General features: G+C 45.0%; 1 protein-coding gene across 7 annotated transcripts; it reads left to right on the top strand.

The window, feature by feature from the left end:
* The first annotated feature begins 200835 nt into the window (after window positions 1–200835).
* LIMCH1 (LIM and calponin homology domains 1) lies at window positions 200836–1093553 on the top strand. Of its 7 annotated transcripts, XM_086962703.1 has the most exons (35): window positions 200836–201064; window positions 429193–429263; window positions 485042–485111; window positions 628460–628566; window positions 652818–652848; window positions 666722–666832; window positions 742157–742352; window positions 803338–803590; window positions 805877–806167; window positions 819799–820107; window positions 824021–824278; window positions 825624–825965; window positions 827041–827328; window positions 833864–834169; window positions 835354–835593; window positions 836918–836953; window positions 845923–846049; window positions 856325–856482; window positions 866393–866804; window positions 872386–872610; window positions 890415–890514; window positions 943996–944079; window positions 945438–945604; window positions 965463–965568; window positions 974231–974259; window positions 991715–991828; window positions 1005513–1005605; window positions 1019334–1019504; window positions 1038137–1038276; window positions 1043489–1043607; window positions 1062593–1062710; window positions 1067856–1067933; window positions 1078665–1078773; window positions 1080907–1081009; window positions 1089779–1093553. In XM_086962703.1, the coding sequence occupies exons 1-35, from the start codon at window positions 200972–200974 to the stop codon at window positions 1089802–1089804; spliced, it is 5481 nt and encodes a 1826-aa protein (XP_086818829.1). In that variant the 5' UTR covers window positions 200836–200971; the 3' UTR covers window positions 1089805–1093553. The 7 variants fall into 7 exon arrangements, with proteins under 7 accessions (XP_086818829.1, XP_086818835.1, XP_086818836.1 ...); XM_086962709.1 differs by lacking the exon at window positions 824021–824278; XM_086962710.1 differs by lacking the exon at window positions 827041–827328 and having other exon boundaries at window positions 833867–834169.
* The last annotated feature ends 59880 nt before the right edge of the window (window positions 1093554–1153433 follow it).

The raw sequence follows: 1153433 nt of genomic DNA, 5'->3' as shown, positions 1-1153433 counted from the left end.
CTGAATGACCCAGAATCTGTCCCCTCTGCTTTCAGGTTCCTTCCTTCAAGAATCCACCTGTGGGTTCCACCAGACATTTGTGTTCTTTCCAGCAGAGGCATTTCTTTGGAGACTCCCATTGAGAACGAAGACGGTTTCCAACGCCACTTCAGCCCTATGCACCCGGCTTCCCTGGGATAGGTAACTCCGGTACTTTGGTATCCACAGGTGGGGTGGCTCTTCAACCGTCTATGTTTAAAAGGGTTTCCTTGTAATCCACTGGGAAGGGTCCATAAACACTAAAACTGTAACCGCGTCTCTACCATTGCATTGTATGTAGCACGCAGTCGTGTTCTCACACAGCACTCGTCCTCCGTGGGGTCCCTCCTTACTCACCTTGGGTGGTTCCTTGGGGTCCCAGCGATTCTAAAACCTCTAGACATTGTCTTGACTTGAGTCGTGGTTCTTATACCACTATGTAAGTATATGGTTTGGTCTCCCCCTGGAGCCCATTGTGTATTCGTGCTATTTACATTTGTTTCTGTGCCACAGTATTGTGTGATTTGTGTTTATCTGCAGTTAGCAGATACTGTGAGGTATTTAAGGTGTGTTATAATAATATATAAATCTTTTTATAACTAATGTGAGGTTCTCCTTTCATTTAACCAATACAATAAGATTGCATTCTGGTAAAACACCTGCTTAACATTCCTTCAAGACTAAGCCTGAAGGCTGCTCTCGACAGCTTCCACTTGGATAGCTTTCTAAGGTTTTCTTTGACCTCTTAAATCACCATAAGTGTTGTTTGGACTGGTGCAAGGTGCCCACTTTAATTAGTGGACATCATATACCAGGCCAACTTCTCACACTTACTCATTAATGTAGGGATATCAATATAGCTATAGAGTAGGGACAGATTTAAATGCTCTTCATTCATCAGCCCTCGATGCAGGGAAATTGGGACTCTTCGTTCTTGATTGTTTGTATCCTACTTCCGGAGATAATAGTCTTGATCATGTTGCACCATGTAGGATGGTTTGCACATTAAGGGGAGAGTCAATCTGGTTTAGCATATTTGGAGTCCAGAAACCCAAAAGCTCCGAACCAGAACCCTATGGTCGAGAACGGAAGGTGACGGAATCCGGCAGAGACCGACCGAGTTTGACGGTGCGGCAAGATCAGCGGTGGAGTAAGTATTAACAGGATGCATGTAGAATGTCAGATTACAGGAACGGTTTGATTGTATGAGGTCTTGGGAGTTAGAGTGCGAGTCAACTCAGTCGAGTGAATGTGGTTTCCGGTCAGACGTGGCTAAAGGATTGAGACAGGGAACTTGTGTGAATGGGGTGTATGGCAATCGTTTAGTGGACCTTGTGTATAGGGGTTAGCTATACTGATTCCGGTGATCCACACTGTGTGTGAATTCTCTTGAGTGGTGGAATTCTATTGATCTTTTAGAATGGCAGACAATTACAGACTTAAGATGATTGTGTGAGTGAATGCGCACAGACAAATTGTGATGGAGGGTGAGATGCTACGAGGAGTGAGAGTGATCGTCAGATTGTGCAGGGCTCTGATAGGTCGGTTGGTGTAACCCCGTCTGGGATTGGTTGATAGTCATTTACAAATCTTTGCGGCTGGCTGAGATCTCTTCAGATGAAGGGGTTGTTACTCGAGTGGCCAAAGTGGTGCCACCCGAGGATACTCTATTTCACTATATGGCGACAAAGGTTGGGCTTCATACTATCATTTGACTTCACAAAATTGGCACAAAATCACTGAAAAGGAGGTGGGATTGTGATTTCCATTCTTTGGCACATTCAGGCTAGAGGTATTGAATCAACTTAGAGGGATGCTGTTTGCGATGTGACCTTTGCCCAAACCTACACAGTATGAGGCATTAGATGAGTGGATGCGGGCAGCTCATGCTAGGCAGAGAGAGAAATATCAAGGTAGGATGAAGAAAACCATGAAACATAGCAGGATGCACAGTGGGATGCTAAGCTTAAGAGGTGGAGAGTAGATGCCATTGAGAGAGAGAAGTTATACCAAGTATTGATGGGGGAAGGGGAATCACAGGACAAGAACAAGGGGAGATGGGCAAATGGGAGTAACAGTAGTGATACTGTAGACAGCTTATTGGATGTATTGTTAGCCAAGCATCCACCACCTTACAGTTTACAATTGGGAGAAGTGGGCCGAAGTCTAGATGGCATCGATAATGTGGGAGGTTTTTCAGCCCCAGTGGCTCCTGATCCAGGGTTTGTGGGAATGATATTAGAAGGAACAGGAGTGCCCGTCTTGGGAGGTATGGAACCGAATGGTGACAACGTTACTTCACGGTTGCTAGAAGCTCTTACAGTACCAGTTACCATTGGACCTGTCATTCCTGTTTGACTCCGCCCCAACTGGAAGCTCTAGCCAGATACAATCCATGCACGTGGATGGGACTCCTGTGGGAAGAACAGGGAGTGCATATGGAGGTTTCCATCCTTTAGTGCCTATGGAATCCAGTACCCCTCTAGCGGCTACTGCTGATCCTTCGGGAGTACAGATTGGTCCCAGAACTCTAAGATCTGTACCTATTGTAAACACCAGTTCAGATCTGTGAATGTGGAAAACTCCTGCGAGCGGAACTAGTGGTACATCTCAAGAAGCAAGTACGAATCAGAGAACCTCTGAGAACCAGCCCATCCTAGATGTCTAGACTTAGAGTCATGGTTGAGGGATCATAATAACAGCAAAGTCAAACAGAATAGTAAGCTGAGTTAGGATACCATCAAGGTCACAATGAAAGTGAAGCTAGTGGATATGGAGAGAATAAAGGCGGAATTAGATGAGATCGGTGGAAGTCTATCTCTAGACAGAGTGGAGATCTATGAGCCAGATGAATTGTTGTTTATAGCTAAGAAAGTCTCCTGAAAGGCATGTACATGAGAAGTTAACGGATTTGGCTTAGAGGTATGGGGTAGATTTATCTCAAATAAAAACATTTCATGAAAACCACAGGCTTACCTACAGTGACCAAGAGTTAGAGGAAAAGAGAGTGACTGGATTGAGGATGCACATACGGGAACTGGTAATAGGAATAAGGGCCATGGGTCTGTGGGACAAGTGGGAAGAATGGTGATCGAGGCAGAAGAGCACAAGAAAGGTGACAGGAGATACGCCTCCTCCAGGAGGGGGGACGCAGGTAAAAGAGGCATAACTGTTGCGAGAGGTGCCTAGTGGAGGGTATGTGCATGTCTTATTATGTATCAGTAAGCAATGTTTCTAAATTGGGTGTGCATTAATGATTTTCTCCCCTTCAATCTTTTATGCGGCTTAAAAGACCCTTCGAAGTGTGTCTCTAGAAAAGTTCCAGAAGACTAATCGATCCTTTCTGTTGGTAGCAGAGAAGGATGATTTGCACATTAAGGGGAGAATCAATCTGGTTTAGCATATTTGGAGTCCAGAAACCCAAAAGCCCCGAACCAGAGCCGTATGGTCGAGAACGGAAGGTGACGGAATCCGGCAGAGACCGACCGAGTTTGACGGTGCGGCAAGATCAGCGGTGGAGTAAGTATTAACAGGATGCATGTAGAATGTCAGATTACAGGAACAGTTTGATTGTATGAGGTCTTGCGGAGTTAGAGTGCGAGTCAACTCAGTCGAGTGAATGTGATTTCGGATCGGGACGTGGCTAAAGGATTGAGACAGGGAACTTGTGTGAATGGGGTGTATGGGAATCGTTTAGTGGACCTTGTGTATAGTGGTTAACTATACTGATTCCAGTGATCCACACTGGCCGAGAGTTAGTGTGTGTGAATTCTCTTGAGTAGTTGAATTCTATTGATCTTTTAGAATGGCAGACAATTACGGACTTAAGATAATTGTGTGAGTGAATGCGCACAGACACATTGTGAAGGAGGTTGAGATGCTACGAGGAGTGAGAGTGATGTCAGATTGTGCAGCGCTCTGATAGGTCGGTTGGTGTAACCCCGTATGGGATTGGTTGATAGTCATTTGGAATACTTTGCGGATGGCAGAGATCTCTTCAGATGAAGGGGTTGTTACTCGAGTGGCCAAAGTGGTGCCACCCGAGGATACTCTATTTCACTATATGGCGACAAAGTATGGGCTTCATACTATAATTTGGCTTTACAAAATTGGCACAAAATCACTGAAAAGGAGGTGGGATTGTGATTTCCATTCTTTGGCACATTCAGGCTAGAGGTATTGAATCAACTTAGAGGGTCGATGTTTGCGATGTAACCTTTGCCCAAACCCACACAGTATGAGGCATTAGATGAGTGGATGCGGGCAGCTCATGCTAGGCAGAGAGAGAAATATCAAGGTAGGATGAAGAAAACCATGAAGGCGTAGCAGGATGCACAGTGGGATGCTAAGCTTAAGAGGTGGAAAGTAGATGCCATTGAGAGAGAGAGGTTATACCAAGTATTGATGGGGGAAGGGGAATCACAGGCCAAGGACAAGGGGAGAAGGGCAAATGGGAGTAACAGTAGTGATACTGTAGACCGCTTATTGGATGTATTGTTAGCCAAGCGTCCACCACCTTACAGTTTACAATTGGGAGACGTGGGCCGAAGTCTAGATGGCACCGATAATGTGGGAGGTTTATCAGCCCCAGTGGCTCCTGATCCAGGGTTCGTGGGAATTATTTTAGAAGGAACAGGAGTGTCCATCTTGAGAGGTATGGAACCGAATGGCGACGTTACTTCACGGTTGCTAGAAGCTCTTACAGTACCAGTTACCATTGGACCTGTCATTCTTGTTTGACTCCGGCCCAACTGGAAGCTCTAGCCAGATACAATCCATGCACCCGGATGGGACTCCTGTGGGAAGAACAGGGAGTGCAAATGGAGGTTTCCATCCTTTAGTGCCTATGGAATGCAGTACCCCTCTAGCGGCTACTGCTGATTCTTCAGGAGTAATGATTGGTCCCAGAACTCTAAGATCTGTACCTATTGTAAACACCAGTTCAGATATGTGAATGTGGAAAACTCCTGTGAGCGGACCTAGTGGTACATCTCAAGAAGCAAGTACGAATCAGAGAACCTCTGAGAACCAGCCCATCCTAGACGTCTAGACTTAGAATCATGGTTGAGGGATCATAATAACAGCAAATTCAAACAGAATAGTAAGCCGAGTCAGGATACCATCAAGGTCACAATGAAAGTGAAGCTAGTGGATGTGGAGAGACTAAAGGCTGAATTAGATGAGATAATCGGCGGGAGTCTATCTCTAGACAGAGTAGAGATCTATGAGCCAGATGAATTGTTGTTTATGGCTAAGAAAGTCTCCTGAAAGGCATGTACATGAGAAGTTAACGGATTTGGCTTAGAGGTATCGGGTAGATTTATCTCAAATGAAAGCATTTCAGGAAAACCACAGGCTTACCTACAGTGACCAAGAGTTAGAGGAAAAGAGGGTGACTGGATTGAGGATGCACATACGGGAACTGGTAATAGGAATAAGGGCCATGGAGTCTGTGGGACAAGTGGGAAGAATGGTGATCGAGGCAGATGAGCACAAGAAAGGTGACAGGAGAGACGCCTCCTCCAGGAGGGGGGACGCAGGGAATAGAGGCATACTTGTTGCGGGAGGTGCCTAGTGGAGAGTATGTGCATGTCTCTTTGAGTCGGGGTGATCTTGCTGTATTCACAAACGATTTTCTAAGATTAAGAGAGAAACCTGCTGAGTAGCTGAAGCAAGTTGATCGGTTTGTTAAGATCTTGAAAGTGTTGTGGATCGATTTGAACACCTCGTTTGAAATTGTGGTCCCTAGTGGTCTATGGTCTGCTTGTAAGATTGCTGTCAAGTGTCCTAGTGATGAGCCAAAAATGGACTCAGTAACTCATGGTCCTTCACCGTTGGTCATGAAAAAGTATGATCAGATGATCACATAGTTGCAGTCCAAAATAGCCCCACAGGACATTGATTGGGTCAAGATAGATCGGACGACCCAGAAGCCTAAGGAGTTGGTACATGCCTATTATGAAAGGCTGTTACAATCCTTCAAGCAGTACAGTGGGTTAGATACCGTTGACCCCAAAGACATGGGGCAATTTGTGTCCAAATATGTGACTGGACTGAGGCCAGAGATCAGCCTCATGATCCAACAGCATCTGATCTGCTGGCAAAACAAATCAGTGGATGAAATCCTACGGTATATCAGGTACTGCAGTGATGAGCTGGACTCAAAATATTGGAAGATAGAGGAGAAATTGATGTTAGTCCAAATGCATAATGCCCAGAAAGGAGAACAGGTGCAGGGGATGATGAGAGCTGTAACCCTTGGTCAGGGAAACAGCCCAGGAGGTGCACAAATACAACAAGTCAGAGGGTCACCAGGTCAGGGAAGAGGGAGAGGTATTCCTATAGACATGGTAGATATCGCCACCCTGAAGAAGTTCACTGTAAGTTATTTTTGTCACAAGATCGGGCATTGGAAACATGTTGCCTCAATCTTGCGACCCAAGAGCAGGAAGGAGAACTCATACAGATGGCAGGTGGAGTGAACCAGTTACAGACAGTGACCAGGCCATTATCATTTAATGCGGGAGGGAATCAGAACCAATTAGTGCAAGTGCCTCAGCCTCCGAGAATTCCACAGACCATATACCATCAGATGCCCTTGATGGAGTCTCTGGATGGATTTGGTCTGGACCCGTCCTTATGACGGTGCCTGAGAGGGTAGGAAGACTGTACACTTGGCGCAGACTTAGAGGTAGACCAGAATGGACCATACTTTGAAGCAGACGTGAATGGTCGTCCCATTACATTCTTAATTGATACTGGCGCTACCAGTTCTACTGTGAGATCTGCATTAGCCCCATCATTGCCCCTCCAACCAATCGCTCCAAGTTGTAGGAGTCGCTATTAAAAAGATGACGAACCCCTTGATGTAAGATGTGCCAGTGAAAATCAGAACCTTCCAGGATCACCATCATTTTGTGGTGTATGATTCAAGCCCAGTGTGTTTCTTAGGGCGTGATCTGTTGTGGAAATTGAATTGTACCACCTACTGCACACCGAAGGGAATTGAATTACAAACCAATGATGAATACTTTGCCTTCAAATTGGCAAACAAGAACCTTTGAACTACCTTGTTTCCCTAACTGACAGTGGAAGTCATGCCACTGGATCTTAGAGACACCATCTCGCCAGTGGTGTGGGGCTTTACAGGAGAGGAGATCAGACTGATTCAAGGAGTCAAGCCAGTCCGCATACAGATCGAGCCAAACACAGAATTTCTGAGAATGCCCCAGTACAATCTGACCCCGGAAACAGTGGTAGGGATTACACTTATAATTGAGTCAATTATCGCGCAGGGCATCCTAAAGGAGAACTTGGAAAGTCTGTGCAACTCTCCTATTATGGGTTCACAGAAACCTAGCGGAAAATATCGCATTGTTGAAGATCTCAGGAAAATTAACAGCACATTGATTCCATGTTGTTTTGTGGTACCGAATCCATCTGTGATCCTATTTCATATTCCTTATGAAGCTGAATGATTTATGGTGATTGACCTCTGTCAGGCGTTTTCTCTGTTCCATTGCACGATAAAAGCCAATTTTTATTTGCTTTCTATCTGGAAAACATGTCTTAATGTGGTGTTGTATCCCACAAGGGTATACTGAAAGTTCCTCTATTATTAACCAGATGTTAAAAAAGAACCCTGAGAAGCTGATGTTTCCCCTAAACTCAGTACTGGTCCAATACACCGAAGACCTTCTCATTGCATCTGAGACGTGTGATGCTTGCAGGGATGATACCATTGCCTTACAGAACCACCTGGCTGAGAATGGGCATAAAGTGTCTGCGAGTAAGCTTCAGTACTGTCTCAATAAAGTACAGTATTTGGGCCATTGGATTGAAAAGAGCAAGAAGAAGGTGTCACCAGAAGGAGTGGAGGCAATTATGAAGATGAATCCACCTAGTATGCAGAAAGAGGTCAGAATGTTTTTGGGAATGATTTGGGGAATGATCCACAATGGATTCCCAACATTTCCTTGATGGCGAAACCTTTGCAGATGCTGACTCATAAGGATGTGTGCGATCTGGTGTCTTTGGATAACGATTGCCTACTTGCCTTCCTGGAGTTGAGAGAGTGCCTGTGTCGCTTGTTGGCTTTAGGTATGCTTGATTACAACATAGCATTTTTGCTGTTCTATCATGAAAGAGAAGGTTGTGCAATAACCATGGAAATCAATCCCACCAGTTCTGTAAACATTGCCAAATAAACAGTGTGTAAAACAATAGGTAAAGGGGTGGAATTAACTTGCGTGCCACCCGGATAAGAGCTGGTATCTCCTCCGCCCATTAAGCCCCGGCTCAAGAGTGAGAGTCCTGGGTTTCAGTTCTCAAGCTCTCCGTCTGTCCAGCTGTGCCCTGCTCCAGTTCACAAATTGCTGCTACTAGTGGGTGCATCGACTGCTCCTCCTCTTCCTCCCCTCCGGAGGTGCGGCTCCCCCCGTCTTCCTCTCCTTCTGAAGCGATAATTTCTTCCCAAACAGCGAAACCTAGATCCTGACATGTTTCCCGCACCAGGTGATGCCGAGTTCCGCCTTTGCCGTCCAGAGACAATACGATGTGGATATGGCGTCGTCTGGATTCGCCCTCTACCTTTCGATCTCCTCCGTCGCTGGGTCTTTGGCAGGTCCCAGTGGCCTCCTCCGGCCGCCGGCCCCCTCGCCTCCCTCCCTCCTCTCTATCTCTGCTTTCCTGGGTGGAGGGCGTTCCTCCAGCCACTGCCACGCATCCTCTGGGTGTGTAAAAAAGTGCGCCTGCTCCTTGTAGATCACTTTCAGCTTTGCCGGGAAGAGTAGCATGTATTGGATATGCAGGTCTCGCAATTTTGCTTTCACCTGGTCGAATGAGCGCTTTTGCTTCTGCACCTCCTGGCTATAGTCTGGAAATATCATTATTTGTGTGTTTTCCAGTCGGATCTCCCCCAACTTTCGGGTTTCCCGTAGGATCAGGTCCCGATCTGCGAAATTCAGGAAGCGCGCAATGACCGGTCTCGGCCTCGCACCCTCTGGTGGCTTCGCCAGCAACGTCCTATGTGCACGTTCGATTACAAAGCAATTCGATAACTGTGCCGCTGAAAAGGTCTTCTGTAGCCAGGTATGTAGGAAGGTCACCATGCTAGGTCCTTCAATCCCTTCACGAAAGCCCACAAAACGTAGGTTGTTGCGGCGGGCCCTATTTGCCGCGTCATCCACCTTCCATAATAGCTGGCGATGGGAGGCTTGGAGCTCCGCCATATTTTTCCGGAGAGTGGTGATTGAGTCTTCGGCCTCACCCAACCTCGTTTCTGCTGTGGTGACCCTCTCTGTCAGATTACGAAAGTCCTGTCTAGGTAGTGTGACTTCTGAGCCCACCTCGCCGATCTTGACCTCCAGTGCCGCCCGAGACTCCTGTATATCAGCCCTTGAGGCTTGTATCGCTCCATCAGGAGGTCTGTGTCTGAGCGTGCGCTTGCGGGCGCAGCCTCTGGGGGGGGGAAGGCCATGGCATACCAGTCCATCGTCCCTTGTCTTAGGGTCCTGGTGACTGCGTCTTTTTTTCCCATTTTGATCTCCCCTGGGGGGGGGGTAACACGCCACAACGGTTCCCCCACTCAGCCCTCTCCTCTGCCCCCTCAGGTTGATCTCGCTCGCAGTCCTCAGGCCCGCGTCCACGCGTTTCGGCTCCCTGTGGCTCTCCCAGTGCTGGCCCCCACCACCTGCTTGTACTTCAACAGATGTCCGGGTGTGAGTGGGGAGGCAACCATCCCCTTCCCCCTCCGATATCAGTCCCTCTATGCAATCACCGCCCCACTCCCGTTGTTGGTGGCTGTGGGGGGCAGAGGGGGCGAGGCGGGAGAAGACTGCCACCCAGGCCACCAGTTGCAGGCCCCCGTGGCATAGTCCTCATCCAGGCTGCAGTCAACCGACCTCCCCTCACCTTTGGGCTGTTGCTCTCCGGGCCTCGTTGAGGCTCTGCACCCTTGCTCCATAGGGGGCCGGTGTTAGCGCCCACCGGGCCCTCCCAACCAGGCTCAGTTCTGATGTGCGGGTCGTCGATCTCTGTCCGTGTGCTCCCCCGCGATTCTGACTGAGCGTAGGTGCCAGGCACCGGTCGGGGCGTGGGCCGCTCCGCTCTGTCTCCCCTCCCTCTTTCAATGGCTTCCCGGTCTGGGCCTCTCCGTTCCCGGCACCTCCCAGCTCTTCGTACCCCCGGGGCCAGCCGCCAAGGCCCTGTCTAGCCCCGCCTCTGTCTTGGTCCGGGTCCTTGGTCCGGAAGCCGCCGGGGTGCCGCAGGTCTCTCTTGCCCCCCGCTGCACCGCCTCCCTGGGGCGAGTCTCCCGGGCCCCGGGCGCTCCCACCTTGTTCTCGGGCTTCCAGTCCTCCTGCGCACCTCTCTTCGCGGTGCCTCTGGGGTCTGATTCCGGGGCCCGGACCGGCTTCACCTCCTTATTCCCAGAGCAGGGACTACCGGGCACAGGACTCCTGACTGCGGCCGCCTCCTCTCCTCATTCCTCGGCCTCCATCGCCGCCGCAAGGTCACCTCTCCGGCTTAGGGTCTCGCCGCCATCTTGGGCCGGCCGTCAGGGTCGCCGCTGACTTCTGGACCGTGATACTCCGGTCTCAAGCAGCGATTCTCTCCAGTTTCGGCCCCCAGGCTCATCGGGTCCTTTTGCGGACCCTCGGTCGTCAAAATTGGGCTTTTTGGACCGGTTTTTACTGTCGGATTTGGATCAGCTCGCCGGGAGCTGCAACTGAGCGCGTCCTACACGGCTATGTCGTTGGCCACGCCCCCCCTCCCGCCGAACAAAATTAACCTTCTTCCCATGAAGTCCACCCTACATATCCCAGGATCACATGAGAGCCCCAACCCATCCGACAGGGACAGGCAACCTCAACCCACAGGCCCCCTGATGGCGCTGTCTACTCCATGTGCCAATAAGCTGCAATATCGCAAAAGCATTCAGAAGGTGCAAATCTCCAAACAATAATCCTATTTATGGCACCCTCATACTTTAGCTTTTAGGCTTCGTTAGCCCCCAGACCCTGCAGCAGTGCGATGGGATCTAGAACACTTCGTGCTCTGTGAAGCCCTGCTGCTGATAAAATGACACATATTTACAACAAGGGGTGGTGAGGGACAGAGTCTCTGAATTAAGCATAAAGCTCTCACCCAGTCAAGAGATCAGGGCTAGATCCAACACCGTTTTTTAGCTCACTGCACCATCCCAGTTTCAGAACCTGGCTGTATGCAAATTAGTCTGTTCCTGTCCCAGTGCATGATGGGAACAGGGCAAACCAAACTACAAAAGCCAATTCTTACACTGGGAAGGAAACAAGCTCCCGGGGACCGGTTTCTGGCATTACAGCCGTCTTCGGCTTCAGGATTCAAGCAAGCCGGGCCGAAGACGGCTGAAATGCCAGAAACCGGTCCCCGGTAGCTTGTTTCCTTTCTGGTGAAGAATTGGCTTGGTAGTTTAGTCTGCCCTGTTCCCATGATGCACTGGGCCAGGGACAGACTGATTTGCATATAGCCATGTTCTGAGCTGGGATGGGGCAGTGAGATAAATAACGGTGATGGATCAAGCCCTGATCTTTGGACTGGGTAAGAGTGGTCTGCTCAATTCAGACACTCTGTTCATCACCACCCCCTTTTCTGAATCGATTTTGGCCACTATAGGTGTGGCAGGGTATACTCAGACATGAGTCCCTTTCTCACTGCTCCATCAGGATTCAAGCAAGCCGGGCCGAAGACGGCTGAAATGCCAGAAACCGGTCCCCGGTAGCTTGTTTCCTTTCTGGTGAAGAATTGGCTTGGTAGTTTAGTCTGCCCTGTTCCCATGATGCACTGGGCCAGGGACAGACTGATTTGCATATAGCCATGTTCTGAGCTGGGATGGGGCAGTGAGATAAATAACGGTGATGGATCAAGCCCTGATCTTTGGACTGGGTAAGAGTGGTCTGCTCAATTCAGACACTCTGTTCATCACCACCCCCTTTTCTGAATCGATTTTGGCCACTATAGGTGTGGCAGGGTATACTCAGACATGAGTCCCTTTCTCACTGCTCCATCAGGATTCAAGCAAGCCGGGCCGAAGACGGCTGAAATGCCAGAAACCGGTCCCCGGTAGCTTGTTTCCTTTCTGGTGAAGAATTGGCTTGGTAGTTTAGTCTGCCCTGTTCCCATGATGCACTGGGCCAGGGACAGACTGATTTGCATATAGCCATGTTCTGAGCTGGGATGGGGCAGTGAGATAAATAACGGTGATGGATCAAGCCCTGATCTTTGGACTGGGTAAGAGTGGTCTGCTCAATTCAGACACTCTGTTCATCACCACCCCCTTTTCTGAATCGATTTTGGCCACTATAGGTGTGGCAGGGTATACTCAGACATGAGTCCCTTTCTCACTGCTCCATCAGGATTCAAGCAAGCCGGGCCGAAGACGGCTGAAATGCCAGAAACCGGTCCCCGGTAGCTTGTTTCCTTTCTGGTGAAGAATTGGCTTGGTAGTTTAGTCTGCCCTGTTCCCATGATGCACTGGGCCAGGGACAGACTGATTTGCATATAGCCATGTTCTGAGCTGGGATGGGGCAGTGAGATAAATAACGGTGATGGATCAAGCCCTGATCTTTGGACTGGGTAAGAGTGGTCTGCTCAATTCAGACACTCTGTTCATCACCACCCCCTTTTCTGAATCGATTTTGGCCACTATAGGTGTGGCAGGGTATACTCAGACATGAGTCCCTTTCTCACTGCTCCATCAGGATTCAAGCAAGCCGGGCCGAAGACGGCTGAAATGCCAGAAACCGGTCCCCGGTAGCTTGTTTCCTTTCTGGTGAAGAATTGGCTTGGTAGTTTAGTCTGCCCTGTTCCCATGATGCACTGGGCCAGGGACAGACTGATTTGCATATAGCCATGTTCTGAGCTGGGATGGGGCAGTGAGATAAATAACGGTGATGGATCAAGCCCTGATCTTTGGACTGGGTAAGAGTGGTCTGCTCAATTCAGACACTCTGTTCATCACCACCCCCTTTTCTGAATCGATTTTGGCCACTATAGGTGTGGCAGGATATACTCAGACATGAGTCCCTTTCTCACTGCTCCATCAGGATTCAAGCAAGCCGGGCCGAAGACGGCTGAAATGCCAGAAACCGGTCCCCGGTAGCTTGTTTCCTTTCTGGTGAAGAATTGGCTTGGTAGTTTAGTCTGCCCTGTTCCCATGATGCACTGGGCCAGGGACAGACTGATTTGCATATAGCCATGTTCTGAGCTGGGATGGGGCAGTGAGATAAATAACGGTGATGGATCAAGCCCTGATCTTTGGACTGGGTAAGAGTGGTCTGCTCAATTCAGACACTCTGTTCATCACCACCCCCTTTTCTGAATCGATTTTGGCCACTATAGGTGTGGCAGGGTATACTCAGACATGAGTCCCTTTCTCACTGCTCCATCAGGATTCAAGCAAGCCGGGCCGAAGACGGCTGAAATGCCAGAAACCGGTCCCCGGTAGCTTGTTTCCTTTCTGGTGAAGAATTGGCTTGGTAGTTTAGTCTGCCCTGTTCCCATGATGCACTGGGCCAGGGACAGACTGATTTGCATATAGCCATGTTCTGAGCTGGGATGGGGCAGTGAGATAAATAACGGTGATGGATCAAGCCCTGATCTTTGGACTGGGTAAGAGTGGTCTGCTCAATTCAGACACTCTGTTCATCACCACCCCCTTTTCTGAATCGATTTTGGCCACTATAGGTGTGGCAGGGTATACTCAGACATGAGTCCCTTTCTCACTGCTCCATCAGGATTCAAGCAAGCCGGGCCGAAGACGGCTGAAATGCCAGAAACCGGTCCCCGGTAGCTTGTTTCCTTTCTGGTGAAGAATTGGCTTGGTAGTTTAGTCTGCCCTGTTCCCATGATGCACTGGGCCAGGGACAGACTGATTTGCATATAGCCATGTTCTGAGCTGGGATGGGGCAGTGAGATAAATAACGGTGATGGATCAAGCCCTGATCTTTGGACTGGGTAAGAGTGGTCTGCTCAATTCAGACACTCTGTTCATCACCACCCCCTTTTCTGAATCGATTTTGGCCACTATAGGTGTGGCAGGATATACTCAGACATGAGTCCCTTTCTCACTGCTCCATCAGGATTCAAGCAAGCCGGGCCGAAGACGGCTAAAATGCCAGAAACCGGTCCCCGGTAGCTTGTTTCCTTTCTGGTGAAGAATTGGCTTGGTAGTTTAGTCTGCCCTGTTCCCATGATGCACTGGGCCAGGGACAGACTGATTTGCATATAGCCATGTTCTGAGCTGGGATGGGGCAGTGAGATAAATAACGGTGATGGATCAAGCCCTGATCTTTGGACTGGGTAAGAGTGGTCTGCTCAATTCAGACACTCTGTTCATCACCACCCCCTTTTCTGAATCGATTTTGGCCACTATAGGTGTGGCAGGGTATACTCAGACATGAGTCCCTTTCTCACTGCTCCATCAGGATTCAAGCAAGCCGGGCCGAAGACGGCTGAAATGCCAGAAACCGGTCCCCGGTAGCTTGTTTCCTTTCTGGTGAAGAATTGGCTTGGTAGTTTAGTCTGCCCTGTTCCCATGATGCACTGGGCCAGGGACAGACTGATTTGCATATAGCCATGTTCTGAGCTGGGATGGGGCAGTGAGATAAATAACGGTGATGGATCAAGCCCTGATCTTTGGACTGGGTAAGAGTGGTCTGCTCAATTCAGACACTCTGTTCATCACCACCCCCTTTTTTTAAAATGACACATGGCACCCCATCACGATCCCAGGCAACCGAGGGGCATTGTTGTGTGGCGTTTTAAGCTCCGATTGAATTTTCCTGATTCATGCCCTTATATAGGTAAAATTCCTGTTGCCCTTATACAGGCATAGAAATCAAGCCCTTATTTAGGCATAGCCCATGCAACCCAAATACAGGCATGGCTACTTCCATCCGTTCACCAAACGTCACAACGATTTCTTGGAAAACCAGCTGAAGCCGTTAGGGAACTTCCCCTTGCTTGAATATTGATTTCTCCAAGAACTCAGTTACTTTACAATGAACAACTATTCTCCAGGGGTTCATTTATGACGTTCATATGCCTGAATTTACATCAACTATGGCATTCTTAAACACCTTCAAGATATAAATATACCTTCACTTGCTATAGCAAGATACAGCGGTTTGGAGCAGTTCAAAGACCTACTTGCCAGACGCAGCTCGCTACAGCAAGTGCTGAAGGAAGCTGACTCTCCAGCTGACACACTGATCAGGAAGCTGCCTTTCTCCTGCCGAGAATCCAGCTCCAGTATTTCCGGATCCCCTTGCGGGGTGTTGGGAAATCGAGTCCCGAGACAGATATACCAGACCTCCTTCATTCTAAGGTATGGAGCTGATTAGAACCTAGAGAAACCTTTGGTAGATTCTTGGCAAAACTAAACCTATGCGAAAGACCATACTTACTTCTTCCCTCATACTAGACCTAGGTTAGGTACATTGGGGTAGGCATATTTTAGAAGCACCAGTTGAATATTTTAGTCTGTTATTTATGTATGTATTTTTATATGGCTTAGAAACCATACAATGCTCTTACAGTATTGTTTCATATTACTGTTTACGCTGTACGCATTATACTTTGCAGTCTGCCTAACCATTGTAGCAGTTCACTTCTCTTGCATGAGAAAGAAGACTGTTCAATAAATCCTTTTATTGAAAACGCCCGTCTCACTATTTCTCTGCAACTCTGTAGAAACGAAACATGCACGATTGACTGAGTGAACTAGTTATCTATTGTTTCAGCGACTATGAGAGATATATTCTTATTCTTGGGAAACAAAGTTGTCATGTTTATGCGGTTGTCAGAAACTAATCCATTCTTGTGTATTCGAGAAAGTTTCTAGTGACCTCTGTGTTAGCTGGCACACTCACAATTAAGTTTAGTATATTCGATAGAGACCTATTGACATAAGTCCTACGTCAAATCTATAGGATATATTATTCCAATGTGCAGAGCCTATTAGGAATATAGGAACTACACTACATGGCGCCCAATGTTTGGTAAGGCACTAATCTAACCCTAGATACTAAAGTAACTCAGTCGTGCTTTTCTCAGAGACCCCTTTTTCCGTAAATACTCCAATAGACGTCTGGAGTGGGTAAAAGGATAATATCCGCCATAGCTGAGTAAGACGAAAAAATCCTATGTATTCGTTTTTGGTTTATTCAACGTTGAAGGAGGATACAGTGTTCCAAAATATTGTGCACCTTATCTTTGTTTCCTTGAAACTTGCTCTGCAAACTTTCAGTCAACAAAAATGTCCCTCAATAATAATAACAAGGCCGGTGGAGCTACAGGCGACAACGCCGTACAAACTTTAAACTTCACAGGTCTCCAAGAGATTAACTAGGATGCTATAAGCATTCCAGAAAATTTAAGGAAAGCTATTACTATAAAACTCATATGAAATGGCCTATCAGCAAGAGGTGGTAGGGTAGTTTTTGTGATAGAGGCACATGAATATCACCAAACAGAGATATTCTATTCATGGATTGTCTCCCCTGAAGCAGATCCAAGAACACTAGTGTTTCACTTCTATAAAGGAGATAAACCACCAACGGAATACATCACTTTCGAGGATATTGAAGTTCCATTAACATACCAAGAGCATGCGCTCTGGTTTAAAGGTGCCTTAAAACATATAAATCACATTACCAGGCTCGGTCCACTAGGTAGACCAGGAGCCACATGGCCGGTATTAGCCAGCCATACACCACATCCTGCCATTGAAGAAATGTCAGATGCAGAGCTATTAGTTCAACTCAAAGAACTAATCAAAATCTATAGACAATTGGTTCAATATGTCATGCCGACTCAGTCCAACCGGCAATAATGATTATACAGCATCCCCCTTACCAGGGGAACACAAATAAAATTACACCACAGACTTTACATTCAGTTGTTGGTAAATTACCTTCAAAACGGGAACAAATTCCATTCTGGATAGCTCAGAAAATTACTCAAATCTAGGCAGTATTTCCTAATACTAACCCTCATGAGAAAAACAGAATGTTAACAATCTGTTTACCAATGGGGATCGCACCACACCTGGAGGACTGCGACACTTGGGGTACAGTCTTTGCTGCAATTTACACTAAAACACAGGGTGTTCCGTTTTCAGGTGGTAATACCAGACATCCTGAAACAGATTCTAAAGAAATACGGCGCAGAGCCTGCTTTAAATTTAGGTATGAAATTACTGAAAGATTTCAAACAGGTCTCAACAATAATATTAGCTAATATTGAAGGTGAAGCAGCATCCGTGGCGATCCGCCAAAAGTTAAGGGAATTTGATATAACTGAGCAACCACAAGAACTGGCAAGAATAATTTAAAAATCCTATGAAGAATTAGGCAGAGACAGCTTGGGTGGGAAACCAGTTAAACCCCAACTGTCTGAAGGTCCTGAAAAGGTTTTTTCTGAAAACATTCCTACTCCTCCTAAAAAGAAGTGGTAAAATAGCAAACAAACTTCTAAAGAGAAGCGTTCTCACTCCCGAGGTAGGTCTCCTCAAAAGGAGCCCTCTGAAAGGAGGTATAACATCAGGAATAGGGATAATTTGAGAAAACCTGATAGATATCACAATACTCATCTACGTTCCTCTTGTTCCTTTCAGACTTCGTCACAGAAATTCGAAAGAAGAGGAAGGTCAGAACACAAGGAAGAACGCGTGAAGTCCAAAGACGATCAATATGTTCTTAAAAATAAGAAAACTCAATTCACCAAAAAGAAAGTAGCAGGTCTAAAAATCAGACATGCTGAGGATCTTGAGGACACAACTCATGAACGGGGATTGGGCTCAAATGATGTTTGACAGCGCAGCAGAAGTCACCATAGCTCGCAAGAACTTGAAGGATCATCTGGAGACAGTGGACTTGAATGAGTTCATTCAAGTTGAAACTGCAGATACCAGGGTTAGTGTCCCACATAAGTCATATGAGGTAACATTCCGGATGGAGGGGGACATAACAAGAAAAATAAGAGCACTCTTTTGAGAGCGGCTTTCTAAGGGTTATGACATTCTTCTAGCTGAACAAGACTGGCCACCACAATTTGTCAGGGAGTGCCCACATGGAGAATACATTAATATGCCGGCTTTCTGAAACCACATTCCAATTCATTTAAAATATACTTATGCCAGGAAATGGGCAGTAACCCAGGCCCCTGCATTATATAAAAATCACGTCGGATGGGATGAGGATTCCAGTTAAAAAATCAACCAACTGCACAAAGGCAGTACCCAGTTAAGCAAGACGCTAAAAAACAGGTCAGGGAGATATTTGATCAACTTGAATACCAAGGGGTGATTGAAATATGCACATCGTCAATAAACAATCCTTTGTTTCCTGTCTCCAAACCAGACAATACATATTGTTTACTATTGGATTACAGACATTTATACTCTTGTTTCAAAACCTTTGCAGTACAAAATGCACATAGTGCAGCACTAATGAATAACATTGTGCGTAAAAAGTATAAAACCACATTAGATATTTCTAATGGTTTCTTCTGTCAAAACATTGCACCAGAAAGTAGGTATTTGACCGATTTCTCAACTATGGGGACACAACGTCACTTCTGTCGTCTCCCACAGGGATTCAACAATAGTCCAGGGTTATTTACAGCCAGAGTAACAGAGTTACTACAAATCTATGATGATGAAGCATTATCATATGTTGATGACATCTATCTAAAAGACGATGACTTGGATAGGCACTTGAACAGGGTGAACACCATCATACTTGGCTTAACCTCTGAAGGGTATAAATTCAATTTTAAGAAATCGAGAATTGCCCATTTAAACGTCCTATATTTAGGATATGAATTATCAAGTGAAGGCAGAAACCTGGCAGCAAACTTTCTAGGGAAATGAGCGCTGCTCCAACCTCCAAAAACACTGAAGAACTTACAGTCGATTCTAGATTTCCTAAATTTTAGAAGAACTTACATTCTAAACTACGCAGAAAGGGTTAAACCTCTCTACAAACTAATCAAACCTGATTTCAAAACGGTTATTTGGACACAAAAACACACAGACATTTTGCGTTCAGTCCAAACAAACATGTTAGCAACAAAACATTTGCAAGCACGCGTAAACGTACGCAGTTTAGTGATCTGAATTATTCCAGGACAATGCGGATTCACGTACTTAACTTTCAACGAAGGAGAAGAAGTACCAATAGCTTACAAATCACAGTTGTACACACAAGCAGAATTTAAATGCACTTCAACAGAAAAAATTCTGACAGCGGTTCAAACTGCAGTAGCAAAAGAGAGAGCCCTCGCACAGGGAAAACGAATTATGGTTGTTAGACCTGTACCTGCCTTACAGGCAGTGACAAAAGCGAGCATTCCGAATGCTAAATGTTTACATCCAAGATGGATACAACGGGTTAATTCTCTTGCTGCAACAGACGTTGAATATGTTTTTGACCCATATTTGAAGACACAAGGTTTTCTACAATACGAACAAGAATGTCCTCTGCCTACTGAAATCCTGCCTCTAGAGCAGTATGAATGTATAATTTATACTGACGGATCAGCCCTACCCGCTACGGGGGGTATACAAGCCTATAGTGCTGCATTCGCGATCGATAATGGTCGCTGGCGCAATGGTAAATTCCAACCAATGGTCACTAAAACACAATCTCTAGGAGATTGTACAGCTCAGTGAGCTGAACTACAAGCATTCAAGATTGCGCTTGAAAATACGGACAGCGAATTCCCCACACTCATAGTGTGTGATTCGTAATATTGTGTTCAATCTTCAACGAATACATGCAGAACTGGATTCAAAATGATTACAAAGATGCAAAAGGTGGCACAATCAAGCATAAATTGCTTTAGGAACAAGTAGTTCAGTTACGACAAGGACTACAACATGCTCAAGTGATACATACACTGAGTCATCAACGTGATGGCATTCACGTTGCAGGGAATTCATTGGCTGATGAAGCCGCAAAGGCAGCTGTGCAAATGGCTGCCGTAGCTGCAATCCCTCGTTCAAAAGCGAAAATAGACAGCAAAATAATGCAATCTGTCAATGCTTCAAGCTAAGACAGTGGTACAACATTACTGAAAGGCTTTCCACTCAAATACTCATATATAACTGATGCAAATAATGTTCTGTTTGCTCGAATCCCTGGAGTGGGTGATAGAGTAATTCCAAACATGAACATAGATTAGGACTAATCTTAGCAGCACATGAAGGGCTCGCCTCTGCACACTTAGGTGTTTCGCTACAGTGTCATTATTAAAACAGAGATACTGGTGGCCGCGTATGAGGAAACAAACCATAAACTACGTTTCGGAATGTGAAATCTGGCAAAAGATGAAAGTCTCTACAGTGAAACGCCCTGCGCAGACGCCCCTGTTAATTTCAGATAAACCATTAGCTTGCATTTACCTGGATCACTGCGGTCCCTTACAGAGGTATGGTAACTATAAATATATTATGGTTGCAGTGGATTTGTGTTCAAGATTCATTTGGATGTGGCCTCAGCGCTCGGCTGACGCTTGAAATGTAATAAAACATTTGCGAGTCTTTATCAGCACATACACAGTCAGCACGCTACATTTTGACCAGGGTCCTGCGTTTAGCTCTCGAGCTTACAAAGAGGCCATGGCCAAATGGGGCTTTGCATTGCGGTACTCTAGTCCTTTCCACCCTGATGCAAATTTGGTAGTGGAGAGAAAAAACCGGGACATAAAGCAATCTATAACAGCTAGGGTATTAGGCTCGGGTGACGGGTGGGTCAAACATCTAATAAGTGTCCAAAGTATTCTTAACAATCTGCCAAGAAGTTCTCTAGAGGGTATCACTCCATATGAAGTCCTTTTTCGGACCAGAATGATAATTTCGGATCTTGATTGTCAGACTTCAGTGGTAGAACAAAAACCCTTTGATATCAAAGACCGTTTGGCTGTTTTGCAGGACTTAAATGAAATAAGAACGAAAACAACTAACGTTTTCCTGAAGCCACTGAAGAGAAACCGACCGTCCCAGCAAGGCCTGTCTGGATTCCTAAGCTTGAGGATCTAGTCAGAGTGAAGATCGTGGACAAGAAGGAATTTGGGCCTTCTTACAGACAACCAGTACCTGTCCTAGCAATCCACGGGTCAAGAACAGTATTACTGCCACCCCTTGCTGGTAAAAAGGAGAACAGGTTCGTGTCCATCGACCTGGTTAAACCATTTCATGTGGCCGATCATAAGCAGTAGGCCAAGTGAACTCCATAGATGTAGCAGATGCCCGAATCTGGCTACTATCCAAGAGGTTCAAACTGAAAGACTCATCACTTTTGAAAAATCTGAAAGTGCGTAATGAAGGACTAAGCAACAAAGCTATGGAAGTTGTACCTCTTGAAACCCAAATAACAGTTTGTCAAGAAATACCTGTCTACAATGAAATAGCATCTGTCTATACAAATGTAACAAGTGATCAAGTGGTTCCAGCGATTTCGACGAATCCTGATGCAATCCATACAATTGACAGAACTGCCTCTGGCTATTTCATTAACTTTGATACGTTTTCCAAGGATCCCAGCGAACCTGAAATGCCGCCAGTAAAAATAATTTTTAAAGAACAAGCAACAGAACATTTTCATCACCTGGAAAAGACTTATCTGGTTTCACCATGGATTGAACTTTGGATTGTGTTGGGCATACTTTTTCTTCTACTTTGGGTGACTCTGGTAATAACTTTGGGAATGCTGATAAATGGAAGATATGTTAAAAAGGACACAGCAAGTAAGAACATCAACTTACTCATCAAGCCTCACAAATCATCTCATCGTGAACAAAGAGACTTGTCATCAGTGAACATCACAGCTGTTCTTATACCTGCTTGGGACAGAACTGAATATGAGATTTTTGGTCCGGCACAGCTGTTGAAGATTCCACGCCAGTTCAAGACTTCCTTGAATGACTTTGTTTTATCTAGTACCTTTTCTGATGATTGGGACTTTGATACTGTTAATAATAGGATGTCAGACTTAGAAATGTCTGCTGTATATTTTCAAATCATGAATACGTAGAAGGTTCATCAGATTATGAACAAATGTATTGTTATAATCACTATGGTCATCATTTCTTGCACAAATCTGCAAATCCTACAAATGTACTGAAGTATAACCAATGGGAACATTGTTTGACGCCACCAAAGGGTAGCTCAAAAACATTTTATGGCAAATTTCCATACTTTTCAGGTTTTAATGTACCTAATCTAGAATCATTTTACTTTAAAAATGTTAATAGGACAGGAATGAGAAGTATGTTGACAGATACCAAACAAATTTATTCTGCGGCCTTTTATGCCCTTTTATGTCTGTGTTAGGTTTTGACTTTTGGAAAGACAACATTGAGACAAACTGTCTGGGGCACAAAAGATTGGCAAGTGCAGCGGATAGAAGCTTTATTTAGAGCCTGCATCATCCCAGAGCAAATTATGTTTTTGAATGACACTGTCCAACAGACATCTTGTCTTGGGTTAGCCAAGATAAAAGACCTAAACAATCCGTCCATACCTACACCTACACCTGTTAGTGATAACACTTCAGAAGGGGAGGTCGACGTACATACTATTTTGCATCCCAACAGAACAGATCCAGGTTGGAAAAAATGGTTAATATGGCCCACAGACACAAACAACTGTCAAGATAGATTCCTGAATAAAACACAAGGGTTCACATTAACTAGGCCAGACCCAAGATATGTTCAGAGACAGCATCCAGGAATAGTAACAACATACAGTGTAGGAACCCTGTGCCTTGAATGGTTACATAGATCTACACTCAAGGATGTTAAACAACACTTATCTTTACTTAAAGATGGCACTGATCTAAGGGACTTCTTGTAAGGACCAACTAAACCGCGTCATAAACGTTTTATATACACCGGTATCTATGCATTGTATAATGAAGCCTGGAAGATTACGCAAGCAGAGACTGCAGAACGAATACGAGAAATTGATCGTATTAACTTAGAGAAATCTCCCTCTGTAGTTGACAATGGGTTAACAACTCTGTCATCCAGGATATATTCTTTAGACAGCATAGTATCTTTTGCCATAGACATCATGGAACAGGACTTGGTCATGTTGCATCATGGTCTGTCGCAAATGCGTTCTATCATGCTATTAGGATGGACGTTACAAAACATCCATTCAGGCTATGTGCCTTTGCATTTAATCAATACTACTTCACTGTTTTCAGAACTCAATCTCACTGAAAAACAGATCAAACTGGCACAGAGGGGAGCAGACTATACGGTGCTGAGCATTGAAATACTGGAAAGATTGCCATTTACAGTCGCTGAAAAGCCAGCAATTGAATGGATAATACACTGAACAATGACTCTGCCTGTTACAATTTTCCATGTTCAGTATTGCTTAAAACATATACCAGCAGGCATTTATGAAAGGTTGGGTAAAGAATACATCAAAACATCCTGGGAATTACCATACACACACAGATGTTGGAGTGGGGGGAAAGAAGTGTTTCTTAGTGGTAAAAATTGTGAAAACGCACTAAGCGGTTCTCTCCTTTGTCAGGGTATTAATTTACACGGGTCCTGCGATGGTTCCTCTAACAACTTATCATGCCACCTGCAAGGTTCACCAGCTGCGGTGATTGATCCAATTTTTGGACAACTTTTTAATGGAAGTTACCTCATGTTGAACGATCGCCCAGTTCACCGTGGAGAACACTGTACTGGCGATGAAGTGTTGTGAGCGCATTGTCCAAATTTTGGGACTACCTCGTCTAAGAGAATTAAATACCATAAGGTTTCTATCATTCAGACCAGTTTGGCAAGATTGCATCTTACCTGTTCTACGATGCCTGCTATGCGGAGAAGAATGCGTGTTAGACACCTGTCTCACACTCCCATCAGTCATGCCAACGAATGTTGATACCTTGCTGGACCCGGTAAAGGCCCATGCGCAGTGTTGTCCCCAGCGGCTACCAATTCTGATGACGGAATTCATTGAGATCTCACAGACGCAAAATGCTGATGGTGAGGTACGAGAGGAAAGAGGCACACAGGTACCTTCCAATTCGAACATTGCAAATGCGACCAATGCTGACGGCGATGCTTCACATCTAAGTGCGGTTGATCTTCTTAACGAGCTAATCCAACTTTCACCTACAATGGTAGACAAATTCTTTACAGACTTAGAAGATTTGATGTTTTCTCCAAACAATAACACTGACTTTTGAATTTGGCACGCAGTGTTTTGAGAGATTCTGAATTCGACCTTTTTTTTAAAAAAAACTTCTAACTTTGGTTTTTTTTTTCTATGATTCAACTTTTGTTTTTCCAAATTTGTATTTTTAAATTTTTTGTCTTTTTGGCACAAAAGTAATCTGCTTAAAGTAGAACTATTCATAGAGAACTAGAATTCTTTGAAAACTTCCAGAGACAATATTTGACCTTGTCCACAGTCAAACAGTTTATATGATCTGCCATGAAATGTTCTCGACTTTTTTCTTCTGTATTTAAGAGCCATTTCATACATGTATTTTTTCATGATTCATTCGGTTAGCATTTTCAAATGTCAAACTATATGCTTTGAATGAATCATTGCTTCAAGTGAGTACAGCACATATGCTCTTTTCGTATAGAACCAGTACCAATGCATTTTTTATGTATTTTGGGGGGGTTTTAATACATCATGTTTAGATATGTTTAACGTGTTTAGTACATAGTAATGTCGTACATAAGAAAGTGGAGTGGATGTTGTATGGCATTTTAGCCCATTAAATCAATGGGGTGTCACCCATAGAATCAAAGGACCTGGGCATAGGTAATATAGAAAAACAAGGTGGTCCTCGATATTGATTCAAACAAAAATATATAAGTATAAATTATGTCTTATTTGTGCGATTAAATCCAAGCACATTGATTCAAGCAAAGGGAGGGAGATATATTAGCATTGATATTATTTATAAACACATTGAATGCAATGAAAAACAGTACCCAAAAATAGCAATTTAAGCTAAACAGGAAAGATGGATTTTAGCCACACTCTGTATACTTGTTATAACAAAATTTGTATATTTATTTACATCATCATAAAACAAATATATACGGCGCACAGGACTGTCAGAGTACAGTCAAAAAAAGAAAAAGGGGAGCTCTCGTGATTTTGAGAAGGAAGGAAAGGAGAGATAATTATTATAATGTACAATAATAGTATTTACACAAAAAAGGGGGCGGAAGCTATCCGCTGTAATATGCGCCTGTCCACATCAATTAAAAACGGGATAAGATTAGGGTGGGGGAGGTACAGGCCAAATATGGTAAACCGTCGACGTTTCGACCCTAGTGCTCCAGGGGTGTTTGGGACCTCGGCTGCGGGTCTTCTTCAGGACAAAAACAGTGGGACTTGGGGGAGGAAGGGGGGGTGTGGAGATAGGCTTGGTATGGCTTCCAAGATGATCTAGGCCGTGGTCCAGCAGGTTGTCTGGATCTAACACCAATGGTGCTGTAAGGGGGAGACCTCCGTCTGAGCGTCTTAGAGGCAGGTCACCTGTCTAATGGATTGGTGGTGGGCTGGGATGTCACTACTAGGTTGTGGGCGCAGCGTGGTCGCGGCCTGTTCGACTGGATCAGGCCAAGAATGGGGTCAGGTGGGAAATCCTACCGGGGCCCCCACGGGCAGACCGGTGGTGGTGGCCCTTGAATTCACCTTGAAACTGTCTAGTTCGATTTCCGGTAAGCAGAGGTAATATGAGGTACCGGGGTTACCTCTTGAGTTCGTGTGTGAAGGTCTAAAGCTAGCGGATGATTTCGGGCAGCTAGTAGTAGACTCACAACCGCACACAGGCTAAGCACTTACTTCCGATTTCAGGTAAGTGGAGGGAATGCGAGGTAGTGCCCTCGTGTGCGGTTGCGAGCCGACGACAAGCTGCAAGAAATCATCCGCTATCCTTAGACCTTAGACCTTCAAACACAAGCTTAAGAGGTAACCCCGGTACCTCGCATTCCCTCCACTTACCTGAAATTGGAAGTAGGTGCTTAGCCTGTGTGCGGTTGTGAGTCTACTACTAGCTGCCCGAAATCATTTCTGTTTCACCTCCAGAAACTGTTCCCAAACTTTCCTTGTATAATCAGGGAAAATTGCCATTGTGTGATTTTCATACTTAAGTTCAGTCTGTTCCCTGGCAGCCCGCATAGTTCAGGATTTTTGCTATGAAGGCCCGGGAGGGGGCCCCTGAGGCGGTTGAAGTACCAATGCCCAGTGCCCCTTTGAATCACCAAAGATGTAAGAAAGACCCTGTGGCTTCAACTGCTGTTGCACCCATCTCTCCAGGTGCCTTCCACCCTCTCCAGGAAGCCCAGGAGATGAATGTTGCTATGTGCCTCTCCGCATCCTCCAACCTAGCAGCCAAGCCCCGGAGTCGGTGGTCATTCTGGCCATTTGCTGCTTTAAAGTCGCCACCTCCCTCAGGAGTGTTCCAGTGCTGCCCTGTGCCGTCGTCACCTTCTCGGCCATTTTGCATAAGTTCACCCTGAGCAAATTAACATTGACAGACACAGTCTCAATCTTGTGTTCAGGGCAGTGCTTGATCCATGAACAGCTGTCAAAAGATCAGCTTGAGATGGCTCCCACTCGCATTCCAGGGATGCAACATTCAATTCCTTCCTCTCCTTTCAAACCAATCTCTGTGAAGACTACCTGGGGGTAGTATACTGTGTAATGGTATTGGCAGCTGTAGCTCGTGACTACCTGTCCTTACCCATCTTAAAGCTACCAACAGGGTGAAAGGGTGCTCAGGGCCCCCTATCCCTCCAGTGCCAACACACTGTCACCTTGCACCAGAGGGTCACGTTCTCCAGCAGGCAGATACCAGGCAGGTGGCCTATCTAGTTTCCCCAGCGCGCCTCATAAAGGTCCAGATCTGAGCCCCAGTTCAAAACCTCCAGTACAAATGCACTAGCCCCAGGGACAGGAGGGTCTCCAGGCCACATTCTGCCTATGGGCCACCTGCTGCCACAGAACTGCAGCCGAGCCCCAGAACCAAGGCCGATTCCCAGTTCCTCTCTTACCTCTTACGGACAGCTTGCCGGCTTGTCAACCAGACCGCTGAGTCATATCTCCGGCCTGCTCCACCTCGGGTCACACATAGCCACAGTGGGCCAGTCCACGTCTCCTCGGGTCACCCCTACTACAACCAGCTGGTTATAAAGGGCTGCCCGGCCTCGTACTGACCTCCAGTGGCCATGGCTGCCCCAAGCCGGTCCTCTCCACCTCGTTACGGCACCTCCATCTCTAATGCCAGGTGCCCATCTCCTGCACCCAACATGCTTTTCAGGGAGACCTCGAGGCAGGCCAGATTGTGGCTGCGTCGCCTGGGCCCCGCATACCGGGGGTTGCCAAACTCAGCTGCAGCTGCCACGTCAACGACTCAACCTGCTCCTCCAATACACAGGAGCAGTGTTCCTAGCTTTTCTTCAGCCACAGGCTATGTGAGAAGCAGGATTAGATAAGACTAATAGCGGCCCGGCAGGATCAACAGGTATCTACATCCTGTCGCCATCTTGCCAGGCCACGCCTCCATCAGTGAAGACTTTAACACAATTTTGGACTTGGGGATAGAAAAGGCTACAGCACGGCCAACTTGTCCCACTCCCCCCATCCCTACTACAGGGACTTGTGGATCTCCTGGTAGACTCTGGCATTAATAACATCAATGCGAACGGGATTACACATTCTTTTCACATGTCCATAGAATGCATTCCCGGATAGATTGCTTTCTGTTATCATGAGACCTGGTACCGATCTGTCTTTCCACAAACACTGAACCTAAGATTTTACCTAAGATTTCATCAAGCCAAAATGCGGTCAAATTAGAGATTAAGATGCTTTCCCCACAACCACTTTTTTCTAGTCAGTGGCAGGTGAGTAAAGTGGCACTCCAGGACCAGGTGGTTTAGGAAAACATTTGGGACCCCATAACACATTGCTTTCATGACAACACTACACCTGAGGTCAGCTGGGATACAAGCTGGCATACCGCTAAAGCGGTAATAAGGGGTGAGTTGATATCCCACATGCAACATTCAAACAGCCGGGAAAGCAGAAAAAAATGAAATTAAGCGTCTTGAGTCCCAACAGCAAATAGACACTACTCCGAGGACACAAATGGCGCTCAGGGGGAAGCTGAAGCATTTAGTATTATGGGAGGCTGCAACAAAAACTCCAGTACACTAAATAAAAGTATTATGAAAAGGGCAATAGGGCATACAGGCTTTTGTCATGCAAACTTAGGCAACTCCGCTCCTGAAATCCTATTGGGGCAATAAAAGATTATGGGGTGGGGGATTGACTCATACTAATACAGAGGACATCCTCACAGTCTTCACAGGCTATTATAGTTCCTTTTTTACTGAGCCGGGCCTAAGCCCAGATGCTCAGGATAACTACTTGGATAGCTTCCATTGTCAGCTAGTGAGACAGGACTGTCCTACTACTGGAGGAAGACATCTCAGAGGAAGAGGTCTTAAAAGCAATAAAATGCCTCCCTGGTCAGAAGGCTCCGATACCTGACAGTTTCCCAAAATCTGTTTACAAAACAGATTCAGGGTTACTAGCCGCTAGAGACTTCTTGTAGAGTTGAGAAGTTTATTCACAGCACAGGAATAAACGAGCCTCCCACCATCTGGCTAGGCTCCAACTGTCCCGCACTGGAATACCAGCCAGGTCACTATCGGAACAGAATATTCACTGTATTCTATTAAATTAACTACTAAGGACATAGAAGGCAGACAATCTGTGACAAACAAAGTACAATCATATTTACAACACATCTCCTTCCCTTAAATTATATAAACAAAAGAGAACTAATAAAACAGAAAAATTAGCAAATATAATCATCAAGATGTACAGGTGGACGACGAGTACGAGAACTCCTCATACTGTTATTGGTAGAATCATTGTAGATATCAAAACTGAAGCTTTGATCAAGAATGCCTCCAGAACAAATAGCATCCCCACCACCCTCTTCCCTCCTTATCTCAGGTAGAGCAGATGCATTTGGATTGCTATGGGTACACAACATATAACCACTCCTGTTTGAACAAGAATCAAACATGACATCATTAGAATTTGCACTAGAGTGTTTGCGATATAGAGCAACTCTGAGATAATTCCATTTCTCACCATTTTCCAAAAGTACGAAATGAGGAAAAACCTGTTTTACAGAAAAAGAACTTCTAAACTTAGAAAGTCCTTTTGATATTCTACCAGGTTTAACTTTGACAAGATCACCAACAGCAATAGGCAAAGAAATCTTGTCAGCAATTACCTGAGAGAAGCATTTTTCATTAACATTTTTTAACCAAGAGGGTGTCAATTTTGAATTGGGAGATCTACCTCTCATTAATTCAAAAGGAGATTTGAGGTCCTGCTTGTGGGGAGTGGAGCGATAGGCCCACACCATCTCTTGAACTCGATCATCAGAAAAACAACCCAACGCACACGTCATTTGAATAATACCCTTTACTAGTCTGTTAACCCTCTCACATATACCATTTCCCTGTGGATTATACAAACTGGTCCGATGATGAGTTATTCCACAACTCTCTAAGAACAATCTCATCTTATTGGACGTCAGTTGGGTACCATTGTCGGTTATCATCACAGAAGGGAAACCCTCACCACTGAAAACACTCTTAAGAAAATTAATAGTGGAATCAGTAGTGATCTCTTTAACAAAATTGACAATTAGCCATTTAGAAAAACAGTCCACAACAACAATGGCAAAACGTTGGTTAACAGGCAATTCATCCATTGGACCTATAAAGTCCAAGCAAATACTATACCATGGTTGCTTAAGAAAGGAAATTCCACCAACATTTTGAGCACCCACAATTTTTAGCCTCTCTTCTCCCTCTTTGCAAAAACTACAGTGTTCAACACAGTCGACAGCATCCGCATCAATAGATGGCCACCAAAAATTCTCTTTTATTCTTCTTTGAGTAAGTGTTTGTCCCAAATGCCCCTCATGAGCCAGGGTAAGCAGTCTGTGTCTTAAAGAATAAGGAAGGACAAATCTATCACCCCTCATCAGCACGACACCATTTGAAAGGGATAAATCATCCAACACTTTGATGAAAGGTCGGACAGAAGTCTCAACAGTACTCTCTCTTCTGGTCCCCAACTTGATGAGATCAATAACTTTTTTTTAAACTATATAATTCTCCATACCTAAAGACCACTCTTCCAAGGTGAAAGAACCACCACTAAGAGAGATAACATCCTGAGTAAATGCAACAGCACTTTCTTCCTGAGACTCAAACATGACCCTAGAACTATCTTCTACTTGAACAGGGAGCCTGGAGAGACAATCGGCCTGAATATTTTTCCAACCCTGAACAAATTGCAATTCAAATTGAAAGTCCTGCAGCCTTGAAGCTAACCTCGCTAACCTGGGTGAACCTTTCCCCGCACCCACAGGCGCTAACACTTTGACTAATGGTTTGTGGTCTGAACGTAACACAAATCTGGTTCTCCACAAGTATGTCCTGAAATAGTAGGTGCCCGAGACAGCATCAAGTGCTTCACGCTCTACAACAGAATAATTACGTTCAGATGAAGTCAAAGTTCGCGAAGCGAACGCTATAGTTTTTTCTTCATTACCATATCTCTATAAAAGCACTGCACCTAACACAATGCTACTTGCATCCACCATTAAGATCAAAGAGTGTTTAATGTCAAAAGGAGTCAAAACTTCAGAAGAGGATAACTCTCTCTTGATTAAATCAAAACAGCTCACATGTTCTGCTCCCCACACAAACTTAACACCCTTTTTAAGCAAAGCCCTCAAGACGGCAGTCTTGCTAGAAAAATCTTACACAAACTTGGAATAAAATTCAATTAAGCCCATGAAGGACCTCAACTGATCTTTATCAGCAGGATAGGGTGCTAACTCAATCGCTGACAGTAGATTTCTTTTAGGTTTAACACCCTCCGCGGAGAGAGCGTAACCTAAATATTCTATTTCACTAACTAAAAATGACCATTTTTCTTTACGCAGGGTGAGACCAGCCCCATCAATAATAAGTAACACACGTTTAAGAATCTCTTTGTGTTCCTCCATAGTGTCACCAAAAATCAGTATGTCATCCTGAAAGAAAATGACCTTCTCTATACCCTTGAAGATTTCCGAAACCATTCTCTGAAACACACTGGCTGCGGATATCAGCCCAAATGGCAATCGTGTAAACTGAAATGTCCCTTCACCAGTTATGGAAGCTGTGAGATGTTTTGACTCATCGTGAAGTCGTGTCTGGTGATATGCATGTTTCAAATCCAGTTTACTGAAAAATTTAGCTCCTTTCAAAGTAGAGACCAGTTCACCAATATTTGGCAACGGAAAGACATCAGCCACAACAAATCTATTTAGAGATCTCAGGTCCACACAAAACCTAATTTTCTTATCAGCCTTCTGGGAAATAACCACTGGAGAAACCCATGAAGACGCCTCAACTGGCTCAATTATCCCTCCTTGAAGCATCTCCTCCAGTTCACCCTTGACATCCTCCCTGACAGCTAGCGGCACTCTTCTAGCTTTGTGTTGGACTAGGATTGCACCTTCTTTCAATAACATTTTATGTACATACCCCTGCAACTCACCCAGTTCATCCCTGAAAACCTGTTTGAAGTTCAATAGGATGTCATTGATACTAAAATCGTCTACGACCATAACTGGTTCTTCAGCCCTGGGGTTGACAATAATGTGAAGGTCGTATTGATGCATCCAACCTAATATGGCTGGGCCATCAGCTGAAATGTAAACCTTCCCAAACGTAGATCTGTTTTTGAAACATATCTCACTCTCGAAATAGCCAAGTAAATCTATCTTGTCACCCTGGTAGCCTGTGGGGAAGATATCACAACTCAAAAGAGCTCTCTGACCCCAAATTAGCTTCAATAATGACTCAGGAATGATGGTCCATTTGGATCCTGAATCAACCATTAGACTAATTTTCTTTTTATCAATGACAAAATCTGCCTTAGGAAGCTTTTCCCTCTTTTCTTGACAGGAACCTACCATGGTGTCACCTAAGACAAGAATTTTGTTCACATCTCTTTTTAAATCTTGCTGATCATTCACAACAGTCACTCTGGCATTAATCTTATGTTTACACATTTTAGCAAAATGCTCTATTTTGCCACATTTCAAACACTCCTTGTTGTTTGCAAAGCAAAACTTTTCGTCAGAGGTATGAGCGTTACTGCCACACCTTGAGCATACTTTGCTTTGCCATTTGCTATTTTGCTGACTGAAATTTTTCTTTTGTAAAACATACCCTTTTTTTCTGACAAGAGCTACAGCTCCACTCTCATTGTCACTATTGTCGCTATTGGTTAACCATTTGTGAGACAATTCACCTATTTTCATTTCAGAACTACTTTTTTGTAACTCCTTCATACATTTTTCGGATTCCTCAACAATATTTGCCAAGTCTATTGCAACCTTCAGAGTTGGGTTTTTCGCTGCCCACAATCTTTCCTGTATTTTACGATTGTTGCATTGAACGATGAGTTGATCACGTATGAGCTCGTCAGTCATTTGGCCGAAATTACATTTCACTGAGAGTTCGCGCAATCGAGCAACAAAATCATCAATAGATTCCACTTCACGTTGTTTATTCTTGAAGAACTTGTACCTGTTCATCACCAGGTTCTCCTCTTTCGCAAATCTTGTTTCAAGTCTGGCAGTATCCTCTTTAAACTCATCCAGATCAGATTGGGAGCCAGAAGGTGGCACTTGAGGTAAATATTTGAATATTCGCTGACCTTCTTTCCCTAACGTGGTCATCAACAAAGCCTTCTTGCGTTTAGGAGAAAAATCCTCCCCATCTAATGCCTCTATGTAATTATGAAACATAGCTATCCAATCTTCCCATGAAATATTGGGGTTTCCTGGTTCACTCAGGAATTGGGGTGGCAACGCGACATTGACTTGTTGAGACATTTTAAACTTTTAGGACTACTTAAGATGAAAAAAAAAACTAAACTTGAATGGTAAGGAGTAAAGCAAATTACAAGAAAAACACAATAATAATGTTACACTTAAAATAACTGATTGTACTAGTTTTGCTACAGTATGACAGTTATTTGTAGATTAATAACCATATAAGCATATAAAACAATAGTCTTACTGTTCCTTTCTCAAGTAATTCTGATGTTTAAATGCAGGATAAAAATTAAGAAGTTACTGTTCCTCTTTATTTCTTTATTTATTTTTTTCCTCTTTGAGTATTTCCAATGTTTGGATGCGAAAATAAAGAAGAACGTGTTAAGCGATTAAACATTACCCTCCGACGATGTCTCTCTTCTTAATTATGATAATGGATAAGAGCTGCACAAGTTAGATATCTCCATCGGTAAACCGAAGTGACGTAAATAATGATGATTCTCACTAAAGATGGCCACCGACGTCCTACGCGCTCACGCAAGGGTCAAAAGTCACCTCCTTATGTTTGCGCGATTCTAGATCATCACTGTTGCTGGGATACTTCACTATGAAGGGTGCTTGAAGCTGGCTTCAGAAGCGTCACTGGCTTCACGGAAATCAACAATGACAGCGTAACCTAGCAACGTTGCCGGTAATGTCAAAGGAATGCTCGCGCTAGATGCTCGCGCTAGAGTTTAAATGTCGCTTAATAACAAATGTTGTCCTTTGCTTAGCAAAATTGCTAAATTTCATCCACTCTGCATTTCCAACTGGTGTGAAACATAAGTCTACTCACAATAACACACTGTGGTTCTGTTTCGGGTGATCGCACCGTTTGTTCTCTGTAATTTAACACCACTGTGTTGCTATCAACTAGACTGCCAAGCCAGATATTAATCACGCCCTCTTCACCAAATTGTTGTACATAGGTTGTCAGGAATCAAGCAGAGACTTCTTGTAGAGTTGAGAAGTTTATTCACAGCACAGGAACAAATGAGCCTCCCACCATCTGGCTAGGCTCCAACTGCCCCGCACTGGAATACTAGCCAGGCCACTATCAGAACAGAATATTCACAGTATTCTAATAAAGTAACTACTAAGGACATAGAAGACAGACACTCCGTGACAAACAAAGTACAGTCATATTTACAACAGTCTATAATCACATCCTCACCACTAATACAGTCACTCCTACCATATTGGAGGCACGGCGAATGCTGATTGTGAAACCGGATAAGGACTTTTTGTATCAAACAATTGCTTTACTGAACAGTGATGTAAAAGTTTTCATGGCCATCATAGTTTCTAGGCTTAATGAGATCTGGCCAAAATTAATGCAACTACAACAAAGAGGGTTTATAAAAGCTTGACATGCGAGGGACAACACTAGGCTTGCCACCCTCTTAATAAATGGTTTTTCCTTAGCTCAGTGCGGAGAAGGCTTTCGATAGAGTCAACTGGTCTTTTATGGCTAATATCCTCCAAAAAACACCATTAGGACCCAAGGTGACTAAATGGGTCATGGCTAATTATAAGTTCCCAGAGACAAAGTTAAAAGTAAACTGGGCTTATTCCACGATTTTACAGTGACTAGAGACACATGACAGGGATGTACCCTGTCACCATCCATGTTTGCCCTCGCAATGGAACCTCTCACACAAAAAATACAAAATAACTAAGCAATTTATTTATTTATAAAGTTTTATATAGCGCAAACAAGATCCCAAAGGATATCAGAGCGCTTCACAAAAGGATGGAAGGCAGGTAATAAATGCAAAGTCGACATCAAGTAAGAATAACAAACATGAATTATTACAACATTACAGTACAAGGAGTCAGAGGAGAGTAATACAATACCAGGTACATAGCGGGCTAAGAGAGAGGGCACACAATGAGGTAAAGAAGAGTAGCATCCACTGAAGGTCGAACGGTTGAAGGATCAGTGACTTAGAGCCGATGATCCTAACTCAATTAAGGTAAGAACTCGTTCATTAGGAATCTTTTGGCTTCCAGTTTGAAAGCAATCGTGGAGGACTGTGCAACAGGTGTGGAAAGGGCTCAGTCTGCTCAACGACTTCTACTGTGGCAAGAATGCTAACCATACAGTTTGCTTGGAGGTATGACTTAACTGGCACCTGTATTAACTAGGTAGTTGACATTATAAATATTCCTCACCACCGTATAACAATGGGCAACCAAATATTCAAGCTGGCCCTATATGCATATGTAATTCTCTGCTTCTTAAAAATCCCTCTACCCCTGCTCTTAAGGAGGAACTGGAGTCTTTTTTCACCGTAACAGGATTTAGGGTGACCTTACCTAGATCTGAGGAAATAAAAACAAAATATATTTTATAATTGGAGTTTGATATCACAAAATGTCATTCATAAATATTCATATGTACAGAAGGATAGTTTTCATAAAAAACACAGCACAAACACATAAACAAGGACAAGAGATGATGGAGGCAAAGCAGTAGACAATTATTATACCTGTGTGGAGACGTATATGAAATTTTGAATATCTCAGATCCTTGAACAACTAATGAGTACTAAACCAAACACAATTGTAATGACCACACATTTTCATTTATGACAACAAACAAAACATTTTAACCTCCAGTGACACACACATTTGTTTTGTGACAGCGAACCTAATTTGCTGTCTTTCCAATAGACATTTCTCTAGAGAACAGTATATTGTAATATAACATAACAACAGTGTCTTATGTATTCATTTTGTTTCATGCATCTTCCAAATAGCCGAATAAGATACTATTAATTAAACTAAGAAAGAAGGAACAGACTAAAGCATTGGACCTAAATGATTTATAAACAAGCAGACCATAAGTACTGAAATATAAGGTAGAAAATTAGAGTGTACAGGTCTAGAAAGAACAGAAAATAAAATAAAAAATTGGTCCTGGCCTGCATGTCTGAGGTGTTGGGATGGGTGCTTCCCCGTACGCCGCAGTTTGCCCTGCTGCATGTCATGGAGGGGGTGGGGGGTAACCTCTACAAGAGACACCTGCTGCTACTTGCCCTCACATTGGCCAAAAGAGACATTGCTAAAGGGTGGAAAGATCCACAAGCCCCATTGGTGGTCGGTGGGGAAAAAGGGGATAGATTTTTATATGGGGTTGGAGCAGCCGATCTTCGTGGATAGGGGGTGCCCGCGAAAACATTATAAAATCTGGAAGCGCTGGGCAGATTATAGGGGCCTGTGGCTTGACCCCCCCCCCCCAGTGGAGCAGGATGATCTTCCTGGGGTGGGATGATGGGTGTGGATAGTTTTGGGTAGAGGGGCATGGGAGCCTGGGAGGAGGGTGTCCATATACTGCGATTATGTGTTTTCATGGTTTTTTATCACTGCGTGTGGGTAGAACCTGGTGGGTTTGTGCGATTTGGGGGGAGGGAGTTGGGGGGGCAAGGGTAGTGGGGATGGGGAGAGAGGGGGGGTTCAGTTTGTACTAGCATAAGAAAAGTCGATTGCCATTCAGATGATGTAATGTGTATTTTTCACCTGCAGTTATCCCTGGAATGCAGGGCCCTGCATAATATGTGCAGTCTGACAATAAAATCTGTTTAAAAAAAAAAAAGGAGATGAAATCTTATTTTTCTGATAATTTGGTTTTTCAAATTTAGTTTTGCTTATGAAAAACTATTGTAAAAAGTTTTTAAAAAATATTGGGTTGTTACGGATTTTTGTTGAGAATTCTTTTGGTGCAAGGAATAATTATCAAAATTAATTTAGCATGTTTTAGATTTGTTGAGTATTTTTTTGGTGTTTACACATTGTTTATATTTACTGGACTACTGGATTAACAAAGATGGTTGGTGAGTGGATCATTAAAAACATCACCAAGAGTTGAAGAAAGAAGACTTCTAGAAACAGAACATTTAAAAGAAATATATATTTTTTATGAACAATTTTAAAAATACCAATTTAATTAAAATATTGTGTATAAACCGGGGAGGAATGCATTCTAAAAATTAGTATAATCAATAGTGTAGGATGTAAGCAATGTTTTCCAGGTGATCTGATCCTTCCAACATAGTAAACAATTGTATTTTTGCCAATAATCGTTCAGACATATTTTATATTTTTGGACACCCCAGGATTGAGACTACCTATTAAATATTACGCTTATCTAATTCCCGGAAAACTTTGTTCCTTTTTTATGATTTCCAGGAACAGAGACAGGTTGGGGGGTTGTTTGGCAATTGAACTTTTAAAGGAGTTATGCCAACGCTTAATGGCGTTGTTTGATTTTGCACCTTACTTTAAGCAGGTTGAGTAGCATTTCCACCATTCAATTGGAGAGCATAGCTTCCTTCTGTGACCTGACCTGCTTAGATGGCCCAATCTGTGCATCTTCAAACCGATTTTAAAGGGGTGCCAATGTTCCTTCATTTTGTAAAGAAAATAAAAATTAGATTGAATAATTGATATGTAAAAGTCATCCACACAATCAAAAGGCACAACAAAAATGCTGTTAACATTCTAAGTTCGAATTTAACTTAGCCTTTAGCTAAGGGTGTTTTTTTAAATCTGTTTTCCAATATCCCTGGAAAAATGAAAAAAAGATATCCTTGATTTGGGTTTTTCAGTAAAGTTTAACAATAGTGTTAATTATCTGTAAGTTACAAACTATTCTTATTTTCCTCGAACTTTTGTTTATTATTTTTGATTTGACAACTGTTAGAAATTTAGTATGGGCTGAGGATATCTCGTCAGGGAGTAAACCATAAATAAGTGGGATAGTAATGTGTTTTATTTTAGCATGTATTATGTAAATGTGGATGAATGCATGGGGTGTGGATTTAAAGGCAGCATCCATCATCCACGTTTCACAGTGTTCTAGAAAAGCAGTGTTCTGAAAGGTAACAAAGATCAGTATACACTTTTGAGTGTGTTGGTTGCCATAGATAAGAAAAGATTCATGGTTGAAAGACTGTTAGTTTTGGGGGGATGTTTATATCAGGGTAGTTGTGAGGAGTTGTTAATTGGGGATTACTCTCATGTTCTTGACACTGCACCATTCTTATAAGATTAGGACTTGTGAGTATACGACTAGCAGCATGCATGGGATGTTCTGCACTACTTCTTTCACTGTTGAACCACAGGGTTCTTTAGACGTGACAACAAGTGCATTTATGTGCTGTACATTTTCTCCTACTTCCAACTCCGTTGGAGAGGCAGAGTGGTTATGTTGGTGTTTTCTTTCAACTAAGTCACCAAGTGTAATATCTCTGTCTTCGTAATGGTTAGAAAGGTAGTCCACATACCTCCAATGACCCCTGGGCTCAGTAAGTCTTTCTTTACAATAAAGGGACCCACCATATGTGAGTTTTTTGATCAGTTTATTTCCTCTTTTAGAACGAATGTATGCAGCTTGCCTTGTATGTTCCATGCTGTTTAACTGAAAGATAGAAAAAAGAAAATATGTTGAAAATATGCATTGAATATGTTTTACGTGGTTTGCTTAATCTTGTGAATAGAATTAAACGTCCAGATGATTATTCATTAGTCAAAATAAAGTTTTAAAAAGTGTTACTTGTTGGATTTCAGTTGGATAAAATATCTTAAATGTTGAGAATAGTAAATCTGCCACCCCAAACAGTGTCCACCACCTTCCTCGAGTTGTCGCAGGACGGAGTTGGGAAAAGTTTATCTGTCCCCAATCATGGTCCAGCACCTTTCCTGAGTTGACACAGAGCGGATTTTTGAATAGTCAATATGCCCCCCCTATCAGTGTCAACTACCTTCCCCGAGTTGGCACAGGGAAGTGTTAGCAAAAGTAAACCTGCACCCCAACTAATGTCCAGCACCTTTCGCGAGTTGGCATAGGGTGGATTTGGGAATAGTAAATCTGCCTCACCAATCAGTGTCCCAGTTGTCTGATATATTTTAGCTTTTTTTACCTGATTTTATATACATTTAAAAAATAACTTATTGATTTTTTTTTTAATTGCTTTGTTTTTCACAAAATGATTGATGTCTTAGGCTGAGAAAAGCATTTTGGCAGTTTTTGGGAAAGCACTAGAAAAAAAATATTCTTTCTGAAAATGTTTTTAATGTGAGTATTTTTTTTGTATGAAATTATACTTATGTTCAGCAATAGGTGACACTGTGAAAAGGAAGACTGTCAGGCAGTTGCTGCTGTTTGTTCAAGTGTGTGTAGTCACCTGAATGACACAATGATTACAAAATAGTGGATGCCCGTATATAAACTATTTTTTTAGGTAAAAGCAACATTTATTTTAAAATGTGCATCTGAAAGCTCGAATTGTTTTACTTTAAAACATGACTAAACCTATTATTTAAGTAGTATACGAATTTTAAGGTTTTAGTCGTGACGTTCTCATGTGTAGTGATACGCCATCTTGGTTGTGGCATTTGTACGTTAAGTTAAAAATAGCTTATGTTTAAAATTGAATTATTGTTCTGCTTGTAAAAAATGCGTTGTAAAGACGTGAATGGTAATAGTATGCATGGTAAAGGTATGTGTGGCAACAACATGGTACAATACTATTCAGCATCGCAATTACAATGGGTGGCAAAGTGGGTGGCAGTGCTGCAACAGTCTGACTCCGCCACATATGGCCCTGGTACACATCCTTCGAGCATTCCACCCATATGTCAGGAGTAAAATGCCAGAACGAATACTCCTTAGAGTCGCACACAAAGTTTATCGGAGAAGCCTATACATTACATGCACAGTACTCCCGTAAGCACAGGCACTGCCACTGCAGGGTTCGCCATGTAGGGGCAGCGCATTGACTGCCACGGAGTTGACGGCCTGGATGGCAGCTGGAGTGCATACACTGGGAGACCTGTACCAGGAAGGGGCACTTTTACCACATGATGTCTTAGCGGACTTGAACAACCTATTGCCTGGCCAGTTCTTACAATATCACTCTTTCTTAGCAGCCCTCAGGGATAAATGGGGTGACATGACTACAGAACAGCCCACACATCTAACCATACAATACCTACACGTTATGGGAAGGGATAGACACCTCACTAAATGGTTTGCAAACTCACTGTGTCTCCACACGGAGGTGTCACTGATATTCACTAGACAGATGTGGAAGGATGACAGAAGACACCCCTTTGAGGGCAAGAAGTGGATGGAAGTACTAAATAGTCCCATATATGTCCCATGAAATGCGCGCTTCAGGCTCATCCAACATTACATAATCTAGAGAGCCTATCTCACACCAGAGAAAATTAACAAGTTCTATAATAGGACAGGTGTGGCATGCCCCAGATGTCAGAACTAGATGCCGACTTGCTGCACATTTTGTGGACCTGCCCATTACTGTGTGCATACTGGCGCAGAGTTAGTGCCGCCCTAGCAGTATCCACGGCCGCAACCTGGAGTGCACATGTGAAGAATGCATACCTTTACCCTAGAGGTAAAAGGCTGAAAGTCACTTCCTGCGTCCTAGATTTAGGCATCCTAACAGCTAGACTCCTGATCACAAAACGGTGGAAAAAGCCCAATCCCCCTGCCCTGCTGTCTTGTAGACAATCGCTTGTGTTGTGGGCCAAGACAAAGAGTGTAGAACTGCTAACTGAAGATATCCGTGGTCTCTGCAAGGAGCTTATCGCAACACACTGGGAGGCCATATTACATGATTTTCAGGGGACACAATCAGGCAGCTTGTGGGTCCCCTCTCCTTCCTCTCCTGGCATACCTAATTGCCGATACTGTGGGTGGTGGCCTGAGATGTTGTGGCTCTAAGGGTGGACCAGCGTGGGGTATCATTCCCTAGATTGACATCTCCCCATTCCCCCTCCCCTCCTCACTCACAACAGAGCACAATTATGGGGACCTCCCAACCCCTACCACAGTCTATACACTTAAACAATTCTTAAAGGGCAGGCCCCATAGATAATCCCCTCCAGTACCCCAGCTGCACCCCACATTACCTTACAGCTACAAGAACTCCAAACTTACTCGTGAACTGAGGAAGGCATCCATAACATGCCAAGACTGATGTACATACATGAAGGGTCGATGTTAAATTAGCTGAACATCTCAAATTATGCATAGCTACAGTGCATCCCTCACCCTAAGCCACAGCCTCGTTGGAAGAGGCCAACTAATTGAGAAACATGAGTACTAGGCACAAGGCTACTGATCAACCCCGAAAAACTGGGGGTGGAATCGCCATAGTTTACGACAAAAAACATACATGCTCCCTCGAGCCTCTAATAATCCCGGAATGCGAAGCTGCCCTTTTTAAACTCTGCTTGAATCCTAATTTGACCTTTTCAGGCATCCTTATGTACCGGCCACCTGGTAGCTGCGCTAAGTGGGCCGCCGAGTTGGCCAACTACATTACCCCTTTTCTCTTGGCAACCAAAAATTTCTCCATTATTGGAGATCTAAATATTTACTTAGAGGATCAATCTAATACTACCAGTGCAAATCTGTTAGAAGATCTTATCGCACTAAACATCCATCTCCTTAATTCAGGACCCACACACAAGGCAGGACATTTATTAGATCCAATCCTCACAAACCTCTCACAACTTACCTGGAAAGACTCCACTCCAGTCGGCTGGTCCGACCATTTTTTAATCAGGTTCACTCTCTTACCACCTACTTCCTCTATTGATCATGAGATTGTACCGACTCAGCCCAAAATAAATTGGAAATCCTTAGATATTTCTAAATTAAACTCTGCACTTGGCTCAAATCCGCCTAAAAAGAACACCACTATGGAGAGCATTGCTAATGCTACTCAATTATGGCTTACCAAGGCAGTAGAATCCTGTATATCCACTCCTAAGCACAAGGGCAAAGTACATCGCCCCCCTGCCCCATGGTTCAATGATTCACTGAAAGGGGAAAAAGCAAAATGTAAAGCGCTTGAAAGGGCGTGGCGCAAGAATTTTGACCCTGACAAAAAAGACAAGTATAAGACTGCGAGGAACCTCTACCACACTGCATGTAGGAAAGCACGTGCTACATACGTTGCTGAAACCATAACAGGAGCAGCAAACAAAGCCAAAACTTTGTTCAACACAGTCAAAGATCTGGCGGGTGGGCAGATTATTGCCCCATCACGCCCTCTTAATGAGAAGCAATGTCAAGATTTAGCCCAATTTTTCTCAGAGAAAATTGACAAACTTATCATTGAGATTGATAAGAACAACTTCAAGATCACCTCTATGGATGATTGGGAATACAACCCCAGTGCTAATCAAACTTTACAAAATTGGCCGCCCATTACTACCAATACCCTCACCTCCCTCCTGAAATCAATCAAATCTGGTTCTCCATGTGACCCCATCCCTGTCAATATATTAAAACTTCTTGAAACCCCAGCACTTAATATTATTGCAGATACCTTAAATTCATCTTTAGAGCTAGCCACAGTTCCTCCCCTATGGAAACACGCCATAGTGACCCCTCTGTTGAAAAAACCTACAGCTGACCCGGAACAGCCAGCCAATTACAGACCCATATCACTCCTTCCTGTGTTCTCCAAATGTCTGGAAAGACATGTACACACAGCCCTCACCCGTTTCTCTGACGACAATGCCCTCCTCCACCCCACCCAATCCGGTTTTCGAGCAGGTTTCTCCACGGAAACTGCTCTGTTAGGAATTTCCGAATCCATCAAAAAACTCCTCGACGACGGTCAAACGGTTGCGCTTATTTTACTAGACTTAAGCGCAGCCTTTGACACTGTGGCGCACGTGAGACTACTTACCACACTGGAAAAGAATGGAATCGGTGGAATGGCACTGCAGTGGATCAGATCTTTCCTGAGCCAACGTACATACCAAATTGCATCTACCATCGCAAGCTCGGGAAACTTCAACTCCCCTCATGGGGTCCCACAGGGCTCCATTCTTAGTCCGCTTTTCTTCAATTTATATCTGAGACCCCTGGCAGATTTAGTGGAGAAAGCTGGACTCACTTTTATGACATACGCAGACGACTCACAAATTGTCTTTTCACTATCGGAACCCCAATCCTCATCGTCGTCTTCTCTCAAAAATGGTCTTCTGAACATCTTCAACTGGATGACAACTAACCAGTTAAAATTAAATGGAGACAAGACGGAGATCCTCCTTCTGGGCAAACAGCCTGAGCTCTGGAATATAACACACTGGCCTACACAGATGGGTGATCTTCCTACGCCAGTGACCCAGGCAAGAAACTTGGGAGTGATTCTAGACAATACTTTGTCCATGAAGCAACAGGCAAGTAAGGTAGTGGGTCTCTGCTTCACCATTATCAAATGGCTCAAAAAGATTCTGTGGATGCTGCCGGTCCCCATGCAAAAAACAGTAGTCAATGCCTTAATCACATCCCGGCTTGACTACGGGAACATCCTGTATTTGAGGGCAAATAAAGCAGTCATAAAAAGACTACAACTAGTTCAAAACACGGCTGCCCGACTTCTCTGCCACATCCCCAAAAACTCTAGTGTGTCTCCTTACTTACGTGAACTGCATTGGTGGAAAGTCGTATCAGATTTAAGGCGTTGAACTACATGTTTAAAATTAAATCAGGTACTGCCCCGGTATATCTTCAGGCACTGGCACTCCCCTATGTTCCTACAAAAAACCTACGGTCCCTATCAGCTGAAAAGTTCTGCGTGCCAAGAGTCAGGCTCTCCAGGATGGGAGGAAGATCCTTTTCCCACCTGGGTCCCACTATATGGAATTCCCTTCCAATTCACATAAGAAAGGAGGGAAATCTCTCAAATTTCCGTAAAGCGATAAAAACCTGGTTGTTCGATCAGTAACATGAATGCGCCAGCTATACTCGTCCATCTATGATGCTGTGTTATCAGGCGCCGGGAAACCCTTTTTGGGTAGCTGTTGCGCCATACAAGTTTATAAAATAAAATAAAATAAATAAATCAGCTATTGCACATGCAAACACCTACTCAGCTAGCGCAACACTTAGAAACACGGGGGCGGAAACACACAGCATAGATATTGAATAATATGAATGGAAACGCAGAAACATTGCGAGAGATTGATATCTGAATGGAAACTATTACCAAACTGCTCCGAAGTTACTGTTGTTTATGTTAAAACCTGTTTTAAGAACGACCTGTTTATTGGCTTTAACATGTACACTCAACCATTTGGACTTAAATCTGTGCAATGTATGCATGATGGAATACTAAACACCAAAAATATTAAAGCAAAAGAAATGTATGCTTACAACAACCTAATTGCAACAAGAAATAATGTTAGACCTCTTTAACTGTGATGGAGAATATGCACTGTATCAAATGTAACCGTAACAAAAAACTCAAACGGATGTAAAAAACAAAAAAAAGTAAAGGTATGTAAAGGTAGTTTTCATTTTAATAATTGACAATGCGTGTATAAAGGCATACATGGTAAAGGCATTGGTTTGGTAAAGGCATATGCTTGGTAAAGGCATGCATGGTAAAGGCATCTGCTTGGTAAAGGCATGCATGGTAAAGGCATATGTTTGGTAAAGGCATGCATGGTAAAGGCATATGCTTGGTAAAGGCAGGCATTGTAGTGTCTTACATCCCTCTGCATACCACAAGCCCTGTGACTGACCTCAGTAATGTTTAATTCACATTTTCACAGTTTCAGAATTGAACTATTTCCAATTCTATTTTTTTACAACAATAGCATTCTTATTTATCTGATACTAATAACAAGCATTTGCAAAGTCAAGCGGTCTGGGCTGTTTTACGCATACGTCTGTAATTCTGTGATGTGTCTAGATGCAATGACTCTCACAGAGATCAGGTGGCATGCTATGTGAAGCTCAGGATTTCAGTGTACATGTCTTCAGCCACGCCCTTAATTACGTAGGCCACGCCGCTTGGAAAGGAATCATTGTCACCCTTCTTTGGCCACGCCCCCACCTTTTACATCCCACATAAAGGGCTGAGGCAAACTACTGCTCAGTGGTTCTTCCTATGGGAGGTTGCTTGATAACTGTAGTTTGCCCAGTAAAATACATTTAAAGCTAAAGTTGGCAGTGTATGTATAGCTGTTCCTTGTTCCTCCTGTACTTCTATTCTGCCCTATAAAGTGCAGTTTGTTCCTCCTTCTTGACCGAAAATATCAGTTTTTTCATTTTATATCAATTTGTGGCTGACTCACCCATCTTAAGACAAATATCCCTCAGTAGGGAGGGAGCCTCTGAAAGAAAGATGAATGTTTTTTGCTGTAGCTTTGCTCATATAGTCTGGATCTCTGGTAAGAGATTAATCGGCTAAATAAAGCCACAAGGACATATTATTCAATGCCTGCCAGGCAGCACATCACACCTGCTTTGCGAAAGAGAACACAGCCTGCAGAAAGTTCAACCCCCTCGGTACATGAATTCAAAACACTCTTTCTGCCAGGGTTACCATTGTTGTGCAGGAAAGCCTTCCTATGTATCTCTCCTGCTGCTGGAACTGTTTCCTGTGTAGTCAAGTGCCAAGCTCAGCCTCGCTGTACCCATGGAAACATGCTCCGCAGCCCATGGTAACTACTTGCTGCCATCTGCCTGGCAATTGATACTGCATTTAGCAAGCATCTGAAACGGCAGGCCAGAAGCAGGGAGGGTTGGAGCTAAGGCAGCTCTGGGGCTCAGTTTGTACAGAACTGGGACCAGTCGCATCCTAGGAAACGAAAACCTCTGCAATCCGTGCCCTTCGTAGACTGATCATATGAAAGGGGAATGTGCTACTGGTTCACTTCACACATAAAAAGCAAGCAGTATTGTTCAGAGGTCTCTGCCTCCATAAGGGCTGCTAAACCATTTCGAACATTAGTATTGAACTAGATACTTGCATTAAATGCATGGATGTGTATTCGGGTTGGAAAGGGTTCCTACCCGAATTAACATCAATGCATATACATTTTATATCTTTTAAACTTTAATTATTTTACTTCTAATGTATCCATATAATTCTGTAAGAATTGCACATTTGGCTCCAATGTTTAGGGACTAGAATTAAATAATGAAACCCAAATTGTAATGCAAACATGGAGTACAAGACTGGTGCTAATTTAAAAAAAAGATGTTTATAAGCCCATTCCACACCTGGTAAATACCTAGCTATACCATTTGGCCCTGTGTATTGGTTGTGGTATTAACTTCCAATTCTTAGTTACATTTTTCAGAAGGGGAATTACTTCTTAATAATACCCGTTCTGATCCCGGAGGAGGTTGTGCCATAGCCTAACCATGGATGGGGTAGCCGGTGGTGTCTTGTCGACGGCTGCCTGCGTATAGGACATGTAGCTACCCCTTGCTCCCATTGCATGTCTGCAGGGCAGAAGTCCTAAAAAAAAGAAGTGGGGGGACGCTGACGTCATGTCAGGAAGTGACGTCACGAAAGGTGGCTTGGATTGGATGCGGATTTATAAAGCGCGTGGTTACCCTGGGGCGTCCCAGCGCTGCAGAACCCAGACTACTGAAAACAGAAAGTGGAATTAAAGGACCTGAGGGCACAAAGAAGTTTTTAGGAGCTTACCAAAACGAAGAAGGTTAGGTTCAGCTCGGAGCTTAAGTGGTAGAGAGTTCCACAAGGTTGCTGCATTAATGGAGAACCGCCGTCCGCCTGTTCGCGCCTTTTTCGCTCTGTGGACTTTGGCTCGACACTCATGGTCTGAGTAAAGGGGCCTATTATCTTTGTAGGGGAGCACTAAGTCCTTCAAGATAGGGGGACACTTGCCTTGTAAAGATTTGTGAGCAATACAGAGGGACTTAAACTTTATCCTTTCGCGGACAGGCAACTAGTGCAGCATTCTAAGGGCTGGTTGTGCTGCTGACCTCGCTCGAGTACCTGTTAGCAGCCTCGCAGCGGATTTCTGTATATATTGTAGCTTATTGATAGTCGTTTCAGGAGCACCCAGGTATAAGGCGTTGCTGAAATCCAACCTTGAAAGGATCAGTCCCTGCATCAGAAGTTTCTTTGAGGGGAAGGGAAGAAGGGGGAGAACCTTACGAGCTGAACGCAGCAAGCCAAAGCATATGCCAGCAGTTTTCTTAGCTTGAACCTTAAAGGAGAGGTCCTGGTCAATCCACATTCCCAAACTTTTGATTTCACTTTTAGGAAGCCAGGGTCGCCCATACAGGCCGGCCAAATGGCATCAGGCAGTGATGTCATCTTATGCCCCAGAAGCATTAGCTCGGTTTTTGAGCCATTAAGTTTGAGTGCGGACTTACTCATCCACGTATGTATTTCGGCAAGGCATGATTAAAGGGTTCCAGAGTTTTGGTCCCGTTGGGTAAGTGAGACGACAAGTTGCACTACGTTGCAGTTTATAGTTATCGATCTCCCGGTAAAATAAGTGGGGGGACGCCCGCATGGTTCCCCGACTCGAGCCCTGCATGTCTGGCCTCTCTCAAGGCCTATAGACTACCTTTAGTAGGGACACTTCATAATACTTTCTTACGTTCAGGAGCCCTCTTTCCAGTGCTTAATTTGAGCCAGTGGTTTCCAATGTACGGCAACGGCCCTTAATTGCCAACACCGGCCACATGGTTGCGTTGTGTGTGCAATATAAAAATGAGCATAACAAGAGTTGTTTATTGATGAAATAGACGTTACAAATAATACCTGCCTCCCAAGCCCTTGGGGGGCCTTGGGCATTGGCAGTGGAGGCCTTGGTGCACGCTGGAACGGCTTCCTGACAAGGGCCCAGACACTTGTTTTATTTTTTTACAAACTAACCACTGCCTGTCCATTCTACCTAAGTTCACTTTTATTTTTAATACCATACCACTTTACTTTGACACATCTCTGATAGCGAAGTTGCAGAGTGACATCTCTTCATTTATTTGGAAAAACAAAAGCGTAAGAATACCATGGAAGAAAATAAGGCGTCGTAGGGAGAAAGGCGGTTTGGCTGGTCCGGACCTCCAAATATATGCGTGGGCCTTTCAGATGATACACGCACGAATGTTGCTAAAAATCCCATCAGATCAAGGCATAGGGACGATGTTTTCGGCTCTACTTCTTGGTGAAGGAGTTGGGCAGTTGGGTTTTCTTTTTAAGTTTGGTGACCCTAAATTCTTTAAAAAGGTTAAATTGAAGGTGCTGCAGGGCCTAGCAAGAACTTGGTCCAATCTCCGAGCTGCAACCAAAGTAGGATACTACTCGAACAGATCTCCTATATGGGATCTCCCAGCTGCCCCAGGTTGGGTGAACGATACTCTGGTAATTCCACTCAAAGACGCCGGAATTTCAACATGGGGGGATCTGTTTGTGGAAGGGGCTATGCTCTCTTGGGAACATCTAGCGAGCAAGGTGGGCCCTAACTTTTCTAGATTGAAATATCTGCAAATATCAAGTTGGGCTCAAGCACAGCCAGCTAGAACCCCACATTGCTATAACATGCTTCTAGGGGGAGGCATTCAATTGGAATCCTCTTTGCTTGATAAACCACCTGTACCTAAAGAAGTTTCCCTATGGTACAACCTAATCTTGGAAGAGATTGACGGGGAATTCCATCTCCCAGACCTGCTGTGGGGTTCCTTGATGCCTACCCTGAACTTGAACGATTTATGGCAAATGTCCTGTAATGTCTTGTGGGATCTAGTCAAACCAGCCTGGCTCAGTAGAAACCACCTTTTCACCATCCATAGGGCCTACTACTCTCCTCAGAGGTTGTCTAAATTTTCAACAGGGGTCCCGGTGGCATGCGCCATGTGTGGTCTAGTGGCGGCTTCTGACGCACACATGTTCTACGATTGCCCTCACTTGTCATCTTTTTGGGATTCAATTAGCACTATACTTACATCTTCTACTGGCTTCACAGTGGTTATGGACCTTCGGCTAGTAATCTTCAGTGTAGTGGATCAGAAGCGAAGTCTAGCCAATAATCTCTTGTTTTACTCTATCTTAGTAGCCCGTAGAGAAATCTGCAAGCGATGGAAAGAGGCTTCTCCTCCTTCTCTACATGACTGGCGTACCTCAATGCTACAAATATCAAAATTAGATCTCGCCAGGACTGGAAATCCAGATAAAAGAGCTTTTTGGCATATATTCGACTGGTCTCACTAGCTGTACTGTTTTTTTTTTTTCCCCCCCAGGTCTGATGATTACGAAGCCATGATCTTTTCTCACTGCTAAACCACTTCGCCTTTTTGGTGCACCGGTGGATATAAGCAATGGTGGATATTGGCTATATCTGTCTAATTAACCACATGGTGCTAAGATCGGTATGGTGACGGACATAGCTGTAGGGTCATGGCAGTTCCATCCTCCGTTTGTACCCTTACCAGTCTTTGACTGAGACAGCATGCCAGCACCGCGATATGCTTTTCTTCCTTGTTCAGAGGTTTGACAGATCTCAACCATGGTGGAGATGAGGATACTAAAAAAAAAAAAAAGAAAAAAAATACCCAAACTAAGCACTGCCTTTTGCTCTCTTGTGTGGTGATATTTGTATTGTATTTAGTGCTATTCAAGGGGATCCATGCACCCAAAGGAATGATCTAGCTAAGTTGTCTCATTTATACAAAATAAAAAAAAACTTCCAGTATGGTGGATGACGTGTTATGCAACACATATAGAAATGTTGTTGTGCTTTCATTTTGTATAGGGTTACTCTCCCTAGCCACGCTAAGGGGAGTTTATTTTCCAGTGTGAGATGTCAATCCCCAGGTTTTTAAAAGAGTATTACAACATTGTGTCAAATTAAGGCGTGATCCCTCAAATGCTCCAAGATCCTCCATTTATTTACAGTGATTATATTCAACCTCGAGGAGAGTTGTCAGTTTCCCTCACAAGGTCCAGTTTCCCACAAAGAACAGTATAGACTTTTTCCAGTTTATGCTTAGTCCTGTGTATTTGCAACAGTTATACTTTTTAGTCTTTCTAGGATGTCCTAAGGGTCTGCTGTGTACAACATTATTTTGTCGGCAGAAAATGATGTTCTTTCTTTCCAGTACCGCACTACTTCCATCCCTACCCAGATCCATTCCGCCAAGAGCTCTATTGTCACCGCAAACAGCATAATTCAAAGGGGTCATCCCCATCTCTTTTCCCTGCCTGTTGAAAGGTAATGTACTACAAGTGGTCCTGTCGGAAGGAATGCTTTTTTAAGTATGGATATAAAGTGTCCAATAATGATCCCTATCAGGGTGTGCACGGAAGCAACTATTAGTGGTTCCTTACTTGCCTCCACACATCGAAATTCTTAATTTCCACACACCACTACAGTGAAGAATAATTCATCAATAACATGTATTATTCTGGCTGTCAATAACAAACAGATTACATATAACACAATCAATTAAACTAACAATGTGGAAAATCAAGAGTTAACAGTATTCACAAACACAGACATGAAAGCATAAAAGCCACACATAGTCAAATGGGCACACTTGTGAAGGTATCATTGTATTGTTTCCTTTATATATTTGAAGGATAGTTGACACAGGACACTGGATAGTTACGACAATGTTTCGACTCTCTGATAACGTGTTAATGGTTATACATCTTAGCGGGTCTTCCTCAGGACTAAAAAAACAAAGGGATAGCCTCCAAAAGGAGAACCCAGGATCACAAAATCAATGTCCTGCGAAATATCATGAACATATATTCCATGTCATCATGGTCCCCAGCCGGGGTACGCAAGGTATGTAAAGTGGGTAAGTATCAGCCAATCATCCTTTTCTTTAGGTACACAAAACCCTTTCAAATGAATTCTTGGTAATTGTGTAAGGAAATTGATCCAGATCAGCAGCTAAAAGCTTGCCAAACGTCCTCCTCATGAGGCAAACAACACCAATACTATGCTTTGGTTGGCCTTCATTCATTGGTAAGGTTGCTATATAGGCATCTTGAATTCAGTTTAGTGGATCTCTGTGGCATGAGCCTGGATTAGTATGGGTGTATCAGATCAGTTATCAGCTGTATCAGTCTGTTATTATCTGTCATTGTCAGAGGTACCAGTAGCTAGTATTTTTAATTAATACTTAAGCCTCGCTGTTCAGTAATACAATGGGGCTGGAAGTGGGGATGCATTTGTCTCTTGGCTTACCTCCTTTGTGGATGTGATTATCATTTCATCCTCAGGTCGGCAGGCAGAATTCCCTTTTATCCGTAGTCCTGGTTCATTTCCAGTAATGTTTTTTAGTCAGTTATGCCATTTTTTGTGTAATTCCATAGGGAATATATAGAGACCTGGTGTTTTGCTGAACTGGAATTGAGTTACTGAAGTTCCTATTTCCCCTGCTGTGATTTCTTCCTCTAGACTCTAGACACAGTATTTTTCACCCTAGTTAGGCAATGGATGAACAAGTCAGAGACAAAAGGGGAGTGTGTATTCATAGAAATTTCAGAGCTATTACGTGTCGTTTCAGGTATTTCCATATCTCCCTCGACCAGACCACCTTTTTATTGGTGATACTTCCTGTTGTATACTCCCAAAACCAGACTCCATTTTGAGCACATTAAGTTAGCCTGTCTGCCTTTGGTCTACATTCAGTACGTCATTATCTTGTGCATAACTCTTAAAAGTGTCAACCCATCTAAACAGTGACTTTGCTAACACATAAGGTGGCACAAATCTGCTACAAGCTTCACAATATCTAAATTTCAAGGTCTAATAGTGGATGTGTAAAATAATGATGTAGTCTGAGTTGACGTATTTTCATCATGACATGTCAAATACACACCTTTAAACGTGCATAGTGTCTTTTCTTAGTACAGTGCTTGTGTGTGCTATTATAAATAACAAACGTGGGTTTGAATTACCACTGCATCCCTTTTTTTGTTGTTTACATTTCTTTTATTGGGAGTTTTTCTTTTCATAATACATTGTAATACATTTGCATTAATGCATGACGACAGGAGTAAACAGGTTGCCAGTACACATCAATGTATTGCAGAACATCCATTCTATCTTATAACATGTAGCTCTAGCAAGAGATAATATAATTACATGGATATTACATCTCCAGTGGACTAGTATATGTAATATGCAATGTCCAGTGCCTGTATGTGTGGGTTTCCGCGAGGGTGCGAGGGGAGAAGTAGTCCCTCACTCTATGCCTGTACACCTCTGCAGTAAATGCCCTTGCTTGAGTTCCCAATACTTAGGAACCAATGCTTAAGGTGTCGGGGGCGAGGGGGGTAAACGCAGAGCAGTTAACTAAGGGAGAGGGGAATGGAAGGGGGTCGGGGGGCCCGCGCGCTGTACTGTGGTAATCATCTAACACTTAGTTGGTTGCATTTCGTTTATGAAGCATCTGTGTCATCAGTTGATCAGGGAGTGTGTCGTCCTAGGGATGCTACATCCCCCATCACAAATCAGGGTTCCAGTCTGGGGAAATCTTAGTATACGGTTGGCCCTCCTCCTACAGTTATGACGTGCCAGCATTTTCTTGTGCCATCGATGACAGGGGTGGGGTTTGAGATTAAGATTGTGCAGCTCCGGGGGAGCCATCTAGCGTTGTTTCTTGTGTGAATTGGAACATGAGTTGTGCCCATTCCATGGAGATGGGGTGTTTGCGAATCCCCTACACTTCCTCATCTATTATCGTTTCTTCTTCCGCCGCCCCCCATTTTTTAACGGCGCCTATCCAGGCTGCTTCGGTGGCCCTGCCGGTGCCCTCCAATGCATGGCTATGCCCCGTTTCGTCAGGAGTTGGACCAGGGACGCAAATCTGCACTGCACCTTTTCTGTCTTTCCCCTGGTGAAGACCCCCAGAGCACATGCCTCCCATGTGTCAACATTCGTGAGGTGGACCGTCGCCCCTAGCACCTGATGGACCCTACCCCAAAATGATTGGATTATGGGACAATCACAAAACATGTGTTTGAAGTTCGCCTCCGGTGCTTGGCATCTGGGACGGCGAAATGTGATCCGGGTAAAATCGGTGAAGCCGATGCAGTGTTAAGTATGCACAATGGAGAATGTTGAATTGAACTTTTTTGAAGAGTGCATTTCTTGAAACCTTTTTGGGGTATTCTTAAGCCTTTTCCCATTCTTTGTCATTGAGCACTCGTCCTATCTTATCTTCCCATTTTTGACGTAAGGCTTGTAAAGGGGTCATGATCAGTTCCCTTATCGCCCTGTAATGCCACGTAACCAAGTGCCTGCCCACCCCCATACGTAGGATTGTATGTAAAACTGGTTGTGTCGGCGGTTCTCCCTCTGTGAGGTCCCAATATTGAAGGGCGCTGTCTACTAAGCGCCTATGCACCTGGAATTGCCCGGAGGGAGATCGTAGCTGTCCATCATTTTGACATATGTTTTCTGTTGCCCTTCTTCAAACAGGGGTTCCATCTCCGTCACCTCACGGTCCGTCCATATCCGGAGGGCTCCTGAGGTATAATAGTTCTCCGGTAGCAGGAATCCGACTAATGGGAGTAGGGGGGAATAGACGAATTGACCCTTTGACATACGGTGCATGTGCATCATGCATTTGCGGGCTATCGACACCTGTGGGAGGTCCGTACGTGAAGGCTTGGTATCTGGCATCAACAGTCTCCGGATGGCCGGGAGTGGCATCCAACCCTCATTAGTGTATGTTTCCTCCACGTGTCGTTCTGCTGTCCAATGGTACAACCATTGAAGTTGCGCTGCCAGTAAATAGGCCTCCAAGGAGAGGGCCCCCAAGCCCCTTTGTGTGGTGGGTAAGTAGAGGGTTTGTAAGGCTACTCTGTGCCTGCCACCTCCCCATATCCCGTATGTAAGCAGTGCGTCTAATTCTCGAAAGAAGGAGCGAGTCGGTATCACCGGGAGATTAACGAAGGAGTATAGCAGTCTGGGAACCATAATCATCTTCGCTAGGGCCACACGACCTATGGGGGCCAAGGGTGAGGTCTTCCAAAAGGAAACTGCCACTCGTAGCCCAGCTAATGTTTTGCGATGGTTCCCCTCATACAGGTTCTGACGTGAATGATACAATATCACCCCTAGGTATCGAGGTACTGCTGCACTCCACCCAAGTTCTTGGGGTCCTATCATTATCTCCGAAGGGGCTAGATGAGGGCTAAGTGGAAAAAATGTCAATTTTTCCCAATTGACATTAAGCCCGGAGACTTCTGCAAAGCTTTGCAATATTGCTCAGACAGGCATTAGATCACTTGTGATATCCCTCACATAGATCAGGAGAACATCAGCATATAATGACACTATGCACCGTGTCTGCAATTGGAATGCCCCAGGCCCCCCCCCCCCCTGCCGCAACCGAATGGCCAAGTGTTCCACTACCAATGTGAAGAGGAGGGGGGACAGGGGGCATCCCTGCCTCGTCCCTCGCTCCACCCAAAACGGAGGTGAGAAGTACTTTCCCACTCTCACCCTGGTGGTGAGACCCCTGTAGAGGAGTTGTGTGTATGCCAATAGGTTCCGGCTAGCTCACACTTTATGGAGAACTGGGAAGAGATATGGCATAGTAGTGTATCTAAGGCCTTTTCGAGGTCCAATATTAGGCATGCGGCTTGTGGGAAGTGTTCCCTTGCCCTATCTTGTATATGGAAGAGTCTATGTATATTCTGCGACATGCTTCGCCTAGGGAAAAATCCATTCTGGTTTGGGTGAATCAGTTGAGGTAGAACCTGAGTGTATCGATCTGCTAGTATCTTCCCCAGGATTTTATAATCCGCGTTGATTAACGTTATGGGCCTGAATGAGGCCGGGAGAGTGGGATCTCTGTGTGGTTTGAGAAAGGTTACCAGGGTGGACTCCCTGAGCGAACCAGGGCGCTCACTTCTCTGTAGCGTGTCTTCATACATGGTGACAAGTCAGGGGTCAGCTGTCCCGAGAAAGTGGTATAATATTAGAGGGGAAAGCCGTCCATTCCCGGAGCCTTATGTCCTACCAGGGCCCGGATTGCGTGGGTGACGTCTGGGGATTTTATCTTTGCTTCCACCGCCTTTCTCTTCCGCCGGCGGAATTTCAGGCAGGGGCAGGGAGAGGAAATACTGGTCTAGCACCAGTTGTGAGACCGGTGGGGGAGCATGATATATTCCTGCATAATAGTTGCGAAAGATGAACAAGATATCTATTTGTGACTGCTTAAGAGCACCTGTTGCATCTAACAGTGTTGTGATCGGTTGCATGTCCGTGTCTTGTTCTTTGAAGGGATCCCAGGCCTTATCCAAATTAGGGTTCCCCTGTCAAAGGAGGAGTATGTTGTGGCATAGACAATACCCCGCCATTTTTTTGCATCGGCAATCTACCTCTGCCTCCGTGAGGTGTGTCTCCTGTAGGAGAACTATGTGTGCCTGTTGTCGCTTCATATAGGCGTAGATAGTGTACCGTTTGTGTGCTGTATGCATGCCTCTGACATTTAATGTAACGACTTTCAGGTCTGTGTTAGGGATATTAGTCGCCATTGCTCCTAGTGTTGGGGCGCTGGTTCTCTTGATGCGACGCCCCTAGTTTAGCTCTTGCCACGCTCTCAACCAAATGCCTATCTCTGCTAGCCAACCCTACTTTCTGAATGTTGCACGTGCTCTCCACTGGGGAAGTTAAGAAACTATAAAATGGGGGGGAGGTAATGAGGATCAATGGGAAACATTCCCAACTAACAGGACCTATCACTCGAGGCGATACGTCCAAACTGCACATCATGTGCTAACTCTAGTTCGTTACAAAGGGGGAACTAGTCGTCAGCCTCTGCCAGCCACCGTCGCTGCAGCAGCCCGATTATTGTCTGCATGGTGGTGGTGCCTAACTATCTTCAGGGTAGCCGGTGCCTTCCATTATAGTCCATCGGCCAGTCCGGCCTTCGGGCCTGCCAAGTTCAGGATTGGTCGTCGGAGCACCCCTTTAGCACGGAGCCATTATCTTCTGTTCCAGGAGGTATGCGGGACCCAAAGAGCACCCCCCTCGTGAGTATGCTGTTTCAATTAGGGGGTGTCAGATCAGAGTGTCCGCTGTCTGAGGGGTCACTATCGGTGGTGTTATTGAGCTGTCTCCTAAAGTCTTCATGTCGCTGCCCTCCTCTTCCAAAGTGAAGCGGTGCGGGCCTCTTTCGCCATCCGAGCTGTCCCCCCGGGGCCCCATCTCTGCGACTGCTTGAAGCGCCCTCTGGCGTTCTGCAATGATTTGCGTAAGGTCAGAAGAGTTTTTATTGGAGGAGTCTGAACATGAGCTGAGCTGAGTAAGCGTCACTTTATTCTGTTGTCGGCGTTGGAATGATGATCTAGAAGTCTGCACCTTCCTGGGATTGTTCACGCTTGAGAGATGCTGTTCAATCTAGTTGCTAGCTTCCGCAGGGTCTGAGAAAAAATGTGTGTTCCAGTTGTGCATGATCTGGAGGCGAGCCGGAAACAGAAGTGCGTATTGGACATTCTTCTGGCGCAGAGTGCGTTTGACTGCCAAGAAGGTGGATCTCTGCTACTGGACAGCCCGTGAGTAGTATGGGAATAGCATAACCTGTTTGTCCTCCACTCGAATTACTCCTTGACGCCTTGCTTCTCGAAGGATGGCATCTCTATCTTTATAATGGAGCAGTTTTAGGAAGAATGGTCGGGGTGGCGACCTTGGAGGCGGCCTACGGGCAGGCACCCGGTGTGCTCTTTCTATAGAGAAAAAATGGAGTCAAGTCTCTAGCTGGTGTGAACTTCGCGATCCAAGTTGCTATGTAGCTGAGAGGGTGGGTCCCTTCAGCTCCTTCCGGAAGATTGATAATGCGGATGTTGCTTCTCTGGGACCGTCCCTCCAAATCATCCATTCTGTTCTCCAGGATCTTAACCCAAGCCTGCAGGTCTTGCAGGGTGTCTTGTTGTTGTTGCATTTGCGGTTCCATAGTGTGTAGTGCTTGTTCACCTTGTTTTACTTTGTCTGCCAGCTTCCTGTGGTCGTCACGGAGCAGATTGAGGTCTGTGGCTAGCTCCCCAAACTTTTGTTCCATGGTTACGCTTGATTGCTCCAGCTTGCTTGACATTGAGTCCGGGCGCGCTGGCTTTCCTCCTAGTTGTGTGTTGGTAGGCATCAGGGATATTGTTCTCGGGGGTCCCGGAGTCTATGTAGAGCCCGTTACACGTTGTCACCCCATGATAGTCAAATCTCGTGCCGGTAGCTACCGGAGGTCTCCCACGTCTCACTCCACTACCTGCGGTCTGAATGCTCGCCGCCCGACAAGGTCCCCGTGGGATGCTGAGGGGTCTTCCGCCCTTAGTTCAATTGTGTTTGCCCGTTGCCGCACAGGGTCTCACAGGTGACTTCCTCGTGTCTCCCGGACTGCGCCTTTGTCGCGGGATATCCACTCACCCCTCCGGTTCTACGTCTACTGTAGTTGGTGGGAGCCCACAGGCGAACTGGGCACTCAGCCTCGCCACCCCTATCTTCCGGTCTCTCTCCTGCGGTCTCCACTCTCCCCGGCGGGATACAGGGGCTCCCAGGATATGAGGCCCAAACACATTTTTTATTGGTATAATTCCCTTTTTGGTCAAGACATTTTTAAAGATACCCTAACAGATTCAGTGCTAACAAAGCGTGACCTAAAATCCGCTTATATAGATCATGCAGAAGGGATTAGAATGCAGAGGTATGCTACACAAAGTACTTTTAAACTGTACCTGGAATATAATCTAAATACAGGATCCCCATTATATCTTACTTTCGTCAGTATTAATTCCCATCGTTTTGTCCTTGCACGCCTGAGGCTGGGTATAGTCCACCACTTGGTGGCCTTCCCTACTGTAAAGAAGCCAGGGTCCTGCCCGTGCCCATGCGATGGGAAATCGAAACAGAATATCTGCCACTTTTTACTATTTTGTAACTTTTATACTGGTTTTAGGAAGTTTTATCTAAAGCAACTATTTTTAGAATACAGTACATGTGATGTAAGAGCTGCAATGCAACTGTTGTTTGACCTGTCGTCTCCCAATATATGTTACCGTGTAGCCACTTATGTCCTTAAATGCATCGGGCACAGGAAATCCATTATTATATGACTGCCGTTGGTAAAAATATCCATTGACCAACTGTGAGCTATCGCTAAAACTTTGCATTTCTCTTACACATGATCTTTCGGTATTATTATGTTCTTTGATCCCATATTGATTGTATATTGATATTGCATATCCCTCTGGACCTACCTTTTAAAAACTTTAATGTATATAACTGCTGCCAAAAACGTAAGAGAATTTTAAGACAGTGCACTTTAGTTTCTCTTGCGCATTTTTGCACATACTATTGCACTTTATACCTAGTTTAGGCCTTTTCTTTGTTGCTGCTAAAATATGTAAGTGACGTTGTAGACATTGCACTTTAGTTACCCTTGCATATTTTGCACACACTATTGCACTTTATATCCAGTTTAGGCCTCTTCCTGACTGATATTACCTCATTTTGCATTTTGCACTAGTTTTAAAAAATTGCTGCTAATATAACGTTTTGTACTTTGCACATACTATGTCACTTTAGGCCTAGCATAGGTCTCATATTTTTGTACCATCTTTGCAAGTTGTATCAAATGCTAAAACGACTGCTATATATAAGTGATTATTTTTAATATGACTATTTTTAATATATGATATGTTTTCCATTAATTGTTAAAATTGCTGCTAAAATACTATGCTCAACCCTTTGCTTATTTTCGCACACATTATCGCACTTTATGCCTTGCATAGGCCTTTGTCTAGTATTACCCCACCTGGCATGTCCCGCACCAAATGTTTACATTAGCGCTATATTTAGTGACTACTTTCTTCTTTTAGGTTTTAATTGATTGGCTGTACTAAAGTATTAATGTATTCTGTTTTTAGCATGTTTCATTATTCTTTAATACCCTCCAAAAGTGACTTCAATTGTATCTATGAATGTTGCTATATGGTTGTACCTGTACAAACCGAATAAAGCATTTTGAAACTGACTGCCAAGAAGGTGGATCTCTGCTACTGGACAGCCCGTGAGTAGTATGGGAATAGCATAACCTGTTTGTCCTCCACTCGAATTACTCCTTGACGCCTTGCTTCTCGAAGGATGGCATCTCTATCTTTATAATGGAGCAGTTTTAGGAAGAATGGTCGGGGTGGCGACCTTGGAGGCGGCCTACGGGCAGGCACCCGGTGTGCTCTTTCTATAGAGAAAAAATGGAGTCAAGTCTCTAGCTGGTGTGAACTTCGCGATCCAAGTTGCTATGTAGCTGAGAGGGTGGGTCCCTTCAGCTCCTTCCGGAAGATTGATAATGCGGATGTTGCTTCTCTGGGATCGTCCCTCCAAATCATCCATTCTGTTCTCCAGGATCTTAACCCAAGCCTGCAGGTCTTGCAGGGTGTCTTGTTGTTGTTGCATTTGCGGTTCCATAGTGTGTAGTGCTTGTTCACCTTGTTTTACTTTGTCTGCCAGCTTCCTGTGGTCGTCACGGAGCAGATTGAGGTCTGTGGCTAGCTCCCCAAACTTTTGTTCCATGGTTACGCTTGATTGCTCCAGCTTGCTTGACATTGAGTCCGGGCGCGCTGGCTTTCCTCCTAGTTGTGTGTTGGTAGGCATCAGGGATATTGTTCTCGGGGGTCCCGGAGTCTATGCAGAGCCCGTTACACGTTGTCACCCCATGATAGTCAAATCTCGTGCCGGTAGCTACCGGAGGTCTCCCACGTCTCACTCCACTACCTGCGGTCTGAATGCTCGCCGCCCGACAAGGTCCCCGTGGGATGCTGAGGGGTCTTCCGCCCTTAGTTCAATTGTGTTTGCCCGTTGCCGCACAGGGTCTCACAGGTGACTTCCTCGTGTCTCCCGGACTGCGCCTTTGTCGCGGGATATCCACTCACCCCTCCGGTTCTACGTCTACTGTAGTTGGTGGGAGCCCACAGGCGAACTGGGCACTCAGCCTCGCCACCCCTATCTTCCGGTCTCTCTCCTGCGGTCTCCACTCTCCCCGGCGGGATACAGGGGCTCCCAGGATATGAGGCCCACCGCTCTCCGTACAGGCTCCTCTAGAAGTGGGGGTCTGCTGCCCAGTATGATGTACCCCGGCCTCAGCAGTGATCTCTCTCGCAATCCCTCCATCCTCCACACCGCGCCCACTCCCCACCTGGGCTCAATGGGGACGTGGGCTATTGCCAGTGAAGCAGTCTGCCTGCAGCTCAGGTGATTCCATTAGGCTGTCACTATTCCGGCCGTCAGTGTGAGCACAAGTGCTGTCTCGTTCCACCTGTCAAATTGGGGAGGCCATAGCCGCAGAGTGGAAAAGTCGATGGTTATAGCTATGGTTTTTTCGTCTGGCCCCCGCATGGATCCAACCACCATGCCTGCACATCTAACGCACCTCCCCTGCGCGCCTCGAGACCCGACGCCGTACCGGGGAAGGGGGTATATCCGTGTGGTGTATCTCTGTGCTGGCTCGCTGTTCCTGATGGCCGGGGTCCCCCCCGTGTGAAGCTTGAGGCTTCAGGGAGCCCGCAGACAGCCACCGCAGCGCCCTCACCTGATGTACTTTGCTCTCTCTCTGCCTTGGAGCCACCGGATCCTCAGCTGGACACTCCTCCAAACCCCAATGGCCACACTCTGTAGGTTTCCCCCAGCAGTCTCTCGTCTACTTTGGAAGCGCTCAGGGCCCGCCGGCCGCCGCCATTTTGTAGTCGCGGTCGCGACCCCCCGGAGCTACCCGCACCACCACGATCACTTCTGCGGCCGCTCCTCCCGGATGCCACTAGGACCCAAGCTGGGAACTTCACAGGGCCCAGGCGGTCTTACTCGGTAGGCTCCCTCATCGAGAACGCTCAGAGCCATCTGGGGGCGGCCAATTTGCTATCGCGGGCGCGACCCCGACGGAGCTCCTGGTGCCGTCACACGCACCTCTGTAGCTCCTTCTTCGGGCTTGTTAGATGCCTCTCACTGTCATCTTGGGCACGGCGGCTGTTTCTTGTGGGTAGCGTTGCTGATAGGGCATTTTAACTTGCTATTTCGCGGGCCGCAGAGCGGAGCGTTAAAGAAGTGCTGCCGTCATCTTGGCCTGCTTGGCCACGCCCCTCTGAATTACCACTACATCCCTTACCCCTTCACTTGACTGTATGGAACCCATAAAGCATGGACACCATGAAAGAGTTTGAAGTGTGACCCTATGCTCCAAACCTGCGTTTAGCAAACAGACTACTGATTTGAACAGAGTGAGATCACTACTTTGATTGGGAACTGCTGCTTTGGATGGACTATTTATGTTTTCATACATTGGGACAGTATCTCCTGTTACTGGCTACTTTCTATTGTCAAGCGCCCCAGAGATTTTGCATTGCTTGTGCTGAAGTTCAAGCTCCGTTATTGTGTGCTGGCAAAGTCACCACATTGGGTATTTGTCGACTTCGTCCACATTTCCCCACAACAGTATGGAGCGCCTTTTATTGTTTGTGTGGTGTTCAATTTTGAGATACTAGCCATGTTACGTTTTCAGAAGATGTTGGCCATTTAAAAATTTTTAAAGTAACAAAACCGTCATTTTCTTGCAACCTTTGTTGCTGTCAGCGCGAGCCTTACCAATTTAAAAATGGCCTCACGCATCTTCTTCCTCAAGACTCTGTGACGCTTCCTCCGTGTCAAGACTGCTGCCTGGCAACATTTCTTGCATGTTCGTGCCAGGAGCCACCTGGCACCCCTCTCGTCAACGTGCCGCCATCCTGTTATTTGCATGTTTGCTTTCGTTTGTGATGCGTGCCACCAACCACGTTGCTTCCTACCAAGCGTTATGAGGAGGCTGTCTTCCGCCTTACACCTTGGGGAATTAACTACTTCGAGGATATATGGTGAGCCAGCATGAATAAAGAAGAAATGGCTAATGTTTTTACAACCATGATGCTTTTGAAGCCTCTCTGACTTGCATGTTTTGGTTATACCCTCTGAATTGGTTGTTACCTCGTGTGAGGTGTTGGACTGTGCGTTACGGGGACGCACATGAGAAGACTACTTCCTCTTTAGCTTCTCTGGATTTACCCTTGGTTTGGTTGTGGTTGATGTATCACCCTGTGTTTAGGAGTTGCATAATTTCCCTTAGGGTGTACGCCTTCTAGTGTTGGGCGTGCGATTTGAAGAATACAACACTTTTGTGTTTCTCTCATCTTTTCTAGATGGGATGGGGTGTGGTGTTTGAGGATGTTCTTGACGATTGATGTTTTTCTTGAAGTGTGATGTTATTTTTAAAGCTTGTTGACTTTTCGTATGTGTGTATGTCGACCTCCGCACATGTATTTATTGTCAGTCATGTTGCATGTATATACTATGATCTTGCATGCTTGTATTTTAACAATTTTGATGAGGGGGGATGTGTTATAATCTAGCAAGTGATTAATGCATCCTCTCTATTGTTGCCCTTTGCCTTGCTGCTCAGTCTATGTGATGTCATCAGAATATTGAGGAGGATTTGAGTGGAGGAAGGAATCAGTTGGTGTGGAAAGGCTGAGCGGCAAGGAGGCTACTCCTGGTGGGGCATAGTATGAGGCATAACTTGGATCCTATCTGAAGAATAAAGCAGTGATCCTAACATACATCTCTGGACTACGTATCTTTCATCTAATTGTAACATATTCTTAGTTTGATTCTATGGGGCTATAATAACCTGGACTTCCCTGCTCAAGCGAAGGTGCACTAAACTCTGCCCAGGCACCTGTGGATGGGAAAACCAAAACTTGAAGACCTAGGACAGAGCCCTTGGTTTCGCAACACTGGTACATGTCTAGTCCCTTCCTCCCATCTGCATAGCCAGTCTAACAAAAACATGTGCTTCGTCTGCTTTAAATTATTTGTATTTGTCTCTTTGCCTGTAGTTGCCTCATAAGCCAGAGCGCTAGAGTGTATGTATGTGTCTCCTCGAGGTGCAGTATGTCCAGTCTGTCTGATTTTTTCCCCCTATCTGTCCCTGCATTACCAGATACAATACAGTCCCTAAACACCCCCTTGCAAGAGCCCCGATCTGTTGTGGCACTTGTCATTGACCATTAATTTTCTGTGAAGTATTTTTTGAACTACACTAGGAGGCCTTCCACTATATTATGACTATTCTGGTGATGTGTACCTCGCCATCAGTCTACTGTTCGCCCTCTAGAGAGTTCTAGTAGTGGAGTTGGTAATGGGAAGTGGTCAGAGATTACCCTTGACAGATACTTGGCTTCTCAAATGTAGTAGGCAGTGCCTGGGGAGTGAAATAATAATCCATTGTGCAGTAGATATTGTGGGAATAAGATTAATATGAAAAGCATCTATCCTCTCTGCATATTCCCCATTGTATTTCACAAGGGACATGCGGTGTGCATATCTCCTCAATTCAAAGCAGACATTGCTCAGCACTTTGAGATGGATTTATCCCTCCCCTATCTTTTACTAAGTTAAAATCCTCTTCCCGCAGCAAATGTTCTGGTTTAGAGTATGTTAATCGCGTGCTGAGCAGCTGCAGAGATCTCTCCATAACCTTTGCCATTCGTTGCTCCTAGTACCTCTACTCTCCAGTCCATATATGATCAGCAAGTCTGAGTTTCTGCACGGGTAAGTTTCCCATATATTTTTGCAAGTAGCCTTTTTGTGGAACAAAACAATCGGCAAATAATTTCTAATCTTGTTAGGTCCCTTACTGCAGGTCATTGTTAACTGAGGTAAATGCCCAGTGACTGACCTTAAGGTATCTCAATCGCTCTATGTCATCAACACCAAATTTCATTTCAAGCCTCAAATGCTTTCATTTCCCAATGCTGGAACAAATCTCATAAGATGCAGCCATCTCCGTTACTCCAAGTTAAGAATGGTATCACGCATTAGTGCCTCAGGAGAAGTCTAGGTTGTAGAGTACAGGAGTGTAGGGATGAGGATAAGTGATGATGATAAACCTCCTACCTAGTTTCTTCTAAATTGTAATGAAGGGATGTATTATTTCTGAGATGTAGGCTCCTGTTGATCTGTGTTGAGGAGGTAGCCAAAGAGATTCCAGAGTAATCTGCTGATAAAGACATGATTCATATATGGCCAGTGATTTTTTGTTTCTGACAACGACCATTCCGACCCTTAGATGAGTCACAGAGCAGTACCTCTCCAGACCAGGTAAACCTAGTTCCCCCTCTTTCTCAAGGGACTTCATAATCTTACTAGGAATCCTTGACCGGGTCTCACAAGATTAAATTATAACAGGGAGTTTGGAGATTATCCAGGTCACATTTAGAGATTGCTACCGGGCGAGTCTGACATAAATTTAATATAATAATTGAGTTAATACATTCATTGTTAGTGCCATTACCCTCCTAGCCACAAAATAAAGAAAGGGCACCATATTTGTAGATCAGCTCTTGACCTCCTCAAAAAGAATAGGGCATCTCGCTTTCTACAAGTCTCTGATAGCATGTATGAGGTATAGTGCCAGATATTTCTTTTGTATTTTGCCCCTCTAAATTGGGTAAAACTTTTGGAACTCTCTCTGGCTGCTTAATCAAGCCCATCATTTCACATTTACCTAGGTTCACTTTAAATCTGGAACTCTCTTCATGTTGTCTCAGGATGTCTAAGATCCTTGGGATGGAATTCTCTGGGTTTCTAATATTCAGCAGAATGTCGTTGGTGAAATAATTACATTTATGGTCATCTAAAAGTAACTCCATCTCAATATTGCCTCTAATTGTTATAGCTAAGTGTTCTGCCATCAAGGCAAACAGGATTGGGGAGTGAGAACACCCATGTCTGTTCCCCCTGCCAGTGTGTGCTGCCGAACAAATGATGGGTGGAATACCGAATGAATCAAACATTCAGCCCCAGTCAAGAGATCTGGATTAAATCCATAATTCCCTTCCTCACTACGCCACCCCAGGTATGCAGTTCAGTCTTGGCCTGCTCCTCATGGAAACAATCCAGCCTGAATTGGCAAGCCTGGTCCTTCTTGGACCAGAAACAAGCATCCTGGGAACGGTTTCGGGGTATTACTCCACACCCAGCAAGCAATGAAAATAAATGCTGATCTCTGGCTTCAGGTATGTGATAGTCTGCTCAGAGGAATTATTTTTTATCACTGGCCTAGTTCAAGGTTCTGTAGTACATATTTAAGAAATGACCAGTTGACACGCTCAGATGCTTTGGTGTTTTCCTAGAGTTCTCTACTAAGTGCAGGATTCTACGTATATTATCAAGTCTCCGTCTGTTTTTATAAATTCAGACTGATCTGGGTGGATTCAGATGGGCTTGTGATCTTCAATATGAAAATCTTTGTGATTATTTTAAGGGCCACATTAAGCAGAGAAATGGGCTTGTAAGAGTGGTGAAATGGCCGATTAGTCATTCTGGAACTTTTCTAGAGACACACTCTAATGGGTCTTATAAGTAGCATGAAAGTGTGAAGGGGAGAAAATCATTAATGCACAGTCAATTTAAAAACACAGTTTGCTGATACATAATAACCAAAGGAAAATTGAGGAAAGTTAGTTAAGTTTATTACAAAGCCAAAAATAATTGCACATAAGCACACCTCAGCACAAGGGTATAGAAAAACAAAGGAAACAGCATAAATCCTAATCTACGCACCCAATTCAGATGGTGCAACATGAACAAGACTATTAGCTCGAGAAGTAGGATAGGTGTCAGAAGTGGAGTCTTCCTAAGAAGTTTCTAAATCGTTGAGATGGGTGTAGCAGATTAAAGCCACTATCAAAACAAAATGAGCTTGCTCTGAGATGCGCTCTCTCCAAATGAAAGGAAGATGTGGGGCACTATCCCTAATTCCAACATCTAGTTGTCCCCAGGTAGAATTCCCATGATGCGCTCCTCGCACATACTCCACAATGCGTACAGTCATGAGCACACTTTTCCACAGTGTTCTCAATGTACATCTCATTGCAACAATACATCATTGGCTCTCGTGCCTTCTCCCTTGTGAAACCAACTTTTTCACTTATCACCTCCAAGCCATGTAACTGAAACTTCTTCTTTCCTTGCTTAGCCGCTAAACCAAAGACATTAGTTTGCCTAAAGAATGCTTCTCCACCTACAATGCAATACATGAGAAAGAACAACTTCCACAGTGCACATGAAATTCAGAACATTACTCCTAAAGCTAGAGTTGTCAGGGGTTGCAATTCAGGCCTACAACTTTGGCTAACATCGGAATGTCTCATAAAAATAATACGAGTTGCATAATTGATTTTGCAGTGACACCCCCTGCACCCTTGTGTAAATCGGTATTTCTTCAAAGCTTCAAAGCCCATAGGAATGAATGGGCATTACCGATTCGGTATTTACCGAATCAGTAAATACCGAAATCATCCGACTCGGTATTCCAGCACATCTGGAATACCTACATGTCCACCCCATAGATTTACCGATTTTTAATTACCGAATTGGTAAAATTCGGTAATTAGAAATCGGTAAATCTATTTCACCTACATCTGGCCCTTAGTTTTGTCACTCTTAGCACAACTAAAACAGTCCTTTACAATTTGCTCCACTAAGGAATCCATTCTAGGGAACCAGAAATGTACTCTGACTCTTTTCTTTGTAATGCTTCTACCAAGGTGTCCTTCATGAGCTAATTCAACTATTCTCTTTCTTAAAATCTTCTGGAGGCATTATCTTATTGTTATGACACACCTTGTCCTCCATAATACAAAGTTCAAATCTTACTTCCCAAAAATCCCTGATCCTTTCTGCTACTTCACTGCACTTGTTGGGCCACCCCTTGACAATCATTTTCTTGAACTCCGGCCAGGAAAACCCATCGATTGTCAAGCCCCAACCCCAGGAAAGGGAGGAGCTTTATAGTGCAATGAATTCCAGGCCGTGCCGGATCTTCCGTCCAACCCTGGGCCCCAAGGGATTCTGGGACTTGCAGTACCAGGACGGGCCCCAATAGCCTGACGAAGGCGACGCCACCCTCTCACCACTCACAGCATCGTACATACGGGGAATGAAGCCCTACAAGGTGACGCGGCTGACCCCTTCCCCCAGCCTCCAGTGGATAACCATGACACCTGACCAGTGCAGCTTTCTCCTTGGCAACAGTACAAGCATGAATGTGCAGAGATTGACACACATCTTACATGAGGTGGAAGGTGTCCATGAGGAGATGGCGTTGGCTTCTATTGATATGGAGAAGGCCTTTGATATGGTGGACTGGGATACCTCCTGGGAGTCATGCAGGTCATGGGATTTTGTCCTCGGTTCCAGGCCTCGATACGACTCTTGTCGTACTAATCCAGTATATATCTTTATTGTATGATTAATTAAAATCTTTACAAAAATAGTAGAAAGTGCATGTTTAGAAAAGATGATAATAAAATACATAAAATCTGAATAAAACGGCATATTTAAAATACAGAAATAAGGTAAAAAACACAGCAGAGGCAATGGTTGTCAAACGAGGAAAGTGCTAAAACTGCTCTGATGCATCAAATTCCTTTCGAAAATGAGTGTTAACATATGTATGATTAAAAATACAGGTGTAAATGGTACCAACTGTCAATAGTGCATGAAGCCTAATTCATACTAGTGCCGCTTCTCTGGCTAAACGTATGAGCATTCCAGCAGCAGCATAAAACTTCCCAGGTAATGCCAGCTCCATCAGGACAGTGGTGGTATAGATGTACCTTAGAGCCTCCTTGCATGATCTAACACCATGGCGTATGAACATAGTTCTTAGGCACAGGCGCCTTTGGGTCAACAAAGCTGGACAACAGCAAATAACATGTTCTGCAGATTCTGTGGGGTGTTGACACAGACCACAGCCGTTGCCACTAGGTGACCAGTTTTTCCAGTGGGCTCTATAGTCTTGAATGGGCAAGGTTAAGAGCCTCACTCTCATAACATTTTGAAGAGCTTGCCTTCCGAGACCTGCTTTTAAATAGGGCTGACATGTAGTGCTTTCATGTGAAGTACTTAGGCCTTCGGCACCTAAGACTGACTAACCCAGTCTCGCCGGTCTGGGTATGGCAGTATTGATCGCTAAGTGATACATTGAGCATGACACTAGACAAGGTTGCCCCTTGTCACCCCTTCTGTTTGCCTTGGTGGTAGAGCTGATAGCCATTCAGGTTAGACATATAATGCACGATTGGTGGATTGAACTTCGGTGGAGCAGGTGAGTGATGTCACTTTATGCTGATGATAGCCTGTTCTATCTGCGTGCTCGAGAGAGTCATTGCTGATACTACTGTGAATGCTGGAGGACTTTGGTAGCATGTCTGGACTCAGTCTAAATAGAGGGAATCCATTGTTATTCCCTATAGGAGCGTTGGAGGGGGTACCTAGGGTGCTGCTCCCTGTTTTGAGTTTGAGATAGGAGCAAGGTCATTTTCAATACCTGGGAATGATGGTGGCGCATACTAAGGAAAAGCAATTGTGTTATAATGTTGAGAGAGTGCTAGACTCCCTGCAACGTTCAGGAACTCATTGTCCATCATGGGCAGAATCGCGGTGTCAAAAATGGTGCTGTTGAATAAATGTTTATACACCATCCAGCACTGTTGGAGTTTTTTATGGTTAAATACGCTCCTCACCTCACTCCTATGGCTGGGAAGAGGAGTAGGGTGCCTTGGACAACACTGATGGGGGCATATCAGGAAAGGGGGCTGGGAGCTCAAACCTGGAATTTTATGAAGCATCCCACCTGCAATACGCAGCACACTGAATGCATGAGAAGGCAACTGGGAAAGAACATTGCTGGTGGGGTTGGTGGAGAATATGAAGCTCCCATAGATGCTAATGGCGAGCTCAAATTTGCCAACTGGGGCTCCGTACATAGTGCGTCAGACTGCTTCTGTTCGCAGAGGGTGGTTACAGTGCTGATTAAGAGTGCCCCCTTTCACAGGGAATTGCCATTTTGGGTGTTGGCTCTGTTACAAAAGGTGGAGGGAGCCATGTAATTTCAGGCGTGACATGACAGAGGTTTAGAACTGGGTGGGGTTTTGCACCCCACTGATCCCTTTCTTTCATTCAAGGACACACAGTATCCTTTGCCCAGGGCACAGGGCAATTTTTACAGAATGCAGGGTTGACTGAGATAGCTAAGCAGAGATGGGTATCCTTCCCTGTCGCCCGACGGACTTGGCTGATTTGGGTGTGCTGCTGACGTTTGAGTTTGGGATGCCATCTAATCTCCGTGCTGTATAAAGCACTGCATGCGGACAGCGTTTGCGGGCAGCTGCGGGTGCGGCATACCTGGGATGCAGATGTGGACGCTCCCATGTCGGACATAGAGTGGGCCAGGGTATGTGAGCTACTGAAATCTGTGTCTAGCAATGCCTGTTATCCGCTGATCCACTTCAATTTTCTACATCATACTTACATAACCCCAGCACATATGCATAGGTATGGTTCAAAGTGCTCATCTGCAGATGTGCAAATGCAGATTTTATGCGTTTGCGGTGGGATCCTTCTGGTCAATTGTAGTGGGTAGATTGCGAAAGACCACAGCTCCGACATGTGAACTGGCACCACAGCACTGTTTGCTGTGGAATATTGCGAGGCTCAAGAAGTGCAAGATGGCTTACTGTTTCTTAAAGGTAGCTCTAGTGTTGGCCCAGAGGCGGGTTGCCATTACCTGGATGGGAGTTAGGGGTCCAGCGGTGGAACAATGGGCTCTGGATGTGTCCGCGTAGTTACGGGCCAAGGAGCTGCACCTTCACCGTGTGTGCACGGACAACAAATTGGAGGCTGATATGGAAGTAAGGGGGACACTTTATGACAGATATTAGGGGACACATAGAGTATATCTGGTGTTGAATCCCTTGAGAGTGATACATCTTTGTCAGACGTGGGAGCCCGGTACATACAGAGTGAAATATGTTGGTGTTTTGATGCACTCTGTCTATTGTTACTCTGGCACTACCATTATGTATTGCATTAAGTTGGTGATAATATGCTGATGGGCTGTACCTGTATTGTTATCGAAATTCATGAGACACGTCGTTTACTATACCACATTGTTGTATATTTTAGATAAAACAATAAATAAAGGTCTGTATTTTTAAGTCGCCACCGATATGAAGGTGGCCCTGGGTGAATTCTACTACAATGGGCAATACTTCAGCATAGATGTCTTCCTTGCCCTCATTAGGCGCACAGAGGGAAAAGAGCGTGATGCGCAGGGACCGTAGGTGCAGTTGTAACCCCATATATCTACCCGCTTTCTCCTGATGTTTTGCCTCTATGTCATAGTTCAGGCCTCTACAAAACTGTGTAGCTAACCCTCTCAACTTCGTATCGTATGTAGTGTGGAATTGGAATGGGCACCAGTATGGTCTAAGTCGCTGTGCATCCTTTTGTAGGAGGTGAGTTTCTTGTAACAACACTATATACAAGATATCCCTGCCCATGTCCCAGAGGGTGCCCGTATAACAGCCTGATAGGCAATTTACATTGACTGAGCTCAAGGCTAGGCTGGCAAAGAGAACAAGAATTTCCCCAAATGCTTCAATCTTTTTCATCTTCCTGCTGGTGGGTGGGGTGGTTGTAGAGAGGTTGTTGGGAATATATTAGGATTCATCATAATGGTGAAATCGTGGACCACCACTCTTTCAGGAGTAGGCTGCTGTGTAAGAAAATTAGGGTCTCCCGGTGATAGTCTGTGGCGTCTAGCCACCTGCCTGTTCACTTTTGGGCATGAGCACATTTTAGCCAAAGTGCTCATAAGAGTATCTGTTAGGGCTTCATTGAATAGAAGGAAGGGCTCCGAAGAAGGTGGCCTCGGCTGATGTACTTCAGTAAGTACATTTATTTTAACCTCATCAGAAGGAAGTTGTAGATCCAGGACCGCAGCAACGTCTGCTGTTGGTGGTCCAAGGGTGGGGGGTGGAATCAAACCTGTATCAGGGGAAGTATCAAGCTCATTGGCCTTTTATATATCTAAATATAAAGTGACATCACCATAATGGTCCTGTTGACATCATCCAATCCTCTTCTTTGTCCTCTCCTAGTGACGATGAAATTTAGTCAGAGTCGGAACTGAATAGCTTGTGGAGAATCTAAGGACGGCGACATGGTAGAGGGAGCGTTTGGTGTAAATGAGACTGAATGTGTACCTGGCATGCCCAAAGGGAGTCTGAGTGCGACCTCATCCAGGGTTGAAATAGATTCTGCTCGGGGTCAGATATTGGAGTCGGCAGAGTATCCTCCTTTTGCACAAGTGATGTCAAAACTGGCATCAACAAAGAATGGTCTGGCATAGATCTTGAAGCCACAATGGAAGTCAGCACTGTAGTCGGTGCGGAACCCAAGGTGGGGTCCACAGATGGTAACACTACAGGAGTCTCCTGTGGTACCCAAAGGTGAGTAAAGGGGAGCCAGAATAAGACCAAAAATATGCAGCATGACCTCTCAAAAGGCTATGGCCTACTGCGGTGTCAGAGATGGCACAGGGAACAGACCCGCACCCTCAACTTACAGCAAGAGTGGGACTGTGTGGCTTTTTTCTATGTTCGGCAATGTAAAGCTAATGTGTTCCTCAAAGTCTTGTGCAGCGGGTACTATCTGGGGTAGTTGTATATCACTATTCATCATCTTCTGATGATATCCATAAGTACAGTAAAAAGGGGGAAAACCTAGTGATTCATTTGTGGAATTATTATATGCGAATTCAGATTTCCATAAATAGTCTCTCCAATTGGTGTTATTTTGTAAGGTTTGGCACCTAATGTATTTTTCCAGACTCTGGTTCACTCTCCGCTTGTCCGTCAGTTTGAGAGGGATTGCTTGACGACAACCGTACCTCTATGCCCATCAGATCACATAATGTTCTCCAGAAGTAAGAGATAAACTGTGAGCCATTGTCGTTGGAAATAAAAATAGAGGGGACCTCAGGTAAACCGAATGATAGCCTGTGTAAATATCTCCATAGCCTCTTAGCAGTTGGAAGGCTTTTCATCGGGGTGAAATACGCCATCTTTGTTAAGTGATCAACGGTTACCAAAACCATATTGAAACCTTCAAGGCTGCATGGTAGTTGTCCTATAAAATCTAATGATACAGTATGCCGCCAGGCCGTGAAAGCATCAGACTAAACATTAGACTAAACAGCCCCTTTGCCTAAAAATATAGATTGGACTGGATTTATCTTAACGCCTCCTGGTGACGTGATGTCCCACACATTAAAACCCTGCACAGATGATCCTCCCGATTACCACACAAGCTCCGCTGTGGTTTGGTCTCAGACACCTTGAGCACTGTTTCTCTAAGTGACCCCCACCGTCGACTTGTATACTTTCTCAGTGGGTTCCTACCACCCCCTTATCCTCGTAATACCGCGATTGCTCACCTGATTAGGAGAGGCGGCCGTCACTTCACTCCCACTAGCATCGCTCTCCAGCGCCGCCATCTTCGTTGCTCTGTCACTACTCACCGGACAGATCTTGCAAGAATCCAGAGATGCCGGCAGCACGTGACACCGAACGACTTTCGGGCAACGTGAAGAAAAGTTATTAGCAAGAGAAATTAGGGAAGGGCGCGCACATAAGAAGAGCTAGAAAGTGTATTTCATGTAATATATGGGCAGCGGCCGGAAAACCGCTTTCTCTTGGAGCGCTACTTAAGGAGTCCTGGAAGCGCGTTCCAGAAAGTTATTTATTGACTCCTGAATTGGTAAGAAATTACATTTCTTTGTCAGCCCTTAACAGCAGACTTCAGCCTTCCAGCTCCAGTTCCATCAGCCACCTTAAAGCACTTTCTCCAATTCCAAGACATCACAATGTGTTCTTGTATAAGGCAACTGCTACTCATGTAGAGCTACCTAATACCTTCCGGTCGAGTTTGGGCTATATAGAACTGCAAACAATTATAATTGGTGAGCTATTCATTGGGGCTCGAGTCGAGGGTGGATGCCGTCTACACATTATTTTCAGTTGATAGTCGCGGTCTACCCTGCTGCAAAGCTGGTTGCCTTCAACTAAGTGCCAATTTCATTTCCTACTGTTTCCGTAATTCACAGAAATGCTGAACTTGTGTCCCGGGGTAATTTTCTAACAGCATAACACTTTCAGCAGGGCCTGCAGGTTGTCTGCTTTTGTTCCAAGCAGCAAGGTGCAGGTAGGGAAGGGGCATATGAGATTCCAAACGTCTGGGGCTTGTTTTTAGTCTTACCTGACTACTGTTGTTCGCTTAGGTGAGCCTACCCGACCCCGTTCCATCGCGGCTGTGTGCCGTTTGTGTGGAGGGCGGGCGGCCATCTTACTTGAGTCCTCTCCCCGGCTGAACCTGTGGCAGCGGCCTAGCTGGGGGAGTGACGCGCTCCTACAAATTCAGCCACCGGTCTTTGCACTGTGCGGTAAGAGTGGGCGGTGGCAGAGCTCATTCGGATCCGCTTCTCCTGTGTACACGCTTGTGTGATTATTTTAATTATTTTAAACCTTATTCCGGACTTTGCATCCTTTTGTACTCGCTCCTCGAGTCAGCTTGTTTTATTGATGGGGGCAGCTTAAAAATTGTGCAAAACGTCTGGGGCTTGTTTTTAGTCTTACCTGACTACTGTTGTTCGCTTAGGTGAGCCTACCCGACCCCGTTCCATCGCGGCTGTGTGCCGTTTGTGTGGAGGGCGGGCGGCCATCTTACTTGAGTCCTCTCCCCGGCTGAACCTGTGGCAGCGGTCTAGCTGGGGGAGTGACGCGCTCCTACAAATTTACTATGTCCTTTTGGACGCGTAGCGGCCACGCGTGGCGGGCGCGCCTCAGGCGCGCCGAAGGTAAGCCAAAGGTCAGCCCGTCTGCGCCCGTCCGTGCCTCGGCCGTGACGGGCGCAGGACGAGCTGCCTTTCCGCCTCGGACTATGCCTAAGTCCATCTGTCGGTACTCGAGGGAGCAGCTGCTGTCGCTGCGCCCGGCTCTGTGCCGGATTACGGGGGAGGATGCGCAGATATGCCCCTGCTTCGACTCTTGCCCGACCTGTGGCTTCTGCTGCACGGTGACACTCCCCTCTCCCTCCCCCCAGGTGCCGGCCTCACATGTTTTCTCGGCTGCCCTAGTTAACGCGCGCTCAATGTGCAAACATGCTGCTGATATCTACGAGCTGCTGTCAGATGGCTCACTCGACTTCCTATTTGTGACTGAATCCTGGCTCACGGCGTCCAGCGCTCCGGTTGTCGAGTTAGCTGTCCCCCGTGGCTATAAAATTCACAGGAAGGACAGAGCGCTGGGAAGAGGTGGCGGGGTTGCCATCATTCTGAGGGAATCACTGATTTTTCATGCGGATTCCCCGGTTATTTTGGATGGGGGCGAAGCTATGAATTTTTCTGTGGTTCTCTCCCCGCACTTCACTTTAGGGGCCACCCTCATTTACCGGCCTCCTGGCCCGGTGGGATCATTCCTCTCGGGTCTGAGTGATCTTATCACCCCCCGAGCTCTTAGATTCCCTAGTTTTTTACTGCTGGGCGATCTCAACATTCATGTTGAGGAGGCGGATCTGCCAGAGAGTAAAGGTCTGAGTGACGTTTTGGACTTGGCCCACCTGTCCCAGTGGGTCTTTTTACCCACGCACTCAGGTGGCCATACCCTGGATGTGATCTCCTCTAACTTTCCTCTCCAGGTTGAAGCCCCTGAACCTCTGACATGGTCCGACCACCAGCTGATTCGGTTCACTTGGTCATCCCTGGGACCTTCTTCTGCGAGGGCTAATATACTTTGCACCAAAAAAATCAATAACATTACTTTAGCGGCTACTTTGATCAAGAATCGCCCTACTTTGGGTAGTAACCTTACCACTGCGGTATCATCCTTCAATGAATGGATGGCGGCAGGGATTTCAGTCTCGTCCAAAGGGAAGGGTGGCAGACTGCGTTCTTCCCCCTCGCAACCGTGGTTCTCCCCGGAGCTACGTTCCCTTAAATTGGTCTGTAAAAAACTTGAGCGGGTTTGGCGGCGATCTTATTGCCCTTTGGCCAAGGATACCCTGCGAAAAGAACAGAGAACCTATTACGCCAGTATTAAAAAGGCAAAGGGCATCTACTACGCCAATCGGATCGCCAAGGCCAATAACAACAGCCGAGAGATCTTCTCAATTGTTAACAGCTTTCTGTCCCCTTGCGCGGAGGAGCGGACAGTTCCAGCTTCTAGGGATTGGTGTGAGAGTTTGTCCGGGTTTTTTGAGGATAAGATTGCGGCTATTCAGTCCAACTTTGCCGCTATTATTCCCTCAAATGCCTTAACACACCTGATTCCTCCGAGGGCCCCAGCGGCTTGGTTGACGGAGTTTGCCCCGCCTTCAACTACCGACACTCTTGCTGTGATTAAATCTTTGAAATCCGGGTCACCATCGGACCCTTGTCCAGCAAGAGTGTTAGCGGCGGTTGCCGACGTAGTTGTTCAGGAGGTATCTCACTTGGTCGGCCTTTCATTTAAATCAGCCAGCCTGCCTTCGGAGTGGAAACAAGCCAAACTTCTGCCCCTCCTTAAAAAGGCTGGTGCTGATCCGGCGGTTCTGACTAACTACCGTCCGATATCGCTGCTCCCTGCTTTGGCAAAAATCGGAGAGAAACTGGCCTTCCAGCAGCTTAACAAGTTTGTGGAAAGCTCCGGAGCTCTGCATGAGGCACAGTCCGGGTTCCGTGCTGCTTACAGCACTGAATCGGCTCTTGTGGAAATCTCGGAGGCGGTCAGAGAGTGTCTGGATGGTGGCGGCAGGGCGGCTCTAATTTTATTGGACCTCTCTGCCGCGTTTGACACGGTTCCCCACCAGCGCCTCCTGACCAGGCTTGCCGACATTGGCATTGGAGGTCTTGCATTAGATTGGCTGAGCTCATTTCTGTCGGCCAGATCCCAACAGATTTGGCTTCCCCCTTACTCCTCTTCGGCGAGACCTCTCGTGACAGGAGTCCCACAGGGCTCGACTTTGAGCCCTTTGCTCTTTAATATATATCTGACACCTCTGATTGAACTAGCAGAACATCTGGGTGCCAAAGTTATAGCCTACGCGGACGACACGCAGTTGTTGTTTACCTGGCCTGGAGAGGCGCTTGATACTGAGCAGATTCAGAACTGTCTGTCCTCAGTCTTCAATTGGTTAGCGTCTGCTCAATTGAAGTGTAATGAGGACAAGACCGAAATTCTGCTCTACGGCCAGTTCCCCCCTGATTTTCGATCCCTACTGTGGCCGGTTGGCTTTCCTGCACCATGTGCCTCTAACACCTTGGCTAAAAACCTTGGGGTCTGGTTTGGGGAAGACCTCCGCTTCGAGGGGCACATCAAGAGGCTCACTGGTGGCTGCTTTGGGACTTTGAAGTCTCTTAGAAAATTTTTCCCTTATCTGCCTGCCCCGGCCTGCGAGTCAGTCGCAAGAGCTTTAATTCTCTCGCGTCTGGACTACGCCAATGCCCTGTTCAGTGGCTCACCGGCCTATCTGATCGGGCGGCTCCAGATTATTCAAAACGCCACCGCCAGACTTTTGGGGAATATTTCCAGGCGGATCAGTGTTAGAAGTTATCTGGAGAGCCTGCATTGGCTGCCGGTTCAGCATCGTATTACCTTCAAAATTCTGACTCTGGCCCATAAAGCCATCAATGGGTGTGGCCCTGCCTATTTGATGAAACGCTTCACGCGGTACTTCCCTAACAGAGATTTACGCTCAGCAGCTCAACATCTGCTGCTGGTCCCGCGCTTCCAGCGTGTTCGGCTGGGAGGCCACTCTGTGACTGTAAAGGCCGCACGCGCATGGAACGCCCTCCCTGCGGCTCTTCGCTGCATCGACGAATTCACTGCTTTTAAAAAAGCGCTGAAGACTCACCTGTTTAGAATAGCTGTCTAGAATGTCTACTGATCTATGCTCTGTGTCTTCTGTTCCCCTCTTTCCGCGCCAGGATACTCTGGAGTAATTGTGCGCGCTATAAAACAGCTTAATAATAATAATAATAATAATAATTAATAATAATTTGCTTATAATAAAAGCAGAACTTGGGGGATATTAGGCGTCTTTTTAGGTCTCGCCTTTCAATGCGCATGCGCATGATTTTTATGGGTTAGCTGGTGCAATAAAGTCACATGCGGCTGCAGATTTATGTGGCAATATTAAGATTAGTCTTTTGTTTAAGCGTGCAGTAGTGCCCTCTCTTCGATTGACACCTAACCGCCTGTCTGTGTGACCAATGCACACCTTAAATCGGTAGTCTATATCATGTCAAACATACGTTTGTTTCATTTAGATTTATGTAGGGTGACAATTTGAAGTTCTCCAATTAATAGATGGAACTCTTATGAAATCACATGCTCTGACAACATCCTAACATGTTTAATGTGGTCGGCAATATCAGTATTGTGTTACAAATAAGTAAAACATAAGGTATGCCTCTTTTTGAAGCAAGGCTTCCCAGTTTTCTGTTTTTCTTTACCTCTCTCCCTCTCTCACTCCACTCCCTCTCCTCTCCCTCCTTCCCTCTCGTCCTCCTTCTCTCTCCCTCCCCTCACTCTCTCACTCTCCCTGTCTACCTCTCTCCCTTTCCCTCACTTCCCTCTCTCCTCTCTCACCCTCTCCCTCTCTCTCTCCTCTCTCCCCCTCTCTCTCCTCTCTCCCTCTATTTACCTTCCCCCTGCTCTCCTTTTTCTCCCTCTCCCCATCTCCCCTCTGCCTGCTCTCCTCTCTCTCTCTCTCTCTCTCTCTCTCCCTCCCCTCTCTCTCCCCTCCGTCCTTCGTTCTCGTCCTCCCCCTCTCGCCCTCTACCCCCTCTCCCTTTCCCTCTCTCCGTTTCCCTTTCTTCCCTCTCCCTCTCTCCCTTTCCCTCTCTTCCCTCTCCTCTCTCCCCGTCTCCGTCTCTCTCTCCTCTCTCCCCCTCTCTCTCTCCACTCTCCCCCTCTCTCTCCTCTCTCCCTCTTTACCCTCTCCCTCTACCTGCTCTCCTTTTTCTCCCTCTCCCCATCTCCCACTCAGCATCACCATAGCATCACTCAGCACCACCACAGCATCACTCAGCACCACTCACAATCACCACTCAGCACCACTCACCATCACCACATCATCACTCAGCATCACCCCGCACCACCACAGCACCACTCAGCATCACCACATCATCACTCAGCACTACCCCAGCATCACTCAGCACCATCACATTATCACTCAGCACCACCACATTATCACTCAGCGCCACCCCAGCATCACTCAGTGCCACTCCAGCATCACTCAGCATCACCACAGCATCACTCAGCACCACCACAGCATCTCTCAGCGCAACCACAGCATCACTCAGCGCAACCACAGCATCACTCAGCGCAACCACATTGAAATATGTTCTTTCAATGCTTCAAACTGTTTTCAAGCTTTCAAGCTTTATTACAAATCACAAAAAGATGTTAATATTTCACTTCTGTTCTTGGATTTTCGTCACAATAAAAAAAACTGAACATAATCTTCACAAAAGCTATTTACAAAAATTTAAGCTATTGACATTACAAATTAAATAAATTATTTAAGTATTAATTATTTAAAAAAATCAAAAGCCATTGTTATTTGTAATATCAATACATCTAAGTCACGTAAATACAAAACATGTTGCATTACAAATGCTATAGGTGTCACATTTGCGAAAGTTATAACTATTGGCATTGTAAATGACAAAGCTATTAAATAAGCTATTTTAAAAAACAACACATAAATAAAAAAAAGTCATTTATAAGACCAATAGCTCAAACTTTCCTAATGCGAGACCTATTGCATTTCCAATGCTTGTTTTCTATTATATTGTATAAATGCAATTGACGCCCTCAGTCAGTGGAGGTGAAAGTAATTAATCTGAGTACAAGCGTTCCATTAAATTGTGATCTCTGTGCAAACACTTGTTTTTATCAGGACAATCGGGTTTTGGTGTGGTAAGCACCAGAATCTGCATGTTATTCCCCAAAAAGTAAGCTCTGAACACAGAGGTGGTGGCTCTTATAAGCGGTGATAATTATTGCATCTGACATAGACCACTTGTAAGTAGGCCCCAAGTGGTCTGCGACGCCAGCTGCTTGAACTAGCTCGAATAAATATGACCAATTCTCCCAGATTCCTTTAATTTTTCTCAAACACACCTATCGAAGGTCCTTCCTCGGACATTTATCTAGCACCTCTGCACTATATTTTCAGGACTCACCTACGCAGCGCGCATGCGCTACATAGACCTTTAGCCGTCGTTCAGCTCTTTTTTGAAGCACATACTCGTGCTTGTGGCGGCATCCACCTTGTGGTAGGGAGCAGTAGCACACTGTAAGCACGAGTATGTGCCCCGAAAAAAAGTACACTGCGCACGCACACACACACGCACCACTCTTGGGCCAGCAAACACATGCTCGCACCTCTCTCCTCGCCCACTCACTCGCTCCGCCCTCTCTGTCTTTTTTTGCCTCTCCATTAACGCGCCAGTCCTATCCCGCAATCCATTCACCTCACTCTGTCTACCGTGCTCTCTCCCGCCTTCTTCTCCTGCCATCATCTCTCTCCCGCTCTCTCTCTCCATCCCTCTCTCTCTTCCGTCTTCATTTGCTTTTCTCTCTCGCTTTCTTTCGCTCTATCTCTATTTATTTATTTCTCTTTCTCCAGCTCTCTCCTCCTTCTTCATCTCCGTGTCTTTTTCCCGCTTCCATGACCGGAATTTGTTTTATTTCAGTAAAATGCTATCACGGAGCCTTGATATAGGGTAGGCTATCTATCCCTTGTCCCTGAAGTGTAAAGCATAACTTTTGTATATGGGCTTACAGAACCAGCTGGTCTTGTCTCATATGGGAGGCCACAGCACTAGCCTGGGGGAGGGGAATAGGTTGTTAAGCAGACTCCATTTACTGGGTGATAATGAAATACGAATTGATCATTACTAATTGGGTCAAACAAGTACAATGGATTTACCTCGCATTATAAATCGAAATGATTGTTATTAAGGTCGTTTTACTATAAACAAGACTGGATCAGATGGCCATATGGCCTGACTGTTCATTTTTTTTAAAGTGAGTTGGCTTAGTAAGGTAAGGCTCACCACTGACATATGCAGTGATCTGATGATAACAGGTTCGAACCGCTGCGTGGCAGACTCAGCCTTCCATGGTAAATTGTGTACCATTTAACTTGGTTATGTACAGCAGTTGGAAATGGCTGAAAAGTGCTATGAAGTGCAATTTATATTAAAATTACTGCTCAACAAACATTTAGGTATTCACAAGCTGCTTTTGGAGACCCTCTGTTGCATTCTGTGTTTTACTATAATTCAATTAAAAAAACCATTGATCCACAGCTAGTGTCATCTCTTGGAATGCCACTGTTAATTGCTATAGCAGGGCAGGTAGCAAATGCAGGCAGCTGAAGATGGCGCAGCATCGCTTAGTTGTGTGTCATATGCATGAAGGCAACAATAAGGACGAAGGGAGCAATTCATTTGCTGTACAAGACAAATATTAGCTGCCATATTTGCTTATAAGATAATCTTGTGTGAACATCAATTCCGGGTTGTCAAGTCGAGCAATGTTTTTCTTTGACAGTTACCACATTGGTTTAACCCCTTCGCTGCGGCGGCTATTCCGCGGCAGCGCTAAGGGGGTGGGGCGGCCGCGCGGCGGTTCCGTGCTTGTGACGGAACCGCTCCGTCACTGCTCGCGGGTGAGCTGTGCTTGTGACGGAACGGTTCCGTCACGAACCCGCCCGCCCATTAAAACGTCAGCACAGGCGCGGAATTCGCGCTGCGCAGGCGCGGCGAGCGGGCCGTGACGGAACCGTTCCGTCCCAAGCACAGCTCACCCAAGGCTTGTGACGGAACGGTTCCGTCACAAGCATGCAAGAGGTTAAAAAATGGTCAAATGTAACAAGAGAGTAGTGTTTTCACAAAAAATAACACAAGTAAAATGATCGGCACCATAGAGAGGATGTGACGTGTTGCCTTATTTTATGTATGCATCAGCAAGTAGTCGATCACTACAACAGGCAGAGTTATCAACAACTAATTGCTCATACTTTCTATCAAAACTAAGTAGATTGTGCCCACACCTATGTAGCAGGTTAAAGAAGAGCTTTTGGGAAACGGCACTTAGCATCCATACATTTAACAGAGCAGACTAAGTTGGTGGTTTTATATTATTCACTTAGAGACATGGCATTATAAAATAATTTTTTGTTATACAAATAAATGCAGTTAACTAAGGCAATCTAGAGAGTTGTTTCACATTTATTTCTAGCTTCATTCTTTAAAATAGGCAACACTGACTACCAAAAATAGTTTCAATGAGTGTGATTCACGTTCAGATGTAATTAGAATATTAACATTATATAAAATGTTAACACACATTACAGCTCCTCATGGGAACAGTCCAGCCCAGACTGCCAAGCCAGGTCCTTATTGGACCGTAAGCAAGCATCTTGGGACCGGTTGTGGTTTCGCCTCTCATCAGCCATGCTAGCCTGAATCCAGTGACACAGTGAGCAAAGGAACCACATCTCGCCTTTGGGACCTTATAAGTGTTTAGACATGCAACAGTTGATGTTTGGTGCACCAAGGATATTGTACTGCAACACTAAATACTTATAATGTTCCAATGGCGGAACCTATTGGCTATGCCAATGCTTGTTTCTTTTGTTGTCTGGAGAATGCGAGCCTGTATGACTGAGAAGTAATTGTGCTTTCGCATTCTTACTATCTGGGTGGATGTGTTGTCTTGGATCTCAAGTGCTATCGCTTCATGTCCCATCTGCAAAAGCAAGGACTTCCTTCATACCTCCAGAGAGGACACTGCATAAGGTTTTGGAAGAGGAAAAATGTCTTCAAACCCTTGGAAACACATGAAACATATGTAAGTACTATGTTCACCATGATTTCAGCTACCTAATGATTATCAGAAGTTCAGAAATTGTACACCATACAGATCATCCTCTACATGTAGCCAAATCCAGGCCTAGACTTTACAGTTTATCCTGGATTTACCTAACCTTAAGGCGGGTATTTCCATTAGGTGTTTTTCTTAGTTTTTTAGGATTTTCTGTACAAAGTTTTGAATTATTATTATTATTTTTTTAACTTTTTATTCAGCAAACAAACATGGTAAACATATGGTTCCAGCATATGTAAAGACACTCGAGCACGACAAAGCATAATACGAAAAAGAAATGTACACCTTATCAGCAACATCATTTGAGTCGCTTCAAAGTGGCATTATATATCCATTGGAGGGCACCATTCCGCTCATGTCCGTCTGCATACAGGAATAGATAGCAAAGGTCTATAAAGGAGACTCAGAAGAATAACAATGGGGAGCCAGCAAACAATGTAGCTGATGAACCTCTGTGCAAAATAGGTGGTTTGGTTTTTGAGAATACATTTTAACAGTGGAACTTTTCAAACGTAAAAGTAAATACAATTCTCTCAATCTAATTATATACCATAAGTAAACTGTTACATGTCACTACTTACCTTAGTGTTTGCTTGACCCAAATAACATGCCACCTGAATAAACATCACTTTTCTCCTTTGTGATAGAGCCTCCATGCAGACTGTATCGAACTTTTAGACTACTGCAAGCCAGTACTTAATTTGAGACAGTGTTTTCCGCTGCTCGGCACCGGCACTTAATTGTCAACACCCGCTCTTATGACAGTCTGTCACAAGGTGGCGCTGTGTTGCTAATTTAGAGATGACCACAACAGTTAGAAATGTATTCAATAGACTTTACAAATTACTATTACCTACCGCCCAAGCCATTCTTATAGCTTTGGAGGCCTGAAATAGTCCGAAATGTCTCACTTGTAGGAGTGTGATTGTTAGTAGTTGCATTGTTACTATTATTGGCAGCACTGCTGGGGCGATGTGTGGTGCAAGCTGCAGTGGCCTCCTGTTGAGAGCCCTCGCACTTATTTTCTGTCACAAATTAAGCACTGCTGCAAGCACAGGCTTACACATGAACAGAACATCTCGAGGCAGGTGCTAAAATGGCTGGAGGCTTTCCCTTACTGATGAGCAATGGGCAGAGTGTATAAGGTAATTAATACCATGAATTAATCTATTTCAGATACCGGCGTCACTATAATACACTTCTAAAAACGCTCCCACAGATAACTCTAGAAAGTTTGTGTTACGCTAGGGATGCAGACTTCCTGCATAAGTCCAGTGGTACAGACTGTCTAAAGGGAGTTACTCATCATTGTTGCAGAAGGGGTTGAAATGAGGTCAACTATCTCTTCTTTGACATGTCTATTGTGACTGATACCAGAGGTCTCCAATGCACAGTAGTGGTCTGTGGATTCTGCATTGATTGTGGTTAAGCGCAGCCTTGCAACATCTTGGATAACTAAGTCTGCACTGGTGCATCTGGAACTGGTCTTTTGCTTAGTGTACTAGGCAGCCAGCAGCTATGGTCTATCATTCCAACACTCATGCAGTACCATAAAGGCAAGGAAATTAAGGGAGCTTGGGGGTCAAAAAAGATTTAAGTAGTTGCAGGCTGAATTGGAATGCATCTGCGGGCTGTCTCTAATATGGCTAATTCTTCAATACATTTTCACTTATTCTTTGCAGTTTTTGCTAAGCCTACACAATTACAGGCACAAAGGAGAGAGACTGACTGACAGAGATCATTAAGCACAGTGAATGTATAGAAAACCATACGTCCCAATATGAACATTGTACACTATTACTGCACCAGCAAGGATCTTGATTCAAGATGTATGTGGAAGTGCCGGGTCTGGTGGTGCAGTGGACTAATGCATCCATTGTAGGGGCCTGTGTTTGACCTCATGGTAACTGGTTCTAATCCCGGCGGGTCCACTCAGCCTTTCATCCATCTGAGGTCGATAAAATGAGTACCATTGAGTTGGGTAACAATATACATCTGTTATTTAGCGCCTTGAGACCTTCGGGTGATATGTGCGCTTTACAAATGTACATGTTATGTTATGTTTAAGTGGGAATGAATGAGCGTTAGTGTTATTTCTTCTTCCAAATCCAACAAGGTCAAGTATTATTACTCTCTATGACAGCAGATGCATAAGATGGTCATTATTGGGTGCTTCGCCCACCCCACCTTCAAGGTATCTAATTCCTCATCCGACCCTGTACTATGGAACTCGATATGATCAGTCAGGCTGTTACCGTCTGTTTTATATTTTTTTAAAACAATAAATAAAAACCTGAAGATACATTGTAACATACGCTTCCACCAGTCTGTCACACATTCTATGCAACAATGTGTGGTTTTATTGATGCTTTCAGAATCATCTGTGGTTATCACCTAAATAGTGAGGGTTACATTTGTGGAGATGTACATCAAGGGCCTGATTCACAAAAGGCCTCTGCACTCCTGGTGGAGTATCTGCACTGGGGGCGGAACCTCAGTAGTAAGAATCCTCATTATGGAGATTCCTCCCGAGTGCGGGGACTCTCCCACAACTGCGGGGACACCGCCCAGGGCTAGTGCGGGTGGCGCCCGGTGCCACAATGTGTGTTGCCGGCCCCCAATGACCACCTCCATCACGGATTCCCTCACTACCACCCTTTAACAGTGCTCCTCAAGTCTCCATACCCACTCTCTCTCGGATGCATTTAATTAGTGTTATAGCGCCACTCGTGCCAGTGTAGGGTGTCAGAGCACTTTACATCCACCCTCATTACACAGAGACAATCTATCATATGTGTGTAAATCGGTGTATAGGAAATGCTACGTACAGAGGACTACAAGGTGTAGGAGTCACGGCATCCAAATTGACAAGCAGTATAGTTTGAGTGCTTGGGCTGGAGAAGCATGAACTCAGAATTTAAAATGTAACACCATGGTTGGGGATTCTCTTTCATAATAAGAATTGATTTCTGCCCAAATGACCCCTTTTTGCAAACTTAGGATAAGAAAAAACAGGGGAAAATATCATAACTCTATAATATATACCTCTTAAGTTGCAGGCAGCTGTTTGATAGCAGTTAATAGCTCACTGTTCTATATTAGGATTTTCCCTTACACACTGCAAGTATTCAATTCAAAGATACTTTATTCAGTAACTGATAAAGTTGACCGTAAAAGTTCATTTAATTAAGTCGATACAGTTAAAAATACCAGTTCCTACAAAGTTTAAAAACCATATTAAAAACTTTACAAAATAGATTTGCGGTATTTAAAAACATGTTTTAAAAATGCAGTTACAGAGGCTATAATAAATTAATTTTCTAGCGACTGCAAAAAACGAAACGCTAGTTGACAATTTCTCAGGCCTGATCTTTTAAAAACTGGAATAATCCAAATTTTTCTGGAGTTAGAATAAAATTTGAAAAAAAACATTACATGCAGTGTTTGGGTCGAGACGTCGTCACAAGGACATTTGCTTAATATTCTTGACCAGTCGCTAGGAGTTGGAAAGCTCAGGCTTCTATGTAGAATATTAAACCTCAAGCGGATCAACAAAAATCTCTCATAATCATTAGTAGTCAGGGTGATATACAATTGCATACCAGTATAGGTCATAGAATATATTTGGACCGTGGACGACTTCATTTCTATGCATTACTGCAAGTAATAAAATGATATCTCTGACAAAAGCAGTAAGCCACTGACCTATTTATACTATATACACTTTGTAATCTGCATGGTGCAGGTTATTTGCAGCAGGCATATTGACCCCCTGCGCTACTTCATGATGAGTAAAAACTTCCACCAGGTACAACTCCGATCTCTCTACTAGAGAGACATTAATCACTGTAGCAATCTTTACGTTTTTATTGTTTCTGAAAATTGCTGGAGGCCAGAAACGAGGCAGCAGGGCCTTTTAAAACCGAAAATACTTGCAAACAAAGCGCCCCCACCCGAAGTCAGCACCCTGTGAGGTGGCACCGCTCGCACTGCCCTAGAGCCCCCTCTGACTCCGCCATGGATGCAGAGGCCTTTGTGAATCAGGCCTATAGTGAACTATGTAATGTTCTCAGTACCTGATAATTTAAGTCCAGTATTTTCTTCACTTGCGGCACATCTACAGATAGGGACAAACATATGCAAATCAGTAGCGGCTGGCATGGCTCGCGGGTGGGGGGGCTGGCATGGGGCAGGACGCGCAGGGGGCATAATTAAAAAAAAATTTGAAACCTACACCGCCTGGTCGCACGTCTTAACTGATCCTGCTCTCCTGCCTCCAGCAGGAACAGAAAGCAGACAGACAGGTTTCCTCCCCTAAGCCAATCACCACACTGCATGCAGCGTTGTGATTGGTCTGGAACGCCGTGACACGGCGCTCAGCCAGGGATTAGAGCGGTGTGCATGAAAGACTAAGGGCGCATGACTGGTTTGTGTTGCCTGAGAGGGCCGACCAAATAGTCTTTGCGCACTCAGAAGTGGCCAACCACGAGCCCCTGCCCTGCTCAGAGAGCAGAGCAGCCCTGCCCACCTGCCCATCTTCAAAGTAAACAAAAAAATTGTAATAACTAAAAGTTATTAGCATTTTATGTTTTGGCTTCTCGCACTGCGAGAAAGCATTGGGGCGACACTCTTCTGCCATAACGGATGAGCCGCCCCTGATGCAAATTAGCCTTACTTAGCCCAGACTCAAAAGGGACAGTCCAGCATCAACAGCCAGGGCATGTTTCAGTCTTGTTGGGCCTCATTAGTGAGGCACAGCATGACTGGGGTCAGATGAAGTGGTGTTTGAGTGCTATGATCTGTGGCTAACACTTAGCTATTCTCACTCGACTTATGCAAAAGCGTGGTACTTCAAACTGCTTCGTGGTATCCACATTCAGAAACAGAAAAGGCTTGCACTGTACACCAAGTGCTGGTGAGAGGCTTCAAGTCACTGTGCATGCGCCATGCGTGATGCATGACTCCAGTTAAGGAAACTGCATGTCCTGTGACGCCACAGGATTTTCACAAGACTTGCGGGCATTTTGAAGTTCTAGAGTATATATTTCTCGTGGTCCAGAGCGTCCTTGCTAGGCAACCTAGTTACATAGCTGCTACAGCTGGGACCTTGCTGACAACGTGTTTGAAACTTTGCAGACTATTGTTATCCTTTAAATCGATGAAAGTCTGAACTGGATACAGAGAACTATTCTAGGATGTTACTTATGTTTTTGAACTCAGGGCCACTTGTACTAAGAACTGATTCTCAAAAAAAGGTCGCAAATTGTGCACCAACTTTTTGCAAATGAATTCTGATTTTGTAAACCAACCTATGTACTAATAGGAGTCAGTCGTAGCTCAGCCCACCTCATCACTATTTAAGAAATGTATTGCATACAGGAGGGATGCCATCACAGGCATAGTGGCTAGCTGCAGTCCTTACACCACCATGCTTGTGACTGCATTAAATAAAGTATTTTTTCAAAGTTCCTTTAAGAATTGGCAGTGGTCCACTCCCAACAAAAGTGTTCTCATTTCACAAAGAACAAGGGGTCCCAAGTGGACCTCTTCTTTTTTTCAAATGGGTTCCCACCTCAGTTGAAGAGTCAATAACCTATGCAGGGTTTGAACCTCTAATTGCTTTCATAAACCATTGATACATTGCATTCCAACTTGCAGGAAGTCCTAAACACACCGTCCCTAAATTGTGATTTGATATGCATTTCTAACCCCATTTTGCGGTTCTGAAACCACTTACCAAATAGCAAAATGGGTTTAGTACATACTAAAAAGTATTTAGTGGTTGCAAGCCCTATAATTTAGCGACCCATGGATTTTGCATCCACACTCAATTTCATGAGTCATCCTTATCTGAATTATGAACCGATATAGTTTGTATCTTGTTATTTCTATGTAAGAAGTGGAAAGGATATTCATCTCGAAACAGACTTTGATCATCTTTCTTTTGATATTCATACGGTATGAAAACATTGGCATGGGGTGGGAAGTTATTGTTTGTTGTTAGGTGAATTCCATCACGTTTCAGTCTAGGAACCTGTCACATTGATCATAAATCGAATCTCAGAGCTTGCCCCTATAGTACAGAAGGTTGTTGTCTGTAGTGAGAAACGCCTGAATACTCTTTCATAGAGGAGGTCATTAGGTTTCATCTCTCTGAAGACACGTTTCATCAAAGCTTAGAGAATTTGAAACACAGAGATTGTTTACAGGTATATAATTTACAATATTAGAAATCAGGTGCTGTAGCAAGATTGATACATTCAGGGGACTTCCTCTTATCTTTAGACCTCAGAACTCCTCTGGTTAATGCTAGTGTCCAGCCCTGGGACCAGGCAGAGTGGTGACACCAGGGCCTGTTTTCTATCTTATCCCATGCCTCTTTCGCCGGGTCTATTATTAACAAACATATTATTCAGTGTACGGTGGGCAGTGGGTGCTGAGACATGTGCAAGGGTCCGGATTACAAGGTTAGTGCTTTCTGACAGTGAGTCCATCTCAGTGTGGCTTGAGGCCTATGGCACAATAAACTACAGGTTCCATGCATTGGCATGCATGTCCAAACTAGCATCTCTCACTAAGAATAAATAGCAATAAATGAACTACTTGAATTAATCTCAGCCAAGCTCAATTACTCTGGGTACATTTCGATGCACCATTTGTGGATGAAATAGTAAATGTTTTAATTAATGACTACATTTTCCTCCAGACCAAACGACCATCATCATAGTGGATGGAGGAGGAAGTTTTCAAGTAGTGCGTACATCAAAGAAATCTCTTGTTATATTTGTGTCTGAACCCTTCCTAGAAAGAATGTTAATCTACATCCAGGAACCCCGGGCTTTCTATCTATTGTTATTTACGGACCCACGAGATAAATTACAAATCACTGTGTGAGGAGACAAATAGATTGCATCCCTTTCTATGTCTCGCCTGGCGTTAGCAGTGCGCATGCACTGCTCCCGTCATGCAAGTACCTTTTGCAATTGATTCAGCCAAAGCTAAACATGCATGCGTACGGATGAACAAAGATGGCTGCTCTCGCCATTCAGCCAAAGCTCAACATGTATGCGTACATACAGACAGTGGACAGGCCGACGCTATCTTGTGCAAATAGCTTTGTATTGTCAAGGCAACCAAGCTGTGCTACTTGTACGATTGTAGGACCCAACACAGGGTTTTCGACGATATCACGGTGTGACATTCTGATTACTTCACTAGCAACTACCTCCAAAAACCGATTAACAATGAGGGTATCGGCGCACTTCGCATGAGCATTCAATGTGTTACAGAAGGACACAAAATGCGGAATTACGTGATTGCACAATGCTGAGCGCTCCTGCCGAAACTCAAACCTGGGTCATCAGGTTCGCTGACGACCATTCTAGCATTAGGTCACGGCAACCGTACCTCCACTAATGACTCCCACTGCCCACACCCATCTTGAACTGCCTAGTTTTAGATTCAAGCCGTCGGTACCACCAATTTGTGTAAACCCACGTTTTCAGCATTTCATATTCACTTACGTCAGGTTTTTCCATATCCATTTATTCAGTCACAAGATACATTTTCAAAAGTAACACTTAAGTAAATTGCAGCATTTTTAGGGAAAACAAGCGGCTGCCATGAAATCTTGCTGGTTTGTGAAATAAAGTGCCCCAGTGCCACTACCTAGGAGGTTGCACTACGGGCAGGTCAGTCACCACCTGCTGGGGACATCACAACACAAATAACGCTTCTACCATCATTTATCGAGACATCTGGGTATACCGAAACTTGGACACAGCCTACATGTCACGTGGTTGAGTTCTGGCCAGTCCCCTCACTGTGACACCCCCCAAGTTTTCATAGTGCTACGTAACCACTACCAATGCGGCTGTGAACAGAAGTGCCTATGTTGTGCTTGTGCTGCAAGATACGTGTAGGAGAATTTGAGTTTAACTGAGGGGTTCAGACCTATCCATCGAATATATGTTTGTTATGGATTTTGTGCATAGCAGTTTAATGCATACTGCACCACCAAAATTATCCCCTCCCCCCACACCCCATCCCCCACTTGGTCAACACGAGCCTCAATAGCTGCGCCAGCTCGGATTCCATCCGGGTACAGATAGAGGCTGATTCGTAGACCTATGTCCCCTTCAGCAGAAATGTAGTTCTCTGCGCCCACTATCATGATATCACCGAAACCGTACAAATTAGTGTAACTCCCTGGGCTGAAAACCATACAGCCTCGTCACACCCCAGAGACCCCACTGGGTCATTGCCTCAAACTTATTTATTTTATTTAGTGTCTCTTTTATAGCACGCAGCTACCCCAACCGGGTGTCCCGGCGCTCCAGCGGATGAAATAATTTTTACTCCATAAGGATTTAGCAAAAGAGGTGGGTTTTCAAAGCCCTACGAAAGGGGAGTTCCTCCTGAATTTAGCGAATTGACTGTGGGAGTTTATTCCAATGGGATGCAGCACAGATTTGGAAGGTTTTTCCTCCTGATCGCGTCTTTTTAAATCTCTGGATAGTGAGAAGATTTTTGGAGCCTGATCGCAGAGATCTGATATTTTTTTAGGGGCGTAGGCAGGTAGAAAGATATGCCGAGCCCTTCCCTTTAATTGCCCTATGGGCCAGTATAAGTGCCTTGAATTCAGCCCGTTTCTGAATTGGTAGCCAATGGAGAGAGCGGCGATGAGGGGAAATATGTTCTCGAAGAGAAATCCTGCACACTAATCGGACTGCGGCATTCTGTTCAATTTGAAGCCGATGGCAGAGGCCTGCGGCGAGTCCAACATACAGGCCATTGGCATAATCCAAGTGCGATGTGATTAATGCTTGGACTATTGTTTTCCTTGTGTTGCTGGGTAGGAAGTTAATGAGTTTTTTTACCATCCTTATTTTAGAAAAACAGGCGGCAGATACCGTTTGGACTTGAGTGTGAAAAGAAAGAGCAGAGTCCCACCTGACTCCGAGATTCTTTACGGATTCTTTGGGGGTGGAAGGTGAGCTTAAATCATGTGGCCACCACAAACTACAAACAGGAGGGCCAGATTCCCAAACATCGAGGCTAAACTAGTGGAGAATGCCCGCCCCGTGAATGCCGGGTGTGGCGTGCTTTGCAGCACAACGGCCCAACCATCAACAGTCCGACGGGCACCCCCCATGCTCAACATTGGCCTAGGCTCACCAAATAGGACCCGCAACTATTAACCCAGTAATCGGGCACCAGCATGCGCTGGTTACAACACAAAATGCTCCAACCAAGCCCCCCGACTCAATCCATCAATCTCTCTGCCTAACAAACAAGCATTGAAAATGCAATAGGTCTCTCCTATTATTAAGTTAAAGCCATTTGCTTTGCTATACAATACCATTAGCAAAGCAAATGCTTTAACTTAATCAAAGGCGAGACATTGCATTTTCAATGTTTGTTAATTTTTTCTGTAAGCTTTAAGAAAGACCACAGAAAAACTTTATGACTCTGCTAGAGGATTTAAGAGCTTTCAAGGTGATGATTTAAATATTAAGAATATGGCTTTATCCTCCTGACCAGTTTGCTGTGTAAAAGTAAATCATCTCTCACTAAAACATTTAAAAAGTGGGATCCTAGGCCCTTGTTCGCAGTGCCAGAACAGTTTCCAAAAGGTTAGTGCCCCTGCACTAAAATATGGCACTTTAAGACTCCCAGGGCAGTGTTACACATAGTGGCCCAGGGTCCCAACAAGCATTTATGCTCAGTTTTTGATGCACCAGGGCATTATAATATTACAGAAGCAGCTGCTTGCACATCCCCTCCTGTAACATGAATTATGCTATGGTCTCAATGGCATGTGCCCTCGTCTGCATGGAGTTGTGGCCTCATGTAAATGAGGGAATCCATTGCGCTTGCGCTGTATTACAGATGCAGAGGCAGATTTACAAGCCACTTGCTCCACTTTTGTGTCACTTTTCCCATGTTAAAAGTGACGCAACAGTGGCGCAAGGGGCTTGTAAATCTGCCCCGCAATGTCAAAAGTCTGTCAGGATGCAGATTGAGATTGCACAGCCTGTGTGCACCCTGGAGAGCCCCCCTTGTGAGTGTGGTAAGGAGTATCGACCTGCAGGTGGGTGCTGTTGTTCACTGCACCTTCCTGCAAGGGGATCTCTACACCCTTTGAAAAGGATCCGGTTGAGAGGTGGACTGGTGGCTGTAACTAGCTAGTTTTCTTTTCACTAAAGTGCTATTCCCATAGCAGGCCAGGGTTCACACCTGCACTGTGAATAGTGCATTTGTTGTCATAGCGCGCACTGACCCGGTCTGTGCTCTGTGCACCCAGTTAAAGATGTAACGCAAACCAGGACATTTGTGCCCTGTTTCTAATAGGGCCCCTGGTCACTCCCTCTCCACACCACAGAGATGTCATCAGCTGCTCTGCTTAATGCAACCTTGTGTACACAGTGGTGTAGTAAAAAACTGATGGGTCCTCTTTTCAGAAGGTTGCGAGGGATCCCTGACACTCCCATATCTCATGAATTTAATAGGCCTCAGGCTGAGAGAGGACCCTCTAAAGTGTGGCGGTTCCCATGTAGCGCGGGGCTACCACGGCATGCCTTACACCCCTGGGTGAAAGTCATCTCCATAACAGCACTCAGCATGCTAAAGGCCTCCTTCGGCCTACCCTAGAAAATCAGCCAGTATCACCGCCCCACCAGAGTTACCTATACCAGAGGTACGGGGCAGCTTACCAGGTAATTGGCATTGGTGACCCTGAGAGTCCACGTAGAAATGGGTCATCAGTGCAGAAATCAGTATTTCCAGTCCACACACGTTAGTTATTCCTCATTTCCTCCTGGTTTTGTGACCAACCATTGATAAAGCATGATATAAGACATACTTTCACCCAACAAATAAAACAGCAGCTGTGATCGATGATGATTAGGAACATGGGAACTAGTGAGGGGCGTTCAGGAATGGAGATAATTGTTGTATTTGACCGAAATTGTATAGAATCTAGAAATGTCTTGTACCAACCAACCAACCAACCTGAAAAATCCCCTCTATTGGCAACCTTGAGGCAGCCATCAACTCTTTTGAATGCAAGAGCCTCTGGACAATCTGAATCATCGCTTTAAAAGGAAGGCAAGATGTGATCAATTGATTCACTGATTCCTGATTTAGCATCAGCCTCATGCATTCCTATAACTTTGACGAACCAAATAACACATACTCCGAGAGTTATTTGTGTTTATCTTACTAAACTGATTGCACCTCCTCAGTGGTGGATGGCTTGAAGCCAGAAACACTCAATGCAGGTGCCAGGTCTTAAACTCCTCCGCAGCATTTGCAGGACAGAGGCTGTTTATCTTGTAACGAAAACATAAACCCCAACCTTTCCTGTGATATGAATAGTATTGTAATGGCTCGAGTTTTAAAGTTTTTAAATGTTATAAAATGAACCAATTTCTTTTTTTATATATTTTTTATTTATTTGTATACAGAAAACAATCGCAGCAGCTGTTACAGGGTTAACACAGGTTGAATAGGTGCCGTTTATACATCTGTGTTTATATAGCTAACCCCACGTCATTATTTTGAAAGCGAGAGAAAGGCAAGGAGGAAAGGACAGAAAAATAAGTGGTGAAAAAAGAGGTAGGGGACAGGCACTGCAGGAGAGAGAAACAGTCGCTATACATTACATCTGACATTTTGTGAAGATGTTTGAGCTCGCATGCAGGCCCAACCGGACTATGGGGCCGATTAGGATGGCGGACGGATCCCCACCGCCATGCAGGCGGTGGCGCTCCGTCCGCTATCCTTGCCCGTCCGCCACCTATTTCCCCCCGCCATATTACAATGGCGGGGGGGACCACGGCAGACGGGAAGACCGTCCTCCGCTTTTCCGGACCGCGGTGGAAAAGGTCTAATATGGTGACGGTGTCTATCAGACACCGCCAGCCATATTAGGATGGGCTGAAGAAAATGCCTTTCCGTGGCGGCAATGCCGCCACGAAAAGGCATGTGGTCCTTGCTTTTGGGGCCCTTTGCGGGCCCCCAGGGTAAAGAGGGGGGATGGGTGGGTGCACATGGGGGGTACCTATGGTACCCCCCCTGCGTTTCACAGTACAACATGGCAGGCACCGCGCGGTGCCTGTCATTTTGTGCTGTGAAACGCACAACATGCATTTTTGACATTGCGGCGGAGCACCGTCGGCCACAATGTTAAAAATGCGGGGTGCACCCGCCACGGTGGCGGGTGCATCCTAATTCGGGGCACAGTACCTCCGCCCTTGTGGCGGACGGTCCCTGCCCCAGACAGGATGGTGTATGGACTTTGTCCGTCTGCCATCCTAATCGACCCCTAAATTTGGCTACGTCCCTTTGGGTCCAAGTCGATACACATGTCTTGGTGTCCTAGCAGTTTCATGGGGGTTCATAAGAGTCTAAGCCATCATGCTTCGGTGTCTAATTCACACCAAATTGTGCAGCAGAACTGAAGTTATTTCCATTAGTGCTTGTGAAGTTCCTTTCCATGGAGCTTTATCTTTTACATTTTTGGGGTGAGGACTAAATGAAGACCAAGGAGTTTTCTCGTCTCTTTGAACCTTATCAAATTAGGAGTAACAATAATAACAAGATTCAGCCGTTTGTATGGCGTTTTGTCACAGAACTCAGCATAGTGAATTTGTACAGAAAGTTATGATGACCCATTCAAGCATCTTACCAAGCTTGCTTGAAAGGACGAGCTGATCAGGCACAAGGGCTGTGTAATCACCGAGCTCTCTACGAGCCTTGCAGGAGTAAGCCAAGGAACCTCCAGCATCCAAGGGTTATCAAAGGGCCCCGAGCGTTCAATGCTTGCACTGGATGTGCATTCTTTCATATACATGTATAGCAGCCCGGATGAGAAGTGTTGGTGCTATCTAATCCAGTATTGCAGCCCTGCTGAGAAGTGCTGCTACTCTTCAGTGCAGCTTGGAGAACGCTGCTGAGAACTGCTGCCACTCTTTCACTAAAAGAATGGCAGCCATGTTGATAGGAGTTGGTACTTCACAGTAAAAGAGGCACCCTTACACAGACATTTGGGATTACTCCATTAAATATTGGCCAGGCTTGCTGAGAAGTGTCAAATAACAGCATGGCACCCCTGCCAAGAAGTGCTTGTAAAGTCACATTATAGTACAACATCTTTGCTGAGGAAAGAGAGTTTCAGTGTGCAATAAAAGTGTGGCAGCCTTGCTAAGAAGTGTTAGTTCTGGTCCACTAAAGTTATAATAGATGTACTGAGAAGTGCTGGTGCTATCCAATCCAATGGAACTTCTAAGAAGAGCAGTTTGTGTTCCTTTGAGAATTTAACAGCCCGTTTAGAATTCTCAGTATAGCCTTGACATGTATAGCAGGGCTGCTAAGAAGCGTCAGTACATCCTCTGATATGAACAGCAGCCCTGCTGAGAAGTGTTGAATTTGCATGATTAAATATGGCAGCCTTAATGGGAAGAGCTTGCACTGTCATACTTTTTTTAAATATTATATGTTATTGGATTTTGTGCAGTGAGGTAGCAGTACATAACACACCATAACAATGTCAGGACCGAAGTCCTAGAAAAAGGACCTAGGCGCATTCCTATCTCCGCTCCCCCACAAGTCCTCATCTCTCTACCTTGAGTCAAGGTCCAACCTTTAGCAGTTTGCATAGAACTACAAGCAGTTATCCCTCATAGGCGCGTATTTCTGTCTTCAGTGTTGCAGCCCTGGTGGTCCCTGGTGTGATGATAATGCCCAATATTTTGCCCACCTCCCCCATATTTTCATATATTTTTGGGGCAGCCCCTATGCACTGTCATATTTGAAGTATAACAACTCTGCTGAGAAGAAAATTGGCACTGTCAATAAAGGTATGGCAATCTTGTTGAGAAGGATCATTATTGGCTTGTTAAAGGAGTAACTGCCATTCTGAGAAGTGTTGGAACGATCTAATAGTATGTTACCAGTCCTTATGGAAGGTACTGGTCCTTTCTCCTTCAGAGTGTAGCAGCCTTCCTTAGAAGTGTCACTCCTAGCCACAACAATTATAGTGGACAATGTCCAGTAAAAGTATAGCAGCCCTGCTGAGAAATGTTGACTATGTCCAATAAAAGTATAGCAGCCCTGATGAGAAATGTTAACTATGTCCAATAAAAGTATAGCAGCCCTGTTGAGAAATGTTGATAATGTCCAATAAAAGTATAGCAGCCCTGTTGAGAAATGTTGGCAATGTCCAATACAAGTATAGCAGCACTACTGAGAAATGTTGATAATGTCCAATAACAGTGTAGCAGCCCTGCTGAGAAATGTTGGCAATGTCCAATAAAAGTATAGCAGCCCTGCTGAGAAATGTTGACTATGTCCAATAAAAGTATAGCAGCCCTGCTGAGAAATGTTGACTATGTCCAATAAAAGTATAGCAGCCCTGATGAGAAATGTTGACTATGTCCAATAAAGGTATAGCAGCCTTGCTGGGAAATATTGACAATGTCCAATAAAAGTATGGCAGCCCTGCTGAGAAATGTTGGCAATGTCCAATAAAAGTATAGCAGCCCTGCTGAGAAATGTTGACTATGTCCAATAAAAGTATAGCAGCCCTGATGAGAAATGTTGACTATGTCCAATAAAGGTATAGCAGCCTTGCTGGGAAATATTGGCAATGTCCAATAAAAGTATAGCAGCCCTGCAGAGAAATGTTGGCTATGTCCAATAAAAGTATAGCAGCCCTGATGAGAAATGTTGATAATGTCCAATAAAAGTATAGCAGCCTTGCTGAGAAATGTTGGCAATGTCCAATAAAAGTATAGCAGCCCTGCTGAGAAATGTTGACTATGTCCAATAAAAGTATAGCAGCCCTGCTGAGAAATGTTGACTATGTCCAATAAAAGTATAGCAGCCCTGATGAGAAATGTTGACTATGTCCAATAAAGGTATAGCAGCCTTGCTGGGAAATATTGACAATGTCCAATAAAAGTATGGCAGCCCTGCTGAGAAATGTTGGCAATGTCCAATAAAAGTATAGCAGCCCTGCTGAGAAATGTTGACTATGTCCAATAAAAGTATAGCAGCCCTGATGAGAAATGTTGACTATGTCCAATAAAGGTATAGCAGCCTTGCTGGGAAATATTGGCAATGTCCAATAAAAGTATAGCAGCCCTGCTGAGAAATGTTGGCAATGTCCAATAAAAGTATAGCAGCCCTGCTGAGAAATGTTGACTATATCCAATAAAAGTATAGCAGCCCTGCTGAGAAATGTTGATAACGTCCAATAAAAGTATAGTATCCCTGCTAAGAAATGTTGGCAATGTCCAATAAAAGTATAGCAGCCCTGTTGAGAAATGTTGACTATGTCCAATAAAGGTATAAAAGCCCTGCTGAGAAATGTTGACTATGTCCAATAAAAGTATAGTATCCCTGCTAAGAAATGTTGGCAATGTCCAATAAAAGTATAGCAGCCCTGCAGAGAAATGTTGACTATGTCCAATAAAGGTATAGCAGCCCTGCTGAGAAATGTTGACTATGTCCAATAATGTCCAATAAAAGTATAGTATCTTTGCTAAGAAATGTTGGCAATGTCCAATAAAAGTATAGCAGCCCTGTTGAGAAATGTTGACTATGTCCAATAAAGGTATAGCAGCCTTGCTGAGAAATGTTGATTATGTCCAATAAAAGTGTAGCAGCCCTGCTGAGAAATGTTGATTATGTCCAATAAAAGTATAGCAGCCCTGCTGAGAAATGTCGACAATGTCCAGTAAAAGTATAGCAGCCCTGCTGAGAAATGTTAACTATGTCCAATAAAAGTGTAGCAGCCCTGCTGAGAAATGTTGATAATGTCCAATACAAGTATAGTATCCCTGCTGAGAAATGTTGACAATGTCCAGTAAAAGTATAGCAGCCCTGCTGAGAAATGTTGACTATGTCCAATAAAAGTATAGCAGCCCTGCTGAGAAATGTTGACAATGTCCAGTAAAAGTATAGCAGCCCTGCTGAGAAATGTTGACAATGTCCAATAAAAGTATAGCAGCCCTGTTGAGAAATGTTGACAATGTCCAGTAAAAGTATAGCAGCCCTGCTGAGAAATGTTGACTATGTCCAATAAAAGTATAGCAGCCCTGCTGAGAAATGTTGACAATGTCCAATAAAAGTATAGCAGCCCTGCTGAGAAATGTCGACAATGTCCAGTAAAAGTATAGCAGCCCTGCTGAGAAATGTTAACTATGTCCAATAAAAGTGTAGCAGCCCTGCTGAGAAATGTTGATAATGTCCAATACAAGTATAGTATCCCTGCTGAGAAATGTTGACAATGTCCAGTAAAAGTATAGCAGCCCTGCTGAGAAATGTTGACTATGTCCAATAAAAGTATAGCAGCCCTGCTGAGAAATGTTGACAATGTCCAGTAAAAGTATAGCAGCCCTGCTGAGAAATGTTGACAATGTCCAATAAAAGTATAGCAGCACTGCTGAGAAATGTTGGCAATGTCCAATAAAAGTATAGCAGCCCTGCTGAGAAATGTTGACTATGTCCAATAAAAGTATAGCAGCCCTGATGAGAAATGTTGACTATGTCCAATAAGTGTATAGCAGCCTTGCTGAGAAATGTTGGCAATGTCCAATAAAAGTATAGCAGCCCTGCTGAGAAATGTTGACTATGTCCAATAAAGGTATAGCAGCCCTGCTGAGAAATGTTGACAATGTCCAATAAAAGTATAGCAGCCCTGTGAGAAACGTTGACAATGTCCAATAAAAGTATAGCAGCCCTGCTGAGAAATGTTGACTATGTCCAATAAAAGTATAGCAGCCCTGTTGAGAAATGTTGACAATGTCCAATAAAAGTATAGCAGCCCTGCTGAGAAATGTTGACAATGTCCAATAAAAGTATAGCAGCCCTGCTGAGAAATGTTGACTATGTCCAATAAAAGTATAGCAGCCCTGTTGAGAAATGTTGACAATGTCCAATAAAAGTATAGCAGTCCTGCTGAGAAATGTTGGCAATGTCCAATAAAAGTATAGTATCCCTGCTAAGAAATGTTGACAATTTCTACTAAAAGTATAGAAGCCCTGCTGAGAAATGTTGACATTGTCCAATAAAAGTTTAGTATCCTTGATGAATAACAACTGCAGTGTCACAGTACAGTATGACAGCGCTGCTGAGAAAAGAGAGTGAGCACTTTTTCATAATCATGACAGAAGTGATACTGGTCTATAAAACATATAACAACCCTTCTGAGTAGTGATGTTCCTGTCCCATCTAAAGTGTGGCAGCCTGCAAAGAACTGTCAGTACTATCCATAAAAGTATGGCAGCGGTGCCAATAAGCGGTAGCCTCTTCACATTGAAGATGTAGCAGTTCTGCTCAGAAGTGGAGTTACAATTGAAGAGAAGTACAGAAGGTCTAGTGTGAAGTATGAATACTAATAGGATAGTGCAAAAACATAGAATTGTATTTTCTCATATGAGGCATCAGGGTAACTAGAACCCGGTTCAGCTACGTTTGCTGGTGCATCCTAACATTGTGTCCAGGAAGCGTTCTTATCTGAAGTTGAGTCGCCTATGCATCTTTCCTCCCAAAGCATGAATCTATGAAGAGCTTGAATAGCCATAACTGCTTACATATCTGCAATTATTTGAAGGTAGTTCTCTCTTATTTTAATTATCTCAGACTAGGCAACTGTTAGTGCTTACAGACATGTGACCAATCTTGAAACGTATGTACTTTGGGGTATACATTTGCTTCTCACCTTCCGATTATGAGCTTGCTTTTCTAGGAGTAGCTAGGGAAAACTATGGCTGGTTTAAGCAGTGTTTCACAGATTTTTACATTTTTCTATTGTAAATACGCCCATTGAGACTCTGAATTGGAATGTGAGCAGATCTTTTTCAATAGTGGGAGCATGATACATTCCTGAAAAATTGTAGACCTGCCCACCTCAGCAGCTTCTTATTCCTGAGCTCCCAGAGTAAAATATTTGCACTCCCAGTAATGGGGGAAGCCCCCTGCTCTCAGATGGTAAAAGTGCTGGAGGGTGAGGCAGCTTTGCTTCTTATCAGGTCTGTCCATGGAAAGTAAGGCGGCAGCCTAGAAGGTACCACCATTAGTTGAATTTGTTCCACGCAGAGGAGAGGTTGGGTTCTTGACATCGGTAAGTGAACCTTATATGCCATTCGAATTACATACATAGCATGATGTCTGCCCAGCAAAATGTGAAGCACTACACTGGCAGTCGTGGAATGAGCGGGCTCAGCCAGGGCAGGCCTTCAGACCCAATCGGTGGCATTGCCAGTCACTGCCATAGCATGAAAGCAAGGGCCTTGCATGGAGAGTAGGGCTACTGTCTGGCTACCCCCTGTATCTGATGGGGACATGGCTGAATTAGCCTGGAGAGCTAAAGAGTTTTTCCCCAGGAGCATGGTCATTGGAGTTGCTTGTATTATGGACCTAGCCATACCTGGAAGCCGGCATGTGGTAGGCACCTCCTTAGCCTATACCCAGATTGGGCGCCCCCAAACGACAGTACCACCAGCACTAAGCAGGAGTACTGTGGGACCCAATCTCTCTAGACCTCTCTGAAAGGGGCTACCAGCAGCATGGTTTCAATGGAAGCTTAAGGTGACATGCTACACGTGAAGCTACCTACGGGCTACTGCTACGGGCAGTTGAATGTAGGTTGGTAATTGGCGACAAAAGTGTTACTGGACTATATCTTACCTACACAATGGCACAGCATGTGCTGGCTTCATCCTTGGATAAATGATCCCTTGAGCACCAGTGTTACCGTGCCCCTCAACTCCCTGAGGGTTCGGACTGCATGGTGCAAATACAAGCGAGCAAGTCAAGGTTGAGCAACAAGTCCTGCTGTATAGTCAGTAAGTGAGGGCAGCCGGGCTTTACATGCCTGGTCAATATGGCTAGTATTGTCAAACATGGTTCTGTCGGACTTCATTGAACACCTTTCAAACTTTACAAACGAGCCCACCTACTGGATCTCTGTCACATACATCATTTTTCATTAATGATAAAGACAAGGTTCAATGGTTGCTTCGAGAGTGTATGCTATATCTATTATCCCCCAAATTTACAGTCCAGTACTGTAACAATAAATTAAGATCGGACAGGATGTTCATTACAAAAGTGACAAATAAAGTGCTCCAATATGTTAAAGCCCCTGAGCAATCAATTATCAAATATGTTCAAAGCTTGCTATGTTTCACATGATTACACCTTATTTACGTAGGGTGACTGCCATTCACTTCTTCCCAACTAGGTGTGAGTATAACAGGCTGTATTTTCCTATGCACCTATTTTTCGACCCCTGCAGTAAATACTTGTTACTCAAAAAATCCAATGGGGTCTTCTTCAGGATCAAACCACCAGAATAACCCCATCCTGTTTTAAAAAATATATATTTTTATTAATGATTTTTCCCCCGTATATACATGTACAGAGCACCTAATTTATAAACAGGAGAGACAAAACCAATCTCAATTAATACAGGCTAATACAATGCAATCACCTTCATTGCATTCTTAAATTAATCATTTTTTTATATACATACCAGTCATGAGAAAACAATCAAAATGTTAAGTAAAGTTGTGCTACAGCTTAAAGAAAAGAGTTAAAGGTGAGGGAAAAGAAAAAAACGAAAAGAAAAACGAGAAATAACTTTTTAACAGAAAAGAAAAATAAGGAGAGAAATACCAGCAAGCTAGATTATACCATCTAGTTTAACAAGAAATTCCCTCCTTCCATAATGTGATAGGTTCCCAAATTTGTGTTCCTAATTTTTTCCCCTTTTTCTCCCTTCTTGCATATATTGCAGTTTCCAAGTTGTACATTGACAATAGTTTACCTAACCACTGGGAATAAGTTGGTGGCAAAGGGTCCAGCCATGCCGTGGCTATAGATAATCTCAGGACTGCCATGGCCAAGAAGATGAATCTATTGCCATACATTTGCATGTCTTCGTTCTTAACCCCTAGAAGTATTATTGTTGGGGTTAAAACTATCTCCTTTCCTAGTAGTGTACTTAAAAAAGTTTCAATATCTTTTTTTGTTGTTTGCAAATGGGGACATATAGCAAATATATGCGCTAGATCTGCCTCTGAGCTCCCGCATCTAAAACATGTGGTGCCCGATACCCCTCCCCATTGGGCTATTTTTGCAGGTGTATAATATAGATGGTACAGGGTTTTATAATGTTGTGCCTGAAGTGAGGCTGAGCAGAGAGTTTGCTGCCCCAGCTCCAATGACTGATAGAAAATTTCCGCCCCAGTATCTAGGGGCAGCAAATAAAAAAAAGAATAACTCCATCCTGTATGGTATGAATAAACCAAATATCGACATAAGCTCTTGTGTAAAACAAAGTAGACTCTTGTAAAGATTGTCAAAAGGCTGCAACTCCCCAAATCTTCTTGACAGATTTGTGGCCCATTGGGTAGTATTGTAAACATCACCTGATCAATTAGCTGTAAGCAAAATATTAAAATCCAAAATTACTCAAACGGCTCAAAAGATATCAATGCTGAAGGATGCAAATATACAGGGCACAAGGCAGGGGTACACACAGGTGACGACGTCCACTCGCTGTTTTCACAGGGTGGGCGCCGTCTGCTAGGGAAATAATTTGCACCCTCCCAGGAGCAAATGAAAGAAACTCACCAGACACAACAGTGTGCTCAGAAACTGAATGAAATGTATTTATTGGTACCCATGCATGCTTGCTGATCAGCAAGGAAAAAGTCAGGTCACCAACTGGTGCTCTCAGCCTAAATATTCTTCTTCCTTCAAGATGGCCGACAAATATATGTGCACTAGTGCTACAGTGTATCTTGTCATCCCCATGTGACTGACAGTGCACCCAGTGGGAAAAACATTTCGAGGTTATTCCGTGAAAGATTAGTCAATGGGCAAGAACAGGCTATACTCATGCTCAAAACACATGCAACTAAACAATCGTATTTTATTTTAGGTTGCTTATTTAAACATGTCTGATATTTCCAAACTGTTTTTAGTGTAACAATGTGAATTGTTTATCACAGTGTGTTTCTCAAAGGTGGTCATGAAGCATATTATCATTCTGATATATCTTGACAAATTCACATGTGTATTTGGGCCAAAAAACAAACAAATATACGTCAAGTGCCACTCTTCAATACTTTTCCATGTTGTAATAAATATACAATTCAAAATCATATAAAAGGACAAAATCGTTGACCCACATTCAATGTGGGTTGTAACAAAAGTCAACCCATGATACATCTTTGTATACAGACTTCCAAAACTAGTTATAAATAAATGGCCTATTATCCACTAGTAAAATGTGCCACCTGCTTCGTGATTTCTTCAAATTCATTCATTCCATTCCGTACTGTATCCAAGGTATGTATCCACCTATACTCACATTAAAAATGGACCTTATGTCTCGATCCCTGGCTTAAGGTTTGATTTTCTCCAGCACTAGCCATCTGATGTTTGGATCATTGTGTCTCGAGTTCATGAAATGCTCTACTAGTGGGGCACCTAGAGTCTGGGTTAATATGGCTACCTAGCACAGCAGTAATGCTTTATTTACATGCTGGGTCTATGAGTGGGCCATGTGCATCACAAGCAAACAATGATGCTTTAAATTGTGACAGCAGTGTGGATCATGACAATATGTTGATGCTTGAGATAACTCTTGATTAGTATGTGGCATTGGTGCTTAATATGCTCCAGGGTTGTGGATATTGGCCTAGCAAAGTTTATCAGAGAATGTTAATGATACATTATGTTGGACTTGGCCTTTTTTGCAGGGTCATCCCTGAACTTTTTGCCTTCCCTCTGATTGTTCCTGACCTGTTGTTGGCGATTTTATGACTCTGGGCACTTTACCACTGCTGATCAGTGCTAAAGTGCATATGCTTTCTATTGTAAATTGTTGTAATGGATTAGTGACTCCATGATTAGCTATTTGATTTACTTGTCAGACCCTAGTACAGTGCACCATGTGTGCCTAGGGCATGTAAATCAAAAGTGCTGGTGGGCTTGCAGCAAAGGTTGTGCCACCCACAGAAGCAGATTGTAAAATGTGACTCAGGCCTGCCATTGCAGAGCCTGTGTGCAGCCTGGGGCTGCCATGTCGACTTGGCAAGTGCACCCTCTTGCAAGTCCCTAAACCTTTCCTTTTCTACATATTAGTCACCCCTAAGGTAGGCCCAAGGGCAGGGTGCATTGTATGTAAAAGGTAGGGCATGCCCTGATGTGTGTACCATGTCCTGATAGTGAATTACAGCCAATTTCATTTTTCACTATTGCAAGGCTACCTGTTCCCATAGTCCAGAATGGGCAGTTTGATTATAACATCTTATAATCTTAACTGACTCAGGAGACTAGGTAGAAATTCGAGTTTAGTATGCCTGGACTCAAAATGATAAAATACATATTTTAGTGAAGTTGGTTTTAACATTCTGTGTTTGAAAATACCACTTTTAGAAGATAGGTATTTTCTTGCCTAACCACCCAAGCCTGCCTCTGCTAGGTTGTGTATTCCTTGTCTGGTTTGTGAGTGACAGGGGCTGGGGTGGGTCCAGGAGACAGGGTAAGTCAGCACATGGCTGAATAGACCTATCTGCATGTAGAGTGGTGGGAGGAGTAGCACCTGGGCCTGAATAGGGCTGTGCCTGCCTTCCACAATGCTGGCTCCACCTCCTGTGGTGTGTCTGAGGGCCCTGGCCCACCCTGACAAAGGAAAGAAGTCCTGTAAACAAAGTGCTCCAGGACTGCCAGAACTGGTTTGGACTAGGTACAGACACTCTCTGCCTTCAGAGACAAAGGATTTTGGTGTATAAAAAGGGGGAACCAGACCCCAGAACTTTAGATCACTTCTGGGAATCAAGACAACCCTTTGCCAAGGAGAAGAACCAAGGAAGCTGCAAGGAGGAGACTGTCCCTGTGCTGTGCTGTTGGGGTTGGTCTGCAGTGGTTACTTTATTTGCCAAGGAAAGGAGAAAAGGAACTCTGTGTGTTCTTTCGCAATCTTGAAGAAGAATCTCCAAGGGCTTGAACCGAATTTGCCTCCTGCCTGAAGTCTCAGGGATACAAGACTTTACCACCAGCTCCCCTGAATTCCATTGCTGTGGAATTCTGCCTGCAGAGAGGTTCCTGCTGTTGTTTGGGCCCCCTGAGAAGACTGCGAGTCACTGGAAGCGTGATGCAATTATGAGAAGCGTGTCACCGCCGCAGCAGTTGCTGTCGCATCGCCGAAGAAGCCTGCCGCTGCTGCAGCTGTTCGCCGTGGCATCATTGATTAAACGAGTTGCATCACCGGAGAAGCGGGCCACCGCCGCAGATGTCACCGTCGCCTGCCCGGAGAAGAGTGTCGCAGAGCCTGTCGCAGCTCAGAAGTTACCGAGTTCGCCGCACGGCTGTCGGGCATGCACGCATCGCATCCAACGTTGTCACATCGCATCGAGATGCCATTTTCTCGCATCGCACCGGATCATCGCATCGAGGCGCCATCTTGTCGCATCGCAGCGGATCACAGTAAGAAACTGACGTATCACCTCCTCTCCGGTAAGGAACCAATGCATCACCTCCCCCGAAGCAAGGAACCGACGCATCACCTTCCCTGCGACCCTTTTGTTTGTATTGTGTGCATCCAAGGTACTTTGAGATTAAAAAGTGTCGCATTTACCATCTATCATTTCATTTTTTCATTTCAATGATTTGTAAAGCGCACTACATACCCGCGAGGGTCTCAAGGCGCTGGGGAGGGGCTACTGATCGAACAGCCAGGTCTTGAGTATCCTCCTGAAGGTCAGCAGGTCTTGGGTCTGTTGAAGGCTCAGTGGGAGGGTGTTCCATGTCTTGGTGGCGAGGTGGGAGAAGTATCTCCCACCGGTGGTTGTTATTCGGATGCGCGGGATGGTGGCGAGTGAGAGGTCGGCGGAGCCTAGCTGGCAGTTGGGGATGTAGAAGGAGAGCTGTCTGTTGAGGTAGGCTGGGCCGGTGTTGTGGAGTGCCTTGTGTGTGTCGTGAGGAGCTTGAAGGATATCCACCTGTTGACGGGGAGCCAGTGCAGGTTTCTCAAGTGAGGGTGATGTGGCCGTGGCGTGGTACATCGAGGATCAGTCGTGCCGAGGCGTTTTTAATGCGTTGTAGTTGTTTGATGAGCTTGGTCGGGGCTCCCGCATAGAGGGCGTTTCCGTAGTCGAGTCTGCTGCTGACGAGGGCCTGGGTGACTGTCTTTCTTATATCTGTCAGGATCCATCTGTAGATCTCGCGGAGCATGCGGAGGGTGTTGAAGCAGGAGAAGGAGACGGCGTTGACTTGCTTGGTCAATGAGACGGTTGAGTTGAGGATGATTCCCAGGTTGCGTGCATGGTTGGTTGGTGTCAGGACTGCCCCCAGTGCCGTCAGCCACCAGGAGTCGTCCCAGGCTTAAGGGTTGGAGCCGAGGATGAGGACCTCCGTCTTGTCAGAGTTCAGCTTCAGTCGGCTGGTCTTCATCTAGTCGGCGACGGCCTTCATTTCTTCGTTGAGGTTGGCTTTGGTAGTGATGGGGTCCTTGGTGAGGGACAGCATCAGCTGAGTGTCATCGGCGTAGGAGATTATGTTGAGGTTGTGCTGTTGGGCTACATGTGCGAGCGGGCCATGTAAATGTTGAACAGCGTCGGGCTGAGGGAGGATCCCTGGGGTATGCCGCAGATGATCTCGGAGGCTTTGGAATGGAATGGGGAGGCGGACGCTCTGGTTTCTGCTAGAGAGGAAGGAGGTGGTCCAATCCAGAGCCTTGTCTCGGATCCCTGCACCGTGGAGGCGTGCTCATAGTGTGCGGTGGCAGACGGTGCCGAAGGTGGCAGAGAGGTCTAGGAGGATGAGTGCTGCGGTCTCGCCGTTGTCCAGCAGGGTCCTGATGTCGGTGGGGGCGATGAGGGCAGTCTCGGTGCTGTGGTTACTGCGGAACCCTGACTGGGAAGGGTCCGGGATTCTGTTTTCTTCGAGGTATCGGGTTAGCTATCTGTTGACAGTTTTCTCGATGACTTGGGAAGGGGAGCAGAGAGATGGCCCGGAAGTTCTTGAGGTCTCTTGGGTCTGCCTTAGGTTTTTTGAGTAGGGCTTTGATCTTGGCGTGTTTCCAGATCTCTGGGAAGGTTGGGGTCTCGAGGGAGAGATTGATGACGTTGCACAGGAGGGGTGCGATGGAGCTTCTTGCTCTGTTGAAGACGTGGTGCGGAGATGGGTCTGACGGAGAGCCGGAGTGGATTGTGCGCATGGTCTTGATGGTGCCATCGATGCTCACGCTGGCCCAGGCTAGCAGGGGGTCGTGGTTGATGGTGTGCGGAGGGTCTGTTGTGTTGCTGTCTGTTGGGGCTGTCTGGGTGTTGAAGCTGTCGTGGATGTCTGCTATCTTGCGGTGAAAGAAGGTGGCGAGGGAGTCGCACAGGGCTTGGGACAGCGGGATGTCGTTGGTTTTGGAGCTAGGGTTGGAGAGTTCCTTCACGATGTTGAAGAGCTCCTTGCTATTGTGTGTGTTGTTGTCGAGGTGGTCTTTGAAGGAGGTCCTCTTGGCCGCCCCGATGAGGTGGTGGTGGTTGTGGATGGCGTCCTTGTGTGCTGCGTGGCTGTCCAGAGTTTGTTCAATGTGTCATTTCTTCTCTAGTTTCTGGCAGGCTTGCTTGGAGGCTAGGAGTTCTGGGTGAACCAGCTGGCCCTCTTGCTGGTGTCTCTGTGGTGGGGTTTCTTCATCGGGGCGAGGGTGTTGGCGCAGTCCTCAATCAAGCGTCTGAGGCTGTGGGCAGCGTCGTTGGTGTTGGAGGGTTCGGTGGGTGGGCTGAGAGCGAGGTTTGCGTGTAGTTGGTCTTCAGTAATTTTGCTCCAGCAGCGGCGGGGGATCTGTTGGGTGTGGTGGTGTGTGAAGGGTTTCTGGAAGGCGAAGTGGATGCAGCAGTGGTCGGTCCAGAGGAGTTCAGTGGTGTGGCTGAAGGAGACGTGTAGGCTTGAGTAGAAGACTGGGTCGAGCGTGTGGCCGGCGGAGTGGGTAGGCGTTGTGACGAGTTGCTTCAGTCCTAGGTTGGCGAGATTATCAATCAGGGTTGTGGAGTTGTTGTTGTTGTTCTCAAGGTGAAAATACAGGTCTCCGAGGAGGATGTAGTCGGTGGAGGTCAGAGCGTTTGTGCTGATCAAATCAGCGATGGAGTCACTGAACTGGGGGCAGGATCTGGGGGGGCGGTAGACGAGGGTGCCTCTGAGGGTGGAGTTAGGGTCTGTGTGGATCTGGAAATGCATGTGTTTCGGCGGTGCTGAGCGCGTCGTCGGTGCTAGTCGAGACCCTGATGCTGTTCTTGTGGACGATGGTTATTCCTCCTCCGACTCCATTGGTGCGGTCTCTGCGGGTGATCTTGTAGCCCTCTGGGATGGCTATGGCGATGTCGGGTGCGGAGGAGTCGTTAAACATATCTCTGTCAGGAATCTACATTGAACTGAGCTATTGCTACTATTTCAAAGTCTATTTTTGATTACAGTATTGTGGATTTTTGTCATTTGGTCTTGTGTTAAGTCTAGTGAAGATTACTTCTTTTTCTAAACTGGTGTGGTGTCCATTTGTAGTGTTTTCAGTGTATTACTGTATGTGTTCACAAATGCTTTACACACTGCCTCTGAGGTAAGCCTGTCTGCTCGTGCCAAACTACAAAGGGGGTGCGCAGGGGTTGTTTTAGAAGTGTACCCCCTTACCCTGACTAGAAGCAAGGGTCCCTATTTGGTCAAACGTACCTACTTCTGCCAACTAGAGACCCTCAGTTCTAACACATTAAACCCTGGAAATCCACGTAAATAACCGCTTGATAGTGTTCCTTTACATTCTTGGTATAAGTGTCTCGGGATACTGATATGGCTACTGAATTTTAAATGTCAGGGGCTATTTTGGATACGTATATGCCAACAAGGCTTGCACCTATTGGTTACTGTGTACATTGGATTTGCATTGGTACTTTTTATGCTAGTGCTTGGGATGTCAATGTATAATACTGGCTTGTCGATGCAACTTTACAAGTTAATGCACGCAGACAATGTGGACTGATGCTTTACCTGTGTGGACAGCTGAGAATACTGTAGAGGCAGTGGGACTTTATTTGCTGAGGCTTAGCAGGAAGCATTGCTAATTACTGGCATGGTACTACTCCTTTACATGCCGAGGAGCATTGTGGATGGTGACCTAAAAATATTGCTTTACATCCTGGATAGCAGTGTGGAAACTGGAAAAGCAAAAAGGCCTTAGAATGATGATGATGCTGATGCTTGAGGTGAATGTGGATTATTGTAAAGCAATGGTGCCTTACATGCTGTACTCCTGTATGTTTCGTGATTTTATCTGTGATCGTTCTTCATTTGATGGCAATGACTACTTTATTGCTTACTTCTTATGGAGGTCAAGCTTATTCACCTGTTAATCTTCTTTGCACTTCTCTCATATATACGACTGTTTCTCCTCTCTCCTACTTATCTCATACGTCCCCTAATGTAAAGCGCTCTGATACAGGTCATGTTCGCGCTAAATAAACATTTCTAAATAAATAAATAGCATGGCAATGAGGTTTTGAACATTAAGGATCTATTTGGGTACTGTATAGGAATGCGGCTCTATATGCTAGATGTCAATGTAGATTACAGCATTGTAATTGCACTTACATGTCACGGATTAATGTGGATACTGGAATAGTAATGGAGCTGTAGAATGTGGTGCAAACTGGACATTGGCATGGCAAGAAGGGTTTCGTTCTGGAGGTCAATGTAATTACTGGGATAGCAATGGTCACTTGTTGGAAGCTATAGGATATTGGTATTGCAATGGAGACTTCACAGGTTGGGAGTCAACATGGACACTTGAGTAAGAATGGTGCTTTACAAGCTTGGGACGATGTACATATTTGTTTCACAGCAGTGCTGTGTCTCGTGGTGAGCAATGTGGAAACTGTCATGGCAATATGTTCTCCACACGTCGGCAACATGATGAAGACCTTTATTGGCCGGGATTTGTTATGTTATGTTATGTTACTGGGGGTTTTGTATAGCGCACAGCTGCTCCGAAGAGCGTCCCGGCGCTGCAGATCAAGAACAAACACCAGCAACCAACAAAGAATACCATTTGAGAGTGTAACATAAATAGCCTTATAGTAGAAATTTGCCACACTGTCCTAAGGGATCTTAGCAGCACCCTTATCTCTTTGAGCTAACCCTGAAGCCATTTCCTGGTCCCTTTTGCTATGAGGCTGCCTGGGCCTATGATACAGGAGAAAGCTAAGAGGGGCATGGTGTGCCGGAAGTGGGCTGGATTCTCGCAGGATACGTTCAGCAGTGCCCTTTTGCAGGGGTGCCTACCTGGAGGATCAGACGCCGAAAGTGCGTGCATAAACTTGGATAGGCGGATTACAGAGGCCCCGGTCAGTACTGCCCCATGTCACAAAAGATACCGGGTAGAGCACAAAAATCTGCTTCTTGGTATACCGCAGCCCTGAGAATGGCGAAAGCAGACTGTAAACACCTGGAAAGGCGGTGGAGGAAAGACTTCTCGGACCAGGGGCGGAGGGAGTATAAACAGACACTGTAGAGCTATCATGGGCTTATTAGAAGGGCGAAGGCAGCATACTACCTGGAAAGAATTGGGTCGGCGGGCAATTCAACTAGGGAACTGTTTAGGGTTTACAAGGAGATATCTTCCCTAGCTACGTCGGCTGCTCCCGCTCTGGGGTCAGAAGAGCTATGCAACCGCGTGGCGGATTTCTTCTCAGACAAGGTGGAGAAAATGTATTCCACCTTTCCTGACTCTGCCAGAGTTGGACACGAGGCATTGGAAGAGATAAGAGTACGCCTGGGAGGGTGAAGGGTTGGAGAGTTTTCACCGTTCCCTCCCGAGCAGCTAACCCTGGAGCCATATATCAGATGCGTGGTGGAGGCTTCATTCAGGACATGCACAGTGCCAGGTTGCTGGAAGGAAGCAGAGGTCCTCCCGCTACCCAAGAAACCTCATATAGGCCCAGACCAACTGGACAATCTTCGTCCAATCTCTCTTTTACCATACTTTGCAAAGGTTGCGGAGAAAGTGGTAAATTTGCAGCTGATGCGGCATATTGGAAAATTCAATCTCCTGCATCCCACTCAGTCTGGCTTCCAGGCCGGTTACTCGACGGAATTTACCTTGCTTTTTGCCACAGAAACCATCAGGCAATATGCGGATGCGGGTCAGACGGCGGCCTTAATCCTGTTGGATTTAAGTGTCGCCCATCACACTCTGGTGCAGTGTCTGAGGAAAGGAGGTGTGTCTGGCTGGGCTGAGCTGGATGAAATGATTTCTGATGGAGCGCAGCTTTCTGGTGAGGCAGGGCTCCCAATATTCGAAAGTCATCAAACTAAGACGGGGTGCCTCAGGGATCGACCCTGAGCCCGACCCTGTTCAATCTTTACGTGGCCGCTCTAGTGGAGATTGCTGATGGCTTTGGGGTCAGGGCCGTGTCCTATGCCGATGAAACTCAGCTGGCAGTCTCCCTAACACAGGCACAGGATACAGCAGCCTTCAATTTCGTGGCATGCCTTCAAGAGCTGGCCTCATGGATGGCTAACAACTGCCTGAAATTGAATGGCAATAAGACCGAGGTGCTTGTGGTGGGAAGAGCCCTGTCGGTGTGGTCATTGGCTTGGTGGCCCCAGAGTCTGGGGTCCACCCCTGTGCCCAGCGCTCAGGCGAAGAACTTGGGAGTGTGGCTGGACACAAGGCTCTCCTTTGAGTACCAAACCAGGTGGGTGGCAGGCGCCTGTTTTGGAGTCCTGAGGGCCCTTTTGCAAAATCCTGGACATGTTGCCTACCGCTGCCAGAAAGACCATGGTTCATGCCCTGGTGACATCGCTCCTGGATTATGGCAACATTCTATACCTAGGTGCAACGACGAAGTGTATACATAATCCAGGTGGTACAGAACGCAGCAGTGCGTCTGGTTCTCATGCGTCCGAGGAGGGGCTCCTCGAAGGCAGCGCTGGCACTACTTCACTGGCTGCCGATAAGAGAGAGAGTTCTGTTTAAGGCACTGTGTGTATGCCATCGTATTATCCAGGGGACGGCTCCTTCCTATCTGTTGGAGTTACTCACACCTTATGCCCCAATGCGCCAATTGAGGTCAGGTGGGAAGGGCTTGGTGTGTGTCCCAGTTATTAAGAGAGCTAAGATGGGTGGATGATCCTTCCGCCTGCTGACTGCCCAGCAATGGAACAGACTTCCCTTGAGTCTCCGGATGGAGGTCCGGGAGGGCACTTTCAGAAACAATTTGAAGTCTCATCTCTTCCCCCGGGATAGTTAGGATGGGCTAGTTAGGCTGTGGTAATTTGTGCAGTTGCAACGCAGCGCGGGACACACTGGCCGAGTGTAACCATGTGCTTTATAAATGTGCCTATTATTTTTTATTATTATTAGAACAGACATAGCTATGTGGATGCCATTGATCATTCCTGATGGCCTGTCATATTGAGGAAAGCTCTACTATATTTCAGCAACACCATGGCAGGCACACATATCAAACATCATATTATTAGCAATGCCCTGGTATATCTGAGCACCCAACGACTGTTAACCGAGGTCCCCAAGAAAATTTGAGCAACACTCATAAATATATCTAGTACTGTGGCATATAGTTTAATCAGTTCTGATAGTGTTATATTTTCTTACACACAAATGGTAACTAGGATTATGTTCTTCCATAGCAGTAGTTTTATTTCTCTAAGCATAAGATTGTCAACGAGGATTTTTTAATTTGGGCATAATATATTTAATAGCTGCTTTATCTTTTGATGAAAAAATATTTACCCGTTGTGCATTCAGATTTGTCTATCACCACTGAAGAACCGGGATTTAAACCCAGCGGGGCCAGGGGCACGCCCAAAGTCATCGGGTTCACCTGTCTTAGAATACAGAGACACAGGATACTTCTTGGTGGCGTCAAATATCAAATTTATTAGCTGCAGCCAGTAACAGAGGTCCTAGAAGTACAACACGGTGAATGTTCTCAGGAGACTGCTCAACTTTACAAAGCAAGCCATCCCTTTTCATACAAAAAATTGTGCTTCAGGCAAACATTCCTTATTTACAGTTTGACCACTCACATGTTTCCACGACAAAAAGCATTGCATGATGACAAACCCATTTTTCAGTTTGTCCAGCCCATAATTAATCATCAAACAAACCCATAATAAACATTCTTCTTTAGACAAGCCGGACAAACCCATAATAAAAAGGACCACAACCCACATCATAAATAGACCATAAAGAAGGAAACAGAAACAGATAGAAGTAGGATAAGGCATGTCTGTGTGTGGTAAAACTTTACGATGTCCTGTGCTCTGATCCTTAATCTTGATCAGCTAAAGGGCAAGAACTGATTTGGCAAGGTCAGCTTCAGGCAACAGGGTCAGTTCACTCAGGTCAAACAGAAGTGAGCACAAACTCAAGCTAAGGTGTATGTGTCCAAAAGACTCGTTTGGCCACAGTCATCAGCCTATGTGAGGGCAACCACAAAATGGCTGCCATGCACAAAATGGAACCCGAGGGTACAGAACAAAATCTTCAAATACACAGGGAATCCATCGGTGTAACATGACGAAAACACTCATACTTGCTGAACTCACTGTTTACTGTTCGCTGTTACCAAATTCGTAACAGAACCACGACCTTTATGACCCAGGTTCAGAATTCACGGAACCTCACCACAACAGTTGTTATCGGATCTATGACATATTATCGACAGACAGAATATAGACTTACAAAAATATCGACACAAAAATATCAACATCAAAAATATCGGAGTTCTATCTACATAAAGGTAAGTATAAAAATATCGAAAAAAAATATAGTAGAACAAAAATATCGAAGTTAAAAATATCGTTTTTTTAAATGTATTAATAATGTAAAAATAATTTTAAAATATATAATTTAACAAATTATAAATATAAACATTAAAACATATTTAAAAAATAATATCTAATACATATACATTTAAAATAAATTAAAAACTCTACATATAAATTAATATATATACTTACTCCACATATTGCAACAGTAGGAAAAGCGTTGGATAGCGTAGGGGTAAAATTACTATTCCCACTCCAGAGGGTGCAACAGTAGGGAAAGCGTTGGATAGCGTAGGGGTAAAAATTACTATTCCCACTCCAGAGAGTGCAACAGTAGGGAAAGCGTTGGATAGCGTAGGGGTAAAAATTACTATTCCCACTCCAGAGAGTGCAACAGTAGGGAAAGCGTTGGATAGCGTAGGGGTGAAAATGACTATTCCTACTTCAAAGGGTGCAACAGTAGGGAAAACGTTGGATAGCGTAGGGGTAAAAATTACTATTCCCACTCCAGAGGGTGCAACAGTAGGGAAAGCATTGGATAGCGTACGGGTAAAAATTACTATTCCAACTCCAAAGGGTGCAACAGTAAGGAAAGCGTTGGATAGCGTAGAGGTAAAAATTACTATTCCCACTACAGTGAGTGCAACAGTAAGGAAAGCGTTGCATAGCGTAGGAGTGAAAATTACTATTCCCACTCCAAAGGGTGCAACAGTAGGGAAAGCTTTGGATAGCGTAGGGGTAAAAATTACTATTCCCACTCCAAAGGGTGCAACAGTAGGGAAAGCGTTGGATAGCGTAGGGGTAAAAATTACTATTCCCACTCCAGAGGGTGCAACAGTAGGGAAAGCGTTGGATAGCGTAGGGGTAAAAATTACTCTTCCCACTCGTAAGGGTGCAACAGTAGGGAAAGCGTTGGATAGCATAGGGGTAAAAATTACTATTCCCACTCCAGAGGGTGCAACAGTAGGGAAAGCGTTGGATAACATGCGGGTAAAAATTACTTCCCACACTACTCCCCCTTTAACACACCACACACTACACATACAAAAAAACACTATTAATATAAATATCAATTAATCAATTAATAACAATTAATATTATTACATTGATGTAAATATAAATTAACTAATTAACACATATTAATTACCAATTAATAATTAATTAACAAGATATTTACAAGAATAAACAATATTTACTAATGTAATTAATTATAATTAATATTATGATATAATTAAAAAAACAAATTACCAATTAATAATTAACAATTAATTAACAATTAATGAACAATAAACACCAATAAATAAATACAATCTCTTTAATTAATTTAATTTAATTTTTTCACACCCTACTCCCCTATAAACACACAACCCACTACACATAAATAAATCACATAAAAAATGTAATTGTCATTTATTCACTTAATAATAATTAATTACCAATTAATTATTATTTAACAATAACAAAACATAATAAATATTACTACATTAACTCTAATTAATTTAATTAACCTGCTGCCGTCTCAAACACCGCAGAGCGGCCGCTGCAGGGGGAGACTACAGCTCCCAGGCAACAACACTGCACCGCCCACTTCCACCCAGCAACGCGCCCGGAGGCGCTTAAACAACGGACGCTTCCTCCGCGTCGCGGACGCGCGCGGGCGGAGCCCGGGCAGAGGGCGGGCCGTCTGTGGCCGTCCGGGGACTACAGGGGACGGGACGGGCCACCCCCCTTTCATCCCTCGAAAGAGTGAAACTGGCAAGACATCATCCAGAAAGGTACTGTGGTCTTCTGGATACACATCCCTTGGTCAAACTATTGCTATTGTTAAAATAAAGTATTGGGCCAACGCGAGGGGAAACTACTCACTGTCTGTACACAAGACTCTGGTGTACCCCACTACTCATCTTCATTTCAAACACCTTTATCTGCAAAATGAATAATCGGGGGGAAAAAAAAGCAAAGATACCAGTTACACGCCCACATACCAGACAGCATGCCGCAGAAGCGCAGCCCCTACCCACTTTGACTGCTATTGATAAGATGCTGCAACAAACTATTGGTGTTGTAGCAAATGCCATCGAGAATACGGAGAGGAGGCTATCTATTACACCAACACTATGTATTCCAAACCAAGAAGGGGACATTTCAATCATTGTGACTGATGTATTAGAAGCTAGTTCCTATTTGTCACCGTCTTATGTAGATTTACCCTGTAGCCAGTTGCCTGTGGAGATTCCTATTGCTGTCCAGGACCCCCCAATTATTCTAACCTCCCCCTTGTTGGAGAAAAGGCTTGAGGCACGAAAAACATGCTCCAGGAAGAAGAAAGATATTAGTTCCAAAAATACTAGTAATAATAAACCAGCTAACCATGACTTGGTGACCCCGACCACTAATCCATCATGTTCAACACTTGGAGTACCGTGCTGGGTCACCAATATGGTTGCTGATTTACAAGCATCCCTGGAGACTCAAACTCAAACCTTTAGTGTCAAAACTTGACAAACTCATTTCTACTATAAACTCCAAGGGGGCAGGAACAATAGAGACCGCCAAACAGTCGAGAAATCCGATACCTCCTACTAGTAATACTCTACCTCAAAACAACCATAGTGCTAGAGTATCTGAAAATAAAAACCCTTTAGCACAGACTTCCAATGCAGGAGCCATACCAACCACTCAAAAGGCGACGCACGCTACACTACAGGCTATGACCAGTTCTAACTCTCAGAGCCAAACTCATCAAATAGCGGGAAATCTGGTAAATGATGGAGACAAAGCCACAGCAAAGATAAAAAAGGGCGAAACGGGGGGTAAAACTAGTGAAACACTAGATAGAAATGCAACACCAAGAGGTATTCCAAATCAGTTACCATCGATTCACTTACCGCCTGAAGCCCAATCATATGTGGTCATACTTGCAGGAGTACCACCCCTAAGCGAAGGGAAAAGAGAAAGGGAGACAGAGTTAAAAAACAAATGTATCCAATGGCTTACAATAAATAGACCCTTGCCACTGAATGTTTCAGGCGAAATCATGTCGGCCAGAAGAGTAGCATGGATTGGGAGGGGCCCAAAAACTATAGCAGGGGATGTCATAATCTTGAACTTCAGGGATGTCTCAGCCGTAGAGTATATCTGCAATGCCCCATTCACTAGACTAAATACACAAATATGCCCACTGCACCTCTCATACTTTTACCCCACCCCTAGTCTGGAGCCTTCCCGTCCCAGAGGAGTACTTTATAATAGGGGATGTAATCCTCCACCACAGAGAACGCCATATGGAGGGGTACTGAGGGAGGGTATGCCTCCATACGGTCCCCTATTCCCATTGCAACCACACTGGAATAGGTTTAGCGTACTGGAAGAGGTGGATTGACTCAGTTTAAGGGAAAATCCTCCTCTACAAGCTACTAATGAAATTCCTAGAAGGGCTGGGGTAATAGAGGAAAATGTTTCACTATCTATCGATAGGGAGGACTTAACGAGTGATTTTCCAGAGAGGTTGGGGACCACCGGTAGCGGGAATGGGGAAGGAGAGGGCTCTGAAAATTTACATGAAGGATGTCTAAAGTTGATTTCATGGAATATAGCCGGGTTAAAAAATAAGCTATTAACTCCAGAGTGGGCCGCCTTTATGGCAACACATGATATATGCCTTATGCAAGAGACCTGGGCACTGGAATAGAGCATCAGCTCGACTTTCGCAACATTTGACATCTTGGCAGTGTCCAGAGGTAGAGGCCGTCCATCGAGTGGGTTATCAATTTGGATAGGTACCCATCTGGGTATCCAGGCGCCCCAAATACAAACAAACTCCTTGGATATACAGTGCGTCTTATTAAAACCCGCAAGCAAACCCAAAGTAGCAATAATAAATATTTACTCGAGGCCATCCAGGAATGGGCAAGAATCGGAAACAATTAAAACCCTGAATTCTTTTATCCAAGGGTTAGACCCTTCTATGTCAATAATTCTTGGGGGAGACTTTAATTGTCAATTCGAGCCACTGGGTACCCTGGAGTTGGGTGAGCAAGACGAAGTTGACACACTTTGGCATATTCCGGAGCCCAATATTACCCCGGTCAGGGCATGTACTCCTTTAGCTCTTCAAATAAAATCTTTCTCCCTTGAAACATCCTTGCGGGCGTGCAATGGGAGACTGGATCCTGATTGCCCAGCCATAGCCACGTTCAACCAAGTAGGTCAAACATCCATCATTGATTACCTTATGGTGGATGCTAAAAATTGGGACAAGCTAAAGGAATTTAGGGTCGTACAAAGACATGATAGCGACCATAATGCCCTGGTTTTAACCCTTAAGCCGGGGTCCTTCGGTTTAACTAATCCTGAACCCAAACCCGCTGCGATGATGCCTCCCCTCATGTTGGCTAATAATAGAAGGAGGGTTAAATGGCCTCACCTAGCAGGTTCACCATTCCGGCTAGCGGGAGGGGAGGCTCTCCTACCAAACATTGCTCCGTCAGTTTGGGAGGCGCACTTTGCTGCGCTTTACACTAGCCCTGAGACCGACACTAGTGAACATCTAAACGGGGCAGAGAAATTGGTGCCAGATGATGCCCTCCGGATGCCCCGAGCCCCAGACCTCCCGCACGAGTATCGACTGCGGGGGGCCTCGGACTCGGGCTATCCGATAGGCCTGTGGGATGCCAGTACGAGGGTGGGCCCAAGAGACATTGAGAGTATCTCAGTTAAAGAGGTGGAATCGGCGATCATCAGGCAGCTCCCTAACAAAGCCCCAGGCCTTGACAGATTACCTGGAGATCTTTTCCGCTCCCAGCCAAAAATCTGGGCGCCGTACTTGGCTGTTTTATTTAACGAGGTCCTTTGGGGAGCGAAGCTACCGGCACCTGGGCAGGGGCCGAGATTGTCCCAATCTTTAAGAAGGGCTGCCCTTTACTGCCATCAAATTATCGGCCGATTAGCCTCTTGGATACTTCGCAGAAGCTAATGGGCCGAGTCCTCCTGGATAGACTGCTGGGGTGGATGGAGGAGCATAAAGTATTGACTACCCTTCAGGCCGGCTTTAGAGCTGGAATCTCGAACCTGGACCAAATTTTTAGGCTGCAGGTCCTTTTTTGGAAGACAGCAAGAGTAGAGGGTGGCAGCCTCTACCTTGTCTTCGTAGACCTGCGGGCCGCTTTCGACCTTGTCCCCAGGGAGAGTTTATGGAGGGTCCTGAAAGAACTAGACCTCCCGCCCTATCTACTAAACGTCTTGAAGCGTTTCCATGCAGGGAACTACGCCCAGGTGAGATGCGGGAAGAACGGGGAACTATCAGCTCGCTTCCCCGTGACCAGAGGCGTACGCCAGGGCTGCGCCCTGGCTCCCGCGCTCTTTAGTCTTTATATAAATCGCCTGGTGGGTGAACTGGACAATGTCAGGGACAGTGATGCTCCATGGTTGGCCACTGGTCGGGTACCTGCTCTGATGTTCGCAGACGACACCTTGTTGTTGTCTCGAACATCATCAGGTATCCAGAGGGTTCTGGACGGTTTTGTATCATTCTGCGCTTCAAGGGGATTGGAGATAAATCTAGCAAAGATGAAGTTTATGATCTTTCACCCCCCGAAGCGTACTCGCCCTAACTCTGTATTAAATGGTGTCCTGCTGGAAAGGGTGAGAACCTTTGTATACCTGGGCGTCACCCTGACTGAAGATTTCAGTTGGGGCCCACAGGTATCCAAATCTGCTCTGAGGTTGTCGCAGATCGTAGGGGGCATTGGCAAGTTCCAGAGAACAACCCTGTTTAAGCCAGTTGCCCCAGCCCTTGAGATCTATGGGGCACAAGCTAGACCAGCTGTGGTATACGGTGCTGAACTCTGGGGCCATAAGAGTACACCAAGCCTTCTTAAGGTGGAGCAGGCCTTTATGAGGAATTTGGTAGGCCATCCCCCAGAGCACCCCGCTCACACCCCTGAGATTAGATCTAGGTTTAGAGTCCATCTCAGAATTGCTAGTTGCTCGACCTCTCCTGTATTGGAGAAGGCTTTGGACAGTACCTGAGCTCGAGGATTATAGAGCTGAATTCACTGCAGTTTGGGGGCAGTTGAAGAACAAGAACATTCCCTGGTTATCCCATATTAAAGCCCTTGTACATCAAATTGGTATGCTCCAACTATGGGAGACCCCGGAGGTGAGCTGCCCGGAAGTGAAGAGAATGGAGCTCTTGGCCTCCTTGAGACATTACTACCTAAGTCTGCTGCATAGCTCAACAACTTTGGGCAGATTGTCCACAGAATTTTTGCAGGTAAAACTCGTGCCCAAGAGGGAGGAGTTTTTGGATTTAATACAGCCTCCACTTGCAAGAAAACTCTATACACAACTAAGACATGGCTGTCTACCTATTGGGGCATTTACTTGTAAATGGGATGGACGAGAGGAGGGAATTTGCCCAGTCTGCAACAATATCAAAGAGGATATTGTTCACGTTTTATTCTTCTGCCCAGCTTATAGTACAATACGGAGATGCTGGTTGGCACCGTTATGCAGAAGTTTTGGCCTAAGGCAATGTGCACAAGCTTCTAGAATTTTAAGATATGACACCTCCCCTCTAATTGTGTTTGCGGTCTCCCGGTTTTTACATGGTATGTGGCGCAGAAGGCTCACTCTAATGAATTGCGATAAATTGTGATTAATTGTGATGTTTGTTACCTTTCTTTTGATAACCTACTTTTTAATAACTTTTTAACCATGTATTCTTAATTATTTATGTATTTTAACTTGTGTATGTACATATTTTATCTGTGCTTTTATGGTCTATGACCGCAATAAAGTTATCAAATGAAATAATAATTAATTACCAATTAATTATTAATTAATAATTATTTATTAATCAAAAATATATACAAAAAAATAATTAATTAATATAAATAAATTACTTTCCACCCTATTCCCCTATAAACCCACAACCCGCTCTGATACTAAAACGCAAAATGTAAACAAAATTACTAATTTCTAAACATACATTAAAAAACATGTTTAACAAACATATAAACAACATAATAAAATAGATAACACTAAACAGAATTTCGATATTAGTAACATACATACCTTAATATCGATATTCTGTCTATCGATATTATTGAAAAACCAAAGGGGGTGATGGACGGAGCATTGACAATACAAAGACTCACCCCCAGTCAACTGATCTGGGTTTAATCCATCACCGTACTTTAGCTCACTCCGCCACCCCAGTTCAGACATGGCCATATGCAAATCAGTCTGACCCTGTGCCTCATGGGAACAGTCCAGCCCGAACTGCCAAGCCATGTCTTCCCTGGACCAGAATCAAGCTTCCCAGGACCGGTTTCTGGCATTACAGCCGTCTTCAGCCGGGCTTGCTTGAATCCAGTGGGAAAGTGAGCAAGGGACTCACGTCTGAGCATACCCTGCCAACTTAGGGCGAACAAAGAAAAACCAAATCGATATTATTGCACATCGATATTCCATACCATCGAAATTAAAACATTGTTATCATCACAAATATAATTTGCTGCTGCAAAGAAGTATTGCTCCAGTAGTTTCTGGTAGAACCCGAAGTATTACATTTTTTATTAGTGTCTTTTCAAAACTGTTTGTAAAAGACATAACTGTTTAGCTTACAATTGTTTTGTAACTTGTGTTGTAAAGTTCAGCGTTTGACCCACTTTTCCCCATGTTTTTACTGCTGTTTGAGGCTTGCTTATTGTTAATGTTGCTCTGGAATTGTGGGGTAGTATGCAAAATTACTTCCTGGATCGCCTTTCACTTCCAGTTCCCATCATGGTGACTGAGACAGTGCTCACCAGCCAGAAGACTGGCCTCCTCTCTGTTCTTTCTAGGCTTCTCCAAAACTCTGCACCTACCCTATCTGTCTGGTGCTGACCGTCCCACTAGGCAGTGGTGGCCGCCAGACAATGAAAGTGAGGGGAAGGGGAGGGGTCGGGTAAGGACAGGGTGGGGAATTGAGAGAAAAAATAATATTTCTAAAAAACTTACCTTCCACTGCCCTGATGGCTGCCTCGGTGCTTGACTCCCAGCAGTCTCTGGTACTGCACAGGCTCCTCACCCAATCCAGACTCTGCTCTCATGCTATGAGAGCATGACCATGATTGGTCTGAGCGGCCTGTTCTGCCATTCAGACACTGCCTGGGAGCGTGCAGCTTTTCTCCAACCCAGCTGTGAACAAGGGGAACCATTCCGCAGGAACCATGCGGGGTTGGGAGAACGGCAAGTAAAAATGATTAGCTCGGGACGTGGTAAAAAGGAAGCTCTTGAAATCACTATAATTCCTAAAAATCCAGGGTGGGATGTGGAAGATATCCTGGTCGGGAATAGATATAGAGAATTGGCATATATGGATTGTGAGGAAGATGGGTACCTGAGTAATATTGATTAGGAACTAGGGTCGTCGCTCAGCCTACCCATTTTGTCTTGGAACGTTAATGAATATAAAAGAATATTGGGACAGGAAAGTTTTAAAAACATGTAAAACCTGCAAGAAAGAACATAGTAGGTAGGCCATCAGATGGGCAGATGACGTTGGTTTCAACAAGGATAGCTAGAGACATAAAACCCCTTGAACTTAAGTTTAACTGGTCATTAGGTAGTAGAGTGCGGATATTAAATGATAACTTAGGTGGTGAAAGCCTATGCATTATAAATGTGTACATACAGAAAGGAAAAATAATTGAGTATAAAGCGGGTTTGGAGTGCTTAAAAAAGGACATTGAGGGTTTATGTGATATTTACCCCAGAGATGTGCGCCTGATAAAGGGTGACTTTAACCATAGATTAAATCCCCAAACAATTGACTCTTGGCAGACTGATCTGTTAAGAGTATATAACATACAGTTTGCTAAGTTCCCTAGTTGTGATATCTCAACCCAAGATGTTGAGCTCAGTCAGCTGCTGGGGGCTATGGGTCTGATCTGTGCAAATGGAAAAAAGGAAGCGGATCGGCCAGCTAAACGTACTTTTAAAATAGGGCAGCAAAATGCCCTATAGATTACGCATTTATCCAGGCATGGAGCTTTCATTTAATTAAAAATTTTGAAATACTTAGGGGGAGGGCAGTGACCACTACCCACTGCTGGTAGAATTACAGGTAAACAGTGCCCGCAGAGACAAAAAGCTTTACAAGTAGAGGTTGAATACCCAAAGCGACTTACAACCCAGATTAGTGAAGAATATATAAAGAAACAGAGTGCACTCCAGTTAACAGTCGAGTTAGATAACCCACTACCAGGAGAGGACATATCCTGATATGAGGGTATAATAAGGCAACTGGTAGAATGCCTCAGGATAAAAATTAAACCTGGTAAACACGAGGTAGTAAGTAAAGTTAAATTACATCCTAATAACAAACCCTGGTTTGATGATGTTTGCCAGAAAGTAAAGGCCGGTATTAGGAAACAGGAGAGATGCCTTAGAGGTAGATACAATGAAGTAGCATCATCTGAAAGTAAGAAATTAAAGAGAAAATACAAGGCAATTATTAGAGACAATAAAAGATCTTATAAGGATCAAATCAAATCAAATCAAATCAAATCAAATCAAATCAAACAAATTTGTAGAGCGTGCTACTCACCCGCTACGGTCTCAAGGCGCTAGGAGGGGGGAGGAGGGGGGAGGAGTCGCTACTGCTCGACCAGACAGGTCTTGAGTTGTTTCCTGAAGGAGACATGGTCCTGGGTCAGCGGTAGGTGGATGGGGAGGGAGTTCCATGTCTTGGCCGCCAGGTAGGAGAGGGATCTTCCTCCGGCGGTGGCCCTGCAAATTCGTGGGACGGTGGCGAGGGCGAGGCCGGCGGATCGGAGCTGGCGGGTGGGTGTGTAGAATGTGAGGCGGCTGTTGAGGTATTTGGGGCCGATGTCGTGGAGAGCCTTGTGTGTGTGGGTGAGGAGTCTGTACGTGATCCTCTTGCTGACGGGGAGCCAGTGTAGGTTTCTCAGATGGGCAGAGATGTGGCTGTGATGAGGGATGTCAAGGATGAGTCGTGCAGAAGCGTTCTGTATGCGCTGGAGTCTTTTCTGGAGTTTGGCTGTGGTTCCAGCGTATAGGGTGTTCCAGTAGTCCAGTCGGCTGGTGACGAGGGCCTGGGTGACCGTCTTCCTGGTTTCGGTGGGGATCCACCGGAAGATCTTTCGGAGCATGCGCAGGGTGTTGAAACAGGATGACGAGACGGCGTTGACTTGCTTGGTCATCGTGAGGGATGAGTCCAGGATGAAGCCTAGGTAGTGAGCATGGTCCGTGGGCTTGGGGGCGGTGCCCAGCGCAGAGGGCTACCAGGAGTCGTCCCAGGCAGAGAGGGATGGTCCCAGGTTGAGGACTTCCGCCTTGTCTGAGTTCAGTTTCAGACGGCTGAGCTTCATCCATTCCGCAACGTCTTTCATTCCTTCCTGGAGGCTGGCTCTGGCGGTGGCAGGGTTGTTGGTGAGGGAGAGGATCAGCTGGGTGTCGTCAGCATAGGAGATGATGTTTAGGTTGTGTTGGCGTGCGATGGCTGCGAGAGGGCTCATGTAGACGTTGAAGAGGGTGGGGCTGAGTGGGGATCCTTGAGGAACGCCGCAGATGACTTCGATAAGGATAAATGTTGGGTGAATTTACTCGAAGTAATTGAAGAAAAAAATGTGAAAGGCTTTTGGAAATGAATACAAGAATGTACGGGGAAAGTTTTAGGGACCGTGCAGTGCTCCGTGCCAGAGGATAAGTGGGTGGTCCATCTCGAGGAAATTTATGGTAAATGGCCAAGGATGGTGGAAATAATACCCAAAAGCTGGCCTGGAGTTAGGGAAGAAGTAAAAGAGCATTTCTCCCCAGGTCATATTAGGAGTATAATAGCTATGCTAAATTTAACACAAGCTGCCAGCCCAGATAATCTACCAGCAGTTATTATAAAAACAAATCCAGAATGGTGGGCCGAGTTCCTCTCGAATATGTTCCAGGGGATATTAAATACCCGAATTATGCCAGATAGTTGGAAAGGGGCTATTGTGAGACCAATACACAAAAAAGTTGACGTAAATTCCCCTAAAAACTATCGCTTGATAAATCTCCTGGACATAGGTGAAAATTTATTTTCAAAAGCAATTTTAGGTTTGCTAAAGGATTGGGCAGATGACAAACAGATAGTACCCCCAGAACAGGGTAGGTTTAAAAAAGGACACTCAACGGTGGACCACTGCTTTGCTCTCTGGTCCATTGCGTGGAACTCAATAGAACAGAGGGGTAATTTATTTTGCTGATTTGTTGACTTCTGTGCGGCATTCGACCTTGTGGGCAGGGAGCAGCTGTGGACAACCTTGGTAGGATACGTAATACATGGTGATCTATTGGCCCTGATCCAAGCCTTACATACTGAAAACTGGGCCCAGATAATCTTGGATGAGGAGGGAGGATTTGCTGGGAGGATCCAGATTGGTAATGGGCTGAGGCAGGGGTGTGTACTTGCCCCTCTACTCTTGACCTGCCTTTAAAATTAAGAGAGGTTAGAGGGGCTAGCCCAAAATTGGGAGGAAATCATATATCCTGCTTATTATATGCAGATGACCTAGTGATTATGGACCAGACAGAGATAGGCCTCCAAAGAAAATTAAATAGGTTTAAAGAATACTGCCTAAATAAAAAATTAGTAGTGAACATGGAGAAGACTAAAATGTTATGTTTCGGGAGGAGCAAATTAAAGTTTTCCTGGTATCTTGGCACAGGATTGCTCGAGAGGGTAACAGAATATAGATGTCTGGGAATGTGGTTTTCGAGTACCCTGAAATGGTATACTCATCTGGAAGCTTTAAAAATTAGAGCATCAGCTTCTGTGAAGGGCCTAAAAAGATTTAACAGTGTTTACGGAAAAATGCCGGATAGGCCGGTTATAAAGGCCTAGCTAACAATGGTCCCGCCACAATTTCTGTATGGGGCAGAGTTACTTTACTTAAGTGGCAAGAACTGCTGGGATAAAGAGGAGGGAAATATCCTAAAAAGCTTGTTCTTGCTGCCCAGATCATCAATGGTACAGGCAGCAAGACTTGAGTTGGGAATTACCTCCTGGGCTATAACAGCCTGTATGGCCCTAATACGCTTTTAGCAGCGTCTAGGGTCAGGGAAGTCTCTTAAAATTTCCCAATGGTGTAAAGGTGAAATTGCCACTAGTGAACTGTCCTGGGCAAAAGAGACAAGAGCCTCAATAAGTGAAGCATATGAAGTGCTTGGTTTAAGGCTATGACCGCAGCTAGGTCATGTGTTAATAGACAAGGTATAACTTAGGTCACGGGATCTGATATATCTTGTTTACATGACCGGGAGTATCTCTCGCGAAAAATATCAGTGGCGCATATGACCTGGGCTTGGAAAAATGATCAACATTTTCCTTATGTAGATCGGCTACCCAGCTATCGTATAAGGCGGGAAGTATTAAAAATGCGAATTGGGATAAACCCCTGTTACGTGAATAATGGGGCTAAAAACTTTATGATAGATAGAAATGGTAAATGCACTTGCACGTTAGGTACCCCCTGTGATATCTTACACATTTTATTAGATTTCATGAAGATTTTAGATATACGAAAGGAGATTTTATGCCCGATTTAAAAAAAAAATAGGATTAAGAATCGGATGCAAGCTGTTAACCTTTTGGTGGAAATGATGAAGTTAGATATAGCCTGTGCTATGGGGAAATTTATGAGTAAAGTTAAAGTGTTCCTCAAGTGCACAGAGTAAGCTTCATAAGTGGTTTCCTTAGGATAATACAAGATTGTGCTACTAAGGGATAACAGTACTGCTTCCATTATATCGGAATGATTTGATGTATATTTATGAATTATTTGATTTTAAGAATTTTAGGATGATATTTGACTTTTATTTTAAAGGGAATGTGTTATTTTATGTGTGATGAATAGGTGCCACATTTTTTATGATACTGCTGTGGTTATGTTTTTTAACAGACTGATAAGATGTAAATTGTATAATTTTATGGTTGTAACAAATCAAATAAAGTTTTTGTTTGACTGACCATTCAGACACTACCTGGGAGCATGCAGCTTTTCTCCAACCCAGCTGTGAACACAACTGGGTTGGAGAAATAGAAGTGTGCATGTCTGTTTGGCCAAACTTACATGTTCACTTGAAAGTGCCCATCACTCCAGCCTATTTTGGCCCAGCCCGCCCGGCTCCACACACATGCCCCGCCAGCCAGAGCCCCTCACAGAAAAAAATATATTATTGTTTTAATATCATTTTATTTTCTTGCGACTGACTTTGAACAGTGCGGCGACACTCCTCCGCCATTACAGAGGAGCCCCCCTTGTCATTAGTTCCTCCTACCAAGAGTGAGGTACAGTCTTACCAATGCAATGAGGCTGGCACACTGTGCCTTTGTGATCATGTCTTACGAACTGTCTCGAAACCCTATTGAGCTAAATTTTAATTAATTGTGGTTAAAAGGACACTGCCTGCTCCACATTTTTTCTTTAATTCCATGACAGACAACCCCTAAATATACTGGAAAGGTTAATTTAATGTTTCTTTCAATTTTGACCAATGCTCTTAGCCCATTGGGATTTAGAAAGCACATTTTATTGTGCTACTCGCTGAAAAAGCGCTTTGACGCCTCGCCTCGACAGGAAGTAGTGTGGCTCACTGGTTAGAGGAGGCAGACCCGAGAGCAGAGGACGGCCCGGGACCAGGGTTCGATTCCCGGCGCGGCAGGTTTCTGGACCAGGGTCAGCGGACTCGATAATTCTCTCGCCTCGGTGCCCACTCTGATCTGCGATCACACTCGGCAACTCTGGGCATTAGCTTGCCTCATCTTCACTAACGGCCCCACCAGACCGCCGGGGATGCCTGGTGTCACCCTGGAGATACCCATTAAGGGACCATCTCTCAGGGAAGCCAGGGAGGGTTTCGCAGCGGTCGAAGCGCCTTGGGACCCTACGGGTAAGTAGTGCGCTATATAAATGCCTATACATTTACATTTACATTTAAGTGCTATATAAATGCAATTAAAATACAATTGGCCACTAATGGAGATTTTCCTACCCTGCGACCACGTGCATATAAATCCTGCCCTCTTTTGATCAAAGTTACTGCCCTGTGTATTTTATAATGCACCAGATGCCTCAAATTTCCCCCAAATTGTCAAGAGGATATTCTTCCTTTTGTACATTTGCTTCCAGTTTGACCATGACGTGAGGGGAGAATCCGTTTCCTCCTCTGTCTAGCCCTCGCTTATAGCATGTTCCCATGGGTACCAAACTGGGTGCAAACATGGTCTGCACACCAGTGCTTAATTTAAGCCTGTGATTTCCGGTGCTCAGCACCAGCACTTAATCATCAACACCAGCGCTATACTCATTTTTGGTACGAGTTGACATTAAGTGATTTGCCCTGATTCACAGTATGATGAGCCGATTCCAAGACTCTCGAACCTGGTTCCACAGCTCCAAAGATGGCAACTCTGGCCATTAGGCCACATATTCCCCCCACTTCCAAGTTAGTAGTTGCCTCTGTTTTATGCTGCATTACAGGAGAAATGTGCTGGTGCAAGCTGCCTCCTGACGAGAGCACTAGCACTTATTGTTTTTACAAACTACCCACTGCTGCACACAACACCTCAGTTAGCATGATGCTCAGAATAAGAATAAGAAAGTCAGAGCTTTACTTTGAGACATGGCCAACTTTGAATACAATAAAGACATAGGGGCCAATTCACAAAGAAAGTAGTAAATCTGCACCCGTAAAAGTTTGCTAATATATGGGCACGTTTTTGCTACTAATTGTAATGCACATACAGTCCCAGTATTGTGCCTGGAAAGCTGTCCCAGGTGCAGTTATTCAACAATAAAACTGGAAATGTCATGTGATTTCTTACCCACGCTCCAATTCACACTGTCCAAAATTCTACATAGCGTTGAATTACGCACCAATGGAATGCAACCAACAGTGCAAACACACACTGTTTTATTTCTTCTTTTTGTTTTACTGGAGAATAACATGTATTCATGTGGAGAAATCTATTCCCTTATGCCCTCCCCAAATCTGAAGGTGATCTGTACCCCTCAACATTCTTTTTTTTTTGTTGTGGAAAACCTTTATTGTTCATTTCAGCAACAGTACAAGCGTGGACCTACAACCACAGGGGCCGGCCGTCACCCCTCAACATTCGTGAAGCGGAGTTAATTCAGTCCTTGGCTGAAGTAAATCTCCATTTCCAAGGTGGCAAATAGTCAGATGGAAGATCCCTCCACCACTAAAGCTAATTTTCACAAATGCACGATGAACGTCGCAAACTACATGAAGGATAACTGTCTCAAACACAAAACTGAAAAAACGGATGTCCTCGTCTTTGGGAACAACACCTCACCATTGGCTGACGCATGGTGGCCTGTGAGCTTGGCACCCCCCACCCCGCTCCAACATACCACGCCTGCAACCTCAGCATCATCTTGGAAAGCAAGCTATCCTTGGAGAAGCAAGTCAACGCAGTCTCATCTGCCTGCTTCCTCACCTTTTGGATGCGTCACAAGATTTTCAAGCGTCTCCCAGCAGACACCAGTAGGACTGTCACACTGGCCCTCATCACCAGCAGACTGGACTACGGAAACCCGCTCTACGAAGGAATCACTGCATGCCTCTTGAAGAAACTCCAGACAATACAGAACTCAGCAGCAAGACTCATACTCGACCTCCCCAGAAGGACCCACATCACATCTCAAGAAACTACACTGTTTCCCGATTCAGAAGAGATGCCAGTTCAAGATGCTCACCCGAGCCTACAAGGCCCTGCACAATGAAGGATGAGCATGCATCAACAAACGCATGACCCTCCACTAACTGACCATACGCCTTGGATCCCCTTCCCTCTCCTTCGCAGACATCCCACGGATCCGTCAAGCCAAACAGCGAAGGATGCTCCTTCTTGCACCTGGCAGTCAAGTCTCGAACAACCTCCCCCTGCACCTCAGGACCGCACCATCGCTCCAGCAATTCAGAAGAGAACTAAAGACCTGGATGTTTGAATGGTCAAACCTCCACGCAGCAGCAAACAGCTCCAGCGTCACGAGACCCTCACGGGTGATTTACGCCGTTCTATAAATGTTTGATTGGGTTTTTGGATTGAAGTTTGGGAATTCTTACAAAGGTAGGTAGGAGTTTGTGAGATTTCTCAAACTTACAAGGCTAACCATGCCTTTTCCCTCCCTTTACCCACCCTTGATGTGTGATTTACTACTGTGGATTTCTCTGTACTAGTGACAGAGAAATGTGCAGTAATAAAACCGTTTGCGCCTGCCAGGAAACCATTAGTAGACGTAAAACAGAGGTTTTTGGGTCCGTGAAATTATATTTACAACTGAAAACACCCCAGTAAATTTTCCAAATGATCTTGCCTGTGCCTGAAAAAATAATCATCCGTTCACAGAAAATATTGGGTAAACCCAAGCCGTGATTCTCCAAGGCCATTCGTCGTGTTTCAGGGCGCCTAAGCAGAGCTAAATCGGCAGCTTAACATCAGTTTTACTGCTGCGTAGTCGGTCTGACGCTCGCAGGACCCCGACACCTGCCCTAAATCTCTTCTGCCGGCTATTTCAGCTGTCGGCAGAGATTAGAAACAGACCCCAATTGTGTTTAACGAACTTTTTGCGGCAACTGCCAACGGTGGAAAAATTGATGAGCGATTTGTCTAATGTTTTCCAGGTTGTTGCCGTTTCTCATCCTCGCTGTCATCACGTTGCTGAAAGGGTGATTGATTGGCGGGCAGGTGCTTCCCTGCTCTGGGGGTCTCTGCTGTCCTCAGGAGTGCAGGTCTCAATTCTGAAGCAGGAAACCAGGCAACCTGCAGACAGTTCTGCTGGGACACTTGAGAAATAACTGACTGAGAGCGACCCTTGCAATGACCATGTGAAATATGGTAGCAAACAACATATCTTGCATTGTGTAGAGTGGTACTGTGGAGGAATGCTGGGTTTGATACAGAAAGTGTGGCATTTAATTTATTAGCAGACTTTGACATGCACATGAGTCTATATTTTCTCATCCATTTTAAATAGGAAGGTGATGGTCATGGCTTAGCAGTGAAGAGCCCGAACCCGATACTCTTGTGACCCCAAACATGTTCTTTCAGCTCACCAATGATGACAACATGGATCTCTGTGGTCAGTGAGCAGTTGTTGCACACTCTTGTGTACCACAGTGTACATGTTTGCATACATTCTGATATCCTCTTGTCATGTGTGAATGTAGCTCACAGATATTTTTTTTAGGTCTGGCATATAGATAGCTCTCTCACCAGTCTTTTGTATATAAAAAAAAATCATAAATAAAAATACATTTATATATAAATACTTAGGGGCTTTGGGTCACCCCACTTCATCCATTGGTCTGTCTATCTATCATTCACATTGAGGGTGCTATAGAGCTGTGCATCACAATAGCCTATGCTGGACGAAACCCATAGCCGGCCATCTAACAGCCATCGCTGCACCGGACTCTCTATTGGAACCGACCTAAGTGTGGCGACCCTTGGTGGAGCGTTTCCCAGTGCTGCTCCGCTTGCCCTCTGTTGGGACGGAAAATTCCTGCATGGTAACAGACGTGCGCCTCAGCCTCTGCTGCACTATCTGGAGCCTTGGTACCGATGTTTCTTCATGGGCGAACTCAGATCATGCATGTGTGCCACGACTTAGGCCTGTTTCACTGATTGTTCGTCTTCTGAGACCGGGAGGGTGTGCAAAGCATTATCCTGGTAGTGGTAAAGGACTACTGCACTTACCCAGAGTTAAGTAGTTCATGTGCAGTGGTGGCAGCATTCCGTTTTTCTGACAATCATCAGTAAAGTGAGCAGACCTTTTTACCTGTGTCACTTGACTGAAGCCTACTGGCCCACTCATGTAAAGTTCTGCTGCTGTGTACCTTACTTAACTTTGGCCCACATCACATTAATATTTATTGCTGTGCAGTGCATGTGTGATTGTGTGTGTGTGTGTGCTGTAGTGTATGTGTGCCTGTGCATGGCAAAGCATATGGAGGACATTTTGGAAGCCCAGGGCCTTGGAGAGGCATGTGGAGGAACCATCCCAGGCAGAGCTGTGGATTGCCTGCATTTTGTAGAGCTGGTTGGGATACATACGCTGGAGGAAGAGAGAGCCAGACAATCTTCCACACTTCAAAATGGTTCTTTAATTCTGAAAAGGCCACTGGTCAGTGGGGATTGGGCACATTTCAGGAAGCAACAATAGAAATAGAAACGGAATTGAGGCAACAATAGACTGCACCTATCCTTAGTGGAGTAACCGTAATCCAGGTACACAAGGTGCTAGGGACTGGAGATTCAAAACCCCTAAATCTCCTAAAATACAAAGTATACCAACTTTCCTTAAATGCAATAGTTCAGCACACTTAAATCAAATCGTAGTTTGACAGAAAATAACTTAATAAATATGTAAATATTTATCATTCATATATCAGAATCAAATAATGGCAATTCCAGCAGAAATTGTATCTCCAAATCTTTTATTAATGACTTATTTTTTCTTTTTTCTCTTTCAACAAGTTAAAAGACCGTAGCCAAGGTAATTAATAAAGGATTTGGAGTTACCACTTCTGCTGGAATTGCCATTATTTGATTCTGATATATGAATGATAAATGTTTACATCTTATCATTCCTAATGATGCATGCAATTCCTAATGGGGTTACAAATTGCATGCATCATTAATATTCATGATGCAGGTGCAATTTGCAACCCCATTAGGAATGGCTAGCACTCCCAGTGATGGTGGCCTGCTGGGGTAGACCACCATATCGGTGACTCTTTCTAAAGCAAACCAATTTTTGTTTTTAATGCAGGCCATTTTCCTTACAGAAAAACAGGATGCATTTAAAAAAGGAAATATAAAATGTTTCTGTTTCATTATTTTAAGGCTAGGCAGTGGTCCCATGGACCACTGGCTGCTCTTAAAAAATATTTTTGCATCCATTTACAAAGGGGGGCCCTTTGGGCGAGGGTCACAAAGGGGATCCTAACCCCTTCCTAATAGCGAGGGCGAAATCTCCAATTTGCATTTGTACATGCCAGACCCTTTTTTGTAGTCGCAAACGGGCCAATTTCATATTTGGACCGTAAAAAAGGTCGTACATCTGGCCCTAAGAAAGCATTTTGCAAATTGTATAGTAATAATAATAATAATAAAACTTATTGAGCGCCTGGCTGCACAAAACTGTGTGTCCCCGCGCTAACTGCGAAATGCAAACCCATCGAGAGAAACTTGGTCCGTGAGATGACGAAGGAATTAATGTTTAGGGAAGAGGTGGGTTTTTAATTTGGCTCTGAATCTCATTTCGGAGGGCTCCATCCGCAAGTGGATAGGCAGAGCATAGTATGTGTATACACACACACAACACTACATGCTTTTTGGCTTAAAGGGTCGTAAATAGCAGATCTCTTAATGTATTTTACACTGGAAATAATTAGTTGGAATATGCGTGGGATTGACAATCCCTGCAAAGCCCGTCAAGTTCTTGCTTATATAGATTGATAATAAATTGATGTGGCCCTACTTCAGGAGATCAACACATCACCAAGAGCACAATTCACTTTTGCATCCACATGGGACCCGCACAAATAGTTTCCCTTGTATTGTATGTATTACAGAGGGGCGGTAACTCTCACATCGAAAACTACAAACTTAATTTTACAGGAATGGGTGTGGGACTCCTAGGGGCGATTAGTGATAATTGCTGGCAGATTGTCTCAATGCCGATTATTTGGATACATGTATATGACCCCCAATATTGACACAGCAGAATTTTTTTGATGATGTCATGCTCATATGTTAAAGGTTTGTGGGCGTAGCAATGCTTTGGTGTGGAAACATCAAACAATTGCTAACTGCGAAGTATGATAGGATAGGTCATTTCAACTCAGTAGACCACCCACAAAAGCAAGTGAAACTGTATCCCACATTTTGCAATTGTACCATCTAGTAGATGCACAGAGAACACTGCACCCTGAGGCGAGTGAATACTATTACTGGTCAGTACATTACCTAATTTCCTGTATTGATCTATGGCTGGCTTCACAACTTCTAATAGTGAAAGTACAGGATATGAGCATTTAGCCTAGAACTTTATCATACTATTCAGCAGTGATGCTTATGTTAGCTAATTCCCCTTCCTTCCCCTCCACTGAGGATTAAGGGGCATCTGTATCAAAAAAGAGTTTTGCGATTCTCAAATTGCTATTTTTAGCGATTCGCAATTTGAGAATCACAAAATGAAATGTATGTAGGATTTGCAAAAAAATGTGTGAATCCTACATATTCCTTAATTGCGACTCGCAAATTGCGAATCGCAATTAAGGAATACCTTCCTGTTCATTCCTTTGGGCCTAGAGGCCCATAGGAATGAATGGGAAGACATTCGCAATTTTCAATTACCAAATAGGTAATCGCAATTTGTAAATGCAATTTCAAGGGTGCCAAAAGGACACCATGTTGCACCCCTGAAATGTGCTTGTATGCCCTCAGGGCACGTATGTGCGCCATATGGCACTTTGAGAAAAGCAAAAAAGTTATTTTTTTCTAGAAAATGGCAAATTACCACCAACTTGAAGTTGGTGGTAATTTGCAATTCTTTAAGGCCAAATAGAACATTTCTGGTGCTTCCAGAATTGCATTTAAGGAATAGCAATTTGTAATTCCTTAATTGCATTCGCAAAATAAAGAATCACAAATTTTGCGATTCTCTATTTTGCTATGGCCTTTTGGGATGATACATCCCAAAAGGGTTTTTCTCATTCGCAAATGGGCAGATTCTGAGAATCGGCCCATTTGCAAACAGGGAAAAGGCTTGATACATATGGCCCTAAATACTGGAAATTAAAAGGGATTGAAATGCTAGATCTGGTCATCTGGTATGAGATCAAGTCCTGTACTTTAGAATATTTTAACTTAAATGAGTGTTCACTATCTGAAAGAGAAACAGTATGGGAAGCACTTAAAGTGTGCACCTGAGGTATATGCATTTCCAAAGGGGCAGGAATCCTTAGACTGTTGGGTACACAGCTAGGAATGTCAGAGGAGGAGCCTAGACATCTTGAAAATAAATACGATTTGAATGGAGATAATACTATATTATTTCAAATACTAGCTATCCTGAGAGAATTGAGGGAGGCCACTGATTGGGAGGCAGTATACCTAGGCAGACATGTTTGCGCCACCGCATTTGGTGAAGGGGAATGACCAGGTAAAGTATTAGCATGGGCTCCAAGAGCTCTAAATTGTGATAAAGAAGTGTTGGGTATCACCACAAGCGATGAATCAATTGCAATATCCCCAACGGATAGTCTACACTACTTCAGGCAATACTATGAGCGTTTATCCTCTTCCCGATCTAGTTATGCCTCCTGTGAAATAGAAGAATACTTAAATAATGTTACTCTTCCCTGGGTTCAGGGAGGGAGGGATGCGTGAACTTCTTAATTTTCCCCTCAGGAATGAAGATGTTAAAACAGCTATTGCCAGACTAACAAGATGTAGAGAACGGGGAGCCGATGGTCTCTCAGAGGTGTTTTATAAGGTATCTTCTAGCATACTGGCTCCCCAGTTGTTAGATGTGTGCAATGCAGCCGTCGCTAAAGGTGGGCTCCCTTTCTCAATGTTTGAGGCAATGATTACTCTACTTCCAAAGCAAGGCAGTGACCCACAACAGTGCTCCTCTTGTAGGCCACTTTTGCTACTGAATGCCGATAATGAATTCTAGCACAAATGTTGCAACCACGCATGCAGTTGTTAGTGCTACTGAAGCAATCTGGGTTTATAACTCATGGGTCAAGATCTCTTAGGGCCAGATGTAGGTAATTCATATTTACCGACTCTTAAATACCGAATGTTACCGATTCTGTATTTAAGAGTCGGTAAATATGAAGGGGGGAGATGTAGGTAATTCGAATTTGAGAATTACCGAATCGGTAGGATTCGGTATTTACCGATTCGGTAAATACTGAATCGGTATTGCCTATTGATTCCTATGGGCCATGAAGCCCATAGGAATCAATGGGCAATACGGATTCGGTATTTACCAAATCGGTAAATACCGAGTCCTGCAAGGGTGCAGGGGGTGTCACTTTGACACCCTCTAGCACCCCAATTCCGGACTTGTATGCCATGTGGCACACATTGCACAGGTGTGCATGCATAGATGTGCATGCACACCTGAAATCGGTATTTTACCACCCAATGTTATGTTATGTTATGTTATTTTTATTTGTACCGCGCACAGCTGCCCCAGCAAAGGGGCATCCGGGGATTGGGTGGTAAAATACCGATTCTTAAGGGCCTGTGACACTCTTGAGAGTATCACCTACATGTGGATTTACCGGATCGGTAAAATGACAGATTCGGTATTTCACAGAATCAGTAAATTTACAGAATCGGTAAATTTACTGATTCTGTAAAATGATGGCCCCTACATGCCAAATCCTAAATACCGGTTGGTAACGGCCGAAATCGGCCGTTACCGACCGGTATTTTCTCTCCTACATCTGGCCCCTAATGTATTAATGGCCATCCTGTACCAGGTAAAACAACATTTACCGGCAGCAGCTTTTCTATTAGATGCTGAAAATGATTTTTATGTGCTGAAATGACTGCTCATGCAGGAAGTGCTAAGGTGTACGGGTCTTAGCAATTATTTCTTTGAATTGGTAAATGTCTTGTATGCAGGTCCCACAGCCCAGGTGGGTGAAAATTAGCAATCTTTACTCAGATTTAGTGCCTAGTTTAGATCTCGGTCCTGGACCTCAATGTAAACAACGTATAAATCAATCCTAAGTTGATTCTTCAAGAAAATTATGAGCATACAACTAATTATCAGCTCCGAGTAATAAATACAAAGATAGACAAAAGTGCCAAAAAGAGGCTGCAACGGACTGAAATACTATAAAGCAGTTTTTTAATTAATTACTATATCCAAGGGGCTTATCGACACCTCTAAGGATGTCAACATACATTTTTTACTAAAGGATCACAACAGTATAATCAATATATCCATAAATAAAGGTGCCCCCAACTTGGGAACGTGCATAGATAGGAGTGATAAAGATTGATATAAGTGTTCAAGAGAGGTAAGGAAGAATCAGAAATGGTGACAAAAATAAATACATTATTTTGAGAACATATGGGCAGTCAGTTACAAATCACTGTCCCACACTGTGTATATTTTCACCCGGCCTAAGTATAGTTCATATATATATAGGGCCAGATGTAGGTGGCCCAATACCGGTCGGTAACGGCCGAAAATCGGTATTTTCGGCCGTTACCGACCGGAATAGAGGAAATGGGATGTAGGAGTCCGAAAATGGTCCGAATCGGTAAATTTACCGAATCGGTAAACTTCCCGAATCGGTAAATTACCGAATCGTAAATATACCGAATCGGAAAAATTACCGAATCGGTAAGTTACCAAATCGGAAAATATACCGAATCGGTACATTTACCGAATCTGTAAATTTACAGAATCGGTAAAATACCGAATCGGTAAATAAGAAGTTGAAAAAATGAAGAATGAGATGTAGGTAAGCACTGAGGCAAATTCGGTATTTAAGAGTCGGTATTTACCATGGATTGGAATCAGGTGGTAACCAGGTGCAACCAATAAAAATGGACCGAAAATGCAATTCTTCTTGCACAATGGCGGCATTTTATGTCATTGCAAGACGGCTACGGCTACAGGAGGAAGGAGAGAGGGAATGGCAGAGAGAGGAGCAGGTGTACAGACAGAGGATCACCCTGTTCATGCTCACAGAGGCAGAGATACACAGAGGTACAGGTTGGACTCAGACACCATCTTGGACCTCATCAGGGACCTCCAACCACTGTTGGAGCACACTACCACAAGGGCACACGCTATTCCTCCCCACGTCCAGGTGCTGTGCAGCCTACACCTGCTTGCGTCTGGTAGCTACCAGAGTGTGGTTGCTGTGGTAGGTGGTGTAACTCAGAGCAGCCTGTCAAGGTTTTTCCAAAAATTCCTTGACGCCATGTTACAGAGGATGGACCATTACATATAATTTCCTGCAACCCATGCTGAACTGGTCCAAACAAAATCTGACTTTTACCAGATGGCACGATTCCCCAATATCATTGGCTGCATAGATGGCACGCACATTCCCATTAGTCCCCCTGCTGCCACTGAATATATATACAGGAATAGGAAGTCTACGCGCACCATCAATGTGCAGGTGATCTGCAATGCAAAGTACCACATCACTGATCTTGTGGCAAAATTTCCTGGGAGTACCCACGACTCATACATAGTTCAAAACAGCGGCATCTATGCACGGCTGACTGCAGGGGAATTTGGTGAAGGATACCTGCTAGGTAAGACACAGTGTGTAACACCCATAACGCCTATAGCTGCAAGAAGTACATGTATGCATGTGAGTGATGTATTCCCTTATCATTTCAGGAGACAGCGCATATGCCCTCCGCTCCTTCATACTCACCCCCTACCTCAACCCCTCAACACCCAGCCAAAGGAGATATAACCGGGCCCACAAGAGCACAAGAAATGTTGTTGAGCGCACGTTTGGGATCTGGAAAAGCAGATTTAGGTGCTTGCACAAGAGTGGAGGTGCAAGGCAGTATACCCCCATCACCTGCTGTAAGATCATTGCTGCCTGTGCGATGTTGCACAACCTTGCTGTGAAGAAGGGTACTGAGGTTGAATTGTCAGACTATGAGGATCATGACGACGACATTGCTGTGCCTGATACACAACCTGCTGGAGTGTCAACACCAAGTGATGGCAGATACAGACGTGAGGAGATTACACACAACTATTTCTGAGTAAGTAATGAGACTGAGACCTATGTTGAATGCACAAAATTTGGTTTAATCTAGTAACTATCTTGTTACGGTAAAGAACAAAAGTGCACCAGTGAGCATTTAACTGCAATGCTCACAGTGATTAAACACAGACAGACAGGTATAGAATGCACCCACCGTAGTTGTAGAGTGTCACTACGCAGGTGTAAATGGCACAAATGTGCAACAGTAACTTTCAAAATAACACTTCATGTCCAATGGCAGTAGCCCATGCCAATAACTGTTCATCTGCGGCCACGCTTTGCACTGGCAGGTGTATGTGGCTCATCACTGGGCATTTGGCCTGTAACCTCCAGTCGCCTGCTGCTCCTCCTGGTCTCTACAACAGGGTGGCTTGCCGTGCTGCTCCTACTGGTGCTAGCTTCACTCTCCGGCACGTCAATAGCTGCAGTTTGTGCTGTTTGTGCATTGAGTAGAGCCTCTAGCGCACCGGTCATTCCGGCTATGCCCCTCGTCAGCTGATCACTATTTTGAGTCAGGACTTCCTGACTGGTCATGCTGCGCCTACATATCAGGGATGTGGCTGTTGCCAGACGGTGAATGGCTTTCTCGGTTCTCACTGCACGCTGTTTCTCCCTGCGCCTTGACGTCATTTCTGAGTCCAGTTTAGTGCACAGTTGCTGCATGGTGTGGGTCATGACGTGTATCCCCGTGGCCATGCTCTTGTTAACTTCCACCAGTTCCCTGATGCGCTTACCAATGTCTTGCATGTTTATATTGAGGTTACGCATTTGTCTTTGACAGGACATGATGCCCTTCCCCTGCATCCTCTGAATCCTGACCATGGATCCCTCAAGGCCTTAGAATACACTGGACCCCTCCCCATGTGCACCTACACGCCTTCCTGGAACTATGCGGCGTGTACTAGCAGTAGGTACAGGCTCAGCGCAGGGCTGCAGTGTGGCAGAGATGTGAGCTCCAGGCAAGTTCTGTGAATCTTGACCCACCGTTTCACCAGCAGCTGTCTCCATTTCCATCAGTGGGGACACATGCCTCCTGCTACGTTGTGCTGCAGGTGTTTGGCTATCCTGTGATGCTGGCATTTCTGGCGAGGAGACCAATAGTGGTGACTGTGATGGTCTTGGGGATGCCTGCAGTTCTTCTGTGTTGTCAGGTGCTGGGGAAGGTGGCTGCCAACTCGGTACACCTGTGTCCTGTGATGCACTGGGACCTGGCTCATTACTTTCATCCCTCTCGGATGCAGTGTCCTCTGCCTCCTGTGACTGCCTTCTTGAAGTGTGACCTGTGGACATACGAGCACATATCACCTAGGTGCAAATGTCTCACTGCCACTGCAATTAAACTTTCAAAATTGCACTTATTACATGCTGCCTGCCCTTGTCTGCAATCATTTGCCTAACTTGGTGGTGACTGTGCTGTATGACATGGTCTTTCATTAAATGACTTCATGTACCATAATGCATTGCTACTGCTTTGCACTAACACACTGGGACTGGGGCATTGAAGGGGTGAGGGATGGATGAGGGTGTGAGGGGGATTGCTGTGTATGCATCTTTCCTTTTCTACTTGCAGCTTTCGCCGAGCTGTCCACTTCTCCCAGTCCATGGACGCTTTCTGGCTTCAAGGTAGTGGCCACCATCTCCTCCAGGTCAGTGACGGGGGTGCTGTGTTCTTTCCTCCACCTGTTAGGGAGGCCTGTTTGTGGTGGTCAGCTATTTTCTTTTTGGTGAGGCTCCTTATATCATAGAACCTCTTCTTTAAGTCTTCAATTACTCTGGGGGTCACTCCCACTGCATTTACTTTTTCGAGGATATCAAGCCAAATCTTCCTCTTAGCAGATTCAGGCACAGACAGGGACTGCCTTCCAAAAAGTCTGTGGTGCACCTTCACCACCTCCTCCACAAGAACCTGTAGCTCCATGCTACTGAATTTGAGCTTTCTTTTCCTTTCAGTCTGCTGTGTCCTTGCTGCTTGTCATTTGTTAGTTTTAAAAGTGCACAAACGCCGTCTGCTGCTGCTCCCACTCTCTCTGCTCCAACTGCCTCTCCAGAACCTTATAATTAGTTGCAGCTGCCTGTGTAGTCCCTTCCTGGTAGGAAGGGGGAGGGTGGTTGCACCTGATTGGCTGTTGTCTTCAGTTTCACTTTTGCTTGCTTTCCGATTCGGTATTTACCGAATCGGTATTTACCGATTCGGTATTTACTGATTCAGTATTTATAATGCATTCCTATGAGCCTTTTGGCCCATAGGAATGAATGGGAGATACCGATTCGGTAAATACCGATTCGGTAAATACCGATTCAGTAATTTCCGAAAGTCCGATACCAAATTTTACAGATTCGGTAAAAAATACAGATTTTTTACCTACATCTCATTTACCGATTTTTGAATACCGATTCGGTAAAATTCGGTATTTAAGATTCGGTAAATGACATTTACCTACATCTGGCTCATAGTCTTTTAGTTGGATGGAAATTCCAAAATAGGCACGTTAAGTAAGGAAACAAGGTCCAGGGTGAAATCAGAAAGGTAAGCGTCGACGTTTCGACTCGTCTTTAGGCTCAATGGGTAAATTACACCTCGGACGTGCGAGTCTTCATCAGGACAGAGTAGAAAAGGGCACTTGCACCGTGATTAGAGTGATCCTGTAGTCCCTAAAATAATTAAGGAACATATCAGCCGTGCACTATTAGTATAGTTTAATCACAAGAGACTCATAAGGGACAAAGCTTACCCCCATGGGAGAAACCTGAGAATTTTTCAACCGTATGCGGACTCTCTCACATCGGGAAGGGTATCCAATTACTCCTACAGAGTAAAATTAAACCTCAGTTAGAGGCAATTCTATAGATCTATTGTTAATAAGATGACATAAATCATCACTACATACCTTTAAAAATATTTTCAAGGTCCCATCGGTGTATCTACCGATGATTCAATATTTTCACGGGGTGCTGAGTATTTCAAAGGATCCCGGTATAATAAGGCACATCAAATCTGCGAAAGCAGTATCATAAATTAAAAGATTGTATTATATAAGCCCAAACCTTAGTGTGGAAAATTAATACGGTTTGGTAAACATTATCTGCGCCATCTTGCCTTTTCCCTCGATGCCACACTTTTTCATGCACACCCGCCATCTTAGGTGCCTTGGCCAGAACCACGCTCTGCGCGCCACTGACCCCTAGCACGGCTCTTCTCCCTCACAAGCACATCCCCCGCACGCTGACAGCCCCCGCTCTCACATGCCTTGGGTCATAAACCTCTCTTCCACGCAGCTCTGCCTCGGAACCTCATCCTGTTCCCAGCGCGACACTTCCCTCCGTCCCTTTCATGGTCCCGGATCCCTTGATAACACCCCTCTTTCCTTTTTGCCCGTTTGTCTCACTCGTTCCCAAGCCGCCACCTGACCCTGCGGATACTGTCATTACCCCCTTCCTCCTATACAGTAGGAAACCCCCCCCCATCAAAGGATCCTTGAGCTGATCAAAGCGCCCACCCCATGAGATCCGATCAACCTCACACATTCCGTGAATCGGCGGAATGTCCAGCTGCGCGATAAACATCATCTATTGTGACCGGGGTGGGGACTTCAACTGTAAATATGTGTGGGAACGGGTCTGAAGCGGGGATTCCGAGGATGTTTTTCCGTACATCAAAGAGTTGACAGAGATGTGTTTTATGCAATAAAGTAATAAACTCATGTATAAGAGGCCAGGCCTCAGAGATGCAGTTAGAGCACCTCGTGACGATACTTGCTGTCTGAACCGATGTGTTCTCCTCCGGAGAGAATAAACCCTTGTTTCCAATCTTCCAGTCTCCAGCGCCTGCCTCTTCATTGATTAATATTTTGTGGGTTAAAGAGGCGTCACCGCCGGGCAACACTTAAGGATCTTTGTTTACTGGTTGCTTCCTACCTTTTAACATTAGGAGGTTGACTTATCTGGGCACGCGACCAAAACGTTCTAAACATGTATCTGATCGCTGTATGGAAGAATGAAAGATACACGCTTTCGTTGTAGCACCAGTTCAATTACGAGTTCAAAAGGGTTCTCTAGTGGCGTATCTGTAGAGATAAGGGGCATCTGTCAGCATATGGCACCCGCTATGACAGTAGGGAATAATGAGCATAACATGCAAATTGCCCTACCTTCGCCCCGTAGTCGACCCCCATAGTGCAAATGTCGGTATCTTGGCGGTGAGTAATCACGGAAGTGCCTGTAATTTAATGATATCCAGCGAACGGAATACTCTGTTACGCTACACTAGTCATCATCCCCGTAACCTCAGGGACAATCTGCCCTTTGGGCAGTTCCTGAGGATACGGAGGACTCGCACAAAAAAAGAAGACTATTTTGACCAATCAGCGCTACTGATGGCTAGACTATGGGAAAGAGGATATCCACTTAGATGCTCAAAAAAGCATGAAAACTGGCTTGGCATAACCACAGGGAACATTTGCTTGTACCTAGAGAAAAAACAACCAATGAAGAACGCTTGGTATGTGTAACCACATACAATACCAGAAGTAATGCCATAAAAAAAGTAATTAACCCACATTGGCATTTGGTGAAGGATGAATTGGGTAATATACCAACTCCCCTACATACATTTCGAAAGGGTAAAAACATCAGAGATACCTTGGTTAAGTCGTTACACATTGAGGGAGAAAGGACAAGACAAAGCACACTGTGGGGGTTACCACCAGTACTAGGACACAAAAAATGTGGGACATGCAAAGCTTGTGCTATGTCGACAGAGGTCTCTGTCTTTACCTACAACAACCAGACACATGTTTTGAAACAGTTCAGCAATTGTAACACCTCTGGCGTAATTTACGCCATTACGTGCCCCTGTGGCTTTATGTATGTTGGGCAAACTATCCAAAAGATAAAATGCCGCATATTACAACATTGCAGCCGTATTCGCTGCAAAGTACAGGGAGCCCCATTAGTAGATAATTTTTTGAAATTTGAACATACAGCTAATTCTTTAAAATGGTGGGTCATTGAGAAGGTAATCCCCAATCCCCGAGGTGGGTATCTGAATAGCATTCTAAATCGAAGAGAATGTAGGTGGATATATTCTCTTAATACTGTATTGAAGGGTTTAAATGAACATGAAGAGATCAGGAGACAAGTCTCTTTGCTAGACCTGTAATGGCAACTGTGTATTTATATGCATTCAGGAGACAAGTCTCTGTGCTAGATCTGTAATAGCAATTGTGTATTCATGTGTTTTTAATTTCAACCTGACTGCATTAATATGAGTTTTTTTCTGAATTTGTTGTACATATATATATATATATATATACTTGTGAATGTTGCACTGTAATTTTGTTAATTTGTATATTCACCATGTTTTTATCATGAATTGTATTATATTCTGCACCTATTCAATTACGAATACATCCTGATTTAGTAGCAGAGCAAAATCTTGTATGCAAGTAGTGGGTTTTCCACTCCGGACACTTGGACACACCCCTTTGTGGAACATCTATATATATATAAATTTTCGCACGATGAAATATTCCACATTTTGATTTAGGCTCCATCGTGTCAATTGTCTAATTTGATTTGAATCCCCGACTTTAGATCATGTTATGTTCGGGCATCGTTACGGGCTGAATAAGTCTTTCCACTAGCTTTATCATGACGCGTTACGCTCACGCACGCCAGGTGCCCTCGTCGATTCAGGTCTGGTTACATAATTACTCTCCGGTTGATGCACGCCGTGATAGTTCCATGGGGATCCCGCTAAGAATAGAGACGCCGGTCTACAAAGTAGGAGCAATTATTGCTCGTTTGCGATCTCTTGCTGCTATTATACTGAGTGGGCATTCATGGATATTATTAATTTACAGGCACTTCCGTGATTACTCCACGGGGATCCTGCTAAGAATAGAGACGCCGATCTACAAGGTAGGAGCAATTTTTGCGCTCGGTTGCGGTCTCTTGTTGCAGTCTAACTGAGTGGGTACTCATGGATATCATTAAATTACAGGCACGTCCGTGATTACTCACCGCCAAGATACCGACATTTGCACTATGGGGGTCGACTACGGGGCGAAGGTAGGGCAATTTGCATGTTACGATCATTATTCCCTACTGTCATAGCGAGTGCCGTATGCTGACGGATGCCCCTTATCTCTACAGATACGCCACTAAAGAACCCTTTTGAACTCGTAATTGAACTGGTGCTACAACAAAAGCGTGTATCTTTTATTCTTCCATACAACGATCAGGTACATGTTTAGAACGTTTGGGTCGTGTGCCCAGATAAGTTAACCTCCTAAGGTTTGGGCTTATATAATACAATCTTTTAATTTATGATACTGCTTTTGCAGATTTGATGTGCCTTATTATACCGGGATCCTTTGAAATACTCAGCACCCCGTGAAAATATTGAATCATCGGTATATACACCGATGGGACCTTGAAAACACTTTTAAAGGTATGTAGTGATGATTTATGTCATCTTATTAACAATAGATCTATAGAATTGCCTCTAACTGAGGTTTAATTTTACTCTGTAGGAGTAATTGGATACCCTTCCCGATGTGAGAGAGTCCGCATATGGTTGAAAAATTCTCAGGTTTCTCCCATGGGGGTAAGCTTTGTCCCTTATGAGTCTCTTGTGATTAAACTATACTAATAGTGCAACGGCTGATATGTTCCCTAATTATTTTAGGGACTACAGGATCACTCTAATCACGGTGCAAGCGCCCCTTTCTACTCTGTCCTGATGAAGACTCGCACGGCCGAGGTGTAATTTACCCATTGAGCCTAAAGACGAGTCGAAACGTCAACGCTTACCTTTCTGATTTCACCCTGGACCTTGTTTCCTTACTTAACGTGCCTATTTTGGAATTTAAATCCAACCAAAAGACTATATATATGAACTATACTTAGGCCGGGTGAAAATATACACTGTGTGGGACAGTGATTTGTAACTGACTGCCCATATGTTCTCAAAATAATGTATTTATTTTTGTCACCATTTCTGATTCTTCCTTTCCTCTCTTGAACACTTATATCAATCTTTATCACTCCTATTTATGCACGTTCCCAAGTTGGGGGCACCTTTATTTATGGATATATTGATTATACTGTTGTGATACTTTGGTAAAAAATGTATGTTGACATCCTTACAGGTGTCGATAAACCACTTGGATATAGTACAGAATTAAAAAACTGCTTTATAGTATTTCAGTCCATTGCAGCCTCTTTTTAGCACTTTTGTCTATCTTTGTATTTATTACTCGGAGCTGATAATTAGTTGTATGCTCATAATTTTCTTGAAGAATCAATTTAGGATTGATTTATACGTTGTTTACATTGAGGTCCAGGAAAGTTGTCTTCTTCATATAATACGATACCCAGGTCCTTGACCAAATTGGGTTAACCCCATTTTTCTAACTAGTTTAGATCTCGGCAGAAGGGTTACTCCGTCTCAACGGTGACGGATATCCCATCCACGAAATATAAATCCCATTTTATTCTATGGGTTTATTTTTCAGAGGGCGCTCACTATGGTTGTCCATTGTCACACCTAATTTTTGCCTTGGCTATCGAGCCCCTGACTTGCCTGCTTTGAGAATTTCACTCTTAAACCAGTCTCTATGTCAGTGGGAACCTCTTTTGATATGATTCATTGCTGATGACATTATACTGTACGACCAAAAACCGGAGGTTAACGTCTACCCAATCTTCCAATATTTAATTTTTTGTGTGGATATTCTAGTTTACAGATTCGCTGGGATAAATGAGAATGTTTCCCGGTTATGGGGAACACTATGTCATTTAAAGGGGAATACCCACTTATATGGAGGGTAGAAGGGGTGTAATACCTGGGGGTACACGTAACCAAGGATACAACAGAGCTACTGAGATGACACACTGGGGTACCTCAGAAGAGCCTTGGAGTGCAAGATGAGCATTGGATAGTACTCACCATACCGTTGCTGGGTCAGTACTGCTGAAATGTGTATACCTATTTAATAATGTTTCAACCTGCAAACCTAACAAATGTTTTTATCGACTTAGACAGGTGTTAATGGGGGTAATATGGGGTGTTAAACAGCCATGCATTAAATGAGAAGTCAGGTTACCACCAAAGGCAAAGGAGGGGCTTGTCAGTACCTGGCCCATTTCTAAACCACCTAAATATGCAAGCACATCAAGCGTAGTACTGGTTCAGTCCTCACACCCCTTCCTTAAGCATGTGATGATCACACGAACACTAGCTAAGTCGTTCTCTATGTAAAGAACCAACCTCACTGAGGGACCATGTGCTGGGAATAACTAGCTGAGTTTTGAGGGAAAGAGCAAGAAGGATTGGGGTTGGATTTACGCACTTTCCTCTAGTGAATATAGCGTATAACCCACTCCTCCCGCCTACACTTTAAAAAACGTATACCATATTTTAAAAGCAGTTAAGTATTGAAGTTCTGGGTAATTTTTTTCCAAACTGGGTCTTCATGAAACTGTAAGATAGTAAGGCTAAGCATGGCAACACTCAGGGCCGGTTTTAGGGCAGTGCGACTGGTGCGGAAGCACTGGGCGCTGTCCTGTGGAGGGGATCGCTGTGCTTAGCAATATCTTATGATTGGAGAGTTGAGGGGCACTTTTGGGCACTTTTGTCCGGTGATAGTGAGAGAATCTGAGGAAGCGTTCAAGGGACGTCGGGGTGCCAATAGTGATTGTCGCACCGGGCGCCACCAGCGCTAAAGCTGGCCCTGGCAACACTCAATTGAAAGTCGTGCTGTATTATAGACTACCAGTGGCTATGAGAACTATTTTTTTGTAAACAGAATTGTATTAATATGTGATAAAACAATCAATAGCATTGCAGAGGTAATACTGTAATTACAGTCTAATTCCAGTGTACATCCTACTATAGTTACACATACTAATCTCAGGCTGTGTTTCCCCAAGGAGGCATTAGTCCTGCTCCAGTGCAAGGAAATGGTGATTCACCTAATGCAGCCTAAATTCTGCAGTCCTGTAGTGCTCGGTACTGCACTTATTAGATATGTATCATCTCAGTATTCTGCTCCACAATTACCCCCTAACAAACCAAAAAAAACAAAAAACTCCTCCCTCCAAATATTCACCCTCCCCGCCCCCAGGCATGTCACTTATTCACCGGATTCCCTGCATGCCAATGCTAATCAGTCCAATAGTGCACTGGGCATGCTATTCCAGGTAATGTATTTCCACAGTGGGGCCACGCTGAACAGGAGCTCCACTGGGTAGCCCAAGCCCTCGGGCATCAGTCCGGGTTGGCCAGTAAATCAAGCGCTCAATCCCCCACAACAGGGTCTGTACCATCAGGGGGTATATCGTTGTCGTCACTGGGCTGTTTCAATACCTCCACTAATACCACCCATGCCCTCGCCGCCTCCAATGTCTTTTCGCTCCCAATTCTTTGGGCCATTTGCAGTTGAAAGATCCCTTCGCAGCCTGCCCACCTTATAAGCTCCCTCGTACATCTCAGCACACTAGGGGCATTTTTTGCCTTCCAATGGCTAGTAAGTTCCCTTTTGGCCAACATCAACCCCAGGTCTATAAACTTGCTAGTGATCTTTTTCCTGGCAGTGTGAGGGAACCAGTGTAGGAGGCAACACCCTGGCATCAGGGCTATGTCACGCTCTGTCGTGTCCACTAAACTAGTCGTCACCCCTCTCCAGAACTCTCCCAGAAGCGGACAGTCCCAAAACATGTGTAAAAACCCTGCATCTTCCAGGTTACAACTCGGGCAGGTGGATCCGGCCCCAAAATATTCATTAAATCTTACGCGGGGTAAGGTACGCTCTGTGGAGGACAAAGAAGTGAATCAACTGGAAGCGCACATTTCTAGAACTTTTCCAAGCCCTTTCCACCAGTTCTCCCCATGGTTTCTCGTCGATAGTCTTGCCTAGGTCCGCTTCCAATTTGAGACGTAGGGCGGTCTGGGGTCGTCGTGTTTCCTCCGTGAGGTGTCGGTAGAGACAAGTGACCGCCTTAATCGTTCCAGCAGCTATCACTATATACTGACAAACCATGGAGGTCTGAGGTTCTGCCAGCCCCTCTCGCCAATGTTTCCGAATAGCTACCGTCTGGGCAGCATGTAGAAGGAAATCCCCTCTTGGGAGGTCGTACCACTCTAATAGATCATTAAAAGGGAGCAAGGTATTGTCCTTATATAAATCTCCAATAGTAGTGATTCCTGCCTCCCCCCATGTTCGTAGCTTATGCCAGTCCCCACCATGGGGCAGTGCCTCGCAGATCACCTACGGAATCTCGGGCACATAGGAGGATCTTAACTACGCCCGTCCAAAGGACCGATTCCAACACCGGCGCACTGCCCGTAGATCCGAAGGAGCCACCCCATACCTCAAGGGGAGGCGCAACAACACACGGGATAGGAACTGCAAACCTGGATCCGAGCCTCCAGGGTCTTCTGCGTTCCAGAGGCGTCCGCCATCCACTTCGTGAACCACGGCAACTGAGCTACATGGTAATAGGCTTCAAAATCTGACACCACAAATCCCCCCTCTGCCCTGGGTCTCATTTCTTTTTTAAACAAATTTTATTGGGTTTTATTCGCACAGCATATATCAACAATTACATGACCCACACTGTCTAAATCCCTAGAAGAAACCCCCTTGGTAACAGGTTCAGGGAAAGGGTCAGGATAAAACTAGTGCAAGTCCATGAGTCCTAATAAAAATGACTCACAGTGTATGCCCGGTTAATAACCCAATGCATCCCCAGCTACCCACCCTCCTCCCCGGATCCCCATCATCGATGTCCACAGTCGGTTACAGTCGTGATAATTTGTGTGTACAGGAGCCGTTAATAAGTGTGCAATGTAGTATGCCTGTCATGTCTCAGGGATGGTCATCTAGAGTGTCGTTACACGCTGGTTCATCATGTGTGCCATAGTCGCGCAGTGATTGTACTAAAGCATCCCATGCCTGTGCTGCTTCTAACGCCTTATCATTGCTCTGTCTTCGCGCATTTTGAAATCTCAGCACACTTTCACCAGTAGCCTACTTAAGAAACTCGTTCCTCCACCTGACGCTAGTAGATCCTACCGCTGCTTTCCAGTGCTGTGTGATTTCTCGCTTTGCTAATATGAGCCCCATATCTATAAACTTGCTTGTGATCTTGTTTCTGGGGGTATGGGGAAACCAGTGTAGGACACCCACAGCCATATCAAATACCAAACCCTATTCTGTTATCGCGTTAAGAGTGTCACCCACCCCCTTCCAATAGAGCGCCAGGTTGGGGCACGACCAGATCATATGATCCAACTCCACTCCTATCTCTGTACAGCGAGGGCATGCTGCAGTGCCCACGTTGAAGTATTTTTTTGATCTTTCCTGGCGTTAAATACGCCCGGTGGAGGATATAAAAATGTACGAGTTGGAATCTGGCGTTGTGTGTGCTCTTCCAGGCCCTCCGCAGTATCTGCGCCCACACTGTTTCTGGGATATCCTTCCCTACATCAGTTTCCCACTTTAGCTTCAGCGCCTCTAGTGGTGGCAACCCTTCATTGATCATTCTAGAGTAGAGGCAAGTGACCGCCTTGAAGGTCCCCGGCCGCCATCATAACATACTGGCAAGCCATTGTTGTCTTTGGCTCCGTTGGTCCCTCCTTCCAATGCCTCTGTATTGCTCGCGTCAGTGCTGCATGTAACAGGAAGCCACCCCTTGGTAGATCAAACCGTTCTTGATGTGTTGGATAAGGCAACAACGCTCCATCTTCGAATAAATTGCCTATTACCTGGATTCCCGCTTCTTCCCAGTTCTGAAGCTGCGACCAATCGCCACCGTGCGGTAGCGCTGTTAGCATCCCCAGTGGAATTTCGGGGGCATATGGGTGGAGTACTTTTGCCCTGCGCTGTGATCGATTCCAGCACAACCTGATCGTTTTTTCTTCTTGTGTGAGATCCCGAAGGTGCAATTTCTGCTGGAGCGCTATAAAGGAAAGGACATGGCGAGGTATACCCACGCCCCTCTTTTGTTCTGGTCCCCGGAATCCTCGTGCTATTTCTTGTGTGTATATCTGTAGTTGGGCCGCTAAATAGTACAGTTCAAAGTCAGGGACCGCCAATCCCCCCTCTAACTTGGGTCGTAATAGGGTGGTCAGTGCTACTCTTCGCCGTCCCGCCCCCCCAAAGAAAGGATACTATCATGGACTTCAGGACTCCGAAGGTTGCAGCGGGTATCCACACTGGCAATGTCCTGAAGTAATAAAAGAGCCTCAGGAGCGTCACCATTTTTAGTAAGGCTATTCGGCCTGCCACTGACAGCGGGAGAGTAGCCCAAAAGGACATGCTGCTCTTCAGTGCTCTCAAACTACGGTTAATATTACCCTCCAATATGTCAGTCATCACATGATAGACGTGCACGCCCAAGTATTTCAGGCATCTCCCATCGTACTTCTCTGATCGTGCGGAGTTGGGTCTCCCCCTGGCGTACAGGAAAGAAGCACGTTTTGGACCAGTTCACTTTCAGGCCGGATATCTCGCCGAAGCGCGTTAAGAGAGTCTCAGCCCTCAGCATTGCCTCTTCAACGTCTTCAAGAAAAAGTAGGAGGTCTCCGCCGTATAACGAAATATATTGTTGCCCGGCTGCGTAACCCCCAAAAGTGGTAACCTGTCCGAATCGTCATCGCAAGAGGCTCCACTGCCAGAGCAAACAGCAATGGAGACAGTGAGCACCCCTGTCTCGTGCCTCTCTCAACTGGATATTGCGACGATATCAGCATGCCTGTTTTTACTCTGGCCACCGCTGAGGCCTAGAAGACCGTCGTCCAACGCAGGTAGTCTTCCCCCACTCCAAAGCGCTGCAGCATTGCATAAAGATATTCCCATTCGAGGCTGTCAAACGCCTTCTCTATGTCCACCGATAGTATCATCGGGTGCCGGTTTGCGTGATGGTCACCCTCTAGTATGTGCAGCAAACGGCGTATGTTCGTGGTCGTATTTCGCGTCGGAATAAATCCAGCCTGGTCTTCGTGGACCAGTGTGGTCATGTGTTCCAACAGTCGAGAATCTAAGATGCTGCTCAGTATTTTGTAGTCCGTGGTTAGCATCGACAGTGGTCTGTACGATGCTGTGTCTCCAATCTCCCTCCCTAGCTTCAGTAATGGTATCACCAGCGCTTCTCGCATAGAGTGTGGCAACCGTCCCAGCTGCTTCGCTTCTTTATAGACCTCAAGCAGTCTGGGTGCTAAAAGGTCAACGTATTTTCCGTAGAATTCTATGGGCAGTCCGTCTAGGCCCGAAGTTTTATTACGTGCCATACACTTGATGGCACGGCGTATTTCCCCGAGCTCGATATCTTTGCTTAGGTCTTTCACTTGTTCATGATCCAATTCAGGGAAGCAGAGCCCCTCCAGAAAGATATCTATGGCTGGGGTGCTATTCGTCAACGTCCGTTTGTATAGGGTTTCATAGTATTCCGTGAAGCTATGTAGGATTTCTGATTGGGTGTAGATTTTCTCTCCGTCTGTCGTGCGCATTGACACTATTGGGGAGCCTCTCTTCATGGGGTTGGCAAGGCAAGCCAGCAGGGTCCCGGCTTTGTCGCCCTCCGCATGGGTCCTGGCTGTATATGCCTTGCAGTCAAAGCTGCGCAAGCGCTCCGTTTCCACCGCCACCTCCTCCTTCGCTTCACTGACCTGTTCTTGAAGGTCGGGTGACCAGGCCTTAAGAGTTCTACCTCACAGAGTGTCTTCTCCACCTTATCTAGGTCTGCCAGTAGTACTTTCCGTATCCCACATATTTCCCTATACAAAACCCTCGTATAACAACCTTAAAGGTGTCCCACTCCGTCGCTCTTGCCTTGGTCGTGCCAGCATTATCCTCGAAGTATTGAGAAATCCCCTCCTCCAGCGCAGCTTGAAAGAGGGGGTCCTCCAACGTCTCAGGGCGCAGCCTCCAAGTGGGGACACACGAGGCGCTAGGAGACCACCGCAGGGCAATTAATAGGGGATTATGGTCGGGCAGCGTTCTCACTAGATATTCAGTCCTCAGGCAGCAATACTGGGGAGCATAATACGGCGTCCAACCTCACATGGAGTTCGTGCATGCGAGAAAAATTTGAATAATCTCGGGCATGTGGGTGTTGCGCGCGCCAGGCATCTATAAGTCCCCACCTAGTTTGCCATTCCATTCTGCCTCTAGTTACGTGGTGTGTCGGGGAATCCGCCAAAGGGGGGCGTGATCTATCAAGGGAGACATCTAGGACTGAGTTAAAATCACCTCCCTTTATGACAGGCCCCACAAGGAACTGCGCCAAGGACCCTGATAGCTTTGCCAGGAAGGCCACCTGATCGACATTTGGTGCGTATATACTGCAAAAGGCAATGTCCCTACCCCATAGTTTTCCTGCTACAGCTACAAACCTTCCCTCCGGGTCTATGATTTGTTTGGTAAGCTGAAAAGGAACCCCAGCCCTGATCCAAATGAAAGCACCCCTAGCGAACGCTGAGTATGTGGTGTTAAATACTTGGCCCCTCCATCTACGCTGTAATGCTATCCCTTCTGTCTTTGCGTGTTTCTTGATGTAGGGCGACCTGCACCCCCCTCCGTGTCAAATAGGCATGAACTTTATGGCGACGTGACATGGTGTGTAGCTCCCTCACATTCCAGGTTATTCATTTCACATTAGCCATTTCACCCATTGTCCCACAATGTCCTGCATAGTCCACTTCTACTGCTCCCCAAGAGCCTCAAGTGTGGTAAGTCGTCAACATCGATGATGAGCCCTCCCTTTAACATCCCAAAACCTCCCATACCCACAACCCCCCCTGAACAGGGCCTAGCAATTTCCATCTAGCTCCCGTCCAAACATCCCCAAATAGCAACATTGGACTAAACCCAACAGTAGCCACTGTGGGTATGCCTTAAGGGCAGTAAGGGAGGGTTGGTTGCCAACGGGCAGCCACCCAAACTCCAGGCCATCTACCGCACGATCGATCCTTTGGCAAGAAACATTTCAATGGCCACCCACCTCCCATAAACAATCAAACACTCCCTCCCGATAACATAGAAAGCGTCCCATCAAAGTCTGAATACTGAACTCTTACAGCTCACCGGGTGTCTCTAGCCTTCATCTAGTATTTCCTCCGCCGTTGCTGGAGTGACCACAGGCAAAGGCACACTGTCCGTTTCAGATCGCTCAGTGTCCGAGTGTTCATCACCTTTTCCTGATCCCACCTCTTCCTGCGATGGAGACCCCGTTTGACCTGATAATGCATTCATCGCTTCCAGGACTCCTTGTTGTTCCGCCGCCGTTTCCGAAAGTGATGGCCTCCTCAGACCTCTTTGTCTACTGCGAAGTCGCTGCGATTTACGTTGTGGCAGTCCCTCAGACTCCATCCTCGGTCGAGGGGCTAGGACATCCTTGCCGGATTTGTACAGTTAAAGCCAGGCGCAGGCATCATCCGGTGTATCAAAGAACCTAGTGGTATCGTCCACAATCACACGCAGCCTAGCTGGGAAGAGTAAGGAATATTGTAGTCCCTCCGCTCTCAATTCTCTTTTGACTGCTAGGAAAGAGGTCCGACGGTGCTGCGTTTCATAAGTATAATCCGGGAAAATATTGACTTTGCTGTTCTCCTCTTGATAAGGACCATTAGCTCGTGCGTTCTGGAGCAGCCGATCCCTGTCCCGGTAGTGTAGCAGTCTAGCTACCACTGGACGCGGGGGACGACCCTGTTGTGGCGGCCTGGCCGGGACCCTATGCGCCCGCTCCAGTGTGTAGAAAGAGGACAGTCCTTCCGGCGCCACCACCTTCTGGAGCCACTCTTCAAGGTAGCGACCATGTCTCGCCCCTCCACTTTCTCCGGCAGGCCCACTATTCGGACGTTGTTCCGGCGGTTACGTCCTTCCGCCTCCTCAGCTCTCCTCTCTAGCGCGTCCATGCGATCTAGCACATTAGTCATTGTGGATGTAAGTTCTTTTTGCGCCGGTTCTAGGGTTTGAATTGTGGTCTCTATCAGCTTAACCCTATCCGCCAGTTTGCCATGTCGGCCCGCAGAAGACCCAGTCCTGTAGCCACCTGCGCGATGTCCTGCTGCAACGCCGTGCGGGTATCTGCTATTGCTGTCAGGATTTTGTCTAGTTACAGATGCAGTTGGGGGTCCCGTGAGTGGCCGGGGTCAGAGTGATCTCCTTTGTCCGACGCCTCAGTGTCCGACGTGGGTTGAGCACCACCCTTGTTTCCTTTAAGTTTCCCCATGACGGTGTTGTGTTGTCCGTTGCACTAGTGGTGAATAGAGAGATATTGCCCAGGGCCCTGGCGCTCCGCGCAACCAGCACTCTTGGGACCGTAGTCCAGCCACTGTTCTAGGCTCTATCTAGGCGCGCCGCATGTACTCGTCCCCTGAAGCAGCGTGGCAGATTGTCCCCAGGAGGCAGTAGGCAATATCTCACTCCTTCTGGCCGCAGCCGCAGCCGCAGCAAGGCAAGGTGAGCCGCGCCTCAGCAGCCCGGCTGGACCCAAGTGTTGGGCTAGGTCCGTGTGATGTAATGGACAGTCCAGCTCTGCACCTAGGCTCAGCTATGAGTAAGTTGTTGGTGTAACGCCTGTCCTGGAATAGCCCCTTCATAGGCCCAAGTCGCGTGCACCTCCCAGATTCTGCCCGGCAATTTGTTATCTCTCGCTGCAGTCGCCGATAGGGCTTTGCTCCGCAGGATGCAGGATCGCGTGGCGCGGTCACCCCTGGGAGGTCCAGGAGGAGGCCAGAGTCTGCGTGCTCGGGGAGGGGGGGGTCTGGTGGGGGGGTGGCGGCAAGGTAGCCACTGCGTGCACGATTCGGCGTCCGGGTATCCAGATCACGGTACTCACCAGCGGAGTTTCATTGTATTATGAGCAGTGTATGCCCTCCCAGTGCGCTTGGTCACAGCAGTGGGCGTTCTGGGGTCTCCGTTGTGTCCCGCTCCGCTACGCTTCACCAGCCGGGGTCTCCGTGGTAGTATTTGATGTCTCACACTCGGTGTCCAGGCAAATCCAGCGGCATCTCACTGAGGCCCTACCACACGGCCGCGTCCCGCACCTCCGTTGCTCCATGTGGCCTCCACGCACCTCCACCCAGCAGCTCACCCTCCGTGGTCTCCGGAGCCGCTGTATCCGCCGCTGCCCTCCACTCCGGCGTGCGGCCACTGATTATCACCGCCACAACCTCAGGAGGGGAGTCCTAGTAGGAGCACTGCTCACGATCAGGCCCCAGGGCCCCAGGCGCCGTCAACGCTCTCGAGGATGAGCCCCTCGCTGCAGGACTCTCCGGTTGTTCATGGGGAGGCGTCTCTTGTGTGGCAACGTGCTCCTCGATTGTGGCCCCCAACAAGCTATGGCAGTTCGGCAGCAACTCCGGGGGGGGGGGGGGGGAGGTGTCCGTGAAGGCCCCGTGTAGTGGTCCACTGCATCGATCCCTCAATCGGCGTTTTCTTGGCCCCAGCCGGAGCCCCGACCTAGCAATCTCAGCTCTGGAGTGGATCTTGGGCCCACCAGGCACCCCGCGCCGATCATCCGCCGGGGGGGGAGAAGGGCGGCCCGAAGGAATTGTGGCTCCCGCCTTGCCTCTCAGTACGTCAAGTGTTTCAGGCACTGGGCAGGTAGTCCCTCATCGACGGTACTTGTTTTCCTCACGTTAACAGTCCGAGGCCTCCTTGCAGATTAAGCCCTGGCGGGAAGAGTTCAACCGCTCCACTCTCCGGGTGATTGCGCTCCGCACCTCCGTTCGGCCCGCAGCAACGGGCCCACCGGCTCCGGCCCTCCGCTTTCTTGTGCGTAGCTCCCCGCACAATTTTACCTCACTGCGCCTATTTTGCTTTACCAGCTTTGGAAGCAGAGCGCTTCGAGTCCCGCAGGGCGTCCCGCAGCCGCAGGCAATCGGGGTTTAACTCTTGCCCCTGGCCGCCATCTTGATTGCTGCTAGCGGAGCACCCCGGGCGACGCGCCTTCGATCCGTCCCGGGCTTGTAGGGAGAATCTAGCTCCGCCTTGCGGGTCCACTGTGAGGGAGTCCCTTTCCCCGGTTGGCAAAGTGGGTAGGGGGTTGCCAGAATCGGTTTGGCAGGATAAATGTAGGCTCGATCACGGAGACCAGCGTCTAGGCGGCCTCCACCATCGGCGCCCAGACCACGCCCCCCCTGCCCTGGACCTCATCATGAAACCCTGTGATCAGGGTGTTGAGTTGGGCATAAAGTCTCTGCGGGATCCAGAGTGGTAGCGATCCAAAATAATAGAGCAGTCTAGGAAGCGTGACCATCTTTAATAGTGCCACCCTACCTGCCACTGACAGCGGGAGGGTCCCCAGAACTCAAAATTACTTTTGGTGCTTCGTATTGCTTGCCCTATGTTGCCTTCTAGTAAATCTGCAGGGTTGTGATATATTTTAACAACCAGATAAGTCAGGCATCTGTTTTTCCACAACACGCCTTCTGTTTCTAGTGGACTAATCCTCTCCGCGAGAGCAGGGAAAAGGCACGTCTTGGTCCAGTTTACCTTAAGTCCTGCAACTCTTCCCTGTATACCCAGCAGATCTTTGGCTCCACGTAAAGCACCCTCAGAGTTAGCTAGAAACAGCAAGAGATTGTCTGCATATAGAGCTATAAATTGGAGCTGTCCCTTCACTTCTAATCCCTCATATTGGCGGCCTGATCTAGCGTGCACCACCAAAGGTTCCACCGCCAGCGTGAACAAGAGGGGAGACAACGGGCAACCTTGTCTCGTTCCCCTTCCCACCGAGCGGGTATCCAAAATTAGCCCTACCGTTCTAACTCTAGCAGTAGATTTCTTGTATAGAATTGCCGTCCAAGCTATGAAACCTTCTCCCAACCCGAATGCTCTCAGGACTCTAAAAAGATACAGCCACTCGAAACTTTCTCAATATTGATTGATAAAATTCATGACTCCTCTTTGTTGTACGTGTTCTCGTCCAATATTCGTAGAAGTCTACGTACAGTCATTGCTGTATTCCTGAATGAAATAAAGCCCGCTTAGTCCACATGTACGAGCGTCGACATGTGGACCAGCAGTCGGCTTGCCAATATGCGACTTAAGATCTTATAGTCCAAGTTGAGCATGGTGAGGGGCCGATACGCAGTGCGGTCCCAAGCTGGTTTGCCAGGCTTTAAGAGCAGAAAGATTACCGCTTCCCTCGTTGAAGCGGGTAGATAGCCCTCAAGTTTCACTCTATTATACAGGGCCACCAATTGGGGAGCCAATATGTCTACATATGCTGACTAAAACTCAACTGGGAGCCCATCAGTCCCTGGTGCCTTATTCCTGGCCATGTGTTTGATGGTGCCCGTACCTCCCCAATTTCGACTTCTCCACCTAGGGCCTCTGCAGCTTCAGCATCAATCTGAGGAAGTTTTATATCCTTTAGAGATACCACCTCCTCTATCACTCCTGGCATGAGCCAACTCTGGTACAGGGCAGTATAATATTCCAATAACTGGAGATTAATATCCTTCTGGCTATAATAGACCTCGTTGTCTCGCCCCACAGTTCCCCCCACAGTTCCAGTATCATCGTCCTTCTGCGTGCTGGGTTGGCCACCCAAACCAGCAACGCTCCAGACTTATCTCCCTCAGCATGAGCCCGAGCCATGGCTCTATAAGCGCAAAAAAACACAATTTTTCTACTTGTGTTGCCAGTGTCTCTCTGGCTGCAAGGAGATCAGCTTGTCTATCCACTCTCTTCAGTCTATCCTTCTCTACCTCCCTAAGTCGCTGTTCCGCGCTTTGTACATCATGCAGGAGAACCTTCCGCACCCCCACCACTTCTCCAATGCAACGGCCCCTAATAACAGTTTTAAAAGCATGGACTTGTCGCTGTATTGGCATCAGCAAGGAAATAATACTCCATAGCAGTGCTTATCGTGGCCCGAAACTCCTTATCCACCAATGCTTCCAGTCTCAAACACCAGCTAGGGATTGTAGGCCTAATCCGTAACCAATCCAAGGACACCAGCATCGAATTGTAATCAGAAATCGTCCTAGTCAAGTATTCACTCAGACTGATCCCTCCATGAACATCCAGGGAGCACAGGATCGAGTCTAAGCGAACATGTAACTCATGTAAGACAGAAAAGTAGGAATAATCCCTCTTCCCTGGGTGTTGGGCTCTCCAGATGTCCGTCAACCCCCAGTGGCATTGCCAGTCTCGTCTAGCCTCGGCAATTCTGTGGGTGGGAGCGTCAGGAAGCGACAGGTGGAATCGGTCTAAACTGGTGTCAGTAATAGTGTTAAAGCCCCCCCAAGCAGCACTGATCCCGTTAATACTGATGCTAGTGTCTGTGAGAGTTGCGCTAAAAATGCAGGTTGATCTACGTTAGGGGCATAGAAACTCCCTATCGCTATATCACGTCCTTCCAATGTTCCTGAGACCACCACGAATCTGCCCTCTGGGTCTATTATTTGTCTAACGCACTGAAAAGGGACTCCCACTCGCACCCAGACCGGAGTCTCCCTGGCAAAAGCCAGGTATGTAGTGTAAAACACCTGCCCCCTCCATCGTTGCTGCAATGCAACTCCTTCTTTCTGCGATAAATGGGTTTCCTGTAATAGGGCAATCTGTACCCCTCTCCTAATCAGGTATGTATGTATTTTATGTTGCCGGATAATGGTGTGCACCCCCCTAATGATCCAAGAGATACATTTAATACCTATTGTGGTTCCCATTGTGCGAGCCGCATCCTATCTTGACGTAGTCCCCCCATAGCGACATGCCTGGACCCAAACTAAATCCCCTCAACAATAAAATCTCCCCAACTCCCCCTCCTCAGGATTGGTACAAACTAACAAGTTCCCATCCAAACTAATGCATGTGAACAGTTATACACTGAAGGTGACGGGCGTAAACTGACCCTGTGGGACCCAGATCTCCCCCATGCCTCCCCCCACTCTCTTAGGTCAGGCGGTGGCCCCAGCTTCTACGGCAGTGCCCCCAGGATGCCATTATTAGGCGCAGGTCTTAGCAAAAGTCATCTCCCAGCAGCAGGAATCCCCTTTTTATACGACCTGATGTGTGAGCTTCAGATTATGCCGTCCAAAGTTTGTGGGGAAATGTCCAGGAGTTCTGCATCCCATTCCACATGCACTCTGCTCGACCGTGAGCCCTCAGATCTGTCCGTTCCATGTTCACCGATATTCCAGACCGGGTTAGTGTCTCCATGGCTAATCTCCGCCACCGCTTTCACAGCTCTGTCCCGCTCCAGTCTCCGACCCCTTCGGTGAAGGAGATCTTGGAATAGGCGGAGGAGTTATCGGCTCCCGCCGGGACGAGCCCGGTGATGAAGTACGAGTTCCAGCATTCCGTGCGGCCTCTAGCCATTCCCATGCATCATGCGGGGAAGTGACGGAATGTGTCTCCGAGTTATCAATCACCCGGAGGCGTGCCAGGAACAACATGGCAAAGGGGAGATGCAGCTGGCGTAGTTTCCGCTTAACAGCAAGGAAGGAAGCTTCGCTGGCATTGCACCTCCCTAGTGAAATCTGGGAAGATCATCACTTTACTATTTCCGATCTGCAAGTCCTGTTTCTCCCGTGCTCGTTGCAGTATATGGTCTCGATCATGATAGTGAAGCAGCCTCGCCACCAACGGGTGGGGAGGGGCTCCAGGCTTGGGTGGCCGAGCTGGAACTCTGTGGGCGCGTTCAAGCGCATAGAATGGGGAGAGACCCTCTGGGGCCACCTCCGCCTTAAGCCAAGCCTCCAGGAATTTAACAGCATCAGCCCCCTCTTCTCTTTCCGGAAACCCCACTATACGCAGGGTATTCATACGGGAGCGCCCCTCACTGTCCTCTGCCCTCATTTCCAACCTCTTGATCCTGCTTTCCACAGTTTTCAGAGTGGGCTGTAATGTAGAAACCGCCTCCAGGACTTCCTCCATAGCTTTCTCATTGAGGGTCACTCTCTCTTTAAGTTTACGATGGTCATCTTTTAGCAGGGTGAGATCTGCTCCTATTGAGTCTATCTTTGTCTCCAGCGCTTCTCTTGATGAGGTGATGGACTGCATAATGTCGGCTAGGGTAGAGTCCCCAGGACCACTTTCCGTCCGCCCCACTGGCACATCTTCGTCATCATCTGTATGTTGCTCCGCTCCCTCCACAGGCAGGACTGCAACCCCCTTCTTTCTAGATACTCTGCCCATCGTGAGTGGCTTGAACGTGAACACTGGATTGCTTCCGAACAATTTCAACAATATGCGCAGTTCCGCTGCAATAGGATCAGAGGTGACCTGGAGCCGTCTCAAGGATGTAGGTGGGAACAAAGGAATTATTGGTTCTCCAGGCAGTCTTCGGCACTCGTAGCTCGTCAAGCCCACAGGTAATTATGGAGGCCCAGGAGCCGTGTTAAAGGTCTATTGCCTCCTCACCCCGCTGTGCCCACCTCCGTCAACTAGCAGATGATGCAGTACCTCAGCATAGCTTTCATGGGTTCTCCCTCTCTGTTACACAGTTCCAGCCAGGCTGTTATTGAAGAGAGACGCTCCTGGTTTTTACATGATTTTTGCACAGTAGTAATGAGCCTCAGAGAAGTCGCCGGTGTGCACTAATCAGTCCCACACCGTCCATGAGTTCCCCATCCAGCACTCAGTGCAATTCAGCCATCTCTCATCCTCCAGCTGCCAGCTAGCCTCTGTCCTCAGTACCACCTCACATCTGTCGCTGCGCAGCAAGACCGGTCCAATCGCCACCTCACCTCACAGTGTTGTGGGTCCAAGAATGAGGCGCACATCTCAACAGCCAGCAGTCACTCTAGCGAACAGCAACCTCCTCACTGTACCACCTTGGCTTGCTTCGCACATCCAACGGCATCAGGTCTCCGCTCCATGGCACCCAGCAACCATCTTGGGAGGGCAAAGCAATGCAGGAAGGCTCCAGCGATTTCCTCACCTCCCCAGTCTTCTTCCTCAGGATCGGCGCCCCTGCAGTGTTCCGCTGCGATACTAGATGTTTGCTACTAGGGGAAGTTATTATCATTTGCAGCGTGTTTACTTGTGGGGGCTTCCCCGGGTAAGTGGGATATAATTTCTTAATTGCCCCTTGAAGCATGTGATAAGTAAAGCGGAACAATAGTGTTTGATTGCTGACATAAGCCAGATCATGTGGTGTTTTAAATACCCCATTTTGGTAGAGGTCCCCCATAGTGTCAATTCCCACCTGTTGTATAGTCCAATTAATTTTTAACCCAGAAAGCTGGACTTCAGGTTTAATATGTTGAAGTGCCACGAAAAAGGTACATAAGTTGTACGTTAGGTTGCGGCCCGGGACGAATACTGCCTGTTCTGTGCTATCCAAGTTCGGGACCAAGGAAGCTAAACAATTAGGACGTATTTTCAAATAAAGTTTGGTATCGACATTCAGTAATGGCAAAGAACGGTAAGAGGAACATTCCTCAGGGGGCTTACCAGGCTCGGGTATGGTGACTATCATGGCTTCACACATTGTAGGGGGAAGTCGCCCAATTTCGAATAGCTCTTCGAAGAGTGTAACTAGATGTGGGGTTAGGAGGTCCTAGATCTCTTTATAGAAGGTGACTGTTAAGTCATCTTGCCCTTTGGCGCTACCAGAATGCATATGCAGTAATGCCTCATGAATTTCCCAGGCCTCCAGCGGTCTCAACATATATTCACGTTGCCAGGTTAACTGGATATGTTATCAATAATCCTGAATGGCACTATAATTCACCTGAGAGCGGGAGCGGTAGAGGGTTTCATAGTACTGCCTAAAGCGATTGGCAATATCCTCAGGCTACGTTAGAAGCTAACGCTCTTCAGACCGTATCTCTGTATTCACAGATGCCTCCCTCTTTTTTCTCAACAGAGATACAAGAGTGGCTCCAGGGCGTTCTCCCTCCCCAAAGATTCGAGCTGTGGCGTACTTCCACATATGTTGGACCTCGATGTCAGCAGCTTCCTGGTAGTCAGCTAGTGTTTGTTGCAGTTCTTCGTTCCTTGCTATGACCCCATCTTGACTCAATGCTGTTTCTAACTTAATCAAACGCTTCTCCAGATATTCAAGTCTATTCCTAATGGCTCGAAGTACCCCAAAGTGTTTTGATATGGCGATACTTCTAATATATACATTGAAGGTTTCCCAAACTGTAGAGAACTGCAAAACCGAACCTATGTTATTTGCAAAAAATTCTTCAATGGCCTCAGCCATCTTCGCTTTGAAAGCAGAATCCAGTAATGAATATGGGGGGAACCTCCAAGTAAATGGAGCAGGCTGTGGTAGAGGGCTCCGCAGGTGTAAGAGACTGGGAGCATGATTGGACTGGGTGCGGGGGTGTACTTTGCAATCACGAACATCAGAATATAATGCCCGGGACAATAACCAATAATCAATTTGCGTGTGTAAAGCGTGTGGGGCTGAATAGTGTGTGTAGCCACCAACCTCTGGACATCTTGTCCTCCACAAATCCACAATATCATGTCTTACTATTGTGTCCCTGATTAGTATTGCAGCGGAAGTAAGTCGTCGTTCAGGGCCCCCTGACAGATCCAGGGCTGGCTCTAGGACACAGTTGAAATCGCCCCCTATGAGCAAAGGAAGAGCTGAGTCCACTTCAGGGGTTGAAAATAAGGATTGATAGAATAGTGGATCATCATAGTTGGGACCGTATATGTTGATAATCATTAACTCTAGTCCCTTCCCTCTACACTTGGTGATAGTGTATTGCCCCCAGCATCCGCCGTAACCGGGTCAAGTTGAAATCCTGACTTGGGGTTTATCCATGTGAGCACCCCTCTAGCATGGGAAGTGTACCAAGAGGTGTGAAACAGGCCCTGTAGGATCTTCTGTGACAACATAGGACTATCCATTTTTTGTAAACAAACTTTATTCAGTTTTCTTTTACCAAAGGCATGAGATTCCATTTTTCTTTTGCATATTACATTCAAGTATACAGCGTTGCATCTATTTAAGGATAAAGTATGTCATATTCGCAACCCGGTCTACCCAGGTCCAGCTTCTTCAGTATTACTGTCCACACAGTACATTTATCTAAGCCGGTAGAACCTTTAACTCTATCCCAGAGAGCAAGTCTGTGCTGCTCCACGATTTTTCATATTTTGACTCCTCTCCTCCCTTAATAAGGCCACTAAAAACAACAACTCCCCCCTTCCCTGTTCCCCCCTCCGTTCCTTCCTCCCCCCTTCCCTCAGACATGTCGCTCTCCCCCGTATCTCCCTTGTCGCCCTGCATGCATTCCTACCAACCTATAGAAATCCTTATGTCAGTAGTCAGGGTTCCCACTAGGGAGATGCTCTGACATCCATCACCTCACCCAACATCCGTCCCACCTACACACGAGAGGCAATTTTCCAGAGCTGGAAGGTGAACCCCCTGCCTGCAGAAGGTCTGTCGTCATCGGTCGGGCTCTTAAGCAGGTCCACCATCGCTACCCAGGCCCTAGCCATTTCCAGTAATTTATCATTGTTAGTTCTCCGAGCCATTTGTAGACAGAAAATCCCTCACAATCCACCCATTTTATAAATTCCCACAGCCATCACGCTGTATTAGGGGTAGTGACTGCTTTCCAATGGCTAGTCATCTCCCTTTTAGCTAGGACTAGTCCTAAATCTAAGAATTTACTGGTGATCTTGTTACGGGCAGTGTGGGGAAACCAGTGTAGCAGGCAAACACCTGGAGTCAGCTGCAGATCCCTATCTGTCACCTCCTTTAGTCTGGTCAGGACCTCCCCCCAAAACCCACGCAACCGTGGAAATTCCCAGAGCATGTCTACAAACGCAGCATTTTCCAGTTTGCACCGGGGACAGGCTGTGTGGGATCCGAAAAACTCAATGATTTTGAGAGGAGTGAAGTCCGCCCGATGGAACACATAAAATTGTATGAGCTGGAATCTCGCGTTCCGGGAACATTTCCATGCCCGCTCCATCAACATCTGCCACGGCTTTTCCTCTACAGGTGTCCCCAGATCTGCCTCCCATTTAATACGCAGCCCCTATAAGGGAGTTCTAGACCCCTGTGTAATTCTCCTATACAGGCAGGTAACCACCTTGATCTTTCCCACTGAAGTGACCACATACTGGCAGGGGAGGAAGGCCTGTGCTTCCTCCATTCCTTTCTTCCAGTGTTTACGCATAGCTGCTGTCAATGCTGCATGCAAGGGAAAATCTTGGGCGGGCAGTTCATACCTTTCCCTGAGGTCCTGAAAAGGTATGAGGACACCATCCTCATTAAGATCCCCAATATTGGAGATCCCCAGGTCTTCCCAGTCTGCAACCTCTGCCAATCCCCCTCCATGCGGTAACGCCTCACAAAGCCATATTGGAATCTCAGGCATGTATGGGGGACCCACCTTAATTCTCCTATTGGCTCTATTCCAGCATTGTTGCACTACCCACTGATCCCTCTGCACCTCTCTTTCGCGTAGCAGCAGCTGGAGAAGAATCCGAGCGAGTTGGCGAAGACCCAAGTCCATACCCCTCTGGTCCGGCTCCACTCTCAACTTCCCCGCTATCCACTGCGTGAACCATTGAAATTGGGCTGCATGGTAATATGCCTCAAAATCAGGGGCTGTGAACCCTCCCTCCTGCCTAGGGCACATCATAGTATTCAGCGCCATTCTGCGCCTCCCTGACCCCACAGAAAACTCGTAACCATAGCATTTAGTTGGACAAAATATTTCCCAGGTACCCAAAGTGGTAACGTTCCAAAATAGTAAAGTAGACGAATGCAGGGTTATCATCTTTAGCAACGCCACTCTCCCCGCTACTGATAGAGGCAGAGTCCCCCAGAAATCAAAATTACCTCTGGCAGCTCTCAATGCAAGCCCTATGCTACCCTTGAATAAGTCTGCAGGCTCATGATAAATTCAGACTCCTAAATAAGGCAAGCAGCTGCTTTCACATCGGACATCTAGCCCCTCAGGCGGTTCAGCTCCAACCCCTCGTACCGGAATAGACACGTTTTATTCCAGTTAACTTTGAGCCCCGCCACTTGCCCCAGTCTAGCCAGCAAGTCTCGGGCAACTTGCAGCTCTTCAGCAGCATTGGCAAGGAACATTAAAAGATTGTCTGTATATAGAGCAATGTAGTGTGCCTGACCCATCCCATCCAAGCCCCAGTAGTACCTCCCCGTCCGTGCATGGACAGCTATTGGTTCTATTGCCAGGGCAAACAGTAGGGGAGACAGTGGGCAGCCCTGTCTCGTCCCCCTACCCACACTGCAGGCTTCGGAAATCACTCCCCCCGTTCTAACCCTGGCAGTCGAGCGGTTATACAGAATCTTCATCCAGGCCACAAGTCCCTCGCCCAGACCAAATGCCCTCAAGACCCTGAACAGATATGGCCACTCCAAACTTTCGAAGGCCTTTTCAATGTCAATCGACAGTACGCGTGCCTCCCCTCCCTCATCTGCCGTCCCGTGAACCAATTGGCACAGCCTTCATATGTTCGTGGCTGAATTCAGGAAAGGAATAAACCCGGCTTGGTCCTCATGCACAAGAGTTGTCATATGCCCCATCAGTCGGCTGGCCAAGACACTGCTCAAAATCTTATAGTCAAGATTAAGCATCGCAAGAGGGTGATAGGCTGTGCGGTCCCACGCCGGTTTGAGGAGGGGTATAATTACTGCTTCACTTGTTCAGCTAGGTAGGTAGCTATTTTGCTTTGATCGATTATATAGGGTTAACAGCTGGGGGGCTATCAGGTCCACATTCCTGACCTAAAACTCCGACGGTAGCCCATCAGTGCCCGGAGTTTTGTTCTTGGCCATACGTTTTATGGCTCCCCTGATCTCACCCAGCTCCACTGGTCGACCCAAGCTCTCTGCATCTTCCGCAACAATCTGCGGCAGTTTAATGTCCAGGAAACCCCCCTCCTCCAGAACCCTGGGATCTAGCCAACTGTGATATAAAATAGTGTAGTATTCCAGAAACTGTGTGTTGATAGCCTGCTGTCCATAGTGTACTGCACCACCCTCACCATGCAGCTCTAAAATCGGTGTCCCTCTGCGTACTGGGTTTGCTAGCCAAGGCAAGAGTGCCCCAGATTTATCCCTCTCAGAGTGCGTCCTTGCCGCATATGACCTGTAATCGAAACGCCTCAACCTCTCCACTTGTGTCGCCAACCCTTCTTTTGCCACCAACAGTTCCTCTTGTTTATCCTCCCGTCCAGGCCTTTCCTTTTCTACCTCCCTGAGCCGTTATTCCGCCTGTTGTACCTCATTCAATAAGGTTTTACGAACCCCTACTGCCTCCCCAATAAAACAACCTTGTATCACTACTTTGAATGCATCCCACTCGTTATGTAGGCTAGTTGATGTGTTGGTGTTGTGTTAAAAGTATTCCTCAATAGCATTACCATTGGTGGTTGGGAAGACCTGGTCTTCCAGCGTTTCCGGGCGGAGACGCCAGCTAGGGATCGTGGGTCTAATTCGAACCCAGTTCAAGGACACCAGTAACAGATTGTGATCAGAGGTCGTCCTGGCTAAATACTCACTGAAAGTGACTGTCATATGCACATCAGGGGAGCAAAGTATAGCATCCAACCGGACGTGGAGCTCATGTATAGCTGAAAAATAAGAGTAGTCCAGTTCCCCAGGGTGATAGGCCAGCTAAGTGTCTGTCAGTCCCCATTGCTGTTGCCAGTTGCGTCGGGTTTCTGCAATCCTATGAGTAGGGGCGTCAGGAGGCGGGGGTGAGAGCGGTCCAGGTCTATGTCAGTAATCCAATTGAAATCCCCCCCCAGAAGTATAGGGCCTGTCAACACCATCGCCAATTTCTGCGATAACTATGCGAAAAAGGCAGGTTGCTCAATATTAGGGGCATTTATACTTAGTAACGTAATGTCCCGGCCAGCAAGCCACCCTGTGACTACTGTGAATCGGCCTTCTGTATCGACCAGCTGCCTAAAACATTGGAATGGCACCCCTGCTTGCACCCATACTAAGGTCCCTCTTGCATAGGCCCAATATGTGGTATGAAACACCTGCCCCCCTCCAACGACGTTGTAGTGCCGCTCCTTCTGTCTTCGTCAAGTGGGTTTCTTGCAGCAGTGCAATTTGCACCCCTCTCCGCACTAGGTAGGCATGAATTTTGTGTCACTGGCTCATAGTGTGCATCCCCCTTACATTCCAGCACATGACTTTGATTCCTACGGAGGTACCTATGGCTCCAAATCTAGGTCCTGACCCCAGATGAACCCCTTAGCAACATGTCTGACCCTCCCCCATACGCCCCCAACTTCAAACTTAACTGAACTCCCAATCCCCAGGACAGATACACAAGAACAGGCCCCCATCCAAACATAGGTGTTCATACAAAGAACCATAAGAAGAAGGTGGCGTATGGATCACATCCGATGCCCCCAGAACCCCTCCTGCCCCCCCATTAGAACTAAGACAGCCATCTGGGCCTGTAATTCTTGTAGAGTCTCCTCTCAGCCACCCACAGTGTAGCAGCTGGGACCCTAGGCCCAGGAGTTGCCGCGGGCATCCTACCATCCTTTCCTCATACCCTCTGCAGCTTGGTCATCCAAACATCCCATCTGCTGTCTGTGGAGTAACGTCCGGAAGTTCAGTATCGGCTCTCCGCTCCACCTCTCTCGTTGTCCGTGTCGTTACTAGTCGGAATGGCTGCGCCCTGGATAACGGCTGCCACTGCTAGGACTGCTCGGTCTCGTTCCTGGCGTAGATCAATTGGAGAGATGAGCCTCTGTACTGGCAATGTGGTGGACAGCCGTCCTCAGGTAGAGGTTGCCTGTGGCAAGCATGTGCCGGTGTAGCTACGGGTTTCCAACCAGTCCGATGCAGCCTGCGGGGTGAAACAGAAGTGTGTTTCCGCATCCGCAGTTACCCTCGAGTGGGCCGGGAACAGCATAGCGTAGGGTAGACGGAGCTGGCGCAGTTTTCGTTTAACACCAGGAAGGAGATTCTTTGACGCTGTACCTCTCTAGCATAGTCTGGGAATATCATCACCTTACTGTTTCCAATCTGTAGATTCTGTGGCTCCTAGGCTCTCTGCAATATGAAGTCTCGGTCTCGGTAATGCAGCAGTCTCGGGGCAAAGCCCCAGGTTTAGGTGGGCGAGCCGGGACCCTGTGTGCACGTTCCAGCGCATAGAAGGGGGATAGTCCCTCCAACATAGGACTATCCATGGGCAAGTGAGTTTCTTGCAACAGTGCTATATCAACTGAGTGTCGTTTAAGATAGGCGATGACATTGCATACCTTGCGGTGATTGTTAAAACCTCGGACATTCCATGTTAAGAATCTAATAATCTCGCCTAGTTGCTGTGTCATATCAGGGATACATGAGAAGCGATTAAAAACAAATTAGAATTTACACTGTCCTCCCTAGCAAGCAGGTTGCAGCTATTGAAATACATCTCATATTCCTTTCCTCTACTGTGACTCAAAAAAGAAAAACGCCCAACAGTCTCCCCTCCCACGCTGTGTCAACCCCAACTTGACACAGTTGAATGCCCACCCCTCCACCCAAATCAAACAAAAGAGGCTAAAACCTATCTGGTGGAACACACACAGGGGCGGATGTTGCCTCTCCGCCAATGCACTCCTGGTCACAGCCGAGAGAACTGAACCGCCATGTAACTACTATTTATGGCAGATTGTAGTTCTCCTTAGGTGGGAACGCCCTCCCAAGCCACCCAAAAATAAGATGCCCAAGGGCCACTCCACATACCGATGCGCCCCCGCAACAGTGTCATGCTTGTACAGCCACTGAACGTCCTCATTATTCAACTGGGACTTTGAAAAATTCTCTCCGATCACCAGATGTTGAGCTGATCATCAAAGACTAAAGTGGTACCCTCTTCTTTAGGGACTCAGTACAACAATGAACTCGCTGCCAATAGAGAGCCTGTTCGGTACAGCCAGCGCACGCCCTGAGAAGGTACTCAGACATTGCGCACCCAACCGTAACTTCTGTCACAATAAAGTAATCTGATAACATTTGGGCAATAACTAAGGACAGAGAGGCACAGCACCTAATTGAGTTATATCATACCTTTAGAGCTATGGCATTAGTATTAGAAGCAACCCTCATAATCCCAACCTCATATCCCCAACACTAGCATGTGTTCTGCTGTTGCCAGCTTGTGGCTTGCTTTCAATCATTTTCATCCAAGGACCCTCCCTCTGACCCCTGTAATCTGTTTGAAGCTTGCCCCCGTTGCTGTTCCTTGGTATAGTCTTTAAGCGCTTTCTGCAATGACTTAGGGTCCTGATAGATCTTGGAGACTCCATACAAGGTAACTCTTAACCGCGCTGGATAAAGCATAGTGTAGTCTAGTTCTTGGGTACGTAATGCCCGTTACAGTGATTGTAATTGTAAAGGTTCTTCTATAGCGCATGGCTACTCGGAAGCATCCCAGCGCTTGGTACTAACCAGAGGAAAACAGAAATCAGATAACCGAAAGTGCAGAGGCCTAACTTATCTAGATCTTAGGGAACAGTACAGTTTTTAGCTTTTTGCGAAATGCGAGCAAGTTAGGCTCTTGACGGAGTGGTGGAGGGAGAGCATTCCATAACTTGGCCGAATTTTGCGAAAAGAGGCGGCCCCCTGTGCGGGCCCTGTTGATCCTGGGAATTATTAGAAGGTTTTTCTGCTTTGAGCGAAGATTCCTGGGTGGTTTATATGGCCTGATCATGTCATTTAGAATGGGAGGGCCCTTCCCATAAAGAGTTTTATGGACCAGACAAAGGGTTTTGAAGTGAACCCGCTCCCTTATTGGAAGCCAATGCAAGGTCCTCAGCGAGGGCGCGGCTGATGTACGGCGGCTGGTACCAGTAAGTAACCTCGCTGCGGAGTTCTGGGCAGTCTGGAGTTGCCGAGTAACCAAAGCGGGGGCTCCTAGATAGAGCGCATTTCCATAGTCCAGCCTAGATAGAATCATGGACTGGACTATGGTTTTCTTGGCTGCTTCAGGTAGCTGAGGATGGATTTTACGAATTGTCTTCAGCAGGCCAAAGCAGGTGGCCACTGTCTTTCTTGCCTGGGTTTTAAAAGACAACTCCATATCCAGCCAGAAGCCGAGGCTTTTTATCTCGGACTTTGGAATAGACCCAAGCCCCATGCAGGAGGGCCACAGTGTGGAATTATTAAATGTGGCTTTTTTTCCTAGTAGCATCAGCTCAGTTTTCCCCCCATTCAACTTCAGATGGGACGCATCCACCCATTTCGCAACCGCCTCCAGGCAGCTGCAAAGGTTGGTCGGAAGGGGTTCCACCTGATTTAAGGAGACAACTAGCTGAGTGTCATCAGCATAACTTACTAACTGGATTCCAAAGGGGGCCACTACCTCTGCCAAAGGCGCCATGTACACATTAAACAGTGTGGGGCTAAGGGAAGAACCCTGTGGTACCCCACACTGTAATGGCACTGGAAGGGAGCAGCTGTTCTCTGAGAAAACCTTAAAAACTCTGTCGCTAAGAAAAGACTCGAGCCACATAAGGGCCTTGCCCGTGATTCCAATCCTTTCAAGGCGAGATAGAAGGACACGGTGGTTAACCGTGTCGAAGGCGGCGCTGAGGTCCAGGAGGATAATGGCCGCGCTGCCACCTGCGCCCAAAATCCTCCTGGAATCCTCAACCACCCTCAACAGAGCTGTGTCGGTTCCCTGTCCTTTCCGGAATCCTGTTTGAGTAGGGTGTAGCAAATCATGGGTCTCCAAATAAGATGCCAGCTGTTTATTCACCCATTTTTCAGTAAGCTTACTGATGCCAGGAAGAAGGGAGATTGGGCGGTAGTTGGAAAAATCGTCCGGGTCGAGATTTGTTTTTTTCAACAGGGCCCTGACCATGGCCAACTTCCAGTCTTGCGGTACTATACCTAATTCCAGCGAGGTGTTAACTAAGTTGATAATGTGCTTGCTGACGTGGGGTAGAGCCAGTTTTAGAATGGTCATAGGGGCAGGATCGAGCGGGGAACCGCTCTTTATGGAGTTAAAGAGAGGGGATAAAAGTTCTGCATTGAGCGGAGAGAAAAATGAGAGGTAAGGCGGAGTAAAATCAGTATCACCTACCGGAGAGGGGATTAGTTCAGCCACAGATAGGGGAGGAAGAGAGAGAAGAATATTTTGGATTTTTGTGGTAAAAAAGCTTGCTAGTTTATTGCAGCGAACACCAGATTCCTCGGGGGATAGTACTGATGATGGCGGGTCCGTGGCTTTTACCAGAGTTTTAACTATCTTGAACATCTCTCTAGGGCAGTGGTTCCTAAACTTTTTTGACCTGTGGCTCCCTTGACTAAATTGGCAGTTGGCCGTGGCTCCCCACCATTTTTTTACCGGTTGCCAGTAGGCCGGGTGATGCAGTGACAGTCACATGCCATGTCACTGTGCACAGGCAGAGTCAGTCGCCTACTAAAGTTAGTACAGTAGGGATGGCACAGTCAGTTGGGTGGCAGACTGGGAGGGCTAGTGAACAGCAAGTAATATACTGTCAGTTACGCCAGGTCAGTGAGCATTGGCAGAGCTAGTAGGCACACTCCAGGTCACAGGGGCTGAGGCAGGGCAGGACAGTAAGGTTGGGTGTAGAACAAGATAAATGGCAGAAGACAGGGCTGTATAAGATCCAGCCAGCTCAGTGGGGCTGGGGTAGAGCCATTCTCATGGCACGAAGAATGGACAGGCAAGAGGCAGTTTTGTAGCATGCTGGTATGGATAAGGTAGAGTCAGTTGCACAAGGTGGAGGTGGTAGACCCAGTTACATCCCAGGTCAGTGTGGGGCACAGGACATGAATGACTATGAATATAGGTCTGCTGCCCACACACCTAACAGCCCACTCCAGCTTCAACGCTGCTGTCTGTCATCTGTCGACATTGATGTGATTCTAGCAGCGCCAATGTCCCTTAAATTGTATTCAGGGGTTACAAACTTGTTTTGCCATTTAATAAATCCATTTGTCAACCTTATCTTTATTGAAGGATTGGCTAAAAACTCGTGCCTTGCAGACTTTACGTACCTTTTTAGAAAGTGCCTAGTTCACTGGACTGTAACTTGTGACCTGCAGTTCGCAGAATGATCTCTGCAGCAAAGCATATTTTATAGCTATCTTACACTGAGCTACCTTATACAGACTAGAAATTCTTGACGCGTAGATGTAAACACGGTTCTTTGCCACAGCCATGCTCAACCTCTGAGCTATTTTTTGATCTTTGGAACCTGTTAAAGATTTCATAAAAGTATTTCCAAGAAGTGAGTTAGCCACATTATTTCAGAATATTATATCCTGAAACTGGACGTAAAAACTGTGCTGCAGGTGGCTAGCCCTCAGAAGTGTAAGAAATAGGGACAGTACCAGTTCCAGAAAAAGCTTTATACATGGAGATATATATATGGAGGGTCAGACTGGGGCCAGGAAATGAATTCTGGCTGCAATGCAGCCTATTTCCACAGCCTCGAGTTTGCCCACTGGAATTTCTGATTTTTAAAATCAGGCTCGGTGTTTCTTTAAGTTCACACAAAGTGAACAGCAGCCAGGATGGGCTGTATTTTACATTTACAAGTTGTAGCTATATTTTAATTCTTTATCTTGTTCTGCGAGGAGCATACTATGTGTTCATGAAGTTAGATGCTGTCCTGTTTCCTGACGAGACTGTGGGGGCCACTGCACATTTAAAACGTGTCCCTTTCAAACTCGACTTCTCGAAATAAATAAAAGAGTTACTGATCAAGCAGAGTAGTCTTATCTATTTGTAACTTGTGAAGAGGGCCCCACGAGGCATGGCAGAATAGGGCGGGCAGCAATTTCCTCTTAAAAGACACATAATATTTTACTGCCTACACAGGATTAATGGCACACCCCACAGCTGTGGTTCCCACATCGTGCGCGGCGCCCCTGGCAACTCATAACGGCGCACAGGGGCGCCACAGCGCACAGTTTGGGAACCACAGCTCTAGGGGCATTAGCAGAATTCTCAATTTTTTCTGCATAAAAGGTAGATTTGGCTAAGTTGAGGGCAGATTTATATTTCTTTATGGTAGATCTGTATTTATTTTTCTTCTCCTCGTCGAAATGTTTTCGCCACTGCCTCTCCTCCCGTTTGCATTCCTGTTTAAGGGACCTTAGGTCTGAATTAAACCAGGGCTGTTTATTGGGGCCTTTTTTATTTGTGATACATTTTTTTGGGAGCACGCTATCCAGTGATTGTTCAATCCATCGGTTGAAGTCTATGTTTGCCCTATCGATGTTCTGGTTGGCCAGAGGCTCGCTCTGCTTCAATGTTTCTATCCAGTCATTCAGTTCTAGTTGCGTCCAGCGCCTACCTAAGGCTTTATGAGAAGGTTTAATAGAACTAGGTCTGCTTATCTTCCATGTAAAAGGGATTACAATATGGTCTGACCAGGGAATTGAGTATGGTTCAGCTGAGGTCAGTTCTACAACGTTTGAGAATATGGGGTCTAAAAGGTTCCCTTTGGAATAAGTGGGATGCAGAACTATCAAGTTCAATTCACAGGCGGCTAATTCTTTAGTCAATTCCATTGCGATGGTATCTGAAGGATTATCAAAATGGAGGTTCAGGTCTCCTAACACTATGAAGTTAGAGACCGTGCTGGCCAGTTCCAAAGTGGTTTCGATTAGTCCTTCCACAAATTGTCCTATCGGGCCAGGTGGACGGTAAATTAGAAGGCCAGAGAGTGACAGTTCTGAGGATAGTGTGATAGAGAATTGTATACTCTCACAGTCTGGGGTAGAACTATCAGTCGTACGGCAGATTAGATGTTCCCTATAGAGAATAGCGATCCCTTCTCCAACCTTAGGTCCTCTATCCCTGTGTTGGATCAGGTATCCAGGGGGGAGAGCTCGGACAATATCGGGGCCAGAGGTGGGTCCAAGCCACGTTTCTGTTAAAAAAAGAATATCCAGGTCCAAATCTTCAATTAGTAGGGAGATTTCAATGGCATGCTTTGGTAAGGAGCGGCAATTAACCAATGCCATTTTCAGAGCGACCTCTGCTTTCCTTGTTTTAGTAGTCACCTCAGTTGCCCTAAAAGGACAGTGTTGGCAAGAGAGGCAGCCGAGCGCAGGGTCCACAGAGTGGCTACAGGAAGATGGAAGTGCCCCCTTTAGGGTAAGGAGTGCCGAACGGGAATATATTAATGGGGGTGAGGCTAGTGAAGCAGGGGTCCTGGGCCATGGGCCCGACTGGGCGCGAACGGGCGCAAACGGGCAGGACTCTGGCACGACTCCGGCGCAGGTCCGGCGCGTCCGCAGTACGCGTCCGCTACGCGGAGCCATGCCTGTTCTTTTAATGGCGCTGCTAGAGCGCGTGATCTGCGTGTCCCACACCCAATATGGCCGCCAAGATCACAATCCCAGCCCTCGGCGTCGATAATCGGCCGAGGGCGGTTCGAAGGTAGGAGAGGGGTGAATGAGCACAAGGCGCTTAGAAGCGCTAAGGGGGGGTCTCTAATCTGTAGCGCTTAATTATTCAAGCGCGGTCGAAATGCACAAAATAAAGCGCAGTCGAAGTACACAGAGTAAAAACTTTCAGGGGAGTGATTAAAATCTATAAAGTAAAGACAGAGACCTCCCGGCTTCCGCCTCAGGAGGGAAAAGTAGCTTCTGGTCGTAATCACCAGGGGATGTTCCTAATTCCCTTTTATGGCGCTGCTAGAGCGCGTGATCTGCGTGTCCCACACCCAATATGGCCGCCAAGATCACAATCCCAGCCCTTGGCGTCCATACTCGGCCGAGGGCGGTTCGAAGGTAGGGGAGGGGTGAATGAGCACAAGGCGCTTAGAAGCGCTAAGGGGGGTCTCTAATCTGTAGCGCTTAATTATTCAAGCGCGGTCGAAATACACAAAATAAAGCGCAGTCGAAGTACACAGAGTAAAAACTTTCAGGGGAGTGATTAACATCTATAAAGTAAAGACAGAGACCTCCCGGCTTCCGCCTCAGGAGGGAAAAGTAGCTTCTGGTCGTAATCCAGTGAAACAAACTGTCTGCGTGCCGCCTGGACCTTGGCTGTAAAATCAGGGAACAGTGAAATAGTGGAACCCTTGTGCTGCAGTGTCCCTAGGTCCCTGTCCTTCCTCAGCGCCGCGCCTCTGTAATTTAAACAATTTGATCAGGCGTGGAGGTGCCCCCGGATTCGTCCTCGGACCCAACGAACGATGCGCCCGCTCTATAACAAACATTGCAGAAAAAGTGTCACTGCACAGCAGTGAGACCAATAGGGTTTCTATGAAAGTTTCCATATTAATGGTTGGTGTAGATTCGGGTAGGCCCATAAGACGTATGTTACTCATTCCTGAGCGAACTTCAAGGTCCTCCGCTTTCTCCTGCAGTTGTAGTAGAACCGCGTCCATTCGGTTCTGCGTTACGTCTGTTTCCATATACAACTCCTCAACTTCAGTGATGCGCCTTTCTGCCATGTCAATCCTCTCCATGTGTTTGTCGAGCCGATCCGACATCAACTCTGTTGACCAGGGGTCTCCAACGAGTAGCTCGGGAGTTACTGGTAGCTCACCAGTACCTTCAAAGTAGCTCTCAAAGATGAAGCCAAGCCCAGTATCAAATTCGGAGACTAGGTACCCATTAAAGAAGGCAGCACTGCTGATCTCAAGACCCTAAGAGAGAGAGCCAGCCAAACCTATGGCAGTAACTTATACTAAACACTCAAACACACAAAGGATCGGCCTATAGGGCCTGCCACTTGACAGTCTGTATCTAAACTCAATATAACTAAGCAACAAGGAGATTTTATCCCTGCTTTATCAGTCACAACATGTGTGTGACCAGAGGACCTCAAAAGAGGTACAACAGTATTAGCCTGACCAGTAATGAGTGCTGACCCCCAAAGTGTGGGACTGCAGGAGTCAGAGTGAAAATGTGTCAGTTGGGTGTATAACCAGCTCACGATCTGAGGAGAACAGGGCATGATTCAGACCAGAGCAAATGAAGAGACTCATCAGCATTTATGTGCTTCCCTAATAAACACTATTGCTTCTTGAAAGCTGTGCCTGGTGTCAAGGACCACCAAATGTCTATGCTAGCCCCCATCATAAAGGTGTTTTCTTTAACAAAATTGTGCCCATTCCTGGCATAATAGTGCCAATATTACAAGGAACAAAGGTCCTTAGCACTTGAGAAGTCAAGGGAATATTAGAATATAGACCGTGATAGGTAGCTATATTACTCCTATGTCCAGCCGGACCAGGATTTTATTTTGTAGTTAATCACAAAAAATGAGAACAAAAGATATTCAAACATTGGTTTGCAGTACGGCACAGTCCTGTACGGTACTTGGGAGGAAGGTTCAGGGGAAGGAACACATACAACATGCAAAAGTTACAGGCAAAGGCAGAGCAAAATTGGCCACTTTCAAGTCAGTGTTTCAGTTTAGAAGTATTGCCAAAGTGTTGGCCACAACAGAATTATACACAATGGTAAGTTGTGGGGACACGAGAAAAAGTCGACGTTTCAATCCCTTGCTCTAAATAACCTGGGATGATTCAGAAAAGGGGGTGGTGATGGACAGAGTATCTGAATTAAACAGAATACTACTACCCAGTCAACAGATCAGGGCTTGATCCATCACCGTTTTTTAGCTCACTGCACCATCCCAGCTCAGAACCTGGCTACATGCAAATTAGTCTGTCCCTGGCCCAGTGCATCATGGGAACAGGGCAGACCAAACTACCAAGCCAATTCTTTTACTGGAAAGGAAACAAGCTTCCGGGGACCGGTTTCTGGCATTACAGCCGTCTTCGGCCCGGCTTGCTTGAATCCTGATGGTGCAGTGAGCAAGGGACTCATGTCTGAGCATACCCTTCCACGCTTATGGTGGACAAAACGATTCAGAAAAGGGGGTGGTGATGGACAGAGTATCTGAATTAAGCAGAACACTCCTACCCAGTCAACAGATCAGGGGTTGACCCATCACCGTTTTTTAGCTCACTGCACCATCCCTGTAATGCGAGGAACCGGTCCCCGGAAGCTTGTTTCCTTTCCACTAAAAGAATTGGCTTGGTACTTTGGTCTGCCCTGTTCCCATGATGCACTGGGCAAGGGACAGACTAATTTGCATGTAGCCAGGTTCTGAGCTGGGATGGTGCAGTGAGCTAAAAAACGGTGATGGATCAAGCCCTGATCTGTTGACTGGGTAGTAGTATTCTGTTTAATTCAGATACTCTGTCCATCACCACCCCCTTTTCTGAATCGTTTTGTCCACCACAAGCGTGGAAGGGTATGCTCAGATGTGAGTCCCTTGCTCACTGCACCATCAGGATTCAAGCAAGCCGGGCCTAAGACGGCTGTAATGCCAGAAACCCGTCCCCGGAAGCTTGTTTCCTTTCCAGTAAAAGAATTGGCTTGGTAGTTTGGTCTGCCCTGTTCCCATGATGCACTGGGCCAGGGACAGACTAATTTGCATGTAGCCAGGTTCTGAGCTGGGATGGTGCAGTGAGCTAAAAAACGGTGATGGATCAAGCCCTGATCTGTTGACTGGGTAGTAGTATTCTGTTTAATTCAGATACTCTGTCCATCACCACCCCCTATTCTGAATCGTTTTGTCCACCACAAGCGTGGAAGGGTATGCTCAGATGTGAGACCCTTGCTCACTGCACCATCAGGATTCAAGCAAGCCGGGCCGAAGACGGCTGTAATGCCAGAAACCGGTCCCCGGAAGCTTGTTTCCTTTCGAGTAAAAGAATTGGCTTGGTAGTTTGGTCTGCCCTGTTCCCATGATGCACTGGGCCAGGGACAGACTAATTTGCATGTAGCCAGGTTCTGAGCTGGGATGGTGCAGTGAGCTAAAAAACGGTGATGGATCAAGCCCTGATCTGTTGACTGGGTAGTAGTATTCTGTTTAATTCAGATACTCTGTCCATCACCACCCCCTTTTCTGAATCGTTTTGTCCACCACACGCGTGGAAGGGTATGCTCAGATGTGAGTCCCTTGCTCACTGCACCATCAGGATTCAAGCAAGCCGAGCCGAAGACGGCTGTAATGCCAGAAACCGGTCCCCGGAAGCTTGTTTCCTTTCCAGTAAAATAATTAGCTTAGTAGTTTGGTCTGCCCTGTTCCCATGATGCACTGGGCCAGGGACAGACTAATTTGCATGTAGCCAGGTTCTGAGCTGGGATGGTGCAGTGAGCTAAAAAACGGTGATGGATCAAGCCCTGATCAGTTGACTGGGTAGTAGTATTCTGTTTAATTCAGATACTCTGTCCATCACCACCCCCTTTTCTGAATCTAAATAACCTGGGATCATCATCAGGACTGACAATATTTACATTTGCCTGGTATTTAACAATTTAAAAACGCCTGTTAGGGAGAAATAGGGAAAGAAAAAACAACCAGTGGCTGAGTTATGAAAGGATACTATAGACTTTCTGACAATAATACACGCAATTATATACATTGGTAACCAGTGTATTCGGAATCGGCATACCATGCTGTACATTCGGTGATTACAGTCGAATTAATCGTGAAAAGACCACGTCGTGTGTGTCTTCCTGACAAGCGAATTGGGTTGTGTGTACATATATATAGTTCATGGACAGCATAGGTGCACTCATGCAAGGAGTGTGATTTGTGGAGCACAGTACGTGATCAAGGCAATTCCATACATGCACGGGTCTTTTTCGCGTACGTGCAGTCATAAATCGGGTGTAATATTGCCGCGTATGTGCCTACACAGTGACGGACAGCCATGGAGTGGTTACCTTGGTCTGGGCAAGGGACGTGCATTTATCAAGGCTTTTAGTGAGTGTCGGTAGAAGGGGAGCCTACTATTAGGGTTGCACCGGCTTACCCATGATGGGAGCAGTATGATCCTGGTGTCTCAGTGATCTGGAAACAGCCGAGCGTGTGCTGTTGGGACATAATTTTCGAGATTGAGCCGTGATGACAGCTAGCTTAGATCGAGTGTGTTGAGGTGATCTAAGGGGCGCGATGTACGTTTTAGTAGAGACCAGGAGGTCTCAGATGGATTTCTGTCCACGCACTTCCGTGGCATGCTAGGCGAGTCCGGACCAGCCGGTTCGTTTCTCAGGGGAATGGACGCGCTCAAGGGTCACTGTTGGGAGATAGATTGTTAGGGACGGGTGTACTGAGGGCAATACTCATGGGTCTCGCGGTGGTGTGAACGCCCCTTACCTAGTTAAAGTGGTGGAGACTGCAAAGATCTGCATGTGTCTCTCCGTTGGCAATTAATCCCAAGTGTACTCTGCCGGATCGCAGCCACAGGGTTACATTCTGCGTGGGTTGCTTAAATGGCAGCAGTTAAGGGCTGATCACGTGGGTGGTGAAGCTCACCGAGGGGTAGGCTAGTCACGTGGGTGGTAAAAATAGAAGAGGGTTAGGCTAGATTGCGAGTATGGCCGCCATCTTGGAGTGTTGAGGTGGTATACTATAGCGAAGGGGTGCGTGGAGATATTTCTAGTATACTCTGCCGGAACGCAGCCACAGGGTTACACTCTCCGTGGGTTACTTAAATGGCAGCAGTTGTGGGCTGATCACGTAGGTGGTGAAGCTCGACGAGGGGTAGGCTAGTCACATGGGTGGTAATAATGAAAGAAGGGTAGGCTAGATTGCTGAGTAAGGCCGCTATCTTGGAGTGGTGAGGTCGTATACTCTAGCGAAGGGAGTGGCTCAAGGTGATCAGTGCGTGGGGATATTCGAGGTGGCGAAATAGAGTGATTGGGGTGGTGTGAATTATTGTGCAAAAGTCACGCAGTGCAGACGACGATACAAGTAAAACAGTACACTTACATATCACTTTGTATTACACAGTACTTGGTATTTGGCAAGTATAAAAATCCGAATGCTAGAATTTTAAGGGAACAAACATTGTCTCTCGATTGTTGAGCCCAACAATCTTGTGAATGTCTTATATCAGTGTAGTCCAATCCTCCGCTCTGTTGAGACCATTTCTTATGGTATCAAATTGAATTATTGTCTTTAATTCCTCACGGTTGAGAAGCTGGGCAATATTACCACCTCTCTGCGGTAACTTCAGAACATTCAAAACAGTCCATTGTATATCGTTCTCATTATGTCCAGCTTCAGAGAAGTGGTCCACCAAAGGGGCATTCTGCGTTTTGCATCTGATGCGGCTCCTGTGCTGACTAATTCTTGTCTTGGCTTTTTGGGTTGTCTGGCCTACATATAGTTTCAAACATGGGCATTGTATGACATAAATTACATTACTGGTATTACAGTTTGAGAACGATCGCCTTTCAACCGTGGTGTTATTGTGGGTGAATTTCTTTCCCTCAACCGTGTACTCACACTCATTACATTAACCGCATTTGGCATGTCCTATAATGGGCGGTAGGCCCCATGCAGATTCAATGGTCAAGGGTGTGTTTGTAGAGGGGAGGGCAGCTCGTACTAAGTGGTCCTTCAAGTTCTTACTTTTGCGAAACGCAAATATGGGTCTGTCAATATTTATGTTGCCGGCATTTATTGTTGGCCAATGTTTCATGATGATTTCCTTATTTTATTAGAGGCAGGGGAGAACGTTGTCACACAGGCTATTCTTTCTTGGTGACTCTTACTTTTAGGTGAAAGCAGAATCTCACGGGGACAGTACCAAGCTCGTTTAGAGGCCACTTTGACTATTCTCCGTGGGTAGCCACTGTCTTTTAGTTTGCAAGATAGGGTTGATGCCTCTTTGAAGTAATCCTCTTTGGAAGAACAATTGTGTCTGATTCTAAGGAATTGGGAGTAGGGTAATAAGTCCCTAAGGGCCCTAGGGCGATTGCTGGTATAACGTAGGAGCGTGTTACGCTCAGTGGGCTTCCTATAGAGTCGTGTTAGCAACTCCCCTTCCGAGTGATAGATTGTTAAATCAAGAAAGGCGATTGAGGATTTGTCATGAGATATTGTGAATGAAAGGCTAGAACAATTGTTGTTCAACCAATGAAGGAGTTGATGTAGTACCTCGCTGTCTTGGTTCCAAATAAGGAAAATATTGTCAATATACCTTCGCCAAAGTTTGATGCACGCAAAGAAAGGGTTGGGGGGTGTGAGGATGGACCCAGTTTCAAATTGGTCCATAAACAGAATTGCTAGATTGGGGGCAAAAATAGCCCCCAAAGAAGTCCCCTTAATTTGCTGGTAATAAATATTCTCGAAGCCAAAGAAATTTTTAGTCAGGCATATTTCAAATAACTGAAGTATGAATAGGGTTGGGACCCTGTGAGGACGAGGTCTTGAGTCTAGGGTTTTTTGAATGACAAGTAAAGCTGTTGTTTGTGGAATGTTTGTATATACCGATTCCACGTCCATAGTGCATAGGGTATCATGTGAGGGGTCAAAGGGAAAGTGTTCGACCAAGTTAATCATAGCCATGCTATCTCTCACATAGCAGGCTGTGTGTGGGATGAACCCTTTGATGAAGAAATCTACATATGACCCCAGTGGCTCCAGGATTGATCCGCAGGCAGAAACAATTGGGCGTCCACGGGGGTTGGTTAGGTTTTTATGGATTTTAGGCAGGGTATATATTACTGGCATACGGGGGGTTTGACATTAAGAAAATTGTATTCCTTTTTGCTTAGATACCCATCCACACATGCTTGGGATGTGAGCTTGGCAATGGTTTCTTGGATTTGTTTGGTTGGATTACCCGGAAGTCTTTGGTAGTGATCCGTGTTACTCAGTTGGCGTAACACCTCAGTTTTATATGCCTCAGTTTCCTGGATCACGATGTCCCCCACCCTTATCTGCACTTTTAATTACCAAAGAGTTATTAGCTTTGAGTGTGTCAATGGCGTCTTTTTCTTGGCGCGAAATGTTATAGGGAATGAACATCTTGGTATGCTCTAGGTTAGCAAGATCCTTAAGGACCAGTTTCTCGAATGTTAGGATCTCAGAGGGTATCATTCCCGCAGAAGGTGAGAATGTAGAAGGGGGCCGAAATGGTGTGTTGGAGTTGGGCATAGGTGAAGGATGTAATTGAAAAAAGGCTTTGAGACGGATTGTCCTAAAAAATCTTTGGAGTTCCGTTTGCAGTTCCATGTAATTCGGGTGGATAGTGTGGCCAACACTTTGGCAATACTTCTAAACTGAAACACTGACTTGAAAGTGGCCAATTTTGCTCTGCCTTTGCCTGTAACTTTTGCATGTTGTATGTGTTCCTTCCCCTGAACTTTCCTCCCAAGTACGGTAAAGGACTGTGCCCTACTACAAACCAATGTTTGAATATCTTTTGTTCTCATTTTTTGTGATTAACTACAAAATAAAATCCTGGTCCGACTGAACATAGGAGTAATATAGCTACCTATCACGGTCTATATTCTATTATTTCCTTGACTTCTCAAGTGCTAACGACCTTTGTTCCTTGTAATATAAGCTTGATACCCGTGGTCCTCAGCCATTTTTTGGGTCCCTTGTTTGACTAAAAAGGATAATAGTGCCAATGGCATAATAATGGTTATCCTTGACTATTTGGGGTATTTTTGGTCTAGTTGTGGTATACTGGCAGCCATCATTTACATACTGGGAGAATGACTGGCCTACATTTACGTATTCCTGGCATAATAATGGTCATGATTGATATATGGTCTTTGCCTTGACCCTTATGGATTCAAGCCTTGGCCCAACTGTGGCCCTAGTATAATGGTGGGCATTATTGGCATAATACAGACATCCGTGTTTCTGGTCCAGGGAGGACCTAGCTTGGCAGTTCAGTCTGGACTGTTCTCTTGAGGCACTGGGTCAGGATTGATTTGCATTTGGCTGGGTCTATCCTGGGGTGGCATGGTGAGCAAAGGAATGATAGATATAACCCAAATCTCTTTACTGGGGGTGAATGTATGATTCATTCAGCTTTCCGCCCATCATTTGTTTGCGTAGCACTTTTCACCCTAAGTGCAATGGGTATGCTCAGACGTGGGTTCCTTGCTCACTGTGCCACTGGATTCAGGCTAGCCTGGCTGATGAAGGGTGACATACCCAGAAACTAGTCCCAGGATTCTTGTTTCTGGTCCAGGGAGGGCCTGGCTTGGCAGTTCGGTCTGGATTGTTCTCATGAGGCACAGGGTCAAGACTGATTTGCATATGGATAGGTATAAACTGGGGTGGCATGGTGAGCAAAAGGACAATGGATTTCACCCAGATCTCTTGACTTGGGGTGAATGCATGATTCATTCAGCATTCCGTCCATCATTTGTTTGTGTGAGCATCTGTGGCATAAGACTGTAATACCTGGGTATTCAAAGTAGTCTGTCCATATGAGGCATTTGTACATAGGAGTACTTGATGAAAACGAAAAGCTGATGTTTTGGGACCGTGCATTTCCTAAAATCTGAAAACAGATATTTTAAAGGCAGTTTTTGTTTTCAAAAATTGATTTTCTTCTGTTAAATTGAGTTTGTTTGCCCACAGTGGAAAGTGGTATTTCATAGAAAGAAGTGCACTTTCAGAAACTGATGAATAATAATTCAAGCTGAGCAGGGGAGACCTACTGCTGTATTTATATACTTTGTGCCATAAGGCATGTCTAGATTTGAATGTTACTTCATAAGTCAGGGGGAGGCATTTTATATTGATGAATGTTTTCCTGGTATTTCTGATGGTAACCACACCAGGAATACTTAGGTGGTAACTACTGATAATCCTGCTTAGGGTGGTCATAGCGTAGTCACTATTTTACAGTTATAAAGTTTGCTAGTAGCTCAGGAAGACTTTCCTTGAGCAGAAGTAGCTCTCACTACAGAACATTTTGGAGACCCCTGCTGTAGACCAACGAGTCAATCTTCCTGTCGATAGTGCTAAGACTGGATTGTATGGTGGCTAGTTTTTGACAGAAGTCCGCCAGTGTCTCCCCAGCCATAGCACCCTGCTCAGGGAGGGACTGCACTTCATCAGGCTCGCAATTTCTGGTCTTAAGTTGGTCAAACTGGATCTTGGGTTGGAGTTCGTCCACCTTCCCCATGACAGCTGGGACACTGCCCCAAGGAATCCACCTGAAGTGACTGTGATAAAACAAGGTCTCAGCAGCTCCGATATGGCCCAGCGCAGTCTCTCCCAATGGCCCAAAACAATGTAGTCTCGGCAAAGTAGGCACTCGGCCGGGGAAGGGGGTCAAGTATTGATTCTGTAGGCACAGCGCCGCTCCGATAGTGCCATCGAATGCGCAATGTGGGTAGGGCCCCTGTTGATGCTCCCAGATCTCCTGTCCCTCACAAGCAGGTATGCCGGATATGAAATAGGAAAAGTAAAGTTGTCTGGCAATAAAAGTTACTGGGCAACAAAGTTGCTCCATTGGGCCGACCGCGCCAATGCCCCCTGAGTCTTAGGGCACTGTGGCAGTAACTGCGCAGGATGGATACCCTTGCAGCAATGCAGAACCCGCAGGGACAACCCCCTTTGAATGAGACAAGGAAGCAGGGGCGCCAGGAGTGACAGGGTATCTCACGTAGTGCAAGCGCTCTCCTCCCACAAACTAAAGTGGCCTCCTGCTGTCCTGCAGGAAGACCCAGTCGCTCCTCCAGCTCTGTGTAAAAGGGGAAGAAGGGGGGCCAGAGACGTGGAGGCTAATCTGCCCCCGCTACTATCTGCAGACACAGTAGTGTAATCAGGCACCACCAAGCTCAGTTGGGAGATCTCCAATAGGGATTGGGCAATGCGCCGATCGTGGGCCACAAAAGGCGTCCTCTGTAATTTATGTGAGCAGGCAGGAGGACTGTTAAAGTAAATGCATCCAAAGCAGTCACTGCACACTCTCCACCGGCACCGAGGCGGCCTCACACACCTCCATAGATAGGCTCAGCCTTGCCCGCAGTTCCATAAAGAAAGGATTGGTGTGAGGCTCTCAGTCCGCTACATGTGCCGCCCCTGTTACTCACAGCGTTGTCGCTAGGGGTAATGGACACCACCCGGCGCCGTCCGGCACAATCACCAGTCCAAGCGAAGCGGTGCATCGATCGAGGCCTGGGCCCTGGCGTCCCTCAGCAGCACCTGCCACGCCCAGGCTCACCATGCCGACCTCGTTAGGGATTGTAGGACTATGCCACCGGCAGGCTGCCCAGTTCGCCACTTGGCAGCAGGAGGCGTCCGCGCCACCACAATCCTCAGGTGAGCGGGTGTTTCACAATTGCCCGAGCTCCGTCACAAGCTCCGTCGTCACGGCTACACAGTCTGTGGCAGGGCGCAGGGGGCACACGAAGTCGCCAAGCTATTGCTTCACAGCCGATCGTCAGAGCAGCCCGAAACCAGCTTCAATCTTTGCCGGAGGGGTTCAGACACCCCCGGCTTCCAGGTGTGTGTGATGGAGTGAGGTGGTAAAACAAAATTTTGTACACCCCTCTAGAAATCAATGTTCCATACGTTAATATTTACTAATGGCATGTTATTATGAATTAATCAACCATAGTATAAGATGCATACATTTTTTCATACACTGGAGTACTAATGTTGCTTGCATGTTGCAATAAAAATAACTAATATATGTTGTAATTGTGATGTGAATTAATGCATAGCTTAAATATAAACAAACACAGTTTAAATATGCTTATTGAGCACGTTTTTGTGCCATAAAGTCGTCGGATATGTAAGTATAAAACGCACTTATGTGGCTTCTCTGCTAGGTAACAACTAATGGGGAAACATTAGTATGGTGGGAGGTAAACAGAAGGGCTTTAGTTCCATAATTAACATGAATTTGTGTTTATTTCTACGATAGTTCCAAAAGTGGCCTTTGAGGCCTACCAAGAAAATGGCTGTTCTGATGAACCGCGAGTGAATATTAGACTGCGCATGTGCATCCAAAGCCTGCAAGCGCGAGTGAGCTGACTGTGCTCGGATGAGAGGTTCAAGGCCACCATGCCCCGGAACCTAGGATGGGTGCCAAACATGGACGATGTAATGCTCTGATCATGGAAATATTTCCCTATGTTACGAATGAAGGAAGCGCCTAGGCCACGGACTGTCCTAAACAAAGACCCTTTATTTTTCTGCTGATTCATTGTGAAAAACATGCTGTAATGATGAGGAGACGCTCATCTACCCCAAATTTGTCCAATCAGAACTCGAATTGGTGCTACTAGTTACTTTTTAGATAGATTAAGTTAGGAAATTAGTGTATAAAAACTCCTGATTTTGCTTAGAGGCATCGCTCTTTTCAATTTCCTCTGGAGATGCTGCCGGACTAAAGATCGATTCCTGGATGTAAGACTTGCTAACTATTTTTCTTTGCAGAACTATTAGGATAAGATGAGGGTGTTAGCTAGGGATGTTAGGAGAGAGTGAATTTGGAACTATCTGTTCTTTGCTAAACTTCTTACTGAACTTTTAAATAAATGTCTGTTTCTGAGGATTTAAATAAATGATCATTTTGAAATAAAGTTAAAGATTCTTACTGAATAAAGAATTAATAAATGCCTAAATGTCAGACATACCAAAAGTTTGCTTTGAATACAAATGAGAGAAATGGAGAAGTAAAAGCTGGTCTTTGATTTTTCCTACGTCTGGTTTTCGTTCTAGCAGATCCATTGCCATTATGGTGGTGTGTCTGAAATAAATGGTGTTTAAATGAAACCATGGTAAATCGCTTTAAATTGCAGGTTTAAATAATAAATAGTTAAATAGGTTTAGACACTCCGCCAATGTTATAGTAGGACTCCTGGTTTGTTGGCCAAATCTTTGAAGAAAAGTTTAAATGAACAGAGTAAGTGTGCAGTGTAATGGGCCCCACTGTTGAATGAATGTGTGTTCTGAGAATTCGGGGAAATGGCCACGTTGATTTAGAATTTATTTTTGGAGACCCGCTGTAGCACGAGCAGTAAAATCGGCTTACACTGCCAGGATTTTGCAGAATCAATGAATGGCGCAGCGGAGCTCAACTATCTAGCGCCCATCTTGTTGAGCCGGCAAGCTCCGCCCCTGATGCAAACATATCTGCCTCTGGAGGACCCCACTTCTGACAGATCCTTTCAAATACCTGCCTACTCAAACAGAACTCTTGTGATGAAGGAATCTTCCTGCTCACTTGTCTGCTCTGACATTCAATTTACTCTGAATGTAAATTGGTTTTAGATCAAATATCTTGTCCTGTGTCCACAAGAAGATTTGATCGGAGATGTTTGACACCTCCTCTTTGTAGAAATAGGAAATAGCCATGTTGTCCCTCCTGAAGAGAACACGTTTGCCCACCAGAAAATTATCAAACGTCAGTAGAACCAGGTGAATTGCTGCCATCTCTCTACAGTTGGAGAATCTCAACATCTGTGCCTTTGACCAAAGATCCTTAACCTGTTAAGACTCTATCCATCCCCTGCTCCTCATTCTGCTAAACTGGCATGGGTCATTGGTATGAGCAAGAGCTGAGATAACAAGTGGTCACCTCTCCAGGCATTTGATTACTACATAAACCATGAAAATTCCATTCTCGTGTCTGCTGTCATTGGAATCCTTAAAGACAAGTCCTGAGATGATCGGGACCAATAAGTCAGAATGTGCCTTACGACCCTTTATGGTGGAACCGAGCCCATGGCATTAGGAAGATGGTTGCAGCAAGGTAGCCCTGCGCCTGCAGCCAGGCAACTGCGGTTGGATCATCATGATCCATGATCTCTATAAGATCGTGTATTTTCACCATTCTTTTCTCTGTCAGAGCAACCAATTCAATGTCGTTACAAATCTTGTGCCAATTAAAGACTGGTCCTGAGCTGCCATCAGATGAGATTTATTCAGCTTCACCAGAAACGTTCACCAGAAACCCATGATGTTCCAGTACTGACTCACCCTTGTGACCTGAACCTCCGTGGTCTCTCGGAATGACAAGAATACCAGACAGTTGTCCAGGTACAGTAGAATGGCAGTACCCTCCTGACACAGTATGCCCACCAGGGGTGCCAGGACTATGGTAAAAACTCTGGGCGCCGACATTAGGCCAAAAGGCAGTATGCAGAATTGGAAACGTAGAGAACCGACTGTGAAGTACAGTAACCTTTACCTGTTAATAGAGAAGTGAAAATAGGCATCCTGTGGGTCTACTGTGGCAAGAAAGTTTTTTGATACCAAAGGAATAACCCACTGCAAAGAGAGTATCTTGAAAGGGATGTGTTTTACCTAGATATTCACTCTGCTTAGGCTGAGTACAGGCCAATATGCGCTATTGGCCTACTGTACCAGAAAAATAATTGAGTAGAGTCCCTTGCCCTTTTTTGCGGGAGGAACTTCCACAATTGCCCTTGTCTCTAGAACTCCATACTACAAAGAATTTCTTTTTACCAGATCTTTAGGGATGGATGTAGAGATGGTACCTAAGTCTGGAGGCCTCTTGACCCACTCAATCACATATCCTCTCTTGACTAAACTGAGTACCCATTAATCCAGATGGTTTGCTCCCAAACATCAAAAAAATCCAGCAACCTTCCTTCAACTGGATACGCCTCAGCCAGACCTGAAGACTAGTTAGGAATGGTTCTCATAATTCTTTAACATAGCCAGAATCAACATAGGCACTTAAAATCAGCCCCTTAATCTTCAGAGTATGAGTCTAAGACCTTAAGCCTTCAAGCACAGATGATGCCCATTAGTCTTTAAATGGGCCAGAAATGAACAGACGCTACTATTCAGCCCTTAATTTATTAAATGAAAGTCTATGGTCTTAAGCACCATGCCGATCAACTCTCCTAATGGCCAATGTACAACGGGCCACCCCGCGGCTCTCAATTGTTTTGATGGTGCTCTTGGAATCCCCCACAGGCACTTTGCAACCCCGGGGACCCTTACCGATTGCCTCGTCCTCTGCCGCTCCACACAGCCAACATGACGGCAGTTTTGCAACTTCCACTGGAATCCAAAGTCCGGTCTTGGAACACAAACCAGCCGTGGCATTTCTAACGGACCCGCTGTTTTTATTACAGGGGCCAATATTGTAGGACTGCTGCAAAACCGGCCCTCAGTAACAAAAACGGCCCCCGCCACTCCAGCCCATTAGGAAAACGCTTGGTGCCCGCTACTGCCAGTCTGTCCCTGATGGAATCTTGTTTATTTCAGCGTCCCCCGCAGGTTCTCTGTTGCTTTGGTGATGCTTGTCGCTATCCTACGCCTGCGGGTATTCCTACTTTTTTGCCGTGAGCTGCACCCTCTTAGACTGTTTCGGTAAGCTCACCGGATTACGCTTGGGTCTGCGCGCTCCATGGTGCAGACATGGAGCCAACAACTGAGAACAATCATGAATAGTAAATATTAATAAATAAAAACCCCTGGAGTTCCTACTCGGCAGTGACCCGTAGAATGTGTCCACAAGACATTACTGAAACAGGAGGTGGTGGGGATGAGAAGGGATTTTGGTCTGTTTCACTTTGTGGGTATGTGTCTGTGAGGCGCAGGGATCTCATTATACAATTAATCATGGTGAAAACCTTTGAGGGAGTACTGTGCTTCTGAGATGATTCAATCTTGGAGGCTCTAACATGCAACAAACTGTGAAGGTGTAATGGGATTAAAATGTTTCAAGACTCAATCATGGTTCCATTAGAATGAGCTGTCTCACTATTGACGGTCTGGATCTCAACATGATTTGGGCCAGGGCAGGACTGGAGAACCAAAAGCAGCCATGGCAAAAATACTCAAACCAGGCCTGCTTTCCTCTAGCCTTCTCTCCATTCTCTATTGCCTCTTTCTCCCCCTCTCTCTCTCCCAACGCCCCACTGTAGCTGATGTAATTGACGTCTGTAAGTTGGGGAAAGTTGCAAAGGCACCAATAGAGACCCTGGTCTTTTAAAATCGGCCTCCAGTGGGTCTAGTCCCCCGGGAAAATGACAGAAGGACAGTCTGGCACTGTTGACCCAGATGGACATCTTTGTTTTGGTCATCCATGCAGGTAGTTGCAAGATTGCGCAGCAGTGCTTGGAGGTTCCCTAAAGGTTCACTGTCTTTGTGTTCAGCGTGTATCCAAATAAACCCTTGATATTCCGGATGGGTTTGCAGGTTGAAGTGGGCGGCCAGCGGTATGTTGTCCTCGCAATAATTTCTCATGCTGGGTAGATTCTGAAGGCGTGTAAATCTCCTCTCATGTGTAATGTAGGAACAGGGTGCCCTTTACCCTCCTTTTCTCCAGTCATAGCCCAAAAAGTTGTTCATTCTGCAAAGTGGTACGTTTCACCATAGAATTTCTGAAACAGGCCTGCTAGTTTGTTGAACAAGGGCGGGCATACATAGGATGGGCCTGGAGGTTGGGTGTGGCATCATCACTGTGTCCAGTCGTCCAGAGATACTCAAAGTATGGCCCGGGGCCACATGAGGCTCTCCTTATATTAATTTGCCCCCCTTGTCAACAGCAGCATTGGGCTGCTGTTTACTCGACTCAGCACTAACATTAAAAAAATATTTAATGAGCAGGCATTTATTTAAAGGTTACCTGCAGTTAAAGAAAGGAAGTACCTAGGGTGTACAGCACTGCTTAACTTTAGAAATACCTTCATCTTGTAGTAAAAGTGTAAAAGTATGATGAAGTATGTTCAAAATTCAAAAAGTGTATTTCATTAACATATAGAACTGTTTTATCTAAGTACATCAGATTAAAAGAGTGCAGTGAGAAGTATTTTTTTTTTTCAAAGGTGTATTTTATTGAGACAAAAACAGAAAGAATCATGCGACAATCTTGCACAACATCCCACGCAGTCAAGGCAGGCGGGAGAACAATAAAGGTATGGGCAAACCAACCATCGGATCCACCAGGGCTCTTAAGCAAAAAAGTCACAGTAGGTGCAGTCCAAGCCCGGTGTGCCACCAGTAAATAGCATCATGGATCCATTGGATCACTTGAATCATGGAGAACTACAACCGGTAGAAGCCCCCTTGGACGAACAGCTGAATACCTCCCGCCGCAATCGAGTCAATAGTGTCACAAATTAACCAAAACAAGGAACTCCCCCCCCTCCCACTCCACCCCCTCCCGTGGTGGCAGCACCCCGCATTCATACTCATCCATACGCACATCACTCATACCTGGAAGGGATGTAGGCTCCGCAACGTGGGTGGGTAGACTGCTGATGGTAATCCACTAGAGAGGAAGCGGACCAGAGGTCCCCAACGGAAGGTAAAGTTTTTTAAATCGCCCAGAAAGAAATCGGCCATACGTTCCATGCTCAACAATCTCCACAGTCTAGCATGCCACAAAGAGATCGCTGGGGCCTCCCTCTTCTTCCAAGCCGAAGTTCAATGGAATGATTGTGTTTCGCCAAGTCTCTCCACAGTTGTGACCATTCCACATCCGATATCTCGCGGTCCAACATTTCTTCCCAGAGGCCCATGTATCGCAGTCTGGGGGACACCGCCGTGGACACGAGGTGATGGTAGAGAAAGGAGATGACTCCCCGCATGGCAGTGGCCCGGGAAATGGAGGCCTCAAAGGGGGTAAGAGCTCGAGTGGCCGCGTCCCGAACAGCAGGGGAGAGCACCCAGTGAAGCAACTGGGCATGATGGTACCGCTCCGCTGGTAGGACCTCATAGTCCTGTCTGCAGTTGTCAAATGTGAGAGGAGCATCCCCATGGAACAGGTGGGTAAGGGCAAAACAGCCCCCCCTCCTCCAAGTATCAAAGGGCCCCTCACATAAAGCAGGCGGGAAGGCAGGGTTGAAATGAATGGGCGTAAAGGGGGAGGGGAATGTTGTCCACCTCTCATCCCCGGAGACCGAATCCCATACCTTCAGGGTGGTGCCAGTGGGAGTACTAATATACGCATTCTTAGGTCTATCTCTCTTGGGCTTCCATACTAGATCCCATATCGATCTACCCGCCAAACTCCTGTCCATATGTAGCCAGTGTTTCTCTGACATAGGCTGAGACCACTCCACCAATACCCTCAGCTGCGCTGCTTTGTAATAGAGAAGCATGTCAGGAAGGCCAACCCCCCCCCCTCGCGGACGCCTAAGAGAGGTAAAGGAAAAGCGAGCCTGCCCTCCCTGCCAAATAAAGCGGAGCATAAGGGTTTTAACACGGCAAAAGAAGTCAGTGTCTACAACAATGGGGAGCGCCTGGAATAAATACAGCAGCTTGGGGAGGAGTGTCATTTTAATCGCGTGTATCCTCCCTAGCCACGAGATGTACAAAGGCAGCCATAGTCTCAGATCCGTTCAGGTACGCGCCAACAGGGGGGGGGAATTAGCGGCGTACAGTTTCCCCACTGTGGGGGTAAGGTGGACCCCCAGGTATAGCAGAGAAGAAAGGGTCCACGGCAATGGAGATAGCAGGCGGAGGCGGTCCACCTCTGCCAGGGAGAGCGTGAGGTTTAGAATAAAGGACTTGTCATAGTTGACTTTAAAGCCCGCTACTGTCTCGAAACGCGCCAGTTCCGTCTGAAAGTGGGGGAGGGAGTGCGGGGGTCGGAGCGGGATAGTAGGAAGTCATCCGCAAACATGGAGATTTTATATTGCTCGCCAGTGAAAGGTAGTCCCCGGATGTCTGAGTGCTTCCGCACCGCCATCGCCAGCGGCTCTATACTCAGGGCAAAGAGCAGGGGAGAAAGTGGGCACCCCTGCCTCGTGCCACGTGAGTGAGGGAAAAAGGTCGATAGGTGGCCGTTGACCGAGACTCTGGAACGGGGGCAGCTATAATTCGCCCCCACTATGGACAAGAATCTGGACGAGAAGCCAAAAGCCATCAGGGTCTGGAACAAAAAACCCCAGTCCATCCGGTCAAAGGCCTTTTCCGCATCCAGACCCACCAGGACCGCAGGGATACGGAAGCGATTAGCCTTTTCAATAAGGTGGACCACCCGTCGGGTGTTATCGTGGGTCTGGCGCCCCTTAATGAAACCCGATTGATCTGGGTGGATGAGAGCGGGCATGAGGTCTTGTAATCTGGACGCTAATATAGACGAATATAACTTAGCGTCAATATTCAGCAGAGCTATAGGCCTATACGAGGTACACTTGGTGGGATCCTTCCCCGGCTTGGGGATAACCGATATAACATCCTCCGCCATGGAGCCCGTGGTCGTACCAGTCTCAGACATGGCGTTTAAAAGGAGCACCAGAAAGTCACTTACTTCCGCTGCAAAGGTCCGATAAAAAAGTGCTGTGTAACTGTTCGCCCCGGGTGCCTTGTTGAGTTTCAGAGTCTTAATTGCCGTCAGAACCTCCTCCCTAGTGAAGGGGGCAGTGAGCAACTCATTCCACTCAGTAGAGACGCGAGGGAGCGGAAGTGCATTTAGATAGTCATGCTGAGCCTCAGGGTCCAAGGCGTCCCCCGAGTATAATGCTGCGTAGAACTCCCCAAAGAGTTCCGCCTTGTCTTTGTCGCGGTGCCTCAGCTCCCCTCCGGGATCTTGAATTCTGCCGATATACTCCTTCTCCCTCTTGTCTCTCAGCTGACGTGCGAGGTGCTTCCCTCTCTTGTTTCCCTGTGAGTAATAGAGACGGCGCAATTTCAGGAAGGTGAACTCCGCTCGGTTACTATAATGGGTCCTGAGCTTACCCCGGACCTCCGTCAATGAGCGGAGCTTCTGCCTGGTGGGGTTCTGTTTGTGGGTCTGTTCCAACCTGGTCAGCTTCTCCTCCAACTCCTCCCGCCACAGCTTATTGAGAGCCGCGTTGAGGGCCAAGCAACTACCCCTGATCGACGCCTTAAAGGCATCCCAAGTGACAAAAATCGAGGTGTCCTGGACAGGGTTGAGGTCAAAAAAGTCGCAGATCGCTGTCCGCAGTGCCTTACAGGAGGCATCATCTCTGACCAGGGAGGCTGGGAAATACCACTTGCGGGTTCCAGCACTGTCCGGGGCCCAGTGAAAACAGAGGGTCAATAGGCTATGATCGGAGACTGAAAGGGGGAAGATCGTAGCTCCACACAGGGATCCCTGGAGGGACTGGCTCAGGAACCCATAGTCCAGACGGGAATAAGAATGGTGGACATGGGAAACGTAGGTGTAGTCCCGCGCAAGGGGATGAAGGGAGCGCCACCCGTCGATCAATACTAGGTCTGTAAAGCGTCGACGTGTCTCAGCCGAAAAAACCCCAGCGTCAGCCCTCTGAGGACGGGAGCAGTCCAATTCTGGATTCCATGCCAGGTTAAAATCACCCAGAACAAAAAGGGCCCCCTCAGCAAAGTCCTCCACAGTATTCAGTAGGTCCTGGAGGAACCTATTCTGTCCCGCATTGGGGGCGTACAGTACTAGAAAGGTACATAATTTGCCGCGAAGCATACCCTTGACCGAGATCCATCTACCCTCTTTATCGCTCCTAACCCCCAGCGGTTGAAATCGCACTGCTGAATGGAACATAAGGGCCACCCCCCTGTGCTTAGTAAGGGCAGAGGACCTATATATAAGCGGGTATTGTCGATGCTTAAGGCGGGTTTTGTCCTTCCGAGCTAAATGTGTCTCCTGCAGACCCACCACATCTAAGCTATGGTCCAGAATGTATTTCCATACTTTTTGGTTTTTTTGAGGGGAGTTAAGCCCCTTCACATTCCAAGTGCCCACCGTGACCGGCATCACAGATATGTTCTCACACTCAGCTTAGCTTCCCACCTCCCATGCCCGACGCATACCTCTTCAGCCAGCACCCCTTGCCTCCCAACACCCCCACCCCTCCCGCAGCCCCCATCATCAGACCCCCCACGCCCCAGGACCCTCGCCCGTCCTCCTCAGTGCGCCGCCTCCCGCCCGTCCCCACGGCTCCACCATCCCAGCAAGGCCCTGGAGTAGTATGCTCACCCTTCCGGAGGTAAGTTAACTCTCCCAGTACAGATTGCGAGGACAGTAAAACACATCTACACACACTTACGCTACCACCACCCTCCCTCTTCCCCCCCCCAACCCCCTATCCCAACTCTTCCCCCACTCCCCCACCCCAGGACTGGAGAGCCTCAACAGGAGTGCCTCCCCCGCCCTTAACTGAAAAGGCCCAGAGGGGGCAAAGGAAAGAAAAAAAAATAGCGAACAGGGAACCACCATAAGGGTGGTCGTTGAGATCCCTAGAGAGCAGTGGTGAGGTACCAGTCAGTGTCCCACTCGCTCTCCGGACCGGGGCGTCTTCCCCAAAAGTACATAGTTACCCGCGGTACCTAAGCGGAGGGGGGAGGGGTCCCTCTGGCGCCTATCAGCCTTCCCTCCTTAATCATGCTGCCCCCGAACTGTCCTGCGATTGCGCCTCTGTCACACTCACCACGGAGGCCACTGCTCCATCTCTTTCCTGCTGGCTGGCCGTAGGATTTGGCCTATTCTGTGTCACTGGGCGCCCCACTCTCTGCCAGGAGTAGGAGCGCCGTTGTCGCCGAGTCGGTGATTGCCCTGTCCTTGGGGAGGGGGCAGCGTCGTCCAGGCCCAGGAGCTCTCTGGCCGCCTGCAGAGAGCGAATCTGGACCAGCCTGTTCTGCCACCGGAAGATGAGGCGAAAGGGATGGCCCCAGGAGTACGCCACATTATGTTCCTTCAGGAAGGATGTCACCGGCTTGAAGTTACGTCTCTTTTGTAGCATTGATGCTGCCAAATCCTAGAATAGCTGGGGGCGATGTTCTCTAAACTGCAAATCAGTGATTCCCCTCGCCTTCCGAAGGATACGCTCCTTAAGCTGAAAATCATGTATACAGACCAGAATGTCAGGAGGCGGGGCCCCCGAACCTCTCGGTAGCCCAACTCTATGTACCCTGTCCATTCTGACCTCGTGAAGGTCATCTTCACCCAGGATCTGTAGAAAGAGTGCTTCTACATAGCCACGCAGGTCTCCTGCCTCTCCGCCCCAGGGCACCGCGCGTATGCGAATGTTATTCCGGCGAGAACGGTTCTCTAGGTCCTCTGCATGGGCCTGGAGATCCAGGTTCTGCTCCGTCAGCCTGAGCACATCCTGTTGGAGCTGGTGCACATCGCCCGCCAGGCCAGCCCCAGGTCGTGTTCTTCCAGAGTCGCCACCCTCTCGCCGATGCCTTCCACATCCCTCCTCACCTCCCTGAGATCGGAAGCGAGTTGGGAACGGAGCTCCGAGATGTCCTCCTTGATGGCGGAAAAGAGTTCCAGCATAAAGGCCTTGGTGGCAGGTGCTTCATCGTCCCGTAGCCGGGGAGAAGAGCTGGTGCTAGGGGACGTCGTCTGCTGTGCTCCCTTTAGAGGCCCCTCTTTGCCCGGCTTGTCCTTGCGATTTCTTTGAGCCATCGTGTCCTGCTTGGTGGGCGCAGTCCGACCAGGGCGGCAGGAGGCGAGCACTCCGGGCCGTCGTCCCCGATCCAGGCAGACTCTCTTCTGCTTCGCCAGAAGCGCCGCCGCGAGTCCAGGGCCCTGGCCCAGTGGCCCCCGACCGCACAGCGCTGACTCTCTTCCTCCACCGAACGGTCTAGTCAGGCACCCGATCCCGGCAGCGCCCACACTGCGCCTCCCCCCACCTCCACTGGCCCCCAGGCCACTCCAGCAGGCCGCACTGGTCCGTCTCGGGTGTGGACGTAGCCTTCAGGTCTTGCCCCCGGGCACGATCCCCAGGCCTCCCCAGCCGGTGATCCTTATGTCAGTTCCCTACCTCAGGCGATCTCAGGAGTGCGAACCCTGCGTCTTCAGGCCAAATCCGGCCGCCCAGGCCCATACGTGTGCGCAACGGCAGGTAGGGAGTCCAGGGCCCCACCGCCAGCAGGCCGCTACCAAGGGCCGGTACAGTCGAAGGTTATTGGCGGCCTCATGATCCAGGCCTGGGAGAGCCACCAACTGGGTTCCGCAGTCCCCGGTGCTGGGACAGAGGCAAGCGCTCCTCCGAACTTCCGCCACGGTCCGGGCCGGCAGCACCCCAGGAGGCCGGTTCGCGCCGGACGCGGCCCGGTCCTAGGCCCCCAATCCTCGGCCTCGCGCGGCAGGCGTTCCGCTCGTCCGTCGGGCACGCCTCGCTCCCGCTCCAACAACCTGGCGAGCTTCTCAGGGCACTCTCCCCCAGTGGGGCCGCCGGGCCGCGCTCCGATGGGGTCTCACCCGGATCCTCAGTCGGCGGGCTCCGCCACAGCCGCGCGGCCGGATGTTACCGCCCCGGCAGTGCCGCACGCGAGTAACCCGGCTCCCGCTGCTCAGCCACGCCACAGGCCTCGGTGCCGTCGGGGGGTCACCACCCCGCTACCGGAGCCGCGGAGGACTCCAGATCTTCATGAGTGACTCCTGGGTCCAGGGAAGGCGCTGGACAAGGCTAAAACAATCGCGGCGGCGGAGGGACAGAAAGCACGTCCTACTCCGTCGCCATCTTGGACACGCCCCCCCGACAGGTATTTTTTAAATCATAAATTACTGTGGCAAGGTTAAAAACTAGCGCAAACCTAGAGTATTCCCAACGTAATCTCAAAAGGCACATTGCTCCAAGGGGAAAAGAGCGACCACCAACACTCTCAGCTTGATGAGGACAACCTCAATAACTTTAGATTAATGCAACCCCCGAGCAACCAAATGTTCAAAACTGTAATTTATGAGTACAAAAGAAGTTTCTTTGTTTTTTATTTTCTTTGCCTCTTCACATTTCATTTGCTGTTCTTAATACACTTTGTAGTCACTCAGTTAACGTCTGTAGCCAACACGTGCTTTTCCGGTGAAGAATTGGCTTGGTAGTTTGGTCTGCCCTGTTCCCATGATGCACTGGGCCAGGGACAGACTAATTTGCATATAGCCAGGTTCTGAGCTGGGATGGTGCAGTGAGCTAAATAACGGTGATGGATCAAGCCCTGATCTTTGGACTGGGTAAGAGTGGTCTGCTTAATTCAGACACTCTGTTCATCACCACCCCCTTTTCTGAATCATTTTGTCCACCATAAGCGTGGAAGGGTATACTCAGATGTGAGTCCCTTGCTCATTGCACCATCAGGATTCAAGCAAGCCGGGCCGACGACGGCTGAAATGCCAGAAACCGGTCCCCGGAAGCTTGTTTCCTTCCCAGTATAAGAATTGGCTTGGTAGTTTGGTTTGCCCTGTTCCCATCATGCACTGGGACAGGAACAGACTAATTTGCATGTAGCCAGGTTCTAAGCTGGGATGGTGCAGTGAGCTAAAAAACGGTGATGGATCAAGCCCTGATCTTTGGACTGGGTAAGAGTGGTCTGCTTAATTCAGACACTCTGTTCATCACCACCCCCTTTTCTGAATCATTTTGTCCACCATAAGCGTGGAAGGGTATACTCAGATGTGAGTCCCTTGCTCATTGCACCATCAGGATTCAAGCAAGCCGGGCCGACGACGGCTGAAATGCCAGAAACCGGGCCCCGGAAGCTTGTTTCCTTCCCAGTATAAGAATTGGCTTGGTAGTTTGGTTTGCCCTGTTCCCATCATGCACTGGGACAGGAACAGACTAATTTGCATGTAGCCAGGTTCTAAGCTGGGATGGTGCAGTGAGCTAAAAAACGGTGATGGATCAAGCCCTGATCTTTGGACTGGGTAAGAGTGGTCTGCTTAATTCAGACACTCTGTTCATCACCACCCCCTTTTCTGAATCATTTTGTCCACCATAAGCGTGGAAGGGTATACTCAGATGTGAGTCCCTTGCTCATTGCACCATCAGGATTCAAGCAAGCCGGGCCGACGACGGCTGAAATGCCAGAAACCGGGCCCCGGAAGCTTGTTTCCTTCCCAGTATAAGAATTGGCTTGGTAGTTTGGTTTGCCCTGTTCCCATCATGCACTGGGACAGGAACAGACTAATTTGCATGTAGCCAGGTTCTGAGCTGGGATGGTGCAGTGAGCTAAAAAAACGGTGATGGATCAAGCCCTGATCTTTGGACTGGGTAAGAGTGGTCCACTTAATTCAGACACTCTGTTCATCACCACCCCCTTTTCTGAATAATTCCTATAATTAGCACCCTATTATGAATTACAATATGTATCTTGGGTTGGTGTTGACAAGTAGGCGAATGTAATTATCAGCTTGTCCACTTGTTTCTCTTTATTCAGGACTGGTGCCTCATAATTACAACACCCGAGGCATTGCATAGTTGTCTATGTGATTCTATGTTACAATTCTTTTGTGATATATATTTGTTTGATATGTTTATTGCACTTTATTTAATGTATGTATGTATTTGTCAAATATTTCGTTGATTTTTGATGACATAAGAAAAATACTTTTGAAAAAATTGTTTTATAAAGTATCAATTCATTCAACTTAATGGTTGTCCAACCTAGTAATTTGTTTGACTAGGCGGTGTACTATTCGAAATTCAACCTGCTTGGCCATTTATTTTTATTTACTCGACTCAGCACTAATATTTAAAAAATATTACATAAACAGGCAAGCATTTATTCAAAGGTTACTTGCAGTTAGAGAAAGGAAGTAACTAGGGTGTACCGCCCTGCTTAACTTTAGAAATACCTTAAATTTTAAAGACATATTGTATTGAAAGTGTAAAAGTATGATAAAGTCTGTTCAAAATTCCAAAGTGTATTTCATTAAGATTCAGAACTGTTTCATTTTAGTATATCAGATGAAATCAGTGAAATGAGAAGTATTTTTTAACAGATAGTTTTCATACACAAAATCAGAAACATACATTCTCCCCCCTCTCCGCCCCCCCCCCCCCCCACCCCCCAATCTGAAAACAATGTCAATAGTGAAGTAAGAGATAAAACGGTTGTAATGAGCACTCTTTTGGTGGCCTGGGAGGAAGATTTGTACAGCCCACATCATGAAGTAATGCATTTCAAGGTCCTAATATGTGATAATGAAGAAAAGGGTGGGAAAGTGAACTAAAACAGTTGCCTCTGATCACACAATTTGGTTAAGTGGAGAAGCCAGGATTAATGTCAAGTTTTTGGTTTCACATTGGGCAATTCAGGCGCTAGATGTATATGGTTTGCTTCCCCTACACCCACCTTACCACTACCCCATCCCCCCACCTCCTAATGCCACTGCTGAAATGAATGAAGCCTTCGGTCACATCACAGACCAAACTTTGTGGCCCCTGGCACAATGTGTGCGAGCACCCATGTGTTGGTTTAGTCCTTGCACAGCCTGGCAAGTCCTCAGTGGTACATACACTAGTACACCTTCTCACTTGCAGTTTCCGCCCAAACAATAACATAAAATAATAGGTTTATTTGTAGACAGCACACACTGACCACCTGGGGGTAAATGGGAACTATTGACAGATAACAGGTGTTTAATATTCCTCAACATTTTGGTACTCATGTTGCGATCCGTGGAAGGATGAAAGGCTGGGTGGACCCACTGAGATTGAAAGTATATATATTGCTTGACCCAGCTTAAATTAATTTTATTCTGTGCTTTTACCCTGTTAGGGAGGAAGGTTTACTCTGGCTCTGCGATGGCAGAGTTTGAACACCGGGGCGTGCTTTGCCTTGCACTCCCTGCCAGGGAGGAGCGCAGCAGCCCAGGTCCCCGTTAGGCCCCGAGCCCGCAGTGCTGCAGAGGCCCCGGCCGCGCAGGCACTAATGAAGCATGTGATTAGTGGGAGGCGGCCTCGGGATCGGGATTTGCATGGGCGGATGGCAAAGCCCCTTCCACCCGCCTTGTTTATTTTTAGCTGCTCTGCTGCTGGTGGCGGTGGCGGCGGGGACGCGGGTCTCACTTGGGTCGGTGGGTCCGTGGGGACAGCGGCGGCGCGGTGGGTGGAGGCTGAGCTAGCGAGCGCAGCGGTGATCCCGCCCCCGGCCGCCGAGGAGAGCGGTGTCAGCGCAGGATCCCCGGGTGTCAGCGCGCGCTGCGGCTCTCCCCTCACGCGCAGAGCGGGCTCGCGAGGATGGCCAGCCCGGGGCTCGAGCTGGCCGGGGTGCCGCCGCCGCAGGAGCCGGCCCCCGAGGCAGCCTTCAGCGAGGCGCAGAAATGGATGGAGGTGAGTGTCGGGGGGAGCGGGCCTGCCCTGGCAGCCCGGTCCGGTGTCCCCGGGGCATGGCGGGGTGAGTCTGGGCGCACTGATGGAGAGGTAGCTGGCCATGCAACTCACTGCGGAGCCCGTTAGTGCACAGGCGGGGAAACCGGTGCCCGTCTCCCGTGCATACCTGCCTGAGTGTGGGAGCAACCAGTCCCAGGGGGAGGGGGGTGCGGCAAAAATAAGTCTTGTGTTTGCTCCTTTACCTGTTTGACGTGCCTGCGAGTGAGAGCTGTTACCCTGTACCTCTTGAGAGCCGCTACCCTGTACCTCTTGAGAGCCGCTGTTAGCTTCACTGTAACTATGCTGGGCGCTATAGCAGCGTGCTGCGGTCCCTAACTCTGGCAGTCGTTCCATAGCGCTTCTAACTGGCATCCTGGAACCGTGTCATTAATGTAGGTGATGCAGGCAGAGGGGTGACCCAGGCTTGGACGGGTACCGTCTGCACCTCCAAAACCCTGGTGGAAAACTTCCTTAGTGTTGCAAACTCCTTTCTGGACCGGTTCACGGCTTGCACTTCGTTCAAGTCGAGGGGTTTGGCGGTGGGCTCGCGCGCACACCTCTCTGTGGGAGCGGAGGCCACTTTCCATTGATAATCCCTAATAGCTAGACAGGTGACGCCGGGCACCCCTGCCTGCGTATCTTGGTAGTGACCATGTGGAGCGTGTCATAGAGTGACAGGGCCAGCCTTTCCTGAATGACAGACGCATTGCGTGACTGACGGCTGCGCCTGTTAACGTGGGCTGTAAAAAGACTGAGGAACTTTCCATTACTCTGCTGCTGTGTGGCAGTATTAGCTTATCCTGACTGATAGCGTCACGCAGGAAAACAGGCCCACACACCAGCCAGGCTAATACATGCAGGCGCCGTGTTGTTAGCAATGGAGGGAAAATACACCTAGAATTTACAGAGAAATTGTTCTAAGAATCAGTCTCGAATTTTATTGGAGAATGTACGACCCCTTTTTAGGATGCAGCTACAACCTGGTCATGTTGTTGTAAGTCGGTGCTTGTATTTGTTCTGTTGATCTGCAGGTCTATGGGTTTATTTTTAGACTTTATCCTGGGAAGTAATTCCAGTAATGGTGTTAATGCCATTAATACATTTACCTAAGTGTCCAGTTTACTGTGTAGCTCACCTGTTGCAAGATTGCGTGGTCCTGGTTGTGTGTACTACAGTATATGCGAGGTGTTCCCAGACATGCCTTTCTAACGAGCAGTTGGCCACTTGTTGCATCAAAAGAGATGTGCCACAGGGCAGCACACCAGAACTGCAACCAGCCTGAGCATAGCGTTATTGTAGATGGGTGTTCACTGTGTGCTCTGCTTATGGTTGGCCGGGTATGCATTATTTAACAGCAAGCAGCTGTCTGACACCTGTTACATTGCTGTGAAGATACAGAAGGCCTTACAAGCAGAATAGAATTATTGCCTGCCCTTGTCACCGAATTTACTTCACTTTTTATGCATGCATTTGCCCCTCTCTCAAATTATATCAAATCATATCATTGACCAAGATAAGCAATAAATGAGGGGCAAAGAAGCCAGAGGAGTCATGAACAGAAGAGCCACGCTTCTAAGGCTTTGCTAAAGGAGGGTAGCACATGTCAGGCACGTTCAGCTATGGCCGAAGAGATGAATAGACGTGCTTATCTGTTTGTAGATGGTCCATGTCCCCTCTTTAAAAGGCCCCTCTATTTCCCATACAGCTCCCCGGAGCGCTGCTCTGCAGTCGGATGTTGCGAGAAGTGGCCTTCCATCATGCATTTGGAAACCATTGCTAGTTACAATAGTTTTTTGTGTTCCCGCTCTAGTCTGTGACATCTCTGGTCCAGCCCCAAGACAGACTCCTTTGTGTTGTAGTCACACTGAACTCTTCTTTGTTAGGAGTTGTGCAAACTCATTGCGTCATGTGAGAGTGAGGCTCGAGCAGTCGTGAGTTATCGGGTTATTGATTGACTATGAACTATAGTGAAGCTAAGTCACAAGTGATGTGGGGATACACTTAGTGGTACTGGTTAATTCTGCTCCCTGGAAATGGCTAGTCTACTAAGTAATATTGACTTGTATAGCGCACTAATCACAGGAGAGGGTATCCAGGTGCTTGGCCAGGTGTGTGGTCACTACTGCTGTACTCTTAGTGTATGGACAAGTCATTTGTGTTGCCCTTTGTAGGTACCAGTGAGTGAATTTTGAACAAATGTGTTCTTGGGAAGACTCAAATAAACCAAAGTGTGGATGTTCTATTAACAAATTAGTAAAACTCACTGATGTACTGGTGCAGTACCTGCTAGAATAAACTGTTACTGTACTGCACAGTAGGCCTGTGTTGCTCAATATTTACTGGTGCCATTTTTTAGTTGGCATGAAATTTGCTAATGAGGATTGACACCTGTAAGAAATTGAGATTATTATTATTTGGGGTGAGTGATTACCTACCTCAAGGGATTATCACAACTCTTGTAAGAACGAACCTGCAAAGTCACTAAATGAACCCAAGTTCAACTTCCTGGTAGCTATTTATTTAGTAGTTTGTAAAGCGCGCAGCTACCTCCAACTGAGGTGTCCCGGCGCTGAAGACAGTATCTCGAAAGGGTCAGAGGGATGTAGGAGGGAGTGGGTAGATTAGATGAGGGAAAAGAGCCAGGTCTTGAGTTTTTTTCGGAATAGGGGCTCTGACGTCAGGAATCTTAGCTCTATAGGAAGGTGGTTCCACAGTTTGGAGGTGGCTACTGCAAAGGCCCTTCCTCCCGTACGTGCCAGGCGGAAATGGGGGCAGATCATAAGGTGGAGATGGTTAGATCTGAAGTTTCGGGGGGCTTGTGAGAACTTCATTCTACGACGCAGGTAGGTAGGGCCTCGATCATTAAGAGCTCTAAAAGCCAGGGTTAAGGCTTTAAATTGAATGCGTAGTCTCACTGGGAGCCAATGAAGTTTGATCAGATGAGGTGAGATGGAGTGGCGATAGGGGATGTTGCAAATCAGCCTGGCTGCTGCATTCTGGACTGTCTGTAGTTGATTTATGAGATACGCCGGGGCACCTGCATACAGGCTATTTGCGTAGTCCAAATGAGCGGTGATGAGGGCATGGACTACTGTCTTACGTGAGTCTAGTGGCAGATAGGGGATGATTTTTTTATGATTCAGAGCTTTCCGAAGCAGGACGAGGTGACTTTATTAATTTGAGTCTTGCAGGAGAGGGCAGTATCATATTGGAAGCCTAAGTTACAGGCAGCTTGGACTGGTACCGGAGGAGGGTTAAGTTCAATCGGCCACCAAAGTATGGGAGGAGTGGGAGATTTCTGATTAAAAAATAAGACTTCCGTCTTATCTGTATTAAGTTTTAAGTTGTTAGAGGACATCCAGGTGGCGATATTCATCATGCAGTGGCGAAAGTTGTGGATTGATTTTTCGGAGTGGTCTTTGAAGGAGAACACTAGCTGGGTGTCGTTAGCGTAAGAAATTACTCTTGACGTCCCATGATTCTACAACTTTTGCCAGTGGTTTTAGATAGATTCAGAAAAGGGGGTGGTGATGAACAGAGTGTCTGAATTGAGCAGACCACTCTTACCCAGTCCAAAGATCAGGGCTTGATCCATCACCGGTATTTATCTCACTGCCCCATCCCAGCTCAGAACCTGGCTATATGCAAATCAGTCTGTCCCTGGCCCAGTGCATCATGGGAACAGGGCAGACTAAACTACCAAGCCAATTCTTCACCAGAAAGGAAACAAGCTACCGGGGACCGGTTTCTGGCATTTCAGCCTCTTCGGCCCGGCTTGCTTGAATCCTGATGGAGCAGTGAGAAAGGGACTCATGTCTGAGTATACCCTGCCACACCTATAGTGGCCAAAATCGATTCAGAAAAGGGGGTGGTGATGAACAGAGTGTCTAAATTGAGCAGACCACTCTTACCCAGTCCAAAGATCAGGGCTTGATCCATCACCGTTATTTATCTCACTGCCCCATCCCAGCTCAGAACCTGGCTATATGCAAATCAGTCTGTCCCTGGCCCAGTGCATCATGGGAACAGGGCAGACTTAATTGGCTTGGTAGTTTGGTTTGCCCTGTTCCCATCATACAATGGGACAGGAACAGACTAATTTGCATGTAGCCAGGTTTTGAGCTGGGATGGTGCAGTGAGCTAAAAAACGGTGATGGATCAAGCCCTGATCTTTGGACTGGGTAAGAGTGGTCTGCTTAATTCAGACACTCTGTTCATCACCACCCCCTTTTCTGAATCATTTTGTCCACCATAAGCGTGGAAGGGTATACTCAGATGTGAGTCCCTTGCTCATTGCACCATCAGGATTCAAGCAAGCTGGGCCGACGACGGCTGAAATGCCAGAAACCGGTCCCCGGTAGCTTGTTTCCTTCCCAGTATAAGAATTGGCTTGGTAGTTTGGTTTGCCCTGTTCCCATCATACAATGGGACAGGAACAGACTAATTTGCATGTAGCCAGGTTTTGAGCTGGGATGGTGCAGTGAGCTAAAAAACGGTGATGGATCAAGCCCTGATCTTTGGACTGGGTAAGAGTGGTCTGCTTAATTCAGACACTCTGTTCATCACCACCCCCTTTTCTGAATCAGTGGTTTTAGATACACATTGAATAGGAGCGGGCTGAGGGCAGAGCCTTGAGGAACGCCCCAAACCAATGGTTTCTTGGTGGAAAGGAAGGGGCCCAGCATCACCTGTTGAAATCTGTTCGTAAGGAAAGATTGAACCCAGGCGAGGGGAGTTCCGCTGACACCTACCTCTTGCAGGCGAGCAAGTAGTATGTTGTGGGAGATGGTGTCAAATGCTGCGGATAGGTCGAGGAGGACCAGCATGGCCTCCTCTCCCCTATCCGTACATTCTCGAATCGACTTGGATACCTCAAGTAGAGCTGACTCGGTATTGAAGTCCGGTCTGAATCCTGATTGGGAATCATGGAACAGCGAGTTTGACTCTAGGTAGTTGGACAGCTGCTCTTGTACCGCTTTCTCGAGCACCTTGGCAGGCTTGGGTAGGAGTGAGATTGGTCGGTAATTGCTCAGGCAGGTAGGATCGATGCCTGCTTTTTTTTAAATTGGAATTAGAATTGCGTGTTTCCAGGCGGAAGGGACAACACCTGAGTATAAGGACGAGTTCCACATTTCAAGTAGGGGGTTAATAACTAAAGGGGCAATTTTGTTCATGATTAAGGCCGGGGCTGGGTCCAATGGTGAGCCTGATTTACATTTCAAGATTAAATTCAGGGCATGCTCCTTGGTGAGAGGTTGAAAAGCAGTAAATGCATTTGTGCAGATGATGGTAGGGTCTTCAGTAATCTCGGTACCGTTCTGAAGAATAGTTGCCGCAGTGTTGGCAATTTTTTTTCTCCAAAAAATCTGATAAATCTTCACTAAGTGCTTGGGAAGGGGATACTGGGGTGGACAGAGCAGTGGGATTGGTAAAATCTTTAACAATGTTAAAGAGGGCTTTGGTAGAGTTTTTTGCAGTGGCAATAGTTTCTGCAAAATAGGTGCTCATAGAGTTGCGTTTGAGTTTGCGAAACTCTTTGAGGGCCTGTCTGTAAAGAGCCTTGGCTGCAGGATCATAGGTCTGCCGTCATTGTCGCTCCATCTTTTTACATCTGCTTCTATTTTCCCTAAGTTCTGGAGTGAACCAGGGGGCTGAAGGTTTTTGTCTGCGGGAGGTAAGGGTTTGTAAGGGGGCTACTTTCTCAATAGCAGTCGTGAGATCGTTATTGAGTGTAAGAACCGCTTCGTTGAGATCGTCAGGGAAAGGGTTTAAGCTGTTATTATATGATTGTTCTAGGGCAGTACGTGAGATCTTGTGCCATTTTCTGCCTTGTGTTCTGATGGCAGAATCCTTCTCGACAATTTGAGTTGAAGATACCTCGAATGGGATCAAAAATGGTCAGACCATGTCAGAGGTATGGAAGGAAGGATTTTTAGCTTTGTGCAGTTGGAAAAGATAAGGTCAAGGGTATGTCCTGCGGCATGTGTGGGGCCCCTTACCCCTTGAGTCAGATTTATATTTTGCATGGATTCTAGGAGATGAGTGGCGCGATTGCAGCTACTTACATCAATGTGATGGTTGAAGTCTCCCAGTACCGTGAAGTGAGGGTGTTTAAGAGACAGATCTGCGGTGACTGCTAGTAGTTCAGAAATGGCAGACTGTGAGGTGTTAGGGGGGTTGTAGACCAAGATCCCTGAGAAAATGGCTGTGGTGGAGTCAGTGACAGAGAAATATAGTGCTTCTATAGGCTTTATGGTTGTAATTTTTCTAGACGTGATAGTCAGATGAGTCTTTAAGATTACTGCGAATCCTCCTCCCGTTTTGGAACCTTCACGGCTTATTCCAGTGAAGCGGTAACCGGTGGGTACGGCAAGAGAGATGTCTGGTTTGGAGAAGTCTTTAATTCATGTCTCAGTTATAAACAGTAAGTCCCAGGACATGGAGGACAATAACAGCCAAATGCCACTAGCGTGGCAAGGTAGAGAGCGACAGTTCACCAATCCCATAGAGTATGTTTTAATGGGTGTGGGCTGACTAATTGCTGGGTCATGGGGGCGAGTCGAGTGGGGTGAGAAAGAGAAAGAAAGGGCAATTGTGACATTTGTACAAGAAAGGGCTGGACAGAGGGAGGTTGCACGGTGTAGGGGAAGTGCAAGTTATCTTACCTAGGTCTAAAATCTGTGACCTGGTCCACCTTAGCCTCTGATCAGGTAGAGGACTGACAGCATGGCTGGCCCTAGGCCCGGAGCTGGCGTGGATGGGCGCAGACGGGCTTGCCTTAGGCGCTCTCGCCCGCTGCGCGTTCAGAAGATGCACATAATTTGTAGAGGATGGGAGACGACAAGGAGGGGCGTGGCCTCAGAAAAGGGGCGTGGCCATAGGGTGCGCCGGTAATGGTGGCAAATGCAGTTTGTTGATGTTCCCGCGGCAGCGGTAGGATCCGCTGCGCGGGCTTTGTCAGGAGCGTGAATTGCAGGTAAGGTGGGTTTTAAAATCAACACACACAAATAGTGACTCTCAATTTTTAAAAAGTTCGCTAGTCAGGCTCCCGGCTTCCCCCTCAGGAGAATCTATCTATTACACAGAACAGACTTAACTTGGGGCAATGTGTAAAATATTTATGCAGTAACAAAACAGAAGCAATGTCAAAACGCAAAACAATAGAAATCTCCAACCAAATTAGAAAAATGTAATAAACACTATGACCCCTATATAACAAAACTCCAATAAGTTGAACAGGAGATATAATTATTTTTGTTAAGATTTAAGCAGGATTACGCCAAGAGGCATAAAACGCCAGTGATAGTCAATGGTAGTGGTAGACTGGGGCCTAGGCGCAGTTTGAGGCTGACTACAAAGGACTCTGGTTTGAATACACCAACTAGGTTCGTCCTAGTCAAATATTGATCCTTCTGATTAAGTCCTTTCAGTCCCAATCTACTTCAGGAGAACACTTTTAAAGCCTCCCAGGACCTCAGGGGAGGGAAGCATTTAGAAGCTCTCAGGGTGTCAGGCAGAGGCCAACAGCAGGGTCCAGTTCAGGTCCAAATACCACTGGACAGCTGGTTTGTTGCAGGAAAGAAAGGTCTCTTGTAGCCTGTTGTATCCCTGTAGCTAAAACACAAGGCCAGCAGTTTGACCTTGGGAGTCCACTTCTTGGTCCTGGGTACAAGATGCAGCAAATCCAGCCCCTAAGGGCTCATCTTGGGTAACAGACAACAGAACCAGTCTTCATAGGTTCGTCTTCAGGCCCAACAGTGTTCTGAAGTGGGTGCATCAAGATGTCACATTTATGCCTGACACAAGCTAGTGGATGGGAATGTCTCTTGGGCACGCACTAACCACTGGGGTAAAAGTTTCCGTAGCCAGCCCTTCCCACTTTGGGCATTTTCAAGACGGTAAAAGTCTTCAACCTCAGTAAATGGGGGCTCTGAGGACTGGTAGTATGTGTGGGAAGTATAGTATGGCAATCTTAGTGTCCTATTCCACACAAAAGGGAGTGGTGAGGGTCACAGGATCACCTACTCCGAACCCCCAGTCGATACTTTACACACCAGAAGGAGTAGGGAGCAATAAAATACCTGTTCCTTGTGGTGGCACGTGCTGTGTGTCTTAATACTGCCCTAACTCACACTAATAGTGTGACAAACTTCATCATAGGGCTGCTTCTATACACCCCGGTGCAGCCAACACCTGGGGTGGATCCACAGGGTAGGGGAAGACAATACAACACAAAAGAGAATCCATGCAAAAAGTGACTGGGAACGCCGGAAGTGAAAGTGCAGTGTGATGTGGATTAAAACTAGCTCGGAGGTGCTGCTATGCCTATAACTTTATTCCTGGACCCTCTGGCCAGGGTTAAAAAAGTGAAGGATGGTGGTGATTGGGAGATGTAATGTGCTCTTTACACTCCTCCTTACTGCTGGATGGTCGACATGTTTCGGCCGTGTGTCTGTGCCCCTCGTTTGGGTTCACGCCGGCCTTCTTCAGGACTCTGCCAGCCAGTGTCACTGTGTAGCTCTTCCACCTCAAGTTGAGATAAGAGGATGTCAGGACCCCTAGTTCCGTACCAGAGGAAATTCCTCAAAGATAAATACAGTTTTTACGAGTTTACCCCTAAGTCCTGTTTGAAATGGCGGTAGGCAAGGAGACCCCCCATATAATCACACTTACTCCAAGGGTGGTGCTCCTCAAGTCAGCTGCTTGCCTCTTCCCGCAGCGTAGGCCTGCCACATCTAACACCGACAATCTAGTTTGAAACAGCCACTGTACCTCCAATAAAGCCAGAGACAGAAGTTGTGTAGCACAAAAGCAGGGTTTTCCAGCAACCAGGCAGTGGATAAATAAGAATTGTCTTGGCATCCTGTTCTGTGTCTTTTATGTATGCCCTTAGTATTATATGTAAACTTAGCAGACCTGGCAAGCAGGGTTTTACACAGAAATTTGAAAAAGGATGCCCATTCAGGTCAGCCTATTGTTTGCACCTGGTAGACATTTCACACCTCACTGACAGCTATTTAAATGCTAACCAATGACTGATAGAAGTTTGAGCGCAAATTAAAAATATCCTAAAGGAACTTCATGCAGGGAAAAAGTAACTTTCAAAAAGTTTGTTTTTCTTTAAATCTATGAAACATCTGAGTTGGATTGGATTTTTAATAACTGTTAAAATAGTTGTTTATTTTTCTGGCAAGTCCTGTTGCTGAGATACAGTATTAGGATTTAAATCTTTGCTCTGGTTTTCTACATAGGAGTGCTAGGTCTGCTGCTGAGAATAATAGTTTTTGGGTGCTAGTTATTATAAGGAGATGTTATCATTAGATTTCTACATGTACGACTTTTAAATATCATGTGTCCTCCCTTGTAGACTACAAGGCCTACAAAGAGATGACTTATTAATACTTAAAAGGGAGGTTTTGACCTATAAAATGTATTAATTTTGATAGGTCCAATCGCAGCGTTTAAGCTGTCAGTCCGGCTACAATTGTAGGCCTGAAGACACGTTTTACGCCGTCACTATAATGGATGGGACAATAGATGCTACAGTTCACTAGTAACATTTATCGTACAGGCCCTGGGTGTATTTTTCACATATACTATTGACTTACAGTTTAGCTAAATACAAATTAGGAATATGACAAGTTTGTTTGGTTTAAAGGGTTAGCACAGGCATTTTACCGCTAGTTAATGGGGTTAAAGTGCACAGAGTTCTAAATCTAGCATAAATATAGGGTTCAGCAGAAGATGAAAAATCCAGGGGGACCACACACAAAAGGTTGGATTTTCAACAACACCTATCGGTCATATCCTTGAAGTGACAGCTTTTCCATACCTCCTCTGCTGTAATCGTAGTTTTTAATATCAAGGCTTTTGGAAAATATAATTTTTCTTTTTAGAATAAAGCCTTTAGCAACAAATCCTATGGGTTCATTTTGATTTATCCAAGGATATTGACATAAACCTGCTGTTTGAGAGGACAAATAACGCAAGTGCTCTCTATCACAATAAGAACTTCTGTCAGGGGTTACAATAACTGCCAAAATTCAAAACATTGTTGACATTAACTTAAAACCATTGATTTCTAGAACCAAGAAGGAGATGATCCGACTGGATAATTTACATCTAACTATAGGGGGTAGCTGTAATTTGATTAAGATGCTTTTTTTTCCCCGATTTCTATATTTCATTAGGACTATCTGCCTTGAATTTTCCCCTAAAATCTTTAGGAGTATCGACTCTATGCTCTCAAGTTTTATTTGGGGATATAAAAAACCTTGACGGGCACTTAAACGATTGGTATTACCGAAGGAAAAGGGAGGTTTATCCCTACCAAATTTCAAGCTGTATTACTGGGCCACTGTCCTAAAATATTGCGCCAATTTGATCTTGATCGATAGTATTAATCAAGAGATCCCGACCCCTCAAGAACTCCTACTAGGAGAAGATTGTGCTGGTTGCTTCTGGCGACATACTAACGATAACTATTTTAAGAAAGTCATGTTTAAGACTAGCGTAGGGGCTTATAAAGCAGGGAGCAGTATACGTAAAATGCTGGGGCTTGGGCGATTCTCATTTTACACACCAACAAATAATAATAATGATCTGCCTCTAATATTTCATGACAATTCTATAAATAGATGGATATTGGCAGGGATGGTGGAACTGGGTTGCTTTTATAAACAAGGATGTCTTAAGACTTTTGAGGATCTGCATGAGGAATATAATATTAGCCATAGGTATTTTTTTAAGTTTTTGCAGGTTAGAGATTTCCTAACGAAGAAAACTGTTGGGCGGGAGAATTTCCAGAACAATCAATTGATTCATAATTTATGTAAAAAAACAACTCCCAGGATTGGGGAAATCTATGAAACATTGAATTTAATGGCCCCAGATGATATGGACAAACATTGCGTAATTTGGCAGGAACAACTAGGAGTACATCCCAATATCCCCCGCATAGCATATGAGCTCGCATTACATTCATTAATATCAATAAAGCTACAGACACAATTTTATAAAACTTTCTTCCTATATTACACCTCCAAGAAAATTGCTAAATGGGGAAGGGAACAGGGAAGGGAACAACATGCCCTCGCTGTGCACTATACGGGGCCGATATTATACATATATTTGCCACATGTAATACGCTGACTAAGCTGATTAATGACATCTCTGAATTTCTATCAGAGGTTTGTCAAACAAGAATTGAAATCTCAACGGAGGAAATCATGCTGGGGGTAGCAAATTGTGAATTGCAGACAAACATTCAGGGCTTAATATTCGTGGCCATGGCTATACTTCGACTTACTATTGCCTCAGCATGGTTAGATCCTGATCCACCGGCATTTCAACAATGGAGGTCTAGACTATTAGCCACTTGTATGACACAATTGAGATCAGGGTTTTTAGTTGAGGGAAATACTGGGCGCACTGCTCACGGGAGTAACACAGGTATGGATAGGTGAGGGTGCATACAGGTGAGGGGATGAAAGCCCTAAACCCCTCCAAACATGTGTGCCAAGACACACACTAAGTACATGAAAAAAGATCTGTTGCACACCCAAAGAAAGTACAGAAATTATGTCTCAATGGACATTTAAAAGTTCAAGAATCCACATTCGTAGAAGAAAGAGGACAATTGGTGAACTGGTTCCTCTTTAATGTTATGGGTAGCCAGCCGACACGTGTTTCGTCGCCAAGAGGTTACAGAACTTTGGCGACTCCTCAGGGCTGTAGTTGGTGAGTATATGGCCACAGGTCGCTGTGCCGGTGATAATTCCAACCCGGCTCCGCTCGAGACCAGGTATACTAGAAGTAATCGTCTGGACGAGTGGTCCAGTCCAAAGTCACTGTTCCGTATGAAGGGCGAACTTGAAAGTGCGTTACTTGAAGATCCCAATCGAGTTCTGTCTCGAAATGACCGGGATTAAAACGGCATCCACTTATTCAAAATGTAGGTAATGTAAGGCTCATCAGTATGGTTCCCGTATTGCGGGAGACGATGCGCAGGACAGGTACTCCTGCCGTGGTTCTGGTTCTGGCCTGGAAGTTGCAATTTATAAAAACAAAGGGCCTAAGAAAAGATTAATGGGCATGCGGATTTGGTCACCAATGCTATTGTGGATCCAGAGACATACATGATTGTATTTTCTGTATATAGCATTATCATCATCTTTATTTCTATTTCTTTGTACCCATATGGTAAAGTATATCATACGGGATTAATTTCTGTTGTATGTATGTAATATGCTATTTCTTTATCTTTTTGACGTGTTCTTGGTCAGGGAAAGGAGGGGTGGGGAGGGTGGGAACACATTTTTTTATGTAAAAATTGTCAATAAAAAGATTTAAAAAAAAATAAAAGAACTTCTGTCTGGGAGGGGCCAATGCTCTCCCTTTTAATGTAGGGAGTCCTGGTTCGTGTGCCAGAATATTGAAGAGATTTTTCTATGAATGGAGCACTAGGTTTACATTTATTGTGCTTTCTGCCAGATTACTGGGATTTTGTGTGCATTTTAGGACAATTTAGTTAGTTTTTTTAACACCTTTTGACACAGATTACACTTATTCCAATAGATCATCCCCTCATCCACCACACAGCAAGACTCATACACCATCTCGATAATAAACGAGCCTATTTATGAAAACATATGGGCACACATTTGACCCTAATGGCCCACATATGTATGTAATGCCTACATACCAGGCTGCTGCTTTTGCTGTCATTTGGGTGCCCTTCTAGTTGACCTTAGGGTAAAGTTGCTAAGTAGAGTTTTTGCTGTGAAGGGTTATTGGCAGCATCATTCATAGCAGACCAGGTTGCCAGATACATTTGTCCAACTTGGAGTAGCATGTTAAAGCAAGAGTTAACATCACTGACTATGTTTAAATGACATTTACTTCTGCTCCAAACCAATATCTGAATCTCACATGGTAGTCACGGCAGGTTAACAGATATTGTTTAGGTGGTCATTTTCCTCACATTGTTTTGGTTAATTTATGAGTTTAGCTTCAGTTGTACTCTTTTTTTACACAGACCGTTTCTCCCATGTGTTTTATATTCACCTGCTTTGTATAGCTTTACCACATCGCTAATTTGGAATCTGTGTATTAAACGCCTGTGCTAACCTGAAGGGCCTGCTTTTGCACTGGTGGCGCCCATTGCGACAATGTTTTTTGGTACCCCCCCCCCAATGACCACCTCCGCCACTGATTCCCTCCCTACCACCCTTTAACAGTCTCCATAACCTCTCTCTCTGATTAATTTAATTTTGTAGTGTCACTCATAAAAGTGAAGGTTGTCAGAGCACCATGAACTCTAATCTATAGCTTGAAGTCTGTATGCAGTTCTATGATGACAGTTAATATCTCACTGTAATCTGCAACTAACAAAAGGAAGTCTCTGACAAAAGCAGTCATCCACTGACCTGTTTATATTATATTCACATTGTGATCTGCATGGTACATATTCTTTGCAGCAGGCATATTAACCCTCTGCACTATCTTACCATGAATCAAAACTTCCTCGAGTCAAAACTTCAACTAGACAAAAATACGATCTCACCTGGAAGAACATAATTCACCAGAGTTTGACATTTTAATTGTTGACAGAACATGTCTAGAGGCCAGGAACGGAGAAGCAGATGATTTTATGTACAATATAAACTGGCGCCCCCATTTAAAGTCAGCACCCGGTGCGGTGGCACCAGTCGCACCGCCCTAGAGCCGACCCTGCTGACCTGTTCACATTCTGGTCCAGAAGAGATGAAACCTCTTGGATCACCCAAGCAAGGCCTGTCCTGAGCTTCAGTGTGTTCTTTACCAATTTATATTTTAGAATCGGTTTTAACAAATTCCCAGAGAAACAAATGATTGAGGCGCAGGATCTTAGCAGGGACAACGTATTCGGACTCCCACTGTGGCTACCTTGGTGAGCATCTCTTAGGATTGCAAGGTGGCCACAGTGGGAGATAGCACGCTGGAACTGAATTCCCGTGCAAGTTTGCTAGCCTCATTCGGAGTTCCAACCACCAGGTCCATTATCTAGTTCTAAATGCATCTGTATGCGTCATTCAAGGCACTGTCCAAGGTCTACAGGAGAAATCAGAACACTCCTACAGGTGGACAGACAAAAGGCGAAAGTTCCGCAATAGAACATCTTGAAGGGAAGCATTACAACCTATTTAGATGACCAGGAGAGGAGGATGTTACTATTTTAAGGTTGTATAGAAGACGTAGAGGCAGGCTCTTTTTTCCTACAGACCCGGGAGCTAAGATTTGTGTCTGAAGGGTAAACCTGGCAGGATTAAATCGTCTTTCGATCTTTACAAGTTCGATAAAAGGAGTACTGTGTTGAGTACTAATGTGTAACTTGGACTCTTGACTTTCTTGGGTCTTATTCACAGCGCATGGTTGCAGGATGCTTTTCTTGGTGCTATTGGAGCAAACACTTCATTACAAGAAGGATAAGTGTGCTGATGTTGCTAATAGTGATTACTGCTAATGTTTTTCCTGCTTTCAGAGGCGTCATTCCACATAAAAAGGTGGTGCAATATGAACTTTTTATTGAAATGCATTGGGGCTTGTGAGTATTTTCAAAGTCCCTATAGGAGATTTAATTGCATGACACGGAAAGCAGGTCAGGAACTGTGTATGTGGGTCACCTGCAAACCTGCCCACACCAAACGGTGTTGTCAGTTGTTTTTCCAGACAGGTGTTCTGTATAAAGGTGCAATTGTGTGTGTTATGTCTGATTCTGATCGTCAACGCTTATTATTTGGAGTTCTCCGTGGTACTTACTGACTGGCAGGATCCTGTACAATACAGCATTTTGCTTAGCACAGATGTTTTATTTGCAACATTGGTTACATGTTGGCGATGGATCATAAATGGTACCTAATAACTATTGTGTGTCTAAACTTGTGTGATTGGATCAAAATATTACATAGTGAAGTTCATACACTTTCATTTTTTGGTACATTGTGTTATATGTGTATTATTAAACAAATTAAGGCCTTTGTCCTGCTTATAATGAGGAAGAAATTGAACAGACGGTAGATGAACTCTGTGGCTGTTGATCACTATTTATGTAGAGCAGACATGCATATTTTTTGTTATCTTAGGTCATTTACAAATGCCTTTACCCTAAAATGGCACAATTTATCCAGTGTGAAAAACACATTTGATACTGCTAGTCCATAACAGACGAGGAATTGATCATTGTTGGGAGAAAATGAGCCAGGCTATATACTATGCAACCTCTATGTGGAACACCTTGCATTGATCTGAATCAAGCTAGAATAGCCTGCTATCTAAATGCAGTTGACACCCAAGTGTACATGAAAATCGCGTCCGTCAAAGACATCCAACACCTATAGAACACTCTCCTCACAGTTCAAGCCTGGCTGACTAGCCACCATCTCAAACTCAACCTCAGGCAAAACTGAACTCCTCATTTATCCCAGAGAAAAATAATTTCCCGTAGACAGCTGGCTCGACAACCTCACGGCTCTAAACTGCAAACTGCCCATTTCTGACTCTGTTAAATCTCTGGGAATTACTCTCAACTGCCACCTAAGCATGAAAGACAATTTCAATGCCTCTGCAAAAACTGCATTCTACACGCTGAAAAACATAAAAATCAAACCTTTAATCCCATTTGAAGACCTAAAGACAGTGGTGCAATACTTAGTTATAAAAAAGAAATGTCTGTGGGTCAAAAAAGGAATAAAGGTTCAACTGTGTATCCTAAAGTGTAGCACAACCGAAGAAAACCAAATAAATGACTAGTGCAAATGTGCAACAAACAGCACTAAATTCCTTGAGTAGGAAAAAGTGCCCATCAGTTCCCACTCGGTACCGCCCTGTACATCATCTGGGCTCTCCTAACCCAGGAGAAAGTGTAGTCTGCCACTGGATGTTTTTGTGACAGACAAACAAATCAAGATGAACAATTGTTGATAAAAGGTGGTACCGAAAAAAATCAGTACAACAGGGTAACTAAATTGCAGTGCATAGGTGTGTAGTGAAAACTAGTGAAGTGTTGTAAAATTGGGTAGGATTGAGTAGAGATAAGCAATTTTAATGATTTCTCTCAATTCTCCCAATATTAAAATAGTGTAATGAACTGACAGATTTAACAAAATATCTGTGTGCAAGTACCTACTTATACACAGATATTTTGTTAACCGTGCCGGGTACACGAGGAGACTCTTGGCCTTGGAAGGTGCATCATTTATGATGAATTGCAGGGCCTGTGTCACTTGACACCCCTATTTCTCCCCATCACCTCTGGTAGTAGTTCCTTTGCTATTTGCATAGGGTTTGTCAAGTGGATGTGACCGTATTCTAGGCAACTGTTGTCGCCGTGATGGAGTTCTAGAGCGCTGTTGTGGATGTGGCACTATTCTAGATGACTGTTGTGGGTATTGTGTTATCTTACAGGGTTGTTGTGGCTCTGGCAGTATTCTAGAGGGCTCTCGTGCATGTGCCATTATTCAGGGAAGCTGTTGTGGATATGATATTATTCTAGAGGGCTGTTGTGGCTCTGGCAGTATTCTAGAGGGCCCCCGTACGTGTGCCATTGTTCAGGGAGGGTGTTGTGGGTAAGCCAGTATTCTAGAGGGCTGTGGTGAATGTGGCCGTATTCCAGAGGGCTGTGGTGAATGTGGCAGTATTCTAGAGGGATGGCAGTATTCTGAATGGCTGTGGTGAGTGTGGCAGTATTGTAGAGGGATGATGTGAAGGTGGCAGTATTGTAGAGGGCTGTTGTGAATGTGACAGTAGTCTAGAGGACTGCTGTGAATGTGGCAGTATTCTAGAGGGCTGTTGTGAATGTGGCAGTATTCTAGAATGCTGTTGTGACTGTGGCAGTATTGTAGAGTGATGTTGTGAATGTGGCAGTATTGTAGAGGGCTGTTGTGAATGTGGCAGTATTCTAGAGGACTGTTGTGAATGTGGCCGTATTCTAGAGGACTGTTGTGAATGTGGCAGGATTCTAGAGGACTGTTGTGAATGTGGCAGGATTCTGGATGGCTGTAGTGAATGTGGCAGTATTCTAGAGGGCTGTGGTGAGTGTGGCAGTATTGTAGAGGGCTGTTGTGAGTGTGGCAGTATTGTAGAGGGCTGTTGTGAATGTGGCAGTATTCTAGAATGCTGTTGTGACTGTGGCAGTATTCTAGAGGGCTGTGGTGAATGTGGCAGTATTCTAGAGGGCTGTGGTGAATGTGGAAGTATTCTAGATGGCTGTTGGGAATGTGGCAGTATTCTAGATGGCTATTGTGGGTGTGGCAGTATTGTAGAGGGCTGTTGTGAATGTGGCAGTATTGTAGAGGGCTGTTGTGAATGTGGCAGTATTGTAGAGGGCTGTTGTGAATGTGGCAGTATTGTAGAGGGCTGTTGTGAATGTGGCAGTATTGTAGAGGGCTGTGGTGAATGTGGCAGTATTCTACAGGGCTGTGGTGAATGTGGAAGTATTCTAGATGGCTGTTGTGAATGTGGCAGTATTCTAGATGGCTGTTGTGGGCGTGGCAGTATTCTAGAGGGCTGTTGTGAATGTGGCAGTATTCTAGAGTGCTGTTGTGAATGCGGAGTATTCTAGAGGGCTGTTGTGAATGTGGCAGTATTCTAGAGGGCTGTTGTGGATATTGCGCTATTCTATAGTGTTGTTGTGGCTCTGTTCGTATTCTAGATGGCTCTTGTGCGTGTGCCAGTAGTCTTGGGGGCTATTGTGAATGTGGCACTATTCTAGATGACTGGGTATTGGGGTATTCTACAGGGTTGTTGTGGCTCTGGCAGTATTCTATAGGGCTCTCATGCATGTGCCATTATTCAGGGAAGCTGTTGTGGATATGACAGTATTCTAGAGGGCTGCTGTGGATATGGTAGTATTCTAGAGGGCTGTTGTGGATATGGCAGTATTCTAAAGGGATGTTGTGAATGTGGCAGTATTCTAAAGGGATGTTGTGAATGTGGCAGTATTGTAGAGGGCTGTTGTGAATGTGGCAGTGCTCTAGATGGCTGTTGTGGGGTTTGTGGTATTCTACAGTGTTGTTGTCGCTCTGATCGTATTCTAGAGGGCTCTTGTGCGTGTGCCAGTATTCTTGGGGGCTATTGTGAATGTTGCAGTATTATTGAGGGCTGTTGTGACTGTGGCACTATTCTAGATGACTGTTGTGGGTATTGCGCTAATCTACAGGGTTGTTGTGGCTCTGGCTGTATTCTAGAGGGCTCTCATGCATGTGCCATTATTCAGGGAAGCTGTTGTGGATATGACAGTGTTCTAGAGGGCTGTTATGGATATGACCGTGTTCTATAGGGCTCTGGTGAACACAGTAGTATTCTAGAGGGCTGTTGTGGATGTGGCAGTATTTTAGAAGACTGTTGTGGGTTTGGCACTATTGCGCTATTCTACAGGGTTGTTGTGTCTCTGATAGTATTCTAGAGGGCTGTTGTGCGTGCTCCAGTATTCCAGGGGTCTATTGTGGATGTGGAAGTATTCTAGTGGTCTGTTGTAAACGCTACAGTATTCTAGAAGGCTGTTGTGAAAGCTGCAGTATTCTAGAGGGCTGTTGTGAAAGCTGCAGTATTCTAGAGGGCTGTTGTGAAAGCTGCAGTATTCTAGAGGGCTGTTGTGGATGCAGCAGTGTTCTAGAGGGCTGTTGTGGATGCAGCAGTGTTATAGTGGGATGTTGTAGATGCGGCAGTGTTCTAGAGGGCTATTGTGATTGCAGGAGCGTTCTAGAGGGCTCTTGTGGACGCTGCAGTATTCTAGAGGACTGTTGTGGACGCTGCAGTGTCCTAGAGGACTGTTTGTGCATGCAGCAGTGTTCTAGAGGGCTGTTTGTGGACGCGGCTGTGTTCTAGAGGGCTGTTTGTGGACGCGGCTGTGTTCTAGAGGGCTGTTTGTGGACGCTGCAGTGTTCTAGAGGGCTATTGTGGATGCTGCAGTATTCTAGAGCGCTGTTGTGGATGTGGCCGTGTTCTAGAGGGCTCTTGTGGACGCTGCAGTATTCTAGAGGACTGTTTGTGCATGCAGCAGTGTTCTAGAGGACTGTTTGTGCACGCAGCTGTGTTCTAGAGGGCTGTTTGTGGACACAGCTGTGTTCTAGAGGGCTGTCTGGGGACACAGCAGTATTCTAGAGGGCTGTTGTGGACGCGGCCGTGTTCTAGAAGGCTGTTGTGGATGCAGCAGTATTCTAGAGGGCTGTTGTGGATGTGGCAGTGTTCTAGAGGGCTGTTGTGAACGCAGCAGCGTTCTAGAGGGCTCTTGTGAATGCAGGAGCGTTCTAGAGGGCTCTTGTGGACACGGCAGTATTCTAGAGGACTGTTTGTGCATGCAGCAGTGTTCTAGAGGACTGTTTGTGCATGCAGCAGTGTTCTAGAGGGCTGTTTGTGGACGCGGAAGTGTTCTAGAGGGCTGTTTGTGGACGCAGCAGTGTTCTAGAGGTCTTTTTGTGGACGTGACAGTGTTCTAGAAGGCTGATGTGGATGCGGCAGTGTTCTAGAGGGCTGTTTGTGTACGTGGCAGGGTTCTAGAAGGCTGTTGTGAACACGGCAGTGTTCTAGTGGGCCATTTGTGGACACAACAGTGTTCTAGAGGGCTGTTGTGGACGTGGCAGTGTTCTAGAGGGCTATTTCTGGTTGCTGCCGTGTTCTACAGGGCTGTTCTGGATGTGGCCGTGTTCTACAGGATTATTATGTTGAAATAAAATATGACAGTTCAATGTTTGAAAATTAGTGGAAAAGTCGTGCTTCTTCCAGTTTGTGATTACATTTTAGTGCAGCAAAGCACGCCTGGAAGCCAGCTATCCGACAAGTTTTTTTCCTTTTATAGCTCTGTGAGTTGGCAGGCAATGTTCATGGTGCTTTCGCTGTAGAAATTAAGGGGCCACCTCAGTTGACGTGTGGTAAGCCTCGTAGGGCGTTGAAAGCCCGATGCAGACATGCCGGATACATGTTGTCATACTAAAGATTGTAAGTATAACTGATAGCAAATCCTCGTATAAACAGTGTGAGCACAAGCAGACCGGGCTAGCACAGCGTCCTGGGCTGTTTGAGAGTAGGTGATTGATGATCATTTTCTCCCAATTGTACATTTTCCAGTTGTGCCTGACCGGTTTTTTTCTGATCTGAACGTCGCGACAGAAGACTCACAAAAGGTTCAAATGTGAATATTATTATAATCTTAAGTGTAAAGTAATTTCTTTTTCTCCACCTTTCAATCTTTCACCCATAGACCTTTTTCCGTATGATTCTTGCAATAAGTATTTGAACTAACTGCAGCCTCCTGTGATCCCGCATGTTGTAAGATAAAAAGCTTTTGTCAACTTCTGGATTTGAAAAGCCCCAACTTCGAAGAGTACTCCTGCCAAAGCCTTTGTTGATGATGTGTGCCTTGTGTGGGCAGATCTCCCATCTCTACACCATATTTCCCAAACTCCTATAGTTTACACAGGTGGTTATCGAGCCAATGGTCAAGTTAGATGAATATAGGCACTCTCTCTTATAGTTAAATGAGTAAAGATACTCCCTCGTAATGACATCCTAAGAGACGTACCCTTTGCATAAGACTTTATAGCCTGATAATGAGACCCAACTAACTTTTGATGGGTCAAACAAAATTTAATTGTGAGTGACCCGCTTACTCATGTTGCCCATGATTAAAATATCAGTGTGATACACAATGTAGAGTTTTGATTGTATCCTAGAGCTTCTGAAGTGTGTTAAATACTTGTTCTAAAGTAACATAACTTTCAATCCAAATGGCTGCAGGGTATGAGACTCCATGTCATTCAGTCCTGGTTTTTCAGTCTACAGCCCTATGTAAGGTGGGACTTAAAAGTGCATGCAGCTAATGAAGAAAACAGGAGCACAAGTTCCAGAGTTCAAAGTGGAGTCCACACAGTGAGCACTGATGGAGTTGGAGCCAGTTGTAGTGAAGTCAGATGCAGACTTCCTGTATGAACAGCGGAGCCAATCTGCTATACCATTGCATTAGTAAAGCACATGGTGTGATGGCACAGGCAGACATGCAAGAAGTCTATCGTACTCCTGACTTTAATGGGTCTAATTTTCCAGTCAAACCTGTAAGGCAAAGTGAGCTATTTAATAGGTTTACTCACCCTACATCAGAATTAGAGTTGAATTTTAGATGCAAGTTTGCATTTATATTTGACAGATTTGAACGCTCAGCCCATCTACCCCCTCCTCCCCAAAAAAGTGCAGTGGCGACAGACACTAAAAAAGTCAAACTAGTGTACAGGATAAGCTGCAGCAGGGCAGTCTGCTGAGGCGGGTTTCCCTCCTTAGCCTGGATGCTGGTGAGTGCAGCATCGGGACTAAAGTGGGCCTAAGGCGCGGGCCTCTTTGGTGCATAGGTTGTCTCTAGCCGGTAACAATATGGCTGGTAGCCGTGGAGGCTGTGACGCCTCCCTTAATGTTTCCAATGCTTGTAGAAACAGAAGTGTGCACCACAGCCCACCCAGACACCCTCCAAGCCCCATGCTAACTGCTCTTCAGTGTCATCCATACAAAGGGACACCTTCTTCTCCTCCTGCTCCTTAACTTCCACCATCCACTACGGACCAAGTTTTCTTTCAGAAAATGATAGGGAGTCACTACTCCTCTTCCACAAGGTGCCCTTTGTATTCTTAGAGTTTTGCTTAAAGAATCCGTCCGGTAGGAAATCACCAACTATGTATATTTATTTCTCCTACTTTTTTGTGCTTTTGTGTTTTTGTAATTGTTATTCTATGTCTTGTTGTGCTGTGCTTTTGTGTCTGATGCCTGCTGAACAAGACTCAGACAGCAGAAACGTTTTGTTGTCTTAAAATGGTTTTCATCTGACCTTTAGGGCAGATCCTTTGACATGGTATGGACTTGCTATGTTTCAGTTAAGACATGTTGAAGTAATGCACATTTTTCTATCACTTGAAAATGTTGGATACTCCGAATTCTATTCAACACAGTCTTCAAACCTGGACATCTGTATGCATAATCAGCATAGCTGAGTGAGCCACGCCAAGAGTAGACATTTTATAAAGTCTTCTCAGTGTTACGAATGTTGAGGCACCCAGCTCAAAGTGCAGCTCCTTTTCCTAAAAATGCATCCTATAAATTCTTTCCGGGAATTATTCTTTTGATGGTGGCGGTAGTTTGGCAGTATGCAGCGCATTTACAGAAATGCAGCGCTGTGAAAATAGGTCCAATTAAGATCCACTTTGGATATCGCTTACTGTTTTAGACTGGTGGGGACGCCCATTTACTACTTCTTCCAGCTCAGCTGGGATTAAAGTATAATCCTTTTTTTTTTTGTCTGGAAGAAGACTGTTTAAGAATTCATGTGTTCCAGAGGACAGTTTGACTTTTCCAATGGAGACACATTAGGGCGAGTTGGCAAAGAGGTCCAGTAAATGCTCTGTTTCCTATACAAAAACCTGCTAACTTTCCTGTTTAGACCACACGTACTGAAGATACTCACGTGCACATCGTAGGTCGGGGCAGTAGCGGGAAGGAAAATGTGCTGATATTCTGTGTTCTCTTGGGCAGATGTTCTTAACATTTTGACTTCTGTGGATCTCCACTTAATCAGTACTGGAATCTGGATACGCTCCACTTATTTGTTACTGGAATCTGAGGACCCACACGGAACCATTGATTGGAATTCGGCGACCACGACCAAGTCATTATTGAATTCCGGGTACCTCAGCCTAAGCTAATGCAATGATTTGAACCACAAAACAATACACGCACATAGGGAAGCATTAACCCCTCCCCTGCTGGTGACGGAACCGCTCCGTCACCAGCCACGGACGCGCTGTGCTGATGACAGAGCGGTTCCGTCATGGCCCTATCAGCGCGCCTGCGTGGCGCGGATTTTGAGCCTGCTCTGGACGTTCTGTTTAGTGGGCGGAGCCGTGAAGGAACCGCTCCGTCATCAGCACAGCGCACCCGAGGCTCATGATGGAGCAGTTTCTTCACGAGCATGGGAGCGCCGCGCAGCCCCCCCCTCCCCAACATCTTAGCGCTGCGGCGGAATTGCCCCCGCAGCAAAGGGGTTAATCAAACAAATACATAAATGAAGAAATATTTTATTTAATTCACAAACCAATATAAACAAATCCAAAGCTTAATGGGAAGGTTAGAGCTTTTGTGAATTCATTTGAGAATACACTTTCATACTATGCACTATAGTCTGTGTGACTTTCAATTTTCCAACTTTATTTATGTACACTGTATTATTCTGTTAATATTATTACATTTTCCAAGCAGTCGGGGACCACCTGAGATATCATCTGGGACCCTAGGTATCCCTAGACCACCAGATAAGAACCACTGTTCCCTGTTTTTAGAACAGGCCAGTATAAAGAAGACTTGTGGCGTTTAAAGGAGATCTCTGGTCAATGGAGTTCAACTCCTCCCCGCAGGTTATACTTTTTCTGTTCCAAGGCCTCAAAGATTTTCATTGCTAAGGTTTCCATATTCGTGCAGGTTGTACATCATTTGGTAGTAAAGAGATATTTGTTTTAGTGTCGGAATTTTAGGGTGATTGGAAAGTAGCTTTCCCTATGTCTGCATGTTTCTAATGCCCCTACTATGTCCTCTGTGCCTCAGTAGCACCTTGCACTTAGAAAAGGAGGAAGCACCACCCCACAAATGGTTATCACTGTTGTACCTGGCCACTTCCAGATCGTAACTGGCAGAGACATGTTGTTCTGCTGCAGTAGGAAGTGTTCTACCTGCAAGAAACCTATGGACTCTTGGTGCGGATTGACCTTGATGTCCAGCTGAAATAAGGGTTTTAGTCTGTGTTGCAGGGAGACTTTTAAAACTATTAACCCCTGTAGCCAGTCGCTAAGGAGACTGACTAAAAGACTTAAAACTGTGTTTGCAACTTTTCCTCAAAAAGAACTGCTGCACATGAGTTGGGCACTTATTTGCTGCCGATGAAAGTGTACTGAATTGCTGATTCAGAGCTTTGACAGAAGGTCAGTGCGCCCGTCTACTGCATGCTTCATGCTTGAACCAGCGGCGTGAACTCCAGCACAAGGCTTGACACTACTCGATGTTCAACACTCAGATCAGCGGGCTCCAGCCATCTTCACTATATGGAAGACACAAAGATGCCAAAGGGGCCGATTACTCGGACCCAACTTTGATTTTCTTTTATATCTTCATTGGCATTTTTGTTAAAAACAATTTCAATTGAGCTATTGGAATGACCAAGAGCACATAAGGTGAGATTTCTCAACATATAAGCAGAGTAACAGTATCAACTAGTCACATTTAACTGCCTTATGTATGTCATTCATTAGGCAGGTAATTTCGAACCCTGCCTGCCCGGACTTGGCTTATTGGACAGTTAGCTGTTCATCTTCGGACAGGTTTGGCAGAGCGCCACAACCTCTGTTGCTGATTTCAGTAGACACCTTGCATCAGCTTCCTGCATCCTTTATCACCAGAGATTACCCATGCTGTGTTCAAACACGGTTGGTCGGTTTCAGCTTTTTATTGTAATTGGATTTAACGGGGTTTAGGTGAAACTAGTGTGTTCCTTTTTTGCCAGTACTCTGCGCTCTTTAACCTTTTTTGCCAGTACTCTGCGCGCTTTAATGGACACTTGACCGTCTGCACCCTACATTTTCTGTTTGCACATTCGATGATTAGTAATTCATGAACCACTGCTCCAGTTTTTACAAATTAACAATCTGTAAAGATTTTTATTTTTGTCTAATATTGAATTTGACCTTGATGTGTTCACAATTTACAAAATAATTGAAACCCAAAGTTATGTGCACCACATCCATTTTCCTCAAGTTTATAGTTACGCACGCTGGTCAGGGTTGCCAGGGGAAAACTTAATTTTTATCACAGACTGCACTTCGGTGCATAACATTCACTGGCGATTTACTGAGCTATATAAATATTATAATGGTTTATTTACTCACTCTGCCTGGTGGTTGTTCTGTGAAAACCACAGGCATGCGACCTCCTGTAAGGCGCGTGTGTATGTTGTGCTATGCAAGTAGGCCCTGGTGGAAGAACACCGCAACTTTATACAGTGTGGAGAGAAGTATTGTTTTAAGAACCCGTCGCCCCCACCTTGTGGAGCCCTACAAACGTCCAAGGCAGAAACAAAAATTTGCCTAGTGAACAAAACCGTTCTAAGCTGTACCAAAACCCGTATAACAGCCAAAATACAATACAATAGAAGGGTCTGTAAGAGCCACTGGGCCTCTTTTATTTTTCAGGAGTAAATTGCCGGAGTCACTCTTTTCTACGGCCCACAGGCCGCACCTGTGCTGGGCCCCTCTTCTGAACAATTCTCCATTATTAAAGGCGCAGTATCTCTTTCTCGCGAAGCCTCGGGTTTCATTGGGTCTATACAAACCACACAGAGGAGAATGGGGGTTGTCTATCACAATAATGAGGCCTCCGTCGCATGGAGAGAAACTCTTCAAAACGCAAACATGTAGCCTGTCGCAGATCACTTTACCTGCATGCGCATTTGGGTCTGCATTTTTTTTTTAACTTCTTTTGGACTAATTTGTGTTTGTGGTTTACTTACCACTGGAAAAAACGCTAGCCAAGTGGTAAAAAGCATGAGTTCCATTTGCATGTTCCATTTCATGGTTATGTTGCAAACATGTTTTCCTTTCAGGAAGACTAACACACCTTAAAGAATATGTCTGATCTAATGTGGCACTAGTATGAACCGCACCCACGCAATGGTTTTTCAAGGCAAGCCGCCTCCTTAGTGGCCACCTCGTGTTCAGAGTTTTCCCCTCTACCCGTGTTTGTCCAGTACTTGTATTTCCGGGTTGCAGTCTCACCTCAATATTGCTTATGCCGAGAGGTGGTTGCTTGTGTTTCTTGCGCTGACCTTCAGTAGTAAGTTTATAGTCTTGGTTCTTGAACCATCCCCATCCAGGCTGCAGTGCAATCCCTTGTTCTGCCTACAAATGACCTTGGGTTAAAAATACATAATTCGTATAATGTCTTACTCGCCAGGGACTAGGGTGTCTCCAGCATATGTCCGCAAAACATTCTGTCCGATAGTGAATGTTTGAGATTTGACTCACAGCGCTTACAACTTAAACCATTCTCCATTGTGTTAGCCTTTCTCAATTCCCATGCCTTACTTGTCTGCGGTGTTGCTTTCAGGCACTGTCCGCTATACTCTGAACTAGACTTGGTGATTTGTCAGTGGTTTGCTCCCTGGACCAATCCAGAAGCTCTTGTGACCTCTAGGAAGTCATCTGCCTCCATCAGGCACTATCAAGAGATCAGAAGCTATCAAGGATTCAAGATGGCAGTCTTTGGCGATCGGGGTTTACATAGGAAAGCACATTTAGGGTCCTGGTTAAAAGTGCTTGTTTTGGCCTCCAGTGTTTTTAAAACCTGATTTTACCCCTGGAACTCTGGTGTATGTGTGTCCTCCATTTAATCGCTGTTCCTACCAATATCTATTCCCCAAGCTGAGATGACCGGAAGAGAAGATGGTTACCAGTCGTGCTTCCCAGTTACTGTCGTCTTCGAGAAACTCATTTTCCCTTTGCTTTGATTTTGCTCCCAATCTGAAAACACTGGAGAACTTTGAGCTGTGGATCACACGAGAACGAATGACAGGTAGCACTTTCTGTTTTCCTACAGACTTCCAGTTGTTACACATGTCTGAAAAGGGTGTTTCTTCCCTCCAAGGTTTCTAAACCTCTTCTGTCAGGAAAACCTTTGGCGTGGGTGTGATTTGCTTAGTGTTTATAGAAACTCCAATGGGTTGTCCTTGAATGACCTCAGCCAATGCATTAAGCCTTGGAAGATAAGTGTAACCTTTTCTTCCCTCTCCTTTTTAACATAACCTTGTATAACGGAGGGCTTACCTATTTTATTGAAACTGTGAGGTCACCTGGCCTAGTCATCCCTATATATATATTTATTTTTTTGCTGGAATGTGGTCGTTGTCCCCTCTCAGAAAGACTTGCATTATTTCACAGTATCAGCTCGTTTTCTTTGTTCGATAGTTGACAAATGCACCCAAGCTTTCCTTACTAACACTAGATACAGAGTAAAACTTGTTCCCAAACGTTCCCCATCTCTAAACCACCATGCAAATCGACTTAGTTGTGCTAAACCTTTCAGTAGGTATTTTGCAGAGATCCGCTCCATTTGGGTCTTCCTAGAACGGTATCTTGGGTTTGTTGTCAGTGCATCAGAATTTGCAACGTGTTTTCAGTAGTATATTAACTTCTGAATAATCGTATTAGATTTTCGCTAACCTCACCCCTTTCGAGCTGTCTGATTTCCTTCATGTTGTCGAAAACAAGACTTTGAGCTGAGCATTTGAAGTAGCGGACTTTGACAATCCAGGAGGGCTGAAGGCCCATCTCAAACAGTGATGCTGGTGGCCGAGCAGAGGAAGCGGATATTGGTGGGCAGGAGGGGACCAAGTGGAAGGTACATGCTTATCTATGGAATGGTATACAGAGAGGCCTAGCTATGGACTGGGATGCAAGGCACAGCCATGATAGGAAAATAAACACACAAGTGAATTTAACAAACTTAGTCACAGGGAATTCAAGTTAAAGAAGCCACAAAGCAGAGGCTGTGAGTGAGTGGGATCACATTGGATGTGAGACTGTTCAGACGGACACAGTATCGGGTAATTGTACCCCAAGGCGATTGGTAAGGACAGATTCCAAACATTAGGGTGGATCTGGTGGGGTTGTCATGGGAGGTCCCAAATGCAATGTGTACGGAAGTAGCTGATTCTCTTAACAAGCGGCGAAGGCAAAGTAGGGACCTTGGTCAATAAGCAGAGTTCAGAGCAGCTGGCACTTGGAGGGCTGTGGAAGGTCAGTGGTTAAGGCCTGAGCAACACTGGGTTTAGCAGGTTGGTGCACAGTGAAGGTACCAACATGGAGTCACTGCAAGATTGGAAGAAAGGACAAAGGCGCGTGGGTCGTCGCGGCCTCTGTAGGATGTGCGGGGGATGCTGAAGAAACCTCGGTAGAACTGAAGGATAAAGAGAAGCTGGACTGATTGTTGGACAAACGAAAGACAAATGGCGGGGTGGGGACCCTGGTGGTTGATAAGTGGGATAAGGCCAGCAGACAGACTCCTCCTATTTGTGGACAGAAATCCAATACCCGGGGTTGATTAGGGGCAGAAAGTTAGGCTACAGAGAGACCCTCATGAGACAGGGAGGGGCCGAGGCTTGATTGGATTTAAACAGACGGGCACCCGGGAGGGTTAGATTGCAGAGTGAATCTCGGGTTTCCATGGCAGGAACCCCTGGCTGCAGCTGTTGGGGTAAGTTTCTGACCTCGAGTGGGGACAGGCGAGCTTTACAAGGGAAGAAGGAAATGGAATGCAGACCCTTTACAAGCAGTAAAAGCAGAGGTGCGGTGGAAAGAACATTGATTTGTAGTGTAACTCCAGAGCCGAATCCCAAACAAACAGGTTTTGTACTAACACAGGCCACAGAGCCAGTCGCAGGGGCGTAACTGTCAATGGTGCAGCAGATGCAGTGGCACCGGGGCCCAGTGGCCCGAGAGGCCCCCTGGACCGTGAGAACTGCGGTATTTTCAAATTATGGACGTCGGTGGGGGCTTCACTCACCTTATTTGTTGTCAATTTTTTATTATGCTAATAGTGAAGAATAATACATTATTCGCTATTAGTTCATTAAAAAATGGAGTACAAATAGCTGGAATATGACTTTCCCTGGCAGCTGAGGTAAATAAAAAAAATGCTTTTAAATGTTTGTATGTTGTGCACGTGCTTGCAGTTTTGAGAGTGTTTATGTAATAGAGTGTGAATGTGTGTGCATGTGTAGGCAGTGTGTGTGTGTGAATCTGTGTGTATGTATAAACATCTGTATGTGTTAGTGAAAGTGAAGGTCAAGGGGCATGTGAAGTCACTTCCGCTACCCCTGGGGTTTGGGTGAATTGACGTCCATTTCGTGTGGGAGCCAGGGGACTCTGGTGCGATTTGTGATGCTCTACAAGTGCGCTTCTATGGCTAGGTGGTGTGTCCTGCCCATGAATGTGTGCTAGTTTGTGGACTGTTGAGAGATTTCTGTTACATTAAATGGTTGGTGATAGTACATTGCGTTCCTTTGTCCACGCTCCTCACTGAACACAGCCTTCAGTCTGCCGTTGGCTTTACACAAAACACACTATATTTTATCACCTTTCAGATAAGTAAATGTCTTACAATTTTTTGTACGTTTTTTTAGAATATGTAGAATACAGACGCAAACGGTTATATTACCCAAGCGCTTGTCAATGTTTGAAACAATTACTACAATTCTCCATGTATCTGTATGAGAGGCTGCAATACTGACATCAGCCATAGCAACTCACTGCATTCGCACGGTAACTCCTTATTAGGAGCCAAATGGAGAAGCAGGGTGGTAAAGAGCTCACCTGGCCCCAGTTTGATGATGTTGGGTGCTTTGCGGTGTTTAACTTGACCAGTTCACATCTGGTATAATTCAGCTTCTTTCATGCAGTCTTCAGAGCACCGATCCTCCCTTTTGTCGTTTGAAAGGGATTCTTCTGCACCTTCAACTCCGATGAAGAGCCTCCGGTTTACCCTCCATGAGGCCAAAGACATCTCGGTTTTGTCTTGGTAGTGAATTAAAGGTAGGAAAAAGTAATGTCTTCTACTCCGTTAGACCCTCCTCACTCAGAATATCCTCCATGATAATCCGTTTATGGTCTGTGGAGCTGAAGGCCTCGCTTTAAAAGAATTCCGCTCTTTCTTGTCTGCTCCTCTTTCTTGTCGAGGCTGTAGTCTGTATGGGTATCTCGCCAGCGCCATATTACGAGCAGCCATGCAGCATTTGAGGAAGACCTCTGAGATTGCCTCTTGGTCCCCACTTTCACTACACCAAGGCTCTCCGCTACCTCCTGCAGCCAGGTCTGGAGATAAGTAGTTCCACCAGCTCCAGGTTATCGGGATCTTGTGATGGCCATCATCTGCTCCCAGCAAAAGACCTCAGTCCTGTATTTTCAGGTGCTTTATGCAAAGAGAGTCTGGCACCTCCAAGATCTAAACGCTATCTTGCTGGTTTGCAGGGAATGGGGTGAAATCCTCCTCTGCCGTTCTGCTGTCAAGGAAAGTGTATTCAGGAGGTTGTGCAGGAGGGGATAAGATGAACGTAGGTGTACAAAATGCACATTCCAAATGTAAAGTCCCTTCAGGACTGTTAGATTATCACAATTGTAAGGTTCTCTTATGAATGTAGAAATTCTGTCTTTATTCATTTTAGGGTTATGGGTGGTATTCTTGCTGTTCTTTGTTGGGGCAGCCTGCAAATGTAGTGGGTAAATGCCCACATTCTCATTAGTTTGTTGGTCATCATATACATCTTGTATATAAAAGCAGAATTAAGTGAATATCCTGGTTTGGAGCAAGGAGGAAACATCCATATATTTAAAAAATTAAATGTTGTGGTGAGTGCCCTTCCTGACAAGGAAAATGTTTTTCCATGAAGAAAAAGAAAATAAGTTTCATGTGCATCTACTTTCATGTGTCTCTCCTTTATTGCATGCAGATGTTTTCAACTGGTGGAAAATCTGAATTCATAGATGTTAGGCATTGGAGTGCGCCAGAAAATTTAAGCTATTGCAGAGATCCAGATTTACTCCTGGGATTCGTAGCCAAGAGAAGCCAAACTGTGCTTCCAAATGTATAAGTAATCACACAAGAGCATATTTCTAACGTTTGAAATTTGAGCTATAAACCTTGCCAGTTAGAGCAAATTTGCTATATGCGCCTGGTGGTTTAGAAGTTCTCAGCCACAGTATTCTCATTTACCATTAAATTTACAGGTGGCCTTGATCTCCATTCCTTCAGGCCATCTCATGACCAAAATTGGATACACGTTTTTCATAGGGTACCTCTTGTCTGTTATTTCAGCACAAGTTGTTCACAGCAAAAGAAGGCATTACTTTTTTACGACCAAGTGACACATCCCGCAGTGACCATGCTTCAGCTTAAAGTTTCTGAATGCTCATCATCTTGGACTACCTCACCTACTCGGTTATTGCTAAAAGGAACAGAGATAGAAATGTGTGAAAACCGAGCCAAGTTATTCCAGAACAGAGAACCTGCTACTATCTGCCTAATTGACTAATAGCACCTCATTTGCTTTGATTAACTTGGTAGGGTTTCAAAGTACTCTCAAGATGATAGGATCTGCAGAAAGTGACGGTTACCAAACAATGAATAGGTTTGAAGCCTTCTAGTCTAAAGGCTGGAGAGTTAAAGGGTGGGTTGGGGATCTGTAGGGGGCGTAAGTATAAGGTAACACTCGGAAGGCTAATTTACTTTTCTTGCAGCAGTCCTTGAACGTATGGTGGAAGTGCAACTTTTACCATTCAACTCGGGTGAATCCTAGAATGTTTTGTGGAAAGATAACATTTCCAAAATAACGTAAAGCTGGTTTAAAGGTGTGTTTAAGAGATACCACCTACTTCTGACATAAGGGCGCTCCTCAAGGCCATAGACTAGGAATACATTTAAGATGCTAATTTAGTTGCTTCCTCTTTTCTTCTATTTTGGGAGGAGTGCATAGATGGACAATGTTAAATATGCCTTGTGAGTGTTATATCATCCTTGCAAATCTGGAAAAGTAAACCAGCAGGAATATTGTTAGGAAACTTTGTTTACCCCACCCCAATATGGATGTCTCTTTATAGACGTAATAAACACATTGTGACCCATCGCACTTATATGTTTCTATTTTGAGGTTGATTTGCGTGATCATGGACCATTTCATCAATGATACGTCTGTAATTGCCCCACTTTCACTAAGATGTCAGTGGAAGTAGTCTTCGAATCAATGAAGTCTTTCTTCCAAACGTTTCACAATGGAGATGGGTCCTTCTCACTCCCTGTGGGAGTGATGGAAGGAAAGACTATTTCTGTGATCCACTGGTTGTGGAGCTTCCATTTCATGGAAAAATAATTGTGATCTTTGTTTTTAGAGAGTAAGGTTGAAAGGGAGAAACTACTTTAGAAACTTGAGGTTTTACTTCTTGTCCCCTCTGTGCTACCTCTATTTTAGGTTGATGAGTATGGAGTGCTGATCTTGGTTACAGAAATCGTCTTCACCGATAATTTGCAAGTTAATATGAAGATAAGGGCATATTCTGTATGCGTCTTGATTTAGGAATTTATATCCGACTTGTGAAAAATGTAGTTTGGGAGGGGTTTACTTGTAACATGTGGTGTTTTTTATTGTAGTGTTTATTACAGTACAGTTAATGTAATATAGTGATATAATTCCAGTTAAAACAAGCCACCAGCAGAAAAAGCAGGACCAAGAAAAACTTTGAAGGCACAAACTCGGACACAATACTTCAGTAAACAATGTCACATCTGATTTTCAGTTTTGGCCAGTTTACTATAAGCAATTGTTCACTTCATTCATGCCTTCATGACCTGTTTAAAATGATCGCCAATGCATTACGCCAAAATTGGTGTCGTTTTTCCCCCCTGCAATCCCAGTAGTCCCTTGCAGGTTCCACCCTTTAGTTTTCAATCTTTCATGCAAGTGAATCGCAAAGGAATAAACTTTTTGACTAAATGATATTTGGAGTACTTATCTCCTTTTTATTAATTGATCTCTCTTGTTTGGATGTCTTCAGTATTCAAATATTGTGTCTCGTGATCATTTAAATAATAAACATGACCGAATCCTCGCAAAATCCTCAGTGCATCTCGGATCCCTGGTCCTTGATAAGGAGGTTATTATGCTACAAAATTTACGAAAATAATGTGATTGAGTAAATTCTTTCTCACCAGTCACATGTTCTAAATAAACATTCATATCTGGATGAATTCCATAAGTGACACTTAACCAAGTTTAAAATTATGGCATGATTGCAAATTAAATGTTTCATTGATTTAACTTGCACCCTCCATTATCTCCACACCAAAATTTCTAGGTAAACTTCAACAATTGGAGTTGTTTCCACTAATCGGGGTGTTTATTTTTCTACCATTGATTTTTACAGTTGAGTGTTGGAGCCTGTCGGGTCCTCTTAAGCAGTCAAACCTACAATCTGAATTAAGCCTTTATTGAGCCATAAAATGTATTTTTTTCCTGCCCATTAGAACGTCTGTAAAGATTTTCTATCATAAAGCACCAATAGCCCGATTACAGGTACCCTGACCAATTGCAAACCTCGTGCAAACACACTTATAAATGGAGCAGTGTTTGTCAAACATGATGATTATTGTTCGTGATAAAGTCTGCCCCCTGTTAAACTTCAACAGGTCTGATCTCGGGAAATTTAATGGATGAAAAATACCTCATAAATACCAGGTCATGTGTGGTTTTGGTGCGGTAAACACGAAGATTATTATGTAACGCCCCACTTTTGCCTGCTTATCTTTTAGTAGGCAAACTATTGGACTCCTCCATTTCTGAGCATTGCAGTGTCATATTTTTAACGAGTGCAATAATTTATCACCAGGATACTTGTAATCGGGTGCTTAGATGTGATTCCACAGCTTATCCGTATATTGAAAATTCAGAGGGGCAACGTCAAAACAGCAATATTAAGTGCCAGATACAAGTATTGGCAAAATTGCTGCAGGACCACTCTACACTTCACAAGTACAGGAACATTGGCCTACATAGATGGTGTCATGGTGATTGCTATTAGACACATTTATAAGCTGCTGTTTTTCCACAGTTGGAGATTTGCCAAGTTATGTTGAGTTATGGCCTGTAGAACTGAAAATGTGTGTGACCTTGGGAATGAACATTGGGGAACGTTCATGTTGAATGTTTTTCTCCCATTGGATTACAGTGGAGTTTAGGAGGTGTGTATGCAGATGTGTGCTGAGGATCAGCAGGGGTGTACAGCCAGGAAGGCAAAGGGATATAACGGGAGGTGCCCTTCTGACCTTGCTTCCACCCTTCCTGCTTCGAAGATGATGACATTTGTTTGGCCTTCTGCCCAGGATGAAGGAGACGGTGGGAATCGTCTGTACTCCAGTGTTTGCCAAACTGTGAATTGCCAGACGATTTTCGGTGGGACGTGAAAGTCTGAGCAAATTAATAAAGATGCCTTTAAATTCTGTGTTTATCTTTCACATTTGATGCTTCAAACACAGACGTCAAATGATAGCCTAGGATTGGTCTTTACTTTTCATTCTCGGACTACAAGTGAGAGGAGTTTTTAAAGTGAATTATGTGAGAATATTGCTAGAGTACATAAAAGTGTAGGGTCTTTTTTTTTTTTTTGCAACACACAACAAAATGTAGCTACCTGTAAATGAACTGTATTCATTCTTCAGTTCTTCTGTGAGGAAAAGCAAAAACGAAGACCCTTTTTGTTTTGTAATTTTGAAATATGCTGGAAAAAGACACTTTACTTAGTGATGCAAAAATGGTAAATATTCACAGAAACCCAATTTCCACACATTATCATTAGTCCACTATATAGTTTTATCAGTAAAGCAGCATTCAATAGAAAATGTGCTGTCTGTAATGACAGTGGGCTAGCGCACAATGCTCATTCAAACATCGCCCTCCTCGTGCCCATTAAAGTTGAGTGTGTTCAGAAAGTTTGGCGTTCTAAATAGTAGGCCGTATTCTAAAAAGTTTGGGAACCGCCTATATTCTTCTATTAAGTCCTAACGTTCTAGATTGCCTGAACGTTTAGAAGTTTGGACAAGAATTGAGTTTTTGCTCTTGTTTCTTTGCAAACCAAAAAAAAGAACTAATGTTGCTAATATGTTAAAGCTTGTTTCCCCCTCAATGTGGGGGAGCAGATCAGTCAATTTGAGAGATGTTGATTAATTGGAGGGAGCAATGTCAACAATTTTTCTCCATTCAGTTGTGTGTGTGTGTGTGTGCATGGTTACTTAATGTGATCTATTTACCTTTGACAGTTTCAGCTCAATCTCGACTCCTCCTTAAGATGTCTCCACAAGCAGTCTTGGCACAGATTCACATTATTTTGAAAGTAGAATGTTCTTCTCAGTCGGTCTAAAACACTTTGCTATTTGATTAGTGCATTGATGAAGTCTAATGTGATCTTATTTTTATTGGCTTACTTTTTTGGAATCATTTTTTGTTGTTAACAGTGTTTGCGTTCTATGCTAATTTATTGAACAGTTGAGACTCTATCCTTACTGCGTATATTAAGAGTTGGCCTCTTAATAAGAAGTGGATGGTTTTACATACTCTTATTGGCTCGTGTGTCAGTTCTGTGTTTTAGAGCCAGTGGCCTCTTAATTGCTAGTAGAGGATTTTAAATATCCATGCATGGTTCACATGTTCCTACTGTGCTTTGGAGATAGTGGTCACTTAACAAAAGGTAAAGGGTTTTGAAGAGTGCTTCTTGCCTCATTCCTCTTTTGCTTCGTTCAGTTATTTTTACATTTCTTCTATTGAGAATTAAAATATTTTGTCATGGTTTTTCCTATTGTACCATGTTTTAACATTTTGCATGTTTAAAACAGACCTACCAAGCCAGCTACTCCTTTTTGTTCCTCTAAGGGCTGCGCAAGTTTGAGAACTTAAAGAGTTTTAACTATAACATCCTGCTGAATACTAGACAAGCCTTGCTAAGGCTTGACCAATCCCATAAAACGAATTCCACTATCAGAAAATCCACCTTTGTGTCACTGTGGAAAAACCCTATGTTCAAGCTGGATGGCAAAACCCTTTCTTGGGACCTGTGGGCTGAAAAGGGCATTAACATGGTTAAGGACCTCTACGATGGTGCACCGCCCATTCCCTTCTCGAAATTACAGATGACTTATAACCTGCCCCCCATAGATTTTTACCAGTTCCTGAAATTGAAATCCATCATCTCTAAGCGTAACCTTACCACTGACTCACCTTGGCTTGTGACACGTCTACCACATCTGACTCATGCTGGCCACTTCGTGTCTAAAGTCTATAGGCTACTCCTCCCTCTGCCCAAGAAATCCCATAGATTGGCGGAAGGCAAATGGGAATCTGAATTTAACTCAACGGGAATAGCAATAGACTGGGATGTAATACATAAAACCGCCTTGTCCAATAAGGTATCCCCAATTCTTTGCCAAACAAAATACATGCTGCTGAACAGAACGTTCTGGACTCCACATAGGCTGTATAAATGTCACCTGAAAGACACACCCACTTGCTGGAATTGTCAGACAGCGATCAGGGATCTTGCCCACATGCTTTTTTTACTGCCCTATATTGCAGACATTCTGGGAGAAAATCTTTGCTTATGTTCACCAAATCTTTAAAATTGACCCCGTAAAGGACTTTATCTACGGTATACTAGGTGCACTAGACACTCAGCTGCCAGACATCCATGACCGCCAACTTTTAGATCTAATGTTAACACTGGCATGCAAGGTCATCCTTTGCAAATGGAAAAGCTCTACGGAGGTCAATTTTAAAATCTGGCAGGAGTGGCCCTCCTTTTTGAGAGGAGCAGACAATCCAGCGCTGCAATCGGCTACATGGAAGCCTTCCAGCAAAAAATTATGGAAATCTCTAGATGTATTGTCTTTTCACTATGACCCCCCGTGATGTAAGACTTGCTAATGTATTTTACTCATGTATGATCCATTGACTGTATAGTTCTGCATCTGAACGCACTGTGAATACCATGCTTTCTGATAGCTTGGATGCAATGTACAGGATCTACTTGTCTTTATTTTTTCCTTTAGTTGCATGTAGGTGTCACTTAACAGCATGTTTGAATCAATCTATGTAATTGAAGCTTTATTGTATTGTCCTTTTCATTTTTTTTTCTCTAAAATTCTTAATATAAACGACTTGAAATAAAAAAAAAGAGTTTGAACTATGAAGGTGGCTGTATGAAATCGGTGCTGGTTAGTTTGGTCAGTTTTATTTTAGGGACAGACGTTCTAACTGTACTCTGTAGTCCTCATGTATCAAGCTAGCTGAGGGATTGGGTGGGAACCAGAAGTAGCACCTGTATATATTTGGTATTTAATGCAAAAACAAACCGAGGTCTAGTTGAGGACTTCTGCGAAGGAGTGGCTTCAAGAGCTTTGTGGAAGGGCAGAAGATGACATTTAGCAATTACATGTGACAAAAGGTAGGTGTAAACATTTTTATAAAGTCTGTGATACTTAAAAGGGAGTGAGTTCGGGGAAATGTAGGTTAAAGTGGAAAGCCAAGTTGGGCAACCGTTGGTGACAACTATATGTATGACAATTTTTTTTTAATCTAATAATGTAGCGACAAGGGGAATGTAATGTTTTACCCGGGTTGGATGGATTATGGGATGAAACCTGCAGGGTACAGAAGTACAAAATGATTTTTCGAAAGTAATATGAGCTTATTATTTAAAAAAAATATCCACTTTTCCAATTGTAGGCTGGGATCAGAAAGAGTTGATTGGATGGAAGGGGGGTGAGCGAAGAGAAAGATGTTGCGTTTTTCTGAAGCTGGGCAGTGAATGAATAAATCTCAGAAGGTGCGAGGGGTTTGGGGAAGAGGCAGCAGTGTACTCATTTGATAGGGAAGAAAGAAGAGTAGGCTTACATTCTCTTTGCTTGTTTTGGGGAAGTTCACAGTCCTTTTGTGATGTTTGTTTTTCAGTGAGTAGTGAAAGGATTGTAAGAGAAGGCTGTTTCTGTCAGTTCTGTTTTAAAACATCAACTGCCAATACTAGCTCAAAAATATTGACTGCTAATCAATATGTATGTATGATAGACATGCAAAAATGTCAACCTTTTTTAAATTGATTAATTTACATCAGAGTCCCTTATCGTTTATTTAGAACTGGGTTACCTTACTGCTCTTATTCAAGTCCAAGTATTTTTGGGGGGACTTGGTTGATAGTGGACAGAGGGTTTAGGTGTGCTGATTTTATTTTAAGAACCTAATGCTAAGGGCCTCATTATGATGTTGGTCGGAAAAGCTCCGAATGGCATTCGGTTAGTCCGAATCCACTTCGGAACCCGCCTTTCCCACTGACTCAGAAATCCTTCCGACCGACCGATTACGATAGTCGGAAAGCGTTCAGACTTTCCAACTCTGTTCCAGGTCCGTTCCGAACGGCATTCGGAGGATCCGAGTCGGTCGGACCAGACTTGTACAGGTCTACGGACCGCGTTTCAGACCGACGGATTGCGATGTCTGATTCGGACAGCCTTTCTGAATTGGTTGTTCCAACACGGATCGGCTGTCGGAATCAGACTTTGGGGGCCCGTAACAGGCCCCCCTTCACTCGGGGACCTCAGTTTGGGGCCTGAGGTGGTACCCGAGGGTCCCCTCTTTCCATTCATGCACAGTGTGGCAGGCACCATGAGGTGCCCGCCATTTGGGTGTACAATTTTTCCCACCCACCCCTTTGTTCAATGGGAGCCTGTATTGTTGATCGGAACACAGGCTCCCATTGAAGTCAATGTGAGTCTAACCGAACGGTGTTCGGAAACATCGTAATCGGTTGTTCGAACATCGTAATAAGGCCCTAAGTGCTCAATATGTTGGTATCTGTTGTTTTGTGGTTTTGTTTTTGCAGTCTTGTAGTTTTTCAGTCTTTTTTTTATTCGTTGTCATTTTTTTAGCCCTGTTGTCAGTTTGTTGGAGAAACCGTTTTGTACATAATCCAACGTGCCTTAAAATGCACCCATACAGGATGCACATTGTGGAGATAGGTTCATACTTGTATTTGTTTGAAATTTGTCCCTTTAGAAGGATGAATTTCTGTATTGAATGGTAGACCAGAAGTTGTAGGCAAATGGAAAGATTTACTCCTGCACAGAAGGCTAATGTGTTGCCAAAATGATTGGAATTAAAACATATTCTTTGAACAAGAGGCACAAGTCACTATAGAAAGTCAAGGACTTGGTCATAGTAGAAAGGGTGGATGCAAAGTTGCCAAGTTGCAGGGATTTAGATCTACCGATGATAACTGGTCGACATTCGCTTCTGTTCAAGACTAAGAAAATATATGTTGGTTGAGCTCCACTTCAGGTGGACCATGTGAAGCTAACATTGAATGTGGTCCAGGAATGGTGTTCGCAGTGCATGTCATTTGGTGGAGGTAGCTTTAGAGACAAGGGGAAGATCTGCTTGACGGGAAGAAGGGATTTGGAGAAACCAATTGAAACCTAGGTGATGGTGTAACAAGCCCTAATATTTCACATCATGTATGACCTACAATTCATGGTCCAAAATTAGTCTTGTAATTTTACTATTTGAGTTATTTATGAAATTTTAAAAATCTACAGCAAGGGAACCTGTTTTGTTCCAAGCCATACACTGAATATTGCGCTTGTACATATATTCTCTCACAATACGGATTCCATCAACAAATGAAAAAGGCCAACAGAGGTGCCCTTTGAAATTTGATTATGCTTCTTGTGTTTTAAGACTGAAATGAATAGAATCGCCCCACAAATTTCAAACCTTTACAGACAAATGCTCTTTACATTTACAAACCAGCAATGGCAGAGGACATAAAAATTAGTAAAAATTTTGCGCGTACTCTGGATTTTGCAGTATGAGGAAAAGTGTGGCAGTGATGGTGAAGTCAGCTTGTATTCAGCTTTGCATTATCCCATTGTAACTTAATATTACCCCTAAGTAGGGCATGATGCAGAAATTGTACTATGAGAGAATTACAAATAAAGCTTTCACATTACGTGCACTGCAAACAACCGCGTATGATATAAACTCACCAGAGGTGCTTGCTGCCCTCCAAACCAACATCCTCTACAACTCTGCAAGTCGACCCTGGCAAATGGTCCTGTTTTGTTCATAAACATTCCCTGTGAAATCTGGGCAATGACCAATTTTACATAGGTTACTACACATGATATGGGATAGCAGTTGATTGTGCATGCCTACGACTGAATTGTACTGAAACCTTTTTTTTTTTTTATTCCCTATTTTTTGTTTTATGTAGCGCATACCTGTCCCAAGGGCATTATACTGCTTTATATGAGTCCCAGGTAATGTTTTTTTTTCTTTAGATACAGAGAGATTCTCTGCCCATTGTGGCGGTTGTAGGAAGGTGGATATCTGACTATGGTTACCCCCAACTTTTTGCCTAGTGTTTAGCTGGTTTTCGACTTAGTTGACCTGGGGCCCTGCTATTCAGGACCCCAGGCCCTCTGCTCTCTCTGTTAAAATGTACTCCATGTACTCTAGGTACATACCAATGGTAACATGGATCACCTTGTGAGCCCCTGTACAGTGTACCCTAGGTACCCAGGGCATAGGTGCATCCAAGGCCTACCAGGGGCTGCAGCACGTATTGTGCCACCCCTGGCATGGCCTTACTATTTGACACAACTGGCTGATAACATAGCTGGGGCAAGGTGGTGTAATCACCCTTTGCTGTAGATATAGTATACCTATATCTAACCCCAAAATGGACACATATACTCCTATAAGTCACTCCCATGGCAGGCCTTATCAATCCTGAAGGCAGAGTGCTTGGAATTATGTGAGATGGTGCTCTAGCATGAGCTGAGCCTGTCTGTAGCTTTCAGAACCATGTCCTTATAGCTGTTCCATGATAACGCTATACCATATACTCTTAAGTGCATTATAATCCTCGCAGCTATTGCTAACTTTGGCATAGCATTATCGAAACATGTTGTGTAAGGTGTCATACGCTTTGGAATACTACCCCCTCGCCAGTTCTGGTGACGGGGGTAGCATTCCACCCTTCTAGAGGGATAAGACATGTATGCAACTGTAACCCCGGTTAAAGTTAACCCGAGCCTCAGCATCACACAAGGGATGCTGCTGCCACAGACACAAGTCTGACCTCCTGCTGCTGGGAGTCCTTCCAGCAACGGAGGCCTGGACAAAGTATTTCCTGCCGGGGAGGTGCTAGCACCACCCCAGACAGGACTTTGTGTATCCAGATAGGCAGGGCTGAAAGGAATGAGACATGCCTGGGGCACACAAGGTGTCCCTGTGCATACCCCGGTTCAAACCAGTTGCTGGGGCACTCCAGCCCCAGCTCTGGCGCAAAACCGGACAAAGGATAGGAGGTGTAATTACCCCCCCTTCCTTGTCCGACCCATGGGAGGGATCTAGTCACTAGTGCAGCCCCCCTTTAGCAGAATGAAGGTAGGAGCTGGTCCCATTCCAAATTAGATTATCCTGAACAACTCTACAAAGAAGAAACTCTGGACTTCGACGTTCTGCTCCACAGAAGACTGAAGAAATCTCCCTTGTGGCCAAGGAGTGACCACCTTGCATCTGCAGGCACCATCAAGCGTCCTAGCGGTTCACTTTGTCGTCTTTCCTGGTGGAACCAGACTTCAGAGCCCGACGATACCTGGACTTCCAGACCTCTCTGACCTCAACTCACATCTGCAGCACAGCTGAGATCCGTGGGTGCGACGAGACACGTGGGACCGGCCATCTTGAAGAAACTGCACTTCGCTTCCAGCACGACCTCTGAGGCACCCTCGAGAAAGTGCTTTGGGGATTGAGAAGCCCCAGCCCCGAGCAGCTCCTGCACCGAAGACCAGCCCTCCAGCCTCCACGAGATCTGCGTGGGGCCCTTCTGCCTGGTTGCTGCTTGACGCGTTGTCTGGTCACTTGTCGGCTGGCTTGTGGCCTCCTAGACGACGAACTTTGAAAACTACACCGCTGGTCTGGTTGCTCCAGACTGGCCTTTGCTTCCTTCCAAAAGAGAAGTACCCCGGACCCTCCTGGTCCGCACCAGACGCCATCTTCACTCACCGCGTGGGTTGCCTTTTCCAAGGCCTGTTGACTCCGATCTCAGAACAGACACCGCCGACACCGAGAGCCTGCGTGGGACAGCTCGTGCCTCCATCCTGGTCGTCGAAGACACCTCCTGGTTCACGTGGCTGCAGAGTCAAGCGTCACCTCTTCACCTGATCGCGACAACATCATCTGGTTCCTTCCTGGTTCCACTCCGGTCACTGACTAGTGACTTTGAACATTGTCCCCTCTGCTTTCAGGTCTCCATCTTCCTCGATCCGCCCTTGGATCACTCCGGACATCTTCCTCCTGGTCGCCTGCAGCATCTTTCTCCAAGGCTCCATTGACTTCAATGCTGAAACCCGACACACTTTCACACCTATGCACCCGCAGCCCGTGGGTGAGGTAACGAGAGAATTTCAGTGCTCATAGGTTGATTGACTCTCCTAGTGTCCAGGTATCCTGTAGTTTCAGTCTCAACCAGTCGGAACTGTCTTTACTTGCCTATTTCGTAATTTGTTCATGCCCATTGATTTTGCATTGAAACCCGCGTGTGTGTTCTAACACTGCACACGCGTCCCGTGGGCCTCCTGCTCCTTACCTAAGGTTAGGGTAGTGTAGCCCCAGCGATTTCTGCAGCCTCTGGGCATCCTCATTTCTTCTATCGTTCTACTTATACCATTTACTTAGTATATGGTTTGCCGTGCCCCTAGGGCACCATTGTAATTTGTGCGACGTATTGTTTTTTTTCTGAAGAGTATTGTTATGTGCTTAGCCCTCTGATCTCATAAAGAGTTCAGAGGGGTTTGTTCGTAATAAATATATTGTTTATTTTCATAATAACCTGTGTGGTGTCCTTTTAATCTGGTATTCAAGGGGTTATATGTGGTAAAACAGCTGGCTTCAAATGCCAAAAGAGTTTAGCATAAGACTGCTTTGCCCATGCTACCATTAGGATAGCTGGTCTATAAGGTTGACTTACAACCAATCACCATAAGGGTTGTTTGGGCTGATACAAGGTGATCACTAGAACTAGTGAGCATCATATATCAGGCCAACTTCTCACAGCGGTGAAGTATAAAGCGGGCAAGTGGGATCCTGAGGCTGGTACAACGTGTGTGTTGCTTTCAGCATCTGCAGTTTTCTTCATTTTGGTGTTTACACCTTTTTCTCATATTTTAAAAGCATGTTATTGTTTTCGCAGTATTAAACATTTGTTTACAGTCCCAATGAAACTGTAGTTAGGAATGATCCCATCCTCAAACTCCAGTCCCACTCCCCGCTCCAGCTGTGCCTCCCCTTTTCTCCTTGAAATCAGAAAAGCGTATCCGCCTCAAAAATCGGCTCAAAAATAACATAGTTATATTGTTACCTTCTGATTTGGTCTCTGACTTCCTTTGATCTTGTTTTATATTGCTATTACCTTTAGTCAGCTTTAAGCCAAGAACCTTTAATTCCAAATGATTAGTAAGTGGCATAGAGAAAAAGTTGTTCGGTTTCTCATACTATATGCAAGATTAATATTTTTGGAGGAAAAGTGGAGTTCAAGAATGGAAGCAAGTATAAACAAAATGCTTTGAGTCCTGAGATGGGTGCAAGTAAGAGTTATTTGCTTTTAGTGTAGGTCTTGTCTGTAAAAGGTAATCTCTCATGGAGCCTTGAGACACGAGTTCGAATTTTTCTTTGATCCGAAAATAAATTCTGTGGTCTTTAGCAAATTCTTCCTCAGTTGTTTCTCCATTCTCTGCCTGATGAAATAGGGAGCCTGGAATGCATGTTTGCATCCTGAAGCAACAGGTGCAGCTTGAACTTCAGTCAATGTATAAAACTCGGCACAGGTGCTGTGCTTCCATGACCTCTGACCTGCTGAGGCCACGCTGAAGGCCCCCTTGTACAATCCTGTAGGGTCCACTGGCACAGAAGAATGACTGCAGCTGACTGAAGGCATCAGCCGCCGTGCTCCGTCACCGGCTCCGCTATGTCTCATGGCCGCTTCCCCTCAGCGGGAGGTGACCTGGACTTTTTTTGGTCTAGTTATGTGACTCCGTTCCCCGGGGAGGTCATGAAGCTGGTGGCCTGACCCTGCGCTGGTAAATGTTCTCAGTCCCATATTTAGATGTGCTAGCATGCTTACCCACGCGGTATCACTGACGCTTAAGCTGTGGTTGTGGGAGGTTGTCATTCTAAATCTCCTCGCGGAAATCCTCAAGAGGTTGCAGGCGGATTAGACCTCCACCTGCGGTGCAGTAGTAGTGAAGGCACCCTGGTGTATACATATTCACCACTATTGAGAAATAGTGGTTGGCACTTGGAGGAGGAGTGCTACCCTGCTCAGTTGCTTCACGAGCAGCTAGCAGGCCTGCAACTCGGGAACCACAGAGGGAATCCTTACATGAAAGCGCTGAGTGTGAAAGCCATGTGAAAGCTCCTTTGAGCACACTTTATCAACAAGGCTTTGTTTGGCAGAGAGGCACTGCCTTGTAGGGAACCTCCTGCACATGGCAACAGCGTCTGTCTGTGTTAAGTCACTTGTTCCACTCTGTCTCACTGTAGTATACAAGATAGTCTGTTTTTTATATACTTCAGTATGACAGATTGGAACGAGTGACATAAGAGGGAATTGGGTCGGCTGTGCACAATACACGGGGATCTTACTCCGCCTCTACAGCCTTGACCATGTCGCGTGGTTGTTTCAGGTATACTCATTTAGAAGTGTTGAAAATTGAGTTATCAGAACATTGAGAGGAAAAGGCAATTTGAATAAGGGGTGGGAAGTTTATTAGTTACAAACTTGGTTAAGATCTGTGGAAAACTTTTTTATAGTGTGGAGAACGTTTAATGGGGACCTTTTTTCGTGATAAATAACTGTGACCATGTGTCTTCCATCTTTTCATGTTTACCACAAAAATTCATTCAAGTTGAACCTCTTCGTTAATGAGAACTTCAAACGTCTAAGTTGCAGAAGTCTTTGCATAAATTATATGGTACTTGTAGCAACTATGAAATAGGGTTAATCTTCCTGCCTCCTGAGAGTTCTTTTAAGTGCCTGCCATAACTGGACATGTATATGTTGCCGTACAGTTGATGCATCTTAAGATATTGCATGACCATTTCAGTGGCAAGTCGGTTCTACACAACCATGGAGAGCACCAATGTACGAGGACCAGAACACATCTAGAAGCATCAAATGTGGCCCCATTGTTACTGGCTGTGGTTTAAGTGGAAATAAAGAATTGCAGGTACTCACTGTTTAGAGTGCCTGTTAGCAGCTGAGAAAGTGCTGGTACTCACCTATTAAATGTATGGCAGCACTGCTGAGAAGTGTATGTACTCTCCCTTCCAAATCAAAGAATTGCAGATACTCTGTACCGGAAATCACCTGCCCATTTAAGGCACTGGCCACTGGAGGGTGCAGCCGAATGCCCCCTCGTCTAGGGTGGCACAAATCGTGCCACTGAATGTAGTCTTTTGTCAGTGTTTTCCAGCACTTCATACAGACTGTAAAGTAGGGAGACGAAGTATCTTTTGTGTATGTGTTTCCAGTGCTTGCATGGACTTAAAACTTTCCCTGTGTGGTTTGAGTTGTTGTTGGGTACTGAACCCATCTGCAGTGGAAGCAGGGAAGAGGTTAATTGTTGAGCGCTGTACAGATGTCTTTCCAGCTAATGGTGAAGGGGCTGCTGTTTCTGGTCTCTACCATGACACCTTACTTTTGAGAGTAGGTTTGCTCACTCTGGCAGAAACACTTGTGTATGTTAGTGTTACTGGTGGGGTAACATTATTGGGTGTGAAGCTAGCGGTTTTATTCAACCCCTTTTAAATGTTGGATGCACTGACGGAGAGCCCTCTGGCATGGAGGGTGCAAGCCTTTTATCCTCGTTATGGGGCATGCAGTCTGCAACTGAAATCGTCAGATGCGGTGGCGTCCAAGTTTACGTTTTATCCCTGATTCCCCTTTACCGAAGCCTTAATCTTCCAATTTCTCACACCGTCTCACCTGGTCCTATTTTTATCCCCTCCACGTTAGTGCTTTACAACCTCCTTTTATGATGATTGAGTCAACCCAAACTTGGGTGACTGTGGGAGATGTAGTTCTGCATTCACAAGGTGATCCTCCTTTTCTCATTGAGTAGAACCCTCCTCGCTGAAATCTAGTGTTTGATAGGCCTGATTCTAGAAAGGCCACATCCGCCATCCACCCACCAGAGGTCAGTAAATGAAGTGCCATCAACTTCAGTAATAGTGAGTGACACCCATTATTTACAGCGTTTAGAAACAGCAAGGACTTTATTATAAAGCAGCCGGTAGTACATCTCCAAGCTCCACCATTCATTTAACACAACAGAGAGGTGGCGCGTGTCTTTGCGATTAAATGTTGAGGATGTGGTGGCAGCTGTAACGTTTAGCTACGATGGATCTACTGTGGAAAATACAGAATATCCTACATCTGTGATGCCAGGAAGGAGTATTTTTATGATGTATGACAAGTACTCTTCTGCCATGCTTACCTACTGATTGCATGCTAGTTAGGACTTTACGAATGGGTTAATGGTGCCCTCATGTCGGTCTGAGCCAATCAGTTCAACTTATTGTAGTGATGCAGCATCAGCATATCACTGTATTCTTCTAATTCAGCCTGGAAGTCTTCTGCTTGCATGTGGAGCTCTGCCATAGACTGTGTGTAGATGGTCCCCCTGGCCCAAAAATCCTAATTCTTTTCTTCCTTGCTTCTGCAGTGACTGGGGGTTTTCTCAAGGCTGGACCTAATTGCTGCACCGCAAACTGATCACGGTTCACAAAACCCTGATATGAGGCTGGCGTGGAGATTTGCCAAAATAGTTCACCCTGCCAGTGCTAGATAAGAGGATTGGCAATGATCTAACCGCACCATTTTATGTGGTCGTGCGTTTTCTGGTCATTTTATTAGAGTTTGTGCAAAAATGATCCGTTTTTAGTTCTCAGCTGCATGCACATTTAGCTGTCTTAAGGCTGACCTATTGTTTACAGTTCTTAAGATATACTAATGTATTTGAGTTACCCTCTTGTTCGTAAATGGATGGCTTTGTTGTGTACCTCTTTGTCTCATCTTGATTTGATGGTTTTTCTCCCTAGTCCTGTGTTTGTCCCTCCCAGGAGCATTCTGTCTGAATGAGTAGCATCTTTCCCCTGCATACTTGAGGGGACTGTTTTATTTTCAACACGTCATTGGAATGCGTGTGTGTTTTTGCACTCTCCGTTTTTTTCGCCTGCCACTCTCTTAAATGATCTTGCATTTCCCGCACTCCTGATCCCCAAATGCTCCACGTCCCGTAGTTGAAGCCAATGGGTCGGCAAAGCTGAGACTTATTGGCTGTGCTAATGCTTGTTTTTATGTGGATCCTCTATAATTGTATTCTATCATTTGTGTGTATATACCTTGTATCTGCCCAACCTCCGAGTGCCCATTTCATTGCACGGGTACTCTAAAAATAACTTGGTTCGGGAAACCTATCACGAATAACAACAAAAAAGTACAGCATCATCCAAATGTAAAAGCTAAAAATCCCCGTCTTCTCAAGATTGCATGGCTGGCAGCAGGTTCGGCCAGGTTCTTGCGCGGCTGGCAGCAGTCGGCCAGGTTCTTGCGCGGCTGGCAGCAGGGTCGGCCAGGTTCTTGCGCGGCTGGCAGCAGGGTTGGCCAGGTTCGTGTGTGGCTGGTAGCAGTCGTCCAGGTTCTTGCGTGGCTGGCAGCAGGGTCAGCCAGGTTCTTGTGTGGCTGGTAGCAGGGTCGGCCTGGTTCTTGCATGGCTGGCAGCAGGGTCTGCCTGGTTCTTGCGTTGCTGGCAGCAGGGTCGGCCAGGTTCTTGCGTGGCTGGCAGCAGGGTCGGCCAGGTTCTTGGGTGGCTGGCAGCAGGGTCGGCCAGGTTCTTGGGTGGCTGGCAGCAGGGTCGGCCAGGTTCTTGGGTGGCTGGCAGCAGGGTCGGCCAGGTTCTTGGGTGGCTGGCAGCAGGGTCGGCCAGGTTCTTGCGTGGCTGGCAGCAGGGTCGGCCAGGTTCTTGCGTGGCTGGCAGCAGGGTCGGCCAGGTTCTTGCGCGGCTGGCAGCAGGATCGGCCAGGTTCTTGCGAGGCTGGCAGCAGGGTCGGCCAGGTTCTTGCGCGGCTGGCAGCAGGGTCGGCCAGGTTCTTGCATGGCTGGCAGCAGGGTCGGCCAGACTCCTGCCTGGCTGGTAGCAGGGTCAGCCAGGTTCTTGCGTGGCTGGCAGCAGGGTCAGCCAGGTTGTTGCGTGACTTGGAGCAGGGTCGGCCAGGTTCTTGCGTGGCTGGCAGCAGGATCGGCCAGGTTCTTGCGTGGCTGGCAGCAGGGTCGGCCAGGTTCTTGCGTGGCTGGCAGCAGGGTCGGCCAGGTTCTTGCGTGGCTTGGAGCAGGGTTGGCCAGGTTCTTGCGTGGCTGGCAGCAGGGTCGGCCACGTTCTTGCTTGGCTTGGAGCAGGGTCGGCCAGGTTCTTGCGTGGCTGGCAGCAGGGTCGGCCAGGTTCTTGCGTGGCTTGGAGCAGGGTCGGCCAGGTTCTTGCGTGGCTGGCAGCAGGGTCGGCCAGGTTCTTGCATGGCTTGGAGCAAGGTCGGAGAGGTTCTTGCGTGGCTGGAAGCAGGGTCTGCCAGGTTCTTGCGTGGCTGGCAGCAGGGTCGGCCAGGTTCTTGCGTGGCTTGGAGCAGGGTCGGCCAGGTTCTTGCCTGGCTGGCAGCAGGGTCAGCCAGGTTCTTGCGTGGCTGGCAGCAGGATCGGCCAGGTTCTTGCGTGGCTTGGAGCAGGGTCGGCCAGGTTCTTGCGTGGCTTAGAGCAGGGTCGGCCAGGTTCTTGCGTGGCTGGCAGCAGGGTCGGACAGGTTCTTGCGTGGCTTGGAGCAGGGTCGGACAGGTTCTTGCGTGGCTGGAAGCAGGGTCTGCCAGGTTCTTGCGTGGCTGGCAGCAGGGTCGGCCAGGTTCTTGCGTGGCTTGGAGCTGGGTCGGCCAGGTTCTTGCCTGGCTGGCAGCAGGGTCAGCCAGGTTCTTGCGTGGCTGGCAGCAGGATCGGCCAGGTTCTTGCGTGGCTTGGAGCAGGGTCGGCCAGGTTCTTGCGTGGCTTAGAGCAGGGTCGGCCAGGTTCTTGCGTGGCTGGCAGCAGGGACGGCCAGGTTCTTGCCTGGCTAGCAGCAGGGTCGGCCAGGTTCTTGCCTGGCTAGCAGCAGGGTCGGCCAGGTTCTTGGGTGGCTGGCAGCAGGGTCAGCCAGGTTCTTGCGTGGCAGGCAACAGGGTCAGCCAGGTTCTTGCGTGGCTGGCAGCAGGGTCAGCCAGGTTCTTGCGTGGCTGGCAGCAGGGTCAGCCAGGTTCTTGCGTGGCTGGCAGCAGGGTCAGCCAGGTTCTTGCGTGGCTGGCAGCAGGGTCAGCCAGGTTCTTGCGTGGCTGGCAGCAGGATCGGCCAGGTTCTTGCATGGCATGGAGCAGGATCGGCCAGGTTCTTGCATGGCATGGAGCAGGATCGGCCAGGTTCTTGCGTGGCTTAGAGCAGGGTCGGCCAGGTTCTTGCGTGGTTGGCAGCAGGATCGGCCAGGTTCTTGCGTGGCTGGCAGCAGGGTCGGCCAGGTTCTTGCTTGGCTGGCAGCAGGGTCAGCCAGGTTCTTGCTTGGCTGGCAGCAGGGTCAGCCAGGTTCTTGCGTGGCTGGCAGCAGGGTCAGCCAGGTTCTTGCGTGGCTTAGAGCAGGGTCGGCCACTTTCTTGCGTGGCTTGGAGCAGGGTCGGCCAGGTTCTTGCGTGGCTGGCAGCAGGGTCGGCCAGGTTCTTGCGTGGCTTGTAGCAGGGTCGGCCAGGTTCTTGCGTGGCTGGCAGCAGGATCGGCCAGGTTCTTGCGTGGCTTGGAGCAGGGTCAGACAGGTTCTTGCGTGGCTTGGAGCAGGGTCGGACAGGTTCTTGCGTGGCTGGAAGCAGGGTCTGCCAGGTTCTTGCGTGGCTGGCAGCAGGGTCGGCCAGGTTCTTGCGTGGCTGGCAGCAGGATCAGCCAGGTTCTTGCGTGGCTGGCAGCAGGATCGGCCAGGTTCTTGCGCGGCTGGCAGCAGGGTCGGCCAGGTTCTTGCGTGGCTTGGAGCAGGGTCGGCCAGGTTCTTGCGTGGCTTGGAGCAGGGTCGGCTAGGTTCTTGCGTGGCTGGCAGCAGGGTCGGCCAGGTTCTTGCGTGGCTTGGAGCAGGGTCGGACAGGTTCTTGCGTGGCTGGAAGCAGGGTCTGCCAGGTTCTTGCGTGGCTGGCAGCAGGGTCGGCCAGGTTCTTGCGTGGCTTGGAGCAGGGTCGGCCAGGTTCTTGCGTGGCTTGGAGCAGGGTCAGCCAGGTTCTTGCGTGCCTGGCAGCAGGATCGGCCAGGTTCTTGTGTGGCTTGGAGCAGGATCGGCCAGGTTCTTGCGTGGCTTAGAGCAGGGTCGGCCAGGTTCTTGCGTGGCTGGCAGCAGGGTCGGCCAGGTTCTTGCGTGGCGTGGAGCAGGGTCGGCCAGGTTCTTTCCTGGCTAGCAGCAGGGTCGGCCAGGTTCTTGGGTGGCTGGCAGCAGGGTCGGCCAGGTTCTTGGGTGGCTGGCAGCAGGGTCAGCCAGGTTCTTGCGTGGCTGGCAGCAGGGTCAGCCAGGTTCTTGCGTGGCTGGCAGCCGGATCGGCCAGGTTCTTGCGTGGCTGGCAGCCGGATTGGCCAGGTTCTTGCGTGGCTTGGAGCAGGGTCGGCCAGGTTCTTGCGTGGCTGGCAGCAGGATCGGCCAGGTTCTTGCGTGGCTGGCAGCAGGATCGGCCAGGTTCTTGCTTGGCTTGGAGCAGGGTCGGCCAGGTTCTTGCTTGGCTGGCAGCAGGGTCGGCCAGGTTCTTGCGTGGCTTGCAGCAGGGTCAGCCAGGTTCTTGCATGGCTTAGAGCAGGGTCGGCCACTTTCTTGCGTGGCTTGGAGCAGGGTCGGCCAGGTTCTTGCGTGGCTGGCAGCAGGATCAGCCAGGTTCTTGCGTGGCTTGGAGCAGGGTCGGCCAGGTTCTTGCGTGGCTTAGAGCAGGGTCGGCCAGGTTCTTGCGTGGCTGGCAGCAGGTTCGGCCAGGTTCTGTGTGGCTGGCAGCAGGGTCGGCCAGGTTCTTGCGTGGCTGGCAGCAGGGTCGGCCAGGTTCTTGCGTGGCTTGGAGCAGGGTCAGCCAGGTTCTTGCGTGGCTGGCAGCAGGGTCGGCCAGGTTCTTGCGTGGCTGGCAGCAGGGTCGGCCAGGTTCTTGCGTGGCTGGCAGCAGGGTCGGCCAGGTTCTTGCGTGGCTGGCAGCAGGGTCGGCCAGGTTCTGCGTGTCTGGCAGCAGGGTCGGCCAGGTTCTTGCGTGGCTGGCAGCAGGATCGGCCAGGTTCTTGCTTGGCTTGGAGCAGGGTCGGCCAGCATCTTGCCCCATTTGAAGTGCTTAGCCCATGGAATGCTCCTTTCCTGCCTGGCGGGAGCACCCGCTGCCAGTCTAAAAGAGGCAAGGCGGCTGTTCCTCGGGGATTCCTGGCATTCTGCACTTCCCAGAGGGTCACATAGCAGACCATCCGTCTGCCCCTGTGAATGAATCTTGTGCTGGTCGCGAACAGGAGGAGGGAAGCCTTCTTAAATAGAGTTATCTTGTCTGGAGTTTCGCCTTCCTTCTCGGTCAGTGCACCACCAAGAAAACTCCTATCTTGTTATCTCTAAAGATGCTGTAGGCTGGAGTGGAAAATACTGTGTTTTTACAACATCGTTTTCCAAGCACCGGAAAATTACGGAAAGTAGGTGTTACCAAGCAATATGAAAACCGTCCTCCTGGGCGTCTGACCCGGGCTGTGATCTCCAAAATTCAGTTTGAGTTGCGTAAATTAAGTCCTAAATTGGGTATTAACGCCTATTATTTCCATACAAAGTGCTTTATAACTAGTTACTGTTATCAGGGCTACTGAAATTATGTGGCAGAGGGGGACCACATAATGTGTCGGGGCTGGCTAAATTATGCGGTAATAAAGGCAACTTATGCTGCACTTTTTGTGATAGTATTGCTTCATTATTTTGTCATCTTTACACCTGGTAAGTGTCTGTGGAAATCTTTTAGTATCAATCTAAAACCCACAAACCGCAATAGGCAACTAAAAGAGGACTAGTCAAACTGCAAAAAACTTCTGATGTGCAGAAACCTGAGTTGCCATTTTTTTTGTAATATTGGAGCTAAAAACATTTTATCTGTTAAAGTCTGCAGATTATGCCGCAGATGATGGATTATGTGGCAACTGCCGCAAATCTATAATTATACGAAAATCTCCATGGCCGTAGAATCGCTTAATTGCAGTGGCCTTGATCATTATGGTGACTTAGCAGACTAATGCGTCCACTCGAAGGGCCTGTGTTTGACCGCAGGGTCACAGGTTCAAATTCCATCAGCCTTTCAGCCTTCTGAGATCGATAAAAGGAGAACCGTTGAGTTGGTTAACAATAAACATCTGTAATTCAGTGCCAAGATACCCTTCGGGGTGAACGTGCGCTTTACAAATTACACGTCATGTTATTATTAGTATGTTCAGGCTACTTGTCTTTCAGTGTGTTACCGCCTTGTCGGAGCATGCCCACATATTACAAGCATGCACATTAACACACCTATGTTTGTAGTGTCCCTAGTTCCAGAGGCTACACCAAAGACAAAAGAAAAATCTTTCTCCCAATATTTGAAGAGTGGTGTTAGAGTAAGTTGCCAATATTTGAAGAGTGGTGTTAGAGTAAGTTGCCAGTCTTAGAATAAGTTGGACCTGGTTCTATGCCGCCCATCGACTTTAAAGGGAATCCTTAAAATATACCTGCTTTTAGAGGCACGGAAATGCAGTGGCCGGAACACTGGCACAGTTCACAGTTGGTGGGCACTGTGCTGCATAATAATGGACATGCCTGTGTAAAAGTGCACTATGCATTCCTCAAGTTTTTTTTGTACAGCTGAAATCCTGCATATTCAGTCTTGAGCAGGGGGAGTTTCTCCAAGTGTATGTGTGTTGCAAAGCACTAGAACGTACAGAGGTTCTGAATAGATGTTTAATGGGCAAGAAGGAATAAGGTTTAAGACTTAAAGGATATTTCAGTAACCACTTATTTACAACAATGTGCTGTTGATTGTCGTTTCTGTTTGAACACCATTGCAGATTACTTGATTAAAGAAACTGTGATGGGTGAGGTATTTTTGAAGGTGTGTGGCGCTCCAAAGGTCTATACACATGAATCTAGTCATACCTATTTCTTTATGGTGCCCTGAGGTAGGGAGATCACCCACTCCCCCAATTGTATGACCGAAGTCAACAGAAATGTCAATTATATCGTCACGCACACGCTATTCTCATGCAAAAACGTCTTTCTATAGTGACATGAAATAACATAATCTCCAATTTCTTGTTCTTCTTGTATTCTTTTTAATGGCCTGCACACGGGCTAAACGCGACCGAGAGTTTACAATATTTTGATACGAGGTGACCGAGGATATTGCTTCAAAGCGCTATTGATATATTCCGGACTGTGTCAGTCCATGATATCTGCCTGATTTGGGTTTTACAAGAGAGAAAAAAATTTATGGAATTAATGAGTCTTTTGACTTTACGTAAGATCGAATTTGTTGTTTGAATTGATTGACACGTGGAAACTAATCACTAGATTTTGAATCTTTGACTAATTTATCAAGAAACTATGAGGACGGAGATAACGCTCAATAACTCCAGCGAGGCAATATACCTGAGAAGCCAAAGCCCTGACAAAGCCGTAGGTTAACCCAACCACAGCGAAACGCGTTGGCACAAAGGGATTGGAGTGTGATGAAAATTAAGAAAAGAACTACAAGAGCCCCACTGTTAATCGTTGTGGATTTGTTGTGATATTTACAAAACTGAGACTTTAAATTGTGCATGTGTGCTCCAAAAACCATTGTTTGAAGCTTTTCAATCTGTCATTGAGTTTAGGGAAGAAGGGTGTTCTCTTCCCAAATTTTGGATGCACCAGACTAATTTGCCTTACAAAGGGATATCAAGTGATAACTTCTATATGAGCGCTTATCAATTCCATACACCCAAACGTTTCGTATTCTTTTTCATTTGTTCTTAGAATTCTGGTCTCCAGCCAAGCCAACACTTGTTTCGTCGCAATATGAAAATACCCGCGACTTCTTCAGGGCTGTTTTCTTTGCCGCATTTAACTTTATATTTGAGCAGGTTTTACTTCTGCCCCAGTTCCCCCATTTTCTTGTAATTCGGATACAGATCCCATTTTTTTGTAAGTGCATGTCTATTTTCGTGTCAGCAGCTGTTTGCTTCGGATGTATGACATTACAACGCATGCTTTTACCATGCATGCCTTTACAACGCGGTTTTTACAACGAAAACCTTTACAACGCATAGCGCTTTGGGGTGCTGGATAGTGAATAGTTTAATTTACTATTCCAACTCCAGTCCCCGTGGACACTAGGGAAGGTGTTGGATAGTAAATTAAACGTATTCCCTATCCTAGAGCACCCCCCAGCGCAATGCGTTGTAATGGTTTGCGTTGTAAAAGTTGCGTCGTAAAGGCACTGCGTGGTAAAAGTTGCGTTGTAAAGGATGTTTCCCGTTTGCTTCGTTGATTTTGGTTCTTTAAGAGTGCCGAGTCTGATTAATGCGGTGCAAGTGAGGACCCTCGATTGGTTCCCCTGAACTGCTGGGCCATGGTCCTTCTGAACTGGAACAGAAGCACTTTTAACCGGATTCAGCCTTGTCAGCTCTCATGAGTGGGTTGCGGCTTGTCACCTGTAACAGTGTGAGCACAGGGACGTATCTCTGCACATACCCGTTGCACTTGGCATGTCTTACTTGGCAAACAAAAAAAGAGGTGGGTGAAATGTTCATTCGTTTTAGCCGCTGATAGTCGCTTGAGGCCCCATTCCAGCCACAATTTTTGTGCCAGAAACGACCTGCATAGTGAATACACTCACACAAAGTACCGTTTTTGGGTGTGTATTTATATTTGCCTGAACATGCCACCCTCTCATAAAGAGCCCAGACACTTTTGTGAATTGAGCACGAAGATGTTTGTAACATATTAGAAAAGAAATGGATTAAACCGCTCTAGTGGTATCGTTCACATATTTTGAGATGTCATAAAAAGAAAATTAAAGCAATCTATAAACGTTAGTCTTGACCTTCAATTTTAGCGTTGGCTAAAAAGAACACTTTTAATTTGTAGTTGTTTACATCTTTATAGTTGAGGAATAACCGAGGATGTGCTCCCATCCATCCATCCATCCATCCTTCCATCCATCCATGGGCCTAGGTGCAAAGGGAGAATGGATGTGTGCACTTGCTGGCACTGAACCCAGCGGAATGTGGGTAGTATGTCAAGATTGGAACTGCCTCCCTGAAACATCACTAAAAAGAAGGCTCATTTTGTTCCAGTAGCTGAGCAGAATCTGAGGGACACTCGCTTCTCCGGTTACTTCTTCAGTAGCCCGCGGCGAGGGAAAAAGTGTTATTAGAAAATTACGCTACTCTCCGGGATACAAGGAAACAAAATAGTTTTACTATTTGTTGCGAAAAGAAGTGAGAAGAAGCAGTTTGTGCCGTCGTGGTATTGTCTGCAAATTTATTTTTGCACACCACGTCTGTTTTCATATGTAGGGCTTAATAGTGGAGTTATTAGGCCTTGCCTTCGGGAATCTTTTAGCTGTTTGTGGTCGCTTTCTCAACAATCTAATTTGCTAATGTTTCCTACTCCCCTGCTGCATAGCTTCTTTACCATCCTTTTGATTGGATGACTTTTATCCTTCCTTGTTGATATCTGGGAATTACTTTTTTCTTCTTGTTTCATCACTCTGTGAACTGCATAAGTTTCTTGCTCTCTCTCCTGTGTGCTGCTTCCTCTTCACAACCCCACTCCGCGTTCTCCATATTGGTCTGCACACCTACTCAGCTGCTTCCTTTACCCCACTCCGGCCCACATGGCCACCCTCCCTCCTGGCCTCTCTGTTGTACCAAGGCGGCAGAGATCATTTTAATTACGCTGGTGTAATTGGTGTCATTTTGGAAATTTCTTGTGACAAAATGTAGCCAATTTATTGAGATTACACCCTTAAGCCACATCACCTAATTTTGGGGGGAAAGTTTAATGCAAGATGTACCGTTCAGGTAATTTTTTTATGCGAGTGGCATTTCTGGGAGATTTTATACCCAAGTGAACTGTTGGGGTAATTTTTGAGTGCAAAACTGCAAATCTGAATGCGCCTGCTAGTGATTTGATTGAGAAATCAAGTTGAAGTTTTACCCCAATGGATCACAAGATGCATTTCACGTAATTATACAGAATTCCACTTAATTTTGTCATAATGTCATGTAGTTAAGCTACAGCAAATTATTCGAGTTTTGCACATTCCTACTTGATTCTCCCCTCTTCTTAGTCATCCTTGTCCTCTTAAGGTTTCACTTTACTAACATCAAAATGACTAGTTTGAAAAACAAATAAAACATTTCGTTTTTGAAACAATACAAAGCATTTTCAGTATTGTATACAACGAAGCAGTAGACTATGAAGTTGCGATGTAGGGAGATATCTGTCTGTCTGTGACGATCTGGAGCCCGTTCGGGTTCCGGGTATTGCTGTGCCATCTGCCACGCGGCGGCTGCTGGGAGATGAGCCCCCGTTTGTTTAGCAGCTCAGTGGGTTATTTGTGCCCAAATTCCTTGGCATACATTCATACCGTGCGCGTTTAGTGATTAGCGTGTCTACACAGAGTGTTTACGGCAGAGCCCTGTAGTGGGGGTGGGGGAGGGTGCTGGGTCTGCCTCCTGTCACAGCGGCGGTGCTGGTCTGCTTCCTGTCTGGGCAGCGGTGGCGTGTTTTAAGAATGGGGCTTCGGGGAATACAACATCTGAACCGAATATAATCGGTCATCGCGTTTGAGTGTTGCGTTTAGTCTGTCAAACATTCGCTGGTAGGCCTCGGAGAAGCAACACAGAGCAGGCCGGTCCCCCGAGCCCGGTTTAAACTCTGGGGCACGAGGCGCGCGGAGAGCCGCGTGCCCTCGGCTGCTTTGCACACATCTAGAAGCATTAATTACACACATCTAGAAGCATTCACTAGCAGCCGGTGTCAGCGAGCAGCCCCAGGAGACAAAGCGAGGTTTGGTGCCACGGAACACATTATAAGAGTTAAAACCAATGGATGCTGCAAAAGCCAGGCCTGTTCACCAAAGACCTCGGCCCGAACGAAGTGCAGCTGATGTGAGCGGTGGGCTTTGGGTACATTAGTATAATCGCACGGTAGCGAAGTGCTAACATCCGGTCTGTTTGAGGTATTGCTCCTCGTGACGGGCACGGTGGTTCTTGCTGTATATGGTATATAAAGAAATAAAATGAAGACATCTGACATAGATGCGCACCCACCGCATGGAGGGAATGTTTGCATCCGGCCTCCTTTGAAGGACTGCATGCATTAAATACACTTCAATAGGTGCGTTGCACACATTTATTTTATCATTTTGCAACAAACAATGTAGTTGTGCGTGCAAAGCATTGGTGTAGAACTTACATAAGTGTGAACCTAGCAAGGGATGCGGGGGCTGCTGCATGTAGTATCCGGGTTCTTAAATGGGAACGTTTCCCACTAGAGCGTGGCTTACTATTTTTTTTTTTTAGTTTCAATGAAAGTGCAGCAAATCAGAGAGCACTAATCTGCAAATGAATAATGACCGTGACAACCACTGGGAGGTGCGAACATGTAAATGGGTTTGTAGGATCTGCAGCCAGCTGGCTTTGTATCAGGACAGTCCTCTGCTGAGCTGTAGCTCCACTTCTCACGGTCCCCTGGTGGTCTGGGAAGAGCAGGATCCTTGCCAAGGGCTGAAGGTGCAGCAGGGACATTGGATGACCAAGCTTCACTGATGAGCTGTTGAGTATATCCCTCTCCGCTTAACCATGCCGTGGCTTGGCCAAATACATGCCTGCAAAGCCCTGAAGTACCAGCCTGTCCTTGATGGTTGGGAGTCTGGGCATGAACTGGAGACCGCGATAAACTACAGAATCGACAGAGGAGCTGGTGGATGATCCTGTGTGATCCTGTTTGAGTTCTGGTTGGTGTGGGACCAGTGGTGTTATTGCCCTGCAGGCTGATTCCAGGTGTTGGATGAGGAAATGGGGTTGGAATGCTTACAGGGATGGTGCTAAGTACATTTTGGCACATGTGGATTCTGGGAAACCCATGGATTCTGATATACTCTACATGTGTCTCAGAATCCATTGGTTGGACAGTGGCGACCTTTGAGAAATACTCAAGGCATTAATTTGATTTCATTTTATTTGCATGTCGAAGTACACATATCGTGAGTGCACAGCATGCAGTGAGGCTACAGTTACTTTTTACATTTCTTTGTAAACATATTGCCTAGCATAGCGAATTAACCGCATAATGAGATGCGTGGTATCACAGTTGGTCGTGAACTTACTACAACAAAAAATACAGAGAATTCAGAACTTTACAGAACCAAACCTACAACAGTTAATGTGGTAATCAGTGGGGTGAGTAAGACAGTCATAATGCAAAGCGTGTTGTGTAACATAAGTGTACTGTGATAGATCTATGGGCCTACTGTTTAGATGACGCAACTGAAGACGAGAGTCTAGGTGCTGGAGGAAAGGAGGCAATGTTGGTGCCACTCGGTGTCCTCTGCAGAAGAGTTGTGATCACCACCGCAGAGTGCTACAGCAGAAAGTTCACCTGCCTCACTGTGCTTTTTAGCTGGAAAGGTGTTTCTTCTCACCCGTTGGCTATAGCATGTTCCCTAATACCACTCTCCTCTTTACTTCTCAGTGCTTTGTTCTCATCCTCTGCCCACTTTAACATGGAGAGTCATGGGGCTGCTGCTGAGGGAGGTATGTTCGCTCTCCATTTCAGTGCTAAGGTTCACCTGGCTGTCAGTGGGGACAAATCTATAAAGCTGGTAGCCACTTTGTTCTTTTTAGTATGCTTGAAGAGGCCCAGATTGCTGGAGATCTGCTGGCGAGGCGGTGCAGCAGGGACAAGAAATGTTGGCACCAGAGAACATTCTTTTGGGTTTGTCCCGTGGGAGGTAAGATCTTTGTTAGATAGCCGGTGCCCATAAGTTTGTGGCACTTAAGTGATGATGTCCCAAGTGATTCGACATGTGTTGATCAGAATTCCATAAGTTCGAAATTGTCACTTATGGATGTGATGCTGCTCTGTGATAAATGTAAGGAGCTGTCCATCCTGAATTAGGTCCCATAGGGCACGCCAGTTGGAGAAGTGTGGCTCAATGGTTAGAGCGGCAGACCCTGATGCAGAGTTCTAGCCCGGGACCAGGGTTCAATTCCCCGCCTCGGCGGTTCTTGGGCTCAAAATTCTACGGACCTGATAATTCTCGCCTCAGTGCCTATTCCAATCATGGATTCTCACTCTGCAACTCTGGGCAATAGCTTGCTTAATCTCCACAACTGCCCCCACAACGCTTAGGATGCCTGGCCTCCACCTTGGGGGTGCCCAGGAGTGGACGCCTCACAGGGAAAGCCAGGATGGGTTCCACAGCGGTATTCGTACAAGCGCCTTGAGACCCTTGCGGGTGAGTAGTGCGCTATACAAGTATCACTTTACATTTTACATTACATTTACCAGTTCTGCAGTTCACCTTCGGATAGGCAGCCCTAGGTGGGTATGGCAGATGCTTACGGTGTCATGTGCTTTGGATAAGCATGCATCTTTGGAAGCACTTTCGGCTAGCCCTAGCAGTGGAGGCAGATGTCTAGGAAGAGCCCAGAAAACCATCAACTGACCCATTGTGCCTGAGTCGCCAGGTAAAGTGATGCATTGGTAACCACAACCCCATTGGCCCCCCTGCTCCAGTCCGCCCTTATCCACTGAAAGTCGAAATGTGGGTAGCTCTACCCTGTGGCGATTATTGCTCCATGTAAGATCCCCCAGTATCTTGTCTATGTCCCAGAAAAATGTCCTCTGGAGTAATAGCGGGAGGTTAGCTAAGTGGTGCAGGGGCAATGCAACTTTTGGTTGTGAGCAGTAGAGTCCTCCAGAATAGAATCTCTGCCCTCAGTGCTGGTACCACTCTGATAAAATCACTGTTCAGCAGTGCATGCTCAGAATGGTAGATTCCAACCCCTAAGTATCCGAAGGTTAAGCCCCTGTAGTGATGGTGTATGAATCAGGAATCAGACGAAGTAGTAGGTTTAGAAGTTTATTCAAGTAGAAGATTACATATGCAGAGACCCCACCAGGAGCAGTATGTTACTTGCTCAGCCCAGCTCTCAACTCTCTCCCAGAGTCCAGTATCCCAACATTCCAAGACATCACATGAATGATAACATTCCACAGGATAACTAGACTGGCTAAGCAGAAATGCAAGACACTACAGTCCCCCTCCAGAAGAATTGCCCCCCCCTAGGTTTGTCTCCACTGATGGAGTATTGGGCCAAAGAGGAAATCTCAGAATTTAAGCCAACTTACTTGGGCTCCCCGCTGTCATGCCAAACCCATTAGAAGTATACATTATACTACCACGCTCTGCACGTTTGTCCTTGAGAGATGGCAGCATGTTAATTTGGCATGAAGTATGTCATCTAAAAAACCAATGTCTTAAAATCTGAAACCCCCTCATAATAGCCATAAAATATGCAATAGATCACGTTTTCAGCAAAATAGTATAAATGTTTTTGAATAATTTCCAGACCCCAACCCTAAAATGAAATCTAATCCTGAGCTTAGACCTAGCTATGACCATCTGTTAAAAAGTATCCCAGCAGTAGTCACAACTCTTTTAGGTTGTGTGTGCAAACTTTATTTGCATGTGCACCCTACCTTGCTGCATCTTACTGACCAAGGATTAATGGCAAGAGCAAAAATAAAGGGGATAGTGGACAGCCCTGGCAAGTACCACTAAGGATTTAAAAGGGGGTAGAGATGAGCCTGCCGATGCAGACTTTGGCTGTGGGGTCGTCATAGAGCAGTTTAGTTAGTTTCCGTATTCACCTGCCGAAGTCTAACTTGATTAACACTTCAAAGAGAATTCCAGCCAAGTGTATCAAACAACTTTTCTAAATTGAGCATCATGCAAGTGGAGTGAGGGTCTCTGGTGCACTTTCCTTAAGTCAAATCTAAGAAATATTCCGACTAGGAACTAGACTGTTTTGGTCGGATATTTTAAGCCAGGTAGCTCCTGTAGCATCCTCCCTGCGAAAATTTTGCTAAGAATTTTGTAGTCCAAATTCAGAATTGCCAGTGGCCGTACGAAGAGGGTCTCGTATGGTTGTGGTCAGGTTTGGGTATCGAAGCTAGCAGTGCTTCTCTAAAGTAGGGGGGGGGGGCAGTTTACCCTCTGCTTCAGTTGCTTAACATAGTGAAGCCAATCTAGGTATTAATGGGTCAGCATACGTTTAGTAGAACTACAGTGTTAATACATCAGTGCCAAGTGTTTTGCCTTAAACAAGGGCCCATATCGCCTCCTTTAATTTCATGGGCAGTAATGTTGGGCATCCCCTTCTTCCCTCCGTTCTGGGGGAACCAGGGGTAGCATCATGTCAGTCAGGAGTGTGGTTAGCCTCACTATATATTACATAGTAATAATTGTAAAGGGCTTTGGATTTCTTGTGTATGTATGGCTGTATCTTGCATTAGGTGAAGAGATGATATTGGTGTAGGAGCTGTACCCGGTTACTGAGCCAGTATTCTAGACTCCTTGTCTTTCTCCACATGCATCTAGTGGTGGATGTAGTGTAGTCGAAGTAGTGAAGCAGCTCGAGTAATGCAGATTGTCTAGTGCATGCTGTCCTAAATGTGTCTCTGTGTGCGGGTTCCAGTGCCGCTTCCATCTCCAGGCGAAGCACGGAGTCTTCCATCTCTCGGCATTCCCAAGTGGTTTTGGGAACTCCCACTGCAGTATGAATGCAGTTACCATTGGCCTGAAAATTATTATACCTCCCATTCAACTGCCACTGAAAAAGCCATACTGTGGTCGTCTTTTAACCCCTCCCATGCTCATGACTAGCTCAGCTCATCATGAGCAAGGGTTGCCGTGTGCTAATGACGAGCTGAGCACGTCATAACGGTTAGAACGCTCACATGCGGGGCTAATTCCCCTGCTGTGCGAGCGTTCTACAGAAACGCGTGTGGCCGTGATGAGCTCAGCAGGTGTAGGCACCACATAGGAAAATAGGCCTCTAATTAGAGCCTACTCCGCCTAGACGTTAACGTTTGAAATTTATGGGAGCTTGGGATCGAGTGAGGAATTAGAATGTGGTATTACTTATCACCTTCTCCTTGCCAAGGAGGTTTCTTGGGATGCAGATGGCAAGGAAGCTTGCATTGAGGTGGTGACACAACACTGTGGGAGAACAGGATGAGATGGCAGAGCGAGAAGTAAGGATCATCTTGAGGCATCATGAATTCTATCCCAACCAGTCGTGATATTAGAAGGCAGCCTTGAAATGGTCCTGCCTTGTAGCTTTTAGGGAGTTTTAATAGTGGAATACTTATACTTTGCAGTGTATTGTGCTGGTAAGGTTTTCTTTCCTCCATCCTTTCCACTTCAACTCCCTCCCTCTTTTTTTTAAATTCTTTTACAGTCAGGAAAACTGACACTAAAAGAGGAGAAATTATAACAAAAGAAAACTTTAATTGGACTTTCTGGGGAGAAACTCCTAAACTGACAGAAGCTAGTGGAGAATTACAATGAGGTGCATCTCCATTGCTGTAACTAATCTAATAATCGTCTTTACCGTATGACTTTTTTACAAGAACCCTCCTGGATCTCTCTGAAGCCCTCCTCCACTAGAATGGAGTTGATGCCTAAGTTAAGTGCGGATGCAAAAGGCACACTATCGATGGCCGGAATGCAGAACAAATCAAAACATTCACCCCCAGTCAAGAGATCTGGGTTAAATCCATCATTCTTTTGCTCCTCATCAGGGCCGGACTGGGAACGACAACCGGCCCTGGCAAAGTGCTCGGTCACCCCCCCTCGCCCTCTGGGGGGTTGTGGGTGCCGCCGAGCTCTTTGCCGGGGCCGGTTTTAGGCCGATTTTGGTTCAGGGCCGATTTTGCAGCTATGCTGCAAAAACGGCCCTGTAACAAAAACGCCCCCCAGGGGCCCAAAACCGGCCCCCACCCGTGCGGCGCACCGGGGGATTGCCCGGTGCCCGCTATGGCCAGTCCGGCCCTGCTCCCCATGCCACCTCAGTTAAGTGCGGGTCAGATTGGGTTACACAGATCTGGTAGCATCACTGAAACAAAGAAGTCCATGAAGGAGTTTTAAGTCACACCTGGGTTTACTTCAATGGCACAACCAGTCCCTTAAGTTACCATCTTAGTCGTTTTCTTCCTTTAGTTCTTAAAAACGTTGACCTTCCACCCTTAATTTTAAACTGCAGTCTTTCAGAAGATGTTATTGAATTCATAATATGAAACACAATCAAGCTGTTCTCACAAACACATACCCGTTATTTATATGATACTTATCTGTGTGCCTTCTGGATCACATCTGGGTTGACTTCACAAGTGCATTCTTAGTAAACACTCCTTGTGGTTCTGATGACAACAGTCACCACAACTACATTCTTAAGAAATAACTTATTCTGTGTCCCTTGTGTTAGACACCTGGGTCGAACATACAAATGCGCATTGAGGAACTAAGCGAACTTTTGTTTGCTTTAAATGACATTCAAGTATTCAGTGCAAATAATATGTTTTGGAAAATTCAGTAATTCCACATGTTGCATTTAAATCCCATATTTTAATGTGTCTCAAATACTAATACACTTTGAAATACCCTATGTTTCTTGTATTTCACTTTTAGGAAGAACTTACAAAAATGAATACATTTTTATGAAGGGAGTAGTTATTCTTTGTAATTTAATCTGGGTTGGGCCACATGCAAAGAACCGAGTAATTTCCTATGTTGCTTCTAATCCCTTCTAGTCTGAATTAGTACCGTTTTTTTTTATTGAGTTTCTCTTTTTTCCTATAAATTGCATATTGGCCAGATGTCACAAATAACTTTTGACACAAAAGAGTTTTTCACATTCTGGAAGTGTTACAATACCATATATGTATTTGGTAGAAATGTCTTATATGCAAATGCTATGCCCTCTACAGCTGATGAAATGTATTGAAGACCTTTCCATTTTGAGCTACCAGACCCACATACCTAGCCGCACCAGACTTTATATGAAGGTGATTGGCCACTATTTCTTTGGGATATCGGAGTAGGTGTCGTTATCAATCATCACCATGTTAATTAAAATTACACTGGCAAGTATGTCTCCTTGGGTTCTCTGACAACCATAATGAGCCAAAAGAGTCTTGATCAGAGGCTACTGGTACTAGAGTTAGAGTAAGGATGCTTTTTTTCCTTGGAGAAGTGTTTCAGATGGCCTTCTTGAACATCCTTTCTTCGTTAACACATCTGATGTTGGTTTCTGAGCTGGAGCAAGTCAAGAAAATAGCTCCTAGAACAGTGCCAGGACCATCAAGTCCAAGGCACTCTTGCTCTACAGCCAACACCCGAATGTAACCACCAGAGCTTGAACATATTGTAGTAACATAACTTTCGAACATTGAGTTGTCACATTCAAAAAGCGCGGGCCCACCAACGGAATCTAAAACAGTCTTGTTTCCTTTATTAATATCTCCTGGATGGACAAGTAACAACTCCATAAATGCACTGCCCTCCCAAGCACTTAAGCCGTAATTACAAGTTTTTAGGAAATTCCGACCTCGTAACCCGAGTTGCTGTCCATATCAGGATTACGAGTTATGCAGGAAAACCCTTTAATTGGATTTTTTCCCAGAACAAAATTTGTCTGTGGAGGGGAAATCCTTAGATTGAGGGGAAACCTGCAGGAATTTGTGTGCAAACAAGGATTTCCGAAATGATTTCATTTTCTGAACACTTCAACTCGCAGTACTGTAGGAGTGTCCTGTCTGGGGAAAAAAACCCATCACGGTTGCTTTTACCAAAACCTCGCGAAGAGCTCTGTAGTGGTGTAATTCTGTAAATTATCTAGGTTTGGATGTAACATTGAAAATTCCGCTTAAATTGGGGTTTAATCTCTTTTAAGTTAAGTACTTTTCGAGCTCATTCTTCAGAAAGGCAGAATGTTCGTTATTTCGGTCTCTTGGAAAGTCCCTCAGATGAAGGTGGGCAGACACTTCAAGAGGTTTTCCGAACTCGAGCTGCTGTGGGCAGGAACGGATTGTGGTGTTTGACACGAGCCAGCAGAGCCCTGCACGCGCATCTGTTGTTGATCACTGGGACTCGCTGACTCCCTGCTGAGGCTTTTTAGTGCACTCCCTTCCAGAGCGGTTGATTTAGTGTGCATAGATTCCGCATGTCAAAGAAATACCATGATTAATCCTTTTAGCGATTTACAACCATTTGCATTTATTGTAGCTTGCGTTTCGGCTAAAAGGTTTGGCTGAAGTCTGCTTTTTGTGCTAGGACTGTAACGAGATGGTTCCAATGAACATTTGTGTATTTTAGTTTGAATTGTGAATATTTGTGATGTTTTAATATTCCATTTTAGTCTATTAGCAGAATGTGGTGTGGCCTGAAAACGTCAGCTTTCTGATGCGAAGGACCTTGTAAGAGGGTGTTGTACCACAATATTTAGGGCGAATATGCACCTGCAGATGTATTGTGTGCATCTTTTTCTACCTTTCTCCTCCGCCATTTTAGCGATCTCTGACCTCCCCCTCTGTCCTAGCGACCTTTCTATTGTCTCTCCTGTTGCCTCTGACACACTCCTCACTGTCTTACTCATTACTATCTGCTTCCCTCTCTCGTTTCTCTCACTTTCCTGCCCTTCTCTGTCCCTCCCTTGGTGCTGTGACTGCATCCCCCTCCGACCCCACTTAATGGTACTCTTCTTTTCTGTATATAGAGATAACTCTAATCACTAGTATATGGAGTAGACCTTTGTACTCTACTATTCCTTTGTGACTCTTAGAGTATATCTATTCATATCCGTTCCCTATGTATATAGACAGAACTATAATCACCAGTCTCTTCTTTGTGTGACTTTACATCTTGTACATTTGCAATTTTTTTCTGTGTGTATCATTTATGTAGCGCATGTAATCCTAAGTCCTTATGTTTTGCAACTGGTTCTTATGTAAAGCGCTTTGACACCTTCGGGTAAAGTTCGCGCTATAGAAAATCGCCTAAAAAAAATATTGACTCGAAAATATTGTCACTGCTACGTTAATAATGGTAAATCCACGTGTACATTGATGATACTTTGGTAGTCGATATTTCGGGCATGATACAGCTGCAGCCTGATATCTCGACTGCGATATTTATGATCAACAACCAAAGAGAGTTGTAATAAAGAACTGGTCTCCACTTTTATTATCCCAGCTATTTCCGTAAACAACATACATCAACATGTTTGGTATTGCTGAAAAAGGACATCATCAACATTCCCTTTAACAGGTGTACCAATACGGCGTGATTGCTTCAGTGCTAAGTGAGCAAGGTTATACATTACAATGTGGCCCGCAACAGTACCTTTGACCCGCAACACTGCCCACACCCATACCATTTGCAGTGCAAAATGCACCTAGTTTACAATGTGATAGAAGCACTATGAGCATGATTACAGAAGAGACAGTCTGCACTGCTAGCTACACATCTCATAAATAAACGGGGACCGCAGCCATACTACCTACACCAAGTGACGCAGCAGTACTACTATTTTACTCATGGTTTGGCAGCAGAAGAGTTGCAGTAATAGGTACACATCCCATACGAAACCGTAACAGCAGCATTACTCCCTACTCCAGATTTGCAATTGGTGTGAAAGCCACAAAATCACTACTACCTGTACCAACGTTCTTGTTCGACCACTCTCCATAGTTAGGCGTGTGATGTGGCCCTGGCTTCTGTCCTCGCCCTGGATAGTATCTTGTCAAGCAAATAGGATTCTTTCAGGCTTTTTGTTTTAAATCAAGTTGGATAGCATCCTTCAAAGATGTGCAATCGTATCGCCTCCTCATTGTTGAATTTGCAGTAAGTTACCAAATTCGGCAGCCAACCGAAACCTCATGGAGGCATTCATCCTCTCCTTGGCATGCTGTATTGAATGTGTATCATTCATAGGCAACATTCCTCTGCGGGTCAAAGCTCTGTGAGACATTTGATCAGACCTTTGTATGTAGTTATGGATTCAGGTCGGAATGTTACAAGCAGGTTGTCCATGGCAGCTCCGACGAGGTTGAGTAACAGGTCTCTGGCTTGTTCATCTGTGTGTTTCTTGCATGTTACTTTGATATAATGGTCGAAATGCCTAATTAATTTCTCTCACCTGGCACGCTTCGTCTGCGAGGTCGAATGTCAGAGGACGGTGAAATATGAAGCTGGAAATGTCCTTTTCTGACATGACAAAACTGCTGTGTCCACTGCCTGCTAGTATTGTCTTTGCATTATCCTGCTAGAGCTATTGGCCCAGTTCTTTACTTCTCTCAGTGATCAGTGCCCTCATGTACTTTGGTGGCCTGACCTTAGGATGGAGATTCCTATTCGTTTCTATGGGAAACACTTCTTCGCCTGACTTCAAAATAGCTGCCCATTCAATTTCCTATGGAAACATTGAGTGGCCTGACGGTAAGATGGACACCGCAATCTTGTGAGGCCTCGAGGCTTATAGAGGGACCTTATAGAGTTGCAATGTCTTCTGGGGCGCTCCTGTAAACCGGTGCTCACACTGAACAGCATTGGGCACTTCACTGCTTCCGGTGGACAGGGAGTAGCGGTAGGATGGAAGAAGGTAGAGCAGGACTGCGCGTCTAAGGGGAACCGAAATGGAGTTGTGGCTGCAGTAATTGTGCCCTCTGCCAGGTGTACATAAATGCTGATGGAGTAGTACCATGTGAACCAGAAGTACAGAAGCAGTGTCAACCCCAGAACTACCTGTTCGAGATGCACTTTAGACTTGACTGCACCAGCACTACCTTCAAGGGACATGCACAGTGTCAAAGGAGCAGCCAGACTGCATACAGCACAGATAGAGACTCTCTTAACCCCGAAGGGCATTCACAGCCAAAATCTCAAGGAATATTTCTAGAAGGAAAAACAAACAATGACATTGTTTGTTTGTTTTCATTTTAGACCCAAATGACATACTTTATTGAGAGGGGAAAAAAACAAATTTCTTCTGCCAAACTGTACGGGAAGGAAGGAAGGGCAGGAGAGTGTAGCTGTGGAAACTAAAAAAAAAAGTTTAGGGGAGAGTAATTGTATTTATATAGCGCTTACTATGCCTGGCGAGGCGTTGAAGTGCTTTTCGTCGAGTAGCACGCTACTCCGGAACCCAAAAGGATTAGTGGTGGATTAGTACAGGGAAATAGAAATTGTTTATTTGAGCGGTGGACATGCAAGTCTGTTAGATTGAATAGGATAAAGGAGGGATAGAGGAGGGAAGAGTCTAGAAAGCTTTATTAGGTAGATCATAGTAGAAGTAATAAAATGAATTTCCACTGAAAGTGAGAGGTGTGCAGGTTTGACTTAAGTTAGATGTACGGGTGGGGTAGCCCCAGAACCGTTCAGGTATGCTTAAATCCTATCCATCGGCATCACAATTATGCAGTTCTTAATTTGTTTTCATGGATCAAATTTCTTTGTCATTTCCAAAAGATAAACAAAAACAGATTAATAATGCCTCCAGCCCGAAAGCCTACTAGCAGTGTAAACTGATAGAGATAGGTTGGTGTGGTTTCCAGCCTCCACTCTGCTGGGTACTGAACCCCAAATGTTGTCATGAGACTGGGACCAGCTGGCACTGTCTCCGACCCTCCTCTTTATCGTAGTCATTCTGGAAACGATTCGGTTTTGTGCCTTTTCCCCAGGAAAATGTGTCCAGGACATTCAGGCTATGAATCCAATCTTTCAGCCTCGGTCCTGGATTTCAGTGAGGTTGACTCTGAGATGCTAAGTGGCATATGCGGGCTCAGGAGTGGGAGTGAAGTCTGAGGGTATCTCTCTGACCACATTCAGATTTCAGAGGAGACTGCAAAAAAGGTACTGCTGAAAAGTTTCCAGATCTAGTCTGAAAAAGGTGGCTAGATAGATTTTCTACCAGAGAGAGCGTAAAGTATGTGACTTGTTCATTACTGACAAAGCAAAGTGATCAGTGCATTCCAACAGTCCCTTTCCTAACACCAGTGTGTCAGCACAATGAACCAACATCCTAATAAACAATATTTGTCTTTTTGGTATGTGTGTGTGTTTTGCACGTACTGGAGTCATTCGTCAATGTACTCTGCTTCCAGCACAACATAGCCTTCATATTCTCCCATTTGTAAAAAATGACAACTGGTCCCAGAGCACACACTGGTGAAACAAAGGCACAAGACTCCACACACTGATTAACTCTACCACGAGGACCATGCACCTATTGAAATTTCCATTCGTATAAAGTGACAACTGGTCCAAGAGCACACTGGTGTGGTTTCCAGCCTCCACTCTGCTGGGTACTGAACCCCAAATGTTGTCATGAGCTTGGTGGTACTCTTTCCCACACCATAAAGCCAATCTTGCACAGGATACTCTTCCCCAGTTTTGCAAACCATGGGGTACGACATGCTGCCGAGTATTACTCTTCCTCGTATTTACGACACCATAAAGTAAATCTTGCGACTGGTTACTCCACTTACCCACTTCTGAAACACCAGAAACTTGACTACTGCTCTTCCCCGAACTACCCTGCCCACCATCTGCAATATAAGAACATTGTGGATGATGGATTTATTAACAAAGGCAAGGTTATTTTTCGCAAGTACCTCTTTGAATTTGTTCTTTCTAAAAAGTGTGAGTACTGTGTTGAGGGAAAATGCAAACCACATACCCATGAGCACTCCTCGCCCCAGCCACTCATGTTCCATGTTTTTCTCAAGTCTTCACAATAGGCTCATGTCCCATATTTTGGGTTTAGGGTTCCTGGGTGGAGGAGGGTTGTGAAGGAAAATTGGTCTTCAATTGATGTGTGGATTTGGTGTAGTCCAGGTCCCCAGCAAGAAGATTTGCAATGTCTGATGTGCCCCTGGTTCAGATGTGGCATATTAATGGAGTATGTTGCCAACTGCAAGCAAAGAAAATGGGCCTTCTTAATCCCTGCTTGGGCGCCTGCATTCACGCCCATTGTTTAGAGTAAATTGTCCAAGGTACTCTGTATCTTGCGTTACAGCTGCCTAGTGTGCTGTACTGCTGGCTTCTCACTAAGCTTTGCCTGGACTTTTTAAATGGGCCATCCAATCATTATTTTTTTTTAAACAGATTTTATTGATTTTTCAAATGACCTATTCACACAAATCGTATACATTTTTAGGATTATACGTGAGCCCCTCTATGCATAAGAAAGCAGTTAAACACATTAACCCCAATATTCCCAACTGCAATTGGGCCATCCAGTCATGACGTCACAGTAAATCGCAAGACCCAAGCAGACCTCAAACCATGTAGTGGAACATTTTATAATGTTTATTGTTGGTGATTGTTAGGGACGCAGTACTGAATAAGGAGACAGGTTTGTTTTCCCCCCTCTATATTGACTGGGCTGCTGTTTTTTAGGTTTTGCCTGGCGAAAGCTGCGCTTTCTGCGCAGCTTTTTCGCGCAGGCGAAAACCTGATGATAACAGTAGTGTGGCTTTGGTTCGGCCCTCGTCATTGATTGGCTGGCTCCGTAAACGGAGCCTTGCCATTGGACGAGGGGCCTGTCCGTCAATGCCGGACCAGACACGGGGGCGTTCCCGACATTCTTTGGCTTTTGCCGACGTCACGGGACGCCGGGAACGCCCCCGTGTCTGGTCCGGCATTGCCGGCACTTCTGCGTCTCTCCTAACCCCGTGACTGGCCGGCCGGCCAATCCTAGCGCGGCCGGCCGGAAGTGCCCGCCCCCCGCAACAAGAAGGAAGACGGCAAGCAGTATGGCGGCGCCCGCGGGGCTCCCGTGGCCTGGAGGGAACCCCGGGAGATGCGGAGGACGTTGCCGGTCTCCCATGCCGAAGAGGGAGACCGGAGAAGTGCCGCCGTCGCAAGGTGCAGGTGAGTCGATTTGTGCTCCCGTCCCCGTTCCCGCCCCTTCTCCCGCCCAGCCACGCAGAGCACCGGCCGCCCGCTCTCTGTCCCCACCGCAGGCCCGGAAGGCGCCTGCCGCCCGCTCGCAGTCTCCCCCGGCGCGGAAGGCTCCCGCCGCCCGCTCCCAGTCTCCCCCTCAGGCCCGGAAGCCCCCTGCCGCCCGCTCCCCGTCACCCCCGCCGCCGAAGAAGGCCCCTGCCACCCCTCAGCCTGCCAAGAGCGCTTCACTGCTGGACCTGGGCACGCAACCTTGATCTACGAGTGTCAGCCATTTAGAGCCCCGCCTCGGCTGCTTTCAGTTTGCAGCACTCTACTGAATTACGGGAGAGGGCACAGAATACAAAATATAATAACGCGTGGCTTTTACGTTTCTTTAGACGTGTACGAGGTGTGAGCTGTAATGGTGGGTCCTGTGATGAGGCGAGGTGCATCACAGACAGGTGTATCGTAACTCGACGGCGCTGAAGTAGTTAAACTTTCTCCAGAACATGGTCTGAGTGAGTGCCTTTTTGGGGTCTTTTGCTTGTGCGCTGTCCAGAGGTGTCCTTCTCAAGGGGGCTGTGTGTGTTTCGCGGTGAGGATTTTTAAGGTGCTCTCCCAGAGAGCGGCCCCACGGGTGGCATGGTGTGCAGTGCTCGGGTGGACCGCAGTCTGAGGGCGGTGGGGACAGGTTAGCTTGTCACCGGGGTACCTCTGTTTCACCACGGGTGGCATGGTGTGCAGTGCTCGGGTGGACCGCAGCCTGAGGGTGGTGGGGACAGGTTAGCTTGTCACCGGGGTACCTCTGTTTCACCACGGGTGGCATGGTGTGCAGTGCTCGGGTGGACCGCAGCCTGAGGGTGGTGGGGACAGGTTAGCTTGTCACCGGGGTACCTCTGTTTCACCACGGGTGGCATGGTGTGCAGTGCTCGGGTGGACCGCAGCCTGAGGGTGGTGGGGACAGGTTAGCTTGTCACCGGGGTACCTCTGTTTCACCACGGGTGGCATGGTGTGCAGTGCTCGGGTGGACCGCAGCCTGAGGGTGGTGGGGACAGGTTAGCTTGTCACCGAGGTACCTCTGTTTCACCACGGGTGGCATGGTGTGCAGTGCTCGGGTGGACCGCAGCCTGAGGGTGGTGGGGACAGGTTAGCTTGTCACCGGGGTACCTCTGTTTCACCACGGGTGGCATGGTGTGCAGTGCTTGGGTAGACCGCAGTCTGAGGGTGGTGGAGACAGGTTAGCTTGTCACCGAGGTACCTCTGTTTCACCACTGCTCGGTGCACTAAACCTCTCTCAAACAGCACGGGTGAGTGCTGTGGTGGCTGTGCCGCATAAAGCGCCTCGACGTCTATTCCGGCAGACAGCAGCGGCCCCACCCACTACGACAGCTCCCCTTCTGCTGGGGACAGACCTCTTTATACAGCACTTTGTATGGCTGACAGGGGTGTCCGCTGGCCCCCGGTCGCACAGAAGCTGGGATTGTAAAACAAGTCTCCCTGCCTCGTCTGACACTTTCAAGGGCAGCCTTCTGTCTTTACATTCTAAACGCTGCATCCCTTCCTATGGTATATCCGGCGCTCAGTGGCCGTGAACTAAGATTTACACATTGTAAATACATGTAATCAATAGCTCCTCAATCAATCATACTAGCAACAATATTTATTAAAACTGTTCAATTGTTTGAGAACACTAAACCGGCATCATATTGTATATTACGTTTTATATAATGCATATAGATAGTACTCTTTGGCGGGGTCTGAAAGTGCGCATTGTAGCAGTCGCCTGTTTCGCTGTTGGCGCTTCGAGCTACATTTGAGCAGCAGGCAACATAACACCCCGTGACGTCATCTACAGACCAGGCACTACAGTCCTGCCTGCCCCTTTCCCACCCTTCCCTACTCCGGCCCGCACTAGATTGTCTGACCCCAGTGCCCCCGGGGGGCCTTACCGCACCCCTAGCACAGATGCTAATAATTGACTGCGGAGACATTCGTATCAGAATTTTAGAAAGAAGGCCTGTGTTTGTCAATACGAGCCCTTTGTTCGGCCAGTCCTGTGGGCTGCCTGCTGGCACCGAAGTTGGTGTCATCATCGTTTGACGTCATCAGGTGAGCTGGCGACACTTGAATGTTCTGTAGAAACCCTAATGTACTGGTAATCGTATCCACGTCTGTACTTGTAGTCATTGGTCACTCTGGTCCACTAATATTTGTCCATTTCCTGAACACCGTCTACCTAATTACTTGAAGGGTAGAGCTCTTGCACCTGTTTATCTATTTTGATTTGTATGTTTCACACGTTGTTTCATTATCTTTTATCTACTTGTATGGGGGTCATACTGTGTCCAGCCTTGCATTTTTTAATCCTTGTACTTCTTTTACTGTTGGTCGTGAACTTCTTATAAGTAGGATGTTTGTGATATTTTTTGTTGTGATCATGGCTTCTCTTAAGCAGGCAACGCATTATAGGCATTGAGTCAATACAATAATACACTTCCAATGTATGTTTTTTTTGCCACACTGCCCAATCAATACCTTTCTGTCCACCTAATACTTCATGCACTAATTCACCAGTGTAGTGCTTACGCTTACAGGAAACACAATAATGATGTTTGGGACAGAGAGAACAGCAGTATCTTGATAAACGTCCTTAATCTTTTTGTATGCGTAATCTGTATTTGCCTGTCCGGGTGCTGCCAATATTTGATTCTAGGCTTTGCTGTCTTGTGTAATGAAGGCAATGGAAGGAGGTTGGTAAAGTTTGTTAGACAGTATTTGTTAGTATTTTTCCTATGCGTATTGTCCTAGTCTTCATATACCTTCATGTCTTGATATATTTTTGTGACCATATTCGAAAATAGCAAGGGCCCCCTGGTGAATGCAATTCCTACGGCAGGGTAATACACAATGAAAAGTAACTTTCCTTCATGTCTGGATATATTTTTGTGACCTCCAGTAGTCGAAAATGGCCCTTTAAGGAAACGGGACATGGTGGAAATCACTTACTGCTTTTGTGCTCTCCCAGGCACCCGATGCCAAATCTAACACATAGATAAAAATGTTGTCATTTACAATGCCAATAGCTCTAACTTTTGCAAAGGCGAAACCGTTGCATTGTAAAGTGTTAGGGGGCTCGCAGTGTGTGTGGGGGGGCTCGCAGTGTGTGTGGGGGGGCTCGCAGTGTGTGTGGGGGGGCTCGCAGTGTGTGTGGGGGGGCTCGCAGTGTGTGTGGGGGGGCTCGCAGTGTGTGTGGGGGGGCTCGCAGTGTGTGGGGGGGCTCGCAGTGTGTGGGGGGGCTCGCAGTGTGTGGGGGGGCTCGCAGTGTGTGGGCGGGGCTCGCAGTGTGTAGGGAGGCTCTGTGGGTGTGTGGGGGGGGGCTTTGTGTGGCTGTGTGTGTGGGGGGCTCTGTATGGGTGTGTGTGTGGGGAGGCCTCTGAGTGTGTTGGGGGGGCTCTCTGTGGGTGTTTGTGTGTGTCATTTGCGAGAGATAAAGCTAGTGGCATTGTAAATGACAATGCCATTTATTTATGTTAAAAAAACATAAATAAAAATATTGTCAAGAGCAATGCCAATAGCTCAAACTTTAACAAAGGCAAAACCATTGCATTGTAAATGCTTGTCCTGCTATGTTCAGAACAGATGATTTGTCTGCATGTCTTCAGATTATTTGCCATGTTGACGATCAGTTGGACAGACAAATGTCTCATGAGAAACGTGTGGTTTTTTTAAAAATTCTGTCTTTTCTAAAACAGTCTATTTGTATGTTTCTACTGGCTGGTGAATGTGCACGGTTCTGTATTTTGAATATTTCCTTCCCATTTTAATAGGATTACCTCACCGGTTTATCAGGATCCACTTTCCGCCTGGCTCCTGCTCTCTAATTGGTGAACAATACCTTTTTTTGGGACCCGGGTGGAGGAAAAGCCCTGTAGACAATAGTCGTACTATGATGGAGGCCAAAAGCAGCGCACAGATTCCCACTGGAAACCAATAGGTAGAATGAATGCCTGGCCTAGACCCTGGGAAACTGCGCTCTCAATGGCTTTATTTGAATTGAGAGGAAATAGGAGAAGATTTTAGGAATACATTTACAAAGTTGCTTTGTGCCGGTCTCCCTAGATTAGCGCAAGGCTACAATTGGCTGTGTTGAAATCCAGATTAGATGCTGTTTAATATTAGCTTTTTAAATAGACTGAGGCGGGAGGTGGGGAGCCTTGAATATATGATATGAAAATTAATTTAAATCTAACAATCTATAGATGTTGTTCATTAGATTTAGGTTCAGCTTGTACAGGAAAGCGTTCATCATTAGGTATTTTACTTAGAAACAGATGGATTACACATTTAGTTAGCACAACCCAATTTAGACACATGAGTGCTGATTCACAAAGTAATTGGAAATTCCAGTTGGAGAGGTTTAATGTCTGCTCCTGCTGTTATCATATTCCTTGTCCTTAGTCCTGAAGGGCCCAGTTTGAAATTCCAGGTATCCTAATTATATGCCAGCTGACTTTTTCAGTGGAGAACAGTTTGCCGGTTTAGGGTTGCAATGTATTTTGCACAATTCTTCATTTTCTAAATGTATTATTTACGCCATATGGAAAATATTTTGGACATGAATACAACTTCTGCCTTCCCAAAACTCCTTTGAATTTGAGAGTTCTCCGTGTCAATTTGCCTTTTTACTCTTACCTTTTGCTGGGATACATTTGTGTGAACTTGTAAAATAGGAACATACTTGGATAATATGTGTCTATAGCTACTGTGTTCTGACTTTGTCGTCCCAAGCATTTAACATGATCTTTCCAACTCGCATACTCCACCCTACAATGTGTTTTGTTCCCTATTCCACAGTTATTCCTCAGGAGTAAGTAGATTCCTGCATGGAACTCCCTATTCAGTAAATCCAATGATTTCTGGTTTGCATAGGAACATTCTGCTTTGTGCGCTTTTAGACGTCACCAGTGAATGTACCCAAAGAACGTTACGAACAAACTGATCCGTATGTGTTCTTGGACCTTACCTGTACCACTTGCTCACTTGAATAACAATTGCTGTATACATTCCATATATTACTAAGCCGTAGTGGCTGCATCAATAGCTTTAATTTAACAACATTCGATGGAGCCACACGGGCCTATTGAGAGCTTTATGATTTACTCTTAGTTGCCACTCTTTAATGCTCCAACAGGAACGTATTGCTACACTATTGTATGAACAACATATTGATTTGAAGTAGTGTTACTGACCAGCCTGATTGTACTGTCTCCTGGACCCCTCCATACCTTTGCAGAGCCACAGGAAATTGAAGCATTGCTCAGCCTACTTCTGTTCCTCTTTAGCTAAAGTTGATGTAGTTAACAAAGCCTTTCAATTTTTTAATCTGTTCACCAAATAGCAGAGCATCTTTAACTTTGGCTTGTTTCAGATATCCTCATCTCAGTATTGCATTTGGTTTTAATGTAGTCATTTATTTTACTTTATCTGGAGGTTTTATTAATTAGATGTTTAAAATGTCTTCTCAGTAAATGAAGTATATGGTAGAAAAGTAAGAAGTGTACCACAGTTTGTCATAGATGGGTCACCTTAGTGACAACCCTGTTTCATCAGGTTCTAGAAATTATTAGAAGTTACTTTTCTAAGGGAATAGTTTGTGAACTTACTTTTCATTCCAGGTTGAGAGATTTCATATAGTTTACTTTATTGTACAACTACAGATGTTTCGACAAATTAATTCAGTATTTGGCTCCATTAACCTTATTTTCATCATACAAACAAGTTTTCACAATGTGACTTCCAAAATCAGTTTTGGCTTTTTTGTGCTATCTTTTTTATGGTTGGAAAAATGTATATTGTTAAATGTTTTTAATCTGTGCAATTGATCTTTTAATTGTAGACGGCATATTTTCTGTCTTTATTTTGCTATGAGGCGTAGATCTTTACAGAGTCTGGCATAATGCATTGCTGCTTGAAAGTTTAGCTATCGGAAGAACAGAACCGGTCTAGTAGAGCGTCAGGTGTCATATGACCAGGGAAAATTAAATAAATTAACCGTAGCCCTGTGACTCCTATTAGGGTATAACCATGATAGGTAGTGACATATATTAGTACCTCTCAAAATGATTCTTATACTTAAGAATATTATGAACGATTATTTGTATTTCCATTTAACAATCTTTAAGTGTCAGCACCATTAGATTTGCATCTGCTAATGGGTAAATGTAAACTAGATTGTATAGTAGCTTTGAGCTAGATTATTGGTTTTAAAAGGACATTGATGAATAGTTTAATGGATTATTCTGAATCCTAGTTTAAGGAGATTTATAAGCCAAAAGGAGTTTAAAATGTAGCCGAAATGGGTGAACATTTGTGAGGTTAGACCAATTTACGCAATCCTGGTGAGACTTGATTCTACCCGAACTTTCTATAAAATGTTCACTTTTGTGAGTAATACTCCATATTTTTGTGTGAACTTAATTCCTATTCCACCTGTTTTACAGATCGTGTTCTGTTATATTCTTGGTACATAGAAACCAAACATGATAGAAAATAATTACATTCAAGTGGTGTTGGATACGCCAAGTTCGTAAGTCTTTTTTTTATACAAAGGTATTGTTGTCCCTAGAAAGAAATCACAGTTACTGAGGCAGGTGTAATGATTATGGGGGCCATGTAATCTGGAGAGCAAGTAATGCACTTGCAACCTTGTGTATTTCTCCAGTTTTTCTAAATAAATGTACATTTTAAGGTAGGGAAGAATATTTGTACAGTAAATTTACTTTTGATTTACAAAGTTATGTTTATCTTTGGCACAAAGCCTTGTCCTTAACCCATTGGCTGCACTGATCTAAATACCTTCAGGCATGTCATTGACAAGTAATCGCTTTGAGTTTTTTTGATCTAATGTGCTTACGTTTTTATTATTATAGACAAATACAGTCATCCTTTCAGTGCGAAATGTAATTGAGGATAATTCCCTTGTATAATGAGGACGTGTACATAGATTGATAATGCAGATTGTTTTAGTGTTTAAGATCTTAAATCATTGGAACGTCCCTCTGGAATAGAACAATCTTCAAACTGTTGATAATGTGGTTGTGCAGTTGCCACTATGATCACATCCTGTGAATCTTGATGGTTGAACCTGCAGTGTATGTGCCAGGAGCCTCTTCAGAAAGGGAACAAAACAGTATCCTTTCTTTTGTGCAGTGCCCTGTGCATTGAAATGAGATCTGACATTTGTCAGCGGTCCAGCCCGTCTCCTCTTGCTGTTTGGCTTCATGCCAGCCTTCCAGAGCACAGTCGGATGGCACAAAAATGCATTTTTATACTTTTTCACCCTCACTCTAAGCTCTGTTTAAATTAGAATGCGTTTAAATATCTCATCTGCACTTTTAGTTTGTTTTATGCTATCATATTGCTTGCATTGCATTAATCTTCCTTTAAAAGTGAGTCCACAAATTCGGAGTCGGGCACACCCGCCCTAATCCTGAATCTGGGGATTGTAGTGTAGACGGGCAGTGAGAGTCCAACTGACCTAAACTGGTCCACATAAAGCGTGGCATCTGTAAGGTGTCTGACATCCACCGTGTTGGATTTTGGCACAAGTTTGCATTGTAGTATCGACCACATTCTAACCTGCAATACTAAAATCAAATACTCTAGCGGAAAAAACTAGATGCAATACAATACAATACAATACAATACAATACAACAATACAATACAATATATATTTATATAGCGCGCTACATACCCAGAGGGTCTCAAGGCGCTTGAAGAGGGGTGGGGAATTACTTGTCGAATATCCAGGTTTTAAGCTGCTTTCTGAATGATGCTAGGTGGTTTTGAGTGAGGCGAAGGTGCAAGGGAAGTGAGTTTCAGGTTTTGGCCGCTAGGTAGGAGAATGATCTTCCTCCCATGGTGGTTTTGTTGACGCGGGGAACAGCAGCGAGGGCTTGGTTGGAAGAGCGCAGCTGGCGGGGGGGGGGGTGTGTAGAAGGAAAGACGTGTATTGAGGCATGTGCGTGGGTGAGGAGGCGGAAAGTTATCCTCTTATTGACGGGGAGCCAGTGGAGGTTTTTCAGGTGACCAGAAATGTGTTCTTTACGCGGGATGTCTAAAATGAGTCTGGCTGATGCGTTCTGGATGCGTTGGAGTTTTTTCTGAAGTTTTGCGGTGGTACCGGCGTAGAGGGTGTTTCTGTAGTCCAGGCGGCTTGTAACCAGTGCGTGGGTGACCGTTTTTCTAGTTTCGGTGGGGATCCAGCGAAATGTTTTTTTGAGCATGCGAAGAGTGTTGAAGCAAGATGAAGAGACGGCGTTGACTTGTCTGGTCATCGAGAGTGAGGAATCCAGGATGACGCCTAGATTCCGTGCGTGATCCGTCGGGATGGGTGCTTTTCCAAGGGCCTCTGGCCACCAAGTGTCGTCCCAGGCGGAGGGGGAGGAACCTAAGATGAGGACTTCTGTTTTGTCTGAATTCAGTTTCAGACGGCTATGCTTCATCCATTCGGCTACCTCTTTCATTCCTTCATGTAGGTTGGTTTTGGCGATGTTTGGGTCTTTGGTGAGTGAGAGGATCAGTTGAGTGTCATCAGCGTAGGAGATGATGTTGAGGTTGTGTTGGCGTGTGATGGTCGCGAGGGGGCTCATGTATACGTTGAAAAGGGTGGGGCTGAGAGAAGATCCTTGTGGCACGCTACAAATTACTTCAGTGGCCTCTGACTTGAATGGTGGGAGGCGTACTCTCTGAGTTCTTCCGGCAAGGAATGAGGTGATCCATTCCAGTGCTTTTCCTTGGATTCCGATGTTTCTGAGTCGTTGTAACAGGGTGTTATGACAGACTGTGTCGAAGGCTGCGGAGAGGTCGAGGAGGATGAGGGCGACTGTGTCTCCATTGTCCAGTAGAGTTCGGATGTCGTCTGTTGCTGCGATGAGTGCGGTCTCAGTACTGTGTTTGGCTCGGAAGCCGGACTGTGAGGAGTCGAGGGATTTGTTGGCTTCGAAGAAGGCGGCGAGCTGGTTGTTGACAGCTTTCTCGATGACTTTGGCCGGGAATGGAAGGAGCGAGATGGGGCGGTAGTTTTTGAGTTCGGTGGGGTCAGCTGTGGTTTTTTTCAGAAGGGTGCTGAGTTCGGCGTGTTTCCAGCTTTCTGGGAAGGTGCCGGAGTTGAGGGAGCAGTTGATGACGTCTCGGAGGTGTGGTGCTATGATGGAGTCTGCTTTGTTGAAGATGTGGTGAGGACATGGGTCTGTGGGGGATCCTGAGTGGATGGAGTTCATTAGGCGGATGGTGTCCTCAGTGGTGATTGGATTCCAGTCATTAAGGATATTCAAGGGGGGTGAAGGTATGGCAGGGGGTTGGGTGGGTTGGTCTTCGGGTTGGTTGTCGAAGCTGTTGTGGATGTCTGCGATTTTGTCGTGGAAGAATGAAGCTAGTGAGTCGCAAAGGGTTTGAGAGGGGGTGATGTCGTTGGAATTGGCAGTGGGATTGGTAAACTCTTTGACGATGTTGAATAATTCCTTGCTGTTGTGGGCGTTTTTGTCTAGTCGGTCTTTGAATGCGGTTTTCCTGGCAGTCCGGATCAATTGGTGGTGTATGCGGGTGGCGTTTTTGAAGGCGTCCCTGGTGTTGGTGTTTGGGTCTTTTTTCCAGGCCTTCTCAAGGGAGCGACAGAGTTTCTTGGATTTCTTAAGATCCTCGTTGAACCGGGGGCGTTTTTGCTGCCTAGCTTGATTTGACGTTTTTTCAAAGGTGCTAGGTTGTCGGCAGTGTTGCTTAGCCAATGAGTGAGGTTAATGGCTGCTTGGTTGGGGTTCGATGAGTAGGCAGGGGGGTTTTGAAGAAGCGATGTGGAGATCTGGTCGATGGTGATTTTGTTCCAGTTTCTTCACAGGGTAGGTTGAGGATGGTTGTGGGTTGTGGTCTTATTGTAAACGAAGTGAACGCAGCTGTGGTCCGTCCATTGGAGAACTGTGGTGTGACTGAAGGAAATATGTTTGCTGGAGGTGAAGATAGGGTCGAGAGTGTGTCCTGCGTGGTGTGTGGGGGTATTACCAGTTGTTTGAGTCCGAGGTTGGCGAAATTGTCCAGAAGGGTGGTGGTGTTGTTGTCGTTGCTCTTTTCCAGGTGAAAATTGAGGTCTCCCAATAGGATGTAGTCCTCGGAGGAGAGGGCGTGTTGGGTGATAAAATCAGTGATGTCTTCAGTGAATTGTGCATGGGGTCCTGGTGGCCTGTAGAGGAGGGTGCCTCTGAGTGTGGTCTTGGGGTCGGTGTGGATCTGGAAGTGAAGGTTTTCGGCGCTAGAGAGGTTGACGTCCGAGCTGGTTGAGATGCGGATGGAGTTCTTATGAACGATGGCGATGCCTCCTCCTGTTTGGATGGTGCGATCTTTTCGGATGATCTTGTAGCCTTCCGGGATGGCTATGGTGATGTCTGGGGCTGAAGAGGCATTCATCCAAGTTTCTGTTAGGAAGGCGACGTCTGGAGAGATGGTGTCTAGTAGATTCCAGAGGTCGATGGCGTGGCTGTGGACCGATCGGGTGTTGAGTAGGATGCATTGTAGGTGGTTGGTGACAGATCTATGTTTTGTGTTAGTGGGTGTGGAATTGGTTTTTGTGCCGTCAAACTTGCAGGAGTTGCATGTGAAGGGTCCATGGGTGTGTCCAGGTGCGGCTTGGGTGCAGTTGGGGAGTCGGCCGGGGTTTAGTGCGAGGAGGGAGGAGGAACAGTATGTAATGCGGGTGGGCTGGGACATAAGGGAACCAGGGGGTCTGGCGCTGGGCGCGGGCTTGGCGCGGACGGGCGTAGACGGGCTTACCTTTGGCGCACCTTCGGCGCAACTGGGGCGCGACCGCTGCGCGAGAATGCATCTGTCATATATGGTTGGAGGAGGAGGAGGGGCGAGGGAGGGTCAGCAGGGAGGCGGGGCGGGCTGTGGGGGTCAGGCTCTGAGGCACCAACAACAAACAACAACACGCGTAAGATGGCGGCAGCGTGGGGAGAAACGCAACTGGAGGTAGGCTGGGGCTCAGGTGACTGTCTGTGCTAGCTGTAGGGTCACGCTATGTCAATTAGCGTTAGAAAATCGAGCGCCGTGCAAACAATGCCCTCAAAGTTCTCCTTTCTGTGCAACAGTGAGCGCCGTGTCAGCAGTCCCCCAGAGGCTTTAGAAATGTCCCAGAAGGAGTAAATATCCCTCGCGCTGCAGCGTTAGCCAGAGTAGTGAGTTAAATAATTATCAAATGGCAAAGGCAAATCACACAGCAATGCGGCACTGAGCAACAATACCAGGCAGGAGCAGGCAGCAGGGTAAAGGGAGCGACCGCTTCTGAGCTCTTCAGGACGGTCAGCATAACACAAGCCACGCATACGTTTTTTTGACATGTATGCAGTATACAAATGATTTGGAATTTTTCAGATTTTTGCTAAAAAAAACATGTTAATGTTAAATTATCTGCCTCAGCTGTCAATACCAGCCAGTGTTTCTGCAAGATTCATTTATACAAAAAAAAATGCTGGACTTTTATCGGAATACTTTCATCTCATTTTTTTATAACAAGTAACTTGATATGCGAGAATGCTAATGAAATATGATATAGAACACTGAGCGGAAGTTTTTACTATGCATCAAGATCTGTGTACTATCTCCAAATTCAAAGCCACTTTCAATTTTGTTGTAACTTTGATTTAAGAAAGTTTATGAAGGAATATATTGAATATTTGATTCATCTATTAGAACCCATACAAACAGAACAAATTCAGGTAAAAAGTTCAAATGCAGTTTAGTACAAAAACGAAATATTTCAATAAATCAATTAAAAATAATTTAGATTCACTAAAAAACAATAAAATATATTAAATGAGTGAGGTACATATTTGTGAGACAGGTCTAGATTTCAAGGCTTGAAAAAATATACAGAGGACCAGGCTGCGTCTGAGTCTGACCGGAGACAGAATGATAGTCTTCCACAGCTTCTTTTTTCTTTGTTAGAAAAAGATAACATTTATTGCAAAATACATTAATTAAAGTACATCACCAAGCCATCAATAAATAATGGTAAAGTACAATGTCATAGTCAATTTTTTATATAGTTTGAGTTATTTAAGATCTCATAAAGGTAGTCTGGCATACCAAGTGCAAAACCTTCCCTAACTGGAGCGCACAGTTTGCCCAGTTTGTTTCTCTTAGGTTTGGAGTGAATAATTGCGAATTCCAGACCACAAGAGAAAATAAACTCAAGCCAGGAAGACCTGCAATCGGAGACCCTCTCTCAGCAATCATGTCCTAGCAATACACGGTATGGCCACTGTAATCTCAAAGTAGATCGACGTTAGTTGGAATAGGAAGTCAGATGGCCCAAGCATAATAAGCCTAAAGTAATAAGCCACTTCCCTTCGTAGTAGATTTATGAAGTACTGAGGGCCAGTATGATCTCAATGAAGGGCAAACTGATAAGATGGGTATCCTCTTCACATGGCACTAAGCACCTGAAGCAATCAGAAGATGGCCCTGGGCCCATTTTAAACAGTCCCTTTTAGTGTTCAGTTGTCTTAAGGATCAATAGAACATTGGAATGTTGGGAACTATATTGATGACAATAGGGTGCTCCATGGTTTCATGGGCCGGTAAAGGCCCGCAAAGCAACATTCCAATGTTTTTTTCAAAGGCCTCTCGGAGCCCGAGGGAATTTAAACCCCTCGAACAACAAGAGGCCTTTGTTTTATTTGTTGGAACATCCTGCCCTCTAGTAGCATAATGTTCTAATAGCCTTATAACCCTTCGTAGCTGGGCTATACCAGCTATTAAAGTCCCGCTCCCTTGTTAAAGTCCTTCGGCTCGGGCCTTTAATGCTGGAGCGAGCCTTTAATAGTAGGTGTAGCCTGCTACGGTGGTCTATAAGGCTACACTCTGTGTCGCGATTGAAGGACCATTTTTAAAGACACTATTTGATACATATACACCTGGTAGACTTTTTTAAATGGGCCTACAGCTTCCTATGTTGTGTTTTTAAAAAGAGGACGAAGGATCGGCCTCCTTTTTCCAGGGTATTGGTGCAAAGTTAGTGCAATTTTCCTTATTAGCCCATCTTTTAGTGTGAGCCAAGGCTAGTCTGAATTTAATGTATCAGCTCCTTTTTTCTTCAGGAAGTCAGCGATTCATATATGGCTCAAAAAAAGGTTGTTGATTTAATGCCAACTTCATCCCTATAAGCAGGCCTCTCTTACGGACCAGGCGGCCTTGATATAATCCTGGTGATGCTTTGTCATGATCTTAGGGCTCACTCGGTCAACCTAATATTGTTTTCATCCTGTGTCTTGAGGTTTGTGGCTGTATGATCCAGTCACCACTGTTTTATAGGGCATTTGATATCAAAGTTGTCCATGAGTGCTTTTCGTTAGTTAGCCAGATGTCTGTTTGTCCACAGGCTGTTCCAGTAGTGGTTCGGCTTGATTGCAGCCTGAGACTCAGTACAGTGGTGTTCCATTCAGCCCTGAGGGCCTCCATTGATGTACTAGGGCCGAGTTGTAGAAAGTGTTGGACAAATCTGTTATTTCGCTTTTGTGAGACCTTTGGCCTTCCTTAAGCCCCACAACTCTGCTCCATATGGACCAGAAGCAGTTGCCTTTACTTTATAGGTGCAAATGGCAGACACCACTGGTCTCCTGCCAAAGCTGTTAGCAAAATGTAAAATTGCACCTGTGCTGCGGCTCATGCATGCATGCATTTTGCTGTTATTTCAGAGGTAATCAAAATTCTTGACACTCTCCAGGTTGACTCCATAGATTTTGAAAGTTATGTTTAAGTTTTTCATTGTGTTTATTATCATAACTTTAGTTTTCTTGATGTTGATGGGTAATCTTTTGTAGTTAGTCATTTTCAAAACCCTGGAGCAATTTACACATGAACAGCTCGGTCTGTGACAAGAGAACCACGTTTTCGGCGAATTAAAATATGGGAAACATTACTCCTCCCAACGGAGGAACATCTAAGTTCATGTTGGTGATCCATTTGCCGGTATAGTTGATAAATGGATTAAACAACATAGGCGCAAGTATCCATCCTTGTCGCACTCCTAATTCTATGTTGACCTCTGGTATCATTCTGGCAATGTTCTCTTGAGAGAGATGTTGTAATGCAGTTGTTAAGTTTTTGAGTCCACCAAGTATCCTAAAAGTTGCCCATAATAAGGTCTATAAACAGAATTGAGCGATAGTTCCAGATCTATAAAGGGGCTTTATTAATTACTGTGTATTTATTGCTTGTGAGGAATAGTCTCATGGCCTGACCTACTTTCGCCACTCCCTTCGTGAAAGTGGCTTGGAGATCTGATAATATCTTATTTTTGTCAGTCCAGTCCTGAAGATGGTTTAGAAGTAGTATTCCATTCATTTTTCCAGCACTATCCAGCAATGAAATGAGTCTGACTAATTAGTGGGTGAAACCAATTGCCATGCCATTCATGGAATTGTTACAGTATGAGTTGAATTCCATGAGCTTATTTTTACAGACAGAGATCGGCTTCTCTACCTTGTTCTGTTGCTACCAGTGTCTTAAATGAACCTCCTGCGTTTTTACGGGCTGCCTTGTAAATTTGGGACACTACATAATTGTTAGTAGTATGCTTTTTTCCCTTAATTGGTAAAGTGTGCTACGTAATGTGGCAGTATGCAAATCGAAATGTGTTTATATGCAGACGTAATCCAACCAGGACACGTTGAGTACGGCAGACGGTCTATCATTCATTGTTATTTCAGTCAGACAAATCAAAGTAGATAGGTTTGGAATGCAGAGAATGGATGCAGGCCACACCTGTCATCACAAGGCCTCAGAAAGGCCTAATGACTGCTCAATGAATTCAGGGTTAGATGTGGATTCTGCTACATAGTTGACTTGAGTTTGAATTGTACTGGTCCATAGGAAACAGCTGCAGTGATTCTTACTCAGTCCTAGGATTTTGACAACATGCATGCCTGGTGGTGTTTTTTCAGCCATTCCATCTTGCTGGTATAGCACATGTGTATTGTAGCACATTTTGTTAGACCCAAGAAGAGACTGCAAAGCACTTCTTGGCGGTCTGGTCTGTTTGTTTTACAGGGCTGGTAGAGTGTGGGGTTTTAGTGGGGTCTGTGTGTGATGTATTGGAAGGAAGCTGCAATCCTTATGCGCCAGACTTCTGGCTGCCCTTAAACTCTAGTTGATGCAGATAAAGGTAAGCGATTCATGCCTTCTGATGCATACCATCTTCTTCTTGATTGTCAATCATGCAACCTTTTGATCTAGAGTTCCCTCCTTGAGGCCTTACTGTATAAAATATATCATCTCTTTCCTCTTTGCCTGCGAGTCCTTTTTTGGCACCATGGATATTAATTTAATTGCTGCTATTATTACTGTGCACTTTTTTATTTCACTGATTGTTTACTAGTATTTTATTATTTATTATAAAGGCTCCACGTGCAACCTGTTGACTATTGTACCCATTCATGCCTTTAATACTTGCTACAGCACTGTGGTGATAACTTTTAACAGACTAGTTTCTACAGACCTTCTCAGGCAATCTGCTTTTTTCATGGTTGTCATTGTATTCTCTCTTCTGGCTCTAATGCCTATCCAATGAGCAGCACTGGCTGTTGATTTCTTTGTCGCCCTTTCAGGTTCTCGTTTTATATAACCCCTACTACCATGTTTTCCTTTTACAGCTTCAACGCTTGTCCTCCTCTCCATCGTGCCTGCCTCAAGAAAAACAGCCTACAATGCAGGTGCTCTTCAGAAAGATCCCTTCCCATCCAATTTCCTTTACTTTTACAATCTCTGGTCTTGACCTCTATGCCTAGAAAAAATCAAGGCTATCACTGTTAAGACTGACCTCTGATTGTTTCCCCAGAGGGACTCCTCGATTGACTTTTCTTCCCCTAAAAAAAAAAGCTGTGCCACAGTTCAGTCCTCTTTACCACCGTTCCCATCTGCAGACAGTCTCGCGATCCTCATTCTGTTAGAACAGTTGCACACAAAAAACGATTCAGAGCTCTCTGGCTCCTTCCCGATTCCCTTATAAATAGATTCAGAGCTCCTCTCATCTGTCTCCGACACACTGCTGCTAAAGACAAATTAGAGCATGTTAATGCCATTGTCTCTCATAATCCGGCTCATTAACCACCTCCTCCTCCTGTTTGGCTTTGTTGTCGTCCGCCTTCACTGTGCACGGAGAACTGCGACTGCAGGGTCTGTGATCCATAAAGACGTTTTCCTAAATAAGCACTTCAGATTGAATGCTTTACTAACAATATCTTCCACTAGGGATCTTAATAGCTACTGGGGAGACAACAGTGACCATGTGGCATCCTACTTTGTCACCCTCTGTTGTAGAACAACCATTCTGCACTCCACCAAGCAAATGACAAGTACTTCACCCTAGTCTGAATCATTTGCAAGGAGAACACCTTCTGAGTTGAGGACCCTTAATTGTTTGATTGGTCATATCATTTACCAGTACCTTTCTTCATTATGTTCATGAAATCTTGGGCTACTGGCGGGCCCAAAGATTGTAGGCATGGGTCGAAGACGGAAAGCGCACCAATCTTGCTGATCTGGTTTCTCGCACTTGTGTTCTTTTGCCATGTCCAACTGTAGTGAGAATGGTGACGCCTTACTTTCCCATATGCTGCAACCTTGAATAATAATGCTAAAGACCCATCTCCTCTGGACTACAATCTTGACAAGTTAAAGAAATCTGTCCAATGGTACTCCACTAAGAGCAATCAAGAACTATTGGAAGGTCAGTTGAGCGGAATTGGTGCTAGAATCCTCACCATTTGCAGAATATAAATATTGGCCTGCAGGAAAGCTTACAAAAACTCTTTTTTGAGGGCAAGGTTTGTTACTTGGATCCCAAATTGACTCATTTGGAAAAAAAACACACACATTTTGACTTTGTTATGCAGGCCTTCTCCCATCCTGCTCTTGACCTGATGGCAAAGAACAAAAAAAAAGTACTTTTTTTTAGTTGGTGAGAAACAGTGAACATGACCTTGCACTTTCCCATCCAACCCAATTTTCCCAGAGCTTCCATTAGGAAATCTTCTTCCAGCTGGCTTACCTTTGAGTCTTTTCAATATAATATCATCCTGACCTTTTTGTGGTCTTAAATCTTCCATTCTTACACCCTAAAACGCCCTACTGGACAAATCAAGTGAATGTCTTACTAGCAGGGGGAGATATCATTGACTACATCAACATTGCCCAAGTCAGGCCATGCTCAATTAAAGGCTTATGCTGTTTTTCCCATTTTAGCTATTTTTGTCCTTTATCAAGACTTCCCTTCTTGAAAGAGGTCATATATCACTTTGTGGCTAACCTATAGAACAGTTCATTGATGCCCGCGACCTCATTGATGACCTGTCAGACTTCATATTAGGATATAGCACAGAGATTGCCTTGCTCTCCTCGAGGCATTGCTTTTGATGACCTAGGTCTGCTGATTCTTTTCTTTTCCAATTGTCAGCTGACTTTTATACTGTTGGTGACTGGGTTCTGTTTCATACTGCTTGACTCATTGCATCAATGTTGAACGTAAGGTCCGCAGAAGTTTCTTATCCTATGTCCCAGCTTAGTCAGGTAAAACTTGACCACTCCTCCATTGAAGAGTTTCTCTGATACAAATTAGACCCAATGATCCCCCTCATCCTTGCTGGTACACTTTGTAACCTTAAGTTTGCACTTTGTGAATTGGGCTTTTCAAGCTGAAGACCTGACTTTTCCAGTAGTCTCCCACTAGGCCCTAGGTTTCAACCCTAGTTTGGTGCTCGGCACCAGGAAACCCTTCCTGGTGATAGCGCACTCTACAAATCTGTATAACTTAACATACCACCAATAAGATGGCAGTACTCGCCTGTATCTGAAAGTTTCATCATCAGTTGTATATTACATCTCTCTCTGACAGTGTTAATAATTCAATCCTAGATGACGCCACATAATCTGAAATTCAGTTTGCAGAAAACTGAGTTTCTGCCTTATTTCCTCATTAAGATCTCTGCTAGATTCCCTCCCTGTACTTGAATCCAAGACTGTCCATGATTGCTCGTAATTCCTAAACCGATTTTTTTGTTGTTGTTCTTTTTGTTTAGGCTACGCTCTAAGAATCTGGAACTCCCTCCCTCCTAAACCTTAAATACCCACTTCCCACACAGTGATCAAAAATATGTAACATGATGAAGCAAGCCTTGATAAGTTAAGGCTGAGATGACCTCTCAAATTGTTTTTTGATGACCCTCCTTCATATGAGTCTGAACTGCTGTTGTACAGTTGTGACTCCAAATCCTCAAATGGTTTTGTGTGTGTATCAGAAATATGTAAAACACCTTTCATGTGAGAATGTGGTCTGAATGCTTTACGCTCATGTCACGTCAGTGGCATTGTCTCTTATCTTGGGCTCCACTGCTGCTCTTCCACATTGTGCTATGTTTATTTCATTAACAACAATAAGAGCTTGCTGTTATAAATCCCTTACAATGTCCCTACTGCCGTTCCTAAGCAACGTGAAAACAGATCTTTATTTGACCTAGTTCGATCCTACTCCGCTAACCAGTTTCGGAAGAATGGGATTTGAACTAGTGACACGTGAATCGCAGTACGTTTCTTTACATATATATGCATTATACTGGATTTAACTTTTCATAACCTACTGACCTCTGTAAAGCGCTTTGATGTCTCATTGAGCCTGGTTTCTACTAATGAAAACTGCAAAATAAATCCTCTGTGCTTCAGAACATTGACCTAAATAGCTGAGGGAAAATGCACAGCCCTGACTATTCCGCACAGTAAAGAACCTATCCAAGCACTGGTACTTTCTACAGTTTTAGTCGCTCAGGTGCCTGGCTTTGAGACGTACACCCTCGGCTATCAAGAACAACTCCAGCCCAGGTGTCATTCAATCAAGCAAGTGCCCTGTAAAACTTGTAAAGCGTGACTACTCACCTGTAAGGGTCTCATGGTGCTGGGGGGGGGGGGAGGGAGGAACTGCTGATCTGTTGAAGGCACTGTGGTTCAGTGAAAGAGCCAGGTCTTGAGGTCCTTCCTGAATTGAGGCAGTGACCGTGATTGCCGGAGGTGGAGAGGCAGAGTGTTCCAGGTCTTTGCTGCGAGGTAGGAGAAGCATCAAAGACGTTGCTGTCAAAAATAAAATAATAATAATTTAAAACTGTTGCAACAAAATACCCATATGCATTTTGCTGAAAATATATACATTTTTCTGCAACAACAACAAGGTAATGTATGGAATGCTTGCCTTTGTCTAGAGAAACATGGGTCCTATGCTCACTGTGCCGCAGGACTCGAGCTATATCTCACTGTTGAGACCCAAGGAGGTCGAAACCGGCCCTGGATTGCTTGTGGTCCCTTCCGGAGGGAGCCTTGCCCGACAGTTCGGGAGGTACTCTCAGGAAGAGAGTTGGTACTGATTTGGATAAGGCGGGCCTTTGTCTAGAGTGGCATGGTGAGTGAAAACGATGGACTGGTATGCGGCCATGAACGATTGCCCGTGGCTGAGATTAGTTCCAGCATTCCACCCTTAATGTTGTTGTTGCAGAAAATATTTTTTCAGCAGACCACCCTCTACCCAGCCATGCATCGGTTATTGTTCAAGCCTGTGTGCTGGTTCAGCGTGCCCCGCCCCCTGATGAAACATTCTGCGCATGGCGCCTGCTTTGCGCGTGCAATACTTGCCATTATCCAGGTCCTCCACAGACCACACTCTTTGGGAAAGTGACGTTGGTGGTGAAGGCAAGGGCCCGTTTTAGCATTTACAGTTCATTTTGTAACTGAATAAATTGAGGCTATCATAAATACTGCGAAGTGTGTTCTCATTACCTTGTAGCGTTTTGTTGCCCTTCCCTGATAGCGAGAGACCTTTCAGTCAGGGAAGACGAGTGTGGGAAAAGGCCTCGGCCCGTGGCATGACGGGAAGAAAGAGAATTTCTGTTGCAAATTGCTGTCTGTCCGAGGGCTCAGAGAATCTTCTTTTGTTTCATGTGAACAGAGAGGGTGCGGGTAACATTAACCCGGTGAGGACGGATGCCCGATTATGTGTTGAGGAAACCTGTAAAATAATATTTCCTTTTGAGGATTACGTTGCATATATACTCGACAACAAACGAGTTTCTGAGTCTCCGAACAGACGACTCATTTAGCTACTGTAAGGCAATTGTTAAAAAAAACGAAAAATTATAAATTAACCGTGGTTAGAGCGAGATGTACGTTTTTCTCTTTTTTAGTCTGAATTGCGCAAACGTTGTGCAGTATAAATCAAATAAAGTTAATTTTGACTGACTGACTATAAATCAAATTTGAAATGTGTCTTTCGTATAGCGTTCGGTCTTGTTTTTACTTTCCAGCATAATAAATAAGGTGGCACCTGTTAGTACATGCATCCTTGAATGTGTGCTTATCCAGAGCTTGGACGTGACAGACAGCACTTAAAGTCCAGATGTCTTTTTTCACTGCATTATGTCGGTGGAGGAATAGGCCAGTGAGATGTTTCAGATCTTCATACTCCCTCAGACGGTTTAGGACACCCCCAAATCGTCTTGTCCCCGTGGTATGCGTTTGATGGGGATCAACCTAGACTAGGCGGTCTGCTATGTGCCCGCTTGAAAATGAACTGCGCGTGCAGCTGCAGGTGGTTCAAGCATTTAAGATAATTACTGAAGAGCAACATGCGCCCCAACTTACTTGCCAATCTTATTGACTCCCAATTAACTCTGATACCACTTTAAATCCCCTGCACTCTGTATAACTGCACTCGTCTGCCCGGAAGGATATTTGGGAAATCGCTCACTTGCCCAAAGGTGGCAAAGACTATGGCATTGTGAGGGACAGCCAGATACACTCCCCAAGGTGCTGGTCTCAGCCTGACTTTACACTTCCCTGATGACACCGTCTTAGGGGCGGGATAGGCACTGTTCTCAATACGAGTTCACATGGCCTGAGGTCGTAAGTCCTACAACCACCTACTGACCAATTATTGGCCAGGTATTGCGAGGGACAGCCAGCCGCCCTCCCCAACGTGCCCTCCCCTAGGTGCTGGTCTCAGCCAGACTTTACTCCTCCCTGATGACACCATCTTAGAGGCTGGACAGGCACAAATCTAAATATGTGCCTGCATGGCCGGAGGTTGTAAGCCCCACCCCACCTACTTGACCAGCCATTGGCCAGATCCTTGTCCAGTGGACACACTCTGGAGGAGGCGGTCAAGTCCAAGGGCTGTGGGGCGGGGTCATTACACCCCCAGACACATATTGCAATCCAATGCAAGATGTGTGTGTGGTGCTTCGACTTGAGTCAATGATGATCGTCATCAGAGGGGGGAAATCTTTTTCTTGGTATACTGGACCTCAACAGCTTTCCATAGGAGGTATCTCCTCCTGTTTCAGTAAAAAATCTGCAGTTCTTTTTGTAACACCAATTTGGTACGGTCTCTAGTATCACATGCCTGTGCTGCAAGCCTCCTGGAAGCGGGGTGCTGGTGAGTGGGTTTGTCGAGTACCCAAGCACACCACGCATTGCTTTCGGTTCCATCTGCACATTTGTACTTCAGTTTCTACTTCATATAACCTTCTTCTTTCTGAATAGTTGTAGGAGTAGAACAGAGCGGCATGCACTCTTGATTTCACACTTGGCAAAAAAATGATATTTTCGTGATCGAGTTGTTTCTGCCTAGTATGAAACTGCGGATATAGAGCAACCACCCTCTGCTTTATTGCATTTTATTTGTTGTAACAGGAAAAGGCCAGAATACCAAGCAACTTAAGCGTGGGAGAGAACAGATTGAGGTTTCCTGTTTTGGAATGTGCTTTTTTCGGTTAATCAGACTGACTTCAGGAAAATAGTGTTTGATTTGGCACACCTTAACATTCAAGCACGTCTAAAATGAGATTTTGATCCAACTTATTACTTTTCATCCCTTCTGTCTTTTAGAGCACTGTTTACACCTCTCTAAAAAGGACCGAGGTGAGTATAAAGCCTCTGTTGGTCCAGTCCCGTTGTGATACGGCTCTTATGATGTGCCATATTGGGCAGGACTCTGTACAGCATTGTTCTGTTCACTCTTCACTCTAAGGCGCAGATGAAATGCTCCGTCCAGTAACTACTTTCATGGACGTCTAGTCACCAGGATGCTAGGGCGGTTGTACGGTTTTACGACACGTGCTTTTACACCGCGTGCCGTTACAACGCGGTTTTTTCAATGCAAGTCGTTACCACGACTTGCTTTGGAGGGGGTGCGGACTTAGGAATTTTTTCATTTACTATTCCAAAACTAGCCTACGTACAGTAGGGAAGGTGTTGGATAGTAAATTACAAAATTCCTTGTCTTGCAGCGCCCTCCAGCGCAAGTCGTGGTAATGACTTGCGTTGAAAAAAACGCGTTGTAATGGCACGCGGTGTAACAGCCGCTTCGTAAAGGCTGTTCCCCTGCTAGGGCTAGTGGAAGTGACATCATTCACCCATATCTCCACCGGATGATGTCACAGGATATGATATCTAATAACCTTTATTGCAAATGACTTCACGTGTACTTTGACTATGATATGACACTATGATTGAACATATGCAAGCATAAATAACAAACCGATTTTTAAAAAAGTAAATGCAAGTCTATTTTAGTTGCCACCGTTGTATTTAATGTGGCATTGCCATACAGTGGCAGCAGTGAAACCGCAGTATGCCAAGGCAAGAGCCTTCGCATACCCATGTAGTCATATGCCAGGTAGGGGGATTGTATGACCTCTTATGCCTAATTGCCACATCGTGCTCAGGAACATCCTGAAATGGCCAGATGCAGTCATGAAATACCCTGGATAAGAAAACCTATTTACAAGCATGGAGGCAAATGATGCCAACCGCAACCATCAGACGCCAACCCAGCTGCTCAACACAGCCAACAAATGCCCAAGTGTAGCCTCAGAAATTCAACTATCCTTTCCCCTGTAGTAGTCTTAAAAATGTCGAAGCACACACTCCAGTGCAGCAGTTTTTTTTCTTTGTTTTCTAAAGTAGCTGCCATCACATACCTAGCAACAGAACAAAGTGGCTGATCAGGAAAGTTAAGGACAAAGTATGTACTACACAGCCAAAGAGTGCCGCGCAGCCAAGGGTTAGAATATTACCCAACAACTTCAGTATTTTTAAGAAAACTTTTTGTATTATTTCATGAGAAACATGGCATCAAAATAGACACTCCATCACAACAGTTAGTACAAAAACGTGAAAGAATATATACAAATATATACAAAGATATATCACAATAAAGGTAACATACACTTGCAAGAATGATGAAAGAACATATCTGGTATAGTGGTATGAGTTTGTCCCTAGCTGCACCCTTGGTTCTTGACACAGGCTGGGGGTCAACGCGTTTCGAACCTTGTTTATTCTAGGTTCTCCTCAGGACGAGGACTGGGTAGTGATGTGCCTTCTCAGCCAACACATTGGCTGCGTGGAGAGAAGGGGAAAAACCACTGGAATTATTCTGAAAGTGATGTCAAAGATGCCGAAATCAAAGGCGCCCAAGGCGAGCTGTGTTAATCAGCAAGGACTCACATTTTCTTTTCTTGTTGTTATTAAGATGAAGAAGGCTGCACACGTTGTGCGCTGTATGGAGGAAACGAGCCCCAATCTATTTTCAAGTGTCAAGGAGGGAATCAATCTCTCGCTGTCAGTTCGAGCCTTCTAAAGTTAGAGTCCGAGGTGGTTCGAATCTGCCGGTCAGGTCAGATTGGTCCAAGGTTCGAAACGCGTTGACCCCCAGCCTGTGTCAAGAACCAAGGGTGCAGCTAGGGACAAACTCATACCACTATCGTGGGCCCTATCTGTAACTTCGTACAAATTACTGTTCACAGGTGTTGAGTGACAGGCAGGCTATTCCATCTTAGTACCGCCCTGTTCACAGGTTTTTGTTATCAAAGGACTGGCTTTATTTCTTGAATGATTTGAAAAAAAGTGTTCAATTTGCAACCATGTGCTTTTGAATTCATATTGCTGATAACAGTTGGTGTCATTATAATAATTTGATTATATGTTCTTTCATCATTCTTGCAAGTGTATGTTACCTTTATTGTGATATATCTTTGTATATATTTGTATATATTCTTTCACGTTTTTGTACTAACTGTTGTGATGGAGTGTCTATTTTGATGCCATGTTTCTCATGAAATAATACAAAAAGTTTTCTTAAAAATACTGAAGTTGTTGGGTAATATTCTAACCCTTGGCTGCGCGGCACTCTTTGGCTGTGTAGTACATACTTTGTCCTTAACTTTCCTGATCAGCCACTTTGTTCTGTTTCTTGAATATTGAGGTCCAGGTTGGTCAGCGGTAGGACCCCACACCTCCATTGGTGTACTGATCACATACCTAGCGGCAGCTTTAAATGCCCTTGCATGGTGCAGTATCATGAGACTCCGGTACTGTTTTGTGTACCTATTGCAGCCTCAGTGTTTGCAGATACAGCCTCATGTGTGACTATTGACCCGTGCGCCCAGTTCATTTTCATAACACACAGGTGTAGCCTCCTATGCCTAAACCAGCCATGTGCAGGTATTGCCGTCTGTTGCATAGTATTCAGGTAAAGCATTATGTGTCCACAGAAGCTTCATTAAGCACTGCTATTCTAAAGTGCACCGATATAGCGTCATATGCTAGTGTAGATTTGCAAGGCACTAGTATGCCTAATTCGCTCAATTGCAGCCTAATATGTCCAGTGAATGACAATTTAATGTCCCTGGGTATGCGTTTATATACACCCAGCGCAGCAGTAAAAAGTGTAGCTATACCATCGCGTACATCCCTCTATGTCCAGATATAGTACCATTTGCCTAATTTGCACCGGTATGTCTCACATCCCTAGTCCAAGCCCACCCGTCTCTTGGAGATCCTGTCTTTGCAGAGTCAGGACAGCGGCGTCCAGTGACATGGAGGGCCTTGGTGGTGTTTGTGGCACTACCCCAGGTCCTGTGTACAGGCCTGCCCTGCTGGGTCACCCACATACCGTTGACAGATGTCTTTATTGCTGTGCATCAGCCAGGTTCATGTTCATTGTTTTAACTATGCTTCTTCTATACCTCCATCTGATGTTGCTGGTAGAGAAACAACTTCCATCTAAACTATCTTCTAGTACATTATCTGGAGACAGCGGGTGGAATTCACCACACCGTTCCTGCCCTTAGCTCATCAAATACCTTTATTTTCAGTTGAGCTAGGGATGGGCAGTGGGTGGGAGCTACAGAACATTACATGAAGCTGATTGTTAACGTTTCCTGTTATTATTATTTTGTTGCCCCTAGCGTGATCCTTGTGGTCTCTATGGTGGCACCTGGGATTGGCAAGTAAAATGCCATTCTAGCATTTTACTTCACTTTGGAACAATGACTGACGTCACTTCCTCTTTCTTTAGGTGAGAATCTTAGCCGGAAAACTACTGTTTTTTTTTTTTTTTGCATGAAGCCATCGGGCAAGCAACTCGAAGTAGTTTGAGTCGGTATTGTGGTAGAAACTAATTAGCATCTTCGTTTTTCAATAAGAACTAAGTTGTTGTATTGTCATTATACAATGATCGCAATAAACGTATTTCTGAAAAATGGTGAGTGATGTGTCCACCATAACACCATGCTGGCTCATATAAGCCGTTTGATAATTGCAAAAAGCTTAAACGTCCCTATTGTTCAGTTCTGCAAACACAATTGTTCGCTTATGTTCCTTGAGCAGAGCCACCTTTCATGTAACAAAATGCCACTACACTTGCGTGCTTTGGACATGTATCTGGCCCTCTCAGTTATCAAATGTGAGAATTGTCACTACCTTCCCACCTTCTACTGGGACTATGAACTGCTGCCTGAAGCCGGCTAATCAAACTATTCATGAGCAGCCGGTAATACTATGCATGGGTCCCGGCATGAGGAGCTCACGTATAGCCATTATTACCCAGCATACATGCCTTATAATCACCTAACGTCATGCTATTACATGTAACAATCTCTCAAGGATGAAAACCGGTGTCAGCCCTGCCAGGAGTAATCCACTAGAAGAATGTGAGAAGACCTTCAATGAATACGTGATGATACAAGCCTGGCTACCATTTGTTTAATGTAGGCAACAAAACACACAAGTCCTGTCTTGACCATGCCCTACACAACCCTGCAACACCATTAACAAGGACTGGCAATGCCAGCAGGTGTGATTTAATACAGAAAGTGCCCCTTGAATGTGGGCACTCTAGTCAATATACTTGTATTCGGTCACTCATCCATGCACTTCTAATTCCATGCCTATCTGGCTCGGCCAGTCCTGAAACAGAAGAACATTTCTTACTCTTCTGTCCCATCTATATTAATATCAGGAGAACTTGGCTAATTCCTATTTATCATACTTTATGAGTAAGACAACTGTAAGTTACAATTAGAATTCTTCGAAGTGGTACATGAATGGTTCATCTTTGCCCTATCACAGTATTTGTTACATGCCTGGCGGCTGATGCATAAGAAATTATAATACTCTACATAGAAGTATCTGTTATCCCTTGTATGATTTGTATACTTTTTTGTTCTACTTTTAATAATGCCCGAGTAGCAGTATTTTAGAGTACGAGATTTTAACTCAATGGTCAACAGTGTGTTGCTCACTACTGCGAAATTGGATGTAATTTTAGGAATCCCAATGCAGAATAAGCACTTTGTCTTATTAAGTTTAATGTATTTAATTGACAGTTTTATAGATTTTAAGCATTCGCATGGGTATTTTGAAATGATTTTATATTGTAATTTTTACGTGTGCTTTTATGGGTTTTGTCTTAAAGCCGCATAAAGACTACTACTACTAATTCCATTCACCCACCCGCTAACTTATTTTTGCACAGGGGCGGCTCCTCCGCTAAGGCGGAGAAGCGTCCCCTCACTGTCTTTCTGCACGGCAAAAAAAGGAAAAATAAAATGATAATAACAAGATGTTATCATTACATTTTTCTGTGCTGTGGCAGTTTTGTAGCGTGGAGCTAGGCTGCCCGGGGAGGAGTGGTGGCACCATCCCAAGTAGGCATGAATATCTGGCTGGCCCTCTGGGGCTGGCCAAACAATCATGCGCACTTTGCATGTTCTCCGCCCAGGCTGCATTACAGCCTGGGTGGAGAACATGCCCAGGCTTCCATTCCCCATCTGAGCCCCAAACCATGGCGCTCAGACCAATATCAACGCTGCACTGGAGCGTTGTGATTGGCTTAGTGGTGCCTATCCTGCTTCGTATTGCAACAGAAGCCAGGAAAACGACGATAGGGAGACAGCAGCCAGCAGGCAAGTGATTCAAAACATTTTTGGGGGGTATTTCCTCCCTCCTTCCCCGCCCCACTACTGATTTGCAGGAGCAGCCACAATAGTTTTTGCAATCATCCACTTATCTGGCTAAAATAAAACAGCCCCACAATATCAACAAGGATAAAGAAGATAACTAAAAAGAATACAAGTAGGAGAAAAGGAACTAATGCCTCCACTTAAACTTGGCAGGCATATGCAGCTAATACAAAACTAAAATTAAAAATAGCAGCCGATGGCTGGTTGTCTTTCAGCGGGATTGTACACAGTGTATCTTTGTTTTACAGTTCCAATATACCTTCCACTTGTAGACGCAAGGTGTTCTTTCGGCAAAAAAACAATATGCTGGGAATGATACCATTCCAGGATGCCCACTGAGTTAACATCGCACTGGATGGCTATCTTCGAATGAAGTGTATAGTGTATCAATGTTATACTGAATCTAGGTGGCCAGTATGATGCTTCTGAACATGGTGGTTATCTTGGAACAGTAAAACAATTATATACTAGGGACAATACCATTCCGAGGTGACTACCCAGTTTAGAAGTAGTGGCCGCACAGAATGCTGCATCTGCACTTAAAATGAGTGGTAGCGAATGACCCAGAATGAACTGTCTGGGAAGCTGCAGAATGTTCTTTATATAAATAAAAGGAAAGACTTGAAAGCAGACCTTTGAAAGGAAAAATGAAAAACTAAAGAACGGGCTACCATCTGAGACACTGAAGAACACACTTTCAGGTAGATGTGTACATGTTATCAAGCAAAACGTTGTTTCTTGCAGGGCATTAGAGCCAATGACAGCAGTGGGGTAACCACTGTCCTATGCACTGTGCTGTCATGGGGAGAATTCGAATGTGAATAACAGGCAGAAAAAGGCTGATCCAAAGTCACTCTATTTATATATACAGAGATTTTTTAATACAATTAGTTGTATGACAACAACACCTGCCAGGCCAGATTGTTACAGTATCCCCAGGGTCTGTCACAAGAAGTTATCAACATTAAACTTCTTGCTACTACAGTGAAATTCCAGTAAACATAGTGCCTGTCTACAGGCATTCACACAGTTTAATATCCATCCATTTTTAAATACCTGTTGGCTTTAACATATGATTTTCACAATAAGTAAGTTAGGCCTACTGCTTTTGTTGTAATGTTTCATACTAAACAGATTGGACCTGGTATATACTGCAGACCCCACAATCAGCGAAGCCTCCTATCTCCCTTATCTCCATGATCCGACCCTACGATCTGTCCCTAAATCGGCACAGAAGGAACTAGACGAACCCCTAACACGGTCAGGGCTGTACACCTGGACGACGGTGGAGGAATATCTCCATTGAGGAGAAAGATTAGGGACTTAACCCAGTTAATTTGATATAATCAGATTACAGGGAAATGTGCTCTTCCTATTCTCCCTCTCTTACAGTGCCCCATATCAGCGGGTCCTGGTGGACCTAGCCCTATCACAAATATCATTGGGGACAATGGGCATCCCTGCCTTGTCCCTTCGTGCAGGATAAATGATCGGGGCAGTGTACCGTTAACCCGCACTCTTGCTATTGGGTCTTGATAGAGGATTCTGAGCCACTCACAAAATCACGGGCCAAATCTCAAATTCGTCATGTCAGCGAATAGATAGGGCCATTCAATGCTGTTGAATACCATTCATGTGTCAAGAGAGCAGTACAGCCTCTCCGTACGCTGTGCTGTGGTCATGTGTAGTTCTCCATATAGGCGCCTGAGATTTAGTCAGGTGCTTCTGTGGGACATGAATCCTTATTGGTCAGGATGGACCACAGACAATATCACTGCTTGTAGCCTGTTTGCCAAGGCCTTTGGCAGCACCTTGGCATCTAGGTTTAGGGAAGATATGGGTCTGTATATACTTCACTCCTCAGGAGGTTTGCCTTTTTTGGAATAACCACGATAGTTGTCAGCCTCTGATCGTCAGGTAGGCAGCCCTTCTTCCTGGTTGCCTGAAACATATGGAGAATTAGCTTCGCTAAATTATCTACAAAGCCTTTTTAGGGCTCCACCGGCAGACTGTTAGAGCCCGCAGCCTTACCAGATTGCAAGTCTCGGATTGCCCCCTCTATTTCTTTGACGTCGGATCCTGCTCCAACTCCCTTCCAAAGTAGGGAGTGGGAGATCCTTAAGAAGGTCAGCGAAGTTGTCTCCAGTCCTATACGAATTCGATGTGTACAGTGTCTCATAATAAGCTGTAAACGCCTCAGCTATATAAGTCCCTGTCAGGTGTGCTGGCCCATCGGATTCTGGATTTCTAGGACCCAGTTCTGCTCTTTGACCCTTTTTTCTAGCCAGGCTATTAATTTGCTTGCTTTGTTCCCATTGTCGTAGAGCCTAGGTTGCGTCACTATCGCGTGCACAATGTTTTTTAGATTACTTTTCCTACAGGAAGTGTACATTGTCCTACTTACTTCTTAAATACTGATATCTTGTGTGGTCTCTTTTATTGATGATGTGAAAATGCTAGTAATCATTAACAAATAACATACGCTGTCTCTATTCCTTTATTTTCCATGTCAAATTTGCTTTCTATTTTATGGCTTACACACGTAAAGTGCTTTATAGTATAGTGTTGCTCAGTGTGTAGTGCTGTCCAAGTTGGCTTAAATACCGTTTGAGCCTATGCCACCCATCAAATAAGAAATTATTTCCTAAAAGACAACTTTTTGCTGCTAAATTTTCACGCACTTCAGGCAAGTCAGTAAGCCGATTACAATTATTTTGATGGATACATCTTCCCTAGGATTCCTCACCATATAAATATCCCTTTCAGGTCAGTCAGGAGTGGAACTCTGTTCTCCAGGAATGGTTCTCAAGTGCCTCCACCCACTGGAAGATATTGGTGTGTATTCAGCACCCCCCAGCACACTGCTGTCTACTCCTGTTTGTCAGCGCCTCAACAATGTCGTTCTGGAGCTCTGTCTGTGCTCCTTCGATGAAAATGCCTCCTCTTTTAATAGTGACTTTGTACAGTGTCTCCTCTGGAAAATCTTAAGATTAAATCCCTCCAGGAGGTGCCACAGGAAGATGTCTTTATTGAAATCACATGACCTCTGCATGTGATTTTCTGATGCATCTAAATACCATCTGAGAGCTTGAGGCCAACTATCTTTCCACCAAGTCTGCATGAATATGCAAAAGTGTTCCACTTCTCCAGGTAAGTCTCCTGGCAGGAAAGGATCGCAGAAAAGATCTTCCCAGAAAAAGTACCATAAGGAGACTACATTTTCTTCACAAGAAAATTGTCCCACTACCTGGAGCGCTCGGAATAACTGTGCCATTTCCACACACCATGCTCTTCCTAATTATCGGGCTGGATTCTGAGCCTGAAAAAGATTCTGCAGGAATTCCCTGCTCCATCCTTTGAACCTAACCAGGTCAAAGCCTTCTGTCTTTCCATGTTGCGGTTGGTCAGGGCGGCTCCGCCCACTCCCAAAGGAAGACGCAATCCTGAAGGTTTGGGGGCTCCTGATTCTATGCCTCCTCAGGCTCTGGCATTGGTGCCTTAAAAGAATTTTCATCAAGAAGCAACAAGGCAAATCCATATTCCACGTGACTGTCCATAATAAGCAAGACTACGCTCCTCACTGTGAACATTGAGAAACTATTTCAGAGAACCATTAATATCACTGTGCAATGATAACGATTTTTTTAGCACTAAATTCAGGCAGGGCGAGTTTGTGAAAAAAGTACAGCTTTATTGGGTGGTATTTATTGCAAGTAACACAACTTTGTAGAATGGCTTTCTTGGCAATTGACAAAACTCGGACTCATATGTCTTGGAGATACTTCTTTCTTAATGTGAGGAACCTGCAGAAAAATGTACCTGCCTTGTGTAAGGAAATTTCTGGTGGATACATAATCTTCCCACAGATTTTTCAAACACCCTTCCTCCTTCACCAATAAGGTGTGCTGTACATGTATCTATGCATATGGTATCTTTATAACACAAACATAGTAAAAAGTCAGCAGAGCACTGTGCGTGGACCATCATAAAGACAATGAGCAATAGGAGCTGGGTTATGAACGGTTACTGCATTGTGATGTAGTGTTTATAGAGGTGAATCTTTGACTGACTCGTAAATTGAAGAAGCTTTGGGGTGGAACTGATGAATATGCGGATGTTGTTCCTGATCCTGGGTGCTTAGATGGAAAAGTCCTGCTTCTTTTTATTGTACACTTCTTAATCTACAGTCTGATGATATCTGGGCTGCAGTATGCTGAGAACCACCAAAGATGGTGACCTTGTCTGCAAGATGACCAGGGGGTTCTGGTTCTGATGACTTTGTAAATGATGCAGCTGGTTTTGAAGATAGTGCCGGGGCCCAATGGTATACAATCAGGATAGGAGTGGTGTGATAATATTTTTTCAAGCCATTCGGTGATCTTGCTGAAGTGTGAAGGATACCCGTAAGGGATGCCAGTGTAGAGTCTAGGAGGCTATGGAATGTGGTATTACCACCATATAGATGCAAGAGTACGAGGGCTTGAACATCAGTTTTGAAGTCACTTTCTGGAAGAAGCAGTTTGATGTTCTTTGGAAGAGATGGCTGGTAGCGGGCCGTCTTTGGTTTGTTTTCAATGTGTTCCTTGAGGGTGAGGCTAGTTTCCAAGGTGAATTTGAGTGGCTAGGCATTCAGTGAAAGTTGGTGTTCGAAGCCGTCAGGATTTATGTCATTGAGCCATGTTTGTACTGCATCTTGTTTGTTCTTGGCAAGTAACAGGGTTTCTGCCTTGGTTGGGCTAAACTTAAGTTAGGCACTGGACATTCAGGTCTGGATTGTGTGCAAGCAGCGTTTGAGTTGATGGATGTCTGAAGCTGAGGAGACTTTCAAGTAGAGTTGTGTATCATTTGCATATTGGTAAGTCTTGATGCTGTTACCTGTGCGTAGAGCATCAAGTTCCATGTAAAGATTGAAGATGACATGGGACAGTATGGAACTCTGGGGGACTCCACAGGTGATAAAGATCTTTTGTGAACTGTACGTGCCCTTGAGGGCAAACTGGTGCCAGTTGGAAAGAAAGTAAGAGAAATGGCAAAGGACATTGCTGGTGAATCCATTCACAAGTCAAGGGTGCATATGAGGGTGGGATGGTCAACTACGTCGAAGGCAACTGAGAGGCCCAGGGTTCAGGAGGGAGGGGTCATCTTGTTCTCTAAGAATACAAGAGGGCATGTGCTGCAATGGGTGTGGTGTTAATCACCGTGCTGCAGCGTGCTCTGAAGCCATACTGGTGTGATCTTGAACATAGACTGCTTTTTCAATGATCTTGCAGATGAAAAGTAGGTGAGTGATAGACCTGTAGTTGGTGTGGTAATTAGTTCTTAGTGTAGGTTTCTTTAGAAGTGGCAGTATCTGGCCAGTCTTCAGACATTATGGGAAGATGCCTTAAGTGAAGGAGGCATTGAAAGTGGTAAGTACGGATAAGGAAGTACCCCTACGGAGAGCTTAGGTGAAAGACGATGATCAGATATAACCTTCATATGAAGCTGGCTTTGAAGGGTTGGAGTATGAGAGTGAGATCTAGGAGAGATAGGACTTTGAAGGCTGACCCTTGTGGGACCCTACAGGTAGGGTGAGTGTAAGATAAAATAAGTCCTTAATAATAATATTTATTCCAGTCTTAAAGTGTTCTAACGCTAAATTGAGATAATACTACTTCATATTCTAATATACTTCATTCTGTAAGATGGTTATCTTCATAAGTAATCTCTCCATATAAATAAATGATATATGGAGTTCATCCTTTCTCTGGCGATGTTGATAAGCATTGGAATATGCAATGGTATTATATCCGATCCTACCACGCGTAGTGTAGGTTTTGTGAGACTCCATTTAACAACCACTGCGTCTAATTGGACACTTACGTCGCTTGATAATTGCCCTAACTCGCATCTATAGCTAGGTTCTGTAATGTAATTTCCTTAAGGTTTTGGTTCCTCTTATTTTGACAAGTGTTCCTTATTTATTTGTAATCTGCTTCTTTTAGTGTTAAGAATGCAGGTGCTCTACTCTGTGAATGAATTTTATTTGGGTCTATATGAAAATTATGTTTGAAAGTTAACTTGAGTTAGAGGACCTTGTAGTCTTTCTTTCCTTTTATGTTGCCTTACAAGTGATTTCATTGCATAAGGAACTTCTTTAATGGATTTTAAGTGGAAATATTTAATTATCTTCATTGTCATTAGAAAGCCTGACTTAATTTTATTCTTAATACTCCAAAGTAGTGCCACTTGCCGGTGAAAGTTAAGAGACACTTGAAGGTAGAATAATGTAGTTAGCTTCCTTTTAACTGCTTTCATTATTATAGTTTTTCTATTGTGCAGCCTCTTATCTGTGATTTCCTCGTTCTTATATTACTCACTTTGCAGTAGATTGCAGTCTATTTTTAGGTTGCTTATGAAACCTCTTGTAGTTTAAAAAATGTTTTAAAGGGCCATCAGCCTGCCCAATACTTGCCTTTTCTTACCATTCGTTGATTACAACGTTGCTCCAATTTGCACGCATCTGATTGGTCAGCATGTTGTCTAATGTCACTTTGCACATCTTCGTGTTCTGCTTTGCCTGTCCAGGTCGTGGTGTGGAGACTGGCTCAAGTACATCTTCCGCTAACTGGCCATTGGGTTCTTCCACTGGCTAGGCACTCTGAAGATACTTTTTTGTGGCTATTAAGTACTCCATAGTAGTGCATCTGCTGGAAGTCTTCTCTCCTCCCCGGCCTGTTACCCGACCACCCTCTGCCATTGTTTTTAACAAACCCCCGCCGCTGCTTTTAAGAAACCCCCTGCTGCTGCTTTTAACCCACCATGTCTTCCTCCCTGCTCTCTATTGTTTTACCCATCCCCTGCTTCACCATCTCCCATGCCCTCACTCCAGTGCCTGAAGATATTGGAGTGCTTTACATAAGCACCATTTACATTACACATACACTCCCCTCTCCCCCAGCTTCTTTTAACCCACCACGTCCTCTTCCCTGCTTTTTTCCCCCCTGCTTCAGCCACTTCCCGCGCCCCCACTCGTATCCGCGTAAGTATTGGAGTGCTTTACATTAGCTTGATTTACATTATACATAGGAACGTTTTTTTAATATTTTTTTTTATTCTGTCATTTTCCCAAGATCCCTAGTTCCAACGTTGGCAGCTCTGCCTTAGACATCCATTAGTTGTGTTAAACCACCACCCTCCTCCATGTTTCCATCATCCCTCCCTGATTTTAAAACGCCACTTTCTCCTCCCGCTCTCTGATTTACGCACCCCTCATCTCCAAACAGAAAAAAACCACACATAAATATTAGAAAAGGGGTTACGCGCATGATCCGAAAGTCCATATTCCCTGAATACTCTCAAAAAATAGTAACACAAGCATTGACCAAGCCAAACATCTCGCATAGATTAAATCTATTGGCTTTGCCAATGTTTGTTTTCTTTATCTTTTGTTTCCTTTTACAACCTGCTCATCCAACAAACACTCCCTAAACACATGTCCTTAAAATCCAGTATATTAAATTGCGTTTCCTCTGTGGGATTATCTCCATGATCTGAGTCAGTGCTGTTAATAAGCAGCAGAATCTAGTTTTGCAGGAATTCCTGCCAACCTTTCATCTTTAAAGGGGATTGGATGTACCCGGATCGCATATATGGCACGCCAGGAGAAGGTTCTGCTGTGGGAGTGTCTGGCGAGTAGCCCGGCGAGCGTCTACTCCAGCGGCCGTCTTTAGAAGCAAGGCGTTATCTTTGAGGATGCGAACTCTTATTTATTTATATATGTATATGTATGTGTATATATACATATTATCTCAAGCTGTCAGTCTGGTGTTTAACCACTTTGGAGAAATGGAAAGCCGAGTGAGCCCAGCAGCCCCTGCTTGAATCCGAGAACTGCAGAGCACCGTATGTTTCAGGGGCGAGCGCTGAGCTCACTTTAGGCATCATAATAGGGACATAGCAAACTGGGATCTGTCGCCTCTAGCCCAGTTCCTTGTGACTTGGAGTGCATCGTTAATTGCCACCAGGGCTCTGGCTCGGGGCTTGTACAAGGCATCGCTTATGTTTTCTCTGAATGCAGGAGAGAGCATGGCTGCATTGATACTCGAGGGGGCAATTGCTACACCCCACCCGTGACTCGAGCCAGCAGCGCGCGCCGCTGCCAGATCTTACAGCTGTTGCGTTATTTCATAGGTTTTATTGAGTAGGCCACCTATTCCTCGCTGAAAATGCAGCACTGACGGGCTTTTCGTCCACACACAATGTTCATGTTTTTGGGATGTGCAGTGCTGCATTAGATGTTCACACTTCATGGCCGGTGGCGGGTTCATTGGACAGTAGCGGTGGGAGACGAACTGGAAAGTCCACATTAGGGCCTACTTGGACTGCAAGAAACCTGTAGCTGAGGTTGTAAATCTGGCGCATTTTTGAACCGTACAGAAGAAATGCATTGTATGTTGTTATTTATGTGTAAATGCTGACTTTGCGGCTTATTGGCGCTTGCAAGCTGATATGAGGGTAATCCCTACACAAAGAAAATTACCATATCCTTATATGTTACTTATATTCTTTGCCAAATACGGTGCTTTTTAAAATCGTGCTACAAAAATCGATTTGCAAATTAACATTTTATTAGACGCTGGTGAGTCCGTATGACCGGTAGGTGGTGGTATGATCCGCGCCCTTCATAGTTCCTGTCATGTCAGCCCATTGAAATGTACTTTTGTGGCTCAACGGGCGGCTAAAAAATCATTTCCAGGTTGACGTACGGATATAAGCACATCATGCTGGTAGGTGCTCCATGGAGCCACGCTGAGCCGGCATTTATGGTACCACAGCTAGAAACGTTCTGTTGCAACTTCGAGAAAGCTTTGGAGTAGATGAGAGGATGTGGCCTAACGGCAGAGCGGTCAACCTGGAAGCTAGGGAACCGGGTTCGAGTCTCGGCAGGGACGCACAACATCCTGTGATCCTGGGCAATCCCTTAATTGCCCCGTGCCTACCAAAAATGATTGTGTCCGTCAGTGATGCAACTGGTGCTCATGTGAAGCGATCTGATACCTTTCCGGTGAGTTCGTTCCCCACCCAAAAACAAGCATTTGCACTGCAATTGGTCTCGCATTACTGATAGTTTGAGGTATTGGCGTTGCAAATAATAATACAATGCCAATAGCTTATACTTTCAGTAATGCAAGACCTAGTGCATTGCAAATGCTTTTTTACTGAGCAGGGAACCACCATTGTATGTCTCCGTGCTGTACCGCAAGCTGCTCCTAGAAGTCCCTAGTGAGCAAGGCATGGAACCACCATTGTATGTCTCAGTGCAGTACCGCAAGCTGCTCCTAGAAGTCCCTAGTAAGCAAGACACCAGCACTGCACGTCTAGGTGCAGTACCGCAAGCTATTCCTAGAGGTCCCTAGTGAGCAAGGCACCAGCACTGCTTGTCTAGGTGCAGTACCGCAAGCTGCTCCTAGAGGTCCCTAGTGAGCATCCTAAACTTTTGGTCACACATGGTACTACTCCCTGCAGAAGATGTGGTAAATCCACTCTACCCATAAAACATTAAATGCAAGACAGTTCCACAAGTACATTCAAATAGCTATGTCCGTATCTACAATTAGTAGCTTTGAAATGTGACAAAATACTTATTATATTAATTCCAGATTAGGTTGAACTCTATGTGGAGCTGATGAAGGGAAATTTACATGCAGTACCGGAAGCTGCTCTTACAGGTCCCTAGTGAAGAAGGCACCAGCACTGCTTGTCTAGGTTCAGTACCGCAAGCTGCTCAGAGGTCCCTAGTGAAGAAGGCACCAGTACTGCTTGTCTAGGTGCAGTATCGCAAGCTGCTCCTAGAGGTACCTAGTAAGCATCATAAACTTTTGGTCAAATATGGTACTGCATCCTGCAGAAGATATGGTAAATTCACCCTGCCCATAATGCATTGCATGCAAGAAAGTACCACGAGTACATTTTAAATAGCTATGTCCATATATACAATTAGTAGCTTTGAAATGTGACAAAAGAATTATTATATTAATTCCGGATTAGGTTGTTCTCTTTGTGGAGCTGATGAATGGAAATTTAAAGAAAGTCTAATATAAATGTGAGATGTGCTAGTGAGTAAAGTAATCACTGCCAACCGAGTTTAGGACCCAAGTGAGTGTCCTGTCTCAAGGCCTTTAAGTAAATAGTGTCTTGAGGCTGTAATTAAAGCCTAGGGCGTAACAACACATGTAACAGGGGGTGTCCTCATGGGAGGTTTCAAGAGACAAGACGGTACTAAGGAGAGACTACTAAGTCTTATGACCAATGAAAAGACACCATTTACAAAGTACAGGGACAGGAGCCAATTAAAAAGATGGATGGAAAGTAGGTGAAGCTTTATGCCCATATCCTGAATCTAGCAAGTCTCGAAGAGACCGGGCAAGTGCTGCCTAGGCTAGACCTATAACAAAAGAGCGGGTATGAAAGTCCCTCATATCATATGGGGTGTCGCATATGCTCTAGGTGGGAACCAGCCTTCCTGTACTGGGTGGGGTAGTGTCAGGTTTTCTTTCTCAAAAACTAGATGCATGCAGTTTCAGATCTTTTATTCTAGGGAAAACATATATGTTGAGCAAAGCCTTGGGTGGGCTCAGTGCACCTGCATCTTTAGCTAGAACAACAATGCTGTGTCAGATTACCTCCCACGCACTCTGTGGATAATTAGACTTTTTCCACAGGCTAACCACAGTGTTCTTTCTTGTGGCTTGACACTTTGATGTTTCTATAATAGAGCAAATGGGATTTAATGTTGCGTAAGAAATCTTTGCCAACTGTACAAACTTAAGCTGTAGCTTTTTTAGTTTAAAAAAAAGGGTAAAATAAGTACAAATGTTTCTTTGGTTCTAAAGAAGTAGATTATGAATGTTCACAACAATACACAAGATGTCAAAATGAATGCTTGTAAAGTATATGACCTTGATTTATTTATCATTATTTGTACTTTATAGAGCTCTGTAGCTCTAGATTTGGCTTCAAGTTTTATAGAATTTATATACATCCATGAACTTTGCCTTTTTGGTGAATTACATAGTCTACTCCCCATTACATAATTTGATGGTGCTCTTGCAGTCCTTATACAATGCCTTGTCTTCGGACAGGAATGTCCCCTGGATGTTGAACAGTAGTATTCAGAGTGCCTGCATGCATGCATCTGGTATCATGGTTTTTGATTTTGGCTGTAGCTTCACACTAAGCTAGTATGTACGCATAGACCTATCTGTCCCTTCACATCCATGTAAATGTAAATTCGTATTTGTAAAGCGCGAACTACTCACCTTTATGGGTCTCAAGGTGCTGGGGGCCGTCGTGGAAATTAAGTAAACTATTGCCCAGAATCACATGGTGCTGAGCTGAGCTGCCGCCGGAGCCGGGGATTGAACCGTGAACCCTGTGCTCCGAAATCAGCTGCCCTAGCCGCCGCACCACACCTCTCCATGAGGTCCTGGACCACTTAGAGGGGTGCACAGACCGTGCTTTCATTTACTGATTGTGGACTCCTGTCCCTGTCATGGGTTTATCATGTAGAACAGTGGTGGCTGCATACCATTTGTGAATCCATAGCTGTGTGCAGACCTCTTTAGGTCGAGCCTGGGCAGCGCATACGCTGCTCTGCAAGGCATGCTGTATTAAGGTATGGATGTGAAGCTCCACCCACTCCCCGCCCAGTTTTTTCCTCCTTAGTACCACCTTTTCCCATTTTGTAACCACTCTTAGGACATCCCCTGTTACGTGTGTTGTTGCTTGGTAGGCTTTAATTACAGCCTCTGAGCACTATTTTCTCAAAGAGCTTTGTCCTGCCTGCTCTTGCCAGCAAGAAATGGCAGGGCACGCTCTGTCCTAATGTGTTTGAAATGCAATAGGTCTATCATTTGCAAGGGTTAAAGCTATTGGCATTGTAAATGACAATGCCCTTTATTTATCTATTTAAAAAAAAACATAAATAAAAGGCAATGTAATTTACAATGCCAATAGCTCAAACTCTCGTAAATGTGAGACTTACTGCATTGCAAATGCTTGTTATCTTTGTCAATGGAGTGGAGACCTACTGGTCCCCCTCATGTAGTTCAGCTGCTGTGCGCTAACTTGGAATGCTGGCGCTATAATCTAAGTGCATGTTATGCACATTTGTGTATGTTAATTATGTGAATAATTGAGCTAGAGTAATGGAGGCCCGTAGGTGCTATTTTGGAATTCACTAACCTGTTCCTTTACAGAGGGGGGCAAAGTTGTATTCCCAGACAGTGTATTTCTGCCAAGCCTGTAGCTAGAGGGAGGAGGACTGGACACTGAAGTGGGGAGAATGGAGACAAGCCTCCTTTGGAAGTCCAATTAGACCTTTTGCTGAGAGGGACTGCTGATTAGTCTTGTAGTAGCACTGACATTTGGTAGATAGAGGGGAAGAAGGGCAGGACTGCAGTCTCTGTTTTTAAGATAAATTGGGCCCCTGTTGGTGAGACCACTATTTTGTCTCTTACCTCATCACTGTTCAGTGTGGCTGTTGATGATCCAGGTGCAGAAACTTTACATCTTTTTGTGGCTCTGTGGTGGGTACTCCAGGCTGGAGACTACGCTGCTTGGAGGAGCATCACTTTACACAAAGGCTGTGTTTGGAGAACACCCTGGAAGGTACCCTTGAAAGAAGAACACCCCAACCATATCTGCAAGTGCAGATAGAGAATCCACATCCCTGTCTGCTTTCACAGTATAGAGGTGGGAGCCACTGACCCACTTGTTGTTCCGGTTCCAGGTTCTCTTTGACCAAGGAAAGGAGTGCTCCGAAGAGTCCTCAAAGGACTGCTGGGAAACCAGAGACAGTGACTGCCTGACAGCCAGCATCCTGCAAGTGAAGGGACATCACCTGAAGTCTTGCCTTGCTGGAAGAAGCTGTTCCTCTGACCTGAAGTGCCTGGATGCTGACCTGTCTACTGAGAGAAGGAAGTATTCTGCCATCCCTGCACAATATGCAAATGTCAGAGAGTGCCAGAAGTAGCTCCACCCTTGTGGTGTGTGGATCTTCTGGAAGGATGACTGTGGGGAGCGATTATGTGCTCCCAGTAGCATGGACCCAGTCTCTCTGTGCTAGCTGGTCCAGGCAGGAATCTCAGACCGAGGTTGTTGGGTAGGTTGTTCTGCCACCAAGAAAGTGAGCCTGGCGTGAACCATGCAGCTGTCGCCACCAAAAACTGTGACTAAATGGATTGTGCAGTCACGACCTAGAACTCTTCCTGAGGTGAACCTTGCCCTCTTTGCTTCAAGATATCTCTATCTCCAGCTGAGCATTACACTGTCTCATTCAATTTTTTGAAGTTTGGCACGTTATTTTTCTACCAAAGGTTCTACCATCTATGAGGAAATTAAACTTGATTTCTGTGGTATCTTTCTCTGATCATTATTTTGCTGCTCAGCAGAACCCTGACCTCGTTTTCTCTCTTCAGCCCTGAGAAAAGCTGTAGAGTCAAGCACTGTAGAATTAAATCTTGCTCTCTAGGTGACCCACACCTTGTTTCGGTTTTGTAATGGTCTGGGCTTGCCATCCATTGGAGGATTTCTAGATTTATTACATACTCTCATCTATCTAGACATTATTCTTGAGGTCTGTTAAAAAAAAAGTTATCACCCACTGATCAAAAATCCTGGTCTTAATTCCACAGACCTTAAAAACATTTACCCTAGTGCCTTACTCCTGGCCCTGGCATAGATCACAGAAATGATGCAGCTTGCTACGTGGATCCCCACTTTCCTGGTCTCTCCTGGGGCTTCTGGACTGCTGCCGGGCAGAGTTCTGCGCTGGAAGTAGTATGGAGCTGGTCCTCATGGTATCTTTTGATGAACTACTTGGTCTGAAAGATGGGAGAGAAATTTCAAAGACTTAAGAATATGACATCCAGGCTTGCCTGTCAAAGCACCATTCTGTTTCTTCTGCAGTAAAGCAAGAGATTGAGTAAAGTTCTCTGTTCCTTGCTCCCTAGGACTTATGTAAAACATTCTAGTGTACTCTGGCTTGTTTTAGATCCCTCGAGTTTGGGCAAGGCCTCTGACGCCTGGACCTCTTTTGAGGCAGAGACGTATGCGCTTCGAACATGCTTGGTTTGGTGACAGAGCTTTAAGAGCTGTGGGAGGCTCTTCCTCTGGAGCTCAGCCACATCACATCACAGAGATATGAAGTTGAATCTGTTCTAAGCATCATCATTAACAAGTGCCAGGAATGCACACCATAAGCCAGGGACAACCACAAGATATCTAGAATACCCACAGGGGTGCCCATTAGAGGTCACGTTTGCCGATAATAAAATAAAATAAAACTTTGTCAAGTATATTCACATTTCGTGATGGATATGGGTTTGCAACAATGAGTGTTGCCATTAGTCCATGATTTATCGATGGCCCCAACCTGGCATATCACACTATGGTAGAGTACAATATGGACGAATGACCTGCACCCAGGGCTCCCCGAAGCGCTGACTCTGTCGTCTAGAAACCGGCTGTAACTGGGCCGAAATGACTAGAGGAGTCCGGAGACAGGATGCAGGCAGCATTGAAGAAGGAGAAACACACAGGCAGAAAGGTTAGCGTGCTCACACTGTCCAAACTTGATCCCTGCCTCCTCTCATTGGCTGAGGCTCAGCAGTGAGTGGAGGAGACCGGGCACGGAGGCTGGCTTCCGCTTCTTTCAGAGTTTAGTGTGAGAGAGGTTCTCTTCTGGCAGTCAGCTGCGTCCCCCCCACTATGGCGGAGGAGTGTCCCCCCCACTATGGCGGAGGAGCGTTCCCCCTCCGTTGAGAACCAGCAGAGGGAAACTGAGGAAAATAACATTATCATTAATTGGTCTTATTATCATTTTATTTTTCCTGTTTCTCTCTAGAGCCATCCAAAGTGGGGCGGGGCTTGGCTGTCTTCACAGCCAGCAAGGGAGGAGTAGTGCACACTGTAAGTGTGCATGATGGTCTGGCCTGCCGCCTCAGGCCGGCCAAACCGACGCGCGCACTTGGGTGTCTCCACCCCATGCAGTGCTGCACAGCCAGGTTGGAGAAACCGCTCCGACTCAGGCACTGTCTGAGCGGCAAACCAAGCCACTCAGACCAATCCTGGCACTTCTTTCATGCTATTGAGAGGAGCGCCGGGATTGGATGTGGAGCCTGAGCAGGTGTCTCCGGGACTGCTGGGACACCATCATGAGAGAAGAGGAGCACTGAAGCGGCCGGCAGTGTCAGAACAGGTGAGTTAAAAAAATATATATTTCCCTAATCCCCGTCCCGTTTCCTCCACCCCCACGCCCACCACTTGAGTGTGGCTTCCTCCCTGCTGGCAGTGCATGCCTACCTTCACGGATGCAGCATATTCAGGTGTTGTAGTGGTGTTAATATAGGCGCATGTGTATGTATGCACACTTGTGTGCTCTGCGCCCCATGTACTACTGGGCTTAGCATTTGAAGTACACCACACTAAACTGCTAGGCCCACCACAATGCACAATCATCTTCCTTAGTGGGTGGCACTCTGCTGCTGTGATTGTGCACGTTTGATTGGTTAGGCAGAGGAACAGTAGCTATTTTCCAGGAGTAAGCCCACGTGGATGCGGAAAGCTCTGCTTGTCGACGCTTTCCCACCTATTGAGATGGGGTTGCAAAATTTATGAGCACAATCACCTCACATGGTTTTTATATGGCAAAGAGATTGCTATTCACTGCCTCATTTGGACATCCCTCGCTCCATACAGTAAGTGAAACCCAGGCATGCTGCTTCCTATAAAAATTATCTTAATAGTAGAGTCTTTGTTGGGAGTGTGGTTACGTTAAAATTGCATTCCTGATGGTTAAGCTTTGAGATTACGCCATGAAAGTAAGAGGATTGTAAAGGTTTAGAGAAGAGAATTTAAAGCCGGGAGGGTAACCCTTTAAATTGCATTTTGAGGATAAACATTTCTTGAAGGTAATAATTTAAGACTTCACATGTTATGGTTTCTGCATTTCATATTATTTGGATTTTATCATCCTGCAGGCCATACAGTGGATTTATTATATGAAACTGTAATTATATACCGGTTAGAAGGCCAGCAGGAAGACGAAGGTTACACGGAGTGGTATTCCACTGGGGCTTCAGAGTTTCCAGTTGAACTATCTTTCTGTTGTAAGACCGTTTACGTAGCAAGGCCATGGGGAACTATGGGGCCATTCATCCCACTGAGGTGTTTCATGTATCCGTAGCCCTACAATTTCAGCTTCGGCTGCACTCGAGTCCTCACTGCTTTACTCCCCACACCTATCTACTTTTGCGTGTGTGTATACCTTCTACTCTTCCCCCTTACATGTGCAGATGTTTCTTCCATATTCCCAGGAGGAGAGACCTTTACTCTTCAACATGCACATGAATACATTTACTACATTTCACAGAGGTATGTCAATCTCCACAATGTTAAAAGTTTGGCTGTTCCATCTGCAGATACGACCTCACAATCGCCATCAATTCTGTCAATCAGGATGTGGAATTAATGCTTATGCATGTGTCTGTTTTTATTTTTTTGGGCACACACAGTAGATTTTATTTATTTATTTATTTATTTATTTATTTATTTATTTATTTATTTATTTTGAAAGTTTTATAGAGCGCGAACAAGATCCCTACGGATATCAGAGCGCTTTACAGACAGGGTGTGAATAAGCATGCAAATGACTGATGATTAAGCAAAAACGTTTGAGAAAATAGATGAAAATGGTTGCAACATAAAGACAAACAATGTAAGGAGGTAGGATGCAGGGAGGTCAATATACATACAGAATACAAAATAAATAGTCTCAACCTGAAAAGTATTGAGTTACTAGATTACATCCAAAAATACAATATAAATAGTCTCAGGAGGAAAGGTATTGAGTTATCAGAGTACAATAGTCAGAGTTCATGGAAATTTGGCTAAGAGGAGAGCTTTTACTTCTTTTTTGAAGCATGCTGTGGATGAGATAAGTCTGATTTCTGGAGGGAGGGCATTCCATATCCTGGGCGCCATTCCTGAGAAGGAACGTTTATAGGTTTTTTAGGTCTCGCGACCTATCGATGTGCGCAAGCGCATCGAGCGGAGCGAGAATTCATGTGGCGAAAACATCTTCAAACCAAAGGGATTTCAGCCCGCGGTTTTCATGAAGTTCACGTGAACATGCACGCGCATCGCATGCAAGCCCAGCCTTTCCCGCCCCCATCCGGCATCAGGCTTCTCCTCCCCTAGCAGCACTCCTCCCACACCAGCAACTCCCCCCTCCCACACCAGCACCTCCCCTCTCTCTCCACGCAATCACAGCCTCCCCCTCCCACACCAGCACCTCCCCCCTCCCACACCAGCACCACCCCTCTCTTTCCACGCAATCACAGCCTCCCCCTCCCACACCAGCACCTCCCCCCTCCCACACCAGCACCTCCCCTCTCTCTCCACGCAATCACAGCCTCCCCCTCCCACACCAGCACCTCCCCTCTCTCTCTCCACGCAATCACAGCCATGCCGCACTGCCGAGCCTGGGCTTTTCCAGCTCTTCCCTCCCACTCTCTCACTCTCCCGCCCCAACCCGACTTGTTCTTGTTTTAACTTACTCACAAAAGACGTACTTGCGCCGGTAGCACTGTAACAGCATCTCGCTCAGACATAATTTAAAAAAAAACACTTTATAGCACAGCCGCATAATGTTCTGAACCGTTCACAACTATATCCAACAACATGGTGCAATAGCAGTAAAAATAAACATGTATTTCAATGTAATCTCCGGGAAGGCTAGATTATTTGTTTGTTAAAAATCACTACATAATCTATCCGTCTACCCCAATACGGCGCTCTATTTTTTATGTAAACTCAATTTCAGTGTACAAGCCAAAGAAAAACATAGCCACAACATCTCCAGCTGGAGGTAACACTCCTGCCACACAGACAGCATCACAAACTGTAAGTAGCAAAACTACTTATCACAGTGCGCCAATTAATACTGGAGATTCATAACAAAACTAAAAACACTCTCTCACACACACACTATCTCACACACTCGCAGACACACTCGCAGACACACTCACAAAGCATGTTCTCACAAACTTTATCGCAGTCAGCGCACAAAAAATGTACACACAAATCATAAACAACCACACACATTGCCTCATCCAAATCTTAAAAAGCTACCTACACTTTACACAACTACTCTAACAAACAAGGCAACACTAACAATAGGCAACGGCGTAATACCTCTACTTTACTCCCCCCAAAAAAGCTTTACTCACCTGCTCTTCCTCTCTGTAAATCCTCTCCACGACACCAGCACTTCTCTCACAGGGTTTCCCTACACTCATGAAAACCCCGCTCCAACATATTCCCCCTCCGCCGCCTCTACTCTTCACCGGGGCCCCCTCCTCGGACCCGGGACTTCGCCAATTTTCCCGCCACCGCAGGGCTTTCCGTTCAAAATGGCGCCCTATCGTAACCACGTTACAGACGTCACGTACGCTTACGTCCACAAGCCCCACTCACTTCCAGGCGGCATGTTAAAACTAGGCTGTAAAAAAAAACAAGGTGACCCATCCGCAAAGCTCTCAGTCTTTGTTTTCCATCTCAGGGCCTTATTGATGGTGCTCCAGTACATTGCAATTACAGCACAAACAACTGTTTGCGCAGGGTTTGCGAATATAAATGCTGCAGTAGTTATATTACCTGGTGTTTCTCAGGTGCTATAAAGTCTGCACCCCATTAAATTTAGGACGGTTGGCTTGCCAGAATTTAAAGGGTGAAGGCTGGGACATGTCTATTTTGGGGTGATAAGCTCCAAAAAGAAAATATTATGCCTTATTTTTGCTGAGTAAAATTAGCATTGCCCTTACACACCCCTCACACACCCCCTCAACCCCCTCACCCTCTCACACCCCACACAGCCCACACACCCTCAGACCCCCACACCCCCTCACCCTCACACACCCTCTCACACCCCCTCACCCCCCTCACACCCTCTCACCTACCCTCACCCTCACACACCCTCTCACACCTTCTCACCCTCACACATCCTCACCCTCACACCCCCACACCCTCACCCTCACACACCCTCACTCACCCTCACACCTTCTCACCCTCACACACACTCACACTCTCATACACACTCACCCTCACACACCCTCTCACCCTCACACCCCCTCACCTCATGCCACACACTGCTGCACGCCACACACTGCTGCACGCCACACACAGCTGCACGCTGCACACTGCTGCATTACTCATACTACTGCATGCTGCACACTGCTGCCCGCCTCACACTGCTGCCCGCCTCACACTGCTGCCCGCCTCACACTGCTGCACGCCACACACTGCTGCACGCCACACACTGCTGCACGCCACACACTGCTGCACGCCACACACTGCTGCACGCCTCACACTGCTGCACGCCTCACACTGCTGCACGCCTCACACTGCTGCACGCCTCACACTGCTGCACGCCTCACACTGCTGCACGCCTCACACTGCTGCACGCCACACACTGCTGCACGCCTCACACTGCTGCATGCCTCACACTGCTGCACACTGCTGCACCCTACACACTGCTGCATGCTACACACTGCTGCATTACTCGCACTGCTGCATGCTGCACACTATCGCATGACTCACACTTCCGTCACAAGACGCCTCTGCATTTCCCTACCTTTAAAAAAAATTACTTTGTTTTCCCTTGCTTTTGTTCGTCAGCATTTGAAGAATGTCCACTTTGCCAGCATAGCGCTGTTATTTATTACGGAGCTGTCAACACACCCCTGATGGGAACTTCAGCGAGTCTGCACCAAGCCATAAGCCAAAAATTCAAACTTCCCATCTGGGCCCAAGAAAGCAGCAACGTGTGGTCATTGCAGGCAAGTGTTAGCCGCAGTATGTGACCTCCGTTATTTCCTTGGAACTTGAAGCGCTGTCCCGTGACTGCTGCAAGCATTAGAAAAGGACACGAGTGCTGGTGTTGGTTGAGCTGTCTTTTCACCCTTGCAAAATGGCACGTGTTTTGTTTCTAAAATACCACTCTGTCAGCAAGGGTGCTACTGACTCGTATTGGATCCAGGTCACCATTTCTAAACAAGCACTGGAAAAGCCAATAGAGCTCACCTCTACTAGATCTATTGACTTTTTAATGCCTTGTTTAGCCATGTACAGCTGTGCTGTGCAGCATGGCTGAAAGTAAAGAAAAAACAAGCACTGGCGTTGCCAATAGGTCTCGCAGTAGGAGAGTTGGAGCTATTGGTTTTGTAGATGACATTTTATATTTATATATTGTTATTGGCATTGTCAATAACAATATATAAATATACAATGTCATTTACAAAACCAATAGCTCCAACTTTCCTACTGCGAGACCTATTGGCAACGCCAGTGCTTGTTTCTTGTGGAATCTCATAGGGTTCAAGAAAAGATTGTCTGCGCTTCTTGTCGCTCTTGATCCACCAGAGATGATTATGTAGGCAGGGGTCTAAGCTAGAAGCCAGTTTTACCATGTTAGGAATCTCTGTTGTAAAAATCAAAGTAAATAAAGGACTATCATTTTTTTTCTAAACCCGTACGTTTTGGTGAATGTTTTGACCGCTGCAGTACACAGTAGCCCAAGCACTGAAACACCTTATGAATTCTCCCATGAGCTTACAGGGCTTCAGCCTTAGGAATATTTTTTTTTAAAAGAGCATTGAACGTTTTTTGGTCATTAGATGCAAGCAATTTTAATTCCGGGTGGCAGTATTATTTTTGGTAAGTAAGCTTACACTGTAGGAAACATCTGGTAGCAGTGATTTGTTCTAACTCCCGCCATTGAATAAATGCAAACCAAATGAAAAAGGCTGTGAAACGAAGCAAAATTATGTTTCGTGGCTCGGCATAAGATCTGGAATGTAGCATCGTTCATACCGTTTGCGGTTCTGAAATAGTATTTGTATATTGAATGTCTGTGTAAAATATGTACACAGATCAGATGTCATTTAAACTTCTTGTCTGAAAGGTGATATGATGAAGACATGAGCCAAGGAAGACCGGGATTGGTGAGGGTACAAGGTGGGTGCCTTAGAACAAATAGTTTGATTGCTGACAAACTGCTTTCCTTGGCCCACCGAGGACCTGAAGTGGGACCGCCAAGCTTGCTTGGATCGGTCAGCGTGTTGGAGCTTCCATGGTTTGCCCCAGCATCTTGAAGATACTTGGGAGATTCTCTTGGCTCCGTTCACTGCATTGGTCTGTGCTCTAGCACCAGCTGTGGCATTGGCGACAGATGCTTGGAGGCGATCCGTCGCTGTGGAATTGGCCTTTGAAATCATAACTGAATAGTGGTGCAGGTGTGAAAGAGAAGGTGGTGCAGGCAAATCGCTCAGAAGAGATGGAGAATCGTGTGATCATCTGATTCCCATCTGAAGATGTGGGGGTAAAATCTTAACTGTGTCACTGGAGCTGGATCACTATGATCTAGTGCAAGACAGTCCGTGTTTCAGTATTGTAGAAGGCCACTGAATTCGTTCAGAGAAAGCGCCCTTATGGGTTTGTATAAAATATTGAATACAGTATCTGCCGACTCAGATGGGAAAGGGGCTTTTCGGCGTCAAGATGCATTAGCCAAGGCATATAAATGTTCGTACATTTAGCTTTGGAGTGGTTACCTCAGAGGCTACATGAGACTATTGTAATTTCCATTTCGGCCAGCGGTATAGTGGTTTTGGTATAACTGGGATTTTTTAACCGTTTTGTTCAGGCAGAACTTGCATACTACAAAACGTAATACTTTCCCAGCTCAAACACAAGGTCCGTCCAGGCAGTCCAGTGTATTTTAAGTAGACCTATAAATATAACAAAACTGAAAAAACTCTCTACAAGACTCTAGACAACTTATGGATCAAGGCCAAATGAGTTTGGATTGGGGATTGAAGAGCGGTGTCCATAGAGTCATCTGACTAGATGTATGTGTATCATAACTCAAGACTCAAACTATACCTCTTAGCAAATGGGCACTGAAAGATCAGGATCACACAGGCTGCCAGAAGGTACCAATAACTCATTGACTCACAAGGCACCAGACCTCCTCCTCTGGTGTTTTCCTGAATCCTCACCAAGGAAACCTGAGCTGACCCTGTATTCTGTTGCTATGGCTATTTGTTAGGTACTCTGCCTGAGATCTAGGATGAGTAGAACTTTCTTTTGATCAATACACTTTTCTTCCAAACTCGCTACACCATTCTGCAAATCAGTTAGAAGGGTCCCTTCCACCATCAAGTAGCCAGATGAACATGCAGACAGGCCATGTGTGGAAAGTCTTGTCTCACAATTTTAGACTCCATCCGTGCCATGATGGTGATCACACAATCTTTGCCATATTGGTCTTTGCCTACGGTTTTTAACTTGGATATAAACTTTTCCAATTGCTGAGACATCTCTTAATTTTTACACTCTTTCACCTCCAGCATGGTGTGGAAAACCTCAAGCTTGTGTGTATACTTTAGGAGGTGGATTGTTTCCACAATCAGAGATCTACTATGCAACAGCCCCAATTCAGTTTCTCTTCCCTGTGCCAATCTCTTCCCCTCTTCTGGTGGTGGATTTAGGGCAAGCAATTCATTCTTCCCCATGGCCACGGTACAATCTTGAAATGGTAAAACGCCCTTAGTCGCACTAGTGCAGTCCAACCATTCTTCGGGTTGCCCCAAACAAGGATGGCAAGAGAGCCTCAGCCAGGAGTGAAGGTTCCAGCATTAAAACACTCTATGGAGCACCGCAGGTCAACCGCCCTCGCCTCTGCTTCAGACAGCCATCTAAAGCTAATCAGCACTTCCACCTTTGGGCCCCACGTCAGCAAATTCTTGTTTTCAACAGTCTCCGTCATGTCACTCTGTCACCTTTTAATACAAACGTATCTGGACCATTGAGGCATCTCCAGGCAAATGAAAGACCCCTTTGCACACAGTCTACAATCAATTTTGCTGCTGCACGATGTGGCGTAATTCAAATGATGGGGCCCTACTGCAGAATGTGATAAGGGGCTCTTGAGTCTCCCATATCTCAGATATTTATTGGCATTGGGCTGAATGGGGCCCCCCTGAAGTGTTACCCCCCCTGTCTCCCTCGGGTTGCAGGGGCCTGCTGAGGGATAAGCTGGCACCACAGCCTTGTCATGTCCACTCTTGTCAGCTGGTGGTGTGAGAGCCTATCAACCAGTGGTGGCTGGCAGGGAATGGGCTGGGATGATATAAAAAAAAACACTTACCTCCTCATTTCGTGGCCGTTGAAGTCTCTCCTTCGTCGAGTCTGGAAGCACCGCACACAGGCTTCCCAAAGCTAATCACAACACTGCAATTCAGTGTTCAGATTGGTCTGAGCTCCGTGGATCAGCACTCTGATGGGGACTGGGGCCTGGGCATGTTCTCCACCTGGCTGTGTAATGCAGCCACTTAGGAAACATGCAAAGTACTCATGACTGTTTGGCCTGCCAAGCAGTCATACGCACTTAGTGTGAACAGTCCACTCCACCTTCCGGAGTCACCTGCCCCGTCTTAATCATGCCCTGCAGCAACGAAAAATAAAATTATAATAACCTTGTTATTTTATTTTTCCCTTTTCTAATGCTCTGAGAGCAGTGGGATGATGCTCCTCTACCTTAGCGGATGAGCCGCCCCCGAGATCAACTTGAAAATACCCCCGGGGAGTTGTGCCACTCTGTCCCCTACCTCCGACATCACTTCCAGATCTCAAATTCCATCGGCATATGCACCTGGCTGACAGGAAGGGAGAGCCAGCACCGCGCTCCAAAGAGTTGATTTAAAAACAATAAATAGTGTAAACATTACGAAGGATATTGTGAAACCTATATTTTCAAATTTCTCAGTTCAGCCTTACCTCCAGAACTAGCTGGTAGTATACAGGTATGGGCATGCAAGCATTTTACAAAGCCAATTAGGTTTTGCATATGCAAGATCTATTGGCTTTTTCAATGTTTTTTTACATGTTACACAGAAGAGTGGGCCTACGTTGACAGCGTCATGGCACTTTTTTTCTTTTTACTTTAAGCCATGTTGCACAGCATCCTGTGTGCAATATGTAAAAATGTAAACATTTACAAAGCCAATAGATCTTACTTGGGTGAAAACTATTGCCTTTGCTAGTGCTTTTTTTACTCACTGTGACATGGAGATGTTTTACTTTTTGCATCCTTCCCCTTGAGCTACTCAACAAATATAACAAAAGACTGCAGTCTTGAAGCAAAGAGTTTTAGGGGCCTGTAATATCTTAAATTTGCTAGAATGGAGAACAGACCATTTCCTACAATTGATTTACCGTACAGTGAGACATGCAGTAGAAACAGACACCCAACTACCACAAGACGGCGCTTTAATACCATCTAAGCGTGAGATGAAACTAAAACGCAGACCATAAAAATGCTGCATTCAAATGGAAACTGCTCCTAAAATGTAGGTTTTCTCATTTCACACAGAATGCTGACTGCGCATAGTATTTTTTTTAAGCCACATGTGATGGAGTACTTGGATTTATATGTTTTTGCGTGAAGCCTCGTCACTGAAAACAGACATGCAGCTCTTCCTTCCTAAAAAAGCAAGCAGCGATGAGGTAGGAGTAGGGGCACGGAACAGAAGCCCTCTGAAAACAGCGTCTGACATTTCTTCTCGGTGTTTGAATGCTCAGCAAATGTGACGAGATAAGAACAAGATTTACATACCTGTTTACAGAAATGGAGCAAAGCTCGAAGCGACTGAATTCAGGACCGATCATGGGAATTGCTTTTCAACAAAGATAAAAGTAGTTCCTAAAACAGAAGCTAAAACGAAACCACTGATTGATATCGTAAATTGGTCTATGTTCTCTAGGAGGGCTAAACAAAGGAAGAGGCGTGACTGCATTCCATGGACAAATGGGAAGAAAGATTAGTAGAGCGACGATGGAACCAGCAAATGGGAAGCCTATGGGCGGGCTGAAGCCAATAAAGTATATTGAACATGTCTTGACGAGACCGCGTAATCGCTGTATAGCCAAAATCTAAAAAAGGGTAGAAGTGCCAAGAACAGAATTATGTTATCAGTGTTTCAAAAATATATCGTTTATTACAAAAATGCAAGTGCACTGAACCAATGAGCAACAATCCACATCATTCTAAAAATATTTCGGAAGCGACCAGCAACTGAATCAGAACCATCAAAGCCTCCTGAGACTGCTTTGTTTCACCATACATCATAGTCAAAAAGGATTCAGTAGCTTCCAGCGGGGAAAGTTTTCTGCCCTCCACTACCACTTTTATTCTTTCACTGTGCGATAATATAGAATCACATCCCAAAGCATTCAAGTCCTTTTTCAATGCTCTGAGGGGATTGGTGGTGTCTCAAAATGGACCTACCATGATCCTAGAAGAGTCTGGATGTTATTATGAGCTTGCTAGATGTGGAACCCCTGCCACAAATTGGCAGATATCCGTTCACTTGATTAGAATATATACTTGTGTACAGGACAGCCATAAATATTTAGGTGTTCTGCACCTGATAAACCATAAATTATACCATAAGATTTTTTTCACCCTATCTGTGTTTTGCACTGTGTGGGAAGGGACAAAGAACCACCTCTTTCTCCACCGAGTTACTCCTCTCCACTTCATAGTACCTTTTTTTAATCTCTAGTGGCAGCCAGATTTTTCTTTGGGAATCAGTATACCCTAGGCACAGTCAATGTGGCTGAGACCTCAGGTGCTAAACACTGATTTTTATGAATCTCTGGGTTGTTGATGTTAGAGACATCTTCTCTGTAAATTTCAGGACTCCTGGCAAGAGGATGTGTGCAGAAAGTGCTGCATCTTCAAGAAGTTCCTGTTGGTTTCCAAGCATATCATGAAGGTGACAGTTTTGAGGGTTCTCATGATCCTTTCCATCAGATTGTAGGTACGACACAGATTATTTACATTGGAAACACTAGCATTCAACTTCTGTACTGCAACCTCTGTCAGGTACATGTGTTTATCTGTAGGTGCCATTGCATCCTCCTCTTGAAAGATGTAGTGCTGTCTTAGAGGTCCGACATTGCCACCTCCCACCTTCTTGCCCCTCACTTTTAGGTCAAAGCCTAACAGACAGCACAGCTGCCTGGTTTGCTAAAGATGTCTAGGGGGCATTCAGAAAGCTTTCACTCATTGTTTACTACTGGTTTTGTTGTTTTTAGCTCACATCTGGTTTTCCGTTTGCTGGCTGTATTTATTTTAGGCTGTTCAGCTTGAGTTATTTTATCCCAAGGAGCAAAAACTGTTCACACTACCTCTCCCTCCATGTATTCTTCCATTACTGCTCCTTTGTGTAACCAGGCCTATAAACCTTGTTCTTCACGTGCCACATTTGCTGTGCATTCAAACACAAAGGTCAATTGATAGGCTGTGTCTTTCAAGGGAGCTTGGTGTTTACGTTTGTTTCTCTGACTTCAAATTGAGAGGATTTATGTGACAATCATGGTGGATACTGGGCTTAGGAAAAGGGATTTTTCTAGCCCACAACAACATTTAAATGAACTGTGCAAGTGTTTCAGAATATATCAGAATTTGAAATGCACAAAAGAAGCATTGTTTGGTAATACTGAAGTGTTGGAAACAAATACTTTATTATGATCAAAACAAATCAATACACTAGGTTATGCCATTCCCACACATTTTCGTTTGTGTGCTGTATAGTTTTATTAGTAAAACAGTATGTCTGTGCTAATGGTCATTTCAATTGAATATGTGTTTCTGTAATGGCAGTGTGCTACTAAACCATGCATACTCTACTCTATGCCACTCCACTATTTTCTGCACCACCCCACGCAACTCCACTCTACTCTGCACCATTCCACTTTACATCACTCCATACCACTGCACTGTACTCCACTCTGCAACACTTCACTCCACTCCCCGCCACTGCACTCTACGTCGCTTCTCTTTACGCCTCTCCACTCTACTCTATGCCAATGCACTCTACGCCACTCTAGTCTACATCCTCTTCCTCACTACACTTTGCACCACTCCAATCTTGGCTACTCTACTCTACACCACCCCACTGTGTGCCACTTCACTCTATTCCCCTGAACTCTAAGCCAATCCACTGTACGCGACTTCTAAAGCTAATCTGTACCACTATACTTTATGCCACTGTTCTCTACACCACTATACTCTATTACATTCTACACCAATGCATTCTACCCTGCATCACCCCACGCGACACCTCTACACTCCACTCTGCACCACTGCACTGTGCACCGCTGCTGTCTACGCCGGTGCTCTTTACCCAACTGCTCTCTACGCCACTCTCCGCCACTGAACACTACTCCACTCAGCACTACGGCAATGCATTTTATGCCACTCTACTCTTCATCATTGCACTCTGCAGCACTCCATGCCACTGCACTATACCCCAATCCAATCTACACCACTCTAGGCCACTGTACTCTATGCAACTCTGCCCCACTCTGCACTGCGCCACTCTGCACCACTCTACTCTGCACCACTCCTCTCTACTATGCACCACTCCCCTCTACTATGCACCACTGCTCTCTACTATGTACTACTCAAATCTACGCCTCTGCAGTCTATGATGTTCTCTTGTGCACTGCTAAAGTTGATGGCTCTGCATTGTACTCTGCAACACTCTCCACCAGCCAACTCTACTCTACACCACTCTACGCCAATATACCCCACTCCACGCCACTGCACTGTACGCCACTCTACTCTATGCCACTCTACTCTGTCTATGTACTCTAAGCGAGTGCGCTCTGTCACTCTACACCACTGCACTCTGACACTCTAGTCTACACCGCTGAACTCTATGCCACTCTACTCTGCACTACTGCATTCTATGCTACTCCACCCCACTCTACTCTGCCAATGCACTCTCCGCCAGTGCCCTCTATGCCACTCTACAACGCTGCATTCTGACACTCTACTCTGCAACACTGCACTCTACACCACTGAACTCTATGCCACTCTACTCTGCACTACCGCATTCTATGCTACTCCACCCCACTCTACTCTGCCAATGCACTCTCCGCCAGAGCCCTCTATGCCACTCTACAACGCTGCATTCTGACACTCTACTCTGCAACACCGCACTCTACACCACTGAACTCTATGCCACTCTTATCTGCACTATTACATTCTATGTGAATGCACTCTACACCACTCTACTGTGCAATACTCCACTCAACGTCACTATACTCCGAAATATTTTGCACAAATGCATTCTACACCATTCCACTCTATGCCACTGTACTCTACTCCATGGCACCATACTCTACATTGCACCGCTCTGGGCCATTCTTCTCTGCACCACACATGTAGTGTACTCTGTGCTCTGCCACTCTACTCTGTGACACTGCATTCTACGCCACTGTACTCTACACCAGTTCACTCTACTCTAAGCCACTCCACTGTATGCCACTCAACGTGACTCCACTCTCTGCCACTCCAATACATGACACTATATGCCACTCCACTCTACTACACTGTTTGCGGTTCCACTCCACGACAGTCCATGCCACTCTTTTCTACGCTAACGGTTATCCACAGTCACACTGGTGTAAATAATGGCCACAACACCTTGGCAAAGGCAGTAGCTCTTGCGTAGGTGAGACTTTTTTGGCTCTGCCACTGCTTGTTGTCTCTGGTGGATGTGACTGTGTCTGGGGAACTGTGCTTGCATTGAATAAATAAAGTATCTCTTCTCATTTTTTTCTTTTGTCGTCTTTGGGTGGCATATTCAGGGTTGTAGCAACCAGAAAGGCCATCACTGTTTCCCCACAAATCTCTGCTATTTGTCTCCAGTGTCTAACAGATATAAAGTGTGTCCCCCTCCCATGGGACTATCACTTTCTCATGGCTCACCCGGCCGCTTCTATTGCAGCTTCTATCTTCCTCTGCACAGGCTCTGTGAAAAGCAGAGTCCTAGCTAGGACAGGGCGGTGGGTATACACTGCTTAGTCTGCGGCTCAAGCCTTCAGGAGTCGGGGATTACTTCCCACTTTTAGGATTAGATTCACGGGGTTACCTGCCCTGCTTCTGGCGCCCATGAAAGGAGGCCCTGAGAAGATGGGGCCTGAAGCCACTCCAGAGCCCTAAGGAGTCACCAACTCTGGAGCCTGGTAAGCTCTGTACCTCGTGTTTGTTTGCAATTTGGGGCACTTTTTTTTGACGAGCTGAATGTTTAAGCCGGAATCTGACATCATGCAGTGCTTAATTTGTAAAATAAGTGCCAGGGCCCTGACCAGGAGGCCACTGCAGTTTGCACCACCCTTCGCCCCATGTCATCGCTGCGAAAACAATTAACCATCTCTCTTGCCTGAAAGTGCCACAGTTCAGATTTTTCCAGGTCCCCGCAGCTAAAGTAATGGCTGAGGAGGCAGGTATTCGTCATTTTCAATGTATGTTATATTCATAAACAACCGTTGTTCTGCTAATCTCTAAATTAGATGAGCAGCGCCATCATGTGGCAGGCTGTCCCAAGTGCAGTTTTGAGCACTGGAAACCAATTAAGTGAGGGTGTTGAGTACCGGAAATCACCAGCTCAAATTAAGCAATGGTTTATTATGATTGTTTCAACTTAATAACAGGGGTGTCCACGTCTTTTAAGACACATTCAGCTCATCTTGGGTTTTTAGCTAACATCTTTTAATGTGTGAACCAGAAATGCATGCACCAGAATGCAAAGTGCTATTTGGTGACTATCTAGGATTGCAACAGGTGTTCAGTATTATATTGGACTGCTGTGCTGAGGTTCCATAAGGACATCATTTGAGCGGTGGTCTGGTGTGTTTGTGTATACCGAGGCAGGAGTCCAGCACCCCTTATGGGTTATCCATATTGTACCTCCATCCAAACACATATTTAGGTGCACCTGCCACGAAATAACCCCATCAATCAAAATAAACTGCAGTATTATAAACAGACAGGTGGACACATTCTGTGCCTTTCTTTTAGTCGCTGTCCCATTTTTATACTCTGGAGTGCTCTGTTTGTATTACTTACTGTAGATGGTATAAAAAAGGCATTTTTTAATGATTGTGAACTAACACGAGAAAACATAGACACTATCTCTCAACTATTTCTGTGAGGCCATAAATAATTGCTTTGTGTTTTCTTTACAATCATTCAAATGTCTGTCCACTGTGGATGTTCGCTGTGTGTGAAGGCCATGACATTATTAATATGTAGCTAGCCGGCTTTTGACTAGAAGGCCCTGATTGTGAGTGACTTGCTGTGAGCATGAATTTAAATAGCCATACCCTGGGAATTGTTATTTCTTGGATGCAAGAACTATAACTAATTACAAGTTAATACATAAAAATGGGTTTAACATACGGATTTTGATGCTTTGTCCTCTTATTTTTCAAGCTTTTGTATGCTACAAAAATATGGTTGTAGTATTTTATTGCACCATGTAAATACAAGCTACATTAAAATCTTAGTTTCGGCACGGGTGTCAGAATTTAGTGAAGCACTCAAAATAGAGCCCTTAGGGTCTGAATACGAGTGCCTTGGAGGTTTATTCAGTTTTTATTGAACCCAATGACATATGTGACATATGACACCCTGGGGTTCCGAATGCATCAGGTGTGGTAAGTGTCATGAGTTTGTCCGAAATAATGGTGAATAGCAGGCTAATTTCTGTGATAACAGCACCAGAATATGAATGCTCTGATAATTACTGGGCTTTTTTTCTGGCTAAATTCCTGCAGGTTTGACCTGCTGAACTTTCAGGTGTGGGTTGCAGACTTTATTGCTTCCACTAATTACTGGATGCATTAAAAAGTCTGCACACTCCCAATTCCAACTTTTTCACAAACAGGGTTGTAGAAGAGTCTGAATTATCCGTTCGTAATCCAGTCTAAGGGCTCGATTCATCAGGGACTTGCGTAAAGTTACGAGTACGGCGTCTCTGCACTCGGGGGCGGAGTCTTTGCACTCGGGGGCGGCGCCTGTGCACTGGGGGCGGCGCCGAGTACAGGGACTCCGCCCCGAGTGAAGGGACTCGGCACTCGTAACTTTACTACAAGAACCTCTGTGAATCGGACCCTCAGTGCCTAAATACAAATGTAACATTTCTAGTGCTAAAGTAGCCTGTTCGTAACTACAATCAAGTTTGGAAGATTAATGTAACTGAAGCACAATAAAAACAAGCATTTGCAATGCAATAGGTCTCACATTTACGAGAGATTGAGCTATTGGCATTGTAAATGACAGTGCCTTTTATTTATGTGTTGTTTTTAAAACAGATAAAAGGCATTGTCATTTACAATGCCAATAACGTAAACTCTCACAAATACGAAACCTATTGCATTGCAAATGAGTTTGGCGCCTGTGTTATAAAGATTTTTTTTTTAAAGCGTAGGGAGAGAGCGTGTCCTGTCTGCAATGGCAGGCAGGACCTAGCTATTTGAGAAAATAGTGCTTGGAGGCTGTAATTCAAGCCTACCGAATAACACACGTAACAGAAGATGTTGAGACAAGGCGGTATTAAGGAGGGCCTACTAAGCCCATTGACTAATGAAAAGCCACAGTTTACAGTAGACAATGACACAAGCCAATAAAATATATGGGCGGAGAGTGGGCAGAGCTTCAAGTCCATCCCTGGATACAGCATGCCTTGCAGAGCAGCGCATGCGCTGCCCAGGCTCGATCTAACAAGTGGTTTAGCCAGGACTGCACAATTTGGTTACAAGCTGGTACCATTATTGGATCTTGGCTTCTGCTTAGCAGCTCAACCACTCTAACATATCGGATTCCTTAATCTTTTATTTCACATCCGGTTAGATGCAGTCCTACTGCTTTTGGTGTAATGCCTGGTTAGGTACTGCAGGGTCACAATTAGCAGCATTGCTTTCCCTCTTATAACTAAGGCGGATGGTGATCTACCACTGGGTATATGTTTGGGGGTTGCAGTCTTTCCATCCCGCTGTGCTTTGTTGGAGGACAGTAGCAGTTAATAATTGGATCTAGTAGCGTAATGCCAATGTTGTTTAATAGAGGATGGGGATCTGGTGTTTGGAGGAGTAGATCCTTTAAGGGAAGATCGGAGATGGGGTCAACCAGTTCGGTGATTGTTTGGAAACGTCTTCCCTAAACTTGCCAACCAACCTGCTTCATCTGTGACTGATACTAGCAAATTCTACACAACCACACTCGCACAGACATCTGTCATATAAAAAACGAAGAATGCCCCAATACATACATGCAACCGCTAATCTGCAAACAAACCAAGCCTGGCTGCCCAGACTAAATAAAACTGAGGCCAACATTACTCCTGCTATAAGAGTTACTCCTGCACAGGCAGTAGATCTGTCGTCCTTACAGGCACTAATCTTGCATGCCTGGCCCTCTTGACTGAGCACCAAAACTAGCAGTAGCAACAAAAAACGCCTGGCACACTTCCCAGCGGCTAGCAACGGACAATGTTTAGGCTTTACGTTGTGATTCTGTGATGCCGACATTTGTTTTTAAATGCCCCATTTACTTCCTGCATAAATCATTTGGACCACGGTTCATTTAAAGAGTAAAAAATGTCTGCTCCCTGGAATGTGCTCTGAGGGTTCTCCTGCGTGCGACTGCACAAAGGGAAAAATGTAAACATTATGCATCCCGAAGCACGTGCTGAAAAGAGCCGCGCATTGTTGTGGTTTCTTTGATCGCACTACGGTTCCCTTTTCAAAGGTGTCCCGAAAAACATGCTTTTCACTTGTGCATAAAGCGGCCATCACTCCCTACAAGTGGTCACTTGACTAGCAGCCGTCATCCGTCATGTCTGACGTTTGTCTTTACTCTCAGCAACGAGACAAATGGATTTTTAGAACATTGATTTTCATTTTTTGAAGTTTTGAGAAAACATGGTCACAGAGCATCACGCAACATTCGGCGCTACTGTAGCTTATATGTCAAACAAGCATTGGCAAAGCCATTTTTTTCTTTTTTCTTATGGGACAAACTTATGCAAAAATGTAGCAAAAATATTTAAATGAAGCCGCAGTCCAGGTATCACCAGCTCTTACACTGATGTGCACTCCTTTACAAGTGGCTGTGCACGGTGATCAGGACAAAATGCAGTCCCAGTGCTAGACAGGCAGTAGATGGAGTGGACTGACCTGCTGCCCCATACTGTCATGTGCTGGGCAGAAGCAAAATGTGAACAACACTTAAACTGAGTGGATGATGTCTGAGTGGAAGCCCATTTCCATTAGGAATTTTACAGAAATCGTAAGGCTCTCAAGTTTCCTAAAGTTGTCTGAAGGCCAGAACTAAAATCACTGCAAACGTTCTCATTCATAGAACTGTGTGCTGTTTATGATGTGACTCCAGCACGTGATCTGGATGTTCTGAATTAAAAAGGCAATGAAATTGTTTTCCTTTTCTCTCAGCATTTAGTCATTTGGTGATGGACCTTAGAAAGGCCTTGCAAATTCCCTTCTGTTTTTATTCTTTTAGTTTTGGATTCATCTGGTTTGTTGCGTTAGATGGGTTATATATATATATATATATATATATATATATATATATCTATCTATATATATATATATATATATATATATCACATTTTCCAATTACTTGGCCTCTTGGCACTTTCGATGCAGATCGTGAGTCTGGGATGGAGGGTTTGCCCACAGTTAAAATGTTTAGGTCTCGCCTAAGCCATCTCATAGGGATGGTGGGCGAGATTATAGTAAGGCTTTCCAAAAGTCTACCCAAACTGCGGATCGCGTACAGCTCATGTGAGCTGGGCACATGCACAACGTCGGCCACATCCCACACCATGTCTGAGCCTTGGCATCAGACTTCAAAGGAAGCCGCTCCCCTGACCCCCTCCGCGCAATGCCAAAGCTTGTTCCTTCCGTTCTCACCCCAGCTTATTCTCTTCTCCACTTTACTTTGCTCGTTTCCTGTTGGCGCTCTCCGACCCCTCACTGCTGATCACCCTCTCCTCTGGGACCGTTTTCGGACTTTTTTTTCTCTCGTTTTCGGCCTCCCCCATGCCCCCCCCATCCCACGCAATGCCGAGAGCTTGTTCGGAATTCGTTCACCTCGAGGACGTTTTTCGAGTTCAAGGACAGAGAAACAAGAAGTTTTAAAAAAAAAAAAAAAATTATTGCGGGGATTGGAGTTCCTGCGGTAGGAATCGGACGTGTAAACATCAACAACTATTTAACTGATTTTTTCACTATAAAATATAAAGCATTCAGTTTTTAAAAATAGTATCCGTTCAGCGATCTGCTGTAGCGCTATTGGAAACACCCAGACACCTCTACCCAGTTCCATCAGCAACGCAATACTGTGAAGAAAGGCGTCTGTGACATCGGGAGGGAAATGAACACATTATGTACATGCTAACTAATTTCTTGCAGCAAATTTCCATCATGCAACTGAGCACTGGGGGCTGTGCAGTGCGATCTTTTAAGCAGATGTTTTATATCCAAATTATTTTGTGAATTATCCGTTCCAGTTTGATACCAGGCACGCACGTGATTCATTGCAGAGGGCGCATCTGCAACATTCATATAGCGCTTCCTACCCAATTACGGCGCGGCGAAGCGCACTCTCGGGCTGCTTGCGCACCACATTGTGGCAGAGTGTGCAGTTATCATGAAAACACAACCACGCGAAGAGGACTGGCTCTTTTAACTTACACTTTTGTTATTGTTGAGCAAATGTAAAATTTTCAGAGCGACGTCTTAGGGTTGGAATGCGTAACTAGTTTTAGGCGTAATATTTTAAGAAACTCGAAGGTTACCGACATTAAACAGCTTGTTTTTTTAGGGTCATAGTTTAAGTTTACAGGGATGTGAAGTGCTGCCTACCTCGTCCCAGATGGTTCTGGTGCGGCGTGGAGGTCTCGCTGCCTCTGTGTCTGCACCGAGTGAGCTACCTGCGCCTCTGTGAGCGAGCGTTAGATAATATCCCCCTTTATAGAAACCTCTCCCCCCGACCCCCACCCCAAGTCCTCACACATTTTATCACATAACCTGAATTGCTCCGCTTGTAGGTCCTTGCTCTTTTAAGACCAGTGCTTGAAGCGGAAATATAGAAGTGCTTACTATTGCGAGTGTCCGTTTGCTCCTGAGAAGTGCAGGCACAGAGGTGCTCCCCATTCAGTGTATTGCAGCAGTGCTGAGAAGTGCAGGTATACAGCACCTGTCTACTCCTGAAAAGTGGGGTTACACTCCCATTAGATGTACTGCAGCAGTGCCTGTACTCTCACATTACATATATTGCAGCAGTGCCGAGAAGGGCCTGTACTCGATGCTCCCCCATTATATGTATTGCGGAGTGGCGGTACTAATGTATTGCAGCGGTGCCGCGAAGTGCCGGTACTCTTACATTAAATGTATTGCGCAGTGCCGAGAAGTGCTGGTACTCTTACATGAAATGTATTGCGCAGTGCCGAGAAGTACTGGTACTCTTACATTAAATGTATTGCGCAGTATTTCCCAGTGCCGAGAAGAGCTGGTACTCTTACATTAAATGTATTGCGCAGTGCTGAGAAGTGCCGGAACTCCCACATTAAGTGTATTGCAAAGGTGCCGAGAGGTGCTGGTACTCCCATATTAAGTGTATTGCAGAGGTGCCGAGAATTGCCGGTACTCCCACATTGTGTATTGCGCAGTGCCGAGAAGTGCCGGTACTCCCACATTTAGTGTATTGTAGAGGTGCCGAGAAGTGCCGGTACTACCCCGTTCAAATGAAAGAAGTGCTGGTAGTCCGTACCGGACAGCACCTGCCCATTTAAAGCAGGGCCTCAAACACATTCTTCGTTTCAAATGTCTGTGTGTAGCTTCCACGCGCGCTTATTTTTCGATACAATACCAAAACATTTTAAAATAATTGTACGACTCTAAAACACCCCAATGGTAGTAAACATCTGCTTAGCGCTTGTGGGGCCGGGTGACGAGCCCCGGTGTTAAGCTGAGCTTTGCAATCACAGACTGACACATCGCGCGCACCGCGCACCTCTCGGCGCAAAACCCTACAGAACCTGGAAATCCGTGCCCACCGCATCTCAAAGGCACCGCCCGCATGCGATGCCAGCTCCACGGGCAGGTGCTTCATTCAGAGCCTTTTGCGCATCAAAATCTAAAGGAAATGAGTGAGCCCAAACAGCCCCCAGAAAGTAATTTGTTGTTTGCACCGACTTCTATTTATTTAAGAGCTTTACCGCACTTGTCACTTTCCCCAAGATGCAAACATCGAACAATTAGCAACGCCTCAAGCTGAGACCGCCTTGTTTAACTTTGTTGTGTTAAAAAAAAAGTGGTGCTATTTTAAATCCTGCAAAAATGGGTTATGGAGTCGGTTGTTATTTTGTTCCCTTGAGTGTGGTTGAGGGAAGGGACACGTACGCCCGGAGGAGGCTGGCGCTTTCAGACCGATGCTGGACTCGTGGGCAGTTTGAAAAAGTGATGTAATAAATATTACTAGTGTGTAAAGGAGAAATCCCACCTTGTTACCACTGCATCGAGAATTTGTTGATGCTGCATAATCTTCACTGCTTCACACTATGCTTCACTGTACTCTGGGTCTGCTTAAGTGCCTATATTTATAACGAATGCGCCGTATAACTTGCATTGGCCTGGCCACACATTCAACAATGTTAATACATTTTATATATATATCTATACTTCTATTATAAAGAGAGAACTGTGTCCTTTGAGGCAGGTAAACTCGAAAAGTACACCACCAATCCAAACACCCAATACATCTTTGAAAACGTCCGGGCAAGCAGATGGACATGACTATATAAGAAAAAAATATATATGTTAGAAGGGAAAAGTAATTTTTAAGGAAAAGTAGTCCCTTCGAAGTAGCGCCAGCTAACAACGTGCGTGCTGACATCACGGGTCGGCGGCCAGGAGCGCGGAAGCCGGAAGCAACACCCTGCGAGGGCCGGAGCGCGGAAGTGACACCCTGCACGGAGGGGACAGGAGCGCCGAAGCAACACCCTGCAAGGTTCAGAGCGCGGAAGACACACCCTGCGAGGAGCGCCTAGGAGAAAGAAAGCGACACCCTGCATGGTCCAGAGCGCGTAGGAGCGGCCAGGAGCACGGGGAGGACGGTCTACATCGACATACCCAGGGGAGCGCGGAGTAAAAGCGGACAGGAGCGTGGGCAGAAGCGGCCAGGAGCAAGAAAACGGGAGCAAGGAAACAACACCCTGCGCACGTGATGCTGGTGAGTACGGAGTGCTGTGAGTACACTCTGCTGTGACTACGCTATGCTGCTCCCGCTGCTGGCCGCTCTGCTACGCGTCTCCTGCTGCGGTGCTGCCCCCAGGCCCCTTCTGCCCCGGACAACGTCGGAATGGGCTGCTAGTATATATATATATATATATATATATATATATATATATATATATATATATATATATATAGAGAGAGAGAGATTCATATTGCATGTTTAAGTGGTTTAATTGCAGAAACACTTCGTTATAAACCTCGTATTTCACAGGACCCATGAACAATGGGACATATTTCACAGCTCCCTGTAAAGTCTGGAAACTGTTTAATTGTTGCCTTTGAAATGTGGTGGTTATTCATCATTACAAAAGCACCAAACCGCTGCTTTAACATTGCCCACTGTTTAATCAACATTCTGTCCATGAAAGGTAAGCAAAGCCCGGACATTCTAATTTCAACCAGTGCCTAATTTTAGCTGCACCTCGCAGAGAACCGCTTTGATATCTAAAGGGTGTTTTTCCTTAACTACATTATTACATATTTTCTTAAAGTATAACCCAGTATTTCACTTGATGATTTCAATAAACATTTGCCTGTTTGAAAAAATGAAGAATTCTGTTGTCAACTACTGCAAAAAAAAAGTGTCATCCCGGGGGGGAACGATCCAGACGAACATGATTGAACGCTACACCCAGCCGAGAGGCTCCCCGGGGCCGTATGCTTGGGTGCTGAAGGACTTCAAACGGACACATCGTCTGTGGCGGAAGTGTCGCTTCAAGACCTTATGGCTGCCATTACTGGACTCAAGGCTGACATGGGCCAACAGTTCGAAGCCGTAGTGACCAAAATAGATACGGTGGCGGTGGACGTGACTCTGATTCGGGCCGACCTGGCCAAAACGAATGAGCGGGTCAAGGCACTGGATCTTAAAACGTCGAGCCTGGTGAACGATATGGCTGAGGCGCAATCCGAAATTGGCAATCTGCGTGCATCGCACGACCTACTGCTCAGGCGGATGGAGGACTATGACAACAGGGCCAGGCGAAACAACATACGCCTTGTCGGAGTGCCGGAGGGCGATGGTGCGGTAGCGACTGACCTTTTGGTCGAGGAACTGATAGTCGCCCAACTGGCTCCGGCAGGACTCAGTAAGTTCTTTGCCGTAGAGCGTGCCTATCGTTTTCCTGGAGGCCAAGTGAAGCCGGGGAACTCGCCGAGACCTATCATTGCCAGGCTCTTTCACTACCGGGACAGAGATGCTATCCTCCAGGCCGCCCGTAAACATGGTCCCCTAAAGTATGACAATGCCTCCGTCTCAATATATCCTGACTTCACTCCTCAAGTGCAGCGGCAAAGATCAGGTTTCCTCGGAGTGAAGCGTCGCCTAAGGGACCGGGGTCTGAAATATGCCATGCTGTTTCCAGCTCGGCTCCGGATCGAATATCGGGAACGTGCCTATTTCTTTGATCAACCTGAACGTGCAGCCGACTGGTTGGACTCGTTGCCGGCAGAGGACTTTGGGAGCGGAGGCCCTGGTGGTGCGGAAGGTGGTGCAGCGGCCCAGGAGTAACAGATGCCCTGGAGGTTTCGATTGAGACTGTGCAACGTATTGTACATATTGACTTATTCTCGAATGACTCTGCCCGTGGCGGTGCGGTAACGGGTGATTTCTCCCTTCCTCCTCAGGGGGTTCTTTGTGTAGAAGTATGGGGCGACAGGCACACTGCAGTTGGGGGTGGCTTTTTAGTCAGCAGGGGTGCAGGGAGGGGGGTGTTGTAACAGGTTTGGGTTCTGGGGTTGGTGTCTGGGGACTGGGTTATGTTTCGTTTACTTTGTTCTGTTCTCTGTTTCATGGTATTTCATGTCTTGCAATTACTGTACATAGTGGGTGCTGCTGGGGGGTGGGTGTGGAATGTTTTCGCCGTAATGGGGGGGGGTGAAATGCGGATTCTTTCTTGGAACGTAAATGGTCTGGGCGACAGGATTAAGCGGGGCATTGTACTGCAATTCTTGAGGCGCCACGCCCCTGATGTTGTGTTCCTTCAGGAGACCCACTTGATTGGCAATGCCTGCAAGGCCTTAGACCGCCGGGGTTATCGACTGGTTGCACATGCGGGTTTCACCTCGGGTTCCCGGGGTGTGGGTATTATGGTGAAGTCTTCCCTTGCTCTTGCTATTGATGATGTTGTCCTTGACGGGCGTGGGCGGTATGCTGCTGTCTCTGGGAGGTGGGAGGGTAAACAGGTAGTGTTTGTTGTTGTCTATATCCCCCCGGGACTGCAGGCTACCACTTATGCTGATTTAGGCAGGACTCTCCTTGGACTGCCAGATGGCTTGTTGGTCCTGGGCGGGGACTTCAATTCTGTCATGTCCGGCGACTGCGACCGACTACCCCCCAGAGTGTTGCCACAGTCCCAGATGTGGCTCAGTGAAATGGCTGACACTTTTGGTCTAGTGGATGTCTGGCGCTCACTGCATCCCGCTCTCCAACAATACACCTTTCACTCTGGAGCGCACGGCAGCCTCTCCCGTATCGATTATTTTCTTATGTTAGCCTCCACTTTGTCCACTGTTCGTGAGGTTCGGCATCTTCCCCGGGGTATCTCGGACCATTCTCCCCTTCTGATTACGATTTCTGTGGGTAGTCTGCCTGGCAATAGAGTTCCCCCGATCCCGCCCTGGCATTTTAAAAACCCCCGGCTCCGCTCCGATGTGATTAAGGCAATAGATTGCTATTTTTCGGATAATTTGGGCTCAGTCACCTCCCCCACTGTTCTCTGGGAGGCCTTCAAGACGGTTATTCGGGGCTCCGCCTTGTCACTCATTGCTGCTGAGCGTAGGGTCAAGAGGGAGGCTGTTGTGGCTCTTGAAACCGAAATCACTGCGCTTGAAAGTGAGTTGGGTGGGAATGACACGCCTGCACTGTTGCACGAATTGGAATTGAAACAAGCGGACTATAAGGCCTGTGTCACGGACGCTGCTAAATTGATGCGGTCCAATCAACTTGGTCGACTGTATGATGTGGGTGACAAGGCTAGTAAGCTTCTTGCGTGGCTGGATAAGACTGAGCGTGCGAGTCGTGTTGTTCCCTCCATTGTCCGTGATTCTGGTGTGAATGTCTCTGATCCGGGTGAGGTTGTTGAGTGTTTTGTTGACCACTTCCGTATGGTTTATACGCCTGTTAGTGATCGAGATGAGGCCGACTCCAGGCTATTCCTGCGTGACATAGCCTTGCCCACTGTGTCTGAAGCGGATTGCCTCGCTCTGGAGGCCCCCTTTACTATCGACGAGATTGCCCTCGCAATTCGTTCCCTTCGCTCGGGTAAGGCAATGGGCCCTAACGGACTCCCCATTGAACTTTACAAACTTTGTCCCGACAAGATGGCCGCCCACCTGCGTCACATGTTTCTCGAGGCGGTTGAGGCTGGATGCCTCCCCCTTGAGCAGCGCCTCGCTACCATAGTGGTCATACATAAGGATGGCAAACCTCGTGACCAATGTGCCTCGTACCGCCCCATCTCCCTCCTTAATGCGGAACCCAAAATCCTCGCTAAGGTGCTGGCCAATCGGATGCTTGCTGTGATTTGTGACCTGATCCACCCGGATCAATCCGGTTTCATCCCTCACAGGAACACTGCTCTTAATTTGCGTAGGCTCCACAGTGTTCTCGCGAGAGCTTCTATTCTCGCTGAGCCAGCAGTGATCGCCTCCCTTGACGCCACGATGGCATTTGACACCATTGAATGGCCCTACCTATGGGCAGCCCTCGCCAAATTTGGCTTTGGCCCTAACTTCATCGCATGGGTCAAGCTTCTTTATGAACAGCCGCTAGCTCAGGTCGCGGTGAATGGAAGGTGCTCGGACCCCTTCCCCTTGGGCCGCGGCACGCGTCAAGGATGTCCCCTTTCTCCGCTTTTGTTCGCTTTGGCACTCGAACCTCTTGCCGCGTGGCTCCGGTGGGAACCCTCGATCAAAGGGATCCGATGGTCCCCTGACCTCGAGGACCGTGTCTCCTTGTATGCGGATGACATCCTCCTTTATCTTACTTCCCCTCAGAAGTCACTCAATGTTCTATTCGACGTCCTCACGTCCTTCGGTAAAAATTCGGGATTGGTCATTAATTGGACCAAGTCCTGTGTCTATGCCATAGCTGGTACTCTACCGCCTCTCCCGCGCAGATTTCCCATCCTGGTAGCGACTGACGGTTTTAAATATCTGGGGGTCCAGGTATCCATGATCTCTTCGGTCCGCTATGAGCGGAACTTGTATGCCCCGCTCCGCAGACTGAAGCAGGATGTTCGGCGATGGCGCGATCTGCCCTTATCTCCGTTGGGCCGGGCGGCGCTCTTCAAAATGATGTCGCTTCCCCGCTTCCTCTATGCCCTGCAGAATTTCTTCGACCCCGTTCCAGCCCGCTATTTCCATGAAGTTGAGAGTTTGCAGCGGCTACTTATCTGGGATGGCCGTGCCCGCATTGCCTTATCTAAGCTCACTCTCTCCTGGTACGACGGAGGTATTGCGCTGCCGGATATTAGACGATACTACTGGGCCTCGCACCTGAGTGCCATCAACCATGCTACATACTCGCCGGAGCCCGCCCCTGCCTTTGCTTTAGATAAACTGCTGTTGCCCGGTGGTAACTTTAATAGGGCGCTATATTCTAAGGCCCCCTTCCGACTCCTTACGGGCCCGACGAAATGTGCAGTGCGGGCATGGCGAGACGCTACGGTGGCCACAGGCTGGGGTGGTAGACTGACACAGATGACGCCACTGTACGACTCGGAACGACTGGGCAACCTGTGGAAGACGAAAGGGTTTGAGAAATGGGACATGATTGGGATAAGTACTGTGGGGGACCTTTGGACGCGTGGCGCGGTTAAGTCCTTTGAATCATTAAAGCTGGAATACCGGCTCGATGATAGGGAGCACTTCCGATATATGCAAGTGAGACATGCCTTGTCTTCTGTCTTCCCCTCCGGTACGGACGTTCCGCAGTCCTCCCCCTTGGAGGATCGAGTTCTAGATGGCCACGTCCCAGATAGTACCATCTCCCTGATTTATAAGAAGCTTATTAACAACAGAACTGACCAGCTCGAGAAGCTCCGGGCTGCCTGGACTGCTGACGGACTCGAATTGGACGACGAGGACTGGCAGTCCGCTGTGTCCTCCCCTAAGGAGGTGGCTATCCCAGCACGATTTCGCTTTGTCCAACTGAAAATTCTCCATCGCGTGTATCTCACTGGAATGCGTCTGGTGCGAATGGGTCTGGTTGCTGACGGACGCTGCAAGCGTGGGTGTGGGATGGATGGTACCTTTCTTCATGTTCTGTGGGAATGTCCAATGATTGTAGCGTACTGGTCTAGGGTGCATGACGTTATGAGTCGTGTCATAGGGGTCCCATTGCTTCCTGAGGCGCGTCGTTGTCTGTTGAATGTGTGGGAACCGACTGACTGCACTGCTGCCCAGACACTTTGGGTCACCCTAGGCAATATGATTGCGAAGAGGGATATTGCGCAGCTCTGGGGCTCCCCTAGACCGCCGGTGTTAAGTGACTGGAAAGAGAACATGGACTGGTCCATGTTCCGAGAGAAGACGGTATATGAGGCCCGGGGGCGTCCGGGGAAGTGGTCCAGAGTTTGGGCCCCCTGGAATACATACCGTGGAGACATTTGTTCCCCTCCACTTGAATACGAAGTCCCTCTCCCCTCCTCTCCGTGATTTACGTTCCTTTCTTCCACTCACCACATTCTCTGCTCTCTTGTGCGCGCCACCCCCCCATGCCCTCGTTGTTTCTCCAGCATCCATTCCCCCCCTCCCACCTCCAGCAACCCGTGCCAATATGATACCATGTGTTTGTTGTTTGTGTTCTCTTCGACAAAAACATAAAATTAAACCTTTCTTATCCTAATTGTATGATATTACGCTCTTGCCGATAATGTCGAGTTGATAGATTGCTCCAGCAAAGTACTGCCTCGTATTGCACTTTTCGCTCAGCCTGTTTTTGTCATAGCGGCCGGCCCTGCGGGGTTGTAGGCAGACGCTGTGTATTGTGCATCTGTAAATAAAGGTTTAAAAAAAAAAAAAAAAAAAAAAAAAAGTGTCATATCAAATATGTATTGTGTAACCTGTTAGATTGGATCAGTGACCTTAACAGTCCACTTGATGTTGGCCTCATGGTTTAGGATGTGACCCGGGACCCCTCAGCGGCTCTGCGGGACCATATTACATGCTCACATGTTATGCATCTTCTCCCACTCTGTATCTGCAGTTGTACCCGGCATAATGTGCTATTTTTGCCGTTTTTAGGTATCGTCTAAGGCATTTCTTTAGCAATGCTTTGGCCGAGATATTAAGTAGGGGTCTCCGAAATGCTCACAAAGGCGGATTGCCTACAGTGCAAGTGTGTGGGCTCGTGCACATCGCGCACCATTTGGTTTGCTTGCAGCCAGCGCATCAGACTTCAAACACTTCAAAGGAACCCGCTCGGGCGCTCCTACTAACATAAATTAACAAGTTGTCACAAAGCTTCACAGGAAAGACCAGCGACGCCATATGGACAGCAGGCAGCCACAACACATCTTCCCCACTACTCTTTTCCTACCATTTTTTTGTCGCTTTCCTGCCGCTCAACTGGTTTCCAAGAAAATCAAGATTCCCAAGTGAACTGCAGTCTTTTTTATTATTCTAAAAAAAAAAGATAGATAGAAACATATCTTGGAAATCGCAATGGGAATAATTAGAGTTTTAGTAACCTTATTTCTTCTCCCATTCGGTTACGCTTCCTGTCCTCTTCTGTTTCATTGTTGCCTTCTCCCCTAACTCTGCCCTCTTTGTTCTCCCGGATTTTCTATTGAATCTCCTCCTACCATCCTATCTCTTTCTCTTATTCTTCCCCTCTACCTATTCAGATTACTTCTCTACTTCTTTTCCGCCTCCTTATTCTGTTTTCTATCTGCATCTCAATCCATTCTCCCTTCTTTGCGCTCTCTTCACTTTCACCCCGTCCATTTTGTCCTGCCACTTCATGCTGCCCCAACACCCCTATTCTGTACACTCTTCTCCTACAAATACACCACGTAACTAGGTGCAACCAAACACCAGCAAAACCTCACACACAAGGGCATGTCAAGGACTGCCTCTGGGAAGTTTCACCTGATGTGTATGTCTGAGAGCATTTAAATATTGTTTCTGTGTGTCTGCAAGCCTTCACCAGTGTATGTGTATTTAAATGTGTATGTGAGACACTACTTTAGTCCACACACACTGCGCCCTCACACTACTTTAGGCCACACACACTGCGCCCTCACACTACTTTAGGACACACACACTGTGCCCTCACACTACTTTAGGCCACACACACTGCGCCCTCACACTACTTTAGGACACACACAATGCGCCCTCACACTACTTTAGGCCACACACACTGCGCCCTAGCACACTGCGCCCTCACACACTCTGCACCCTCACACACTCTGCACCCTCAAACACTCTGCACTTTCACACACGCTGCACCCTCACACTCTGCACCCTCACACACTCTGCACCCTCACACACTCTGCACCCTCGCACACACTGCACCCTCTGCACCCTCACACACTCTGCACCCTCACACACACTCTGCACCCTCACACACACTCTGCACCCTCACACACACTCTGCACCCTCACACACACTCTGCACCCTCACACACACACTGCACCCTCACACACACACTGCACCCTCACACACACACTGCACCCTCACACACACACTGCACCCTCACACACTGCACCCTCACACACACTGCACCCTCACACACACACTGCACCCTCACACACTGCACCCTCACACACACTGCACCCTCACACACACTGCATTCTCTCAAACAATTACACTCTACTGTATACAACATACACTCCACACAATACCACTCAGTGCCACATAATTATTTGCTACATAATTACACTGCATTCAACGCAACATACACTCTAAATACCACTCAGTGCCACATAATTACACTCTACTGAATGCAATACACACTCCACACAATACCACTCAGTGCCACATAATTATATGCTACATAATTACAATGCAACATACACTCCAAACAATACCACTCCGTGCCACATAATTACACGCCACATAATTACACTGCACTCAATGCAATATACACTCCAAATACCACTCAGTGCCACATAATTATATGCTACTTATTTACACTGCGCTCAATGCAACATACACTCCAAATGCTACTCAGTGCCACATAATTACACGCAACATAATTACACTGCGCTCAACACAACATACACTCCAAATACCACTGTGCCACATAGTTACATGCCACATAATTTCACAGCACTCAATGCAACATACACTCCAAACAATACCACTCAGTGCCACATAATTACACGCCACATAATTACACTGCACTCAATGCAATATACACTCCAAATACCACTCAGTGCCACATAATTATATGCTACATATTTACACTGCGCTCAATGCAACATACACTCCAAATGCCACTCAGTGCCACATAATTACACGCAACATAATTACACTGCGCTCAACACAACATACACTCCAAATACCACTGTGCCACATAATTACACGCAACATAATTACACTGCGCTCAACACAACATACACTCCAAATACCACTAAGTGCCACATAATTACACGCCACATAATTACATTGCACTCAATGCAACTTACACTCCAAATACCATTCAGTGCCACATGATTACACGCCACATAATTACGCTGCACTCCATGCAACATTCACTCCAAATACCACTCAGTGCCACATAGTTACACAACACATAATTACACTGCACTCAAAGCAACATACACTACAAATACCACTCAGTGCCACATAATTACACGCCACATAATTGCACTGCACTCAATGCAACATACACTCCAAACAATACCACTCAGTGCCACATAATTATAAGTCACACAATTACACTCTACTGAAAACAACATACACTCCAAATACCACTCTGTGCCACATAATTACACACCACATAATTACACTGCACTCAATGCAACATACACTCCAAATACCACTCAGTGCCACATAATTACACGCAACATAATTACACTGCGCTCAACACAACATACACTCCAAATACCAATCAGTGCCACATAATTACACGCCACATAAATACACTGCATTCAATGCAACATACACTCCAAATACCACTCAGTGCCACATAAGTACACGCCACATAATTACACTGCACTCAATGCAACATACACTCCAAATTCCACTCAGTGCCACCTAATTACACAGCACATAATTACACTGCACTCAATGCAACATACACTCCAAATACCACTCAGTGCCACATAATTACATGCCAAATAATTACACTGCACTCAATGCAACATACACTCTAAATACCTCTCTGTGTCACACGCCACATGATTACACGCTATCTATCACATCACCACAGCATCACTTGGCACTACCACAGCATCACTCAGGGGCACCACAACATCACTATGCGCTACCACAGCATCACTGAACGCCACAGCCTCACTCGTCGCAACGACAACATCACTCTGCGCCACCACAGCATCAATCTGTGCAACCATTCAACAACTGGTTCAAATATGTTCTCTCAATGTTTCAAGCTTTATTACAAATGTCACAAAAAGATGTTAATATTTTACTTGTGTTCTTTGATTTTCGTCACAAAAAAATACACTGAACATAATTTTCACAAAAGTTATTTACAAAAGTTTAAGCTATTGCCATTATAAATTACAATAAACTTTATTGTAGTATTATTTATTTTAAAACATTCAAAGCAATTGTTATTTGTAATATTAATACATCTAAGTCATGTAAATACAACACATATTGCATTACAAATGCTATAGGTGTCACATTTGCGAAAGTTCAAAGTATTGGCATTGTAAATGACAAAGATATTAATTTCGCTATTTTCAAAACCAGCACATAAATAAAAAAATTGTCATTTACAATACCAATAGCTCAAACTTTCCTAATGTGAGAACTATTGCATTGCAAATGCTTGTTTTATTTTATTACAATTTACTAGGGGTCTTGAGGCTGAGTTGATTACAGGTAGATTTTGCTAGTAGTATTCCATGTCCAGTCCATTCCTGTAGTTGTCAGTGAAGACTGAAGGAGGCCCCAGTTCCTGCAGCTATGAAGACCTCAGTGGGGTGCAGGTCCTCTTGCAGGCCGGCCCAGAGGCGTATCCTAGGCTGATGAACCTCCCTGTCGGGGCATGGACTTCGTCCAATCACGTTTGTTCAGATCTCAGCTATTTTTTCCGAGAATTATGAATACAAAAACATTTCTTCAACTTTCTTCGCTGCAGCACTGCAGTTGTAGAACAAAAAGACAGTGTATGGAAAGGAAGCCGTTTGTTTTGCACACCTCTGGCACCCTCTCACTTTTCTTCAGTCACAAAGCTGCTATTTTCTTTGCCGTGTTTTCTGCCTCCTGTTGTTGCATTATGGAGATGTATTGTGCAGCTGTATTTTGATATTCTGTACCATTAGTTAGTGGCCCTTTATACCTCTGTTTGTGTCGGATTGTACGATGCATTCAAAAGAAAGCGATGTACCGGTGTGACAATTTAACGGGCTGGAATGTTTTTTTTTTAAATAATAAGCTAAGGTTTGTGGTTTGAGCAGCACAACCATTCATTCAGCATTGCAGAAATAGAGCGGCGCTGACCATGCAGGACAGAGGCAGAGCCCCTCGTGGGCTAGGGGCGTTGGGCCTTTTCAGGTCAGCATCTAAGGGATGCAGAGCATATTGGTCTCTCTTATTAGCATGAGGGGGCACAGCGTTTTCTTACAGGCACACACATGAGTTGCTGCTGATACAAAGAAATCATGCTACTTTCTATTGTGTTGAACTCTCGAAGCAGGGCTTTAAGAGGGATGAAAAAACTGGGGGTCTCAAGGAGGCGTGGCCAATGTAATTAAGGGTGTGGCTTAAAACACGTAAGCTAAAAATGTGTGCTTAGCATGGTGTCATTGCATCCAGATATATGATACAACAATTAACATCATACCTACAAGTCAGGACGATTGGCTTTGTCAATAGTTGTTAGTTGCATGGATAAATGAGCAGCAGCAATGACTTGTATTAATATTCAAAAAGCTTCCAATTTAAGCCCTGGTGATACCACGACAATGTTGCTGCTCCTGAGTTTCAAAAAGAGAAGGGAAATCCAGAGAGAAAATGACTCTCTTTAAAGGATTTCCCTTCCCCTATAATGCTCGAAAAAACACGGACCGTCTGTGCCACGGCACAAAACAGACCCCGATAGAGACCCGTTTCGAGGCCTCCTTAAAAAACTGCTGTTGCTCAGACCTGGTGAGACCCGGCCCACTTAAAGCCCTGTCCCGAAGTATTAAAATGTTTCATCTCTTTGTAACTGATTGGATTTGTTGTCCTTATACTTGAAAAATTGCAGCGTAATTGTTTCATCCTAATTTTAAAAATACAATTTTGTGAGGGAGTCTGAGGAGTTCGCCTCAAAGAAATGATGAAATTCCAAAGCGTTTTGAGGTAAAAAGATAGTTTAATAGGTTCCAGCAAAAGCAAACCGATATTCACTCTTCTCAGTCTCCAACTACCACCACCCACCAAAACATTCCACCTAGAACACTCCAATTAAATGGTAAGGAATCCATTACAGAACGGATGAAAACAAAATACAGCCCATTAAAACATAACACATCCTTCTCTTACAAGTGTTGAAAAAAAAACAAAATGTACCCATGGCAGGAACAAAAACAACTAACCCACATAAACCTTAAAGATAATACATAACAAAGTGCAGTGGTTCCAGTTAAAAAAATATCTTCCAAGGAGAACCAAACTGTAGCAGAACTACAACACACACATGTATTCTACGAGAACATATTTACTATAGTAATACTTCATCCACACAGGAGAAAGAATAGATCTTTGAGAACGAATAGAACTTTTGTGACATCCAACACCATCATCATCATTCTCCTCATCCCTTCTGTCACAACTAAGCAGTCTGGACATACTCCACCACTTACCAGTTTGTACTCGCACCACGATGAACTTCACTGCTATGATCCAGCAAGGTCCAAAAAATCCACTCTTTCATTTTATGTTATTGTAGTTTTTTGATCCACACCTTGTCATCCCCAGACCACTCACACTTTTCTTTACCCCATGCTTGTTGTCAAACCTCTCCTTGTACTTCAACTGATGCTTATCAATTTTCTCTTTCACCTCCTCCCATACCCTGCCTTCCTCTTTTCCACCCTTCAACCACTGGGGATTTATCTGGTGTCAGCCGTTCCTCCACTCAATACGCTAAAAGGAGTACAATCTGTGACCACATTGGGCACGGTTCTGTGCACCCACAGTTTTTCCCTGAGTACATTCCTCCAGGAACAACCATTCCACCGCCTGCTGACAACACGCTTTAACCAACTTATTTATCTTTCACCAGTGCATTGGCTTGGGGGGAATGAAGTGCTGTTCTTTAGTGTTTGATACACAAGTCCTTCAAAAATTCCACCATCTGAGAGGAAGGGAACTGCACTCTCTATTATCAGTAACTATTTTTTTGTTTGTTAAACTTGTTTTTATCTCAGGATACATGGTGTCTCACACAATCCCAGTGCACGACAAGTGACAAATATGTATCCCATACATCAGAGAGCCATCCCAGTCCCTTCAACTGTCAAAGGGCCAGCCCAGTATATCGCTCATGGTTAACATCTCAAATCATAGGTCTCGTGCTGTGTGTGCTGCATAATTTCTATAGAATGAACCATGGAAGAATGTAAACAATAAACAAGATATTCAAAACACCCAAAGAAAAATAATCATGGCAGCAACAGGCAGTCTTAACTCATATAAGTGAATTGAATTGAATGTAGTCTTGTAAAGCGCAGACTTAGCCCAAGGACATCACGGCGCTGATGCGTAGCAACCGGACACAGGAAAAATAGAGCTGAATTGCATTGAATGTAGTCTGCTGAAGTGGGTTTGGATACATACTGGAGGCTATCTTCCTTGCCTCCCAGGTCAGACCCTAGACTCAATTAGTTTATTATCAGTAACTATATTCTCAGGTACTCCTTCTCTGGCGATCTCCTCTCTCAAAAATTCTATCATTATTTGAGCAATGGCAACTTGGACACATCCAGTTGAGACCCACTTGGACCTGTAGTCTACCAGTGTCATGACCGATCTTTCTCTGTCTGCTAGGAAATTGAAAGGCCCAATAATGTTTATACCCAATTTACACAGGGTTTCTCAGACACCTCCACCGGCAATAAAGGAGCTGTCTTAGTCACTTTACTCTTGTCACAATTTGTACACTATTCACAATCCTTGACCACTGTCTTAACCATGCGATCCATCTGAGGCCAACAAGAACACTTGCTTACCATGGCTTTAGCTAATTCCTTCTAAGGTGACCCTCATGGTGAGATTTACATTGTTGTCTCGCAATCCTTCTTCCTGCAGCAACCTCTCTCCTCTATACAGAAAATCACCAACAACCGATAATTCATTATTTACTGTTCAAAATCCATCCACAACAGCTGTTCAGTTTCACCTCTCTGGCCACTCCTTAATCACGTAGCCCTTTACTAGGGTCATGGCATCATCATCTTTTGTTGCTTTACTCCACTCAGTCCTGGTTAATGACTTTTCCTGTACCCACAATACACTAGACTCCTCACCCTCCTGTTTTTCATCCTCTACCTATAACCAGGACAAGCAATGTTGTCCTTTTGTGAGACCCCCTCAGATAATCTACTTGGAATTTATAGTCCCTCACGCCTTCTATCCATCTGCTAATGTGAGATGTAACTTTCTCACTCCCCTTACAAGTGAACAGCATCACCAATGGTCTGTGGTCAACCTCACCACAAAATGTAGACCCCATAAATACAACTTGAAATGCAAAATGCCCAATGTGCACACTAGGGCCTTTCTCTCAAAGACCAAATCATTTTCTCCCATACCCTTCAGAGCCTTGGAAGCAAAAGAAAAAAACTTGCTCCTCTCCAACCACGATTTGACAACACAGACTCTTCAGATTAGCATCTGTGGTCAAAATAGTTTTCTTAAAGACATCAAAATGCCCTAGAGTAGGTAATTTGCTGATACTCAGTTTGATAATTTAGAAAGCATTTTTGAATTCAATCTACCATACAAATTTCTCCCCTTTCCTCAGTAGCAATCTTATCAGCTGCACCACACTTGCAAATTTCTTGATTAAATGTGTTCTAATATTTGGCTAAACCCAAGAAAGAATGCACTTCATCCTTATTAGTAGTTTCTGGCGCATCAATTATGGACTTGGCCAAATCAGGCTGAAGACTAATTCATGTCAGCACGAACGGAAAGTGAAGGAGGCGACCCGCGCGTGTTAGAAATACAAAGGAGCAAGTTTACAACCATCTGTATAGACTATATCAATACAGAGGTGTAATGAACATCTAGCCGGCCTGATTAACACGGACCGACAATACGATTCAAGAGGAAGAGACCAGAACTCCATGCGGAGCTAGGTCTGCAAGAGGCTGTCCCATATATATATACAGTCCTGATGAAGACCCGCACCTGATGCGTGAAAACACCGCATCGCCCCCCCTAGGGTCGAAACGTCGACGCAATCCTCTCCTTTGGCGTGAACAAACTATTCAAAATCCTGTAGGATCCAAGATTTAATTGATGTGTCTACAAGATGATTGTATATGTATAGTTGTTTAACCCAAAAGTATATGAAGTAAAACATTTTACTTGTTGTTTTTAGTATTACTCTAGCACAAAGTTTTTGTGCCTTATATGTTTTAAATGTTCGTTAGGGACAGTGATTGAAGTATTTTGTGTTCACATGTGAAAGATTTGAGTAAAATTTGCTTTCATTTTTCTTTATGGTCAGTGAGTTTTGTTTGTGAATGTATTAGTACACCTGTCTTGATATCCTGGTTAGGTACGAGACTGAAGAAAGGAAACATTGAAATACTAAAACAGTGTGTATTTCTGTCCGACAGAACCATTATTACTTTATTACCCACCCAGGTTCTGAGGGTTACAGGGTCACCCCATTACATGTATTAAGACTAATTCCATCACTATAAATAGTGTGCCCCAGCTGCAACAACGTTGTCGCACTGAATCTGCACTTCTCCCTCTCTAACGTTAGGTCGTACTCCCATAACCTCTCAAGCAGTTTAAACAGCTTCCTATCTATTATTGCCTTCCTCATCTTTAGCATACACCAGAATATGAACCTGGAAGACCTTAACTTAACTGACCCCCTCCCTTACTTTAATCATAGTATGAATGCTGCTGCAAGTCCAAAAGGAATATGGAGAAAACGGTAAGCACCTAAGTGCCTAACAAGTGAAGTCAAATGTTTGACCTCCTCACTCGATAGCACTTAGTGATAAGCAGCCGAGAGGTCCATCGCATTACTCTGAAGAACCGCACTTCTTTCAACAAGGACAATTCTTGCCCAGTACTTGTCAGAGGCTGCCTATCAAACCAAATGTTTTTATTGAGACCTCTTAGATCTTTGTATGTACTCAAACATTTGCCATTGTCTTTGGTCACAACACAACTGGAGTCAACTACTCTGAAATTTCAATCTCGTCTATAACACCTAACTCAAACAACCTACCAAGTTAATTTTTTCAAAGGGTCCAACATCCTATGTGATATTTTCCTCACTTTGCACTTAACCGGCTACACAACATCTTTAAGTACAATGCAAAACTCAAACTTCTTTATCCGTCTAAACTTCTCCTCAGAGACTTTGGGAAATCTCTTCACAATAGCCTCAGTCTCACACACCTCATTCACAGGCATAACTTGCTCCTATGCATTGTTTTAAGGGTGATACTCCAATCTCTTTGATGTCTCCAACCATGCAAACAAACCCCCCTTTTAACTACATACATGTTCCCCAGTGCCTTTACTCCTTTGAAATTAATCAGCATTTGGAACATATCCAATAGCATCAATCATTGCACTGCCATAGCCAAAAGGTTTGCTATCTGGTTCGATGGGTTAAAGTCCTTCTTTGCCATATTCATCTTCCCAAATGCAGTTGCGAACCAGAGTGTATGGTGATCCAGAATCTGCTAATACAGTCAGCTCTTTATCCCCAGTAACTCTCTTATATTCTGGCATACTCAACTTACATTTATCACACTTTTTTTTAAATCACACTATCTGTGACTGCCAACACTATATTATTCACTCCATCTCTTGTTTCTTCTACTTTGTGCACAACCTTGTCTGCGCCTTTCACATCAGGAAGACCTTTACATACATCTCGGATTTCCTACATACAGCATTCCTAGCAAAACACTTTAGGTAACTGCTGTGTGCTGGCCATTGCAACAGTGATAAACCTGATTATCTCCTTTAATCATTTGTTCTTTCGTAAAGTTTTTTGCCCATCATAGTCTTTCATAGCAGTGACTGGCAATTTCCACACTATATAATGATCATCTTTCCTGATCTCTTTAATCCAACAAGCGGTGTGCTCAATACCTTTTAGGGTGGCAATGGCCTCCTTGAGATTAGGGTTCCTTGCCAAAAGCTTCTCCTTCCCTTTAATACTGTTTGTACACTGTACTAACTGATCCCTGATTAAGGAGTCAATTTGGTCTCCAAATTCACATGTTCTAGCCAAATTTCTCAAACATGCACACAGCTACCTATTCTTTCCACTTTGCCTTATTGACATGCAGAGAACTTATGGCGCTCAAGTACTATGTTTATCTGTGTTCCCAAAGTGTAGTTCTAACATCTTCACTGACGTCATACACCTCTCTTGGTTCCCCTTCATCATTTCCCTTGGGAATGTCCTCCAAACTTTAATAAATATTCCTGCCTTCCACCCCAAGGTTGTGTTGTTAAACATCCTGCTTTCTAGAAGCTGACATTTTGTCTCCCCCCAGTTGCCACCAAATATGAATTAAACAGTTTTTTCCCATGTTGGCTATGGTAACGAAGGTTCTCATGCGTCTGACAAACAGTGTGGAGGTTGTGTCCTTCCAGGTGCCATTTCCAACATAAGTTTCAGGTATCCTTTGCCTTGCTGAGCCTAATGTTTATGGCTTAGGTCAATACATAATTTTTCCTGTTTAGTCTTCTGTAAATCAGGTGTATCTTCATAGGATTTAACTTTTTTATGACTTAAGTATTACTCTTCTCTCAAATTAACCACTAGTTCTTTCTCTGAAAATGTTCTTTATTCGTTTTGTTATTTGACAATTCTGGGGTATTATGCAGAGTACCCTTCCATAAACTAATCCTAGTCCGACCACATTTCTTATCACTAAAATTATGTTTACCTAAATTCTTTGGCTAATCACCCTGCATCAAAACGGTATTTCGCACCAAAGCATTCTGTATTTTATTCTAAAATGGCATTGAACTTTGCACAGCAGTGGTCCCATGTCTGAACACTACTTTTGTGTTAATGTCAATTATCTTTTAAGCAGCTCTCTAAGTAGGGGAGAACATCTTTTAAATAAAAATTAAATAAAGGATGTTACAGTAAAGTGGAGGCAACCTTCACGATACAGGTTTTCCAAACTTTGCAGTAAATTCGAAGACTAAATGTACTAGCTATTTTCGTGGAGCGCGAGCAAATCTACCAGTAGCTTTGCATTTAAAGAAAAATCTGCAGAACTTCTCTTTTCCTCGTAATTCCACTTTTACAATATTATTGTTGGACAAAGTGAGCAAAGCTAGTTTGGGAGTGAGCCCGGGCTGCCAGAACATTCTTCTCGCGCTTGGACTTAAAATATTTGGTTTTTGTTTTGCTGCTGGGGAAGTCTTTTTTGAGTTCAAGGCCTAGTTCTGGGCAAACATGCCTTTACCGAATCTCTGCTCTTTTACTGAAGATGGAGCCAATAAATTAATGTTCTCTTAAGAGATTTGCATGTATTGAAGTTATTCTGTTATTAAGAAGGTGAACGGCATAAGTCAACTGGACACATGTTTGCACTGTGCACTTTTTTGTTTAAAATGACAAAACCTGTAAGCCATTTCAGAATTTCTTGGCTCAGCAGAGCACATGTTTTTTTTTTTACTACTGCTAATGGTAGGCTGTCAAGAACTGGAGTTATTGGCAGAGTTGTTAAGAAAATGGAGTCATTGATGGGGGCTAATTGGCTTAGTCTAAACGACTCTAAAGCAGAAAATGTTGCTATTGGGACTATGGAAGTCATTAATACCCTGGTTACAAGCTACCACAGGGCTTAACCTGCCTAGTAATATTGTGTATATATATTCAAAGGCAAGTGAAGGTGTCTGGAGTAATAACTGGTCCCATATTAAGGGTAGAAACTGATGTCAACCAGTTTTTCAGTCCCTGCAGGTTCTATATCTAATTAGCAGACAAAATGTTACCATATAGAAAATGAACAAATGGGAATTATGACAAGAGCTACTCTAGTATGTAAGGTATATTGATGCAAGATGTTTATAGTTTTTCCTAAATAATACTTTTAAAAAACAAGTTGCCTTTTTAAAATGCAGATTCAGGTGGGTTGGTTTTAGAAAAGGAGTTTGACTTGTATCATGTACGTTCGTAAAATGTTAGATGGCTCAACATCTCAGATCAAAAAAGCCCCAGACATGTTTCAGTTATAAATTTAAAAAAAAAGAAAAAATAATCACCTTGTCGAGCTCGGCTGCTCCTTCACTCGTAGTGATCCCTAGATTTCAGAGGTGTATGCAAGATGGGGTTTGTGTCTGATCAGACCTTGAGTTTGTAATAAACTACCTGTTACGCTTACACAAAACCAGAACTTTCTCAAAAAGCCTCCCAATTCCATTCAATCCAACCGTGCCCATTGTCCTGCTTCTCTGCACCTTACACGCCTTGTTACTCAACGCGGGCACACACTTCTCCCTCATGTTGAGTTAAGGCTATAAATCTAGTTCAAAATACAAAATAAGTTGCATGTGTATTTCGTGGACTAGAACATGGGATAAACCGCATGCAATGTTCTATTTTTTATAATTGTGTTTCTTATGTGCATTTACACAAAATTTTGGAAGGGTTACAGTAATGACAATCCATTATTTAGCTCTATATTTCAGCATGAAATGGTCCTCGTGTCAACAATGTTATAATATTTCATGCTAGGAAAATAGCGCTAGAAACACAATTGCCAAAAACAATAAACACTTACGTGGTTGTTTGCATTGTTCCTGTGGTAATATTTTGACACGAACTGTGGTGTAATAGGCGATGTGGTGTAACGTGAGATTCCTGAAATTAAGTGAATTACGCCTGCATAATTTAATTTTCAGTCCTGCCTAGTTAACGCCTGGTCTGAGATTGGCAGGTAAGAAACAGGGCATGAGCAGGGAATGGGCGAGAGGAGTAGCGTTGATCTGTTCGAGCTCTGGAAGATATTTATGTGCACTAATTTTCTGTATTACTTAATACCAGTGATTGGCATATTACAGTGAGCACTCTGCTCTTGCAGATACTTTGACGTTGCCACTGAAGCACAAAGAACAAGAACCTTTATGCAGCATTTTGTTGGAAGACCTGTTTCTTCCAATGAAACCCTACTTGAGAAGCCCACAAACAGGCAAAATCTACCTGCACACTTCAATATACGTAGGCCAGTGCTCAAGCTCACAAAAGTTAGATGCAAAATCTTACGTATACCTCCCCTTACATGCCATGCAGTCCCTGGGGACATTTCATACCTAGACTCCAAAGTCGGATGCGTTAACTACAAAGTTTGAAAATATTGCATGAGATTCTTCTGAAAATGTATGGCACTCTTCTAAATCTTGTTTTGTCCTTAAGTTTTGTTTTCATGGTTTACCTGTCTTGGTCCCAACAACTCTAAAGCTAATTTAACTTTTGTTTAATGGTAAAGAAGAGAAACCGTTTTGGAGAAACCAGAAATAATTCTTCTGGGTTTTGGTTGCTGCTTTCATAAGTCCTTTTGAAAGACCTGTGATACCCTTTCTCTGGTCCCTGGGTGATATCAAGGCATTTTTTTTTACCTCCACCGACATTAAATTCACAATAAGCCATGCAATCTTTATACGTCTGAAGGAGTGGTACTGGACCACCTCTGCCTGTTTTTTTGGTACCCTTTTTTTGTGTTTTCCCCTTTCTGTCCATTGGGACTTCTCCTCCGCCTAAAATAGACACATAAACGGATTGAAATGTACGTGTCATAAAGATCTCAAAGCCAGACTCCACTTTGAGGATGTTAAGTCAGCAAGTCTGCCTTTGGCCCACATGCTGCTTGTCATTATCTTTTATGGAACTCGTGAAGGCATCAACTCATGGAATTTTTATAGGGTTCGCCACTGAGTTTTACCTTACATTGAGGAATGGTCCACCTAGTGCAAGACATAACCGGTATGAACTAGCATAATGAAAACACATCAGCGCAGACTACATGTTCACTGAAGACCTCCGGGCCTCCAAGCAAACCTGCTGAAAGCTGGAGAAGATCTGGCTCTGTGAACGAATACCGGACAGCCACGCAGCCCACAAGAATGCCACCCGCAGACACCATCACCTCATCAGATCTGCCAAAAGGGCCTCCTTCAAAGACCGCCTAGACAACAATGCGCACAACAGCAAAGAGCTCTTCAACATTGTGAAGGAACTCTCCAACCCCAGCTACAATACCAACGATGTCCCACCCTCGCAAGACCTGTGCGACTCGCTGGCCACCTTCTTCCACATTAAGATCGCAGACATCCATGGCAGCTTCAACGCCACGACCGCCCCGACAACCACTTAGACCTCCGCCCCCACGACCACCATCTGCACCAACCGCCTGCTCTCCTGGACTTACATCAACAACAACGACACCATCAAGATCATGAACACCATCCACTCCGGATCTCCGTCAGACCCATGCCCACACCACATCTTCAACAAAGCCAGCACAGCCATCGCACCCCACCTCCGGAAAGTCATCAACACCTCCTTTGAGACAGCAACCTTCCCGGAGAGCTGGAAGTGCGCCCAGATCAACGCCTTACTCAAGAAACCCAAGGCGGACCTCAAGAACTTCCGTCCCACCTCCCTGCTCCCAGTAAAGGTAATTAAGAAGACCGTCAACGAACAACTGTCCCGCTACCTCGAAGAACAAAATCCTGGACCCTTCCCAGTCCGGGTTCCGCAGCAACCACAGCACCAAGACTGCCCTCATTGCTGCCACCGATGATATCAAGTCCCTGCTGGAAACGGCGGCCCTCATCCTCCTGGACCTGTCAGCCGCCTTCTACACCGTCTGCCACCACACACTACGAACACGCCTCCACAACGCCGGGATCCAAGAGAAGGCCTTGGACGGGACAATCTCCTTCCTCTCCGGCAGAACACCGAGCGTTGGCCTCCCCCCCCCCCCTTCCTCTCCGAAGCCACCGAGATCATCTGCGGTGTACCCCAGGGCTCATCCCTCAACCCAACATGGTTTAACATCTACATGGCACCGCTCGCCCACGTCGCCCGTTGGCACATCCTCTACATCATCTCCTACGCCAATGACACCCAGCTGATCCTCTCCCTCACCAAGGACCCCCACACCGCCAAAACCAACCTTCACGAAGGAATGAAGGCTGTCGCTGAATGGATGAGTAACAGCTGACTGAAGCTGAACTCGGACAACACAGAGGTCCTCATCCTCAGATCCACCCCTTCAGCCTGGGACGACTCCTGGTGGCCGACCGCACTGGGAACCCCTCTAACACCCACCGACCACGCACACAACCCAGGAGTCATCCTCGACTCCACCCTCTTCATGACTAAACAGGTCAACGCCGTCTCCTCCTCCTGCTTAAACGCCCTCCGCATGCTCCGCAGGATTTACAAGTGGATCCCAATGAAATGAGAAGAACGATCACCCAGGCCCTTGTCAGCAGCAGGTTGGACTACGGAAAAGCCCTCTACGCAGAAGCCTCAGCCAAACTCCTGAGATGGCTCCAACGCATCTGGAACGCCTCTGCACGCCTGATCCTCAACATCCCTGGCTGCAGCCACATCACAAGCCAACTGAGAGACCTGCACTGGCTCCCGGTCAACAAGAGGATAACCTTCAAGCTCCTCACCCACACACACAAGGCACTCCACAACACCGTACCAACGTACCTCAACAGACGACTCAGCTTCTACACCCCACCCGCCAGCTCTGCTCCGCCGACCTCTCCCTCGCCTCAGTCCCCCGCTTCTGAAGAGCAACCTCCGGCGGCAGATCGTTCTCCCACCTCGTCGCCAAGACCTGGAACACACTCCCCATCCACCTACGGCAGACCCAAGACCTGCTGACCTTCAGAAAACACCTCAAGACCTGGCTTTTCGAGAAGTAGCAGCATTCCCCCCACCCCAGCGCCTTGAGACCCTCACAAGTGAGTAGTGCGTTTTACAAATGATGTGATTGATTGATGTTTATTTTGCACATTCACTGTCCGACCTTGAAATGCAGATATCAGGGAACTTGCAGCAGACTTGCGTCGCCTTCGATGTTAGCAAAGTCATTGTTTAGATGAATTGATACTTTCACAAGTTCCTCGAAAGATCATGACATGCAGCAAATGGGTCAATGGCAGACAGGCTAATTTAACATGCTCAAAATGGAGTCTGGCTTTGAGATCTTTGTTAGATGGTTTTTCCGATCCCCATCTGTCTTTCAATCCACTTTTTCTTAGGATCGATCATTAGTGCAGTGTATCGAGTGGTAGGAACTAGAGGTGGATTTGTGACATCAATATTATCACGCTCCCATTCAGACGCCACTTTAGTTTTTCTTTTCAGAGTTTTGGTGGACTTCTGATGTTTTCTTTTGATTGCCCAAATTTTGTGGGACATTCTTTTGGTATTTTCTAAGATGGTTTCTTTCTTGATAATCCTCTTGTGTGAGTAGAAATTAACAACATATTTGGTTACAGGTTTGTTTTCCTCTCTTGCCCTTCTCTGCAATGGTATAGAGGGGCTGTAAGTACCACAATGAGATCAAGTTTTACGAGAGCTCTCCAAGTCTGGGTGATGGAAGTGCGACTTAAGATACATTAGTTCTCTCAAAGGCCCAGGACAGGATTATGAAGTCTTGGAGACACCACCAGCATACAGTTGCTGATGCCACGTGTTAAACTTGCAGAATCTAGTCTTGTTCTCCTTAGCAAAACCAGTTTTTGTTTTTATCTTTAGAGAAAATGGGTCTGAACACCATCTTAGTAGTCTGTCTTTCAGACCCTTTGCCTATCTTGCTTGATTTCAGCAGCAGTGCCAAGTGAAATATATAAGTCCATTTACTTAGATATATTAATATGACGCATACATGCACTACCATTATTATGCTTAACGATCGTGTAGTTGTCGCTTTCATCATTTCTTTTCCTAAGGACCACCCAGTGGCTTTCACCAAAGCAGTTTGTGAGCATCTGCTGCTCTATTATACATTGGCTCCCATGATCTATGTTGGAGTATTGACCGGGACAAGCGGATGTCTGCCCACTTCCACACTATACCAATATCATGCATAGAAACTGTATTTACAGCAAAAGGCCGTAACTGCAGCAGCTTCTCTGCTATGGCGGAGAAGCATCGTCCCACCTGCCAGCAGCCAACAACATGAAAAATAAAACGATAATAACCCCTTGTTTATTATCGTTTTCTTTTTTCTCTTGGAGCCGAGGCTTGGGGCGGGGCCAGGGTGATGACAAACTGATGGAGGAGTGTTTTGCACTGTCATTCAGTGTGCATGACGGTCTGGCTGGCCATCTCAGCCAACCAAACCGTCATGCGCACTGAAGCTCTCTCCAACCCAAGCTGCGTTGCCGTTTGGAGAGAGCATGCACAGGCTCCAAGTCTAACAGGTAGTGTAAATCATTGGCAACCAGGCCAATCGTGACGCTGCTTTCAACAGCATGAAAGCAGTGTCAGAGAAGGGCGTGATGCGGCAAGGCAGGTAAGTGTTTTTTTTGTGTTATTTATTTTATGTCAGCCCTCCACTCAATCTACACAAAGGCTGCTACTGGGCCTTGAAGGGTATGTCCCTGTTTGTTTATTACTAAAGTTACATCTCCCGCCCTAAGTTATGTAAGGGGATGTGAATCTGTACTACTTCTTACATTAATTATATACAGTCGTGAGACATTTCTTTCCCTTGTCCGAGCTATGCCTTCTTTGCAGAAGCCTTGCCCTGGTCAGGTCTTTAGTGGAATCACATGTGTGCCAGTTGTAAATTCTGGCTCAGCCCTTTGAGAATGATGGATAAGGTGGAAGCCTCTTTGTCCGCACAAGGCATGCGCAAGAGCCAGGTGCATGCGTGCCAGGCAGATATCACTAATGGAGCGCACCGAAAGCAAATTTGGTTTGCACATTTGTGCAAGTGCAGATTGTTAAGTCTTTTGCAAATACTAATTGTGCATTTGTCCTTTGAATTTCGCGTTTATTTTGAAGAAAATAATATCCTATATCAATCAAGATATCCTTAGTAATACTACAAGTGGGGAGTTCAATCAAAAACGATTTTATTGAAATCAGGCTTTATATTTTGATGACCTTGGTGTGCTACTTTGGCCTACGTTTGAGTATTGCCAGTGCTTAATTTGTGTGGGGGGGTGTGTGCCATCAGGAGGCTGCTTGAAATAAGATGCAACATTCTTATATATGCCAAGTCTTTCAAAGTATTCAATGTCGTATTAAAACGTTTACTACTTATCTTCAGATCTAAAGAGGTGACAGTGAGGTCAGATAAATGTAAATTTGTTGTACAAGAGTTGGAATAATTAGGCCACATTGTGTCTAGTCATGGGATTAATCAAACATTTTCCATAATTAGAGCAATTGAAGAAGCAAATTAACCCACTGATAAAGATGCATTACGTTTATTCCTCGGCTTAACCAAATATTATGCAAGATTCGTACCCTGTTATGCCCAAGCAGTAGCACCCTTACGAGTGTTACTTAGGAAGGGTCAGAGTTTTAAATGGACAGATGATTTGGATGTAGCATTTGGGAATGTGGAAAAATTAATTGTTTCTGCTCAGGCATTACATGCATTTAGGAATGACTGTGTTTCCCTCATAACGGTGGATGTCAGTATTTCAGGACTTGGAGCAGTACTAAGTCAGAGGGTGGATGGACGTGAGCACACGGTAGCGTTCGCTTCTAGATCTCTTAAACCATTTGAACAGGAGTATAGCACGATAGAGCGTGAAGCTTTGTCGTGGGTGTGGGCTGTTCATAAGTTTAGAATGTACATCTGGGGCACAAGTTTGAGTTATTGTCAGATCATAAACCTTTGGTTTATATCTTTAAAAAGGTAAACACCACCAATTTGTCCGCCAGGCTCATGAGGCTAGTGTCAAAACTCCAAGAATATAATTTTGTGATTAAACACATACAGGGTGGAATTTTTTTTTCGTGCCGATCATTGGTCCAAATTGCTTATGCACAAGGACGATGAGGAGGATTCTCTAATGGAGGACATTAAACGCGTAGCTGTGGTGGGCGCAGTACAAGAGTATGATTCTGTATTGTCCGAGGATGATTGAAAGACAGCTTGTGAGAGTGATTTAGCTAGCATGAGCCATAATCGGATGCATAAGCATTAAACATAGAAATAAACATTATCCACATTACACTACTGCAGCTTGCACCACTGTGAGAAAGTGGCTCTATATATACTGGACCAGAATAAGGTACAGTGTGTATAGAGTCTACAAACCCCAGAGGTATAACAGAGGTTAAAGTTAGGACTGACCTTACTCTCAAAAGTGGTAGCTTGGTCGAACCTTACTCTCAAAAGTGGTAGCTTGGTCGAGCAGTAAGGCAGTACCAGAGGACAGTGTAAAGCATTTGTTGTACACACTCAGTCGGCAAAAGGTTTCGCACACTCAAGGACTGAACTCCAGGCCAATTGTTTTTATATCAACAGATATGGTTGTTTTATTTTTAGAACCAACCGGTATAAAAATATACTTTTCTCAATATGAGTACTCTCATGTAATTACTTTTCAAAGAGGCAATAAACTTTGTGAACACAATAGATACAGGGGTTGCAGTAGGCAACTCAATTCTAAACACACTATAGCATTCAGCCCAATGGGTTTTCATCATATATGTACAGTTGATTACTTTGTAGATTACTTTGGTAGTTCCAGGACTGGATCCTAGGTTCAGTCCTGGGGTCTAAGCTGAAACCAATTTAGTAAAATCGTTTGTTATGGTAGTTATTTTTCAGGAATATAAAGCCGTTTTAAAAGTTCACACTTAGAAACTTTTCAATGAAAAACTGGCAATGTTATCCAAAGGGAGAAAGTTCAGGTTGCAGGTAAAGTATGCTCTTGTTCCTTTTGTAATCCAGTACTAGACTCCTGGGTCCAGCACTGGGGTCTCAACTTAAAACAGGTGAGTACTTGCGTTTCAGTATTTCGGATGAGTTTTACAGAACATTTCACATTTTCAAAAGTAAACACTTAGAAGAAATTTCATAGAAAAGCAGACAATGGATTCCTATGGAGAAAATACAGATTACTAGTAAACCCGGTAAGGATTACTTTTGCGGTTCAGTACTGGGCTACAAGGTGCAGTACTGGCTTCTCCCCTGATCACAGGTGAGTACTTCGGAATTCTGGTGATTTTTATATGAATATTTTTAGTTTTCAAAACTTCACACTTAGAAGATTTTTCGAGTCAAAACAGTCAATGTTATTCAATGGCAGGTAAGTGAGTAATCGGCTTCCAGGTGAGTACTTGGCTGGTGAAGCTAGGGTTCTGGGCATAGACTCAGGGGTCCCCCAGGGTCAGGTAAATACAGGTGGTTCACCCCCAGCGGCACAGGGGCGGCCGGGTGCAGAGGTAGTTAGGCCCAATGTTATCCAATGAGGGAAAGGGGGCCTCCGATTGGTAGCTGCTGGCTAGCAGGCCACGCGGCTGTGGGAGCTAGGCTCCTGGTCACTTGCTCAGGGCAATGGGGGAAGTAGGATAGGGTACAGGTTGCACTGCCAGGGGCACTTGGGCGGCTGGGCGCAGGGTGCTTTTGAGCCGTCGGGCGCTCAATGTTATTCAATGAGGAACTTGAAAAGGGAACATAGGCTGCAGGCTTGGGGACGAAGGATCTTCTGGAGCGACCAACACTTCGAGGGGTAAGTTGGGATCTTGGAGGATAGATAGGCACCCAGGGGTTGGGCACAGGGGGCCGTGGGGCGCCGGGTGTCTTTTGAGGTCGGGAAATCTTACCCCCTGCTGGTCGCGATCGGAGGGGTCCTCTGTCCTGAGGCTGAAGGCGTCGTCGGGGTCGTCGAGGAGGGTCTTTGGCATTGGAATTTGGGTCCCAGTCACCGGGGGGACGTCCTCGTGGTCCTGGATCACTCTGGCACGGGCCGGGCTCAGCGGGTGCAGAGAGGGTTGGTCCGGAACTAGCTGGCTGGCACCAGGGGTGTTGTTGCAGCAGAGCCTCTGCTGATGGGAGTCCCAGGATTTAAGAGGGTCAAGGCAGGCAGGTCCTCTGGGTGTCCCAAGGTTGCTGTCCGCAGGAGTCGCCGGGATTAGGCAGGAGCAAGTTCCAGGATAGACAGGCTGGTAGGGCTGGGGCCAAGTCAGTTGTTGTTGTCCTATTAGCAGCTGCATGGCGGGTCTTCTTCTTGATCTTCTTTCTTCTTTTCTTATCGTGTTCTCAGGAAGGAAGGTTCAGGGAGCCCCTAAATACTGAATTTAGGGGCGTTACAGGTAGGGCAAGGACAGGGACCAATAGGTCCCTGTCCTGGGGTGGGTACACCCCCTAGCCTGCTCCTCTCCTGTGGGAGGGGGACAGGAGCCTAGCTGTGATTGGGCAGTGCTCCCCATCTTCAAGATAACCAGAGCCCGGGGTCGTGCTTCACCTCGTCTCCCCCACCTGAGGGCTGGGGTTGGCACAGGCTGGCACACCCCCTTCCAGATGTAGTTTTCCTGCCAGTCTTCCCGCCAGAGTGGGGGTCAGGACTGGTGGGGGCCAGTTGCTGGGTACAGCAAATGGTCTGGAGAAGCTCACAGAGGTGGCATGCCTTTGAAGCTTCCCCCTGCCCATCTTGGGGGAGGAGACCTAGCATCTCGCCCAGGATGTGCATTGTTGCAGGCCCAGGAGAGCAGGGGGCTCTCCACCCAGGGGTCCAACAACATGTCTGCTGTGTGGCAGCCTCTGCAGCCACTCATCCCAGACGTGGATTGTAGGCTAAGTTTTCAGGGGGCATCTCGAAGATGCCCTCTGGTGCATTTTACATTAATTCCCACACTGGCATCATTGTGGGTTTAATGTACTGAGAAGTTTGGTACCAAACGTGTCAGTCTTCCGTGTAGCCATTATGCTGCTGTGGAGTTCGTAATGACAACCTCCCAGCACCATATACTCTTAATGGCATCACTGCGCTTACAGTGCCCAGGAATGGCCCTGGGTACTGTAGGGGCACAGGGCTCATGCACCTGTGCCCACACCTCTGGCATAGGGCACCCAGCTAGAGGGGTGACTGAAGTATGCCAGGGCAGTAGGTTCTGTGGGCATGGCACACAGGGATGTGTGCCATGTTGTCTCTTTGTTTGGTTCTGTACTTGTACACTCAGCCTGCAAAGGCAGTGTGTGGGTGTCAGGGTACAGGGCCCCTGAGGGTGGCACAATAAGTGCTGCAGACCTCAGGGGTCTTCTCTGGTCACCATGCCCTGGGTACCTAGGGTACCATTTACTAGAGGCTGACAGGTGGCCAGAGATGTCAATTGGGCTTTAGTTGTAACACAGTTTTATGGAAGGAACACAGGCCCTGGGTACCTGGTTGGCAGGAGCCCAGGGCACACTCAGTCAAAGCACATCAGCAGTCAGAAAAAAGTGGGTGCATACTAATGCAAGAAAGATGGCACTTTCTCACAACCACCCAATATTTCTACCAGTCCTACCAGTGACAGTATCAACCCAACTACTAACCATCACACTCCAAGTGTGACAATTCAGACTTTTAATAGACATTAAAAGTGACAAATAGCTGCTACCTAATCTATTCTACGGCTTTGGGTGATCGGTATTAGTCATTTTTAGGTCTCGCCTGGCAAAATCAGCGCATGCGCTGTCTCGCCATGCGAGGGCCTTTTGCAGTCAATTCAGCCAAAGCTGAATGCACGCGCGTCCAGATGGACAAAGATGGCTGTTCTCGCCATTCACAAAGCTAAACATGCACTCGTAGAGACAAAAAAATGCACGCACATGTGGACAGCCTGGCGTCATCTTTGTTTACTTTAATTAGCGTAGGGATGTGCAAACGCGCAGGTATTTTTTGTCCCTACGCGCGCATGGTGGGGTGCTTTCGCTTTCCCTCCCTCTGATGTGCTTTTGCTTTCCCTCCCCGTGGCCCGCCTGCCCGTCCAGCCAGAGCTCTGCAGGCTCACGGTGTGAAACCGAAAGGCCTGCATTCACTAGGAGCCTTCCCGGAGGCAGGCTGATGCTTCATAAGCACAAGCAGGGCCTGGGCAGAGTCAGCGAACTGTATCCTACCAGACCAATGCTTCTGGAAGACGAGCTGATGCACATGCGGATCTGCACATCTTTGGGTCCTTTCTGTTGTTCGGCACCGATTAATTTTTGTTAAAGTAAGTTAGAAATGGTGCGCTGTAAGTTGAATGTAGACTAAATTTACTTGTAGATATGGTACGCATGTCCCTATTAGGTAGGAACATACACTGTTGCATTACGAGCTTTATCAATGTCATATATATATATATATATATATATATATATATATATATATATATATATATATATATATATATATATATATATATATATATATATATATATATATATATATATATATATCAAAGCATTCAATACCATGCTGTAATGTTTGGTGGCCTGAATGCTACAATCTACTCTTTATCCCCCCTCTTCATATACCCTAGTTAGCATAATACCCTTTTCTTTCTGTTCATGGTGGTATGAGGTTGACGTAGACTCGTGATGTGACACATTCATTGTTGGGGCTTTAACTTAGCCGAATCTCTTTGCTTCATTTCTTGCCTTGTGTGTTTTGCTTCTATGTGGTAGTGAACAGCGATATTATTTTGCGATATACCAAAAATATAAATATAGAAATGCTTCAAGCATTGCGGTTCACAGCTCAACACTTTTTTTTTCTTCAAACAACTAGTGCCTTCTACAAATAAACTACAGTGTGAGCTACTGTTGATAGGCAATGTTTGGAGGACCTGCCTCCTTAGTGATTGCAGCTCTGTAGATTTAGACCCCCACGCTATCTTTTCTCTTGCACCATGATAACTCTTGTTTGTCCTAGATTTTCTGAATTCTTCTGTCCTAATACTCCTATTCCATGTTTTGGATCCCGCCTCCCCTGCAGCACTTGCACCCTTGAATGTTTTACGTCGTTCACTGCCCGTCTCTCTTCACTCTGTACTACTTTAGCCCTTGCGGCTGGCTCTCTTAAGGTCTTGTGTTCTTCTGTCTCACCTGTGAGCCCTCTCAAATCTACGCCTGTACTTCAGACTGCCAACGGAGACAATCATTTATACAGTTGTAATATCTTGTTTCGCTGGAACCCCCTCCCCCCCCATGTACGCTAAGATTAGTCTGTAGAGGGGTGAGACGCTGCAGGACCGCAGCTGCTGGGAACTGTGTCCCACAACTCCCTGAAGGCCTCCTAATCACCTGCACTATAAATCGCAGCCAGAGCCCCGCAGGCCCGTACCCACCCGTCAAAACCCGGAAGAGACTGGGCTGGGCCTCCCCTCATGGTTTTCTTAATTTGGAACATCTAAAGGTATTGTCCTGACGCAAATTAATATTATTTCTTGTTTGGCTTTATGTAAAGTCTTTTTTTCGGATCGGTACCTTTCTATGAACTTCATGGAAGATTTTATTCTTTTTCCACAATTGCTGTTATGATTTTGCATTAAGTACACCAAACTTGGGTGGGATTAATGTGTGTAGCCTAGCTACTATGGGGAAGCGCAAGGCCGCAGATCAAGCCCAGGGAAAAGCTAAGCAGCCTAAAAAATAAGGGATTAAAGATAAAACCATCCTAGAAGAAATAAATCATCTAATAGAGGAAGCTGAACTTCTCTTCGGCCCGACCAGCCCCAGCTGAGTGAGCCCCCAAAAGAAAGCAAGCAGATGTATGCCCCACGAAATGTCTAGAGATAGTGGCAATCCCAAAAACAAACAAACAAGCCTTGACATAACCAATAGGTCTCGCCTTTGGGACATTATAAGTGTTTAGCCATGCAACAGTTGATGTTGCACCAAGGATATTATGCTGCATAATTAAATACTTATAAGGTCCCAAAGGCAAGAGACCTATTGGCTATGCAAATACTTGTTTAATGTATACTGAATTGCTGATCTGTGATTGTGCTCATCACAAAAAAAGTGACGGTGTTTACAATAAACCGGAAACCACCGGCTCAAATTAAGCACTGAATTTCTGATCTATTTTTGTAGGTTCTTTTTCACTGGTTCCCTTTTGCCTGAGTTCTGGCATGCTATTTACTATTAGTCCTGTTGAAATGTGTGAAGTTTACTTGACATCAGATATGGATGACTCCGAGGGGTATTATAATGGAGTTTTCTAAGCTGGCCTTAATAAATGAGTCTCTCTCTGTTCCCTAACACCAGTGGGATCTCCTAGCACCTTCGGGTAACTAATTTAATGCCGTTAGTGCGCACTATGCCAAGCGAGACATATTATACATTGTAAATATGTATTACCCGTGTAGTCGGCAACATTCCTGCCCCTCCTGAGGGATGCTTTTATTGGCATTATCCAAGTATGTCGACATAAAGGATGCCACAGTGCGGCTACCTCCGTTTGGGGGTGTTTGCGTAGGCCTCCCGCCTGGCAGACGGTTCCAGGTGCCAATCTATCCTACTGTAACCTGCTGTTTCTCTTGCCATGCTGCCAGCTCTTGATTAACTGCTGCTGTGCTGTTAATTTCTAGGAATGTTCTCTCTTGAATCCCACGGAGTGGTGTGCGAGCTGATGAATTTACCCGCAATCTCCTGTTGATTGGTCTCGACTCATTGCATGTGTCGCGCTCGCGCCCCGCCTGAGAGAGAACTGCGCGGGGGATTGGCGTGCGGAGCGTGGCAGTGATCCGAACGTCACGTCACGGCAGACATTCTAAGAGTTCCAGCTCCTGCTGCTGGCCGCCCCTCGTTAACTGTAATGGGTTCCTGCCGGCGCAGATCAATGTGTTGAAGAGAACGGTCTTACCACTGCTCATTTCCTTGGAACAAGTTGATCTTTCTCCAGATGTAGTGGATGCATTCACCCTGTGATTATACTTAATTGAGGTATTTAATGTTGGCCACAGTCGGAGACTGTAGATTGCTTTTCTCTAGTTTAGGTTCTGAATTGCACATTTCTGCTCCTTTGATTTGGTGTGAAGCCAGATGCTCTTCGATATATGGGATGCCAGTGCTCCTGTTCGTGCTGTTAGACAGGCTCGTGTATCCTATGTTAATGTACTGGTGTAGCAAGCTAGTGACTTTTTAATTTGTCCCAAATGTATTGCTTCAGTTAGGAGATGTCAAACTTAATGAGCACAGAACAGTGCTGCTGCAGTGCTTTTTGCTGGCCCTTCCCACACTAGACCGCTGTGCAGTGTGCCATGGACCATTTTTAAGTCATAAGAGGGAAAAATAGATGGACGCTGCATATTTAAGCATTTATTTGTATGTCGGACCATTAGAACTATTCTGCTTACATCCATGCTCTCGAAAAGCTACGAAACGTCACTCTTTAGTCCAGGCGCTTTGCCTTCGGCCATTTTACAGAGGCGGCCTTAGCTCCACTCTTCTGTCTGAGTGGACACATGAATGTGGATGTAGCAGGATTCTTGGTGAATCTACTTTTCTGAGAATGTTCAGTCGCGAGAGTCTCGCACATGTGCTACCACTGGTAGGTTGGTAAGGAGAACTGTCCAAGTACTCACATGTGCTAGGTTCTCGCCTGATATTCACCCTGGCACTCTGTACAAGCAGTTGTAAGTCGCAAGAGCGGAAAAGAAATGCATGTCCGCGAATATGAATATTAATTGGTTGTAGGCAGGAGCAGCGCCTGCCACTGTCCTTGCCACCCCCGGCCCCAGTGGCGATAAAGGCAGTAGCAGCAGCAGCAGGAGTCGGTTAGTGGGGCTCTAGCAGCCACAGCTTAGCTCTGCCCCAGCCAGGAGATAGGAGGCTTTTGAAAGGCTAAGCCTTGGACAAAGGGATGCTGCCTTTGATGTCTTCGGCAGGGTGTGTAATATCACTTCTACTTCTAGCATTGTGTTCAATCGACAACTATAAGCCTAAGCAAGATGTGTTGTACTATAGAGATAAAGGTGTGGTTGCAAGAATCTTCACATAACTTAATGTTGCGAATATCCAGAGCGCTTGAAAGTATTCATAGAACCCATAAGCATTGGTTTGCAAGAAAATGTCCAAGGCTGTCCGCTAAGCAGCACTTGGGTAGTAGCCAGGTAACTGGTTCATCTCCTCTCCCAGGATTTAAAAGTACAGTCTGATTGTTGGGCAGATATCTATGCAGAACAAGTTTAGTGTAGCTGGGGTTTGCAGTAGTATCGGAAATAAAATCCATTTTATTGAGTGCTGAACAATCCGAAGTGCATAGGTTCTCAGTTAACCAGCGAATCATTTCAGATAAGTGTGCAGTAATGCTTTTTAGCAAGAGGTTTCTGACGAGCGACGAAGTGCAAAGCCCACTTCTGCTCAGGCAGTATTGGGTTAAGAGGAGGTATGGACTAATCAGGAGTTGCTGAGTTCAAAATCAAGTTTTGCCAGATCATATGTAAGTGGAACAAGGTCAGAACTTGACTAGGTTTGTAAGGCGCTATCTGTATTCTAAAACTATGTTTAAAATCTGTTGAATGCCTTGAGGCTGTGTAGTGAAGACGCAGACAGCAGTGAAGATCCAATGCAAGTTTACTCCAAATGTTGAACCCTACAGCGCACTATGACAGGTCAGCAGGAATCCCAACAGACTATGAGGGAGCTGTTTGGAATATCCATACTCGCCGCTCGCAGAGCACGAGGGCAACTTAAATGCCTACAACTATTGAAATTTAACAGAGCGTGAGGGCGCACGCACACTTTCGCTACTTTAATGGTACACTGCGCAACAGGCACATTACAGGCACGTAGAAAAGAACATTACATTACCTTCCCCCTTTAAAAACAAAAAAATACACATGGCACACATAAAAATTAAACGGGGAGAAAATTCTATTAATTCATTAATAAAAAAACCTGAGCCTGGAAGGTACCTTGGTCTTAAAATGACTGAGTATTCACTGAAATGGACTGTATTCAAGATGCCCAGTCTTCTTGTGACAGGTCTATGCCCACTCTAAATAATATTAGCCTGTTGGGCAGACATTATCACTAGTTCTCCATTTGTTCTTCCAATGCTTTCCTTCCAATAATGCAGCAACGTTACTAACTTTTACCACTCTGACTGGAACAGAGTACATGGATTCACCCTTCCTACCTCTGACTGAGCTCTTAATTAGAGCCCATTCGCCTCCACTTGTTTCTGAACATGACACATGGTGTTACTTCTCAAAATAACTTTTCATTCTGTCCTGGTTGATTTTGACTCTGACCCCAAGATTTTCTTTACTTGCAAACCTCCTGTACTCGTTTTGCTCCACCTGTTTCTCTAGCCACGTGGGAAACAGTGTGGTGTGAGCTCTCCAGCCTCTCAGCTACTAAAAGTGTTTCCCCTGTAGGGCAATGTGGTGCAGTATTGTTACACCACACTTTCTATTTAAGAAATTACTTAACCTTCAAATGAGCAGCAATGGTTGTTTGAACTTTTCCTTTTTTCCACTAGACTATTGGAACAAGAAAAATATAAGGCCACTTGTAAATGAGTGATGTCATACTTGTGAAAAACGTAGACATTCATGCTGAGGTGAAGTGAGTACTATTGTCGGTGACCACAGTCCTGGGAGCACCTTATAAATTAAACACTTGCTTCAAGAAAATTATCACTGCATCTGTGTCTGGTGATTTAGTAAAGGAATAATACATCCATTTAGAATAGTAATCTACTATTGGAACTACATACCTCATGTTTTCTGGCAACAGAACATAAGGCCCCAAACAGTCACTGCCTACCTTTTCCAATGCAGCATCTGGATATGACACAGGATGTGTAGTCGTTTTGGGCCTGCTCCAGTGGTAACAAGCACTCTGGACATTTGTCTATCAGCAACTTGGCCTGTGCCTCAATGTTTGGCCACCAATAATGTTGTTTGAGTCGCATAAAAGTTTGGTGGCACCAAGGTGACCTTGATGTGCACATGCTACAATAGATTCATGCAAACTGGAAGGAAGTACGTACAAATCTCCTCTTAAAAGTAGGTAATTAACTACTGAAAGATCACTAGCCACTTGTTCAAAGCATTTCATTTCACCAATCAAAAATCTTTTCTCAGGCCACCCTTGAATGACATACTCTTTGATTTTGTTCAAAATCGCATCACCCTGAGAAGCAGATAGCCAGGTTGACTCATTGAGGTTAGTGCTTCACTCGCCATTAACCACATCTATTAAAGCTATATGTGTAACATCATCCAGAACATCCTCAACATGTGAATCTTCAATTGGCATGTGTGAGAAGCAATCAGCGCAAAAAATCCTGCCACCAGACGTGTTTAATTTCAAAGACAAACTCCTGAAGTTTAGACACAAGCCTAGTAAGACGTGTGACAGATTGTTACTTGAACCAGTTGAGAAAATGTGAACCAACCTCTTGTGGTCAGTACTTAATTCAAATCTGCAGCCCCACACATACATTTTGAATTTATGAACAGAGCAAACACAGGCTAGAGCTTCCCGTTCGATGGTACTGTATGGTTTTTCATACTGTTTCAGCGACCTAGATGCAAAGGCCACTTTATGTTCTTTCACTGATACCTTCTGGCTTAAAACAGCTCCTACTTCCTTCTGGCTGGCATCTACTGTAATGATAGATGACAAGTTTTCTGGAAAAGAACTCCATTCAGGAGGCTTTTCTATCAAAAGCTTCACTTTGTTGAAGGCATTTTGTATATCATCTGACCAAAGAAAGTTTTGCCCTTTATGTAACGGAACTTTCAAAGGCTCCGTAACCTGCGCATACCCTGGCACAAACCTAACGTAATAAACGGCAAGACCGAGAAAGGAGTATAAAACATCCCTATCAGGAGGTGCTTTCACCTCCTTGATAGCCTTGATGAGAGAACACTTTGGTTTAATACCAGTAGCGGAAATGGTATGGCCCAAATATTCTTATTCACATGTGGCAAATTGATATTTGTCCTCCCTATTGGTCATTCTTCTCGGTGACAAAATGTTGAGCACCTTCTTTGAAATGTCATTGTGTTCTTCAATGGTGTTGGGATATATTAGAACATCATCCTGGTAGGCTTGCACCTCCTTGACATTGCCGAACAGATTGTCCATATGTTCTTGAAATACACTGGGAGCTGAAGCCAGGCAGAGCGACAATCACAAGCACTTGTAAGCACCATATGGAGTGACAAAATTGGTCGATTCTTGCGACCGCTTAGCCAATTCAACTTGATGGTATGTTGCCTTAAATCAATTTAAGAAAACAACTTTGGCCCTCGTAGATTGGCCAACAACTTGTGTATTCTGAGAAGGGAGTGACAGTCAATAATATATTGGCTTTGAGACTCCTTAAGTCCATGCATAGCCTAATTTCCCCAGACCACCTCCATACGAACACAATGGGTGTGACCCAGAGTGAGGAATCGCAAGGTTTGATCATGCCTAGCTCATAAAGTACTTAGTGTTTTAATACTTCTCTTACACTTAATGGGACATTTCTCACTTTCTGCAGAACAGGTTGGGCTTGTGGTTACAGCCTAATGCAATGTTCTTAACCCTTCGTGCTATCCACCTGTTCTCGAAAAAGATCTTTACATTAATCAAATAACTCTTTAACATAATCAGTGAAATGATGGATTGTCATTTGTATGCAGGTTTCCTAAAACCACGAACACCAGCAATAGGTTTCAGCAGCAACCCCATTTTTGCCTGATACTGTCATCCCAAAATGTTCTTTCCCTTCACCGCCACATACATTTTTGTGAAAATGTCCCTACCCAAACTGATTTTCACTGAGAAGAACCCTAGCATTTCATGGGAGGAGAGGTTGGTTGCTCATTTGCATCTTGTTGCTGTGAATGGTTGGACTAAATAATTAGGAAAGTGATTGATCAATTCAAGATGTTTGTTATCTTCTTTGTCCCCTTTTTCTAATTCCATAGAGGAATATAAAAGGTCACTCCTTGTACAGTAGTCTAGCTAGGCGGAAGGTAGCATGTGAGGCCTGCAAGCCGCAGTAACTACAGTCGAGGGGAGGCAGAGCAGCCCAGCATTAGAACAACAGTTTCCAGGAATCTCAACCGATGTTTTGACTGGTGTAGTCTATTGCTCATTCCTTGAGTTTGGGAGGTTTGAGTAGTCCACTCTCCTATTTTAGTTTTTTTTTGTTTATGTGCTAGTCAGCCTACTGAGGAGGGGAGCAGGTGTATTTTCAGGAACAAGCGAACACTGTCTCAGCTGGTTACAGGAAGTAACTGTCCCTAGAGGAAGTAACCATCTCCACTCTGCGCTGATAAGGCAACAAGGCCGGCTCCTGTAGGTGATACTGTGTTAATTCGAATTAAGGTTGACCTTGCTGTTATCTTAGGCACCACTCCGTGGTGTGGCTCCCTTTAATGCCAGCAATCGCAGACCCAAAGCCTCTTCAGGGGCGGGCGCCATTTTAAGGTTAGGCATTGTAACATCAATGACTCAGAGGGACCTCTTCGGGGAAACTACCATCTTAGGGTCAGGCATTGTGAAAAATGGAATATCATGTATTGTGAGATCAGTGCCTCACAACCGACCCCCTTGTTTCCAGTGTTATATAGTTGAACGTTGAGTTGTTCTTTAGAGACTTTAATAACACTTGCGCGTGGCAAGGATGTGCCCCCCCCCCGCACCCCCACCCCCCTTTTCACCGGTCTAGATCCAGTGCTCGTCCCGGGAATGTGGCATCGCCGACCGCGGAGTCGGGAAAGGCAGCCAGGTGTGTTGAGCCCTCGTGGCAGCCCGTATCGATGTCCTTCTTAGCCTGCTGGTTCCAAGTGCGCCTCAATGTCTTTCCAGGCTCTTACTTGGTCTTTGCTGGATGGCGCTGTTCCTCCGATTATCACCGCCATCTTGCAGGGCTCCGGCTCATCTCCAGACATCCGCTGGCCATGGTAGGGAGCATAGTTAAAGCTCTGTATGCCCCGGTTTTAATTCGTTGACGCTTTGGGATTTGGTCCGCGAGCCGCACCACTGATAATTACCGGCAGCAGGTCCGGACTTCCTGAAGCATTAACCCGGCTAGCTAGAAGTTCGTGCTCTCATGCAGGCCGCTCCGGTCTTACTCCGGTAGGCATCAGCAAGCCTCTGGCATGAAGCTCCGGTAGGCATCAGCCGCTTCAAGAGACCGAGCTTTCCTGTACCACAACGCAGGGCTGTGTAACCGTAGGGTGCGCCCGGTCAGCTGGAAGTCCGTGCATTCATGCACGCCGCTCACGACTCGCTCCAATCAGTATCACCAATTCTCAGGGATCCCGGAATCGTCCGGAAGCACCCGGTCTGCTGGAAGTCCGTGCTTTCATGTATGCCTCTCTGAGGACCCGCTCTGAATAGGCATCAGCAATCCTCAGGGATCCCGGATCGTCGGGAGGGGATGAGCTCTCCACAGAGGTTCCTTCCTCAGCCACAGGAAGCAGCAGCCAGCTACCATACGAGACGGCATGGCAACCAGTTGATCCAGATCCAGGGGAGGGTATACAGTCAAAATATCGAGTTAACCCCTTAACTGCTGCCGTCGGCCAACGGTCGCCACGAGCACTACCTCCCCAGTGCTGCGCACGACCGTTGGCCGACGGACCAGCATTCGTTTTCCGAACGTTTAGCACTGGGCACTGAACGTTCAACGCTCTGATGAGGTACAAAATATATAATTGCATTAAATTCGAATTAAAAATATAGAATGGACACTATCGAATGGTCAGAATATAGACAACAAAAATATCGAATAGAATAGCAGTAATATCGAATTCAAAATATAGAATGGACAAAATATCGAATGGACAGAATATAGACAACAAAAATATTAAATGGACAGAATATTGACAACAAAAATATCGAATTTGAGGTAAGTTAATATCGATTTTTTTTAATAATATCCAATTTTTTAAAGTGTTTTTATGTTAGTATATATGTGAAAAGTGTATATTTATTTTATAATTTATTTTCATTAACCCCTTCACTGCGGCGGCTATTCCGCCGCACTGCTAAGGGGGCGGGGCGGCCGCGCGGCGGGTCCATGCTGGTGACAGAACCGCTACGTCACCAGCCGGGGTTGCGCTGTGCTCATGACGGAGCGGTTCCGTCACGGGCCCGACCGCTCAATGGAACGCTCAGCGCAGGCGCGAAATCCGCGCCACGCAGGCGTGCCGAGCGGGCCGTGACGGAACCGCTCCGTCATCAGCACAGCGCGACCGCGGCTGATGACGGAATGGTTCTGTCACCAGCAGGGGAGGGGTTAATTAATTATATGGCATTTAATTTTTGCGTAATATAATTCTGTAGCGGGTTGTGGGTTTATAGGGGAATAGGGTGGGAAGTAATTTAATTATAATTAATTAAATATGTTAATTTATTTATTGGTATTTATTTTGAATTATTTGTTAATTACATTTTTAATTGGTAATTAATTAAAATATAATTGGTAATTCATGTGTATTGATGATTATGGTAATTTTATTACATTATTTTCTGTACGGGTTGTGGGTTTATAGGGGAATAGGGTGGGAAGTAATTTAATTCTAATTAATTAAATGTTTTAATTTATTTATTGATATTTATCTTGAATTAATTATTTTTAATTGGTAATTAAATAAAATATAAATATTATTTAATTTTTATTAATTGATTATGTTAATTTTATTAATTTATATTCTGTTGCGGGTTGTGGGTTTATAGGGGAATAGGGTGGGAAGTAATTTAATTGTAATTAAAAATGTTAATTCTTTTTTAAATTAATTTTTAATTATTTTTTAATTGTTCATTAATTGTTAATTGGTAAATTTGTATTAATAGGTAATTATTTTTAATACATTTGTATTTGTATTTTTAATTGATTAATTATTATATTATATTAAATTGTTAATTACTTTTAATTAATTTGTAATTGATATTAATATTTTATTCTTATTCATATATGAAGTATTTACTTTCCATACTGTTGCACTCTCTGGAGTAGGAATAGTAATTTTTACCCTCCCGCTGTCCAAGGCTTTCCCTACTGTTGCACTCTCTGGAGTGGGAATAGTAAATGTTACGCCTACGGTATCCAACGCTTTCCCTACTGTTGCACTCACTGGAGTGGGAATAGTAATGTTTACCCTCCCGCTATCCAATGCTTTCCCTACTGTTGCACTCTCTGGTGTGGTAATAGTAATTTTTACCCCTACGCTATCCAACGCTTTCCCTACTGTTGCACTCTCTGGAGTGGGAATAGTAATTTTTACCCTCCCGCTATCCAACGCTTTCCCTACTGTTGCACTCACTGTAGTGGGAATAGTAATTTTTACCCTCCCACTATCCAACGCTTTCCCTACTGTTGCACTCACTGGAGTGGTAATAGTAAATTTAACCTTCCCGCTATCCTACGGTAAAAATATTGTATATTTTTTATTAATATTATATTCATATATATATATATATATATATATATATATATATATATATATATATATGTATTAAAAAGATTTTTTTTTACTTACATTAATTATTTATTAACTTTAGGGTTATTTAAGTATTTTAAGTATGTTTAAGTTAATTCTATGTATTATTTCATTCATTTTTATTTACTTTTAAGACCTTTAAAAAAATTCTATATTTTGACTAACTATATTTTTTACAACAATATTTTTGATTCAATATTTTTGTACTTACCTGTTTAGAGATAGGGATTCGATATTTTTGCATTCTATATTTTTTACTCGATATTTTGGTAAGTCTATATTTGTGTCATCGATATTATGTCAGTGATCCCCAGGGGAGAATCTGCCATAGTTGGCAATTTAGGATTGGTGGAGAGGTGGGTGGCGGGGTTAGACAGGGATAAATACCACAAAAGGTAATCCCTAACCCAGGAGCTATTTAGAGGAGCTACTATTCAGCGGCCATCTTGCGGGATATGTTGGTCTTTCCCTGTATTTACACAAAATAAATGTAATTTCTATAGTGCTTACTACCCCTGAGGAGGCGTTGAAATAATTTAAGTAGTACCACTATTTTTTCTTTTAAAGCACTATGGATAGGTAAGTTTACGCGGACAAAAAGCAACACTGTTTTATGAGTTGCTTACAAAAGAGTAAATCTTCTTCCTAAATCAGGAGGGTTTCCCTGTATACTTGAAATGTGCTCCAATGTGCTCATGATATACATGTTAAACATATATGTGAGTGCTTAAGATCTGATGTTAATACTTATGATAGTACTTCCTGTGATGCGCTGTGATGCCACTTGTATTCTGATTAACTAGGTTAGTCCCCCCCCCCCCACTTCTTTTTTTTTTTTTTTTGTAGGACTTGTGCCCTAGCTATCACCCTTTTTGCACTGTAACATGGTCAGTGGCGTGTGCTGACAGTGCCTTGAAGCTGCAGGTAGCACTATACATCAGCAGTAGAAAGGTTAAGCATGCTGGCAAAGGAGCTGAACTGGGAGCGTGTCATCGAGCCTGCTGTGTTTGATCAAGTTAGACCCGCATCGTTTGAGTTGGAAGCAGTGATTTTAACCTCCGGCCTCATCCCGTGGTATCATTTTTACTGAGTTTTCTGCCCGGAGGGGGTTTAGATGCTCGCACTCGTAACCCTGTCTTTTGAATTTGAACGAGTGCAGTCCATTAGCGGGTTTGGCAGTTGCCACACGTGCAGGCGGCCTTCAAGGGGGAGGGCGTGGGGGGCGAGGAGGGTTCCTCGGAGGCGTCCTCTGGCAAGCCTGCTGTTTGTGGGAACCTGCTTGGTGTGTGGTGAACGTGGGCCTCTGAAGCAGAGTTTCCCTCTGTTTACAATAACCGCAACCGCAAGGCATTTACTTTCTTCAGCCTTAAACAAAATACCAGCGGAGTGGGTCTGCGGTTTGGAAATATAAGAAAGATCTAGAAAGGGGAAAAGGATGTGTTTCTTGGCACCTGCTTTCAAACAAGTGGGACATCTGGGGGAAGGCAGCTGATGAGATCCATACCACAGCAAGCTTCCTTATTTTATTGAAATCAGAGGAGCCCCCAAGGCCCTGACTGGGCCCTCTTGTTACAAAGGAGATTCAGGGTTTTTGTCACTTTGAGAACATTTAGAGGAGATAAGATCAGAAAGTGCATTTCTGCAAATGATTACCTAGTATACTGGCTACAGATTTCAGAAAACATTCACACAACACTGGTTGTCAACTTGATTTAGGTGGGTGAGGGAATATGAGGCTGCTGACACAGGTGCAGAAAATCGTTGTTGGGATGAGTAGTTTGTACTCCCTGTGACTCTTACTGGGAGATAGACACCTTTCATGTCATTCTGGGTGGGAGCATGGGCCTGAACCCTGGCAAGTCTTCCTATTACAGCACCTTTAAGGCATAACATGGGGCCACTGAATGTTGGCAGCTGTATGACTATTCACTTAAAACTAATTAAAATGATCCATAAATAATGAGCATAGCAGATCCTGTATTGCCCCATAGGAAAAATCTAAAAACATGGACTGCAGCACAAATATTGCTAGCTGACGTCTGGCGAAATAACACATTTATATGGTTAATGTCCATTAACATTACAGTGCTATCGAAGAGGTATACAAGAATTCATTTGTTGTAGGATACACCAACAGCTGATCTAAAGCCTCCAGTTACTGGTGCACAGAGCAGAATGGTGATACTGTTATTATATTTCTATAATAATTAATGCAGGTATAAGAACTTAAACTGACATTTCAGAAAGCTTAAAATGCCCTGGATTGCTGTTGTTTCTTGCGTGGCCAATTGTAGTTTCCCCTATGTTAGCCTATCTGTGTACTTGTAGGCCTCCCTTTTCTGTGTACGTTACTTTATAAACACGCCTGCTTTTGTGTCACATTATACTTTCACATGGATCCTGCATATGTTTTCGTCTTCTGTTCTTTTCCTGGGATTTAGTCTGAACATCATCGACAAGGTCAAACAACAATGTCCCTTGTTATTCTTTCTGGCCAGGCACTAGCACCTAGACATAACACAAGAATGCAGCTGTTGTTTATGTGCACATTTGGTATCATAAAGAAAATGGCTTCTACACTATCATATAGATAAGTCCATGAGCCAAAAACACCCAGATGGAAAGAGAGTTCTGAGACAAGAGCACTGCTTCCTGCTGGGATGTAAAACGTCCATATGTGAATGCTAGTTATGGGGTCTGCCAGTAATCTTACATATATAATTATTTAGCTTTAGTAGCGGGGTTCGTTTCCTCTGTCCTATAAAAGGATTAGGCTTTTTATGGTCTTTGGATTATTAACCATGCTAACAGTATTTTTTTTTTTTTCACAACAAATTTTATTGAGCGATTGAAGCAGAATAAAAGATGTGGCTCCCCACAACCAGGAGATCGCCACCAAAAGTCTTGGTACAGTTTATGGTGCAAGCACAATGTCCAATCGTTAACAGGGGAAAAGAAAACAAAAGGAAAAAGGAAGAACCCCCCAAGAAGAACAGCCCCTTCTCCCACCCCTACCCCCGCCAACTCCCACTACCCCACAACCCCCCCCTACTCCCACCCCCACCCCACGCACGTGTGTATAAAATGCATTTAATACCTGGGTGTAATGTGATGGGTATGACACAGATCTCAGGCCCATACGGCACATCTCTTTTATATGTCCTCCTCTCGTTCCACTGGGGGATCCAATGACAGCCCCCTATAATCAGCCCACCGCTTCCAGATCTTAAAATGCTTACGGGGGCATCCCCTCGCTTCAAACACCGGTCTCTCGAGTCCCATGTAGTAGTCCAGGCCAGCCTTCCATGCACACAGGGGGGGGGCTCGCTCTCCCTTCCACGCTTGGGCCAGGTCTCTTTTGGCAACAACCAGTCCCAACAGCAGTAAACGGCCCTTCTATATGTTCCCACCGACACCCTCCAGCACATGGAGCACCCCCAATCGATGGGTGCGGGGGAGATCCCATCCCAGGACCCCAGACAGGCAGCTCCATACACCTCTCCAGAAGCCAGACAGTCTAGCACACGACCACACGGTATGCAGCAGCGTACCCGTTAGCGGCCTCACAACGCAGACACTCCGGAGACCCAATCAGTCCCGCCTTCCACAGCCGTTCTCGGGTGTAAAAGGCCCTATGAAGATATTTGAATTGGATTAACCTAAGCCTCATTGCAATTGCAGTCCCTCGTGGGGATTCCAGGGCCTCCCTCCAATCATCCTCGTCTAGGGGACCAACACCCGCCTCCCAGGCCGCCCTAAGGGGAAGCAATGTGGAGGAGCAATGAGTAACCAACGTCTGGTAGATGCGGGAGACCTTCTTATCCCCAAGGCTCCCATGAAGACCTTTGCTTCGATTGGACTGAACTCGGGGAGCGACTCCAAATTAGCAATACTGGGGGCTAGCGCATGACGCAACTGTAAATAACGAAAGAATTGAGATTGGGGCATATGGAACTCAGTTCTGAGCTCCAGAAACGATTTGAGGGTGGCCCCGGACATTACATGGCCCCTAACAGTATTTCTAATATGCATTTGTTTACTAATTGTGCCACATATACTGCATTTCAGAGCACAACAGTTTAAATATTCTAAATTTCCTTTGTGTCTCCAGGGTATTTTATTGTGGATAAGTACGAGTGTGAGAGTGAAATAGTGTGTCTTGTTACCACGCTCCTGGAAAGGGTCGAGACTGTTGTGTTCAGTGGTGCCAATTCACTTGCTTCTCTGGTAAGGTTAGGAGGACAAGTGAGGCACTAAAGCTAGTCGGTGGAACTCCTAGATACTGAGGTGGTATGATGACTCAGTCCCTACATGCTGATGTTTTATGATTCCAAGCATAGTTATGTAATAAAGCAGATTCCCTGCATCAATGCTATACCAAATACCTTCCATTATAGACCTCTAAGGCCTGGCTAGTAGTTAAAGTGCCACATAAAACCTCTCCAGTACTTACTCTGCACAGAAGACTTGACCATCAGAGAGACTCCCAGGGGAAGAGGAGCAGCAGACAGGTTGAAACTCATAAGTATCTCCCTGTTACGGGCTACAGATCCGAGAACTAGTTCTTCTGAAAGCTAACGTAATCCGGATTCAGAAGACTTGTATCTGTGCTCCTGTCTGCATGGATTTTAGAGATAAATCTTGGGTAGTGTCGCTCTTGGCCACAGCTACTGCCACAGATGTGCCCAGAGCATCGACTACAGCTGCCACCAAGAGAGAGACAGCAACAGCTTAATTGCTACATTGGCCCCTACATTGCTTGTAGCTACCACTGCTGTAGCTGGACAGGGAACACAGCTGCCACTGTGGCAGGTTCAACACTATCAATAACAGCTGCCAACAGTGTAGAGGCCACAGCTGTACCCACACAGAGAGCAACAGCAACTCTAGGTACAATAACCAGTGCAGCAACAACTGCAGCCACCCTATCAGGAATCACATCAGTAAAAACGAAGCCACTACAGTCATCACCACTTCCGCAACAAGAGCTGTAAGCACCTCTGGGACCACAACAGCAACCACAGATATAATGACTGCAGGGATTGCACCAATGACCACAGTTGCCAACACGATGGGGACCAAAGCAATAAACCACAGCAAGGTCCATATTGTCAGTCAGCTGCCACCACAGAAGCAACAATGATCTGTTAGAGTAGGAACCAAAGCAGCAACAGCTGTGACCACAGCCACCAACTCACTAGCAATGGAAGCTGCAATAATTTTTGCAAGACCAGCAGTGAAAACCGCTTTCGCTACAGTTGTAACCCGAGGATGGATCAAATTAGTGACAATAGCTACCATCATGACACCGACAACCACAACAGCTCCAGCTGTACCCCAGAAGAAGGCCATAGCAGGGGCAGCAGCAAGAATGGTTACGACAGTAGGCACCACAGCTGCTGGAACAGGAGTGACGGCAGGACAGCCAACAGTAATGACCACAGCCTCCGCCATGGCATGGACAACAACTGTAACAACAACAGCTGCAGCAAGTTAGGTACAACGGCAGTGGCCAGAATTGTAAATATAGCATCGACTGCCACCACAGCATGGACAAGAACTGAAAGCAAAGACAACAGCAGGTTATTACAAATAAAACTACTGAAAAAAGGGGATGAGTGAATTGTTTGAGATAATAGCAAAAACCTGTGATTATTCTGGGCAGCATTCTAGTTTATTTTTTCTTCACATACAGAAACTAGTTATATGAAAATTAGTCCTGTCCACATACAGAAATGGACAGTAGCACAGTCTTGATTCTGCTAAATCAAAAACTCTCTGAAGAGGAACACCAGTAACCTCAGATCAATTTAATCCTCGGTAGGCCTCACCATTGAGGTACTAAAGTAAGCAAAAACGTGATGGGTTGAAAGCTTGAATTACTCTCAGCCAGTGGTCATTACTCAGGGCTACATTCCATTTCACTGTCTTTTTGTCCACCTCCGATTATACCCAGCCATATGCAAGTCCATTTTGGTCCTGCTCCAGTAGGAATAGTCCAGCCCGAACAGCGAAGCTAGGCCCTCTCTGACCCAGAACACGAGCAGCCGAAGACAGGTTTTGCCCTGGTTGCGGCTTTCCAGTCTGGTGTAATTTGGTTCTAGAGGCACAGTGAGCCTGGGACACACATTTAGGCATACCAGTTGCACTTATGGTGTGACACTGAAGCAAAAACGAAATAATGGGAGAAAAGCTCAAATTAATCTGAGCCACAGGTAAATCCTCGGGCCGCATCCCATTCCATTGACTTACAGCTTTAGTCCTGTGGCGCAGCATTCACAGGACTCTTGTCTGGGCATACCCTATGCATCTTTGGAGTCTCATTGGGAGAAAAACATATTGGCAAAGTCGAAAAAAGGTCTGGTCTTGATAAGCTGGCACAATCATAATTTATTTTGTTTGTATTTTTTATTGCAATCCTCTGCCACAAAAATAATAAAGCTTGTTGCCACACGCTTGCAATAAAAATTGCACATTTTAAACATTCATTTAGATGCCTTTTTGAGAGTGATGTTTTTAATAATGTCTGGCATTGTACTATAAGTATTATACTTGTTAATATTCCTAATATTGTTATTGTTGCTATTATTATTATTAGGGCTCTTGGTTAATGGTATTTTTTATGTATATATATATATTTCAGTCTGTATTTATCCATATTTGTTTTTGTGGCCCTTTTATCTGTAGTTATCCTTATTTATTTTGTGTTTTACGAATACATGAAGTTGTAAAACTGTACATTCCCATATTTATTTAACTAATAGATGTTCACTCATACTTTGATGTGTCATGTTTTATCTATTTAAGTAGCCAAATATTACATAACAATACATCCAGTGATAGATCTTAGCATTATACCACAAATGCATGTTGACATATGCCGTTGTTTAAAGAAATGTCATCCTGTTTTATTAATTTCCTATGCTGTCCATCTGGTCAGGTGTTGGGCTAGAATTCATAAGACAGCACAGAGAGTCACTTAAAAGAAGCCCAATTTTCTGTATTGATGCCACTTTTAAAAATAAAAACACATGTTTTTCTGTATTTATCTGTAAATTTCAGTAAAAACTGAAAACTGAGATCCTTAATTATTATTAAAGGAGAACAGATTAAATACAATCTAACGAAGCACACAAATTGCAGGCAGCTACAATGTCACTTAAAAAACTTTACAGTGGGAACTTTAAGATGGGGGCAGCAAATAAATTGGCCTCTAACTGGGCATCCAAAGTGCAAGCAATATAAATAGTGGTTATTTAAATAGAAAAAAACAATATAAAAACACATTTTTATACTGCTTTAAAACTGAAGAGAAAAACTATTTTCAGGTGGATGTGAATGATTGACTTCCTTCACCATGAATTTCTGCATAAGGCTAAGGGTAAAATGATCTGACCCATTGCTCCATACCCTATGCTGTGGTGGGTGGAAGCAAAATGTGAATGACCGTTTACCAGACCAATATATTAAGACTGCTAACCACTAGCCCTGCTGTGTATTTATATTATGTATTTTTGTTAGCAAACCAATAGTCTGGTGAGACCGCTACAAGAGTCTCATAGGCCAGACCTAAAAAAAATGAAAAGGGACCTATAAAACAGAGAAAATGGAAAACTAAAAGACTGGAATCACTCACACAGCAATAGTCAATTGCTGAAATGTGATGATCCATAGTGCCATGCTGTATCCTGTCATAGGCAGACGCGGAATGTGACAGATACTCTAATAAACCAATGGGAGAAGAAGGCTGACCAAAATTCCTCCATGTAGGTATGTGCATGTATCTATTTATGTATGTATTTTTAAATAACATTATTTGATTATAATACATGGGATTCTGTAATCCCTGTATAAACGGCCGTCACCAACGTCTTTATAATTGTGATGCACCAAGTTACCGATTATAAAGAAAAGACTACAGAACTCAACTATTATAAGATTATTATTGTTGAGTTAGGACTTTACAATGCCTGTTGCCAGAGCTAACAGCCAAGGTGAAAGTCAGGTCAGGTAGCATAATTAAAACAGCTGTTTAAAGTGACAAACTACCCTTCCTTTTATTTCTTCTGTTCTATTTTAATAGCTCACAATGACCCCACCAGGTAGGTCGCTCCCCCTCCGCACAGCACCGCCTGTGGTCTCCCTGCCCCAGCTGCCGCTGCTGAGGAAGTTCGAGGCCCTCCACCACCTGCAGGCTACCACCTGCGCCTCATCCCTGGTGGCCAGTGGTAGGCCGTAGATAGGTTTGTTCATCCTCCGCTTTATTGCTTTTATTGTATTGCTTGTATTTTCATTGTTGTCAGTGACTGCTGTTGTCTATCTTCCCCCTCTGCCTGTACGTGGTCCGTGTCCCTTTTTCTTCCCTCTGTTCCCCTTGCTGTCCCCGTGCTCTCTCTGCCAGGTTTACCCTTCTGTTCCCCTTGCTGCCCCGTGTCTCTGCCCAGTTTTCCCTTTCGTCCCTTCGCTGCCCCCGTGCCTCTCTGCCCGTTCTGCCTTCTGTTCTTAGCTACCTCTGTATTTCTGTGTTCTGTATTTTGCCTCTGTGCCACTCGTTTTTCCTGTATTTCTGTGCCCTTTTTCCTTCTGAACCACTCGTTTTTTGTGCCAGTCTGCCTTCTGTGCCACTCGTTTTTTCCCTCGTTTTTGTGCCCCTTTTGACTTTTGTCCCACTCGTTTTTTGTGCCCTTCTGCCCTCTGTTCCACTTGTTTTTTTGTGCCCTTCTGCCCTCTGTGCCACTCGTTGTTCCCTCATTTCTGTGCCCCTTTTGCTCCACTCATTTTTGTGCCCTTTTGCCTTCTGTGCCACTAGTTTTCCCTTGATTTTGTGCCCCTTTTTCCTTCTGTTACCTTTGTTGTCCCTCACCGCTGCGTCCCCTGCTGCCCTGCCCCCTGACGGCCCACTGCCCATTCGCTGCCCCCGGCTCCCAGCTGCTCCTCCCTCCTACCTCCCCATATATGCCGGCTGCTGTGCGGCCGTGTCTAAGGTGCGCCTAAGGCAAGCCCGTCTGTACCCGTCTGCGCCCGGACCACGCCCAGCGCCAGAACCCCTGACCCCTGCACCCACCATGCTCTCAACTCCGGACGGAGCCACACTTGCTTCAAGGTCGCCCCGAAACGCACACACAGCCCCGTCACCTGCCGGAACTGCAGCTACACCAGCCTCAGAGCAGACGAACCAACCGCCAAGAAAGACACCAACCACCTCCGATGCATACTACTGAACACCCGCTCCGCACGCAAGCATGCCGTCGAGCTCTGGGACCTGCTAGACACAACATCCAGGATGTCGCCTTCCTGACTGAGACCTGGTTTAACGACTCCTCTGCACCCGACATCGCCATCGCCATAGCCATCCTGATCCAGTCTTCTCCTCAAGCCTGCACGTCTCTGTCAGCCACACCACAGAACTCCTCTAGACCGACCAGCGCTGCATCCACTTCGCCTTCCAGAAGCCCACCACACACCACCACACTCAACAGATCCCCCGCCGCTGCTGGAGCAAAATCACAGAAGACCAACTACACGCAAACCTTGATCTCAGCCCACCCATCGAACCCTCCAACACAGACGCTGCCCACAGCCTCAGATGCTGGATCAAGGATTGCGCCAACACCCTCGCCCCGCTTAAGAAACCCCCCCCACAGAGACACCAGCAAGAGGGCCAGCAGGTTTCACCCCAGAACTCCTAGCCTCCAAGCAAGCCTGCCGGAAACTAGAGAAGAAATGGCACAGTGAACAAACCCCGGACAGCCACGCAGCACACAAGGACGCCATCCGCAACCACCACCACCACCTCATCAGGGCGGCCAAAAGGACCTCCTTCAAAGGCCGCCTCGACAACAACGCACACAATAGCAAGGAGCTCTTCAACATCGTGAAGGAACTCTCCAATCCCAGCTTCAACACCAACGACATCCCGCCGTCGAAAGCCCTGTGCGACTCCCTCGCCACCTTCTTCCACCGCAAGATAGCAGACATCCACGACCGCTTCAACACTCAGACAGCCCCAACAGACAGCAACACAACAGACACTCCTCAAACCATCAACCACGACCCCCTGCTAGCCTGGGCCAGCGTGAGCATCGCTGACGCCATCAAGACCATGCGCACAATCTACTCCGGTTCTCCGTCAGACCCATTCCTGCACCATGTCTTCTACAGAGCAAGCAGCTCCATCGCACCCCACCTGCACAACGTCATTAATCTCTCCCTCGAGACCGAGCCCTTCCCAGAGATTTGGAAACACGCCGAGATCAACGCCCTACTCAAAAAACCTACGGCAGACCCACGAAACCTCAAGAACTTCTGGCCCATCTCTCTGCTCCACTTCCCGGCCAAGGTCATCGAGAAAACGGTCAACAGACAGCTAACCCGATACCTTGAAGAATCCTGGACCCTTCCCAGTCAGGGTTCCGCAGCAACCACAGCACAGAGACTGCCCTCATCGGCGCTGCCGATGACATCAGGACCCTGCTGGACAACGGTGAGATCGTAGCACTTATCCTCCTAGACCTCTCTGTCGCCTTCAACACCGTCTGCCACCGCACACTACGCGCACGCCTCCACGACGCAGGGATCCGAGACAAGGCTCTGGATTGAACCACCTCCTTCCTCTCTGGCAGAACCCAGAGCGTCCGCCTCCCCCCATTCCGTTCCAAAGCCTCCAAGATCATATGCGGCGTACCCCAGGGATCCTCCCTCAGCCCGACGCTGTTCAACATTTACCTAGCCCCGGTCTCACACGTAGCCCGACAGCACGACCTCAACATAATCTACGCCGACGACACTCAGCTGATTCTCTCCCTCATCAAGGATCCCATAACCGCCAAAGCCAACCTCCACGAAGAAATGAAGGCCGTCGCCGACTGGATGAAGACCAGCCGTCTGAAGCTGAACTCGGACAAGACTGAGGTCCTCCTCCTCTGCTCCAACCCTTCAGCCTGGGACGACTCCTGGTGTCCAACGGCACTGGGGGCAGCCCCGACACCCACCAACCACGCACGCAACCTGGGAATCATCCTCTACTCAATAACCAAGCAAGTCAACGACATCTCCTCCTCCTGCTTCAACTCCCTCTGCATGCTCCGCAAGATCTACAGATGGATCCCGACAGATACAAGAAAGACAGTCACCTAGACCCTCGTCAGCGGCAGACTCTACTACGAAAACGCCCTCTACGCGGGAGCCCCGACCAAGCTCATCAAACGACTACAACGCATCCAAAACTCCTCGGCACGACTGATCCTCGACGTACCACACCACGGCCACATCACCCCCCCACCTGAGAAACCTGCACTGGCTCCCCTTCAACAAGAGGGTATCCTTCAAGCTCCTCACCCACGCACACAAGGCACTCCACAAGACCGGCCCAGCCTACCTCAACAGACAGCTCTCCTTTCACATCCCCAACCGCCAGCTACGCTCCGCCGACCTCTCACTCGCCACCGTCCCGCGCATCCGAAGAACAACCACCGGTGGGAGATCCTTCTCCCACCTCGCCGCCAAGACATGGAACACCCTCCCACTGAGCCTACGACAGACCCAAGACCTGCTGACCTTCAGGAGGATACTCAAGACCTGGCTGTTCGATCAGTAGCGTCCCCCCTTCCCCCGGCCCCCCAGCGCCTTGAGACCCTCACGGGTATGTAGTGCTCTTTACAAATGATTGATTGATTGATTAACAGAGAGAATATTTATTTTTTGCATTACTTACATAGAGAAAAGCTAGAATATTTCTGCATGTTTCTACTCGTTTTAAGCTACTACAGGTTTTTTTTATATCTGATTGCAACAAATAGCTAACAGGTTTTTGATGTGTTTAATTTTGCACTAGTGGTTTTATATTTATTTTTAGTGTTTGCAAACATGCTCGGTCTTTCATGTGAAATAGCTTCACACCAAGGTTTTAAGTGGTTTGTGGGAAAGGTGATGGTGTGACCATGTATTATATGGGTTACAGTACCCCCTGGCATACATGATACACCTCAGAGTTCCATAACCTTGTAAAGTAACTCTGCCTTCGGCCTCATTCCTCTACATAGTTATTGAACTCCTGTGACTTGCAATATCCTTATAATGTATGGCAGGGAATATTTTATCCCTTATATAACAGCCTGGCTGACCACTAAATCCTGTTACAAGGGGAGGCAGAATATTAGACCCCCAAGGGAGGAAGAGAGTATTCTATGGGGGAAGGATATGTTCTCCCTGTCCAATCAATAATTCACACTAATGGGTATCCTCACCCAATGAAATTTTCTGATGCTGTCAGACATTCACAGTTTATGCCGTCTGCACTAGAAACAGAATTGTTTCTTTTGTTAAACCCTCACCCACTGTAGCAGTAGCATTCTTAATCATCTAGACTCATCCTAATCCCTGAAACCCCGAATGGGCTTGACCATGTTCCAGGGAGCGCTTTTGATCTTCGGTGGCAGCTGAGGTCTTCTAGAATAAAAATACCTTGAGTAACTCATGTATCCCCTTTATTAGTGGTTGCTCAGGTACGGTTAAAAACTAAATAACTGGGTAAAAATAGGGGGGATGATGGTATTCTTACCCTACCCTTCTCCACTAGTCGACATGTTTCAGCCCATGAAAAATGGCCACTTGGTGTCCTGGACTTTCATCAGGACAAAAAAGCGCCCCAGAGTCTTGTCTCCTGTCTACCTTGCAGTTAGATGGGGGACCAACAAACATATAACATAAATGACTGCAAAGATAGGCTTACTAACGCATTCTACTGGAGCCGGGTTCTTTACTCCATCCCCTAAACAGGAACTTCTGTGATGCAATATGGGAGGAGAAGGGGACATGCCCCTATAGTCACAACAGTAATTATGGGTTTTGTTTGAAAATAATACCTGTCTACAGACTTTAACATAGTGTAATAGCAATTCAAACTTAATAGCCTATTGCCTTTACTGTAAATTTTTAAAAATAAGTAAGTTATGTCCACAGCCTTTATGATAACTTTAGAAAAATATATAGAACAGGCCTATGGAATCCTATACAATGTTTCCCAGTGTACCAATCAGGTCTATTACTTTTGTTATTGCCTTGTCAGAATAATCGGCACCAACCTATTGTATTGTGCATACGCTTTCCATAAGCCCACAACAACTTAGTCATAAAAATGCAAAATATTAGTTGGCAAAACAATATAAAACTCCTCATGAGAGGGCCTTACATGCGTTGTTTGTCAGGACCAATCTTCTACTCCTAGGGTTTGCCAGAGGGGAATACTGACACCAAAACTCTTGCTAACTGCCTTGATGTGGGTGACTTCAGGCAACAAAAATCTGTTTACAGGTAATAAATAACACAGTGTAATAATCTACTCTTTAAAACCTACTGGCTTTAACGTATACTTTTCACAATGAATAAGTCCAGCCCCCTGCATTTGTCATTACGTTTACATAATAAACCGTTTGGGCCTGTAGTCTTGATCATTATCTTGTTACCATAACCAACAAATTCCTGCTGAATTTTGCATAGCTTTGCACCGCAAGACAAATAGTACAAAACAAACACTCCTTTTCAGAGGAAGCATGTGCAGGCTTATGTTTACATGTGTTTGGACATTAAAGCCATATCTGTTTGTGCCTTGTCTCTAGGCAACATGCTTCTTCCTGTGTCTTCTGTATCTGTACTGTTTTTTGCTCCTCAAGCGTGCAGTGCCATGTAGCGGTTACATAGAAACATGGTACATATGATCTGTGTGCACTTGAGCACGTCCGTCTTTGTCTTTTAGCACATTGAAACCAGACCTGTTATTTTAATGTTTCAAGAACTGAAAATGTTGACAGAAGTGTAACTCTTGGCGCAGGTGGTTTCTGGCTCCTCTATATTGCATTATGAATGGGTTGTCAACGCAGTCAAGGAGTTTAACACAACAGTAGTTCATCTGTTTTAGGTGTAGTTTTAAGCATCCTGCTGTAATCTTGATGTGTCTGATACAAGGTTTCAAGAAGTAACACATTCTGAAGTCAGTAGCGGCTGGTGTTGTGGAAGAGTCGCGGGAAAACAAAATAAATAAATCCATGAAAACGTACCTGCTGCAGCTGTCCTTGTTGCTCTCTTCTGCTCCTCTCCTCGCAGGTACATGCTCCCAGACTCCACTACGGCCAATCATGAGAGCAGCGACATGAGAGCAGCGTTAGGATTGGCCTGAGCGCTCTGAATTTGCACTCCCAGTGAGGCTGGAAGTCTGTTCCTGCTGTCTCCAACCTGGCAATGCACCTCGGGTTGGAGAGCACTTCAGTGCGCATGACTATTTGGCTGGCCTGAGATGGACAGGCAAACGGTCATGCGCACTGACAACAGTGCCCACCATTACTCTTGCAGGTGTCATCCCCCTGCCCCCCCCCCCCCCCCAATACTCTGCAGGAAAGGAAAAATAAAGCGATAATAAAACGTGTTTATTATCGTTTTATTTTTCCCTTCCTGCCATTTTGAGGCAGGTGACGGGGGTGCCGGGGGCGACAGCAGAAAAGCTGCCGCTGCCTGGAGTTATGGTAGCCTGCCAGTCGTAACCTGATTTTACCTATGCCTTTTCTCCCAGCACCTGAATATCATTTCAATGGTCCATCGAAGACAGTGTTTTGGGAGTTTAAGGTTCCACGTGCCCTAGTTTCCCATTGGACTACATAGTATATTTGCAGGCAAATAAATCCTATATTGAAATTGTTACTGATTAATAGTTTTCGATGAGAATACTAAGATGAAAAAATGGAGACATGGATTCACTAAAAGGTAAGTTTTTGTTTGCAAAATCAGAATTTAGCAAGCACTAAGCACTTGTAACTTGTTTTGATGGTTATACATCTGTTTTATCTGCACCCTGCCAAGTGTAACATGTTCACAGAGGTATTTGTGTATAGCATAAAAAAATGCAACTGTCTCACTGTTTGTAAGTCAGACCAACACTGCCAACCGACGCAAAGGATAGGACAAAAGCGTCTACATACAAGGCTGCCCAAGCTTAGACCTGCAGTACCTGACTCTGTTTTCAGATTTGTGACCTCAGCATGACGTGCTACAAGGTGGTGTGCTGCTGCGCTACAAGGTGGTGTGCTGCTGCGCTACAAGGTGGTGTGCTGCTGTGCTACAAGGTGGTGTGCTGCTGTGCTACAAGGTGGTGTGCTGCTGTGCTACAAGGTGGTGTGCTGCTGCGCTACAAGGTGGTGTGCTGCTGCGCTACAAGGTGGTGTGCTGCTGTGCTACAAGGTGGTGTGCTGCTGTGCTACAAGGTGGTGTGCTGCTGTGCTACAAGGTGGTGTGCTGCTGCGCTACAAGGTGGTGTGCTGCTGTGCTACAAGGTGGTGTGCTGCCGTGCTACAAGGTGGTGTGCTGCCGTGCTACAAGGTGGTGTGCTGCTGCGCTACAAGGTGGTGTGCTGCTGCGCTACAAGGTGGTGTGCTGCTGTGCTACAAGGTGGTGTGCTGCTGTGCTACAAGGTGGTGTGCTGCCGTGCTACAAGGTGGTGTGTTGCTGCTGTTGCTCCCGGATCCATAGAGGAGCATGATGATGAAAAATGCATCTTTTAATTTGCAAATTGCCACATATAAAAACATGGATTACTTCAATTAAACCCATAAGTAAAACAGTCCCATATGAATAGAGAATTACTTGGTAGTTCCTGAGAAATAGTCTCCATTCCGGATCTGGACTTTTAGCACCAACACTTCAACCCACCTGCAAAGCCGTTTGCAGCTGGCTGTAGTAATAGAAGAATGCCTTGTGGTTCATCATTATGTCAGCATAACCCCTTGACGTCCAATTGGGAACTATCCAGTCTTTGTCCATCTCTGTATTCTCATTTTTTCATTTTTTTTTACTCTCTTCTCTGTTTTCCCACTCTTGGCTGCTTCCAGGAATACCTGGCAGCCTACTGGTTTTTCCAGGTAATTATGAATTGCTGGTGCATAAGCATCAGCTTTCTGCCAAAACAGCAGTGATTGACACATGCCAATCTAAAGTTACCCAACACCCTGCTCTCAAGGCAAACTTGCTCAAACTGGTCCATAACTTCTCTTGAGTGCTATAGCCAAGGGCTTACAGAGGCGAGATGCACATTATTCCCAATTGGTGGACTTGCCGAGGGGTTTGCGTCTGCAGCAGAAAACAAAAAAAGCTTGCACTTTTAAACATAATTCAGTTTTCTTTTATGAGAGGAATCCTTTCCACCCTTTGTATTTTCTGGGATACTGGCACATTCTTTTGCATGCCTGTTAACTGTCATAATCGCTAGATCATAATGCCACAAAATTGCACCATGTAATTTCCCCTTAATTGCTTAATATGCTGCATAATTTGACTTTCCATGTCTAATTATTTAGTGAACAAAACCACATAATTTGGTCTTCAGTGCTGCACAGTTTCAGATGCCCTGCTTCTACGCCACTAACCAGTGTAAATCTAGCAATGGGAAACCAATATTTTGAGCATTTCGGACTTGTTTTAAGTCCTGAAAAATCAATGACCATTTCTAAACGCATCCAATGTAGTACATACATTGTAGCAGTGTTAGTGATGTAAAACTGCATGCCGCATTGCAAGTGCTTTGCTAAATTGCAGCACTGATACACCCCTCTGTGCGCATGGATGTCCGAGTTCTAAATTAGTCGGTAAATCTGACAGCCCGATTTTACCCTGAAATTCAGCAGGACAAACCCGATGGTTTTAAATAAACAAAAAAGTCCCAGTAAATACCGGGACATGGATCTTGGTAGGTAAGCACCAAAATCCTCATGTTATGCTTCATTCCCCTAGGGGAAATCCTAATTTGTGTTATTTATTACATCCCATTAGAGGATTCTGTTTGTTGTGTGCGAGGAGTAACAGACCCATGACGTAGGACTCTTAATCGAAGTTTAAATGATGAAAAATGCCCGAATCCTGTTGCCATCGGACCCGTCAATGGAGACCAATGGGCGCAGGTTTGCGTTATTTTACAAACCTGTACTTTTCACGATCATCACCATCTCGTAAGCTAGTTAGCTATTCGTTTGTCCTTGTCCTGAGGCAGCCTTCAGTATGTACATATGTTTATTCCGCTTTACCATACTGAGAGATGGCTTCGGTTTCCTCTTTCGTTTTAGAAAGAGGCACGGCAAAGTCCTGTCGCTGACCACTCAGAAGTAATTAAAATGTGAGACGGAAAAGGTAACCAAGGCGGCCGGATATTTGGGGATTTGTGCATAGATCGCTGTGCGTTTAATCGCTCTGGCTTCAGTAGGGCTGCTGCATGGAGTCAATTGCCTTAGCAAGCAGAGTGCTTAATAATGCATGCGGCTGAGCTGAGGGCTGCAGCAGGTGTTCAGCAGTGTGGGTGGTGGGGAGAGGCGATTGTTCAAGGTGGTGAATTCAGTGTCTGTTGTCAAAAGGCTGATTGGAGCTGCATAGCCGGTGCCACTTATTAGCGCTTACTGACAGCAAGCCCCTCTATGCACCTGGACGCAAATACTGGATCTTCAGTTTGGGGCAAACAGGCAGGGACCTTCCTAACTTCTGTGGCTCAAGGCTACTATCCACACAGTAGGAGCACTGTTAGTCGGTGGAGTCTTGTAAGACTTTGAAACATTGGTGCATGAATTTGGGATTCCGCGTGGACAGTTCTTGCTTATCAGCAGCAGGGATGGACTGGGATCCAAAACTGGCACCTGGCAAAGAGCTCGGCCGGCCCCCCTGGGAGCGGCCGAGCTGTTTTCCCTGTCGATTTCGGCCAATTTTGTTACAGGGGCCAAGAGCTGCAAAAACGGACCTGTAACAAAAACGGCCCCTAGGGGCCCAAATTCGGACCCCACTCTAGCAGCCCTCTGGGGAAAACACCCAGTGCCCGCTACGGCCAGTCCAGCCCTGATCAGCAGAATAAACATGCCCTGCAAAAACTCTTAGTATATACAAACACTTGACCCGCCAACGCATACTGTGCTGCATACACTATACAAAATGGGAAAGCGAAACAATTAAATGTATATGTTGGTCTTTTACACAACACTTAACCATAGGGTCACACCAAGCAGTAGGACCAATGGGAAACCGGCCTTTCCACATCAATTCATGATAGGAATGGACCAAGATCCTGAATTACCCCTCTAGTTTTATGCAACACGAGATTTAAACGGATCCAATTTCAATACTAAACTGAACATATCTTACACCTCAGAGAATACAAATTACCCCAGATGTACCTCTCTGCAATTTTACTGCACAGGTGGATTCAACCAAGATCTGTGACTGGGGATGAGTGTCTGAAAAGTTTCAGCGCTCCGTCCATCATCTCCTTGTGTATGCTTTGTTCTCCCTAAGTTGGCAGGGTATGCCCAGATGTGGGTCCCTTGCTCACTTTGCCACTGGATTCAAGCTAGCCTGGCTGAAGAAGAGTGTTACCCAGAAACCGGTCACAAAATGCTTGTTTCCGGTTCAGGGAAGGCCTGGCTTGGCAGTTCCGACTCAACTGTTCCCATGAGGCACAGGGTCAAGACTGATTTGCATGTAGCTGGGTCTAAACTGAGGTGGCGAAGTGAGCTAAAGAACAATGATGAACTCAACCCAGATCTGTGACTGGGGGGAGTGTCTGAAAAGTTTTAGCACTCCGTCCATCGTCTCCTTGTATTTGCAGGTGGTGGGTCTGCACAGGCCTGCAGCACTCTGGGGAGCTCACCACCTCCATTTTGAACCACACTACAGGACACACTCTCTGGAACACGGTCGAGGCCTGTGTACTGGGACTCTACCAGTGCCCTATAAGAAGGACAAAGCTTTTGAGAAGTTTGTAAACTTGGCTTTAGTTTAACACGTCTAACTGTATGTATGAACTAGCTACAAACCTCTCCCCCTCTGCTGAGAGCTGGCAAGCGTGTGGATTAAATGGCTGACACCTTGATCGAGAGGAAAGGGAAGTCTCAAGGAAAAATATATAATCACCCACAGTTGGGCCATAATTCTTGAGACGTTTATGACTCCTAATAAAAATGATGACCTACCCCCTTGAGGCTTCTGGCGTTCCCTTTTCCACTTGTGTGAGTTGAAACACACCTGTATATGTAAGACATGAAGTCATTTCTTAAAAATGAAATGACATCTGGCATGACTGTATCACAACCCAGTAACACACACATGTACAGGAGACAGTCTCTAGAAAAATGTATTTCCGTACCTCTGGAGACCAGGCGCATTTTGTACAGCTGCACCGTTAAAGAAAGTGCCTGGGTCTTTCCAGCCCAAGGGTTCGGGTGGGGGGAAATAACATGTTTAACTCTTATTAGTGTTCTAGCTCTATATCAAAAAAGAAAATAAGCATCATCGATAGTCTAAGTAGCAAAATATATGCACTTGTAACTTAAACGGTACTACACGATACTGCTTACTAACAGACTCGAGACCTGTTCAGTACACAGTACTCTTGGCCAGTGCTCCTAAAATACAGTAAAAAAATGTTGGGGACACAAACGAAGTGAAAAGAGCAACAGGAAATATATATATTATATCACAGTTCTCTTGATTTGTCACATCTTCTCTTATTTATTTATTTATTTTGAAGGTCTTATAGAGCGCGAACAAGATACTTGCGGATATCAGAGCGCTTTACATTAGATCAAGAAAATTATACAAACGGATAAATGCAGGTAGATCACATATACAAAACAATTTGAGCAGCTTTGCATTAGATCAAGAACATTATATAAACGGATAAATGCAGGTAGATCACATATACAGAACAATTTGTGCTTTAATACCTAAAATAATTGCTGTTGATGCACACTAAACACCTGATAAGAGTTTTTGTTTGCTTCATCCAAAATCGCTTTTATTTACAGAAATCACAAAGGGCTTAGGGTGGGGCAAAAGGTGGACAAAAAAACCAACCTCCCCTGCACTCTGCATTTCACAACCTCAAATGCATTCTTCTAGTTTCCTCTCCCCCCTCGGCAAGTCAGCAATACTCCCCTTCCGCAAGCACTCAACAGCTCGAGCGTCAAACACCTCATCTCAGATTTCTGCAAACACAACATATCACTCTGGCGACCAGGGTCTTGTCACATTTATGTTCACTCTGTAAATGATGAGCATCATCATTTTAGTTTTTAAAGGCTGCTTTCAGGGAATAGTTCCCTTTCACAGCTTAGCAAATAACCAGTGGCGGCTCCGCCCTCTTAACTCCATACTACTGGTCCATTCTAAAATGTAGCATAGATTGCGAGTCTAGCACATGGGCACTTACACACCTTTTCAAGGGGCCAATAAGGCTGTTGAATGACCGAAGACTGCATTGATGCCAGCAGGGTGGGACTGGGGGGGGGGAGGGCGATAAGGTGGACATAGGGGTAGCAAAGCATGTAGATGGTGAGGACTGTGTGTCATGGAGTTAGCTTGAGGATTTCGCTCTATTCTGGACTCTAAATTAAGCCCATACTCTGTAGAACAGACTAAGATTTGACAGTACTGTCTTGTTCAGTGTCTGAGTTGCTGTCCCTCTACCGCACCCTACTCTGCTTGCTATTGCTAACTTTGGTGAGTCAAGTGAAGGAAGTAAGAAACTTGATCATCCAATTGGAATGAATAAAACCGTAGGCCACACGATCCTCTTAAGTATTTAGTCTCCTATCTTTTAACAGTAGGAGTGCTTAGAAACCGGTTTATTTAAGAGAGCTAGTGCTATAAAAAGTCCATGACAAGACCCCCTCACCACGGTGTGCAATTCAAGGTGGTGGGCAAACACCCAACCTCCACTACTAGACATAGTACAGTGGGCAAGGTTAGTCATGGCACTAGGAGACTCGATGTTTAATCCTGACTTTACCACTCTGCTAAAGAATGCTGGTGGTAAACTCTATTTAAAGTCTGAGCAGGTTTCACAACATAGTTACATTAATCTGGTGAAAGTAGTCCCTGTGTTTCACCATTGGAACCACTCACAACCAAGTTCTTGTGTAATGAGCAAGACGGAAACTTTGGGACCAGAATGCGTGACTTTTATTGCTTTTTGTTTGTTTTACATCACTAACATCAAACTGAGAACTGACAGTCCGTGTGTGATAAGAAATCAGGACTGTAATAGTCTGTTGATTTTACTGTTGGGGAGAGAACACCCTGTCTCATAATTCACTCACTAAAATACGGTGTAGGGACAGTTATGGACGTTTTAACAAGTAATTTTGCACCGTGTTACTGCTCTTGCATCAACTAATTGTTCAATGATTATCAATTCATGTCCTTCCTATACCTTTGTTCACTTAATTCCAAATATGTGATCTAAGTGGGCAAATGCTTGAAGGGTGAACTAAGCTTGAGGCTCGTCACAAGCTTCTCTTGAATCCTCAAGCCTTCACAACCCCTGTGTGACAGTATTTCCTGTTTTTTCTCAGAGAAAATTGAGGCTATTTATGATAAAATAAAAGCACTAGGTCCTGACTTAACTAGCCTAGACAGGACCCCCATCCTGACAACTTCTACTAATACTTATGCCTTTAACGAATTCCCTGAAATATCACTGCTGGAAGTTCAGAGACTATTTTCTGATATTAAAAGCGGAAGTCCGGCAGACTTACTTCCAGCCAGACTTATGGGTCCGCTGGGGAGTTTACTAGGTCCTGATGTGCAGAGACTGGTAAACCTATCACTGGCATCTGGAGTGGTCCCATTGGCCTGGAAAAAAGCCCTAGTTAGACCTATTAGGAAGAACACATCTATTCCTTGGTCTAACATGTCCAACTTGAGGCCTATTTCCCTTCTACCTTTCCTAGGGAAAATCATCGAAAAGCACACCAATAAACACCTATCTACCTACCTAGAACATTCTGGTAGTCTCGATCCCTCGCAGTCAGGTTTCAGACCTAAATTTAGTACTGAAACAGCTTTAATGTCGGTAACTGACGATCTACGGTTGTACCAGGACAAAGGCTATTCTGTTGTCCTGGTGTTACTGGATCTATCGGCAGCGTTCGATACGATTTCCCATACCATCCTGATCGAACGACTGTCTGCGAGTGGAATCGGCGGAAGGGCACTGGACTGGATCAGAAGCTTTCTCTCCAATCGCACCCAATCTGTCACCATGGGTGATTTTAAATCGGAGGAAGTTAGCATTTCCAAGGAGGTTCCACAGGGCTCTTGTTTGAGCCCTACGCTATTTAACACCTATGTGGCCCCCTTGGCAGATGTTACTAGAGCTTTTGGTTTCTGTCCAGTGTCCTACGCGGACGATACGCAACTGCTCTTCCCTTTTAAAACTCTCACCTCGGATATTTTACAATCTTTTTCCGATGGGATGAAGGCAGTTGCAAGGTGGATGTCATCCAACTTTTTACAATGCAATGTTGGAAAGACAGAGGTGATGCTCTTTGGTGAAGCCAGGATTCAATGGTCCCCTGAATGGTGGCCCTCTGAATTGGGGCCGGTCCCTGTGCCAAAAACTATGGTCAAGAACTTGGGTGTCAGACTTGAACCAGAGCTAACCATGAAGCAAAATGTTAACATCACTGTAGGAGCATGCTTTCATGTGATTGGCCTCCTTCGTAAAATCTTTCCTTTCCTCCCTGATTCTCATAGGAAAACTCTGGTCCAGGCTCTGATCATTAGTCGGCTTGACTACTGTAACGGCCTTCTGGCAGGTGCAAACGAGGAGGTTTTGGACCGTTTGCAGGTGGTGCAAAACACGGCAGCTAGGCTGGTGTTAAATGCACCCCCTAGATCCCCCTCCAGACCGTTACTTCATGAGCTTCACTGGTTGCCAATACGTCAACGAGTGAAGTTTAAAACATGTTGTACGATACACAAGGGCCTCAACCAATTGGGACCTGAGTATTTGGCGAACAAATTTATTCCTTATGTTCCCATCCGTGCCCTTAGATCTAGTGACCAATTGCTACTAAATGTTCCCAAGATCACGAAAACCAGGTTGGGTGGAAGAGCATTATCTGTTGTGGGTCCCAAATTGTGGAACTCACTTCCGTTGTCACTAAGGCAATGTAATGACCACTGTCAATTTAGAAAACATTTAAAAACGTTTCTGTTTGGTTCATTTTAAAGTGTTCCTTGTTTACAGCACTCTCAACTTTGCGCTCCCTTTTCTGTTTTGCACTGGCAGCTACAGCGCGGAGATACTCCCTTGGGAGTTTATTCATAGCGCTTTATAAGCCCATAAATAAATAAATAAATAAATAAATAAAGCCACCATGCCTGTATGTGGCTTCTGTCTGCCACTCAGGCTCTAACCTCATGTACCAAAAACTAAAGACAAAGCATTAACTTTGAAGTAAAATGAGAGGGCGGAATCTAGTGGCTGAATTGCACAATTTGAATCCAGAAAACTTGGGAATAATCCCGTCTTGACTGTTCGAACAAATGGTGTGAACCTAGACAATTGTTATATTTCACATTTTGTTCATTATCTCCAGTGAGAGGACCTTGAGATGTAGAAGTTCAAAATGTGCGCTGTCCAAAATCCTGTCCTGTGTGTGGTCTTGTAAATGTAGGTATACTTATATAGCGCAACCTGGTCTTAAATAATGTAATGCTGGTTTGTATGGAACAACAACCTTGGCCACACCAATGGTGTACGACAACTTAACTTGCCTCTTGGTACATGAAAGGCATTGTCCTCAAGGCAGGGGGAGGCATGGATGTTTCTAAGTTCATGTTTGAAAATAGCCATTTTTGAAAAATTCCTCCCAATGCACTATTCTGATTTGTTCATGCTAAAGAAGTACACTTTTTTTGAGTGTTAAGAAGTGCACTTTTTTAATGTAGAAGAGACTATCATATAATTACCTTTGTTGCAAGATGTCTTTAACCCTTTCGCTGCGGCGGCTATTCCGCCACAGTGCTAAGGGGCGGGGGAGGCCGCGCGGCGCTCCGACGCTGGTGACAGAACCGCTCCGTCACGCCCCTCGGGTGAGCTGTGCTTGTGACGGAACGGTTCCGTCACGGCCCCGCCTGCTCAATAGAACGCGCGGCGGGCGGGCCGTGACGGAACCGTTCCGTCACCAGCACAGCCCACCCGAGGGGCGTGACGGGGCGGTTCCGTCACCAGTGTGGGAGGGGTTAAAATGAAGATGTTCCTAAAGATTATTCGGGCAGGAATCTGTGCCTCAGCTAATGTGTAAATAACTGCTAGCCCATTGGTTTAACATTGCTGTGAATGTAAATGCTCAGTCAAGTAAACAGCAGTCCGGAGCTGCCATTTACCAGGGGGCGACATGTTAAGGTTAGGAGGGTCGCCCAGTAAGTATCCCCACTCTAGCAGGGCAGTTATTCCTTTGCCTGCTTCTGGAGCCGTTCAGTCAAGCCTGGTGGGGGCTCTTTCCCCTTTCCCAATAAAACTGCGCATTCAATTTAAAACCTTAACCCTGGCCTTTAGAGCCCTCAATGACAGAGGCCCCACCTACCTACGCCGCAGAATGAGGTTCTCACAAGCACCTCGAAACCTCAGATCCAACCACCTCCGCCTCATGTTCTGCCCCCGTTTTCGCCTTACACGCACCGGAGGAAGGTCCCTTGCAGTAGCCACCTCCAAACTATGGAATCAGCTTCCCTCTGAAATAAGGTTTCTGACATCTGAACCCCTATTCCGGAAAAAGCTAAAGACTTGGTTATTCTCCCAGATCTAATTCAAGTCCTCCTTCACACTCCCCTGACCCTCCTGAGATATTGTCTTCAGCGCCGGGACACCTCCTTCGGAGGTAGCTGTGCGCTCTACAAAATACTAAATAATAAATAAATAATAATAATAATAATAATAATAATTAATTTCTATTTAATTACCTCCACTTTGCTGAGTCACGTGTTATTGGAAAGAAGAATGGCTCCTTGCTCCAATAATATGGCATCCATTTGCTTATACTCTTCTCTTATTGATGTGCACAAGTTCTGTAGGCTTGTCCATGCTTCACAGTCCCTCAAATTGATGCTGACCCACTTTTATTTATGGTTTTATTTAACAGTTCTGTACAGTTTAGTGCACCAGAAAGCTAATAGCGTTAGTTAGCTTCACATTAAGCTATACGAAACTACTGCTGGGGAGTATTTACCTTTAGCAGTAAAAGGTGCCACCTTTGGATGGCACCACCAACCAAATGTACACTGGGCAACGGTCTCATCAGGCCAGCATCTCTGGTCAGGGGACAGGGGCCCGGTTTGTGCCACATCTCCATGAACACTCGAGCTCTGGGTCAGATAACTCCATCTGGACTCTGCTCCCTTGTAGACTTGCCAGCCCCAGGCGTGGGGGCAGTGCCCCGGAGAGAGAGGGCTGCTGCCCAAAATGTAGTGTCTCGTCAGGAGCCTTTTTTCATTGTCCCTCCACCCTTCTAGCCCCCCAAATGCATTTTTAATATACTGAGTGTTCAAGCTCCTGAAACAGCTAGGTATGTTGACAATCGAAGGCTGGAAAAGGTGTGCTTGCATCAGTGGCGTTAACAAATGGGACGAGAAGTGGCTTGGGAGGGTAGGTGAGGGGTCCAGGCAGTGTTTAGAAACCGGAAGTAGATGTATGACAACAGCTTGGAGGAAAACCAGTGTTTGCTTGAATTTTCTTTGGAAAAACTGCACGCGGGCCAGGGTAGTTTCTCCCTTATGTGCCTGGAAAAGTTATATTAGTTCGAAGATAGCTTATGAATGCACACTACTCCGTGTTTGAATTACACAACAATAAACTATCAAACACATGCATTTACTGCGTTCTTGGTTTAAGGCCAGAGAAGGATTATTACTAGGTAATATCTCTAAGTAGCATTCTTTGTAGGAGTCGATCTGAAATGGTATTGTCTTTTTTATTCTGTTGTCTTGGTGCTGCCTATTTCTAAGCTGATCAAATATGGAAGATTTTCTCTTTCCTGGTTCCCTTTTAGAAAAGGGTTGTAACAACTGAAAATGGTATTATGAATGGGTGTATTTGAGACCATTGATGTTTGCATTCTATATTGGGGGTTTCCTTCTGGCCTTAAAAGTACAAAGGATTTGCCCTTTGAGGTAATGGACATTTTGATTCAGATTTTCTCATTGGCTGTTGACCGTCGAGTACTGGATCAAACTGGTGCACGCCAGTAAAGAACTCACTTATGCTGGAGACCTGTGGTAGTAGGTACTTGAGTTAATTCAAAGAATCTCTAGAAGTGGGGATAGTGCGCAAATATCTTGGTTATTATGTGGCACTAAATTAGAGGCTGTGCGGGAATTCAGCTACCATTACATTTGTTGTAATGCCCAGATGAAGTGTGTTCATCATTTAAAGATCAAAGAAATTAAGGTAGATTAGTATCTGCAGGACCTACAGAGTTCTGTCTTGCATTTAGATGTAGCAATGTACACTGAGTAATGAAAGCATTGAAAATGAAAATTCCCACCCATTTATGTTATGGGTTATGGAGTGATTATTATGAAGGAAATTGCAAACTATCAAAATCTTGAGATCCTATCCTGAAAGACCCTTCTACATTTACTCTTGGGGTGTTCTGTTGAGAAAGAAGACAGGCGAATTAGAGTTATTTTGAAGGTTGCAATTGCACTAAGGTGGTTGGCATTAACCACAGCAAGAAGCATTTCGGTGTCAAGTTTTGGTTTTTAGGGATATTGTAGGGGCCCCATGCCAACGATTAACATAGCTACTTCACTGGTAATCTTAATTGATACTAGACAAGAAACGGAAGAAGCCCAATGTGATATAAATCTGTCAAAAACATCAGTAAATACTTACATCTTAAAAAAAAAACAAATATTCTATAGCGAATTCCTGCGCTTTATAAGCATATAAATAAATAAATAAAATAAATGTTTTAGGTTGTGCATAGGGCTTTGATTTGATATGAGGCAGGGTGACATTTAACCAAACAAGGAAGTGCCAGTACTACAAGAATTGTATATTTGAGAAGCCTTTATGTGAAAGGGGTGACTGGATTATGGGGTGGTCTAGCGATATGAAGAATGTGTGTAGATTGAGTTTATGTGGTATTCAAATGGCAGAGCACATTTATATTATATATTATAAATTGAAAGCAGAAAGGAAATATTTGTAAACTTTATTAAAGCATGTGTTTCAAAAAATAAATGACGCAACAGCACTTTCATGATGTCTTTGATATAGTTCTCTTTTAAAATGTATGATCTTAAACAATTTGAACAAAAAAAGTATTCTGTTATATTGCTCAGCGGAAGCCTATATTAAATGAAAGAGGTAGATTTCTTGATATCCTTTAAAAGAAACAACCTCCCTGTGATCAACAACTTTATCCAAACCATTTTTCCAGGTCCCATTCAATACTGAAATGTCCTGTAGTTGCCAAGTCAACACAATTTTCCTGGGCTTCAGTCGGTCTACTTGGGGATATCCGCTTCAAGTGAGGTGGTGTTTTGGGGATTTCAGTTTCGTCTATTTTAGGTCACCTTTGAAAGGTGGCCATAAGTTCCGATACTCGGCGTTTTTGTCAGGCTCATTAACTTTGTTTTTTTGTGCCTTGAAATCAGCATTGTCTGTGTTGTAGCTGGGCTATTTTCATTGTATGTGTCACGTTTGATTTTCTTATTGCTTCGTTCTTTTTGCTTATTCTGAAACAATTATAGGATCTTTGCAGATCCTTCTCCAACCAGGCTCATTGTCTCTGTGCTCCTCCTTATAAGGTGCAGGGAAGGGGACGGGTCATGCAGGGTTAGTCGCTGCAGAGATGGGCAGGCCCAGGTTACTCTGGGACCAACACACACCGGATACTGCTGCCTTTGTGATTTGCCCTGCACTGTGTGCATTCCCTGCCTGTAGCATCTGTCTCTGGCCTCCGTGCTGCAGGTTCACCACCCCATTTAGTAGGTTGAGCTTCCGGAGCTGGCAAAAGTTTCAATGTTGATTAAAAGGGTGGATGTAAGGCTATCCACCGCCCTCCTGCAGGCCTTCCTCCAGCCTTGAGGATCAGAGCGCACTCCCGGACTATCACGAGCACCATGTTTCACTGGTATGAGATTGTTTGACCAAACCTAGATCTACTTTGGCACAATTGGCAGTGGTGGCTCCTCCGCTAAGGTGGAGGGGCGTTTCCCCACTGATCTGTGAGCAGTTCAAAGAGGAAAAATTAATTGATAACGCATTAGTATTTTCATTTAATTTTTTGGTGCGGGGCATGGTGGGCTGTCCAGAGCAGGGGGAGGAGTGATGGGGACTTTCTAAGTGCGTGTGAGAGTTTGGCCGGCTGTCTTGGGCTTGCCAAACAGTCATGTGCACCTAGCATGTTCTCCACCTGGCTGTATTGCTCAGCCTGGGTGGAAAACATGCATAGGCTCCAAGTCCCTGTCTGAGCTCCAAACCATGGTGCTCATACCAATCACAACGCTGCTGTCATAAGTCGTGATGGGCTAGTAGAGTCTGGGAGCCTGTGTGCTTCCAGCTTCATAATGAGGAGGACCGAGGAGCAGTGGCAGTACCCAGGTAAGTGCATTTTTATTTTTTTAATCCTCTCACATTTCTTCCCCACCCCCTTTCGGTAGCAGCCGCTACTGAAAATTGGGCTGCTTTTTCCAGTCATCCACCATCTGTTCTCAGCAGAAAATTGTCTCAGTTTCTAAATCCCATTTTCTGTTAATAATTTGAGGAACCAAATCAGTTGATGCTGGGGTCAGGAGAGGGTGTAGGTTAGAGATCTCTGAAGGGGCTGCACGACGGCACCATTCTTGGCCACACACTCTTTTGCATTATTTCCGCACATTGCAGTAAATCTAATCCCTCTTGGTAGCTCAGTGCCAGAAATGAATAGTTAACTTGTGGTTCCTTTTTCATTCTCCATATGCAGAAATGCTCAGATATAGTTGCACTTTTGCAATAGCTCTGGGCGATTAAGAAGTGGTGTGCGGTTCGTTTTCCCATTCTTGACGTGTATATTGTGAAAGTTGAGCAGGATAATCCTGAGTGTCTGCCTGGTTTGAGATTGTTGGCTGTGCTTAGACACAGTAACTAACATATTTCATCTAATCAGGTCATGGAAGTTGATGAACCATAAACAAGCTCGTTTTACATACACCTAACTTTAGGTGGACCCAGCCGTTCTCCTTTTTTGCTCGTTTCTCAGTGTGAACGAGCTCATTTTGGCCTTGATTTTGCAAGAATTGGCTAGTGCATTTCACGAAAAGGTTTACAATGAGACAGCATTACTTCATGCTAAATTTAGACGAGCGGATAGTTATGCCAACAGGATACAGCTCTGCGTGCACAGAATGTGGATTGCAACATCAACAGTGTGGAATGTGTTTACTGATGAGGCAACTCTGCCTACCTTCATAAAAGCCTTTTGTGTAAAGTACTTTCCAAAATGTTTCACCTGTGTAGATAAAATAAGATTTGCTTTCAGACCACTTATTTAAATTTGAATAAACTCTGCATATTAATTGTGAATTGACATGCACACGAGTTAAACACCTGAGCAAGAGTTTTAATACCTTTTATAGGTAACTTAGTGATTGGTGCCCATCCTTCCTTTTCTGCTCTTGTGTTATTTCTGCAGTAGAGAACTACGTACCATGCTGCCCTTACAACAAGAAGGAAGTAAATTAGACCCTTTGTCGTACATTACAACATTTTGGAAAGAAGACCAGATCTTGATGGTATAGTCAGACCCCCACAGGGTATTGCAGCATGGATTAGCCAATTTAGCGGCACAAATATGGAAATTTAGCTGCAAAATATTGAAATTTAGCGGCATTTTTGCAGCGCTTTATTTTACAAATAATCATTAATCTTCAGCCTGAAATCAATGGAAAATGTTTTAGCAGAGTATTCCACTTTGAAATAGGCATGTTTAAAGTGTATGCAGCTCTACGGAAGCACACCTCCACTAACCTCGTGGGAGAGAGATGTATTTCTCCCTGGGATGTTCTAGTGCCCATGTAAGCACCTCTGCAGGGGTAACAAGCGCTATATAAATTCAAACCTTTTTCTCTCTTCTATACCTCCGCTATCCTTCTAAATCCAAATAACTGACTAACCTATCCACCACTCAAATTACTTTCATATTTCACTATACTAATTCAACACTAATCCTTCTTGGGTTCCGGAGTAGCATGCTACTCGCCGAAAAACCACTTTGACGCCTCGTCAGGGGTAGTAAGCACTATATAAATGCAATTACAATACTACGACCTCCCTTGCGTAAGCTTTTGGGAGATAGTGCACCCTGGCAACCCATTACGGGGAACACTATGTAACTTTTATTGTAGGCCTGGGCACTTTTTTGCCGCTCTGACACAAAAACTGACAATTCTACTCCTGGTGTGGGTAAAAAGCCATTGTCTGTATTCCTGCATGTATGGCGAGAGCAGAAGGGTGGCGTTAATGAGCTGAAGTGGATCCAGAGCGCAGGGAGTCTGCATTCCCCCAAGCCCCATAGGTCATCAAGCCATTCCTAATTAGCCCCATCACCTTATGGAAAGTATCCTTTCTGGCTGGGTGGTGTCGCATCTGGGAGATTGGCAAGGGATTTAAAAACCTGTGCTGTCGCTCGGGTAATCTTCTTTTGCCCTCTTCACCTCTGGATCAGAAAAAAAAACAAGAGGTAGAGGACACGCCGGTCTCCACTTATGACTCTGCTTGATGTTATCAAGTGACTGTCTATGTTCTGTGTGCAGAAGGGTGACTCTCCTTATAACCGGAGGCACTTTCTTTTACTATCAGACACTGACTTTTGTAGCTGGCCTAGGTAGAATTCTTCAGAGTTGGATTACAATTCCCTGAATGACCGGATCAACTAGTAGACCATTTGGCGTGGGTGTGTTGGTGGGTTTGCACGTGACCTACTCACCCTGAGTCAGTAATTGCCATAAAATCCCTTCATTTGAAGTTTCTTTACAATATCCATAAAGGTTTGAGCTAGGCACAGGGACTGGTTGTTGAGTGAGGTGGGTGTTGAATTGCCTTTTAGGCCTACCCACAGCATGACTGCGTGCAGGGATGATTCTGGAAGCCGTTTACTGGTTACTGGTTCTGTAACTATACAAACTCTGTATTCAACTGCAAGTTAGGTGCTTGTCTGAGTATATTTTATGGAAATGTTTGCTGGTGGCGAGAATCCGACCCATGGGGAGGGGGAAGGGGGGTTGAAATATTGTACATGGGTGAAATGCTATGTCATCATTATGTGCATCGTCACAATATGTAACGTGTTTTTCAGTGTATGTATTTGCATACAATCTGCACCATTCGTAAACCTGCGACTTTATAAGTTTGGAAGTCAATCGGAGGTGCGGTCTACCGTTGAATACCGCAAACTTGTCAAGTATACTTCTTTCTTAATTGGTGGTGTGAAGGTTGGAGCACATATGCGCACACCGAAGACCGTAATGATTTTACGTAGTTTGAATGATAGAAACGTGCATGTTGTTCAGTGGCACAGCCAGCAAGTGTATGCTCGGAAAGACCCCTTCTATTCAGACCTGGTACCTATCCTTGGAAATTTTACAGAGTCCACCTTCCTCTCAGCAGTTTTTGTTCCTCCCTGAGTGTCTGCCTGCGGCAGCTCGTGCTGTCTGTGCGCCTCTCAGCCGTTCATACCACTCTCACCTTACTGCAAACCCTGCACCGCCCAGCCCATCACTGTTCTATTTCTACATCCTCTAATTTTTCCAAATTTCGTGGCCCGTTTTGTTAAAATTGTGTCATTTTTACAAAACCACCGATTTCAAGATTTTTTTTGCACATTGCGAAAACGCGAAATCCTGGAGGGTCTGTATAGAGCCATAGACAGGAATTCTGTTGCTGGGAAGAGATCAGCGTTGGGATTTGGGAAACATGTTCTGGTTGCTCTGTGACAGCTTTTTAACTTTTGACTTCTTGAACTTTAAATTGAATGCGTTCATATAGCACTTGCTACCTCTGACGAGGCGCTGAAGCGCTTTGCGGCGAGTAGCACGCTACTCATGAGCCCAAAGTTAATGGTCAGTCCATTGCTTATTGAGGTTAGTCTTGCATCCTTAAGTAAACTACTCTATGCATTAGTTTATTTGTGGTACATTAGCGGCTTAGTTGAGATCTTTAGAAGGGTCTACGTGAGAAGCAATTGATTTAAAAAAAATAAAAAAAAGCTTTGCATGAGGTTTAGAGTATATACACAGAAGAGGCATAAAGAAGGGAAGTTGAGGCACATTCAAAACAAATGAGGTAAAAAGTTATCCAGGGTTATTTTTTTATGTAGGATTTTAAGGAATATAACAGGTGGAGATTTTTTGTGACCGCATGTAATCTGTAGATCTAAACCTGTGGAAAGAAACAATTTTAAATTCTGCTGGAAAGGAATGTGGCTTTTTAATGACATGGCAGATTCTTGCCTCACTGCAAAAATAAGAAGCCCAATGCTTGCTGAAAGCCCTTTGCCAGTGACGGTGAAGCAGTGCAACATTTAAACACAACCCAGTACCCATAATTACAATTTGACAACAGCACCATCACACCACTGTATGCAATGCAAGCAATACTTTCAAAGCCAGAAAGACCCATATCTGTATCTGCTGCAGCACTATATTCAATACCATAAAGATATGTTACATGCTTATACAAATCATTTTACACCATACATAAACTGCACATATAATATAAACATGTTATGTATAACATCCACCAACTTAAAATGTAACAAGGGGGCCGATAAACGCGTTGCAGCAATAAAAATTTAGTGTGTGCTTATGTGACTAATTTATAACCTGGTTTGAAGGTGCTGTTCCCGCACCCACCGAAGAGCACAAGGCCCCCGAGAACGGGCACCATGTCCTGCAGAATGGATGTGTTTGAGGTCCCCTTGGCACTTAAGCATCTGAGTTTTGCCATTTTGAAACGAAATAAGGAGACCCACTGATTGTGCAGCCTCTGGCGGTTTGGCATTCAGCATCACTCTTCAGTTGAAGATGAATTTGTTCACCATTTATTCATCACAAAATGGAAATCAGTGGTATGATGGAGGGTGATAATTGTCTTTTTTTCTAAAGAGTCGATGTGTTCCATGTTCCAGATGAACCAGGTGGTATTACTTGTACACTTTCAAGCTTACAGAAGCATTTGATGTGTTACCACCCATATAAGGCCTGATTACGACTGACCCTTAAAATTTTGAACACGCAGGGTTTGCAGTTCTAAGTGGTGCAATGTTTTACCGGGAGCAATAAAGGTCACACACTACCTTAATTTCTAGCAGGTTTAATTTCCCAAAATTTAACACAAGGAAAAATTGCCTGGTATTTGGACCGTGAAGATTTTGGTGCCCTAGCACCAAAATCTGCATATTATTACCCAAAAAGTCAGAATAGAATGATATATGATCAGATTGAAGTGATAGTCAATTTTGAATTAATAATGAAATTCTTAAGAAACAAAATGGAATTGAGCCAACTTATTTTAGCATTACAGTTCTAACTGAACTCTGAGCAAATTTTAGAACACCTCCGTTCTGCAAAATGCTCCTGATTTGCAACACTTTATTTTTCCAGTGTAAGTTGCTGATTTACTACAGCAATCTTGGTTAACAGTATAAACTGATTGCCCCTTCAAAGACTGGTGTAGCCCTTGAAGGTCTTGCTTGTTAACATGGATGTAGTAAACCAAGACCTAGAGTTTTTAAATGTACTTGATTAGCAGCTTCCTTTGGGAAGTGGACTGCATTCACTCTATGCAGGAATTGATGAGTTGATAAATTGACGCAAAACTTAAGGTTACAATTTTACATGATGGATTGCTTTGTGCTTGTATGTGCACTGCGCATCATAGCCACAGTGGGATTGAAATTGCACAGCAAGACACTGTTGTGAAGTACAAACTCAAACAAAGCATGCATCACAATAAAACTACTCAATTTCAGTTTTATTTCAATAGCTGCATGTACTAAATAAGGGGGACACATTGGGATATTACATGATGGCTATATCAGGTAAAATTGAGATAGTATCAAGAAGGGAGAGAAAAGCACCTTTACTGAAAAGTTATCTTCAGCACCAGTATTTTTATGTCCGGGTTTTCAGAGCACATAAGTCAAAATGACTTATTACTAATAATACGCTTAGAGGGGCCTTTGGGTCTGCCCTTTTTAACCATAGACTTTCTCGGGCCTGCCTCTTTCAGCCATTGGCTTGAGACTTTATGAATCACGGCTGTGCTTAAGCCTAATGGGGTATTAATCGGTCACCTAAAGCTTCTGTCTGTTTGGGTGTATCCTTCCATCTCCCTTTGACTGCTTGCAGTGAACTTCTTTCACCTATAGGTAGCCCTTTCTTCTGCGCTTTCTGTCTCACTCACGTCTCACTCTAATTTACTGCTGCATGCTTTAACTTATGAAAGCCAGATCTGTCGGCTTTGCCAATGCTTGTTTGCCTTTTGTAACCTGTGCCGAATAAATGTTTATTTTTTTCTTCACACTTAGAAGTTACGAGATAAGGTATTCCCTCTCTTGTTCTGTAAATGCATTTCGTTGGCATGTTTATTAAAGGCTTTATATAGACCAGCACACCAGCCAACAGAGCTGTGATCGATGTTAGCTAATAAACCATTACTCTTCCTGATCTGCAGTCAGCAGCCCAAGTAGTCACATCTTGTAATCATACTACTGTTGTTAATTACTATTATATGTGTATTTTAAATGATGAATGTTGAAACTTGCCTTTTGCTCACAAATAGCCAGTGTATTGTGCACAGAGCAGTACGCTGCTGCCGATCTTTTTACTCCGCTGTTTGCATTAAAGAAATTGTAAACTTTGGGAAAAGACAGCACAATGCTGCTATCAAACCGTGAAGTGTCGCTGATTCTCACCTAGTAACCCACATCCTACATCCCTTTTAATTATATTAAACTCCGTCTGAAGTGAGAGAATATTTTTCGAGCTTTAAGCATGAAAGAAGATTCATTAGAACTAAGCAAAAGAAATCAGCCCCTGGACCTTAAGATTTCTTAGGTGCTTACTGTTGAATACCAAGGATGGCTTCTTTTGATCCCACCTCAAGCCCTTCCGATCTCTCAAGTTATGGGAATTCTTAGGAGTGAGAACTAATTAGCATAACTGATGACTTCAACGGAAGTAATGACACAACTTTTGACATCATAAGAAGTGACGTCAGTAAAATGATAGACCAATCACAATACATGTAAAATGAGTTTAAAAAAACAAATCTTTGTGACGTAGACTGTAAAGAGAACTTCCAGTACCTGCTCTACACACAACAAATCTCTGAATAGAGTTGCATTAAAGTTCAGAATCTAGTCCTTCTCCCCAGATGTGCCATTTAGCCTCTTGTGAGTGAGATCTCAATTGAAACTCCAAAATTGTGAGTCTCGCCCTCAGTGAATGAGACATGAGGTCTCTGCTTTCTTCTACCACCCTATACTTCCTATCTCTTTATCACACTTGCAGTTTCTTTTTGAAACCTTACTTTCTTTTTCATTACTTTCTTCATTTTCTATTCCTCCCTCTTCTGCCTTTCTCTCTCTTGCATAGGTAAATGAGTCCCTGTGCCTACGCACCTGCACAGACTATGCACTGGCCAGCTCCAGCCTCAGGATGATTTCTTCCGAAATCATGGCACTCTCTTTTTTTCATACTAATTTTATTCGTTTTTGTGAGATCTAAACAACACAAACTTCGCTTGCCCACAATTATTCACTTACCAAATGAGTTGATGGCATTTCAAAGGGAGCTCATACATGGACTTCCCACCAGTTGTAGAATATGCAACCTATCCTGTAATCTCCTTTAACAAACGTGTGCAGAGCTAGCGACACTCCAACCTCCCAACCGCAGCGTTCAAGCATGGTCGATTCTTGAATGCAGGCATGCAGTCAGAAATCATTGCACTCAACACTCAGTAGCTGCCAGTGACTTTTCCAGACCAGGTCTTATCTTTTTTGTTGCAGTTATGAGTTGCTTCATTTGTGCATAGGAACAAAATGTGAGAAAATCATCTTCTGTGAACAACTGTGTCGTAGGCACAACTTGACAATAAAAAAGGAACGAACCCCATGTAAGGTTCTAAAAAAGTTAATGGGTTGAAAACAAGTAAGTGAAAGTTGTGATGTGCACTGAAGCCTTAGATTAATCCCAGATAAAAAAACTTTGAAACTGTAAGCAAGGATTAATGTTTTGTGCCAGTCCGTTGAGAAATTGAGACAAGTGCCATTGGTATCTCCTAAGCCTGGGCCTCTTTTAAATGCCCTTCCTTCCAGAGGCCTTATGGCCTTGAGTCACAGGGAAACGCAAATCTTCTGAGAAGTCTTTCTCGTTGGCCTAGTACTCTTGCATAAGTCACTTCTTTTCCTTTTTTCTTCCCCACAAAGATGACCGTTTTGTTTTTAGATGTATCCTGTTGACTGTGGTTCTTGTTAAGTTTGTGATTTTTTCCTGTTTGTACAAATTCAGTGTCCAGGATGGGTGGTGCTAGGCAAAGTATGTATAGGTTTTGCCACCAGGCAATGGAGCGTACCCCTTATTGGCAGAAGCGACAATGCCCTTATCATGATGGCACAAGCATCACCTAATTTGCCAATTTGTGCTCAATCATATTACTTCTTCTTAAAGGCCATTTATGTTCTTGTTGGGACATACGTTCCTCAGCAGTGTTGGTAAGAAAGTGTTCTCACCTGTGTCCTCACGCAAAATAACTCATTACGCTGACTCTCCCGAGTATTCAGTTCACAGAGTAAATGCTTCATTGTGATTGCTGAAGACTGTCTTGCATTTCGGTCTGAAGAGATCTCGCTTTGGTCATCCAAGATACCACATGGGTCAGACCTGATCCCAAGTGTCATCTAATTACTTTGTCTGTTAGCACATGGCTTGCTTTTTTTGTGTGAGCAGTCAGTATACACTTGGAAACAGGCTAACAATCAGTGGGACAATGTGCAAATGCTGTTCAGCATTGGCAAAAACCAAAAAATAAATAGCTATTTATTTATTACGTTTTATATAGCGACGACCCCAAAATCACCATGCATGAAGATGCATGCTTTCTGATACGACAGACATTTTGTTTGTTTGAGTTTACCATTCCAAGATGGCGGGCAACCAATAGAACAGTAAATTGATCACAGAGCCTGGCCAGACCCCGCACCAAACCTGCCGTGGTGATTGGGCACAGGGCCTCATCATGCTCCACCTCCCGTGTTCTAATCAAGGCCAGACACTCATTTTAGTGTTTGGCACTACTGTGTGTTTTGTTGCGTTTTGTTTTGTTTTTTACATTGCCTGAAACTCCTAAATTGGAAGTGACTCCTGAGTTGAGCACAATATTGTTATCAAATCCAGCACTTAAAACGACCCACAAGACACGCAGCTTTTGAGCGCAGTCCTCTCAGGAGTGGAATTTTTTCCTCGTTTCTGGGAACGCCCTGAACACATCCCCGGAGTTAGTTCCCTATTGCTGTTTGGAAGAAAAATAAATCCACAACGTGAAAGAGTTTCAAGATGGCCAGGAAAAAAGCAGCCTTAATCCATCCAATTACAGGTCGCAAAAAAATAAATATCAAAATGTAATTAACTGGATTCACAAATCTTGACTTGTCAGTTACAACAGCAGTGATATACAAAAGTGTTACCCCTTTAAAGCTGCACAGTAACGTTTTTAAATGGTTTCAGTTGGCCTGGGGGACTCCCAATTTTGACACCCCTAAATGAAAATCAATTAAAATGCCCATAATTCGAAGAGTTGTCAAACCTCAAATTCATGAGTCAATGTGGCCTAAATTGGTAATTCGTCAAATTACCAGAAATGCAATCAGTTAGGTAAAAGGGCCCACTCTCAATAACTTAGTTCTAGATCAGTGGAATATTTAAAGGATTTTATTACAAAATTATTCTAATCTAAGACTGTGTATAGTCAATACCATGAAGGCTGTCCGCAAATAGGGTTACACAGAGAAATGCAAAATCAAAACTGAGTTAAAGTACTAAGTTGGTAGCAAAATCAGGAGAAAAATGTCATCCTTAGTAAAACAGTAAAGTCTCTGGCACATCGGCACACCACCCCCCAAAACCTACACCCTTCAAATCATTGAATAAAGTTCTATTTCCGTGCCACATTTAGTGCAAGACCGTCCACGCGGTCGAATAAAGGGGAAAAAAAGGCTTTTCAATCGAAACCCCATAGGGACACCATGGGTATCACCAATGTGTTAGATAGAGATAGATAAAGCGTTTTTAGATAGATAGATTTATAGATTTATGGATAGATGTTTCCAAATGTTATAGCTTGCATCTAAATTTTTGTTTTGGAAAATCTAAATTCAGTTCTGATACATGGCTTGTGCTTAAACTCAGATGTTCACCACGCAGTCCCTTCAGTCATCTGGAGGGATCAACTTTAACTAGAGTTTTGGTACAGGACTTGAAGTATCAGAGGTGATACTATTCACAAGTCTACCAAATTGCACATCTACCAATGACCTTCTTTGCACTATGTCGTTTTAATAAGGCTAATGTATGTTTGATAGTTGGTCTATACCTGCTAGGGTTAGTGTAGCCATTTGAAATGTAAGATTCCACGTGTATGAAGTAGAATTGTTTTATACCGACTCTTTTTTTTAACCTCTGAGTGAGTTATCTTTGTAGGTAAAGAAATTGAACAAAATGCCATAAACTATTGATCATGCGTTAGATTTAAAAAATAAGAGTACATTCTGCTTCCCAATCTTCACAGTAACTCTTAAATAGTACCATTAATAGCAAACGATTTCAGGTGTGAATATTTCTCAGTTGGGCGTCACTCTTTTTATTGAAGGCTGAGTGAGCTGTGCTGGGATCTAAACCTGCATTCTCTGAAGAAGGTGCACCACTTGTTGGATGGGTTACCTTATAGTCCGTGTCATTGGCGATCTGCACGAGGAACACATTTTAAATCTCATGCATGTTTATTTGTTTTTACATCCGGGACAAAACTATCTTCAAATACACAGTGTACCATATTTCTGCCTTCAGAGAAGTCGCCAGTCCCCGGATATTTCCCCTACTGCCAACATTGTTGGTTCAAATCGGTTCACGTTGCATTATTGTCTCAACGAAAACAAACTGTCTCATGATTATAGGCCATTTGCCACATTATCGGGCTCCAAGCAAAATAAGAAGAACGCCTGTTCTTTCGTATATTCTAGGTCGATGCCTTTTCGCTGATCTGTTTCAAGCAGCTGGCATTCCTTGCCTTAACAGGTTATGTGGCAAGTCATGCCTTGGCAGGATGTGGAAAGATAGGGCAGTGGAACTTTCTAAAAATGCACACAGAATAGTCTCATGAGCCAATGATGCTTAAAATGGCCCAATGATCTCAGTTTCCAGCGACATGCTATTTTTTTAGCTCGAGTCTAACATAACATAAACACAGCACTAGTGTAATAAAGTCTTCTATGATTCGCTATGCTGGAAAGAGCTGTCGTCTGCAGGCTCGCATGCGGCACTTGGTTACGTGCAAATACAATGATGGGAGATGAATGGATAGTATCACCTCCGATACTTCAAGTCCTATACCAAAACTCTTGTTAAAGTTGATCCCTCCATGTGACTGAAGGGACTGCATGGTGAAGTTCTGGGTTTATGCACAAGCCCTGTACCACAGCATTGGCAAGCTGCTGCAAACTGCCCCTGTTGCATCCACCTTGCTTTTTAATGATGTCCAAAGCAGTAGCAATAGCATTTGGTGTCCTTCTACATGTTTCGGTTGTTGGACATGTGCATTTTGAAAGACCATTATTGAAAAAGCTCGTTTACTTGTAAGCCTTTTTTCTGAAACAAGGTTGGAGAGGTGGTGTTTTAGTGTCTTTGGATGTTTTAGAAGTTGATAAGCGCCACACTGGCGTATGCAGTCAATGTCATTTAGATTTACAGGGAACACCCTTTTGTTCTTTTGAGCACTGTGAGTGTGAGGATATGCTCCTGGAAGGGAAAGATACACATTCTGCATATTGCCTATTTTGACTTTTGAATAAAAAATATATTAACTCATCCTTTCATCTACCTTTTGACCAGTTATCTCACCAGGGTGCTCTTTTACAAATGAAGCATTTGTTTGTTCACATGGTATAGTATAGTGGTCTATTGGCCAATTCCTTGGCTTCTTTGCACTGTTGGTTTATTTCTGAGTTTGGTATAGTGCTACATGTTATTTTTCCGTTGTTTCATGGTGTTGGCATGACGATGTACAGATAAATTAAAAGAGAAAACACTGAGGCATGCTGTAATCTGATCGGATGGGTGTAGTCAGTTTCCAATGTTTCGGTCGCAGCACTCTGTGCGAGCAGTGACCGTGTGAACAGTGATTAATTCCAAACTGTTCCGTATCTTTTTCTCACTTTCACATTGATTTTAATAGGAAAACTATGAGAGATTGCTAGGATTAGCAGTAGAGGGTAGTAGACTATCTCATTAGTTTATCCTTTTTAAGCACTTTTTTGCACAGTATTGTTTGCACTGCACATTAGAGATTATTTCAAATTACTCATTTTCTAAACACAATCCCATCTGTTTTTCCTTCTGTAAGAATCGCACAGAATGATACAGCTCTCTTTCTGTTCTCTCTGATAACTAAGAGAGACAGCAGAGGGTTGTCTGGGACCCCAGATGATGACACTAGGCACATGGTTGTGTATTGATGGTATACCAATTATCCTGAGACGATGTTGAGTATTGTCTCTTTGCTTCTCTTTTGCTTTCTTCTCTAACGTACACTCAACAACATAGAGAGTTGCGATAGCCTCTATATTTGTCTCTAGAGGTATATGTTTAATACCCCTTCTTTTAGTCCTGTGGATTCCATTAGTTTTTTTGTTTTTTATCGATACCAAAGGGGATGATGGACGAAGGGTTTGAGCAAATCAAACACACCCCCCCAGTCAACTGATCTGGGTTTAATCCATCATCATTCTTAAGCGCAATCCACCACCCCAGTTCAAACATGGCCATTTGCAAATCAGTCTGACCCTGTACCTCCTGGGAACAGTCAAGCCCGAACTGCCAAGCCTGTCTTCCCTGGACCGGTAACGAGCATCCTCGGACCAGTTTTGGGTTTATAACCCTCATCAGCCAGGCTATCTGGAATCCAGTGGCAAAGTGAGCAAGGGGCCCACTTATGGGCATACCCTGCCAACTTAAAGCGAACAAAGCGATACCAAAGGGGATAATGGACGGGTTCAAACTGGAATGGCATAGTGAGCAAAAAAACGATGGATTTAGGCCTAGATCTCTGTACTGGGGTGAATGTATGACATTGTTCTGCATTCTGTCCATCAACTGTTGTTTTTGCATTGGTTGTTTTTTATGGCACGAAAGTTGTATGGTTCAAAGTCAATGATAAATATTTTCTTGGTTTGATTGAGCGCTCCATTGATGTATTTGGCCTGTGTGATTTCCTAAGTCTGAGTATGGACTGGTATCGACTGGTTTTGTGTTCCTCAATGGCTTGTTCTCTGAAGTGGGGGTCGGATCTTGCGATCTTAGGTTAATCTGTGCAGGTTCTTTCCAGCAAGGTAAATTCACTGTTCATTACTACATAAGCCCAAACTGACCAAGTCAACCAACCTAGGCATCAATAACCTCTGACCTTCAAGGATGGTGGTTATCTGACTATTTCAACCACCTGCGTTTTCTCCCCTTCACTGTATTCATAAGTATGATGTATTTGCTTATATCTTCTTGCATCCTCATCTCTTACGATGTAGTGCAATTTTTTTCTTTTCCTTTGTGTATGTAAAGCGTTCTGATACCCACAGGTCTAGCTAGCGCTATATAAAACTTTATAAATAAATAAATAGCATTGCTATACCGTGTCCAATAACTCATTGTCTATCAGTTTCCTCCCCAATACCAGTTCTGAAGTGTGTCTGTGTATGTCAAAAACTCATCTCTCCTATTGCAGAACTGTGAACTCTCTCCATGCAATGAAGCCCACTTTGACCAAATCCTGGTTTCACAGCCAACCGCTCTAAGCAAGATAGGATTTGTGCTGATGCTTTAAAATGAAAATGCAAGTGTGACTGCTTAATGCTTGAATGAAAAGTAGAACTAGCCAAAAGTCTCCCGTATGGCATTTGACACGTTATTTGAGTTGCTACTGATTCTGGGAATGTTGTTGCCTCTGCCATTTTTAGTCTTCTGCAGTATGATTAATCATGGAGGTTAGGTCATGTTTTGGGTATGGAGTAACAGATGAGAGGGGTCAGTGAAAGGAGATTAAAGTATCTGCTAGCATGGTGGTGCTTGGACTAGTACATGCTCCCCAGGGATCTGCGTTTGACTTTATGGTTACAAGTTCGAATCCCACTAAGGGCACTCGGCCATCTGAGCCCGATAAAATGAGTGCTGTTGAGCTGGATAAGAACAAATATGGTGTGTCAGTAACACCAAGACAACCTTCTCTAATGAACACGCATTCTACAGATACACCTATTATGCAAAATAAGTCGCATTTTACTTAGTTTGATTAATGGTCTTGGTTATTTTTAAGTTCTGGTCCTTTCATTTTCATTGGTGTCATAGTCTACTCAACATTGTCTGTTTCCAAATCTCTGCTTAAACACCTGCTCGGGTGAAACTCCACTCTTACCAGAATTAGTGAAGAGATCCAAGTGCCTGACATAAAGACGTATAGACCTCATTTGTTTCAGGAAGATTGAGAGAGGAAACTGTTCTACCTCAACACAGCTAACACAGCTAAAATAGAGTTAAGAACTCTCCTCCAGGCCCTGAATTGTAGGAACTGCAGTGCTCTTGCAGAAACTCTTAACTTTGGACAATGAACGAAGAGCTGATTACCACACATGAACACACACTGCCTGATTGGCATGATACCGAAATATTGGTGCCTGAATTTAACCTGACAAGAATATGGTGTCCTAAACATAGTTTCTAAAAATATAGCCCCATTTGAGTTAATATTAAAAACTCTACACCCAACGGAGCCATATTGCTGTAAACAATATTTAGGCCCTCATGGTTAGCTAAGGTGGTCATTTTGTTATCAAATATTCCGACATATTCAAACAATTGTGTTGTTCTTTGGCTGCTTTCACTGCTTCCAGATGCGGTTTTCCAAGCTTGCTGCTACTAGCTGTAAAGCTGAAAGGAAAACCAAATGCTCGTAAGCGCACTACAGACCAAAACCGAAGCAAAGCCTCGACATAAAGATTGTGCCTCGTTTGAAGCGCTTTGATAGCGGCTGGAGACGAGCACGCACACCCATCAAGAAAGACTTGACATGTATTGAGTCCTCTCGTGTTTACCTCACTCGTTGCATTATTTGATTATTGATCCAGGCCTCGTTAACCATGCTGAATCCACGTGACTCCTCGGGCTTTGACCTGCAGCCCTCCCCTGCTAGTGCAGCAGTATGAGTAAACAGACCCGTGTGTTTTTTCTCGCAGGCAGGCACGCACCATGTTTGGTATAACTTGTCACAGTCTAGTTGTCTGGAATGAGCCGCCTCGGGGCACGGCATCTGCTCGCGCTGCCACCAGGCTCAGCTTCCCGCCAAAGCTTCTGACACTCCTGTGCTAATGACCGGGCCTGGAGCTTCGCGCGCGCCCGCAAAGAACGTGCCCTCGCCCTTTCCCAGTAATGCTTAATGAGCATGGGATTCTGCAGGAAACTCGGTCACAGCGTTCTACAGTGACAGATCCGCTTCCCAGCATGCACAGGTGCCGTCTGCATCGGTGCCCGGACACTAGTGGTTCCTGGTTCTGATCCAGCCAGGTCTGGGAGTTTCCGGTGTGTGACTGTGCCTTCTCGTTGCACTCATTCCTGGCTCCCCCTGCTCATGAACGTGACAAACCAAGGAAAGGCGAGTGAAGAACACTTCCTCAGCACAACTTGGGGTAGCCTTTTTGTGATGGGTTCCATAACAAATTCTGTGTGAAAAGGAAACAGGATAAACAAATTCTGTTCCAGCGCACTCCTTTCCCTGATTGAGCAGCCATAGCTACGAACAAGTTGTTGTTTTTCCTGTTGCAGAGCAGTATGGATCCGTTCGGAGGGGTTGGCCCGGCGCCCAAGAGCTGTTATGCAATCCAGCCGCGAACACGAACAAAAGCAATATTTTTGTTCCAAGAGGCGCAGAGTGTTGTCTGGGATAGATGTTACTCCGCGATAGCAATTAGAGAATGAATACATTAGCAAGTTATGAGCTGGCACAGAGGGCCAAAAAGCAAGTTATGTTTTCAAGCTAAAGGGCACCAAACGCCCACCTGATGTTCCTATTTGAATTTCTTTTTAGCGTTTTACATTTCTCTGTGCCGCTTGCATCGTCAGGACAGCATGTGTGTTTACAGTCTGGTAGCCACATGTTTGGTTCTACATGCTAAGATGTGAGTAGATTGGAATAATAACATTTGTATTCAAGTTGCAAAACATCTTTTTGGCACCATCTTCTAACGGTGGCTAGTCTTGCATAATACTGTGTAATATTTTGTGTGGTGGTGAAATAGAATTTAGTTGAGTCGACTGTCTAGGTCCAAAGTTACGAGCCCTCAAACAGGCCCAATTCACACTTCTTTTCCGAGTAGCTGTCTTTGTTGGAGGGCAAATGAAGAGCTGCCCATGGAACAGTTAAGGTAAGGCACTACTAACGTGTACACCATCTTGAGGGTTCTGCCAGAAAGCAGTTACCTGCTTCCCAACCCCTCCAAACCACCCTTGTGCCCAGCATTCCATTTGCCCTGCGCACATAAGTGTGATTCGAGTAGACATTAAGTAAAGGAGAAATGTATTGAAGTATTAACCATATTACACCATACATGGATTTTTTTTTATAACAGAGTTTTATATAGCGCAAACTTGACCCGAATCGGGTATCAGAGCGCTTTACATAGCACCTGTTTCGTTACATGAAGACACATTCATTTTTGTTAGGCACAGGGAGATTACGTGTTTTGCCCCAAATCACAGGGTATTCAGCCTCATTGCCGAGACTCGAACCCAATTCCCCAGATTTGAGGTTGACCGCTCTAGCCGTTAGGCCAACTCCTCTCTGGTTTGTTTTTCTTATAAATTCCAGTTTAAGACAGTAACAGTTTTGTGATACGAACCCTCAGAGTCTTGGTTGCTTACTGATGCTTTATGGCCTTGTGTAATTAGGGCAGCATTGATCTCATGAGAGAAATAAATAACCCCTCACCTGTTCAATCTTCCTGCAGTCTTTTGATACCATGTATGGCTTCCAAAGGAGAGGAAAAGTAAAAACCCTCAAAAAATCTTTTTAGATTACTCCCCTTGTCCTTAGCGTTGACCTGGCCAAGCTGGGCCTACATGCTGTAGAGAAGACAAAGTAAACAATTGCATTAGGACACAGTGATAAATGTGCACGAACATTTACAAAATTCACAAAAAAGAATACTTGCCCACAGTCGCATGCACAAGGTGCTACAGTTACACATGTTGGCATGTAGCATTCAGGATTTTTCAGGTCTAATACATAGTTTCCCCACACGAGTCCCCCATCGTGGTCCTTCTGTACACCAATTGTCAATACTTCAATGTGTAAAAATACCTTTTGGTTAATTTTGCAAATGCAAAGCAGTTCGTAAAACATTTGCAACAATGTCTCCTTGATGGAATGATAAATGCGTCTGGAGGTATTTATATGCATGATCCTAGTTCTCTGAGCAGGAAAAACTAAAAATGATAACATAGTTATTATCATTTTATTTTTCATAGCTATGGGGCTGGATTGGGGCGGGGCTGGGCTGAGGTTAAAGCCATGGGAGGAGTGGTTTGTCCACAATAAGTGCGCATGACAGTTTGGCCGGCCGTCTTGTGCACAAAGTATGTTCACCAGTGGGCTGTAATACACTGCCTGCATGGAGAACATACACAGGCTCCCAGTCCCCATCTGAGCGCCTACCACGGCATGCAGACCAATCACAACGCTGCTGTCATGGTGACAGCGGCATCGTGATTGACTTAGGAGAACCTATGTGCTTCCTGCTTCCAGCACTTGCCAGGAAGCGGAGCAACGGCAGAGGCGACGGCACAGTGAGGAGGTAAGTGGTTTTTCTTTTTTTTTTATATTTTGTTCCTTCTCCACACCCATTCCCTGCCAGCCACAATTGAGACAGAGCACTGTGCATTAAATGGAGGGTACAGTTATACGGGCGTTAAGACTTGCTTGCATGTTGGTGTCCATGCGGGGTAAGCCATTGGAGGGATTACTTCATGATGTGGTGTTCCTTCTAGAAGAGATTATTCAGTTTTTTCATGAAGTGTAATAGTGAAGGTCTTTGTCCTGTTTGCGTTGGGTTGGAGTTCCCCGTTATGGTCCTTCATGCATTTATTTGTTTTGTGCTTGGCAGTGTGTGCTGGATTCAATCACCAGAATTCTTAATCTTCCCTGTTCTCTAGGGTGGTGAATTGGGGGAGGAATTCTTGAATACGGCTCTGTAGATTTCAAAGGTGTTTCCGGCTTGCATGGCAAGCCAATGTAGTTTGTGGAGTGTGTTGGTGATCTTATCATGCTTCTCAGTTTCTTGAGTCTTGATGCTTGGAGGCTTTTTTTTCATTGGTGTGTTCCCTATTGCATTGCCTGTCTAGCCACATGCCTATGAAATATGGAACTGGAACTCTTCGAATTTGAAATATAGGACTAGAATTCTTTGAACGTGCTACCTCTTTAAACACATAATTTATTGCTCTATCTTCTAATAGAGCAAATTGTTGTGTGTGCGCAATGCAGCCATTCTCATGGTTGACTTTCTTTTTTTTTGTGATTGACTTTGTGAATTATGCATACTTTGTGCATGCAGAAGACTTGCTATCTTTGGCCGTAAGTCTGTTTGATTGTCAAATCCTTTTTTTGCAAGGACATTTACTGAAAGCCCAGCGTATCCATCCGGTTATGCTTGGTGCATACTATTGTATATCTAGTAGTATCTGGTGCATGCTTACTCTTTACTGATCCTGTTCGTTCTGTATCTATCTTTACCCTCGGTTGAAAAACATTGCCCTGGGGAAAATTAATAAAACAATGAGTGGCTTTAACGCTACCTAATATAAAAGAGCAAGTGATATAATAACTATACTGTTAGATATTCGGAATAAAGTACCTCCACTGTCATACATTATAAGGATATTGCAAGTTACAGAGGGGTTCCATAATCATATAGGTTAACGAGGCCGATGGCAGAGTTCTTTATAAGGTTATGGAACTCCGAGGTGACTTGCAGTATCCTTATGTACGCCAGGGGGTACTTTATCCCATATAATACATGGACACACCATTATATTTCCTGCAAACTACTTACAACCTTGGTAAATAGCTCTTTCATATGAAAGAGCAAGCATGTTTGCAAACATGAAGAATACAAATAAAACCTCTAGTGCAAACTTAAATACATCAAAAATCTGTTCGATATTTGTTGCAAACAGATATTCGAAGCCGTTCAATACAAATTAGTTTAAAAAAAAAGCTACAGTAACTCCTAATGTGTAGAAACATGCAAAAAGGATCTAGCTTTTCTCTATCAAAGAAGTGCAAAATCTAAACATATTCTCTCTGCTTGTCATTGTAAGCTATTAAAATAGAGCAGAAGAAAGAAAAGCAAAGTTCCATTTGTTGCTTTAAACAGCTGCTTTAATTATTCTCTGTGACCTGCCTTTCACCTTGGCTGCTGGCTCTGGCAACAGACCATGTGATGTCAGAACTCGACTATAATAACCTTATAATAGTTGAATTCTGACGTCTTTTCGGTGTATGACAAGTCGCTAATTGTAAAACAATTATTAGAGATTGCTGTTTATATAGGGCTTGCAATATCCCATATATTATAAATCTATTTCATGCTTTAATCTTTTTGAAAGAAGTTTTTAGCTATATAGTTTCAAATGAAGGTAGCCCAGAAATACTAGCAAATGTTTAGGTTAATGACCAATGTTTACAAATGTATGGTAACTTTCTTACTAATATGAATACATTACAGCTATAAAGATGAATGGTGTTTAAGAGGGCTGCATGGATGAGCTCTACTAGATTTTCAGGGCGATGTACGAGCTTCCTTAAAGAACATGCCCATTAATGGGTCCACATTTTCGGCAGTCTGTGCTGTAGAAAGGTTTAAACACAGCCATGCCTCAGCACGTTCCTTGGGCAACTGGTGGGGAAATGGTTTTGCTGGGGTCAACAGTCCTAAGCTCGGATGTTTCTTCAGGGAGCTTGCCTATAGACATGTAGCCATCCCACTGGTGGTGGAGTAAACCGTTTAGTCCCTTTGCCTTCCAGTACAATGTCCACAGCTACAAAGTACATGGCAGTAAAGACAGCAGTTCTTCAACAACACCTCCCTTCAGCAGTGGCTACCAAGCTTTAGTGTGTCCTTGATGAAACATTCCAGGTCGGTGGGGCATGGGGGGTGTTTGGATACAGCATTTCCTCCAAGATTGGAGCCTAATTCATCAGAAAAATAGGTTTTACGTATAGTTCAAAAGGCTATGCGTTGCCCTTTCTTTTCTCCACTCCCCATTTACCTCCCACACCAGAACAGACTTTGGAAGAGCCCTTGAAAATCCTGATGCAGGAGGTACATCTTGTTCTCTTCAAAGCTGCCATTGATCTGGCATTGGACACAGATGAATGCTGGAGTTCATATGCGATTTCCTTGCCTCGAAAAAGCATGAGGCCTCAGGACCATTTGCGACCTTCTCCTCCTGAATATCTTTCCACAGAAGGACAAATTGCAGATGCTCACTTTGGCTCAGATTTTGTCTGCTCTTAACCCAGAAGACTTGATGGTGTCTTTAGATTTGCAGTATGTGTAATTTCATATACCAATCCTGCAGTTTAATAGGCGCTACCTGTGGTTCAAGGTAGGACAAGAACACTCTCAGTTTACTGTGCACCCCTTTGGTCTTGCCCTAGCCCTGCAGGTGTTCACGAAAGTGATAGAAGAGGTCACAGCCTATGCCCAAAGGTCGGAAGTAAATGTATTCCCGTACCTCCGCGAGATTGACTGCTGAAGGCTGGTTCACCGCAGTCAGTCGTGGATCACCTCCAGGCGTGGCCAGCTTCTTAACATTGTTGGGGTTTTCTATCCGTGAACCAAAGCCACTCATGATCCCCCTCACAGATGATTTCATTCTTTGGGTCTATGCTGGGCACAGTGATGTACAACGCGTTTACTATCCCTGCCCCCACCATCACAGCAAGCCAAGGATATTCAGAAAATCATTCCTTCCGTCTCTCAAGGGGATGCTGATACAGATTTTCAGGGACAACACCTCTGCCAGTGGTACTGCAATAAGCAGGGTGGAGTGAGGTCCTGGGCCTTGTGCCAGCAAGCTCAAGGTCTCTGAAAGTGACGGGAACAGGACTTCTTCCTGGTTGCCAACCACCTAGCATGGTTCTTGAATGCCAGAAAAGGCGAGTTAGGCAGGCGTTGTCTGGCAAACCACGTGTGTCATCTTCACCCCAAGGTGGCACAGGGCATCTTAAATCAATGGACAGTTCTTTATTGGGTTTTGAGGGGCAATGAATGGTGAAGTGGTGCAAAAGAGGACCTTGTCAATATGGGTAGTCTTCAGTTTCCGGGTCTGCTATGACTGGGCAAGAACAACCCATGGAGGGCATGAGGGCTCATTACACCTGAGCCAGGGCTATGAGAACTGTGCTGGTACTGGAGGTAACTGTTCTTGACAAGCTGTGACATGGGTGTTGATACATATGTTCATGAAACACTAATGCCTCAACAGATGGGTCTAAAAAGAGCATCATATTGGCTGCTCAGTCTTGTATGACATTTTTTTTATTAAAGCATAGTCCACAGACCCTCCACCTCAGAATGCCTGCTTTTGTATTTATTCCAAAGGTGAGGAATCTGTGGTTAGAAGTAGCCATTAGAAGAACAAGTTATGTACCTTTTGTAATGCTCTTTCTGGTGAATACTCTTATCTAGCTGCAGATTCTTCACTGCCCTCCTGCCTTCCTCTTCTGTGGAGTGGCCGCTTTCACAAATAGGAAGGTCCTAAGTTCCACATCAGCACGCTGGCGCCAACAATTGATTTCCACGTATGAAGGCGTAGAAAGAGAAAAATATAAGAAACTGACATCAGATGTGCAGGGGTGGCATCTACGGGTCTTCACTTTGTCATGTCCAGGGTGGTGCAAATCCCCACAGGGCCACCTGCCAGAGCTTGGGAGCACTGCTGTGAAGTTTTCTAGATCCATTCTGGAGCCAGGATAATATTTAAAAGTCGAGGAATCTGCGGTTAGATTATCCACCAGAAAGAGCAACACCAAAGGTAACTAATTTGTTTATCACGCTCCTCTTCCTCTGTCATGCAGCACCCATGTGCCCACCTTCCCCCAAGTGATGATCAGTCTATAAGTTGAAAATGTACTTACTGAATGCATTTAGTATTTAGTACTGCTGGTCACTGACAATCTTTGCCTAAGGCAAGTTGCGACCACAATCCAATCCTGGATGTGCAAGGATAAGACTGATTGTGGCAAGCTGCAGCCCATATTGAAGGAGAGTGCAGTAACAGTTTGGTACCTTTGCTCAATACTCTGTACCTGAGATTCTGCAGCCATCTTATTCTCTCCATTAAAAATACAAAAAAAATCTAGGCTGCCGGTGTTAGCAATGTCTCCTGTGTATGATCAAACATGTGCTCCCAACTCGCCCCTGTATATGATCAAACATGTGCGCCCAACTCGCCCATTTTGCTCAAAGCTTGTAGAAACACTGATTGCAAAATTCTACTGCATATTTTCTGAGTACTTTTAATCGATACAGGACCAACAACCATAGCAAATATTACTGCACCCTTTTTTGGTTCTGCTAATCGCAGAAGATGTCTGAAATACTGTTTCATGCCTATATTGGTTTGTTAATAGTCATTAACGTGTCGGCATGGCCTAGTCAGTAAATATAATCTAAGTTATTGTCTCATCTTACCCAAAAGAGCATCAACAGATGTATTTAAAAATACTGGTTTTCCCTTGCAGGTGTCTTCCTTTCATGGCGGGATTTCTATTTCAATTGTTTCCTTCCATCAATGACTTGCTTTGTGGTGACCCTTCAGCCACCGGACTGTTGGGGCGTATCCTTCAGCTTCCTAGGAAATGCTTACATTAGAATGCATGAAAAGTGCACTGGATAATCACACTCTTGTCACATTCACTTGTTTATCTGGTATTACATTGCCCACAAAAGATTTCCTTTATTTATTTTTTTCCACTGCAAAACACTAGGTTAAATGTATGGCAAAATAAAGAAACTGCTATGGACACCAAAGGGATGTCCCTCTAATAGGTCCAATTGGACAAAAAGTCCATTTGGAGTCCAAAATCATGAAATTACTCCACCTGGTTCCTTCTAAACTACAAATTTAAAACGACCATCCGCTTTTGCAAAGCCAATAGGTTTAGGTTTATATAATTGGAATTTAAAGTCATGCTATATTTTCTGCACCCCGCCATTTGAACTCCGATTTGTGCACGTAAGAGCTGGTGGAATTTGTGAAGGAAAGCGAGCAACAATCTAAGTTTAGTTCATTGGAGCAGGGAAAAACATGTGTTATCACAGCATGGTCCCCTTGCCAGATGTAGGGTAAAGTGGTAATACCGCTCACTGGCGTGTCTGTATTTATCACACAAAGTATTAGTCAGGGAAGTATGACAGCCTCCTTATGTAAAAGTGTTTAGATGCCATTTCAGTGCGCCAAGCGAGGAGGGGTTAAGGCCCAGATTTTGCTCTCTCTGCCTTTATATTAGTTGCTGTATTGGCATGCATGTGATTGATTGAAGGGGGTTCTCTCTGTTACTATAGTCTGGAATTCTAGTGCCAGAAAGCAGCCATCCACATTTGTTGACAGTGCTTGCATTATGTAAAATGGCTGATTTAGGAACACAAAGTGACTGAAGTGAGTGTAAAAATGACAGCCCTAACCACAACCGTCTTTTGTTTGTTTCTACAGCAAGTGACTGGCAGGAGTGTCGGGGATAAGGACTTCCGGGCTGGATTAGAGAACGGCATCCTGCTGTGCGAGTAAGTCTTTCTCCTGATTGAAAGCGGAAGTCTGGTCTCGTGCGGCTCTCGGCGCTGCCTGCTCTCTGAATGACTGTTCTGTACTCTTGTACAGTGAGTACTTCATTGCAAATCGCTTTCAGTATTGACGTTACTCGTAAGACAACACCAGGATGAGGGGAATGGACGTTTTCAAAGGTGTTCCTGTTGCATGGTAGAATTTCGCTTGGCTATATATCGTTTCTGCACTGAAAACAAATGATAATTAAAATACTACTGGATACATGGTTTGAAAACTTAAAGACGGACTGCATTACGTCTCAGCAATAAGTGTATACATATTGCCCTCACAGGAGGCTGCCTTCTTTAAATGTACAATTTACAAAGATGGCTGTTTGTCGGTTGATGACACGTTTGTTATACCATCCCAGGGGCCTCCCTTTTTCCCCGTCAATTTCCTTGTGTCAATGTGTGAAAACAGCTTGACTTCAAAACATAAAGCCGAAGTGATCTGAGCAAAGCATTACATATTGTAATTGCATTTATATAGTGCCCACTATATAAAACTTTATAAATAAATACCCCATACGAGGTGTTGAAGCACTTTTTCGGTGAGTAGCACGCTACTCTTGAACCCGAAGAGGATTAGTGGTGAATTGGTATAGGGAGATATGAAATTAATTTGAGCGGAGGACATGTGAGTTTATTTGGATTGTGTAAAACCACAATCCCACCATGCCAACTGGTCCACTCGCAAGCTAAAGCAGCAACTGGTGTGTGTAACCTAAAGGTAATGGCTCCAGTATTAGTAGGACTGGCTCCTCTTTTCATCCTTCCACCATCATTTGATAGCCACCAACTTTGGTAGAAATAGGTTTATATAAAAAGATGTGTAGATCATTAATAGCCGTAATCCTTGATTCTAGCCTTTGACTCGTACTTGTTATGATAGTGACACATTTGTATTAATATTGTGTAGTATGCCATTTGTGTAGCATCACATCGCATTCAGTGGGCAAGATAATGTTGGCTTTTTATGTGACACCTGCTACCAACTCCATCGACTACACGTGCTCAAACAGTAAGTGTTCTCATTACCCGAGTGAATGATACTCATTTTTCGACCCGGAAGTATATATAAGCTTGCATGACCTTGAACTCGTGACCTGGAGGCCTCCGGGCAGACCACAGCCAGATGACTTGTATTAGCCCTGCGTTTCTGCCATCACTTTAATCTAATACCAGGCCGGGCCTTGGCAAGAAAACAAACAAAACAAAAAAACATTCTATGCAAGTTGCATGTACTATTCCAGTTCAAGTCCCCGGTTCACCACAATGCTTGAAAAGCTCCTAATATAGTATTTTGTTTCAGTCTCATTAAACTGTTTTCTGGGAGACACCCGTGCTTTATTTCTGTCAGTACTGCCTGGCGGGACCTGGGAGGCGCTTCGCTTTCTGGCTGAGAGTGGGCAGAATGGAAGCCCACAGGAGCTCAGCCCTGACGAATCTGTGCCCTCTACCAAAAAACGCGGTTTTTACAGCAAAGCTTTGTTCTGGTGTACTCATTCAGTCCCGGTGTTTTTCGATTTGTAAAAACAACCCAATCTGGGGGCAGGGCTTTAAGTGGGATGAAAAAACTTGGGGGGGTGGGGGGGGGGAGGAGGAGGAGGAATCTCTCACAGGAGCGTGGCCAATGTAGTTAAGGGCGAGGCTTAAAAACACGTAAGCTAAATATCTGTGCTTAGCATAGTGTGCCGCCTGACTTGTATTTTGCTGTTTCTGTCATTGCATCGAGATATATGATACTGTCGATCCCTCGTGGATGTTGCGCAGCGCCACTATCGCTGCGCTAGAATAACGGCACCCAGGACACGCTTGTTGGTCTCCGCGTGGTCCGGACTAAATCCGTGACCACGCCTCCTTTATTTATACTCACGCGGGCGTGACTTATCACGGCCGCGCTAGCGCACGGCTACGTGCGCAACAACTAGACTGCACGTCTGCAGTCTTTAAACATTACACTCCTTTCAACCTTTTTTAAATCAAAAGAAAACCATAACAGATTAGTCTGTCACAAAGTCAATTGCTTCACCTGGACATGTGAGAAATCAAAAATGGCCGGCAGGCCTGTTACCAGTCTGATGATCAGGTTTCACAGTCTCAGCCTACAGCAAAGTCTGCCAGCTGCGAAGAGGGGGCTGGGTTTCTTCTCAACCCATAGCCTGCAGCCTTGCCTCGGAACAGGACTCTTCGAGGAACGTCGTGTCGGGCTGGGGTCAGCGATAGCCTGTCACCTGAGGGGTGGGGGCTCTCAGTGTTCGGCCTCACCGAATCCGGCGTGTTCGCCGCAGCCCGCTCCTCGGGGCTTCCTTGCACACTCGCCGGGGAATTGGTGTTGGATGTTGTAGTGCTTGGCGTTGCCCTGTCCGGGTCCTGACCGTGCTGATCTTCAGATGGGGCGAAGGCTCGCTTGAAGAATGACACATTGCGTGTGACGGTCTCACCGTCGCGTTGGGCGGTTACCATTGTGCCCGACCGGCGGGTAACTGTCCAAGGTCTGGGCTCAAACGGGAGCCTAAACTTGCTCCCGGGGTATCGGTCTCTCACATAGACCCGATCTCTTTCCCAGATCGATGACTCTCTGGCTCTGCGTCTGAAACTGGAGTAGTCGTTCGAGCGTTTCCTGTTGCGCAGGGTTTGCTGGGGGTTCGCATCAGTTGGTGTCCAGGTGTGATGATGGGGAATGGTGTCTCGGACCATTCTGCCCATTGCTGATGGCCCCGGGGCAGCTGTAGTTGTGCGATGGGGCGTTAGCCTGTATTCCCTCAGGAATGTGTATATGGCTCTCTCTAGTGGTGTCCCTTCCGCGTGAGCAATCCGGATTACCTTGTTGAGGGTCCGCATAAACCTCTCGACCTCTCCGTTAGCTTGAGGCCATCTGGGGGTGATCTTCCTGTGTTGGATCCCCCACTCCTGGAGGTAATCGGCAAACTCTTGGCTTTGAAATGGCGGTCCGTTGTCAGTCTTGACCTGTTCAAAAATGCAGTGGGTGGCAATTATCTTTTCGAATTTTGCAGTCACTTCCTTTGCAGTCAGAGATGTTACTATTTCCACTTCTGGATATTTTGTTAGATCGTCGATGACAACGAGCATATAGCGGCCATCCGGGAGATGTCCGAAGTCGGCACTTACTCGTTCCCATGGCTTCGCCGGATCATCTTCAGTGATCACCGGGGGTGGAGGTTCGGGTGGACCTGCCTCCTGGCACCAGCGGCACCCTCTAACCAGCTGTTCTACCTTGGCGTCCATCTCCGGGAACCATACTTTTGCTCTGAGCCTGCTTTTTGTTTTCACCATTCCCTGGTGGCCACGGTGGGCAAGTTCAACCGGCTGTTGGGTTAAACTCGTGGGCATTACAATTCTTGGTCCTCTGAGGAGGCATCCTTGACTGTCCACGGACAGTTCATCCTTCACCCTGAGGATGGCTTCCAGGGAACTCTTCGCCTCGGGAGTTCTCTGGTTTAGTGAAGTCCGGAATGTTTTCCAGTTGTTTTGACGCATAGCGTTTACTACTAGCTGGAGGACTTCGTCACCACGGGTCGCTTCCACAATCAAGTCGATGCCCATGGGTAGGGGTCGTGATCGCTCCAGGATGATCTTCACGTACTCCTCAGTTTCTTCTGCATCTTCTTTTTCCTGGGTGATTGCTGCTCGGGGATGCCTGGAGAGGTAGTCGGCCGGGTTGGTTGCACCGGGCTTAAATTCCAGTTTGTAATCATACTCTTGGAGCTGTAAGATCCACTTCTCGATTCTGGGGGGAGGTTTGGAAACTGATCCTCGGAACAAGGGAAGCAGAGGCTTATGATCGGTGGAGACAGTGAACGGGTGTCCATAGACGTACACATGGAAGTGCCAGCAGGCCCAGTGGATTGCGATGGCCTCCCTCTCAATTTGAGAGTAGCGTTGTTCTGTTTCTGTTAGTGACCTGCTTGCGTAGGCTATGTACGTCCAGTCCTCACCACCTTGACTCTGGGTCAGTACCGCTCCTAGTCCATACGGGCTGGCGTCTACAGCTATATTGGTTGCTTTGGTGGGGTCAAAGTATGATAGGGTCGTGTTAGCTGAAAGAGCCGCCTTGGTGTTCGGAAATGCCAGCTCCTGCTCTTTTCCCCACTGCCAGGGGGTGGTAGATTTTGTGAGCTCTCTTAATGGTCTGGTGAGATTGGATAGGTCGGGGATGAACCTCCCGCAGAAATTCACCATCCCGAGGAAGATCCGAACTTCTGATGTGTTAGTCGGCGCTGGGGCTGCTTGCACGTCTCTCACTTTTTCAGGGTCAGGGGCCACTCCCTTATCGGAGAACGTGTATCCAAAGAAGCTGATTGTGTTCTGTAGGAATTGACACTTTTCCCGGTGCAGCGTAAGTCCTGATTCTTTAATCCTTTGTAGTACGCTTCTGAGCCTCCGGTGATGTTCTTCCACGGTGTCAGCGTATATCAGCAGATCATCGCTGACATTTAGGACTCCTGTGATCCCGCTCAGTACCTCTCGAATCGTATTTTGGAAGACTTCGGCGGCGCTTGATATCCCGAAGTTGAGCCTTCGATAGCGCCGGAGTCCTACGTGGGTGGAGAAAGTGGTGATATATCTGGAGTCCGGGTGCAGGGGCAGCTGATGATATCCTGACCTTAGGTCCATCTTGGAGAACCATTTCGCTCCATTTAACTCTCCCAGGATATCATCTACTGTGGGTGTCAGGTGTCTTTCCCTCTTCACGGCTGCATTGGGCAGGCGCATGTCGACGCAGATGGGTTTTCGCGCCACCACAATCGGCGACACCCATGGGGTGGGCCCGCTGACCTTCTCGATTATACCCTGTTTCTTGAGGGTCTCCAGTTCTTGTTCCACTTTTTTCCTTAGGTGAAACGCTATTCGTCGATGCCGAAGGGCTACAGGCTGAATGGACCGGTCGATATGTAGAGATACTTCCTTTCCGCGGAGACATCCAATACCCTTGAAGGCGTCTTCAAATTCTTCAAGGATCGTGCCCAGTTCTTCCTCCAATACTGCCATGGCAAAGGATATCAGGTGAAGTTCTTCAGCCGTTTGGCCGCTGAGTAGCATTCCACTACCTTCTTTGGTAACGTAGATGGTTGATGGTGTCTTCTTTTCTTGGTGCTGTATTTCCGTTTGGAAGCACCCAATTAACGGTATTGGTGTCTTTTGTCCATAGGCAAATACTCTGATCTTGGCTGCTTTCAGTGTCGGCTTGTCTCGCAGTTGGTTGTAGACATTTGCCGCCATAAGTTCGATCGAGGCCCCTGTGTCGATGGTCGCTCTCACCTCCTGGTGCTGTATCCTTATCCTGCACTTCGGGAGCCGCTGTTTTTTCCTCAGCGGCTGGTCTATGGCAAACACGTAGTGCACTGGATAGCTGTGAGCGTCGTCGTCCATGTCTTCACTCTCTGGGTCCTCCCTTATGGCATGAGCAGCTTCAGGTTTGTGCTTGGATGACCTGCACACTGATGCGAAATGGTTCATGCGCCCGCATGACCCGCATTTTCTCCCGCGCGCTGGGCAGTCTTGTGCCCTGTGCGGCGCGCCCCCACAGTATCCGCATTCTTTTTGACGTTCTGGCGGCCTTCCTCTCCCAGCAGGGCGTTGTTTTGGGCGCACCACATTGACGTGCTCCGCTACGTGGACCTGCTCCTTCTTGATCGGTCTGTGGAGCGCTGCTTCCATATGAGACGCTCTCGCATGGGATAACTCTTTCGAACGGCCTAGTTTTAGAATGTCCGCTAATGGTTTAACGTCCTCTTGGAGGATCTTCACCCTTAGGTCGGAGGAGTAGCAGCCTTGAATGATCTGGCCGCGAATTTCCTCTTGCTCGTCGCGGAACCCGCACGTGCTCGCTAGCTCCTTCAGGCGACCATGGAATGCGTCGAGGAATTCTTCCGCTTCCTGTCGTGCCTGCCTGAAAATGAAACGCTCGTAGTCTTTACTTTGCATTGGCTCAAAATGGGCATTGAGCGCGTTGAGAAGCGTGTAATATGTGTGAGGGGTGGCTTCCACCAAGGTCTTGTAAATCCGATAAATGTCCTTCCCACCAAGATGCAGGAGAAGCGCCCTGCGCCTTTCTCTCGTCGTGCCTGCCCCTTCAAAGTAAAATTGCAGCCTTTCAACCCAGTCTTTCCATCTCGGGGCCAGGGACGCCGGTGCACCGTCGACGGTGAAGGGTTCTATGGGCGGAATGGTCACCATGGCGGAGGGAGATGTTGCCCCTTAACTTCTCGGGCACACAGGGGTGATCAAATGCAGGCCTGGTGCTCCTCACTGCATGGGCTGCCTAATCGTGCCTGCGGGGTGCGCCTCAGCCAGCCGCTGCCAGCAGGGTGAAAGTGCGTGGCCTCCTGGGGAAAGCACCCTCCCTCTCACACTGCGTCGATGAGGTTGCTGGGGATGAGTGGTTCCGCTACGCGAGGAGCAGCGCCTGTACCTCACTCTGTAGCTCGGGCTCCTCTGGGCCTCTGGCTGGGTAGGACTTGCCACTGTGCATCTGTCTGCTGGGCTCCCCGTCGTGCGCCGCCGCTCTCACGCCGTGAGATGTGTTGCACCTCGGGGTTTCCGCCTGTGGGGCCCGTCCGGGCCAGGACTGCCGTGAGGTCGGCGGCGGAGTGGGGCAGAGAGTGCTCCGAGGCACTGCATGGGCTCGTCAGGCCCTCGTCGCCATTGTCGGGCCCTCGTGGATGTTGCGCAGCGCCACTATCGCTGCGCTAGAATAACGGGACCCAGGACACGCTTGTTGGTCTCCTCGTGGTCCGGACTAAATCTGTGACCACGCCTCCTTTATTTATACTCACGCGGGCGTGACGTATCACGGCCGCGCTAGCGCACGGCTACGTGCGCAACAACTAGACTGCACGTCTGCAGTCTTTAAACATTACAGCTACAACAAGTAACATCATACCCACAAGTCAGGACTATTGGCTTTGTCAATGGTTGTTAATTGCATAAGCTAAATAAGCAGCAACTATGGCTTGTATATAATATTGAAAACGCTTCCACTTAAAGCCCTGGTGACACCAGGACAATGTTACTGCTTCGGAGTTTCAAAAAGAGAAGGGAAATCTAGAGAGAAGATGACTATCTTTATAGTACTTCCCTTCCTCTAGAACACACACCTGGCATGATGTCATGCCGTAACTTCTCTACTACTGAGAAGTGAGCAGTGGGAGCATTCGCACGTTGATGTGCCTGCTGTCACTGCAGTCCGGAGAAAATGGACCTCCAGGGCACAAAACAGAGCCCGATAGAGATCCGTTTCGAGCCCCCCTTTAAAAAACTGCTGGTGCTCAGCACTGTTGAGACCCGGCCCACTTAAAGCCCTGGCAGAGGGCTCTGATCAGAAGTGCTCTAGTCCTGACCGTGCGAATGTCTGAGCTTGAGAGGAAAAGGAAACGGCTGCTATAGGGCGACATGGAAACAGAGCCTCCTGTTCAGCATTATTAACGGACTTGCATTTATTCAGTCGTTTCCCCAAACGTTTTGGAAAAAAAGGATCAGAACTAAAAGATTGTGTCACACGTGCTCAGTGCTTGCTTTGTGCCAAAAAATGTGCAGGTGCCTTAGATTTTTCTTATGGTGCCACTGCCCACTTCTATCATTGGTTGCTGCCCACTTCCAGCGCTGGCACCATTCACTTATACCATTGGTGCCATCTGTTGGCACCAGAATGAACGTGCTTTTGTCAAGAGGGCTTTGCTTGTCGGGGTGTACTCTAGGCCTGGACAGAATTTCCATTACACCGGAGTAATCAGTCATTTTAGTAATTCCACGTTACTCTTTGTTCATTTTTATTTTCTTTATTAAAATTTCAAATAACCAAAATCAATGGACATGTTATGATAGTAGCATTGTCCAGTATAGAAGCTTAAAGCTCCTATTCATACCATCCCAAGATACATTCAACAGATCCTGACTTTATATCCCCCTGTGTGAGACACAGCTATGTTATGAACATGTATACAAAAGACACACAGATGATGGGCAGAATGCCGAGCAAAGTAAAAACATTCACCCCTAGTCAAGAGATCTGGGTTAAAATCATTGTTCTTTTGCTCACCATACCACCCCAGTTTGGACCCAGCCATATGCAAATCAGTCTTGACCTCATTCCTTGTGGGAACAGTCCAGCCCGAACTGCCGAGCCAGGTCCTCCCTGGACCGTAAACAAGCATCCTGGAACCGGTTTCGTGGCATCACCCCATATCAGCCATGCTATCTGGATTCCAGTGACACAGTGAGCCCTGGATCCAGGTCTGGCAAACCTGGAGCACTTAGGGCGAGAAAGCAAAAGACACGCAGATGATGGACAGAATGCAGAGCAGAGTAGGACGGGTATGCCCAGACGTGGGTCCAGTGCTCCCCCTGCCACTGGAGTTAAGCTAGCATGGCTGATGAGGGGTGAAAACCTGAAACTGGTCCCAGGATGCTTGTTTCCTGTTGAAGGAGGACCTGACCTGACCTGGCAGTTCGGGCTGGACTGTTCACCTGGGGAACAGGGTCAAGACTGATTTGCATATGACTGGGTTTAAACTGGAATGGCATGGGGAGCAGATTAACAATTGATTTAGGCCTAGATATCTGTACTGGGGTGAATGTTTGACATTGTTCAACATTATGTCCGTCAATTCTTCTTTTTGCATGAAACTTTATACAGCGCACAGCTACTCACAAGTGTTCTGGTGCTAGAGCCGAACGGCAACAGCTTATGACCTACACAGATTGTGTGTAAAGCCAGTCCCGCCTTGTATGGCAGATTGTAGCTACCATCAATAAAACTGGTATGTGTTGCAGTTCTTTTTAGTCCATCTTCAACATTATCAAATGAAATATGCAATATAGTACTGGACAACTTCGTATCTAATATTGTTAGCAACACAACATATAGTCTGTGACATGCCCCATTGTAATTCCCCCACCCATTCCCACCTCTCCCAGCTTCCAATCGTCTAGCAGGCCAAAATGAATGATACAATATTAGGAACAGTCTAGAGTTGTCTCTCGTCCCTTGTAGCATGGGAAGTCCCTGGATGTAATTTGTCTCCCCTTTTTCTCCTCCTCCGAACTCCTCAGCTTATTGCGCTATTATTCAGTTGTCTTAGTCTGGATTCCAATAGCGCCTGCCTCGTAGCACTCCACGATAGCACGTCATCTGCCACCCTCGTGTCCCTGTGGATTCTCTGCATATTTGCCTCCTCGGTGCCAGCCCACTCCAACATATCCTTGCTCCCATCACTCTGTGCATGGAGTCTAGCACTCAGCCAGCCTATCGCAAGCCGCTATTTAGACCTAACATTGCAAAGCGCCTAATCAGTTTACTCTTCGGACTATCTGGAAGGAGCCCCAGCACACATTGTTTAATCGTGTATTGAACCTCCCAGCCCGTTGTGTACTTAATGAGTTGCAATGTAGCCTTCGAGTAGTCCGCTATGTCCGGCAGTGCCTTACTATGTGCAGAAAGTCAGCCACAGGTGCTCAGCTCTGACCCGCCTTACTCTTTGATGAAGAATTACAGAAAATGACTCCTAGTTATACCTGCTTGTATAATTAAGAGTAATTTGGGGGAGTGGCTGCTTTGGTTGCCTATTCATGTTCTGTTGCAGTTAGCGCTATTTTTCATTACAAAATACACCCCATGTTATTTTTGGACTCAAGGGTGCATTTTTGCACTATTTAAATTTGGCTAAATGCTGAATTACCCTTCTCGCAGAATTTGTGGAATCTCACAAAATTGTGGGGGTAATTCAGAGCGATTATGCCACATGGAATTATACGAGTTACGCCTACCCTTAGTGTACTCCAAAAGAAAGAAATTGAAAAATGAGGCTAAATTGGGCAATTTACAGCACAGTTTTCCCCTAATGACACTAATCCCACAGACTGAAACAGTGAGTCATTCGCTGTTCTTAAGTGCCTACTGTTACAACAGATAAGTAGTTTGCCTATTTTTTGATTTCCTATGGATTACAGTGTTTATCTACTTTGTGGAAACTGTATAAAGACTTTGTATAGAGGGGTGAGATAAAGTGGCACCATGTGCGAGTGCTTGCGCGCTGGTTCAAAGGTGACACTTAATCTACACATAATGCATACATAATGACATGCGGGGTGATACTCCTCTGAAATAAATAAATATTTCTCTTTTTGGGTTGTCTTTGTAGTCTTACACCGATGATGAAATTTTATCTTGGTTGTAGGGGAACATTTTCTTTCGGGAAATGGCCTTTACAACATGGGCTAAGACAGGCATGTCATTTCCCCACACGCGGAACCATTCTTGCCTCAACCACGCATATGCCTTAACCACGCGTATGCGTGGTTAAGGCGTGCAGGGTCTAGATGCTGGAATGAGCAGGCCCATAAACCGGAAGGATCGGGAGAGGACGCGGTGAGGTAAGTGGTTCTGGGGCCCGGGGGTAGTTTTTAAGGGATGGGATTGTTTTTAGGGCTGTGGCGTTGACATGTCTTTAGGGCTCAGGGTAGATTTTAGGGCTCAGGGTAGTTTTTAGGGCGGGAGGAGTCGGGGTACTTTTTAGGGCTGCTGGGTCAGGTTTATTTTCATGGCTCTGGGGTAGGGTAGTTTTTAGGGTTCGAGGTGGGTCAGGATCGTTTTTAGGGCTAGGGGTCAGGGTCGTTTTTCGGGGTAGTTTTTAGGGCTCAGGGGGGATCGGGTTCTTTTTTAGGAATCAGGGTGGGTTGGGTTAATTTTTCGGTCTGAGGGTCGTGGTAGTTTTTAGGGCTGGGGGAACTCGGGTGTTAACTTTACCACATATATCCCTTTACCACGAAATTGCATGGTAAAGAAATGCGTTGTTTGGACACATTCGCGGGTATGCCAGTGTTATAGAGACACACATGTGGTTTAGCCATGCGTGCCTCTATCATACAACCGTTTCTTTCATTTATGGTGGAGTAGTTGCATTCCAGATGGACATTGTCACTCTTGTACAATACACACTCTGGCTTCATAGACGGCTTTAAGTTCATTTCTAGCTGGCCTGATCAGAAATATGTGCATGTGCTTTCCAATATTTGAGAAGGTCTGCTCCTCCCTTCTGCAATGGGTTTCCAGCAGGTTCCAAGGATCTGATGAACACGAATCTGTGGAATATGGAGTCACTGGGTTTCCCTCATGTTTGATTCAAGCCATGAGAAAGGTGGTACCATTGTTGTTTCCAGGTCTGCGGACTCAACACCCCCGTTCTACTCATTTCAAAGTAGCTTGAATGGTCCTATTATCCGATATCTAGCGTAAAACCAAAGATTGCTTTACTCCATTGATGGGATGATGGCAACAAACTTGGTCCAAGGAAAGGACAAAACTGTCTGAACTAACATACAAATGTGAAATCCTTTGCCACGCCTCTGCTCTGTTTCTAGGTTGCAGGCTGATCAATTTTTTCCAGGTGGAATCTTCCATCGGGATGTGGGTGTAATGTCCCAGACTCCCATACCACGGCCTGCTCGACACTTAACATTTGATTGCCGAAACAACTACATTGCACAGCTACTTCAGCTTGAGTACTTTATTGTATTGTTATGATCACACTTTTAAAGTTCAGAGACAATGTCTAATCAAGGGGTGTCTAACTTAAATCCAGGTTTACCAAACAATTGACAGATATAAGGATATCCACCACCAAAGTTAACATATCTGTAGTCGGTCTAAATGGAAATTATTGCAATAGTCCGTGTGAATCCTAAAAATCTGGCATAGATATTGCCCCTTTGAATTTAGACTGGACAATTATGTTCTTGTCAACCCTTTTTGTACAGAGGGAACCTCACAAGTGGTTTGTTTAAGGGAATAATGACATTGAGTAACTTCTCATGTTTTGTCCTTCCTTCCGTCACTGCCAAGATTGAACCCACACTGAAGTGAGATTTCGGTCAGGAGCTGTGTACTTCACTTTTCTTATTTTGCCATTTCTACTTGTCCTTGTCACACTGACGACCCCTCCATTGTTTTGTGGTATTTCACCATTGTTTTGTGGTATTTCACGCCTTCAATACGGTCACGGTACTTTCTCTTTCCCTTTGGCATTTTTAAAGGATTTAATCTGGTCCTTTTCCGACTTGCTCTCAAATTCATGTATTACTTTACCATGTCAATTTATTAAAACGGCTCTTGACTTTCTCACTCTGGGTTAGTTACTGTCGCTTGGTTTATACTAGTGTCTCCCCTGCAGTGATCTCACTGTTCGTTTTGCTTCCCTCTAACTAACCCCTTCTCCCTACTTTTTCTTTCATTTCTGTTGCCACTCTTTCCCTGATTTTGTTTGTTTTCCGGGAAAATCTTCTCTTAAGTTTCTTCCTTCCACCTCCTGTTTTTTTCCCATTTTATCAGGGGTGGGGGCATACCCATGCTTAAACCTGTTGACATCCCAATCCCGCCCACCAGGATTACTCTCTCCGCCCTCGCTCGCTCTACCTGCCTTTAGTATTAAATCTGTTTATTGGTAACATTTGAGCACAAAAGACCAAACACCAAGCGCCTACAACCCAGTGGGCCGGCTCAGCAAAGCCATACTGTACATGCACCTCTACCTGCCTTTAAAGGAACAGAGGTCCCTTACTTGCAAAGTAACACAGCAATCGATAAATCAATGAGGTCTATGTTGAGTGTCCAAATGGGAAACCAAAACCTTAGGTTTAAAATAACCTATATTGTTAAGAATTTATGCTCAGATGAACAAATATGTCAACAATTGTAGTCATTGTACTCTGGTTAACAATATATGTGACATATACAATATGCGTTCATTGTAAGTCACGTGGCGGAATGTCGGAGTCTAGTTTTTTTAACTTCCTTTTGGTTGTTCTCCCACTTTATTGATGTGTTATTTTAAACTTACTACACAAATTGGTTTCCCATTTGGACACTCCGCATGGGCATCATTGTATCTGTTTTGGACACTCAACATAGGCCTCATTGTATCTGTGCATCGATTGCTGTGTTACTACGCAAGTAAGGGACCTCTGTTCCTTTAGTTTCAAATTTGATTTTATTTGCAGATATCAAACAAAAATACAGGGCAAAAACCACTCTAAACTCTCTTCCGAGTGCCATACATATACAGCCTTTAAAAAGAGCAATAACTCCCATCGCTCCCTAATCCACCCCCATCCCCGCCCCCGCTCAAGCTCTGTAAAATCGCTGCACTAGCATTCCAGCCTCCCCGGGATTTATACAGTGGGGAACTCTGTCTGGTCAGTCGATGTTAGTGATATCAAGCGGAGAAGTTTAAGGTATCTGGGACATGTCAAGTCCCAGAATTCTTGGGAAAGTAACGAAATAAAGGGCTGCCAAAATGTGTGGTTAGGCATCTCCTTTCAATATGAGGGTTAGCATGAGTCTCTCCAAACTCAGAATGTGCTATAAGCTGTGTAAGCACCCCAGATGTGTTGGAATTCTCTCTATATCCTAGCACGCGAGTATTGTTTGATGTAGTGCCGCCCCTAGTGCCAAACTAATGTGCCTACCTCTACGTGATTTTAGTGGAAATATGAGGGCATTGGCCAGCCCTAGAATGGTGTGTGAAGGCAGTCCAGGGAGGTGAGTGTTCAGGTACTTATAAATATCCATGAGCACCTCCTGCCAAAATAGTTGAATTTTGGAGCATTCCCATAAAATGTGCAATAAAGAGCCCATGGCCCCACATTGCCGCCAACAGTCAGCACTACGCGATGGGTTCACTCTATGCAGTCACTCAGGGGTTAAGTACAAGTAAAAAACAATCTTAACCGGGATTTCAATGTTAGCTATGCTGCTGACACCATGTCTTGGCCTGTAATAGTTATCTTACCACTCTTTGTGAGAGTTGCCTCCCTATTTATCTTTCCCATCGTCTCTGGGCCCGAGTTTTCTTCTTTGGGGACTCATCTAAGAGCAGGTCATAAAAATCTGTTATCACATGTCCATCAGAAGATCTAGACCGAAGCGAGCATTAATGCTTCATCAACAGGCGTTGCACCCCTGCTCGAATTTGGGGGCTATCTGGCTATCTAGTTGAGCGGTCTGTCATTCAGTCAGATGTGGTACATTGACCTGTGCTAGATAGGGTGTGGGGTTCTCCCCAGGTATATTCAGGGAGGATAAAGACTTTCATAGAATTCACGAAAATGTGCTGCTGTGGTGGTGTCGCCCGTCACTTCAGCACCAGTCTCCATGAGGAGCGATGTAACTGATGTAACTTGGCATTGCACGCAGAGTTTATTCGCTAGCATTCTCACGCATTTATTACCTCCCACAAAAAAGGAATGTCGTAGAAGCAGGTAGGCATATTCAGCCCTATCTAAATCTAAACCAGCTAACTGTTTCCATGTTGACTGCCGCCACACCCTAGGCACCCCTGTGCAATGGTGTATACGCTCCAACTCTCAACTTTTGTTGGAGTTGCTCCGCTACTCTTGTATCCGATTGTTCTCAGCTGCTTAGATCGCAAGGAATTCACCCTGAATTACCGCCTTAATGGTGTCCCAAACTCTTGCTATTGACATCCCCAGAGTATCGTTCTCTTCAAGATATTGTGTAATGGCTTGCTGAACTTTCTGTACTACCTGTGGGCGATATAGAAAAGTCTCCCTCATTCGCCATGGTGGGCGAGGCATGCCGATACTAAGAACAACCGCTGAGGAATTTGATAAGATCCTAGGTTCGATCTCTATGGAGGTGAGTGACCCTTGAAGCTCCTGGGTGCCAAGAAAATGATCTAGTCGTGCATAGGTCTAGTGTGCAAGGTAGAAGTATGTGTAATCCTGTGTACTGGGGTGTGCTTCCCTCCATAGATCCTTCAACCCCATGTCCCTAAGCCAGTCCCTGCAATCTCGACATACCTCTCCAGTACCCCCATCTCGATGAGAAGAGCGGTCCACATCCTTGCAAAAGACCTCATATAAATCCCCTCCCAATAAGACCAAACACTCTTGGGTATTCATGGGATCTGCCACTGATTGTCTTGAATAACGCTCCTGTCCTTCATTTGGAGCGTAAAGAGCCCAATAGTATTGACTGTGTGCCCATGGAAATCTTATGGACCAAGAGGCGCCCTCGTATCTCTGCTATTGGAGGGCCTACTGTACCTTTAAAGGAATGGGACACTAGTATTGCCATTCCAGCAGTCTTCATAGGCATAGATGAGATTAATTTTCGAGGGAATAACTTTAATTTTAGTCAATGCCAGTCCTTAGCCACCAGTTGCGTTTCTTGTAACGCAAAAATGTCCGTTCCAATCTGTTCGATAAATTAAAGAACCGCTCTTCTCTTAACTGGATTATTGAGTACCTTTACGTTGAGTGTAACTATCCTTAGATTAATGAACAACATCCCTATCCGTACATCATCATCCTACTACAACATCGATGTTTGCCTCCATGCTAGGAATAGATCCCCTGAAGGCTCACCGGACTCCCAAGAAATATCGGAGTGCATACTATAGCCTGTGTACAAGCTAAAGAGAAGCGCAAGCCAAAATAGGCCCCACACTGGAACTGGAACAAGAACAATGGCCAACCAAATTTCCCGGGCGCCGTGCCCTGAGGAGAAGAATATGAGTGAAGGAAGACCGTGGACTATTCATCCTACCCTGGAGCCTGTCCAGGCCTCTGCCCAGCATGCAATGGCAGGAAGAGGGACATAAGACAGTTAGAGAGGAAAACCAAGTCCAAAGTGGGCATAATACCCCTCATTACAGCTCTGAGTCTGCTGTTTCTCCAAAAGTGACTGCAGGACCGCTTGTCTCTCTCTGGCCGCTGTCTCGGGCTCCAGGCAAAGACCAGGCTTTGAGCTCTTGGAAGATCTCCAGCGACTCTCCCTGCGATCTAGTCTGTCCTTCCTATCTACCGGAGTCGGGGGGATTTGGCCTGAAGGCCCAGCAATCAGCGCTCTTCTTGCAGTGAGCGGATCAGCTGGACCTTGCCGTTCCATCAAAAGATCAGTTGGAATGGACGGCCCCATGAACAAGAAACTTCCTTTGAAAGCAGGTGAGAGGTGACCTGCCGGAAAGCCCTACACTTCTGCAAAGTTGATGCGGCCAGGCCCTGGAAGAGAGCTGAAGTATGGTCATGAAAGTGTATTGTGCCCTTCTCTCGGGCAGTCCTAAGAATGCACTACTTTAGTTGGAAATTATGAACACAAGTGAGGATGTCCAATGGGGGTGCTGTTGGTGGTCTTTTGGGTCCACTCTTTGCATGCGATTCAGAGTTATCTCAGAGTCCGGCGGAGCATCCAAGATCGCCTGAAAAAGTTCCTGCACAAAGAAAGTGATGCCCGTACCCTCGACTACAGTTGGGAAGCCCTTTACGTGGATGTTCTTGCATCTCGAGTGATTCTTGAGATCTTTGGTATGGGCCTGCAAGTTCAGGTGTTGGTCCTGTTGACGCAAGATTTCCTGTTGGAGTTGTTCGATCTCCATGTCTCAACTCCCCTCATGTTGCTCCATCGTGTCGACTCTGTTGCCCAAAGCAGCCACATCCTGTCTCACCTCCTTCAGAACATTGGAGAGATACTTTTTCATTGCTTGCAGGGCTTCTTCACGTAAGGAAGCAAAGAGTGCTTCAATAAAGGGGCGAGTTAGAGGGGCATTCGCATCTGTGGGGGCCGCTGACGTTGGCATCCCCGAGGCTGGTTGGGGTCAACTGTAAGGGAGCCCGGTGTCTTCAGGAGTATCTCCTTTGCGGATCGGTCCTTCTTCCCCTTACTTCTGGCCATGGTGCAGGAGGGTTTAGCTGGTCTTCCTGGGCAAGAGATCGTAGCGTCTCTACACCAGGGGGTGGTGGAGGGCTGCAGAGAGACTATTAGTCAGGAAGGGTCTTGACCGGTCGTCCGCGATTGTAACCAGAGTTCTCTCTCTTTCCAGACAGGCGAGCGCCGGGTGCCTCTCAACCCTTGCTGCCACAACTCCCCAAGCTGTCCGGGCTCTCACCTATAGAACATTCTTTACCATTTACTACATTAAATTGTTTTACTCCTTGAAAATCTTCCAATGTCTTGCTGTAATGTTATGCTTATTAGAATGAAATCTTACATTTCTTGTACCGTATTTTACTCTCTTGTTGCGCCCATGTGATTTAACGTGTTCCTCCTTTTCCAGGAGAACTGGCCGCCTTCGATTTTTGCAAAAGCAAGTTTATGCTCTCTTTTCACAAGTTTGTAACTGTGTGCGAGGCTCAGCCACAATGAGATGCTTGCAGCTGTCTTGTGCAGCACTCCTGTGGGTCACCACAGACCCTTGTCTGCCTCTCCATCGTTCATTTATCCTCCCATGGGAGTAATATTTTTACTTCGCTCTGAATGAAGTCATCTGTGTACATTTTCCCTGTAGAGGTAAGCCTTTCTGCCCCTCTCCACCTCGTGCTTTGTCCCAAGTATGCATTTTCTGCAAGCTCAATTTCACTTTTCAACTTATCTCACCTAAAGCACAGCTGCCAAAACGAATATCTCCTACGCGTTGTGCTGGGGTCTGTGACCATAGATACACACAGCTGTGCAAGGAGAACTGCAGTGTGTTGTCCAACTGAACGGATGTGCTGTCTGCCCCCCTTGCAATGTTAAACACATAGCTTCCATCCAGTACTTAATTTGTAAAAGAGTCAGTGCCTAAACGTTTGCTAAGACGCCTGCCATCTGCACTATCGACATTTTGGGTGCTGATACTAAAGCTGCATAGTCTAGATTGCAACTCATGCCTCTATGCATAAGCACACGCTTCCTGCCACTATATCCAACTCTTGCAGCCTTTTCATCTCCCCTTTCTCACTTTGTCACCGTTTTTGTGTTGCTCTCCACGTTTCCCCCTTTTGTGTTTGCCTCTCTTGCTCTGGATCAAAGCTGAGAAAAAATAAGTGTAAGTTCTTAAACAGGAGTGCCGATGGACCGCAGCTGGAACCACTGGCCCAAGTTAGGCACCGACTATATGCCCACTGCGGAAAGCGGGTTTCTGATAACGTACGCTAAAAATCAAAATGCATGCAAAGGCCATTAGGCCTATAGTCCTTAGCGGCTTGAGACCAGAATTCTATGTTTCAGCAGAAAAGAGATTGGCTCCTTGTTGGGACACTAGATGCAAATGAGCTGTTCATAGTGGAATCAGACATGATACATTAGACGCACTTAGATTACTGCCAATGTGAGTAAATCCTGGCAGTGGCTCGACTTGTAGATTTTTAGCCGCAGTTACTTACCTGCCTGTTGCTGCTAACCGCACGTGCCATTCTTGGCGTTTTACCTGCGTTTCATCTATGAAGGAGCTTTTGCTGTGAATATTTGCTATGTGGCCCCATATTTCTACTGCGGATTCAAATTATTTAAAGCAGGGGTGTACAATGTAGGTCCAGGGGAGATGGATTTTTGCCAAATTTTCGAAATAGTCACTTGTGCTACAGACAAGGAAGCTGACTCAAATTCCCTTACGTAGTCTGTGCTTAGCCTAAATTTCTGGCCTGAATGTGGCTCTTGTAGGCCAGTGTTGGCCACTCCCACTTTAAAGAAATAAATTAAATGTTGTGTACCGGATGCCCATTCGAAATGTGCACAGAAAAGGAAAAAAGATATCCATAAATGATTGCTTACATTTAGATATCTCTAGAGTACCCAAATCAGCCATCACTAGTTTATATAGTTACGTTATCACTCAAATTCTGGTACTTTTGTTGGTTTTGCAGTGATCTATTAAGGAATTAAACTACTATGACAAACACCTACAAAGAAGGATTCCAAGCAATAACTCTGGCCTTGGAATTGTCGTACGTTTTTAAAATTCCACCAACATAAAAAGGGAGCAAAAAAATGCTGCTGCCAAAATGTGGCAAAAGATACGTCACTGGGTAGTTAATAGTTGGGACCTAGTTACCACAGAAATCGATTTTTTTGGGTGCTAATAACTTTGGTGCTGCTTGACAAATCTTCATGAAAATTTCCCAAAAGACTTCATCCACCTCAGCTCCTTCCTTGAAAGTTTCAGGGTGATCTGTCAAAGGGGGGAGGGGTCAGAAACTTAATTTTCCCATGAAATTTTCATAGGATTTGTTTTTAACCATGCTACAGCCAAAATCGCTCAACGGAATTACACCAAACTTTGCAGAAAGCATGCGTTTTGTGATTTTGTGTAAATCTATTTAATCGCTTCTGAGAAACTGGTGTTCGGAATATTTGTGTATCTGGTGGTTTTAGCTTGAGGGACACTTGAGAGCATCCGCAAGCACACAACTTCAAATAACAGAACAATCTGATTGCCTAAGGAGGCTTTTTTCTGCATCGTCTATCGTGCTCCTGCGGGAGCTCGTGCTCTGATTGGCTGGTCGCAACATGAGAAGAACTGTTGCGGTCATTCAGTCTTGTTGTGAGAAGAAGGTTCTTTATTTCCTAGATTCCTTTGACAAGTAGGAACAGCCAACGCCTTTCGCCCTAGAGAGGACTTCTTCAGGGCGAAGTATTATAGTGAGCACTGTTCAAGAATTCTTGGTGGGAAACGCCATCATCAAATTAAGTTAGTACCGTCCCTTTTTGAATCATATTATTCCTTTAATGCAACAAGAGTTGTACTTTGGTAGCCTTGGTAAAAAATTTAAGAAATACGTCAGAGGTGTATCGCTTAGCGTCTCAGGCGTTTACAAGTCTGTGCGTTATTACGGTTAAGTAACAATCTTGTCCGGTGTCCAGTCAAATGTTCTGTTTGACTGGACACAGGAGATTCCATTACACAGGGCAAGATTGTTACCTAAAAAAGCATGCTTTTTAAAAATTATGTAAGTCCGTTCAGTAGTTCCTGAAATATTCATATTTAAAATATTTATATATCTGGTGACCGCGGTGGATCTGCAAACCCTCCAGAGCACGAGCTTTATTCTGATTGGCTGCCAACACTCTAAACCAAAAAGTATTGGCAGCCATCTTGTGACTCTGTTGAATCGAGTCACAAGAAAAAAGGTCAAAAAGTAGGAACCCCCCTAGGGCTGCTCAGGGGTTCCCACAAAAGCATTTAAAAAAGAAAAAAAATTGTGAGATTCGCGTAGGTCCAGAAATCCGGCTGGGGAAAAAAAAAAATGAAGTGCGGTCTCTCGCACTTCGTTTTCTTGAAGCCCCCGTGTGGGCCAGGTCCGGGGGTCAATGGTTAATTATGGTGCTGGGGCCCGCGTGTGCCCCCGCAACCCCAGGGACCACCACCTTCCCGGGGCTTTATCTATATTATGTGGGGGCACGCAGCCCCCCGCAGAACCGGGGATCACAATTTTCCTGGGGCTTTGTTTAAATTAAAATGGTGTGGGGGGCTTTTGCTCCCCTTCCCCACACTGCCCCAGGGACCACCACCTCCCCAGGGCATAGAGTAATTTAAATATGGGGACCGCAGCAGACTCCCGACCCAGGTATCGCCTCCCCAGGGTTTTAAACTTAAGTTGGAGGGGTGTGACGTGGCCCCCCTCGTGGAGTCAATCCTTGGCCCTGGGGACCACCTCAGCTCCAGCAATGTCCGGGGATGCCCACCGCCGGGACTTTTCAGTTTGCTATGACTGAGCGGGAGCACAGCTCCCGCCCTGTCATAGCCAACACTCCTTTGCTTCATGGAAGCGAGATCAGGAAACCTATTCTTGCTTCCATGAAGCAAAGTAGAATTGCTTTTTGGCAAAGGCAGCTGCTGGTTGATTTTAATTTTTTTATTAAAAAATGGCTGAGGCACTGGGGGATGGGGTCCCCAGGGCCCAAAAAGTATTATAGGAGGGGGCCACACGGCCCCCCTTCCAGAAGGAAACAAAAAAGAGAAGCCAGCATCTTGCCTGAAGCCCTGCCCCTTCCCTGAAGCCCTGCCCCTTCCCTGCACCACAATGCAGAGGCGCCTCCTGGCACATTCTCGGTTGGGGGGTTAAGTCCCCTTGAATCCTAAGGGTTCTTAGGGGCCAACTAGGCCACTTCTAGTAAGCTCCACACAGTGGGATTGCTAAGAGGTCTTCGGAGGCCACGACCCCTTTCTCTACCATCTCGGCAAACGCGCCTCTTGGCGCACTGCTGTTGGGGTGCTGAAGTCCATTTTACTCCTGAGGGACTTTGCATTAAAAAAACGTATAAATTTAATGGAAAAAATACAGGTTTCAGGGACGTTATAGTTGGGGATTAGCATTTAAAACGCCTTAGAAATTCACTGGAAAAAACACAGGTTTTAGGGACGTGATAGTTAGGCGTTAGCATTTAAAAAACCTTCGAAATTCATTGAAAGAACCACAGGTTTCAAGGACGTTATAGTTAGGCTGACATTTTACTCGTACAAAACCAGAGAAATTTGGCCGTTCTAGGTAGCTGAGATAACTATAACTTGTGCCCTTGCACTGCACTGCTGAGGACGTCACATATTACATCCCTCTTGACATGGACAGTGACATCACTGATGACATCACTCATGACATCTCAAGTGACATCACTGATGACATTATCCACTCAATATTTCATGCACATCCTCACACTCTAATATAACCTTTCTTACACCCAGTGTAAAATACAGACTAGCATTTTTGGAACCATGAACACACCAGTACCACTTAGTACACACCCACTCACGGATTCATGGGTGTACACACACATCCACAAATTCACCTATACAGTCACTCATACACGCAGTCACTCATCAATACAGCCACTGATATATGCACTCGTACACCTATACAGACAGACACACACACACCACCACTCACCCATAGTATTCTCACACACCAAGTCAGTCACTCAAAGAATCAATCACACTGCCATTTACTCACCTATAGTTATACACTCACCACCTCACTTCTTTATACAGATAGTAACATATACTTACTCTCTTCTACAATCACTGACACAAGCACACCCTTCTCCATACAGCCACTCTCACACTCACCCAGACATACAGTCACTTATATACTCCAACACTCACATATACTGCCTTTCACATAAGCACTTACTCACCAATATACCACTGAGACATCCATACACTCACCGGCACACCCATACATACTCACTCAACCATACCATCTCTCACAAACGCACTGATGAACCCATACACCCAGGGATTCACTCACTCATACATCAATTCAGGGAGTCACACAGCCCCTCACCCACCCACACAGACACTCAGCCACCCATACAGGTACTCTGACAACTAATCACCAACCATGCAGCCACATACACACCAACTGACAGACTGATACACACATTTACACAGATTATTCACTCACCCATACATTCACTTAGACTTTTAATCACTCACTAATACAGTCGGTCATGTGCCCACCAAATCATCAATACAGACACTCGTACACCCACTCATTCTTCGAATAGAGCTTGAGATATATATATATATATCAAAGCTCCAGGGTCCACCAGTACCACGAGTCACTCTGCTGGCGGGTGCTGCCACGCGTTGGTGTACCGCGTACACAATGTTAGCTCAAAAACTTTCTACCCAGATCCCTAGGTCAAAGAAAGACGGCAGCACTCACGGGTTCCTTGGCAATTTCCAACAGACTTTAATTCAAGATAGACAAACGAGTTTCGGGAAGCGTCCCTTTCCCTGTATCTGTAGGCCATTTCTCTTGAAATGTTCCTTTTGTATATTTTTGAGGACATGCAGCCAAAAGGCTGCAATTGCCGATCCATGGCAAGATTTGAAACTTTGAAAGCACGGTATGTGCACAAATTGAATTTGGCCATACTGGTTTTAGTGTCAAACATTAATTTTACGATTGACACATAATCCTCATATACTGGGAGCATGGAGAGAGACATGTGCTGGATGCGCACTGATTTATCTCTGCCATAATAATAGTAATTACATGACTATGGTTGCAGGGGACATGTCTCCAAAATGGTGAGACATCAATGCCGATACACGGCACGATTGTACGAAAATGGATCGTATTTGGCCAAACACGAATAATGTTTGCTTAATATCGTATTAATACACACTCCAAGATGGCGCTTATGATTGTGCAAAGTGTAGTCCTTTGTTGATAGTCATTGCACTGTTCTGAATGTCTTCAAAAATGGAGCTTGCATCGCGTTTACCTATGACACTGAGGTAGGGACGCTTCCTGAAACGCGTTTGTCTATCTTGAATTAAAGTCTGTTGGAAATTGCCAAGGAACCCGTGAGTGCTGACGTCTTTCTTTGACCTAGGGATCTGGTTAGAAAGTTTTTGAGCTAATATATATATATATATATCTCAAATTCTCGCCATGCACACCCTTCCCTTCACGGAAAAAATTACGATGAGTGGACCCAGGTACTGGTACATTCCTCAGTGCTTTATTCATGCATAAAATTTCACCAGCAGTCCGCCATGACGAGTTTCACCTCCACCCAGAGGCTTGATCATAATATATATCTATATATGTTTATATATATATATATATCATAAACTTTTTAGAAACATTCACACTCGCACAATGAGTCATCGGTGATGTCATCAGCGATGGCACTGACCATATGTGACGTCAACAGCAGTGCATTGCGGGGGTGCGAGTTATAGTTAGCTCACCTAACTATAACGGTCGAATTTCTCTGGTTTTGTATGAGTGAAATGTCAGCCTAACTAGAACGTCCCTAAAACCTGTGGTATTTTCAATGTGTGTGTGTGTATATATATATGTATATATATATATATAACTAAACTCGGTATATTACTATCACGCCACGGGACTACGTCATTCTTTTTAGTTTTTCAAATTGCCTTAAGTATTGGTCGTACAGTCAGCGAAGACAGACTTTCCACAAACCGGTTATGAACTGTATGTTTATATTAAGTATGTTTTCAGGAGATAGCGCACTGCTCAAATGAAAGGCGGGGGTTAGGGCAACAATATAGTTGGACAGTCCTGTGTGAGGTTAAACGTCCAAGAAAGGTCACTGTGTCAATATCCCCATCCAAATTCAGGTGCCAAGTGGAAGTTTCAGTAGAAGAGTAGGGCGCTAATAAAATCCTGCTCCTTGCCGATGAGCTGTAGGGTCCTTCTTGTGAGTTCCATATTCAGTGCAGCTAAAGGTCAGCTGAAACAAATTCACACTTTCCTCACGGTCTCCCATCTCACTGCCTTCTTTGTGCACGTTTCAGCCTCCATGCTTCCCTATTTATCGAAGTACAAGACAAAAACATAGGAGAAACGCCAAGAGCAATGGAAAAGAAAGAAAAAACTAGAAGAACATGTCAGAAAAATGCCTAGAGCACACAAAGGCAAAACATATCAAAACAAACAACTAAACACACACTGAATATATCAGAAATATATTTGTGCGCATTGTGAAGGGGAAGAAGACACCACTCTGTCTTAGGCACTGAGCATGTGCCTCAGCACAAGTGTGAAGGTGCCCTACTGGTGCCAGTCAACTCACAGTGTGCGCTTTTTAGGCGCTTTGATTCCCTCGCGTTCCTGGGCTCAAGAGTATGGAGGATTCTTCTAGCATTGCCTTTCCCCAGCCACGGTTTAGCTCCTCCCAGAAGCGAGTGAGATTGGTAGAGGTAAGGACGATTGTTCATGTATGGATAATGTGTTACGCTCTTATTTCCACGTGGGCTGGTAGTGTTGAATCAGTTGCAAACAGTTTTTCATAATTTGACATTGCAATCCTTCCTCTGGCCTGGCTGTCTCTCATAGATTTCGCCCTCCAAAAATCTATGCTGGTACCAAGCATGTAATTGAGTTTTGAAGCTCAGGGCGAGGGAAAATGACCATTGTTCATACTGCTTTATTCTCTGTTCCAGCCTGTGAAATCTGAGAATGGCAGGTAAAATGAGGCATAGATACAAAATACAGTTTGCTGCTTTGGTAATTCCCTGGATGGTTTTCCCGCATCCAAATACCGCAGGTTTGGAAGGAGGCCTTGATTTTCTAGGCACCTGAACTCTACTTCGTGCGTGAAGATGGAAGTTGCACTGCTTCGATTTCAGTTTTTGTCCTAAGTCTGTGGTTAGTTTCCTGTGAAGGTCACTTACATTCTGTAGGGTATACAGTTCAAATAGTTCTTCGGCTGTATGTTTGTTGATAGTCTTAACTGTAAAAGTACTCCTTATATTATCTGTTTTAGGTTTAAGCTCTCACTTTAGAAAGGCTGTCCCTAAAATCATGTAGAGTCTTAGCTTGGCTCTGTTGTCTTTCCATATACCACACCCTTACAATATGCTAGCTACAGTAAATCTTCATTTTGATGAGGTGCACCCCTTGGACATACTTAACTTTGTGTTATGGCGCTGGCCGGGAAGGCAGTGCCGGATCATGGAAGGCCCACGAAGAACACCTCCCGAGGGCAGAGCCTTCGGGAGCACGGAGGAGAAAAGCCAGCGAAAAATGAGCCGGAGCCTGGGGAAAAGTCGGCAGGCGATTTGCTGGCGGAATTATAGCGAAGCGCTGGTGGAGAGGGTGTAAGCCAGAGGTCTTCAAACTTTTGTATGCCGAGACCCCCCTGTTTTGAGGCGTAAGGACCCCCTCCTGACAAAACTTTCTAAACCTGTAGACTGGACTACTGAAATTATGAGGCGGTGAGGACCAAATGACACGACAGGCTTGACTAAATTGTGTGGGAAGAAAATGTATATGATGTTATGTGATGCGGCGTATTTTAGGTAGCATTGCTTCATTATTTAGACATTTTTTACACACAGTAAAACTGAGGAAAGATTTCACCCCATGAGTCAAGTCAAGTCAAGTCAGAGAATTTATATAGCGCACTACATACCCAGAGGGTCTCAAGGCGCTTAGGAAGGGGAGGAGGATTACTTGTCAAATATCCACGTTTTAAGTTGCTTTCTGAATGCTAGGTGGTTCTGGGTAAGGCGAAGGTAAGTGGGGAGCGAGTTCCATGTTTTAGCAGCCAGGTATGAGAAGGATCTGCCTCCCATGGTGGTCTTGTTGATGCGAGGTACAGTGGCGAGGGCTTGGCTGGAAGAACGCAGTTGGCGGGAGGGGGTGTAGAAGGACAGTCTTGAGTTGAGGCATTCTGGTCCGATGTCGTAGAGTGATTTGTGTGCGTGGGTTAGCAGACGGAAAGTGATTCTCTTATTGACGGGTGGCCAGTGGAGGTCTTTCAGGTGACCAGAGATGTGTTCGTTGCGCGGGATGTCTAATATGATCCTGGCTGAGGCGTTTTGGATTCGTTGGAGTTTCTTCTGGAGTTTAGCGGTAGTACCTGCGTAGAGGGTGTTTCCGTAGTCCAGTCGGCTCGTGACCAGGGCATGGGTGACTGTTTTCCTGGTTTCGGTGGGGATCCAGCTAAATGTTTTTTTGAGCATGCGAAGAATGTTGAAGCAGGATGAGGATACGGCGCTGACTTGTCTGTTCATTGAGAGTGAGGAATCCAGGATAACGCCTAGGTTCCGTGCGTGTCTGTCGGGATGGGTGCTTTTCCAAGGGCTTCCGGCCACCAAGAGTCGTCCCATGCAGAGGGGGATGTACCTAGGATGAGGACTTCTGTTTTATCTGAGTTCAGTTTCAGACGGCTGTGTTTCATCCATTCAGCAACTTCTTTCATTCCTTCGTGTAGGTTAGTTTTGGCGGTGTTGGGGTCCTTGGTGAGAGAAAGGATTAGTTGAGTGTCATCCGCGTAAGAGATAATTTGAGGTTGTGTTGGCGGGCGATGGCCGCGAGGGGGCTCATGTATACGTTGAAGAGGGTGGGGCTGAGTGAAGATCCTTGTGGTACGCCGCAGATGACTTCAGTGGCCTCGGACTTGAATGGTGGGAGGCGGACTCTCTGGGTTCTTCCGGTGAGGAACGAGGTGATCCATTCAAGTGCTTTTCCTTGTATTCCGATGTTACTGAGGCGTTGTAAAAGGGTGCTGTGGCAGACTGTGTCGAATGCTGCAGAGAGGTCGAGGAGGATGAGGGCGACTGTGTCTCCATTGTCCAGTAGAGTACGAATGTCGTCTGTTGCTGCGATGAGGGCGGTTTCGGTGCTGTATTTTGCTCGGAAGCCAGATTGTGAGGAGTCGAGGGATTTGTTGGCATCGAGGAAAGCGGCGAGCTGGTTGTTGACAGCTTTCTCGATTACTTTGGCCGGGAATGGAAGGAGCGAAATGGGGCGGTAATTTTTGAGTTCGGTGGGGTCCGCTGTGGGTTTTTTCAGAAGGGCGGTGAGTTCAGCGTGTTTCCAGTTTTCCGGGAAGGTGGCGGAGTTGAAGGAGCAGTTGATGACGTCTCGGAGGTGCGGTGCTATGACGGAGTCTGCTTTGTTGAAGATGTGATGAGGACATGGGTCTGTGGGGGATCCTGAGTGGATGGAGTTCATCAGGCGGATGGTGTCCTCAGTGGAGATTGGCTTCCAGTCGTTAAGGGTGTTCGCGGGGGGAGAGTGTTCAGCATATGGTTGGGAGGGTTGGTCTCCGGGTTGGTTGTCGAAGCTGTTGTGGATGTCTGCAATCTTGTTGTGGAAGAATGAGGCTAGGGAGTCGCAGAGGGCTTGAGAGGGGGTGATGTCGTTGGAGTTGGCCGAGGGATTGGAAAATTCCTTGACTATGTTGAAAAGTTCCTTGCTGTTGTGGGCGTTGTTGTCAAGTCGATCCTTGAATGCTGTTTTCTTGGCCTTTCGGATTAGTTGGTGGTGAGTGCGGGTGGCGTTTTTGAAGGCGTCATTGGTGCTGGTGGTTGGGTCTTTTTGCCAGGCCTTTTCAAGGGAGCGGCAGAGTTTCTTGGACTTCTTAAGATCATCGTTGAACCATGAGGCCTTCTTGTTGCCAGGTTTGCTTTGGCGTTTTTTCAGTGGTGCTAAGGTGTCGGCGGTGTTGGATAACCATAGGGTGAAGTTAGCGGCGGCTTGGTCTGGGTTAGAGGAGTGGGCTGGGGTGTTAAGAAGGAGCGATGAGGAGATCTGGTCGATGGTGATTTTGTTCCAGTTTCTTTGCAGAGTTAGTTGGGGGTGGTTGTTGGGTTTTGGCTTGTTGTAGGTGAAGTGAACGCAGCTGTGGTCAGTCCAGAGGAGATTCGTAGTGTGGCTGAAGGAGACATGGTTGCTGGAGGTGAAGATGGGGTCGAGTGTGTGACCTGCGATGTGGGTGGGGGAAGTGACCAGTTGTTTAAGTCCGAGGTTGGCGAGGTTGTCCAAGAGGGTGGTGGTGTTGCGGTCGTTGATCTTTTCAAGGTGAAAGTTGAGGTCTCCCAGAAGGATGTATTCTTTGGAGGGGAGCGCGTGTGGAGTGATGAAGTCCGTGATGTCTTCACTGAATTTTGCGCGGGGTCCTGGTGGTCTGTAGAGGAGGGTGCCTCTGAGTGTGGTCTTGGGGTCGATGTGTATCTGGAAGTGAAGGTGTTCGGAGTTGGCGAGGTTGGCGTCAGAGCTGGTTGAGATGCGGATTGATTTCTTATGGACGATAGCGATTCCTCCTCCTGTGTGTCCGGTACGGTCCTTGCGTGTGATCTTATAATCTTCAGGGATGGCAATGGTGATGTCTGGGGCGGAGGAAGCGTTCATCCATGTTTCTGTTAGGAAGGCGACGTCTGGAGAGATGGTGTCTAGTAGATTCCATAGGTCAATGGCGTGTCTGTGGACCGATCGGGTGTTGAGAAGGATGCATTGTAGGTGATTGGGGTCGGGAGTCTGTGGTGTGGTCGTAGCGGGGATGTTGTCAGTGCCGATGAATTTGCAGGAGTAGCAAGAGAAAGGTCCATGGGTGTGTCCAGGAGCGGCTTGGACGCAGTTGGGGGTGCGACCGGGGTTGAGGGCTAGGAGGGTGGTGGCATCGTAGGTAATGCGGGGGGGCTGGGCAGCGCGAGGGGCAGGGGGTCTGGCGCTGGGCGCGGTCCAGGCGCGGACGGGCGTAGACGGGCTTACCTTTGGCGCACCTTCGGCGCGACCGGGGCGCGATCGCTGCGCGTGAACGCTGCGCGCGGGAGGAGCTGTCATATATGGATAGTGGAGGGGGAGGGGCGAGGGCGTCTCAGCTGGGAGGCGGGGCGGGCTAAAGATGAGCACAACAACAAACAAAATGGAGGCGGAGGGGGGAGCACAGCCAACGCGCAAACCGAGTGAAAATAAACTTCAAATAGTTAAATGAAATGCAGGTAAGCTCAGCGGCGATCAGGCAGGCAGCAGGCACCAATATTATGCAGTTGTGGGAGCAAAGCGGCACAACGCGCAAACAGGCTCGAGTCAGTCAAATAAATAAATAATTAATTAAATGCAAGTTAGCTCAGTGGCGATCAGGCAGGCAGCAGGCACAAATAAAGTTGCAGTTATGTGAAATAAAGCGCCAAAACGATACCAGATATCTCAGAGGGACACTGGGGAGCGACCACTCAGCTCTAGGGAGAGGAGCGAGTCACGGCGACTTCAGGTGGAGAAGCGCTGTTCTAATGAGTGGGAGGGCGTCTCAGCTGGGAGGCGGGGCGGGCTAAAGATGAGCACAACAACAAACAAAATGGAGGCGGAGGGGGGAGCACAGCCAACGCGCAAACCGAGTGAAAATAAACTTCAAATAGTTAAATGAAATGCAGGTAAGCTCAGCGGCGATCAGGCAGGCAGCAGGCACCAATATTATGCAGTTGTGGGAGCAAAGCGGCACAACGCGCAAACAGGCTCGAGTCAGTCAAATAAATAAATAATTAATTAAATGCAAGTTAGCTCAGTGGCGATCAGGCAGGCAGCAGGCACAAATAAAGTTGCAGTTATGTGAAATAAAGCGCCAAAACGATACCAGATATCTCAGAGGGACACTGGGGAGCGACCACTCAGCTCTAGGGAGAGGAGCGAGTCACCCGTTTATAACCAAAATACATCAAGTAACATCAGAAAGGTGTCTATTTAATCGTGTGAAGGGCCTTCCACTCGGCAGGAATACGTGCTGCCAAATTAGTCGCTCACCTGGCCCTGGCCGGGAGAAGCAGGGGTCCCTTAAAACCCTGGTGGTTCTGTGCAGAGTTAAGCAGTTTACCCATGCTACTTTCCTCTCACCCCCTCCCTTCCATCCCTCTGTCTTCTCCTAACCCCGGATCCCTCTCGCACTTTGCAGCCATTTTCTTCCACCCCTTTTAACAACTTCCAAACTCTCCCCATTCAACCTCTCACTTCACCTTTAATCACCTATTGCCATTCTGTCTTATCACTGCCCTCATCTCAAACAGTCTCTCGCATTTATCTCATGGCCTCTCTGGCCCAGTCGGCAAAACATGTGAGGCATATCTGTACGCTAAGATCTTTGTGTAGTGAACTACAGGAGTAGTAGCAGTAATATTATGAATGTGGAATCAAGTCTAATCATTACGTAAAAGATTTGGTGTAGCCCATGGTGCTGCTCATCAGATCTTGTTTATAGTTCAATGTCCTGGAAAAGCTGTGTATAATGCTTTATCTCTGGAGGAATGGAAAGGATTACTGTTTGTAAGATTTCTGATGTCACAGGCTGTGTGCAAAATTATCACAGCAAGAAGCCCACATATGCGATCTATGTACTAAAACTGACCCCTCCAGAAATACTAACGTTTACTTTTCTTAGTAAATCACTTGTGGCTCAATTGTTTCTATTTTCTACTGGGAGGGATGTTTTGGACATTAGCAGATTACACATCATTCTATGGATAATATTCTGTAAACATATTTTATGGTGGAACAAAGTTTGTGTTGTGTTCTGTTGAAGCGGGACCACACTGCATTCACTTCCTCCATTGAATCTTGAGTCAAGCATGTTTGGGTTTAACAGATGAGCTTTTAGTTTTGTCCTGAATTCCAGGAGGTTGGGGCCGCTACCAATTTTGGTGGAGCGACAATTCCATAACCCACCCAGTCTTGATTTGATTTATATTTGATGGTGGGGAAAAAATCTGGCACAACAGTGGCCTGTCAAATTGGCAGTGGGTGTGTTTTGTCCCTGGCGGTATGGCATTCCAGGCCTTTGTAGGTACTGTATTTTGAATTCAATCAAGGCCTCTATGAGCGTTCAGCGTATTGTTCCAAGTTGTGAGGAAGTGGAATGTTTTTTAGGATCCAAAAAGTGTGGTGTACTGCTGCATTTAGGGCTTTTTTGTTGCCTTCATGTTGCTTGTAGCTAGACCACGCTAAAGGACAATGCCATAACATAGGCAGGATTTGAATAGAGGGGAGGGTGCTTGTTTAGAGGACATGCAGAGTTCTTTTGAGGAGTTTCAGTTGGTGCAACGTGGACTTTGTTGTTTCCCGTTAGTGTATTACGAGTCAAACAACATCTCATATTACCACCAAATACATGACTAAAATTTAATGGTACCTGCAATACCCAAAAAACGGGGGTGCATCTGAAGCGCTGAGCTATTTGAGGAGGTGGGATTGTCCTAGGCCTCGTAGCTCAGTTGTTAATTTATTGGGCTTTAAACCATCCTGACCTAAAGCCCTTGTGACATAATTTTATTTTTTGGGAGTTTTATATAGCAGAATCAAGTCCTTAGCCTCACTTCAACAGTTTGTATTTACGGGCAAATAACTTAATCACCCAGTGCCTTAAAACAACCTGCTTTTCACATTTAAAAAAAAACGTTTTTTTGCAGTTTTATATAGTGCTAACACCACCAAAGGGATCAGAGCGCTTTACATGAGCACCCAGTGTGTTACAGGCCGACACATTCATTTTTTGTTAGGCTCAGGGAGATAAGGTGATTTGCACAGAATGTTAACTATCCCTGCCGAGACTCGTACCCGGTTCCCCAGCACCAAGGTCAGCCGGTAGGCCGCATTGAACTGGTCTTCACATAACCACAATAGGCATATTCAGTAATGTAACATGGGTTATTATACTGTTTGTACCAAGAGACTGGCTGTGATTGGTGTGCCGCCCCTTAGCAATCACAAAATAAATAACTGTAGTTTGTACGCAGCTTCAACGCATAATATTTTAGACTCGCTGTAGCTTGATCTACTTTCTATAAAATAAAATTGATCGGGATGGCTTTTTTATGAATAGTTCTAAATTGAGCTCCACACCAACTGCTTTCAATCATGTGTACTTCTATAAAAACAAAATCACAAAACAAAATAATGTACTGTTTAAGTAACGTTTTGCGTACTGTATATTAATCCAGAACTATCGGTTTGTAGCTCTGCAGAGTCACATGAATGGTACAAATGTAAGGAATAGGCAGAGTGGGAACCCAGGGGGTACTGGAACCAGGAATAAAACTAAGCCTCTGTAACCAGTTTACAAAGAGATGTAAATATGCAAATGGTCTTTAAAGACCTGTGAAAAACTCGGGTGCTGGAGATAAGACTACAGACACTGCCCAGCAGAGCCCCCAGCAGCTCGAGTTTCACTGCAGCAGCCCAGGCTTAGACACACAACGGGGGAAGAGGGGGGCTGAAGCCCTTGGGCAGAAGTGTGATTGGGAAGGCACGACCCCATTTGCATCGCTCCGCAGCCTCCCTGGGGGTCGCGCCCCACAGTTTGAAGACCCCTGCGTAAGCAGTGGATAAGAAAGTGGGCAAGGGGTAGGAAGGTCATACTTGACCTCTCGTCGTTGGCTCACCCACCCACACCAAAGAGCCGGCAACACAGCCGAAAGTTGAGAGAGGGCCAGGCGCGCAACACCCATTGGGCTCACGGGGCTTCAGCCCCCCTCCCCCCGTCGTGTGAGTCAGCCCGGGCAGAGACAGCTTCGGGGGCTGGCGACAATCTAATTGCAGCCACACCAGAGTACTTAACAGGTTTTTAAAAGACCATCTACTTGTAAATTAGGCTTTTGTTGTGTTTTCACACCATTATACAGCCACTCTGTCTTTTGTTCGAAGAATTGGCCCCCCTGAAATATTTTTCAACATCCCCCCCCCCACCCCTCCCCGAAATTTGGCTCTAGTTGCCCGCCTGGAGAGGGCAAGGAGGCCACTGGAAACAGCACAAAGTAGACCGACAGAGTACACTAGCCTAGGATGACGAGCAGCATAAAACCGTATCCTTGGGATGCCTTTCATCAGGGGCGCTGGGGAAGCAGGTGAATGGCCAGCTTGGGGTCAGCGTCAGATGGTCACGGCACTTGCAGCCCGGGTCGGGCCTGATGGCCACCCACCCAGATATCGGTAGCAATGGAAGCCCGGAGGCTGTAAACACTAGACACCAAAGGGGCTGTCTCTCAGGGGTCTGGCTGTGCTAGAAGTGCTGTAAGGAGTTTTTGGCCCAATGCATCAGAATGTGATACATTTATAGATGTGATGCTGTGTTGAAATCATGGAGTATATGGATCACCAAAAGAAATGCGATGTTTGTTTTATGCTTTCAGAATAAATTGCTGCTGTTAGGCACCAGCTAAGACTCTCTCTCACGGAGATGGGTATTGGTGCCTGAGCAAGGCCGTGGGCGGATGTTGGTCACTCGCATGTCTGGGAGGGGCTCGTTCTGTAGCCGCATTGCTTGAAATTTCCCAATCAGGAACTGACTGATGAGGCAAACTCATTGGGTCCGATTCCATTTATGAGTACTGGAGATTGTAATGAACGCGTACTATTTTACATACTCTTGAATGCCTTTGTGAATCAGCCTGAAACGTCCAACTCGCTATTGGTAAAAGTAAGAAGAGGGCGCAGTCCTTTCTAGTTGCATTAATTTTATATGAGCATTCCCTTATATTCCCAAGGTATTCCCATTTTAGATCTTTTGGGGCAAGTTCACAAGGACATGAAAGAGCGCTCAAAAGGAGTAGTACTTTATGTACTCCAAAATACCTGTTTCAATACTCATTTTTTTTTAGCTTCAGGAGATTGATATGCAAAGCATCTGGATATGATGGCACATTTAAATTCAGAATTATTAACCTCCTAGTAACTTATTTTATTTATTTTGTATAGAGGCTGGATATAGTGTAAGCACAAGTGAGAGCATTTCAGAGTGAATAAAAGTAGTGAAGGGGTAGGAGAACACAAAGAATCGCTGCATCTCTTCATATACAGATGGGTGGAATGCCCCACAATGAAGACAAACGGTTTTTGGGTTGCTTATCTTCTCCTCCATAGGGGGGCATGTCCTGGCGTTTTGGGCTGGACTGTTTCTACTGGAGAAGAACCAAGGCATTTTGCATATGGTTCCCCCCCCTTCTGGAGTGGAACAATGAGCGGAAAATGATGACCTGCAATGTGGCCCAGAGCATTCATCAATAGCTGAAAATAGTTGAAGCATTTCACTCATCACTTATTTGTTGTTGTAGATGTAAGGTCTTAATCGTGACTGATATGCCCAGACGTGGGTCCCGAAGCTCCGTTTGCCATCAGCTTTAAGCTGCGTCACACTGTTAAGGGCCAACAGGCCGGAAACTGTTCTACACTTTCTTGTATTCTTATGCAGAGTAGACCAGGCTTGGAAGCTCAGGTTTCACTGTTCCTATTATGTAGGCGCAGGTTTCACTGTTCCTATTATATAGGCGCAGGTTTCACTGTTCCTAAAATGTAGGCGCAGGTTTCACTGTTCCTATTTATGTAGGACCAAAATTGGGTTTCATATGGTTCTGCCCCTCTGGAGTGGCACAGAGAGCAGAACATGTGACCCAGATTATTTAGCAGCGGTTCAGATTGATTCATGCGTTTCTGCCATCACTTGTTGGTTGTTCTAGGTTTTTCACTGGGTTAGGACTTAACCCATGGTGTGCAACACTTAAATTACTTTCTGATCGGGTAAGAACCCCCGTTCTCTTGAAGTACCTCATCTGTTGCGCCAAAGGTTGGTGAGCTTGCCGTCTCAGTTTTGACGCCATTTAATTCCTATTGTGTACGTATGTTCTCCGCGCGCCTGCTGCCACTTACCATTAAGTAGAATAGCTGGAGTAGAAATATTGGCTCCTTCCGGTTTCCCTACTAGCTCTGAACTGTTATTCACAGGGCTGAGAGTATGATAGCTGCTACCACAAAAGGATTACTTGGGCTAAAATGGTGCATTCTGTGACCGACAAGGAGCTTTTTTCCTGTAGTAAGAGGGCCCCGATAGGCGTTCCTGTCTAAAGGATCGGGCTACAAGGGAAGCACACAGCACCGTGCTGGGACAGTAGCTACAGGCTATGTGTTCGGAAAGGTTAGTGCAAAGCTGGCTGTGCTGGACATTTGCCAGCATGTTGGAGGGAACAGATCTGGTCTGTGGAACCCCCTGGTGGAAAATCAACAGCGGAATTGTGCTTTCAGAATCCTTTCTTTCTGCTGGAAGACAGACCATGTCTGTCATATTTTTTCTTGCAAGTTATGAAAGAATACTTGGCCTTCGTGTGTATTTTGGGGGCTAGAGTGTTGTAGCAGTGCACTGAGGGTGGCGTAGGGCCAGAGAGTCTGCCTATAGTGGTTGATTGTGTGCAGTGGTAAGTTCAGCTGAGAAGGTTTGTTTGCTTGCCTCCAGCCACGAGCAGTGCATCACTCTGGTGAACCAAGAAGGCGGATCCTCCCCACTTTCGGGTGAGCGCAGAACACTGTGTTTGAACAAGTCAGTCAAAAACACGCTTATAAATATTGATTGCTATGGGAACTTGGACAGAAATGTTCGCATCCAAGATGCCTGGTGTTACATTTTGCCCTAGAATTGTCCAGTTTAGATAGATCAAATTCCAGTGTATTTTAAAGTTAATCTCTGGCTGGAAATCTTTTGTTTTTGGCGTTGAAGCAGGGAGTTAATGGAAGCAGACCTTTGGAGATTAAATGAAAAACTGTTGGGAAAAAATATGGTCACATCTGTTAAATGCTTTGATAGGAGCCTTTTCGATTAGGCTGCTGCTGATTGGGTGCTTGGGGATTGCAGTTTTTCCCCCTGTGGGCTGCATTCTGTACAAGGCAACACATCACATTTGCTTCTTTGTGGCTCTGAAGACCGCCCTCCCTTTTATTATATATTTGTTTCCAGGTGGATCAGTTTGTTCCAGTGACTAGATAAGAGACTTGGCAAAATAGTTTTTGGCTCATTGGTAATGAACGAGTGACTTACTTTTTTGAAAGTTGGATTACTTCCGACTTTTTTAATGATTGTGACTCTTCTTCCAGCCAAATATCTGCTTTGAGAGGAGGCCTTAGGAGTTGGGTGCTCGCCAGATAGCTACAAGAGAATCATAGAGGAACAATAACATGTGCCTTTCAAGGATGAATAGATAGTTTTTGCTGTGAGGCAAACACCTCTTTTAACTGAATTCAGAAAGCTAAGTTACTGCATGCAGGCAAATCTGTCTAACAAAGCTAAAGTAATGCTTCCCTTCTGTTTTTCATCCTTTTGAAACTTCTCTTTTGTGCATTGACATGCACCCTCCTAGGCCAGAGTTTACCCACCCATTTGTAGAGGCGTAGCTTAGGGCCTTTGGTGCAAGTGGCATGAGTCTCCACTCTTCATGGGGAATGCCGCGCTCTGTGAGGCCCCCCTCCACAATTTCTTTCAGAGGTACCTTATTTAGCACTACACAGCTGACCCTTTCTATTTACTGCTTTATCGAATCGTGATCTGTTCTTTTGGGTAGGTGGTCTTTAACTTCTGTGATTAATGGGATGCCTTTCCTGTTCTGTATTTATACAGTGTAACTGGGACAGCAATGTTTGATGTGATCCTGCAGACCCAATAGCTATGCCACCCAGAGGCGAGAGGCTCCACATGTCACATGGGCTTCTTCTGCTCTGCACTACTAGAAAATTATGTAGGGGTTCTGCCCAAATCACCTTCCCATACCTGAGCGAGGGACATCAAGAGATGAAAAAGTAGAAAAAAACGGTACTGAGGGATCAATCCAATATTTAATTACAGACAAGATATAATTAATTATCCTGTTGATTACAAGTATTTGAAATCATTAATGTTAACAATTTATAAAGACATATATACGTATCACAAGACAAGGTGGCGCACAAAAACAAAAATATACTGAATAATATCACAGTAAAACAGACAATATATATACATTTCACATATACAATATATACATTACATATATACAACAGTGTACCCTAAAGGAATATATAAACTTCTCACGGTATCCACTACTGACTCCGAGTGATACACATCAAAAAGGAAATCCTAGCAGTGCCAGAGATATAATTTCTCTTGAACAAAATATAGTTATCAGGGCGCATGAAATCAAATATAAATAGCAAATTTATGGGGACTCCTTAACACAATGGTGTCTTCTGCTCTGCAGTCACACCCATCAACTGCATAGTCCATAAGTGTTCACCGTCTCACCACCCCTCTTAACTGTTTACTTAGTCCTACTGGATGAGATCTTAGAAGCTCATAACTTGGGACATCACAATCCTGCAGATTATGGCAAGGTCAACCTCAAGTTCAAAGAGGATCTAATTAATGTCCATAGGCAAGTAGGAAAATAGCTGGAATATGTCCAAGAGTGGATGTTGGGAATAAGAAGGTGTCCCAACAGCCAGAAAACATAGATCCATCGCACGGGCTTGATGGACACTTCATCTCTTTTTTTCTTGGGTGTGGTTCCATAGAAAACCAACAAAAGATAGGACAGGCAGCAATTAGTTTGTAGATGGCGACGTACCACCTTACATAAAGGTTATTTCCACCGCCTGTGACATCTTCAGAGTCTTTCCTATGCCACAGTGACGTACCAGGTGATTATGATTATCTCCAGAAAGGACCACTATAATTATTTTATATAGTACTTCCCAAAAAATCTTTCCCCTCGCTAAAGGATCCAAAATAATGCTGCTGTGGTAATATTTGGCGTCAAATAGTGAAACTACTTCACTCCAAGGTATAAACAGTCTTAGTGCAAGACTGGTTGTGCCACCAATGAGCTACACACGGTTGTCCAGCCAGACAGGCACCTATATTCGAAATCTTAAACACACTGGCCATCTACCCAGATATGTACATAACATTTTTCATCGGTTTCCTGCAACTTTCCGAACTTTGTAATGCAATCAAACCACATATCGGGCTAATGGTTGATCTACTCAAATTTACGCAGTAAAGAAACAACCTTTTTGTGCCCCACACAACTCCGTGTTCCTGTTGATGCTCTGTTTAACATCCTTCCCATATGGTGCTGCTCATATGCATCGGAGTCATCATAGCCTTCTTGGTCAGTGAGCAGTAAAGAATCCTCAGTGTGACCTGCATCTCCAAGCTAAGGCTTCTCTTTCTTCCAAGCACATCAAAGTGATTATTTAGAAAATTGGCTCTGAAACAATTAAATCTTTACCAACCATCTTGTTGAGAACTCCTATAATAATTGTCTCTATCGACTCGTCTTTAGCTCACCGAGAATAATTTCCTGTGGCATGATAAACTGTTTAAAACCCTATATTATATAAATGCATTACATAATAACAGCTTCCTTTTGCCCCAACTGCTAGAAGAATTTGACTTTCCTTAGTCAAAGCAGATGTGGATGGACTGAGCCTTCAGGGCTTTAACTAACAGAGAGTAACATCACGTGGTCGTCCTCGTCCACCCTTCTCGAGTGAATCTCTGAGATGCTGTGGTACCCGTTCTGCAGCCACAAAAAGCTGTTGCAACCAGCTCATCAGTTTTCTTTGGTAGTGTTGGGGGTTGCTTTGGGGGTGTTTCTATTAGTGCCTTGTCCGCCATGTATCGGAGTCTCTTCACATAATTCTGGCTGAATTTGAAATTTTTGGGTTTGAAAAGTCTCCCTTGAGTGGTTGGGTCAGGAGTTGTACTGATCCTCTTGGACCTGCAAAGCAAGGGGCAAACACTGCCTGCAGCACTGCTGGCTTGCCAGTAGGAGTGTGGAAGCGGGCCATCTTTTGAGCATTTTCCTGGCTTTTTACCACATCCGGACTAAATACCGAAAGTAAATGTGTCAGATATTTGACAGCCCGAGCAAGTGTCCTCACCTCGCCCACGGTATGAGTACTTTGGCCAGCGTTCATTATTCAATCCCTGAGCCGCTAAGATTTTGCTAAGTATCTCGTCAAAGAATATCGGACTGGTCACAAGCTATGGGGATGTGGTTTTATTTGCTAGGAATCTGGCTGAATCAGGAATCTATTTGGTCCTATGCAAAACCTGCATCCGTAGTGTCCTATCATTTGAATCCTTCTCAACAGCCAGCGAGATCAAAAAAAGGTCCATTGTCCCGGTTTCCTGTTATCCACAATGCCACAGGATTTGAATCTGGTTCTGGTTGCACACGCGCTTTGTGCATTGTGGCTCATTTGAAATTACAGTCCTGTTCTCATTAGGTCGAGTAATTTATTACTCGACACTATTGTGTTAGAACAAACTCTCTTGACCAAGCGGATTTCTCACAATGCATGTTGTGTACTGTAGCGTCAAGGAAGCTTTCCTTAGGCGTGCGCTTGGCCTCACTCACACCCCATATGCCGGCTCCCCCTCCCCCGCCCCCCACACCTCGCACCAGACTTCATTGGAATGCGCTCCACTCGCATCCGCCGCCTCGTAAGACTTCAGAGGAATCCGTCTCACGGCCGTGCTTTCACTTTCACGGCCGCGAAGCCATGTCTCTTTTTCAGCTTCATTTGCATTACATCATGGGGCTCTTCATCGACACCCCCTATCTAAATTACAGATTTTGCACACCACTGTCTTAATTCCATTAAGTTTAGTCTAAAGCATGGCCCCGCCACCTTGATCCCCTAGCCTTCCACCAGCGGGTTTCCCAAGTTGGTGCATAAGGCCTTCCAATGTAAACAATAAAGGCCAGAACACCAACCAGCAGGACGCTTTATTCTATGCACCTCAGCAGTTGTCAGGCTGATAGTCAAGTCTCTCAATAGGACACTTTCTCTACATAATGTATGCAGAACACAACTCACCCTTCATCCACCATCAATTGACATTATCTACTTAGGACCCTGCTCTCTTCTAGTACCTCTTCACTCTTTCATTTTCTCTCGCTCTTGTTTTGCAGCTTTCCTCAATTTTTCTCCTAATACCACTTTTCATGGTTTTCTGGTTCTCTCGCTCCACCTTTCTGCTCTTATCTCCCTATTTAGTCTCCCCAATAACATTTAACACATACACTGTACCCTCATTTCTCTTCCTTACATTTCTCCCCCTCACGCACCCTCCTGTTCCCGCCTCATTCTTCTGCTCCAGTGCCCCACTTGCTTGCTCTGTCTCCTCCCTCTCATGTTCTCTGTCCATGCACTCTTGTTTATTTATATATACATTCATATGTAACATGGACATTACCCAACGGTATTAGAACGCTTTACAATATAACATCTATCTCTGTATCTCTCTTTCTGCCCCCAACTTCTGCTCTCATGCCTCCATCTTTCTCCCTCTCCAGTAATCCCTCACTTACTATTTTCCCTCTCTCTCCCATTCCTCCTTCCTGTCTTCCAAATACATTTCACGTTCACCTTCTCTGAGGCTCTAACCTTTCCCTCCTTCTCCCTCACAGATACCCTCTTGCACTCTCTCCTTTCATCTCCCCAACTCTCCCCTACATGCTCCCTACTCTATTTCTTCCTTCCTCTCTTCCCAATACCATTTTTAACGATCAGCGGTGGACACACATCGACCCCCCCACCCCCAACCCTCCACCACGTCCCCCGGCAGAACAGGTGCCTTTGCCCATCCCCCCCCCCCACACCGCAGACTATATCTCTATTGCCACACCAACTTCCTACTCCCGCTGTATTTTAGTCTGTTGTTTTCTTGTTTCGCCCCCTCCTCCCTCCCATTTGCTTTTAATGAACGAGTGTTGATATTGCAATGCGATGCCCTCCTTTGCTTTTGTTTAGAAGGTGTTAAAAGGAAATCTGCATCAGAAAGCTGCAGCTTACACCGAATCAGAGCTTAACACAAGGCGCAGGAAACAAATGCAAGAGCCCGGGCATCCCTCCATCAGGCGAGGGGCAGCTCACAGACCGGGGAGAGCCGGGCATCCCTCCCCCGGCCTGAAATGAATCCCCTACACGGCAGGCCCCCAGGGAGGACTATCCTCACACCCTCACTCATCCTCACACCCTCACCCTCTCACACCCTCACCCTCTCACACCCTTACACTCTCACACTCTCACACCCTCACACCCTCACACCCTCACACTCTCACACTCTCACACCCTCACACCCCCTCCCCCCCCTCACCCCCTCTCACCCTCACACCCCCTCCCACCCCCTCCCACCACCTCACTCACCCTCACACACCCTCACACACCCTCACACACCCTCACCAGTATAGCAAAACATAGCATAACAAAACACAACATAGCTTAGCATAACAAAACCTAGCATAACAAAACCTAGCATAGCAAAAAATAACAAAACATAGCATAACAAAGCATAGCATAGCAAAACAGCATAGCAAAAGAAGCATAGCATAATAAAACACAACAAAACATAGTATAGCATAACAAAGCATAGCATAGCAAAACACAACAAAGCATAGCATAACAAAACACACCAAAATAAAAAAGCATAGGCTAGCAAAACTAAACCTAGCATAGCATAACAAAACCAAGGATAGGATAGCAAAACATAGCATAGCATAACAAAATATAGCATAGCAAAAAAAACATATACTAGCATAGCAAAACATAGCATAGCATACCAAACACAACAAAACATAGCATAGCATAACAAAACATATCATAGCAAAACAAAACATAGCATAATAAAACACAACAAAACAGCTTAGCATAACAAAACATAGCATAGCATGACAAAGCATAGCATAGCATAACAAAACATAACATAACAAAACACAGCATAGCATAACAAATCCAAGCATAGGATACAAAACATAGCATAGCATAACAAAACAAAACATAGGATAGCAAAACAAAACATAGCATAGCAAATAGCATCACTCAGCACCACCACATCATCACTCAGGGGCACCACAACATCACTATGCTCTACCACAGCATCACTGAACGCCACAGCATCACTCGTTCGCCACAACATCACTCAGCGCCAACATAGCATCAATCTGTGCAACCATTCAACAACAACTGGTTCAAATATGTTCTCTCAATGTTTCAAGCTTTATTACAAATGTAACAAAAAGATGTTAATATTTCACTTCTGTTCTTGGATTTGCGTCACAATAAATTACACTGAACATAATCTTCACAAAAATTATTTACAAAAGTTTAAGCTATCACCATTCTAAATTACAATAACTTTTATTTAAGTATTAATTATTTAAAAAATTAAAAGCCATTGTTATTTGTAATAACAATACATGTAAGTCACGTAAATACAACACATATTGCATTACAAATGTTATTGGTTTCACATTTGCCAAAGTTATAACTATTGGCATTGTAAATGACAAAGCTAATAATTTAGCTATTTTCAAAATCAAAACATAAATAAAAAATGTGTCCTTTACAATACCAATAGCTCAAACTTTCCTAATGCGAGACCTATTGCATTGCAAATGCTTGTTTTTTCTTCATAGTGGCCATAAATTCAGACAGGCAGATCAGTGGACTTCACGCCCAGTGCACTTCTGAAGTATACGCCATGTTCTAACGCGACACCGCAGGCCTAAGGACATAGCCACGTTGATTAATATGTTGTTTGGTTAATTACTTCTCGTCTTTCTGTTCAGGTTATCATCTAGCAGTTTCTCCTCCGCCGTCCAAAGCGCCAAGAAGCCGTTGGTGTACGTGCGCTAAATACATTTCTTTTTCATTCATTCATTCCCTACTTTCTTATGCAGCTGCATGCTTTTTGGGCCGTGTAAACGCTAGCCAGTGTTTCTGATGAATGTGCATCTTATGTTTTACTTGGTTAGATCCAGGGCTTTGTGCTCTGCAGAGTGATGCCTTGTGACTTTAAGGGCAGTAGTGCTGTGTGAGCTGCAGCTATCAATCAATCAATCAGAGTACTTGTAAAGCGCTCTACTTACCCGTGAGGGTCTCAAGGCACTGAGAGGGGGGGGGTGGGCGCTACTGCTCCAAGAGCCAGGTCTAGAGGAGTCTTCTGAAGGCGAGTAGGACTTGGGTCTGCCGCAGGTGGGTAGGGAGGGTGTTACAGTCTTTGCAGCGAGGTAGGAGAAGGATCTGCCGCCGGAGGTTGTTCGTTGGATGCGGGGAACATCGGCGAGGCTGGCGGAGCGGAGCTGGCGGGTGGGGGTGTAGAAGCTGAGTCTGCTGTTCAGGTAGGCTGGTCCGGCGTTGTGGAGTGCTTTGTGTGTGTGGGTGAGGAGCCTGAAGGTGATCCTCTTGTCAACGGGAAGCCAGTGTAGGTCTCTCAGGTGGGGGGTGATGTCGCTGCGGCTGGGGATGTTGACGATCAGTCAGGCGGAGGCGTTTTGGATGCGTTGTAGTCGTCGTAGGTGTTTGGCTGGGATTCCTGCGTAGAGTGCGGTGCCGTAGTCCAGTCTGCTGCTGACGAGGGCCTGTGTCACCGTTCTTCTTGTCTGGATCCACGTGTAGATCCTGCGGAGCATGCGGAGGGTGTTGTAGCAGGAGGAGGAGACGGCGTTGACCTGTTTAGACATGGAGAGGGAGGAGTCGAGGATGAATCCTAGGTTGCGTGTATGGTCGGTGGGTGTCGGTGCTGTTCCCAGTGTGGTCGGCCACCAGGAGTCGTCCCAGGCTGAGGGGGTGGGTCCGAGGATGAGTACCTCAGTCTTGTCAGAGTTCAGCTTCAGACGGCTGTTCCTCATCCAGTCAGTGACGGCCTTCATTTCCTCGTGGAGGTTGGTTTTGGCGGTGTGCGGGTCCTTGGTGAGGGACCCCATGGCTGGATACAATACACTCTGCAGCTCTGTTTTCCCTGCAGGAGACAGACCCTCCACCTGGTGGCCAAGCACACTCCACCATAGGAGGCTTCAGTGGCATTCTGCAGGCAGATACCAGTGGCTGCATGTGCTGCCGTGTAAGCGTTATGCTTGACACTTAGTTTATTCACGTTTCTTTTTATGGTGTAATGTTCGTGCGACACTCCTTTGACTCCAGGCAGTTGCCTGTTGGAGCCTGGAGCTGTCACCAGGCCATGCCATGTGCTGTTCATCTCATTAGAAAAAATAAATCACTTCTTCACCTCCCACTCTGACCTATTCGGTCTTTGCACAGACTTCTGACTGAAGCAAAAACAGGGCGTGTCGAACCACGTGCCTTGTTTACACAGTAATCCACGTGTAACAAGCGGCGCAACGGCAAGGTATGCCCGGGAACCACTAGAATTATGCAAAGCTGCTGCATTTTCGGTATAATTGGGCATCTCACTTATTTGCCACGTAATACACCATCTGCGTCATCATTTGTAGATTTCACCAAACAAAAGTGTCTACCTCAAACAGATTAAAAGTTACCAAACAAATAGTGCCATGTGGAGCTGGGCAGACCCTTCAGGTGTTGAACTAATCTAATGAGGCGCTCCTTTGCCCGGGCAGTGTTATTAGTTGTTAAAACGACAAAGTAATGAAATAAAGTTGCTGCAGATTGGGCCCTAAGATACTGCATAATTTGACTTTTCTTTGTGCATTATTTTGTTATCTGCATAATGTAGTCCTCAACTGCTGCAAAACTCTGGTAGCCCAGGTTATGGTATGGTTGCCGTTTTTAATTTCCGAATACTTTCTAGGTGGATGATCCTGGAATCTCTGGCAATTGGGGGCTTGTTGGAGGCGTTGGTCCAATGTTCAATCTCTGTTGTTTGGGTGTCTAGTCATTTAGTGATCGCCATATCCACTTTGACCCTTCTCAAGCCTTACAACGGATTCCAAACGTTCTTATAACTCAGCACAAATATATATATATATATATATATATTTCTTTGTGAGGTTTAAGGTCCATATAAACCTCCAATTCATGCAGTGTATCATCCCCCCCAAGAGGTCACATCCGGTCTGCCATGACTCCTACCACTCCTACCTACACCAAGCATTCAGTCTCTTCCCATTTGCCCCCCCCCCACCTTCCCCCCCCCCCACCCCCCCCCCCACCCCCCAGGCAGATTGTTGAGGGGCTAAGGGGAATTTCCAAGGCATAGTTAGACTGCGATTTCTTGATGAGAAATGCCACATCTGAGAATAAGAGTTCAGTTTTTTTCCTTTTTGGTTTGGTGGGGGGTGGGGTAATAAACTTAATACCTCTCCTTTGGTGGGCATCTTTCTCTTTACCGATCAGTAACATCACTACGCTACAGCTTCCATCCAAAAGGTTGCAGTAATTCTTCTTGACACCATGTGGTAGTTTTCCGCCTCGTCCAATTTGCATCTTAGGACTGGTCATGACCCCGGTGTATCTTATTAAGCTTTTTTGAGTGAAGCACTTAGGACCGTCTGAAGCAATATACTAGTCCATCGGAAGGTTCTGCAGAGTCGATTTGCATAATTTAAAGCTGCTTGATGCTGCCTTCTGCATCAGTTCTCTGTTTTAGAGTCTACTCGGAGCTTGAGAATGGGCAGAACTAGGATGCACTAGTAGGAAAAGTTACGCTCTTTACCCTTCTGAACACCCTCTTACCAGCTCGTTAGCCAGCTCCTCTGCCATTGGATGAATTATACACTGGTTTGCTTCTATTCTAAATGACGGGAAGTCGTGAGGGTGCTTACCCCTTTAAGATGAGGGGCAGTATCAGTATGGTGTATGCGGCATTTGTGTGGTACCGAGACCTTGATGTAAGGCCCCTTGTTGTAACTGATAATACTTATACTATCCTTACTGATGTTTACTTTGCATAGTATGGCCACACCAGCTGTTTTATCCCCAGATGACGTGCAGAATTGACAGCAATGTAGTATGTGTCGCATACGTGTTTGGTGTGTTTTTTGTAACAATATAATATCTGAATCCCTACTTGATAATTTGCTCCTCGTCAGGCGCCTTTTACTCCTCATTTTTAAGGAGAAAAGTTTTAGTGGACGTGCACTCTCAGTCAATGGCACGTGTTACTGCGCGAGAGGTTCTCTGCCCACATGGCCATGTTGTCTGGGGTTTTGTTCCTTTCCCAACCCTCCCCCTTAACAAGTAAACACATTTTAAAGGGCCAACCTGGGTATTCCTTCCAAGTGTGTACACGTTTGAAACATTTTTAACTCCTTGCAAGGAAGGCATCTAGGTGATTAGGGACAAAGCGTAGAGAACAAGTGGGAGGTGACAGTGCTGCTCAAACACATATGCCGTAATACTCTGTATGATGATTTTCTGCAAGGTCCCTCCCCATGGCCGGGATGAGTCCCCTCTTCCATGTGTTAAAGCATAGTGATGCAGTTCGGGCTTGTGGACTTTTGCACCCATCGTTGCCCTGCTTGAGGTTGGGTGGCGCGAGCACCGATCCAAGGCACCCATCCATGCTCTTCCGATGAGAAATGACATCCGAGTTGGTCTCTTCATTTCATGCGTCAGTCTAATGAACGTCACACAGTCTTCCATTCCAGGTGGGTTTCTGTCAGCTTGGAGTGTCTTTTTGTATGACGTCTTCTTCAGCAGTGATCCTAAGGAGGCTCAAGAGAGATTGGTCTTGCCAAGGAACTTATGAAACATTATTTCCATTTCCATTGAAAGAAAAGGCTAAAAGGATGACCTCCCTCCCATTGGTAACAAGCGAAAGCCCTATGCATCTTGGGGCCCCTCAGTGCGTCCACCACGGTGTTCTGCAAGCAGTTCTACGCCCAGCCTTGTTGTCAAGGCTCCAGCGTAGTCCCTTTTCCACGATTGCTACTAGGTGTGGGGGGGTTATAGCCTCAGATAGGCGGGCCCTATAGTCCACAGTTGTCAGCAACCCCATGAGGGGCCCTATTTTTTTTGGTGCAGTTCTCTATAGGTCACTCGAGAGCCCAGTGTTTCTGCTCAGGTCCTCCCTGTTATGGCAGTCAGCGGGTGATCCAGCCCCAGGTGCCTGGTGGTCTTTCCTATATCACTGTTTTGTGGCACCCATGGAGGGTGCTTGTGTCCGAGAGGGCAAGGTCATCATCTAGGTGGGGGTGAGAAGCGATTGGTCCATGCAGTTGGACTTGGGAGCAGTGCGCTGTCAGGATGGATCAGTGGTCCTGGGCCTACCTCCTCTGATGGCCCATCTCACATGGGGTTCTTTCTTGGGGGGCCCAAGATTGCAGGGTGCTCAGGTAGCAGGCCCAGGTTTGGCCCATGGAGTCTGTTTTGGGGCCTAACCAAGTCTCTGCAACCAGAGGGGCCCAATCCATATCCTCTTCGGCTACATCTGGAGCACCCACACAAGAGGGTGTCCCTCAATTGCCTAACCTGAGTGTGTTCCAGGTGAGGCACCCACATAGAGTCACGAAATAGCTGCTCCTAGTGGAGATACATGGCTGCCTGATACTACTTGCGGCCTAGTTTTCCACACTATCTGAGGGACCCAGGCCACTGCTAACCGTATGGCGAAGGCAGCGAAAAGAGGACCCCTTGCAATGTCCAGCAATGGGGTGACCGGTGTAGGCTGGGTCTAGGCCCACTAGATCTACTTTGGAGGCCCCTTTTAGTGACGCCTTCAATGGGGCCCTGACCGTGCAGCTGTGGATATGTAGACCTGGTCCTCAAATCCTTCCTGTTAGAGGGCCGTGCTGGTGGTGGGTGCAACCACTGCTGGAGCAGGTCACCACAAACCAAGAGTGTAGTGATGCAGAAAGAAGGGGTTGTAGGTCCCGGTGGTGTCTGTCCTAGTTCAATGGGTTATTTGGTTGGGACCAGATGTCCAAAATTGGAAGCCCCTTACCCATTAGTTTCAGAAACTTACTTCTGGCCGCTTAACATTAATTGGGCCCTTAGTTCCTTTTCGTTTATATATTGACAGTCTCATTCCCCCTTTTTTCACATCCTTGTTTGCTTATGCATTGTGCTCAGCCCTGAGGAAGCCCCAGGCCTGCGCGTCACAAAGGGGCGAAACACATGCTACCTGCATTTTCAGTTTGTTTCACCACTCTGGATTACCAGAGCACCTTGGAATAATAATCACAAATAATCTAAAAAATTAAAAATGATTTATGACCTTCTGTAATAGCTACCCATTGGAGTAGAGGACTCAGTACTGTAGTCAGTCACCAGCTCTGTCCTTCAGCCTAAAGTAAACAAACCAAGAGTATGTCTTGGTCCTCCGGGGTCCAAGAACCCAAGCTGCTGCTGACCTTGCCAGTCGCCGCCAAGACTCAGATGTTGATGGCTAGAGGCTTAGACAAACCTGAAGTGAAGCATTGGCAAGTGTTTAGGCCACACTGGAGAGGAGCAGTGGCGCTTTGGGTCCTTCTTCATTTCCGGTTTGACCACGCACCTAAGGTGCATTTTGGAACAGTGGCGCTCTAGTGCAACCAGAGACAAATTGCTGGAGTAGTATATTTCGGGAAATGGATAGCACAGCAGGAAGTAGCGACATCTGTGTCATGTCCTTGCCTTGTCAATAAGAGGCTTCCATTGTTCTGCATGGATGGCGAAGTGTCATGTTCGTGTAAGTGTGCTGTATAAAACCTACCTTAAGTAATTGCTGCAAGGAATGATCTAATGGCCATTGCTCTATGTTTTTGGAACGCCGGTTCACAAATGTATCATAAATCATCAAAACAAGAGACCCGGATGAATTACAACAATGTGAAGTAGTTCCAAAGGGAAATCCTTGTCTTAGGCCTACCTTTGCCTGCTCTACGAAATGAACATTGTGACCTCTGCCCTACACATTCTTCATAACCATAGACCACATCAAAACCAATTTAAGGAATTGCCTGCTAATTTTGGATACAGACCTCTGTCTAAATACCCTAATACCGGAAGTAGTCAAAACAACATTCTCCCCTATTAAGCTCCTCAAAATAACCTTAAATGTGACCCCAACGCGAAGACCGCTGTCACCTGGATGGCTGTAACCACATGTATTGTCACTCCAGCCTACACAAAATCTAGAAGCAATTACACCTTTTAGTGTGCGCTGTTCACAGTCTGAAAGGCTGTGTGTTTTTGTGTTTCTTTACATGATGCTTTTCAACTACCTTAAATGAAAGCTATGGTATTTGTTCTAATTGTGGTACAGCTTCTGTCTTGAAGACTGTCAGGACGTCCTGCTTCTAGCGGTTCAGGAAAGAATTGTCTTTGTTGGCTGCACACTGACACTGGCCCCTCCCCAAACCACCCCCCCCCCCCCCCCCCCCGTCCCATTTTGGCTTTTTCAATCCCCAATTTTTGAAAACAACATCCATTGTTCCCAATCTCCTCGCTTACTTGTAAGATTCTTGGCACTCCTGCACCGCCCCAACCCGCTTGTGGTGCTGTTTTCGGCACTTCCTATTTTTACAATTGCAGAGGTTGCATGGTCTATTAACTGCAGCATCAAAGAGCTTGTGTCAAATGTGGTGCATTCAGTAACCTCAGCCTCAGCAGCAACGTGCAGGCCACGTCTACTTTGCATCTCGAGGAGGGTCTGACATGACAATTCGCATACAGGAACCCGGGGAGGGCTATCAGTAGAACTGAACCATGAAATTGCTCACACCATATTTCTTAATCTGTAGACTGGTCAGATTGGCATGAGGGCTGGCCCTTGCAGGAGGCTGCTTCTGCGGGGCACGTGATTCGCAGGATTGGGGAGCAGTTGCTGCTGCTGTTCAAACTTGATGTGATACCTTCACTTGTTCATGTATTGGCAGTTAAGACAGTCCATAGGTGCAGAACACATTCATACATGTCTTTATCCAAGCAAGAGTCAAACAAATGCTAAAAAACACAGACATTGAAATAAGTGACTTGTGGACACCTTTCCCCACCTACCCGCTGCACTTGCGCTATTGTGAGTGACATTTTGGGGAATACTCAAAGCTATGGTAGGGCCACCCGATTTTCAAGCCTGTGTGCTTATTAGAGAAGCGAAAGTAGTTGATAATAGCTGTGTGCCTATTGGTATACATGTTCTCCGGCGCAAGAATGCGGATATGTGGGTTTGTGCCCTAAGCGAGTGGAGTGGAAGGTCACAACACCTCCAGTAGTGGCCAACACAATCAAAAGGTGGAGGGGGAACGGGGGAGCGCAGGAGGGGTATTGTGGGAGAGGGTATGGTGGGGGTGTTAATAAAAATTTTAAAAACCACTTACCTGGAGTTGCCGGCGGCCTCCCGTGTCGCACCTTGTCCTTCCTGGTCCAGCAGGCACTGGGACAGTATTAGACTCCCTGTACAATCCCGGCGCTGCTCTCATGCTATGAGAGCAGCTCAAGCATTGGCGTGAGCGGGCTGAAAAGATGCTCCGCTAAGACCAGGGAGTCTGTGCTGTTTCTCCAGCCCAGCTGTTCACAGCAGCCGGGCTGTAGTAACCTAAGTGCGCATGTGTGTTTGGCTGGACTGAGACAGTCTCACAAATACACATGTACACTTAAAAGTGCACATAGCACTCCTCCTCCCCCCTCCAATGCCCTGGCCCTGCCCCTTCCTGCACACACTGGCAAATTAAAAATAAAACGATTATAGGTAATTGTTTTATTTTTCTCCTGATGGCTCTGAGCCAGTGGGACGACGCTCCTCTGTGGAGGAACCATCCCGGTCTTCAGCGCATTTCATATCTTCTGAGGTGTATTTTAAAAGGAAATATGCTCACCAGCCACCTATTACTTAACTTATTCTCTTGCTTATGACTGCTATATATTCTTAAAATCATATTTTCCATTGTCCCAGTGGACCTATAAGGAAGCTACAAATGCCGCACTAAAGTCACCTAGTTGAAATGTTGACATTCTGGAACTGCAGCCAGTGCACAGAGGAGGTCATACTTCTAAAATGGGCACTTGATTTCTCAAGTACATCAACTTGTATCTGAAGTGGGGGCAGTCAGCTGTCAGGAGGCAGCAACTAGAATTTGGATTATTATCAGTTTCGCTCACGTGACAAGCGATCTGGTGAAGCGAGGTTCTGAAGACAACAACACCAGGACTGTTGGGTAGGGCGATAGTAATGCCGGCTGTTCAAAGCTCTGAAAACATCTGTGATGGCAAGTACTGTATAAAAATCTAGGCCATTAGCCTGCCTAAAACTTAAATGTGTTTGAAAGGGTCCATTTATGTTGGGTGGGTGTAACAGACTGAATTAGGCGGCAGCCCGAGGAACAATAGAGTTCCTTTTCTCAAAGAAGTTTAGCTTTAAGTTTATGCAACTATTGTTAGTATTATAGTTGCTTTAGTTGGTTTTAAGTTTATATAACAGTATTATTTATTTTAAAAATAATTTTATTATTTTCAATCTAGAACAAAAAACAGAAGCTGCGAGTGTTCAGAAAAAAGGACTGTTCAATTAATGCATATAATAACTTGGTTATAAATAATAATTTAGAATCTAGATTTAAATTAATAAGTACCGAATGCCTTAATAAATAGATTAAAAACAAGTACATACAATACATGCAATCATGGAATGAAACATATAACCGTTTGTATTATACGTGCTGAAATGTAGCTTCATGTTGATATTATGATACTTGTTGTAACTGTTCTGTGTATGTGTGAAAGTATGCAGTGTTCCTGCCTGCGCTAGGATTCTGGGTATTTGCGAATAACTGTAGCACATGCTGGGATCCATAGGACATGGATTCTCTATAAAGAAACAAAAGGTGATCGAAGCTGTCTGAACGTTGTAATAGACAACACAGGGAATGATTCCTCATGGGGCTACTGGTCGTTACATAGCAATCTCATGGGAGAATGCAATGAAAGTAATTCGGTGGATACGGAAGAAGGTGGTTTGAGTGATGTTGAATAGGATGGAGGGGGTTCGCAAGAACTAGGTCTCTTAACCTGGAATGTAAATGGGCTAGGCAATGAGCAAAAAAGGGAATATATAAAGGAATCCATAAATAAAGTATACATTGCCTGCCTGCAAGAGACCTGGTTATGCGACGACACCCCAACCTTTGATGGATACGCCCAGATACATCAGCCTGCCATAAAGAAAAATCGTGGGAGGCCCTCGGGGGGGCTGTTGACATTGGTATCAACAAAAGTAATGAGGGAAATAAAACTGTTGAACACAAAATGTAAATGGGTTCAATCAAGTAGAATTGAACTTATGACGGTGGAACTGAACTATAAAATGTTGATTTTAATGAATGTATACATGCAGTGGGATAATGGGGAGGAGTACGGAAGGGAAATGAGGTGTTTTAAAGAGGATGTAGACAGTACTCTAGAAAAATATCCCGCAGACATAATAATAATAATGGGCGATTTCAATCATAAACTAAACCCAAAAAAGGCAGACCTTTGGAGTAGGGAACAGTTAGAGGTATACGGAATAAACCCGGCTAGTTTCCCAGCTGGGGAAACTTCGAAACAAGACCTAGAACTAATACACACCTTAGGAGGCAGGGGCTTTCACTGCGTAAATGCAGGAAAAACGTTTATCCAAGGCAACAGAACTGCCCAATTGACTATATATTCTTGCAGGCCTGGAACTTCTACCAGATTAGGGACTTTAGGTTAGAACAAAAAGAGGTGAGTGATCACAAACTCCTACACATAGTAATATCAGGGGGAAGGAAATTACAGAGAGAAACGGTGATTACCCAGGAGGTCGAGTACCCCAAACGGGTGACAACACGTCTAACTGAGAAATATATGGAAAAACTGAAGGCCATGCAAATAAAAATGGCACCTGAAAACTGTGAGAATAAAAAACTGGAATGGTTTATTGGAAAATTAGAAGAAGTAGTTCAATGCCTAAAGATAAAATTAAAATGGGATAATCCCAGAAGGGTAAAACAAATAAACCGAGGTAAAGGGTTCTCAGTGGCGTGCCAAAATAAGAAAAAGGAGATACGAGCAGTACAACGAAGACAAAAAAAGAACTTTACACAAGAGAGACAGGAACAGCTAGTTAAGCAGAAAAAAGAATTCAAGCAAATGGTAATCACCGCAAAAAGGATATATAAAGAAAAATGCTGGTTAGAACTATTAGAAGCCATAGAGAATAAAAATCTAAGGCAATTTTGGAAACTAGTAAAGGCTGCAGCTGGAACAACAGATGGAGAATTAAATTGTGTGGTGAGTGAGGCAGCATGGGAAGTGTACATAAGGGAACTGTACGGGGCAAGGACTCCCAGAGAGGAGGTGGAGATCAAAATATGGCAAGAAATCTCAGAAGACCTATTATTTAAATTTAATGAAGAACAAGTTGAGCTCACAATAAAAGAACTTAAGCTAACTCGGGCAGCAGGACCAGATAATCTTCCTGCAATAATTCTGAAGACCGAGGTTAAATGGTGGGCAAGATTCCTTTCCAAGATGTTCCAGGTAGTCCTAAAAGAAGGTGTAATGCCTCCAACCTGGAAGGGGGCCATAATTAGGCCGATCCACAAGAAAGGGAGCAAAGAGGCGCCACAAAACTACAGGCTGATTAATCTCCTAGATATAGGTGAGAAAGTGTTTTCTAAAATTGTACTGAAACAATTGAATGCATGGGTAGACGAGTTCCAAATAATTCCCACAGAACAGGGTGGATTTAGAGCGGGCCACTCTACAATAGATCACGGATTTGCTCTATGGGCGATGGCGAGGAAGTCGACGGAACAAAATGGCAAGCTATGCTGCTGTTTCGTCGACTTCAGAGCAGCCTTTGATTCTGTAGATCGGGCCTGCCTATGGGAGACCCTAAAGAGGTTAAATATTCCTAAAGACCTCCTCACAATAATAAAAGAACTACACAGGGAAAACTGGGGGCAAGTAATCAAGGATACGGTGGTTCTCTGACCCCAAAAATACCCATTGCCAATGGATTAAGACAGGGCTGTGTGCTGGCCCCCCAGCTTTTCTCGATCTTCCTGTCAGATCTCCCGGCACATTTAGAGGTGGAGGGTAGTGCCAGCCCTAAAATGGATGGAAACAAGATACACTGTCTATTGTACGCGGATGATCTGGTAATAGTAGATCAGACTGAGAGGGGCCTCCAAAGGAAGCTTAATGCTTTCAATACATATTGTGCTAGTAAATTCTTAACGATCAATCTGGATAAAACTAAAACCCTATGCTTCGGGAAAAAGATAAGCAGATTCAGTTGGTATATAGGTGATCTCAAATTGGAGACAGTTAATGAGTACCGATACCTGGGTATATGGTTCGATAGGACTCTAAATTGGAATACCCATTTGGAAACTCAAAAAGCAAAGGCACTCTCTTCCATATGTGGTCTAAAAAGGTTTAATGGGGACTATGGTGAGATGTCACACCGACCAATGCTTAGAGCTTTTGAGGCAATGATCCCCTCTCAAGTTTTATATGGCGCAGAGATCCTTTATTTGAGCGGTAAGGGATCCTGGGACGTGATAGAGGGGAATTGCATAAAAAGGCTCCTATCACTTCCTCAATCTTCTATGATTCAAGCCATCAGAACAGAAATAGGCACAAAGTCCTGGGTGATACAAACCCAGATGGCTGTGATCAGATTCTGGAAGAGATTAGAAGACCCTGAAAGTCAAAAAGTAGCACACTGGTGTTGCAAAGAAATTCAGAAAAGTGAGCTAAAATGGGCAAAGGTCAGTAGGGAAAAATTGAAGGGAATCTGTAATTCATTAGAGATCGACTTGGACCTGGAAACATATCAAGTCCTTAGTACCAAAGGCGATCTGAAGCAAAGGGAGAAAGAAGTTTCCAAATCACTTGATATAGGCTATTTAACAAAGAAAAAATCAGTGGCGCATATGCTAAATGCTTGGTCCTATGAAAACTGGTTCCCCTACCTTGATAGATTACCCAATCGCGGGTTCAAGCAAGAGATCCTGAGGCTTCGAATTGGGATTAATCCATGGCTAATAAACAGAGACCTTAAAATAAAAATGATAGATCCGGAAGGTCGCTGCAGGTGTAAGCTGGGAACTAAGGGAGACCTGCTGCATATCCTGTTAGATTGTCTGACACTCCTAGATCAGAGAAAACTTTGGCTGCGCCCAGTTTTTTTAAAATATGATATAAAAACAAGGTCGCAGGCAGCCAGCCTCTTAACAGAAATCCCTTCCATCGATATTGCAATTGCCCTCGGGAAATTTATAACAGTGGCCCTGAGTGCATTGAGATCCAAAGAATAACATGTAGTACTGTATGTTTTTTAGCGGAATGAAATTGTTTGTAGTGGTAAGAATGTGAATAGGTTTTTAACATACAAATATAAGTTTTAAGATAATTGTAACTTTTATTGGCATTTTGTACTTTTGATAATGGTGTGTAGGATCTTTTTAATGGACTAACTTTTAAAAATAAGTTTATGAATTTATTGTGCATACTCCATACTGCGTCATGTTCACTGCATTGTTTAAAGACTATGGTCATAATAAACATACATTTTGACTTGACTTGACCATAGGACATGATGTAAGAGGGGTAGTTTCTAAATTGTCTCTTAGTGGTTATAATGGCAGTACAAAATGGTACTTGGGCCTTTTATAACCGCAATATACTCATCGCCTATAAAATATGAGTGTTAGGAAAAAAAATCACTTGGCTTTTAAACATATGACACCTGACCGGACTCAAAACTAGAAAACTAGACATTGAGAGTAAAAGCTTGAACACAACAATAGACGACTCTTTTTAATACGCGTCTTATGCAAAACGTGAATATCTCATGCACGAATTGTACTTTTCATAACTACTTGTACAGTTCATTTACAAATAATATCTATTAGGCATGCAAGGGAAGGAGTAGGTTTTCTCCTAACCGTAACAGGGCATGAAAGGCATTATAGACCAGAAAGACAACTCGGGTGAACAAATGTGTTCCTGTAAACCAGTGAAAATGGAAGAAAACCTTTCTCTCATAGAGGTCATACTGCAGATTATTACTGATACAAAAGCAGGTGTTCAGTCGGTTAAACTTTTATACATGCTTTTTTGTGAATGCATCAGATGGTGTTTACATGTGCACTTCTGCTACCTTTGTTGACGTGCTTATTGTTGACATGTTCTTGATATAGTCTGATATTCTCTTTTTCCCCCAATGACAGGCTACTCAATGCGATCAAGCCGGGACTAGTGAAAAAGATCAACAGACTGCCCACTCCCATTGCAGGATTGGTGAGTAATAACCTATATGTTTCGGTGTCAGCCACCGATTTCCGGGAGACGTGTGAAAGGTTTCGAAATCGTTTTTTGTGTGCTCCAGGTTCATGTGGTTACTTTGTTTTAACCAACTATGGAGATAGGCCATGATTCATTAAAGTATTTGCTCACCTGAGTGATTTTGGGTCCACAAAAGCAGCCTTTGGCAGTGCAAATTCAACTATATTACAAAACCTGAATGTGTACTCCTAAAAGCAGTAACTGCATATACTATTACACCAGTACGACATAATGTTTCTTGTGATAAAACGTCTTCACTTGGACAGACTAATGGTTTTTCATGATGGGCGACCCACAAAGCTACAAGCTTGTGAGTATTCGTCAATCCTTTTTAACTAGCTTGCCACCCTGAAAGTGGTCAGAAATGTACTATTGTTCAAGACAGGATGTATTGTTGGTCGAGTGTTGCAAGGGATGAACCACTCCCCGAGTTGGCAGTGGTATAAGAAAAGGATTACACTGGTTGCATTTCTGAATGGGCAAGTGTATACATTTACACGTACTTGTGGCTGTTGCAGCTTTCAAGGAGCACTCTTTAAAGTCTTTATACTTTCACAAAAAGTCAGAAATGTGCTCCAAACATGGGAGTAATTGTGTCATGGACACGGTGACAGGGACCGTGTAAATACTTCTACTTTTAATGTGCTTGCCTGCAAACCCATACATTTCTATTACAAAGTGTGAAGATTAGACACGCAGACGTGTTACCATCATGCTCGCCTCCTCTTTAGGCTGATCTATTTTAATTGTTTATTTTATGGTCACTGCCATATACATTTGGACTCTTACAGTGGAGGTTAAAATGTTTTCAAGTAAATCTAGGTGATGCATTTATTGCTATACTTATTTTGTCTTGTTGGGACTTTAGTGTCAACTTGCAAACAAGAGGTGAGATCAGGAATCAGGTGCTATAAAAACTCAGGTATCTGACCATAAGTCAGAGAGGCTTTGTAACTGAACTATCAGGTCAGAGGTCTATGCCAAATCAGCCCCAATCGGGGGCCGCCTCAGGGGTCCGAAAGTGACACATAGGAATGGCCTTCAGCCAGGCACTGCTTGTTATTCCTGGACAAGGGCTATGATGGAGATTACCTAAATAGCGATTTCTTTCAAAGACCGGTATGCTGTTACGTCTTAAAATCAATTTAAAGGTTTTCTATTTTATGCTAAAATGTAGTATAGAGCTTGAAGAGGCGATAGGATGTTCGGATGCTAGGAATGCATTAACCATGTTAGGAATGTTCATCTTGTTTTCACTGGTCATGTTAGGCAGTGCTACATTTATTTTCTCATTCTGTGTGGTTACTATTCCTATTTTATGCAATAGACTTTGGTTTTAGAAATTAAAACATTACAGTTGTACCCCGTGTGTCTTAGTGCTATCTTGAGTGTGTTATTCATTTGCGAATGAGGGTTTAGAGTTCCACTGTCTCACTGAACTCATCTAGAGGGACTAATCGCGACCAGAAAACACCACCAGCACAGTATGGCTTTGTGGGTTTTGTACAACTTGTAGTCCAACTGGATTTCGAATTCATGCTGGTACAGCAACTAGTTGCACCAGGGATCTGACCGCTGTGGCTCTTGGTGGGGCGAGGGGACACTCCCTGATTATGACAACTGGAGCTAATTTCAAACAGTGTTAAACTTCAGAGCATTTCTCGACAGGGGGACTGTACATTATCTTGTCCCTTCCTTTTGTCAAAATGAAGGATGGCTGGATGGCTAAAACCAAATCTATTTTACTTCTTTTTCGAATCTCTATTTCTTTTCTGTTTCATCGGACCTATAGGAAAAAGCATAATAACCCAAAGTATAAGAATAAGTAACAACTCAAGTTCTATGATTTTGCTTTGTAAATATTGTACATTTACTATTAGGGGAGAGGCGGCAGGAGACTGGTTCAGGTATTAGAGCATACATATATTCACCCCTGTAAGAGAGAGCCTGCACTCGTAGACGAAAAGAGAGACGCGTTTCGTCTGTGAAATTATAAATATATATTTTTTTTATTTGTTCACCAAAGCTGCACCTTATGAATTTGCCAACAGCACTTCGACCCAACCTTTCTTAACTTTGTGTCATTATTTCAGCTTTAGGTCTCCTCTTCCTTCATATGTATTTTTTTGTTCCACCGTGTTGTTTTTTTACTTTGTGTGTGTGTGTATATCCAAGAAAACACCACTACCATTCATCATTTAAATTTCAATTCATTGCATCGGTTATTTAAAACTTTCCACAACATTCATCCATAAAAACAATTTGAGATAACGTTTATGGCCTTACAACATACAAAACGTAATTAATCACAAAACCATTTGTCGCAATGAACAACCAGTTTGAAATACATTACAGTTGTGTGCTTTTCTCGAGGTGTCCAAAGAATGTGCCCTGCGCGCTTTATTAAAACCGATGAAACACCTCTCAGCGTTCTTAAGCTTTCATGCCACGGACTCCAAATATGGGGTTCAAATTCAAATTTAGTTAAGCGTTCCCCGCTGCGAAGTTTATCGTGCTTGACAATATCTCTACCTTTGTGCCCCTGGACTACCAGATCGGACTTTTCTATGCAACAAAATAATATTTTTTAAGAATTAACCTGAATTTTGCCGAGACACAATATTGCTCTAGAATATCCTTTTGGAGGAGGTTAGTCGTGCTGGGAGTGATATTTGAGAGGTTTGCCTTGTCCCTACCCAGCGTCAGGCATATCTGCTACTGATCATGAGGTAGCCCTCTGTAGGGCTTCTTGCCTAACCATTGACTTTCTCGTTGGTCTCTGAATTGAGGACCCTGGAGTCTGTCTCTTTCCTTCTCTTTTACAGGGCATGACATCCTTTTGAAATAATCATTCAGTTTATACCCACACATAGTGGAAAGATGTGGTCAGGGTTGAACAAATGTAACTGGTAATGGAATTTATAGTATTTGTATGATCCAGGACCCTCAAGAAGAATTGACCCCACTTGGCATAGGTCGTCAATTTGACACTGTAAATATTAGCATACAGTAGGAACTTGAATTTCTAGTGGTTTAAAAACTCAGTGACAGTGTTTGTTCGCTTTTGTTAACATAAGACAACTCAGGTTGACATATTTACATTTGTAATTTAGTTCTGTCTATTTTTGCAGCGTGGCTTGTCCACAGCATAGATGTTTCTCTTAGTGAAGTTCAAACTATGAACTTTTTCAGCTCCAGAGCCTTGTGCTAGCATTCCTGGTAGAGCTGACACCACGCAGCTTAGTTATACCCTTTCCTGACGTTTGTTGTTCTTTGGGATTCATTTTACACCTGGAATTCCCACAGGAGTTCAGATCACATGGAAGATGGGAGACTGTGGAGATCAAGTTGTCTTGTCTCCAAGGACCACAGACTCTGATACTCTGATTCAACAGATGGTCCTTGTGTCCAGGACTCCAAAGGTTCTTTTTCCAAGAGTGTGGAGACAAGCAAGCCAAATAATTGGGATAGTTGAAGCAAATGCGTAACCCAGGCGTTACCCTCATTAAAAGCAGTAAACCATGCTCTAAAGTGTTTAAGGTTATGTCTATCTAATGCCATTTACCATGATATAAACCTAGGATGGTTTGACTTTTTTTTGTCTTGTATCTTACAGCTTACTACAGACAATGATTCTAATGGTATATGACCACTGTAAGGCATGTGTTGTATGAAAATGATGACAATATTGCATCAACTACATTGATGTAACCACTGCATCATGAAGGAAGCCTCGATAATTAGATGTAGAGTTAAGAACACTAAATACATGCTTACCTGGACAATGTAGTGGTAGGGGATGTAATGAGTGTGATTATTTCTAGGTCGATATCAAACCTTGATATATTGCCATGCAAACGAATTTGTGTTAAATCTAAAAAAAACTATGGGCCAGATTATCAAGCTGTTTGGTGCTCGCAAACAGGCTGATTTGCAGAATTGTCCCGTTTGCAACCGCAAAAAATAATTTTGGTATGTATAAACCCAGACTTCGATTCGATAGCATGTTAGCGAATTGCAATTTGGATTTGCGACAAAATATCAATTTGGTACTTGGAAGGGGCATCCCTTCCAAATCGGAATGGTTTGTATAACTGGACCCTTTCCTTTTGTGAATGTATAGAAACAAATGTTTAAGAGGAGGCAGAAGAGTCCACAGGACCACTGCGCCTTCATACACAAACAAAAGGTAAAAGAAGAAACTTTCCTTTTTTTTTTAAGGCATCCTGTTAAGAAAAACAGGTTGTATTTAAAAAAAAAATGTGCTTATTTAAAAGCAATCACAGACATGGTGGTCTGCTGACCTCAACAAGCCACCATCCCTGTGACGGCTTTGATTGCTAGTGGGCCGCAAATTCAATAATATTCATGGGGTAGGTCGATTTGCGCCCCACTACGTATTGCACTTTTAAAAATAAGTTTCATGCATGAGAAATTGTGATTTTCAAAATCAGTAATAATCACAATTTGGAAATTGCAACTACTAACGTTGATGCGTATGGTCTTTGGTTTCTTAGCATACAATGCAGCATTAAAATTTGTTATAGTTCATGGCTGGGTGACATTCACTAAAAAATATTCAGATTGTAATGGTAGTGGTTAAACCTCTAGTCTTTAAACGGAGGCTTCCAGAGAGTTGAACACACAACCCCTCCGCAAGAGTTTCACCTTCCTGTAGCTGGCATGATGGCTCAGTGAGCTGAACTCTCAGCATCAACATGCAGTAATCTGTAGGTCACAAGTTCGAGTACAGCAAGAAAGTCTCTGCCTTACATCTTGCAGAGGGCATAACATTGAATACCATTAAATTGAGTATCATCAACGGCTATTATGTATAGTACTTATACGCTGCAGAATTGCTTATAATGTGTTGTACAACACATCATTTAAATGAAGGAGGCTGACTTGGGAATTTAAATATTATTTAGCTTGTTAGTGGACTTCCAGTTTCCAGAACTGTCTTTACATCGGTATTGTGAGAAGGCAGTACAAGTTACACCTACCAAAACCTCAGTTATGATAAACCACAAAACACTGTCAAATATAAATTGTCTGCTTTTTGAAAGGGAAATACAATACGCCCCATATGAACGTTCATCTCATCAAAATTCTGCTATTCCTAAGGTGGGATTTGATGGCAAGACATACAGGACCGAGGTTTGGTTTCTTGCTGAATCCTTGTTTGCCCACAGGGCAGGAGGGCATTTCCTGGCATTGGATACCCTCGCTAGAGCACACAGGGCATGAATTTAGGAACTGGCCGTTTTAGCGCAATAATTACGTCTGGGAACTTAGTTTGCAACTTTTTGGCCTGAAGTACTATAACGTAAAACTGAAGGAGCAAACATTTTATTCAGGTTTTCGGTCATTGTAAAGTCTGCGTGATCTGGACAAATGCTGTGATCACGGTGAAGCATAGAAGACTGTATAACGAATCAACGTCAAAGTCAAAGAATTGCTTTATTTGGTTAAAAAGTTTAAAACCATCAAAGCTCACCACAATATTACATTTCACAGTTGATCCTATTTACATACAACGTTGACACATCCAAATACATTATAATAATAAAAGTGCTTTACAATTGGCAGACACATGGGCAAGATAAAAAATTTGTCTCACACTAAAGATTGTTAGCTTAGTGAGAGATCTAAAATTCATGTAAAAATTGTCATAGCATAAAAAATCTTTAAAAAACTGGGGACAGCATTCCAGATGGGGTGGAGAGGGGCTTTGAGGTATCGATAATTTCTTTCTGCATCTCATCGCCCCAATAATATAACTCAACACTCCAAAACATACCACAGGGCTCCCAAGCATTTGTAGGTAGACCAGCGCTGGTCTGACCTGCTCAAAATTATACCCTCTTAGCAGTGGCAAAATAAAATTCTTGCGTAGTAATACGTAAAACTTACAGAAAAAGATCATGTGGAGCACATTTTGCTCAGAATTGTTGTCACATGGGCTCAAACCCAAAGTTCCACTATTAGCAAACCCTCTGGGAAAAGACAACAGCCATGGTAGCATGTTATGCTTAAACCTTAGTAAGACAAACAGATGGAATGGCTTGCTCACAAAGGTTAGATATGGCTGGATCTCTCTCCCTCTACTTAGCATAACAAAATTTCTGACCGAGGGTTTGACCAATTCCTCTTCCTCCCTTTGTAGCGTCGCCCTGCTTAAAAAATGGGATCTTACTGCCCTAATTGCAATTTTAATTAAAGCCCTAGGGTTTGTGAACAAATCAGGGCTACCCATTGCATCCATTTGCATTTTAATATACCGGATCCAGGGTATAGCTAGGGCCTTGTCTAGGGGCAAACAATCTTTGATATAACGAATCATACATGACGTGGTTCTATCTGTCCAGTGTCGCTACCTCTGACTGACCTGTGATTCCGTATGCTGACATACAGAAATCACAGACACTTGGAAGTCACTGCAAATAAGGATCAGCGGGAATTTTTTCTGCTGATTTCCTTTCAGATTATCGCCTAACCGGTTCCTCGTCGTCTTCAGCCTCTTCTCTGCCTTCTCATTAATTTACACTCCCTCTCTGATAAAACCCGTTTGGTATTCATTCACTCTATTTTTCTTCCCTGCTTCTCTGTGGATTGTTCATCGTCTAACACTGCTAAAAAAGAATGAATTGTATTGAACGCTAGCCCACCATTCTCGTCTTTGATTTCTATTTGGTGGAGTACTCTGGTGCGAAGAAGCGACAGATTCTGGGGCTCTCCTAATTCCCACTGGGAGTATGAAAGTATTTTTTACATCGCCATAATCATCTTTTCAGTGTGTAGTTTTAATGGATTTTGACATTCAACAACTATTAGTAACACTTTCTCGGGAGCAAAAATCAAGCAATGAGACTAGGCAAACATATACATTTCAGAAATTACACCCATTTGAGTTGCAAGAAACAATAAGAAGATCTTAAAACTGCTGAAATGCAACAAAGGGAAGGGCACTAACCTAGTGCCCTGGTAACCTGATCATATTGTTAAACAGATCAACAGATCAATCTTGTGACACTGCCATGATGTTTGGTGAAACATTGTAGCCAGCCGTGATCTGAACCAGCCCAAAGCCTTCCGCAAGCGCTCCAGCAGACGGCTGAGGTGCTACAAAAGCGTGACAATGCATTTAGTGCGATGATGCGGACCAACACACTGAAATGTGTTAGTCTAACCCCTGATGTGTGGTCCTTGTCGGAATTGTGGCAATCATCTAATTAAAGCAGCATCATGGATTGAGACGCACAGAGTCTGTTCAGGCTCTCTGTCCCACGCAAAATTAAAACAACCCCCACTTTAACCATACCTCTACAACAAGCACGCAAAGTGAGCAAGCCTGACCATCCTTAGATGGGCTCCCTTTACCCTTTCATCATCCTCCCACCAGTTTATCAATCCTTTGCAACCTACTATTTATTAATCCATTCATCTGTCAATCCCTTCACCTTTCCATCCAACATCCATCCACTCACCCGTTCATACATCCTTTCACGCGCATTATCTGTCCATTCCCCATTCTTCCACTCATTCATCCTTTTACCTCTCAGTCTTTTCACTCTTTCATCTCTACGCAAGCTAATGCCCTCATGGGTGATAGGCGACTTATATAAACACCAATAACGTAACATACATCTGATTTCCCTTACACCTATCTATTGTTTCACTTTAACACGCCATCCTTTCATGCTTTCACTCTGTTCTTTCATTCTTCCATCCCTTCATTCCTACATCTGTGGATCCTAATTTTCACCTTTTTTTATTTCGTTTCATTGATCTTCCTTACACCCTTTATTTTTTCTCCTGTTCATTCTTTACTTTCTACCCATATTTTGTGTCTTGGTTTTTACTTTATCTTTTTCTCATGCACACTTTTTTCTGTTTGTTCCTCTCTCGGTTTTGTCCCCCTTTGTTCATCATTGTGAATTTCCTTTTTCTATTTCTTTTGCCTGCAGGCACACGCCTCTGTCATGGTGTTCCCTATACATTATTTATACATTTTTTGTCTGCAGATAGAAGAGGCCACCAATGACTAATTAACGTTTTATTGAGATAAAGTTTGCCTTCCCTGTGTCAGCCCCCGCTTTAGCTTCTTAAGCGGGGGCTTCACTACCCCACTGGTCCCATGTGGGACTCGAATGTACAGACAGGATTGAGAGGCCCCTACACGAAGCAGTCCTTAGCCAGCCTCACTACAGTCACAGCCGAACTCAATTGTGCAGACACTGCTCACAGCGACTACAATGCAGCTGTACTAACTTGACATACACGGCTGTACTCACCTTTGGAGACTGCAGTCAGTGTGACTGGCGGCTGGTACAATGTATTGTGGAGCTCCCAGCTGTAACTTTCACTTGATTTGTTTTGCTTGAAGTGAACTCAACTTAAATTGTGCAGACTGCAATGCAGAGTTGCTCTCAGCTGTAACTTTAGGCTGAATGACGCGCTGCCGTCCCTAAATTAAATCATATTAGCCAAGGAGAAAAAGATTAGCACTTACTGTGTCAGCTGCGAGCACCATTGAATGTACAGGCCAGCCGACGACTTCCCCTGGCAGATTTGTCCCGGGCAACGCCGCGGTCCAGGACACTCCGACAGACCCACGCTGCAGTGTCAGCCAGGCTGCTGAGGCACACCGCACCACCACACTCTCTGGCGGTGGCCACAGTTCTTGTCTCATTTAACGCGGGCCGAATGGTGCGAGCCACCTGCAGCTGCGGGCTCCCACTGGCTGACAACTTAAACTGCCCATCAGTCGCGACACAGGCGGCCAGCCAGGCCTGCCTATGTCTCCAGAGATTTGGCAAATAAATACATGAGAGTGAAGACTCTCTTGACACTGCTGTGACGTGCGGTGTTGAATGAAATATTGTAGCCAGCCGCGAGCTCCCAAGCCTGCTGCGCGACCGCATGCTGGCAGTTAAGCTGTGCACAGTCTGAAGGTACTAAATAGCAGCACTCCGGCAGACAGCTGGGGTACTATAAATTTGTGACTGCATTTCAGTGCTGTGATGCGGACCACCACACTGAAATGTGTTAGTCTTACGCCTGATGTGTGGTACATGGCAGGGCAGTGTTATGCATTTGACTTTGTACTCCTGGCGACGCAACATTAATCTTTAAGAATCCGGTTTAACCTCAGTAGCCACCCCCTGTCCCCAACATTCAGGGTCCCTCAACATGGACTTGGACATTTCTAGGCAAGCCCACATGGTCTTTCCAGGTTGTGCCTGTGCTTAAGTAAACTTCAACACCACTCCTCTCAGGGATTTCGCTTCCGTATTTCTGTGACATAAAGGTCTCTTTCTACCTTGGGTACTTGCCACCATCCAATAGTAACAGCCGCACCCTTGGCGTAATGATTGACAATCAACTCTCCATGTGTGACCATGTCAATCATGTAGCGCGTACCTGCTACTGGCTAATGCATGCCCTCCACAAAATCTTTAAATGGGTCACACTACCTTCCCATGTGCCATTGATCCAGGGCTCAATCCTCAGCCATCTGGATTATGGGAACACCCTATTTATGTCCATTAACTAAGAACTCCTAACTAAGCCCCAGGTTCTGCAGAATACAGCTGCTAGGCTGGTTTTAAACCTTCCCCCTCGCTTACCATCTACACCCAGCTTGAAGGCTCTCCATTGGCTGCCAGTCAAGAAGCGGATTAATTTTAAAATCTGCTGTCTTGTCCATAAAACTCCCAACGGACAGGGTCCGTATTACTTGGCTAACAAACTGAAAATGTATCAGCCAGCAAGAACTCTTCGTTCTGCTAATAAACATTTATTAACAATTCCAAAGCTTCGTACAGTCAATAACATCAGCAGGTCATTTTCGAAACTAGCTCCTACTCTTTGGAACTCCCTGCCACTCCACTTTCGCACTGAGATTGACCACAAGAAGTTCTGTAAGTCCCTCAAGACTTGGCTATTTTAATCAACCTTCTCTTTCAGTCATCCTTCTGGTCTGTTTCTGAGTCTCGGCATAAGCCCTATGAGACCCCAGGGTATTATATGCGCTCAACAAGAACCAGTACATAGACATAGACTTTGCATTTGGCTTTGTTGAACAGAAATATCACCACCCGGGCAGGTCTTGCAATTTTCTAAATCAGTATGTTTTCTAAATCACTCTCTTTCTACCTTACAGCAGACATCTACCCGTCTCCTGTCTGCAGAGGGCTGTCTGCTGGAGCTCTAAGGAGTGAGTTGCCTGGTAGCTGCATACAGGGTTGCCCCTAAAGGTGCATGACAGGAACCCTGCAGTTTTGCCACAGGGCGGCCTGGCCTTACAGTCCTGACTGGTATTAGGAACTCACCACATGGTTATGAAGAACTTGCGCACACACGCTAAATATCCCACACACATTCACACATTAGTCCACACAATCGGACCATTTTATGTACACATATTAGGTAATGCTGTTTTTAGGTTTCGCCTGGCGAACAGCTGCGCAAGCAGCGTTTCGCGCAGGCGAAAACTTTTGTTTACCAGTATGGACAAAAGTCCTGCCTCTCTGTTCCATTGGCTAGCTCCATAAATGGAGGCTAGCCATTGGAAGAGAGAGGCGTCCGTCATTCTGCGAGGCGACTCGTGGGCGTTCCTGAGATTTTTTTCTCATCCAGCCCCTTTGTTGCCGTCATTGCGGCGGTGGGCGGTTCCTATTTTTTTGGGGGGGGGAAGGTTTGTTTTGGTCATTGCAGGCCGACCGCCGCCGGAAGAAGTCCAGGTGAGTGCTTTTTCTTGCCTTTCTTGCCGTTCCCGCCGCCCCTCCCGCTGTCCGTGCTTTTCCCGCCCCCCGTCCTGCTGTCCGTGCCTTTCCCGCCCCCTCCCGCTGTCCGTGCCTTTCCCGCCCCCCCTCCCGCTGTCCGTGCCTTTCCCGCCCCCCCGCAGCGCCCCCCCCCCGGCGAAAAAGCAAGCTCCGATCCCGCCACCGTGTCGAAAGAAGCAGTCCGTGTTCATCGTAAGTACATCTCGCAATGCAAAGGTTTAGGAATCTCTACAGATTGTTCGGGGGGGGGGTGGGCTCTGTCTCCGATCGCAGTGTGGAAAAGTGAAAACCTAGATTGGCTGTTGCTTCCACTACTGTTTGTGGGCATGAAATGTACTTTGAACGTTTCGGGAATCAGTACAAAAAAGGCTTTCTTTTAAACCTTGCTGTTCTAAAAAAAGAAAATATTCAAAGTGTAAAAGTCGGGGCTTCGGGACGGGAGTCCGCACAGGGAAAGACAGATGCCACATGACTAGATCGGTTTATCTGTGACTTTGCACCCAGTGCTGGCGCTGCGATGACACCGAGGGGACGCGGGACCTGTTGAGCGGTAGGTTTATCCAGGAGTTAGGAGTTGGATACAGAATCGTACACAGAATCGCGAATCTCACAATACATTTCAAGAGGGGGAGGGGGCTGTCGCGACTTGAACACAAAACCGGGTAAAGAAGAACGGACCGTGTATGGAACCGAGAACCTCGTACAGAATTGGGGCGAAACTGCAGCAGAACTATTGAACTGTTCAATGAACCGGGTAGAGAAACACGATTTATATGCAGGTTTAAACACAAAACTCGTAAACGATGGACCGGGACCACGGACCGCCTACTGAATCACAGAGCGAGACCCTGGCTCAGAAATCTTGAATGAATGGAAAAAGTAGACCAGCTGGAGGGGATGATGCAATCAGACCGAGGGATTGAGGAGCCTTGAGAACCAAGGGGCCATTCCCAGAACTGTGGGGTCTCGCCGAAGGCACGGTTTTGCAAGTTTGGGTGCAGTTATTGGGTGTTGCTGTTCCTGCTGTGGCCCCCCGTGTGCCCTTAGAGTCCGTAGATTCGTGTCCCTTATGGCGAGGCTTTCTTTCCTGTTTCCGTGTCTCTCTGGGATGAGAGATGTCATTGAGCGCCCTTCTCCCTTAGTGTCATTGTCCATATGTCAAAGGTATGAATAATTCTTTTAATTCCATTCCCTCCAATCTGTTGAGTGATGCACATTTTGCTGCAATGTCTTTCACTACCTTTACCGTGATTTGTCTCAGTGTTTACCTGCAGGGTATATTAGCAGCATGTCTCCACCACCAAGGAAAGTCACGAGGACTGACCTCTCACCACAGATACTCTATAGTGTCCATTTCCTTAGCCAATTTTATGTGTCATATCAGTTTCCTTATATATCGTGCTGTACACACCCTGTTAGTGATTATGATTAAATGTCCTACAATCTTCTCTGGTTTTGCAACAGGTGCTGAAGATCTGCCAGTGCTCGTTGCCAGGACTTTATTTTATGTGGGGAGCTAGAAGGGGGAAGGAAGGGAGAGAATCGGGTGCGAGAAAAACTCGAGGAAGATTACTTCATATAATTTTTTACACATTGTTTTATTTTATTTTAATTGTAACAGATCTTTGTGCAGAGTGCATAGTGAGTGTGTAGAGTGCAGAGTGAGTGTGAAGAGTGCAGAGTAGTGAGTGCAGAGTGCAGAGTAGTGAGTGCAGAGTGCAGAGTAGTGAGTGCAGAGTGCAGAGTAGTGAGTGCAGAGTGCAGAGTAGAGAGTGTGCAGAGTAGAGAGTGTGCAGAGTAGAGAGTGTGCAGAGTAGAGAGTGTGCAGAGTAGGGAGTGCAGAGTGACTGCAGAGATTAAGCTAATGGCAATGTAAATGACAATGCCATTTATTTATCTGTTTTCAAAACCAACACATAAATACAAATTTTGTCATTTACAATGCCAATAGCTCTAACTTTTCCAAAGGCGAAATCATTGCATTGTAAATGCTGGTTAAATTATTGTAATCCTAGGCTGGGGACAGCATCTCTCCCCAGTCACCCGGTGCCCCTCTCTGTCATCTCTCTTGAGATGGCTCCCCTGCCTTGTGAACTGTGCAGTTATTAAAGGTATATACCTGTGACAGATTGATGCCAGCTCTGGCTAGCGAGTCCAGAGTGAAGCAGCAATCCGTTTTCTAAAAGTAACTCTGCTGAATTGACACAGTGGCGACGAGGTGTCTGGCGAGCCGGGCACCAAGCTGGGCAGTCTGTGCTCACGGGTTTTCAGTCGCTTCTCTGGTGCTGTGCCCAGGGACAGCGCCTGGTGTTTGAGGAATGCAAGTTCGGTCAGTCTGCTGTACCAGACGTCGCAGGCATGTCCTCTCTGGGTGTTATGTTCTGTTGTTTTTTGATGAAGTCTCTTGATTAATTCAGCCTGCTGTAAGGTAGACATTGCTGAAATGGTCCTCTTGCTGTGCACAATGGGGTCATTTTTGGACTAAGAATATGACTTATGCTCTGAGCATAATCGTGTAGAGTAACCTTTCAGGGAATGTGTTTTCAGAACACTCTTTCTCTTCTAGGTAGTTTCAGGTGCTTTAAGGCTGGTCTATAAGGTGTTCACTTTTGGATCCCAGTGCGGTTTTTCAATGGAGAATAGAAGTCAGCTTCCCAAAACAGAAGGCACATATTTAGTTGCATCTATATACATAACAGGCTGTCCTAATTCACCTCCTGTAGTGAAAGAATGAGGTAGATAAAATGTAACTAAGCAGGCATAAAAAGCAATTGAGGAATCCTTACATTTAAAAACATTACGAAGAAGAGTAAGAAGTACGCCACCATTTTTCATTTCAGTTTTGGTATTGCTGCTAAATTTTACCCTCTTGTCTACAGGCACATCCCAAGTCACTGTAGGTACAAACCAGAAATAACCATCTATTTAATGGTAATGAATTTACAATTAATTTAACAGATACCACCCTCTAGCATTTCTTTTCAGTTTAATGATTGTAACTCACACTGGGTTTAAAATAAGGTAACATGATTGTTAATAAGCCATTTTTGGATCTTGCTCTCTTGAAACATTTGGTTGTTGGGCATAGGGGCATCTTGTAGATTTGAAAGATCTACAGTGCAGATGTTAACTAGGAAATATGCTGTTACATGTTCCTATTTTGTGCACGTGTGTTCTTTGTGTACCTAATCCATCCATAGAGCTTCTCACAAGGGACCATGTGTTCAATGTAATTAAAATGGGCAAAGTTCCTGTTCTGTCCTCATGTTATGCAATGGTATTCACAATTGATTCATATCATTGCATTCAGATGTGGTAACAAACCTTGCCCAATACTTATTGACAAGATGCTTTACTGTATTTACTTGCACATGGATGAATATTAAGTTCCTCTCATTGGCGTGATCCACTTGCCTGACATTGCTAAGGCCTGCTTGATATTTTAGTTCATTGTATCCAGAACTCCGAGTAACTCGGACACTCAAGTGCTTCCAATATCCCTGAGGGTTTTCTTAGGGAGTCCAGACACGGCTCTATGCCGCACTGCCTCTGTTTCCTACTACAACTAAGAATTCCAATATTTCTTGACGCTGTGAACGGAACTCTTGGTGCTTCCTACAGCCCTTGGGTCCTCCATGCAAGCTTCTAGGTGCTAGCGCTCTTTCAGGGTCAGCCGGGCCTTCCTCAAAGCAGGGAGCACCACTGTGTCCATGTAGCAGCAACAGGAAGACGTCCAGTTGATCCTTAGAGAGCAATGCCTGGGTACCAGTTGGGGTTTTTGTTCAGTATTCTTGCCCCATATGTGTCTTTTCAGATACAGGATCTGAGGATATGACATTGAGGTGCCAGTTTTTACATGTGCCCTAGACAGTCATTGGAGAATTTCCTATATTCTGTCCTTACAAAGTTCTTATCAAATCTCATTTGCCTTTCTCAGCACTCCCAGTCTCAGTTTAGTGCAAACCCTTCAGAGTCCCTAGGGCCTCGTCCTTCTTTCTAGCCAGGGGTGGCTCCTCCGCTACGGCGGAGGAGCGTCGCCCCACTGCGTTTGAGCAGTGAAGGAAAGGAAATATAACATGATAATAACTGTTATTATCATTTTATATTTCCTTTGTGGGCGGGTTGCTCTGCTCGTGGAGCAGGGCAGGGGAGGAGTGGTTTGCCCACTCCAATGTGCACAATGACTGTTTAGTCAGCCCTCTCGGGCTGCCCAAACCAGTCATGCGCACTTCCCCCGTTCTCCATGCTGGCTGCATTATAGGCTGCATGGAGAACAAGCCCAGTCCGCCATTCCCTTGTTCAGCATCGAACCAGGATGCTCAAAACCTATCACAATGCTGCATTGCAGCCAGTGGCGTAACGAACCTTGAGGGGCCCCCCCTGCAGGGTATGTGATGGGGCCCACTCCGGACTCAATCTAGAGCTCCCCAGTAGAAGTACGGTGCTGATGGGGCCCCCTGGAGGGTGAGGGCCACCCTGCACCGCGGGGGTTGCAGGGGCCTGTGTTACGCCCTTGATTACAGCGTTGTGATTGGTCAGGAGAGCCTTTTCTGTCCTTCTTGTGCCTTGGTCTGATGAGGAAAGGTGGAGCAGAGACACGGGTCTGCTGCTGCAAGGTAGGTTTTGCTTTTATTTTTTATTTTATTTTTTACCACCCACGAATAATGCCGGGTGGCACTGGCTACTTCCCTATGGAGATGAGATTTCTTCTACTCTGTCAGTGCAGTAACCTGTTTTCCCTGCTATTGCGAGCGCAGGCAGAATGTCTTGGATGGATTTTGGTGCAAATGGCTCCCGTTCCTGAGATCCCACTTGAAGGAAAAGCTACACTTCTGTTGCATGCTGTTCCTACTCCCTCTCTCCCAGTCCCCGCTAAGTGGCCATGCTCAAAACCAGTCTAGCCTTCCTGCAGCCAGCCGTTTCCCTTCATAAGGAGACTTGTTGACGCATTTGAAGGGATGTGTATGTATTCCATGTAGCAGGATCATTTGGGAAACCAGTTCTAAACAAGCTTATTCTCAGGCAGCACAAAAAGCACTTTTTAAACTCCCTGTCTCCTTTCTTCATTGAACTAGACTTTTAATATCAAGTAGAAAATAAATGGATTGAAAGTTCGATCACTTAGACAGATAAAGGTACATTACCAAGACTTTTAATTATAACTAGGCCTGCTAATGGACAATGTAGGTCTACCTACAGAGTGACAAACAGCTTTGAGCAATTGTTCACTCTGAGGGCATACTACGCTTTAATATCTGTAGCGTGTCCCACTTTTACATATTATACACCCAGACATGTGGATGTACAGGGCACACTTCGAGTGACTTATTTTTTTTATCTCTTTTCAAACACGTTTTTTTTCTCATAAAAATGACTTCAAAGCATAGTTTCAGCTGTCGACACAACAGTCTATTTGGACAATATTGTCAATAATGATGCTATCATATCTTACGAAGTCAATCGTTCACCCCCATATGTTCCAATGTTTCCCATTTAACACACAAAACAAGCATTAGGAATGCATTAGGGCTCGGGTTTGTTTTAAGTTAGAGATAATGGCATTGTAAATGGCAATGTGTTTTAGGCACTCTGCACTAGCAATCTGCACTCTGCACTCTCAATCTGCACTCTGCACTCTGCACTACCACTCTGCACTACCACTCTGCACTACCACTCTGCACTCTGCACTACCACTCTGCACTCTGCACTACCACTCTGCACTCTGCACTACCACTCTGCACTACCACTCTGCACTCTGCACTACCACTCTGCACTACCACTCTGCACTACCACTCTCAATCTGCTCTACGACTCTGCTCTACGACTCTGCTCTACGACTCTGCTCTACGACTCTGCTCTACGACTCTGCACTACGACTCTGCACTACGACTCTGCACTACGACTCTGCACTACGACTCTGCACTACGACTCTGCACTACCACTCTGCACTACCACTCTGCACTACCACTCTGCACTACCACTCTGCACTCTGCACTACCACTCTGCACTCTGCACTACCACTCTGCACTACCACTCTGCACTACCACTCTGCACTACCACTATGCACTCTGCACTACCACTCTCCACTCTGCACTACCACTCTCCACTCTGCACTACCACTCTCCAATCTGCACTACCACTCTCCACTCTGCACTACCACTCTGCACTACCACTCTGCACTACCAATCTGCACTCTGCACTACCAATCTGCACTCTGCACTACCACTCTGCACTACCACTCTGCACTCTGCACTACCAATCTGCACTCTGCACTACCACTCTGCACTACCACTCTGCACTACCACTCTGCACTACCACTCTGCACTACCACTCTGCACTACCACTCTGCACTACCAATCTGCACTCTGCACTACCAATCTGCACTCTGCACTACCAATCTGCACTACCAATCTGCACTCTGCACTACCACTCTGCACTCTGCACTACCACTCTGCACTACCAATCTGCACTCTGCACTACCACTCTGCAATACCACTCTGCACTCTGCACTACCAATCTGCACTCTGCAATACCACTCTGCACTCTGCACTACCACTCTGCACTCTGCACTACCACTCTGCACTACCACTCTGCAATACCACTCTGCACTACCACTCTGCACTCTGCACTACCACTCTGCACTCTGCACTACCACTCTGCACTCTTACCACTCTGCACTACCAATCTGCACTCTTACCACTCTGCACTACCACTCTGCACTCTTACCACTCTGCACTACCACTCTGCACTCTTACCACTCTGCACTACCAATCTGCACTCTTACCACTCTGCACTACCACTCTGCACTACCACTCTGCACTACCAATCTGCACTCCCACTCTGCACTACCACTCTGCACTCTGCACTACCACTCTGCACTACCACTCTGCACTCTGCACTACCACTCTGCACTACCACTCTGCACTACCACTCTGCACTACCACTCTGCACTACCACTCTGCACTCTGCACTACCACTCTGCACTACCACTCTGCACTACCACTCTGCACTCTGCACTACCACTCTGCACTACCACTCTGCACTACCACTCTGCACTCTGCACTACCACTCTGCACTACCACTCTGCACTACCACTCTGCACTACCACTCTGCACTACCACTCTGCACTACCACTCTGCACTCTGCACTACCACTCTGCACTACCACTCTGCACTACCACTCTGCACTACCAATCTGCACTCTGCACTACCAATCTGCACTCTGCACTACCACTCTGCACTACCACTCTGCACTCTGCACTACCACTCTGCACTACCACTCTGCACTCTGCACTACCACTCTGCACTCTGCACTACCACTCTGCACTACCAATCTGCACTCTGCACTACCACTCTGCACTACCACTCTGCACTCTGCACTACCACTCTGCACTACCACTCTGCACTCTGCACTACCACTCTGCACTACCACTCTGCACTACCAAACTGCACTCTGCACTACCAAACTGTACTCTGCACTACCACTCTGCACTACCAAACTGCACTCTGCACTACCAAACTGCACTCTGCACTACCACTCTGCACTCTGCACTACCACTCTGCACTCTGCACTACCACTCTGCACTCTGCACTACCACGCTGCACTACCACTCTGCACTACCACTCTGCACTCTGCACTACCACTCTGCACTCTGCACTACCACTCTGCACTCTGCACTACCACTCTGCACTCTGCACTACCACTCTGCACTCTGCACTACCACTCTGCACTACCACTCTGCACTCTCAATCTGCACTCTGCACTACCACTCTGCACTACCACTCTTCACTCTGCACTACCACTCTTCACTCTGCACTACCACTCTGCACTCTGCACTACCACTCTGCACTCTTACCACTCTGCACTCTTACCACTCTGCACTACCAATCTGCACTCTTACCACTCTGCACTACCAATCTGCACTCTTACCACTCTGCACTACCACTCTGCACTACCGCACTACCACTCTGCACTACCACTCTGCACTACCACTCTGCACTCTGCACTACCACTCTGCACTCTGCACTACCACTCTGCACTACCACTCTGCACTACCACTCTGCACTACCACTCTGCACTAGCACTCTGCACTAGCACTCTGCACTAGCACTCTGCACTACCACTCTGCACTAGCACTCTGCACTACCACTTTGCACTACCACTCTGCACTACCACTTTGCACTCTGCACTACCACTCTGCACTCTGCACTACCACTCTGCACTACCCCTCTGCACTACCCCTCTGCACTACCCCTCTGCACTACCACTCTGCACTACCACTCTGCACTTTGCACTACCACTCTGCACTACCACTCTGCACTCTGCACTACCACTCTGCACTACCACTCTGCACTCTGCACTACCACTCTGCACTCTGCACTACCACTCTGCACTCTGCACTACCACTCTGCACTCTGCACTACCACTCTGCACTACCACTCTGCACTACCACTCTGCACTACCACTCTGCACTACCACTCTGCACTACCAAACTGCACTCTGCACTACCAAACTGCACTACCAAACTGCACTCTGCACTACCACTCTGCACTCTGCACTACCAAACTGCACTCTGCACTACCACTCTGCACTCTGCACTACCACTCTGCACTCTGCACTACCACTCTGCACTACCACTCTGCACTACCATTCTGCACTCTGCACTACCACTCTGCACTCTGCACTACCACTCTGCACTACCACTCTGCACTCTGCACTACCACTCTGCACTACCACTCTGCACTACCACTCTGCACTCTGCACTACCACTCTGCACTCTGCACTACCACTCTGCACTCTGCACTACCACTCTGCACTCTGCACTACCACTCTGCACTCTCAATCTGCACTCTCAATCTGCACTCTGCACTACCACTCTGCACTACCACTCTGCACTACCAAACTGCACTCTGCACTACCACTCTGCACTACCAAACGGCACTCTGCACTACCACTCTGCACTACCACTCTGCACTCTGCACTACCACTCTGCACTCTGCACTACCACTCTGCACTCTGCACTACCACTCTGCACTACCACTCTGCACTCTGCACTACCACTCTGCACTCTGCACTACCACTCTGCACTCTGCACTACCACTCTGCACTCTGCACTACCAATCTGCACTCTTACCACTCTGCACTACCAATCTGCACTCTTACCACTCTGCACTACCACTCTGCACTACCGCACTACCACTCTGCACTACCACTCTGCACTACCACTCTGCACTCTGCACTACCACTCTGCACTCTGCACTACCACTCTGCACTCTGCACTACCACTCTGCACTACCACTCTGCACTACCACTCTGCACTAGCACTCTGCACTAGCACTCTGCACTAGCACTCTGCACTAGCACTCTGCACTAGCACTCTGCACTACCACTTTGCACTACCACTCTGCACTACCACTTTGCACTCTGCACTACCACTCTGCACTTTGCACTACCACTCTGCACTACCACTCTGCACTCTGCACTACCACTCTGCACTACCACTCTGCACTCTGCACTACCACTCTGCACTCTGCACTACCACTCTGCACTCTGCACTACCACTCTGCACTCTGCACTACCACTCTGCACTCTGCACTACCACTCTGCACTACCACACTGCACTACCACTCTGCACTACCAAACTGCACTCTGCACTACCAAACTGCACTACCAAACTGCACTCTGCACTACCACTCTGCACTCTGCACTACCAAACTGCACTCTGCACTACCACTCTGCACTCTGCACTACCACTCTGCACTCTGCACTACCACTCTGCACTACCACTCTGCACTCTGCACTACCACTCTGCACTCTGCACTACCACTCTGCACTACCACTCTGCACTCTGCACTACCACTCTGCACTACCACTCTGCACTACCACTCTGCACTCTGCACTACCACTCTGCACTCTGCACTACCACTCTGCACTCTGCACTACCACTCTGCACTCTGCACTACCACTCTGCACTCTCAATCTGCACTCTCAATCTGCACTCTGCACTACCACTCTGCACTACCACTCTGCACTACCAAACTGCACTCTGCACTACCACTCTGCACTACCAAACTGCACTCTGCACTACCACTCTGCACTACCACTCTGCACTACCACTCTGCACTCTGCACTACCACTCTGCACTCTGCACTACCACTCTGCACTCTGCACTACCACTCTGCACTACCACTCTGCACTCTGCACTACCACTCTGCACTCTGCACTACCACTCTGCACTACCACTCTGCACTCTGCACTACCACTCTGCACTCTGCACTACCACTCTGCACTCTGCACTACCACTCTGCACTCTGCACTACCACTCGCACTCTCAAACTGCACTCTCACTCTGCACTCTGCACTACCACTCTGCTACCACTCTGCACTACCACTCTGCACTCTGCACTACCACTCTGCACTACCACTCTGCACTACCACTCCCAAACTGCACTCTGCACTACCAAACTGCACTCTGCACTACCACTCTGCACTACCACTCTGCACTCTGCACTACCACTCTGCACTACCACTCTGCGCTACCACTCTGCACTACCACTCTGCGCTACCACTCTGCACTACCACTCTGCACTACCACTCTGCACTACCACTCTGCACTCTGCACTACCACTCTGCACTCTGCACTCTCAATCTGCACTCTGCACTACAACTCTGCACTACCACTCTGCACTACCACTCTGCACTACCACTCTGCACTCCCAAACTGCACTCTGCACTACCACTCTGCACTCTGCACTACCACTCTGCACTCTGCACTACCACTCTGCACTACCACTCTGCACTACCACTCTGCACTACCAAACTGCACTCTGCACTACCAAACTGCACTCTGCACTACCAAACTGCACTCTGCACTACCAAACTGCACTACCAAACTGCACTCTGCACTACCACTCTGCACTCTGCACTACCAAACTGCACTCTGCACTACCACTCTGTACTACCACTCTGCACTACCACTCTGCACTCTGCACTACCACTCTGCACTCTGCACTACCACTCTGCACTCTGCACTACCACTCTGCACTACCACTCTGCACTCTGCACTACCACTCTGCACTCTGCACTACCACTCTGCACTCTCAATCTGCACTCTCAATCTGCACTCTGCACTACCACTCTGCACTACCACTCTGCACTACCACTCTGCACTACCAAACTGCACTCTGCACTACCACTCTGCACTACCAAACTGCACTCTGCACTACCACTCTGCACTCTGCACTACCACTCTGCACTACCACTCTGCACTACCACTCTGCACTCTGCACTACCACTCTGCACTCTGCACTACCACTCTGCACTACCACTCTGCACTCTGCACTACCACTCTGCACTCTGCACTACCACTCTGCACTCTGCACTACCAATCTGCACTCTGCACTACCAATCTGCACTCTGCACTACCACTCGCACTCTCAAACTGCACTCTCACTCTGCACTCTGCACTACCACTCTGCTACCACTCTGCACTACCACTCTGCACTCTGCACTACCACTCTGCTACCACTCTGCACTACCACTCTGCACTCTGCACTACCACTCTGCACTACCACTCTGCACTACCACTCTGCACTCTGCACTACCAAACTGCACTCTGCACTACCACTCTGCACTACCACTCTGCACTACCACTCTGCACTACCACTCTGCACTACCACTCTGCACTACCACTCTGCGCTACCACTCTGCACTACCACTCTGCACTACCACTCTGCACTACCACTCTGCACTCTGCACTACCACTCTGCACTCTCAATCTGCACTCTGCACTCTCAATCTGCACTCTGCACTACCACTCTGCACTACCACTCTGCACTACCACTCTGCACTACCACTCTGCACTACCACTCTGCGCTACCACTCTGCACTACCACTCTGCACTCTGCACTACCACTCTGCACTCTGCACTACCACTCTGCACTCTCAATCTGCACTCTGCACTCTCAATCTGCACTCTGCACTCTCAATCTGCACTCTGCACTACCACTCTGCACTACCACTCTGCACTACCACTCTGCACTACCACTCTGCACTACCACTCTGCACTACCACTCTGCACTACCAAACTGCACTACCAATCTGCAATACCACTCTGCACTACCACTCTGCACTACCACTCTGCACTCTGCACTACCACTCTGCACTACCACTCTGCACTACCACTCTGCACTACCACTCTGCACTACCACTCTGCACTCTGCACTACCACTCTGCACACTGCACCACCAATCTGACATGACTTCCCTGCGCATCACCCTCGGCCACGTGAGCACCATGGGCAGGGGGGCAGCCTCCGACTAGAAGCAGTGATAAAACATGGTGAACACCCCTCGGGTACCAGACAGCATCACCGGCGGGCAGAGATATCCGTCGCAATTGGAACACAAATGCAGCCCTTTCGCTGCACTCTCACCCAGGGGAATGTTCTACAGACACAAAGGGTAGGGCACAGACGCCACCAGACACGGCGGACTCGTGGAACATTAATGAAGTGACCTAGAGGCTGAGGATGGGATACTCCGCTACCATCGAGTTCGTACAAGAACAAGATTACATACGAAAAACAAACAGCACAGAAAGCGATCACTTTCGCTATCGCAATTGTTTTAAAAAAAAGATCTGATGCATGTGATTCTCTACATTGCTGGCCGGCTGTTCATGCGCGCACACAGAGCTGAAGGGAAATAAAACACAGCAGTGCACACGCTCTGCATAATGGTGAACGCGCCCACAGCATCTGGATTCCATTACAGCACCTCCCTGACATCTCCTAATTAAGATTAAAGGACGGCCTTGCGCGTAACCACTGAGAAAATGCCACAAATCGCGGACGGAAATTACAGATAGCCTATCGCGTCAAGGCTACTACAAACACAGCACAGCAAAGACGAATCACTATGCAGATGGCATAAAAACTAAGGAATGTTTCTGGCCCGAGCCCTAAAGAAACTTTTTTTTTCTTTAACAATGGGCGCTCGGAGCTCCGCCCCCGAACTCTAAAAACCTCTGAGAGCATACTGAGTGGTAGATAAAATGCCAAGCGTATCGCTCGGTATGTCGGTTGTCGTTTCGTGCCATTTATGCGTGTCCCCTTCGGAACTCCTGGTTGCATCTACCCTATCCAGTGTATCAATGGGCAGGATAGCCATGGGAAGCTGTAGTGCGGTTTCCTCAATATTGCTTATTGTTTGGGTAGTTTATCATATCCTAAGTGGTCACACATCTATTCTACCACCCACAAACAACTGTAGGAACACATCCCAAGTTTCAATGGCCTCTGTACACATTACGCCATCTTTTTTTTCCCCCATATGTAGTTTTCACTCTATTCCCACTCACAATTTCACATCAATTTCAAGTGTCTGATTTTAGGAGCTACAACAGGCCTACATAACATAAAGCGCACGTTCACCACTACTGGTATCTTGGCGCTGAATAACAGATGTTTGTTGTTACCCAACTCAATGGTACTCATTTTATCGACCTCAGATGGATGAAAGGCTGGGTGGACCCACTGGGATTTGAACCTGTGACCATGAGGTCGAAGACAGGCCCCTGCAGTAGACGCATTAGTCCACTCAGCCACCAGACCACTCCATGCCATCCCTACGTGCCTCTTGGTGAGAATGAATGCCAATAGGTGCTGTTGGGCTTCTAGGGGGGACTTGGGTATTATATAAAGCAGCTTTTCCTACGTGGCAAAGCACAGTTTCTTGCCATGTGACCCTGCTGGGCTTTTAATCTGCAGTCCAGCCATAGCACAGTAGTGCTTTCCGGACTCACACGTTTGTCGTATATGTGGATGGCAGTACTTAATTTGAGTTTGTGGCTGCTGGTGGCGCCCACTGATATTCATTTTTTGTGACTGACACTTATTCTTCCTCATCAGACATTGACCACGAGCAAGAGAGGGTAAAACAAACCACTGGAAAGAAGGAAGAAGAGACATATGGAAACACCCTCACAAAGGGAGAGAGCAGGAATCTGCAAGAGATAAAGTGGCAGGGCGTCTGGTAGTGGATTAAAGAGGCACGGGATAGAATCAAAACTAGCCTTCATCGTGCTGACCGTTAACGGCACCAGTCCGGGGTGTCTGAGCGGAACTTTTGGCCCTGACGCTCATTCCGGGTGGTGTAGATACACACTCCAGCCCTTATATGACATTTGACTTCCACAGCATTAGAGCATTTTCTCTGCCAACCTAACATGGCCTTACTCCAAAGTTTAACAATCCAGTTGGGTGGAGCCTAATAAAAAGTACAAGTTTAGAAATGTATCACATGCACTGTTTCACTGAAGTACACTGTCAGTGCACAGTCATAATATCTGAAAAGGCTGAGGACCGTAACAGGCAAAAAATCGGGAAAGACTGCTGTGAAAAGGTGCATTTTCTACAATACCTCCAGAAAAACCAAGAACAGCACTGTACATTACTGGAACCTGGGGACCCCCCACTGGCACTGAGTCCTCATTAGAACCCAAGGACCCCCGGCCTACGCAATTTCTATGATTTGAACCTCAAAACAATACATAAAGGTATACATCAAACAAAGGCTCAAATATTTAAATATTATGTCTAATTCACAATCCGATATAGAAAGTTTTCACATTTTCAGTTGTACTTCTTTATTTACAGATAGTTTATAATGTGTTAATTTCCATATTTAATTTTGTTAAACCGTTGTGACCCACGTGAATAGGCCTCACGGACCCCAGGTGTAGAACCACTGCTCTTGCATACAATAGGTAGTCAGTCTAGTTATGGATGGCTAGGACAGTACTACAATGATCATTCATTCTATATTTGCTATTGATGCAGCCATAACGAGTGATGTGTTTTCCTCTGTTTTTTTCCTACCGCAGTGATAACATTCCAAATGTTCCAGAAGAGGTCTAAAGGTTTCAGCACGTGCAGACAGTGACATGAATAATACGTGCGCTGTGCTTGGACAGATGTCTCGCACGTCATATCCCGTCTCACCCACAGCCTGGCCCGCGTGTTTTGACAGCCCCGCATGTCTTTATATGCAGGGCCTTCAAAAAACGAACAAAAAGACCCCTGAGAATGCAGTTGTCCGGGGGCGACCGCTTGAATTCGCGTTCTCCTTTAGCACTTAGGTTGAAGTAACACACGCGAATGTAACACAGGGATGTAGAATTATGAATGCACGAATGCGTGAATGAATGAATGTTTGAATTAGGATTTTTTTGCCGGTTGGTGGGGCGTTTAGCACACCTTACTCAAAGGTTAAAACAGTGCAGTATACAGAGCAATGCTAAACTTGCGGCGGCGCGCGACAGCCCCGTTTCGAAGCACCATTGTGTGGGATGGTTGCTTGGCTCAGAGCAGTTCGTTCATTTCGTTTTTCTTTTGGGTTGAGTGGTTTTATGCGCAGGTAGGTATGCATTATCTGCGCAGTCCTTTGCCGAATTGACTCGGAAATGTCAGCGTTTGCATACATTTACTCTTGGCTTGAGATGGGTTACCGGAGAAGGGGCTGCTTTGTGCTTCGGTACAAAGTGCCCCATTGCGCGGGAATGGAGCTTTTCTTCACGGCAGAAAGAACTCGAGTTACCAGTTCAGAATGGAATCCCGCCGTTTCGATGGTATTTTGCTAGTGTTTAGTTCCTGCGTGTTGCATGGGCTGTGTGTTTCACCTGCCTATTGCGGCGTTCGGCGGGATTTCACTCCCTCCCCTATTATCTGAAAATCAAGCGCAAGGCTTGCAGCGCTTAGAATCGGTTATAATTGGCTCTGTGCGCCACATGGTGTGTTCATTGTGCGGTAGGTGAAGCAGAATGCAGTTGGCGGCCACATTTCCCGCCCACTCCATCGGGAGTGTGGTTTCCTATTCGGTGGTTTGACAGCTGATCACAGTAACTTACTTTGCATGAACGGTCTGCACGTTCCTTTAAGGATGTGAGCTGGTCTTGTGGCGTGCTTGTTTCAAGGCAAGGTGTGATTTGGCCATATACTTTTCCCCCAGTCAATTTTAACCTTTTTTTTCCTTCAATAATTTACCAATTGCTTAGTCTACGTAGCCTGGCTCTGAAAAATCAACTAAACTAAGCATCTTCCATTACATTCCACGATTGCTGTTCAAGGTGATACTGGAGTAAACTCCTACACCAATGTCTTTCTGCTGTTTCTGGAGGCACACTAAAAAAAACCTCACTGGCTTTCCTAAGGCCAATAATTGAGCTGGATCATTTGAAGAATCTTGTTTCTGCTGTAGGTCAATACTGGTCTGTTTGTGGGGTAGGTCATCAGGAGGGATAGTGAATGACCAGATGATTTTAGGCCGCTGCCTTGTGTGTCAACAACTAGTGGACACTAGTATGGCTCTGGGAGCATCAAATGTGATCTCATTACCATGAGATGAGGTGGCAAAATAACTTTGTCTATGGTGCAAGGCCTAGCCAATGGGCCTTTTTGCATTGTCGTAGAATGTTGTACAACAGGCTCTGCATTTTTTTAAATAAATGTTTAAGTATGCAGCCTTGAAACTTGGTAGTCTTTCTTCCCTCTCTACAGTACATGGTTTGGGTACTGGTCAGTCAGGAGTGAGATGAACACGGACTTAGGATTTCTTTCAAGTATTTATCCTGGTTATGCAGATGTTTTCTAGAGCCTATATCTGTTTTTGGTAAGGTCTGGTTTTCGCCACATATCTTTTGATAAGAAGATTTGGAAGGAAGAGAGTGGCATTTGGGTGTTCCTGGCTAGGGAGTGAAAAACAACGACACAAAAGGAGAGAAGCCTTCAGGCTATGGCTTGGGTGCAAAGCTGTATGTAATTCCACTAGAATGAAGTAGGAAAGGAGCAGGAGAGATCCCTGCACTTCAAAAGGGGTATTCATCCTCCACCCTCTGTGCACTTTGTGTGACTTGCTTCAAGGGGCCGATGAATGTTTCCTGGCTTTCTACCAAATCACTGTCTGGTAGGTCCATCCTCATCCTCCTTCTTTTTGTAGGAGTCCATTTAGCTTTCTGCCGTCACATGTTAAAGCACAAGAAGCCAACTCTGTGCCCACTTTGCCTCAAACATACGAAAGAAGGATGTGCCCACCACTCATGTCCCACTTGGACGAAGCAAAGATCCCAATGGAAAATATTTGGCAGACCTGTTTTAAACATGAGTGCCATGAGACTCCGGATTCAGTGAGTGCAGTATCTCAGCAGAAGGCTCGGGTACTTGCTTTTCTCTCCACTTTGAAGTCGGCGCCTCCAGCCATTCACAGATATGCAGATGAGTGTGCTGGAAATGCACCGGTTCATATTAAGGAGGAATAGCTCATGATCCTTGATAACAAATGTAGATCTCTTGCAGACATTCCTACAGTATCATCTCCTAACATCATTAATCCTTCATTGCATTTCTGTTGATATTCCGAGTGAATTGAAAACCGAGTTTCTATACCTCTAATGAAATGGCGTATACTTTGACTCAGGAAAAGCCGTCATGCTATAAGCGAAGATAATCGGCCTACTCCTAAGGAGACTAATTATGTGTTGTGTATCTCCAACATGTGCATTTCCGTGTCCATATCTGAGAACGCCACCATATTTTCCTTCATTTCTATTAGGGATCCAACACTAAGTGCATACAGTCCTATCCTGAGTCTGGATGCAGTTTTTCTGGTTTTCACAACAACCCGGTTTTCTTAATAGTGGTCTTGGCCATCAGGGTGTGCATGGTTACCACTGCAAGGAACTTTTGCTGCACCTGTGTTGCAGTTCAGAACCTACACAGCATGCACTTGGTCTTAAAGTCTGTTCCTTGACTGGGGATGTGGGAGGACCAATCAAATGTGCTTATGCAGCAGTCACAGAGGTTTTAGTTCATTGTTGGCTAATGTAAGGCCTGATTTTATTTCCTCTTAATGTGTTGGGTTGGGTACTGCGAGACACCGTCATCCACTAACACGATTATCTGTTCTACTTTGGCCTGGTATTTCCAGAGTCCTTTCTGTTGCCTCGCTTTTTGAATTTCCCGTACTTTAGCTCTTAAGCTATAATAGGTTTGCAGCTCCACATGTCACACCAAAGGAATAAAATGACAGAACAGCAGCTCAAGGGCATAAACATTTCTTTGGTCCTTATTGTTTTTGTGTCGGTATTGTGACAATAAATCTTCTCAAAATGAGTTCCGCTGCGCTTCGTCTCTCTTTAGTTTCCATAGAATCGTCCGAGTTAGGGTTGGAGTCACCACCGACTTCATCATGGAAGACGTTTCGGATCAGCCGTAGACTGATATCTACGTAACGACATCCTGACAATGAAACTGAAAACAATGTGCAAACTTTTGCATTTGGGCCTTCTTCAGAGGAATGGCATGGTTGTCTCTTCCTGAAGAATTTAAAGTGACTGATTCCAGCCATGAAACAGTTATCATTGAACCACGTGTTCCTGGTTGAATTTACAAGCTAGTTGCCAATAGATGTCATAAAATTCATCGAGTACCTATGAATTAATGCTGTATTATAAGGTTTGGTCTGGATCTTCATATCTCTTTTTCCGTCAAGCCATCTGTTTGACACAGTATACCTCTCTCCATGCCCCTCTCGTACACACAGTGGTACAGCAGGGATTAGAACTGCATGATGTAAGCTGCCCTTCTGATTTGTTCTCAGTGACTCCTACAGCCTTTGGTGCTACTTAAAATCTTTCACAAATTCATCAAGAAAATTGAGCAAAGCTTGGCTTGTAGTAGAATCTTCAAAGTCAGACAGAATTTGCGTTTGGTACACACGTCTCCGTTGCACAGCCCTGTTGTGAAAGTGTAATCAAATTATGGATGCAAATCACTTCAACATATTAAGCTCTAAAAGGGAACACTAGTCTCTTGTGTGGCCCTAGTTGTGGCTTTCTCTGCTGAATATGCTGTTGTGATGCAACATGTATTCACACGGAGTTACGTGAAAGGTTCCTGACCACAACTAGTGTCTACAGAACAAAAACTACCACAGAATGTTTTCTTAAAGTCCAATGACACTGTAATTGGTTGCTGTGTGGTTTCCCTTTGGGCGGCGGAAGCGGCACACAGTTGACTTTACACATGATCATTGGTTTGTCCTTAAAAGCATCTCTGTTAATCTGGAATACACCATGCATCACAACAGTTCTAAGGTTTTACATTGATTTTACAAAGGGCTTTAGACTATGACAAATACACTGTTGTGTGCATTGTTCAATACCTTTATTTGCTGGATTGTCTGCTTAATATTCAGATAGCAAATGGGCGATGAAGTCCATCGAAGGTAATGCAGCTTCGATAAATGTGTGCATGCTGTATGACTGAAGTAAAAGGCAAGCACTCACACACCATATGGACAACTTTGACCAGTAGCCTTTAGAAACCTCTTTAGCTACACCCAGATTTAACAGTACATCCGTCACCTTGCTTTTATACAATTTACAACTGGATCTTATATTGAAATCGAAGGAAGTGTTGGACGATTAAAAGAAAGCTACTGACAAATATTATAACCCTGTTTGTTGGTTGCCTCCATTCAGAAAGGTCTATCACGATTGTCTATCCCGACGCGGATTGTACTATTCAGCGAGCAGTAGTTAATATATTAAAAAAGATGTACAATTGCCCATGCCTCATTCACCTTACTAAATATAACACTGACACAATTTTCAGTCCCCGAAACAAGGTAACATATAAGGTAGACATAATGACTGGTGTAGGTAAAAGAATTCGCTGTATGGAAGATAGGCCAACCTTTCTAAATCTAGAAAAGGGACGTGTTAAACATTTACTAGAACAAGACAGCTCTCTGAGTCACAAGAATAACAGCAGTGTGCGCATTTACTTTTAAGTTGTAGATAATGTTTGTAGCAAGCTGAATGAACAGCCTAGCACAAACCTCCCTTTTTTGTGGAATTCTTTGGATAGAAGACTTTTGCGGTCATCTTCACTGACTTAATGCTTGACCAATCCTAAAGAGTGTTTTGTTCACTAAACCTCACTCTTACAAAACTTTTCAGAGCCCCTGGCAATGTTTACTGCTTTTCCTCTAAAGTGCAACGTTCATTGACTAAGACTCACCTTCCTTGGCCCATAAAAATTAGTTTTCCTCTTCTAAGATTTACCAGAGATACTCCGCAAAATATTTGATGTTGAGGGTAGAATCTCAGAGAATGATAATTAGAGTTCTTTGAACTCTGATAAATGCATTGTTTACGCTTCTTGCACTAGATAATACCATCTATATAATAATACAAGGGAAAAGGTATTAAAAATTATAGCAAAGGAAAAGCAGTAATGTGGCAGAATACCTGTCCAACCAAATATAAAACTAAAATGAGTGAATCCGTCTTTCATGCCTCAACATCGGCCTGCTCCCCATTAGCCACATGCTGCCGAAAAATATGGATACCTTAAGTTATTAGCAATGGCATATTTACACAACAATGGTGTAATAAGATCTAACATAACGCCCAAAAGCGTTGCAAAGAAAAATAATACATGCCACAATTCGATCAGCCTGTTTTTCCAGTTTTCCTTTCCTCACATATTGGAATTATTATCTGTAGCTTGACATATTCCTGGCAGCGCAAGCAGATCAGTTTGCCCCAGACACATGGTCAGGTATTTGTGTTTTCCGGGCCGAAGAACAACAGATAAGATAGAAAACCAATTTTAGATTTGAGTTTGTTGAAAACAATAAAAAAAATCTTGACATGCCCTTGATTGTGAAAAATTAATTTGAGATCCACATGGAGTTATAACGTCATTAATTAGAAGCAACCGGAAAAAAGCACCATGGTCCCAGTATTAATTCAGATATTGCAAAGGTGTCTTGGCATACCCCTAAACCAAGATCCTTATAAAATCTATAAATCAAGTAGAGACTGAAATATTTCCTTGCTGGGAAAGTGATGGAGTGGATACTTTTCCAGCCTGTTTTTTCGGCATGGTGTAAGTTAAGAAAAACATGGCTTGGGCCAGAAAGGAATTGCATGCAGATGGTCACCGAATATCCATCATTACTGTAGTAGACAGTGTACACTGAAGAGCAGTGTTAAAAAGTTACTTGGAGCAAGAAGAAAATGGTCGTGGGCAAGCTGAAGTTGTCTGGTGATTAAGAATAAAAAATGCACTATACCACGTTAATAATCTGACTATTTGTTAGTGGAGTGTGTTAAATTGTGTGTACGATTTTTTGTAAGGGGGAAATTTTGAGTGGCCCACCACTGAAACTTGAATTTGCTCAAAGCTCTGCCAAGATTATTGAGCTGCGATCATAGCAGACTTTGGGCCAGATATACATAGCTTTTTTTAGGAGCATATGGCCCGATTCTCAGAATCAGGGTCATTTACGACTGCTAAAAAGCATTTTTTATGTACAAAGCCCTATTTTGCTATTTGTAACTTATTACTGAATAGTAAAATGCATTTGCTATTCGGTAATAGGACAGGGGATGTTGAGGGCGTCCCTTCTTAATAGCGGCACGCAGTGGTATGTGTGAATGTTTTGCGACCAAACTGTGGTTGGAAAACATTTTGCACTTTTCCGCCTACTTCAAGAAGCTGGTAACCCATTTGCAAATGGAAAGGGGCGCCCAAGGGACCCCTTCGTCAATGTATGTAAAAGGGTTTTTTAAGAGCAGGCCGTTGTCCCACACACCACTGGCTATTCTTGACCAGCATTTGCAATGCAATAGGTCTCGCATTAGGAAAGTTTGAGCAATTGGTATTGTAAATGACAAATTCTTTATTTATGTGTTGGTTTTGAAAATAGCGAAATTAATAGCTTTGTCATTTACAATGCCAATAGTTATAACTTTCGCAAATGTGACACCTATAGCATTTGTAATGCAATGTGTGTTGTATTTACGTGACTTAGATGTATTGTTATTACAAATAACAATGGCTTTTATTTTTTCAATAATTAACCCCTTCGATGCTCATGACGAAACGGTTCCGTCATGAGCATCGGTTGAGCTGTGCTCATGACAGAACCGTTCCGTCATGACCACACCCATTTTCATTAGGGCCCAGCACCAGAGGTAAATCTGCACCGCACGGATGAGGTTAATACTTAAATAAAAGTTATTGTAATTTATAATTGCAATAGCTTAAACTTTTGTAAATAACTTTTGTGAAGATTACGTTCAGTGTATTTTATTGTGACGAAAATCCAAGAACAGAAGTGAAATATTAACATTTTTTGTGACATTTGTAATAAAGCTTGAAACATTGAGAGAACATATTTGAACCAGTTGTTGTTGAATGGTTGCACAGATTGATGCTGTGGTGGCGCTGAGTGATGTTGTGGTGGCGACGAGTGATTCTGTGGCGTTCAGTGATGCTGTGGTAGCGCATAGTGATGTTGTGGTGCCCCTGAGTGATGCTGTGGTGGTGCTGCGTGATGCTGTGGTGATGCGATAGATAGAGTGAGGGCGATAGATAGAGTGAGGGCGATAGATAGAGTGAGGGCGATAGATAGAGTGAGGGCGATAGATAGATAGATAGATATATAGATAGAATGAGGGCGATAGATAGATAGATATATAGATAGAATGAGGGCGATAGATAGATAGATATATAGATAGAATGAGGGCGATAGAAAGATAGATATATAGATAGAATGAGGGCGATCGAAAGATAGATATATAGATAGAATGAGGGCGATAGATAGATAGAATGAGGGAGATAGATAGATAGATAGATACTAGGCAAGGAACAAGCATAAAATAAACAGAAACATCTATTTAAGGAAAATGGTTGTTTATTTTATTTTGTCGGCCCAAGACCTCTTACCTCCCTCCCCCTCCACTCTTCCACAACACCAGTTGCTTCTGTATTCATGGTGCAAATGGCAGTTCAAATCTACTTGTATAATTTTTGTTCTGGAAAATGATGTGAGCACTGCACCAAATGTACTTGTGTAACGTACACAAAACCCCTCCTAACCTAGTCAACAAGGCCATAATGGGGCAAACAGTGCAAACACCTCTACGTCTCTTTACTGAGCCTGATCTACCAAAGTATAATGACCTGGTTTTGCATGGAATACTAGCTTCAAATAAAACCAGGCACTAACAATGGCATTATATTTTCGCATATAACATGTAATTTCTGTTCAGTGGCCTTCATGTACTATCTTTCACCCAAATCATCTGCTTTTGAATCGGCAACGTGAAGGAGCATAAAGATCAGATTGTTGGCTCGTCTAAAATGTATATAAGAGTAGCTAAGGAAGGAGAAACTGAAATCAGCAGCCATGCTGTGAAGAGTTAATAGAGGTGGGGGTTTACCCCTATCAAAGCTTTGTCAACTACAACATCTCTGATCGAAGCAGGGCACTTGCTCTGCTATGTAGGTATGTTCTTGCAGAGGGAAGGAAGCTTTTCAAATTGTGAACACCCCTGCGGCAAAGTTGGTTTAGTCCAGATATGAAATTATACTGTTAATAAAAGGTCGGAAGGAGCGCCTGCGGGCTTTTTTTACATTAGGTGGCAAAAAAAGTGATTAGGTCATTATGTCAGTAACATGTATTCTGTGCACACGCCCTGATTACAAGAAAGAAATTGCGTCGTTAATAGCCCAGTGCACAAAGCTACAGAAAACAGCAAAATCGAATGTTAGCCAGTATATCCTGGCCTAAACACAGATGGATATAACATTTTTTTTTTCAAACGGGCCCTTTAAATGTCGGCTGGAAAATTAAAGATTCTGGATGGGAAAATACAGCTCCACTCTGCACGAGTGAATTCAGGATGTGCTGAGAAGAACACGGGCCCAGTCACTGCTTCTCTCTGCGAAGCTGCTGCAAACCGATTCTTCTCAGCCCATTGGCTACGAGGAGTGATTCACTCGAGTAATTTACTCCTGGTGAGCCAGGTCTGCCTTCTGACAGGGTTTCCTAATTTTTCGACCTGTAACAACAAGTTAAAGCCTGACAAATGGTGCACGCCGCCGCTTTGATGTTCTCAGTAGCCGTGCGGCTCACTGGGAGCATCAAAGCGGCTGCAAAAATGCTCTCAAAGCAGACTTTAGGAGCATTTTTGAATGCCCCTTACTATAACTCTCGCAGAACAACGCATGCACGTTGGTTCTACGAGACCTAAAAATGAAAATCTGTTCATTTTTCTTTTTGAAACTCATCCCGTTTTCCTTTGACCCCTCCCCGCTGATGTCGGCCGTTGGCCGTCGCGAGCACTACCTCGCTGGTGCTGCAAACGTCCAACAGCCGACGCGGGCCCGCCCACTACGTGGAACCGGTGCACTGCCGCGATATAACGGCCGTGGCTAAGGTGTTAAGGAAAACGGGCTACATTAAAAAAAATGCCTTTCTTTAAAAGCAATAACAAACATGTTGGCCTGCTGACTCCAGAAGGACACCATTCCCGTGATTTTAGCGATTTCCAATGGGTGGCACACTGAGACCTACCTCATGAATATTAATGAGGTCGGTCTATTTGTGACCTACTGGGAATCGCTGAATGTGTGAAACACACATTTCTACATAGCTGTTTGTGATTACCAAACAGCAAATCGTAAAAATTCGCTATTAGGTAATCACAAACCAAAAGCTACGTACATCTGGCCCGATGTGTTACTGCCACACACGAGTACATTGGAGTTTGAATAGATTATTAAAAAAAGATTTTTATTAAGTAGAGGTAGGCTGGTTTGTAGTTCCCACAATGCCGGCCTGTAGATGCAACACTTCATTGTTACCTGGAATTTGCCACAGTTTTGAAAGCCAAACAAGAATGTGGGTACATTTTGGGGCAACATGGTTCTATCTTAGTGCATTGTTTGGTGATTGCCAGCTAGTACATACTCCTCTTTAAAATAAATGCAATTCAGCATGAAAGTTAAACAATATGTTTTCTTTTACGTGAGAAGAAATTTAGTGTCTGCTCCATGCTTATTGCGAGTTTAAAATGGGTGAGGTATAAAGTCTGAACGGAAAGGCTAAAAGCATGTTATGGCTTGAAGCGGTCACCAGGACTATGCAACATTTATCTCCATTTACAGACTTGGGTTCAGTCAGGAATATTGAGCTTTATTTTTCACAACCTTTTGTTACAGCAAGAACATTTATACACTACAAGCTCAGTAACTAGCTGTAAGTCAATAGACCAGCCTCTTTATATAGAAACCATGCTGAATGGTTTCATGTCTGATTCATAGTTTAAAGCGATTATGATTTCGCAGGCATTGTACATAGATCATTTTATTAGTTTTTCAAAAAGATTTATTGTTAAGGAAAGTGTTTGGATACATTATTGGTCTTATTGTTAGTGAATATTTGCTTGTGTTTTTATTAGTTGGCATTTGTTATGTTTGTTGACCTGTTCCCGGTTGAAGTGGCCATCTTATGTTCCCTTTTTGACTTGACGGTCTAGTTGTTTACTACTCAAGCTTATGCCTGGCGCGTGAACTGAATATTTAAATTGTCTACTTGTTTGTCTGTGTCGGCGGCACACCACAGACCAGCCCGTCTGCACTCCAAGCACTGCACTGGTCAGGAAAACAGATTCACCACTACTTTCCAGGAGGGTTTGCTCTAAGCAGGTCTCACCCCCCCCCCCCCGATCTGTCCCCAAGCTGGAACAGAAGCATACCATGCTCGTTTTGCCATATAAGCTTAGTCTCCCTATGTTGCGGCATTAATACCTCTTGATTCTGATACTGAGTTGTTGGGTCAGCCCATTTGAATGAAATAAAAATGTTAATTTTTCAGTTCCACCCATTTCATCAATCCCCCTTGATTTTTTGCTTTTTGGACCATTAGGTTTATGGACGTCTGCTGTGAGTGACTCATTGCTTGAGTTTCATATGCTGTAAGCACTGTTATGATGTTGTGCTAACCATCAGTGGCGGTGTTTCTAGGGCAAGAGGCTCTGGGATGGTTGCACGTGAAAATGTGTGCACACATGTGCGGACTGATCTATGTATATTGTGTGTGTGTGTATAGGGAAGCCGAAACCTAATGATGTCGACGAAACTGCGAAAAATAAAATAATTGCACTTTGATTTATCTGGTCCGTGTCTGTACTTGTGGAGGCGAGAAACAAGCCACTGCTCACCTGCAGAATTGTTGATATAAATATATATCTATCTATATATATCTACATGTTTATATCTATATATATATAGAGAGAGAGATATATTTATAACGTTATATTTATAGATATATATGTGTGTGTGTGTATATATATATATCTCCAAAGCTAGCAGTCGCTCTTAACCCCTGCCACTTCCAGCGGCGGGCCCCGACGGGACAGCGAATCCCAACAAATGCCAAAACTTATCCTGATGTCCAGTAAGAAAAGGATTGTCCGATCCACTTGTGCAGGAAAACATGCTTTATTAAGGTTTGAGTTGAGCCTTAATAAAGCTCGTTATCCTGCACAAGTGGCCCGGACAATCCTTTTCTTACTGGACATCAGGATAAGTTTTGGTATATATATTTATATATATATATGTGTATATATATATATATATATATATATATATATATATATATATATATATATATATATATATATATATATATATATATATATATATATATATGTATATATATATATGTATGTATAAAGGACAGCCATTGACATAGAAATAGGACAAAGTATTCACTGTACTGACTAGTGGCAACACTTAGTCCTATTTCGATGGCTGTCCTTTTTTTTGCTCTGAACATCAGGTTGCCCTACCTCCAGAAGGAGGGGGCTTGGACTTTCACTGATCCAAGTGTCCAACAAAGAGGCCATGGGACGTGGAGGGTGCAGTCCGGAAAAACACTCTGCGTTGTGGCTTTGGGAGCCCTGCTGAGGAAGACCCATTGCCCTGGAGTGGTGTCCAGAGTTTACACAGGTTCTGCGCCAGAAGGGAGTGCTGTGCAAAGCATGTTCACAAAGAATTAGGGACCAAGTAGCCTGAACTGCATGCTCCAAGTGCGAAGAACTGGCTGCCAGAAACAAAACACACTTTACTCCATCGAAATAGGAAATGTAGTAGGAACTTCAGTCCCGTTGGAGTGGGGCAGTAAGTGCACACTGCCGAAACACATCAAACTCCTCGGGGAGGGTCAAATCACCCCTATTTCTTGGACACCTGTCCCCTGGTGACCAACGATGTTATGTATATTTGTGAATTAATGTGTAGTATCGGAAAGTGTGTGCACACACAAAGTACTATTCCTTTTAATAAGGGAAAGCACTGACTGGACATGATTTATTGGATGTTGTCTGTTGTATGACTATGGACTGGGGCACTAGCCCACACCATATTCTGTAAGTAGGCCTTTGATTACTGTGCCTTGCTACACTGAGTGAGTCAAGGGCTACAATGGAGTACTTGGTTCCCAGTATACGGAAAGTTGCGGACTTGTTACTTATGAAAGACCCATATTCTTTGCAACTAATAACAGACTTTTTGCATATACTTTTTGATGGAAACCTGGATTGAAAGCACTTCAGCACCTTATGTTCATAAAGTAGCCCTCTCTGCCTTTAAGATTTAAATCTTTATTGAGTGAATATAAATAGAAAGGGTTTATCAATCTTATATCAGGAATGGCTGAAGGTTAAGATCATCTCACTGGAGGGTCTCTCTCTTTGAAGACACTGGATTTATCTTTTTCCCTTTCTGCCTCCATGTTCAGGCTGTATTGGTTTCTCCGCCTCCTGGCACTTCCGTTGTCTTTGGATCTAGCTTTGCTAACTTTAGTGCGTCTCTAGTCCTGGGTGCTTCTGAAGTTTTTACTTTTGGTGACCTTAGTATTTGGATGGATATGCCTTTCAGTATGTCCTTACAAAACCTGCTATACTTGTGCCTTGCATGGCCGAAAGTAATTAATCACAAAGCCCAATCATTCTACTGGTCATATATTAGACCTACTATTCGTATCTAATGATTTTGTATCCAATCTTGTCTACCTTCACGTAGCCTTAATTGTTTTCTTCAATTATAATTCTGCTTGCTCTTACTAGATGTTTGTCTTGTACCTTCCATAATAGTGTACAGGACAGCAGTGATCATTGTAATTCTTAGATACTCTGTTTAGGGCTCTGTTGTTTCAGCACAAATTATTACTGCTCACTGAAACATGCAATTAGCATTTTGGTCTAACTCTGCTCCAGCTGACACAGAAAGAGCTTGAGTGAAACTATTGGGAACCTGGCTCAAAAAATACCTAGTTGATATATCTTTTCTTAATCCAGGTCAGGCTGGATTCCTTCCCTTTTTGCGAAACGGAGAGAACGCTAAAGGTTGTTTAGGATGAACTGCATATGATCTGGATCAGGGCGGAGTTACTGCTTTAGTACTGTTCCTCTCCGCAGCCTTTTACACCGCGTGTCATGCCGCACTGGTCAATAGGCTAGAGGAGGTTGGAGTGTGAGAGTAAGTGTTGAAGGGGTTTCAGTCCTTTCTAACGGGACATAGATATTTTTCATACCTCCTTTTAGATCTACAGCCAGTTCTAGGGTATGTGGAGTTCTACAGGGTTTCCCATTGAGCCCCACATTGTTTAATTTGTATGTGGCCCTTCTTGCTGATCTGAGTAAAGAATTGGACCCAGTGTGTATATGTTATGCGGATGGTATTTAGATAATGTTTAAGGCTGGATATCAACTTCCCATATCATCTTACTTTCTGGGCTTAAGTATCTGGCAGATTGCAAGTCTAAATCTACTTAAAGCTAAACTGAGACAAAACCTAAAGAGAGCTGGTGTTGGGAGGTCTACCTCCATCTGATCCAGAGGCTGGTTGCCAGATACTCTAGGCCACGCCCTACCCTGCAAGACCAGTTAGAAACATAGAGCTTGTGTTTGGTGAAACTCTTTCATTTCACACTTGGAGAAAGTTACATCTATTGTTTCTTCACCTGATAGCCTTAAGGAAAAATATTCCCTTTCTCCCAAAGACGGTACAGTATCCCATCATTCAGGCTGTACTAGGCAGTGGCGGGCGGTGACACTAAACAAATGTAGGGACGTTGAACGGACCCAAGCCAAACCCAGTGACAGGCATTGTAATAAATCACAATACCTTTAGGCTCAAATGCCAAAGCTCTCGAACATGGCTCATTAACAGATTATTGTTTAGAACGTGCCGCGACTGAGTGCTCTGGAGCTGAGGCTCAAGGCAATGCAAGTTTATCACAGTGCCTGTCAGTGGGCCAAAAATAAAATAAAAAAATAAAAAATTTACTTATCCACACTTTTCGTCCACCATGTTTTCTTCTTGAATGCCATCAGTGTGACTGCACCTCATGTGGCCTCAGCCAACTCTCCTCTCCAAATCCTTATGCTGCTTTCCAGCTGAAGTTGCGCAGCATGAGAGCAGCGCCAGGATTGGCTGCAGTGGGTTGCCTCGATGATCCAGCAGGCACTTGGGGCCTGAACTTCACCCAGCTGTCTAGGACGGCTAAGTGAAAAGGTTTAAGTGCGCATGTAAGGCGGGCCGTGGCAAGACAACTGGCCAAAGTGACATATACACATTTTAAACTGGAGTGAGTCCCACTCCCCTGCTGCCAGTCAGCAGCAATTGCTCCGCTCTCAAACTGCTCGGACTGGGAGTAGTGGAAAATAAAATGGTAATTCATTTTATCACCATACTATTTTTCACCTTTGCTACAATGGCACCGTGAGGGGCGAGGTATGGGGGTGCGTGATGCTCCTCCCCCTCATGGTGGGGCCGTAGCTCGTACTAGGTGCTTGTTTTGACTATTCAGATGCTAGATACCTTGGTCTTCCAGATTATACAAACCAGCGGTTACAGCTGGTTCAAAACAGTGCTGCACACCAGCTACTTAACTCACCCTGCCCCTATTACTGGGCACTTGCAGACGTTGCTCGGTCTTCTGACACGAAAGTGAGTTCTTTTTAAAAGGATCTGTCCATAAAACCTTTCTAAAATCTTCTTAAAATCCCGATCGTCGCCAATTCATGAAGTAATTTAGAACAACCGGTTCATGAAGAAGATCAGATTTAATAGGAACAAACAGCTTGAAAATCCACAGTCAATGAAGAGTCTTGTATTCTCCCAACTCCCCACACATAGAATGTTCACCCCAGAGAGAACAATAACATTCTGAGCATGTGCATAACATTCTACACTAAAGTACAGTAATCAGAAACTAATAAGAATACTACATCTCTGTAGCAGTTTCAAGACCCTGAGTGATATGGGATCTCTCTTTGTCCTGCAATTGTTTTCATGTTACTCGCCGTCTAGAACACAGCGATCCTCCGTTTCTTTTTTACAGATTCCTTAAATTAGAAACACTCTCCAAGGTAGTAAATCTTTTGCCTTTCACACAGATGAAGCCTGACATTTGCTACTAATGGATTTAAGATGTCAGACTAATTTTCTTACGTTCAGGAAACATGTCAGTACCTGGGTATTCAAACTGTAGTTTGCGGTTTTGGATAGGTGGTCTGGTTTTAGAGCCAGGATCCCTCTTTGGCATTCATACGCTCTATAAAGGAATATGATGCGTACCGGGAAGTGTCATAGAGTAAGAATTTTCGCAGCATAAGGCCTGCAACAGGAATATTGGCTCCCTGTCTGTGTCAGGTGTAGGCAAGGATTTGGAATATTTATGGGAACATGTAGATTGTTTTGGGACTGTTCCAGTGTAAGATTTCCTAATCTGACACCTACTCAAAATAAGTGCAGCACAAGTGGGAATTTAAGTTAAATATAGGTTATATTGGTGTATGTGATCTATTTGTCTCAGGCAAAGGGCCAGTTCAAAAGGCTGTAGACAGCTCCTGGTTTAGACTTACATTCGTGGTTAGAGCAGGAAAATAAAGATCCTAGCTCCAGGACTATCCTGGTATCGCCCCTTCCCCCGAAGAAGGGAGATGATGCCAGTAAGCATGTTTGTCATTCCCCACTATATGACCTAGTACCGCGCAATGGTTGTACTCTTGGGTCTGCCTCCTCCACGCTGTCGCTGTATTGTTGGCCTTTGTGCTGTACTTTGTAAAAAAATAAGCGTAGGGTCCAAAGTTTTCTTAAGAGCCGGCCATGGTGCTGCCAGATGGTGAGACTGATGAATAGCAACTCATTCCTTTAAATTCTAGCTCCCACGTCTTCTCTTTTTTAATCTCGGTCTTGTACTTTTTTTTCAGTTTTTGCCCTTTGACACTATATTCCTATTTTTCTCCTCCCCCTTTCTCCCTTTTTTGCCTTTCTCCCTCTTACTCAAAATATAATTATGAAACATATGCCCCACACTAAAAATTAGTGCCGCTACCCACCACTTGCGAAAAATGGCACACATACGCTCAAGGTCCTTCGTGCCACTACTTGTGTGCATCTGTGGCACTAGCAAACACTGGGTCCTTCGTGTCACTACTCGTGTGCTCCTATGCCCCTGGCAATCACTGGGTCCTTCTTGACACCACTCGTGTGCTCCTATGCCCCTAGCAAGCACTGGGTCCTTCGTGCCACTACTTGGGTGCTCCTATGCCCCTAGCAAGCACCGGGTCCTTCGTGCCACTACTCGTGTGCTCCTGTACCCCTAGCAAGCACCGGCTCCTTCGTGCCACTACTGGTGTGCTCCTGTGCCCCTAGCAAGCACTGGGTCCTTCGTGCCACTATTTGTGTGCTCCTATGCCCCTAGCAAGCACCGGGTCCTTCGTTCCACCACTCGTGTGCTCCTGTGCCCCTAGCAAGCACCAGCAACTTCGTGCCACTACTTGTGTGCTCCTATGCCCCTAGCAATCACAGGGTCCTTCGTGCCACCACTCATGTAGTCCTATGCCCCTAGCAAGCACCGGGTCCTTCGTGCCGCCACTCGTGTGCTCCTATGCCCCTGGCAAGCACTAGGTCCTTCGTGCCGCTACTCGTGTGCTCCTGTGCCCCTAGCAAGCACCGGCTCCTTCGTGCCACTACTTGTGTGCTCCTATGCCCCTAGTAAGCACTGGGTCCTTCGTGCCCCTACTCGTGTGCTTCTGTGCCCCTAGCAAGCACCGGCTCCTTCTTGCCGCTACTTGTGTGCTCCTATGCCCCTAGCAAGCACCGGGTCCTTTGTGCCACCACTCATGTAGTCCTATGCCCCTGGCAAGCACTAGGTCCTTCGTGCCACTACTCGTGTGCTCTGGTGCCCCTAGTAAGAGGTACCTGACCTGTGTATTGCTTCATTTCTGGGGTCTCCTCGCACGCTGTAGTTGAACATCATCTAATGGACACCGTGATGGAAAACCGAAATAGAATGGATACATGAAGAGCTATGCTAATTACCCTTCAGAGATAATTGGAAAGTAGTTTAGATGACCTACCCTGATCATTTAAACTACCTTTAAAGGTCATGGCAGTTTGCGTACTTTTTTGAGAAGTTATGTTGAAAAACGCATTCCCTAACAGTGTCTGTTTCCAGGATGTTGTTTTGCGGTATTTTGGCCACAATTGAGAGCCATTGAGTTGTCATTCATTCATAAAACTTTATTTCGGCTATTACAGCCATAAAAGTACATACAACTTCACAACCTCTTAAAATTCATATCAAGGAAAAATACAGGGTCCTAAAGAACACTAATTAATAAAATGGTACAAACATACATAGCAGTAATAATCACCCATTGGGAAGCAGCCAAATAAGCTGATAGTCCTCATTATGGGAAATATAATCAGTTAAAAACAATCATTAAAAATATAATTTAAACTGAAAATATTTAAAAAAAGAAATTCACAGCCCATATTTTTATATAAGCCAAGGTCACAATAGCAACCAATTGAAAGCAGGTATTGATAGATCTCACGTCAGTTATTTAAAAAAAAAAACATACGCTTGCACACTGGGTTTTAACAGAAGCCAAGATCACAATGGTTGACACGTAAGAACAGATATTACTAATTCTTGCATCGGTTTTCAACAAATATCTTCTCTTACACCACATAGCAAAAAGAAATTTAGAAATTGTGACAACAAAAACCGGGTTGGTATCAGATTTTAAGGCCCTATAGAATTCTTTGTAATTTTAGATACCCAGGTTTCTACAGAGTTGAATAACCCACTTTGACCTAGCCCACTTATATGCCAAGCAGAAGAACAACACATGAATTACAGTTTCTTCTTCTACTAGGCACCCCGGGCAAAAGTGGGTAGTAGCACCCGCCCACTTATTGGTTAGTGCATGGAGCGGCAGCGTCCCATATCTAAATAGCAAAAACAAATTTTTTGCTGTTGGTCGTTGTATAAAATCCAACACCTGCTCCATTTTATATTGGGATTTTATATCCAAAAACCCATAGGTTAAACTAGAAGGATTAGCTGTCTGTAAAATATGTGTGTCAATTTATACTCCTTCAATGCACTAGCCAGTGATTTTTTTTAAATAACTGAGCATGATTCCTCTGGTGCCGACCATAGGTCCTCTCTTCCTATCGCATGAAATGAGTCCTAAAAAAGGACAACCATGCAGTGCACGAAATCCGCTCCGTGGTTCACCGCTGAGCTACGCGCCGCAAAAACCAAATGTAAATCCTTGGAGCGTAGATGGAGAGTGGATTACGCCCCCTCACTACGCGAAGTCTATAAGAGCGAACTTAGAGTCTACCACAGCCAGATCAGGAAATCTAAAAGAGAGTACTATAACAACAGGATAGGCTGTGCAGAGAATACATCGAAAGAGCTCTTTATGATCCTGAAGGAACTCTCCGCCCCTCCCGCGAGTTCAGGGGAAGTCCCACCCACGACCGAGTCATGCAACGAGATCGCAGACTTCTTTATAGGGAAGGTAGAAAAGATCTATGCTTCGTTTCAGACTAATTCAGATGCTACTAATTTGCCCGACCCTAACTACGGTAATAAGGTCAGAAAAGAACTTAGGAAATTTGTGGTTCCCCAAACTGAGGAGTTTATCAATATCCTATCGGACATTCATTCGGGCTCTCCCCTAGATGCGGTACCAGCGAGAATTCTTCGAAGTCATCTTCCCCAGGTGGCGAAGCATATAGGCAATATGGCCTCGCTTTCCTTCCATGAATGTCTAGTTCCGGAGAGCTGGAAACTGGCCCAAGTCGTCCCAATAAAAAAGAAAGCCCACATAAGCATAGCGCAATTAGACAACCTAAGACCAATCTCCCTTCTCCCCTACTGTGCGAAGGTAGTAGAAAAACTGGCTAACCGACAGCTGGTAAGCTTTATGGAGGAAAACTTGCTCCTGCACACGTCTCAATCGGGTTTCAGAGCTAAACACTCGACTGAGACCGCCCTCCTCCTATCAACAGAATTGCTGCGGAGCAAGGCGGATGAAGCTCACACGGCCGCACTGGTCCTATTGGACTTAAGTGCGGCGTTTGATACCGTATCACATCCTGTACTACTGGACCGACTGAGGGAAAAGGGAATAACCGGACCTGCTCATGAGTGGCTGGTATCCTTTCTTAAGAACAGGAGATTTCAAGTGCATTGCCCACCATGCAAATCCAGTGTAAGGTGTCTCAGGCAAGGGGTTCCACAGGGCTCGATTCTGAGCCCTACATTATTCAATCTGTACATGGAACCCCTTGCCAAACTGGTGGAGTCATATGGTGTGGCAATAGTCTCCTATGCAGATGATACACAACTGGTGATCAATCTGTACCGTGATCCAGTTGTGGATGCTGAGAATTTCTCGGCTTGCCTTGTGGCACTTGATTTCTGGATGAAACAGAACTGTCTCCGCCTTAATGGTAACAAGACGGAAGTTCTTATTGTAGGTCCATGTCCTTCCATCTGGACCTCTGCCTGGTGGCCCACTGAACTGGGCTCTGTCCCGGTCCCAGTAGACACAGTTAAGAACCTTGGCTTTCTTCTGGACTCTAATCTAGCCTACACCAATCATGTGGGTAAGGTCGCGGGAAAATGCTATGGACTTCTGAAGGTCCTAAGGAAAATCCTGGACCTATTGCCCCCCAGCTCCAGAAAAACTATGGTACACGCCTTGGTCACCTCCCAGTTAGATTATGGGAACTCCCTCCTATGTGGACTTAGTAAAAAGGGCCTAACACAGCTACAACGCGTCCAGAACGCAGCTGCGAGGCTGGTCCTTAACCTCCCTAGGAGAGCCTCTGGGAAACATGCTTTACTCTCCCTTCATTGGCTCCCAATAAAGGAAAGAATCAAATTTAAAACTATGTGCATCACCCACCGTATAGCTCACAAAAAAGCACCTCCATATTTTCAGGACTTGCTTCCAGTCTATCGCCCTTCACGTCCTTTGAGGTCGATGGGTAGCATGCTATTAGTGGTGCCTCGGATACATAGAGCAAGGATTGGAGGACGTTCATTCAGACACCATGCCAGCAACGACTGGAATAACCTACCTATCGAACTGAGGATGGAGCCGTCTGAAACCAGGTTCAGTCAGAGGCTGAAAACCCATCGTTTCCCCATGATAAACTCAGCATAGTTCACCCGTGTCCCTGTGCTCACCCTCTGTGAGCTAAGCTGAAGAGATGTAGGTAGGGTCGTCAGCGCGGGGACGCACTGTTCTCTGTGCAACCAAGCGCTTAACAAATGTCATAAACTAAACTAAACTACCTGCCCCCAGAGTGGACATTACAGCAATTAGTTCCTCCCTATAATGTCCCAACTCTGGCGTACTCCACAGCCGTCGCCAGTAGAGCAATGGGCGTGAAGCAATTAAGTACGCAATGGGAAGGATGCCCAGATCCAAACTTAGTGGTATTGAGGGGGTATTTTTGGGCAAGCACAAGATTTGTCCTAGAACGTTATTTTCTGTTACAGTGAGGACATTAGCTAAGCTATGTACCAACAGTTCTGCCATACATAGGTGCCCCCTAGCTTGAACCTTGTAAATTTTTACAGGCAGGCTTATAACCTTTAGGGCACATCTCTCATGAACTTTTAAAATCCCCCCCAACTGCCTGAATAAGCTTTAGATTAGCTTTATTGATTTGAGGCCCCCACCTCATTTTTTCATTTAGTGTAAGACCTAAATATTAAAAAATAGGGACCCTTTCCAAAGGTCTATCGTCCATTCTTGGGTGCGGACAATTTATGGAATCCGGATGGTAGACCCTATATTTTGTTTTCTTAATATTTACTACTAGGTTCCTCTTTTTGCAAAACAGCCTAATTGCCTCTAACACACGCTACATCCCCATTGGTGACTTCGAGAGGAGCAGGGTGTCGTCCGCAAACATTAGTGCAGGAAATTTGCGATTACCTAGTTTTGGGGAGTCAATGTCCTTAACGGCAAGAAGGTCTCCAATTAACCCATTAAGAGAGTGAGAAGAGGGTTGGTGAAAGCACACAACCTTGCCTCACCCCCTTTCCAACAGGCAAAGGAGCCGTTAGTAATCCGTTCTTGCTGAACCTTACCCTAGCAAATGTTCCCTTGTGGAGGCGTTTGAGCTGGTGACAAAGGTATGGTGGTACTCCCATATCCAACAAAATACCCGACAACTGGTCACGATCTACCATATCAAACGCCGTTTTAAGGTCCACGAATGTAAGGTGTAAAGACTACCGCCCTCCAGAACTATATGCTTCCAATAGATCATTTGAAGCCTGAACAACTGATCTATAGTAGATGTTTTACTTCTAAAGCCTGCTTGCAAGGGAGTTAAGATATTAAGGTCTTCCATCCATTCCTGAAGTCTTCCCAGTAACACTCTAGCAAAAACCTTTTGTGTTACGTCAATAAGGCTAATTGGCCTATAATTTGCTGGTTCTATCGGGGACCCTTTTTTATAGATAGGGATAATCTCAGCCCAGCCCACGTAGGGGGGGGTTGACATGCCTGGAGAATCGCATTAAATAATATCTGAAGGTATGGGGCCCAAATGATCGGTTTGTTTCTATACAGTTCCCTGGGAATTCTATCTAACCTATGAGCTTTGTTTGGTAGTACCTTGGCTAGGGCAGTGAATACCTCAACCAAAGTACAAGGAGGTATCTCCGTGGGGGAATCAAAAGTTTGGCAACAAACCGACATCCCACTCTCACTAGATCCATTATATGGGATCGAATATAAATCTTTGAAATAGAGACACCAGGCTTCCACACCAATGTTATGCTTGATGGTAGACCTGCCCTCAATTTTTCCAGTGTGGACTAGGTTCCAAAAGCCTCTGGTGTCTTTATGATCCATGGCGTTCTTGATGGCCTGCCATCTTTCCGTTTCCCATTCAGATTTTGCTGCAAGGAGAATTTTTTTAAGAGCACCTTCGCTTCCCTAATTTGCATGCTATCCCCCCTTGAGGCTTAACAGCAGGGGTCTCTTTGCATCCCTACATGGCCATGTTGTTCCAGGGTTTTTTTTCTCTAAGAAAGTTACCCTTATTGAGGTTACTGCTATAAAAAAATCCGCCAGGCTTGCAACCAAGTACAGGTAGATTTTTCCTGTTAACACTATTTCCAGAAACAAGACTTGCCTTTTCTAACAAAGGAATAATGCAGGTATACATTTCCGACATTACTTCAGGAGATTGGATTATTGAACCCCAGCAAATTCTTTTCTCTCCTTCAATCACTGTTAAATTGTCTAGTGAGAGATTATCCAGGCCTTGCCCTGCTTCCACTAGATGGCTATCTAGGGTTACGACCAACGGATTATGGTCGCTTTCTTCACGTGGGAGGACTGAAAACTTTGCAACCTTATGCCAGATTACAACACTTATTAAAATATAATCAATTATTGATGCCCGACCAGTTCTATCAAAGGTGGGATGCCCAGGATTATCATCGGGGAACTGACCATTACATGCCCTCAACGAGTAAGCGAGGGTAAGGGAGGTTAATTGCAGGACTAGTGGGGTCCACCCCCTTATTGGGTAGGCGTTGGGCGCAGGGATTGACCATATTGAATCCTCTTCACTGGTAATAGATGTTGACAAACTGTTAAGGGGTTCAAAACGGCAATTAAAATCCCCACCAATTAAAAAATGTGCTTTCCCAGACAGTGAAGTGAGAAGAGCAGCCAAACAGTCTAGCATCGGAGATGTCTGCCCGTACTTCACTGGGCGAGAGCCGACATTGATAATAGCCAGCTTTGGAAGGTTTCTATGGGTGAGAAGAATACATAAAATATCAGGTGAATGAGTTTCTATTCTCTTCACCGTCCAACCCATACGGGTACCCACCCATATGCACAAACCCCCCGAGGGTCTACCCCTTGGGCCCTTCACTGCCACTTCACAATACGCTACAGAGCCTACTCTATATAACGATCTCAATGACCAAGTTTCTTGAAATAAGCAGATCTCGTGGGAGTCTGAGATCCCCCCAGTCGGGGAGATCCAATATAGCCATTATGCCCGTAATATTCCATGACAAGATCCTAGGGCCATATGGTCTCACTTCCAACTCTCTCTCGGGGGTCATCTTGAGGTCTCCCCTATTTATAGCTTCTTGGTCCTCATAATTATTGTCAGCGGTCCCTAATGTTTGAGCGCTTAGTGCCACCTCACTAGTTGTAAAAATGTTATTCTCTGGTGCATCTAGGGATTTCCTCGCCTCCCCACGATCGCTAACTTTAGTGGCTTTGATAGTCTCCTGGTTCACCATCTCAATGCTTGGCGTCGTCTGTTGATTTATTACCTCCGCTCCCACATCCAAAATAGTGTTACACAACTGTTTAGCCTTGATGGGGGACAAGGGTCAATTGGAGGCAGTCAATCCACCAGGTCTAGCACACTAAATCTATTACTGAGGCGGATACCAGGTGCAAAACAAGTACTGTCATTCCCTCCTCTATTACTGGCATTGCCTACCTGGGCTCTCCCTTCCCATTTCCTCCCTGGATATCCAAATTTCTCCATAGCGGTTGGGGGAAGGATAGAAGTAGCTTAAGTCGAAAGTCTGGATACTAGTTCTCATCCTTTGATAAGGCCAATCGCATATATGCTGGACCACCCATCTGTCTCTAAAATTAATCACTATACAATTTATTTATTTATAAAGTTTTATATAGCGCAAACTTGATCCCACACCCGCTAAGTCTTTCACTCTGTGACCCACCAAACTTACTCTACGGGCAATCAAAATTAGGCTTTGCACGTTCGGCAGGAGGGGTCTATTGCTATTCAGTCAATGAATAGATTTATTTTTTTAATTCCCTATAAGATTCTATGCTATCTTTGTCTAGTTCAGGCACCTCGGTCAGTACAACACCATATGGTGAAGAGTCAGGGGGTAAATCAATATGAGGCAGGATATGCTTAGGTTCACTCTTATTAGATCTTTCCTTCGAGCCTCCAGGTAATTTTTGAGCCTGGCCCCCTCCCAGGGATTGTTGTACTGATCTCTCCCCCTGGGAACAACATATTCTTCGCTGAACCTCTGCATCACAATTGGTGGTAGGTCCGGCTACATCTCTCCCACCAAGTGGAACATCCACTGAATTAGATGTAATTGAGGTGGGCAATGGGGGATTAGAAACTACAAAGTCCCGGATTACATTCGCCATCCCTTCATTAGCCTGGACACTCCTCCCCAAACTGCCCTTGATGCAATCAAAATTAATTACAGTAAACTGTTCAAATTTTACCAATCTGTCCTCAATTGATGACAACCTCTCAAAGAAAGGCTGCATAGTTGACGTTATGAGGGCTTCTACTTTTGACCAAAATCCCTCTTCAAGCAGGGGCAAAGCGCAGTCAATAGAAACCGTAGATTAAGTATTTTGTCCAGGAGGCGCTTCAGTGCTCGGGGCGCTTCAGTACTTGTAGAGTCTGTAGTCTCCAATCTTATTATTTTGGGCATCTTTGGATTTTTTCCACTCTGCACGCCCCCTCCTCGCTTCCTTTTAGAGGCCAGTCCCAATGCATGGTCTGCAGGTTGGGACAGAGTTTTATGTGCGATCCTTGTAGATGCACAAATAGCTGTACCACTATCAGTGTCTGACAGGGATATGTCAGTGGGTGGAACAAAAGAGCAAGGCTCCCGAGCCATGAGTGTATTCGCTGGTTCCTGAGGCATTTGACTACCACTTTGTCCCACATCCCCAAAGTCAGTTTCTGTGGGTATATGCTGCTCAGGAGAGTGTGCCGACATCAATCCCCCGAAGGATGAGCGTTTGGTAAATGCTGGGTCCAATGAAAGACAGCGCTCAGTTAGTGTGCTAACACTGACGCTGCTCTGGTTATGAACTGGTCAAGTGTCCCGGAAACACTCCCACCTGTTGCAGCTTTCTTCCCTTTCCCTTAGCTTGTAGACATTGCGAGCTAGGTTATGCACTATGGTTTAACACCAAATGTCACACCACCCGACAATTGGCATGAATAATGAATCCATATGGCTAACCTTGTAATGCTGATGATGTTAGAGGGGGGGGGGCCCAGCCCGGCCTCCTCCGGTCTCCAATGGGCTCAAACAGGCCGGCCTTTGGCCTGGGCTTTGCCCGGCGAGTCCTGTGACGCGGGAGCCCGGTGTTCCTTATAAGCGCCACCTGGCGCTTACTGACCACAGTGGCAGCGTGCGCGCAGCGAGTGCTGCCGGGTAATGTAGTCCAGAAAAACAGAACAGTTGCCTGCAACCTCCTTATTAATTCTACGTGGTTAATCTAATAGAGACCAAACAAGTACTTAGTTACGTTTAGTCAGGTACCTTAATTTGTACCAGTCACTTTTTTATTTTTAGCAAAATTTCATGCGTGTTTGAGGCAGAAAAATCATACACATTCACATATAAACATTTACCACGTATATGTACATTTCAAACAAAACAAATACTTTTTGTAATCACGAATTAGACTAAAACACATCCAAATGACAATTAAATTACAAACATCACAATTAATATTTACAAAAAAAGGATAAACTTCATGATTTGTCACAAAACAGCGTCAAATGCCCAGGAGCATTGATGGAATTAGTCTTTTTAATCCTAGTGTATACTCAATATACTAGTCTGTTCCCGTTGGTATGGCATACCTCCTGGCGCTTAGTGACCGCGGTGGCGGTGTGCGCGCCGGGAGTGCTCCCGGGTAATGTAGTCCGGCAGTAGCGATGGCAGCAATGCAGGGCAAGTTGCAGCAGGGCGTTTGGCAGCAAGCAGGTAAGTAACCCAAAATTCCAACAGAGCTCCCCATTGAGTTGTGGCTGAAGGCAGTACAAGTTTCTTTCAGTGGATGTCAGTGGGTCAAAAGGGTGTTCAGAATACATGGTCCCCTAATCCTTGGCCTCGCTGCAAAGCGCACAGAGTAATTTTCAGGTGTGCAAGTTGCAGTTCTGATTCTATGCAAATGTGTGTGAAATAGGTGTACAGTTGTCAAAATGGCAAAAGAAAATGCAGTGTTACGAGTATGGGTCTTGTGTGTTTGAGATGATGAAGTGAGGGTGCTGCAAGGAAGTACGTGCATGACAGAGTAGAAGGAGTTAACAGCCATTGGGGCTCCTCCATTACTGTTCCAGACGTTCGGACACCTGCACTGCTGTCAGGTCGCCGTCCTGTTTGTTTATCAGTTTGAGCCTTACCGGGCGCCGTAGCACCAGGCGCTGAAGCTGCAGACCCCAGTAAAAGGCGAAGCAGGAAGAGGAGAATGAAAGAGGCTCCATCATGGTGTGCTTGGCAGAGGCCGCGGTGGATTGTCTGGAAAACGAGCGAGACGACGAAGATCAGTTTCAATGAGACCAAAGCCCAGAAACAAAACCCTGCCGAGCTCTTTGCAGCTGTCCTGAAAGAGGGGAGAGTGGCCGAGCCGCTGTCCAGCAATGACGCAGCCCCCCGCGCTGCCAAGACAACGCGTCAGGCGCTTAAGAGGGATTAAAGCCCGGTTTGTCGAACGGGGTGGGAACGAGAGCGCCGCGCTTGACCTGCTCAGGTCAAGGACCGGCATCTGTAGATGAAACCCATTTAAGTGTGCAGTTTAGGACCCGCTTCTCAGGGCGGGTAGGTCTGTTTTCCCTACGGTCCCAGAAAAGCTGTTTAAATAAAGCCTGCCGCCCTGAGTGTGTGGGAGTGCGTGATGTACTAAGGAAGCCTTAATGATGGAAGCTTGAGACGTGGTTTCCCAAAGCTGAGACTTTTTTCAGTCTCCCTAGATGGAACAACAGCTGTGAGTGCTGGCAAGGGGAAGGCCTGCGCGAAAGAAGGCAGTTGATTGGGCCAGCCCTGTCTGCCACGGACTAGCTTACTGAGTTAAATCCTGGCTGCTGACGTTTGATGGTGACCATCCGATGAGCCTGCATTCTGAGTCGGACACGCTCACTCTTTCGTACTTCTGGGGTCAAGAAGAAATAGAATACTGTTTTCATCATTGCTATGAACTGTTAAAATCTGTCACTATAAACGCTACAGTAAATCAACTAATGTCATTCTATCTGTTTTTTAATTTGTTTACCCAGTACACAATACAGAAATACAACTTTGGCCTGAGGGTACTATTTTACTCCAGTGGAATTCATGTTACTCCTTTTGTCCAGTAGAAGAACCAGGGATAGTAAGGGCGAGCGAGCAGGGGGTTTAACTCATATAATTGACGCAGATAATGACCGTTAATAAGCTCTGTGTCCATTCACAGCCCTGTCTCAGAAAAAGAATAGGTTTTATGCATAGGAAAGTATTCTGGCTTTCAAAAAAGGAAGGACAGAAAAGCTAGGAAGTTCTAGGACCTTCACCGTTTGAGATGAGCCTCCTGTTACAATTTTAGTGCTTTTGTGGTAAGGTATGTATGTATGTATGTATGTATAGGCATTTATATAGCGCACTACTTACCCGTAGGGTCCCAAGGCGCTTCGACCGCTGCGAAACCCTTCCTGGCTTCCCTGAGAGATGGTCCCTTAATGGGTATCTCCAGGGTGAGACCAGGCATCCCCGGCGGTCTGGTGGGGCCGTTAGTGAAGATGAGGCAAGCTAATGCCCAGAGTTGCCGAGTGTGATCGCTGATCAGAGTGGGCACCGAGGCAAGAGAATTATCGAGTCCGCTGACCCTGGTCCAGAAACCTGCCGCGCCGGGAATTGAACCCTGGTCCTGGGCCGTCCTCTGCTCTCGGGTCTGCCGCCTCTAACCAGTGAGCCACACTAGGTGCTATGCCACAATTTACATGTAGTCCCATGTCCAATATTATCCTTGCTGGAAATGTTTGGCTGACCTTGGCAGCCTTTGTGAACTCTTGGCTTTACTAGAGATGTGTTTTATTAAGTCACTGGGACATAGGTGAGTGGTATGTGTCAAATTAACTATGATAGGCAGCCCTAGTTTCTCTGTGGCCCTGCATGCAAAGCTAGGACAACTCTTTAAGTTTGTGTTCAACGGCTGAGAATCAGTTTCTTAAACCCGAACCACCCAAAACAAACAGGGTCCAATCCCATCCAGTTGTGATGCTTTAGTGTACCAAAGGGGCAAGGTCATAGTCATGTGTCTAGTTAACGACTCCACCTCGAATCCTGTAGTCTCAGTTCATAATTGCCATCCAGTTCCAAGAAAGCCCGGATAGTCTCAGTTTAAAGCAGGACTGTAATTGCCTGAGTTGGTCTACCACCCAAATTACGGCAACTGGATATGTCTGATATTAAGATTCTGTATAAAAAAACTGGATATTCTGCATAAACTGAAGGCACACATTGGGCCAACCTGGTCACAATCAAGGCCTAGAAGAAAGGTGATTTAGGTCTGGGATTCAACAGTGACTTCGATGTAGAATGGACCCAGACTTCTATAGGTTAGAACGGTAATTTCAACAGTTCAGGAAGTCAGGTGATGAGCCTCAGCCAATGTGATACTGAGCCAAAGCCCAAGGTGAAGAAGAACATCCTTTCCCTTCCACTTGGATGGAGAGAGGGCACAGATGGGCTCACACAAGTCCGAGATGCACCGGTAAGGTCACAGTTGATGCAGGTTCACCACTATTTTTCTCCATGCAGATACTCACACTGTCGATGGCAAATCGTGTTGATCTGGCCCTATGTCGCTCAGTCCCTCAAGACCATTTTCACAAAGGGTTGAGGCAGCTGAAACTTTTTGTTTATTCTCCAGGTCAGTGGCCCGCTGCCCTCCTCAATGAATAGTACATTTCTCTTCTTCATCGGCAGATCCAGGAAGCAAGTCTTCTATAAACCCTAGAACTGGTCTTTGCTGGAGCATAAACAACATTTCTTTAGCCTGTGCTCAGCCGTAGTTGAGGTAGACTATTGGATCGCTGGGAACGGTGTATCACCTCCTCTGTGCTTACTGGTGGAGAGCCAGGAACAACCACAAGAGATATTTTCTTCAAAATGTCAACACTTTTCAAGTTAAGAACAGAGCAACTTACTGGGCTATACTGCTTTCCTCCCAGGCTTTCTCATAGTGCATTAGTGAGGCTAGTATCAACTGGTTAAACCACATGGTTCGGCTTTGACCAAAACAGCCAGGATCTCTGGTACTAGTCATGGCACATGCAGGATCTCGAGTGCAGTAGAAGGGTGATCCTGATGGGTAGACACTAAGTGGCTGATTAAGAGTTTGACAGTGCGGCGGCAGGACCGCCCAGCTGCTGCACCGCCAAACCCACGTGAGAACCGCCTGCCAACGTATTACTTTTTTAGTCCTTGGCGGGCTGTTCTTATATGCACTGCAATGGAAACGTCAAAGGAAGTTCCATGGACTTTGAAGTCCATGCTGTGTTGGAACTGGGGGGTGCATGCACACAGGGGGGCACATGTCATGCCCCCCTGTGTGCATCCACATGGATTGAGGCATGAGGGGGCAATTGAGGGCCCCCTTTCCTTCCTCACTGCCACTGTTTTCATGGAGGAAAGATCTACATGAAATCAGTGACAGCGAGGAAAGCTGTAATATGATTGTTGGGACCGCGGCAGTACCACCAAGCATAATATTTCCTCATGGCCACCCCCAGGAAATGTTGGTTCCCTGGCGGAGTCGGCGGTCCCAGGGCGACACAACTGCCAAGGTCGTAATGTGCCACTGCCGTCCCACCAGGAGTCTGCCACTCCGAAGACCGCCAGACTCTTAATTAGGCTCTAAATGTTTATACCAGCTGCTCCCCCCCTACTATTCTGTGCACAATCCGATGGTTCCTCAAGTATAGAGGCTGCCACTTCCACATGGTGTATAAATACAGTCTACAGGGTAGCCACAGTTCTGTACAGGCTCTCACTCTGTACTCTCTAGCACACCATTCACCAAATGCATGGCTTTTACACAAGGGCGCCCAAGCTTACTAGAGTCAGATAGCGTGCCACACATGAAGCAAACTGGCCATTTACTATGGCCAAAAGTAAAGACCCTACTTGTGGCGACGGCGTTCGGTTTACAGGTAAGAACCATTCAAAATAGCAGGTGAAAGGCTATGCCCCTGCTCTTCGAATCAGCTGCTTACAGAATAAGTCCACTCATGGAGAAACACAAGACAGACCGACAAAGTCAAACGAGGCTCTGGGTGGCACAGCGTCCTGTGCCTTTTGAGAACGTCTCTATCTACACCAGGGACAAGTTGTTTATTCGAAACTTGTTTTCGCAAAAAGCGTGCTTCTCCCCTCCTGAAGAATCCATGTCCCAAGAGATAGTTTAGAATAACCATGGCATTTATGATCTTAAACTCTCGGAATAGCTGTTTTGCGACCCGCCAGATTCTCTGGAATGCTTGGAACAGACCTTCCAAAATAAAGATCAAATTGGCCAGGTCCTGGTATTTTTATGTATTTTGCTTTTCATATACAGCACGAGCCATGGGCCGTGAGGAACTTTTGTGAAACTGCTTTTAACTCAAGTGGTTGTTAATACCACACATGGTCGTTGGAGCATCTGATAATAAAGCCGTCGGCTGTTGTGTATATTAAATTAGTTTGACTGTACGGAGCTCGTAATGTCGGGCTGCAACCATTACTTCTCTGTTACACAAATCGTTATACATTTGGTACTCTTTTTCGAAGTAGAAGTGCGTGAAACGTGCCCTTTACTTTAGCTTTCTTGGACAAATATTTATTCATAAGATGATATAATACAAGAAATGTTTACAAAGTAGGCGAGTTGCATGCTTACACATTATATGTGAAAGTATTTTAGATGGTTAAATCTCGTGGTAAACCAAGTTCTGCAGGCATTCTATGTTCAGGAAGGAGAAACCTCCATCCGCATTTGAAACCTATGTAGACACCAGGAATGTGGGCAAGCAACGCATCCCTTCTGCCTCTCCATACACATGGCTGTTGCTGTATTGGAGTATATTGTTCCCGCATCTTGCTGACATCATATTTTCCTATTCGCTATACTTTTTTCCGCAGCACCTCTAAATTCTACCTAGGCCCAAGCAATCTGCAGAACGTTGAAAAACCAAGTCCTGTTTTCTGTTATAATTTTTAGCTTAATCAATCAAAGAGGGATGTAAGGGGGAAGAAAGGCTATATAGGGCAGCCCCCCACTCAACGAATATGAAACAACAAGCCCTATTCAGCCTGCATGGTTTGAATCTCAAACTCTGTAACCAATGGGGCCACACCTCATATTGGCTCACCAAGAAAAAGTTACATTTAACCAGTGCTGTGTTACAGGTCCGGACATGCCTTAAGATATAACAATGTAGAAGTGTACAGGATCACCCACAGAAAGAAAAAATGTGAGAAAGCAAGGAAAGTGCCTCACGGACGTAACACCCGAGGGGGTTCCCGGTTTGATAAATCACCGGTATACCCACTTCTCATCATCGGTTACTTTCCTTGCTGGGAGGATGAAACAAGTGCAGAAAGAATATGCACAGGACAGAATAGAGAAAGAAACAGACAAGGAGTGTACAAATACACTGCCTGGTAGGACAGAAAAAAGTGCTCAAAAGAATAGCGTATACCTACACCCAACAACCAACAGATATAAAAATGTGAGGTTTGGCTGGCTGAATCGATTTTATTCTGGTGCTGCCAAACATCACCTTCAAAAAATGGTTATGTTGTTACCATTTATTTCGTAACTGGACCGACATGTTTCATTGCCTTGTCATTGGCAATTTCGTCAGGGCAAATGGTTGGGTCTCTATTCGAGAGACGTCGGAAGCGCCGGAGGGACTCGGCAGCGGTTACTCACACCTAGGAGTTTCCGTGACGGCTCGTGATCTTTGACACGCCATCTTCTGATGCTCGACGGTACGATTACCATTCTCGAGCATAAGGTCCTCATATGAAAAATTGAGGATTATGAATAGAGACCCAACCATTTGCCCTGACGAAATTGCCAATGACAAGGCAATGAAACATGTCGGTCCAGTTACGAAATAAATGGTAACAACATAACCAAAGAAATAAATAGTCCTGCAGTAAAAAGCAAAGTTGGATCTCTCTAGGGGAGGGTCTCGGAAGGGAGCGGGTTCTGTTAATTTGTTCTGGACCGTACTAGTTTGAATCGGAGTTTAAATGTGTTCATCTGGTTGGGCTCTAAATGAAGCCCATATATTGGCTATTTCAAATTACTCGAAGGCATATAATGCATTTGTCTTACAGGATAGTAAACTGTTATGTTGCATTACTAAGCACTATGACTTGATAGACCTGGTTTGTCAATGATAAACATAGAAAATAATAAAATAAGTAAAACAAAAAAAATGCAGCCTATTAAATCAAGCTAATCCGTACTCACATATTTGAAGGTGCTCGTGTGGCAATGAAGAACAAACATTGGCATAGCCAATAGGTCTCGCCTTTGGGACCTTATAAGTATTTAGCCACGCAACAGTTGATGTTGTTGCACCAAGGATATTGTGCTGGATAACTAAACACTTATAAGATCCAAAGGCGAGACTTATTGGATATGCCAAAGCTTGTTTTACTGTTATCTTGGCCTCTGCAGCAGGCGCAGTTCAACAGCAGGAACAGCTCAGGGTGAGCAGGAAGGAGCAGAGGAGAACCGCAGGAGAGAGAGAGACTCATGAGCAAGCCTCTGCTCGGTTCTTTCCGCTGTGTACGGTTCATGCTATATACCACTGGGTGTGGGGTGCTGAAGGCACTACAGGGTGCGAGCAGCGCCTGTTGAACACTCCTCAAGAGCCCCTCATCACAATACAAGGGGCAAGATGTTCAGTAGGTGGGCAAGGTTGGTTCTTGTCACTGTCCCCAAAGCGTATAAAAATGCAATACAAATGACAGAGCAGATTGGTGCAACATCCATTAAAGCAAAGAATACACAACAACTTTAAAATGTATGCTTGCTGCATTATTTTAGTGGAATCGTGTCCAGTCCCCTCCCACAAACCTGTGCATGGGGCCTGATAGGAAATGCAATAGAGTATGTGACTGTCCTACAACACCGGCCCCAGCCCCATTTCCTCCAACAGGCAAACTTGAACAAGTGTGAGTGAAAAGCGAAGACACACAACCCAGGGGATGCTTACTGTATAGGACAGTGGCATATAACAGAACACAGAGTCCCCCATGCCCCCTGCGGTCTGAGGCGCTCCCAGAGATGGCCGTCTTCCCTGGTGATCCCGGCAGCGCTCCCCCTGCACGCCCCGCAGGCGTTACTTTGGAACCCGAGGAATCAAAATCCACTCAGTTAGGTCTCGCGGGCCGCTCCTCCGGCGAGAAGCTGCGAACTCAACAGGTTAATTCTCCTGACTAATTAGCCTGCACAAGCCGGGAGTGGATCAAGGCTTGGACGCCGCCAGCTGCAATTGTGCCTGCAAGCCCCCACACCCTGCCTTTCCAAGAGGCGGTCTGATCACAGGAGACGGGTGAGTCACAAGCTGGAGATTTTCCCCCCCTCTGTTTTATCACATTCTCTCAAGTCGCCGCAACTCACAGTATAAAACAAGGCGATCCCGGGAAAGGTGGAGGGAGGGAAAAAACACAAGCGTGGCCGAGGCAGACACAGGGGAAGCGGATCAAGGCATAGACGCCGCCGGCTGCAATTGTGCCTGCAAGCCACCCCATGCGTTGGAGTAAAAGAGGTCACCTCCTCGAAGATGGATCAAAGAGACAGCCCAGCAAAAACTGATGTAGAGGCTATCAGGAGTATGATACGGCCTCATCATTCTCCTCGCCACTGTGGGGGAACAAATGTCAGCATCTTCATGCAATCTGAATCAAAACCTAAGAGGGCATCTATTTTAGTGAATATATGGCACATGCTAGAGGTCCACACAAGGGATTATCCCTGTGGGGAACGGGGCGTGGCTCTGGGGCTCAGTCCATGCACAGCGTTTACCTTGCGGGAGCGAGCAGCGACGCAATCTGTTTCCAAAGCGTGGGTGCGATAATTGCAAACAAATGGTGCCGCTGCTTGCTCCCACAAGGTAAACGCCGTACATGCATGAGTGCTCATTGTAAACAGTGCAGTACATACATGAGTTTCCGAAAAAGTCCGGAGTGTTTCCAAGCTGTCACTCCAAAGCAGCGCTTGGGCTCTGTAGGCGAGACCTAAAACGGCGGCTCGGTGAAACAAAATATTTGCTTGGGGTCACACAATTAAATCAAGTGGGAATCTAGGACCAATTCCAAGTTTTCTGGTTTCACATTATATAATTTCGCCACTAGATGACAACCATTTTCCTCTCCTTTTTAATATCAAAGGATTATCCTTTTTTTTTAATTCTTAGAATATGAGGTTAGAGCAGTAGTCTTCAAACATTGTTATGCCAAGCTCCGCCTGAGCAGAATTTTTTGGGGTCAGGCCCCCCTCAAACCTTCCATGTGTCAGACTGAGACCAGGGTAAGAAGGCTTACTAAACCGACACTACATTGGGAAGTGCATGAATATAAACCCATCCAGGCCCTCATCAAAGCTCGATCATGACCTCCTCTGCAAAGCACTATCCTGGCCTGTCCTTACAATGGCCTATTCTGAATGCTCTACAAATTCGCACCCAGACTCGCTCTACAGAGCTCTTAACTAGTTGCCCTCTATAAGCCCAGTACAGACACCCACTACAAAACCTTAAATCTACTTTCTTCATGGCACCACATAGATCCCACCTTCAACAGCAGTATCCAGACCCCATTCTGCAAAGCACATTTCAGACATCCTTTACCAAGTCTCATCCCGACACCGTTCTTTAAGACATCCTAGAGGTACCTGCTTATACCCCATTCGGAACTCCTTTTCAAAGCACCACCCATCTGGCCAAAAACCCAATCTAAAACCACTCTTCAAATGCCCATCCAGAGCACCTCTGCAAAGTACCAATGTGGTGTCCTCTTTAAAGCCGCAACGAGCATCTATGTCCAGATTCTCACCCTGACTCCTATTCAAAGCCACTACATAAAGCTATATTGATACAACCCTACAAATCTCACTACACACCATTTCCGAAGTCCAGTCCAATCTTTGTGTACAAAAGCTCCTCCGCACTCTTTCTGTAAAGCCCCATCCCGACAAACCCTCCATGGCCACATGAAGATCCCCACTGGAAGCCTCACCCCGATCACCTCTGCTATTCAGGCCTATTTACGAGTTTCCGTCCAGAAAACTTCTCTACCCCACTCTGCAATACCCAATTCAGGAATCCTCTCTAAAGGCTGATAGAACAGCTGTGAAAACGCATGCAGATATCCTTCAAACAGATTGTGGTCCCCTTTTGAAAACCACATTACTTTTCAAACTCTAATCACTCCCTCCTCTAAGAGGTCAGCTCTAATATCCCTTTGCGATATCTCAATGCACCATGGCTTCTGAAAGGCTGCTGGGGCTCTGTACATAAACAATAGATGCAAAATATTGTAAATAATCTAGGTTAGACAGAGTAATAACTTCAGGCACTACTAAAGTTAAATCATTCTTCTGAGTGAACACAAACATTTGCACTGACTACTTGATCAGTTATGTGACGTGGAAGTACCGATCTCCAAAGGATCTCTGCTGTAGTTATCGCTAGTAAGAAATCGGGTGAAATTTGGCTGGCTGCCGATTACACAAATCGAAGAAAAATATAATTGTAGATTGGCATCTGTTAACTAAGTGTCCGGATATGCTATTTTTCATGATTAATTTAAAATAGGCTTATCGCCAGGTTTTGTTTGCCAACAGAGACACAAGATCTTCCTATGTTCATCGTGTTATTTTGTACATACAAGTATTTAGTACTACTTTTCCCAGATAGTTATGGACACATTGTTTGGGGCTATTAATGATGTATCGCCATCCTTTCGAGTTTACATTCTGCTTTACATTAGCAGTTCTCATGAACACAATGCAAAGTCTATTACAGTCAAGGAAAGAAACCGGAACAGCTATAAGGAAGGAATGTGTACTTTTTTAATGATTAGTATTGTCTATTTAAGTCACACAATTTCTTCAGAAGGCATCAAACCCAAAATGAACCTTCTTGATGCCATAAGAAATGTACTGAATAAAAAAGGCAAGGGCATGTTAAGACCATTTTTAGGAATAAGCGAATGCTACTTCAGATTTCGTTGAGCCTATCCTCCTCGCAAAGACCATTGAACAGCTTGCTGCCAAGTTCCACCAGCACTATTCTGAGCATGCATCTTGATGCACCAGCTGGCATATCATAATATCCCTATATGCTGACATCATGCTCTACCTCAGTGAGCCTAGATTGTCTCATGCCATCCTGAGGGAGTATATTATATTTGGGGCTCTTCACATCAATAGCCGCAAGTCACAGAGTTCCCCCTTACAGATAAAATCCTACGATTTACTTCAGACATCTCACTGCATTGGTTCATTGACTCCCTGAAATATCTGGGTAAAACATTACTGAGCAGATAACACATTGGATATCATTTCCACTATCGCTTGCTGGGCGTATAGGCCTCATGAAAATAATGATAATCCTGAAGATCCTTTATCTGTTTTCGAACATACCCTTCCTGCTCTACGTTTCCCCAACCACTCACACAACCACACACACACAACCACACACACACACACACACACAACCACACACACACAACCATACACACAACCACACACCCACACCCACACACACACCCACACACACACACACACACCCCCCCCCCACACACACACACACACACACACACACACACACACACACACACAAACACACCCACACAAACACAACCACACAAACACAACCACACACACAACCAGAAACACACAACCAGAAACACACAACCAGAAACACACAACCAGAAACACACAACCACACGCATAACCGCACACATACAACTGCACACATTCAACCGCACACATACACAACCACACACACACAACCACACCCACCCACAACCACACACACACGCACACAACCACACACACACAACCACACACACACAACCACACACACAACCACACACACAACCACACACACACACAACCACACATACACAACCACACACACACAACCACACACACAACCAGACACACAACCTCACACACACACACACAGAACCATATACACAACACACACACACAACCACAACCACACACAACCACAACCACACACAACCACACACACGACCACAACCACACACACGACCACAACCACACACACGACCACAACCACACACGACCACAACCACACACATGACCACAACCACACACATGACCACAACCGCACACATGACCACAACCACACACAACCACACACACACAACCACACACACACAACCACACATACACAACCACACATACACAACCACACATACACAACCACACATACACAACCACACATACACAACCACACATACACAACCACACATACACACAACCACACATACACGCAACCACACACACAACCACACTCACACACACGCAACCACACACAACCACACTCACACACACGCAACCACACACAACCACACCCAACCCCACACCCACAACCACAAGCACACACACAAGCGCACACACACAACCACACACGCAAAACCACACGCAAAACCCCACACACCCACACACACCCACACACCCACACACCCCCACACACCCACACACACCCACACACCCACCCACCCACACACACCCACCCACACACCCACCCACACACACACCCACACACACACACACACACCCACACACACCCACAACCACACACACAACCACAAGCACACAACCACACACAACCACACAACCACACACACAACCATACACATATCCACACACACACAACCACACACACAACCACACAAACCACACACACACCACAACCACAACCACACCCACACACACACACCCACACACACTACTTACACAAACCACACACACAAACCACACACACACACAACCACACACACTACTTACACAAACCACACACACAAACCACACACACACACAACCACACACACAACCACACACACACAACCACACACACACACACACATACACATACACATAACCACACACACACAACCACACCGCCAGTGCACACTTTCACCAGACACAGACACCATCAGTCATCAGTGCACGCTTTCACCAGACACAAACACCACCAGCCGTCAGTGCACGCTTTCCCCGGGCACAAACACCACCAATCGTCAGTGCACGCTTCTACCAGGCACATACCACCAGACGTCAGTGCACGCTTTCACCAGGCACACACACACCACCAGACGTCGGTGCACGCTTTCACCAGGCACACACACACCACCTGCCGTCTGTGCACACTTTCACCAGGCACACACCACCAGCTGTCTGTGCACGCTTTCACCAGTCACAAACACCACCAGCCGTCAGTGCACGCTTCCACCAGGCACACACACCACCAGCCGTCAGTGCACGCTTCCACCAGGCACACACACCACCAGATGTCGGTGCATGCTTTTACCAGGCACACACACACACCACCAGCCGTCAGTGCACGCTTTCACCAGGCACACACCACCAGCCGTCAGTGCACGCTGTCACCAGGCACACACACCACCAGCCGGCAGTGCACACATCAATTGTTCACTCATCCACAATTAACTATTGTAGCAATCGCAGTATGGTAAACTTTACTTTTAAACATATTCATCTAAAGCGCAGCATGCCACTATTGCTACAAAATAAATACACATTTCGTTGGTCTATGATTTATAGACTTTTGTTGCAATTGGTGTTGCAATATTGTTGCAGGTTGTAGCAACTGTGAAGGGCTGTCAACAGTGTCTGTTGTCAGATAAACATTGGAAAATTTCAGCAAATCCCCATCACCTGGGCACTATGCCGGATGGATATTGGTAGAAGGTGACTGTAGACTTTATGGGACCTCTTTGGCTGTTTCCGCTGAATATGCGGTTCATGATTGTGGTTATAGATTATAGAAGTGGATTTTTTATACATTCACCAGTGAAGTGGTAAATATTTTTTCAACTGACCTATTTGCTACAGAGGGAGCACCCCAGCACAATGGTGTTGTATAATAGGAGTCAATTCATATCAGACAAAATTACGATTTTTTAAAATTTGAATGGTGTAAAATGATTACACTTTTTATAGTCAATAGAGAGATCAGATAGATTGTTCAGCGAGGATATGCAAACAGGCTTGTCTTCAGGGTTGTCTTCAGGGTTGACGTTGGTTTGTGCTTCAGAGAAATGTTATGTATATATGTAAATACGCCTCATTTAACAACATCTGTGTCACCCTTTTTAAGGTCGAGCTTGCGAGCACATGGGCTCACTTGTGACACAATTGTGTTCAACAAAGGACTTGTGTCCCGCCCACTGCTTACCATTTGTTGTCTGCAGGTTCAGTCTTCTTTGCTGCTTCCTAACTGGCCAGCGCGGCCCAAACGTCAGGGGAGCAGGGACCATGCACAGGTTCCTCAAACTTAATCAGTGTTCTTCCACTTCTCCAGATGTGATTCAGGTACTATTTCTTTCTCTCCTCCTCTCCCTTTGCCAATACCTTTCTGACCTAGCTCTGCTGGTGTTTCTGCTGAGCAGAGTAACACGCAAATGCTGTAAAGTGGCATGATCAGACCTGCCAGGCCCATGATACATGTGCCAAAGATACTGATTACGAAGCCCCTCTGGCCCTTCAACAACAAAACATGCTTATAAATCTACTGTTGGCCATTGTACAGTCTGTGATGTCATACTCATCTGATGTTAGTTAGTAAACACAATGGGGGTATGTTTTGAAGGAGATGGCAGCAGGAAAGTCTGCCTGGCCACTACATATAGTGCCTTGAGTCGACCACGCTGCTCTGACTACCCGTAACAATACAGGTTGCCAGCTCGAGGCAGAATGATTATACATATCTGTGCGCCCTAAATAATGGAAAGCGGGATTGGCAAAAAGCTTAATTAGAAGGATGTAAAGCAGAGCGGCCCTGCCGGTATTCCTACACCTTCTATACTACTCTTGATCTCTGCAGTGGGTTCAATAGTCTACCGAGCTTTCTTACTAACAAAGATATATGTGACGTGTTCCTGCACATGCCTCTTATGTTTTTCATAGAAATAATAGAGCGCGTGTGAATTTATTTTTTTTTTAATCACCATTTCAGGTTGTACCTCCCACAAGTGTTGGTAAACGGGCACATTTAGTTCCCTGTCTGTGTTCCATGATCTCTCATGCGGGTGCTCCAGTTATTGGCTGGCAAGACAGCCCCTGTTCTCAATAAGTCCAGGTGAGACTCCAGATTTGACTTGATTTGATAGTGCCTAAAACACAGTGCAAAGTAACTTGTTTCTAGGTGCAATAAAGCTCCGGGAAGTGCTGGGCACGGGACTGGAGAGACATCAAGCGGGAAAGAAAGTTCATAAACACCAACAGATTGTAAAGCAAACGAGTGCAATGCAGTGTGAGTTTTTACATCCCTGCAGTCTCGGCTGTCAGACTTCTTCCACTCATTCCTGCATGTTCCAGAGATAGAATTCGGCAGGTCTCGTGATCACATCTCCGATAAAGTTGCACCTGCCCATTTAAAAGATCCCGCAGAGAATATCGTCAACACCTCGCATATATTTGAGGTCCGAGGTTCTCTTTATTTTTCTGGGCAAAAGTGTGAAACACAATGTCTATTTTCCAGACCTGATAAAAGAACATTGAGCCAAACTCTTAGCAGGACCGTCTCTACCACTTCCACTTGTGGTGATCTCCACTTCTTTTCATATCAACAGTCTGTGATCTTAGTTGAGTCTACTTAGTTGTGAAGAGAATGTTTACCATACCTGCTACAATGCCACGTTTATGGAAAGGTTTTACATTGTTGTCATTTTTCCTTATGTTTATTGCCTGTTACTGACATGGGATGAAGTTTAACCCACGTGCAACAGGCTGCTGCTCAGGCTATGGCTGGAATCTGCCATCTTGAGTGATGCCATAGTGAGAAAAATGGAAGGCAATTCTACATTTCATTGACTTCTAAAACTTGTGAACAGCAGGTTATTTCACGCCATTGAATTGCAACCTTTAGTATAAGTAAACAAAAGAGGCGATAACTTTTGAAATCAGCTCAATCTTTGTAATGGTGCTTGTTTGTGTCTCTGAGGTCAAAAGCAACGACAAAGCCAATAGTTTGAGATTTTGAAGGGCAGAATGTTTGGTGTTGCATTAGCAGTGCCTTAGTTTCAGCTAATAATTAGTTTACACCCAGGTCTGCTGGGGGCAATAGCTAATAACTTTTCAAAGTTGAGATGCTCGTCTTCATGAAGTGCTGGTGTGACTCCAACCTTTCATTATTAAGCATCAACCTTCCTTGACGAACATGCAATTAACATGTCCAGTCAAATATTTGCTTTTATAAGAAAAACAAGTATTTGATTTCTAACTCTACATATGCAAATGAATAACGACATTCAGAAGCAACATCGCAATCCTTCCGTTGAGATCTGGGCTGTAATAGTTGTCCGGCAAATCTGTCGCATCGTCTTCCTTGTAACATGTTCGGGGTTAATCTCCATTCACTGGTGGCCGCTTCCAGGGAATACTCACTAAAACTGCTTTACTCAACAGTTCCCCATTGACCCTTCAGGAATTAGTCAAAAGTGTCTATGGTGTCACAGCACTTATGGCAGCGAGTCCCAGGGACCCAACGGGCCAAATTCAAGTCTCACCCATTCCTGCTGGACGGAAGCATTCAGCGTTGTAACACGTGCCCTCAGTGCAAGCACCCGCGAGTTCTGATCCTGCTCAGAGAAGTCAGGCTGCTTGCTGCCTTCATGGCACCACCTGGCGGCGCTGGCTCTCTCTCCTGAGCGGTGCCACCAGAGCTCACAAAGATGTAGTAAGCTGACCTTCCACAGCAGGGGTGGGGAAAACCATTATTCAGCTCCTGAATGGAGCCCAATGAGGGTTTGACATAGTCTGTGGCACCCTCTGGGTCCGCCAGGGCAGTTCTCTTGCTTTGGGGGGTCGACCCACCAAACAAAGCCTCAGTCTTTTTCTCAGGCGACAGCCCAAAGCTGAATGGCAACTTTGGTACTGGCAGCGCTCTCAGAGTAGCAGCTTTACCGGTGGCCCCTCCTGGCATATGGGGTCACTGCAGGATGGCGGTGTGGGTTTGGTTAATCCCGCACTGTTCTATCTCATGGGTCAGTCCACGGTGACCCTCTCCTGGCATATGGGGTTCACCGAACTGACACTCCTGCATACAGGCTACGACCTCATTGGTGCGTAGCCGTTCCTCACATCTCTCAGGGAGCCCTTTTGGCAGGGCTTCCCGCAGGACGTTGCTCCTTTCAACGCTCTCCCCTTCCTCACAGGGGACAATGGTCTTGGATAGCAGGCAGGCACTGGTGCTCCAGGGCATGTGGTCTTGGTTTTCCTGGGTGATGTCCCCTCACCTAGCAGGTCTTTGCCCCCAGTCCTGGTCACAGGCACATGTATTGCAGACCTTCCCCTCCTGATAAGAGCCAGTCTGTTGTTTGGCAGATAATAGTGTTTGGGGTCTCAACTTCTCCTTCTTATAGTCCATTTGACACCGAAATGTGATTTAGGGTCTGAGTTCACTTCTCTTTTTTCCTTCTTTCCCTTTGAAAGTATGTCTGTCACAGCAGGCAAGACTCCAAAGCTGATTGACCCACAATTGGATGTCAGCCACAGTAGTATGTGCATCAAAAGGTTAATCCCAGACCATAGTCTCCCTCGTTATGATTTCCTTATTAGTGTCCTCTCCTTCCTGAGATGTGTCCAGGCCCCTTCCCTGTGATCCATAACTGAATCAAAGAGCAACCTTTTGAAGTGCAAAGGGAGGGTCCCTTCCTCCAGTGTCACACACAGCTCACAGGAATGCGGCAATACACAAATCTGTCTAGGGGGATTTCTCTCCTCCTCATATCTTTACTAGGCAGGCCTGGGCTTTCCAAAATGGAACCCAGGGTTTATCATGTAATGCACTATTGCAGACACACTTGCACTGAGTGTACATTCAAAGCACACTTGCTCTCCAGTACTTTTACCTCCATGCATTGTGCCACTATACACACACATGGAGTCTGCGCGCACTGCTCGGTAATATAGCTTCTCTGGAACCGTAAGATGGTGTGCTATTTACAAATGTACTCTGCCAGCATACACACTCACTTTCTGTGCGGTGCACAAAACTTCACCCATCATGTGTTGTACTTCAAGCAAGCACACAAACAACCTGCACATACTTTTATTGCACACGATATGCACAGCACAGCAATTTTTAGGTTGTATACTCCTCGCAGGTATACATACACTCAGCACATGCACTGATCTCACATGTACTATACAGTACTGCTCAATCCCTATACTGTAGCCTTCCCAGGCACACATACATCCAGCTCAGAGTCACATCTCCTGTGCTGCTCGGCCCTCTACACCTACCTGATATAGGCCAAGGGTAGGTTAAGCACACATCAGCAGACCTTTTAAAAAGGAGTGTGAGCCTGTAAGCCTCACTCCAGTGACACAGTAAAAAGGACCCGTTGACTACAGCTTATCACTGCACGGTATGCTGCCACCACTGCATTTGTGCTGCTTAGCTCCTGGGGAAGGCGGGATCCTTCCACCTCTATGAGGGTTGTGCTTTGGGCACCCCTTCCGGGCCAACAACACCCCAATCCATAAGATAGCCTATTTCATGGCACACACGCATGATCTGTGTTTATGTACAACACAAAAATCAGCATTATGGATCCAGACAATAGTACATTTGGGCACTCGATGCAGGGGTACACCTTTTCAACCATTCACAGGACGTTTCTGTTTCAACACTCTTTCAATTCACTTTCTGAACTTTATGAGCATAGAACCTCTTTTGAAAGTCATGAGTTTTATGCTGTCTGTGCAGCCATAAACATATATACAAACAGAGCAGGGAAGTGAAGCACTACCATGAAAAAGAAAAGAACAACGAGAAAAACAGGACTCGGAGACTTCAAAAAGCTTGAATTGTGAATGTATGTATGCACACCTATAGCACTCACCTGTCTGAGACCTCGGCGCGCTATACACTACATGAAGGCCAATTCAAGATCGTGTATGGACTAGGTGGGATTTTTGTGTAGCAGGTTTCGTCAGTTGAGAGGTTCCTCAAAGAGATGCGTTTTCATCTCCTTTCTGGAGTCGAGGAGCGCCTGAGTGAGTCTGGTCTGTGCCATGATGTTATTGTAGGTACTGCTAGATTAACATCACTCTCCTTGTGCCCACTCACCACCATGCTTGAAGAAAGATGCAGAAATGGAAAACAGGACTAGACTTCAGCAACATTTTGGGGAATTTGTAGTTCGAATTGTCAGCATGTGTACTAACTTTGCATCCCCTAAATGCAGTTTGCGTGTGGTTTGTTGACTGTTTCGTAGGTAAATGCTGATATATTTAAATGGTTGTTTAAAATGTAAGGGGGCTAAAACATGTTTTTGGTACTTTGAAACCTCAGTTTGCATAAACAGGATTGTTGTAATATGCTTATAACAACATCCATGGTGGCAGGCTGCACCCCAGTGAGTACACTCCTGTGGAGGCACAAACGTACAGGTTAATGCCGCTTCCTTCTAAAGGCCCTCTCCTGTAATATGAATGCAGTAATTTACTCCAAGGAGCACCTAATTGTACTTCTCCAAAGGTGAATGGCCCGCAGATCTGTCCCTTTAATCCTATCCGGACCTATACATCCGGTCCAGCCCGTGCCCTCGGAAGCACACTCAACCACTGACATTGTTAAACTGCTCTGATCCGGAATCAATACAAAGAGACAACTTTCCACAATGGGAAAGGGGAAAACATGAGTATGGCATGGGTGCCTGGAAGTACAGTAAAACTTACATATATGCCCCGGGGCCTGAAGAGATACTCGGTGTGATATGTACTCAATGCGGGCTTTTGTCAGCCTGAATGTGAAGGCCTCGCTGCAGGGAGGGGGCAACCGCAGTACTGGAAATGCAGAGCAACTTATCTTACAATGAACAAATTATCAGAAGGTGGTAACTTGATTTTTGAGCCACAGTAAAATTACTCATTGATTTTACCGTTTAATACTAGTTTTTAACTTGCTTTGTTGCCTCCTGAGTGCAGGTGTTTGCTACTGTGCCCTCAGTAGTTCTTTTCTCTTTGTTCATCCTGGCTTGGCATTATTAAGAGATGTGGTGCAGGAGGTAAATTGTTGTATACTGGGTCTCAGGAGACTATCTCTAAATGACCCAACTAGTTGGCTGCGCATTTGTATAGCCTCCAAATTAAAATGTTGATCCTCATTACGGTTATTCTGAACAAGCTTCGGAAAAGCCAATGGGTTTTGCTTATGCAAGAGCTGCTGGTTTTGCCCATATCTTTTAGCAATGTTGTACACCAGCGGGGCTGCTGTTCAGCATGGCTAAAAGGTAGTACAGAGGAGAGTAACGTAGAGTGAAGCGTTTTAGATTGGAGTAGATTTGTAGTGTGAAGGTAGAATGAAGTGGAGTGAGTAGAGTAGAGTAGAGTATTGTGGAAGAGTTGGAGCAGAGTAGAGTGTAGCATAGAGTGGAGTAAAGTGTCATAGAGTGGAGTGGCGTAGCGTGGAGTGACGTCAAGCGGAGTAAAGTGGCATGGAGTGGATTAGAGTGTCGGAGGTATAGAGAGGAGTGGAGTGGCATATGGTTGGTGTGGTAGCGCATTACCATTACAGCAACACATATTCAACTGAAATGACCATTACATTTGCACGTAAAGTTTTACTGACAAAACTATGCAGGGCAGGACTGATGATATGTGGAAATGGCATCACCTAGTGTAATGAATTGTTTTGATCTTATTCAAATATTGGATTCCCTGAACACATTTGAATTACAAAAATAGTGCTTTATTTGTGATTTTCCTAATTCTAATATATTCTGAAATATTTGCACAGTGCATTTACAGACATATACATTTTGTTGGGTGCTAGAATTTTTTCCCCCAGTCCCCACCATTGTCACATAAATATCCTCTCACTTTGAAGTCAGAGAAAGAAAAGTAAACGCCAACCTGTCTTTGAAGCCAGAGCCTGCCATTTCACCATTGTCTTTAAACACACAAACAAATGTGACAAGACAAGAACAAAAGTAAAGAATACAAGGAGCGATGGTGAACAAGCTGTGATCCACTGGAGTGATGAAGACATGCTGAACAGTTTAAAACAAAGCCAGCAAATAGAATCACAGAAAATCTGAATTAGAAACCACAAAGCCAATGATGAGCAATGGCACCATTCATGGTGATAATGGCATTCTGTGTTTACTTTAAGGGTTTTTGGGTCCACGTTCTTCAGCTATTGACTTCAGTTGCACTGAAACCCTCAGCCAGTGGCTTGGGACATTGACGATCACGGTTTGGATCACCACATAGGATTATTTTATTCTCACTGTTTTTCTGTTGGCTGTTTGACTGTGTCCTTCTGCTTCCATTGGAATGCACGAGGGGTAATTTTACATGCAAGTAGCTCAGTAGTACTTTGAGGAACAATGACAAATGCATCTCAAAAATTGATGCTGAAGGGGTCTGCTGTTTTCTGTAGCATCAATTTTTCAGAGGCTTTTGTCAGTACCATTCCCCTGTGCTGCTGGACAAACTATCATTGGCAAAGCTAGTCGGATTTATGTCTGTATGATATGCACAAACTTGATGCGCATGACGTACAAAAGTTAAATCAGTTGGCTTTGCCTGTGCTTGTTATTTTCTGTGGCCTTTGTTGTCGCCTCGTGACCAGAATAGTCCACACGAAAGGAAAGCCCATTTTTGGGTGGGATTTGCAGGGCCAGATGGCAGAAGAGTTGCTGAAAACTATTCGCTATCCAATAAGGAGTGGGTATAGCGTTTTGCTTCCAGCACATGTTGCCAAAATAGTTTTACTGCTTTCGAGCTGTCTCTCTTCTGTGGTGAAAAATTATAAGTTGAGTTGCATCCCTGTGCCTCGACACATTATTTCCAGGCACCAGGAGTACATGGATAAATCTATGCGTCTTAAAAAGAATCCGCTGGTTTATCGTAAAACAAGAAAATGCCATGTTAATCTGATGTAAAGAATGGTGAGCCGTTACACATGGTTTTTATCCTCTGTTATTCGTCTGATCCTTTCCATAATGTCCTACTCTACTGATTTAGGAGGTACCTTCTGCCTTTCTGCATAACCATAGCTTACATAATTCCTATGTCATTTTACTGCTTTTGGAAAAATTGTGGCTCGAGATTCCTAAGAAGTGAAATCTGCTCTCTGAGCTAGAACTGAATTACCAATATATCTCTGAAAGCTGTGAAGTGGTCTGAAATGTGTGCCTCGCAGCTGCTGCTGGAGTGACCGACTGACATGACTCCACCACACTGGTTTGTTGATGAAGTGATGAGTTGATGAAGTCAAAAGGGCAAATATGCGCAAAGGCTACTCTTACGTCATGAGATTGATTTCTTATAATGCAGTCTATATCCCTTTCTTTGGTCCCGGTTTATCTTAACTGGGACATGGGTTGGAATTCCCTGTGACTTATGCTAAATAGTAGTTTTAAAACCTGATCAATCCTGTCTCTTCTTGTGGTCAGTGTTGTATTGTAATGGTGTATGTATGTGCGCATACATATATTTACACAGTGGCAGTCACCACTGTGTAATTTATAGTTAGGTTAGCGTTTCCATAGGAAGGCACTTTTTGTTTCTTTAATAATTTAGGTGCCGTTTGACAATTTTGGTCTAAACTTTTCCCAAAAAAGTTCTGAGGCTTCATCATGGAAAGTTTCCCAACAATCCATCAAGTGTGGAGTCAAGGCAACAAAATAAGGGGGGGAGGGGTCGGGGTCCCAGAATTGAAATTTCTCATAAAGAAGTTTGCTCTCTGATACAGAAAAAAATATATGAACCAAATCGCTAAAATTGGTCAAAAAGTATGCTTTTTGTTACCTGGTGTAAATCCGTTCTGCCGTTTTAAGAAACGAATGGGTGGGCAAGAAGGGGTTAATACTTGTAAAAAATGTAGAACTGTCTGAGCCAGTGGAGTCCTGAGATGCCCTTATTGGCCCATTCAGTGGACAGACTGATTCTGATTGGGTGGCCACACCATAGAGAATATTCTGGCAGCAGAGCACAGCAGAACTCTGGGACTGGAAAAATAATAATAAAACATCACATAATGGTGAAAAGTGAACGGGGTACTTGGATTAAAAGTCAACATTGAAAACATCTGGTGCTGCAGTACTGGTATTGCAGTCCTAATATTGTTTTTCTTTAAGTGCAGGCCATGCAGAGTGGGAGTTGGCCACTTGTGGAGGGTTTGAACGCAGGACCGGGGCCTGGGCAGAGGGGGGATGGACGCCTCTGGGTGGTTGGCTGAGAGCCTTGCCAGAGGACAGACCTTGTTGCCAATGCAGGAACTGCAATACCAGAACCGGGTACTGCTGTACCCAGCAAGGCAGCCAGTGAGGTACCATGGTATACTCGTACCGGTACTGTGGTACCGGAAAACTATTTAAAAATACTGAGAAGTGTCTGGTCATAGGCTACACCCTGCGGCCAATAGCTCTTGTGCAGGCTGTTTGCAGGGCTGTAGGCCATGCTCAGCATGGGGTTGCCACTGGCGGGGAGTGTGCACATGGCCTCTCTCTCTCCACACTTTAATGGGGCCGGATGTAGTGAAATCAACTCCACCATGTTGTTGTTGAAAAATAAATTGAAATGCCAATTTTGGTAATTTTTCCCCAATATTGGTATGTTCGATCTGTATGGGACCAGCTTTGCTGCATTTGTATGAAGAGGATTGTTATTGGTTCTTAAATAATATGCCCCGGCAATGAAACAGTTGACTGGAATACACCTGGTAGTCAGGTGACTACGTATTGAAGAAACCCTGACAAACCCACGGGGTCGAAACATCGAACCCTCCCTCTTGGTTGTTAGTGTAATTTGTCTTCAAGAGATTCCACACAGACGTATGCAAACCCTCTTATGAGTTTTATCAGTCAATGCTTTTTTATCAGTCCATGCTTACAACCATTAGGAATTGTACAGTGTCTTTTATCTATTATCACCATTGGAGCACTGAGTTGTCTGCACTATGATCACTTATTTTGTTGATTGTTACCCTTGATTCGAGTCAAAACGTTACACGATGCAAACTATATTAGTCCTGTGTTTTGTCTACTTCCTAATTAATGTTGGTCCGATGAATAAGTCTAAGTAACTATGGGTTCCTTCTAAGACACTTAAGAAGTGTTTTTTTAGTGAGTCCAATGGGACAATAGTTATATAAGAGCTAACCAGAGGCTTGGCACTGCACCCAGACCCCTGTTCTGCATAATATGTTAAATGACATAATTGATGACAACACTGATATCTCAAATAAATCATATGTGATGCTGCTATTCACATAACACCTTAAACCCCGCCGTAATTAAAATAAAAGTTGTTGGGAAAGGGCCTTTAGTCAAGTACAGCAGAGTTACGGATCGTACATGTTATATGGTGCACCGTTTACAAACCAGTAAGGTTTGGGGTTCGAAGTTGCTCATGGTTAAACAAGTGAAAGGTTGAGCTCACCTAATGTGGGTTGCAGCCACATGTTTCAAAGTAGGTTGTGGCTTAAAGCCAAAACCTGTTGCAATAAACCTGAGAGGAAAGCCAAATTGTCTGTTGACAATAGATTATCCACTAGTGGATGTCTGGGAACGCTCCCTTGTTTAAATAGTTATAATACAGTCCCATGGACAAATTCTATGTAACGAGCATGGTTATGAGGAGTGGATGTTTATTTCTGGAACTTCGCTAAAGATTTTGAGGCACTGCGACTGTTGAATAACGAAGAATATAGGGGTGACCAACCTAGATGTGGTTCAACTCCCTAGGGTTGCAGGCATGGCGCTAGGGTTGTTTGCCATTGCACATTTCGGGAATGTGTGTAGTGTATTTTACCAAACTGCATGGACTGTCCAAAGAGCCTTTGCTGAAGGTGTGTTAGCAATGACAAATGCATACTTATCAACATCTTGACTTAAAATTGGGAGGAATATTAAGTTTTTATTAGTACGATCACATAAAGGTATTTAGATTCCGAACACTTTCTTTGAAGTGGGTTCAAAGTTAAAAAGGGGCGACCCTATTATAATCTATGAGGGCGGTTTGTTTGGTAGCTGGGGCGAATACCAGTAAAAAGAAGGTTTAGCTTTGACATCCCAATTTCATCCGCCTGCCTGTACCTTTGATAGCTCTAGGGCACTCTGCCGTTACTGTGGGACTGGTTCTCGCTGAATAAAACTACAAAGTAGATAATAAATACACCTCAGTACAGGATTTATTGGATCCACCCAGATGAACTATCGTGTAAGCCTTTCTATGATGCTTAGTTTGTGTTTTATGACTAATAGGGTTAAAGATCTGCCTGTGCGAGCCAAAGAAATAACAAATAGTGTAAATCTATAGAATTTGCAAAATCTTTGGTCTTCGCTGATTGAACACAGGTCTATTAACTCACAGGAAACATGTCGCTCCAATCTGTCTAACAGCACAGTGCTGTCTCTTGGTATCTGCCAGGCCGGTCTTGTTCTGTTCAGGCTAGGAAAGGGAGATAGATATATTTGTATGTCTCTGGTCAAATTTGATGGCTGCTTATTCTTTCCCAGCAGGTGTGCGCTAGCAGATAGTGTGCCTAATTACACCTGCCATTTGTGCAGTTCGTGTCTAATTGTGGCTGGGACATATCATCGATTTGCACGCGTCCCTTGTTGGATCTCCTTTGCAGGTCCTCCCTGATTTTATCGCTCTGCATTCATCTTTGGCGGATTGCTGGTCGAGGTGTGGGATGCGAGCTCAAACATGCAAGCAAGCGCGCGCCAATCACCTGTCGGTGCTGGGAGAATGTGGCTAACAAAGGGAACAGCATCGTGCCCGTGTGTGGCGGGGGGAGCTTTGGAGAGCAGTGGTTGAGGTTTGATCACAGTGGTCAGGAAGAAAGACTCATTCCACAGTCGAAAACAGGTGGAAACTCTTCACAGCCAGCTGCGTGTCAAGTAGCAACTAGTGTGTCTTGGTGGTGGAACGGTGTCTGGTCTTTCGTCATTCCCTATTGTTCTATTAGCTGCATACATTTTCCACCCGCCAATTGCCCCCACCTCTAGGCAGGGCACTGGAATCATGCAGCAGGGTCGAGTATATTATGCAGCAAGAAAAGGCAAATTACGCTGTTTAATGCGGCAGATTTTACGATATTACTTCATTATTATGTCCTCTATGCACTTGTTAACACTGTCTGGGCATGTGTTGTACCTTATTAGTACCAGTCTAACACCCAAATACAGCAGTAAGCCACAGAAATGCGGCAAATCTATAATTATGCAAAAATCGCTGCGGCCGCACAATCACATAATTCCAGTGGGCCCTACCTTTAGGGAACGAGACGACGTGTTCTTAGAATTGTTTGCTCAAATTGCCCCCGTCACTGTAGCCAGTAGGTCTCGCGTGCCACTGCATACCATTTTTCCTTGCTTCTAGAAGGATTTTCCCTTTTCTTCAGATTACGACCCTACAAGTTTATTCCACCAGCACTATGGAGATGTGCCCATTATTTTAGGACTGGTTGAAACAATAGAGCACGTGGCCTGTTCTTTGTCTCTATTTATACTACATGCATCTGAAAAAAAGATTCACATTACAAAAGTGACTTGGTTTATATGTGTATGAGAAAGCAAGAAGGTTAATAAAGCAATAACAGACTTTGAGATAACAATGCTGAGTACCTCACAGATAAGTGTGCTGCACATGCTTTTCTTGGGCCGGGAGACACACCAAGCAGCATGCTTAATGCACTGCTGCAGGATGGCTAGAGGACCAGCCTCCCACCTTGGAAGATGTTTCCCAAGCCTGCTTATGATTGTAGACAAGACTGAGATTGCTCTTGCACGTGTGATTTGGGGCAGAAATGTGCCCTTACAAATGAGATTATTCCTGTAGTGAAGCAGCACTTCAGTGTATAAATAGCTTTGTGGATCAGGCCTTAGCGAGGTCGTTTACAGGTGCAAGATGTTGGCACTGAAAGTTGTGGTGAATTTGTTTGAGGTGTGAAGAAGGATTGGAGATCTGACTGCTAAATGAATAAGTGCGTGCTTTATTCCTACGTGGCTGGAAATTACATGCAACACTTACTACACGCACATGTTGTTTGTAAAGGGGCTACTGACCATCTGGGATGTGTCTTTTTGTTGTTAACTCGTTTAACTCACACAGTGAACATGTTTAGAAAAAAGAAGATTAAGGCTGCAGCTTGATTTCATTTTGTAATAATTGTAATACGGGGTTACTCCTGAGGTGTCATGTCCAGTGAGCCGGGGCTCTGACCATATGACATGCCTGTGAAGGTCAAAGTAATCATGGGACATTTCCCTTATGGGTCTTGCTCGGTGTACCCTTTCACACAACATACGAAACAACTAGACTTGGGTCTCAAAACACCATGGCTCCTGACAAAGCATACAACCTGTAATTCATGGGGTGTTATCTACCTGATTACAAGCGCCTGGACACTTATGTACGTAGGCATGACCACCCGTAAAGTGAAGAATAGGATTGTTGAACCCCATAGCTCTATTAGGTGTAAAAAAAATCCAATACTAAATTGACTTGACATTTCCTTGAAGTAGGCCATACTGAGGACGATTTGACCTGGGTGATACTGGGCAAACCGGATTATGACACACAAATGAGTCCTCTAGAGAAGGTCTTATTGCGGAGGCAAAAACGGTGGGTCTTTCGAATAGGGAGTCACAAAGGAGGACTTAATAATGATATTCCTTAGTGCTCGCTATAAATGAATAACAACAGACATGATAACTCCTTCTCCACAATCTCATACTAATCTGTATTTGTTGGGTCCGAAATATAGACAAATATATAGGTTATATAATGACCTGATAAATTGCACCTGAGACCGTTGTTTAACCCACCAAAACAATATCTCGGAGATTAAGTATCTATTGTCTTTCGATAGGAACTTGAGTATATGAAGACTACCAGAATGGGCATAATTTACAAACCTGACTTGTTGGGACACATGATAAGAAGGGCCGATTTATCCATTTACACTTTTAAGATTGATAAGAAGTATTGTTGACCATATGAGAGATGACAAAATATTCACAACTCTCTCTTTCTCTTTGCCAGGATGATTTTAGCTTAGTCTACTGCCAGTTGATTTGACATTACTTTGTCCTAATTTTATTTAATTTTTTCAGTCCTTGTTCTCCCTTCTGTTTGGTCTCCCGTTTTAATTAGAGTGCTATTAATGATACTGTCCACTATAGAGCGCTCATGTGGTTAATGTGCCCATGAACTCTGATTTTCACTAATGCTAAGCATATGAGACCGCGAGTACTACGGTTCCCAGAATTCCCACTCTGGAACCGATAAGCTGTCATATAGGTAATTTCCGCACCTACACGCCTTTTGTGGAGTGTCCGCCGTAAGTTCTTCAAATGAACAGGAATCAAATCCATTTCTACTTTAATCCATCTTAACTCCAGTCCAGTCCAACATCAATTATAAACAACGGCTTCTGTATTACAACAAAGAAAACCTTGTTGAAGATGGATTGAAGTAGAAATTGATTTCATTCCTGTTCATTTGAATGCATTTAATGATCAATTTTAAATATTGAGCTGTTCCCTTTTCAAAATACATAGAATACATTTTTCATAGAACTAATTTCCCGTGTAGCTTTTTTCTCTTCTTTTGATTCATTTCTTTCTTTGTCTCAAATGTGAGACTGAAATTGCAGGAAACCGATACCAATTAGTTTGGAATAGACTATCAGGTGTTAATAATACACATGTCTATAATCTGTGATTAGCTCATATAAAACAAATTCCCTTGCTGGCACATTTTACATTATTAATTATCAGCCCGAGCCCGCAAGGGTATATTGGGTAACCCACCACCTTTTACTGTGATCATACTGTGGCAGAGTCAGAATCTGGGCCGTATGGCATCTTGGCGATAGTGATTGTCGAGGTGGTTGGTGAGGCATCTTTTGATGAGCTTCTCAAGTACCTTGGCCAAGTGTGGTAGGAGGGAGACCGGTCTGTGGTTGGTGACCTTGGCTTGGTCCACAGAGGATTTCTTGAGAAGTGAGGTAACTGGCATGTTTCAAGGTTTCAGAGAATGATAAGGCCCCTGAGCGTATTTGCTTGTAATGATGGTGGGCCACGTGGTCAGAGTTTATTCGTAGGCTGAGAAGGGAAGGTCAGTGGGGTCTGATTAAGAGTCTAAGTTTCTGTATATGATTGTGATCTTGTTGCAGACAGATTCTGAGAGCTTGTCGTAGGGGTCTTTCAAAGGGATGATGGATCTGAAGGTGGCTGTAGGTGCAGTGAAATCTTTTACGATGGTGAATATTTCCTTGCTGTTGTTCTTAGTAGAAACAATGCAATCTGTGAGCCATGTATGCTTAGTGATTGGATTTGCTGATGGTAGCGTCTCAAGGCTGATTTGAAGGTGTTCTTGTCTGCGGTGCAATGGCTCATTCTTCATTTGTGCTCTAGTAGTTTGCAAAGTTGTTTTGTTTGGTCATTGTGAACTCTTCTGTGTAACTGCTGGTTTGCGTCCTTGTTCTTGTTGTATTCTGTGCTTGGGTGGGGGGAGGGGTTGGGGCAGTGAGTCGGAGCAAACTGTGATCCAGCCGTTGTAGTTCTAGAAGTCTTACATCAGGCTGCTGGTGTGTTGGGGACATTGCATGGAGAGCGGGGAAGGCCATTCTTTTTCTTTGATGGTCCAGCAGCGGTGGGCTGGTCTAGTGGTGGTAGGTTCTTCTATGGGTCGGGATTGGAATCTTGAAGGTGATGAGGGCGTGGCCGTCCAAGTGATGGGCAATGGTTTGTTGAGTGAAATGTTTATGAAGGAGAAGATCGGGTCCAGGAGTCCGGTGGAGTGGATGCTCCTGGTAACATGCCGGGGGAGGCAGAGGTTCTCCAGCAGGGATACTGAGTTGGGGGTCAGTGAGGTCCTCTAAGTGAAAATTCAGGTCTCCTCGTAGGATGACGGTGTTAGTTGATGATGAGAGCCACAATTAAATCTGTATTGTTGCTGGCAAACTTGGTGTGGGGTCCGGTGGTCTGTTAACGAGGGTGCCACACAGGGTGAAGCAGGCCGTGATTCATAGCTTGAAGATAAGGTCCTCCATGTAGCTGGTTGTAGTTTTCTTCGAGGTGGTCTAAGTGTTCCTAAACATAATGGTGACTCAGACTCCAGGTTTGTGCTAGCCGTCTTGTCTGGTGATCTTGTAGCAAGCAAGAATCGCTGTGGCACTGCCCAACAGTCTAGGCTCAGCCATATTTCTGTGAGGAAGAGCAGGTTTAATGCATGATCGTACAGCAGGTCCCATATTTTTGTGGTTTGTTTGTTGAGCGAGAGGGTGTTGAGGTGTATGCATGTGAAAATGGAGTGGAGTGCAGGTGGAGGCTGATTGGTGAGTGTCATAGGGGGTGAGGTGCTGGGTGCTTTTGGTGGTGTTTGAGATGGAGTGGTGGAGGCAGAGTGCAGGAGAATACTCAGGAAGTGCACATTTTCAATAAACAGGCCTTTAAATCCTGTCCTTATCTTGTCATATTTGCGGTGCATTCAAAGACAAACATCAAATGCCAGACTCTGTCTTCTGGAGGAAGCTTGATATTTACTTTTCTTTCTCTGATAGTAAAGTGAGAGCATGTATGTGACAATCCTGCTGTGTACCCATGTCCGAGGAGAGGCTGTAGGATTTAATTTTTTCCAGTGCACAATGAAAATGAACTTTGTTGATATTTCAGAACGTATCAGAATTAAGAAAGTACAAATGAAGCAATTTTTTTGTAATTCTGAATTGTGGTGGATACAAATATTTGAATATGATCAAAAGAACCTCAATTTAGTAGGTGATGACATTTCCACACATTATCATTTGTACGCAGTGCAACTGTACGTCTGTGCAAATGTAATGGTAATTTCAATAGAAAATGGGTTGTCAGTAATGACAGTGCGCTACCTCACCATGCATACTCTAAACTACACCACTCTGCTTTGCCACTGCATTCTACGACACACCACTCCACTCTACAACATACCAGTCCACTCCCCTCCACTCTAAGATACTCTTCGACATGCCATGCCACTCTGTTCTATGCCCCTCCACTCCACTCTTCTTACCTCTCACCCCTTACCCCACTCCATTCGACCACCATCTACCCCACTCCACTGCACTCCACTCAATATACCCTTATCCACTCCAGCCTAATCAACTTCACTCAAATCTACCCCACTCCACTTAATTCCAGTCTACCACAATCTATCACACTCCAGTGTACCCCTCTCCACTGCAGTCTACCCCAATCCAAACCACTATACTCCAATATACCCCACTCTACACTACCGCAGTCTACCTCACTCCACCCCACTCCATTCCAATCTACCCCACGTCATTCTAGTCTACCACGCTACACTTTGCCCCAATTTACCCCAGTTCACTCTGATCTACTCCACTCCAAACTACCCCCACTCCACTCAAATGTATCCCACTCCACCCCAATCCAATCCAATCTACCCCACTCCAATCTATCCCGCTCCCTTCCAACCTACCCCACTTCAATCCACCTATTCTACATTTGGAGGCTCATCCGCTGGAGCGGAGGAGCATCACCCCACTTAAATGTTCCCCAAACCCCCGGGATAAATAATGAAATGGTAATTTATTACCATTTTATATTTCATCCCCCATCCTAAACAGAGATTCAGGGCGGGGGAAGGGCCGCTGCTGAGTGATGGCAGCATGGCGGAGGGTGGGCTGGCTATGCACTGTTTAAAGTGCGCATGTCTTTTTGGCCAACACATGCACACTATAAACATATCTAACCCAGCTGCCTCAAGACAGCTGGGTTAGAGCAAGTGCAGGCCTCCAGAGTGCTGTGGAGCGCTGAGAGAGGTCGCTCCCTCCAATCAGGGCAATGCTCTCACCAGCATGAGAACAGTGCCAGGATTGGTCAAGGGAGTTGCTGCACCCAGTTCCTGTGGAAAGAAGAGGACCAGAGCAGAGGACATTGCGTTCAGGTAAGTTACTATTTATTTTCATTTTATTTTGCATGCGCCCATCTCTAACCCTCCCAGTAGATGCCAGTCACACCTGTATTCTCCTCACTCCTATCTACCCTACCCAATTCTAATCTACTCCACTCTACCCTAATTTACTCCAATCTACCTTAATCTACTCTGCTCCAGTCCAGTCTACCCCACTCCAGTCTAATCTACCCCATGCAAATCTTCCTTGCACAATCTACCCCTGTTGACTTTGCCAGTGCTTGTTCACAGCTATACCTATTTCTTTTTACAGCTACATAGTGTATGTTCTGTCTGTCAGAGAGACTTCTTGCTGCCTTCCACCCTCCATTGTGCTTGAATCTTTTGGTATTAACATCCTCGGTGCTCGTGACGAGACCAGCTCGTCATGAGTCACGGTGGAGCTGTGCTCATGACGAGCTGGTCTCATCATAATCAGCTCGTCATGAGCACAGCTCCTCTGTGACTCATGACGAGATGGTCTCGTCTCGAGCCACGCGGCCCCCCGGCCCACCCCCACCGCACCGTGGGGGAATTACCCTTGCAGGGAAGGGGTTAAACATGCTTTTAAACAGTAAAACACGTCGTGAGATGCAAATTGATTTTTTTTTAACACGTATTTTTTTAAAAGAAACATTTACATTTGCACTTCAGTCTTTGACGTTAGATAGGAAAACAGACATGGATGGTTTCAGGCCAAGACACGTTATGGTGGCGTTGTTGGATTCTACCAGCAGGAAAGGTGCCAGTTCCCTTCTAGTGCTAAAGGTGGTCGCTGTGCAAAAATGATGTCACTTCACTTAGGGTGACAAAGGGCCTTGCCACTGTGTCCAGCCTACATGTAGATAGACTCCTGCATCCAATAGCGTGGGGGTGTAAACACAAACCACACTGAGTGAGTAGGTCACAAAGCAACGAGTACAACGCAGGGACAAACAGGCGGCCCTGAGCCCTGCAGTGTGCTCTTTACTCTGGAGGAAATCTTAGCTGAACATCCGGGATATTATGGATGGCTGTCTTATTACTTCATGTCTGCCCCTAGGACACGCTGCATACGGTCTTCCAACTGCTGTTATCGACGTTGCTAGGGATTCCACGTGTGTACCTTTGCATTTTTTCCCAATGGCTGGCAGGGTTTTGGTGGAACAACTAGCACATTTGTTTGTTGGCTGCGTTTTAAGTATAACCTGCCTTCTTGCATTTTCTGTGCTGTAGGTATTGCCATGTCAGCCTGCAGACTTCATGCCACGCCTTCCTCGTTGGCAGCTTGGTGCTTTACACTGAGGCTTAGCACACCTTTTACTGCACGGATGATTGCTAAATCCTGTTATCTTTTCGTCACCAGTGAAATGCAACTACAGACATGTTCTTTTTAGCCGGCATATTTTACATCAATCGTGCATGAAAATATTCCCATCACTGTCCCTACCTACGGGAGTAATTGCAACATCCACCTTTGTCCACACCTAATAAAAACGAGTTTGTCTGCAAACTAAGTTGTTCAACAGTACATTAATGGCCTGAAATTGTAGTTTGTTAGTTGGCCATTTATTGCTGCCACAGAAATACCATGAACATTAATTATGACTTTTCTTGTGTACTACTCAGTTCCCCTCGACCCACCACAAGAAGTAATCTATCAATAGCAGGACCCTGCTGTATTGGATGTACATGTTAATGGGGGATGGGAGCATTCAAGCTCTCCGGTCTTTTTTTTTGCCACCAGCAAAGGACCTCAAAATCCTACTTCTCCATTTCGTTCAAGTAGCTTGTATATGGTCATTGCGATGATACCTGAATTTGTCCTGTTGACTTATTTTCAGAAATTGATGTTGAACCTCGGCTGCCTTTACAATTTAAAATATATTTGTGTTACAGACTATAGTGTGGCAACACCGATGATTAATTTTGTCAGTTATTCATAGAAAAAGATGCATCCCAAACTCAGTATGTTCCAATTTTCTATAATCGCTCGAGAATTCAACTGAAAAAGCACAGGTTTCTGAAATCTAAGTCTTGGATGATAGTTGATCATGTTTCTGCTCATATATTCCTCTTTCTTCCACTACTTCAAAGTTAGCCTCCCCCTGACGAACCCAGCTAGTTAATACCAAATGTTTTCTTTTCTTATTTTAAAGATGCTGAATTAATCCCTCGTATGTAGTGCGAAAAAGCTTGTTGTATTGTAATACTACATTGAATAATTTGAAAACCTAATAAAAATAATTGAATCATCACAATGCAGGCATTACAAAAAAAGCCTGTGGCGCGGGGGACAGAAACCTTGGTGTATCTAACCACCGCCGAGGTTATATCTCCCGTCAGCCAATAACGAGGCATAACCACCAACAGATCTGTAAGGTACTAGATCTGCTGGATAGAGAACATAGCCAAGTCTCTGTAAGCCCAACTGCTTCTGCAATTCCAGTTCCACAACTGTTGGCTCCAGTCTAGAAGGTCTCATGCTCCCCAGGGTCACCAAGCCACATGTAATGGTGGGACTCCACCCAGTACCTCAGATTGAACTAATATATGAATCTGGGCATTAGCTCCTCATTATCCACTAAAACGGATGCCTTCGGGTTCTGGATCCTTGCTGTTTTCACCAAATTGTACAGAGATAGTCCTCTGTGGATTCTAGATTGGCTATTGAGGCAAATCTGCAGACAGTAGCAGTTCTACTCATGGTGCCTCTTTCACTTGAGTGTACTGATATCTCGATCGCTTTTACCTGGGATTTCAGGGTTTAAACCTTTATCGCTCGCTCTGGTCGGTAGATCTCTGAATGGCCTCCAGTTTCCCTCCCATGAGAAGTTCCATCAATATCTCAGCCTTGACTCTGTGCCTCATGGGAACAGTCCAGATGGATTTAGGCCCAGATCCTTGTACTGGGGTGAATGTAAGACATTGTTCTGCATTCTGTCCATCAACTGTGTTTTTTGCAATTTTCACCCCGAGTGGGCTGGGTATGCTCAGACGTGAGTCCCAGGCTCTCCACATCACTGGAGTCAAGCTATCCAGGCTGAAGAAGGCTGATAGCCAGAAACCGGTCCTTGGATGCTTGATTCCGGTCTAGGAAAGACATGGCTTGGTAGTTCGGGCTGGACTGTTCCCATGAGGCACAGGGTCAAGGCTGATTTGCATATAGCCATTGTCTGACCTAGGGTGGTGTGGAGTGCAAAAAAACGATGGATTTAGGCCCAGATCTTTGTACTGGGGTGAATGTAAGACATTGTTCTGCATTCTGTCCATCAACTGTGTTTTTTGCAACTCATCTAAATGTCAGCAAAATCACGGAACGTACACCGGTACTACGTCTTCGTTCCTGCCCCTAGCAGGTAGATGACCACTGTTCTGTCAATATAGGAGAATTTTGCAGTTGTCATCTAATGACATGTCAGTCACTGGGGAGAGTATCCTGGTGCTGAGTAGGTGGGTCTAGCCTCAGCTAAGACATGCGGGGAACTATTCGAAAAGCCATGTCTTCAGTTTCTTGTGGAACTTATGTTGTGAGGACATAGTTCTAATGTGTAGTGGGAAGTCGTTCCTTGCTTTCGGAACAATGGATAAGGCCCGACATAAGGAGCGGGTTCTGTGTATGCGTAGGATGTGTGCAAGTAGGAGTCTTGCCAAGTAGAGGTGTCTGGTAGTTTTCTGAAAGGAGATGCGACTGTTAATGTATTTCTACCCTGTGGTATGTAGTGCTTTGAAGGTGTGTATGAGGAGTTTGAAGACAACTGTGCGCGCTTGTGTATCAGGAGCCAATAGAGCTCATTAAGGTGCGATGTGATGCGAGTGCTGCCTGGGAGGATGAAGGGGATTCTGGCTACTAATTTCTGAAGGGTTTGCAATCTTCTAGTGAATTGTTGATTCCAGCATAGAGGAAGTCCAGCTTGCTGGTGATGAGGGCTTGAGGGAGAAATGTTGCTCTGGAGCCATTTGAAGATTTTCCTTAGCATCTTTAGGGCGAGCAAGCAAGACACTGAGACAGCATTGACTTGCATGGTCATGTCCAGTTAACTGTCTGAGTATCCTGAGGTTCTTGCCATGGGAGCTTGGGGTAGGTGTGGGAACCTGTTCGGCTGGCCACCTATGTAGAGTCCCCTGGCAAAGTTTTCTCACTAAAGATTGACTTCTGTCTTGTCAGTGTTGAGCTTGAGACAGTCTTCATCCAGTCACGACTTCGGTCATGCAGGTGGTGAACCTGTTCTGTGTGTTGGGAATCTTGTCTGAGAGGAAGAGTATAAGTTGTGTGTCATCCGTGCATTGCAGCGTTGACTGGTCAGTGGGGCCTGGCTGTGCTTCCGTCTGGGGGGAGAAGAGCAGGAGCGGAGACGTGGGACCCAGCGCAGTGTTGAGATCATTTTATTTCTTTTTTATGTTTTTAAAAAAAATATGCGCAACCTACCTGCCCTGCCACCCACAAGTCATGTCGGCTGAGGCTGACTGCTTGAGTCCTGCTGGTCAGGAAGTAGCAGACTCAGTGGAAAACGGGTCCTTGGGTTTCAAGGTGTTTTTGTCCATGATGTCTCTGCACATTCTCCATCTGCACTCCAGTTGCATGCAGTGGCGCTTCATCATCCTGAGTTCCTCTGTGTTCCTGCTGGCTTGCGGTCTGGATTTTGTAGTCTTGCTGTGTTTCAGGGGGGCCAGGGTGTTGGCACAGGTGGTGATCTAATGCGTACCTTGACGAGTGCATGGTCTGTCCAGGCTATCTGTTAGGGCTTGTTGACTTCGATGATGTCAAAGAAGGTAAACATTGTGTCCAGGATATGTACAGCGGAGTGAGTGGGATCAATCACACATCTGGAGAGACCAAGGCATCTGAGGTTTTCTAGAAGTGCTGTTGAATTTCGGTCGACACTATCTTCTAAGCGGAAGTTCTTATCTCCGAGGAGGGTGAAGTCACTGGAGTCAAGGGTCAGTGGCACAATGAAGTCCATGATGGTGCTGGTGTAGCTGGTGAGGGGGCCTTCGTCTGTAGACGAAGGCTCAGCTAAGGTTGAAGTTAGCTGTCATGTGGAGTTTGAATGTGAGGTGTTCCATTATATTGGTGACTGTTTGGGGGGCAGGGCCTTGGTACAGTTGATTGTGTCCTTATAGATGATAGTGACTACGCCTCTGGCTGGCTGTCCTGCTGGGTGATCTTGTTGCTGGTAGGGGTGGCCGAGGCAATGTCATGGATGATGCAGGGTTAAGCTAGGTTTCCGTAGGAACAGTAAATCCAGGGCAGGGGTGTGCTGCAGGTCCCAGATCTCTGTGCCATGCTTGGCGAGTGGGCGGGTGTTGAGGGGCATGCATACGTCTGTGGAGTGTTGTGTGAGAGGTGGCTCGTCCCTAAGAGAGAGAGTGATATGGGATACTCTAGGTGTGAGCCAGGTAGGAGGTTGCATGAGAACTTTCAGGAGAATGTTCCTTCATTATTGTGCGGTGCAGTAACAGTATGGTGTGCGGCGGCCAGGATTGAGAGGGTGAATGGTCATGGCAGTGTTGCGGTGGGTAGGTGAAGGACATGGGTTCTTGGTGTTGGGCGTGAACAGGTCATGGACTGGTGCAGACGGGCTTGCCTTTGGTGTGCTTGCTACGTGTTTGTGCTGCAGTCAACATTAAATAGGTCCTGGGAGAGGTAGGAGAGAGGGGGCGGTGGGTGGGGCTGAGAAGTGTAAGGGAGAGCAGAAAGTGGGAGATGTGGCAAACAAAGTATGGAGCACATGGGGATACAGAGAGAGGGAGAGCATGGGAAAAGACCCGGGAGGGGCAAGAAAAGAGGAAAACCAATCCTTTATAGCTTGGTGTGAATCTGTTAATTGATGTATTTTACAAATTTGCTGAATTTTAATTTGTTCATAACAGAAGGAGTTGTATTAAAATAATTTAGAGCATTAGAACATTCCATCCCTTTAATGCATTAAACCCTGATGCCTCCAGCACAGATTTTGACGAGCATAGTTTTAACACCAAGTTTGATTTCACAGAGTAAAAGTGGTCATTCTTTATTACAAGAAATAGGAACATTTGAGGTTGTAGTTTGCTGATTGGGACATTGTGTATGTTTTACACACACTATTTCATCTACAGTATTAATAAATGGTGTTCATGTGCTTCTGTGCCAGATAAAATAATTCGTTATTGGTGAATACAATTTTGAACAGTTTCTCCTTAATCTATATAGTTGTATTTCTTGATAACTGTGTAAAGATGTAACAACTAGCTAATATTGTTGTGTAATTTGTCTTTAATCACGTGCATGCCTCATAATTTATCTTTCCCTGCCATAGGTAGCCCTGGGACCAAAGGTGCAGTTATGTGTGTAAGGACCATGCACATCTCTGAACGGAGGCCTCCAGCATCAGCATGCTGTGTGCTGCTCTGGGGGGGCCGATTGTAAATCAGAGTCACTCTGTGCTCTATTCTCGGAAGCTTTACGCTCTACTCTGCCATTACTTTATCACTTATCACTGCAGACTCTTCAAGGGCGCTTGTCCTCTTCCCCAATTTTCTACCTAGATCGAATCTATGCCCTGCCAGAGAATGAATAAGCTTTTTAGTAAAGGAATTCATCTTCTGAAGAAGACAACTTTTAGAAACTGGATAATATTCAGTCAAATTGTGTAATGTCTACTGCAGGCATTCAACCGGTAATCCCAGCCAGCTGCACATAGCCTCTGGCAGTTATCCTATAGCTTTAAAATCTCTCTTCTGCTTTGTGATAATGTCCTTTATTGCTTTTATTTTGAAGCCCTCTTGTTGATGAGGCGATGAAGTTCTGCAACCAGCATATTTGATTCCATTAATTAAATGTATTAATAATTTGGTGTGTTTTAAAAACCTGTGGCCTACTTTATTTAAGTTTTACGCAGCTGCGGTCACCAGAGTTGCACAAAATATGATTGGTATCAGATTCAGTAGATCAGCAATAATGGGCTCCTATCACTCATTAGATTTAGGAGAAAGGTCTGTGTGCGTTCTGTTTGTGTCCACTTGTAAATGGTGATGAGCATACACAAGCTCATAATTTTGTGTGTCTTCACCAATGATTTGCGGATAGTTTCCAACTAACTAAACCAAAACCGAATTACTCCTGGTAAGGGCATCCGTAAATGCATTTCTGGGGCAGGTATGAGAATGTGTAGAGGAAGAGGATTCTCTAAAATATGTTTACTACAGAGGAAGGAAAAAAATGTTAATACTCAAATGTTTCTTTGCATTCATTTAACACATGCAAGTGCTCGTTAGAATGTAAAATGTCCTACTTGGCATCATTAAAAGTTTTAATTCTATTAAGGTCAGGGAGGCGAGTATTATGCGTTTACACTCCTTTATTCCACTCCCAGCAGCCAATACGATACTTATAACAAGCATTTACAATGCAATGGTTTTGCCTTTGGTAAAGTTAGAGCTATTGGCATTGCTCTTGACATTATTTTTATTTATGTTTTTTTAACGTAAATGGCATTGTCATTTACAATAGCAAATTCAACCACTCATCTAACCCATCTGAACACCCAGCCACTGATCCACCCGCTCATCTATCTACGCATGCGCTTGCCAATCTCTTCATTCACCCACCCAGCTGCCCACTTGTCCTTTCCGGTACCCACTCATCTATCAAAGCAGGTGCCCGCCGACCTCATCATACATCCGCTCCCTCGTCCCTCCCTCCAGCTGCCCACCTACTCATCCATCCACTCATCCTTCCACCTATTCATCCATTCGCTCACACATCCATCCGCCCACTCATCATCTGCTCATCCTTCCACCCGCTTATCTATCCTCTCACTCATCCATCTGCTCATCCTTCCACCCACCCATCCGCCCGCTCATCCTTCTACCTACTCATCCATCCACTCATCCTTCCACCTACTCATCCATCCATCCACCCACTCATCCATCCGCTCATCCTTCCACCTACTCATCCATCCGCTCACTCATCCATCCGCCCACTACAAAACAGTGGGTTGTGGTTGGTGTCTTTACAGCATAGACGTACACTGAGGTTGTATGGGATAAACACACACATATATACATTCACCATTGGCGAAGCTGATATTTGAATTCAATATGTATTACTGGGTGGATTTTTTGTTCTGATTCTAGTATACGTATGTCCCATTGTCCGAGGTATAGATTCCTGCTCGTAATAGAAAGGTGCGAATATTCTGCCTGGATCTGCTCAGCGTCTGGCTAGTAATTAACAGTATCATTAACAATGTGCATTACGCGCACTATGCAAACTTGCTTTATAAATGGACGCTGTGTCTGACAGCAAGAGTGCTACACGTACACTATAGATACTTGAACAACGTATTGTCTGTAGTAGACGCGCGTGAACATTCTCCAGACATCCGCGCCACGATTTGCTGCGTGTGCGCTGCAGGTCATTTCCCATGTGCATACAGGTACCTTGGTAAGCTGAATAAAGCAGAGCAGTGTGTGCAATTTATAGGACGTGTCTGTGTGCACCCCACAGGCCTTCATAAGTGGCTGACAGCACACCATGTACACCTTGCAGGACTTGGCGGTGCCACGGCTGTGCGCACTCACATCCAATCCCCATTATGCATATGCGGGGCAGTCGAGGTCGCACTAACAGGTGGTTCCCTTACTATGCTGCAAAGAGAGGACGGTGGTGTGAAGCGCCGGCCCTCGCGCGACGGAACCAGGCGGACATAAACAGCTCGGCCTTGTTAAAACATAAGAAACAAAACATTTTCCAATTCGGATGGGGAGGAGGAGGGGGGGGGATTGGGGGAGGAGGGAGGTGGACGACAGAACCACCCTCCCTAACCCTCAGCAGCTGAAACGTCTGCCCGAAGCCGCCTGTCAGGACCTACTGAAGCCACCGCACACTGCTGCTGACAGATGATGTGGGTGCGGCCAGCTCGCCACAGAGGCCCGCGGCGACAGGGGCAGCAGGTGAGCATGTCGCCAGGGTTGCAGAACACCCCTGCCCCCCCCCCCCCAACAGCTTACCTTTACCTTACTGCGGCAGCTCAGACGAGCCTGGCTTGCCCCCCTCAAAGTTGGTGGCGCACCTACGCAACACAGGGCGGCCAGGGGCTGGAGGACTCCCGCTCCTCCCTCGAGACTGGCCAGAACTCCGGGGCTCCCCCTTCACTTGGGAGCCCAGGGAAGGACACGGCAGGCGGCTTCTCCTTGCGCTGGAGCTCTTCTTCTCCGGCACTTCCTCTTGTCCCGCCCCCGGTCTGCCTGACTTTCGGGTCGCGGCCAATCGCAGCGCGGCCCTGGGGTCGGGAGGCCGGACAGCGCCTCCTAATCTCCCACCGGGCCGGCGGCGGTGTAAACACGGGGCAATGCCGGGTGGGCACCGGCTTCAATTAAAATATAAAGCGATGTGGCACACGCTCAAAGGCGGCAATGTCCCTGGCAGGGTGGGCACCTGCCAGGGGGCTCAAAAAAATCAGCAAGGGACGGGGCAACTGTATTGAGGGCGGGTGCCGTCAATGCCGGAACAGACTCGGGGGCGTTCCCGAGAACTGGCTTTCGGCTGACGTCTCCAAAAGCCAAAAATTCTCGGGAACGCCCCCGAATCTGGTCCTGCATTGACGGACAAACGTGCCTTCCAATGGCTAGCCTCCATTTATGGAGCTAGCCAATGAAAGACGGGGGCGGATTCCCAGCCCCCATACTATACTCATTAGCTTTTTCCTAGCACATGCGTACTTCGTACGCATTGGCTAGGCAAAACCTAAAACCTGTCAGCTGTAGACTAAATGGGAATCAAATGAGCGACAAACTCATGAAACTTCATGAAATGTGAACTTGATTAAATGTGTCTGGTCATTATGCCGGCGTCTACTTTAACCTCTTCCCGTTCCTAATACATAGGGATCTTATACATTTCAACATTTTTACTTTTCTCCTATTGGGTTTTAATACTAGCTTCAGTATTTTTAATGCTGCTGCAGAAAATGGCGTTTAACCTGCTCGTTTCAAGTTCAAATCCAGGGGGAAATAACTATGCAATTGATAGAAGGTTGCTACTGGGTTGGCTAACAGCAATTATCATTGAACAAAACAAGCAATCCAGTTTTTAGCGATGAGTATAAAAGTATGAAAGATATAATTGCTTGTGAGCATTTACAAGGTCTAAATAAATAAATAGCACTTCTGCTGGAAATGTTTCAATTTTTAAATCAACGTATTTCTTTCAGTCTTTACTTAAATCACAGACTTCGGTGTCACACTAGGCTGATTGGGTTATTACATACCAATGACAAAAAATGGGTCAATCAACTTTTAATGTAAGTTTTTACAGCACTCAAAAATGTTGATCGTACATAAAAGAAGGCTTATTCCAAACTATATTAGAATTCCTGCTAGGTCTATCACCCACAGAGCTGAACCTATGAGATTGCAAATGTAAAACAAATTCCACAATTAACTATTTTGTAATTCAAAAGGATGGGCTGAGTACATATTGTGGAAAATGCATCCTGTGTCAAACAGGCTAGCAGACACAATTCTTATTGTCTGTAATGATTACGATAGATTGCCTCCATTCCCCTGTCGCAAGTCCATGCCTCCCACTAAGCCAGAGGTCTTCAAACTGTGGGGCGCGACCCCAAGGGGGGCCGTGGAGCGATGCAAAGGGGGTCGCGCCTTCACAGTGTCACTTCTGCCCTGGCCTCCAGGGCTTCAGCCCCCCCTCCTCCCCCATCCTGTGTCTCAACCCGGGCTGCTGCAGTGCAGCTCGCGCTCTCGGGGCCTCGGCTGGGCAGTGTCTGGAGTCTTATCTCCGGCCCGAGTTTTTCACAGGTCTTTAAAGACCATTAGCATATTTACATGCCTTTGTTATTTGATTACCAAAGCTTAGTTTTTTTATGGTTCCAGTACCCCCTGGACCCCCACTCTGCCTATGCCTTACATTTGTATTTTTACACTTACTGCTGTAGTGTGAGAATGCATTTAATGAAAAGAAATATAAAGTTGGGTTGCCAAAAGAAACACGCCTGCTATGTGTTGTTTAAAGATCCCGCAGAGACCTGCTCTTGACACTAAATTGAGTTATAAATAAAAAAGTATGTATTAATTAGTTATGTGACTTTTCTGTCTTTATTCTCTTTAATTATTAGTCATGGATCATTGAGGCATCCCTAGAACAAAATTAAAAGTGCTTTCTATTTATATTTACTGTTCTAAGTATTCACAGATCAGTGCAAAAAATAAAGCTGTAGGTGACTGCTTATTTCTGGGCCATCAAAATAATGAGCTGGTAACCCTAATCATAAGACTGGAAGTTTGTTGCAGGATCAGCACATTATTTATTTCCTCCACCCTCGAACCCTGATTAATGTCATTATAGCAATAGTTTAACTTATATCTGAAACCCTACGCTTCAAGTTTCTGGGAATGCACCCTGCTTTCAGACTACTCACTTCTCATTCTCACCTTCACTTTCATGCTCACCATGCACTCCCAGCGATCACAATGCACTCACACTGATCACCATGCACTCATAGCGATCACAATGCACTCTCACTGATCACAATGCACTCTCACTGATCACAATGCACTCACACTGATCACAATGCACTCACAGCAATCACAATGCACTCACAGCAATCACAATGCACTCACAGTAATCACAATGCACTCACAGCAATCACAATGCACTCACACTGATCACCATGCACTCACACCAAGCACCATGCACTCACACCGTTCACCCGCTCACCCTGCACTCACAGTGATCACAATGCACTCACACTGATCACAGTGCACTCACATTGATCGCCATGCACTCACAACATTCACTCACTCACCCTGCACTCACACTGATCACCATGCACTCACAACATTCACCTGCTCACCCTGCTCTCACAGTGATCACTCTGCACTAAAAATTTGCTTGCATTGTTCACTCTGTACCTCACCCTGCAGTCACACGAGCACACTTCTCACCCTGCACTGTGACACTTCACTCACCTGTCCCCCTCCTTACTGCTCAATCTGTAGCTCACTCAAACAAGGCCATCACTAACCATGCACTAATTCGTCCCACTCTGCACTTACAGCCGAACCCAAATTCATATGGTCACCTCACTCACCCTGCAGTCACTCCTTTTACCCTACTCTCACACTGTTGCATTGCTCACCGTGCAGTCACATGGGCACTCTTGTCACCCACACAGTGCAGAAGGTTAAAGTGCCTGGTACAAAGAAGATGTACCATGCACAACACAGAACTGAGTGTGAGTAAATTATGAGTAGCGCTATAAAAAAATGAAATGTTTGTCAGACAGGTGCTATAGAGAGATGAGGTGTATTGTTGGTGAGTGGTAGTGAGGGAATTCATGGAGAAGGTGGAAAGACTGTTGCACTGTGTGCCACCAGTGCTTGGACAAGCCCTGGCAGGGAGTGTTAAACTCTTCCCCCCCCCCCCCCCCCCCACCCGAAGTTCGGGTCTAGTGGATCCCCTGCTTCTGCCTATTATTTACATTTGTAGTGCGTTACTGTTACCAAAAGGTGTCCTGGGGCTAATAACCATCTGCCTGCAATGTGAGAGAGGGATCCGGGGTTGGGAGAGGAGCGAAGAGAGGGATGGAAGGAAGGGGGTTAGAGGAAAGGGGCATGGGTAAACTGCTTAACTCTGCACAAGACCGCCACGGTTTGAATGCACCCTTGCTGCTCCCGGCCATGGCCAGGTGAGCTTCTAATGTGGCAGCGCGTATTCCTGCGCAGTGGGAGGCCCTTCACAGAGGTTGACTAGACATCTTTCTGATGTTAATTGCTGTATTTTGGTTATAAACTGGTACTGATGGGGTGAAACCTTTCCTCAGTATTACTGTGTTTAAAAACATTCTAAATAATTAAGCAATGCTACCCCAAAATACGCAGCATCACAGAACATTATTTACATTTTCTACTCACACAATTTAGTCAAGCCTGTCGCATAATTTGGTCCTCACCTTCCTCATAACCTAGAGGGTTCGAAATTTTTGTCAGGAGGGGGTCCTTACGCTTGAAAATGTTGGCAGGGGGGTCTCGGCATCCAAAAGTTTGAAGACCTCTGCACTAAGCTCTAACAAGGTCACGCCCTCATCCTTTTGAAGAAACTATAGCATGTGCGGAATGTATACGAGTGGGTCTGAAACATCTGTATACTACAAACTGGACTTTAGTAATTCCACTGGTTTACTCTCCGAATTGAAGCAACTCCCTTATGGCGCATATAGATCGGTGCGTTTATTAATTCATCCGTAATACAGCCCATATGATCACTCATAGAAAGAAATAACTGAGGTGGATCAACACAATGCTTCTCGGAGAAGGCTTCATTTCCAACTATCTGATTGCTCAGCCTTCTCCTCCTTGGCCATCAGTAAGTCAGTTCAGTTTCACAATCACGCCCTTATGAAACCTCTTTCCGCAACATGCTAATTCCTTGATGTGAGGACAATCTCTGCATAGTTCACTGTACAGGATATCAATGACACTTAATTGGCTCACGTGACACAAAAAAAGAAAACAAATTAAAATCATCGTCCTTGTAAATAGGAAATGGATTTTCAAAGAAAACGCAGCACAGTTGTAAAATCACTGGAAGAGAACTTGCTGTAAAAACATGTTTACTGTACTCCATCACATAGGAATTAGTGTTATTTTATCAAAAAGCATTGTGGCCTCGATAAAGTGAAATATGCTGGACATGACAGGTTCAGTTCTTTCCAGATTTGATTCTTAGCAAATGGATAACACGTGCCTCGCCTAAGATAGTCGTTTGTATGGTATGTATATGTACTCAAATAGCTGGAATGCAGGGGGTACCTGGGGGGCGGTGGGCACTTTGCAAATGTGTGTGAGCTGGCACCCGTGGGTCTCAGAGACAGCAGAGTTCATCTTGCACCTGCTGCACCCAGGAGAATAAAATCGCAGTAAATTTCAAGGCAAACCTGAGACAGGTGCAGGGACATCCCTCCCCAGACATCCCACGTTCAACCTAGCGCAACACTGTCAGACAGGACGGGGACAGGCGCTTAGTGGCTTTGGTATTCACCTCCTGGTCAAATTGGTTCTAATTTATGGCACGTCTAGGCTAACTAATTCTCTGCACAGAGTCAACTGAAATAAATATGTGAAGTTCAGTGAGGTCCCTGGGACACTGCACGCAAAAATGACTGCCTTTTGAAGGCACAGGTTTGCCAGATATGAGCATCGCCTTCAGACGGTGTCTAAAATGTGAGCAAACGCTCAAAGAGGACTCTAGGCCGGGCCCGTGTGTGTACCTGGCACAGATGTGCCCAGGTACATCACACAGGGGCAGTGCCCACTAATGTAGCCCAGAACACAGCTGGACCACTCTCGGGCTCTGCAGCCAATCATACATCATCTGCCATTTATCGCCACAGGTAGCAGATCGCACAACCTTGACCTCCTTTGCAGTAGCCACCAGAGCCCCTCGGTCTGGCCCGTCAACCCGCCCCTGCGTGCAGCTCATTGGCAGCACGGAATGCTTGGCCTTATTCCTGCAGCAGAGCTGCTATTAACCATGCACATTAACTAGTCCGTGGAACATAAATCTCGGCAGAGGCAGGGGCCGAATGCATCGAGTGATTGGTGCATTACTCGTGCCACCCGAATCCCGCGCGCATTAATAATGCAGATAATACAGGCAGGTATGCATTCGCGCGAGGCCAGCCTCCGACCTCCCCTCGTGCTGCACGAACAGTCTCGCGCATTCCTTGGCCTGCACCTGCCAAGGAATGCGCCGAGGATCTACTCGCATTCTACAATGACATTTTGCAGAACGGCAGATGTTTTGCAAACTCTGGACAGCGATTCAGTCTTTACAGAGTGACGCTTTTAATAGTAAGCCATGAAACTTTTCTTTGGGAGGCTGCTGCTGGAGCCGGGCACCTGGGACGTGCATGCAGTTTGCTGGCCCAGGACGTGGGCTTGCCTCAGTCTGTGAAAGAGCGCAGCCGGTCTGCTGCAGAGGGGACATCTGTGTTGAGACTCCCACGTCATCTCTCCCCCTCCTCCCCACAACATAAGTAAAAAAAACACACTGCCCCCGCTCAGAGGTAATCGCCTGCCCGGGACCAAAGACGGAAACTTCGGATGAAGGGGGCGGGGTCTGCAAGTCACCGCCAGCGCTATAGACTTCAGGGCATTCCCTCCTCCCATTCTCTCGGTACCAGAAGTCGGCATTAGTTAGCTCAGACATCTCCGGCATTAATAAATGGTGTGATCTTGAAATCACTCTACCGTGACGCGGTGTGTAATTTATTTATTTACAGACACGTGGCTTTTCAATTAACAAGAACTGCCGTGATGCCTCGGGCCCGGTGCAAGCCGCCGGATTTAGGCCGATTCACCGGGGCAGTCACGGCGGGGACCAGGGACCCAACGCCAGGGCCGAGGCGGGACTTGCTCTTTCCCAGGGGCTCCTCCTTCGCTCGGGAGCCTCGGGACAGACGACGTAGGCTGCTTCCTGCTCTCCACTCCTCCTCCTCCCGATGACACGGCGGAGGCTCGGCCGGCTCGGCCAATCCCAGCGCGGCCCTGGCTGTATGACGGACAGCTGCTTCCTTCGGCAGGAAGGCGGGTGTCGGCTCAATGCAGACCCAGATTCGGGGGCGTTCCCGAGGACTGGCTTTCGGCTGACGTCGCCAAAAGCCAAAAATTCTCGGGAACGCCCCCGAATCTGGTCCTGCATTGACGGACAAACGTGTCTTCCAATGGCTAGCCTCCATTTATGGAGCTAGCCAATGAAAGACGGGGGCGGATTCCCAGCCCCCATACCATACTCATTAGGATTTTTCCTAGCACATGCGTACTTCGTACGCATGCATTTGCTAGTCAAAACCTAAAAAGGACAACAATCAACAAGAGAACTACTTTTGTGGAATAGTGCGCAGATTCGCCATTTTCAGAGCACCTCCATCAGTTATCAGGTCTGCCTCTCATGAGACTGCATCTTTTCTTCTTGCGAGTCACCATAACTTTGACATGTATACTCTTTCTTAAAATCAACTCCTGCTGAAAAACCACAAATTAAGCGGATGCCAACATACAGAACCTTCACATGGCAGTACTTCAGCCAAACTCTTTAAAGAAAATAAAAAGAATCCGTGATTCCAGAATAACCTTAATTGATTACTTGTACCTTACCATTTTCTTAGTTAAAGTGGAATGTTTTCGAAGCGTGACACTGAATGGGATCCTTACCTCTGTGTCCTGTATAGAATTGAAACTTTCTGTTACTTTAGTTGGGAAACTGTACATTCAGTATCAGGACAGGAGTCTGGATTATGCATGTTCAAACCTTATTCACCACTAGAACGATTCGAGAAGAAAAATCCACTACCGGCTTGAAATGCATTTTTTAAGGTGAATTCTGAGGACCAATCTGCATTGTTTATAATTTCTTTCAATGTACCTCCCAAAGGGTACGGCCTTGGACACCTTTGCTCCTGTGGTTGAATGGGCCTGAAAGCTGAACGCATCACTGCCTGCTTCAGCCATGACCCAGCGCATCCATCTCATGATGGTCAGGGAGGAGCTCTGAGGCAACAAACACAACATCTAGGAGAACCTGGGAAGGCTGAGCCAGATACAGTTCATTTGCTGGACTTCGTCTGTCGATATTAAACGTCACCTCCTCTGTGGTGAATATCCTCCAAGACAAATCCAAAGCTGTAACTTCAGAGAACTCTCTGCAGGACACCAGGCTAAGCAATATCTCATGTTTTGCTGAAGCTCCTTCCTAGAGAGAAATTTGTTCGTAGCTTGGGACATAAAGAGGTTAAGGACTAGGTTCACATTCCAAAAGGAACGAGTATCTGGATTTCAGGTGCCTGGGCAAGTAGATGCCTCATCAACTTCCAGGATGTTCCCCCTCCCCGCACCCCACAGGCCGCCCATCCAGGGAATGAGCAAAGCTGATATTGAAACCCCATCCTGTACACCAACCAGATTCTGATCTAGAAAATTTACAGGTACTGTCCTTGAGGAGTTCCAGCAATATTGATTCACCACGGATCCCCCATGCGTCCTCTGCCCCATGTGCAGGCCCATGCCTCGGTTCTCCATAGGAATTTATGCTTTCTGGTTAAACAAAAAAAAAAAGAAATGCTATAGTTTTGGCGCTCAGTGTTTTGCTTCTTCGGGAGGCATATTAATACAAAGGTGTATTTTTCTAGAGCTGCAGGAGTGAAGGGCTTCAGGCTTTCTGAAAGACCTGGGATCACCCAGCGGCCTAAGAAATGCCCCATTCCATGAGCCATAGAGAGCTTGTCTGCATCAGACAGTGTGACTTTCCCTGTGCATCCATCAGATTACTCTGACTGTTGGGGAAGAGGATCATAGAATCCAAGGATAGTTCCAGCAGAACTGGAAACCAGGGCGACCATGGCTTCCGGTCTCCTCAGGTGGGCCACAGTCTTCGTGATCATGGCGAATGGGGGAAAGACAGCATTTCCTTCCTTCTTAGTCCTGTAGAAAGGCATCCACTGCTAAGTAACATGAAGTGGCCATGTTTTATTGTAACAGTGCAAGACCTCCCACCCTCAACTAATGTTGTTAAAAATATTTTCTCGTACAGATTTTAGGTATAGAATATTTATAGGATATTTTGTCTAATAAAGTCTTTTATACAAAAAGATGGATTTACCCAGCAGTCTAGCGTCATTCTGCTACATTCCCTATAAATGACTGAAGGGTTATCAGTTTAAGGAGGCTTCCCAAAAAGGATGAACTACTAAGATGGTATCAATTCGCCAAGAAATTCTCGTGGGAAAGAACAGCAATTTGTTTTGCTGTCTTTATCCCTGGATGTCTACCATATCCAAGAAATCTGAAAAGCCACAACTTCAAGGACTTGGCCTCATTCCAGGTACTTAGTTTCACCTTTCATGTTTTGCAGCATTCCGGTCAAACTAGGCATGAATTTGTGTGCGCTACAAGTAGTTTTTATGACATATTTAGAAACAGAATGCACTGTCTTGGTAAGTTTTCTCTTTTTGATGTCCCACGTACCCTAGTCTGGTTGTCTTTTCTAATAACTGTGATTGCAGTTTCTTCGTCACGGCATATCCTTTGTGATAAGTTGCGGTTTCCTCCAGTTGACTTCTACAAGTTTCTAACCAGTTCTTGGAGGCATAGTTGCGGTAACTGCATCCCCAGGCAAAAAAAAGTTTCAGAAACTTTGTGGGTGATCTCACTTTATTGAAAGAAGGTCAAAGCTTTAAAACATGATGTTAAGGTAACAGATAGAAAAATGCTATTGGAACGTGCCTTGGGGATATGCAAGTCTCTGTACTACGTCTATGACAGGAATGGGTCATAAAGTAATAGCAAAACAGGTGAATCATCACAGTCTGGAGGTAATGGGGAAGACAGGCGTACATTTTTAAGAATGTGCAGTTCTGAGAAAGATGTATGTTCACTAGGATGGCTTACTTTCAAAATATAAACGAATCCCATCATCACTTATGAGCCGAAGAGAAGAATGAATTAAAGAATGTGCACGCTTGCCTAGGAACTCGCGCCTAAAGGCCTCATTTGTTACCTTTTTGGAAGAGTGATTTCCGGGTTTTCTAAGAAAGGCTGGCACTCACTCGCATTCTGCTGCCACAGCACAAATACCTGCATGCACTAGCGCTGCTCTTTTTGATGCTTTGCCAACCATGAAGTGGTTGGATAAATCTGATGCACTGGGTTAAAAAATGAAGAAAGATGTGGGATTGTTCTTCGGTCATTGTTCTGAGAATCCACATTCGGTTGATTTGTTATTATTAAACCTCTTTGCTAGAGGTGTTCTTCAACAAGCTTCTCGTAAGATTGTTCTGTAGATGTTTTAACCCCGATTTCTAACATTGCTGCAATGTATCACTGAAATGTTGAGTTAAATTTGCTGTTGACGTACTGGGCTCTACCGGACGTTAAAGATCTGAGCCGAATGCAAAGGCCTTTAACAAGTGAGCGGACCTTTAATAGCGGTAGACCCGCTACGGAGGGCTCTAAGACTATTAGAACATTCCGCCCCTAGAAGGCCGAATGTTCTAATTTGTCAAACAAAAGCCTCATGGAGTCCGAGGGGTTTGAAATCCCCTCGGGCTCCAGGAGGCCTTTGTTCACAGCTGTTGCTGTCAACAACCATTGGAATGTTGATGCTCCGGGCTTCTACCAGCCTTTAGAAGCCGGGAGCACTCAGTTATCTTCAATAGAGCGCTCAACATTCCAATATTCTAATATAGCCTTATAGCCTGCCGTAGTGGGTTACACTGGCTATTGAAGGTGCACTCCCGTGTTAAAGGACCGAGCCGAAGGACTTTATTTAACAAGGGACAGGACTTTAATAGCCGGTATAGCCCTGCTACGAGGGGCTATAAGGCTATTAGAACATTCTGCCACTAGAGGGCAGAATGTTCCAACAAATTAAACACAGGCTTCTCGAAGCTCGAGGGGATTTAAATCCCCTCGAGCTCCGAGAGGCTTTTGTAACACACTGGAATGTTGTTCTGCGGGACTTTACCGTCCCGTAGAAGCAGGAGCACTCCATTGTCTACAATGGAGCTACCAACATTCCAATGTTCTAATACACCATAGAGGAGGAATAAAAGTCACCCAAGTTTAAATGTCAGATATAAGGACACTTTACAATAACTTAAACTTTGTTACAGGTTGTGCTGTTCCATTTTTACAGAATTTTTGCAAATGCATATAGACAGAAAACATTAGGTTTCCACCTCTGTGTTATATATATATATATATATATATATATATATATATATATATATATATATATATATATATATATATATATATATATATATATATATATATATATATATATATATATATATATATATATATATATATATATATATATATATATATATATGTTCATACAAATTGCCTGAATTGGAAGCATCATGCACCCAGCCTCTCGATGTGACCGGACTACAAATCCCATAATTCCATCTAGGTGAAGACACATGATTGTCTAGGGATTTGCTTGATGGAAAACGCCCATAAAACATGTGACCCACATCGAGAGCTGACTGGAAGCAGCCCCTGATGAAGGGGGGGGAGCCCCCCAGAAACGCGTCGGGCATCTCATTGTATGCAGTGTGGTGAAGCGTGCTGAGACTTTGCAGCCCGGATGGGAGAGACCTGCTGTGTGCCTCTTATGCTACAGGCAATTTGTATGAACATTTCCACGCGGTGGCCTGACCGCGGAGAGAGCACCATCGCCTGTTGCTCTGTACTGGTGAGCAGCGGTATGAGCTCAAAGCATTCAAACTCTTTGACTGTGAAAGAGCGCAGGACTCGTCATTTTATTGCAGCGCGCTGAAGCACAGAAGCAGCCTACTCAAGGTATGAATTGGAAGCATCATGCACCCAGCCTCTCGATGTGACCGGACTACAAATCCCATAATTCCATCTAGGTGAAGACACATGATTGTCTAGGGATTTGCTTGATGGAAAACGCCCATAAAACATGTGACCCACATCGAGAGCTGACTGGAAGCAGCCCCTGATGAAGGGGGGGAGCCCCCCAGAAACGCGTCGGGCATCTCATTGTATGCAGTGTGGTGAAGCGTGCTGAGACTTTGCAGCCCGGATGGGAGAGACCTGCTGTGTGCCTCTTATGCTACAGGCAATTTGTATGAACATTTCCACGCGGTGGCCTGACCGCGGAGAGAGCACCATCGCCTGTTGCTCTGTACTGGTGAGCAGCGGTATGAGCTCAAAGCATTCAAACTCTTTGACTGTGAAAGAGCGCAGGACTCGTCATTTTATTGCAGCGCGCTGAAGCACAGAAGCAGCCTACTCAAGGTATGAATTGGAAGCATCATGCACCCAGCCTCTCGATGTGACCGGACTACAAATCCCATAATTCCATCTAGGTGAAGACACATGATTGTCTAGGGATTTGCTTGATGGAAAACGCCCATAAAACATGTGACCCACATCGAGAGCTGACTGGAAGCAGCCCCTGATGAAGGGGGGGGAGCCCCCCAGAAACGCGTCGGGCATCTCATTGTATGCAGTGTGGTGAAGCGTGCTGAGACTTTGCAGCCCGGATGGGAGAGACCTGCTGTGTGCCTCTTATGCTACAGGCAATTTGTATGAACATTTCCACGCGGTGGCCTGACCGCGGAGAGAGCACCATCGCCTGTTGCTCTGTACTGGTGAGCAGCGGTATGAGCTCAAAGCATTCAAACTCTTTGACTGTGAAAGAGCGCAGGACTCGTCATTTTATTGCAGCGCGCTGAAGCACAGAAGCAGCCTACTCAAGGTATGAATTGGAAGCATCATGCACCCAGCCTCTCGATGTGACCGGACTACAAATCCCATAATTCCATCTAGGTGAAGACACATGATTGTCTAGGGATTTGCTTGATGGAAAACGCCCATAAAACATGTGACCCACATCGAGAGCTGACTGGAAGCAGCCCCTGATGAAGGGGGGGGAGCCCCCCAGAAACGCGTCGGGCATCTCATTGTATGCAGTGTGGTGAAGCGTGCTGAGACTTTGCAGCCCGGATGGGAGAGACCTGCTGTGTGCCTCTTATGCTACAGGCAATTTGTATGAACATATATATATATATATATATATATATATATATTAATGGAAAGCAGGTTTCTGGGCGATTATCCATGCTGTTGATCCTCACAATCGGGCCAAAAGCTGTGAAAAGTGACAACATGGAATGTTCTGAGAGCAAAACTGACTTGAATATTGCATAAGTGAACATGTGCTTCTATTAGCATTCTGTTTTCAGATGATTGTATTGTCATTCATGGATGCTTATGTTACTAAAAGTCAGATGATTTAAATGTGCTTGCATTTTTATTGGAAATTAATCGTGGAAATAAAATTGGAGCATATTTTTTTTCAGAACGTAAAATAAATATGTAAGTAAACAAAGTAAAACGTTATAGTTTAAAAAAAGTACTGTTTAAAAAGCATTACCATAAATAACTGAGAGCGCTATTTGTAATTCACAGACTGATAGTCAAGTTAGGACTGTGTTTCTGATAATCACCTCTTATGAATATTTTTTCAATAAAATGTATATTGACCTTCTACGTTTTCTTCATTTTGCCTAACGTTTACTGAGGCAAAATATTGTTTTCCCCAAAGGAATCCAAGTCCTTCTGCAGTTTCTAAAATAATCCTGCTACAGAGTGACTTAGAAGCTGTGCTTGTTAGTGAGAAACTTAAGCCATGGACTGCTCCCTGCAAAATGCATACAGTGCTGTAGTTAGGGGAGGATATTGGTTAATTGTTCCGATCTTATGCTAGAACATGGGTACTCGCAAACATTTCCCCAGGGACCAAAAACTATGGTCTGTGGTGTGCCCCAGGGCTGCATTAGTGGCAGCATTGTTGGAGTGGGGCTTTGTGGGGGGTTAAGGTGTGCATAGAGGAAGTTATTCACATACATGGTGTGGTCAGTGTGTCACAGAGTTACTTTAAGGGTTTCTTTGCATACTGCCACTAAAGTAAGCCCCTAGTCTATAGAAGACTCATAGATTTTGACAATACTGTGCTTGCTGTATCTGAATCGCTATATCTGTACCACACCCTGCGGCAAGCTTTCTCTGCTTGCTATCACTACCTTGGGAGAGGCAAATGTAGAAAGGAAGTAACTTGAATATTGAACTGAATTCAAATGAAATCGAATTGCACAACATGAAACAAGAAAACCTAGGATTAATCCTGGCTTCTCCACTCAACCCAATTGTTTGATCTTAGGCAAATGCCTAATTTCACTTTGTCTCTTTTTTTCTTCATTATGACCTATAAGAGCGCCTTGAAATTCTTGAGTTCAGGGTATATGCTGTACAAACCTCTTGTGTTTGTTTTAATAAACTTACTATAATGATGTCCATGTAGAATTGCAACCTTGACCACCGAGAGGGTTCAACGTGGCAAATGACTTATTCTTAGTTCACTATTGGCATTGTTGTCACAGTGTGAGGAGACATGAATATTTCTACACATTCTTTTAAACGATCAGTTATAAATAAAATACTTCTGAACGCTCTTATCTATTTTAATGTACTAAGGGGTAACACTTCCTGATAATAAAATACACTTTTTGAATTTTGAAGAGACTTTAATTTTTTTAACATCTTGCAACAAATGTGTAAAAATATGATAATGTGTTGCTAAATTAAGTTTTGCAGGACACCTTATTTGCTTCTTTTCTTTTAATTCAGTTAGCCTGTAAATAAACGCTTTCTGGTTTATTTAACATATTTTTAAATATTTCGTGCTTTCTGAAGTTAACAGCAGACCTGTGGTCATTCAGCAGAGTGGCTGCATGTGAAGGTCAAGAGGGCCACATGTGGCCCCCGGGCCGTACTTAGAGTACCACGATGGTAGATTAATCCTAGCACACACAGTAGCACTCATTTTAGTGCAAGAAACCAAGTCCGATATTTGGGGGAGGAGATGGAAAAATCTGTAGCACTGTGAGATGCCCCCATTGAGATCCTGCGACTTCTAAGGGTGGATATCCAAGGGGTTTGATATGGCTGTGATCTTATGCTGCTTTGATCAGGAACAACTGAAGCTTGGTAGCTTATTTAGAAAAGGTCTGAGGTAAATGGATATATATTGTTAAAAATCCAGGGTGTTGCAAAAAGTCAGTTCAGTCATGATGATATGCAAAGAGGAATTGCATGTCATGGCTTCCTTCCTCAACAAGTTCAGTTGGGGTTGAGTAATGCAAGACATATGGCCATCATATTGCTCATTCTAAAAAGCTATTCTCTGTAACGATTCTTAATCTCTCACGGGCCTTCTGTTCTTATTTGAGAATCCATACTACTAGGGTTATGTGTAAATGTGATTAGTATCTCCGAGCACATATTTTTCTGCATATTGCTTTTTAAAGTTTCAAAGTCAGTCAGTGATCACAAGCGGGCGCTGTTATGTGGTATCGTGCACTCAATCGCTGTACTAACATCTCCGCCAGCCATGGCTTGAAAACAGATTTGTTATTTGTATTGACCTCTCTTATCATTGTACTGCCCTGGAACTTTGACATAGGGTCTCCTACTTCTGGTGGGTTGCTGATCAAGTCAGCGGTGTAGCATGGATTGCCAGCGCTGCAGGCAAGGCAAGTATTGATCGTTGCACTTTGCGCCCCGAAGAATTTTGCGCCCGGGGCTACGCCCCTGTGGCCCCGCCCAAGCTACGCCACTGGATCAAGCTACTCTAGCAGTCACCACCACATGTATATTGGTGAATGCTAGTAAGTAATAACGCAGTGGATAGGAATAGCATCTCGAATGTGCTCCCTACTGTAATGTACACATTCAATTCCTGGGTGTTTTCTGTTATTATATCTGTCGGGGAGGTATGAGCGGATTCATAAAACATGTCGCAAAAATAATACGTAACAATATAATGGGTTTCAGTAATCCATGATGAACAAAACCCAACAGACCACCATGTGGTTACGTTTTACAAGGTCTACGAATATAACTTTCACTGAAGAAGAGGATGGAAAACCGAAATGGAGAAAACAAAACACAAATGTATTATGGCCCCATGTGACGTTGAAGCGGTGTTTATTTATGAAGTCATTTTCTAGCCAACAATATTAAGCATTCTGAGTTGTTGGTCCATGTTTCCTATGAAAAGGTAGAACTACGAGTCTCGGAATGCTTTCTGTTGCTAATCGCGTGGGCTATTGCAAAGCTATGAAAATTGACCTTTGAAAAATAAAATGGTTATAGGTAATTATTCTTATAAACCAAAATATGGTTTTATGATGTGCTCTTGGCTTTGACAGATTTCACATTTGGTAGTCAGTACTGGTCCTTTTAAAACATTTTTGAGCATAAGTACTGTGAAATTAAATGAACAGCATTGTTACAATTCCTTCTGTATTCTTAAACCTATTAAAGGGTAGAGGCATGATATGGTCCTATAAAAAGGTGTTGTGAGCCAGAGCGGGGTACCAAGGCAGACCTCTTTGCCCCTTGTGGCTGATTGTCTACTCCCCGCTGGCCCCTTTAAGTAAACAATACTGTGACCCTATATGAAACCCCCACTCCACCTCCGAACCTTTTTGCGTGTTGCTTTGGAAAGGTGCATCATGTCAAACATATGTTATGCCAATGATTGATCGAAATTTTAATCAATGGTATAAATAAATTCTTCAAAGAAGACTATTCCTTGAATCCTTCGACAGCTGATTAATTGTTTACCTAGGAAGAAGGACAGGCAAAAATAAGACCCTCAGTCAAGATGCTGTGGGTATAAAACCTGCATTTATTGTGCAGAGCGGAGAATGAGATGGTTTTCAAAGCTATCTGTACTGCGTGATTAACGTCTTGTCAGCCTTTGTGCTGTTGACAGCTAGGAAGACGTGGGAGAAGTTACGCAATGGTAAATTGTTAGTGGGCTGACATGAGCTCCCCTTGCATGTAGGAGGTGATGGCCACCGAGTGATGTGTGATCTACTCCTAAAAACAATGGAATTTTGTTTGTACTTCAGTGGTACAAATATTGGAAAATACGTTCTATCAGCTGTCCCCTTGGAGCTTACTTCACTGTCCACGCTGAGGTACGGTTTTAGATTTCACCCGACCAGCACGCATGTGCTGTCACTGAAATCTGTTCTTCACAAAAAAAGCTTTACAATGGGTTTAGAGCCCACCCATTACCATTAATTCCCATTGGTTGGTTCCACGTCACTCTAGTTTTCATGCTTCTGATTGGTCAGCGCCTCCTACTCCTTCCTGCTTCCTTTTAGCGCTTTCGGGGTTCATTCCTGCCATGGAGCGTGGTCGTAGTACAGCTTCCTGTCTGCAGCCAGTCGTCTTCCAGGTATTTTTTTTTTTACTTTTGGACTTGCCTAGAAGAGTGCATGCCTACTGTCTGTCTCCCCCCCCCCCCTTGTGTTTCTTGTCCCCCCTCCAACTCCCACTGTCCCCTGTGTTGTTGCCTCCTCCCTCCTTCACCGCACCTGCCTTTTGATTTGTTTTTCTGTTTAAAAAAAAAAATTGCAGCTTTATACAACGCGAACTCAACCCGAAGGTATTAAAGTGCTTTACATGAACACCAGTTAAATTACACAAGGACACAAATGTTTTTAGGTATTGGGAGATTAAGTGAGCTTTTCCCCCTCCACTCCTATTGTTGCTGCTCCCACCGCCCTCCCTTGTGTTGCTTCCCTCCTCCTGCTATCAGTTGTTGCTGCCCCCCCAACCCCCATCTTCTCCCTCCTCCTTTGGTGTGCCCCCCTCGCTTTTGGTTTAAAAAGAGAAAAAGTGCTATGACTTTGTCAATAATGGGCACGTCATAGCACATTTTTTTTGCTTGACTTTAAACTATGTTGTACCACAGCACGAGCTGTTGTGCAACAATGTCTTTAAAAAAATTGACAAAGCCAATAGATCTCACATGAGTGAAATCCATTGACTATGCAAGTGCTTGTTCAAACATATTATGATACCTAATGAGGGAGGAGGAAGTGGATAGCCTAGAAATGTACTATACCCGTAATTCCAATAATCTCTTACCTTTATGCTAGATGCTGTCGGATTGCACCCTGTTGGAAGGACTCAAGGGACTGTATTATGCATATGATGCACTTCCCCTGTTTGAACCATAGTGCACCTTTCAAAATGTGTGCCGGACGCAATCCGAGTCAGTGCGCCTTATAACAAAGAAAGTCCTGACTCCAGGGCAACTGCAAACACCTGCGGTGCCTTCGGGCAGCGCATTAAAATTTAATACAGAGCAGCTGTTTCAAAGCTGCTCTGTGTTCACAGTGCTGGTGGCTAGGTTGTAACATACAATGCCTAAGCACCCTGGTTTGTACAGTTTTTTACGCACCAGACGCATATGTGGTGGCACACAGTATCATACCTATGCAGGCTGAGGGTGAGGGTAAGAAAAGAGGGGTGCTGTCTCATGAGATAGGCAATAGGCCTGGCATACAAACCGCACCCTTTATCCAAAGGCTAGAAGCGCTGTCCATTTGCATTGTAAGCACTGTGCGGCTGCGCATGCAGTGGCCCATTGGTTCTGTTTCACATGAGGTGCAAGTGTCCTTACCCTGTGACTCAGGGAGAAGTTTGCATCATTACACTTTTACATAGTATCAGGAACAGTAGTGTAAGTTTTAGCCTGTCAGTAGGGCGATACACTGACCGATGTGCTATTTTGACGTTTTGCTGGCAGTTTCCAGTGGCCTGGTGCGTAATGTGGAAATGAGAGCACAGTTTTGTAGATATACACCTAGGGGGTAATAACCCGGCTCGCCTAGGACGAAGGGTTGTTGTTGAGGCCAGGGGTAGGATTTTTACAGGGCATGACCTTCCTAGTGGGCTGAGGGGGAGGACAGATAGTCGGGCAACTATGCTGTCCTGTGGCGGTAAGGTCATGATTGGTAAGCATAGTCTTCGGTCCTTAGCGGTCAAACATTTAACTCCAGGGGCAGTGACAGCCGTTAGGTAGGCTGTCTGGGTGTGGAGGTCGGGGTGTCTTTCTTCCCAGTGGGCCTGTGGCCACCCCCGCACGCGCATGCGCATCAGGGCGCAAGTATGCAGAGTTTCTGCAGCCCCCGTTATGGAGTTTAAGGCACTGGAAAATATCTGTCCGATAAGCTGTACCCCCTGCGCAAGCCGACTCCGGCATAGTAATTTCTCGTAGTTTGCGGGGATCAGGAGGCTGCCAGTCATTGACCTTGCCGTAGGCTCGTGAGGGGACACGCAGAAAGTGTATATATGCATTGTTAGATTTACAGTAGGAGTGTCATGTGTATTAGAGTTAAGGTTAGCCATGTGACATCATCGGCCTAACAATGTATCTGGCCTTTCTGCGTAATTGTACATAATGTTAATAAATAATGTTTTTAATTTTGTAATAAATACGGCCGGGGGGGTTACTCCCCCTACCTCAAAAAATTCCCAAATTGGTGTGGTCTCAATACTTGACTTGAAGGAGGGAGGGAGACTTCATCCGGGCAAGGGATGGCCGTAGGTAAAACAAGTTGAAAGAGGGGACTTGGGGGAGTGCCAGGCCATATGATGCACTTCCCCTGTTTGAACCATAGTGCACCTTTTCAAAATGTGTGCCGGACGCAATCCGAGCCAGTGCGCCTTATAACAAAGAAAATCCTGACTCCAGGGCAACTGCAAACACCCGCGGTGCCTTCGGACAGCGCATTCAAATTTAATACAGAGCAGCTGTTTCAAAGCTGCTCTGTGTTCCCAGTGCTGGTGGCAACCTGCCTGCACTTTGAAGAGGAGAGATCTCTTTGCAGGCGGGTGTAGTGAGTGACTGCACCTGCCGGGAGGGGTATGTCTGGGGGTCTAGGGGACCCTTTTTCTCCTCTCGAGGGCTGCCTTTAGACGGTGCATTGAAAGCGCACCCCCTTTTTGTGGTGCGCCTCCTTAAGGGCATGTTTGCCTCTGCGTATATAATATGGCAGGGGGCGCAGAGGCAAAGTGATTCCCTCATTTGCATGGGGCACGTCCCTATGCAAATGAGGGAACACCCTCTGATGTCGGCTTTGGCTTCACATATGCACTATCGCCACCGATTTTATAGAAAGGGACGCACAAGGGTTTGCAGCTCCTTCTGTATTACCATTTTACCACGGAGGCGCACAGAGCGCGCGCACACCGCAGTTGCGCCCCCAGGGCACAATGCATAGATACCATCCCAGGTTTCCTGTCCTGGGCTTACATTTTACAAATCCTTGCTTTCAAATACACTAATCTGGTTAGCTCCGGTGAAGGAAACAAAACAATAATGCTCAGAATGCACTAGCTGTTCAATGAAAGCCCAGCCCTACATGGTTTCTGAGGACATGGCGCCCTCTGGCAACCTGCGTGCGGCCGCTCTTCATCATTCCTGACACCGCTTCACTCCTTTGTCTCCGCTCAGCGAGCGCCTAGCCGCTTTCTCAGCAGGTGTGTGAGGCCTGGGTAGTTAGAACACTTTGTTTCTACTCATGTTGAGCCAATATAAACAATCAAAGGTTAAAGTAAAACATGTAAATATCCCTCCGCTGCTGTAATGAAAGATATGCCTGGATTGCCTCAAGATGAAATACAAAGCATGCTCTTGAGCCATAGAAAAACAGTATGCCTGATTGCCAGCATATAATGGTTTCTGGCTGCACGAATAATAAAAACAAAAACAGCAGCACAAATAGAACTTGAAGCAATGAAATACCTTCCATCGAAAGAAATCCAGATAAGGTTCCAAAGGGATCCGGATTCTTGGGATGGTTACCCCCCATGGTAGTGGTCGAGAAGGTGACAGGCAAATAGAAATTCCAAGATCTGGCTGTGCCAGTACTGTGCAGTGGTCTGTCAGAGCCACTGCATGTTAGCATGCAACATAAATACATCATCCTACCCTTATTAAACTGGCTCTCTTGATCCATATGTAGCTTTAGAATCCCCTCACACAATGGAACCTTGACGCCATACTGGAGACATAAGAACTAATTTTAACACCCCCTAAAAGCAAGGCTGGCCCCTCTCTAGTAGATTATCTTCAGTGCCAGAGTGAGGACTTGGGCTCTTGCTTAGTTGCTGTCCGAACTGACAGGCCAGGGCAACAGGGCTCCAATTGAGTCAACTGTTTGTATCTGCTGTCCTGGGTCCTTACCGTTGGACCCATAACTGATTACCTAGTGTAGTCATTTAACGCTGAAAAGTAGGAAACCAGAACAGTCTAAGGCTTTCTCGGGGAGATGTTGCTGACTCAGCACTCAGCAGAATATAAATAGTGTTAAACTGTCCAACCAGTGCTTTGCATTATTTTAAATAAATGACTTTATTCTGCATCACATCGCAGTATTACATATATAATCCTACAATTTGAGGATTCTTCCTAACACACTGGGAAATCAAAAGTCTGTGGATAATTGCAGTGGAATAGTCCAATTAGTTGAGAGTTGCCCCTGCCTCTGTGTACTCGGATCTCATCCCCCATAGTCACTTCTTGCTTATCTCTCAGGACTCCTTTTCTATTAACTGTACTCCCTTCAGGATCGGTCTCCGGCCCACCATGAATGTCCTCCACATAGGGTTCACTATCAAGGTGTCTTCCTGTTTATAAGACTTAACAGTTTATTTAGCTTCTTTCAGACCTCACTTTTCCTTGACTAGCCGTATTGTTGGAAGACGTCAGGGCTGCTCCAGATATTAGAAGGGGCTGACTGCCAAAGGCTCCCACCCTCGAACACGGTGGGTTCTTTGTGCTCTGCTGTTGGCTGCCTGACAGGAAGGTCTATCTAATCTCAGGGAGTCTACATCAATTCTCAGGAGCTTCTCAGCCATCAAAGCTTTGACCTGAGGGTCTGGCAGGAAGAGGAGTTGAGCCGGTTGAGCCACGTTTAATAAAGTGTGGGGCGTAATTAATGTAATGTGTAGTCAACAATTAAATCTAAAATATTTGAATTACATGTATTGGTCTATTCTTAGGACCTAAACCTTTTGTGTACAGAATAAATTGACTGAGTTGATAAACACTGAAAGATTAGCATCAAGATAATACTCAAAATTGCAAATCCATGCAGCACTTTTTAGAACATATAATTTGTAAAGTTCATAGATCTTAGAGAAAAAAAAACAACTTGGCAGCCAACATGTTTCACGGTAGGGACACCGATCCCTCAGCGCTAGATGAACGTTTCAGTATTAAAGCAAAAATAAATTCTGAAGCATGTATCAAAAGAAGATTATTTGTGGTGTATTGGACCAGTGGTTACGCGGAATTTGTCAAGGATGCAGTGGGTGTGGAGGGGATGCTTGAGATGTAGTGCAGAGACAGTGCATTGAGGGGGGAGTTTTGTTGGGTGCATGTTATTTCTTTTTTATAAATGTTTATATTAGATGTCAATGCAATATTTTGTGCTTTAAACTGTAGCAGATAGCCTCTGGGTTACAGGGTTCTGCGTTGTATTTGACACTTGACACAATAAAAATTGTCTCCAAAAAAAAGATGATTTGTTAATTGTGCTAAGCTAACTTTATTCTTTAAATACTGAATCAATTAGTTGGCTTCTGAAACAAAAGGTTCGAGTCTTATTAATAGACTAATGTATTACAGATATTTTGAATTTAATTGTTGACTACACATTACATTAATTACTCCTCACACTTTATTAATAGCGTGTTAATGTTTTAAGCCATAGGGGAAACTGGCTTAGTGGTTGCTGGGCACAGGGCCAGGTGTTCTGTTATTCCCTGAATAGAGATTGAACCACGACTTGAGATAACCAACAAATCCACAAAAAAAGAGAGGCCGTCCTCTAGAGGCCCCTGCACATCGGTGACTGCACCGCTCCTCCGTGGATGAGGGAAAGCAGAGTAGTGCTGGGGGCTATCATGTACATCAGAAGACCATTTGGTCGCCACACATTTTACAGTGGAGCCTGGTCCACTTCAAAGCAACGTTATTCACGCCGTTGTATAATAAGGCTCTGCTTTGACTACCATCTTGTTTGCCACTTGCGCACAGGATTTCCAGAATGGATTCTTGTAGTAAGGCACCTCACTTAAGAGCCCCAACCAAGATGAAACTAATCTTAGGTTGCTTGTGCTCTAGTTCGTAGAGGACTTGGATTAGCAGTTCAGGCTAGACTGCTCCTATTGGAGCAAGGTCAAGACTGTTTTGCATATGGCTGGGTCCAAGCCAATGTGGTATGGTGAGCAAAATAACAATGGACTGGGTGTGACCCGAGTAATTACCAGTGGCTGAGATTAATTCAAGAATTCCATTCTACCCATAACTTTTTTTGTATACTTCAGCTTTCAAACTGCAGCACACCATTATATATTTAGAAATGTTTTTTGTTTGATTACTAACCTGTTTGGCCAAAGTGTGATAGAGTGAAGGAAGCCATACATTTCTCCCTCTTTTGCTGAAACCTCCATCTTTGTGGGAAATTGTCCTACATTCGATCCTGCTCCTTTGCTGCTGTTGCTGATGAACCATACAAACTGAGTTAGCAGTGTATTTTAGCTAATGTGCACCAACGATGGAACAGCAACCTTTTGTCTGCTACTTAGTTAGCAGTACATCATCTGACATCTGAGCTGCCCTCTTAAACAACCCCATTTTACACCTATCTTAATGTGTGTTCAGCATTTATAGTTCTCTGTGGACAGCCTGGCCTTTGACCAGAACTTATCAAGATGTCTTCACTGTGCTTCCTAAACTTGTTACTGAGGTTCCTTGCATCTTAACAAAAGTACGTTTTCTATGTCCTTTAACCTGGTCCTCTAAACATTATTCAGAAGTTCTTTCTCTACCAAGTCTGTGATCTGACGCTCCTCGTCACTGCTTTGTTGTGCCATTTCAGACACTTGGATGAACAGGTTTACACCTTGGATAAAGGCCTTCCTCTTCTCTGGTAACCACAGTTCATTTGTCATGGGCAAAGAAAAATGAGAATATTCTACCCATGGTTCTAGAAAGTTGTTCTTTAAGCACAAGCAGTTCCCGCATATGTTCTTAAACTCTGGGTAATAGTTGAACTGATTCCGCCCCGCAAACACCCAATCTCTACATCCAATCTGCTCTTTTCCTGTATGGTAGCACAACCCCAGTTGATATGCGACCTGCAACACAAATTGTACTGCAAACCTTTAAGGTTGCACTTAAACAGATAAAGTGCTCAAGAAAGCGAACTGTCAGGTGAGATGCCGCAGTGGATGGACACAGGTCTTCCCGATGGTAGCTTCCCTTGTGGATCACCTAAAAGTTTGCCTGCTGGAGAATGTAGTTATATCCAGAAACATGAAAACCTTCACTGATTTAAGGGCAGTGTTTGGACTATTGTATACCCAGTTCTTCCAATTTCTCCAATTAAGGCGTGCCATAACGCTATATCTTAGGGTAGATGAGGAAATCCCGAATTTTAAACTACTGAAAGCAAAATTAACAATGCTACAGTTCCCTCAAAAGTGTAACATTATGTGCATCTACAAATCTCTTTGTGTCAATACTTCAGATACCTTTTCTCAGCTCGTGGAAACTTTGGAAAAATACATTGTACTAATGGAGGATGAAGAGTGGATGTTTGCTCTGCTAGCCACTCAAGGCAGCGATGCCTAGTAGGTATTGTCTCATCTAGTTAAAATTCCTTCAATAAGCGTACTTTACCCCTGAGAGGCTCCTGCGTCTTAACTGTATTCGATGCCAGACTGAGATTTGAGAGTTCCTCCATACAATGTGAACCTGTGAAAACATTAGTTCATTCTGACAAGGGTTATCACATACTGTTCTGTCTGGTTTTTTTGACATCCTATATCTTTGAGACCCAAGATAGCATTGTTGAACATCTTGGAAGGCAGGTAGTTCACACATTCTGTAAAAACACTTCTCGTACTTGGTTTACACCTAGGCAAGTGGCATAGAGTCCAAAATTGGAGGAGTTTAACTTCAATAAGTATCACCAGATGGAAAAGGGGACTGGACATTTGTTGAACCCTTGAATTCCCAATATATGAGGCATGGGGATATCCTCAGAAGCCTCGTAAGATTTGGGAGAAGTGGACCACATATGAGGAAAGGCTGGTGGACTGCTAAACTAGATGCATTTCCCTTGAGACTGGGAATGGGAGAGGGGGTGCTAGGACTGATATACTGAACTATGGATGTTGGGCTCTGATGAGGCGGATGGACTCAATGGCTTTAATGATTCCACAGTTTGAAAATTGCTAAAGAAGTATAATGGCGTATAACTTGTATGCGCATGTGGTTATGTTTGTTACTATGATGAAAATCAATAGGAGGTTGTTTTATCTTTATGTGGATCTTTAGCTTATGAGAAAAATGGCTTGGTAGCGCCCCAGCCTGCTTGAGTCTCTATGAAGCTCCCATTGCACAGGGTTAGGATTAGCACAGATCGTAATTACCCGGCTGCCTTAAGGCGCAGCATCTCCCTTGCCTTCGAATTAGGGAAGGGGACTTTGATCTTGCATCCCTATGCTCTCTCGTATTAAAATGCAGATCTATTTGCTAAAGTGCAACATACAGCTACAGGCTAATTTATTATGGTCCTTGTGGCCTTTAGTTTTAGACCTAGTAAGGTGTCTTCCTAATTTAATGTAGATACCAAAAACATAGTATCAGTTTGCACTCAAGTTTCCATCTCTGGGCAGAGTATAGCATTAGCAAGTCTTTCTCTTCTTAACAGCTTCAGAAATCGGATCATGGTGTCGGAGGTCAAAAATTGGACAACTGAAAGGATACTGCTTTATGTATGTCCAAACCCAAGCAAACCATTTAGAATTAGCAAAGCTATAGGCTGCATCCTCTTTATATGCCTGAGTTTGAGAAATAGGACATTCTGCTCTTCGTCACTTTAGGAGCAAACTTTGCTGCAACTTTGCTCTGGGACTTAATTGTGGGTAAGTTTAAAGATCTATCCTGGTTTTTTGAATTCGTGAAGAGTAATGGCCAATAGGTCCAGTTACCCATTCCTCTGAAACCCACAAGAAAGACACACTATATCAAGGACGTGCTCTTGCAACTACAAATAAAAGAACAAAGAGCCGCTAACCTGGATTGGGAAGGGAGAGGACCCCTCGCCCCCCCCCCCTCCCCCATCCTGCATATATCACTAAGTTCTGTGGAAGTTGATTACGCGCATACATTTTTGATGCTCTACAAATGACATCAACAAATATGATATGTTAATTAACTGATGAACTAATTTATGGTAGGCAAAATTTGAGTAAATGCTTTGCCACTATTTAGTATTGTCTTTATTGTTTTTGTAATATTCCATTACTGTTATTGATTTATCATATTGATTACACATACTTATCATGATTACTTTCTGACACCGCCTGCATGGTTGGGACTTTCCTGGGCAGGGCGAAATGTTATATATCTGGAAGCTTGTGAAGTTGGTTGTTTAAAGTGTGAACACTGCCATGTCGCTGAAAGGCGCGTGACGATTGCCCAGTCCTTTGGCCTGTCACCATGGTAGATGCACAAAGCTGCCTCAGTATAGACCACAATCGGGAATGCACTAACACAACAACAATAAATGCAATACTTAATAGAACCATGAATACAATTCCCTACCCCAAAATCCAAAAAACAGTTGCATTTCAAAAGGGTGTAATCAATGAGAAAAACAAATTGTTGATCTACCACTGATCAGGAATGAACGCTAGTTATTCATACTAGGGTGTGACTGAAGGGGCTGTATACAGTAGACTGTGCTGTTTTTGGTAGAATAAATATTTCCTGAATGTTGATGAGAAATGCAGTGTTCTAGATTGTTCTGACTGATTCACTAAGCCATTTGCACATTTAAGCCTGGAGTATACTAACACATGGCTAGATTTACCACTGCAAAGTATTCACTGAATTTGGTTTTACATTTATACATCCTTTTACTGATGCACAATATTAATCGATGTTCTCCTGATATTTTGCTTGTGTAAATCCCAGTAATGGGGTAGAAAGGGAGTGTTGCAGCACGTGGCTTGCCTGGAATGTTGGGAAGCACCCACAAACTGAGTTTTGAGGGTATTATTACACGTCCCACTTCTGAACATTCATGGGGGCAGAGGATGTGATTTCACTGCAAGGAAAGTATTTGCCCTGTGGAAAGAAAACCATTGCATAAAGACTTTTTCCTTTTAGCATTCGTAACTGTGCAGTGCATAGTGCAGCATTTCTTGACCTGTGGTCTGCGAAACCCTGTGGGTCCACGGCACATATTTAGGGGTCCACAAACAATTAAAGATGGTTCCTCTTACAAGCTCAGTTGTTTGTTCAAGTAACAATCACTCTTACTTGAAGTCTACTGCGCTGCCTCTACAGTGTATTTGACTTATGTAATAAATATACACTAAAAAAAAAAAAAAAAAAAAAAATCTGAAGAACATTGAAAACTTTTTTGTCAGAAGCGGATTGCACGTTCGGGACTTAGCATGGGTAAATGTGCACATTCACTTTTCACATTCAGACACACTCCGAGCTGAGCAAAACATCAGATTGTGACTAAAAAATACTTTTGAATTGCATATGAGTTTCTAGAAAATCTTAGACATCTGCCTACTTAGACAGACTTCCAAGAGACCCTTTCACGCTGCACATTCTCTCATCCACTACTTTTCATGGTCAGGCACTTCCAGTCCAAGCACCTACACTTCTTGTATTGTACAGGGGGCCTGCCTGCACTTTACAGCAGAATCTGAAATACTTCCAATGGCAGGGAACCACTTCCCATAAACCACATGTTCTCGGGCATAATGAGCACCTGCTATTTTAGCTTGGATGCAACAACTATCTTTGTCATTTTTTGATACAAAGATCCTGCATGGTCTCCAGTTTTGCCCATGTTAAGCTTGAGTACAGCCATGTGTCCATCTGTGGCCGAGGTTGATGTAAATGTAAATGTAAATCCGTATTTGTAAAGCGTGAACTACTCCCCCTTACGGGGTCTCAAGGCACTGGGAGCCGTCGTGGAAATTAGGTGAGCTATTGCCCAGAGTCACACGGTGCTGAGCTGAGCTGCCACCGGAGCCGGGGATCAAACCGTGAACTCTCTGCTCCGTAGACAGCTGCCCTGGCCGCTGCACCACACCTCTCCACTATGTACTACGATGTTCCTAATGAGAGCATAGATTTCACATTGCTAACTATGTATTTGTGAATACGACCAGGTTTTTACACAAGTGTGTAGTCACTCTCCTAATTAAATATTAAGCCTGGGGTGTTTGCAGAGTTCAGCTTTGTGGAACTCTGCGAAGTGAACAATAAACTCTGTTGCGCTACGTGGAGTTCCGCCAGCAGTGGAGTGCGTTAGGTCGCGCCGTTCGCGCTGATTTTTAGCTCCAAGTGTTTGTCCCGCCTTGGAAAATCAGTGCGCACACCGCAAGAGGACACTGCTTCTTTCTGGCGCTCAAGTAGATGTTCTACTGGAGTGGCAGCTTTCTCAATGCGAACTTGCGGTTTCTCAATGCGAGCGGTAGCAACAAATCTCCACTACTCATGTTGAGAAATCTCGCTGGGCGGTGGTCGGGAGTAAGAGTTTCCTAGCTCGCCAACTTAACATTGTCAAGTGTGAGCGAGGAAAAACTCAGCGAGCGGAGCAGAATTTCATGATCAAGCCTATTAAATATAGCTGGGTCTGGTAGCTTAGTGGACTAATGCATCCACTGTAGGGGCCTGTGTTGGAACTTATGGACTCCGGTTCAGATCTCGGTAGGCCCACTCAAACTTTCGTCCTTCTGAGGTCGATAAAATGAGTACCATTGAGTTGGGTAATAATAAAACATCTGTTATTGAGCGCCAAGATACCCTTGGGTGAACGTGCTCTTTAAAAATACACATTGTCATGTTGAATATACAGTGTCAAAGGAAAGTATATGTGGGGTTTCCTTTAGTGTGTACTTGTTTGTGTGTCTTTATGTATTATTGTTGAGGTTCAAATTGTGGAAATTGTTTGGGTGGTCCCTGGCTTCTAGCTGTGATTTAGTGCAGTCCACAACAGTAAAAAAAAGTTTAAGAACCACTGGAGAAGTTCATGTATTCAATGGGGACATTTCCCTATCACAGTGAAAAAGGTAGTCTTGACACTAGTTACATGATTACGCTTGTAAAACTGTGACTGGTGCAAGTTTCCCGACACAGCTTGCAAAAGTTTGGCAAATTCCATAAAGTTGTAGAGCTGCATCCATGCAGGCGCACAGACTTGTGATTTACAACTTTATTTTTTAATCAGGTTGTTCGAGATTTACTTTAAAGAGAGTGAATCACAATATTTAATTCCATGTCGTTAATAGAGTTTATCACTTTCTTGTAGACAGTATTGTATTTTATCTACAGTGCTTTAGAACATATTTGTCCTTTCTGAATGTCCCGTGTGGAACACATGCCCAATAACAGACCTTCTCTGTCAACATGTAGTGACTGAAGGGGAAAGCATAATCTCACAAAGAAATTGAGCTTCTAGCAGAACAGATCCGTGGGCCAAAAATAGAAATGCAATGTACAGCCTAATTCTCATAGAAATATATTAATCATGCACTTTAAATGCCAATATCATTTGGTATTGTGCTTTTCTTGGGGGTTAAATGATGAAAAGGACCGGAAACTGCAGTGCTCTTCTATGCTGTGCTTACTTTACTCTGCTTTTTTATAGTTCATGAATTATCCTCCCTCTGTTTTGCACTATCTCCCTCTCTGAAGGTTGTGAAGATTTAATGGCTGTCCTGGCTTGCTCTTGAGCTGTTTTTGAAAAAGAGCAGCCAAGATGTTCTAAAATATGTTTTACTGATTTGTTACTGTCTGCTAGAAACCAGTAAGAGCTTCACAAAAAATGTCTTTATGAACAGCAGCAAGTAGAAGGTGTTGTGAGATCTTTTTGAGAGGGCCTGTGCACTGAATCTCCTGTATTTCCGGTGATAACCACTCTATAGTACATTTAAACTCTGCAGTGGAACTGTACACACTAATACTGACTCGTATCTAAACAGTGGATTAATGCTAATTTGTTCCATTCTACTGCAAATTCATCCTGTTGTATCTTAGGTCTGGCTTTGAGACCAGAGTGTTAGTCGGGGCACGTACCATAGGGCATTGGTTCTAAAGTCAACCACACAGGCTGGACAATTGATGTCTCATATGCATGTAGGATTTATATGGTGCAAAACTAGGTCAAAGCAACGTTCTTGGAAACAATGACAGGTGGCCTGGGCACACTGCAAATGGCCCTGTTCAGAAGAATGCTGGACTCTTTGGACTCCTTCATTTTATTCCTGCAGGTCCATGGTCCCAGGCAGCTTCAGTTGGGAGGAGTTGCACTTCTACCTGTTGCCAATCACCATGTGATGCTTGGGGAATACAATTGTTTATAAAAGTCATGGAGGACAAGAAGGGAGTAAAAAGCAGGACGAGGTGGGAAGGAAATTAAAAAAAACAATCTGGCCTCCTCAAAAATGCAGCTCAGTTTTGTAACCGCCCCAGACCCAAGTTTGTTTGAGATGTGAATAATAGGGAGTATCAAACAGTGTGACCTAGGAATGCCAATACTCTGTATCCCAAAAGATACGTTCTCCTTGCATGTGTCAAGTGGCTTATTTGAGATCTAGGGATTTCGGTGCTGTTTTCACTTGAGTGGAAATCTAAGTTTAGTTATTGTGCTAGACCTTCGGTTTTGCCAGGCTCCCAAATGCTGCTGCAATTCCAAAGCATTCTCACACAACACCTGCAGTTGTTAATGCCTCAGTTGCTTTAGACTACCGAAGTTTCCACTTAAAGAGCCTTCAACAGTATATATTCTCATAAGTCCGGGTCATGAAGAATGACCATAATTGTCTCACTGTGTGAATTCTTGGCCTATTTGACTGTCCTAGGCTGGAGGTTTGTGCTTTGTGTACCAGTTCCAACACCACCCCTTCCAGGGGTGTCAGAATCTTTGATGATGGAGAGTATTATTCTACGCAACTGTTATCTTTGCATCAACAGGTGGGAAGATCAGAACAGGGACAAGGACTGCTTTCCACTTATTTTCAAAACTTCCATCTTAGTATCCCATTGTGACAACTACTGTATTTCTGAACCTCTTGCACCCCTTTGTTCTATACTCCATGCTTCTAACCTTCTTTTACATTCTGTTCTGGCATCTATTGAATCCACTTCCTTCATTTTTGGCTCTGTGCCCTATAACTTTATTTTTCTAGTAGTGGATTTTTACACCCCCTTCAACTTCTTCAAGATGGAGTCCGGAGCCCCTATAGTCAAATCAGCTACCACTGTCTCCTTGCTTGCATGGCCCACGCCCTGGTCCATAGGAGAAATGTATTGCTTTGGCTTCCTCAATATCTTTTCCACCATAGTGGCCATTTACACCCAGACACTGCTCTCTCAAAGCCTCAGTGCCTGATCTAGGGAATGCCAGAGTCTGCTGCCTCGCCGTTGGGTCTCTTCTGCTTCGCCTCCTCATCGGGCACATCTCTGCAGCGATCATGCTGGCCCTGGTTATTCTGATATTGCCAGTGGCCTGGGAGGCCCCTGCACAACTTAACTTTGGGGCTCCATTGTCTGTCTCTGACATCAGTCGTTGGGCAATTTGACGAATAATGTCGGCCTCCATCTTGCCTCCATCAGGCCACCATGTTTGCTCCCCTCTGCTTCCAGATGCAATCACGTGCCTCATGGTTGTTCTCATCCTCACCGCACCACTGTGACCTCCTGACCACATTCATGGGATAAATGCATGGGAAACGCACTCGTGCCCCACCGCGGGCTTGCCTCTTGAGGAGGTGGAGCCTGGAGGCAAGCAGGCGGTAGGGCACCAAGCCCTCACACATAATAATGAAAATGGTTTTGTAGTGTGCAGTTTTGATTTTCAATGGTTGAATCTTTATTTTCTGTTGATTTATGAAGCGGCGGAAAATTGTGGTATTGACTAGACCGGAGACCTCATGCCAGTCAGTGTTAGAAAATAGTTATGAATGCTTATAAACATATAGAGATAGATAGATATAGGTTGGGCGCAGTCGGTCACCAGATGCTATGAGGGTATGATTAAGGGTAACGTTAGACTGGTATGCAGTGTCATTAGTACTTGCTGCACTCTTGAACTTGGCCATACTTGAACTCTGCAGTTTTTCCGGTACTCTTCTAGTAAAGATGGAAGGATCTCTTGGTTCCTCCTGGTGTACTTTGCACCCAATGTGCATTTGCTTCCCGTCCCGTCTTTAACTGTCCACCAAAGTGAAAGACCGAAGCATGTACACTTATTTAGTACTTGTTAAATATTTTCTAGCTAGAATCCTCTCTTCAGATACCATCTCTCAGTGGTCTTCATCTGCGCACCAATTAAATTTGAATCCTCGTGGGCTGTCTTAAATTGTGCTGCAAATATTCTACTTCCGGGCCACCGGTTCTACAAGGGTCCAGAGGACAATTCCGAGCATCCTGTATCCCTAAACATCAAAGCATTCTATGGTCCAGCGGCAATGCCTACACGCGGTACCTAAGCGCAAGGATGTAAATCTGTGAATGGAATCTGCAGATCATTTTTTAAACAATATTAGATATAAACATAAGCTTTGAGCATGCCTTTATCGTGGCAGTTTTACAGCTTTATTTATTTCATTTATAAATTTTTATATAGCGCGAACTTTATCCCAAAGGATATCAGAGCGCTTTACAATTTGAGGCAAAGGTAACAAATCAGAACATTAGTCTAACATGGTGGGATTGACAGTGGAGAGGAGATTTTAAAATTATATTTTAATAACATGGAGTTGGGTCATAGCATTGCAGTGCTAAAGTTGCGAATGTACATCGATCAGTACACTTTTTCCAAGTGACATGTTTCACTGGGATAGTTCACACCTGCACATTCATATAGCTGCTCATCTGTTTTTCTGGCTGCAGTAGCAGAATGTACTTCTGAAGCAGACATTTAACCAAAAAACAGGGTACAAAAATAGCAATGGCATGAGCCCTGGGTGATATATGCTCGGATTTGGCAAACCGTGCTAGAGAAGTGATAGGAAAAGCTCGTTCTTGGCCAGATGCTAAACAGGATATGCAAGCCGAACATTGCTTTGTCTGGCCCAAAAGTGTTAAATAGAACTATGGACATCCATCACTTTTAGGGATTTGGCAGTGAGACAGAGTAGAGATAACACTGGTATTGAACTCCCTTGGACAGGGCTGTTAGACCTCATTTGCAATCCATTTATCCTGACCTCAGTCCCAAGGCAGCAGAAGTTATGTTTCCATAGAGTGGAAAACCAAATTCAACCCACCAATTTGTTTGGCCTTTTCGAAGTTTATTAGTTATTTGTATGTCTTTGAGGGAGATGCTTTTATTTTTAAGGAAAGGGTGCGGGTGTAAACTGCGCCTTTTGAGCATAAATATTCTTTTTCATTTTTTTTTGGTCAGTTTGAATCTCACTGGAATGTTTTCCAGGCATGTGTCGCGACTACCTTGATATCAGAAAGAGAATTATATCATTTTGTAAGAATCGCTACAAACCAGCCAGGAAGTCGAGACTGGAAAAGAGCTGGACATGTTCTGTGCTAGGCCTCGGAACGGCAGACGATGGATAGTTCCACATGGCTCTGCCTTAGACTGAAAAGGGGCTCTTCCGGGTATCCGTGCACAGTGCCAGCATGTGCCTGGAGCTCATGTTCATAACATGTGTGCCAAAGACTTATGTTTGCTTCTGGACTTCAAACGAGTGAAGCTTTTACAGAAGTTTGCCTTTCACCACGTGTTTCTCAGACCTGCCTACATGTTTGCATCAAACGACAGGCTGATGTAGCTGGGAGCTCTGTAGACTGCCTACAAAGCTCTACCGGCCTCCTGTCGGAAATTCTCTGGAGGGCCACTAATGAAATATAGAGGACCATTTTGCCCCAAAGCCATTCACTCATAACCTCTCGTGTGACAATGACGGTCCCACCCATTTGTCTTACAACTCTTATGATGAATTTGTCTATGGAAGATGGAGAGCACTTTTCAAAAACTGAGTGGAAACCATTATATTATAGAGGCTTTTGTAGCGCGCTCTGTTACTAAGAAAATAGTATCCTGGCGCGAAAGGGATGAGAGGCAAGGCAGAGTAGACCGGCACGGTGGAAAGAAAGGGGGGGGACCCTATACAGTGATGTTGAAAAGGTGGGTCATTACTCACTTCACCCAGCTTGACAAGCAGTGGCAACCACTGGTTAATAGTTGCATGACTGTTTGTCACGTGTTGGTGCTTGTGCTGTTTATTGTGAATATGCAGTGTATTCTTTACATACCTTAAGGGGCTTTGCTTCACCCTCCTTCTGTCATTGACTGCTCTGGTGCAGGAAACGTTAGCCATTGGCTTGAGAAACTATCAATCATATCTTCTATCAACTCACGAGAATATTAAATCTCCTCTCTTTCTATTGGCTGTTTGGGTATATTGTTCACCTCCACTGGAATTCTTGAGGAACTATTTTACATCTGAAAAGGGCATTCTATCAGAATTAATTACACATTTTATTTAATCCATGCAGCGTACATACAGGCATTCTTTTTTAAACAATTGTTTCGTACGGCAGCACCATTTTTTCTTGCTTTTGTCTTAGGTGCGAATGTCAAAAATATTTACTTTATCAAGGCTTGTTGTTCATGTCTCCTAGAAAGGCAAACACCAGACCTGCTGAATCATGCTAAATGAATCCAAGGTAGATGCAGTCTGTGGCTGGCAGGCCAGAATGATGCCTGAAAAGAAAGATGTAGATTTTGGCTGTAGTGTGGGTGAATGGTGCCTGGAGCAAAGTTTCACAAGCCACAGAGTGGATTTCCTTCAGAGTTTTGAGACGAAAGAGCAACTTTATAATGCCTCAGACCACTAAGTAGGTCTAGCCTTTTTAAAATCAAAACAATTTTTACTCTTTTCTTCTCTGCATATATCTTTTATTTTGTCCTTTTTAAGAGCTTTTTTGAAGGCATTCGATCAAATATTCTCATTAATAGCAGGGCGGCCAGGAGATCAGTGCGAGATATTTTGTCGGGATGAACATATCCGAATCATCCCTCAGGCCAGATTCCATGTGGCTCTGACGCCTCATCTTTCCAGAGAGGAGGGGTGTATTGTGGGCATTACTGAGAGGGTATTCAAATCCCGTGGTCTGGCAGATTTGGGTTATACTTGACCTACCACTTTGGCTAATTACCACTCTGATACCCTTTCTTCGATCCATCTGTAACAGTCTTGGAAGAACTGCCCATGCAAGTTCATTTGGATGGATACAATCGAGGCTGTCGGAGGGACAGTTTATTATATTGGAATGGCTGATTTATTTAACAATTTTGATCTTCAAGATTGTTATCCTCGGTCTAATTTCATATTTGTAGGTATCATAGAAAACTATCTAGACCTGCTAGAAGTTGTATGCAAGTGTCACCATTAGAAAACTATCAATATATTTCAAAAGGAAGATAATCTCTTGAATTGAGAAGGGGGATCCTGTGTGCTTACATTAGAGCTACAACGCTGTTCTGTTCTCTGTGGGAATAACAGTCCCTGAGGATAATTGTTCAGGTCATAACTTTGGTTAGTCATCGATGATCTGATGCATCAAGTCCCAAGAAATACTTCCTAAGCAGACTCCTTGACATTTGGATGGTTTGAATCGAGCAAGTAATAACCACTTTTTATTGGGCAGCTAGTATTAAAGTAATGTTTTTACATATTTTATTTTACTCTTAGTTCATATTTGTAGTTTGCATTGAATGTTAAGTATAAGCTCACTTTTTGTTGTAAGTAGGGACTGCCACCATGGAAATCTTAAATGTAGCTATATATATTAATCAACAAGTTATGACACATGAATGGAGGCTGGAGGAAGCAGCTAATCTGATATCCTGGCAAGTCACAGCACAAAGGCTAGTATTGCGGAGACAAATGAGTATGCATCTCACTGTTCAATGTAAACATACTACAGTGCTTGATAGGGGCTTTGGTACCTCATGGCTCTTAGAAATCCAATGTACGGGACTGACGTAGAATACTGGGTTCAGGTATCAGTGGAGATCAAAACTCAAATGCAAAGCCAAGTAACTCTAGAAATCCCTCTATGGGCATGTTATAAACCAGTTCGTTTATTTCACAGCTGCAGATCGGTATAAGATTTTAAAAATAATTAATGTGTGGCACCAAAAGGAAATGAACTGTTTTGTGCGACTCCAGCTAAAATGTGACCTTCACATATCCCATTCTGTGAATATCTGCTATAGCATCATGACCAATGGAAGATCTGATTGATGCAGCTCCCACAATGCATTTCTTTAGAAGACCGAGTAAGAGCCGACATGGCTGATTGTAAACAAATAGCAAAAATTAATAAAACCGTACAAATTTACCCACTAGGCAAACTACAAACACTATGCAAACGATGGGCGCATGATGTGGAACAAAAGACGTAGCCAAATGGAGAATGCCCAAAAAAAGAGACCTAGACCTCTGGCACAATCTGATGTAGTTAAAATGGTACAAATCCAAATAGTCTTAAAACAGGTAGAATATTGAGTGTACTATAAGACATGGAAATAAGTACATTAAGGCACAGGAGTGCCAGGAGGCAGTCATATTCCTTTCAGGGAAGAAGGCCAGCACACGATCTTGAAAAGCTAAAGAAGCGCAATATTGTCAGTATGGGTCAATGGGGTAGTTGGGGACACGATCCTAGAAAAGATGATTTCAATGATTGGTTACCTGCTAAAAACAATACAAAATAAGGAATAATTGATGTGAACACTTAGCAGTAAAGGACTCTCATGTATATATTACAAATACTAAATGGACAGTGTGGGTCAAGTGTCCGTGACCAACCAGATGTAATCTTTTCTCAAAACACCTTGGAAATAAATGTATGCACATTATCTACAATGGTGCACTATGTGGGTAGAAAACCGAACATTAGGTAATTCACATTATGGTAGATGGATTCCCAGTACTAGGTTTACATGGGGTGGGGAACACAGATGAGAAAATCCACTCAAGCCAAGTCTTAAACTTGAAACCCAGAGTCCATATTATGGAAAGTGTCCCTGGGCGCAACGGGTAGGTGTGCCCGCTTTGAGTGCCCCCGGGGAACTCTGATATTATAGAAAGGGCTGCAGATGCTTGTGCGGACTTTTCTGCAATACAGATAAGGCTGGTGCACATATAGCGCGAGTGCTATCCCCAGAGGGTGTTCCCTCATTGGCCTGGGGGCGTGGCTCCGTGCAAATGAGGGAATCCCTTTGCCTCTATGCCAGTGCCATATTATGGATGCGGGAACAGATACAAAGAAGCTGTCAGGATGCGTACTGACAGTGCGCCACGTAAAAGATGGCTTACTGTCAGTGCGCCCCCTGATGGTAGCCTTTTGGAGCGGGGACCCAGACATCCCCTTGCAGGCAGGTGCACTCATTCACTGCACCCTCTTGCAAGGGGATCTCTCCCCTCTTAAAAGTGCAGGCGGGTTGCTTAAAGCACAGTGAAACACGGAGTGACTGCTTCAAAGCCGCTCTGTTTTTCACTTGAATGCGTTACCCACAGGGCAGCATGAACTTGCAGCTACCCTGAGAGCAGTACATTCAACGTAATAGGGTGCACTTTCCCTTTTTGCGCTCGGCGCCCCTGTTTTAAGGTGCACCGTGGCACAAACAGGGAAAGTGCGCCCTATGTGTTATATGGCCCATGTCCCCAATTAAAGGGCCCTCCAGGGAATGATATCACAATGCATCTCAAAACCCAAGTAGTTTGCTTCAAATGAAGCAACACTATAGTATGCTCATTGATGGGGATTGTTAGTGATGCAGGACTAGGTAAAGAGAACTGTTTTTGTCTCTACACTGAACTAGGGTGGAGGTCTTGTAGTAGGTGGAGTCCTTGCCCATCTGTTGCACATATTGCAGCCTGCTGCTAGAAATCAATGCAGCACAAAGTCCTTGTGTTAATACTGTCAAACCAAAAAGCCCTCTGAAGGGCGCTCTTCGTGGAAGCAAGCAAATTCATTCATGTGGAGATATGTAAGGAATTGTGAATGCAAGGATTTTGCTTCTTGATGTTGCTGGTACTAAATAACGCATTTTTTGCAGCCCCTTTGTAAGAGTAAACCATAACCCTACTTCATGGAAAAGGGTAGTATGGAGTGAACAGCCTCAAAATGTCAAGTTGGCTACAAAGCAGATGACAGAGTCTTTGGTGGTCCCATCAATCATTGCTGCAGCACCAACACCTACTACAGTGGTTTCTGTGAAGGATCACCACCCTCCTGCTCCCAGCTTATGGTTCGCTTAGTTAGGAATGCACCACAGCTATGAGTTGTAGCCCTGCACATTCTGGCGTGATGCCTGTGTGCGAACTGGATAAAGGTAGAGAAGTATGGGCTGTACATTGTGTCTCAATATACAGTGATATATTTAAATGTAGAGAAGAACAAATGGAGGAGTACTACCCGATGAGGGTAACAGAAGGCTTTTGTCTAAACTCAGGAAACATTGTTCCTTTGTTAGTAAACCCCTCACTCACCACCTAGTGGTGACTTGCTTCATCATCGGGGCCCACCCAAGTGGCCTAGCGTCACTTGGGTGTGCTTCAACACATGCGATTGCAGTGGAGCAGGTAGTGAAGTGTGGGGTGCGAACAAAAAAGAGTGTGAATGTTAAAATTGTCCTGGTTAATGCTTTTATACAATGTTTAATAAAAAAGTAACTGGACAAAATTAAAAATGTAGGTGAGATAGTAGTAGGGAAGTTACGACCTACTTATCTCTGTTTATGTGTTGGTCGACATGTTTCTACCATAAGGGGAAAATCCCTGGTATTCCTCAGGACCAAAACAAGGAACTACCAAGCAGCGAGTACGGAGAAGTAGGTGATCCGCCTGATTTCGCCACACGCAACTATTATGTTGTAACCGGTGTAGCGCCCTACTCCTGCTTGATGCAGCTCGACTAGAGCCCCAGCATTGTTTTTAGCACCCTTAACCCTAGGCGTGCTTACCCAGGAGTATATTTTTCTTCTGGATGACCAAGGAATTAGGGCTGGGTGTGTCTGTTAGGGGGCACAAACCACCCACTTCCTTGTTTTGGTCCTGAGGAATACCGGGGATTTTCCCCTTATGGTAGAAACATGTCGACCAACACATAAACAGAGATAAGTAGGTCGTAACTTCCCTACTACTATCTCACCTATATTTTTTAATTTTGTCCAGTTACTTTTTTATTAAACATTGTATAAAAGCATTAACCAGGACAATTTTAACATTCACACTCTTTTTTGTTCGCACCCCACACTTCACTACCTGCTCCACTGCAATCGCAGGTGTTGAAGCACACCCAAGTGACGCTAGGCTACTTGGGTGGGCCCCGATGATGAAGCAAGTCACCACTAGGTGGTGAGTGAGGGGTTTACTAACAAAGGAACAATGTTTCCTGAGTTTAGACAAAAGCCTTCTGTTACCCTCATCGGGTAGTACTCCTCCATTTGTTCTTCTGAACCTTGACCAGGGAATCAGGAGTATTCCCCGTCCGACGACTACGGACGCAACTCCTTACTCTCCTTCTTGTTTTCCAATATTTAAATGTAGTACTGAAACAGCATGCAACTTATAAAGGTATTTACTTTGCGATGTTGGTAGAATTTCTTTCCCTTCCTTGGCTCTGGTTACAAGTGACCCCATTAGGGAGCTGTTATTTATCGAAGCAATCAGATACCCTTTGGTTTTACATTTACTGGGTGTGATAAATGCCACCTATTAAGAGTTCACCTCCCCCAAAATGGGACATAACATTTAAATGTTGGTGTGTTTCTGCTCCATAATCAGCGTGTTCGGTAATTACTGGGCATCCTCTCGCGATAAACTTGGCAGTTTTCATTTGAATTGTATCTGGGGAAAATTGCATGTATTATTAGAACATTGGAATGTTGGGAGCTTCATTGAAAACAATGGAGTGCTCTGGGCTTATAATGGCTCGTATAAGTAACTTTCTTATAGACCGCTAAGGCAAAACACGTCTCCCACAAGCTATTGCATTGAAAACCACTTTTACTTTTATACGAAGCTGGAAATGTAGCTGTTTGGGGACTGTTTGTTCTTCTTTTTTTAGACTACTCCATTATTTGCACCTACTCGTTCAAAGTTGCTAAGGAAACCAAGGCATACAATACCAGTAACAGATGAGGCACTGCTGTGAAATAGATGTTCAGCGAGAAACATGAATGTACCATACAGACCAGGAATTCAGCAGTTCTGCTTCACAAGTGTCATTTTTAAGATCAGGTGCCACTTACACTCCTCTGGGGTTTATTTTGACATTTGAGAGGGTACAACAATGCTGCTGTCTACTGCTTTGCGTTTTTTAAAACAAAATATTTTTATTGACATCTGCTTATGCAGTCAGGCGATGTATAGACAGTACACATTGATCTACAGATAAGGCAGTGCGTGAGGATAGTCTACCAATGACTCATTCAGCGAGTCTTGCAAAGCAGTGGCGGCTGATGGCAGGGCAGGGTGGCGGGGTAAGGGGGAGGGCAGGAGATGAGACTAAGACAAATAACAAAATAATAAAAAATAGGAACTTACCTTCAGCCACATTGTGCTCTTCTGCTCCTCTGCAGACAGGTTTCCAGAGTCCCCAGCGGCTAATCTGGACGCTACTCTCACAGCATAACAGCAGTATCGGGATTGGCTTGAGTGCTCTTAAATTTGCGCTCCCAGGGAGACTGGAAGCCGGTGCTTGCTGTCTCCAACCGGCAATGCAACTGGGGTTGGAGAGGGCTTTAGTGCGCATGTTGGTTTGGTCATCCTGAGACGGCCAGCCAAACCAACATGCGCACTGAAGGCATTTCACCTACCACTCCCCCTCAGTGCAAGTAATTCCCTGGACCCACCCCAAGACTCGAGTCAGCAAGTTATAAAGAAAAATAAAATAATAATAAAATGGGTTTAAAACACTTTTTAATATAGTTTTGTTTTTGAGGGTGCTGGCGGAGGGGTGCGACGCTCCTCTGCCATAGTGGAGTAGTAGCCGCTGTCTCAAAGGGTTCACACCACACTGGTAGCAACAAACTATAGCGATGATCAAAACTAGGGTCTGCGGCCTTGCTTTCCATCACTCTCTCCAGATCAAATCAAGATGGCCTCTTAGTTGCCCTTTATGGATTTCTCGTTACTTGACTTCCTGAATGAGCATCAACTACCCATTCCATTGGAAAGCTAGATAAGATTTCAGTTAATATACCTTTGTGCACCCCCTATTGGCTCCGCTACTGCAATATGTTTTCTGTAAAGGGTAATTACGGCCTTTACATCTCACGCAGATTTGTGCATGAAAGATCTTTAATCGTCTATTTCTTAATATCTTAATATTGTTCATTTATCCTTTTCAAATGCAATTTAATTTTACTCCATTCCCATAAAAGTTTACGCGCCACCAAAGTGTGTCTGAAGCTTGCAAATGAATTGGATGAACTGCATGTCCACTTCTAAACTGAGTCTAGCAGTCCATTTCACAGATGGAAGGCTTTCTAATGAGGATGCAGGGATAGATGGGTTGAGACCTATGTCTTCTTTTGCGGTATTTTGGTTCTTAGTGGTGACATGGCCCTTTGTTTACGAGAAAACTTTTGCTTTGGTAATAGAATATGCCACGGATAGGAAGTTGGACAAGGTTCACCTTTTTCTCATCCCTGACTGGGTGGTTCCATTATAGTGGCCCAAGCTGGACAGCTATTGGTGTAGGTGTTGTAGACTGAGCATCTTCATTCTTAATGGTGATTCAACCATGCTGCTAAAAACACTATGGGTTTCCGCAGTGGGAGTTGAAACTAGTGCTCTTCACTGAAGAGACCTCTTTCGGGGTTGCAGCCAGTACAGATTCCAAGGCCAGTATGGTAGAATCTAATGCCTGGTCAGGTGGAGGTCCGCAGATTGGGATAAAACCCATCTCAGATGCTGCTAGCAGAGTCCTGGGAGAAGGAGAATACAGATAGATCATAGCAGTTCAGAACTTCCATCCGACAAGAGAATGGCATAAATATTGAGGGCCTGATTCTGCACTTTGTAGTAAGTTGTTAGTACTACAAAACGTACTACAAAATGCAACTCACAAACTACGTGTGGAGTTTTACGACAACGCAATCCCTGCATTTGTATACGGAGTCTCTGGGTGCGAAAAACTGCGCACAGTTTTCAATTAAAAAAGTTCCAGGGCTCTAGTTCAGCCCATTCCAGGCCCCCAAAGCTACAAAAATAACTTGGGCGGCAGGTATTAGTTATTTTTAATGCATACTGATTAAATAAACAATTGCTGTTCCGCTCATCTCTAAATGATACAAAGCGCACCACCGTGTGGCAGCTGTCATAAGTGCCTGTGTTGACAATTAAGTGCCGGTGCCGACAATTAAGCGCTTGTGCTGAGCACTGGAAATCACCGGCTCAAATTAAGCACTGACTACGCACAAATAAGTATATGGAGTCCACGATGGTAAAACTCCTCACCTAGTTTATGAATATGGAAAATTAATAAACTTGCTATAAAGTGTAAGTTTACCTTTGAGAATCAGGCCCGTGTGTCAGCGTGCAGTATCACTGAATCAGGAGTCTGTTGGGAGGGGTGAGAGAAAAGCTTTTCCATTAACATGCCCAAATGTGTGGGTTAACTGCAAAAGAAAATCAGACCTAGCAAAACCCTTCACTGCAGCAACTAGAATGGGGCTGTGGTTGAGTCATTACAGCCCGTTCTGCTCTGAAAGAAGCCCCCTAGCAAGCAACCCACAAGAAAAATGTGGCAGAATGAACTTGCTCAATCAAACCAATTCTACCCAGAATACCCCACAGTGCGTGCACACACAGTCACGCTCGTACATCTCCCCCCTCACCGCCCACAGCTCTTCCATTGAACAGGGTAGTTCTTAAGGTTGGATAGTAATATTGTAATTTGCTGCTTCTACAATATATTGGAAATATTTTTGTATACTCTGTAACACCATTTGAAGAACACTTTGTGGGTTTAGGATGACTCTGTAGTTGAATTTCTATGCTTTGTTTACCCATACTTGGTTTGTTATTCGTGGTTGAATGTAATGACCCAGCATCAAGGAGTGGTTAGCTGTTGAGAGTTTAGAAACTGATTTTGGTTGGATGATCTGCTGACCTTTATCGATTGATATGAGAATATAAATTCTTCATTTTCATTATGGTAATGACAGTGGCGAGTTGTAAGGATCGTGTTATACCTATTTAAATGGGTTCAGTTCTCTGAATTGGAAACCAAGGTAAAAGTCTTAAAGTATTGGGTTGTGCAAGGAAAAGATTTGGCCAGTACCACCCTACCTGAATACCCAGTTGTCATGTTATTGTGTAGTTGCTGTAATGCAGCAAATGTAGGAATAAAAACCAAACCAAACCCAATCAAAAGGCAACATTTATGACATGGAGAATACATACACAGTTAGTTGCATCTTATATAGAATGTAGTCTATTTGACATTACAAAGAAAGCGAGAGAAGACAAACCATGTCGAAAAAGCCCTAGGCCTGTGCGCAGTCATAGGGCGAATCACGAGTTGGATGATCAAGTGAAGCTAATGTAAAAGAAGATTGATATTCTGTACGTACTATCAGGAAACTAGAATCAAAAGTGTTTCTCTTCTCTGGCTTTGATTGTACTGTAAAATAGTCTACATTCTATATAAGATGTAATTGAGTCTGTGTGCATCCTCCATGTCATACATATTGGCCAGTACCAACAAATCTGGATGGACTGAATCCTATCCCTATTCTGAGGTACTTAGACTATTTACCAGATTCATGTGAACGAAGAGGCAGTTGACTTACTTTTTGCCACAGGCAATGAGTTCTTCCTTTTATGGTCTCGCCTAGGCAGCGCTTGCACTGTCTCTTCGAGACCTGCTGTATTCAGGTATAGACTTGAAGCTTCCCCATCTTTTCGATTGGCTCCTTTTGCTGTCCTTTTTAGATGGTTGCTTTTGATTCGTGAATAGGCTTAGTAGTCCCTCCTTAGTACCTGCTTTTTTCTCCTTTTGTAACCTTTCATAAGGACTGGCCCTTTTACGTGGGTTGTTACTCAGTAAGTTTCATTTACAGTCTGTGAGCACTATTTTCTTAGGACTTTCTCCTATTGTACGCATGACATGCTTTTCTGCAATGGGCCTGCTTATCAACTCGCTACTGACGGTCTGCTCCTCATCGCCCGGGAGATGAGCTTTGTTTCAGCACAGCGCCTACTTTCATATTAACAACACATCACGTACTTGGGCTCCATGACCCTAGGACTTGTCTGCTGTTGAGGGTTCCTCCGGTGCCTCTCTCCAAATGGGATCGAAACCTGTGACCCCCTGTTTTCTTTGGGTGTGATCGATGACTCTTGGGTAAGGATTTGCGTATGCATGGTGGTATCACGGGGGCATGAAGCGGGCACCACCTTTTTTTTTTTTTTTTTTGCACGACTCAGCCTGCTCATTGAAGCTCTTTTAGCTCTCCCCTCCCACTTGCATTACGAGCCCTCCCCCCACTCAGCACAAATGCAGGCTTTCCCTTAATGAGGTGGCAACTCCTCCTCAATACTCACTCCTCCTTACTCCGCATTCGCTGCTCTGCCCAAACTCCTCCCGCCACTCCCGGGGGTTTACATGGCACAAATGAACCGCCTGCCCTTTGTAAGTGCTAACTCGCGGACACCTTCATGGCTGTAGGAGTCGCACCCGCCTCAACAGGTCCTGCCAGCACCGAATGCTTGTATTAAGTATGTTCATATTATTGAATGTATTTCCTCTATTTACATTGCCTTCATTTTGTATCTGTCTGTTTTCTTGTCTTCGCTATTTACGTATGTTGTTGATTGACCTCACTCGATTGATGTGTTATTTAACGTCTTCCCTGCTCCAGAGTGTGTGTATTGTCTTTAATATTTGGGTTTAATCTATGCATTTCTGTATAGTGTGTGTCGTTTTGTGTGTGCGTATTTGTGTCTGATGCTTATTGGTTTCCGTGTGTGCTTTTTTGTGACTGTTCGCATTTGTTTCCTATTGGTTTCAATGTGTGTGAAGATGTGTGTATGCGTGCATATGTGCAGTGGCATAGTGCAGAGATGGTCTACCCCGGGAGCACGAGTTTTGGGGGTGGCGACCTCCCCTCCTTACCTTATGCCGTTGCAGGGCGGTGGCCGCAGGAATCGCCAGCACCCCGCCCCCTCCTCTCTTATATTCAGCCGCTGCTGGCGGCATAAGGCCTAGCTACACCACTGCCTGTGTGTGTTTGCGTGTGTGTGTTTGTGTTTTTGTGGTGAGCCTCACTCTCGTGTCTTGTTGATTGCATACAAGCTTCCGTTGTAAGTCATTGGGTATGTTGGCAGCAGGCTTGGCACTCCACTTTTCTCGTAATCAACTCTCGGAGTTATACATATTTTATTTCATTCATGCTGACTGGATGAATCCCCCTCTTGCAAGCGATGCAATTAATAATTCATGACACTGAAACAATTAAGTGTGCATGTTAAAGGGCCCTGAGTAGTTCATGGGGGAAGGATGAGACCCGCAGTTCAAACTCTGGGAGTTAAACAAAGGTGTCTAGCTCTTAAGTGCACTTCTAATCATGAGCAAAAACGTGTGCTGATTAATATTGAGATTGTGCTAAAAAAAAAGGAACACAATCGCGAAATTCAGATGTAAGCTGCTAAACACGTTTAACATTCTCACTGCCACCAGCGAACGCGGCATCAGTAATGCAGCACTCTGAGGCGACTGGAAAAGGGCATTTAGCACTTAGCAAAAACTGTAAATCTAAATAAATACGTGTCAGCTGCTGTCCCAAAACAACAGGCAACAGGTCATAAAAGTGAAAGAGTGAGGCAGTAAGTTGCAGTCCTGGCTGTACGAAGTCTTCAGTGGTGTGATGACGGTCAGCCCCAAGTTTGGGATGAATGGTACCCTAACATCGGCTTTGCACAGCACTGCTGTCAGGTTTGGTTTGCAGTCCTTTGCCAGGGTTCTCGTAACACAAACCTTAATTTTACATTACATAAATCACACTGTGCCCATGGTTCAGTTCAGAATATGAAATATAGAAATATCTCCCAACATAAATATGTCCACCATACCATCTATTACATTTAGTCCCATTTGGTGTAGATTTTCTACTGTTCACTCCAATGAAGCAATATATTTGTAGACAATATTTAGGACTTTAAATTTATGTTAGACGCTGCAAAACATTCCTCTTCATGCAGCATAATTTAGTCAACACTGCTACATAATGTAGTTATCTCTTACCCCATTATTTCCAGTGACTCTAGCTAACAAGCATTTGCAATGCAATAGGTCTCACATTACTGAAAGTTTAAGCAATTGGCATTGCAGGTGATGTTTATTCGTTTTTTTGTTAAAAAGTATCCCAGCAGTAGCATAAGTAATAAAATCAATGAAGCAAGAAGAGAGTGCAGTCCCACAGGCTGTTAGTAGGCGTTCCTGTAGAGTTGTAGAGGGGCCTCTATTGGCCACACAATGTACTGCATCTTTACTTGTGCTACTGCTGGGATATTTTTTAACAACAAAAAAAAATCTAACAAGCATTATTATTTGTAACGCCAATAGCTCAAACTTTCAATAATGCAAGACCTATTGCATTGCAAATGCTTGTTCCAGTTTGTAGCTGGTCAGGGACAACTGGCTGGAAAAACGTTTTTTGAAGCTATGGTATGCTTGTGATTTATAATAAACAAAACAAATGCCAGGAATCCCTGTGCATCCACTAATGTACACAACCTTTAACAAAATTCCTCACATAAAGGAAAAACATCATTGTAGAACAAGAGATACAAATATACAAAGTGAGAAATATTCATAAAGACATTGTAAAACCACGTCTGTAATATACAGATTTAGATCCCACTGGTAGTGAATAACAAAGATAAATACCTCTGAGGCTATTTGCTAATGCTAGCCAATATTATGGCCACAGTAGATTTAATGGGGCGAAGTACCCTTTGCATTGCCTTTGGTGACGACTGGCCCTGGTTCAATCGAAATTCCATAGAACATCCTCCCACTTACCCTCTTTGTAAAGCAAGACTTGCTCTTGATGTGAGCATGGTAGTTACTCTTTCCCTTGCACTAGGAAACGTCAATACTCAGTCTTAACTAAAAGAAAAACAAAGTAGACTGAGATCTTCTCTCTCTTTGAACTCCCATCATATATACTCCAGGTCATCAATGCCCCCTTAAATACACTCATAACTAAAATGCGTTCCCTCCACAGGGATAATCGCACAGGCCAGAGAAACTTTGAAGCTGACCAAGTTACTGCGTTTTGGAAAACTCAAGACCATAGGGGGCTCAAAAAAATCCAGTTGTCAAATTCATACACAGACCCAACCTCAGTTATAGTTTCACCTCTTTGAATCCGCGGAGCATTGCCTCCCAGTATGGAGAGCGGTAGCTTTGTTTTAGGTAATCTACGATCCATTCTGTGTAAGTTCTTAAAATCAGGGGACTAGTTTTAACGTGACTGTAGATCTGGTTTTGGTGGCCCTTTTACACATAGGATTTTATTTTGTTTCTCATTAGATGTCATCAAAGTGTTAGGTGTAGTATGTAGACTTTTTTGGTACACTGGGCCAGTGCAGAGATGGTCAGTGCAGAGTGGCTGCACAGCATGATCTCCGCCTGTGGTAGCTGGGAAATATTTTTTTAACAGCCTCTCACAGTCCAATTGCAAATATACTGTGGGACCAAATCCAAATAATGGTATGGGTGGATAAACTAGCACAAAGAATGAACCAAATACTATACAAAAATATCAGGCTATGGGATCAACAAAGAAAAAACCGAGGTAATGGGATGGAATAACACCGTTGCGATAAAGATCAGATGAGGTATCTAGGGATCTACATAACCCAGAAATTGACCGATGTACCAAAGGTTAGCTGGCAGAAAATATCGAAAGAAGTGTGTAAGTTACTTTTAAAATGGGGGAGCCTGCCATTAAACATCTATGGAAGAGTCAATCTTATAAAAATGACGATACTCCCGAAAATAACCTTTTTGTTCAACACAATACCACTTTCCTTCAATGCTAAAGAAATTGCTACCCTCCAAGGGAAGATAGGATCTTTTATATGGGCAACAAAAACACCCAGGATAGCCTGGAGAAAGCTTTAGGAGAGGGCTGAAGATCGGAGGCTTAGCTTTACCCGACTTACTCTCCTATTGCTATGCCTTCCATTTTAAGAACTTCAGACTTCTGGTGAACAAGCTAGATTCATCCATGCAGGGTCTGCTAATCAAAGCAATGTTACAGGACATCCCACAAGGGCAGGAATTGTTCCTCTATAAGTTCGGGGACCCCAAGTTCTATAAAAAGGTCAGGTTGAAGATCCTATTGACTGCTCTTAAAAATTGGGGACATGTCAAGAGAATTTTAGGGGTTCAATACTACTCATCACAGGCCCCGATCTGGGATTCCCCAGGGACCCCCGAATGTCTGTTTAGATCAACTCTCCCAGCCACTTAGAACAGCTGGTATTAGACAGTGGGGGGATCTAAGGCACGGACAACACCTTTTGAGCTGGGAGTCCCTTCTCAATCTCACAAATGGGTCTTTAACCAGGTTTAAATTTTATCAGCTCTCCGGTTGGTGGGCGAGACAATCTTGGGGTACCATAGAGGATACCAGATTCTCAGATTCTATTTCCAAATTGGGCCCATGGAAACGGAAGGTGTCCTTCTGGTATAAAGCTTTTACAGAAGTAGAGACCTCTTTTGTCTCTGAGTTGGAAAATCTTTGGAGCCGAACCCTGACTGAAGACGAGGTGGATATTAAGAAAATCTGGTGTGACTCCTATACCCTGTCCCAGACAGTGATCAAGCCAGCAAATCTTAGGAGGAATCACCTGTATACCACCTATAGAGTCTACTGGACGCCAGGGAAACTATCCAAAATAAGCAAAACACCATACTACTGCCCAAGATGTAAAGAACTGGCTGCTGATGACTATCACATGTTTTATGATTGCCCAAGGATTGTCCCGTATTGGGCCAGGGTGTGTGGCTTCCTAGAGGAGGTTCTATTAAGACCAATCGAACTCAACCCAACCCTGGTCTTTTTTGGCCTTGCAACAGATTACTGTATAAATTCCACAGATACAAAACTGATATTCTATGTTATAGTTATCGCCAGGAGGGAAATCTGCAGGGCATGGAAATCAGAGTCCCCACCAACTTTTACGGAATGCCTGAGGAATATTGTATTGATGAGTCAATCTGACATGGCCTGTGATGAATCTAGCTGTTACAAGGTCTGGGCAGCCTTGGAGTCCTGGAGGTTAAAATAATCTTAGTCCTATCATTATGCCAGAGGTTCGTTGTCCGGTCCTCCCTAGTAGCCTGCTTTATATCTAGTCAAGTAAATGGGAGTGGGACCAAGAGACAGCCCTTCCTCTGGGTGAACTCTGTTTGCCAGGCGCAGACATATCCAGGGCGGTAACGTTTATCCTTTTCAGTCTGAGCAGATGGCACGGAGGGACCCCATCTAGAGTTCAAAAAATCTGATGGCATGTATGAGGACTAAAAAAAAAAAAAAAATACTATAGGCGAGTGAAGTCCAGACCGGCGACTCGCCAGTTACCCAGGATGAAGTAAGATAATTGCCAGGTCCGGGTATGTCGGGGATTGTGTAAGGTGGTCTATGGGGAAGTGAAGCATGTACATCTAGTGGTTGAATTGTACAGCGTGAAGGCAGAAAACCAGGGATCAATCCCAGCTTTTCCCTTAACCAAACTGTGTAATCCTAGGCAAGTTTTGTTTCCCAGTGCCTCCTTTTTCTTCATTATGGAATGCAAGAGGACCTCGAAATACATGAGTTCAGATGTGCGCTGTACAAAACCTTCTCATGTGTTTGATTATAATGTTGTCCACATATATCAGCAAACCTAGACCACCCAGAGAGTGCACATGAAAACTCACTTGCCTCTTAGTTCCCTATTGGCATTATCAGGTTGGGTGGGGGTGCATGAATGTTTCTAATTCATGTTTGAAATCTATCACTTAACAAAATACCTCTCAATGCAGTGGTATGGTAAAACGATTTTGCATGTTAATGAAATACACTTTTTTGAATTTTGAAGAAACGTTGTCCTATTTTTACACGTTGCAAGATATATTTCAAAATAAAGGTGCTCCTAAAGTGAAGGGGTGCAGGACGCAACCTTAGTTACTTCATAATATCAGTTAACCTGCAAAGAAATGCTTGCCTGTTTATTTAACATTTTTTTCAGAATCATTGTGCTTAGTAAGTAAACAGCAGCCTATGCTGCTGTTCACCAGGGAGGACTGCATGTTAAGGTCAAGAGGGCCGCAAGCGCCTCCGGGCCATACTTTGAGTATCACTGGTCTATTGTGATATTTCACCCCTTTCTACTTACAATCTCTTGTTTTCTGGGGCTAGTTTTGCTTGCTGTAAATTACCTGAAGTAAAATAAACAATCTTTTCTTTGCAGTTCCTTAAGCCTACTTGTTGATGTCAGTGAAGGGGTGCCTGATTCAATAGCCACAGATTTAGTATAGACTTCTAGCCCGCTGCTTAGGGCTATACCAGTGTGGCTTGGGCCTGCAATGAGCAAGAGGGCCTTTAACAATGGTATAGCCCGAGGCAGAAGGACTACCAGGCTTTTAGAACATTCAAGCCACAGAGGCTAAAATGTTATAAATTTAAAAGGGAAAAACAATGGAATGCAAGAGCAGAAAGATCATACCAGTCCTAAATAGCCCAGAGCCACGTCCTTGCCTTTAGTGGCGCTCCCAACTTTTAAATGTTCTAATATAACCTTAGAGCCCGATGTAGCAGACTCTACCAGACGTTAAAGGCCCGCTCCAGTGTTAAAGGCCGAAGGCGCTGACCTTTTAAAAAGGGAGCATGCCTTCAATGGGCTGTCGAGCCCGCTACGAGGGCTCTAAGGTTATTAGAACATTGCGCCCCTAGAGGACAGAATGTTCTAATTTGCAAAACAAAGGCTTCACGGAGCCTGAGGGTGCTGAAATCCCCTTGGGTTCTGTGAGAAAGGTATGAACAAACATTGGAATGTTGATGCTCTGGGCTTCCCTCGCCCTCAGCCATTAGCAGCCCATGGTCTTAAATGGTGCTCCCAACATTCCAAAGTTCTAATTACAATTACACTCTTAGGGGCCAATCATGACACCTTTACTGGGTTTCATTGCTTTACAACACACATTTTCCACCTGCTTGGCAAAAGTTCCCTCGTGTTTCCTCCGTTTCCAGGCCTGTAAACTCGTGGTGCCCCGCGGACCGTTAACTCCAGCCCCATGTAGTTGCAGCCACCTCATAATCAGGCCGTTAATGGGTCTCCCAGTAGGAAGCAGGAAAGGCGGCTCTGCCTCCCGCCTTGGCTGCGCCAGAACAGTGAATAAAATGGGAGCTTCTGTTTCCAGACTGTCCAGCACATGTTGGGAGCGCTCAGACGCATCCAAAAATGTAAAGCAAACACACTGCCGCCAGTCGCAAGGAAAGCTGGAAGAATGCAATATGTATGGCAACATTTAAAGACGTGGAACAAGTTTTCATCAGTTTTCATTTAAACCTTCAAAATGCGTGTGATTTGTGGTCTAAGCAGGCAGCATGTTTGGGTCGGGTTCAGCGAATGAGGGAGCTGGCCGCGGTCCAGGGCTTGCAATGGGCGGGGCGCGCGGCTTGATGTGCGCTCAGCCGCTCAACGTGCCTTCTTCTCCTTCCCTTCCAGGATAACATCGCCCTGTTCCTGCGAGGCTGCAAGGAGCTAGGACTGAAGGAGTCACAGCTGTTTGACCCCGGCGACCTCCAGGACACGTCCAGCAGGGCTGCACTCAAGTAAGTCCCCGGGCTCGCTGCTTTATTGGGGGTTTTCATGTGGGTGGGGGAGTCTTGTGTTTATTTGAAGGCAGTGCAGCTCAGACTGTGCACCGTGGCTGACAGTGACGGGTCAAAGGTTGTGTTCATGTCACATATTGCGTTTGTGCAGCGAGGCATTGTGTGTTGTTTCTGTGGCCAGCGCAGGTCGCCCTGTGTTTTCTCTCCGCTGCCAGCGGCGCAGAGGGGGCAGGGGGGCCGGACGGTGTGCGCGGGGGCTCCGCGGAGCTCCTTTCCACGCCGTCTGGGCTTCCTAACATTGTCTGCTGCGAGTTGTTTTTCTTAAACACAAATATTGTCGGAGCAGGCTGCACTGGCGCCGGTCGTGGTCTTAGCACACGGCGTGAAGCGTGCGTGAGGTCTGCGGGCTTCCAAGCAGAGGGTTCGTGCATGCTCCTCAGAGCTGACCAGCTCGAAGATCGTGTTAGTTGTAGGAAGAGCTGTTTGAAGTTCCAGCGCTGTCTTTGAAGCCCGTGTCATAACTCACGGACGCAGACCATCTCTGGCACGCCATGGCTTTGATCTGGCTCTGGTAATAGTATTCTGAGAAGCAAGCAGGTGGTTGCAGGTGGTCTGTCTCACATACTTAAAGACATGTTAATTGCGAACTAAAAAGACACGTTGAAACCGACCCAACGGGCCCATCAGACCCGGCAGTCTGTGCAGATGTAGAGCCGGGCTTTACTGAAGCTGGGTGGACGGACGATGCAAACCTACGGGCTGTGCCCAGTGTTCCTAAAGTCTCGTCGCCACTGCATTGCTAACTTTGGTCCTTTCGCGCTAAGAGGCGCTTCCTATGTCAGGAGGCGGTGGTTGGTGGAATCATAAACACCGACGGGGGCTTCTAGGCAGGAGGCATCTTTTTGAGCCTATGGTTGTATGTGGCGTGCTGCAGAGATGTGCTGGATCCATAGAGGGAGGGAGAGGAGGGGGAGGGTTGGTCTCTGCCTCAGAGGCCATTACTGGGCACTTTTTTGCAGTTTATATAGCGCTAACTCGACCTACACGTATCGGAGCGCTTTACATGACCGCCAGTTGCATTACAGAGGGGTACATTCATTTTTTAGGCACTGGGAGATTGTGATTTGCTCAGAATCACAAGATGCTTGAGCCTCCCTCCAGACTCGAACCTAGTTCCCCAGCTTCAAAGTCGGCCGCTGTATCCGATAAGCCACATCCTCGCCCAGCTGGAGCAGTAGCTCTAGCTGTCCCACTGCCACCTCATGTTCTTTGGGTGTTAAATGGCAGTCGTTGAAGTACTGCGATTTAAAAGCATATGTCAGGGCTCCAGAAAACTTCCGAACCAGTGCTCTAGAGAGGTGCTAAAGGCAGCCAGCGTGGGGACTTACTTGTGCAGCCATTAATTACCTAATTTTTGCTACCGACAACATGTCTGCATCATCAGAACGCTCGTGCAGAAATGTTCTGGTCAGATCACGGATGCGAAAAGATCAAACTCTTTATTCCAAGAACCTTGTTTTTCGAGCAATCATTTTGAAGAACACGGTGGGACTTTAAAACATGTTCCTACATACTGATTTTTCTGCAATAGACCAGGGGTTTCCAACCGTTTCTGTAGTAAAAGCTACTTATGTTCAAAGAAAATGATCCCGAGCTACTGTAAGTGATGTCAGAGTCCATCCAAGACCGTGACAGTGACAGTGATCCCATCAGTGATTAGGCAGGGTTGTCAGCAGTAAAGAAAAAGAACACCAACACTTTGGAATGCATCTACACAGGTAATACATAACAGCTGTAGCTGCAATTCCCCGGCACCAAGGTAATATGAGTAGTAAATGTCTCCAACTCAAATAATAGCTTTACATTTATTTTGGAAATGGAACCATTTTTCTCGAAAACATCCGCTTATCAGTTCTCAAAATACACCCATTTTCATCTCAAATAAATGCTTTTTAATTTTGACATGCAAATAATAATATAAACAAGCACAGGCTTTCGTGTTAGCAGCCTGAGATGTACACTTGCAAGCTATTCGCATGTAGCTGGAAAGCTACTGGTAGCTCACGAGCTGCTGGTAGGAGACCCCTGAACTAGACCATTGTGAATAGAATACAAAAATATCTTTGCAATGAATACTCAAACTATTTTGAAAAAATGAAAGCAACCAAAAATTGCTGAAATGTATTGCGTTTCAATTTGAGCATATGGCCAGAAACATACATGTATGAAAAAAATCAGCTAAAGAAAGAGGATCACAAAAACTCTTTTGGCTGGGGTCCCCAACTCTTTTGGGGTCGAGTGTGAGGTATGTAGAGGCTTTTGTTGTACCCACCAGCTGTGTCCGTGCCTTGCAAGTTCTGTAAGTGGAGTTGTGAGGACTGAGAGAGCCCTTCTGAACCAGGGAGCCCTCCTTAGAATACGCGTGCTGCTGTCATGCCACTTGACAGGGCGGGGTCATCAAATACTACTGTATTCCTGTACATGCATTGTCGTGTGTTCCTGGGACCCTTACTCATAGATTATGGACTCTGGTATTGGTAGGCTGCACCTCTATGGTAGCTCACTCTGCACAAACATGGGTCCAAAGGAGTGTAAAGCAGGCCTGTAGATTTCCCACAGATTCTTATTCGGTCATATCTGCTCCAGCATTGCAGGTCTACCAATGCCCATTCTTGGATGCCACCAAAATGGCCTCACTCATCCACAACTTGTTTTTAATAAACAATTCCATATACCATTTTGAAAATAAAATATACAGCCAACAAGGAAACAGACCTCCTCCTCCTCCACAGCAAGCCTTGGAATATATTTCTCAGTGGCTGGGATAGTTTAAGGAGACCCACAATGATCAAGAAGAAATTATACATGCTTTGTTTGTTCCCTCTGTTTGTTTCACTCCTTCTTGGGGCTGTTCTCTGATGCATTTGTTCGCTAGTAGATAGTTTGACATCAGGTGCTCAGTATGTGTGGACTGCTTCGGGCCTTGTCTAATAAATGCACTTCAGGTACACAGCAGCAGTAATTTACATTTATTTTCCCGATGAGTATGGTTTTTAAATTAGAGACATTTTCAAGCTGCAGCATGCAGACAGCCCCAACCCTTCCTTTGATAACCCCTATGAGGGGAGCCTCCCTCTCTGTGGAGGTCAGCTGGCTGGCCTCTCCAATCATTTTAAAATGGGCACTTGCAGTGTTACAGCCAATGTTTACCTTTACCCTTTTAAGCTTAACAGTTTTCAGATACCACTTGGCAAGACCTCAATAGGAGCACCACAGCGCTGTGCAAATTGGGAAAAGCAGTGAAAAAAAGAAAATTATCAAAGTAAATTTAAGAGAAATAGAAGTATCAACTTTGTTACACAATATGGAAAAGCAATAATAAGGCAACCAGATGTTAGCTTGTTGAAGGGATACTTAGTTGTACTAAAAAGGATGAGATCTTCAGAGTACATGCCCGCAAAATGAATGCAGAAAGTTCCAACATCTGGAGGTATGCATGCATGCATTCCGACACAGTATGTCACTTGGGAATATCAGCGAAAGGGGATAAGAAACTGTGAAGTTATGATGCAAAGAATGTGGGAGATCTGTGCGTTTTGTGACAGCAGATTTACAAGCTCATGCTTTACACATGAGAGAAAGCTGAGGCCAAGATGAGGCCTTTTGTGAACAAAAAAGAGAAAGAGCGATTCTTATTTGTACCAGGAGGGAAAAATGTCAGGTCTTTGGTACAATTTTATAAAAAAAAATTTTTATTGAAGAGTTGTATAATTTGCGGACGTGACCCATCCAGGTCTCAGAGCTCAGAAAAATTGCAGACAAGATTTACATATAAAGTGAGACGCAATCCGTGATAAGTAATAACGGAGCAACCATCGGGCAGGTAGATTCATGATCGGATATTATCACCATGAGTCAACCAGAAGCATTCATCAGGGTTAATAACGGAGATATTTTTTTATCAGAAACCTATTCATTTTTATGTTTAAGGCGGTTGTCGAGGGGTTGGTTCTTTTTGTGGGTGGCAGTGAGTTCCATATTCTAGGGGCTAAGCCAGAGAATGAGCGGTTGTACGTTGTCTTTCTGTTGAGCTTTGGCAGTTTCAGCTCTAAGGAATTGGCGCTTCTTAAGGAATGACTGCCCCCAGACCATTCTAGTGTATTGGCCAGGTAAATGGGAGTGTTGTGGTGTAGACCCTTATGAGACATGCAAGCTATTTTCAGCTGGATCCTGCTTCATGCGGGAGCCAGTTTAATAGTTTTAGGTCTGGACTGATATGATGAAATGTTCTAGATCCCGTGACTAGACTAGCTGCTGAGTTCACCACAGCTCTTAATGGTGCTAACCTTGTTTTGGGAAGGCCTGCAAGAGTAACAATCCCATAGTCTAATCGGGAAGTTACATTTGAGTGTACTGCCAAATGAAGGCGACACGGGTCTAGAAAGTTTTGATTTTCTTTAGCATGCTCAGTTGGTAATTGGCTCCCATGGTTGTTGTGCTGAGATGATCTTGCATATTCAGATATTTGTCCAAAGTTATACTAAGTGATCTCGTGGAGTCAATTATATTAGGGGCACAATTGAGAGCTGTACATTGTTTGAGCCATTCCTTTATGGGGAGAGAGCAATTGTGGGGTGGTGATCAAGAGGAATTCTATTTGGAGGGCATCAAGCATGAGGTGGTTGCGGGTTAGCCACAAGATGTAGGAAGGATCCCTTGAGGGTGGTCTTATTTCTGGTTTACCAGGTAAGACAAGGGGAGGTTTCAGTTTGCCCGTAGGTACCAAAGATGGACTTGTGTGATGCATAGTATTTCATGCTCAAGTTCACTGGATCTTTTTCATACATTTTTGCCGGATGTATGACGTTAGAACGCATACATTGACAACGCGTACCTTTACAACGCGTTCGTAACAACGAAAGTTGTTACCACGCATTGCGCTGGGGGGCGCAAAATTGATTAATTTAATTTACTATTCCAACACCAGTCCCCGTGGATAGTAGGGAAGGTGTTGGGATAGTAAATTAAATCATTTACTATCCTTGAGCGCCCCCCAGTGCAATGCGTGGTAACAACTTTCGTTGTTACGCCTGCGTTGTAAAGGTATTCTGTGGTAATGCTTGCGTTCTAAACGCTGCATACCATTTTTGCCATCGCATATCTTGTCCAAATGGGAGAGTGCAATCCTCATCAGAGGCACACATGATGTTAGACCTGGCTACTAGCTGTAGCTTAGTTCCTTCTTGCCTGTCAGATAAGGGTGACTTTAGAATCCTATCTGTGTTAATTCTAGGTTCTTTCTTGCACAGTCCCAGGATTTGCAAGTCCTTTGCTTGAGACCAGATCAGAATCGTTTCATCTGTGTTGTGCCTCATTTCTGAAGTTGTGCTGGCGGGCCAAGCGTTTGCATTAGTTTGCCTGCTGCAGAAGCATGAACCTTGTGTGTCAATTTTGAAGTCATGGAGTCCTTTTAAAGGATAGGTTATTAGGATTTAGTGAAGCCACTTCTCACTGCCCTGGAGGAGCCCCTTGATATTTGATATTTCAAGATTAGAGGTTTCTAAATGAAATTCCTACAGTGCTTTCCAGTGATGAACATATGTAAACATGCAGCAATTCAACGCAAGCTCACTTAATTCTGAAGATGACAACGCCACAGCTTTGAGGCGCCCTGCATGGATCACCAAGACCCATTCAGGTTACCATCATTACAGAAAGTGTGGCTTGGAGCAAGGACTTGGGGGCAAGTTTGATGAGGTACTATTGTAAATGGAAGCGACTATCGTATTAAAGCAGGAGTGATGGGCTAGGCTAGATTAAGGAATTTTACAACCTAGTAGAAGCAACATTTTTATCTCCCAACTCTCACGTGTGAATGAACTTCTTATGCAGACCATATGTCCCCTCCCCTGTCTGTGGTTCACTGGGAACAGGCCTAGTGGTGCCCGACCTGTGCTAGAACTTATAGCGGGACTGAGCTGTGTGCACACAGGGGTGTGAGAAGAAGGTGACATTCATTATAAGCTACAGTATTTATGATTGGTGCAGATTTCTGACTTTTTGTAGATTTACAGTGGATCCCTGGAGTAAACCTGGAGTCATGTATTTCCATGTTTACTTCTGTTTTTCCATGCTAACTCTTGCATGATGTGTGGAGAACAACCTGCAGTAGAAGCTGGTCTGGTGGAAATGGGTTTTATTTCTTACTCTGGTAAAATAAATCTTTCCATTGAGAAATCCCTAATTTCGCCCTTTTCTATGGTTTGTTTTTGGTGCTTGTCTCAAACATATATATGAATACACACAGGCGTCTTTCAGTCCAGGTCAGGGAGTGCAACAAAATGCGCTATCACAAATACGCTGTCTTGTGTTTAGGGTCTATATATCCCTTGGTACTGCGAGTTTATTGATGTAGCTTTTTGGGACATGTTCCGAGTAACCCAACTTCATGATATCTGGTATCCTGATATTTTTTGTTCGTACAACTATGCACGACCATTGTGCATGCATGGCTTGGTCTAGGGGATATTATAAGTTTTGAGACCTGGAGGCTGTCTTTGGAGGAGCTCACCAGCACACCCTTGCACTGCCACAAGACTACTGTCTGCGTTGCCAGGCACACCCATTAAGCAGCGGTGGCAGTGTACTTCATGGTATTTAATTGATAGTTTTAAAATGGGCCTTTTTCTTTTTAGGAAGATTGTGGTGCTTATCAGCCCCACTTGTGTAAAGGTCTGGTGGAAAGAAGTACCCCAAATCTGCACTGATATCCAGAGTGATTTTGTGTGTGTTTGTGTATGTGATGCTTTTAGTGGGGCTTTATGTGAAATTAGTGTACTTCTGGCCAGACCAGCGCGATCCATTTTAGAGGGCCCCTGGTACAACATTGCACACAAATGAGGTTGTGCCTTAGCCTTCATGGACAAGAAAGAGTATTTCTGCCATTCCGGACTTGCAGAAAACAACCCCAGACAGTGAAGCCTAGGAGATGGAGATGTGGCATTTTAGAGAGGTATTTGCGACCATATAGTGGAGGGCCTGCAGAGTTTCTCCTTCAGAGCACTGCCATCAGGGCTGATAGTGAGTAGGGGGAAGTTAGCAGATTATTTTAGGCAAGGCCTACCATTTTGTCTTTCTCCTAGTGCTGCTCCCTCGAGAGATACTATCAGTCAGGTGCAGAACTTCACATTTGATTGTACTGCTGTCGTGCGTTTCCAGTTAAAACACCCCTCCTCGCTATCTGTTGAGAAGAACCTTTCCAGAGACCAGGACTTTATCTGCTCCACTGAGTTGGAATACACATAGAAGAGGCTGCCCCAAGCCAGTTCCAGACCTTTGACAGGAAGATCCTGGTTTCCTGCATGGAAAATAATTTTGAATTTGGCACCCACACTTTACTGTTTGTTTCCTGTTTCGTCATTGACCAAGGAAGATAATTTCTGGCTTCCTTTGCCCCCACGATAAATGTCACAGTAAATAAGGTACTGAAATAATCCCTTTCTGTGGAGAAAGTACCATGCATTTGGAAGCAGGCTAAAATTCTTTCACTTTTAAAAAAAACCCTTCGGCTGACCGGAACGATCCCTCCAACTATAGGTCGATATCTCTCCTTCCGGCCCTCTCAAAAGTTCTAGAAAAATATGTAAATAAAATCATTTCTAATCACGCAGAAAGCCACAATCTGCTGCACCCGTCTCAATCAGGGTTTAGGGCAAATTTTAGCACTGAGACGGCCCTCCTGGAAGTGACGGAGTACATCAGAGAAAAATTGGATCAGGGCGGCAGGGCTGTCCTGATATTAATCGATCTTTCTGCAGCATTTGACACTGTCCCGCACGTAAGACTCATTGACAGATTGAGGAATCTAGGAATTGGTGGGATAGTATTGGCCTGGTTGGATTCTTTCCTGCAGGACAGAACCCAAGAAATATGGCTCCCCCCCCCCCTTCTCAGCCCCCATGCCTGGCTTGAAGGTTTGAGTTCTCCGGGGCTCCATTCTCAGTCCGACTCTTTTCAACCTGTCCTTGTCCCCCTTGGCATCCATGGCAGAGACAAATGGCGCTAAGATTATATCCTACGCGGATGACACACAATTGATTTTCACCTGCGAAAAAGGAGCTGACTTCTACGGTGCAAACATCAGAGCATGTCTGACCATGGTATTTCAGTGGCTCAAGACGAATCAGCTTAAGTACAATTGGGATAAATCCGAGATTGTCTTCTTTGGTCAACCTGTAGTCAGTAGTTGGAAAACATGGTGGCTTGAAGAATACTCGCCTCCACACTCGGAGCAATCATCTTTGAGAAACCTTAGTGTTTTCTTGGATGATGGACTTTCCTTGAGGTCCCTGGACCAAGGTCTGGTCGGCATCTGCTTTGGCATTCTGCGCATGCTAAGACAATTTCTCCCACTTCTAAGACTAGAGATTAGGAAAACGGTGGTACAGGCATTGGTGACCTTAAGAATGGACTACGCAAATGTCCTGTATTTGGACCTTCCCAGTTGCCTTGTACAGCTCCTGCAAGTAGCACAAAATGCTGCAGCTAGGGCAATTCTCAGACCTAAACCCAGGTCTCTTATGTCGCCCCTCCTTAAATCCCTCCACTGGCTACGATTGGAAAAAAAGGGATCAGGATACCTTAACAAACAAGCTAACCGCTACAATCCAACACAGTCCCGAAGATCCTCTTCCTCCGAACTTGCCCGTACACCCAAGGTATGCTTCGCCCATATGGGTGGCAGATCATTTGGTTTCCTGGGGATCCAGGCTTGGAACAAACTCCCGGCCACTCTTCGGGCCATCCCAGACATTTCAGTTTTTAAGAAACATCTGAAAAAATTGCTTTTTTTAACTTAACGTTGTTTTTCTTGCTCCCCTAACCGCTCTCTCAGCGCCGGGACACTCTTTGTGAGTGACTGTAACTCTATAACAAATTTGGTTAATTCATTCATTCAAGGGGTTACTCCAACAGAGTACTCTAAGAAATCCTGAGATCAAGGGTTGGTGTCTTGTATAGCTGATCTTCCAGAGGTGATGAAACTACCTGAAGCCTGCAATATTACTGAGAGGTCTGCCTATGATCTTAGGGCTGCTGGCATGATAAAAGAGGGGGAAAGAGCGTTTGCCCCCTGCAGGTAGACGGCTGCCAAGAAGAACCCTAGTTGCTCTGCCCAGAAGTGTTTGAGCAGCCTCAGAAATTGCAGACTGCTATGGGGAGTATAATAGGCGCCAACCTGAAATTGCAGGAGGTCTTCTGTCCTCCCCGACCTAACCAAGTCACCTAATTAGCCTACAAGTTGTGCAATCACTGCTTTGATCTCAGTATTTTGCAAATAAGAGCAACCTGAAGTACCTGCAGCTATGAGCAACATTGAGCTGAGAGTTGTGAGTAACTGTTACCAGAAACACCAATAGCTGTGAGTGACTGCTCCGATGCCCTGAGAGGGCACCATTGCCAGCTGGCGAAGTCAATGGTTCAAGCAGGCATGTTGCGTGAAGACTATACCAGTTGGCATAGTCTTCACGCAACATGCCAGCAGAACCCCCAGACAGATTGAAGGTGGCGTGTGAGTTGCTGACCAACTTGCTGTTGCACTGAGAGTCCAAAGAAATGGTGGCTGCCCTTTGTAACTCAAGAATCCAGGCTCACTGCCATCGCATCCAAAAGTCAATACCTAGGTGAAGCTGGAACTCCCCTCACTCATTGAATTAAGAGGGTTGGGACAATGCCATAACTTTAAAGACTCGGTTCTGGGACATTTTGTAAAGCCTGACATATAGGTCACAGAACTAGTGAAAATGCTTATGCATTCAATAAGTGACCCTCCATCTCAGTTAACTTTACACCGCATTTGTTTCTGTGTAGAAATCCCATGCTATATGTACAGAACCATAGGCCCTCGTAAAAATATGTATAATATTGCATTTTAGAGTTTATAAAAGTAATTCCCCTTTTCTAGGGTGACCAGGAGTCCCGGATTTGCCCAGAGAGTTCCGTTTTTTCGCCAGGTGTCCGGGCAGATTTCAAGATATTAAGATCATGTCCCGGTTTCTAGAGAGGGTCAGCTGAAAACAGTGGGAGCTATGTTTTTATGTTTTGCAAAGCAGGGATAGTTAGTAGCTGTTATAAGAAAGTAATTTAATTAACTAGCCTGCTACTGGCTTTAAAAATTGCATTTTATGTATGTTTTTCCCGCCTCTTCTGTAATTTTCCGCTGAGGAGCACTGTCACTCTGAGCGCTCGGTTGCAGTAAAATTGTAGACCTTTTTCTATTTTGGGGAAATGTCCCAGTTTTTGGCTTTAAAATTCTGGTCACCCTACCTTTTTCACAAAAGAAGCACAGGACTGGCAGTAAATACTATCTGTCGCAAAAATGGTGAGTTCTGAGTCGCTGTCCCTACACCACCTCCCTTAGAATCCTTATCCTGCTGACTTTACTACCACTGTTGGAGTCCAGTAGCCACTGCTAGCTCGATCACCTTGGAAAGGGTTCGGAAATACCTTTTACCCACTGTATTTGTCCCTGAACTACAAGTCTTATAAAATATATACTTTAAACAAGGGGAAATTTCCTAATCTACTCATCCAGAGAAGGTTTAGAATATCTGAAAATATTTGAATAGAGTGAAATTTCCAGATTACAGCCTCACCTCCAGAAGCTGCACTTACGAGGAAATTGGAAAAAAAATCTAAACCTGACTCGGGGATCCAATACTCATTCATACTTTCCCATAGCTGCATGCTCTACACTATTTAGGGACCCAATACAATGACTCAGCTATTGACATTTGTTGATGATTTTATTACCGCACATACTAGCTCTTGCTTAAGCATTTTGAAATAAGTACAAATATTTGAATGAAGGTCTAAAATATGATTTAATTTTGTTTTGTCACTTCAAAAAGAGATACAGTATTCCTGTCTAGGTCTATGACACTCTCACTGGAAGATATGTGTATTATTAGCAGTAATGGAAAGTGACCTTGTACCCAGGGCCGGCATTTAGTGCTGATGGTTTCCAGTGCCCAAATCTTTTTTTGTCACCACCTAGTAACCACCTTCTCCATGGATTGCCTCACTACCACCCTCCAACATTGCCTCTCATCTCTGTTTAGCCCCTCTCTCACTTGCATTTCATTTGTTTTATAGCGCTACTCATACCAGTGTAGGGTATCGGAGCACTTTATATCACACATACGTTATACATAGACAATGAATCATACGTTTGTAAATCAGTCCATAGGAAATGTTAAATAAAAAAACGAGGATTACACTGTGTCAAAATCACATGTCATCCAGAATAGTAGGCAGTTTAGTATGGCGAAGCACAAATTTCAGGATTTAAAACATACTACCATGGTTTGGGTTGACGTCAGTAATAAGAATGTATTTCCACCCAGCAAACCCTTTTTTAGCAACATTAACATAATGAAAGAGTGAGGAAAAAACACAATATTCTAACCTATAGGATGTCATTTGCCTACAGCTCTTTGACAGTTCAAATGTCACTGTCCTATATCAGGATTGTAATTTCGAAACTGAAAGTAACAAAAGGATCTCTGTGACAAAATCGAAACCCACTGAGCTAGTCACATAAAATACAGTTCTGTGATCTGCATGAAACACGTTCTTTGCTGCAGGCATATTAACCCACTGTATGATGAGGCAAAACTGCCACAAGAGAAAACTCTGATCCCTCTCCAGAAGGAATATTAATCACCAGAGTCATCTTGACATCGTTATTGTTACTTAAAAACTGCTGGACACACAAGGAACTCTGCAGCAGGCGCTTCTAAACCCATAAGTTATTTCTAAACACAGCACCATGTGCAGCTGCACTAGTCGCGCCTCCCTAATGTCCGCCCTGCTGGTACTATGGTTGACAATAGAAGTGTACTACTATGAAGCAGATTGGGGCCTGATTAGGTTTGGCAGGCTGCATCTACCCCTTGACGAATGTGACTAGAGGAGAGGTGCCTCCCACTTTTGACCATGAAGGCCCACTGGTATCCCATAGTAGGTATCATTGCTAAATACAGTAGACTGGTTTGAGAGCTATATGCATCCTATATTTGCATGGGATATATGCATTAAGTAGGCAGGGAGTTCTCAAGCCCTGAGGAAGACTTTTGACCTATGCAGGCATAATAATTGGTTGAAACATGTTGGCAGATATATGTGGTCAGGTGAACTATCATTCTCAAATTTGAACCAAGCAGATTTGTTTTTAAAATAAACCATGTGTACCTATGGAATGAAAATGAAATCCATTGAGTATACCATTAGGTATTTTTAAATTTGACTTATGAACCCCTGCGATTGTCCTGAAAAAAATAATTAAGAACTCTCTGTTTTGGTCGAGTCCATCAGAGTGTTATTACCCTACCCTGGTGTGGGGGGTTGTCAAGGATGAAACATGCTACAATAAGTTGTGGGTGGGTGAATTCTCAGATCTTTTTTTATCCTTTTAGGTTAGCTCTTTATTGACGCGAGTGTAAATTTCACCACAGCTTCTTCAGTACTCTAGCATTTTTTGTGATTTCTTTCAATAGTTAGGCACAGAACTAAAATGAAAAATATGTATAGCACCATAGTTAGCAAAACAATATGTAACCCCTCCTAAGTAGGGGTAACGACAATGTATCAAAGTGCAAATCTTCTATCCCCAGGGTTGGTCAGAGGAATAACCAACCCCAAAATCCTTGCCTGCAACAGTAATCTGATAAACTCCATTTAATAAAATACCTTTCTATGCACGCTTTAGCAAGGTATAATAACAATCCACTCTTAAAGGCCTATTAGTTTTAACAAATGTTTTCACTACAGCTGTGCAGGCCTTCTGCATGTGTTGTAACTTTTCATAATAAACAGATGCCTATAGCATCTGAAATTGTCTTCCCATGAACCAGTGAGGCAAATAGCCTTGATATTTGGATTGTCCCCGTAACCATCTCAGACCATTAAGAATCACAAAATTATACACAATTACACTGAAAAAACATTACACAAGCACTCCTAGGTCTGTTTAACAAGGTTTATGACTGTGAAAATCTTCTATCCACAGGATTTGCCCAAGATGGTAACCAACACTAAATCCCTTTGCTTAATGTGGTAGTCTGTGAGATTCCATGTAACAAAATACTTATTATACAGCTTTTACACACTGTGAAGAAAATGCACTGTTACTGCCTTTTTGCCGTTAACATTTGCTTTTCTCAATGATTGTCAGGCCTTCTGCCTTTGTTGTAATTTTGCATAATAGATCAGGGCTCTGGCCTTGATCATTAACTTATCACCTTCATCACATTAGTCCTGTTGCATTCTGCATAAACTTTCCCCACAGAACAAAAAGTGCAATGCAAGCACTCTTCTGTTCAATCAAATGCTCTACTTGGGGAAAATAAAAATTTGGATGGAGCTAAAGCCATCCCTTCAGTAGTGCTTCTCAGTGCTCTTTTCAGTTTATCACATAAGGTCTTGTGACCGTTGTACTGTCAAGCTGGGCCTAAACATAATGATGACCGACCAGTTGTGCTGATATGTAATGGTGACTTGGTCAACACTCGGTGACCTCATGTTGCCTAGAGCACTTTCAGCAAGAATTCTATGCCACAACAGCAGGGCCTTTGAATGTGGCTGTGTGGCCACCACCAGCTTGGCAGCCAGGCTGCTGGTGCTTGAATGACACCCTTAATCTGTGTTGCAATTTTGCCTGAGGGCGTGCCAGACTGTTATCCACCAAACAATCCGCCAGTGAATCTGTAGTTTAGACTTGATAGGAGATATTTCTATCTGTTATTTTTGTGCGCAGTAATCAGACGCCTAGGCTTGGTTACTTAAACTTTCACTCTCCAGGTGGTGCGCTCATTGTACTGGTCTGTTGTGATTGGCCACGTCCATAAGGTTCATGTTAGCAGAAACCTCTCTGTGTAAACGTTTCACTTTTGTATCATTCTCACTGCAGGGCACTTGTCACTGTCAAGTGGCAGGTTTATTTTTCTTTCTCATTTCAATATATGAATGCACGGTGATCTAACGCGTGAAGGAATTTTACATGGACGTGTTCGGCAGGCTTCCATAACTTTATTCATATTAGGATTACAGTGGAAAGAAAAACACGTGGCAGGCAGGTTTATTTTTCTTTGCGTGCTTCCAGTGATAGATGAGCAATCCTCCTGGTGTGAAGTATGTACAACATCTCATACGCCCTTCCGGTATGGGTTTTAGAGACCTAAACATGGTATCTAGCTGGCATAAACTGGTACTGGTTGATTTCTATAATCAAAAAGCAAGTTTACCTTCTACCTGTCAATACAAAATTTCCTTCATGTGCGTCACATTTGGTTGGTTCTATTAAGGACATCACTGTTCTTGTTTACTACACACATTTCCTGCATCAAAAACAGTAAATACTTTTTAAACGTTGAATACAAATGACCAAACACCTGTACAATCTAGTGATTTTTTTGTATGAAGTCAAACAATCTACCTTCGGGTTTTAGTCGTACAATACAAATTGCTTTCAAATCAAATCAAATCAACTTAGTAGCCGGCCACCTTCGATGAGTCCTGGTCAGTCTTCTGCTGTTTTTACTGAAAAGAATATCGCAGTCACTCTTATGATGAAAACCAGAAAGTTGATGCTTAAATAGAAACAGTTCCTGGAAGTTGAATTTCAATAGTCCCTGAATTTTTATTTTCTTATCAAAATCAAACTATGATGCACAAATAAAGCATTAGTGAAAAGGTTGTGAAGGCTAATCTTCACCTTTTTGATTTGTGAATACTCTAGACCGCTTATCACACTATTGAAAGAGATGTTGTATTCAGTAGCAAGACTGCAGAATCAGTAATGACATGTTGAAAGCATGTCAGTCACATTTTGTGACACTGAGAGAAGAGTTTGTTATAGGAAGTTCTAAAGAGCGAATTCATAAAAACAAGCCTGTGGCTTTTGCCAGTAGTAGTGTGCAAAGAATGAGGCCCACCATAATTCCCCCTCTCCCCCCGCCAGTCATATTATCCTTTTTGTTGGTCGCCTTTTGTATATCCATGCCATCACAAAGTGGTGTATTAGGAGTGCACATCCTCAGTTAGGAAGATGCACTCATGGGGATTTGCATTTACCAGAACCAGTTTTGCATTATTTTGTTGTAACCATTTAAATTGTTTTCGGTTGATGTGTTCTAATAACCTGCCTCTGTATTCATTCATTCACAACTCCAGCTCCTGAAAAAATGTTTTCAGGGGATACTTTGGTATACTCTACGTTTATGGGCAATATGCAAGTCATGTTGTGACGTGAGTGTTCCGTGAAGGTATCTTCAATATTGTAGGGTTGTTTATGGAATAGTGTACCTTAATGCACATTTTTCAAGTCATGCAATGCAGAGGGACAAAACTGTTCTGTTCACCCAGTCCTGCATCACTAAGAATCACCAGCAGTAGGCATTTTAGAATGTTACCTTGTTTGATGATGTCTAATTCGATTTTGTGACATCTTTCACTAGCTGCTCCCTTTATTAGTTTTTGTTTACCATTCTTAACAACATGGCAAATGTGGTCATCCTACTTGGTTAGTAATTGCATTAACTCTCTTTTAATCCATTGCATTGATCTCCCTCATTAATTCCCTGTTTGGCTTCCCCATGTATTCGGTTTTTGTGTTTTGTACTAAGAACTGCATCCTTGTTGATTATTGAAGAAATTCAGATATTGATTAACTTGATTACAGCATAGTCTCCATGTATTTGAGTAGGCTGGATCTCACAGTAGACTTGTTTCTCCCCTTCTAACGCTGTGAAGTCCTGGGGCTTTCTCCATGCTGTTAGGAGGGCCATAATCTAGCCACCTCCTCAGTTGCTATTTTCACCCTCCCTTATCCACCCACCTTCCCAAGCGGGAAACATCACTTACAACGCAAGCATTACAACGCACTACCATTACATCGCAACCATTACAACGCAAACCATTACAACGCATTGCGCTGGGGGGCGCTCTAGGATAGGGAATATATTTAATTTACTATCCAACACCTTCCCTACTATCCACGGGGACTGGAGTTGGAATAGTAAATTAAATAATTCACTATCCAGCGCCTAAAAGCACTATGCGTTGTAATGGTATGCAATGTAAAAACCGTGTTGTAACAGCAGGCGTTGTAATAGCCTGCGTTGTAACGTCATAGATCCTTCCCAAGCACATCACGACACATAGCACGTATCCCTCACAAGCCCCATACACACTTTGCGCCCCACAACGTCTCACCAACTGTGCTGGTCATGCCATGGAGCTCACAGGCACCCATACCTTCATCATTTATCCCCCCCAACCTTTCAAGAAAATCAGCCAAACGATTCAGGCACAATTTTATAAAACTTCACCCTGAAACTCTCATCGCTGATCCCTATTTCTCACTACACAACGGGAACACAACCAGTGATATCATTTTCCACACGAAACGAAGAGCCCAATGGAGGAAAGCCTTCCTAGCCTTATTTACAATCTCCTCCTCTAGGAAAACCGCGCATGGTCTAGTTATTTGTATTTCCCCCTCCCTGCTCTTCCAAGCGACAGCGACCATCACCATCTACAATAACGGAACAATCCTCATGCAATCTACAGACCGTAGTTTAAATCTCCTGGATAACATCTTCCCCATTATTAAAGAACAAGTGTCTAAACCCCAAACCACCCAGGCTGCTCACACCACCAGTACACAAGATATCACATCACCAATCCCTTCTGACAGCCTCCCCCCACTACTACCCCGTCCATTACTGGCATCGGAATCATATGCCACCCAGGCTACTCCTACCACCAGTACATAAGATATCACATCACCAATCCCTTCTGACAGCCTTGCCCCACTACAACCCGTCGATTACTGGCATCGGAATCATACGCTACTTCCACCCAGATTACCCCTCCCACCAACACACATCCCATCACCGCACCAAACCCACACATTGTACTTCCTCCCCGCATGACTGGGACAGCATACACCCCCCAGTAGATATTGAATCCCACCGTGTACGATCATAGCTCCCCCCCCTTAACATCATCCCTACCATAACCAACTCTCCCGCTACCTCATCCTTGCTGCACAATGATATTCCTAACACTTTTACCCCCCTTTCCAGCCCACTTCCCCCCACAGGTCAGTCGTTGGTACATAATAGGACACCCCATTACCACTTAGAAAACACGCCGCCCTCAGATCACACATCGCACCCAATTACACTTACCACACACCAGCCAGCCACACCCACAATTCAGCCATCTACAACCACAACTCATCCATCCACATTCGTAACACTGCCTCCAACTCTACTCATACCTGCACCGGACCTCAGACCTAACCAGACCACTTCGCAGCCATTCACATTCATAACACAGCCAACAACCCCATTCCTAACCGCTCCAGACCCCAGACTGGATGAGATCATGATCGCACTTCACCAAATCAAAGAGGAACTCCAAGCTTTAAAGAGGTGATATCGAGACAACCAGGGTGCACTAGGTCTACAAGACCGTCTAAATCGAGCGAGCTCCCGAACCACCTAATATTCACCTTGAAACTTACTTTACCCAGCTGGAGATCAGTTCCCGCCTGTAATATATCAACCCGCCCAATTTGAAGCACCAATCCGTTTTCGGAGAGCGATCTACTTTCTCTACTACACTCTTGTGAATCCTCCCTCATGAAACCCCTAAACTTCCACTTCAATGACCATCCCAACTATCCCCCAAAACCCTCACAGGCCCACTAAACACAACACTAGAGGAATCATCGACAACAACCTAAGAAGAGTCCAACTCATTCAGGATCACACTTCATCCCTCATCACACCTCATCTTAAATTCATACTCCTAAATTGTAGATCGCCCTCTAGACACGCAGCGGACATAGCTGACCTCATTATCTCACAAGAACTGGACCTGATCATGTTAACCGAAACCTGGCTAACAGAATCCTCTGCACCAATTATCGATATTCTAGTACCCCCAAGCTACGACATCATCAGACTGGACAGAATTGTTGATGAGACAGGGGGAGGTATCGCCTGTATACATCGTAGCAACATCTCTGTAAACAGAGCCATATCCCCTGTATTCCCTTCTTGCGAAGACATATGCCTCGACATCACCAGCAATGGCAAACCATTATGCTTGTTACACATCATCTGTCATCCACCTGGTGACAACCTCATCTTCACTGAACACCTCATGGATATGGTCTTAACGAACATCGGGCGTCAAAATACCCAAATATTCCTTGGGGACTTCAATCGCCATTGGAACGACCACAACGATGCAGTGGTCAATAGGCTCATAAATGTCCTCAATGCTTTAGACCTCACCCAAATTTGCAACAGCCCTACACAAGCCAAAACCCTGGATTTAATAATCTCCAAAAGTGATTCCATTCAGCTTGAGTCGATCCAACCCTGTGACTGGTCAGACTATCATATTATCACCTTCTTTATCAAGGAAAAACTGAAACTTAACTATGTTCAATCCACAAGACCAAAAGTATGGAAAAGACTTGAAAAAATTAAACCTTAACGTATTACCTTCTTCCAGCTACAACCTACTTCTGCCCCCGGCAGGTTCTTCGGTAGTCCATGATTTCACCAACCACTATCTCAATTCCATGACCTCGATAATAAAAGAGGTAGCCCCCCTTCAACTAAAGAGTCACCACAAAAGACTCTTAAGCCCTGGTACAATGGTCTACTCAACGAGGATAGACAGTCTCTCAGAACTTCTGAATGCAATTGGAGATCAGCCCCATCCACCAATCACCTCAAGATACTAAGGAAAAAGAGAAATGCATATTATAGAACGATCAAGCGCACTAAAGCAGACTTCTTCAGCCACCAACTAGACCAAGCAATAAATCGTCTAAAAAAACTTTTTGAATTAATCAAAACCCGATCTAAGGATGCACCTCAACGTCTACAAGACATAGCCTGCCCACAACCCTACTATGAAGAATGTTCTGCCTTCTTTAATCAGAAGACTGACAACATCAAGAAGGATCTCCTCAATGACCTAATCTTCTACTCTGTCCTCATACAAAAACCTCCCCAGCACTCCCAATTGCGCCACACCAAATCCCTTCAAAGTTTGACCTAAAAAATGACGTAGCTTGGTCATCCTTTGCTACTTACACTGAAGAAGCTATATGCAAGATTCTTAGTGCCCTGAAGCCTGCCAATCACCTCACCAATCCCCTTCCCACAATGGCTGTTAAAGACTTACCTCCACTGCTTCTGCCTCTCTGGACCAAGATCATTAACAGTTTTCTTTAACAAGGTTGTATCCCGGACACCCTCAAAGTTGGACAGGTATCACCCATTCTAAAGAAACCCACGGCTGACCCTACAGACCTAAACAACTATCGCCCTATTTCCAATATTCCTACCTTGGCCAAACTATTGGAAAAATGTGTACACCACCAACTGACAAGGCATATTGATCACGTTGACCTTCTTAACAAACACCAATCAGGCTTCCGAGCAGGTCACAGCACTGAATCAGCCATGACACACATAATTAACGACGCGCTACAAATCCTTGATCAGAACGGAGCATGCCTACTCATCCTGCTAGACCTCTCCTCAGCCTTTGATACGGTCAAACATGAGAACTTGATAGATCTTCTGAAACATAGAATGGGTCTATCAGGGTCCGTGCTAAACTGGTTTACCTCATTTCTCCAAAAACAGACACAAAAATTCAAGGTCAACAACACCCTGGCCAATCCAGCCCCAGTAATGTTGGGAGTCCTGCAAGGGTCCTCACTGTCCCCGACATTGTTTAATCTTGTCATGGAACCACTCACCAAAAGTATGGAAAAGACTTGAAAAAATTTAACCTTAACGTATTACCTTCTTCCAGCTACAACCTACTTCTGCCCCCGGCAGGTTCTTCGGAAGTCCATGATCTCACCAACCACTACCTCAATTCCATGACCTCGATAATAAGAGGTAGCCCCCCTTCAACTAAAGAGTCACCACAAAAGACTCTTAAGCCCTGGTACAATGGTCTACTCAACGAGTAGACCATACTTTTGGTGAGTGGTTCCATGACAAGAAATGCTACACGCGTCTAACGTGCAATATCACATGTACACTGACGACACACAACTATACCTTAAGATCCACACCCTAGAAGACATTAAATTGCCTAACACAACTCTTAGGAATACCCAGACATGGCTGGCAGAAAACCATCTCAAATTGAATGCCCTAAAAACCGAATTCCTCCTGATAGCTCCACCCGCCAAAGTCCCCATAATGCAAGACTGGATCAAACATCTTACGGCACTCAACGTTCAACCAACCATTGTTGACTGTGCAAAATCACTGGGAATAACTCTTGACAATAACCTCATTATGCAAAAACACATTAGCAATGCAACAAAGGGAGCAAACTTCCAGATAAACACACTAAGGAAGTTGGAACCCTTCCTGCCAGTCAATGACTTAAAGGTGGCAGTACAAGCTCTAGTTATTCATCGAGTGGAGAATGGAAGTGTCTCTGTGTGGCCTTCCAAAAGCTACAACAACACCTCTAAGAGCCTCAATAAATGCTGCAGGGAGACTCATCACTGGTTCGAAAAGAAGTTCCCACATCTCCCCAGACTTATAATCCTTGAATTGGCTACCACTGGAAGCCAGAATCCATTTGAAAATAGCGTGTATGACGCATAAAGCCATGCATCACAATGCACCCAGCTCTCTGTTACAGAAACTGACGATCTCTGGTGGGATAAGATCTTCAAGAAGTGCGGAAAACCTACTACTGAAACAGCAAAGATTCAACAAGAAGAAAACATGTAAATAAACCTTCTCAATGGCGCTCAGGCTATGGAATGCACTACCCCCAGAAACCAGACTGAACTCTTCTACTGCATCTTTCAAAAAGGATGCAAAATCGATTCTCATGGCAAAATTCACCTGAGCATAGACTAAAGAAATTTCGAGACCAAACGTACCCTCGCTACTAATCCTTACTATGACAAGGGTCTAACTGGACAACCTAGACATTATTTCTACCCTTTACCTGTTTCAACAGGATTTTTCTGGGTTGTACCCTACTGCTTAACTTTTACAAGATGTTATTTAAGTATTTAACTTGCATTTATTTTTTGTATAAGTAACCTTGCTTATTGTAAAGCGCTCTGATATCCGCAAGGGTCTTGTTCGCGCTCTGTAAAACGTTCAAAATAAATAAATAATAAAGGTTTAGCGCCTTAACCGCGGCGGTTTTTCCGCCGTGGTGCGGGCGTTCTAAAGAGTGGGCGGGGCTCCATCGGCCATTGGCCGACGGCAGAACTAGGAAGGTAGTGCTCCCGTCAGCACGCAAGGGGTTAGTGAGAATTTGAATATGTGTGGTACTTAAGACATTGGTAAAGAAAGGCCTCTGCTGTTCTTTTAGTTTAATAATATATTAACAAAGTCCTGATCCTCCAATTGTAAGGAGGGGATATACCACCGGTCCGCACGACAAAAAGGCAAACACTCCAATGAAATCCAGGCACACAAATACATGATAAATGTATTCTTCCATCAAAATGTGCAGACAAGTATCCGCCCCAGACGCATTTCGATTGCCTCCGCGATCTTGCTCACTATACATATCTATATATATTTTTTTCTTCATATTAATCTGAAGCAACTGCAAATAATGCAGTGTCACATTTGTGTACATTACTTATGTTTACAACCCTAGGTTTAATAACATTAATTGGAATTAGGTTGACTCTGCCATGTAGGTTAGGGATCGGTTTATATTCGCCTTTCCGCTCTGTTAACTTTGTGTGATGGTGTTAAATTAGGTGCCCAAGAATATTGTTACTGCTACTGGTGGGATTTTTCAAGATTGGCAAGTTGTTTGTTTCCGAAGTTAGATCTGCAATGAGTTAATTATTATGCAGTTGCAGCTTTTATTTCCTTACCCTTTCCAACTATTCTCAAAGCGTCTTTTGACATGTCTCCTTATTAAGAACAAGAGAGGGTCAAATTTGACTAAGGTGACAAAATTACTCCTTGTCACCAGCTATAAAATTTCCCAGTCCTTTACTTTCTTTTTACAAACCAGTGTGATTGTATACGTCAGTCGAATTGGTTTCATTGACTGGAATCAAAAGTACAGCTTCCAGAATCAATTAGTTTGTTAAATAAAAGCCAGGATTTGGACCTGGTTTCATTACTGACATGGCGCCATCTGGTAATGTTTTCCTTGAAGCATTCGCTGCATCTAGATTCATGACCTGATACAAAGTAATGTTTGGCCAATTCCTGGCCCTCCTGCTAGCACTCATGTTGTTGGCATTAGTTCTGTGTATTGATGAGAAGGCGATGGAGCGGAACAGAAAAACATATATTCATTCACTCTATGCCTTTGGGCCATCTTGATAGCAGATGTGTTGCTTGTTTATAGTGATTTCAACAACAAGAAGCAGAGTGCTTAGTTTCTCATAGCAGATATTGAATTGTGTGTTAAAGTAGCCTCATGGGAACGGTTCACCAGACAATTTTGCAACTGTGCAATATGAAGGATGCATCTTGTGCCAACGCACTATTTCTGTGCACCAGGAGTGGAATGATAAACTTGGTGGGGTTTCTAAATATGCTTCTTGTAGGGTTTGAAAGACCTCCAGATCTTTCTATGGTGTGCATGGCTTCCATAGAAAGTAGCTATCATAAATGAGGAACTCACGTCAGTTTTTTGCTGTGGTGGCGCCCCAGCAACAAGATGCAACACGTTTCATTGATTTGATGTCAGCATGGAGAAGGAACTGTTTTCCAGTTCTCATCCACCTTGTTTAAGTCTTCTCAAACTTGAGCTAAGTGATGGTAACGTGGTTAACTCTCTGACTCCAGAGATATGAAAGCATCAATGGAATGGCTTGTAATGTAATAGCATGTCCCCTCTCTTATCCCAAGTCTCTTCAAACCCAAATGAGGGAAGGAAATCTTAGGTGTCGTTTGCAATTGAGGATTTTTCTCTAACCTACAGATTTGCGAGTGAGATGGAAGTCTGTCGTGTTTTCTAGCAATTCTGATGCCAGCACTTCAGCTGTGGCGGCTCTCTTCTAGAAAATATAGAGCATAGCCGAGGCCTAGAAGGGAAGGGAAGGGTGTGGTGGATATGCAGAGGGTGAGGAAGACCATTTTGTGTATGGCTTTCCTTTGATTCATCTCCTTCTACACAACTGATGTCAGATAAGCTTACAGGATTGTACTTGCAAGGGATGCATTCTTAACAGAAAATAGTTGGTTTCCACTTTGAAGTTCCAATCGGCATCATAGTCGCCTCGGCGTTGGTGGAAAACCACTGCAATATTGATACATCCCCTCTATAATTCTATATACTGTACCTCAGAATCTTTAATTTTCTTATTGCTACTGTTAGGAGTGGCCCTCCTTTTTCTACATGCAGATATGTGAACAATTTTGCATGACCTAGCATCTGTAAATAAGCACCGTGGCTCGTTGCAAAGTATGTGCCCCAGAAAATGTGAAACAGTCATGTAAACAATAGTATGGTGAGTCCATTGCCACCAGAATTACTCAATTGCATGGATTTTCCATGCGGGCATAGATTTGCCTCATTTGCCAAATAATCCTTCATATCCAGAAAAATTGGGATTTTTAAGCAAAAATGTATTTTGTAGCTCAGGTGGAAAAAAATTATGGGTGACACTAGCCATTTTGCAAAAGATACAAACTAACTGTCTGTGGTTTCTTTCAGTTTTCAAGCATTAAAGAGAACTATTTTAGCCAGGTGGTGTTAACATGCCTAATTGGTTGACTTTAGTGGGAGATCTTTCGTGTGCAGCAAAGAACACAATTCTTTCTAAATATACCTCCAGGCTTTAGTGATGAATATTGTTTTCTTTGTCATAAAGATGTTTTGTTTCACTACTCATTTTTGCATTAGTGGTGCAGTTCTTAACGCAGCAGTTATGTCGAGATCACTCATAGAGAAGTGAGACCATGTTAAATCTCTTTATGGTTCCGATTGTTGCTGAATAATGTTTTGAATATAATTCAGTGAATGAGTGCATTTTCGTTTGTGAGAAGTCTCTGTATTTGTTATACCAGTGGGATCCCTTGTGTATCACTGTATTGAAGATAGTGTTTTTATTTCTATAACAGGATGCACATACTGTATACATTCACTTGTAATGTTTGATTTATGCAATATTCTTCTTTTTCTTTCATGCACCCCAGGAGCACAGACTACAACAGGAAGCTGAAAAATGTAAGTATGTGTGAGTGTTTACGTTTTGTTGATCATGACTGTATTTCCCCGGCCAGTGTCTGACTGTCACGTGCTCTGTCCGGGGTAGCCATTGTTTAAGACCTACTGCTGACTAAGGCTTGGATGTCGGCAGGAACCAGCGCGCGTCTTTAGACTGCTCCCACATACACGCCTCTCAAGCTGGCCTGCGTGGGAATATAATTGCAGCGCCGAGGCCCAATTATTTATTTTGGAAATACGCGTAGCCGACAGCATAGAGCTGCGAGGACTTGCTGTACGTGGTCGCCCACGCAGTGTTCCCCTGTGGAGCACGTGCAGGTGCTGGGGTTTGTTCTGAAGTTGAGGACACGGGAGGGCGGGCCCGGACTCCTGACGGCGCGCGCGGACTGCTTACGGCGCGCGCTCTCTTTCTGAAAGGAAAGCAGAAACGCGCGCATTTAGAAATAGCGCCCGGTGAGCTGTACCTTGCTGTTGAATGCGGTGTAAATCTGTTTAGATGAAAAAACAGAACTCGGCAAGGCTCCCTATTCAGATCCCACTTGCGGGTATTGGACCAACTCTCAAATATTTCTTGTCCTATATCCTCAGTATGACTACAACAAAGTGTACGTATTTGTGGGAATACCGCATCCGAACCTGCAGTATGCTAATTCCGTGTTCACGCAGTGGCTTGCTGGTGGAGGCCCGGAGAAGCAATGCATTCATTGCTAATTGTCGGATCAAATATGCTATTCATGAATTATGTTAGCTGGCATCGCGGGCGAGCGTTTAGAAATAGTTTGTGGTTTTCTTGTCGGCTGCAAATTATTGAATGTAGTGTGGCCCACGGCCATGAGCGGCGGGTGATTCCCCAAGCATTTATCGAATAACATACATACTGTAAAAATGAAACCGCTTGCCGAATGATCGATATATGTTAATGCGCAGGACGAGTACGATAACTCTCTGCATGTCTGGTTGTTTTTAAAGTGTTTCATTTTCAGTTGTATGGTCCAGTAGCACTTTAGTGAACTGGATGGCGGTTCGGTTCTGGAGTACTCAGCCTGAACAGAAATGGTTTGTTCTTATTGCATTTTCTTCTTATATTTATATATTTACAGATGATTCATATATGGTAGTGATGCCTGTGTCAAAGCACATTGGGAGGTTATGTTTTGAGTCAGTTTTTGCTTTTTCTATTTGATTGGGGCATAGCTATTAATAGTGCAGCAGGTGCCGTGGCACCAGGGTGCCCACAGTACACAAAGCGCCTGGCACAGTTAGGCATGCAACACAGTGTCTGGCACTTCCCGAAAAGGTTAAGTTATGTTCTCAGGTGGTGAAACCCAAACTTCACCATAATTCACCAACTGCGCAGGATACTGAAGAGAGCATGCCTGTGTACTGTTGGATTTTAAAGTCATATATAGGTTCTCTTTGACCGGGATCGAGATGGATTGATGTAGTCTTAAAAACTGTTCTACATCTGTTGGGCGTTCAATGTCCCAGTGAGTGAAAACCATAAAGAAATGCACAAAGTCAGTCATTTCTTGCTATGACATATACGTACATCCCTTAGCAATAGTTGGGCCAAGATCAGGAAAATAAGATATACTAATGCGATAGTATGTTACCTGCCCTTTTACATGAGGACAGGCTAGAGGGCAGAGGTTGTTGGGTAGCTTAAGTCGTTTCCCGGCTGCTATGTCTCCGCAAATGTCAGGACCCTTAAGGTCGGGTCGTGGAGCCTTTGGCTGTAGTGGAATGGAAGCAAAAAAGACACAGAGGATAGACGGAATGCAGAGCAAATCAAACATTCACCCCTAGTCAAGAGATCTGGGTTAAATCCATTGTTCTTTTGCTTACCATGCCACCCCAATTTAGACCCATCCATATGCATATCTGTCTTGACTCTGTTACTCATGGGAACAGTGCAGCCCAAACTGCCAAGCCAGGACCTCCCTGAACCGGAAACAAGCATCCTGGGACGGGTTTCGGGGCATCACTCCTCATCAGCCAGGCTAGGTTGAATACAGTGGTACAGTGAGCCCGGGACCCACGTCTAGGCGTACTCGGCGCACTTAGGGTGAGAAAGCAAAAGACACAGAGGATGAATGGAATGCAGAGCAAATCAAACGTTCACCTCTAGTCAAGAGATCTGGGTTAAATCCATTGTTCTTTTGCTCACCATACCCAAGGTTGAAGGGGTGAGGGCACTCAGTTGCATAGGAGACAAGTGTCTTTATTCCTGTTTGAGGGAAGATGTTGCCTCCAAGGTCTGAACAATACATCATCACCTGATCCAACTCACTTCAGCCAGCTCTTCCACTCCACCCCCTACTGGATGATATGGCCCTAAGTAGATACCTCCTTAGCCCTCCAACACCCATCCTCATCCCTCAAGCGCCTACATGCGTTAGCAGAACAGTCATGTCCACCCAGTCCGAAGGTTCTTTTCTCAGCCCATGCCTCTGGTGGAAGTCTGCAGGTTGCAGGGGTCAGGTACATGTATGCAATACATTTTGGAGGACACAATGTGTGAGTTTTTGATGGAATAAACTCACTGACTGCTTTTACAGTATTCACGATCTTAAGAGAAAGCATCACCTACACTAGACGCGTGATTCAGACCAAAGCATTTACGCCCTCCCATTTCAACATCAGGGACTCCTTTCCGCATGAACACCTTTTCAAACTTGAGCAGAGAACCTTGTTTGTAGTGTTTTACAACACTGACCAGACATGAAAACAACACCTCTAGTAAAGCTGCTGCTGTGTAAAGGCTCAGTTTGAAAATACAGGCTGTGTGGTGTTACTGGATGGAGTACTGCTAATCCGGTCCGCTCTGCTCCCTTGACAATTTGATGAGTGAAAACGATGGCAACATTTAAACCTTTAGCTTTGTAACGGCGCAGTGTGGGTGGGGGCAGCAGTATGTTTGGTGCAAGGGCAACACATTGGATAAAAGTGCAGCTGAGAGCCAAAGGCAGTATCCTAAAGAAAGGTGGCATTGATGGACTTAGAATGTCCCAGAGTTAAAACCACATGAATGTCTCTCATTCCGCCCAGTGAGACAGGGGCCTATGAAAGACTGTCCAACTTAGAGCTAAGCGCCAGAAACCCCTTCCACTCCAGTATCGAGGACCAGACCCCATGCGCTAAGCCAATGAGCCCAAGGTTAAGTACTGGAAGCTGCTTTCTTAGATCTTCCAGGATGTCCAGCAGGAAGATGTGTGGAATATGATGCAAGCACAGGGGATGGCTTCAGTAACAGGCGGGGGGGCCACAGGAGAAATCCTTGGGCCAATTCTAGATACGGAAATGTAATTAGGGACCTGGGAGAAAATGGGGTGGTGCTTAAGCTGCAATGGATATGATGGACCATTTTATAATATAGAAAAAAAGCTTTAGTAACAATCTCGAGGTGTACCCTACAATGGGGCTTTGGTGGTGATGACCACCAGGGAGGCTCACACCCCCTGATTTTTGGGCCGGGTGGTGCAGTCGAGCCTTTAAGCTATTTTTGGGCTAGGGTGAGGGGTACATAGACAGCCATTTCGGAGCCTTGTCACCATTTTGGAAGGTGCCACGGCTGCCGAAATCTCCGGTAGTAAGGGAACGTTTTTGCCCACCCTCCCACCCAATGTTTAGGGGTTTGGGGTGTCTTTTGTGGGTTTTTTTCCCCCCCTAAGGTATATATTGCCTTGGTACGTTTTCTTTGGGAACAGGTGCATCAGGGGGTTAATGTTATATATTTTGGTTGTTGCTTGAAGCAGGTGCATGGCGTCGGTTGCCTTTTTTCACCAGTTTGTTACTGTTTAATTTTTGTTTGGGGACAGGTAGGTAAGGAGGTTAGGTTGATTATACTTAGTTAGAGAAGAGGTTACAGGGTTTTAAGAGTTAACAGTTATTGATCGAGTAGGTAGATCTTTAGATAAGTTGAGAAGCAGGTTACAACGTTTTTAAAGGGGGGAAAGTTATTGATTAATTTGGGTATGTTAAATAAAGTGTAATTGTGTTTGGGTAAAACATTAGGGGTGGGGGGAGGTGGATACGAAGATGTATTTTTTATAGTTCGATGTAGTAAAGGCAAGGTTATGTTTGTGTAAGGTGCACCTGTCTTCAGTAAAGCAGCCTTTCACACTTATAGTGAATCAATTGTGGTTCGTTCCGTGCACTTCGGCCCAATGCACAGAAGGCCTTCATTTGCTGGAAAGCTAAAAAGGGGGAGACCCTGGTAGATAATCCCAGAGGCCCTCTGGCCTACAACAACTCACACATTGATATAACTGAACCCTATGGCCCTGCCATGTTGGAAACATACCGGTGAGACTGATCCAACGTAACTCCTTCAGCACACATGACATCTCCAGATGTGGATGCTGCAGCCTAGAAAGACGGTACATCGCGCAAATCCCTGAAGCCCAGTGAATGCAGAAAAAGTGAGTCCGATGCAGATGAGTGTCAAAAGTTGCCTGGAGAGTGCAACACAGGGTCCCACAGCCCTTATCTTGTACAGTGCGAGGAGAAGTGAACAGTGAAATCGGCAGCACCAGAACCCTCAAAGAGGCAATGCAAGCCTGGCACAAGGCCACAGCTCAGAAGCATGGGCGGGTAAGTCAATAGAGCTTAAGTAGCAGAGCTGGCGGTTTCTGAACCGGGCCCATTCCTAGCTCATGTGGGACCACAGTGAATACATGTTGCCCAATAGCACCTTTATTTAGAGCAAATTTTCTGGTAAGCGCTCGTTCACGCATTACTGCAGTGCAGGTGTCCAATTTGAGTTTATTAGCGCAGTACTGCAAAATAGACATGAGAACCCCTTTTTTCCTGCCTCTCAATCTGCATGTAACCATAACTTTACACAGGGAAGCAGCTCTCCTTGAGTCACAAGATCACTTCAGTGTGATTTTACCCTACTGCACAAATACACCCCCTTGCATCCTGGTTTCGGTTAAATACCCTTTGGAAATGCAATTACACATGAAACCACACCATGGCGTAAACCCTACTTGCAGATGTACAGAGTATAATCTATTTATCACCATTGTTGAGGGAGATGGAGGGGAACCATGACTCTCTCAATGCTTCACTCAAGATAATTAATTGTATCCTATATGATATAATATAGTTATTGATGCATTTGTATTTTTTATTTTATTCCATGTATTCATTTAAAAAGCCCATCCTTACACTTGTAACTAATGAGTGGAATCGCTGTGCTGAGAAGGACTTTGTGGTGAACACACACTAGATAGGATTCTGCTATCCATGGACTTGGATTTGGTTCAAAGGAAAGGGTTATGCTCACAGAAGGCAGTACAGGAAAGGTATCTTGTGTCTGTGTGCATTTTAACACCGCTTTAGAAAGCAAGACAAGATTGTATTAGGCTGTTTTTAAGGTTTAGAAGGAGTTAGGAATTTTCTTTGCATTCTGGATGAATGTTCTTATTATTGTAACAACTACAGGTCATTGTTGCTACGCTAGAGTAGTGAATAAGAAAGATACATAGATATCATGCTTGTTGTCACTTTCATTAACGTCTCAGAAGTGGAGGTCCAATTAAAGTATCCTTTAAGAGGTTTGGGCAGTCTCCAGATGGACCTATCCTTTCTAATAGCTCTTGTATGACAGTGAACCCCCTTTCTTTTTTCTTGTCTCTGCAGGCTCATGGGCCTTTAAAAGTCTGGGCTCATGTCAGAAGTTCAGTGACGTTTTGTGCTAATGCACTGGACTAACTTGTCCCCTGTTTTCTAGCACCAGCTGCACTCATTCGTGACTGGGTGTAACCCCACAATCCATGGAAATCCATGTTGCTGACTTTGTGAGACAGCGTGCCATAGTCTTACTAGTACACTGTACAGTAGGCAGAATGTTGATGGCTGCCAATGGATCAGAGCCAAGAATATTGTCAGAAGCAGTCTGTTATTAAATGGCCTGTCCTTCTCCCTCAGGCACCCCTCGCTGTGAGGAAGGTGTTCAGTGTGGCATGCTGTGTTACAATTGTGCCCCACAACTTCAGAGCAGCCTATAAGCCAAGGAACGAGTGCGCTTCAAAGAAAATGTTCTTTCAAGCCTTTTGTTGATCCTGACATCCTTGGGGTGGATTTCGCTTATCTCCTTGCCTTCAGTACTCCTGTTTTCGCTGACTTCGTTTTAGCTGGCCTTAGGATTCTGCGCACTTTACCACAGCTAATCAGTGCTAAAGTACTTGTGCTCTCTCCCTTAAACGTAGTGGAATTGGATTACACCCAATTGGCACATTTAGTTTCCTTGGAAGCCCCTAGTAAAGTGGTGGGCCTGTAAATTAAATTATACCAATGGGCATGTTGATTACATCAAACTGGGGCAGCCCTATTCCCCAGAACCTGTGGCCAATAAACAGTGTAGCAGCTACAACAGTTCAGGGAAAATAAATTCTTTAAAAAAAGGTAACACTAATGATACTGTAATGAAATCACGAAAATGTATGACTCAGTGCAACAATGGTGAAACGAAAAATAAGGTACCCACATTAGATTCTTGTAGAACACTTTTTTGTTATTGAATATATTTTTTGTAAAGCATGAAGAATGCAGAATCCAAAATAAACAGACAATTGACGCTTACAAGGTTACACATAGCATATAATAATGCAAGTCACAGTGTAAATAAAAAACACACACAATGGCGGAGGAAAAAACAATGCAAATATTTCACTGTATTATAATAAGATCAGAATGCAATGTATGCTTCCTCTTGGTTTGCCAAAGGAGAACGTCGACTGCGTTTCAACCTTATTGATTTGTTAGGTCATCATCAAGACATGAAACAGTGTTTGAGTGCAACCAAAAAAGTCAGGTCAAGAAATGATATCCTCTAGGTGAAAAATTGCACCAATTTATCTTCCTAATCTCAAGAAACCGTAGTTGTGCTACCACGGGTATCCAAAATTACACTGGTACTTAGGGATTAAATTACCGAACACGAGTATCAAATTCCAAGAAACTCACCGGAAGTTCTAACCAGTTCACATATTAAAGTCTCAGGGAATTGCATTCACCTTGGGTTGCCAAACGTGAAACTCTTTGACCGGTTAATGTGTCGCCCACTTAAGTAGCCCTTTAAGGCCCTTTTAAACATCCCTCAGTTCTTCCACTTCAGCCTATGTCTGCAGTTTTAATCTGCCATTTCGACTTGGCAAAATAAACCTTTTACCAGGCCCAAACCTTCTTTCTTAATACATAGAAGTTGCCTCTGGGTAGGCCACAAACAGTCCATAGGGCAGGGTGCAGTGTATCTGAAAAGTCGGTCATGTACTTTCAAGTTTTACATGACCCAGCACTGAAAACTCTTTTAATTTGTTTTTCACTACTGCAAGGCCTGCCTCTCCCAGACAGCAACATTGAGCACCTTATTGCATTTAAAAAGTGATAACGTTCAGTTGGTAGCAGGTAGGAAAGTTGAGCTGGGTCTCAAAAGAATTGTAATTTAAAACCCTCTTTAATGGTAAAATTGGATTTTAAGACACAATAATGAAAATGACACTTTTAGAAAGCTGCCATTATTTTGTCCGAACCATTTGGTGGCTGAAGCCTGGGCCACATGACTAGGTGTAGCTGGCATTTGTTCTTTGTGTATTGCGCCGACATAGTGAGACAAAGGGGGAATAGGTGCTGGCAGGTTAGGCCATCTCGGTCAGGATTAGAGGGAGGAGTTACCCCATCACAAAGGGTTTCACACTAGCCTTTTGTGCACCCAGGCAAGCTGGGACCAGGGCAGGGAGGAGGGAAATTCTGGACTCCTCTTTAGCGGTAAGACTCTAGAATCTTCTCCCACTTCAAAGTGGGCACCAGGTATAAATAGTAGACCCTCGGAGCCAAATCTTCAGATCGTTTCTGGATTTGTGAACTCTACCAGGAAGGACTGCCTAGCTGTGAAGTCTGCCCTGCTGACCTGCTTGCTGGCCAAAGACTGTTTTGCTATCCAAGGCCTTCTGTTGCTGCCCCAGGACTCTTCTGATGTCATAAGCTGCCCTGCTAAATTAAGCATGCCTCTGTGGACCCAGGACTCCAAGGAATCTCCAAGGGTCAGTTGGCTGGTCACCTATTCAAGCCACAGAGACGTAACCGGCTCCTTCCATGTCGACATAACTCCACGGATCTTTATGCAGCACAGCGCAGCTCTCTATAGACGCCGTCCCAGTGTGACGCAGGTCGCCCTCAATGCGGACGCATCTCAGCACAAGTCCTCGCAAGCCCCTGAGTCTCCTTCAACAACAACACAGGGTCTCGTATCTCATCAGCTCGTCAATGGCTCATCAACCTGTTGCAGCACGATGCATCTCCTCGTTGAAGGCTCATCAGTCCGCTGCTGCGCAACGCATCTCGACACCAGACCTTGCATCGCAGCTCCTTGTGTACAGTTCCTTGTGGACAGTTCCTTGTGGACAGTACCTTGACACCGGTCTACAGATCGAAATAAGGACTTTGCATCTTGGCGCCCAAGCCCACAGGTACTATTCAGTGCATTTAATTCTGTATCCTCATTGTGCTTCAATGTGGTTAATCAGAATTTGTGACTTGAACTTGGTCTACTGCAACATGTTAAACATAGTTGGTGTTTCTTAGCTCTTCATTTTCACAAAACCTTTAGATTTCATATCTCGGGGTCTACTAATTGGATTGTCGTTGTTTTGGTGTCAAATAACTTATTACATGTTACTCTCTTTTTCTAAATTGTTGTGGTATTTTTCTTGTGTTTTCCCTTTGCTACTGTTTGTATGGTGCATAAATACTTTACACATTGCCTCTCAGTTAAGCCTGACCGCTTTTGTGCCAAGCTACCAGAAGGTTGAGCACATGTTAATTTGGGGTTTGCTTGGGTTTCATCTTGACAAGAATTGTGGTTACTGCTTGAGTAGGGTTTCACCCACCCCCAAACAATAACCCAATTTTGCTGCACCCAATTAAAATGGGGAAGGCAGATCTTAATATTTTAGTGAAGCACTGTTAGCAGTGAGCATTTGAGGCTTGCAACAAACCGTTAATGTGTTGGTATGGCTAGCAACAGTACTTAATTTGAGCCAGTGGGCCCATCTGCACTCATTTTTGTTGACCAGCAATTTTTCGCATCAGATCATTTACGGGAGTGAGAGAGAGGAAAAACACCAAAATGGAAAGAGTGAGGAAAATAAAGACCGGAAAACCTTCATAAAGGGAGAAAGCAGGAACCTACAAGAGTGAGATAAACAGACAGGGACTAGCTGGTAGTGGCATCAGGTGTCATATTTTAATAAGTAGCACAATTCAGAGCAGCCCAGAATGAAACATGCGTATTCTAATAGAAATAGTTATTAAGCTAAACATGACATCGATAGGGGTAACTCAAACAGCACTTAGTAAAAAAGTAGCGCAATGAAGGGATGTAGGCTGATATGGGAGGCAGCGAGGAATGTGCCTCGTAAAAAGACAAATAATGTAGACTTGGAGTCCACATGGTTTACTAAGGCCAGCCCTTCTTGTAGATCTGGATAGGACACAACCTGTGCAAAAGAGCTCGAGAGGTTCTCCCGGGAAATAAGCTCTCGTTTGTCTCAGGATTCTGTTGATTCTATGGTGTTTGGTTTTTGTTTTGCCTAAGGTGTTCTTTATTGACGATTGATTTTCGATTGTCCTTACATTGGAACTGAAATCTCGGAGTGCGACGTTTGCAGTCCTGATGGCCGTGTCTGGTCTTTCTGCTTTAATGGCGCTTTCTTCTCAGGCTGTTCACTTTGAGGAACCTGTGAAGAAAGATTGAACACATAAGTTTTCCTTCAAAGTTGTAGTGCTTTTTCGTGTGGTTGGACCATTTGCAGAGACTAAAATCTGAAGATTCCGTCCGTTGGTTTTTGAAAAGTCCAACTTGCCGCAAGCTTATATGTGATAAAGCAATAAAGAGATTCTCAAGGAAGAGGGCGTAGTGTTGCTACTCGAGGGAGGTGCATCTCAAGAGGGGCCAGGATTCAATCCACGTGACTGTCAAGGGGACAGTTCTTCTCCTGAGCATCTTAGAAATGAGTTGGGAAGGTGCATCAGGTGCAGAACATGTTGCCTTGCACAGACCTAGTTTAATGACCCTTCTTGTGCAGTTCATTGCATAGTCCCGGCCTTGTTCCTGTTCAGTTTCCGACTGTTTCTCTTCTTAGCCTCAGAGGTTGCACACAACTTTTTTATAATAGATCTAAGCCTTAAAACATACTGAGCCCCAGTGCCAACTTAAATATCAAATTTGCTGCTTGGCATACCGTGGCACTGATTTTTGAATTGGTTTTGAAACTGCAGTGAAGGTAAACACTACATGCAGAGATTAAATAGCACAAGTATCGAGCGTTCTGTACCTTGCCTACGGGAAACCTGTTCCCATGGAAACATAGCAAAGCTATATTTTCTGAAAAGAAAATATTGGTATTATGCAGAAACCTGGGTGTGTGGTAGGCACCGTTCCACCGTGTTTGCATAAGCCTAGTGCTCTTCTAAGTGTCCAGGATGTTGTTCAAATATTATTTTCTTGTACTTGTCAGATAATTCGCCAGATAACACTGCAAAGGTATCTGCGATACCTTTCGCTATTTCTGAGTTTTCCCTCCGTGAGAACTGGTGTAGGATAGGTGTGCTAGGAATCACCAGCTTTTCAGCGAGAGCTTCCTGGTCAGTTGTTACTACCGTCACACATGAGTATGCCAGTTTTTTTTGGTAACTGTGGTCTACCAGGGGACACAGAGAAACAGAAGACTTTTTGTTTTTAAACTACACATTAAAAAAAATTATTGTAGGGTTTATTTAATTTCGGTTTCCAAGATTATACGACCCATAATCATGATGAAATAAATTAGATTTTCGAAACCCCGTGAAACGTACTACATTGTGAGAAATCTAAAGCAAAAAACATTCCTGAAAACTACAGTGTGTTGGTATTTCTACCGTATACTACTTTCTGTCCTCAGTGTGAGTCCAGACAATGTGAGGGAACAGTAGAGAAACAAAGAACTTTACAACGTTTAGTCTTGCTAATTTATTTTTTGATCTCTCTCCCATTCTCCTGGCCGGGTTGAATTTTGTGAATAGAAGAGAAGTGGATTTAATTAGCGAAGTTTTGTGATGAAGAATGGTTCTGTGTACAACGCACAGAGATGTAAAGGATATTTACTTATGGAAGGCAGTTACTGCACACTTGCTGAACCATGGTGTTTGTTGGATTGGCCTATAGGGCAATCAGGCAGTGCCCGATGGGCTGGGCTGAGAGGTTAGTGTGTGGGGGACGGGTCTTTTTAGGAGTGTGTGCCCGTTTTTTAACGAGGTTTTTACCGTTGATTTTTCTGATATCACTACAAAACTTGCCTGCAGCAAACACAAGATGCATGCAGTCTTCTTACCTTGCAAAATACCCACACAGAATGTCTTTACAAGTTCAAAACTGCCCTGATTGGTGAATGTGTTTTAATTTTTTTTTTTTTATTTGTGCTCCGGTTCCATAATGGAGGACACTTTTATTTTAGTGTCTGGGCATATACATTTTCCCCTATTTGAGCCAAGATATGATTTTTTCTCTGTAGTTTAATATTAACCACAATGCAGCTAAAATCCCAAGTACATGATGGCAGCCCCCACAATGCAGCTAAAATCCCAAGTACATGATGGCAGCCCCCACAATGTAGCTAAAATCCCAAGTTCATGATGGCAGCCCTTCATTTTGCGTTTCTTCTTGCTGCTGTTCTGTGTTTGAGAATTGATCACAGGTATTGAGATTATTAGAGGATTGAAATTGAACATACGTAAAAATTGTCAAACTGAAAAAAGATGATCGGTGAAATGCTTGCTCTGTTGTCAGCAATCGTTTGGGCTGCATTTCATTCCATCCTTTTTTTGCCCTCTAAAGAAGTGTAGATCAGGGCCAATCCTATGTAAATCAGGCTTCGTACTACTCTTATAAGAGCAGTCCAACCCAAACTGCCAGGCCATCTGTATACGGAGCATACGTAGGCCCATACCAGGCATGCCCGCTTTTGTGAGGAGCAGCCTGTGACTGGTGGCAATTCGATCACGCGACCCATGTATGGGCATACCGATCGCACTTAGGGCATCTGACTGAAATACAAGGGTAGTGTATGTCTATTACTGACTTTTACAATCGCTCCAACTATCACCTTTGCGTTTCCCACCCTGTCCCAATGTTTAAAAACATACTTGGCATCCTTTCATGTGCTTCCACCACCATCTGACCCTTCACTGAGGATTACTGACTGACATTGCCTCTCTGAGGGACGGCACTATGTGAAATTGGCCCTCTGTGAAATTGGCCCTCTGAGAGCTGCTGCTAACACAGACTGCATTTCACGGACATGCTGGGGTCTCTTCAGACATGTGGCTGATAGGTTGGAGCAGTGATGCTCAAAGTATGGTCTGGGGGCCGCATGCGGCTCTCCTAACCTTTACGTGCGGCCTTCTGGGCAGCAGCAGCAGTGGGTTACTGTTTACTCGACTCAGCACTAACATTTAAAAAAAAGTTAAATAAACAGCGAGCACTTCTTTAAAGGCTAATTGCAATTAGGGAAATAAAGTAACAAGAACCTTAACTTTAGAAACACCTTCATTTTAAAATTGATAGTCTTTTAAAAATCCAAAGTGTGAATTTCATTAACCTGTTGAACCATTTCACCGTACTAAATCAGATTATAGCAGTGCATTCAGAAGTATTTTTTTTAAAGTGATATTTTTTTAACATGAATTTAGAAACGTTCACGCTCTCTTTACCCCCCCCCCCCCCCCCCCACTCACACCCTGACAACAATGCCATTAGTGATTACATCCTAACACAGGAAAACATATTGTACAGCATGCATCCTAAAGTCATGCATTTCGAGGTTCCCTGATATGTGATAATGAAGAAAAAAGAGGGAAATCCAAATAAAACAATTTCCCGGGCTCACACAATTTGGCCAAGTACGGTAGCCTGGATTCATCCCAGGTTTTCGGGTTTCACATTGCACAATTGAGTTCAGCCACTAGATGTACATGCTTCGCTTCCTCTATACCCACTTCCACCTCTCCCTCGCTGGCATTAGTGCGGCCCTCTGTCACATCAAGGACCAAACTTTTCGGTTTCTGGAAAAATGTTTGCGACTACCCATAGGTTAGAGGTTTCAGAGTGCCATCCACATGCCACAATCTCCCTTTGTCTGTGGAGACCTGGATGAGGTGGGGAATACCGTCATGCAGTCGCTTCCCAGTGACGTCACAGCAGCGACAATCAAGCTTTTGTTTTTCAATACTGTGTGATTGGGTAGCCAATGGATATCAGGATTTCAGACCCCTAACTCAGGTTCAAACCATTGCCAACAATACAAAGCTACAATATAGTTTATTATGTCAATTCTTGTTCTTTATTGGTGAGTGGAAAAAGCATTTTATCATTTTGCAACTTGGGCACAAAAGGCAGAGGCAAACTTTCATACGTTTTCCATCGCCTGGAAGCCAGGATACTGAGCGTGACATGTGCTGCTATTTGAAGATCCCACTGGTGAAATAGATATTAGATGTATTTTAAGTAAATGTCTGATAAGGGAAGCCAAGAGCTTTGCGTTGATTGAAACTAATGTATGTATTAAAAGCGCCTAGCAGTCGATGTAATGTGAAGTACTGAAATGTAATTTTTTAGCTATACTCAATTAACTTCATCGTAACCTGGGATCAATGATTGTTTGTAAATTGGTTACTGTTTCGTTTTAAAAAAAGTCTTAACTTTTGGCTTTCTGTTCTGGAGTTTTATTTCCGACTGGAATGTAGCGGGCCATACACGTGGCCTCCATTTTAAGCGAGGTGAAAGTTGCATCGGAAACCGTCCCTGGCTAATAACACTTGTCCGTTTCTGCAGGTGCTAGTCACGATTTACTGGCTGGGGAAGGCCGCGAACAGCTGCACGTCGTACAGCGGCGCCACGCTGGACCTGAAGGAGTTCGAAGGTTTACTGGCCCAGATGAGGAAGGTAAGGCAGGTGCGTGAGTGACGTGTTATGGGAGTGAGTGAGTGCGGCCGTTCCGCTCGGGCCTCCCGGCGCGTGTGCCTGGAGGGGAAACAGGTGTCCGCGAGCGTCTCATACTCCGGGCCAGTCATAACTTTCAGGCCATAATGCATTCATAGCTATTCTGTGTACGGGCTGCAGGGGGAAGCGCGCAGCAGGCTGCCGACCCCTGTTCCTGGCTGCCAGAAGTTAGATTCCGAGCTTTACTAAAACAATAAACAATCTGTGCTTTGAAGTCAAGTGCAAGGGCAGCAGCATGGCGGGGGAGCCGCCCGAGCCGGGTTTCCTTTGGGCTTTAGGCGGACGGCAGTGGCAGCTGCTGAACCTATGGTAAAATTATGCGGTGTGATTCCCCACCCTCAGTTGCACGGAGAGAGCAACATGAGCAGGTCAGTCTCACGTTCCATCTAACTGGCGGAAGCCTCCACCGGTGGGAGTGTTGAAAAACAGTGGTGCGGTGCTTTTTTGGTACAGACTTGACAAAACCATTAGGTTATAGGATCCGAGGCAGTGCTAAAGGGATGCTCGACAAATATTCCAGTTCTTCGTGGTCTGACTGCCCCCAGAAACTGTTTGGGGAGCAGGGTCTGCACCAGAAGATTACGTTGATTTTCTGTAATTTTGCGTCACAGGGGCAGGCTGACAAAATTATCAGTTATTATACAGCAGAGGATACATTCCCTCTGGGTAATATGAAGGGCCACTGGAATATGAAGAGGGGAGGTTCAAATTATGTAGCAGCAGTGGTTGAAGTGGGGAAAAACGTAGGTGAACTGGGGGCGTAGAAGCAGAGGGTGGGAATAACCCGAGGATTGGGTCAGTGGGCAGAATGAGAGGTGTGTCCAGAAAGAGCAAACCATCCCAATGTTGAGTATTTGGTTGTCATTTCACTTACCAGTTACAGCCTACTACATTATTTAATTGAACCACTGGAAACACATTTTTATTTAAGGTTTAATATGAGTTATTGACATTAAAATACATTCACAAAGTGGGATAAGTTTCCGATCACAGCATGTCCCAAATACTCATAAAAGTGGAATCACAAGCCATTTGAGTCAGAGCCATATAGTTTGTCATTTGAACTTTTCCTCTCTTTTTCCACAAAAGCTGTACAAACCTAAATGGCTCAATATCCTGCTTCGCAAATGTTTTCCACATAATTATGGCTCTGCCACATTTGCCACGTAATCATTTGCTGCATAATCTGACGATTTTTACAAAAACATTTTTTGTACCTCAAACATATCATAAGTTAATAAGAACGAGAGGAGTTTGCCTAATGGCTAGGGCGGTCAAGCTCACATCTGGGGAACCGGGTCTCTGCAAGGACTCGCAACATTCAGTGCTTCTGGGCAAATCACTTAATCTCCCCGTGCCTAAGAAAAATGAATGTGTCCTCATGTAATGCAACTGGTGCTTGTGTATAGCGCTCTGATACCCAATACCTTTGGGTCAAGTTTGTGCTATATAAAACTCAGTTAAAAAAAAAATGTGACTTGTGTTGTCTCGAAGTGAAGGGCTGTTAAGTTGTAAATACCACACATACTGCAAGTACAGTTCTTAAAGCAGGGGCGGCCCTAGGCTCATGGTGGCCCTGGGCAGGGAGAGTAGGTAGGGGGGCCCCTGAAGAGGGGGTCCGGCGGGGCGGAGCGTGGAGGCCAGTGAAGAGGAGGTGGGGGGGGGATGGGGGGGGGACAGGGTGTTTGGAAGTGGAACAGAGCCAGAGGCCGCCAAATCCCTGCCAGGGGCCGCCATGCAAATATGTATCCATCCTCAGAAGATTAATATATTAAGGATATATATTGGCTTGGTGGCCCCTGGGGGTTTGGTGGCCCTGTGCAGGTGCACAGCTTGCACATGCCTAAGGCCGCCCCTGCTTAAAGTATTTATTCAGATGAATGCTAAAGACCCCCATCATTTACAGACAGCAGGGCTCAACTGACTCAACATTAAAAACATTCCCCCAGCCCAGATGAGGTTGTATTGTGTTGTCATTGATGACCACCAAATTGGTCAGATCACTCAGACAACGATGACCGAGACAATGTTCCAACACTAAATTTACAATGCTGCAGAATAGATCATAACAAGGGGCCTTTGCAAAAGTTGACTGGTCACCTTTCTCACTGCTGTATTTGTATGTTACACTGATACTAATGAGGCAAAATCTTTGTAAAGACTGTTAGTATGTGTAAAAATGTAAAAAGAATAACGTATCAGAAAATGTACCACATTACGCTGCAGCCTTTTGTCTGCTGCATAATTTTGTCAACACTGCCACATTATTTTGTCCTCCATTGCAGCATAATTCCAGTGGCCCCAAAGCAGGTACCACATGTTAAAAGTGCTTTCACATGAAGCAGAGAGACTGTGAAGTTTGCAGACTTAGTTTGGTGTGCATGCAAATACGGCATTTCTGATCCCTGGTGAGTTGCCCTTCTGCTGAAGCAAGGCCAAAGAAGGTACCAATGGGTGAGGCGGACTGACCTCAAGGGTCCTGTGACCTCAGTGAAAGAGTCACTGTTGCTCTAGGGTGTGCTGCTTAGTAGACCTGCGCACATGACTGGAGGAGAACTTCAGTATGGATTGTGGTGGACAGGCCTTCAAGGTCAACCCACACTTGCCACCGCTAGGGTCCACCTGCTGGCGCTAAGACACCAGGGCTTCTGAGGTCTAGTTGGGCCTTCTAAGGTCTAGCATGAGAATATGCTCCCTCAGAAGATTGGTCTGGTGGACTGATCATGAAGGCTGAATCTGGTTCCAGAGTTCCAAATACGGAAGCTCTGTCCATAGTACCACGTCCTCTCCCCCACTGAACACCATATTGCCCTACTGAGAGAAGCTTGCACTGTCTTTGGCTACAACCCAATTGTGCCCGCTATAAACAGCTGGATGCGACTCAATTCAAAGTTGCACTACACAACTGTAATATGCTCTCTGAAAAAAAAGTAACAATATCCTGGAAAATGCAAACACTCATAGGGAATGCAAGATTAAGTAAAACATGTGAAATGTAAGTAGGAACAACATGGTAACCATACGCTTTTTACACTCAATCAGAAATCAATGAGTGCTTTTGCCCGAAAAGTTAAGGACAGGACTACAGAGCCTGGAGGGACCCATTTCAATGTCCATTTCTTATATCCTTACCAAACGGAAGCAGTGTGATGATTTAAAAAGACCACATCACTGAACACAGAGCCACGGTACACATTGTATAAACTAAAATAAGGAAAACAGCTGATAAGTATCACATTAAACGTTTCCATTGTACGCATCAACAAGGTATTGCAGTACCTCCAGGAATGGTGCACTTCCCCACCCGGGGAAAACAATCTTGTTCAAAGAAAGACAAGAAAACAAAAGTAGCGCTTCACTAGCAAACTCTGTACAGTGGCGCTAATGTTTGGGTGTGAATCAAAGTGAGAAAGTTCCTTTGAGGCAAACTAAGCATAGGTTTGGAATACCAAGCCTTACAATGTCACACGTACATACAACAGAAACAAATTGAAAGTTAAAAATTCATTTATTTTGAATAAGTTAAAAAAAAATCAATAATAGGGCTGACTGATCTAGTTCCCTAGTCTAAAACACAATAAAACAGTACACTCAATAGTGACCTGCACAATTGAGAACAGACAGAACAGGTACAACATAAAATCGTTGAGTACAAATTGTATATTCTTACTCCGTTGTAAAGACACCAGTGTTGTATTGCTGCGACATTAGCATATCAATTATGGTGTTGGACACTTGAATTATACAGGCAATTGCGTCGACGCGTTTCGGTGGATTATCCTTATATTTACCACCTTTGTCAAGACAAGTAATAATCTGTCACACCCAGGGAGTGTATATGATCGCCCCTAGGTTCCTGTAATGGATCACATGCAGTGGTCAATTACCAATTCCAGATAAAAACTTGGACTTCTACTGGAGGCCTTTTAGATTGCTGTTACCAGTAGCATGTCCTGTATTGCTATATACGACATTCAAATCTCCCACTTCCAGTCAGTGTCCAAAGTTAAATTGGTTATATTGAAAGTCTTTGGGTAAATTTGTATTTAGGCCACGATTGCCATAAGCGGTATCCGTGAAATCCCAGCCTCTTACAATTGTTGATAAAATCAGTTGCTTGTTGTCGGTGCCTCACTTTAAGCCTCCCTGAGGATCACCCACTCAAATGACACGTAGTTCCACTGTCCCTCTGAGTATTATCCTGGCCTTTAAAAGTCTACCTGGTCAGTGGTTAATGGTTCGGCCGTATCTGGGGGTCCGCGTCGTATGTGAGTGTGGGTGTGAATCAAACCAACCTGGCCACTTTGTGACCATTCTGTCTTGCTTTATTTAGTTATTTTTCGTATTTTAAACCCTTTTTACCTCTCCGTCCCGAGGTTGCACTTTGGAATAGAAAAATGTCCAAAAAAGACATTTCCAGCTAAAGTGTTTCTTCTTTGGATCCATTTCATAGGGGAACGAAAGGAGAGGAAAGTGAGGGTAAGAGCTGTTTCTAGAAGTCAGTTTTTATTCAGCAAGTGAGGAGGAGTGAGACAGAGACAGAAAGAGAGGGAATAAGAGCATGGCTTTAAGTGTACCAGGTCCTAGTTCTAAAAGGCAGGTGCCGAGATGGGTCCTTATCTGGCTGTCTGTTTTTGCCTTCACCCTTAGGGCGATAAATACATCTCAACTCTGCATCGCTCCCACCCTTCACTGCCTTTGTTGTAACTTCAAAGAGACTTGTTATGGTACTTTCACTGTCTCCTCATTTGAGAATGGAGGCATTTTCAGTATTCTGTACAACGAAGTCATAGTTGCTGCTTATTTATTTTATGCAACTAATAACCATTGACAAAGGCAATAGTCATGGCTTTTGTTGTAGGTGTAATGTTACTTGTTGTATATGTCTGAATATTATGACGGAAGCAGCATAATACCAGCGGGGCGGCACACAAGGCTTAGCAAAGATTTTTAGCTTAGGAGTTTTTAAGCCACGCCCTTAATTATATCGACCACGCCCCTTTGAGAGACCCATCAGTTTTTTCATCCTACTGAAAACCCTGAGTAAGAGTAAGAAATAGAGCGAGGGAGGGGCAGCTGCCAAAGGCAGAGCAGAAGTGGACAGTGTCTGGGCAAAAAGTAAGAGAGAGAGTCCTTTTCCATTTCTTCCCACCCTGCCCATTCCTGAACAGCCGAGCCTTATTTATAGGCCTTGGCTATTTCTGCCAGCCTGGGATGCATTTTTTAAATAAAAAAGTAGAGGAACTGGTTCTATTAAATTTAAAAAAGTAGGGGCACGCTGTGCCCTGCCGATCCCACTCGCTTTGACAACTGTGTGGCAGGGTTGACTAAATTGTGCAGCAAGAAAAGGCAAATTATACAGCGTAATGCGGCACCCATTGTGACAGTATTATGTCCTTATTTCCTTAGTTTGTGATTTTACACAGGTTATCACCATCTGGGCGCAACAGATGTTGCCAAGATTTGTGTAACTTTTGATCTGATTGAGCAAGGAACCCATTTTGTTGTTAAAATCTGCAGATTATGTTGATCTAATATCAGATGGGAATGAATTCCAGAATTGAGGGGCCAGAACAGATCAATCAATCACTGCATTTCTAAAGCGCGCTACATGCCCGTGTGGGTCTCAAGGCGCTGGGGGGGAGGGGGGTGGGGGCTGGGGTCCTACTGATCGAAGAGCCAGGTCTTGAGAAGTCTTCTGAAGGCCAGCAGGTCTTGGCGGCGAGGTAGGAGAAGGATCTACCACCTCCGTGCCTCTTTGTAAAGGGAGGAATGACCAAAAAGTTAGGGTGAAAGGAGCTCAGATTGCAAGCAGGAGTGTACCAATGCATACGTGAAGAAATAAACTCAGGGCAAACGCCATGCAAGAATTTAAAGATAATGCATTCGATCTTAAAGGCAGAGCGCTGTTTCACTGGTAACCAGTGGAGTTTCCTCATCAGGGGAGTGATCTGGCATCTTCTTGGCGGACAGAAAATCAGTCTAGTCGCCTGATTTTGTACCAGCTGTAGCCGTATCTTGATCAGGTAATCCAGGAGACCAAAATAAAGCAAATTTGCATAGTCAATATGAGAGATGTCTACTGCAAGAACAACCTGGACAAGGGCTTCAAAAGTGAAAAATCTTCAAATTTTTCTATTCTTCCGAAGCTGGAAGAAGCAGGAGGGAACTACGGACCCTAACTGAGGCTTCCTAGAGAGATTGTTATCAATCAGAACTCCTAGGCTCTTCGCTGAAGTTGTGGGCTTGTGGCAGGGGGACATGCCCAGTTCAACGGGCCAAAAGTTGAAATTCCATGCACTTTGAGAGCCTCCAACCAGAACAAGCTCTGTTTTGTCAGGGTTTAATTTCAATTGATTGCTCATCATCCTGTGGACGATGAATAGCATTGTTTTTCGGAAATTCAGGATTGAGTCCGGAGTATCATTGACTGTAAAAAGAATTTGCATATCATCAGCAGAGCTAAAAGTGCAAGAATTAATTTTCCTCAAGGTCTGTACCAGAGGAAAAATATATAAGTTGAAAAGATGGGGGGCCAAGGATGATCCTGGGGGTACACCGCAGGCCACTTTGATCTTAGGGGAACTAAAAGGGGAAAGTCAAACCAATTGGAACATTCTTTCAGAAAAGACACAAACCATTTAAGTGCTGCTCCTGAATACCCGCGGCCTCGATACGATCTACCAAAAGTTCATGGTCGACCATGTCAAAGGAAGCAGATAAATCACAAATGCCTGTGAAGTGTTCCTGTCAGCCTCTTCCCTCATTTAACCCAGTACGGTCAGAATTACTGCCTCAGTTGAGTCCACCTATGCTCACAGACTGTTCTTCAGGTCCACTGCCACCGTTCTTAAAATTGGCCCCCTAAACCCACTGATATACAACTCAATACAGAGGAAAGATGTTGCGCAGGAGGGATAAAGAAGCCAGCTAGAGCTATGCCATGTTGCCACTTTGTGCAATGAAGCACCTAATGTGAAAGAAACTTTACTGCATTGAATAGCCTCCTAAATCAAATGATTCAATGCAAGGAAAATGTCATAAAAACAAATGTGTGATTACTCTCTCATCTGAATCCCCAAAATGCTTTAATCTTCTGTTAAATTCCCTTTTTGTCCTAAATAGGAATTCACATTCTGTTGGCTGAAGGACTAGAAAGCTCAAATGTAATTGTGATGGTGGTGGTGGTCCCTTCCTGCCTTAGGGCAGTGTAATGGCCGGATTTTCCGCTTAGATGGGATCAGCCCCCAGGGGCCCCTTATGACCCAGCCAAAACGTACTCACCTTCCCTCCTTAGAACGTATTCACAATGGATAGATATACAGGTATATATACAAATCACACCTAAAGATGGGGAATAGCAATACACATGCATAGATTTTCTACAATATCTTATTCACATCAGTTGGTCTCGCGGCCACCCCGACCCAGACCGGTCTACCCTAGGGCAGATATGGCGCACAATCCGGTGCGACTACACATGGGCCTGCAGAACCCGATGCTCCCTTTTCCAAACGATCCACAATCCGGTAGATCTCCACGCCAGTATCCCCCCTGGCGCTCTCACTTATGCAAGCCACAATCCTGTGGGTATACGCGCTGGTAATCCTCCCCAGCGTTCTCACTAACGCCGCATATCAACGACGACCACATTCCTATGAACAGTCATCAGGACAAGGTCTCAGTTATCTACTCGGGATAAAACTATAATAATGACTTTTAATACGGTTCCCAAATTATATGATGTACCTCCTATTCTTGGCATCAAAGGTCCACTCACTCCCTCTTTGTTCGATCACTATTTACCTGATCGGGATTTCACATCCGCTCGCATAAACAATTCTCGACTAGGAGATGCATTTACCAAGATTGAACAGGAACACAAGGCACACAATAGTTCTATAAGAACTAGGATATTTATTGGCAATACACACATATCACATTACTATGCAACATAATTTCTGCAAAGAAAAGGTAAAGATTAGAGTGCACGCTAAATGGGAAAAGGGCGGAGGTCACCTGGTTGATATGAAGTCTGGGCTCGGCAGTCATCTAGGTTCCCTTCTCGTCTCTGTGTCCTGGCTCGCCTCGCAGTCACACCCCAGCCGTCACAAGTACACGTCTGCACCGCTAGGCTCAACCTCGTCTGCTTCCCTCCAGGGCACCGGAACCTTGCTGGTTATTAGCTACCGTCTCTCTCTCTCTCTCTGTATCAGGGCGCTCCGCGCTAATTCTCCTTCAGTCTTTTCTCAGAGAGTTTCGGTCTTAAATCTTTCTCGGACTTCAAAGATGGCGACTGTCCGCCATGAAATAATTAATGGCAGAGATGCTAACGGCTAGATGCCGCCTACGGACTAACTGACAACTGACTAACACCTTCGCTAATATCAAAGCCCGTTCCTTCATGGAAAGCTACGGCCAGTAACCTGCCGCCCACCAAATTCTTGTACCTCCCCGTACCAAGGACACGTTCCCAGCCGGCCGGCCTGAAGAAGTGTCTTCGGTGTGGAGAAAAATACATTCCTTCGATAAGGGCCAGCCTGAGCCGGTTCTCTCCAAGCGAACAACAGCTTGAAACTAAAACATTACACTTCACCTAGAAAGCCTTCTCGAGCTACCGGGCAGAAAGCAAAATGGAGTCTATCTCGTTTAAGGCCTACAGGGCCCACAATATGCGTAACTCCCTGGAAAATATCCTAACATGTTAGCAAATGGGCAAATCATGACTAGTACTTATATATCTATCCCCTAACTTAAATTCATAAGCCCTACATTAAGGAAAGTGACACGAAAATACTCTAATATATGGAAGGCAGGGGCCCTGTCTTATAGTCCTAATCCCTATGCTATGGGGGTGATAGGCTGGAGTCACTCTCCATCATTCTTCCCCTTAGAGGAGCCAGAAAAGGGCAGCCATTACAGGCAGGTATATGGGGAAAGACTTTGATGCCTTTCAAAGCTTCTCAATATGATAATCCTTTTTATGTGAATATCTAATAAACCAGCTTATCTTACTGTGACTGTACTTAACTTCAAACATGCAAAATGTGATGGGAGCAATGCTTGCAATAAGTCTATAAACACTGGCATTGTTTGGGGTAGCATTCTAACCCATCGTACATTTGCCCATCATGCCACCTCAGTTTGGACCTAGCCATATGCAAATGTGTCTTGACCCTGCTCTAGTTGGAACAGCCCAGCTCAAACTGTCAGGCCAGGTCCTCCCTGCACCAGAACGCAAGCAACCTAAGACCTTTTTCGCCCTGATTGAGGCTCTTCAGTCGGGTGGCACAGTGAGCACGGGACCTACGTCTGGACATACCCGTGGCCACTTAAGGTGTTACACTAAACACACAAAAGGTGATCAGAGAAATGCTTGAAATAAATCTAATCACTGGCAGTCGCTTCCGTATTTAACTTCTCCATCTTTACCCTGTCCATTCTCTTTCTTTACTTTTCCCATGTCAAAATGTATTTAATTTTTAAACAATTTCTATTGAATCATTGCTCAACATACAGTAAGTACAGGAGTGACATGAAAGCGAACATTCAGTGAATATTTCGGGTAAAACCACAATTTTTAAAATTTTAATTTAATTTAATTTTGAAGGTTTTATATAGCGCATGACAAGTAGATGCCAAAGTAGAGCATGCTTATTCATTTAATATGGAGCGTTTATGGCCAATGACATTTTATTGTTTCGAGAGTGAGCATACTTCCAAGCAAGTGTCCATCATTCCCTCTCTGGCTCCACCCACCATCCTCAGCACCACCCCCAAATGTTGCACCATTTAGCCCATTCTTTTTCCCACTGCTTTTATAGACCACTTGCTCAGCATGTTGTCACCAATCTATGTCGATCTCCTAGTGTTCTATCCGAGGGGGAGTTGCTGCGCCCCGGGCCCCGTGCAACTGTGTCAATATTTATATGCTAAGATGTCCATCTGGTTGAATGACTATTATATTCTGACACATTTCCCCCAAATACCAGTGTGTAATGTTTTGAAAATATATGTTCGAGGCATATGAGCTGCAGATTGCACACTATGCGTAGATTGCCACCTAGTGTTGGGCCCGGATGTTTGCAGTTTGTTTTGTAGAAAAGTCTTTGGAAGTCACGGTATAGGTGACTCCTCCTTTGGATGATACTGCGCATGGTCATCGGCTCCATCCCCAGATTGTTTTTTTTTCCGCCACTGGACTCGGATGTGTTTCCAGCGCTCCATGTTGAAACCGAATTCCTTCGGCGCGCAATCCTCACCAACTTTCAGAAAATAAGTTTCGAACGCTTCTCCACTCGACGCTATACTTCAACGTCGAATACTTCGATTCCGGTCGTCGTAGACGGCCTTCGGGCCTAACTAGGCCTCAACTCCAGCTCATGGAAAGGACGCCCTTCAAAAAGTGTCCTCAATGTGGGTTGAAGTATCCCCACACCGACCTTCACGAGGTGTGGCCTTTCTCCGGAGCACGAGGCAAAGGACTGCTCAGCTTGTGTCCCAAAGAAGGCCCAGGTTACACCCTCGCCCTCGGGTGCACACCGACACTCCACTTCTACTGCCTCACCTTCGGGCCCGGCAAAGGAGCCAATTAAGCCTTCAGGCAACTCGGGCTCGAGTCAGCCTTCGCATGGTGCCGGCGCCAACTTACCGGCACCGAAAAAGGCATCGACACCGGCTACGCCGACGTCCAAACCATCAGCGCCGAAACCCACAACTCCCTCGGCACCGAAACCCAGGTCGGAACCAAGCAAAGCTTCGGATTCCAAAAAACTGCTGGAACCGAAAAAAGCATCGGATCCAAAGAAACAACCGGATCCGAAAACAAAACCCGACCTGGAAAAACCTTCGGAGCTGAAAAAACATTCGGAGCCGAGAAAGACTCCTGCTTCCCCGACAAAGGACATTGTCAAAAAACCAAAGCAAGCCGCTTCGGTGCCGAAATCTTCCACAGCACCAAAAGATCGGCCTCCGGCAGAAGACTTATCTTATCCAGACCCTGCATAAAAGACTCTGGCTGGGGACCCAATAACTGGACAGTTGATTTTGGCCTCAAAGAAGGGACCACTAGACAAACCAGCTCCAGCTCCGCATGCAAAGAAGGACATGGCTACCTCGCCTTTAAGACCCCAGAGCCAGGAAACCTATGGTGACAGAGCGCTATACAAGTCTCTCTTAAGATAAGATAAGACTGCCTTCCCCTTCTCCTCCACCTACGCCATCACCACACTCTCCCATACCACAGCATTCCCCAGCGTTCTCTCATAGGGATGATAGTTCTGATGATATGGGGGCAACATGCCTGATCCAGACACACCTAACCCATGGAATGATTACACCACTCCAGATGTCCCAAATGTCCCTCAGGATGACTTGTACCCCTCACGGCCTTCCCCACCAGAAGACACTATAGGGTTTAACGAATTGATACACAGCGCTGCACAATATCACGGGGTAGACATACATACAGAACCTGTAGAAGAAGACTTCCTGATGGATACCTTTGATAATGCACAAAGGTCCACATCCATCCTACCAATGCTCAAAGGAGTAATTAAACATGCCTCTGAAGTCTTTAAAGATCCAGTCAGAACTAGAATCATTAATCCTCGTATAGAGAAGAAATATGAAGCCGCCCCTTCAGACCCAGCATACATTAAGGGGCCAGTACCACTAGACTCACTTGTAGTTTCCAACGCACGCAAGAGAGCAAACTCGCAAACATCAGGTGATGCTGCCCCACCAGATAAAGAGTCTAAGTTACTCGACGCATCAGGGAAGAGAACTGCGTCTCAAGCAGCAAACATCTGACGTTTAGCCAACATACAGGCATTGCTAGCCAGATATGATAGAGTACATTATGACGAATTAGAGTCAATAATGAGACACCTCCCTACTAAGTACAAGGATAGGGCACATGAACTCATCCAAGAGGGTAAAAACATTACAAATACCTCCATCAGATGTGCCCTTGACACAGCGGATCCTGCATCTAGAACAGTAACACCAGCGTCTTACTACGCAGACACGCCTGGCTACGTATATCAGGATTCAAACCTGAGGTACAAAGTGCCATTCTTAATCAACCTTTCGATGAGCAACACCTATTTGGATCCAATGTGGATGTATCTCTTGAAAAAATGAAAAAATATACAGACACCGCCAAATCTATGGGAGCCCTGCAGTCGCAGGCTCCCAGACGTTCATTTTGTCACTCATCCTGTAGAGGTGTCACCAGAGGATATTCCTCAGACACAGCCTCTGCCTCATACAAAGCCCCCACACAATCCACTTATTGCAAGGGCTACCAAAGGGGGGTACAGGGGTAACAATAACAAGGTCAGAGGTAAAAATAACAATTCCCGCTCTGCCTCCACCCCTGCCCAATGACTCCCTTCCCCTTCTCCTTCCCCCGCCCCACTCCACTCCTTTCGGGGGAAGACTCCAACAATACCTGCCAGCCTGGGAAAACATCACATCAGACAGGTGGGTGTTATAAATTATTCAATCCGGTTACTGTCTGGAACTAAAATCTACCCCCCCCCCACCAAACATACCACCCAAGCAGCGTCCAATGTGACAGAAACATTTAACATTGCTCAGACAAGAGGTAACATCCCTCCTTCAGAAAAAATGCAATAGAAATAGTTCCAGAGCACCAGAAAAACACTCACTGTATTTCCTAATACCGAAAAAGGACGGATCTCTAAGACCCATTCTAGACCTCAGACCTCTAAACGTTTACATTCAGTCGGACCATTTCCATATGGTCACACTTCAACAGGTCCTTCCACTGCTGGTACTAAACGACTTCCTTTGCCACTCTACATCTCAAGGACGCCTACTTCCATATTCCCATCCACGCAGCGCACAGAAAATACCTCAGATTTGTGCTAGACGGGCAGCACTACCAGTTCAAAGTGCTCCCATTCGGAGTCACAACAGCGCCATGGGTGTTTACCAAATGCCTAGCAGTAGTAGCAGCACACTTAAGAAGACAGCACATTCATGTCTTCCCATACCTGGATGACTGACTAATAAAAGCCAGCTCATACAGCCAGCGTGTACAACACACTCACGCTACCATTTAACTGCTTCACGACTTGGGATTTACAGTAAATCACACCAAGTCCCATCTACAACCCTCACATGTAGAACAGTATCTCGGCGCTACAATAAACACCCAATTAACACTAGCGTATCCCTCTCCAGCAAGGATAACAAGCGTACAAACTCTTCTAAGAAAATTCAAGCCACAACACTCCCTACCAGCTCGAGTGGACATGCAGCTCATAGGAATGATGGCATCTTGCATATTCGTAGTTCCTCACGCAAGATTGCAAATGCGTCCACTTCAAGAGTGCCTAGCATGCCAATGGAACCAGGCTCAAGGTCCACTAACAGACCTAGTGTTGGTAGACGGTCGGACTCATCGTTCTCTGCAATGGTGGAACATCAAAAACCTTTCCAAAGGGCGACCGTTTCTAGAGCCAGTTCCTCAAGTAGTCTTAACAGCGGACGCATCGCTTTTCGGCTGGGGAGCTCACCTCCTGCATCACACCATCCAAGGCAGGTGGACACCGCAACAAAAGCTATTCCGCATCAACCACCTAGAGTTACTAGCTGTGTTTCTAGCCTTAACAGCTTTTCAAACTCAAGTGTCAGGCAAAGCTGTCCTAGTCCGCACAGACAATATGACAGATATGTACTACATAAACAAACAAGGAGGGACACACACTCTGCAGCTCTCTGCTAGCACAGCAGATATGGAGATGGGCTATACCACTAAAGATCTTCCTATTAGCCCAACAAGTCCCAGGAGTACAAAACACCATGGCAGATATGCTAAGTCGACAAACTCAGTAAATCCATGAATGGGAACTTCATCCACAAGTTCTTCATCCGCTCTTTCAAATGTGGGGACAACCTCAAATAGACCTCTTTACCACCCACGAAAACGCAAAATGCCCAAACTTTGCCGCCAGATACCCACACCCATTGTCCAAAGGCAATGCGATATGGATGAACTGGTCAAAACTATTTGCGTACGCTTTTCCTCCTCTCCCACTACTTCCATTAGTGGTACGCAAACTACAGCAACATTCCCTAACACTCATCCTAATCGCTCCAACTTGGGCCAGACAACCGTGGTACACCACGCTGTTGCAGATGTCTGTAGTACCATACCAAAAACGAAACCTATCTCCATGCCTATTAACGCAGAACCATGGAGAGATCAGACACTCGGACCCAGCTCAGCTCAACCTAGCGATCTGGCTCCTGAGGTCATAGAGTTTGGTTACCTCAACCTTTCCCCAGAATGTATGAACGTTATCAAAGAAGCTAGACGCCCCACCACTAGAGCATCTTATGCTGCTAAGTGGAAAAGGTTAGTCATATACTGCCAAAACAACCAAATTAATCCTTTAGATGTGTCTATTCAACACATCATTGGATATTTATTGCACCTTCAAAAGTGTAACTTAGCCTACACGTCTATCAGGTTACACCTGGCAACTATTGCAGCATATTTGCAAAATAGACAACATCTATCTCTTTTTAGAGTGCCAGCTATTAAAGCTTTCATGGAAGGACTCAAAAGAATAATTCCTCCCAGAACACCACCCGCACCATTGTGGAATCTAAATGTGGTTCTCACAAGGTTAATGGGACCTCCCTTCGAACCATTACATAAATGCGAATTGCAATTTCTAACCTGGTAAGTAGCTTTCCTAGTAGCCATTACGTCTCTCAGAAGGGTTAGTGAACTACAAGCATTTACCATTCAGGAACCCTTTCTGCAAATGCATCATAACAAAGTGGTTCTTCGTACTAATCCAAAATTCCTTCCAAAAGTCATTTCCCCTTTTCATCTAAATCAATCTGTTGAGCTGCCCGTATTTTTCTCGCAGCCTCAAACAGTCGCAGAAAGAGCTCTACACACTTTAGATGTCAAGAGAGCATTACTGTACTACATTGAAAGGACACACACTTTTCGTAAGACAAAACAACTTTTCGTGTCTCTCACCGCCACATAAAGGCAATCCCATTTCAAAGTCGGGGATCGCTAGTTGGATTGTTAAATGTATACAAATATGTTATCAAAAAGCCAAACGCACATTAACAATCCCACCAAAAGCCCATTCTACCAGGAAAATAGGGGCTTCAATTACATTCTTAGGGAACATTCCCCTAGATGACATATGCAAAGCAGCCACATGGTCTACACCGCACACATTCACAAAGCATTACTGTGTAGATGTACAAACTAAACAACAAGCCACTGTGGGCCAAGCTGTACTAAAAACTCTGTTTCAAACTACTGCAACATATACGGGTGGTCGCCGCTAGGTGTGGGAACTGCCATGTTATCTATGCATAGTGTGCAATCTGCAGCTCATATGCCTCGAACGGAAAATGCTACTTACTAGTATGCATCTGTTCTTGGCATGTAGAGCTGCAGAGTTGCACACGCCCACCCTCCTCCCGGCTACCTTTATCTGTTCCAGTATTATCCTAATTAGATACATAGCACATGGACATCACTATCTCTTATACAGCTCCATTACTACCCTAATGGCGAAAAACTAGGGATGGAGCCGATGACCATGCGCAGTATCATCCAAAGGAGGAGTCACCTATCCCGTGACTTCCAAAGACTTTTCTACAAAACAAACTGAAAACCTCCGGGCCCAACACTAGGTGGCAATCTATGCATATTGTGCAACTCTGCAGCATTACATGCCAAGAACAGATGCATACTGGAAAGTAGCATTTTCCTTGTGCCCTGAAAAAACAGCTTTTACTTAGTTGACTTTAAAAGTGATTCTAACACCCATAAAAAAGCTAATCATTTTCCTAAACTACCCAATTTGTCTCTTAAATCCAGTCATTTTGTTACCTGATGTCAGCATGACCGTTTCCTTGACTGCAATTTCATTTACTGATGCACTGCATGGACTGCCTCTGCCTCATTTTTCATGCCTGACCTTACAAGCCTAGGCACCAACATCAAATGACAAAAGCAGTGATATCTGCCTGAGTTGAACACCACATGCCAAAAACAGCCATCCAATGGCCTGTGATTGTCCATCTAATGGGAACACATGCCAAGGATGACAATCATGAGCTAAGGATGGACATCACTCAACACTTCCCATCCAAGAGCTGACCATCCTAAGCCAGTAGTAAACATCCAGCGCCAGAGAGGATGACTATTCCGTGCCAGGGATGGCTATCCTATGCTATTCGTTGCCATCCTATGTCAAGGGCAGTCACCCTATTCCAGGCCGGATCACCATGATATGCCAGGTTTCAGGATTTTGCCTCAATTCTTGCAAGATTACTTAATGTCAGAGAAGACTGCAGGTGTTCTCTTCTAACCAGGACTTTGGGTACACCGTCTGTGAATGTGAGCTGTCCTCATAAACATGCGTGACCCTGCTGTAGAATGGTCCTACAGTCAAGGCCTTGCTCAAAGTACCTGGAGTGAAGGTTAAGATAGTGTACCACAGTTAGGACAGTTACAATAAGCATATGAAGACCAGGCATCCTTAGATATATAATTATATGTACAGTGGAAAGGAGGCCAAAGCAATAAAAACTGTATACATTAATTAAGCATCAAAATGTATTGTACAAGAAATACAGTTGTAGCAATAGGTATCCATACTCCACTGAATATCACAGATTGCGAATGTTGCACTGTTGTAATTATGTAAGGAAGGTAAAGAATAGTGACCCTGCCACCAAAAACAGTTCTTCCTAATACACTTCTTGTGATCGCTGGCAGACCACAATCCGTAGGAAAATGGCACTTATCACACAGAGTAAACGATGCAACATATGATGAAACAATAATTGAAGTAAACCGCCTCAGTGTTCATAGTAAAGTTATGGTGCTAGGACATGTGACCTGCCTCCAAGTTTAAGTTTATGGTTGACTGGTACCTTAAGATTTGGATATCTCATTAATAAAAACTCGGTAAGTCAGATCAACCATATATCCCATCAGGGATCCTGGGTACATCAGCCCATATCAAAAATTCCAGTGGTAAGGGATAAGGGCAATACATCCACTCACAAGTTTTCTGAAAGTCAACCAAATGGTCCCTGGATTTTTTTTTTTTAAGATAGATCATTTCTAGCCAGTTAACGTCAATCATTTGAATAAGAAAGCTGGGGATAATATGATTAAAAGGCAAGGGTTGTTCTGCTGTATTAAAGGGGTACACACGGAATGGTTCTAACATTTAAGAATTCTAGGCTACTTGAAGATGAATAAGGGGCCAAAAGAGCTATTTTAAGCACCAGCATAAATGATGTTAGAAGGGATGATAAAAATAGATGATGGGTGTTTGACTTGGCCCTTTCTGCAGGGTCACTCCTAAACGTTTTGCCTTCACCCCTCCTGTTTTTCTGAATTCAAGTTTTGTTAGCGCTAGCACTATGTGCACTTTACCACTGCTAACCAGTGCACAAGCACTCGTACTCTCTTCATAAAAGAAGGTGAAATTGGCTTAAACCCGATTAGCATATTTACTTTACTTCGAAATCCCTAATAAAATGGTACAGCATGTACCCAGGGACTGTAAATTAAATGCTACCAGTGAGCCTGCAGCATGTATTATCCTACACACTTGACCTATAAAATATGTCTCATGCCTTCCATTGCAGCCTGTGTGCAGTTTTAAACTGCCAATTTGATCTGATAAAACAAATCTTTCACTATTAGCGGGCCCGCACTTGGAACTAGTACCAATTAGGCCTTTTTAATACATAAAAGTCACCCCTAATGTAGGCTCTAAACAGCCCATAGGGCAGGGTGCAGTGTAGCTAAAAAGTTGGACATGTAATTTTAGGTTTTACATGTCCTAGTAGTAAAAAAACTCTCAAATTCTCTTTTTACTATTGTGAGGCCTACCTTTCCCATAGGATAACATTGGGTTACCTTAATACATTTAATACGTGATTTTATTTTTTGGGGAAGCTGGTAGAAATGTCATATTTGGTCTCTAAATAATTGTAATTTTAAACCCTCTTTAATTGCAAAGTCAGGAGTGTAAGTCAGAATTTTGAAAATTCCACTTTTAGATATTTTGTCCCAACCGTTTGGGGCCTGCAGCCTGTCTAGGGTCACATGACTGTGATTAGAGCGGCAGTTGGTCTTTTTGTATTTCTTCCAGACAGTGAGACAATGGTAGACTAGGTGTTGTCAGGATGGGCCATCCTCCCAGAAAGGGAGGGTTGGAGCTGTTCCCCGTCCCACTTACATTTCAATGGAGCTGCCTCAGCACGCTCACAAATAACTTCATTCCAGTCTTTTGTCACTGTAGACCTCTTGGAGCCTAAGAAGAGAAAAGGAAATTCTAAACTCAACTATTGGGGAAACCTCTAGAAGTTTCCTCCACGGCAACACTGTCACCAGGTATATAAATAGCACACTTAGACCCACTCTTCAGTTCACTCCTGGACCTCGAGAGGACACACTGGAAGCCTGCCTTTTACTTCAGAGGACTGCTTTGCTGCTTGAGGACTGCCTTGCTGCTTGAACCCAGGACCACCAGAGTGACTCACAGGGCTAGTTGTCTGGCCCCCCATGCTGAGCTACAGGGGCACAATAAGCTCCAACAACTAGTACCCTGCACCTGTGCTTTGCCTGAAGGGAGTCCTACCCTCCAAATGGTGCCCACCCAACCCGGACCTCTGAAAATGGTGTGAAAGGTGCCCAAACTGCCAAAAACCAAAACTTGGGACTTATGACATTTTCAGCCCTAACATTATCTGAAAACTGACAGGAGACTAGGATCTACATGCTCCCCAATCCGCCCAATGTCCATTGCCAGCATATCTGATTTCCTGATAGCTCCCACTACTTTCTCCACAGCAGCAAATCCTGTTCACTGGCTCCACACTCAAAGGGGTATTTGGCCTTGTGAAGCCCTCGTCGACTACAGCCTGCAGCTTCGTCCTGCTGCAGATGTTCAACCTCCAGAAAAGTGACAAAGTCTGAGCCTAGAAATCTTCGCCACAACGTTGTCCAGCTGCTCCTCGATGATCCCTCCTCGTCCTCTGACGCTGCTGGTTGCGTTATGCCACTGAACTTCATCTTCTCAGACATTTTACTTCAAAATATATTCCAAGTCCGAAGGTAAGTTGAGACCAGGCCCAATCCACCTCATGTATCCGAACCACGCTCCACAGCAGTCATCCATAAGTTTCGACTTTGCGATGGTCTTGCACAACTACATGCCTGCTTTGATCTTTGGGTGCTAGACTAAAACCATTAAAAATCCTTAACTCTGAGTCTTCTTTTTGTATTTTTGTCTTTTTGATGCCAAATAATTGATTACATTTTTCTCTTGTTTTCTAAATTGGTATGGGATTTTTCTTGTGTGCTGTTTTCACGTTATCACCGTTTGTGTGCTGCATAAATACTTTACATGTTGCCTCTAAGTTAAGCCTGACTGCTTTGTGCCAAGCTACCAGAGGATTAAGGTTAATTTAGTGACTTTTTGTGCTTCGACATGACATGACTGGGATTGTGGTTGTTGCTTGAGTAGTAGGGCTCGCACCCTCCTCAAACCCAAAATGTTTTCCTATAATGTGTCATCCCCAGGTCCTTTATCAGACTCATACTTGGTCTCAAATTGCAGGTGAGGGAAGCTGACCTATTCTGATAGAAAGAAAAGTACTTCTGACGTTTAGCTTGGGGAAGATTTGTGGTTAAATGGTAGCGATAACCTCAGTTATGACACAAATTTGGCAGGATTTGAAAGTGAACTTATTCCAAAACCGTTGTGGCAGACTGCAATGCTTTGAAATATAAATTTAACAATGTTTCCAAGTGAACAGACAGAAAGTCAGCTAAAAATCACTGTAGAGGGGGTCAAACTTGAGGCAATTCGTGCCAGTTCGAGAAGAGATGGCAAATTAAATGTTATCTTCTAATCTCGAAGGCAGGAAAACAGACATGATTGATATTATAGACCTTTGAAGGTGCTATTGAAGAGAAAAGGAATATACATTCTACAAAACTTCCCTGTTGATCAATGATCGTTCTATAAAGATGCCAAATTAATGATTTTGCTAAATGTTTTAGGCTTTATTATCAGGAATGCTATTTTCTCCAAAGCTCACACATTTAAATCGATATCAGGGAATGGATTTTCTTATGCAGTTAGAGGCAACGTGTCCACCACACCGAAATGACACAATGAGAATTGAGCAACTTCATAAAACACTTTAAAGAATCGGTGGATAGAGCAATGGCACTTTTTCTGTGCAGATTAAAGGTCACATTTAAGAAAAAGACACACATTTGTGAATGTGAATTCTCAAAACCATCACAGTGGACTACAGTGAAAGGGATGAAGGTCTTATTGTCTGCGATTCACTGTCATTTACGACTCGTCTTTTTCAATTCTCTGTGTGGATTAGGACAATGATGACTCCAGCAGACCTTTATGTTCAGTTAGGTGGGTAGTTGTAGTGAGCTTTACATCGAAGGTTGGGCAGGGATCTGTAGACAAGATGTGCACATTAACTTCCCTAGGTATGGAAGCATTTATTTATTTATTTGAGGGTTTGTATAGCGCCAGAATCGACTCCGAGGAATATCTCTGCGCTTATATGGATACGTATTAACTATACAGCGAGGACATGAAATATTTTTATTAGAAGCAAACCAGAGTGGTTTTTAATAGTTTCCTAAAGGCCAAATGATTAGGACATTCTCTTAAAGAGAGGGGGAGTTCATTCCAGTATTTTGGTCTGAGGTAAGATAGAGATTTTCCTCCTAATTTCACTCTCTTAATTCTAGGAATTGTCAACAGATGATGGGCACCAGACCTCAGAGATCTCAAGGGATTATAGGGAGTAAATTTTTCTGCCAGGTATCCAAGGCCAAGGTTAGATAGTGCTTTATGAATGATACAGCAGATCTTAAATTTTATCCGCTGGCAAATTGGTAGCCAGTGGAGTTTAAGAAAAAGGGGACGGGAGGGGGATCTCGGTGGCATATTCAGGACCAGACGCGCCGCAGTGTTCTGAATCACCTGCAGTCTATTAATTGATGCTTCATTAGCCGAGAGTAATAGACCATTACAATAGTCTAAGCGACTCATTATAAGAGCTTGAGTTAGTGTCTTTCTTAGGGAATCTGGAAGAAGAGGAAAGACACGTCGCAATAAACCAAGAGTGCTGAAACAAATGCCAGCTGTCTGGCCAACATGTTCTTTAAGAGTAAGGGCCTGATCTAACCGGACTCCCAAATTTTTTACTGAATTTTTGGGAATGGGAGGTTTACCAAGATTGGTGGGCCACCAATTGGGGGTCCATAGCATAGGGGCATCTCCCAAAAGAAGAAGTTCGGTCTTCTCAACATTACACTGCGAAAGTTATTCCTCATCCATTGCGATATAGCGTTCATACCTGAAGAGAAGGTCTCCTGGATAGCTGGGGTTAGTTTATCAAACGGAAAGAGTAACTGCGTATCGTCCGCATAAGATATAGGAATAAATCCGAATTTCCTTAGAACATTTGCCAAGGGAGCCACGTCGATGTTGAATAAAGTAGGGCTCAAACAAGAGCCTTGTGGGACTCCCTTGGAAAGTTCAGTGGAAACTGAACGATACGAGCCCAGATTTACTGTCTTGAGTGCGACCAGATAAAAAGCTTGCCAACCAACGGAAGGCAGAATCTCTTAATCCTACTTCCTTCCGCCTTCTGAGTAATATCTGATGGGAAACAGTGTTGAATGCAGTGGATAGGTCTAATAGCACCAGAATCATTGAATGTCCTTCATCATTCTGATGTTATCTGTGACCACTAGCAAAGCTGATTCGGTGCTATACTTAGATCTGAAACCTGATTGAGAGGGGTCTAAATTGCCTGACAATTCCACATAGCTAGAGAGGTGTTTGTTAACATGCCTCTCTAGCAATTTACTCAGAAATGGCAGAAGTGATATAGGCCGGATATTGGTCAAATCAGTCAGAGGAACCTTCGTGTTTTTCTGAATAGGCATTATCTTAGCTGCTTTCCATTCAGACGGAACATAATCTTCTGCCAGGGAAAGATTAAAAAGATATCCAATCAATGGAGCAAGCTGAGGAATGAGAGTCTTAGCTATTTTTGCAGGAATAATATCAGGATTAATATCACAGGGGGAGACGGTCTTCACTTGATGCATTAAAGTTTCTACTTATTTGATAGTGAGTGATGGAAAATGTCTAAGCAGCATGGGGGAGGTCAGTTCTACTATATCGGATTCCACAGTTTGCATTGAGGAATTATTTCCTGAGGAAACAATATTATCATAGATGGACTCAATTTTTTCAAAGAAATAGGACGCAATGTTGTCACAGAGTATCTGTGATGGTCTGTCTATATTATCGCATACCTTAGGGTTTATAAACGACTGAAGGATGTTAAATAAAACCTTCGGCTTTTTAACGGCCGAGGTTAGTTTGGTAGCAATATAGTTCTTGCGTGTGAGCTTAATACTAGTGTGGTAGTCAGACAGAGAGGTTAAAAACTTAATTTTGTCGCTTTCCCCGTGGGTAACGCACCATTTCCTCTCATGTTTTCTGCATGCTCTTTTCTTTTAGTCGCTCAGGCGTAAACCAGGCTGCTTCCTGACGTTTGGAGCGAGTGGAGAGACATTTGACTGGTGCAAAATAATCAATAGTTTTCCCAGAGGGGGAGAGATTGTGGGAGGGGATTTATTTTGTCTGCGAAGGGAAGTGTAGAGTCCACTACTTTTAATGTAAGGCAATACAAGTTTAATATTATCACTATTAAACGATTGAGCACAATGCAACATTACAATTTGAAAAATGTAAAATTCCGTTTCAAATGCAAATTAAAGCTACTACCACTTTGATGATCATATGCAACCCCCAAATGGATATGTTTTTGCTCTGTGGTGAGTTTGGAGGGTTTTTGCACTTTGTCGGAGGACAGGAGAAAGCAGAGCACTTAATAAGCTCTTTAAATACCTAGTAACAGCTATGATTGGTATGCAGTGGTCCAATCACAGACCTGGGCCCTTGTGTCACTGCCCTTGTTGAGCTGTGCTCCTGACTAAACCATGACTTTGCCTCCAGGTCTCGGAAAGCATATCACCATAGCAAATGTTCTGTATCTACGATGAGTTAATTAAAGAGCTTTGCAACCAAATTGTCTCAGAAGCTCAGTTTGGCTGCTGTAATCTTGTCCTTTTTTAGACATTATCTTGTCTTTGCTCCCTGATATGTACCAAGTAGGGTTTATTTGTATAACTTGAGCCAGGGTTCCCTCCTCAGATATTCTGAGAATCTATTTGTGTTTTACCTTTTCACGTGCATTTGTTATTCCCAAGTAAATTCAAAGGATTTTCAGGGATTCCAGATTTATACGAGTTGTACCTAATCAAGATTCTAGAAAACAATACATGACACAAACCAGTTCATTCTAATATGTTTACTAGTTGGATGCTTGACATACTTCTAATTTCCTAATTGTATTGCAAATTAGATTTCTAGTCATAGTACATTTTACAAGTTGGGATTTGTCATCAAATACCGTAATCATCTTCAGCATATTATTATATGAACTACTTGTAGTCCAGTACGTTTCCTACTTTTTTTGTTTATGGCACACTTTTGGAAGACTGTTCGGGTTTCATGACATTTTTATACATTGCTTTGATACTACTTTGCCTTTTTTTTGTAATAATAAAATGTCATTTGGCATGCACTATCATTAGTTTTACATCTCACCAAATGTGAAAGGATAGTAGAAGGCTGGTAGGGTAGCCTTGTTGTGTTACTTGTATATAGGTGATGGTTAGATTAGCAGTAGTAGCAAATGGTCTCTGTGGATCTGGTCACTGTGGATCTTCGTGATAGCGTGGCAAAGTGGTTCCTTAAATGCAAATTATTGCAACAGCTTGTTGGTCCTACACTGATGCTGGTATCTAAGTTGTTCGCAAGGCCACACCGCTCCTATCAGCCTTTTCTGGTTTTCTGTGTGGACAGTGCATGCATGCAGCTTGAAATAACGCCTTCCGACTCCTGGCCTTTGCCAGCACAGTTTTCACATTCCCAACTGATAGTGTCTTCTTCCCCTGATCTAACCAGCTGCCTGTGTCCCTGGTATTTTCACCACCTGCCTCATGGCTTAGTGCTGCCTACCGGCTGCAAGAGCGCCTGCCTCAAGGTGTTCCCCTTCCGCTGAGCCTCCCCACTCCATCCAAGAGAATTTCTCTGAAGAGTTAGTTGCCTTTGCTCTCTCCCGCACTCCTCTCCGTGCTGTTTGTCTATGTTCCTTTCACTCCCAGTGCTTCTGGGCTTCATGCATCCAATCGCACTGTCATCCATCCTTATAAACCCTGTATCCTTGTACCTATCCATGGATCTGTCAATTCTTCAACATTACAATTTAACTTTCCATTCATCTTGCCACCTTACTTACACTTCATCCTTCTAGCTACCCATTGCAAAAATCTGTCCAATCTTCCCTCTGACACTCCTCCCTTTCCCGCCATTCACTGTTAAAACATCGGCTGTACATTTGCCATCCAGCTACCTTCTTTTCATCACTTAATGTATGTATCTTGTATTTATATAGAGCAGACTTAGCCAAAACGCTGTGCAGGGTCAAATACAAGCAAACAGTAAACAAATGATACAAGAGGTAGCAGGTTATTGGATTAATATTACATTATGATGTGCTTTTTAGAGAGGCTTGACTCAAACGTTTTCCCAAATTGAAGCAGCATTGGGGCGTCCTTATGGATATGGAGTTATTGTTCTAGATCCATGGTGCATAGGTGGAATTGGCCTGCTGCCTTCTTTTTACATTTTTGTTCTGGCTGCAGGTGTACTGAGATTAATCGGAGATGGTGAGCAAGATAAGTGGTAGTGCTTGTCGTGATGGCTCATCACTGTGCTCATAAAAGGATACCCTGATAAGTATCCCACTCCTTCCCGAAATTTGTCGGTGTGTATTAGGGTATCCGTTTATGGGCACGGTGATGCCTTGGAAGTATCTCTCAAATCTGCAGCACTCTGAGCTGGAACAAGAATATTGAGCTCTCAGTGGAGATTATTTTTTTATCATAGATGATCAAGCCCTGACGAAGTTCCGTATCTTTTAACACATTGGCTGAGCAGTATGTGTCAAAAAAGAACTATACCCGATGATAAAGGTGAAAATAAAGGTTTTTGAAAAACACGAGATTGACTGGACTACCTTACCTGGCGCACCTCCTTTTTCTTCAATGTCTAAGGATCTGGTTCACCGGGGCACCGCACAACGGCAGGTGCTGGAGTTAATTGTGCGCAGGACTCTTGGATAAATGAAACTAGCGTGAGGTGCAGATTAGAAGGTCCGCTGTTGTGTTCTTTATATTTGACAATAATCTTCAAGTAGCTTTCTGGAAGACAATTTTTCACTTTCATTCTCAACTCACCAACCATTCACAATTTACCATCCATTTGCCACTCACTCCATTTGCATCCATCCGCCTAGTACCACAGATCATTCATCAACCACTCAGTATTCCTTTTCGAATTACATACATTCACCACTCATCAGCCATTCACCCTGCACCTAATCACCATCCATTTGCTATTCAGTCTCTTTCCATCTGCTGTTGACCAAGCAATATTGTTCCACTTCCATTCACCAAAACATCTACAATTCACCATATTTTGACTGTTCATGCACCTTTTTAGGTCTCGCCCTGGAACAGGGACAGAGACTCTATAGCTGGCTGATGCCGGGGAATGAGGGACAAGAAACTGGCACGATTTTTAGCATTCGGATTTGGCTGCGCGAACGCGCACGTTCCGTCCTGCGCCGCCCTCCCAGCCTACTGCGCATGCGCCGCCCTCCCAGCCTACCGCGCATGCATGCATGCACACAGACACAGACACACACACACACACACACACACGCCTCAGACAGACACTCGCTCACACACACACCCCCTCCCCCACAGTCACACACACGCACTCCAAGACACATACACACACGCACGCACACACATACACACACATACACAGGCCGCCCCCCCCCCCGCGCCTACATGCTCCTCTCCCTCCGCCCGCCCGCCGCTCAGCAACGCACTCACCGGCTTCCTCTCCTCAGCTGCAAGGCCCGGCAGCAGGACTCTTCTTCCCTCCTTCGGCACCGGGGCGCAGGGTAGGCTCCTGCCTGCTCCGGTGCTCCCTGCTCCCAACACGGCTCCAATCGCGGCTCTTCCGTGGGAGGCGGGGTAGGCTCCCGCCCTCCTACTTCCTGTTTCCGGGTGTCGCGCCGGCCTGCCTGACTTCCTGGTCGCAGGCCGGCAGAGTAACGAGGATGTTTTGCGGTATGTATTTATTTATTTAATTATGCATTTTTATATAGCGCAGACTTTACCCGAAGGCGGTATTTATTTATTTATGTATTTATGCATTTTTATATAGCGCGGACTTTACCCGAAGGCGGTATTTCTTTATTCATGTATTTATGCATTTTTATATAGCGCGGACTTTACCCGAAGGCGGTAATGCTTGCCTTAGCGTAATGGTGTTCCTTCTTAATTTATTGGTGGTGTCCCTGTTAGAATTATTCCCACTTTTAGTCTAGCAATGCTTGGCATGATGTTGGCATCTTTGGCATTATTGAGCCCATCCCTGGTATAATGGGACCACAACGTATTGTGGGCATTCTTGACACAATTGTGCTTCTCTTCACCAGCGGTGATGGTCATCCCTGGCATGCGATGGGTGTTCATGGAATTGGATGTTGATATGTAGACATGTAAAGCCAGACTCTGTCCATGGGGCAGTAATATTCATGAGTACTTGATGACATGGAGATCAAAGATACAACTAAAACTGAAAAGCCATTATTTTGAGAGACTGTCATATTTGTTTTTGGGAATCAGAAATATTTATTAAAATGAAATGCTTGTAATAACAAGCCAATGCATGATTACCAGCTGTGATCGTGTTTTCAAAATGTTTGTAAAGTTGATATTAAAGTGATAATTCTTGCTAATTTCTGTAGTCTTATTTACATCTTGTTTACAATTATACTATACTACTAATGTATGTTTACTAGCCATAACTGTACTGTTATATGTTACATTTTAATTACAGTGTTTGCCTTTTACAATCATTTTCTTACAAACTACCTCATAAAACAAAAATATTTATGGCTAAAATATTTTGCACTGTTTGCACAATATATTTGTGATGTTTACACTTACCTATTTGAAATTAAAATGTACAAATGGACATTTAGTCAATTACCATTAAAAAGTTTAACTTTTTTGCTAAGATATTCTTGTAATCTTTTATGCAAACAAATTTAAATACTGCATAAATAATTTTAACAACAAATACTTTATATGTAGCTTTTTATGTACATAAGAAAACTATAGCATAAAGCAAAAAACATTGCCATTTACAATAATAATAGCTCAAACATAAATAATGCGAGACCTATTGCATTGCAAATGCTTGTTTCATCATGCACTCACCACTGTACATCCATGCATTCATGATGCATGTAATCATTCATCCTAAATCCATTTACCGATCATGTGCCTTCCATTCCACACGCATTATGAAAGAAATGGACTTGAGGACTGAAAACACTCAAGATGAGACCTCCACCTCTGTAAACAATACTGAAATATGGCATACAGATTGGGACAGGATACAGCAGAAATGGCTCTTACTTGTTGGAGCAATTCTCCAGATGAGTCATTGAAAACTAGACGTTTATTGGTATGGCGTTTCAAGTATTTTGGCATAATACCCCCAATAAGCCCTTCAGAGCTGGATGCAACACTCCCAATTCGTATCTAGCAAGGGCCCGATTTGCCAAAAGTTGCCTCCTAAAGCAATAGCAGTTGATCCATTGAGAGCTAGACTCCAAATTCCTGATGGACCCTTCAGAACTTTACATAGATTTGTAAATCAGGTATTGCTTATGATGTTTGAACAGTGAAACCATCACACACCCCTGATTTTTAGGTCTCCACTATTGCATAGCTTTTAGTTGTCGTAGGAAAAAGTCTCCTGTGGACCATACCAAAAATTTTGGGTTTAGGACAGAGGACTTCACATTTTCTTTTGCAAAGCCCCTATGATCAAGAGGATTTAGTTGAAGTTTAGGGTCTAGAAAAGGGAGTGCATGAGTGGTAGATGTGGGCGGGATTTATTTAATCTGCAGTTTTTTTGTGTTAAAATACTCCTCTGGGCTATAGAGCTCTCAATATTTCCAGGTACACGCATTTCTACTCATTGATTGTTTCTTGCATTCTGGGACTCGTGGTCCGGATTTGGTAATGAAATAAACAGAACTACAAATTGCAGAAAGTAAAGAAAAAACTGGACTTGCATAAAGACCTAGGAAACTTGAAAGTGCTTGCCCACCGTATGCACCTTGATTTCCCCCCCTTGGTTAGGACAGTTCCTGGGCCACCCTAAAAGCCCTCCGCTTAAAAAAACATAAGTCTGTTTTTATATAGCGCGAACTAGACCCAAATGTATCAGAGCCCTTTAAACGAGCACCAGTTGGGTTACAGACGGAAACATTCATTTTTGTTAGTCACAGGAAGATTAAGTGATTTGCCCAGAATCACAGGATTTTGAGTGTGCCTGCTGAGACTCGAAACCGGTTCCCCAGCTCCGAGGTCGACAGCTCTCGCTGTTAGGCCGCATCTTCTCCCCATCCAAGCCCATTATTTTTGTTTGCATTCTGAAACTCTTAGTCCTATTTAATAATGTAATAAACTGAACTTCAAGTTCCAGCATGCAAAGCAAGCAAGCATTTTCAATGCAATAGCTCTCACATTTGCAAGCGTTTAAGTTATTGGCATTGAAAATGACAATGCCTTTTATTTATGTGTTTTATATAAGGAACACATATACAAAATCTAGGTCACCCTTGGATCCGATTCCCCCCCCTCCCCCAATTTTTATTGCGAGGGAAAGAAGTAATTGCACCGGTTCTCACCAAACTTTTGAACATGTCCTTTAGCTTGGGGCAGGTTCCTAGCAATTGGAAACATGCTATGGTGGTACCTTCTTAAGAAACCTTCTGTATACCCTGCTCTTCCAGAAAACTTGAGACCTATATCCTTGCTACCCTATGTTGCTAAAATCGCAGAGAGACATTTAAATAGCCAATTGTCTGTTTTTGGAAGAAAGACAGGTTCTTCATGAAACCCAGTCTGGCTTCAGGCCGCTTCATAGTACCGAGTCGGCCCTTCTAGCTTCGGAGGCCCTGAAAACCGCAGCCGATGAGGGAAGAACTACTCCACTGATCCTTCTGGATCTGAGTGCTGCATTTGACACGGTCTCCCACAGCCTTCTGATGGAACGGCTGGGGGAGGCCGGGGTTAGTGACGGGACATGGGAGTGGATTAAGCATTTTCTGCAGAACAGATCCTTCCAGGTTCTACAACGTCCTTTTAAATCCAGAGTTTTTCCTCTGTCTCAAGGGGTGCCTCAAGGTTCGGCCCTTAGTCCTACCCTATTTAATATCTACATGCGCCCCCTGGCAGATATTGTGTTGAGACACTGGTGTCATATGCCGATGACACTCAGGTGATTGTTACCCTGGAGCAAAAGGGGGCAGGAACGGCATCTGATTTCAAGGTCTGCTTGGGTGAGCTTGCTACCTGGATGAACCTCAGCTGACTTCAGCTGAATGCGGGAAAGACAGAGGTGATGGTAGGTGGCAAGCAGCCCTCTTTATGGTCACATTTGTGGTGGCTGGAGGAGTTGGGACCCACTCCGACCCCTAAGGCCAAGGCCAAGGTCAAGAATCTGAGAGTATGGTTCAATGACACCCTCTCTCCTATTCAGAGCAGATATCAGCTGTGGCTGGAGCCTGCTTTGGCATTCTTAAAATGCTGCGAAAAACCCTGGACTTACTCCCACTAGATGCCAAACGAACCATTGTACAGGCCCTTGTCAGGTCCTGTCTAGATTACCGTAGCATCCTTTACTTAGGGGTGACTACCAGAAATCTGAACATCTTCAAGAAGGTTCAAAACACTACAGTTCGGCTAATTCTGAATATCCCTAGGCGGGCCTCGGTGGGGGAGGCCTTGAGAGAATTACATTGGCTCCCTATACAGGCTAGAGTCACCTTTAAGGCCTTGTGTTTTGGCCACAGGATCCTCAACAAGAAAGGGCCAAGATTTCTGCACCCCCTTCTTACTGCATATAGACCTGCTCATAACCTGAGGTCTTTGGGCACGGCGAGGATGATTGCGCCTAAGGTGCAGAAGGTATGAGCTGGAGGGAGCTCCTTTGGCTTCCTTGTGGCTAAGGCTTGGAACGACCTACCTGCTGATTTAAGGACGTGCCTATCTGAGATTTTGTTCTGGAAAAATCTAAAAACTTGGCGTTTCCGGCACCTGAAAGTAGGCCTTCTTTGCTTGTTCTTCCTGAGCCTTTGGCTAGAGGGTGGGATGTCCAGGCCAGTTGCCGTGGTTTTGATTGTGTTCTAGCACAGGGACACTCCGTTGAAGTAACCAGGCTCTCTATCGGCTGAATAATAATAATAATAATAATAATAAAAGGCATTGTTGTTTTTAAAGCCAAGAGCTCAAACTCTCGCAAATGCGAGACCACTGTAAAGGTTGCCACGCCCCTTTTTTGGATGCTGCTCGCATAGTCAGGTTACCGTGAGCAGCGTCTAAACAAAGGGGCGTAGCCACCATTAATGTGAAAACACGTATGGTGCTTTCATCCAAAGTAATTTCAAACGCTTTGTATCGCAGCCGCTAAAGTGAAAGCAGCCTGAGCTGGCAATTAAATATACGCGGCCGCTAAAGTGAATGCGGACCACGGGTATAATAATTAATTAAATTAGTGCAACGGCTATAAAGCGGACCATGCTGTAATATGAATAATAAAAATACAATACTATTTAAAACAGAGCGGGCGGATGCGCCGATGCTGTTGGTGGAATAGGGGAAGTGCATTTAAGAAAATAGTGCTCACCAACTTATAAAGCAGACCAAGTAACAACTGAAGTAAAAGGGCCAGCCCTCATGGGAGGTTACAAGTGAAGACAAAGCTGTACTAAGTAGGGACTAATAAGCCTATGTAGGAATCAGAAGCCAGCATTTACGAGGGGCATAGACATAAGCCAATGACGAATATGGGCGGAGAGTGGGCGGGGCTTCAAGAGCATACTCCAATACAGCATGCCTCGCAGAGCGAGCAGCGCTTGCGCGCTGCCCTTAGGCTCGCCCTAAAAATCTGGATTGAATAAGCTATACACACATGAACCTTGGAAATGCGAGGGTGTTACCCCAGCACTCCTCCCCATCCAGAATTATAAGTAGAAAAACAATTAGACATGCAACTTACCCCCAGCTCTGTGCCAGCCCCCAAAAGTTTGCCTCCTCATGGACTAAAAAGGGAAAGCAAATATTTATCCCCACACCTTGATTCCCTACCCTGGTCTATGGTTCTGAGTCCCCACAAGCGCTCTCAAGTGTCCCAGTGACATACTTGAGCAGCTCATCCAGTACAGATATTTTTTCTTTGCTTTCTGGGACTCGGCCGGGTGTTGCGACTGGTGCCACCGCACTGGGTGATAACTTCGTGTGAGGGCGCCATATGCTATGGTTTTAAAAGCAATTGCTGCTGTGTTCTTTGCCTGCAGCAATTTTCAGCCAACAATAACAATTTCAAAATAATTCTGGTGATTAATGTTCTTTCTGGGGAGGGAGGGAGAAAAGTTTTGTCTATTGGAAGTTTTTACTCATCGTAGGGTAGCGCAGAGGGTTAATATGCCTGCTGCAAAGACGGTGTACCATGCAGATCATAAAGTGTTTTAATGTAAGTAGGTCAGTGGGTTACTACTTTAGTAAGGGAGATCTTATTGCTACTTGCTCTTTATAAGTTAAAATCATAATGTAGAATAGTGAGCACTTTACTGTTATCAGATAGCTGCATGAAAACTGCAAGATATAGGCTGGAGCGTTATGATTTTTCCCCAGTCTTTCATTATCCTAACTTTGCAAAATGGCTTAATTTGGGTAGAAATCAATTCTTATTATTAAAGGGAAGCCCCAATCACGGTGTTGCATTTTAAATTCTGAGTTCATGCTTCTCCAGACCAAGCACTCAAACTATACTGCTTGTCAGTTTGGATGATTTGACTCCTACACCTTGTAGTCCTCTGTCTTATGTAATGCTTCCTAAACACTGATTTACCACATATGATTGATTGTCTCTGTGATGTAAAGTGTTCCGACACCCTCACTGGTATGAGTGGCGCTATGAAACAAATTAAATGCATCTGAGAGAGTGGGTATGGAGACTTGAGGGGCACAGTGAAAGGATGTTAGTGAAGGAATTCATGGCGGAGGTGGTCATTGGGGTGGGGCAACAAACATTGTCACACTGGGCGCCACCAGCGCTAAAGCCTGCCCTGTGGAACTTGCAGTCCAGACTTAGTAATGTACCAAACAGGACTAACATAGTCCTTACATACCAATGTAATAAACCCGACTAAACCGGTCTGAATGCAGAGAAAGAAAACCTGGACTGGATGAGTTACTTATGCAAAGACCTGGGAATATTTGAATGCTGCTCCAGCTGCTTGCCCCTCAGGGCTCCCAGTCACAACATGAAGTCTGAATCTCACCTCCCTCCTATGGGCCGTAGCAGAAAGGCCACCAGTCAGGTATCTGACTTCTCTGAGTCTTTAAGTAAAGAAATCAGCTCTGCACAGCTTTTTTTGTTGTTGCAAGCGCAGACTGAACTCGAAGGTACTGAAGTGCTTTATAAGCATCAATGACATTATATAAGTTCACATTAATGTTGTAGGCATTAGGAGATTAAGTGATTTGCCCGGAATTACAAGATGTTGAGATGTCACCTCTTGTTCTCCACTCCCAAAGTGGTAACATCACATCCTTCTTTATGGGCCATCTGGAGTCAGGGCACTTGCAGGACTCTGTATACAAGCTCCATGTCCTTTCTGATTGGAGTCTCTCCAACATACCCTTATTCCACTCCTGTATCTTTGAAATGTGCAAGAGAAGTTTGCGCTCCCAAGCTGTTTTGATTCACTGCCCTTTCCGACTTGCATTACAGTGAAATGGTCCTTTAATGTGTCTGAGCCAAGCTAAAAACCATTGACACGCCAATAGCTCCCTATTAGGCGTGATCGATAGGCTTTACCAGTGCTTGTTTTGGAGTCTTTCTTGAAGTTGAGGAAAAGCAGCCTTTTAACAGTGTCGCCCTGGGCTCTGCTGTGTTGTTGTAATGGTGGAAGTACAGGATGATTGGCTTGATCAACGAGCACTCCTACCTTTTATCAAGATGAGTTTGACCCAGTGGCATGCACCTCTGCCTCCCCTGTTTGTAACTTGGAAGTGTGTTGTATCCTACCACAGGTAGCCGAGATGAGTTTTGTAAGTTACTTTAGTAACTTCTTGTTGCAGAATAGTAATTGTGTACAGATGTCCATCAGCCTGGTGTATCTTGATCTTCAGCCCCATCGGGAGGAGCCTACCTGCTGCTCAGCCTATCTTCCAACTGTCACCACTCATTTACACAGGCACCCAGGCATTCCAAGCATCACAGTCACACTATCATTCCACTGCAAACACTCTTACTGGCTGAGCAGCAGGGAAATAGGTAACCAGGGATAGATATCGTAACATAAGTAGGATATAACAAAGTGCCCCACAGTGGTGCCTGGCATGCTCGCTGAAAGTTTTTTTCTCATAATATGCCAGCAAGATCTATGTTGCCTGCCAGGTAATGGCTGCCAAATTTTCACACCTCTAGTAAAAAACACCAAAAATGTCAATTCATTGACCTTTTGTGTGCTTTAGAAATGCTACTGTGGCCTCGAAGCCTCAATTCAAACAATAGACTACTTGAAGCTGAGCATCTTTACCCCAATTGAAGCTCAGTTTGATGAGAAACATTTCTCAGGTGGACGGCCAGGCGAATCATGTTCACTACTGAATAATTGCATATTACTACAAACATGTTTTGTTCTGTTGGGGGGAAGGGTGCAAACAACAAGAGAGTAGTTGGCGGGTACAAGCAACAGAATGCGGGGTAGCAGAAGCAAGCAGCACAACGTGGGCAAGCAACACTATAACAATAAAAGTAATTAATCTGACCTTACGTAACTTAATCTGGTGCTCATGTATAGCATTCTAGTGCCCTCAGGTCGATATCGCCCTTATTAACAAAAATAAAATGCAACACAGGAGAGGTTGGGGTGGAGAGCTGATGAAGGGCACAATACAAGAGGAGGGCAGGAGCGACAGGGCAAGGAGCAATGACAGGGGCAAGCACAAAGAAAAAAAAGCATTGAAAATGCAATAGGTCTCGCCTTTGATTAAGTTAAAGAGATTTGGTTTGCTAATGGTATTCTATAGCAAAGCAAATTGCTTTAACTTAATCAAAGGCGAGACCTATTGCATTTTTAATGCTTGTTTTTTTATTTTTATTAAACTGGCTATGTTAATAAGCCTGCTTGTTACAGCTGAGAATGGCTAGTTGAAGACATTGATTTCAATGTTGGCAAGAATTGACAGAGCCAATGCACCCAGCTGTTGTATCCTGAGAAATGTTTCTGTTGAGGATAAAGATATCTGTACATAGGACTATTACACTGTGCTTGCCTGGTGCACAGGAGAACTGCATGGCCTCTGGGTTTTATTTTGTCACAAGAACGAGCTGGAATACTAAACCTGCACAGACATCCAGGGATATCATTTGCCAGAAATCTGCTATTTTTGTTTGAGCATGAAGAAACTCATGCTCTTTTACGATCAACCTGTGCTTAAAAAAAAATAGATGGGTGGTTAGCAGAGCTAATTTAATGTGAATGAGACAGCACAGTCTCTTTTCAATATGCGGTGCTCTTTCAATACAGAGCTTGTTACATGCCCTGGTCACCAGCTAACTACACTGCGGGAACTCCCCCCAACCCTGGATCAATCAACACCTCACCAAGTGACTGCAAACCATCCAGAACTCGGCAACAAGAATCACACTCAAGCTCCCACACAGCACACACACCAGGCCGCATCTCAAGGAGCTCCACTGGCCTCCTCCTGTACACAAGCATGCACATTCAAACTGCTCTTCAAACCTTCAAAGCACTGCACAACATAGACCCAGCCTCCCTCAATAGTCACATCATTCACAAACCATCCAGACACTCTTGCGCACATACCACGCTTATGCTGCCTTAGATCCAGATGTCAAGCCTTCTCCTACATTAATCCTGAACTGTGGAATAGCCCACAGATATACATCAGACTCCTCCTCACTTCTTGAGTACCTCAAGAAGCTGAAGACCTGGCTCTTCGAATAGCCCATCCCACCCGTCCTAGGCGTGGCAAGGCTCACCTGCCCAGCGCCAGGATACTCTCCGGAGTGATAGTATAACACAGTGCTTGAATTGTACAGTAATGTTTAATGCTCAGCACAGGGCCAGGATTACTCATTGCTAGTCTGATTGTATAGTGCTGTGCAAAAAGCATTCAAAACAGCACAACATTTACAGTCCTTGACCAATACCGCACAGTGCTTTGCTACAATTTCATTTAGATGGGCCAAGTTCCCCCAGTATCACCTTTTATCGCAGAGCACATACCACTAGGCACAGCTTGCAGCCGGTAAAATCTGTACTGAGGTCATGTGACATGGAAATGGTTGTCCAACATCCACTGTATGATTAAAGTCAATGGAATGTGTGAGTCTCTCTGTCTCTCAGCGGAAAAACAGTCACTACTAGTTAAGGTTGAGCTCTTCAAATGAAGGTCACAAGAACTGTGGTGCATTCGTAGTGATCACTTCAGAGCTTCAGTCTACACTAGTGCATGGGGCAAACTTAATGGGCTGCAGTTAGGCATGTCAGGTGGCAGCATAGATCACTTGCTTGTTCGCTGGTCTACCTTTAGCCTACAGGGGTTAATTTGTAAAAAAAAGATAAGTGCTGCGGCTCTGGTCAGGAGGCCGCTTGCATGAGCCCATTTCTACTGTTAGTGCTGCCTAAAACTGAGATAATTACTTACCATGAAAGTGTGGAGAGGATGTGGCTTCATGGTCAGAGCTGCCAACTTTGGATCTGGGGACACAGGTTCAAATCTCGGCGTAGGCTCAACATCCTGTGATTCAAGGCAAATAACTTAATCTCCACATAAATGAACATGTCCACTGGTGCTCAGGAAAAGCGCCGGTGTTGATCTAGTGTGGTGCTGAGCACCGGAAACCACAGACTCAAATTAAGCACATTCAGCCCTGACTTTAGAAAGTTAAGAATGAACACTGTTGACAGCTCTAGACAGGCCTCTCTTTCAGACTTTTGCTTGTGCATAAAGTGCAAATTTTTAAATTGGGCCAATGGCCACCGTGTGAGAACTCCCTTGTACAGACATTTCATGTGTTTTCGCAGTGTGTCTTGCAGCAAGCATTAAAGATCTCATCATCTAGAGGATTTCTCTAGCTGTTGGCTCTTACAGGCTTGGCGAGTAAGGGGTACTTAATGCAATTTTGTGAGCAAAACTCATAATAGAAACATAATCTACCATTCTGACAGATTGAGGTCCTACATTGCGTGTTTGTTTCAGTACTGCAGTCAGCATCTCCTTTTTAAGCCATAAATAGTTAGTTTCCTGTTCCCTTACCCTGAAAGGCAGTAAAACTCTCCCAACGCACAATGTACTCGGCAGAGTTTTCTGTGAATTGTTCTTGCTGGTGCCTCGAGGGTATACTCTGTAGAATGGAGGGTGGGCACCATGTGCTGGCACGGGCTGAGTGGCGCGAGCAAAGGACAGAGTCGTAGGCAGGCACAAGTCACAAAATAAACGTGCGAAATACCTTAAACAGGAAACTGTTCGTACCTGGATCAGTGTAACGAAAATGATAGTGCTCCCCTGCAGGGTGCCACAGATAGCTCCCCCTGCAGATTGTGTCACAGATACCGCCCCCTGCGGGGGGTGTTACAGATAGTGCTCCCCGCAGGGTGTGTCACAAATGCTTGTTAAATTTTGGATCCATTTCACAGGGGAACAAAAAATAAAGGAAAGGGGGAAAGAGAGGGCGTGAACTATTCCTTGAAGTCACAGTTTTCAGTGAGGAAGAGCTCGTCATAAAGAGAGGGAATAAGCGGAAGAAAGAGAGGGGCAGCAACCAGCGGCAGAGCAGATGTGCACACTGCCCGTGTCTCATTCTCTGCCCACCACGCCCGTCCCGAACTGCCAGGAACGCCAAGCCTTCTCTGCAAAGTTCAAGTCTGGCGGCAGGCTCAAACATCCTGTGAATCTGGGAAACCACTCAATTTCCCTGTGCCTAAAAATGAATGTCCGTTTGTAATGCAACTGGTGCTCCGGTAAAGCGCTTTGATACCTTCGAGTCAAGTACACGCCAAATAAAACTGCAAAAAGTGTAGTCCGGACTTATTTTCTATTTCTGGTTAGCTCCTGGCACCTGGCTTCCACAAGGCTCGCGGGGCTCTGCCCACACACTCCCGTTTAAGAACGCACTTGGGATCGCGCGCCCTGTCTGTGATTGGTCCTTGCCTGCTCCTGGGGGGGCGGGCTCTGTGGACACCAGGTCGTCTTAAGTGGCTCACACTGTGAGAAACTGTTTGCCACTGCTTGCTTCGTGCACCGCTGAAAGCAGAGGAGCCGCGAGCATGTGAGGGGCGCGATGTCTATGCAAATGGGGAGTGAGGGACAAGGCCCCCCGTGTGCCTGGCTGGAAGGTTTTGCTCCTATTCCTGGCTGTGATAGCACGCTCCCGTGTGTTTGGTTGGCCAGGTCGGGGTGTGGTGAGCATGGTGCTTCGCATGAAGGCTGCATAAGTGGGTCCATGGTTGTAGGGACTTGGGGACTTTTTAAACAAGCATGCAGACAGGCGCCTCATGCCGCTAAATGATAGGAAGTCTCCCAGAGAGGAATACTTAACTGTAATTCACGCGCAGCACGTCTTCCGAAGACAAGCACTCAAATCTAATTAACAAGTACAAGCTGTTCCTGGGAAGCGCGTTCACACACCAGAATCTGCGCGTGCCCCGGTCTGTCTCCCTTGAGAGGCATCTCAACAACAAAAGGTCTCGAGAGCGAGACCTAAAAAGTACTATACATCTCCAGCATGCTACTGATAGACCCGAAGTAGCTGATCTTGCCGGGTTGTCCAAGTTTGCAGTGTTCATTATCATGTGTAGCACACGTTTGTTTTCCACAAGCACACTGGTGTTTGACCAGAATGATGTACAGAGAGATAAGGATGGGTTTCTGCATCTGCTGCAGCAGTATCTATGACAACTTGGTCATGGACAACAGGAGGGTAAAAAAAGCGCTATGATATGGCTAGCACTGGCTGCGTCTTAGTGCTTTCTTTTTCTTGTTATTGCGGGTGGGGGTGTAACACAGACTACACAAGTGTGAGTCGGATGAAGCAACACAGGCAACAGGCGTTTGGGAGGGGAGAACCAACACAGGAGTGGGAGGGTAGAAGAAAAACAGAAGAAACCGCAGCAGCAGTGAGTAAGAAGGAGTAACATAGACAACGAGGAAGGAGAAAGACTGAATCACAGCGCGAACAGCTGAAGGACACTAATCAAAATGAAGCAATCCGTTCTTGTACGATGCTTCCCACAAAAGAATAGGAAGTGAAACCTAGATGCAAAGACCAATTAGGAGGCAGCATATAAGAGTGACAATGAAACCAATAACAGGTAAACAATGGGTGGGCTCCAAACCTCTTGTTGTATACAATATCTTTCACAAGCGATAGCGCATGCATTGTTTTAGTGGAGAGCCAAAAGATGGTGCCAGCATAATTCCAGAGGCAAGCAGATGCGTGGTGACAAATGTGCGCCTGTCGTCATGTATGAAAGCAAATGTCTTCCCAAAAAATAACAGGCACAGCACTAGAGTGAAAAATGCGCTCCTTTTTCTTTATTGCCTCATGCTCGTGGAACAAATAAAATGAAACAATTTCGCTGTACGATCAGAATTTCATCATGCATGGGTGCACTGATCGAAATATGTGACTGCTTCAGCCTACCAGTTTATTTTTCCTTTTTTTTAAATATGTTTTTCCCATGCTGCACAACATCGGCAGAAAGCATTGTCAAAGCAGGTACGTCAACAAAGCAAGGCTTATTGTCTTTTTCAGTACATGTTTTATTTTGTTTTCTTCTGTATCGCTAAGAGTCCACGTGCTCTCCAGCTCCCTTGACATACTGTTTACCCACTTTGAGGCATATATGTTAGTGAGATTCTCCACAACTAGTGAAGCTCAAACTGCTGCTGTCTTTAGCTTTGTGTGTTTGTGTTGTGGCTGTGTGTATGTATGTGTGTATGTATATATAATATATATATATATATATATATATATCAAAGAAAGTTTGCATTGCTGTAGCGCACATACTCCTGTGAATATACATGTGCAAAAAACATTGCAGTTGGCTTCACTGAGACTGCGAGGGAAACACGCACCACAGTTGCTGACACCTGCACTGTCAATTATGTTTTTATTGTGGAAGTATGCTGCATCTCTGCTGCTTTACTTGTGTGGTATGTTTTAAGTATTTGAAAAATACAAAAGTATTGGCTTTGTTTTTAAAAAAAATGTTTTTTTTATTAGTTTCAGTCAAAGCAATGACATCAAAGATGACATCAAAGATCCACGTTCTATTACAATGGAACAATAGTAAACCATGAGTAACTTTCGTCCTATCTCCCTCCTTCGTTTCCTTAGCAAAGTTTTGGTGGCCCATGTCACTAACTTTTTGAGCTCCTTCATCGAACATACCCAGTTCCTTGATTCCCAACAGGCTGGTTTTAGACCCGCCCATTCGACTGAGTCAGTCATACTCTCAGTGATGGAGGGGCTGCAGAGATGGGTGGACCTCAAGATTAGCCAGGCCTTGGTGCTCTTGGATTTGTCGGCTGCTTTTGACACGGTCGACCATGATATTCTGGTCGGCCGTGTCAGAGATGCCGGTATCCAAGGGCCAGCCCTTGAGTGGGTTCGCTCCTTTTTAAGCAATCGGCACCAGGCGGTTCGCCTCTCCCACTTTTCAGCGGATAAAGTTAAGTTGACATGTGGTGTCCCTCAGGGTTCTTCCCTTTCTTCCCTCCTTTTTAATTTGTACCTCACTCCCCTTATTCGTTCTTTACGTGGTAGCAATGTCACCGCATTCAATTATGCGGATGACATTCAGTTGTTTTTTTACATTGATTCCTCTGACCAATCCATTCACAACTTTCAGTCCACCTTGTGCCTTATCAGTGATTGGATGGGAGAAAATCATCTAAAGCTCAACCCCGACAAGACCAAGTTCGTCTTGATCGGGGGCGCCTCCAATCCTTCTAGTTCCAACTTCTGGCCTTCGTGTCTTGGCTCTCCTCCTTGCCCTGTCGACTCTGCTAAGAGTCTGGGATTAATGCTGTGATCTCTTCTAGCTTTTTCTACCTTCGAAAGATCCGCAAAATATCTTGCTTCCTCACTACAGAGGCCCTTACGCTGGCCCTTCTGTGACTCGTACTCTCCAGGATCGATTACGCTAACTTCCTCTATGTCGGAATTCCTGCATACCAGCTGAACCGTTTGCAGCTGGTACAGAACCAGGCTGCAAGATTAATTTTTCATCAGCCCAGACACCACCATGTTCGTCCCCTGCTTAAAACCCTTCACTGGCTCCCGGAGGCCAAACGCTGTGAATTTAAATTAGGTTGCATCACCTTTAAAGCCTTGGCCGGCCTTGGCCCGGTTTTTATTTTTTCTCTCCTTCACCACTACCTCCCATCGCGCAACCTTAGTTTCTCCCATCTCGCCCTCCTCACGACTCCCACTTTTAAGCGCAAAAAGCATGGTGGCCTCAGATTTTTGTTTCTCGCCCCCTCGCACTGGAATGCACTCCCTCTGGAGCTCAGACTTACCACTTCTTATGCCCATTTTAGGTCCCTGCTGAAAACTTTCTTGTTCTGTAAAGCTTATGACTAAAAACTCCTTCTCTCTGTTGCCTTGACTTCTGACTGTCCGTCCTCTTTTGCTCACAGCGCCATGAAACCGTTGGGTGTAAGTGCGCTTTACAAGAATTTTAACATAACATAACATAACCAACCCCTCCCTAACCCACCCCACCTCCCCCTTAGGCAGAAGAATCCAAAGTCCAGTGCATGTGATTCAACAACTACACATATGCAAAAATAATAGCAATGAAGGCATTATACAGATTCCCCCCCAATAGGGTTACTATTGTAAGCAACCAATGAAAACCCATCAGGCGACACCATTAATAACCATACCCCCTGGATGGCAAGTGAGATCAAATCAGGAGCAGGTCAGTGAATACATTGGGATAGTGCATTGCTTATACAGGTTCACTGCAAGTCCGGCCTGGTCAACAGTATGCTGTGAGCGGAGCCCAGAAGTCTTTTGGGCGAGAAGTTTCAGGTAACTCCTCCTCGTATGTCAATAATTGGGTTTTACAATACAACAATTCATGCAGCCATTTCTTTATTGTCAGAGTGTGTTTCACACCCCAACATTGCGCCACAGCCCTCTAGGGAAACAAGGTAGACACAGCAACTATGCGTCTGTTACAGGGCTTGAGGCTCTTTACATAGCCCAACAGACAAATCTCGGGGACGCACTGCACAGGTTCCAATATTATATCAGTCAGTAGTTTCGTCAAGTCAGACCAAAAGGCAAATACACCCGCACACTGCCATGCCACATGCAAAAAATCTGCGCCTGCCATTCCACACCTCACACAGTTAGCAGTTTCACGCAAGCCATATCTATGTAACTGTGCAGGAGTATAATATAGTTGGTGTAGAAATTTGAAATGAAAATACACCCGCACACTGTCATGCCACATGCAAAAAATCTGCGCCTGCCATTCCACACCTCACACAGTTAGCAGTTTCACGCAAGCCATATCTATGTAACTGTGCAGGAGTATAATATAGTTGGTGTAGAAAATTGAAATGAATTATTCTGAGGTTGCAATTGGCCGTGAGGCGACCTGGAAGGATGCAACACGCCGTCCATACTTCGGGAATAAGGACTGCCATCGAACACAGATGGGGTGGTCACTTTGCTCCCTTTCTCGCAAGGACGCATTATAGAGTTTAGTTATTAGTCTGTGACGCTCTTCTCCCACCATCATCGCCTGCAATGCCCGTAGAGTAGTAGGTTCCGCTGGATAGTCCGGATATACAGTCTCAATAGCTTGCCCCACTCTGACATAAAACCGCGGTCCGCGCCCTTCTGTGCTTTTAAAATGACCACTTGTATACAGATCCTCCAGTCGCGAGATACCCACTTTGGCTAGCTCACTGCGAGCCTGCCTCTTGCGTGCCGCAGAGATATCAGGATGCAATAACAGTGGCAATGATAGAGCATATAGATAAGGTAGCCAAGCTCGTTCCGCCAGCATATGCCAGACCCACACTGTACATTGGACAGGGTTTATTTCAGTCCGACAGAGAGGCCGCCTGCACTGGCATCGGGAGGACTGCATCAGATTCTTCCGCCACATGTGGCTGAAATCTCTGCGGGTAGTGCCAATAATGCGCAAACTGCGCCTGAGCACAGAGGTAATACAATCTGAAATCCGGGGCCTCAAACCCTCCCCGTTCAAATGGCTGCACCAAAAGATCCCACCTACACCTGGGCCTCTTACCACCCCAAACAAATGTTAGCAATGAGGATTGAAGAGTTTTGAATATCGCTTTATTCAATTTAATAGGGATATTGACGAAGAAATAAAGCAGTTTAGGTAGGAAGGCCATCTTAACAACTGCTATTCTGTCCGCCAAGGAGAGGGGCAGGCATGCCCATCGCTCAGCCTGGTTAGTAATACGCGTGATGACGCAGCCATAGTTCTCTGAGATCACATTCTCTGGATCCCTATGTAGCCATACCCCTAAATATTTCACAGGGTCTGACGTCCAGGTGAGCGGATATTCCAGTTCAACCTCCTTAGTGTGTGCCGTCAGTGGAAACACCACTGACTTCAACCAATTGATTCCAAGACCAGAAAACCATTCGAATTTGATACATTCCCGGAGCAGTTCAGGTAAATATACCTCCGGTTCATGCACATATAAGAAAATGTTGTTGTACATATAGAGAGATGATCAGCGGTCTTTGTCGGAATCTCAGGGCAGCCGCCCCATGCAGTTGCCAGAGTTTACAGGCTGGGTTCAAGTGCGAGCGAGAATAGCATAGGTGATAGCGGGCACCCTTGCCATGTGCCGCTCTCAATGGGAATTGGAGACGACACCCAGCCAGTCACTCGCACCCAGGCTACTGGCTTTTCGTACAGCACCCTAACCCATTTAGGAAGCCCATCCTCGATAAAACCTTGAACATGTATGGCTATTGCAGGGAGTCAAAAGCTTTTGCTGCTTCTAGCAGCACCGCACCCGCTTTGAAGTCGGGGTCAAAATAATGCAGAGTGGAAAAGATTGTGTGTCGTAGAACACGCAGTAACGAACCCGGACTGGTCGGGCAACACCAAGAGAGGTACTGGTGGTTGTAGCCTAGTGGTGATCATTTTTGCAAGAATCTTCGCATCAATGTTGATAATCGAGAGAGGCCTGTAGGAGTGGCACTGATTATGGGGCTTATCCGGCTTCAAGATTGTCACCAGCAGAGCCTCCTTGAGAGACGGTGGCAGCTCCCCCGTTTCAAATGCTTCTGCATACACTTCTAGTAAGCGAGGAGCAAGTTCCGATGCGTATGCCTTATAGAATTCGCTAGGTAGGCCATCCATACAGGCTGCCTTGCAAGTTAGTAGCAACATTATGGCCATTTTAACGTCCTCTTCGTCAAACAGCTGTACCAAATATTCTCGTTGGGAGTTAGAGAGCCAGCCTAACGCAACATCATCTAGATAATCGCCAATTTCTTCAGGCGACAGAGCACTTTTAGCTGGATACAGTCGGGTGTAAATTTGCTGAATGGTAGCACTGATCTCCGGAGTGGAGTAATGAGCAACCCCATCTATGTCACGCATTTTCGTTATGTATTACTGAGTGCGCGGAGCTGCCAGTTTTTGCGATAGGGAGCGACTCCGGCTGCCTCCCTCACCATAGTAGCATGCCGTCTTCCGGCGAGAGCAGTGAAGCAACTCCTGGTCAACTGTTGCATTGTGTTCCGTAACAAGCATACGTATGTCCACTAATTTCGCAGGCGAAGGGTTGGTCTCATACTCTCGTTCAAGTGCTGAAACATCGGACACCAGCTTTTTAATGCGGCGCCAGATGTCACGTAGCACTCTCGACTGTGCTGCAATACAAGTCCCCTGATGGTAACTTTAAAAGCCTCCCAAAGCACTCCAGCACTATCTACAGAGCCTTCATTTTCCCTAAAAAAATTCCTGATTGCCTCAGCTATTGTTTGTTTAAATAGTGGGTCTGCTAATTCAGTGGGTTGTAACAGCCATGTGAAGGGTGGCCTCTCGCAGGAGGGGTTCTGCATATCAAGAACTACCAGAGAATGGTCCAACAATGTATGCACCTCGTGCTTCACCTCCCTGACCATGGACAAATCTCCTCCGAAACCAGCCAGAAATCTATACGGGACCACGAGCCATGAACAGATGAGACAAATGTACTTTACCGACCCGTGGGGTTCCGAAGTCACCATATATCATCCAGATTTCCAGCATCACATCCGGTGCTTGTTTAGGAGTCACCTCACTACTTCCAGCTCTATGTAGGGTTGAGACAAGGCAAACGTTAAAATCACCACCCCAACTGAGCACGGCTGGGGGAAACGCAGAGATTCTGCGCCAAACATCTGAATAGAAAGAGGGGTCATCTATATTTAGACTATACACATTCACCAACAATACACTCGTGCCTCCCAAACTCCCATGCAGAAGTGCCACTCGTCCCTGTTCATCCCTCTCCATTTTAATCACAGTGAATGGGACACCCTTTTCTATAAGAATTAGCACCCCTTTAGAGTAACTTTGGTAGCCGCCTAGAGCGCTCCCACCTTTTTCACCGACTCAGTGGTGAGAGGAGTCTCTTTTAGTAGAGCCACATGCACTCCCATACGATCCAAATATGCAAACACTGATCGTATCTTTTTCGGTGTGTTGAGACACCGCACGTTCCAGGTGAGGAACTTAATATTATTATTCATGTTGACATACAATCGTCAATAGTAAAGTATCGTTAATATCCTGGTGTAGGTGGTGTTCGATTGATGAACCCAAGTATTTACGGACCTCTGCATACATAAAAAAAGCACAATACAATTCTGCCTTATCTTCAAAGAACCCCCCTAGCCCTTCAATCTTCCAACCCCCCCACCCAAGTTAGTGCCCCCAACTTGCCAAAGCCATCCCATCCCCCCAGAACCCAACCCCAACTCAAAACAGAGAGATAACATTGCAAACGGAGTACATCCATCAGGGGCGCCTGAGAGCTTCTGGCCTCCCATCTAGATGGAGGTGGCTGAGCAGATCAATCACTGTGCCTGAACACAAATCTATACCCATCACATTATAGACATATGGAGGTAATTATATATATGCTAACTTGGACCACCCAACTAAAATGAAAAAAGGAGGTTACGCATGGTAAGAACAAAGACAGAATGATGACGAAAGGGAATATTTCTTCCCAGTTGGGTATATAATTCAGCAAAAGGCAAATAACCGTCCCCCAGTCAGTCCTGATCCTCAATCTCAGATACTGCCTGCGATTCTCGCCGTTGTCTCTTTAATTATTTAGCATGCTCCAGTACTGTTTTAGGATTCGTGAAAATCTTGTAGTCGCTGTCATGGCCAATCCTCAAGCGAGTGGGATAAAGCATGGCGTATGGGACTCCCTCAGTTTGTAAAAACTTCTTCACAGCTCCAAACTCTCTGTGCGCCGCCTGTACCGCCACAGTAAAGTCTATGAAAAAGGATAGGTGTGTTCCCCTGATGCGTGATCATCCCCTTAACTCTGGCCATGCGTAAATGGTCCCTGTAATTAAGCACTCGAGCAATGATTGGGCGAGGTGGGGCGCCAGGGATCGGTCGAGCCGCAAGAGACCTATGAGCACGCTCAACATTAAACATTGGTGACAATTGCTCAGTGCCAAATATATCTGTGATCAATTTCTCAATAAATGTTTCCATTCTCCCCACATTGTGAACTCCGACAGCCACTTGACTCGAATGTTGTTCCTAATCCCCATTTTTTGCCTGAATCAGAGAAAGGACTTTTTCCATGTTCAAAGTTTTCCCTGTGACATCACTCAATCCATCTTCTGCGGCAGATACTCTTTGCTCAGCTTTCCCCATATGGGCGTTTTCTTTCTCTATCTGAGACGACATATGGTCTAGACGTTGGTTAACAGCTGCCATAGTACCCTCTATAGATTGAAGACTGTGCTGCTTGGTAAGAAGAGTGGTTTCCAATGTGGGTTGCCCTGCCTCGTGGGCATCAGCTTCCAAGTCCGATGCTGCCTTCGGTGAGGGCTTGGAGGTTTTTCGCGCCTCAAACGTGAGGCGCAGTTGTGACTTGTCAGTCCGACCCATTCTGGTAGCAGGAAGAAGCACTCCCAACACACAGGGGGAGTACAGATGCCCCTTAGCTAGAAGTCCGCAAGTATGCTTTAGAAGGAGCCGGCATTCGCCTGGTCAACTAGTAACAGGCCCTCCACTATACTTAGCAGAAGAAATGAAGGAGATATGTGCCACCACGGAGAAAAACGTACTGCACAAGCGTTCCCAGTGACTATAGCGATATAATGCACCACGTCGCCCCAGAGCGCACATCCTCCTAGCCAGCGTCAAGATAACATGTGCCTGGAGCCCACAAGGCCTCGCTGTTTAAAAAATGTGAGGGAAAAGGCACAGATCCCAGCAGTCCGACCCTGAATCCCCAGTTCAAGATCACAGAGGGTTTGTCATACATCCAAAACAGTGTGACAGATTATGCCCAGATATTGTGTCAGATTGTCATTAGGAAGGTAGCATAACTGTATTTCCACTTTGCAACCGGGCCCTCTGCAGCCGAGGATGTCGGGCAGTGATCACTATGCGCGTTTGCCTGTAATTACTAGTTCTCAGCCCGCGCATTAAGCAGACAAATGTTGCAGACCTCCAGTGCGCGTTATTCAGCCCCAAAATCAGCAGGTATGTCGCCCTCCAGCAACACCAGCTCCGGCCAGTGGTCCGGTCCAGCAATGCCTCCGCGGCAGCACGCGTACACCAGCGCCCAGCAGCAGCCCCAAGGACGCAGCCCGCGTGTGGCCCACACCCGCCTCCGCAAGTACAGGCCTAACGCAGCCCGCGTCCCCACTCACCGCTGCCTGCCCCGGGGGCGCAAGCACCGTCTTCTGCTGCTTTTCCGCCTCAGTGGCGTTCGAGCACAAGGGGCCTTCCGCGGCTGGAGCCTCGAACAATACTGCGCTTGCGTCAGTGCCCCAGGGCTAACGATCCGCTGTGCAGACTCACAATGTCCTCTGCCGCTTTTCCGCCTAAGTGGCGCTCGGTCACAAGGGGCCTGCAGCACCCCCCCGGCCTCTGGAGCCACGAACAATACAGCGCTCGCAGCAATGCCCTGGGACCAACGATCCGCTGCACCCACCCACAGTGTCGCTGGCACCGAACGTGACGCCGCCGACACTGGAGGAATCCCGGGAGACCCTCGCACTCAGGGCCTCGCGGATGGCGCCATTTTTTTGTAGCCGAGGGGTTATTGCTGTGGTTGAGCAGGATTTTGCTGCAGCAGATAAAAAGTCCAAGTATAGTCCACCAATCAATGCAGGGAGGTCTAGGCTACCGGAATCACCCCTTCATGTCACCAGATGGCTGGTGTTACAGGCAGATATTAGGCAGATTGTTGCTCAGCCGGGCAGAGCCTCACACGGGTGCGGCCATCCTGCTGTGTGCCCTCTAGCGCCCAAATATTGGCTTTGTTAGTGCTTGTTTATCCATGCCTCCTGTTATCCAGCCTAGTTACCAAGATCACGCTTAGGCTTGACTCAATGTGCCTCAGACAGTGTGTTACAGCCTCCTTCTCCTGTCTAGGGCTTCCTCATCGAAACAGTTGCCCACCGGTTTCTGTAGTTGGCATTAGCAGTCATATTTATATCGTAACAGGCATGATGCAGACTCTGGCAGTTACACACTTCCTACTTATTATTGACTGCATGGTCATTGTTGATTGCAAGTTGTTTCGTTTTTTTAGTCAGTGAAGTGAAAACGGGGAAGTGAGAGTTCTTTGTTTATAGTTTTATTTGCTACTGATTGGATGCGTAGTCATCACAATGTGTACATATAAGTAAGCAGTTCTTATCAGACTTAAATTAATGTTGGATTCAGATCATTTTGGACCCGAAGACCAAGGGCTGCTACACAGTAGGCTTCTCGAACTGGGCAGCAGAAGGCTATTTCCAGTAAGAAAAATGGCAGAATAATGCATGCGGCACTGGCTCATCTCTACAATGGGAGAGCAGACCTCGTGCTGAAACATCACCCGTCACCTCGCCTAAGGCTAGGCCCACGTGATCAGTGCACTGTACATGCTGTTTTAACTTTTGCAGCAAGGGTGTAGGCCGGATAAATGCCATTGAATTGATATAACCCTCTGTGCATGACTTTGGTTGAATACATTAGTGAAGAGCAGTGGTTGAAGTGGGCAGGATCTGAGTGGCACAGCGTACCTACCCATACTTTTTTTAATTTCAGAAGAACCGTTCCCTTACTTTTTGTGTAAAGATGACTGTCCCTGGATGGTTGATTCAGACATCCGAAATGCTTCAGGTGAAGTGTAAGGCAATGGAATCTAAACCTCCTGTGATGTGAAACCGAGAGAGGGGCAGACAGTTAAATAAACCTTCATGTCAGGGTGCCTGTTTGCCTGAAAGAAATATAAATGTGTGCAACTGGTCAATCTGCAAATGTAAAGGGTGCTTGGAAACCTGTATTAACTTTAATTGATGGAATCACTTTAAACCTTTCTGATGACATAGATTTAATATCTTTGAGCAGTATTGCAAGGGAGTTACCTGCTGAGCTCTGAGCTGTGTGCTTTTAATCGACAGTTATTAAAAAATTGCCCTATATGCAGTCAGAGTAGTACTAAAATCTATATTCTGGAAGCACTTATTTTATCTTAAACCTGTTTGCTCATTTTGTAGCAGCCTATCTTATACTGTGAGTACATGAAGTTAAATCTAATTACTTGTATATTCACAGTGTTTTCTTTCCCGGACTGGGACCTCGTAGCACTAAACATATATAGATCACTATTCTCCACTGCACCTACCAGGTTTCAGTTCTGTGGCTCTCTGGTTACAGACACAGACCACTCCAGTGCTTCAACTAATAGAGGTTTCATAATGTAGGATAGTGCATGTTAGATCTGGCATTCTTAGTGTGGTTTTTCCCTGTCTTTTTGCCTCTGCCTCCTGTATTTTTGCTGTGTGCTGAATTTCGTTTTTGCTGGTCTAGATGCTTTGAGCACTTGGCAACTGCTGATCAGTGCCAAAGTGCAAGTGCTCCCTATTTAAATTTTGTTTATGGATTGGTGTTTCCATGGTTGGCTTATTGGATCTACTAGTAAGTCCCTAGTACAGTGCACTGTGTGTGCCAAGGGTCTGTAAATCAAAGGCTGCCAGAGGCCTGCAGCACTGGCTCTGCCACCCATACAAGCAGCCCATCATAGGGTTCTCAGACCTTCCACTGCAGTGTATGTGTGTAGTTTTACACTGCCATGTCCACCTGGCAAGTGACCCCACTTGCCAGGCCCTAACCTTCTGTTTTCTCACATGTAAGACACCCCTAAGGTAGGCCCAAGGTACCCCTGTGGGCAGGGTGCAGTGTGGGTGCAAGGTAGGGCATGTACTGACGTGTGTGACATGTCAGAATTTCACTATTGAAAGGCTATGTGTCCCATAGAGTAGCTTTGTAGCATTTTACAAGTATACCTTCCCATAGGGACAAGATAGGAAGATGGAGTTTAGGCTCTATAAACTCTGAATTTAATAACACATCTTTTTAGTAAAGGTGGTTTTTAAATTGTGTGTTTGAAAATGCAACTTTTAGAACATGGGAATTTTCTTGCTTATTGTGAACTAGCGACCCTTCACTCGGTATCTGGTTGCACAGCGTGAATTGAACTATTCAACTCCTCAAAATTATACACAATTATGTAAAATGCACCGTAGAATTTTTCTGTTGTATTTCAATCATTATTTAATGTCGTAGTTATGTAATTTAACACAAATAAGCAATTCCAAATTAAACAATTATAATATTGTTCAACATGTTTCACAAAACAATATACAATATGAACAAAACGTTGTTCAGAATTCTTCGACCTCCAATAATCAATAATACCCAAAACATTTGGGGATAATCAATCCCTTATTCAGGGGCCTCTGTGGATAATAACATCGTGAAATTCTGTTGGTAAATCCTACTATTGTACTTTTATAAATACACAGGGATAGCTGCCTCACACCAAATTGCAGAAAAACATGGCAAGCAATGAGATGGAAAACATTGTGCAGATACTGAGAAAAATTTAGGAGCCAATGAGACAAGGGCATGAGAAAACGTAGTAGTGCCCTTGTCTCATTGGCTCCTAATTTTTTCTCAGTATACTGCACAATGTTTTCCATCTCGTTGCGTGCTATGTTTTTGTGGAACTGCTGTTTCAGCTGCCACAGAGGGAAATAGCAACACCAACTCCTACTCACGATGTTGTGACCTACGACAAAGAGGCTCACGGCGCACCGACTCGCACCGCACCGCAGCCTTGATTACACCTACTCTGGTGCCTCATCATTGCGGAGCCAATACCTGATGTGGGTGGCCTCCCGAATCTATCGACCATGCATCGGAGTAAGGAACCAACACCTCGACACCACCGCGACTTCACCTCCTCGGCAAACGTAAGGAACTCTCACTTACCTGCTGTAGTGACGGCCCAGGAAAGACGAGGACGCCACAGATAGATGAACTAACAGATTTTTATTGAAGTAGGTTATCACTGCGACCTCAGCCACAGCCTGAAGCTACGGGAGCCTCTTGTCACACTGTCCCCGGCGCTCGCCTTGGAACGCTGGTCGCGGTGACATTCTAAGTGATGTCACCGCGAGCAGCACCATCACACACGAGGGCGCGGGGGGGGGTTACATAAGGAAGATACCACACATCCCCCTCCCCTGCGGGAAGAAAACATTAAATACAACATGAACTGCAGAACACACCAGGTGGCAGAAGGACACCCAACGGTGGTGTATGAGAACGAAGGACCAAGGCCTGGTGGAAGTAAATGACTAAAGTAGGCAGGGTGGACTAGGTTACATCATAACATACTGATCAAAATGCCTAGGTGGTCTGGTCACTCTCCTCTTGGGCCTATTGCCTGGGTGTGGGACCACTGACTGCCTCTTGGTGGTGGAACTATGGTCCTGCCTAGTGTCTCCCTCCCAACCCCTTGAACTCTCAGGGTCTTTCTCTGGCGGGTGGTATTTTACAACTCTCCCTAGGTTCCATATTTTCCCTTCCTGTGTCTTGACAGCATTCTTGAATAGTTTAGTGATTTTGGTGGGACTGGTGTATCCTGACCAACTTGCCTTTCCTGTGGGAGCTCTGATTTTGATGCTGTCTCCTACATTGTATTCAACCTTCCGTATGGCCTTGTGCCGGTCATATCCTTCTTTCCTCTTTTTCATGGCTTCTTCTTGTTTCTTCAAGCTTTTCGCTTCTTTAGTTCGGTCTGACCACCCCTTGTGCCACTCCATCCATCCAGGGGTTAGCTTGGTGTTGGGTATCCTGGCGCGGAGCAGTTCGAACGGGGTGACGCCCGTCGTCTGATGCGGCGTGAACCTGTAAGCTTCTAACCGTCTCCACGCCTCTTCTTTCCAGCTTATGCCACTGGCTTTGGCCAACTGGATGCTCTCCTTGAGGGTTTTGTTAAAACGCTCGACCATGCCATTGGTTTCAGGGTGGTATAAAGCGCAACGCTTGTGTCTGATGCCTCTTCCTTCCAGGAAGTCTTCCATTTCTTTCGAACATAGTTGTACTCCGTTATCCGTGAGGATGTTGCTGGGCAGGCCTTCCCGAATGAACACCTCCTCTAGGAAACCGATGACTGTTTTGGTCGTGACTTCGCTGACGAACTTTATCTCTGGCCACCTAGAATATAAGTCCATGAGCACCAAGATGTAAGGCGTCCGCAGTTCCCCAGACATAGGGCCCACGATGTCTAATGCCAACTCATCCCACGGTCCTGACGGGGGCGGCCTACACACCATAGGGGGCGTCTGTTGTCTCAGGACCTTGTCGCTGTTGCTGCACGGAATGCACTCTCTGATTCTCCTTTCGGTGACTAGATCCATGTTCGGCCACCAATAGCTCTCCCTGAGTCTTTGTTTGGTTTTGGTGATGCCCAAATGTTCTTCGTGGGCTATCTCGACCAGGTTGTCTCTCACTGTTGCAGGTGGTACCAGTCTTGTACCCCTGAATAGACATCCGTCTACTATTGACAACTCGTCCTTAATGGCCAGGTATGGCCGCAGGTTTTCATCTTGTTTGTCACCGTGCTTCCATCCGCCTTTTACTCTTTTGTAGATCTCCTCCAGAATTTTGTCCTCTTCCAGTGCCTTTCTCCATGTTTCTTCTCCCAATGCCCTCTGGATGGTGCAGACATCCTCCATCTGAAGGTCCTCCTCTTCTTCATCCGTCTTGTCTTGCTTCTCTCTCGCTTCTTCATCACTGACAAGTCTGGACAGACAGTCAGCTGCGAGGTTTTGCGTTCCCGGGACGTACTCGACATCGAATGTGTATTCTTGAAGGCTGACCACCCACCGCCTTATCCTGCTGGAGATGGCATCCAAACCTTTCTTACTGAATACTTCCACAAACGGCTTGTGGTCAGTTCGAAGAGTGAACTGAGTTCCCCAGAGGAAGTCTCTGAACTTCCCTACTGCCCAAGATACTGCCAAGGCCTCTTTTTCGATCACCGAGTAGTTGTTCTCGGACTTCTGGAGCGACCTTGAGGCGAAAGCTATGGTTTCTTCTCCTTCTTCTCCAACTTTGGTGAGGACAGCTCCCAATCCTTTGACGCTTGCATCGGTGGTGACTACTGTTGCCCGGTTGGGTATATAAGACTTCAAACTGGGGGCCTCTGCAAGTGCCCTCTTTACATCCTCAAACTCCCTCTGGCACTCCTGACTCCACTTGAATTCGTTCTCCTTCTTCAACAGTAGCCTGATGGCGTAAGTCCTTCCCGCCAGGTTTCTTATGAACTTCCCGTAGAACTCCAACATCCCCAGGAAAGATTTGATCTCGTCCTTGCCCTTGGGGGGTGTCAGGTTCACGATTGTGTTTTGCAGTTCGGCTTTGGGGCGTATACCTTCCGTCGTCACCTTGTGCCCCAGGAAGTCCAACTCTGCACATCCAAACACGCACTTATCTTTTTTCACAGTAAGTCCTTGTGACTGGAACCTTCCTAGCACGCATCTCAGTCTCTCATCATGCTCCTTTTGGTCCTTAGCAAATATAAGCACGTCATCCTGGTAGCACATGACGCCTGGGATGCCTCTCAAGATGTTGCCCATGATTCTCTGGAAGACGGCGGCTGCCGAGACCAGCCCAAAAGGCATCCTTTTGAATTTGAACGCGCCCATCGGTGTCACAAATGCCGTGAGTTCCTGTGACTCTTCGTGTAGTTTAATCTGGAAGTAGGCTGAGGTGAGATCGAGTGTGGAGAACACCTTAGCTCCCTCCAGCATGCTCATCATTTGGGTGATGTTTGGCAGAGGGTAGCGGTTGACCACGACCTCCTTGTTCAACGCCCTTAGGTCGATGCAGAGCCGGACCGACCCATCCTTCTTTGCGGCCACGATGGGTGCCAACCATTCCGTCGCTTCCACCGGTTCGATGACTCCTGCCTTGCAAAGTTTCTCTAATTCAGTTTTCACCTCTTCTTGGATGGCAATGGGGAGTTTCCTGACTTTAGCTACAACTGGCTTGGAGTTCTCTCTCAATTTTATCTTGCGGCAGTAGTTTTTTAAACATCCTAGTTCTTCTCTGAACACGCCTTTGAACTCCAACACAAAGTCTGTCCCATGTTCATGTATATCCTGAATAAGGATCTGGGGATTACTGTTGGGATTGAGATATACCCCTAACCCCTTCTAAGCTTGCCACCCCAAGATGTTGTCACCTACTGTGGACACATAGACTTTGGACACAGTAGTCCTGTTGCTGTATTCAATCTTCCCTAAGAAGTAGCCTTTCATGGAGATAGGGCGACCAGCATACCCCCCAGGTCTCAAATCCATTCTTCTCAAAATTATTTTCCCTTTGGACACCCGGGAGAACTCCTTTGCGTTGATAATAGTTATCCTAGAACAGGAATCGAACAATGCTTCTAGTCCAATTCCGCCTACCATTATGGTGTCTTTTGGGCTGTCGACCTGCTCTTCCTCAACCTGCTCCACTACTTCACTGCACCTGGTGTCACTTTTGACCTGCAACTCTTTGACTTGCACCACAAATTCGTCGCACACCACATTCGTCCTGTCTCTACTCTTGCTACTGACCCCTTGCCCACTCTTGCAGTATTGCTTGAAATGACCTTTCTTGCCACACTTGTTACAGGTAAATCTGAGGGCGGGGCACTCTTTGTCGTTGGCTAGATGTCCCTGTTTGCCACACCTATAGCAGGTGCCTCTGAATGATCCCCCCAGTTTGCTCTCCTTCTGCTCTCTGCCCTCTACCTTCTTGCCTTTGATCACAGACACTGCCTCACATTCGGTCACCACTTCATTAATACTAGTCTTGTCCTCGCTCTTCTTTTCCCCAGTGTCTTGCCTTATCTCTCTTACACATTGTAACATGTGCTCCACCTGTTTGGCTATGATCAGTACCTCCCTCAACGGTGGGTCATCCTTAAGCCATAACTCTTCGTGCACACGCTCCATCCTGCAAGCTAATACAAACTGTTCTCTAATTCTTTCTTCATTTGCCCCCCCCGAACTTGCAAGTAGCTGCTAACTTCCTCAACTCAGAAACGAAATCTTCAATAGATTCTCCCTCCTTCTGTGCTCTTTTACCAAAGTGGTACCTCTCCATAATGGTGCTTGTCTTAGGGAGATAGTGCAAATCCAACTTCTTTAGACTGACTTCAAACTCATTTAGACCCCTTGCTTCCTGCGTCCCTAAGTCTGGGAGATGATCCAAAACCTCCTCACCTTCCGCCCCTAGGTAATATGCTAACAACGCTACCTTCCTTTCTAATCCCAGGTTAGGCCCACACACAGTTGCGTAATTCAAAAACACTTTTTTCCATTTTCTCCATTGGATATTGGGATCCCCTGGGTTGGTCAAAAAGAAGGGTGGAGGGGTCACACTTTGCATTGCTATTTCTACAGAGCGATGTTAGCAGAGCTACAACCTGGATGAAATGATAGAGTTAAGGTGTACACACTATAACAGCAGGGCAGGGTATTCACCACGAATGGGCAACCGTACATATAACCGTACATATACTACATTAGTGTGCAATGCTTCTACGTGCATCAGTTACAAAGGAACTCCAAAAAAAAAATAGTTAGTATGCCCCAGGGCCTGGGTCCACGTTACTGTGCTAAAGGTACATTCTACCATACATGACAGCGCAAAATAATTACAGCCTGTGGAGGGAGTTCTTATGAAGACTGCAACGGTCCACACTCCCTTGATCAGACTGTGAGCTGTTAAAAGTTCACTGCAGGAGAGTAGCGCGTGGTCTCCACCTTTCAAAATTCAGTTATTTCATTCACAGTGTGCGCTTCCCCGTGCTCTTTTCTCCTAAACGCCAGGAAAGTTTCACTTAATATATTTCTGCGGGGACAAGGAAACTTCCTGCTACACACGCCCCTCAAGGTGTAAATCGTCACACACTTTTTGGCAAGATGCATTTATATATTCCCCTAAACACTGGCCCAGTACAATTTCTTTCCTGAAGATGCATGCATCACGCTTCAGTCGCTATGGCAGGGGAATGTTGACCAGGTTCCTACAGTAACGCTCCCTGTGGTGACAGCCTCGCTGCTCTCCTACTAGATGCTTGTGCCTTTCTCTTTTCCTTTAGGGACCCAAGGTTACCACTTTGTCCTTTGAAGTCTCTCGTGCAGGCACATGTCACCAACACCCTCAGCTATCTGCTGTGAGCCAATAATTGTCTTCCGGTCAGCAGTTCCATAGGTGTCACTGCCCTCCTCACTCAGATGCCAGACGTGCCAGATGAGCTGCTTCCAGTGTGTGAGGCGCTAGCGCTGCGTTCCTTTCAATCAAACGCCTCCTTAAAAAATGCCAATTCCTATCTGCCCTGACGATTACTTCGAAAAGAGACGTCCCTGCTGCCAGCACAGAAAACCCCTTCAGACGCCGTCCGATCTTTGCTAACTTCACTGAGGTGACGGAAAAGGCAGTCCAAATTACAAACACCTCACTGCTCTACTTCCGAACAGCTGTGCCTCAAATTTCATTCCCCGGTTACACCCTAGAATCGTAAAGTCACAGGGCAGGGGGTGCTAAGTGCAACAGTCTTGCTTCACAATGCGCTCTTAATTGTGTGCTGTTATATGGGGGGTTCGCGCCCACAGCTCAAACCGGTCAGGCGCCTTCACTATACTTTCTAAACTCTGCGCTTCCGATCGCTTTCAGATTCACCTACTTGCTCTTCGAAGCTTTGTTTGAGACCAGAAGTTGCTTTTTCTTCTCCGATTATTTTCTTGTTCCTCCCCGGAGAGACGGCTCTTTAATTGCACTGTCAGTTTCACAGAGGATGTTCAGACAGCTGCTCTTCTTCTTTTCTCGGGCGTGTTGAGGTCGCGTGCAAGTTTACCACACCTGCCTTGCAGTAAGGAACAGACGCTTCCCCTCCCATGTGGTCATCAGGAACCAATGCTGCCTGGCGCCAACGAAACATCAACTCCCCAACACCATGCTCCATCTTTGTTTTTGTTTACCAAGGTACAGTTCTTTCGGGTACGTGTGACTCTGGGCCAGACGCCGCACACCTCTCAGTCGGTGCCTTACTTTGGGATTTTCAGTGGCCACAACGTCATAATAGCCCCAGGTGGAGCTAGTTGGTGCTACAAGCTTTGTTTTGTTAAATAACCTATTTTTGGTGATATCTTGATATATGTATGGTGGATTTTTGTAGTTTTACTGTGTATGTGTACAAATGGTTTACACACTCCCTCTGAGATAAGTCTGTCTGTTCGTGCCAAGTTACCAAGGGGGCGAGCAGGGGTTGTCTGAGGGTGTAACTCCCTTATCCTGACGAGAAGCAAGGGTCCTGACTTGGACAAAGGTGCAAATCATTGCCAACTAGAGATCCCCATTTCTAACAGTGCCTTTCCCACTGAGCAACTTAACTTGCATTTATTTACCAAAAAAAGTTAAAGAATATTTTGGTGTTTGTTAGCCACGCTTTGGCCCACCCCGTCTCCATTGCACCAGCATCACAGTTCCCACACTTTTTTTTTATAGCTCCTCAACCTCTGGAGAAGAGGGCCTACCATTCAGCCAGCCAAATTGTCCCCAAATCATTTTCCCAGTGACCAAAATACTTTTTTACATATGTATTATGATACCTCTGACAGATGCAGCCTGCAGGGTGAATCAGTTTATTCTTAGTCTCTTCTGTACAGCAATACTGATTTTGATCTACTTCATAAATCTATTTCATAAGCTTTTTGCCTTTACTGTAGGGCCAGTTTAAATTAAAACGTGTGTGCCGATAGTTGCTTTTTTTTAATCTGATGTTCTTTTGGTGGAATGGAGATGTGCTGCTTGGTTGAGGTCATTGATAATGCCAGTGGTAATATAATATATGACATAATGTAACAAACATTTATGAATAATCCAAGAAATAGGCCCTGCACTCGCCCACACAGACAATTATTCATCTGACATATACATTAAATTTGAATCGGAGAGTAGTGGGGAGTCAAAAAATTACACCAAAATCACTGGTTCCACAAAATTCGAATTTATATTACATACTTGTATTGCTTTCATTGATGAACATTTTTAGTAGGTATATCACATTATTATTTGAAAGATTTATATAATCAAAAAAGGGAAACAATAGTGATGAACTCTAATGGTTAGTTCCATAAAAAATGTTCAACAAAAAAGTCATAGGCACATGAACGTTGAAGTTGCCAGCACATGTTTTGCGGACTGAATCCGCTTCTTCAGAGCTGTAACATATGCAATAATTTGACTCACTTACAAGTGAATAATACAAATAAACATCAATATGAAAAGAAGTAATAACAAAGCAGATTATCTCCCTGCTTAAATGAAACAAAGTGCATAACTCATTATGTATTGATAGTCCAATTGAGCTAAACACAAAATGTTTCAGGAAATACACTGACTCGGTGTCCCCTAGATTCCAGAATAAACAAAGTAGACACAAAAGAAAAAGGAAAAAATAAGAAATATAAGGAAATGAGAAAATTAATAAGAAAAACGAAAAAGGACAATATATATATTAATAAAGATATATTTTTCATGGTAACCAGCAGAACTAGTGTCCCAAGTAATTCCCGGGGATTGGACGTCCTTAGGTGACCTCTTAGGCTGTCTAATCTTCAAATTAGTGGATGTTCGATCAATATTAAACTCACCTAAAAGAGTCTTCTATAAATTTCCTATGTAGCCAATAGATTCACCAAAAAGCTTTCTTAATTCCAGTTGTTGTCTGGGGATATAAAAACAATAACAAGATAAGCAAATGATTTTCCGGAATTCCGTAACATACTTGACAATAACATGAGTATTTATCTAGACTTGAACCCCTGTGATACAGTGTCTTTACCCTGTATCAAGCAATGTCCACAAAATAGTTGTAAGCTTATGAAAAAGCATATCGTTCACAGTTCAAAGTTTCATTACATTTCACTGTAAATCAACCAAAGAGATACAACAAGAAATGTTTTAATGCACTAACTTGCTATACATGTGCAGACTCACATAGTACTATGGTTAGAGCTAAAAGATCTAACCTATTGATAAACACCCAACCCAAGGCTTCTTAATCACAAACATGTTCCAAATAACAGGGACTATCCTGCCTAGCCACTTACATTGTAAAACTAAAGTGTAAATTCTAATCGACTATAGTTGTGCATTAAGGAACATTATATTGGTGCTAAAATATCAAGATGCTACCTTTCAAACATGCTTACAACACATGCGTTACAATTCAAATATAGCATGCTAACTGCCAATATGTTCAATCACTTTGATGCATACATTGAAAACTTAGCCACATAGTAGCGCTAAAATAGCCAGGCGCTCCTGTTTAAACGTGTTCCTGACCATGCGTTACCTTTAAAATGTAGCGCGCTCACCACTATTATCTTAAATCAATTTGAAGCATAGAACAAAACTTTAGCTGCATAGTAGCGCTAAGATAGCCAGACACTGACTTGTGAACCTTCTCCTAAAGTCTGTGCATGCTACCAAATATAACACGCCAACACCAGTTCTCCAGGTGCTGCTTTCTCTGACTGAAAACAAACCTCTAATTGAGCTTCCACCACCTTAAATGAATGACTGTACTAGACATAAACAATAATAGACAAATCAACTATGACAATGTTATTTAAACTAAAATAAAGGAGAGTTCCTACTTAGAGCATTTCATACTTCTCATCCATCCCAGAAAAAACTTTTTAATTCCAGGAGATCCCGCATTTACACATTGTACCCAAAATCATTGCGTGTGTGGTTACCGCTAAATTCAGGCTCACTGCCAGCCAGAAATCACTGAACACTCTAGAAAGAATCCATGTCAAAACCTTTGGAGAGCCACTACAATAAACCAAACAATACATGGCTTTACTTCTCCACTTAAGCTCTCTCAACGCACACAATGCAAGTCTAACTCTATTTTGCCTCAAAACCAAAAATATACCTTTTAGTAGCTTTCGCATCTAGCCATTTTCAAGTCACGAACCACTCTGCAGTTGTCCTGCCTTTATCCAATCATCTCCCAAACATTAACACCTTGCAAGATAATTAAGTAAGGACTATGGAAGAAAAACATTTTATAAATTGTCCAATATGATCACAAGAAACACGAACGAACTTGCCAATTACTAGTTAGTTTTTTACTGCATTCATTTACTTAGATCGAGATTAAGCACAAATCACTTTTGAAATACTCAAATTCCACCTGTACTGCCGAAACTAAGACGAGAAAAAACAAACCAATTTTTATTTATTTAAGGAAACCAAAAAATGTAAAAAGTGCTGGTAACGCACGTTTAGGTCTCGACCCCATTTCCTGCAGAAATCAAACGATACAGAGTATACCACTGCACTATATGTTAACTCGTAGTACAGGACCACATCTACCAAGATATGCCGCTCTTAAACCAATATGCAGGAAATGTCAAGATATTTGGCCTGTACCGAACCCCAGTTGGTTATAGCATTTATGGATAGGAGATATACCACTACACTACCTGTTTGCTTCTAGTGCTGAGCAACATCTAACATGATAAAACATATTCCTATGATTTCATAAAATAATATCGGACTAATTTAAATACGTGTTATGAGTAATGCAAAAGGATATATAGTATAGTAAATATTCTCCAATTTAACAAAAAACTATGAAAAGGCGTTCAGAATGCACTCAGTGAAAACTCCTGATTTCAAGTATTGAGGCAATTAGAATTCTTGTAAACCACTGGGCTGGGTTTCGAACCCTCGTTTGATGCTAGTTTAAAAAACAGAGTGTGCTTCATAATGTTGCTGATTAATGTGCAATGTGGGCGCAGATTATAGAAAGACAAAGAGAACTTCTAATTTTTAGGCTATAAACTAGATAACCTAGGTATGTGCCAAAGTACCAACATAAAAAAAAGATAGACATATAAGAAAAATAAGTAGTGCTACAGATGATCTAATGTAAACCGAAGCTTAATGCTTGCTGGGTCTAATGACAACCTTAAGGTATACCAGACAATCATTTGTATATATGTGCAAAGGTTCTAAAGGTTATTGTAAGATTTATGGGTAGCCCCAAAAATTCTGGGGTAAAATAAAAAAAACATAATAATACAAATGGTTCAAGCCCAAATAACTCCTCATCAGATCACATAGCCCTAACACTAAATCATTTATAAAAAGAGAGATATGAAGGTAATATTATTGGAAATATATCCGCCGCTCGTAGAAAAGTTCCTATAAATAATCCCATGTTTAAGTAACAAATGTTCACGTCTGTTGACAGAAAAACACTCGAGACTCAACTACCTATTTAGCTAGGCAATGAACTCAACTCGAGCTTCTGAAAAGAGTCATAATACATTTTTGAGACCTAAAAACTCAAACACAGTTGAGAGTTGCACCTCCTAAATAGACAATGTTTCAGGAATACCTACATCCTACTGTAACAGAAACTAATACCATTATTCTAAAACTTCATGTATCCACCCAGATGTAAACTGTTAATAACAATGCAAGGTCTTGCACTACAAACTGACTGATCTGCCAGAGAGGGGTGTAGTTCATGATCCATGTTCAAGCCAAACCTGACTGCTTGCTGTATATTAATACACCAACACTCTTTTGGGTCTCAATGAGTTCCCTACCACCTCCTCTGTGGTGAATGGATATGTGATCAATGACCATGAAAAAAATGTGACTGATGTGTATATGTTGGTGTCTTTGAAGGGCACTGCACTGGGAGGTTTAGTATCTTAGTTCCTAATAGCGCTAAGGTATTCTTTCCACCTCTCTGTGAGCGGTCTTTTGGGTAAACCAAAATATTGTTGCGAGCAAACACATGTAACAATATAGACACAATAGCTAGTGTTACAATTCATAAAGGGTTTGATTTAAACAGTTTAGACTGGTCATGATTAAAAAAACATTGTTATCTTATTTTTGACCTATTTGCAGCAAATGCACCCACCACATCTGTAACATACTGCTAATTTATTATCCAACCACGTTTTAGGTTTCACTTATAAGTATTGTGCGTGTCACTAGAAATCAGGATTTTTTTTAAAGTAATGGCTCTTCTGAAGGTGATCGAAGGACGGTCTGTTATTATCCCACGAGTTCAAGTTCAAGAATTTATATAGCGCACTACTCACCCATAGGGTCTCAAGGCGCTTGGGGAGGGGGGTCATTATTTATCAAATATCCAGGTTTTAAGTTTTTTTCTGAAGGAGATGTGGTTCTGTGTAAGGCGTAGGTGAGTGGGGAGAGAGTTCCAGGTCTTGGCTGCCAGGTAGGAGAAGGATCTACCTCCCATGGTGGATCTTTGGATACGCGTAACTGCTGCGAGGCCTTGACTGGAGGATCTTAGTTGGCGGGTGGGTGTGTAGAAGGTTAGACGAGTGTTGAGGCATTCGGGCCCTAGTTTGTAGAGGGCCTTGTGTGCGTGGGTGAGGAGACGGAATGTAATTCTTTTGTTGACGGGAAGCCAGTGGAGGTCTTTCAGGTGGCTGGTAATGTGATCTTGGCGAGGGATGTTCAAAATGAGTCTCGCTGATGCGTTTTGGATGCGTTGGAGTTTTTTCTGTAATTTGGCTGTCATTCCGGCGTAGAGGGTGTTTCCGTAGTCTAGTCGACTTGTAACCAGTGCGTGGGTGACGGTCTTTCTTGTCTCGGTGGGGATCCAGTGGAAGATTTTTTTGAGCATACGGAGTACGTTGAAGCAGGAGGATGATACGGCGTTGACTTGTTTGGTCATTGAGAGTGAGGAGTCTAGGATAAAGCCAAGGTTGAGTGCGTGGTCTGTGGGTATGGGTGCTGAGCCCAGATCCAAGGGCCACCATGAGTCGTCCCAGGCAGAGGGGGATGATCCTAGGATGAGCACGTTTTGTCTGAGTTAAGTTTTAGGCGGCTGTGTTTCATCCATACGGCTACCTCTTTCATGCCTTCGTGAAGATTGGTTTTGGCGGTCTTGGGGTCTTTGGTGAGGGAGAGGATCAGCTGGGTGTCGTCAGCGTAGGAGATGATGTTAAGGTTGTGTTGACGCGCGATGGAGGCGAGTGGACTCATGTAAACGTTGAAGAGGGTGGGACTGAGTGATGAACCTTGTGGTACACCGCAGATGACTTCGGTGGCCTCTGATTTGAAAGGGGGAAGTCGGACTCGCTGAGTTCTTCCAGCTAGGAACGAGATGATCCAGTCCAAGGCTTTTCCTTTTATGCCAATGTTGCTGAGTCGTTGTATGAGGGTGTTGTGGCAGACAGTGTAGAAGGCGGCGGAGAGGTCGAGTAGAATGAGGGCCACTGTTTCTCCGTTGTCCAGTAGTGTACGGATGTCGTCTGTTGCTGCGATGAGGTCGGCCTCGGTGCTGTGTTTGGCTCGAAATCCGGACTGTGAGGGATCGAGGGAATTGTTGGATTCGACGAAGGCGGCGAGTTGGCTATTAACGGCTTTCTCGATGACTTTGGCCGGGAATGGGAGATGGGATATGGGGCGGTAGTTTTTAAGTTCAGATGGGTCTGCTGTGGGTTTCTTCAGGAGGGCGCTGACTTTGGCATGTTTCCAACTTTCTGGGAAGGTAGCAGAGTCGAAGGAGCAGTTGATGACATCACGGAGATGGGGTGCGATGATGGAGTCTGCTTTGTTGAAGATGTGGTGGGGACATGGGTCGGTTGGCGAGCCAGAGTGGATGGAATTCATGAGGTGGATGGTGTCTTCAGTGGTGATTGGGTTCCAGGCGCTGAGGTTGTTAGAGGGTGGTTTAGGGTCAGAGGGGGGTGGAGAGGATTGTTCGTTGGAACTGTTTTCGAAGCTGTTATGTATGTCGGCGATTTTGTTGTAGAAGAAGGAGGATAACGAGTCGCAGAGGTCTTGGGAGGGAGTGATGTCGTTTGAGGCTGCGGTGGGTTTGGTGAATTCTTTGACGATGTTGAATAGTTCCTTGCAGTTATGTGCGTTGTTGTTGAGTCGAATCTTGAATGCTGATTTCTTGGTGGATCGAATCAGCTGGTGGTGTTTGCGGGTGGCTGTCTTGAAGGTGGTCATGTTGTCAGTGGTTGGGTTTTTTCTCCATGTTTTCTCGAGAGTACGGCATAGCTTTTTGGATTTCTTAAGGTCATCGTTGAACCAGGGGGCCTTTTTGCTGTCTTGTTTGGTGTGAAGGTTTTTCAAGGGTGCTAATTCGTCAGCGCTGTGAGTGATCCATTGTTTGAATTTGATGGCAGCTTGGTTTGGGTCCGATGGGTTTTGGTTGAGCGATGTGAGGAGTTGGTCGGTGGTGATTTTGTTCCATTTTCTTCGGGGAATAGGTTGTGGGGGGTTGTGGCTTGAGGTGGTTTTGTAGCTGAAGTGAACGCATCTGTGGTCCGTCCAATGGAGAGCTGTGGTGCGGTCGAAGGAGATGCGTTTGCTCGAGGTGAAGATTGGGTCGAGCGTGTGTCCGGCTACATGGGTGGGGGTGTCAACAAGTTGTTTGAGGCCGAGATTGGCCAGGTTGTCCAGAAGGGTGGTGGTGTTGCTGTCGTTTTTCTTTTCCAAGTGGAAGTTGAGGTCTCCTAGTAGAATGAAGTTCTCGAAGGCGAAGGCATGTGGGCTGATGAAGTCAGTGATGTCTTCGCTGAATTGTTTACGGGTTCCTGGAGGTCTGTAGATGATGGAGCCTCTGAGTGTGGTCCTAGGGTCGGTGTGGATCTGGAATTGAAGGTGTTCGGCGTTTGGACATGCTTTAAGGACATCCCTACGTTTTGATTTGATCTTGAATATCTTTAGATTTTCGGCACAAAAAAAAGTGGTTTGGGAAACCCAAGAAGAGGAAATTGCTGTAATCCAGCCTCAAAGTGATTATGGCATGTATCACTGTCTTGTGTGAAGTGAGAGGTAAGAAGGCAAGACATTTTTTCAAGATTCTTAGCAGCGCAAAACAAGTTGCTCAGACATTAAGAATATGAGGCCTGAAAGATATGTTGGAGTCAAACCTCATACTCTGTTTTGCACTGTGGTAGTGGGCGGAAGATGGGGGGGAAGTTGCCCTCAGGCCACCAGGTTGTTGGGGAGAACGCATTGGATTTACCTAACAGGATAATCTGTTTTTTCTGCGTTTCGATTTAGTTGGTTGTGATTCATCAAGTTAAACACCTCTGTGAGACATTTCTGGAAGTTAAGCTCCGAAATCAAAGGCTGTTGCTCTAATGAGAGAATCTACTGGGTATTATCTGCATATGATATAACCATCAGGGATGTGGAATTCCTAAAGCCCGACGCCCAGGACATATTGTTTAGGGTCAAGGGCAACAAGTTTTCATGTGCCTTTTGTCCTTGGGAAAAGTAGGCCCAAACCCTACAGCACAAACCTCAAACATTGCGGTTTCTGTGCATGTAAAGATAGTGAATAAAAATCTGCTAGAAGCCTAGTAAAAGGAAGTCCATTAAGAATTAAACTGAGTCATGGCAAAGGAATAATTAATGTATAAATATATTTGATCCCATTAAAGGGTGCAATAATTGTGCAACTTTTTTTATTGAAAAAGGCTCTAATAACATAACTAAAAGTGTTGACTTAGACCACGAATTCTACAAGCCATCATGGCAGGGAGCAGTGATTGTGAAGTAATTAGTCACATGACAGTGTAAATGTGCAAAGTGAAAAGTCGTCTGATGGGATAAAATGCCTTAGAAACGTACATTATGAAGTAACCAGTATTTTTAAAGATTATATTCTAATGCTTGAAGTTATATTTAATTTCTTCTGGGAAAAAAAATGTCTACGTGCCCGTGCCCCTCCCCGCCCTCCCACCTCTTAAACAAACAAAAAAAAAGGCCCTCGGTGATTGGTCACCAGGGCCTAATAAGACATGGGGAGGAGGGTCTCTTGGCCACTTGCTTCCCCTCCCCTTTAAAAAAACATTTTGCCCTGTGACCAATACCCCCGCCGCCCACGCCCAACGGTCTTGTGCAGCGGAGGTTGGCTTTTTGTTTGGTAGTAAAATGTAACTTAGTTATAAACAAAAACGTTAAAAATTCATTGAAAAAATTAATGTTTAAAGTAACGTTGTAGTTAGGTGAATATGTTGGTGACAACATTAACTTATTTAACAACAAAATACAGAAATTCACCAGTTAAAGCCATGCCCTGCTTATGACCTCACATATTATATCACTCATAACGTCTTGACCTTTTCCTCAAGGGAACCGTCCAGCCCGAACTGCCAAGCCAGGTATGCCCAGACGTGGGATCCTTGCTCACTTTGCCACTGTATTCAAGTTACCTTGGCTGATGAGGGGTGTTACACTGAAACTGTTACACTGAAACTGATCCCAGGATGCTTGTTTCTAGTCGAGGGAAGACCTGGCTTGGTAGTTTGGGCTGGACTGGACTGATCCCATGAGGAACAGCGTTAAGACTGATTTGCATATGGCTGGGTCTGAACTGAGGTGGAGAAGTTAGCTAAAGAATGATGATGGATTCAACTCAGATCTGTGACGAGTATCTGAAAAGTTTCAGCACGCCGTCCATCACCTCTTTTTGTTTGCTTTGTTTGCCCTTAGTTGGCAGGGTATGCCCAAACGTGGGTCCCTTGTTCACTTTGCCACTGGATTCTGGCTAGCCTGGCTGATGAAGGGTGTTATCTCGAAACCGGTCCCAGGCTGCCTGTTTACGGTGCAGGGAAGACCTGGCTTGGCAGTTCAGGCTGGACTGTTCCCATGAGGAACAGGGTCAAAACAGATTTGCATATGGCTTGGTTTGAACTGGGGCGGCGAGGTGAGCTAAGGAATGAAGGATTCAACCCAGATCCATGACTGGGGGTGAGTGTCTGAAAACTTCAGCGCTCTGTCCATCATCTTTGTGTTTGCGTTAAAATTATACTACCTGCAGCCTCCATACTCTGGTGAAAGCTTTAAAGATAGCACAGTACCTGGTGAACACAGTCTTCTATGCTAAGCAGAAATTTTCATGCTGCGACTGTTCAGTCTCACAACTCAAGACTGCTTACAATACTTAGTATGTAAGATCTTTGCCTTGCTGGAAACTTTTTCTGCAGTACCAAAAAACGTGTGTGGAACATAATGAACACAGGTCCTCAACTGTCGCTTGCATACAAAGTTACTTTTCAATACAAAGATTTATAACGTGTTCAATACCTATACACTCATGGTGCATTAAGAGTACATGCATTTTGTAAAAGCACCAATATTACCAGCTGTACGAAATTAGTTAGAAAAGTAATATTGTCGTTGCCTGCTATCATGTAAACTATAAAACTATCATACTCATTGGGTGATGTCATGAGTGATGTCTTAGTGATATCATAATTGTCATAGAACAGGTCATGAGTGATGAAATATGTGAGGTCAGAAGCAGTGCATGGTGGGGCTTAAAGTTATAGTTAGCCCAGCTAACTATAACGGATTAATTTCTGTGTTATTTTAGTTCAAAACATTAATGTTGACACTGACCTTATTCCCTAAATATAACATTACTTTAACCTTTGCTTTTTCATTTAATAAAATATATATTTATACACACACACTCACTCATATTGAAGCAGGACTAATCAGCCGTGATCAAGGCCTGTGGGGTTGAAACATGTCAGCATTTCTATATCTCGCCATGATTCACAGAATAAAGTTAAGCTGTTGGGGTGCCGCTCGAGACAGCAGGAACCAGGATTGTGTGCCCTTTGAGGAAGGAAGGCTGCGGAGGGGCTTGAAGGCAGAGACTGTGTTACCAGCGGACCAGCGGGACTGCGAGTCCCAGGTTTCCAAGCGGCTGGCTGAGACGCCGCACCTGGAGACTCTTCCCGCCTGGCCACGCCCCCGCACCCTGAGCATCTATATCATCACGCCCACTGTGGCGCGTCGCGGGATGCACGCGGGCGGGCGCAGGGCTAAGCCCGGGCAAAGGGCGGGCCGTTCTAGGCCGTTAGAGGCCGGAAGAGACCGGACCGGGCCATCCCACTGACGCCCTGCCTCTCTTATCATTCATCTCCTCTGGGTTGTGGTTTTCGTTTTCTAGTCGCCCTATATAACATGGCCACCAGAGTATCCAGAAGCAAGGCTGCCCAACAGTTTACTGGCACTATGGAGAAATTTCTCACCAAGGCTAACGCTGTGGTTAATAAAGGACTAACTGTGCTAGAAAGCCAACCGGAGGAGGGTATAGATAACTTGTCTTCTGGACTCTCCGGGTTCATCAATCAATGCCAGCACACCGTTATTGCTTGACGCCACCCACCTGTCGCTTATGGACAGCATTGATCAGACTATTGAGTCAGTCCTACAACAACTGAGGACACCTTCAACTTCCCAGAGGGACAGAGACTCACTACGCTTCTCTGGGGTGGTAGAACCCTCCCCCAACACGGATTGTGTAGAAATAGAGATGCAGGAGGTGGGACCGGATGTAGCTTCAATTGAACACGCAAGCAGTAGAAGGGATCATCCATCCAAAAGGAAGAGGTCAAGGAAGTCAAAAGGTGCCAAAAGGGCTAAAGTTGACTTAATAATGCCCACTCAGGATGATAACATAGATACTGTGGCCTCGCCTGGGGCTACATCCCCGGGGAATAGGACGGAACTTCCCAGTCTCCCACTAGCCTCATCCCTACCGGTCTGTACTGGACCATTTATTTTTGGTGGGGCTCCTTCTAACACCACAGATTTGCTCATTAGCTCACTCACGGACATTTTTAGAAATCTTCTGAATCCTCTGTCTGTTAAATTGGACTCTATAGAGGCCAGATTGCTGTCCATAGAAAATTTCTACACGACCAATGGCCTTGACCCGGGGTTGGGCGCAAATGCACAGAGGGCCCCTAGGGATAGTGCTAGGATTAGTCTTCAAACCCCTGTAACAACTACCCAGGTCCCAAATGCTCCACTAGCCCGGTCAGGGGAGGCTTCTAGCATCAACATTGCCTCTGTCCCCCAACCGGTCCCATCGACATCCCAAATGACGAGGCCCCCGGTACCTGCTCCCAGAAGGTCAAAACAACCTGTTCCGTCTGAACAATTGAGACAGGAGAGACCAGTTAATGGGCAAACTGGCCGCCCTACCAGCCCTAACACCAGGCGTAAGATGGTTAATTTGCCCCCTGAGGCAGTAGTCTATACTGCGATCATGGTGGGTGTACCAGAGCTTACCGGTGGCGCAATGGAACTGCAGGACTCCTTGCGCAACAAGGTAATCAGTTGGCTCAATATCCATAGGCCACTCCCACCCAACCTAAAAGGAGACGTCCTGATGGTTAGAAGGGTCCCATGGATTGGGTCTACCCCTAAGAATAGAGTGGGGGACTGCATAATTGTTAGTTTTAAAAATCCGCAGGTTGTCCCATATATTTGCAACTGGCTTGGCAGGGCTGGTAATACCTCTATTGAACTGGTGTCTCTTTCACATTTTTACCCAAATGCATGCAACCCAGCTATGAGGAGGGAAGAGGGCTGGACTAGAGTCGGCTTTGCAGTGGATGGCTCACGTTATAGGCCCAAGCACAATGTATTCCCCACTCATGGTAATTTCTTCCACCCGAATAGATTTTCCTGCCTCGACCAGGTAGACTGACCACGAAAGGGTGCTACCCATCAGGTCCCGGAAAAAACTGTCAATGGGGATGCAGGCAGGGGGGTGGTGAGAGAAGCTTGCAAGACTAAAACCAGGGTGCAGGATTCCCCTAAGGGGAGAAGGGTATCACCTGGAAGTACCAGGAGTCAAGTACAGAATCCACCAAAAATTTTGACGGGCGCCAACCCGACATCGGTAGCTGTTTGTGTCCCGCCTCCCACACCAATTGCCCTAATTGTCCCGGAAAATCCTGACCCTTCCTTAGTCACTGCATCAACTACATCTGATTGGGTAGGACCACCACGCAGTCTAGGTTTGAGGGTCCTTTCTTGGAACGTAGCGGGGATTACAAACAAGGTGGATACACCAGACTGGGATCTCCTGATAAATGGCAGTGATGTCTGCCTTTTTCAAGAGACATGGGCGAGGGAACCCCAGAGCAGAACGGGCCATGAAATCTTTGAAATTCCGGCTCAGTGGAATGGCAAGGGGAGGCCCTCGGGTGGCTTGGCGTTCTGGGTAGCAAGTCATATTGGGTGTCAGGCGGAAAATATGGCTACGTTGTCGCAGGACATCCAGTGTGTGCTGCTCAGATGGCCTGGCATACCAACATGGGCAATTATCAACAATTACTCGCGCCCAGTCGCTGTGCCCAAGGAATCATCCACTCTAGATGACCTATCATCCTTTTTGGGACAACTGCCAGCTGACTACAAGATAGTGATGGGTGGGGATTTCAATTGCCACTTCGAACCCCTAGAAGGATTAAAGGATGGCGCCCTCACCACTGAGGACGACTACTGGGGAGTCCCACCATCTTCATCCCCCCACCCCAAAACCTGGTTCCCGCTGGCAGTTCAGCTCGTGTCCCTTACTTTGAACTTTGCAATAAGAGCCTGCAATGGGCGTACCCCGTCCGATAACCCCTCACTGTGCACTTTTAACAGAAAAGACCACAAGTCAAGGCTAGACTATATATTCATTGACATTAGCATGTGGCCCAAAGTCCAGGACTTTAGGGTGGTACCCAGAACAGATAGCGATCACAATGCCCTCCAACTGGAGATACAACACCCCGCACCTGTAGACGGGTCTTCTACCTCTTCTACTGGCGACGACCCAGGGAACCTGGTTCTTACCACAAATAGGCATCGCGTAAAATGGGGGAAGTTGCTAAATACAGAAGATAGCATAAATAAGCTATATCGAATAGCACTCCCCAGGTTCAAAGAAGTGGATGATCTCATAAATCAATCAAGACCCATTGACTACAATAAGAAACTAGCTCAAATTCACGAGGAACTAGTGAGGGGTCTCGCTGAGGTTTTCTATCCAGTGGTACCGTCACGCAGGAAAAAGACACGAACCCCGACCTGGTACAACTCTTCCTGCAGGAAGATTAAGTCTGAGTTAATTGCTACCATAAAAGATAGCTCAAACAAGGGTAAGGTTGCAGAACTCAGGAGGGAGTACAAAGCGGCAATGAATAAGGCAAGGGCAGAGTGGGACTGGGACCGTTGGCATGATTTATCTGATGCCCTAAACGCTAAAGACTCTAGGAAATTCTGGGTCCTGGTGAATACTGGGACAGGTGAACTCAAATCAGCAGTGGAGCCTAATATTGCCTCCTCTGTCTGGGAGGTCCACTTTGGGTCACTCTACCAAGACTCCATTTTATTGTCCGATGGTGTGGCGCTTGAGGTCTCTGTTTCCTCGGAATTCACCCTAGGTGAGGTGGTGATCGCAATGGAGCGATTAGCAATAGGAAAGGCCCCTGGTTTAGACAGACTACCTGGAGATCTCTTCAGACACCATCCTGAAATCTGGGGCCCGTACCTCCTTATTCTTTTTAATGCCATCTTAGGAGGTATGGCGATCCCCTGTTCTTGGCTGGGGGCAGAGATTGTGCCCATATACAAGAAGGGTTCTCCTCTGCTCCCGGCCAATTACAGGCCGATCAGCCTTATAGATGTCCCCCAAAAGCTATTCGCGCGCCTCATCCTGAACCACCTGTTAGACTGGGTGGAGGCAAATGATATCCTGAGTCCCCTTCAGGCTGGTTTCAGGAAAAATACGTCCACCATGGATCAGATTTTCCGCCTCATTCTGCTTTACTGGAAGACGGTAAGGTTAGAGGGGGGAAGGCTGTACATGGTGTTCGTGGACCTGAAGTCAGCCTTTGACCTAGTCCCGCGTAAGAAACTTTGGGAGGTCTTGGAAAAATTAGGGGTTCCCGCTCAGATACTCAGCATCATAATTAGGCTACGTGATAACAACTATGCGCAGGTTAGGTGTGGGAGGGATGGTAGCCTGTCATCAAGGTTCCCTGTCCGAAGAGGGGTGAGGCAGGGTTGCGTCTTGGCACCGACCCTGTTTTTTCTTTTTATCAACAACGTTATATCCCATCTAGAAAACGTTAAGGACAACGACGCCCCACATTTGGCAGGCAGACGGGTCCCGGCAATTATGTTTGCCGACGACACCCTCCTGCTTTCCAAATCCCCGATGGGGATCCAGAGGATTCTGGATGGATTTGGTCTTTTCTGCAGACAACATGGTCTAGAGATAAACACAGAAAAGACCAAATTCATGATATTCAATCCTCCTAAAAAAAGCCAGGCCCAATCCCACCCTGGGTACTGCCAGTCTTGAGAGGGTAACCACCTTTACGTACCTGGGTGTAACACTGCAGGAAAATCTATTATGGGACCCCCAGATAGCAAGATCACGGCTCAAATTGTCTCAGCTGTCGGGTGCAATTCTGAAGGTGGCTAATACTTCAACCTTTAAGCCCATCAGTCCGGCACTTAAAATGTACCAAACCCAAGCTAAGGCAGCAGCTACATACGGGAGTGAATTGTGGGGGCACAAAGCAGGCCAAGAACTGGCAAGAGTGGAAAATAATTTCCTTAGACGCCTCATGGCTCTTCCTCGAGGCACACCACTCCTGCCACTGAGATTAGATATGGGCCTCCCCTCTATTGCTGAGGAGTTAGTCAAAGCTGGTGAGGTTTTGGCACAGGCTATGGTCCACTAATGAATTGCATCACTACAGGCAGGACCTTATCCATGTCATGAGCCTGAACCGAAGCAACAAAATCCCTTGGCTCGCTTTTGTAAAAAACGAACTGCACTCCATGAATTTATCTGAGCTGTGGGAGGACCCCGAACAAGGTTGCCAAAGGGTTTCACGCAAAAGCCTGGTCCGAATGTACAAAGACAATAGATTACTACTCTTGCTGAATGCACAAAACAGCGGCACTCTTACAGAGCGATTTCTGGAATCCAAGAATTCTTACGTATTTGAAAGTTTTATGGATTTTATTTTCCCATCCTCGCGAGGAAACTGTTTGTACAATGGAGGATAGGCACACTGCCCACCAGAACATTTACTCATAAATGGACTAGGGGTGGTGACAAAATGTGTCCATGCTGTAACATCCATGAGGAAGACGAACTCCACATCATGTTTGTCTGCCCTGCCTATCACAGATCTAGAAAATATTGGATAGCGCCTCTCTGCAGAAATTTGGGGTTTAGAAACTATTCACAGGCATATAGAGTAATGAAAACCAGCACTCTTGGCCATATTGTGTTTGCAATAGCCAAATTCCTAATGGCAGTCTGGCTGGTCAGGAAGAAAAATACCCTCTAATGTGTGGACACTGCTATGATCTGCTTTTAACCTCCTTGTCTTGACTAGGTGGGAAATCAATTTAAAGACTGTATGAATTATGTTTTTTAAAATGTATGCTTATTGTGTATTGTATTGTATCTTTTATGGTCTATACGACCGAAATAAAGAATTTTTGGATTGGATTGGATTAAGCTGTTTAGGGACACTCTGAGTAGGATTCTAAATGTGTGTGTGTGTGTATATATGTATATAAGCCTTAATAATGTGTTTATACATCATGACCTCATGCCACAGATGTATTTGCCATTGTCCTTTGAATGTTTGCCAGTGCAAACTTTGGGGACATGTGGCACAACTATGCAGTGGTAAATGATTTAAGAAATCCTAGCTGTAAATTCATTAAATACTTCCAAATTATAAAAAAGGAGATTAATTATGTAGTTTGGAAGGGAAATGGAGGACACCCAACATGTTGAAATATGTAGAATATTCCATCAGCACCGTTGACGTTTAAAAAGAGTAAGGTGAATCAGGTTAATCACATCTCTTGGCTTCTTTTTATTGATTTTACATTTCTGTATGTGAAAAATGTTTATTTGTGCCTAGGGCTTAATTTTTAAGAATAAATATGTACCAGCCAAATGTTCTCTTTGGGGCCCACTGCTGGGGTTGTGGCATACCAAAGCTGCCTATTCTTGGTTCCTCCATTTTCGCCCATCACCCTACACTTCCCGATTCTTTAGGTTACTATTGCAGGCAGGTACTTTTTAGGTCCTTGTCACTAGTTACCTGTTCTGTTTCTCTCCCTCCTGACTTTCTTGCTCTCTGTCAGAGTCTCACGTTGAAAAATGAATTCCAGTCCCTATAATTTGAGTGCCGGTGCCTACCCCTTCAAGCCACCTACACAAATTAAGCACTGTAGTTTCTCAGTACTGTAAGTTTACAGTGCCCGATTCTACTTTTCTATCACTTGATTTGTGATGGTTAATAGTAAAACTGTAGCAGACGGTGAGAATACGTTATGCTTTCTTTTACATGTCCAAACCAAAAAAAGTTAAAGTGAGAATGCTTTACTTCTGTGGAAAACAATTGAAATAAACATTGGGGGATCTGGTTGTCCTCGCCTGTCGGCTGTGCCTGGACTAAATGACTTCCCCCGGTCCCGACTCACACGACAGCCCCAGGGAGGTGGAGTTGAGTTTTGGATTTCAACAGGCCTTGTTATTTTGGCTTCCTCGGCCCGTGCTATTGTCGCGACTGCGAAGACAGAGGTTGGAACAAGGGGTTTATTCTAGCAGGCGGGCGCGGACGGCTCCGGTGACCTTTCCCCGGGCCGGCTGAGCAGTGTTTGAGTGAGCGCGGCCTGTGCCGGAAAGAATTCGTGAGCGCGGGGCCCTCAAAGGCGGCCATTGTTCCGCCGGCTCCGGACATGTGGGTCAGCCGCAAGGGCTCGCATGTCCCCCGGGGCCCGGAGCTGGCAGCGAGGAAAGCGCTGCGCCAAATTCTTCGGCGGCATCAGCAAAAACATTTAGCATATTTTTCAGTGCTGATTGCCTCGGAAAGACACCCCCCTTTCATAGCAGGAATGTTTCTTTCTAGGGGGGCGGGGGGAGGGCGAGACACACTGCCTCATTATAGGACCAGCGTGCGTTTTACAGTAGGGCCAGGCAGCGTGCTGCTGTGGGCACCTAGCCCGAGAGAGGGTAGACCCTCACTGGGGGAGGAAGGCGTAGCCCCCCAGCACAAGTGGACACAGCTGCTTTTTAATGATGGCGCACGAGGCGCTAGCGCAGGTCCTGGTTCTTTCACCTGTGGGGTCTCTATCCTCCTCAGTAGACTGGCTCCTTTCTCCCTGCTGATTCTGAAAGCCAGAGAAAGGTGATAGTTGGTGTTTATAAGTGTCGCAGTTTCCCGTGCGCCTGGAAGCGTTTTGTCTCTTTCCTCAAGGCGCTTGGCCGGTGTTTACCTTTGAGATGTGGGTGATGCTGAATGCGCTGGGTTTGAATGGGCGTGTTGGCTTTTCACTGAATGTGCATCTTGCCTCAGGATGGATTTCTTTTCTCTCTTGCTGTCCCAGGAGACGGATGACATCGAGAGCCCCAAGCGCAGCATTCGTGACAGCGGCTACATCGACTGCTGGGACTCGGAGCGCAGCGACTCGCTCTCCCCGCCGCGGCATGGCCGGGACGACTCCTTCGACAGCCTCGACTCGTTCGGCTCCCGCTCACAGCAGACCCCGTCCCCGGATGTAGTCCTGCGAGGGAGCAGCGATGGTACGTACCGGAGGCGAGGCCTTTATCCATGGTGTCTGATGTCTTGCACTGCTGTCTCAGTACCGAAGCACGCACCTGTTTAATGTCATGCAGTGTACCTTGTGCAACCGTACAGAATGATGAAGTTTAATTTCTGTGCTTTGCATTTGAACATGAAATAAAATATGTAAAAATACATTTCCCCAAAGCACGAAAAGGAGTACACTTTACCGGGTGCTATATGGCAAACAGTTTCAAAGATATAGCCAGCAGAACAAACTTTAAAGAAAAAGTGTGCAGTGTAATAATATGCAGCAGAAAAATACACCCTTCAAAATTACCTGAACATCCAGGGGCTTAGCTTGGTGGGGGTGGGGGGAGGGGTGTTAACACCCTAGTAATAAATGTATGTTCTGGGAAATTGTTGGATACAGCAGTCGGATATGGTGAGGTGTCGGTCGGATTTCACAAGGATTTTTTACATACACACGAACAAAAAACGAACACACACTCTCCCTCTCTGCTTTGAAAGTCTTGAATTCTTTTGGTTATTTTGCAAAATATTATGATTTGTCTGTTACCCCTACCAATCCACATTCGTCTCTCTTTTCATTTCCCCTTTATCCCCTCACATGTGACCTGCTTTTGTTGGAAAATCTCTATTATTCTCGTGACTTTGATTTTAGTAGACCCTGAATGAGAGGAGGTAGACCTGAATGCACCCTTTCCCCCCTATTAGCACACAGGAGTTGTTGCATTTTACCAGTTGTTGTGGTGTGTCGTGATACTTTTAGAGCATGGTTCACCTGAGGTGTGACTTTTAACAGTGAGCAGATCACCAAATCACAATGGGCCCTATTCTTAAAAAAAAATGTACACAGCTAGGTTTGCTTGCACACCGATGTACTCCTGCATTTAAGTGTAAATCTATACTTTTTTGCTACTCTCCATTTCAAAGTATATATTTAAAACTAAGTGCAGACTTGCGTGTCTCGTTCTGGAAACATCTAAGACATAATTTAGGAGTGTACGGTAATTACTAGTAACTTTTCACACGTAGATGAAAATGTCCTTCACCGGGTCAGATATCTCCATATAGTAGAATATAGGGAAAAATAATAAAGGTAATTCATTCTTACAAAATAGAAACTATTTTAGTGTAAAATAAAAATTTAAATTCATTTAAAATAATGAACATGGAGCTAATAAAATTAAAATGTTAAAACAAATTACCTTTTCGATTTACATGTGTATTAAAAAGTAAAATAGATTAGGTACATTTATAAATATGATTTTGTAATAAAAAATAAAAAAAACCTTAATGTAGATTAATTGAAGATATTGATGAAGATAATTGATTTAATTTTAAATATTGAAGATATTGATTTAACTTTTTAAAGCAACATTTAGTTAATATGTCAACATTTTTAATATAATATAGAATGTAATCATTTTTTGTATGTTTAACTTATATGTTAACATGTATTGGCTTTGTTCTTTCATGGGTGTTGGTATTAGCATAGCCCTCGGGTAGCCCCTCCATTATCCTTGATAAGCCCCTCCTGTTTAGTAATAAGTATTCTTCATTTACCAACCACTTCCCCTTATCCCTTTCACAATTGCATCTAAATCATAGGCTTATGCGTACGGATGGTGAAGATCTCCTCATAGAACCATTAGCCACTGCGGATGCCTTCATGTGTGGGTTTGTGAGTAGCGTTTTGTAGTCAGTGAACAGTAGTACTATAATATTATTTTATGTACTACAAAAAATTAATTTGTGAATAGATCCCAAAGAGTAGATTGCCTCCTTTGGTATTTAGTGGAGGACATGAGGTTTTAGAAGTGGTTTGCATAGTACATGGAGTGCCTGAGCAAGCCTCGGCCCTTGTATATTATACATCCATTTATACAAAGGACCAGCATTTGGCAAGTACCTATATCCCCTGAGCTTAAGGAACTACCAGAGACCATTTGTGGAGAAACATCCCTGGACATTATTTATTGGTACACATGGATTAAGAAGTACTAATTCACATCTGAACATTGCGGTATTCCAAAAACCTTTGACTAATCCATGCCAGTATTCCTATACCCTTTGGTTAGTAGCAACGTCGCTGACTGGGGTCTTTAATGAGCTGGTACTGGCAGGCGGCAGACAAACTATGGGCTGACTTCTGGAAAGAAGAGGTAAAATGTACCCCGACTTTGTTTTTTAGGTCTCGCCTGGCGTTAGAAGCGCGCATGCTCTGCTCTCGCCATTGCGAGGACCTTTTGGAATCAAAACAATTCCAGAAGTATACTTGAAGCCCTGCCCCTCCTTCCATTGGCACGCGTCATCGTTTATGTTAAATGATGGCGCGTGATTGGAAAGCTGGCTTCTCGGTTACCGCCTTGTCCAATTGTAGGACGGCCTACGTGGACAGCCCGACGCCATATTTGTTTCTGGCACAGCGCACAAAGCCATGCGCTCGTAAAGCCAGCCCTCCCAGAACAGACACCACAACAGGGTTCCCTTCACAGGATCACACGCCGCAACCGCCAACTACTGGACAGTAAGTTTATTACAACTGTGCGCACACACAAAACTCTCCGCTCCTCCCACCCCTCCCCACGTGCTTTCATCAAGATTCCTCACCGAAGCACGCCTTCTCTAATTAACAGAAATTGTAGTGCAAGAATTAGGTGGAGGCGTGGGTGTCCACTGAACAGCCCTCTTTATTGTGGAAACGCACACTCGGGGGGTGCTGCGAGGAAAGCGGGACACCAGACTGTGCTTTAACTTTAACCACCTTTCCGGTTACACAGCACTGTCCGTGGAGAAAATTCGAGAGGGCCGCCCACACACACCACTTTTAGCTCAAGTGAACAGTTCAGGTCTGGGTCTTAACGTCCGCTCAGCCGCCTTATCATTTATTGTTCTTTCACCTCACCTTAAAGATAATTACTATTTATATATCCTGTGTAACGAGCCAAGACGTGGACCCGATGCAGGAACATATTTTTGTAAACTAATTCTTTATTGTCATCGCCACAACATTTTATTTGCTTAATTAAATAATCCTACATGTTGGTATACTCGCATCACTGTTTATGATAAAGTGTTTTATGGTATGTCGGTGGCGTTTCACTTCACACTGATGTTTACTGCACGTGGTGGGACCACATTCTGCAAGATTGTGCATGAAACCTCAGCGTCCGCCTTAGCAAAGTGCTGGGGGCGGGCACGGGGTGCACATTACTCTCCGGTGCTCTTCCACATTTAACGAAGAAATTATGCACACCTAAAAGGCACCACTGCACTCCTAACTCCAACGTGCCAGTGGACACATACATCGCATACAGATATGGGCCATTTCAGTTACCTTTTTAGGTACCTTTTCTTAACACTTAAGCTATTTAATAACAATATTATTGTGTGCACTATACACAGTCACATAAAGCCCAGCAACTGCGTCATGCTGCATGTAAATGCAAAAAGTACACTTACGTGAAGCCTTTTTGTTCCAGTCCCTCAACAGTATGTGTAATGGGAAAAGTGTACTTTGTATGTACTGCCTGCGGCCATGAAAGTGTAGGCGTCTTAAATATCCGTAGCCGCAGCTACAAACAATGGACACTACGCAGTGCCAACAAGTGAACTCTGTGTGCACTCTCTGAGAGTACTGGAAGCCCGGCAGGCAGCGTGTGCACTTTCTAAGAGTACTGGAACCTCACCAGCGTTCTCCTAGGTGCAAGGTATGTCATGCCAGAAACAGGAATCTTTTCAAATGACAGTCCTTCAGCTGCGTTCCATACGCACTATATATATATATATATATATATATATATATATATATATATATATATATATATATATATATATATATATATATATATATATATATTTAGTAAAAAAGCACACTTCGTGTGTAATGTCGGCGGCCACAGAAAGTGGTCTTTTAAAGTAACACCGACCATTCAGCTGATTTTCCGTTGTCACACGTACCATAAACAGTCTCGCTGAAGTGCATGGCGTGTTTCAACTGCATTCTATTTGCAATAGGAAGAAAAACAATCATTGAAAATGCAATAGGTCTCGCCTTTTAAGTTAAAGCCATTTGCTTTGCTATACAATACAGTTAGCAAAGCAAATGGCTTTAACTTAATCAAAGGCGAGACCTATTGCATTTTCAATGCTTGTTTAAACTTGCTTTCAAACAGACGGACACACCCCGCCAGTTCCACACACTAGCACCTGGATCCAGCGAAAGCTGCATCCTCTGCCATGCGGGGAAATGGTCTCTCATCCAGTAGTTGGGTTGCGCCAAAGTCACTGTCAATACTTGGACTGAATGCACTGCTCTCCATGTGCGGGGTGTGCTCTGCACAGGACGAATGTAATAAACTACTCGCTTATGAAGTGATTGTGCTAATTTAGTAAAGTAAGTTTCTCATGTGCTTTAGCGTCTAATTTGAATTTGTGGTAAATTAGATGCAGTATGATATGTTTTCCCTTTTGTTTGATAAATTAGACTTCTTGTGCACTGGCCTTCACTTAGGGGAAACCAAGAGGCCCCCACGCCAGGCATGCACACATGAGGGTTTATTTATTTGCTGGTTTTTATAGCGCTCGAATCAACTCCAGATGGAGTATCTCTGCGCTTATGGTGCCAACTAAACAGAAGATGTAGATTGGAGCAGATGCTAGATTTCATTTTTAAATAGAACAGTTTTCAGTTGCCTTCTGAATTTTAAGTGCTCAGTACACTGTCTTAGGGACAGAGGGAGTTTGTTCCACAATGTAGGTCCTGCAATTGACAACGCTTTATTCCCATGCCTCGCTTTCTTAGCGCGGGGCACCACTAGGAGCAGATTGTTGCTTGATCTTAGTGTCCGTAATGGAATATAGGGAATAAATTTGTTTTCCAGATATGCAGGCCCTTGTCCATGAAGACATTTGTGTATCAGGCAGGCTATCTTAAATTTTGTTCTTTGCCGGATTGAGAGCCAATGTAGTTGCTCAAGAAGGGGTTTAGATGGAGTTCTTGGCGGAGCATTCAGAACCAGGCGGGCCGCTGTATTTTGAATGACCTGGAGCTTAGCCAACACGCCTTCATTGGCAGAAAGCAGCAGGCCATTACAGTAATCGATCCGACTTAGCACGAGTGCCTGTACTAGCGTCCTCCTAAAGGAATCTGGCAGTAAAGGAAAGACTTTACGTAGCATGCTGATGGTATGGAAACAAGAACCCGAGATGAAATTGGAGTGCTGTTTTAATGATAGTTCTTGGTCCAAACGGACCCCCAGGTTTTTCACTATCTGCTTGGGTTCTGGAGCTGCTCCCAAGTCCTGTGGCCACCAATCCGGGGCCCATAGCATCCTGGCTTCTCCGAACAGCATGACTTCCGTCTTGCTGACGTTGCACTGAAGGCAGTTTGAGGACATCCAGTGCGCCACTGCTTTCATGCCTAGTGAAAAGGAGTTTCTTACTTCAGCGGAGAGGGTTTTGAAGGGGAAGAGGAGCTGGGTGTCATCAGCGTAGGAAACTGGGATAAACCCGTACCTACGCATCACTCTTGCCAGGGGTGCCACATAAATGTTGAAAAGGGTCGGGCTTAAACACGAACCCTGGGGCACCCCTTTTGATATCTCCATCTCCGCTGAACGATATGCACCCATGGTGACGGTCTGGGTGCGATCGGATAGAAAACTCCTTAGCCAGGCAAGGGCTTTGTTCTTAATGCCAGCGTTCGACAACCGCTCAGTCAAGATGGAATGTGACACGGTGTCGAACGCTGCAGACAGATCTAAAAGAACCAAGATTACTGAGATGCCCTTGTCCTGGTACATGTGCAAGTCATCAGTGACTGACAGAAGGGTGGATTCAGTGCTATGTTTCGGTCTGAAACCTGACTGAGAGTAGTCCAGAGCTCCAGCGAGTTCGATATAGCTGGAGAGATGGTGGTTGACATGCTTCTCAGTCATTTTCCCTAGGAAAGGTAGTAGGGAGATGGGCCTCAAATTGGCCAATTCAGTCCACGGAGTCGCAGTGTTTTTCCTGATTGGTCTAACAATGGCTCGTTTCCATTCTCTAGGGACATTGCCTGTGCTTAGCGAAAGGTTTACCAAGTCTCCAATCATGAGGCGGAGTTGGTCAGCTAGAACAGGCATTATCCTCGCTGGAATGGTATCGTCTGGGCTACCACTTTTGATCTGTGAGATCAAAGAGAGGATGTTATCAGACGAAATGGGAGGAAAGATATCCAGAGAATGAGTATTCTGCTTCAGGTCGGCATCTAATTGGAGAGGCGCTGTATCAGTAGTGATAGTCTTGTTGGTGCAAATTATTTTTTCATAGATTTTATCTATTTTATCTGTAAAAAATTGGGATATTTCATTGCACAACTGCTGCGACGCTACCTCAGATGTTTCACATGCTGTAGGTTTAACAAATGTTTGAAGAATTTGATATAGGACTCTAGGTGAGTTCCCTGCAGCTGTAATTTGTGCCGTGATATGGGTTTTCCGTGCTACCCGGATAGCTTTATGGTAGGTGGATAGTGCATCCCAATATTTGGTCTTATCCTCTACCAAATGAGAAGTTCTCCATTTTTTCTCAAGCTTCCTAGCGGTTAGCTTTAGTGTCCTTAAATTGTCCGAGAACCAGACTTCCTGTTTTTTTGCAGGTCTGGGTTTAAAATGCCTCATGGGAGCAATTTTCTCTATCGCATCCCTAGTTGCACATTCAAATTTTCCAAATGCTATTTCAACATTATCAGTAGGGAGGATGGCAAAAGGCTTGAATTTTCCCTTGAAGGAGTCAGCAGTAACTTTATGCCATTGTCTGCGTACACTAGGTAGGGAGATAGTGCTTGCAGAAGTAGAATTAGACCATGGGGTGTAGAATTCCATTATAAAATGATCAGTCCAGCTAACCTGAACTCCAGGTAGACATGAAACTGACGGAAAGGTAGATAAAATCAGGTCAAGAGTATGTCCAGCCTGATGGGTGGGCCCAGAGTTTCGTTTTATAAGTCCTAATAATGATAGGTCTGTCAGTAAGGTCTGTGCCTCATTGCAATCCATCTTTTCGCTGTGAACATTAAAGTCCCCTACTAGTATAAAATTACTTGCAGTATTTATGTGGGGGGCCAGTAGCTCAATCAGCTTATTGGAGAAATTTGTGCAGGGCCCCGGAGGACGGTATATTAGGGCACCATTTTGACTTTCTTTGGGAGACCATACTATTTTAAAAATTATTAATTCTATTTCGGGAGTACTCAACTCATCTAATATCGTAATGCTAAATTCTTGTTTGTGCACAATGGCTATCCCACCACCGGTTTTTATAGGCCGGTCCAGTCTGACTATTTTGTACCCGTCAGGAATTCCTAGGGTTATAGCAGGGGTGGAGTATGGTTTTAACCATGTTTCTGTGAGATAGCACAGATCGGGTTGTTTTGATGAAATTAGGTCCCATACTTCGGCAGTATGTTTGGAAAGTGGGTTGTAGAATCCGCGGAAGATTAGTGCCCAGTACTTTCACACATAATTAGTGACAGGAAACAGTAATTGCTAGCAGGATTTGTAAACCTGTAAGCTGCTTGCATCTCCGCAAATAGAAGGTTATTTTTGTAGAAAAGAAATGTAAATGCGCGAGAGGTGTAGCGCTGTGTAGATTACCCTCTGAACTAGGACATTCATCCCGTGCAAAGTATTCTCTGTATCACACCGTTTGTCACTATCACTTTGTGCTCTGTAGCAAGCCGCAGGAGTTCAAAGTACTTACAGGTGGCAGGTAATCTACAGCAGCTGACCGACATGGTGAAGCCTTTAATGTACTTACTCAAAAGGTTAGATCCGCCCTAAAGGCAAAGATAGCGCCCTAATATTTTAGCCGCAGTCTTTGTGTGATGCAGCTGATGTCATGTTGTCACAGGGATGCGGTGCACGTAGTCCTCGGTGATTTACTTTGGGTAAAGCAAAAATGGTCTGACAGGGTTTCAATAACGGTTTGTGGTTCCAGGAAAATATTTTTGTATTTAAAATGTTGCGATCGTTATCGTAAAACAAGTTTATCTAGGAGTTTTAATGGTGTTTAAGCAGATTATGCAGTGTGCAAACAATTTCTTGGACTTTTAACCAATGTATTATTTACAAGTGAAACATTTTTCCCAACTTGTACACGAGTTTTATGCTTCGTAGCAAATTTTCAAAGTGAGAACAAACATTTTCAGTATGTTTAAAACGTTTTAGAGACTGTCGGAACTTTTTAAACTAACTTACCCATCTTTTCCTTTTAAATATAAAAAGTTGTTAACACTTTTTAAACTCTGAAAATATCCAATCCATCTTTTTTTTACAAATTGTATATGGGCGGCCTTACGTATTTCAACAATTAAAATGTTTTGCACATTAACAGACCTATGTGTAAACAGTTGTCAAATAGCACTCATTAGTGCAGTGTCCATATGAAAACCTGCTGTACGTTTATTTATTTATTTATATTATTTTAAAAGTTTTATATAGCGCTGGCTAGACCCGGAGGTATCAGAGCGCTTTACATGAGCATCAGATCATAGTTACAGGTGACATCGTTATAAAGGTTACACAGTTCTTAGATCATGGCAACATGGTTACTTGTAAGGTCAAGATAAACAATAAGCACAAATACGAAAGGGGAAAAGAAGGCAAGGTGAGAGATTCAGGGGAGGGGGGTTGGAGCAGGGGAAGTAGACAGATAATGAAGGTGGGAAAGAGGAGGGGAGGTTGAGAGACACAGCATGGGGAGAAGAGGGGAAGGGTGACGGGGACACAAACCGGTAGACGAGTCAAGGCAATGTCCAAAGTCCAGTAAGCTGTGATCCCAGGGGAAGTGCTATCCCTTCCCTATCTCTATTACCAGAGGCTCCCTTTACACAGTGGACTCTCTCAGAGGGGCCTCTGAGACTCCAAGGCCTACATACTGGATCCTTACCCAAAAAGGGGAGAGGGAGTGCTTTGGCAAGGGGTGCCATACCATACCTCAAGTGTGAGTGGCCCCCTTGGCGCAGTGGACTCACTCAGCGGGTTCGCTGAGACTCCAGAGTATAAATATTGGATCTTTCCCCAACAAGGGGAGAAGGAGTGCTTAGTCAAAGGGCATAAAGGACAGGGGTGTAGGCAGAGTAGCAGGCAAGGGGGGAGATTCAGGGGAGAGAGGATAGGAGCTAGGGAAGAGACAATAAAGAGAGACGAAAAGAAGTCTGCCTAAAGACAGACTGGGTAGGTGACGACCAAGGAGGGAATCGACGGCCCATCTCCCCTATAGCTAAACCAAGTAACTCTTAGATTCTGGCCAGTATCTGCTACAGCGTAATCTTAATGGCGTCTGACGTCGTGAGTCCCCTGTTAAGTGCTCTACATGCTTTTGCATTTTGCTCACTAATAAAGGTGATGTGGTACACACAAAGGGTCACTCCTTTTAATAAGTGTGAACGCCTTTTGCTTGACCGGGCCAAACACTACTAACAGCAGCTTAGTGACCGTTTCGGATTAGGCCTTTTTATATCTGAGGCCCAGGGCAAAGATTTCCTAACTGCTACCCTTGTGTAAATCTGTGTAGTATCATGACTAGATCCCTGATTCTCCCTGACATGTTTGCGTTGCGCACTAGTGCTCTTGTGTGCATGGGAAGAGGGAACCCATGTTGTGTTAAGTCCCTAAGGTTGTAGTGTTCCATAGGCTTAAGGGGTAGCCAGTGCTGCTGTATCCCTTCCCAGACTGTTACCACACAATACTCTCTTCTGACCCCTTCCACCAGAATCCATTGTAAAACCACGTGCTGTGTGTCTGGAATTAGAATCACACCTACTGACTACAGTAGGAAGGAATCTTTGTGCTTCCCCAAGCTGTACTAAGGCACTTTCAGCAGGTTAACTCGTCTGCAGGCTGAGAGTAGCAACACTTCATGACTCTGGCCAATCAATCAATCAATCAGAGTACTTGTAAAGCGCGCTATTTACCCGTGAGGGTCTCAAGGCGCTGAGGGGAGGGGGCCAGGTCTTGAGGGGTCTTCTGAAGGCGAGTAGGTTTTGGGTCTGCCGTGGGTGGGTAGGGAGGGTGTTCCAGGTCTTAGCGGCGAGGTAGGAGAAGGATCTGCCGCCGGAGGTTGTTCGTTGGATGCGGGGGACATGGGCGAGGCTGGCGGAGCGGAGCTGGTGAGTCGGGGTGTAGAAGTTGAGTCTGCTGTTCAGGTAGGCTGGTCCGGCGTTGTGGAGTGCTTTGTGTGGGTGGGTGAGGAGGTTGAAGGTGATCCTTTTGTCGACGTGGAGCCAGTGTAGGTCTCGCAGGTGGGGGGTGATGTGGCTGCGGTGGGGGACGTTGACGATCAGTCGGGCGGAGGTGTTTTGGATGCGTTATAGTCGTCGTAGGTGTTTGGCTGGGATTCCTGTGTGGAGTGCGTTGCCGTGGTCCAGGCTGCTGCTGACGAGGGCCTGTGTCACCATTCTTCTTGTTTTGGTCAGGATCCACTTGTAGATCCTGCGGAACATGCGGAGGGTATTGTAGCAGGAGGAGGAGACGGCGTTGACCTGTTTAGACATGGAGAGGGAGGAGTCGAGGATGAATCCTAGGTTGCGTGCATGGTCGGTGGGTGTCTGTGCTGCTCCCAGTGTGGTCGGCCACCAGGAGTCGTCCCAGGCTGAGGGGGTGGGTCCGAGGATGAGTACCTCCGTCTTGTCCGAGCTTAGCTTCAGACAGCTGTTCTGCATCCAGTTGACGACGGCCGTCATTCCCTCGTGGAGGTTGGTTTTGGAAGGAGACCAAGAGAGTGAGAGAGAAAGATGTGTGTAAGCCGGGTCAGATTCACAATTGCTTTCTCAATTTTGCTTGGAAATGCACCATTTGCCCACTTTTATTTCAAATTTTTCTTCCGGGGGAGAACACCACTCCCCTCCGCCCCCTAGATGGGTCTGGCTCGCTCGCTACGCTTGCTCGCTACACTGCCTTACTGTGTCCCAAAATTATGCATCTCCAAAAAGTGTGTCACCAACATGAAAAGTTTGGAAAGCTGTGGCTTAGCCCAATCTTCCAGCATACATTTGAATACCGCAGATGGAAGGCCATTGGGCCCGGGAGCACCATCGTTTTTCTTGGCTTTCAAATACTTGGAGACCTCGGCCGGAGTAGTCTGCTCATGGGCTTCTATCTGCATAGTATCGACACAATCTCTAATTTCGGCCTCCACAGGGTCCAGGGTATCACAGCAGTATTGCTGAATCACATGCTGCAACCAATCTTCTTCACGGACCGCGTTCATCCTGCTCTTATTGGAGGAACAAAGTTTGTTTATATGGTTCCAAAAATGGTCAGGTTTTTTCCCTTTAACAGGGCAAATATTTTTAGCCAGTCATTCTGTTCTTTTTGTCTCTTGGCTTCCCATGATGAGTTTTTGTAGGCTTTGCGCAGTAAGGCCATATTATTAGCAGAGGGCTCTGTGCCTTTCGATTTGTGCAGGCGCACACCCCTCCTTAGGGCTCTTCTTTAGATGGCTAACACCGGGTCAAAAATCTGCTTCGGGCGAGGCCTGCGGGGTCTGTGGTGAGCTTCAGGGCCTGTTAAGAGGTCTCGTAATTTGACAATGGTGTTGTCCCACCAGTGATGGAAGTCTGTGGGAGCATTGTGCGTGAGGTTTGAAGTTGTTCCCATGAGCCAAGTGCCCACCTTATCAGAACCCGAAGCATCCCATTTAATTTGTCTGACTAGAGTGTGGAGTTGGACCTGCATTGAATGCCCCACTTCAGTTATTTCGGCAGTGGCAGGCACTTGCAGGTCCATTGTTAAAGTCAAAGGGTTATGGTCGCCCTCGGTACGAGTGGGGATTTCCAGCATGATGAATCGATTTGCCAGAGATTATGATAAAAAAATGTAGTCAATGGTTGAAAGATTCTTAAATGTTGGCAGCAGAAGGGCACCAGGATCCTGTTCCAATGTGATTTTCTTGCAGAACGTAAATTGTAATTGGTTAAAAAAGTGGTCATGACTTCTTGCTCTTTTAGTTTTGGTGAATGAATGGGCATTGGAAACCAGGTCTCTGATGTTGGAATTGCCTAATAACAGTACGTTCGAGGCATATGGGCTGCAGATGGTACATTATGAATAGATCGCCATCTGGTGTTGGGCTCGGATGATTGCACTTTGTTTTTCTCTTGGAGAGTCTTTTGTATCTTGGTGACTCCTCCCTTAGTTGGTAGTGCGCATGGGCATCGGCTCCATCCTTAGATTGTTTTTTTCCGCCATCGGGTTCGGATGAAGATCGAGACGCTCCAGATCAACTTCTGAAGAAAGTGATTTTTCGGCGCGTATTCCCTTTCCAATTCGACGGTATTGTTAGCGAACGCGTTCTTTTCCATTCCGACGCGTTACAAATTCAAAATAGAAGAGAAAAACTTGGATCTACGTCGAGGAACAAGAGACCTTTCTCGGCGCAGTCAAGCCCGGAGTCCATGGAAAGGACTCCATTCAAAAAATGTCCATCGTGTGGTGCTAAGTTCCCACACAAGGACCTACACGAGGTGTGCAACCTCTGCCTATCGCCTGAACACGAATCCAGGGACTGCGAAGCCTGCGCAGCATTCTCCTCCAAGCTAACGATCAGAAATCGTCGAGCTCGAAGGCACGAGGCTTCCAGAATGCAGGCGGAGGCGATCCCGGAGCTGTTCGGAGACGAACAAATCGAGGAAGAAGAGGACCAGTCGGGGTCGGAAGGGGACCAGTCGGAGGTTGAAGAACTCTTCGAGCAACAAACCGTGAGTGACGACGTCCCCTTACCGAAAAACCGACCCCGTGCGGTAACGACCCCGCCCTCGGGCCCGGTCAAATCGCTGAAAAAAGTTTCCGACGCCCCGCCTTCGGGCCCGGCAACGAAACCGAAACTGAAACCGAAACACTCGGAATCCCACCACGTCGGATCCGAGAAAAGGGCGTCATCGACTTCGACACCGAGGCGGCATATAAAGGAGAGCTCGGTATCGAAACATTCCATGTCGAAAAAGAAATATGATGTATCGCCCAAAAGACACTCGATACCCAAAAAGTCGGAATCGAGCAGACATTCGGTGTCGAAACCAGAAAGATCTGAGGATCGAAAACAAAAACAAAAACAGCTCTCGGAACCAGGACCCTCGGTACCGATTCAAGAGCAACAAACAGATCCCAAGCAAAAGATCTTGTTTATTGACCCACAGACTGGGAAAGTGGTCACGAAGAAGAGAAAGAGTGAACAGTCAGAAGATAAACCTCTTCCTCCAAAAAAGAGAACAATGGGGACGAACATAACTCCTCCTGCTTCTCCTCGTCCTAAAGACACACCCTCTTCTCCTATTCCTCACAATAGGCCACATATTCCTACACCCTCCACACCAAGACCAGCTACACCTCAGTCAGATGTAGACAGTGATATAGGGGAGGGAGAACCTCAAGGGGATGACGAATCTATCCAGGATGAGGAAGATCCATGGGAAAATTACGATGTAGGGTCAGATGAGGACAACGACCCAGAGCTATACCCCTCAAAGCCTTCACCACCTGATGATAACACAGGTTTTGTGCAGCTCATTAATAGGGCAGCAAAATATCACAAACTAGATATGCACACAGAACCTCAGATAGAGGATTTCTTGTTAGAGACTCTACCTAGTGCACAGAGAACATCAGGTACTCTTCCTATGCTAAAGGGTCTTCTCACTCACACAGAAGAAATATTCGAAAACCCAGTGAGAGCCAGGGTGTTAAACCCAAGAATCGATAAAAAATATAAAGCGGCTCCAAGGGACCCAATATTTATTAGAGGGCATGTACCTCTAGACTCGCTGGTGGTCTCAACCGCTCGTAAGAGAGCAAACTCATTATCTACAGGAGAGGCTCCTCCACCAGATAAAGAGTCGAAGTTAATAGATGCATCAGGCAAGAGAGTAGCATCACAGGCAGCAAATAGCTGGCGTATAGCTAATACACAAGCTCTACTCGCACGTTACGACAGGGCACATTACGATGAGTTAGAAAAACTTCTCACACATCTTCCAAAAGAACATCAAAAGAAGGCAGACCAATTAATTCAGGAAGGTAAAATAATAACTAATACTTCCATTAAGTGTGCGTTAGACGCAGCAGACACTGCAGCAAGGTCTATTAACACTAGTGTCATGCTAAGAAGGCACGCATGGCTCAGAATCTCAGGATTCAAACAAGAAGTTCAAACAGCCCTACTGAACAGACCATTTGATCAGAAGACATTGTTCGGTTCAAGTACAGACGAGACATTAGAAAAGATGAAAAAGGATACAGAAACGGCTAAGTCAATGGGAGCATTGCAACAGCCAACGCACAGAGGTTCCTTTCGTAGATCCACCTATAGAGGGGGCTCAAAAAACACAGGAACAAATCAGCAATCCACATCTTTCACACCAACATCACCCAGAGGTAATTCAAGAGGTAATTACAGAGGTAACAACAATAAGGGTAGAGGCCGCGGAAATAATAACAACCGCAACGCCTCAACACCAAAACAGTGACTTCATAGATCTCCCCCCAAACCACATAACACCGGTCGGGGGACGTCTATCACAGTTCCTACCTGTCTGGGAAGACATCACGTCAGACAAGTGGGTGAGACAAATTATCCAACATGGTTATTGCCTAGAACTCACAGCTACCCCGCCAAACATCCCCCCCAAACAGCGCCCAATGAGTCAGGATCATTTGACATTGTTAAGAGAAGAAGTGCTAGCACTTCTACAAAAGCATGCAATAGAGAAGGTCCCAAAGGATCAACAAGGAACAGGAGTATACTCTCTATACTTCCTGATCCCCAAAAAGGACGGGTCCCTACGACCAATATTAGACCTCAGACCTCTCAATGCTTACATAAATTCGGAGCACTTCCACATGGTCACGCTCCAACAAGTACTCCCTTTACTGAAGCAAGGGGACTTTCTTTCTACACTGGATCTAAAAGACGCTTACTTTCATATCCCAATTCACAAAGCCCACAGAAAATACCTAAGGTTTGTGTTAGAAGGACAACACTACCAGTTCAAGGTCCTTCCGTTCGGTGTCACAACAGCACCGAGAGTTTTCACAAAATGCCTAGCTGTGGTGGCAGCACACCTAAGAAGACAACAAATACATGTCTTCCCATACTTGGACGATTGGCTAATAAAGGCCAAATCCAAGGAAGAATGTCTTCACAACACACAGAAGACAATTCAACTGCTGCACCACCTAGGGTTTACGGTGAACTACAAAAAATCACACCTGCAACCAAACCAGATCCAGCAATACCTGGGGGCTACAGTAGACACAGAAAAGGCAATAGCATACCCCAACCCAATCAGAGTACAGACAATGGTCGGGTTAATACAAAAATTTCAACCACAACACTCACTACCAGCACGAGTGTTTATGCAACTATTAGGCATGATGTCCTCTTGCATACTGCTAATACCACATGCCAGACTACAAATGCGCCCACTACAAGAGTGTCTAGCGACACAGTGGAAGCAGGCTCAAGGTCAGATTACAGATCTGGTGTTGGTAAACGACCGGACGTATCGCTCTCTGAAGTGGTGGAACACAGAAAACATTTCCAAAGGACGGTCGTTCCTAGAGCCAGTTCCACAAGTAATAATAACAGCGGACGCATCGCTCTCCGGATGGGGAGCGCATATGGACAAATACACAGTACAGGGGAAGTGGAGTGCGCAGCAAAAGAAGCTGCACATCAACTACCTAGAACTGTTAGCAATATTTCTAGCACTAAAAGCTTTCCAAATGCAAATAACAAACAAGGCAGTCCTGATCAGAACAGACAACATGACTGCAATGTATTATATTCAAAAACAGGGGGGGACACACTCTCTCCAACTGTCCAAACTAGCACAGGACATATGGAGATGGGCCATTCCTCAAAAAATCTACCTGTTAGCGGAACACCTACCAGGAATTCAAAATCAAATAGCAGACATCCTAAGCAGACAGTCAGAACAAGTTCACGAATGGGAACTGCACGACCAAATACTACAGCCATTCTTCCAAAAATGGGGGCAACCAGAGATAGATCTGTTTGCAAATCATCAAAACGCAAAATGCAAACAATTCGCATCCAGGTACCCACACCAAAGGTCCCAGGGCAATGCACTGTGGATAAATTGGTCCAACAAATTTGCTTACGCGTTCCCTCCTCTACCACTAATTCCACTACTGGTGAGGAAACTGCAGCAGCACTCAATGACAATGATACTAGTGGCACCCACATGGGCAAGACAGCCGTGGTTCACCACGCTGCTACAACTCTCACAAGTACCACATCAAAAGCTAAGATTATTACCCATGCATCTTACACAGAACCATGGAGAAATAATGCACCCAGATCCCAAACAACTGAACCTAGCGATCTGGCTCCTGAGGTCATAGAGTTTGGGTATTTAGATTTACCACCAGAATGCATGGAAATCATTAAACAGGCAAGACGTCCTACCACCAGAGCATGCTATGCAGCAAAATGGAAGAGGTTTGCTATACACTGTAACAGTAAGCACATCAACCCTCTGGACGCATCCACTAAACAAATCATTTGCTACTTATTACACTTACAACAATGTAATCTAGCATATACATCTATTAGGGTTCATCTAGCAGCCATAGCGGCGTACCTACAAAACAGACAACACCTGTCATTGTTTAAAGTACCAGCAATTAAAGCTTTCATGGAAGGACTCAAAAGAGTCATTCCACCAAGAAGACCACCTTCCCCAGTCTGGAATCTCAACATAGTGCTTACCAGACTAATGGGGCCACCCTTTGAACCTATGCATAGGTGTGAAATACAATTCCTCACATGGAAGGTGGCCTTCCTCATAGCTATCACGTCACTTAGAAGAGTAAGTGAACTGCAGGCTTTTACGATTCAGGAACCATTTATGCAGCTACACCAAAATAAAGTGGTTCTTAGAACAAACCCAAAATTCTTACCAAAGGTTATTTCAGCATTCCACATCAATCAGTCAGTGGAATTACCGGTTTTCTTTCCAAAACCACAAACAGTAGCGGAAAGAGCCCTACATACACTGGATGTTAGGAGGGCCATATTGTACTATATAGAGAGAACACAAACTTTCAGAAAGACAAAACAGCTATTTGTTGCGTTTTCTCCCACACATAAAGGCAATCCCATCTCCAAGGCTGGCATTGCCAGGTGGATTGTAAAATGCATTCAAATATGCTACTTAAAAGCAAAGAGAACATTAACTGTTCCTCCTAGAGCTCACTCTACACGTAAACTAGGAGCATCTATGGCATTTCTGGGAAACATTCCACTAGATGACATATGCAAAGCGGCTACCTGGGTTACACCGCACACTTTCACAAAACACTATTGTGTAGATGTGCACACAACACAACAAGCTAGAGTGGGACAAGCAGTATTAAAAACATTGTTTCAGACAGTTGCAACAGACACGGGCGACCACCGCTAGGGAGAGAACTGCTGTATAGTCTATTCATAATGTACCATCTGCAGCCCATATGCCTCGAACGGAATATGCTACTTACCAGTATGCATCTGTTCTTGGCATAGAGGGCTGCAGAGTGGTACATGCCCTCCCAGCCTCCCCGGAAACCTGTGTCTGTTCCAACACTATCTTATTTAGATACACTTACATGGGCACTCTTATCTGTATTCTACTATACTACTCCATCTAACCCTACTATGGCAAAACAATCTAAGGATGGAGCCGATGCCCATGCGCACTACCAACTAAGGGAGGAGTCACCAAGATACAAAAGACTCTCCAAGAGAAAAACAAAGTGCAATCATCCGAGCCCAACACCAGATGGCGATCTATTCATAATGTACCACTCTGCAGCCCTCTATGCCAAGAACAGATGCATACTGGTAAGTAGCATATTCCTTCTGCAGAGGAGAATTCCAATAAAAGTTCTTCCAGATGTTTGACCAATAGGACTGTTGCAATGGATTTTGATGTTTTAGCTATGTTGTGGTAACAGTTAATTAAGAGCAAGGGAAAGGCCCTGTTTGAAGTTGAAAGACCGGTAATTAGTACAGTTTGCCCTGCCGTTTAATTTCGATAGATGGGAGTAGCTGCGGTCTTGCACCTGTGTTCAATGAAAATGGAGAGGACCCCAGAAGGTCTTCCATAGGAATTGGGCTGGGAGGCTGATTGAAAGTTTTCATAATAGCTGTGGAGAGCCGATGGAAATAGAGACCAAGTCTCTTGAAAACAAATGATGCACTTTTTTGCAGATATTCCACTGCTGATTTGGATGAGAGGGTTGACTTTAACCCAGCCGCATTCCAAGACGAAATGGTCAGTTTGGAGTCTGACCGTCTGGTTTCCCCGTTAGGAGGAGTACTGCTGGGTGCATACGGTTGGAGTCTCCCGATGGAAGTACCCATAGCGGCTGTGAGTATTGTGGGAGACAGGGAGACTGGATTTACAGATCACCAGACATTGATTGTTATTACATGAAATGTGTATGAGGTTGTCCGCTTTTGAAGCATCTGGAAGCCAAATATGGTTTGCACCCCGAATCCCGTTGTACTGATGTACGGCCTCACTGGATCATCCTGAAAAAGGAACGTGGGGATATTTTTGTAGTAGGGGGACCCACAGTTCTATGCCCCAGTCTTCAAAGAGGCTGGCTTCCCCAAAAATTGCATCCCTTAGGGATTCTTGAGACCACGTTGTAACAGTTGCTACCAAACCCTCTTTGCCTGGTATTGAGGCAAACTTGACTGATGTAAGATCAGAAGAAGTAACTCCAGAAAGCGCCGGAACATGGTTGAATAAGCAGATGAGGTTGTTTCTATTAAGGATGTTGTGCGGGCCCTTGTGTACAAAGTGAGGGAAAAAAATAAGTTCTGTGTTGTTTTTCCGGCTTTGGTATTTCTGTCTCCCAGCTATTTCAGGTAGAGGCGCGGGGACCTTGAGATGTTGGGGTTGAACTTCAGCTAGACGATTATTCCCCACCAGTTGACTTTGCCCCCCAGACATGTATCAATTGAGACTGAGAAGGCCTCTGCATTTGTATAGGGTGATCCCGAAGAGTTTTGGTTGGGTCACCTGACGAGTGACACAGAGAAGGGCCCATCAGTACACCTTCTGTTGTAATTTGGAAATCTACGTTGGTTTGTTTAGCATTTTCCGAGCACTTGTTTGGGCTGTTCCATGTGTTTGGGACTTCCCTTAGGGGCTGACCTATGCTGTCTTGCCTGCCCATGCTTTGGCCTTGAGAGGCTGTCCCCTTGGTTTTTGTTGACAAAAATCCATGCTTCGCGATTGTAGAGTATAGTTCAGTGATTCCGGATTCCGGGAGGGGAGTTCCTTTAGGCCCTTCCTGTGTTAATAACCGGAGATTATCGGTGGCGTCATTGTTGTCCATGAAAGTCATTCAAATCTCGGGTTTTCAGTTTAAGTTTTGAGGCCTGGTTAAAAATGGGGAAGTAGGAGAGCCCCCTCACTTCAGAAGCTGGCATACTAGAGGCCCCGTACCCGTTGAGCCTTGATCTCCTTTTCGCAAGACGTTGTTTTTTGGATTGTTTTTTTAGTTTCTTTTTGTCCCTCCTAAACAGTGGTGGTGTTGTGGGAAGATTATATGGCAGGTAGGCGGTGTTTAAATGGGCTGGGTCAGTGAGATCAGACTGCGTAATCGCTGATGGAGTGGTCATTAGAACACTGATGTTAGTGGACTCCAAGCCAGCTTTGGGATCACTTGGGCCGGTCACCAATGACAAGCAAGGCGAGAAAGGAGAATTTTTGAGGTCTAATTCCAAGGAGGGGGAGATAGTTCTTCTCGCTGATGATAGGGCATCCAATGTTGCTACACACAAGGGCTTTTCAGAGAAAAAACGGTTTGAGCCTCTTGAGTGGATTTTGTTTTCCTGTTTCTATTGGTGTTGAGCTTCACACTGTCCAAAAGCGAGCCCAGAATTTCTGGAAGGGATGAAAGTTTGTTAACTAATGGACCGCAGAAACAAGAGTTCGAACTATCGGGAGACCCTACAGGCCTTTCGAGAGAGCGTAGCCTGGAGCCCAGGTCAGACAGTGCTGAAGCCAAAGTTTGAATTAAGTCAATCTGTAGTTCCATTTTCTGAGATTGTCATACCAGAGATGTTGCAATTGAGTCATGCAGGGACGTCAAGGAGACCGAGAAAAGACTTCTAGGCCCCAAGGGGGTAGGCACAGATGGGTCCATGTCTTCTTGCACAGTGCTGAAAGGATTGTAGTGAGGGCTGAAGCCCTGTGTATGGGCTAGGGAATCCTCGATTCGGGCTTCTAGGGAAGCCAAAAATCGATCGGATTGGTTTTTAGAGGACAAGGGACTTTAATACTTTGGGCTCTTCTTTAAAGATGAGGAGTGACTGGGCTCAATTTGATGTGCACCTGGGCTGCATCACGGTGCGGACTTCGATAATGAATGAGCTGTTGCCGGGTCTCTGCTGCTTTCTTGAAGATTTAAACGGGCGGACAAGATACTGTCATAGACTTGGGCTTAGATTTGTAATTTGGCTACAGAAGTTGTTACAATAGATGTTGTAAAGTCTAAGCCAGGGTCTGGTGCAACAAGGTTTCCAGCGCCGATAGGGTGAACTCTTAATGGGTCAATAAAAGTGTCCTGGATCGTGACGACATCCTCCTGGAAAAGCCTGTACGGCAGGTGATTCTCAGGTGGACTCTCAGAAAGTGATCTTTTAATATGACCAGGGCTGTGGGAAGAGAGCTGGTCATGGTCCTGGGCTTCCGCATCGCACTGCGATGTCATGGTAGGGGCAGAGCCAGTTTGAGGAGCAGGCTTACTGAAAAACCCACTAATCCGTGCTTGTGACAGTTGGCCATCTGTGTATGAAACTTAGTCTTGCAGTGACGGTGACTGTTGTAGAGCACCCCAGGGGGAGACAGCTCGAAGGGTGGTACCCTTTCTCCGGGGAAGTTTCCTAAGTGGCATACTGACTTGCCCCTCCATAAAGCTCCCGCAAGGTACTGCTTACAAATTAGTTACTTGGAGCTTGCGCTCTCCCTGTCTGCAACCCCTCCGCGCACTGTCCAGTGATTGCTTCCGCCAGTGAGGGTGGCAGACTAGCTGTTGTTGTAAGCAGGACGTCTGTATGACGTGGTAGTAGAAGGCACTTACCGCCACCCGAGGTGCAAGTGGCGATTATGGTGTTTTGCAAGGCCTTCCTCTCTCCTCTTTGCTGATAAGTGAGCAGAGCTAGGTAAGCTGGGCCACTCCGCTTGCTACCCAACAGTCTTCACATGGATGGGCGTCGTGAAAACGGGTTCAAAGGCAATGGAAGACACCCTTTCCCCCCTGTTGCCACCCAACTGGATGTCTCTCGTGTGCTGAGGGCAGTGTGGAAGCGGTTACCCCCCCTCTGATTGTGTCCAGTCCAGTCCGGGTCTGCCTGGGGTCGTCTGAAGGAGTGGCGCTCTAATGCCTGCTCTGCACCACTCGACCAACACACTGCGTGGGCATGAGGGAGGAAGAGGAAATGGTGAGCGCGCCTGAGGAACTGAGAGCGGTGGAGCAGGGGAGCAGGAAGAACTGCCGCCGCAGCACTGACCTGCGCGGCTTGACCCTGCCCAGCCCCACCAACCCCAGCACCTCGATCCGTTCTTCAAAGACGTCGGGTCAAAACTCATCTCTGCTCGCTTCCATCTGCACAGGCGGTTGGCTGTGGCTGCGGCTGGACACACAGAACCCCTCAGTAGCAGCCATGGAGAAGAGTAGAAACAAAGTTCTGAAAGGAAAAAGTACAAGAAACATTTTTTGAGGACAAATCGTATTTTTTCCCAGTCTGAGAGAAATCGGGTAAAATATTGACCAAAAATAATTTTATCTAGTGAAACAATCCAACAATCTCTAAACATTTAATTCCCCAAATAACTTCCATGTTGATAACCATAACCTCTCTACTTCATTCTTCGACTAAGAGAATATTGACAACATTGAGATATCTGTTGCTCAAGTCTTACAAGGCCATTTAAAAATAAAACATCTGTTTATTGAGTTTTGGATTTTGTTGCAAGCACATACAGTTACGTATACAATGTTCCCTCATCTTTACAGGAGGTTAGCTGTATTAGGTCGCTCTAATGATTTGTTACATACTTGTTTTAACATTGCCGTATCCGTCTGTGTATTGTGGCGTTCCAGCAGGTTTTTCCCTTGTCCATAATTAATACCAGCTTGGTTTTTGCACTTATTTGACTCTCGAAACAGACGATTGTTACAACAGGTTTTAATATAAATAACAATAACTTCTGAGCATTTGTCTGCAACTTCCCTTCAGCACATATTATGGGATATCTATAGCATGCAATTTCCCCCTTTTATTTCACGATATTATATCTACTAAGCAGGCATCTTTCACACCCATTCATAATGTAGAGATAGCTTAGAACTCCACATTCTCTTAATTTGAATTCAAAGAAATCTCTCAGTTGGAATTCAGTAATTGGGTTGCCTCGTTCACCCCTTCTTTCACTTCACTCACCCATTCTGAACACTTCAGTCAAAGAAAGCAGTTCCTCATGCTATTCGGCATGAAACTGATAAATTCTTCTCTTTCTCCAGGTTTTGTTCCGGACTAAATAAATATATGACACATATAAGAAAGTGGATTATTCTTGAGGGGCATGTGGGGTGTGGGGTCGGTGGCTGGCCCACCTAAAGAAGTAATAACACTGACTTGTCAGGGTGCCCTCTAAAGTCACTAAATTAACCAAAGCTCAACCCCCCCTTAGGTATGACACAGAGCAGACCGGTATTATATAGGGCAATGTGTACAGTATTTATCCTTCCTCTCCGTCAGAACTCAGAGCGTTCGCCTCCCCCCCCTTCTGCTCCACGGCCACCGAAATCATCTGCGGCGTACCCCAGGGCTCTTCCCTCAGCCTGACGCTGTTCAACATCTACATGGCACCCCTCGCCCACGTCGCCCGACAGCAGGACCTCAACATCATCTCCGATGACACCCATGTGATCATATCCCTCACCAAAGACCCTCACACAGCCAAGACCAACCTCCACGAAGGAATGAAGGCTGTCGCCGAAAGGATGAGGAACAGCAGACTGAAGCTTAACTTGGACAAGATGGAGGTCCTCATCCTCAGCTCCACCCCCTCAGCCTGGAATGACTCCTGGTGGCCTCCAACCCTAGGAACAGCCCCGACACCCACCGGCCACGCACACAACCTAGGGGTCATCTTCGACTCCACCCTCTCCATGACCAAACAGGTCAACGCCGTCTCCTCATCCTTCTTCAACACCCTCCAAATGCTCCGCAGGATCTTCAAGTGGATCCCCACCGAGACAAGAAGAACAATCACCCAGGCCCTCGTCACCAGCAGGCTGGACTACGGAAATGCCCTCTCGCAGGAACATCGGTCAAGCTCCTGAGGCGACTGCAACGCATCCAGAACGCGTCAGCGCGTCTGATCCTCGACATCCCCTGCCGCAGCCACATCACACCACACCTGAGAGACCTGCACTGGCTCCCCGTCAACAAGAGGATAACCTTCAAGCTTCTCATTCACGCACACAAAGCTCTCCACAAGACCGGCCCAGCATACCTCAACACTCGACTCAACTTCTACACCCCCACCCGCCAGCTTCGCTCCGCCAGCCTCACCCTCGCCACAGTCCCCCGCATCCGAAGAGCGACCACCGGCGGCAGATCCTTGTCCCACCTCGCCGCCAAGACCTGGAACACCCTCCCCACCAACCTACGTCAGACCCAGGACCTCAGATCGCCAATGATTGTCTAAGAAAGTGTCAGACAGGGACCCGAGATGCCATTTCAGGCCGGCTGCGATATTGCAAGCGGGTTTCGATCCCTTTCAATCCCGTATGATTCAGTCTGAATGTGAAGTTCGCAAAGCCCTTAAGACCTGACTATTTAGCCGTCTTGATTAGTTGCTGCTCTGTCTTCTGCCTCGTTTTCTGCCCACTATAGCGCCGGGACACCCCGTTGGGGTAGCTGCACGCTTAATAAATGCCTATTATTATTATTACAAAGATTTTACCTTCTGACATAGTCCTTTTTTTATGGAGCTCAAAATCCTTCAGCGTGGCAAGCCTTTAGATGTATCTGAGAAAAGTGCATTGAATTTAAACACCTTTGCTATGAGATCCTCTGACTGTTCTGGAGATCTTGGAAGTCCAAAAATGTTTTGAGTGCCAACTTTTCAGGTGTTCTGTGCTGCTCCTCTGGCCCACTTATGAGACTCTCTGGACTTCCGGGACAACACTTAGGGGCCAGGACGCACTCCAGCAGAGGCCACATGCAAGATCCAGTTGATACTCGTCAACAGGCCACTTTAAGAAAAAGAAAATGCCTCTTGCATCATGTTGTGTCCCTGTAGCCAGGAGCCAGTCCACTTCTTTGCCCTGGGAACAAAAGGGAGCAGGTTCAGTCATTCAGGGCTTCTCTCAGGTCACAGATGTCAGGGCCAGTCCCATCTGATTTTTCGCAGGTCCAGAAAGTGTTCTGAGAAGGGTGCATTCCATTGCGACATTTCTGGCTGGTACCAGTGGGTTTTTCCTAACCAATGGGGTAAAAGTTCATCTGGGAAACCCTACTCATTTGTGCAGCCTTTACTTTTTGCCCTACTGCAGACAATCACACTAAAATTCAAGTGGGGAAATCTTTTCTTCCTTGAGCAGAACTCTCTATCCACCCAGTGGTGTGGCCAGATAAATGATCAGCCCCCTCCACTCTAAACTAGTCTGGGGGCAGCATGCATCTCACATGGTTTAGTGGCTGCCTGGCTAAGGGGGCCTTGGGGACAAACGCTTTCCCTTCTTCAAATCTACCCTTAATTTAAACAATAAATGGGCAGGCTTAACCTCTGTCTCTTTCGAGGTGATGAAGTTCCTGGGCCCAGTCCAACTGTCCTTCCTCAGTGGATAGAGATCGGATGCCCCATACTCAGTCCATCCCGTCACCAGGCCCAAGTCATTGTTAGGCTCTGGGAGCAGTTCCCACAACTCATTAGGGTCAAGCACTGACTGGATAGCCGCAAGCAGACTGAGGCAAAAATGCAAAATTACCCACCAATAACTTTAGAGAGGGAATAGCTCTTGAAATTTGCTTTTCCTAAATATTTATTAAAATCTAACTTCCCCCATTGAATTGGACATTTAATAAATAATGAAACCTAATATTTGAATGATTATTTAACTGTTTCCTTCAAAAGTCACAGTTTATAATATGTTCTTTTACATTTTGTAGCATTGTGCGGCTGTCCTGCTAATGAAAATCACATCTTGATCCTAATCACTGGAGGAACATGGCAATTTTGCACATATTTTAATTTTCAATATTAGGCTCCCCTACCCTGTGGCTAACAAGCTATTCTTAAGGGTGATTTATTAATTTTCAAAAGACAGGTTTCCCGCCTTTCAAAAAGGAATTTGGGACAATTTAAGCATGTTTAAAGGCAGAGCAAAGGCACGTTACTCTGCGTGGCAGGGGTAACAGTGTAGCAAATACGGTGTTAATATGTATTAAAGACTATTTCATTGGGGAAAGCGCTAGCCTCACTACCATGCTTTTCGATCTGTACATGGAAGCCCCTGGATCCCTTTCTAAACAAAATACAATGTTTGTTATCACTTCAAAGCTAATTACACACAGCTATAGCTAAAAATATCCTCACCGGAAGACATTTCTTTCCTTGCACGATTCCCCCGAAAAATAAATCGTGGGTGACCCAGCAAACCTTAAACTAAAGCTATCAATTGGAACTCTTGCTAATTTCTCCATCCAGCTGCTTATGACATATTGCTCCCAGTGCAAGTTTCAAATCTGTGGACAATAATTGGGACTTCCTTCTCCGCTCTTATGCCAAAGACGAGCCATCCTTCAACGCCAAATCCATCTATGGAGGCAATCTTTGCTAAGACCAAAAGCCAGAATAGTTCCTCAGAGTAGATGTGGGCAGCCCGCTGACTGGACCGAGGAGAGCGGAAACCACTGCAAGTGAGGACACTCTCATTGATCTATGGAAAGTGATCATTTTGTAGTAGCGTTAATATCATCTGGAAGGAAATTCTGAAGCAATTGATTTGGATCATATGGGGTCAAGCCCAGATATTAGTTCCTTTATCCAGATATTGGTAGAGACAAAGACCTTTGTCCAAAAAAATAGGATAAAGCTGTGGCCTATGGAGTATCAGTCCAAGAGCAATTATTCCGTAATCAGGGACTGCTGTTTGCATTGGGGAAGGCCATGGAAAAGTCCACATAGGAAGCGTTCTCCCAAAATAAAGTACTGTTCATCTGGTGATGGACTTCTCTTATGTCCCCTTAAAAAAATGTGCCCTCTTGGAGCAATCCTTCATTAGTAATGATCAATTTCCTTCTCTTCAGAGATCAAGTTAAACTTCTTAGTGGTGAGATTCAGTACGAGTAGCATAATCTTCTATCCGGGCTTCTCTCCTCAAACCAGGAAAGGTCAAAAGTTTTATGACAAGATAAAAAAAAACTGGGTATCCCAAGTGTCATTGTTGAAGGAGCTGCACTTCGAGGTCATTATAAATCATGTTGCAGTTTCTGTGATAACGGAGTTCAGGTGCACACCTAGCCTACACAAAATGAGCTCGAGGGGTTCAAAGGTTCCCTCCACTCAAAAAGCCCATATAAACTACACAACCCCTGATAGGTCTCACACAGGTTATATACGTGTATATTACTCACCAGGCAAACACTGTCATTATTTTGTGTTCAAGGAGAATCCTGCTCCAATACATATTTAGAAACGAACCTAGTGCCTGTGTCTGATACTTTTGTCAGGCCGAGGGACAATGACTTCCATATCCATAGAATTCTTAAGGATTATGTGTATAAACATAGGAAGTGTCTCACATAAGCAACCACTGTGAGCCTGTTACTCACCAACTAGATAGCTTTCCCATCATTGGCTACTTTCCTATAAAAAAACTAAACTTAGAAACCAACATGAAGACTGAATCAAATGGTGCTGATTGCATGAACCCATATCAAGTCAAACACACACATCAGCCTCTCTGGGTCCTCATAGAGCAAGAGATGACTGTACTGTCTTCCTCTCGAATATGATTAAGACTCCTGGTTTTCCGTTTTTACTAATTTTTACAGATAAATACAGACAGAAAACGCTGTGTTTCATGTCTGTATTTGTTTTTAAAAGCAAAACAATACGCAAAATTGTGCTTCTTGTGAGATACTCTCCATGCTGTCTTTCATGAACTCCAGGCAAGACCTGAACTGATAGATAACACAGGGAGTTGAAAAGATAGGATGAGATTTCCTTAAATACAGATGTGTTAACTAATATTTGTAGTATGATGCTAATATGTACCTGTGAGCGTAGTTTTATATAATATGTGGCTTCTTTATTTGCTAAAAAGCGACTGGCATCTACGTATAACCCAATATGTAAGTGACTGTTCACTTGAGTGCTGGATGCATATTGGCTTATCAAGAGGTAGGCACCCTCTGGCTGGCTGGCACGCATACAAGTGTACTTAATGATTCTATGTATAACTGTTTAGACTAGGTGTGCGCTAGCTCCATCCATTCATCCACGTATAAGGACATATGTAAGAGTTAAATAAATGTAGAAATATACCATTTTGCGACTCCATTTATTCTCCAAACACAAAATAAATATGGATAAATACCAATAAGAAGGCCCCCAAAAAATATGGATAAATTCAGACTGAAATGCTAAAAAAATAAATATCATAAAACCAGGAGGCCTAAATATTATTAAAAATGAGTTGAATGTGGCATATAGCGTGTCTTTATTGCATGCCCATACTCATGATTTTTTTAAAAAAAACTTTAATTTTTGGTTATACAACATGCATAAGAACCCCCCCCCTTCAATTGGCATCAATAAGAACATACTTAGACAGTTCGACGACCTCATTATGGCACTGATGGGTACAGGTATAATCGGGACAGGTTAAATCCATGAGGAATGACAGAAGCATGAAATAAAAAAGAAAGGAGCATGAGGAAGCAGCCAAGTACCACACAATCCCTTGCAATAAAAAAGGCCTAACCGTCACCCTCCCCCTCCCCATCAGACCCTGACCTCTCTGGGGAAAACAGTTCATCACTCGTCCCATCAGAATCACTCAGAGACAATCCTGAAGTACACATAACTCACCAGGCGAGTAAATCATCCTGCAGTTTCTCGTCCCTGCGTGTAAGCTGCATATGTGTTTCCTCGGCCAGGGACCACTCCCTCACATCCCTAAGCCAGGTAGGTACCTCAGGGGCCCTCCGCCCCATCCAGGTAATCGCTACCCTACGTCTAGCCAGTACCAACATTAATTGCAATAGTTTGTAGGAAAGGTTCCTTTTCTTGGGCTTGGGGACCAGGGCCAGCAAACAATGAAGCGGGTTCAGGACTATCCGAAGGCCGGTGGCAGAGGCTATGCGTTCCACCGCCGCCGTCCAGAAGCTCCCAGGCTAAATGTAGGAATCCCGTCCCCTCCATACCACATCTGGGCCAGCTGCCCCCTTATCCCCGGAGATGCGTTTGAATGGTATCGGAGTCAGATAGGTACGATGCATAAAATAGAAGTGTAATAATTTGAACCGTGCATTGCACGATACCTTGCACGTGAGGCTTCCTATATGCTTCCGCTGCCCCTGTTTCAGGGCGGCACCTAGATCTGCTTCCCAGGCCCCCCCCAAGAAGGCGGGACCGGCAGAGCTGAGTCCTGCTTCATAGCCGAATATGACTGGGAGATCAATCTATGCCCCCTAACGCAGGAAAGAAGGAGGTTCAGGGTATGGGACATCGGGGGCGTGTCCAGGAACTGGGGCCAGGCAACCTTCACCACATCCTGGAGTCCCCGGTAATTTAGGTATTGCCCCCCTCCAAGTCCAAAGTTCTCCTCGGCCTGTTCAAAAGACAGGAAGGACTCGCTGGGGTAGAGGTCAACCAGGGTCTCGCAGCCTCCCGCTCGCCAGTCGCGAAAGGACATGTGCTCTTCCATGGCAACTATAGAGGCCAGGATCCAAACCGGCAGTTCCCTATGAAAAGGGGCCCGTCGTAAAACCCTCTCCACAAACCGCTACCAGATGCCTGCAGTGTGGCGTACCACATATGGCAGGGCGTCGTCTGCTCCCTGTCCCTGCATCAGTGCAACCTGTAACTTCTGCACGTTTGCTCTACCTGCCAAGAGTCTCATCTCCCACCTGTCTGCGTCCGCAAACCACTGTGCTGCCGGCAGTAGTTGTGCCGCATAATAGTACAAGTCAAATCGCAGCGCCTCCAGACCTCCCTCCTCCCAGCTTCGAGCAAGAGTATGAAGGGCGACCCTGCTACGCCGTCCCGGCCCAAAGTAGGGACGTAAGCAACGTGTTAAGGGTGCGGAATACTCGCGGGGGAGAGGGCACAATGAATTCTGGAGGACGTAAAGCGTCCTGGGAAGCATTACCATCTTAGCAACGGCTAGCCGTCCCATAAGGGAGAGCGGCAGGGAGTTCCAAAAGGACACTGATTGCTGTAGGGACTTAAGAATCCGATCGACATTCCGGGACAGCAGCTGTGCGTCCGTTGGGGCCACTTGAATTCCGAAATAACGGAATGCCTCCTGTTCCCAGCACAGTCCAAGGTCCAGCAGATCTGTCAGCGACCCCACACCATACCCCGCAAGCGGGAATATCAAAGATTTACCGCGATTACGTTTCAAACCCGAAGCCTCACCAAACTGGTCCAGGTGTTGTAGCAGGATAGGCAGCGACTCCCGCGGGGCCATCAAATAAGAGGGCAAAGTCTGCATACAAGGAAACCACATTGCACGTGACCCCTACCGTTATGCCCCACTGCGCCATTTCCGTACGGACTCGAACTGCCAAGGGCTCTATGGCCAGGGCAAACAGGAGCGGCGAGAGGGGACACCCCTGGCGTGTACCCCGTCCCAATTGCCACTCCTCTGATCGTGCGCTCCTAGTCTCACCCTGGTGCGGGGGGCCTTGTATAGGATGCAAACCCATTGAAACAAGTTAGGGCCAAGCCCCATCACACGGAGGACCTCCAGCAGATACCCCCATTCGACAGTGTGGAACGCCTTAGCGAGGTCAATCGACACCAAGACCATCTGTTCCTCCCTGTCGCGAACCTCGTGCATAATGTGATTCAACTGCAGCAGGTTCATGGCTGTGTTGCGCCCCGGGATGAATCCGCACTGGTCCGGGTGGACCAGGTGGGTGGGTCATATGCGGCGCCAGACGAGTGGCTAAGAGTTTGGTCAAAATCTTCAGGTCCGCGTTTATCATGGTGATGGGGCGATACGCCGAAGGGTCACACTTATTTCCCCCCGCCTTCAGGATCATACAAATTTCGCCCAGGTTCAAACTTCGTGCGAGAGTCTAACATTCGAACGCCTCAAGATACACTTGCAAGAGGAGGCGGGAAAGAGTTTCCCCGAAGGCCTGATAAACTTCAGGGGGGAAGCCATCACTCTCCGGGGATTTAGCCCTCGGCAGGCAGGCCATCGCCGCACGCACTTCACGCAGTGTCAGTGTTTCATCCAGCTCATCCAGTACCGCCCTAGGGAGGGACTGCAGGGTCAACCCTTGAAAGTAAGGGAGGTACGAGATCTCAGTGACTGCGGGATCTGCGGCATATTCCGATTGTAAGTGGGATTGGAGATCTCGGAGAATGCCCACTTCTGAGTGGACCATACTATCCGTAGCTCCCCGCAGGGCCACAATCCGCTCCGGGGAGTACTCCCGCCTAAGGATCCAGGCCAACAGGCGGCCCGATTTATCACCTTCTCTGTGAAGGCGCTGCCTATATTTGGCAAGGGTATACTGATCTAGTCGGTCTATGATGTCATGCACACAAGACCGAGCAGTCTGTTCCGTCTCCTGATGCAAGTCCTCAGGGTCCGACATCGTTTGCTGGCGCAGGAGTTTATCCTCTGCCTCCTGTAGGTCTCGAGGAAGCTGTCTCCGGACCCCATAGATGAGGCCCATACATTCGCCTCGCTTTCCGGGCGTCCCACCTAGTGCTAAGGTGAGTTCCCCCCTCCCAATTGAGGTCTATATAGTTGGTGAGGGCGGTCTCTATATGGCTCTTCCCCAATTGGTCCTGAAGGAGATCCGCCGGCAGCCTCCAAGGCCGACGACGGGAGGGCTGCCTCTCCTAACTCAAGACGCATGCCACTGAGGAGTGGTCAGACAAAAAGCCGGCCTGATGTGTAATCTACAGGGAGATATTAGAGTCTATATTCGCAGCCAATACTCTGTCTAATCGACTATGCGTGTTATGGGTGGGGGAAAAACGTGTACAGCTTCTGTGTCGGATTGGTCAGGCTCCAAACATCAATAGCCCCTAAGTTCCCCATAACCTCCCTAAGCTGCGCTGTCATACGCGGTTTTGTGCCCGCAACCTATCCAGTACGAGGTCCAGAACACAGTTAAAGTTTCCGTGCCAAAGCAGGGGTGCCTCCAGGTCGGGGATGAGGACCTCCTGCAGGGTCAGGAAGAACCCAGGGTCATCTATGTTGGGTGCGTATGATATGAATTCAGTATGGTAAGATCTCTGCCATCCAGCTTCGCCCGCAGGAGCAGGTACCTGGTGTGTATATCCGCCTCCACATACTGGATAGCAAATCGGCCTCCGGGTGTCACCCATATCAGGACCCCCCTAGCGTATGTGGAAAAGGAAGAGTGGAACATCTGGCCCGCTACTTTTTTCCCAATCTTTTGGGCAGCATCGTCATCAAGGTGAGTCTCCTGGAGGCATGCAATGGAAACTCCATGCCTGCGAAGGAGGGACAGGACCCTGTGTCTCTTAGTGCATGTGCCAAGCGCCCTCACATTCCAACTTAAAAACTTATATCCCATGGCTGGTGACGTGTCCCACACGGGCCTACAACTCTAATCCCGGCACCACCCCGACCCCGTGCCCGAACTGTGATACACATGATGCCTGTAACATTTCCCCCCAACATTCCCTCCCAGAACCCCAACCACCCCCCTCCCACGAGCAATATTCTTGCAACAACCAAACATGCTAATATGCCCTTCCCCTGCTGGTGCCAGGACGTACACAGCTCTCCCATGTGCCCAACTGGGCTAAACCATCCCAACAGGTAAAGAAAAGAGACCCCCCCCCCCCACCCAGTTCCCAGCACAACCAGCTAACTTGACATTCACTTGTGACTCGAACCCTTAGAGGTATAACATGTGCGTCTGCCGTGACATCCACACCACCAGAAGCCCCACCCCCCTACAAGATCAAATGTGTCCAAAAAGCCACTTTCCCCATTAGGAGGCGACCCAGGCAAGTCAGCTAACATTCCCATTACAGGGCCAACCTGAGTGCAGGCAAAGATGTCCTTCAGGACCGGGTCTCAGACATAGCCAGTAGATCCCCCACCGTCTCAGGGATCGTGTCAATGGTAGGCGGGCGGGCGTCCACAGCAGGTGGCAGGGTGTCAGGAACCAGTACTTCATTTTGAGGGGGGATCTGTCCGAGACGCTGGAAGGTCCCCGGGCTCCGAGAACTCCAGGCAGTGGGCTCCATCGTCTAATAAGTATAAGTGTTGTATGTATTCATTGTTCCAGGAAGCTCTCAGCGTTCCCGATCCCCGCGCGTTCTGGAATTCCAAGGACCCTAATGTTGCTGCGGCGTGCCCTCCCTTCGGCATCGTCCGCCTGACGCTCCAACTCCCCTGTCGAGGCAGCAAGCTGCGAGACTGTTTGTTTGTTTGTTTGAGGGATGCCACCTCTTCCTGCAGCTGGACTATATTCCCCTCCGCAGCGGTGACTTTATCCATTACCTTACGCAGGTCTGCTCTCAGGAGGTTCACATCTATGGACACCGCCTCGATTTGCCTTTCCAAGGTGGTGTTGGCCCCCTGTATTGCCTTCAGTAGCTCTGCCCGGGAGGGCTAGCGGGGGCCGCCGGGGACCTCTCCCTCCCCATCCTCCCCATCCTGACCGAACTGACGTGTGATGCGCTGTGAAGGGAGCCGCAGGGTGGTGTACTGCGTGATGGTGTTCGGCTGCGAGGCCTGGGCCATCTTGTCCTTTTGCATCATAGGAGTCTACAGGGACCCCTTCCAGACGTCTTAACAATTGAGGTGCCCCAGGCAGTCCCCTCTTCAATGGTCCTCGGAGATGCGGAGGGTCCCCGACAGTCCCACTGGCCGTGCGCCTCTGCGGACACTCACAGCTCTAGACCCCACTCTCCGCTGTGTCAACTGTGTAGTGGCCGTCCCGGACAGAAGGTTCCGCACTGAACTCGGACAGCGGGGACCGTATCAAGTCCCCAGGATAACTCCAGCAGGCACCACGCACTTCCCGACGCCCAGCCAGAGCGGCAACGTGGGCAGGGAGCGGCAATGTCCACCTCTCACTACCTGGTTCCGCTAGTGCAGGCCGCAGTCTCGGCCACGCTCGCTCCTCCAGCCGCCGTCCCCAGGTTCTTCAGGAGATGGCTAGGGTCCCCACCAGCGGCCCGTAGGTTCCCCCGGATTGTTAAGGGCAGGCCAGGCATTCCAAGAAGATATGCAATAGTCCCCAGAGCTCCGCACCAGTCGAGAGGCCCCCGGTGGTATTGGGCGCCTCCCCGGCCGCCACCTGCTAGGCCCGATGTGAGGGGGTCCGGGAGCCCGACAGTCCCGCTGCTCCAGATCTGGGTGTTGTCTGCCCACCGGACAAGCTCTGGGGCCGTGTGTTGACGGAGGGCCCCCAATGGCAGCGGGCGCCCCCCCGGCCGAAGCTCACTCACCAGCAAGCCCCGGTGTAAAGGAGCCCAGGATCTCTGGCCGCTCCCTCCTCTGCACCTCCGAGCGCCGCTACAGGCACGCCGTCCGCCCACCGCAGGGCCGAACCACCGCAGGGGCGCAGCGATGACGGGAGGCCCCCGATGGCAATGGGCGCCTCCCTGGCCGTAGTCGACTCACCCCCAGGCTCAAAGTAGAGGTGCCAGGATCTCGATCGCCTCCACTGCTGCAAATGCGACCGCCACCGCGGTCACTCCGTCCCGGACAACCTCTGGGGCACTATGGTGACGGGAGGTCTCCGATGGCAGTGGGCACCCCCCTGGCCGCAGGCGAGTCTCCACCAGGCGCAATGTATTGATACCAGGATCCCGGTCCTTCGTCTCAGCCGCAAGCCCGGCGGCTGTCGCGGTCACACTTTACGCTCACCGCAGGGCCGACCCACCTCAGGAGCTCTGCGGTACCGGGAGGCTCCCGAAGGCAGTGGACGCCCCCCTCGCCGCGGCTTCACCGAGCGGTGAGCCCCGATGGGTCCTGGGAGCTCCAGCCACCTCCTCTGCCCAGATGCAGGACGCTGCTGCGGTCCCGTGGTCCGTCCCCCGACAATACCGGACAGGAGCTACTCCTCACGGGAGGACCCGGATGGTAGCGGGCACCTCCTCCACCCTCAAGCAGTCTTCAATCACGACCGCAGGGGCCTGCGACCAGGCCGCAGCACCGGCCTCGTGTGATTTTGGGTCTGACGATCCGCAGGCCGTCCACCTCCATTGGTCAGCGGCCTTCAGACTGGCCACCTCAGACCACCAGGAGTCCTGGACCTCTGTTTCTCGGTTTGAGCTCGACAGGATATGTTGATTAACAGGATTTACAAGCTGGTCGGCCGGGAGCTGAAGGAGCTCACGTCCTGTCGGCCATGCTGCTTGGCCACACCCCGCCAGTACTCATGATTAAAACCAAGTCACATGTTTTGACCATGCTGGTATGAACGACCAACATATTTCATTGCCACACAATAACTTACGGCCAAATTCATCAGGGCATGAGGACCAATACCATTAATCACCCAGTTATGCACATGACCATATGACCTCCGGGTGAATGCCTACCAGTAGGCCTTAGGTAGAGTGTATCTGGGAACCAAAGTTGTGGTAGCCACCGGCATTATGCTGAAACTGTGTTGTAATTGACTGTTCATCACCTGTAATACCCTGAATCACCTAAGGTAAATCTGACTTGTTCCACATTGTCGCTCTCAGCTGCTTAGCCGCAATTCGCAAGTGCCATTGTGTGATTTTCTATTGGTTTGATATTACTTCAGCTAATGGGTTGCGAAGGCCCAGTGTTATCACTTCAGAGACCGGATATGCCAATTTCTGTTTAATATGTCTGAATATTTCCTTCCAAATGCCTTGTTGTGTTGAGCAAGTCCACCAGATGTCAATGGCAAAACCCTCTTCAGCCTCACCTCTCCAGTATAATTTTATCATACTGGGGTGGATATATTCTATTCTCTGGGGTAGATACCAGATATACTTTCACCTAAAACATTGTTTTCTCTGAGTGCTTGTGTAATTCTTTGTGTTGTTCTCCATAGAACCACCCATTCCTCATCATTTATTTCCTTGCCTTTTGCTTATTCAAAGGCGGATAAGTATTCACATTTCTTACACTTTTTTCCCTCGTTTAGTAGCCTGTAAATAGTTAAACTTGTTTCCCTGATGAAGTACACTTTATCACAAACTTAGTAGGCAATGGTCCAGGCTCTTGAAACATTCAAGTCTGCCAACTCTGCTCTGCTTTCGGAGGGATTCACCCTAGGGGGAAGCGCAGAGGAGAGCTACGAGATCCTTAGCCTGAAAATAACAGACTCTTTGGATCAAACGGCCCCTCTGCGAAGAGCTAGGGATAGGTCCAAAATTGCCATGCCTTTGTATTCAAAAGATCTTCTCCAGCTGAAACTCCGGTGTAAGCGGGCGGAACGAGTTTGGAGGAAACAGTATCTTGAGTCAGATAAAGTCCTTTTTAAACAGACCCTGTTGGATTATAAAGCACAGATCAAGTGTGCTAAAGCCAGGTTTCTCGAGGAGACGCTGCTGCAAGCAGTGAATAAATCGCAGACCCTGTTTAAAATCATTAAGGATTTCTCTCGTCCTGCCTGTGCTATCAATGACATCCCGGCCTCTCAATCTTTATGCAACTCTCTGGCAAAGGCCTTCGAGGACAGGATTACCACTATTCTGAGCAATCTCTATGTTCCGGTTACCTCCTGTCCCCAGAGTTTGCCTGATCCAGCACTTGTATCCACCTCCGAGATCTGTGTGGAAGCTGGAAGGCAGGCACGGCTGGATAGTTTTCCTCTCCCTTCCTTTGATGACTTTTGCTCTGTGGCTAACGGTGTGTCGTCAGGTTCTCCCCTGGACCCGTTACCTCATAAATTCTGGAAAACATTTCAGGAGGAGCTCTTTCCCCCTCTCTATGCTATCTGCTGCCAGTCCCTCAGCACCGCCAGAGTCCCTGAATGCTGGAAACTGGCTGTGGTTTCTCCTCTTTTGAAGAAGGCAACGCTGGATCCCACCTGTGCGGCGAATTATAGGCCTATTTTGTTGCTTCCTTTTCCTATTAAGATCTTGGAGAAACTGGTCACTAAACACCTGTCCAGCTTCATGGAGACTAATACCTGCCTAGATGTGGCTCAGTTTGGCTTCAGGCCATCTCATGGTACTGAGTCCGCATTGGTGGTTGCTTTGGACGACCTACGTGCGCGAGTCGACTCTGGTCGGGCAGCCTTTATAGTGCTGCTCGACATGTCGGCCGCGTTCGATACGGTCAGTCATGCCATCTTGGTCAGCAGACTGGAGGAAATCGGGGTCGCCGGCCTGGCTCTGGACTGGCTGGTCTCCAATCTTGGTGACAGACATCAGGTGGTAGCCTTGCCGCCCTACAGATCCGACACTAAGAAAGTAGGGCAGGGTGTACCCCAAGGGTCGGCTATCAGCCCCATTTTATTTAATCTGTATCTCCGTCCCCTGGTCAGGCTGATTAAGTCTTTTGGTATTGCGGTCATCAATTACGCTGATGACACGCAGCTTATCTTCTCTTTTGTGGGTAGTGATGCTGTCTCAGGAGGCCTTCCATTGCTGCATGACGGCCACTGCGGAATGGCTGCGTCAGAATTCTCTTCAATTCAATAGTTTAAAAACGGAGGTATTGCATTGTTCCATGGACCGCACCCCACGGCCTTTACCGACGGATTTTTGGCCTACCTCTTCCCAGGGTACCGTAGTGTTGGCAGATTCTGTTCGGAATCTGTGGGTCATGTTTGGATCTAACTTACAGCTGGATGCGTTCGTGAATAAAACAGTGGCTACCTGTCTGATGCTGCTTCGCTCGTTATGCAAGATCCTTCCCATGCTTTCGGCCCGTACCCGACCAGAGGTAGTGCGCAGTCTCATCTTAAGCAGGCTTGATTACTGCAATGCACTACTTCTGGGCGCGCCTGACACCCTGATTTGTAAGCTGCAGCGAATACAGAACATGGCCGCTAAGCTGGCTCTCTCTGCTGCGATCCGACTCATCTTCTCTGGCGCTTATGGACCTTCACTAGTTGCCAATCCACCAGCGCATCTATTTTAAAGCATGATGCTTAGTTTTCAGGGCCCTTCATGGTCAGGGGGCTGTTCCGCTGCAGGAGCTGTTTTCTTGGTATACGCCAGCCAGACCTCTACGATCCTAGTCGGCATACCTGGTGGTAGTTCCCAAGATTTTGAGGATCCAGATGGGCGGACGCTCTTTTGGATTCACTGCAGCTAAACTGTGGAACTCTCTACCTTTGTCCCTGGGAAGCGCTGGGGAAGCGCTGGGGAATTTCCTCTTTTAAAAAAGGATTCAAAACTTATCTCTTTCCTAGGAAAATGTAAACATTGTGGCAGTGTAACATCGCGTATGATCTTGAAGAGTCGAAGCGCCAGGATACCCTTTGGGTGACAGTTTAGCGCTATACTAATACGCGATACATACATACATACAAACCACTCAAAGGTATACAAAATCTCTTGTGTTAACAACTTTTTTACTCAGTATATCATTTAGAGACATAGTTGTGCAGATGTTGTCCTGTCTGCTTCCTTCAGTTTGAATTCTTTTTTAGGCTGACTCCAAAACCAGTTCTTCCCTTGGCAAAGATGTGCCTCAAAGTTTGGCATCCACCATCTTTCCATCTATAAAAGACATGGCCTTCAAATCTGGTGTAAGGTGTGAGTTACGGTGACCTGGTGTGAAAAGAGATGGGGAAGATGTCATCCATAGTGGATAGATGTTAAATCACAGGTCCGCACCAAAATGCTTGGACAGTTCACCAGTGTACATTGTGGGTTTATTGGCTTTAGAGAAGTTGCCTTAGGGTCCTTGTCACCACTGCCCTACCCATGTCAACCCATGTTTGGACTCCTTTTCTTGTGCTGTTAATAATTGTGTGAAAGTCTCATATGGACAGCTTGGTCAGATCTGAGCAAATTAGCAATCCCAAGTCATTGGTGACATTATGGTCCTGGAAATTCTTGCCTTTTGCCCTCTCCCAAATGAAAGTTTAGATCTTTCTCTGTAAGAGTGTGGTCTATTAATATGATGCGTCTGACACTCCCTCATAAAATCCCGTAAGTACCTTCAATTTCTTTGTCTCATTATCTGTCCATGGGGTGTTGGTCTATCCAGAGTCCAATCCCATACCAGATTGAAGACCCCCTTACTGCTTCAGCCTCGAAGTTTACAGAGCAGGTGTATAGCATGGATAACAAGTGTTTTGGCCTGTGTTGGGAGCTTTGATACCCCCTCACCTTCATTGACTGTAGCATGAAAGCATTTTATTTAGTGAGAGGATCTTATTTATATCTTTCATATGCCGCTTATAAGGTCTTCCAAGTACCCCTCCAATTAGAACTGTAATCATTAACATGAATACAACAGATACCATAACATTTCTGCCTCACCAGTGTGCCCTTTTTCATTGTGGGTATAGAAGATCTCTGCAAAGACCCTCTTGTAGTTCAAATGTATTTTCATACTTTTGGTGCCCCCACAGAGGGGTTAGCATAAGTAGTTAATATAGATGGGTTCTGTTGTAGTGACACTGCCCTTCTTATACTTGAATTAATAAGATCCTTCATGTCTTGGCATAATAAAGGGTGTGGCCTAGAGCTTCTATTTGAAACATCAGGATAGTCTTTTCTGGGGCCACATTCTCCTTTAGCAGAAGTGCCTCTATACATTATACATATCAAAACATGAGTAGCAACTTATCCAAATGTGATCTCCTCACTAATAGACCTTAATAAAATACTTAACTCCTCTTGCCTCAGACTCTCCACTGTTTCATCGTCATTGCTCCCTATGACTTCTTCTGAATTCAGGTTCATGTCCCTCGTCATGTAGAATGACCAGAAATTTTCTTCCATCTTGTACTGACTTTGCCACCATTTTTCTGTCCATTCATTTGAATTGGAGACCTTCAGGAACAATCAATCAATATTGTATATACTTGCTGGTAAGTACTCCCACTATTTGATGATACTGCTGTCTTTTTTCTAAAGTTGTTATTGCTACGTCTTGAAAAAGTCCACCTGGCTGTCCCTGAATTTGATGTGTGTCTACAGTCTCCAGGGTTTGAGGATCTGTTCTTTCAGTGGGTAAGAAGATAATTTAGCCACTGCAGACTACGATTAGAGCACCAACGTTTTTGGCGCTAATTATAGCAGATTCAAAGTTTTTCAAAATTCACTGATCCTGATATTTACCCCACTTCCTCAGATATTGCACCTGGTAGTAATTGCTTACAATAAAATTTGCACAACTTATTGCAGTAACCTGAGTTACCGCACACCTTAGAATTATCCCAGACATTTGTAAAGGATGACTCTGTCTATTGGCCGATCGTTTCGTTTTTTGGATCTCCTCCCTACTTTCTTTCCAGACCAACCACCAGTGAATCTACTACATTTAGCACTTTTCTGAAGAAAGATTGGATGCACCCATTAATATTTTTTCTTCCATTCCTTCTTTCATGTTAAGAATGTTGATATCATCTCTCCTGGACCGTCTTCCAATATCTCCATGCTTCCCTCAGAGGGACTCCATCTGGGACTTTAGAAAAACAAAGGCGGTTGTCACCACCTGGTCCCTGTCAATCATAAGGAATTAGTTACTTACCTGTACACTATAGTTCTCCAGTATTATCTTTCATAGATTCACATGCTTGTATCTTCCCCGTCGTCTTGGTGGGAGTCTCACGGTAACAGAATGACCAAGCAGTATCATAGAGAAGAAAAACTGCATAGAAAATCCCCATAGGGACTGTAATATTTGGTAACCAGACCATTTCCTTGTTTGGTCCAAAAGTCAGCCAATCAGCATTGCTGCCCTGCCCTCACACTCCCCAGCAGAAGCTTCCTGCCTCAGATTTCCGTCCCCGAGCGAGAGACATGGATAATACCGAGAAACAGGATCTGTCTGAGAAACGGGGAGGCGGGCGGGTGCATGTGAATCTATGAAAGATAAAACTGGAGAACTATAGTATACAGGTAAGTAACTAATTCCTTCTACAGTATTACATCTTTCATAGATTCACATGCTTGTATCAGAGTAGTAAGCAGTGCTCACAAAATTTGCAGCGTTTCCAGGACAGAACCCAGAAGGAAGCTCTGCAGCAAAGCAATGATAGAACAATACATATCGATATAATACTATATGTGACGATATATATATATATATGTACAAACAGAAATCAAAGTACTGCTTAGAAAAATAATCAGACAATTAAATCATACCTTACTGAAATAGGCGTTTCAGAACAGCTTGTCCCACTGCCGTGTCCTCTTTCCACGCAGTGTCTAGACAGTAGTGCCTTGTAAATGAATGCACGCTCTTCCACGTCGCTGCTCTGCAGATGTCGGGCAGCGACACTCCTGCGAACAAGGCCATTGAAGTCGCCATCTTCCTTGTGGAATGAGCATTCACTTTAGAACAGAGCGGCTTTCCCGCTTTCTCATGACATTTCAGGATAGCTGATGATATCCATCTGGCAATACTCAGTCTGGACAGAGGAAGGCCTTTCCTTTGACCTTCGAAAGCAATAAATAATTGTTTGGATTTGCGGAATGTCCTTGTCCGTTCAATGTAGAACTTCAAGCATCTAGAGATGTCCAGAGAGTGCAATGCCCTTTCTGCTTCCGATGAGGGATTGCTGAAAAAGGTAGGCAAAATTATAGGCTCATTGAGGTGAAAAGACGTAGGAACTTTGGGAATAAAAGTAGGATTTGTCCTTAATATAACCCTGTCCTTCCGAAATTGTAAGAAGGGCTCTTCCACTGAAAAGGCCTGAATTTCGCTAACCCTCCTTGCTGATGTCAGTGCAAGCAGTAAGGCTGTCTTCCAAGATAGGAACTGTAAGTCTGCTTTGTGTATAAGCTCGAAAGGTGGCCTCATAAGTTGTGACAGGACTGTATTGAGGTGCCACGGCACTGGTGGACGCCGGATGGGTGGAAAAACTCTAAAAAGTCCTTTGACAAATTCCTTTATTATCCTGGAAGACCAGAGGGATGGCTCGTTTGGCTTTCTCCTGAAACGTGATATTGCCGCCAAGTGCACCTTCACCGAGGCATGCGACAAACCTGCCTTAGATAGCGACAGCAGGTAAGGTAGAATACCTTCGGGTTTACTTCAAACGGATGTAAGTTTTGACTGTCGCAGCAATGGCAGAAACGGGTCCATTTCGCTGCATATGTTTTGTTTGTTGACATAGCTCTGGCTTGCGAGAGAATATGCCTGCATTTCTGCGTAATGTCTAGGTTTTGGAATTCCCGCTCATGAGGTTCCATGCTGACAATTTTAGTGATTGCAGATCCGGATGCAGAATCTGACCGTCTTTCATGGAGATAAGGTTCTGGAATGTCGGAAGCTGGATCTTGCTGCCCTTCGACATCTGAAGTAGTTCTGAAAACCACGCCTGCCTCGGCCAGGCTGGTGCTATCAGTATGACATGGCACGGTTCCAATCTCATCTTGCGAAGAACTCGCGTTATTAATGGAAACGGAGGGAACGCGTAGGCAAACCTTCCTGTCCAGTCCATGTGGAATGCATTTCCCTTGGATCCTTGCTGATGGTACCTGGACTCAAACTGAACGCACTTTGAATTGTTTCTGGTTGCGAACAAGTCTAATGTGGGAGTGCCCCACCTTTGAAACAGGTTGTGAAGCTGAGTGTCGTGCAGTTCCCACTCGTGCGTCACATTGGAAGTGCGACTCAGGGCATCTGCCCGTATGTTGAGGACTCCCTGTATATGTTGTACTTGAATTGAAATGCCGTGGTTTATCAGCCATTTCCAGATTCTTTGCGCCAATGTCGACAGCTGTTTGGATGTTGTTCCACCCTGTTTTAGCAAGTAAAACATAGTTGTGGTGCTGTCCGTTTGGATAAGTACCGCGATTGGCGTATCCTGGGAAGGAATGCTTGAAGCCCCAGAAACACCGCTTTGAGCTCCAACATGTTTATGTGAAGCTGTGCTTCCCAGTCTGACCAAAGGCCCTGAATCTCCAGCTCCTGAAGATGCGCACCCCATCCTTTCAGCGAAGCGTCCGTTGTCATCACGTAGTCGTGATCTCGAGGAACAAAGTTCAAGCCCTGGTCCAAGTTCTTCTGAACCTTCCACCATGACATGGCCACCTTCATACGGTTCGTGGTGGTAATCCGATCCTCGAAGGTTCCTTTGGACTGAACCCACTGCTCGTCCAGTTGTTCCTGCAAAGGCCTCATTCGAAGGCGGCAATTTGGTACCAGTGGGATGCAGGATGATATCATCCCCAACATGGACTTGTACACTCTCACAGAAGTGGACCTTTTTGTTTGAAGTGACGCCGTTAGACCCATTATCTTTCTCATTCGCTCTTCGGAAGGATAGGCCTTCACTGCTCTGGTGCATATCCATGCCCCTAAGAATTGGATGCCCTGGGCCGGAGTCAGTGAGGATTTCTCCAAGTTGGTTCGGAGTCCCAAGAGCTGAAACAGCCGGATGCAGCACTGAAGAGATTTTGTTGCCTCTCCGAATGATGGACCTGTCACCAGCCAGTCGTCCAGATATGGGTAAATGTAATGCCCTTGCAATCTTAAGTGGGCCGCCACCGGGGCCATGCATTTGGTGAACACTCTCGGGGCCGATTTGAGGCCGAATGGCAGGACTTTGAATTGAAAGTGGCGACTCTCCACGGTGAATCTTAAATATTTCCTGTGCTTCCGATGAATGGGAATATGGAAGTACGCATCCATGAGATCCAAAGACGCCATGTAGTCTTTTTCCTTTATCATTTGTAGGATCTCTTGCAACGATAGCATTCTGAAGGGTATCTTCTTTATGTATTGATTCAGATCCCTCAAATCCAATACCTGTCTCCATTTCAGGGTTTGTTTCTTTTTGATGAGGAAGAAATGCGAATAGAAGCCTTTCCCTCTGAGATGTTGTGGCACTTCTTCTATGGCTCCCTTTTGCAGAAGGGAGTGTAGTTCCTTCTGCATTTCCTGACGATGTTGGTTGAGCCTGAGCACTGGGGGATGATCTGGTGGCATTTCTACAAATTCCAGAGTATGACCCCTGCTTATGACATCTAGAACCCATTTGTCCGATGTTATGGACATCCAGTTGTTGAAGTATTGAGACAGATAGTGGTCGTTTTCCGGGATCTGTTGTGTGGGGAGCGCCGGCCTGAAATCATTGACGTCTGTTAGACTGTTGATTCTTCCCTCTGGTGTTTGTTTTGCCCCTAGACTGCTGCTGGTAAGAGGAGTTGGAGGACCTGTACTGGTTGTTGGCATTGTATTGTCGATATCCCTGTTGGTTATACGGCTGATATCGATTGGTCTGAAAAGAGGGTCTTTGATTGAATTGACCTCTTGTACCTCTTTTTCGAAAGGACTGAAACCTTCCCTGTTGAAGGGATCCCAGCGCTCTAGCTGTATCCGTGTCAGATTTTATGCCTTGCAACGCCTCGTCTATATGTTTCCCAAATAAATTTTCGCCATCAAAAGGCATATCAACAATCTTCGCCTGCACTTCCGGGCGAAACGAAGTTGCTTTAAGCCAGCCTTGCCTGCGAAGCGAAACTGCCCCAGCCATCTGTCTGAAGGCCATAGACGAGACATCCATGGCGATGTCGATTGATTCGGCAGCAGACCTAGCTCCGTCTTTAAGGATGGCCGCCGCTTCCTCCTTCCTATCTTCCGGTAGCGCAGATAGTATGGGTGCAAGATCGGGCCACACTTACCGGCACCGTCCATTCTCCGTCCTTCCTTGTCTGGTGGCACCAAGGAAGTAGCCACCGGGTTTTTAGAATTCCTCTGCGCCGCCTGCGTCACAACTGACTCCGGTCTGGGGTGCCCTATAAGACAGGCTGCTGCAGACTCTGGCGCTCTGTACTTTTTTTCAATCCGAGGAACAGAAACCGCTATGGAAGCCGGTGTTTTTAAAATCTTTAGGCCCTCTTCCCAGATATGAGGGATAATAGGAATTGAACGAACCGATCTTTTGGCATCGTCCTTGAAATCATACAAGAAACATTCCGTCTCTTGAACTTCCACATCCAAATTGAACCTCTTAGCCGCTTTCTCCATGATATCATGGAAACCTCCGATGTCTTGAGGAGGGGAGGTAGACGGTAGTGGGATAGGTGACTGGGCCGATGGCAAAATGTATTCATTCCATTCCTGCCCGAAGCATCATGAACAAGTTCTCCTTCTTCAGGTTGTTCATCCTCGTCGGATTCCGTTAGGTCATCCCTTATAGTAACTACTGGCGGTGATCTCACCACTTGTTCTTGTGAGGCAGAGCCTGTTTTTGGGGGCTGTGAAGAAGGCACCTGCGTAGATGGTTGAGAGGTGTTCGCCTCTGGGAAACGACGGTAGTAGTCGTTTATCATGAACCTAAGGTCAGATACAAGAGACACAGGTATGGAAACCGTCTCCTGCCGCTCTTCCTCACGAGATTCCTCTTGTTGCTCCTCCTCCTCATTATAATCACCAGATTCTTGAAAAGACTCGTATCTGGAAGATTGAGGTCTGTCCTTGAAGGAATATACTTCTTCGTCTGTGTCTTGGCTCTTTATCTGCAGCTGAGAAGGACTGTAGGCGGCACCTGAGGACTCCTCTCCATCTGAGTCCTGCTCTAACAATGAAGATGGTGGTAAAGGTGAAATCTGCGTCCATGAGGTGAACTCCGCAGATTTGCTGATAGTCGCCGAACCCCTGGTCGACTGAAAAGACCGGATAGAGATCATGGTCTTCGACTGTGGCGATTTGAATGCTTTCGCCGTTGTCAGAATGATTTTCGTCGACGGTGTCGTCGACGGTACCGTCGACGGGACCATCGTCGACGGAGCCTTCGTCGGCGGGACCATCGTCGACGGGACCCCCGTCGACATCCTCGACGTCGAACCTGTCGTCGACGAAGTCGTCGACAGCGTCGACGGTCTCTTCGTCGACAGTGAAATCTTACTCGTCGACGTTGTTGTCGTCGACGTTGTCGACGCAGCTTTAGATCCTATCGTCGACGAAGCCGTCGTCGTCGACGAAGTCGTCGTCGACGGTGAAGTCGTCGACGGAGCTGAAGTCTTCACCACAGATTTTGGAGCAGAAGCTAGGGAACTGGTCGATGGAGCAGACCCAGACCCTTTCAGACTTGACTGCTTCTTCAGAGGAGTAATAGGAAGAGATGATGTTGATTTCTCCTTTGATTTACTCTTTTTAGGCTCCACTTTCTCCTCAGAAACAGAGGCCTTTCTCTTCTTGGGTGTCATATGAGAAGATTCCTCCTCAGAATCTGAGCCTGTTGTGGCCTTCTTCTGAAGCCATAACAGCAAGCGAGCCTCCCTGTCTTTAAGAGTTTGACAGGGAAGGTTCTACAGTATTTACAATCCTTAGCCACATGTTTAGGATGAAGACAGTAGAGGCAGTCCTTGTGTGGATCTTCAGAGTAGAGCCTGGCCTTCCCACAGGATCTGCAAGGCCTGAACAGCCTCTTTTTAGAGCTTTCAGCCATAATGAAGAAAATAGGTACACACAATACCTTAATCCAGAAGACAGGAAAATAGATTCCAAAAGGTCAAAAGTTCACTCAGGAACAGTAAACTGAGCAGAGCTCAGGGAGACTCCTTTCTCACACGAAGGCGGTTGGAAATCTGAGGCAGGAAGCTTCTGCTGGGGAGTGTGAGGGCAGGGCAGCAATGCTGATTGGCTGACTTTTGGATCAAACAAGGAAATGGCCTGGTTACCAAATATGACAGTCCCTATGGGGATTTTCTATGCAGTTTTTCTTCTCTATGATACTGCTTGGTCATTCTGTTACCGTGAGACTCCCACCATGACGACGGGGAAGATACAAGCATGTGAATCTATGAAAGATGTAATACTGGAGAATTTGGATAATTTGTTCATCTGCTTCTTCTCAAGTAACTAAGCTCTACACATCCCTTTTTAAGCTCAGAGATGTCACTCCTCCTTTGAGATGATTGTTAATACCCTGTTTTTAGCTTGGTGGTTGAGGTCTGCATGGTTGTGCTTTCATACAAGGAACACAAAAAAGTTTGAGCACATAATGATAAATATTAACCCACCCTCCATTGAAAGTTAGTTTCTGAGTTGAAAGCATGTTTCTTGAGGGGCTTCTGACTGATCACAGTTGAGGTGATTGTGACTTACGCTGGGGGTGAAAAAAGTGAGGCCCTTCCTTCATCACATTGTCTCTAGTACCTGGAATATCTTTCCTTTGCCCTGGCTAGCAATGGCTGTGCTTTCTTGGGCATAGACTCCAACTTCGGATTCTCATCAGCCGTAAGAGCAGTCCTTGCTCCGTACAGAATTAAGTCCTAAACATAACATTGCTCCAAGTCATTATAAGGTTGTCTCTTTGCTTGAGATTGCACAGAAATAATAATAATAATAATAATATTGTGTCGAAATATGATGCATCCCTTGATTCTTGTCTAAACAAATTCTCCTACTAAATAAGTTCAGCTCTCTGTCTTTCTGTTGACCTCTTAGGTTCTCATGCAGTTGTCTACCTCTTTGCCAGTTTCCTCAGAATGATATCCACCACTCGGGTTCACTTCCCTCTGGCAGCAGTTCCTGGTAGCCTTAAGAGTGTGTATGGAGATTAAATTGAACCAGCATCTTGTGCTCAGCAACTGTACTATTTAGCTGGCGCATTTCAGCAGTTTGTCTAGTTTATCATGAAAATGTATACTTCATTACTACTGTTAAAGTCTGCCCCACTATTGACACAGAGCATCACATCATCCATAGGTGAAATTCATCTTTCGGTGCTGTTTGTGTCCTAGACAGTTATTGTTTCACAATGATCAAATGTATGTTTTTAACAGTACCGTAATCCCACAGGTTGCTTATACGTTACTGGTACAGAATGTAGATGGCAGACTAGTGGACTGGCAGGCAGACATTGTGGAGTCATAGGGCCTCATTGCACACCTGGCAGAGGTATTCTTCTTGATACAGAAATTTCTCAGTCAAGCCAGTGGCAGAGCTACTGTTGCTATATAGATGTCTTAAATGCAGGCTTCCAACTGTGTTTCAGCTTGCACGGATGTTACAGGCTCAGACATGGCAACAAGTCATTTGGAGAGATTGGATTGTCTCTCAACATGAACTTTTACCTTTGAAGTACAAATAAGTCAAGTGAAAGAGTTTAATCTCGTCTCTCAACACGAAAAAATTCAATGCAAAAGTCGGTGAGTCTGATGGTTACTGCAATACGTGCCCATATTCGTATGGTGGCAACTATAATGTTCTTCTTATGAAACAACATGGATGCTTCAAGAAGGGCCCTAGTCTTTTGGGAATGTTTTATACATGGTTATTTCTTTTATCGCTAAGTTACATTATGGATTTTATGATGCCAGCTGGGACTTAGTTTGTAAAGTGTAGAAGCGGTGCCGACTTTGGGTCATGGCATTTCTTTTAAGTGAGGCTTTACCCTTTTTTCATCCGTGTAAATACTTGAGTCCCCACATTTGCTTTTAAATTATAGCACCCTACAAGTTGGGGATCACAAGCATTTCACATATTTGTATGCAGACATGATTTCAACAGCCTGGAATTGTGGAGTAGAATGTGTATTTGTTCATTCTGCCCTTTCACTCATTCTGAAAGGATCTTTCTTTAAACATTGTGGGCATTGCAGCAATGTCTGAAAGGATCTACAGTCCAGAAAGGCGCTGGTCATTTTACAGTGGGCGCAATGGTTTTGCATTAGATGAAAGATCAGTAATTGTAAAGAAAAACTATCTAAAATGCCGGTCTGTGAAGGAGATCACAGGTCGGTTTAGTTGGAAAAAAAACAAAAAAATCACAGTTAATAGAAATCTGACGGAAATAGTAGATATTATAAACTATCTTATGATTTATTAATGTTTTTATGGAGCACTTCAAGTTTCCTTTTGGTTACTTTTAGAGAGCTGAATTTAAGCAACAGTCTATATTTTGGGACATGAGGCAAGAAGTTGGAGTCAAGCTGTGCAAACTGAGGCTCTAATTCAACAATCTCTACTCCCTGCACATAAAAGTTGAATTGTTGGCAAAATGGAAATAGTCTGTTTTCAGGGCCTATCTGAAACTTAAGTAGTTGGTTTCTGCTCTCCGGTTTGGCCTCAAAGCATGCCAGTCTGGGTTCCTGGACACCCACAGTCTTGCCTTCTTATGAATCTATTGAAGTCTTGTTGCAGGATCGGATGTGCTGTAGACAAGCTCTGCACTCTGCTCGTTGGGTAGTGGGGGGCTAGTTTTGTAGGCATGTTGGTCCATTAGCTCAGCATGCCGTGTGAGCAAAGTAGAGGTCTTTGAACCCGATTGTCACATCCGCGAGGCGAAAATAAAGGGATTTGGGGCCTGGCTTCACATGGTCATGCCAGCTCTGGTCCTTACACACTCTGGCAGCCTGACTTTAAAGTCTTTGCTCAGTCACATTTAACTTCTTTTCAGACACCGTGTAGAAGACATTTCAGCAGTCTAGTCATACCATCACCATTGTTGCCTCTGCCCATCTGTTAATTTGAAAGAATGAGAGGGTACTCCCAAGTATGGAGACCTGCAAGGTGATGCCTTACATGTTGCACAGGGTATACAACCTTTACAACGAATCTTTTACCACGCACTACCATTACAACGCAGCTTTTACAACGCAGACCATTACCACGCATTGCTCTGGGGGGCGCTCTAGGATAGGGAATAAGTTTAATTTACTATCCAACACCTTCCTTAGTGTCCACGGGGACTGGAGTTGGAATAGTAAATTAAACTATTCACTATCCAGCACCCCAAAGCGCTATGCGTTGTAATGATATGTGTTGTAAAAACCGCGTTGTAAATGCATGCGTGGTAAAAGTATGCGTGGTAACGTCATACATCCGTTGCTCAGATGTGGCTCATTTTATATTTTCTTAATTGTTGTTATTAAAAGAAGTCTCCAGTACTACTACAAGGCACCCATCTTATTTGTAATGACACTTGGGTGACAGTTTATTGGTGAGACGAGTGAGGTTTACTTGCGTAACCATCTTCTATGATAAGGGTTACATTTTCTTGCCAATAATGTCAATTTTTAATATCTTTATATGTGACTTTTAGAGCTTGGATTGATACATATGTTTTACCTAAGGTAAGAGCAATGTATATATTATCAGCTTTTTTGTTTGTTTGTTTTTTACATGGATGGTGATGTTATCCTGAGTCAGGGCCCATGGGGACTTCAATGGCAGCTATGTAAACTGGTGGAATATTTTGCGAGTAATTCTTTGAGATTCAACTGTTATAGAACAAAGTTACGATCCTTGACACTAGATGAGTTGTCAACCCTAGTGACTAGGGAGGAAAGAAACTTGGGGTGTCTAAGAATATTGTTATGTAGGCCTTCTTTTTTAGTTTGAAAATGCTTTATTAAAGAATTACAAAGTAAACCACAATATAAGCAAAATAAAAGAGAAAATCCACATGAGTACCGCAATTAATAAATACAATTGCGACCTAGATAAGGTTTATGGATGTTAAACAAAACTTATATTCTTATTAAAACCTATAAAAAATATTAGTACATTGCATCTGATGTTTTTTTGTTTTTAAAAGAAGAGAAGGAAAGAGTGAGGGAAAGGAAAAATGTGTCTATTATAAAGGGAAAGAAGATAAGCGTTTTAAATGTATGTTTAGGATGATCAATAGCCCCTTAAGTGCTGCCGTCGGCCAACTGACGTCGTGAGCACTACCTTGCCAGTGCTGCGCACGACCGTTGGCCGACGGGCCAGCATTCGTTCTTCGAACGTTCAGCACTGGGCGCTGAACATTCGATGCAGCTATGAGGATAGAAACAAAAATAAAATGGTTATGAAGGGTCAAACAATACATTTACACCAGGAGGGCAATTCGGTTTAGAAAAAAAAGAAGAAAAGGGTAACCATAACCAATTTTGTTTGATTAGTTGTTGTAGTTGTTGTGTAGAGTTAACATTGGCACAATCCAGTTTGTGATAATGGCAGAGCATAGTTCACATCTAATGAAGATAATTTCCTTAGCATTCCTCCAACTAGATGTGTAACGCAGTTGTTATTGACATATCAACACATTTTCGCATCATAACACAATTGTTCCTGGGAATCTCCCAGGAAAATGTGAAGTTTCTCGAACGGAAGTGAAATTGAAATCCACAGTAGTCGAAAAGCATATGAAAAACATCCCTGTTCTCTTCTGTTCAGGACCAGAATTTAATATTTGTAGATATTTTTAACCTATATAGGGAAGAGGTGGTAAGAAATAATCTATCATAAAAGATAAAGTTTGCTTCGTGCTGGCAGAGTGAGAGGTGGGATTGGATTACAGTCCGAACGTTATTCCATAATTGTTCGGGAAAACCTTTTAGAAATCGTTTTCCGATTCAGACTACATTTTAGTTTTCGGTCTACCAATGGGGTTAATGGGATTATTGTCAATATTTTTGTGGATGTATGAGGCATTTGTTGAAACTGAAAAATTAAATGTAGGGAAGCTAGTATTTTGAGGATGGTCTGTAATTGAAGATAATAATATAGAATGTGGTAATGGTGCTTGAAGCATTGGTAGTTTGGGAAAGAGGATATAAGTAAACAGAATTTGTCTTTAAGTATGGGTTAAAGAAATGATGACCAGAATCATAAAAAACCTGACTCACAGTAACAATACCCTTTTGTACCTATCTTTCCAGATTAGAATGCTATTGTTTATTATAAGACCTTTCTTATAACTTGTTGCTTACCTACCCACCAACAGCCAAGATGACCACCTGACCGAATAGACAACCCTCACCAGTAACGACATAGCGGCAATCATGTGGACCAATCACTCTGGCCCCAATGGACCCATGCCCCCACTACATCTACAACCTGGTAACATTACTAATCCGCAACACCATGACTCACATCATCAGCACCTCAATCACGTTCACCACTTTTGGATGAATGGAAACTTGCAGAAATCAACACCATCCTCAAGAAGCCCACAGCCAACCCACATCAACTAGCAACTTCCGACCCTGCTCCCTTATCCAGCCAAAGTGATTGAGAAGGCCATCAACAAGCAACTCATAATCCACCTCAAACTTCACCATCTTCTAGACAACACTCAATTAGAATTCAGAAAGAGCCATAGCACCAAAACAGCACCCATCATGGCCACTAACAACATTCGAAACATCCTGGACTGAGGAGAAACAGAGGCACTCTTCCTGCTCGATTTCTCTGCATCCTTCGTCACTGTCTCCCATAACACCCTCATTAGAAGACTATGAGATTGACTTAAAAGGATCTGCTCTGAAATGGATCTGTTCCTTCCTCACAGGAAGAACCTGTATGGTCAGGCTGTCACCCTGCACATCAGATACCAAGAGACTGATATGCGGAATCCCACAGGGATTGTCCCTCAGCCCCACCCTTTTCCAACATATACATGACACCACTCAGCAACATTACTTGATCACAAGACATCACTGTAATCTCCTACGCTGATGACACCCGACTCATCCTCTCCCTGACAAACTAGACAATCACCACTAGGACCAACTTTACCAACTGCATGACCATGGTAGCAGACTGCATGCGAACCAACTACCTGCAGTTCAACTCCTACAAGACAGAAGTACTGTTTTTTGGCAGTAAGTAGGCTGTCCTGTTTTCAGTTTCTATTTTTGGTAAATTCTGGTGGGGTTTTTTCAGTGTTTTCAATATCTTAAAAAACTGTTGTTATCAGTGGTTACGCATTTTCACGCCACTAAAATAAACAGAAAAAGTGTTTTTACGGTGGTTATGGAACGTTTTGCTTTTATCATTGCTTGCTTTCTGCACTGAAAAAACATGGTATATAGACAGTGTACATATAGCGTATATGAGGTCCAAAGAGATTTTTGCAAATTAATCTTATTGTAGTACACCATACGATACTTCTTCAGTGAGTCTTTGGTCATGTGCGCTCGTGCTTTCCTTCCCATGTAAACTTCTGTGAAAAGGCCCTCTCAGCATTCATAGCCCCTTGGGCTGAGAACCGTCAGCTAAGGGACACAGTTGGGATGACTCTTTCTTTGATGCCACATAAAGCACGAATTGATAAATATTTGCGTTTTAGTTCATGGGCATAAGAAAACAGTGCACCAGAATGGACTAAAAAGTCAATAGCATCCCTCATTAACTCTGAAGATTGTAAAGATGCTTTCAGCATACCATCTAACAAGTGGCAAGGATCTCCTACAGGGAATCACTTCGCTCGGGTATCAATTTTGACAGGTCATCACATAAATTTTTTATATACGTAGCTGAATCACTACAAATACAAACAATATCACTCCAATCTTTGTTGAACTTGGAAAGAACCTTTTTTGCAGAGCATAACAAGTGGCACTGCGTTCCATGTTTTCCACAAGTCTGGTGTCACTTCTTCACCACTATCCCAGATACTTGGTGATATATATACTTGTCACTATATCTTGCATTTAATGTTTAAAGCCTGAGGTGTTGGCAATTCACTTACTATCAATACTGTCCCACTAGAAACTATGGTCTGATGTATTAAGGGCTTTTACCCATTCTCTGTGAGTAAATGTGATGACACACATTAGGAAAGATTTTTATGAAACTAGCTGTTTTACCTATCAGTGAAAGAATCAAATGCAGCCAAAATATCAAATGTGAGTTTGATATGTCCTGATTCTCTACAGTTTATAAAATAATTAAACTAAACCTAAAACGTGAAACTAAACCCTGCATCTTTAGACCAAAGGCCATAACACTGAAAAAAGTAAAAGGAAGAAGAAACAATATTTTAGTGGCATCCCTAAAGAACAAAACTCAAGCAGAATAATGTTAGCCAGTCTTTCTTACTACTAGCTTGTATAACAAAGTTACATTTTATTGACCCCTTCAGTAAGAACAAAATGACTCACTTTCTGTTTCCTTTCTTTGAATGGCATTTAGTTTGTGGTTGTGCAGGTGTTTTTTCAGTGTTTATATGTTTTAACCGGTGAGGGCTATTTTTCTTTCAGTGGGCTTTTATCAGTTATTATAGGTTTAAACCTAAAACCCCACAGCCTAGCAGTAAGATTACCCCATGGAACTCCACCTGGTGGCCGTCAGAGCTAGGGCCAACACCCACTTAGACAGGTCATGCAAGAAATCTAGGGATCATCCTAGAATTCCTGATGACAAGTTCAACATGACTGCTAAGTCAACACTGTGTGCACCTTCCACATCCTACACATGCTACGAAAGATCTTCAAATTGTTGCCTCAGAACATCTGAAGGACCTGAAGGCACTCAACACTGGCAGGCTGGACTACGTCAGTAGCCTCTATGCTGGAATCTCCAAGCAACTCCTACATAGACTCCAGACCATCCAGGACATTGCTGCAAGACTTGTACTCGACCTACCACGCTGCACCCATATCACACCGCACCTCAAGAAGCTTCCCTGACTCCCCATTCACAAGGACAGCCAATTCAAATGACACACACCACACCCCCATCCATCCACCACAGGACCAGAATACCTAAACCGCCAAATACACTTTTACCAACACACCAGACACTAACGCTCCGTGTTGCTCTCCCTTGCACACATTCCCTGCATCTGCAGAAGGAAAACTGGAGGTCGCTCATTCTCCTACATCGCACCCAAGACATGGAACAACTGCCCCCAACACTTCTGAGCCTCCTCCTCACTTCTTGAGTTTCTCAAGAAACTGAACACCTGGCTTCCAAGCTCCAAAAAAAGGGGATATCATAAAGTTTTCATCATCAGAACGTGTGATAAGAGGAAAAGGTCATAAGAGGTGAAGAAAAAGATTTGAGAGCTTGTGAGATGCGAACCAAATTGTAAAAGAAAAATTAGATGTAATGGGAACTTTCTAGTCTTTACCATATATTAGGGGTGAAACCAAAATCGAGACGGAAGAGGACCAAATTTGTTTGAGTAAACATGAGTTATATTTCTTGCGAAAATTCGCCCCTCAAAGTATTTTAGTTTGAAGTTTAAGCAAAGAAATGTGTGCCCGTTTTGTTCTTCCACAAAAATGTAATCATGGAACTATTTAGGGATAGAAGAAAAAAAGACAGTTTCACAGGGAACATGGATAAGTAAAAGTTAATTATAGGCAATATCATTATCGTTATCTTCACGGTGTCCAACCATACCCACCAGGCTAAAAATAGAGGGGACCATTGTTTGGCAAATATAAATATTTTGTGATTGACAGGAGGCATATTCACCTGAAAAGTATCATGTAAAATATGGAATATCTGATAGCAAAACATTTGATATTTGTGGAAATCCAGGTAAAACCTGAGTCCTGAAACCTTTATTTATGACAGTATTTGTTAAGGGGAAGTACTTCTGATTTGTCAATATGTTGTTAATAGCCTGATACTGACAAGTATTCCCTCAATAAATTAAACATTTCTGGACGTTTGTATGGGATCATAGGCAAATGAAATAATTGGCATATGCTATGAATTTTATCTCAGTATCTTAATGTTTAAAGCCTACAAAATGGCTTGAGCAATGTATTTTTCCTAAAAAGTCCAGAGACTAAGGGCCAGATGTACAAATACATTTTCCCATAGACACAGAATGGGTAAAACTGTTTTATACAGCTGGCCCAATATGAATAATGGAGAAAGACAACCCTACTGAGTGCTTCTATGTAATGGAAAAGAGGGAGATTGTTGGCCATTATTAAAGATGGGAAGTGGTGGTGAGGTGTACAGTGTTGACCATTATTAAAGATGGGAAGTGGTGGTGAGGTGTACAGTTAACCTATGTTTTTTTAACGTTTCCGGCCCAAAACCATGCCATTTCAGTGGGGTAAACCTAAAATCCAAGTTAGCCTGGTTAAATGCCTTCTCTGAATCTAAGGTAATGGCTGCAACTGAGGATATGCTTTGGAGCCTAACTGAATAATGTTTAAAAATGTTCTGGACCTATCAGAAATGTGCCTTCCCTTGACAAAGCCAGATTGTTCTATCCTAATAAGTTCTAGAACAATATGGTTGATACATAAACCAAACAGCTTTGCGAAGATCTTAGTCTGTGCTAATGAGCAAGATAGGCCTGTAATTTCCGCACTAGGTTAAATCGTCTTTTTTTGGGATCAAACAAAATATAGCCTCAAGGAATAAACCTACTGCCTTATTATTTGAGAGTAAATGTTGAAAGCGCATTAGGAGTTTGGGATATATATTCTTGAGAAGTTAGAGTAGAATCTACAGAAAATCCATCTGGGCCAGGGTCCTTGTCATTCGGTAACTGAGATAAAGCATCAATGAACTTTGTGACAGAGATATCCTTTTCAAATAGAGAAAGAACAACAACCATATCTTTGTTTCTTGGGATAGAGGTGAAAGAAATAATGTAATACCTCTTCTGAAGGGGAGAACTCTGAATTATAAAGACTAGTATAGAAGTCTTTGAAACATTCTAAAATCTTTGAGTCATTGTGATGGATGTTCCATGTTTATCTTTAATAATATTGATTTCAGATTTTAGTTTTTTAACTTTTAAGTAGTTACCTAAAGGCTTACCTGCTTTTTTACATCCCCCATAATATTTGGTGTTAGTTTTAAAAAAGATTGTCGCTTCCACTTTCAATTGAGTTTTTATTACACTGTAGGTTTGCTGTTGTTAGACAGGCCAATGTATCTTTATGTTTAGAAGTGAAATACTTATGTTCTAAGTGTTTGATATGTTTCAGCAATGTAGAAAGCTCTTTTTAAGTGCAAAGTTTTTCCTAGAGGCAAGGCAGGCATTAATAAAGCCTCAGGCAGCTGCCTTGTCGACATCCCGTGCTGAATTCACGTGAATATTCAAAGTTAAACTGAGATCAAAGAATTCAGTAGAGAATCGTTTGACATTTTTCTATAAGTTTAGTGTCTTTTAGTAAGTATTTAATAAATCTCCACCTATTCGTGCGTGCATGATATAGTAATAAATCTATATCAAGAATGACAGGGACGTGATCAGAAATAAATATGAAACCGATTTCAGCCTGTGTCGGAGTTTTGTAATGCAATTTGGGCTACGAATATGCAATCAATCCTGGAACTTGAATGATGTACAGGAGAGTTAATAGCTTTTGAAAAGGATTTTTGCATTTTGTTGGCTATATATTTTGACTAAGCATCAGTCTAGAAGGAACTATGAGTTGATTTCAATCCCGACTTACAGCAAGGTTATCTAGTGATCATGTTTGTAACAGAGGGGAACCTTTACCCTGAATTTGATATTGACACCAGTGGTACCATAACCAACAAATACAGAAATAGGTACATTATTCATTTTCAGGGATAAAAGAATCTATCTATCATCTTCATCTTTAATTTCAGTATCGATATCCAGGACTAAAGATGTATGAGTCAAAATGATGACACCATTTTTGTTATTTGTGGCAAGAGAACACAAAACCTGACCCACCCAATGTTTCATTAATTAATTCATATTTTTTTTAAAGATGGATTTCTAGTAATAGAGCAGTCTGACACTTAAGCCTAGAGCAATGTGTCACGACTGCTTTTATATGGGGCTGCATAGACTCTTGACATTTCATGAAATAATTCTTAGATTAATCATGATCAAGAGGAAAAGAGTATAGAATAACATGAAAATACATTTCTAAAGTAAGGTGAGAGATCATCCAGAGAGCAATCGTAAGGAAAAGTTTAAGAGAACCACAGGAGCAGGTTACTTAAGAAAGCAATAAGGAAAATGGACTAAGAGAAAAGAAAAAAGCTGAAATGGGTGAAGGAGAAGGGAAAAAGCAAACGGAGGGAGATCATTAAACTCCCATTGTTGGGTATAGAAGAGATAGTAACAAGCCCGAAGGCTTTAACCATGAGAGAAGCCAGTAACAATAAATTGAGAAAGGGGCATAGCACAAGGTCAGAGGCCATCCAAGGACTCGTACCACTGTAAAAGAGACCCCAAAAGAATAAAGAAAAGTGTGATGAAAGACAAACAATATATTTATGAAAGAAAATCATTAAAACATAAATATGTGTAACAGAAACTCCAAAACACAATGGGATATACAGACATTGATGAGTGCAGAGGTGGGGGAACGATAAGACTAAGGACTAAGGGATACAGCTTTCCAACAGGGGCCTGTGGAGAGATAGATACAATAATACTACATCCCATGTAACAAAACAACAACAATCCGCTGATCTGCAAGAAATGTATAGTAAATCATGACCAAAAAAAGCACAAGAACTCAAATTTTCCCACGGTCCATAGAATCTCCTTTATGGAAGTGAATTACATTTTTTCTTTCGTTTGTCTTTTGGGTTGTCAAGTATGGAGGTCTTGTCCTTGTATGTGACTTTACAGAGGCAGGGGTGAATAAGGCATAGCAAGCATTCATAGATCTAAGGGTAGGGAGAAGATCCAGAAATTACTTCCATTTGAGAGCTGTGGTACGAGGAACATCCTGGGTGAAGAAAATTCTTTGAGAAGACCCTAGCATTTGTTTACTTTGTTTAGAGGCCGAGAGCACAGTCATTAAATCAGAATGCTGTAAAAACAATAGGCAATGATACCAAGCGAGTGTGCAGCAATAGATTTAGACAGAGAAGACGAACCAACCCAGTGTGCTCTCTGGTGCAATACTTTAGCTTGCCAATATTAGGAATGGCAATCTGTAGGAAGGCATTCATGTTCAAGCTCTCCTAATCTTCAGGAAGGCCATAAGTTCTGAGATTATTGCATCTATTATGGTTTTTCAGGTCCGCTGTGTGCTTATTGAGTTAGATATTTTCTGCAGACATCACATACACTCCAGACACAACATCTTGGGTATTGCTGTAAATGTAAATGTATAGGCATTTATATAGCGCACTACTTACCCGGAGGGTCCCAAGGCGCTTTGACCGCTGCGAAACCCTTCCTGGCTTCCCTGAGAGATGGTCCCTTAATGGGTATCTCCAGGGTGAGACCAGGCATCCCCGGCGGTCTGGTGGGGCCGTTAGTGAAGATGAGGCAAGCTAATGCCCAGAGTTGCCGAGTGTGATCGCTGATCAGAGTGGGCACCGAGGCGAGAGAATTATCGAGTCCCCTGACCCTGGTCCAGAAACCTGCCGCGCCGGGAATCGAACCCTGGTCCCGGACCGTCCTCTGCTCTCGGGTCTGCCGCCTCTAACCAGTGAGCCACACTACTTCACTTGCTAATACATTGTTCAATGTTTGAAACTCTGGGATCAAGGTTGGACTATTTCTCCTGAATTCTTTTAAGTGTGGCATTTGTTTCGATAACAAGAGGTTTCACATTTTTGATTTCACCCATTACATCTTCAGGTTAAGAGATAAAAGAAATTTAGTATGAAGACCCTGGATCTTTTTTATCCCTTTTATTAACATTGCCAAGTTGTCCTTTCCTGGGACCAACTGTGGGTATAGGAGAGGTAAAAGGCTTCGATATTGAATGCAGTTGTTGATCCATGGTGGATAATGGAAACTCAAAGCTGGAAAATAACTTTATGTAGTGAAAAAATAAAATAAGATCACTAGTGGTGAAAAGTGAGCTCAGCGTGACACAAAGTCAGTTTCCTATGAATGAAAATTTAAAAAGCTGCCCCATAATCATGTATTTAAACGGTGTGCTGGAAAAAGTATGGGTATTCCCCTTATATGTATTAGCACATTTCTCCCAAGTAAAATATTTAAATATAATGAACAGTTATCTTCACCCCATCCTTATTATTTCCTTGAGGTTATTAACCCGTTTGGGAGCGCGTCCGCTGAGGGAGCTCTATTGCAACAGGCAGAGGAAATCTTAACATGGTGGCGGTGGCAGCTTGGCGTCAGGAGCAGCGTCGTGCATTAATAAGTATAGAAAAAGACCCTTAGAAGGTCTTTTAAAAAAACAAAAAAAATGCAGCTCCCCAGCTGATTCGAGACCGATGTATTCCACCTGAAATCGGGATGATGCCGTGTATCAGTTGCAAAATGTCCTGTAGTTCTGGGTATTGTGGGAGGGCTAAATCCCAGTAGCCATCTTGGCGAGAGCCAGCGTGCGCTCTCATTTAGGCCTTCTTTTTGACAACCACATTACTTGGCAGGTGGTGTCCTTGATTAAAAACGGGTAGCAAGAAGCACTGTGGGTGGATAGTCAATCCACATTTAATAATTCCCTTCTGTAACTTGCTTGGCCAAAAAGGTCCACCACAATTTCTTTCATCATATATTGTGTGGTGTTAGGCTAACCAGGCACATGTAACTCACTTGGCCTAATAGAAAGGGCATTTCTTCAAGATAAGCTGTTGGTAAGAATGCCAATCTCTAGCTAAGCCTTTAAACATAAGCTTTCTTTAGGCTCACCTAATGCAGCGGCCTTTCGGATGTTAATCTGATTTTTTTTGTAGATGAGGAACACTGTTAACAATAGCCTGTGTGCAGTGAATAGGTAACACTATTCTAAAATCTGAGTGTTGAATACTTTCTAACTTAGCTCGATAATCTACCATAATGAGACATATACTGAACATCTATAGCATTAGTAATCGTGATTTTAAAATACTTGTATGTGATTGGGATTTTCTACTACATGTGAATTACCTGGTAGCAAAGCAGAGCTGTACTCAGTGTCTTGAAATGGTGCTTATTAATTGACTGAGATTACAATGTGTTAATTAGCTTCGGCACAGATGTAGACACCTGTATGTGCTGTTTCAGCGAGTCCAGTTACCACTCCACTACGCCACAAACTGGAGCATGGTTATACCCATCTAGCGAGCCTATGTTGTAAGAGAACAGAGTTGGCTGAACATTTTCTTTTTAATTATGTAGGGGTGAGGGCAAGCAGTCATAATGATAAAGTTTCACTTCTAAGTTGAAAAAATATTCAATGCCATTTATTCTGATTTGAGTAGTGTTGAAACTGTGTATCAAAGTTGTATTGTTTGTGTCTTTAAGATTTCACGGGCGTAACGTGACAATGATTATTTGTAATAGATTTTAAACCAAATACGCTGAGAATTTTATTAATAGAAAATATTAAGAAATTCCATACTCTAACAGGTCCATTGGGGCTGCTTGTTAGCAACCACTTGGAGAGGCTGCCTAGTGTTAAAAAGAACACTCACTAGATTCCATCAATCAAATATTTCATGTCATTTTCGCTTAGAGCACGAGACGTACCGTGGTTCAAATCGAAATGATGTGTACTGTAAATGGGTCTCTATTCGGATTTTAAAAAAAATGTACGTTTAATATTTTGAAAAGAAAATATCTGAACATAAACTAACGATCAAGAAATGTAATAATGGAAACATGTCTTGGTAAAACGAGAGTACTCGTAAAACGTGTAGGCTTGATTTATTTTTAAAGAAATTGCACTGTTGAAATCAGTGTCAAGTGTGGATTGAATAAAATGACCAGACATAATTGCTTGTAACTTGGGCTGTTAAAACAGGAAATCACCTCAAATTAGCTTGGTTGATGTGAATTTTTGTATATTCATGTAAGCGACTTTGAAGCAGTACTAATATCCTCCTGGCCCTGCCCCCAAATCAAGATTCTTGTTTTCTGGTCTTCCTTGTCAGCTGTGCGTGTTAAAAAAAAAAAATATATATATATATGTATTACTGAATTGAGTACTGAAATGGTAATTTTTCCTTTGTTCCAGGGAGAGGCAGTGACTCGGAATCAGACTTTCCACATAGAAAGATACCAGATGTAAAAAAGGACGATATGTCTGCTAGGCGGATTTCTTTTGGTGAAAATAAAGTATTCGTGCCTTTTAACCAGTACCTCCCAAACAAGAGTAACCAAACTGCCTATATACCGGCTCCTCTTAGGAAAAAGAAGGCAGAGCGGGAAGAATACCGTAAAAGCTGGAGTACTGCCACATCGCCACTAGGAGGAGAGAGGCCTTTCAGGTAACTAAAAGCACGTTGCTGTATAAATATTGGCCGGGTTGATGATTGTTTTCTATTTGACCTCTTACTGCAAAGATGGTATTTCTGTGGTCAACACTGTACACAAACCCAGGCCTACAAACTTGACTATCGGGGGGGACACAAACATTTTTCGTTCTGGCCTATCGACAACTCTCACTGGAATTCCAGCCTCATTTTTTTTTAAAGTCCTAAGAAACATACATACATGAATACATACAGGGCCTTTTAGTGAGCCTGGTTAATTCATGGGTCCTTTATAGTACTGTTTAGATTATGCCTCCTTCCACTACAAGAAGAGGTGTGGCGCAGCGGCCAGGGTGCCTGTCTCCAGACCACAGGGTTCAAGGTTCGATCACCAGTGCCAGCGGCAGGTCAGCCCAGCACCTTGTGACTCTGGGCAATAGCTTGTTTAATCTTCGCGACGGCCCCCAGCGCCAGGACACCTCTCCGGAGGTAGCTGTGCGCTATACAAATGCTGATATTTCATTTCATTTACATCATACAGCATGGGGCTTTGGGGCAGCCCACTTCTTCCATTGTCTGTCTTTCACTCTGTGATTGAACTTTGCCTAGTCTCACGCGCTCAGCTGCCTGAGAGGGAGTGCACTTCAGTGGTAGGGGGCCTGCTGGGCCACTCCTTTATTTTTTATGTTTTCCAATTTTGTTTGCAAAACGCATATATTTGAATTTTTAAAAAGCTTTTGCACACATACCAAGGGCATTCCTATTGGCTTTGTCAAAGCCTGTTTTTCCTGGCAGCCGAGCCACTTTGATGTTGAAAAATAGGGTGTTCACTTTTTAATAGCATGCAGCGTGCAGTCGGCCAATTATCTTTTAAATGTTGTGTTCTTAAAGATTAGAACACCATGTGTTTCATTTTACAGGATTTATCATATTATATATTGTGTTACTGGTTTTCCCACTTCAGCAATTATACCTGTTGCCATTACAACTTGAAAGGATGATACGGGGAAAATACTGAACACATTTAAAGCGAAATCGTCATATACTTCGTCCCATATCAGCATACACCTTGCTTTTATGAAACTTAAAGATTAGTAGCCACAGAAGTTACCTAGAAAAATGCATGATTTTTCCACCTGACTTGATGGACTGAGAGCCAGCAGCTCTCACCTATATGTAGGGTTGCGAGATGACTCTCTGGCCCTGGAAACACCTTCTTGGGTATTCCTTTGGTAAAGCGTTGCAATCCGCTCCTGTACTCTAGCTAGTTTATGTGAAGTGGACCCGGACTTCAACCCCACATTGCATTCGACTTTTTAATGTATACCCAAGACTGAACTTTTGTCTTCAATACACATTAAAGTAATAGATTTGTTTCCTGTGGCAAACAAACTTGCCTCAGTGAACATTCAAGAATAGTAGTTCTTGGATTTTGTAATCTGAGAGGGTATTAACACTTATGAGGAGGCCATTACATTGGGCAAAGACATCTTCTCCATCATTTGGCTTTGATGTAGGAGAGACTGCTTCTTTTTGTAAAAGAAGGTCAAATTGCTGTGTCGACAGTAACACATTTTTTAGGTAGAGCCTAGGCATGCTGTATTCAGGTATGGACTTGAAGCTCAGCCCGCTCTCTGCCCATATTTTTCATTTGCTTGTGTCACTGTCCACTGTAATCTGTGTTTTTTAATTGGTCAATAGGCTTAGTAGTCACTCCTTAGTACTGCCTTGCATTATGCTGTGCCCTCCCCTGAGTACACCCTTGGTTATGTGGGTGTTTACTAGGTAGGCTTTAATTATAGCCTGCGAGCACTATTTTCTCAAATAGCTTTGTCCTGCTTGCTGTTTCAGGAAAGACACTGCTCTCCGAACTCCTTAAAAAAAATCTTTATAAGACTGGCACCGAACACATTTTCAATTTAAAACGCCTCATCTTTGCGAGAATTTAAGCTATTGGCATTGTAAATGACAATGCCTTTTATTTGTCTGTTTTAAAAACAACACATAAATAAAGGGCATTGTCATGCAAATTGCCAATAGCTCAAACTCTCGTAAATGCTAGATCTATTGCATTGTAAATGCTTGTTTAATGGTTGAAACTGTATTTGCTTTAATTTGAAAAACCCTCTCCACTTTTCCACATAAGTCTGATATACTATAGGGAATCTCACTGTTTTGACCCAATCTTTGAAAATTTCTGCCAATTAATGGCAAGTGTCCATCCATATAAAGTGAGTGTTTGCTGCGGAAAGGATGTGACACGTGCACAAAGTGCTAAAACTCTGTTAAATAACTCAATAGCCAAAGCCACCCCGAGCAGATAAAGGAAGAAAATGTTGAAGTGTTGTTGGATGGCAAATTCGATGGGCCAGTTAAGGAGGATCCCTTGGCGGGCCCTGGAGGAAAACCGCCCAGTGTTCAGGCAGTTAAGAATCGGCACCAAGTTGTTGCAAAGTCCCAGACACCTACTGAAGGCCAGAAAGAGGTTTCAGCAGACAAGCTGGGTGAAGATGATTCTGAGGAGCGCCGAAAATTACAAAAACTGGAACGTATAGGCATCAAGGTCATGCCAGCAGCAAAGCGCTACAGCAGGTTAGCCTAGCATTGTGTGGCCGTATGGCACTTCAGCATGACCTCTCTGCATGTAACTTAACACTTTGACCCCTGTAGGACCCTCTAAAAACGGAAATTGATAATTCCCGTGCCAATCAGTTAATTTCCAATCTCGTTTCACTCCTTCCTAAAATCATTTGTGTATCTGTGTTACTAATATACTGTACATATGAAACTAGCTCGGAATTCATGAACTTGCTACTATGTTGTGATGTAATGTTATGGACTCTCAAATATTTGCAACTTTAGAGACAATTTTTGCAAGCTTTGGTCCTTTTCAAATTGGTTTAATATGTTGCACCCAAGTCTAATTTTGCATGAGATCTGAAGTGCAGGTATGTCTTTAACATATATGTTTGTGTACTTGTATAGCAGTTTGTAAACTAGTATTCGACACAAAAAAAAATGATTTAGTTTGTGCGAAGGAATACATTAAGGTGGCTGCTGAGCTGCTGTTGCCTCTCTGCAAGGTTCCATTTCTAGGTCCCTACTGGGCAGCTGTCTGTCGGCACATTTTGTGAGCTTACAGTGGGTTTATGGCCTGCCCATTGCTTACATTTGGTTGTCTTAATTGTCATTCTCATTTGCTTTCCTTGCTGCATATTCGCTAGGGCTTTCCTTCCTCTTTTGTGCGTTTGTCCCTTCCCGGGAGCATTGATGCATTACTTCCACTGCGTGCTTTTGAAGCACGACTTTTTCCTTTTTGATTGTTGACTCCGCAGGAGTGTGTGTTCCTTTTGTCTCACCTAAGTATTTCTCTCCCACTTTGCCACGCTCTGTGTTCCCTCTCTCACTCGTATTTGTCCCCTATACTCATCGCCCCAAGTTGCTTTCTGACCCAAGTCCTCGCCAGCATCATGTTCCCTCTTTTTGCTTCTTTGCCCCCCACCAGCACCGCTCATGTTGCTTACCCACACCTTTGTCCCCTGTTTTTCTTCTGCCCCATTCCCCTTGTTGCTTCCATCCCATCACCCTCGCCCCTTCGCTTTAGCTTCTTTGTTGCTTTCAGGATGCTGGGCAGCAAGGCTAAAGACCTTTGGCAAAGCAAGTAGGTCCCAAAAGTCAAAACATACTGGCTTTGCCTGTTCTTGTTAATAAAGTGTCATAAAGTATCAAATACGCTGAGACCAACTCCATAGGGAGAAGCCACTAGAAAGAAAACAGTGGGTGCCCTGCAGAGGTATATTTCCTGGCAGCGGCAGTGTGGCCAAGCTTGATAGTCTGGTGCAGCATGGAGCATATTCCTGCTGCTCCGTTAAAAAGCTGGCAAGGCATACAGATTCCTTCTGATGTGAATCATTCCATTCCAGTAAGGTGGTGACTGAAGCGGTGCAGTCCGTGGTCTGACATTCTGCGGGACACCTGTCTCTCTGCATTAAAGTTTTCAGTTAGGAAATCAATGTTAGGCTAAAGAGGGCAAAGACTGCACAGCTGTGGGCTTATCTTCTGAGTGTGATGGGATGAGTCTGAAAATACACTTGCGTCATTTTATAGATGCAGAGTAATGAACTTGTAGCTGTTGCAATTCATGAAATTCACAAGGGGGAGTGGATGAATGCAGGAATGCTGTGCTATGTGTCCCAAGGCATGCTGCCGAAACCTGTGTCCAAATTTCTCATCAATGCTTGAAGTATGTACGTATACAGTATTTTTATAGAGTGAACCTAGCCAAAAGACAGGGTAGCGTTGCATGAAATGGTCATAGAAGAGCATGAAGTCAACGAGTAACAGGAGCGGAAGCTGGGCTGTGGACCGTTAATGTAATGTAATGTAGTGTTCTTTTAAGAGGTGCATCTTCAACTCTTTCCTAAATTGTAGCAGCATTGTAGTTGACCTGATGGATATAGGAATGTGGTGCCTGATCTTGGAGGCATAGTTGGAAAAAGCATTCTGTCTTGTTCTTTCTTTTTCACACTTCTTAATCTGCAGTTCTGTGGGTCCTGACTTCGGGTGTGCTAGAACCATCAGAGCTGGTGAGCTTGTCTGCAAGAAAAGTGGGTGCTGTTTGTGATGGCTTTGTATATGACGCAGTTGGTTTTGAAGACTAGACTGGCACGGGTAGTCAATGGAGTTTCATCATGATGGAGTTCTGGAATTATATTTCTTGATGGCTTTGGATGAGACATGCAGCAGCATGTAGGGTGCCCATAAAGGGTGACTGTATGATGTCTGGGAGGCTTTGGAGTAGGACTTAACCACCATTCAGATGTGAGACTGCGAGAGCTTAAACAGTAGTTTTGACGTCGCTTTCTGGAAGAAACGGGTTCACCTACTTTAGACGAGAGAGCTGGTACTAGATCGCACTTGTTTGGCAATGTGTTCCTCAACGGCGAGGTTGGTGTTCAGGGCGATTCTAAGAGAATTGGCATCTGCTGAATGTTGATGTTCGCAGCTGTCAGGGTTCATGTAATTGAGTCAATTCCGTAATGTATCTTTCTTATTGATCTTGGCAAATAACAAGAAGTCTGTCTTGTTTGGGTTAAGTTTCAGGTAGGTGCTGGACATCCTGGTTTGGATGATGTGGAAGCAGGGTTTGAGGTGTTGGATGTCTACAGCATGGGAGACTTTAAATCAAAGTCGTGTTTCATCAGCCTATTTGGTGAATCTTGATGCTGTTATCTGTGGGTACAAGTCCTGCCAGAATGCTCCCATTTCCAGAAGCTTTTTTCTATATTTCTAGTGTGTTTTGGCTCAAAAAAGATTGTTGAGCTTAATTGTGTACTAATTTTTTTTTTTTAATGGAGTCCAATGGATGCTATGTTGGAAATGTAATAATAGAGAGTGAGCAATATTGCTTCCAGAAGCTGGCTGGCTCTCAAGGTCATGCAGTGGTGGCAGCCTGTTCTAACAGCAGGATGGATCATTGCCTGGGTATCCCAGTGCAGACAATCTCTGATAGATTCCTATTTTTTTTTAACACACAAGCATTAGCGGTTGGATGTCTGACTCCAAACCAAAACAGTCAGTTCACTCATTTTAGGTTCAATTTCTTTGAAGACTTAGACATGCTTGGTCTATGTTCTTTTACGTTTGCAAGTGAGAGGGTATTGGATAGAACATTATTGCATCATGCCCGGACTCTACATGAGGCGGCTTCTAGACAGCTCATGTGTGCAAAAGCATCCACTTGAGACCCTAACCATAGGCGAGCAGTGGGTGCAGTGCATGCAAGTAGTAATGATTAGAGTCACCAGTCTCTTAAGTTTGGACAAAGTTACAGCTGCCAAGGAGGATACTGAGAAACGGCTGAGAAGTGAGTTGCCACTTGTAAATCACTGCTTACTTATGCTGATTCACACACATTCCGTTGAGTTACCTGAGTAAACTACACCTGCTGTAAATTGCTCATGCAAATCGATGTGATTTGTATAAAGAATAACATTTTGCAACAAGCTCTGCTGCAAGTCCTGAGCAGGGATCTTACACTCAGTCAAGGAAATTGTGGATTTTCTTTCCTGAAATGTAACATTTTTCTCTTTTTTTTTTAATGAGTATCGAATAAACAGGTTTTCAATTTACCAAATTTAAAGCGAAAAAGACAGATTTTCCCCTTGATTTAAAAAAAAAAGTTCGAGATTATATTCTTTTATGAAAAATTAACAATAAAAATAAATCACTTCAAATTTCTCTTGTAAAATTGTTAATTTAAACACATTTGCAATGGGTGTGTGTTACAATTAAGAAAAGCACAAACGTACACTTTTGCTTTGTGATTCAACAAACCTTCTTTAAAATACCTTGCTTTGCTACTGTAAACTATCATTGTATATACAGATCATGACTACTGTTTTAACTCCTCTGGGAATATTCCCTTTGCCTTCAAAGTAAGTTAACCATGAGTTTCACATACACGTTATACAAGTGTAAATTACACGTGTATGTGCATTTTAATTAAATGACCGGGACAGATTACCAGAGGCATCTAGTCTGCCAATGTGTACTAAAGAGCCCAAAGCTTGCTTATCATTGGACAGCACCATTGGTCAGATGTCACTTGTCCAGTTAAATTCTCATTTAGTTTGTTACGCTTTTTACCCTATCATTTCTTCTCCTGTGTGATACTTAATGAATTCACCTCTTTGAAAACTATTAGTCTTGATACTCCCAGTTAGGGGGCACTTGCTTTTAAACCAATGGTTTTGCTAAAGAAATGCTTACCATTGATAATACTTTGATACCTTTTCAAGAATTGCCCTATAGCACAGAAAATGCATTCTTTACTTTGGTCTGCTATACAATATGTGTGGGTTTTTTTTTGCAAAAGAAATAGTAGTAGAACAAACTCAGCAGAAGATATAGAACCAACCATCGGCAAACTCCTTGACTAAATACAGGGTGAACATTTGACCTATTGAACTTTCAGTAAACTCCTTTTGTTCATACAGCATTCCCTGTTGCGTTTGTTTATGCTTAGTGATTCCCGAGCAGTGGAATCATGAAGATGTTGAGCGCTAGTTTTCTATGTAGTAGCACTAACATCACTGTGACCACCCAGGGCCAACACTACTCTCTTTGCTGTGAATACAAAAAATAGTGTTTTGGCTGATAAACATTTCCATCAACTAATTTTATAAGAGTAGAATGAATGCTGAGGGAATGCTTGGAGTGAAAATGACTGCTGGGTGCTTTTTGAATATTAGTTGATGATGACCACCCCCTTTGGTTACATTCTAAGGCAACACTATCTATAAGAATTCTTGTTTCGAAGCTCAAAAACGTTGCAAACCAGGTGTTAACTAGCGATCAGAATTTGTTTGAGAAGTGAAAACATGGGGCAGGGGAAAACGTACCAGGTTTTTGCTGAGTCCATTTTTCTACTTTGTGGGATGTTTTGTAAATTAGTAAAATCTTTCTTAGAAATTGGTGGACTGTTTAGAGAGGTGGATCCTTACTCAAGTGGTAACCACAATTCATGTCAGGATTGAAGCCACAAGCAAACTCTAAATTAACCTGGGCTCAACCCTCGAGTAGCATGGCACAGAGCATTCAGGCTTAACTATGAGGCAAATTGTAAAGCATTTGTGCAAACCTTCAAACAGTAACAAAATGAACAAGCACCACAAAAAGGATCCCACACCAGATTAGAAAAACAGAGTTAATTTTAATAAATAGCACAAAACCGAAACGACCAAAAAAATCCAATCAGTAGAACTGGAGATATGCAGGCAGTCTACAGGAACCCAGTTCGGCCCACTGAATAAGAGTGCCTTAAATCCTGGTTGCGGTGTGTTGTGAGGTCCTGTGTTGAGGATGCGTCACCAGCCGGTCAGAGATGCGTTACTCAGTGTCTGCTCCGGGGGAGCTGTGAGGCTGTGAAGTGAGGTCTGGCATTGTCGTCGAGGAGGCTGTCGGCGAGGGATACTTGCGATGCTAAGTCCTGCATTGAGAATGTCTCACATTGGCTTGTTCCAAAGAGACTGTGGAGCTTGCGATGCAAAGTCCTGCGTTGTCGCCGACGCTGCTGACGTTGAGAGACGTGTGATTTGAGGGCCTGTATTGGGGATGTACTACTGCGCAGTGGCGGTTCTGATGAGGCTGCAAGGTCGATGCGAATTCCTTGCGATGAAGAATCATTACAGCAGAGGAGATACGTTGGTTCTGCTGGATCCACAGATGGGCTGGCAGATCACCTTCAGACTCCCTTCCAAGGATCCAGGACTCGGGTTGTACCACTGGGCAGGATAGGGCTCTCAGTTACAGAGTCCAGGTGCTGGTTACAAGAGACTAGCACTTGAAGTCACTCTGGTGGTCCTGGGTTTTCATAAATTCCCCCTCCTCTCCCATGCAGCTGGCTCCTGTATTGCAGCGATCCGGCTCATGAAACAAGCAGCGGCGCTGAAAAAGCAGAACTACAAGGAGCAGCATGCTTAGCGAGGTCTGTGCAACGACTGGTAACGCCTACATATAGCCGGCCTCATCATAGCCTCGGCGTCGGATATTAAGATTCATTGTCGACCTCGAGGGCTGCCCTGAACTACGCACCGTGGCGTTATTCACCCGCAGCCGCCCTGAGAGCGAGAGAGGTATGTGAGGCCAAGGGCTGTTCGCCGCATCTCGCTACCCGACCCTGTAGAACCGAGTGTCAGCTGGACACTAATTGAGAATCACCGGACGAGACTTGGAGGAGACGCCGTCTGCAGGGGTGGCTGCAGCGTCTCGCTTGATATCGTCTAGAACCACCAAACAGGAACCGAGGAGTTCGGAGGCAAGATCGAGCGGCTGCTCTCTGCCCCCGTCCTCACTACCCGTGAGTGTGTACATGTGTATGACCTTAGCAGAGACGCACGCCATGGAGGTGTTTGCTGCGTCTCTGCTTTTCATTGTGTGTATCATCAAAAAGGTATTGCTACGGTGCACAAGGCTGTGCACATAAGCGGAGGAGGTCGAGCGGCTGCTTCCTTCATTCTTGGTGGGAACTGCATGTGGTAGAGTGCCCAGCTGGGCCTCCCAAGTTCGTGGTTTCCCTGCGAGAACATCATATGCCATTAGCAGCATACAAACTGCATTTTCGGCCGTTTCTTAGCACAGTGCCCTCCGTTGGCGAATACCGGAACCGGTATTCATGCGGAGGACGGTGAGAGCCTCCTACAGGCATAAGGAACCATGCTGCTAATGGGTATCGTTGACATTCCCTTATGCTTATTTCATTGATGGTTCTTTGTCTTTGAACATACCTTATGGTTTTCTTTATTGGTTCCTTACGTTTCTCTATACCTTCCTTTTACTTTGATCCAATAATTCAATTGGTCAGCTACTACTGTTTGGGGTCTGATTCTCTTACCTTGGCTTTCCCCGATCCCGGGTATTCCAGAGGTTACATGGGTACAGGCTACAGGTCTCGTCCTTCTCACCCAGGAAAGGCAAGAAGGCAGCAGATCAGCAAAGCAGGCAGCCATCCTTCAGGGCAGCAGTCCAGCTGAGTGGAAGTACGTTCAGCAGCATTGCAGTCCTTCTTCCTGGAAGAGTCTTTCACAGGTCCAGAAGTGTACTGAAGGGTTGGTGTCTGAGGTCCAGTATTTATACCTGGTGCCTCCTTCGAAGTGGGAGAAGCTTCTAGAGGCTTCCCTTTGACGTGCACATGCTTCCTGCCTCCCCAGACTAACTAAAGGATATGTAATCCTCTGTGTGAAGGCAAGACACAGCCTAGTCAGGTTTAAGTGGGGCTGTGCCTATCTTCTCCCTCCCATCCTTCCAGCGATGGCCTATCCAGGCACACCTAAGCTCTCTGTTGAATGTGGCTGTCTAGGAGGAATGCACAAATACCAACTACACCAAGTTATGTGACCCAGAGACAGGCTGCAGGCATTAAACGGCTAAGGCAGGAAAATGCCAACTTTCTAAAAATGGCATTTTCAAAATAGTATGCTAAATTCTGACTTCACTATGCAAGAAAATATTTCATTACAGTTCCAAAGACACCAACCATGAAATGTTTACCTGTTCCTGTTTCGAAGTTCCAGCTTATTAACTGCAATAAGATAACCCCAAAGTTATCCTATGGGAGAAGCAGACCTTGCAGTAGTGAAAAAACGAATTTGAGAGTTTTACTCCACAATTACATGCAAAACTTAAGATTACATACCCTACTTTTTAGATGCATTGCACCCTGCCCTTTGTGCCGTTAGGGGCCCACACCAGGGGTTACTTGTTTGTATTAAAAAGGGAGGTTTGTCTCTGGCAAAAAGGTTTATTTTCCTATGTCGAAATGGCACTTTAAAACTGCACATACATGGGAGGAGCTACGACAGCAAGCAAGATGGCTGCATAGTCTCCCGGCTCCGCTGACCTCCGTCTTACGCTCCAAGATCCTGTCACCTATCCTGATTTCCTGCCCTGGATCCGTGTGTGTGAACTAATCCGCACTCCGATGGTGTTATCCCGGGGTTTTTCCGACATTGTGGAGCGGAGTAACATCGAGGACCGATTTGTGGCCTAACCCAGTCTGGAAGCCGGGGTCTCGAGTGCTGGTCTAGCCGGGTCCGAGTTAAACAACAGCGGACTGTTGAGGGCAGCAGGGTCCGGTCTCTGGAACTTTCGGAATTTTTGGATTGCTTTGCTACCATCGGCAGCCTGGTGTTGAGTTGGAGGTGAAGAGACGAGTGATGCGCGGTGCTGTGTTGCGGGGGTCCCTGACCCGGAGGCCCGGCACTTGCATCGCCGGCGCACCTTGGGTTGGAGTCTCGTCGCGCACTAATGCATGCTGCCGGTTGGTCCCTCACGGCTCAGTCCTGCTCCGGCTAATCTTACCCCGGAGAAGGCCCCTCTCCATGGGGATCATTATGCCTGAGGAAATATGGAACCGGGCGGAGCAGGCCCAAAGTGGCCCGTCATTGCGGGCGGTGCTGGCGGCCCTTGAGGCACTTCAGGCGACTGTGGCAGCCCAGGTCTGCAGCCTGTTGTCGGCGGCAGATGGAATTAAAGGACTGAGACCGGATCCTGACTTGATGCCCGAGACCCGGTAGCCAGCTTGCCTTTTGATCGACGCCCCAGTGGCGCACTTAGACCCGGTGCTGGAAGCTGTGCCTGCCCCTACAGAAGTGGAACTACTAGAATGGGCTGTGATCGGTGACTCAATTAATTTTTTGGAATCCCCGATTTTGCAGCTGTCGGAACATTCAACTGCTGTCCCCATCCTGGAACCTTTTAATTGGTACTGTGAACTGTTTTGGATTGTGTCGTACCCCCTCCCCAGTCGGTTTATCAAGATGGCGGATGTGATAATGCCTGGCTTCGGAGACGGGGAGGGGCATCGTTGGTACCAGCTGATTACTTTGGGATCTGCTGTTCTTTTTCCATCTACTGAACCATGTTCCGACCACTTCTGTGTAACTTTTGACATTTTGATGATGGGGCTCTATTCATCTGAGGGACTCGGCGAATTTGATCGACGGGGCCAAGGCTGAGATTGTTGTTTGGGTTGTTCATTGTGGTTTTATCGGTAACAGGACTGCTTCATTAGATTAACGGAGTCCGGGGCAAGGTGTGCGGTTCCCCCCGGGGTACTTTTTCAGTTTGGACTATTCGAATGCGTCAGTTTCGGGGGGACCCCTTTGTTAGGGCGGGGGGGAGAGACCGGGAGCACGTAGATTATAGCCCTCCTCCATTTCCCCTCTTTGGGTGGGGTTTAATTTCTTTCAGTCTTTCTCTGGGTCTTTCTATATTTCGGGTTTCAGTTCTTGGGCGACAGGCACGCTGCTAGGGGGGTAGGCCATAGTCATCAGCAGGGGTGTAGGGTGGGGGGTTGGGGGATGGGAGTTTTGTTTTTCGTTTTATTTCTATGGCCCTTTTCTCTTCTTATCTTTCTTTGCCCCTTTTCTTTTCTTCTTTTCCGGGTCAGTGTAATGGGTTCATTTTTATGTCCATCTCTGCTTTTTCATATGTGCCTCAATTCTCGCGATGTTTCAGTGCCACTGGGCGTACATTTAGCTGGCGCGAACCGTACTTGTACGCTCGCTTATCCTGAATAGTATGTCTTAACGCCGCTGACTTACACGAAGATGATTTAACTGTGGACATATTGCTATTTCGCCCTCCCCTTTTTCGCAACTTGAGATATTGTATGGCACCTGATCCTTCTATCTTATATTATAAAATGGAAACTTTTGTATCCTGTCACCAACTTGATATGTTTTACAACCAGTACGTATTGTGGACGTGGCGAATCTGCTCCCCGGGATGCTGAGTCTGGGTTTCGATCGTTTTATTGTGTTGCAACTGCTTAGCGGCCGGCCTTGGGGGTTGTAGGCCCGTGTTTGTACCTGGTTGAAATGTCCAATAAAGGTTTTCAAAAAAAAAACTGCACATACAGTCCGCAATGGCAGGCCTGAGACCGCTTTAAAGGGACTTCTTAAGTGGGTGGTTCAAAAAGTGCTGAAGGCCCACTAGTAGCTTATAACTTAGACACTGAGTACAAGTAGTACCACTTTACTAGGCACTTCTAAGTAAATTAAATATGCCAATTGGAGACAAGCCAATGTTACTATGTTTCAAGGAGCGAGCACATACATTTTAGCCCTGCTTAGTATTAGTAAAGTGCACAATCCTAACGCCAACAAAAATGAGATCAGAAAAATGTGGAGGAGGAAGGCAAAAGGTTTGGGGGTAGATCACCCTAAGGCTGACAGGTCAAACAGGCTCCTCAAAGGTTAAGCCCTATAGATCTGTGAGAGGTCAAGAAGCATATAAAATACATTTAAAGTGCAGCTCTTTCATAGATTTGAAAAACAGTTCCTTTCTTACAAATCCGATTTTTTTTTAAAGTAAATTAGACTGACTATGGTGTTGTTCTCCTACAGTGTAACAATTATTTATACTGGATGGTTTGTAATGATATGTAGGGAGCACAGACCTCACTTCCTGCCAAGGGCATTTAGACTTGTAATATATATTGTGCAAAGTGGTCCCAAGCAACCAACAGTCGATTATTCACAGGAGAGGAAGAGGCATGATGTACGAAATCGTTAACTCACAAGGATTAGTGGATATTGACCAGGTTGTACCAGATAGTCACTCATCAAATTTGGCAAATGGTTCATATTGTGTTTTAAACCCACATAGGATGATACATCTTTGTTTTGTCGTTTGAGACTTTGATTGCTTCATTTTGAAAATGCTCCACTAATCACAGATAGGAATGTACGTTACTCTGGGTAACTTGTATTCCTTCTTTGTGGGTTGTTAGTGCTTGTAGATGCAGGACAAATGCCAAAATGTATTCACAGTAAAAGGGTGGATGGGACATCTTCCAATTGTTGGTATATGTTCCACATCATGAAACTCTGAATCACTCCCTTTACCTTCTGAGGTTGGACACAACTTCATTACCAAAGTAGGTGCTTAACACCATGATTGTTTAGGAATATTTTATGTCTGCCTCACTTAGCCGGTCCACATGACTCCTTCTGGGTATGTGGCTGGAAAATCATTTCAGACACCGAGGGGAGGTGCAATGTGTTCTTTAGACCAATGATCTCAGTCAGTTATTATGGAAGTTGTATATGACAAATCAAATATAGAGCCCAAGATAAAGATGCTGATTGACACAGGGACAGTGGATAGGACTATAAACCGTATACAACTGGCCAGATTATTGGTTTGAACACAAACATCACTGTGAAATAAGTAGTCATTGGGAAAGAGGCTCAGTTGATTCTAAAGTTTTGCTTCCAGTAATGGGTTTATTATTATCTTAAAATAATAATGCCTGTGAAATAAGTAGGGGACCCGTCAAGCCAGGTAAGGGCCCCAAGATCAAGTTACCACACAATTACTGAAATTAGATTGTATGTTTTTGATTTTGAGAATGATTCTTGGGCTGTATTTATTAACACTAAAACAACTTGTTCACATTTAAAAACATAATTAAACATTTGCATGAATGAATTCAAAATAGATGCATTCAATATTATTAGAGGCATCGAAAGGTAGTCAAGAAATTCTTGTTGCATAACCCTCCCAAGTCCTACCTATTGCACTCATGGTTGGTTGCCCAACTGGTCCTTCCAGTAGTTCATACTTATGGCCCCTTGCCATCACTGTGGGGCCCCTGCCGAATTCTTTAAGAATAATTTCCACTCCCAAACTAGGGAGAAGGGCCATCTCAGATACTGACCACCTTAATTCCAGTGGCATCCCTGTGGGGACCACCTGGCATCCTTCTGGGTGCCTGGGGAACTCGCCATAACTTGGGTGCCTGGCGCAAGCCTCAGTTCACCCTTCCCCAGGGCGTTATTATGGAGGACCCATGAAGGGTTACAAATAGTTGCATAAGGGCCCGCCGCACATGACCAAAGTCTGGGCGCAGCGTTGGATTATACCCAATCACCAAATTTGTGAAGCGTGATGCCGAAGGGTCTGCCTGGCTTGTGGCCAACAATGAGCCTACAATGCCCTTATGAAACCCAAACAAAGACAAAAAACACATGCAGTTCACCAAAACACATCTGTAATAAGGACCCCTCCACCAAACACTTAACAAAGAGGTCGCTTGCCTGCACCTTTGCCCACCTTGCTAGGCACACCTGTACCCATCCTAGCCAATCAAAGCCCGCCCTACTGCAATTCAGCTGTAGTACGCCTTTGCAGGCTCCCACTAAACCATTCTGTCAACATTTGAAAAATGCCCCCAGCATATTCGCTTGGCAACTCCTATACCTCCAGGTCTGCTCTAACTGACAACACACTCCATGCAGGATGCGCCTAAAAGCAGGTTCTATTGAATAATAGTCAATTAAAAATGTTCTATTTAGAATTTGTACTAATAGGGGAAGCATCATTAAGCGAGTTTGTGAATGGCTCTTCAGCAAGATGCCACCTATGGCTGGTGAGGTGCATTCCATGTTTTTTCTTTCCTGGATTTACAGAATTGTTATTGTGCATTACAGCAAAGCAAATATAAAAGACCAATATTATACATTATCTGCACTGTACAAATTAATATAGACTGTATATAGGGTTCAAGTTCAATTTACAAACCCGTTATTTCTGTTTTCTTGTCAAAAAATGTTTTGTTCATCTTTTACAGCAGATTACCAGCAATAGAACACGACAAAGGTCGTACTAACACATTGCATATGCTAACATAGAGAGGAAGATTAGCTGCACAGCCTACGTGTACATTTCATTTAAAAAGTCACCAAAAATCTCTCTTAAAACACTGTCTCTTCAGTCTTTATGGAGGGCGATTTGGTCCTCGCAACTAGACTTGAGCCTAGATTTCCATTTCTCATTATTCAGAGTCCTAATTCCCCGAACAGTAGTCAAAGCTGAGTATTTGAGCTGTACTCCAGTATACAATTTCAGTGATAGACATTTTATCAGTACTAATATTATCCTCTATGAAGTTAAATTAAACAATACTGCCAAGCCTCAACTTGTCCCGTGCCTTCTCAGGTCTTGTTCCCAAGATAAAGAATAACATCTTTGTTGAATTAAGATGGGACCCTCCTTTACCACCTTTAAAACTCAACTAAAGAGTTGCTCCTAATAGGGACCAACACGTCCTTCTACCTAATAAATATATATTATGAAAAGACTTTGTTCGAAATACAAATGTGGATTCGCACTAATGCGAATGATGCCAAGGACTACAGTGTGAAATAGTATGACCATCTTGTAACCTATTGCTAAGTAAGTGTGTTCCTTTTCTTTACAGAGTTGTAAGGCACTATAACATCCTATTTAGAAAATAACCCAATAAAATCTAAATAAAGTATGTTAAAAGACTTATTTTGAGGAGGGCAACATTGACATACTAAGGAGAATGTTTGAAGCATGCATTTGTTTAATCTGTGGCAAAACTGTGTAACATTGTTGCCTTATATGTGCTCCCAAATCAATCTCAGTTTATCAGATAATACCCTTTTTTTGGATAAAAGGTTTGTGAATGTCAGTATTTTTGTGGCTATTAAATGGCCGCCCTGCTTGGTTGAGTATTCAGAAGAGAACACAACACTTTGTTTGTCATAAATAAAAGTTTTGAGTTTGGTTTACTCTTGACATTGTGGATGTGGTTTATTACTAACAGCATTCATTTGCGCCGGGCGTTGTGTGTTTTTTTTTCCATCGTTTCCCACGTGGAGTTCAGAATAATGTTTACTCTTACCTGCTAGTCATAATCAAACCTCTGAGGATCAAGGCACCAAGCCAGGAACACCAGATATCATCCTTCGCAAAGAAAACACGTTTTTGGCAGGCTATCATGGTAAGGGCTCGGACTCTGAGGAGGACAACGATGAGTGCAGAGTTCCCGATATCCAGAAGGATGACCTTGCAACACGAAGAATAAGGATGAACCAAGCCAAGCCAACCCCAGTCAATCAGGTTCCTCTCGGACTGCACAAAGTCCAAAAAGGAAACCAGCAAGAAGATAACCGACTGCCCGCACAGGAGCTTTCGGGGACGAGCCCAGCTCTGACCAGGTATTGCAGACAACCCAAGTGTTTTTACATTTCCCTCTTTTGTATCTTGTACTGCATAGAGTAGGCGTGTTAGTTCAGAATCAAGTTTATAAGAATTAAGTCTGCTTCTCATTTAAAGAAAGCTGCACTCTAGGTACTAGTCCATTTTTCTTTAGTGTATTAATTTTCGGATTTTGTGTTTGGCTCAGGCAGCCGGAAGTAGTTACCAACTTTCTTGGTGAGAGAGCAAGTGAAACTAGGATAGGAGTAGTGGTATGGCGATATTGAGGAAATGGGTCCAAAGAACATTAAAGATTTAAGAATGGAGTTTTTAATGTCTTGTGAATGTGATGGAATTAGGTTTAATGCAGATCAGAATTGGAGGAGTGCTCCAGAGTTGGGATTATGCCTAAATTTTATATATGCTGCGTCTTTAATCACTCCTTTGATTTTCAGTATTTTAGTTCCTATTTGAGTGCATATCTTTACGCTGATCTTTGTTTCATTACTTATTATTGCTGAGATCCATCCTGAAATCCCATACATTTTCATTAAATTGTATAATACGAACAACTGTTTGCACTGCTTGGAAAAGAAAAAAAACTGCAGTTATAATCACCATATGAAACCTAACATATTGCTTTTAAAGGGACACAAGAATCTCGGGGTTTGCAAATATTTCTGAACAATTCTAGTAATTAGCGGATATCCACACCAAAGGTCAAGGGTGATTGTAAGCAAACGTTTCTATTTGGATACCTTTAGTCCCTATTTCCATTAAATCTACTCATTTTTTCATATGCCGTTTCGTACTAAAGTAGCTTATTCGAGCTCCCCATTCCATCCTCTGCGTTCACAGCTCCTTAGCATGCGCCATGGAAGTGGCTTATCATATGATCGTAACAATATATATTCCTCTCTTCCCTGACATCTCCTTGCTCTTTGAAGTGCTGCAATTTAATTATCTGCTCTGACTAAAGTCACCTGATAACACTTTGTTTGCTTACCCCTCAGTAAAGTGGCAGCTAACTAACCAGCACTTAAGGTATTCTGTTGGTGATTGATCTTATCTTGATTGTATTGAAGTGTGGCAGTTTGTTTGAATTTTCTTCTTGACTTATTATGAGGTGGCAATTGTCAAAACAATCTTTTTCACCCTGTAAGTAACTAAAAAAGACTGCCCTCGTTTCTGAGCTCTACACCTCTTTATGAAAGGCAAGATTTTCAGAAGATTGAAAATAAGATTTTGTCTAACGGAATGTTTAAATGGGCAGGATCAGGCTTTATTTCCGCTGCTTAAATGTCCAGCCTTTGTCTATAAAAGCATTTCTTATGTTAGGCACGGCACACATTTAGCTAAAAAATGCCTAAAATACATGTAGGACTGGAGTTTTTTGAGTATTGGCTCTTATTCAGTTATGTTGTAATAGATGTAAAAACCCTCAGTACAAATTCCCTATTTCCACAGCATCAAGGTAATTTTTGCACACAATTATTAATTTGGGATGCATAGGGAAGAACCTGGATTTTTTTGTTCACGTGATTTTGTGCATGTTCTTGCTGCTACATCAGAAGGTTTGGGTTAGTAATTACCTTCTGGGTTGATCTGGAGTTAATGGGCCATCCAAAATTCAAGCGAGAATGGCACAAACCCAGGAGCAGAAAATGTTTACTCAGAATGTTATGACTAAAGTCCTATTAAGGTCATACATGTTGATTTTTGTTTTACCTAATAGTTTCAACACCTGAAAGGCACGTATTACCTGCATGCCTAGCTAGATGACACTATGTATTCAAAATAAAGAAAAAACATGGATGAGAGACTTATTTATTGACCACATTGGTGGTATTTTTTATCAGAAGCTTTCCATTTTAGCACACACATTTGACGAGTGGGGTAGGCACAAAACTAGCTCCATTGTTCCAGAGGTCCACTTTTGTGTTAAACATACCACAGCTTCCTTCTCAGTAATATGCATGAGGTCCTTTACTGCAAATGATGGCCATGGAGCGGTTGTTGTATACAACCTGAACCAATTCCTTTCCTGTCAGACAGTTTCTGCAACCCCTTAGATATAGAATCAAGCATTTTTAATCATCCAACTCAGATAGAATTCTAGATATTGTTGGCCAAGCTGTGCTTTAAACCTACACAACTTCTGTAATATGCCTTCTGTGTTAAACTCAAAGAATTTGAGAAGTGTCACAGGACTGGGCGTAAGGAATGAGATCCTGCAAATAATAAAACCAGCAGTCATTCGTGGCTTATATGTCTCTCTAAATTTGTAGAATAAGAAGTATAGACTTCAGCTTGGCAGCTCAATTCCTGTGTCCCCTTTTAACTTGATGTGTCGGTTCCATTGAGAAAAAGCTTCTGTTATAGGCTGCCAGATCCACTATTTAGTAGAATATTTGTCATTTGGTAACCATTTTACCACCGCAATGTGATCATAATAGTCCCTCATGCAAAACATTGCTGTTTTTGTTATCCACAATGGCAACAGTTAAGACTGTTAAAGCGGTCAAGCGCACAGTTATGAACCCTAGACTGTAATCATAACAAGCTCAAATATATACCACAACCAAACACGATTTAATAATCCCATCAGTGCCTTGAAAAAGCTCAAGGTAGCATCCTCCAAGACCAGACCACGTTAGCTGGTATGCTCATTAACAAAACACATGTTGCCACTGTTCTCTGCTTCGTGATTTCTTAGTTTCCCTTGAGTGCTGGATTTCAGTTTTTACATAATTGCCTATATTCCACTGGGAGTTGGATCAGTCCCAGGCCAACAAACAGCACCTTACAGAATCCCTGCTTGCAGTTGCAGATCAGGTGTTCTGTGACTTTTCCTTTTAAGCTCATATCTTACAGCTTTAAGTTTTTCAATATATGAAGTCCTAGAAAAGTTTAAGATTGAGCATTGGCAGCGAAGTCCCTTTTATCCATTGCCACAAGTTCCTTTCACTGGACAAGCTGTCAAGCACACTCCAGAAGAATGGAAAACCATGGTCTTCAAAATATACCAACAGTGTGAAGAAGGCCACATATAATTCCTCAGAAATAAATAAAAGTAAAAGCGAGCAAGTAATGAAGATGTGTGACGTCACACCTGCAATCTAACAAGAGTGTTTTATGGCAGAGAAGTGCTGTTTCCTTCTTTAAGTGATATTTGCTTATTGGAATATTTTGACTGTCTGTCACAAAGTTTTTTGCATATGAACAGTGAGGCAGGGTTACTGGTGGTTTTCGTTTAAAAAGAACTTGTCCCAGTGAGATTACGTATAGACAATGAGCACTTTACGTTTGGTAGCTCAGTTCCATATTGAGACGCTTGCATTCGGGAGTATAAACTTTGTTGATTTAGTGCGGGCAGAACACAGTGTCTTGCGAGTGCTTAATAAAAATTCCCCTATGCGCTCAATGGTACAAGTTGTTTTTGCCTTTCAGAGAGCTTTAGAAAGATAAAAAATGCTCTGCAGATGTCTCCATTTTCGTTTGTTTGAAATATCAGCTCTTCCTGCAGCTTAGACTTCTTTAATGTGGCTTTTTGAAATGTCGAACAACTTGAATTTGAGTGAGGGAAGAAAAAATGAACAGATGTTCAACAAAGAGGCTTGATTTAGGATGGTGAGTAAATTTAGTAGTGGCGGGGTTAGAAGTGTCTGTCAAGTTGAAGAGGGATCTGCAGGAGACACTCATTAGGGATTCCTTTGTTTATCCCTGCTGAGGCGGAGTCTTACTGTAGTCCAAGCTGGCATGGAGTGCTAATCAGAAAGGAAATTGATCTTCATTGCAAGTGATTATAGGTCTCTAACATGTCTGTTATTTTGTCCTTTTTATCGACTGCGCCAATTCCTATTAACACGCTGCTGTTGTGTTCCTCCGCCCATGCAATGTTTTCTGTTCCTGTGGAAACGTTTGCTGATCTAGTCAAAAACAGGGGCCATTGGAAGAGGGGAAACACATTTTGACACGCAAGGAAAATCCATTTCTAAGCCTCTGTGAGAATGAGTCTGAAGAGGAAGAAGAGCCTGAGAAGATTCCAGACATTCAGAGAGATGACTTGGCCAAGCGCAAAACTCAATGCAGCGCTTCGCAGTCTCGGGAGCCTCCGAGCTTTGTCACCGCCTCGATAACCAAGGCAGACTTAGAGACCTGGGAGAGGCTAAAAGTGTCAACGGAAACGAGGTTTGTTGAGCTACATTTCTAGACTTCAGTAGATGTGAACGGACACTTTATAGACGGCTATGCACAGAAACATAGAGTTTGGAAAAAGGCACAGATCTATAAACATCTAAGAAAGAAAGGCACCCCCCTGTACTCATGTGCTTTGTCCTGTGAACCTTTAGTTTTATTAAGATAGACATCACAGGGCCCTATTGAAGACCACATAACCCCTTCTTCCATAGGTAGTGTGAATAAGAATCGCTCCTCTGCCCTCTATCACAAGGCTAACATCCGCAGCCACTTTGTAAGTCAGCGTGGTTTAGACATGCATGCACCGATGTGTGCACACATACAGGTCCATGCCTTCCTCCTCACACTCACTCACTTTACTCTTTGTCACTATCCTTCCTCCTCTGACCTGCTCACTCATTTCATCTGTTCACAGCATCTGTATAAGAGCATATACTTGTGCTTCATTCTACACTGCTGTTACTATAGTGATTTTGAGGATATTACATGCCCTTTGTTCACGAGCTGCTCGACCTGGTGTCAGGAAGAGTGAATACGCAAGGTGTATTGTTCTTTGGAGTCTTCAGTGTAATTTAAAATTGTCTTAGAAACTGGGTCTTGCCACTCTAGAAAAATATTTCTTTTAAGAGATTTGCATTGCACTTCCAGTGTGGGTGGCTGACTGAGTATCAAATGACCACATTGCACCCAGAACCATGACCAGGAAAGATTTTTTTGCTGCAGTGGAGGTTGCAATGCAGCACCAGCAACCGAGAGAGACCAGTCTCCAACTGGCCATTAGCCATTTCCACAGCGCGGATACCAAAAGTTTTGCCCCGAGCATTAATGTATACATATGAGTTTTCACCCGAAAAAGGAGGCCCTCTTTTGAATGCAGTCTAACAGTTTGATGCATTTTTTTGACCCCACCTTGTACTCCTGTCCCAACATTAATTGTCTTTGAGGCGGGAATAGTGTCAGAAATCAACATAATTTTTCACTGGGATAGAGTCTACCTGTTGTGATGAAATACTAGCTTTCATTGAGGCCCTACCTTATTGTCGAACTACAAATAATTATACCTTCGCAATCGAACACATTTTTATTTGACAGTTGTTTTATTGTTGATGAATTAAATAGAAAAATGTTTGATGCACTCTTTAACGTTTACCAAATACCACTTTTTCATAAAATATTCCTTGAAATGTAGGCTCTTTCCATACATCCTTTTGGCGTCATCATTAGACCAGTTAGCATTTAGTTTATCTGTTCTAGTGTTCTTTTTTTTTCTTATTGCTGTTCTAAACCTATATTTCTTATTTTACCTTTTTCAATTCTTTGATGTTTGACTGGTCAGTGATGATGAGTCCAGGCTTCCGTTGCCCAATGATCAATCTGATTCAAAAGCCACAACGGAAGTGCCAGTATCAGTTGAGGATGACCTCGCCTGCCGTAAGGCAAGAGTGCCCAGAAAAAGGCCTCACTCCAGGCAGAGGTTTGTGCACTTTGGACCCGTTACCGAGATTGACCAGCAGAAATGGGAGAAGCTTAGCATAGCTAAGCCTGATCCTGTTGACGAAGCTGCTGTAGAAAAATCTAGTTCCCAAGCTTGCGCTGCAGCAGTGTCAACTTCTCCAGCTTGTGCACCAAGCACCCACAAAGAAGAACTGGAAAAGGAAGTCTTGCATCCTGACCCCAGGTACTTGAGACTGTTTAGTGGCTACTAACTGCATCGAGTTTGGATTGTCACCAGATAACTGCATGCAAGGTCGCCATTGGTATTTTAAAAAAACAGAGGTCATGTTTTAACAAGCAACCGGAAAGACTAACTTCAGCCCAATTCCTTAACCTTTGTAAGATCCATTGTTGGGTAATGAGGACATTTGTGCCTGCTTTTTCAAGAATGATGTTGGAGTCTTCAGGCAAGCATCCACCATGCAGACTTCATAAATTGTTTGCTCGCTAAAGTGGTACTTTAAGAAAGCTTTTGTAACTCTTTATCTTTTCAATGTGAGTGCTATGCTGGGTCTCTCTAACAGACCTTATAAACACAGTTTTGCCTTGAATATAAGTCACTGGTGTCAATGAATTCAAACCAGTAGGGTTTGCGAACAGGCTTAAAGTCCCAGACTGAGCAAGAGCAGTCACCCCTGGTCACCCCTAAATGTGTCATTGGGTACTGCCCCACAAGGTTTGCGTTTCAATTCTTAGCTTGTTCCTATATGAGGGGTGTGAGTCATAAAAGTATAAGTATGCCTACATGGTTTGGGCACTAGAGAGGCTAGAGATGTCTCACCAGAAAGCTCAGAGGCTTAAGGTGGGTGGAGAGTGTGGAATTAGGGCTTAACTGAAATCTGCCAGGCTAGGGGTGAAGGGGCCAAGCTGAGGCATAAAAATTACTATTGAGAGCACATGATTTGAAGTTGTTACCAGTTGTATCTAAATAGCACCCTTGCTAAATGGCTTACATAGTTTGTGACCTGATGCTAGTTGAGCAAACCAAATCCATTCATCATGTCCTTCAATATCCGTAAGGAATGTTTTTAAAAATGTGCCTTCTTGAGCTCATCTACTCAAGTGTCTGACGCATGTTAGAGACATACCTTATGCACATGTTGTTAGGTATTTGGCTTCAATTGACTATTCCCTATAATATCTTTTGACCTTTGGAGACGCTATCCACACTAACTGCTTAATGTTTGGCTTCAAATTCAATTTGGTTTGTTATTTCTTTATAATTATCCTTTTCTCTTCTTGTCAACAAAACCTACTAGTGAGGTGATAATGTTGACGGCAAATGAAGTTTCCAGAGAAGTTCCTACAATATTTGAATCTCAGAAGCAGACTGTAACCATTCTAAGTGGAGAGCTGGAAGTTAGTAAAGAGGAGACTCGTCGCCCAGACCCCACTAGAGATGACCGGGGTATGAGACGGCTAGGTGCATTTCGGAAGATGGCTTGTCCAGATGGAAATGTAATTTCATCAGTTTCGATTGTTCATCATCGTGTGCAGAAGAAGAGCTTTCCTGAAATGTACTTTATGACTCATCAGAAAGAAGAGAGGTTAGAAATTGCAAGACAAGAACTCTATACTGCTTCTGATGTCTGATAGGTGCATTAGAAAATGCAAGGCAACAGCTGTGAGCTTCGTGAGGGATTCTTGATTGCCTTTGGTGTTTGAAAGGCACATTAGAGGATGCTCAACAAGTGGTGTGAGCTTGCTGCAAGCTTATGGTGTATGAAAGAAAATGCGAGGATGCAGCGCCAAGAGAACACTGGGTATTCGTGCCTTTTAGAAATGTAATACCATAACAAGGCAATAGCAGTGAGCTAACTGCTTAGTATTTTGGGAACTGCCACTAGTTTTGGTGATACTATGAGTACTCCCATTTAAAGTAACTCTTACTAACAATTTAACTCTGCTTCCCCCCACATAAAAGAATAGGTGGAGAAACAAACTATTGTTAGAATGAATGTTAACAATCTACCTCACAAAACATTCGACTGACTCCAATGACTTCATTGGACTTGGATGCAACAAAGGCTACATCGTGATACCTGTGCAGAGTTCTGTTTTTTTCGCTCAGTTTTCCCCCAAGCCACACATCTTCTAGCCATTTTAAGGCAACTTGACATCTACCTATAGATCACTTACAATGATCTACTTCTCCAGACTTTAAAGCAATTAGATTCAGTTTCGATTTGGAAGTAACTACCAGCTGCACAACCCTCAATGGTTGTGTGTCAGAAAGGCCTACCTTGCTCAAAAGGTGCATAGTTTTTATTTAGTTAAGTTGTAACGCTTTAACCGGATATTAAAACCATTTCACAGCTCAAGGAAAGCAGAAGATGATTCAGGAATTGATTCAGCTTGAGAGACAATATGCAAATTGATGGAGGAGAAAGAGGGAAAAAAGTCAAAATTGTGTATATTGGCCCTGTCCCTTTGAAAATGTTTGAGGGTATATCTTTATGAAGTCTGATGATTATTTAGAGAATTCTTGGACAAGGAATGTTTTCAGATCTTTTTTTTAAAGTTGCTAAAATGGCAGTCAATCTCAGAATCCAGCAAATTCCAGAGGTGTACTGCCTTTAGTCCAATGGGATTTCTACCTTGTGCTCTTTTTCTCTTATATATATTGGAGATGATGTAAATGTGAATTGCTGGATCTAATTCTTGGCCCAGGTTGTACCAGGGGTTTCGTCTTAAGTAGGATTTGAAAACTAATCTCAGGACTTTGAATTTCATCCTTTTTAATTGAAAACCAATGAAATTCTTCTAGGGTTGGGGTGATATGATTCTGTTTTCTGAAACTGGGATAGTCTTGTAGCTCGATGGTAAATCATTTGTCGGTTGTGGAAGTTTGTGTTTTGGTGCCAAAGTGGATTACACGCGGTCCAGCCAAGACAAGACTGAGGGCTTAATTTAGATCCTGGCAGAGGAGAATACTCCATCACCAACGTGACCGAGATCACGTCCGCCATATTAGGATCTCATTAAATCCTATGGAGATCATAATACGGTGAACAGGATATCCGTCATGTTTCTGACGGAGTATTCCTTCCGCTAAGATCTAAAGAAGGCTCTTGTATGTTAATTTATTTCAATTGTACTAGTATTAGAGCATCTAAGTACTATAGACCACCCTGATAGGCTACCCCTCTAAACCATTTTCTCTTGGTTGTACTCAAGTCCAATAGGTGTACATCTGAAATTGTTGTTGAAGTTGGTCAATCCCATCCACTAGATGTTGCATGTACATATTGGGGAATAGTGACAAAAGATGTTGTCCTTAGGAACTGTGGATGGGATGGATTTGGTTGACGAAGTGGCATTGCGGAGTCTAACCTGTTGACTTCGATCTGACATGAATGACTTGCTCTCCTGGGCTGTTTATGCTGTCCCTTCTTTTAGTCATTGTAAAAGAATGTCATGATTCACTGCGTTGCATGTTGCCAGCAGGTCTGAGACTAATGACTTTAGAGTTGTTTGTGTCCAAAAATGACAAAAGGTCTCTTCTGAAATCTTCCAGTTTGGTTTCAGTGCACCTTTTAGCTCTAAAACCTAACTCATAGACATGAAGGTTGTGGTCTTTTTCCACAGGCCTTGCAAAGTAATTTCAGCTTCCAGTACCTTGCTGGGAAATGGTAAGCCAGAGATAGGTCAATAAATGACTAGCTTGTTGGCATCGTCATACACCTTTTTAAAAAGCGGGGTTAATGGTGCATGCTAAGGAGCTTTTAGCGACCGTTCTACATATTTATATGATTACTGCAATTCTGTAATGTCATCTACTCGGTCATCCAGAAATGTAATGCATTCTATAGAGCAAGGTGAGGAACGAAAAAGTGATGGGTTGACTGTTTAAATTAATTTAAGCTACTGGTCAGTACTCCCAATATGTTTTTTGCTCACCAATCCACCTCAGACAGGAAACGGTCCTAAGCAAATCAGCCCAAACTGCCAGGACAGGTCTACTATGAACAGGAACTCAATCAACAGACAGGTTTCGGCCAATTTAAGCCTTGTCAGTAGGGTGCAGCTTTAATCTTATAGCACTGTGAACACGGGGTCCATGTCTGGGCATACCCATTGCACTTAGTAAAGCAAAAGAGTGATGAGTTGAATGTTTGAATTAGTCTGTCACTAGTAATTACTTGTGGATGTCTGAGTATATTGTTTTTCCCCCACCATCAGACAAGTAACCAGACATATGCAGATCAGCCCAGTAGGAAGACTCCAACCAAACAGCCTGGTCAGATTCCCAAACAATAGCAGCTGGAGGATTATTCATTGGGTGGATTTGCAGTTGTATTTTTGTAGCACTTCCTAGAAACTTGTATGTTCTCGGAGGTTCGGATAATTTGCCATTGACTGAAGTTCATGAAAGAGTGCTCTGAAACTGGAATATTGGGTTTAATGACAATGAATTGAGTTTTAGTTTGGGGACATGAGAAGTATGTAGGATCTTTTCAGTCTTACTCTCTAAGTATTTTGGGACGTTTTTCACAGAAATTAGTTGAGCTGTTGACTCACCTTTGATGGGGACAGAGTCAGAGATTTTGTGAAAGATTTTGAGCAGCTCAGGTTTGTTTCAGCAACCACACAATGTGTGTTGAGTAAAAACGCTTTTTAGTTGTTATCTGCCTAATTCATGTATGCGGATTTGGCATTGGAGTTTTTCCTCTGGTGTATTTTCAGTGCTGTTGGAGTTAAATCCCCATCCCTTTGAGTTGTGGAAAGTCAGAATTGAACCATTTATTGTTCTGTTTGTCAGTAGGTTTACATTTCTTAAACATTTACATTTCATTTCTTATTGGGTCAAGTTCATCTAGTAAGTTGCTGATGTACAGCAACGTGTACAGCACCTTCACCAGATCTTCTAGAATCCAGCCTGAAGTGTTGGCATTCAAAGCTTGCAGTGGGACTCATGGAACCTATCTTGGCATATGTTTTTAAGCGGTATATATGTGATTAATCCAGCTTAGTTTGATGCCTAAACAAGTCTTTTGAACAAATATGAAATATAAGATGGTAGGACTGTTTGTCTAGTTCTTAGTTTATACTTCCGTCCTGAGGAATTTATTCCTGTTGTAGTAGAACTGAACTTATCATATGGTCGGATAGTGTGGGAAATTAGAGGAACAATTATCTGATCTCTTTTGTCCCTCACAAATAAAGGTTCTTCTCAGAGTCTACGAACAAGAGTTTCCTCAATGATCTAACCTTTAAATATGCTTTAGGGACTTGTGACATTTCAGAATCTCCCTATTAAATGGTTACTAGGTTGCCTCGTGCCCCTCTTATAAAATAATAAATGTGGGGTGTTCCAAGTTCATATCTTCTATACAATCTGCTTTCTAACCTTTGCTCTTTTAATGAATGTGTTCTTTCCTTTGGGTTTTTTCAATGCTGTATTGGTCCACTTCTGCTCCCCAGGGCTCCGGATCCACCATACCTTGCTTTTCTTTTCCTCTTGGAGAATCAGAGCTCATCCACTGCGATACAAACCTTCATACTGTCCTGTTAGGTCTGAGATCCCCCAAGAAAGGACATGGTCCTGTACCTTTACTGTCAAAATATCTTGTTCCATGGAACTTCAAATAAATGTCTTACAAGGCTTTGCCTCCTCTTCCTCAAGCTGCATTACATTATCCAATGAAAAAGCAACAGAAAGCACTTAGTTGATTCTTCTAACAGCTGCATACTTCTCCTAGAATGAGGCGTTTTGAGTATGCATTGCATTTGTCTTTTTAAAAGCGAACCGATGTGTAATCTGCAGCTTAAAATACTCTAGAAGGTACTGTTAGAAGGTGCAAGAAGATGATAAAGAAACTGGTACTCTGTAAAAGTTCTCAAGAAAATCAGTTGGACTAGAGGTTTTCCACATCCATTTCTTTTTTAAGTTTGAGGAATTTTTATTTGGATTTTGCATTCCTGTTGCATAAATCTTGAAGTATATATTCATAGCTTCAATTCTTATATTTACAAGAATCTGGAAGGAAGTTTCAGAATAGGAAACCACACGTTTGTGCATACCATTGGCTGAGGGTTGCTAAATGGCAATGGGTCAAACTGCAGACTGTCTCTTGAGGGAGAGACTGGCCTTTATGTGAAAAGAAAGGAGCACCAAGCATGACAAATCTAAAATAAAATTTACACTTATCAAAAGGGTTTTTAACTTTAAAGGACTGAAAGACCCCGATGTCCCCTGAGTGTTAGACAAGACACCAGATGACTGAGACCAATAATGTAATCGGTTAGAAGCGTAAAATAGTTCTGCAAATTTTTGATGTGATGGTCAACATGCAGTGCCTCAACAGATTGAAAGTTGGGCCTATCTAAAAAATGTTAATGTAATATATGAAAGTTTAAGTTCTGGGGTTCTATCCAAATGTGAAAACAATCAAATGTATGCCTTCAATCCCACAAAGTGTAGTCTCTTTTTAAAAAAAACCTCTTCACACATCTATAGTTCACCAAAAAGGACATTGCGATTGAGGCTAGCCATATTTCTAAAGGTTAAAAGATGTTTGAAGGCTTTCAGATTAATCCTCTGGGCTAGCCAATGATACATTAAGAAATGGCGGCCTTTCCTGCTAAGGATATGACATAGACCCAAGTTGTACTTTTACAAATCTGGCCAAAAAACTTTGCCCAGCTGTCAACTGTGTTTAAATGAGATATTTAAATACGAATAAAGAGATTTACGTATTTTCTTTAACTCATAAGAAACTATTAGCGTGTCTATTGGGTACACTGTCTGTTTTGTCGAAAAACTTTTTATTTAAGGTTGCTTTTGAACAGGTCTTTTAATGAAAATTGAGAGGCTGAAGACGGTTCAGAAGATAACAATCAAAGAAATATGTTTCCAGTTTTAGTTAGAAAATGTCCGTGATTTTTTTCTGTTTTGTTTTTAAAACCCGCACCTAAATAAGCAGACACTGGTCCAAACCACTTATTAATTCAAAGACATAGATGAGTAAAATATTTAGACAGAATTATGGGCCACTCTAATGTCCTGTGTGGCAGGCTATCTCAAAATCCAATTTCCCATTATCTATGTTAGTTACATTTTTTGATACTTCTGGATGAGGGTCACAAGTCATGTTGTCTTAGATTGTCTTTGCATCATCTTACTAAATTTCAAATATTTAGTAGGACTTGACTATAGGCGGTTCATCGAGGTTTTCTGTTGAGTGTTTCAGAATTCATGTAAGACCGGAGACTGCTATCAATGATAATAATAATGTTGAGTTTTACAATAGTTTAGATATGTGTTGTGTATGAAATACAGGGTGAATTTCAGATAGCTGTTTATTTTATGATGTCAAGATGTGAAGTCCCTAAAGGTAATAAAAATCAGACTGATGAGTTGATCAACAAAAAACAGCCAGCCAGCCTTGGCCATCAGCCTTTGGATGACGTCTAAGCAATTAGCTAGCAAGCTTATATGCTTAGTGCCTCTGTTCCTAAAATAAATCTGTGTTGTCTGTGTACTGTTTAACAGATATGTTGCTGGCTGTTAACCTGGTCTCTTGGCTGAGAGACTTGGACATTAACAAGTACCAGAGACCGGTTGGAAAGTTAAGGAACCTGGTTGCTAATTAGAATTTCTCTTTGCACACTGATTTCATCCTTCCAGAAATACTGACTCGGAAAATCAAAGTTTCAATAGTTAAATGGTAAAATCCACCTTTATCAGTGTGGTTATTACGTGATCAGCTGGGGACTTGTAGGCGTGTTAAAATGCCATGAGATAATGCTACTAACTCACTACTGTCTGCCTGCAAATACACTGTATTTTGGTAAGTGCTGTGTTTATTTGCTGTCGGTGTGCTGCAGTTGTATTTAGCCTTGAAAGAGCATAAAACCTTCATACATTGAAAGCGTTTGGTATTGCTTGTCAAATTTGCTTGCCAGTTGCACGTTTTGCAAAATGTGACGTTACTGAGTGTGATCATATTGTTCCTGCTGATCAGTCCGTGATTGCAAAGGCACTTTTTCTCACGTAGACATAGCCGTGTGCCACTGTTGTGGGCCTATATTTCTTTCGGTTTCCTGAGAGTAACTGTGACCCTGCCTGCCTTCCTTTAGCAGTAGCGTGCCAATGCCTGCCGCCGCTGCACATTGTCATATAACGGCATCACCTAGTTCCATAAACAACACTTTTATGAAGGAAGAAAGCATTCAAGTGCTTAGAGTTGAAAGCCAGATAAACATTGAAAATGATGATGGCAGGAGAACTCCTGATCCAGAGAAGGATGACATGATGATGAGGAGAACTGGGGCAGTTCAGAAGCTGAGCAGCCCTGGCTTGAGACACTTCCTTCCAGTTCCTTTCACCAAGAAGAAAGAGGACTCGACCATGGGACCAACGAAAACTGACAAACCGGTTAGAAGGTTAGAGCATGTTCTTTTCGAGAAGATGTTGGGCTTGTGTGTATTAAATTGGTATGGCTAAATAACCCATCTGATTAGTAAATGCTTAGAAAACATGGTCTCTGAGGTGACACATGTAAACGGGGAACATACTGGGCGGAAGGAACACAAGATACCACTCATCAGTGTCCGATACCCTCAGTAAACATTTGTGATAGGGTAGAGCTTTAGCAACTTCTATTAATACCATTGAAACAGTCATTTTTATTCTCACTGCCTGAAAGGTATTTTCGAAGCAATGTATGTGAGCACCTTGTATGGGAAGATTGAGGCTTATGAAGAATTCAGACTCTGTAGCAATGCATGTGACCGGTATATTGGAATTTCCCGAAATAGTGGTAGATTCAGAATATTCTACAAACCACAGCAGGTATGAGCCGATGAGGAATGAACCACAAATTGATAGCAGCCCATTCATGGTTTTGATTTGGCTACACCTTACTAAATAGTGGAAGCACAGTGCATTAAAGAATAAAACCAAAGACACCTGTTATGTATTGTAATCCTCAGCTATGTACTCTATTAGCTATGCCTTTACCTTTTATACCGGAAGAAGATGCACCTTAGGTAGAGTTTAACCTAAAAAAGAAGGGAAAAGTCCTAACATCAGAAATAATTTTTTGACAAAAGCCTATGATGCCATTTTTGACACAACTGGCTTCCAGACCTGGACAAAAAACGTACTGAGCTATAGATTCCATTGCAAAGGTCATTGATCAGTTATGGAGTTTCGGATAGGAGCTCACAGTAAGAGGTATCATTAAAGTACAGGCGATGGTGAGTGCTGAGTAATGACCATAGATCAGCTGTACTGTCTATGGGTGACCATGGGAAGATAGCCTAGCTTTTTAATTTACCCTTTTCAGATTTATTGTACTGATAAAATATTAAATACTTAAAAGGAGTCTTACATCATGATAGGTGTTAAGATGACAAATCTAGACCAAGATATTCAAGAATGTCTCTGCCCGCAGTAAGACCATTATATTATCTGGTGGCTCCTTCACTCTTGAACTAGACATGTTGCTAAGTATGCCTGAGTGGAATTCGTTTTCTAGACTTTATTGATGCCATACCATTCAGTTTATTTATATACAAGCATTTATTTGGTTTGTTTGAAACTAAATCCACATTTCCTTTCCTAGCACCACAAAACCACCTTCATGCCCACTCGATGAGCATGCACAACCACTTTTGCCAGTAAGATCCGAAATCCAACCGAAATTTGCCACACAGCCCCAACCCGCCGAAGTAAGGGAGGGAGATCAGCACCTGGAGACAGCAGAAGATGCCGAGCATGACCTCCGACCTTTAGTCTCCCCGCAGAAACATCCCGCCTTAAATCAGATTTCCCCATGCCAGGCCGCAGAAGAAGCCGCAGAAACGTAAGCCCAGCTTGAAGTGCTGAGGTTGGAGCAGCTTGCATGAGTGTGAAGGTTTGCTCTCGCCTCCCTTTGCAGTGTTTACTCTTCTATAAAAAAAAAACGGAGTGAAGATATCGACAGTGGGTTTTAACATCTTACTTAAAAATTGTGCACTAATGCCGTGAGGAACATCAGTTTGAAATAATGCATTTGTTTGTAAATGTTTTAGCTGTTGCCTTATGTGAATGGGGGGCGAGGGGGACGGGGACAAAACCCCTTTTTGACACTTATTATTAAAACACTGAATACTATTAAAATGTGTCTTGTTTTATACTTTTGAACATTTGAAACTTCTTTAGACTAATAAAATGGTATTGTGATGGGTGGCCGGTTGAGCCTAGTACTTTTATTAGCGTGCAGTAAGTAGGGGAGGTACATTATTTTAGAGGGACACACAGGAGTTTTGAAAAGCTGAACACATCAGGGTAATCCGTACAAACCGAAAGAGAGGTAGGTCTGCCAGCCACCAGGCCTGTAAAAGTGCACATCTTTGTGCAATGCATCAGTCTCTATCTGACATGATCTGTGGACACCAAAGTGACGCCTTAAGCTTGCTGCCGGGGAGCGCCCTCATTGTGTGTTTTGTTTTGAATGCTCAGGAAACGAGAGCATGTTGCTGGTTGTGATGTGCACCGTCTAAAGGGTTTCATCTCGGGGGATTTGATAGAAGTATTTTGTTTATCACACTAGGGCAGCGTGACAGTGGCACGCCATTCAAAGCCCCGCACCACGCGTCATGCTTCCGCCCGCGCTATCCCTCACTCGTCCATTTTCTATGGACTCTGCTGACAAAAGGGTCATTTCAGCAATTCCAGAATAATATCGAAACAAGAGCATTTACCGCCGAAGCTTTTTTGTGTGTTTCTTGTACATGTGAACAGTATATTTTACAAGCACCCGTGTGTTGGGAAGCGGGCTATGCTTCTGCACTGTTAACATGGCGTGCACTGTAGAGCGGGCTCAGCACAGATGTTTTATGGACTTTTAACAAACTGTTTTCAGGTGACAACTAAAGGTAGGTAATGATATGGTTTTGCATTTCAATGCTCTTGCAATTGTTTTTAGAAGCACATGCAGTAATGTATCTAATACTGTTTATTAGATCCCTAGAAAGGTGATGCTTTGCAACCTGGTGGTTCACAATTCTGAAATTGGTTTGACCTGTGTGCTTAGTCAAGCCAGTGTGCATGAAAATAATCGAATCTAGGGTCATGCAGTGTACTGTGTTCTGACTGTTTTTTTTCTCATTCAGCATATCCAGCTAATGTTTTATTTGGTCTTGTAGATTCAGCCCAAGAATTGCTCTGTCTGATGACACAGAGTAAGTTTTGCCCTTTGCTCACAAACTGAATTAAACTGCATGCTTTAATAACTTACTAATAGACCACATCGTAAAGAACGTGTCTATCCTTTTATATCGTCGTCCGTTTTGTCAGATAAGCTTTTTCTTCCTGGTTGGAATGCAATTTACTGCGGCAAACCTTGAAACATAATCTGCATGTAGACACTAATGTGCTTTTTGTCCGCCATTTTGCTTTTCTTTTTTTATTTGGAGTGATGTGTGGTTGTTGGGCAGTTTTTCGCTTTGCTTAATCTCTATTGAACGGTCAAAACCAGCCTCAAAGTGAAAACACGTGAAGATGGCTGCTAATTTAGATAGAACAAACATGTTCTTTTAGTACAAACTTGTGTATTACAGTAAACAAGTAAGCCCCTAACTCACCTAGGAATGGTATAGGTCTTCACTGTCTCTGAAGTCAAACAATTAGGACTTTTACTCCTCTTGGGCTAATTATTTTGGCTCTGAATTCATTTGTCTTTTGTCACTTTTAGTATGAGGCCAGAATCCGAGGGGAATTAGGAAAATTAGTGTTTTGATCCATTTTTAGTATTGACGTAAGTTGCAGTATTATGTCATGCACAGTAGGAGTGATGTAGTGCTGTACAGTGGCAAGTTCTGAGGCCTTTCATCAGACTAACCAGAGGTTGTACGTGAAAGTGGTCTAGTGCATAATATTTTGAAGTCCTACAGATCTCGTCACAAAATGACATTAAGACAGCTGTTAAATAGTTTTAGTTCAAGGCACAGAGCAAAAAGATGACATAGAACAAAAAGCAAGAAAATAACTGTTGTGCCGAAATTACATTCCAAAGAGATGACACTCTGTCTCAGTGTAATGACATTTGAAAACGACAATGTTGGTTGGATTAAGTCTTAAGAAACATAGTTCTCTAATTGGGGAAGTAAACTCTTGGAGAAATCCTTGAAATGAAAACTCAGAAACCACAAGTTAGAAAGTCCCAAAGTTTTCTGCAGTTGCAGAACACATTGGGTTGTGAATGTGTCTACACATGTTAAGCACCACAAACCTGCAGTGAGGTCATCAGGTTGTTAGTTTACAAAGTGACTGTGTGCAATCTCTCGCAGCAGTACAAGTCTGAGATTTATCAGAATTTTCAAAGTGAATAATTGGTAATAAAGTAAATAATTGGTGCCTGGGACCTAAAGTACCAAAACCATTGATTGGGATGAGAACGTTTTGGCCTCACATCAGGAAGAATTATAGGGGCAATTTGACAGCATTTCAAGAAAATGAAGCGATCAAGATTTTTACTTCCAGATTTATCTCTAGAGTTTTGAAGGGACCAATATCACAGAGAGGTCGGGGGCTGTTCAAGACGTCTAATGAGGATTATCTATAGTTTCATTCTTCATGCTCCAGGATCACTGTTTACTAGGATATGGATCATCGTTCAGGCACAGAAGTCGCTAGTTGCAGGTTCTGTAAGTGTTTATATGTCTATACCAGTGTTGAAATTTAACAATGTCTGCGTGTACTGGCCACTAGCCTGCATTTCACTCTGGTGTAGTGACTCCTAACTGTACAGCAGGTGATGCGAAAAGTGAGTGGAAGAGTCTTAAAAATGATTACTGGGAGGAAACACCCAACTGTTTAGTATGTTTGTGTTTAAGTTAGAAACATATTTGGCCTTCTTTAAGGTGTACATTATTGGTATACTGAGTTAGTAGTTTTAAGGTACAGCCTTTCTCATCTGGTATTTAGTCTGAATTTAACCCGGTAATTCCTCTGTCTTGTTGCTATCAGGGTAAGCAGGATGCTACTAGTATTCATTCCTCCGTTGCTTAGCCCTAGCGCCAGGAAGCTCTTCTCTAAATAGTGTGCTATACAAATAATTTTACTCACAGGCAGCATGTGACATTTATTCATTAATTCTTAAATAAACAGACTTGTTATTGGTAGTAAATGCCAGCACGCAACATTTCTGATCATAGCTGCTATGAATGGTTAAATGACCAAGTAGTCCAAGGCAAGTTGGTGATCTGTCCTTTTTGGCAGATTGTTTATAAATGACAAATATATTTTATTTATTCTCGTTGTAATAATGTGTACATGGGATCCAGTTTATTTTAATTTGGCTGTTTGGAACTCTTTGGTATAGAATGTTTGATTTTACCTGTGTTTGTTAAGGTTACTCCTCTCACAGTTCCTTTGTAGATCATGTACAGGCAAATAGTGCTGGGCAATTAATTTACTTACTCTAATGTTCAAATGTGGCCTCTGAAAGTGTTTTTGGGTGGAAGAAATGGCTGTACTTTCACCAAAATCGGTAGCGGGAGAAATTACATCAAATACATTTTAACCTTTGTAATACCATTGGATAGAGGTCACACAACACATGACAAAATAACAGCACAAAAACCTGCTACTAAAAATCTGAAAAACTCAAGACACACTTACCTCAAAAGAATAGATAGTTTGGAATGAAAAACCACCCAAAGCGATTGCAAGCATCAGTTGCTGTGGGACGAAGGCCCCTGGAATTAGATACACATGTTTTTTGTTATTATTGTGTGTTTTTTTGCTATGCCTAGTAGGAAATGAACACTTTCTATGCACCGTGATCGTTGAGCATGTATGGTTCTGCATCAATTTCTGTGGACTGATTTGTACTCGTGCAAAATGGCTCATTCACTGTTCTACTTGCTAGAGCCTACTTTTGTATGCCTGTGGTGCTAATGCTTGTTACAATGGTCTCTCCTTGATATGCAGTGGCTGGTGCTCAAGCTGGCTGCCCCCATCCTGCTGAGAAATGCTAGGAACCTGTTTGGATCTGCATGGCCTCTGTGTCCTTTTGTGACTTTGCAGTGCTTGAATACAGTTACTGGATTAAGCGATACTATGAGCATGCCTTGGTAACCTTCCATTGCAAAGTAAACTTCCATGGCAAAGCTTAATTATTACGCAAGTCCCTTTTGTACAATGACCATTATTTGATATGTTTTTTTCTACAAAAGCTCGCAAGAAAAACCTTAACCACTGTGATCGTTTGATTTTTAAAAGCCAAAGTCAGCAATCCGCGAAATTCAAGTTCTCACCTCCCTCAGTCAATTGCTCAAAGAGCAAATCATATCTACAATCAAACAACAGTGTAAAGGCAGCTATCATCTAAATAGCCCAACATTTATTGATAAGAAAGTTCACAAATCGACTTTGTGTTCTCTGTGGAGTTCCAAGTTTACAGTTGCACTGTTCAACATTCAAACCCAATAGGTACATACATCGATCCCCATATTCAGAACCTCAGTTAGACTGTGTCTAGGAGCGGTTTCCCATCCTTTTTTATTAAGTGTTTCTGGTGTCCATCCTTTCTGTATATCTAGAGCGGGGCAACGTTTTTTGTTGTTGTTATTTTCAGAAGTGTTTTTATGTAGATCAACTTTGTTCCCGATCCTGGTGGAAGTTTCTAGAGACTATCTGTTTATGGGACCAAACACATTCTGGCAGGAAGACTTGATATTTAATGTACAGCTGGTGTTTTTTTGTTTTATTTATTCAGGGGAGTAGATCTGAATCTAGATCTAAGGCAGCGTAAAAGTGATCTTTGATCTGTGTAGAAGAAACAGTGAATCGGTTTGTATAGACCTTATCAGTGACAGTTGAGTAAGTGAGCCGGTTCTGAAAACAAACTTTCTGACACTGCTGCTTAGGTGAGAGGTGGTGATAGGACATTATCTCACATTACATGAAACTGTGTAATAAAACCATGCTAAATTTGAAAGTTGTATCAAACTTTATGGTAGCCAAAATCTGTAAAAAGCAGCTTGAGATGCCATGTTGCTTGTGTGTTACTTTGCCTTGTATCTGTGTATCTTTTAACAGTACAGATATTTCCTTAAATTATGGTATTAAGTTTAGATATAAGTTGTAACCATTAAAAAGCTTTTCTTACTAGTGAACTATCGTTTCATGGAATTTTATAATGATCCATTAGAAAATCCAAGTGGCATCAATAAGCATACAGTAGTGGAACAAGCTGATGAAATACATTTGTCTCAAATAAACCAGGGAAGAAGCCAGAAGTTGCACAGATTTTGACATCTGAGAACTTTTGTTTCAAGCTAGAATTTATGGTTTGAGAAAGAGGGATTTTGGGACCAGGAGCCAAATATTTAAGCAGGTCCTGCACATGTGGCTCAAGAAGAACGTGTAGAACAAAGGGAGTGCAGTTCCTAGAGGGGGCATGGAAGGGGAGGTGGGAAAGACAAATCTTTTGTCATGTTGCCCTCACACACCCCGAAAGGTGTCATGCTTCATCATTGGGCCTTGCTCCTCATCGGGCCGGCGCTGCAGTGCTCGACGGGCTCACCATTTCCGGGGCTCCTTGTCAGAGATCTTTTTAAGAAGCTGTTGGGTGCGTTCTGGTGTGGGGGCAGTGGGAGTATGTGGGCACAAAAGTGGTGAATTAAAATACGTCAGGGTCAGTCCTATAATCAATAACTTTAATGTTAAAGGTAGTTCCTGCCTAATTAAAATAAGACTGGACACCCTATGGGAGTGATGTTCCCTGCCCCAGACATCACCATTGCCATCCCTGAAGATTATAAGATCACACGCAAGGACCGTACCGGCCACACAGGAGGAGGAATCGCTATCGTCCATAAAAAATCAATCCACATCTCAACCAGCTCTGACGTAAACCTCGCCAACTCTGAACACCTTCACTTCCAGATCCACATCGACCCCAAGACCACACTCAGAGGCACCCTCCTCTACAGACCACCTGGACCCCGCGCAAAATTCAGTGAAGACATCACGGACTTCATCACTCCACACGCGCTCCCCTCCAAAGATTACATCCTTCTGGGAGACCTCAACTTTCACCTTGAAAAGAACAACGACCGCAACACCACCACCCTCTTGGACAACCTCGCCAACCTCGGACTTAAACAACTGGTCACTTCCCCCACCCACATCGCAGGTCACACACTCGACCCCATCTTCACCTCCAGCAATCATGTCTCCTTCAGCCACACTACGGATCTCCTCTGGACTGACCACAGCTGCGTTCACTTCACCTACAACAAACCGAAACCCATCAACCACCTCCAACCAACTCTGCAAAGAAACTGGAACAAAATCACCATCGACCAGATCTCCTCATCGCTCCTTCTAAACACCCCAGCCCACTCTTCTAACCCAGACCAAGCCGCCGCCAACTTCACCCTATGGTTATCCAACACCGCCGACATCCTAGCACCACTGAAAAAACGTCAAAGCAAACCTGGCAGCAAGAAGGCCTCATGGTTCAACGATGATCTTAAGAAGTCCAAGAAACTCTGCTGCTCCCTTGAAAAGGCCTGGAAAAAAGACCCAACCACTAGCACCAAGGACGCCTTCAAAAACGCCACCCGCACACACCACCAACTAATCCGGAAGGCCAAGAAAACAGCATTCAAGGATCGACTAGACAACAACGCCCACAACAGCAAGGAACTTTTCAACATCGTCAAGGAATTTACCAATCCCTCGGCCAACTCCAACGACATCACCCCCTCTCAAGCCCTCTGCGACTCCCTGGCTTTATTCTTCCACAACAAAATTGCTGACATCCACAACAGCTTCGACAACCAACCCGGAGACCAACCCACCCAACCATATGCTGAACATTCTCCCCCCTTAAACACCCTTAACGACTGGAACCCGATCTCCACTGAGGACACCATCCGCCTGATGAACTCCATCCACTCAGGATCCCCCACAGACCCATGTCCTCACCACATCTTCAACAAAGCAGACTCCGTCATAGCACCGCACCTCCGAGACGTCATCAACTGCTCCTTCAACTCCGCCACCTTCCCGGAAAGCTGGAAACACGCTGAACTCACCGCCCTTTTGAAAAAACCCACAGCGGACCCCACCGAACTCAAAAATTACCGCCCCATATCGCTCCTTCCTTTCCCGGCCAAAGTCATCGAGAAAGCTGTCAACAACCAGCTCGCCGCCTTCCTCGAAGCCAACAAATCTCTCGACTCCTCACAATCTGGCTTCCGAGCAAAACACAGCACTGAGACCGCACTCATCGCAGCAACAGACGACATTCTAACTCTACTGGACAATGGAGACACAGTCGCCCTCATCCTCCTTGACCTCTCTGCAGCCTTCGACACAGTCTGCCACAGCACCCTCTTACAACGCCTCAGAAACATCGGAATACAAGGAAAAGCACTTGAATGGATCACCTCGTTCCTCACCGGAAGAACCCAGAGAGCCCGCCTTCCACCATTCAAGTCCGAGGCCACTGAAGTCATCTGTGGCGTACCACAAGGATCCTCACTCAGTCCCACCCTCTTCAACGTATACATGAGCCCCCTCGCGGCCATCGCTCGCCAACACAACCTCAACATCATCTCCTACGCGGATGACACTCAACTGATCCTTTCTCTCACCAATGACCCCAGCACCGCCAAAACTAACCTACATGAAGGAATGAAAGATGTTGCCGAATGGATGAAACACAGCCGTCTGAAACTGAACTCAGATAAAACAGAAGTCCTCATCTTAGGTACATCCCCCTCTGCATGGGACGACACTTGGTGGCCGAAAGCCCTTGGAAAAGCACCCATCCCGACAGACCACGCACGGAACCTAGGCGTTATCCTGGATTCTTCACTTTCTATGAACAGACAAGTCAGCGCCGTATCCTCATCCTGCTTCAACATTCTTCGCATGCTCAAAAAAACATTTCGCTGGATCCCCACCGAAACCAGGAAAACAGTCACCCATGCTCTGGTCACGAGCCGACTGGACTACGGAAACACCCTCTACGCAGGTACTACCGCTAAACTCCAGAAGAAACTCCAACGAATCCAAAACGCCTCAGCCAGGATCATATTAGACATCCCGCGTAACGAACACATCTCTGGTCACCTGAAAGACCTCCACTGGCTACCCGTCAATAAGAGGATCACTTTCCGACTGCTAACCCATGCACACAAATCACTCTACGACATCGGACCAGAATGCCTCAACTCACGACTGTCCTTCTATACCCCCTCCCGCCAACTACGTTCTTCCAGCCAAGCCCTCGCCACTGTACCTCGCATCAACAAGACCACCATGGGAGGCAGATCCTTCTCATACCTGGCAGCTAAAACATGGAACTCACTCCCCACTTACCTTCGCCGTACCCAGAACCACCTAGCATTCAGAAAGCAACTTAAAACGTGGATATTTGACAAGTAATCCTTCTCCCCTCCCTTAGCGCCTTGAGACCCTATGGGTATGTAGTGCGCTATATAAATTCTTTGACTTGACTTGACTTGACTTGTAGGCAGTCTCTAGGGTGAGGTCGACGTGTTTCGTGCCTGGTTGTTCCTATGGGAATCAGGTGCCACTATTTCAGGACCTATGTGAGGTGTGGTGCACAGCTATAGACAGGCTCTCTGTTTGTTGAAGGTAGCCTGCAGTGGGGCCCTAGTACTCCTGCACTGTGCGATGTAGAAACCCAGGTAGCAGGAGCTACGGCCTGACGGGGGTGTAAGGGAGCACTGTGTTGCTCCACTCAGAAGGGTGGCGGCAACTTGCTGGTTAGCCTACTCTCGCTCCGGTGCACGGAGTCATATAACCATGCTTACCTGTCTACCTTGCTGCTCAATAAATAAATGTCATGTATGGCAGCAAAACGAACTATGATTTTTCGAAGTCTTTTCTTTTTTCATTAAAAGTTTTTGTTGAGCAACTGTTCTAAAATATTAATATGTTGAACCACAGATTTGGTAAAAATAGTTTGAATCGTTTTATAGTTTATATAAAATAAAAGTAATTGTGGAAGAAAAATCCACAACATGGTTCTCGGATGATAAATATAACCTATAAATTGACTTTTGATGGATTCTTATTCCAGTAAAGCAAGTGGTTCTTTCATAACTTTTGTTGTTGTTGCTAAAATCAACATCAAATTGACTTTTCAGGAGATTTTTTATACAGAAGATGTTTTGAACAAGGACTAGCCCAGAGATCTAACTTGACAATATATTGCTAATATTGCGATTTACTGTAGTGCAAATTTATAATTTTTACTTAATTCTATTCTTGGAATTCAATCTTTGTACACACCTACTTTGGTACATTTTCGGCCCATGAACACCGACGTACGTATGTAGGTAAAACTTTTGTTGTAGCAGCAGGGCTGCGTTTGTTTTCTCTCATCACATCTACCTCTGAGATGTATTTGTTTGCCTCCATTCGAAATCTACTATCCTAAGTGTATACCAAGAAAGCTTAGATTTTTTTTCTAATTTTGGGATCGGACAGACGCCTGTTATTCCTAGCTCTGGTAATTCATGTGGAGTGTGAGGTTCTATGACCTTCACTTGCAACACTTTGTCACTCTGGTGGTTTCCCGCACCTGCTCCCCAGTTTCTTTTCAGCAGTCATATCACTGATGTCTCTGGTGCTTTGTCTTCACCAGTTCAGCACACAAGTGAAGTGTAATAAAATAGGGCTGAGAATGGAAACTTGTCTAGTGTTCAACAAAGCAGCAATGCATAATAGCTGGTTCTTTTCTCCAAAGGTCGAACTGCAGTTCAGAGGAACTGGCAGTGAGTGAACTCATTCCAACAGGCCTCAATTCTTGTGAATGGACAGCACCAAAAAATGCTGCCATGAAAGTGCTTCCAAGCAAGTCTTAGAAACCGAATCCGTGAATTGCGGTCTTTTTTACATTGCTTTGCAAAAAGGAATGTGCCAATGTAGTCTTCTTGATAAAGTCACTGCGCTTCGGCATGAAAGGTCTTTGAGATATCACCCCCTTATGCTAACTGCATTTGGTGCCTGGGTCTTGGTCACTGTGTTGTGTGTAGTCCCTCTTCTTGAGTCAGTGTGCTGACGTTTGGTTTTGGGACGGTATCCAATGGTTGGCCTTGAGCTAGCGTTTGTACTGCTTAGTTCTGTGATTACTGCTGACTCATTTTACTTTGCGTTTCAGGAGCATGAGTATGTTTGACGTAAGGTGTGATGAGGCGGCCACTACGCAGCCCCACAGCAGAGTACACCAGGAGCAGCTTCAGATTGTGAATAATCTGCTGAAGGAGGAGGATGACCAGTGGCAAGATGTGAGTATCTCATTGCACCCCCATAACCATGCTGCAAAGCACCTCACGGGGAGGGACATTTGTGGTTTTGTTCTTTCTAAGAGATGGAGTTGATTTTATGTTGGTTAGGGCTGTGTTAACCTAGGACGTGGCGTGGATGTCATGACTGTTCTTGTAATGTTATTGGTTCACTACAGTCCATCATCACTTGCAACTCCTTTCAGGAAGTCCTGGTTAATTTAACTAGGCTGTACACTTACCTTTTTCATAAAAGGTTAAAAGGTAGATGTCTTCAAGATGAAGTCTAAAAAATGAGGTCAAAACTACAATATTACAGGAAGCCTTTGAAAAACGTCTTTTCATCCTGTATGCCTTTTGTTAACGGCCTCGGAGAGTAAAGGCTTGTATACAATTCATCGTCAGTACCCTTATCTAGATCTGACATGTACACAAACGGCCTTTGTCCCAGAATCCCAGAAAAATTGTGAATAGGTGTTCTTGCTTGAAATGTAGCCTACGGCAAATACACATTTCTGAATTTTTCCTCTCGTCGTATATTTGTTGAAAAAAATCCACCTGGCCCTTCTCAGACTGCTGAGAACTGCAGATGTACATGGAATACATGAACTTGGAGCAATAGTTCAGAAGGACTAGGGGTTGTTCCATTGTGCCCCTAGAGCAGCATTTAATTGTTTTGTTGCTCGGCTTTGCCATTACTTAGCCGACAGCGTCGCAAGTGTATCAATCTCACTGAGACTTAGTAGTCTGTCCCTCGGTACTTTGAGGATGGTGGCTTGGAATGCTGTATATGCGGCCATTTGTTTCCAGGAGGAGCCCAGTGATGGGTGAGAGCCTGAAGCGGGTGGACTGGCATGTAAGATGGTGCGCATGTGCGACGCCCCACTCCGTTACATTTATGAACGATGAAAAACGTGGGAATTATACTGTTACTTTCATTGAATCACAAGTGGAGTAGGGTGTTTGTTGCTATAAGGCAGGATGGGGAGGAGCCAAGAGTGCATTATAACCAGCAGTTGTACGTATTTTTCAAAAGTTGTAAAAGATTACCTCAAAATAGAATAGACTAATATAAAACAGTTAAATGTTGACTACGGTTCTCTGAAATTAGCTTGTGCGGTAGGTAAAAAAAAAACGAACTCTACAAAAATGCATATTTGAGAAAGGTTGAAACTTAAGACTAGTCGGGAGACCAACACAAATGTATCCACGCAGTTAGAAGTGAAAAGGGGTTTTTACTTCTCAAACTGGCAGCACGTGAAGCAACAGGGCTATGAAGCTCGAGGTAATTTATCAGAAGACTTGTTGAAGCCAGATTCTTGAATGCCCTGCTTGGAGTACCTGGAACCTTCCAGACACCCCTTCCCTTCCTGTCTGTCACTTGTACACACCCAACACATACACAAATGCAGAGCATGGGGCGGCACCTTCTCATACCTGCCTTCTAAAGCCTGCAATGACCTCCCACAACACATCAGATCCTTCTCATCCTCTCTTCTAGACTTTCGCAAGAAGCTGAAGACTTGGCTTTTCAAGTAAGCCCTCCAGAGCTCGCCTCACACACAGGCTACAGAGTGCCTTGATACCCCTCGGATGATTAGCACTCTATTAAAAAAAACAATGACGTAACAAAACATACCATGGACGATAAAGTATTTTTCTAAACTCTACAATGCTTGGGTCTTATTGCATTAAGACTCTGAACCAGGTAAATGAGCACCATTCGGAGCAGCCAATATCGACCGTATGCTCTTCCTGTCCACTAGATCATATATTCTGCTCTCCATTTCACTATAACCTGCAGTTGAAGTTGCATTAATTGGCATGTTATTATTACGTTCTCCTTCTTCCAAGTCTTTTATTGAAATCCTGTGTGTGCCATTAAGGATACAACGAAGTAAGTCGAAGGTTAGCAGATATCTCTTGTGAATTTGGTACCTTCTCAGTGAGTAACATGCCTTTGGCAATTGTTTTCTCTCCCCTATATGTATACAAAACTCCAGACGTGAAAAGGCAAGGGTTCCGTGGTGGTCAGACATATTATATGCTTTCGATGACTTTGCAGGGGCATTGACACAGAAGAAGTACCCTTTTAACACCCCTCTGTTGCCAGACAGACCTATTCTTAAAGTCTATACTCATTGGTCATGGCAGAGAGATAACGTCATTGACCTCTGTATGGTGACGTGATGCAGTAATCTATACTGACGATTTCCCAAAAATTGGCCCCCAGAAATGTTTGTTATGAGACAACAATAAAAGCCTGTGTGAAAGAGGCCCACTTGGAATCTCATCACCTTATGCGCTGGAACTCAGCTGGTGGCTTAGGTCGGCAGTAGCCTTCAGAGCCATATGCCTGATTCTGAAAACCCCCACTGACCTCACTCTTACATGGTCTGTTGCTCAGAAGAAAACATCTCAGAATCACAGTTGCAAACCTAACCTCTTCTTACCAAATAATTTCCCACTAACCCATCTGCGCTTGTGGGTGTTAGTGCTGAAGGAGGTGCACAAAAATGCAGTGTGATTATACAGCATTGTAGTGATGCCTCTGCTCACGGGTGACAACACAGACCATGGACGCTTTAAAGTGGTTACGTTTGGGCAGTTTGTGAGAGGTCAGGCCTTTTGCTGGTAGTGGAAGGACCCCACAGAATCTAGCTGAAGGATTTGCAATTAGATTTAAGGATGACATTTTTTTCTCAACTGCGTGACTGGTTTGAACAACCCGAGGGAAGTTTTTAGTTTAAAAGCATCATCACGAGGTCCTCTGGAATTTGAAATTGTACACAAATTCACCGGAATCAGGACTGTAAACAAGGTGGATTTACCACGTTACCACGTTCATGACGTTTTTACCCTAGTGGAAATTTTGACTATAATCACCTAGCACAATTTGCATTGGGAAAAGTGGCCACAAGAATGCAAAACTTAACACTAGTCGTTTATGAAAGTCCCGATGTACTATTTAAAGCCTAATTTCAAGTTCCCCGAACTCTGGATTGGCTGATTTTCCCAGTCCCAGGAAAATACCCCACCCTGAGTGCCCTATTTTTCCAGGTCTTTGGTCATAAGACTTGTATGTGTCCTGCAGACTGAATGAATGAATGAATGGAATCTACCCCCGCCCCCTCAATTTTTTCATCACTCGTCTCTTCCACAGTGCTGTGTGTGCTTAATATAAATTAAGTGGAGGAATAAGTTATTCACCAAAAATATTTTGCCGAATACTTAGTTTTCAGATTGATTTGAGATGTCCCAGCTAATGCAAGATGGATGTTTGTCACACGCATGTCATCAATACTTTATCCAGCTAGTGATACTTAAAGTACGGCCGGGGGGCCGCAGGCGGCCCTCCTGACCGTTACATGCCACCCCCCCATGGTCAACAGCAGACCGAGGCTGTTGTTTACTCGACTCAACACAAACATTAAACAAAATTAAAGAAATGGGCAAGCATTTATTCAAAGGTAAAGTGAAGATATCTTGCAACAAACTTGTAAAAATATAAGTCTTTTTAAAATTCAAAAATGTATTTAATTAACATGCAAATCCATTTCTTTTTAGTTACAGAGATTATATAAGTGCATTGAGAAGTATTATTTTAAAAGTGATAGTTTTCAAACATGAATTTAGAAAGATTCATTTTCCACCGCCCCCCTGACAACAATGTGAACTAAGCGGCAAGTCAAGTGCTACGTGCACCCTCTGAGTGGCCTGGGTTCCTTTTATACGTAAACAACATTACAGTTTATTAAATCCAACACAGGAGAAAAGCAGGAGAAGGTTTAGTAAATCGTACATCTGAAGTCACGTATTTCGAGGTCCTCCTATATGTTATAGCAAAGAAAAAGGATGGAAAGTGGAATACAACATTTTCCTATGATCACACAATTTGGTAAGTGGGGATGCCGGGATTAATCTCAGGTCTTCTGATTTCACATTGTTCAAGATCAGCCACTAGAAATATAGATTTAGCTTCTCCTATACCCAGCATACCACCAACATCCCCTCTGACCCTAACCCTCCCCCCCTCCCCTAGCCATCCGTTCTGCCCCAGCCCCAACCACCACCCTACTGGCATCAATGGGGCCCTCAGTCACATAACATTTTGGCCCCTGGGGGAATGTTTCCGAGTACCCATGCTCTAAAGTAGTACATTTGGATAGTTCAACTGGTATATGAAAACAAGTCTTCATTTTTGAATAGATGTTTTTTCAGAGTTAAACGGAAATGGCTAGTTAAAAATAATGTATTTTCTCTGCTTTGCAAAGTGCCTCAGAAAGGCTTTTGTGTTTTTGCCCCGATGCGGAGTTGAACGTAACAAGTATGGACAAAGGGCCCATGGTTTCCGAAACAAAACATTCGCTTCAACATTCCATTTTGTTCAGACTTTTGAGCTGGTGGCCACGAATAATTTGTTGAAGTGAGGGTGTGTGAGCTGTTGACAGGAGAGGAAACGAGACCGGGGAAGGGCAGAGTTTTCATTTCCTAAAAATGCCACTTCCCAAGCAGCATAAACGTTCTGCAGTCGCAAGGGCACTGTAAAGAGACAAAGGCTTCATCCTTCGCTTCAGGCTCTCTGTACAGTGGGCCTGATGTCTTGAGTAATATCATTCTGCTCTATCAAGAGGCATCTGGAGTTCACCGCAGTCCCAGCAACATTGCACCGCGGGTGCTGCCACACAGGCCCACAAGCCAGTGGGTCTCTCCTCTCAGCTTGTGTTTTTAGCCACTGGGGTGTACAGGAATGTGCTCCTTTTAGGCGAGATTACTGTGGTAACAATTTCTAGAGATTGGTAACTTGCTTCTGCTAACATGTCTCCTCGTAGTTTGCAGCATGAGCAGTTTTAGGCTCAGTCTAGGCACTCCGATGTTGTATCCCGTTGTAGTGACTAACATTCAGTAGCGGTGGGTGACATTTCAAAGTGGTGGGGCGGCAAGTGGTCTGCGAAGTTAAGTACAGCCCAATAGCAATCAACGTATTGGCGTTGCCACAACTGCCTCTCACTCCCTCTGTGTCACTCCATCCCTCACTCCCTCCCTCTGTGTCACTCCATCCCTGTGTGTCACCCCCTCCCTCTGTCACCCCCTCCCTCTGTCACCCCCTCCCTCTGTGTCACCCCCTCCCTCTGTGTCACTCCCTCCCTCTGTGTCACTCCCTCCCTCTGTGTCACTCCCTCCCTCTGTGTCACCCCCTCCTTCTCTGTCACCCCCTCCTTCTGTGTCACTCACTCCTTCTGTGTCACCCCCTCCCTCTGTGTCACTCCCTCCCACGTTCTGTCCCCGCTTCCCTCACTTCCTCCTACTGTCCTTCACCTCACACGTTTCTCTTCCACCCACCTATCTCTTCTCCCTTGCTTGGGTCACTCTTTCCCTCAACCCTCCCCCCCTATGTTTCACATGCTCTTCCTCTTCCTTCGTGCCTGCCCTCCCCTCTCAGCAGTGACCTAGCTTCTCTCCTCACCCCCCTCTCTCTCTCTCTCTCTCTCTCCCTCTCTCTTACATTCTCTTATCTTCTCTCAGGGCTGTCTTCTCTCTTCTCGTCCCCTTCTCTGCACGTTGCCCCCGTCTCCCTTTCTGCGTCTCGTTCTCTCCGTCCACGCTCTTATCTCGTTTTCCTCCCTCGGCCCCCTCCACTTCACTCCCGCCTCTCGCTCTCTCTCTCGATGTGAAAGAGATGCTACTTAAAAAAAACACTGCACCAACATCACAGTAAGTTGATAGCACCGCAATAGGAAAAACAGTGCTGCTGCTTAAGTGTTGTTCGAAAGCAAAATGTTGCATATTTTACGCGAAACAAAATAGTGTTTCTAATTTTGGATCTGATATAGAAATTTCTACCTGTGACACAGACAACGGAAAGGCGTGCGAGTTGGACGGCTGAAGTGGACGCATCTTCACACCATTGCACACACAATTTCACAGGTTTCCATGACACGGATTCGGTGACTGTGGGCAGATGGAGAGGCGATCACTGTTTGTTTCAGCTGTAACCGGAATCGGGCACCGCCGGCGCCAACGACCAGTCCTCCTTGGCTTGCGACGAGACGAATGCTGCCGCCGGGCCAACCCCAAGCGCGGCATCCAATGGGATGCCGCTTGCAGGTGGACCAGCCAATCCTGGCGCAGCAGCAGCGCCAGGATTGGCTAGGGGGTCATTTTGCTGCTCGCCCTTTCGCCCTAAGGAAACCCGGGCTACAGCAGCACTGTGAAGCACCCCAGGGTCCCACTGGGGAACTTACAGTGCGCATGCTTGAAAAAGTTGAAAACTTTCTCAAGCATGCGCACTGTAAGTTCCCCAGCGGGACTGCGCACTACGGCCTGCTGCAGCCTGAGTGTGTGGACTGTCACTCAAGCTGCAGCAGGCCACCCCCCTGCGCAATTTTTAAGATGCGGCCGCGATGCGTCCATGGTGGCTGGTGGGGCTCCGCCCCTACGCCCCAATGGACGCACCGCTGCTGCTAACATTTGAACACTTGCTACGTGCATGGCCGCAATTAGGGGGTCACCAGGGGTCGCAGCTGCGAACCCCTGAGCCAACCGTTGCTACACCTGGCTGTTTGTCGGCCTTGGCAAGCGCTTTGGTGGCATAAAAGCAGCCTCGATGTGAGCATCGGTTGATAGCACTGCTGTGGTGAAGCTCTGCCTGCAGAGACATCATGATTGTTTGCAAGCTGGAGCTGGACGAGTGAAAGAACTCGTCTCACTCGTTGCTATGATGAGGCTTGGCTGGCCGATGCAGTCCTTCATTTGATACATTGAATGCATCTGCTGCGGGCCTGCTCCCGGAAGCTGAGCGAATGAGCACGAAGTGCATGCAGCATGGCTGGGCATGATTGGGCAGCGACAAAAGACATGTGCTGCAGCTAGCATTGCATGTGTGTGTAAATGCATGCACGTACCTGCTGCACACTACCCTAGCTGAGGATGTGGTGCCTGGTGTATGTGTACCACAGTGTTTGGGACTGCCGACTGGGTCCCAGCGCGGTCAATCTGGTAGCGTGTGAAAGTGCTACCAATGATGACAGCCCTAGCAAAAATTAATGGCCAGCCCCAACAAAGGAGTAAAAGCAGCGCTGGTGCGGCCTGGCTTTTGCCTTCTGCGTCGTTGCTGGGTATTAAGACTCTAGAGTGACTAACTAGAATCAACACAAATTTGGAACCGGTCTGTGAGTGACTTGCCTCACTTAATTGTCAGTCTCTGACTGATGTTGGACCTCGGCGGGCCACAGAGCAGGTGAGGTTGTGTGAGAGCGAGACTGAGTCATCACAGTAACTCGAAAAGAGCCTTGACTATCTGACTCTCCTTGTGGTGGGGCCGGTCGTTGTGATTTGTGAGCTGCAGGCCCTGGGCAAACTGGTAACCGATTCATAAGTTACATTCGTAATCTAGCACTGTGAGCTATGAACTGCCTTCTAAGAACTGCATGCAAGCTGCATGGTACAGGTTAGAAAGTTATGTTTTTTTCCCAGACTTCCTATTCTGATGTTGCTAAGAAAGGTTTGTTTGGGTAGAAATAAATTCTTATTATTAAATTCAACACTAACTACTGTTATGTTGTGAATCCTGAGTCTGGGCTTCTCCAAACTAAGCTTTGTTAAAAATTGCCGATAAGTATAGATAACATGTGAATCCTACACCTTGTAGTCTTCTTTGCCTTATTTAATATTTTCTTTACACACGTATGAATAATTTTCTCTGTATGCGTGTGTGTGATGGATTTTGAAAATGTGGAAAGTTTTCTTTTAGGAGCAGTAAAAAATGTAGTCTTTTTAAAACGCGGACTGTAACATCGGCATTTGTGAAGCAGGCATTCAAGCCTTTGGGCATTTTGGCTGTTAGACAAGATTCATGTTGCTGTGTATGCTAATAAAGAATAAGCATATTACTGATTAACACATGTACTGTACCAGTGAAGATAATGGTAGGATAATTGTGGTGTGTTATGGAGGTCCTGGATAGTTCTGTTTTCTGTCCAGTTGTGACTCAGAAAGTAACATAGAGTTAATGTGCCTGCAAAAAAGCACACTGTGCAACATTCTGATCATAGATTTCTATTTTATGTGGACAGGTAAGTGGGCTACTGCTTTATACCCAGAAATTCTTTTGTTGAATCTGGTTCATACGTTGCAATCCTACTATTGCACAGCGAGCTGTGAACTGACATCAAGAACCTGCATGCAGACTGAAAGTGCTGTGTGTAGATCCTTTGTTATTTCTCAATCTGCTGTTATTCTAAGTTTGTAAAGAAGGGTTTCTTTGTACAGTAATAAAGTTTTGTTAGTGCAGACAACCCCAATCACTGCGCTACATTTTGAACTTTGGCTTTGTGTTTCTCCTGTCCATACAATCGTAACATTTAATCTCTACAAGTATGGATGATATGCGACTTCTACACCTCATAATCCACATTGCCTTATGTAATATTTCCTGTACATTCATTTCTACACTTGGATGATTTGTCTCTATGATGTAAACAGACATCCTACACTGGCATGCGAACTACTAGAAAATAATTAAATAAAAATAAGTTAATAAGTCCCATTTAAATGTTAAGTGTGTAATTACTCATACACACAGATACATCTGCTGTTTTTACAGTGCATGAACATCTCTTACATGGCAGGTGGTGATTTGAACGAAGTCAAAAACCTGCCTTTAAATTACAGTTTAAGTGCTTGTGAAGTGATGCCGCACTATGGGCCTTTGGTTTCCTCCATTGAATTGGCATCTAGGTGATGGGCTCCAGAAATCTAATAGGCAGAGTGATACTTGAACAAAAGAAGGAATGATGACCCTTTAAATCTGGCCTTTGTTTTGGGCCCGACTGGAAGTGGAAAAAAAACCTCCCTCTCTGCCTTGGTGCTTCGAATAGAAATCAGGCAATGTGCCGGCGCTGCACGCCTGTTTCCAGTTGTCAGAAAATTACAGCAGTACAAATTCTGCATATTACACTGGGCCACTGGATCCCAGATCATCGCAGAAATACCTGCCAGATCCAAGATTCTGTGGGGACCCCATCCCCCATTTTCTGCACAGAAAGTAATATATGAACTGGATTTTAGTAATTTGTTGACACTGAAGCTATATTGGGTTTGCCTGTGTCTGGGTTTGGGAAGCACATATATAGTGCTCGGGATGTGACCTCAGCACTTTGAACAATGGATTTATACAATTCTCAAAACTGGTTTACTTCAGAGTAAGGGTCTAGATTCAAAAGAGTTGACTGACCAACTTTCAAAGCAGTGGGGTAAACATTGTCACCCCTAATTGTACCAGTCAAGCAAAGTGGGCAAGCCCTACCCCTTCCAGGGAGGCCTGAGGAAGGCTTAGCTCTTTAGAGAGTTTGAGAGTAGACACAGAATGATCCCAAAGGTTCATGGTATGCCAAGCATGCCTTGCATTTACCAGATGTGTTTATGGAGCCCACTTCCAAGAAATATTTCAATAAATTGGGACAGCTGTGCATATTCGGTACATATGTTTTGAAGTCAGTTAATATAAATTGGGTGTGCACTTTGACATATCGTCTATAATTTTTTTAAATGTGTACATCAATCACTGTGTTACATAGATGTCACAGTCTTGGACCGTTGACACCACACCTATCCGTCATTGTAGGCAGACGTTTTAGGCTTAGACAACAGAGCTACCACTCGGGTGACTGAAACAGAATCCAGGATACACCAGTTTTCCAGGCTAGGGCCTCAGGCAGCAGCGTATTTGCAATCTGATAAAATGCTCCTTTACAGACCATGAAGAATTCTGTGAGTTATACAGTTAAAGGTAGAATTGTAAATGCCACCTGACAGCAAGTAAATAAAATAAGCCATAAGCTTCCCAAACTTATCCTGATCCTTTCTTCTTAAGTAAGCATTAAATGACAATTCTACAATCCATTGCGTTTGAGTTTTATATTTTGTTTGGATTTCTTGATACCATGGATTAGTGAAAGTGTAAATATATGCGTGCATTTTATATTTTGGAGGTATTTCAACAAATACTGATTTCAATTTCACCATTTCAAATGAGCAGAGAGACCTCATCTTTTCAAAATGTCCACCAAACAAAAATTCTTTGTTGCCTCAGTGCCAACGATTCAGATTGGTTGACAGGTGTAAAAAAGGGCCAGAGCTACAGCCTACACCATGAAATTGAGTGTGTACTTTACTAGAGAGCCTTTGCTGCTAGATCGGCAGTATTTGTAACTATGTATACATTGTTTACATTAAATTGAAATGCCTGTGCAATTGTTCATTTCTGTTTCTGTGTAGGATCTTGCCCGTTGGAAAACTCGTAGAAGGAGTGCGTCTCAGGACCTAATAAAAAAAGAGGAAGAAAGAAAGAAGATGGAGAAAGTGCTGAGTGGCGAGGATGCATTAAGCGAACGACGGAAAAGCATTAAGACCTACAGGGAAATTGTGGAAGAGAAGTACGTTGTTTGTGTTGCTATCTTCCCAAATTTCAAAACTATGTTGCATGGGCACCATGATAAACAACTTCACCACTCAAACTGCAGAAATTGCTTTGTAACTTAGGGGCTCATTATGATGGCGGCAGGATCGCCAACTCCGGGCCGGCGGTGGCCGTCCCTCCGCCATCTGACTCCCATTTCCCCCGCCACATTAGGATGGCGGGGGGAATCGCTTTGTGACGGCGGCAATCACAAAGATTGCCCTCCACGCTTCTGCCATAGGCAATCGTCACGATTGCCTGCAGAGCGGTCAGCATGGGTAAATTGGCAGCAGTGCCTAGCAAGCACTTCCCGCCAGATTACAATGCTGGCGCAGCCAGACTTTCCATGGCGGTGGAACCGCCACGGAAAGGCTGGTGGAGGCTGGGTTCGGGGGCCCGTTGCGGGCCCCCTCTGTGTGGGGGCAGGGTGTATGTGCACTACATTTCCATGCACAAGGTGGCAGGGACCGCATGGTGCCTGACACAACTGCGCATGGAAATGCACAACATGCTATTTCAAACACTGCAGCAGTGCTGCAGCTAGCAGCATCGTCCGCAATGTAAAATCACTGGATGCGACCTCCACGGTGGCGGTTGCATCGTGATGTGGAGTGCGGGACCGCCGCCTTACAGGTGGGCGGTCCTGTACCCGCTACGATGATGGGTGGACTCCAGTCCCTCGCCCCTTAAACCCCGTATGTATGTTCTGCATTGTGCATAGACCTAAAATCTGTTTAATTGAATTATCTATGTCATTAATTTTTAGTTTGTGACCTTTTTGTTTGTGCTCCTTACTACATTGCCAAAATTGTACAAATTCATACCAAATGTTGTGGTACAGCCTGCTTGAAACATGGGGCTGTAGTGTTTATTTTTCAAAATGCAAGTTTTATTTAAACATTGTTATTTAGAAAATCATCCTCAATTTATATTTAAATTACTCTCCCAATTTGTTTGAATCCGCCAAACATTTTAATGTTATGAAAGTTATTAAGACATTCTTGAGAAAGTAGTACAAGTACTTGAATGTCCATTACTGGTAAAGAAAACCATACATCGTCTGAAAGTAAATGCAGTGGTTTAAAACCCATCTAAATTACATTTGCTCAGTATGTTTCCATAATAGTGTGCAGATGTGATGCTTTGTCAACTTTTGTCAAATTTGTGAAAATTTCTTCTCAAGTAGAAAAATGTTCTAATTGAAAAATCTGATAAATTATATATTACTCAAAGTATGTAGAGTAAAGATCACATTTGGTTATGCTGCCACTTCATTTTTCCATATTATAATCTGTTATTCTGACTGTGTTCTACGTAGGGCATGGCCAAATGTTGCACTGTTTATTTACCTGGGTCAATATGATGTTTATTGTTTATATTGATCAATTTTATATTTAGTGCTGATAACACCCAGTGGTGGCAGAGTACTTTATCTAGTAGTGGTTGAGCAGTAGTAGTGGAAAACATCCAGTGCATTTGCATAGGTTGAACATAATAGTGAAACGAACCACACAAGCCGGTCTTAGTGTGCTAAGCATAATAAAAAGAAATACCATATCTACAAGGACAAATACTAAATAGAAAGATTCTGGCATTGGTGATTCGGTGAGGCAGTAGTGCAACTCAATGTTTGCTGTTAGTAGCCGGGAATAACATTGAAGGGAAGGATTTTCAACTTTTTAAAACTTTTTATACTAGATTTTCTCAATGGCTGGTGGAATAGAGTTCCACACAATGGGATTGCTTCTCAAGAAGAATTGCTGTTGGAGTGTTGTCTTCTTAAAGGCTAGCATTTTAAGAAAGCTGTCACAGTCCCCAAGGTGGTAATGACATCCTGAGTTGACCAGTTTGTGGTATGTGTGAGAAAGTGGGTTTTTATTTGGGGTGGATGGTAGCCCGCCACAAGTACTAATGTCACTATTCATGTTAGATCCTGTAAAGGTTTCAGCCATTTAAATCTGAGCTCAACCCTGGTGGCTGTGGCACAGTGCAGGCACGCTTAACTTAAAAAAAATGTGTACAGCATTTTGACGTACCAAAACAGTTTGAAAAAAAAAAGTCAAACACAACGTAATAAAAATACCACTCCAATTTATAAAAATAGAGGTTAATTTAAAAACTAAAATGACACCAAACTGCCAAAAATTCAATAATCGGACCTAGAGATAGGAATTTTAAAAGTTTAAATGAAAATAGCACCGAAAAGTGTTGTTCGCCGACTGCAGTCACGTGGTTGCGCTTGACCGGTATTCTCGGTGCAACTTAAGGCCAATTCTTATGGAGCGGTGGTCAGACACAGAAACCAGGGTTGTCCCAGTTGGAAGTTTTACCCTCTGACTTAGTCTCTGAAATGGAAGTAAAAAATCCTTAGTGGGGTAAGGTAGCAGGATGTGGACAAGAAGGGCTCCACAAGCCGGTTAGTGGTCGGAGGATAAAGCTGTTAATTTCAGTGAAGTTGTTGGCTTTTGGAAGGAAAGTTCTGGGTGGGAGAAATAAAAAAATTGCACCCAAGGAAGGTCCCTCATCGACCGGATACTTTTGACACCTATGCCCGGTAAAGATTTCTACATTCAGACTTACTTTTCTGAAGTTTGGATTCCTCCAGTGTTGCAAGGCGGAAAGCTGTAGTCTATGAAGGCTCCACAAGGCCAGATAGCTTCTCAGCAGCTTCCTGCTGAATCGGATTTGCTGCTGCGTAAAAGTTCAGAGTGGTAGCTACCTGAATCATTGACCCAGTGGCAATACACCTTTCTTAGATTGACTTGGTAGTTTTATCCCAGTCCTCCGGTAGCTCTTTGAGATAAAAAAGTTTTTCAGGATATTAGGAGAACACATTAACTCAGCCAAGGGTCCATTGGCTGCAGGAGCAGTACGTGGGGATCAAGACTCACTATAGGAGAAGTTACCAGGAGGGTTCAGGGCAGGTCCAGTTAGAACTGGTCAGCTGGACTCTTGAGGAAAAGAGCTTCTAGCAGCTTGTTGCGTCACTGTAGATTAACATGAGGTCAGTCAACTGACCACTGGAGTCCTCTTATTTGACCTAAGTACAAATGGGAGTCTGTGTCTCATGACCTCTCCCTAACCAATTTGAAAAAAGTTCTCAATAGTAACTACCCACATTGGCAGCACCTCCTATTTCTAAAGAACAGTGCCCCTCTACTTTAATTCCAACATGGCAGAACCTTTCTTCCACTGTGCAGAGCTTGTGTGTTTAACCTAGAGTTGTGGTCTTGGAAATGAGAAACCCCTTATGTGTGGCCCCTTAAAACCGGCTATGGGTCAGCTCCTCTTCCACTGGGATTTGTTACTGCTGACTAGGAGAAGAAAGGATGTGGCAAGCCCAAATGTTAGCTACATCTGTTTGTGATAGGGTAGGGCTCTTTGACTTGAGGTTCCTGGGTGCAGCCCAGATGCTTAGCCTATCAGAGGAACAGGAAACCTTCACATCCCCAGGGCCTTTGTCTCAGCTCTGGGAGCCGGTTCACACCTAATCAAGAGGCTATTCAGCTCCTTGATGATAGCTGGAAACTCATGCAAATGGGCTTGTAGAAGTTTTAGGCAGTTAAAAGGTGACTTTGTAAAAGTACCTTTTAAAAGATATTTATTGCAAATCTGACTTTACCAGTGAATTGGGCTTGGAATAAGTATTTTACAAGTCAAAGAATGAACTTTGTAGCTGGTTTCCAGGCGGAGGCATCAATATTGAATTTAATATATATTGTATCCAAAAGCCTTCCTATTGAGCAGCTAACCCTGCTACTGTGAAAATAGCTTTTAGGGCTTTGTCCCTGTGCATGTTTAAGATTAAACTTGCACATTCCTACCTTTAAATACAATGCACACCGACTTATGGCCACTTAAGGCCTGCTTAGAGGGCGACTTATTAATATTTTAAAAATGGGGTTAGGCTGGATAAAACTGGTTATTTTACATGTCAAATTTTCAATTTTAAACCTGTACAGACCGGCTACAGTGGTACGCATGCAGTAATGTTTTGCACTTTAACTCTAGTGGTGGCACAATGTGTGCAGCTGTCCACTAAGGCCATTTAACTTAAAGTTGCAAAAAACACAGTTGATGGACAGAATGCAGAACAATGTCTTACATTCACCCCAGTACAAAGATCTGGGCCTAAATCCATCGTTTTTTTGCACTCCACACCACCCTGGGTCAGACAATGGCTATATGCAAATCAGCCTTGACCCTGTGCCTCATGGGAACAGTCCAGCCCTAACTACCAAGCCAAGTCTTTCCTAGACCGGAATCAAGCATCCAAGGACCGGTTTCTGGCTATCAGCCTTCTTCAGCCTGGATAGCTTGACTCCAGTGATGTGGAGAGCCTGGGACTCACGTCTGAGCATACCCAGCCCACTCGGGGTGAAAATTGCAAAAAAACACAGTTGATGGACAGAATGCAGAACAAAGTCATGGATAGACTTTGTACCATATGCTAGTGACTTACAGGTAAGGTAAATATGCCTAAGGAGGAAGACGTTGCTAGCGGACACCGGTTCCTCGTGCGAGTGCTACATTTGGAGACTTCAGGAAGAGCGTGTGACTTGAGCCACCCCTGTGAACCATACGATTTGGAATTTATTTACTGTGTTGGGCGGACACACTGTAGAGATTAAGATTTCTCGAGACTTGAGCCGAGACGGTGGCACCTACCCCACCCTTCCGGGTGGGCTGTGGGTTGACCGAGTATATTTGCCCTAGATTTGGACAGGGCCGTGCAAATGAGAGTACCCATGTCCTGATGAAGCCTATATCATCTGGCTGAAACGCGACCGCGACTGCGTCGACACCTTTGGCTTTGAACGGAGTCCCTTAGTTCAATACAACAAAGATTTGATTTATTCATTGATGCACCTACACAAATATAGGTTGGGTATATGTGTTAACCCCCTGGTGCCTGTCTGTTGGGACTACCCTTTTTTGTATACTCCGTTAGATCGTAATAGGAGATACATTTGTAAATTGGTGTATATATATATATTTTTGTCTTGTATATATAATTCTATTCCTTAGGGTATATAAAAGTGTTTTTTGTATTATATATGTTGTAAATTTGTATAGATTGTACATGTGATGTGTTGTATATATAATGTTTTCTGTTGTGCCTCTCTGGCTGCCCGCCCATATATGTATATATGAATTTATGGATATGCTTCTTTGATTTAATTTACTATTCACAAGAAAATTAATTGTTTCTTGTTTGAGAAATAAAAGTGGATTGATCCCTTCAGTACCATTTTTTTCTATTTTTTTCATCCGTGGATGACTCCTGCTCAGGTACGGGAGGGTGAGGTGGGCAGAACCCCTAACCATTTTTTCTAGTAATTAGGAGTCAGAGCACATGCACTGGGGCCTGGTTAGCAGAATTCCAGTACCCAGAGTTGTAAAAACCAGCTGCATGAGTCCAAAACTATCGGTGATCATGCAATAAGTAATATTTTCCTGAAGTATGTATATGGCATTTTATATTCTGAATTTAGCCAAAAGGCACTGGTCAAAGACAATCAAAGTCAGCGAGTAAAAGGTGAAGACACTGGTTTGTAGACGGTTAATGCAATGTAATGTAGTGTTTAAAGATCTAAACTATATCCTAAAGTAGGACAGCATTGAGGCAGTTCTGATGGATATAGAGATGTTGTTCCACATCCTGGGTGTGTAGATGGAAATAATCTGTGGGGGCTTACTATATACAAGATAAACCAAAGAGTCACAAAGGAGACCGTTTCCTAAATTTTAGGAAGGTGCTCAGCACTTGCACACAATTTTACATTACAGGATTTCGACTGAGTGGGAAAGCATCCTTTATGGAAGAGGATGCTTTACGTACATAATAGTGTAATGCTTTTGTCATCAGCATCCTCTCCCCACCCTGGTAAGATGGTACCACCAGGGCGGATTCTACCTCCTCGAAGACTTGGCGGTAGGAGGGAATTTTAAAAAAAAACTAATTTTATTAACAAAACGACTAAGAAAAACATCAGGTGACATGCAGCTCTTGCAAGTTACATAATTACATTTCCATACATTCAAAATAATACCTACAAAATGTAGGTAATAGATCAAGGGGACACTTGCGCCTCCACTTCCTTGGAACACATCGGGGGCACACAAACATCTCCGCGGTTATGATTCCAAGCCTCCCAAACCTTCCACCATTTCACCGGACACTCCCTAGCCACATATACTGACCTCTACCTGAACATGCACCAATTCAGGTCCTTCTCTCACTTCTCGACCCAGGGCGGCTGGCAGGCACCCCATAACTGGGCTATATTCTCCTTAGCTATCATGCATGCCAACGTTACCCATTGCTTCCTATATGCAGTCATATCCGTGGGTTCCCAAACATTCGAAATACACCTGCGTGCCTCTGGCCGTATCTCCACCCCCAGCACATCTCGTAGCGTATTGTGAATCTTCTCCCAGTATGCCTGCATCTCAGAACAATGCCACAATATATGCATGAACGTTCCAAGCTCCCCACACCCCCTCCTATACTCCCCGCCCTCCGAGCGACCCATACGGACCAGATGGGGCCTTGTAACACATGACCTATGAAGAATCTTTAGTTGTACTAACCTAAGCCTCATCTGTATCGCTACCACCCGTGGGGAGGAGACCGCCTCCCGCCAGTCCTCATCATCCAACTCTATCCCATCCTCACCCCAGTGCATTCTTAAAAATACCATCGGATCCTCCATATGATTTATAAGCTTCTTATATATTAACTAGCAGCCCGCCCCGGAGTTGCCCGTGGGCAGAAGGGGGCTGGGGGCTGCATTTAGAGCATTTGTTTAGTCCCGGCCGGGCCCCCCGCCCTCCCGCCCCGACATTGCCTATACCGCTGCCCGCCCGCCAGCCTCCCTCCCGCCTCCCGCCTCTGCCTTACCTCAGCCGCGCTCCGGACTTAGCCCCCACTCCCGGGCCCCTGCCCGCCCCGACATTGCCCGGACCGCCTCGCCTTACCTGAGCCGCCGCGCCACTCCTCGCCGCACGTCACTCCTCGCCGCCACTCGTCACCGCTCCTCCCCGCCTGTCGTCATCACGCAGGTGTAGGTCGCGTTCAGCGCTACGTCGCGGCCGGCGCTTGTTTTAGGGGACTACTTTGTTTTTAAACTTTAATTTTTTAATTTACGTTTATTTTTTATTTTATGCAGCCTATGTCCATCTACACACCCGAGGATTACAACAATGTATTGGGTGTGTGGATTGGCGCTGTGGTTCCCGAGTTTACCTTGCCTAAAGGTTTCTGTTCTCTCTTTATAATAGTACTATAGATGAAATAGTCTTCTCAGGGAGGTGGCCGTCCAACACTCGGTCTGCGAGAGGGGAGGCATCGGGAAGCAACGTGTCCTTGGGGATGTTCGCGAGTGGGGCATGCCTGATCTGAAGGTAACGATAATGTTTGCGATCGTGAAGATGGTATTGTTGCTTGAGTGAACTAAATGTGTGGACTTAGATTTCCATAGGCTCCCCAACTTCTCCAAGCTCCACAACGTGGAGGTAAGTGTGAGCCTCCCCTCCCACTTGAGGTGACTATTTGCCACGTGCCACACCTGAACGGCATGAGCCGTTGGTCTCGCGAGGGGAAACCGACGAGGTCCAGCATAAAGCACTCTAGTGAAGTCGCCGCCCGGAACTTGCCAGCGGTCCATAGCATACCCCGGATCCATGGGGGGCCCGTATATAGCATGATTCACTCCAGCCAGCTGGGAGGCCCAGTAATATTTTCGTAAGTCCGGCAGGCCTACCCCCCCCCCCATCATACCAGGGAAGAGTGAGTTTAGAGAATGCTATGCGGGGCCTGTCGTCCCAAAGAAGCTGCCTCTGGAGGGCCTCTATCTCCCTGAAGTAGGATGCGGGTACAGAGTCCATTGTGTTCTGGACTGCATATAAAAACCGAGGAAGGGCCATCATCTTAAAAAGCACCGCCCTACCCACAAGGGAGAGCGGAAGCGCCTTCCAGCACGCCACATCCCCTTTAAATCGAGTCAAATGGGGGCCTAGATTGTTAGCATATCGTAGTTTCGGGTAAATGCCGAGGTACCTAAATCCTATTGGCTCAATCTGTATCGGTCAAGTCTGTGGAAGAACCGGTGGGTCACCCCTAAGAACGAAAAACACTGACTTCGACCAGTTTATAGCAGAGTACCTCCCAAAAATGGCAATCACTTCTAGAAAGCATATAAGAGATCCCCTCGGGTTGATGAGGTAAAGCAGGATATCGTCAGCGTATAGAGAAATGTTGTCCTCCCACTCCAACGTCCATCGTAAGCCGCGGATCTCCAGGTCCCACCGAACCCATGCCACCAAGGGCGCCAAGGCAAATAAGAGCGGGGACAGGGGACAACCCTGTCTCATGCCCCTGCCAAGAATAAAGTCAGTAGACTTTCGGTTGTTCACAACTACCCTCGCTAAGGGCTGCGCAAATAGGAGGCGTACCCAACTCACAAACTCTGGACCTAAACCCAGTTTCCCCAGTACTGCATATAGGTATGGCCACTCAACCCTATCAAATGCCATGGTGGCATCCAAAGATACCAATACCGCCGGCTCCTGGATCGTCGTGGTCCTACCTAGCACCCTGTGTAGCCGCCGCAAAAGGAGGGAATTCTTGAATTAACTACTGGACAAAGCAATATCTAGACAATCTAAAAATACCTTAGAGTTCCTCGGTTAGGATGTCGATGATGAAGCATGACACTAATATGCGTGTGAGCAACTCTATTCCATAAAGGATGGCTTTCCCAATTTAGGAAATTGTCTTTCTTGTGACTCTTTGGTTTATCTTGTGTATAGTAAGCCCCCATACCCTGTTGTGATACATTAGTTATTTGTCAGGGGGACGTAAGATCGATATCCTCCACCTCTCTATCTTGTGATGATGATAATAATACGTAAATGACGATCCTCCAGTCTCTGCAGATTACTTTATATGAGATTACTTTTTAATATGTTCTTGGCTACTAATTGCCCAGATGTCATGGTTGGCATCCAGACCCTCCTGCCCACTTTCAAAGCGAAGTACTCTATAACCAGGCAAGATCCTCCAGAGGTAATCACTCAGAAACTCCCTTTGACCGCTTTTCACCTGCTCATCAGTAGCTTAGAGCAGAACTAAAAACCCAATTTTTGTAATGTAATTTGTATAGATTTATACTACCTGCTATAAATAATGTTCATATCTGTCTGGATTGCCTCTTTTCATTAATCTGTACTGCTACTTTTCATTATTTCAATGTGTATTTCCAGAAATGTTCACTTAGTGTAAGAACAATGGTCTTGAAAACTGTGGGATTCTCTCTTCTTAAACACAAAATGCAGAGCCTTAGGGAACGTATAGAAGCTTGCTGTTTGAAGTGAGCCTGCCCTTCCTGTCGGAGGCATTCTGGGTCCAGGGTGTTACACAGTAAGCTTAATTGTCAGGCATTGACTATCTTAGAGTTTCATTTTGTTAAATTTAGGATTTTGGTGTCCATGACTAGCTGTGGTCTTTTGCCTTGTGTGTTTGCACTGAGGATGGATCCAAACAAAATGCAGGGTAGTCTGAAACAAGGTTGAATGGTCATTTTTCTTGTGTTTATTTCACAATTTTAAAGGGCATTTTTTACAGATGCACTCATGGTGATATAGGAGAAATGTAATGTAGAAAGTATGCACTGGATAGAATACCGGTCATATTTCAGATGGGAAGATGCTGATATATTGACTGCTAGTAAAGAAAACGTTATTGAATATTTTTCTACTGTTAAATCATGCTCCCATCAAATGATCAATTCTTTTATAGTGTACCTACTGCCAAGTACCTTGTACAGCGATACTCGCTAGAGGTTTAGCAGTTACAAGGTTAATGCTTTTTTCCCCTTTTACAGAGAACGTCGAGAAAAGGAGCTGCACGAAGCTTACAAGAATGCCAAGTCGCAAGAGGAGGCAGAGAAGATCCTCCAAAAGTACATTGAAAGATTCACTATAAGTGAAGCTGTTCTTGAGAGCTTACAGATGCCAAAAATTTTGGAAAGGCGCCATTCCGTCGAGCCAAGTAAACTTTCTCCCCCTGAGGATCCCAACCCACTAAAGTACTTAAGGCAGCAGTCGCTCCCAGTGACTGCTCCAAAATTTACGGCCACAGTTGAAGCAACAATTTCTCCTACCAGTGAATTGGAAGCAAAGTTTTCAACTGGGAGGACTTCTCCAACTAAAACTGCTATGTCAAAGGCAGTGCCTTTGCTGATGCCCAAGCCTTACTCACAACCCAAAACCACACATGTCCTAAAAACATTCAAGGTAAGAGGAACAATGTTCTGTAGAAACAGAAAATTATACTGTGTGAATTAGAAATGTGGTGCTCAACTGTGAAAAACTGCAGAAAAATAGTCAGCCGGTGGTAAAAGATGCAGAAAATGATCTTATTTTAAACTGCTATGTATTCCCTATCACACAAATCTTGTTAAACTGTTAAATGCTAACAAGTGTCAGGACAACAATTTGTGTGGTGGATTTTGTGATCATTGAGTCCCAATTAGGGCCGAGCAGAATTTATGGATTTTCACACAACGGAATTTTGCGGAGTTCCACCAACAAGTGGAAAATATGCCCTTCATGCTGCACACGCTGCAATTTAGCGTTGGTAGCACGAGCAGTGCTGAACAAAACAGCCCTAACTGCACCATGTGGTGCACAAGAGCACGCAGCCATCTGAGTAGATTTTGCTGCTAATCAAGAAGAAAATTTACTTGAGCGTCAGCAAATCTACAAGAAAAGCCACCCTCTGACCGCGACTGCCCTTGATAGAAACTCTCGCTATGGGACATCAAATTTCACTTGCGCTTGCCAGCTCGCATTTCTAGAGCTTCGCTGGAAAAAAAATCCACCACGCGGCTATTGTCAGAATTTGGGGGTATTGCAAGAGTAGTGCATAGCTGTCAAATTCCTCCAATCTGCTATCGGAATGAAACATTCTGCCCACCCTTATGCTCAACATGCTGCTTCCAATTGATCTATAGTGCCTACTCTAAAACTGTGGCAGCTTCAGAATTCCTTCTCTGGAACACAGCACCAAAGTGTAGAAATTATCAGCAATGTAAACGAAAAACCACTAAGCCAGAGAAACCTTTTTCCTAGCATTAAATGAAAACACCCCACAATATTTAGTTTACTTACATTCTGTTGTATTCTTATAATGAATAGGCAGGAAATTGTACTTGTATACTTTGAGCATAAAAGAGTCTACTCAGGCACATTATCCCTAAAATAAATAGCATTCTGAACTAGACTAAACAGAATCTTTATAATGAATGCTTCAGTAATCCGGTCTCTGGTTGTATGTAGGCTCTTTACACTCTGTGGAAGGCATGTTAATGTTTTAGTGCTTCCAATGAATCTTCTTGTGTAAGCAATGATGCTTCTAGTGTTGGGTGACATTGACCATTCACTACCAAAGGGCCTTACCAGGAGCAGGACACGCCGTAGTTCAGAAGAATGGAATAGAAGCTCACAGAGATAAATTGGTGCATATCTTTTTAGTAGCAAGTACCAATTGCTGAAAATATCACCAGTGTGCTGGTTGGAGTGCTTCCTTATACAAGGTCTAATTAGTAGAGGCTATACCATGCTAGGATCCTAAGATGAAAAAGATGTTGGTTTGCGATCTGTTTGTTTTCTCATTTCAGGTGAGGTTTTTTTTGTAATTATTGCCGTTTCACTTTCTACTCTAGTTGTGTACTCGCACACATTTAGATGTTTGGCTAAAAAACTGAACAAACGGGCTAAGTTTCATTGTAGGTGGGGAAACAGTAAATCCATATTTGCTGCTTGCAGAGCAGGTGCTGCTTTACAAAGCATGTCATCACCTGCAAAGTCCCCTTTCTGCAAGCAGGTTGCCTGGTACACTTGGACTTGATAGTCAGCAACTAAAGGTGAGATGTGCTCATGCACAGACTTTACACTGTCCCGTCACTAAAATAATATAGCAAGTGGTTCTTGACATCATGCAAAATCTCTAGTTAAGTTAGCATGAGGGTGCTGTCGTTTGCTGGAATTAAGTCCAGAAAGCACTAGTTCAGGCTTATATGAATGGATTGCATTTCACCTGCTCTGTACCCCGCCATAAATGATTTATATTATTGGAAATCAGTTTTAGTCCTGTTTACGTCAAGTCATCTAAAACCACTGCCCTCTGAAGAAGGTACTCTCTAATTCCCTAATCAATAAGACCACCAGGATGGTCTATACTTTCTAATTTTGCTAACATGGAACTCCTTATTTATGGGAATTGGAAATGATAATCGTGTACTTTACCTTCACAAAATGAGAGCTGAACTGCGTGTTTGGCTTAATGCCCTGAGATTTACTGCTACTGTAGTGTCTAGTGTCTTTTTCATCCACCAAGTAAAATGGAAGAGCATGATACGGTTATTCATGAAGTCTCTACTGCTGTATTGTGCTACTGGTCTAGCTATGCAGTCCTACTTGCTCCTGTGTACCTGCTATGAGGATTAGGGATAGATAGTGGAGGCAGCTGCGGCTTCTTTTCCCTTACCCACTGATGATGCCCTTCATTTTAAATTTTAACCACATTTTAACCCTTGTGGCTCTTGCTTGATTAGTCTCTTATAAACGAGTAATTCAGGCACTCTTAAATGTTAAGCATCTAGTTTGCAGCTGAGTCCAGGTCCTGCTTGATCACCTCGCTGTGATTGTGAACTTTCCTAGACTGGCTAACCTTGATCTTCAGAGGTGATGAGTTTTACTGTGCTGGCCTTTTAATAGCAACTCCGTGAACCATCTGCTTTCAAAAACAGGATATGGTACACCAAGAGCGGAAGCAGAATGCCAAGTCAATGCGTGTAGTGAACCTGTTTGTCTCAAGGATCCGTCTAACCGCAGAATCTTTGACTTTAGAATATTCCTATGTGACAGTCTGGAACCGTAGATTTTTCAAGCAATAGATATCGAGTGCTGCTGGTTGTGCGCTGTGTGGATCTGCAGCACCCTCGAATGGCCCAATTGTTATAAAGTGGAACCACATATAGGCACTGCCCCCACATGCTGAAGTGCATTCTTATCATTCCATACCCTTCAATGTGAATCCAGAGCTCTACTCCCAACTAGTCGGTATTCTGATGACTTAAAAAGTGTTTCTTCCCAGACAGGGTGCTAGGGAAGCAATGTCTCCCCCAAAAATGACAGGGTTCAAACTGTGCGATGATTGCAAGAAGCAGACCCCAAACATGCGTCTCTCTGGTCATGATTCAAAGTTGAGTGAGATGAGCACTTTGATGCAACTGAAGGCGATCAGAGACGATGAAGAAAAGCGATCTGTCACTGTGCATAAGAGAGGTTGCGCTCTAGCAATTGTCTTCCCTTTCACTCCAAGTCACAGGTATGCTCTTTCTTTAGATCATGAGGCAGACCCCATGCTAAATCTTGGTCCCACTTGAAGTTATCATGTAAGTTGAAATCCAAAGTGCTCCACAAGCGCAAGAAGGCGAGGTGGGGTTTGACTCCCTCTTGCAATTTGAAGTCAGGCAAGAAACCATGCAGCTGTCCTTCAGAGAGCTAAACGACTCTTGCATCGACTCACTCTGCTTCTCAATTGGTTCCGACACAGACTGAATTCCTTGGGCCTTTGTTGATCTTTCTGCAAATGGAGGTCATCAAAGTAGCCATGCTGCAGGTTTTTAAGATGATGCCAGATTCATCTGGAGCACTTTCAGGCCACAAGGATCTGTAGTTCTTCCTGGGCGCTGACTGTCCGTCTAGGACCCACTACCGGCCCCTTGCTAATTTCAGACCAAATCTCCACTGTGGTTTTGAGTTGAAGCCAATTTCTTCGGTGCTGCCACCGATGCACATGCTTGTTCCTCCTCTAACGCCAGTGTCCATCTCTGGACCGACATCTTCCCTCGCCAGAGATATGTTCTGTTATCAAATTACTGAGGCACAGCCAGTAAAAATGGAGCTGAATTCCCTGCCTATTCTATGACACCAGTACTTGTGACACCAGTACTTTTAGAGTCTGGAGACTCTCTTCAGCTCTGATTTGGACACAATACACGTTTCCCCAATGCCACCGACAACGAGGAGGCAGACAACTTACTCCCTCTCTCATTAAGACAATGAGGACCTTATTTGGAACTAGACAATGCAAGTGGGTTGGATACCTTTCCCGTCAATGAACTGGACTCCACACCTGGTCCAACAATGAAGAAAGCACTTCTTCTGCACTTATGGTGTGCAGAGCAATGGAGGTCCTTGACCTACAACCGCCCACTGTGGACACCAAGTCAGAATTGCTCACAGAAATGTACCAAACAACGAGGTTTGCAGCTGTCTGGGATTTGATATTTATTAATTACGAGGCTGCGGAAAAATATGTCAAAATGTATAACCTATTAAAGGAATCTTCACTCGTTTCAAAAACATGACATGAAATATTAAATGGCAATTTAAAAAACATCAAACCACAGGTGCAGTTCTTAAATAGTCCTTTTTCTGTTTCCAGCCTCGCTCTGAATTATACGTCGTGTAGCCAAGTGTTGCACTGGTCCTCTTTCACAGCTTCACTATATCCAGTCTTTTGGCCCACTAGACCCAGCATTGCAGCATGGTCGTTGAAGCACAGCAGATACATTGAGTGCTATTTCAGACACGCGATTCACTCTTGTTGGAGCTCCTCAAAAAAGCGCAGCACTGCTGGCGTGAAATTTGTCAAAATTTCACATTTTAAATAAATAGTGAGTACCTGTACAGTAATCACTTTCATCATCTTCCTCAGGTGTGCTACCATTCTTAAAAACAAACCATGTAAAGGAGAACTCAAAACCAAACATTTCGCTGCAGTGCTTGGCTGCCAATACTCCCCAGAGATATTTTCCCTGTTTTTCTAGTGCCACCTCTGTAAATAGCTCCTTACTCATCGTGGGAGCAAAACAGTGGTCTACCCTCTCACTTCCTTTTTATGGAGCGATGGGTTATTTTCAACCTTTAGACCTGTGGAACATATGTAGGGGTCTCCAACCAGTAGCTCGTTATCTACTGTAGCTCTTCAGCTACCTCTGAGTAGCTCACCTGTGTGCAGCCCAGCTTATTAAATTAAAAAGCTTTTGCATGGATACAACACTATTATATTGGTAACTCTCAATGCTTTTCATAGAACATAATTAGCTCTCAGTACAGAAAAGATTGGAGACCCCATTATGTCCACTTGTCCGACATGGCTTTAAAGTAGCAACAACTTGTGACTCTAGCTAGAAAGGTATTTCCCTTTCCCTTTTCCTTTAAATCTTTACTGCCAAATGGGATAACTAAGCATAATGGTGTAAAGTAGATTACATATAGTAAAATCATTATCAAAATAAATCCAAATACAGCAATGGTTGGCCCTCAGTTTTGTACTCTGCTGAAAAACCAGGTACATATGCGATGGCAAGTGTTCAGAATGAAGATGCAAAAATTTCTAGTTGAGGGTGTTACTCTAACAAGGGAAACTCAATTATCTTTTTCTACAAAAGATCCCCACCTTTAGTACGTCACTGTATTAGGTTCTGCCCTTCGGTGCTCAAAAATGCATGTCCAAGAACTTTGCCATGCCTAGCAACATCTTCCTGGTGTGACACACTATGGTTGTGGAGTTGGGGATCAGCCACACCTGTGGATCACTGTGCTTTAAACTACACTTAAATACAAATTGTAAAGTGTCTGCTAAGTGCATCTAGGTTTAAAATTGAGGAGTCACTGAATAGGTGTCCAAATCATGGTTTGTTCAAAAATGAGGAAATCATGTACTTCACTCTTCCAGTGAAGTAAAAGGTGAACTTTTTCATTCTATAATTTGATAAATATATTTTCAATGTGTGTCATGTAGGTTGATGGAAAAGTTAATATGAACGGTGAAGCCTTCAACGGGATAGAGGATGAGAATGAAAGCAGGTGTGCCTCGGCTGTATTTGCACCCTCGGTAAGCAGGTCACAGAAGTTTGAAGGGGTTGCCAGAGTTGAGAAACCCCAAGAGGAACTGAAGCCTGAGTCCACAACAATTGAGCTGAACCTACGGACACCAGTATCCCACCTTGTTTACAAAGAGGTGACGGTAAGATCAAAATACACATTGTTTTTGCTCCCACCCCCTCACAGGATATCTGTGTAGTTTGATAATTCGATTTTTATAGCCTCACAATTGATGACCTGCCTTCAGTAAAATAATAAGGTAGAATGAAACTAGTTTAGACTTGAACTACCATGAGGAGTCATAACTTTATTCTTCAGATATGCACCCTATACACACACACACTCTCACTCTCTTACTCTCTCCCCTTCTCACTCTTTCCCCTTACTGTACATATATGCTTTTATATTGCAGATCCGCATCTATGGTTCCCTCAACATTTCTTCTCTATCGCCCCACTAACCTTTGCCACATCAAGACCACTGCAACATATCCAGATCACATCCTTCTTCCGCATTCTCCATTATGGTTGCACACACTAATACCTTTAGATTCATTGATAGCACTAAATGGACTTCCCAATCTAGGCAACTGCATTAGATACCAAACCAGTAAATGTAAATTGTAAATGTAAATTGATGTTTGTATAGCGCACTACTCGCCCGCAAGGGTCTCAAGGCGCTTGTACGAATACCGCTGTGGAACCCCTCCTGGCTTTCCCTGTGAGGCGTCCACTCCTGGGCACCCCCAAGGTGGAGGTCAGGCATCCTTAGCGTTGTGGGGGCCGCTGTGGAGATTAAGCAAGCTATTGCCCAGAGTTGCAGATTGGGACTCCATGATTGGAATAGGCACCGAGGCGAGAATTATCAGGTCTGTGGAATTTTGAGCCCAAGACCCGCCGAGGCGGGGAATTGAACCCTGGTCCCGGGCTAGACCTCTGCATCAGGGTCTGCCGCTCTAACCATTGAGCCACACTTCTCCACCAGTGATAGCAATGTTCATATAAATGGAATTAACTTCATAGTAATACATTGTCATCTCCCTGAATTAAGAAGTATATCAAAATGAGGCCACAACTAGTTGAAATATATACAAATTAGGGTTTGCACTGTAAACTTGCAAGATATGCTGCACTAGCTTTATAGTTTTCACTGCAAATGAGTACTAGAGAACAGGCTGCTCAGCGCTACCTATCATACTGAATCGCAGGTGTACTTGGTGAGCCTGCATACTGATTCAGATGTTCCCCTATTCTGCATGCCGCAGAGTGCCATGGAGAGTGTACAAAGCCTGTAGTCCTAGGCACATTCTCTAAGAAGGGAAGTGTATCATGAGCTATACACTTCCCGTGTGGGAGAGTGGAATGGGCTAGGAGACCTTGTTCACATACTGCTCCCTCATTGTTGTGGGCTCTGTCTTGCCCTTAAAGCCAGGGTGGAACTAAGGCAGAAAATACGCTCAGGCACCAAAATAAGTGACCCTCATTACTGAAAGCAAAAAATGTGGTCTATGTTTTCAAATTGGGGCAGGCTTAAGAAAAAACAACACTTTATTGAATTTACAAACAAAATAATAGGTGACGTCATGCTCATGGCAGCAACACGGGACCCCTTGTTATACAAAGCACAACAACAGCACAGTAAAGCAACCCTGGAATGAAATATGCCATAATAACATTGACTTGCGCAGCAGGACCTTGACCTCACAACCCGTTCATAGACCAATAGTGTCGAGCCTACGGCAGTGAGCATTTGCGACATTGGATTAAGGTTTGTCTGGGCAGGGCTCGAGCTGAACACCCCTGAACTTGGCCCATTCTTTTCATGCTGTACAATGCTTCAGGGGACACCCCTTAGCTAGGTAAATCAGGTGCTCCAACCTTATGCAGTAATCCATGCCCTTAGCCCATGCCTCCACAGGGGGAGCCGTAGTATCCTTCCAGGCTCTTGCAATGTCTCTCTTGACAGCTGTTAATCCCAGTCAAAGTAATGCTTTCTGATACCTATTTCCCTCCTAAGTTGCCAGTGATATGATGAAGAATGAGTTTGGGTTCCCTGGGGATGGGCCAGCCCAATCATCATCTAATGGACCCAGATCTCCCTCCCAAGCCTTCTTCACACCCTCTATTGAGTCTGGCAAGTTGCACACAAGTATTTTATAAATCTCAGACAGTTGTGCACCTTCATGTCCATAAGCAGAAGTGTTGCCTCCACTAGGGAGAATTCAGGGATGGATTCCTCTGACTGTATATATGGGAGGAGTGTGTGGCGCAGTTGGAGGTAGCAAAATAACTGTGTGCGTTGTATATGGTATTCTACAATCAGATCCTGGAAAGACTTCAGCTACCAATTACGAGTCACATCCAACAGTGTAGAGATTCCTATTACTTCCCAAATAGAAAAACCGCTTTAGGCCGCAACGTTTGAGAGCCTAGTGCCCTGCCACAGCGGTGTCTCCGTCAGCCGGCCAGCCAAAACTATGGACTTTGTAGCCGCAGTACAGACCTCCAGCGCCACCCATGTGGAAGCCCGAAGCGTTCTCGACATGACCCCATCATAAAGGAGATGTGGAAGGTTCTGGCGACTCATTGCCCAACCCTCCACTACATATGCCGGATCATCGAATCCGTGAAACCACCACTCATTGACCACCAAATTGGGGAAGTTTTGAACTTTTATAGACACACTGTATGAGTGTTTTGCGAGGTATAAAAGACTGCATTGATTTGAGCTTGCTGCAGGGAATATTTGTTTTATTGTCAGGGAACTTAACAGTGAAAGACAGGCCAACAAGCAGCCAAAAAGCATCCCACACTAACCTGCCAGATCAACACTTCAGACACTGCCTTATTGCTATGTAGGTCAGTCTGACACTGCCTAGATTCCTCTCCCACATAACAAACAAGGCTTGGAGTCTTGAGGACAATGCAGCGTCATAATCCTTAGTACAGCAGCCAAGACCGGGGTGGCACAAACTCTTCCAGCCGCCCAGCTACTTTTCAAACACCTGTTCAAATCCGATACCCCGGGGTTCAGAATTTACAGGCGCCATAGTTCTCTCCTAGGATTTAAATTCTTCAAAATGGGCATGAGTGCTATTTCACCAGGTAAATATTAGCAAGTTTGACTTCCCAATATGTAGCTGGTGAAAATAGGAAGGGCAAAGACTTTACCCAGTAATAACTGGATGCAGAAAACATAGCAGTATTTGCACACAATGGGCTGTGAGGATCTTGGAACCATCCAGACCACTTGTAATCAGGGCCTAATACTATGCACCGAAGTTTGGTATTTCTAATGCATGTTCTATCCAAGCACATATAAAGTTTGTAATGCAATGGTAAATATAGTCTTCATTCTAGTGCCACATCGACTCCATTGTACCTTGAGTTTAGTTATGCTGGCCGATTCCCATTTCCTGCTGGGTTTATTTTCTATAGGGTTTGACAATATCTGTAAAGTATGTTTCTCCTGTAAAAGGAAAATACACAAGATGATGGACGGAATGTTGCACAATGGCAAAACAAGATCTGAGTTTAATCTATCGTTATTTTGCTCACCAAGCCACCCCAGTTCAGACATGGCCATATGCAAATCAGTCTTGACCCTGTGCCTCATGGGAACAGTCCAGCCCGAACTGCCAAGCTATGTCTTCCCTGGACCGGAATCAAGCATCGTAGGACCGGTTTCTGGCTATCAGCCGTCTTCAGCAAGGATAGCTTGACTCCAGTGGCGTAGTGAGCACGGGACCCACGTCTGGGCATACCCTTCCCACATAGGGTGAACAGCAAAATACACAAGATGATGGACGGAATGTTGCACAATCGCAAAACATTCACCCCCAGTCACAGATCTGAGTTTAATCCATCGTTTTTTGCTCACCAACCACCCCAGTTCAGACATGGCCATATGCAAATCAGTCTTGACCCTGTGCCTTTGGGAACAGTCCAGCCCGAACTGCCATGCCATGTCTTCCCTGGACCGGAATCAAGCATCCTAGGACCGGTTTCTGGCTATCAGCCGTCTTCAGCCAAGATAGCTTGACTCCAGTGGCGTAGTGAGCACAGGTCCCACGTCTGGGCATACCCTTCCCACATAGGGTGAACAGCAAAACACATAAGATGATGGACGGAATGTTGCACAATGGTAAAACATTTACCCCCAGTCACAGATCTGGGTTTAATCCATCGTTATTTTGCTCACCAACCACCCCAGTTCAGACATGGCCATATGCAAATCAGTCTTGACCCTGGGCCTATGGGAACAGTCCAGCCCGAACTGCCATGCCATGTCTTCCTTGGACCGGAATCAAGCTTCCTAGGATCGGTTTCTGGCTATCAGCCGTCTTCAGCCAGGATAGCTTGACTCAAGTGGCGTAGTGAGCGTGGGACCCACGTCTGGCATAATAGGTCCTGGGAATGTCATGAAATCAGTCAGCCAAGTCTATTCTTTCTCGAGTCTGATTAACCATCCACATTAGACACTTATTTCTTTTTAAGGTTATCACAAATCTTAGTGCATCGCCTTAGCTTTCTTGTGTTCTGTGTTACCATAGTGGTCATGTTTTCCAGGGTTGTGGTGGAATCAGGGATTTGATCCGTCATTTCCTTGTGGGAGGGATTTGTCTTGTTGAACCCCGACACTAGTCTGAACTATTACCGTGTATCTGTTTCGCTGGGCAAATAATTGAGCTATTTATTTTTGTAATTAGAGTTCTCCTTTTGTATGTACAGTGTTGAGGAAGACTTGTGGGATTTCATATCCCTTGAACGTCTATTAGCTCCTACGAGCTTTTCCTGTTTTTGTTGTACTTTTGCATCCACGGTGCGCACCTGTAACACAATGTGTGATTATGTTCATGTGCATTTTATGTGACTATCTCTCGAATGCTATGGGATAGATTTCAGTTGTGTTTGTGTGTATATTTCACACAGTGTTGTGTGTGTCACAGGCACCTATAGGCTGTTGTCTTCAAACCACTGTGGTCAAATATGGCAACAGAGGACATTTTGCAGCCATATGCATTTAAAAGAAACCTAGTTTATGGAAGAAAGGAGAAGGGTGATAAAGAAACTGAAATCCATTCTTGCCACCTGATGGTGTTGGTGCAAAAAGAAAGTAAGGATATGTAAGTGAACCGCTTGTTTGTGGTAAGACTCTTGGGTGAAGAAGTGTCTGTGATGGCGGATTTGGTTTCTTCCCCAGTGATAATTAGAGAATATGTCAATAACAAATTGCCGCATAAGGTCTGGACATTAGGTGTGCCAGAAAGTGTCTGATGCCTCGGGACACAGTACTCAGTACTTCAGGGCAAAGGCTTATTAGAGACAGAGTGTGGGTGATGACCGGCTGTATGTGACCGAAAAGGTAGTCCCAGTATTAGTATGGGAACAAACCTATCTAATAAAATTAAATCCATACACTCACAAGCAGGAGTTATTTCCTGTGGTGGAGAGTAGGTTCGGGGAATGGTAATTAACAGATTTATTAAGGGTTTTTGCAAGGAACTATGTTTGTTGAACTATCAACACGAGATTTGCCTCAAATATGAATTTGCAAAATTGAAGGGAAAAGTCAGAGGGATTCCAGTTTCTATTTGAACAGATTGAGGATGACGTTGAATCAAGTATGTGCCCAGGGTATAATCCATGGGGAGTTTTCCCCATGCTCTTCGATTTGCAACATATGAATTGCCCCTAGTGAATCATATAATAATAATATCAATCATGACGTGTGCATGTTGGTTGAGCTGCGTTCCAAACAATGCACATCCAAGTTGTTTGGGGATATGTGAAATTTCACTAAATCTTTCTTTCGTCTAGATTACGTTTTTAGCCTTGTGTTGTTTGGAAATCTTTCACTTTAATGTAGGCTGTGAGTAAGTTAAATTCCACAGTACTGAGCATTTGTTGGGTGTATATAATCTTTTGCAGCTGGATTCATTGCTAACTGGATCCATTCTACAACGATGACTGCTGTTTTTGAGGCATGTTCTTCCCTTTTCTCTTTGGTTCTGTGCACTTGACACTCGTCAGTGCTTGCTTCAAATGTGGTTGCCACCTTCATTCCAATAGACATGCCAGGTCTATTAATGGACGTCATGCTATCGCAAGACTTCATGTCCTCGAGATAAAACAAGTTACTTACCTGTAGACTGTGGGTCACCAGTATTGATCTCTTTCATAGATTCACATGCTTGTATCTTCCCCGTTGTCATGGTGGGAGTCTCGCAGTAGTAAGAAAATTAGTAGTATAAAAGTACATTAGAAACTACCAAAAAGAAAGGAAGACTTTAACATTCGTCAGCAACTTTATGTAGGTCCAAACTTGGACCAATCAGAGACAAGCCCTAGACCTCAACTCCCCAGCAGAGCCACCACACCTCAGATTTCCCGCACTAGTGTGTTAAGGTTAATAGTAGCATGAGGTAAGAAGTGGCAAGTCTAGACGGGGAGGAGGAAGGGCCGCATGTGAATCTATCAAAGATATCAATACTGGAGAACAAGTGTATAGGTAAGTACCTTGTTTTTTCTCCAGTATTGAATCTTTCATCGATTCGCATGATTGTATTAGAGTAGTCCATTAAAGATAATGGGGTAATCCAGTAACCCTCAGAACCTGGGTATGTACACCAAAGCGAAAGTGGTTCTCTCGGGTAGCTCAAATCATTTGCACAATGTATTAGATACATGTACGAAAATGCATTAGTCATATAACCAGGTGACACATAAAGAAGGACAACTTATATATGCAAAAAAATGAGCCAGACCGGGGAGGCGATTCTTGGATTCATCACTGCAGGAACAGGTCACCATCCCATGCCGCACGAGCAGGATGAGGACGTCCCTTCTAAATCGTTCACAATTATATTGATCGCATTGACGACTTCAGAATAATTACTCCCACCGGCTGGTGAAGACCTTGTTTAAGTTGTAGTTCAGGCCACAATCCGCGGATGTGAGTCGGAGGTGTTGGCTGACACCTCTCTGCATGTGTCTCCAAGTTGGATACCCATAAATTAGGACCCAAAAGCGCTAGCTATCACTTGTTGCTTCCCCCCCTGTCCTGATGAAGACCTGCCCCTGTTGCCTAATAAGCTGCACAGTCATTAGGGGTCGAAACGCCAAGGTTACTGTCTCTATTACTCAACACAATTTCCCAAACTCGAACATGAAATCTTGCCTACGTTGGGACTTATGCATTGAGTCTTGGACTTCACATGATAAATATCCCCCTGCGTCATGTATATGTTATTTATGTCACTTTTGAACATCACCTAGTCACGTACCATTATCAGTCACTAACTGTACACTATAGTTAATTGTTTCTCCGCCGTATGTGTTTTTATGTCACAGACAAACATTTCATTGATTTGCCTATGTAAATGCTAAGTAAAGAAACTCATTATTTTGCATACATAAGTTGTCCTTCTTTATGTGTCACCTGGTTATATGACTAATGCATTTTCCTACATGTATCAATACATTGTGCAAATGATTTGAGCTACCCGACAGAACCACTTTCGCTTCAGTGTATCAGACTAGTCAGCAGCACCATTCCTTTAATCATTGCGAAGAGGCAAAGTCACCTTCGTATGCACTGTGAACGAACATATAACTAAAATATCTATAGTGACCAGAATTCAGTAAAATAAACAATTATCTAAGTAACATATATTGTCATACCCAAGTAAAAAACTATATATATATATATATATACACACTGAAAAAACCATAGGTTTCACACCAGTTATAGTTAGCTGGAAATTTTACTGACATAAAACCATTGAAATTCCCACGTTATAGTTAGTTGGACTCACTATAACTTGCGCGTGTAATGCACTGCTGATGACATCACATATTACATCACTCATGACATGGTCAGTGACATCACTCATGACATCACTGATGACACCATCCTTGTGACAGAGAGACTGACCTCCTTTCACTGTAAAGTAACCCTTGAAACACATATTGAAAAGTAAAAACTAACATTTTCCAAAAAAAAGTGGTGATACCCATACCCCCGCGGGGTCAGGGGGGTCTACTCTGCCCCCTAATGGTCTTTTCCCCCTTTGTTTTGGCCACCTCTTGTCTCGATCACACCGAGACACAAGATGGCGGCCGCTCCGGACCGTTTGGCTCTCGGGTGTCTGTAAACATTCCAATCAGCTTTCCGTGCGCAAGTCTCGTAGCGCGCCCGGAGCGCGTACCGGGGCGCTGCCATAGATAAATATATTTTTTTGAACCTAAATTACTCAAAATCCTCTGGAGCACATATCTTGAGACATAGCAAAGGCACATCGGGCTACAAGTCCCTACAATTTTGCCAAGTTTGGTGGAAATCCATTCAGCCGTTCGGGCTAAAAGTGAGGTCGACCGCCCTATGGAAATTAACATGGGGAAAACGCGTTTTGGGACCCCCCTTTTATCTCGGCCCCCGCTTGACGCATCCCCCCAAAACTTTCAGGGAAAGACCGGAGCTCGAGGAAATTTTCAGGCAGATTCTTCAACCGGCGCCAAAGTTATTCCAAATAGAATTTTCAGATTTAACATTGAAAAAAATCCTAACTATAACTACCTACTGGCGACCGCCAGTAGGTAATATATATATATATATATAAATATATATATAATATGAAAGATTTCTCGCCAGACGCCACGGCGCCACCAACTCGTTCCTGTCGGCAAAGAATGACGAATATATATATATATATATATATATATATATATATATATATATATATTGAGGCTCCAGCTTAAGTCCGTAGTACAAGGAATCACTCGAGCTGCATCGAAGGCTCCAAGCGTTTCGATAATTCTCTTCAGGCCGCCTCGAATGTTTTCCTTACGGCACGGCCGCCATGTTAACATTGAGGCTCCAGCTTGAGTCCGTAGTACAAGGAATCACTCGAGCTGCATCGAAGGCTCCAAGCGTCAGGCAGGCGTGTGACTGCTAAAAGGATTCTGCCAATGCATGTTTCCCTTACCTTTTGAATAAAGGCTTTTGCTTGGAGCCTTCGATGCAGCTCGAGTGATTCCTTGTACTACGGACTCAAGCTGGAGCCTCAATGTTAACACGGCGGCCGTGCCGTAAGGAACGCACCATCCTGGTAACTTGGGAGCCGTGTGGTCTGTCATCCTGCCAGGCCATTTGGAGCTGCATCATGTAGGATTTTTGGAAAACATCCGAGGCGGGGGCCCATCCCGGGTCTTGAAAGCCGGCAGAACATTGCACCTGTAACCGGCACTACAATTCCCACAATCCGCAGCGCAGTCTTAATTAGCAACCTAAACAGGTGCGCATTAATATTGGACAGAACTGGGAAGTGCGGTGGTGCATTTCATCCGCCAGAAGCCTCTGAAGAGAATTATCGAAACGCGTCAGGCAGGCGTGTGACTGCTAAAAGGATTCTGCCAATGCATGTTTCCCTTACCTTTTGAATAAAGGCTTTTGCTTGGAGCCTTCGATGCAGCTCGAGTGATTCCTTGTACTACGGACTCAAGCTGGAGCCTCAATATATATATATATATATATATATATATATATATATATATATATATATATATATATATATATATATACACACACACATTCATTAGACACATCCCTTGTGCCTAATATCCAAAATAGAACAGAGGTAATAGGTATGAATAGACTGTACCTCAGGTGAAAAGATGCCTCCGGACAGCCTGACTCACTGCAGCATCTTTCTTCAAGGCCAAATCCAGGCAGTAATGTTTGGTGAACGTATGCACGTTGGACCATGTTGCAGCTCTACAGATGTCTGGAAGTGATACTCCTGCAAAAAGGGCTGTAGAGGCTGCCATCTTCCTTGTGGAGTGCACAGTCACTTTTGCAGACAGAGGTCTTCAAGCTTGTTTATGGCAGAAAACAATTGCAGAAGATTACTCATTTAACCCCTTCACTGAGGCGGCTATTCCGCCGCAGTGCTAAGGGGGCGGGGGGCGCGCCCATGCTGGTGACGGAACCGCTCCATCACCAGCTGCGGTTGCGCTGTGCTCATGACGGAGCGGTTCCGTCACAGCCCTGCCCGCTCAATGGAACGCTCAGCGCCGGCGCAGAATCCACGTCGCTCAGGCCTGCCGAGCGGGCCGTGACGGAACCGCTTCGTCATCAGCACAGCGAGACCGCGGCTGATGATGGAGTGGTTCCGTCACCAGCAGGGGAGGGGTAAAAGAGCCTGGCCTTTCCTTGGAGATGTAAAAGATATGGATGAGTTTATCTGATTTCCTGAAAGTCTTTGTTCTATGGATGTAGAATTTGAGGCATTGCTTCACATCCAAAGCATGCAACTCCCTTTCAGCAGGGGTGGAAGGATTTCCGAAGTAAGTTGTCCGCACTACCGGTTCATTCAGATGAAAAGAAGTTGGAACCTTCGGTATAAAGTGAGGGCTTGTTCTCATCATTACGTTATCCCTTTTGAACTGGAGAAAAAGTTCAGCAACAGTGAAAGCCTGAATCTCACTGATTCTTCTAGCCGATGTGAGGTCCAAGAAGAGTGCTGTTTTCCATGAGACGTTTTGTGTAAAACTTTGAAAAGGCCCTTCATGAACTGTTTAACTATTCTGGTCGACCACAGTGGACGTTCACCTGGTTTTCTGCGAAACCTGGAAATTGCAGCCTGGTGTACTTTGATTGATGAATGAGCCAATTTTGATTTTGCCTAAAGAAGAAGGTAAGGCAATACTTGCTCTGAGGTCAAGAGTAAAGGATGTATATCTTTTTCAACGCACCAGTGGCAGAACCTCCTCCATTTTGCAGCGTATGACTTATTAGCGGAAGAAGCTCTGGCATGCTGTAGGATGGACTTGCAATCTGGAGCAATGTCTAGATCCGTAAATTCATAGTTGTGAGGTTCCAAGCTGATAAACACAGAGATTTTATCGGATGGCGAACAATCTGACATTTGTCCTTGGACAGCAAGCTTGGCAGTGGTTAAGAGAATGTGCGGAGATATTGATCACATAAATAGTTCTAGGTACCAAAACTGCCTTGGCCATGCTGGAGCTATGAGAATGAGATGGCATTGTTCCTTCTTCATTTTACTCAGCACCCTTGGGATGAGAGGAAACGGCGGGAAAGCATAAGCGAACATTTCCGTCCACTGGATATGCAAAGTGTTCCCCCAAGTTTTGACCTGAGGAAATCTGCTGGCGAGCCTCTAACACTTCTTGTTGTTCAGTGTCGCAAAGGGATCAAGTTTCGGAGTACCCCACAGTTTGAAAATCTGCTGCAGCTGCTTCCAATCTAATTCCCATTCTTGACAATGGGAGTTGGTTTTGCTTCAAGAATCCGCCCACACGTTGTCCACGCCTGGAACATGCTATATCTGCAGTGATATCTTGTGCTGAATTAGCCATCTCCAGATTTCCTGGGCTTGGTCTTATAACGTGCGAGACCTGGTGCCCCCTTGTTTGGCTAGATAGAATATGGTTTTGGCGTTGTCTGTTCTTACCAGAATAGAAGCGCCTTGGATTCTTGGAAGGAATGCCTGCAGTCCCAGAAAAACTGCCCTCAATTCCAAGAGATTGATGTGCATTCGCGTTTCTTGAACAGACCATTTTCCATGGATTTGTGTTGTCTGAAACGAGAGGCCCTGGGAGATATTGTGTCCCACCATGACCATACCTGTTTCATTGTCTGAGAGATGATGATGATTTCTTCGAAGGAGCCCCGCACCTAAATCCACTGCATGTCTAGCTGCTCTTGGAGAGGTCTCATGTGTAAACAACAATTTGGTATCAACTGGATGCATGAGGACAACATCTCCAGCAAAGATATGTACACTCTCACAGAAGTGTACTCTTGCGCGCAGAAGGGCGGCCAAGTGCATTATCTTGTGCTTTCGTTTTGGAGTTGGAAAAGTCTTCCTCAACCTGTTGTACAGTACTGCTCCGAGAAATATATGTTTCTGGCTTGGAATCGGGCATGACCTCTACATTGAGTTGCAAGCCTAGAGACTTGAACAGCTGTTGACAAGCCAGTGTAGATCTTCTTGCAGAGTGGAACGTAGGCCCCTTTACCAGCCAATCGTCCAGGTAGAGCTAAACCTGGTGGCCCTCCGTCTCAGAAAAGCTGCTACCTGAGCCATACATTTCGTGAAAAGTCTAGGAGCTGAGCGAAGGGTTGAGCTTTGAACTGATAGTTACACCCAGCCACCTCGAACCTCAGGAATGGGTGATGCTTCGCATGAATGGGAATGTGGAAGTATGTGTCCAAGAGATCGAGGGACGCTAAGAAATCTAATATGTTCACCCAAAAGAGAACCTCCTGTAGGGACAACATTCTGAATGGTTGTTTCTTGATGTATTTGTTCAGCTGTCTGAGGTCCATGACCTGTCTCCATTTCCCACATATTTTCCTCACAAGGAAGAAGTTGGAATAGAAGCCTCTCTCTTGTTGACTGACAGGAGCTTTTTCTATTGCCCCCTTTAACAACAAGGTTGAGATTTCTTGCTTTCACAAAAGAAGATGGCGATGCGTTCTCCTTGAGGGTGGATTTCGAGGAGGCTTGTGAACAAATACTAGGGTGTGGCCCGATAGATGTCCATTACCCATTTATCCTTTGTAATGACTTCCCATTGGCACAGAAACAGAGAAAGATGATGAAACTGCTCAGGCTGAAGTCGAGAAGAGGTGTATGGTGGACGGAAAACGTCACTGTTGTCTAGAGGATTCTTGTGATTTACCTTGTGCCGAAGGCTTGCGTCTAGCTAATTTATTGTACGACGCATTGGAAGCACGAAAATGTTACTGCTGCTGTCCTCCATATTGGGATCTATAATTCTGTTGGGAATACGGCTGAAATCTGTATGATTGATAGGATGATCTTTATTGAAACTGTCCGCGTCCTCTTCCTCCACGAAAGGACTGAAAACGCCTTTGCTGCAGCGTACCTAAGAAAACTGCTGTCTCTGTATCCTTCTTGATACCTGTAACCCCTCGTCCACTTGTTTTCCAAACAGGTTTCCCCATCGAATGGCATGTCTAAGAGCTTTGAATGAACTTCAGGGCGGAAGGACGTCGCCCTCAGCCGGCTCTGCCTACGGAGAACAGCGGCTCCTGCCATTTGTCTGAAAGCAATCGAAGACAAATTCATTGCTGAATCAATGACTTCAGAAGAAGCTCTAGCACCTTCCTGCAGGCGGTCTTTTGCTTCCTTGTTTTTATCCTCAGGAAAATGTTCATGAACAGGTGCAAGATCTAACCAAAATTGGCGGTCGTACCGCCCCAAGATCGCTAAGGCTTTGGAGACCTTGATGGAAGTTGCAGCGATAGTAGCAAAGTGTCTGCGGATGCTGTCTAGTCGTTTACCCTCTCTGTGTGGAGGCACCGAATAAGGAGATTGCGGATTCCTGGAGTGCCTCTGTGCAGCTTGCATTATTACCGAATCCGGTCGAGGATGTCTAATCAAACATGCAGGAGCTTAATCGGGTGCTTTATATTTCTTTTCCATCCTCTGCAATATAGCCTGAATGGAGGCTGGATTCTTCATAAGCTTCAAACCTTCATTCCATATACAATCCACAATAGGTATGGATCGTACTAATTTCTAGAGTAAGCATTTGGATTGCACTACAGGCAAAGGCAAATCAAATCTTTTAGTACTTTCCAGTAACTCATGGAAGCCCCCCATATCTACTGAGGTGAACTCCCTGGAGGAGGGGAAGGCGACGGCGCAGATGGAGCAATGGAATCATCCCATTCTTGGCCAACTAAGTTTGGCTCCTGAATGAGCTCACCCGCCTCCGGCTGATCGTCTGCTTACTCTCGATGTAGTCATCTTGTATTGTAATACACCAAGGTACTGGTCTCTCTTCTTGAGAAGCAGGTGGTGGAGTAACCACTTGCAGTGGCGAAAGAACCTGAATACCCGGTCCTCTGGGTGTCAACTGAACTGGAAATCGAGAGTCCAGAAATCGTTTGTAATAATTATGGAGCATGTGCCTAAGGTCGGTGACCAGGGAGGTTGGCACCAACATGGAATGTCTCCGTACCTCCTGACGCTCCTCGTAAGCCTGACGCTCCTCGTAAGCTTCATATGGATAGTGTTCCTGGAATTTGTATTGTTGCGCCCTAAGACGACCAGGATTAATCCCCTTCCATATACTCTGATGTGTTATGCATATACGTCTCCTCTTCCTCATCCGTGTCATGGCATTTAACCCTGAGCTGTGATAGGCTGTAACTGGACAGAACAAACTTTCCTCTCCCGATTCCTCCGTATCAAGAAGGTGAAAGGGAGGCAAAGTGATATCTTGGATAGAGTTGTCAAACCTGGAGACTTCTGAATTAATTGGAGACTTTTAATGTCCTGTTTTTGTTCCGACGACGCCGTTGACAAAGAAAGACTTCTGAAACGATATCGGCAGTCCAGAAGGGGATTTAAACACTATTGTCGACGAAGTGCCCGTTGACAAGGTCATAGACGATGACGTCGACAGTGTTCCCTTCGTCGTAGACGTGATCGACGACACAGTGGTCGTCGATGATGTCATCGATGAGGTGATCGTTGTCACAGTATTCGTTTATGAGGTAGTTACCACTGCCGTTGTCGACACGGTCGTAGCTACAGCCGTCAATGGAGATTTGGCTCTAGTTCTCAACGACTGGTCTGTTGACAGTTTTTTTTTGTCGACGAAGCCTGTTTTAGAGGTGTGACAGGCAGAGAAGCAGCAGAAGACTTTTTCAGGCCAGAGTCTTTGCTTCAGGGCTGCTTTTTCGGCAGAGGAGGATTTATCTGTCTTAATTTTTTTAGGATCAGCCATTAATGAGGTAGAGCTCTCATTTTTACCTCAGCTGAGGATGGCCCAGGACTTCCTTCAACATCGGATCCAGAATCCAATCTAGATTTTTTCTTTTGGAGCCATAATAGCAATCTGGCTTCTCTGTCCTTGAGGGTTTTGGCCGAAAAGGTTCTGCAGTATTTACAGTCCTTGGCTGTATGTTTGAGATAAAGGCAATAGATAGTCTTTGTGGGGTTCCTCAGAGAAAATTCTTGCCTTCCCACAAGATCTGCAGGGTCTAAAAAGCCTCTTCTTAAATCCCTCTGACATTTTAGAAGCAAAGAAGGTAGAAAAAAACAGTACCTTGAGGTAAATTCCACCAGGGTCAAAAGTTTATTCACAAACTGCGCAGAGCTTAGGGAGACTCCCTTACACACGATGTACGGTTAGAAATCTGAGGTGTGGTGGCTCTGCTGGGGAGCGGAGGTCTAGGGCTCGTCTCTGATTGGTCAAAGTTTGGACCTACATAAAGATGCTGACAAATGTTAAAGTTTTCCTTTCTTTTTGGTGGTTTCTAATGTACTTTTATTGTACTGTTTTTCTAACTACCGCGAGACTCCCACCATGGCGACGGGGAAGAAACAAGCATGTGAATCTATGAAAGATTCAATACTGGAGAACTCACACTGTTCTATACTTTCAACCCAGCTCTTTGAAGACTGTTGATCAGGGTAAAGAAATGAATTGGAGTCCTTTTGTTCCCTTTTTGCCTCCTCGTGCCATTGTGCGCATGTTTATAGTATTTCTTTCATTTTCTGCCTCACCTGCTTTTGTGTCGGTGCAGAAGGTTTTTATTTGTTTTTTACCCATGCACACTTGTCTACACTGTCTCGAACCCCAAGGAGAGGAGGAGACTTGATACTACATGCCTGGTTCAGTAATGAGTCCACTAGACTCCCACCAACGGCAAGTGAATGTGGCTTCCCCCTTAGCTAGGCAAAAGAAAAGGGAGAATGGAGCATTAGCACTTGGGTCCTTATTTGCTTTATTTATTTGTAGCCTACTGGTGATGTACAGCTCATCTTCAATTACAGCACCAGCTCCAGAGATCTGGGGTCACTGCTGCTCACCTAGGCCAAGTACCAGGCCAGGTACTGGTTTTGATGCTCGTAGGCATGGAGGCGTGTTTGTTTCTCTTTCTTTGACTGTTGTGATGTCCTTGCTTGCATGAAGACAGAAAACACAGAGATGGGTATGTGTACTACAGCTACTCTTCATTACCAGTAACCTTTCACCCATATTGTTGCAGGGATTCTGCTCAGGCACAGAACTATGCTTGGGCCCATAGAACATCGGCATGCAGTGATTGCGTCCCCATGCCACCTAAGTACCCATGAGCCAGAGTCCGACTAGCTTTAGATCCTCACTTGCCCATCTAATCCTACCAGAGAAAAAGGGAAATTGGCACTACAGAACAACACTCTCGACCCTCTTAGGGTTGGCGGTAACAGGGCAAACGCTTTCGCTCTATTACTCGTACCCGTCCACAATAAGATAACCAAGAGACACGAAGGAAGTTTACAATATTTATTTAAACTATTGTGTCCTAAAATGCAGTATTCGTGCCATAATTAGAAAATAAGTGCTTACCAAAAATGCTGTTAGCATGGTCAATAAACCATATTTCATAAAAGCTCTATAAGACAGAGTAGCCTAAACCTCCTCCCACCAAAACAAAATGATTATATATCTAAGATCTCTGAGATTAGTGGCGGACCCCGTACCTTAGCATAAACTGATGGACATTCTACATCTCAGCTGACGTAGCAATTTTGTCTAAGAACCCTCACTCAATGTATTTTCTAAAACTCTTATGCTCAGTTATATGAAAAAGCGATACCAAAGGGGATAATGGACGGAGCGTTGGAGCAAATCAAACACTCCCCCCCAGTCAACAGATCTGGGTTTAATCCATCATCATTCTTTAGCTCACTCCACCACCCCAGTTTAGACATGGCCATATGCAAATCAGTCTGACCCTGTGCATCATGGGAACAGTCCAGCCCTAACTGCAAAACCATGTCTTCAATGGACCGGAAACAAGCATCCTGGGACCGGTTTCTGGCTAATGAGCCGTCATCAGCCAGGCAACTTGAATCCAGTGGCAAAGTGAATAAGGGACCCACGTCTGGGCATACCCTGCCAACTTAGGGCGATTAAAGCGATACCAAAGGGAAGATGAACGGAGCGTTTGAGTAAATCAAACACTCACCCCCAGTCAACAGATTTGGGTTTAATCCATCATCATTCTTTAGCTCACTCCACCATCCCAGTTCAGACATGGTCATATGCAAATCAGCCAGACCCTGTGCCTCATGGGAACAGTACAGCCCGAACTGCCAAGCCATGTCTTCCCTGGACCGGAAACAAGCATCCTGGGACCGGTTTCTGGCTAATCAGCCAGCCGTCATCAGCCAGGCTAGCTTGAATTCAGTGCAAAGTAAGCATACATCTACCAGTTCCTAAGGTTTTCGGTCATGTAAATGAATAAGAATAAATCATAGATTGTTTTTTTGACAATTGATAGATGGTAGGTTTAGTAAATTAGGCCTATTGCTTGCGAAGAGTATATTAATAGATTTAATGTGTTCCGTGATATTTCACAGGGAGCTTGTGTGAAAGAACCACTGTGATATCCTCAATGATGTCATTTGTTATGTATGTAATGCAAAGTATGATGTCATAAGCTATGCTTTAGAGGCGGACTGTGAGTAAATATTAACATTCTCATTTCATTATTTTTTAGATTTTCGTAGACTACCTTTGCATGACCCAACCACTTTTATTGTTTAACATTGATCAGGACTTTATGCACCTCCCAGTGTTCATTAGAGGGTTCAATAGGTTCATTGGTAACGTGAAGCATGTATTTAGTTGTCCACCTTTAATTTGCTCAAGTCCTCAGGGCCTGTTCTTTCTCAGTCCTTGGCCTTTGGTTTGCTCAGTCCCTTAGGATTTGAGGAGTGGGGCAAGTAGCTGAAGTGCTCAAGTCCTCGGGGCTTGGAAAGGGGCATTACCTCCTGCTAGGTGCTGCTGAAATGCCTTTACTTGCTTCTTCCCATATGTAGCAGCAGAACTAGTAGCGTATTGAATTGATGGGACTGCCATCTGATATTGTTCTTTGTTTTCTCTCTGACAGGCATCTCCGACAGAAGAAAGAGTATATGCCAACCAAAAAGAAAACAAGAACTCTGAAGACTGCACAGAGAGAACAAATTCAGGACATGTTCCACACGAAGGTTGGTGCTGACAAAGCCGTATTTCTAATGCCCATGCCCTACCTCCAATGGATAGATGTCTTATTGTGCCAAATACTGCACACTTACTTTTTTGGGTTCAATAACACACAACATTATGGTGCTCCCCAAGAAATAGAACAGGAAAATGTGTGTGTTTGTGAGCAAGTCTGTGAGGGCACTCACGCTTGGTTGTGATGGAGGGCATGTGTTGATTGAGTGATGCAGGAAGCTAATAGAAATGTGAAATAGCTAAAGGGCACAAACATTTTAAGAATGTAACACCAATAGTAAAAAAAACATGCATTTAATTGTTAAATAGAGGAGAGTGAGAAGATATTCAACTAACCCCTCACCGAAATAATATCTAACAAAATGTGATACTTTAAATCTTTGTTTCAGTATTTTACCTATTACCTACTACTTTTTTAAAATTTAACTTTAGCTTTTGTTTTAAAAGACATCATGCCCAAAACATTTCAAAGCAGAGATTTAATTTGACTCTCTTTCTGACGTACAATCTCTTACTTTTGAGGTATGCACATAGTGTTCCAACGATCAACAAAGTAAATTCTCATCTTATTGTGCTTTTACTTAACCTCTGCCCTCCCATGTAATCTCAGTCCCTTGTGAATGCCCATCCAGTGTGTGCTAAACTACAGGTTGTCTTGAAGGAATCCCGGGATTTTAAAGCAAGATAGCATTTGAAAATCAATATGAACGGTATTAAGCCTCCCTTGCCTGTCAATGTAAGACCAATAAATATACACAAAACTGAAATTTTAGATTTAGAGGTATGTCTCGGGGTACCACTAATAGCTCAGGAAGGATGCAGATGCCTGTTGCCCAATCTCCAAACTCCTCACAGCTGTTTGCAGACGAGACCATTCATGATCAAGCCTGTCCTCTATGCTTAGACAAAGGGTATCCCTTTCTAATGTAGAACAACAATCAGAGGGGTGAGTACTGGGGAGAAGCTGTATACTTCTAACTTTAAGCTAAATGACCGTACCCTAAACTCCTAGTGATGACCCTGGACAGCTAATAGGATAGATCTCTGATCCATATGGAAAGTAGCAAGATGAAACTAAGGGCCTTATTTAGAGTTTTACGTATAAGGTACATGGTCAAAAGCATGGATTATATCCAATAGGCCATTTTACACATGCATCATAGTCAATGGCATTAGTAATTTGGCTGACGAGACATCTGCCACATTTGTGATGGACTACTCTGACTGCCAAGCTATAAAATACGACCTAAGTACGCTATAGGTTGAGAGATGTTAGGAACTCCCTTGCAGCGATCATGACAAAGTCCTGCCAAAGTTCATCTTGATGACTGACCGATTCACTCCTTTATCCTTTTATAGTCCACAAGACATTGATTGTTGATAATAAGATGGAATAAAAATCTGTTCCACATTCAAATAGAGAAACTCGAACTAAAGCATCCTTCATCAGAATTTCTTCCATGCTCTACGGAGAGCTAATTTCTTCTAAGGTTTTCTGGAACAATGAGTCAGAAGTGTCCAAGCGCAATGCAGTTAAATAAATTGTATTATGTAGCCCCACCGTAATCACGACTAAAGAGTTTTGAACCGATTTTTGTAGACACCAGTAGCATCCTAGATCTGACTTGCAGCCAGCATTGCTAAACTTATGATCACGCCACAGTGTTGTCCCTGTATAGGCTGAGAGCCCGTTTGCTGGAATCATCAATGTCTTACTCTTCCAGGAACCCTGAAACTGCTGGCTTCACCTGGACACTTTTCTTGAAGGATAAAACTGTAGAAATTGAATTGATAAAATTGATAACATCTATGCCGGTTTCGAGGACCCAACTTCTCCTTCAATAACACCTGAATTTCCCAAAATGGTTTCTCACTCTGACAATGCTGTACCGGACCCATTTTTTAGCAACACTTCTCAGCATTTAGTAAACTGGGACCCCCTCAACATGTTAACATTACGTGAAATCATTAGTAACATCAAATTAGGTTCCCCCTTGGATTCTTTTCCCCCACACGTCCTATCAACCCTCGACACTCCTTCCCTCACTCTCATTCTGGAGCTTCTTAACTCCTCCCTAAGGGAAGCTAAAGTTCCCAAAGCATGGAAACATGCTATGATAGCACCCTTGTTGAAGAAAGCTAATGCCGATCCAGATGACCCCTCCAATTTCCGCCCAATCTCGCTTTTACCTGTATTTTCTAAAATCTTAGAAAAACACACCATCACTCAACTCACTCATTTTACTGAATCAAGGAATCTCCTTCATAAATCCCAGTCGGGCTTTAGGGCAGGATTCTCAACAGAATCAACACTTCTAGGGGTCTCTGAGACCATACGCCGGCAAGTTGACAATGGGGAAACCGTGGCACTCATCTTACTCGACCTAAGTGCCGCGTTTGACACGGTTTCCCACATCATCCTCTTTAACATCTTGCAAGTCTGTGGTATCTCTGGGTCTGCCCCTGCATGGCTCAAAAGTTTCCTCAACGACAGAACTTTTCAAGTCTTCTCTTCGACATCCTCCTCAAAACTACATAACTCTCAATTTGGTGTTCCTCAACGCTCGATTCTTAGCCCTGTTTTGTTTAATTTGTACATCAGTCCCCTTGCTACTATAGCGGAACAAGCTGGGTTGACGATTTGCTCATACGCTGACGACACCCAGCTTATCTACTCACTCTCCGCTAACGCACACTCTAACCCGTCCTCCCTCTGCTCCGGCCTTAACAACATTGCCAAATGGATGCATGAAAATAAACTTAAACTCAACGGAGGAAAGACTGAATTGCTTCTTTTTGGCAAAAATACTGCCCTGTGGGGTCTCCATCATTGGCCGCCTCAGATGGGGCCCACACCCCTTCCTTCCAAAACTGCTCGCAATCTTGGCATCATCTTTGATGACCAAATGTCCATGAAACAACAAGCGGTTAGAGATGCTGCCACCTGTTTTACCATCCTCAAGTGGCTTAGGAAGATCATATTGATGCTTCCTCAGGACACACAAAAAACCGTAGTCCAGGCTCTAATAACATCTAGATTCGACTACAGCAACATCTTGTACCTAGGAGCCTGTAAGGAAGTCACGAGGAAACTTCTTTATCTTCTCACAGACCCATGTCTCCTCCAATTCCGCAGGAATTTGAAAACATGGTTGTTTAGCCAATAAACTTCCTTTTAGGCCCTTTGTCTCCCTACGATGTTCTCTCTCAACATGTCCTTAGCGCCGGGAAACCTCCGGGTAGCTGCACGCTCTATAAATACAAATATAATAATAATAAATTGATTTCTGGTTTGAGAGTGACACAACACTATTCTTTAAAGAGTGATGTACGAAGAAACAAACGCCGGCTTTCTGGCCTCCATCAGGTGAATGAGAACTTGAGCTAAAGGAAGACAGTGCAATTTCTGGTCAAAAGTAGAAGCCTTCCGGTGTTCGGAGTACTGTGGATATCTTGCAATCTTACTCAACACAATAAAATTTTGTCCTGAAAAAAAAAAGTAGAAGCCTAAAAACATGACTGACTGTGGACCTAAGTTTTTCAGTCCCTCAAGCAGAATGAACGACTTCCTGCTACTGCTTAAACAAAGGCCCAGAGCTTTTTTGAGGATATCTGGAAATTTGGAATTCAATCTTTCAAGTGAATGTATTTTTGGCCAATATCTACGCACTGAGGAGCGAGGCCGATCTTTCCACGTCTGCATGAAGATGCAGACGTGTAAAATTCATGATCGTATCCACTGATCATGATCTGTTCATAATAGTATCCACCAATTCGACACTGGGGCGCGACAATGGACACCAGAGCACTCTAATCCTGCCATACTACCTCTGCCTGCCTGAAAGAGAATTAACTTTGTCCACCTAAATATCTCTTCCCTGCCTCCCCTTCGGCCTCCTTCACAGCTAACTGCACAGACAATACTTCTTTCTCCAGAGCTGCTAAGCACGGGTTCTGACAGGTTAGCTAAGCATCCTCGGCTGTTGCACCAGCAGGGGACTTGCATCCCATTTGAACCGAGTTGGTTTCCCCAATAACTCATTACTCCACGCACTCCTCTCTGGGGACGCCGCTCCGATCACTGCGTATAAGGACTTAAAAGGTTTTTAACCACATACCACTGCTGACAAGCTAGTCAGGGTATCTTTGCAACCTCAAGTCCTTTTCTGAGCCTCCCTAAATGACTCCTTCTTCCCCAACTCCACTCCCTACATGACCCAAATCATACTTGAGGTGCACGATGCGCCACTGCTTGTGGGTGCCCCGTCTGGCATTAAGCCACATTTCCACTCGAATAGATGCGGACAGGCACTCTAATGTGGCGTAACGGTCAGAGCTGCCGACTTTGGAACTGGGGAACCAGGTTCGCATCTCAGTGCAGGGCGGCTCTAGGCTCATGGCGGCCCTAGGCAGATAGCGTAGGTAGGGGGCCCCGGAAAAGGAGGTCCTGGCGGGGCGGAGCGCGGAGGCCAGTGAAGAGGGGAGGGGGGGTCAGGGTGTTTGGAAGTGGAACAGAGCCGGAGGCCACCAAATCCCTGCCAGGCGCCACCACTCAAATATTTATCCATCCTCAGAGGATTATTATATTAAGGATATATATTGGCGTGGTGGACCCTGGGGTTTGGTGGCCCTGTGCAGGTGCACAGCTTGCACATGCCTAAGGCCGCTCCTGCTCGGCGTCGTCTCAACATCCTGTGATTCTGGGCAAATCACTCCCCGTGCCTACCAAAACATGAATGTATACTTGTCTAACGCAACTGGCGCTTATGTAAATCCCTCCATATCTTCGGGAGGAGTTCGCGCAATATAAAACTGCAAAAAACCAAAACTTCGCAGGCTTTTCGTTTCTTGAAAGAGCAATATGAATAGGCATACTTCGGAATCGTTTCTAGTATGCTTAATTTTATGGCGCACTTCCCAAACTTATCAATCTCCTGCAAGTTAACATTGTACTTTGTGGTACCTCGCCCATTCTTTTTAAGTGATGATGGCCCAGTTTGTTTTATTTTCTACTTTGGGTTCTCCACTCTGTGTTTTGGCAGTCGCGGGAGAGATTTACAAGCTGTTTAAGGTAAAGAAAACTGTAGCGCTACTGACACCTAGTGGCTCAGTGATGTAGTTACAAAGACGGCCTGGCCGAAATCCTCATATATTCCGGTGGATGAAATAAGGTTAAATCTCACTGAAACTTCGTAAGCAAAAGTACAGTTGCATCTTTCAGTTGCGTCTTTAGCGCGTGGCGTCAGTTGGTATTTGTTATTATCTGACAAAGTGTATTGTTTTTTATTCTGCTGGTCCTACATAGTGTGCAAAACTCCACATGCCTGTATAGATTCAGTAGAAACTATTTGTAAGTAGTCAGCTGTCATTTAACAGAGCCCGCAAGAACAGTGTTATTTATGGCTTCTGGCGTGCAATGGGCAGATAACTTTCCTGCCCTCAATGGTTATCCATCCTGCGTGTCGCGCAGGGAAGGGAGTTGCACGCTGTTGATATATTTTGTGGAGGACGGTTCTCGGATCTCCTTGTGCATCAAGTGTGCTGCAAAGGTCCTACCGATATATATAAAATGATCCAAATTGCGTGTTTTGCATCCTCATTTTGCAAATGATTGTCACATATAAATAATGAGAAATAGTAATTTAGCGCATAGCTTAAACCAAATGGTTGCATACAAATTGTGTCATCGTTTTCCACCTTAATGGCATTTGTTTTTATTAAGACTTGAGCTTGGCTGCCTTTGATTTGAATCTGTAATCTGCACAGTGGGCGAATTTACTAGGTTGCTGCCTAATGTAAGAAACGAAAGTAAATGAGATTAGGGTTACCCCAGTCCCAGATTTAAACAAATACAGAATGCAGACAGAATGCTCGGGGTTGTTTTAAGCTGAAGGAACTTTTTAATAGTTTCTTCTCTCATATAAATGTTAAAAAGAAGCTGTAAACTAGTCACTATCAGCTTTCCTTGGCCTCCATTTTCTCACTGAAGATAGTATTACGGGAAGGCAGGCGTCCATGAAGCAAATGAAAATAATACACTTCATAACATTAACTACATAAAAAGTAACCTAATGCCATCTTCCATAAAAAGAAAATCATGTTCAATTAAAATTGTAAACATTGCAGAAAGAATAAGTTACAGTTCACGGAAAAACGTGTCTGCCAGTAGACAAAAGCGAGATGTATGCAGCTCTTTCTTTCGTGTGTAAATACAGCTTAGAATACGTTTGTAGAACTTGGGAAATTGCCAGGAGGAGTTGGAACTAAAACCAAGATGACCGCTGATCTGTTCTCGATGTTAAGAGGCTCGCTCGTCACCAAATGATGCTCACATAGATATTAATGATTTTCTGACATACAATTCAATTAAGAGTGCTTTATTCGACAGTACATGTCATAAAAGCGTTACAGATAAAGTTAAACAATACAAAGATAAAACTTGGATGAAAACTTTTGTGCACAATGGCAAAGTGGGCATCGGATTTCCCAAGATAATACCAGGGCGTTGGTTCATGGCAGAACAGACAAAAAGCATAATTTACAGAAGATGTCGATTGATCGCAGAGGGTGTATGAGAGCAAATTAGAACCCACACATCACTTTAACCCGAGTGCAAATACATGAATGAAAGGGGGTTCCTGTTTCATTTTTCAAGCTTAATTTGCTGCGATCGAATAAACCGCATCCACCGTAAGAATTTTGCCATCGGAATAGCGTACCTAAGTGATGGATCTGTAAAAAGAATTTGGAGAGCTGTACTACATGATCTAGTACCCATATTCCTGCATATTTGCACCATCCAAACTTTGCGCAGACCAGAGTATGCAGGGCAGACGAACAGTATGTGTGATAGCTTCTACATGGTCTGTGCATGTTGTGCATTTGGTATTCTTTGTGATGGGCCATTTAAATGTGACGCACTTTAAGGGTAGAGTTCCTGTTCTAAATTGGAAATACAGTTTCCAGTCAAAGGGCTTTTTGATGGCGTCCAAATAGAGCTCAACATTCGGGCGAGGTTTAATCTGTAGATAGAGCCTGTGAGTGAAGTGGAATCGTAGCGCCTACACTCTTCGTATGCAATCATCTCCCAATATATGTCCTTGAGTGTGTCTTTAGTCAGGAACAAAGAGTAAGAGGGACTACCCCACAGATGTGCAAGGCCCATATTGTAGCAAAGGCCTCTCAAATTTCGCAGCCAGCTGATTTTTATGGAATTGGTCCGTATCAATGATGTCCCTTTAGCCCTCTGCATATACTGCCAGTTCCGGCGTGCACCATAACCTGCGCCAATAGAGGATAGGTTGTAACCTGGTGAGGTCCACCATAGCATTCCTGCCCAGATCGCTCCTTAGGTGAACAGTGGGTGTACTTTGTGGTAGACTGGTTTTCACTAGAAAGAACGTGTTCTCAACAATAGTGAACTGTGACAGATTCTCTTGGCACCATAAAGGGCCAAGCTCACCACTTTGGTACTATAAATTTGAAGTACCGGGCTGAGTGGTTTTGTCCGGAAAGTTCTAAATTCCCTTCTTAGGACGCCCGCTGTCTATGATTTAGTGCCATGGCATCAGTGTGCAGCTTCCATCTCATATCCTTCTGCAGTTTGATGCCCAGATAGACAAATGCATCAACCTGCTTGAGGGAAAGCCCATCAATTGTTATTCTGCCCTTAAAAGATCTATGTTGATTAAAAGCCATGAACTTGGTCTTGTCAGCATGAATTTTTTGGCCTCGTAGATGATAACATTCTTCATATCGTCGCAGTGCATGTTGTAAACCACTTTGAGTTTTAGAGATTAACAGGGTATCATCTGCAAACATTAAAATCGGGATCCTTCTGCCAGCTAAGTATGGGTGGCCGCAAAAAAATTTGCCACTCCATTAATGAAGAGGGAAAATAATGTACGAGCTAACATGCATCCTTGACGGACGTACTTACGTATTGGAAGGTAATCTGTCTTGTCTCCCTGCACCCCCGAACCCCCCCCCCCCCCCCCCCCCCATCGGATCTGTGCAGTTTTTCTTGTGGAGCCGGACAATAAGGGAGAGTAAATCCAGTGGCATCCCCATTGCTTTCAGTACCTCCCATAGTTTATGCCGTTAGACCAGGTCAAAGGCTGATTTCAAATCAACAAAGGCAGCATACATGCTTCCCTTGCAGAGAGCTACTGTCCGCCAGTGTAATGTAACAAAGCGAAAGACCTGGTCGATTGTGCTTATGTGAGCCCTGAAGCCTGCCTGAAGGTGGCTAATGATGGAATTTTCGTCCATCCATACATGAATCTTGGCCAGGACAAGCCGGGCCACCACCTTTTGTATGGAATTTATGAGGCTTATGGGCCTGTAGTTACTAGGCATAGATGTATCTTTTTTTTGTATATTGGAATTCTCTCTGCCCCCGCCAGGTATCCGGAATAGGAGCGCCGTGGGTAATGGCGTTTGCTAATGAAAGTATATATTGGGTCCATTTGGGTCTGTCCTGCAAGAAAATATCAGTGGGGACACAGTCTAGCCCAGCTGCTCGCCCTCCTGTAAGTGTATTAAGGGCAGCACTAACGTCTGCCTCCTCAAATTCCTTATCAGTAGTGTAGAAGTTTATTGATACAGATCTACAGTCCTCTACTTCATCACTAGCAAATTGAGAGGAAGAGTGCTAACCCACACATCCGGATCAACATGATTTTCCGGGTGTAGTGCTACTCTTCCACGCCCCATTTTACCAAGGACCAAAACCATTTTGAATTTTTGGTACCACAGGCACGTTTTAGTTCCAACCACCTATCCTCATCTCAGACTTTTTTGGCAGAAAGGATGACCTTCTTATATGTGTTCCTAGCGGATCATCGCTAAGGGCACCACGTGCGTGTCTTCAGTTAGTATTGTACCAGGGATGTTTTGGTTTAATGTCTCTCGTCCTGGCTATGCTTGGTCTTTGGAAGTAGGTATACATTAAAAAAAAGAATGAATTATGCAATTGTATAAAATCATTTAACAACTGATATTTAAGAAGGTATATCTCCATCGCTTTTACTGTATTTCCCATCTCATCAGTTATGGAGGATAAGATTTCTGGGCACTCTAAAATCATGGGCCATTTAACTCGCCGTATGTTATTTGATAGCTGGAGGTCGCTAGTAGTATTTGTAGCATCAGTTTGAGCTTGAGGCCTCAAGTCCCTAAATTGGTCGTGGTCGCTCTCCACACATGCCTTCACTACCATGTCCTTAAGAATGTGCCATAGGTTCAAGCTAACTAAAAGATTATCAATGCGACTTGAATGGTATCCACTATTGAACGTATTTGCTCCATGTCTGTCAGAAGTGGTTCTACCATTGGCTGCCCTTAGACCGTATTATAAGCAAAGGGCTTTCAATTGGATTGCAGACTTGATCCATCGTTTAATTGGTGCGAGTTCCGGGATTGGAACAACTTACTGCTTGTCCTCCTCTCTCGCCACATAATTATCCTCATTATCAAAGGGTTCTAATGTTGTATTTAGATCCCCAACTATAACTACAGAGGCAGCCCCTGAGGGGGTTTCCTAGAGCTCGCCTAAGGCATGAATGGTGTCCTATTTCCGTCCTGCGCTGAGGCCGTTCTCATAAACATTATAAAAGTCAATGGGGCCATGTTGATCAGACACCAGCCTAATTGCAAGAATGCCATGGTGTCTATAGGGAGGGCCCGTATTTTTTGGCCGATATTCTGTCTAACCCAGAGTATGAGGCCCCCTGATGGCTGACCTCTAGCACCCTGGATTGCCAGGATGTAGAAATTAAGGTTTCCAGGGTGGTATATGGGCTCTGCGGACCAGGTTTCCTGGAAAGCACAAATATCAAACTCTTTTATAAAATTATTCCAATCTGGAGCGTCACCCCTGTGCCTCAAGCCGGCAATATTCCAGGAAAATACTTATTTTTCCTGTCCAACAGAACCCAAACAGTGGATGCGGGTGGTGCCAAATCAAAATAATTTGCACTTCCATGTGGTGTCCCGCAGGGTTCCTCTCTCAGCCCCACGCTCTTTAATGTCTACGTTATACCTTTGGCCAGCCTTATTAGATCTTTTGGCTTCAAACTAACGTCGTATGCAGACGACACACAAATAGTGTTGTCAATTAAGAAGGGGGCTGAGACTGAGACCGGAACCAGATGCAGGGACTGCTTGCATGCAGTAGTTGCATGGATGGATTCCAATTGTTTAAAGCTCAATGCTAATAAAACAGAAGTCATTGTGTTTGGTAATCTGACTAATTTATGGACACGCGGTTGGTGGCCAGATTCGATGGGATCTCTTCCAGTTCCAGTCGCTCAGGCGAAAAACCTGGGAGTGATCATAGATTCCAATCTTCTTTATGAGGACCAGGTTAGCAGGGTGGTTTCCACCTGCTTCCACATGCTCAAAATCATAAGGAAAATCAAATTTTCCTCCCTGAAGATTGTCTGACGACAATAGTCACCGCACTTATTTTGTCACTGTTGGACTACTGCAACTGCCTCTACATAAATATTCAAAGGAGGCAGTTCAGCAGACTCCAGACCGGCGGCGGTTTGATTGATCATGGGTGTACCCAGATTTGTTTGTCAGATCAGATCTCAGGATTCTCCACTGGCTCCCTGTGAAGGAACACATTCACTTTAAGGCGATGTGCACGGTGTTTAAAGCCCTCAAAGGTGCAGGCCCGGAATTCCTAAAATCCCTTATCAATCAGTACGTTCCCAGCAGACAACTGCGCTCGGCCCAATCCAAACTTCTCACTGTTCCTCGCTATAACCGAGTAGGATGGGGCGGAAGAGGTTTCGGTTACTGTGCTGCCAGGGCCTGGAACTGCTTACCATTCCACCTGAAAAAAAATTCGGAATTACTTCCATTCAGGAAGGAATTGAAAACCTGGTTATTCTCTCGCTCACTGATCTGATCAGTTTTGGACACTTTTGCTTGCAGTCTAGTAGTGCTCAGCGCCAGGACACCTCAGGGTAACAGAGCGCTTTATAAAATAAAATAACATAACATCACATATGATAGTACGTGACATTAAGTGTATACCTAGTATTTGGCCGGCCCTGGGGATTAAATATCCTGGCGTGACACACACCTAGGAATACTAGGAGAGATGGTTGAAGCTGGAAATGTACCATCAGTGCGAGAGGCAATGAGCTCACTAGTGTATGTTGTTTTGATGGCCTGTAAACTAGCAGCAGGTGGCGGAGGACACCTTCAATCAATCTTTCTGAGTGGGGACCCGTGGTGTGGAAATTAGCCTTTTTACGGACCCACCGGTGCAGGGGTTTACCCTTATCTGTCCACTGGTCCTTAAACCAACAAAATAGAGATTGGCACGGTAGCTGGAATATCAAATAACAAGTTTATTAATCACTCATGAGTGGGACTACACCCTCGGCACTGTATAAGGTAGTAAAAGGAATACAGAAACCAAGGGTCTTTTATACCCAGGTTGTTGCACAGTAAGCATAGAGACTCAAATAGAAGGTACGGGCATACACAGGAATAGCTATCGACTGACATGGACAGATAGAAACCACTTTGTCAGCAGAGTGGGAGGGGAGACAGAACTGCTTACATCAGTTGGAACAGGCTGACAGTTACATTCTAAGAAAGGTGCATTCTAGCAGCAACAGGCCTTTCTGAGCTTACACAGTGCTCTGGCTCAGTATTGAAGGAGTTAACTACAGTTGATGACTCAAGCAGAATAGAAAGGCAGGCAACAGTGAAGACGGCAGAATCAGATGGGTAACAAAATGGGTGCCACAACTAAAATGGCTTCAGATTATGCTTACAGCAGTTTCTGCGATTTCCACAGACGACCCTTTTAGCATTAGCTGAAGACCTCGCTATGCAATAGAAGAAACATGAAAGTTATCACCTACATCAACTAACATCAGTTTCCTTATTTTATTTGGTCAGTTACTAGTTGGGCATTTACATTCTTGGCATTTTGTTTAGTCAGTATACATGAGGTACAAGTAGAAATACATAGGGAACAGAGCATTGGGCCACATTGTATACAGAGGCAGCAGGAAAAAAGGATTGCAACAAATATACATAGGGCTGATAATAACTTCCACCTCCAGACAGAAAACAGTGTCCATAGCCGTCCAAGTCCATGTCCCTGAGTCCTGGTGGATTTCAGGGGCTATTTAATGCAGTTTAGAAATAGCCAACAGCACGTCTGATGCAATGTCTAAATAAAAACATTATCTTTATAGACCTTCCAGTGTTCTTCTTTATGAGGGCTAGAATACCAATTATATGTTTGGGGGGGCGGAGTAGTACTTAGCAAAGTGTGCACAAAATATTTGTATTGCAGAAAAAACAGTATTCCAAATACGAATACAATAATTGTCACAAACAATCTTTGTTTTGGGGGACCAGGAGGACCAAACGGGGCCATGGGAATTATGTCGAGGAGACGCAAAGGGCTGCTCCTCCTCAAAAATGGGATGACCAAAGGGGCACATTGCTAACAAAAAAAGTACTTGGGGAATTGAAGCCACTGTACAACCAGCCAGAGGGGAGTCTTCTCTCTGTGTCCGTTGAGCCTCAGAGGCAGGCTCTTATCGTTCATCAAGTGATCACTTCTCCCACGGTGGAGCTGCACACCTTGCAACCCCGAAAAACAACCAGTATTCTTCACTCTAATCTAACAGCCACCAGAGACACAGCATCTGTACCTTGAACTCAAGTCCTTCCCTAACTCCTGTGTTGCCCTGCTGGCGCACTGCTCTTTTGTCGGGCCCGCAGATTGTACCTAGTGTGCCCAGGCACCTCCTTATCAACAAACAAACGTGCAGAATTGCTTTCACTTGGGGACCAGGTCTCTGAGGCCTGATGCACAAAAACTGGAGTATCTGAATGAACCCTTGTTTCAGAGAGGGTCCCCTCAGGCAAAACCTCCTTGCTTCTTGTTATCGGTCTGTGCCTCTTTTAGCTAGGCATCAAAAAATAGGAACAAAGCGAAGAATCAGCTCTCCGTCCTGGTTTGTGACCCCGTCTTTCACCCAAGAATTATCCGACAGTGGTAGGGATACACGTTTCACATCACTTTCATGGACCCAGTGCTTCCGGCATTCTACCTTCACTGCGGTCCTAGTTGCCAGCAACACCTGTGCTGGTTCCCTTCACCTCGGCTCCAAGCTGGACTTGCGCTGAATCCCCAGGCTGGAAGTGATGTCAAGGCCCCTCTGGCAATGGTTGTAGGGCAGCAGATCTCTATTAGTGAACAGAACACAAATCTTTAGACAAAACATACAAATAATCAATCAAAAGAGGATATTCTATTTCAGCAACGCCCCTATATTATTCATCTGAAGAACCTAAAAAAAAGGAATTTCAAAACAAATATACTTTTTAACAAACTTGTACTTAATAAGTCATAGAAATCACAATACAGCTTCTACTTTGTGAACCTTCAATATTGTGCAAAACTGCAGACACCTCTAAAATTATTTTCCGTGCATAAGAACAACCATGTTTTGCGCTTATGACCATGCTCTCATATTATAGGTGTAGCGGGAAACTCTAAAACTTTGAATGTAACAGATGTCCATATTACATGAATAATTGATAAATTAAACATAACCTAGTAGGTACATGAATTTTCCAGCAGAACTTGTTTGTGGCGGTCAATAAAACAAGCAAAAGAGGCAGGAGTAGCTTCGCGGGCGACCAAGATGGCCGCGTAAGCTCGGAGCTCCGTGGACCGTCCGACCCACCGCAATTATCCTGCTTGAAATCCTGGTCCACGTTGGTGGCATTGTAATGCTGGTGGCCTACTGAGGCGGGGACTGCAATCGGCTTCCGAATCGGTGGATCCTGAGTAAAGTTACGTCGAGCTGAACTCCGCTCCGTGGCGGTGCCATTGTCCCTCCGGACTTCGTCACTTCGCACGATCGGACTGCGTAGCGCCCGCCTGCCGCCTTCGTTGGTGAAGACACTGCGCTCCTGCTTGAGCCCTCGTCTCCCTGGTCTTGATTTCTTGATCTGTCTGCCTCTCGTCTGTGGACTCAGAACTGCTGCCACCTTGCCTTTGTTCTCACGTACCCATCATGGCGGGCAGAGGTGATCCGGACAGGGCATCGAATAAGGGTGGTCGGGGCAAATCGCAAACACAGAATAATCGCATGGAGCGATATGTGAATCTCAAGTCGCCACCTGCATCTGGGGCCGTCTCTAAAGGGACCCCATCGACTAGCCCGCCGGATGGATCGGAACCCACCCTCGTGGACATCATGGGTGCCATTACTAGCCTCCGTGCCGACATGCAGCAGCAGCACGAGACCCTGACTCATAAAGTGGACTCCATGGCTATTGATATCACCCTCATCAGGGCCGACTTGGGCAAGACCAACGAGCGTGTAAAAGCCCTCGACATCAAGACCGCCAGCCTGACCTCGGACGTTTCCGAACTGCAGACTGAGGTCCGCAATCTGCGGTCGACTGCTGATCTATTCTCAAGGCGGCTGGAGGACTTTGAGGGGCGAGCCAGGCGGCAGAACGTCCGCATAGTAGGGGTACCGGAGGGGTCCGAGAATGACGCAGCTGACCTATTTGTGGAGGACTTGGTTAAGACTCATCTGGCGCCCACTGGACTGAGCAATTTTTTCTCAGTGGAGCGAGCCCACCGTGTACCCGGGGGCCCGCCGAAAACGGGAGCGTCGCCGCGACCGATTGTGGCGCGCCTCCTCAACTTCAGAGACCGAGACGCGATCCTTCAAGCATCCAGATCGCATGGCCCACTTCACTACCAAAATGCGGAGGTGCATTTCTACCCGGACTTCACCAGGCTGGTGCAACGTCAGCGACTGAGCTACGCGGGGGTGAAAAGACGCCTCAGAGACATGGGTCTCAAGTACTCCATGATGTTCCCTGCGAAACTCCGTGTTGAGCACAAGGGACGTGCCCTCCTTTTTTGACTATCCTGAAAATGTCAGTGAATGGCTGGACACTGTTTCGCCGGAGCGTGATGAGCAAGAGGATGAAGTTGGAGGCGCCTCGGGCGGAGCGGAGCGGCAAGAATGAACTAGGAGCTGATGCTACCCCCGCCTCGAATGACCGCCGGACTGGTTTTTTGTTCCTTAATATTCTCTCCTTCGTTTACATGGTGGGTGGCGGGACGATTTCACAGGGATTCCTTACTCCTTTGGGTCTCTTGTAGAGTAGTTAATGGGGCGACAGGCACACTGCTGGTTGGGGGGGCTTTTTAGTCTAATGCAGGGGTGCAGGGTGGGGGGTTTGTTGGGTACAGTTATGCTCTGTGTTGTTTTGTTCTTTCTTTCTCTTGTGTGGCAATGGGACATTGGTGCTTCTGAACTGTCTTTGATGCGGGTGTCTTTGGGTGTTGGGTGGGGCGGGCAGCGGGGGGATGGGGGGTAGGATGTTGAGAATTCTCAGTTGGAATGTTAACGGGTTGGGTGACCGAATCAAGAGAGGGGTGGTGATACAACTGATTAAACGGCATATGCCAGATATTGTCCTTCTTCAGGAGACGCACTTGGTGGGCAACGCTTGTAAGGCTCTGAATCGTAAGGGATATAAAATGGTGGCACACTCGGGGTTCTCTTCCGGCTCCCGGGGGGCGGGCATTCTTGTGCGCGCGTCCCTTCCCCTGGAGATAGAGACCACTTTGATTGATGATAGGGGGCGGTACGCCGCTGTAGCTGGTAGATGGGAAGGGCGTTCCCTCGTGTTGTTCTCTGTGTATGTCCCCCCGGGGCTCCAATCTAATACCTTTCATGACCTTGGTGGTGCCATCTTGTCTATGCCGGCTGGCCGTTTGATAGTGGGGGGTGACTTTAATTCAGTTTGCTTAGGTCTGCTTGACCGCCAACCGCCCCGCGATCTACGTAACCCGCAGATGTGGCTGCCGTCCTTTCTTGAGTCCATGGGGCTGGTGGACGGGTGGCGACTTCTGCATCCCACGCTCCGTCAATTTTCCTTCCTATCGGGTGCACACGGGAGTCTTTCGCGCATCGACTATGTCCTCACATTGGCTTCGGATGCACTGGCCGTTTCCGAAGCCCGCTTTCTGGCGCGGGGCATTTCCGACCACTCCCCGTTATGGGTCTCCTTTGACTTTGGGGTGATCCTGTCGGAACGACCGGCAGCGGTCAACCCGTGGTATTTCCGGAATTTTAAAACCCGTTCCCTCCTGGCCAAAGCCATTGATCTTTACTTCTCTGAGAACGTGGGCTCGGTGAGGTCGGCCGTTACACTCTGGGAGGCCTTCAAGACGGTGCTCCGTGGCGAGGCCCAGGCGCTCATCGCTGAGACCCGCCGGACTAGGAATTCTGACATGCTGGTTGTCGAGCAGGAAGTACTGCGACTCGAGGCCCAGTTGGGGCCCGAGCCGGACCCCTCTGTCCTTCATACCCTCTCGCTGAAACAAGCGGAATATCACGCCCTGGCCACTAATGCCGCTCTCGTCCTGGCCAAGGAGCAGAGGGGCCGCATCTACGACGTGGGCGATAAGGCCGGGAAGTTGTTGGCTTGGCTAGACAGACGGGAGATGGCCAACCGAGTGGTACCCGAACTCCTCGGGGACGACGGTGTGGTCCTTACGGATCCTAGCGCTATCGTTGACTCATTCGCTGGCTACTTTCAGGGGGTCTACGAGTCTGCCTCAGACTTTTCGGAGGCGGACTCATCGGCCTTCCTCTCGGATATTGACCTGCCCTGCCTTTCCGGGGAAGAGAGAGAGGACCTGGATAGGGACATCACCGCCGAAGAGATTGACCTTGCGATCCGCTCCCTAAGGACCGGAAAGGCCTCCGGGCCCAACGGCATACCGGTGGAACTGTACAAAATCCGTTCGGACGCGATCTCCCCGCACCTCCGTAGAATGTTCTTGGAGTCCTTTGAGAGAGGCTCTCTCCCCCTGGATCAACGACTAGCTACCATCGTGGTCATCCACAAGGAGGGTAAGCCACGGGACGTCTGTCGATCGTACCGTCCTATCTCTCTCCTTAACGTGGAGCCCAAGGTCCTCGCCAAGCTGCTTGCCAACCGCTTGATTGGCGTCATCAGCGACCTCGTGCACCCCGACCAGTCGGGATTCATCCCCCACCGAAACACTGCCCTCAACTTACGTCGCCTCCATGGTGTCATGGCCAGGGCCCACACTCTCGAAGAGCCGGCTGTCCTAGCTTCTCTCGACGCCACTATGGCCTTCGACTCGCTCGAATGGCCATACCTCTGGGCGGTGCTGACCAAACTCTGGTTCGGGCCTGTCTTTGTGAGCTGGGTGAAGCTCTTGTATGCGGACCCGATGGCCAATGTTACGGTCAACGGTCGCCTCTCGGCGCCATTTCCCCTACGTCGGGGTACTAGACAGGGTTGCCCCCTGTCCCCCCTTCTGTTTGCCTTGGCCCTTGAACCACTTGCAGCTTTATTGCGTGCGCATCCTGACCTACGAGGCATTACATGGGCCCCTGGCTTTGAGGACAGGGTCTCCCTGTATGCCGATGATATTCTGCTTTATCTGACTTCCCCCTGCAGGTCCCTCATTGTGGCCTGTGATGTGATCAGACTTTTTGGGCGGTACTCTGGCCTGATTATCAATTGGGCCAAGTCCTCCCTGTATGTCCTCAAGGGGGATACTCCGCGACTCCCCAGGGGCTGCGGTATTCAGATTGCCACGCGCGGCTTCAAGTACCTGGGCATTTACATTTCTGGTAATTCCAAGTTGAGGCATGACAACAACCTGCTTCCTCCTCTTCAGCGGTTACGGCGTGATGTGGACAGCTGGCGTAAACTGCCGCTCTCCCTTCTTGGCCGTGCCGCTCTATTCAAGATGATGGCCCTGCCCAGGTTCCTATACGCGCTCCAAAACGCTCAGGATCCGGTCCCGGCGCGCTACTTTCGTGATCTTGAGGGCCTTCTCCGGACCCTCCTCTGGGAGGGCCGACCCCGCGTTGCCTTTCACAAACTCACACTCCCCTGGTACGACGGGGGCATCGCCCTCCCAGATGTACGCCGTTACTATTGGTCTTCGCAGCTAGCTGCCCTCAACCACGGCTTCTACGGCCCAGTGGAGAGCCCCGGCTATGCCATGGATAGATGGCTGATGGGCAATGGCAACTATTATCGGGCCCTATACTCGAAGTCCCTTGACCGACGGTTGACGGGCCCCACCCGTACGGCGGTCCGCACTTGGCGAGCGGTTAATAAGGCACAAGGGTGGCAGAGCAGACTCACGAGGTTCACTCCCCTCTTTGACTCCGACATCCTGGGTAGACTATGGCACACCAAGGGATTTGATAGGTGGGACCTTATCGGCATCAGCAGGGTTGACGATATGCTCTCCAAGGGCTCGATTAAGACCTTCCCCCAGTTACAAACCGAATACCAGCTGGGCGCGACGGAGTTTTTTCGCTACGCTCAACTGCGACATGCGCTGCTCTCGGCCTTTCCGCCGGACGGCGTCATTCCCGAGAGTTCCCCACTGGAAGACAGGATACTAGATGGGCACATGCCGGACAGCGCGATCTCCCTCTCATATAAAAAATTAATCAATGCACGCACGGACCTCCTCCTTAGTTTGAGAGACCAGTGGGTGGCGGATGGCCTTGAATTGGACGATGAGGATTGGCAGGGCGCAGTTTCCTCCCCTAAGGAGGTCGCCATTTCTTCCCGTCTTCGCCTCGTGCAATTTAAGATCTTGCACCGGGTATATATGACAGGGCCCCGATTGATGCACATGGGCTTCTCGCCTGACGGTCTCTGTCGCAGGGGCTGTGGAGCTCTTGCCACTTTTCTGCACATCCTCTGGGACTGCCCGGTGATCGCCTCCTACTGGAGAAGAGTGCACCGCGTTATGGAGGAGGTGACTGGCGTGGCTGCCCGCGCTGAGGCCCGTCGGTGCCTTCTGAACGTATGGGAGCCTTCCGACCATAACGTTGCACAGACTAGGTGGGTTACCCTTGGGAACATGGTAGCTAAGAGGGACATAGCCCAGAGGTGGGGTGCGGCCGAGGCCCCCCTGCTGGTACAGTGGAAGGCCACCATGGACTGGTGCATGTTCAGGGAGAAGACAGTCTATGTGGCCAGAGGGAGGCCTCGAACTTGGACTAAAATTTGGGGAGCATGGAATGAATACAGGGGAGATGTGTGCTTACCGCCTGAACCAATCAGCCAACATGATGATGTTTCTCCCTAGCCTGTGACGCCAACTGAGCTCTATTGTACTATATTCTCCTGTCACCTTCCCCCTCCCTCTTCATTCCCATTCTGTAACCTATCCTTGATGCGCGTTTCCCTGCCTCTTTTCCCTACCCATCCCTGACACCCAGCGTCACACTATTCACACTGCCACTTTCGCGCCCGTGGGCGCCTTGTTGTTGTATTCATTAATATAAAATCAACCTTCGACGATTATGTTTCAATTGTTTGACACTACTTCTCTCCTTTTATTCCTGCTGCCTTGCCTCCGGGATGTCAGGCTGAATAGCTGTGTGTTCTGATTCAATAAAGGTTTTCAAAAATTAAAAAAAAAAAAAAACAAGCAAAAGAACATTTTGGTCTTAAAAATGCGTGCTAGGGGCATATGAGCATCATTCCTAGCATTGTGAACCATAAGCATCATACTTTTCACGATCTGGGCCATATAATATCATATTCAGGGGAGAAACCTATTCACCGGCTCTAGCGAGGGTTGTCAGCTCAATTACATAGACTAACTAATGAGGGACTCGTGATGCCTCTGCGACTTATGTAGTGCTGTAATAACATCAACAATAATGGTGTTGCCACCTGGGAATTTGGAACAAAAAACCACCAACATACAGTTTCCCTTAAAGGTCAAAAATGGGAACATCAGTCTTTTCTACCCATCCCTTCATCATTACCCAATTCCAATTTCATCAGTTTACAGACAGGATGGGCATCAACTTGGCGTATTTATTTATTTATTTATTTTGTTAATTCTAACAATTTGTTCAAACAATATTACTTTATAGCCAATTAGACGTGCACTGGTGAGGTGCTTTGTCTCTATTTATTCAAGAACATATTCACAGCAACCTGTGAAATGAATGACTAAAGCGAGCCCAACCAATTGTCTCATGGCCGTTCCTAGACCGCTTAGACAGGCTCGAGAGAGCAAGATAGAGAAAGCGAGAGAGAGAGAAACAACAACAAGCTGCCATACTTAATAACACAGTGTGTTACTTAATTTTGTTTACCCTTAAATTGCCCAGGAGCTACCCCCCTTCGACAGTAGGTCACCTAAGCAGGTGACCTCCTGTCGACAATATTTATCCCTTTTTGGCAGTTGGGCACGGACAGACTTGTAGGAGGTAAATAGCTAGGGGAATCTATACCAAGGAGGCCATGTCCAATACTATTGGACTGTACCACTTAAAAAAACACATTATTCTGTATGCATGGCAGAACTGCTCTCTGCACGCGGCCCACAGACGCTGCTGCCCCTCCTTCTCTCTTATGGCTTCATAGAACCTGCCTGGTCTTTTGCCAAAAATAATAAGCAAAGCCTCTCTCTCTCTCTACGCTCTGGCCCCCTCCTTCGGAATGTTCTCCAAGGTCAAAGTGCCAGAGCAAGCCTGCCAGAAATAAACCCTCCTGTGTGGGCATTTTATTTATTTATTTATTTATTTATAGGCTTATATAGCGCTAGACTCGACTCCCGAAGGAGTATCTCTGCGCTCAATTCACCTTACAGTCAGAAAAACAATGCTCTCAAGATCTTAAAGAGAAGGAGGCGCTACATTTGAAACAAGAAAGTCTTCAGCAATTTCCTGAAGGCTAGATGATTAGTACAAAGCCTGAGGGTAGCAGGCAGATTGTTCCAAAGACTAGGACCCAAGAATGAGAGAGCCCTTCCGCCCAGTCTCGCCCTTCTGGTAGGGGGAATTTGTAGAAGAGATTGGTTGTTGGAGCGAAGGGTACGTACAGGATTGTAGGGGACAAACTTCTCAGCCAGATACATAGGGCCTAAACCATGAATACCCTTGTGGATGATACAACAGGTTTTGAATTTAACCCGTTGTTGGATCGGTAGCCAATGAAGCTTTTCTAAAAGGGGACGAGAGGGGGTTCTGGGCGGAGCATTTAGAACTAGCCTTGCAGCGGTATTCTGAGCCACCTGGAATCTACTTAGCAAGTTGTCATTTGCTGATATTAGTAATCCATTACAGTAGTCCAGCCAGCTGAGCACTAGAGCCTGAACAAGAGTCTTTCTAGATGAGTCTGGCAGTAATGGAAACACTCTTCTAAGTAGTCCAATTACATGCTCCTTCAAGGACAGCCCTTGGTCCAACCGAACAACCAGGTTTTTTACTACCTGCTTAGGACTGGGAACGGGGCCCAGATCTAAAGGCCACCAGTCCGGCGACCACAGTAATGGGGCCTTTGCTTTCAACAGTGCTAGTCTGCGAGAAGCATGACTAAAAGTCATCCCTGCTCCGTACCTGTGTGCTAATATTTTAAAGGTAGGGTGTAACTTTTACTCTTTATTTTTTATTCTTGTGCACTGTGCGTTCTAGCGCCAAAAGAACTGGCTCAAAATTTTAGTTTTCAGAACGCCATAATGTGCCCAGAACTATTGCGCATTAAGGCATGCAATGTAATTCACATGTCTCTAGAGTTACTCTTTTTATATAACTTTTAATTGTATTTGAGACTGCAGCCATTAGGCCAAACTAGAAATCATATTTTAAGTTTGCCACTAGGATACAGTAATATTGTCATTGTTCGAGAAACTAATACCCACCTTTTTAATTTTGATGCACAATATAGTTAACCATTAAGACGTTGAAATCTTAACGCACACTTTGCACAGGGTAATTTTCTAGATTGCTAAATATTATTGAATTTTCCCAATAGTATTAGACATTATAAAGATCATAATAATGCAAAAATGATTTTAGTGCAATGACTTTTAATATTTTTACGTGTAGTCATTTTTTGAATAATGATTACTAACCCTTTTGTTGTTTCTACATATAAAAAGCAAGCCTCATTCCTTTCCTTTTGTCCTTAAATGCATTTATTTATAACACCTACAAAACATCTTTTCAAACTAAGCACAGAAACTTTACTGAAACATAGAAAGTTTGTTTCACTTTTTAGAAAGTAGTCATTATTTACCATCAGATCCACAGATGTGCTTATTAGGAAAGCAACACGAAAGAAAGTCCTTACTTTTACCCTTTCTCTTTTATCCACAATAAGAAAGCTGTATTTCTAACTTTCAAAATTAGTAATCTTTTATGCAAGAGTTTTTATGTAAATTTGTACTAACTTAAAACGCAGTTTCAACAGTGTTTATTTGTAGATTGTAACTGTAATCCGAAAGGTCCACCTCGAAGAGGGTTAGTGTGTATCCTGTTGACTTTGGAGTACACACACTTTGTTAAAATACCCTTCACACACCAAAAGGGCCCTTGGTGTCATGCTTCATCATCGGGGTCTTCCCGCCCGGCTGCCGGACGGGGCAGTGCTGCGACAAGCGACTACGCTGGAGCACCTTTTTAATTGTGGGTGCTATGTGAGTGAATTTGAGTGAGTGTCAGTGGGGTCAGGGGTGATAAAAAAGTGATGTTAAAAAATACCTGGCCTAGTGATAGAAAAAACTATTTAATAAGCACTGGCTGGTATTGTTAAAAAAGTGGTATCGGAAAGAGTAAGCGGGTTAATGGGCTTACTTTCCTGTGCGGGTCAACATGTTTCGGGGCGCCATACCCCTTCGTCAGGACCGGGGTAAGAGATCCCCCTGTCACTCACTAATGTATCGCCACAATAGGGTGTATGTACAAAAAGGTGTAGAAAGGATCAATGTGTATGGATATACAATTTATATTTTAATACACATCCCTTGCTAAATACTAAGATACTGATGTAGTATGCCTGAAAAGACAAGAGCACGGTATTATTAATGCGCGGATCCCACAGCGCTATTTCTTAAAATACCTGTAAGAAAAAAGAAAAGACATACACATAGCAGTTGTCCAGCCCTAGGGAACCTAGGGAGGAAACCATAGTTTTTATAATGAATAATCACACACACAAACTAAACTCCCACATTATATACATGTATAGTACAGAAAGTTCAACTGGATAGTCTGTACTTATTCTTAAATACATACTTATTAGGGTGAGGAACAGTGCCTCATGAGCCAACACTAGACCGAAGGGTATTTGAGGGTCCAACTGCAGGTGGGACAAAGATGAAAAAGGAAAAGCATATGTAGAGGGTTTTGGTCCCAGTATTCTGATGGTAAGTATCTTAGAATTGTGATAGTGACACAACATATGCCACTTTCTTTTGGTCCCTCCTTTTCGGCTATGCCGTACTTATTCAACCCCCTGCCTCGTTGTGCTTCCTCCTCCGTCCGTGGCTTCCGTGGTAGTGAGGGTGGAAGTAGGGGCGGGTGTTTAAATAGCTGCAATAATTGGTAAATTGCGGTTGGTCTAATTGCTAAAGGGTTTTTGACTCCGGACAGCTGTGCCCGAGAGGCGGAGTGCCGAGGTCCGGTTACTGCGGTGGCCATTGTAAGCTAGTCACCGAATGTGGATTAACAAGGGGAAAGAGGGTGAGTTCCAAAATGCCCCGTAATTTAAATCATTCTTTTAAATAAATTAGTTAAAAAGTGGTTTGGGAGATCAATATTCTGTCTGGGTGCGGCCGCTATCTGGGGCGGAGGAGTGTTCCTGAGCCGCGCATGCGTGGTAGCATGTTAAAGAACCGAGCATGCGCGGAGGAGTGGGTAGAACGCCCCGCATGCGCGGACCGCCGGGGTGCGCTGCGATGTGTTCTCGCTCCATGCAACCCTCGGTTTAGGAACCAAGTTCGCAAACATCCCGATGCAAGTAATGCACAGGGTGTAGTATTTCATAGTGGAATTAAAGTTTGGGAAAAAAGTGAAAAAAAGGGTTGTTTATTTGTAATTAATGCTAGGGTGATATAGCAATATTGAAAGGTTGCAGATTTTTAAAAATGAAACAATTCTTTTAGAGAGAGTGAATTTCTGATTCAGGACAACCCTAAAACACCGTATTTTTATACGATACCAAAAATTCATAAGGTTGCCCCATATCCACCTGGACGCCCCATAGTTTCAGGTATCAATTCAATCCTTGAACCCTATCAAAGTTCGTTGATGCATTTCTCAGACCCATTGTGCAAGCAACCAGTACCTATTTGAAAGACACGAAAGCTGTCTTACAGCTGGCCAAAGAGATAGAGTTCGACCCAGAACAACACCTCTTAGTAGGTTTGGATGTAGAGAGTCTCTACACGAGCCTCCCCCACAAAGAAACTTTGGAGATAATAGAGGAAGTTCTCTTCTCTACCCCCTGGCAATATCACACTCCAAGACAGGTGGTACTTGAGTGCATCTCTCTTACACTGAAGAAAAACGACTTTCAGTACGAGAACACTTACTATCTACAGAAACATGGCACGAGCATGGGCAGCACCTGTGCCCCTAGTCTGGCAGGTTTGTACGTACACCACCTGGAAGCGTCCAAGATCCTCAGCGACCAGAATCCCTACAAAAACCATGTAGTAATGTGGAAGAGGTACATTGACGATGTGCTAGTAATCTGGAGGGGTGATCATGACTCAGTCAACCTGTTTATGGAATGGCTTAACGAACAAGATCAGTTCCTAAAATGTACCCACACGGTTTCCAAAGAGAACCTTGTGTTCCTTGATCTGAACATCTACCCTATTGATGGGAAACTAGAAACAAGCACACATTTCAAACCCACAGCTAAAAATAGCTTTTACTTTTCGACAGCTTTCACCCTCGACACCTACTCGAGAATCTACCCTATGACCCTATGGGCAATTCCTCCGATTGCGACGCAATTGCAGCAACATCAGAGATTTTAAGACCCAAGCGGCAGATCTGGAGTGCAAATTACTTGATAGAAATTATCCAAAGGCTATTATCAAGAAAGGCCAAAAGAGAGCCCGCAACAACAACAGAGAGGCCCTACTAGAAGAAACTGGTAACAAAGAGCCTGACCCAAGACCCATCTGTGTTACAACATATAACACTAACTCAAACCACATCACTAAAATTGTTAACAAGCATTGGAGAATGATAAATTGTGGCAAACTTGATTTCCCTAAACCCATGTTCTCGCATAGAAGAGGCAAAAATCTGAAAGATATGCTGGTCCACACAAGGCCTAGGAACATGGAGTCCAACGCCCCTACCAGACTTACTGAAGTAGGAGGCCACCACCCATGTGACTCATGCGCGTCTTGTCAATACACGCAAAAAAGCCGCATAATCACATTCTCCAATCAAACCACATGGGAACAACGCGCATTTACCAATTGTAACAGTCGCAACGTGGTCTATCTAATCATCTGTCCCTGTAAGAAAGAATATATAGGGATGACAAGCAGACCGGTGAAAATTCGTATGAATGAACACCGCAGCAATGTGCGCTGCAAGAAAACCACAACTAAAATGGCGACACATTATGTTACAAAGGGTCACAGCATTCATTTTTTTTTCTTTTTTAAATAATTTTTATTGCAGTCATACCTGTACAGGCCCATACAAATTCAAGTAGCTTCATAAAATTGAGCAGGTATACAATATGATTTGTTGGTCAGTACACAGCCGTTATGCCCACAACCCGGGGGTTGGGCGGCGATGATGTCTCTGCTCTTCCATGCCCGACGTTCAAAATAAAGGAGTAATCGGTGTCCGGATCGTGTGCATGACTACTTTTACAGTCCTACACAACTATGCGCTAACCCCCAACTCCCACCCCCTGCGCAAAACCTAAAACTCCCCCCCCCTATCCCGCCCCATTCACCACCACCCGTCTAAGGCTCTTATGGCGTACGTTCCTGGAGTACTGGTGTCTGCCCCCCTGTATATCTGATGCTCCCAGGGCCTCAGCTAGCCTCTGTCGCCCTTCCTGCCTCGGGGGCCTCGTCATCCTCGTCAGCCTCGCTATCCCTGAGTGCCTGTACCATTACTTCCCATGAGGTCGCAGTATCAGCCGCTGTCTGGCTAGGGGACCTGCGCGCAAGTTGATACCTGTATGTGCTGTCAGCCGCCGCCCACTTCAGGAATTCCTGCCGCCACCTCCGTGGAGTTGGCCCCATCCTCGCCTTCCAGTTCCTAGTGATCTCCCTCTTAGCCACCATCAATCCCATATCAATAAACTTGCTCGTGAGTTTGTTTTTGGGGGTATGGGGAAACCAGTGCAGGCTACATTCCGCTGGTCCATAGTCTATGGTCCTTTCAGTCACCTCATTCAGCACCACCCCTATTTCCTGCCAATAACCCCGCAGGGCCGGGCACGCCCACAGCATGTGCACTAATTCGGCCCACTCTTCCGGGCACCGGGGGCAGGACGCTGTTACCGCGCCAAAATACTGCCTGATCCTTCCCGGGGTCATGTACGCTCTATGCAATATGTAGTAGTGGATTAGTTGGAATCTAGCGTTTCTCGTGCTGTTGCGAGCCCTTCGGATCAGCTGTGCCCATGTTGTATCAGGTATGTCCTTACCCAGGTCCGCCTCCCACTTGGCTTTCAGAGATGCAAGAGGAGGGATATTCTCTCTAATCATCCGCATGTTACCACCTTGATCGTTCCCGCCGCCATCATAGTGTACTGGCACGCTGCCGCCGTCTCAGGTTCCTCAAGTCCCGTACCCCAGTGGGCCTGCATAGCCCTGGTTACTGCCGCATGAAGCAAGAATCCCCCTCTTGGGATGTCAAAGCGCTCCATTAATTCCTGGAACGGGAGTAGCGCGCCATTTTCGTAGAGGTCCCCAACCACTTGCACTCCCGCTTCTTCCCACCCTTGCAGATGCGACCAGTCGCCGCCATGCGGTAGGGCTGTTAGCATGCCCAGAGGGATCTCCGGTGCATATGGGCGCCGAATTCCGGTTCTCCTCTGTGCCCGGTTCCAGCATTGACGGTACGTGCGCTGTTCCAGCGACAAATCCCGACTGTCCAGCCGCTGTTGGAGAGTAATATACGCCAGGACGTGCCTGGGCGTTCCCCGCAAGTTGTCGTCCTCTGGGCCCCGAAACACCCTCGCTACCTCCTGCGTGAAGATCTGCAGTTGGGCCGCTAGATAATAAAGCTCAAAGTCCGGCACCGCCAATCCCCCCTCATCTTTCGGGCGAGAGAGCGTGGCCAGCGCCACTCTGCACCGTCCCGCTCCCCAAATGAACGTCGTGATCAGAGATTTAAGCAGTCTAAAGAAGGAGCTAGGTAGCCAGATCGGGAGCGTCCGGAAGTAATACAATAATCTTGGCAGTGCAACCATCTTCAGCAAGGAGATCCGGCCAGCCACCGATAGCGGTAATGTGGCCCAGAAGGTCATGCAGCCCCTCAGTCCTCGCACACATCGCCCCAGGTTGCCCTCAAGCAAGTCTTCCGCCTTATGGTAAATTTGGACCCCCAGGTACTTAATACAGGCAGGCTCCCAGGCCGCTTCCGATCGGTGTTGTGGCTGGGCGGCGCCCTCCAGCAGCGGGAACAAACTCGTCTTGGGCCAGTTAACTTTCAGGCCCGACATCTCTCCGAAGCTCTCTAGTAGTGCTTCCGTTCCCTGCAAGTCCTCAACACCGTCATGGAGGAATAGCAGTAAATCATCGGCATATAGCGAGATGAAATGTTGCCCGTCTCGGGCCCGCACTCCACGGAAGTGCCGCCCCGTCCGGGCCTGAGCCGCCAGCGGTTCTATAGCCAGTGCAAATAGCAGCGGCGAGATAGAGCAACCCTGTCGAGTGCCTCGTTCAACCGGGTAGCGGAGGGACACCGATGATCCCACCCTCACTCTCGCTATCGCCTCCACATAAAGGACCTTCGTCCAATGAATATAGCCAGCTCCCAGCCCAAACCGTTCCATTACTGCATAGAGGTAGTCCCACTCTAGACTGTCGAAGGCTTTTTCAATGTCGACCGAGAGGACCAGTTCCGTCCCAGCCCCGCCGTCCAACCCGTCCATGAGACGGACAAGCCTTCTGATATTTATTGTGGTGTTGCGCGTTGGTATAAAACCGTTCTGGTCTTCGTGCACGAGGCCCGTCATGTGTGGCAGGAGCCTCGCTGCTAGTATGGAGCTCAGGATCTTATAATCTGCGGTGAGCATAGAGAGTGGTCGATAGGACGCCGGGTCACTACTCTCTCTACCGGGCTTCAGCAGTGGAACCACCAATGCCTCCCGCATTGACTGCGGTAACCGGCCCGCTGCCTTGGCCTCTTTATAAACGGTCAACAGTCTTGCCGCCAGGATATCTAGATACTTGCCATAAAATTCTACGGGGAGCCCGTCTATTCCCGGCGATTTGTTCCGTGCCATGCGCCGCACCGCCGACCTGATCTCCCCCAGCTCAATGTCCGAGCCCAGGTCTTTCGCCTGCTCTGCCTCCAGCCGTTGTAGGGGTAAACCTGTCAAGAAGGGTTCTGCTAGCCCCGTCCTGTCTCCCGGGGCACTCTTGTATAGGCCCTCGTAATACTTCTGGAAGCCGTCAAATATGCCCAACTAAGTGTGTTGCACCACGCCCGACGTATCCCTCAGTTGGAGTATGGGAGCGCACCGTCTAGTGGGGTTCGAGAGCCACGCCAGGAGGGTGCCCGCCTTATCGCCGTCCACATGGGAGCGCAGCACATATCGCTTGTAGTCAAAGGCTCGGAGCCTCTCTACTTCAATGGCTACCGCCTCTCTAGCCGCGCAGAGTGTCTCCTGGAGTTCAGGGTGTCCGGGTCGCTCCCTTTCCGCTTCCCTCAGCTTGGCATCCGCCTTAGCCAAATCGCCTAGCAACACTTTCCGCACGCCTACATAATCCTTGATAGAGATACCCCTCACCACTACCTTAAAGGCGTCCCATTCCATCGCCCTGGAGGTCGCCGTCCCATCATTCTCCGTGAAATATGAGGCCACCCCCTCCGCCAGGGCCGCCTCGAATAGGGGGTCTTCCAAGGTCTCAGGCCGTAGTTTCCAGATCGGGATCCTGGGTTTCTCCGCCACCCACGCTAGCCGGATCAGGAGTGGATTATGGTCAGAGATCGTTCTCGACAGGTACTCCGATCCAGTGACGTATGGCAGCACCCCCCGGGAGCAGAGTATCGTGTCCAATCGGACATGCAAGTCATGCAGCCCAGAGAAAAATTAGTAATCTCGGTCAGTCGGGTGTTGCCCTCTCCAGACATCCGTCAGTTCCCAGCTCTCTTGCCACTCCCTTCTACCTCTAGATAGCCTGTGTACCGGGGAATCGTGTAGGGGGGGATGGGACCTATCCAACGAGGGGTCCGCAATGGAATTGAAGTCACCCCCCAGCAGGACCGGGCCCGCCAGGGAGTGAGCCAGCGTTCCTGACAATGTCGCGAGGAAAGCCAGCTGGTCCGAATTCGGGGCATAAATGCTAGCTAAAACAACATCTCTACCTTCCAGCTTCCCCTCCGCCACCACATACCTCCCTTCCTGGTCCACCCATTGGCGCGTGAGCTGGAAAGGTGTGCCTGCTCTAATCCAAATTAGTACCCCCCTAGCATAGGCTGAGTAGCCGGTGTGAAAAACCTGTCCCCGCCATCTCCTCTGTAGCGCCCTCCCCTCCTGCCGTGTAAGATGCGTCTCCTGTAGCATGGCGATGTGCACTCCCCTCCGCACTAAATAGGCATGTACTTTGTGTCTGCGCTGCATAGTATGTAGGCCCCGCACATTCCAGGTAATACAGTTCAGCTTATTCACATTAGCCATTGTCCCAGTGATCCGGTCGAAACACTCCCTCCAGTTCCCGCCCTTCGATGGTGGTGGTGCCCCCCCTTAACATAACAAAGCATCTCAACAGTCCTACCCGTGGTGTACCCAGGGTCAATAACTTCAAAAAGGGTAAACAATCCCCAACTGTGGAACCCCCTCCTCCCCCAGAACAGGCCCCAATACCGAGATATCAGTCCCCATCCAAACTCCCACACCTGATTGACCCAGGTCTTAACTACACAGCCGCAGCCGTGGGTGCCTTAAGGGCCTACGGAGCGCGGCCTTGACCAGAGGGGGGCTGCGCCGCCTAGCTCCTCACTTCCTCCCCAATTTCCCATGGCCTCCCTGCTCTGAGCACCCCGGTGTGCCCCGACCCCCGCTATGTACGTAGGCATGGGTCTCCCTCCCAGCTTTCCAAACATTACCCACAGTCTTCTGCCAGCAGTTCAGATATTCAGGATCTCATCCGCCGTTTGCAGCGTCACCAGCGGCCCTCCAGTCCGATGAATCCCAGAAAGGTCCGACTCTGAACCTGAGGCCGAGATATGAGTGTCCGAGTCCGTGGCCCCCCTAGAGCCGGGGCCCTCCGGTCGACCCAGCTTCCCCACTTCCAGTAACGCGGCCTGCCGTTCTGCTTCAGTCTGGGAGGCCGTTGGTCCCAGCTTCCCCCGCCCTCGTTTCCTCAGCCTCTTTGATTTCCGCAGCTGTGGTGGCGAGCGTTCCCGCTCCTTCTCCCGTTCCTCCTGTGCCCTGGCACCGTCTGTCCCAGCTTTGTATGTCTCCCACCAGTCCCAGGCCTCCGCTGATGTGCTAAAGAAGATCGCCTTGTCGTCCACCACCACTCGGAGCCTGGCTGGGAAAAGCAACGAGTAGGCAATTCCCTCATTCCGTAGTTCCTTTTTGATTGCAAGGAAGGAGGCCCGCTGCTTCTGTGTCTCGCAGGTGAAATCCGGGAAAAGTGTGACCCTGCTGTTCGCAATCTGGAAGGGGCCATCCTCTCGAGCTTTCCGCAGGAGCAGATCCCTGTCCTTATGATGAAGCAACTTGGCTATGATCGGTCTGGGCGGAAGCCCGGGCTTGGGAGGTCCTGAGGGGACTCTATGAGCACGCTCCAGTGTGAAGAATGGCGAAAGCCCTTCCGGCGCCACCACTGTTTTCAGCCATTTCTCCATGTAGGCAATCATGTCCCTCGCCCCCTCCGTCTCCGGTACGCCTACGATCCGCACATTGCTGCGCCGGCTTCTATTTTCTGCGTCCTCCGCTCGCCTTTCCAGGGTGCGTATGCGGTCCAGGGCTTCCGTTAGCTTCCCATCCATCACCTTGTGAGCTGGCGCCAGGTCTTTGATCACCGTTTCAGCATCCTTGACCCTGTCCTTTAATTTGTCGTGGTCCGCCCGGAGCAAGCCAAGCCCCGACGCCACTTGCGCTATATCGTTGTGGAGCGCGTCTCGAGTGGCCGTTATGGCGTCCAATATCCGATCCTGCAATTGCTGTAGGTCCGTCTGCCCGGTGGGGCCCCCCTCCGCCGCATCAGACGCCGCTGCCTCCTCCGCCTTGGTCCTCGGCTTCCCCATTGTGGCTGGCCTCGTCTTTCACGGCCTGCTCGGTTGCTTGCGACCCCCCGGGCCACGGCCACGTGGTCTGTTCCTGTGCGCTATGGGGTCGCGCTTCGCAGATGTCGCGCACCAGGAGTGGCGCCTGTCGTGATTCTTGGCCCCTGGGATCTGTGGTTGATTGTCCTCCCCCTCCTGGGAGAGCGATCCCGGCCTGTCACACCTCAGGGAGCCTGGCGCCGCCGCGGTCCCTCCGCTGGTCTATGAGCTCCACCGCTGTGTCCCCACACACACCGCAACCTTCCGCGGTGGGGCGAGGGGGGGGGGGCCCGAGATGCGTCGCGCTGTTTTCCTTCCTCCGTGGTCCACCTCTCACCTGCCGGCGTGTCCGGGACCCAGGGCTGGATCTCCGTTCGTTCGCTCGCTCTCTCGGCTATGGAGGTTGCCAGCTAGCTCCGCCTGCAGTGTCGCACCCGGGCAGTGTTCTCTTCCAGCTGTTCCGGCCGCCGCGCACCGCGGCCGGGGGTGAAGGAGCGTTTCTCTCTGTGGGGGGTATCGCCGCCGGCGGCGTCCGAGCCCCTTCCTTGTTCTCCGGCAGTGTGGTCCGCTGCTGAGCCCTCGATCTTTCAAGGCTCCGCCGCGGCAGCCATCTTGCGCGCCGCTTCTTTTTCCTCCGCTCCGGCGGCCGCTGCGATCGGCGGCCGTACTCAGCTCCGCAGTGCCGCCAGCAGCCCAAAACCTGCCCAGCTAGTCACCAACAAGCCCTCAGTTGGCGCCGGGGCACACACGGGCTCTCCGGCCCCGTTTTTCAGGATTTTCGTGGGGAAGAGGCACGGAGCTCCGGGCTCACGCCGCCATTTCCCTCGGCGCGCAAGCCACGCCCCAGGGGTCACAGCATTCATGATCTGAATTTGACGGTCATTGAAGTCTTCAAGAATGACAAGAACTTACTAACAAAGGAACAACGTTGGGTGCATCGGTTAGGTACACATCATACCGGCCTAAATGATGATATACCTTGGTCTCATTTAAATTCTTGACCAGCATCACGAGGTTTCATTATTAGATGACATTTGCCCAATCAGCTGTCACCATCTATGCTTGTAAAAGAATTGCTGCATATTTAAAAACTGCATATTTAAAAACTGTATTATAAGATTATATGTGCCCAATCAGTTGTCCCCATCTCTATCTGCAAAAGAATTGTTTCATTTTTAAAAATCTGCAACCTTTCAATATTGCTATATCACCCTAGCATTAATTACAAATAAACATCCCTTTTTTTCACTTTTTTCCCAAACTTTAACTCCATTATGAAATACTACACCCTGTGCATTACTTGCATCGGGATGTTTGCGAACTTGGTTCCTAAACCGAGGGTTGCATGGAGCGAGAACACATCGCAGCGCACCCCGGCGGTCCGCGCATGCGGGCGTTCTACCCACTCCTCCGCGCATGCTCGGTTCTTTAACATGCTACCACGCATGCGCGGCTCAGGAACACTCCTCCGCCCCAGATAGCGGCCGCACCCAGACAGAATATTGATCTCCCGAACCACTTTTTAACTAATTTTTTTAAAATAATGATTTAAATTACGGGGCATTTTGGAACTCACCCTCTTTCCCCTTGTTAATCCACATTCGGTGACTAGCTTACAATGGCCACCGCAGTAACCGGACCTCGGCACTCCGCCTCTCGGGCACAGCTGTCCGGAGTCAAAAACCCTTTAGCAATTAGACCAACCGCAATTTACCAATTATTGCAGCTATTTAAACACCCGCCCCTACTTCCACCCTCACTACCACGGAAGCCACGGACGGAGGAGGAAGCACAACGAGGCAGGGGGTTGAATAAGTACGGCATAGCCGAAAAGGAGGGACCAAAAGACAGTGGCATATGTTGTGTCACTATCACAATTCTAAGATACTTACCATCAGAATACTGGGACCAAAACCCTCTACATATGCTTTTCCTTTTTCATCTTTGTCCCACCTGCAGTTGGACCCTCAAATACCCTTCGGTCTAGTGTTGGCTCATGAGGCACTGTTCCTCACCCTAATAAGTATGTATTTAAGAATAAGTACAGACTATCCAGTTGAACTATCTGTACTATACATGTATATAATGTGGGAGTTTAGTTTGTGTGTGTGATTATTCATTATAAAAACTATGGTTTCCTCCCTAGGTTCCCTAGGGCTGGACAACTGCTATGTGTATGTCTGTGCTTTTTTCTTACAGGTATTTTAAGAAATAGTGCTGTGGGATCCGCGCATTCATAATACCGTGCTCTTGTCTTTTCAGGCATACTACATCAGTATCTTAGTATTTAGCAAGGGATGTGTATTAAAATATAAATTGTATATCCATACACATTGATCCTTTCTACACCTTTTTGTACATACACCCTATTGTGGCGATACATTAGTGAGTGACAGGGGGATCTCTTACCCCGGTCCTGACGAAGGGGCATGGCGCCCCGAAACATGTTGACCCGCACAGGAAAGTAAGCCCATTAACCCGCTTACTCTTTCCGATACCACTTTTTTAACAATACCAGCCAGTGCTTATTAAATAGTTTTTTCTATCACTGGGCCAGGTATTTTATAACATCACTTTTTTATCACCCCTGACCCCACTGACACTCACTCAAATTCACTCACATAGCACCCACAATTAAAAAGGTGCTCCAGCGTAGTCGCTTGTCGCAGCACTGCCCCGTCCGGCAGCCGGGCGGGAAGACCCCGATGATGAAGCATGACACCAAGGGCCCTTTTGGTGTGTGAGGGTTATTTTAACAAAGTGTGTGTACTCCAAAGTCAACAGGATACACACTAACCCTCTTCGAGGTGGACCTTTCTGATTACAGTTACTTTCGCAAGAGGAGGACGTGCCCACCTCGGTGCCACACAGCGCCACCTCTTCCTCCGCATTTTTTGATTTCCCTACTATTTGTAGATTGTGCCTTTGTAAAGCCTATCTTATTTATTTAGCTGTGTTTTAGGACCGGCAGGTGTTAGCTTCTCTACTTTTTCAGGAGAGAAGGCCTTGTGCTCTAGGTCTGATAAATCCTGTCTGACATTTAATGTCACAGGGCCCCTTATAATGCGATTTGTTTCCAAAATGACAGCAATGTGCTGTATTCCAATGTCCTCACAGAAACCCCAAAAAGTTGATAAACCACTCATTACCTCCCTCTGCTCTGACAGACCGCTTCCTTTGGACAGACAGCTTGAGCAGCTGTTAAAAAGCTCTCTTTCTGGTGCTGGGAATGAGGCTCAGTTCATTCTAATAAAAACCAGGCATTCCAAGCCAGTCAAAATCTATTGTTTGCAGTGTGGTAAAAGGAGGACACTTATTTTAGCAGCAACCAATTACTCATATAATGTGAATGCCTTTTAATATTTAATATGATGTATATAAGGATAGTGCTGTACCATTTTGCACAGCTGATAGGCAGTACCAACAACATGTTGGGCATCTATTTTTAATTTTGTTAAGTCCTAGTTTTATAAAAAACACATTCGTTTTTCTCTGTGAGGCCTACTTTTTCCTATAGAGTGCCTTTTTCTAGGTAAAGTTAGTTTTAACATTATATAGCTGTAGCTATACCCAAAGGTCTCGGAGCGTTTTATTTGTTGTGAGATAATAATTACAAGTGGTATCTCTTTTTATATGGAAGGCTAGGCAATTCTGCTTTGAGTTTTAATTCAAATTTTTTACCATTGAGGCAATATAATGATATATATATATATATATATAATAAATAATATTATAAACTATACTTTTACTTTCCATAGTAGCATGCAGCTACTTAACAAATTTTATATAATTCATTCTTTGAAATTTAAAGTGTAATTCTTCCAATGGCATCTGCAGAACACAATGACGACAACAAACCAAATTGAGCTATTCCAGACATTTTCAAGAAGGGGCCAAACACTCATAACGCACAACACAGCTTGCTGAGGCAAGCCATCCTTACACAAAGAGCACAGTCGCTACTAACTCAAACAAGTACTTCCCAACCATTACCACCGGTGTCAGTCCACAAACCTCATAGACACTCAAACACAATCAACCCACAAATCAACATTAGGACCAAAAACAAGAGGCAGCCTACAGACTGTACTCAAACCAAACCAAGTGTAAATACACAAACATATCTTGTCGACTCTTTCTCTGAAACTGCTCAACATACTGAATCTTTTTAAAATCAAATGACCCATTCATTGGCATTGTAGATCAGGATCCTTTTTTGTATATTTGTTCCATAGTGTACTATGTATTATGGAAGAAATACCATATTTAATATACATTAACCTATTAAGTGTGCCCTCCAGGGGAGCCGGCTGACTACTTTCTAGATCCATGTTGGTACCTCCAAGACAGTAACACATTCTACGAAGTGTGCTCGGAGCAGGCATGCCAAAAATATTTTAATAAAGTATAATATTATAATCAAATAGTATTTATCCCAAGTGTAAAAAGTAGAGACAAAAATCTCCTCTTACCTGCCTTTGTTTATTGCAACAAACAAACAAACAAAACCAGAATCTTGGCCAAGCAAATCGAAAATCAAGAGTGCCGCTTCAGCGTCCTTACCAAAGATGACCGGCTCTAGCCCCAGACCTTTTCCAAAATATGCTGAATTACTAGTTGGTCTAGCAGAGTGTTCGCAAACACTCTGTGTCTTTACCAAATCATAAGGCATGCCTATTACAGGGGTCTGCAGACCCACTAAAATAAGATAGGGAAAATCCCCAAGCCTTTGCAAGAAGAGACCGAATTACCAAATGGCCTGGCTTAACATTCAAGAGCTCTCCGTATCTCTACTTACGAATTTTACTAAATGACAAAAGTCTCCAGACTCCACCTGCCAAGCTCTGGGTCGACCTAATGGTCACTGCAATACTTAGGCCAAAGGAGATCTCAGTCGGGACTGGCCACCACCTGGAGGGTCAGATCAGAAAACCGGAAAAGTCAATTTGGTCTGCAAAGACTAGAGTCTCCTCATTCAGGGTACCTCCTCAGTAGATTCCTGTCTTTCGGTCAAGACCGCTCCTTCGGATGGCCGCGTCTCCGATGAACCCCACGAGTCGGGCGCCAATTTGTGGAAATTAGCCTTTTTAGGGGCCCACTGGTGCAGGGGTTCACCCTTATCTGTCCACTGGTCCTTAAACCTACAAAATAGAGATTGTCACGGAAGCTGGAACATCAAATAAGAAGTTTATTAATAACTCATGAGTGGGACTACATCAATACAACTCCCTCGGGCACTGTACAAGGTAGTACAAGGAACAAAGAAACCACGGGTCTTTTATACCCAGTTTGTTGCACAGTAAGCATGGAGACTCAAATAGAAGGTACAGCATACACAGGAATAGCTATCGACTAACATGGACAGATAGAAACCACTTTGTCAGCAGAGTGGGAGGGGATACCAAACTGCTTACATCAGTTGGAACAGCCTGACAGTTACATTCTAAGACAGGTGCATTCTAGAAGCTACAGACCTTTCTGAGCTTACACAGTGCTCTGGCTCAGTAATGAAGCAGTTAACTACAATTTATGGCTCAAGCAGAATAGAAAGGCAGGCAACAGTGAAGACGGCAGAATCACATGGCTAACAAAATGGGTGCCACAACTAAAATGGCTTCAGCTTATGTTACCAGCAGTTTCTGCGTTTTCCACAGGAGGATTGAGGGTCATTGGGATGTTTAGGAGTTAAGTCGCTGATCTTGACTCAGAGGTTATATTTAAGGCGGATAGTTGTATCAAAAAGGTGTTGAGCCGAAGGTCAAAAGCTACCAGGTTTTCTACTAGGCCACAGTTTGATAGTGTAAGGGCAATAGTGTATGTGACAGATCCAGAGGTGGAGTGCCTTTTGGCCCCAACTATGTCATCCCTTATTATGGATCGACAGCCCCTCACTCGCCAAATCCAATGAATGGTCTTATTGACCAAAATAGCCTCAGATTAGTTGCATGTCGTAGGCGGGAGATTAGGTACGTCAGTCAAATATATTATCTGCTTCCACACAAGGGAAGCATCCGGCTTACTCTACTACCACTAGCACCTGTTATGGCCCACCTGGCGTGAGACGTGAATCGGCTGACCCATCTTGTCGTTTTCTTGACTAGTGGGCTTAGGACATAAAGTTGTTTTGAGAGATTGAACATCATTAAGTACCCTACTAAAGGATTCGGAGAGGCTACCTACTGCTGCCTTGAGTGCTCTAATTTCTTTTACTGGATTAGTTATTTGCACTGGTAACCATCTTTGCAGGAGCAAAGTTTGTTACCAGTTTGTAGATTGTAAATGAAGTTAGTATGGGTGGCTATGCTTTCACTAGCGTGGGCAGCTTCCTTACTAGTGTGGGGGGCAGAACCTGGAGGCGAGGATGCCACCCTATGTGGATGCTTAATTGTCTTAGCACCCCTTTTTTATGCCTCACTACTCAGATTGGTGTGCTTATCTAATACATCGTTATTGTCCGTGAGAGGGGCAAAGCTGTTAGTGCAGGGGAAGACTAAGAGCTCACTGGCGTGTTCTCCTCTATCACTTTGTTGCTAATCTCCGTGGAGCTAGAATTTAAGGCAGGTGGGGGAGGTTTCCTTCCTGGGGCTGTACACTGGGATCAGTGTGTTAGAATCAAGAAGGCCTCCGCATTCCGATAGTAAGCTATCAATATGGTTTAATAACCCATCCTCCCCTTCCCCTTCGTCAGAGCTCATGGCCTTTTTGCATTTCTTCCCCCTTTTTTTAGTGTCAGCCTTTGAGCCTTCCTCCGTGCCTTTACGCTTTCCCATTATAAAACAAACAGCGCAGAAGATTACCTAAAAGCAATTACATGCAAGGAGTCAAAAAGTGCAGAGCAAGATAGCCACTATATACGAAGTAAGTTGTGGTGCAGAAGACAGTACCTTTATCTTGTTGCGGGCATCCAGTGAGAAAAAGAACAGGGTGCCAGGTGTCAAATGACAGAGGGGTGGCCTAGCCCAGCCTCTTCCAGGCGCAGACGGGCTGGCCCTGGCACAACCACGCGTGCGTACAGCGCTGCTGGAAGACTGAAAGGCTTTTAAAACGCCTCCTGGTGCAGCTGTAACTCATTTGCGGCAGCGAAAACGCAAGGGAGGTTGCGTTCGGTAGTCCTGGCTCCCAGTGGTGCAGCAGAGTGGCGAGAAGAGCGTCCCGCGCTTCGGGAGGATGAAAGGCTTTTAAAGCGCCCCCTGGCACAGCTGTAAATTGCGATTCTCCTATTAACATGACCAGAGAATCTGGATTTCATTAAAGACACGGAGGCTAACATTATGCATACAACTTTTAATGCAGTCCAAGCATAGCCGCATATGTCACAAAGCAAAAGTTCCAACTTAGAATACATATGAACCAACAATAGCATGAATCGCTAGGCAATCAGCCTCTTTTAAATGTGGTGACAGTGAGAAAGGAAATGTCCAAACAACTCCAATGAAACATCAAACTTGAAGAAGGATGACGGAAGAATACACCATCCACGATTGATTCACCAGATGTGGAATCATGAAGATCAAATCAATAAAGGTTATCTGCAAAACAAGAAAGGTTGTTAATAAACCCAAATAGAAATATTAAGGATTTTAATAATAAACAATCAGCTAAATAACAGTCCTGAAAAGGAAAATAAAGTAAACAGTCCTGCAAAGGAAAAGAATGTAAGCTTGTAAGTAAAATATTCAAATAAGCATATCATATCATAAAAATCAACCTGTACCGTAATATATCATATAATCAACCACCCAGGGAAAGGGTGGGAGGGATAATGTTAGCCTCCGTGTCTTTAATGAAATCCAGATTCTCTGGTCATGTTAATAGGAGAATCGCAATTTCATTACAAGACCGGAGGCTACCATTATGCATGTTGGTAGCCATGTAAAACAACATCAGACATGTGAGATACAGGTTTGCAATAACGATGAGCAAAGGTTCTAGCATTAGACCAATCACCAGCCTTTAGAATATCATCTAACTTACCACCTGACCAGAATGATTTACTGGCCATTGCGCCTCTAATAGAATGTGATTTAAAAATTTCCAGATTGATTCCAGCAAGCTTCATGACTGTCTTAACCCATCTAGCAATAGAGGAAGAGGAAATTCCTTTGTGGGGTTTAACAAAAGAGATGAGTAATTGAGATACATTCAAAGGACGAAGAGAGTTCATTCTAACATCGTATTCTTTCATACATTGAACAACACAGAGTTTAGTGCAACTATAAAAACCAGGATAGAAAATAGAATCTGACATAGTTTTAGTTCTTCTATGTATTTCAAAATTAACCCCAAACATATCATAAGATCTATAGGAAATATCAAGAGCTTTAACATCAGAAACTCTTCTGCATGAAATTAAGCAAAGAAGAGTAGCTAATTTGATAGGAAGATTCTTCTTGCTGAGGAGAGAATTAACTGGCCTAGAACAGGAAAGGTCGAGAATTAAATTAACATCCCGAAGAGATTGATATCTAGGTTGAGGAGGTCTTCTAAGTCTAATACTCTTAAGTATTCTACAAATAATAGGATTTTTACCTACCGTTTTATTGTTAATTAGAGAATGTCCAGCAGAAATAGCAGATCTAAAACAATTGAGAGATCTGTAACTTAAACCTCTGTCGAATTGTTCTCCAAGAAGATTAACTATATCAACAATAGGTGCCTCCATGGGATCCAAGTCCCTCTCCAAGCACCAACGTTGACCAGACTTTCCAAATGTTGTTGTACCGGTAATATGTCCCAGGGGCCCACAACTCTCCAAGGAGAGTTGAAGCTGTTGACAAAAGTCTTGCGAGATAGTTAGATCTCCTGACACCTTCCAAGCGAGAAGGTTCAAATTCCCTGTCTGAACAAGAGGGTGAATTTGACTGTCTGCGTCTGTGAGAAGATCTTTCAGAGGAGGAATTAGGAAGGGAAAATCGTGGGTTAGTTCCAGAGCTGTTGGGAACCATGCTTGGGATGGCCAAAACAGAGTTACTAGGACAATTGAGGAATGTTCTTGTCTCACTTTCTGAAGGAGTCTTTGGATCATTGCAAATGGAGGGAAGGCATAAGCGTTGATCCCTTCCCAAGATTGGAGAAAGGCATTCACTGCTAGAGCACCGGGATCGGGCATCCAGCTGAAATAGGATACCAATTAGGTAGTCAATCTGCTCGCAAATTGGTCTATTTGGAATGGGCCCCAGAAATGATTCAGGGAGTTGAGGAAGGTATTCTGCTCTCAGAGAGATTTTGTGTTCCAGGCAGAAAAACCAAAGCTTCTTTGCTAGATTGGAGAGGTCTTCTGACTTGGTCCCTCCTAGACGGTTTATGTAAGCGACAGCAGACATGTTGCCCATTTTCAATATGACTGATCTTCCTTTAAGGAAGCGTTTTAAGCTCATTAGAGCACTAAGTCCTGCAGTTAATTCTAGATAATTGATGTGGTGCAGGGACTCTTGCTGCGACCAAATACCTCCAGTGTTTTGGTCCTGTAGACAAGCACCCCAGCCATGAAGGCGGGCATCCGATTCTAGAATAAAATCTAGTGCTGAACGAAAGATCGCTCTCCCATTCCATGCATCTAGATTGTCTAACCAACATGTTAGTTCTAAGATTGCTTCTGGGTTTAAGGAAATTCGATCTCCGTACCAAAGACCTGATCTGAGAGCTCTTGCTTTTATTCTCTGAAGGGCTCGATAATTCAATGGTCCCGGAAAAATGGCCTGAATGGAAGAAGATAGAAGGCCTAAAAGTCTGGCTAGTTCTCTTAGGGTGAGATTTTTTTGTTTCAATACATGTCTTATCTCCTTTCTGATTTTGGCAATATTCTTGGGAGGGAGAAGGAGAAGACATTCTGTTGTATCTACTGTGAAACACAGGAATTCCATCTTCTTTGAGGGAATTAGAATGGATTTTTCCCTGTTTATGATAAAACCCAGACTTTCTAAGATGTCTATAACTGTCTTGAGATCTTTGATGATTTGAGCATAATCTTGAGAAAGAATCAGGATGTCGTCTTAGTGGATGATGAGACGAATACCTTTTTCTCTTAGACATGAGGCAACTACTCTCAGTACCTCGGTGAAACACCATGGGCAGAGGAGAGACCAAAGGGGAGAGCCAGAAATTGAAAGAGATGGTTTTTCCAAATGAACTAAAGAAAGGGTTGGTGTTCCTTTGCCATGGGAATGGTAAAGTAGGCGTCCTTCAGATCTAATTTGACCAGCCAGTCTCCTTCTAGAAAGAGGTCTCTGAGAAGATGGAAGCACTCCATCTTGAAATGTCGGTAGACAAGGAATTTGTTGAGTTCTCTGAGATTTATAACCGGTCTCCAACCCTTGTCTTTCTTTTCCACAAGGAAGAGAGTACTTATGAATCTCATAAATTCCATGGGAACTTCTAAAATTGCTCCTTTTTTTAGCATTGAGGAAATTTCTTCCTCTATGATTTTTTCTTGATCTAGTGTAAGGGGAATCAGTCTTGGGAGAGGGTTCTGGATTGGAGTCTGGATGAAATCTATTGAAAAACCGAGAACAGTGTTTAGAACCCAGGGGTCTTGTGTAATAATTTTCCAATTGTGGTAAAAGAATTTCAGTCTCCCACCCACTTTTGGATTCGAAAAAAGGGAAGGGGAAGCTGTACTTGCTTTGAGGGGTTGACTCGGCAGGTGCTCCTCTAGCTCGGAATCCTCTCGAGCGGAAACCTCTTCCTCTGGGTGAATTGAACTGTGGTTGATTGGATGGATGGTATCCTCTACCAAAATTCCCTCTCTTTCTTGGAAAGGGGCGTCGGTTGAACCAGCCGGAAGATTACCCCCTTCTACCGGCCCTTCCAAAAAGGTTGCTGTTGTAGTTAAAAACTTTTTTCATTTCATTTCATTTCAATCTTTATTCGGTTTAAAAAACCTTGTAAGATGCAATACATTAAATCATAATACATCATATTACAGTACATCATAAAAATAGCAGTGGGTGAAAATATCATCACATCTCCTTTGCATGAAATACATAAAATTCAATACATTTTCCAGGTCATCTACGTTGGGGTTGGCTAGAACTTGATCGGTCCCTATTCTATAAAGAACACTAGATAAATATACATAGTGATAAAATAATAAATTAGACATCTGTTTTTGTTAAAAAATGGTATACACCATAACAATAGAGCAGGCAGCACTGTAGAGAATAATGGATGACTCAATAACATGGTGAAATAGCCTGTTTCATTAGGTTTTTTGATTTTTCATCCTCCTGATCAAGGCTACACATAGGAGAAAACGACTTAGGCTGAACACAATCGGTTGTGCAGTGTCTCCTTTAAATATTCTGAGTCCAACCTTAATTTGTCTAAGGCCTAACCTTTTACAAATTGGCTTAAGCCATTTTTTCTTGCTTTAAGGTATGCTGGGCATATAAATAAAACATGGGACTCGTCCTCTTTCATCCCCATCTCGCAGAAATCACATATGTCAGAGCCAGCGGCCCCGGTCAACGCCTTATTACAGTTCCAGCTAGTTGTTCTTTCTTTTAATTGCAAGATGCTATACCGGAACTTTAGATATAGGCTTTTAGCCAATGGAGGGTGAATTTCGTCCATGAGGGGCTCTAATTGCATATTCATTTTGATTTCAAAAAATTTCGAGGTAGGGTCCCTGTTCTGGGATTTGATAACACTGAATCTCTAATATAGTCCCAGTACCTTTGCTTCAAGATCTTTTTTGAGCTGTTTGTAAGAGAATCAGGGTCAAACCAAAAGTCACTTAACCCTAGTTTTTCAAACCATTTTTTGACGTACTCTAACCATGGCAAGTGCGTGGTATTCCTTATAGCCAATATCTCTTTCAATGCTTCTCTATAATCAGCCAGCTCTTCCACGGACCATAAGCGGACTCAATAGAGCAGCGGACGAAGAGAAGCATAGTCGTCAGTACGTCTGAAGTTAAGATCCCATAATACAGGTGTCAGTGGTGTTGACCCAGGTATTCCTAAAAGTTGCCTGATGAAGGAATTTTCCCTCACTCGGAATGTATCCTTTAAAGCGTAGGCCCAAAGGTCCGCACCATAAAGTGAAGATGATTGCACTTTATATTTAAATAATTCAATATTTATTATTTATTTATGGTCTTGTAGCGCGCCTGAATCAGCCCCGGAGGGGTATCTCTGCGCGTAGCTTCTGCATGAGTTGGGCAAACTGTAGTGAGGGGGATGACAGAGAGAATGGCCAAATTATTCTTGTGCGAACAGGTGAGTTTTTAGTTTTTTCCTAAAGGAAAAGAGGTTAGAGATTTGCCTCAGCTGAGGTGGAAGAGAGTTCCACAACAAGGGGCCTTTAAGGGAGGGTGCTCGCCCCCCCTGTCTCGCTCTGGTAACTTTGGGTACATGCAGCAGCATGGTGTTGCTGGAACGCAGAGCACGTCCAGGAGAGTAGGGAAGAAAAATCTCTTTTAAATATTTGGGACCAGACCCATATATGCACTTGTGCATAATGCAGCAGATTTTGAAGTTTATTCGCTGTTGTACTGGGAGCCAATGAAGGTGGGAGAGAAGAGGGCGGGAAGGGGTACGGGGAGGGGCATTCAGGATGAGTCTTGCCGCAGTATTCTGCACCACCTGCAGTCTGCGTAGTTGTTCATGGTTGGCGGAAATGAGTAGACTATTACAATAGTCCACCCGTCCAAGGACTAGTGCCTGTACCAGCGTTTTCCTATAGGTGTTAGGTAGGAAAGGGAAGATACGCCGTAGAAGACCAATTGTACGGAAACACGTTCCCGTAACCTGACTGACGTGATCTTTCATAATCAGAGCTTGGTCCAGGCGCACCCCCAGATTTTTGATAGTCAGTTTGGGCGCTGGGACAGGTCCTAGCTCAAGTGGCCACCAATCCGGCGACCAGAGCAGGGTGGCCCCTCCAAACAACATGACCTCCGTCTTGGACACATTGCATTGGAGGAAGTTCTGGGCCATCCAGCCGGCCACCGCTCTCATGCCGTCTTGAAAGGATTTCATGACTGCAGGTGTAATGGTCTGGAAGGGAAACAACAGCTGAGTGTCGTCAGCGTAAGAGATTGGAGAGAACCCGTAAGATCTTATGATCTCTGCCAAAGGGGCCACGTATACGTTGAATAACGTGGGGCTCAGACATGAGCCCTGTGGCACACCCTTGGTAAGCTTCCTACAGACAGATTTGTGGGAGCCTAGTTTGACCCCTTGTTGTCTGTCTTCAAGAAAGCTTTTGAGCCACGCAAGGGCGGTCCCTTTTACTCCCACTGCCTTCAGACGGTCGAGGAGAATTTTGTGCGACACCGTGTCGAAGGCAGCGGACAAATCCAATAGCACCAGAATCACTGAGCTCCCCCTGTCAAGTGACATTCTGATGTTCTCTGTCACTGAGAGGAGGGCTGATTCGGTGCTATGGTTGGGCCTGAAACCAGATTGCGAGTGGTCTAGGCCGCCCGCTGCCTCGATGTAACTGGACAGGTGTGCATTGACATGCTTCTCGGCCATCTTGCTGTAATAAGGCAGAAGGGAGATGGGACGGAGGTTGGAGAGCTCTGTCCACGGGAGCGCCGCATTCTTGCGGATGGGGTTCACCACTGCATTTTTCCACTCAGCTGGTACTTTTCCCTCTTTGAGAGACTGATTGATTACATCCTGAATGTGGGGGGCTAGCAGGGTGCGGAGGGAGGTAAGGGTTTTAACAGGAATAAGGTCATTAGGTGATCCAGATTTTACTTGGGTCATTATTGTGTAAAGCTCTTCGGTGTTGACAGGAGGGAATGTGGTTAATGTGAGGTTGATATTTTTATTAGGGGAGGAGGCATTCAAGGTATCACTATTTGGTTGGGATGCCAGAATTTTTTCATAGATGGCTTCTATTTTGTTTTCAAAGTATGATGAGACTTCTTCACATAAACTTTGTGAGAAGTCATCTGGACTTGTGCAAGCCATGGGTTTTGCGAAGGTTTCAAGAATCCTGTACAGTTCTTTAGGGGAATTACCGGCTTCTATGAGCTGTTGAGCAATATTGTTTTTACGGGCAGCTTTAATATGTTTATAGTAGTTGTTTTGCGCTGCACGATGTGCCTTTTTGTTCTCCTCAGAAAGTGATTTCCTCCATCTTTTCTCTATCCTCCTGCATTCTTGCTTCTCTTTCCTGAGGGCCTCGGTATACCATTTTTCCTGTTTAGCTACAGGAAGCTGTTTAAATGTTTTCAGGGGGGCAATTTTATCCATGGCTGCAGTAAGAGATTGCTGGAACATAGTTAACTTATGTTCTACTTTTTCAGTATCTCTAATCTCGGGTTTTTCCCACACCTTTTGTAGCGTCTCCAATGTAAGTTTGTGCCACTGTCTGCGTATGGTGGAGGGTAGAGGTTTCTTATGGGGACCTACGTTAGCTTTAAAAATGGTGAATTGTAATAGAAAATGATCTGACCAATTGACTTGGGTGGGTTTATGACACAGTATGTTGTCAAAGTTGGAATATATCAGGTCAATGCAGTGTCCACCTTCATGAGTGGGATCCTGATTTTTTTGTGTCAGACCGATGGTGTTCATGTCAGTAGACAGACTTTTGGCGCCTATAGAGTCAGGTTGGTCAGTATGAATATTAAAATCTCCAAGAAGGAGAAAATCCTCATTGGCCCGTATATGAGGGCCTAACATCTCTAAAAGAGATGTAGAAAAGCTGGAACATGGAGGAGGTGGTCTGTATACAAGTACGCCTTTACTAGTCTTTCTGTTTGGGAAAATAATTCTGAAAAACATTGTTTCCATTTCTTTGCAACATTGTTTGTCCAAAATGTCTAGTTTGAGGGACTCTTTATAAATTATGGCGATACCGCCACCTGTTTTATCAGGGCGGTCAGAGTGATGAAGTTTGTATCCCAAAGGTACTCCCAATGTAATGGCAGATACCGTGTGGGGCTTTAGCCAAGTTTCGGTAATGAAACAGAGATCTGGGGTCAAAGAGTGTATTAAGTCCCAGATCTCAATTTGGTGTTTGGGCATTGAGCGAACAATAATAAGGATACAATGCAAATCATGTAATGACTTGCTGGGTTCATGAGAGTCAGTAAAAAGCATAGAGGAGTAATGGCATTTTTTGCATGAAAACGGTCCTTCAAAGCAAGGTCTGCTATCCTCTGAATGACACAGGGAAGTGTGTTGCTGCTTTAAGGTTTTCAGAAAGGAAGCCTCATACCTGATATGTTTATCAGCACGAAGAGGCGGCATGATGTAAGAATCCCGCCACGTCCTGTCGCAGACGGGCGCAGACGGGCAGCTCTTTGGCTGGTCTTCGGCTGCAATGAGGCTGCGCGCAATCGCTGCGCGCTTCCTGGAAGGCGATGGCTAAGTAGCCCCCAGTGGAGAACTAGAGCGCTGACCGCTCCCGGAAGTGCCTGGCCCTCACCTGTCCGCCCTCCGCACAACGGTAATGAATTACCGAGTCGGACCGAGGCGGGCAGGAAAAGGAATCGGGTCAGCACTCCGGTGATGAATTTACAATGCTTTTAAAATGGAATTAAACTATTTAGAGCAGCGCTCTTTTAAAACAAGATGATTTTAAAACAAGAATGATCTAAAATGCGCTGGTGATTTAAAGCGCTCAGCCAGTCACTCACTCAGTTGTTCCTCGTACAGCAAGCAATAGCTGGTGAGACTGCTTTGAAATGGCTGTTCTTGTGCTTCTTTAAAATCGGGCCCTGGTTTTGGGTCAGCCTTAGTTTTGAGTTCTCCAGTTGTGTTTTCCATGTAACATCACTGTCTAAAATAATACCCAGGTATTTAAAATTGGGGACTTCTTCAATAGGTTCATTGTTTATCTTAAAAACCTTATTAAAACCTTTATGGGGGTTGATTGTCATAACTTTTGTTTTTGAGGAATTCATTTCTAATTCCTTGTCATGGCAATACTGACTAAATGTATTTAAAAGGTTTTGGAGCCCCCTAGGTGTCTGTGAAATTAAGATTGTGTCGTCTGCAAACAATAATGCCGGAACGGCTTGCCCGCTCAATTTGGGAGAGTCATGCTCGCAGCCCAAAAGAGTATCGGGGATGTCATAGACGTATAAAGAGAATAAGGTAGGTGCCATTACGCACCCTTGCCTTACCCCTTTTGCTATTTTTATTTTCTCGCTGACTTCTCCATTCGGTCCCCATCTAACTCGTGCGTAATTATTCTCGTGGAGTCTGATTAAAATTTGAAGGATATTTCCAGGGACACCCATTCTGTTTAATGTCTTCCATAGGGCTGCCCTTGGAACCATATCAAAAGCTGCCTTCAAATCCACAAAGGCCACGTATATATGGGAACTCCTTATGATCGTATATTTCCAGGCTAAACATAAAAATCTAAAAACCTGGTCTACAGTGCTTCTTACATCTAAAACCTGCCTGGTATTTTGTATAAATAGAGTGCTCTTCAATCCAAGAGGAGAGCCGACCAAGAACTTGTCGTGCAAAAATTTTTTGCAACACGTCAATTAGGCTGATAGGCCGGTAGTGCGAAGGATTTGACCTATCACCCTTCTTGAACAGTGTTACAATCTCTGCCCCCTTCCAGGTTTCCGGAATAGGAGCTCCTCGGGCAATATCATTGGATAATAAATTGATATAGGGAGCCCAAATGTAATTTTCATGTTTCCAAAGATCACCTGGTATTCTGTCAGGGCCTGGCGCTTTCCCTAACTTGACTGCCTTGATTGCTAAAATTGTTTCTGTTAAAGAAAAAACAAGAGGTGTGTCATGCGCAGCCAATGGGGCCTGCAAACTATCCCAACCTCCACTCTCACCTGAACTTTCACAAGAATATAACAAAGTAAAATGCTCGACCCATGTTTTCTCCTCTAAAAATTTGTCTTTACATTCAGTCATCCCCCTGGTGCCTCTAGCAATGAGGCTCCAGAAGGAGGTCTGATCTTTGCTCTTACATGCGTCCAACAAATCGGACCAAACCCTTTCGTCCCACTCTTTCTTGGCCTTTAGTAAAGTTCTTTTATACTGGGCTCTCTTAGTTCTCACAATATCCGCTGAATCTCCCCTGACCGCTGTAATTAGGTCTGTTTTGGCTTTCCGGCAATCCTGGTTATACCAGGTGATCCCAGATTGTTTGCTCTTTTGGGCGTTATGTGAACTTTTTACCGCCCTAGTCAGGATCTCGCCGAGTTGGTTGATTAGATGTTCATGGGATTCTGTCAGACTAGGATTTTGGATAACAGTACTGTTTCCTAAGAGAAAAGACATATGCCTCACAAATACATTATAGATTTGACTAATGATTTTTGAGTTGTCTAATACCACTGGCCACTTCATGGATCTACGGTTATTAGCCACTAAAGGGTCCTGTGGCAAGGACACTGTGCTATTAACACTTTTGTCGAGGGTTTTCAAAATCTGAGTTTGGACAGTTAAGATCAAAGGATAGTGGTCGCTTTCCGTGCGATCATCCACCATTAGGTCGATGGTCATGGGCCACAAGTTCAGGGAAACTAGTAGATAATCTAAATGGCTGGAGTGTGCCCCTCTGGTAAATGTTGGTTTGCTAGGGCAGTCTGATGGCAACCTCCCATTACAGGCACGCAAGCCTGATTCTATTGTCAGGTTCAATAGTTGTAAGGCGCTCACTGTGCAAGGTGCTAGATATCTTCTAGACCTATTATGGGTTCAAAACCTCTATTAAAATCACCACCTATAATCATTTGTGCATTTTGATCAAACCCCGCCACAATATTACTCGGGTGGGTTACAACTGTTGATTCTTTACATGATCGATGTGGTCTGCTATAAATATTGATCACGTAAATGCTACATCCCTTAGTGTTTTTTAGCTCAAGTACTAAGAGGTCGGGATTATTTGTATCAATTTGCTTGAAGGACAGGCCTCCTGTGATTTTCACCCAAATTGTTAGGCCGCCAGAGGGTCTCCCCCCATTTGTATTTACTGCGGATATGAAAAAGGATCTATAATCAACCTTAAAGTAGTTTTCGAGCCCCCAGGTCTCCTGGAACATAATTAAATCCCCACAAGCCAGATAATCATGCCAGGACGGATCTGAGAGGTTTTTTTTCAGACCTGCAATGTTCCAGCAGATGATTTTTGTACTTCCTAGAACACCTAGTTTCTCTACTGCCTGGCGTGGTGTAGTTGACCCAGTTGAATCTAAATGCGGTGTTTGTGCCATTATATCAGCAAAATGCAGTGGCTGTTGAGAAGTTTTAACAAGTGCAATCTGCTTTGGATCAACTTCAAAGTGCAAACCAGGATATATATGATTTATACTGCATGACATTGTCGAGGCCCCTCCATCAAGTTAATCACAATCAGCTAAGCCAGCTAAAGCCTCAAACCTATTTGAGGTGCTAACTCCCCAATTGTGAGATGGGGCCCCAAAGCCCCAACCATTTACAGGAGCATTCCATCTAGGTGCAGGGGTAATAGGAAAGGGTGGATTCTGGTGAGTACCCGGCCATCCTCCATTATAGTTAACATTGCCTATGGGTGCTCGGGTATTAGGATACAATACATTCTGCTGCATGCCTGGCCTTCCTCCATTATAATTGACATTACCTAAGGGCCCACAATTGTTAGCTAATATACCAAGCCCTCGTCTACCCATTTGGTTCCAGTTTCGACCTGGGGTAATGTGGCGAGGAGTATTGTGTTGGTTGACTTGCCATGGGCCTGCCCTGTTTCTGGGAGCGTAGTTTGTGTCAAACGCTGATAGTCCCCCACCCCATCCATTATCTCTCGCTAACCAAGCTGGCTTCTGGGGCTTTTGATTGTTGGCTTTTTGTGACTCATTGTAGAAAAATTCTAATGTAAGGGGGATTATAGAACTACTTCTTTTTTGTGGTGGAAGGATATTTGATAGAATATCGGGAAGAGCAGCTGGGGTTGAGAAGTTTAATATCACACAGTCGCCCTTCCATTTTTTATGCTTATTTCCTATCCATCCAACCCTCCTTGCCATTTTAATTTCGTCAGCCAACCGTTGTTCGCCCCCCTGTGCTATCCGCATGTTATTCGATAGCCAGTATAGTGCCTTGCTTTTTAATGACGAGGCTGACTCAGTTTGGTCCGGTGATAGGGTTGGTGAGTTGGCTAGCACTAACACCAGCGGTGCTGCTTCAACGACAAATTGTATTGGATTTTCTTCAAAACTAGGGGGCGCTGTGACATGTGGTGGGTCAGTTAATTGAACAGTTGGGGCCTCTAGAGGCAAGTCGTTGGTAATATGGCCAATTTGTGGGCATTCTGGAGGAATTGGGCCTAGTGAGGTAGCATCTGATGTTACCCTGAGTTCATTATCTTCCTTTGGGGAGTCACGGCTTTTATTGACATTGCTTAAGACATTGCCTATTGCATCTGCTAAGACATTTTGTGTGCTTCCAAGTTTCTTTATCTCTGCAGAAAGTTTATCAATCTTGCTGATAAGTGGCTTAATGATTGTCTGAATTTTTATTTCTAACAGCTCCGCTATTCTAGACATTAGGTCCTCATCCAGTGTTTCCCTCAGATTATTCTCCTCATTGTTCTGGCAAGTACTTTTTGACTTTAGCGGTGATGAAACCTTGTTTTTTCCTGAACGTGCCCCCCCCACGTTTGCTTTGCAATCTACGACAGACTCTAACTGCCCTTGAGGACTGCTTTGCAGGTGGTTCGTCCTCCACATCTTGTTTTTCATCATTTCCTTCAACCTCAATGACAACCTTTGCGTCTGAGTCATTATCCGCATGTTGCTCAATGTCCCCCACATTCACTGTGCTGGCATCAATATTGACAGTTACTGGGGAGGCTGTTACTTGGGCATCATTGTTAGAGTCTAATAACAAAGACTCGTTAGTTTGCGAGGAGGTGGGTGGGCTCATGGGAGGGAGAATAGGTGATTGAGACAGACCTAGCGATTGTCTGCGTTCACTGTTTATTTTACTAACCACTTGGACAAGGTAGTTTTCAATGGTGTTCTTTGGGGTTTCGGATGCCATGTGATGATTTCTTTTAGTCATAATTATACAAAGGTGTGTGGTAGTCTTGCGCCCACTGTTCGATAAAATAACAAGGTATTACTCTCAAAGTTAAAACAAGTGTCTTACTTCAGTGACTTGTGCAGATGTCCAGCTGGCTCGTTTCCTAATTCGTAGGTGTGTTTATCTGCTTTCGGCTTATCCGCGTAGGCCCCCTCCTTTTCCCGGGCTCCTGGGCGATTCGATAATAGCAATACAGCCTACTTACCGACCCCCGTCTGGATCACTAGGGTTTAGGGGGCGGTCAACCAGCGACAGTAACACCACCACTCACGATGGACTGACAGGAACAAATCCCTAGTGCACAATGAAGAATATTGGGGAGGTGGCCTAGCCTGGCCTACTCGTGCCGATGAGGGCCGTAGAGGGCCCGCCCTTTGCCCGGGCTTCGCCCCGGGCGTCCCGCGACGCGGGTCTTGCCCCTGCTTTATGGCTCCTTCGCGCTCTCACAGCGCGTCACGCAGCGCGTCGCCGCGAGGCCTGCCGGGTATTGAAGTTCCCGGAGCGGCGGCGCGGTTCTCGGTGGCAGGATGACTCTTGGCGGTGGCGGCTTCTCTGACTGCTGTGCAGCGTGGCGTTGCAGGTAAGTTTTTAGCGTTCCCCCCGCTCTGCCGGTCTTGCCCCTGCTTTATGGCTCCTTCGCGCTCTCACAGCGCGTCACGCAGCGCGCCGCCGCGAGGCCTGCCGGGTATTGAAGTTCCCGGAGCGGCGGCGCGGTTCTCGGTGGCAGGATGACTCGTGGCGGCTTCTCTGACTGCTGTGCAGCGTGGCGTTGCAGGTAAGTTTTTAACTTTTTTAATGTTCTGGTGCGCTTTATCTAAAGCGGTAAAGGTCGATACATATTTGCCCAAACTTTTTATTAAATCTTCTCCAAAAATTAAACCTTTTGGATTCATTGAGGTTTCCTTTTCAGCCATATTGATTAGTTTAGGGCTAATTTTAGTGAGGACCACTCTTCTTTCGCAATTAAGTCCCGCATTCGCGTTGCCTAAGAGGACTAGTGCCCTTTGGCTCCACCCCCGAATGGAGTGTGTATCAAGAGGGCAGCCATTAAGGTAACTCTCTTCTGCTGCGTCGATTATTTTTGTTAGGGGTCCTAGAATGTCGAGAACTTTCTCTTGACAGATTTTAAGCGATCTTTCCAGGCCTTTACGCGGGTCTCTCCCTAATTTAAATAGGTAGGTAATTAATTCTGGGTCAAGGTTAGGAGTTTGACAAACTTTACCTTCGATTGAAGGTCTGGTACACTCTCTTAAGAGGTTAGGAGTCTCTCTTTCTAAAGGATTTCTAATCCATTTAGTTATGAATTTAGATACTTGCTTGTGTGGGGTCCTCTTTGAGCTTCTAGGGTGTTTAATGTTAAAAGGGGAGAACATCTCCTCCCCCAAAGGGTCCAAAATATTATCGTTATAAGATGAAGGACCGTTATTATCATTTAGGAGAAAGGAATCAATATTTTGATCATCCTCATCGAGATCAAGAATATATTCGTCAGGAAATTCTGAGCCATCATCAATATCAATAGGATCATTGTCTAGAGCACTATGATGAATTGTGCCGCGAAGGACACCCATTAAATGTGTGCCGCTAAGGACACCTTTCAAATTTGTGCCGCAAGGGACACCTGAGGCAAATAAGGTGCGAGGACCTCCTGTAAAACCTGAGGTGCTAGGACCTTCCGTGCTCTCTTGGGTATAATCAATATTTTTACTTTTTTTATGCCTCTTACCCCTTTGTTCAGTGAGATCATTAACCTCTGTTATGTCCAGATCTGATAAATCATCGTTTTCATGGATCAAGGATCTCTTAGATGACATAACTTGAGAGAGAGTAGAAAACGTACATGATCTCATTTCCTTATGGATAAGTTTTTTGATGGCATCATTAGTAAAATCAGATTCAACAGTATTACTATGAATTGAATCAGAATCTGAGTCAGACATGTTAGTCAAATAAATATATATAAATGTCTGATCCTCAAATTTTTTTTTTTAAATAATATAATAAACTTGTAAATATCAATATCTGTCTGATTTCCTTTTTTTATAATATAATAAACTGTCTGATTATTGGGGGAGTGGGGGGGTTACACAGATAATCATATTATGTTAATAAAGGTAACTAAATATTATAATTTCTCAATTTCTAATCAAAGAAATGAAGCGCAGTAAGAAACATGAAGCCTCGAGCATGGCAAAGCTTTCCGAAAATATAAATGAACTCCAAAGCAGTGGGAAAGGTAACTACACTTGCGAAGCGAGTCAATGCGTGCTTTTAAACATTTCACGCGCTAGTTTCAAAGACTTAGTATCATTCATGAAATATAAAGACGAACAAGGGAAGGAAAAAAAGGAAGCCAACCTCCGTAAATTGGAGGTTGTGAAACCGAAAACAAGGAGTGAAAAGGTGTTACTGTACCTTATAACATTGTACCTTATAACATAACATTGCATATATATATATATATATATATATCCTTACATTGTATATATAAATATTTACTCCTGTAGGGATAAAAGAGGGTTACTCAGTATACAGTATTAAGGTAAATTAATAATAAAATACTAATCTTAAGCTCTAAAATATAAGACTTTTCATGAGCTAAGTAGGAAGTTGACTTATCTTGCTTGGAGCCGCATTTAAAAGAGGCTGATTGCCTAGTGATTCATGCTATTGTTGGTTCATATGTATTCTAAGTTGGAACTTTTGCTTTGTGACATATGCGGCTATGCTTGGACTGCATTAAAAGTTGTATGCATAATGTTAGCCTCCGGTCTTGTTATGAAATCCTTGGCAGCAGCCAAGCCGCAAGGGAGGCTAGGTCCCCTATCCTGGCCCCCAGTGGTGCAGCAGAGCAGCAAGAAGAGCGTCCTGTGCTGCAGGAGGACCGAAAGGCTTTTAAAGTGTCTCCTGCTGCAGCAGTAACTCGTTGGCGGCAGCCAAGTCTCAAGTTAGGCTGGGTCCCGTAGTCCTGGCCCCCAGTGGTGCAGCAGAGTGGTGAGAAGAGCGTCCCCTTTCGTGCGTAAATACAGCTTAGAATACGTTTGTAGAACTTGGGAAATGGTCACGTGTCCAGGAATCGAAACTAAGATTGCCGTTGATTGGGTTCTTGATGTTAAGAGGCTCGCTTATCACCAAATGATGCTCACATAGAAATTTATGATTTTCTGATATACTCTGGGGGCATGTTGGGGAGAGGATGTGGCGTAACTGCCAGACCTGCCGATTTAGGAGCTGGGAAACCAGCGTCGATTCTCGGCGTCGGCTCAACATCCCTTGATTCTGGGCAAATCACTATCTTCCCGCCTACAAAAAATACATGTGCATGATCTATAAAGTGTTCCCAGTACCTTTGGGTCAAGTTCGAACTATATAAATCTGCCCCCTAAAAAATTAATAATGGACATTGACAACATATGTGATTATGCAATTTTTTCAATGTGCTGTTTTCTTTTTTCAAACATGGGTGTGAGTTTGTAATACTCCATACAATATTGAGTGTCCTTAATTGTGCAGTGTCTAAAATATGTACTCTGGTGTCATTGTTATAATGCCTTGTGAGTAAAGCACGTGCATGATTTGGGATTTGTTCATCAGTTGCAGATCCTGTTCAAATGCAGCAGACCTCAATACATTCTAGCAACATGGGTACAGCCAGCATAGAGAATACCTCCACTGATGTTTGCAAAGAGGTTGCAGAAGCAGAAAAGGATGTGAACCGTGTGGAGAGAGACCCTCCGAAGGAGGTGCTCATCAAGAAAAAGGTAAGAAAATCAAGCCAGCTGGGACAGCTCTGTAACTCGTTTGTATGGTATGAGTTTTGCTAGTTTTAATAGCCCATACAGAAGTTTTTTCATTGCAGAATACACGCTTGGTATTACCTGTGACATTGATTTTCTGTATTTCAGAGATTGCAAATGCAATGACAAGTGAGGAAAATTGTTTAAAACCTAGGCGCCAATTGTATGTTGCCCTGTTGTATTTTATGTTCAGCTATATTGAAACCAGTGTCACATAATCCTACTGTACTGTTCAGTATCTTACAGACCCATAACTATTGTATAACACGAGCATCAGCATATATTTGTTGTATCAATATATTTTAATTGAGTGGCATCTTTGCTGGATGGCGGTTAGTAGTAAGATCGAGTATCCTATAATTGTTGTTCTGTATATCTGTCTGTGCACTGGTCTGTGACAGCAACGTTGCTTCCTCTTTAAGACCATCATCCATTTAGAGGTTTACTTACACACACAAACAGCTGAAAGTAAACATCAGCTATAGTTGCACACGTATCCTACTTAAACCTTGTGTTTTAATGTAGCAAACAACGACATCACCAAAGGAATTTTTAAAAGCAAGCCAGGGACAATGATTTATTTGTATTTTATTTGTATTTTTTTAGAGTGAAACTTATTATGAGAATTTGTTTCATTTTGTTGCCTCGACTTGATTATTCAATCCAACCACTCTCGTCTTGATGCTTTTTCTTGGGCTATCTAAAAAAGGTATATGCTTTTAAACATAACACCTTGTTTTTATCATATACTTTTGATCAACTCGATATAGAATGTTGAGTGTTATTAGGAATCAAACTGTTAATCAAATTTGTTGCTGTTTCTTTTCTGCTATAATGAAATTAATGTTGAAACTGCCGGGGACTGTGGCCGTGCTCTGTATAGTATCCATACTGTTTGAGAGCAGCACTGCAACATTTCTTCCTTTAAAAATATAATTTAGTAGGGTTTGTGTTTTTGGAACCTTCCCTTTTCTTATAAGTGCTTGACACAACTGGTTCTTTGCATAGAAGTTCTAGGAATTTGCAGTAGGCTTAGGGCCAGAATCAAGTTGAGATCAAAACTGGGGTACATAAAAGTAAGCATGGGCGGAAAATCCGTTACGCTCGCGGATTTTGCGGATTTTCGGGAAATCCGCAATCCGCGAGATTTGCGAATTTCCCGCAAAATCCGCAAATCCGCGAGCAGCGGATTTTGCTCGCGCTGCTCGCACTGTTCGCGTGAGTTCGTGCCCCGCGAATAAGTGCAAAATTGCAGAAATACGATCTTAGCAAAACTGAAAGTAACTACTTACCAGGTTCAAAAGTTCAGGCACATCATTAGTAGCCATTTCCTGTAGTGCTTCCTGAGGGGCCCCTCCAGAGTTCAGTTGCCAGTTGAAACTATTATGTGACCCTGCTCTGAACCTCAGAATAGTTACACATATGCCACAAAGGTCCTGAATTACAGCTAAGGGAGACAAGCAGGAGCCAGGCTGGAAGTTAAAATCCATTAATCAGCCCCTAATTCATTATTGTCAGTTGGGGCAGGGCAGGTGTTGTAACTAATTTTGCAACAATGAAAGCACTTAGCAAGTGCAAAAGATCACTAATCAGGGCGCACTAAGGAAGCAGGTGCCAGCTAAAAAAATATTCTGTGACACATTAATCAGCCCCAAATTAATTCAGGTCACTTGAGGCAGGGAGGGTGTGCTTTGCTTTGCCGAAAATAATGTACACTGGACAACCAGAGGGTGTGGTGATGAAACAGAGGGTGGCATGGGTGGGCCAGAGGGTGGCATGAGTAGTCAGAGAGTGGCAGTGGTGACAGAGAGTGGCAGTGATGAAGAAGAGTGTCCCAAACAGGCTGGACACGTAGAAACAACAAGTTCGCAAAACTTGCGACCGACAGGTAAGTTCGCAAATTGCGAAATTGTAAAAACCCTCGCGAACTGGCAGAAACACGGGCGAACACAAAAAAAAAAAATCCGCAAATTCGCGGGAATTCGCGGATTTTGCGGATTGCTCATGCTTACATAAAAGAAAAGAATGTTGGTGTTCAGCAAATGCTGGATGGATATCTAATACTTCTAATGAGGTGTGGTTTTCACAATAGTGACCAGAATGCATATGTTAGCACTTACTGATATTACATTAACAATATTATTTTCTTTCATGGGTGTCTGGGAAATGAGGCTCGCTGCTGTAAGTTCGAAAATCCTTGAGTCCAAGTGTAGTACCTAGGGATTTATATCCCAAACTCCACTTCATTCTTCTTTTGTCTGTTTGCACCATCCTCTAGAAATGTAGTGAAACCTTTGATCATCCATTTACTACTTTTCCAAAACCTAAGTTGCTCCTTATAACCTCGAAACATATCCATCAGAATACTGCTCAAATTTATAGTCAGCAGTCTGCTGTCTTCCAAAATAAACACTTGTATTTCTGCAGGGAAAATAGATGTACCCCTGTAGCTAAGAAGCTTTGTAGATCGTTTTGAGAAGCACCCATGTGTTAATAAAAGCTATCCATTGTGTGTGGCTAGAAAGATGACCTTTCTTTAAAACATCGGAACTCATTATTGTCAGAGGTGATGAGCTGCCACTGTCTTGTGCTCCGAGTATTTTCATTTAGTACTGAGCTGCACAGTTGATTAGTAAAGCCTTCTACTTCCCAAAGGTGTATAGGCCCTGGTACTTGCCCACTAGTGCCCATCAAGGACTTCGGACTCCTCTGTTTATTAGGTCTCTGCTAGCGTAGGCTGCGCACATGCGCAGTCTCGCTGGCGAGATTTAATGCCTCTTAGTAGCGAGGTTAACCTCGCCCCTCTTCTCCATTGGCTGGCCTCCTAAATGCTGGCCAGCCATTGGAGAAGAGGTCCCAGTGACGCTCTAAGCCCCGTCTTTTTCGGATTGGGGGCGTGTTTTTTCGTTTCTTTCTCTGTGACGTCCTCAGTCCAAAACAAGCCCCCCAGTCTGAAAATGACGGGGCTTAGAGAGTCTACTGCCACCGCATCGCACCACGCGTATATCCACAGCTGCTGCCACCATTTTACTTGTTTTCCCTGCAGCAGCAGACCCGTATAGGGGACACAGATGGCGGCACTGAAGCTAACTTACACAGCAGCTTCTCTCTGTTTTGCTCTTGCTTCTGTCCCGCACTGAAAATCCCGGCTCGTACAGCAACTCGAAAATCGGGCGCACTCGCCAGCTGTGGCCACGCTCACCTTTACTCCTTTGCTCCGTACGCCGGCGATGCCCCCGCGCTGCATGAATGGGACGCGCTGTGTCGGTGGAGCCGCCCTCTTTGCCTCCCATGTGTAAGAGCCCCCACAGTGTGGAGGACGGACGGCTGGTTAGGGGCCCGGGAGGTGTCGGTAGCGTGGGAGCCTGCGGTGTCAGTGGCGCCCTTCTCACTCGCTCGCTCGTCTGCAAAGCGCGGCAGCAGCAGCAAGCAGTCTGCGTCTAACAGCGGACTAGGCTCAGCACAGATTCATATTTGAAGAGATAGGTGATAATTGTATTAAATGTATACATTTGTTTGAATCTATGTTTTTATTAATATTTGACTATGGATATGGTTTGTAGGTATTTATTTTTAATAGCAGGCCCGTATTAAGCTGAATGGATAATAGATAATCTCTTCTACCGCAACAGCAAACATTACAGGCCTGGGTTCACATAGCTTCGAGGGTCATGGGGCATGCGGTGATTTGTTTTGGGGAAAGATTGCATATGTAGGCTTGAGTCGCGTGGGGCTTATTTCGTTTTCATTTATTCGTTTGCATTTCGAAGCACGTATGTTTTGCTTCTTCTAGTGCTTGCTTGTTTTGTCTGGCGTAGCAGTCCTTGTGGCAGGAGGGAAGGGTGGGGAGGTTTGGGATGCAGGATGGAGGATGAGGGCGTGACCACGCTCCAGACTCCTAAAGAACCGTCACATGCTGCCCCCAGACCTGCAGAGCCACTGTTTGCAAAAGCAGCATTCCCCTTGGAAGTACCCTCTGTTCCGGTCACCAAGCAAGGCTGCCATGATCCAGAAACACAGCCAGGGCCATGAATTGTGCCCCCCGGTGCCCTCCCTGCCCAGACTTGTGTTTTCTCCCAAACATGTGCTTCTTTCTCTCTCAAACCCCGCACTGTCTGGCAGGGGACGGCTTATCTGCTTAGATATGGGCAAGCCTAGCCCTATTCACAGCTGCTTTCCTTGCTAGGAGTAATATTTTATGTGCACGTGCCACCCTTTTCTTGTTTACAGCAGTTTACGAAGAGCTCAGGTGTGTACACAGAAATGGTTTTATAAAGTTCGGACTCGCGACCAGAAAGAAACCAAAGCGCGCTGGACCGGGTGTCACACAGGGATGGACGGAGAAACTAACAAATGTTATCGCATCCAAACATTGCCTTAGAATTGAAAAAAGTAATACAAGCAGAAGTGAGTCCTCTTTCTGTGTTTTACCAAGTGCGTGAGCTTGATTAGAACCTCCCTTTGCAGCTCTGCTGCTCAGGCTCGTGAGTCCGGCTTTGTCCGGTCACGCACCGGCTGACCTGGACTGAGGGAAGCAACAGGTGAGTCCTTTGTCCACGAAGGACAAAGGAAGAGGAGGAACAATTGAACACGAGGACTGGAAGCACAGAACAGTCAAACAGGAAGACTGATGGAAGGCAGTGGGGTTAATGAGGGAGCTACATCAAGTTACTAAGGCACTGTTGCAGTATCACTAAATTAAGAGACATTGAAACTGACCCTGGACGTATGAGGGATTGGGCACACGAAAGGAGGGGCCATTGATCTAAATAATCACAGTGTTGGCACTGTGTTAATAACTACAGAGGAATACAACTAACAAATATGCCCTGATGAAGTCCACAAGAGTTGGATGAAACGCTTTGGCTGTTTTTACAATATTTATGTGAAGATTAAAGAATATTTTGGATACAAACTGACCGGATCGACTATATCATTTTGGAAGCTATTTCATGGTGGTGCACTTCACAGTCGTGAATGAATCAATTTTGGTCCTTGGTATCACTCCCTGGAAATAGCAGGAGTAGTGGATGTACCCACTTAACAGTTTAAAATGTTCTACTTTGGACTAACAGTGGGGGAACGCGGTTGCTGCACAGGCTTGCTGTTTCACTTTTGTTGTTTGTGTTTCTTAATGTTCTTAACAATCAAAATCATCATCTCTTTGCCCTAGATCCAATGAATTAAATGTTTAAGAAACATAATTCATGATTGTCGTTACAGGACTTCAGGCTTTCATGTGTGGTCTGTGCTACACTTTTACCATTGTCATTTCTTCGAATATGTATTTATTTAATTTGTTTGTTTTAGTGCAGACCTAGCCACAACTGCAACAAAGGGTTTTCTGTAGAAGTGATCATAGATGTAGTGAAATTTCATGAGAAAAAGAGGTAGTGTTGATAACCATACCACATGTAGGAAAGTGGCCCTTTTTGAGATGGTAACCCCCACTTTCTGCCTGGTATTTGATGTGATTTCGACTGGAAGTGCACTAGGTTCCTGCTAACCAAGTCCCCAGTGGCAGAGCTCTTTCCCAAAAACTGTGCAATTGTACCCCAATCGGCAATACCACTAGCACTCCCTGCATGTCCCTAGTAAGTGGTACCTAGGGCAAGGAGGATAAAGAGGGTCTTTAAGGGCTGCAGTCCGAACTGTCACTCCATTCGAACCCTCACCAAACACATACAGACTTCATGTCTTGGTGCAAACCAAAGTGAAAACAAGATGTGACACATATCCCTTTGTGTTATGTCCACAAACTTTGCATGTAGTATAGTTAAGTCACCCCTACTGCAAACCTTACAGCCTTAGACAGGGTGCACTATAATACATGTGAGGATCTATCTGCCTGAGCAGATCTGCCCCTGTGCTGGTCAGCTCTATTGCTGCAAGTACAAGAGAACAGGTAAGCCATTGTAAGTACATGTGCTGAACACTGGGCAAAACGAGTTCCCCAGCTACATGATGGCTTCACTGAAAATAGGGATGTTTGATAGCAAACATCTCTTATAATAATATCCCCACACTAATGTCAGTGTTGGATTTATTAAGACACACAGAGGGCTCCTTAGAGGTGACCCCTAAAAATCTACCAGCATACGGACTGGCTGGTTTTCCCCAGCCTGCCACCAGAGATATGTTTCTGACTCCCAAGAAAGTGGGCATTTGCTCTCAGGCCAGAAACCAAGCCTGCTCAGGAAGACTGTGTTTACATCCCCTCCCACAGGATAACCTGCAGATTATCATTCCTAGACATGGGAGCTTCGAATAGCCCACCTCCTTTGGTATGCAAATATGGCTTCTCTCACAGGAAAGGAAGTTGACCCCCCCCCCCCCTTTGTCCCGGGACCTTTGGTAGCTGGACAGGCTGGAAACTTAGCTAGTCAGATAGGTGAGTCCATTCTCAGGCCAGTACCACCCCTAAGGTGGGCTACCTGAGGTGGAGGGGACTTTTCAGATTTAGCCATCTTGGTGATGGCAAACTTAGGAACTCTGGGACTGGGTTATGCCAACTTCTCTCGGGAAGTGGTCATGTAGGGGGCATAGTAACCCCAGCGGTAAGTAGCCCTTTGCTACTACCCTACACTCCACTAATGCCACATTCACGGTCATCAATGCTGACAACCAAACTAAGGTCCATCCTATAGGAAAAGTATCCTTAGAATGGGGGGGGGGGGAGGAAAGAAGGTGGTGGTATCCTCTGCAATTCCGGTAGCCTGTCTGCTAGGAAATGATCTGGAGTCATCAGCATGGGCTGAGGTCAAAAGAAGGATCCATGCAACTATTCTGGGTATACCTGAAAGTGTGTGTGTGTGTGTGTGTGTGTGTGTGTGTGTGAAAATTAGAGCACAATGCAAACTGAAAAATAAGAATTTGAGCCTGGAATAATGACCCAACCTTCCAAGGAAAAAGGCAGGAAGACAGGGAAAACAGCTTCAAACCAGCCAAAAGCTCGGGTCCCCTCTCCTCCGGGAAAAGGCCTGTCTGCCCCAAAGGGAACTGAATCCCAGGAACTTGGGCCTTACACAGCAGAGCTCCTAATTTCTGGGGGACCCTCTAAGGAAGAGATGTGCCAGGGACAGAGGGCCTGGCACAATGCCTGAGACAATGCCTGAGACAGCAAGCTGCTGATCAGGAAAAGGGAGAAGTCAGTGGCTCCCACAGAACCTTTTGGGAGGAGGGACTCCTTTACACTGAGGCCAGAGACCACATACCTGGTGCCACTAGGAGCATGGTAGTGATTTTCTGCTCACTTTGGCTCATGACATTCCCTTAGCTGGGCATCTTGGCCAGGGCAAAATTAGGAGTAGGTTGGTTTCTCACTTGGCCAGGTATGTCCCGAAGGTGAAGGAGTTTTTAACTCATGTGCAACCTGCCAAGCCAGTGGCAAAGCAAGTGGTCACCCAAAGGCCCCTTTAATTCTACTTCCAGTGGTTGCTGTCCCCTTTGACAGAGTAGGGGTTAATGCTATTTGCCCCCTAGAACCTTGCACATCATCGGGGAACAGATTTATACTGGTGGTAATGGCTCATGCCACCAGGTACCCTGAAGATATTCCCCTAAGGAGTGTCACTGCTCTTGAAGTTGCCAGAGCTCTCATTAGTATTTTTACTAGAGTGGGTTTTCATAAGGAGGTAGTGTCAGAGAGAGGTAGTAACTTCATGTCTGGCTACCTGAAAGCCACATGGGCTGAATGTGGGGTGGCATACAAGTTTACCACTCCCTATCACCCACTAACAAATTTAGTTGAGAAATTCAACAAAACCATGAAAGGTATGATTGGTGGACTCCCTGAAATGCTCAAGAGATGAGATGTCTTACTGCCATACCTGCTTTTAGGCTACAGAGAAGTACCACAGAAGGAAGTAGGTTTTCCGCCCTTAGGACTTTGTATGTTCAGCCTGTAAGGGGGCCATTTTGTCAAGTGAAGGAAGGCTGGGAGAGATCTCTCAAATAGCCTAAGCAAGGCATAATGGACTTTGCGCTTGGCCTACGTTCAAGGGTGGCTGACTACATGGAGAAAGCATTCAAAAACCTTGAGGCCAGTGAAGAGGTCCAGAAGCTGTAGTGCAGCCAAAAAGGCTTCACTAGTGGAGTACCATCCAAGGCGCAGAAGGTGTGGACTTGGGAGCCTGTTGCTCCTAGGGCCCTCTAGGACAAATAGAGTGGACCCTACTCTGTCATAGAAAGAGAAGGGGAGGCCATATATCTAGTGGAATTTGGCACTTGCGGGAACACCAAGAGGGTTATCCACGTCAACCTCCTTCAACCCTATCATGACAGGGCTGGGGTGGCCATGCTGATGGTCACTAATGAGGATCAGAAGGAAGAGAGTGAACCTCTCCCTGACCTCCTATTTCACAACGCTAAAGACTGGTCAGTGGAAGGAGTTGTCTTTTCAGACCCTCCTCTGCCCATCAGAAGTCTGAATGCAGGCAAGTCCTGCAACAGTATGCTGAGCTCTTCTCTTTGGCCCCAGGTCAGACAAGCTGGTGTACACATGACGTGGACACTGGGGGCAACCTACCTGTCAAAAACAAAATATACAGGCAGTCTGACCAAGTCAAAGAGAGCATCAAAGCTGAAGTAAGTAATATGCTGGAATAGGAAGTCATTTGATCCTCTGAGAGCCCCTGTCCCAACCCAGTTATCATAGTCCCCAAACCTCACACCAAGGGTGGAAAAACAGAGCTGAGGCTTACTGTGGATTATAGGGGCCTCAATGTAGCAACCAAGACTGATGCACACCGATTCTTAGGGGTGACAAATTGATTGACAGGTTAGGGGTAGCCCAATTTCTCAGCACTTTTGATTTGACATCAGGGTACTGTCAGATTGGGCAAAAGAAAAATCTACACTCTTAACCCCAGATAAGCATTATCAGTTCACTGTTATTCCCTTTCGACTAAAGAATGCGCCTGCCGCCTTCCAAAGATTGGTAAATAAAGTCCTTACTGGGCTGGAGACCTTTAGTGCAGCATATTCAGACGATATTGCGTTCTTTAGCTCCACTTGGCAGGATCACCTGATCTACCTTGGAAAGGTCCTTGAGGCTCTGTGAAGTGCAGGCCTCCCTATCATGGCAAGCAAGTGCCAGATATCGCAGGGCTCTGTTGTATACCTGGCCCACCTTAGAGGTGGAGGGCAAGTTCAATCTTTACAACCCGAGATCCAGACTGGACTAGGTAGCGCCAACAACCAAGACTCAAGTCAAGGCGCTCCTTGGGTTGACTGGGTACTAAAAGAGGTTTGTGAACGAATATGGGTCCATTATGCCAGCCCTTCAAGGAATTGACATCCTAGAAAATGCTAAAGTAAACCGGACAGTAAGCTATCAAAAGGCTTTTGAAACTCTGAGGGAAGCAATGTGGTCAGCACCCATTCTAAAAGCTCCAGACTATTCAAAGCAGTTCATAGTGCAGACGGATGCCTCTGAACATGGGATGGGAGTGGTCCTATGTCAAACCAATGATGATGGCTATGACCAACCTGTTCCTTTAATTAACAAGAGGTTACTCCCCAGAGAGCAGTGTTGGAGTGCAATTGAGAGGATAAGCCTTTGCTGTGGTTTGGTCCCTGAAGAAGCTGAGGACATACTTTTTCGGCTCCTGCTTCCTTGTTCAAGCTAACCACAGGCCTCTTGGAAAGCTAATGCAAATGAAAGGTGAAAACCCGAAACTGTTGAGGTGGTACATCTCTCTACAGGGTATGGACTTTACTGTGGAACACAGACCTGGGACTGGCCAAGCCAATGCAGTTGGCCTTTCCAAGTTTTTCCACTTAGAAGATGAAGACTCTTGGGAAAGGTTAGACTCATTCTCTTCCATTTGGAAGGGGGTTTTGTACTAAAGTGGTCCTTTTTGTTTTTGATGCTATTTCTACTGGAAATGCGCTGAGTTCGGCTAACCAGGTCCCCAGTGCCAAAACTCTTTCCCAAAAACTGTGCAATTGTACACCAATTGGCAATACCTTTGCAAGAACTCTTTCCCAAAAATAGTGCAATTGTACACCAATTGGCAATACCTTTGCCAGAACTCTTTCTCAAAAACTGTGCAATTGTACCCCAATTGGCAATACCTTTAGCACTCTCTGTAAGTCCCTAGTTAGAGGTACCTCTGGTACCTAGGGCAAAGATGCTCAAGAGAGTCCATAAGGGCATGTAAGGATCCCCTCACCAAACACATACAGACGGCATGTCTTAGTGCAGACAAAAGTGAAACACAACATGGCACATATCCCTGTGTGTGCCATGTCCACAAGCATTGCATGCAGTATAAGTAAGTCACCACCACAGCAGGCCATAAAGCCCTAAGGCAGAGTACACTATACTACATGTGAAGACATATACCCATGTGCTGGTCAGCTCTATTGCTACCAGTACAAGTATACAGGGAAGTCATGTTAAGTTCATGTGCTGGTAGTTAATGTGAGTTTGTTGGCCCATCTAATCACGCACTGTTCAATTGATGCTTCCGCACTTTATGATATGTATATTCATTCACTGTACTCCTTGTTTACTTATTTTAGTGTTCTTTTTATTCATTCACAGTTCATTGTAATATCATGTATTTTCACAATATCCAAATTCAATTCTTCATAAACAAAAACTTTTTGAAAAGCAAAAGAAATGTACTTGTATTCATTCATGTTCTGATATAACAAGTTGTTTTTTAATCACAAGGTAATTTTTGAAAGACCAGAGCCCAATGCATTTCGGCACTTGCCGTGTGCCTTCATCAGGGGAAAATATAAACAAATGAAATATTATGTACGTCTATGTTTGTTATGCAACATGGGGACTTGTGTGCATCATTATTTACTTTGCGTACCTGATTATATGACGTGTTATTTGTAGCCTCCTAGCGTAGCACGAGTACCAAAAAATTTTCTGGAAATACAATTGTATATAACACCATTGTAACTATCATTCATCAAACCGCTGTAAGATACGTTTATCTGTTTTCTTATGAAAACATGTTGTTGCCTACCTTTCGTAAAAACTGTTAAAGCTCTGAAAAAAATGAAACGTGTGTCTTTTAGACTCACATATGCGATTCAAAACGGCTTGTCTGCATTAATGTTTTATATATTGACACTTCGCATACCTGTCTGTTGTTCTTCGTCACGCTGTCCTAAAAAATACCGAAAGGACGGAAATTAAAAAATGCTGCCCACTTTAAACTTTGCAACGCTGCCTGTACGCAAAGACATTCAAGTCGTACCTCGTAATATATCCGTGTTCTTTCAACAAGTGAACGCCATCCCGTCTGATCCAACGCCGATGTGTGACGTGCTCTTCCGCGTTCGAATTATCAACACCAACATTGGTGTTTGTCAGAAATAAACGACGGATTCAGCTAGCTAGGACGCTTGCATTTTTTGCTAGCGCCATCTTAGATTGGCGAAGTAAAAAGTGTTTGTTGCTAGTTTCATCTGCGGTATTATGGACTAATGAATTATATGACTATTATGCTCTTCTAATCGTGAGCCATAAGTTATTTTGCCGATATTTAATGAAATGATAATGTTTTAATAGTACGACAAACGTCATTTAATTTTCAAGAGTGTTAATATCAAATGGATTATGTAGGTTAGTTTTATTATTCCGATGCGCCACCTGTGTGGCCCCACCTATCATACTAGTGTTCTATTCTTACTAGGTAAAATATAAGGTGTGATTTATATGAGGTCTAAGTGTATGAACTGACAAATCCTACCTGACACAGTAAACAGTAAACATACTAGCATCCAATGATAATGACATAATAAATGCGTTGATTGTTGTGCACATTAGTTAGTACTCCTAAATAGTTGAAGTTACGTTAATGTCTAAAATCAAATGATTGATTTTTACAAGAAGCACGATAAATCGTATTTATCATTCAATCCAATCAGAGTCATCGTTTTGAGGTATTTAATCCAAAAAATCTCCTGTTGCAATAGTCTTTGGTTAGTGTCAATACCTGATTTTGGGGATACCTGTTCAATAACAAAAAAAGGTAACTGTGAAATGGTGTGTTGTGATTCTCTCCAATGATAGACAAGTGGTGATGTTAAGTTCATATTACGTATCCTGCTTTTATGCTCCGTGATTCTTGTTTTGATTTTGTGTTGTGTTTTTCCGACAAAGTCTTCCACACGGGCATTTGATGCCATATATAACATTTTGAGCATTGCAGTCACTGGTGTGTTTAAGATCAATCTGTTTTCCAGTGGTCGGATGACTGCATTTATTGCCTTCTATGACGTTGTTGCAATTTGTACAGTTGTGACATTTAATAGTTCCTTTGTACTCCTTTGTTGTCGGTGCCAAATGTGTCTGTTTCAATCTCTCCCTTAAGTTCATGTGCTGGACACTGGGTAAAACGAGTTCCCCTGGTACATGATGGCTTCACTGCAAATAGGGAGGGCTAGTATCAAGTATCTCGTATCAATAAACCCGAACTGATGCCAGTATTTGATTTATTCTACATTCACACAGAGGGCACATTAGAGGTGCACCCTGAAAACCTACCAGCTACTGCTTGATTTTTTGTTATCCTGCTACCAGAAATAGTTTTCTGACCTCCATGGGTGAGGGCCTTTGCTCTCAGATGGCCAGAAAACAAGTTTGCTGTGGCATGGGGTATTTTTACCCCCTCCCACAGGATGACCTGCAGATTAGCATACCAAGGCAGGGGAGCTTCAACGAGCCCACCACCTTTGGTACGCAAATCTGGTTTCTCTCACAGAAGAGGAAGCCAACCCTCTTTTTCCAGAGCCGTCTGGCGCCTGCACAGGTGGAAAAATTAGCTAGTCAAATAGGCATGTCCACCCTCAGGCTAGTTCCAACCCTAAGGTGGGCTACCTGAAGTGGAGGCAACTTTTCAGAGTTAACCATCTTGGTGATGGCAAACTTAGGAACTCTGGGACAGGGTTATGCTCACTTACCACAGGAACTGGTCATACAGGTGGCATAGTGACCCCAGGGTTAAGTAGCCCATTCGCTACTACCCTACACTTCCCTAACTTCTCAATTACTTACCTTCAGTAACGATATATCTGAAAGAAACATTAGTAGTAATAGATTCCTTACCTTAGAATTACCCTCAGGCGTCAGACTGGATCTGGAAAGTTTTTGTCAGCAGTACCCCTGCCCGTCAGTAGGCGTCGCCGTGAGGCTCTGTGTGCGTCGTTGACGCCGGGATGACGTCGCTGGAGCTACTTAGACGCGCCCATGCGCGCTGACGTCAGTTCTGTACATGACTTTCTGTGCCAGGAACGCTGGGCCATGCAAGAAACTGACTACTGGTGCCATGAAACTAGGGCCCTGAAAGGGATGACATTAACCCTAGAAATCAGTTCGCAGAATGTTGAGGATGGGTGGGGTGGTAAGGTATCTATCACTACTAATGTTTCTTACAGATATATCGTTACCGAGGGTAAGTAACTTGTGCATCTGAAAGAAACACGTAGTGATAGATTCCTTACCTTAGAATAGATACCCCAGCAATACCAACACCGGTGGTGGGTCTGAGAACCAAGATCACACCAGAAAGTCCTGGAGAACAGAACGGCCAAAGAAGCAGTCTCTCTGAACTTGGCTGTCAAGGCAGTAATGCTTGGTAAATGTGTGCAACGAGGCCCACGTAGCTGCCTGACAGATGTCATGCAAGGGAACTCCCCTTCCCAAAGCAGTAGTGTCTGCCGTCGCCCTGGTAGAGTGGCTGTGTAGCCCCACTGGAGGCTCCTTTTTAGCCAAAGAATAACAAACCTTAGTGCACAGAATGACCCACCGAGAGATGGTCCGCTTGTGCACGGCCCGACCTTTCTTTGCGCCCACGTAGCCAACAAAGAGTTGGCCATCAGTCCGGAACTGTTGTGTGCGGTTCAGATAGAAAGAGCGCGCGCGTTTTGGGTCGAGAAAGTGGAGTCTCTCTTCCTCCTTTGAGGGATGCAGAGACTGAAAGAAGGTGGGCAAAGTCATGGTCTGCCCGATGTGAAAGGCAATGACAACCTTTGGCAGAAAAGATGGACGAGTCCTTCGAACAGCTTTGTCCGGATGGACAGAGAGAAAAGGAGGTTTAGAAGAAAGAGCCTGGAGCTCACTCACTCTTCTGGCAGAGGTGATGGCAACCAGGAATGCAGTCTTTAGAGCGAGAAGACAAAAAGGACAGCTGTGAAGTGGCTCAAAAGGAGCACACATCAGATAAGTCAGAATGAGGTTCAAGTCCCACTGAGGCATCACGAAAGGGACAGGAGGGAACATGTGCGTAATGCCTTTCAAGAATTATTTACAACAGGGGATTTGAAAAGGGAAGGCTGATCTGGAAGCCGTAAAAAGGCTGAAATGGCCGAGATATAGCCCTTCATTAGTGCCAAGATCAGAGCCTTGCTGGGCCAAAGATAGAAGAAATAGAAGGACCTCTGAAAGAGGGGCAGAAAGGGGATCCACAGCCTTTGCTGTGCACCATGCCGCAAATTTATTCCACCTTCAGGCCTATACCGTTTTAGTGGAGGGACGCCTGGCTGCCAAGATAACATCACAGACTTCGGGAGGCAGGTCGAAAGACGTCAGCTGCCGCCGCTTAATCTCCACGCAAGGAGGTGGAGGCTGGACAGGTTTGTGTGGAGAACTCTCCCCTGCTGCCCAGAGAGACAGGCGGAGTGGGGGATCGATCGCCATGCTGAGTAGCTCGGGATACCATACAAGCCCAGTCCGGAGCCAACAGAACAAATTGGGCACGGTCGCCCTTGATCTTTTTCAGCACTGTGGGTAGAAGTGGGATGGGCGGAAAGACGTATAGTAGACCGCAACTCTACTCGCGACGAAAAGCGTCGCCTAGCGATGGCCGCCTTGGAAATTCCAATATGCAGAACTGAGGACATTGCGCGTTCTCTACGGTGGCGAATAGACCTAACCAAGGATCTCTCCACTACTGAAAGAGACCTTTCACCACGTCCGAGTGCAGACGCCATTCCTGATCCATCATGCACCGACTGCTGAGTTCGTCCACCCTGGCGTTCAGAGAATGTCCTGATGTTCCGACCATGTCCAGAGGTGCAGAGCCTCCTGACATAGAGTCCACAACCCCACTCTACCCCGCCCTGTTTGTTGCAATACCATATGGCAGTGGTGTTGTCTGTTAACACCTGCACTACCCTCCCCATGACAGAGGGACGGAATGCCTTCAGTGCAAGTCAGATCACCCGAAGCTTCAGAAGATTGATATGGAGCCGGGCCTCCGTGGGAGTCTTTGGGCCTCTGATCTCCACCTCTCCCATGTGGCCGCACGCGTCTGTCACCACTGTGTGCTCTGGTTAGGGAAGGGAGAGGGATCTGCCATTGACCCAATCGCGATTAGTGAGCCACCACTGCAATTGTCGTGCAGTGCCCGCCGAGATCTGGACGTGATCGGACAGGTTGCCCCGATGCTGTGCCCACTGGAACTTAAGGTCCCACTGCAGAGCCCGCATATGCCATTTGGCATGATGCTCTAACAGGATGCAGGAGGCCATCATGCCCTGTAGCCATAGGGTCATCCTGACCGGTACCCGGGATAGAGGCTGAGAGATCGGAATCATAGCCTGAATATCCCGGACTTGCTGTTCGGGAGGATACACCCGAAACTGCGCCAAGTCCAGAACCGCTCCAATGAAGCGGAGCTTCTGTGAGGGAATCAGGTGCGACTTCGGCACGTTGATGGAAAACCCCAGCAAATGCAGGGGATAGGCTGTGGTCTGGAAGTGGCAGACGATTGTCTGGGGCGATCCCGCCTTCAACAACCAGTCGTCGAGATAGTAGAAGACTGAAACCCCCGATCTGCGCAGATGAGCTGCGATCACGGTCATCACCTTCGTGAACAGCCGAGGGGCGCTGGTAAGGCCAAAGGGGAGCACAGTGAACTGAAAGTGCTCGTGGCCTACCGTGAACCGCAGGTAATGCTGGTGGGCCGGCAGGACGGCAATGTGGAAATAGGGGTCCTGCAAATCCAAAGCTACCATCCAGTCTTGCAGGTCTAGGGCAGACAAGACCTGAGCAAGTGTGAGCATCTTGAACTTCTCCTTCCGGAGGAAGCGACTGATGTTCCGCTGGTCTAAGATAGGACGCAGGACGATGTCCTTCTTTGGAACCAGAAAGTAGTAGGAATAACAACCACGACCTACTTCTGGCGTTGGAACGCGCTCAATGGCCCCATTGGCCAAGAGGGCCGCAACTTCCTGCTGGAGAAGTGCCAAGTGATTACCCGACATGCGGTGGTACTGAGCTGGCATGGATGGAGGGGTTGCCTTGAAGGGGAGGGAGTAGCCCCTTCGGACAATTTGCAGCACCCACTTGTCTGATGTGATGTTGCACCAGTGGGGGAGATAATAGCGAACTCTGCCTCCCACTGGCGTCTGGTAGGCCTGAAATACTGGACTAGGAAGGCTTTGCAGTGGATACTGCGGGGTGGAGGTGGACTGACCCACCCGCTGGCCCCCTGAACTGCCTCGACGGTTCCCATGTCCGCGGCCACGCTGAAGTTGTTGCTGCAGTGGCCTATGGCCCTGCGAACACGGTGGAGCACCCTTTCCATGGCCATGAAAGAAGCGAAAAGCAGAAGGTGGAGGAGGCAGAGTGGCTGACATACCCAAGGACTTGGCCGTAGCCCGGGAGTCCTTAAAGCGCTCCAACGCACTGTCCGATTTATTGCCAAAGAGGCGAAAGCCATCAAAGGGCATGTCCATCAGAGTGTTCTGGACATCCCCTGAAAAGCAGTTGTCCTCAGCCAGGCGTAGCACCTAAGCGCCACCGTCGTGGAAATCGATCTGCCCAGTGAGTCGGAGGTGTCCAGCCCACAATGTATGGTGAACTTAGCTGTGTCTCTCGCAGCAGCAATAGCCTGGGAGAGGACTGCATGGGCCTCCTCCTGGCAGTTAGGCAGCACCTGCGCAACCGTGTCACACAGAGAGTGGGAGTAACGGCCAAAGAGGCACCGACTGCAGCCCTATGCTTGCAGATGAAAACAGCTGCTCCAGCTTTTTGGTTTCCCTATCCGGAGGGGCGGAAGGGAACACACTCTGGAAAGAACAGGCTTGGACAACCAAGCACTCAGAGGTGGGGTGTTGGGAGAGAAAGAGGGAATCACCCTGAGCCAGGCAATGGCGTCTGGCCACGTTCCTATTCACAGGAGCCCCTGTGTTGGGCCTGGACCAGGTACCCAAAAGAACGTCAGACAGTGCAACACCACTGCGTAACTGGCTCCCTTCTCTGTAGCCACGATAGGAGGAGACAGCATGCCATGGTCAGGTGTAGAACACAGAAATGTGGGTTTGCCCTAATCAATCCGCACATCTACTTACTTGCATGAAAACAAACAATTCCTTAATTCTACATATGATCAGTACGGGGTGCTTACTACGGTATCCGACACCTACCCACTAAGGTGTTGTTTTACCCAACGATTCTAAGAATCCTGGTATATCAATTTCAACTCTGCACCAGAGCACACCCAATCACTATATCTATAATCCAGCTAGTATATCACACACAGATAGGTCTGCATAGTAATGAGTCCTTTCAATAATCTAGTTCAAATTCCCAAGTTGTCAATCAAAGGAAGGGATCCGGTCACACTCTTCAATCAGATCTGTATGTTTTTTATTGTCCAATCAGATAGTTGTTGATACAACAGCAGCCGACGCGCGTTTCGCCCACAGGGCTTTTTCAAGGCTTCGGGATATGAGCTGAGTCGGAGAATTCGTATGTTCTCCTATATTGTCCAAGTGCTATTTAAGTCTTGCGTTGTTACAAGTTGAGGTGTCGAGACCACTGGCTTCCCCCAAATCCTCTACCCATTCCGGATCATAAGCACACTCTTGTGCTAGAGGGTCTTCAGACCCTTCCCAGTCCTCCCCTTCCTTGGAAGTCTGTGGAACAGGCTGAAAATAAGGAGGAGGGACATAGGCCAAAAAGGGCACCATCGGCGTCGGGCGGCGCCGATCCCGCACAGTGTCGGGGCTGAACCTAGGGACGACTTCGTCCTGAGGAGCGGGCGACGCCGGTGGTGGTGCCGTGGAGGATAGCACCGGTGGAGGTGTTATTAGGTCAACCGGCGTCGACCGGGATCCGATCCCGGCTGTCCCGGCCAGAGGAGAAGAGAATCACTGGTGTCCCCAAATCACCTTGCATTGTAAGACTTGAACACTCCTGTTGGTTCAGCCCGACTGGCCCCCCAGTCAAAACCTGCAGCCTTTTTTTTCTGCAAACCGATTGACTAACACTGGGCACCCAACACTATTTCACCACTGCGCCCGGCTACCCTAGTGGCAGTGTAGGTGACCTAATGGTGCTGCCCTGGACCTTGCCCCATACTCACCTTAAGTCCAGGACTCGTAAGTCGATGTACTGTACCTGAATTTATTTATTTTTATTTATTTATTTTATATTCTTATAGAGCGCCAGACTAGACCCCCGAAGGGGTATCTCTGCGCTATAACTGCAGGTATAGAGAGAGTAAGAGAAAGTGTTCAAGGATGGAAGGACAGTTAATAGCTGGGAAACAAATGGGTTTTTAGGTTTTTTCTAAACGCCATGTGATTAGTGATTGACCTCAGTCCGAGCGGCAATGAGTTCCATAAAACGGGTCCGGTATGGGCCAGTGCACGTCCACCTTGCCTAGTTTTCTTAATTCTAGGTATTTTGAGTAGTAGCTGGTCGCTGGAACGCAAGGAGCGTCCTGGGGTGTAAGGCTTAAAAATGTCTGTAAAATACTTACCGTATTTGCCGTATTTGCTTTTCCTCACATAGGATAACATTGTAGCTTCTAACTACTTTTTAAACGTAAAAGTAGTTCTCTTGCAAAATGTACTTACCTGATCGTATTGATTCTGGTGCCTAAACATATATAAAGATATGTGTTATTTTTATAAATTGGTGTGGATCTCCTTATTGAGTTGTGTGCATCATTTATTGACTACTGTGTGCATTTGCAGATGTCCAACATTTCTCTCTGATAAGCCTAAGTCTGCTCGACCACACTACCCCCTCAAAGAGCACCTTGAGATTGCAAGAGCAAGCCCCTGTCCACTCATAATGGAACCCCTGGACTTTTTGCACAATAAACCTAATTTTGGTATATCATATAAAGACACCTTCCTACATCACAGACCTGCAAACGTACACAATGCCACTGTGAGAGATACAATAAGGCCCCTCCACATGATCTGCTAGAGAAGAGCCAATATCACAAAGTAGCAGACAGGTTGAGCTGGAAACCCTTACACACAGTGGGTTTCCAACTCGTATTTCAAGAACCTACACAGGTGATATTAGTTATGGGGTGTGAAACTTTTTTACTTTTTTAGTGGAGGGGTTGAGGGGTGGGTAGAAGTGACTCAGGCGATGATCAGTAATAAGCCCTGCCCCTCCAGGCCCCCAACTTCTAGCAGACGTTGACTTTTTGTTTTAGATTTTGTCAAGTCTAATATAACGCTGAACAGAGTGATGGGAGGAGGGTACAACAGAAGTGATGATGAGCTTGAGCTCTAGGCATGAAAATAAGCAGTATCCAGCCTGCTACTGATTGATGTTTGTTAAGGAACTTTACAGGGGTAATTGGGAATGTTGTGATCCCACGGACCACTACTTATATTTTTATGCCATTCCCTGGTACTATGTGTATGCTGATTATGGCCCTAGTGATTATTTAGCTATTTCCTGATTTATCTACATTTCCATATTCCATATTTATTAGCATAGGACTATGTCCATTGTCGCATTTTTAGAAAATGTAGACAACAGTATAAGAATGCTATTTATCATGTGTGTAATAATAATTTATTATTCTCCATGCTTGTGCAGGCAGTGAAGTCCGAGACCAATGAGCTGGAAGAATATGCTGTGTTTGAATTTTTCAAGAAACCTTCCAAAGCCACCAATGCTCTATGTCAAAATACAAGCGAACAAGGTAGAGCAAAACATTGAACTATGTCAATGAAAAGGGAGAGTGACAGCAATTTGTACTTCAAATATGGTTATGTTGTGTATCGAAAACTGAACCTGTTGTGTATCAGCCATGCCTGGAATAGGCATAATGAAAAGTGAACCTAAGTGGATGGTCCGAATGGTTAGACATTTGGCAATACACATTTCTCAGTCAAGGCTCTAGCTAAATTATTATTTCCCGTAGATATGCTGCTGACTTTCACAAAAACTCAAAAACTCACCTTGATCTGAGTGTCAAGGTGGTGACTTGGAGTTACAACCAGATTGCTATCACCTCTTTAAGTTCAATATGGAAAAGCCATTGTGAATACTGACCTATCCATATCTATGATTGTACAGAGTTATTTCTTATTGGGCCTCCTGTTTGTAGCGAAAGATCAATAGAAACAATTGTTTCTGTTTCGCTTTTCGTCCCTATGGCCTCTGTTGCTGCTGCCTTGTACCTTTATTACCCTATGTAGATGCTGCATCAATAGCACTATTTATCACCATTCCTATTGCATCACCCGCTGGGCCAGGAGTACAAGACACCACACTAGGGGTACTAGGCCCATATCTCTGAGTTCATAGTACAGGGGTAGGCCGCAGGGAGCTAAAGTGCCTTTCTACCAATGTAGCCACATAGACCTGCTCTGTGTTCCTGATGTCACGAAAATGGAATACTCTTGAAATGCTTCTCGCCCACTGTCTGCAGTCGGAGGAGGCAACTGTTTTCTGTTGGCTAGAAAGACTAGGGACCACAGGCATTAAAGTATGGAATAGCAATTCCTAAATAGCGATTTTTAGGGAATTGCTATTTAGGAATCACAATTCCTTATGCAGGTAGGAATTGCAAAAAGAAATTGCGATTCCTACAAATTCCTTAATAGCGACTCGCAAATTGCAACTCACTATTAAGGAATGCTTTCCATTCATTCCTATGGGCCTAGAGGCCCATAGGAATGAATGGAAAGTCATTTGCAATTTGCGAGTACCAAATAGGTCCTCGCAAATGCAATTTGAAGCTAGGGGTCAAAAGGCCAACCTGCTGCACCCCCAAAATTGGCATGTGTGCACATGTGGCACATATGCCCTAAGGGCAAACGTGTGCGCACTTAGAAAAGGCAATTTTATACATTTTTCTAAGGAAATGCAAATTGCCATCAACTTGAAGTTGATGGTAATTTGCAATTCCAAATTGTGAAAACGTAAATTACGAATGTATGATGCATCACATTTAGGGAATCGCAATTTGAGATTCCCTAACTCCATTTGCATTTAAGGAAATTGCAAAAAATTGCGATTTCCTTATTTGCGACTGCCTTAGGGCTTGATGCATCGCAAATAGCATTTTACTGGTCGCAAATGACCAATTCTGCAAATCGGGTCGTTTGCGACTGGTAAAATGCTTGGCGCATGTGCCCTGAGATTATACAGTTTAGCCACTTTTTGTCATGTTGCTCTCCAAGCACATCAATGTATTCAAGTCCAATGTAGTCAATTTGACCAGATGGAAATCTTCAATAAAGCCGTTATTGGTGTCATTCTAATATTGCTAAATGAAGTTAACAATGCATTGCATGCACTGCTTAAGGGTAAATTGCCCATTGTATCTTTCATAAAAAATATCTAACTGGGTGGAGCACCGCATTCATTTTGGGCTTATTTCAACAATACTCTTATATTAGGCTAGGTCAGAAAGACTAGGAACCCTCCTCTCTGCTGTGCACCATGTATGCCTCATACTTTAAGTTGGGTAATTGAGGCACCATCTAACTGCATGGGCAGTATCACAGCACCAGCAGTGGACATTCAAGTTTGGACAGAGTAAAAAATCCTGACATACATTTTTGTTTTTTCTCTGCCATCATATGAGTGATGCAATCCGAGTGTAATTAATGTAGCACAGGTCTGTATGCTGATTTCCACTGAGAGACAGTCTGCAATTTCGAACATGTTAGAGGGTGTGTGGAACTGAATTAGCTGAGCTGTAACCCTGTTAAGATGGATGCTATGACACTGGTATCTGAGCCATAACTGAAGATGTGTTATCAAATAGGCAACTGTCCTTTTAATGGATCAATCTCGAGCAGTAGTATTGTAACAAGTGTACGGAATAAGAACATAATGTTATCTGCAGCCTATTCGTATTGGAGCAGGTTCCGTGCTGTGGCTGGAGAATAATTTTAATGCATGTGAACATTTCTCTTGATGCCTTAGGTAACTTTTCTGCTGAACTTAATCAGAGTCTATTTGAGATGCTTGAGGGTCAGAAGAAAGATATTAATTTAGTTTAGAATGTGTTGGTCAGACTCTCAGATTCCCTGTTTAGGAAAGAATCCGAGGTTCCCAAATCCATCTCTTGTAAAAATTGACATACTGTTCCCAGATGAATCAAACCTTTGGGTTTGAATGGAAGTGTGTGAACAATAGCCCCATCCTTGATCAGCAAAGAAAATTCTAATCCACTCTGTAGATTGTCAAACAGAAATAAGTGTCCGATTTAGAGTTTGGCAGATAGGGTACTCTGTCACAATCACAACAGAGTAGCATGCCCTGTATTGCCTTGGTCTTCCCAGCTCATCTAGAGATGTGGGACCTTAAGTGTTCCGTTAAACGAGTTCCTGTTGTCTCAGTCGGCGGAATACTTCCTCCGATAGCCCGACATATAGACCGTCAGAGGAAGGATCTTACACCACCCGTTACCTGGACAGTGTAATTAATTTTTTCTTGTCTGTCTCTAGCAGGAAAACATTTTTTATTGGAGTATTTGTTTTTTGTTTTTTAGAAACAAACACCAGCTCTGGGGGTTAGTTTATGGGGAAAAAATGCAAAAAGTCTGGGGTGCGGGCCATCCAAGCAAACTGCATTCATCTACCAAATGTTTTGTACATTGAAAAGAACCACAGTGACAGCGGTTCTTTTCAATGTTCAGCAATGGCTACAGGGCCTGCAGTCATCTCTAAATTTGACAGATGATAGTTTGTCAGGGTAGCAGAGGGAATGTCCTCTGCCATGCTGATGCAGTGTACTCTGTGTACCAAACCTTAAATCAGGCCATAAATCAGTAAGGGAAAACAAGGAAGCAGAGAGGTTGTCCTGTAGGAATGATTTCATGAGTGTGCAAAATTCACACGAGTCAGAAGAGAGCTGGGAAGGCTGAGCTTTAGAGCATTTGTAAGGTGGGAATGCCTAGACATCTGAAATAGTGCAAAAATAAGTTTGAAGACTTCGTTCTGAGATTAGGAATTACGCAATCTCAAGAGGAAGATTCTGAGTGGACAAACTGCTGTCCAACTACTACAGTAGGAGAGGTGTATGTGAACGGCTTCAATCTAGAGGTTTTTAGTATTAATACAGAACCAGGAATAATCTAGTATAGTAAAGGCAAGGGTAGGAACATCATTCAAACAATGCAAGGGAAAAAAGAAGAGTTTGCACCAACCTGCATAACATTAGCTTTGGGGTAAAATGGATATTCAGCCAGTCATAACATCAGACACCGGAGAGCATATGGGTTTGGATAGGAATTAATTTACCAGCAGTTGCCCATTCTTGCCACAGAAAAGAGCTCAATTGCAGACTTGGATTGGAATTGGATGGTGCACCTGCAGATACTCCGCTTCCAAAATCCGGCACCTCATACATGGTACTAGCAGTGCTTAATTTAAGCTGGAGGTTACCGGTGCTCAGCACCTAATTGTCAACACCGGCAATTATGACAGTCTGCCACATGGTGGCGCGGTTTTTCAAATTCAGAGATGAGCACAATGACACTTGTTTAATACTTCAAAATACATTAACCCCTTCAGTGCTGATGACAAAGCCAGCTCGTCATGGGTGTTACCTGCCCTGCGCTTATGACGAGCTGGCTTTGTCATGAACAATGGGGAAGTAGCATCTGCAGCACCCAGCGGGAAAACCCCTAGCAGCCAAGGTGTTAAAATGACAGAAACCTGTGCCCAAGGTACTGTTATAGCGTTGGTTGGCCTGGAATATTCGGAATAGTCACACTTGTAGGAGTGTTATGGTAAGTAGTTTTGTAGGTACAGTCATTGACAGCGCTGACCGGGGCAGTTGGTGGTGTAAGCTGCAGTGGACTCCTGACGAGGACCCTGGCACCTAACTGTTTACAAATTAAGCACTGGGTACTAGAAAGGTATTTGGTAAACTTGAACTCTCTCTCTCTCTCCATACTTCTGAACTGAGGCTATGACAGTGTAGTGGTGCTGACTTATTTCTCCCCCAGCATATTTTGCGCATGAATGTCCTTCAGGTCCCTGTGGGGCAATTTACTTATGAGAGTGCTTGTGAACAAACTTGGTGCATTTTGCAACTGACCTGAATCACTGAATAATCACATTTTGATCGAAGCACATGGTGTGAAAACATCTGCAACACTAGTGTGCTTCCTTAAAGCATGTCTTCTTCTCTTGAGAACAGACAACAAACCCAGTAAAAGTGATTGTGAATGAGCCTGGGTTTCATTTGGAGTACACCAGTGAACGTCACTTGCTTTCAGTATCTGGTTTAATTCTCTCTTTACCCATGGACCAGTTCTTACTACAAACCCGGTTTGAACAAAAAGGGCTGTTTACATGGATTCTGGCTTTGTTTCAATTGAACACTAGACTTTTGTTATATAGTGTTCTGAAATGCACTTTAAAGGAGGATTTCTCGATCTTTAACTTTACATGGAGCCCTCAACACATCAAACACCTAGGCTTGTGGTTCACCGCATCTATTAAGACATCAATCTCCCTAAAGTTGTATAAAGGCCCAGATAAATTAACTACTCTCACTACGAAATAGTACCCTCTCTATCTGTCTTGGTGGGGTCACCTAGATACCATCAAAATGATGTTGACTCCTATCGTACTCTACATCATATGCAACATCCATACCAACTAATTCTTTTCATAAAATTAATTCCATCCTTTTACTATATTTATGGAATAACAAAAAAATCTAGAATGTCGCTGCAAAAACTGAGATGCCCAAAATCGAAAGGCGGTGTAAACTTCCCTGACTTTCCAAAATATCATAAGGCATTCCTATTAAGACTGCTATCCAAGTGGGTGTCTGATTCATCATTAGACTCCACGCTATGGGTTGATCTTGAGAAATTATTTTTATCACCCTTTTCCTTTCACAAATACCTATTCTTCCCTTGTAAACTGCAAAAGATTTCCACACCAGTTATTAAACACTTCTGTAAGGGATTAAACGCTGTCCTTCATTCTGCCCCACATGCCCTTGATACCTTTTTGGCCTCCACCATTTGGCACAACAAATATATACTCGATTACTCTGGGTACGTCAGCTTTTTGAACACGGCACACTTCTTCCATTCTCAAGGGTGCACACTCTTTTCCAATTACCTCTTTCCTTTCAGCACACATTTTCAGTTTTACGAACTGCAATACTCTAGGCACACACTTACTTTCAATCTCTAAGCCCTTACTCCTTCCTTTCCGATTCTATGTGGTATAACCTTCTCCGCATAAACCCCAAAGCCTCTAATATTTATTCTTGCTTGACGCAATCTTCCATTGACCGGAATAAAACAAAAACAGAACTTACTTGGGAAATTGATTTTGACACAGAATGGTCCATCGTCATGTGGAATAAGATCTGGGGAAAAATCAGGAAATCATCTAGAGCAGCAAACGCTACACAAACTCTTTTCTTCATTTATAACGGACTCCTCTTAACATCCACAACCTCGCACAAAATGCAGGCTGAAAATCCTGACATTTGCTCTTCATGCTCCCTTGCACACGCTGATTTAAAACATTTACTATTTACATGTCCATGTGTACTCAAATTTTGGAAACAAGTCTCAACTCAGATTAACACTAACTTTAATAACACAGTCCCCTTTTCACCCAACAAAATTTTTCTGGGGAGTATATCTATCGATTGGAATATGAGGCAATCACAAATACAAATCATAGACTTGTTGCTAGCAGTTGCTTTTCAACAGATAACAAAGAATTGAAAGGATACATCTAAACTATCATATTTAACTTGATGGTATGCTGTCTGCAATAATCACAGTTTGATACAACTTTTGTATAACTTCTATCTCTTGCTAAGAAACGTCTACAACTATGGTCTCCTGTCACACAGTTTTTAGAAAATAGCGCAAAAAATCTTGGCTCCCATCCCCTTGGTACAAGTTGTCCAGCATTCCCTGACTTTCCTCATAGTGAGAATTACATTGTTTAGTATGTTTTTTCCGTATTATTCATATGATTGCATCTTTCTAGTAAATTAAGCCATTATTCGTATTTCTTCTTATATTAAGACTTCCAAGAACCAGTTCTTTGTATTTCTTAAAGTATTTTGCTTCTCTCTCCCCCAAACAGCATATGTAATATTAGTGCTACTTCTTATTTAATCTTTGATGTTTAATTGTATGACGTATTGATGTTACTCAATTTATTTCAATAAATTTACTTTTTATACCAGATGACTATGGTCTAGACCTGGTTAGAGTGCACATGTAGGGTGGTACCAAAATATCGATCTGCTCATATTTAGGATTCTGGGTCCTACTCCAGCTTGTTACATATAAGGAGCTTTCTTAATGCTTCACTAGGTGAAGGCAACCTAGGAATTTATAGACAAAAAGGGTCAACAGTTGTGCTGAAAACCCGTTGATGTTGTATTCCCTCGTTGATGGGTTGAAACATGCCGACGATATGATAGTCAGGTAGCATAATAATGCATAGTTCCTCCTTCTCGAAGTTCTTTACCGTGCCCAAGTTAGATTTCAACAACACACCTATAAAACGATTTTAACAGTTACTCTTTGAGGCCCCTTAATCTATCATAAGCATCTTCAACAAATTAAACTTTTGAAAAGACGCGAGAGCTCAGTATGAATCCGTCAAGCACTTTCATTGTAATGACGAAGGAGCAGCACCAATGATGAAGCATGCCATTTTATGTGGGTGAGAAGTTGCATTGAAAGATTAACAGTCTTACAATTTGGTTATTTAACGGCCAGTGCGTCACCTAGGACCTAATCCACACATAAACTAAGGTATCATGTACTCCATAGAGCCTACCAGTGCTAATGTTTGTATAGATGCATAGATGAAGTAGTGTGGCTCACTGGTTAGAGGCGGCAGACCCGAGAGCAGAGGACGGCCCGGGACCAGGGTTCGATTCCCGGCGCGGCAGGTTTCTGGACCAGGGTCAGCGGACTCGATAATTCTCTCGCCTCGGTGCCCACTCTGATCAGCGATCACACTCGGCAACTCTGGGCATTAGCTTGCCTCATCTTCACTAACGGCCCCACCAGACCGCCGGGGATGCCTGGTCTCACCCTGGAGATACCCATTAAGGGACCATCTCTCAGGGAAGCCAGGAAGGGTTTCGCAGCGGTCGAAGCGCCTTGGGACCCTACGGGTAAGTAGTGCGCTATATAAATGCCAATACATTTACATTTACATACATTTACATTTACATGAGGGGGAGGCACAGGGTCAGGCTCTTTAAATATCCTCTCACTCCTCCATATTTCTCTTCTAGATTGTCTGACAAGTGACCTACTCTTGTGAAGTAAGGGCCTATCTGTAAAGCTGATCGTGCTTTGCTGGAAACTTTATCTTTAATAAATACAGGAATTGGCAGAGTGATTTAATGGGAGGCAGGAGAACGTAATGCAAAAAATAAAAATAAAGAAATGCTACCTTAAGGAATAAAATGTAAAAAAGAAATCTAGGCTTTTAAAAAAACACTTTCACCGTAGAAAAACAAGATGTCCTGTTGATTGTTTTTGTTCCATTTTTATTCTGCTCTCTAACCTAGAGTCACCTAACAGAGCCAGTGTTCCGCTTACGTTTCGGAACTCCTGGCAGCGCTCGCAGTTTTTCTCGCAGTCAGGTAACTAACTTGTGCGCCCAGTAGTTCCACCCCTCCAGACCCGCCCTCAGACTGCCTATGGAAATATTATGCAGCGAATGAATGACCTTTCACTCACTCTAGACCTGTGCTTCGTTAGTGTTTGCCTCTAACATACTCACAGTTGACAAAGAGCAGCCACCCTTGAGAAGTGTCTATGAGCATTCTCCTAAAAGAAATGATTCATTTTTAAACAAGAAAAAAATAAATAAAGTTTCACGCAAAATTATGTTAATGTTTCTTCAAGCAACATTGAGCCTCTGAAACTTCTCAAACATGTAGTTTTAGACGTTATGGCACTTAACACTACATGAAGTGTTTTAGCTAAAATATCTAGATTTTAATTACCTTTCGTTCAAGCGGTGTATGTTCCTTTGGTAACTGTGGCAGATAATTAGCATCTACCCATGTGGATCTATTGCGCAAGATTCCCCTTAATCTATGCCTCTTGAACACACATTAGTAGCGTGCTTTGAAGGCTTTGCCACAGTACATGCCGTTCTGCAGTATTTGAAGTGACGCTTGAGGTGGTCCCGTAGCTCTGTATAGCTAGAGGTAGATAGAAGGCGCTATTTATGTCACTGAGCCCAAACATACTGCTGTGGGTGGAGGGTCATGCATACCTTCTTCAAATTGATGTTGCCTATTAATTGAGATGCCATAGTTAGGATGGATAGTTTGCAATTCAGCTTGGTAATCTTAGTAATTGTCTTTTCATTTCTTTTGTCTAGTGGATTCCAGTAGCTGTGAAAAGGCTCCTGTAAGTATTTTTGCTGTCATATGTATGTTTTGTGTGGTTATGACCTGGTTGAGTAACAGAGACACTAGACTGTGTTTATACAATGGCCCTAGTGCTTTTAGCTCTGAACAAAGGGAGCATTCAAACAACATGGTTCATGTCGTAGCTGCATTACATTCTGTGGTTGTCACTGTTTGAATTGGGCGGACATGCGATCCAAAGAATGGGCTCCAGCAATCCAAACTCAGGCCAATCCCAGGACTCAGAATGATAAATCATGAGTCGGGATTCCCTGTTTCATGGTATTTATATTTTTAACATTTCTGTCTATTTATCCATATTTATTTTTTTCGGCCATCTAATTTTTATTTATCCATATTTATTTAGTAATTTGAGAATAAATGGAGTAATACAACGAAATATTTCCACGTTTATTTAACTGAAAAACATGCAACCATACTTTACTGTTTTTCACGTTTTAGCAAATTAAGCTAAATATAGCTAAAGATGACCCATTGGTAAATATCTCCATTATAATGCAAACATATGTTAACATATGCAAGTATTTAGGGAAATCGCATTTTTTTTCTTTTTCATCTTTCCATGCTGTCTCATGCTCCCATGCTCAGCGGTTGTCTTGGAAATTAAAAAAAAACAGCATGGAGAGTAACCCAGAAGCACAATTTTCTGTATTTTTCTGCTTTGAAAAATAATTACAGACAGGAAGCCCAACGTTTTCGGTCTGAATTTTTCTGTAAAAATTAGTAAAAACGGAAAACTGGAAGCCTTAAATGATGAGTTAACCAGAGTCTGCCCTTCGGAAGTTATGATGGGGTGGAGGATTTCCTGTAATCTGAATCCTGTAGTTCACTATGTACGAGATTACTGTGATGTTTATTCTGTTGTGTAGTGCTGGGTGATAATGTACTCTGTACGGCTTAGTCAGGAATATTTTGTACAATCCATTTTTCCCCAGGATGTTTGTGTCAGAGATGATTTCCGATATGCAGCATAAGGGAAACCAAAATCAACGCAGGTTACTGGGATATGTCTGGTATCTATCTATAGGTAGAAAGATGAATGAAAACACTTTTTAACAGAACAGGATGGAAACACAGACTTTAAAATGTCACTGTTTGACATTGTAGTTAAGCACTCTAAAGGGAATTCACACTACATGTTGCTACACGGTAGCAGGTCTACATGGCCCTCAGGTATGTTCAAACTACTTCAATTACACAAACTTCAAGGACCAAACGGATAACCTTTAAGGCCATTCGTGCCTCATCCCCTGAATATTCCGACCGGAACTTTAAAAAAAAAAACATATACGAGCAATAAGACCATTAGGTCTGTTTTCTGCTGGCAGGTCATTTTGTAGCAAGGTTTTTTTAGTCATTCTCAAGGGCTCATGATGAACATTACAATGGGTTTTAAGTCTCGTTAGCAGTTCCGTATAAAGTGTATTTGTTCCTTTCTGTCTATTAACAGTAGACTTTCTCTGGGAGAAACCCGACGCTGAATGTATAACTGTACGATTCTAAGTAGCGTTGTATGGAAATGCTGGATCATATGGACAAACACATGGTCTTTCTTCTCCTGGTAACAAGGAAGCACAGTGATCCCGGTACATATAATAATTTTTATATCTAACTTATCACATTTCAGAAGGAGATAAGGCACGACTAGTTGTCGATTTAGCTGTATTTAACTGAAATACGCATCACTATCTCCCATTAATAAAGAAAATCACGTTCATTTTTAAATTTAAGGTCTGTCCCCTAGAATATTTCAGCCTAGGGGTATTTTTCAACTACATGCTGAGCAGAATTATCTTCAAGGTTCACTTTTTCCGAATTGGACGTTAGGGGTGCAGATATGTGACCTGTAGTAATTGGCTGGTCTGTAAAAGTTACCTTGTTTATAAATCTACTCCTAAAACAATTACATTAAATTACCTGGATTTACAGGATGCGCAACAAGCATGGAAAAGTCCAGAAGAGAGATAGTCAGCAGAAATAAAGGTTCTAAGATCACAGAGAAACAACCTGTCTTCAGTTAGAGAGTGAAAAGCCAGGTTTTCAAGGCTTTTCAAAATGCGGTATGAGCCTGAGTGAGGCTAGTGATGGAGTGTGGGAGTGAGTTCTAGAGCTTTGTGCTGTGGCCACCAAAAAAGCTGTGCCTTCCCAACTTGCCTTCTGAAATTTATGAACAGCCACAAGGTTCTGAGCTGTATGGAGGGGTTGTACTACTGGAACATGGTTCCAAGTCCTTGAATCCCAGTGTTATGTACAGCCTTGTGTACAATGCAAAGAACTTTAAAGGCGATAAGCTTGTTCACTGGTAACCAATTAAGTTCGGCTATCTCAGCTGAGACTGATTGATGTTTTGGGATATCAGGTATCAGTCTCGCCGCCGCATTCTGTACCAACTGTAGCTTTGCTACTGCAGATTTGTTTATATCAAGGTAGAGTACATTGCAATGGTTCAGCCTGGATGAAATCAAGGCTATAGCCACTTGTTTGCACTCCTGAAGAGGAATAAAAAAAACACCTTCCTAAGAGTCCTGATGATCCAAAGACAGGTTGATACTGTACAGTTGACCTGAAGGTCAAATGACAATTTTTTATGTACCACTGCTCCTAGTTTGTTTGCGAAATCTGTCAGAGTGGGTAGTGTACCCAGCATTTCCGGCCACCAGGAGTTGTTCCATATAAATGGGTGGCTACCAAGGATCAAGACCTCCGTCTTGTCTCCATTAAGTTTAAAGTCGTTTTTGCCCATCCAGGTGGCTACTGCCTGCATACGATGTTTTAAGTTGGCAGAGATGAACTCCGTGTCTTTGGTAATTGACACAACTATTTGCGTGTCATCGGCATAAGAGATGGCTTGTAGTCCAAAGGACGATATCAACGTAGCCAGTGGGAAAACATATAGGTTGAAAAGTGTAAGGCTCAAGGAGGAGCTCAGAAGAACCCCACATGGCAGCATGATGGACTCAGAACTGAATTGGTTTACAATGTCCACCTGTGACCTATTCCTAAATAAGGAGGTTAGGCGCTTTACTACTTCACTACATGTATTGGAGGATATGATACGCTGCCGTCCAGGTCAATGCCAAAACACCTTGTACTGAGCAGAACACCCACTTATAGGACCAGGTTACTTAGATTTTCGTCTTTTAGGGACGGGACCCTTTGACAGACATGTGAACATAGGATATGCTAAAATGTTATGTAGGAGATTTTCTAGCTGGTCTTGTGTACCTATGTCATGAAGATTATTCACCATGATACATCTGTACTTACCATCACAAAACCTATGATCTTCTAAATAAAAGTTAGTGCAGTTTCCCTGGTTCTGTGGGGCCAGACTAGGGGCACACTCTTTTTCCTTCTTGGCATCCAAAGACTGGAATTCTTTACCGTCACACCTGAGAGCAGAACCCTCTGAAAAAACGTTTAGGAACACTCTTAAAACCTGGCTGTTTAGCTCCCATTATTATCTGATACGGATTTTACTTTTCTATCTTTGTCTCTGTTTATCTTATAGCTGAAGTAGGTCATGGTCTCAGTGCGGGGACACACCGTCTGGTGTAAGCAAGTGCTTTACAAATCACTTACTATTATAGTTGTAGTCCAGATATCAGTATTGATATAAAGTGCAATGACTCAGATTCCTGAACGCGAAACCTTCGTAAAAAGATTTTTGTTCCTCCTGAGAATTAGTTTTGTAGGGAATCTACATACAAAATGGGGAAATGGATAAGGGTGAAGGTATAATATTCCAGTCTGCGCAGCGGAAGAAGCGCCTTGCACTTTATTAATACATGTTTTAACTAAGTTACTGCTTCTCCCCAACAATGGAGCGGGGACGAAAGATTAAAAGCAAATTTACACCCACATCAGAGTAATGTAATCCTCTTGGCTCTTTGCAGTTAGAGAGGATTATAGTGTATAGCTTTTTGCCCTAAAGAGATGGCTGCATAGACCACAGAAAGCATTGCTCCCACTGGGGTAACTTGTTCGAACACAGTGTGAAGACAGATACAAATTGGCAATAGATGTCAATTTCTATTTTACTGACTTTGTACTTGAATAGGAATTAAGGCAAAAATGAAACACATTGCCCCGCAGGGGTATTCTTGCAGGAAACACACCTGGTAGGGTTGGCAGTCCGAGCTATGGATAGGTGGGGTTATAAGATGGTGGCCCATGCTGAATTCTCCTCAGGTTCTAGGGGCACGGGGATCCTTGTAAAGAAAAACTTACGCCTGATGGTGCACCAAACACGAGTTCATGACAAGGGCCGAATCGCGGTGTTAACTTGTCAATGGGAGGGCCGGATGTTCAATCTTGTCTCTGTGTGTATATAACCCTGGCACTCCACGCACAAGCTCACTCAGCTCTCACAGCATTTCTCCTGGCGCTACCGGTTGCGACGCTTCTAGTGGGGGGCGACTTTAATTACATCATTGACGGAACCCTGGACAGATTCCCTATTAGGGCGGAGCAGCAGGGTGGGAGACGTCTTCTTGGTCTAGTGGATGCCCTAGGTCTTACAGATAGTTGGAGGTTCAAACACCCGGCTGAGACGCGCTTCACTTTCTACTCCCCAGTGCACACCTGTCTCACACGCATTGACTATTTTCTAGTGTCCGCAGACACCCTGAGAGGTGTGGAGGAGGTCATTATACTTCCGAGAGGTATCTCAGACCACTCACCAATTCTTCTAAAATATACCCATCACCAAACTGGTAGAAGGCGAATGTTTCAGATACACGCTGAATTCCTACAGGTAGTCCCTGTCATGACAGCGCTCACACGCACTAATAAGCAGTACTTCCCAAGAAAATCAAGGCTCGGTGGACTCCCCTAGTACGCTCTGGGAGGCGTATAAGACGGTCTTACGGGGACAAGCGATGGCCTCAATCACGGGGCATAAGAAGGAGCAGTGGGCGACGTTAGACGGCCTTGAGGCGGAATTATCTATGGCTGTTGTGAACCAGGAAGCCCGCCCGTCTCCTGGAGCTGCCCGCAAAGTTCGGCTCAAACAGGCTGAGGTCCTGTCCCTGCAGAGGGAAATGGTTCACGCTCAGGTCCAAGCCACTCGGCATAGGATATACGAGCTGGGAGATAAGGCAGGGAAGATGCTAGCCTGGCTAGACAGGAAAGAAAGGGTGATCATAGTCATTGCTCAATTGATGTCCCCCACTGGCTCCATGATATCTGATCCTGATGGTATAGTCCACATACTGGCTGACCATTAAGAGCGAATCAATGCTCCCCAGGCATCCTATACGGTTGCGGAGGCATACGGCTACATTAAAGATCTCTCGATACCTAAGCTCTCCTCCGAGGCAGCGCTGCTGTTTGAGGCGGACATTACGACTGAGGAGGCGCAGGCCCCCACCTATGCACTGGCGTCCGGTAAGGTGCTGGGTCCGAACGGGCTTCCAGTTGAACTTCATAAGAGAACGGTACAAACGACGGCCCCCTTCTTCCTGCGTATGTTATCTGATAGCCTTGGGCGCGGGGAGCTGCCTAGAGATCAGCGGCTAGCAACGATTGTTGCAATTCACAAGCTGGGCAGGCCGGCGACGGACTACTCTTCTTACCATCCGATCTCTCATCAAAGCTGAGCCCAAAATACTAGCCAAATTACTGGCATTAAGGTTGACTCTGCATCTAGCATCCTTGATCAGTCCGGACCAATCTGGTTTCATGCCGCATCGAAGCACGGCCCTTAACCTCCGTCGACTCCATGCGGTCATGGCGCGTTCAACACTTATAGGGGAGCCTGCAGTCATCCTGTCGCTGGTCGCGACTATGGCGTTCGATACAGTCGAATGGCCTTACTTGTTTGCAGTGCTCCAACATATGGGGTTCGGCCCCAAGTTCTGCACCTGGGTTAGTTTATTGTATACTAGGCCACTGGCGCATGTTGCTGCCGATGGACACATTTTACGAGACTTCCCATTGGGCCGTGGCACAAGGCAGGGGTGCCCGCTGTCCCCGTTGCTTTTCGAGCCTCTTGCGATTTGGGTCAGGTGGGAGCCCTCTATCAGAGGGCTCCGATGGTCCGATGGGTGGGAGGATCGTATATTCCTATACCCGGATGATATACTTTTATGTCTCACCTCCCCCAAAAAATCTGTTCTTGAATTATTAAAAATCTGTGAGAAGTTCGGTAGGGTGTCCGGTTACAAGATCAACTGGACTAAGTCCTTCCTTCATGTTCTGGCTGGCCCACCTCCCGTACTGCCCCTGAGCTGCCCCCTGCGGACCGCGACGGCAGCATTCAAATATCTAGGTATTCTCATTACGTCAGACCCCGACGAATTTTATGACCTGAACCTCCGACCACTGATGGAAAGGTTTAAACGCGACGTCGGAGTGTGGCAGGCACTTCCCCTCACGCTCTTAGGCAAGGTGGCGCTGTACAAAATGATGGTGCTCCCGTGCTTCCTATATGTGCTTGAAAATTCCCCGTTTCCAGTCCCACCGGCTTACTTTAAAGCAATCACGGCGACGGTATCCCACCTGCTTTGGGGCGCAAGGCCACCCCAAATCGCCCAGGATAAATTAACCAGAAGCTGGTACGATGGGGGGGATAGCGCTCCCGAACATTGAACTCTACTATTGGGCGGCACATCTTAAGCAGATTAATTTCTGGCTACATGCCCCACAGACCGAACCGGCGTACTTCGCTGACAAGCACTCTTTTTATGGTAGGGGTCTGCTGCGCAATCTTTACTCCCGCCGCCCCCCGGTGGATCTGGTGGATCCGACACAACACTCAGTACAGTTATGGTACAAGGCCAATAGACGTCTCAAATGCAGTGACACTCTCACCCAAATGACACCGCTGTGGGACTCCTGGCTTCCTTCGTAACAGCAAGGGGTTCCAGGCTTGGGACTCCATTGGCATATCAGTGGTGGGTGACCTATGGAAGAAAGGTGACATGGTCGATTTTGGCCACTTGCAGACACAATACGAGATGTCACTGACGGAGAAGTTCAGGTACCTGCAAATTGCGCACGCATTACACTCGGTTATACCACTGGGCACAGTCTTGCAGGAGTCGTCCCCGCTTGAAGATAGGCTTCTGACAGACCATATGACAGATAGGGCCACTTCCTTTACTTATAGGAAACTAATTAATAACCTTCCGGATGTAATGTCCACGTTGAAACAGAACTGGGCTGGGGAGGTGTGCCCCTTTGACGATTACGAATGGCAGGAGGCCCTCGCCCCACCACGCGAAACTGCTATCCCCTCCAGGTTAAAGCTGATCTAGCTAAAGGTACTGCACCGCACGTATTACACTAGAACGATTCTACACAAAATAGGTAAAGCCACACATAAGTTCTGTCTCTGTAACTGTGGGGAGGAGGGAACGTTCTTCCATACCATTTGGGACTGCAGATACATGACAATGTACTGGACGGCTATAAAGCACAATATTTCCCAAACGATAGATATCTCTTTGTTGTTGGAGCCTCGCCGCTGTTTGTTGAACATGTGGGAACCTAACGACCTGAACCATCGCCAGCAGGACTGGGTGAGGTTAGGCATGATGATGGCGAAACGCAACATTGCTATGCTGTGGGGATCGGCGGCTTCACCGACGCTCAATAAATGGTGTAGAGATATGGATGAGGCGATGGTAGCAGAGAAGGCTGTCTTTATCCATCGTGGTTGCCCGGGAAAATGGGAAGGAATGTGGGGGGACTGGAACAAATTCAGAGGTTATATTTGTGAGCCACCGCGTAACACTGGGGATTATGAGGACTTAGACTGATTCTTTGTAGGAGCCATGCTGAGATGGGGCTATGTTGTGCACTATTATGTTGCTGATTATATTTCTCCCACAAAGCTCTGGACTGAATGTAACTGTTCTATACTTGCTGACTTGCATATATGTGATGCAGCAAATTTTAAGAAGCTGTCCCAATCGCTTTGTTGATATGAAAATAAAAAATATTCCCCCCCCCCCCCCCCCCCCCCCCCCCCCAAAAAAAATATAACACATTGAAACATGTGGATGGTGTTGAACCAATCTCCATTAATACTTTGTGGTTTTCCCTGCTTGGCAGAAGGTCATACTCCTCCTAAAAACGATGTTTGGGGGTCTTTGATGTTTTGGTGTGTTGATTTGTATGCCTGTGCAATAGCTGAGCACCTGAAAGTCTCCTACAGGCTACCCAGTGGTAGAAGGGGCACACAAATTGTCTATATGGGTTACCTGAGGTTTGTAAGTGCTACCACTACACTGCAATGGATTGAGTAGGAGGTTGATGCAGAGTTAGAGAAAAACTGAAAACAGAGAGAAGGTAACTTTAACACAGACTGTGAAAACGTGTTCAGTGTAGAAGATCAATCAGGCTATCCCTGTAGAGCACAACAATCCATTCCCACTTCTTGATAACTGGTGAGAATGGCATACCTGGGACGGGAGCTAGGAGGTCCGCAATTATTGCATTACTTCAGTTAGATCAAGGGGAATGACAGTCCTGTGTAGCCAAGAGGACCAAGACTTAGGGCAGAAGTGTCACTAGCAGAGCAGGATACACCAAAGGAAGATGCGCTTAAAGTTAATTAAATGACTTTTCTCCCCAAAGTCTCTCAGAACTAGATTCAGAAATCCCAGTTTCAACCTAAAGATGATTTATTTTATTTTATTTGAAAAGTTTTATTAAGCGCGAACAAGGCCCAGACGGGTATCAGAGAGCTGTACAACATTACTAACATTGACATGAGGAAACAGCACAAGTACAAGTACAATCTGAAACAGAAAAAGCACAAGGGGTGCAATGGGAAGACTAAGTAGCAAGTGATCAAGAGATAACAGCTGTACTAGTAGGCGCCGTGAAGTTTTAGCAGAGCACTATGACAAAAAGTCAACAAAATACATTTTGAGACACAATGTAAAACGACTGTCAAGCAAGAGAAGGAAGGGACTTGCAAATGTCATAGAGGCTATTGCTGATGAAGTTCATTCGAGAGTAACTATTTGACCTGTTTTTTAAATGAAGCAGTCGAGGGGTTGGCTCTGATCTCCGGCAGAAGGGCAATCCAAATTCTTGGAGCCAGCCTGAGAAGGCACGGTTGTAAGTTCTTTTTTTGACGAATTTGGGAGGTTTCAGTAGCAGAGTATTGGAGCTTTTTAAGTTCCAACGAGAACCGGAGAGGCTCGCTTTTTTTACCAGGTAAACAGGGGTGTTGAAGTGAATAGCTTTATGCGTCGTACAGGCTATCTTGAAGCGGGTCCTTGTTTCAAAGGAAAGCCAGTTAAGTTGAATTAAGTCAGATGTGATTTGATCATGCTTTCTGGAGCCTGTGATGTGTCTGGCAGAGGCGTTCAGAGTAGCTCTTAGCGGAGCTAACCTAGTCTTAGGAGGCCCAGATAGGGTCACCAAACCATACTCCAATTGTCAGTTAACTAGAGATTGGACTGCTGACTGGATGTCCTCAGGAGGTAGCAAAGGGTTGATTTTTCTAAGAGTGTTGAGCTGATGATTGGCACTCCTAATGATGGCACTGATGTGCCCTTGCATATTTAGGAATTTGTCCAGGGTGACGCCTAAAGAACAAGCGGAGCCCACCACATGAGGGGTTCAGTTGAGTGCTGAAAGTTGTTTGATCCAGTTTTGCCAAGGGGCCCGATGGTTACAGGGGGTAATCAGTAGAAATGCTGTTTTGAGGGTATTTAGTAACACATGATTATGTGTTAGCCATTGTTGAGTTTTTAGAAGCGCCCCATTAAGTGCTATAATGTCATCTGGAGAGGAGACCTTCAAATATGGTTGAGTCATCCGCGTACATATGGTACTGAATGCTAGCCCAGTTCAGAATAACAGTTAGAGGTTCCATAAAGAGATTGAAGAACGTGGGCGAGAGTGCAGATCCTTGAGGTACCCCAATAGAAACCAGAGTACTGGCAGCCAGAGATTGTTTGACTTTGATTCTTTGGGTTCGGTTATGTAGGTAGGAGGCGAACCAATTTAAGACAGGGCAAGATAACCCCATCCTATGTTGAAGAAAAGTAATTAAGTTATCATGTTTGATCGTGTCAAAAGCAGAGAACTAGTAAAGAAGGATCAGAAGACTAGGAACGTCTTGATCAAGAGCCCTCAAGGCGTCATCAACGATTTGAGTTAGAGCTGTTTCTGTACTGTGCCCTGTTCTAAAACCCAACTGGTGTCGGTCTACGAGCTAAAATTTCTTGATGTGGTTGCAAAGCTGTGTGTGAATGCATTTCTCGAGCAATTTCACTAAAGACTTGATGCTGGTGATATGACAGAAATTATTGGGATCCTCTTAGTCTGCGTTAGGCTTCTTGGGGAAGGGTGTGACTTGCCCCATCTTAAGGCAGTTGGGAATCCTCCCCTGTATGAGAGATTTTTAAATGATCCGGGTCCAGAGAGGGATATCATTGAGAAACTTAGCGGGAAGTGGATCACTGAAATGGTTGGATGGTTTAAGAGACGCCAAAGAATGTGACAGCTCCTCCCCATCCGGGACCTGGAAGGATTTCCAAGAGGTATTGTTTTTGGGAGTGTACTCCGTGGGGTAGAGAGGAGCACACACTGTCGAGGTACTGACAAAAGGGAGCTCATAGACAGCATATTAGTAGTGGCACGTTGTAGTTCCCTTTCAATAGCTCTGCTATCAATGCATGTTTCTCTCATCTATGCTAAATGCTGCAGAGCTGTTGTGCAAATCTCTCCCACATAGAAGAGAATCAGTCTCTTTGGAGTAGTCATGGCAGACTCATATTTCAATCACTGGGAGCTGCAAAGACCCTTACTTGCCTTGATGACAAGCCTACCAGAGCATGCTTTCTGTCGGGGTTTGATATGATGAAATCATCTCCTTGCTCGACTGCTAACAGACCACCCCCCCTTTTTTTATTAGGATTACAGGACATGGTCTCTCTAGCACAAAAGTCCGCCAACTAGCTCTGAAGACTTCCAATCCCCTGTAGCTCCTCACACGGGATCCGTGTTTCTGGGCCCAGAAACTGAGTTTTAGATTTCAAGATATGAATATTCTGGGACCAGAAACACTTGCCTGCTCAGAATGGCCCAGAGCTGTATCACACTCAAGAATACCGCTCCTGGCCACTAGTAGTGTGGGTTTAACAACAAAAAGTCTAAAATAAATACATATTTTGCCCTAGAAACCTATAGGATATGTACACATACAATTTGAATGCTTCCTTAAATAAGATTCAAGAAGATCACCCAGAGATGTTTTATTAACGAGGTAGGTGTCCAAGATGAATAATTTGAGGTATTTCATGGCAGACTTGCTGTCCATCAGAGGGAAGAAGACATTATGGGAATCAGGAAAGTAACAGTCTAACTGGTATATATGATTGTTGGACCTGGCACCATTGGCGTGGGTCTCCCTTCCATTTTTTGCTGTTGCCTCCTGTGTTTTTGCTGGTCTAGATACTTAGGGCACTTTGCCACTGCTATTCAGTGCCAGAGTGCAAGTGCTCCCTATTGTAAATTGTTGTAATGAATTAGTGACTCCATGATTGGCTTATTTGATTTACATGTCAGACCCTAGTACAATGCTCCATGTGTGCCCAGGGCCTGTAAATCAAATGCTGCTGGTGGGCTTGCAGCACTGATTGTGCCACCCACAGAAGCAGCTTGTAAAATATGGCTCAGGCCTGCCATTGCACAGCCTCTGTGCAGTCTGCAACTGCCATGTCGATTTGGCAAGTGCACCCCCTTGCCAGTCCCTAAACCTTCCCTTTTCTACGTGTTAGTCACCCCCTATGGGCAGGGTGCATTGTATGTGAAAGGTAGGACATGCCCTGGTGTGTGTGGCATGTCCTGATAGTGAATTACAACCAATTTCGTTTTTCACTATTGCAAGGCTACCTGTTCCCATAGGCCAAAATGGGGAGTTTGATTATAACATATTATAATCATATCTGACCCAGGGAACAAGGTAGAAATTCAAGTACGCCTGAACTCAGAATGTTAAAATACATATTTTAGTGAGGGTGATTTTTACATTCTGTGTTTGAAAATGCCACTTTTAGAAAGTAGGTATTTTCTTGCCTAACCATCCAGTATGTCTCTGCTAGGTTTGTGTATTCCATGTCTGGTTTGTGAGTGAAGGGGCTTGAGAGGGCATTGGCTCCAGCAGTCTGATGGGTCAGGGCTGGGCTGAATAGACCCTGCATTAAATAGAGTAGGGGGAGGAGTTTTCCTTTCAGCTACCTGGGACAGGTCAGCTTTCAACAATGGGGTCTCCACCTCCTGCCAGGAAGCTGCACCAAGGAGGACAGAACAGGTTTTGACCAGGTACAGACACTCTGCCTTCAGAGAACAAAGGATTTAATAGTATAAATATTGGGGCCCAGACCCCAGAACTTTAGATCACTTCTGGGAATTAAGAAGAACCTTTGCCAAGGAAAGAAACCAAGGAAGCTGAAGGAGGAGACTGCCCATTTGCTGTGTGCTGTTTGGGGTTGGCCTGCAGTGGTTACTTATTGCCAAGGAAAGGAGAAAAGGAACGTTGTGTGTACTTTAACTATCTTCAAGAACATCTCCAAGGACTTGAACTTGAGCTTGCCTCTTGTTCTGAAGTCTCAGGGCCACAAAGACTTCACCACCAGCTCCTCCTGAATTTCCTTGCAGGGAATTCTACCTGCAGAGAGGTGCATGCTGTTGTTTTGGGGCCTCAGGAGACTGCGTATCGCTGGGAGCTGGAAGCACGACGCAATGAGGAAGAAGTGTGATGCTGCCGCAGCTGTTGCCGTCGCATCGCCGAAGAAGCGTGTGTGCCGTAGCTGTTTGCCGACGCATCGCCGAAGAAGCATGTCGCATCACCGGAGAAGCATGTAGCCGCCACAGAGGTTGCTGTCGCATCACCGGAGAAGCGTGTCACGGGGCCTGTCGCGGCTCACGAGTTTACTAAGTTTGCCGCACGGCCGTCAGGCATGCAGGCATCGCATCCAAGTGGTCACATCGCATCAAAGAAGCCATTTTGTCACATCACACCGGATCCTCGCATCGAGGCACCAACTTATCGTAACTGGAACGCAGTAAGAAACCGTTGTATCACCTCCTCTCCGGTAAGAAAACGTCACATCACCTCCCCTGCACAGCAGTAAGGAACCAACACATCCCCTCTGTGGAAGCGAGTTATTGATAACTCACTGGTGCAGGGTCACCCTTCGTCCTCAGGTTCTTAACAAGTAAGGAGGAATCGGCACTGGAGCGAAGTACAAACCATAGGTCATTTATTAGCATTCATTAATGGGGCCTCATCCAACAAGCACCATAGAGATACTCAAGGAGAAAGCACATCAAACGATGGTTACATGGGTTTTTATAGCAAAGGATCACAAACAAGGGACGCCCAGAGGTCAATAGAGCTTAGGGAAAAACATACAAAGGAGGTAAAGGTAAGAATCGACACCCTTGGTGCCTTGTGCAATTGTCGCGTCCTAAAGCTGCACAACGAGATTTGCTATCTGGGTTAACTTTACTTAAGGCTTTACCATTGTCTGAAAACCCTTGAGAAGACCCCAGCTGTTCTTTTGCGCTGACTCTGCATGTTTACACAGCCTACAATGCCCCAATCTAGATTCTTTACTCATGTTTATACAGATGCGATGTCAAGGATAGAGCCAGGCTGGAAGCAGGGCAGAGGTGAAAAATGTATGAGGCATAGCTTGATTAAAAAATGAGAGAATCAGATTTTACATTTTAACACCTCCCCCGAAGCAAGGAACCGACGCATCACCTTCCCTGCGACCCTTTTGTTTGTTTTGCGTGACACATCCAAGGTACTTTGAAAGTAATGTGTCTCATTTACCACCTACATTGAACTAAGCTATTTCTACCATTTTAAAGTCCTCTTCTTGATATTGTATTGTGGATTTTTGTTGTTTGGTCTTGTGTTGTCTAGTAAAGATTACTTATTTTTCTAAACTGGTGTGGTGTCCATTTGTAGTGTTTTCACTGTATTACTTTGTGTTCACAAATGCTTTACACACTGCCTCTGAGATAAGCCCGTCTGCTCGTGCCAAGCTACCAAGGGGTGAGCAGGGGTTATTTTAGGAGTGTATTCCCCTTTCCCAGACTAGAAGCAAGGGTCCCTATTTTGACAAAGGTGCAATCCATTGCTAACTAGAGGACCCCATTTCTAACCATGATCTTGTGGACTATTCTGCTTCCTCTGTGCAGACACACATCACCATTGGTTTCATTGTGCTGATTACCTGAGAACACCCACATGCAGGGTTGATATATATTTCCATGATGATGCTCTGTATATTAAGTCTACATAGAAATCCAGAGTTTGGCTGGACTCGCATCCCAGCCCTAGTGTAGATTCCATCTTTCCTCCAGCATAAAGCACTAAAGACATGACCTTAGGATAAACATGGGAGAGGCTCACTTTCCATAAAAGCTTTTTAGACCTGTATTGAAAGGCTAGCTTAGGACCTTTTCTGCCATACACAACAGTAACTGTTACAGGGTTTTTCCAGGGTTCACCTTGTTTTTGTCCGCTTTACTGCTGATCTATGTCGCACCTCTTGCATTGATTGCACATTGTATAAGACTGCAAACCTGACATTCACACAATGAACTGAGGCATCTTATTTGGATTTGGGTTTGTTGTTGGTTAAGACAGATTGGAGCCAAAGTCAAACTGTCTTTGAGAGGAAACATTTGTGTAGAGAGCACTCCTGTTCAACCCTCCGTTATCTGAAATTAATGAAAAATATGTGCCACACCACTACAGTTACCTTGGTCTAAATGATGCGTTAAGGTATACATTTACATTTCATTAATTTGGGTAACTTCACAGGAGCATGTGTCGTTCATCAGTCAAGTACGGAAAGTTGTGACGTGTCAGCTTGTGAGTGAGAACTACTTCATCTTTGCTTGAATATACACACTGTGAGTGTGATGCATATTTCTGGCACAGGCACGCTTACTATTCTGGGCACTGCAGGAACCTGCCAGCTATCACTTAAAATAGAATGCGAAAGGTCATGGTATGTATGTAGCTCAGTTGCCTCTATTTTGTGCAGATTCTTCAACTTGGAAATTCCAACAGGCTGGTACTCTGTAAATACCTACAGCAACAGTGTCACCAGGAACCATACATATGTTTCAGACTCTGCCCTCTTTTTATCGCCAGTAGAGTTCGAGACTCTGGCACACTGAGTTTCCACCCTCAAACTCTAACTGTGGAGTGTGCAGGAGAGACGGGAAGTCTAAACAGTCTAAAAAAAAACAAAAAGCCACAATTTTCTTAAGGTTGGTTATCTCTTCGGCGAAGCCATCCATTTTATCAATTGACATAGGTCTTTTGATTGCCACCATATCTGCTCTTGCCTGAGATCTCAACCCTGCAAGTGAAACTTGAAGCACTTCAAATACCAGCTTTTAGTGCTTCTTGGTGCCTGCTCCTCTTCTCACTTCCATGATTGAATCTTCAGCTTGTGTACTCTGACACCTTGGATTTCCGAACACCAACTCCAAGCAGTCTGGTGCTTGCTATATTTCCTGTGATTTGTACACAGTGTGCTAGTTCAACTGCACATCGACCAACAGCCTCCACAGTAGCAGTGGCTGTTGGTGTTTGAAGCTTTTGTTGGAGTTTATCTGTTTGATATTAGCTGTGAAGTTGGCACGCACCACAAGCTGTCTCTTTACAGTGCCAGCCCTTTTGATGCAGCGGAAGAGCATGGTCATCCACTTCATATCCTCAATTGGGCAGTATTCAGACGAAGAGCAGTATTGTAAACATTTTGAGGGCGAACCTCTTGATGAGGTGATTTCAGAGAGCCTGGGTTGCAGGCTGGATCAATGGACACCAATGGTTCAGACACCAGCCCTGACAGATTGAAGTGCTGTACCTTCCAATGATCATGTTGACTTTAGAATCCATAACCGGGTATCTGTAGCCCCATCTGGCGCTATTAGGGCTTTAACAGATAATGCAGTTTCTGCCTCGGTATATTTCAAAGATGAGGAATCTGCAGTTAAAATGCATTTTCCAGTTATGTTGTTAATGCCAGGTAAGCAAGTTTTGTGACTTTTTCAACATTCAAGACATGTTCAAAAGACCGACATATTTGTCGCAAGGACTAAACTTTGTGGTAAAGTATACACTTCTTTCCTGCACGGGTGATGGGACTTTAAGGTGAAACTGGTGGAGTGACCCATTATGGTGTATGCTATGCATGCTCAAATGTTTATTTCTCAACACATTATCGCTGAACACTTACAGAAGATTTTGTGAGAATTGGACGGCTCTTAAGAGTGCTGAGATGGTAAAGCGTCTTAAGTTTGTTTTTCTATACTGCAATTAATTAGAAGATTACAGGTGGTAAATTGATGCCTGTCCTTGTCTACCAGCTGTTAAATTGTTGTGTTACTGCTATATGAAAGATAATTAGCATGCCTAGTACTATTTTGTTCTATAAAACCAAGCCGATGTTTCTTTTGTTTCCATAGAAATGCTAATTTAATTTTGGTAGACGATAACTACTTAGACCCACTTGACCATGTCCTAATATCTCATGACCGATATTCCTACGGAAAAGATAGCCTAAAATCCATGTGCAAAAGGTCCCTTAATTACTTCTAGACCACTGACGCACCACTTGCCTACTGCTACTTTGAAGACAGGGTATACTGGTAGCTGGGATGTGATCTTGACTCATAAGCACCTCTAGGGTCTGGGTTGGAGATTGTGGTGCGTGGATGTGGCAGAACAGTGGCTAGTAGCACTTTCAATATCCTGGTAGTTAACGTCACATTTGGCGTAGTGATACCAGTTGCAAGTGTGTCTCTGATGAATAGCGCCTAAAGTGTCAATGCATGCTAGCTCTTCGCACTATTATGCAGCCTTTTGCAGATGATTACTTTCTTGTCTGCAAAGAGGGCTACTGGCAGGATCTAAATTCTCTTCTAGCTGCCAGTATTGATTATCTCCAGTTCATGGGTACCTGCACAGTGGTGTCTGGTCTGTCATGTATAGCCTTCTGTGCATTATCCGATGTCTTCACAAATATAGTGCTCCTGCGTAGTCCGCTAGTCGCAGCACGCCCCTTTTCGTAGAGAACTGGGATGGCCCCAATGATGAAGCATGTCACCGTGGGGAAACCCCGGTGAGTGAGGGGACTCTAGAAATAAATTTTTCTTTCTCATTTTGGTAAAAACTGACAAAATTTGGCAGCAACCATACACACAAACTAGGTCTCTGAACCCGTCACAGTGGGTTTTTGATTTTCTGCTACAGAAGCAATACAGACACTGTGGCAAGGAGGCCTTTTCACAAATCAGAGGCTAGCTTTCTATATAATTTTTTTCTTTACGAAAAAGTAATTTTTTATTTTGTTTCATTTGACTGGTGTTTTTATCACCAAACATACATATGCTGTGCACTATTTGAAATCTCCTTGTTTTGATATATGCACAAATAGGTTTTAGTACCTACGCTAAACTTAACGAAACGTGTGAATTTCTGGACTTGGGATCCAGAAGAAGAACGGAAGCGCCAGGAAAAGTGGCAGCAAGAACAGGAACGATTGCTTCAGGTCAGTCCCATTTAATTTTCCTCACCTGCTTCCATGATGTTTTCCTACCATGAGTTGCATGCGTTGCTGCAGTGATTTGCTACATTCTTGAAAGAAGTTTAGTCAACCGATGGGCATGATCATGGCTACAGAAGGTTATTCAGTATAAAATAAGTGTGTCATTTTCAGCAGAAACTACTATAGCAAGTAGCAGTTAAAAGCTGCAAACTATGATATAGAGTTACTATTATGCAGTGAAGATCCAATTCCCTAATGTTTTTTGTGCCTTTCCCCTTACTGGAGGGGTCTGTCTCATGGTCTTCTTCCAAAATTTCCAAACTTTTTAGATTTCCTCCTTGCAGTGCCCCCTTTCTTCTGAGTGACCATACCTGTATTATTTCCTTTCTCCTGATCTGCTCAGCAAATTGTTCCCAGTCTGCAGAATCATGCTGTAAGGTGTCTTTCTTCTCAGCCACATACCTGTAGTAACTGGATCTCCAGATTACCTTACCACAAATGGCAATGTGGTGTTTCTGCAGCTCTCCCCACTCTTTATCCTGTAGCCATTTCTCCGTTCCTGCTTTGATCGCATTCCCTGATCCCCTCTCTGCCCTTAGCTCTACCACATCCCTGCCCTCATCTTTACAACTTTGTTCTCTTCTCCAGTTGCAGCAGTCAAGGAAAATATGTATAGTCTTGAACACCCCTAACATGCCTTCCTCGTCTCCCCTTGCAATAAAGGCTAATCCGCCAGGTTGCCAGCGTTTGTCAGGTTGAAGGAACAATGATCTTCTTTGAACTGTTACTTGTGCTGCTGCTGCCTATGCCAAATATTGAAAATGAATGTAACGTGAATAGCCCGTACAGCCTTGGTGTATGGTTTTGGCCCATCAGAAGATCTTTAGGTGACAGCTAGCCTCAAGTGGCCATTTCTGACTGCTTGTTGTTGCCTGTCTATACTCTTGAATGTATCTGCTACAATTGCCGTTATCAAATTAACTTCTGTTGTTTAAGGACCAACACTATTAATTTTACTGATAAGTAAAATATGGCTTTTCAGTGACATAATTAGTTCGTACCCATAAAGATGTTTTAACTTTAGACTATTTGTGAATGGTTAAATTTCTTGTAGCAGTCTATCTACTCTGCGTTGGTATTGTCTTTGAATTATTGAGTACCATTCCTTGGTGTTTAGGACAGGCAGTGGACGATTTATTTTGGAGCTTTGGAGTTGGTTCATTCTTGCATGAAACAGAAGCCGTGAGTGGAACTCAGCTGTGCCCATACACTACACCTAGTGCTTGAGCATTGCATGTCTCTCAGAATGCTAAATGAATTAAAGTCTAGCTTGCTTCATCAATTTAAATATTGATATCGTTTTATGATTTTGTAAATGAAGATATAGGTTTTTGTTATGCTACAAAATTGTTGACTAAAAAGTAGCGAAGGACATACACAACCCTAACAAAATGGCATTAGTCACCTCTAGTTAATTATATGGATTGAGAGTCGCTAAAGGTAGTGATGACGATACTGCAAAAAGATGCTAGTCGAATCTAAAGTTCACCATTGTAGTTTGAGTTGTGCAATCTTTGCAGAAGAGTTGCATTGGTAGAGCTGTTGCCTTAGAGGTGTGTAAAAGCATCCAACTTTATCCCAACCCAATTGTGTTTTTTAATCTTTCCTTATTTTAGTAACTTAATGAAATTGCAAAATAGTCTAATGAAACAAAAGTGTGCGCGGCAGTGTGTGGTCGTTGTGGACACAAGATGGTCAAGGAATGCTGGTGCTCATAAGTGAAGCCAAAGTCTTGTGCCTATTGTCACTCCCCCGGCTTCTTTCAAATCCACCACCTATAGAAGACTTTGTGCTCCTTGTGGTACTCTGTTTAGGGTCCTGCTGCTATGAGGGAGGCACAGACTTTGATCCTGCTCTGTCATCTTGCTTAGCTCAAAAGCTGTGGTATGTGTCCGGGCACAGAAAAGTTAGAAGCCGGCAGTTGCAAATCTTCGGAAGGCTATGACTGTTGGTGGAGCTGTGATGAATTGAGAAGGTACTTACGCAGGGATTCTGCTCCTACACAGAACTGTGCACAGGACCTCAGTGAATTGTGGTGTACCAAAAAACTCACCTTAGTGCTAGAAAACCTAACCAGCTAGCATCAGTCAGTGTCACATTAGCTCTTCATCCAATGATTAGACAACTCAGAACATGTGATTTAGGTTATAATCCGGAATGGTGGGAAGCAATAACACTCTTTCGTTATACTCTCATACCAATCCACAACAGGAGTAAAAAAAAGAGACTCGGAAAGGTTAAAATATTTATTTTCATGACGTGCTTCTAGATGCAGTATCTTTGCTAATATAAGCAGACATATGATAAGAAATAATATGAGCAGCATTGTTACAATTCCATAAAACACAAAAGGAGAAATCATATTATAATGATGGTGAAAATAGATCCTATAGCGCCTAGTAATTCACCCTCCCTAGGTAGCAACTATGTTTTATAAAATATAGAAGGTCTCTTTGGCTTGTTTGGGGACCCCATACCTCCAAGATCAGCAGGTGTGAATCACATCAGGATCTGCAAAAGCTCTCTGTCTCTCTGGAAAAACTGGCTTCTTCCAAGTGCATGAAATCATGCCTACAGTGTGATATTAAAGGCGCCAGAAACACGTTGGCTTTCAGCTGCATATATGTTATGGCTAGAACGTGATAACCTTGGAGGCTTTAGCACTAAGTGTGCAGACTAGAGTCACAAAGTTAAGTCTAGGGATGCTGAAAACAAGCCATTCTCATGTGAAGCATTTCACGCAGCCTAACTTACAACAACAGTTCTATGCAGTGCCATGTGCAAAAAAAGGTAAAATGGCGTTTACACTTCTAATAATCCTATGCTAATTTAACAATGGGTGCAACAAGGCCCAGCCCACACTACAGTACAGATAGCTGCCTGTGCTATTTAATCAAAGCTGGGGAGATAGAGGTTTCCTTGGTTCCCCTCTGTGCACGATCAGACGCCCCAAGGACTGTTTTTTTCTTGAAACCCATCCCCAAATGGGGGATCTTGGCTGTGGTCCTTCTGATAGGAGGAACAGGAGGAGTTTTACATACTTTTTGGAAGCACAGGTGGCAAGACTGAAGGCATAAAGTTAAGATTTAACAGAAGAAGACAGGCTCACAGTTTGGGAGAGAGAGCCCTGATGCGCTCCATTAGTTTGCTGCATTCATACCTCTTAGATAAAGCAATCTCTGTCAAAGATACTGTGAAAGCTGTGGAATAGATGGTGGGAGGCCTGCCAAGCAGGGTGCACTGTTTGGAAAGATTGTAGCAAATTCAGTCCTTGGAGCTGAAGTCAAGGCCTCTTCAGCAGTACAGGACCTATTGTCCATCAAAGGTAACAAAAGGAAAAGGATGCAACATAAGAACTCATAAACTTATGAAGAGTTGCCCACTTCAAACTGCTGCGTGTCAATGCGCAGACTCCAGGGCCCTCAATTGGAGAAATTATTAAAGTGCTATGAGAATTACTGCAACCTGATGAGGGGTCATTACAGCTGGTGGCAGTGGCATAACTGTCCTCTTAATGTCCTGGCGATATGTTGGTGGGTAGCACCACGCGGAATATCTTTAAATGATCAAAGTAGATAGAACCGCTTTAAACAGCGGCGATAAAAATGAAGGTTGTACAGTTGGATTATAACCATCTCCAGTTTTTCCTGATTTGAGCTGGGCTAACTTAGGCAGGAAAAGGGCATTACTGGTGCAAAGAACAGCCTGATGGCGAAGGGACTGGTGGCGTCTGTAGTGTTTCCAGTAATTGTAGAGTGGAGTGTCCTGGGAAGCTATTGATGAGGCTATATACAAGATGGATTGGCGAATGCTGCTATGGGGCAGGTCGCAGAGGTCAGATACTCGTCTGTTCCGGACCAAATGATTGAAGGTGTTTTAGGATACACTTGGTAGCGAGTTTATAAACAAATGGGTGTTTAGTTGTGGCCATTATGAATCAGTGTTGTAAGAGATTATAACAATTATATTGATGCTCTTCACCATTCAGCCCATGAAAGTTTTCTATCAAGAACAGACTCAAACCAAAAAAAGTGTCTGGGAAAAAAAACGTGCAAAAAGTGGGTTTTGTAGCTAAAATGGCATGCAAAACCTACGTTACATAGAAGAATATTACCACAAAAAGGATAAGGTGGAAAAATTCCCATTTTATGTTTGTAGTCCTCACATGGAGGGAAAGTTGTGACTAGTTCACAAACTAGGCAACTTCATGAAGCTGAGAACTTCACTCAGTTTCACCAGTGGAAATTAAATTCAGATCATCCCCAATTTTCACCCCTAATTTATTTTAGAACCATTTGGATTCCTACAACTGGTCATAAACACATGATGAAGGTCCTAGTCTTGATCTCCTGCTTACAGAAATACCAGAACTCCAGCTTTCTTGAACTCCATCAGTTACATGGTCATACCACATCCTAATACAAATCTCTATAAACAATGTACCAGTAAGTGGGCCCAAAGCCTGTTTTAACTAGCATTGGTTCTCCCTCCCATCTGATATCACCTGCACAAATTACAGCGGGAAGCCTTCATTCTGTCTCTAAGAGATATCCTGGATCCTCATTTCAACAATCCTGATGCTGTTCTTGATAATCTGATCTTAAAGTTAATCAATGCCCTAGACTCCCGTGTTCCTCCACCGTCATCAGTTGCTGTCCCGCTGAATCTAATAATTGGGATACTGGCAGCCTGAACCAAATGAAAATGGCAAAATGAACAAGGCAGAACATTATAAAGGAGGTGGTTCAAAACCAAACCAGACTTCGCTCAATCTTCTGCCATGTCTCCATTCTCGAGGATGCAAATCTGTCTGTCTGCACAAAGTTAAAAAATAATACTACCAGTTGTGCATCTCTGAATGTTCCAATTATGCCAAAGAACTTTTCTGCATCTTCAAGGAACTGATTTGTGCTGGTTTCCGTTATGACCTGTTTGGTCACTGATCTGACTTCAGTGATAACCTCCTACACTTTGGAAGTCCTAAATTGTTGGTTCCACCTCCATCTCCCTTCCCCTCTAGCAGCTACATTCTACAAGAGTTTACACCAGCCCCTGAATCCAAAGTCAGAAACAACTAGACCTCTTACAAGAAGGCTCCTCCGTCCTGTGACATTACTAACAAAAGAGTTGTCAGTTTTGGCCTTCCTGCATTATCACTCATTATCACCAACCTTGTAAACAGCTCCTTAGCAAGTGGGGAAAATCATCCAGTCTTTTAAGCATGCTGTTATTACTCCCAGAATTATGCTGTTCATATTTCGCCAAAAACACTATGTTAATATTATCCCCGCAGTCCAATCTCTCCACTGGTTTCCTGTGAAGAGAAGAGTTTCATATTTAAACACTTGTCCTTGACCGCAAGACATTACGTAATGGAATGTTGAATTACATTTCTAGCCTCTCTGTTCTTTATCAAGTCTCAGATCAGCTAATAGAGGTCTGTTATTGCCATATCACTTCCAATATAAAAGCTAGGGTGGCGGCCCTCTTCTTTCCCATGCCACTTCTCTATAGAACTTGCTACCCAAGCACCAGAGACTAGAAAAGGACTGCTGTCTAGAAGTAGCATATCACAGCTTTTTCTTAGTTCTACCAGACGTCTAAGGCCAGCCTGTTCTTTAGACTCCCTTTACACCAAGGCTCTGGACTAATGCAAACCCAAGGCTTTGATATCAGTGTGAACTCTTTAGGTGGGACTATTACACAGCATCATTGTGGTAGGCTTAAATTGAACTCACTACTATATCTAGCTATATTAGCATAGTGCACTAATCAACCACTCTGTGTATCAGTTACATGGCTTAATAACATATGTTCTTATTCATTTTACTGGTCTCCTTTCATCAGCGTGGGAACATTCAAGATACAAACCTGTGACCCTCTAGTTACAGAGAGCTTCTTGGTCTACTGAACTTTCATGTTTGCCTGCGGACACCATAGATCCACCCAGTGGGATAAGAGTCTTCAGTTTCCATTGAAGGGCCTTTGTAGTACAGTGCTTATAGGTGTCTTAAACCAAAGGATCTACGATTACCACAGAGGTATTCAATAAATGCTTCAGAATGATGCCTACATTTAGGAATATGAGGACAGCAGGTCTTCTTCCCATTTCAGGTATTTCATTAAAGGAATTTCTGAAGGGAAACTGCCCAAGGAAGGATGATTGTAATTGGATGGCCCAGTTATGGTTCAGTGACATAATTTTGCAATACGCTGCCTGCTGTTTCAATTCTACCTTTAACTGTAAAACATCTGATTGACCTGAACTTAAGTGTCAACATCTGTGTAACCCTGTCACCATAATAAATAAATATTAAAATACATTTATGAGCATTGCATTGAAAAAAATGTCAATATAGAACATAGCTATAATCTGAGCAACTAGTGCTATAAGGAAATTTTAAAAAACGACTCTACCAGTGATGATGTAGTAAATGTCTCCGGAGACACAAGAGTTTTGCTTGCCCAGTTAGCTCCCAATATTATATAACGCAGCCCCCAATATAATGTAATGCTGGGCCCAAGTCTGGTAGCATGCTGTCTGACTATCCCGTCAAGAACTTTGTCTATAAAGTTTTAAAAATCTGGATGTTAGCCTGCACTCAGTCCCTTAAAACAGTTCAATTCAGACTCTGACCAGGCTGTTCTGCTGAGTTCTCAAAAGGGTTGTCCAAGAAATGTCTGGGCGCATATAAAGAACATGCACAAATGATTCCTTGAAGTATGGCCAAAAGCGACAGGCTGCATTCACTCTAACATATTTGCATTTTTGGACAATTTCACCTATATCAAAAAGACCAAGACATAGTCTTAAAAAACTGAGTTTAGTTTTCCAAGAATATCGACAATGTTCAGTACCTTTTGGGGTGCTAGTTTCGTGTAGATGGCAACTGTTACCCAGTTACACCAAACAGATTATGCTGCTTTGATTGCAGGATTTGCAGACCAAAGATTCTGGATTTTGCTTTCAGCAGTTCATTGAGAATCAATTAAAAGTTTTTATAAGAATTGCTGAGGCTCCATTGTGGAATCTGTAGGTCGTAGATTGGCTTTAGGAGCCAGCGCCAGGTCCAGTGAGTCATTCATCACTTTGTTTATGATGGAATTCACCACAGGAGCAGCACATTTTAAAATGGCACGAAAGAAAGGGTCCAATGGGAACCTGATTTGCATCTTGCAAGCTCAGCTGCTAACTCCTCTAAGGTTATAGAGTCAAATCTAGTTAGTAGCAGACCCTAGCCATCAAAACTAAATCAGTGGGGTTCAACACTAGAAATTCTTCATAGATAGTTTGGATTTTCCTAAAAAAGAAAAAAAAGAGGTCCTCCAATAACTTCATAGAAGGGGAAAGAGTATTTCCTATTGCTTTGGGGGAGAGAAAAGAGTTCACAATTTTAAACCACTTTTTGGATTTATTACCTGCCTCTGAGATGGAAGATGCACCGAAATGATTTTTGAGCCATCCAGATAGCAGTGTGATATCTTTCAAAGTGACCTGGTAGATAGCTTTTGCCCCTTTATCACAGCCGCACAGATTCTTCTTGATCTCAGTGCCTCTTTCGAAACTATCTCCCATAATATCCTCCTCAGATCTCCGGCTGCCATGGGCATTGGTGGCAAAGCTCTTAAATGGTTGGCATCCTTTCTAACCGATCGCACCTTTCAAATCTTCTTTCATTCTTCTATGTCCAGAACATATTCTTCACCTTACGGGGTACCCCAGGGCTCGATTCTTAGCCCTCTTCTTTTCAATCTTTGACACTCCCATGGCTCATATTGCGGATCGTGCAGGACTCACGCTGTTTACCTATGCTGACGACTCACAAATCGTTTTCTACCTGTCACAATCGGATCAGGCCCCCACCTCCCTCCTTCAGTCGGGTTTTAGGGAAATAGCCTTCTGGATGAACCATAACCTACTCAAACTGAATGGAGGGAAGACTGAGGTCCTGATCCTTGGGAAAAAACAAGATCTTTGGAGTTCCAAGCACTGGCCAGTCGAAATGGGACCCCTTCCATCTCCATCCGAGCATGTGCGCAACCTGGGAGTGACTACAGACAATGGGCTGACAATGCAAGCCCAGGTGAATAAAGTGGCGGCCATCTGTTTCACTATTCTGCGCGGGCTGAGGAAGATCCTCTGGATGCTGCCTGTGGACACCCAGAGGTCTGTAGTTAATGCCCTGGTGACCTCCCGTTTGGATTATGGGAACATACTCTACCTGGGGGCTAACAAGGCAGTTACTAGGCGCCTCCAACTGGTCCAAAATGCAGCTGCATGTTTACTCTGCGGCTGCAAGAAAGACAAACCCATCTCAGGGCGCCTCAGGGACCTTCACTGGCTCAGAGTAGAGAGCCGAGTGAAATTCAAAACCCTGTGCTACATGCACAAAATTAAAACCGGGAAGGCTCCCAGATATCTGCAAACTCTTATAAAAATGTACTACCCCGCACGCACACTTCGCTCATCCTCTCAAGTCCTCTTCTGCGTGCCTAAATACAGATTGTCAAGAATGGGCGGCAGGTCCTTTTCCTTCTTAGGTCCCAGACTCTGGAACTTCCTTCCTAATGACATCCGTTCTGATAACTGTTACGGTCGTTTCCATAAAGCCATCAAAACCTGGCTTTTTAATCAGTAACTCTGTCTTCAGTTCATATGGCTCCTGTTTCCCTTAGCGCCGGGAAACCCTTTTGGGTAGCTGTCACGCTCTACAAGCTCAATAAGTAAATACAAATCATAATTGAACCTCCATTTCCACGCTAGCCTTTTACATAACTATTTTTCTAACTTGAGAGCGTCGAAAAACCAAGGAGTGGATGACTTTAATCTTTTTGAGGTAAGGTAATTTGAAAGAGCAGTGGTATCTGTCGTCGACCAGCCAATTATTGAAGGTGACGACCTCATGCTCAAAGTCCCCTGTCTCATAAAAGTGGGTAGCCTGTAATCTCTTCATAAATTGGGAGTCTTGGCATTTTATGCCACGGTCTGGAAGTTTTCTTTTAGTGCTTGCGCACTACAAGGACCTGAAGAGAGCACATTAAAAGTATCCAAAACGTGGTCCGACCAAGTAAGCTTCAGAACAGGATTGACCAGAACTGTTGAGGAATTTGCTGAAATGAGATCAAGCATACAACCAGCGTTGTGAGTGGGCACCTTAACTAGTTGTTAAAACCTTCCATTGAGGACAGAAACTGCTGCACAGGTCTGTTACTCAGATCGTCCACATGTAGGTTGAAATCACCCAATACTAAGGAATTGGCATGAAGAGGAGATAGTTGACCTAGTGCATTGGCTAATAACTGTAAGGAGGCAGTCGAAGCATCAGGGGGACGGTAACTAAGCACCCCTAAATAGTGCAAAAGAAGGGCCTAACATAATAGTAAAAGCCAGCCCTTCAATATTATTTACATTAATCAATTTTGAAATAGAATAGGAGTAGGAGGAGCAATGTATAATTGCCACCCACCCCCATTTTTGTTCACTCTATCAATATGTAAAAGCCTGGGGGGATAGCTAATGCAATGTTAGTGGCCGAACAATCCTTGAGCAAAGTTTCAGTAAGAAAGCTCAGGTCCCAATGGTTCTTGGCAAGCAAATAAAAAATATCTAGGGCATGTCATTGTAGGGATCAACAGTTGATAAGGCAGGCAGAGAAGTAGGACCCGGTAAATACATGGTTGTAGGAAGCAGTGTGTAATTGTGGCAGGATTCACTGGCAGCATGCTGGTTGCGATTCGTGCGCGAAACAGGTGCAAACTGGCTTGCCTTAGACACGCCAATGTCGCGTCCATGACATCCTGCAATTAATATAGTGAAAGGACACTGCGAAACACTAGAGGAATGGGGAAGTAGAGTTGTGATAAAGCACAAGGTGCCCTCCTAGAGGTCTAGCATTACCTCAATAGGTCAGAATTGCTAAAAAGAAATCAGGCATTTAGAGGAGATATCTCCCTAAAATGCAATGCTGATAATAGATTGATTTGAGAAAACTGAATTATCTTGAAGTGCTTTTAATAAAGTGAGAATGTTTTTTTATAACCTTTACTTATGATTTTAATAACGTTGCAGCAGTTATACATTTAAAAATGACATCAACAAGTGGTGGACCACAGCAGATTATGCATATATGAGCAGGACGTGTCGACTATTGGCAGATCAGTGCATTGGGGAAGTAAATGCATATCTCATCCCTTACATCTTACTCCTCTCCCTCAGTCGTGCCCCGCTGGTCTCTGATTCATGTGGGTCACTCGCATCCGGTTCAGGGTTTAAAAAGCATTGCTCAGCTCCCTCCATTCCATGTGGGCTTTTTCCGAACTTGAGAATGTTGCTACAATTTAGCTAATATGACATTCCTTGTGAGTGGCTTTAGTTATTGCATTCCTTATTTTCTTTAGATTTGCACAAGGTGCTTTCTGTGGTATGTGATGTTACTTGCTTCACATTCACCTATTCCCTCTGCAAGGTTTGATAGGGGCACTTCACCACAATCGTTAGTGAGGTCTGACGCTATTCTGGTCTATTGGCAAGCTGATTGAATTAAAATTATTTTTATTTAGTGGAGTTTTCCCAGGCTCAATTAGAAAGAGTGTGGGGATAGTTTGCCACGAGATTTTCTGTCACCCACATTGTGAGGGTTGAGTTTGCCTCAATTGTCTGTCACCTACATCGTGTGGGTAGAGCCTGTTGTTAAAAGCGTTTATTCTGAATGACTGTTTCTTGGTTCGCCAAATTTTCTCCAGGCAGCTTAGAAATGGAAGTACCTTTTGATATATTGTGTCCTGATGGGGGCGTTGGAAATGTGTTTGGGGTTTCGGCTGGAATTAATGTCCTGATCTCATTTGGGGTTGTATTTGTTGGACTTATTAGTCATGTGTAGTTGGGTATGTATTCAGGTGCTTAGTCCTCCTTGTCTATCGGCACTATGTGGTTTTTGGGATGCCATTTGAGGAATTTAAGTGGTTTGTGAGGTGAACAAGGGATATAGTTTGGCCCCTAATGCTACTTAGTGATGGGACCTGGTGCTTTATTTTTGTATTTATTTAGTTTCCTTAGTCCCTTTCGAATTTTATTGGAAATAAAGGTGTCAATCTGGTCTTTTGAAACTGTGTTCCCTGGGAAAGGCAGAAGTTTAAAGTTTCAACTTTCATTGTTTCATCATCTAGAGAAGTTCCTTTGGTGATGTCCCTAGATGTTGGTCTGCATGTGGTTAAGTCTTTGCTTGGGACTTTGTTCAAAGCCATTGTCACTGATGTTTAGATTGTGGCTTTTAGGATTGACGTATTAAGGGATTCAGAGACTAAGTTGTCGAAACAACTTTGAGTACATGTTTCATCAGCTCCTCCAGCCAACTGTTCGATTTCACAGTATGCTGTCTTATTGGTGGGTTTTTAGTCGGTGATAATTGCCTTCCCATTGTTTGAGGATGGAATTTTCATCTAGCTTCGAGCAGCTCTCCACCACAAGCACAATTTTCTTTGTCTGTATTGATTTACTCATCAATTTGTTGAAGGAGACAAATGGGCAGTCTCGAGTAAGTAGGGTGTTGGTTCTAAAGTCCTGCTCTACGGATTGAAGGATAGAAGTGACATTGGCAAGTTTATATATTTGTGAGCAGGAGCATGGGGCTGATAACGTGACAATTTTTGCCCCTGTGTTATGAGTGAGTTCAGTTTATGCAGGTTGGTTTTGATCGATCCTATAGCCCATTCCTTTTTTTGAGCTGTGGTTAAATGATTTTCTAGGATCAAATTTTGTCTTGAAAGGGCTGTTATAAATGTGTTGAATGTGGCTGAAAGTCCATGCCAACTTCTGGAGTCAATTCAATGCCAATTTATGGAGTCATTTTTCATATAATTTCCATTAGACATGGCGACCTTTCCATCTATGGTTCCCCAGAAATCCTGAATGCTCGATTCTAAGAACGTTTTGTCAGGTATCTGATAGGTATCTTGGATCGTCAGCATGGGAAACAACCAGCAAGTTAGACTTTTTTCTCATTCACCATAATTTCGATGGTTTCCTCCATGATGGAGGCATTGTGTTTCTCTTGGGAAGTATCTGAAGTATGCAATTTGTTTTGATGAGGACTTGGACTGGGGACATAGGAGAATTCAAGGAGCTGTTGTTAGATTTGATGGCACATTGATGGAAATTCTTGAGTACTACTTTGACAGCTTTGTGGGTTCTGCATTATCTAGTTCATGGCGCCACAACTTTGTAGAAAGTATAAAACTTTGGTATGTGCAGCCAGTCGTATCTGGATTTTCTTATGTATGTTTTTGCAGGTTTTTGCTCGATTTCCTTCTAGTGACTGATCAGTGTCACCAATTGTGCGGGCTGCGTGTGGGCGGGTGATTGGGCAACACCTACCGCAAGTCCCGGCAAAGTCTGAAAACAACACCTGCGGCCTTCTGAACCTCATTGTTTTCTGGGCTGCAGGGGTGATACTAGCAGTGGTATCTTTGCTCCAATGCCACCCAGTGTCGGAGACAGATAAATCTGCCATTGGGAAAGAGTTCCTTCGGTTTGCTGATTACATTTCCCCTGCCCCTCCAAGCATCAGGCATGAATCAGTTAGCTCCAAGTGCAAACTCCTCTTTGCATCCAAATGAATATATCCCTTCATCTAGTTATGATGGTCTTAATCTAAACTTGCCTTACTCCTGGTACCCCACTCTGGTGAAAGGGATACAGGAGAATGTTAACCATTCAGAGAACTCTTCCCAGTGTATCCCTATACATGGTACAGCAGAATGACAAACACATTTCGTTATAAAAGACTAGGCAGCCGATCCCCAATTACAATATACCACATCACTAATTTTCATAAAATGCAAAACCAACAAAGGAAAGAAAAAGAAGAAAGAGCAAACAGGAGAAGGAGAGAAGATAAAAGATTAGGGACATAGTAGAGAAACAAAGGGGAACAATCAAAAAACTTAGAAAACAATTATTTCTTGAGCACAACCACACGATCAAGATTCCATATTCCCCCATCCTCCAACTTGACTGTCCTTTGTTTAACTTGACCACCTTTCGAGGTGCAGAATATTTGGGATTTCCTGCCCAGGCTACTGGGAACTCTAATCACGACTTTATCCCTAGTGTTAACCCGCGCATCAGTCACAGCACACAGATTGTTAAACTGAATCTTCCTTTTCATGTAAGAAGACTTGTCCCTCTTCATACAATCCTCACCAACCTTTTCGCTAGCTCATCCTTAAGTTGTTTCTAAAGTTCATAGAACTACATTCTGTGGCAGAATGCCAAACAAATTCCTTTACAAAAGACTAGATAGCTGACCCCAAATACAAGATATCACAGATTTCAACAGGATATAAAGCACTTTTGGCCATGCTCGGATACCATTAATTTCTAGTAGCGCATAATGAAGCTGAGATGCCAGATAATGCAATGAGCTTCTATGGCTGTCATGTAGCTTATTTTTCATGCTGATCATCTCATTTCAGTCCTGCTGATTCCATTAGGGTCTCTTTGCACCACATACTGTTGTCCAGCACGCCCACCACTACCTGCATAAATTGAATCAAAGGTGCATCAGCATTTCATGACTTGTGTTGCATTATGTCGTTTTGAGCCCTTTGTACTACAATTCTGTGACAGGAGAGGTACCAGAAGGAGCAGGAAAAGCTGAAGGATGAATGGGAAAAAGCCCAGAAAGAAGTAGAAGAGGAGGAACGTAAATACTACGAGGAGGTACTCGCTATGCACGCATTCGCTACATGCAATATGTCTTTTCTGTTCTACTAATAAAGTAGCTTCCAGGCACCTGCATGTTTGTCTCGTTTTTATTCAGTTTGTCTTATATTTGTGGAAAGAAGGCATGGCAGTGTAAGTTCCTTACTCGCCCTTCCCTCTTAACAAGACTTTGAATTATCTCTCTGGAAAATCATGCTGAGGAATTATGGGAAAGTTGGTTGAGACAGATGCACTTAAAGGAACTGCAGGTGAGCAGTTTATGTATTTGTAAAACTCACATCATATGGCTTTCGAATGGTGAGAAATTTTAGTAGGTGGAATTTAGCAGGACACATTTCTGAGCAGGCATCCTGTGGGTGTTCAAGCCACAAAAAAGTGTACTGTTACCTATTTGAAGGGTTCTTAAAAGGTTTTCCTCTATAATATTGGGTTTAAAATACCTATAAAACTGGTATCACCCAGTACCTCAACAACCTCAATATTGTGAAATTAAGTAAATATAGGTAAGTGTAGATAAGCATAGATTTGTGCCTTGATTGTGTGTGTGTGTATACACACACACACACATATGTTTATATACACATATATGTATATATATCCAGGGTACATAGATGAGGAGTGGATGGCTGCCTATCACCACAGCGAGAGGAAAACAGAAGACTGAAACAGAGCTTGCTTCAGGTCTATCACACTACAGTAACTGTAAAAAGACTACACTATTGATACTAGAGTGAAATGGATAGAAACAGGTCCCAGTAAGGTATTGGACGTTACTTATAGTTTCCTTACCATAGCAAATGCGTATTTATGCATAAAATATGTAATAGTCCTAAAGTTATTAGCAGTAGCATTTTAATAATTTAAGTAGGTTACACTTTTTGCTTGCTAATCACGATCTTAAACAACTCACAGCAGTGCTGTGCATACATTTTTCAACTACTTGGTCTGGTGTTCCATCATATGTAGTTAGGCTGCATCATACTGAGATAGGGCCATACAAAAGAGAATCCTTTCCCTTGCGGAGTAGTCGTGTCTGCCTTGATAGGTCAGACGTGAGTCCCTTGCTCTCCATGCCACTGGAATCAAGCTATCCTGGCTGATGACGGCTGATAGCCAGAAACCGGTCCTAGGATGCTTGATTCCGGTCCAGGGAACACATGGCTTGGAAGTTCGGGCTGGACTGTTCTTATGAGGCACAGAGTCAAGACTGATTTGCATATGGCCATGTCTAAACGGGGGTGGTGTGGTGAGCAAAATAACAATTGATTAAACCCAGATCTGTGACTGGGGGTGAATGTTTTGCCATTGTGCAACATTCCATCCATCAATTGTTGTTTTTGCATTTGTCACCCCGAGTGGGACGGGTATGCTCAGACGTGAGTCCCGTGCTCTCCATGCCACTGGAATCAAGCTATCCTGGCTGATAGCCAGAAACCGGTCCTAGGATGCTTGATTCCAGTCCAGGGATGACATGGTTTGGCAGTTCGGGCTGGACTGTTCCCATGTGGCACAGGGTCAAGACTGATGTGCATATGGCCATGTCTAAACTGGGGTGGTGTGGTGAGCAAAATAACGATGGGTTAAACCCAGATCTGTGACTGGGGGTGAATGTTTTGCCATTGTGCAACATCCCGTCCATCAATTGTTGTTTTTGCGCTAATACGGAAGGCTGCATACATTTTAGAATTGCCTCTACCATTGGTAGAGGTGGGTTCTAACCTCTCAACAGACGTTTAACATTCCACTTCTCACATCAGAACCAATGCTACCCTAGAATGTAGCATCACTGAGCCATTCATGGTGGTGTGGAAAAAGCAGATCTCGGGTCCCTGCAATAAGTCGACTAGTGGCAGGGTGATATAGATTAGCCCTAGGAGACACAACTTTCCTGTCTACACTTCTCTCCTCAGTGAGCCTGGTGGCACAAATGTCTTGTTTCTCATGATTATCTCCGGGAGCTTTCACTACCACTCCTACAGACAAGGAGTCTATGAAAGTAAAGCGATTTGCAGAGGAGGCATTTTCAGCAGAGATGATGGCCCTAGAGAGATTCAAGGACAGTAGAGCCACTACTAGAGATCAGTGACCCAAACCCTGTAGCACAACTACAGGCCACTTCAAAAATGTTGTGGATTCCCCAGAGCTTTCCCCTTTCATATTATATAGCAAGGCCAGCAGCATGAGCAACACCACGGAACCCCTTGTTTAAGCAGTACCAGGATTGTGGCAAGGGTAGAGGCCAAGCTTTAGCTCTCCTTTCCTCCCTCCCTCTTCTTCTTCCTCTTCTTCCACCCGAGCCACAGGAGGGAAGCAGACCTAGTTCCTTCTTTTCAGAGCATTTTGCACCTATTCGAGAATGGTATCCTCTCCACAACCCTGGTAGGCCATAACTTTAGACCAATGGGTCTTGCAGCTCATGGAAAAACGGTATGCTCTACCCTTCCAACTGGCCCCTATATTAATTTCCCCCTCGTTTTGATTTCCTTCTGCAGAACACATATGCCTCTTTTATCAGGAAGTAGACATCTTCAGGAAAAGTCGCAGGAATTGTTGCCAGACCAGGAACGGTGTAAGAGGCGATACTCTCTGTTCTTCCTAGTCCCGAAGACGGACAGCAGTAGTCGTCCAATCCTAGACCTCAGGGTCTTGAATTGGTTCCTGTGCAAATAAAAGTTCAAGATGTTGTCCCTGGATCAGATGTTGCGAGTGCTTGAAGCAGAAGACTGGATGTTGTCAGTCAGTCTACAGGACATGTATATTTACATACAGATTCTGCATTCGCACATAAACTACCTACACTTCACAGTAGGATCCGTAAACTGCATGACTTCCACTCCATGAGTCTTCATTGAAAGTGATGGATGTGATTGCTGCCCATCTCCGATTATCACGAATCCAAGTGTTTCAGTACTTGGATGACTGACTCCTCAAGGCCAAGTCTTTGAAGACTGTTGTATCACCGGCAGTCGACTGCTTTGTTTCTGGATGACATGGGCTTTTCGATCAACACGCCCAAGTCTCACCTGGAGCCCTCTCAGAACATGTTCAGGAGATCATAGGAGAAGTACTCAGCACTGTATCAAGTTGAGCCTTTCCTCTTCCTCAGAGGATAAGGTATATTCAGGCAGTAATTACATTATTTCAGAATGAAGTACATGTTCCAGTCTAGTTGGTCTTGCACCTTCTAGGACATCAAGCTTCCTGCATTGTCATGGTCACTCATACACACTGGCACATTAGGGCCATGAAGTGGTGCCTCCACAGGCAGTAGTTCCATGAGGGCAGAGCTCTCTCCCACTCCATAGGGATCTCTAGAGACACTACAACGGATTTGAAATGGAGGCCTGTGGAGGAGAACCTAGTTCAAGGGATGTCCTTGTAGGCTTAACTAGCAGTGACCACTGGGGTAAAAGACGGTTCCACTCTAGGGTGGGGAGCGAATCTGTGGAGCTGGAGAATCAGAGGCCTTTGGGCTCCAGAGGAGCAGATGTTACATATGAATCTGCTGGAGCTTCGGACAATTGGGCTGCTGTTCAAGGCCTTCATGTCATTCATTTGCAGACGGTCCTCACAGATCTTAACGGACAACAGGACAGTGAGGGGGTCTGTCAGTAAGCGGGGTGGAGTGGGCTAGCATCTTCTCCCGAGACGCAGTACGACTCTGTTCTTGGGTGCAGAAGTATCAGATCTGGTTGGTTGACAACTATCCAACTAATGTTTTGAATAGCATGCCTGACAGACAGGCTCGGCTTCACCTTGCCAGCCACGAGTGGTGACTTCACCCGGAGGTGGTCCAGAACATCTTTCCATTTGGACCACCTTGGGTGAACCTATTGCCACTCACAGTACTGCTCACTGCCCTCAGTTCTTTGCCCTCAATTATATGTTGCAGGGAGTCTTGGAAATGTGTTTTGACTGAAATTGAGCTTTCCAGTTCTGCACATTTCCTCCCATACTCTTTATTCCTCAGGTGCTGAGGGAGATTCGGCTAGACCATCCCCAATTATTCTTTACAGCTATGGATTGGCTGAGACGGTTGTAATATGCAGACCTGGTGCGTCTTTCTCTAGCGTCCTGCTCAAAGTCCCTCACAGGGTAAGCCTCCTCTCAATCTTAGGGGTAAGTGCCGCACCACAACCTCCTCAACCTCCACCTTGATGTTTGGAGTTTGAGCGGAGACACCTCAATGCTTTTCATCTGCCTTCTGCAGTAGTGTGTGTTATTTTAAGTGTCAGCAAACATTCTTTCAAACTGGTGTAGTTAAAGAGTTAGAGTAGGTTTGTCATGCGATGTACAGACCATTCCGTAGACCTTCTCATGGCCCGCTTATCGGACTTCTAATAGTTCACCCTGTTAGCTCAGCAGGATTGTTCAGTGGGCACATCAGAGGGCTGCTTTTCCGTGTCGTCAGCCGTTTTGGGTTCCGCAGACCAGCCTTCCCTGTTCAAGTCCTCTATGGTTATGAGATTTAGGAACGGCCTCACCAATAGGCTTCCCCTTCCCCATCAATTATACCTCAGTAGAATCTTAACCTGGTAATTATATTTTAATGTGTTCACCCTTTGACCCTTGCATAGTTGCCAGTAGTGATTTCTTACTTTTAAAACAGTTTTCCTGATTGCCAATACGTCGGCTAGACATGTCCGTGAGATGTGCTGAGCATCAAGCCTCTTTTTACTTCCTTTTTTTACGAGAAGCGCTGCTTTGAATTGGCAGTCCATTACCTTACCTACCTTTTTCCTGCCTCCATATCCCACTAAGGAGGAGGTGATGCTCCGCAGGCTGGACCCTAAGAAAGTGAACTGTTTTTTTGTTGATCGTACCAAAGATTTTCAGCTTCATTATCAACTTTTCATTGGCTACACCAGCAAGATGAAGGGCAACGCTGTCCAAGAGGATATTGCCCAGGTGGATCATCTTGTGTATCAAGATGTGTTATGCCCTGACATGCAAAGAACTTCTGGAGGACATCAACGCTCATTCCACTAGGGCGAAGTCTTCAACTTCAGCTCTAGCAAGTGTAGTCTTTATGGCCGAGCTCTGCTAAGCGACGACCTGGGCTTCCCTTCATATGTTTGCAAAACGCCACTGTTTGATATCTGAGGTGAGGCAGGAAGGACACTTCACATGCTCTGTCCTCCATGGCTTCTGGTTTAACCAGTTTTTCAAGCCCCGTCTTCTGATTCGGAAATCTATTCAAAATGTGAGGAATCTACAGGTAGATGATTCCTCCTGAAGAAAAAGTTAATTACCTTCGGTAACAATCTTTCTAGTCGATACTCTATATACCTTCAGTTTTGTCACCAACCATGTAACCCTCCCCTTCTTAAAGACTGGCTTACTACTAGAGTCATTATAACATGGTTCCAAGTTTAGATTTTGTATTGTGCAATACTGATAAGATTTCAGTCCATCCTGTTCATCTCAAAGACACAGAAAAAGGGATGGGAAACTGACACCACTAGTGCCGCTTTACAGGGCCAGTGATGTCACAATGGTGTTTCCGGTGCCGAGATGGAGCCAGCGCCCCTACCTCTCAGATGCAAATGTAAGATACCTGCAGGAGGCTGCACAGCAGTGAAAACCACAAGAGGGCAGCAAAGAGCCACTGATGAAAGATCTGCAGAGAATAATAAGAATATGATGGGATTTGCAGCTACTCAACCTCTATTACGGTGATTTGCAGGAAAGCCTGTTATCGGCACGGTGGCAGGCACACCAAGTGTTTCGCAAGCTGGTCATCAAGAGTTGTAGGAAATTAAAGTGAAGATATAGGAATTTTTATTTGGCTGTCGTAGTGGATGTCTGCAGTTCATTGTTATTTTATTTCATGTTCTGTTTAAAAGTAAATTGAATTGACATCACCTACTGCTGATAAGAGGTGCAGGATGCAAAACGCAAGCTTACCTTGTGACTTTCTTTCAATTCCTGGGAAACCTAACATGTACTGGGAGCACTCGCTACCAGTTGCGGTCCATGCAGGTAACAGCAGCGGTGGTGGGGCCGTGTAAGGGGAGATTTCGAGGGACGATGGATGCCAAGGGAAAATTATGTTCGAGGCATATGAGCTGTAGATCATATGCTGTGCATAGATTACCATCTAGTGTTGGGTCCAGATGTTTGATTTTTTTTCTTCGAAGTCTTTCCAGTCACAAGGTAGGTGACTCCTCCTTTCGGTGATAGTGCGCATGGGCATTGACTCCATTGTTAGATTGGTTTTTCTGCCATCAGGTTTGGATGTGAATTGTTGGCTTCCGGTTCGGCACCGTTTCTTCGGGCCCCTTCGACACAGAATCCACTACCCTCAACGGTATTGATTATCGATTGCGTTTCCCATTCTCCTCGTATTGTCTACACTCGAAAACCTTTGATCTGTAGACTCGTGCAAGGCCATTGGGCCTACCGGTGCCAGGGTCGGTAGCAGTCAATGGAACAGACTCCATTCAAGTTCTGTCCAGGGTGTCACGCTAAGTTTCCGCGCACCGACTTGCACGAAGTGTGCAACCTTTGCCTATCACCGGAACACGACAAGAAGGACTTCAACGCGTGCCAGTTGTTTCAATTGAAGACGACGCTCTGTGACCGTTGGGCTCGACGTTACGAAATGTACCAGCAAAGTGGCTCCGCTCCAAATCTCCTCAGAGACGAGTCCGAACACGAAGAATCACCAGCGCTGGAAGCTGAAATGGAGGAGGGACACATCTGTGTCTGAAGCCGACTCTGATGCCGAAGACCTCACACACGGACAACGGATCATGAGTAAACAGACTTCCTTCCCCTACCATCTCCTCCATAAGAAGGCTTCGGTTCATCTTCTGCCTTCGGGCCAAGGTCGGCACCGAGAAAAGGTTTTGAGCGCCCTGCCTTCAAGCTCAGCACCGAAACAACAACAGCCTTCCGGTTCGGAGTGCACCTGTCCCCCATGGCGGTGCCGACCCGAAACCTTCGGCGTCGAAATCCAAACACCTTCTGGCTTCCGTGCCACCGGTCCATAATGCTAAATCTTCTGAGCCGAAAACTTAAAAGCCAAAACTTTCAACACCAAAACCGGCGTCTAAAGAAAGTACTTCAACTAAAGAGGCTCCGCCCGATTTTCCACCTTTGGATCCGAAACAGAAAGGGATTATTATTAATCCAGAAAGTGGACAGATTCATGCCAAACGTCCTGAGAAGAGGTTAAAGGGCTTACAAGAAGACTACCACATTCCTCTAAAAAGAAAACAATCGGATACTTACCCTTCTCCACCTTCTTCAACCATTGATTCAAATCTACTCATTACACCTACACATTCTCCTCCACTACCATCACCTGATCCACAGGGGATGGGGATATAGATGAATACACACCACAGGATACTGACCCATGGGATGATTATAATGCTGACCCTCAACCAGATAATCACCCCGACTTATATCCATCCAGACCTTCTCCTCCAGATGAAAACATTGGATATATTGAGCTCGTTAACAGAACTGCACAATATCATGGAGTAGAGCTTCATTAAGAGACTTTAGAGGAGAATTTTTAGTTTGACACACTAAGTTCATGTCAAAGGGCTACACAAACATTACCAATGTTAAAGGGTATGCTTAAACATACTGATGACGTCTTTAAAGATGCTGTAAGAGCTAGAATCATCACTCCCAGGGTAGAGAAAAAGTACAAATCTGCACCTAATGACTGATCAAAGGCCAGTTACCCTTGGACTCTCTGGTAGTTTCCAACACTCTTAAAAGAGCTACTTCGCAAACAACGGGGGAAGCCCCTCCTCCTGATAAAGAGTCCACATTAATTGAAGCTTCATGCAAAAGGGTAGTGTCACAAGCAGCTAATCATTGGTGCATTGCCAATGCTCAAGTACTATTGGCAAGGTATGATAGAGCTCATTATGAGCTCGAAAAGCTCATTGAATTTCTTCCTGATGAACAACATTCTAGAGCTAGTGCCTGTATTCAAGAGGGTAAATTAATAACTAATACCTTTATCAGGTGTGCTCTTGATCAGGCAGACACAGCAGCTCAGACAGTAAAGACTAGTGTACTGCTCCAAAGAAATGCTTGGTTAAGAATTTCTGGATTCAAGGCTGAGGTACAAACCTCTATTCCTAATCAACCCTTTGACAAAGAACATCTCTTTGGTCCAGCTGTTGATACATCACTAGAAAAGATGAAAAAGGATACAAACGTTGCTAAGTCCATGGGGACCTTACAATCACCTGCCAACACAGGATCCTTTCGTCGCTCATTTTACAGAGGTGGCTCCAAAAATGTGTCTACAGACTATCCCTCCTCCTTACAAGGGCAACAATCAGTCGCCTTCTTCAGTGACTTCCTTTCATACTCCCCGACCATTCCACTCCTGTCGGGGGACGTCTTTTCCAATTTCTACACATTCGGAACACAAATACATCAGAGAAATGGGTTCTACAAATTACCCAATCTGGTTATTGCTTAGAGCTAACAAGGTCTCCATCGAAAATTCCTCCAAGGTCACACCTCATGTCACAAGAACATCTCACCCGTCTAAAGAAAGAGGTCTCTCTTTGGTGCAGGAAGGTGCAATAGATCCAGTCCCTTTGCCATACCAGGGACCACGGTTGTACTACTTTCTAATTGCCAAAAAGGACTGATCTCTCAAATGCTAGAGAATAGTTTTTAGCACATTTTCCTGTTGATTCGGGAAATGAGGATGACGAGTGGTTAAATTAGTGCATTGTTGGTTGGTGGATGTATTGAAACACAGTGAAGGGGTTGTGAGAAAAGAGTGGCAGAAAGCTGAAGTGGAGGACAAGGTGTGGGAGCAAGTGAAATATTTTATTTGCAGTGGTCGGCCAGAGGAGAGCAAGTTACCAGTGTAACTTTGAACTTGGATTAAAGTCAAGGATGATTTAAGCATTGGGGAGGAGTTGGTGTTGAAGGGGGAGAAGTTGTGCCACTGACAGGTGTAGGAGAACAGTTAGTATGGCTAGCACATTCTTATCACATAGGGTTGACCTCTATGAAGAAGAAATTTAGTTGTTTTATCAGTGGCCTAGCATGGATGTTTTTGTAGACATCATTTTAGGGTTGTGTTCTCCATGTCAAGATACTGACAGACACTTTGTGGTGAGAAACATACCTTTGACGCCAGTGAAATTTCTAGTCTTGCCGAGGGAAAAAGTTGCTATAGATTTTACGGGTCCGATTTCAGGTTTGCCTGATGATGTGAAGTTCTTAATTGTTCTTATTATCATTACAAGTAGATATTTGTACAAATTTGTTGACCGCACTGATTCCAAATCAGCTGTTTTTTTTTTTTATCTGTATTCAGTATTGAAGGGTTTCCTAAATGGATAGTATATGATAATAGTGTGCATTGGGACGAAGAAATATGGTCAGGTATGTTAGAGGCAGTGAAAGACAGGGACCACATAACTTTTTGGAACATTGTCGCAAATGGAAACAGGAATTGTAGGGACTCCGGGGAAGTCTACCTAGATGAATCAACCTGGGTTGAACATTTCACTAAATTATATTCAACCCCAGAAATAGGTAGCCTTGAAAGTGAGGAACTAGTATTAAATTTGAATGAAGATAAACTAGAATTTACCCTGCAAGAATCACTGACGGCTAGAAGTCTAGTTAAAGCAAGTAAAGCTCCTGGACTAGACAAGATTCCGGGTGACTTATACAAACATGACATTGGTGTATGGGCCCCTTATATGTAAATGTAAATGTATTTGAGCTTATATAGCGCACAGCTACCCACAAAGGGTTTCCCGGCGCTTGCTTAGGGAACCCGTCCTGGTATTCCCCTGTGAGATAACCCCGGCAGGGTATCCACAAGGTGAAAGCCAGGCAACCCACCGCGAGGGGCCGTTGTGGAGATTAAGCAAGCTATTGCCCAGAGTCGCAGAGTGTGAACCCGTGAGTCGAGAAGGCACCGGAGCGAGAATTATCGAGTCAGTGGAATTTTTGAGCCCAAGACCCGCCGAGGCGGGGAATTGAACCCTGGTCCAGGGCCGATCTCAGCTTCCGGGTCTGCCGCCTCTAACCCCTGAGCCACACTTCTCCACAACTACCTATGTAACTCTGTAGCATCTGGAGCAGAAATTCCTGAAACGTGGAGGGGTGCTGATTACCGCCCGATAAGTTTAATTGACATTTTACAAAAAATATACGCAAGGCACCTTTTAAATCTCATCAACCTGTGGATTGATGACGAGCAGGTTTTAACTAAATATCAGGCAGGATTTAGAGCTAAAATTAGCACCATAGATCAGGTGTTCAGGTTCGCCTGTATGTGTTGGAAATATGTCAACATAAAGAAGGGCCACTTATATGTGGCATTCGTTGACCAAAGAGCTGCATTCGATCTCATCCCTAGACATTAACTATGGGGAGCACTTAACAGTTTGGGTTTACCGGCCAATCTCCTGGAGCAATTAATTAGATTACACCATAACTATGCTAAAGTGAGGTGGGGACCGGAAGGTAAACAGACTGGGGCAATACCAATATAGAGGGGCGTCCGTCAAGGATGCGTTCTTGCACCAACTCTGTTCTCCTTATTTGTAAATGATATTCCCAGTTTTTTGAAGGATTGTAGTAATGAAGCCCCAAAGTTAGGAGGAGAGACTATACCCGCTCTCCTATTTGCGGACTATACTATATTAGTGTCGCAAACACCGAAGGGTCTGCAATGTTTACTAACACTTTTCAAATCTCTTGCAGCAACAAAGGACTAGATATCAATACCAGTAAAACTAAGTTTATTGCGATAAATCCGCACAGGTCTTTTTCCGGACACATGGTACTAAATAAACAAAGAATAGAATATGTTCAAAATTTTACGTACCTATGAGTCTCAATTGATTCAAAAATGTCTTGAAAAACCCAGATTGAAAAGAGCAAGCTTCTGCTTACGCAAAACGCACTTCCGATCTTAAAAAAACATGGTAACAGTCATAATAAAGCTGTGTTGCCAGTGCGCGAGGTTTTTAAGTTTAAAGCCCATTGTGCTGCCATCTATGGAGCTGAACTGTGGGGCTCAGCATGTAAAAGAGAGTTTGAGTTGAATGAAAAAAAATTCTATAGAGCACTCCCTAAATGACCAACTCGTACTCCGTTAACACCATTAATGCTGGATCTCAATGTGAAGCGAACTGATTACCATGTAATTTTAAGACCACTAATGTTTTGGGTCAGGATATGGATAGCACCAGAGTTAGCGGACTAAAGGGCAGCCCTTATTGAGATAAAGGATTTAGATATCTATAACCGCCTTACTTGGTTTAATCATGTTAAGTCCTGGCTGATAACGATTGGTCTTGTACATTTCTGGAATAATCCCTTAGAAATGACAAAAAGCTCTAAGAGGGTTCTAAAAAGGTCATTTTGGTTTCATATGGAACAGAGTGGACCATATGACAGAGCAAATGGTTTATTTACCAGTGATTTTCTGTTGTTTAAAATGAGTCCAAGTTTTGAACCCTTTCTCAATGAGATAAACCCTCCTCTTGCCAAAACACTATACTTGAAGCCAAGATATGGTATATTAATGTTAAAATCATATGTGGCAGGATGGACTAAGGATGGTAGCAATTTATGTACCTTGTGTTCTGGGGGTAAAAGGGAAGAGATTACTCATGTTCTTTTTTTCTGCTCAGCTTATGGGAAGGCAAGGGAAAAATGGATAAAGCCAGTTTGTAGAAACATAGGTGTGAGATCATGCCAGGTGGCGGAAAGGATATTAAAATCAAACACTAGCCAAGTATTTGTTTTTGCTATAAGTAGATTTTTGTTAGCAGTTAATTTTATTAGGATTAAGGCGGGTGAGAAGCTCTAGATTCATATGTGCATTTAAATAAAGACGTAAGAAAATAGGGAACACAATGGGACGCTGGAGCCAAACCATGGCCAGGGGACGATATCTGCCGAATTTAATTAATTTATTCAATTTAATTAATTATCTAATTGTTAATTGTAAATACGATGTTAATTGCTAGATCATGTTTTTTTACGTTTTGATACGTGCCTTTTTATTCTTAAGTATTTATTGTAAAACTTTGATTTTAAACATCCCTCCCGAATGAAATTACGAATTAGAAAATTAGATCAGAGGATTATGTATTTCAATGTGAATGCTCTATGATAAAATGTGTAAATGTTTTTAATGTACCTTTTATTGAACAATAGTATCGAAATAAAGGAATAAAGAATAATTGTTCTTATTATCATTACAAGTGGATATTTTTACAAATTTGTTGACCGCACTGATTCCAAATCAGCTGTTTTTTTTTTTATCTGTATTCAGTATTGAAGGGTATCCTAAATGGATAGTATATGATAATGGTGTGCATTTTCTTTCATCCGAGTGCAGCATGTTTTTTAAAGTCTTTAGGCATTTCACATATCACTGTTTCTTTATATAGTCCCAGGTCAAATGGTTTGGTTGAGAAGGCAAACATAATGTTCAAGGAGTTTTTGCAGCTTGCTGTGCAATCCGAGTTAGATATTGAAGATACCATTTGATAGCCGCTGTGGAACTACCATATAAAACCTCATTCTACAACTGGACTGTTACCTTCAAGTTGTGAGGGAAAGAATCCGAGTCTAGCATTAGGCCAGGATGGATATGTGACAAGATGTCATGTGAAATTGTAGACCTAGTTAAGCAGAGGGTGACAATGAAACAGGAGAATAGTAAGGTGTATTATGATGCCAAACCACTAATTAGAATCTGGTGATATTGTGAAATTCAGACGTCCTAGTCAAATTAAGAAAGGTCTGTCTAAATTCGGTCTGTCCACGAGAGTGAGTATCAAAATAGTCAGTGAAGGTGGAGTGAGAGGAGAAGGTGGAGTGAGAGGAATAGGTGTTGGTGAAGAAAGCTGTTCATTCAGATGAGAGGGAGCCGAGAAGTGGTGGCAAAAGTTGTGTTCTTTCAGATGGTAATGTTGTGGGTGTGAGTGGTCCTTTCTGGAGTACTTCAGGTCTGTCTGGTGCTGGGGAGGAAAGAGAAGATGAATTATTACAGATGACTTGTCATTGAGTGGTCAAAATATGGGTTCTAGCTTATCAGTGGAATTTGGTCAGTTCGGAAACTGAAAGCGAGTTGTAAGACAGTGATGGTAATGAGGGGGTTTTAAGTGTTGGACATGCAGGTGTGAGTGCGGGAAATGTGAGGGAAACCAGACTTAGTGGGGCACCTATACATTTCTGTGATTTTGTGTGATTCGGCGTCTAGATATCTATTTGATTTATTGTGTGTTTTATGCTTCATACTTACCTAACACCTCTAACTATATAAGCAGTTTGTGTGCACAGACGTTCTTCATTATATACCCCTGAATATTCAATTAATTACCTGTACATGTTGTTTACAGTCTGAACTTAAGCTTTAATAGTCTTGTCTGTCTTGGCTCTGCTTAAGCATCCCCGTTTTAATTAATGTTATGCGGTTACTGTACGAATGCTATCATTTTTTTGTCTAATAGTTCTCTAACCAGTGTTTAGCTCATGTTGAAAGCTGTTGTCCTGTGAGCTGATGGAATGCTCGTAATTGTGGTTAAAATCCATACTACAAATGACAAAGGCCTTATGAAGTACGCCATCGACCACCTTTTCTAAAAATCTTTTCTTTAAACTAGTATTTATTTACCTCAAAAGCACCGGTTACCTCATATAATTGTGGTCTGCGCTGTTCTAAGGTCTTGTTGCTTCCTTTTGGTTCCATCTTTTCAGGAACGGAAAATCATTGAAGATACCGTGGTTCCGTTTACCGTTTCTTCGAGCTCTGCTGAGCCCTTTTCTTCCCGCTCCTCTTCTGTGACTGAGGACAGCGCGTGCCCCGGGATTCTCGCGAGGCCTGTGCGGGAGCAGAAGAACCACCTCGAGGCCGCGGAGCAACAAACGGTAAGCCCCGCACCGCCACCTGCTGGCGCACGCGTGCATCGCCAGTTTCGAAGTGACGCCTATTGGCTAAAAAAAACTCAGTTTTCCTTTCCCATTGGCTAATTTTCAGTCAAATGAGTGTGTATGTGTGTGTGTCAGTCTGGTGCAAATGTCCACGGAGACAATTCAGTCTGCTTTTCCCACAGACACAGAAGTTGGATGAATAAAGCATGAAGGCAGCATCGCGATCTCCTTAGCTTAACAAGCATTTACAATGCAACGGTTTCGCCTTCGGAAAAGTTTGAGCTAATGGCATTGTAAATGCCAAACTTTTTATTTATGTGTTGGTTTTGAAAACAGATAAATAAATGGCATTCTCATTTACAATGCCAATAGCTTACTCTGTCGCAAATGCAAGACGTATTGCATTTGCACACACACACCCACACAAGAGCCCCCCACACACACACACACAGGAGCCCCCCACACACACCACACAAGAGCCCCCCACACACACAAGAGCCCCCCGCAAACACACCACACAGAGCCCCCCACACACACACGCAAGAGCCCCCCACACAAACACACACACGCAAGAGCCCCCCACACACATACGCAAGAGCCCCCACACACACGCAAGAGCCCCCCCCACACACACACACGCAAAGAGCCCCACACACACGCAAAGAGCCCCACACACACGCAAAGAGCCCCACACACACGCAAAGAGCCCCACACACACGCAAAGAGCCCCACGCAGAGGTCAGGGGTGGCACAGAAGCAGAGTTTTCACACACATACCATATGAAACTTGCTGGCACACATGAATACTCACTTAGACTATAAAAGCATCTAATTTCTTCTCTCAGCCCAGGGCAACAGACACATAATTAACTGGACATACAATTAGCTACCAACATCCATAAAAGCAAAAGCATTCGAACGACAAGCTCTACTAGCCTTGGGCCAAACAGAAAGGACAAACACCATGGCAGCTCCCAAGAGATCGAAATCAGAAAAAAAACACTCCTGGCAACCTTTTTATGAGCTATGGAGCAGAACTATATTATGCACAGAAAACCGTAGACATCACTAACCTATCACCAGAAACCGAAAGGCGCGTGTCACATTCGAGCTACAAGGTCGTTTTCTATGCATAGAAATATCTTACGGTTCATAAAATCCGAATAGTGGTCTGATATCACACACACTTTAAATAGGAACTACGAACTACATGCAAAAGCAAACGATATTTTGGAAAACGCTCTGAAAACGGACCATTTCAATTTCTTGAGGACTATGCAAATAATACGCCAAGATGATCGACTCACCCCACTGATTACTTCATTTATGCAGACACTCTGTCGTTGAATAAACTACACACTGTACCTCACGGTTGGGTAATCGTCATGGAATGCAGGGAACACAGATTACGCACTGGTACAACAGTGCATATATGCACAAATTCTTTGCAGTGTCAACTAGGGTAGAGACTTGAGAAATTTATGAAGTCACACAATTTCCGAACGGCACAACAGCACAGAATTATCCTCATGATCCAAGGTATAGAATACATGTCTATCCATACACTACTTGCCGCCTATACTTTATTATGTTGCTCCCACTGGAAGTTGACAGGAGTTGGGAAGAAATTGTTGAAGGAACTAGCACAAAGCTCTGAGCAGCAGAAAAGGTATCCATATTACCACAATACACAGAAAATTCAGGCTGACGGCATGAAATGAAGGAGACCAACTAACCACCACTACCGAAGATTTTACAGGAAGGGGTGAGGGGATAGTAAAAGTTGCAAGTTGAGGGAACCCAATGCGAAGGTAGGAGAAACAGGAGAAGGAGGTAAATTGACAACTATTCAGATTCAGAATTCGAGGCTACAGGGGATAAATCTCCGGCAAAGTGCCACTCAAAATGATTACAAATTTGGATTTCTAGAGACACGTATTTTGTGTATTGAAACAGAGGAATTTAATTATTCGACTGAACTTTCATATAAAAATCCATCTACGCGACTACAAAATTATGCCTTTAAACAGCAACATAAAGAAAAAGACTATTCCCTATAGTGTCTGGAAGAAAAAAATGTATTAAAACTTTCATTTTTTGTAAAACAGGTTTAACTATTCCAGGAAGAGTACAGAAAAAGGATAACGCGCTACATACAGATAAATAACCCAGCTAATTGTTCCTCTTTTAGACAAATAGTACAGTTCAGTGGATTTAAGCCTCTGATGCATCAATCTGTCGTACACAAGTTTGAATCTCAGTAGACAACAGGTGATTTTCATCATTCCCAAGTCACAAATTACCACAACTGGCTAACAGTAAGAACTACTTTCAGCACTAGGGAAACGTCACCCTGTAGCAGAAAGTGCAAAAAAGTGAAAAATTGACATTACTCATACCTGTACATCACAATTCAAACTTACTTCGTGATAGAACTTACCATCACCTATGTGCCTATTTTTCTCAATTCAAACCAATTTCTAAGAACCCACAGCTCCTGTCGTACTCTGCACTGACATGTCGTAGAAAATTATTTGGTTTATAGTTTGCGTTCAAAGACATCACAGATTCTTTTTAAAAACACCACAAATTGTAAATATTTTAAAAGATATGTCCCAAAATATTTTCTAAAACCAAACCATACTTCTGACAAACCTTACTCCAACTCTTTCAAAACACTAAATCACAATGCATTAACAGTCCACAAACTAGCCACCTCTCCTAACACTTGTTTACCATAACCTGGCCTTTCACACTGTGCATCATTCTGCTGCCTTTGTTTTGGCTAGGTTTGCGCTATATAAATACCAGGTACATATGTACGCACTCTAGCCTTGATCCGACTCTACATCATAAACATACTTAAACCTTAATGCTGACCTGAACCTCACCTACAGGGACCATACTGCGAGGTTACCCAACTTTATTAACACTTCATCAAATCCTAAACCTGACCCAACATAATCCACCCTTTGGATTATCATAACCATGACACTACCCTCCCCCTTATTTTCACAGTAACGTCACTCAAACCCTTATTCTGGACCAATTATTACTCAGACCTTATATGTTAATAGATGTTTATCTCAACACTGACCAGACCCAAGCCTTTGTCCTTATCATACTCCCAAACATGAACCTGTATTCTTTATTCCCTTCCCTAATCAAAAACAATCTTGCCCATACCCTAAGGCTATCTTTCATTCAAACGGTTAACTCATCTATGAACCATATCTCTGAACCGGACGACTTCTTCATATCCATAATCTTCACCCTACCCCTTCATTATAACCTGAATTTCGTTAAAATTTAATTTTCTTATTTAAATGTCTTTTATTTGGTTTGTAATTAAATGTTTAATGAAATGGCGCTCTGTAATGTTATGGGAGAGGATCTCCGAGCCAACGTTCTCTGAAGTGTGGAACTCCTGCTTATGTTGGATTAGTTGTCTGTTGCCATTTCAAAGCATGTTCAATATGTGCCTATAACTTAAACCTTCACTTCCGCTAATGAGAGTGAAGCTCATGTCACTAAGCAGAATGAAGCATACAGGGTTAGCTGCAGAAAGCCAGAGAGATGTCCACTGCATTGTGGGGTGTGTCAACGATACTAAGATGGCATTCGTCTTCAAGTATGGAGGCAGGATAAATGCAAAGCGAGTGCAAATGGGCAAAGTTTCAATCTCTATATTAAAACTGTGTTCAAGAAAAATAAAAACACAGAGTGAGTGCACGCATGGATTCTTTTTTGCAACCAAGGCCCCATATTCCAAGTCTTAAATACACAAAGAGCAACACAGCACTCACCGTGGGCGGAGGCGCGGGGCTGCAGCTGTCCTACTCGGCAACACCTGCCCGGCAACGTCCTCCGCTTCTTCCGGGGCTCCCTCCAGGCAGGCCACGGGAGCCCCGCGTGGGCCGCCATACTTCTTGTGGGCCGCCGTCTTCCTTCTTCCCCTGGGCGGCGGGGGGGCGGGCACTTCCGGCCGGCCGCGCTAGGATTGGCCGGCCGGCTGAAGAAACCCCCGGGCGGGACGGGATACCACAATTTGTGAGGACAGGGGGGGGGGTGGGAGAGGACGAGGGGGGGGGGGCGGGAGAGGACGAGGTGGGCGGGCGGGAGAGGACGAGGGGGGCGGGAGGAGAAAGGGAGGGAGGGGGAAGGTCACTCACCTGCAGACTTGGGCATAATAAGGAGACCCGTCCCGAGCAGCAAGGGAGGTTTGTTCTGCATTTGTAGAAGCAGCGCTCCTGCCTCAGCTGGTTTCTCCCCTCAAATCAGGGAGATCGGGTATTGGGCTGTTATCCCCGGGTCCCACGCGCAATGCGGGGCACTCGGGAGGCGAGGCGCACGTCCGTGACGCTTTGGCGAGCGAGCGCACAGCCCCCCAGCGCTTCCTCTCTTCAGCCGGTGTCAATACCGGGTGCGGGGTGGAAGGCGATCTCCCCCAGCTTCTGGGCCGAAGACTCACCCTCGCAGGCACGGCCCCCGTCGCAGCTCCCACTGGCCTCCGCTGACGTCGAGGGTTCCCCCGGAGTCAGCCACTCACAGCGCGGCTCCCGGGGCAGATCCTGATGACGCGGCGAGGCTCCAACCAACGGCGGCGCAGCTCACGGGGACAGGCCCACTGCAGCGGCCAATCAGAGCGCGCCTCTGCCGACGAGCCTCCGAAAAGCCACCAATGCGGTCGCAGCCCCTTCGTGCCTCGGCCAAGGTGCCGAGCAGCTGCCGGTTGACCCCCGGGCGGGACGGGATACCACAATTTGTGAGGACACGGGGGGGGCGGGAGAGGACGAGGGGGGCGGGCGGGAGAGGACGAGGGGGGCGGGAAAGGACACGGACGTCGGGAGGGAGGCGGGAAACGTGGGGACGGCGGGAGGAGGGACACAAGGCAGGACAGCAGCAAGCACGGCCCGGCCGGAGGAGACTCGGGGCGTTCCCGGCGTCGCGTGACGTCGCCAAAGCCAAAGAATCTCGGGAACGCCCCCGTGTCTGGTCCGGCATTGACGGACAGGCCCCTCGTCCAATGGCTAGGCTCCATTTATGGAGCTAGCCAATGGGACGGGGGGGCGTGTTCCAGAGTGCTTACTGTACTCAATAGATTTCTCTGGAGGCGGAGCCTAACGGCTCCGTTCACCAGCGAAACCTAAAAAGGGCGGCTTTAGCGTTGGTGGCGCCCTGTGCAACAGTGTTTGTTGGCGCCCCCAATAACCATCTCCGTTACGGATTCCCTCACTACCACCCTTTAACTGCGCCCTTCAAGTCTCCATAACCACTCTCTCTAAATTGTGTTTAATTCGTTTTGTAGCGCTGCTGCCACTCACGCTAGAGTACGATGTCAGAGCAATTTACATCACACACACTACACAAAGACAATCAAACATGGGTGTGTAGATTAGTGTATAGGAAATGTTCCATAAGACAAAGGACTGCAAGGTACAGGCGTCACGTCATCCAATCTGGTAGACAGTATATTTTAATAGTGCTTGGTCTGGAGAAGCACAAACTGAATTTAAAAATCTTAACACCATGGTTGGGGGTTCTTTTTTTATCAGAATTGATTTCTATCCAAATGAACCCTTTTTCCAACATTAGGATAATGAAAGACGGGATAAAATCATACTCTAATCTATGCTTTGCAGTTTTTATGCAGCTCTTTGGTGACAGTTTAGATCAGGCGTGCAACACCCATTGGACTCACCGGGCTTCAGCCCCCCCTCCCCCCGTCGTGTGTGGCAGCCCGGGATGAGACAGATCCCGGGCATACACACAGCCGCACCCAAACGTTTCACAGGTCTTTAAAAGACCATTTGAATGTTAGTTAGGCCTTGCAGTTGTTTCACCCCTTCTAAGAGCCCCGCAGCTCCACCCTGCCTACTGATTAAAGGTTCAGCATCCCCCCCCCCCCCCGAAATTATTTCTTAGCCCCCCCCCCCGCCGAAATTTGGCTCTAGTTGCGCCTCTGGTTTAGATCACTGTTCTATGTTAGGATTACAATTTATAAACTGCAAGTTACAAAAGGATCTCTCAAGAAAAAACAGTAACCCACTGGCCTATTGGTATTATATGTGCTTTGTGATCTGAATAGTACAGGTTGTTTGCAGCAGGCATATTAACCCTCTGCGCTACCTTACCACAAGTCTAAACTTCCATTAGACAAACATCTATCATCTCTCTCTAAGAAGAACATTAATCACCAGAGTTATCTTGACATTTATATTGTTGCATGTAAATTTCTGGAACGCGGCAGCAGGTGCTTTTAAAACAACACAATACTTCCAAATACAACGCTCCACCCGAACTCAGCGCCTGGTGCGGTCGCACCGATCGCACCTCCCTGAGCCTAAATATAACAAGCGTGGAAATTAAGTGATGTCATTAGCCAGTTTTCTCACCGTAAGCAGATGGCATTTCTTGGGCAGTTGCTTCCTCCTTACCTGTTGGAGTCTCAAGCATTTATTGAAATTTATGTAGCAGAGGTGCCGTGCCCCGGAATACACCAGCTCAAATTAAGCACTGCTGCTAAACCCTGGGGTGTCTACAGCCCCACGCCTGATATGAGAGCACATGTTTGTAAAAGTCCTTGAAATTTGCAGGCCGTAAGAAGAGAGTGGTGGACAGTTATTGATACTATCATTATGGAGAAACTAAGTGAACCAATCTGGAGTTAATTTACTCTGTCTGAAGGAAAAGTATACATGGTGGTAGGTTGTGTTAAAACCTTCAGGGGGAGGCTTGGGATTTGCCTTTCCTGATATTGTGTTGTCGTATCTACCCACCAACCATCACACTTTCCTAGATTATACTTCTCCCTGTGTGGGAAGTATGAGAAGAGTTAAAACACACACACTGGCAAAACCAACACACCTGCAGTGCACAGAGAATTTCTCAGCCAGAGCGGAGTTAAGCGGGAATGAGCGGGTGAGTGCGGCTAGTGGGGGTTTGGAGCAATCCCCCTCCTGGCCCCCCGGAGAGACTCTTGCAGCTTCTGCTAGATCTGCACTGTTTGAGTGTGCTTTAAGGAACTAGTCTACATTATGGGTTTGGTGATTAGTAAAATAAATACATTGGCATCGTGTAACCATCTGCAAAACGGCATGGCCGAGTATTGATCACATCAGGGCTCTCAACAGAGGGTTAAAGCCCTGTGCATTCAAAAGCTTCAAATGGACCTCTAGGATTGTGGAAGTTCTTGTTTGTTTTACTTTCCACAGAGAATGTTGTGCTCCTGAGGTTTTGCAGAATCAGGATTAGTACATGAATGGATTGGTTTCGGTCATAAACTGTGTGATGTAAATGTCGCTAATTTTACTTTGATTAGTGATAACGTTCAACTTTAATATTATCATGCAGTACTATTACCAAATGTAGTTTACTTTTTGTACTCCGGATTAGACTACTTTGGTGTTCAGTCCATTTATATTTTTATATGCGTATACCCAGCCACTACAGGAGGTGTGGTACCCAACTAGGCGTGGCTGCGCAGTGCAGAGGTTTTTTTGCAAACCCTAAAAGGTACCTACAAAGCCTCTTTGGCTACAAACTTTAGGGTGGACTTTTGGTTTGGGGTGTATGTAACCTTTCTGGAGGAAGCAGGCTGGCCCGCATGAAGTCTTCAGGAGAATACAGTCATAGGAAACACTCTGAGAACGTTCTCTTACAACTGTGAGCCTCAGAAAGACTGGTTAGTCTTTAAACAAAATACTTTCTTTTGCAATTCAAGTTCTGATGATATTGGAAAAATGGTACCTTTATGATAATTTGTCGCTGTTTATGTGGTGTTTGTCTTATATACTTCTTTGATTATGTATATAGTTGTTCTGGCTATAGTTAATGCCCAGGTCGCCCTGCCTGCCACATGTATACCTGAGTATATGAAATAGCCACTGGAAGGCTATCTCTCTTGGTGGTGCTTCCTTTAAATAAGGTGCAAATGCCAAGAAAGATATTGCATTGCTCTCTCAACTACTACACGCACACGCATTGGAGAATTTGTTTACAGGATACTGATGTTTACAAAGAATGGAATGCTTGAATCAATCTCTAACACAGGCCATTTCTCTGGGCCGATTCCCAGTCCATTGTTATTTTGCAGACCATGCCACCTCAGTGTCGACCCAGTCATATGCAAATCAGCCTTGGTCCTGCTCCAATAGTAACAGTTCAGCTCGAACTGCCAAGTCCTCCCTCAACCGGAACACAAGCAACCCAAGAGCGCTTTAGCCCTTGTTAGTGCTTATCAGTCGGGTGCAACTTGGTTCCAGTGGCGCAGTGAACAGGGGACCCACGTCTGGATTGCTTCTGTGCGGGTTCCGGGAGGATCTGGCGTGGGAGTTCAGGCTGGATTGTTCCTATTGGAGCTGGACCATGACTGATTTGCTTATGGCTGAGAAAAATGGGTTGAAATGCTGCACCGAGCACTTGCCAGTGGTTAGACTTGTTGCAAACATTCCTGTTTCACCTTTTGTGTGTTTGATGCAACGGCCGACCATTTATCACTATTTTGTTCCTTTACTGTACTCGGATGGTATGGGTCATTGCAGAGAGGCAGCTTTGTTCACTATCAAAAGGGTGACTTTAAAACTTGGCAGAGACACTGTGTAAAACCGGACTTTGTTTTATTCTCAAGAGCAGGCGGGAAACGTTGAGTTAGTTACACTGAAAGTGTCGCAGTGTCTTGTGAGCCTGTTTTACTTCCTTTCATTGAGACATGCTTCCAACTGGTGGTCAGAACTGGCTAGCGAAGCAGGTAATATAGCTGGTACCTCGTTGCAATTAGATTTATTTGTCATCTAGCGGCAGGTTTGCACAAACTATGGTGTTTAAGAGCAACATGGCACCTAAAAAGAGATTGTTTTAAAGTCTGAAAAATCACATAAAGCTGCATAGTTTAAAAGTATACTTTGTTCAGAATGGAGAGTAAATGTGTTCTTTCTGGGAACATGAAGATTCTATTGTCTTTAGAGGTGATCAGCACCACTTTTCTACATTTGTCTACTATAGCTTCCATGTATACAGGCCCAGCTCCAGGAATTTTTATTTGGGTGGGCCATGGGTGCATTCGGGTGGGCCACTGCGGCAGTCGTGGCCAAACTAACTCGAGAGTGGGCAGTGGTGGTTTGGGCAGGGGTCACACAGGGAGGTCGAGTAGGGGGTTTAATTTAATAATATTCATCAAACACAGAAACAGGAAGCACGCAGCCAGGCTCTCTCCCCTAAGCCAGTCACAACACTGCAAGCTATGATTGGTCGTGGCGCCGCCCAGCCAGAGGTTTATGTGGCCAAACAGTCTTTGCACACTCAGGAGTCGGCACACCACTCCTCACCTACCCTGTTCGGATGTACAAACGCTATTGTGCAAGAGGGTATTAGTAAGTGACGTTCCATGGGCGTCCCTTCCTAATAGCGAGATGCATTTGTATGTATCATTGATTTGCGACCGCAATTGCAAAATACTTGCAATTTACCACCTACTTCAAGTAGGTGGTAAGCAACTCGGAAAGAGGAAGGGGTCACCAAGGGACCCCTTCCCCTTTGTGAATGGATGCAAAAATATTATTTAAGAGCAGGCAAGGACCCCTGCCTGCTCTTTAAAAAAAAAAAAAAATTCAACCAAAACGTTTTATTTTTATTTTTTAAATGCATCTCATGTAAGTTCCCTTTGTTGGGAAGAGGAGGTTTCGGAGGTGAGAGTATCAAGCAAGTAACATTACTAAGCCTCCTTCATTACCAGCCTTCTGAGAGAATCTCTCTTCATTACTACCTCCACCTGACTCCGGACTCTGCAGCACACGCCCTTCCAAGCCTGATTATCTATGCACCTTATCTCACAGCTGACTTTGGGCCCCAGCCCCTAATCAGCTACCATCCTGCTCCTTTTTCATTATTCCCGGTAAAAATATTAGTAAAGTCATCCTCAAACTTACAACATTGAAGATAACGGAAAATATAATTAGCACTCACTTTAAAATATGTCCTTCGGTGGCCCTAATGACCTGACTGCTAATTAAATAAACAACAGAAAGGCCATTACAGGGCCAGCTTGTGAGAAAGTTTTTTTTGGCACCCCCACCAATTACCTCTTTCTCCATAGATCCCTTTACTTCCACCCTCCAACAGTGCCCTTCATCTTTCCATAGCCTCTCCCCCTCATGTCCTCCTCCTCAGACTCCCTCACTACCAACCCTCCACTAGTGCCCCTCATCTCTCCGTCGCACCTCTAAACCCCATGACCACCACCTCAGATTACGTCATTTGCACCCTCCCCCAGTGCCCCTCATCGCTCCATAGCCCCTCCCCCATAACCCCTTCCTCGGATTCCCTCACTGCCACCCTCCACCAGTGCCCCTCATCTCTCCGTAGCCCCTCTCGCATATATGCATTACATTTGTTGTATAGCGCTACTCGTAGTGTAGGGTTTCACAGTACTTTATATCACATACACATTATGCAGAGACAATGAATCATACAAATATGAAATTCAGCCTTCTGGGAATGTCACATAAACCAATGAGGATTATCAGTTGTAGGAATCACATGTCATCCATACTGGTGGGCAGTATGTTTTAAGAGGGTTAGGTCTGGAGAACAAACACAAGATAAAGCATATCCCAGTGGTTGGGGGGTTGGCTTTACTGATTACAATTTATATCTGCCCAAACAAACTCTTATAGCAACATTAGAATAGTGAAAGACAGGGGAAATTCTAACTATATCACAGCACATAAAAACGTTCTAATTATACCATTCAGGTTTGTATGCAGCTCTTTGATGACAGTTCATAGGTCACTTTCCTGTGTTAGGACTGTAACATCTGAACTCCAAGTAACAAAAGGATCTCTGTAACAAAGGCAGTAACCCACTGAGCTATCCACATAAACTACAGTTTATCTGCATTTCAAAACTTCAAACAGACAAAAGATTGCTCTCTAGCAGGATCATTAATCACCGGAGTTATCTGGACATTTTTACTGTTGTCTTGCATTTGTGGCAGAGCCAGTCATGAAAATGATACAAAGGATTTAATTGAAATAAACACTGCACACACAAAGTATGTGTCTTGCTGGGCCCTCACAGATTTGAGAAATATGAACAAATAGACATATTCTCGAAGCATACATCAAGTATGTATCTGGCTGGGCCTTTGAGGATTTAAAAAAGGGGAATAGGCACTCATTCTCTTACCTGCTCCGTTGGAACTCAGTCTTACATCCTGATCTAATAAGCAGCTGAAGGGGTCCGGAAAGGTGAATCAGCATAAACAAAAACCTTTCCTCCAGAGCTGAATAAAGAATAAAATATCCAAGCAGCACGCAAATATTTCCTAGTGCCAAAGAAAGGATTTTCCCCTTTGCCATGCCCCTATTCTACCTGCATAAGTGATAAGTGGGCGGGGTCACAGCTCACCTCTCTAAAAGGAGATGCGTGATTCGGGTGCATGTGAGAAAGAGCCCAGGCCCAATCACTCAACTCCTAGAAGAAGAAGAAAAATAACGTTCAGAGGAACGTTTTTAATTATTGTGCCCATTTTCTGTTGGCTTTCTTGACGTCGCTGCGAGGGCCAAGGTTAATGTTTGGATGGGCCAGGCTAATGTTTGGTTGGCCAGGTTCATGTTTGGTTGGGCCTGGCCCACAAGGCCCAGCTGCTAGAACCGGGCCTGCATGTATATATTAATATTACCGTTGTTGGTCTCGGAGATGCTTCCTGTGGAACCTTCTTTTCTGCCCTTGCCACAATGTAGACGAGTGACGGGACCTGAAGCCTTGCCTCTACAGCACGGATAAGCCGCCACTCACCACTACGGTGGATAACTGTTGGGCTCTAGGGCATTAGTATGTATGGACACAAAACCACAAGTTCGAGGCATATGGGCTGCAGATGGTACATTTATGAATAGATCGCCATCTGGTGTTGGGCTCGTATGATTGCACTTGGTTTTCTCTTGAGAAATCTTTTGTCATCAGGAGACTGGTGACTCCTCCTTTGGGTGCTAGTGCGCATGGGCATCGGCTCCATCCTTAGATTGTTTTTTTCCACCATCGGGTTCGGATGAGGATCGAAGCGCTCCGGATCGACTTCGAGAAAAAGTGATATTTCGGCGCGTATTCCCTTTCCAATTCGACGGTATTGTTATCGAACGCGATTTCATTTCCATTCCGACGCGTTTCGACTCCAACAATAAACAATTTATTCTATGTCGATGAGACTGGGAGGCCTTTCTCGACGTAGTCCAGCCCGGAGTCCATGGAAAGGACTCCATTAAAAAAAAGTCCAACGTGTGGTGCTAAGTTGCCACACAAGGACCTACACGAGGTGTGCAACCTCTGCTTATCGCCTGAACACGAATCCAGGGACTGAGAAGCCTGCGCAGCATTCTCTTCCAAGTCGACGATTAGAAACCGTCGAGCCCGAAGACATGAGGTTTCGAGAATGCAGTTGGGGGCAATCCCGGAGCTGTTCGAGGACCAGCACCTCGAAGAAGAAGAGGAACATGAAGACGAGTCGGGGTCGGAAGTGGACGAGTCTGATGTCGAAGAAATCTACGCTCAACAAACCGTGAGTGACGACGTCCCCTTACCAAAAAACCGACCCCGTGTGGTACCGACCCCGCCTTCGAGCCTGGTCAGACCACCGAAGAAAGTTTCTGACGCCCCGCTTTCGGGCCCGGCAACAAAACCGAAACTCTCGGCCTCCCACCATGTCGGATCCGATGAAAGGTCGACATCGACACCAAAGCTCCATACAAAGGAAAGCCGGCATCAAAACATTCCATGTCGAAACCGAAACATGCTTCGACGTCTAAGACTTACTCGACACCGGAAAAATCGGAATCGAGTAAATTCTCGGTGCCGAAAACACAGAACATTGGCGGTCAGAAGCAAAGACACCTTTCGGAACCAAAAACTTCGGTACAGACACAGGAGCAGCAGACCGATCCAAAACAAAAGACTTTGTTTATCGATCCGCAAACTGGCAAGGTGGTGACAAAATCACAGAAAAAGAGGAAGAATGAACAGTTAGATGACAAAACTCTTCCTCCTAAGAAGAGAACAATGGGGACAAATACAACTCCTCCCCCTTCTCCTCGACCTAGAGACACACCCTCTTCTCCTATTCCTCACACTATGCCAGCTATTCCTCCACCTTCTACGCCAAGACCATCTACACCTCAGACAGATGTAGACAGTGATACAGGGGAGGGAGATCCTCATGGGGATGACAACACTACCCCAGATGAGGAAGACCCATGGGAGAATTATGATGCAGGGTCAGATGATGATAATGACCCACAATTATACCCCTCAAAACCTTCACCACCTGATGGTAATACAGGTTTTGTACAGCTGATTAATAGTGCAGCAAAATACCATAAGGTAGATTTACATACAGAACCTCAAATAGAGGATTTCCTTTTAGAAACGCTACCTGCTGCACAAAGAACATCGGGAACACTACCTATGCTAAAGGGTCTTCTCAGTCACACAGCAGACATATTCAAAGACCCTGTGAGGGCTAGGGTATTAAACCCAAGAATTGATAAAAAATATAAGGCAGCCCCAAAAGACCCAATATTTATCAAGGGACAGGTACCTCTGGACTCGCTCGTAGTCACAAACGCTCGTAAAAGAGCAAACTCATTATCTACAGGAGAAGCTCCTCCTCCTGATAAGGAGTCCAAGCTAATAGATGCATCGGGAAAAAGAGTAGCATCCCAAGCAGCAAACAGCTGGCGCATAGCTAATACACAAGCGCTGCTCGCACGCTATGATAGAGCGCATTATGACGAGTTAGAAAAACTCATCACACATCTCCCTAAAGAACATCAAAAAAGGGCAGACCAGCTTATACAGGAAGGTAAAATAATAACCAACACTTCCATTAAGTGCGCCTTAGACGCAGCAGGCACTGCAACAAGATCCATCAACACCAGTATCACGTTAAGAAGACATGCATGGCTTAGGGTCTCAGGGTTCAAACAAGAAGTACAAACATCTTTATTGAACCAACCTTTTGATCAAAAAACACTTTTCGGCTCAGGTACAGATGAGACTTTAGAAAAGATGAAAAAAAGACACAGAAACGGCTAAATCAATGGGAGCATTACAACAGCCAACTCAAAGGGGTTCCTTTCGTAGGTCCACCTATAGAGGGGGGTGAAAGAATACAGGCACAATCCAGCAATCTACCTATTTTACACCAACATCACCCAGAGGTAATTCAAGAGGCAGTTACAGAGGTAACAACAACAAGGGTAGAGGTCGCGGAAATAATAACAACCGCAGCTCCACAACCCCAAAACAGTGACTTAATACAACTCCCCCCAGACCATATAACACCGGTCGGGGGACGTTTATCACAGTTCCTACCTGTCTGGGAAAACATCACGTCAGACAAGTGGGTGAGACAAATTATCCAACATGGTTATTGCCTAGAACTCACAGCTACCCCACCAAACGTCCCCCCCAGACAGCGTCCAATGAGTCAAGATCATCTAACATTGTTAAAACAGGAAGTACTATCACTGTTACAAAAGCATGCTATAGAGAAGGTCCCAAAACCTCAGCAAGGAACAGGAGTATACTCTCTATACTTCCTAATTCCCCAAAAAGACGGATCTCGAAGATCAATTTTAAACCTCAAACCTCTCAATGCATACATAAACTCAGAACATTTCCACATGGTCACGCTCCAACAAGTGCTTCCTTTACTGAAGAAAGAAGACTTTCTTTCTACACTGGATCTAAAAGACGCTTACTATCACATCCCAATTCACAAAGCCCACAGAAAATACCTCAGGTTTGTAGTAGAAGGACAACACTATCAGTTCAAAGTCCTTCCATTTGGGGTCACAACAGCACCAAGGGTGTTCACAAAATGCCTATCAGTGGTTGCAGCATACAAATACATGTCTTCCCTTACTTGGACGATTGGCTAATAAAAGCCAAGTCACAGGAAGAATGTCTTCAAAACACACAGAAGACCATTCATTTGCTTTACCAACTAGGGTTTACGGTGAACTACACAAAATCCCACCTACAACCAAACACGGTTCAACATTATCTAGGGGCTACTATAGACACAGAAGAAGCCAAAGTATACCCCAATCCAATCAGGATCCAAACAATGACCACGCTGATCCAAAAATTTCAACCACAACACTCACTAACAGCTCTGGTGTTCATGCAGCTGTTAGGGATGATGTCCTCCTGCATACTGCTAATACCATATGCCAGACTACAAATGCCAGACTACAAATGCGTCCACTGCAAGAGTGTCTAGCGACACAGTGGAATCGGGCTCAAGGTCAGATTACAGATCTGGTGTTGGTAGACGACCGTACACATCGCTCTCTGAAGTGGTGGAACACAACAAACATTTCTAAGGGGCGGTCGTTTCTAGAACCGATTCCACAAGTGATACTAACAGCCGATGCATCGCTCACCGGATGGGGAGCGCATATGGAGAAATATACAGTGCAGGGAAAATGGAGTGTACAGCAAAGAGACTACACATCAATTATCTGGAACTACTAGCAGTGTTTCTAGCATTAAAGGCTTTTCAAATGCAAATCCTTAACAAAGCAGTCCTGATCAGAACAGACAACATGACTGCAATCTATTATATTCAAAAACAGGGGGGGACACACTCTCTCCAACTATCCAGACTAGCACAGGACATCTAGAGATGGGCCATTCCTCAAAAGATCTATCTGTTTGCCGAACACCTACCAGGAGTTCAAAATCAGATAGCAGACATCTTAAGCAGAGAGTCAGAACAAATACACGAATGGGAACTGCACAACCAAACAATGCAGCCATTCTTCCAAAAATGGGGACAACCAGAGATAGATCTCTTTGCCACTCATCAGAACGCAAAATGCCAAAACTTCGCATCCAGGTACCCACACCACCTGTCCCAGGGCAATGCGCTATGGAGAAATTGGTCCAACAAATTTGCTTACGCTTTTCCACCTCTCCCACTAATTCCATTAGTGGTTCGGAAACTGCAACAACATTCAATGACAATGATACTAGTAGCACCCACGTGGGCAAGGCAGCCATGGTTCATCACGCTACTGCAACTCTCACAGGTGCCACATCAAAAGCTAAAATTATTACCCATGCACCTTACACAGAACCATGGAGAAATAATGCACCTAGATCCCAAACACTTGAACCTAGCGATCTGTCTCCGGAGATCATAGAATTTGGATACTTAGATTTACCTCCAAACTGTATGGAAATCATTAAGCAAGCAAGACGTCCTACTACCAGAGCATGCTATGCAGCAAAGTGGAAAAGGTTTGCTGTATACTGTTACAGTAACAACATCAACCCTTTGGACGCATCCACTAAAGAGATTAATTGCTATTTACTACACTTACAGCAATGTAACCTTGCTTACACCTCTATAAGAGTGCATCTTGCAGCTATAGCAGCATACCTGCAAAACAGACATCTTTCCCTGTTCAAAGTACCAGCAATAAAAGCTTTCATGGAAGGCCTCAAAAGAGTCATTCCACCAAGACTACCGCCTTCCCCAGTCTGGAATCTCAACATAGTACTTACCAGACTATGGGACCACCTTTCGAACCGATGCATAGGTGTGAAATACAATTCCTCACATGGAAGGTGGCTTTTCTTATAGCTATCACCTCATTCAGAAGAGTAAGTGAATTGCAAGCATTTACGATACAAGAACCATTTTTGCAGTTACACCAAAATAAATTGGTTCTTAGAACAAACCCAAAATTCTTGCCTAAAGTAATTTCAGCATTCCACATCAATCAGCCAGTGGAACTACCAGTCTTTTTTCCAAAACCACAGACGGTAGCAGAAAGGGCCCTACATACATTAGATGTCAGAAGGGCGATATTGTACTACATAGAAAGAACACAAACTTTCAGAAAGACAAAACAACTATTTGTAGCGTTTTCTCCTACACATAAGGGCAATCCTATCTCTAAAGCAGGCATTGCCAGGTGGATTGTAAAATGTATACAAATATGCTACTTAAAAGCAAAGAGGACATTAACTGTTCCTCCTAGAGCTCACTCTACTCGTAAACTAGGAGCATCTATGGCATTCTTAGGAAACATTCCTCTAGATGACGTATGCAGAGCAGCTACCTTGATTACACTGCATACCTTCACAAAACACTACTGTGTAGATGTGCAGACAACACAACAGGCTAGAGTGGGACAAGCTGTACTAAGAACTTTATTTCAGACTGTTGCAACAGACACTGGTGACCACCGCTAGGGAGATAACTGCTTTATAGTCTATTCATAAATGTACCATCTGAAGCCCATATGCCTCGAACGGAATATGCTACCTACCAGTATGCATCTGTTCTTGGCATAGAGGGCTGCAGAGTGGTACATGCCCTCCCAGCCTCCCCGGAAACCTGTGTCTGTTCCAACACTATCTTATTTAGATACACCTACATAGGCATTTCTATCTGTATTCTATCATACTACTCCATCTAACCCTACTATGGCAAAACAATCTAAGGATGGAGCCGATGCCCATGCGCACTAGCACCCAAAGGAGGAGTCACCAGTCTTCTGACGACAAAAGACTTCTCCAAGAGAAAAACAAGTGCAATCATCCGAGCCCAACACCAGATGGCGATCTATTCATAAATGTACCACTCTGCAGCCCTCTATGCCAAGAACAGATGCATACTGGTAAGTAGCATATTCCTTACTACGACAGAATGAAAAAAAAGTGTTTAACATTTTTTTGAAGTGCCCAGTAGCTGCCATTTTCTCACGGCCGACTCTGCTTTAAAAACATCGTTTTAGCATGAAAATTATATATATATTTTTTTATTTACCGCTTCCGGTGGCATCCACCACCCTGGGTAGGTAAATACCAAAATAAAGAAAATGACGCCCCCATTAGTTAGTAGGCGTGCGCTTGCGTGATGCTGCATGCATGCCTACTGATTGATTGAGGCTGTTAGCAGGGTCATGGTGTGCGTGAATGCTTATCCGCGTGTTTCAACAAAACATTAATTTTTCTCTGTTTTTTGTGTTGAAGCCAAAAAATAGGCACGACCTACTGACTGCGTCAATGCTGTTATATTATTGACATTGTTTACTTATTTAAATCAATGCTTGTAGTTACCTCTTGAAGGTGTGAAATGTTACCCTTCCTTAGTCATCTGTTCCTGATGCGTGTTGGGCCATTTTTGTGTGGGTAGGCAAGCATGCCCACTGCCTTCCTATGGAGGCATACAATTGGGTTATGCCGTGTTCCAGATTCAACAGAGGCTATTGTCAAAGAGGGATTTTTGGCTTAGAAATTACAAACGTTTGTGGGCGGCAATGCCTGCGAACAAGATTAAAAAAACAATGGCAGTCAACCAAGTTTGAGGTATTTCTAACATGGAGGGGCAGATCTTTTATTTGAACGCATATCCACGTAGAGTTCAGAATATGGTCACTTCGAAAGATTTTAGTCATGTACTGTATCCAATATGAATGTTGGCCCTAGAGTGATAAATTGTCATTTTTAATATGTTTATAATTTTCTCGTACATGACTCTATTGTACTACAACTTAAGTTGTATAAAGTTAGTCTGGCAAGAAAAATTACTTTGTTGTGATCTGGTTTCTTTCCAGTGTGCAGCATTGATAGGAATTGATCGTGTGGGAGAAAAGCAACCCAAAGCAAAGAATGAAAAGCAAAGTCCGCTGAGGGGCCAGGATGGAGACTCATTTCTAACCAATGGCAAAGAGGAGCATTGTCAGGAGGAGAAAAGGTAGGACAAAGCACAACAGTAGGTTTAGCCCAACAGTGCCCGATACACATCTTGTACTATGGTAATCTCTTTCAAACCTTTCGTTTTACCTTTTGTTTTTCGTTATACCTCTCAATAGGTTGTATGACAGAGGCACGCATGGCTAAACCACACATACCCCTACTACGAGGCCCCAACAGCGAATGCATCTAAACATCGTATTCCTTTATGACGCATGCCTTTACCACACAATATCATGGTAAAGGCATGTGTGTAAAGATCACACCCCAACCCCCCTACCCTGAGCCCTAAAAACTACCTGACCCCTAAAACCTCCCCCAGACCTGATCACTACCCAGACTGCCGAGCCCTAAACACGACCATGACCCCCTACCCTAAACACTGCCTATCCCTCGCACCCGGATCCCTAAACACTACCCCAACTGAGCCCTAAACACTACCCTGACACCCAGCCCTAAACACTGCCTCTCCCTTGCACCCTTAGCCCTAAACACTACCCCACCCCCACCAAGCCTTAAAAGCTACTCTGAGCCCTAAAAACTACCCTGACCCTAAACACTACCTCAAGTCCTAAACACTATCACGAGCCCCAAACACTACCCTGACCCCTCCCCCACCAAAGCCTAACAACTACCCTAACCCCCAAGCCCAGAAAACGACCCCCCAACCATTAAAAACTACCCCCACCCCTCCAAAACCCGGCCCCAGCCCCACTTACCTTACCGCGTCCTCAGTGATCCTTCTTGTTCCTGGGTCCATGCATCTCAGCATCTAGACCTCGCACTGCATATGTGTGGTTGAGCTTGCGGGCCTACTGCACACATGGCTCTTCCTGTGTTGTAAAGGCCGTTTACTCTCTCAAACAATTGTGTTGGCCTGGGTAAATTCACTTTATTTGGAAGAGTTAATTGTGAAACAACTGAGATTGGCGCCTTGAGCATCTGGCATACACTGGGCTTCTAAGAAAGATGAACAACAGTTCTCTCACAATAATGCTAGCTCTCAAGTTGTTTAATATTAAATATTAATATGCTATATGGTGTGGCTGAATGACAAGAGAAAAATACTCAGCTAATGTTCCAGTCTTGCTGCAGAGGGAAACTGCATGTTATTGAAACTTATATAGCACATGTATACCTGTAGGTGTCTTGGTGCTTTCAGGATCATAAACATACTACGCGGAGGTATAGCTAATTTCTGAAAAGCCAAGTCTTGAGTTGCTTTCTGAAAGCGAGAAGGGTGGGTATGGTCCTAAGGTATAGAGGAAGAGAGTTCCACAGCTTGGTTGTACTGTGACTGAAACTCCTATCACCCCAGCTCACCTTTCTAATTCCGACAGTGGTCACCAAGCTGGCAGTGGCTGATCGAAGAGATCTATTTGGAAAGTGCCAACTGAATGTATTCCAGAGAAAGTTTGGACCTTCTCTGTGCAGAGCCTTGTGAGCAATGCAGAGTGCTTTAAATTTGACTCGTTGGCAAACTGGGGGTCAGTGAAGCTCCTGGAAGTCGGTCGCTATTGACTAATATTTGGGAACATCCAGGATCAATCCGGGGCTGTTGGGCCGCCTACCGCTTTCTAAGTAATCTGGCCTGAAAATTCATATATAGGCCATTACAATAGTCTAGCTTAGACAAAACTAGCGAGGACACAACCATTTTTCTGGTGTTTCTATGAATAAAAGGGAGGATTTTTCTAAGAGTTTTGATGGTGAAAAAAGAGAACACCACCTTAGACACCTGGGTCTCGAAGTTAAGTTTCTTATCCATGACAAAGCCAAGGTTCTTGGCTTTTTGTTACTGGTACAGGAGGTGGGCCCAGGTTATCTGGCCACCAGGCAGACGACCAAGGGGAAGAGAGGGTACCAAACAGTACCACCTCTGTTTTGCTTGAATTTCAGTTTCAAGTAGTGCCTGCTCAACCAGCTACTAAGGACAGTCATGCAGTCATGGAGAATGATTAACATCCTTATCTACCGCCAAAATCACCAGCTGGGTGTCATCAGCGTAGGATGTTGGGTTCAGGTTGAAACTTCTGATCAGCGGGGAGAGTTCAGAGACATATATATTAAAAAGCATTGGCTTGACGAGGGCTCCTGAGGGACTCCACAAGACAGGGTAAATGGTGAGGATTTAAACTGACCTAAATATACCGTTTGGGATCTCCCTGATAAAAAGGATGTTAGAAGAATGAGGGCCTTTCTTCTTATCCCTATAGTGTTCAGCTGGTAGACCAATAGGCCATGGTCCACCGTATCGAACGCTGCGGACAAGTCCAGCAAATTATAAGCAGTTTACCCTCTGCTGTCTAATGTCATGCGTATTTCTTCCATAGTTTGTATCAAAGCGATCTCAGTGCTATGATTTGCCCTGAACCCAAACTGACTGTGGTCTAAGAGCTGATTTTCTGAGATAAAGTTAGAGAGTTCAATATTGATTATTTGCTCTAAGACTTTTTCTGGAAGTGGGAGCCTTGATATGGGACGGTAGTTAACAGGATCGCTAGTGTCCAGATTTGGCTTTTAAATACTAATGACAAGTAGGCGGTGATGTACTAACTTGCGAGTTGTAGAATCTTTCGGGGGCAAGGGTCATCCAGAGATCCAGATTTAGTAGCAGAGAGAAGCGTAGCTATTTGAGTATGCATGTTGGAGTGAATTCTAAAAGCAACATCCTGATCGTTATAATTGGTATTATACATTTTTTTGTCAAAAAGACCAAAAATGTGATCAACTTTATTTTTGAAAGTCTGGGCAAGCAAGTTACAGAAATCTTGGTTATGACCAAAAGTATTGTTTTTTGGGACTGTGGTAAGTTTATTTATGACCTGAAACAGTTCTTTACTGGAGTTGCCAGCATTTTCAATGTATTGCGTGTAATACTGACTTTTCTCTTTGATGAGCTTCTTTTTATAGTTTGCAAGAATAGCTTTATATGCTTTTTGAGTTCGTCAGAGTTTTTGCCCCAGTTCCTTTCTTGCATCCTACATGCTTTTTTTTCTAATCTTAAGGCCTCCGAAAACCAAGGAGCCGATGGTGTCCCTCTGTATTTTTTCACAGATGTGGCGGGGGCTAGCTTAGCAAAATTAGATTCAAGCCATGTGGTGTAGTTTATGGCTGAGGAATCGACTTCCATTTCAAGGTCAGGTTGGTTGCATGCATAGGGAAGTTTACAAAGCCCTCTGTAATGAGGTCAGTAGTGAGCAACGCTTGCCAGTCTGCATGGACCTCTCTAAGTGATCACTCCCTCTTGTCCACCCTTTCTTTTTGCAGGACCAAGAATGATGTGGTCCTCCAGTGGCTCTCCTCATTCCTTCCAAGAGAGATTAGTTTGTGCTGAGGCAGACTACCTGTTCCCCCAAAGTGTAACCAGTAGGAGGGCTCATTGTTTTAACTCCTGCCCAGATACTTTAATCTCGACCTGCAGTACGTGTGTGATCATCTTGCCAACGAGGACATTGCCATCTATCAATACCCCGGTGATGCACACTGCATACCTAAAACAGAACCCGCCCAAAAGAAAGCGTTCTCTCCTTTAGAACAGAGCTGCTGAATCCCAAATCCAGCCCATGCAGACAGGGAAGCTTGGATTCTGCAGTGAAAAGACTTCAAACACCATGTGGGCAAATAATAAAAATGGCCTGGTTTCAGCTGTGCCTCCGTCACACAATCGAGCTGTAGTGCCCCTCGTCCAACTCTCGCTTGATCATAAATTTTCTAGTAAGGTCACACATTGGCAGGAAGACCAGCTTCCCTCACAGATTGCAGTCTTCCATCTCACTGCCTGTCTGAAATGATTCAAAAGATAATTGAGCACATCTTTCTTACATGTAACATGTAGGGAGCTGCTTCTAGCTCACACTGTGGTTCAAAACCTAATGAGAAGCCGATGATTCAAGATACCATGCTATCTAGCTGACATAGGTCCATCGCTGACCGCTTCTACATCAATCACAGACACATTCCAGCAATACTGTAGACCCTGAAAGCAAATAAAAAACTATCCAGGATACAAGCAGCTTTATTCTCTGCTTCAGACTCTGGAACAATATAATGCTGAATTTAAGATGCTGTTCTTCCGCTCTCTAGAGTCCTCTCTTTAGAGAGGAATGAAAGATCCTCTCTTTTCCTTTAGGGTCCATTCCACTCGCTATAACCACCCCCATGTCTCCCACATCCTATCTGTGTTTCCATGTTTGCACCAAGTTCCTAGGCCCTAAAGCATAAATGTTCCTGAATTTTACCAACTTCTAGGTCCGTTAATGGCCGTACCACCTGCTGATCTGTACTAGCCTCGAGGTATGTACAGTCTTCCATTGCTGTGAAGGATAGACCTCAGACTTCATGGGCCCTTTGCTTGGTCCAAGTTCTTTGTATACCCGGTAGGCACTTTTCGGATGAGGAGAGACCGTTTTCAGGTGCACCTCACCAAATTATGCAGGAGACCTAATCATCTTGCTCCACAAGAATGTATCTCAAATAAAAAAGTAGGTATTCACACAACCTTCACTGAAAATTCACTAGATTTGATTCAGACCTGATTGATCCAGAGCTGTGACCTGCAGATACACTGCGTTTCTCAGCTGGGAATGTTTAACTCGCGGAGCTGTCCTGTCAGCAGTTAAAGGGCCTCTCTATATAAAAGAGAAAAGAGAAAGTAAAGCCTTGCTGTCCAGCAGATATCTGCGTTACATTGCTAAACATGCTTTCCTTGCTTAACCAATATCCATGAAATGTCTTCAGGAGCATCTTGCGCTAAACCTTAAAGACCTGGCTTTTCAGTAGTTCACTGCAGCCTTCTTCGGGCAGAGTCTGCACGTCAGACCTGGTGCCAGGGCACCTTTTAGGTAATCGTCACACCATACAAACTCATTAATAGAACTTAACATTATAATACTCAATCAGGAAGTTATTGCCAAATGAAGCTTTTGTATTGCACTCCAATAGCATGGAACTAATAAAGTAATGTCAAAGCTAGACATCTGTAAAATATGCTTTCAATAGTGTTCGGTGCACCTATTTAGTACAACAGTTCAGTACGTGTATGCCCTATGTATAGGCCCAAAGTAAATTAAATAACTGATCAGAAGTTACTCGTTCTAGTTCAGAAAATGCACTCTATCAAATTTGAAAAAATATTATTGAGGATATATTTGCTAAATATTCACATCATACAGCAATTTTTCTAACTAAATCTGTTTTTTGGATGTTTACAGTAGAAAAGAAGTGACTGAGCCCTGTCCAGAGATGCTTCTTCCGATCAGAAGTGGCGAGAGAAGCCTGGCTCGCACAGAAGAATGCTGCTCCCCTGCCAGACTGCAGTTGCATCTTCAAGGTACCTGCTTATTTCTAAATATGCACCTTTACTGTGTCATTAAAAAAGAGCTCTAGTATGGTAGGGTAGATGCACAGCTAAGTTTAAATAATTCAACAGAGGGTACCCTGAAGACATTATCGAGGAATCTAAAAAGAAAATCTCAACCGTAGACAGAAATAACTTGTTACAACCGAGCCTGAAAAAACAACAGACCCGCATAGTGGTAGTTTCAAAATATTCTACCTCCACCACCAAATTCAAGAGGATTATATCCCAACATTGGCCCCTACTTAACCTTGAACCTGACTTTAACCAGATCTTTTCGGAACTTCCATTGTTTGCCTTCACCAGAGCACGCAATTTAGGGGGATTGGTACAATATAAACCAGCAACAACTACTAAATACACAGGCACTAAGGCATGCTTAAACTGTGGGAATTGTAATAGTATTATCAAGGGAAACAAGATCAACCACCCCATGAAAGGTTATGAAGTAAAACTTAAAGGTTAATGCAACATGTGACTCAAGCAATGTTGTCTATGCTCTTAAATGCCCATGTGGCAAACTATACATTGGAAAAACAGACTGACTGAACATAAGTCTAACATCCGTCTTAAAAATATGAAATAGTCAGTGGCAACTCATTTCATTGAAGAAAAACACAACATCTCCCAAATGAAGTTTACAATACTAGAAACCATTCCAAATATTGAGGGCAGAGACAATACTAAATTTCTCCTCCAGAGAGAAAATACATGGATACAGAAACTTTCTACACAGAAGCCGTTTGGCTTAAATGACAGAATAGAACTTTCTTGTTACCTCTGAAATTGCTCTCAGATCGACTAAGTATTTCCTGTGAACATTTACACTAATGTATAATCATTTATTATGTATTTTTCACCTGTCACTATAGTAGTTGTCTACATATACTTTGTGGATACTCGTCACTGATTGGATCAGAACACTAACCACAATTCACTAGCACACTCGATTAGACACGGGTTTACCACCATCACGCTGTGGGGTTCGAATCCCTTTAACTCCCATTTTTCCCACTCTTTATTTACTGTATTTAATTTTCCCCAATTAGACACACATACTAGTTTTCGACCCCGTAACTTTTATTTTTGGATTCCTGCCACTTTTGGTATGGATCAGAACTATGTATGTCTACTTTCACTGATTACCAGGAACTCAACCAGTAGTCTATCTTTCCTCTTCACTGATCATGTGATCAGCATTTAATGAAGAGATTAAAAGCGGTCAATGGCGTAATCGTCCTGACCGACGTTCACGAAAACGGAACAATCGCGTCGAGCCCTCGAGGAACACTCAGGTTAGTCAGCGGGTCACTCCCGCGTGAGCGCGACCGCAATGTGGCTTTAAACGGCATTTAATATGCTCCATTACAACATTTTCTTTAAACCCTTTGACCCACAGAGCAGAATACGCTTGCTGAATACAAACATGACACGTAAGAGACCTCGTCGTATTTTTTGTTTTACCCACGGGCACAGAGGTTTTTAAGGTGACCACTTAAATATTTTATACAACATTAGCACGACCCCTCATGATCATTTCTTCACCCCAGTATGTATATACCACACATAACAATTACTGATAGACTGCTTGTTTTTTTACGTTTTGTAGTGTCCTTTCCCTGATGAAGGGCCGAATGATGGGCCCGAAATGCTTTGGATCTATGTGAAGGACCCTGTTATATGTTGTAATTGAAAATAAACCAACCATCAAATGTACTATAAGGAACATTGTTGAAAAATATTCGTAAAATAAAAATAGCAACAGCAGAACTAAAAAGTGTCGTGTGAATCCTCTGTCCCCTAAGAGGAGTAATTTGTGTGCACATAAGGATGGGACCAGTGGCTCACTGGTCTCACAATTCAAGTTCATTAAAAAAGAGGACATCTTTCGTGCAGGAGGTGGCTGGACATATGTGATCCCGCATTGGTTTGAGGAAGGCCGCACCGAGGACCACATTCCTTCTTGGGCGGTTGATGTTGTTCGTGCCCTTCACCATTTTGGGAGCGCAGAGCGGGGGTGCGCGGAACTGCAGGTCTCAGTTGGGGGTGATTTGAGTGGACTCTGGTTGTTCGGTGCTCCCCGGGGCTGGGACGGTGGGGTGCTGACCTCAGCCCGGACACCTAGGTTGCGGTGTGCCAATCTCTGGGGCTTGAGAGTCCGGCAGACAGCCCCGGGCGAACTGCGCTGGAGGCCCATCTCTTCCCACCGACTTCACAGCGGAGCATCGGGCCACGGTTCGGTGCGGGAGTAAGTCTGCCATCTCATCGGGTGGCGCCCCCTTCTCTCCCCTCACCCCCCTCCCCTTGAACACACTTGTCTGCCTTCCTGGGGACCCTGGGCAGGTCTTGCACCACTCAAGCCCCCGCTCCCACAACCCAAACTACAATGGAGCAGTTTACTACGTCGGATCGGGGCCCAGGTGGTGGACCCCCGGCCGTACCTGGTCTCGCCGGGGGAGACCTCTCAACCATCCTACAGGCAATTAGCATGTCGCAGGTCTCTGTAGAAATTAAGATAGGAGAGGTGCGGGTGGACGTGGCCTTAATTCGCCAAGACCTCCGCAAGGCCCCGTCGCGCAGCATGGAGGCGGAGTCTCGTATCTACGCGGTGGAGGACGACGTGGGTACCCTCAAATCCCAGGGGGCCCTTCTTCAGACGCAGACCTCAGAGCTACACCGTAGGGCCGAAGATGACGAAAATAGAGCGCGAAGAAACAACCTGCGCCTCCTGGGTTTTCTGGAGGAGTGGAGAAGGACCGTACTGATACCTTTATAGAGACCTGGATCTGCTCCTGGATGCCCAAAGAGAAACTTTACCCCTGGTTCGTGGTGGAGCGGGCCCATCGCTCTCTTTCTCCCAAACCTCCACCTGGAGCCCCTGCTCGTTCCATCATCCTTAGAATCTTCAATTTCCGGGACAGAGATGCTATACTGGGGGCGGCCAGGGAGCTGGGTCCGCTGCACTTCCAGAACTCCAAAACTATGGTCTTTCCGGATTACTCCAGGGAGGTGCAAACACAATGCCGATCCTATGATGAAGTTAAACAAAAACTCAGGGCGATGGGCCTTCACTACGGGCTCCTCTTCCCGGCCCGGCTCAAAGTGATCTTCTAGGGAAAGACATTCTTCTTTGACTCCCCTCAGGCGGCGTGGACCTGGCTCACGGAAGAGCGGTCCCTCCTGCCGGGGGCGCCCTTTCTCCTGCCCGGAGGGCCCCAACGCAGCCAAACCAGGTTGCGCCTAAGTCCCAGCGGCGCTGGACTGGGTCTCGGACGGGAGGCGGCCGCCGGGGGAGGGAGGGGGCGTTTCCCGGTTGCCGGAGGCGCAGTCCCGGCGCTTGCCGGTCCAGACCCCGGATCGGGGATCCACCTCCCCCCACCTGGCTTCCTCCTTGATCGACCTGGGCAGCCTCCCCAGGCCCAGTGAAACTCTGCGACAGGCCATGTCGGACTCTGACCTAACTGGGAGCCCTGTGATCCGTGGATCTGGTGTGGAGGAAGGAGTATGATCGACATTACTCGCAGGTTCCACATTCGGGCTTCCTAACAATGTGACTGCTCCCGACCTCACAAGCATGCTCCTACCGGGCTCTACTGTGTGGTCTGGTTGGGACTTGATCTTTAGTGAAGTCCTGAGTTTGATGCTCTCTATTTGTCACACGATTGTCATTCTATGCCTTTAGCTGTTAGCATTTTATCCGAATACATGGAGGGGTGGTCCGACTCAGCCATGTCCTTACTTCGTTGTTGCTAACCGTTTTAGATTAGCAGTTCGCCTCTTTGTGGGTTTGAAATATTCAGGGCGACCGATGCTTCCTTTTTTGAAGTGTAGGGTGGGGGGAGTTGGGGGGCAAGGGAGGGGGGAGGACGTTGTCTCCCAACAGTTTGTTACTTTTAGCCGCCTACGGGCCGCTGCGTTTCGTTCCCATTGGTAGCCGCGCGTTCTTACATGCTTCCACAGTCGACATACACATCACTACTTCTTCTAGCTTCATCTTTAGGCCCCGGGTCTGGGTGGGTGTTTCCCTTAGACCGAACACGGTCTCCCGCTTGCATTCGCACCATTCACATCTCACCTCTCTAAATGTCTTACACCTTTAACAGACGTCTCCACATCCTTTCCTGGAATGTAAATGGTCTTCTCGACCGAATGTAGCGTACAGCTATCCTTCGTGCTGCCCACCGCCACATGCCTGACATTCTGTTTCTCCAGGAGACGCACCTTCTGGGCTCACAATGCAACTTCCTAGCCCGTTACGGGTTTGACCGGGTCTGGCATTCTGGTTTTAACTGGGGTTCCCGGGGGGTGGTGGCCATTTTACTCAGAAAGGGGCTTCCCTTTACCTTGGCTAAAGCCAAGTCTGATGCGCAGGGGATGTACGTGGCCATGTCGGGGACGATTGAGGGGCGCCCTATGAACCTCATGTGCACTTACTTTCCCCCGGGGCTCCTGGCATCTACCGTTCGGCGCCTCACCCTGGTGATTTCCTCCTTTCCTCAGGACCTCACTGTTGTCGGGGGTGACTTTAACACCATCTTGCAGCCCTCTCATGACGTGACGGCGTCCCGTCGGCGCATCGGCTAGCCTCTGCGAAGAGCCTCTCCGGCTGGTCATCGGCCGTGGGCCTCTGCGACGCCTGGAGGGTGTGGAACCCCCGTAGGGAGCAATACACCCACACATCGGCTGCTCACCATACCCACTCCCGTATAGACCTTGTTCTAATGCCCACCATGGACTGCCAACTAGTGTCTGGGGCCGATATATTGCCCAGAGAGATCTGACCACTCCCCTATCTCTCTCCATATTGGGGCCTCCGCTGTGGGCCCAAGGGCGACCTGGCGGCTGAACGCCTGGTTCCTGCAGGACTCTGCGCTGGTGGAATCCCTAGCGGTACAAAAGGGGGTGGTAATGGATGGAGCATCTGAACCAATCAAACACTCACACCCAGTCAAAAGTTCTGGGTTTAATCCATCACCGTTCTTTAGCCCACTCTGCCACCCCAGTCCAGACATGGCTATATGGTAATTAGTCTGACCCTGTGCCTCATGGGAACAGTCCAGCCCGAACTGCCAAGCCATGCCTTCCCTGGATCGGAAACAAGCTTCCGAGGACCGGTTTCTGGCATTCCAGCCGTCTTCAGCCCGGCTTGCTTGAATCCAGTGGCAAAGTGAGCAAGGGACTCACGTCTGAGCATACCCTGCCACACTTATGGTGGCCAAAAGCGGTACAAAAGGGGGTGGTAATGGACGGAGCATCTGAACCAATCAAACACTCATGCCCAGTCAAAAGATCTGGGTTTAATCCATCACCGTTCTTTAGCCCACTCTGCCACCCCAGTTCAGACATGGCTATATGCAAATCAGTCTGACCCTGTGCCTCATGGGAACAGTCCAGCCTGAACTGCCAAGCCATGCCTTCCCTGGACCGGAAACAAGCTTCCGAGGACCGGAAGCCCTAGGGCAGGAATTATGTCACTACTTCTCCACTAATATGGGCTCGGTCCCTTCACCGGGGACGTTATGGGAGGCCGGCAAGGCAGTTGTTCGGGGTGTGGCCAGAGGATTGGTCCTCGTGCAACGCATGGAACAAGCCGGCCAGCTTGTGTAGTTGGAGACTCCGGCCATGCAGCTGGAACGTGTCCAACTGACCAACGGTAGAGATGCCTCCTCCAGACAACTAGCATTGGTCCGTGAAGATTCGTCGGATCTCACTGGAGTCCGCTAAAATGCTCTGGCGCTCCTCGGTGGCACGTATTTATGGATGGGGGGATAAAAATGGCAAACTTCTCCACAACCTAGTGTCCTACCCCAGAGCTAACCGTATAATCCCCGAGATTCGGACGATCTCAAGGTCCCACCAAGTAAGGTCATCGGCTACTGCGCAACGTTTTGTGAGCTATTACGCGGCCTTATACGCCGCTCGCCCTCCCTGCGCGTCCCTGGTTGGTTTGCTGGAGGAGACCGGTACCCAGCTGCCTGTCTCCCCCGGGAGGAGACAGCGGATACCTTGGATCACCCGTTCGAGGCATGTGGGCTGCTGAATTCATATCTGTGCATAGTCCGCCACCTAGTGTTGGGTCCGGATGATTGCACATTGTTGTCCTGGAAGAGTCTTCGAAGTATCACGAGATAGGTGGCTCCTCCCCTGGACTACAGTGCGCATGGGCATCGCCTCCATCCCCAGATTGTTTTTTTCCGCCATCGGGTTCGGATGTGTTTCGGTTCCCTCTATCGGGACCGATAGTTTGTTCTACTTTCTCTCGAGACCAAAAGGTCTTTAGGCTGGGCGTCGGTATTGTTCCGTTCGGGCTTCTTACTGACTCTCAGCTCCGATCTCTTATTGCCCCTCCACGTGCTTCGACGCGGACGGGCCTACACTACACACTTGCTATGGAGCGGACGCCGTTCAAGAAGTGTCCGCTGTGTCACTCAAAGTATTCTCACCTTGACGTGCACCCCGTGTGCAATACATGCTTGTCACCGGATCACCGTGAGGACACTTGCATGGCGTGTTCCAAATTTAGGAGCAAGAAAACTTTGAAGATTCGCCGGGCTAATCGGCTCCAGGCTCAATTGTCGGCTTCGGCACCCCCACCTGATGACATCTTCCAGGAATCGGTCGAGGGAGAAGACGACGTACAAGAATCGGACTCTGGCCCCGCGTCCGAGGAAGAGACCGGCGACGCGGGTGATGAGGCCTATGACGAAGTCTCCGACGAGGTAGGGGACGACGACCGGGCTTGTCCCGCAATGGGTGATAGCTCGGACGAAGAGCATCCCCAACAAGACTCCGGGGTTACTCCCCGTTATACGGCCCAGGTCGAGGGATCGCCTTCGGGCCTTACCCAAGATCTAACGACCAGTCCTACGTCCCCGCCTCCGGGCCCGGTCACGGACATTTCTACCAAGAAACCGAAAGTGAAGCCAACTGGTCTCGCACCCTCGGATGCGAAACCGAAACCAAAAGTGGCGCTGGTGAAAAAGGTTCTGGAGGCGTCAACTTCCACGAAACCCAAAATGGCCGACTTGAAGAGCCACGCCAAAATGGCTGACCAGAAGAGCCGCGCCAAAGTGGCCGACCCAAAGCCATCTGGGTCGGCGCCGAAGGTTAAGGCATCTGACGCGGCGGCGTCGGCACCGAAAGGGGTCGCGGACCCGAAGACGGCTTCTAAAAAGCGTCACGCCGACAGTGCGCCAGGCCATGGGGCGTCGGCGCCGAAGAAGAGGCTTACCGTCGAACACGCTCTCGAAGACGAAGAGTCGCTCGAGTCGTTTCAGCCCTCGGCATCCCTTACAAAGAGGGTGGGAGAATCCTTACGACGGATCCAGCAGGCTGCGGTGCCCAGCCAGGACCCTGTGGGGCCTAGGCCCACGACGAAGCCTGCCAAGGGGCAAACGCCCATTCGTTTTACCCTTCCTCCCAAGTCAGCGCCGAAGGCCTTCGCGCCTAAGCAGAGCGGACACTCTCAGGACATCTTGTCGCCGAAGGCTGCCTTGGTGGTGTCAAAGCTTCGGCTCCAGCCGCTCGCGGTGGAAGAACGTCGTGAGGTGCACATCGACGCCAACACGGGAAAATTGTCGCTCCTCAAGAGGAAGATTACATCGGAGCCGACCTTGGAACCTTTTAAGATTCCACTCAAGAGCAAAAAGTACTCTGCGGACTCTTCGGCTCTGATGGAACCACTGTCTCCACAAGCCCTGGAACACTCGCCGGCCCATTCCCCAGTGCCTGACGTCGACGAGGAAGAGGCCGAGTACACCTATCCTGCGTACTCGGATCCGGACGAGGAGCAGGTGCCCTGGACAGCAGGAGACGACGCAAACGACCCGCAGTCGGGCCAGGACACTCAACTTTTCGCCGCAAAGACGTCCCCGACGGAGGACTCGGCGGCATTCAATGCACTGATAGAGAGAGCTGCGGCGAACCATGACGTCGAGCTCCACTCGGATCCAGTGGATGCAGACTTTTTGGTCGACACCTTCTCAGTCGCCGAAAAGCAAGTCAAGACGCTTCCAATGCTTAAAGGAGTGCTGAAGCATGCACAGGAGGTGTTCAAGGAGCCCACCCGGGCGCGGGTGGTCAATCCTCGCATCGACAGGAAGTATAAGGCGGCGCCCACGGACCCCACTTATATTAAAGGACACTTGCCATTGGACTCCCTGGTGGTTTCCAACGCTAGAAAAAGGGCAAATTCGCAAACGACTGGTGACGCTCCTCCCCCTGACAAAGAGTCAAAAATCTTTGAGGCATAAGGCAAACGCATTGCTGCACAGGCAGCAAACATCTGGAGGATCTCTAACACTCAAGCCCTGCTCGCACGTTATGATAGGGCCCATTATGACACATTAGAGGCCATCCTTCAACACTTGCCTGACCAGTATAAAGAGGCGGGGGAGATGCTCATTCAGGAGGGTAAACTCATTACGAATGCGTCCATCAAATGTGCCCTAGATGTGGCAGACACTGCCTCCAGGGCCATCAATACAAGTGTTTTACTTAGACGTCATGCCTGGCTTCGAATTTCAGGGTTCAAACCCGACATACAGACCACAATATTGGGGCAGACAGTGAATCCTGACCATCTGTTCGGCCCAGAGGTGGATGCCTCCCTAGAAAAAATGAAGAAAGATACTGAAACTGCCAAATCTATGGGAGCTTTACAAAGCCAGCAGTTTCGGGGTGGTTCTTTTCGCCGCTCCAACTCAAGAGGCACCTCAAGGGGCCAGGCATCCCAATCCACACAATACTACAAGGGTAGCTCCCAGTCCTCGTATAACAACAACAAGGGCAGAGGTGGCTACAGAGGCAACAATATCAAAGGCAGGGGACGTGGAAACAATGCATCCAGGTCCACCACCACCAACAAGCAGTGACGTCTTGTCACTTCCCCCCGATCACACGACACCTGTCGGGGGGAGACTCCAACAGTTCCTGCCGGCGTGGAGATCCATCACCACGGACAGGTGGGTGAGGTCTCTTATCCAGTACGGGTACTGTCTAGAACTTACGTCCATTCCACCGGACATACCGCCAAGAACCCGTGCTATGTCCGACGAGCACTTGACCTTGTTGCAGCAAGAAGTTCTGGTCATGCTGCAAAAAGGGGCAATAGAGCTCGTTCCATTGCAAGAACGGGGAACGGGGGTTTACTCCCTGTATTTCCTAATCCCCAAAAAGGACGGATCACTCAGGCCGATCCTGGACCTCAGGCCCCTGAACTGGTACATCAACTCGGAGCACTTCCATATGCTCACATTGCAGCAGGTGCTTCCCCTGCTTCAACAGGGGGACTTCCTAGCAACGCTGGATCTGAAGGATGCCTATTTTCATATTCCCCTGCATCCTTCCCACAGAAGGTATCTCAGATTCAAGATTTTAGACCAGCACTACTAGTTCAGGGTCCTGCCGTTCGGGGTCACCACGGCACCGAGAGTGTTTACAAAATGCCTAGCGACGGTGGCGGCGCATCTCCGTCGCCAGCACGTCCATGTCTTTCCATACCTGGACGATTGGCTTATTCAGGCAAAGACGGAACAGCAGTGCGTAGACCACGTGTCGCGCACCATTCACCTCCTGCACGATCTGGGATTCTCTCTGAACTACCCGAAGTCCCATCTCCAGCCCGCCCACGTGCGACAGTATCTGGGCGCAACTATCAACACTCTGGCAGCCACTGCGCAGCCCAATTCAGTGAGAATCGCCAGTATCCAGGCGCTGATCCAACGATTCAGACCCCAACACTCGCTTCCAGCGAGGGTGTTCATGCAGTTGATAGGCATGATGGCCTCCTGCATCTCCATTGTCCCGCACGCGAGACTACATATGCGTCCGCTTCAGGAGTGCCTTGCACGTCAGTGGACTCAGGCTCATGGGCAACTGACAGACCTAGTGTTGGTGAGCGGTCGGGCATACAACTCTCTGCATTGGTGGAATCCACAAAACCTTTGCAAGGGCCGACCATTCCAGGAGCCTGTCCCACAGATCATCCTGACGACGGACGCCTCTCTCCAGGGATGGGGAGCGCATGTACTCCACTACACTGTGCAGGGACTGTGGACATTTCAGCAAAGGAAGATGCACATCAATGTGTTGGAACTGATGGCAATCTTCATGGCCCTAAAGGCGTTCAAAGTACATCTGTGCAACAAGGTCGTGTTGATCCGGACGGACAACATGACGGCCATGTACTACATCCAAAAACAGGGAGGTACACACTCACCACAGCTGTCTCACCTGGCTCAGAGCATGTGGAAGTGGGCCATTCAGAGGAACATCTTCCTCATGGCAGAGCATCTCCCGGGCAAGGACAATCAAATGGCAGATCTGCTCAGCAGGCACAGCCATCAGATGCACGAGTGGGAGATACATCCATCAGTACTCCAACCGTACTTCCAAAGGTGGGGTCATCCAGAGATAGACCTGTTCGCCACAAAGGAGAACGCAAAATGCCAAAGCTTCGCCGCCAGGTTCCCACACCCCCAATCACAGGGCAATGCGATGTGGATGAACTGGTCAGGCAGATTTGCGTACGCTTTTCCACCAGCGCCTCTGATACCGCTGGTGGCACGCAAGCTCAGGCAACACTCGATGACGCTCATCCTGGTTGCTCCGACGTGGGCTCGCCAACCATGGTACACCACGTTTCTGGAACTCTCCGTGGCACCGCATCAGAGGCTTCATCTCACTCCCAGCCTTCTGACGCAGAGCCATGGCGACATTCAGCACCCAGATCCGCAACAGCTCAACCTGGCGATCTGGCTCCTGAAGTCCTAGAGTTTGGCTACCTCAATCTTCCTCCCGATTGTATGGACATCATTCGGGAGGCAAGGAAGCCCACTACAAGAGCTTGTTATGCGGCTAAATGGAAGAGGTTTGTCATCTACTGTGTGAACCACAGCATTGACCCGCTAGATGCTTCCATTCAGAACATCATATGTTACCTCTTTCACCTGTATCGATGTAATCTAGCGTACTCTTCCATCCGCATTCACCTGTCTGCCATGGCAGCATACCTCCAGAATAGGCAGCACCTGTCACTTTTTAAGGTCCCTGCTATCAAGGCCTTTCTGGAAGGACTCAAAAGGGTCATTCCACCAAGGACCCCACCAGCTCCAGAATGGAACCTCAATGTGGTTCTTACAAGGCTGATGGGTCCTCCCTTTGAGCCACTGCACTCTTGTGAGCTCCAGTTCTTGACTTGGAAGGTTGCGTTCCTAGTAGCAATTACATCGCTGCGGAGGGTGAGCGAGCTGCAGGCGCTCACCATCCAAGAACCTTTCTTCCAAATACATGCTAACAGGGTGGTGCTCCGCACTAACCCTAAATTCTTACCAAAAGTAGTCTCACAGTTCCACATGAACCAGACAATTGAATTGCCGGTGTTTTTCCAAAACCCAGAGACGCTGGCGGAGCGTATGCTCCACACTCTTGATGTGAAAAGGGCCTTGATGTACTATGTGGACAGGACAAAAGATTTCCGCAAAACCAAACAACTCTTTGTTGCTTTTGCCACACAACACAAGGGAAATGCAATCTCCAAAGCGGGGATTGCGAGATGGATAGTAAAGTGCATTCAGATCTGTTATGCTAAAGCTAAGCGCACTCTTACTATCCCACCAAGGGCCCACTCCACTAGGAAGTTGGGGGCCTCTATGGCCTTCCTAGGTAACATTCCCTTGGAAGACATCTGTAGAGCAGCCACATGGTCTACCACACATACCTTCACTAAGCACTACTGTGTAGACGTGCATTCCAGACAGCAGGCAGCTGTTGGTCAGGCTGTTCTTAAAACGCTTTTTCAAACTGCTGCAGCTGGCACGGGCGGCCGCCGTTAATGGAGGGACTGCTATGTATTCTATGCACAGATATGAATTCAGCAGCCCACATGCCTCGAACTGCAAATGCTACTTACCAGTATGCATCTGTTCTTGGCATGTAGGGCTGCTGACATTCATATCGCCCGCCCTCCTCCCCGGCGCCTGTAGCAGCTGCAGTATTCATTCATATACACATATGCTCATAGCATGGTCATCACTCACTTTCTTCACTCCATCTCTGCCAATGGCTAAAAACAATCTGGGGATGGAGGCGATGCCCATGCGCACTGTAGTCCAGGGGAGGAGCCACCTATCTCGTGATACTTCGAAGACTCTTCCAGGACAACAATGTGCAATCATCCGGACCCAACACTAGGTGGCGGACTATGCACAGATATGAATGTCAGCAGCCCTACATGCCAAGAACAGATGCATACTGGTAAGTAGCATTTGCATTTTACCCCGGAAGAAATTCACTGGGCAATTTCCCTGTTGAATCCAGGCAGGACGCCCGGACCTGACGGGTTCCCCCAAGAGTATTACGCCGCCTGCCGAGATGACCTGGTCCCCCACTTGATGGAGCTCTTCCACCATGTGGTGGAGGAGGGGTTCTTCCCGCCTGAAACCGATGTGGCCACTATTGTGGTCATTTCGAAGATGCAGCCGCCCTCCCTGGAGTGTGCAGATTATCGCCCAATCTCATTGATCAACACGGAGATTAAGATCTTTGCCACTGTGATAGCTCAGCGACTCCGCCCCTTTCTGCCGGATTTGGTCCACCCTGACCAATGTGGGTATATGCCCACCAGGGGCACCCCTCACTGTATTCGCCGCCTCCACCTGGCCATGGCCAACCATCACCAACTGACCCCGTATCTGGCGTTGCTTTTCGTCGACTTCGAGAAAGCTTTTGATACGGTGGACTGGAGGTACCTTGAGGATGTACTGGAGAAGATGGGTTTTGGCCTTCCCTTCCGCCGCCTGATCAAGGTCCTTTATAGCAACCTGTGTCCTCATTAATGGTGAACTTTCTGAGATATTCCCGATCCGGAGAGGCACCCGTCAGGGTTGCCCACTTCCACCGCTCTTATCTGCACTGGTGATGGAACCCCTGACAGCGCTCATCTGTCAGGACCCTCTCCTCCGGGGTTGGGCCTGGGACCTGAGCCAGGTCGATACGATAGCTCTCTATGCGGACGACGTTCTGCTTTACCTGGCGTATCCGGACCGCTCCGGCCCTAGATGCCTGGAGGTTCTCTCTGCATTTGAATGTGTCTCGGGGCTCCAACTTATCCCGGCAAAATCAACCTTGGTCCCTCTGCACCCCTCTCAGGAGTGTTTTGATTGGCAGGCAGTGATTCCCCTCCGGAGGCAATCGTTCAAATACCTGGGCGTGTGGGTTACCCTCCTGAATGAGCTTGAATAGGCCTTGAATGTCATACCCCTGGTCGCTCTGATGAAGGCAGACCTCAAGAACTGGCAGACCCTTCCCCTCAACCCACTGGGTAGGAATGCTCTTTTTTAAAATGATGATCCTCCCCCGCTTTCTTTACACTTTGCAGAATATCACTATCCACCTCCCAGGTAGCTGGTTCCGGGAACAGGACCGCGTTCTCACCCGGTTTCCGTGGGGGGGGGGGCGGCGGGGCGGTCGCGAATGCCCTGGCACATTGTCGTATTCCCCCCTTTGACGGAGGTATGGGGGTTACTAATCTCCACCTCTACTACTTGGCCACGAGACTCATCGTGATCCACGATTGGTTTGCGGGCGGCTGGTCCGAACCCAGCTTACCGGGTGGAGCTCAGAACAATGGATTTCGCGCAGATCCAGTGGTTCTTATACGGCTGCCCAGTGCCACAGGCCCTACCCCCAGTCACTAGGACGGTGCTCATGGCCTGGCGTACAGCTCTCCGTCATGTGCAATGGGACCGGAAAGGGGGGGGGGGTTCCGCCACTGGGATCTTGTGGGGATCTCGCTGCTTGGAGACGTGTGGGCGGGAGACCATATTCGATCCTTTGCTGACCTTCAACAACGGTCACTATGAACAACGGTCCTGCATCCCTGGACCGGTTTCGGGAGCGCTGGGAGGGGTGGGTGGGTCGGTCCTCTGGAGGAGGCGGGCTGACGGGACGCCCTTATTGCACCTAAAACCCTGACTACATCATCTGGGTTACACCTGGTCCAACTTGACTACCTCCACGCGGCGTATCTCACCCCGGCACGTCTCTTCCGAGCCCGTATGCGATCCTCCCCGGCATGTGCGCGCTGCGATTCTGGTCCGACAGCTTTCTACCACATGGTGTGGCAATGCCCGCCTCTGGCGCCGTTCTGGAAGGGGGTGAAACTCGAGCTCACGCAGGCCCTGGGGTGGGAGGTCCCCATGATCCGAGGCGCTTACTGTTGGGGCGTTCGATGGCCTGGATGGCTCCAGGGCAGACAAGCGTTTCCTGGGGACAGCTGTGGCGAAAAGAGACATAGCTGCGCTCTGGTCCCAGGGGGCGGCACCAACTGTGCGGAGATGGAGGAGGGGGGGTGGATTGGTGTGGGGTACAAGAGGAGTCTCTCTTCGAGGCCTGGGGTTGCCCTGAACTATTCTGTAAAGTGTGGGGCAAATGGTTCAGTTTACTACCAGTGTGAAGACCCAAGTCTTATTGTACAGTTGCAATGTTTGGGGATTACCACACCCAATCAGGAGGGGCCACCTTTACCTTTGTCGATTGTATATGACGAGATGTGTTTAAACTGTGATGCTTTTTTTGGTGCCAATGAATTTGATTGTTCATAAAATTTCAATAAAATTGATTATCAAAAAAAAAGAGAACATCTTAATGATGCCTACAACCGTACAACCACAGCTCATAATATCAAATTAATGAGAGAGTTGTATGAGGATCAGGCTTGTAAACCACAACCAGCTTATACATTTTTAAACTAAATTGAATGAGAAACGGGTGAATGGGAGTCGGTAAAAGCAGTCAGTATGTTTGACAGAACATTCGCTGCTCGTAAAGTATCAGTAGGTTACCTTTTATAATTCTTTCTGTGTAAATCTATGTTCTAACAACGCTGGTATGGTCCTTATGTGTGGGGGGTGCACAGACATAATATCGAGTCCAAAATATCGTTTGGACAAAATATCGAGTATTTAATATAGACTGGACAAAATATCGACAGGACAGAATATAGACAACAAAAATATCGTTTTTAAGGTAAGTGAAGTAATATCGACTGTATAAAATATAGATAGTTAAAATATCGAAATATATAATATAGATAGTTAAAAATATCGATTTTTTAATAATATATAATATTTTATAGTGTATATTTGTTATAATATGTGTGAAAAGATGTGTATTTATGTTATAAATAATGTTATTAAATGAAATTTTTTTTAATGAATATTGCGTAATGTAATTCTGTAGCGGGTTGTGGGTTTATAGGGGAATAGGGTGGGAAGTAATTTAATTATAATTAAATAAATATGTAAATGTATTTATTGATATTAATGAGTAATTAATTGTTAATTAATCGATATTAGTTTATTAATTTAATTATAATTGTTAATTTATTTATATTAATTGATTAATTAGTAATTATGTAAATTTTACTAATTTAATTTCTGTAGCGGGTTGTGGGTTTATAGGGGAATAGGGTGGGAAGTAAATTAATTATAATTAAATGAATATGTAAATCTATTTATTGATATTATTTAGTAATTAATTGTTAATTAATTGATATTAGTTTATTAATGTAATTATAATTGTTAATTTATTTATATTAATTGATTAATTGGTAATTATGTAAATGTTACTAATTTATTTTCTGTAGCGGGTTGTGGGTTTATAGGTGCATAGGGTGCAAAGTAATTTTGTAATAATTAATTAAATAATAAAATTAATTATTTATTTGGAAATAATAGTGAAATAATTTTTAAGTATAAAAAAAATTGTTAATGTATAATTAATTTGTATTAATAGGTGATTAATTAAAATAATTATTGTTAAATAGTAATTTTAACATATTATTTATTCTATTAGATAAAACATTTATTTACTTTTTATTAATTATTAATAGATATTCATTGTTAGAATTTTGACTAATATATGAAATATTTACTTTCCCTAATGTTGTATTCTCTGGAGTGGGAATAGTCATTTTTACCCCTACCCTATCCAACGCTTTCCCTACTGTTGCACCCACTGGAGTGAGACTAGTAATTTTAACCCCTACGCTATCCAACGCTTTCCCTACTGTTGCACCCACTGGAGTGGGAATAGTAATTTTAACCCCTACACTATCCAACGCTTTCCCTACTGTTGCACTCTTTGGAGTGGGAATAGTAATGTTTACCCCTACGCTATCCAACTCTTTCCCTACTGTTGCACTCTTTGGAGTGGGAATAGTAATTTTAACCCCAACGCTATCCAAATCTTTCCCTATTGTTGGACCCACTGGAGTGGGAATAGTAATTTTTACCCCTACACTATCCAACGCTTTCCCTACTGTTGCACCCACTGGAGTGGGAATAGTAATTTTAACCCCTACGCTATCCAACACTTTCCCTACTGTTGCACTCTCTGGAGTTGGAATAGTAATTTTAACCCCTACGCTATCCAACGCTTTCCCTACTGTTGCACCCACTGAAGTGGGAATAGTAATTTTTACCCGTACGCTATTCAATGCTTTCTCTACTGTTGCACTCTTTGGAGTGGGAATAGTAATTTATAACCTTACGCTATCCAACGCTTTCCCTACTGTTGCACTCACTGGAGTGGGAATAGTAATTTTAACCCCTACACTATCCAACGCTTACCCTATGCTTGCATTCTTTGCAATGGGAATAGTAATTTTTACACTTTTGTTATTGTACGTTAATAATATTGGCTATTATTTAATTATATTTTGTTACTCTATATATATGTTTTAAGAAATATGATTTAAAAAAAATTATTTTGACTTTCATTAATTATTTAATTATTATAAATTAATGTAAGTATTTTTAAGTATATTTCAGTAATTAATTATTAATATTAATGTAATTTAACATTGTTTTTATTAAAGTCGATATTTTTTACAACTATATTTTTGTAAACGATATTTTAAACTCGATATTTTTGTACTTACCTGTTAGTACATAGAAACTCGATATTTTGACAGTCTATATTTTGTCAACGATATTATTGCAACTCGTTATTTTGGCAATCGATATTATTTCAGTGATCCGTGTGGGGGTTGGACGGCCGCAGTAGAATAATTCATCCTGAAGCAACTGTAAATACCATCATTTTATTTTGCTTTTCTTCTTTTTGCCTGTATCTCATGCCATACATGTTCCTATTTGTACTTGAATAAATCTTGCAACTTTCCCCCAAAAATACTCACATTTGGTCTGTTTTAGAGGGAGGTTTTCGCAGAAATAGGCACTTGGCATGAGTGCATCAGGTGGTCCCAGAACTTTTTGGAGGATTTTGTGATCTGAGAGCATATAAATTAATTTTAAAGCTTTAACAAATATAGGTGAAGTCCAGAGGTTGAATTCTTCCACTAACTTCGCATCTTATTTGAGTTAAATGGATGCTTTTGAGCCCCTCAAGTAAACGTTTGCCTGATGTATTTTTTATCTAAGGATCCAGAAATAAAATGTTCATTTGAATCTTGCAAACCTTAGCAACCGCCCGTTTACAAACAAAATGCCTGTTTTTGGTACAAATACATAGGTATGAAACCCATCTCAGTCCTGTACATAAGTGCTCACCCAGAATGAATACAGGTAAAAGAAATAGAGGTATATAAAACAACATATCTTCCTTAGAAGCTTCTCTGGCACAGTGCTTGAGGAGTAAAGTTCACTGACATTTGCAAACTTTCTGTTTAAGAAAATATATTGCCTGGCAGGAAACTCATCTCTCCTTCAGGAGTGATGTGGGTGTCACAGTCTTAGGTGCAGTGTTATGTGTGGATATTTAAAGATAAGCTCAGTAGAAATACACATTCTGTATAATGTATCTGATAGAGACTGTTAGTTGTAAATTCCTTACCTTAGAATTTCTCCCAGACGTCCGGCTGGATCCAGAGCCCCCGAACTCAAGTGCAGCCAGAGGCAGTGGGTATTATGGTTCTCACGGAGAGACAGCCACTCGTCAGAGTCAGTGATTCCGAGCAAAAGTTAAGAATGAGTCCTAAATCTCCGGGACGCTTCTTTAAATGTGACATTACCAAATCTGGATGTTAAACAATGTTATCACATTTTTTCAAAACGGAAAGCTTTGATGCAGCAATCATTACAGAACCCCTCCTTTCTTGAACCGTTTCACTGAGTACTTGCATTATTTTGTTATGTTTTAAAACCTTTCTATTGCGTTTTCAGTGCAGATTCACAATCACAATTTGGGTAAATACGTAGAGTAAATTTGAGCACTGTGAATGTATTTAAACACTTGGTACTGGAAAAATCAACCTATTACTGTTAATTGAACAAATATAGCGCAACACAGAAGGAGCACTGAAGGTGAGGCCTTTGAAATTTTCACATGTACTCAGACACTTTTTATGATTGTTCCATGGGTTTTTTTTTTAGACCTATAGCTTGCAGATAGGAAATTAGCAATGACCTCTGGAATACCTCACCTCTGTTAGCTATCTTTCTTTACTCCGGTACTAACTGGCCAATTGTCCCTTACGTCACTCGCCCCTTCTTTCTTTCTAGTTTATTGTGAACAATTTGTCAGTTATTACTTTGACATTGGGAAGTTAGATTGTCTGTGCCCCATACCCTGGATGATGCACGTAGTCCCACTGAGAAGATTAATCAACAGTGGTTGAGGTTAATTCGAACATAACTATGTATTATAGTAGACACTCTACATGGGATGCCCAAACATTGATCATGTTCTCAGTGTCCCAAGCTGCTCCTCACTGATGCACCACCAGCAAGGCTGGAACTGGTCTGTGGTCCCCTGTGTTCGCCTCTGGAGAGAGCTTAGACAGCTAGTTTGGACTGGGCTGTTTCTTTTAAACATGTCCAGATTGATGTACATATAGCTTGAGTCCCAAAAATGATGGACTGGAATGCTACCTTGAGAAAACACATGTTATTTCATTTCTTGTTCATCCTTAACAGTTTATCCTACCCCCTTTCAGGTGCACCAAGAACTCCACAGCCCTTCCTGCAAGAGCCACCAGTTTCAGAAGAGCTCGGTCTGAAAGGGCCTTCCTTGAGTTCTAGTCTTCAAGTTCACACCTCAGAAGGAATAAGGAGGTAGGTGAAAAGGTGTCTGTTATTGACTTTTCCCTGACCGTGATCCTTGTTGACATGCTTAACCACTGAATGATAAATGGCGTTTTTCTCTATTTGGAAAATAAGAATTTGGCTGTAAATAATACTTTAAAAATAGTTTTATTTAAAATTTGCCGTATTCCTCATTGATGAAGATTACAGCCATGGCATTTACCCAAAGGTTTTTTGAACACTGAAATTTCTCACTTTGGCAACCCCATTCCAATATGACATAAAACCCAGAAACTTACACACATGTGGGAACTGGAAGTTTTCTGAATGAAGCACTTTTAGTGAACCCGGGCTCCATTCTTTAGAAATCTAGGTAATCCTATTAAGTGGGTAGAAATGGTGCCTGTTCGGGCCTGCATGCCATTCGATTTGTGCAGTTTTCTTATAGAAACCAGCCAGCAGTCATAATGCACTGTAGCCTTGTCAGAAACGGGGTACTTAAGGTGGACGGAGTGGGCATTACCAACGTCTCCTGATAGCTAAGGCACAAGCAACAGGCAATCCCTAGAAAAGTGGGAAGTTCAAGCAGGACCAACAGTTTTTAAGTCAAGGACACAACACAGTAACATTCCTAATCCAATTTAGAAAAGTAGAGAACAGTTTTATAAGCAGAAAGGCACAAGATCAAATCATTAAAATAGATGTGACTTCTAAAAGTTTTAAGACCAAACTGCACAGAGAAAGTAAACCACTATTCAAAATAACAGTTTGCTGGGGCTATTTGAAGGTGACAGTGAAGGAGCAAGGGCCAGATACACCAAATAGGTCTCCCTAATCAAAACGTTTACCTTCAAAGTTATTTTCTGAAATGGAAGCAAAAATCTTTCAGTGGGGCAGTGTCCAGGTTGTGTGTCAGCGAGGTTCATTTGACGTCGGATATGTAATTAGGTTTGTGTTGGTCATTGTTTTTGGCATCAGATGCTATGAGCAGAACAATCAGGATTTGTTGGCAGGCAAGGGTGCTTCATTGGTTGGATACATTTGCTGCCTCACTCCAAGCCAAGGTTTTGCCTTCAGACCTAGTCACTTTTTTGGAAGTTAAAATCCTCCACTGGTGCAAGTCTGGAAGCTGTTTTTAGGCATGGCTACATAAACCCGAATACCTTTACTATGAGGTCCCACTGAACCGGTTTTCATTGCCTAAAAGCTCAGAAAGAGACAAATCTACTTTCTTTCTCCTGGTTCACTGATACTTGTCTGGGCAAGACTCAGCAGCGTGTCCTGGGTCTCTGGAGGTGGAAAAATAAATAAGTCACACTTTCTTCCAACTGCAAGAAAAGTTCCTTCAGGTCAATCCTTAAACATTCAGGTCCTCTGGGCAGGATACTATGCAACAGTTCTCTGTCTGCCATGTCTTCTGCACGGTCTGGTCCTCTTTTGTCAACCAGGCCCTCTTGGAGACAGTAGTTATCCTGCTTTTTTGTGTGCAGGCATACAGGAGGTCAACCACTTGACCACTGCAGAGCATTTCCAGTCTCCGGTTGCCAGCAGGAGTCCTTGAGTGAGTCCTCTACATTCAGCACAAGTTCTCTTTCTTCCTGAAGGCCCATCTCTCTTCAGATGAAGTCTTCCCAGGTCCAAGAATCTTCTGAGAAGGTGGGGGTTGAGGTATCTGATATATCCTGTACACAAGTTATTAAAAGTCTAAGTTGACCATGAAATCAAAATGTGAAAAATACATATAAAATAACTTTGAAGGAATTTGTTAGTATTTTCCTAGGCGGAGATATAAAATTAAATATTTTACTCACACATAGGCCTGTCTTATGGAAAAGGTAGCTGAACCCACAGAATGAAATAGGTTTTAGGCTTTCAGACACTTTGAGGGCACACTTTCAAAAAATATAGTGTGCCACTTAATTATATCTTAGGGATCTTTTTTGATCCACATAACCAGTTGGGAGGCGGAGAAAGGTTGGTGTATGATAGACTACGCTATGTTGGCGAGACACCTCTGGATGGTGCCCTGGTGGCCCAAAGTGCAGAGGACTAACACACCGTAAAAATCTCCAGGGACAAGGGCTACCGTAGAGATATGGGAAAAGTTAGCAATTAAGAAAAGGCTCACCACTTTCCCATTGCCCTTAACACCACTCTGAAAAAATATAGATTTTAACCCTAGACTAGATAGAGCTGCATACATACACTGGGTGAAAGTGGGGTGTAAGGTGCTCAGAGACCTGTTCAAGGAGGGCACCATCATATAGTTTGAGCACCTGAAAACATAATACACCCTCCTGGAAACTGAACGCTTCCAATACCGGCATTTGCACCATTGGCTCTTTGACCCTGAATGTGACCAGGGCCCAAATGTCCTTTGAAAAATACCTTCTGACGTTCACTGGGAATAAGCATGCCATTTCTAAAATATACAATATGCTTAATCTTAGGCAACAGCGGGAAAAACTCCCATTCCTCTGTGCTTGGAAGAAAGGAGTTACAAATTTCCCTTTTTACAGCTCAATGGTAGATCATTTTACTCCAAACGAAGAACTTCACTTTTGACACATAGGGGAGGCACTACACCTCAGCACAGTCAGCCCAGATAAGAAGGGGGAATCACACTGGTGGAGGAGATCTGGAGAGCTGGTCCTCCTTTGGTACGGTGCTATGATAACCCCATTCTGGAATTCTGTCTTGGCAATGATAAAACAAAGTATGGCCACTGAACTGGCAAATGCACAGCGGTGGTGCTATTGGGTCACCCAGCAGCAGACTTCCCCTTCTCGGGAGTAAAGGACGTCTCATCTCCCACTTCTTACTAGCAGCTTAGTGTTCAACTCTATCCTTCTGGGGACAACAGCTGGCCCCCACAGAAGACCAGTGGACTGAAAAGCTTTGGTGGCTCCTGGGGATGGAAAAACTATCGAAAAGCACCATAGGGGAGGAAAAAGATTTCACAACACAATGGAGCTATCTCCTTGACGTTTTCAGCAAGGACCATAAAGCAGAGATCTTGAATCTGAGCCCCCATAAGCAAAATGTTTTGAAGTAGGGTCCCCTTCAAAAATGTACGGCAAGACTAGGGGAAATGAAGGGGCAGGACTGAGCCCCGGAGAAGTAGCTTATGAGATCCTTTCAGGGATATTTTTCTACAGCTTATTAGCCGCACTATGGGGTCGATTAGGATCGCGGACGGACTTGCGTCCGTCCGCGACCCCAGAGCAGGAGGGAACCTCCGCATGTCATGCGGAGTTCCCTCCTGTGCAATTAGGATGTGACCACCACCCTGGCGGTCACATCCTCTATTTTTAACATTGCCGCCTATGCAGCTTCAAGCTGCACCCGCGGCAATGTTAAAAATGCACGCATTTCATTTGCATGCAGAAAGAGGCAGGCACCGCGCGGTGCCTGCCGCTTTCTGCATGCAAATGCAGGGGGGTACCATAGGTACCCCCCATGTGCACCCCCCCACCCCCCTTCACCTAGGGGGCCCGCAACGGGCCCCCGCAGTGAAAGTTCCGTATGCTTTTCCACGGCGGAAAACCCGCCGCGGAAAAGCATACTTTACTGGCCATCCTAATATGGTGGACGGTGTCTGGAAGACACCGTCACCATGTTAGAGCTTTTCCGCCGCGGTTGTAATACGACCGCGGCGGAAAAGCTGCGGACGGAAACCAGGACCCACCAGCCATCCTAATCTGGCGGTGGGTCTTTGGTCAGTCCGCTGCGGATTTTCCGCATCCTCGGGGCCGGCGGTGGCTTCCGCCGGCCCCGAGGATGCGGAAAATCCGCAATCATAATGACCCCCTATATGTGAAACTTGAAGCAGTTCAAATATAACAAACAACTAGACCCCATTAGTGGTGTGCTGTGAGCTTGAGTCCCAATGGAACTGTACCTGCTGTACTAATGGTAGCTGAGGCCCTGGGAAGCAAGCTGCCTCCTCTGCATCTTTTACTCCTTCCCCTCATACCTGGCCATCACTCCAATCTTGAAACTGAGTTTCTGTCTCTGAGAGCGAAAACATGAGCTCCCATGTGTTATTAATGATTAATTAATTAAATACCAAAAAGGATTTTCATTTCATTAGTATGAAATGAAAATCCTTTTTGGTATTTAATCATTAATAAATTATTCTTTGTAAAGGAAAACAGATATTGTTGGTTCTCCTTTTGTTCCTCATGTAGATTGTTTAATTGTTTTGTTGATAACATTGTTGCCTTAAGTCTGTACACTAGACTCAATTCACACTTATCCACAAACTTATGATAACATTTGCATAACTCTTATGGGTAATTGTGACTAAGTTTGTCCTTATACCAGTATGCTGCATGTGCATGGCAGGGATGCACTGTGGTGTGTAACTCACTACTCCCTGTTATCCTACATTTGTATTCATATCATTAGTTAGTGATCCCACTGAAGCAATTACTTAATCCCTTCTGATTGTTTTTTGGTCACCAGTTCTAGTGTTTCATCCAAGGTGAAAAAATGAAAAATGGCATTCTGGGTGGTTTGGCCTCCAGCCTCAATGAAAATGTACCAATTTGCCAATAAACTACTTTAAACTAGCACAAAAAACTATAACTGGTATTCATTTAGATGGTGACGTTCAAAAAGCATATTAAATCCTAGTCAGATCATACATTCAATCACTCCAGAGGAATCTCTTCATGTGTCCCTTAATGCCCAACACCACAAATACACAGGATGGATGCACCTGGGACTGAACTCAGACCTGTTCAACTGTTTCAGCGGATATAATATTCTTGACCCTCATTAAGGAGTAACCGAAACAAGGAAATTGGTGTTGCACCCGGACCTCCGCTTCATACATTTGGCAACTGCATTCATCCAGCGATAGATTGTAGGCTAGTATACTTTTTGGCGGATGATAGCGACACTCCTTCATTTAGCTTCAGGTAGCCTTAAATGGAGCAGCTTTACTAGAAGTGTCACAAATGCTAATGAACAAATCGACACGTTGAAATAAATGAATTTAATATAATCTTCCGGTCTTACAAATCTACATCCTTTTGCATTGCACGTGATGTTAATCTCTGTACACATAGCAGTGCCTGAACAGCACTTTGTATTCCCTCATATTTAACTTTTTTGTGAGAGTGCCTCAATATGCTTTTCAACTGTATTCATTTTTCATTTGTATTACAGAAATGGATCCCATGAGAATATCAAATCTGGGCTGTCCAGTCCTTGTTCTCCAACGCCACAATGCCACTCACCCGGCAGGTATGGAAGGTTAATAAGAACTGTTGTTTGGTGTCCCTTAACAGCCTCAATTCAACCATCATGCAATTAAATCCTTCTCAGCCCATCAGCTAAATCAATGCAAAGAGTTTTCTTTATGTATAATGCATACTTGTTAGCTGTCCTCTTGTCCTTTAACGCCCATCCACAGCCAATGCTCAGACTTTTTGGACGTCCGATTGATGGGAAGGAAGCTCGCCGTATGATTTATTTCTATCGAACCTGAACTGCCGGACCGCACGGCCCCATTAACTTGTATTGCGGCGATCCGCCTGAAGAACAGATAACACGCTCCATGTGAGGTCTCCCTTCCCAAAAATACGCCATGACTGCCACACAAAGTCAGATAATGTGTGCTCTGTGAGGTCGCTGCCCCCATCTACCATGACCATGAATTCTACACTCAGTTACAGCTTCATCCAGTCCACGTCCTGAGGAGAACCCAGAATCGCCTTGTGGTTCGAAACGCGTTGACCCCGAGCCAGAGATAAAGAGGAAGGGTGCCACTACGGATACAAACAATACCACGCTCTCTGTCCCCAGCAGTGCAACCATACAAATATCCAATCTCTGGCTCAGCAAGACTGGCAGGCAGTCTTTTTGAACTTTGTTGTCCGCCTGTCTTCTGTTCTGTAATTTAAAGGACTGGTGCCTAATTTGAAATTTAATGTTAGGCATTGTATCAATGTAATTCATTTATTTTTTTGTGATGTATTTTTGGTGTGTTGGAAATCTAGTATTGATGATGTACATATTGAACACATGTATATATTGCGCACATTGTTTTCTGAATGCATTCTTTATTGTTTGATAAACTGTCTTTTTATATGATGCAAAATAAGTAAATACAAACAATTCAAGAACAGAAAAAACTAAAATAAAAACTCTGACCGCTCAGTACCCGTGGGCTGAGTGTGATCAAATTTGAAATAAGTAAAACCTGATTGGCTACTTTTTTGTTTGGTACACAGACAGGAACTCCAGCAGGGACTTGTACCCTCATCTGGGACTGGACGCTGACCTCCAAGTGTCCAAGTGTCCTGACAATCGTTCTCTTCAGTGACTGCCCAATTTGAATGCATCAAATCTATAATGTATGCTCACATTACTCGTTATTCCTCTTTGCTGCATGCATCATGCTACTGGGTTTTAGGGTTTGCTTTCTGCCCTATAAGTACCCTAAATACAATTTTTAAAAAATGAAATGGCGGTATCCTCCATGGCCACACCCTGTTTTATTCTGTTCAGTAGATCTTAATGTAAATTCTTGTATCCCTTTTTTCTTTAGTGCTGATTATATCTCTTGATGTAGGACTAGGGAAACCTGATTACAGTTGTATCAAGAAGTGTACTTGGAATCTGACTGCTATGTCTTAATATTTTACTCACACTGAACTTAAAGGCATTCTAAATTAGGGTTGAATGCATTTTTATTGACTTTTTGACAGTCAATAAGACTTCACTCACCCTCCTAAGATCCCATCCTCCCCAATGAACAACGGAACCCATCCCATCCCTCTCTCTGTTGTCGAACCCAGTTGTCCAAGTCTTTGGAGAGCTTTTCCATTCCCAGAAGCAGCCACAGCCATTTATCTTCAGTGGGTACCAACCTTTGCCGCCTGAGAGCCAAAATCGACAGTCTAGCTGCTCACAGGTGATGTGGGATAGGAAGTCCTTTCCTTCCTCCTAAAGGTAGCAGTCGTCGTCTGGCCGGCCCAGCAGTATGACCTCTGGGCATCAGGCCTGATCCTCCCCTGTAAAGCATCCTAAATGTAAAGAAGACCACGCAGTCCAATAGAAAGTCTGTATAAAGAGGCACTGCTGCGTAACATCTGTGGTTACTGGAAGACCACTGTACATTGCTGCCAAAGTGAGCAGTTTGCTATAGTGAGATCATAGTGTCAGCTCAGGCTGCATGCTCTTGAATGGAGGAACAACACAGCTAAGGCTTGCCAGAAGATCTACATGTCCTTCACAGCAATACTTGAGGCGATTGTTTGGGTCCTGCAAACACTCCATCCAGCTTCTCTTGCTGCAATGCCTCTGCTAAAGGAGCTTTCTGTTGACGTAGCTAAGCAGAACTGTACTATATCAAGAGCACTGCATTAGACCACTTCTGCCTCAGTATGCAGTGTTCTCTTATAGCGTCTATATAATCTTTCGAATGCACCAGGTCAGCAGCTTATCCTTTTCTTGTAATGTATTGTCCTGCTTATTACCATGTAAATCCCATCATTTCAGTGATTAGGAGCCTCTATCTTGAACACCAGATTTGTGCCGATAGAACTCAGCGCTTAAAACTTACCAGAACCTCCAAGACAACCGACGGTCTAATTTCGGATTGCTCCTCCCCGCTAATTACTGCAAGACTCAAACCAACCCATCCATTCATTTAATGATCACTTATCCACAAACCTGTAAATAAAATAAATCATCAAATTAAACATGCAATTATTGACTCATTCTGTTTGAAAACCCTGCCACTTCCTTTCCTGTGATCAGAGCAATCATTATCTCCATGCTGGGCTAGTCTAACTCCCTTTACTTTGGACTCCTGTGTTCCTTATCAGCATGCTCCAAGCAATAGAAAATAAAACAGTAAGGTCCATATTGAACATGAAGTCCCCTGACCACATGAGCATCAACTCGGGGAGCGACACTAGCTGCCTGTAGATGCTTAAATGAAGTTTAAATCTCTGCGCTAACCTGAAAGCTGCCCATGAAAAGGGGCCTTCCTATATCAGAACATTCCTCCCCGGCCGCTCTGATCGTTATACTACTATTAGAAGAGGCAAGATTCTGACCACAAGAGGGGAGGCTGACATTTCTTGCACCTTGCCCTCCTAACCCTCTGGAACATTTTCTCTGCTCCAACTCCATCCTCCAACCCCATCATGTGAGGAATGTAATTATGTAACCGCGGAGGAAACGTGTAGCACCGCATTGCACTGGTTTAGCTGATTAACCAGATGACAGATCCAATGGTTAACTTAGTTTAAGTACATCATTTCCAGTGACCTACGCTGAATACTTATGTTACACAAGCTTTGGAGTAGAATTGGATCGTTGATGGAGAAGGCTAAGAATGTCTGTGTGCTGACACATTCTTTACCTACACATGCTTTGTCACTTCATTATACATGCCTGGTTTCAAATAGGTAAAACAAAAAAATTGTCTTTACATAGTTATGGGGTTAAGTTGTCCCTTGTCGCTCCAGAATTTTCAGAAAATTAACTTGACATTAGATAGACTTTTGAGAGGGCATTAGCAATGACAACATTACGGTATTTTTATTTAAAATTGTTTATTTACGAATATCGAAGTTGTAGATCAGTGATACCACTGATCTATAACTTCAAAAGACTAGAAACTCCCAGGGTGTTAAGAAATCCTTAACAGATCTTTAGAAACGGGGTACTTACCCGTTGAATTCAAGGAAGCGCGTCTTAGGCCCCTATTGAAGAAACCCGGTGCTGATCCTGCGGTCTTAAAGAACTGCAGACCAATCTCACAGCTGCCTTTTCTTTCCAAGATTCTAGAACAGCACGTCCTGAAGTTCCTGTCCCTCCACGTGGAGTCCCATGATCTACTCCATGAGCGACAGGCAGGATTTCGAGCACATCACAGCACCGAATTGGTGATGCTTTCGGTGCTGGATGAACTAAGAAGCATGGCTGACATCAAGAAATCGAGCGCCCTGATTCTTTTAGATCTGTCAGCGGCGTTCGATACTGTCAGCCATGCCATGCTCTTGGAAAGGCTTGACAGCTTCGGGGTGAAAGGTGTGGCTTTTAAGTGGCTGGAATCCTTTCTTTTGGGAAGGACACAGAGGATACAACTGGGGGACTTGACATCAGAGGTGGGGACTTTAGGGTGTGGAGTGCCCCAAGGCTCCGCGCTGTCCCCACTGCTGTTTAATTTATATCTTCAGCCTCTGATTGTGTCTCTGGCCAGCATGGGTTTCAGAGTTTTTAATTAAGCTAATGATACTCAGCTTGTTCTGAGTATCGATAATACTGAGGCCGCGCAGTCCCAAGTACAGAACATCCTGAGGTACACGGTTGGGTGGATGACGGGAAACCTGCTGAAGATCAATCCAGATAAAACTGAGGTATTGGTAATTCCATCGGCCACCTCACCTTGGAGCGATCTTTACTGACCACCAGAGTTAGGTCCAACTCCGAAGCCGAGTGCAGCTGTAAGAGTTTGAGGATTAAGTTGGACTGCGATTTGTCAATGGGCAGCCAAATTTCTTCTGTTGTTGGGAGCTGTACGAACATCATCAGGCAGCTACGGAAGTTAGCCCCAGTTCTTTCTCAGGACATGCTGCAAACAATCGTAGCGGCAACCATTATCTCTAGATTATCTAGGCCTCCCAAAAACTCTGACTAACAGATTGCAGGTCGTGATGAACGACGCGGCGCGATTGATTTTTGGACTCCCAAGAAGGACTAAAGCCTCTCCCCTATTGCAGAGCTTACATTGGCTCCCCATAAAAGAGAGGGTAGAGTTCAAGAGTCTTTGCACGGCTCATAAAGTAATTTATGGCCATGCACCGGCCTATATTAAAGACCGTTTGGCCGTGTACAACCCAAAAAGAACACTTAGATCCTCTGCTTCTCAACTGCTGATCTGTCCTCGGTACAGATTGGTGACTAAGGGAGGGAGAGCCTTCTCTGTGTTGGTCCCTCAGTTATGGAATAAGCTGCCAGAGGCACTGCGCAGAGAGGTAAACCTCCTAAGGTTCAGAAAGTCTTTAAAGACATGGTTGTTTGGGAAGGCTCTGGGTGCAGTATAGGCTGTTGTATTAACCTCCTGTGTTGTATGTAGTTATGGTATAAATTCCATCGGTATAAATTCCATCGATTTCCAAGCGCCTAGAGACCTGTAGGTGATTGGCGCGATATAAATCCAACATACAAATACAAATACAAAATAGTTAGAATAAACTCTTCACAGTAAAATCACCACTTATGCATCACTGAGGCACAAATGTAAACTCGTAAGGCGAAATGATGAAGAAGGTTGAGAGACAAAAGAAAATATCTTATCAAACCACCCATGCCTTGCGCAGTCAGCTTTCAGGGGAGCAAATACAAGGAGTCTGTTGGGTCGACTTGAAACCTATTTGTTTCTATGCAGGAAAATGTTGGTTTTGTCCTCAAAATACTTGGGTACTCAAAAATAGCTACAGAGCTGACCAGCTGCTTTTTTCCTTTGATGTCCAAAGGGGTACAGAAAGAGGTGGGATGTTCAAGGAATTTTTTTTTTCAAAATATATTTATTTTTATTGGCATTTATAGAGATAACAGAAGACTATTATCATAACTTCAAAACGGGTTGAGGAAAGGGGACGGGAGTAGGGGAGGGGGAAGGATGGAGAGGGGGATAAAGGGGATAATCACGATTCATTATCAAGTACTGTATTAACAGCATCAAGCCCCTCCTCCCTCACATTGTTCATCAAGTAACACATAACAGCCAATAGAGCCAAAACCTTCAACATTGCACTAAGCTGCCCCAGTCAGAGGTACAGAAACAGCGGTGTGGGGGAGGCAGGGTATCAGGTCTCGTGACTGTGGATGAGACAGCTGTGGTTTTATTGTAAAATTGGGGGGGCATGTCAAGGCAGAGGGCAGCAGGCTGACCTAGAGTGCAATTCCCTGTGGCGAGGACATGGTGTCCCAGAAGTTAAGCAGTTGTTTCTGACAATACACCGCATCTCACAGCCAAGCGGCCAGAGCGAGGGGAGGTCGTCTGCACCAGTGAATGGCCACACGTCACTTAGCCCAGAGGAGAAGCATGGCAGTCAGGCGGCGGGAGCCCGCAGGGACATCTTTGAAATAACCCAGGAGGGCTACTAGGGTGGCGAAAAGTATAGCATGACCATCAATGTCTCGTATAATGGAGAATACCTCCTCCCAAAAAGACATCTGGGCATCCCCACACCAGATGCAGAAAGGTGGCTTATGGAGAGGCGCACCTCCATGCATCAGCAACAATCCCAATGTTGAAAAGATGGTTTGGGTTTCATAGAGGTGGTGTTGGAACTTCAAATGTATAAGTTGCAGCCTGTAGTTGGGCGATAGTAATGCTGTCTAAACACAGCAGTATATCAACTGGGCATCAGTGATGGGGCAGGGGGTCCTTATCCGACAGCCAATCCATGCGAGCTGTCGGCGTGGCGACTGGCACGAATGTCTGACTTACAGACTATAGCCTAGTGACTAGCTTGCATGGTGAAGAATTGGTCAATGTATGCTCCACGGCTGGAAGTGTCGGAGGAGGTGCAGGAAATGTTTTATATAAAGTGCGACAGGCACCCTGGATTTGATGGTACAGAAGCACCTCCAAGGCAGTGAAGCAGGAAGTGGAAGATGTTGCAAAAGGGGGAAGAAATTCATCCTCTGGATAGAGATCAGAGAGAATCACAATGCCCCCACTCTTGGGCACACATTTTGGCACCCGCATCCATCAAGAGTGGCAGCCTGGGTTTACACCCGAGCAGAATAAAAGAGGCGTATAGGTAAGATAATTTTCGCAATTGTCCCATGCCCATCTTACGCATCCACTGGTGTCCACCTCCACCCTGGGGGTTCTGTAGGGTAAATAAAGGGCACTGCTGAGTGGCCAGTCTGCCTCAACCGCCAAGTGAAGTTGGAAGGGCATCGGTATAGCCAATAATGCAGATATTGCGCCCAGCGCACAGAGCGTCATATCGGGTGTACCAAGGCCACCCTGCATGAGCGGTATAGTTCAGCTCTCCCACTTAATGTGCAGCTGTTTGCCTGCCCAGGTGAGTGTAATTAAAATGAAGAGCAAGCGGCACAGAACTTGGGTCATGAGGGGGACGGGCAAGTTAAGAAAAAGGTATAAAAACATAGGTAGGATGACCATCTTTGCGATCGCTGTTCACCAAGCCAGCGACAAAGGCAGGCGGGTTCCTAATTGGAACTCTGTCTTCAAGCCAGGATATGGCGCGGCCGTAATTAGCCCTCCAGAGTTCATCCAGATTGCGACTTAGCCAGATCTTCAGGTATCCCACTGGCCCAGATGCCCACTTGAATGGGTATTTTTTGGGGGGAAAGGCTGTGTGCTGTCAGTGAAGGAGAATAACATAGATTTTGAGCAATCAATCAGAAAACCAGAGAAGCCACAAAAGCGAATGATCTCGCGGGTCAGTAGGGCCAGGTTCTCTTGCTAATTCTGGGTATTAAGGGTGATGTCGGCATACATGGAAAACACCAGTCCTCTAGAAGTAAAGCCAAGACCACGATTGGCGTGATGTTATCATAACTTGGCCGCCAATGGCTCCATTGCTTTGGCAAAAAGGAGGGGCGAGAGTGAGCAGTCCTGACGAGTACCACAGGTCACCGGGAATGGGCCAGACAGCAAACCATTGAGCAGCACGTGGGCATTGGGTGAAGTATTGAGGAGGCAGATCTGGAGCTCGCCCTAACAGTGTGACTAGATGGGACCATTCAAGAGAATCAAATGACTTCATAACATGGAGGAGGGTGGTGGCGACTGCTGATATCTGGGGATCTAGATGCTGCATGGTCGCAAAGACGGTACATACTTTGTGGGAAGTTGAGCTGCCTGGGATAAACCCGGATTAGTCAGGCCCGTATATTGTGTAGAGCAACTGGAGACTACGGTAGGCCTGAATTTCAGAAAATTCTTATTGTCTCCATTAATCAAGGGTAAAGGCCTATAGGAGTCCCAATACTGCACTGGTTTATCTGGTTTGAAGATTTTCACAATGGCCACTTTCCTGAGAGATGGGGGGCAGGATGCCCTTCTCTAGCGACTCCTCAAACATTGCCAACAAGTAGAGTGTGTGGATCAGGGCTAGCTCTTTGTAAAAAGCAGTCATCAGGCCATCCAAGCCTGGTGCCTTATCGCCCGGGAGCCACTGGTAAACTGCATGAACTCCTCCACCTTATAAGGTGAGCCAAGATACTCAAGGTGCGCATGGTCAAGCCAAGGGAGCTGTATCTCATCAAAATATGCTGTTAAATCGCTCGTTGAGCAACCATACTTAACACTATCTGCGCAGGGGAAACTGCGTGTCTGCCACTGCAGGCCTCTATGTAGCAATATAGCAACCCCTTTAGCATACTTCAAATATAAAGAAGTGTGAGTCTCCCCGCATCAGTGCACACATAGCCCCTGTTCCTGGGGCTGAGTGAGATGTCGTTTCTCCAGGAAGCCAATATCTACTTGGTGTCGTTTGAGGTACGCATGAGCCAAGCGAGCTATCCTACGGTCGTTCAGGCCACAGATGTTCCATGTAAGGCACTTAGTGGAGGTCATGGTGCTGGAAGTAGGGGGCGTTTTGGTCTGGCACGGCTATGTCCTGAGGAGCATCCTCTGTAAGAGGAGGAAAGTGATGCAGAAGATCATGCTGGGGAAAAGGAGGGTGAGTACAATATAATTTCAGACAACAAAATAAATCAACAACCCAAACTCTCCCACCGCCCGCTCCAACCCAAGAACCAGGTTTAGAAGAATATTCCCTCCCTACATCCTAACATTCCAATAGAAAAACAATGAAGGCAGGCGACATTCCTGGAGGCAGACTGGGGCCGGGCAGACAACCCCGTCTGTCAGACAACGTGGTCGAATGGGTATCCAGTACCCCAGGTGGAAGAGTGGACTCGATACAGCAGATGAAACAAGTGAGAGGGGCGTCAGTCCCCCTCAGGGAGCAGTAAATTTAAAACGCAATCAAGCTACCCTGGCGTACGGGAGCTGCTCTTCGTCAGCAGCACCAGGCATTTCAAACAGGTTAGGTCCCTGGGGAGCTCGTAAAGGCAGTTCGATGTCTCATTTGGAGGGGGTTCTTGTTCTGCGAGGCAAGTTAATTGTCTGCTGTTGAAGGAGAGTTTGTTGTTTAGCATCATATTTGCCCATGGTGGTCGTGAGTGGAGTGCCCACCCCGGTCCAGCAACGTTGACAATCTGGGGCAGTCCCTCAACAATGCAGGTCCAGCGGTGCCATCCGCAGTGTAGGAAGAAGGCGCTAATTTCCCAACATCTAGGCGGGGCGATCGAAGGCACCGGTGCAGTGGCAATGCTCGTATCAGCACCCCACATCCAGTGCAGCAGACTCAGCAACAGCAGATGGCAGGAAGTAGTCCTGGGAGAGCACTAGGGCTGGCAGAGGCAAATCGCATGTAGGCCACACCCCGGGCATTCTGGCACATGGTGCGCCAAATGGCCCCCAGGGGCCTCAAAAGCAATCGGGAGAGCACCGTCCTTCCAGGAAGCCGCCGCACCAGATAGTGTTCACAGGGAGTCCGTAGAACAGCGGATAAATATTGGATTATAATTCGTCCGGCAGAGCACTCTCAAGGAGCAGCCATTTTGCTGTCTGGCTTAGCTCCCTCTCCCATGTTCAAGGAAACTTAATGGGCATGACCTTCTCAAGAAAGTACTGTTGTTTGGGTGAGTCTTTAGAACAAGTTGGTCTGATACATGCTCCATTCATAAGCACCTTGCTTTGATAGCAGACATCTGCGAATATTGAGAAGAAAACCACATATACTGCTGGCTGCACATATACTTCTGGCTGCTTGGCAGAACCTACATATCTATTCCAACCCAGCAGTTATGGTCACTGTATTGATCCTTTGCCTCTGCCTAATTAAGGAGTGTGTACACCGAGTCCTTTCTTAATGATCCTCCCTCATTTAAAACTTTTTAAACATTTAGTAGAAGTTGCCAGCCTGCTCTTAAAATGCTGTTCCACTTTTTTGCAGTCAAATTTGTAGGTGCTAGAAAGATGAGCCACCCCAAGCCATGTCACTTGATGACTTTCTCAGCTGCTTCCTTAATCTTGGACTTAACCGTTTTCAGGCAGGAACTACACTATGCTGTGCTAGACACATCACTCCAGTGTGCCAGAAGACATGGAGTTACACAATGTTATCAAAACACATTACATTGAAATTCCAACTGAATGTATGTGTTACTTGAGACAGCACAATACCACACATTTAATCCTTACGTTTTTAACATGTAATTTTGCTTAAAAGGATTGGATGTTTACCCTCCCAAACGTGTTGTTTTCTTAAGTATTAAAACCATATTGGTTGTAGGAAGAATGTCAATCCCCCCTACCCTACCCCCCCCCCCCAGCTCCAAAAAAAAACCCCAGAATGATGGATACAAAAGCATTGGTCAGTAAACGGTAGTGAATGGTCATCAAGCGTCATTCAGTTCCCATAATAAGTATAGTTCGTAATGATCAGTTGTTATATCAGTTATTTATGATGATTAAATTGATGACAAAGATAATTAACATAAACAATCAATGTCAGTAATGAAAACGAATTGTGCAGTTGCTAGCAGTGTTGATGCTTGTAGTGTTGCCAGTCTTTTGCATTTTGTTCCATGCACACTGTCTTGCCCTTATTGCCTCTAGAGCTCAGTCTGCACTCGTTTAATGCATAAACGGCACATTTAGGCTGCTCTTAGTTTTACGAACTAGCCTCAGTCAGCACTTTGTGCATTTTCACAAGTGAGAATTTGCCTTGGGCACATTTGGGAAAATCAGGCCCTACATGTTTGTGTCTGATTCCTACATAAGATATTCAAATATGAAGTATGATTTAGCACTCAGGCCATGAGCTGCTAGATGAAGATATTTCAAGAATGTGTTGGTGTGCCCTCCTGTGTGTATTTGATCTTGTCTTTTCTTTCTTCTAGGGCTGTCAGTGGAAAGAAACTTTGCTCTACTTGTCAACTTCCTCTTGGTAAAGGAGCTGCCATGATCATAGAAACACTCAGTCTTTATTTCCACATACAGTGCTTTCAGGTAGGTTTGTCTGACTTGTTTATGTTTGGGTGGTGGAAAACTCCTTTAACAATTGAATGCATTTAGAATTTGCGCATTTTGTGATGAAGCCCTAGTTTTGTACAACGTTTTTTGTCTCCAAAGGGGGTTAATCCGAATATTTTCTGATACATTGCCTCAGTCTTTCATTTTTTGCACTTTCAATACGAGAAAATATATATCAAAAGATAACAAAATGCGATAAAAGTGCTTGATTACTACATTTTCAGGAAACCACAGGTGACCCCCAGAAGAATTTAAGCAAGATAGTTTTGTTAGTGCAGTGTCACATAAGTGTCTCTCTAGGCATAGATAGCACAAGTCCACATCCAGAAGACCCACCCACTATAGGAAGGGAGACTCACCCCAGAACATGAAACTGTGGTGGGAAGTACTTAAGCCGTTGGTATTGTGGTTGTTATACACTAGGAAATTACTCTAGACAGCATTTTATATTTGGGTACTCCTTCCTGCAGTTTCTGCCACTACATAGGGTGGCAAACTGGATGTTTTTGCGTAAATTTTCTACTACGAGAAACTGTTATTAAGACTCACGCAAGGCACAAGTTCCAAAAGGCGACTCACCTAGTGTACAGCTTTAATGCCTTCAAGAATTGGGACTGCAGAAAACGTGCACATTTTAAGGGAAAACTTCTGGAGACAACTTAGAGGAAAGTAATCTGCAGCATTCTAAGAAATTTCAAAACTGCTACCCTCCAAATCTGTTTATGTTCATATATATATCAGTCAGGCATAGTTTATTGAATGATTAATTATCAGTTAGTCGGCACTGTGTGACGTCAAGATAAGTACTACAGTTTAAAAACAAAAACAACCACTTAATAAAAAGAGAGCCCTAAAAGGAGGCAAGTTCATTTGGGAAGAGCACGGCTATTCAGAAAAGTATAATGTTTCAATCCAACTTTAGGAACCTACTAACTAGAAAGGGTCTTCTAATGATTTTACATTCAGTCCATTTATTGCATTGATGGGTCAGCTGTGGCCATGCCGAGTAGGTCCTACTTCTTGACTTTACTCCGGGTCGGCTTGCTGTAAAAGTCTTCTTACCTCTGTCATGTATTTGACTCCCCGGTAGGCCAAGATTATGGAGATACCCTCCAGCCAGCATGTCACGACTTGCGAATGTTCAGATAATTGAATATACATTTTAAATGATGTCTCCTCTGGTCTGTGACTGCTGGACATGCACCCAGTAGGTGACCTAAAGATTCTGCGTGAAAGCCACATAATCGGCAGTGCGCGGTTTGGTAGGGCTCTTTCCAAGAGGGCTGTAGGTCTTTTGATTCATGCAGGCCCATTCGATAATCTTTTAAGCTCTTTTTTAACTGCAAGCTGAAGTGAGCAGATAGGTATGCTTGTGGTTTTAAGGATTTATAAGAGTTGATGACGGTCCACCCATGCCGACGCTTGGTAATCACTTTTTTATCTTCCAGCAAAGATTTATTTTTAGCTGCATCATTGGCAGCTTTTCAAAAGCTTACTCCATCAGCCCTATTTTCCCATGCTGTTTGCATTTCCAACTCAGCCAGTGATGTTCTCAGATAGCTTCCCCATGAGTTCGGTGTTTCGTGGTCCATCTGGTGCTTGATTTCTTCCCAGCATAACCTATTCATTGTATCTGGATTGGAGGAGCAGAATTTATAACATAGTTTAACAAAGCCGCTCATGCCCCAAAATTTCTGATTCTGGAGGCCGAATTCCAGCCGAACCTGAGCTGGATAGGAAGACTTTGGCAGGTTAAAAACAGCCTTATAAACCTTCGTCTGAAGTTTGTTTAATAAATCTGCTTCCTTGCCACACCAAGTGACTAAACCATATGACAGGCTGGACTGAATTTGTGCGGCCATTACTTTTAACAGGTGGTTATAGTTCGGGCAGTTAATTTTTTTGCGTAGTAATCTGTATGCATAAATTAGCGATTGTGCTTTAGCTTTTATGGCCAGTTTAGCGGTGGGGGGTGGGGGGGTGTCGGGGTGGGGGTGGGTGGGTGGGTGTGTGGGTGTGTGTGTGTGTGTGTGTGTGTGTGTGTGTGTGTGTTCGTGTTCGTGTTCCACATTATGACATTTTTTCATTCTATTCTGCTTCCTTTGACAGTGTGGAATTTGCAAAGGACAGCTTGGAGACACAACTTCTGGGACAGACGTCCGGATCAGAAATGGTTTACTAAACTGTAATGATTGCTATATCAGATCAAGAAGTAAGTTGATTCTTATGATATTACCCTAGACACAACCATCATTTATTTTCTGGCATCATATGATAGAATGAATGAATGAAGAATATTTCTATAGCGCCTAACTACCGGGAGGCCTCGTAGCGCTTAAGGAAAAGAAAGCAGAGCACATCCGTCTTCACCAACTAGGAGGGCAATCCAAACAGATGCGTTTTTAGGAGCTTGCGGAAGGTCAACAGATTTCTGTTCTCTCGGATGGCTTGGGGAAGAGAGTTCCACTCATAATGTGACTTTAGTATAAGTGCCTCCATATAGTTTGAACGTTTTAATTCTTTATTAGTGGGCTGTTTGATTAGTCAGACACCACGCTGAATTGCAAATGTCATTGATGTATAGATGGTGGACCTTAAAGTCCCTTCAACTGAAGTTTTATGGGGAGCATTGAAAATGTATCCTAAATTATGTCATGGCTAGATTCTAAGATCTGTAACTTCCTAATGTTATCAGTAATACACTGAAAGAAGATAATGGTTAGAATAAAAAAACTGAAATGTGCTTACTCTGCAACCTATGCAACTATAATTCCCACTCTTAACTGATCACAACCACCCACATGACATCATACATGACAGCAGTGTCATCACATAATGCTATGTCAAGAAATACAGCGGAAACCCATAAACTTACAGTAAACTGAGCCTAAATGTAAACAAAGAAAACAATGTTCCAAAAAGGCGATGAATTCAAAGAAAATTAAGTAGGGGTCAGTGAGATTATCCAAATATTCACTTTCAAAATAAACTGATACATGTCAAGTAGAAATACAAGCCATTTTCAACTTCCATTTCATTAACTGTACAATATCTAGATAAGAATCTCACAGACAGCTACTACTAAATTCTCCTTTAATCCCCACGTAGAACGTTGATTTTTGTTCATTATCTCCTAATATTGTGACATGTAAAATTATTATTTAGGTAAACTTTAAAACCATGAAGCCAAAACAGATGTTTTACAGCAATAATAAAGGTAAAATGGTTGTAGCATTGATCGTGAATGGATGTCTTTGCACATGTGAAGTGTTTATGATATGTTAACACATCAGTTAAAAAGAAAAAAAGGCTTCAGTACAACTGATCACTAATAAATGCCTACATATATATTTACAAGTACTGGAGGGACATGCCCAAATAAGCATGTCATTTGCCCAAGAGGTACTAAAAGCGGCACAATATATTTACACACTGCTGAGCCATATCTTAAAAATTCCACTTTGTTTCTTTGATGTTCTGCCTATTTTAAATAGTGCCTTATAAGCATCCCTGTGATCAAGGATGATGGTGATCATGATTACATAGATGAGCGTGGAACACTAGTGTTATTTTTTTCTTTAAACCTGTGACAACGTATTAAATGCTGCATAAAGATCAGTAGTGGCCAGTGGATGCAGTTGCAGCAATAACACCTAATAGCAAGCATTGATATTGTAACCATAGAGCTTTCTGTGATGTCCCGTATAATGGGCAACCAATGATGCTATGTATGATTTTAGTCGCATTGTGTTGGTTGTCACTGACATGATGTTTGTGGTGGAATGTGTGAGGTCATAAACAGTGCACAGGGTGAGCGATGTTTGTACTTTTATTAGTGTCAGTAGTTTATTATTGGGCATGTGTTTTTTGCTGGCGTACTGCCTAAATGAATTTTGCACTGTACATTTCATGATTGTCACATATGTTTAAGTTTTTGGATAATTAAGATATTAGACATACAATGTTAGATTGTTACATTGCCACCTGATTTATCCCCTGGCATTGACTACCTTCTCATCTCATTTCCACCCAGACTTTGTGCCCACTGGACCTTGCCGTTGACCCTGCTTTTATCTTATGCTTTTGTCTTATGCCCATATCTGCTCATTCTTCCATTTGGATGGTCCTACTACTGCATAGTCCTGTGAAATTCCAATGGGTAAGCGCAAATGCGCTTGAGAGGTTGAGGGGGGTGGAGGGTGTTCAGGAGTGGCCCCCTCTAACAGGACAGCCGTGCTAGACCTTATGCTCCAGAGGGGGATCGGGGTTGAGGGCTCTGAGATTGAATTAACTGAAAAGAGACTTTCCTTGGGCCCAAATGATATTGCACATACACTGCCTGGCTCCTGTGTGTCTGTTTCTTCCGGAAGTATTCAGGGGGGGAGATTGCTGTGTTCAATGGTGGCCCTCCAGCTTATACCACCCAGTAGACACTCACCCCCAAAATCGTATATGAAGAACCCAGGTAAGTTGTAAAAAAACAAAGAAAAACTGCCCGCAACAAACAGCCAAAGAGCAGCATTGTTGTTAATTCACCACCCACTACCTCTGTTACTGCTACTCTCGACTTTACACTGTGATGTGGACTGGACAAAACCGAAATGGCTAGTTGATATATTAGACGATCTAGTTGGCAGACTAGAAGGGATTATAAGAAGTGAATTTTCACCTGTTGTGGCTCGCTTGTCAGAGATCGATTTCGTACTGAATGACATCTCTAAACCCAGACTATCATCCCCTCGGCCAAATGTCAGAGTAGATCTTGCTCCTCCTTCATCTTCACCTCCTTCAGTACCAGAAACAAGATCAGCATTGTTTTTGTGGAAGCTGCTCCCATTACCCAAAGACCAACTAGCAGTTCGAATATATTGAATACAGGGGTTAATCCGGAGAGTGGTCTGCAACCAGGGCAACTTCACTATCAGGGGCAGCAATGGTCGAAGGGGGGCAGATGTACCTCCGCAAGAGACTAGGAATCTTCTTTTTATTAACTTACACCCGGCAGCGTGTCCCTATGTGGTAATTTTGTCAGTAGTACCGGGACTGCCTCACCAGCTTCCTGACGGATAGGACACAGACGGTCACTATGGGTACTTTTAAATCTGCCACGACAAAAGTCAGCAAGGGGGTCCCGCAGGGCTCCTGCCTCAGTCCAACCCTTTTTAATATTTATGTCTCCCCTTTGGCCAGACTGATGAGATCCTTAGGATTTACCCTGATTTCGTATGCAGACGATACTCAGCTCCTCCTGACTTTTGACAAAAACAATCTCGACACCAAACTCAGATTCTCTGAAGGCATGAAATCCATTGCCACCTGGATGCAGGCAAACTTCTTGCAACTTAACGCGGGCAAATCAGAAATCATGTTGTTTGGAGGAGCTGAAACCTGCTGGACACCCATATGAAAGCCGGACGAACTAGGCACTGCCCCCACCCCTAAAGAAGCCGTCAAAAATCTGGGTGTCAGAATTGACCGCAAATTGACTCTTGAAACGCATGCTAACACAACGGCAGGATCCTGCTTTTACATACTTGGCCTTCTGCGCAGGATTTTCCCCCTTCTTCCCACCTCCACGAAGAAAACGCTTATGCAGGCCTTAGTTGTTAGTAGACTAGACTACTGTAACGCTCATGTTTTCAGCTAACAGTGTCTCCATAATGAGAATACAGGTAGTCCAGAACACTGCCGCCCGCCTCATGGTTGACGCCCCAGCCAGAACACCCTCAGAACCTCTTCTGAATCAACTGCACTGGCTTCCCATACTAAAAAGAATAAAATTCAAAATAGGATGTATGATCCATAAAGCTCTCAGAGGACAAGGATCTATGTATCTGACCTGTAAATTGACCCCCTACTCCCCCACGCGCTCACTTAGATCCAGTTCAGAGCTTTTGATCACCATTCCTAGGATCAAAAAGGCGCGCAGTGGAGGCAAATCATTCTCCTACTTGGCTCCGATGTTCTGGAATACCCTGCCTTTTCATCTATGGGCCTGTCCCAGTTTGACACAATTCAGAAAGATGTTAAAAACGTATCTCTTCTAGCTCATGGTCCTGTTATGCTGTCTAGTCCAAGTGCTGAGATACCCTCATGGGTGATTCAGCGCTATACAAACCAATAAACATAAACATAAACTGAGTGAAGAGCTGAAAGAAGCACACAAAAGCTTGGCTTCAAGTGTCTGAACTGGCTCTCCAAGTATATGAATTCCCCCACTTCCCTGGCCAATAATATCCTTACTCATAGAATGTGCTGGATTAGAGAAGAGTCAAAGGACCATCCGGTGAACTGTAATCATGAATTTCAAAGACCTCTCACTGGTACAAATATTGCTAGCCAGTGCAGCACGTATTCAAGTCGGTCAAACTAGTGTTGATCCACTCCCCTTGGGGTACTTTTATACACCGCCACTACGGACTGGTTGGGCTACTTCTATCCCTCCATCACTACGTCCCAAAAGAGACCCAAGTGTTCCCATCCGCAGCCAGCAATAGTCGATCGGGTGCTCTAGTGTACCTGTATCCAACTGGTTTTAGGTTCTGGAACAAGTTGATTGACTTCCCAGAGACGCCACCTACCCAGGTCCTAGGCAAGAGGAGGCCACCCCTGTTCCAGTTATTAAGGGGTCCACAGATATTCTTAATTTAATCCCTAATTTCGTCGCAAACAGGGTGGCTGCTAAAAGGTTCGTGCAGATGCCAACAATTCCAGCCACTGCTCTCCACCTTATCTCCTGGAATATTGCTCGGATTCAGTAAAAAATGGTTGATGGGCCTGGGGATTGTTCATAGATGACTTTGGCTTCTGCATCTTCCTAGAGATTTAGGCGCGGACTAAGGTTCATAGGCAGGGTTTCTTAACTCATAGTATTGAGGCACTGCCTTCGATGGAAGGTAGGCCATCGGGGGGGGGGCTTTTAATATGGTTCAAAATTTCCCTTGAGTGTTCAATTAACAAAATCTCTATAGACTTCTGTGAATTTTTAGCCCTAAGCCTGAAACTAAAGTCGGGCACTCCATATCTGTTGATTAACATTTATAACAGGTTGACTCTTTTTTCCAAACCCTCACTGTGTCTTAAGACCTTGAATGCATTTCTGGAACTTTTGCCCTTGGCCATAAAGTGATCAAAGCAGGAGATTTGAATACGTCCTTCAAACCCTATACCTCATTCTTGGAACTGGTAAAGGAAAAGGATAAATCTGGTAGGATACCCAGACTTTGTGTTCAAAGAAAACCACCTAAAATGAGTTCTGCTGCCCTCCAGATTATTGATATATTGGTCTCTGTTGGTCTGAGGCCATATAACGGTCACTTTCCACCAGACCCTGATGCAAAGCCAATGTTCATAATGGGTGATTATTAGAGCCACATAAACTCTTTCCTTTTTGATGTTTGCAGTTGGCATGAAATTAAAGACATGACAGTGCTTGATCGACATGATGGCAATCACTTTCCTATTACTCTAGTCTTGGATAAGTCACAGATAAGGAAAAGGCAAAGTTTAATCTCTCCTGATCCACACAAGGATGTGATGATTAGTAACAATAAACGCAAGGTAAAATGGGAGGTTCTTTCAAGAGCCAAAGATGCCATATTTGCAATCTACACGGTTGTTTTAGAAGAATTGCAAACTCTGAAGTGCCATGTTTTAACCACCACGCAGATTATGATAATGCACAATAATTTATTTTAAAAAATTGGTATCCTGTTTGTAATGGACTTTAAAAGTGGAAGAGGATTTCTCAAACCCAGAGTAAATGGTTGGTTTAATGAGTCATGCAAAACCTTCAAGAAGGCCCTATTAAATGCTCTAAAGAGTAACCAAAGAGCACTCAATATTGAGTCTACAAGGGGATATTCCAGGGCTATTCAAACCAGCAAAGCCCAGTGGGAGGCAACATATGGGATGATCTATTAGAGGCGGTAAGGTTTAGAGACAATAAGCGCTTCTGGCAGTAGGTTACACATGACGGCTACAGAGATTTATCTAGCCCAGACTGTCATATCCCCCCAGAAGCATGGGTGATTTACTTCTCAACACTTTATGAGGAGGCAAGATTGGGAGATGGGATATTAGAGATCCTGCCGTAGCTTCCCACAGATTCTCCTGGAGAGGAGGTTAAGCCATTCACTCTTGATGCAATCCAGGCCCATAAATCAGTCAAAGCTCCTTGTTTGGATAGAATCCCAGCAGATTTATTCAAACGCGAACAACAGATCTGGGGACCCTATATAAATTCCTTGTCAAGTGCACTAATGGCTGGTGCACTAATCCCAAGGTCTTGGAAGGGAGCAGAAATAATCCATATTTACAAAAAGGGCAATAATCCACACTGAGAAATTATAGACCAATAAATTTGATTTACAATATTCAGAAAGTCTACAGTATGCAAATTTTATCTCAGCTATGGGTTTGGATTGCCCAAGCCAAAGCGTTGTTTCACTCACAGGCGGGATTCAGATTGAACATCAGCACCATAGACCAGATTGTCCGATTCCTGTCCAGTAAGTGGAAGGTAGTAGACATTGACAGAGGGGCTGCTGTATGTTGCCTTTGTGGATTTGCGAGCTGCATTCAATCTAGTCCCCAGGGCAGAACTTTGGGTGGCTTTGCTCAAGATCCAGGTCCTACGTGGACTACTGTCTCTGATCCTGGCACTATGCACAGAAAACTTTGCGAGGGTTAGGTGGAGCCCTGCAGGGGAATTGACAGAAGATATTCCTATTAGGAGGGGTGTTAGACAAGGGGGTATTCTAGCAGCCACACACTTTCTCTTGTATATAAATGGCTGCACCCTCTATCTTTTGAAACTGTGAAAACGATTCCCTGAAGGTGAAGTATTATAAAATTCTGTGTCTCCTTTTCGCAGATGACACTCAGTTAGTGTCAAAGTCCTCTTGTGGTCTAATTATACTCTTGGATACATTTAATAATTTTTGCCTAAACCACAGCCTGGATATTAATAAAAACAAAACTAAGTACATCTTCTTTGGTAATAGGAGGAACATACCCAAGAGTAAGGTACTCATAGGAGGGGGGGGAGGCTGTAGATAGGGCCCATGAATTTGATTTGGCGTAAGACTGTAAGACTCCCATAGATGGATAGCACAGATAAGGAAAGAACCGGGTCCATTTTTAGGTTAGCCAATAGATCACCCACTTTCCCTATCTCTCTCCCCTCCACCACCACCACCACCATCTCCACCCCCTGCATGGAGATGTACAAGATTCAAGCCTGTGGTGGAGCCATGTATGGGGCAGATTTAAGGGGGCACTGTAATCTTACCACCCTTGAAAAAGCTGAAAATGCCTTCATGGCTGTTGAGACTACCAACCAGTGCACCTACTGTGCCTGTTAGATTCGACCTAAATTGTAGGTCGATTTCTGACATTGCTATGTTGAGACCTATCCAGAATTGGCCAAGGCTCAGGACAAACGAGGATCTTGGTCACTACAGGGATTGTATCAGAATTATACTACATGGCCACCATGCTAGAAAGATCCCTTAGTTTGTACACATCAAAAAGTGGCTCTTTAAGTTTGATTAGAAGGTTTGTGGTTAGAGCCTTGTGCACTACCCAAAGGTGCTTGGGAGAAGCTGAAAAAGTCCTACTGGAATTATGTATTAGGTGTAAAACTCTCGGCTTCTCGTGGAACCCTGATGGACTCCTTCCTGATGTCCAAATGTGCACCTGAATATGAGCAATTCCTGAACGTGGTTACCAACCCTGTCACACAAGCACTTACGTTTAATTCAGATTGGGCATAATATCTTTGGCTTCTTTTACCCATTCCTGGACGAAAAGAGAGACAAAAAAAACCTGTGTCCGATGGGTTGTCTAGTCTCAGAGAATATCGAACACATGCTATTTTTTTGTAAGGCATATGACAATGCTCATAATGGATTATTCCCCTTTGTAAACTTCTTGCGTTTAGGGATCACCACATAGCTCTTCGAATAATCAAAACCAGCACCAGAGACTGTGTGATCTATTCAATTGCTAGATACCTGTCGGCAATATGGTACATTAAGTCAAATGCTCTCTGAAAATAGCACTTTCATCTATACCTTTTTATCTTGGTGTTGACTTGTTTTGCTCATTAATCATGATCATTTTTGGATGTTTTAACAAAATCTTTTATCCTTTCATAATATTATGGATCCTAAAAAAATGTATGATGAGTATTGTATTGTTGGTCCGAAATTCCCTTCACAACTACGTTTTACCTTGAAATATTGTTGCACAGTGAATTGTATGTTTTGTTATACTGTCTTTTGAAATGTTAATATTGTACTTTTTCTGGTTTATTTAACCGAATTAAAGGAAATACTGAACTGACCTAGACATATAATGTTAACACAAATATGGGCTAGACTAACAGTTGAGCTGAGTGAATTATACACAGAAGTTACCATGCCACACACAATTACAAGTTTACTCCTTCTTTACGCTCATAATTTGTAAGCAGTAACAGGCCTGTAATTTGGGAGAAATTTGTGAGAAAGAGCCCAGTAATTTTGGGACCCACCATGTTATTCTCCATCCCAGACCTAAAAAAGGCATAATTAGTGGGGCGGAAATATTGGACAGCAATGCTAAATCCAGTCCTGTATTCCACTGCTTCCCACCCCGCTTTCCGTTCTGGACAACTCATTATCTGAGTGTAGGACATTTAACCCGTTGCTGCTTCGAACATTCCACGCCGGTGCGGAGCGTTCTATTAAGCGGGCAGGGCCGCGTCTGCCAGCGGACATGCTCAGCACTACGGAAGGTAGAGCTCGCGACGGACGTTGGCCGACAGAAGCAGCAAAGGGGTTAATAAGTACCATGTATGTAACTCATACTCCACGGTTTTTAGATACCCATTTAAAACTGTGTTCAATCTTTACTGTGGCGCTAAATGCATCAACTTGAATTATTTTTATGTGACTGAATGTTTTTTCTTTGTTTCTGATTTTCCCTGGAAACACAGCAGCTGGTCAGCCCACAACATTGTGACATGAATTTCAGACCTGAACATTTTCTATGAGAAATACATCTGCCACCTTGCCCCGCGGGCTGCTTCCAGACAATCTATCGTGCAACTCCCACCATGGACGCCACAGCACTCATCTCAAGGCAAATGCTTCTGGAAAAGGCTCTGTCTGAGTCAGAACCTTAAAGAGCCCTCCGCTTGTTACATTCTTCATGCACTTGCACAAGTTAGCGAGGTGCAAACGTCGCAACTCCATCTTAAGTACTACTATTTTTGTGTATATTTATTAGAGTTCGCTTGCAAGATTTCAAGCCTGTTATTCTCTCCAATGAGAATAAAAAAAATAAAGGTGCAATAAAATACCAATAATGTTCCTATTTTATCACTATCTAGAATGTTTACATAACTCGCAAACGTGCTCTCGCACATGCCGACATACACCTATATGAGCACAAATTTTAGTGAATTCAAAAGTTTGAACCATTTGGGACCTCTCGCCAAATGGCTGTCCTGATACACCTTACCATTCTTTTAGTGTACATTGAGATACAGCATTCATGACACTCAATCCGTAAGCATTTTGTGTTCGGTTTCCTCAGTCTGAAGGTAAGATTAGCCATATAAATTATTGCACCTTTAATTTTTTCTATATTGACACCTTTTCGACAATTTTTAGTCTGTTATTTTACCAAAAATGTCTTTTTGACAAACCACAAGCCAGTATCTGCAGCACAGGCTTTCATACAGCAAAACAATAGCAACTAGAGGAAAATCAAAAGAAAGTGGATTCTTCAAAACCTGCATCCGGTCTGCTGAAGGTCGCTTGGTGGCTTCCATTGCTCTGAGTCCCTGGAGAAAAGACAATGAAGGCAGAAACAAACTTGAAAAGAGTGAGATTGTCTTGTCCTAGTTTCTTCTTGCAAACATTCTTTTTGAGTGAAAACAGCTTTTTTCGTGCATTTTTTGCAGTAAGAGAGGAAATGGTGAGCTTTCTCCAGGACAGGGTTCACACAAGTTGGTGGCAGCCATGTTCCCACTTTTTTTCCCAAGACGCACACATTTTATCCATTTCTACAGGGAATATAGGCTGCTACCTTTCCTGTAAGAAATAATGCACTTTGGTTGGTTGCCATGAACGTTCCACCAAAGACCTATTGAAATGTTGTTGCGCATTTCTTTGGAAAGTGTGGTAGTTTCGAAGTCGTGTAATCCTGTGAGTGCTGTATTATTAGTGTCTTTCTCCTCATCGTGACCATAGAGCGTAAATAGACAGGAGCTACTTAACAAGTTCAGTAGGAAGGGTCTAAAAAAATAGAAGGAAGTTCCCTCCATTTTCGTGATTGTTGTACAGGCCCACACTCACACACCCCCATCACAGCGGAATGTTCTTGTGCGCACCTGTTGCTGAATGCTGCAGACTTCCCAAGAAAAGGGCTAACTTGCACATTTTTGTACTATGCTGAATGCATGCTGTGTGATTTAAGGGACTTAGATGGGAACATGATTAGTGCCATTATTACGTTACCCTGGTCTGGCTGTCCTGTGAATCATGTAAAAAAATACAGTTTGATTGTACGGACATAAAATGGTCCAGAGGCCGCATCCTGTGCAGGAGCTGGGACATGAGCCTCGCGCTTTTCAAAGACATTGTGTTGCGAGGGGGTGCGGGTGCTGCAGTTTCTTTGTGTGGGGTCGTGCAGTGTATGTACCCAGTGACAGTATTATCAAAGAAACGAATGGACGAAGGGTGAAGTGATTGGCCGACACCGACATGATAAACAGCCAGGTGCGCCCAGCGTCCCATCATAAACAACTGGAGATGTTCAGTGTGCGGTTTCTGCTTTGTCCTTTAACCGTCCTCTCCGAGAGGGGGCGCTCTGATTTCTCCAGGCCTAGCTTTTCTTTTCCGGTGTGTTTATTCAGTTAATTTTCTTTTATTTTGCAGTGTTGAGAAAGAACAAGGCACATGTCCGTGAATTGTGCACACGCTGCACGTTTTGACTGTAGTTAGTAAACCGTTCATTTGCAGAATTTGCCAAGTGGCCGGATGTTTCATTTGAGGTTGTAATCTGGTGCACTTCCGGAAGTCAGCACGAAGGCATTTGGTGTGGCATAGAGACAGACATATAGCTCAGTTGTCAATTACATATTTCCCATCATGCAGCTATGGACAACATCTTTACAAAAACAGCTTTATTGATTACTTTGCTTGGTCGTTTTCTTAAATGAGACCATTTACAGAAATAGCACATTTTGAAGCCGAAATTCCCTTTGACGAAATTCAGTGTCGTCTAACTTGAACACAATTGTGCGTTTTTTTGAAAAGATGTGATAAGCGATTAAAAAGACGTGCCGTGGTAGGTGGGCAATATATTTTTATACGTTTTCAAAAGCAACTATTTATTAAAGTGCTTGCCTCTTCTTTGCATGTAGGTGGCGTGCTTGGGCGGAAGTTACAGCCCCTTTAATTAAGAACGCGCCATCATCCTGCGCATAGCTTGAACACCTGTTCACTGTCCAATAGAAAAACACACATCCACCTTTCATTCAAATCGTGCCTTAGAAAATGCAGAGCTGTTGCACACGATCTACCATGACTTATTGGATGCAATAAACACAACGGTAATACCATGCTGACTCCCAACCCATTTAATTTAACCAATTTAACGCGGGAGCTTAGTAAAGTTTTAAAGAAAAAAATGTTTTTGGAAATGTACAGCAAGCTTTTGTATTTTAACGAAGTTCTTGCATGACTTCCAGTTCAATGTTTTGATAATTTCGACGTTTACACTTTGCATGGTGTCACCCTAAAACACATCACTGTAAACTGCTCAGAACACAACATGGAGAGTTCAAGCTACCCGTTTTCTAAGTGTACTTGTGACATGTCTGGAGCTTCACCTGTTGCAGTAAGAGTCCATGATAACATGGACGCCTCTACCCATAATGTATGGTTTTACTGATCCCATGTGTGCATGTCTTGGTTGAATGAGCCCTACATTAAAACTCCGCTGTCCATAAATATTTATAATGCAAGAGTCAAGCTTTCTCTGCTAACCACATTGCAAACAACACCGAAGGAACTAGTACTCCATAAAAACTCTATTTGCCAACCATTCTGACACTAAATGCATTCTGGCCATCATTACAATATAAGCTAGTTCGTAACTTTTTGGCCAGATATATGTTTTTTGAGAGGGTGAAGGAGGGAGACTGTCTTTGTCACCTTCAGTGCAGTTCTCATTACACTTTTCTTCATCGTCGTGGGATATCAAGGGAAGTAAAATGCTTAATTATATTGAACTGTAATGTAAATGTGTTTGATTTAAAAAACAAAAAAAATAACATTTGTAAAAACAATTTGCTGTTGCTGAACAGGAAGGGTTCAGATGTTCTGCTTGCTGGTTATTTTCCCTTTTGCCCATGGAATATGCAGAGCTCCACTCTTTACCTGTTGTATGTACTTCCTTTCTGACGTCAGTAGTGGTTTCTCCACTGGTGTTACAAGATGTTACAGATGCATTTTGGAGTGCACTAGATACTAGCAATGCACATAACATAAGGTTTGGTGAGCCAAAGGAGCTCGCACTTTAAACAGTTCTTGTCAAAAGACAATATTCATTGCTCCCGGTGGGACTGCTATGTTCCATTCAAAGTACACTAAACTTTCTGTTATATATTTATTCTAAACTGCCTTTGAAAAGTAGGAAATGTCTAAAATGCAACAGCTTTTATAGTAATTGTATGTTTATTAATAAAATATTGAATTACAGGCTGGCTCTGTGTGTACTTGAAGGTCTTATCCAAACTTCCTGTGTTTGAGTTTTTTGATGTGAATCTCTTTTATCAGCTTCATGTTCCGTGGACAGTTACCATTTTAGGCCGTGTCTTCTGTGTATGGTATCTCCAGCTTGTTTTTGGTATCTTCAGCTTGTTTTTCTTTAAAAAAAAAACGTGACCGTGTTGTGTTGACAATGCCTCCACTAAGCTAACACACACTCTTATTTGTTAGCTTTCTCAGTTACATAGGTCTATTAATTGAACAGTAATTCAAATGTTAATTCATATTAGAACATTGGAATGTTGGGAGCTCCATTGCAGACAAGGGAGTGCTCCCTGCTTCTATGGGCCGGTAAAGGCCCGCAGAACAACATTCCAATGTTCTACAAAGGCTTCTCGAAGCTCGAGGGGATTTAGCTTTGAGAACCCTTTGTTTAATTTGTTAGAACATTCTGCCCTCTAGTGGCAGAATGTTCTAATAGCCTTATAGCCCTTCGTAGCAGGGCTATACCGGCAATTAAAGTCCCGCTGTCTCGTTAAAGGACCTCGCCTTCGGCTCGGGCCTTTAACGATTCAGCGGGCCTTTAATAGCCGGTATAGCCCACTACGGCGGCCTATAAGGCTATAGTAAAAATATATGTTTTATGGTTACAAGATGTGAGCAAATTGCACTTGACCATTGTTTATTAGATAGCGAAATAACATCTGACTCCTATAAGGGCAGCAAAAATCTTCAAGATACTATCAGAATGTCTTTCTCTAGTTTATTGTTAATTTGAATTTCACTGTACAGCGCCCAACAATGCACAGCCCACCATGTAAAACATTGTAACATACTAGTAATTTTGAAAATATGCACCTTCCAAAGTGAGGGATTCACTCATTTCCAGTGAATGATATGCCCCATAATCTAATAAAACTACTTTAAAGTTGGAGGTTTTCAGTTCATTTTGCACACCAAACCTTTTGTTTTAATTTTTTAGGTGCTTTTCTCCACATATGAAACCAAAGTCAACTGCGTAGGTACACTGAATTCCTTGGATGAGAGCTGTTAATCAGGAAACCCCACTTAAGTAGGGGGTAGGCTTGGTGCCTGAGAACCCTTCCATCCATTGAACCCTTCAGTCTATTCAACCCTTCCATCCATTCTTAGCTTGGCTCTACTGAAGGATGATGGCCGCTTCTCTTGAATTAAACTGTGCTTGCTTTACCTTATTCCTTCTTTGGTGTTCATTTCTTAATGCTTGGGTGGGTCAGTATTTGGAATTACTGCTATAATACTATTTTATATTTGTTTATTGCTAAGTGTTTTAATAGGAATGTATGCATTGGAGAACTTTGTAGGGAGCCTTTGACAAACCAGGGTTCACTGGAATCAGTTTGGATGAATTAGAGCCATTTACTACTATTACCCTACAATTGAAGGGTTAGTCCCAATACACCCCTGGTACACCCCTTTGGCACTGGTATTATGAACGTGATTTTGAGCAGTACAAGTCGTGGTCTGGGAAGTAGTGTTGTGGGACTATAGACTCACCACCCAGCAGACATTAGTGAGAATCAATAAATCACTGTCCAGCTACTCCTTTGGTCTTAAAATACAAACATATGGACTTTAAAGCTAAATCACACAATAGATGTCACTATATTCAATTTAGCATAGTGCAGTTCTTACAGGGAACAGTCTTTACTGGTAAGAAGCATTGTCCCTTAGTCTTGTGAGGGGAGTCTCATTGTGCTTTGCTGGGGTAGCTCTTGTTTTCTTATAACTCAGAATAGTGACTCAGACCCCACGCTTGTATGCACTCTTTCTCAGTGCTTTTGCAGTCCAGGTAGCAGATTTTTTGAAAGTGCTTCCACAGGCAGTGCCTGTGGGTGCCGCTGCTAGCAGAGGCAGAATGGATTCACTGGTGTGCGTCTGGCACGGCCCACCAAGCGAGTCTACCGCGGTCTTGACCTGGCCCCAGCTACCAGACGGCACACGTCACACTCACGCATCCGCACCTGAAACCTCCTGTGTCACGGAGATCCTGTCACTTGGGTTAACCTTTGGTCTAACCACTAAACCCCCTGCCAAATAATCAGGTGCCCACCCAGGGTCGTAGCAATGATTCTCCTCTTACAATCTTGGTCTTCACTTAGCACTTTCAGTTTCTTGTGATTACTACCACGTTGGGACTTGATGTTAGATCACTGGATGTAATTAATTCACTCCAGATATCAATGCCTCCTTTGCTGGGGAAGTGCATGTAGGCCTCCGGACCTCACTCACCGTATCTTGGTGCGGGTGCGCCCCATGTCACAATAGCGGTGTGCCTTACCTTAGCTCCTTGCATACTCTGTTTCTTCTGAAAAGTATCTTCATTTCATTAACCCTCCTGAGCAGTCAATCCGCGCTCTCCCTAGAAGTAGAATGTAGGCAGCCAATCCTGGCAAGCTATAAGAATCTTCCAGAGGTTACTGGTTCCCCACCTAGCAAGGGTATTTGGCAGTCAGCAGCCCAATTCTGGAAGTCAAAGGAATCGCCCAGCCACTATTGGTACAGGACCCTTGGCTCTAGATCAGGAAATTTTGGCACGCCAACTCCCTCTAAGCCTCAATCTTCGGTACCGCCAAAGTATGCCTGGTACAAAATAGAGTCCATTATCTACCCACAGGTAGCACATGCTTTACCCATACTCTACATGTAAGGTTGAATGACCCGTTGCAAGGGACTGGCAGATCTATTAGAAAAACTTGAGAGGTCAGTAGGCTGCTCCCCCAATTAGGCAACATGAAAAAAGGCCTGGTCAGCAACTATAATCACTTCCTTGCTACTAGTGTCAGTCCTCTGCAACCCAGTGCATAAAAATAGAATGCCACATGGTGTTCCCTACTGACCACAGACCCCTTCTCTGGGCCTCACTCCGTATCATGGAGCAGCTTTGGCACATATGCATGGTTGTCCAATGTGTTGAAGTAGGGGTAAAAAATCGCGACAGTTTGCTATGGGGACCTTGTGGCAGGGTAGCACACTTTCCAGAGCCATGCACTGGACATTTCTCTGCTTTAACAGATACCATCCACCTCATAGGGCCCGAATGTCCAGGACTTACTCCACTGTTGGAAAGGCCTGATTGGATTGAGAAAGTCCTCTTGTATTCCCATGTGATAATCTTAACTTGTACTCACCTGTGCAGTAGAATTTCAGTAACTGGAGATTGATCACCAGTTACTTATGGAGCTGTCCCTTTAAATTACCCACCATATGAGTGACTTGGGACTCTTCTGGGCCACAAGCTTTTTGTAAGACAAGTAAAGTCTGAACCATCAGAGGGCCAATTTGATGGCAAAGCACTCTTTCTAAATACCAACCCACTTCTGCTCACTAGGCAGCACTCTGTGGCTCATAAAGGCAACCAGGTGTTGCCTTCCCTTTTTGATGAGCTGTACGAGAACTGTCAGAAGCATTGTTGTGCACAATGAAGGGTTGGCTATAGTCAAGGGCCTTCAAGACTGGTGCATTGCAGAATGTGGCCTTCAGGTTATTAAAGCATTCTTTCACTCCTCAGTTCAAATGACAGTCCTGGGCTGCTTTTGAATGGGTCAGGGCTCACAGTGGGGACATCTATAGTTCCATAGTTGCCCACAAATAGTTCCTGTAGTAACTGGTGATGTCTAAGAAAGCCCTCACCTGGGTTGTGGGAAATCCCAATCAAGAGCAGCCTAATCCTTCTACTCAAAAAGGTGATTCTTCCATTCTCACCTACTATCCAAGATAGACCACAGAGGACTGACCCACCTGGCACTTCATATCCTTGATGGTGAGTTTAGTCCATTGCATCTTCAGAACCTGTTGGAGATTTTCAGATGATCTTTCATTGAGCTGCGGAACCCAACAGTGTCGTCCAAGAAGGCCATGCTGAATTCTTCCGTTCCTGATAACACATTGTAGACTAGGTGCTGAAAAGTGGTGGAAGGATTCTTTAACTCTAAGGCCATAACTTTGAACAGATGGTGGCCTTCATGGGTGGAAAATCCAGTCTTGGCACCCGGTGCCTGATGCCACTAGTTATATCAAAAGCACTGAGGTTCTTAGCTGTGCTCAATGTGTCCACCAGCTTGTCAGCATGGGCATCCACTTTTGTGATAATGTTACATGCTGGGCAGTACATGCAAAAGTGCTAGTGTGTGGAATCATGCATGCTTAGTAACTAGCTCCACTTGACTAGCTCATGGACTACGGGAGCACTCATTCACTTGAAGATCCAACGCCTTGGCCACTTCTGCCGTGATTCATTCTTGGATCTGGTCTGACATCTTCTGTAAATCGCGGACATAGACACTAGTTAACACTGGCGTGTATGAGAATAGGTGGACAAACTATTCAAAAACCTTTCCTGCAGTCTATCTGCCGTTAATGAGTCATATCAGGGGCTGGTTTCACCCTTTCTACTGAGCCATTTTTCCCCACCACTGTGCAACAGGTCTGGAAGAGGCTCAGCCTGCACGGTGACTTCTAACCATACAGTTTTCTGGAGGTATGACTTAACTGGCACCTGTGTTAACTAGGTAGTTGACATAATAAATATTCTTCGCCACCTTGTAGGGATCACTCCGAGCTTGATAGCAAATTGGCTTCGAGCACCCGTTCTTTCTAGTTCTCTTGGTACTTAGAGTCACTTTCCGGTCCATTAGCTCTTGGGTAGCCTGAAGGTTTTTCTTCACCTTGCTCATGGATTAAGCCTTCACCTGCCTGAGGCCCGGAGCATAGTCCACCTCATTGTGACTTGGGGATTTGGGGATACCTTCCAGTGTTCTATAACCAAAGTCTGGACTGTGGACAGCATGCCTAAACATAAGCGAAGAGCAGGTATATCTTACTACCTTCTGCAGGCAAACTATAGGCATGGCAGGAGGAGATCCCGGGTGAGTTGCCTTCATTCTCTTTGGGGTCTTGTTGAAGCATTCTACCAATTCACCAATCTAGCGGGCTTATTGTGGTACATTTTGGAGAAGTTATATGTCACACCAGCTTGCTTCCACATCGCCCTCATGTATGAGGAAATGAAATTATTTCCTCTGTCAGAGACCAATGTCTTAGGGAATCTGACCAGGCAGAAGATAATAAAGAGGGCCCTCCTCCACTAACTTGGCGGTTACTGTTACCTGGTGGCATGATCCACCACAACCAAGATATACTTGGTAGTGGAAGGGAGGGGGGTCAAAGGGGCCAACTATGTGTATGTCCACCTTCTCAGGTGGCACCACAACCATGAGTAGAAGTACCAATAGTGCCTTGGTTTGGATTTAGTCATGCCACTCATTTGACAAGTCCGGGTCTGCAAAACCTCTTTACGTCTTGACACATACCTGGAGAGGTGAAACAAATATACTAAACTATTTGTGTTCTTCTTGATGCCCCAGTGCCCTGCTAAATCTATCTTAAGGATAGTAATGACCAGAAATTCTTGTGTGATCATGGAACCACAGACCTTTTCTTAACTTCGTGTTCTGGACCCTTGGGCTCAATATACAGCAACCTGTCCCCTCAGTCTATACTGTGCTTGCCAACCACTTCAGTGGCAGCTTGTTGCTGGGCCACCTAGTGTAAGCCCGTGAAAGTAGAACCCTTTTTGTGTTTCCTGCGAAACTCCCTCTTGGTAGTTCTGATAGCAGACAGCAGTGCTGGCAGCTTCCAGACTCCAAAAACAGTCCGCCTCAAGACCCTCATTCACATTTCCATTGAGAGCGGGGCAATGGCTTCTCCGAACTCCACCACTTTCATCTGATCTTACAAGTCAAGTCAAGTCAAGTCATAAAATTTGTATAGCGCACTACATACCCAGAGGGTTTCAAGGCGCTTAGGAAGGGAAGGAGGATTATTTGTCGAATATCCACGTTTTAAGCTGCTTTCTGAACGCTAGGTGGTTCTGGGTGAGGCGGAGGTAAGCGGGAAGTGAGTTCCATGTTTTGGCAGCCAGGTATGAGAAGGATCTGCCTCCCATGGTGGTCTTGTTGATGCGAGGTACGGTGGCGAAGGCTTGGCTGGAAGAGCGTAGTTGGCGGGGGGGGGGTGTAGAAGGACAGTCGAGAGTTGAGGCAATCTGGTCCGATGTCGTAGAGTGATTTGTGTGCGTGGGTAAGCAGTCGGAAGGTGATCCTTTTATTGACGGGTAGCCAGTGGAGGTCTTTAAGGTGACCGGAGATGTGTTCGTTGCGTGGGATGTCTAATATGAGCCTGGCTGAGGCGTTTTGGATTCGTTGGAGTTTCTTCTGGAGTTTAGCGGTGGTACCTGCGTAGAGGGTGTTTCCGTAGTCCAGTCGGCTCGTGACCAAGGCGTGGGTGACTGTTTTCCTTGTTTCGGAGGGGATCCAGCGAAATGTTTTTCTGAGCATGCGAAGAATGTTGAAGCAGGAAGAGGATACGGCGTTGACTTGTCTGTTCATTGAGAGTGAAGAGTCCAGGATGACGCCAAGGTTCCGTGCGTGGTCTGTCGGAATGGGTGCTTTTCCGAGGGCTTCCGGCCACCAGGAGTCGTCCCAGGCAGAGGGGGATGTGCCTAAGATGAAGACTTCTGTTTTATCTGAGTTCAGTTTCAGACGGCTTTGTTTCATCCATTCAGCGACTTCTTTCATTCCTTCGTGTAGGTTAGTTTTGGCAGTGCTGGGGTCCTTGGTGAGGGAAAGGATCAGTTGAGTGTCGTCCGCGTAAGAGATGATGTTAAGGTTGTGTTGGCGGGCGATGGCCGCGAGGGGGCTCATGTATACGTTGAAGAGGGTGGGACTGAGTGATGATCCTTGAGGCACGCCGCAGATGACTTCAGAGGCCTCGGACTTGAATGGAGGAAGGCGGACTCTCTGGGTTCTTCCGGTGAGGAACGAGGTGATCCATTCAAGTGCTTTTCCTTGGATTCCGATGTTATTGAGGCGTTGTAGGAGGGTGCTGTGGCAGACTGTGTCGAATGCTGCAGAGAGGTCGAGGAGGATGAGGGCGACTGTGTCTCCATTGTCCAGTAGAGTACGAATGTCGTCTGTTGCTGCGATGAGGGCGGTTTCTGTGCTGTGTTTAGCTCGGAAGCCAGATTGTGAGGGGTCAAGTGATTTGTTGGCTTCGAGGAAGGCGGCGAGCTGGTTGTTGACGGCTTTCTCGATGACTTTGGCCGGGAATGGGAGAAGCGAGATGGGGCGGTAATTTTTGAGTTCGGTGGGGTCCGCTGTGGGTTTTTTCAGAAGGGCGGTGAGTTCAGCGTGTTTCCAGCTTTCCGGGAAGGTGGCGGAGTTGAAGGAGCAGTTGATGACGTCTCGGAGGTGCGGAGCTATGACGGAATCAGCTTTGTTGAAGATGTGGTGAGGGCATGGGTCTGTGGGGGATCCAGAGTGGATGGAGTTCATCAGGCGGATGGTGTCCTCAGTGGAGATTGGGTTCCAGGCGTTAAGGGTGTTAACGGGGGGAGGATGGACAGCTGATGGAAGGGTGGGTTGGTTTCCAGGTTGGTTGTCGAAGCTGTTGTGGATGTCAGCAATCTTGTTGTGGAAAAAAGAGGCTAGGGAGTCGCAGAGGGTTTGGGAGGGGGTGATGTCGTTAGAGTTGGCCGAGGGGTTGGAAAATTCCTTGACGATGTTGAACAGTTCCTTGCTGTTGTGGGCGTTGTTGTCAAGTCGATCTTTGAATGCTGTTTTCTTGGCTTTTCGGATCATTTGGAGGTGAGTGCGGATGGCGCTTTTGAAGGCGTCCTTCTTGCTGGTGGATGGGTCCTTTTTCCAGGCATTTTCAAGGGAGCGGCACAGTTTCTTGGACTTCTTGAGGTCGTCGTTGAACCATGAGGCCTTCTTGTTGCCAAGTTTGTGTTGACGTTTTTTCAGTGGTGCTAAGGTGTCTGCGGTGTTGGATAACCAAAGGGTGAGGTTGGAGGCGGCTTCGTTGGTGTTAGAGGAGAGGGCTGGGGAGGTTTGAAGGAGCGATGTGGAGATCTGCTCTGTGGTGATTTTGTTCCAGTTTCTTTGTAGAGTTGGTTGTAGGTGGATGATGGATTTCGGCATGTTGTAGGTGAAGTGAACGCAGCTGTGGTCAGTCCAGAGGAGATTCGTAGTGTGGCTGAAGGAGACATGGTTGCTGGAGGTGAAGATGGGGTCGAGGGTGTGGCCTGCGATGTGGGTGGGGGAAGTGACCAGTTGTTTAAGTCCGAGGTTGGCGAGGTTGTCCAAGAGGGTGGTGGTGTTGCGGTCGTTGATCTTTTCAAGGTGGAAGTTGAGGTCTCCCAGAAGGATGTAGTCTTTGGAGGGGAGCGCGTGTGGGGTGATGAAGTCCGTGATTTCTTCACTGAATTTTGCGCGTGGTCCTGGTGGTCTGTAGAGGAGGGTGCCTCTGAGTGTGGTCTTGGGGTCGATGTGGATCTGGAAGTGAAGGTGTTCAGAGTTGGCGAGATTGACGTCAGAGCTGGTTGATATGCGGATGGATTTCTTATGGACGATAGCGATTCCACCTCCTGTATGGTCGGTGCGGTCCTTGTGTGTGATCTTATAGTCATCAGGGATAGCGATGGCGATGTCAGGGGCGGAGGAAGCGTTCATCCATGTTTCCGTTAGGAAGGCGACGTCAGGAGAGATGGTGTCTAGTAGGTTCCATAGGTCAATGGCGTGTCTGTGGACCGAGCGGGTGTTGAGAAGGATGCATTCTAGGTGGTTGGGGTCGGGGATCTGTGTTGTGGCCGTAGCGGAGATGTTGTTGGTGCCGCTGAATTTGCAGGAGTAGCATGAGAATGGTCCATGGGTGCGTCCAGGAGCGGCTTGGACGCAGGTGGGGGCGCGACCGGGGTTAAGGGCTAGGAGGGTGGCGGCATCATAGGTGACGCGGGGGGGCTGGGTAGCGCGAGGGGCAGGGGGTCTGGCGCTGGGCGCGGTCCAGGCGCGGACGGGCGTAGACGGGCTTACCTTTGGCGCACCTTCGGCGCGGATTGGGCGCGAACGCTGCGCGTGAACGCTGCGCGCGGGAACTACTGTCATATATGGATAGTGGAAGGGGAGGGGCGAGGGCGTCTTAGCTGGGAGGCGGGGCGGGCTGGGTAGAAGCACAACAACAACAAAATGGAGGGCGCTTGGGGGGAATGCGCTTTACAGGTCGGCAAGTCGCGCTGGTAGACAGTGAAATAAGCAATGCAGTGAACAGAGCGCACACCAAGCAATGTAAATTACACCAACAGTGAAAAATCACAGCGGAAAATGGAGCGCACAGCCGGCAATGCAAATTACATTAGCAGTGAAATAATAGCAGCGGAAAATAGAGCGCACAGCAGGTAATGCAAAACACATTAACAATGAAATAATATCAGCGGAAAATAGGGCGCACAGCAGGCAATGCAGAGACACAGATTGAGGAAGGAAGCGCTAAGCAACGATACCGCTGCTCAAGGGAGCGACCACTCAGCTGGCAAGCGTCGAGTGAGTCACAGCGCTTCCAGGTAACGGAGCGCTGAAGTAGTCTGTGGGAGGGCGTCTTAGCTGGGAGGCGGGGCGGGCTGGGTAGAAGCACAACAACAACAAAATGGAGGGCGCTTGGGGGGAATGCGCTTTACAGGTCGGCAAGTCGCGCTGGTAGACAGTGAAATAAGCAATGCAGTGAACAGAGCGCACACCAAGCAATGTAAATTACACCAACAGTGAAAAATCACAGCGGAAAATGGAGCGCACAGCGGGCAATGCAAATTACATTAGCAGTGAAATAATAGCAGCGGAAAATAGAGCGCACAGCAGGTAATGCAAAACACATTAACAATGAAATAATATCAGCGGAAAATAGGGCGCACAGCAGGCAATGCAGAGACACAGATTGAGGAAGGAAGCGCTAAGCAACGATACCGCTGCTCAAGGGAGCGACCACTCAGCTGGCAAGCGTTCTGAGTCTGACTTGCAGCCTGTGCTCTCGTCAGCACAACTGACATTGTCTAGGCCATGTAGGCCTCTAGCTCTGGTACTAGCTTAGATACAATCAGGCAATTGCCCAGCAGGCACCCAGCACCCTGTTTCTCTTGCACCCCGATATCTCACCTATGGCTGTCTTGGCATTGACGTCTGCCTCAACCCTAGCAAGCAAGTACTCCATGTCGTCTCTGCTGGCTACCAGGCATTGCTAAGGCTACCAGGATAATCTCCTCCGGCTTCAGATACTACTTTTCAACTGTAGTCCTATATATCCAGCAAATGTATACTCCCGCAACCTCCAAGCGGCGAAGAAGGAGAGACGGATCACTCGAGTCTCAGGCAAGATGTTTATTCAAAGACCATTTTTCTTCTCAGCAAATGACGCGTTTCACATTGATATATATATAAATATATATATATATATATATATTCAGGCACATATTTAATGGAAAAACCAAATGTAAAGATGTTTTATAGTTCGGTATTGTAATAAGACAAAAACGAATTTTAAAAAACCCAAAAAATCTGAAATTCATCAATAATAATTTACCAAGTCAACTATAACTTGCACACCTGCTATGCACTGCTTGGACCTTTGGGCCTGCGTCCAGGCTCTGTCCCCAACCCCCTGCTGGTGGCCAATGCCCCGTTGCTTGCCAACCCACTTACGGTAGGGCACAGACACCCCCCACCCCCATATTTTCCTTTAAAAAAAACAATTGCTGTATTGTGGTACTCCTAAGGTACTGTGCGGCAGTGCACACTTCATTTTGTAATGCTTGCACAGTCTGCAATTCTCCAGAGGGAACCACAGAGTAGGGTCACACGGAGTCCTGCAGGACCTCGCAGGAGGTTTCGGTGAGTTCTGCGGGATTAATGCAGGAACTGAAGCAGAAACACAAATTTACCCACACTGCCTCCTTGAATATGATTTTGTGAGAAACTCTAGACACGTGGAACAAGTCCTGAAATGGCATCCACAACATGACGGTCGATGTTTCAGCTAGTCAACCCAAGTAGACAATTTTATTAATAATTCGAAATAAAAATGTAATCATCAAAATACATAAACAATTACAAGTAAAATAATTTAATGCAATGATTCCAAAATATAACTGCTTGGCACAGACCTAAAAACAGTGATAAATACCAGATTTAAAAATAGTTATGCTCAAAATTAAGCAAGTATCATCAGTCTGGCTTGTTACCAAATGGCTTTTGCCTCGTTATCCAGGCAATCTGCGAAAACGTTGCCAATGCCACTATCCCTATGAATGAGGTGTTACTTTTGCAAATTCTGTAGGCTTCTCCTCTTTCTGCTAAACTAAGGGGGATCGGCACAGGGCCACTACTCGCCTACTTCTGGCTTTAGCATAATGGGGGAGAAGAATAGCAGATGTTAACCCGTGTCCATGACGGTTTTGCTACTAAAAACAAAAGCGTGACCCCTACTTCCTACTCCCCCCCCCCCCTCCTCTCTCCCCCCCCCCCCCCCAATTAGGCGGTTAAAGCTGCTACTGGAAGTGTCCCATACCTAAACTGTAAAAACACTGTTTGTGCATGTGCCAGGCATATGAAGTCTAAAAACTTCTCGGCCTTGCTTATGGATTTAAGAACTAAAAAGCACTTGCTAAACTTCCTGAGATGTTCCGATGCTGCCTGCAAGTGGCAGTGTAGTAAGGAAGATCCAGGAAGGAAGATCCAGTAGCCGAGGAGTGGTTTAACAAAGTTTATTAGGTAATGGTTGTAGCGTGATAAGTTCATGTAGAGCAACCCCACCAGGAGCAGCCTGTCTGCTGCTCAGCCCATACTCCAACTGACACACCTCACCTCACAGGCACCCAAACATTCCATTCGTCATCACTATACCAACATTCCACGCTCACATTCACACTGGCTGCGCATCTAAGGAGAAAGCAACAGGATAAACACATATACAGGATACTATATATCCTCCTGCTGTATATAACACAAAAAACAAAACTGCTAAACAGAATAAAGTATTGACAAGAAAAACCATGAAAAGAGATATTACGCCAAAGTACATAAATGCAAAAAGGAATGAAGTATTAACTAGAAGAGCCATAATAAAACATTGACGAAAATAAAGAAGATAAATAGATACATATACAACGAAGAACCACAATATAGCATTGAAAAATATAGAAGAATGCATACATAAAGAGAAAATGAAGATGTTACTTCCATTAGCACTTATTTTCAGTTCACGTTCACTGGAGCAACCATTGACATTGTTAAATATGAATGATTTGACAATATAAAATATGATAAATGTTAAAAGAGGAAATGAAGATGCAAAGATAAATATACAAGAAAATGAAGATGTAGAGATAAATACACAAGATATCGTACATCCTCCCCCTTTATAAAATTCTTAAATTGTAACAGAAGAAGAAGAATTTTCTTTAATACCCTTGTTGCCAGGCAGTAGACGAAGAAAGAACCCTAACAATTCTCCGTCAGCATAAAGAATAACAACAAAATCGCACTTAGTATCTCGGCCAACCACTCCCAACTGACCAGACAAGAATGAGAGGTGGCACACACAGCATAACATAAACTAGCCTTAGGCACAATGTGAGAAATTGGCCTGGTATGTGATGTCCACTATTCTAGTGGGCACCCTGTATCAGTCCAAACCACCCTCATGGTGGTGGTTGTTAAGTCAACCTTATAGACCAGCTATCCTAGTGGTAGCATGGACAAAGGGATGTATGACGTTACAACGCATACTTTTACCACGCATACCATTACAACGCGGTATTTACAACGCATACCGTTACAACACATAGCGCTTAGAGGTGCTGGATAGTGGTAAGTATAATTTTATATTCCAACTCCAGTCCCCGTGGACACTAGGGAAGGTGTTGGATATAAAATTATACTTATTCCCTATCCTAGAGCGCCCCCCAGCGCAATGCATTGTAATGGTATGCGTGGTAATGCCTGCGTTGTAGTGGTAGTGCGTGGTAAAAACTTAGTTGTAAACGTTGTATACCTGGACAAAGCAGTCCTAGGCTAAAACTTCAGAGAGCATGTGAAGCCAGCTGTTTTACCGTATGTAACCCCTTGAATACCAAATGAAAGGACACCACACAGGTTATATATAAAATATATATGTATTTATTACTAACACAACCCCTCTGAACTCTTTGAGGTCAGAGGCCAAAGCACATAACAAAATACTTAATTATCATACAATAAGTTGCACAAAATACAGTTGAGCCCTAGGGGCGTTGCAAACCATATACTAAAATAGTGGTATAAGAGCCATGTCACGAACAGGGAGCAGGCCTAGGGCCTAGGGAATCGCTGGGGCTACACTGAACTACCAAAGGTTAGGAAGCAGGAGGCCCACTGGAAGCGTGTGCAGTGTCTTAACACATACTCGAGTTACCATAGGGATACAATGGGAACGTAAGAGTCAGAAACTAGTTGATTTAGGACACTTCCGGATGGACTAGGAGAAAGCTACTGAAAACTAGGACACTTGGATAGTCAATACCCACAGGAGCACCGGAGTACTTGCGTTACCTCACCCACAGGAGCCGGGTGCATAGGTGTCAAGTTGTGTCTGGTTTCGTCGCTGAATCCTATGGAGACCTGTGAAAAGATGCTGCAGGCGACCAGGAGAGAACTGTCCGGTTGGATCCAAGGGTGGATCGAGGATGAAGAGTACCTGAAAACAGAGGGGACAGAGTCTGGGTCACTAGCCAGTTACCAGGAAGGAACAAGGCGATGTCGTGAAGCAATCAGGTGATGTTGTGAAGTTTGTCTCTGCAGCCACAAGGTCCAGGAGGCGTCGACGACGACCAGGCGCTGGAATAGAGCTGTGCCACGATGGATCTAGATGTCTGCGGTGTCGGTACAAGGATTGGATCCAACGAGCCTTGGCAAATGTAACCCACGCAGGAATCGAATATTCGCTTCGAGTCAGACCAGCAAGGTCTGGGGGGCTTCTCTTTTTCAGGGAAGCAGGATCACGCCTGGAGCAACCAGGCCCGAGGTATAGATTCAAAGGTTCGCCTTCACAGAGGCCACTAGCCAACGGGCAAGTGACCGGAAAGGTGTGTTGAGCTCAAAAGCAGTAGCAGGCCCCACGCGGCACTCGTGGAGAGTGGAGGGTTGTGCGTCGGTGCAAATGGGGTTCGGGTTTGGGGCTTCTCAATACCCAATGCACAACTTCGAGGGTGCCTCAGAAGCTGCGCAATTAGCAATAAGCAGGTTTTTCAAGATGTCCGGTCCTACGTCTCTCGTCGCCTCCACGGGTCTCAGCTCTGCTGCAGATGTGGGTCGGAGAAGTCTGGAAGTCCAGTTCCTGTCTGGCTCTGTGCTCGGGCTCCGGCGGGAGCGTCGACAAAGCAAACCGGCAAGTCGCTGTTGGTGCCTGATTGCACAGGGTGGTCACTACTTGACCACAAGGGAGATTCTTCAGTCTTCTAGTTGCAGTTAGAATGTCTAAGGTCCAGAGTTTCGTTTCAAGTTTCAGTTCAGGATAAATCTAAAGTCTCTAGACTCAGCTCCTAGCTTTATACTGATTAAAGGGGCTGGATTACCTGCTAGGTCCCTCCTGTGGGTGGGACCAGGGAAGGGGGTGGTTACACCCTTTTCCCTTTGTCCAGGTTCGCGCCAGAGCTGGGGCTGGAGTGCCCCAGCAACTGGTGTGAACCGGGCTATGCATGGAGCACCTTGTGTGCCACAGGCAGTGTCTCATTTCATTCAGCCCTCCCTGCCCCAATACACTATGGCCTGTGGTGCTAGCACCTCCCAAGACAGGAAACCTAGTGTCCAAGCCTCCCTCGCTGGAAGGACTCCCAGCAGCAGGAGGTCAGACTTGTGTCTGTGGCAGCAACATCAATTTTGTGATGCTGAGGCTCTGGTTAACTTTATCCGGGATTAACAGGAACAACATGTCTTCTCCCTCTAGAAGGGTGGAATGCTACCCCCTCGCCAGAACTGGCGAGGGGGTAGTATTCCAAAGCGTACGGCACCTTACATGACATGTTTTGATAAAGCCAAACCAAAGTTAGCATTAACCGCAAGGATTACAATGCACTTAAGAGTATATGGTATGGCTATATCATAGAACAGCTATAAGGACATGGTTCCGAAAGCTGCAGACAAGCTCAGCTCATGCCAGAGCACCATCTCACATAAAACCAAGCACTCTGCCTTCAGGATTGTTAAGGCCTGCCATAGGAGAGACTTATAGGTGCATATGTGTCTATATATAAGGTTAGATATAGGAATACTATATCTAAGCAAGGGGTGATTACACGACCTTGCCCTCGCTGAGTGATCAGCCAGTTGTGTCAATTTGGATGGCCAGCCAGGGGTGGCATAATACATGCTGCAGCCCCTGGTAGGCCTTGGATCCACCTCTGCCCTGTGTACCTATGGTACACTATACAGGGGCTCATAAGGTGACCCAATATCCAATCGGAGATGTACCTAAAGTACATGGAGTCCATTTTATAGTGAGAGCAGATAGCCTGGGGCCCTGATTAGCAGGATCCCAGGCCAACTAAGTCGAAAACCAGCTAAACACTAGGCAAAAAGTTGGGGTAACCATATAGTCAGATATCCACCTTCCTACACACAACTCAAACACTCACACATGTCAAAACATAAAAGCAGTGGATGAAGTGTACACCCGACCAAACGTCCTGAAACAAGGGCAAGTAGTTAAACATGTAACAACAGATAACAAATAACCATGTAGAAAATGGGCGAATACCATCCATAAACATCCCTCATGTAAGGGCCTGTAACATAACCTGTAGAAATGGGACTTTAACCCAAAAGACATCCCTTGTGCAAGGGTCTATAATTTAAACCATAGATTAGTGACTTGCACCCATTTAGACATCCCTCATGTAAGGGTTACAACGTAAATTGTAGAAATGGGGCTTCCACCCATTTCCATCCCTCTTGTAAGGGCGTGTAACGGCTAACATAGAAATGGGTGACTACCATCCACTTAGGTTAGCTTTTCTCCCCTTACATGAGGGATGACTAAGAAAATGGGCAAATCACACTCATAACGCAATTCCACCTGTAAGGGATATGTAAAGATCAATGTAGCGCAACATGTAATGTAAAATGTCAGCATAACTCCATAGCATAAAAATGCGAACATTCAGCAATATATATGTGGCAAAATTAAAACAAATGTAGCAAAATGTGAACAAAAAATAGGCATTCCACATATCATTAGGATGTCACCCTGGACTACGCACATCAGAAGTAAATAACAATAAAATGCCACAGTACACCGTTTGTAACTACCTGGGCATCGAACCAAACACCAGTTGCTAGAGAAACAGGGCAACTTGCCCCCAGAAGACACTGGTAAGTAAAATCACCCACCCCGCATGTAACGCCACTGATCCACACAAAGGTAAATACACCCCATAAACCAGCAATAATGTAAAATACGCAGCAATAGTAATGTATGGCATTGCAAATAATTCTTAGATAACATTTATGAAGCATGTTAACATAGAAATAGGCTTGATACATGTGATAACCGCAATAGATTGACATATAATATAAAGCTGCCCACCCAGAAAGCATATGGTAAAACATTGCAGCACTTATTCACAGGCAATGAATGCATCATGACAAAAAAACACTGTAACAGTAATCCTGTCCAAGAAACAATATCCAGATAGGACACTCAAAAACCCCAGTGAGCGATGTCTCTCTCGAAATGGTGAATAACACATCTGGTCAAGTCTTACCGGCAACCCCAGATATAAAGATACACACGCAGTGACCAGTAACAAAAGCATTGCTTAGTCCATAAAGGTAAAATCACATTGAAGCCTCTGAAACCACATGTGCTGTGCCATCTTTGTAAACGAGATCGAGAAAGTAAAATACTGGGGTCCAGATTGCGGTTCACCCAAGGGAAGTTCACTGAGAAACGTCTTGTTCCATAAATACCCCCAGAGAGCACAGATCGATCTGTTTTGTTTCCTGTCCCTCTTCAGCACCTCCTTGCAAATGCACATGCATTACCCGACAAGCATGCTCAAAACGTACTCCGAAATCCAAGAACACCAAAACTCAAATTCCAAGGACTCCTTGCATCTCGTCGTTCCACCGCAAGTAATTGAGGCAGTGCAGGGTGGCTCTAGGCACGTGTGTGCACCGCACACACAGTACGCGTTCGTGAGGAGAAGCATCACAGATGACTCGCTGGACCTACATGCACTCCCCACGCCATGACTCCACAACAATTCTATGAATCCTCACGAGTATATTGAAGAAGGTAAGACTTGCCCTGGAATAATGGACCATTTAAAGGTCAAACCCTTCGGTGGTGCAGCACTGGACTTTAACCGTAGCTGAGGGAAGACAAAAAAAGCCTCAACACATAAGTTGGCGCACTTGGCCTGCCGGTACCACAGATAAATAATGAGTAAAATTCAGTGCGGGACTGGAATTTTCTCGCCTTGTAATGTAAACCGCACCCCCAAAGAAATGTTGCGAGGTTACGCCAACTGATTTCACATCTTATTAGTACTTCTAATATCTGTTGATCAATCACCGCTGGTCTCTCCCACATAAACGTTGACAAATCCTTGAATCCATTATGCTACTGGTCATGCTCAATAACATGTAAAAAACAAAAGCGCACCCGGCTTGGGCCGTCCGATGTAGAGGACACAGGTTGCAGACGTGGGACTTTGGTCCAAAGCGTGTTTCATAGTTTCCGTCAGTTTCCAATCTTTCTTTAAGTGGCAGCTTCAGTAACACAAGTAATAACGCGTAGGTCTATCTTCAGATCGTCGCCAAAAATGTGTAGTAAGGAAGATCCAGTAGTCGAGGTGTAGTTTAAGAAGCTTTATTAGGTAATGGTTGTAGCTTGGTAAGTTCTTGTTGAGCAGCCCCACCAGGAGCAGCCTGTCTGCTGCTCAGCCCATACTCCAACGGTCACACCTCACCTCACAGGCACCCAAACATTCCATTCATCATCACCACACCAACATTCCACACAGCACATTCACATTGGCTGAGCAGCTAGGGAGAAAGCAACAGGATAAATACATATACAGAATACTACAACCAGCTTTCTAATAAACCAATTTTTTCACTATTTATGCACCTCCTGGACAAATTGAGGAAGGCTCGTTCCAGAATTTTTCCAAGCCTAGGTCGGTCCATGCATTTTTCATGAATCCCAGCCTTTTTATTTTTACGGCAAATTTCATTCTTAAAATGTCTGCCAGCTCCTCTCTAAAGTGGCACAGTTCAATAGTGCTCCAAATGCATATCCAATATAGCAAAGGTCGTAATGCAGCCAAAGCGACTATTTCATGGATACCTAAATCCAAAAGTAGTGATACAAGTGGTGTTCCCCTTCCTAGGCTGAGTAACTAGATTGTGATTGCTCTTATCTCTTTCTACCACCGACGTCTCCCAGTTTGCTCCAGAGTCTCACATTCAATAGGATGTAGTGAATGGTACCAAAATACAACCCTCTTCTAAATTTGGGAGCAGGCATTTTGTCTTGACTGTTACAAGCAGGCAACCTGTGCGTCAAGATGAGTTCCACCACTTAAAGTGCCACCCTAGAAAGATTGTACTTTGTAATATCAGGGATCCCCCATGTTGAGTTCTCGATGTTAGACCGATCTTGGCATATGCCACTTGGTTCAAAAGAAAGATTGAAGTCACCAGCCACAATGACATTGTAGTATTCAGAGTGGGCTACCAATATTCTGTCCAGCATTTGTGGAGTTTGGGATTCCTGCTTGTATCCACCAGTCCTATTGTATATATTGATCAAGAGGGATTGGATTTTGAACAAGAAACAATGAGCCCTTATGCATCTGAAGAAGCTATTTGGACTATGGAAATGGAATAAAATAAAGTGGACGGCATCAATAAAAGCAGCTTACCTGAGGGGCACCCAGCAGCTGAGTTCATAGGGGGCACAATATAGCTTTTGAAGCCGGCCCTATGCACTTGGTCGACCACTCATTTCTCTTGAAATAAGGAGATATCAAGGCAATCAATAAATTTACACCAATCAGGATCACCTAGTTTGCCCTTGATACCTGTGATGTTCCAACACAATATAGTTGTCTGCCGAGAGGGGCAGCTGGGTAGCAGGGGCTGATATCTGCATCCTCTAACTGCAGGGATGCTGGTGTTTTGGTTGCTACTATTTCTCTGCTCACAAACTGGTGATCCCCTGTGCCAGTACCATCAATAGGGGTCTGATCTCACAAACTAGGGCAATTGGGTCTTCTAAGCATGGAGATCCACTTGGCACGATGCCATCTACTAGAGATAGTTCATTCTCACTATAAGCTGCGAGATTTGTTCAGTCAGTCAACCTGGATAGGGGGAGAGGAAATTTCTACTGTGGCAAGGGGATACTGGCAGCTGGCATTTCCTCCCACACTATGACCATGACTCAAATGGTGGTAAAAAAAGCCCACCGGGAGAAGAGAGATGTTAGAATCTGGCAATTCTAGTTGCGTACATTTGGCCAATAAGGTGTTGATGATGTTAAGGTACCTACAATTTAGAAAAATACAGTCACCCACCAAAAATGTAGTCATGTGCCCCAACCCACCCTTCTGACCATCAAAATGTGGCAGGTGTCTGAATATGACCAACCAGCATTAGTGCAAAGCCAATGTAAGACTTTATTTTCCAATTGGGTAAATGACTATTCTACAGCTAGGCAAGAAACCTTTGCCAATACAGTCACATATGGGCAGGCATCAGGTGGCAGGTTCAGGGATGTTGGTTTAAGACAAGATACCTGACCTACTACTGCGCAAACCTGTTCCCCTCCCTTACCACCACCGCCTCCCCTTGCTCCATTAGCCAAACTCTGGTAAAGTGTTTCCACTCTCCCTTGCGCACACATAGTCACTTTAGGTTGAGTAGTTGGGCCGCTAGCCAGAATCTTGGTTCCTGCCTGCTCACACGAGATGGTCTCTACCCAAGGAAGATTGTTCTTGTGGTTTGAGGACATGGTGCGTGGTTCAACCACATGGCAATTAATGGCTGGTAGAGCATTTATCTTCCATATCTCCGATTCTGTGGCAACCAGATGTTCATTAATGGGCTGTAATTTGTCCATCCCAGCTGTGATGGGATTGTTACAAAGGTCCTTTACTGCCTCATGCAGCTTGAACTTTTCCTCTGCTTCAGAAACCCCACCCGCCAAGGGCACTGAGCCACAAATCTGCCTAAATCTGCTCTTTTTCTTTTACCTGTTGCATACATTAGTACCCCACTGCGTAACTGTAGTTGTGGTGTGATTGGGCCACTTCTGGCTCCATCGTCGGGACAACATCTGCTAAGTTTGTTGCACATTTCCCCGGACTCGGGCTGGTGGCTATAGTTCCGATGATTCCAAGGGAGACCCAGATGCGCTGTGGGGATGAAAGTGATAAGCACCGTTCAGCCAATTAAGTTTCCTTACTGATTACTCCCACTGCTCTCGGTAAAAAAACAATCGAGTGGAACCGGATGGGGCTTTAGGACCACTCTACATTACTTTCCATTACCCCATAATGGATCAATTGCAGTTGTAGGCTAATGTATAGCATTAAAATATGATGTTCACTGTACCTAGAGTAGGCAAGGAGTAAGACTATGCCTGGCGAAGACGGGCCCACTCTTGGCCTCAGCATCCGCCAGAGCACATCCCCGACGCAGGAGGTCCAGGCTCGCTTTTAAACATAAGGGCTTGGATGTCAGCAAGGCCCCCCTCAGCAGCAAAGGATCTTGGGGGTGGAAGTCTCACCTGTGAGAAGCTAGCTTGGTATATGCTGTACACTTATGTAATTGGGCACCTTGCACCAATCCAGACAACCATTATGGTGATTTTAGTGGTCTAGAAAGCTCTCTAAGTGGTAGTCCAGAAGGAGTGTAAAGCAGCTTGTTTTACCAGAACCACTTGGTGTATTTATAAAAATATGTATTTATTATAAGACACTCACTAACATATACACCTTTCTCCTAGCCAGAGATATACACAGTGCACACAATACTTTTCAATAGAACCAGATAAGTAGCTCGAAATATACAGTGATCCCCAGGGGGAGACCAAACCATATACTAAAATAGTGGTATGCGAACCAAGACTATTCCCAGAAGACGTAGAAGTGCTGGGGTCCCAAGGAACCACCCAAGGTAAGTAACCATGAGCCCCACAGAGACTGTGTGCACAGTGGAAACACGGCTGCGGGATCAATGCAAGTCAATGGGTAAGTCACGGTTGCAATTTTAAAGAAGGACCCTCCCATTGGATCCTGAAGAAACCCAATGGAAGGCATAAGGTTGAAGAGCCACCCCACCCATGGATAACCTAAAAACCAGGATACCTACACCAGGGAAGCCGGATGCATAGCTGTGAAGTGGCATCAGAAACCGTAGTCAAGCCCAATGGAGGGCTTCAGGAAGATGCCACTGCTGGCAAAGGTGAAAGTGTCCGGTGGAACCCAAAGGTGGATTCCAGATGTGAAGAACCTGCAAGCTGAGGTAATAGGGTCTATGCCACTCAGGAGTGACCAGGAGGCTCAGTAGACGCATGCCCACAGAGGTCAGGTGTTGCAGGGAAGCGGACGGTGACCTTGAAACTGCAGCTGTGCGGACCAGTCGATGCTGACGATGAACAGGAGCTGGATACTAGGTGTCCCACATTGGATGTTGAGAGTTGAGGGGTCGGTGTCCGGTGAGAGCGAAACAAGCCCTTGGCAACTGCAACCAGCGTGGAAGTTGAAGAAGGTGCAATGTCGGGACCAGCAAGGTTCAGGAGACTGGGGAGTCGGGGCAGGCCCGAGCAATCAGGGGAGCCCACAGAATTCAGAGGTACCCTCAAGTGGACCCACAGACCAGAGGCACTGGAGTCATGAGGGGACTTTGAGCAGCTCACTAAAGATGCAAGCCCACGATGAAAGTGATGCAGTGAGGATGAAGATCTTGATCACTGGAGATGCTTGAGGTTGGGGCTACTTGGAGACCGAAGATCTTGGTGGAAGGAAGCCAGCAAGCCTTTGCAACTGCAAGTTGACGCGGTGCACAGGGGTTTGGTTCCTGCGGCTCCAACGAGGGATGCTGGCCTCAAACTTGGTGAGAGGACAGGGCAGGCCCTGAGGGATGAGAAGAACCACCACCTGTGTTGCTGAGCCTTTTGGAGACCGTGGGAGCCCAGGATCAGCAGACCGATCAGGTTAGTTGTGGTTCCTGCAGATGGAGGGAAATGACTCCTTCACTTCAAGGGGGATTCCTTCAGGTGTCTTGGATGCCCAAAGGCCTTGGAAGGTTCCTGTATGGTGCACAGGAATGAATGTTGCAGCAGACGAGCAGGGCGACAAAATCAGGATCAGCATGAGTCTTCCCGGTCGCAGTCTTGATGCCCTGAGCGAAGTCCAGAGTGTCCAGATAGTTGAAGAAGTGGTGTCGAAATTGTATCCTCTCTGTGACAGGATACCCATTGTTCTGCCTTCCCCTGCCTGAGCTTGGCTCAGCAGCAGGAGGGCAGAAACGTTCATCTGGCCAGCAGCAGCCCTGGCTGGCTGTGCGGGTCTGCAAGCCTGGTACTGGGAGCACCAAAGGCCTCCCAAAGGAGTTTTACGGTGCATGGAATCATACCCCCACACCATACATGTTTGATATCAAACATGATAGGATTCGTTGCAGCAAATTTCGAGATGGTCACAGTGTAATGATGCCCCTCTATATGTCATATGGCTATCTCACCTACAACACGGGAGAATGGACTTCGTAGGTTGTAGGGGTGTTCTGCTCATGCAGGGGCACCCTCACACTTGGAACCAAGCACCCTGCCTTCAGGATTGAAAGGCCTGCTCTAGGGGTGACTTATAGGTTTTACCTTAGATATAGGGAACCTATATCTTTCGTAAGTGGTGCTAGCACCAGCTTATACAGGCTGCAATGGCAGGCCTGTAGTAGCAAATTGAGTAGTCTCCCACGGGTGGCATAATACATGCTTCAGCCCATGGGGGTTCCCTGGTGTACCTATGCCCTGGGTACCTTAGTACCATATACAAGGGTCTGATAAGGTAACACCAGTGTCCAATCTGTGATGTACCTAAGTACTTACCAAACCAATTTAGGGGAGAAAGCACAGAGACCGGGGTACTCATTAGCAGGATCCCAGTCAGGCTAAAAATGGGGGTAACCATGACAGCAGATCCTACTTTCCTACACAACACCTCCCCCCAAAACGTAAGCAGATGAGACTAACTTTTCCCAGTTGAATCTTCATTTTCTTTCTAAGTGGAAATATCTGGAGAGTCCATCTGCATTGGCATGGTTACTCCCTGGTCTATGTTCCACTGAATAGTCCATCCCCTATAGGGAAATGGACCACCTCAAAAGTTTGGGGGGTTCACCCATCATCTGTTTAAGCCATAAGAGGGGCATGTGGTCTGTCTGAACAATGAAGTAAGTGCCAAACAAGTATGGCCACAACTTCTTCAGGGCCCGGACCACAGCTAAGGCCTCCCTCTCAATGGCTGACCAACGTTTCTTCCTGGGGGTCAACCTTCTGCTGATAAAAGCTACTGGTTGATTCTGGCCTTCTGCATCAAGTTGTGATAAAACAGTCCCTACCCCTAACTCAGATGCATCTATCTGGACAATGAAAGTTTTTGAATAGTCAGGACTTTGCAGAATGGGAGCAGTGCACTTGGCCTGCTTGAGGTCATCACATGCCTTTTGACAGCATACTGTCCACTGAACTTTCTTGGGCATTTTCTTAGATGTCAGATCATTTAGCGGAGTCACAATGGACCCATATCCCTTCACAAATCTTCTGTAATACCCAGTCAGGCCAAAGAAAGCTCTGACCTGAGTCTGGGTAGTGGGAACAATCCATTCCATTATGGTCTGGATTTTGCTCTGTAGTGGTTGAACCTGGCCTCTACCTATCAGGTGGCCCAAGTACACAACTTTGCCCTGCCCTATCTGGCACTTAGTGGCCTTGATAGTGAGGCCTGCTTTCTGCAGAGCCTCTAGAACATTCTTGAGGTGGACCAGGTGATCCTCCCAGGTGAGGCTAAAGATACCTATATCATCTAGATATGCTGCAATATAGGCTTCCAGACCTGTTAGGACTTTATCCACCAACCTCTGGAATGTGGTTGGTGCATTCTTTAAACCAAAGGGCATCACAATAAATTGATAATGCCCCCTGGGGTTTGAGAATGCTCTTTTTGGCTTGGCATTCTCAGCTAGTCTGATCTACCAGGAGCCAGTAGTCAGGTCATATATACTCAGAAACTTAGCTGAGGTCAAGGTATCTATAAATTCATCTGCCCTGGGAAGTGGATGAGCATCAGTCTTAGTGACTGCATTGAGACCTTTGTAGGCTACACAAAACCTAATTTCTCGTTTTCCAATCTAGGTGTGAGGTTTGGGTACTGGGACTATTGGGCTAGCCCAAGGACTATCTGAGGGTTCAATGACTCCCAACTCTAGCACCTTTTGGACCTCTGTCCTGATGCAATCTCTGACATGGTCAGGCTGTCTTTAGATGTTATTCTTAACAAGCAGACTATCACATGTGCCAACTTAATGGATGCACCAGGTGGTCTGACTGGGGGTCAGGGAAAACATATGCCTGTACTGGTTGAGGACTTCCCTGCAATCAATATGCTGTTGATCCGTGAGCCTGCCTGCCAAAGCTACTCCATCTTCTGATCCATCATCAGGGTTCTGAGGGAGACGATCAGGGAGAGGGTCACACTCTTCCTCCTGTCCCTCATCAGTTGCCATGAGCAAGCCCATGTCAGACCACCTGGTGTACCCATGAAGTGGACACAGGTGACAGTCTGTAACCCCCCCCCCCCACCAGCAAAACCCAACAGGCGTCCAGCACACCACAGGTCCAGGTGCAATTTTAAACGTGGGGGCTCGAATGTCAGCAAGGCCCTCCTCAGCAGCAGGGGATCCTGGAGGTTGGAGTCCCCCCACCAGCAAACACAACAGGTGTCCCACGCACCATGGGTCCAGGCGCGTTTTTAAGCATGAAGGCTTAGTGGCCAACAAGGCCCTCAGCAGCAAGTGATCCTGTGGGTTGAAGTCCCCCCCCACCAGTAAACTCAACAGGTGTCCTACGAATGCAGGCGCTCTTAAGCATGAGGGCTTAATGTCAGCAAGGCCCTCTTCGGCAGCAAGGGATCATGGGGGTTGAAGTCACCCACCAGCAAACACAACAGGTGATCAGATTGCTTGGTCTTTTCGGCCTGGCAATGGTCCTTCAGGACCAAACGGGTCGATGGATTAAAAAAAAGCCCTCTCGGCTAGTCAAAGTGGTTCCTTTTTAAGGTCTCGCCTACGCAGCGCGCATGCGCTGCATAGGAGTACCTTTTGCCATCGCTCTGCTCTTTTTGGAAGCACATACTCGTGCTTGTGGCGGCATCCACCTTGCGGGAGCGAGCAGGGGCGAGCCACAAACACAAGTATGTGCTTCCTAAAAGAGCAGACTATGCACGCACCACATCCCACACACGCACACATGCCTGCTCTGTTCCTGCCTCTCTCACCCCCATTCCATTCCATCGCTTGCATTTTGTCTATCTTCCCTTTCTGCCGATTCGACCCCATCTTTGTTTCTGTTGCCGCATCTGTTTTTTGTATTTTTCTTTTCCCTTTTGCTTCCATCTCTTTGTGTTTTGTTTTTTCCTCCTCAATATCTCTCTCCCTTCTCTCTTTCTTCCTCTTCCACTCCTCTCGCGCATCTGTCTCTTTCTTCTGCCTGTTCCTCTCTCTCTTCTCTTCTTCTCTCTTACCTTTCACTTTCTCTTTGCGCTTGGTGGGGTAACACAAACTGTTGGGGCGGTCATGCAGAATCTTATCTGGCTGACACCCCAAAGCTGACAGACATACATTGACATTGAAGCACGCGTGCATTTTGTTTATCTTCCTTTTCTGCTCTCTCTTTCCTTCTGCCGCTCCGACCCCATCCTTGTTTCTGTTGCAGCGTCTGTTTTTGTATTTTTCTTGTTTTTTTGTAGCGCTACTATGCCTGCCTCATGGTGCTAAATGTACTGTTTACTTTGATAAATACGCACCTCATAATCTAGGGCCAAGTGAGGTACTTATAACTGTAGGTGAGCGTTTTGTGGGACCAGTAAGGCGCCGTACAGTGATTAACTCAGCGAGGAGGGAAATGCGCGCCTCTGGGCGCCAAGTGCTTACATCACATGTTAACAGTGGGCATACTGGTGCCCGAGAAGTGTTCACTTGTGTGCTTTACTGCGCGCCTCATGACATGAGCCTCGGGGTGCACAGAGATGCACCAAGATGCCCACAGTAGTAGTGTTCCCGAAAGCTTCTCACATACATTGTACTCATGAGGGGTCTGAAATGTAAGATCCGCAAGTAGTCATGTGAGTTCTCACTGACTCCCTGTCTCGCGTGGAATTCGTGGCATGTGTAATTTGGGAACATGATGATACCAAACTGAAGAGATGCAGGCCCTTCCTGTAAGAAAGTGGCTCTGTATATACTGGGCCAAAGTAAGGTACAGTGAGCACAGAGTCCACGGTCCCCAGAGGTTTGGCAGAGGCTAAAGTTAGATATAACCTTACTCTCTAAAGTGGTAGCTTGGTTGAGCAGTAAGGCAATATCAGAGGACAGTGTAAAGCATTTGTTGTACACACTCAGTCAGCAAATTGTATTGTATTGTAATTGCATTTTTATAGCGCTTTCTACCCCTGACGAGGCGTCGAAGCGCTTTTTCGGCGAGTAGCACCCTACTCCGGGACCCATAGAGGATTAGTGTTGAATTAGTATAGTGAAACATGCAAGTACATTTTAAGTGGCGGATAGTTTAGTCAGTTATTTGGAATGATAGCAGAAGGATAGAGGAGGACAAAGGTTTGTATTTATATAGCGCTTGTTGATGCACGCTATTCAGGAAGCCTACATAGGATTAGTGGTGAATTAATATGGTGAAATATGAAGTAATTTCAGTGGTGGATATTAGTCAGTTACTTGGAATGAGAAGGATAGCGGAGGGATTAAAGGGGAAGAAAGATTTGCATTCATATAGCACTTGTTACCCCTGATGGGTGTTGAATCGCTTTTCTGGTGAGTAGCACGCCACTCCGGAACCCATAAAGGATTACTGTTGAAAATGAGTATAGTAAAAAAATATGAAGTAATTTGAGTAGTGGATATGTTATTCAGTTATTTGGGTAGTATATTAGTATAGTTTAATATGAATTTGAGAAGTGAACATGTTAGTCTGTTAATTTCGATTAAAAAGGATAGTGGAGGGATTAAGGAGTGAAAGATTTTTTTTTAGGTCTTCGCAATAGGAGGGTACATTTGGATGAGTAAAAAGGAGTTTCCAAGAGGAGGACTCAGAGGAAAGAGTTTAGAAAGGTTTGTTTTAGGGGATCGGTATAGTAAAAGAGGTGTCAGATGGTACAAGGAGGGGTAGAGTAGGAGAGAGTCTGGAAAGGGTTATTTTGGCAATCATAGTAGTGGTATGGGATAAATGAGAGAGTGGATGTAGAGGATATATTGATAGATGTATAGGATGAGAGATAGGGTAGTGCATTGGAAGGAGTAGTAGAAGAAGTTTGAGATGAGTCAGAAGGTTGGGCTAGAAGATATATTCAGCGAAATATAGGCTGAGAAATAGGGTAGTGCATTGGAAATGCTAAATTAGAAGAAAGTGATGAATATGAAGATCCATAATTACATTGAAAGTATATGTGTTGCAGGAGTTACAAAGTGTGGTGGTTTGCAGTGTGTGTGTTAGTATGGTAGAAGGGAGAGGAGGGTGTTTGTTGGACAACTGATGGAAGGTCTGTTAGGTGTAATTACAGCAGGGAGAGTGTCTGAATGGGATGTAGTTATGTATGGTGTTGATTGGTGTTGTGTTAGTGATGAGTGTATTTGTTAGTGATATAGGATAGAGTTGTGTACTGTTTGTAGGTGATGGTGGATATGTGTGGTAGTTAGTATAGTAGTGTGTGTAGATGTGGTTTGGTTGGGTTTGTAGTGCAGGCTGGTAGATTAATCTGTGCATAGTGTTGTGCGTGGTGTACATTTGGTGTGAGTGTGTTGCTCTATTTGTGGATGTGGATGGTGTGGGCTGGGTATTGCTAAATGAGAAAAAGGGAAGCATTTCTGGCCCTAGTCCTGACCAGTCTCGAACAGGCTCAAACAGGCAACTGCTCTTGTCCTCTATGCCCTTCACAGGCTCAAACAGGCAACTGCCTTTGTCCTCTCTGCCCTTCGCCTCGACGCCCGGGCTGGGATGCCCTAAGCTTGGCCTTTTTTTATAGCCCTAGTAATCAGGTGACCCCTTCAGCCAATGGGAACCCTAACCCTAACACTATCCATTCACAACACTAGCCCTAAAATCTAGGAACCAATAGGAGACCAGGACCTTACAGCCAATCTTAGCCCTAGTCCAAGCACCCAATCAGTTCAAAAACCCTGATCACTACGTCCAATAAAGGCCCTAGCCCTACCAGTAGTCCCAAAACAAGTCCATGCAACCAATGGCACAGGTAGCCCTAGTCCCTACTTCCAATAGAAAGCCTAACCCTACTCTAAGTCCCACACCTAGTCCAGCAACCAATCACACCAGAAGTCCTAATCGTTACTTCAAATTAATGGTCTAGCCATAGTCCCACCCTACTCCCAACAACCAATAACATAGGAAGCCCTAGTCCCTACTTCCAATAGAAATCCTAACCCTAGCCCTAGTCCCAACCCTACAATGATTGAATCACAGATCCTGAAACCAATCAGAACCCTCAAATACCAAACCAATGAGGACATTAACCCTAATCCAATAGCAACACCAGATACAACCACCAATCAGTGTAGACCTGTACCAACCACTAGCAGACCATATAAGGTCCCAGCGACCTCAGACAAGGTTTGCTGGCCAGGGAGTTGGAATCTGCTTCTCCTGTTCAGAATCTCCTAGGAGACAGACAGGCTCAATCCACACTTTGGACTTCAGCAGGTAAGGGCCCCACTAACTTGAAATCTAACAATACTGTTTGAATAAAACTTTACTCCCCCTGCTGACCAAAAAACGAAGTGCACAGGCCCTAGTAAAACACAGTTTAAACAGCTCACAGAAGCACCCTCTGATGTAGAAAAAATCCCTGTTGCTGGGGGAGGGGTGGGAGGCAGGGAGGCTGGTTTTACTGGCTGGCGAACACAAAATATTGTCTGAGAATGCACTGTTTTAACATACAGGTCTTAGCACAGAGCAAAGGAGAAATTTAGAGGGAAAACAGAATTGTCACCAAGGAATGAGAGGGACAAACTACAGAGTTTGGACTGCAATTCCCACAATTTAACACACTAAATGGAGGCAATCATGGGCAGGGAAAACCACAAATTTAAAACACAACACCGGTGATAAAATATGCAATTACAGGCAGGCTAAAACTACAATTTTTAACTGTAACAACCACAGGCATAGACAGTAAACACAAAAATATAACATTGAGCTCAATGGGAAGTTTTAAGTAAATGCAATTAAATCACTTTACGTATGTTTTTATTGCTCAGGGCTCGATCCTGGATTCAGCCCTGGTGCATTTCCTGTAAACAGTTGAAAGAAATAGTTTTTGTTACACAGGCGATTTTTAAAGAATATTTGTAAATTCTGAAAATCGACACTTAGAAGAAATTCTGGCAAAAACCAGACAATGTATTTCTATGGAGGAAAATTGGGTTAACCGTAAATCAGGGTTATAGTTACTTTTCAGGTTCTGTGCTGTGCTCAAAGATACAGCACTGGGATCTCTCCTGATAGCAGGTGAGTATTTTCGTTTTCGTTGATCGGCTGATTTTTAGTGAATATTTTAAAGTTGCAAAACTCAACACTTAGAAAAAATTCTAAGTGAAACCCAGCCAATGTTAAGGTTCTGGGGGTAGACTCAGGGGTATCCCAGGGTCAGGTAAGTACGGTTGTTACACCCTCAGTGGCACAGGGGCAGCTGGTGCAGAGTGAGTAGGCCCAATGTTATCCTACGGAGGATAGGGGGCCTTCGGGTGGTGGCTGCTAGCAGGCAGGCCACGCGGCTGTGGGAGCTGAGCTCTTGGTCACTTACACAGGGCAAGTGGGAAAGTAATATAGGATAGCTGCAGCACTCCCAGTGGCACTGGGTGCAGGGTGCTTTTGGGCCGTCGGGCTCCCAATGTATTTCAAAGGGAGACTTGGAAGTTGAACAAAGGCTGCAGGCTCGGGGACGCAGATTCTTCAGGTGCGACTACCACTTCGAGAGGTAAGTTGGGATCTTTGAGGATTGGTAGACACCCAGGAGTTGGGCACAGGGGGCCGTGGGGCACCAGGTGCAGGGGTGTCTTTTGGCGTCGGGAAATTTTACCCTCAGCTGGTCGCGGTTGGAGGGGTCCCTTGTTGTGAGGCTGCAGGTGTTGTAAGGAGCATTGAGGGGGGTCATTCGGGGCTGGATTCTGGGTCACAGTCGCCCGAGGGACATCCTCGTGGTCTTTGTCCACTCAGGCACAGGACGGGCTCGGCGGGTGCAGAGTGTGCTGGATTCGCGGTTCCTGGCTGGCACCAGGGGTTGTTGCTGTTTGAGCAGAATCACTTCTCCTAGGAGTCCCAGTCTGTAGATGAGCAAGGCAATCGGGTCCTCCGGGGTTTTTGAGGTTGCTGACCACTGGCCGGGGTTTAGCAGGAGCAGGTTCAAGGATCAACAGGCCTGTAGGGCTGGGGCCAAGTCAGTTGGTGTTGTCCTCTTGTTAGCAGCTGCATGGCAGGTCTTCTTTCTTCTTGTTCTTCTTGTTTCAAAATCGGGATCTGAGGAAGGAAGGAAGGTTCGGGTGCCCCTAAATACTAAATTTAGGGGCATTACAGGTAGGGCAAGGGCAGGGACCAATTGATCCCTGTCCTGGGGTGAATACACCCCCAATCCTGCCACTCTCCAGTGGGAGGGGGGCAGGAGCCTAGCTCTGATTGGGTAGGGCTCCCCATCCTCAAGATGGCTGGAGCCCGGAGTTGTGCTTCACCTCGCCTCTCCCACCTGAGGGGTGGGGATTGGCAGAGGCTGGCACACCACCTTTCCTCACTTGGGGTTTCCCGCCTGTCTTGCCGCCAGAGTAGGGGTCAGAACCGGTGGGGGCCAGTTGCTGAGTACAGCAAGTGGCCTGGAGAAACTCACAAAGGCGGCATGCCTTTGAAGCTTCCCCTACCCATCCTGGGGGAGGAGGCTTGGCACCTCGTCCCAGGATGTGCATTGTTTCAGGCCCCCGAGAGTGGCAAGCTCTCGACCCAGGGGTCCAGAAACATGTCTGGTAGTGGCAGCCTCGGTAGCCATGCAGTCAGGACACTGCGAGTTGGTTAGGTTTCAGGGTGCATCTCTATGATGCCCTCTGTCGTGCATCTGGCATTAAATCAAACACTGGCAAAAGTGCGGGTTTAATGTGCTGAGAAGTTTGATACCAAACTTCTCAATCTTCAGTGTAGCCATTATGGTGCTGTGGAGTTCGTAATGACAACCACCGAGCACCATATATTCTAAAGGCATCACTGCACTTACAGTGCCCAGGAATGGTCCTAGGTACTCTAGGGGCACAGGGCTCATGCACCTGTGCCCACACCACTAGCATACTGCACCCAGCTAGAGGGGTGACTGAGGTATGCCAGGGCTGTGTGTTTGTGGGCATGGCACACAGAGATGTGTGCCATGTCGACTCTGTTTAGTTCTGCACCAAGACACTCAGCCTGCAAAGGCAGTGTATGGGAGTCAGGGTACAGGGCCCCTAAGGGTGGCACAATAAGTACTGCAGCCCTCAGGGTTCTTCTCTGGTCACAGTGCCCTGGGTACGTAGGGTACCATTTACCAGGGGCTGACATTTGGCCAGAGATGCCAGTTGGGTTTTGGTTTCAACATAGTTTTAGGGGAGGAACACAGGCCCTGGGTACCTGATTGGCAAGAACCAGGGCACACTTAGTCAAAGTACATCAGCAATTCAGCAAAAAGTGAGGGCATACCATGCAAGAAAGATGGCACTTTCTCTCACTACCTGACTGCCGTGCGCCTACCCGGGCGTTCCCGCCTCCAGGCCGGGCTAGCACCCTTTCGACTTTTTTTGAAAGTGAGAATTTCTCACCCTTTTGGTAAAGACGCCTGTTTTGCGCCCCTTTCATGGCCCCTTTTAAACAGCCGTAGAAGAGAGACCAGGCACAAGAGAACTAAATTAGACTGGAGGCGGGAAATCTACAACAGTTCCTGTGAAATACCCAATGCATTTGCGTGTTTTCTGCATTTCCTCCCTGTTTTGTATATTTTCATAGGGCTGGCTGCGGCTGGGCACGGTGTGAGCCAGAATTTGTCGGCAGTGTCAAGTTACCTAAACAAGCATTGGCATAGCCAATAGGTCTCGCCTTTGGGACCTTATGTGTTTAGCCATGCAACTGTTGATGTTGCATCAAGGATATTGTGCTGCATAATTAAATACTTATAAGGTCCCAAAGGCGAGACCTATTGGCTATGGCATTGCTTGTTTAATTTGTGGTATCAGCTATCCAAATATCACTCTGATTCGATCTATACCAAATCACAAAAAGCACACTTTGAGTAAAGATCTAGCTTTCTGCCAAATTTTGTGTACATTTCCCAAAATTCCAATGGGAAGTTGAAAGGATAAAATGCATTTTGGGACCTTCCCTTTTTCACAGCCCCGCTTGACAGATCAACCCTAAACTTTTCAGTGTGGAGCAGAGGTGGATGAACTTTTATTTGGAAAGTTTTCTGAAGATTCATCAAACTACACCAAAGTAATTGGCAAAAAAAGGTCTTTCTGGAACTGTAATCTAACTATAACTACACAGTGACAGCCTCAACTGTATAGATGCTCAGAGTGCGTTATTCTATTTATTACAATTGAAAAGCCTCAAGTGACTCATGATGCCCCTACCTTTCCTGAGAGCTGTGAATACTGGCTAGGGACCTTGAAACCGTTGCAGCTTCACAAACAGAGACCACAAACAACCCACAGTTTTCATTGGCCCATGCTGGTCCTTTCTCTGGTTTGGTGAATCCTAAACCCGGTCCACCTACCCTACGGGCCACCTACCCTACGGGCCATCAACCAAGCCCATGAAGGTTGCTCTAAGTTTGTGGTCCATGGCTTGGAAGTTTGCTGAGTTTCTCAAAACCTAGAAATGCGTCTGATAATCCTAAAAAAAAAAAAAAAAAAGCTGCTGGCCTTCAGCTTTGGGCAGCAGGAGTTGTCTGACTGCGCAAAATTGGGGCAGGTCCTGTACTTTTGTCCATTACCTGCAGCCAACATTTTGACAACACAGCCTTTAGAAGTTATGATTAGCTTTGTTTATAAAAACCTAATCTTAAAAAATCACTGAAATTCTCAGTTATAGTTACCCCACAGTTCATAACTCACTTCAGCTGGGCATACTATAACTTGCCTACCATATGCAGTCCTAATGACCTCACAATATTTATACCAGTAATTCACACCTGAAAGCGCATTATAATTAAGTAACCACACACATGAAAACAAACAAATAGTACATTCATAGTCTTCTCTTTAAACGATAATGTGGTGTTTAATCTCACATGTAAGAATATTTATTACATTTGTAATTTAATCTGTCACATTAAGAGTGAAGTCATGAGTATTGTATTTGGTGGTATAACTTTTTTCCCAATAAATTTGAGTTTTTTTTACACCTACTTTTAGATGTTATAACCAAAGCTATAAGAATAAAGAGCAGGAGTACACCCGAACCCCAGTTGAGAACTGGGTGAGCAATCGTGATAGTATTTACAAAGTACTTGTGGTTCACAGGTAATTATTTACAAGAGTTACAAAGGGCTTAACATTTTGTGAACCAGAGCATAGAGTCAAAAGTTGCGCTGGAAAGTCAGCGGCGTTTTGACCCATCCCAAGTTCTGGTCATCTTCAGGACCAGGTTATCTTTTTTAATAGTGTAAATACTATCACTATTGCTCACCTTGCGCGGTTCATCGCTGTGTCAATTGTCACTTGCGCATCCACCCTGTGTGTTACAAGCACTTATGTGCACACATTTTTTTATGGTTACTCCCACATCCATTGTTAACAGTGCTGATACTACTGTTTACTTGTTCTAAATATAATGTGCCTTTGGCACATCCTCGAACCTTTGAGACTCCCTGCTTGTTTCGTTTGCAACTGTATGTGCATGTTTATTTACCAGCCTATCAAATAACACCTGTTGAGATATTGTTTTTTGTTACATACAATAACGAAAGCTAAGCACAACTTCACTGTAACCTTTGGGTTTTTTCAGTGAATGTTTGTCTTTTTTGATCAAATTCAACATCTAACAGTTTTCTAACGCACCACTGACACCCACTATTAAGTAAAATATTTAAATATCTGTATCAGTCTCTCACTTTGTGTATAAGTGGCTGCATGGGTTGGTGAGTAGCCACATCAGTGTCTATATGGATTATTAGTTGGTTTTTTGAGTATCAGTATGAGTGTATGTGTGGTTCGGTGGGGGGTATTACTTAGTGCATAGATGCATGAATGTGTGACTCACTGTTTGTATGTGTTGAAGACAGCATGTGTGCAGGACTGGATAGGTGGATGAGTGTGTGTATGGGTTTGTTAGTGAGTAAATTACTGTCTCGATGGTGTCTGTATGAGTAACTACATATGTTTTAAACTAGTATATGTGAGTATTGGTGTTTATAAGTGACTATATGTGAGAGTGAGAGATTGGAAGAGTTCCTGTATAAATAAGTAGGTGTTTCTATAAGTGATTGTTTAAGAGAGTAAGTATGTGTAAGTTTCTGTAAAACTAAGTGTTGTAGTGTGTGTATAACTGTATATGCAAGTAAATGGATGTTTGTTACTTTGTTTGCATGTGTGTGAGTAACTCTATGGATGAGTGGCGGTGTGTAACAGGATATATAAGTGTATGAGTACATATGCTTGAGTATATGTTTGAGTGACTGTGTAGGGACTGTTGGTGAATGAGTAGATGTGTGTGTAGATCTTGGAATTACTGAATAGGTGTGTTATAACTGGTATTGGTGTGTTAATTGTTTTGAAAATGTTACTTTGTATTTTTGAGTGTGTGTATCAAAGGTTACGGGTGAGAGGAGGTCTGCCACTCTATCACAAGGATGATGTCATCAGTGATGCCATTTGAGATGTGATAAGTGATGTCACTGACTTTGTCATGAGTGATGTAATATGTAATGTCATCAGCAGTGCATTGCGGGAGCGCGAGTTATAGTTAGCTGAACTAACTATAACGGGGGAATTTGTATGGTTTTGTACAAGTGAAATGTCCAGCTAGCTAGAACGCCCCTGAAACCTATATTTTTTTCAGTGGATTTCTAAGGTTTTTTAAATGCTAATTGCTAACTATAATGTGGCTGAAACCTATGGTTTTTTCAGTGAATTTCATAGGTTTTTTAAATGCTAATTCCTAACTATAATGCCCCTGAAACCTATGGTTTTTTCATTGAATTTCAAAGGTTTTTTAAATGCTAATTGCTAACTATAATGTGGCTGAAACCTATGGTTTTTTCAGTGAATTTCAAGGGTTTTTTAAAATACTAATTCCTAACTATAACGCCCCTGAAAGCTATGTTTTTTTAGTGAATTTCAAAAGTTTTTTAAATTATATTTTTTAAGTATAGTAATAGTTATATCTATTTTTTGGTACTGATTGTTTACAGTTTATTTTTAAATATTTTATTCATTAAATTACATTATATTTTTGTATGAAAATTAAAAAAAAATGTTTAAAAAAAATTCAAACAAAAATATTGTTTATTTTTTTGTTTTATTTTTTTATTTAATATATTTTAATTATTTTCTTTAATTTTTGGGGGGAGTTGCGCACCCAAAGCATACCCATCACGATGGGTGCGCGGATTTTAGCCACCATTTTGAAAAAGTCATGAAGGATCCACGTACGTTGAGCGACGGGTTCGTGTTTTTTCAGTTACGTCATTTACATTTAACATTTTGTGATGTGCGCTATAGGTATGCGACGGTTCCGCGACTCCTGCTCCCGCGCATTCGGGACACATGCGCATTACGGTACGTGACACTTGTGCGTTGGCGGATCTCGCGTGACGCCATATACGTGCTAGGCGCTGTGGGTGCGCAACTCCCGTTAATTTTTGTATGTCTAAAATGATATATATGTATCTTTAATATGCATATTAGGGCAATAGATTATCTAAGATACTTATAAAAATAATATATTTGTACTTAAAATGAACTTGTATTACTTTTAAATATATTTTCGCGAAGTGGCGTTGAGTGCGTGCTTGGTGAGCACAGGGTGCGCGGATCCCATGTGACCTCAAAAAGAAAGATTTGATTGGTTCACACAGATATTGTGGTTATACCACAAAGATGGGCGGGATGTTTTATTGATTAATTTTTATAACAACGTATTTGATTTAACTCGTTATAAAATAGTCCACGAATTAGAGAAAGAGGTAGATAATTTGACCATGGTAGATAGCAAAAATGTTGCTATGATTTGGGTGGGAGATTTTAACACCCCAACCAGTACCCTTGCCAAGACCAAAGTCTGTGGGTTCAGTAGTAATGATAGAGATATTTGCATCCATTTTCCGCATATTAGTTACAGAGATTCTCTAAATATTGCCCTGGCTAAATTTGACCATGAGGTCATGTTATACGCGCAGGACGGATGTGGGAAAGATATACCAACTTTTATAGGAAGAAATGCATCCAGTATTATCGACCACGTAATAGTCTCTGCTAACATTGTGCATTTATGTTCCACTCCAAGGATTGATGAGATGTTATTGAGCGATCATAACTGCATTGTCGTGCCATTATTTGTGTGGCGAAGCAAAACATCAACGGAACAAACAGTTATTAATAATATCACCCCATGCAGACCAAATGGGACAAGAATGAGGTGGAATGGTGAAATTTCAGCTAAAATACTTAAACATATTATTTTAGAATGTGGCAATGAAATTAATGATAGTTTAGGAAATAAGGTTGAACCTGTTAAGATATTAAGTGATTTTTGTAAAATCAATGACACTATTTATAAAATATTTACCGCACCTCCACATAGGAAATTTTTGCCGAATAGTGGCTGGTTCAATCATTGTTGTACTAATTCATTGAACCAGCTGAAACGAGCACTTTCTAGCAGACCTAGGGACAAGGTGCTAATTCACAAATTAAGATTAGAATATAATGCAAATTTAAAACGGAGGAAGAGGGAACTCCAGGAGGAGGCGTGGGATAACCTTGAACTTGCCGCAGATACCTCTAATAACAGATTGTTTTTGGAAATAGTTAATTCAGCATTGCTAAAAAATTATTCCTACCCGGAACTCTTATGTCACGTTAGTTGTGAGGAATGGGTAGATCATTTCTCTTCCATATTTAATCCATTCTGTGACCCCCTCAAATTCTAGCAAATGGCCAGTCATCCCGCTAAACATTACTCTAGAAGAGGTAGAGCTGGGTATTAGAAGTAGCAAAGGGGGTAAAGCACAGGGCCCGGATGGGGTACCCATAGATATATATAAAACTGTGTTGGATCTGTGGGGCCCAATCCTTACCAGGGTTTTTAATGCGGCCGTAACCGAAGGAGCCCCTATTACTTGGGGTGAATCCATTATTATTCTCATTTTTAATCAGGGGAATAAATCTGAAGCTAAGAATCATGAGTAGGGTCCTTTTAGTAAGATTGGAAGAGTGGGTTGCAGAAAATGGGATACTGACACAAGCACAATATGGCTTTAGAAAGAGGTTGGGCAAGATTGAGCAATGTATACATTTTGAACTTTTAATTGGTAAATATACTCAAGCTAAGCAAGGGCGACTTTTTTTATGTTTCGCTGATCTTAGCAGAGCATTCGATCTTGTGGACCACAATATACTCTGGCAAGTTCTGCTTAATCTAGGAGCTCCAGAGCCCATCATTTACTTTTTAGCTAGGCTGTATGAGAAATTAATGACCAGAGTTCGGTTCGGCCAAAGAGGGGAGTGTACACCTAATTTTAAAGTGAAACATGGCATCCGCCAGGGCTGTGTCCTAGCACCCCTGCTTTTTACTCTATTTATTAATGAAGTCGACACAGTCCTCAAAACGATTCAGACGGACGCCCCCCAAGCCGAGGGTCAGGAAGTACCAGTTGTGCTGTACGCGGACGACTCAGTGCTTTTATCCCGAACCCCGAGATTCCTCCAGCGACTAATTGATGGATTCGCAAATTTTGTTAATGGAAGAAAGCTCGTGATTAACAAGGCTAATACCTACACAATGGCCTGTGGCCCCAAATCAAGGGATGAAAGACGGAAAGAAAATCCAGAACATTGATACTTTCTGTTATTTGGGGTTATCGTTCGCTGGCGATGGCAAATGGGGGAATGAAATGTCAAATATCCGGGCTAAAATGACAAAAAGTGTGTATGGGGTTTTTAGGTTTGCATCTCAGTTGGGGGATCGCCGCATCAAAGATATGATTGATATCTATAAAGCCAGATGCACATCAATCGCATTATATGGTGCAGGGGTCTGGGGTCATCAGCCTAGCCAAGATATGCAAATAGAGGAGAATTCTCTTTTAAAAAAGCTTTTATGTTTGCCTGCCTCGGCATCAACCGAACTGATTCATTGTGAGGTAGGGCTCAACTATTTGTCAGATCTGATTGTACTTAGACCCCTACTGTTGTGGAGGTCAATATGGGCAAAGGAGGCTACCATCTTTACAAAAACTATTATTAAGGATTGCCTCCGATTAGATAATTGCCTTAAGATCCCTTGGCTCAAATATATAGATATGGTATATAGAGACATATTCAATATGCTGATCGTGGAAAACCCAAATGTTGTAGTGGGATTGGCTAAACAGGAGATTAAGAACAAGTTCTTGTACCATAAGAGGGAAAATAGGCTGAGAACTGTAGAGATGCAACCCACATACCAACTTTACCATCAGTATATTGAGATTTATGGTTTTCAAGGCTATTTATCTTTAGTCACAAGACCATCCCACCACTTTGTTTTAACAAGGATGAGACTTGGCCTCATTCATCACCTAGTACAATTCCCTATTATGAAACAGAGATCTGCCTCCCGTGCCCATGTGACAGGCACACTAAACCGAGCACATTGCACTTTTTACTTTTATGCGATTTGTACAGGAACTTGAGAATTGCCTACCACAAACCACTATTTAAGAAAAATAATGTAGTTGGTATTAATGCTGCTATGAGTCTATTGTTTACATTGAGAGCCCAAGATCTGTTTTTATACTGCTACATACATTTTAAAATCCATTTACGCCCGGAAAAGTATGGTGTTTTAATATTATAATGTGACTGAATCTTCAATGTTTTGTTGTGCTTAACTTTCTAAGATCAATTTGTGCTCAAATGTATGTATTGTTTTTAATGTCAATATGTTTTGCGACTGCATTCTATGTTTTTTTCATTCGATTTTATCAATTGTGTATGTATACCTGCTTTTATGGTCGATATTTCTTAACCGAATAAAGCTTATTGAACTGAACTGATTGGTTCATAACATTTCCCACTGTAAGTATTGAAGGACCCCACCCATTTTAATCATTCTTCTTGGACCACCTTCAGAGAAGCATCTCTTCTCCAACTTTAACCTTTTTGGTTTTCTTTGGTGTTTTTTGCAACTCTCAAGAACAATGGCCTCTGGACAACAGCAGCAGATGGAAGAATCTTCAGAAGAAGAATTCTTACAAGAAGAACCCACAAAACAGAGACTAGAATCTGTGGTCTGGAAATTCTTTACTTTTCCTGAAAGACAAAAAGTTAATGCCACAAAGGTGACATGCAAAATATGTAAAAAAGTACTGTCTAGAGGCAGTGAAAAGAAGTATTCATGCGGTACTGCTAACATGTATAAACACCTCAAGACAATCCACCCTCTAAATCTTGCTCAGGAGGAGATGAGGAGAGCTGTGTTACATCCACCAGCACCTGGAGCAAGTACCTCAAGACATTCTACTTCCACAGATGGATATAAGGCCTTCATTTGGATTTTTGGAACAGCACTGCATCAAGTGCAAAAAAATAGATGCCATTTGCGTTGCTCAACACAACCACTGTTGTTAATTTTTTTCATTGGTTTTTTGTTGGGAATGATATTTAATTCCCAAAGTTACCTGTTTTTTTTTCTTTGTTTTATAGTTCAGTTTTTTTTAAAAACACCAAAAAAATACAAAATCGTTAAAAAAATATAAAAGAAAAAAAGAAGAAAAAAAAGTTATTTTCAGAACTACCTTATCTGGTTAAAAAACTATAATTGCATGGTAATGTGTGAAAGTTTGGTTGAATATATGAGTAGAGCATGAATGAGTGAAAGAATGTATTAGTAGTGTATGGTGAATTTATAGGGGAAGATTTATGAGGAAGTACTGCAGTGTTTCAGTGCAAGCTCTTTAGCTGCATTGCGCTGTGGCGCTTCCGAAGCACAGTGATGTGACATATGTACATAAATATTTTGCAACTCTATGCTTCCCTCTTCAGTGCTGCACAAAGTGCAGCCATGTGGTGACACAGGCATCCTTACAACATGGTGCAAGGATGTTTGTGTCGTGGGGAGATTGTTTTTTGTGCAGGAAGGGGCACTCTCCTGCACAAAAACAATCATTAAAGGCATTTTCCTCCTTCAATGTACGCTGTGGAATGCAGCATGCATTGAAAGCGAATAAAATGAGTAGAAATAAAAACAATTCTCCTTGTTGTGCCTTGCTATACTAACTCTAGGATGCCACAGCATTCACACACATCTCCAGATTTATGATTTCTCATAAATCTGGAGATGCGTCTTGTTCTATGAGTGTTGTGTGGGAACATCCACAACAACACTTATGGAACGCCCCTTCAACACAAAGTGCTGTGTATGAAGGGGTTGTATTTACAAGGAGAAGAAAAGTTACGCAAGGTGGCTTTTCCTCTCCTTGTAAAAATGAAAGAGTGTCTGGCACCAGTATATGATTTGTAACTGGAGAAATTTCAGTGCTGCAAAGAGATTGTATACTGAAATGATAAGTGCTTAGGTTTTGGTGAAGTGATAGAATATGTAGATAGTGCTGGATGGGTAATTGGAGAAGTGCATGAGACAGACAGGAGGATTCCTAGCTTGCATAGGTACTACTTTACTTAGTAGTTGGTTAGAGGTTTGTATATATATATATATAGTACACAGCTGAAAGTAGTAGTGCATTGATAGTGTTTCCATTACTTAATCTTACCTTGACAGTAGTACATATAAAAAAATACTTAACAATTGTGTGTTGTTTTTTACAATTTTAATTTCTTAAAAATTCGTACTTTAAAATTAGGATCTGTGAAAGACCAGAAAAAAAAGTTAGGGGACCGCATACATTGTGCACATTTCACTGTACCATTGCTTGTTTTAATGCCTGACTCCTTCTCCAAGAGCATAGACAGTGACTGGGTTCTCAAACTGCTAGTAGTTGACAACAGGATAAGTTTATAAGCGCTTTTGTGTCAGCAGAGAGATAAAATAAGGACATACTTCTGTCAGGATGAGTTTAGGAGCGGACACAGACTCGCAGTGTGATTCCAGACAAGCATGACTATTCCCTAGACTTTTGCAGAACTGACTCAGTACTGTGAAAGAGATTAGGGGACCGCATACATTGTGTACATTTGACTGTAACACTGCTTGTCTGAATACCTGACTCCTTCTCCAAGTGCATAAACAGTGACTGGGTTCTCATACTGTTAGTAGTTGACAGCAGGACAAGTTTATAAGCATTTATGTGTCTGCAGAGAGATTAAATAAGCACATGCTTCTATCAGAATGTTTGTAGAAGTGGACACAGACTCACAGTGTGATTCCAGACAGGCAAGACTATTCCCTGGACGTTTGCAGGAGAGACTAAGTAGTCTGTAAGGGGTTAGGGGAATGCATACATTGCGCACATTTGACTGTACCACTGCTTGTCTGAATACCTGACTCATTCTGCAAGTACATAGACAGTGACTGGGTTCTCACACAACTAGTAGTTTATTTATTTATTTTTATTTATTTAGAAAATTTGTTAAGCGCACAAATACCCGAGGGTGTCTCGGCGCTGTGTGTTCGCTATGCTGTCCATGAAATGATTACTGTTTAAAAAGCCAAGTTTTTATCTGTTTGCGAAAGGAAAGAAGAGAAGTGTAGGTTTTAATTTGGCTTGGAAGACTGTTCCAAAGTTTGGTGGCAGTCACTATAACGGACCTGTCACCCCAGGAGACTTTCTTAGTCCTTGGGACCTGCACAAGACAGGCAGTAGATGAGCGGAGGGATCTTACAGGGGTGTAAGGGCAAAAGGCATCTTTTAGGAAAGCAGGTCCTAGGGAGTGAATTGCTTTATAGGCAATACAAAGTGCCTTAAATGTAGTTATTTTCTTTACTGGCAACCAGTGAAGCTGTTCAATAGTGCTGGAAATAGGGGTAAACTTGGGGGTCGCAGTGATCAATCTAGCCGCAGCATTCTGCACCAACTGTAGTTTTTTTATGACTCCTTCCTGAGCATTGACTAAGAGCCCGTTACAGTAATCAATGTGAGATATCACTAATGCACTGACCAAAGTCCTGGCCATACTCATGGGAAGGTAAGGGAGGAGTTTTTTGATCATTCTCATGCTATAGAATGAGGATGACACCACAGCATTAACATGGTGCATAAGTGTAAGTTTAGTGTCCAGTATGACCCCCAGAGTTCTTGCCTTGGCCACTGGAGATGGAGGTGGTCCAAGAGCAGCAGGCCACAAAGTGGGTGACCAAACTGGGGAGAGATTACCAAACACCATCACCTCCGTTTTATCGGAGTTAAGCTTCAGGCAATTTGTGGACATCCAGTCACTTATTGCTAGCATTCCTGAATTAAAATTAGAAGCCACTTTATCTCTGTTTTTATTAATAGCCAAGACAATCTGGGTGTCATCAGCATAGGATGTCACCGCCAGGTGATGGGATTTAATGACCCTCGCCAAGTCCGACACATAGACGTTAAATAGTGTTGGACTTAGCGAGGATCCCTGGGGGACACCGCAAGGGAGAGTAAAAGGTGGTGAACTGAAATTGCCAAGAGCGACGGATTGTACTCGATCAGCAAGGAAGGAGGAAATAAGATCCTTAGCACCATGTGTGATCCCCACCGCTGAGACACGGTCGATCAAGATGGAATGATCGACCGTGTCAAACAGCAGTAGAAGTTTAAAAGCACTTATGCATCAACAGAGAGATTACATAAGGACATACTTCTGTCAGGATGATTGTAGGAGTGGACCCAGACTCACAGTGTGACTCCAGACAGGTATGATTATTCCCTGGACTTTAGCAGGAGAGACTCAGTAGTCTGGGAGGGGTTAGGGGACCGCATACATAATATATTGATGTAAAGCGTATGCCTCAGAAATGCAATGTGCGCTATTGAGTGTTGTACCCTGCTCGATTAGATAGTTAACAACATGTCTTTGATTCACCGGTGACCGTCGCCCTTTTCTGCAAGCAGTAAGGACTTTGATCCAAGATGACTGATGACCATGCCTCTGCTTCCTCATCGAGACCAGCGTCTACGACTTGCAGACTACTCCATCGACCTGAAGGCACTTGGACTCTGGTTTTCCATCCCCTTATTCTGTTCTGTATGCAGTAACGGGGCACTATGTACAACTTGATTTGCTTATTGGTGTTCTAACAAGTTGATATAATGTTTACTTCTTTCCACCATCACGGTATCTCTCCTTACGAGTGTTGCCATACTCCAAGGAGTACTCCACCTGGATTGCTATGTTGTTTTTCTGGGTATGACTGGGTTTCACCAGGGATTTTTATTTTCTCCTTCTGTGTGGGTGGGAGGTAGGGGTGTTGTTTCACTGTTGCAACTAGCCTCCCAAAGAAAGACCCTCAGGAGGGCTGTGCGCAGGCACAAACTGATCGGACCTGTACATACTGCCAATAATGTGGCATTGCTGCGAAAGACCTTCAAGAAATCCTTATGGGAAACCAAGAGACTAAAAGAACACTCCGAGTGGCTAAAAATATTCAACCTGCTTAAGGGCAACAGCCAGTCCAAGTTTTGGACCTACATGAACAAACTCCGTTCCATGAACAAGATGAGAGGAAACGCGGTTTGCGAAGAAGACTGGGCCCTGCACGTGTCCCAACTATATCGCAGTGATACCTCGGACCCAGTGGTGATCGGACTAGGAGATCGTGTTGTATCCACTCAAACAGAAACTCATGAGTTGACCACTGCAGCCGAGGTCTCCAAGCATCTGCGAAATATGAAAAACGACGGTGCTCCAGGGCCCAACGGTCTTCCGGCTGGGATATTTAAATGTGCCCTGGAAGAGTGGGCGGCCCTCTTGACTCCTCTATACAACAACGTGTTCAGGACTTGCCAGCTACCAGACTCATGGTTAGGCTCGATTCTATGCCCCATATTCAAGAAAGGAGATCCCATGCACCTGGCTAACTACCGACTCATCGCACTGTTAGACCTTGAGGCAAAGGCATACGCACGATGTCTTCTTAGGGTGCTTGAAAAATGGGTTGCTGACAACAACATAATACCATACTACCAAACGGGGTTTCGGGCATCGGCCTCCACAATAGACAATATCACCACTCTAGCCATCCTGAGTCAACAAGCAGCCCAAAAAAAACATCTTCCCTTTTTACTGCTTTGTTGACTACAGCGCGGCTTTTGACAAAGTGTCTCGGAACACCTTGTGGAGGAAATTGAGCAAGTGAGGGATCCCGCAGAGCCTCCTAAGAGCACTCATCTCACTGCACAAGAACACATGGGTTCAAATCAAAACCGGCCCAAAGACAGTCTCTTCAAGAATTAGTGTCGCTGACGGGCTAAAGCAAGGCTGCGTTCTCGCCCCTCTCTTATTCAATCTTTATACAGCTGATCTTGGAACATTTTTAGAGAACAGCAATCTCCTTCAGCCAAAACTCAGTCCTGGTAAAAAGTCCCTGCTTATATTACAATATGCGGATGACATTGTAATAATGGACTAAGCCAAATCGGGTCTCCAACGAGCGTTAAGTACGCTCCATATATACAACATCGCTAATGCCTTGAAAATCAATCAGGCAAAAACCAAGGTACTGATATTTGGCAGATGTAAGAACAAGAAATGCTTAAGGTGGAACATCGGGCGTGCCAGGATCAACACAACCGTAAAAAAATAATTATTTGGGAGTCTGGTTCAACGAGACGTCTAGACCTACCGTTCATCTAGCTGCCGTTCAAAAGAAAGCAGGAGCAATCACATACTCCCTGACTCGGCTGAACCTGTCCCTGTGCAGTCCCTCTGCAGAAGCCATTTTGAAGGTGATCAAAGCTATTCTACTTCCTGCCTTAACCTATGGGCATCAGGCCTGTCCCGGGGCATGCTCTGCTAGTCTTGATCACGCCCAAATCTCCACCTATAAAAAAATCTTCCACCTCCCAAGCTTCATTCAGCGAGCAAGACTACGTTTGGAGCTGGGCCTACAAAGACAATCAATTTACTGTGAGGCCGATACCCTGAAATATTTCATACGGTTATTAAAAGCCGGTGACAACACTTTAAAATCCCACCTAAAAGAAACCTTTTCCAGTCCTGGCAACCCTTGGAACACTCAGATTGCAAATGCCATAAGAGTGCTAGAGATGGACAACGCATCCCTCTTTTTAGATTCCATTCCATACTCAGCTTGGAAAAATACCATCAATAGACAGGTCAAATTAATTTCCCATCGCATGGATTTGCACTCCGTAAAAACATCTTCCATTTTGCTCCCACTGAACTCTTCGTATCTTCCCAGGGAACCGCAAGCCTATTTCCAGGAAAACTTAAATGCAGTGGCACGGAAGAATATTATGTTCATGCGACTTCTTGGCTTGCGTTCAACGGCTTTCAACAGATGGGCTCCAACAAGGGAGGGGGGGTTTGCAGACTGTGCAATTACCACTCTGAGTCATGGCTGCATCTCCTGTGTTGTTGCCCGGCCCTAGCTGCCCCAAGAAAGTCTCTCTTAAAACCCTTGTATCTAAGATGGGGCATTAGGACATGCTGGGAGGCTTCGGCTCTTTGTTTTGCATCCACTGACATCCAAGTGCTTGCAAGGTCGGGAAAATTTGTGAGACTCTTGGACAATCTTCTGTCACCTTCTTCGGCCCCCGCTCTCCCACGTCCTCCCCCTCAAAAACTCATCACAGACTTTTTTTCCCCCGTGGTATAGCACTTTTCGTTTTTATTATCTTTAATCTTGGTTTTGCGTAGCAAAATGTTTATATCGGCAACTACAAGACTGTTTTTCTTAGAAGCACAACGGCCATTAAGCTCAGTGAGCAGTTTCTCAGCTTTGTGTTTCTGTTTTCTTCCTTTTATCCTAAACATGACAAATGTGTTATTGCTGATTTTTTATATACGTGCTAATGCTGTTTTTATAGCAATGGTTTTAAGTAACTGTGCTAAACTAATAAAACTAATAATAATAAAACACTGTTGCAATGTATTGTTCTGCTTTTTATTCTGCAGAGGTAGCACTTTCATATATGCCATGGCATGGATTCTCTCCTGTGACTCTTTACTGTACTGTACTCACTGTAACATGCATGGGGCCGCCGATTGAGAATGTCAGGTCTATTTCCCTTGTATGTATGACATGGGTACTCAAAGGGCTAAATAACCCTCAAAAAGGGAGACCAATCCACTCCTGTCTGGCCAGGCATGGCTTTCACCTAGCCTTTCTTGAAGAGATATACTGTACGCCAAATCCCACAGACTCCTATGCTTCTACCTGGGGAACTAATAGTTTTTCGCTAGTTACAGCTCCTATTCCAGGGGGTTTGCAAATTGCTCCATAAAAGTATCCCATTGGTCCCACAAGAGGTGATTGCTGATCCTGAGGGTCACTACCTTCTGTTCGCCAGCATACTTGCAGCTGGATCTTTTTTGCTGGTTCATGTTTATGCCCCAAATGTGGACTCTCCAGATTTCTTTCATGAGATTTCCACTCACATAAACCGTTTACCTACCAATCATATCATTGTGGGTGGGGATTTCAACCTAATTCCTCATCCTCCTCTTGACTCCCCTGCTTGTGTCATGTCACCAAGCCACTCGCTCTGCAGACTTTTTCCAATTACCTGAATTCGTTCCAACTCACAGATGTCTGGAGCTCCCGACACCCACATAGTAGAGACTATACTTTTTATTCTGCCCCTCACAGCGTCTGGACATGTATAGACCACTGGTATTTCAGCCCCTAATAAGTCTATGGCTCACAGACGTAACCCATCACCCCATACGTTATCAGATCACTCTCCAGTTATGACTTCCCTGCAGATCCCCTGCTCTCCCCACTGGTGACATCATGGTGATTTCCAATTAACGCATTGCACAAGGAAGTATTTAGTTCTGAGACCCGCAATGGAATTATTAAATACTTGCGATAAATATGGGGACAGTTTCTAAACATTCAACACTATGGGTGGATTTAAAGCCATACATTAGGGGGGTCTGTATTGCTAAATATGCGGGTGCTCTCCGTTACATCAGAAGGGCGCTGGCAAATATGGAGGGGAAACTGCGGGTTCTGGATCTGCAAAGCATGCCCCCCACATGCCACTGCATATGCAGTTCACTTTATTACAAGAATTTCTATACTTAACAACCCATGAGGTGACATATTTGGGTAAATATGCTACAGCGAATGTATACGGAGAGGAAGAGACACCTGGCCACCCAATGGCTAGACTGCTTCACCCTACATTTCAAGCCTTCTACTTTACTACTCTTCAACTTGATGATGGCACCATGGTTACTGATAACGCTACCATTATCACTGACTTCACCTCATATTACCACCACCTATATACATCCTGAGGCACGGCGACTAATGAGGCGTTACAAGACTACTCATCAGAAGAGCGATGGTGTGGCTCGAAGGGAGCCGCAAGCAATTATTGGCATCTCCCATTCCCTGTGATGAAATCTCTCAAGCTTGGTGCCCTTAGAGGGCACCTATGGCTATGCCTGACCTATGCCTAACCTAAGGGTCCCGGATTGGATGGCTTCTTGGGTGACTTTCATAAAGATTATAAAACAATATTGGCCCCACATCTACTACAGATCTTTGCTGAATCTCTTGAACGAGGCATCCCCCATCCCACCCACACTGCGGGAGGCAGTTAAAACGCTCCTGCTTAAAACTCTCACTTCTGCACCTCATACAGGCACTTATCATTGTTCAATCATGACAATAACATTTTGGCCAACATCATTGCAACGCGTCTCTCTTTATTAATGGATAACATAATTTTGCCTGGCTTGGATCGTCAAGATGGCGGTCGCACTCTAAGAGTGCTCCGGACCCCTCTGTCATCCGCTTCACAATCCACCGCCATCGACACCTTATCAACATCTGATTAGGAAATCCCCCTTCCTCATGATGGGGACGCTGCCCTGGGAGGTCTGACGAGCTGCCTAAATCCGCCCGTGAGTCAACCTGCCACTAGTGGTCCACAGCGCAGCAATCAAGATGGCAGACCCAGGGAGGCTCCCAGGGAGGCTCCCGGGGAGGCCCGGGAGCACCTGCTGAGACTTACCGTAGTCCCTGAAAGAAGAAACTTGTCACCGATTCTCCCGGCACGGGTTGGCGGCGCTCTGGGCCCCTGGTCTGTTGAGCTGCCTGAATCTGCTTGAGAGCCCTCTTGCATCTAACGGCCCAGAGCGCGGGGATTAATATGGTGAACCCAGTCCCTCTCTAGCCGGCTGCGAGGAGGCTGGGAACGCCTGCTGTGGTTTACCGGAGTCCCGGGGGAAAAGACTCACAGTCTCTTCCCCGGCACTGGCTGACGGTACTCCAGACTCATGGTGAGGGCCTGTGGGACCTGGCGCAGCGCGATCGGTGCTCCGGTCTGACGTTGGCCTTCTTCCCGCCCCATCGCTGCTGCAACGCAACAAACCTGTGCAGGCTGCGCATCCAGCTGAACGTGAGGAGGCATCGCTGGCGGCACTCGGCAACTGCGTGGGTGAGGCACCTGGTAGATTCTGGGAGGCCCCCCCTGCGCTGAGGCCTCAGACTGGGGCGGCTGGGGATTTGGAGGCCGGAACGTGTGGCACCGAGAGCTGCTGTGATTGCTGGGCCTTTGATGTTGTGGTGAGGACCCCCCCCCCATCTGGACTGTGTGACTGTCCCCAGCGGAGCATCGACCCCCCCCCCAAGGGCGGGGGAACGGACAGAGAGATTGTGCCCAGGAGGCCTAATTCACCCTTGACACACAAAGATGCGGGGCAACGGTCCTGGGGTGACCACCTTGGCTCTGACTCGCTGTCTCTGACCATCCCTGAGCCTAGCACCGGGTGCTCCCTGGCGGTGGGTTCGACGGAGGGCCCACTTTGGCGCGTGGACTTGTGTGCAGGGGCTGCTTGGTCTATGCTACTGTGAGGCTCCCCTGCACCGCTGGAGTGATCCCTGCATGCGTCCTGGGGGTTCATTGGGTGCTTGTTGTGGTGCCCGCAGGGCTCAACTGGAGTTTTGCCCCTGTTGCTCTGGACGTAGTGGAGGCTGGGGTCCACTGCCTGGTTCTGGGATAGCAGCGGGAGCAACAACCTGAGCTGGCATTCATCGATCTCTTCCCCCTCCCCCTCCCCCCCCCTCACCATCCTGATTTGACTGCTGGCGGGCGCAGTGCATTGGGTGTGACCCCACAGCTTGTTGCTTTGACTCAGTGGGGCTCCGTCCCCCTCCGCTTGGATCTGGGGGCAACCACCCGCTCCTTGGGGATCCTCACCTACGACCACATCCATGCTTGCGACCTCTGAGGACGGCACGCACTCCGGGGCTCCCGGACCCCCAACACTTTCAGGCTTTCCGGCCAGAGGCACCCCACCTTGCTGCATTATAGAAACCTGAAGAGGCTGTAATCCTGGCTGCGAAGACCGGCGCTGGACGCACTCTGACTCCGAACCTGCTGGAACTCTCCCCAACACCAGCCATGGTAAAAGAATGGGGCCCTAAACCCTCTACCACCTACAAGCAGACGGAAATGGATAAATACACCACGGCTGAACATGATCCCCCGGGGCATGTCGGAATCGGCCCTTCTCTCCAGGGTAAGGACTTGGCAGCCATCCTACAAGCGATTAGCATGTCTCGGGCCTTGTTGGAAGGGAAGATCGGGAAGGTCCGCGTGGATATGTCCCTCATCCGGCAGGACTTGCGCAACACCACAGCCCGCATCTCGGAGGCCGAATCTCGCCTCTCCACGGTGGAGGACGACGTCCACCATTTGAAGGAACAAGTGACCCGCTCACAATCCCACCCCTAGGAATTACACAGATACCTGGAGGATGCTGAAAATCACTCACGCCGCAATAATCTCCACCTAGTAGGATTTCCGGAGGGAATCGAGAAGGGGCAGAAGACCGCCTTCATTGAAACCTGGCTTTCCTCCCGCCCAAGGACACACTCTCAACGTGGTTAGCAGTGGAGAGAGCCCATCGGTCCCTGGCACCTAAACCACCGCCTGGAGCCCCGCATCACCCCATAATAGCTCGGATCCTCAACTTTAAACACAGGGACACGATTGAGAGAGGCACGAACCCTGGGCTCCCTAAAATTCCAGAATGATACCATCATGGTGTTTCCAGATTACACCAAAGCGGTTCAAGACCAATAGCGCTCCTATGTAAAGGTCAAAAAGAAAATGAGAGCTCTTGGCCCTCGGTACATATTTCTTTTCCCGGCCCGCCTCTGCGTCATCTTTCAGGGCAAAACTCCGTTTTTTGATTCGCCGCAGGCGGCCTGGATTTGGCTGCCGGAAGAGCGCCTCCTCAGACTCCGGCCGGGATCCTCGCCTGGGCACTTGGGCCCCCAGACCTTGCGACCTCTGTCCCCCAAGCAGCAATGCAGGAGGTGCTCACAATCACGCAGGGGTCACAGAGAGGCCTCCAGATCATTAAGCCTGGCTGCTCGCGAGTCTGGGAGCACTCCCAGCCCTCTGGGCTCCCAACCCCGGCATAGGACTGAATCTGTTGGGAACTCATCCTGGGAGCGCCTCCCCCTGGGCTCCCTGGACTTGGTGGCCACGGACTCTGACCTCTCCCGCAGCCCAATGATCTGAGGATCCTGGGAAGGTTAGCGCATGAGAAAGAGGGGGAACAATGTTGCCTATGAGTTTTGAGCATATACCACACAATGTCATGCTGCGGAACTGAAAAAACTGCCAGTGTCACAAACCGATCTGATGTCGGCGGACTGATCCACTGAGGTGTGGGATTCGCCAATCCGGTTCAAGCCCGCCCACTGGCTCTGAACCACGTCCTGCAGGCTAGATACCCTTTGGCACCTCTCGTCCACATGGGAATCCATTTCAACGAATCATATTCAGCAGAGAAACGCCGTACCTGAGGTTCCGACAATGCCTCTATTGATCCTGAGCTGTCCTGCAGCCCACGCTCCTTAAGTGATGGAACTAATCAGTACTGTATTTTCACCACTTCTCCACCAAAGGCACCTTGGAGGGGTGCTTACTACGACCGACTGGTCTCTCTACCGAGATAACGTGTATCCTTATGTAAGGAGGGGTCCTTCACGCAATTTAACCCGAACGTTTTAGTTTGGTTACGTACTTTACCTGATTGGGACGACAGATGCTTCTGTCCCTGAAATATAGGGTGGGGAGGGGTAATGGGGTTGAAGCTGGGACCGTTGTCCCGCGGTGGTTGTTGTTTTATCATGTTATTATGCCAGCATTCCTATGGGATACTTTGTCAGTCCCATGTACTGTTTGCGACCTGCAGTCACATTTGCTGTTGTACACTCAAACCAGACTCCAGTATTCCCGCAGCCAACCAGGGTCCTGCAGACCTTCGAACCCACTTGCACCCACCATGACGGACACAACCAATAACGGACCTTCCCTTTGTGTACTATCTTATAATTTCAACAGACTCCTTGATAGGATCAAACGGATGGCAGTCTTATACTTCACTCAGTGCCGGGCATCAGACATTCTCCTACTCCAAGAGACCTATCTCATGGGAAACCACTGCCCCTTCCTAGCAAGATACGGTTTTGATAGAGTCTGGCACTCAGGATTTACCCGGGGCTCACGGGGTAGCAATCCTCACGCGGTGCAATCTTCCCTTTGTGCTCACAGAGGCCACTAGCGACCCCCAGTGAAGTTTTTTGGCTCTGAGTGGACTGTTAGGAGGAAACCCTCTCAACCTAATCTCTATATACTCACCTCCATCGATGCTCACAAAGACCCTGGAATACACCACTGACCTCATTTTGTCCCTACCTCTAGGTGTGACAATAGTCAGAAGTGACTTCAACATGATTCTGAATCCCCACCTTAACACAGCATGCACACCTTCTGCTGTAATGGCCATGCACGCCAAACAATGGACGAATTGGGCGGACTCCCTGGGCCTTTGTGATGATTGGAGAATTTGGCGTCCTCAGACTAGGTAATTTACCCACACCTCAGCTGCACACCACACCCACGCACGTATAGACCTCATATTTGTCCCCCCTACTGATTGCCAAATGATCAGAGATATCACTATCCTTCCTAGGGGCTTCTCTGACCACTCGTCCGTCCTTCTGTGCACTGAGGAACCCCCTAGCTCAAATCGCCCAACGTGGAGGATGAACACATGGTTCTTCCAGGACAAGGAGTTTAGAGAGGCGATCGGGGCAGAGCTTCAACAGTACTTCCTCACCAACACGGGCTCAGTTCCATCCCCGGGTACCCTGTGGGAGGCAGGCAAAGCCACCATCTGTGGCTTCCCCAACGGCCAACTGAAGCTTAAGCGTCAGAATCAGACTAACCGGATCACCCTGCGAGAGGATCAGGCACTTGTCCTCGAGCAGCGTCCCCCTGAAGACCGTGTCGATATTCAGGAGAGACAACTTATGCACCTGAGAGACGAAATTAGATAACTCTCCTTGGATGCTGGCAAGCTCTTGTGGAGATCCTCTATAGTGAGGGTGTACAGCTGGGGGGATAAGAATGGGAAAATCCTACATAGGCTAGCTCTATATCCCATGGCTAACCGTATAAATCTGGAGATTAGGGACCCGGATGGCTTTTCCCACCGTTCCCCCTTAGCAATGGCCCAGACCTTTGCCTCATGTTACCATGAGCTATACTCTCCCTCTCCGATCTGCTCACTCGGGTCGCCATCACCTCCTTCACCTCAGCGCAGCTGCATCTGCTGATCTAGACCTCCTCATTACCTGTGAGGAGATCAATGTTGCCATAACACGCACCTCCCTGGGTAAAACCCCAGGCTCCGACGGTCTCCCAGAGGAGTACTATGCTGCCTACCGAGAGACGCTTGCCCCACACTTCTTTGATCTATTTGCTGAAGCCCTCATAAAGGGCTCCTTCGCCCCTGAAACAGTCGTCGCTACCATTATTGTTCTCCCCAAAAGAGAACCACCTTCGTCCAAATGTACCGACTACCGCCCTGTCTCACTCATAAATACAGAGGTTAAAAAATTAGCTGCAGTTCTCGCCCAATGGTTGGGACCCTACCTCACCGACTTAATCCACTCCATCGCATTTGGGTTCATGCCGCTGCGGGAGACTGGTCACTGCCTCCGGCATCTCCACCTGGCCCTGGCAAACCGCCAGTTACTAACTCCCTACCTGGTGCTACTTCTCATTGAGTTCGAGAAGGTCTTTGACTCTGGACTGGCGATACCTGGACGTAGTGCTGGTCGAGATGGGTTTCGGTCTACGATTCCGCAACCTGGTGAAGACCCTTTACTCTCATCCTCACGCGCGAGTACTTGTCAATGGGGTACTGTTGGAGGCATTTCCAATTAGAAGGGGAACTAGGAATGGATGCCCCCTCTCACCTGTTCTTTTCGCTTTAGCGATGAAACCCCTAGCAAACCTCATTCGGTTGGACGACCGAATTCAGGGTTGGAAGTGGCCCAACTTGGGATATGACAAAATTGCCTTGTATGCAGACAACATCTTACTTTTCCTTGCAGAGCCGGCCCAATCTGGTCCCCAGTGTCTCCGGGAGCTGAACGTCTTTGGGCCTGCCCCGGGGCTGCGACTAAACCCTAACGAATCAGTTCTGTCCCTTTACACTTAACCAGAGACTGCTTCGACTGGTAGTCCACAATACCCATTAGGCGACAGTCCTTTAAATACTGGGGATCTGGGACACATTGCTTCCTGATCTCGCTTGGTCCTTCAACATAACCCCACTAATGAAGCGAGCTAAGGAGGACCTCCGCAAGTGGCAGACGCTACAGTTGAATCCCCCGGGGAGGGTCGCCATGTTTAAAATGATGATCTTCCCTAGATTCCGCTACGTCATTCAAAACACCCCCTTTCACTTCCCACAGGCTTGGTTCAGGGAATTGGATAGCCTCGCCACTAAATTCCTCTGGGGCGGTCATATACCCCGTATAGCCTTGGCCTGCTGCTGAATCCCTCCCTTTGACGGGGGTATGGGAATGCCCAACTTATACTATCTGGCGACCCACCTACTCACCTTACATGACTGGTTTAACGGGGGATGGTCTGGCCCGGCATACAGACTCGAGCTGAGTGTATTGGGTCTATCTAACGCCCAAACCATGATGATGGGGGGGCTATACCCAGAAATCTACCTATTGTGACTCAAGCTGTTCTCCTGGCCTGTTGGGCATCCTTGAGTCACACCCACGGGACAAGCAGATTGACCCAATACACACCACTCTGGCAAAGCACGTGGTTTAGGGAGGTTAGCGCGCTGAAAGGATTCTGGACTTGGGAGCGCATCCGGATTTCCCAACTTGGGGATGTGTGGACCGGTGAGCATATACACACCTTTCAAGATCTGCAAACCAGACACTCCCCACACCCATCACAATTCTATAGATATTTACAGCTGTGTCACGCCCTCCACTTGCACATTTCAGAGGACACAACAAGATACCGGCGTACAGTTCTTCAGAGGCGCAAATTATGATGGGCAACCTGGGTAGGGGGGCATTTCGCATATCTATCGTTCTCTCACCAACAATACCCCAACTATACTAGATCAGCTAGAAGCCAATGGGAGAGTTGGGTGGGACCACTTGAGGAAGAAGATTGGAGGGACACACTGATGGTGCCCAAGACGATCACTGCCTCAGCTAAGCTCCGTTTGATCCTACTATACTATTTTCACACCGCATACTTAATCCTGCACACCTCCATAATGTTGGTTTGAGGTCGACTGCATCATGCACACGCTGCGACCAAGATCAAGCTGACGACTTCCACAGTTTGGACCTGTCTCCTCTTGGGTATTGGGAATGCATAGAACAAGAGCTCACAGAGGTCTTGGGTTGGGAGGTTCCACACAACCCGCTACACACGCTCCTGGGGATTAGAGACGGCTTAGATGGGTCTAGGAATGGCAAACTGTTCTTTAACACGGCTAAGACCTTAGCCAAAAGAGAAATAGCTGCTAGCTGGAAGCTTCCCAATCCACCAGGTGTTGCGAAAGGGAGTGGACTGGTGTGCAACACAAGAGAAACCCTAATACAAAGCTCGGGGTTGTCCGAATAAACATGGTAAGGTTTGGGGCAAATAGTTTGGTCAAATGGACTAGATAAGCGTTCCTCGATTGACTGTATGTATCACAAGTGACCCCTTGGGGTCATGAGTTATCATGGTTTGGTGTCCAAGCAAATGGTGGAACATCTTATCACAGCAGAAATGTACTGTATTGCTGGTTTGTTTATCTTTGCCTAAAATCAATAAAATTGTTTGTAAAAAAGAAAATCAGATAGCATAATTTCTCCTTTACAGTCTAGGTTTGACCCCAACTGCTCCACTTAAGTGAATCTCCCTACAGTGTTTGCAATTCTTAAACAGATCTCCTCGGACCTCCTGGCTGCTGCTATACTGCTGGACGCCGAGCAGGCGTTTGACTCTCTTCAGTGGCCCTTCCCGCATTCTACCCTGCTGAAGCTTGGTATCCCTAAAGGTTTTAGGGACTTAGTTAAATTACTTTATGCGACCCCATTAGCGCACTTTAAACTGAATGGCACATTGATGGTCCGATTCACATTGACTCGTGGCACTCGACAGGGATGCCCACTTTGGATGCCCACTTTCGCCTGTATTGTTCATCTTTGCCATGGACCCCCTAGTTCGGCATTTTCAGGACCAGCATTTTGATCGTAGTTGCGTTTTCATCGAGGTTCTCTGCTAGGTTCTTTATATGCAGATGACATACAGTTGTTTGTCAGAGACCCTGAGACTAATATGCCACCATTAATTCGATGGGTGATCCACTTTGGAGCCTTTTCCGGCCTCTCCGTAAATTGGAATAAAGCAGAGATTTTTCCATCGATGGATGCTACTGTCCCTTGCACTATCGAATTCCCTCTGCAGTGGTGTGAAGACTCTCTGAAATACCTTCTATTTACATAGAATCAGTTCATAGGTCATCCATCTGAATTATGGCCCTGCAATTGATAAACTTTCTACCGAGATTGAGTGCTGGGTCCAGCTCCTGTTGTCCAGAGCAGAAAGAATAGCTATAATTAAAATGTTGGTCCTGCCCCATTTTTTATATTTATTTCTTAATATTCCAATAGCCCTGACGAAGAGCTTATTCCACACTTTGTGTAGTATTCTTACGCGTCGGGTGTGGGCAGGTGGACACCCAAGAATCAGTTGGCATACATTGACTGTGCCCTATGAATGTGGCAATTAAGAGTCCCTGGCTTTTATCTTTATTATCTTGTAGCTCAGGCACACTTCGATTACTTTTGGTAGCATCATTATTCCAGATTGCAATATCTTAAACCAGAATGGACACCGCCCCTTCTGTTATACAGACACTTTCCTCTACATGCTTGGCTTGGACCAAGCTCATTGGTTTTCTTGGTTTTGATATGTTATATTCTCCTCACATCACCCTACTCAATAATGCCTGGCTTCCATTGACGAGGGAGACACTGACCGAGCATACCTTTGGCACGTATCGTCTACATGCCTTGGGCGATTTATTTACTAACTCAGATCTAGGATCTATCTCCTTGTTGACTAAGTTTCTTGATGCAACTTATATGGATAGATTTGAATTAGATCAGCTGCATGGTACTCTACGCACCACTCTCCCTTCATACTTAAAGGAACCTAAGGATTTCCCACCCCTCACTATGATTATCACGACCGCAGATAACGCCCATCTAGTATACCGCTTACATCATACTTAGGCTTTCCTGTTTTCAGTTTCCATTTTTGGTAAATTCTGGTGGTTTTTTTCCAGTTTTTTCAATACCTTAAAAAACAGTGGTTATCAGTGGTTACACATTTTCGTGCCATTAAAACCAACAGAATGTGTTTTACCAGTGTTTATGGAATTTTAATTTAATTTGAATTATTGCTTGTCTTCTGCACTGATAGTGCATCTGTATAGATAGCTTGTGCACAGGGTATATGAGGTCCAAATACAGTTTTACTGCACCAGAATGGACTACAAAGTCAATACCATTCTTCATTATCCCTGAAGAATGTAAAGATGCTTTCAGCCGATCCTACGCTGATGACACCCAGCTGCTCTTTACCTGCCGGAAAGGAGAGGACTTTGATGGAGAGAGTATCCGTGAGTGCCTTGGGGCTGTTTTTAAATGGCTCCAACTGAACAGCCTCAAGTGCAACTCAGATAAATCGGAGGTGCTCTTCTTCGGCTGTCAATCCGATCCGGACTGGCAGGTATGGTGGCCTGCTGACATGTCTCCCCCGGTGCGGTCGTCTCAGGTAGCTAAGAATTTGGGGAACAAAATTGACAATGGCCTGACTTTAAGATCTCAGATCCTTTCCCTCACTGGCACCTGTTTTGGTCTTCTCCGTATGCTTCGGAAGTTTTTCCCTTTGCTTTCTGAGGACGACAGGAGGACTACGGTACAGGCCTTGATCGGTTCAAGACTGGACTATTCCAACGTCCTATATCTTGGCCTGCCGGAATATCTCCTGCAACGGATGCAGGTAGTACAGAACGCGGCAGCGCGTGCCATTTTCGGCCTGCATAGGCGAGTCAGAGTTTCTGGCTTGCTGCAGTTCTTCACTGGCTGCCTATCCGGAAGCGGATAGTTTTCAAAGCCTAAACTCTTGCTCACAAGGCCTTTTATGCCGCAGGGGCTAAATACCTTCAAAGGAGGCTCGTCTTTTATCGTCCTTCTCGATCTCTGAGATCAGAGTCGATGTTTCTTGCCACGGTTCCTCGTGTGAGGAAGGCCCGTATTGGAGGTCGTTCCTTTACGTCACGGGCCCCACAGCTTTGGAACTCTCTGCCCCTGACATTGCGCAGCACCTCAAATCTGTTGGCCTCTAGGAAGGGCCTAAAGACTTGGCTCTTCGCTTCCTAGATCTCTTTATTCTGCTGACCCTGTTCTCTTTTAATTTGTGTGTTGTGTTTGTCTTTTCAGGCTGTCAATAAAGCGCCGGGACACTCTTTGAGTAGCCGAGCGCTATAAAAGACACAAATAACATAACATAACATAACATACCATCTAGCAACTGACAAGGATCTCTTTTAGAGAAGCACTTCAGTTCAGGTATCAATTTTGAGAGGCCATCATACAACTTTTTCATATACATAGCTGAATTACTGCAAATACAAACACTATCACTCCAATCTTTATTGTACTTAGTAGGAACTTTTTTCAGCAGCATTCCAAGTGACACTGCTTTCCATGTTTACCAAACGTCTGGTGTCATGTTTTCACCAATATCTCAGATGCTTGGTGACTACAATGTTTTCACATATACCTGTCACTACATCTTGTATTGAATGTTTAAAGCCTGGGGTGTTTGTCAATTCACTTACAATCAATACTGACTCACTAGAAAAGGGGGATGATGTATCAAAAGATTTCACCCATTCTCTATTTGTGGGTAAATGTGATGGTACATAAGAGGAAATATTCTTATGAAACCAGCCATTTTAACCTATCAGTGAAATCAAATGTTGTAGCCAAAATATCAACTATGATTTTGATATTTCCTGATTCTCTACAGTTTATAAAAGAACTAAATAAGACCGAAAACATGCATCTAAACACTGCATCTTTAGACCAAAGACCACAAAACTGAAAAAAGCAGGAGGAGGAGACAATGATTTAGTGACCTCTCTAAACAACCGAACTCAAGCAGAATAATTTTAGCCCAGTCTTTCTCAATGCGACCTTGTATAACAAAGTTACATTGTATTGGCCCCTTCAGGAGGAAATAAAAATTACTCTTTCTTTCATCTTTTCCTTTCTTTCAATTGCACTTAGTTTGTGGCTGCAAAGGTGTTTTTTCAGTGTTTATAGGTTTACACCGGTGATGGCTATTTTCCTTTTGGTGGGGTTTTATCAGTTATTCTAGATTTAAACCTAAAACCAGATAACCTAATCCTACTTCTATACAACTGAAACCCATTGGCGCAGAGAGGGCAAGGGCTGCATGGGAGAGAGATTTGCAGTACACTTTGCCTTTCAAAACATGGTATTACTTCTGTAAGCAAACTAGGGTGCTCTCCAAAAACCATTGTCATAAATTATTGCATTTTAAATACTTGCACCGGGCTTATGCCGCCCCCAGATGTTGACTAGACTTGAACCAACTAGGTCGCATCGCTGCCTCACGTGTGCAGCAGAATATGCAGATTGTACACATTTGGCTTGGAATTACGCACCTATACTTCTATTTTGGGAAACAGTCCACTCTATACTTGGATGCATGACAAAGCAGACATGGACCCAATGTCCACAATTTGCTCAGTTAGGTTATGTTAAACCAATATTGATAGGTGTCCGCCGCTATACTGCAATTACATTGTTACTAGCCAAGCGCCAGGTAGCCCTGCATTGGTGTTGATGCCTGTCCCACTGAAGCAGAGAATTGGGGGATGGAGG

The sequence above is a fragment of the Lissotriton vulgaris genome, chromosome 3_1 (assembly GCF_964263255.1).
Source record: "Lissotriton vulgaris chromosome 3_1, aLisVul1.2, whole genome shotgun sequence".
Classification (NCBI taxonomy): Eukaryota; Metazoa; Chordata; class Amphibia; order Caudata; family Salamandridae; genus Lissotriton; species Lissotriton vulgaris.
This window is presented reverse-complemented; position numbering and strand designations above follow the sequence as displayed.

Bases quoted from the DNA above. Each gene is read 5' to 3' on its own strand.
- LIMCH1 (XM_086962703.1), top strand. From the start codon at position 200,972: ATGGCCAGCCCGGGGCTCGAGCTGGCCGGGGTGCCGCCGCCGCAGGAG. The intron at 803,591-805,876 runs GTAACTAAAAGC...ATAACTCAATAG, and splicing joins GGAGGAGAGAGGCCTTTCAG to CCAAAGCCACCCCGAGCAGA. The intron at 1,019,505-1,038,136 runs GTAAGCCCCGCA...GTTTCTTTCCAG, and splicing joins AGGCCGCGGAGCAACAAACG to TGTGCAGCATTGATAGGAAT.